This window comes from Nomascus leucogenys, chromosome 1a (genome assembly GCF_006542625.1).
Source record: "Nomascus leucogenys isolate Asia chromosome 1a, Asia_NLE_v1, whole genome shotgun sequence".
Taxonomy (NCBI): Eukaryota; Metazoa; Chordata; class Mammalia; order Primates; family Hylobatidae; genus Nomascus; species Nomascus leucogenys.
Window position 1 is genome coordinate 35464785 of NC_044381.1, and position 1150740 is coordinate 36615524.

General features: G+C 46.0%; 10 protein-coding genes, 1 non-coding gene and 2 pseudogenes across 23 annotated transcripts; 6 read left to right on the forward strand and 7 right to left on the reverse strand.

Annotated features, from left to right (window-relative positions):
* Window positions 1–1346: 1346 nt before the first annotated feature.
* Window positions 1347–133550, reverse strand: COL15A1 (collagen type XV alpha 1 chain). The gene is made up of 42 exons (XM_030794822.1): window positions 133166–133550; window positions 132988–133076; window positions 90964–91511; window positions 89708–89782; window positions 87837–87917; window positions 79977–80124; window positions 76101–76213; window positions 73494–73628; window positions 72033–72185; window positions 57568–57717; window positions 57012–57155; window positions 52685–52738; window positions 50985–51044; window positions 49684–49776; window positions 48132–48257; window positions 47165–47227; window positions 38526–38561; window positions 37958–38098; window positions 37694–37762; window positions 36907–36942; window positions 36717–36800; window positions 34383–34448; window positions 32556–32591; window positions 30037–30099; window positions 27540–27608; window positions 27406–27441; window positions 24352–24405; window positions 24191–24250; window positions 22663–22731; window positions 22526–22567; window positions 19976–20021; window positions 17757–17837; window positions 17265–17314; window positions 17044–17154; window positions 16011–16155; window positions 12474–12538; window positions 10348–10476; window positions 10145–10204; window positions 9340–9399; window positions 5357–5542; window positions 3461–3576; window positions 1347–2458 (listed from the first exon to the last, which is right to left on the reverse strand). The coding sequence occupies exons 1-42, from the start codon at window positions 133174–133176 to the stop codon at window positions 2245–2247; spliced, it is 4167 nt and encodes a 1388-aa protein (XP_030650682.1). The 5' UTR covers window positions 133177–133550; the 3' UTR covers window positions 1347–2244.
* Window positions 133551–229029: 95479 nt separating this feature from the next.
* GALNT12 (polypeptide N-acetylgalactosaminyltransferase 12) lies at window positions 229030–271779 on the reverse strand. The gene is made up of 10 exons (XM_030794866.1): window positions 271353–271779; window positions 255699–255868; window positions 252171–252360; window positions 247216–247401; window positions 243795–243912; window positions 241929–242105; window positions 238994–239125; window positions 234909–235022; window positions 233002–233148; window positions 229030–230163 (listed from the first exon to the last, which is right to left on the reverse strand). Exons 1-10 carry the CDS (start codon window positions 271727–271729, stop codon window positions 230023–230025), a joined length of 1752 nt encoding a protein of 583 aa, XP_030650726.1. The 5' UTR covers window positions 271730–271779; the 3' UTR covers window positions 229030–230022.
* An 11184-nt stretch (window positions 271780–282963) lies between these two features.
* ANKS6 (ankyrin repeat and sterile alpha motif domain containing 6) lies at window positions 282964–363376 on the forward strand. Of its 10 annotated transcripts, XR_004026221.1 has the most exons (18): window positions 282980–283377; window positions 288910–289412; window positions 293724–293894; window positions 294629–294673; window positions 295314–295518; window positions 296990–297096; window positions 299251–299399; window positions 300910–301108; window positions 301880–301929; window positions 305247–305450; window positions 308271–308424; window positions 310975–311144; window positions 322580–322766; window positions 328106–328173; window positions 333118–333152; window positions 333539–333655; window positions 342895–343022; window positions 346983–347541. XR_004026221.1 is itself a non-coding variant. In XM_030795047.1 (17 exons), the coding sequence occupies exons 1-16, from the start codon at window positions 283022–283024 to the stop codon at window positions 342997–342999; spliced, it is 2790 nt and encodes a 929-aa protein (XP_030650907.1). In that variant the 5' UTR covers window positions 282980–283021; the 3' UTR covers window positions 343000–343022; window positions 346983–347541. The 10 variants fall into 10 exon arrangements, 9 of the variants coding, with proteins under 9 accessions (XP_030651156.1, XP_030651044.1, XP_030650907.1 ...); XM_030795047.1 differs by lacking the exon at window positions 333118–333152; XM_030794940.1 differs by lacking the exon at window positions 333118–333152 and having other exon boundaries at window positions 342895–342991.
* A 7142-nt stretch (window positions 363377–370518) lies between these two features.
* GABBR2 (gamma-aminobutyric acid type B receptor subunit 2) lies at window positions 370519–785142 on the forward strand. Its single transcript, XM_003260548.2, has 19 exons — window positions 370519–371300; window positions 507668–507805; window positions 543854–544024; window positions 582576–582677; window positions 598377–598442; window positions 606004–606204; window positions 623698–623934; window positions 669623–669683; window positions 681474–681554; window positions 686359–686509; window positions 689599–689731; window positions 703827–703934; window positions 712525–712647; window positions 762055–762165; window positions 766914–767138; window positions 769851–770033; window positions 773923–774052; window positions 779348–779465; window positions 782499–785142. The coding sequence occupies exons 1-19, from the start codon at window positions 370980–370982 to the stop codon at window positions 782662–782664; spliced, it is 2826 nt and encodes a 941-aa protein (XP_003260596.1). The 5' UTR covers window positions 370519–370979; the 3' UTR covers window positions 782665–785142.
* On the reverse strand, window positions 476341–492577 carry LOC105738437 (annotated as a pseudogene).
* A 32673-nt stretch (window positions 785143–817815) lies between the features above and the next one.
* On the forward strand, window positions 817816–874526 carry TBC1D2 (TBC1 domain family member 2). Of its 2 annotated transcripts, XM_003260546.3 has the most exons (13): window positions 818498–819056; window positions 822315–822456; window positions 830104–830239; window positions 840696–840829; window positions 844682–844878; window positions 852564–852959; window positions 860203–860313; window positions 862594–862781; window positions 864373–864849; window positions 870158–870278; window positions 871902–872087; window positions 873178–873299; window positions 873949–874526. In XM_003260546.3, exons 1-13 carry the CDS (start codon window positions 818688–818690, stop codon window positions 874154–874156), a joined length of 2787 nt encoding a protein of 928 aa, XP_003260594.1. In that variant the 5' UTR covers window positions 818498–818687; the 3' UTR covers window positions 874157–874526. The 2 variants fall into 2 exon arrangements, with proteins under 2 accessions (XP_004087057.1, XP_003260594.1); XM_004087009.3 differs by lacking the exon at window positions 822315–822456 and having other exon boundaries at window positions 817816–819056.
* On the reverse strand, window positions 838675–840329 carry LOC105738438 (annotated as a pseudogene).
* Window positions 874527–880948: 6422 nt separating the features above from the next.
* CORO2A (coronin 2A) lies at window positions 880949–953515 on the forward strand. 2 transcript variants are annotated; one of them, XM_003260545.4, is made up of 12 exons: window positions 880949–881032; window positions 916847–917047; window positions 936790–936906; window positions 939544–939693; window positions 941278–941457; window positions 942195–942311; window positions 943438–943542; window positions 944607–944703; window positions 945780–945892; window positions 946239–946329; window positions 947666–947940; window positions 949570–953515. In XM_003260545.4, the coding sequence occupies exons 2-12, from the start codon at window positions 916847–916849 to the stop codon at window positions 949699–949701; spliced, it is 1578 nt and encodes a 525-aa protein (XP_003260593.1). In that variant the 5' UTR covers window positions 880949–881032; the 3' UTR covers window positions 949702–953515. The 2 variants fall into 2 exon arrangements, with proteins under 2 accessions (XP_003260593.1, XP_030651424.1); XM_030795564.1 differs by having other exon boundaries at window positions 947666–947846; window positions 949570–949917.
* Window positions 953516–955145: 1630 nt separating this feature from the next.
* Window positions 955146–991498, forward strand: TRIM14 (tripartite motif containing 14). Its single transcript, XM_030795620.1, has 6 exons — window positions 955146–955483; window positions 964507–964602; window positions 974598–974831; window positions 979723–979885; window positions 982901–982993; window positions 987851–991498. The coding sequence occupies exons 1-6, from the start codon at window positions 955277–955279 to the stop codon at window positions 988384–988386; spliced, it is 1329 nt and encodes a 442-aa protein (XP_030651480.1). The 5' UTR covers window positions 955146–955276; the 3' UTR covers window positions 988387–991498.
* Window positions 991499–992515: 1017 nt separating this feature from the next.
* NANS (N-acetylneuraminate synthase) lies at window positions 992516–1017333 on the reverse strand. The gene is made up of 6 exons (XM_030795686.1): window positions 1017104–1017333; window positions 1013062–1013277; window positions 998538–998637; window positions 997209–997363; window positions 994500–994766; window positions 992516–992744 (listed from the first exon to the last, which is right to left on the reverse strand). The coding sequence occupies exons 1-6, from the start codon at window positions 1017233–1017235 to the stop codon at window positions 992535–992537; spliced, it is 1080 nt and encodes a 359-aa protein (XP_030651546.1). The 5' UTR covers window positions 1017236–1017333; the 3' UTR covers window positions 992516–992534.
* A 24182-nt stretch (window positions 1017334–1041515) lies between these two features.
* On the reverse strand, window positions 1041516–1041621 carry LOC115836013. Its single transcript, XR_004031017.1, has one exon. It is a non-coding gene; the product is annotated as a U6 spliceosomal RNA (small nuclear RNA).
* Window positions 1041622–1058878: 17257 nt separating this feature from the next.
* On the reverse strand, window positions 1058879–1091267 carry ANP32B (acidic nuclear phosphoprotein 32 family member B). Its single transcript, XM_003260544.3, has 7 exons — window positions 1090855–1091267; window positions 1079680–1079829; window positions 1075778–1075900; window positions 1069629–1069818; window positions 1063459–1063577; window positions 1062375–1062426; window positions 1058879–1059461 (listed from the first exon to the last, which is right to left on the reverse strand). Exons 1-7 carry the CDS (start codon window positions 1090906–1090908, stop codon window positions 1059394–1059396), a joined length of 756 nt encoding a protein of 251 aa, XP_003260592.1. The 5' UTR covers window positions 1090909–1091267; the 3' UTR covers window positions 1058879–1059393.
* A 37606-nt stretch (window positions 1091268–1128873) lies between these two features.
* HEMGN (hemogen) lies at window positions 1128874–1147088 on the forward strand. 2 transcript variants are annotated; one of them, XM_003260543.3, is made up of 5 exons: window positions 1128874–1128958; window positions 1135550–1135683; window positions 1137480–1137573; window positions 1142979–1144165; window positions 1146403–1147088. In XM_003260543.3, the coding sequence occupies exons 2-5, from the start codon at window positions 1135605–1135607 to the stop codon at window positions 1146495–1146497; spliced, it is 1455 nt and encodes a 484-aa protein (XP_003260591.1). In that variant the 5' UTR covers window positions 1128874–1128958; window positions 1135550–1135604; the 3' UTR covers window positions 1146498–1147088. The 2 variants fall into 2 exon arrangements, with proteins under 2 accessions (XP_003260591.1, XP_030651786.1); XM_030795926.1 differs by lacking the exon at window positions 1128874–1128958 and having other exon boundaries at window positions 1135399–1135683.
* Window positions 1147089–1150740: the final 3652 nt, after the last annotated feature.

Sequence of the window (1150740 nt, forward strand, 5' to 3'; positions counted from 1 at the left end):
CTTTCCCGAGATGGGGTGGGGCTCCGATGACACAGCCTGCAGAGGAGCCTCTGTGGCTTGCCTGAGTGACCTTGAGGATACCGGGTTGACGGTTTTCAACGTGTGACGGGAAAGCTTGGGCAAGGGCTGGTGTTTAGTGAATGTCAGGCCCAGGATTTTGATACTCATTCTCCTAGTCTGAATGGGGCTGGGGCTCTTTCTGGGTCAGCCAGTTATACCTCCTCTGGTACATGGAGAGGCCTGAATGGCAATGTCATAAGCCTCAATACTCTTTCCAGGGTTAGCAAATGAGGTATCCCTGACTTTGGGCTCCTCCCCAAAACCCCAACCCACATTGCCTCTTCTGTAACCCTGGGCCAGGTGGGCTGTGACAGAAATGGACGGTGTCTGCGCTTCGTGGCCTCGGGAGCCTCCTGCCCACCTTCTCCTTGCAATTCCTGTCCATGCCAAGCACCCCCAGCCCTCATCACTCAACGGATGGGCTGGTCCTCAACAAGCCACCTCTGGGGTTTTCCAGCCTCAAACTGTCCTCATTCTGTGACTCATTAGGAAGATTCTCACTGCTCATGTATTTATGAAGCCCCTACATGGAGATTCTGGGCTGCCTTCTTTTCTTTGTTTTTCCTCTTTGACTTCCTTCCTACTTCAAGGACTCTGAGGGCGGATTCACTTTGCTGAGCCTCTGGGCCAGCCCAGCTGAATGGGAGGAAATATCCCAGCATACTTCTTGCCTGGTGATTATGTTTCTCCTAGAGGGTCAGACCAAGAGCCAGAGAATCACATGTTTGCAGCTGGGAGGGAGCAGAGAGGCAGGCTTGCATAGGGGTTCCTTGGGAAGATCATGGGCCCCGACGTGAGACAGACCCTGAGTCTGAAACCAGCCCTGCCATTCACCAGTGTATGACCTGGAACAAGTAACTCCCTGAGCTTTGACTTTTTTTTTTTTTTGCATTGTAAAGTAGAGATTAAAAAAACTACTTTGCAGGGTTATTATGAAAATGAAATGGGATATATCAGAAGTCTGATATTTAATGACTGGTAGCCAATACTATGCTTGTCTTATCCCAATCTCCTTGAGAGACAGAGGCCGACTTGCCCAAAGTCACACCCTGAGACGGTGGCAGAATCACAGCTCATCCTGTTTCCCACTCTGAGGCTCTACACAACCTACACTGGCCCCATTAGGTGGGAGACAACAGCCAGGGCAGATGAGCATGATGGGAAAACCTTTCAGTTCTCTGATCATCACCTGGGGGCAGCACAAGTGGCAGGATTAGCAAACCCACCCCAGGTCTGCTTCCACATCAGCGATGGAGAATAAAGGAACTAGCAGGAAAAAGTCAAACGAAGAAAGCACCCGGAAAAGATGTTTTTACGTTCACTTACATGGAAAAAAAAATCCAATTATACAGCATGTAGATATATGTTTCTCAGAAAATTCATCTCTATGAACCTGTTTGTTTCAGTCGCAGTTATAATTCAAGAATTGCCAAATGGAAGTCGTAAAATTGTGGGGTGGGGGTTGGGGAGGAGAGCCGCCAAGGGGAAGGTAGTAATTATGTGCTATTTCTTTTCTAGTTTCAGATAATTTGGAGTTTCAACTTTTCCAGCAAGTCAGAGTTACATAAACAGACACCATACTAAAATATGTTTGTGTAAAAATATAAAATTCCTAAAGCATGATGGCAATAATATTTTAGGGAAAAAAACATTAAAGTCTGATAGCATCAGAAAATACAAATAGGATCATTTGAGCAGTCCTGTTTCTCTGTACGAACAGCAGTTGCAAATGATGGATGTACGTGAAAGAAAAAAGCATTTGATCTGTATATAACTTAGAAAGGGTAACGTTTCTAAACACTGACTTTGTAAGAAAACATGAAGGACATCTTACACTCAACAACAATGGTTTAAAAGGAGGATATAACTGTCTGAAGGATGCAGTGGCAGAATGCCATGGCCTTTGTTTTCAATTTGCTCTTAACCTATATTGGGATGCGTTCACACTGCTGGGGTTTCCCACAGAATCTAGCACCAATATATGGATCAGATTTTGTCTTTGATCTGAGTCCTCTGTGTCTTCAGTTTTGAGTGTATTGAGGTATGTTTTCTTTGGTTGCTGTTGTAACGAATGTGTAGTAAAAAAAAAATGTAATATTTACAACAATTAAACATTTTAGATTTCAGTGTCAACTCTTCACATGAGAAAAAATTGAAAACTCTTTAAGAATCATCAGAAGGCCATTACTTCCTAGCGTCTGTCATGAAACTGTTTTCTATACATAGGACAATTAGCCGATTAGCACAGCTGTATGCTTTCTGGTCCAGAATCTTCCCCGTGCTCAGTGGGGAGGCAAGTCCCGTGACCGCTGTGTCCGCGGTTCGCCATGCTTCACAGTAGTTATCCACAAGGCGGACGCCGAGGGGGCTGGAGCCGTGCCAAATGACCTTCTGGGGCCTAAAAAGTAATTTTGTCATGTTATTTTTCAAAATGACACTTCTTTGTGGTATTTTTTGGTAAGCAAATTGGCATAAGTCTACTGAATCAAGTTAAACTCCTTAACCCTGATGCCAGATCACCTTTCTATCCTCATTGCCCTTGCTAGCTTTCTTAACACGCTAGATTGCAGCCATACCCAGCTTGCAGTTGTTTTCAAATCACACCCTCTTCTTTTGTGAATCTAAACCTTTGCTCACGGGGTCCCTCAGTCTGGAGGGCTTCTCTTTCATTTTCAGACCAGTGACTCCTTCTCATCTTTCAAAGGCCAATAAATAACTTCCTCTTGCAGGAAGCCATCTCTGATTCTCACCCCTAAGTAAAAATGAAAACAAACATTTCCTGTATATCCTATGGTACCTGTTGCTCCACTTACAATTACAATATTCTGTCTAGAGTCACAGTTAGTGTGTGTCTACTTCCTCTGTAGACTGTGAGCCCTGTAAAAGTAGGAGCCTTCTAGGTTTATTACTGTGCCTTCCAGGCCTGGCCTCAGGCCTGGTGTAGAGGAGGCACTGAGGAGAGGTTTGCTGAGTTGTTCTATTCTGAAAAACACACATAATTTTCAAGATTTAGAGTGCAAATCACAGTGTAGAGTTACAGGATCCCCAGGAGTTGCATTGCTTACCACTTATTATGTGCCCACTGCGTGCTATATGTTTTCACATATATTCATTTTATTCTCACAGTTCTACGACATAGATATGGTTATGTTGCCCATTTGACAGGTAAGGCAGCCGAGGCTCAGAGAATGGAAATGTCTTGCCCAGGATTCCATGTTGAGTTACTGGACCTGGGTCTTCTGACTCCAAGGACAAGGCTTTCTCTGAGGCCCTCAGTTGCCTCACTGTGGCTTTATGTTGGCAATATCCTAGAGAAGCAGCTGATAAAGGCATCCCATTGTTAGGATGCCCCCTAAAACTATCTATCACACCATATCTGAGAACTTCCACCCTCACTTACCAAGAAGGATCTGTCATTACGTCTCGACCATCAAAGGAGTATATTGGAATATGCATATTGAACTGACCTCTGTGGCCAGAAAAAATTGAGTCCCAATTATTAAAAAGTACTTGGCCCTATAGAGACAAAATACCACATTAGAATCATTATACCATCAGCCTACAAATGAATTAGATTTTTACTCTTTTTTTTTTTTTTGAGACAGTTTTGCTTTTGTCTTCCAGCCAGGCTGGAGTGCAATGGTGGGATCTTGGCTCACTGCAACCTCTGCCTCCCAGGTTCAAGTGATTCTCCTGCCTCAGCCTCCCGACTAGCTGGGATTACAGGCAAGTACCACCATACCCGGCTAATTTTGTATTTTTAGTAGAGTCAGGGTTTCTTCACGCTGATCAGGCTGGTCTTGAACTCCTGACCTCAGGTGATCCACCCACCTCGGCCTCCCAAAGTGCTGGGATTACAGGCATGCACCACCACACCTGGCCGATTTTTACTCGCTCTTCAAGGCCAGGTGCCACCCCACATTAGAGTCTCCAGCCCCAATCCTAGAGCCTGGACAGAGTAAAAACTCAAGAAATGTTTGTGGTTTGATTTTATAATCCATCCATGAATGCTTTTGTTTTACTTATTTCTTGAGGGAATTTCTCTTATTAGATGTGCGTACAAGCCTCCTTCCAATCAAAATTGTGTTTTATGTCTTTATTTTATTATTGTTATTTTGAAAATATTATGCATATGTACTAAGCTTCAAATTTGTGGCAGGCCTTGTGCCAGTCTACACTGTGGGTGAGATGGAGATGAACTTCTTAGTCCTTTTCCTGAAACAGCCTGGTCCCTTGTAGAGGGATCCAAGAATAAAAATAATTTCAGTGGGTGAAGGTGCTGGAACAGAATTCTGGGAGAGGAGGTGGAAAGTGCTGGGTATGGGGTTAGGATGGAACTTGCTAGCCTCAAGGTTTCAAATTGGAGTACTGGGGTTGCAGAGACTAAAGGGTCTTGAAGTACCTTTAAGAAACAGTCATCAGTAGGCTGGGCGCGGTGGCTCACGCCTGTAATTCCAGCACTTTGGGAGGCCGAGGCGGGTGGATCACGAGGTCAGGAGATCAAGACCACAGTGAAACCCCATCTCTACTAAAAATACAAAAAATTAGCTGGGCGTGGTGGCGGGCGCCTATAGTCCCAGTTACTCGGGAGGCTGAGGCAGGAGAATGGTGTGAACCCGGGAGGTGGAGCTTCAGTGAGCCGAGATCACGCCACTGCACTCCAGCCTGGGCGACAGAGTGAGACTCCGTCTCAAAAAAAAAAAAAAAAAAAAAAAGAAACAGTCATCAGGACCCAGAGCTTCTCCAGGGTATATGTGAGTGGCAACGAGCTTTCTCTGCACAGCCTTGAAGGAGTCTGCTATTTCTGTGGAATAATCCAGGGATCCTACAAGGCCCTGTCTTACCCACAAATGGGGCAGAGAAATATCTGCTTAAATGTGCACAGAACACCAAACCAGGGTTCAGGACAAAGCGCTCTAGTATGCAGTGATTTTAAGCAAACTGGTTTCTTCTTCTGAGCCTCAGTTTTCTCATCTGACAAACTAAAAAATGAATAACTCTCATGTTTATTAGAAGTACCTCTTAAGATAATGAGGTACTTTGTAAACAAACAAGAAAACCCTGTATCAGTGAAAGAAGTTATCATTATCTCTCCTGTATGCTCCACGGGTTCAACAAGCATAAAGAAAATTGAGGTTCAGGGAAGGCAAAGAACCCACCCAAAGTGACATAGCCAGTAAGGGAGACAGCAGGCCTAAGTCAACACTCTTCTGTTGATGTCAGGAATGAAAACTGCCTCCAGGCTCTGTAGCGACCAATGCATGCAGAAGGCAATGGGAACCATATTTATTTTTACCTTGAGGTTCACTATGGGAAGGCTGTATCTCTCTGCTTTCCTCACAATGGTGGACAGATCTTGCAAATGGGAAGATAAGAATGCTCGGTAGGTGGACAAAAGTCCTGCAGCTCTGGCCTGCTTGAAGCACTGAAAATCAGCTCGAATGTCCCCAGAAAATGGCATGTTCAGGGCAGCCAAATGCAGCTGAAAAATGTGAGACAAAAGAGAGCAGTCAGAATCAAAGGCAAACTCCAGCCCCCAGAACCATCTCACTCACATTCCTGCAAAGATTCCAGACTTCTTAGGCTGGAAGGCACGTTGGAAGTCATTTTATTCAGTCCCTCCTTGACATTGGAATTACAGTCTCTGCCTGACCATCGCTGGGGAAGGAGAGCTATGGTCTCCCCAGAAGCCTGTTTCAGCTCTCTGAACAGCTCTAAGTGGTAGAAATGTCTTCCTTAGGTGAAAAAAAAAAAACAAAAAAAAAAAACCAGAACAAAATATTGCTTGGACCAAATAAAGAACTTCAGGGATCTGAATCTCTGAATCCACCAGCAGGCCATAAGTTTGAGACCTCTGGGTCTGTGCAGGGGTTTTAAGCTGGCTTTGGCCCTGGATCCCAGAGTTTCTCCCAGCTATCTGCCTGCAGCCCTTTCTTCCATCTCCTGGATAGGCCTGGGGCTGATCACATGAGGGGTCTGGGGGAAAGCCATCGAAAGAAGGGTATGGCCCCATGACTAAGACTGCTGAGATAGACCCTTCTGAAACTAGGGGTCTTATAGTAATTCCAGCTTCACATCCCTGCTATCTTGGTCAGCAGCCAAAATAAAAACCAATCCGTACTCTATTTCTCCCACACTTTCTCTCCCAAAACCCAGCCTCCTACTGCTGCCCTCTCTCTCAGCCTTTCTGCCACACCCTCTGGAATGCATTCCATAATCAAGGAACACTCATCTCCCTGCCTCCCATCAGTCTCATCTCGGGGGTAACTTTTATCTCATCAACTTAGAGCTGAGAGGCTGGTGCAGGACCGGGGTCCAAGTTACCAAAAACGAAAATATTTTTAAATATCTTAAGTCAAAGGACATGAAATGAGGCTCAGGCGGTGGGGCAGGAGGCGGCCAGTGTTTCTCTCCTGGTTTCTACCCCACCTCTCAGACCTGAACAAAGCCTCTGTGTGTCCCAGTGACCAGGATTGCCACGGTGGTCTTCTGCTTCTCCAGCTTCCAGTCAGTTGGCCACAACTGGCCATGAGCTACAGTGAGTGTCCAGACTGCCCCAAGCAGCCCTTGCACATCTCTGGATATTTTTCTCCATTCACCACCCCTTTCCTTCCTGCAAAGGACAGACCCCAAGGCTGCCACCTGCTCCAGTCTCTCTCTTTTTATTCATCCTGGTTCTGTCTTGACCACCATACTAGATGGAGGTCCAGGTCAAGCAGCATCATGCCCCATCCCCATCTCCTTCCTGCTCCGCACTGAGCCAAGGCTTCCCCAGCAGGCCTCCCAGTGGCTAGCATTTTATGCTCTACATTCCCAGCCATTAGGATAAGAGGGACCTTTAGCATGCTGCCCACCCACCACAATCACAGGCAGGCCACCAGACTTCCACCTCCACATATACAACCTGACTCTTTGATGTCCTTGCCATCTGACTATACTGCCCCCACCCCATCTTCTTCCTCATGCATCTGGAGACTCTGGTGCCTGAGGGAAGAAGCCCGATGGTCTCATCATCTTCCAACCAGTGTGCTTTGGGGCTACATCAGAGTGCATCACAAGAGGCCTTGATGGAATGAGGCTTCCCCAATGCCAGGGGCCATCTAAGAAAGGCACAGGCAGGGGGCAACTGCAGGGCTTCCTTGCCACACCTCTAATCCCACCAAGCCCTACTCTCCTTTAGAGAGACAGAGCAATGTCTGAAATTATGGTTGTTTCTGAATGACGAGATTGGGGGTTTTTGTGTTCTCATGTTTGTATTTCTTTAATTGCTGGAACATTTTTATAAAATGACATTTTTATATTGTACTTTTAGGAAGACAGTAATGTTACAACACTCAAAATGTTAAAATTGCTATTTTGTGGATGGTTGTAGTTTTGATAAAATTGTAGGTGTGTTACTATTTTCTTCTCCATTCCTTTCATGCATTGTTGACATTTTCTGCAATGAATACGTATTAGTTCTGAATTTATAAAATATCATTTAAAAAATCCTTTAGCTACTGCCCTAACTTTGGGGCTTTTTGAAGGGTTACTGACACTCACATCTCTCTTCCTTCACTTCCCACTGACTCTTCAACCAACTAGAATATTTTTGGCTACTAAATGCTTTGCTCTAGTTTCTAAATTTGAAGGACACCTTTTGGTTCTTCTTATGAATTTCCTGGCAGCCTTTGACACTGTTGGCTACTACCTTGCTTGGCTTGCTTTCTTCCTCTCTGGCTATGGCTTCTCAGTTTCCTTCTCATATTTCTCCCATCAGTTCCTTTTCAGTTTTGCTCCTCATAGTCTAATCCCTTCTGACTGTATAGATTCTCTTTTGGGAATCCAACCAGCCCCGTAGTAATTGCATGTCTCATCTCCAGCCAAGATCCCACTGTGGGGTTTCAGACCTTCAGAACCTATTCCCTCCTGATAGTCTCCACTCAGATTTCCTCCAGGAACCTCAGACTCACCATGCTCCAAATTATTTCCTCCTTGGTCAATTGCAGCACAATAGGAAATGTTCACATCTGCTATTAGAAAGTGCCCCCACAATTCTTGCCACAAGGAGTGGCCTTAAACCTTCAACCTCATTCTCCTGGTAACTCTCGATTGGGCTAGGAGTGGGCAATTGACCCAAGACAGACCATATAAACTATCTCTCCCAAGACTCTGAACTGAGTCAGTAGTACTGGGGTCAGCTGCTGTAAGATCATACAGAGTTGGGGCAAGAATCAGTGCCAGGGTGATCCAAAGCTGTGTGCAAGCTCATGTCACCTATGTATGCATTTTGGGGTGAGGTTGGGAGGAAGAAAGATACTTTCAGAAGGTGGTCTATAGAGATAGCAAAGAAGACTAATAGAGACAAGAGTCCCAGGCCTGGCTGTTCTTCCTGTGATGGAGTTCCATGAGGTTTCTATGCTGATTTAAACGAGATCTTTACTTAAGCTAGCAAAGGAATAGAGAGAGTTTCTAATATCAGCAACGAAACAATTCCTGGAAAGGAAACTGTCACCACTCAATCATCCAAGCAGAAACCTGGGCATCATTCTTGATCTGTCTCATCCTTAATGTGCCATATTCAATCAATGACCCAATTAGTCATTTCTGCTTCCTTCATGTCTCTCCAATTGCCTACTAGTCTATGGGCTCGCTGCTGTGATTCTAGTTCAGATAACACAGGAGTCACCTAACTGGCCTTTGGACCCCTGCTCCTGTCCCTTCTGATTAATCTGCACACTGTAACCAAGGTAATTTCTGAAACACCAGTCTTGTCATACCTGTTTCCTGCTTTAAACCCTTCTGTGGCTCCCCATTGTCCACAGAAAATGGTCAAAATTTTTGGCTTGGCTTGCAGACCCTTGAAACCTAGCGCTTGTTTTGCTGACTTCTGCAGACTAAACGTCTCCCTTTTCTGCCTTGAACTCTACTCTTTTGCCTGTAATTTAATACTAGCAATTACAGGAATGCACAGCCCTACCCCTTACCTCCCTCTATTCCATCTTCCCTTTGCCTCTTTCTTCCACCTGGCTCACCCCTGAACTCAGCTGTCCTTTGGGTCTTAGTTTGGCGGTAACCTCCTCTAGGTAGACGTCTCTGCCCTTCCTTATACCCCCAGCACCCTGTACTTGGCTCACCCAAACAACTTACCACACTGTACTGTAATTCTCTGTTTTTCGTTTGCCTCTCTCACTAGTCTATAAGCATCATGATGGTAGGAACTGTGTACTAAGCATGAGACCTAGCACCTAGTAGATACACACTCAGTATCTGAAGATTAAATGTATAAATTGTACTTACAGCAGGCTTCTCATAATTGGCACTTGAAATAGGGTTTGGTGGAGGCAGAAGCTGATGTGGCTGTTATGAAAAGGAGGAAAAGAAATAGTTCTGAATATGCATTCAATCTGTTCTTCAGAGTATATTGAGGTGCAAGTGCAATGTTTCTTGAGAAGATGCTTTAAATAGTTTGCCATTGTCTGTAACTGTGACTCTTAACTGTAAAGAGTTTCATGACCTGCTGAAGAAATGATCTTCAGAAAGGGAGAAAATATTCTCAAGACTCTTAAAAAGAGCACTGAATCAAGGAAGGGCATTCTTTTTGATAAACACATGTTTAATCGCCAACTCTTTCACTTAATAGAGAAAGCTACCTCTTCAGAGCCTTGGTTTCATAATCTGCAAAATGAGGATGATAGTACCCACCTCAAAGCATTGCTCTAGGGCTAAAAGATGGACAATGCCAGTTGCCCATGTTCTTATAAGGCAGACGGTGCCAAAAATTAAAGGAATCTTCTAGATTGCTTATACCAACCAATGATTCCACAGATAAACAAACTGAGGCCAAGAGAGGGGAAGCCCTCTGCCCAAGAGAATTTGGCTATTACATGGGAACAGCAGGTCTCCAGCCTCTGGATCTAGTTATTCCTCCGCTCTACTGCGGGAATCTTCTGTTAGCACCCATTAATTTCTAGGATTTCACCAGATACTAAACCGTGCACAGCTGACTGTCCAGAGTTTGGAGAGCTTGGTGCTAGATACCAAGGAGGACTCAAGAAATGCTGATAAATGAATGCATTAGCAGTCCAACAGGGTAACTACTCACATTGCTGGAAAGCGCAGGGGGTGGAGGGCTGTCGGCAGGAATGGGGATCAGTTCTCCCAGCTTTAAGAAAAACAGTACATTGAAATGAAAGATCAATTACAAATTTTCCCATTTCAAAACAGAAAAAAATGGCATTTATGGGAGTAGATTTGATTTTTAGAGGGTATTTGAAGGCAGTGTGTTAAAGGAAGTTTAGAAATTACCTGTAATTTTTTCCAGCCATCTCTAACACGAATGAAAAACTCAGTGCTGTCCCTCAGGTAGATGAATGTTCCTTCTATAACCAAATGCGCTTTCTGCAGCATGTCATCCATGTTGCTGAATGCTGTGACCTGTCGGATCATTTAAATTCCAAACACTGCCATTATCATTAGAGCAATGGCACCATCTGATAACCTGGCCTCTCTGTAAATTCAACTAGGAGCCATCCCCAGATACTCAATAAAAAGGCTTGTTAATGTGCCAGATAGAGGTATATACCTTCATTAATAACTAAAGGGCATTCGTCTTGATAAAACAAAAACATGTATAGTTTGAAACACAAATCTAATCTATAATAAATGAATTAAAACAAAAACGACAATATTCTGTGAGTATAAAGACACTTACAAATTGTCAATGGAGTTATCTTTGTTTTGGTTTGGGTATTAGCAAAAGCATTGGTAAGTTTTACCACTTCTATTTTTTTAAGCTACTTGGTGGCACTAACATGGTTAAATGGTGTTACTTCATGCTGGTCCTTGAAGAGCTTCAAATTTTTCATTTGGAATAAGAAAGGCAAGCAAGTGAGCAACTATACTTAAGGTCTCAAATCTTGTTTGTCTAGCTACGTAGTTACATTAAATGCATGATAGAAAATGGAGGACTGTAATTTCTCTGCCTAGAAAAATGCCAAAGATTAGACAGCCATTTGGCATATCTAGAAGCACATACAGAAGCTACAAAAATCTATTGAATAGCATCAAATCTCAAAGAAATATCAGCCAAGAGAGTTTTTATTTTTCATTGTAACTGAGAAAGATTATAAAATATTAATTTTCACCTAGCCTTGAAGATAATGGCTTTGTGCATCAAAATGACTTAGATATCCCCCAAGGGAACCAAATATCAGAATTCCATCATATGTAGGACAGTTCTTTCTTTTGGCAGCCAAATTTTGCAGCTAACATCCAGCAAAGATCAAAGAGCATTTTGGGACTCCTGACATCCTTGTGAAGTATTTGTCCATTTTTCTGTGCATTACAGTAATCTTGGAGTGCCATGTCTCGTTCCAATTAACTGCATGGTAACGAATGTGCCAGAGATGTTCTTTGGCAGAATGGAGAAGACTGAATTATCCAAGTAAATCTGACCAGCACAAGGACCTGTTGTAACATTGTTTATGCTCTTGGGCTTTTGTTGTTTTGTTTTTTCTTTTTTTTCTAGAGATGGGGTATTGCTTTTTCACCCAGGCTGGAGTGCAGTGGCACAGTCATGGTTCACTGGAGCCTTGACTTCCCAGGCTCAGGTGATCCTCCCACCTTAGCTTCTCAAGTAGCTGGGACTACAGATATGCACCACCACACCCAGCTAATTTTTACATTTTTCTGTAGAGGCAGGATCTCGCTATGTTGCCCAGGCTAGTCTTGAACTCCCAGACTCAAGCGATCCTCCTGCCTCAGCCTCTCAAAGTGCTGGGATTACAGGAGTGAGCCACCGCACCCGAGCAGGTTTATGCTTTTTGAAATACTATGATTGGTGGCCAGACGTGGTGGCTCGTTTCTGTACTCTCAGCACTTTGGGAGGCCAAGGTGGGAGAATCACCTTGGTGGCCCGTGAGTTCAAGGCCAGCCTGGGCAATGTAACAAAAACCCTGTCTCTATAAAAAAAAAAAAATTAGCCAGGTGTGGTAGTGTGCATCTGTAGTCCCAGCTACTCTGGAGGCTGAGATGAGAGGATTACCTGAGCTCAGGGAGGTTGAGGCTGCAGTGAGCCGTGATGTCACCACTGTACTCCAGTTTGGGTGACAGAGGGAGACCCTGTCCACCCCTCATCCCGCAAAAAAAAAAAAAAAAAAAAAAGTAATATGATTGGTTCTTGTTATAACTTAGTCAATTAAGGATTCAAATGGTGGAACTTACATATAAATGATTTTGTTTTTCATGTCTTTTTACTTAATAAGTCACCCAAATAGATAACAAATCCCTTCTACTATTTATGGAATTGCACCAAGCCTACTGTCATGAAGGCCTGATGCCCAAGGGATGTCAGACACAGGAGATTGTAGCCAGAGTTTTAAGTAAATCCATCCCAGATGGAATGATGACTACATACTGATAATAATACTGACCAGGTTTCTGGATCCGGGAAGCCCTGGCTGTCCTGGAGGGCCAGGGGGACCTGGAAGGGCCACAGCTGAGACAAAACAGAAAAGAGAAGTTATACAAAAACCACACTCTGAAAAATGTCTGAGGTATCAGCTAACTCCTGGAAAGAAGTGTGTTCAACCCCATTCACAGTGCCACAAAGCATCCCAACTTCCACCTGTATCTTGGGTGCTCTGCCCCCCAGCATGTGACTTAGGCCACATTGACTGGTTCAGGGAAGAGCTGGGATTCTTGATTGTTACCCTGGATGAAGCCATGGCTAGTGCTTTTCCGTTTCATAAGTGAATCAATTCCTTTTGTGGTTGTTTTATAAAAGCCAGTTTAAGTCGAATATTTTGTCACTTGCATTCAAAAATGTCCTGACTCATACAACTTATTTCAGCCAAGAGACAAGCATGTGACACTGAACAGAGGAAGCAGGCTCAGAAAGAGGAAGAGAAGGCTCTAGGGAGTGGGAGGAGACCAGGGTGGTGCAGTGACAGTAGCCTTGGCCTCGGGGCCAGAGACATGGACTCAAGTCCTTAGTTTGTCCATTCCTAGCTGTGTGATCTTGAGGAAACAGCAAGCTCTCCGAAGCTGTTTCCTCATCTGCAAAATATAAAACATGCATTTCTTCTTCCCTGGGCTGTGGCGAGAACTGAGTGCTTTGAAAATTGTACATGTACAGCATTCATTCGGCCAGGGGAGAGTCACTGTGCCCTTAAAAATCAGATCAAGGTTATTGCCCTCTTTCCCAGAAAAATGCACACACACAATTCTACAAAAAAAATTACTGGGATGACAAATCCTGGAGGTATATCCTTGAACTTTCTAGGAGTCTATGATGCCTCAACTGAAAAGCCCTTACTTTAGGCAAACACAAAGTAGCATAATTACGACTATTCCTTTGGCTGTTCTTCTACCTCTCTCATCCTCTGCTCACCCTACCCCCGACAACTCCTCCAAATCTGCCAAGCTCTTGGCAGAATTAAGGGTGTTTTTACAAGTCCCAGTAAAATCATACAATTCTTCAGGTCGTTGCAAGCAAATGTTCAGTTCCAACATTGGATTTGAACATCCACACATAGGTGGCAAATGTCTAGTGGATAGAGGGCCAGTGGACTCAGATTTGGATCCCAGCCATGCCTGCTAATAGAATTTGTGACCTTGAGTAAGTCTCTTCACCTCTGTGAGCTTCAGTATCTTCATCCATGAGATGAATTTTATAATAATATCTGTTTTATCTTCCTCCCAGGGTTGCTGTGAAGACTACATGGGATAACGGCCATGAAAGTGTTTTGTAAACTGAATTGCTATACATTATGTGAGAAGCAATCCTTGCTCAATGCAGCAAGGCATCCCGGGAGCCCTAATGTAGTGTTGCTGTGGTCAACAGATTTTCTCCACCTTGCACTCACCCTGTAATATGCCTCCACCTCCTATAGTCCTACTCCTCCCTCATGGCTGTGTGGGCACCTATGGTTCCATCCACTCAGCACCTTCTTCCTTTGTAGGACCAGTGTCCTCAGCTCTTTCTCTTGGGACCTTCCCTTCACCTCTACAACCATTTGGTTCCAGAAAGAGCTACCATGTTCTCATGTGATCCAACCTCCTGGTCATAGGGGATTGGTCCAAGATTGGGTACCCCACACAAGTCAGGACCATCAGGACCCTTCTCTAGGACTTCTCCATCCCAGGACTTTTCAAACTAAAATAGTAAAAGAAGTTCAAGATTTCTAGCTGACAGTGGAAGCTGTAAGTTGTCAGTAACCATATTTCCCGCTGTGCAGAGGATGTGGTTTGTGGTGAGGAAGCATGAAACTGCATGCAGAGAGAAGCGGAGACAAGAGATGGCCAGAGAATCCTTGCAGGGGTTGAGTCCCTGGCTCTGGCTGTTCCTGAGGTCCAGCTGCTTATCTACCTCTCCCACAAGTTGACTGTTCACTCCTTCCTTCACACCCAGTATATTTCCCCTTTGCTTGAGCTATTTTGAGTTACATTTCTATCACTTGCAGCCAAAAGATCCAAGGCTAAGTCAAAGCCCCAGCCCCAAAGTCACCTCCTGTGTAAAGCTTTCCTTATGCCAAGGACTCTGTAGGTCTCTTTCCAGGCATGCTTCCACCATACCTGGCTCCTGCCAAGCCAAACAACAAAAAAGTATGCCTTCATGCTATTAGTGCTGCTATTATTCTCTCCTACAATGGACATAGTAGAAATAACACAGGCTTTGGAGCTACACTGCTCTGGGTCTGAATCCTGTTGGTGTCATTTATTAGCTGTGTGACCTTGGAAAGGTTCCTAAATGTCTCTGGGCCTCACTTTCCTTACCTGTACAATGGGGATGTTAATGCTTTTTTTAAAGGTTGTTCTGAGGTTTCAATAAAATACCGTAGTAAAGTGATTAGCAAAATGCCTGGCATCTGATATATGCTCATTATATAGAGATTTTCTTTAATTTCACCAATTTTGCATCTGAGGAGGTGAGGCTCTAAGGTATGAATAGATTTTTATATACAGAGTTCCAGCCACTGCTGGTCATTAAGGCAGGTTCTCACACCCCTAAGGCATTGACAAAGCAGCCAGGAAGTTTCCACTCACATGTGAAAAGATGCTCAACATCATTAGTCATTAGGGAAACGCAAACCAAAACCACAGTGAGATATCACTTCATACCAAGTAGGATGGCTATAATCAAAAAGATATAATGAGGATACCATAACACGGGAGGAGAAATTGGAACGCCCTCATACACTGCCACTGCTGGTGGGAATGCAAAATGTTGTGACTCCTTCGGAAAACAGTCTGGCAGTTCCTCAAAAAGTTAAACATAGAGTTACTGTATGACCCAGCAATTTCTCCTACGTATATACTGAAGAGAACAGAAAACATGTTCACATAAAAACTTGTACGTGAAAGTTCATAATAGCATTATTCATAATAGCCAAAAAGTAGAAACAACCCAAATGCCCATGAACAGATGAATGAATAAACAAAATGTATATCCTACACAATGCAATATTATTTGGCCACAGTAAGGAATAAAATCCGTGCTGCAACATGTGTGAACCTTGAAAACACTGTGTTAAGTGAAAGAAGCCAGACTCAAAGGGCTATATATTATATGATTCCATTTATATGAAATGTGCAGAATAGGCAAATCCAGAGACAGAAGTAGATTCGTGGTTGCCCAGATCTGGTGGAGAAGAGGGAAAGAGAGAAAAGAGAACAACTGCTAATTGGTATGAAATTTCTTTTTGGTGTGATGAAAATGGTCTAGAATTAGACAGTGGTGATGAGTGCATAACTTCATGAATATATTAAAAACTACTGGATTAGACACTTTAGGTGGGTGAATTTTATGATGTGCAAATTATATCTCAATTAAAAAAAAAAAAGAAAGAAGGTGGTATCCAGGAAAGCCCTCTGTTAGGCAGTGCAGCTGTGACAAGCCACCCAGATGCTGTGACCTTGAACACAATGGTAGGGACAGCGTGAACAAGGGCATTGTTTACAGCACTAACCTGCTCCCAGGATAGCCGGAGGTCCTGGTGGCCCCGGGGGTCCCGGTGGCCCAGGATCACCAGGTCTTCCAAAGCCAGGTGGCCCAGGCAGACCAGGAGCACCTGGGGGTCCTTGGGGCCCAACGACTGTCTCCCCTTTCTGGCCCTGTTAAGGCAAGCACACCATAACAGAGAGAAAGCATCATTCATCACTAGAAGTCCCATCTAGTCCTTTTATGAGAATATTTAAAAGAAATCAATAAACACCAGCTATTGTTACTACTATCCTCAATCCTGGGCACAATTCAAGGTGGGGTAAGGCCTCCAAGATGGCAGCCCAGTCATTATGTTGAATGACTCTACAGAGAACCCCAGAGAGCCCTGGAGGCAGAAGGGACCTTGGAGATCATCTAGTCTAGCCTTTGCATTTCACAGATGGAGACACTGAAGCCCAGAGAAGTGAAAGGACTTGCCCAAGATCATGAAGCAAATTACAGGCAGAGCTAGAGGCAGAACTCTGATCCCTGGCTTTGCTGGTTCTACCCTTATGGTGAGCTCTGGGACCAAAGGTCAATGATCTGGACATATTCTTGTTGGGGGCACAGCTTGACTTTCTCTCCTTTCACCTGGAAAAACCTCTCATCCTAGGAAAACCACACCTATCTAGGAGCTCCTTTGATAAAATTTCAGAAGAACCAAATAGCTCCTCTAAAAATATCTCCCTTACCTTCCATTCTGCTTCTGTTATCTGATGTATTCACCATTAATCATTCTTTGTGTGGCGTGAATTTTCCACCAATTTCAAGAATAAGGCAGTGTGACTAATGGCCTGGAAGTTACCTACCTTCATGTGGCCTTGGCCAGCTACCTTCTCTCCAGGGACCTCAGCCAACCTCCCCATCAATCAACAAGGATGGGGAAAGAGCTGGCTGATCCCAAAGCTCTGCCTTCAGCTTATAGTACAATGACTAGCCCTAACTGCCTAGTCCCATTGGGGGCTTCTGGGAAAGCTGTAAGTCTTTGGGGAAGATGACTTGGAGGGGTCTCTACTCACAGCCAGGCCTGGATTTCCGGGCAGGCCTGGGGGCCCAGACATAAGGAAGCCATCATTAATGTCTCCTTTTTCTCCTTTTTCACCTTTGAACCCCTTGTCTCCATTCTCCCCCTGGAAGCAGAGAACATAGGAATATTTCAGTAAGAGTGGGATGAACTCAGTCTCTGACATAAACCAAAACATGAAAAACACAGGCCAAATATTAATAGAGAAACACTCACCTTCAAGTTGTTCAGAAAGTGTCTCAGGTAAGCTAGATCAAGTGGAGGACCTGAAAAAGAAATGCTTTGTAAAATTCACGATTGTAATTTCAGAAATTTTAAAATAAAAGTCTCTAAGTTGGCAACCACAGTTACATCTTAGTGGATGTGACCCTGCACTGGGTTGGCTAACAGAGTCTGCTTGGAAGCAGAAACAGGTGCTACTGTGGGCCCCTCAACCCAGACACTGTGGGATCCCAGGTAGGTCCCTGGCCTTCTTTGGACCTTGTTTTGCATATAAAAGATGAATGATTGGATTTTCTGGTCTCTCCTGACAATGTTCCCCATTGGACATGCCAGGCCCATGCTTGGTTTTCACTAGAAACCAGTGGAGCCTGTGGTCAGGGTGGAATGTCATTAGTCTTACCCTCTGGCTAGGTCACATTTCTCAGTTGCATTTGTTCTCAGGAGCAAAAAAATCAAAGGCAAGATTGAGAACAAGAGCTGGAATACCTGGTGGTCCCTGGGCTCCCTGGTCGCCTTTTTCTCCCTTTGAGCCAGGAAGACCCCAGGATCCTTTCTCTCCTTTAACACCTGCCACCAAACACATACATGTTTAAAAAAATGGAAAATCACCTTCATTCTATATAAAACCTTTCTGAGACAGGTTTTCAAACCAAGCTCATTTAGCAAAGTCCACTCAAACAAAGCCCTCCTGAGAAATCAGCAAGTGTAAAATCATAAAGAGGGCAGAGGTAGATGCTTCAGACACATTCTCAACCTTGAAAAGCTCAGTCTACTGGGAGACAGACACAGCTCACAGTAACGCAAGGAAAGATGAAATATGTGCTCTCACTGAGGTTCCAGCAGCGCATCCCGGGAGCGCAGCAGAGGCTGCGGCTAACCCTGGCTTGGACAGTGCCACAAATGAAGACAGAGACTCAGCACCATGTCAATCTTCCAGACTCATCTCATCTAGGCCTGTGCAGCGTGGGGGTGTGAGGGAAGGAGAGGGCTCTCCCAAGAGTGTCTGCACAGGACAACCAAGGGCGCTAAGTTTTCTACTTATAAAGTGGTGAGAATGCCCACCATGCAGTGTTGTACATCCCCACAGGACTAGTGAGAAACACCGTTTCTGCAGAACTGGCATTCCATCCCCACCTTTCCCCTCAACTCTTTATGTGGGAGGGGGCATGGAAGAAAGCCTTTTGGGAGATCATTGCTTGGGAAGGGAAGTGGTTCCCTTTCCCCACCTCGATGGGTAGGGTGGATGCTAGGTCTTTGAATTCCTCGTTCCCAAGAGGTGTGACAGATCAACCAACCAATGCTCCTGAGCCTAGAGATGGGGCCACAAAGTGTAGATGAGGGTAGGAGCTCAGGCTTTCTCAATGAAGGGGAGGGAATATGAGCATCACAGGCATGATGGTGTCAACAGGGAGTCAGTAGGGAGCGGCAACTACATCTATCGAGGCCTCTCCAACCCTGGGAATGCTGTGTGAGACCAACGACCTGCACAGTGGGGCCCATGGGGCCTCCTTCACCCATACTGACCCCACAGATAGCAGTGATCAGAAAAGACAGCAAGTGCAACAGCACCAACCGGAGCAGTAGTAGCTGCATACAGTAAAGCAGGATGATTGCTCACTAGGAGCTGTCACATCCAGAAAGATCTGTTCCCTCCCCCTCCTTCCAGGGGAGGCTCACAGGGAAGAGGAACAATTGGGGATCTGATAAAACAAATCCAGCTCCATCCCCTGCTCCCCAAGGTCCACCTTGCACCAGGGGAAGGGGGAGCCTTGAATTGAATCTAAGCATAGAGTTTGGAAACAGGCTGGGCTTGGTAAGCAGAAGTGACAGAAAAACCACGGGGCCAGGTATCATCAGGGAGACCACCACCTGGTGGGCCAGGGTGACGCAGCCAAGCTGAAGGCGAATATTGAAGGAAAAAGACCTTCCCCTATTTAAACCCCAAGTGGTGTGACAGGGTGTGTGAGGACAGGAGGACCAGAGTGACTGCTCACCTGCAGGCCCCATCCCCTGGCCTGTCCCTCTCTGATGTGCCATAGCAAAGCTCCTGCATGTGGCTATGAACATGCTGACATTTACTAATCAAACCCTCTGAGCCAGCATTTCTCACACTTTGCTGTGCACACACCTCACCTCGGAGATGGTTAAAACATGGGTTCTGATTCAGCAGGTCTAGGGTGGGGCCTGAAGTTCTGCATTTCTAACAAGCTCCCAGGAGATGCTTACAAAGTTGCATGGACACTGAGGCAAGGGTCTCCTGAGCTCCCACGGCCCTTCCCTGATCGGCTCTTGGTATACTGCACTACAATTGTTTTTAAAGTAGTTTCACTTAACAGGTTCCAAGAGCCTGAGACGCAGGAACAGCGCTTCCCAGGCTCTTGGAATGTGCCTCAGCCCAGTGCGGATCATACCAAGTAAGGAATAGGCATCAGTGAATGTTTTACGAACAAACGAACAATTGAAAGAACAGAGTGCTTGTTGCCAACTAGGAGGCTCAGCTAAGATGAGCAGAATAGACACATGTGTGACCAAACTAAAGAGAGGTGCACAGCCCCACAGCCTTGGCTCAGCTGCCACCCCCAACCCTACAGCATCCAGTTAGACCTTCCTGACCACCTAGCCTGAGCCCAGCACTGGGCAAAGGAAAATCATCTTCCTCAAAAAGATGTCCCAGAGAAACAAATGATGAAGAAGGGAGTGTATACCGTGAAAAGTGATGAGCTCTGGACTCCCAGGATGAGCAGTATCAACCTGGAAAGAGAGGAAGGCCAGGTCAGGCACTGCAAGCTCTGCCCTGGTGTTTGCAGAAACAGGCAGCCACTGTCCAGGGGGCATGTGACAAAAGAGGCAATGCCACAGTCAGGCCTTCCTTTGGCTCTGGAGTCCCCCAAAGCCCTGAGTCCCCAGGAGTTGTCAATGCACAGATGTCCCAGGTTTTAAACTGAGAGACCCATGATGTAGTTGAGCTGGGGAGACAGAGCTGAGGCCTAATGGCCAAAAAACTCAGCCATAAGGAAGCCCAAAGCTTTAAGACAACAAATCGTGGCAGTGGTGGTTTGGCCAACTGTGAACATTCTTGTCTTCCTTTCTTATCAGTTGGGATTGATCCATGTGCAAGGTCAAGCATCCGAGCAAGTGACGTGCCCAGCCGTGAAACTGGGTCAGCCATTAGCTTAGCTATTGCATCTAATCAAAGATGAACATCATGGGCAGGTAATTAGCAAAGGGGGTTATCATTAGATTGGGGGGTGGCTATTCTGGACATCTCATTAAGTTTCAGGGGTCTGGAGTCCAGGCTGTTCTAGATAATATTCCTTCCCAGTTTTCCCCAGATTCCTGCATTTCCTTCTCTATTAAGACAAAGCCACTTGAAACCTGGCTTCTTCCAGATTGATGTGTAGAATCAAAGTCATCTGTATGGTGCCAAAATCCTTCTGTGCTTATGGGTGGAGGGTCACAAGCTGCTCAGGGGCCACCAAGGAAAGATGGGAGTGGGGACGAAATCTACCAGGAAAAACATTTCTAAGTTAAGGATGAAGGTTTCAGCTCCAAGCTGTTATCTTGCAGGCTATGCTGATAAAGTTTCTCCACTACAGACATGAGCTGTAAACGATTAGGGTGTTGGAAGGAGCTGAAACTAGAAGGGGCTCATGAAATGCTGGCTGTAGGAGGAAGCATTTCCATTTCAAAATGTCCATTTTGAGAGTTGGACAAGAAATGTCCATGACCCAGCTCCTCTAGTATCTAGCCAGGCAATATGAAGTAAAAAATCTTACTAAAAATGCTTTGAGCCTATCTTTTCCTTCTTTTAGGTATCCCCACAACCCCCAAAGGCCATGGTTACTGCTAGAGGTCCTGGTGCAGGTCATGATAATTGCAATAGCATTTTTACAGCACTCTAAAATTTGTCAAGTGCTGTTCTGTGGCTGGCTTATTTGAGGCCTGAAATCATGTTAGTTGGGAGAGGCTTCTGTACGAACTCACTGTGTGACCTGGAGCCAGCCTTTTGCTTCTCTGGGCTGTGTGGTCTCTCCTGTGTGATAAGGAGGTGGGATACAGCGACTGCCCAGGAAGGTCACTCCAGCACTGATATTTTATGTTTCTCTTCAGGCCATGGATATAAACACATACTGGGTTGCTGTTGTCTCCATGTAGAGCCTGGAGCCCCTTAGTCACCTGACATACGTGGGTCCTGCCCTCTAGGCCAGAGTTCCCAGGCCCTGGGCTGCAGACTTGGATGCCTCAACGTTTAGACTTAGCCAGATGTCTGCGCAAATACGCAGCCAAACTGCATCATCTTGAAGGCTCTGACCTAAGCCTTAGCATCACCTCCAACAGGGATCAATTATGAACTCACCTCAAAGAATATTTCTAAATCGTAATTTGCAAGCTCCTGAGAGCAGAGGCCACATCCGTCTAGTTGACCCTTGAGTCCCCAGGGCCTAGAAGAGTCCTTGGCACTACGTAAGTGTTCAATAAATATTTGTTGAATGAATGAGAGAATGATTATGCATGGTTCTATGACTAATGCCTGTACACAAGGCCCACCCTCTCCTCTGGGTTTTCTCACAGAAATCTGACTCTCATCCTATGGGTAAAAAATCAGGGACAGACCTTCTCAATGGCTAGGGGGCCAGGCAAGTGCCTGACCTCTCAGAATCCCAGTGTCTGCACCTGCTGCCTGGTGGTTAGGAGACCTGAGTTATGGTCCCAGCTCAGTCAAGTCCCATGACCTTGGACAAGCCAGTGAGCTTCTCTGAGTCACAGTTTGTTTCATTATCATAAAGTGGGAGAGATCAGCCCTGTCTGTCAGTGTTGTGTGCTGTGCAGTGATGTGATCACTGGGAAAGGGCAGCATAGTTAGTTACAGATTTTAGCCCAAAGTTCTCAATGCAAAGATCATGGGTTGGCATGGCTTGTTTTCTCATCTATGTTTTCTAAGGGGTCTATTTTTCCCAGTTTTATACTACTCCAAGCACGAAGCTAATGTGGTCGCAGTAACAAAAGACACTGCTTTTTAGATTGTATGAAAAGAAGCACCTCACCGTGTGTGCACCCTTAGAAGATCCAGTATATTTCATTGCCACGATCTGTTATCTAAAAGCTTCTAGTCACTTGAGAGTCTACACTTAGGGGATAGAAGACATCAGAGAGGACATTTGAGGATAGAAAGGGCCCAAGACAAAGACTGATCTTTTTCTCCGAGTTGCTATCTATGCCAAAGCCTGCTCTTTAAGGCAGTGATTGCTACTTACTGGCATTTTGCAGTGTGGTCGGACGGGTATTGGGAAAATGGCCTGTGGGTAATGAAAACAAGAGAGGTGAGGTCAACAGGACAACTGACTCCAGCTTAGGCCAATCGGGAAGGTCTTCCCACTGCATGCCAACTTACTCCTTTGATGTTAATCACAGCTCCAGGTGGCCCAGGGGGGCCTGGAGGGCCAGGTAAGCCAGGTGGGCCCTGAAGGAAGAAAAAAAGGCCATTCCATTAGTTCAGGTTGTTGTGAGTGCAGGGGCAGCCACAGGACACTTCCTCCAGAGGAAGGAAAGGAGGGTCTGCTGAAGCCAACCAACTTCTCTCGCAGGTTGCTCAGGGAGCCACAGAGCACTTCTATGTCCCTGGCCTCACTGTATCTTCACAACAAACCATAGGGAAGATGGCAGGGCAACAAGTATTGTCTCTGGTTAATACATGCAGCTAATGAGGCCCAGAGAGGGGAGGTGACCTGCTCAAGACCACACAGCAACTTACAGCAGAACTGAGATTGCAACTCAGATTCTGACTCCCAATTGATACTGAGCCTAAGGCCTCCCTATCAGTGCATTATCAGTATAGGGGTGGGAATGGACTGCAGGGGTCTCTCATGTGATATATTGCCAGAGGAAATGTGTCTCAGAAATGCAAGCATAAATGCAAAACTCTTGTTAGGTAGCACAGTCATTTTCAAAGTGAGGCCAGCTTGGCCTTAATACCATGCAACAATTTCTCCTCTAAGCCTAGAGGCAGGAGCTTGCAGCAGGAGAGGTGAGGCTCTGAGGGCAGGCATGAAGAGTTTAGCCCATGCGGAAGGTATACTGATCACTCTAAATGAAGGCATCAGTGTCTGGTTTACCTGCCAGTTCCAGGGGGCTTGGTGAGTGAGAGTCAACCCCTAATGCTTCAGGAAAATAGTATTTCTGGATTTCTGGGCATACAAAGCAAAAGCAGTGTGGCACAAACAGAAGCAGCAATAGACTTGGAGCTGTGTTTACATCTTGGTTTGGGGATTATTATCTGGGTCACCTTGGGTGGGTGCCTTGACTACTAGAAGCCCCAGTATCCTCTTATGTAAAACAAGATCCCTGCATAGTGTCTCATGCAATAGTTATCACCAAGACTAAATGAGAAACTCTCCTTAAAATCACTTTACACAGTGTCTGGTACATAGCAGCTGCTGAATAAACATTGGCTTTTTTCTTCTAGACCAGGGTCCCTGCTGCTGCCCAGTGTTTGCCAACCTGCGAGGCCCCACCTAAGTAGCTGATCTGCCTTTGATACTGACTTCCAGCACTCACTGAGCCCCTAGTGATGTGAGCGATCCCTGGGACTGTGTAAAGGAGGGGAGAGGTGACACTACCCTAGAGTTAGAGGTCCTGGGATTCGGAACCACATTTTCTGAGCATGACCAGATCCCTTTCTCCCCTACTCCCTCTGGGTCCTACACAAGAAAGTCTATTCTCCACTAAGGTGTTTTAGGTGGCAGGACCCTCCTGAGAGGGAGCTGAAGGACAGGGCTGGGTGGGAGGACTTTTGGCAGTGGCAGTCAAGGAAGAAGAACAATATTCCTGAACATTCAGTCCACAGGCCCTGCTCTGTGGACCCCCCACTCTCTCACCCTCTCTCGACACCAACCTCCGGCTCCATCCCCAGGGTGACTCACCTGCATAATGACCCCTGGATCTCCTTTGGCACCCTTGAGGCCATTCAATCCTGGGCGACCCTGGAACCCACAGCACACGCCTCAGTAAACCCTCTGCCCACAGACCAGCCTGGCCCATGTGTCCTCCCCCTCCAGCCTGTCCAATGAACACTGATACCTACAGGTCGCCCGGGAAGGCCAAATTCTCCTTTATGTCCTGGTGGTCCTTTGGGCCCCTAGAGGCAAAACAAATGTCAGATTAGAAAAGAACAGAAAGTCTGGGTTCAGAGAAATGAGGACTGCAAGCCTGCTTTTGCAGGCAGTGGTGACGATGATCCACTGACAGGAGGAAGGAGGGCAGGGAGCCAGGCAGAAGCCCTTGCCTGCGGCCTCCTTGTCTCCAGCCTCTCCGCTTTCAGCTAGAAGCACCTGCTCAACCCACACCATCCCCTGCTTTCCTACAGGCTCCAACCCACCCCAGACTCTGGACCCAGCCCCTCGCAGTCAGGGTTAACTAAGGAGCAAGAGGTCAGTAGCTCAGGGCTGCAGCTCCCTGGTAGCCAGGCAGTGGGCCAGCCCAGAACGTGGACCTCTGCCCTAGGTCTTATGTCCCAGGGCTTATCGCATCCCCCATTCTGAATAACGCAGCCCTGCCTCGCCCCTCAGGTCAGCCTGGCCTGATAACCCACTCTAGGATTTGGTTCCTTCCTTGCTCTAATCTGCCCCTAGGAACCAGAGTCTTGGTCTGACACCCCAGTCATCCAGCTGAGTTCCAGACCATGGGCCCTATTTCAGTGCTGTCTTTCCAGGACCACAGGCTTCTAGAGCCACTGTTCTGTTGCAACCTTCAGGAATCCTCCTGCCTTCTAGTGTCTGGGATGCAAACTACTTGGTTGACAATACCACTGATGATGTACGTCTTCCTAGAACACATTCTACCCTCGGTCTGTGCCTTTCCAACCCTGTAGCTGGGTCTGCTGTGTCTCCCAGAAGAATGACTGGTTTAAGCCTGGGGCACTCCAAGTCGCTTTTCCTCCTACCATTAACATACATAGCCATGCTCTGAAAAGTGGCAAATAAAAACTGAGTTGAAACAGAGTCAGTACGTAAAGTACCTAGTCTGTATTACTCTTACGGAAAGAAAAGCAAGACAGATGGGGTTGACAGAGCACAGGCCACTTGGTTGGTAGGTTCTAGTGCAACACTTCCTAATATGGTTTGGCTTTGTGTGCCCACCCAAATCTCTTCTTGAATTGTAATTCCATAACCCCCGCATGTCATGGGAGGGACGTGGTGGGAGGTAATTGAATCATGGAGGCAGCTTCCCCCATGCTGTTCTCATAACAGTGAATGAGTTCTCCCTAGAGATGATGGTTTTATAAGTGTCTGGCATTTCCCCTGCTGGCACTTATTCTCTCTCCTGCTGCCCTGTGATGAGATGCCTCCCACCACAATTGTAAGTTTCCTGAGGCCTCCTAGCCATGCGGAACTATGAGTCAATTAAACCCCTTTTCTTTATAAATTATCCAGTCTCGGTATTTCTTCATAGCAGCATGAGAATGGACTAATACACTTCCCAAACATCAATTTGTGTTAAGAATCACCTGGATCTTGTTAAAAATGCAGATCCAGTATGTCTTGGGTGAGGCCTGAGGTTCTATAGTTCTAAGAAGCTCCCAAGTGATGTCAGTGATGCTGGTGCATGGTCTACACTTAGTGTAACAGGACACTAGTGAATTTGAGAAGGAGTTATAAGCTACACTGGTCACTAGGGCCATGGCTAGCCCATACAGCACCTTCATGCAAATTAGAAGAAGGTGCCACTTACTGCCTGTGTTTGGCAAGCTGTGTCCAAGCTGGGCTTCAGTAGGAACCACCGCCATGGCATCTGCAGCAGCCTGCTGGCCCCCACCACTAACTATTTGTATTTTCCACAGTATTGGAGGTTAGTAGGTGGTTAACCAGTAGTTAACATAAGAATCTCTCAGTCTGTCTTAGCTGCCTGATTTTGGGTGTCCACTCTTCCTAACTTCAGGGACCAAAGGCCTCAGAAGGTCTTTTGAAGGATTCACCTCAAAAGTTACAGGCCATTCTTCAAAGATACAAGTCTGTTACAGAAATGTGAGGTCCTTTCTCCCCACACCTGAGATCCAACTTCAACCAAACAAACCTGTATACAATTCTCCAGCCCAAAATGTTTCAAATGTTCAATGTTTCAAATATTCATTAGAGGCGGTGAGGTTCATTTGAGAACAGACTGGACCTAAAGCCTGACAGGCTGGCCTCAAATCCCCACTCTGCCACTTACAAGCTGTGTCACATGGGCAGGTTACTTAACCTCCTTGGGCCTTAGTTTCCTCATCTATAAAATGGGGATTCTGAGAGTCACTTCTTGGGGTTGTGAAGATGAAATGAGATGACCTATGTGAAGCATCAGTACAGTCTGACCCACAGAGAATGTCTACACAGGGAAGTAAGTTTAGGGTTCACCCTTGAGAGAAATGGCGAGAGCTGCTCAGAAGCCCAGATGGGTTATGGATTCCCAGCGCCGTAAGGCCAGAAGGGCCCTAATATCATTTAGTACTAATTCAGTCCCTTCAATGTGCAGATGGGAAAACAGGAGTACAGAGAGAGAAGAGGGCTTGCACAAGGTCTCACAGCAAATGAGTGGCATATTCACAACCAGAATAAAAAATCCCAGAGAGGTTTTGTGGGGTTCCTTTGAGGGTTTCCTGGGAAATTGGTCATCTTTAGCTGGCAAGTTCTGTGATATAACTGCAAGTGTACCTCTCCTTCCTGGACACACAGCTAAACTATATTCTGAGGCCACAAGCATCTGGGTTTGGCTTACGGAATGTGCCAGAAGTGATGTTTATTATCTTCCACAATCTCTTCCCCCTCCCCAACTTCAGCCTGCCAGCTCCTGTGCAACCTTGAATCCACAAGATGGCAGAGTCACAGAATGGAAGCATCCTGGATCCCTGAGTCACTTCTTGGAGGAGAGATGCCAAGCTGAGAACAACCACAGTGGACTTTGCAGGAGCAAGAAATAAGCTGCTATTGTGTTAAATCACTGAAAAGTATTTATTTAATTGTAGTTAGCCTTACCCTAGTATAGGTACATTTTGCCACACCTTTGAATTTTCATAACTGGGACAACTAAATCTAACCAAATCAAAGTATGAAAAATGCTTCAAACTCCAGTCCAAATCCAGCTGAGAGATGCTCTGACTTACCATTGGTCCTGGGGCTCCATGCATTCCAGGTTCACCCTAAAACAGGAAGATATGTACTTGTCACTGTTTGGGACAGAAACAAAGATGCGAAGCTGGGGCACATATGTGCCTGCAGGGTCTGGTGACATAATTACCTTTTTCCCCATCAGCCTTTCTAGAGGAATGTCGCCTGTCAGGATGGCACCCGGCTCTCCCTTCTCACCCTGCAATTCAGAGAACATCTCGAAGTCAGGACTCCTCCTTGCCACCTTGTCTAGAGAGTTTTGTACAGAGACTCCTCCTTGCCACCTTGTACAGAGACCTGCAGCCATAATTTGTTTCTCTTGCCTTCATCCTACTTGAAACTCCACTGCTGCAAAATTACCTCTTGCTAGAGTATTGCAACAGCCTCCTAAATGAATGAATGTTCTCTCAGCCATTCCCTCTATGCACCATCAGAGTTACTGTCCTAAGGCACAGGACAGTCCTGTCTTCCATGCCCCTTCAGGGCTCCCACTGATAACAGATTTGCATCCTCACTCTCAACCCTCCAGGATCCAGCCCCAGTGTGGTCCTGTCTATCTCCTGCCATATGGTGCCCTCAAGGAACCTCTGGCTCCCAACGTGTTTGACAGCTTGCTTTCCTAGCAACTCAATCTGAGATCTGTTCCCACCACGAATACTTATTCTTGTTAAAACACCTGAAATTAGGAAAGAGATGATGGTATAAAAACTAGAGGCCTCTGTCAACATGGAGGCCTTGTGTCTCCATATGCAACGTTGCCTCCAAACTCTAAGCTCCTTTGCAAACACTTACTTAGTTAGGCAAAGCTATCCCAGACGTTGGGAATGAGTGATGGGTAGACTGGTGGCAAGAACACAGGATCCTGCCCCCAATCCTGTCCTCAGCGGAGCCATCTACTATGCTAGAGGCTGCTGAGAAGATGCTTGTCCAGAGAACAAGGCCAGGTGCAGAAACCTTCTATCTGACTCTGAGGCTTTGGCCCTAAACTTCAATGCTGGCCCCTGGGGAGCAGGATTGAGCCACACAGAAGTCTCTCTTCAATGGGGCTGGGAGTAGCTAGGACAGTGGCATCAAAGCAAGCAGAGCAGCCTCTTTCTTCCATCCCCCTATGCCCACACCTGGTATTTAGATCTTACCACTCCACTGGTGAGGAAAGGTAGTCCTGAGCACGCCAGCAGGGAGAAGAAGCAAGCACAAGCATTAGAAGCAGAGTGAGAGAAAGCGCGTTCGCTGCAATGGCCAGAGCAGAACCGCCTGGCTGCCTGGACCAGTCATTCAAGGTGGCAGGAGGTTAGGGCGGGGATGTCACGTCCGTCCCTCTAGATCCAGCTGACCTCACCACATAGGAAACAGAGTGTTTAAACAGAGTGTTTAAAGCAAGAGATGCTCTTGCTTCACTGGGCCTCCTCCCAAGCCTGAGCTGGCCAGCCCTGGTCCATCTCCACAGGCCTGTGGCAGCAAATGCATCCCAAGACACATCCCCATGTGATGCCAAACCTTCACCTGGCATACCAAGCCCTCCATGCCCTGGAGCCCTCTCCTCCTTGGAGACCATTTTATTATAGAATGGTAGGGGGAGAGAAGAATAAGAGGAGCTTAAGTTCCCCCCTCCCACAGAGCACACCCACCCTCCTTGACTCCCCATGGCAGGCTCAGGGGATTGAACAGTGCTCCCACTGGCTTTGCACAGAGCTCCATTCCAGCTGTAAGCATGTGCTCTGTTAGTTCTTCGCATATCTCTTCCTCATCTTATTTCTATATCCCTATGCCTAGCACAGGAAACTGCCTGGCACACCACAGGGGTCAGTGGACGAAAGATGGATGAGTATATACATGGATGGGTGAATACATTAATCTGTTTATGGACGTCACTCTCCCCCTTATCTATAAAACCAACTGGAAAGTTAATTCTAAGAGGCAAACACAAAAGAATACACGCACAACAATAGGTTTGGTACCCTGGGAGTTCTCAGGAAGTGTTCTGTGTGCTAAGTATTTATTCCGTAGATTTTGGACCAAGATTGTCATTCAACTGCAGAATGCTCAACTTATAATTTATAAATAATAACATTTGTTCTAATCATTAATTATACATGCTTTCGTCCAACAAGTGTATTCAGTACCATTTGTATACCAGGCCCCGTATTAGTATTGGAGCTATGGAAAAGAAGCTGGCAGGATGCCTGTCCTCAGGCAGTGCACGTTCTAATGGGGATGCCCAGCAGGTGGTTAGACAAAGCACAGTGTGTGTGAGAACAAAGGAGTGTTGAGTTGAGTTCTTTTTCCAAATTATGGTAAAAATCAATTTCACTACCCACTTCGTACCTTCTCGTCTCATAGAGAACCTGGAGATTAAAAAAGTTAACAGCTGGAAAGTGACTGCCAATAAGTATGGGGTTTCTTTCTGGTATGATGAAAATGTTCTAGAATTACAGAGTGGTTCATGAGGTTGTACAACCTTATGAGCCCACCAAAAATCACTGAATTGTGCAATTTAAAGGGGCGAATTTTATGGTATGTGAATTGTATCTCAAAGAATAAAAAAGTTAATAGCTACTTTCAGCCAGTCCGAAATGTTTAGCAAATTCCAGCGCCCAATCCCACCCAGATACCTGGGCCCCTCTTACCTGTTCTCCTTTTAGTCCTGGAAAGCCAGGTAAACCAGTGTCACCTTTTGGTCCTCTAGGGCCCTGGAAGGAATTGTTATATAGTATTTGGTTGTTTGTTAAGATTAAAATGCATAAACCAATCAGAAATATATTTTTTCTCAACAGTAGAATAGACACTGGCTGGATGGGAATAGCCTGGCACCCCAGCCCATCCCAGCCAGTGTCTATCTCTCTTTTGTTTTATAACGTCTAGTTAGCAGTATTTTTAGTGTTATCATATGATATGTGCCTTTAGAAGATGTAAAAAGTTCAGAAAATCAGCCAGGCTCAGGGGCTCAACAGTAGAATAGTTCCCCCAGGCAGGTGGAAGTCACGATTATCTATGACATTTTCTTAACCTTAAGTGGTCCAGAAATTGCGGTCTGGTAGAAAGAAGATAGCACTGAGTGTTAAGAGGCCTTGAGGCTTCACACTTTTTTGAACATTGGTTTCCTCCAACTGGGCACTACTGATCCAGCCTATTATCTGGGCCTGCTGCCTCTGCTTGCCCCACAGCTCCTCCAGGCCACCCTGCAGCCCGCCTCCTCCACTATCCCCTTCCACGACTCCCACCCCTTCTCTGGCTCCCCACTACCTATGAGATGGGACCCAGGTACCTTAGCCTGGCACCCCAGCCCATCCCAGCCAGGCGTCAACATCTCATCTCCCACACCATCATGCTGACTCCCTTCCTGCAGCCTCTCTGCACTCCTCCATTGCTTCTGCACCAGCACTCATGCCATCCCCCCATAGGAATGCCCACCCACCCCTCTGCAGAGCCAAATCCACACATGTGGCCAGAAGCAACCTATTCTCAACTCCAACAGACACTGAATGCCTGTGACAATGACTCACACAGCCACATCTGCCTCAAAAAGGCATTTCAACACTTTCTTGCTATTTTAACTTTTCACAAGTTCCTGTCTTGTCTGGATGAAAGAGTGAATTACCCATTACAGCAGTGGCTTTCAACTATTTGTTATTATTGTTTAGCAGTGAAACTCTTTTCTTTCCTTTTTTTCCCCCAAATAAAGTCTTAAATGAAAGCCTAATATATACAAATATGTCCAGTGAAGCTTCCCTTATTGAAGGTCAGTGGCCTGGAATGTGCCTATTTGGCCCCCTCCTTACTCCCTGCAGTGGAGGTCCTGGAGGCTCTCCTGCAGAGCCTGGGACTCCCTCAGTAACACAGGGCCACTCATTTAGAGGAAAATGTCCTCTGAAACGTGCCCCAGGTCTTGCAGCAGCCAAGCCAGGGCTGGAGCTTTGGGATTTGGCCTTTTCTTCTGCTAACCAAGAGTCATGGTCAGAGTCATGGTCACAATCATGGTCACAATCATGGTCATGGTTGCCATTCTCTCTTTTGTTTTATAACATCTAGTTAGCAGTATTTTTAGTGTTATCATATGATATGTGCCTTCAGAAGATGTAAAAAGTTCAGAAAATCAGCCAGGCTCAGGGGCTGATGCTTGTAATCCCAGCACTTTGAGAGGCTGAGGCAGATGGATTGCTTGAGCTCAGGAGTTCCAGACCAGCCTGGGCAACATGGTAAAACCCCATATCTATCAAAAATACAAAAATTAGCCAGGCATGGTGGCACATATGCCTGTAGTCCCAGCTACTCGGGAGGCTGAGGTGGGAGGATCACTTGAGCTCAGGGGGCAGAGGTTGCAGTGAGCCACTGCACTCTAGCCTGGATGACCAGAGTGAGGCCCCTTCTTAAAATAAATAAATAAATAAGACGTTCAGAACATTATAAAGAAATAGAAAATGAGGCCACTGATCATTCCGCCATCAAGAACAAATTTCTATTACATTTGTGATACATTTCCTTCATTTATCCAGAAGCAGTGCATGTCACCCGTTGGCATTAGGCCTTTCAGAGCTGCAGTGCTTTGGAGAAATCGACCAGGTCCCACACTGAAGCCAAGCCTTACTTTTAGACAGGCTCAAACTTTTAGACAAAACTAATCTCTTTCTACACGGAAGCATGTTTTCACCTTCCATGGTGAAAGCCCCATGGGGTGCACACAGACGATTAATTATTAGATGTCTATTCCATGGTTCCCTCCTTTGCGCCCCCTCCATCGCCATCATCCTCTCTCTTTAGGGATTTATCTACTTGAAATGCTTGACTCATCCACTTTCATTCATAGCAAGCCAACTGCTGTTTCAGGCTTTGATTGGTCCTGGATAGAGAAAGATGAGTAAGATCCAGCCCTCCACAAGTTGTTCACAGGATGGTCAAGAAAAAAAAGACAAGGGCACAAATAACTGTTATTTAAGGCAGAAAAAGAACCACAGGAGTGGTGACAATAAAGCCTTATGGGACTTAAAGAAGGGGACACTTCCAGGTGGGAGAACCAAGAAAAAGTTAATGAACAAGATGCCACAGGAGCTCAGTCATGCAGAGATGGAGGAAATGCCATTCCAGCTGGAAGGAACAGAATGATCACAGCCACAGGGCACAGATAGAAGAGGGCGAGGGTGGTACTTACTGGAAATCCTGGCAGCCCAGGCAACCCGTCCGGCCCCTGTGACATGCCAAAGACAGAGCACGCTGGATTAGGAACAGCATTTCCAGAGTCAGCAGGACCCCTTCCCTCCCAGCCCCTTCCAAAGGCCTCAGCATGTTCCCACAGCTGGGAAGACGGATTGACACAGCATTAGGGAAGAAGGGGCCCTGTGATGGTCTGGATTTGCCAAGGGGAGGACAGTGACTGGAAAAAAAGCAAGGAAGAGAAAGAAGGGGTGGAGGCATGGTAATGCAGGCAGACAAGGCCCAGGGACTGTGAGGACAGGGATGCCCAATCTCTGGTTTTAGTCCGTCTGTGTTTTGCTTCAGTATCCACCCACCTAATACCCAAAACCTCCAATAGCTTGGGGAAAACAAAGACCTCTCGGGAAGAAACTTTCACTTGTTAGCTGGTTTGCTCTAGGGTTTCATTATTGAGGTATTTTGGATTATTTGTTTTCATAGAAATCAAATGGATGCAGTACAGAGGAGACAGGAAGATGGCTCACAATGAGGTCACTCAGCAGGGGAGAAACCTGGTGCCAGAAGAGTCTGCAGATATTTGCAGGAATCTTGGGGCAGCACTAGATTTTCCCCTGGACCTGGATGAATGGGGTTCAGGGCAACCTCATGGGGATCTGCAGGAGAGGCAGGGACATCGGCATTGCACAGCTGTGAAGGTATAAACCTGTCTCCACAATGACTTGCACAGAGCATCACAGTGTGCTAAGCAGTTCACATCCCTCACTTCTTACAAGTTGCCTCAAAGCCTGGTGAGGTGTCATCAGAGAAGAGAATTAGGGGCTCAGAGTGGTGTGTGGAGAAGATGGGGCTGCAACCCCAAGGCTCCTAAGGCCAGAGCACCTTCCTTTCCCCGCTGCTGACCAGCAGACGCTGGGAGATGCAATGAGGATTTATTCTACAGGCTGTAAGAGGAAGCTTCCCTCGTCTTACGGCCATTGTGCCATGAGTCAACTCTGCCAACTTGCAGAAATAATGTATACTTTGGGTTTTCTTTGTTTGTTTTGAGACAGAGTCTCACTTTGTTACCCAGGCTGGGGTGCAGTGGTGCGATCTTGGCTCACTGCAACCTCCGCCTCCCAGGTTCAAGTGATTCTCGTGCCTCAGCCTCCCGAGTAGCTAGGATTACAGGCACACGCCACCATGCCCAGCTAATTTTTGTATTTTTAGTAGAGACAGGGCTTCAACATGTTGGCCAGGCTGGTTTCAAACTCCTGATCTTGTGATCTGCCTGCCTCAGCCTCCCAAAGTGTTGGGATTACAGGTGTGAGCCACCATATCTGGCCAAAAATAATGTATATTTCTTATATACATTATAGCCCCATTTTAGAGATCTGGAAATTAACACACAGATAATTTCCAGATCTCTAAAATGGGGCTATAAAGACTAGAATGAGTCCATTTCCTCCTCGTGCTCCAGTTTCCCTTGAGCACAAGGAAAGGTGTCTCCAGGCTCTTCCTATTCTGTGAAATAAGATAATGTAAATAAAAGCAGGCCAAAAGTGTGCAACAGATGTCATTTGTTTGTTACTTAGCTTTCTCTGATTTCCATGACACATATTTCTGGTGCACAGGGCTGGAAGCTTCCACTGCTTTGGACACAACTTTCCACATGATCAAATTAATGTGAAAGCAACTTTTCAAAAAATGCAAAGCTTTCTTTCCATTCTACTTTGATATATTCTAGCGCTACGCTTCAGGAACTAAAAGGATTCCAAAGCAACCCGACTTTGTTTCAACAGGGGCGTCTGGGTAAAAGCCACATTCTGGGGCAGCTGTAGATACCAACCGGAGGCCCCACCAGCTCAGGAATGTCCGAGAAATTCATGAATCCATGGGTGATATTGATCAAGGACTGAAAAGAGAAAAATCAGACAATGAGGACAAAGGATGGCATGTGTTCTGCCTTGTTCCTGGCAGCAAAGCTTTAATTAAAGTCACCCAGCATAGCGGAACACCGCAGACACTGAGAACGCCCTCAGCCCACTGCCAAACACAGCTCTCCCTCGCCCTTATAAAACAGCTCTGAGCCGCCTTCGCACTTTCTTCCTTTACTTAATTTTTAAATCACACAATATACGAATGTCTTCTCTTTTTAGAGTTTAAACATATACATATTATATGCACCCACAGAAAGCACAGTGTTGGGGTGTGTGTGTTTGTCCATGTGGTTATTTTACATAAATGGCATCAGGCTGTATTACTCCTCAACTTGCTTTTTTCACTCGGCCATATTGTGTGGAGATCTTTCCATGTGGAATTTTGGAATATGGATATTTTTAGCTTTAAAAGACTGCCAAAGAGCCATCCAAAGGGGCCAATTTACACTTCCACCAGAAGCACATGAGATTACCTTTTTCCCCACACCCTTACACATATTTGATTTTTAAAAATCATGTTGATTTTTTTTTCTTCTAACTTTAGTCATCCTTTTTCCAGTTATTTGGGGCTTGTCTTTCTGTGGTCTACCAGCATGATGTTATTTCTTTCTAAAGGGCCAAGATTTTTCATAATGTGATGTCTTAATATTAAATGGATGCGATCTGGTCCCAGCCCACATTCCAGCCTTCTCTCCAATTTCCATCATTCTCCCCACACGCCCATGTGCATTATCCTCTGCCAGTCAGCTCCCTAGGCCTGGAGCACACCACATTGTCCTACTCTCTGCTTCGGCTCAGGGCGTCCCTGACACTAGAACTTCGGAAGTTCTGTCCTCCATGCCTACCTGTTAAAATCCTTCTCAGCTTTCCAATCCCTGCTCAAAGATACTTCCTCTAGGAAGTCGTCCTTGATTCCTCATATCCCAAACAGTCTTTTCTCCCTTGTTCCCCTCTTTATGTTCCTTTGTCTCTCAGTTACAGCTCTGTTACAGCCCTTCTCCTGACTTCATTGGAGGCTACTTAAAGATAGGAACTCTGTCTTACTTATCTTTATTTTTAATTTTTTAAAATAGAAACTTTTTAATATCAGAGACAGGGTCTCGCTATGTTGCCCAGGCTGGTCTTGAGCTCTTGGGCTCAAGCAATCCTCTTGCATCGGCCTCTCAAAGTGCTGAGATTATAGGTGTGAGCCACTGCGCCTGGCCTTACTTATCTTTACACCCACAGAGCCTAGCATGGACCTGAAACAGAGTGCAGGTCCATGAGTGCTTATGCCAGAGCATTTATTATAGGAATAGAGAATTCAATGACACCCAACATTTCATCCAGCAAACACTGATTAAACCAGCACTATGAGACCAGTGGTGGGGATACAGAGAAGAAAAAAGCCCCAGAGGGCAGGTGGAGGAGTGAGACATGTAAATAGGCCATTGCTGTACCGTGATGGGGGTTTGAAGGATGAAGGTACTGCCTTCCTTGTTGAGGAGAGTTGGGAAGAGGATGCTTTCCTCCATTTGTGTGGACATCTTCCCATGTGGAATTTTGGAGAATGGGTATTTTTAGTTTTAGCTTTAATAGACCATCAAAGAGCCATCTAAAGGGAGCACACAAAGATGTTTCCTGTGACATGAAGGCTGTAATCCTTGGTTTCTCTTAGCTCCTGTACCCCCTCCGTGGTGAGGTGGAGGGACCTTCCTGATGGGCAGTTTGGGAAGCACCAAGGGGCATGCCCAGCTCAGCCGTACTTCCTTCCTTCAGATCTGCCTGCCTCCGGGAAGCACATCTGGCAACCCATGGGCAAGTCCGTCTGATTGGCAGGAACATGTGGCTTTCCCACTGGGTGAAGGCCTTCCACCTAACCTCCATCAGTAATCAAGGTGGTATCTGGGCCTGCCTCCTCATCTTTGGCTTTATTTCTCAATGTGCTCTGCACTTGGCTGGGGAAGGTGTGCACTGCTTATCTGGAGCTTCCTCAAGACCCCAACATCTCTATTGCTCCCAGCCTGTTTTTTCAATTGACCCCAAATGCTGCTAATCAGAAGAGACAAATCTGGAAGCACCACGTGAGAGAACAGTGGAACTGGGGGAGGAACAGATAGTTGCTGGCAGGTGGAAGTTCTAACACCAGGCACTGACTACATGCCTCCTGCATAGCCAGCAGCTTTGAAGTCATGGACAACCTTCTCTTCCCTTTGGCAAAGGTGGAAAATATGTAGACAAGCTCTGACCTGGATGATACTCACACTAGACAAGACCTCGATGCGCCCAGGTGGCCCTCTCGGCCCAGGGGGTCCCACAATACTGGCTCCATCCATCCCCCTTTCTCCCTGGTCAAAGCAGCAAGAAGTGAGAAAAAATTCACTGTACAGGTATAATGCTCCTAGAATCAGGCTGGAAAGCCCTCCCACCCCCACCTTGGCTCTGTGACCTCACCTTGGGTCCCTGGTCTCCTTTCTCTCCTTTGGGACCCTGAAAAAATAAACAAACATAAATATTCTTCTAGTCACTTTGCTCACCTCCATCTAGCCTCTTGTCTCACCATCTCCCCCTAAGTTTTCATGCTTATTTTGTCCCAGGCAATGGGAACCAAGGATAAGCGAAAAATACCCCTTCTGGAGTCAGAAGGAAGCAACACCCCACAGAGTGAGAGAATCAGCAGCCCTCTCCCAGCACTGGGTGAGGGTCCTCTTGACCCTGAATCTGTGCTAGACTGAAGGGCTCAGCTCTGGGTCCCATTTAACAAAGAGAATGAAATCCAGGGGATCGGTCTTCCTGAGAGCCCGTATCACATCGTGGCAGGAGATGGACAACACCTGCCAGGGGCTGGAGGCAGTAGGGAGGGGCACCTGCCAGGAGCACAGGGCTTTGACCTGGGGCAAAGTGTGTGCATTGAATGGGGCAACCAGAGGGAGGAAATAAAGTAGAGATGCTTAGAGGTAAGAGACAGAAGAGGCAGAGGGAGAGAGAGAAATAGATGAAGAGAGATAAAAATGATTTTCAAGTTCTCTTCCCACATCATGTTTTCTGCAAAACTTCTACACTGCTCCTCAAAGACACAAGCTGTAAAGAGCATCTCATTTCCCTATTGCACAGCTGGGGGCTGGAGGCACAGAGAAGGTGAGTTATTGAAAGTGGCAGAGCCGGGATGCAGCCCATAGCTTCCTCACTGTAGTGTGACAGTGTGACAACCCTCATAATGAAGGTTTCAGAGGTGACCTACGATTGCAGCCATTGGTCTGGAGAGTTTGGGTTCATTCAATAGCTGGGTGCTTCCAGAGCCTTCAGTATCCTGGGGAAGGAGCAAGAATGAGAATTTCAGATCCAGTTCCTGGGCATCTACTTGTGCCAGGTGTGGTGTTGGAAGCTGGCGGCTCACAGGGGAATCCACACAGCCTCTGCCCTGAGACCAGGGTTTAGCTAGCTGGTCTTTCCAGTAGCCCTTAGTACACATCATTTTTATAACCACAGAAAAGGGGAAAAGTACCTCAAATCCAAGTCCCATTGTGCATCCAGGGCCTGGGGGCCCAGGGGGTCCAGGAGGCCCTGGGGGTCCCATGACCCCAGGAGGGCCAGCTTGTCCCTTTTTCCCCGGGGGTCCAGGTAAGCCTCTGTTGCCAGGGTCACCCTGTAGGAAAGAGGGCAGGCTGATTATCCAGCCCTGGGTTCACTCATGGAAGGAACAACATGCACGCCTGAATCAGAAAATCACACTTTGAAGTTAATTAGGTTGATGAATTCTCCAATCGGTACCGCTTAATGGTACAGAAACAGCTGTCTTGCTAATTGACATTTCACTTGGAGATAAGCTGATGCACTCATTTGAATGCATTTGGAGGGAGGAGTGAGGAAGGAGAAAACATTGAAGGGTGTTTACTCCCCATCATCCCCAGCTGTTCTGCCTTCTCTGAGCAATTCCTTTGAGATGTGTTCCTCTCTGTTCCACGACATTTATATGTTCAATATTCCAGCCCAGCAGTCCCACTATAGTAAACTCAAAGAAAGGGGAGGAGGGAGAAGAAAGCTCTTTTTTTTTTTTTTTTTTTTTTTTTTACCTTTTCACCAACTGAGCCATTAGGCCCTCTTGCTCCCTGAAAAAAACAAAAACAAAAACAAAAACAAGGACCAATTAATGCATATCTCATTAGGTATGTTCTGAAGACAATGCACAATTATGGACTCTTAGGTAACGGGATATTAAAATAGGACTCATTCTGTCTCAGATTGGTGTCTCCAAACCAAACACATTACAATAGGTGCCAGTCTGTTGGGCAGGTCATGCTGAAAGCTTGTGAAATCCACTTTTCAACCATCAGCTCATCACCTACCTCAAGAGTAAACCAGAGAAGTTAAAGATTAACGAGGGAGAGATCATAGAAGACTTCGCTTGGAGAGCTGCCAGTGGACTGGAGTGGTCCCCTTCCCCACCCTTCCCATGACGGAGGTAGAGGGTACTTCACCCACTCTAAAGTGAGGGAAAGGGCTTCAAGATCTGAAATGTATCTCCTAGACTTCTGGATATATGGGGGATGATGACTGGCTCTCTTGTGGAAAGATCTAAAGACCCAAAGCTGGCTGGAGTAGTCCCCAGAAGACAGAATTGGGGAGGAGTTGCATTAGAGCAGGTTGCATGTCCACGCCCAGTGGGGACCACACTACAGTTTCCTGGGGGGTTAGATGCAGATCTCACAGAAGGGAGTCGGCTGTGAGCTCCAAGCAGAGGAGAGGACCAAAGCAGGCAGGCGGTCAGGAGTGGTCAGCAATGGGGACAGTGGCCTACATCAGAGGACTGTGGTAGGGGGCCCCCAGATGGAGAATCTCTGAGGAAACCACAAATGCACCTGCAAGAGATGAAGTCAGCAATTGCATAGCCACACAGGAGGTCCTGAGAGAGATGCTGATGTACCAGCCATCAAAGACTATGTCCTTCCCCCCGAGTCATTTTTGTTCCTGGGCTATAGTCTCCTCCTTATATCAAATCCATGGAGATGAGAGAATGGATAGTTCTAAAATAGCCATGCTCAAAAATAAGATGGAGAGTCGCATTAGATCCAAAATAGAAATGCCAAAGGGAAAACAGGGAAGTTGAAGACAGGGTCCTCAGCTATCAAGAGAAACCACAGGGAGAAAAGTCTGCTGCGAAGCCGTAATGGAAGTCAGGTGCATGATGTGGCCCCTGGGCCCCAGAAGGGAGACAGGTTGAAATTCTGCAGCAGGCTAGCCATCCAGCCCTGCCCATCTCCCCTCCCCTCCCACCCTCACTCCTGCCAAGGAGAAAATATGGGTACCTTAATTTTAGAAAAACAAGAGTTGTTTATTGGGCCAAAGACATAGGGCAGAGCCCCAGATGACTAGGAAACTCTGTGAGGTCCAAGGGCACCCTACACGCGGAAGATCAGCTGCTGAGGTGCCCTGCCTGATGGCACATCTTATTCCTTCCACCCCCTTCCTGAACCCTGCATGTCTCAGAAGGGGCTACTGCCCACCTCCCAACAGTCTGCACCAACAGAGGCAGAAAACAGACTCAGGCAGGATCCCAGTTTCACAAGTAAACACACAAGAAATAAACACAAACATCTGAGGCAAGGCAATACTTTGAGAAACAACTAAGTCAACTACAGAATTTACATCCAAGGAAATGGAGTTAAGAAAACAATCCAATCAGGACATTGAGTATAAGACACACGTTCTCACAGAGAAAAGGGAGGATAACATAGCCATGAAACAAAGACACGCTATTATGAAATAAAAACAGTGGTTATGATAAAGAACCAATTAGAGATCTTGGAAATTATAAATAGAAAACTGTCAAAATGCAGAACTCTGCAGAAGGACTGCATAACAGAATAGACACACCTGAAGAGAGAATTAATACAGTGATCAGGCTACAGAATTCTCCCAGAAAGCAACACAAGAGGGTAAAAAGACCTAGACAGAATGACAAAGTAGTAAGAGAGATAGAAGCCACAATCAGAAGTTCCAACATCGGTTTAATTGGAGTGGCAGAGAAGAGAATGAAGAGAAAGAAGGAATGCAGTGTTTAAATTTTCTGAAAAAACACAGAAGTCTCCAGATTAAAAGGCACCCTCCCCCCAAAAAAAAGTCCATAGAGTACCAAGAAGGATAAATGAAAGAATACATTTAAAAAATAATTCACACTGGCCAGGCGTGGTGGCTCAGGCCTGTAATCCCAGCACTTTGGGAGGCTGAGGTGGGCAGATCACAAGGTCAGGAGTTTGACACCAGCCTGGCCAACATGGTGAAACCCCGTCTCTACTAAAAATACAAAAGTTAGCTGGGTGTGGTGGTGTGCACCTGTAATCCCAGCTACTCAGGAGGCTGAGGCAGGAGAATTGTTTGAACCCAGGAGGAGGTTGCAGTGAGCCAAGATCGCACCACTGCGTGACTCCGTCTCAAAAAATAATAATAATAAATAAAAATAAATTAAAAAATAAAAATAAAATAAAAACAATAATCCACATTTAGTAACAAAGCAGAGGAATTTTTAAACACCAAGAATAAAGAAAAATAAATCCCCAAATTTGCCAAAGAGAAAAATCAGATGACCTCCAATAGAGTGAGAACCAGAGTGAATCTGACTTTGTGTTGGCAACACCGGATGTTGGAAGATGATGTTGATCATCTTCAAATCATCAAAGGCAAATGACTTTCAACCCAGAATTCTATACTCAACCAAATAAGAAAATAAAAACATTTTAAAAAATCCAGGGTCTCAGAAAGTTTGCCATCTACAGACAGTCTGTGAAAATATGACTGGAGGACTTACTCTAACAAAAATAATTAAAGAGGAAATAGGACACAGGAGGCAATGAAAACTATATTCATATATTACTTTTATAATTAAAATTTAATTTTAATTTTAATAAATGCTTGAAGTAGAGTTGTTCTGTCCCTCACCTACCAGCCCTATGGCACTTCCACAAAGTCCCATGGCTCTGCCAGGGCACAGAAAACCAGGGACTAAAGCAATTTGCAGGTTCCTTCCAGCTCTGAATCTTTGGGACTCTAGTTGAGTATGAGCCTAAGCAAAGTTCTCAGGATAGATGAGAAAGATGAGGCCATGACGTGTCCGCAAAACTGCCTGCATACAACAGGCAACCACCACGCAACAATCTCCCCCTTTCTCCTTCACAGACTCAAGCCCATGCCGTTTGCTTGGTAGCTGTGATAACCTTCCTCATGGAACTGGCTGCTCCCATGGGTGAGGTTCATGGGTTTGCTAGGTGAGGGTTTCCACCTGATGCTGGAGGAAGACAAATGCCTCTCGTCTGGGGGCATGCGTGGAGCATGGGAAAGGTCGCATCTCTTGCAGTGTTTTCCTATTGGGACACACTACCCAGTTCTTGGCCTAGGAATGGGGATCACAGGGGCTGAGGGTGGTCTGGGCTTCCAGGTGAGGCACCAGGCTCTGGAGGCAGGCTCTGAGGCTGGAGAGGCAAGGAATTTCTGCAAGCAAAGCCCTTCATAAGGTCTCCAGGGGCAGCTTCATGGAAAGTTGGTGCCTCTGTAGCAAAGGAGCCAGCAGGGACACTCCAGCCATTCTGGGGAGGTGGGAGGAGAAGGTGTGCTCGGTGAAGGAAGTGACAGCAACTAGGCTCTGTCACCTCCCTGCTGGCCAGCCTCGCCAGGGAGAAACTAAGCGTGATCTTCCACCTGCAGCGGAAACATGACTCCAATAACTGGATGCCCATTTTACTGCCTAACCCAGAGGCTACAGTTGCTGTCTGCTTCTCTTGGGTATGATTGGCTTGTTGCTGGCTGCCCACTGCAATCTGTCCTCAATGAAAGTGCCAATCTTGTGCATCTTTTCAGTAACAAGTCAAACTACCATCAGGATTGTTGTGAAACAGAAACTAAAGTAGCCTCCCTCTAAAAACCTTGTAGCTGCGTGGCCGGCTGATCTTGTTACAGAAAATTATGTCCATAAAGTGAAAAACTGAATTGTTTCAGTTGCCTTCCTCATTCCTTTCCAATCAAGACGGCATCTTATAGAGTTTCAAAGGAAGTTCTAGAAGATATCATGGGCCTTGGTTTACGGTCTTAGATGATTTTATCCAGCTTAGACATGGTAAAAAGAGAGTATTCGAATCCATTCCATTGACTCACAGATAAGATGGCCATCAGCTTGGAACACGAGTAGATTAACTTGTGGGTAGAAGAGTCCACCTTACTGGAACTTATGTGAACAGGCAGGGTGAAAAGGAGGAGTTCCAATGAACAGGCTAAGGGAAGGCTCCTATTCCCAAAATGGTGATGTTGGAGTTGTACATTATATCTTAGTGAGAGAATTTTTGTGCAGTGAGGGCATGCATGCAATCTTGGAATTCCAAATAGCAGAGCTGCAAGTATGGTTTTAAAAGTGATGAAATATGAAGGTATCAGTTCACTAATGGAAACATTGCAAAGGAATGAGGTACAATAGTGCTGTCTGTTACAACATCGTGGTTTAGAATTGATTCAAAGTGTTGGCTTACTGTGGTGAATTGGATTTTCTAAGGACATTACTCAATTTCAGCACACAGGAACCTCAAAGAACCTAATGGAGATGAGAATTCTTTTTGCTTGTGTGGCTTCTGAGACAGCACATCTTACTGCCTCGTGGATGTCTGTTGGTTTTCCTTCTGCTGTTTGTAACACTGATAACCAGTTTCTTTTCTGTTACAATTGACTATGGTCTATTTGATTTTTTTTTTTTTTTTTTTTTTTTGAGATGGAGTTTTGCTCTTGTTGCCCAGGCTGGAGTGCAATGGCACGATCTCAGCTCACTGCAACCCCAGCCTCCTGGGTTCAGGTGATTCTCCTGCCTCAGCCTCCCGAGTAGCTGGGATTACAGGTGCCCACCACCACGCCCAGCTAATTTTTTGTATTTTTAGTAGAGATGGGGTTTTGCCATGTTGACCAGGCTGGTCTCAAACTCCTGACCTCAGGTGATCCACCCACCTCGGCTTACTGAAGTGCTGGGATTACAGGTGTGAGCCACGGTACCCAGCCATCTATTTGATTTTATGGAGGCCTATAATCCGGATGTTGAACCAAACACTTCTGATGATGAAAGAAGATATAAAATAGGAAATTAGGCAACTATTTCAGTGTTTCATTTAAACATGTTGTTAGAAGGTCTAAACCCATTACTGCATCCTAGGCAAAAGCAGCTTACTTCTCTATTCTTTCTTATACAAGGTTTAGAGAATTGTTCAAAGACCAATTGGGATTTCTTGGAGACAGGGAAGGTGAGGATGATTTAATTGTATTTCTCTTACATCAACAGAAAAGACAGAAGCTGATTTTACAATGACAGTTTGGCAGCTCAGTGAAATTACTCAAAGGCAATTACTGGCAATTCAGCATTCCTCAGTAATTCTGGACACTGAAGAAAATTTCCAAGCACAAACTCTGCCTGGGTGTCCCAGTACCTTTTGAGACTGCAGAATAACATGAATGACTTAGATTCTGAAAGTAGAAAATCAACAACAACTGTTAATACTAGGTGTGTTCCGAAGAACTGAATGGCAGAATATGCAGTGCAAAAGCAGAAAGGAATGATTTTTCGGAGATCCATCTTCTCCAGCAAGTTCTTCTGCATTCTTTCTAGAAACATTCTGCTGCTGGGAAAGCAGGCTACTCCTCACCTATTCCTTCTTGAGCTAAAGATCTTAAGAGTTAGTTGCTCATCTTGACTTGGGAAAAATAAAGTAAGGAATATTTCTATCATTGAACTCAGCATAGAATAATCTATTTGATAAATTCTTTTTGAGGTATCATTTAAAAAATATTTTAATTTGTATAATTTCAATAGGCTTTTTGGGGAACAGATGGTGTTTGGTTACGTGAGTAAGTTCTTTAGTGGTGATTTCTGAGATTTTGGTGCACCCATCACCTAAGCAGTGTATACTGTACCCAATCTGTAGTCTTTTATCCCTCACCCCCTCCCACCCTTTCCCCCAAGTCTGTTGCATCAATCTTTTTTTAATTTTTTTTAGAGACGGAGTCTCACCCTGTCACCCAGGCTGAAGTGCAGTGGCGTAATCTCGGCTCACTGCAACCTCTGGCTCCTGGGTTCAAGCGATTCTCCAGCCTCAGCCTCCCGAGCAGCTGGGATTACAGGTGTGTGCCACCGCGCCCGGCTAATTTTTGTATTTTCAGTAGAGACGAAGTTCCACCATGTTGGTCAAGCTGGTCTTGAACTCCTGACCTCATGATCTGCCCATCTCAGCCTCCCAAAGTGCTGGGATTAGAGGTGTGAGCCACCGCACCCAGCCTGTTATATCATTCTTATGCCTTTGTGTCCTCATAGCTTAGCTCATACTTAAGATATTTGATGAATTCTTAATGAGCATCATATTTTGATCTGAATCTCATATTTTATAATAATTATTATTATATAAAAAACATTTTTTTTCCAGCTAAATAACCTGAACCTTATTCTTTGTAGGGAAAACTCCATTTTAGATAACTGCCTAGATTGGTCTATGGGCTGTGTTAAAGAGAAAGGAGGCTGATTTCACCACAGCAAATGGAAAGACTTCCCTACAAGTGGATCTATCCAACGGTGCAAGGCACTGCCTGGGCAGGAGATGAGTTCCTTGTCACTGCAGGTATGCAAGTTGAAGGACAGATATTGTTGATGGGGAGTCAAAGATCAAATGAATCATTGGATCTTATGATCTATTACAGCCCTGAAGCTGTTCATTTCCTTTAGCACATTTTTTGTTATTTTACATACTGAATATGCAACTTGGTTTATTGGGGGCTTTTTTTGGTTTTGTTTTGTTTTTAAGGTGAATATCATGTGCAAGGTTTCCTGCCAGCTCTCCAGATGCAAATTTCCAAGTTCTTCCAAGTCTGCTTTTACTTGATCAGAAAACCTCATATGTGCACAGTGCAACAAATTGAGATGCATAGCAAATTTCAGGAACAAATGTGGTTGATCTCCAACATTCACCCTAGGCAAGCCTGCTGCTCCGTGCACTGCTGATTCTTCAAGCAGCTGCAGAGTGCGTGTGCAAGGGTGTTTTGTATGCAGTTGTGGGTGTGGGTATCTTTAAGTTTGAGACAGAGTATGGGAGGGGTGTGTGTGGGTGGGTGGGGGGAAGCCTGGAAGAAGAACAGGTAAGAAGGGTGTAGGTCTGTGGTGCTTCCTGCAAAATTTAATTTCTTATGAAACTGTTGGTACATGTAAAATGAGTTCTATAAAGCTTGACAATTGTATCTTTTTCTGAGAAATAAGCTTTCCACGAAAATTGAGTTGTGGCTCCAATTAAAATAAACATACTCCAGAGCTGACGGAAACTAGAAATTCAGTTCAGTGATGATGGCGTTGTCTACAGAGTCAGCATTTTCCACGTCTTTATCCATGAGAGGTTCACAGAAGGCCCCACTTCCGATCCCAGCTGAGATCTCTCTTCCTCCTCTAGACCCCAGTAAAACCCACTGATCGCATCCCTAGCACAGGGCTCACCTTGTCTTTATTGCCTTCCTTTGACAGACATGGCTTATCTCATCAAGCTGGGAACACTGCAGAGGCAGGAACCACCCCCTACACATACATACCCCAGGTAGCACCAGCACAGACTTGCAGACAGGAGGCAGGGCCAGCTTACAGACAGAGAATGAAGAGGATGAAGGCAGGCCAGACTCTGGGAAAAGTAGACTAATGGTGTCTGAAGGAAGTTTCATTCACGCATCAAACACTAATAGAGGCCTGTGCTAGGTTCTAAGGAGAGAGAGGCAGTACTACATGCTCTATGTCAGGGTGGGGGTGAGGAGCAGACAGGTAAGCTAACACCTTTAGTGTCACTGACTAGGGAGGTTCTCAGTAGCATGAGAACTTCCTATGATGCTCATAGAAAGGGGAGGAAGGAGGGGCGCCTTCTGCTCATAATGAGTCAGGGAGAGCTCCCCAGAGGATGTATGTGAACTGGGTCTTGGAAGATGAGAAAAGGAAAAGGACATCCCAAATAGGGAGAAAACCATGTGCAAAGGCCAGGAGGCCAGAAGGGAAGAGCGCACCCAGAGCATTTGGGCAGAACCAGCCCACTGGCCAAGAGGCCGTGTGAGGAGTTGGGGGATGAGCTAGAGAGGCAGCTTGTGTGAATCAGGAAGGGCCAGATGTCTGCACAGAGCTAGAGTGTGTCCTGCAGGCAGTGGAGCCCTTGATCTTTTCTCAGGAGCCAGGGCAGGGGCTGACGAGAGCCTACTACAGGAAGGTGAACTGGGCAGGAGGCTGGAGGGTGGGTGGAGAGAATGGGACAGCGACGGGGAGCCCAAGGCCACCGTGTGAGTGAGAAGAGATGAGTTCAGCTCAGTGGGGAGAGAAAAGTGAGAGATGTGGAAGTCAGACTGGGCCATCTTGGCACTGACCAATCACAGCAGGAAAGGGAGGGAAGGAGGAGTTAGAGAAGATTCCATTTCTGGCTCCAGGTGACCAGGTAGATGGCAACACCATTCACTGAAGCTAGGGGCAGACAAGAGTGGGCAGGGAAGGTGCTGAGTTCAGGCTTAGGCATCATGAGTCCCATGACAGGGACATCCAGCAGAAGTGGCCAGCAGGGGATTTCAGGAGGCCAGGGGGTCAGTCACGTAAGAGGCAAGGTCAGGCTTAGGGGTCAGAGAGAGTAGTGTGGGCCTGGTGGCTCCCATGTGGTGGGACCCCCCGCCCCCGTGTTCCCCATACCTTCTCCCCTTTCATCCCGGGAAGGCCAGTGGCTCCATCAACTCCAGGCTGTCCCTCAGGGCCCTGGGGAACATCAGTGACAATCAACCCACAACATTTCTGCTAAGAATCACATACACACGCTTGCTAGAAAAGGAGGGCAGGGTTGGGAGGCAGGTGAGGCTGGTGGGCCCAGGGCCTCATGTCAGGTATAAGGCAGGAACCCAGTCCTTGGCCCAGGCTGGGTCACTGCTGACTGTGCACCTGTGGCTAACTGTCCTTCACTCTCTGGATTACATTTCCTCCTCTATGGGGAAGTTAGAGACAGGGTTGGACCAGATGGTCTCCAAGGGTCTCCTACCCCAGGCCCAGCCCTGATGGCCTATGATTCCAAGATTCTTTATGAATCTGTGTTTCCTGTACAGACACTTCGTGACTTACAATGGGGCTACATCTGATAAACCAATTGCAAATTGAAAATATCTTAAGTCCAAAATGCATTTAATACACCTAATCTACTGAACATCATAGCTTAGCCTAGCCTAACTTAAACATACTCAGAACACTTCCATTAGCCTATAGTTGGGCAAAGTCATCAAACACAAAGCCTATTTTATAATAAAGTGTTGAAAGTGAAAACAGAATAGCTGTATGGGTACTCAAGGTAAAGTCTCTACTGAATGCGTATCACTTTGCACCACTGTAAAGTCAAAAACGTCTTAAGCTGAACCATTCGTAAGTAGGGGACCATCTGTATTGACTATGATAAAGCAGCAAAACAATATGTAGGATGATGTTTTTCTTGGCTGCTGCTTCTTTCGAATCTCAGCAATGACTCAGATGAGGAGGATTTCTGTTTACAAACAGCTAGCTGCTCTCTCCCCATCGCGAACCTTGGACAGTGCTGGGTTTTGCAATCTGTACACCCCTCCCCAGCGAAAGGAAGCCCCACAGCCGCAGAGATGGGGAGAAGACTTCAGTCACTCACCGGGGGCCCAGGTTCACCAGCGGGTCCATCCTCTCCAGGAGATCCAGGGGGTCCCATGAAAACATCAGTTCCTGGTTTTCCTGGAATCCCAGGTAAGCCAGGTGGCCCTGGGGGTCCTGGAGGACCCTAAAAACACAGAGACTCTGTTAGAAACAGTGGGGCAATACCGAATGAGATACTGAATATGTGCTTCATACAATCTCTCAAATTCTTACAACAATCCTACGTGTAGGGTTTGGTGTTCCCACTTTGCAGATGGGGAAACTGAGGCTCAGTGAGACCATGCGACTCAAGGGCTCTCAGACACACAGCTAATTAGTAGGAGAACTGGGATTCGAATCTTGGTCTTTCTGAGCCTATCATATCGTGTTTTCTCCCAAAACGCTGAATACAAGAAAGACCCAATTAGTTGGAATTCTGAGAGGTGCTCTGGTGAACTTAGTTTTCTAATTAACTGTGAGGTCAGTCAGGGCAGATCACGAGGTCAGGCGATCGAGACCATCCTGGCTAACATGGTGAAAACCTGCCTGTCTCTACTAAAAACACAAAAAATTAGCCGGGCGTGGTGGTGGGCGTCTGTAGTCCCAGCTACTCGGGAGGCTGAGGCAGGAGAGTGGCGTAAGTAAACCCCGGAGGTGGAGCTTGCAGTGAGCCGAGACCACGCCACTGCACTCCAGCCTGGGCGACAGAGCAAGACTCCATCTCAAAAAAACAAACAAACAAACAAACAAAACTTCTTGTGGTGTAGCCTTGTTTTTAAAACTCTTTCTGAAGTGCACTAGTGTTTTTAGCCCATTGCTGGGTTGGCTGATCCCACCAGGTTGGGAGATTCATTTGGCTCCCATTCCATTTAACCACGGAGTCCAGAACCCTTCTAGCCCTGGCCATGAGGAGCGGGCAGAGGGGCAGCCAAGTGGAGCTTTCAACCAGGGATTCGGCACAGGCGCTCAGGGACAGAGGCACCAGCTGCAGCTAAAGAAGGAAGAAGCTCCCCAGGGGGCAATTTCAGAAAGGACTGGTGGAGCCCCAGTCTTGGCAGGAGGCCAGAAGAGCAAGAGACACCAAAGAGAAAGAGTAGTCTGGAGAGGGAGGCAGGGAGGGGATGCGTAAGGGAAGGAGATTTCAGGAAGGTTCTGGAAGCTGAAGTAGACTAGCCACTCAGAGACAAGGCCAGCAGGTCTCTTTAATGAATAGGGTGAGAGGAGGGGGAGGGAGGATCGAAAGCCAATTGGCAGAGGTGAAGGGCACTGGGCACACCTGCTGCAGGGCAGCCTGCTCAAGAAGCCCACCAGGGAAAGGAAGAAGGTGGGGCGAGGAGGTCCTGAAGATAAAAGTAGGCTCGTACTCACTTACAATGCAACTGATCAAAGTGGACAATTTCAAACGTATATACAAGTACAGGGAAAAGTAGAATGAACCCCCATGAGCTCACTGCTGGCAACCCCAGCAGTGGCCAATCCGGTTTCATCTGTCCCCGGCCCCTGCATCCCTCCCTCTGGGGTTATTTTGAAGGCAGTCCCAGACACCAGGTGGTGTCCTCCTTCACACTCACTCTCAGCAGCTCCTCACTGCCCACCAGGTCACCAGAACCAGAGCCGACGTCCGAGCCCCAGCCCAGGCCAGAGCCCTCTGCCTCTGCTCCTGCCTGGAGAGAGAAGAAATTTCCACAACTTGCATTTAACTGCCAGACTCCAAGGACAGCCACATCACTGAAAGTTTTCTCCAAAATGGGGAAATTTTTCCTATATCCTGTAGCCCGATAACTTCTGCTCCCCATTTTCTCTCTGACTTTTCTCTCACTCCCCTCTACAGCTACCCTTCTCCCTTGCTGCCTCCCAGCTGTGCAGCCCACTCATGTCCTCGGCCTCCTTTCCTGCCTTTCAATTCCCGACTCATCCTTCAAGGCCTGGTTCCGCAGTCTCCTCCTCCACAAAGCCCTCCCTACCCCGTTTCCAGGCAGAATTCTCTCCCTCCTCGGTGCTCCTACTAGCCTCTGTCAAGGTCTCAGTGAGATGCTAGGACCACCTGACTTGAAGCTTAGTTGTGTGTGTGTCCGTCAGCTCCGCTAAACTAGGGCTCCTCAAGAGCCAGCCCAAACCTGAGACACATTGGGTGCCCGGAGTCCAGGAGGAGGCCGAGCACCCAGAGAGCCCACAGTGCATATCTGAATGGCACCAACGTATCCGAAGAACAAGGGGAATCTTTAAAACACCTTTCCGGCACTTAATTCCTGAAGACAGGAACCAGGCAGGGCCTAATTCATTCATTGAATGTGTGTGTACTGAGCACCCCCGAGAGGCACCAAGAAGAGCTGGGTTTGGGGGTTACAGCTATGTTTAGGAAGGTCACAGTGGTGGGCACATGTGTGTGGGGGAAGGGAAGTGGTGATATGGAGGCAGAGAGACCAGTTAGGAGGCTGGTGCCATCGCCCAAGAGAGGAGGAGGAGGCACTGCACAGCTAGACTTGGGGGACTTGGGGACACACTGGACAGGGCTGGGGAAGGGAGAGGACCACTCACGGATATTTCTTTCTTGGTGACCAGGTAGATGGGGTGCCATTCCCAGAGATGGGGAACCCAGGAGGAGAAGCAGGTCTGGGGCATGGGTAATGAGTCCAGTTTGGGAATTGTTGAGTTCAAAGAACTTCTGGGACACTCAAGGTACAGGATTTAAACTGGATAGAAATCAATTCTGCTGCTGCACACTGCAGAGTCCTAGTAGAGGCAGAAAGCCCTGGGGTCTGACTGCAAGATACTCTGGGGGCCAAAAAGGAGAGTCCTCAGCCTGTGGCTGTTTTGGCTGCATCCCTGGTCTTACACCTATGTGTGTGACAAGCCTGGATGGGAATCTCACCGTGGGTCCAACAGGCCCAGAAGGTTCAGGAGGGCCAGGAAGTTCCTCCCCAGCATCACCCTAAAGAGAACAAAATGGTCAGTGAAGTGCTGGAACCCTGTTCCTACCATCTCGCCACCTTTCTGTAGAAATCATGCTCATCTTTAAAATCAGGATCACACAGGAATGAAAAATGGCATTGTCCTTTGCAGAGACAGCTCAAGGGAATGCCTTGTCCCACCCCAGGGCTCAGAAGCCCTTTGTTTCTGTGCCATACTTGGAGGGCAGGGGCTGTGGTGGAAAGAGCTGACCAGTATGAGTACACATCACATACACCCTCCCTTCTTCCAGGATTTATCCCCACCCTCTGATCTGGGCCCCACTAGAGCACCAGTGCAGTGCTCAGGCCCAGTGTGGACTCCCCTGAAGACTGCCCTGCCCACCTGCTCCTCTCACCAGGGCCTGTGACCTTTACAGGAACGTCATTGCTCACAGTCTGCCCCTCTGGGACCATGCAAGGGCAGGCACAGTACCTGAATCACCTCCAGGTCCCAGCACCTGGCACAAGGCTGATGCCCCAGAAAATGCTTTTCGAATGACAGAAGCACACATTTGGAAAGGAGGCAGATGAAAGAAAATGACAGAGTGGCATCCCAGGAGGTTTTGGTTGTCAAAAAGGGCCCAGAGAAGTGGCTTCTCTGACAAATAAGGAGACAGGATGGCCAGATCCACCAAAAGGAGAGTGGAAATGTCCACAGTAAAGTCCCCAAATCTGTGTGCCTCCTGCTGCACCCCAGAGCCCTGCTGGCATCTGAAGTCCACTGAGGTGGTGAGAGGCAGAGAGAAGTGAGGACACCGCCCTCCCCAGCCCTGGCCCTCCCTTCCCCACACCCCGGTGGGCACTCAGGAGGCCCCAGGACGGGAGCATCATCTGCTGCAAGGAATGGCCTCTGTGCAGCCCGGAGGGAGGTGAGGCAGGCAGAGGACCAGGGTCATGGTGAAGATGAGAATGCTCCCAGAGGCAGCCAAGCTGCTGCCTATGGCCAGAGCAGGCTCCCTGGGCAGGATCTCTTGACTGGGGTCACTGTGGACACATCCCCTTGGGAACAGCTTAGCACCAGTAGGTGTTTTGGTAAGAGGAATTTGCTATTCCTGCGGTGACTGATGCCAGCTAAAGCACTTCTATAAACATCCTCTCATGTCATCCCACACCACAGGGTCATCATCACCACCTCCATTTTACAGATGGAGAAACTGGAGCAAAGAAATAGTAAAGAACTTTCGGGAGATCCCACAGCTACAAAAAGGCAAACCTAGGCCTGTGGTCCTCAGAAGCTCTTGTCTGCCCAACATTTTCCCAGGAAGAAAATCAGGGGCAGAGCCCAGAGCTCGGACATAGAAGTGAAGAAAACTGGTTGCAGATGTGTGGCAGAGCCAGGTGTGGAATCATAGGACCCTTTGATACTCGACAGAGAAGCCAAGGCCCACAGAGGTCAAGGGACTTGGCCACGGTCACCAGGTGGTGAGAAGAGACTCAGTCAGAACTGCCCGGTGCCCTTTTCATGATTCTCCCAGACCTACAAGTCCATTTCTTTTGGGCTTAGCCGTCTTGCTGCTTCTGCGATCCCCTTGATCAAAGTGGACTAAATCAAACCTAAATAACATGTTCAGGACACTTGATCAGGAGCCAAAGTGTTCCCCAGGATGGTCACAGCACAAACCTTTTCTCTTTTAGGCCCAGCCTGTCCTTTCATTCCCACATGTTCTCTTTGAGCCTAAAACAAGAAGATTTGGTTAAAACATGGCCACAACATATTTGGGACATGGGGCTGCTGAGTTCCGATGACATTCCCTGGTCCTGGTCAGTGATCTGGGCATGAGCTAGGGCTTGTACTGGGCTGAAGTCAGTGAGCCCCATGAAGAAAGAAGCTGCCTGATCACTGCAGCGTTCCCTGCACTGGCAGATAATAGTCTCTCAGTACCTATTTGCCAAATGACTAGTGGGAAGAGCCTGGCATTTGGAGTCACCCACACCTGACAATCAGTCTTCTCTCTCCCTTGTGTTCCACAACACAGATTTTAAAATATATTACTTCATTTCCAGGGCAACATTCTCCATATATTTGCTAAGATCTATTAGTCAGTCCTTAGAAATGTAATGGCATCATTGTGACCAGTGTGGGCTTTGCTAATCAACTTCTGGCTCCCGTCTGAAGACAGTGGTTGTAAACAGTGCAGAAAACCAAAGCACCAAAAAGTCCAGAGACAAAGGCTCTCACTCCTACTGGACTCCTAGGAGCAAAGCTCTAATCCTTTCTGGGCCTCATCTGCAAAATAATTCTAGACAGCTAATTTATTGAGCACGTACTATGTGTTGGGTCATGTTTTCCATTTATAAACTCATTTTATCCTCACAAATCAAGAGGTAGGTTCTATGATTATGATTCCCATTTTATGCATGAGTCAACTGAGACAGAGAGAAGTGAAGAAAACTGGCCACAGATATGTGGCAGAGCCAGGCAAGCTATACTGCCATGGTGACTCTGAGATTCAAACTGACCTAGAGTCACCATGGCAGTATAGCTTGCCTGGCTCTGTCACATATCTGCCAATACTGATCCTAGAGGCTGGGCCAATACTGATCCTAGAGGACAGTTGCAGCGGCTCACGCCTGTAATCCCAGCACTTTGGGAGGCTGAGGCAGGTGAATCATCTGAGGTCAGGAGTCCAAGACCAGCATGGCCAACATGGTGAAATCTTGTCTCTACTAAAAACAAACAAACAAACAAACAAGCAAACAAAAAAATTAGCCGGGTAGTAGCGGCACATGCCTGTCTGTAATCCCAGCTACTCTGCAGGCTGAGGCAGGAGAATCGCTTGAGCCTAAGAGATGGAGGTTGCGGTGAGCTGAGATCACGCCACTGCACTCTAGTCTGGGCAAGAGAGTGAGGCCCTGTCTCAAGAAAACAAAAATAAAAACAAAAAACTGATCCTAGAGATATCCCAGGGTGGGTGCCTTCTTGACAATCTTGTGCTTTTAGACTCTGCTCAGGAATCGGGGCATTCATCCGAGTTCGTTGCAGATCCCTAACATGAGGACTTAGCAGGAATCTGTCTTCATCAGACATCAACCATGTCTCCGTTTCTATCTCTTGCATTCTATCTCTAACTCTGTGTCTGTCTGTCTCTCTCTCTCTCTTCCTTCTCAGAGCTTTAAAAAATCTGTCATAAAAATTGTAAGCCACCATAGTGGAAAATGTATTAAACCACAATGTATTAAAAACCTAACAACCTTCCACAGTTCCACCACTTTGAGGCAACAGCTGCCAACATTTACAGAGGGTATGTCCTTCTAGTGTTTTTGCATGTGTGTATTTTTAAATAGTTAACCACACAATATACTCAGGTTTATAACCAGCTTCTTTCACTTAACATTATATGCTAAGCATTTCTCCATCATTAAATATTTCTAACAAGTATAATTTTATTAGCTACATAATGTTCCATTGTTTGAATATACTTTAATTCAATTAATCTTCTATTGTTGGCTAATTAAATTATGCTCAATTTTTCTCTATTATGGACAACACCGAGATTAGCATCCTTGTAAACAAAGCCTTTTTAAAAAAAAAAAAAAACGACAACAGCAAAGGCTATCAGGCTATCTCCACTAGAATCAATTCCTAGAAGAGAAGTTTCTGGGTCAGCAATATGCACTCTTATGATTGTTAATATATGTGGACAAAGAGCTTCCCAGGAGCAGTAACCCTCACACTCCCAAGAGCACAGCTGGCCTTACCAGACCGACTTCTCAAAGCTGAAAACACAAAGGGTCTAAGGAAGAAACTGACCCAGTTTCTTCAACAGATTAATGGCAAAAGGGAAAAAGAAGGCGGGAGACAATTAGAGATTAAGAGACACTTAAGAGATGTATCAACCAAATGCAACGTGCAGACCTTGTTTGGATTCAGATTCAAACAAACTAACTGGAAAGAAGTATTTTAAAACAAAATAACCAGGGCATTAGATAATATCAAGGAACCACTGCTAATTTTGTTAGATGCATTGTGATACTGTGGCTATGACCAAAACAAAGGTACCAGATCACTCTATCAGCTGTACACATTGAATTATTTACCAGTTAAATAAATGATAGGATGTATGGGGTTGATTTTTGAATACTCCAGTATTCCCCTTCCCTCCAAAAAAGATGGTGGTAGGAGGTGGAACAGATGAAGCAAGATTGTCAGTGTTGATAATTATCCAAACTGAGCGATAGGTATGTTGGGGTTAATTATACTATTCTAAGCTCCTTTGTGACATTTTTAGGTTTTCAATAATAAAAAGTTAAAAAGAGAAAGAAAAAGGAGAACTGGCTCTATCTGTGCCCGATGTGGCATCACTAGGGAGATTTGAACTTGGTGCTTTGTGTATACCTTGGGGTGAGGTGCAGAAGAGCAGGGGGACATTGTTTGGGAAGTCACAGGGCATGAGTGGGTCAATCCAGAGCTGGCTGCCCACTAGGATGCCCTGCAAGTCCAAAGCCCCAGCCCCAGTGTCTCAGTTACTTGGTCTAGCACTGGACTCAGACACAAGCATTGTTTTAAGCTTCACAGCCATCTCTAATGTGTGGCCAGAGTTAAAAATCAGAGTTGTTGTTCACCTTTTTCCTTTTATAGATGATGACAAGGAGGCCCAGGGCCTACCACAAGTCAGCGGCATCTCTGGAAGCAGAACCTCGAACTCCTGGCCCCCAGTCCAGGATCTTCCCACCACACCACACTCTCACGGATGAGGACTTCAGCTGGATGAGGCTCGAGAGCTCCAGCTCTGCAGGCCAGCACACAGGTTCAAATCCCAGCTCCACCTCTTAGAGGCAGGCAACAGTGGCAGGTGACTTTACCTCTCCACATCTGATCTCCCATTCACCTTATACTGAAGAGGAGTGTGGTGAAGGGAATCAGATAAACTTGGAGCACAGAGTGATTAATCAATGTCAGTTCAGATGGCTTATTTCCTGCCTCTTAATTGTGAATTTGCTGGGGACAGGAGTGAGGTCACATTCATCTCTATCTATAAGTGTCCTGACTGAGGGCCCAGAGCAGCTATGTGTCCAGTCAATGAGTGAATCAATGAATGAATGCAAGACAACTCGAAAGATACAGGAAGCAGGGTGATAACCGCTAGAAGACGGCCCGGAACAAGGGGCATTCAGGACCTCAGGGGGCTCTCCTGATCTCCTGTCCCACAGCCCCTCCCCTCACAGGTCAGTCCTGCCGCACCGTGGCCAATGGGCCACATGACTGTAACTTGAGTGGTGGCTTTCAAAGTGTGCATGACCAAGTGGTGTTTGGGGAACTGACGAGCCCATGCTGGTCACCAAGGAGATCTTTTCCTTTAAAAATGTGTTCACATTGGAAGAGCAGTCCCTCTTCACACAAGCCCAAGCTGAGGGCCAGGTCTGGGTTTCCTATTTCTAAGAGACACAGTTATAGTCCTTAAGTGGTGACAACCCCAGGTGTGTGTACAGATCTTTGTAAACGTTCTCCAACCTGCATTCTCTGACTTGGCCTTGCAGCCACTCATTTTCACAGATGAGGAAACGGAGGGCCAAAGAAGTCAACGGATTTGCTTAAGGTCACACAGTTGCAGCCAAGAGTCATAAAAACTCATGTTGGCAGGGACTTGGAGGTCACCCCCCAACACACACACAGCACTGATGCTCTCATCCCCTCTACAGACCTGCCACGTCTTACTGTCAGCTTTGTCCCCAGAACAGCACTGACTGTTAGATCTCATTTCAATCCAAAGATCAGTTTGGGACACAAAGTTAGGTCCCCTTGATTTTAATCTCTTGCTTTTTCTCTACAAGCTGGAGTTTCCTCAAGTGTTCTCCAGGTTAAAGCTCCTCAAATGCCCAAATTTGCAAACCAACATGAAAACCTACCTCTGAGAAAGCTGGGGGCCAGCCCCTCCCACAACTCTGGCCTTTCTTTCTCTCCCCTGTAAGGTCTGCCAAGTCAAATCTTACAGCTCTATGCCACTTACTGGAGTGACCCCTCTTTCAGGAGCCACTGTGGGAAGGGGCAGCGGTGGCCCATCAGGGGGAGGGCTGCCGGACTCTTCACCCCCAGCTGTGATGAGGGGCTCCTCCGTTGTGGCTGCTGCCAAGTCTTCTTCATCACCAGGACCCTGAAAACAAAACCAGCATTGAGGCACCACCTCACCTTGCTCACGAGGCTGCTGGGGAGTTGTGGTAACAGTAGTTTCTGTGGTGCCAGCCCAGTTTCAAAGCACGTTCTTACCTATGATTATCGTTACCCCCAGAACACCCCTTCTGAAATATGCATCTCTTCTAAGCCTCAGTGCCAACTGTGGACCACTTGTCTCTGAGTAAATTCTTGGGCAAGGCTAGGAGGGAGCAGGGCTGTGGCCTCTGCCACACTCCGGCATTGTGTCCTGCCTCCCTCTAGCAGCTGCCCACCCAGACATGTGCGCATAACCAAGCTACAGGTGCCCCTGCCAAGGCCAAGGATGGCTGTTGTCGCATGATGCAGACCTGTCTCTCCCCTGTGAGCCAGAGAGGACACCAGATGACACTTACAGAAGTGACTGCCTGCTCAGAGGCCATGGTGGCTGTGAGGGGAGCCAGGCCATCTGTGGGGACCCCACTGGCTTCCTCATCCTCAAAAGTACTGACGGACACTTCGGTTGCAGCTGCAGCTGTTGTTAAACTGTCTTCACTGCTTGGACCCTGAAATAAAATTGGCATGAGGAGCTGTGCCCCTTTGCCCATGCCCCTGGTTCAGTGGGTGTGAGGCTTGGGGGTGGAAAGCGCTGGGGCCTCAGATAACTGGAGGCTCCATGATTCCCTTTCCTTGGCTCCTCCAGGACCACACCTTCGCCTGGAGCTCCAGCCTTAGAACATATCTCTCAGGTCATCCCCCACCCACCCCAGAGTCCCCTCTAGCACATCTCTGCCAAGAGCTTCTCTGGCCTTAGCTTTGTGAAAGGAAAATAAATCTCAGGATCCCCAAATCAATAAGCCAAAGGGAAAAAAAATCAAGCTGGGAACTACTTAGGGCAAACCTGTCTCCCATTCTAGCCCTTAAAAAGATAGCTACTAAGATAAAAAAGCTACATACTTCCCTAATAATTTGTCCATAAGGAAATTCCTTGCAGGCAAAGGACAGACAGAACTCAAAGTCACCCCTCTGCTCACTGAGATAAATGCATATCTGATTTTTTCCTTTGGAAAGGCTAATCAAAAACTCAAAAGAATGCAACCATTTGTCTCTTATCTACCTATGACATGGAAGCCCCCTCCCCACTTTGAGTTGTCCTGCCTTTCCGGACAGCACAAATGTACACCTTATATATATATATTGATTGATTGATGTCTCATGTCTCCCTAAAATGCATAAAACCAAGCTGTGCTCCAATCACCTTGGGCACATGTTGTCAGGATCTCCTGAGGCTGTGTCACGGGCATGTCCTTAACCTTTGCAAAACAAACTTCCTAACTTTCCTGAGACCTGTCTCAGATATTTGGGGTTCACATTTTGGCAACCAAGAAGGGATTCTGTGTGGAGGTGCTGCTGACCTTTGACAAATCTCATATTGGTGCTTGATACCAGCTTGAGCTTTCTTTATGGTTCAAACCAATAGGACAATTTGCTGAGGCCTAGGAGCCTCCCCTCCAGAGAATCCCTGATCTCCCCAAATCTGGTCAAGATCTAAAGTTTATTTTGCTGTACAATTCTTTTTTTGGAGTCTTACTTGCTTCCAACAAGGAATGCAAGTTTTCTTGCTTCTAGGATGATGGAAGGCACGTAACTCCTTTCTGGAGTTTGAGCTCATTTCTAAATGGGCTAAATGCTCCAATTAAAAGACACAGACTGGCAAACTGGATAAGGAGTCAGGACCCATCAGTGTGCTGTATTCAGGAAACCCATCTCATGTGCAGAGACACACATAGACTCAAAATAAAGGGATGGAGGAAGATCTATCAAGCAAATGGAAAACAAAAAAAGGCAGGGGTTGCAATCCTAGTCTCTGATAAAATAGATTTTAAACCAACAAAGATCAAAAGAGACAAAGAAGGCCATTACATAATGGTAAAGGGATCAATTCAACAAGAAGAGCTAACTATCCTAAATATATATGCACCCAACACAGGAGCACCCAGATTCATAAAGCAAGTCCTGAGTGACCTACAAAGGGACTTAAACCCCCACACAATAATAATAGGAGATTTTAACACCCCACTGTCAACATTAGACAGATCAACGAGACAGAAAGTTAACAAGGATATCCAGGAATTGAATTCAGCTCTGCACAAAGTGGACCTAATAGACATCTACAGAACTCTCCACCCCAAATCAACAGAATATATATTTTTTTCAGCACCACACCACACCTATTCCAAAATTGACCACATAGTTGGAAGTAAAGCTCTCCTCAGCAAATGTAAAAGAACAGAAATTATAACAAACTGTCTCTCAGACCACAGTGCAATCAAACTAGAACTCAGGATTAAGAAACTCACTCAAAACCGCTCAACTACATGGAAACTGAACAACCTGCTCCTGAATGACTATTGGTACATAATGAAATCAGGGCAGAAATAAAGATGTTCTTTGAAACCAATGAGAACAAAGACACAACATACCAGAATCTCTGGGACATGTTCAAAGCAGTGTGTAGAGGGAAATTTATAGCACTAAATGCCCACAAGAGAAAGCAGGAAAGATCCAAAATTGACACCCTAACATCACAATTAAAAGAACTAGAAAAGCAAGAGCAAACACATTCAAAAGCTAGCAGAAGGCTAGAAATAACTAAAATCAGAGCAGAACTGAAGGAAATAGAGACACAAAAAACCCTTCAAAAAATTAATGAATCCAGGAGCTGGTTTTTTGAAAAGATCAACAAAATCGATAGACTGCTAGCAAGACTAATAAAGAAGAAAAGAGAAGAATCAAATAGATGCAATAAAAAATGAAAAAGGGGATATCATCACTGATCCCATAGAAATACAATCTACCATCAGAGAATACTACAAACACCTCTATGCAAATAGACTAGAAAATCTAGAAGAAATGGATAAATTCCTCGACAAATACACCCTCCCAAGACTAAACCAGGAAGAAGTTGAATCTCTGAATAGACCAATAACAGGTTCTGAAATTGTGGCAATAATCGATAGCTTACCAACCAAAAAGAGTCCAGGACCTGATGGATTCACAGCCGAATTCTACCAGAGGTACAAGGAGGAACTGGTACCATTCCTTCTGAAACTATTCCTATCAATAGAAAAAGAGGGAATCCTCCCTAACACATTTTATGAAGCCAGCATCGTCCTGATACCAAAGCCTGGCAGAGACGCAACCAAAAAAGAGAATTTCAGACCAATATCCTTGATGAACATTGATGCAAAAATTCTCAATAAAATACTGGCAAACCAAATCCAGCAGCACATCAAAAAGCTTATCCACCATGATCAAGTGGGCTTCATCCCTGGGATGCAAGGCTGGTTCAACATACGCAAATCAATAAATGTAATCCAGCATATAAACAGAACCAAAGACAAAAACCACATGATTATCTCAATAGATGCAGAAAAGGCCTTTGACAAAATTCAACAACCCTTCATGCTAAAAACTCTCAATAAATTAGGTATTGATAGAACGTATCTCAAAATAATAAGAGCTATCTATGACAAACCCACAGCCAATATCATACTGAATGGGCAAAAACTGGAAGCATTCCCTTTGAAAACTGGCACAAGACAGGGATGCCCTCTCTCACCACTCCTATTCAACATAGTGCTGGAAGTTCTGGCCAGAGCAATCAGGCAGGAGAAGGAAATAAAGGGTATTCAATTAGGAAAAGAGGAAGTCAAATTGGCCCTGTTTGCAGATGACATGATTGTATATCTAGAAAACCCCATTGTCTCAGCCCAAAATCTCCTTAAGCTGATTAGCAACTTCAGCAAAGTCTCAGGATACAAAATCAATGTACAAAAATCACAAGCATTCTTGTACACCAATCACAGACAAATAGAGAGCCAAATCATGAGTGAACTCCCATTCACAATTGCTTCAAAGAGAATAAAATACCTAGGAATCCAACTTACAAGGGATGTGAAGGACCTCTTCAAGGAGAACTACAAACCACTGCTCAATGAAATAAAAGAGGATACAAACAAATGGAAGAACATTCCATGATCATGGGTTGAAAGAATCAATATCATGAAAATGGCCATACTGCCCAAGGTAATTTATAGATTCAATGCCATCCCCATCAAGCTACCAATGACTTTCTTCACAGAATTGGAAAAAACTACTTTAAAGTTCATATGGAACCAAAAAAGAGCCCGCATCGCCAAGTCAATCCTAAGCCAAAAGAACAAAGCTGGAGGCATCACCCTACCTGACTTCAAACTATACTACAAGGCTACAGTAACCAAAACAGCATGGTACTGGTACCACAACAGAGACATAGATCAATGGAACAGAACAGAGCCCTCAGAAATGATGCCGCATATCTACAACTATCTGATCTTTGACAAACCTGACAAAAACAAGAAATGGGGAAAGGATTCCCTATTTAATAAATGGTGCTGGGAAAACTGGCTAGCCATATGTAGAAAGCTGAAACTGGATCCCTTCCTTACACCTTATACGAAAATTAATTCAAGATGGATTAAAGACTTACATGTTAGACCTAAAACCATTAAAATCCTACAAGAAAACCTAGGCAATACCATTCAGGACATAGGTGTGGGCAAGGACTTCATATCTAAAACACCAAAAGCAATGGCAACAAAAGCCAAAATTGACAAATGGGATCTAATTAAACTAAAGAGCTTCTGCACAGCAAAAGAAACTACCATCAGAGTGAACAGGCAACCTACAGAATGGGAGAAAATTTTTGCAACCTACTCATCTGACAAAGGGCTAATATCCAGAATCTACAATGAACTCAAACAAATTTACAAGAAAAAAACAAACAACCCCATCAAAAAGTGGGCGAAGGACATGAACAGACACTTCTCAAAAGAAGACATTTATGCAGCCAAAAAACACATGAAGAAATGCTCATCATCACTGGCCATCAGAGAAATGCAAATCAAAACCACAGTGAGATACCATCTCACACCAGTTAGAATGGCCATCATTAAAAAATCAGGAAACAACAGGTGCTGGAGAGGATGTGGAGAAATAGGAACACTTTTACACTGTTGGTGGGACTGTAAACTAGTTCAACCATTGTGGAAGTCAGTGTGGCGATTCCTCAGGGATCTAGAACTAGAAATGCCATTTGACCCAGCCATCCCATTACTGGGTATATACCCAAAGGACTCTAAATCATGCTGCTATAAAGACACATGCACACGTATGTTTACTGCGGCACTATTCACAATAGCAAAGAGTTGGAACCAACCCAAATGTCCAACAACGATAGACTGGATTAAGAAAATGTGGCACATATACACCATGGAATACTATGCAGCCATAAAAAATAATTAGTTCATGTCCTTTGTAGGGACATGGATGAAACTGGAAATCATCATTCTCAGTAAACTATCACAAGGACAAAAAGCCAAACACCGCATGTTCTCACTCATAGGTGGGAATTGAACAATGAGAACTCATGGACACAGGAAGGGGAACATCACACTCCGGGGACTGTTGTGGGGTGGGGGGAGGGGGGAGGGACAGCATTAGGAGATATACCTAATGCTAAATGACGAGTTAATGGGTGCAGGAAATCAACATGGCACATGGATACATATGTAACAAACCTGCACATTGTGCACATGTACCCTAAAACCTAAAGTATAATAATTAAAAAAAAAAAATTCTTTCCTGCTTCTAGGATGGTAGAAAGCAATCTTCCGCCTAAGACCTATCTCTAGTAAGTAGCTGAATTGGGGTTTTGTCTTGGCTGAAGATTAACAACCAGCTGTTCTTAATTTCTCCTTACTATTAAAGTGCTCAGTAATCATGTTGTTAGGGTTTTTTTGGTTGTTGTTCTGGTCTTTCTCCCATCAGATTTGACCAACTCTACCTGACTTGGTCAAATCTGAATGAGAATTCTAAATTATGGGTAACAAGGCCTCTCTGAATTGGCTAAAATTTCTGACAGCTGCAAGAGAGGGGGAAAAAAACACAACATGCACATTTGCTATCTTTGCTTCCTGTCTTAAAAATTTTTTTTCTTTTGTTTACTTTTCTTCCGCGCTATACCTCCTTCCCCCTTCGCTATCTTTAGTACCAATAAAAACCTAGAGGAGGCTTCTAATGACTCAAACCCCTTAAAGTATTCAGAACAAAGGCACCACCCGCCCCTTTTTGGGGTGTTCCATTTTCTTTGTGGAGTTTCAAGAGTCATGAGCAGATTCTTCTTAGGTCTAAAGCTCTGCTCTCCTTTATTGTAAGACCTAACCTCTTTGGCTTTTGAGGGTACCAGAGATTACCTTGTACTGGGAGAGGATTTGACCTTGGTGTGTATAATGGCTGGACGAAAGTACAAAGTTAGAGGTGGCTGAGGACAATTTACAGGAAGTGGTCTTAGCTGTTTTTTTTTTTCTCCTAGGAACTTATTGTTTAGGACCCTAATTCTAGTTCAGAGGTACATTCTAAAGGGTGTCTTCTCCATTGCCTTTCCTCCTGAAATTAATCTCGATTGGCTAGTGTGAGCATTTTGCATGAGGAACTGAACTATTGTTTTCACAGATAAATGGGAGAATGAGTTTCCTCAGCTTCAAAGAGAAAGGGCATTTTTCTCCTCCCAGCTGAAAGGTGCCCCTGGGTGACTGGAGGCCAAGTGGGAGCGTCTGGCGGGTTGACCGCCCCCCCCCCGATGACATGCAGCAACCCTACAGGGAACCCCCAACAAAATTAGTTTAAAAAGCCTCATTCAGGAAGGGCATATAGGAGCTGGTCACTCTGCATTTTGATTTTGAGCCCTCTTGGAGGTGCTAGAACTACACAGAGAGAAACTGAGACACGTGAGAGGGTGGAAATGGCTCAGTGGTGACACACGGTAGAGTCTCACCCACAACCAGCACACTTCGACACACTCCACTAAAATGCTAGGCCACAGCTCAGTTCGTCCCTTACAATAAAAAATAAATAAATAAAAAAGGCCAGGCACGGTGGTTCATGCCTGTAATCTCAACACTTTGGGAGGGATCACGAAGTCAGGAGTTCGAGACCAGCCTGGCCAATATGGTGAAACCCTGTCTCTACTAAAAATACAAAAAAACTAGCCGGGCGTGGTGGCACGCACCTGTAGTCCCAGCTACTCAAGAGGCTGAGGCAGGAGAATCACTTGAACCCAGGAGGTGGAGGTTGCAGTGAGCCGAGATTGTACCATTGCACTCCAGCCTGGGCAATAGCGGGAGACTCTGTCTCAAAAAAAAAAAACGTGAGAAAGAAATACTCTACGAACAATGAAAAACAAGGAGAATGACCCTCTTTCAGGCACTCTGTTGGTTTTATGGTGCCTCTTCTTGCAAGTGTTTTTGTAAAATGGACATATATGGCATTTTCATGCACAATTACAGCAAGAAAAATTCAGAGCCCAAAAGTCGATCTGCAACTATAAAGTTCCAAAGTTCTCTATCTCTCTGCTTTTTTCTCTGCCTCTTCCTGCTTTAAGTCTGCTGTTACATTTCTCCTGAGATAAAATCCACTGTTTGCATCCAGACATTTATCTTTGTTACCGTTTCTGCAGGACAATGTTTGTATTAATATTTCATGGCTAGAGTTCTGAAGTAAAAGCTATAGGATTTTTGGTTGTATGAGTGTGTATGTGTGTGTTTATGTGTACATACACATATTTTGTTGTGTTTTTCGCTACAAGGTATGACATTGGCTTAAAGAGTACTCATAAATTAAATAATAAACCCAAATACTTTTCAAGTTCACATGACTTAAGTAACGTCTTTAATAAGCTAGCTTTAAAATTACTAGTAAAGCAATATTAGAAATGTCTTAAGAATTGCCAGCATACATTTTTGTTTGCATTTATTGACCAAGCAATTTCATACTTATCCCTGCCAAATACTGTAAGTTGTCAAAATTTGGCATAAGGGTTACAAAACTATAAACTCAGCCCAAAACAGGATAACCTTTGCTTGTGTACTGTCTGATAAATAAGACAAGAACGTTAGTTTAATGAAAATAGCTAAATCTTGATTTAGCAAAATAACCATATATTTAATCTTAAGGTTCTACTTAGGTAAACACCTGAAATTCACAGGCTATAAAATGGTTGGCAGGGAAATAACTTTAAATAATGACTATTGCAGTTTTCATAAATACAGTAAACTATGTACAGTATTAAAAATAATTGGGTAAATGTAATGGGATAAATACTTATAGACAAATGTGTCATAATTTAGAATCTAAAGTTAAATTAAATGATAAATATTTCATTAGTTGGGTATTTTCCAATTAAAAAATATATTGTAAGAAAACATTCTTTCTAAAAAATGTGTTTTTTTTAAAAGGTGAATAATTTTGGTCTCATTCAAAGCTTATTTAAAGGTTATGTATAAAACAAGGTGAAGGGAATCAGGAAATGAGAGAGATGTAAAGAAAGTTATAGAAATAAAGAGGTAATTTTGGTAAGAAAGCTTAAAGAAAAATAATTTTATACAAGAAAGGATCTTTTATGGTAAATTTTGTCCTAGAATAAAATGACTGTTTTTTTTTAAGAAAGAGAGATGCTCAGGAAAACTAGAAAGTCCAAGCATGTCAGAAATGGTCTGTTTACATAATAATAAGAAGACTGATGAAAAAAAAACTTTCATATGAGCAAGTTGTCTACAATTAAAGGGAAATTATTTAAAATGGTCTTTCCAGAGATTGGGTTTTGATTTAAAAAAAAACCACTTATGCACTAAAGAATTGGTTTGAACTACAAAATTTTCTTAAGGTATTGCTTTACTCTTAATAAATTACAAGGCATTATAATTTTTTTTACACAAAGTTTGACTTTCATTGCATCTTGCTCTTTTCTGTTTTCTCTTGCCTTTTAAAAGGCGTGAAATAATAACTAATCTTCAACTCATTTTCAGCTCCTGTAAGATTTTTTTTTCCCTCTGGTTCTAAATGTTGTGGCCCAACGCTGAAAAAATGTTTCATCTTAGAGATCTAAAAGGAATATTTTCTTCCAACACGATATTCCCCATAGAGAACAGCAGTCACACTGCAGAAGGTCTTTTCTTTTGCCTTTGGGTAACTGGCCTAATAAACAGATCTTACACTTTATCTAAATAATTCCTATGTCATTATTACTAAGTTTTAGTTTGCTTAGAAAAGACTCAGATTAACAAAAAGAATATTTTTTTAATTAAGGTTATTACATCCATATAACTTTCCGTGAAGGGAGCCAAAGGCCCATGGGACATGACCAACTCAGCATTCCACTGGAGGCTATATGATCGAATGGCAAACTGTTTATCATGAATGCAGGATGTGAGCAAACTCACAAGTGTTCCTGCCGACAGAAGGTTTGCTGGAGGCAATCACTCCCTGGTGCCAAGGTTATCTACTGTGACATCTAGAGCCTGTTGAATGCAGTCTTGCAAGCCTACTCTGGACTGAGCAGCTGACCCCTTCTTCCACTCCCCTTCTCACTGTCTCTTTTGCCTAATAAATATAGAGGGCTGTGTAAAGCTCAGGGCCCTTGTCCACTAGAGGCAAGTTTCCCCTGACCCCTTCTTCCAAATATACTCTTTTGTCTCTTGTCTTTTATTCCCACATTTGCCCCCATTTGTTCAGTCCACCAGGGATCATGGCAGGTTACATAGTGGCGCCCGGAACAGTGACAGAATCAGGTGCTCTACATTTCTGTATGTTCTTTTAAAGTACTTGTGCCATTAAGTTACAGGGCTTTGATTCCTGGGTCTAAGAAGGACACCAAGTCCTGCTAAATCTTAAACACTGACAGCAGTTAAAGCCTCACCTACAGATCCTGTAGAAGATGTCAACCAAAATAAACTGTGTTCGTGAGACATAGGGCCAAAAATTAAAGCTATTCAACTCCTCAAGGTCCAAAGACTATTGTGGAAGAGGTGGGCACATGAGATTATAAGGGCAGAATTTGAGAGGTGAAATTAGTTTAGTTTCTCTATAAATTAACCATTAATGTCAAAGGCATGCTGATGCAAGACCAGCATATTGGCCCCTTGGTCAGATTAACAAGGTTTTCTTGGAGCATTAACTCACTCCTTAATAAAGGTTATAAAGGTTATAAAAAGGCTTATGGAAATTATATCTTATGGTCAAGATGATTAAAATTTTATAGATTGTTTAAAAAATTTTGAAAAACAAATTTAATTGGCCTCCTGTTGTTTTTATTAGGGCTAATTGTTTGAGAAATCAATCTCCTCAATCAAAGAATAAATATTTTTGCCTTTTTTTTTTGAAATCTTTGAGGTATCACTTTGGCTAAATGAATGACTTATTTTACAACGACCTGTGATCCTATTTTGTGATATCAAGCGTTTTATACTTTTTATATTTGACAAACTTTCCAAAGTCAAATTCTAACTTAGGTCCCATTAATTTTTTGATTTTCAGAACCAAGAAAACTTTTCTTCTGAGCTATTATTCTCCTGAAGTCCAAAAGAGACATATTTGGCTTATTTGATATAATAAAATCATACAGGAAGTATTTTCAAATATGAAACAGTGTTTAACCTTCTTTGGATTATATTTACATAAATGTGTTATTAGTATGTGCTCAGAATTGTATGAAATTCCTGTGATTCTGATATGTTTTAGCATATTTTATCAGTGGTAATTATTATGTAAAATTGCTGTATGCCACATAAGTAACCAAGTTTCCTTGTCAATTGTGTCTTTAACTATGACTGTTTTAACAATTTTGTCATCTACAGTTGTTTTGCTTTTATCCCTTTCAAAAGGTGGTTTTATAATCAGCACAGGACTCTGACAGGTGCTCTTCAATGCAAGTTTTGAAGATTGTAATGCTAGAATAGAGAAAAAACTTCCAAGGCTCCCATGAAGAGCTGAAATGTTCATGAATAACATGCAGAACAGGAGTTAACTGTGGACTTTTAGAAGACTGAAAATCCTTTTATAACTTTTTGCTTAAAACATTGCTAATCCTTTTTTTGTTTGTTTATCAGAGCCAAGAAAACTTTTCTTTTGAGCTATTTACAGCTTTTAACAATTGAGTAGCCAGGTGCAGTTGCTCATGTCTGTAATCCCAGCATCCCAGAACTTTGGGAGGCTGAGGCAGGTGGATCATCTGAGGTCAGGAGTTTGAGACCAGCCTGACCAACATGGTGAAACCCCATCTCTACTAAAAATACAAAAATTAGCCAGGGGTGGTGGCACATGTCTGTAATCCCAGCTACTTGGGAGGCTGAGCCATGAGAATCGCTTGAACCCAGGAGGCGGAGGTTGCAGTGAGCCTAGATCATGCCACTGCACTCCAGCCTGGGAGACAAGAGAGAAACTCATCCTCAAAAAAAATGAGTAAAATATACTCATATAAACAAAATTTGGAGCATATTTCTACCTGATCTCTCCAAAAATTTGGTAATTAGTTGTGAGTATTCTTAACTTACAATATAGTTATTTGTGTAAGTGCGATAACAATCTGTTTTCTTTTGTAACAGAGCACAACTGGAGACACTAGTTATTTTACCAGGGTTTTGACTGGAATGGTATGCTATCAGATACAGACTCCTTTAAGGAACTAAAGTTGATTTATAGAGCCAATAAAAGCCCCTTGGGAAAGCTGGCCTCATACCGTGTCTACACAATCTCTGTACAGGTTCCTGACCTATGGTAAGTAAAGAATGTCACTTTCTGACAGGTCCAGGAGCCCCAAGTTTTCTTGAGACCTCAAGGTGAGGCCTTCACCCAAGTAATACAGGTATTTGCAGGCATGGGCTGTCCTTAAGGCATTACAGTCAAATCTGAGATTCTTTATGGAATAAAGTTCCAGCAAACTCAATTAAAAAAAAAAGAGGAGCCTATATGGCAAATAACTATTCTTGCTGCCTTTATGCAAATACTCAGGCCAAGTATAATAAGACTAAAACTTAATTTGCAAAAGAAATTGTCCTATGATTTTTCTTTAGTGAAAATGGGACTGGAAAGAGAAAATTACGTTTTAAAATAAACTACAGAACACCTGTTGTTAGATTTTGGTCTTGCCTAATGTTTTTCAATTTTTATTATTTTCTACAGTTTGGACTGAATTCTAAAATTTGTACTGGCTACAAGTCTCCAAAATAATGTTTTCAATTTTTTTTTCTTCTTTTCCACTTTTTCCCCATTTTTGAAATCACTAAAATTAAGCCATGCTTTCTTAAAGCCCTGCGAACTGAAGCTAGACAACTTAAACTTCAGAGGAAAATAACAGCAACCTATTTACATAATAAGCCACTTTCATACCTGCCTACTGATGTATGGACTTCAGAGTAATATGACCTATATCAATTTTCCAGGATTGTTCTACTTTTTTTATTTGTTGTTTTTCTCCCTTCCTTCCCCTATTTTCTCTTGTAGGGCATGAGACTTCACGGCCTGCTAAAAATGAACTTTCCTAATAACATGGGACCTACCTGTCTAGGAATAAACCCTCCTAGCCATGAGAAATCAACTAAACCTGAGACTAAAGACTCATTTGCTTTAAAATGCTTTATCTGAAAGATTTTAAAAAGGGGGAAATGTGAAAGGAAAATAAATATCGGGACCCCAAAATCACTAAGCCAAAGGGAAAAATGAAAACGGAAATTGCTTAGGGCAAAACTGCCTCCCATTCTATTCCTTTAAAAGATACCTACTAAGATAAGAAAGGTACATACCTTCCTCACAATTTGTCCTTAAGGAAATTCCTTACAGACAAAGGACAGACAGAACTCAAAGTCATCCCTCTGCTCACTGAGATAAATGTATATCTGATTGCTCCCTTTGGAAAGGCTAATCAGAATCTTGAAAGAATGCAAGCGTTTGTCTCTTATCTACCTACGACATGGAAGCCCCCTCCCCACTTTGAGTTGTCCTGCCTTTCTGGACCGAACCAATGTACACCTTACATATATTGATTGATGTCTCATGTCTCCCTAAAATGCATAAAACCAAGCTGTGCCCCATCCACCTTGGGCACATGTTGTCAGGACCTCCTGAGGCTGCATCACGGGTGCATCCTTAACCCTGGCAAAATAAACTTCCAAAATTGACTGAGACTTGTTTCAAATACTCTTTGCTTTACAGCTTATACACCTCCAGTAACTAGGATCTCACCACCTCTACAGACAGCCCCTCTATTTTCAGACAACCCTGCTGGTCAAATTCTAGTTTCTATTAAGCTAGGACTTGGTAGAACCTGATTCCTGGCTTTCCCACTCTGTCATAAGTGCCTAGACATTAAAGAAAGGGGAGGACAGGGAAAGGGAGGGGAGGCGGAGAAGAAGAGGAGGAGAAAGGAAACGGCAACTGGAAGAGGAAGAAGAAGGAGAAGGAGATGGCCACTTTGTTCACTGAAAGAATCCATATAACTGCACAGTGGCCTGAGGCACCATCAGTGCATGGCCCCCACCTCCACCACCCCCACACTGCAAGGTATCCCAGCATAGATGCTAAAAGGCTGAAGGCTGCCTGACCAGCACAGACAGACCAGGGGCACAAGTGTGTGCAATGATATCAAAGGCCAGCGTTGTTGATCTGTGATGTCCTGATGACCCCAGCCATTCACTCACTCAGCAGATACTCATTCAGTGCCTGTCACTGGTCAGAAATGAAGTATGTCAATGAATAAAATACTGTATCTGTAATCTCTGCTCTAGCAGAGCTTACATTCTGGTAGGGAGCCAGACATGAACTATTTGCCAAGTTTATTATCAACTACAATGATGATGAGGCCTTCTGAGGACAAGAATGAGGAGATTTCACAGTCTGGAATGACATCTTCTTGAGGAAGTGGTGTTTGAACTGAACTCTAAAGGATAAGCTAGAATTAAAAGGAGGAGAGAAGGGAGAAAGGTTCTCAGCAGAGAGAAGAGGGTATGAGGCAAGAGGAAGAGAGGCATGATGGAGAAACTAGAAGAAGGTCAGTGTGGCTGAAGTGCTGCTGAGAAGCAGAGAGGAGGCGCCCAAGAGGTGGTCAGCAAGGCTAGGTAGGCCAGACCCTGCAAGGGCTCTCAGGCCAGGTATGGGAGCTGGGTCTGCAGGGAAGGGCGATGGGAAGCTTCCAAGAAGTGGGGCTGAAAGACTAGAGACACGCTGTGAGAGGATGGAGGACACCAGACAGGGCCCTTAGCAATTGCCTGGGCTGTGGACACGGTGGCTCAGTATAGGGGCCAGCATTGGAGGAGGACAGAGCCGGCTGATTCATGATGTGTTTGGGCAGAAAAATCAACAAGACCTGATGCTTGATGGGATGTAGAACTTAAGGAAGAGAGAAGAAAATTCTAGATTAGGTGACTGGAGGATGATGGTCCCATTCATTTGAGGTGGGAACATAGGAGGAGTGGAAAGGAGGAGTTCAGGTTTGAATCAGCTGAGCTGGAAGAACTTGAGGGCACCCATAGTAGAGACAGCACAGGGACAGACTGGCCAAGTGACTTGGGATGATGTGCCCTGCCTTCAGGAGCTGGACAGTGTCTGTGCGCTGCAAGAGGAGAGGGCTGGGAAGGCCTGGCCGTGCCCTCTGACCCCTGCTGGGGCCTGGCGCCTGCAGCCTGACCCCCACCGCCCTCCAGGAGCCCACCACTCCTCCATTCTGGCTCCCGCCCACTGTGGGTGGAGGCAGCAGGGTCCTGCACGCAGCCTTGGGACACACCCCACCTCTCCAACTCACGCATCCCCAGGGCCCAGCTGCCCACTGACCTCCAGGGGCTTCACCACACTCACCCAGGCCTTGGCAAACTCCACCCCCGAGTGAGTATTTGGTCAGAGATCCCCGTGCCTCAGGCTCCCATGGGTTTGCTGAGCAGGAGCCCCACACTCTGAGAAGGCCAGGAGATGCTCCCAGCATGACCTCGACCTCTGGGCACTGTACGATCCTTACCACAGTGGCCTCTTCCCCAAGGCTCTGGATGGACATGGAGAGGTCCAGCTCCCCGGGGGCCACACCACTGGCCTCCACTTCCCCAGGCGTGCTGGCAAGTGCCTCGGCCTCCCCTGCTGCTGTTGCTGCTAAACCCTCTTCATTATCTGGACCCTGAATAGAAAGTCAACAGGAACCATGTCAGTGCCCCATGATGCTGATCCACCACACTGTGGTGAGGAACAGAAGGCCAGGGCCCCTCAAAGCACCTGCACACCAAGACCTCACTTCACATGGAAACCCACAGTGAGACATCAGACAGAAACACAAAAGCCTGGTTCCTCACACCACTCATGCTGCGAGACCACCCCAGCATCCCACCCGTGTGGTGTGCCATCAGCCATTCCCTGCCAACCCCAAGGGGCATGTGCTCACCAATAGCCCTTCCAAGCTGTGTCCCCTAATCAGAGAGTGCAGCTTCTACTGGTGCTAAAGTCACTGTGTTGAAACAAAAGTCTAGGTCCTCAGACTCCACAGCTTTCTTGTTGAAGCAGTAGTCTACCCTCGTGGACCACTCCCTGTTCCACTGTCTCCCTAGCCCAGTGCCATCTGGCTTCCACCGCTCCGACAGCCCTGAAGCTGCTCTCCTCAAGGCCACTCACCACGAATGGACAAATTCAGTGGATGTTTCTCACTCCTTTGCTCACTGGGACTTCTGGGAGGATCTGACATTGTTGGCCATCCCAGGGCAGGCTGGCACCACCACTCACCCAAACTCCAACACAGCCCCCAAGCCTGGCCTCTTTCTCCAAGTTTGCTTCCCCACCCTTTCTCCTCTCAGTAGTCAGGGTGATCTTTCTGGAATTCTAATCTGGCTACATCCATTCCTTGTTTCTTACCCTTCAGTGACTCCCCACTTCTGCTGAATCTTCTCTGTGTCCTTAGAGCCTCTCCAGCCACTTCTCCCCAACCCCTGGCTCAGGCTTAACCCCGCAGGTATGCTGCCTTTCTTCAGGCTCCAGGCCTTTGCTCCTGCCAGCCCACCTTGCTGAAACACCTGTCTCACCCCCTCTGCTAGGCAACTTCTACTTACCCTCTCAGGCCCACCTTCAGCATCCTTTCCCCAGGAAACCTCTGTGCCCCCGAGTCAGGGTTCTAGGCCCCTTTTTCAGTGCTCCCAGGGCATCCTGTGCTTCACCTATGACTGACCACAGCCCCTCTTACCACCCTGTCTTCAGGAATCAGGTCTATCCTATTTACTATCCATCCCTGAAACCAGGCCTAGTGCCCAGCACAGTGTAGGGCTCTGCACACCACCACTGAATGGGTCAACGCTATTTAGTGCTTACTCCGACAGACTGGCCGCATGACACTGTCACTGTGTTTCGCAGACAGATAGGGAAAGCCAGTGACCACTCCCACCCAACACAACCCCCAACCCCAGACACAGGTGAAGGGGAGCTTGCACTCTGAGCTACTTACTGGAGTCACCCTTTCCTCTGGGTTCTCGGTGGACATAGAGAGGGTCGGTCCCCCGGTGGGCACACTGCTGGCCTCTGCTTCTCCAGCAGTGCCGATGGGCACCTCGGCCAGCCCCGCTGTTGTTGCTGCTAAATTCTGAAAACAAAGGCATCACAAGAGACCATGTCTCTGGGCTCCCGTCAACATGCCTGTGGCTGGAGAGAACAGACTGCCTAGCCTTCTCCAGCCACCTGCATTTCTGTAGCTTCTTTGTCTCAAGGACTTTCACATCTATGGTTTCATAAATCCAGGGATGGGAAAGACTGCCCAGGCACCTATGTCTGGTGTTTGATTCCTAGTGTTGGTTTGCACCTCCAGTAACATGGAAATCACTGCTCCTGTGTCAGCCTGGTCTAGCTCTAGATACTTCTACTGAGACCCATTGCCTCCCTGTGACCTCCCCATGTACCCATCCAGAAGGCATTAGACAATGTCTTTGCCCATGAAGGTGCTTCAGAAATGTGTAGGCAGCACCTCTGTCCTCCTCAGCTTTCTCTAGGCTGGGAGACAGAGACATTCCTGCTTCTTCTCTCTCCCTGTGACTCAGTTTCCTTTGGGAATGCACAGGCAGATTCCCTGAAGGTTTCATAGCAATGAGAGAAATGGAAAGAGAGACCAGCTTTGGGGCTGGTGACAGCAAACTATGTTCTATCTTCATTTCCCAAAGTTTGCTTATTTATTTATTGCAAAAATGTGGTTCTTTTGGTTACAAAAAACACGAGGCTAATCAAAGTTAAAAAGATTTCCTTGCTGCAGGATTTCTCAGAATCTATAAAAAGAGGAATGTAGAGTGCAGCATTTCCCAAAGTCATTTGACCACAGAGCCCCTTTTTCATAAAACATATTAAATCCTTGCAGAATTACTGTCCCAAAAAACAGTTAGAGGAAAGCTGAGGTCCCAGGATGTTAAAATGAGACTCTTTCTGACAGCGTCAGCTAAAGCCCCAAAGGGCAAGTGCAATTTCACAGGCATCAGGTAATCTCCCCATGCTAAGACAAGGAAATGGCACCCGTTCTAGCAGCTCCTGGCCATCTCCTACCTCCAGACTATGTAAGAAACCACACAGGACTCATTTTGGGGTTGAGTGCCTGGAGAGCAAAATTCCTTCGGAAAGAATTTTCAGTGTACCGCGGCTCTTCTCCTCCCCTCTCCTCATGCTAAACCATTTGGTGAGCTGGGTATGTATTTCCTGGAATTTGGGAGGCTCAGGGACTGGTGTCTGATTTTCTCCAGGGAGACAAAAGGTGAAAAGAGGGAGCCCTTTAGATTCAGAGTTGGGAGAGAAGGACAAATGAAGAGGGGGGAAGGGGAGAGGAGAGGAGGGGGAGGTGAGGGAGAAAGAGAAGATGAGGGAAGTGGGAAGAGGAGGGGAGGGGAGAAAAGGGGAGGGGAGAGTAGAGGAAGGGAGAGAATAAAAGGGGAGAGGAGGGAAGGAGGAGGTGAGAGGGAAAGGGGAGAGGAGGGGAGGGGGATGGAGAAGGGAGGGGTATTTGTCCTGCAGACAAGATAAAATCTCTCTAAAGGGAGCTGGCTGAAATGGGCTGTACTCAAAGGGCCATGCAGAAGATCCGGGCACCCTGTATGGGATGGAAGCCCGGGCAGAAGTTACAAGGCCAACTATGCAACTTTGATCCTAGATCCCCTGCAGGAAGACCTCCCAGGAACCACAAAAGCCCCCATAAGAGAGAGTTCCAACCATCAGGCATCTTCCACACCAAAAGCCCAGATCATAATTTGACCAGCCAAGTACAACTGTGCCCATTTCTCCAGGTGGGTCAGCCCCTGCAGATGTTAAAAATAGCTCTAGAGGATAGGGAGATCATGAGGATAAGGAGGAGAAAGAAGTAAGAAAATAGAGAGGAAACCCCTAACCATGCTTCCCTTTCCTGGCAGGTTCCTAGTCTACAGCAGGCCTGAGTATGGAAGGGGGGAAACTGTGTTTGTAATTTTGTTGAATTTTTTATATTACGCTGGGCTTGACTTTTAAATATCTGTGAAAATTGACTGTTACCAGATAGTGACTAAGAAAGCTATAAGAACTATCTTAAGTTTTCATCCCAGGAGAAGGGAAGGAATGAGCTGGCATTGTGGGTTTTCAGCAGGGGCCATTGTGAGAAAACTAGTTATGCTTTAATTTTGCACCCTAGGGAGCCCAGCATTTCAAAAACTGGCTTCGCAGATGTAAAAGCCAATTACCAAACAGTAGCATGAACGCACCTGCAGTTAATCTGATTCTGTCTTGAAGGGGACTCAAAGGGCTGATAAAGCTATGTGTCTTCACAATGGAGCAGGAGGGCAGGGGTGCGTTGCTGAGGCCTGGACACTCCTCACAGGCAAGTGTGAGGACAAACTTGCACTGCATATCCCCCACCAGTCCTGTGCATCCCTGGAGAGCCTCTGTGGCCCTGGCACTCTGACCTCCTCTGTCCCATGAGGACAGAAGCAATCTTGATGCTGTTCAACCAAAACCCTTGTGGTTCTCTCTGGTGCTCAATAAAATCATCAAGTTTGAAATAAGCAAACAAGCCTACTACTGACTAATCAAATGCAATTTACCATCTACTCACCTTTTCTTCAGCGATGTCAAGGAAGGCCCCAGCCCCTGAGCCGCTGTCAGTAATGGGGTCACCATCCACAGAATGAACCCCCTCCAGTGTGTCATTCAGGATCTCACCAGACCCTACAGGAAGCAGGCATTCTGCTATCAATAACTACATTTTGTAGTCTTGGAAAAGAATGAGGTATCTCTTCACGAACTAACTTGGAAAGATGTTCAGATACCATGACACAGGGTCAAGAGGAGGGAAAAAAAACAAGTTGCAGAACAACATACATGGCAAGGCATGTGTGGTTTCCATTCCAGACTCTGGCACCACCTGCAGGCAAGTCGCTCAACCTCTGCCTCAAGTTCCTTATCTAGAAATGGGGAATTACAATAATTCCTACCTCACAGGGTTGTTTTGAGTACTATGTGTCACAAGGACTAAGTAAGTTAATGCAAATAAAGCATTGAGGACAGCCCCTGGCATACAGTAAGCAATTCATAAATGTTCATTGTTGATATGTTTTACATGTGTAAAATAGAAAAAAAAGTATGAGTATAGATGTCTTATCATTATTATATATATAACGTATTCATGTTATGTAATAATGATTACTATATGACATACATAATATATACATATATATGTATATGTATATGTATGTGCTTATATATTTATATACTTGGCTAAACCACAGTGTTTAGTACTGATATTTTCCAGAAGATAGGAGTGTAAGAAGAGGAAACTATTATTTTTCTGGTTTATACAACTGAGCATTAATTTAATTGTTCCCACATGCATATATTTCTTTTGCAATTTAAAAAGCAGCCTGGAATCCCAGCACTTTGGGAGGCCTAGGTGGGCAGATCACTTGAGGTCAGGAATTCGAGACCAGCCTGGCCAACATGGTGAAACCCCATCTCTACTAAAAATACAAAAATTAGCCAGGTGTGATAGCACATGCCTGTAACCCCAGCTACTTGGGAGGCCAAGGCAGGAAAATCACTTGAACCCAGGAGGCAGAGGCTGCAGTGGGCAGAGGTTGCAGTGAGCTGAGATTGCACCACTGCACTCCAGCCTCGGTGACAGAGTGAGATTCCATCTCCAAAAAAAAAAAAAAAAAAAGCAAATGGAGTTTTGAAACAAAGAAAAGTTATTCATTGGCTGGGCATGGTGGCTCATGCCCGTAATCCAGTATTTTGGGAGGCAGAGGCAGGAGGATCATTTGAACTCAGGAGTTCAAGACCAGCCTTGGCAACATAGTGAGACCCCGTCTCCACTAAAAATAAAAAAAAATCAGCCAGGCATTGTGGCATGTGGCTGTAGACCCAGCTGCTCAGGAGCCTAAGGAGGGAGCTCCTGTCTGGGAGGTCAAGGCTGCAGTGAGCCATGATTGCGCCACTGCACTCCAGCCTGGGTGACAGAGCAAGACCCTGTCTAAAAAAAAAAAGGAAGAAGAAGAAGAAGAAGCAGTTGCACTACCATGACTGCACGCCTGTTACTGCTGGGCCCATGCCAAGATTGTCCCATGAACTCCCTCCGGCAACCCTCCTGCTGGCCCACCTGTCCTGCCCACCGGGACCCCTCCTACCACCTTCTTGCCGGTGGGCAGATCCTGGGTGGGAATCCCACTATCACCCCATGACAGGTGTGTCCTGCCGGATCCACACATTAATACCTCAGTATTATTAACCCTGGGAATGAGACTGAGGCTGGGAAGGCCCCTGAAGCCAGGTCAGCCTGTCCCCGGGCCAGGCCCTTCCCAAACAGGCTGTGCTCACACAGGTCCCATGGTCACAATTACCAGGAAGAGCTGCCAAATCCTCCAAAGGACTCTGGCACCCCCCACCCACCCCCACCCACTCACGTCCCATCCTGTGATGGAAGAGTGGCCAGCACGGGTCAAGCACGCTCGTCCTCCCTGCTCTGTCCACCAGGGCGTGCCATGCAAGCAGCCGATTGCAGGGCCTCCAAGGCCTGACCCGTGGGACGAAGGAAGTGGGGTGGCCCCTTCCATGGGCCAAGATGATGTCAGGGAAGCTCCGAATGCAAATATTAGGGGCTTTGCTTAGCCAGGGCTTTCTCCCACCATCCGGGCTGTCTACACATCAAGAAGAAAAGGACACTTTGGCTAGCTCCGTTGCTTTCAACTGACCTTTTTTCTGCTAGATAAGGAGTGTGGCTGATCCCAGGAACAGGCGAGCTACGTTGGGATCAGAGCCCAGTCCCCACGTGGACCTCATCTCCTCAGTCTAGGAAAGCCCTCGCCCCAGCCCCTTCGCCTTAACCCCTTGCTCAGAGATCCTAATTCCACCCCTGAGAAAAGTATTCGCCATTCAGAAGCCACTTGCACAACTACGGCCAGATTCAGCCCTCTCATCCACCCAGCAGCGGGGATTGTTCATGCTCCCAGAGGACGGCTAAGGAATCTGAAGCTTGGAAACTGATCAGCAACTTGCCCCAGGCCGACAGCAAATAGGGGGCTAGGCAGGGCCTCCTTCCAAGCTGTCTGACTCTCCCCAGCGGGCAGTATTTCCACAGCAACACCCTGCCTCCTTGGCTCTGTCATGACGTTATTAAATTATCCTACAAATTTTTCTCTCCAGTTCTCTATATCTTCTCTGACCCACAGACTCCCCAAATTTAATTGTTAAAATAACACTCATTAACTGATGGCAGAAGCAAAAAGAATAGTGATACATATTATTGCGGAAGACTTGTATTAATAAAATACAGAAGTACAATAAAGAAAGTAAAAACCATCCATAATCCTACCACTCAGAGATAACTGCTTATAACATTTTGATGAATATTACGTCTAATATGTGATGTATCTAATACACATTGCTCTACATAGCTATATGTAAATAGATATAAATAACATATATTCAAAACTAGGGACATAGACACATAATTTTGGAATTTGCTTTTTTTGGTGGAATATACCACGAGCATGTCCCTGGGTCATTAAATCTTCTGTATCACCAATATCAGGGCTGTATATATGAGTGAAATAGAATTTGGCCAACCAATCCCTACTGTGGGCAGTTTGGGTTATTTTTGTTCCTAAGAACAGTGCTGCCAGGAATGATCTCGTACTTACATCTTCAGTCTGAAGTGACGGCCCCTCTGAGAAATGACAGAAACCACAAGCCATCTCAGGGCTTGGGCATATGTCAAGCTAGTGCCTGGGGGATAGTGTTTGATGCCTGGGCTTTTACCAGTGCTTCTCTGCACAGGTAGGGGGACAAGAGGCAGGGGCCAGAGCCCTGGATGGGCAGCCAGGGGACCAGCTCTTCTCCTAGGGACTGCTGCTGCCTTGCTAGGTAACCAGCCCCTCTCTGGCCATCAGTTTCTCACTTGTGCCACACAGGAGTTTAGCTGATCCTCTGAGAGTTGGGGAGTTTGTGACAAAAGTCAGAAAGGGTGGGTTCTCTGGACTTAGCTCTTCCAAGTGTTGGTTTTTCCACCTATAAAATAGTGGCCAGTGCTACTGAGTAGGCGGTATGCTGTCGGTGTTGGAGACAAAATATCCAAACACTTGGCACACCATAGGTATTCAACAAACAGCAAGGATTATTACAAACTCTTCTGTTAAACCCCAGAAGGGATAGAGTCTGGAAGTTAGAAGCTCCAGATCTGGGGGTTAGAAGCTCTGCTATCTGAGATCAAATGCCAGCTCTGCCATTCACAAGCTGTTTGCTCCTGCCTGGGTTACTTAACTTCTCTGTGGCTCAATTTCCTCATCTTGTCTGTAAAATGAGGGTGGTTCTCACCCATTCTTAAAGGGTTGAGGGGAAGGTTAAATGAGATTCTGTATGTTACATACATGGCCCCGGCTGGACACATAGTAATCACCCAATAAAAGGCCACTACGTAGGCATATGCATCCGGACTTGCCTTGTTCGGGGCTGCTGTGCTGGATGATGCTCATGTTGGTGGTTTCCGGGGTCCCCTCAGGTACAGGTTCACCAGAAAGTTCCATGTCCTCAAAGGGCGAGGATGGAGTTGGAGGTGTGTTTATGGGTTCAACTTTTGCTTCTTTGGGCTGAAGGGAGGAAAAATGAGATGCAAAATGATTTACTTGGCAGTAAAGCAGAAGAAATGACAGTGAATATCATTGGAGAAAATAATATATCCACAAGATGCTGAATAAACCAAGGGGAAAGCTTGGCCTCGCTTGGTGTCTACCTGGGCAATGGCTGCACCACCCAGGGCCTGAAAGAGGTGCCTACTAGAGGTCATTAGATTCTGTTCAGTTGACAGTGAGACTATTCATCTCAGCCAAAGCTCTCTGAGCACAGGGACCACATTTCTGTGATTCCCAAATCCCAGGTAAGCCAGAGCAGGTGCCCAGTAAAGATCTGTTAGAGGAGGGAATGATTGAATGAATTAGTGAACAAATGAATGAACCAGGCTGCACTCAATAAACTGCATATAAATTCAATGCCAGATATGAAAACACCTATGAAAATGAAAGATGGGTATGGTTCCTTCTGAGGAAACTTCAGCATCTATATAGCTTTCCCAAAGCCAGTCAGTGTCTTAACCAACATTACCAACTAGAGAAAAACAAACAAACAAACAAAAACCCAACAGAAAAACAGAGCGCTTCAGTGATCTAGGCAGAAATCCCGGCATGGGCTCCAAAAGTCACAACATCACCCCTGGACCCAAGCAGCAGCTCGCAGGACCCAGTGCTTGTCAGCATTCAGATAGCCTTATCACTTTCTAAGCTCAAGAGGCTGGGGGTGCATGGAAGAATCCTGTGGATCAGTGTTGAACTCGTGGTATGAACAAGAAACCAATCTTTGTTTTGTAAGGCACTAAGATTTTTAAGGTTAATTTGTTACTGCAGCATCACTTACCTTTCCTGACTAATAACAGAAGGTTATTTCCTTAATTCAGAATCTAGTAAATCAATAAGTTTCTGGTCCATGGAACAAGGAGGACTCTTGGAAGCCCCATAATTTAGAATTTAATAGTTCAGTTTTTACAGTCAGACCTGGATCAAATCCCAGCTCTCCACTTATAAGCTCAGTTATGTTGGGCAAGTCATGGAGCTTCACTGAACCTCAGCTTCCTCCTCTGTAAAAATGAGGACAATAAAGAACTACTTGAAGGCAGGAAATAGAAAATGCATGGAAGGGCTAAGCACACCTTTATGTTTAGTACATAAATATTCCATATTCATTATTGAAAACACTGTAAGGGCAGATGAGCAAAAAGAGAAATCACCTTGAGTCCTAACACCCAGAGACAATCACCATGGATTCTATTGTACTGTAAAATCTTCAGGGTGGAGGTGGGAGGAAAGGCTTTAAGGAGTTGGGCCTTGGAGAATGAGCAGGGTTTCAGAACATAGGGGTGGAGGGTTGATGAAAGTCAGGGCCTGGCAACTTGAGCTTGGTAAGAGCCCAGGGCTTGAGCAGGGAAGCAGTGGAACAGAGCCCAGGGAGGCAGGCAGAGGGAGGGGCTGGTTCTATGGGGAGAAGAATGGGCTTGAACCCAAGGGCCACAGGCAGCCACTGGGGAGCATCGGGTGAGGGAGTGGTGTTTCAGCTGTGTGTTTCAGAGAGTCCTCGCTGGTGGCAGTGTGATCATTGACTAGGGGAGCTGAGGGTTATGCCAGGTGACTGGGGGGTGGTACTAAAGAAGTCCACAAGGCAGGAACCAGGGCAGCAGTGGGAGCAGAGAGCAGGCACCTCCCCAGGGGAGGTTGTGAACAAGACCAGGTGGGATGTCTCCATTTCACCCACATGGATGCTCATCTAGCAGGATAGATAAAGACCCCTGCCCAGGAGGTTCCTCTCCTCTCCCTGTGAGGGATCAAGGCAGAAGCCACTCCATCACTGGTTCAGGAACCAATGCTCAAGCCCCTGAATGCTCATCTCTAGTCTGGAGTGAGGCTGCTGGTGGCTGGTAGCAAAGGTGCTCTATAAGGCATTTGGACTTTGGGATGAGGCAGGCAGGGCAGGTGAGGGTTCAGGAAACATAGGAAGACAACGAGATGGGGGCTGAGCTCTGTAACTCGGGGTGGCTGAAGTTGGGATCCATCCCATCAGCCAAAAACTTCTTTTGTCAAACTCCCAACAAGGCATCCCAACCCCCCTGCAACGACAGGGCATGGTTCTGCTGAGTTGACCCTCAGGAGTGAGGATAAGGGGACCTGCCTCAAATAGGTGGCTTTGGTTTTCAGAGATCAACATGAATGGGGATCCAGTGTAGCCTGTGACAAAATAGGAATCTCAAGTCTGAAGACTTGTTATTAAAAGTGTTGCAATTTGCTGAGCCCAGGCTCACGTCCACACAATCAGATTTACTCATTCTGCACATATTTCCAGAGGCCCTACTGTGTGCCAGGTCCTTGGCTGAGCCCTGGGGACACAGAAATGAATAAGATAGTGTGTCTGTCCTCAAGCTGTCAGGCGATGGAGGATCCCCAGACCTAGTCCAGATGCAACAAACCACGATTCAGTGTGATGCATGGGATGGCGGGAGTGAGAGCCAAGTGTGAGGAGGGGGCTTAGCTAAATAATGGCCTCCAAGGAGAGGATGTGGACTGGATCCTGAAGGCTAAGTAGGAACTTGCCAGGCAGAAATGGGAGCTGGGAGGGGCCCTCCAGGCAAACAGAACCGCAGGAAGTAAGGCGCCATGGAGTGGAGAAAGTGCTCGGTCTGTCCAGAGAACTGTGAGCATCTGGGTGTGGTTGGGAAAGAGGCCCTGGCTGAGGACCAGAATCACCTGCAGAGCTTTTTGTCAATACAGATTCTAGGATCTTTCACTCCAGATCTACTGAAGCTGAACATCCAGATCTATAGCCCAGGCAAGAATCTGCTTTTCAAGACCAATCCCTACCCCACAGTGCCTCCCCAACCCCCCATGCCACCCCCACCACCAACACACACTTACACACAAATGACCCTGATGCACAGCCAGGGCTGAGACCACAGGGATGTTAATTCCAACAGCATAGAACTTTCTGAAAATGGAAAGAATTGGATAGCAAGGACCGCGATCCTAAATGGGGAAGAGGGCAAGGAGGGAGAGGAGACTTTGTAGTCCCTGACCACTCAGAAAGTCTGCAATTCAGTTCACTGGCGATGGCTCATGTCTCAAAGGGTGGCAGGCTGGAAAGGCTGAGGATGGGGAAGTGAGATTCATTCCAAGAAAGAAGTCAGACAGACAAGGGGTGGGGGGGACTGTCTGAGCTGAAGAGGGAAATTCCCCGTCCTAGAGGGTGGCTGCCGGAAAATGCCATAAAGCCCTTCCAGGAGATGTTAAAAGGGGGAAGTCCCCAGCTCAGGGGTGGCATGACTGAGTGCACTCTGGACCCTGAGCTGGAGACCTGGCTCTGCCACCTCCAGGCTGGGTGTCTCCAGCAACCATCTCCACGGCCTCAGTGCCCTCCTATGTAGAACAGACCCCAAACACCTCCCTGCAAATGAGACTAAAGGAAATGGAAGCATGTGGAAGAGCGTGAACTGTGGCGCAGACAGACGGGTGCACAGGGAAGGCATTCTGATGATCAGGAACAGACAGGTTAAGGTCAGGACTGCCAGGCCTCGAGGCACAGCCCAGGGCAATCCCCTTAATAACTGAAGGCAGCCACAGGGGTTTGGCATGCCTGTCAGCCCAAGCCACCGGCCAACCAGGAGGCCCCAAGAGGAACGAGGCATCTGTACTATGCCCGGTGCTGAGTCCAGCACTGAGCTGCTGTCTGACACATCACATCACCTCCCTTAATCCTCACAACAAACCCATTGGTCAACAGTAGTAACAACAGGCACTGTCCAAGCATTTTGCACAGGGCAATTCATCTAATTTTCACACTAACCCTATGAGGCAGGTCTGCTCTATTGTAACCAAGGGGGAAACTGAGCCTTGGAGAGCTTAAGTCACTTGCTCAAGGTCAAGAGCTAGTAAGTGGCAGAGCTGGGATTCATGCTTGGTGGAACTCTGATTTGCGCCAGTTCCCATAAAACCACTGAGAAAAGTGGGGCTGGGGAAGCATGGAAAGAAAGTGTTTGAGGTTCCCCAGAGGCCACCAAGTTCATCAAATCACCAACAAATTTTTCTTTTTCACTTTTCCAGATAGTCTGGGGATTGATTTCATAGCCCCCTTGGCTGACACGTGCCCCACATCTGCCCCGGTGCCTGCAGTGCCATGGTCCTGGGGAGGGTCCGAGCCTGGGGAGTGAGTGGGGCCTGGCTTGAGTCCTGACTTCACTACCCTGTGACCCTGGAAGAGGCAACCCCCCTCCTGGGCATTCATTTCTGAATCTGCACAATGGGGCTGATGCCACCTACCTTGCAGGGTGGCAAGAAACAAAAGTGAAATCATGTATACGATAGCGAGAGGTGACAACGTGCTGGCAGCCCTCGCTTGCCCTCAGCGCCTCCTCAGCCTCGGCATCCACTCTGGCCACGCTTGAGGAGCCCTTCAGCCCACCACTGCACTGTTGGAGCCCCTCTCTGGGTTGGCAGAGGCTGAAGCCGGCTCCCTCTGCTTGTGGGGAGGTATGGAGAGAGAGGTGTGGGCAGGAACCAGGGCTGCATGCCGCACTCACGGGCCAGTGAGAGTTCCAGGTGGACATGGGCTCCGCGGGCCCCTGCACTCGAAGCGGCCAGCTGGCGCCGCCAACCCTGGGCAGTGAGGGACTTAGCACCCAGGCCAGCAGCTGCAGAGGGGGTGCCGGGTCCCCCAGCACTGCCAACCGGCTGGCACTACTCTTGAATTCTCACTGGGCCTCAGCCACCTCCCCGCAGGGCTGGGCTCAGGACCTGCAGCCTGCCATGTCCGAGCCCCGCCCCCCCGCAGTGAGCTTCCACATGGCCCAAGCCTCCCTGATGGGCACTGCCCCCTGCTTTGCGGCAGCTGTTCCCATCGACCATCCAAGGGCTGAGGAGGCGGTGTGGGACTGGTGGGCAGCTCCGCCTGCGGCCCTGGTGCAGGATCCACTAGGCAAAGCCAGCTGGGCTCCTGAGTTGGGTGGGGACTTGGAGAACCTTTATGTCTAGCTAAAGGATTGTAAACACACCAATCAGCACCCTGTGTTTAGCTCAAGGTTTGTAAATGCACCAATCAGCACTGTATGTCTAGCTCAAGGTTTGTAAATGCACTAATCAGTGCTCTGTGTCTAGCTAATCTCGTGGGGACTTGGAGAACTTTAATGTCTAGCTAGAGGATTGTAAATGCACCAATCAGCACTCTGTATCTAGCTCAAGGTTTGTAAACGCACCAATCAGTGCTCTGTGTCTAGCTAATCTAGTGGGGACTTGGAGAACTTTTATGTCTAGCTAGAGGACTGTAAATGCACCAATCAGCACTCTGTATCTAGCTCAAGGTTTGTAAATGCACCAATCAGTGCTCTGTGTCTAGCTAATCTAGTGGGGACTTGGAGAACTTTTTTGTCTAGCTAGAGGATTGTAAATGCACCAATCAGCACTCTGTATCTAGCTCAAGGTTTGTAAATGCACCAATCAGTGCTCTGTGTCTAGCTAATCTAGTGGGGACTTGGAGAACTTTTATGTCTAGCTAGAGGATTGTAAATGCACCAATCAGCACTCTGTGTCTAGCTCAGGGATTGTAAATGCACCAATCAGCACCCTGTCAAAACAGACCAATCAGCTCTCTGTAAAACAGACCAATCAGCTCTCTGTAAAGTGGACCAATTAGCTCTCTGTAAAATGGGCCAATCAGCAGGATGTGGGTGGGGTCAGGTAAGGGAATAAAAGCAGGCTGCCTGAGCCAACAGCGGCAACCTAGCGGGGTCCTCTTCCGACCTTAGAAGGTTTGTTTTTTCGCTTTTTGCAATAAATGTTGCTGTCAGTCACTCTTTGGGCCCACACTGCGTTTATGAGCTGTAACAGTCATGGCGAGGGTCTGCAGCTTCACTCCTGAGGGCAGCAAGACCATGAACCCACTGGGAGGAACAAACAACTCCAGATGCGCCGCCTTAAGAGTTGTTAACACTCACCGCAAAGGTCAGCAGCTTCACTCTTGAAGCCAGCGAGACCAGGAACCCACAAGAAAGAATCTCCGAACACATCCGAAAACCAGAAAGAATAAACTCCGGACACACTACCTTTAAGAACTGTAACACTCACCGCGAGAGTGTGCAGCCTCATTGTTGAAGTTGGTGAGACCAAGAACTCACCAATTCCAGACACAATAGTATCAGGTACACAGTGGTATCAAGAAATGCCAGTTCTTTTCCTTCTCCTTTCACTTCTCTATCTCTGTCCAAAGCTGCCCAGCTGCGGTGCCCCCTCCCAAGCTGCTCTGCCCTACTCTTGTCCCCTGTGATCATCTCAGGCTCAAACTCCACTCCCCTTTCCTGTCCTCCTCTCAGGGCCACCTTGGGCTGTTGACACCTCTGCCTGAGTTGGCCTCGCTGTGAATTTTGAACTGGTGCACAGGGCAGCATCAGAGGTGAAGGCCACTCTGTGCCCTGCTGCCCCAGGTTGGGACATGCCGGTGGGATGGCCAAGGGCTGATGGCCACACAGGATAGCCACACCACCCAAAGCAGTTGCCCTCCCCAATCTTCAGGTAGGCAGGCAACTTGGACCCTTGACTTCATTCATTCCAACTGGCCAAGAGTTGGCCGCCATCCTAGGGATAGACTTTTGCAATACCACTCAGGCCATGACCCCATGGATGGGCATCAGGAGACTCATGCTATTACCCCAGTCCTGCCCATACACCCTTCAGTCAGTGTCTTCCCCTCTCTGGGCCTTGGTTTGCTAAGTTTGTACACAAAGGGCAGTTTTCTGTACACCTCTGTACAGAAAGAGATGTACAGGACTTTTAGGTCCTTCCAGTACTAACAGAGTCTAGTTCTATTCTGCTGCATCCACAGCTGGGCTGCATCCACTGCTGGGCTGCATCCACAGCTGGGCTGCATCCACAGCCCTGCTGCGCGAGGTCTGTAATCTCCAGCCACTGCCTTATTTCCATCTCCCTGATTTCTTCTATTAGAGATAAATTTACAAAGTAGCCCGACCAGGCAAGGAGACGGCTGAAGCTCTGCTGTATTTAGTGACGCTGCTGCTGCTTGCTGTTTTCTTTCAAAACGGGCTCCTGGGTGTCCCCACAGTCTGACTCAGTGCTTTCTAAACCACTTCCATGTCTCAGCCACAGGGTGCATTCCCAGGAGGGAGGAGGTCCAGGCCACTGGAAGTTAGGATTGCCTTTCCCATGCGTCAGAAATGAGCTCCCTGGAGGACTCTGTGACTCACAAGACTGGGGTCCTGACTGTGCTTTCACAGCTGGAGCATTGAGAAAATGTAACAAGAGCCATCGTTCAGGGCTGTTTCCCTCGTGCCAAATGGTGGGCTGAGGCTTGTCCCTGCACTTCATCATCTAACCCTGGAAACAACCCTATGAGATAGGGCTATTAGAATCACTATTCTTGGAAGAGGAGTTGAGGTTCAGAATGGTTGAGTAAGTTACCTAAGGCCACAGGCTTTTTACCCAAGGCTCCAAAGCAGTAGAGCACAGCGTTTGCCCTTGACAGCCCTCTGATGGCCACACACACACAGGGTGGCACTGAGGGAGCTGGTGTTGTGGTTCACCATGGGATTTTGCAAAGTGCCCATTGGCCGTTACTTTCCTGACCTCCCCAGACGAGTCAACGATTAAGCTCACAGGTCTGAAAACAAAGAGGTCAGACCCAGGACTCTGGGCCCCCTCTAGTAATTCTCAGCGTGCTAAAAGCTGAGCAAGATCACGTGGCACAGCATCTCAGTACTCACCAAGGCTTGAGTGTAGGTGACGGCTTCTAAGATCTCAGCTACTCCGTCTGCCTCCTGCAGCCCACTGGTCTCTCCAGATGCCTGTGTGGAGACAAACTGTGCCACACACCGGGCAGAGTGGGCATGGCCCATAGGAGTTGGACGACTGGGAAAGTCACAGAAACTGACAAACTGACTCTCCTACAGAGGAACTGTGTGTGTGTGTGTGTGTGTGTGTGTGTGTGTCAGAGACAGAGTGGGGTTAAGGAGACAGCGTGTGTGCAATGTGCATGGTTGGTTATTTGTTTATTTATTGTTTTGAGACAGGGTTTCTCTTACTCTGTCACCCAGGCTGGAGTGCAGTGGTGTGATCTTGGCTCACTGCAAACTCTGCCTCCTGGGTTCAAACGATTCTCCTGCCTCAGCCTCACGAGTAACTGGGATTACAGGCACACGCCACCATGCCAGGCTAATTTTTGTATTTTTTGTAGAGACGGGGTTTCACCATGTTGGCCAGGCTGGTCTCCAACTCCTGACCACAAGTGATCCACCCACCTCAGCCTCCCAAAGTGCTGGGATTACAGGCATGAGCTACTGCGCCCAGCCTGGTTGTTCATTTTATTTCTTTCCACATTTTATTGCTCTAACAGAATACACAATGATTTCTCACTCTCTCTAACATATTGACTTTCATTCTATCCAGGTCCCCACCACTCTCCCAACCTATGTGAGGCTGTCATTGGAATCTTGCGCTGGGAACCATTACAGCCGAAGCATGACTTCCTGGCATTACCTCATCTTTCTAATTAGCCTCCTAAAGGCAGACAAGGAGCCCGAGTGCTGTGATTTTGTAACCAATCCCTTGTTCTTGGACCCTTGGGTTGTTTCTACTTTTTCAGTATTAATGGCAATGCAGAGACTAACGCGTGACTACACTGATCAGCGTCACATGACTGTCAGGCTGGGACCACTGGCTCCTGGAACACAGGCATTCTCACGGGCCCAAATTCCTCCTCTCAGGGGCTTTCCAACAGAATCGACAGCATTTTGTTTTTTACAAAGTTAACAAAATCAATTTACGTTCTGTTGTGGGGTTGACGCCACCCAAAGGGCAACAGGAATTGCAGGAATGTGCTACCTTCTGCTCACCTCTGACTGCATCCTGGACCCCTTCTCCCTGGGAGGCCTCACCCTTGTCATTGGTCAGGCATCACCTGCTCCCTAACTCACTTCGAGTTCCTCCTCTTTCCTCTTCCTGCTCCCACCTGACACGTTGAGTTTGGGTTTGAGGATCTCCCCATGTTCCCATCACACTCAGCTCTGCCACTGTATTTGGGTATGGAAGTGCATATGAGCAGCTTATTAAACAGTTCCCAGTTATCCCTTTATCTCCAGCACCTACCCAGGGCTGGCACCCAGCAGGTGCTCAGTCAATCCTTAGAGGAAGGGAAGGAGGGAGAGAAGAAGGGAGTCATCTTTTTTTTTCCTGCCCACCACTCCATCCCCAGCTTAGGAACGAATTCATTTGCCAAGCATAAAAGCTAAGTTGAGGATCTTTTTTTATAGGAATTTACTCCCAGAATATCTCAGTTTTAACTTTGATTTTAGAATCTTGACACCATTTCTTGGCAAGAAGGCAGGAAAGCAGGCCATTGACGGCCACAGCCACGGAGGATCCTGACACCTTATAAGAAACACAGCTCCCCGCACCAGAGATGGCTGACGCTCTTTAAAAAGTGAAATCACGCCAAAAGCCCAAAATAGGACTTGAGGCAGCACTTGCCAAAATGAGAGGTTTCAGAAACTCCACGCCACTGTCTGGGCATCCAGCCCTCCCCAGGCTGCGGCTGCTGGGGTTGCAGGGCCCACTGTGGGATAGTAGGGGAGCTCACCGAGGACTCTTCGGGGTCACACAGCTCCTCGGGAGTCCTGGGGTCAGGGTGCACGGTGAGCTGCTGGAGGGAGCCCTGGGGAAAAGAGAAGGATCAGAAGCCACAGTTTGCACGTACACAGCATGACGGCCAGTGGAAGACATGATGGTTTTTGTAATGGAGAAGAACAGGTAAAAGCGTGGGAGTGAGGATGTACAGCCTGTGGTCTCAACCACAAAGCCAGGCCACCTCTTGGCCCACTCTCAGTTATGGAGGGACTCTCCTTGAGCCAGTATCATACTGACCCCTGGGCCAGAGAGGTCCTTGGGGAGCACTGTGTTCAAGTGTGGACACCACAGCAGCCTCCTGTCTCCAGGTCCCCAGCTTGTCAGTGGCAGGCCCTGAAACACACATCTCCCTCTCCCAGAAAGCTCTTTCCCCTGCAGCTCAATGCTTCTGGGTTTGAAGGCCTTATCCCAAGAAGGGCTACCGCAGCCTCCCTGCCTCCGCTCTCCTCCCGTCTCTCCACACCTGACAGCTTCCTCTCCACAAGGCTCCCAAAGTGAGCATTTAAAAATTGCCCTTTGGATTTTAACTTCTTAACATTCTCCAATGTCTTTCACTCTACTCCAGAAAAACCCAAACTCCACCCTCTGGTGCTGTCCTGTTCACCAACGAGACATCAGTAAATACATGTGCTGACTAAATGAGTAACTACAATAACTTAGTGATCTTTAGAATGCCTTATTCATAAAAGCCCATTTTGATAGTAAAGTCAGTTTAATTTTTTTTTAAGTGCACATTGCCTAGAAGGCGAGAAAAGCTACCTCTCACTCTGGTATTCTAGTGTATCCCACCTTTTCAGAAATTACTTAAGTGCAATTGCCACCCATATCCGAAGATCAAACCATTTAGGGCTATAACAAACCTTGCTCTTTTATATAAAATCTTAAAACGTACAAAGTGCGTTCACACAGGTTATCTTATTTGACCTACAAGCCTGTGGGGTAGGTTTTCTTATCTCCACTTACAGATAAGGAAACACAGAGAGGATCAGAGAATCTGGATAACTGTCTCAAATCCACAAGGTAAGTTGAAAACTGAGGATGGAAATCTAAGTTTTGGGGTTCCAGACCTAGTGTTATTTCCCATCGTAACACACATGCTTCTTTGAGGACGTAAGAATAAAATAATAACAATAATAGTTGCTCCATTTCTTGCATGGAGAGTCTGTTCATCCACCTCCCTGATCTACCTGGAGTGGGACTGTAACTCACAGTGAATCTCTCGAGCCCTGTAGCTCCTGCATTGCCCACGAAGATTCCAGCGCTGGACTCGACAGCCAAAGCCTGGGAGGACCGCTGGAAGGGGATGCGGCTGTGCTCCTCACAGTCCATGAGGAGGGTCACTTCCTCACCCTGGACAATCACGGCGAAGCGGTTCCACCTGTGGGTCATCACGGGCACGGAGAAGGCAGCAGCCTCTTGGGACACATGGGAGCCTGGCTCCGTGTAGTAGAGGATGATCCGCTGGTGGCCGTCCTCCACACCTGAGAGCCGCAGGCCCAGGTAGATGACCTTCTGGAAGGCGTCAGTGATGGCGAAGAGCACGCCGCCGCGGGTGCTGCTGGGCTTCACCATGACGCTGATGGCAAAGTCCCTGAAGAAGGTGGATGGGATGAGAGTCCTGGCCGGGCGGCCAACATTGGCACCAGGCCCGAAACTGTAGGCCGGGAAGCCACCATAGCCTGTGACGAAGGATACGGACGAGGGCAGCGGGACACCGATGAGCTGCGTGAGGTCCAGGTGACCCTGGGAAGCAGACACTGCAGGGAGGGAGACAGAGGCCAAGCTTTACAGGTATATTCCATTTTGCTTGAAAATGAGGAAGAAACGCAGTCACAAATGAAACGGGATCACTCAGGAACCCCACTGAAACAGTAGTTCCTAAATGGTTGTTTTTCAAACGTTTTGACAACGACCCACAAAAAGAAATGCATTTGCGCTGCAACCCAATATACACACATGTAGACAGATACCTGTAACACTGAAACAGAAGTTTCATAGAACATGATTGACTAAATACTCACCAGGCACTCAAATATTTTTCTTTTCATTTAATTATTCTTTTTCTGTTTCATTTTATTAAAAACATGCTGGTAATTAATTACTAAATTGATTTTATAACCCACTAATAGTTCATGACCTGCAGTTTGGAAAACACTTAATGAGTAATCCCTAGAATATATAATGTTCCCCCATCAACTTGGAGATTTTTTTTCCCCACTATAAAACTGAATAGGGGCCAGGCATGGTGGCTCACGCCTGTAATCCCAGCATTTTGGGAGGCCCAGGAGGGTGGATCACTTGAGGTCAGGAGTTCGAGGATAGTGTGGCCAACATGGTGAAACCTTGTCTCTACTAAAAATACAAAAATTATCCAGGCATGCTGGCACATGCCTGTAATCTCAGCTACATGGGAGACTGAGGCAGGAGAATCGCTTGAACCCCGGAGGTGGTGGTTGCAGTGAGCCGAGATCGCACCACTGCACTCCAGCCTCAGTGACAGAGGGAGAGTCCATCTCAAAAAAAAAAACAAAAACAAAAAAAAAACTGGATAGGTTTGTTTTGCTTTGAATGACGTCTATTGTTTAAGTGCCTCTGAGTGTGAGGGGAAAATCAGGGACACAGTGAAGTGTTCCCAGGCCTCAGGGCAATTGAAATTTGAGTCATTGTCATCGCCTTTGACATCACTGCCATCATCATCCACATTCCCTAAGCTCTCTCTGTACCAGGCCCTGCTCTAAGCTCTCTACATACATTAGCTCATATAATCCTCACAACAAGCCTATGAGGTTAGGTACTCTTATCCCCATCTTACTTCTGAGATGAGGCTTAGAGAAATTAACACATTTGCTCAAGGTAAGTTGCATGCAGGTTTCAAACCCAGAGCATCTGACCCCAGAGGCTATGCCACCACACCTTGCAGGGAGAAATGGTGGAGCTCCATTATGGTGTCCTGAAAAGGCCCCCAGGCTCGAGAATGTTGGCCCATCCAACTGTTTTCCCCAGGAGAAGGCTGCAGACTGGCTTGCAGCAACATGCACCCACTTCTGAGTTGATGTCCAAGGTACCAGCAGTGAGACAGGAAGGCAGGTCCCAGGGAGAGGGGGACAAGACCACTGTAGCCAGGACAATGGACAAGTAACACCCTTTGGCCTTGGAAGTGAAGCCGGATCCTGAGGATTCAACCAGATGAGGAGGCCTGGAATGAGTGAGGATCAGAATCAAGCAGTGTCCTCCTCTGGAGGCCAGAAGGCAGGGCAGACTCATTGATGGCTGTCTGGGCTATGGCCAAAGGCCAGAGGCCATTGAGAACCTAAGTGGTTTCTGGGGACTTGGCCGATTGGTCTCCAGAGAAAACCCCAAACACTCGAGAGGCCCTCTAGGGAAAGCCCTACCTGAGGAATCAGCCTGATTTCCAGTTTACCCAACTTGCCACTGTCTTATTGGACACAACTATGTAGCTGTGTGAACTCCAGTGAGTCACTGAACCACTCCAAGTCTGAGTGTCTTCCTGTGTCATACAGGCACTAGAATGGGCTCCAAAAGAATGACTAAATGAGACCGTCCATGGAAACCCCTGGTTAATAATGGTAGCAGTGCAACAAACATTCGCTATTCTTTATTTTATTATACCCACTGAACAATCTCAAGAGGTCAATGTGCAGGGATAATCACTCCTGCAGCACTGACCAGGAAAGCGAGGCTGACATGGGAGCCTGCCTCTGTGCCCTTGAGCGCCCTTTTAAAGAATAATAACAATGTGGTTTTCATGCATAGTTTTACTTAGTCCTCACAGCAGCCCTGGAAATTAACTGCTCTTATCCCCTGGGAAGATGAGATGACTGGCCCGAGGTTACCCAACCTAGTAAGTGGCAGGACATTTTCGAGCCATGGATGGTGTGATTTCTGGCTGATTCACTGTTGCAGCCTCACTGAGATGGAGTCTCTACCAGGGTTGCGGGTGGGGCTCCACCTAGTCTGCCTACTGTATCAATGACCCTTCAGCAGCAAGAAGAATGGAATCAAGACTCCAGGTGGTCCAGGAACTCAAACTTCCCATGAATGGGTATGTATACTCAGTGGCTGGGAGAGGGAGATGCCCTGACTGCCGTGCCCCCATCTCGACTCCGCAACACTCACAGAGAAGGCTGCTCACTGCCAGTACTAACCTCAATTATTATGAAATATCTAGGTTACAAAAAAAAAGTACAGTATAAAGAACAATATGAGACACTTGGTTGCTAAATGGTTAAAATGCCAAATTTTATGCCATGTATGCTTAACTACAATTTTTAAAAATGCGAGTAATTAGCCCATAGGGTTGTTGTGAGGATTAGACGACATAATACAAAGTGCTGGCACATGGCAAATGCCTAAAAAGTGGTGGATATCATGGCTGCACACACTGTGGCTCACAACTGTAATCCCAACACTTTGGGAGGCCAAGGAGTGCAGATCACTTGAGCCCAGGAGTTCAAGGCCAGCCTGGGCAACATAGTGAGACCTCATCTCCACAAAACAACAAAAAAGCCAGGTGGTGTGCACCTGTAGTCCCTGCTACCCAGGAGGTTGAGGTGGCAGGATTGCTTGAGCCCAGGTGGTCAAGGCTGCAGTGAGCCATGATCATGCCACTGCACTCCAGCCTGGGTGACAGAGTGAGACCCTGTCTAAAAAAAAAGAGAAAAAAGGTAGCCATCATCATCATCATCATCATCATCATCATCACTGTCATCTAGACTTGCTGGTTTAGAAAAGAACCGCAGAGGTCACCTGACACAACTCTATCTGTTGATAAAGTTGTATCAGGTTGTAACTGGTGACCTCTAAGGTTCTATCGTACCAGACCCTGCCCTGTCTAATATGATAACCAGTAGCCACATACGGCTATTGAGCACTTGAAAAATGGGTCTTCCCAACTGAGATGTGTCATAAATGTAAACTACAAACTAAATTTCAAAGACTTAGTTTGGAAAAACATCTCAATACTATTTATATTGATTATATGTTGAAATCATTTTGAAAAACAATGGATAAATAAAATACATTATACATTAATGGGTGTGGTCATGTGTGCCTGTAGTCCCAGCTATTCAGGAGGCTGAGGTGATAGAATCACTTGTACCCAAGAGTTTGAGGCTGCAATGAACTACGATCGTGCCACTGCACTTCAGCCTGGGCGACAAAGAAAGACCCTGTCTCTCTCTATATATATCATTTAAAAAATTTTTTAAATAGAGCTAGGTATGGTGGCTCATGCCTGTAATTCCAGTGTTTTAGGAGGCCAAGGTAGGAAAATTGCTTGAGGCCAGGAGTTTGAGACCAGCCTGGGCAACACAGAGAGACATCATCTCTACAAAAAATTTAAAAATTAGCAGAATGTGGTAGTGCGTGCCTGTAATCTACTACTCTGGAAGTGCGGCCAGGAGGATCACTTGCGCCTAGGAGTTTGAGGCTAAAGTGAGCTATGATCACCCCAATGCACTCCAGCCTGGGTGGCAGAGTGAGACCTGTCTCTAAAAAAAAAATTATAATATTATGAGGAACGAGTATGTGCCCACCACTCCACTTAAGAAAGACAATATCAATTCAGCTGAAGCTCTCATGAACTCTCTTCGGTCCTTTTCCTCTGCCCATGCCCTGGCAGGAGCCATTCTTGTGAATTTGGTGTTTATCACTCCCATGCATTTGTATGTCCACTCGATATATGTTTCTAACAGAATGTAGAACCATGGTGTGTGTTCTACACCTCATATAAATGGTGGCATGATGCACACATTCTTCTGAAACTTGCTTTTATTTTTCACTCAGCATTGTATTTTTTAGATTTATCCCTGTTGATACATGTGGCTCTGATCTTATATTTTCTTTTCTTTTTTTTTGAGACAGAGTCTCACTCTTGTTGACCAGGCTGGAGTGCAGTGGCGCAATCTCGGCTCACTGCACCCTCTGACTCCTGGGTTCAAGCGATTCTCCTGCCTCAGCCTCCTGAGTAGCTGGGATTCAGGTGCCCACCACCATGCCCGGCTGATTTTTATACTTTTAGTAGAGATGGGGTTTTGCCATGTTGGCCAGGCTAGTCTCGAACTCCTGACCTCAGGTGATCTGCCCGCCTTGACCTCCCAAAGTGCTGAGATTACAGGAGTCAGTGAGCCACCGCGCCTGGCCTGGCCTTATATATTCACAATAGTACTCTATGGTATAAATAAGCCACAATGGGTTGATTCACATTTCTGTTGCTGGAAAGTGAGGTTTCCATCAATATTACAAATGATACTGCCATGGACTCCCTTATACGCATCTCCTCCTGCTTACCTGTGCAGGTAATTCCACAGCTGGAAGTGGAATTATTGGATAATATGAGTATGTGCACCTACAACTTCCCTGAATGTTGCAAAATTGTTCTCTGAAGCAACCGTGTCATGTCACAGACCCACCAGCAGCATATTCTTGCCAACATTTAGGGGAGGCAGAGAGATGCAATTTGGGAGAGGTGCACGGGGCTTTTCAACTGTAGTGATAGTGTTAATTGTTTAGGTGGTATTCAAAAGAAATATTCATTGTATTTTTCTTTATAGCACATTTCATGGAAAATATTTCTTACAACTTTTATGAAAACGATTAACCCCTCCTCGACAAAAGAGCACATCTGATCCTGTTGCTGCCCTGCTTAGAAGCTTTCTATGAAATAGGATTATTCATGGCCCTCAGGGCCAGGGCTAACCAGGCTGCTGCCACCTGGCTCAAGAAGCCCTCTGTGGTCAGGACCCAGCTGCACTCCCTACTCCCTGACATGCTTGACACAGCCCGGGTGTGCCCCATGCTGTCCCAGGGACTCCCACCCCTGCCAGGAATGCTTTCCTCTGTGCCATATGCCCCAGCCCAGCCCAGTTATTTTCACTGAATGACTCCTGCTCATCAGCCCAGTCCTCGCTTCCCCTGAAATCTCGCTTCACCTCCTGCACCCACACCCTCTCCTCTGGGGGCTGCATTAAAAGTCCTCTCTGTACACACAGGGTCCTCCATCAGAGCCCCTGCATGTCACTATTGGGTCACTTGCCTCTCTTCCCACTGGGCCATCTGTGGCCATCTGTGTTCCCGGTAACCAACCCAGGGCTTATAGTGAATGAATGAACAAATGAAGTCCCCTCTTTTTTTTTGAGACAGAGTCTTGCTCGGTTGCCCAGGTGGGAATGCAGTGGCATGATCACAGCTCACTGCAGCCTCCATCTCCCAGGCTTAAATGACCCTTCCACCTCTCAGCCTTCCAAATGTCTGGGGCTACAGGCATGCAGCATCACACTCAGCTAACTTTTTCATTTTTTTGTAGAGACAGGGTCTCGCTATATTGCCTACGTTGGTCTCGAACTCCTGGACTCAGTGATTCTCCTGCCTCGGCCTCCCAAAGTGCTGGGATTACAGGTGTGAGCCCCTGTGCCCAGCCTCCAATCACCTCCAAAACACTAAACTAAGGTTAATAGAGAGGAAGTGTTTGCTGGCCATGAACTCAGATTTGATTCTCAATTGAATGCTTATCCTCTCCAGTTTACAACTTGCTTTAAAACAGAAATTAATTTTAGGTAAAAGATTGGTAAATTTGGTTAAATTTGACCACATAGAAAAAAAAAGTTCTGCATAGCAAAAATTAATAATAAAGATAATCCCCGCAATGTCAAAGAAAACCCCAAAACCATGAAATGACATTTGCTACAAAAATCACAGCAACAAACTCATTTCTCTAATATGCAAAGTAAATGAATACCCAAAAGAAAAATGGGCAAAGAATAGAAAATTCTAGACACAGCAAAAGAAATTAAAATCTTAAACATATGAAAAATACTCAACCTCATTCATAATGAGAGAATGATGAGTTAAGATTACGAAGAGATACCATTTTCCCTATCAGATTGGCAAAGATCAGAATGCGCTGTGTTGGCAAGGGTTTAAGGCAGCAGGCCTTCTCCTGCGTTGCTGGCAGGAGCATAAATTGGTATAACGTGGTGGGAGCAATTTGATAACATTTATCAAAATGGCAAATGTGCATGTACTCGTTGACCCAGCAGTCGTACTTCTATGAATTTTTAACAGATAAAGTTACGTATGTGAAATATAAAGCACATACAAAAATATTCACAGCATCGTGGTTTAAATTTACCTAAAATTCCCATCTTTGGGAATGATTAATATAATAAATTATGACAGGTTCACACAACGAAATCCAAGGCAGCGTTTCAAAAGATGTGATTCCTTAAGTACTAATATGAAACAATCAAGATATACTATGTAAAAAACAGACAAAATAACAAGGTGCAGAAGTGAATTGCTATCAGTTGGAAATGTATGTACTAACACAAATTAAATATACAAGATATATTTAAATATATATGGTATATTACAATATCTCTAGAAGAATACACAAGAAACTGGGGGCAGCAGTTGTCTCCAGGGAAGGAAGCTGGTGGCTGGGGGCTGGGAGACTTGCTTTTCACTGGATATCTTTTTATACTTTTTTCTATTTTACAGCATATACATGGTATGAAAAGTAAAGACATTTACATATTTTTGAAGAGATTAACTCCTTGCATCCACTTATAGAACTCATAAAACCTATTATTCTTGCTTTTCCTCACTCAGATACAGCTTATCTTTGTACAGAAAGAAAGAAAAAAAGAAGGAAAAGAAACAAAGAAACCACACATCCCACTGAGATTTCTTTTCTTTCCTCCACGGTTTAAAGATAAAAACAAAACCAAACCACAAACACCCTACTGAGAGCTCTGCTTTCTTCTTCACTTATCCAACCCAGTAAAAAGCTTTTCCTCTACTTCCTCTCTCTTTCCTGCTGGGAACAGGAGGGGGAAGCCTCTTTCTGCTCAGAAAATTCCTGCTGCCACAGAGAGTAAAAGCGCCAGAGCTTCACATCCTGTGGCTTGTTTCCAAGTGGTGTCTCTGAGGGATCCAGGGCCAGGTGAGCATTCAGGGGACACAGGGAGAAGGGCCTGAGAGGCTCCCACTCAGAAAGCTCATTGCTTAAACCAGCCTAGTGCTTCCCATGGCCAGTAGATCCAGGCTTGCACGTGGCAATTCTGGGAATTCTTATGCCCGGGAGTCTGCTTAAAAACAAAAATTCATGAATCTATCCAACATCCTTGGTGTCTAGACAGGGAAATTGATGTTCAGGGAGACTTCCATGACCAGGAGGCCCAGCCAGGAAGCAACAGATGGGGCAGCCAAGCAAGGGTGGACAGAGTCTTGGTACCACAAGTCCCAGAGCTGGTGCCCTCCCACAGCCCCCGACCACTCCAGGCCCTGGCCAATGGTTGGTCAGCTGGAGAGGGGGCAAAGGAGGCAGCCTGCAGTGGAGAACATCCTCTTCCTTGGACACAGCTGGGATGAGATCCCTCCTTTGCCCTTTACCAAACACAAAGCCTTTGGGCGATGACTTCCTGGTGATCAGGGGAGGTCCCTGCCCACTTCCCATGTGGGGATTCAGTGAGACGACAGATGGGAAATGCAAGGTATAAGATTAATAAAAACCAAAGTCTGCAAAAAAGATCCCTTCCTAACCCTCTCGCCCTCCATCCGCCTAGACCTCAGCCATTCAAGACAGGACACACGGATAGGCGCTGGCCCGCAGGCCTTGTTTCTACAGAGTCCGCCAAGAGGGAGCCCAGCCATGAATGTAGAGCAAGCCCAAGTCAGCCCCAGCAGCCCAGCCCTGCTCTCGGCAACCCCCACCACATCCTTCCACACCCACTGTCCCATGGCATGGCGTGCTAGGGGACGACCCCTGGCCTGGAGTGACCCATGCTCACCCGTGGTTGTGCCTGGGCCTGCTGGCTCATTTCCCTTTGGCCTCCAGCAGGAGGGCCACCTGCTTAGGCAGCCACCAGGGAGGGGAGGAGAAGCCAGGGAGCCAAGACAAACAGGCCCAGCAACTGGGTCCATGGGCTTGACCTCGGATGGCTCTGTGCTGGGCAAGAAGGGAGGAGGGTGGAGATCACAGCTGGTGGGAAGACATCCCACCATTTTGGAGGGGACTGGGGACTGGTGAGGAGCATGCTGATGGAACTCTGCAGCCTGAGGATTCTTGGAAGCAGCCCACACTTATCCCCAGACAATAATACCTCTCTTAGAGGACAATTGTGTGACTTAAATGAAATAATATACCTAAAATGTTTGGCACACTGCTTAGCACACAGAGTGCTTAATAAATGGTAGCTGCCATTTCTTTCACTATTATTATTACCCTGCTATTTTCCATGCAATTGTCATACTGGAAAACTCAAGGTATCCTGAATGGGTCCTACCTTTTACACCTCTGAGCCTTTGTGTATGCTGTTCCCTCCACTTGAGGAACTGTTCCACACATCTCAGGGCCCAACTTCAATGTCATCACCTCCTCCATGAAGTCTTCTTGGATTCCCCCACCAGGTAGTCTGGGCATTCCTGCTCCTGAACTTGGCCCTGACTCTATGTAGCATATATGGCATTATATGACACAGGTGTTGGACCCTACCATCTTGGAACCTCCTTAAGTGTAGGCACTGGTGTCCACTTCTCCCTGTCTCCCCCACACCCAGGCTCTGTCCCTGAGCAGGTCCTCAGGAAGTGTTTGCTGGCTGAACTAAATCCTAGGCATTCCAGAATTGAAGGTGCCAGGCTCACAGTCTGAGGCCCTGGTGAGAGTCACTGAGGCCGGGCTCCAGTCTGACATCCAACAATGACCTCACTGCATGCCCATCCATCACCTGAAAGTCCAGGCTCCCTCCCACCTCCACGATGCTGGATCCACTGGCCCAGGGAGCCCATCTGGGAGGCATGAATCCATGGGGCAATGAGAGACCCAGGGAGGGGAGGAAGGACTCAGGTTCAAGACTCTGTCTGTGACCTTGGGCCAGCTGCTCCCCCTCCCTGATCTCAGTTTCCCCATCAGAGAGTTAGACCAGATAGACTCTCAGAGCCACATCCACTGTGATTTATTCTATGTATTTTCACTGCTTTCAAACACTTCCTGGGGCTACATCTGACCGGTCTTATTCTCTCACTTCATTAATGCTTAGAGATAGCTTCATTTCCAATGGAGGTTTTTCAACTTACTTTTCTAATTCATGAATTTGACCATATTTCTAAAGCTCCCACATTGTGCCTTGTGTAGCGCTGGAGACATGGAGCTAAGCCTGGAACATGTGTGCTCAAGCAGCTCACTATCTAGGAGACCATTAGCAGTCATCTGCTCCTATTACAAGCTCCAAAGCCTTCAATGGCTCCCCAGTGCCATCAGCATAAAAGCAAAATTCCACTCGAGACACCCTCTGCTTCAGCTCCTCATTCTCTCTCCGTGTCTTTGCCTTCACTCATGCTATTCCTTCTAGTGACATCACTCTTCCCCACCTTCTCACATCTAAAACTTTCCAGTCAGGCTCAGCTGCACCCCAACACACGGGGGCCCCACTCTTACTCCGCAAAAGGGCCAAAGTCATCCCCCCCTCCTCTAAACATCCACAGAGCCAAGGGGATGCTGTGAAGGAACGGACACAGGGAGAGATAACCTGAGCCTCCCTCCCTCAAATCTAGATCAGACTCCTAAGTGCAGTTTTGGGGTGGCCCCTCCTCAGGGCGCAGAGAAGAGAAATCAGACGGTTTCAGAGACAGAGGAGGCAGAGGAAAATCTGAGCAGTCAGGGCAGGGTGCGACTTTCCTCCCAAGGGTCCAAAGCCAGTTTCCATGGAAACCAGGCGGAATCCCAGCCATGAAGAAACAAACAGAGCAGGGTTCAGGTTTTCCTTCCACACAGATGACAGCGATTTGGCCAGAGATGAAAAACAGAAGCGAACTCTCACCTCTCCTCCTCCTCTCTGCCACAGGCTCAGGGACATCCTCTGGCACCTCCCCTACCCCGCTGGGCCTCGGTTTCCCCTTCCGTGCGATGGGCTGGATCAGTCCTTCCATCCGTGGGGTCTTGAAGCAGTGCCCGGGACTAGCCTGAGCTTTGCAGCCTTGCCTCCCTAGAGAACTGTAGCTGGCTTTGCAAAGCTCCCTCTCACAGATGATCATCCGGGACCTGAGCCCAGCGCTCGCGCTAGTTAGCATTTAAGGCCAGAGGAGGCTAAGCAGCGTTCCTCGCTCCGGGTGAAGGAGCGCTGCGGAGACGTCCTGACGGAGGCGCCCTGACGGAGGCGCGAGAGAGGCTGAGCACGCTCCGGGACCGTGCGCGGCAGCGGCCCCTGGCGGTCTCTACGGGAACTGCGCTTCTATCAACTGCAAGGAAGGCTTTCCACCTGCGCTGTGAACCGGGATTCCCAACAACAGACTCAAAGCGAAAGATCTGTAAGGGACCCAAGACAGCAGGTCTGAGGCCATGCAGTGAGTGTGGCCAAGCCAGGCCTAGAACCCATAACGCTTCATTTCCCTCCTCTGCTGTTTCTCTGCACCGAGTGCTGGGAAAGGCCGAAGGTGCCCCTCCTGGGTCTCTACCATTCCCACAGAGGCCTCTAAAGACCAACGGCACACTTCAGTCAGCTTAAACGGGCACGGTGACTCCTGCAAGCGGGTGGGTGTATTCTCACTGGGAGGCCGGGGCTGAGGGGGTCCAGATGACCCTATACTGCCTGTGGCCTGTGGCTGGACCAGTAGGATGAAGGGTATGTAGGGTAAGGTGGGGGGGCTGCCCTTGGGACCCCAGAAGGGCTCCTCTCACCTGAGTTTCCTGGCACTCAGCCCCTGGGGAGAAGAGAAGGTGTTCGGTCCCCCTCCTCTGTGCCTGCAGCATGGGGGGCAGACCACCGGAGAAGCCACGTGTCCCTCCTCCTTGCCCTTTGTCAGCTTGTCCTGCCAGCGAGTTGGGAGGGTGGGGTTCTCGCATCTTCTAGGACTGTTCTTTCCCTTCCCTTTGGACACCCCTACAGAAAGGTGGGCCCCAAGGACCCTGGGTATGTCTAAATCACACCTTCTGGCATGTGACTTCCCTTTCTCCCACCTCCCTGGAGGGACAGGAGTTCAGCAACCGCAGTCCATGTAGGACAGTGCAGCTCACCATCTGGGGAGGAGCTTCCTACAATGCTCACCCATCCAAAGCCACCTGGCTTCCACCTGCTCATCTCCACTCACGGCCACCTGACCATTGCTGCACAATTCGAAGTCTTTGGAAGTCCTTTCTCATGTTGAACTGAGGCAACCGTCCCTGCAACTCCCACCTACCTGGCTGGGCCTAGCTCTACCCCTCTGAGACCACACATAAGTCGGCCTCAACTTCAACATCCTGACCTCTCAGATGTTGCGTGGGGTGGTGGAAAGGGCCTCAGCCTGCAAGGTGGACTCTGCCACCAACTTGGCATATGACTTTGAGCAGTTCCTTCCCTTCTCTGAGCCTCAGGTTCAATATCTGTCAAACTAGAGCCTTGGACTAAATATTTTCCAAAGGCCCTTGCCAGGTCTGACAGCCTCATCGTCTGCCTCCTCCTTGTCTCCTGCCCGTGTTTCAGTTTTTCTAACCGCCCCTAACTGCCGGTTCTTTCAGTCCACAACCTTCAGGCCTGGAAGGAATGACTCCAACAGGGGCCCGGACAAACCCAGTCCTCCCCACAGACTTCCTTGTCTTTGGCCAGCAAGGCCTGGCCAGAGGCAAGGAGCACTGTGCTCAGGAAAATGTCACAGCTCTCTGTCTGTGTGGAAACTCAGCCCCACCCAGGCTGGAGTCTCCGGGGGCTCCTGTTTCCACCTGACTCCCTTTCTGAGGAAAATGAACACAACACAACTCACAGTGCCTGAGGGTTTATCTGCACCCAGCAAGGATGCGAGAGGTTCTTAGAAAAACCTATCGCCCAATGCATTTCTTAGAAAAAAGAACTGTTTCCCTGCCAGGGAAAAAATCCTGGATCAACTTAGAAAGGAGACCTGGCTCGGCCACAATCAAAGACCCTATTTTTCTGAATTACAGAAGAGCATTTTTCTACATGTAAACTTAGAACGCCTCCTTCTCTTTTCCGGTTTTCATATATAGCATAGGAATTTTCCTGTTCAATGAAGTTACTGTATAAGCTCTCCTCCCTCTCTCTCTCTCTCCCTCTCCCTCTCTTTCTCTCTTGCTCTCTTGTTCTCTCGTTCTTGCTTTCTCGAGCCTCTGACCTAAACTGGAGAAGACGATTTGAGGAGGCCTGGAGCTGAAGTCCTGGCTGAAGCTTGGTTTTCCTGGCCAGCAGCTGAAAAGCAGCCCAGCAGGAAGTAGTCCTCACCTGTCCCGTATCCTCTCCTGTTTCCAAAGCATCCTCTTACCTGTTCCTTCTGCCAGGAGGGAGGCAATGCAGGGATCGTTCTCTCATTTTGCAGAGTAGGGAATCAAGCCCCAGAGACAGGAAGTCACTCACTCAGAATCCTCAGTACTGCAGCCAGCACTGAAGATGTGAAGCTAGGCCCTGCCTGTTACAGCCCATTGCCTTTCAAGCTTTCCTTGTGGCTCTCCCAGGCGCAGCTGCATACATCTGTGTTCCCTCAGTCCCCCTCCATCCTTCCTCCCAGACACCCTCATCTACCTGCAGTCCAGTGGCCAGTTCCCCTTGCTCTCATATGCTTAGACATGGGCCCTGGGCCTGGACCATGCCAACTCATCTCTCGGTCCTCAGCACCAGCACAGAGCCTGGCAAAGGGGACTCTGAATGAACAGAATGTTAAGAAACAACAGCATCAGCAGCTAAAATCTTCTGCAGGCTTGCTGTATGCCAAGTGCTGTTCAAAGGGCTTTCCACAAATCAGTCATCCTTACACTTGATTCTTTATGAGATGGATGATATTAGTATCCCCATTTACAGGTTAGAAAACTGAGGCTTAAATTACTGTTCCAAGTCCATGAGGTAAATAAGCAGTGGAGTCAAGATTCAAATGGGACTAGGTAAGGTAGCATGGTATGAAGGTTGCAGCCCTAGCCATGTATCAGAGTCACCCCTGGGAGCTTTTAAAAGTCAGAGGTCTGCCCCTCCTGCTTGGGCCTATGGAATCAGAGTCTTTCAGGGTCTCGCCTGTGTCGATCTGACGCCCACTCTCAAGTGACAGCCACAGGTAAGGGCTAACTGCCTGGGCTTTGGCATCAGACAGACCTAGGCTTAGTCCTGGGTCTGCCACTCATGGGCCTTCCACAGATCACCTCAATCCTCTGCAGCCTCCTAATCTATAAAGTGGGGCAGCACTAGGACCTGGCTCACAGAGACATTGTGAGAATGGACAACACAGTGAGAACCCTACTTCGCACAGGGCCTGGTGTGTAGTGAGCATTCGGTAAACACTGGGAGTCCTCGCTCGTTGGGTTGAGTGCTGACCAGGGCCGGGCACTCTCAAGCTGTCAGTGCACAGCACCTCCGTTCAGCCTCACAACCACCTGCTAGCCATGAGAGAATTAGCAACATAATTGATGAACAGGCCCAGTAGATAAGGAACTGGGGCGAGCAGCCCGGAGAGAGAGAGCGTGGGGTGGCTCCCCCATCCTGTGACCCGGCTCTGCTGAGAGCATGGGGTGCCTCCACCATTCTGCGACCCGGCTCTGCTGAGAGCGTGGGGTGCCTCCCCTGTTCTGTGACCCAGCTCTGCTGAGAGCATGGAGTGACTCCCCTATCCTGTGACCTGGCTCTGCTCGCCACTGCTCCCTTCACACATGCCCACGTGCATGCGCACACACGCGGACCCCTCAGTCCTGGCAGCAGTTAGCCGCAGTGCAAGAGCCATATCCAACCTCAGGAAGAAGCAGTGGTTCCTGCTGTCTTGCTGCAGTGGGCGTCTTTACGTCCCTTCCTTTACCCCCTTCCCTCAACCTCTGGTTCCTGGATCCTGGGCACAGAGCCACCCCAGGGACCATGTGGACTAGGTGGCACAGTGAAGGCCAGCAGGTGCGGGCAGGCGTGAGCAGCCATGGGCATCTGGGAAGAGTTTTGTCGTCAGCTCTTCTTGGTGTATGGACTTTCCTTTTCCATTTGGGGAACAAAGACTCTTTGAGTGCATTGAGGGCCTTGAATCTTGAGGATGACATCAACTGAAATGAGTCATCACCCCCACCCAGCAGGCAGCTCTGGAGGGCTCAGCTCAGGGCTCTGGGAGGAAAACACATGGAAAATGGCACGGAGAAGGGGCCTGTCGGGGGCACGTGAGGGGCACGGGATGGGAGCATGCAGTGACCTGCTGGACATGGATGCTCTACAGCCCACGGCTCCTGGAAGCCGTCAGGCCCAGCATTCCAAGGGGACACAGGACTGCTGGCAGGACCAGTGTAGACATATAGACCAGGGGGATTCAAGCAGTATTTTCCAGGGCTGGGGATGAGAGAGGGAGGGGGATAAAGGAGGCCTTAGCAGGAGAAGTTCTGCCCCTTGGCCCCCTAACACACAGGCACACATGCACACACGGATACACCCATAAATACACAGTATAAATCTGTTATTCTTACCACTCTCATACACACGCATAGGTTCACATACTCATAACACACACTCATACACATACTTTCGAAGGTTCACGCCACACAAACTAACACATAGATATACAAATACAAATAGATACACACACGTTTATATACTCCAATATACACCGACTTATGCACCTCCACCCACACTCATCCCAAACTCATACAAACTCACACACTGACACATGCACACACTTACCTACTCACACACTCACAATCTATTCATAGACCCTCTCTCACACACTAACCCACGTCCACACACACTCACCTACACTCATATACATACTCACACCCAAGCAATTCAGACTTCATTTGTTTAATAGTTTGGGTTCCATTAAGTCTCATTTGAATGAAGAGTTCTGCGGCTAAAAACAATCAAACCAATCATTGAAAGCCCTTCCCCATCACAGCTGTGGAAGCTGGGGTGTTGTAGGGGCGGATATTTACAGAGGAGCCCACAGAAAGTCTGAAGCCCACACTGTCTTCTCCTGCTACCTCCTTAAGGGTTCAGAGAGCTCAGACTGCTCTTCCCATACACAGAGTTTGGTTTCTCTGATTTGGGTACATTTTCTGCTTTTCCCTCCTTTCCTCGTTGTCAGTAAAACCTTCTCCCCAGAATTACGGACTTGGGGTCCTGGCTTCACAAAGCACTGAACTCCACAATCCCTCTATTGGAAGCTATGCTAGAAATAGTACATAAATAAATTCAGACAGCTGCTGTGAACAGGTGATACCTGGCATGTAATCCAGAGCCTGGCATAGGTAAGTGCTCAGTAAATGTTTGTTTTGTGCATGAGTGAATGGTCAATAGTTCCTGTATACGGAGCCCTTACTATGTCCTGGCCACGAAGTGCTTTACTTGCATAGCGGTGGTTCTCAACCCTGGCTGCACAGTAGAATCACCTGGGGAGACTTTTTTTTTTTTTTTTTAACTACTAATGCCTATGCCTCACTCCCAAAGATGTTGATTGAGCTGGTTCAGGTGTGGCTTGGGCATGCGGAGGCTGTACAAACTTCCCAGGTGATGCTAATTATAGCCCCTGAATTCTTCACAACAACCCCACTCTTATTGTTCCCAATTTACAGATGAAGGAATGAGGCACTGGGAAGTTAAATAACTTGCCCAAGGGCACCCAGCTGTCAAATCCCAGACTGGAGATTTTAAGCCCTCATCTGTCTGATGCGAGGCTTTGAGTCTGTCTCTGCTGCTCTCCAGGGATGTCACTTCAACCCAAGCCTGACCCACTCCAGGAAGCACACCCTTATTGTTGTCCCAGCCCTCAGTGACCTTGGGCCCATCTGCCTCTCTATTCCGATTGCCCTGACTCCCTCCCTGTGGCTGGGGGCATCAACACTGGGCACCTCCGTACCAGCTACCAGGAACAGGGCTCTGCTGACAATGAGAGGCGGTCTCTCACGGGCTTTGTCTTCTGACCAGTTCTGGGAGGATAGGGGGCTCTACTCTTGCTGGCCACTGGGCAGCCACTGTTCTCTTCTTGTCTGCCCTGACATTTTTTCGGAGGTAGGAGACAGATCTCTGAGCAACCTGGTATTAGGGAGAAAGACTCAACCTCAACTCTGCATTTAAAAGATGGGCAACTTTGGATAAGATACTTCACTTCTCTGAGCCAGAGTTTCTAGATCTGCAACAGAGGAATGCTACCTACTTCAGGAGAGAGTTTTGAGAACGACCTGAGATAATAGACATAAAACACTGAGCAGAGGGCCAAGCAAAGGCACACGATGAATGAAGCATAGCGGTGGTGGTAGTTAGTATTATCAGTGACATTAGCCTTCTTTTCTCTCCCATGAATTACTGTTTAGAATTGCCATGAAAGGCAGCTTTGTGCAAATTTTCCCCCGGGCCTCAGTTTTCTCATCTGCAAAATAGGGTGATACAATCTCTCTCACGAGACTGCAGTGAGGATCCAGTAGGGTTTTGAATGAGAAAATGCTTTGCCAAATACAACTTGCCAGGGTATGAGGAACAATTAACATGGACAAAGGGCTCCAGACAGGAGTCTGGGGAGCTGGGATTGGCGTTTTTTCTCAGATCAATGAAATCTGAACATGCTGAAATGCTATAACATAGCCAGTATAGTTTAATAGGCAGAATTCTCTGCCCCAGCCTGAAAATGGGTTGTCTTGAATAAAGTGCAGCTGACCAGAAGCTGGAACCTGGGAGTCAGCTTACTCCTCCTCCCCCTGCCCCTGCCCCTGCCCCTGGGCAGGAAGCTATAGGCCAGGCCCAACTGCAGGAGCTGCAAGAAACAACTTAATAATGATAATAGCCTGTGTTCCCTAAAGTGGGCTCCGTGGTGACCACCAGAAAAGATATGTCCATGTCCTCATTTCTAAATATGTTCATTACATTTAGAGTCTTTGAGATATAAGTTAAGGATCTTGAGATAAAGAGATCATCCTGCATTATCTGGGTGGGCACTAGATCCAGTGACAGGTGTTCTTATAAGACACATGGAAGGGGTTTGACAGACAGAAGAGGAAGTGGCAATGTGGCCACAGAGGCAAAGATTAAAATGAAGCGGACACAAGCCAAGGACTGCTGGCAGCCACCAGAAGCTGAAAGTGGCAAGGAATGGATTCCCTGCTAGAGCCCCAGGAGGAGTGCCACCCAGCCCACACACCTCCACTTCACACTTCTGGCCTCCAGAACTGGACAAGGATAAGTTACTGCTGTTTTAAGCCACTCAGTTTGTGGTCATTTGTTACCGCAGCCCTAGGAAACTCACACATTCACTGAATGCTTACTTACTGCATGCTGTGTCCAAGCATGACTGCAAGTGAGTTACCTGGACTGTGTCATCCAATACTCACAGTAACAATGAGGAGGGTGTTCTTATTACCTTTGTTTTATAGATGAGGAGGTTGAGGTGCAGAGGGATTAGGTCACACAGCTAGTAAGTGGCTGGGCCAGGCTTTGGACTCAGACAACCTGGGTTCAAACTCCATAGCCCATCTGCTTATCCATGACGCCAATGGTTCTCAAAGTGTGGTTTCTGGACCAGCAGCAGCAGTATCTGGGGACTTATTAGAGATGCAGATTCTCGGGACCTACTCCAGACCTACAAAATCAGGAACTCTGGGCTGAGGCCCAGCACCCTGTGTTTTAACCAGCCCGCTAGTGTCTCTGATGCACACTCTAGTTTGAGAACTGCTGTGCTGTTGAGGCAAAGATGGCATCCTACTACCTGAATGGAGGCCAGTCATGGGCAGTCATGGACCTGGAGACAAGAGCAGGCAGCCAACAGCACGGACGTCTGGTGCAGGGGCCAGAGACCCAGGCAGAGGGTGCAGGGGCAGGATTGTAACTGCTTCCACCATGGACCAACACAGGCAGGACCCCAGTATTAGACGGTAGAGATGGCGCTTTTCTGTGATCATAGCACAGCATTCAAGCCACCTCCCAGCCAGGCTGATGGGATGCTAAGTCCCCTGAATCACTAGATCCCACTGATGGAAAACAGGAATGTCCTAGGGCCTGGGGTGAGGCAGCCAAGTGGCCCTGGCTGTGGGGGAAGAAGGCTGGCCAGCAGGAAGCCTGTCCAAGTCAGCCCCTGGAGGTAAGTGGATGTAGAGAGGCTTGGGCACTCCAGCCCCCAGGGGCAGGGCCTGTCAGGAGAGGGTTCTGCAGGCAGGGGGAAACTTGTGGTCTCCAGCAGAGCTGCGGCTCCCCCAGGGAAAGTCAGTACAGAACAGGGTCGGCATACACCTTCCAGGAGGGGCCTGCGGTGGCCACTTCCTGGCTTCACCCCCACTTCCTCTGGCCCCATGTGGCCATCAGGAGTCTGAAAACATCCAGGGAAGGCTGCTCTAGCTACATTGTTAAGCTGGGCCTGGTGGTCCCCCATTCTCCAGGGGACTCTCTCTAGATGTCTATGAGTGACTCATACTATCTCCCTAGGAACCCCCGCTCCCTCCAGGGCCAGTTTCACAGAAAGCTCCAATTTCTCACTACTCTGTTATCTGTTCCTCACCTGTGTCCCTCAGCAGCCTGTGAGCCCTTCAGGAGGTAGGCAGCATGTTCTGTTTCATCTCCATATCTCCCAGTGTCACCCTCACCTCCCTAACGTGAGACCTTGCCTGAAGTAGGCATAAATTGAGCATTTGATGAATGAATGAATGTACAAATAATACACATGTGTATGAATGAATGAGCTTAATGGACTCTAGACAAGCATGACTGTATGCCTGTCTTAACACATCACATTTATCATCAATCTTAAAGAATTCTAATGAATGCCAATAGTTGTCACAGTAATCCCACCAGCACCATTTAGCTTAATATGCACTTAATAGCTTAGCTCTCACCTGATCCCCACTGTTGAGGTATAATATAATATTAATAACCACACAGAGTTCATTGTAGCTTTACTGGGGGCTGCAATCCCCTCTCCCTAAGCAGGAGGCTTTGAATGAGCAGCCTTCTGCAAAATGGCTGCCCTCAGCTCTCCTTCACTGAGATGAGAGTGACTCTCTTAAACACACTGGCTTCTCAGACTTCAGACTCATTTCCAGCTGCCTCTATCTTCCTCCCCCCTGCAACATGGTCTGGGTGGAGAATGTGAACAACAGTGCTTCCCCTTCTCTATTATATACTGTTAGGGTCCTTGAGGTTTGGCTAGAGGCCTCAGGGAGGCTGCTCATGGCCTATCCGGGTGTCAGAGCATGAGCTGGGGCCATGGGGCAAGGTAGGATGGGACAGGCCAGCCCTGGAGATCCCAGAAGCAGACTGGTAAGATCCCTGGTCCTCCTGCGTGGAAAAGACCCCATCTCCTCCATGGGGGTGCTGCATTGGGTTAGGAGGAGCACTGAATGATAGGATGAGCTTGAAATACGTATTTTAATTCTGAGCTTTCTAAGTCTTTCTCTAAGTGAAGCATGGCCTGGGGTGTTTCTTGATTTCTTTGGCATGATTGATACTATGTGGTCAATGAAATCTCTTGAGTTGTTATCCACAGGCCTCAAGGCAGCCATAATTTACATCTCCCTAGGGGAGAATGGTCCTCTCTCTTCCCTCCCAGAAGGAGAGTCAGGAGGGGACCTTACTATCATTCACTCTATCCTGGGCCCAGTCTGGCCTTGTCCACAACCAGCATCCACTTTCCAACCCCGTCTGGACTTGGCCCTGGGCTGGGCTCTGGGAGATCAAGAGGACAAGGAATTGGGTCCCCTGGAAAAAAAGGACCAGATACCAACACAGGGCCTGGATACAGGTGACCTGAGCTTGGAGCCATGAGCAAAGGACAGGAAAGTCCTGCAGGGGCTTAAAGAGGGAGCGCTCCCTGCCCACTGGGGGACACTGGGAAGGGGACCTGAAGGAAAGGCCAATGGAGATAGGCCTGGGAGGCTTCACACAGGTTGAACACAGTGGAGTGAGCAGAGCATGAGCAAACCCACACAATTAGGAAAACGAGGGCCAAGTGAGTGATTCCAAGGATGGGAAAAATGGGACCCCGAGATAGCCTCCAGCATTGGAGCAAAAAGGAGAGAATTACGGATCCAGAGAGATTCAGACTTAGAAACGTTAATCTCACAACAGGCCAACCCTGAGCTCAGCACTTAGGTGCATTAGCTCACCTAACCTCAAGGCAGTCTGATGGGGTGGGGACTGTGGCTATGCCATTTTCAGATGAGAGGACTGAAGCTGAAGGAGCTTAAGACTGCAGGCCTTAACTGCAGTGGTTGGGACTTCCCAGCTCTTGCTACTCTCAATTCTTTTTCCTTAAGGAGGCTGGAGTCAGAGAGCCTCGAATGTCCAGCCAAGGAGACTAAAATTTATGCAACAGGCAACCGGGTGCCTTGGCAGATTCCTGAGGAAGGTTCTAGCTGACCATTTTAGGAGGAATCCTCATTTCACCCCAAGCTGCTGCCCTGGGCAGTTGGGTCCCCTTTCTTTTTCTTGCCAAGGAGAGGGTGGAATTGGGCGATCTGGAATGTGGTGCGAAGGCGATAGTTTGGCAACAGCAGGAGACATACTTTCCTGCAGCCTCTCAGCACTTGGCATGTTATGCCCTGGGCAAAATCAAGCTGCCCTGGGAACAGCCTGGGGCGTCCCAACAGATGAGCTTGTGTGAATTCAGCCAGGGCAGACAAGCAGCGCAGTCAGAACGAGCTCATAGCTTCAGTGGGCACCGTGAAATCTCGCCTACATTGGCCAAGGCGCTGATGAAGAATCAGGGTAACCTTCAGAGCTGGGAAGGACCTCAGAAAATACCCAGTGCAATGTCCGCAAGATGAGAAAACTGATGCCCAGACTGATGGTGTGACCAGCTCAAGCAGCTTCGGCATGTTGTATTCCCCCCACTGTAAGATCCAGGCCACTCTCTCCCATGACCCGGAAGATGGCATGGGAAAGGGCCTCATACAGAGCTTGGTACACACTAGGTACTCAATGTAGAAAGGAATGCATTTGAATCTGTGGTGGGGACCTGTGGTCCACATGCAATGACGTCGATGCCGTTGAGTAGGGGAAAAGAAACAACCAGAGAAATTTGTCCGAGGGTTGTTATCAAACACACTGTGTCTTTCTACAGACTTTCCTGCTCAGTTGTGCAAAGAGACACACTCTCTGTGGGATGCTGGAGCCCCATTTGGCTCCAAAATGGGATTTGAGTTTAAGGGAACAGCCAGAACAGATGGTGACCCTGAAGTCATATTTTGAAACAGGCTGACTCTTGTTTAATTTAGATGAAAGTACAGCTTGACAGTCTCCAAATGTTTGCTGCAGGAACAGCCTGTGGACCGCCAGAATAATGGGAGAGGGAATCAGACCTTCCAAGATGAAAACTCAGTGGACACCTCCTAACTAGAGACCAGAAATGGGGGGTGGGAAGGGAGGTGACCTCGGGGGAACCCCAGGAGGACCAGCCTCCCCCAGAATGGTGCAGGGCAAAGGACATGGAATTTGATGCCAGAGAAACTTGTATGTAAGTCCCTGCTCAGCCATGTACTAGCCAGGTGATCTTGAGCATGTTCTTTATCTTCTCTGAGCCTTAGCTTCCTTATCTGGAAATAGAGGTGGCAATACTTAGCTCTCAGGGTGGTGGCACAGGGCAAATGTCAGGTGCTAAGCATATTCTGTCCATTTTGTTCATTCATTCATTTGTTCATTCACAAATGACTATCAAGCACACGCCATCACATGCCTGGCACTGCAAGTGATGGAGATTTGGGGTGAACGGGATGGGCATGACCTTAACTTTGTGGGACGGATGGCTCAGCACTGGGTTCCCCATCCCTGGCTGTGAGCACTCCTGGGCATTACCTGCTGAGTAGCTCATATAGCCCCAGGAGGTAGGACTCCTATACCCACCACCCACAACCACCATCCAGATGAGGAAACCCACGCTCTTTCTGAGCAATGTGCCCAAGTCACATAGTAAAAAAAAGTGCTGAACTAGGATTTAAAGTTCATGTGATGTTTCCAAAGCTCAGGTCTAACCACACACTACTGTCAGGCACATCCCTGAGAATGGTATGGATATGATCAAGCAGCACTGGGGAATTTCAAAATGGATTGATGCCACCCACCTGGATATCAGAAGACCTAGTTCCAGACCCAGTTCTAGAACAAGGAACCTGTTGGGAGTCACATAGCTAAAATGTGTGTGATTCCCAGAAAGTTCCTTGTTCTCTTTGAACCTCCATCTTCCCATCTGCAATTTGGGGGAGCTGGAATAGTTGATCCCCAAAGTCCAGCATTTTCTGAGGCCTCAGGTTCCCAGTGGGTTCTGATGGGAGTAAGGTGTTTGGGGGGACTTGCAGGCCTTGTGAGAAGTGAGGCCCAGGGGGTCCTAGCTACCCAAGGTGCATAAATGGTGAACTGTGCCTTCTCACACAAGGAGCCTACGCTATGCAGCATGGACCACGCTGGGTGGAGGGCTGCCTCCAAAGAGTGATTCTTAGAAATCTTGAACCAGAGCAAGGCTGACCAGCCTCCCACATGCATATGCATGACAGCATTCTTCACATTCCACCCAAGATCTCCATGCTAAAGCAGCCCCACACACCATTCCTGGAAAGGTAAACGTGGATGGAGAAATGAAAGCTTCTCATGGCCATCAACACACACATTTCTATTCATTCCAGAAGCATTTATTGAGCACCTGCTGTATAGCAGGCACTATTCTAAGTGCCGGAGATCCAGCAGTGATAGACAAGTTCCTTCCCTCTTGGAGTTGACAGTTCTAATCCAAAGCTTTGGAGGGCAGTGACCATCTCCATCTTGTCAATATCAAAGCATTAATAGCCCCCTCCACATACAGGTGTTAGGTATCTGTAGACAGAAAATGTCCATGTATCCTTTGCAATAATTCTAAATATCCCCCACAAGTTGGGGACCTCAAATCTGTATATAACATCATCTCTGCTAAAGCACTCTGTCATCAGATATACCTGAGGGCCTGAGTCTAGCCAAAGAGCCCCCCAGGACCTTGAAAATTTAATTCTCTTGCTTTATCTTTAAAAGCACTTAAGTTTTGAATTCCACTCCAAACATGTGTGTGTGTTTGTTTTAATAATATAAAAATGTTCCAAATTATTCCCCAGTTGTTACTGGTCTCCTCACCACAAATTACCGACCACTGAGTAAAATGCTCCAGGAAATAAACAATGTGGCTCTTCGCATGCCACTGTCACACAGCCAAGGACTGTGAGCACACCCGTTTGAGAAGCAGGTCTCCAAAGGAATGGCTTGGACAGGAGAGGCGTAACGCATCCCCCACATCTCACGGGTACAACCATGTCTAAAGGAATTGCTCCCCTGAGTGAAAGCATCTAAAAAACCTCCCACCCGAGTTATTCCTCCCCAAACCGCATTTCTGTTCGCTGGCAAGAGTATTCTTCCTATGTTCACGGATGCACGTTCTCAATACAGAGATCCAGAGAGAGACAAAAAATAAAAAGAGATCATGTCAGACCTGGATGACCTTAGCACTGGTCTGACCTCTTCATTGTATAGACGGGAGGAAGCTTTGCAAAGCCAGGACTGACTGGAGTCTAACCACAGACAGCAATTGTTAGAAACCTTCCTCACTTGCCTCCACCACCTCTTTGCCAGGCAGCTGCCATGGCCTGGGAGGCTCTGAGAGGCCAAGGTGGACCAGGGGCTCTTTGTGCTGGCTCCAGGCTCTCTTCTGACTCTGGCTTCCTGATATTTTACTGCAAGTCTCTTAAATTCTCTTCTCTTATGCTACATAAAGGTAGAGACCCTTTGCCCCTGCCCTGAAGCAATTCACTGGCTGATAAGCAGAGGCAGGAGCAAGGCAGGTAGTAGAATCCAGGGCTTGACTGCACCCTACCTAGACGAAAGGCCTTTACCCCGGGTGGCCCGGGGTGGTAGTGCTGTAAGACTGAGGGACGGTGGGAAGCCAAGATGCTCCCCTAGGGCCAGGCTAGGAAAAGCGGCTCCTGGGCGAAGGTCCTGCTTTCATCCCAGAAACTTCACCCTGCCTTCCTCCCTCAACATGTTCGAGCCACACTCAGGCTGTCTCTTCCATCCTCTCCTCATTCTGTTTCTCTGTATCTGGAACATTCCACTCCTCTTCCAGCCCATCAGCCCCACCTCCTTTCCTGGCTAAATCTGTTCACCCCTCAGACCTCATCTTAAATTTCATTCCTTGGGGAGACTCTTCTGACACCCTGCTACAGATGAGAGTGTCCTGGCATGTGCTTTCATAGCTCCCATTATGCTTTCTAACATTTTCCACCATTTATAAACATAAAGAGTCTTTTTGTACCATCCTTTATTTAGCATCAATGTCCCCCATTAGACTATAGGATCCTAGAGGATCCTATAGCAAGCAGCAAGCCTATCTTGCTTTTCATTTTCTGCCCAGGATATCACACATTGCTTGTATTCAGAGGACAGTCAATACATATTACATAAAAGTGAGTGAACAAATGGATGAATGAGAAAGCCCCCAGGTTACAACAGGCAGAATGGCCATTTCTACCAAGAGCAGAAACTCTGGAATGAATTCGATCCCACCCACTTTGCAAAGTCCTTGTTTAGCTATGTTTCACTTTCCCCACATCGGATTATGATTGTTTATTTCCCTCCACTGGAAGGTCAATGATTCTAAACTCCAAACACAAATAATGACATGGTCCTGGCCCTTCCCGTCCTCAGCAAGATGGACTTGCAAATGAGTTCTCACCCCTGATGGAATAAACCCGATACAAGCAATGCTGAGAAAGGACACAGGACAGCTTAGGCACAACATCAGCTAGCACTGAGATGGAACCTTGTTATTGGCCACTCCCCTTCATTAAGGGCTTTCCATGTGCTAGGCACTGTGCTAACAGCTTGGGGCATTATTTCATTTATAGTTTCCTCGCTCTACAGATGAGGAAACTGAGGTTTCAAAAGGATTAGTACATTGTCCAAGGTCACCAACTGATACATTCAGAGCCTGGAACCAGGCCAGCTCTATCTGACTGCCCAGATTCAGCACTTGCCCACCAAGCTACACAGCACTGCAGCTTACACTTGAGTGCCACACACATCACCTGGGGGCCTGGTTAAGGTACAGATCTGATGCTGTGGGTCTAGATCTGATGCTGTGGGTCTGAGGCAGGATTTGGGATCCTGTATTTCTTTTCTTTTTTTTCTTTTTTATTTTTGAAACAGAGTCTCCCTTTGTCATCCAGGCTGGGGTTTGTTCAGGGGTGTGACCTCGGGTCACTGCAGCCTTAACCTCCTGGGCTCAAGCAATCCTCCCATCTCAGGCTCCCGAGTAGCTGGGACTACAGGCACATGTCACCACATCAGGCTAATTTTTTCATTTTTTATAGACATGGGGTCTCACTATGATGCCCAGGCTGGTCTCAAACTCCTGGCCTCAGGCAATCACCCTACCTTGGCCTCCCAAAGTGCTGGGATTATAGGTGTGAGCTACTGTGCCCGGCCTTGGGACTCTGTTTCTAATGAGCTCCTGGATGATGCCCATGCTGCTGGTCCAGGGACCACAGTTTAAGCAACAAGTCTATCAAGGTGAAAATGCAAAGGAGGATTTCCATAGGGCAGGCTGAGGAACAGCACAAGCAAAGGCTTGGAGAAGGGAACATGCATGGTCAATTCAGAGACCAGCAAGCAGTTCAGGGTGGTAGAGCCAGGGCACGGGGAGGGATGTGAGAGGAGAAGAGGCCTTGAACTGCAACTCAAGGAGTGTGGAATGTATTTTGCATCACGGAAAGCATGGAAGGGTTTTGAGAGGGGATGTGACATGATGGGACCTGTATTTTAGACAAGCTACTCTGACTCACAGTGAGAAGCTACGCTAGAGGACAGAGAGATGGGAGATCCTGCTGGCCAGGGAGCAACCCATCAGAAAGAAGTAACACAGGCCTGAAGCCAGGTAGGGCAAGAAGATAGAAGGGAGAGGTTGCATGCAACAGACATTGCAGGGGCAGAATTAATTTTTTTTTTTTTATGGCAAGGTCTCACTCTGTCGCCCAGGCTGAAGTGCACTGGCACAATCATAGCTCACTGCAGCCTTATTTCTAAGAGTGGTTCCATTTGAGACTGTGTTGGAATGGTATGCAGCTCAGTTTATGTCTATGCTCAGCTCCTGTCATCTCTGCACTGTTGCTTTAGTTCATGGAATGGCTGAGAAATTTTTCATAACTTGGAAAGAGTACTGTAGTTTTGTTTTAAAGAAATTAATTCTGGCCGGGCATGGTGTCTCCTGGGCTCAAGTGATCGATCCTCCTGCCTGAGCCTCCTGAGTAGCTGGGACTATAGGTTCATGCCACCACACCCAGATTATTTTAGGTTTTTTTTTTTTTTTTTTTTTTTTTTTGTAGAGACAGGGTCTCACTATGTTGCCTAGGCTGGTCTCGATCTCCTGGCTTCAAGAGATCCTCCCACCTCAGCTTCCCGAAGTGCTGAGATTACAGGTGTGAGCCACCATGCCTGGCCAGAATTAATTTCTTTAAAACAAAGCTGGCCGGGTGCGGTGGCTCACGCTTGTAATCCCAGCACTTTGGGAGGCCGAGGCGGGCGGATCACAAGGTCAGGAGATCGAGACCACGGTGAAACCCCATCTCTACTAAAAATACAAAAAAAAAAAAATTAGCCGGGCGTGGTGGCGGGCGCCTGTAGTCCCAGCTACTCAGAGAGGCTGAGGCAGGAGAATGGCGTGAACCTGGGAGGCGGAGCTTGCAGTGAGCCGAGATTGCGCCACTGCACTCCAGCCTGGGTGACAGAGCGAGACTCCATCTCAAAAAACAAAACAAAACAAAACAAAAAAAACACAAAGCTACAGTACTCTTTCCAGGTATGAAAAATTTCTCAGCCATTCCATGAACTAAAGCAACAGTGCAGAGATGACAGGAGCTGAGCACAGACATAAACTGAGCTGCATACCATTCCAACACAGTCTCAAATGGAACCACTCTTAGAAATGGGGCGCATCAGCCACGGCTTCCAATCCAGCCACCCTATCTCCGTTGATGAGCCAGCCTCTTCCTTACTTTGCGGATTGAGTATCTGAGTCCAGAGAATGGAAGGGACTTGGCAAAGCTCCTGTGACCAGGCCTAGAACCAAGGAATCCAAGCCACTAAACCAGTTCAGGGCATCTTAGAGAACTTCCCTCTGCCAAGAAAATGAAGACATTCAGTTGCAATTTGATATCAGCCCACACTTGCAAATATTAAACAAATAAAGCCACTTCATTCCTTAATGAAAGCTCATATCCTAAAAGGGGAGGGGAAGACCCTGAAATGGAGCCATCTACTGCAGACAGTTAGACCTGAAATAAAATTAGAAAATATGTCACATGGAAAAACTCTGCAGTGAGAAATGGTTTCTTCCACCCCTCCTTTTTTTCTTTCCGTGGGAGAGTGAGTAATTTGGCATTTTAACTAGACAGGGGGAATGAGCAGCTGTAGTCTCTGTTTTGTACCAAATACACACAGTTGCTGGGCAGTTTTGTATCCCACTTTGTGAATGGGATGACAGTGAAGGATGTGCTCAGCAGTGAGATGAACAGGGCTGAGCAGAGCTGAGCCGAATCACTGCCCCCAATTGCCACAAAGTGCGGCCAAACTGAACTCAGATATCCTAGAATGTTCATTCTAACGATGCTTTTAGAATTGCCTTTCCAACCCCTTCATTTCCCAGATGGGGAAACTGAGGCCCAGAGAGGTACAGTGATTTGCCCACAGCAGAAGAAGAGCAAAGGATTGTTAAGGCTGAGGCTCTGGGAGAGTCTCCACCACGTCCCGCGTTGTTGCCATAATTGCCTCCGGCATGTCATGGGCTCCTCCGTGGCTGGTGGCGACCTGAACGTAATAGGGTTCCACTGGGTTATTACTTCAAAAGGCATTGCCTGAGTACTGGCCAGGGGCCATGTACAGGGCTAGGTGCTGGTGGTACAGAGAGCAACCCCAGCCAGGTGTGATGGTGCCTGTACTGGGAGTTTGAGATCAGCCTGGGCAACATAGTGTAACCCCATCTCTTAAAAAAAGAAACAAAAAAAAGAAGGTAGAAAAATTATTCAGGCATGGTGGCGCACACCTGCAGTCCCAGCTACTTGAGAGGCTGAGCTGGAGGACCACTTAAGCCCAGGGAGGTCAAGGCTGCAGTGAGCTGTGATTGTACCACTGCACCCCAGCCTGGGCAACAGAGTGAGAATCATCTGTCTCACACACACACACAAAGAGAGAGAGAGAGAAATAACCCTAGTCTGTTTTTTTCAGCATCCCTTCCCATACTCTAGCTACTCTGGAGGCTCTGTTGGTTTGAGATCAGGGTGTGGGAAGGGATATTCTGGGAGATGAGGCCAGGACAGCACTTGGTGGAACTTCAGAGGGCCTCAAATGCCACACTAAGGAGTAGAAGGCTGTATTTATCTTCCAATGCTGCTATAACAAACTGCCACAAACTTAGTGGCTTACATCAACACAAGTTTTTTAATCTTACAGTTCTGGAGGTTAGAAGTCCAACACAGGTCTTACCGAGATAAAAATTAAGGTATCAGCAGACCATGCTTCTTTCTGGAAGCTCTAAGGGAAAATCAATTCCCTTGCCTTTTGCAGCTTCCAGAGGCTGCTTGCATTCCTTGGCTTGCGGCCCCTTCCTCTATTTTCTTTTTTTTTTTTTTTTGAGACGGAGTCTCGCTTTGTAGCCCAGGCTGGAGAGCAGTGGCGCAGTCTCGGCTCACTGTAAGCTCCACCTCCCGGGTTCACGCCATTCTCCTGCCTCAGCCTCTCTGAGTAGCTGGGACTACAGGCGCCTGCCACCACGCCCAGCTAATTTTTTGTATTTTTAGTAGAGACAGGGTTTCACCGTGGTCTCAATCTCCTGACCTCGTGATTCGCCTGCCTCGGCCTCCCAAAGTGCTGGGATTACAAGCGTGAGCCACTGCGCCTGGCCTCCTCTATTTTCAAAGCTAGCAAACAAGGATGCTCAAGTCCTCTCACATCACACCACTCTGATTTCCTCTGCCTCCTTTTTCCACTTTTGAGGACCCTTGTGATGATGTTGGGCCCAACCAGATAATCTGAGGCAATCTACCTCATTTCAGGTCAGCTGATTATCAACCTTAATTCTATCTGCAGCCTAACTCACTTTGCTATAGAACCTAATGGAGTCACACGTCCTGGAGGTTCGGCTGTGGGTCCTTCAGAGGGCCATGACCCTGCCTACCACAGATGGTGATCATGGGAAGATGGCAAAGGGTTCTAAGCATGGAGCAACACAATCAGAGCTGGTTTAGAGTGTTGCTCAAATGTTAAAAGTATGCGTGAATCACCGAGGATCTTGTTAAAATGTGATCCTCAGTCCCTTAGATGGTGTGATTGTGATTTATGAATTCTGGAGGTGAAGCCAGAGATTCTGCATTTCTGCCAAGTTCCCAGGTCATGCTGATGCTGCTGGTCCATGGACCACACGTAGCAAGAAGCTAGAAGCAAGAAGATTGAGTAGCAAGAAGCTAGAAGATTACTGTGGCTGCAGTGTGTAGGATGGGTTCTAGGGTGGAGAGGATGGAGGCTGGGAGACAGACCTGTGTGCTGATGTCAAGTTGTAATTGAATTTCTTCATTTCACAAGGCTGTGGTGAGAATTTCATATATTAAATACACACACAGATACACATACATATATATAAATGTATATATAAAATGTATATTATATAAAACATATACATACACACACAGAGATGTGTGTATATATACACACAGATACATGTGTGTGTATATATAACATATATGTATATCCTATATATTAAAACTTAAAACAGCACCTGGCACATAAAAAGCACTATATAATTATTAGCACAGATCATACTGTTTTTTGGTTGTTGTTGTTTTTGGTTTCTTTGTTTGTTTTTGTTTTTGAGATGGGGCCTTGCTCTGTCACCCAGGCTGGAATGTAGTGGCGTGATCTCGGCTCACTGCCACCTCTGCCTCCTGGGCTCAAGAGATTCTCCTGCCTTAGCCTCCCAAGTAGCTGGGACCACAGGCGTGCACCACCACGCCTGGCTAATTTTTGTATTTTTAGTAGAGGCGAGATTTTGTCACGTTGGCTGGGCTGGTCTCAAACTCTTGACCTCAGGTGATCCATCTGCCTTGGCCTCCCAAAGTGCTGGGATTATAGGCATGAGCCACTGTACCCCAACTGTACTCTTGGTATTTTCTTAGGTTCATGTGAAGCACCAGAGCACTGGCCTGGGAGTAAGGATACCTGGTTCTAGACCTGCCAACTTGAACTGTGACCATGAGCTAGTCACTTTCCCTCTCGGAGCTAGACAATCAAGTCAGAACTAGCCAGCCACTAAGACTGTAGTTGAAGGGGAGAAGCAGCTGGCTGGGCCTATTTCAGAAGTTCTGTGTGTACTGCTGTTGAACTTGCAAGAACTTGGGTTCAGCTTGTCATCAGCTAGAATCTCTACCCTTATGTTCTGTGGGATGAAATGGTTGTAACTTTCCTATGCCAAAAAAAGCACAGCTTGACTTTTCTTTCATGAAACATTCTATTTTTGACATATATACTATAGGCAGTGCCTACTCTCACCCTACTCCAGCCCCATCCTCCTGCACAGCGGATGGCTGCAGGGTGGTCTTTCAGTGTGGCTGGAGGCGCACATAGACTTTGCTGGTCAAGGGTTCATAATGCTGGGTTTTCACTAAGATCTCCACAGTCCCAGGCTTTGAATGATTCATTCATTAACTTATTCAAATGCTCTTTGTGTCCATTTAGTGCCATGTCAGATGCTGGGGAAACATGGATAAATAAAAACGGCTTCCTGCCCTCAAGGAACCCACAGTGATGTGGGAGCAGGGAAGTAAGGAGGCATTGAACTGATCACCAGTGACAGGCTCGATGCTTACTAATCCTTAGAGTAGGAATTGCCCTAATTTACAGATAAGGAAGACAAGAAGTCCCTCTCTGGGACTCAGCATCACCACCTTTGAAAGGAAGCAGTTGGACTGCACTGATTGTTCTCAGCCTTGGCTGCATCTTAGACTCTACCCAGGAGATTTTCAAACCTGCTGGTGTCTGGACCTTATCTCAGATGTATGAAGAATCCCTGAAGAGCTGGAGGACTGGGCACAGGCCCCCTTGGAATCCCCAAAATGATTCCAAGGTACTGGAGGCCTGATGACAACCAAGGTCCTCATGACATGAGCTCTCACATTCTAATTTCCTGAAAAACCCTCTTCTAGCCCTTCCACAGACACGTGCAAAATGGATGAATGAAGGAGAAGGGTGGAGAGGGAGGGTGGGAGGGGCCCTCAGCTCTTTTGAGTAAGGCCACAATTTGGAGAAGGATGCTGGCACTGTTCCTTTGCCTGTTGTCATTTGCTCCTTTTGGGTTAGAGACACAGCAGTAATAGACAAGGAAGGGTGGGCTTAGCGTTCTCATATGCTGTTGCAGAGAGTATAAATTATTATTGCCTTTCTGAACAATGCAACAAAAGCCTTAAAAACGGGCATGCACTAGACCCAACTGTTTGTTTTAGGAAATTGTGTTGTGCTAGGAAATAATTGCAGAAGTAGTCAAATACAAAGCTACAAGACTACGACCGTCACAATAGTGTTCATAATAGTGAGCAATGAGAAACAGCCTAAAAGTTTAATTACAGGACAACCAAACAGTGAAATACTATTACAAACACAAAAAATATTAGAGAAGAGTATTTAATGTTCCAGAGAAGGTGTCTAGATGATTGTTAAGGAGGAAAAAGCCATCAGCTAAATACTAAATGCAATGTACAGAATGTTCTGTTCATATTATGATCTATGTGCATACTTAGGGGTGGAAAATAAACTTGAAACACAGTCCATCAAATACTAGCAGAGTTTATCCTTGAGTCACAAGATAATATGTGATCTTTTTAAACTACTCTTTTTGGCCCTAGTTTTCATAATAACTATGTATTATTTTTATTACCAATTTTTTTAACGTTATTGAAAAAATGAATCTCTTACAAACACTTCTCACATCCCTCTGCCTCTCCCATCTCCTGGTGGAAATGGACATCCCTACTTTGGCAGTGCAGATGCTTGCTTACGCTGTGTTAGGAAACTCAGGACAAGCTCCTTAGCATGCAAGCCAGCTTCCACACACTGTCTCTACTACTGGACTATGAGTCCCTCCGGGATAGGCACTGAGTCTAATGCGGCTCTTCAGCCATCCTGCCACCCACTCCAGAGTGTGCCTGGGACAGCAGGAAGCCAGGAATAATAGGAGGAAGACAGACATCTTTAAGAGTAGCCATAATACAGAATAGACAGACCATTTTGAAGACTTCAACAGAAATTCCCTTTGGGAGGAAGCTAGTCACAAAAGACTGCCTAGATGGGAGGGGGGTTTTAAGCTGGGTGGCATTTGAGTCCCTCGGTGATGGGAGGAGTAACCCTAGAGAGGCCTAAGGCCAGACTGTTGCCTGCAAGCCAGACTCCAGCCAGGCTCTCCAAACCCAGAAAGGGGTTCCCTGGCATCTAAGGTCAGGGGTCCTGGTCACTTGAGAAAGATACCAGGGCCCTCAGAATAGTTTTTTGCCCTGTTCAGTCCTTTAAATCACCCATGGCATGCAACAAATATGAACTGGAGTGGATTGGATTTGGTTGAGTTGGGATGGATTGGGTTGGATTGGATTAGGTTGAGTTGGGTTGGGTTCAATTGCGTTGAGTTTGATTGGGTTGTATTGGATTAGGTGGGTTGAATTGGATTAGGATGAGTTGGGTTTGATAGGGTTGGGTTGGGTTGAGTTTGGTTATAATGGGGCTAAAGAGTGGGCTGCATTCATTAGGTGACTGGGGCCCCCTGTCTCTCTCATTAGATGTTGACTGGGATCCGCTCTAACCCTAGACTTTTCCTCTCTGTAGTTTGGATACAGCAGAAGAAGGTAATCAGCCAGCAAACCTGGCTCCTCCCAACACCTCTGATACCACCTCAGCTCCTCTGGGTGCTTTGTTGACAGCAATAGGTCATACCCCACAATCTGATGCTCTTTGAGGTCTTATTGGCTTATCCATTCTCCACACTAGACATTAATGCTTTAAACTGAATCTTATTGTAAGATTGCCTCCTTTTTACAACCCTCACCTACCCACTACCACTGGTATGCTCCCATTATCTAATCATATCACGCAGAAATTATGGAATAAGCTAACCTATACTAAAGAATTCGTGGCTTAATGAAGGAGGCAGGCAGGGGTAACTTCTCTTACCAGACTGTAAAACACAGCACAAAGTAACAATCATCAAAATTGTATGGATTTAAAATGACATACACATATTAGCACAAGAAAGTGATCAGTAGTACAGATGTACCAGAAATAAAAGTATACCATTAAAAGAAAAAATATTATATGATAAGATATCATACAACAATGATGGGCAGCACAATGATGGGGCAATAGCTCACACTTCAATTAGTACTTTGGGGAAACCTGGGGACCACTTTGGAAAAGAACTGGCTTTAGATTATACCTTAATCTCGCCAGGTGTGGTGGCTTATGCCTGTAATCCCAGCACTTTGGGAGGCCAAGTTGGGAGGATTGCTTGAGCCCAGGAGTTCAAGACCAGCCTGGGCAACATAGTGAGACCCTAGCTTAAAAAAAGAGAGATTATATCCTAATCTATGGTTCATTTTAAGTGGTCAAGCAGTAGATATTAAAAGAAAACTGGAAAATCAACTTACATATTTAGCTAGAAGAAAAAAGATAAATGCACAACTTTTGACAAACTGAGGCAATCAGGAATAAGATGAGTAGAGAGAAGCTGGAAAATAAATTTTTATCCAATTAATGTAATAAGAAAGATAAAGAGCAAATTAACATTAGTGTGAATTCCAGCCTAACTAGTTATTACACTATTGAAGAAAACGACAGCCCTATAATGTTCCCTGAGTACTCAGTCAAGGTCACCCTACAGCTGACAAAGCCATGGAAGAATTGGGATGACTTATGCACCACAGAGAATATAGTAAATTGGTGCATTAGACCACAGGCTAGACTAACCCCTTCATTCCTTCTTTGATTCATTGAAAAAGTATGCTGAGTACCCACTTCATGCCAGTCCCTGCACCTGGGATCCCTGTTCCAGGATTCAGAGTTGGACAGGCCCATCCCTGCCTCGTAGAACTTCCCATGTAGCAGTTAGGGAGGCAGGCAACTAATCAGCAGTCACAGTACAGTCTGAGAAGCCCCAAGACCAAGAGATGCTCATGATGCCTGGGAGAGGAGAGACAGCTTCCCAGAGCAGAATCTTAAAAGGATGATTTGGGGGTCGCCAGGTACTGTGCGGGAAAGGCATTTTTAAAATGGTACTGGTAGCCAGGTGGAGTGGCTCACGCCTGTAATCCCAGCACTTTGGGAGGTCAAGAAGGGCGAATTGCTTGACGCCAGGAGTTTTAGACCAGCCTGGGCAACACAGCAAAACTCTATGTCTACAAAAAATTTTTAAATTAGCTGGGTGTGAGGGTATGTAATCCAGCTATTCAAGAGGCTGAGGAAAGAGGATCCCTTGAGCCCAGGACTCTGAGGCTTCAATGAGCTAAGATTGTACCACTGCACTAGAGCCTGGGCAACAGAGAAGACCCTGTCCCAAAAAATCATAATAAAATAAAAATGGCACTAGCCTATGCAAAAGCACAGATGTGGGATGTTGCATGTCCCATTCAGAAGCCTGCCAGTGATTTGATGTGAGCTGAAGTCCATAGGTACTTAGTGTTAGTGGAGGAAGGCAGGGTCCCCTGGGGCCAGGAGCATGACTCCATCTCAGGTACAATGAGAACCCAGCGAGAGCAATTAAACTAGGAAGCATCATGACTGAATAAGAAAAATCTATCTAAATACATAGTAAGAACTGTCCAACCAGTTCTGTTCTTTGATGGGTGAGTTCATTGGGGGGAAGTATTGTCAAAGGAAATAATCCAAAAGAAAAAGGTCTTTTGTCTGAAGATGTCCCAGCAGCACTATTTATAATAATGACAAATGGCTAAAGTCCAGCTCTGGACAAAGTGGCCAGCTCTAGACAATTGTCCTTTGGGAGATGGAGACTACAGGCCAAGGAGGCAAAACTTCAGGTGTGACTTCTACCCACATCTCTCTCACTCAGAAAAGCACGTCAGACTGCCAGGGAGCAAGAGTGGGGTGGTTAGAGGGAAGTTCTGCACTGCTCTGATTCATATGCTTCCCATTAAATCAGTATTTCTCCAGAGAAGATAGTGGCCAAGTAGTACTTGAAAAGATGTGCAATGTCATTTGTCATCAGAAAATTGCAAATAGGCCAGGCACAGTGGCTCATGCCTGTAATCCCAGCACTTTGGGAGGCCGAGGTGGGCGGATCATGAGGTCAGGAGTTCAAGACCAGCCTGACCAATATGGTGAAACTCCATCTCTACTAAAAATACAAAATGAGCCAGGCACACCTGTAGTCTCAGTTACTCGGGAGGCTAAGGCAGGAGAATCGCTTGAACCTGGGAGGTGGAGGTTGCAGTGAGCCAAGATGAGCCACCAACTCCAGCCTGGGCAAGAGAGTGAGACGCTGTAGAAAGAAAGAAAGAGAGAAAGAGAGAAAGAGAGGGAGAGAGGGAGAGAGGTAAGGAGGGAGGGAGAAAGGAAGGAAGGAAGGAAGGAAGGAAGGAAGGAAGGAAGGAAGGAAGAAAGGAAGGAAGGAAGGAAAGAAGGAAGGGAGGGAGGGAAGGAAGGAGAAAGAAAGAAAGAAAGAAAGAAAGAAAGAAAGAAAGAAAGAAAGAAAGAAAGAAAGACTGCTAATAAAAACCACAATGAGATGCCATTTTATATCCACTAAAATGGCTATAATTTTAAAAACTGAAAACTCAGTCATAAAAAGGCATGAAGTACTGACACATGATACAACATGAGTGAACCATGAAAACTTTAGGTTAAATGGAAGAAGTCAGACACAATAGGTCATATACTGTATGATTCCGCTTTCATGAAATACCTAGAATAGCCAAGTCCACAGAGGCAGAAAGTAGTTTAGTGACTGCCTGAAGCTGGGAAAAGCGGGGAATGGGGAGCAATTGGTTAATGGGCGTAGAGATTTCTTTTGGGGTGATGAAAATGTTTTGGAACTTGATGGAGACGTTGATTGCACAATATTGTGAAGGTACTAAATGACACTGAATTGTACACTTCAAAATGGTTAATGTTATATAATGTAAATTTCACTTCAATAAAAAGTAAGTCTGGATATCTAAATGGTCAATGAACATATGAAAAGGTGATTAACTTAATAATTAGGAAAATGGAAATTAAGTCTACAGTAAGATCAAATATGCACCCATTAGAAATGCTAAAGTTAAGCTCAGTGACAAGACCAAGTCCTGTTGAGGATGTGAAGAAATGGAGACCCTCATTTCTTGGTAGCTGTGTAGATCTATACAACCATTTAGAAGACATGCTGGCATTGTCTACTCAGTTGGGGGATATGCACACTCTGATTCAGCACTCCGCTCCTAGGTATAGAACCAACAGAAATTCATGCACATGTGCACTGAGAGAAATGCACAAGAATGTTCAGAGTGACACTATTACATTAGCCCAAAATGGAAACAACACAAATGTTGGAGAAGAATGGATAAGCAATATATGCTATGCTAATGCAATGGAATATTGTACAGCAATGGCAATGAACTGCAGCCACATACAGCGGCGTGAATAAATCTCAAAAACTTATTCATTGAAAGAATCAGACACCAAAGAATAGATTCTGCAGGTAAAAAGTTCAAAATTGAGTAGAACTGAACTTCAGAATTTTGGGATACACACTTAGATAGTAAAGCTAATTTTAAAAAGCAAGAAAGTGATGACTATTAATGTCAAGGTAATGGTTACCTCAGAGAGAAAGAAGGGAAAATAAAACCACAGCAAAGGGGTTCAGGAGAGCTTCTGGGGATTATCCTGTATCTTCATCTGGATTACATAAATGTTTGCTCTGTGATAGATCATTGTACTGTACCTTTAGCATGAACTTTTCTGAATGGATGTTGTATTTCACAATAAAACAGTTTAAAGACAAGCAAATAATTTGCAACCATCAACACTTTATTAGCAAGAACAAATTACTTGTGACACCACCATCTCTACCTGGACAATAGCCCCCTTATCTTCTAAAATACTGGGTATTCCAATGACACTGAAACTTTACCAGGAAAAGGAAGGATTGGTGCTGTCCTTCAGCTCAACCCTGACCACTGGAGGTACAAGAGGCCATGTGGGTGACACCCACTGACAAGTGTCTCTTTAAACAGGATGGTGTAGGAGGATGGAGTTGGCTGCACACAGGACACTCTGGATAGTAGATGAGAAGAGCTCAGGAAAAATGGCATTACAGTTGTCTGTGGCCCTTTCTTTCTTCCTGTGAACTATGACCCCCTTGGGGCAGCTCTGTGCCCAAATCCTTTCTGTACCCAGCCAGCATGAGGGCCAGCACAGAATCGGCTTGTTGAACTAAACTATATGAAATGATCAAACCTCACACTAGAAAAATATTATTTTGTTTTGTTTCCCAACATTTTAAATTAGGACTACAGAGATGAGTGACTCTTGCCTCTCCACTTCATAGATGGGAAAACTGGCTCAGAGTGGGAAGAGCAACTCATCTAAGTTCATGGAGGAAGTCAGTGATTGGAACCCAGGTTTTCCAATACCTGAACTTGTGCTGTTTTAGGGAGTGCAGGATATCAGGAAGTTTACAAAGACCCACTTTTTAAGAGATCAACTATCTGCAAAAAAACCATATGCCTGTATTCTACCCCTACCTGAGGAGCCCTGTCCTGGGCCCACAGTGGCATTCGGGGATGGTAGGGAGAGTCAATCCAGAGGCCTGGAGGTGCAGGCGGAACTCTGGACCCATTTTCTGAGAGAATCAATGCCCTAAGAGGCCGGCAGCTTTTAAGTTGTGAGCTGTGTGCCAGCCCTGTACCAGGCTGGCTAGGAACCCCACCTTGAAGCCCCACCAGATCTGGGGCTTAGATGCTCTGGGAAAATGCATTCTTTTATTTAAGAAGCAGCTTTATTGAGGCATAGCTTACATTCCATAAAATTCACCCATTTTAAATGTATAGTTAGATTATTTTAGTAAATTTATAGAGTTGCACAACTACCACCACAATCCAGTTTTAGAACATTCCCCAAAAAGTTTCCTCATGCCCCTTTGCAGTCAATCTCTGCTTCTGTTTTCTGTCTCTGTAGTTCTGCCTTTACAGAAATCTCATATATAGGGACTCTTACAATGTATTTCTTTTTAATGTCTGGCTTCTTTTACTTAGCTAAATGGTATTAAGGTTTATCCATGTTGTTGTAGCATTGATCAATACTTCATTCCTTTTTATTGCTGAGTAGTATTCCATTAAATGGATACACCTCATTTGTTTATCTATTCACCAGCTAATGGTGAATTTAACTTTATTTCCAGTTTTGGCCATTATGAATAATGCTGCTATGAACATATATATGAGTTTTTGGGTGGACATATGCTTTCCTTTCCCTTAAGTAGATACTTAGGAGTAGAAATGCTAGATTGTAGGGTAAGTATATATTTAACATTTTAAGAAACTGTAAATCGTTGGGAACATGTATTTCTGCTCATAATAGCCCACCTACAAACATGCTTTCAGAAGCCACCCCACTTAAGCATACAGCGTAGTGGTTACAATTACAGATTCTGGAGTCAGACCCTCTGGGCTCAAATTGTGCTTATATTACTGAAGGCTACATGCCCTTGGGCAATGACTGTTCCTGTTTCCTCATCGGTAAAAGGGGATAAGACATGGGGTTGTTGTTATGATTGACTGAGCTCATTCATGGCAGGGCACTTAGAACACTGCTGGTTCATAGTGCTATGAAGTCTTGGCAATTGTTTTTTATAGCCAGTTGAGCAGTGGCCCTATAGAAGGAACAGCACCAGCCCTGAAGTTCACAGACATGAGAGGGCTATTATGGATCTACCCAGTTACAGTCATGTGGCCTTGAGGAAGTCACATCCCCTCTGTAAGACAGAGCCCAATTTACTTCTCGGCACTGCTGAGTGATGATTCCAGGGATGTGGTGAAGGTGACATTGTGCTTTGAAGACTGCACAATGCCAGGCAGATGCAATGGACTCACGTTACAATTGTGACATTCAGATTGTGGGGCTCATTGGAGACCATGGAACCCCTAAAGCTTTCTCCATCCGTGAAGCTCCTCTAACTACACACTAGGATGGTTAAGAGCAAGGACTCTGGAGTCAGACTCTCTGGTTCAAATCCCACCCCAGCCACTTAGAAGTCTTGTGACTTTGGACCTCTGTTTCTTCATTTGAAAAACAGAGATAGTAACTGTTCTCAGTTCCCACCTCCTGGAGTGGTTGTAAGGATTGGAGGAATGAAATATGAACATGTTCACACCTCCACCTGGATATACAAAGTGTTTTACAAGTATTAGGGATATTAAATTGCATTAAAGATTCAGTTTGCAGGAGGATAGTTTACATTTTTAGGAATCGTTTCATATCCCCAAAGGGGCACTGAAAACCCATCAGTTGCAAATGGCCCTCCTTAGACCCTTCTCAGCTCCTGAAGGTTTGCTGGCCCTCCCTTTTTACATTATAAATGGGAATAGGACTTCCTTTGTGTTAGAAACAACAGCCCTGACACTGAGGGATCCCAGCGACACACACAGGAGGAGAAAGAAACACCAAAGTTCCTATCCCCAGATCTGTCTTCCTTTTGGGAAACTGGAAGTTGCAGCAAAGTTCACAAAAGACGATGGAACCCAAATTTGGCCTCTGCCACTGAGTTGGCAGGGCCCTATATCATATGCAAAATTGCAACTTTCTGACATGAGCCATGGGGCTGAGAAGCTAAAACTATACTCCAGCTGCCCTTTGATCTGCAATAAATGCCAGGCTGGAAGCTCTGGCAGGAAAAGCTATCATCGGATTTGGGTCTTGTTGCCCAGGAGACAATGGGCTGTCTTGGGCTTCTTCAGGCAAACAAAGAGTTAACCCAAGGCCACCTTCTCAATCCCGTTTCCTTTGGGCCGACTAGAGGTTGTTTCCTAGACTTTCTGCTCCCTTATTCAATTGAAGCTGTGTACTAATCCCCCAAATTCAAAGGGGAAGAGGTCAGAAGCTATAGAAAGCATGGTTCTTCTGCAAAACTGCATGGGGAAAGAGCTGAGCAAGGGCAAGAGCCTACAGACCTGGATTCAAGTCCTGGCTTTTGGACTGGCCACTTTCTAAGCTTCTCTCAACCTCAATGTTATAAAAATACCTGCATTGTGATGGGATTAATAGAAGCCCAAACCTCAGCACCATGCAATATACCCTTGTAAAAAACCACACATGACCACTCCCTGAATCTAAAATAAAAATAAAAATACCTGCATTGCTTTTCAACACATAGTTACTGCAAGAATCAAGCAGTAATTTCTATCAGTTATTTTGTGCCTAGTATGTAGTGGAATCATGGAAAGCACATTATTTCTAATTTCTCTAATATTCACAGCTTTCTAGGAAGGTAAAATGGTCTAATTAATCGCCTTTTTCAGATGGGGAAACTGAGGCACAGAGCGATGAAATCATTGCCCAAGATCACTCAGCCAGCCACAGTTCAAACCCAGGCAGTCAGACCTTAACCGAGGCCCATTTTAACTTAGGTCTACTTTAACTTATATCTTACTATTCAGCCAACCGCCTGAGTTCTGCTGGAGAAACTGAGGCCCGGGGAACGGAAGGGATCAGACCACTGGGCTTCCAGGCAACAGCTCTTTCCACCACCGGTGGAGCCACTGCGCATGATAGACGTGACCGCTTAGGTAACTCAGAGCTGGGTTAAGCATCCGAGCAATTCAGTTCCGTTATTTCTTGAGCAGCAAAAGCCCCAGATGTCCCTCCCGGTGTTCATGCTTCTCACCTGTGTGAGGACAGGCACCAGACCTGCCCTTACCAGAAGCCAGCCAGCACGCACAACCTAAGCGCTGTCGCTGGGTGCGCTGAGGCTGTTGGCGCTGGCGCTGTTTCCAAAGTCCCTCTCTGCCTAAGATTGGAGGCTCCGCACCCAGCTCAGACATCTCGGGTGCCCAGACAGCGCTCCAACCGCCCCAGCTGCCCAGGGATCCCATTCACAGCTATAACCCCTGCACTGCCAGGAGGTAGCCGCCCGCGGGACCGCCAGTGCGCACGGAGTGGCAAGACTCCCTTTTATGTCCAGGAATGAGGCACGCATCGCAGCCGCGTCCGCCGCCAAAACCGACTTCCCCCACGGGCGCGGAGGCAGCCGGTGCCACCCTCCGACCAGGTTGCTTACCTGTCGCAGCGCGGGTCTGGGTGACGGCAGGGAGGGGCGTGGAGACCGAGAGCAGCATCAGCAGACACCAGCACTGCCCGTTGTTCCTCCTGCAAGATGTGCCCGAGGGAGAAAAGGTGAGGCGGGCAAGAGTATTGGAGGGGCCCAGGACGCGAGGAAGCAGAGAAGCGGGTCTTACCTTGGTGCCATCTCGCGGGTCTGCGGAGCCCCAGAAGGCGCGCGGCGAGTCGAGCAGAGCGTTGGAGCTTAGCGGAGGACGAAGGGTCGCTGAGCGCTGGCCGCCGCGCTCGCCCTTCCTGCAGGGAACAAAGGCGGCGCTCGGCAGCGGCGGCGGCGGCGGGCAGAATCCCGGCTCCCGGCCCGCGCCCTGAGTCACCGGCGCTCTGAAACCCGACTCCGCCGCGCCCTGCGCTCCCCCGCGCGCTGCGCCCCACCTCGGGCAGCGGCGGCGCACTCACTCCTCGGGATACCGGCCGCCCCGGCCGCCTCCCCACGCCCCTTTCCCGCTGGACCGACGTGCGCTCCCCTCTGCTGCCTCCGCCCGCGGCTGCCTTATGTAACCTGCGAGGAAAGCCCCTCGCCCGCGTTCGCTGGGGCAAGCGGGATGGGCTCCCTCCGGCCCTTAAGTCTGTCCTGTCGGGGCTGACCCGCAAGAAAGCACTCTTTCACAGCCGCCGAGGGAATCCTCTCCACAGCCCAGGGAGGCTGGAATCAGTGATTTCCTTATATGATGGACAAGGAGACTGAGGCTCGGAGAGGTGGAGCGTATGTCCCAAAGTCCCAAGCTGCACTGAGCTCCTAGATGCTGTGACCCACCCTGCACGCCTGACATATGGACCCACTTGAATGCCCAGGAGTGGACCTGCCTGGGGGCCATAAGTGATACATACAACTAAATGCAGCAGAGATAGTCCTAATGAAAGTTTTTAATATACTGGATTCCAGGGCTTTCCTCCCTGTCTATACCTTGCCTGCCCTCTTCATCAGAATGTAAGCTCCAGGAGGGCTTATCTGTGCTTTGTTCCCTGCCTAAAACAGCTCAGGTAGTAGGAGATGCCAATAAACGCTGGATGAATGAAGGAGCACAGTCTTGAGTGAGGCATCACATGAGGCCCTGTGATGAGATGTGGGGGACATGAACCAGGCTCAGCCTCCAAAAGCCCTCAGTGGGAGTGAGGCGGTGCAGGGCAGACTAACTCATTTGTGCAGAGCTTATCGCAGGGCACTGGGTAAACCCTCAATGGTCGCTTTTTATTATTAAGATTACCACCCGGCACATAGTGTGAGATCTTCAAGTGAGAAGAGGCACCGCTGAAGTTGGCTGAGACCTGGACAGCTCTGAAGCCAGGCAAACACTAGGAACCTCTCTTCCTGACGGACCAAGTAGCCACAGTGGGCCGTGGCTCTGTGGTCAGTTCCAGTGTTTGATTCAGTTCCACTTTAGAGGACGGGTCACCTCTTGCCAAGTGATTTAGCCTTGCAGAGGAGATGGCATGGGAATGGAGATAGCAACTAATGCTTACTTGGTGTGGATTATGTTCCAAGCCCTGTGCTAAATGCTTTAGCTGTGTTATCTCATTTAATACCCACAACGGCCATGGAAAGGTGATACTGTCATGATCCCCATTTCATAGATAAGAAAGCTGAGGTTCAAAACATTCCAAGGCTAATGAATGGCAGATGCAACACCCACGCTCCTCTCTACTCAGCCATGCTGCCTGCTGGTAAGCAAGAGGGTTAGACTCACTCTCCACCCTCAAGAGCAAAATCGCAGTGGAGACACAGAGCACTCAGATATGAAAGGGTTTATGCCAGCCTGGGCGGTGAGGGCTCAGAGGAGGGATGGTTGGCCTGGAGATCAGGAGTCTGGGTTCCATTCCAATGCTGGCCCTGGCTGCAGGGTGAAGTTGGGCAAATCTTGCCCTTGGTCTGGTTTTTTATTTCTCCACCTGGATAATGGACACAACTACCTTGATTTGAATGGTGGCTGTGAGTCCCTTGATGGGACCACCTACTGGTACACCACAGTGCTTTCTGTCCGTTGGATTTTGGCTTCTATTATTAGAGGTTGTGGATATTCTCATCGGGGCTGCAGCCTGTGGAGGGGGGCAACTGGCAAGACAGAGGGGGGACCCTAGATGAACCTCTTAAGGGATTAAGGCTCCAGCAGCCAAAGCAGCTCGAGAGCCAGGTTGGCCTCATGTGGAGCTAACACATAAGGCGAAGTGCATCCCAACAAAATTGTCCACTTGAGGCCTCTTTCCTAATCTGTTCACATTCCCTGTGAATGTAAATTCTCTCCCACTTGCAGCCACTCTGTGATGGGCCTAACCTTATTTTATTTTGATTCACTAACCATAGGGAATTTGCTTTTGTAATTCTATATTTCTCTATTGTTTGTAAAGTACCACATTAACTAGGAATATAATTGACTTTCTTAGAACTATATTTCTATACTGCTTAGAAAAACCACATCAGTTATGGCTACATAGTAGATCTAGGGTTCTGTTTGACAGTTTTAAAACCAGAGATTGTGAACTGGCAGCCATGGGCTCAATTTTGTTTCATTTTTGGTATTGGTTTTTGTTGTTGTTTGAGATGGAGTGTCTCTCTGTCACCCAGGATGGAGTGCAATGGTGGCTCACTGCAACTTCTGCCTCCTGGGTTCAAGTGATCCTCCTCCTCAGCCTTCTGAGTAGCTGGGACTATAGGAGCCCATCACCACGCTGGGCTAATTTTTGTATTTTTAGTAGAGACGGGGTTTCACCATGTTGGCCAGGCTGGTCTCAAACTCCTGACCTCAAGTTGATCCACCCATCTCAGCCTTCTAAAGTGCTGGGATTAAAGGCATAAGCCACCATGCCCAGCCTTCAATTTTGCCCATAGATATGTTTTATCTGGTCTGCTGGGTGTCAACCTCCAAATTAAATTGGCTAGCAATATTTGATAATTAGAAAATTGCACATTAAAATTGAGACTTCTGGATTCTTTTTGAAATTTTGGAAAACCTGGCAACATAGGGCCTTCATTCTCTGTGCCAACAATTGATTGGCATTGAATAGGGGCTGCTGCCTTCAGCTAAGGCAGTACTGTCCAGTTTGCCGCAATTCCCACCACCCCCTATTGTCCCCAAAACCAAAGCTAAGAATCAATTGCCCCTTATCACAGTTGCACTCTGCCTTTGCATATAAGAAAAAATGGAATAGGTTGAATGCTCATGTTCCTGTTAAAAATGGGTAAACAGAAGATAATGGGGAGAAGAACATGTTTAAAGAAAGATGGGGAAGAACATATTTCTACTTGTTTAATACACACATAAAGTGCGTACATTGAAAAAAATGAAAATGAAGGTGCCATTATGAAACAAACCTGGCCTGCTCAGTTACATATATAACCTGAAGGGTGAAGGCTTGATTGTGATCCAATTATCAGTCCAAGACACATATGCATAAGGCAACAGATTCCTTTACTACTCTTGCAGGGAAGTCCTGCGTGCACATTTCATATTTTGTTGGTTCTGTGTAACTGATGATACCCAATTCACTGGAATCTAAAAATGAAGGTCCCCAAAGCACACTTCTCCTCTACAAATGACTGGAAATAGACTCGTGTTAAGGTTGTTGATTTTGCACCTATTTCTCCTGGGAAGCCAGACCATGTTCATATTCAAGAGGGGCTCTCAGCTTGCAGCTTGTCCCTGAACTCAGACAGATGAAGAACAGGGAGGGTCTCAGGCCTGGGAGCTGAAGTGGGGGCCAAACGGTCCCAGCTGTGGGTGTGGGAGGGATGGGGCAGGAAGCCAAGCAAGGCATTTTACCTCCTGCCAGACAGTGTTTTTAAGGCTTAAGTGATTTCCTTCCATTCAATGTTACGTTGTAGAAATAGCCAAGAGGAAGCTTCGTGTCATACCCAAGCTGGTCTAAATTGTTTACCACCGTTCAGTGTAATCTGTGAGATTGGGATGTATGAAGACTGGGGATCTTATGTCCCAACTCTTGCAGGACTCGACTAAATTAATAGGCTGTTCCATTTTCCCATAATCTACCCAACATCCCTGATAGCTCAGTATCCAAAAGCATTCTCCATACTGTCTCAAGCAGCTGGAAGGGGCACAAGAAATCTGTGGAAATCATCTAAAACTTTGGTTTCTGAAGAAGTTACCAAGAATATAGTGCATGTCATTCTAGACCTCAGTTTATTCACTACATGGATGTAATGCCTCCCTTGTGGAGTTGTGGTGAGAACATCTACAGAAGGTAGTTAGAGCTTGCATATCATCTGATTTAATGTGCAGAAAAAGTGCAATAGATTTAACTAGCTAACTAGAATAGAATTTATTAGAATAACTAAAGAGATAGCTGCCTTTGGGATAACCAAGAGAAAATAATGACTGTTTAAGCCCACAACTACCTTCCAAGGAGGACTCATTTGTTCTGCTGAGCGTCTTGATGTGTTTGGATATGCAAAGAGGGGCCACGGGCTGAGACAAGAGTCATTGGTTCAACATAAGAGAAAATGATAGATTTGAAAATCTGACAATCCAAAAGGAAAAGAAAAAGGAGGGGGAATGTATCAGACACCTTTTATGTGCCACTACAACATCCTGTCCAGGTCCCCTCCATCTTGATCATTTATGTGCAGGGTGGCTGTCTTCCAACTGCCAGCACCTGCATCCCTTCACCTGAGCACTTTCTTTGGCCCCTGGAGCCTGCTCTGCCCACAAGCACAGAAGACCAGAAGTGCTGGGAAATTAATGGAGCAACCCCCTTCCCTAAGCAGCTCTCAATCAGTGATGGTCAGGAGCTGGTGGATGAGAATTTCAGCCCCCTTACCCAGCTGGTGGGAACACCCAGGCAGGCACACATTCTACACTTCTATCCAGAGTTTCCACAGGACTGAGCTCCGGTTTCCCACAGGAGTATTGTGCACTCACTCTTCATTGGCCGCCTCATTTCCCCACTCCCCTTCCAGTGCTTCTTAAGAAAACTGACCAAGTGAACTGCTGGCAGTGGAATCCTTGCCTCCAAGTCTTCTGCTGTGGGAATCCAAATTAAGACAGCTGCTTGAAATTCTTTTAGTCTCACCTGTCTCCAGGGTCTTTGGCCACTTGTTCTAACAGCAGTCCCCTTTGTGGAGACCAACTCTACCTGGACTCTCACCAACTTCAGTCAGATACAACTCACAGCCCCTGGCCTCATGTCCACATTGAGCACCTTTCACTTCCATAGCAGGGCTTCCCTGTTGATGCTAAGGCATGACATCCTCAGCACTATCCTTAGTGCCTGCAATGAGCAACCTGGAAGTGCAGTGCAAATAACACCCTGTGGGGCAAAATTTCAGCCAACAGAAGCCAGTAGATGTATTTTTTTCCCTTCCTTTTCCAGATGCACTGTGCCAAGAAAGTAATTTATAAGGCATCTCAGAAGATGGTCTCACAATGCTTGCAGAGCAGTCCGTCATGTCTAATGCCTCTTATTGGGCTCTTCCCCCTACCTCACCTCCCTTTCCTTTTCACTTCTGCTCTCTAAGATCACACTCCCTAATGCCATACAGGGACACAAGACTTAGCCTCAGATGCTACTATCTGAATAACCCAGGATGAGACAGGTGATGGAGCTTATCTCTCACCTTCTGACGGACTCATGCATCTTAGCAGAGTATCTAAGGCAATTGTCCCTTCCTGCTCACCATCTTCAGTTTGCATGATGTCACCAGTATAAGGGACCAGCAAGATAGTCCATGGCATGTTGGAATGACAAGGTCCTTATGGACTATATTATAACAAAGAGCTGTTATGATACTCCTGGGGCAAAACAGTGAATATATACTACTGTATTTGCCATGTAAAAGTGAACTGGTTTTTATCTTCCTTGTGATTCCACTTTGCCAGGTCACGCCGCATCCCATGCGCCAAAGGCTATGTTGGTATATTCCAGTAAAGATACTGTATTTGACATGGCAGCTGCAATGGATGCTACCATCTGGCCAAGTTTATGGAAATCCACTATCATCTGATAATAGATTTGGCTTTCTCAGGGGCCTATACAAGCTAATTAATGGAAATGTAATGGGATCTACCATACCCTGCATCATTTAAGTCATGATAGGGGTTCTAACCTCTGCAGTACTTTCTGAGAGGTGATTTTGCTTCTGAGCTACTATCTTGAAGTGGAGGAAAGGGGGTAGTTTCAAGGACTTCCACTTGACTTTTCCTACCAGACTCTACAAGTCAAGTTGCTAATGTAAGGGTTCTGCCAGAAGCTAAGACTATCTATGCCAATTATATATTTGAGATCAGGCCTAAAAAGGTCTATAAAGCACAAGTAAATTATGTGAACAGGTAGCCCAGACTCCCAGGTCACCTACTGCTTTGCACCAACACCCCTTCTTCAGTTCACACTTAGGGCTTCATGGGTGGTTTCCTACAACCAGTAATCAGTTAAGGAAAGAACCCAGGTTGCTTCACACATGAGCCTGTGTGATATGTCAGTGCTAGTTGAAATGAGCTGTTGCTGCATTGCAGCCTTCTCAAGGGTGGTCGCAAAGGACAATGGTGAAGAGAACTCCTCCCAGGGGGTAGAACTATGAGTGGGGCACTTGGTCAACCTCTTTGAAAGAGAGAGAAGTAGTATAGTATTATGATGTATGTAGATGCCTGAGCAGTGGGCAAATGTCTTTGATGTTGGCCAGAGGCCTGAAAGACAGGATTGGATGATCTGGGACCAGGAGATCTAGGGAAGCGTAATGTAGATTGACCTACAGAAATGAGCACATGTGTTGGTCTTTGTATCTCAATGCTCACGAGAAACCATCCACCACAGAGGAGATAATTCAACAGCCAGGTGACAGGGTGACTGATCCTGTGGATATCAGCCAGTCTCTCTCCTTGACTATCAAGGGGCTGACACAGAGAAGCCTTAAACAGTGACATGATGGCAGGGGTAAATGCTAAGCACAGGCCCAGCAGCATGGGCCCCATCCCTCTAAAGCAGATATAGCTGCTGACATTGATGAATGCCCAGCCTGCCAGCTGAAAAGACTGACACTGAGCCCTCAATATGGCACCATTCCTTAGAGATGCCAGCCAACCCTTTGGTGATAAGTTGATCCCCTCAGACCCTGTCCTGAGTATGTCTTCCTCTTCAGCATCAGTACCCAAATGGAAATGGGTTTGCCCTCCCTGACCAAGTGCCTTTGCCAGCACTGCCATCCAAAGACTTGCAGAATGTTGGATTTATCGCCATGGTGTCTGCACAACATTGCCTCAAATGAAGGGACGCATTTTATGGTAAAAACAGTGTGACAATGAGTGAATGATCAAGGACTCCATTGACTTGATCATGTAGCACATACCCCAGAAACATCTAGATTAATACAATGGTGGAAAGGCCTGTTAAAGGCTCAGCTAAGGCACCAGCTTAGGGACCACCTGGTGCCAAGCTGTGGGACTCTCCTCCAGAATGTGGTTGGGATAGTCACTGAATTAATTAATGGCCAATACATGTTGCTGTGTCTCCAAAAACTAGAATACTTGGGTCTGGAAACCAAGGAATAGTGGTGGAATTAAGTCCTTTTCCTCTCCCAGTGATCTGCTGAAACATTAAGCTCTGGTAGGGTAGAGGTGCTGGTGTTCAGCAGAAGAACTCCTCCAAAAGATACAATAAGGCCACTAAACTTGAAGCTGTGACCACCATCTGGTCACCTTGAGCTCCTCATGCCAGTAGGCAAGCAGGCAAAAAAAGAGCGACTGCATAAGTGGGGCTATTGAGCCCTGATGGCCACCGGGAGCCACAGTAGCAGCTACTTTATGGGACAGAGAAGGTATATCTACAATCCAGGGAATATCCTGTTGTATTTCTTAGTGCATGCATATCCTGTAATGATAGCAAATGGGCACATGAAGCAATCAAGGCGGCTAAGAGGTCTGACCCTTAAAGGATAAAGGTCTAGGTCACCTCACTAGGCTAGCAAGCCAAATCATCCAAAGTGTGGGCTGAGGATAAATGAAATCAGACTGGGTGGGGGAGGAGGGATATGGCACTAGCTACAGCTGAGGGGACTTTGGCTTGTTTCACTCTCCTGGCTAAAATCTTCTCAGAGATCTCAGTTGGCTATGATCTTGAAAGGGATTCTGTGACTGACTGGACTTGTACCCCTCTTCTTAGAAAATAAGTGATGGGAGGCCAAGATGGGATCACTTGAGCCCAGGAGTTCAAAACCAGCCTGGGCAACATGGCAAGACCCTGCTCCCCACCCCTTCCCCCACCACACACACAAGGAAAATAAGTGAGAACTTCATATTCTTTCAAAATTGAAGGTCCTATATGATAGCATAGGAACTAGATCTATTGGGAAGGCAAACCTAAGCAGTGCAGGGAGTAAACTACACCACACATCTCTAATGCACCACTTCAAATCCTCCAAACTTCCTGCCTCCAAGTGGTCATTCATTCCAGCCACAGCCATTGCTGCAGAGATCAACTCACCAGGGACTCCAATCAATTACGGGTAAACCTGGCAGTGCCTTCATTTATGCACAAAGTGTATAACTCTCACCTCCTACTTAGGGACTTCTATATTAATCCTGAGACATGAGATGCTGTAGGGTTCATTTAGTGCCCACACATAAGCAACTTGGAAATGCAAAGGAAATAATATGTGGCCAGCTTCTGAACAATGAGAGATGGAAACCAGTGAATGACTATTTCTCCCTCCCTATCACACATCAGCCACCCTGAGCAGCAGCTTCTCAAAAAAACGTCCCACAAGACTGAGGACTCATCTATATATAAGACCTTTTATTTGCTCTTCCTTCTTCCCTGTTTCTTTTCCCCCTCCCTCTTTCCTGGGACTGAACTTCATAAAGTGGCACAGAAGTCTTTGCCTCAGGCTCTGCATTTTGGGAAACCCAGCAAAAGGCAGAGCGGCAAGAGCTGATAAGCACCATCAAGATAGTGTGAGGCCAGAAGTTCTGTGTGATGAAGCAGCCAGTGAAATATTTCCAGCATGGGGGTGCCCCCAGAACCTAAGTCTAATGCTTGGTTTGCAGCTGTTTGCATTCCAGCAAATGGAAAGCCCTCCTGCAATGACCCTTCCCCCAGCAACAACAACAGCCTTCACTCAAGTTTACCCAACACACGAATGCTTTATAAAAATGGACTTTTGTGGATATCAACTGAGACATTAATACAATGTCTTGGTCAATAGAATAGAACAAAGGTTGCACACGTGGGATGCTGTGATGAGTTATAACCAGAACTCAGAAACAAGAGCCCAGCATCAGAGGTGAACATAAGAAGATTAGCTTTCTGGGAATGTGCTTGAATATTGAAAATGACTATGGGCTTCCAAAAACCACAGAATAGGGGGAGATAGAGGCCATTCCCAAGGGACAAAGGAGTCCCCATCCAACATCTGACAAATGAGCAATATAAAGTATCCAAAATCAGACAACAGGGGTTTAAATCCAGAGACTGTTCTTTACCAGCTGGAGCTGTACCCCTCTTCTTAGAAAATAAGTGATGGGGCCGAGTGCGGTGGCTCATGTCTGTAATCTCAGCACTTTGGGAGGACGAGGCAGGCAGATCACGAAGTCAGGAGATCAAGACCACCCTGGATAACACGGTGAAACCCTGTCTCTACTAAAAATACAAAAAAATTAGCTGGGCATGGTGGCGGGCGCCTGTAGTCCCAGCTACTCAGGAGGCTGAGGCAGGAGAATGGCGTGAACCCAGGAGGTGGAGCTTGCAGTGTAGATCACACCACTGCACTCCAGCCTGGGCGACAGAGCAAGGCTCCCTCTCAAAAAAAAAAAAAAAAAAGAAAGAAAGAAAAAAAAAAAAAAAAAAAAAAAAAAAAAAAGAAAGAAAGAAAAAAAGGAAAAAAAAAGAAAATAAGTGATGGGAGGCCAAGATGGGAGGATCACTTGAGCCCAGGAGTTCAGAACCAGCCTGGGCAACACGGAAAATGGCTCAGTCTCTGTGCCTCAAGTTTCATGAATTAAAAAATAGTAATAATACTAGAAAATTGTTGAATGTGTGAAATTAAATGACTCTGGCATATAACGCAGCACTAAACATTTTTTAATTTTATTATTATTTAATTTATTATTATTTAATTAAATTTATTATTATTATTTTTTTAAATAATAGAGGCCATTTATTTTTAATAAGAGGCCAATTATTTTTAAATACTAATAAAATAATAAATTTATTAAATAATAATAAATAATAATGTTTATTAGCATTAAATAATACAAATATCTGTCTAATACAAATAGAAGGCCCATATATACAGTCATAGAATATCAGATCTAGGCCAGGCACGGTGGCTCACAGCTATAATCCCAGCACTTTGGGAGGTCAAGGTGGGCAGATCACTTGAAGTCAGGAGTTTGAGACCAGCCTGGCCAACATGGTGAAACCCCATCTCTATTACAAAATACAAAAGTTAGCCAGGCATGGTGGTGTGTGCCTGTAATCCCAGCTACTCAGGAGGCTGAGGCATGAGAATCGCTTGAATTTGGGAGGCAGAGGTTGCAAAAAAAAAAAAAAAGAATATAAGAATATCAGATCTAGAAGCGTGCTCAGAGATCTTCAAGCCTAGCTTCCACTCATGCCCAGAGAGAAGAAGGGGATTGCCCAGGGCCACTGTTAATCCAGGGCAAAGCCAGAGCCAAATGTCCTGACTCCTATCCAATGCTCTTTTCTATGCCTTTTGGGCCTCCTGCTCAGTTTCCCCAGGCATTCAGGGTCAAGACCACTACAAATAAGGACAACTGGAAATGCATATTCCATGTTTATCATGCATCTTCAAGTCTCCGTATGCTCTGCTAAGCACTGCCCTAGAGGGTGTCACTCCACCAAACAGCATTGGTCAGCCACGGTTCAGACTAGTGTTTTTTTACCTGTGGCCCGCCTCCCTCAGAATCGTTCTGTGGAAAGCATGTTAAAAGTACAGATTTCTAGTCTCTACACAAAACCTATCAAATCAGAATGTCTATACGTGCGGGCTCGAGAATTGCAATTTTAAGAAGCTCCCTGGTCTTTCTTATGCACGCTGCAGCTTCACTGCCATTGACCTAAAGTTTCACACTTCTATTTCTCATGGCACCTGGTTCCTGAATTCTATCTTGGAACTTCTTGCATTAGGAAGAAATAGTATTCCAGCCTGGGGGTAGCCCCAGAATGTTTGAGACACCATAAGTCTAATGCTCTGTTTGGAGTCTTTTTTTTTTTTTTTTTTTTTTTGAGAAGTTTTGCTCTTGTTGCCCAGGCTGGAGTGCAATGGCGCGATCTTGGCTCACTGCAACCTCCACCTCCCAGGTTCAAGCAATTCTCCTGCCTCAGCCTCCCAAGTAGCTGGGATTGCAGGCATGCACCACCATGCCCGGCTAATTTTGTATTTTTAGTAGAGACGGGGTTTCTCCAGGTTTGTCAGGCTGGTCTGGAACTCCCGACCTCAGGTGATCCGCCCGCCTCAGCCTCACAAAATGCTGGTATTACAGGCGTGAGCCACCGCACCCAGCCTCTTTGGAGTTTTTAATACTATCTCCTACGATGATGCATGTACACTTTTTAGCTCAGACAAACTGCCAAGACCTCTCTTAGATAGATTTTCCCATTTGCCACACCCTTGGGAAAGCAAGAAAAAAATATATTCTGTTGAGTTAAGGCCTTTAGGATCCAAGATTTCAGAAAGAAAGCAGCCAAGAGCTAGAAGGAACCTTGTACCTGATCCCAAGCCCAATCCAACCAGAGGCTCTGCTGTACAAATTTATTTAATTTAAAGAAATAAGACAACTAAGGAACCTTCTAGGTACCATTTGACTACACAAGGAGGCCTGTCAAAGAGTTTGTGGGCAAAATGCCACACGTGTGGGCTGCTTGCCTTCCATTCTACTCCAGCTCCCTCATCAGTGCACCAGACAATGGTTGCCACTTCCACAGTATCTGTAAAGAAGGATGGGGCAAATGTAAAAAGTACTACATTTAACTGCTATTTTTGTCTCAAGGAGGATGAGAGTTGATAAATGTGTCCTTGAGATAAGCCAGAGAGGGCAGGACAGAAAATCTGTCCAAAGTGATAGTTTTTTTGGCTTTTTTTTTTTTTTTTCTGAAACAAGGTCTTACTCTGTCACCCAGGTTGGAGTGCAGTGGGGTGATCACAGCTCACTAAAGCCTCAACGGCTGGGGCTTAAGCAATCCTCCCACCTCAGCCTCCCAAGTAGCTGGGACTACAGGAATACGCCACCATGCCCAGCTAATTTTTAGATTTTCTTGTAGAGACAGGGCCTCCTTATGTCGCCCAGTTTGGTCTCAAACTCCTGGGCTCAAGCCATCCACCTACCTTGACCTCCCAAAGTGCTGGGATAACAGACATGAGCCACCACACCTGGCCCTGATAGGAGTTTTATCACAGATTAAGTCTTCATGTTCCCAAATGGCAGGGCCACACCTTACTCTTGAGAGTGGCCAGTGGTACAGCTGACAAAAAATACAGCTCTTCTCTGTTCCCCTTTATCTGCCTCATTGCCTCCTGCCCATCAACTGTTAGAAACAGCTCTGCTGGACATGACTGTGAAGTGTGGTCACTCGGAGCTGCCATAGGTTGTAGCTTCCTCTTCCCTCAAGCCTAGAGACTCAAGAATTTGCCACAGGTCAGTAGCATTCCTAGGGGGCACTTGGAAATATAAGGGTATGGGGAGTTTCTTTTGTCACAATGAATGCAGATGTTAGTGGCATTCGGCAGGCCAAGGATGCTAAATTCTGCAATGTAAGAGGCAGGCTACCTAACAAAGAACTAGCCCAGCAAAAATGCCAACTGCGCTCCACTGAGAAATGCTACCAGATTGTGGTTCTTAATCTTTCTTGACCGAGACCCTTGGTCTCACAATCTCAAAAACACATGTCTGAAACAAAGGTTTCGTGTAGCAATATTTGCCCATACTACATGTAACGCATTCAGATATTTTCTACTCTGTTGTGCTCCGTTATATTTTTTTAAAAAGGCTGATCAAAACCCGTTCAATAGATTTCATGATGCACAAACAGGCCACAACCCATGTTAGAGTGTGATGATTTCAAAACTCTCCATCAGCTCAAGAGGGTGGAAATATATGGAGTGAAACTCACCATAGGAATCGTTTGTCTGCTCTCACGCACACTACCTGACCTAAAAAAATCTCAGGGCTAAAGTGAAAGCCCCAGTGACTTCTAATGAGCTAAACCTGACTTGCTCTGTCTCCCACAACCAGATGGCCAGAGACAAACAATTGTGCATTGCTGAGGGCCGTGGTTCTTTCAGGGCTCTGCTCTCTGAAGCGGGTGGCCCATGTGTTTTGTATTTCCCCGAATGGACGGATCCAACCCATTCAAAGGCTCTTGCATCACAGTGGATGATGAAGCTAGCCACAATGGGAGTGGGGGCTGAGGACCTGGAATTAAGCCAAAAGGTCTTAAGTGAGTATTTCTCAGCAACATCGAGCCACAGCACCTTATGCCAGATGGGCAGCCCGGTTCTCCAAACCCATTGCAAAGTTCCCTACCCCACAGGCAAGCTATGTGGGTCCTAAAGAGACAGAAACAGCACAGGAATAGATGCTGCCCAGGAGGCTGAGGGCTGGGCAAGTTTCAAGGGGTGGAGCCTGTGGTAGTGGTTGGTGGAAGAAACAGCCACTCTTTGACCATGTCAAAGTCTTCATCACAAATTAAATTAATCTGATCCCTTCTTCCAACTGCTTCCTCCTAATAGTTTTACCATGCTCTTAACAACCACCATATCAACATGTTATTGTTTTTGTTTTTGTTTTTTTTTTGAGACAGAGTCTGGCTGTCGCCCAGGCTGGAGTGCAGTGGCGCGATCTCGGCTCACTGCAGGCTCTGCCCCCCGGGGTTCACGCCATTCTCCTGCCTCAGCCTCCCGAGTAGCTGGGACTACAGGCGCCCGCCACCTCACCCAGCTAATTTTTTTGTATTTTTAGTAGAAACGGGGTTTCACTGTGCTAGCCAGGATGGTCTCGATCTCCTGACCTTATTATCCGCCCGCCTCGGCCTCCCAAAGTGCTGGGATTACAGGCGTGAGCCACCGTGCCCGGCCAACATGTTATTGTTAAAGGGTTTAAAGACACCATGTTCAGAAAACGTGGTCCTCCCCATACCCTTCCATGGTTATTCCTCCCTAGCTTGGCTTATGCTTTTTCTGCTTCTCGGATTTTGTGGCTCAGTGTTCCCACATGTAGAGCCCTCATGTAAAGTGCTGCACATTCCCTCTGCCAGCAGCCTGCTGTCACCAAGGAGCCAGACCTCACCCCATTTCAAACCCTACCCCCACCACTCCAGGCCCTGAGCTAAACCTACCAGGGCTCCAGTTCTTAATGACTCATGAGATTTCGTAGGTTTCCCATCCAAAATGCTGACAAAATACAACCTTGGTGCGCACTGGCCTCTGTTCTTACAATCTAAACAAGACGCCGCTGGCCCACATCTGTCTGGACCTTTCCAATTCCCTCACTACTTACGTCACATGATTATCAAAACAGCCCCGGGAGTGTGGAAACAGACTCAGGGGTTAAGCAGCAAACGTTCACAAGGTCAGTTGGTTGATAAAGGGCAGAGCTGGAGCTGGAACTTGGGTCTTCTGGCCTCACATCCCATTTCACTTACACTTCAGGAAAGCACGCAGACTTTATTCACTTCAGCCACCTAAACTTGCTATCTGAGTGATCCAGGGAAAGCCACCTGAAGGGTTTTCACATTCTCATGAGCCCATGCGGGAGTACTGGGGGACTTCTCTGAGAGATGAAAGTTTCTAGCCACAAGGTGAGAGCAGAGAAATCTCAACACATCGTTGCTGATGTGGATGCCTGGCTGTTTGCTTGGGATCAGCTCCTCAGACCCCTAGTTCCAGTAGTTGCCTGTGGTCCATGAATAAAGAGGAAAGATCAGAGCTGGCTTTGTGGATTCTTTCTAGAAAAGCTCAGAAGTGTAGAACGTCCTAGAAAAGACTCTTCTCAAAAACAAATAAAGCGAAAATTAACTTTTTATATTTGTTTAATTTAAAAGGGCAAGCTTTAATTACTTAGAAAAGTATCAGAACAGCTACTTTTCTGTTCTGATACTGTTCTGTGACAAAATATGACAAATATTAATGTACTCTTATGACAAAATATTAATGTACATGTGTTACAAGGGAGTTTTTGAAGCCAAATTTCCTCTTTTTTGTTTGTGGACCTCATGAAATGGAACACCTACCTTCTTCAAAAGATACTTTGAAGCCGTAAAAATGTTAATATGCCTTGACTCAGTAATCCCCTTCTGGGAAGCTAGCCTAAGAAAATACCCTGAAATATGGAAAAAGCCATATGCAGAAAAATATTCATCAAAGAGCTGCTTAGTGAAAACCTGGAATCATCCCAAATATGCAAAAATGGGAAGGAGGGTAGTTAAGTAAATTACGGTATAAAGCTTGAAGAAATATTCTATAGCCCTTAAAAATGATGGGTATAAACTTTATGAAGGATTGTGGAAAATGCTTCTGATAAAATATTAGGGGAAATAGTCTGAAAAAATATTTAAACACACGTGAGTTGTAAAAACAGCAAGGGGACATAAAAATATGGTTGTCACTGTCAAAGTGGTAGGCTTATGGCTTTTTATCTTGTTTTCAAATTTCTCTCATGTTATTAGATCTCTACTTTCAAAAAATTCAAATCTTTCAGAAATATAACAATAGATGCTGTGAATACTTTAAGCAGGAAGAAACATCATTAGTAGAGGTGAGGGTAAGATGAGAATTATTTAGTGTTTTTAGAATGCTTTCATGTTTTATGAAATCAATACAAAATATATGCAAAAAGCAAACATAAAAATATAGTTGTGTTCAAGGCAGAAAATCTAAAGTGATATTACTGCAGAAATCATTCAGGGTTAAAGGATGTTCTTGTTTCTGTGTTTCCTCGTTGCTATGGATGCAGAAGGGTCTTCTTGTCATGAAGCATTGAAAGGATGCTTAGTATGTCTTTCTGTTTGTATTTCATTTGTAGTACTAAATATGCCATCATCAGTTAGATATGGGCTTTGGATTCAGAAGATAAATCTCATTTCTCTCTCCACCATCCAAGATATGCAATCATGGAAGAATTGGAAGGCACCTCCCAGGACATTCAGATACAAATCTCCTTGTTAAGAGCATAAGTTCCACCAGCGACATAGGTGGGAGTTAGATGTGCAGGGTCCCAGACATGCTTTGGAGTCAAAGTCCTACCTCAGAACAAAACAAGGCCAATTTACAAAGGCAATTAATTTAAAAAGAAAAAAAATCACAAATGCAAATCCAAATACCTGTGAAAATATACACTGGAAAGGTAAATCAAAGAAACGTAGTTCTTATTCAAAAACAAAAAAAGTTCTTCTTATTTTATTTTAAAAAGGGAGCTAGGGGAAGGATATAAAGGCACCTGTTCCAGTTACTATTACTACATAAAGTATCCTAAAATTTGACAGCTTAAAACAACCACCATTTAATTGTATTTTATGATTTTCAGGGTCAGGAATTGAGGCGGGGCTTGGCTCACTCTGTGATACTCAGCTGGCCAATGAGTTGAGAGAATCCAAGGATTCACTCTCATGGCTGCTGCCTGGGGAGGCTGGCAGGCTGGGCTTGACTGGGATATGGACCCCAGCTCCTATTCAGGGCCTTTCTAGTATGCAGTCTCCTCGCGGCGGCCGGATCTCTCACATGGTAGCCAGCATGCCCTAGAGCAAGCATTCTGAGAGACCAGGGCAGAAGCTGCAAGGCGTCTTACAAACTAGCTCAGAGGTCTCAGAGCATTACTTCCGCCACAACCCTTGGTCAGTCAAGGCACTAAGGCCAGCCCGGGTTCAAGGGAAGGGGAATTAAACTCCACCTCTCAATGGGAGAGGTAACAAAGAATCTGTGGTCATCTTGGATCTACCACGCATCATTTTACATTTGTTAAATTGGAAACAAAAATTGCAGGGAGGGAGCAGTGTGGACACGTGACCCAACACAGGCAAAGGCACGGATATAGAGTTCATACATAAATAATTATACCAGAGACATGAAAGATTTAGTGTTATCTATCATAGTGATAAAACTAGACAAAACCTTTACAAGTTCAACAATAGAAGAATGATTAAGGCTTAACATAACTCCAGTAGGTAACTGTTAAGAATGTTAATGATGAAAGTTCTATATAAAAACTAGAAAATATTTACAGAGTAGTGTTAATCAAATTAACAGGAAAAACCCTGAAAGATTATACACGTGTAAACAGTGATCAGAAGGGAGTAAGACCTATAATACTAGCACTTTGGGAGCCTGAGGTGGGAGTTCAAGACCAGCCTGGGCAACATAGCAAGACCCCATCTCTACAAAAAATTTTAAAAATTAGCCAGTTTAGGTGGTGTCTACCTGTAGTCGCAGCTACTCAGGAGGCTGAGGTGGGAGGATTGCTTGAGCCTGGGAGTTTGAGGCTGCAGTGAGCCATGATGGTACCACTGAACCCCAGCCTGGGTAACAGGGCAAGAGCCTGTCTCTAAAAAATAAAAAAGGAGGGGAATGGGAAGGAATGAAAACAGTTTTATTAAGATAATGGCATTCCCAGCACTTTGGGAGGCCGAGGCAGGCGGATCACCAGTCAGGAGATAGCGACCATCCCGGCTAACATAGTGAAACCCCGTCTCTACTAAAAATACAACAAAAAAATTAGCTGGGCTTGGTGGCGGGCGCCTGTAGTCCCAGATACTCAGGAGGCTGAGGCAGGAGAATGGCGTGAACCCGGGAGGCGGAGCTTGCAGTGAGCTGAGATCGCACCACTGGACTCCAGCCTGGGAGACTCCATCTCAAAAAAAAAAAAAAAAAAAAAGATAACGGCATTAGATCATTATGTTTTCTTTAAAACACAAGGAACAGAGAAACATATTAAACAATACCACAAGGGTTACTAACAGCAAAATCCAGATTGTGAGACACTAACTCTACCAGCCAAATGATTAGTTTCTTTTTTTTCTTTTTTTTTGTATTTTTTAATTGATTTATCATAGTTGTGCATATTTTGGGGGTACATATGATATTCTGATCCATGTATATAATGTGTAATGGTCAAATCTGAGTAATTGGGATACTCCTCACCTCAAACATAAATTACAAAGGAAAAGGCAAAGAAGAGGGCAATCTAGAGGTCAAAAGAAACTTAAGAGACATATTATCGGTTGGAATACACAGACATTATTTCAATCCTGAGCCAAAAAAGTGAATTCTAATGACAACATTTAAGAAACATTGGGAGACGTTTGAACTCGGGGCTTTTGTTGCTATTAAGGAATTATTGTTTATTTTGTTAAAGATGGTAATGGTATTGTGGTTATTTCTCCAAGTTCTCATCTTTAAGATTGATGCAGAAATGTTTGTGGTTCAAATGATAGATCTAGGACTGCTTCAAACAACAAGAAGGGCAGGAGCATGTGGGGCCAGATGGAATGAGAGGAGAGGTGGCTGCCGAAGCTGGGGGTATTGGGGGATGGTGCTGTTACACTGTTCCCTTCCATATTCCTTTGAAAGTTTCTGTAAGTAAAAGGTGGTTTTGTCTGCTTTTCAAAGTCCTTTCAGGTTGTTTAATGAAGAGACAAGCCAGGCGGTGCTGTGGAGTGATGACGCTAATGGTGGCGTTGAAGGATGGATGAGGATCCTGGAAACAAAGAAGGCCTGAGTGGTGGGGTCTTAGAGACCTAAAGAGGCTCTTGCAGACTGGAACCCTGGTCCTGGCCCTGAATGGGCTACCTCAAGCCCATGTGCCTCTCAGAGCTTCAGTGTCCACAGCCATTAACCCAGGAGAAAGACCTTCCCCTTCCACAGTGATGTGGGGCTCCTCTGAGAAGCACCCAGGAAGCTGCTTGACACCCGCTGTAGGCAGGGTGGCTATTGGGCACTGCACATACATTAGGAGCAACAATGAGGCACAAGCTCCACCCTGAACTGTGCATGGCCCACCCACTCTCGGCCAGGCCTGGCCGGGTCTGTGAGTGGACACATAGTGACTCTGGCTGCCAGTGACCAAGGGGCTGTGGAGGGGATGCTCGATGCCAGGGAGCTGGGGAGGAGCCCAGCAGAGCCCTTGTCATGCCCCACCCAACAGCACAGTGACAAGAGAGCCATCCTGCCCCTGACCTTTAGCTAAAGAAACAAGGGGCCTCAGAACTGGAGAAAATCAGGAACTGTTTACAAGGCCAGACGCATGGTCCAGGGTAGGGCAGACAGAGAGGAGCTTGCCTTGAGGACCATGGCAAAGCACAGAGAGAGGTCAGGCCTCCAGGGAACTGCAGCCTCTGTTCTCAGCACTCTGAGATGAGGGAAGGAATCTAAAGGTATGGCAGTAAGACCACAGCCTACTGCTGCCTCTGCTCCTGTTGTCATGTGCCAGAGGCCGAACACGCCACATACTGAAAAGATGACAGCAGTTAGAGTGACCAACCATCCTGGTTTACCCAGGACTAAGGAGTTTCCTGAGACACAGGACTTCAGTGCTCCAATTGGCAAACCAGGAGGGGTGGGTCACCCTAACTGCTGTTGTTACTAGAGGAGCACAATTCTCATAGAACCTAAGGGCTCAAAAAAATTCTCTAGGTCAAATGCGTTGCTTTGCACATAAGGTAACTGTGATCCAAAGAGGTCATGACCTGCAAAATCACTCAGTTTGTGGCAAGGCTGGGACAGAAAGCCAGGGGCCCATTTTCTGGTCCAGGATTATTGATTTCTGCTGGATGGTGCTGCCTCCTGGCACCCTCTCCTGATGCTCTCTACCTGTGAAGTAGAGCTTAAGAAACAATAGCAGATCCTCCCTCCCCCTCCTTTCCCAATAGTGGGTTATGGCAGAAACAGCAGGACCAGCAAGCACAGAATTGCAAAGGCACAGTGCATTGGTGTCCAGTGGTCCCCAAAGTTAAAGGGGTTCCTTAGGCTTCCTTTCCAGGCAAGCTGGCCTTGACCTCAAGGTAAGTTCGGAGGTCCCCTTTCCCCCAGAGGGCAATTCTCCATCAGGAAAAAAGACAGACACGGGAAGTGCAAGCGTAAGAACTGTTCAGGGCCACCCCACCCCGCTGGCCAGAGCGCATTTCTTCACTGTGACTGCTTGAGAGAGCCGTGCTGCAGAAGCTGGGGAGATACTGGGGCTTGAGACAGGGATGGGAGTGAAAGGGGGCTGGATGAGGGCTCCTGGATGTCCAAGAGAGGAATGAGCTGCCTTGAGAAGGAAGGGGCTCCCTGTGGCTAACAGGGACTCTTCCATCTTTCCCAAGGAGGAGGGGAGACAAGCCTGGCTTTAAATCCCAGCTGTGCCACCTGACAGCTGAGTGTCCTTGGGTAAGTCACTTCACCTCTCTGAACATCAGTCGTGTCTTCTACCAAGTGAAGACAGTAGTACCTGTCTCCTAGGGTTATTAGGTGGATGAAACTAGGCTGGCACTGGGAAGATCTTTAAGAAACAGGAATTCCCTTCCCGTTCAAATCAGAGCCCAGGCAGCTGCTGCCTCCACATTCTAAGGAAGGCTTTAACTCCAGGAGGAGATATTCAGGGTGTGAAGCATCATTATCAGCTGTAGCTCCTGGAGAAAGAGCAAGAAGAAGGCAATGAGGATTCTCCAGGAATTCACTGTCTAAAGCAAAGCTTCTCAGCCCTGGCTGCAATGGCGTCACAGTGGAGGGTAGGGTACTTCAAAAGCAGGCATGCCTGGTCCTAACCCCCAGAGATTCTGCTGTGCTTGGTCTGGGGCATAACTGGGGCAAAGAGATTATTAGGAGCTTCCCAAGTGAGTCCAAGGTATAGCCAGGGCTGGGATTTCCTGCCACGGGGCTTTATGATACTCCCAATAAAGATCAAGTGAAGGAATAAAATCTGCTTTTCTCTTATTGCACTTTAGGGCAATGTGAAGCTGGATAGGGGTTCTTAGAGATCAAAAATATGGAGGATTAAAGAAAAATTTAGCCCCTCAGACACTAGGGTCAACTCTGGAAATGTCACATGTTTAAAACTTGGGGATTTCAGCACGCCCAGTTTAAGTCTGCCTTTCCTTATCACATGTTAAATAGCTCTGTGTTGGTTTTATCCCCGCTCTCTGTTATTTTGCAATGGCCTTTCTTCAAAGGCTTTACAAATCTGGTGTACCGTGTCCCTCTGATACAGATGTCTCAGAATAAATTAGAAAACATTTGAAATATATTTAAGAAGAAAATGCCCATTTTGTACTACAAGGATTGAGGGTCTATAGAAAGAAGCCTTTCAGAATAAATGTCAGGCATTCTTTTCAGATGAATAAGTCCCCACAGAGGTTCTCACTACTGGTCAGTTCATCCCCCAACTCAACTCATAGCCACTCATTGATTCTGTGTGGGGCATTCTGGAATGAAGCTGGGGCTTCAGCATAGCAGGGGTGACATTGGAAACTCTTGGTCCAGTCAAGGGAAGTTGATGCTTTCATTTTTTTTCTCAAGCCAGAAGGATCCAACACTTCTTAGACTTCTCTCTTTTACTTTCAGAATCTTCATGCCTCTGAGCTCCAGTGAACAGGGCTCATGGAGGAGGAAGTAAGGCATACTGAAGTGCTTCTCCAAGGACAGTCCCTGGACCAGCAGCAGGAGCAGCCTCCGGAGCCTGTTAGAAATGCAGATTCTCCTAACCACATAGCAGACCTACTGAGTCAGAAATTCTGGGGCGGTGGCAGTGGGCGGGGGGTGTTGGGGGACAGCCAGCAGTGTTTCAATCAAACTTCCAGGTGATTTTGGGTCACTAGAGTTGAGAACCACTAAGAACACAGACAATACATGAACAGACTTTGCTCCAAAGGCCAGCTCTGCCACTAATTACTTGGCCAGGTCACTTTCACCTCTCTGAACCTCAGTTTCCTCACCTGTAAACTAAGAATGATAATCATGGCCAGGCGCCGTGACTCATGCCTGTTATCCCAGCACTTTGGGAGGCTGGAGTGGGTGAATAACTTGAGGTCAGGCATTCAAGACCAGCCTGACCAACATAGTGAAATCCTGTCTCTACTAAAATACCAAAAAAAAAAAAAAAAAAAAGAGCCAGGTATGGTGGCGCACACCTGTAATCCCAGCTACTTGGGAGGCTGAGGCAGGAGAATCGCTTGAACCCAGGAGGTGGAGGTTGCAGTGAGCTGAAGATTGCACCGCTGCTCTCCAGCCTAGGTGACAGAGTGAGACTCTGTCTCAGAAAAAAACAAACAAACAAAAAAACGATAATCACGCCTATCACTAAAATGTTGTTTTGTGGATTAAGGGAGTAAATGCAGGTAAAGTGTTTAGCACTGCTCTTTGCAGAGCCTGGATGAGGGTGAGGCCAGGGAGGCACATAGGGTCAAGCAAGTGCCCCCTTAAATTTTGCATCCGTGGATGGCTCCTTCACCTCACCCTAGTTCCAGCCTTGTTTCTTGTATTCCAAAAGTACTCAGCAAATGACTGCTACTATTTTATATTATCGAGGAATCTAAAGTTTTATTCATTTTAGGGGCCTTAGTCAAGCAGTGTTCTGGAGTCAAAGTCTTTAGACAGTTTGGTGTAGAGGAAAGAGCACTGGCTTTGGAGTCCACAGGCCAGGACCTGGACCCTAGGAAGGGTGGCCAAGGAGAGAGACACAGAACAGAGGCTCCCGACACACCCACGTGGCTCCCTAAGAAAGGCTCCTTTCACTAGGCAGGGCATTTTCTTCCCCTTATCTTCTTTCTGAGAGAAAACAGAGGCCACGCTCAAGTTTGAACTCTCTCTCATCTGTGATCCCTGTGTTTTCTCTAGCAGTAGACATCCAAAAAGCATTTGACAATCCAACATCAATTTCTTTTTTTTCTTCTTCTTCTTTTGAGACAGTAGTGTTCTGTCGCCCAGGCTGAAGTGCAGTGGCACGGTCTCGGCTCACTGCAACCTCCGCCTCCCAGGTTCAAGGAATTCTCTTGCCTCAGCCTCCCAAGTACCTGGGATTTCAAGTGCATGCCACCACACCTGGCTAATTTTTGTAATTTTAGTAGAGACAGGGTTTCACTTTGTTGGCCAGGCTGGTCTCAAACTCCTGATTTCAGGTGATCCACCCGCTTCAGTCTCCCGAAGTGCTGGGATTACAGGCGTGAGCCACCGCGCCCGGCCTCCAACATCAATTTCTGATTAAAAGTCTCAGCAAATTAAGACTAGAAGGGGAGAAAGGCCAGGAGTGGTGTCTGACACCTGTAATCCCAGCACTTTGGGAGGCTGAGGCGGGCAGATCACAAGGTCAGGAGCTCAAGAACAGCCTGGCCAATATGGTGAAACGCATCTCCACTAAAAATACAAAAATTAGCTGGGCGTGGTGGCAGGTGCCTGTAGTCCCAGCTACTCAGGAGGCCGAGGCAGAAGAATCGCTTGAACCTGGGAGACAAAGTTTGCAGTGAGCTGAGATTGTACCATTGCACTCCAGCCTGGGTGACAGAGCGAGACTCCATCTCAAAAAACAAACAAACAAACAAAAAGACTAGAAGCGGAATAGAAGGAGAATTCTTCTATCTGTCAAAGAGCGTCTACAAAACCCGCAGCTAACATCATAGTTAATGTGAAAGATTGGAAGATCTCCCCTTCTGCATTCGCTACTATTCTATGTTGTATCAGAGGTTCTAGTTAATTCATTAAGGCAAGTAAGGGAAAAGGCATCCAGACCAGAAACTGTCTTTATTCACAGATGGCATAATTGTCAATGGGGAAAATCTGATGAAATCTACATTAAAGCTACTAGAACTAATAAGTGAGCTTAGCAAGGTTGCAAGATACCAAATCAACATAAAGAAATCAATTTTATTACTATACACAAGCAAAAACAAATTGGAAATTGCAATTCAAAGATAATACCATTTACAGTAACACAAAAATATGAAATGTTTAGGCATAAATCTGGCCAGAGCTGTGCAAGATTTATACTGAAAACTACAAAACATTGCTGAGAGAAGTTAAACAAGACCAAACCAAATGAGGAAATATCCCATTGCCTAATTCAAAGTCATGAAGATTTATACCTATGTTTTCTTCTCAAAGCTTTATAGTTTTAGCTCTTACATTTGGGTCTTTGGTTCATTTTGTGTTAATGCTTTTATACGGTGTAAGTCAGGGGTCCAACTTCATTCTTTTGCATGTGGATATCCAGTTGCCCCAACACCATTTGTTGAAGATCCTGTTTTTTTTCCTCCATTGAATGATCTTGGCACCATTGCAGAAAATCAACTTATCATAAATGTGAGATTGTATTTCTGGACTCTCAAATTCTGTGCTATTGATATATGTCTGTCTTTACACCAGTACCACACAGTCTTGATTGCTGCAGATTTGTAGTAAATTTTGAAATTGTGAAGTGTGAGTCCTCCAACTTTGTTGTTTTTCAAGATTGTTTTGGCTATTCTAGGTCTGGACAACTGATTTTTGACAAAAATATCAATGCAATTTAGTAGAGAAAGCATAGTCTTTTCCACAAATATAGTTCTGGAACAAGTGGATATCCATATGCCCTTGATTTTTTACTCTCTTATATCTGTGACCACAGCTTTTGGCTCAACCCCTGTTTTCTGAAATGCTTCTGTTCTTCTGGAAGTTGGTTTCTTATTTCTTTTCAAAAACATAAATTAAATTAGGTTTATTGAATTTAAATATTCTTGGTCTGTGCTTTCTGTTTTTGAAGGCTGTGCCTTTTCTCTCCATTCATAGACTGTTTCCTGAAATCCTGGGAGTGTGAGGAGCTTAAAGGGAAACCCTGACTGATGGGAGCTGGGAAGACGTCATGTGAATTCTCTCCTGTGCCTTCTCCAGACAAATGGCCTTCCCTCCTGCTGGATGGCCCTGGGGAAGGGCCTGAGTTGCCACAGCCACAAAGATTCAGGCACCTGCAGGGCCTTCAAACACAGGCAAATGCATGGGGTAACTTCTCTCACTTGGTTTCTGAAGGAGAAAAGGTCTCCCCAGCATCACCGTCCACTTCCACACCTCTCCATGAGCGTAACATATATCTACCAGACATAAGTCAAGCATCTAGTGCATACAGATGTCTAGCTAACCTGTGTCACAGGCCTCAGGGAGCCTGGATTGGGCCATTGGCAGGGCAGGAGAACTCTGTACACAGTGAGACACTTTTTTTTTTCTTTGAGACAGAGCCTTGCTCTGTCGCCAGGCTGGAGTGCAGTGGCGCGATCTCAGCTCACTGCAACCTCTGCCTCCTGGGTTCAAGCAATTCCCCTGCCTCGGCCTCCCGAGTAGCTGGGACTATAGGCATGTGCCACCACACTGGGCTCATTTTTTGTATTTTAGTAGAGACAGGGTTTCACCATGTTGGCCAGGATGGTCTCTATCTCCTGACCTCGTGATCAGCCCACCTCAGCCTCCCAAAGTGCTGGGATTACAAGCAGTGAGACCCTTTTATTATTCCTCCTACATGTAGTACTGAGACCCCAACATTTTCTCTACCAAATTCCCTTCCCTGAATCACGATGAGTTTTGCAGTATCCAAAGCTATACAACTGAGCTTTTAAAAGACTATTTGCTAGTAGTTGAGGGTTGGAGCTGTGGAGTCAGACTGCTGGGTATGTGGTCTTGGGCACAGAGCTTAACATAGTGGCTCTCAAAGTGTGGTCCCTGATCCAGCAGTATCAGCATCTAATTTTCAGGCCCCACACCAAACCTATTGAATCAGAATCACGGGGTGGGACTCAGCATTTCGTATTTTAACCAGCCCTTCAGGTGATTCTGATGCACCTTGGCTGTTAAAGAGCTTACCTGTTATCTAGATTTCATATCCTGCTTCTGCCATTTGCTACCTGTTACTTAAGATCTCTGGGTCTCAGTTTCCTCATCTATAAAATGGCAATGACCATGGTACTAGCCTCCACAAGGCTCTTGTTCCAATTAATAGAATGAGCCATATAAACTACTTAGGATGTACTTATTAATCATTAATTATATATAAATATGTATATATATATGTGTGTGTGTGTGTGTGTGTGTGTGTGTGTGTGAATTTCCCTTGCCTTAGCTGTTTACAAAGATTCATGGTCATGTGTAATAGTTGTATAACACGTCTTAAAATTTTACAAAGAAACTTGTGTATGATGGCCCTAATCATTTTCAGAACAAGCAAGGTAGGTATTATTATCTTCATTGTACACATGGAAAACAGGGGCCCAGAGCATAACATTTTCTCAGGGTCACAGTGAGACAGTTATGAGTCTAGAATATAAACCACTTCTGCCTTGAATATTTGTGTCTATTCATCACATCATGAGTTCTCAGAGTGCAGGCCTGCAATCTTGGTTGACACAGATAAAATTGTTTTAATTTAGGTACCTGTTTTTGTCTACTGTGGGAAAAAAGATATGGTTAATGGCAATGCTGTTAGTTAAATATAAAGTTCTTGGCACGACCCAGCTTGGCACGTGACTTACCGCTGCTTCTTGCAATTCCTCATTCTAAACAGGGAGGCTGTTTGGTGCAACAGGCACTGGAATGGAAAAGGTCAACCCAGCTCCAGCTTCTGACTCCAATATTTCTTAACTGAGTGTGTGACCTTGAACAAGGTACTTTGCCTCTTAGAACTTCCTTTTCTTCTTTTGTAAAATGGGGTACTATCCCTCCCCTACCCAGCTCCCAGAACAGCCCTGAGTCTCAAGTTGAATGATGTGGAAGATGTGGAAGCGCTTTGCAAATCACAAAGTGCATGTACAATGATGGGATTGGAAGGAAGAGTTTGCTGAAGATGAATTCTGCTGGCCCCTGCCAGCTCTAAACGGCTCTGTGGTCTGGCAAGGCCAAGGCAATGTGCAGCTGGTGGGAGGTAGGTGGGGACGGGTGGAAAGCTAGTCAGGATGTGTGGTCTGACCCTTGTTGGGGAGTGGCCTGCCAGGACAGGGGGAAGTCAGAGACCCTTCCAGGGAGCCCCCAGGCATATGCCATCAGCTCAGGACAAGCCACTGCTGCCCTGGAGGCCCTCTGGAGTCAGACCCAAGGAGTCTACTCAAAGTGAAACAAGTTCTTGTCTCGGCTACCAGTTCCCAAGATGACACTGGGCAGGACCCGCACTTCTCTAGGCCTTTGTTTTACAAAACAAAGTGGCATGTGCCATCTCTCAAGAGCAAAGCAGAGCAAAGCAAAACAAAACAAAATCAATAAAAAATAAAAAATGGCACATCCTCAACTATTCCACCAATCCTTTTATTATTCCTCCTATGTGTAGTACTTAGATCTCAACATTTTCTCTACTAAATTCTCTCCCCTGAATAATGATGAATTTTGCAGTGTTCAAAGCTATATAACTGAGCTTTCAGAGGACTATTTGCTAGTAGTTGGGGGTTGGAGCTGTGGAGTCCGGCTGCTGAGTGTGTGAACTCAGGCACAGAGCTTAACCCCTTTGGCACTTAGTGTCTCCATTTGCAAAATAGGAGTCATAAACGTACCCATGTTACAGGAATGGAGTTCAGTGAGATGATGTGTGAAGGGCTTCACCTTGCTTCTAGCAGCTAAGTTCAGTGGGAAGCTATCACTGTCACCAGCAACACCAGGGTACAGAGGGACTAGCTGGAGCTGATTTCAGAGAAAAGTCAAGACACCGGATACTTTTACGAGCCCATGAGCCCTCACACACGGGTTATATACTGCTTCTTTTCAGCTTTTGAAAGAACTGGGAATAGTCTGAGCACCCCAAGTCCAGGGATCCCAGCCTGGGAACCTCTGGCCCAGAGAATCACAAAGCTGCTTCCATCTCTGACATTCAAGGTCTCAGAACATTTCAGCTGTGCCGAGGGTCAGCCAAGCCTCTTAAAAGAAACCCGCGTGGTCAGCAGCAGCTGGGCCTGCAGTGAGGCCAAGGTAGACCACAGGAGGAGCCGCCGCAGCCCAGAGCCCCGCCTCCCAGGGCCAGGGCCCCTGCAGAAGAGTCGCACATCAGAGGAAAGCTCACAGCCTCCTGTTCAGTGCATCCGGGAACTAAATCTCCACGCCCCCTCCCACCTCTCTGATCTGAAAAAGGCCAGGAGGGAAGGAAATGGTTATTTCAAAGGCTGGAGGATCCCCCTTTGCAGACAGAGTCAGCGAGTCTGAGTCTTGAGCTCTCCAAGGAACTACTGAAAACCAGAACTGTGCCTGCTTCCTTTTCTTCATTTCTCCTTTCCTTTCTTTGCAGTCCTGTTCTAAATGTAGATCTGTAATCCCAGCTACTCAGGAGGCTGAGATGGGTGGATTGCTTCAGGCCAGAAGTTCAAGGCCAGCCTGGGCACCATAGCAAGATCCTTGACTCTAAAAAAAATTAAAAATAAAATTATGCAGGTGTGGTGGCATGCACCTATAGTCCCAGCTACTTGGGAGGCTGAGGCAGAAGGATTGCTTGAGCCCAGGAGTTTGAGGCTACAGTGAGCTATGATCACACCCCTGCACTCCAGCCTGGGTGACAATCCAACAAGATCATCATATAAATGATGATAAATAAATATTTATTGCTAAAAATAAATAAGTAAGTAAATAAGATCTTGGAGGCCATGATTCAGGCTGTCAAGGAACAGAAACCTAGCCATCAAAGGGAGGGAAAAACCTCAGGATCTCAGTGTTGTAGGAGTGATCTCGGGGTAAACCACACACTAGTGGAGTCTCCTGCAGAAAAAGCCAATATGATGGGAATGACGCAGAATCCCTCACCACTGTGGATCCTTTGTGCCCATTCTCTCTCTGGCTCCTCACACCAACCCCCAGAGACATCCAAGGCAGGGCTTCTTATTCCCATTACACAGAGGAAGAAACTGAGAGCCAGGAAGAAGATGATAATATGAAAAACCATAGCTAACTTTCATTGAGCACTCACTAATTTGCCAAGTAAGGCACTAAGAACTTTGCGTGCATTATCTCATTTAATCCACACAAATGCCCTATGAGGTAGGCATTATTGCTGTTCCCATTTTACAGATAAGGAAATTAAGGCAGATCTGCCAGATGTCCAAGCCCACACTCATAATCACTGGCTACACCTGCCTCTGCCAAGAACCACACGGTGAGACAGTGGGAGGCTCAGGAGCCAAGCCTGGGTCTTCTAACTCCAGGTTGAGTGCTCTTTCCCTGCCGCCGTTCTGCTTCCTTGTGGTGAGCGTAAGGACGGCTATTCTAATAATCAGATCTATATAAAAAAGGAACCGGTTGTGCGAGAGGGATTGAGAACCCCATCACTGAGAGGTATCCTAGCCAAAGCTAGATGATCGCTTGGTGGAGTGCTATGGAGGTGATGGGAGTGGGGCTTAAGGCTCCTTCCAGACATGGGGAGGTAATGAAATCCATTATAGTTGCCAAGAAAACCTCCAGAAAGATGTCTAGGTCCCATCTTTTCTTTCTTCTCTCATGTCATTCATTCTTTCTCTTGATCAACAACTCATTGAGAGCCCACACTGTGCCAGATCCCATGCTATATAACAAAGGACCAGACAGACATGGGCCCTACCCTCCAGAACATATGCTTCAGTGACCTCTATCCCCAGCTAGCCTAAATAGGACTCCTCTGCCAACGAAGATGTCCCAGCTCTAGACCATGGCTCCTTCTGTTGACTTTCCACCAACTCCTCCTTGATGCTGACACCAAAGCGGTGCAAATACCACCTTGGAACTCTTAACACGCTGTTGCTGGGAATGTGAATTAGCACAGCCACTATGGAAAACAAAATGGAGGTTTCTCAGAAAATTATAAATAGAACTACCCCCTGACCCAGCAATCCCACTACTGGGTATTTATCCAAAAGAAAGGAATTCAAGTGTACCAAAGGGACACCTGCACTCCCATGTTTCTTGCAGCACTATTCACAATAGCTAAGATATGAAATTAACCTAAGTGTCCATCAATAGATGGATGAATAAAGAAAATGTGGTATGGAGCGTCTCTGCCCGGCCACCCCGTCTGGGAAGAAGTGAGGAGCGTCTCTGCCTGGCCGCCCTGTGTGGGAAGAAGTGAGGAGCGTCTCTGCCCGGCCGCCCCGTCTGGGAAGTGAGGAACGCCTCTGCCCGGCCGCCCATCGTCTGGGAAGTGAGGAGCGCCTCTGCCCGGCCGCCCCGTCTGGGAAGTGGGGAGCGCCTCTGCCCGGCCGCCCCGTCTGGGAGGTCTACCACGGAGGCCAGACGCAATGTGGGGGCTGGACGTGGTGGCTCACGCCTGTAGTCACGGCACTCTAGGAGGCCGAGGAGGGTTGATCACTTGAGGCTAGGAGTTCGAGACCAGCCTGGCCAACATGGCGAAACACATGAAAAATATAACAGACAGACCAACCAACCAACCCAGCAACAACAAAACAGTTCTACCCTGGAGTCATACTCTACCTTTTTCTATTTTCCTCCCTTTCTGATCCTTTGTCCCACTTTCTTTTTCTTCCTCTTCCTTCTCCTTCTTCTTTGTCAAATAGAGGATTGAGTTATTATCATTGATCTATACAAAGTCCCTCTCTCATTTATTTTCTTTAATTCCTACCCCCCATTTCTATTCCCCGTCTTCCCATGTGCAACCTTCCTAATATGTTTGATATGCATCTTTTTGTTTGTATGTATTTTTAGAAAATGTTTATTGTTTTGTGTGCAAAAAAATTTATAATAAAACTGGCATGTATTCAGGAAAAAAATAAATAAATAAATAAATAAATAAAAACGGGGAAAAAAAAAGAAAATGTGGTATGGATACACATAAAATACTCTTCAGCCATACAAATGAATGAGATGTCATTCGCAGCAACAGGGATGGAACTGGAGGTCATTATGTTAAGTGAAAATGCCAGGCACAGAAAGACAGATACCGCATGTTCTTACTCATACGTGGGAGCTAAGAAACTTGATCTCATGGGCATAGAGAATTGAATAATTGATACCAGAGACTGGGAAGGGTGGGTAGGTGGGTGGGAGGAGGCTGATGAAGAGAAGGTGATTAATGGGTACAAACATACAGTTAGACAGAAGAAATAAGTTCTAATGTTTGATCGCAGACTAGGATGACTATACTTAACAACGAACAATATTTTGTATCTTTCAAAGTAACTAAAAGAGAGGACTTGAAATGATACCAACACATAGAAATAAATGATAAATACTCAAGGTGACGGATACCTCAAATACCCTCACTTGATTATTACACATTCCATGCATAAAACACTCACATGTGCCTTATAAATGTGTATAACATTATATATCAATAAAAGAAATAAAAATTCATCATAGTTTTAAAATTATAATTAGAGTGATGATTTAAAGAAAAACAAACTTGGAAGATTAAAATGGATTCAATGAACCTGGCCTAACATAATTAGCACAGTTGATCTTTCGTATGTATATATGGAGTCCTTATTAAAACATTGACATATTCTACAAAGAATAACAAAAATAAAAGGCGATTTCCAGACTTTTGGAAAAAAAAATGCCACTTGGTCTAAGACGCCTTCTCTGGTATTCCCAGCAGAAGTGCTGCTCCTTCTGCCTGGCTCCATGACACCTGCAGGTGCCTTCCCTATCTCACAGGCAGTTGGGTTGATCTGCACTGTATTTCACGTAGATGTTGGGTGCAGCGGATGTTCTGCAGAAACACAAGCTCATGGACTGCAGGGACTGTGTCCAATTCTGGTATCCGAATGCCAGGCATCCCAGCACAGATAAGATGCTCATTCATTCATTGATTCATTCAACAAATATGTATTGAGCAGCTGCGAAGTGTCAGGCCCTGTTCAGCCACTGGGTTTCCAACAGCGAACAAGGCAGGCAAAAAGCCTGCCCTGGTTTATATTCCAAGAGGAACTACTAGATGAATATGCCAATGACTAAATGAATATGCATTGAATCCTGAAAACCCTTTTTGAGACCCTACACTTAGAAAAAGGTGCATTTTTGGACTGTTTGCATATCCACAGGCCAAATGTTTATCTACGCTAAGTGAGCTCTTTAAGGAAGCCTACCTTCCTCTGTGGCATGAGTGTTTAAAAATTGCCGGAAAGGAATCGTGTCAGAATTAGTCTTCCCTGCTTTGGGAATCCTGAGCTATTGAGGTGTTAGCCAAAGGCTTGAATAAAATAAAATAAACTAAGCTTTACAGTCAGAGAAATGATTCAATTTCAGGAAACACCAGGCCCAGGGACAGTAATAACAAAAATAATCACAGCAAACATTTACACAGCACATACTATGTGCCAGACCCAGGAGAATCTCTGGGTTCCCAACAGATGACGGGCCCATGTCAGAAGGAAGGAGAGGCCATGAGGGGGTTGACCCTGACTAGCGCCATCCCCTGGGATCAGGCCATTGTTCACTTGGGCTCTAACTGTCCCATGATCCACAGCAAGCTATGAGGCCCAGCGTCTTTGAATTTCCCAGGAATTCAAAGGCAGAAAAGACAAAATGCCCCAAGCAAAAGGACATTTTCCTCCGTGAAACAGAAAAACTGTGCTCAGGGAAGGAAATTCCTTGGAATAATGGAGGCATCTTTACTCCCTGAAAAGAAGGTTGGAATGCACATTTATTGAGCTTTTACTATATGCCAGGCACTGTGCTTGGATTTGGTTTACACTGTCATTTACTCACTACTGGGTACTATTTTAATGTGGAGCTATAGCCAGGGATGAAATAGACACTGCCAGTCCCCAGGGCTGACATGCAGTCAGGATGTATCTCTCCTCCTCCCTCTCCTTCTTTTCCTCTTCCTTCTCTTCCTCCTCTCCCTCCCCCTCCTCTACCTTCTTCTCCTCTTCCTCTTCCTGATGTATTCCCCACTTCTCTCATCAACATGTGCATGTATTCATGCCGTAAATACCCACAGAGCATCCACTACATGCCAGGCACTGTGCCTGACATTGAGGGTGAGGAAGGGAGCAAGATAAACACGAAGGGGCCCATGGTTCATCAGCCCAGGTGCCCAGGCTGGAAACACGAACACCACCTGCAACTTCAGACTTCCTCAGCCCCTTCATGTTTGTTCAATGAGTCCTGCAATTAGACCCTTTCCCTCCATCTCCATTGCCAAAGCCTTAGCCCAGATCTTCACCCTCCCTCACTATGGTCACCATCCAGCTCCCTCAGCATCCTTCTGGTGTTGCCTTCTCCAGCTCTTTCTCTGCAATGCAGCCAGAGGGACTTCTGTAGAACACATCTAGATCTGTTTGATCCCTTACTCAGAGCCTTACGTGGCTACCCTCAGGAGAAAGTCCAAGCTCCCTGACCAGGTATTCAAGGCCCATCCTGACCTCTCTCTTTTTTTTTTTCTGTCTCTTTTTTGGGGACTGAGTTTTGCTCTTGTTGCCCAGGCTGGAGTGCAATGGCACGATCTCAGCTCACTGCAACCTCTGCCTCCTGGGTTCAGGTGATTCTCCTGCCTCAGCCTCCTGAGTAACTGGGATTACAGGTGCCTGCCACCACACCCAGCTAATTTTTGTATTATTAGTAGAAACGGGGTTTCACCATGTTGGCCAGGCTGGTCTCAAACTCCCAATCTCAGGTGATCCACCCACCTCGGCCTCCCAAAGGGCTGGGATTACAGGCTTGAGCCACCACGCCCGGCCCATCCTGACCCCTCTTGCTCCAGTAGGATCGGACTGGCAGGAGATGAGCTGTGGGTGGTGAAGCAGTTGGTTCCCAACCAGCCACTGACTCCTTATCAGCCAGGTACACATGCACACAGACCCCTGTACCCACCCAGAGACACACGGGCACAAACACACACACTCAGGTGCACCCTGGCGTATAAACAAGCAAGTCCATTTATGCTGACACCCATGCATGTAGACATAGCAGCCAGATTTAACAAACCAAAACACAAGATGACCAGTTACATTTGAATTTCAGATGAATAACGTATTTTTAGTATAATTACGTTCCAAATGCTGCATGGGATAAACTTATACTAAAAAATAATTTGATGCTCATCTGAAGTTCAGATTAAATTGAGCATCCTGTATTTTATCTAGTGACCCTACAAACAGAGAACGGCTAATACAAGCACCAACCCTACACACACATATTACACAGCTTACACACTGATACATGTTACATACTTATACTACTTACACGTGCAATTCACATGTGAATGTACGCCTCACACTGTCGTGCATTCTAGACTAATGGGCATCTCACCACCCACGACCAAACCGGAACATTGGCCAGCTGCAGAAAGCCCTTCAGGGAAACATTTATTCCGTGAATAAATGCCTAATTAACAGGAATTCCTGGACATCCAGCTCCTAGAATGTTGTGTGCCCAGAGTAATCCCTGTGGAAACTGGGCTTTCACTAAGCACAATGCCCTGTGTGGATGGCAGCAGGGAGAAGGGTCTATGGGGCTGAGCCTCTCATTCCCTCCTGTTCTTTTCACAGATTTCCAGAGCAGAGTTCAGGGCCTATAAACTCCCTTTCCAAACAAGACCTCCTTGTCCCAGCTGGAAGCCTGCCTAGGATCATGGGAAAGTCACAGAATTTAAAGCCAGACAGAAATATGTTCACAAATTCGACTTCCACAGATCTGCACTGTGTCCTTGAGCAAGTCACTTGCCCTCTCTGTAGAATGGAAATGTTCCACTAATAAACCAACTCCTCTGGGTTACAAGAGTTACTAAATAAGATAATGTATGTGGAAGACGTTTTTTAGAGTTTTGGATAAAAACTAGCTCCTAGGGTTGTAAGTGAAGCACAGAAGAGGAGAATGTGATAAAACTTCAGGACAACTAAAATCAGGCATTAGTATCAATTAAGTACTGTAGAGTCACATCCTAAGTAAATTAGGTTCTAAATTCAGCACATACAGGGAAAATGCTTATGTCCAAAACACTCTGAAAACCTTTTAGGATTGTGTACACAGTGTTGTACAATGGCAAACGAGAATATGTATGCACACTGGAAATTCAGAATCTCTGAAATAGACCAAAGGGAGAAACAAAAGGAACTTCTTCTATGCAAATGTCTGGGCATATTCTGATTTTAAAATGGCTAGCAAATCCCTAGTGATTAATGGCAAGAGTGGAGAATACTGAAATTTCTTCTTGCCTGCAGGGTTTCCTCAATTGTTTTAAAACACTGAGCCTCTATGTAGTCAACATTAATGCTTGTTCCTCAGTGTTTCTGGTTATTTTCCACCTGAGCACACAGTAGGATTGTATGTCTCTTCTTTGGCCTGTGAAATGGGAAGTGGTGTGTTACCACCAGGCAGAAGCATTCGAGTGCTGCTAAGCGATTCTTCATCTTCTCCTTCCCCTGCTGCAGTGACCCGCAGCATTCCAGGTGGTGAATCTTGAGTATCTAAGAGAGGTCAGTGTGAACAGCGACCCCACAAACCTACAATGAATGTGGAGCATGAGTGAGAAGTGAGCCTTTGCTATTTTAAGCCATGCATATTTAAGAGTTGTTTATTACTGAAGCAAAATCCAGCCTATCCTGACTAATACAGTTTAACATCTTGGTACATATTAATAGATTTGTTTGTTATTGTGATGCTTTTTTTTTTTTAAAGACAGAGTCTAGCTCTGTCACCCAGGCTGGAGGGCAGTGGCACAATCACAACTCACTATAGCCTTGACCTCCTAGGCCCAAGCGATCCTCCCACCTCAGCCTCCTGAGTAGCTGGGACCACAGGCATGTGCCACCATGCTCAGCTAATTTTGTTTGTTTGTTTGTAGAGATGGAGGTCTCACTATGTTGCCTAAGTTGGCCTCAAACTCCTGAGCTCAACGGATCCTCCTGCCTCAGCTTCCCAAAGTGCTGGGAGTGAGCCATATCGCCCAGCCAGAGGGGAGGAAATCCTAAAATTACCCTGTGATAAATGCTTGAGGTGTTGGATATGCCGTTTACCCTGATGTGATTATTAGGCATTGCGTGCCTATATCAAAATTTCTCGTGTAACCCATAAATATATATATACCTGATATACCCATAAAAATTAAAAATTAAAAAATAAAATAACTTGTAAGTTAGATGAGCCTGATGCAACATCACTGTAATTGCATACCCTGCCTAGCCTACTTCCAAACAGAATCTGTGGTAGCTTAGTAAATCAAAATACGTACTGGCAAACAGAGTCACTAAAATAACAATAGAGGAGAGAGAGGAATCCATTCAGGGAAGATGGGAGAGGATTGTACTTGGAAATTTTGCCAAAAGCCAAGAATGACAGGTTGAACCACAGATCAGTGAAAGCATTTAGGAGTAGGCATTAGAAGAAATTTTTGGTACCAAGAGGTTCTGGGCCAGAAGGCTGGGAGGGAGGAAACCAATGTTTATTTGGGGCCTGCTATGTGCCAGATACTGTGCTACACGCATTGAAAATGTAATTTCTTTGTTTTCTCATTAAAACTCAGGGAAGTAAAAACTGAGGCTCAGAGAAGTCAAATAAGTTGTCTGAGGTCACACAGTAGAAGATTAAGGATTCAAATTCACATTGGCCTCACTCTTCCATCAGTGCTCTTATTGGAGCCATCAGGGGCTGAGTCTGGCAGGATGCACTCCCCACCACTTGTTCCAGGCATGGTTGCAATTTAATGTGGCAGCAAGCTAGCATTCTCTTCCCAATAGCTTGGACGTGAAGCCCTGTTGGAGGGGACCATGGTGCCCAGGTGGCCCTGCTTATGACTTCCTGTCCTGTACCCACAAGGGTCCCAGGCTCCTTGGGAGTGTCCTGTGAAGAGGAAACCGCATTCCAGGCCCAGATGCAGACAGCTGTGTGCTTCCTCCAGCCTGTGGTGACTCATACTGGGACAAGAAAGCCGCTTCTTTGCCTGGATTCCCTGTCCCAAAACCCTACTCTGGGTTAAGCTGCCTTAAGCTCCCTAAACACAAGGCCCTGTCCGGGCGGCTGGCGCTCTCGAGGGTGGGGTGCACCGATGCTGTCCACCGAGAACAGGGTCCAGAACAAAGAGGAAATTCAGGGCGGGAGATCATTTTTTTCTCCCTGGCGAGGCTCCTGCAGCCATCTGGCTGAGGGGGCTGTTATTCAAACCTCTGGATCGAAGTCTGTTTGTTTTTTAGGAGTTTGCAGCTGATTATTTTCATCAAATTCCCTGCAGCCAACTGCGCTGGCTCCTTTAGCAGGCAAACCTGTGCAGCCAACATGTCCTCTCAGCTGGGTTCACCGCTCCCCTAGCAGGGAACCAGCAGCATCACTCTCTTCTTATCAATAAGGGCCCCTAGGCCAGGGTAGGGCCTTCAGATCTGGATACCTGGGCCAGCCAACCAGTGGTCTAGCTGACATCAGAGACTGGCATGAAGGAGGGACACTTGGGAAATCAGAAAGCTCCTGGTGGCCAGACCAGCTCCAGTGGCCTTTGGTATAATCATTCCAGCTCTGAAAAGGTAGTACCAGCCCTTCCTGGGTATCTTCACTGTGCAGAAAAGTGGTGAAGAGGCCGGGCATGGTGGTTCACACCTGTAATCCCAGCACTTTGGGAGTCTGAGGCGGGCAGATCACGAGGTCAGGAGATCGAGACCATCCTGGCTAACACGATGAAACCACATCTCTACTAAAAATACAACAAATTAGCCAGACATGGTGGTGGACACCCGTAGTCCCAGCTACTCAGGAGGCTGAGGCAGGAGAATCACTTGAACCCAGGAGGTGGAGGTTTCAGTGAGCCGAGACAATGCCACTGCGCTCCAGCCTGGGCAACAGAGTGAGACTCCGTCTCAAAAAAAAAAAAAAAAGAAAAGCAGTGAAGATCTCAGAGATCTCTAGAGAGAATCGAGCTGGAGTTCAAATCCAAACTCCAACACTTTTGTTACATGGCAACTGAGTCTTCATTTATTCCTTTGGAGATTGGGAATAGTAACACCTTATCTCCCCGCTCTGCTGTGTGTGTGTATGTAAATATATACACGTAGAATAATACATACGAAAGGCCTAAGACCATGCCTCCACATAGCAGGTTCTCAATAAATATTATTAGTTTTCCCTTTTCATTTCTTCAAGCATATGATAACTTGGTCTTTCACTCCCCTGGTGTGGAGGACACGTGAGCAGCTGGTGCTCCTTACTATAGCAAAAAAGTGTGCAGAGACTGGGAACTTTCCTTCAAGAGGAAATGAGAATGAGCCATCTTCAAAGTAATTATATGGACCATGAACTGATAACTTTTTACCCAGAAAGTAAAATCCAAATGGTTTGGTAAGATATAAGCTGAGTTACTCAATACGACTTCTGGATATCAGCCAGTCTTTGGGGTCAGAGTGATAGACTAGGGCTATTCGGTGGGAACAGAAATGATGGTTGTTCTGCACAAAGAAAGAGAGGTCCTCTCTACCATAGCAATCACAAAAAGCTCTATACGAAACGCACCCACCTTTATCTAAGAATCTAGGTTAGGGCAATTTCTAAACCACACTTTTTTTTTCTTTGTACTTTAACTACTCAGCTCTTCTGCCTTTTGGAAATGAGAAAAATGGGGCTTCTTAAAATATCTTGCCTGGCTCCCCACTCCAAGCCTCCTGCCCCCACAGCTGAACCCGCCCCAGATCCTTGGCACTTTGCCAGGGTGTTCAGAGGGCTCAGCCCCCATGGGCCCAGCAGCTGGGCCTCCAAGGGGAAGGACTTTTGACTCATTCCTGATACCAATTCTGGCCTTGCAGCCTGTTTCTTCCAAGATTATTGTAAGTGCCTGAACGCTAACTCCGAAGACTTGAGTCCTGATCCCAAACCTCAGGCCAGTGGCTATAGCCTGGGCTCCCAGACTTCCCCAAAATCTGTCTGCTTGTCAAGACCCTCCCACAATGCCCATTCCGCAGCTCCTGGCCACCACCCTACTTGCTGCAAGCCCCTCTCTGAGTCAGCAAATGCCACTGCTCCAAGCCCAGCACCAGACTTGGTACCCATTATTGTGTCCTTGAATTAGACCAGGCCAGGCCAGTTCACTTGCAGAATCATTTCACTGCCTAAGGATACTGTGCCCCAGGGAAGGTCACTACCCTGAGGAACTCACTGCACATGGGACAAGAGAGTTCTGTGAACGAACGAATGAATGAATGAATGACAATATAATGCAAATTGCAGTTGAGACTCACAGAACATGAAAAGGTTGGCCCAGAGGAAAAATAATCCACTCCACCCCCGGGGGTGAGTAGGGAGCCAGGGAAAGCTTTGAGGATAAAAGTCTAACTTGGAGTTCAAAAGTGGAACGGGGAGACCAGAGGGGACAGTCTAGTTGTCATTGATTCAATGGTCACTTTTATCTTTACCATAATTTATCCCTTTTGTGGCTAATGTCCACTTCAGATTCACTTAATTCTAGCTCTGAACTAAAAATTCAGAGTAGGATCTTGTCCTAAGTTTAAAACTCTGGATTTCTCTCAAGTAGAATTGTTAGTAAAAGCAGCCCTAGATGTGGAGTCAGAAACACTTGATTGAAGCCTTGGGTCTGTCAGATCTTTAGGAGCAACTCCTTGACTTCTCTGAGCTTCAGTTTCCTCATCAGAAAAGTGGGGGAAACAATTCTGTCCAGCTCACCTCAGAGGGCAGTTGTATGTTTCAGATGAAATAACATACGTGAACCTGCTTCATGGATACGAGACTCCTCTGGCCCCACGAGAGTTTATTAAAGCAGCAAGACCTCCCCATGGGCTGCTCTAACAGGTTCTCAAAAAATCACGGTAGCTACAAGAAAAAAATCTAAAGCTTCATTTTCCCCCATTTTGCATGCCTATAATTCCTGGGCTTGTTGGTCAATATATGCCTTACAAATGAGCTCTTACCAGGCCTGGCATTTTGTATCTATTTTCTCCTGCAACTATTTTTCAGTAGAGAAATTCTACCTATGCAACAAAGATGCAGGCTCAAGGTCACTCAAAATGAACTTCTGTGTGTACCAGATGGGTGGTTTTGACCCAGCAAGGTGTGTGAGGAAGAAAAGAAGAAAAGAAGGAAGGGAAGAAGGGAGGGAGGGTGCAGCAAAGGAGGGAGGGAGGGCACTCCATTTGAGGAAAAGGAGACCACCTGCCCCTGAAAACCTTAGTGAAGGGTACAGATAGGTACACACTGCTAATCTGCTCCTGACCTCTCCAGGAGAGGCCCAGGGAGGGAGAGTTCTGGAGAGGTCACCAGATGTGGAAGTGCTTTTAAACTGGCTTCTATGGGAAAACAGGAAGAAAGGAATCAAATCAGGCAGCTCTCAAAGGTTGAGGTTTTCAGAGCTGGTGAGAGCCCATTGATTTCTGAGGCAGAGGACAACTGTGGGAAGAAATGCCAAATACTGAGACCTTGGCTGATGCAATGGAAGAAGGAACCTTAGGTCTAAGTCTGGAAGTGGGGCCCAGATGTGCCTTGTCCATGGCCCAGGACAAGTCACTTCTACCCTCTGGGCCTCGGTTTCCCCTTGTATGCAGCTGGAGGGCTGGATTGTGTGAGCTCTAAGCATCTTTCCAGAAGTGACCTGTGTCATCCTGGCTGTCAGGTGCAGAAACTCAAGGAATGGAGGAGGCTGGTTCCCTGGAGGCCACGCCCCTCCTCTCTGCCTCTCTGTAGATGAGGATTTCCCATCCTCATCTACACTCACTGGTTGAGTTCCTAACAGAAGAAGCCTGCTCATAGTCATTGACCCAGCCTTACAGGGTCTGTCCACCAGGCTGTCCTGTTCACTCCTCCCAACAACCCTGTGGGCAAATAATAATAACTATGGGTGGCTGAGTTCTGTGCCAAGCACTATTCTGAGCCCTTTCCATTTTTATAATAATTTTACTTAATTCTCACCATAATCACATGACATATAGGTATTGTTGTCCCCATTTTACTGATGTCCCCTTGCCCTGCCACACATGAGCAGGTGCACAGAAGGGCTCCTCTACATGCCAGTGACCCCAAGCCTCTGAGCCTGACCTCTACCCTCTGCAGCCCCTTTGGCTGGAGGAGCTGAACTCCAGTCCCTGGGCCAGCACCTGCCTGCTTGCATTAGGCCTCTAATTCTTCCTTTAATTCTTCCTGGCTGTCCTTGGCTCTGGTGTCCCTCCTGCCAGAGGGGGATCTTGAGAAATCATTCTCCTGATGCCAGCAGGGAGAGGCCACTCAGGTGGGCTGGGTCTTCAGGGAGAGGATGCATTTCTTCTTACAAGTCTGCTCCTCCCAGGAGAAGAGGTGGCCCACCCAAGGCTCCCCGGGCAGCCTGGACAAGTGTCTGTTCTAGGAAACTGGCCCAATGTTTCTTCCTTCCTCACCTCCCAGAGGACCCAGGATTATGTCTGCAGAGCCAAGCCCTCCACCTGCATCCCAGATCCCAAGGCCTCCCTCCCGGCACTTCCTGCCCTCCCTGGCAGCCCCATCTCTCTCCTGCTGTACTGATTCCTTCCCATTGTTCACAGCTAAAATGCGGCAGAGAGTGCCCCAACCTGAAGTCAGGAGACTGCAGATAAAAACCGGTTCTGACACTGACCAAATATGTGACTCTAGAGAAGGTCAGTCATCTTGCGGAGTCTGTTTCCTTACCTGGGGATTTGGGTTCTGAGGTTATGGTCCAGCACTTTCTCTCCGGTCTGATTTCCTGCTGCTTCTCCTCTTGCCACTTCTGTTCCATCCAGACCCTTCTCCTGTCCACAGATTATATAAGAAATTTATTCAATAAATAGGCTGAGCACACAAGCCCTGATATGAAGAAGTCTACAGAACGGTGGGACAGGGAGATGATAAACAGGCAATCACAAGTCAGTGTACCAAGAACTATGAGGCCCAAAGTGGACGGTGCTGGCTGGGAAACTGAGGAAAGGCATCACATGCAGGCTCAGAATGCCTGTGAAGGCTTCCCAGGGAGGAGGCAGCAAGCCAAGAGCTGAGGGCTGGTAGGAATCAGCCTCTGGGCCAGGTGCGGTGGCTCACGCCTGTAATCCCAACACTTTGGGAGGCCAAGGCAGGCAGATCACTTGAGGTCAGGAGTTCGAGGCCAGCCTGGCCAACACGGTGGAACCCTGTCTCTACTAAAAATAAAAAAAAATTAGCCAGGCGTGGTGGCATGCACCTGTAATCCCAGCTACTCTGGAGGCTAAGGCATGAGAATCTTTTGAACCTGGGAGGTGAAGGTTGCAGTAAGCCAAGATGGCACCCCAGCCTGGGTGATAGAGTGAGACAGTCTCAAAAAAAAAAAGAATCAGCCTCTAAAGAGTGGAGAAGGGGAAGAATATTTCAGGCAGAGAGAGCAGCGTATCCCAAGACCCTCAAACAGGAAACGGTCAGTAGATTAAGGGAAATGTATATGGTTTAGTTTGATTGGGCAATATCATGCCCATAGGTATGCATACCTGCATGTGTGCATGTGTGTGTCTGTGTGCTCAGCCATGCTGGGGCAGGGGAGGAGAGAGAGGTGAGCCTGGAGAGGTGAGCAGGCACCGACTCCTCACACAGAGCCTGTGGGTCACTCGAGCCTGGGTGTTTTACAGGGAGCAGTGAGGGCCCACTGGAGGGGTTTTAAGCAGGGAAGGGGCATGATCAGGTTTGCATTTTAGAAAGATTCCTTTATCTGCCATAGAAGATAGAAGAAAGAAGGAGAAATTTGATTTTTGTTTTAAGAAAAATATTGACAACACCAAGTGACTGTGAAGATGTGAAGCCACCAGAATTCTTATTTCACAGACACTGGGGGAGTGCACATGTAATCTGGCACTGCCATTTTAAAGAATCTTTAGCAATACCCAGTAGAGTCGAAGATATGTGTATTTTTGGCCCAGTGTCTTAGTCCATCCAGGCTGCTATCACAGAGTGCCATAAACTGGAGGCTGAAAAGTCCAAAGTCAGGTTGCCAGCAGATTCAGTGTCTAGTGAGGGAACCACTACCTGGTTCACAGATGTTGCCTTCTTGCTGTGTCCTCACATGGTGAAAGGAGCAAAGGAGCTTTCTTTGGCCTATTTTATAAGGACACTAATCCCATTCACAAGGGCAGAGCTCTCATCACCTAATCACCTTTCAAAGTCCCCACCTTCTAATACCATTACCTTGGGGATTAGGTTTCAACATATGAATTTTGGAGGGACAAAAACATTCAGACCATAGCACCCAGCAATTCCATTTCTTGGTTTCTACCCTAGGAAAAAACCACATACACACGTGCCCAAAGAGGCATATGGAAGGATATTCACTGCAGTGCCATTTTTAACAGTGAAAAAGTAGAAACGAGCTAACCAGGCATCTATAGGGAAACAGGTAAACTGTGATTCATTCACACAATGGGATGCTATACAGCAGTTAAATGAATTAACTAGATCTCCCCTGGTATAGTTTGGAAGTTTGTCTCCAAATCTCATGTTGAAGTGTGATTCCCAATTTTGGAGGTAAGGCCTGGTGGGAGGTGATTGGATCATGGGGGCAGATCCCTCATGAATGGTTTAGCACCACCCCCTTGGTGATGAGTGAGTTCTCACTCAGTTCATGTGACATCTGGTTGTTTAAACGTATGTGGCACCTCCTCCCTCGCTCTCTTGCTCCCACTCTGGCCATGTGACATGCTGGCTCGCTGTTACCTTCCACCAAGACTGTAAGTTTTCTGAGGACTCACCAAAACCAGGTGCCAGTGCCATGATTTCTGTACAGCCTGCAGAACCATGAGCCAATTAAACTTCTTCTCTTTAAATCGCCCACTCTCAGGTTTCCTTTGCAGCAATGCAAGAACGGCCTAACACATCCTTGTATCAAGAATAAATCTGAAAAACAGTGAGCAGTGGAAAAAGAAAGACAAGTTGCAAAAGGATATGAACCTTATGTCTGTGAGCATTACCAGTGAAAATACACAAAATGCCACATATGCTTTGTGAATATAGCATCAGTAGAAAAAGTAGAAAACCACGTAGGAATAATGGTCAATCTAACAGAACATTAGAAAGGGGAGGGAGGGTTAAGGGGTAGAGCAGGAATTCAGCTGAAATTGTTATATTTCTATAAAAGACAGAACTGAAATGAATATGCAGAAATGTTTATTGAATTTAAATGATGGTATCTTGGTGGCCCTTGCATTGTTTACTATACTTTTGATATGATTGAAGTATTTTATCAATTAAAAAAAAGATTGACAATACCAATCCATTGGTGGGGAACAAGACAAGAAGGAGGCTGATATGTTGAAGGCTTAGGCTGTGTCCAGGCAAGGGGTGCTAGTGACTCGGACCAGGATGGGGCCCAGGGGGATGTAGAGAAGCGGATGTAAATGAATGATGCTCAGGATGTAGAATGCACACAACTCTGCTTGTATGAAGTCCTTCCTTCCTTCTCCCCTCTAATCTGGGGCACCTAAATGGAGTTCTGCCTTCTCCAGGGGACTTCCTCAGGTATGCCAGTCCATGGAGTTCTCTCTACTCTTCCATCCCATAGCCTTTGCAGTATTGCTCACTCCTGGGGGCACTTTATGCAACAATGCCTGAACTTGTGGTGTCTGTATGTCTCCTCTCCCTAGAAAATCTATAAGATTTTGCAGGGCAAGAACTCTCCCTTATGCTCTTAATGGATTTCCAGACATGTCTGTGTGACCAGGGCTTTACATCATGCCAGGCCCATGGCCAGTGCTGGAGGATTTCTAGTTGAAGGGATGAATAAGCGGATATAAAAATGAGTTCCAGAAAGACTTAAGGAATGCCAAGAAGAAATGTGGCAGCCCTGAATTGAAATCATGACTTTGCCATTAAAAGCAGTAACCTTGGAAAAGTCACTTTCCCTCTCTGAATCTGTTTCCCCAGCTATAAAATGGGGATAACTCCCATCGTTCAGGATTACTGCTTACAGATATTACACATTGCTTATGTTTGCCTACATATATTATATATTATGGATCTGCTATCCATAATACTACCCATAATATATCTAAGAGGTCGATCACTTCCTCCCCAATCACACTCATATTTTATAGAACTCTCCTACTTCTTAGCCCAGAAGCTGTGGTCTTTTGTATCAGGTGACCCTGCTCCTTCTGCTGACAGCTGATTGAACAAGGGGTGGATCTCTGGCACAGGATGGGCCAATCAGATTCTCTCTTCCAAAAATTTGGAATTGAAACACAGAGACCTAGTCAGTTGACATGCATTCATCAAATTTTTGGGCCAGGCATGGTGGCTCATGCCTGCAATCCCAGCACCTTGAGAGGCCAAGGCGGGGGGACCACCTGAGGCCAGGATTTCGAGACCAGCCTGGTCAACACGGTGAAACCCTGTCACTACTAAAAATACAAAAATTAGCCAGACATGGTGGCGCATGCCTGTAATCCCAGCTACTCAGGAGGCTGAGGCATGAGAATTGCTTGAACCTGGGATGCGGAGGTTGCAGTAAACCTAGATTGCGTCACTTCACTCCAGCCTGGGCAACAGAGCATGACTCTGTCTCAAAAAAAAAAAAAAAAAAATTGATGAGCAGCCCCGTCTAACCATGCCCTGAAATTGCATAGCTGTATACTTTAGCTGATGTGCTGCATTGCAAGACTCAAGCCTGGGAATTGGGGTGGAAAGAGCACACTGTCTCTCTCTCTCCTGCCACATATAACAGCCTGCCTTGTACTGGGGGCCTTTGTAGACAAGCCTTCCCTCTCCTACAAGGCCAAGCCTGATTTGTCCCTGTCTTCTCCACAGCACTTAGCCTAGTGCCTGACCATAAGAAGGTGCTCAGATAATAGGGGTTCAGATGAATCGTGTTAGATTTGCATGGAAATGAACTAAGACTCATGTGGGAGAAAGAAAGCAAGCTGATGGGTCCAAAAAAAAAATCCAAATCGTAGGCAGCAAGCTTTAAGCAATTAGAGATCTTTAACTTATTGCAGAGAAAGCTTGTGGACAGCAAACAGGAAAAGGGATTTGACATTCTCTGTGTCTAAGAGTTACAGAGATGTGGGTTGTGGCTCCATGCCAGGAAAAGCTTTCAGTCAGAACTGCCCAGAGACACATTGGGCTGTCTTATGAGCCTCTCTGTTGTCAAAGGTGCCCAAGAAACTGAGTACCACTCAGCAGCTACACAGATACCTATGGAGTTGGATGTTCTGCAAAATTCCTTTCAATTGGGAGGGCCTAAGTTTATACATTTATTTATTAGTGCACCCTCAATGAAGTTGTTTTAGTAATCATTAGTCAAAGTTTTAGTTTTTAATGAGACCTCTCTGGAACCTTGGCCATGTGTTTCTGAAAATCAGACACAGAGTATCCATGGAATAACTGTTATGATTTATTATTTCAGTTTTTATTATGCAGTTTATTAATGTTGGATAAGGTTTTAAGAAAAGCTTTTTTTGTCCTAAAAATGTTAATGGGGTGCCAGTCATTTTCAAAAGAGGAAAAATTGCAAGAAAACGGTGTTGCTTTAGTGTTAATCTAAAAGAAGAAATAAGAAACAAAGTTCCCAGCGGAATGGATGGCATATGCTCAGCACGTGGATGTGTACTGCTCTCCTTTTTACAGCCTCTCCATAGTCACAAAAAGGACAAAAATCAGAACTAAGACCAGGTCGGCTTGCAGAATCCAGTGGAACTTTGTTGTCCATGTGATACCAGCTGACTGAAGAGGAATAGACAATTATCTAAAATTGTGTAGGGGTAAGAATTCCCCCTGCTTCATAATAATACCTCCTCTGATCCCCTTCCTATTCACTTTTTCCATCACCATAACAATCCACTCCCTGAATAAGCAGGACCATTCTCAGAAGAAGTAGAAAGAGAAGAGCTGGAGGGGCTTTTGGGGGCTCCATCCTGCTCCTGTCTTCTTCTTGGGCCTTTGGCACTTGTTGCTTGCCAATTAACCATCTTCAGGGGACCCAGCGACCAAGCAGGCATGTAAACCCGTGCATCCAGCTTCCTGGATCCACACATCAAAGCCAGAGAGAAGCATCCACATGGCAAACAGAAATGACGGGTGATCCTATCACTAGGCAAATACTTATAACAGTGATTTTTAACGTTGGTTATGGGAGCTTTTAAAAATCTCAAAGGCTACATATGGAATAATTAAAATTAGAATCTCAGGCATCCGCATTTTAACCTTCTCTTTGAAAATTGAGGTATACTTTGCATACCTTTGAACACATCTTGATATGTTTTGACAAATGCATTCACCCATGTAACCCACAGCCTATCAAGATGTAGAATATTTCCATCACTTCAGAAAGTTCCTCTTGCCCCTTCTTAATCATCCTCACCCTCAGTCTTCAGAGCTAACGATGCAACCATTGTTCTGATTTTTTTTAACCTTAGATTAGCTTTGCTTGTTCTAGAATTGCATGTAAATAGAATGATACAGTATGAACTCTTGTGTCTGGCTTCTTTTACTTAGCATAATGCTTTTCAGAGTCATTCATGGCTTTTATGATATAGATCATTCCTTTTTTATTGCTTAGTTGTATTCCATTGTAAGGATGTACACAATTTATTTATCCAGTTAAAAGTTGGTGGACATTTTCGTTTCTTCCAGTGTGTGGTGACTCTGAGTAAAACCTCTATAAACATTCACATACAAGTCTTCATAGGAAATATGCTTTTATTTCTCTTGGCTCAATGCCCAGGAGTGAGATTTCTGGGTTATGTGATAAGTGCATGTTTAACTTCACAAGAAACTTCCAAAACTATACCGTTTTACATTCCTACCAGCAAAGAATGTGAATTTCACTTGCTCCATGTCCTTGACAGCACTTGTTATTTTCATTTTATTATTTTAAATAAACTATTCTGGAATACTTTTAGATTTACAAAAAAATGACAAAGGTAGTAGCAAGAATTCTCACATATCTTGCACCTAGATTCAATTTTTATTAACATCTTACATTAGTATGGTATATTTGTTACAATTAATGAACTATTATTGCTTCATTCTTAACCAAAGCTCATTCTTTATTCAGGTTTCTTTACTTTTTACCTGATGTCCTTTTCGTGTTCAACATTTCACCTATGATGCAACATAATATCTAGTAATTGTGTCTCCTTAGACTCCTCTTGGCTGTGATAGTTTCTCAAACTTTCCTTGTTTTTGATGACCTTAACGGTTTTGAGGAGTATTTATCAGGTATTTTGTAGAATGTACCTCAGCTGGATTTTTCTAATGTTTTTCTCATGATGATACTGGGGTTGTGAGTTACAGGAAGGAAGACCATAGAGGTAACATGCTATTCTCATCACATCATACCAAGTGTACATACCATCAACATGATTTATGACTATTGATGATGACCTTGATCACCTAGCTGAGGTACTAAGAAAACAAATCTGTTAATGTGCCCACATATTTGCCTTTTCAACTACTTTGCACTTTTTCTGCAGTGTCCAATCTGCTCTTATCCAATCTAGTGAATTTGTTAAAATTTCAGATATTAAATTTTTTAGTTCTAGAATTTCTATTTGGTTCTCTCTTTTTTTTTATCAGATGGGGGAATCTCATCAGAAAAATGGAAATGATAAAAATCCACAAACATATTGTGGATTTTTCACAAACTGTGAAATCCACAAACATATTGATAATAGCAATTTCAAAGTCTTTGTCTACTAATTTCATTATCTGTATCATCCCTGGATCTGTTTTTACTGACTGTTCTTTCATCTAGTTGGTGTGACTTTCCCTACATCTTTACATTTCTAGTAATTTTAATTTCTTTGCTGCACATTGTGGCTACCACATTGAGAGTCTGGACTGTGTTCACTTCCTCTAAAGAGTGTTGTAACTTTCTTTCTGGAAGGCAGTTCACTTTTTTCTAAAGATAATAAGACACAGCCTTTCTGCAGTCTCAGTTGAATGTCTAGGGTATTCAGTAAGGTGACTCTAATATGGTTAGTCAGAATTCCAACATCTGTCAGCGCTGACACTACCAAAATCTCTGTTGAGCTCACAGTCCTCCAGTAGTTATTACTTGCCAGGTCTCTCAGAGTGTCACTCTGTGCATGTACAGTTTCAAACTCAGTGAAAGACTTCAGAGGACCCATGAAAATTTCACCCCAGCATTTTTTAAACTCCCTACGTGATCCCAATGTATTGTCAAGGTTGAGAACTATTGAATATAAATTCCTGAACTGTAAAGGAACTGGGGGGAAAATGCCCTGGTACCAAAGACAATTCAGAATTCCTCTAGATAGGCTGGTCCTGGATAAAGTCATAAGGGATGTTGAAAAAGCAGCTCTACACTAAAATAACTCTCACCTGGTGACATAAAGGAATAGAATCTAAGATAAATCTGTGAGACAAATTTACTTTACCTCCTGTTCTTTGAAATAATTGACTATAATAACTCACTCCTACTGTATTTGAATAGTCCCCTTTAAGACTTTCCTATCACCTAAACTGAAAAAACTAAAGTGATACCTGGTCAAAAAGAGTTCCTGATGCACTAAAACCAGAAGGAAATTAAATCAACCCTTAATGAATCCTTACCAGTTGTCAGGTTCCAAGTTCAAGGGAAATAAAGAGGAATAAGATGTCCTCCCTTCCCTAAGGTAGCTCCCAATCCAGTTGGAATTCCCAGTTTACATGGAGCTAAATGAAATAGATTTCACACTGTGATAGGTCCACGGTATGACAGAGATGCATTCAAAGTGCTTTTAGGAACACAAGTATGCCTAACTTTGGATCTGAAAGGCCTTACAGAGGAAAAGCTCTTTAACTAGGTCCTTTTAAGAGTAGGAAGAGTGAGGAAGGTGGTGAAGGTAAAGAAGGTAAGGGGTATTCTAGGAATGAGAATATATGCAAGGGCTTTGAGCGGGGAAAATAAGTGGAATATTTGGGGAAATTTGAAATGTTCAGTGTGGAAAAAATGAGGAGTAGAAGATAGTTTACAGAACAACGGAAATAAGATGCCTTCACCCTACTCATCAGGTGAGATGAATCAAATTTAGAGAACAAAAAAGAACTTATAAACAATTGCTTGTTCCGGATTTGTAATAAATCACACCTTATTGAGGTTGCAGTGAATTCTTGGCATAAGTTCAACAATGGTGTGTAATAAGTACAAGAGGATTTACATAGACAGTTTCTAGGGAACAGGAGATGTCTAACAATCTAAGTCTAATCTGAAGGATGCCACTTCACTAAAGCATTACATTTTAGCTCAAAACTTTGGAGAATGAACTTTCCATGTGGATTGTGATCCTCCTTATTGTTTTGTATATGCACAGACTGCAAAAAGGCCAAATAATTGTACTGGGAAGAGTAAGGATCAAAGATACTTGGCCAAGCTTGGCCAAATGTGCTTTGGAAATCTCCCCTGCAGCTAGAAAACCTAAGTGTGAGCCCTGAAGCTGCCACTTACTGCCCATTATGCCCATGAGAAAGTTCTTTAATTCCTCTGAGCCCCAGTTCCATCAAATGGGCACATCAGTGCCCACCCACCCTGCTCTGTCTCACGAGATTGTCAGGAGAGATCAATGAGCTACTTTGTGTGGAGAAACTTTGTAAAGATTAGAGCACAATAGTGATTCAAGGGTTATTATTACTAATAATAAACAAGAAGAATGTGTGACAATGACCAGAATTTCCTGTTGAGACAACAATTTCATGAAACTATTAAGAAAGGTAGGATGTTTTTTCAATTCCACAATGAGAGTTATGCGCCAGTATTGTTTCAACATTCTCCAGGGAATAAAGGGTTCCGTGGCAATAAATAAGGAATGAGCCAGTTTGTCTGAAAGATTCTTTTTCTCTTTAGAATCATTTCAATAGCTTTTTGTGCCTTCCCCTGATTTTTCCAGCCAATCTGCCATGACAGATGAGAATTGGGTATAGGCAATATGATGTCTTCTTTTAAGGAATGTATCTTTCCATATGCAAATACTCATAATTCAGGGCTGTGAGTTCCCTCCCCCAACCCCCAGGCAGCCCTCAGGCACAGTGCTGGGGCACAGAAGGACATCTGTCTCATCAATAACCTCAGGAGTTTCTTCCACTTATCTAGAAAAGAGGAAAATGCATTCTTGAAACCAAACCATTCTACAGGAATCCCTTTATTCCTCTCTATCAGCTTAGGACAAGAGGCTTTCATGTAGATACCAGCTGGCATCTGTAAATTTGTCAAATGAATGTGGGCAAGACCCTCTGGAGGAGGCCTACTGCCCTTCAGAAATGTAACACAAGGATTCTTTCTTGTTGGACTGAGGCCTGCTCGTGATTTTGATGACCTTTGGACTGTCAGTTTCATCTCATGTCATCAGATACAGCAGCCAACTGCCCTTCCTCATATCGTGCCACTAAGAGTTCTGATCCTCAATGGTGATCCAAAGCCTTCTTCTCCTAAATTTGTACTAAAATAACCAAACTACTGTAATAATGGGAAAAAGCTGCATTGTCGGTGAAAACTTGGAAAGAGTTCCCTTTTTTGCCAGAATTTTACAGCATTTCGTGTGTGTGTGTGTGTGTGTGTGTGTATGTGTGTGTGTGTATGTGACAGAGTCTCACTCTTGCCCAGGCTGGAGTGCAGTGGCGCGATCTCAGCTCACTGCAACCTCTGCCTCTTGGGTTCAACCGATTCTCCTGCCTCAGCCACCCAAGTAGCTGGGATTACAGGTGCCCACCACCACGCCTGGCTAACTTTTTGTATTTGTTCAGGCTGATCTCAAACTCCTGAGCTCAGACAATCTACCAGCCTCAGCCTCCCAAAGGGCTGAGATTACAGGCCACACCCAGCCAGGAATTTTAGAACATTTCTCAAATTTCAGTGTGCACATGAATTACCTGGGAATCTTGTTAAAATGCAGATTCAGTAGGTCTGGGGTGGGGGTCCAAGAATTTTCATTTCTAACAAACTCTCAGGTAATATTGCTGGTCCCTGGATCACACTTTGGAGAGCAAGAAATCAGAAGACAAACTTGAGCAATTTCCTCAGAACTCAGAAGAAATTATTAAGGAGACAAAAATGATGAAAGGAAGGTTGAGGAGAGAGCCAAGAGCTATAATGGAGCATCTATGTAAGGAAGTGAAGAGAAGAGATACAGAAAAAAAGATTGGGGTTGTATGTATGTTTCAACTTTAGAAAAGCCTTAGTATAATTCATTATCTCAATATAGCAAAGCAGAAATACCATGTAATTATTTTGATAGATGACAAAAAAAATCTGAGAAAATTTAACATTTCATTATCATCATTGATGATGCATTTTCTTAAAGTGACAAATGTACTCTATGTAAAACCAAATCCAGCAAGAGGCTTACTTCTTGCTGAAATACCAGCAGCAGTCCTGTTTGCATCAGTAACCAAAAGAATGTCCACTGTTATCAGTGTTATTAACACCGTCCTGTAAATTCTAACTCAGACAACCAAATATAAAAATGAAATTGGGATGATTTAGTTGGGATTATGTTCAGCTTCATGTAATCATGTCTTAAACAAAATAAAAGTGTCTTCCACTCTCACCTAAGTTAGAGGGATCTTTTGTAGCTCAAGGACACCAAAGACCCAGGCCTTTGTGGTTCTCTTTTCAGTCATCTCAGCGGTGGCTCTTGTCCTTGAGATCCAAGGTGGCAGTTAGAGCTGGTCTAAGGATGGTGTAGCTGTCATAAACATTTGGTGTCTCAGGCCTCATGAATATGTAGTGTTTCCTTGGTCCTCCCATCCCGTCTCTTCTCTGTTCAGCCCATGTAGGCTCGGCCAACTTTATCTATCACATGTCACACAGCTACTGGCTTCTAATTGTTTGCTAAGACCGAATTTAAAATTCTTAAATAATGCAGCAATACACATTACACAAAAGAAGCATATTACATTAACAAAGCTAAGCTAGAATAATAAACACATGGCAATGACTAGGGATTTTTAATGAGTGATAATATGAACTTACCCTAACAAATATTAAATTATATCATAAAGGGACAAGAAATTTAACAGTATGTTAGCAGGTGAAGAAAAGACAGACCAACGCAGGAAAGAAAGTGCATCAGTAGTCTCAACTATATGTCAAAAGTAGGATATGGTAATGCTGTTGTTTCCAAGTCAATGAGGAAAAAATGTATGGCAGTGCAACTTGCTAACCATATGAGAAAAAATAAAAGTAGATACCTACCTCACACCACTCACATATTCCAGAAGAATTAAAGCTGTAAACATAAAAAGGAAACCATGTAAGTATGTTTTAAATACACGCACAGGAAAATATGTACATGTATTTAAATAACATTGGGCAGGGAAAAGACTTTTAAACATGCCAGCAAAGATGGAACAAAAAAATGAAAATATCAAAGATTTTATTCTTAATTTTAAAGGTCTGCATCATTCTTAAAAGGCCAAAATTGAACTGGACTAATGAAGAAGAGAGGACGTGGAACAGACCTAGCTAGACTAGCCCAGCCCTCTATCCGTTCTACTAAGTAGAGGTTGGTAGATCACGCCAAGCTCACATGTATGCTGTTGGAAGGTTGATAGGCATATATAATTTTTTTCTACTTTCCACGGCTTTATGGGTAAATACGCTCTAGAAAAGAGTGATCAATTCTGTTGCTTCTGCTTCTAAGTCAGTGGAATGAAGAGCTATGTCCAAGGACACTCCAAGCAGTTCTTGAAAGAGACTGCTACTGTGTCTACCTGTCATGCATAGAACCAGTCATAAGCACAAGATCTGTAGTCAACTGGTTCTTTGGGCTTAAACCACGGGCTTATTTCTTTTTTATTGTTGTTTTTTGTTTGTTTGTTTGTTTGGTTGGTTTTTTTTTTAATATATATACTTTAATTTCTGGGATACATGTGCAGAACATGCAGGTTTGTTATATAGGTGCCATGCTACCTGCCATGGTGGTTTGCTGCACCTATCAACCCATCATCTACATTAGTTATTTCTCCTAATGCTATCCCTTCCCTAGCCCCCCAACCCCCAACAGGCCCCAGTGTGTGATGTTCCCCTCCGTGTCCATGTGTTCTCATTGTTCAACTCCCACTTATGAGTGAGAACACGCGGTGTTTGGTTTTCTGTTCTTGTGTTAGTTTGCTGAGAATGATGGTTTCCAGCTTCATCCATGTCCCTGCAAAGGACATGAATTCATCATTTTTTATGGCTGCATAGTATTCCATGGTGTATATGTGCCACATTTTCTTTATCCAGTCTATCATTGATGGGCATTTGGGTTGGTTCCAAGTCTTTGCTATTGTGAACAGTGCCACAATAAACATATGTGTGCATGTGTCTTTATAGTAAAATGATTTATAATCCTTTGGGTATATACCCAGTAATGGGATTGCTGGGTCAAATGGTATTTCTTGTTCTAGATCATTGAGGAATCACCACAATGTCTTCCACAATGGTTGAACTAATTTACACTCCCACCAACAGTGTAAAAGTGTTCCTATTTCTCCACATCCACTCCAGCATCTGTTGTTTCAACCATAAGCTGATATCTTTGTTTTTTTTTTTTTGAGCCTGAGTCTCGCTCTGTCACCCAGGCTGGAGTGCAGTGGCACAATCTCGGCTCACTGCAACCTCTGCCTCCCGGGTTCATGCCATTCTCCTGCCTCAGCCTCCCGAGTAGCTGGGACTACAGGCGCCTGCCACTATGCCCATCTAATGTTTTGTATTTTTAGTAAAGATGGGATTTCACCGTGTTAGCCAGGATGGTCTCGATCTCCTGACCTCGTGATCCACCCGCCTCAGCCTCCCAAAGTGCTGGGATTACAGGCGCGAGCCACCGCGCCCAGCCCGGCTGATTTCTTTTTCAGCACTTACTACTGAGCCATTGCCATGAATGATGCATCAGCCCACCTGAATAGAGAAGTCCCCGCAAATGGTGTGTGGCTTAGAATCCACTGGATTGGTCTCCCCAACCATCACTCAGCCTGTCTTCACCGCATTCAGCCCCTCCCAGACCATGGGTAAGACAGGCCCTGAGTTCCTGTATTTCACCAGCCTCGGGAAGAATGGGCAGTCTTTCCAGTGAATGTAGTGCTGCTTCAGATGTTCTCAGAGACCCAGAGGAACTTCATGGCCACGAGGTGGAATCTCTTCTGTTCAAAGCACTTCATGATCTTGCCAGCCAGGCCACGCTGCACACTGTCTGGCTTTTATGGCGATGAAGGTGCACTTCGGTTGGCCATGGTCCAGGAAGCTGGTTGGGCCAGGTGGCAGCTGCACTGTGCTGCAGGAGCCTGTAATTTTTAATTGTTCAGAAAAATATATAGTCAGCACAAATGAACCTTAAAAGCATTATGCAAAATGAAAGAAGCCAGACCCAGGAGGCTACATGTTGTATGATTCCATTTATATGAAAAGTCCAGAATAAGCAAATCCACAGAGACAAAAGTGGTTGCCAAGGGCACGGGGGAGGAGTAGGAAGTGACTGCTAACATACACAAGGTATATATATATATTTTTGAGATGGAGTCTTGCTCTGTCACCAAGGCTGGAGTGCAGTGGCACAATCTCGGCTCACGGCAACCTCTGCCTCCCAGGTTCTACTGATTCTCCTTCCTCAGCCTCCTGAGCAGCTGGGACTACAGGTGCGTACCACCACACCCAGCTTTTGTGTGTGTGTGTGTGTGTGTGTGTGCATGTGTGTGTATTTTCAGTAGACAGGGTTTCACCATATTGGCCAGGCTGGTCTCAAACTCCTGACCTCATGATCCACACACCTCGGCCTCCCAAAGTGCTGGGCTTACAGGCGTGAGCCACCGCCCCTGGCCTCAAGATATCTTTTGGAGTGATGAGACTATTCAGGAATTAGACAGCAGAGATGATTGCAGAACTTCGGGAATATACTAAAAACCATTGAATTAGATACTTGAAAAGGGCAAATTTTATGGTGTGTGAATTATCTCTCAATTTTTTTCAAAAAAGTATGTGCTGCAAGTCACTTCTGAGAGTGGGTTTCAATTCTTCTCAACTGACCCTGCTGTTGTCTCTATAAAATAGTGAGGCAAAAGAACATCCTTCAGGTTCTTAAAGCACAGTACCTGAGCAAGACCCAAGCAAGGAATCTTAATGTCCTGATGGCCAGGGTGGGTGGGCCTGGAACATGCTTCCCTCCAATAGGATGCAGGTCCCAGACAGCAGACAGGGCCTCTCCCATTTGCATGAACTGCCCTGTACACCCACCATCCAGGTTAGGTCTAGCCATGCATCCTCCAAACAACTCAAAAATGTCTGCTTTTAGTTTGCAATTTTGAGCAAATATGTGCTGAATCTCCAGTGGGTGGATTTGATCGTCTACGGTTTCAGAGCATTTCCGAGCTTTTGGTTCCTAAACCATGAGCTTGACCTCACGAGGACCGGGATCGTCTCCCAGAACTCCCTCCACATCACTTTCCAGCTATTTGTTTCAGTTGGCCTTTCGTTTATCTGATACCATGGAAGTGACAGACAGGGCAAATCACAGCTGGAAGGAACTTACAGATTGATCAGTCCAACCTCCCCAACTCCAGACTCCTAGGATCCCCGTTTAATGGATGAGGTTCAGAGAGAGGAAAGAGCCTTCCTACATCACCCAACAAATAAGTGAGGAAACTAAAATTAAATTTCTGTGTCCCAGTCCCCAAAGCACATGTGGTTTTTACATTCAATTATTTCTGTTGCAATATTGGCCTTAATACTGGCTTCCATTTCCAACTAAATAATCTCTACACTGTGAACACCAAATGGACTGGCACAAGACCAGCACCAAGGCAAGGGTCTTAACCCTTTCAGGATGCTCCTGACAATATTACAATTGGAAAGCCACGCTCAGGACAGACCCCTTGGGCAGGCACTTTCTCCAACTTACCTATGATTAAGTAAACTTAGCCTTGTTCACAGCAGCAGATGCAATTAATAGAAGGAACCCAACTATTTGCAGAGCAAATTCTGTGGTCTCATAGAATATTATGCTGGAAAGCAAGCATCTGTCCTCACTATCAGTGCAGCAATTTATTCTATGATGTGAGATGTGCTTTCATTCATTCATTCAATCAACAAACACTTCCTAAACATCTACAATGTGCCTGGCCCTGTGCTGGACACTGGGACATGGAAATAAGTGAAGCATAAAACTTCTGCCTTCAAAGAGCTTCCAGCCTACTGGGAGATGTTCCTCTAATGACCAGCCCTGGCTGAGGGGAAGATGAGAGGCAGGGAGTTTATACAAAGCATGATGGAGACACAGGAGAGTCCATGATTCTGGTTTGGGGGTCAGGGAAGGATTCACGGTGTTGATGACACACCATAAGCTAGATCTTGAATGTTTTCAGTGGCTGAGGAAAAGGGAAAGCTTTTTAGAGAAAAGGAACAGCAGCACAAACCATGAAAGTGCAAGGCACATTTGGAAAGGAGAGGAGACCAGGGTTTCTGGAACAAGATGCCTGGAGCTATGCTACCTTGGTCCATTCCCATTTGCATCTCCATCAATAAAATATGGGTTTTTTGGGGATGAGTCCAGGGACTGTGCGTTATCCCCTTTGGAATTTACAGCATCTGGCACAGTGCCCAGCACCTAGTCAGAGCTCAGCAAATTTTCTCTAAGTGAATGAATTTTCTCTAAGAGTTAACACATACTAAGCACTGAGTACAGCCGGCCCTCCATATTGCAGGTTCTGCATCTGTGAATTCAACCAACTGTGGATTGAAAATATTATTCAGGGGAAAAATGGATGGTGTCTTCTGTACTGAACATGTACAGACTCTTTTCCTTGTCATTATTTCCTAAACAATACAGTATAACAACTATTTACATAGCTTTTACATTGTGTTCGCTATTATAGGCAATCTAGAGATGATTTAAAGTATCTGGGGGATGTGCACAGGTTCTATGCAAATACTACACCATTTTATATCAGAGACTTAAGTATCCTTAAATTTTGGTATCCTTGGAGGGGTCCTAGAACCAATGCCCCATGGATACTGAGGGACAAAGGTATATAGCGGACATTGTACTGAGTGCTTCACACATATCAAATAATGTAAAGCTCATATACATCTTATGAATTTGGTATTATTAGTAATATTAATATTATCCCCCTTTAACAGATGAGATGGCAAAGACAGAGAGGCATAAAATAATTTGTCCAAAATCATACAACTAGGAAGAAGCCAATCTAGTCTTTAAGGCCAGATCTCTGCCAGGCTGCGAATGTACTCCCCTCCGTGTGCTGAATTTCTACCTTCCTACTATTCCGTAAGCTTCCTGGGGGCAGGGACAACATCTGTTTCTAGTCCCTGCAGTTCGCTCTCATAAACACTTCTCTGTCACTGTAGTAGAGATGAACAATGGGAGGGGGCAGCAGGGGGCCAGATGGTGAAGGGTCTTGACCACCAGCCTCAGGATTCTGAAGTCGGTCCTAGAGATGACAGAACCTTTAGCATAAGCCACGAAATCTCTCAGGAGGTATGTGCCCAGCGTCTTTTCAATCTTAGCACAGAAAGGAGCCTCTCAGTGGACTTTGAAGCTAGGACAAACTTGCTGGGAAGGGGAAAGTTGTAACCCAAAAGTCCCTGTGCTCTGCGTCAAGGTGGACACAGCCAGATATCAGGGAAGTGGTGAGTAGGGCAAAAGCCCCAATGGGTTAAGGCTTTCTCTGTGTGATAGTCTCAGACATCCGGCTCTTTTCTATGCTCTAAATTTGGAACAACTAGATAGCCACTTCCTCCTAATCAAGATAAGCCCAGGGCCGAGGATCCATGCAATTGTGCGAGGTCATTTAATTGCCTTCCTCTTGGAAACCTTGAGCCAGTCATAGGGAAATTCTCTGACCAAGGCAAAGAATAAAGGTCAATGCCTTGTCGCATCCTGATGCCTTTTACAGACCCTGGAGCCACAGGAGAAATCAATTCCAGTCAAAGGAGTTGTGAAACTTTATTTTAAGTGGAGCCAGTATTTTAAGATTTTCCAAGTCATGGAAAAATATACACTAAGAACATGAAAACAACACAAAGTGTCTCATGAAACCTAATCCTTATTGTGTCCAAACAAAGCCAGGCCAATTTAATAAGGAGGTATGTTCTTTAACCCACCATAAAATGATCTATTATGAAGTATTAGTGGGAAAAATACTATTACAAGTTATTCCCGTTTATCCCGGCTGCTCACAATTTTGTTATTAACTATGCTTTCCTTTTCAAAGCTTTTTTTTTTCTCACTACAAAAGCAACACATATTCATTGTGGGCATTTTGGCAAATAAAGAGAACAATAAATAAGTAAAAGTCACTGCAACCCACTGTTAACAAGTGTGGCTTGGTTTTTTTTTCCCCAAAAATTAACATTATACTTTATATAGAGTTTTAAATTGTTTTCACTTAGTATTTATCAATAGCATAATCCTATATGCCCAATATTCTTTGAATATGTTATTTTTATCAATTATATCAGATTTCTCAGTGTGGATGTGCCATAATTAAGCTAGTCACCATCCTGTGGACACTTAGGTTGATTCCAGTTTTATGAGTTTATAAATGAATGTGAGGAATGTCCTTATACAAATATCTTTGTCCTAATTTTTAAGAGTTTCCTTAGGAAGTGGAATTACTAAACAATGGGATATGAAAACTTAAGCTTCATGATGTATTGTCAAATTGTCTTACATTCGTTCAACAAATTTTAATTGAGTGCCCAAGTGCCAGGCATGGTTCTGGGCACTGGAGATCCAGGGGTGAACACAGAGACAAACTCTCTGCCCCAAAGGGCCATATTCAAATGGTGGTACTAACTTATTTTCCTACCAGCTGTGTATCAGAATGCCTGGGTCCTGATCTCCTCACCAGCATGATGACCTTTTAACAACAATAAATCTTGGGCTGGGAGCAATGACTCCCTCCCACAACTCAGGAGGCTGAGGCAGGAGCATCACTTGAAGCCAGGTGATATGGTTTGGCTCTGTGTCCCCCACCAAATCTCATCTCGACTTGTAATCCTCACATCTCAGAGGAGGGGCCTGGTGGGAGATGATTGGATCATGGGGACAGTTTCCCCCATGATGTTCTCATGAGAGTGACTGAGTTCCCATGAGAAATGATGGCTTCAAAGTGCGTCACCTCCCCCGCTTGCTCTCTCTGTCTCTCCTGCCACTATGTAAAATATACCTTGCTTTCCCTTCACCTTCTGCCATGATTGTAAGTTTCCTGAGGCCTCCCTAGCCATGCAGAACTGTGAGTCAATTAAAACTCTTCTCTTTGTAACTTACTCACCCTGAGGTAGTTATTTACAGCAGTGTGAAAACAGACTAATATGCCAGGAGTCCAAGACCAGCCTGGGAAACATAGCTAGACCCTGTCTCTAAAAAAAAAAAAAAAAAAATTAGCTGGGCATGGTTGTATACACCTGTAGTCCCAGCTATTGGAAAATAAAGAGAAAGAGAAATAAGTGAAAGGCACTGCAAACACCATGTCAGATATTGGTTATGAGATGCTTCTGGAGCTCCAGGGAATGTGGCCTCCCTGGTAAGGTGGCTCCCAGAGGAGACAGCTGTGAGCACCAGCAACCGACACTGCCACAGCTGGTAATAGAGAAGCCAGGCAGAGGGGACCCTGGCAGGGCATGTGTATCTTACCACATGTCAGAGGGACTGGAAGGCCAGAGGGGTAGGAGGACCATGGGGTGGGGTGGGGAGGGCAGTTTTGCAGTTAGCAGAGGTGTATGCGGCTTCAGTGTGGAAAATGGATGGGGGAGAGGGTAGAGATAAACTGCAGGGGTCCAGGAAAGATCAAGTAATTTTAGGGTATGGCAAACACACAACCCCTTACTTTGGCAAGTCACTGTGACCATTCTTAGCAGATCAGAAGGTCTGAGAAATTCTAAAATATGAAAACTCATCAAACCTTGTTCAAATCCACATTTCCCGGGAAATAACAGAGGAAGAGAAGAACAGAAAGGGCATCATGACAGTCTAAAGGATTAACTCCAGGTAAGAGAAAAAGGCCTGGACTCTGCCGGTCCAGACTTGCAGAATTTCAATACTCCAGAGAAGCAGGAGTATTGAAAACATATTCAGGAATTAAACACGACAGGGCTTAATTGAAGACTGGATATGAAACTGGAGCAAGGGAATGTCAAAGACGACTCTGAAGTTTCTAATTTGAGCATCTGCATAGTGACGCATTATTCTTGGAGAAGGACTGAGTCTGAGGTCAAATGGGAGGTAGAGGGGAGAAAACTCCAGCAAAATGTGGAACAGTGGAAAGAGGCCTGGGCTAAAGACTTGGGTTCTCAATCCAGTGCTACCAACAAGTGATTGTACAAGCCTGACCAGGTCCCTTCCACCCACTGAACCTTGGCTTCCTCACCTGAAAAATGAAGATGATAAGTCATATTCTAACGAGCACACACCGTTGTCATTTTGATCAAATAAAATAATAGAAATTAAAGTGTATCCTAAAGTGTAGAGTGCAACCAAAATACAAGAGGATTATTATGATTATTGCTAGCCGTCCTTTGAGGACACTTAATTTATGACTCCCCAAGGAATCAAGTCAGAGCATAATATGAGGTCAACACACCTAGGGACATAAATTTCAGAAGTGGCTTGTTATAAAACTAATTGCTGTTTCGTGGATTCACTTATAATGAACACAGCAACATTTTTCCAGGCAGAACAATTTTTTTTCTCTGTCATCAGGTCTCTCCCTCTTCCCACCCATAATCAATCAGGGCTTTCAACTAGGGTCACCCCTACCCTATCAAAACCTGCTCTCAAGGAATTACTCATTGATTGCATTAAAGAAAAAGTGCCAATAAAGCTTGAAATGCTTCCTTCCCAGGGCTGCTTGCCACTCTTCAACCAAGGATCAAATCCTCTGCCAAAGGAGAGGATGTCTCATGGGGTATTGGGGACACGAGGATCACACTCAAAGTGGTACTGAAAGGAGGGTGTCTCATGGGGGCTTGGGAGTACGAGGATCACACTCAAAGAGGTGCTGAAAGGAGGGTGTCTCATGGGCGGTTGGGGACACAAGGACACACTCAAAGAGGTATTGAAAGGAGGGTGTCTCATGAGGTGTTGGGGGCACAAGGACACACTCAAAGAGGTATTGAAAGGAGGGTGTCTCATGGGGTGCTGGGGGCATGGGGAGCACACTCAGAGGTACTGAGAGTGAAACAAGCCAGTCACACAAGAACAAATATCATATGATTCCACTTACAGGAGGTCTGTAGAGAAGCCAGATTCATAGAGTCAGAAATTAGAATGGTGATTTCCAGGGCCTTGGAGGAAGGAATGGGGAGCTGTTGTTTCATGGCTACAGAGTTTCAGTTTTGCAAGATAAAAAGGTTTCTGGAAAATTCTGGATGGTGGTAATGGTTGCACAACAAATAACATGTGTGTACTTAACATACTGAAGTATACACTTAAAAGAATTAAGATGGTAAATTTTGTACATATTTTAGTAGAATTAATCATGATGATGATGATGATGATGATAAATAGTATCAAAGAAGTTCAGATTCTGGGTGCTTGTCCTGGTGCTCTGGAAATCACCCCACAGAGGGAGCCTGCTATACACACACATGTGCTCACTTGTACACACATACTTGCACATGTACACACAGACACAGCCCTGCCCAGCCTTCTTCTGTCAGCTAGGCAAGGAGAGCTGAGCCCAGTTATTTGGGCCAGTTTAGGGTTCACTCTGGAGCTTTTAATAGTCAAAGAAATCTTTGTTCTCACTGTGCGACCATTTCTCATCCCAGTTAGCTCTTACATAAGACATATTTTGGATCTGATATATTGGGGAGAAAAAAAAACATTACCCATTTTACTCATTTTGAATAAACTAAAAATAACTATCCTTCCTATTTCCTGGAGTCAATAAAGACTGTTTAGAAAGGACAGAGGAAAGAAAGACATGGAATATGGGAAAAGAGCCACGGGCTGAGTATACAGGAGGCTGCTTCAAAACCTGTCTTTCTCCCTCATGTGCTGTGTGAACTTGGGCACATCCCTGACCCTCTCTGGGCCTCAGGCACCTTGTCTATGGAATGAGAGGGCTGTGTTGGAACCCTCTGGCCTTTGATGTCCCTTCAATTCTCATAGTCTAGTTTTTGGTGAGAAGTAGGACTAGGGGTTGAGGCATCTTATTTTGCTAGCCATCTAGTAGATGAATCATTTTTATTATTCCAAAAATTTTCCAAATGAATTTTGATGTGATCCTTCTTGGTAAGAAACAGCTAATGACATCTCTCCTCCCATTCCTGGTCTAGTGTCTAGAAATAGTCTCCGTGAGTAATTTCTACTCACAATCCCCACTTCCTCGACTCTTGCTCCCGCCCCTGCAGTCTGGTTTCCGACTCCCCAGTCCTTTAAAACTGTTCTTGTCAAGGTCACCATAACCTCCTGTGACTGAGTCCAATAGACATACCTCAGTCCTTTTCTTCCTTGGCCTCTCAGGAACATTTCAGCACAGGTGACCACCTTCTCTTTCTTGAGACACTCTCCTCTGTGGGGCCGAGAGGGAAAATAGCCTGCCCTCCTGGAGTCCCCAGGGTCCCCACTAGGATTTGAGTGCCCACCATATTAGTGCCAAAGTCTGTATCTAGTACAACATGGTTTGCGGCCACTTGCCTTCCTGTTGCGCTCACATTGCCACCAAATTCTAGATTCACTGGGTGATTCATTTCTTCAGTCATTCAACAATGATTTGTCCAGAGCCAACTATTTCCCAGGCATTATGTGAGGCAATGGGAATATGGTAAGGCCAGCATGACCTCTGCCCTCCTGGCAGTTATAATCCATTGCAAGAGCCAGGCATCAAATGGGAGAGGATGAGATCCATGTATAACTACAAATGTGATGAGTTCTCGGAAGAAAAAGCACCCAGGGCTCTGAAAGATGAGATGGAGGACAGCCAAGGCATCAGGATGGACAGTGACAGGACACCAAGATCTGAAAGAGGGGAGGCAGCCAGCAGGAGCAGTGGGTGGGAAGGGTGGGAGTGCAGCAGGCACAGGGGACTGCCAGCACCTTGAACAGGGGACCTGGATGGCTCAACATCATCACACACCAATAGCACCCTGAATTTCCGAGATGGAGGGTTTGGGGGATGCACATGAAGATGCCAGAGGAGCTAAACCCCCACCCCGCCCTTCCACCCTCACCCACTGGTGCTGCTTCTTGCCACCCTTGGACAATGCAAGCTCCAGAAGAGGCTGTAGTTTGGACTGCTGAAGGGTCTGAAAGGGGTCAGGGTGAGTGAGAGGACACAGTAAGGTGGGGTGCAGGAAGAGGACAACCCAATGAGTCATCCAGTTATGCTTTAGAAAAAACATTCCACTGATCTGTGGAGACTGGGTGCAAGGGGTGGGAGGAAGGGTAAATCATGGATGCCTCTTCTTTTGTTAAAAAAATTATTTTTTTTTTGAGATGGAGTCTTGCTCTGTTGCCCAGGCTGGAGTGCAGTGGCACGATCTTGGTTCACTGCAACCTTCACCTCCTGAGTTTAAGCAATTCTCCTGCCTCAGCCTCTCAAGTAGCTGGGATTACAGGTGCATGCCACCACACCCGACTAATTTTTGTATTTTTAGTAGAGATGGGGCTTCACCATGTTAGCCAGGCTGGTCTCAAACTCCCGACCTCAGGTGATCCACCCGCCTCGGCCTCCCATATGTTTTGTTTTACTTATTTATTTTGTTAACTTTTATTTTAGGGTCAGGGGTATATGTACAGGTTTGTTATATAAGAAAATTGAGTGTCACGGGGGGTTGTTGTACAGATTATTTCATCACCAAGACAATGAGCATAGTACCCAACTCACCCTCCTCCCATCCACTACCTTCAAGTAGGCTCCTGTGCCTGTTGTTCCCCTCCTTGGGGCCACGTGTCCTTGATGTTTAGCTCCCACTTACAAGTGAGAGCATGTGGTATTTGCTCTACTGTTCCTGCTTCAGTTTTCTTAGGATAGTGAAGGGCCAATTCTTTTGTGCTGACCTTGCTTGGTTCCAACAGGCATAGAATTATAAATATTTTGCCAAGAGAGAGAACACAAAATGCTTTTTCCTCAGCATCGTTGTCGAGAGTGGGCTCTCCTGGCCTCATCACTAAGCCCTCGAGGCCCTTCAAGATGGCCTGATCCCATGTCCTCCATGCACAGATGAGGACAGAACACCGCAGCGGGGGAGGTTCAGGACGTCCCCAGGGCCACGTAGCTGCCAAGTGGCCCAGGCAGAACGCAAGTCTGCATGACTCCAAAGTCCACAGCTGTTCGCACATCACCTTAGATGCCACCTGGGCCAGCCTGCTCTGTTTTACAAATGAGGAAACTGAGCCTCAAAGAGAGGGAGCCACTTTCCCCAGGAACACACCTCCATCCCTGGAGGCTCAGCTCTGCTCCTTCTGCTCCAACCTGCCTCCTTGTGGGTGGCAGAAGAGAAAGTGTCCCCTAAATAAATGCCATGAGCATGCAGCTGTGAACAAAACAATATCCCCGGGCTGGGAAGCCAACATCCCAAGGCCATGTGAGGAAAGAGGTTGTTGCCTTCCCGAGGAGGGGGCAGCTGCTGTGGAGCTGGAGCATTGCTCGGCCTCCAGCCTCTCCCAGGAACATAAAACTTAGGAACGAAGGAACGTTGGGCAAGAGCCCATGGGAACGAGGCCCACATTCCCCTCTCCAGGGGCTGCCTTGGCCGCTGATTATGCTCCCAACAAAATCCTTGCTGAACATCTGTATTGTGCAGGGAACTGGTGCCTGGCCTCTGCTGCCATGAGGGGCTCAGCACAAGCCCCCAATTCTGGGGCTGTCACATCTGACCCCACAGAGACCCTGACTCTCAGGGGCCACATTCTGACCCTGAAAATCTGGAGTGAGTTAGGGAAAATTTAGACAGATGTTGCTACTTCCAGTTTCCTGTGGAAATTAAGTGAAACCAGGAGGCATCTCATTCAAGGGAAAAGATGAGAGATGTGAGGAAAACAGAGGAAATAAATACATGAGGTGTTTGTTTGCAAAGCAGTTGTTTCTTCCATGCTTAGCACTCCTCAGAAGGGAGTTGACTTCTGGCAGGGCACTTTGCCACAAAGCAAGTCCCTGATCAGCTGTCTTCCACCCCTCGCTCCCACCACAAAGAGCCCACAGCTCTTCGCACTCAATGCTCCTGCACACTTCTAGTACTTTGCACAAGCTATTTCCTCTGCTTGGAATGCTATTCCCTCCCTTCTCTTTCTGGAGAACCTCTATGCAGCCCACATGGATCAACTCAGGATGGAATCCTCCGACTCCCTCTCTCCCACCTTCCCAAGCAAAAGAGGTGGCTGCTTCTCCGAGTCCACCCATCACCCAGAAACCCCTCCATGGTGATCTTGTCACATGGACTTGAGGGCATGTCTACATGCCCTCTGTCTCCCTTGCTAGTCTACAGCAGACAGTGTGTCTTAATCATCTCTGTATCCACAGTGCCTGGCAGAAAGCCTGGTACAGAAAATGAACTCAATAAGCGTTCAAGGATCAGATAGAAGGAGAGGGGAGAAATGGCAGGAGAGAAAGAAAGAAGCAGAAGTAAAGAAAAAAAAAATTGGCTTCTTTAGAGTATTTGCAAGTCCCTCTCTTCTTCCCTATTGATTCGAGCCTGTATCTGCCTCTTCTAAATAAAATGCCTCAAAAAAACAAAACAAAACAAAACAAAAAAAAAACACTCATTGATTAGGCTGTGACAAGGCTCAGCTGAGCAACACATATAACATGGCTTATGCAGAATAGGAGTTCATCTCTCACTCACATGAAAGTCCTTCTGGCTGGGCGCGGTGGCTCATGCCTGAAATCCCAGCACTTTGGGAGGCCGAGGTGGGCGGATCATGAGGTCAGGAGTTTGACAGCAGACTGACCAACATGGTGAAACCTTGTCTCTACCAAAAATACAGAAATTAGCTGGGTGTGGTGGTGCACGCCTGTAATCCCAGCTACTCTGAAGGCGGAGGCAGGAGAATTGCTTGAACCTGGGAGGCAGAGGTTCCAGTGAGCCGAGATTGCACCACTGCACTCCAGCCTGGGTGACACAAAGAGATTCCGTCTTAAAAAAAAAAAAAAAAAGAAAGAAAGAAAGTCTTTCTGAGGAGGCTGAGGCAGCTCTTTGAAGTCATCAGGGGCCCAGGCTGCTTCTGTCTTATTGCTCTGCCATCCCAAGGGGCTGTACTCATCCAGGTGTCCCAGATAGCGCCCCACACATCTACGCTCCATCCACGGAGCGGGTAACAAAAGAGGACACACTCCCCTCTTCAAAGGCACAACTGGAAATTGAGTACAAGAGTCCTTCTTATCTGTGGGGGATGCGTTCCAAGACCCCCAGTGAATGCCTGGAACTGCAGATAGTACCAAACCTTATATACACTATGTTTTTCCTATACATACATACCTATGATAAAGTTTAATTTATAAATAAGGCACCTTGAAAGACTAGCAATGTAACTAATAAAAGAGAACAATTATAATAACACACAGTAATAAAAAATATGTGACTGTGACTCCTCTCTCTCTCTCTCTCTCTCTCTTTCTCTCTCTCTCTCTCCCTCTCCAAATCACTTACCGTTCTGGAACTTGGGTAACAGAAACTGTGGGAAGCGTGGAGAAGCAGGAACTATTGCACACTGCTTGCCCAATCCTTCCATCTAGTGCAAGACAGGCTGGGAATTACGGTCTCGTGCTAAGCGTCTGCACACCAAGGTGAAAATTTTATTTCCATGTAAAAGGGAGGAAATGGATTTTGGAAACAACCAGAAATCTTTTCCAAAACAACAACACACAGAAAGAGAACACCCTTCCAAGCCCCAACATTGAACTTATATATTTCACCATCCCAACAAACCTGTGAGGAAACTGAGGCTGGGGTGGAAATGCCTTTGGCTGAGGGCCCTATGAGCAGTAAAGGAGTGTGATAGAAAACCAAATATCTGGTATACACTGGGATTTCCATTTAAAACCTCACAAATACTAGAAAGAGGAAAGGGAAGATGCGACTGCACAGCTGTTTACAGGGAGACAATCTGGGAGTCTGAGTTGACCCCCAGGCTCAGTGGATCTGCTGTGTTATGTTTGTCTCCAGAGCTACATTAATGGGGGCCAACATCCAGAACAAACGGGGTGAGCGATCTGCTCTCCTCGGGCTGGCCAGACTGCACCTGGAATTTTGTGTTTTGGGGGGCCAGCCCTTAATGAGAACACCGAGAAACAGGAATGGGCCTGGGGCCAAGACAGGCTGGGAAGGGTCTGGATGCCCGCCCTGTGAGGAAAGAGCCACAGCTGAACACCATGGAGAGGGGCGAACTCCAGGGGATGTAGATCCTTATCTTCTCATCTGTGTCACAGAGAGGACATGGTGACCTCATTCCAGGTGGCTCTGAGGAGCAGAACAATGACCCATGGAAAGAAGCCACTGGGGAGGCAGAGTCGGCTCCAGTAAAAAGAGGTAACTGGGGTGGTGCACCGAAGCCCCTGGCAGGCATGGCAGAAAGTGAGAACTCATCCCCCAGGGTGTGCACCAAGGGTGGAGGTGCTGTAGAGCCTTCTAAGGCAGAATCTTGCACCTGGAGGCTCCCGCAGCTGAAATTGGTCAGGTGTGTCTATGTGTGTGCACACAGGTGTGCTCTCCTAGTGACAGGGCCATGGCTCCCTTGAGGTTCTCCAAGGAGTTTGTGACCCAAACCAGGGTCAATGGACTGGGCCACTGGGTCCTTCCAGGGCCCCTGCCTGCTTTAAAATCCCATGACCAGGCCGGGCGCCATGGCTCATGCTTACAATCCTAGCACTTTGGGAGGCAGAGGTGGATGGATCATTTGAGGCCAGGAGTTCGAGACTAGCCTGGCCAACATGCCGAAACTCCATCTCTACTAAAAAAAAATAGAAAAATTAGCCAGGTGTGGTGGCATGCGCCTGTAATCCCAGCTACTTGAGAGGCTGAGGCAGGAGAATCACTTGCACCCAGGAGGCAGAGGTTGCAGTGAGCCAAGATAGCACCACTGCACTCCAGCCTGGGTGACAGAGTGAGACTCTGTCTCAAAAAAAAAAAAAAAAAGAAAAATCTCATGACTGCCAGTGTAGATGCACAAATGTCCCGATGATGAGGAATAGGTAAAGAGAGCTCACAGTGGCAGAAGGAAACTGGGGGCTTACCGGGACTGACAATGGCTCTGTGAGCTCCGCTCCCCAGAGCAGAGTGTGCTCCAAAATCCAACCACCCACTTGGCAAGCTTGGAGCACATGCTCCTCCCCTTGCTGAGGCTGGAGTATCTCCAGAACCCCAACTGCAAAGGGTCCAGGGGTTCCACATTCATCACACACCAGCCTTGGTGCCTGGTATGGGTGTAGCCTTTCTACAGGACAACCCACCAGCCAGCAGGTGTCTTTTTGTTTTTCACCACTTCTTTTTGTCTTTCACCACTTCTTTTTGTCTTCTACAATTGGAGACCCTCTAATTGCCAGGCACCGTGGCTCACACCTGTAAATCCCAGCACTTTGGGAGGTCGAGGCGGGTGGATCACCTGAGGTCAGGAGTTCAAGACTAGCCTGACCAACATGGTGAAACCCCATCTCTACTGAAAATTCAAAAATTAGCCAAGTGTGGTGGTGCATGCCTGTAATCCCAGCTGCTTGGGAGGCTGAGGCAGGAGAATCGCTTGAACCCGGGAGAGGGAATTTTCAGTGAGCCAAGATTGCGCCATTACACTCCAGCCTGGGCAATAGGGTGAGACTCCATCTCAAAAAAGAGAGACCCTCTAGTTTATTTGGTGGCAATGCAGAATGACTTGTAAACCACTGTTCCCAAGCAGCAAGACAAGGAGGTAGAGAAGGAGGAGTGAAAATGGACCACAAACACCTGAGTCTGGCCAGGCGCGATGGCTCACGCCTGTAATCCCAGCACTTTGGGAGGCCGAGGCGGGTGGATCACGAGGTCAGGAGTTCAAGACCATCCTGGCCAACATAATGAAACCCCATCTCTACTAAAAATACAAAAATTAGCCGGGCATGGTGGCGCATGCCTGTAATCCCAGCTACTCAGGAGGCAGAGGCAGGAGAATCCCTTGAACCAAGGAGGTGGAGGTTGCAGTGAGCTGAGGTCGTGCCACAGCACTCTAGCCTGGCAACAGAGCGAGACTCCATCTCAAAAAAAAAAAAAAGAAAGAAAAAAGAAAAAACACCTGAGTCCTGGCCCCATCCCTGAGTGACCTGGAGCATACTCTCTTTCCTCACTGGGTCTCAGGTTCCACACCTGTGAGTGTGATGAGGAGCAGACTCTGTGGGGATGCCGTGCCATGATGTATGTGTGTGCCTAGCCCAGTGCCTAGCACACAGAGGGACCTCAACAGTGTTTGTGGCTCACTTTGTACCTCTCAGGGCTGTTTGGGGATTAAGTGAAAAAAATAAGCAGAGCACCTGGCTCCAAGCCTGGCACATAGTGACCACTTGATGACTTCCATTTTGTGCCCCTCCTGTGCATGCCCGTGCCATGGGCTGAATCACATCCCTCCCTGAATTCATACATTGATGTCCCAGTACCTCAGAATGTGGCTGTATTTGGAGACATGGTCTTTAAAGAGGTCATTAAGTTTGAGTGAGTTCACTGGGGGACCATAACCCAATCTGACGGGTGGTGTCCTCATAAGAAGAGGAGATTAGGACACAGAGAAGCACAGAGTGAATGCCATGTGAACACAGAGGCAGAAGGCGGCCACCTACAAGCCACGGAGAGAGGCCTCAGAGAAGCCATCCCAGGGCACACCTTGATCTGGGAATTCTCGCCTCCAGAACTGCAACAAAATCAGTTTCTGTTGTTTAAGCCACCCAGCCTGGAGTACTTGTCATGGCAGCCGGAGCAAATGTGGACACCCTGCACTTCTCCAGCTCTGTGCCTTTATCCACCCCGCAATGCTGTCCTGCCCAGTCCTGAGGCCCAAGGCATGCCCTGGAGGGAGCCTTAATGAGCCTTCATCAGAACTTCTCAGACCTTAATGAGCCTGAGAATCACCCAGGAGCTTGTTAAAATGCAGATTCTGCTTCAGTAGGTCTGAGTGGGGCCTGAGAGTCTGCATTTCTAACATGCTCCAAGGGAATGCCAGGGCTGCTGGTCCATGACCCACACTTTGAGTAGCATGGTGCCAGATGGGGGGGGTTAAGCCAGATGGATGAGTGATGATGGGAAGTCCAGTGCTCCCTGAGTCCTGGGTGCTGATCGCAGCTCTAGCTCTTTCCACCCCTCAAAGGACAGGAGCTGGGGGAGGAGAAAGGAGGTGGCAACATGGGGCAGCTTTGGGTGACCTTCTCAGGGGAAATAACCACTTGTGAGCCCAGAGAAGCTTCCCTGGAAGACCACCTGCTTCTGCTGTCAGCGAGAAGTCACCTCCAAGCTCCTCTGGTCCTTTAGTCCATCACTTTCTTGACATGGATGGGGAGACTGAGACCAAGATTGGCTACATAACTTTGGGGGGTTGTGCAAAATGAAAACTGGAGGCACCTATTTAAAAAACTGTGAAGAATTTCAAGATGGTAACAGTAGAGCATTACACCAAGCATGGGGCCCATCTAGGCACGGGGCCTTGTGCTCGGGTGGCACACCTGTGAGGAAAGCCTAAGGCAGAGATGGCTCCCCAGTGAGCCAGAGCTCACCCAGCCTAACCTCAGGCCTCCTGAGTCCCGTCACTCCTCTTTCTATCAGTGCCCCCCCTCACCCTTGCCCTCTGAGCTTGTCTGCCTCCAGGGATCTAGCTGCAGCCAGGCAGGGAGGTGCTGGGGCGAGGAGGGAGTCCAAGACTTGGCAGGCTCCTTCCACCCCAAGCTTAGGAGGCCTGACCTCCTGGCTGCCTTCCCAGACCCACAGATTCCTCTGGCTCTGTGGACCCAGCTAATCTGAGTAGTTCCGTGCCACTCCCAGCTGATGGCACAGGGGTGGGTGGTGGCACCAAGAAGGAGGAAGGGGCCCCAGACACAAGATATGCTGACCTCACGATTTCACACCCACTCTGCCCGGGCCACTGGCAACTGATGACAGTTGCTATTGCCTGATTGGCATGCATCTTATCTTTCCTGCTTCACTGAGCCACTTCACCCCATGCCTGGTTCAGGTAGTGCTATGTCCACCCCTGCTCCAAAGGTAGGCATGGAACTCAGGTCCCTCTAGTGCCCCTCTCCACAGTGGTACATCCAGAGATGGGCCCTTGATCCAAGAGAATCTAGCAAAACTCAATCCCTGAACTTTCACTGAAAATATTGAGATTGCTAGCTGTAAGAATGATGGAAGCCTGGAGCTTCCTAGAGTCCCTTCATGGAGTAAGGAAGGCTTGCCTCAGAATGAAGCCAGCAGAAGGAAGCAGAGAAAACACAACAAAACTAACAAAAAAAAGCCTTATGATAGATATTGTTGGAATCCTAGATCCAGCTGTGCCTGAAGTCCTTGACTTCTTAGTTCTGTGTGCCAAAAAATTCCATTTTTGCTTATAGCTGGAGTTGAGTTTTTGTCAGTAGCCATCAAAAGAATGCAACTTGGAAGGCCAGGCATGATGGCTCACGCCTATAATCCCAGCACTTCGGGAGGCCGAGGCAGGTGGATCACCTGAGGTGAGAGTTCGAAACCAGTCTGACCAATATGGTGAAACCCTGTCTCTACTAAAATACAAAAAATTAGCCGGGCATGGTGGTGGGCACATGTAGTTTCAGCTACTAGGGACGTTGAGGCAGGAGAATCGCTTGAACCCAGGAGGCGGAGATTGCAGTGAGTTGAGATCGCGCCATTGCACTCCAGCCTGGGCAACAAAACCAAAACTCCGTCTCAAAAAAAAAAAAAAAAAAAAAAAAAAGAATGCAACTTGGAATGTGTGCTCAGAAGTATCCAAGCTTGTCCACTCACACCTGTAATCCATAAGGACCATGGATTCCCTAGATCTGGGAGACCTCACAACACAGTGGGAGTGGTGAACACGAGAAGAGTTGAGATCATGAGTCACTGATGGGCATCTTGGCCTCCCTTCAAAGAGCACTCCTGGGTCTAGAAAGCCCTTTTTTCTTTGATCCATACAACAGCTCTACAAGACAGACAGGTCAGGGACTATAACTGATAGGCCAAAAGGGAAACTGAGGCTCAGATAAGGGAAATGAGTTGCTCAAAGTCATACTGGTAGTAAGTGGCAGAGCTGGGTGGAATTAACACTCATGAGCACCTGATTCTGCCTAGATAGCTCGCCTCTGTGCCACCAGAGCAGCCTGTACTAGGCTCAAGTTGTGTCTACAGAGTAAAGAAAAGTCCTCTACAGAGTTCACTTTGTTTTTGTTTTTTGTGTGTTTGTTTTGTTTTGAGGCAGAGTCTCACTCTGTCATCCAGGCTGGAGTGCAGTGGCGCGACCTTGGCTCACTGCAGCCTCCACCTCCCAAGTTCAAGTGATTCTCCTGCCTCAGCCTCCCTAGGAGCTGGGATTATAGGCACCCACCATCACGTCTGGCTAATTTTTGTCTTTTTAGTAGAGATGGAGTTTCACCATGTTGGCCAGGCTGGTCTTGAACTCTCTGAGTTCAAGTGATCCACCTGCCTTGGCCTCCCAAAGTGCTGGGATTACAGGTGTGAGCCAGCCAGAGTTCAGTTTGACTGTGACCTCACAATATGTTTTGGTAGTTCTTTCCCCTTTCCCATTCACTACAACTTCCTTCCAAGCCACAAGGCCTTCCCTCCCAGCAGCAAAAGCAGTCAGAGGACAATGTCCCCTAGTCTAATCTGCTCTTTCCTTCCTTCATTCATTCAATCAATCATTCACTCAGCTGGCCAGGAGACACTGGATGACCACCCCTGGGCCAGGCCTTGTAGCAAATGCTATAGTAATGACCAGACACATCACACCTGCCTTCTAGAAGCCCTCCCTCACAAACCAGATCAACTGCTATGATAAAGGTAAGACACAGAACAGTGTTGAGGAAGCCAGGAATAAACAACTACAGCAGGGTGGTCACAGAAGGCTACACAGAGTTGATTGCACTGGACATCAGAGGTTGAGGAAGAATGTTCTTGGAAGAAAAGGTAGGAAGATCATGTCTTCCAGTGGAGGTGTGAGACAGCCTCATCTATTCAGGGATGTGCAGGCGGAACAGGCATCTTCTTCCAGGGGGTGACAGGTGGCAGGAGGTGAGACCACAGCCTCAGTCAGGGGCCAGGTCAAGGAGGACCTACCAGCGGAGCTTGGGAGGTGATGAGGCACTGTGCCATGGTTAGGTTTGCTCTTAGAAAGGCTATGCTGCTGGGTGGGGAGGAGGAGAGATTGAAACGGCAAGTTTGAAGAGGACGCCACTTGATGGTCACTGGCCATGGCTCAGGCAAAAGAGGACACAGGCCCGAACAGAGGCAATAGCAGTGGGGATGGCAGGGAGGGGACTGGCTAAAGGATTGAGAACTTTTTGGTATTCCTTAGATGTGGGGAGTGAGTCGACACACCTGTCCCAGGTTTCTGGCTTAACTTGCTGAATCACTGGTGTAGCCCTACAGTGAGATGGGTATAGCAGAACACTTTTGGTTGAAAATGTCTGAAAACCTAGTCAAACTGACCTTTAAAAAAGGGAAGAAGAGTGCAGTGTTCATATAACTGAACAGTATGAGGGTCACATCATCAGCATATCCTCCCCCCATCTCCCAACTCAAGTACTTTGTGCTGACTCCATTCTTGACAGCTGGTCCCATATCTTTTCAAGATGGCTGCCAGCACCTCTCTGAACTACATCCTTCCAGGTTTAAATTCAACAAAAACACACAAGAGCTTGTGTCCAAGCATTCCCATGAATAGTCTGAGATTTGCCCTGATTGGACCAGCCTTGGTCACATGCTCACCTCCAGCCAATCACTATGGCTGTGCTAATTGACTTAGACCTAATCCATGAGCTCCACCCCTTAAGCTTTGGTGGACCCATAGAAACTGTAGTGACTAAGAAGCAAAGGAGTGGACCCCAAAGAAATACTCAGGCTCTTGCTAGGACAAAGGGAAAGAAATAGATGCCAGTGAGATAGACCAGATATTTTTGGCTTTGTGGGCAGCATGAGAGAAAGAACAGTAGGTTAGGGGAGGACAAGATGATGAGTCCAGATTAGAAGGTGTTGTGTTTGTAGGCTGTATGGTGCAAGCAGAGGAGATGGTCAGCAGGCAGTCCAGTAGGGAGAGACCCATGCTGGAGAGGGATCTGGAATTGCCAGTGTGTAGGTGGTGAGTGAGAAGCTGAAGAAGACAATAATGATGCAGACTTTGGAAGCCATTCTGGACTCCCTGCTTCAGGAACTGCAAGTTTGATCTAGTGAAAGTCTCTTGCTTTCTTTGCCCTTTAGGATTAGGCAGTGGAACAGTCCTTGTGATCCTGAAGTTAGCAATGCCCCAGCCTCCTTCTTTCAACACCAGCTCTCACTTCTTGTCTTAGATTGCTTTGCACCTTCCTCTCCCTTGGTTGATGTCAGGACCTGAATATATTTGATAGTGATTTGAACCACTGATGCTACAAATGAAAGAGATTGATGCTGGGCCCTGGGACCAGGACATGTGACAGAGCCAGAGTCCTTCAGGGCTGATGGGCATGTGCTGGGACTGACACAGGCTAGCATCTCCCGGGAAGACGGAAGGATAAGCAACTCCAAATGGGGATGACATTGATGACTCTTCCACCTCTCCTAGTAACCTCCCCATGCCCATCATGTCATTGCACCTCTGACAGTACTAGGAGAGGTGCCAAAATGAGGGACGGTACTTGGGAGGACACCAAAATGGGGGAAAGTTTGTGAAATGTTGCAATGGGAGAAAGGAACTCAGTGGCCCATGTAAATCTTGGATATGTTTGAGATGTGGCATTGCCTGTCTCTATGTCTTCACAAGGATAATAAGCATCTCCATTGTTACTGTAAGCCAGTGTGATCCCTATCTTCATTAATTTTTGCCTGGAAACTCCTGGCCCATGACTATTGTAAAAAGTCCTGGCAAAGTGTGCCTAGCCAACATCCACTCTCCTCTACTTCCTTACTATCAAAACCTTGCATTTGTTTAGGATGGCAATGTGCCAACTAGAAAAGCCACACTTGACCGGGCATGGTGGCTCAAGCCTGTAATCCCAGCACTTTGGGAGGCCAAGGTGGGCAAATCACGAGGTCAGGAGTTTGAGACCCGACCCCGTCTGTGGCAGTGGGGGAAGGGCAGTCCAAGGGTGGACCCCATCTCTACTAAAAATACAAAAATTAGCCTGGTGTGGTGGTGGGCACCTGTAATCCCAGCTACTTGGGAGGCTGAGGCACGAGAATTGCTTGAACCTGGGAGGAGTAGGTTGCAATGAGCCGAGTTCCCACCACTGCACTCCAGCCTGGGCAACAAAGTGAGACTCCAACTCAAAAGAAAAAGCCACACTTAACCTCCTTTGCAGCTAAGAGGCAACATACATGGCTGGACAGTGAGATTGTGTTAATGTGGATTATTCCTCCACAAATATGCATTCTTCTCCTCTCCCATTGTGAGTAGAGTGTAAGTACTTACCCAGTGATGTTGAGCTTAGTAACATGACTTCCTTTGGAATGTTAGTGGGAGGAATAAGCAGAAACCTTTTATTTGCTTGCATAATTTGGTTTCCTTCTTTTCATGATTCGCCATGAGAAGAACCCACCCAGGTAATCACTGCTTGCTCAGATCCCAGCAAATTCTAGATCCCAGACTAGTGCTCTTAGAGCCAAGGCCAGCCAATCCAAGTCTGGACCACTGCTCAGATGGGCCGAGCCTGAATTTGGGAGTGGTCATTACAGAGCATTACCCTGGCAATAACTGACTGATGCAGAGATGTAAATAGACATCACTGGTGGAGCCCCCAGGAAAGCTCTTTAACAGAAGACAGACTCAGCTGGCAGGTTTCCCTTCTCCTTCTTGAATGAAGACAGGCTCAATGTTTGGAGGGGTGAGAGGAGGCAGCCATCTTACAACCACAGGTCACAGGAAGACACTAAACGAGGCCGTGTGGAAAGATAGAAGAAGCCTGCATCCCTCAGCACCACAGAGACATTGTATCAGCCTAGAAATGCCTAAATCTGAACTTCCTCTTACCTAAGAAAAATAAAACCTCAATTTGATTCAATCACTGTTTTACAGGTTTCTGCTACTTCTGATACAATTCCTGATAGATGGCCAGGCACAGTGGCTCACTCTATAATCCCAGCACTTTGGGAGGCTGAGGCAGTCAGATCACCTTAGGTCAATAGTTTGAGACCAGCCTGGACAACATGACGAAACCTCGTCTCTATTAAAAATACAAAAATTAGCTGGGCATGGTGGCAGGAGCCTGTAATCCCAGCTACTCGGGAGACTGAGGCACAAGAATCACTTGAACCCAGGAGGTGGAGGTTGCATTGAGCCGAGATCACATCACTGCACTCCAGCCTGGGTGACAGAGTGAGACTCTGTCTCAAAAAAAAAAAAAAAAAAAAAATTCCTGATAGACACAGGTAACTATTGGTATTAAAGCCACAACTGGCCAGGCATGGTGGCTCACACCTGTAATCCCAGCACTTTGGGAGCCCAGGGTGGGTGGATCACCTGAGGTCAGGAGTTCAAGACCAGCCTGGCCAAAATGATGAAACCTTGTCTCTACTAAAAATATAAAAAATAAAAAATAGCCAGGTGTGGTGATGGGCACCTGTAATCCCAGCTACTCAGGAGGCTGAGGCAGGAGAATCACTTGAACCTAGGAGTCGGAGGTTGCAGTGAGCCAAGATCACCCCATTGCACTCCAGCCTGGGCAACAAGTGTGAAACTCCATCTCAAAAAATAATAATAAAATAGAGCCACACCTGTGTTTGAGATCCCCCAGGAAGAGCATGAAGGGTCACAAGCTGGTCTCATGGAATCCTGGGGAATGTGGCTTAAGAATGCTGGAGAAGAAGCCCACAGAAGTGATTGAGAAGTAGGGAGAGTAGATGGAGAACCCAGATGTGTGGTGGCCACAGGCCACAAGAGGAGAGAATCTCAACAATAGATAGGGACAGACCAGGCCAAATGCAGCAGTGAGATTCAGGCACATGAGGAAGAAAACTTTTCAAAGGATTTAGTAAATGAGAGGTCCCTGACCTTGGCAGGAAAGGTTTAGTTCAGGGCTGGGGACAGAAGCCAAACTACACAGCCCTTTGCAGAGAATCCCAGCCCTCTGCAGCTCCCTCCATGGGGGATGGACGCTTGAGGAAGGATGATGCAATGGGAGGAAACCACTGCTTGGCCAGCTGCAGCCTTGTCCTCACTGCACAGACCATTTCTCCTCCTTGCCTCCAAGATGAAATCTAAACTCAACTTGGCATCCAACCCTTGAAGATGTGGACCCAGCCAGGCTGTGGCCTCCCCTGCCCAGCCTCCCTTCTCCATATTGCAGGATCCCCACTCCCCCCATTCCTGGCCTCGATGTCCACCCTTGGACTGCCCTCCCCCACTCCACAGACTATCTGGAGCCTACTCAGCCTTCTGAGGTGGCACAAATGTCATCCCCTCTAATGAAGACAAGGTCACTCCTTTCTCTGGGCTCCTTGCACCTCTCTGTATCTGCCTTGAATTATATTGGCCAGATTCAAGTGGGATTTGCTCCCCAGGGTGGGGATATTGTCTGTGTTTTCTGTTCCCCACAGGGCAGAGCACACCGGTCTGGCACGAGTAGGAGCCAGTAGCCTTGTTGGGTGGCTATGGTGTGCCCTGCAAGAGTTTCCCAGGCCAGGGATACCAAGTGGTCATCTTCAGGGCCACGTCTATCTCCTTCCACTCCTACAGACCTGGCTTTAGAGAGCTCAGGAAGGAAGCAGAACAATCAACAGAGACACGTGAGGGCTTTCTTCTTCCCCTCTCCTCTCTGGAGGCTTCCCAGAGGGCAGCTGCTTCCTTTCTCTCTTGTTTTAGAACAAGAAGACATGATTGTGACCAAATTTAGAAAACAACCAAAAATTCAAACACAACCCATATTTTAAAATCCATTTCAACAGCTCCACCCCACTAAAAGGAATGTCACTTCTGAGCAACGTGGGTGAGGAATCAGCAGCCGAAGTAGCAGCAAGGTGGGCTATGGTGTCATGGGTTTGGGGTCTGAGGGCTGGGGAGGGAAGAGGTCTTCCCACCAAGGACAGACAAACTCACCCCACCGGCAAATGGGAGGAATGATGAGGGAGAGCAGAGCCAGGCATGAGAGCAGACGGGCCCACATTCAAGGAAGTATCTTCTTGGCTTCTTGTTTCTGCCAATAGCTGGAGAGGACGGATGCTTCTGGAAGCCACCTCAGAGACCAACCACAGCGGATGGGCCCTCCTTAGCACAGAGCTACTTTTAGCCCATTGTTCTACTGTGGGGAACAGAGGGAAACCCAGGGAACCAAACAAACAGTGTCGCCTGCCTTCTGTAATAATAGTAACCAGGTATGGGATGTGTACTGTGTGCCAGGTGCTATAGCTAGGAGGCTTTTTTAAAATATTGTTTCCAGGAATTCTACATGAGTCATGTTGCCTCAGAGATTTTTATAAGGGAAAAAAAGGTCTTTATGAGCCAGAATGAAAGAGATTAATTTGTCAGGAACAAAGTAAAAGTTTGCTTTGCAAGCATGGCATTCAAGGGACAGTCTGATAAGGCATCAAGAATGCTGCTGTGTCCTCTGACCACCATGATAGAGATGAAGAGTCCAGAATAAAGGAGGCTCTCATCTCACTGAACTTGGTTCCCGTCAGCCTAAATGGGAATCATTCTCTTCGAGTCTCAGTTTCTTTTAAAACTTGGAGCTAGAAAATGCCTCCTTCATGAGGTTGTTGTGAAGATTAAACAAGGAATGTATGAGAATTAGTTAGCACTGTACCTTACAGGTAGTGCACACTTAGTAAATGGTAATAATCAGAAGTGCTGTTATAAACCTTGGCATTTAAATGGAATTGAGGTTTTCTCCCAGAGGTAGAAAGAATCTGGGGACAGATGTTGACTTCATGCATCTGAACTTTTTGTTAGGAAGGAGACTAATTCTTCCTTTTTCCAAGCAACAGAACTATGCTCACTGGGCAAAAGTTATTATCCAGCCAATTTCAGCCAAATAAAAGGAAGTGTGATCATGAAAAAAGACTGGAAGGACATAATTCCAAATGGTGCTGTCTTCGGGTAGTGAGAACTTAAGTGGTTTCTTTATATTCTTGTGTAGTTTCCAGATTTTCAGCAGTAATCTTATATTTTTAAATAATCTGGGAAAAATAAAAGGTTAAAGAAAAAGAAGAATTTCACACACATCAGGAATGCTGTTATAGGAATGGGAAACCAAGCTTGATCTGAGATTCTACCAAATGTGAATCTAGTTTCCAAGCATCAGAAAACTGAAATCCATTCCCAGCAGAGACAATGCAACTGGAGAGGATCATGCTCCCGTCTCTTGGGCCACCCACACCTGCACCCTCAGAGGACAGAGAGCAGACACCTGACAAAGGACCAACTACTCCAGTGGAAAGTGTCGCCGAGGGCCTTGGAAGCCTGTGAGGTGGGGAGGAAGTTTTTCACCCCAGCATTAGGGCAAGGATTCCCTCTGGGCAACACAAAAGGATCTTTTCAATCCAAGAAAGCTGATTAGATAGATAGATAGATAGATAGATAGATAGATAGATAGATGGATGGATGCCTGGCCTCATTCTCCAAAGTATGGCCAATCTCACCAACACAGTGAGACTGGCTTTTAATTAAGAAAACAGCCGTGAGTTGGTTTCTAAAAGGCAGACTATTAGAGTGAGAGGCAGGGGCAGGTGATGGGACAGACGTTGGAACCGGCAGCAGAAGACGTGGGTTCTGGTCCCAACCTTGGCTAACCTGGCTGTGTGATACTGAATCAGCCCCTTTGCTCTCTAGGCCTCTGGCTTCCCCATCCTAGTGTCTGGAGGTTGGACAGAATGAATTCTAAGCTGCTATCCAGCTCAGAGTCAGCCACTTGATGCCACAGGCCCATGCCACACTTTCTCCCAAGACTCCGACTCTCCATGGCCCAGTGGACCTAAGAAGCGTTTCAGCCCTATTGTTCTATCCCTGCTTTTAATGAAGCCACATCTGGAGTGTATCTCCTCTGATCCCTGTTTTGTACAATTCCTCACAGCTGGGTCCCCACAAATCAATTTGTTCTGCAGACAAGTTCCCAGAATTGTACAGAATCTTATCCAGAAAAGGCAGTTTGATTTCCCTTCAGCTTCTGGTTGCAAAGGTTGTGCACAGAGCCCAGTCCACATCAGGACAAGCTCCCTGAGTCTTCCAAATCCTACTGCCCGCAGGGTTCTGCAGAGTGGCCGAGGTTCATCCTCCCTTCTCCAGGCACAAAGCATGAACTAGCCTCTGGGGCCCCCTCCTGTGCCCTCTGAGGGAGCCGTGCCCTCAACTCCACCGTGAAAAGATTGGGATAAAATGAACACTAAACATCCCTGCAGCTCTTGGATTCAATGTTTTCCCAGGGAGATGGACTAATTACGAGAGAAGTGTTGAAAAGTCGATATTCCTGCAGATGGAGAAGGAAGGAGGATTGGGAACCTCCAAGGACCTCTTTGCTCTACCACATGCAGCAAACAGCACAGAACTCAGGGCTTCTGTGAAGAGCAACAGTTCCCAGACACTCTGCTGGCTGAGGCTGATCTGGTTCTCAGGACACTTCTGGGATTGAGCAACCCGGGATCTTTGTCTGGTCAGCATCTGCTCTCCCTCAGGAAGTGGTCCCTGAGCTCCGATTCTGGCTGGCGCCCCAGGCTCCCAGCTTGGCCCCCCTCATCTCCTTCAATCCTCACCACCCCCTCAGAGGTACTAGCACTGCCCCTATAATACAGAAGAGGATATCGTGGCTCAGAGTGGGTAAGTAACTTGCTCAAAGTCCATGTGACCAAGCAGAATTTATACTCAGGTCTCTCCTACTGCAAATCCTGGCCTGTTTTCAATCAATCATACCAAACAAAGGCAAACTGAGGTCCCTAATTGTTTCCCTGCTAATAAGAGTTTGCATTCAGACTCCATTTGGGGAAATTTTTAAATATAATTTTTGTCAAAAGAATACATGTATTTAGCTTAAGAAGCCTAATCGTTCCCAAGGTTTATAATAAAATCAGCAGTCCCCCATCCCACCTCTCTCCACCCCCAGATCTGGCTCCCAAGAGAGACTCTGTTCTCAACTCCTCCAGCTATTTCTTCCTGTGTTTGCCTTCGTATTTTTGTTTGTTTTGAGACAGAGTCTTGCAGTGGTGCGATCTTGGCTCACTGCAACCTCCACCTCCCGAGTTCAAGCAATTCTCCTGTCTCAGCCTCCCCAGTAGCTGGGATTACAGGCATCCACCACCATGCCTGGCTAATTTTTGTATTTTTAGTAGAGATGGGGTTTCGCCATGTTGACCAGGCTGGTCTCGAACTCCTGACCTCAGGTAATCCACCCGCCTCGGCCTCCCAAAGTGCTGGGATTACAGCCGTGGGCCACCTCACCTGGCCAATTTTTCAATTTTAGATGATTATTCTTGACTTCCTATTATGGAAAATAAAGGTTTGGAGTCTCACACCATTTTTGGTTTTCTCTCTCTCTCTCTTTCTGTCACACACACACACTCACACACACACAGACACACACACACACATGCACGCAGCCAGTCCCCACCCCACAGCCTGCTGATGTTTTACTACCCTCACAGCATTTGGGGCCAGCCTGAGCTGGCCTGGACCTCTGCAAGGATACAGAAGAGAGTCTTGATTTTTGGTTAAATGCGGCAGATTTTGTGCAAACCTCTGTCTTCACTCACTCCCAGAATCCCGGTGAAAACCACACCCCACAATGAAGAGACTAGGGCTGCTTAGCCTGGAGCAGAGTAGATGCAAGGTCATATCCTCTCTCCTTGACTTTCTGAGGGGTGTCCTGGAGCAGAGAGAGCAAACACGCTGGGTGGCCTCAGAGGGATCCCAGAGCAATAAGGGAAGTTGCAGGGAAAGAGATTCCCGCTTCATCAGGAAGCCACCCAAGAACAGAATGGGATGGCTGTGGAGTAAGTGGCAGTGGACAAGCTAGGGTCAACTGGCTGTGTATTGGGAACATGGAGGAGGAATTTCTGCATTAGGAGGGAGTTGAGCACATGACTTCTAAAGTCCCTTCAAGGTCTATAACCCAGTAATTTGCTTGTTAAAATAACCGTTGGTGGCCAGGCACAGTGGCTTATGCCTGTAATCCCAGCACTTTGGGAGGCCAAGGCAGGCAGATCACCTGAGGTCAGGAGTTCAAGACCAGCCTGGCCAACGGGTTGAAACCCCATCTCTACTAAAAATGTAAAAATTAGCTAGGCATGTTGGCAGGTACCTATAATCCCAGCTAGTTGGGAGGCTGTGGCAGAAGAATTGCTTGAACCCAGGAGATGGAGATTTCAGTGAGCCGAGATTGTGCCACTGCACTCCAGCCTGGGTAACAGAGCGAGATTCCATCTCAAAAATAAATAAATAAATAAATGAAAAATAACTGTTGGCAATTAGAATCCAGTGGTGCTTTGCAATCACGCCTAAGTTAATAACTCGAGCCACCCAATAGACATACCCATTCTGGCAAGTTCTTTATAGGATGCTGAAATAACTGTCTTAAGATTCTCATGAGCAATCTGTTCCACTGACCCTTACCTCGTAAAAGAAAGTTCGAGATGATTCAGAAAGGAATCATGACGTGGCGATTGAGACAGAACTCTCTATCCCCTGGGTATTAAGCACACTGAAGATGGGTAAGGGCTGGATGGAGCAATCACAGTCAACTTGGCCACTGCCTGTGGGCCTCTCTGACTGAGCAGCAAGAACGTCAAAGAGGGAAACTGAAGAAATACCTCCTACCCGCATCCTGTTTGAAAGAGAAAGAGGGCAGAGTGGGACATGGGCAAGGACGGAATTCCACCCGGACAGCTGCATGCCGAGGAGCAGGTCTGGTCCACATGCAACTCTGAACTTGGAGCCCTGTCCCTAGTTCTTCTCCCTGACTTGACACTTTGGAAAGAAATATGCTTGCCCAGAGATATGAATCAGCTATAAACTCCTGCACTCTCCAAGCGGGACAGACTCTCATTAACTGTCAGGCTGTAACTGGCAGTGTTGTGTAAATGGATTAAGAGTGATCAGGGAATATGAGCTGCATGACTTGGGCAGGCCGTCTCCTCCCCTCCCAGAGAGAGGAAAACAGAGCTGTTTGAGCTCTGCAGCAAGACTAAGTGCAAATCCCAGCCCTGCCACTTATTATCTGTGCAACCTTAGACCAGTTCCTTACCCTCTTTGAGTCTCAGTGTCCTTACCTTTTAAAGCAGGGGTGGTGGGTGGGAGGTGGAATTTTTTTAATTTTGAGAATTAAATTAGCTCATTTATATGAAGTGCTTAGAAAAGTGCCAAACACACGGTATCATTATTATTATTATTATTATTGTTATTATTATTATCAGCAGCTGCACACAGAAGGTAGCAACCTTCAGCTAACTGACTTCATAAGATCAAACAAAATGTTTGTTAAAAAAAAAAAACCTTGAAAGTTGTATATAGGTGTGAGAAATTTGGTGTGTAGTGTATTAAACCTCACAAACATTAGGAGACTGTAAGAGGCCAGTATTTCCAACTTCACTAATTAAATAAATATTGTGGCTATGATACACCAAGCTGCGTGGCAAAGTCTCTAGAACTTTTTCTCAAGATAGGAAATGAATTTGACTTTAAAATGTATACAATGTAATATAGCAAAGCCAACTTTTGAAGATACAATTTTTAAAAAGAAGGAGAGAGTACCACTTTAACACTTTAAGAAAAGTGACACACCCAGGCCACATTTAGAACACTGACTATTAAGTGGAATGATGGGAATTGGTCCCTGACTTGCTGCGTGATATCCAGCAAACCTCTTCCCTCCCTGGCTTCAGTTCCCCATCGGCTACATCTGGCACTAGATGATCTCTGGGAGCCTTCCAATTCTGCCATCCTGGGATCTCTGACTTGGAGAATTTTTAGACCAATAGACTTGGTCTCCAGGAAAGCACTGTCATGTTTCCTGAGCCGACAACACCATCTAGTGTGTGTGTGCAAGGAAGACATGACTGCCTGGCTGACCAGGCACTTTCTCCTCTCCGTCTCATTCTCACGTATATGTTGCTACTCAAAATGTGGTCCACAGACCAGCAGCAATTGCATTACGTAAGAGCTTAGGGGACATGCAGAATCTCAGACCCCATCCTAGACCTACTGAACCTGAATCTATCTGCCATTTTTTGTTTTTAATTTTGAGATGGAGTCTCGCTCTGTCTCCCAGGCTGGAGTGCAATGGCTTGATCTCGGCTCACTGCAACCTCCACCCCCTGGGTTCAAGTGATTCTCCTGCCTCAGCCTCCTGAGTAGTCTGGAATTACAGGCATGTGCCACCACATCTGGCTAATTTTGTATTTTTAGTAGAGACAGGGTTTCACCATGTTGGTCAGGCTGATCTCGAACTCCTGACCTCAAGCGATCCATCCGCCTTGGCCTCCCAAAGTGCTGGGATTACAGGCATGAGCCACCATGCCTGGCCTGAATCTGCCTTTTAACAAGATGCCAGGGGATTCCCACCATGCACATGAAAGTGTGAAAAGCACTATTTTAATAGGAGGAGAAAAGGAAAGTAGGTTAGCAAAGGAAATTTAAGTTGAACAGATATCCAACCTATAAAGAAATCCAGAATTGGCCCCTAGAAATAAAACACATCCTTTCCAACTGACATGTAAAGGGCCTGTCACATGTCAAAAATTCCATTTCTTGAGAATTTTTGGAAATTTTCAAAACAGAATCTTCTTGAATGGTAAGTAAGTATCTGATGACAATGATGGTTGTTCCTGAGCCCAAGTTTCCAATGCACCTGCATTGTCTACATTGCTATTAACGTAATAATCCCACTGATGAGTCTCAGTTTCCAGGAATTCAGCATGAACTTGGCCACTCTGAGCGCCTAGAGGCCACACTCAGGTTGAAGGCACATGGCCCTGTGACAACATGGCAGCTCACTTCTTCAAAGCCAGCAGCAGACACTCTCAGCAGGTGGCCTCTAGGAGCTGAGGTTCTCAGTCCTACAACCACAAGGAATGAATTTTGCCAAAAAACAGTGAGCTTGGAAGAAGACCCCAAGGCTCAGATGAGACAGCAGTCCCAACTGACACCATGATTTCAGCCTGTAAGATCCAAAGCTGCCACCCCCAGTTGAGCCAAGCAAGCGCTGATTTCTGACCTACGGGAACTGTGAGATAATAAATGGGTATTTTCAGCTGCTGCGTAGCAATAGAAAACTAATACAGATTTCGGTGCCTGGAAGTGAGATGTTGCTGTAACAAATACCTAAAATGGAGAAGGCTGGAGGGATTTTGAGGAGCATGATAAAGCCTGCATTTCCTTGTAGAAATGTGGATGGTTGCTTTGGGACGCCAAGGCAGGAGGATTGCTGGAAGACAGGAGTTCAAGATCAGCCTGGGCAACAAAGCGAGACTCCGTCTCCACAAAAAATAATTTTTAAAAATTAGCTGGGCGTGGTGGTGCATGCCTGTACTCCCACGTACTTGGGAAGCTGAGGCAGGATGATCACTTGAGCCCAGAAACTCGAGGCTGCAGTGAGTTATAATTGCACCACTGCACTCCAACCTGGGCGACAGACTGATATTCAGGATATGGCAACAAGAGGAAGGAAGTGAGTAACATGTCATTGGAAACTGGAGGAAGGGGATCTTTGCTGGATAGTGGCAGAAAGCTTAGCAAAATTGTCTCCTGCAATGCTTGACATCACTAATCGTCAGGGAAATGCAAATCTAAACCATGATGAGCTATCATCTCACCCCAGTTAGAATGGCTATTATCAAAATGACAAAGAAATTAGCAAATGCTGGCAAGGATGCAGAGAAAGAGGAACGCTTGTACACTGTTGGTGGGAATGTAAAGTAGTACAACCATTATGGAAAACATCATGGAGGTGCCTCAAAAGTCTAAAAATAGAACTACCACATGATCCAGCAATCCCACGGCTGGGTATATATCCAAAAAAAGGAAATCAGAATATTGAAGAAATACCTGCACTCCCATGTTTATTGTGTCATTATTTACAATAGCCAAAATAAGGAATCAACCTAAGTGTTCATCACTAGATGAATGTACAAAGAAAATGTGGTTTATATATACAATGGAATACTATTCAGCAATAAGAAAGAAGGAAATCCTGTCATTTGCAGCAACACAGAGGTCATTATGTTAAGTGAAATAAGCCAGGCAAAGAAAGGTAAATATCACATGTTCTCAAGCATACATGGGATCTAAAAAAGTGGGGCCAGTCACAGTGGCTCATGCCTGCAATCCCTGCACTTTGGGAAGCCAAGGCGGGTGGATCACCTGAAGTCAAGAATTTGAGACCAGCCTGGTCAACATGGTGAAACCCCATCTTTACTAAAAATACAAAAATCAGCCAGGCATGTTGGCAGGCACTTGTAATCCCAGCTACTTGGGAAGCTGAGGCAGGAGAATCACTTGAACTCAGGAGACAGAGGTTGTAGTGAGCCAGGATCAGGCCACTGCCCTCCAGCCTGGGTGACAGAGGGAGACTCTGTCTCAAAAAACAAACAAAAAAACAAACACCACTGGGCGCAGTAGCCCACGCCTGTAACCAGCACTGTGGGAGGCCAAAGTGGGTGAATCATCTGAGGTCAGGAGTGCAAAACTAGCCTGACCAACATGATGAAACCCCGTCTTTACTAAAAATACAAAAATTAGTTGGGCATGGTGGTGGGCACCTGTAACCTCAGCTACTCGGGAGGCTGAGGCAGGAGAATCTCTTGAACCTGGGAGGCAGAGTTTGCAGTGAACCAAGATCGAGCCATTGCACTCCAGCCTGGGAGACAGAGTGAGACTCTGTCTAAAAAAATAATAATAATCATAAATAAAATAAATAAAAAATAGAAAAATGAATCTCATGGAGGTAGAGAGCAGACAGAGGATTACCAGAAGCTGAGAAGAATTGGGGGAGGGAGAGTGAAGTGAAGTTGGTTAAGGGGTAAAAAAAATATAGTCAAATGTAAGGAACAGTTTCTAGTATTCAATAGTACAGCAAGGAACTTATAGTTAACAATAATTTATTGCGTATTTAAAACTAGCTAGAAAAGAAGACTTGTACTGTTCCCAACACAAAGAAAAGATAAATGTTGAGGTGATAGAGATATGCTAATTACCCTGATTTGACCATTACACATTGTATACAGTTATCAAAATATCACACCTACCCCCCAAATATGTACAACTACTACATATCAGTGAAAATAAATATTTTTAAAGATTTAAAAATTATTTCCTGAAGTTATGTGGAAAGCAGAACTTATAAAAGATGAACCATTTATTTATTTATTATTTATTTTAAGTACAGTGTGTGGAAGTAAGGGATGAGCCTTGTTGTGCAGCAAAAGGAGATTTTCATCCAATGTTGCCAATGCTGCTTAGTTTCTCCTTGATGCTTAGAGTAAAATGTGAGTGAAATGAGAGAGAGAGAGAGAGAGAGAGAGAGAGAGAGAGAGAGAGAGGAAAACCATGGCACGAAAATGAACTAGGACTGAATTGTTTAGAAAAAAACTCCACCTCTCCAGGTGGCAAAAGGTGCTAAAAGTCAATGGCTGTGGAAAATGTGACATAGAGAAGAGGCTGAGTGTGTGGCTGTACAGCCTTTGGCTAAAACCTCAGAAAGATCAAAAGGTCACAGTACTCAGTCCCACAAAGGGCTCTTTCGAGAGATGAAGGGTTTGTGCACCTCACAGATCTTCTCGACTCAATCAGGGACAGCTAGGGAGCTCAAGGCCGTTATTCCTCGGCCATCTTAGCAGGAGGCCAACATCGAAAAGGAATTAGTTTGGAAAGATCTGCGGATGTGGCTTCTGTCTAGTGGAATGAAAACCACTGAAATCCATGCAAGACCCACAGAGTTCTTGAGAAAATTGTCCAAGCAGAAATGCTGCCAGCTTGCGCTAAAAAAGTCAGGAAGCAGGCTGATAAAACTACTGAGCTGCAAATATGTGCTATCTCTTATAAAAAAGGAAGAATGATGAGAGGGTGGAACCATGCCCAGAGGAAGGAGCTAAGAGCCCCTGAGATTATTCCTAGGTCTTGCAAGCTAATCAAAAAGAGTCAAATATTTGCCTGGCTGGATTTCCAAACCATGACAGACTCAACAGACTCATGATGCATTTTGACTTTGCATTCCCCACTTTTTGACCCAGAATGTCTGCAACTATAATCCTGTGCCTGTCCCACCACTGTATATTGAGAGTGCTGGGGCAGATAACTCTAGTTTCCCAGAACCACAGATGGGGAGGAATTGTGCCCCAGCAGCTGTACCTATTGGCTAACACGCAGAAGCCCATCTGTACCTGGACTTGATTTAGATTTTGAACTTTAAGGCAATGATATTTAGATTAAGATGATGACATTTTAGACTTTGAGCTCATGCTGTAATGAGACTCCAGGGAATCTTAGGGGGGTGTAAATATATGTTGCATATGGAAGGGATGTCAATTGTTGGAGGCCAGAGGGTGGGCTGTGATAGGCAAGAATTCTAAGAGGACCCCTTGTTGTACATACCCCACGTAATCCCCTTCTCCTTGAGTATGAACAGGATCTGTGAGTATGATGGGATAGTACTCCAGTGATGCAATTATGTGGATGTAATTAAGATCCCTAATCAGTTGACTTCTGTGTAAACAGAAGGGAAATTATCCTGAGTGCTCATAACTTAATCAAGTGGCCCCTTGAAAGAGATAAGAATCAGTAACAAACACTCTCCTACTAGCCTTGAAAGAGCAAACTGTCATGTTGTGGAGAGGGCCTCATAGCAGGGAACGGGAAATGGTCTTTTAGAGTTGAGGTTCTCCATCCTATCACCCCAAGGAACTGATTTCTGCCAACACCCAGTAAGCCTGAAAGAGGACCCTGAGTCTAAGATAAGATCACAGCCCTAGATGACACCTCAACTGGTGAGACTCTAAGCAGAGAATCCAACTAAGCCATGGCCAGACTTTGGACCTACAGATACTATGAGATAATATACTTGTTTTAATCTGCAAAGTTACAAAGGCTTTAAATTGGCCATTACAAATATAGTCAAAGAATTAAAGAAAACTATATTAAACAATTAAAGGAAAATGTACCAACAATGAGTCAATACATAGGGAACCTCAACAGAGAAACAAACACTATAATAAAGAACCAAATGGATATTGAGTTGAAAACTACAATAACTGAAATGAAAAGGTGATGAGATAGGCTTAACAGCAGGTTTGAGATGGCAGAAGAAATAAGTGAACTTAAAGATAGATAAAGACTGGTTCCAGTGGTTCACGCCAGTAATCCCAGCACTTTGGAATGCAGAGGTGGGAGGATTACTTGAGGCCAGACGTTCAAGACCAGCCTGAGCAACATAGCAAGACCCTAAAAAAAATGCAAAAACATTAGCTGGGGGTGGTGTGTGCCTGTAATTCCATCTGCTTGGGGGGCTGAGGCAGGAGAATTGCTTGAGCCGAGGAGGCGTTCAAGGCTGCAGTGAGCTATGATTGCACCACTGCACTCTGGTCTGGGTGACAGAGTAAGACCTTGAATCTGGGCCGGGCGCGGTGGCTCACGCTTGTAATCCCAGCACTTTGGGAGGCCGAGGCGGGCGGATCACGAGGTCAGGAGATCGAGACCACAGTGAAACCCCGTCTCTACTAAAAAAAAAAAATACAAAAAAAAAAAAAATTAGCCGGGCGTAGTGGCGGGCGCCTGTAGTCCCAGCTACTCGGAGAGGCTGAGGCAGGAGAATGGCGTGAACCCGGGAGGCGGAGCTTGCAGTGAGCCGAGATCGCGCCACTGCACTCCAGCCTGGGTGAAAGAGCGAGACTCCGTCTCAAAAAAAAAAAAAAAAAAAAAAGACCTTGAATCTAAAAACAAACAAACAAACAAACAAAACCAGCAGAAGTACAATTTGAAGAACAGAGAAAGGGGTAGGAAAAAAAATTAAAGAAATAATGGCTAAAACCTTCCCAAATCAACAAAAAACCTTAAATTACATTCCAAAAAGTTCAACAAACCCTAAGTATGAAAAACACAAGCAGACCACACCTAGACACATCATAATCAAACTGCTGAAATATAAAGAAAAAGAGAAAATCTTGGAAGGCAGCAAGAGAAACATGAATTATCACACAGAAGTAACAATATCAACAAACACCTTCCCATTCAAAACAGGGAGATCCTACAGCAGTCCAATCACACGTTCCAGGGTTGAAAGGAAAAAAAAAAAAAAAGAAGCTGCCAACTAGAGTTATAGATCCAACTAAACTCTTTCAATAATGGAAGGCAGAATAAAAATATTCCCGGATAAACAAAAACTGAATTTGTTGCAAACTGACCTCTCCTAGATAAACTACTAAAGTTCTTATGCTGAAAGAAAATGGCACCAAATGGTCACTCAGATTCACAGGAAGTAATGGAGAACATGGGAAATGGTACGTATGTCTGTAAATAAACAGACTCTGTGTGTGTGTGTGTGTGTGTGCATATATATATATATAAAATCTTCTTTTACTGTTGAAAGCAGTAATTATACCCTTCTATTATTGAGTATATAATATATATAGTATATATGTCCATAATAGCACAGAGGAGGGGCTAGGAAGTAGAGCTGCATTGGTGTAAATTTGCCAAATTTTACTGGAATTAACTCCATGCTAAACTGATGAAAATTGTGATGAATTCAGGAAGCACACTGGAATCCCTAAGGCAACTGCTAAAAAAGTAACTAAGAAATATAGCTAAGAAATCAACAGAGGACATATTTATCCTCATTACGCAGATAAGAAAATGAGTCTGTAGTGAATTCTTATAATTTTATGTTGCCTCAGCATCCGTTTTGAATATAAATTGGAATTTTTCATACCAGAAGCAGGACTTAGTCACCCTTGAGACACAATTTCCAGTTCTCCACCTTCTCCCAGTTCCTCAATGTGGTTGATCCAGATATCTGCTTATACAACTGCCTTGTTGTGACCACCTCCCTAGGGGACAGCTAGATACAACCTACTTGACTTGCCCACCGATCCCTACACTTCACATGACCTGTGTAGATATGCACACCAACCACTTCCCAGTCACCTGGGACCTCCCGGAACTCCTGCTTGCTTGTTCTAAACACATCAGTTAAAACTACCATTGGGAAAACTGCTTGGTTTCCCTGGATCCCAATAAAGGGTTTGGCCCCGGCTGGGCACGGTGGCTCATTCCTGTAATCCCAGCACTTTGCGAGGCCGAGGCGGGTGGAGCGCCTGAGGTCAGGAGTTTGAGACCAGCCTGACCAGCATGGTGAAACACCCTCTCTACTAAATACAAAAAATTAGCCAGGTATGGTGGCGCCTGCCTTTAATCCAGACACTTGGGAGGCTGAGGCAGGAGAATCGCTTGAACCCGGGAGGCAGAGGTTGCAGTGAGCCAAGATTGCGCCATTGCACTCCAGCCTGGGCAATAAAAAGGCTTTGGCCCAAAGGTCCCTCTCTCTCGCTCCCCATATGCTGGTTGGATGCATATTCTGGACAGCTCTCACCCTCCTATTGGCCCCATGAGGCCTCCTTCCCCGGCCTCTCTGATCTGTGAGCAACACGCTCTTCTGTTATTTCATGTGGGGTTTTTTTTGTTTTGTTTTATTTTGTTTTGTTGTTTGTTTCTTTGAGACACAGTTTTGCTCGTCACCCAGGCTGGAGTGCAATGGTGCGATCTTGGCTCACTGCAACCTCCACTTCCCAGATTCAAGTGATTCTCCTGCCTCAGCCTCCCCAGTAGCTGGGATTACAGGAGCCCACCACCACACCCAGCTAATTTTTGTATTTTTAGTAGAGTTGGGGTTTCGCCATGTTGGTCAGGCTGGTCTTGAACTCCTGATGTCAGGTGATCCGCCGGCTCAGCCTCCCAAAGTGCTGGGATTACAGGTGTGAGCCACCATGCCTGGCCTTATTTCATGTGTTTTGCTGAGTTGCCTCTTCTGTGTCTCACCTGACCAACACACCAAAACCTACCTTCGTTCCCCATCAGGGCTCTCCTAGAGAGGGACTGTCTTGGGAGGAATAAACTGGGCATGAGTCAGACAAGAGCCACAAAGGCATCTTCCTGTATAAACCAAGTTTTCTGTGAGAGGAACACCCTGTCACGGGTTGGACACCCAGGCATTAGGCTGTCTGCCAGGATGAAGTGTCCCATGAAAGACACACTGTAAACATTCATGACCAAACCCCTGGAGCCCTGGCAGGGCAGGGCTAGAGTTTTTACCCATGCTCCTGAGAGAGACCTCAAGACCACATTAGAGGAAACTACAACAGAGTCCTAGAAGGTGAAATGATCTGCCAATCTGCCACAGCTGGGGCTGGCCCCAGGACTCCAACTCCACACATCAGCCCTGGATTCACACCTGCCAGGGAGGCAGGTGGGGGCAGGTGGGAACCCACTCGGGCACAATGAATAGATGTGTGAATTCCCTCACATCCCTATGGGCTTTTTCTCAGACTCTTCACCCATCGGTGAAGAGAACGTTTTCTCGAGATATTGTAAATTCCCTCCAGCCTGTGTAAAGATTTCCCTTGACACCACCCAAAATATTACTTCTATTTTATATTGACTTTTTTTGAGCCTAAAAATGACTGAATGTAAGCGGATGCAAGAGTTAGAGGGGCGACTTCTCAAGCAAAGCTAATTAGCTGCCATGCTCGGCAGACTCTCCAGAAATGCAACCTCTGCAGCCTCCCTGCAGCCTCGTCTTGATGGATTTTGTCAGCATTAGTTTTATGTCTGCCTGAACTGTCTCCCTGCATCTGGGAGGGCCCAACACCCCTTCATCAAGCTCACACTGACGCGACAGAAACGGTGGGGAGGGGAGACAGGGCAGGACTTACTAACTCATGGGTTGAGGGGGGCATTGCATCTGTTTTCACAGGTTCCCACAGCGGTAGGAAGGGAAGCTTGGCCCACGCTGCCTCACATCTATGAGAACTGAGCTGTGTCGAAAGCTATTCCTGACTACTAAGGAGCTGTTTAATCCCATAAAAATTTAAAAAAGCTAAACTACTTAATATTTATTTTTGAATAAATATCAAAGTACATTTCTGAAAATAGAAGCTGATATTTAATAAGCCCATACTGTGGGCCAGTGTCAGGGGTGTTCAAACCACAGTAACTCCATCTTGAACAGGGGATGGGTAAAATGAGGCTGAGACCTGCTGGGCTGCATTCCCAGGAGGTTAGGCATTCTTAGTCACAGGATGAGACAGAAGGTCAGCAGAAGATACAGGTCACAAAGAACCCACTGATAAGACAGGATGCAGTAAAGAAGCCGGCTGAAACCCACCAAAACCAAGATGGGATGAAAGCAACCTCTGGTGGTCCTCACTGCTCATTATACATTAATTATAATGCATTCACCTGCTAAAGACACTTCCCCCCCAGCACCATCACAGTTTACAAATGCCATGGCAATGCTAAGAAGTTACTCTATATGGTCTATGAGAAGGAGCCCTCAGTTCTGGGAAGTCCTCACCCCTTTCTCAGAAAACTCATGAATCATCCACTCCTTGTTTAGCATATAATCAAGAAATAACCACAGAAATAGCCAACCAGTAGTCCTCGGGGGTACTCTGTCTATGGAATAGCCATTCTTGTTTCTTTACTTCTCTAATAAACTTGCTTTCACTTTACTCTGTGGACTCACCTTGAATTCTTTCTTGTGCGTGATCCAAGATCCAGATCCCTTTCTGGTAACACCAGGGCCTAAGCCCTGACCTGCTCTGTGTTATTTAATCCTCACAGCTATCCCATATCTTGGTTTAATTATCCCTGTTTTTCCAGTGAATAAACTAAGTACAGATAAGTTAAGTTGCATCAGATGGATTCGAGCCAGCCCAAGCCAAGTTGTTTCTGGGTAATTGTTAAACTGGTCCCTGCCGGGATCTGGGTGGAGAATGTATGTCAAAAAGAGCCTGAGACACAAATTGATACCCTTTAATCAATTCCACGTGTGTCTTCATCGCTCCCATCTGATTGGTCCTGCAAACCAAAAACTGAGACAGGTCTCAATCAATTTAGAGGTTTATTTTGCCAAGGTTAAGGATCATGGCCTGTGACACGACCTCAGGAGGTCCTGAGAATATGTGCCTAAGGTGGTTGGTTACAGCTTGATTTTACACATTTTAGGGAAACAGAAGTTATAGGCAGACATAACTTGGTTTGGCCTGGAAAGGCAGGACATCTTAAAGAAGCAGGGGGCTTCCAGGTCACAGGTGAATTCGAAGATTTCCTGATTGGCAATTGGTTGAAAGAGTTAAGCTCTGCCTGAAGAGTCCAAGTTAGCTGAACTAAGGTAAGAGGTGGGGGGTGGAAGCCAAGGTTCTTATGTAGATGAAGCTCCATGTAGCAGGCTTCAGAGAGAATAGATATGAAGGTCTCCTATCAGACCTTAAAAAGTGTCAGACTCTCCTGAAAAGACCTAGTTAGGGAAGGAGATTCTCTACAGAATGTAAATTTCCCCCGCAAGAAATAGCTTTGCAGGGCCATTTCAGAATATGTTAAAGAAATATATTTTGGGGCAAAATACTTGGATTTCCTTCAGGGTCATAGGATGTTATACCAGAGTCAGGTTGGAATTTGGTATGTATTGCTACAAAGAGTCTGTTTGGTCCATCTTAAGAGCTCTGTTTTAACGTGAATGCCGGTCAGCTGTCTTTAAACTCCAAAGGGAGGAGAGGGTAATGAGGCTTGTCTGGATACTGCCCCCTTCTCATCATGGCCTGAACTAGTTTTTCAGTTCTGAACTAGGTTCAGGTTTTTCTGGGATCTCCTTGGCCAAGAGAGGAGTCCATTCAGTCAGATGGGGGACCCTAGAATTTTGTTTTATTTTTTGAGGCAAAGTCTGGCTCTGTCGCCCAGGCTGGAGTGGCACGATCTTGGCTCACTGCAACCTCTGCCTCCTGGGTTCAGGCGACTCTTCTGCCTCAGCCTCCGGAGTAGCTGGGATTACAGGCGCACGCCACCATGTCCAGCTAAGTTTGTATTTTTAGTAGAGATGGGGTTTCGCCATGTTGACCAGGCTGGTCTCAAACTCCTGACCTCAAGTGATCTGCCCTCCTTGCCCTCCCAAAGTGCTAGGAGCATAGGCATGAGCCACTGCACCCGGCCCTAGAATTTTATTTTTGGTTTACATTACAAAAACAAAGATCTGCAGTCAGTGTTCTCACATCTTTTTAATCATTCATATTGACTTAATCAGGTTGAGACAATCTCAGGATTGGTCTGGGATCATTCACAAATCAGAATTACTCAGAGAAATTTTCACAGCAGTTGCGGCAGCACAAACTCTAACGCTGATTTAAATTAATAAATGTTATTAATGAACAAACTTGAAAAAGGAATTTCATATGGAACATTACATTTCTCCCTGACACTACCGTATCATAAAAATTAAAAATGATATAAACATGTTTTAAAGTCATAGTGGTAGTTGCTAAAGGCAACCAGCCACACTACAGTGAGGCATTGTTAGAAGTTCGCTCTCAAGTTGACTCAACTTAGTAAAGCAAATTGTTCTCTGAGATTTCAGCTTTGGTTAGTCCTCTTTGGCTGACATGAACATTATGGAGTGTTAACTGTGGTAGCAACACATAACCAAAAAGCATTCTTTTTAAAATACATCTAGAAGATCTCAATGACCTGAATAAATCAATACAATGTTCCTAGTGGCAGTCTCTCTATACTGGGAAAACTTTAACCCCACAGCTGAGGTATTATCAGTTAATGAAAAGTACGTTGCTTGAACCTGATTTCCACCCATGCAGATATCTTCATACCTGGGAATTCTTGTAAATATCAAAATAAAATCTTTACCTTTTTTTCTAATGAGAGTAAAAGGCATGACTGTAAAATATACATCTTGATAGAAAAATATTATAAGGATTTAATTTTCTAAATACCAAGGGTTAACATCTTTGAAAATAGGGTATTTTGGAACATTCAAAAAGTTCTCAAAAGAAGTACAAAGCTTTTTCACATTTTTACTAAATCCAACACAACTTTCACAAATGGCAAAATGATATTGCCTCTTCAAAGCAAAGCAGGCTAGTTTTTGGTGGACTCTGGTCACTGCTTAGTGACTAAGTCTTTGTTGGGCAGAGTCCTGGCTCCACAGTCTCCTTCGATGGGCTCCTTGATACAGGAGGCTTCATAACATGCGCTCCTTGAAGAACCATTTCTGATGATCCGAGTTGGTGCAGTCTCGTAAGAGTGGAACGAAACTGTCACTCGACTCCTTCCTCGCAGCCTGGACACATTTCTTGGACTGTTCGTGAAATAAAGAACCATCCTACAAAAGATAACAGAATGACAGGCAAGTCATCAGAAAAGTCTCTTTTTCCTAAAAACGTTTTAAAGAGATCAGGGTCTGATTTTTACGATTTCAGAAATATTTATTGAGGGGTAAGTGTCTTCCGTGTAACGCAGCAACTCAGGACTCTCCCGGAGAAGGGGAGCACCAGGCTTGTAGAGGCTGCGTCCCGCTTGCCTCTCACAGGACCGATAGTGCCACCTGCTGGCTGCTCTGGGCATGTGTCAGACCCTACATCTCCCTATTGCATTTGGCTTCCTTCAGGGAAATCAGGAACAAAGATCCTTTGTTTATCTCTTTCACTCCTCTTAGGTCAACTCATTCCGTGCAGGGTGATCTCTTACTCTTAGGTATTTAAACAGAGAGTGTGGAAACTTGGCTGTAGTCCCAGCTCAGCCACAGACCAGCTGGATGAGAAAGCCAGTCACTTGGCCACATGGCCTGAGCTCCTCATCTGTCACGCATCAGAGAATCAGTGGGTTATGTGCCCTGTGCCAATCCCCAAACCCCAAAGACGATGGTCTTCTTTAATGACCTCCTGCTTCTCTCCTTTCTGCCAGCCCTTGCTCAGTTATCTCAGCAAGTCTCTCTCTCAGGCCTGGTGTTTATCTTTTCCCTCTGCCTCTGTTATAAGCTGTATGCAACGCACTTAATCATGGCTGAGCAGCAAACAGGCAGAGTGAATAACAACATCAGTGAAAAACCTTTGTGATGTGCTGTTTTATATCACTAAATGGAACTTGTGTTTTCATTAAAAAAAATCCAAACTCATGTTTTGTAGAATCCAAGAAATGACATTTCAGAGGTTTTTAGGCCTACATAAGAAAATTACAAGGCTGGGCGCGGTGGCTCACACCTGTAATTGTAGCACTTTGGGAGGCTGAGGCGGGTGGATCACTCGAGGCCAGGAGTTCAAGACCAGCCTGGCCAACATGGCGAAACTCCATCTCTGCTAAAAACACAAAAAATTAGCTGGGCGTGGTGGCACACGCTGGTAGTCCCAGCTACTCAGGAGACTGAGGCAGGAGAATCGCTTGAACCCAGGAGGCAGAGGTTGCAGTGAGCCAAGATTGTACCCCTGCACTCCAGTACAAAAAAAAAAAAAGATCCAGCCCTAAGAACTAAAAACAAGCTTTTTATTATGGTTTAGTGAATACTAAGTGGGGAAATTTCCTTCTGAATTCAAATATGTTTCTGTTCGATATATATTTGTTTTATATATATACTTAGGGCATGACTGATGAAATATAATAAATCAAGCTGTATCCTTTTCACATATTAATCAAAGTATTAAGTGTCCTGAAGAAAGATAAATAATCCAATTAAGTATCCTTCTTCCCAGCCTCCTAAACAAACTTCCTTTTCCTTAAATGGTCACTGAAATTTAAGATAAAATTTCTGATATGTCAAACTAATTTTATTGTTTCTAATGTCCACTACCATTCCTTGAGGGCTTACAATGGCTTATGGTTGGGAGAAAGATGGGAAGAGGAGGACATTCAAGAAGATCAGAGACTTCTGGGGTATGCAGAAGTATTTTTCCTTCTTATTTTCCTGTATTCAATAGGTAACACTATGGTGTGTGGCTTTTCTGGGCAGCCTGCAAATGTCATTGCTAGTGACGACATTTTTCTGTAGGAAAACATATTCCAGCTTTTAATCATCTTTAGAATAAACCCGTTTATAAGCAGTATATTGGGAGTGAAAGCTGCCCAGGGAGATAAAAAACAGTGAATTTTTTTCTTTTGAATGATTTTCTTTGGATTTATTTCCTCACATGCTTTTTAGTGAGTCAAAAGGATATGATCGATTTACAGGTCCTGATGGAAACTGACTGCAAGTGTGGCGGGGTCAGCACCCTCAGGTCTGAGGTAACCCTCGGTTTCAAATCAACTGTGACTATCCGGGGAGCCTACTCCATCAGAGGTGTTCTCTTGGTTATAATACCACAAGTAACAACTAATCTCTTTCGAGCTTTATAGTTCCCAAAGAATATTTCTGGCTATGCATGTAATCCTCACTAAAGTAAGGCTGCTATTATTGCACCCTTTTTTTTTTTTTTTTTGAGATGGAGTCTTGCTCTGTCTCCCAGGCTACAGTGCAGTGGCATGATTTCAGCTCACTGCAACCTCCGCCTTCTGGGATCAGGCAGTTCTCCTGCTTCAGCCTCCCAAGTAGATGGGACTACAGGGGCATGCCACCACACCTGGCTCATTTTTTTTTTTTTTTTTTTTTTTTTTTTTTTAGTAGAGATGGGGTTTTGCCATGTTGGCCAGGCTGGTCTTGAACTCCTGGCTTCAGATGATCCACCTGCCTTGACCTCCCAAAGTGCTGGGATTACAGGTATGAGCCACTGTACCTGGCCTGTTGTACTTATTTTAGAGCTGGGAAAGACAAGGCTTAGAGAGGTGGGGTGGCTTATATCTGGATCTAACACTTTGGCTAATATCCTTACACTTGGGCTATTTGGCTCACTCGTTTAAAGCCCTTTCATCTCTGAATGCATTTGTAAGAGCTGTTTCCATGTTGGTGCCTGCAGCTCATGGGGGTGCAAGGGAAATGGAAAAGACTGAAAGGGACTGGACAATGAGGAAGGAAGGCAGTGCTAATGACACCGTGTGCCAGGGGACTCCAATCTCCTGCCATCACCGCCCCCCAGGCTCACTGGGACTGAGGTTCCAGGTCTTCCAGAGCTCCTGTCCATGCGTGACCACATCCCTGATCCTCACCAGGACGATGCCAGAGAGAATGTCTGACTCCCACTCTCCCTTATAGCCCAGGGACTGTCAGCAGGAAGGAAGGAGAGAGTTCACCTACCTCCTGCAACATGAACTTCTGATTCTCTGGGGCAGTTTCTTCGCAGAGATGCATGATCAGGGTATCCATTCCTGCTTCCACAGCAATGCAGCCCTCAGGCTGGTGGGTGTTATAGCGTATTTCTTTCTGGGACGTGTATTCGAAAAACTAAAAATGGGGCAGCCAACATGTAACACAACATTTTCCAGTGATGTGGGAAGAGGAAAGATCGCTGGACAAGAACCTGGGATCACGAGAGCATGGGTGGGGTCATGTACCCGAGTCACCACCAACACGAGCCTGTGTGATGGGTTCCTCCGCATCCCACAGCCCTCAGTGGACCGCTACTGCAGTGCTTCAAGAGCATGGAGGAAATGGCCCTTCCCATGCCTGCCCGGCTTGCTAGACAGGGAGACAGGGCTGGTACATGTCACCTCCTGCCTGCAATGTTGAATGCTGTGTTGGTGTGGGATGGAAGGAAGTGAAATGGACCCATCCCAGCACTAGCTCTTGGGGGCTCTCTGTGACCTTGACTAGCTACTTCCTCTCCTTTTCCTCAGTCTCTCCTCCCAAACCCCCAATATGATAGTTCCTAGAAGATGTAAAGTGCTGTGCATAAGCAGGCAATGTGACCGCTAACGGGAAGACTTGGTTCTTCCCGGGCAATGGTTTTCCTACCCGAGTGTACTAGGAACTACCTACAGTGACTGTTAAAAATGCTGATTGCTGGCCCCATCCCAGAGACGGAATAAGGATTCCTTGTGTGTGAGGCGGGGCCTAGGAAGCTGCATTTTCTGCATCTTTGACAAGACACGCACCCCACCAGCCCCTTCCAAAAATTCTGACACAGGTGGGTGTTCTTAAGGCACACAGAGCAGGGCTTCTCACACCATTATCTCCTGAAAAGCTGCTTAAAACAAGAGTCTGGGATTCGGTAGGGTTGGGATCAGTCTGAAAATGTGCATTTCCAAGCGCCCAGATGATGCTGATGGTAGCACTCAGGTACCATCAGCTTTGAGGAAGGCTGTTCTAAACAGTGTTGAAAACCTAAATAATTTAAGGTTGCAGGGGTTGGAATTAAGAAAGTTTACTGTTGACCATAAGAAGGCTTCATATTCAAGTGGCATTGGGGTGAATCCAGATTGGAAAAAAAACATCTAAATCTCTATCCCTTCATTTCCTGGTGTCTGATAACTCCTTAGTACGGTAAAGCTTCAGAGGCCCAGAACCAACATTTCTCTCCATTCCTGCATCCTCCAAGGGTCCTGTCAACTGCTTTCCAGGGCTGGGGGTCCTTTCCTGGTCTTCAGACTCCCCCAGGACTGAACCTCCCCTGCCCAGCCTGAATTACAGCCCTTCACCCAGACAGATACACCTGGCCCCCAGCTGAGGCAATGTCCCTAAACAGCACCTTGCAAGGTGGCCCTATGCATTAAACCTGTCATTCCGCTTAACAATTAATTCTAAGGAAATCGTCTGAAATGCACATCTGTTACTTTCTCCTTCCTTCTGTCTGACCCAAGGTGTCAGAGGCAGGGTTATTTATAATTGCAAAGACAGGGAAGCAGGGAACCAGTTAACGAAACAGCAATACAAGTACAAAATGAAATATCAAGAGGTCACCAGGAATGATATTCTCAAGGGATATCTAATAACATAAGAAAAATAGATGAAGGGAATGGAAATAATGGAATATAAAAACATACAGACATTGTGACAACTATTTACAACACATAATCTCTATGAGTTATGTGTAAAAAATGATGGGAAGAAAACACATTTTAACAGTGGTCTCTCTGAGTCTGGCCATTCACCCCAGGCTTCTACTTTTTATATTTCCCAAATATTACTTTTACAAGAAAAAAATTCAAATATTTAATTTTTTAACAAAACACACAGCTTTCTCCTCTTTTGAGGCTCATACCTACCTGATTCTGGCCCATCCCATGACAGAGGTACAGAATGACCTGGTGTCCCATGATCTGGTTTTCATCGGGAGGGTTATAGTCAAAGCAGTAATCTGTTAGTCCTTTGTTCTGGAGCTAAATAAAACATAAATGTGGCATTTCGGTCCAGATTTATACACACTAACAGATGCCACACAAGGCTTGGGGAGGGTACCTGGCATGAGAGGAGAGCCTGCTTCAAGAGCTAGACGCAAAGCTAAGAGTCTTTTCTGTACAGCACCTTCTAGCTTGAAAAGTGCTTCCTTTTTCTGTAGGCAAGAATCCTTACCCCTATTTTAAGTTGATAAGCCTACGGACCAGAGAGATAAACTCTTCATGGCCTGAAAGCTCCTGTCTCTTTCTTTCTCATTAGTGGCAGCCTTACTGCTGCACAAGTCCAAACATACCTGGGTTGATACCTCGAACTAGATTAATTAAGCTAACTAAATCAAGCAGGTGATAGACACAAAGAAAGAATTATTTTAGGCTGGGTTCAGTGGCTCATGCCTGTGATCCCAGCACTTTGGGAGGCAGAGGCAGGTGGATCACTTGAGGCCAGGAGTTCTAGACCAGCCTGGCCAACATGGCAAAACCGCTTCTCTACTAAAAATACAAAACGTAGCCAGGTGTGGTGGGGTTCGCCTGTAGTACCAGCTACTTGGGAGGCTGAGGCGGGAGAATCACTTGAACCCAGAAGGCGGAGGTTGCAGTGAGCTGAGATCGTGCCACTGTACTCCAGCCTGGGCAACAAGGCAAGACTCTGTCCTCCCCACCACCAAAAAAAAAAAAAAAAGAATTAATTTAAATCACTTTAGAGCATGGTATGTTTGAAAATACTACCTACGAAATATATTCTATAAACAAATTGAGCTTCAAAGAAATTATAAACCTCATTCAGTATAACACTCTAAGCTGTAGTACTGTATTATCTTGAAACTATTTTCAATATATTTTAGGATAAATAAAATAAGTAATTATGTTAATATTGTTTAAAACCAAGATTTTCAGGGTAAGAAAAAAGAAATATGAGTATGCTATTAAAGAAAATTTTTAAGACTACATTGGATTTTCAGATATTAATATAAGTTCATGATCTGTTTCTCAAAAATACGAATTTCCCTTCTCTGCCCAATGAGAAAAATTTAGAGCTGTGCTATTTTATGTGGCAGCCACTGGCCACTGTGGCTACTGGACACTTGAAATGTAACTAATCCAAATTGAGATATGCTATAAGTATAAAATTCACACCAGATTTCAAGGCTTAGTATGAAAAAAGAATGTAAAATGCCTCAATGAATAAATACTTATATTAATTGTATGTTGAAATGATATTATTTGGGATATACTGAGTTAAACATTTCATTAACTTTACTTTTTTTTAATATGGTTACTAAAAAAATTTAAGCTACAACTGTGGCTCTCATTCTATTTCTGTTAAACTGCATGGTCCGGAGGCAATGACAACCCAGAGCAACGGGCACCACCAGCATCCAGACTGACTCCCAGTACCGTTACCCAACAAAGGAGCAGGCAGGGCTTCTCGGAGGAATGGCAGGAAATGTTTAAAATTCGAATGGGACAACTTGGCCAGAATCAAGGAGGCTATCAACGCCACTATAAGGTGTCAAAGACCACAGAAGCCAAAATAAAGGGTCTGCCACTGGCCAAAAACAATTTTAATATATTTTTTAAAAAGATGAATTGGGCTGGGCACAGTGGCTCATACTTGTAATCCCAGCACTTTGGGAGGCCTTGGCAGGAGAAATGCTTGAGCTCAGGAGTTCAAGACCAGCCTGGGCAACATAGCGAGACCTCAGTCTTTACTAAAAATAAAAATAAAAAATTAGCCAGGTGTGGTGGTCCTCACCTGTAGTCCCAGCTACTTGAGAAGCTGAGGTGGGAGGATCACTTGAGCCCAGTGATCCAGGCTACAGTGAGCTACAATGGTGCCACTGTGCTCCAGCCTGGGTGACAGAATAGAAGCCTGTCTCAAAAAACAATACAAAGAAAAAAAGATGAATTGACTGAAGCACACTGGCTATTTAAACACCCATTAGTTTACAATGACACTCAAGAAAAGAAAAAGCCAAAAAAACAATGAGCCAAACAACAACAACAAAAAAAAAACAACCCAGTAGATACAACTGGAGGGAACTAAAATACCAACTCTTACTCTGAAAATAAGCAAATAAAGAAAAGACTTAAGAATTTGTCATGCCTTGGCCGGGCACAGTGGCTCATGCCTGTAATCCCAACAGTTTGGGAGGCTGAGGCAGGTGGCCCACCTGAGGTCAGTAGTTCAAGACCAGCCTGGCCAACATAGTGAAACCCCGTCTCTGCTAAAAATACAAAAAAAAAAAAATTAGCCAGGCATGGTGGCAGGTGCCTATAATCCCAGCTACTCGGGAGGCTGACGCAGGAGAATCACTTGAACCCATGAGGCAGAGGTTGCAGTGAGCTGAGATCACGCCATTGCACTCCAGCCTGGGGGACAAGAGCAAGACTTTTGTCTCAAAAAAAAAAAAAAAAAAGAATTTGTCGTGCCTTTTCTGTATGAATTCTAAAACTCACATATACCAAATTGCTTTAGTTAATGAGGGAGTGTTCTTCTTTATGAAAAATTTCAGCTAATAAATGTGGAAGAAATGAAAGAGAAAAATCACCATTTGGCAACTCCATTTGAAATAATGGGTCTAGGCAATGGTTATCAGTGGCTACTAAAAACACGAGACAGAGGCTGATGGGGGTCTTATAATGACTGGTCCAGGTGAGGGATACTCCATTAACCCACTGGTCAACCTTATCACTAAAGATGACTATACTTCCTATGCTCCTGATATGACACAACATGAACACATAACATCACCCACAAAGTGTTCTTGCCAAAAAGGTGGATCCTGACTCTAATCAAACCTTTAGAACTCACTTCTATCTTAAAGAAATATGCGGGAGAGAGGTACAACTTAAAGACATCACAAAGAAAAAAATAGTAATTTCAAGAGTGAGACACTCCACAGGTAACTGATATTATTTTTTCAACAAGTTAAAGATATTAACAAGAAAAAGGAAGAGGACTGCCTTAGATTAAAAGAGATTTAGGAGACAAGACACAACCACCACATGCAATGTGTGCACCTTGTTTGGATCCCAATTCGAATTAGCCAGCCACTCAAACAGAAACTGGAAAAGTTGGGGGAATATGAATTAGAACTAGACATTAAATGATACCAAGAAATACTTGTTCATTTCTATGGTTTTGTAAGATAATGTCCAAATGTTATGAAAATGCATAAAATGCAGAGGAGAGAAATGACACAATGCTTAGGATTTGCTTAAAAAGAGGAAAATGTGGAGGTGAAGTACAGGAGAGAGAAAGCAAGAGAGGCAGGATCTTGAAAATTCTAGAATCTCAGGGATGGTATTCATTATACCATTCTCATACCATTCTCTCTGCATTTCTGTATGTTTGAATATTTTCATAATGAAAATAGAATGTAACATGAATATCCTGCTTTGTATTTATCAAAGACTTCTAGAATGGAACACCATCACTTCTGATCAACACATCACAGCAGAGGAGACCTTGCTAAGCTGGTGTCATTCCTAGCAAAAACAAAAGACACTGGACATTTTATCTGGTCTCATCCCAAAAATATTTTTTAGGATTTTGGAATACTAGAAGTGACTCCCCTATACCCACTATTGCCTCTGTAGACTTCCAAACTTGGAATTATTCACTAGTCCGGCCATTGAGACTAGAAGTAATATGATAAGGTGTTAGTAAAAACTAGGACATGGAAACACCAGATAAGCCTCAGTTTCCTCGTCTACAAAATAGTTGTCAATTTTGAGATGGCTTCCAGCTCTGACATTCTGCACCTAAGGCCCAGACACTCACAGGGAGAAAGAAGGGCAGTGGATAAAAAGGTGGTGGGGGGTGGGCAGGCGGGTGGGAGTGGAGGAAGCCAGTGATCCCCATGACGTGGCCTTTCTTGCCCAGGATTTGTAGATCAGACCTGGAGGCCAGGGAACTCCCTGCCTGCCATGGGCCCACCACCCTCACTCACCATCCCGAAGAAGCCAGGCCTGTCTTCAGGCACATGCAGTTCTGGATACACAGTCTCCAAGAACCACTTGAAGTCCTTACACTGGAGCTTGGCCCGGAGCTGCTTCCTCTCTGTCACATCCCCAAAAGGTTCCTGAGAAAACAACAAAACAGTGAGACCCCACGGGTCCTAGCGCTTCCTTTCAAAGCCCCTGTGTTCACTCATGCTCATTTACTAACCACCAGCCAGCTCTGACAGAACATTCGTTGCATACCAGGCCCTGTGTGGAGCACAGAGGACAGAAAACAGCCTTGCGCCTAATTCTAGCTTCTAGTATGTGAGGCTGTCACACAGACAATTCCATTCCTAGGCGCTCTGTTGGCAGGGGGGTGTGACCAGATGCACGAGGGTAGAGGACAACCAGCCTGCTGACGGAGTGAAGGAGCCAAGCCCTGGGGCTGCACTGGCATCTATGGATCCCGGACCTGTGACCCATGCTTGTGATCAGAGGTCATCCTGAAACCTAACCAGGGAAATGTCAGTTTCACCGAAACATATGCCATGACTTTCTGGTTTACTACTAATATCTGAATATCCACTTTCAAACACAGGTAAATATTCTAGATGTAATCATGTTCTCAGTATGAAATAAGCAATAAGAAATACTTGTGCAAGTTTAGTTTTATGGACAAAACTAATGACTGAGAGCTTTTGAATAATTAAATACAGCAAGCCTCTATTTAGTATCGCAAACGTGCAGCCACAAGAAAAATGCTGAGTGCAGAAATATTACCATACCTGCGCGGTCATGTTAAACAATTAAAAGCTGACAAGTTAAATATTGAACAAAATGGTAATAATAAGTACATGTTTGAATAAGATTTCAGATTTCTGCTATTTCCCAGAGTTCTTTCACTGATGAAAGTCACTGCGCCCCCAGCTTCAGCCAAGTATCCATTTAGCACTTGGCCTTGGACATGCAGCCTAAGGGTGCATTCAGTGCCTCCCTAAAATATTCTCTGGGAACCCTCAGGAAAAGGGAACTATGGGTTCCAGACTGTGCATGGGGAGAGTGGGTGTTTCTACTCTATGGTGCTGGGCAAGATGGAGGAGGCAGAAGCAAATGACCGTGGAGCCCAGAACCAGAGAGGGGCTGAGTGGGAGTCCGACTGAGAACCCACAGGCTCTACAGAGCAGAGCAAGAGGTGCACTGCAGAGTACAGGCCCAAAACCCAGTTCTACCTCCTATCAGCAACGGGGCCTGGACAAGTTCCTTCCAACAGCTTCTCTCTGAGCTTCAGTTTTCTCATCTATAAAATGAGAATTTTATTGCTACCCTGCAGGGTTGCTGGAAGGACTCAGCCTTAGAGCAAGACCTTCTTGTGTTGCCAAGCAGCCCTACCAGTTATGCAAATGCAGGGCAAGCAGGCACCCTGCCGTGGGGCATGCAGAGCTGGCTAGGGCAGAGGCAGTGGACTGTGTTGCATCTGAAGCCCAAGATCTGGGAAAGAAGAGGCAGATCCCTCATCCACAGTGGTCCCTGAGGTAGAGGCAGAACAAGGATCCGGACCACAGAACAAGTCCCTGAGATAAATTGCTCTGAGCAAGGACACAGTCTGGGCTGAACCTCAGCCTCCGACAGACTCAGTGCAGTCGGTGGTTGGGCCAGTGTCCCTGAAATGTATGGCTGGGACCCAGGGGAGCAAGCCAACTGAGCTGAGACTTCAGTGACTGCAGGCACACCTTCACCATTGTTCAGGCCCAGCAAGGCCTCTGAGTGGGGAGGAAGATAGACATCTGTTAGGCTGGCGGTGGGGGAGTTTCCATGATCATGACATATGGTGAGAAAGAGTAGCAGCGGGGGCCTGGGCCACTCTCCAGTAGTCCTTCCATCTGGAAATGGAAGCAGAACACACTCCCTGTTTTAGAAAAGGAAGCTTCCAGGGTGCTAACAAGAAGGCTCTAGAGGGAGGTAACAGCCCCTAACTAATAAGGCGGGTGTGTCCCTGAGCAGTAGATTTAAGGTAAAGACCTGCGCCTTAACTTGTACCCTGTGTTTGTGGACTCACCCCTACGGGCTACAAACAGGAAACCACAACACATGGACAATGCCTGGCCTGTGACACCAGGTATCCCCAACTGTCTACGTTGGTACAGTCCATCCTCATTATTTACTGGTTCTGTATCTGAATTTCCCTACATGCTACAATAAAATTGATTTGTAACCTCCAAATCAATACTAGTGGTGTTTTCTAATTTTCACACACATTCATGGACAAAAAATTTGAGTTGTCCAACACTCCCATTCCCAGGTGATACAGAACAAGGGCACACACCGCCTTCTTGTTTCAGCTCTCATCCTGTAAACCAGTGTTCTTTTCACCATCTATTGGGCACCACATTTTTTTCTGCTTTGTATTGGTGACTGCATCAGCTATTCTAGAATGTCCTCCAATTGTAGTGCCGAAGCTCTATCTAGTGTTCCTAAATGCAAGAAGGTTGTGATGAAGAGAAAATAACACGTGCTAGGTCAGCTTCATTCTGGCATGAGTTATCGTGCTGTTAGCCATGAGTGCAATGTTAATGATGCAACAATATATGTTTAATAGGTGTCTTTGAACAGAAACACACAGAAAACAAGGTTCTGTATTGGTCTGCTGACAAAACTGTGCCCCAAGTCTGGCAGGAACCTAACCCTGTATTTCCCCTAAGAGCAATGGCTGTTTTCATGAATTCAGTGTTTGTGGTGGCTTTATGGAATATAACAGCTGTAAATAACAAGATTTGACTGCATATAATTATTATAAATGGAGGAATACATTCTCCCCATACTCGTATCTGAGCACCCAATTTATTCTCTATTTCTGGAACCAGATTGACTATGTTGGGGAAGCCACGATTAGCTGCTGTTGTTCAGATGAAGCCAGATGGAGTGCAGGTGGGCCGAGGAACTCACCAAGCGGGCACGGGGGTTGCGATGGTAGTAGAGCTCTTTAAATTCATCCATCCATACTTCAGCTGCACGAACACTGTTGGCCAGAGCCTTGTTGCGGGAGTAGGGAGCTTGCTTGGGGAAAACATGGCCAACATGGGAACATGGGTGTGTTTCCAGAACTCCACCACATTGCCAGATCTGCACACAGAGAAAAGGAGAGGCCAGGTGGTGAGCAGGGGATGAGCTGCAGGTCCATAGTATCTGCAGCAAAGAGGCCAGGCACACACAAGGCATGATAGACGCTGCCAAGATGCTCAGCCTCCATCGGGCAGGAGGCCACCTACCCGGCACACTCATGACACAGAATGTGGGTAAACAGCAAGAAAGCAGCCCCCAAAACAAATAAGCTGTGGGAACCAAGACCCCAAAGTCCATGCACTAAAGCTCATGCACTTGACTCACAAGAGCATCCACAGAGACCTCGCTGGCAACCCACTTACTCATTACAGAAAACACAGGCTTGATTACCTGATCTCCTAGCCACAGAAGATAGGAAAGCAGCAAGGAAGAAGAGAGGTTTGGAAGGGGGAAAGGAAGAGCTTCTAGAAACAGGTAGAGCAGCCTGACACCTAAGGAAGAGGCAGAGAGACCATTAAAAGCACACCCAAAGACTCAACAGACGAAGGCATCTGAGCCCATCTCACACTGAGACTGATGGCCTTGAATATCTCATTTTCCCAAGATGAGACAACCAAGCACAGCATCTGGTACTTATTATGGAGGGCGTGAGTCCCCAGTAGAAGGCCAAATTCTTATTTATTCACAGTTTTTATGAGGGCAGAACACCATATAAAATATTATTAAAAATCTTAATTTTCCACTGAAAAGCACCAACATTTACACAAAGTTTTGATGCTTAAAATGTAAGACTTCATTAACTTGAAAATCTACTGAAATGCTAGTTTTCCAATATGGTTTTCATGGGCCATGTAGAGTAGCATCAGTAGGTAGGCTTGTTACAAAAAGCAGAATCTTGGTCCCACCCTAAAGCTATCAAATCTGGCTAGAATTCTAGATTGTGTTTGTCAATCTGTCTTTCTAACAAGTTTACCCAGCAATTCTTTTTTTTTTTTTTTTAAAGGCATTAAAGTTTTTATTTTTCTGACCAAATATTTGATTTCAGCACTTGTTTTTCTACCCAGCAATTCTTACATGTGTTGGCTGGGCGCAGTGGCTCACGCCTATAATCCCAGCACTTTGGGAGGCCAAGGCGGGTGGATCACCTGAGGTCAGGAGTTCGAGATCAGCCTGGCTGACATGGTGAAACATCGTCTCTACTAAAAATACAAAAATTAGCTGGGCGTGGTGGCACATGCCCGTAATCCCAGCTACTCGGGAGGCTGAGGCAGGAGAATCGCTTTGACACAGAAGGCGGAGGTTGCAGAGAGCTGAGATCATGCCACCGCGCTCCAGCCTGGGCAACAGAACGAGACTCTGTCTCAAAAAAAAAAAAAAAAAAAAAAAAAGAAATTCTTACATCTGTCAAAGTTTGAAAGCCACTGTGCTAAATAAAGAGGCCACTTCATAAGGAATTAATCAAGTAAAGGCTCCAGAAGACAGGATCAGGAGGAACCTAACCCTGAGCAAGCCACCTCTCTCCTGGTTTCATTTCCTCCTCTCCATAGACTGAGAGAGAATTATGTGACTTGCAAGGCCCTTTCTAGAAAAAGTACACTTTTTAAAAAGCTAAAACAAGAAAGCAAGCATGTTTATAGGATATGCGTGTCATCATCTTTCAGGGTCCACCAGGCTCTCACAGCAAATCCTATCGTTCCCAAAGACAGAATCAGTTAAGAACATGTCCAAAGAGAAGACTAGAATACTTACCCTAAAGGAAAATTCGAGGTTTTCTCCTCCCCAAACTTCCATTCCTGTATCATAAGACCCCAGATATTCAAAATATTTCTTACTCACAGCAAACAGTCCACCGGCCATTGTTGGAGACCTAAAAAAGTGTGATATCCATATTTCACCATAGGCAGCAGGAAACCATCACAGTTATCCAACTACCTTCCCACCACGAGCCCTTTCATCTGTTCATCCATCATCTCTAAGCATACCCTGCCTTCACCTCTGTGCCCTACACTAGGCTGGGCCTGGAGGCACAGATGGACCCTACGGTCCCTGCCTTGAGGCGGCTCCCAGCCTTCTCAACAGGCAAGTACTCTGTGTGTGCTAAATATGTTAACTAAGGTCAGCAAGGGCCCTGGGAGAACACTGAGGAGGGCAGGGGCAAAAGGGTAGGACTAGGTTCCCTGGAGGAGGCAAGGTCTGCAGGACAAAGGACAGTTAGCCAAGAAGAAGAAGGGAAATGGAATGGTTCTCCAGCATGAGCTAAGGCTTAAGGGTGGGACAAATCCAGGGACATTTAGAAGCATAGAGAGCAAGGAGAAGAGAGAAGCAAGAGACCACGTTCGGAGAGGAAGGCAGGCTCCAGGCCACGGTCATCTGAGGAGGTGTGATCTCACAAGGCAGGCACTCACAGATGCCACTGAGAGGCCAGTACACAGAAGGCCCTAAAGGCAACTCTGGCATCTGAAAGCACCCCGAGGGCCAGATCCTCTCCTGCTCAAGTGGTTTCCTCCACTAGGACCCAGCTAGCCAGCCTCAGGCTGCTTTTTCAGCCAGCCTTGTTTCCCCCTACAAGCCACCAGGTTTATCTGGAAGCCAGCACTGACTTCAGAAACGGCCCACGGCTTCCAGCCTACACGGCAGAACACTGTAAGGTCAGCATGCCACAGAGCTGCACAGGCAAAAGGATGAATTCAGAAATAGGGAAAGGGCCAGGCACGGTGGCTCACACTTGTAATCCCAGCACTTTGGGAGGCTGAGGTGGGTGGATCTCCTGAGGTCAGGAGTTCAAGACCAGCCTGGCCAATATGGTGAAACCCTGTCTCTACTAAAAAAATGTAAAAATTAGCCGGGTGTGGTGGCAGGCACCTGTAATCCCAGCTACTCAGGAGGCTGAGGCAGGAGAATCACTGGAATCCAGCAGGCAGAGGTTGCAGTGAGCCGAGATCATGCCACTGCACTCCAGCCTGGGTGACAGAGCGAGACCCCAACTCGAAAAAAAAAAAGAAATAGGGAAAGAGAACATTGAGAACACAACCATTGAAAATGTTAACATCCTGCAGCATCAGGGCCTGCCCTGGACTCCAAGCGTGGGGCCAACTGAGAAGACAACAGCAACATCCCCAGTGGAAGGGAAGGTTCTAGACTACAAAGCACCTTCATGTGTGTTTATCCTAAAAATCTAGGAAATAGGCAGGGTGGATATGCTGGTACCTATTACACAGATGAGATAACTGAGGCACAGGGATATTATGGGATGGGGAGGATAGGTGCCCTGAGCATGTGGGGTAACGGGACAATTAGAATTCATGGACTCCCATGAATTCATGACAGGCTGCCTAAGTAGCCTGGATTAGAGCCTCCTGCTCTGTGTCTCAGTTTCTAAACCTGTTCAGTGAGCGACTGAGCAAGATGTTCTCACTAAGGGCTCCTACAGAAGCCTGGGTGCCATTCTTAATTCCTTCCTTCCCCAATTCCCACTCAATTTCTTCCAATTCTTCCATCTTAACATCTCTGGAATCCACAGTGCCCACCATCTCCTGAACGATTGTTTCTGACCTGGAGGACTGCAGAGCCTCCTAATGGTATCCCTGCCCACAACGGTCCCTCCAGGGCCCTCACCACATGGCACGCAGCACATGCTCAGGTCACTTTGTGCTCAGATCCCTTCAGTGGCTTCTACCTGTTCAGGGTCAAGCCCAAACCCCTTCCCTTGGCCCCGCCCATCTCTCCAGCCTTATCTCTGGATGCTCTCCTTGCTTGCTCCACTCCAGCCAGCAGCGGGTCATCTTAAGGTCAGGACTCTGGTGAAAGGATTCAGAAGCCCAACTGCCAAATGTGGATGCAGAACTAAGAGACTACTTCCGGTTCAACACACCAGCAGTGAGGCTGAAGTCCTGACCTCCTTCTGCCCAACTCCCACATCTGTCTCCCACTTGCTTCTGAACTTGGAAGGGGAGGAAGAAGGCAGGCTATCACTTCAACACCTCCAGAATGAGAGCTGCTGAGCCTCCCTTGGGCCCACTCTACTCAGACCTTGACTCACACACTGGTCAGAGCAGAATCCTCCACCTGCCATGGATCCACCCACACCCCAGGTCAAAGGGGCCTAACGATGTTTCCTCAAGAATGAGCATATGACCAGCAATCCCACTCCTAGGTGTATACCCAAAAGAATGGAAAACGGGGACTCAAGCAGATAAAAGCACACCGATGTTCATAGCAGCATTATTTAACAATAACCAAAGGACAACCCAAGTGTCCACCAACAGAAGAATGGATGAACAAAATGTAGCATATATGTACAAAGGAATATTACTCAGCCATCACAAGGAATGATGTTCTCTAGGAAACTTGAAAACATGATGTTAAGTGAAAGAAGCCAAGTACAAAAGGACAAATACTGTATGATTCCACTTACATGGGGCGCCTGAAAGAACAGAGGTTCCCAGGGGCTGGGAAGGGGAGAATGGGAAGTTATTGCTTAGTGGGATATTTTCTGTGTGGGATGATGAAAAAAGCCCTGGAAACAGGTAAAGATCATGTTTGCACAATACTGTGAATGTGCTCGATGCCACTAAAATGGCATGCTTTATTTTATTTATTTATTTTTTATAAAGACAGGGTCTCGCTCTATTGCCCCAGCTGGAGTGTAATTGCGTGATCATAGTTCACTAAAGCCTTGAACTCCTCGACTCAAGTGATCTTCCTATCTCAGCCTTCCAGCTAGCTAGGCCTACAGATACACACTACCACACTCAGCTAATTTTTATTTTTTTGCAGAGATAGATTCTTGCTATGTTGCCCAGGCTGGTCTCAAACTCCTGGACTCAAGCAATCCTCCCACCTTGGCTTCCCAAAGTACTGGGATTATAGGCATGAGACACCATGCTCAGCCTAAAATTGCATACTTCAAAATGGTTAAAATGGTAAATTCTCTATGATGCATATTTTAAGCAATTTAAAAATTAAATAAATAAAATATACCAATATAAAATTGACATGTGTAGCAGACATGTTTAATAAAAATAAACAAATACTCTGGGCAAAAAAGTGGGAAGAGGGGAGGTAATTAAGCTGACAGCTAACCATTCCTCCCGAGGGTCTCCGCTGACAGGTCAGCCAGATGCAACGAGGCATGCTTAAAAAACAAGCCACCCAGAAGTCAGCTCCTGACCTGATGACATCAACGGGGGATCGCATCCGTATCCTCTCCCTCTCGGGAACCACGTGCCACGTGAACACCAGCCTCCAGTCGAAACCGCCGATCTGGGGCTCCCCAGAGTTCCCCAGGTACTCGAAGGTGTTCCAGTCGATCACATCAATCACCGGGCACACCACTGCCGACTCCTCTTCATGGATCCTGAAAGCACCCAAGACATCCATCCGTCTCTCCTATGCAGACGGGCAGCAGGAAGACAATTGGGAAATTCAAGGGTGAATTCTTGTCTTCCTTCCAATAAGAGGGAGGAACACCTGAGAAAGGCCTGCTTCTCTTATTCCAGGTGTCTGTAGCCGTGTCAGAGCCCTGGCAGGTGACCACCATGGGGGAGATCTGGGGGCCAGGGAGGGCTTTAAAACAAAAAGTCCCATGACTTTAATATGCTCTGATTCTATCCATGGACATTCTGACCAAATGCTCTATGATTTTAATTTCTCAGAAGTGCAAGAGGTTTAATCACAATGAAGCATCTTAACATCAAGAAATACTTATCTCCTAAGAACAAAGATGCACCCAGACCAAAGGGTCAGCTTTGGAATTAGAATATAAATTCAAATCCTGCTATTTATTTGCTGTGCGACATTAGCCAAGTCACCTAACTTCAGAGCCTATTGCCTCAGTGGTAACACTGGAATTATAATATCAATTCAGAGCGTTAATGTGAGGATTTCCTGGGAAAATGTTTTTAAGATGGCTGGCAGAGAACCTGAAACTATTGCTATTTTTTTATTTTAATGTTTGTTATTGTGAAATATTACACATAGTGAAAAATGCTATAATTTCCTTTTGCAGGTATCAGCCTGTGTGTTGGTTTCAACTGTTCTCTCCACATTATTACAAATCTGGCCATCCCTCAGCATGCTTCCAGGCCATGTTGCATTTGACACCACACCAGGAAAGATGGACTGAGACTAGACCACATGTGAACACTAGATTTCCTTGAGTACATTTTGGGGGATGTTGTCTGGAATTTGAGACCTAAAAATCCTAAGAGTCCCCCCACACAGGACAATGCAACAGAGATCAACCAGACTTGAGCTTTCAGTGTCCTTAGAATGACACCAGAAGGTCAGAGGGGATATTAGAAATACCACTCTGGGGTAAGAATTACAACTATCGGGGAAATTGCACTGTTCAGGACAGGTTGCGTGAGACAGAGTCTCAGATATGTGAGTTCCACAAATTGAGGAAGTTGCATACTAGGTATCCACCAACATCCGCTTATTTAAAGCAATTGAGGGCTTTATTTAAAAGGTTGAAAGGGCCAACATCAGACCTGCTGGGCAAGTTCTAGCTGGCACCTGGCAAAGGCCAGCTCCCCCAGGAACTGATGGCTTGTGATCAAGCTGGCTGGAACCACAGACAGCCTTATTTTTACAAGAAGGGGAAAACTGGGGGAATGCTGTATCAGTATTGGCATATAGGACTCCCAGTCCTGGCTGGAGAATGTGCAGGACCCATAGGGATGCTATTGGCGTCTGCGCCAGAACCATTCTCCACTGCACAGCGCTGATCTGCAGGATACTTGGCCTCCCTGATACACAAAATGCCAGGAGCCCTACCTGGTTGACATGACAACCAAGAATACCCTCCCACATTTCCAAAAGCCCCTGGATGGAAAGGGTTACCACTCCTGTCTGGCGCCACCTTAAGGACAGTCCACAGTCTGATGTGTCCCAATGCTGGTGCACACCAAAGTCCCCTGGGGAGCTTTTGAAACATGCAGAAGCCGAGGCCCCAGCCCCAAGAGTCAGATCCAAATGGGACCAGGCGTTGGTGTGTTTAAAAAGCTCCCCAGGTTGAACCCTCATACACCATTGGTGGGAATGTAAATTAGTACAACCTCTATGGAGAACAGTTTGAATGTTCCTCAAAAAACTAAAAATAGAGCTACCATATGATCCTGCAATTCTACTGCTAAGTACATATCCAAAAGAAAGGAAGTCAGTGTATCGAAAATATATCTGCACCCTCATGTTTGTTGCAGCACTATTCACAATAACCAAGATTGGGAAGCAACCTAAGTGTCCATCAACAGATGAATGGATAGAGAATATGTAGTACATATACTCACAATAGAGTATTTTCTCATCCGTAAAGAAGAATGAGATGCTGTCATTTGCAACAACATGGATGGAACTGGAGGTCATTATGTTGGGTGAAATAAGCAAGGCACAGAAAGACAAACTTTGCATGTTTTCACTTATTTGTGGGAGCTAAAAGTTAAAACAATTGAACTCATGGAGACAGAGAGCAGAAGGATGGTTACCAGAGGCCGGGAAGGGTAGTTGGTTGGGGGAGTGGGGATGGTTAATGGGTACAAAAAAATAGAAAGAATGAATAAGATGTACTAGTTGCTAGCACAACAGAGTGACTAAAATAAAAAAAATTTAATTGTACATTTAAAAATAACTGGCTGGGCGTGGTGGTTCATGCCTGTAATCCCAGCACTTTGGAAGGCTGAGACGGGCAAATCACTTGAGGTCGGGAGTTTTAAGACCAGCCTGGCCAACATGGTGAAACCCCATCTCTACTAAAAATGCAAAAATTAGCCTGGCATGGTAGTGCACGCCTGTAATCCCAGCTACTCGGGAGGCTAAGCCAGGAGAATCACTTGAACCTGGGAGGCAGACGCTGCAGTGAGCCGAGATCACCCTGCTGTACTCTAGCCTGGGCAACAGGGCGAGACTCTGTCTCAGATAGATAGATAGATAGATTTTAAAAAATTACTAAGAGGGCCGGGCGCGGTGGCTCACGCTTGTAATCCCAGCACTTGGGGAGGCTGAGGCAGGTGGATCACTGAGGTTAGGAGTTCGAGACCAGCCTGGCCGACATCATGAAACTCTGTCCCTACTAAAAATACAAAAATTAGCTGGGTGTAGTGGCACGCGCCTGTGGTCCCAGCTACTTAGGAAGCTGAGGCAGGAGAATCGCTTGAACTTGGGAGGAGGAGGTTGCAGTGAGCCAAGATCACACCACTGCCCTCCAGCCTGGGTGACAGTGAGACTCTGTCTTAAAAAAAAAAAAAAAAAAAAGAGTATGAGTGGATTATTAGTAACACAAAGATAAATGCTTGAGGGGATGGATATCCCATTTACTCTGATGTGATTATGTATTACATGCCTGTATCAAAATATCTCATGTACCCCATAAATATATACACCTACTATTTACCCACAAAAATTAAAAATTAAAATATAAATTTTTTAAAGTTCCCTGGTATTTCTAATAGACAACCACGGTGGAAAATCCCCTCATCTACAGGCATGCAACAAGGAGGCAGCTGGCCTGTGTCCAAAGGGTGGGATGAAGAGGAATTCTAAAAGCATTAATCCATCAGCTGAAGAGAAAGAAATGTCCTCTCCCCATGATTTCAGACCTGCGTAGAGGTGGCCATCTATGAGTGCAGTGGGGGAACGAAGGAGGGGGAGCCCACTGGTCTGGGTTCCAGAGGGCGTACTCGGCCATAACTGTACTCTAGTCTCCAGCTCCATCACAGGCCAGAGGAGCCTCGAATCTGCTGCTAGGAAAGCTCATCAGAGCTGAGGAGGAGAAAGAGACAGCTATAGAACCTGCAGCTGACAAGGAGCCAGGACAGTAGGAAGTGGCAGGGCAGGGGGCAGCTGGGTCACACCCAGGAAGGAAGGCAAGTGGGTCCCCAGCTCTTTCAGACAACCCTAACCACCACGGTGTTGGTGTCTGCGGGGAAGCAGTTCCCCAGCTGCAGAGACCTTGCCCCTCCAGCCCTTTGCCTGCTCCACAGAGGGGAGGCCAAGCAAAGATCCCTTCCTTCCTCTCCCACCTGGGGAGCTTCTGGTTGGCCAGCCCAGCTCCTGACTTCTATGATGCAGAAACAGAAAGGGCAGAGAGACGAGGCAGAGCACGGGGAGGAAAGAGACAGAAGGGAACAAAAATTGGGCCCCAGTAGATGGTGGCTTCTTGAGGGGGGAAGGTAGGAGGGTGAGAGTGAGATGCCATGGAACAGCAAGGACAATGGCCTTGAGAACAGGGTCACATTATGACTTTCAGGGGGCCTTCCTCTATAACAGCCAGACATATTAAAAAGCATATATTATGACTATACTGGTATAAAGACAAGTACAATCCATGCTAGATTCATTATTACATACCCATTATTATGATATTCATTTTTCCCTTCTGATTTTAAAAGAAATTGATAACATTTATCTGGGTTCCTTCCAGTTTCATGGGCCCTAGGCATTGTTCCTCCTGGGTGTAAAGGATAAGTCAGCCCTGCTTGAAAGAAATACATGAAAATGTGTATTCTTTAGGAGTGCCATTCTATTTGATTGAGGATTTTTTAAAATGTTCTTGGTTGATGATACTTCCTTGGTTTTCTGCAACAAGCCCTGATAAGAAGGAATAATAAGGCCAGTGTGGTGGCTCACACCTGAGGTCAGGAGTTTGAGGTCAGGAGTTTGAGACCAGCCTGACCATAGCAGTGAAACCCCATCTCTACAAAAAATATAAAATTAGCTGGGTGTGGTGGTGCATGCCTGTAAATCCAGCTACTCCGGAGGCTGAGGCAGGAGAATCGCGTTAACCCGGGAGGCAGAGGTAGCAGTGAGCTGAGATCACACCATTGCACTCCAGCCTGAGCAACAAGAGTGAAACTCTGTCTCAAAAAATAAAAAGAAAAAAGAAGGAATAATAAAAGCAAACAGTGACACAGGACCTCCTCCAGCTGACACTCCCACGCACTTGCCATGCACTAAATCATTTAATGGCCTCAACAGCCGAACGAAGCAGGGACTGCTCTTCTGCCCAGTGACAGAGGAGCAGCTGAGCCCAGGCAACCCATTAAGTCTCAAGTGACGTGATCAGTCTGTTCCTCCTGCTACCTACACCAGGTAACATGCTGTCTCTCCCATTGTGGGCGGCTCACGCACCTCTGCAGCAGCGGCTCCAGCCACCCTTCGTGGCACTCACAGTGACAGTCCAGGAAGGTCAGAACATCGCCCCTCGCCGCAGATGCCCCCAGCAGCCGGGCTCGCACCAGGCCCTCTCTCTTGTTGGCGCGGATCAGGCGCACCTTGGGCAGTCCCGAAAGCTCATTGGCCAAGCGCTCCTTTAGGTGCTCTAAGGAGGCAAACAAAGCAACAGGGGTCACCGTGACAATCTCAGAGGAGCGCCTCATCCCAAGCCGGGGCCTTCTGGGCCTCCCTGTCCCAAACAGAAGATGAAATAGACAGGAGCCTCCTTTGCTCTGCCACCTGGGACATCCTCACCTCACCCAGAATCAAGGCTGGAAGTGCTCCGAAGGCCAGGAGGAGGCTGGGGGAGGAATTCCAGAACCACCATTTGCTCCCCATCTAAACACATGCACGTTGAATTGTATACTTCAAATGGGTGAATTGAATGGTGTGTGAATATATTTCAATAAAGCTGTTACAAAAAATGCTTTATAGTTTTGACTCATGAGCATTTAAAAAACAAAAAACACATGAACCATCTAATCGCAATTTTTATAAAAACAGTAGTTAACGCTAATAGAAATTTTCTCAAGAGTACTTTACAGTTTCAGTAGTAGTAACAATAACAATAGCAGCTAAAACTAAAGAGGACTTGCTGTGCCAAGTACTATCTAGGTGATTTCTAGATAACCCATCTGATCCTCATAACAATCCTCTGAGGCAGGTGCTAGTATTATCCGCATTTCACAGATGAGGGCACTGAGGCCAGAGAGGCTAAGTAACTTGCCCAGGGTCACAGAGTAAGTAAGTTGAAGAGCCATGAGGGGAACCCAGCTCCAAATTCTACAAGCTAACACTACTGCCCAGAGCAGCCACCAGAGTGAGAGCCTGTCTATAAATAAACCAATAAATAAAAGCATTAATTGGTTGATTTTTTTTTTTTTTTTTTTGAGATAGGGTCTCACTCTGTCAGCTAGGCTAGAGTGCAGTGGTGCAATCATGGCTCACTGCAGCCTCAACCTCTTGGGCTCAAGCGATCTTCCCACCTCAGCCTCCCAAGTAGCTGGGACTACAGGCATGCACCACCACACCTAGCTACTTTTAAAATTTTTTGTAGGCATAGGGTCTTCCTATGCTTCCCAGGCTGGTCTCAAATTCCTGGGCTCAAGCAATCCTCCCGCCTTGGCCTCCCAAAGTGCTGGAATTACAGGCATGAGCCACCGCGCCCAGCCAGTTTTTTTTAAAAATCCAAATTATAACCACAAATAAGTTGATGGCAGGAATAAGGCAGGTAACTTTGCAAGCAAAGCTAATTAGCTGCTGTACCCAGTGAACCCATGAGTGCAGCATGGCTGCCCTGCACTAGTGATGGATCTTGTCAGCGTTAATTTTACGTCTGCCTGAACTGTCTCCCTGCATCTGAGAGGGCCTGACACCCTTTCATCAAGCTCACACTGACACTGCAGAAATGGTGGGGAGGGGAGGCAGGGCAGGACTTCCTAACTCATCACAGGTTAAAGCGGGCATCACGCCTGTTTTCGCAAGTTCCCACAATGACAGTAAGGGAAGCTTGGTCCACACTGCCTCATATTTTTATGAGAGAACTGAGATATGTCAGAGGAATTCCTACTGTATTCCTGCCTGCTGAGAGCTATTTAATCCCATTATGATAAAATAAATAATCTGCTCTTTGCCTTTAGATTAATATATTTGTGAAATGCTGTTTTTTTCATTTTGCAACTTTTTAAACATTTAAACATTATAAAAATAGAAGTTATCATCTAACAAGAGCTCACTAAATGCCAAGCACCTACCCAGCACATTACCCTCCTCATCTCATTCAATGCTCACGATGATCCTACAAGGTAGAAGCTATTATTATTCCCATTTTATAGAGGCTGAAGCCAAGTTTGAAACTGGTTAGGGTCATTGCTCAAAGTTGTATAGTCGCTAGGTGCTGGAGGGGGATTCAAGCCCGTGCAGTGTGGCCCAGAACCAGTGTCCACATGGAGAGATTTAAAACAACCCTGGGGGGAAACGGAAAAAGGAAATGTAGATGAGCACCTACTATGTGCCGGCTGCTACATGAGGTTCTGTCCTATACATGATCCCATTTACTCCCCACTATAATTCTCTTGAGATAGGTGTGGACAGACCCATTCACAGGTGAGAAACTGAGGCTCAGAAAAGACAAGCAACTCACCCAAGGTGCCATAACTGGATCATGGGAAAGCTCGCCTCAGACCCAGGTGCCCTGACCCCAGAACCCAATGCCTTCTAGGCTATAGTCAGCACCAAACCCCAGCCTGGCTTACCCCAGCCTGGCTTACATGCTGTCACAGACACTGCTCCTTGTGCCTTAAACCCATTCTCCCTGTGACCTGTAACTGAGCACACAGCCAGCAGGATAAAGGCCACAGCTCCCAGCCTCCCTTGCAGCTACGCGTGGCCAGGCAACCACGCTCTGCTCAACGGGATGTGTGGAGAACTTCCAAGCAGTGCCCTCGGGAGGAAGGGTGTGGCTCTCCTTCCCCTTTAAGCCTTCTCGTTGACCAGAGTGAGCAGGAGGTGAAAAACCAGCCTGGTCCATGAGGACCAAGGCAGCAGAGCACCCTAGAGAAGGTGGGAACAGGTGCAGAAGGAGCTGAGGCCCCATCCACCAAGGCGCCACCACACCTGTTCTAGACTGGCACACCAGATTTGTGATGTGAGAAGTCTAGTTCTATCTTGTGTGAGTCACTACTGAGTCTGTGAAAACAGCCCAATTCACACACCTATTAGAACACACAGAGGCTAGTTTTGAAGTCAGAGCAAGTGCAGCATCTGAGGCAGCAGATGCCCCATCAGCAGGGGTTGCTTCCCTTTGAGACGGCTGTAGTGACTAAGCTCACAGCTCTACCTGCTGTTACAGCCTTGACACTTGCCCTTGGTTAAGCTTAGCTGCTCTCACTTCAGCTAGGCCCCAAGGATTCACGGGCTGATGCTACTCTGTTGGCACTGCCAGTCCCAGCCAAGCCAAGGCTCTGCTGCATGTGGGCACCACAGAGGCCCCTCCACCCTTCCTTGCCTCCATCCTCACCCAGCCCCCTCCCCTGCCATCAGCCATTCCCCACACAGCTGGCTCAGTGAGCTCCTCAAATGGACCTGGACCTTGCTGTCCCCAAAGCTCCCCATCAAGCTCGCACTTAAGCCTCAACCCCTTATGGTGGCCTCCAAGGCCCTACCAGATCTGGCCCTGCCCATCCTGCAACCTCACCTCCTACATCACCTCCACTGGCCAAAGAAATGAACAGTCCCAGAAACTGCCAAGAGAATGCCCTGCTCCTTCCAGTTTCCCACGCCTGCTGTTTCTGGGCTACTATTCCTGAGGTCTTCTTTGGGTACAGGAGGACACAGGAAGCCCATCCTTACTAGGCCTACTCTAGACCTCCTGCATCCCACTCTCACCTCCCAGACACTGCCACAGAAGGACAGGCTCTTCCCAGAGCCCTGGCCGGGACTCACCTCTATCACTGTAGTCATCTACAAGGATCACTTCTTCTAGCAGGATATCCGGGGATGTCTCAAGGACACTGTAAACTGTCCGAAGGAGAGTTGACCAGGCTTCATTATAAAATGCTATGATAACAGATGTCCTGGGCAAATTATCATAATCATATTTCTTCTCTTTGCACCTGCAAATACAGCGCAACTTCAGGAACTGAGGGTCTAGCCCAGGCTGGCACGGGGGATGGAGTGACAAAGGGGACATAAGTCATGGTCCCCTGGGGAAGGGGACATAATCCACTGAAGGATCTTCTGGAGCTCCCCTTGTGGCACTAGGAGCCCCAGCAGACACTAAGAAAGGTCCTAACCATGGCACCTACCTCGCTTTTACTGTGGGGTATTGTTTTAAGCTGTCAAGCAACTTTTGGATTTGAGCAACATACAAACGAGGCAGAATCAGAAGGAAGGGAACTGGCACTTCTTCCTTCCCCATCGCCCTCCTTTCTGTCTATTCTGCCCCAATCTCACTCCCAGGCCTTTGCTCAGACTGTTCCCTCTGCCTGGAATGCCCCTTCCTCTCTTCTCTACTTGGCAAGCTCCCAGCTCAGGCCTGTTCTCCTTTGTGAACTGCCTGGGACCACCTATCTCGGGCAGTTGCTGTCTCCTCAATGCTCCTCCAGCACCCGGCCCACCTCCATCTCAGCATGCACCACTGACAGTATTCTGAATCCTCATGTACCACTGTACCACTCCCTACCCTCTCCCAGCATCCAATACTGTCTAGGCTTAGCAAAGGTGGTATCCCAAATGCATAAACTAGAATTGTGGCTAGGACCTATGGGCACTCCAGGAAGGACTCTGCAGAGGACATTGGTTACCTCCCCCAAATCCCCGCTGCCACTTGCCCCCCAAGATGTAGTAGTCATGTGGTGGGGTGGGGCTGGGCCCACTCAACTCCAGCAGTGGGCCTGACTGGCAGTGATTCGAACCAATAAGCTCCCTCTTTGTTTAGCAATTTGCTGTCACTTTGAACTGAAGGTTCCCTGGTTGACACAGAATTCTATCCTGAGTGACTGATGACAAATTCCCAGTGTTATGGGACTGACTAAGGGGCAGTGCCTGGAGACCATCAGTGGGAAGTAGCTGATGGCAAGGTGGGAGAGCGACACCATGGGGATACCACAAGGGACAGAGTTTGAATGCTGCGGGCTGGCCAAAGGCTAGGCCAAGAGATCAGCTAGATATTCAAGAAGGGGGTGAAATGCTGGAGAAAAGCCAGGCTCCCTGGGTTGCTAAGGCAAGGCCTTCCCAGATAAGTTAAGTGACAGATCAAAGAGGACAGGAGAAAAGATGCCAAACTAGGCAGGAGGAGGAGGGAAACTGACATCTGCTGTCTACCACATGCCAGCATTGTGCTACTGGGCCCTTTATCAGTCAGTCACCAAAAACTTCCTGACCACCTACTGCGTGCCAGATAGGCCAGGCCCCTGCTCCCATGGAGCTCATATTCAGGGGGACAGTAATCAACTAAACAAACAAATCAGGAATTACAGAAAGTGATTGTGCTATGGAAAATGGAAAGCGGAGTGATGAAAGAGAACAACTTTGAAACCATGAAAGTGAAAAATAGAGGAGTGGGGAGGGGAAAAGGAGAGCAACTACAGGACAGGTAATCTGGGAGGGGCACTTAGAGGAAGTGACATTTAGGATGAGACCTGAATGATGAGCCCCATGAAAAGTCAGGGAAGAGCCCTTAGCATACAAAAGTATTTGTTTTTTCCTCTTTTATTTTACTATTAGAAATTTCTTTTCTCTTTTTTTTTTTTTGAGATGGAGTCTCGCTCTGTCACCCAGGCTGGAGTGCAGTGGCATGATCTCGGCTCACTGCAAGCTCTGCCTCCCAGGTTCATGCCATTCTCCCGCTTCGGCCTCCCGAGTAGCTGGGACTACAAGTGCCCGCCACCACACCCGGCTAATTTTGTTTTTGTATTTTTAGTAGAGACGGGGTTTCACCATGTTAGCCGGGATGGCCTCGATCTCCTGACCTTGTGATCCGCCCACCTCAGCCTTCGAAAGTGCTGGGATTACAGGTGTGAGCCACCGCGCCCGGCCAGAAATTTCAACATTAAAAAAGCAGAACAGGGCCCGGCATGATGGCTCACGCCTGTAATCCCAGCACTTTCAAAGGCTGAGGCTGGCAGATCACTTGAGGCCAGGAGTTTGGGACCAGCCTGACCAACACGGTGAAACCCCATCTCTACTGAAAATACAAAAATTAGCCAGGCATGGTGGCACACGCCTGTAATCCCAGCTACTTGGGGAGCTGAGGCATGAACATCACTTGAACCCCAGGAGATGGAGGTTGCAGTGAGCCGAGATCATGCCACTGCACTCTTGATTCATCTGTGTCAACACCATTCCCTCTGCCCCAGATTATTTCTAAAGAAAATCCAGCATATTGTAGCATCCAAAAATAGTTCAATATGTGTCTCTAACAGGTAAGGACTCTTTTTTAATAAGCATAGTATTTTTGTCATACCTTAGAAAATTACTTTTGTACTCCAGTCTACAGTAGTTCAACAAAGTTAAGCAGCCCTGGGTTGGAAGACACGACATTCTTTAATGAACCAATAAGAAGAGATACAATTCCACACCCGTCAAAATGGCTATTATTAAAAAGTCAAAAAACAACAGATGCTGGTGAGGTTGTGGAGAAAGAGGAAAGCTTTTACACTGTTGTTGGGAGTGTAAATTAGTTCAACCATTGTGGAAGAGAGTGTGGCGATTCCTCAAAAACCTAGAGGCAGAAATGCCATTTGACCCAGCAATCCCATTACTGGATACACACCCAATGGAATAAAAGTAATTCTATTATAAAGATACATGCACGCGTATGTTCACTGCAGTACTATTCACAATAGCAAAGACATGGAATCAACCTAAATGCCCATCAGTGATAGACTGGATAAAGAAAATGTGGTATATATATAGACCACAGAATGCTATGCAGCCATAAAAAGGAATGACATTATGTCCTTTGCAGGGACATGGATGGAGCTGGAAGCCATCATCCTCAGCAAACTAATGCAGGAACAGAAAACCAAATACCACATGTTCTCACTTATAAGTGAAAGCTGAATTATGAGAACACATGGACACATGGAGTGGAACAACATACACTGGGGCCCGTCATGGGGGGTGGGAGGAGGGAGAGTATCAGGAAGAATAGCTAATGCATGCTGGGCTTAATACCTAGGTGATGAGATGATCTGTACAAAAAACCACCATGGTACACGTTTACCTGTGTAACGAAACTGCACATCCTGCGCAGGTACCTATAAACTTAAAACCTGGGGGGAAAAGACAAGTGCTGCCTAGCATAATGGTAAGATGCATTGATTTTTAAGACACATGCTAATTTTAGAAATGTTGAAATGTGGGAAAAAATGTGCCTCTGAATTGATGACATGTAGTACTTCATTTTACCTTCAAAACCACTTCCTATGTTAGCATTTATTGCTCCCATGTTAAAGGCTAAGAAAGGTAGAGTGACTTGGTCAGTTCACAGAGCACCTGCTAGTATGTACTGGGCTGAGATCTTTGTGTCCAGGGATCTTGTTGCAAGGTTCTGGCTTGTTCCTTCTACCCAACAGGAGGCTCAGGTGGGCCATCTGAATCTAAAGATCCCTGTATCACATCTCCCCACCTGGCCTTCCCTCCTACCAAGATAAGGACAATTTCTCTTCTCCTTCTCGGGGTCCAGGGTCCTCTTCCCTGGAATGAGTTCCAGGTCCCTCTTCCGAATGCCAGGACAGCCTCTACGGCAAGTTCCAAGGCTCCCTGGCAGTGGCCTTGCTCTGCTGTCACTGGGATGATTTCCCTTCACCTGTGAACAGGCTTATCTGAGAATCTCTGACAGGGGCTGGCTGTTCTCAGTCAGCTTTATATACTCACCCCGGCTGCATCTGGAGGCCCTGCTCTGGGTGCTTGAGAAAAGGTCAGCCCAGGCTGGAAGCATGAAAGCTCTGGTGTTGTGAAGCCACTGGGCATCCCACCAGCACCTAGCCAGCCAGGAGCCGAATCCCCAGACACCATAGGCTTTCAACTCATGCAAGTAGTTAGCACTGACCCCGTGGAAGGCTTTGTGCTCCAGAGAAGGGAGCCTAGTCCACATTCAAGGGGAGGAGAATGTGGCTCCATCTCTTGGACAGAGGCTATCAAAGAATTTGTGGATATATTTTAAAACCACCACACATGAAAAGCAGGAGAAACAGTATGTGACTTCCAAGACTACATCATAAAACATTGAGGATTCCTCTTGTTTCCTCAATGGAATGTATCATCCATTCTGGAGAAAGCTGGCTGCCATGTTGTGAGGATACTCAAGCAGCCCTATGGAGGAGTCTATGTGGCAAGCAACTGACGCTTCCTACCAACAGCCAGTACAATCTTTCCAGCCACGTGAATGAGCCATTTTGGAATCAGAACCTCCAGCCCCACCCAATTATGCCTTCAGGGGATCAAAGTCCCAAGTGACATCTTGGCTATAATCTCAAGAGAGATTCCAAGCCAGAACCACCCAGTTAAGCTACTCCTAAATTCCTAGTCCATAAAACTATGTGAAATAACAAGTGTTTATTGCTATTTTAAGCCACTAAATTTTGCAGTAATACATACCATAAAATAAATCACAAAGTATCTGACAGACCCAAACTGAGACATTTTATAAACCAATGGGTCTTTACTCTCCAAAAAGGTCAACGTCATAAGAGACCATGAGAGGCTGAGGAACTATTCCCTACTGAATGAGGCTAAAGAGGCACAGCAATGGCCTGATTAAAGTGTCACACCTGATTCTTGTTTAGATACTGGATTAGGAAGGAAAAATCTTGCTATAAAAGTGGGGACAGCTGGCCAGGTGTGGTGGCTCACACCTGTAATCTCAGCACTTTGGAAGGCCGAGGCAGGTAGATCACCTGAGGTCAGGAGTTTGAGACAAGCCTGACCAACATGGTGAAACCCCATCTCTACTAAAAATACAAAAAAATTAGCCAGGCATGGTGGCACCTGCCTGTAATCCCAGCTACTCAGGAGGCTGAGGCAGGAGAATCACTTGAACCCGGGGGGTGGAGGTTGCAGTGAGCCGAGATAGCACCATTGCACTCCAGAGTGGGCAATAGAGCGAGACTTCATCTGAAAAAAAAAAAAAAAAAAAAAGTTGGGACAGCTATAGACATCTAATATTGGATAAATACCCTGGACTTGGTATTATATCACGGTATCATGAGAGAATGTCCTTGTTCTTTGAAAATACATGCTGAAGTAGAGATAGGTAAAGAACTGTTATTTCTGTAACTTACTCTAAAATGTGTATAATATTATAGTAGACATACAGAAAAAGTAAGTAAATGGGCCAAAACAATAATAGGTGGATCTAGGTGGAGGATTTACAGAAGTTTGTTACGCTAGTCTCATAAATTTTCTCCAGGTTTAAATTTTTCCAAATTAAAACTTTAATATAAAAAGAGGAATAAAAGGTCTAATGTTGTGAAGGACACATCCAAACACCAAGTCCATTCTGATCTATAGCTATGTAGCTCAATTTTAGTGGCCCTTACAAATGCCTTCTTCAATCTCATTATTTCTCATATCTACCAAAACATCCCCACTCTGGGCCCGGCGCGGTGGCTCATGCCTGTAATCCCAGCACTTTGGGAGGTGGAGGTGGGTGGATCACGAGGTCAGGAGTTCAAGACCAGCCTGACCAACATAGTGAAACCCTGTCTCTACTAAAAATACAAAAATTAGCTGAACGTGGTGGTGGGCGCCTGTAATCCCAGCTACTCGGGAGGCTGAGGCAGGAGAATCACTTGAACCTGGGAGGCAGAGGTTGCAGTGAGCCAAGATCACACCATTGCACTCCAGCCTGGGCAAGAAGAGCAAAACTCCATCTCAAAAACAAAACAAAACAAAAAAAAGAAACATCCCCCCTCCAACAAATACATGTTATAGCAAATGGAAAACATATGTGTGTGTATTATAAAAATATTAATAACTGTGTCTTGATTATTAAGCCCCTTAGTACTAGACAGGATGCATAGAAAAGCTAGATTGTGTTGAGTTGTAGCTCACCAGGAGCCCCAGAAAGAATTAACTGCAAGGCTGGGTGAGGTGGCTCACACCTGTAATCCCAGCATTTTGAGAGGCCAAGGTGGGAGGATCACTTGAGCCCAGGAGTTGGAGATCAGCCTGGGCAACATGGCAAAAACCTGTCTCTACCAAAAATACAAAAATTAGCTGGGCCAGGGCGGTGGCTCACACTTGTAATCCCGCACTTTGGGAGGCTGAGGTGGGTGGATCACGAGGTCAGGAGATCGAGACCATCCTGGCTAACACGGTGAAACCCTGCCTCTACTAAAAAAATACAAAATTTAGACGGGCGTGGTGGTGGGCACCTGTAGTCCCAGCTTCCTGGGAGGCTGAGGCAGGAGAATGGCGTGAACCCGGCAGGTGGAGCTTGCAGTAAGCCGAGATCAGTGGCCACTGCACTCCAGTCTGGGCAACAGAGTGAGACTCTCTCTCAAAAAAAAAAAAAAAAAAAATTAGCTGGACATGGTGGCGCACACCTGTAGTCCCAGCTACTCAGGACTGGTGGAGGGATGGTTTGAGCCAGGGAGGTGGGTGTGGCAGTGAGCTGAGATGGCGCCATTGCACTCCAGCCTGGGCAACAGAGCCAGATCCTGGCTCAAAAAAAAAAAAAAATCCAAAAACACAAAAAAAAAAAAAAGTTAATTGCTTACATTACATGAAAAAAGTGTTTTTGTGAAACCTAAAAGAAATATTTTTTTCTTAAGATGCTGCTAAAACTTTGTTTCAAACATGCACAAGTTCAAGAGAAATAAGTGACAATAAGGACAGTGAAGTGAGGTTTTCAAAGTGAAGTGCATTCAATGTAAAGAACTATCCTTTAGTCTGAAATCATATCCCTACTATTTTGGATGAAATTTTATTTCTTCTCATGTCAGCCCTGCTTTTTTTTTTTTTTTTTTTTAAATGTGTTTCCACTAAAACCAATGGCCTAGGGCCACCATGCTATTTTTTTTTTTTTTTTTTTTGAGACAGAGTCTCTCTCTGTTACCCAGGCTGGAGTGCAATGGCGCCATCTTGGCTCACTGCAAGCTCCACCTCCCAGGTTCATGCCATTCTCCTGCCTCAGCCTCCCGAGTAGCTGGGACCACAGGCGACTGCCACCATGCCTGGCTAATTTTTTGTATTTTTAGTAGAGACGGGGTTTCACCTTGTTAGCCAGGATGGTCTCGATCTCCTGACCTCGTGATCCACCCACCTCGGCCTCCCAAAGTGCTGGGATTATAGGTGTGAGCCACCGCGCCCCACCTGGGCCACCATTCTAGAATGTCTAGGTGGACTCTTTATTTGTGTCATCTAAATCACAAGAAGGCTGGGTGCCAATTTTTCGATTAATATTCAGAGCTTTAAAATGTTCCTATTTTCTTTGATCTCATGTCAATATACGTAAACATTTCTCGCCTAAGTAAATAACCAGAATACCCTGAAGGAGGCTTGTTGTAAAAACTTTTCTTTGTAACATTATTTATAATAGCAAAAAGCTGTAAACAATTTCAATGTCGAACAAGAAGAAAATACAGTATAGTATGGCTGCATGAGGAAATCATGGCCATGTATTTTCAGCACACCTTGTACTTTACCTGGTAATAACAGTACCCTTTGTTGAGTGTTTACTACATGAGAGGCACCATGTAAAACAACAAAATAACATTTTTTAGAGAATATTTAATGATAAAGGAGAATGGTCACACTATAATGTTAAATCAAAAAGGCAGGGTAGAAATCTACAAATAGCCAATTCTAGAAACAACAATGTGTATGTGAGTGTGTTCACACATAAACAATAAACAATAGAAGGAAATATGCCAAAATGTTATCAATGGTGATCTCTAAGAAGTGAGATTATTGCCGATTCTTATTTAATTTTTTATATTTTTGTGCATTCTAAAATTGTCCTACAATGAACATCTATAATTTTTATAATCACAAAGAAATATTATTTTTAAAAGATTAGATCATATTTCTTTAGTTCCTCATAGCAAATGCCTTCATTGAGCAATAATTTCATACTTTGCCCTTTCTCTTTTTCTTGTCCTGGTATAGTTTCTCTTTCTTTTTTGAAAACATCTCCTAAAGGCATTCTGTTTTATGAGGTTCAGTACCAATGCTCCTTGACTTATGGTGGGGTTACATCCCAACAAACTCATCATAAGTTGAAAACATTCTAAGTAGAAAATGCATTCAATACACCTAACCTACTGAACATCACAGCTTAGCCTAGCCTATCTTAAATGTGCTCAGAACACTTCCATTAGTCTACAGTTGGGCAAAATCATCTAACACAAACCTACTGTATAATAAAGTATTGGATATCTCATATAATTTATCAAATATGTACCAAAAGTGAAAACCAGAGTGGTTGCATGGGTACTATGATAGAGTTGAAAAATCTTAAGTCAAACCATCTTAAATCGGAGATCGTCTGTATATCTTTTTGAAATGTCTTTAAGTTTGCTTCCAGAAAAAAACACTTTCTCCTTTTCCTGACTGATAAAAAGCCGTGCATCCTTTGATCATACAAAGACAGCCATGGTTCACTTTAAGTTTTCACTTTTGCCTTAAGGACAAAAGGAAGCTCAGAACTGGATTTAATGTTACATCAAAGCACACAATCATTTCCCTAAGTTTCTGGTATATTGCATGTGCTTTGTAAGGGCAGAGACTGAGCTGTGTTTGTCTCTGTATTTTCAGCACGCCTTATACTTTACCTGGTAATAACAGTACCATTTGTTGAGTGCTTAATACCGGAGAGGCACCATATAAGCATTTTATACACATTACTTCATGTAGCCTTCCTAACAACCCTACTGGGTAGGGACTACAGTAATCTCTGCTAGTAGAATATTTACTTATTATATGGATATGAATGAATTCATGGATACAGTAAATGCCTCTTGATCTTCCTTTTTTTTTTTCACTCAGGCTGGAGTGCAGTGGTGGGATCCTGGCTCACTGCCACCTCTGCCTCCCAGGTTCAGGCAATTCTCCTGCCTCAGCCTCCCAAGTAGCTGGGATTACAGGTGTCTGCCACCATGCCTGGCTAATTTTTGTATTTTTAGTAAAGACATGGTTTCGCCATGCTGGACAGGCTGGTCTCGAACTCCTGACCTCAAGTGATCCGCCCTCCTTGGCCTCCCAAAGTTCTGGGATTACAAGCATGACCCACTGCGCCCGGCCCCTCCTGATCTTCTTTTATCTTTATATTAAGGTTATCACATAAATGTCTTTAAAAAAAAATCAATTCATATCCTCTGTAGAAAAGGCCAAGGAGATCGTAATGTACATTTTTGTGTCTTACCTGCCTAGAATCCTTTCTCCTTTCTTCACTGTACTGCACCTTGATTTCTCTTTCAAGAGCCAACCTTTTCCAATTCTTAGTCTATGTGGTTTGTGGAGGGTTGAACATACACAAGCACATGCATATACACACACAGACACACAGACACACACCCCTACACCTGGGAAGGTTACCTGCCTCAGGCCTGACCAATCAATAATTTCCTGATGACATCAATTGAGTCCCTGAATCCAGGGCCCAGAATAACCTGAACCCAGTTCTCATCCCTGACTTTTCTGTAATAGAACCCAATATATTTTCTTTTATATTTAAGGCAGTTTACATTGGGCTTTCAGTTACTTTTAACCAAAAGAATCCTGTCTAGTATAGAAAATAATTATTTTTAAAAAGTGAATATAGGACTTCTACTTCTGGCAACATGGAGGACTAAGATGTCTAGGGAAACCCTCCTGGTATATATACCCAAAAAATCTTGATAAAAGTTTTTTGTTTTTTTTTAATCTTCTGGCCGGGCACTGTGGCTCACACCCATAATCCCAGCACTTTGAGAGGCCAAGGTGGGTGGATCACCTAAGGTCAGGAGTTCAAGACCAGCCTGGCCAACATGGTGAAACCCCATTTCTACTAAAAATACAAAAATTAGCAGGGCATGGTGGCAGGCGCCTATAATCCCAGCTACTAGGGAGGAGCTGAGGCAGGAGAATCACTTGAACGCAGGAGGTGGGGGTTGCAGTGAGCTGAGATCACGCCACTGCACTCTGGCCTGGGCAACAAGAGCAAAACTCCATCTCAAAAAAAAAAAATCTTTTAAATGCATGGCTTAGCTGACAGGAAAGTAAAAGAAGTCTTCATCATGCAGGAACAACAAGAAAATACTAATCTAGATAACATAATTACCAGACATAGAGTATAAAATAAGTATGCTTAATACGCTTAAATAAAAGAAGACCCCAAATGAATGACAAAGAAACAAGAATGACAGAGAGATCTGGGTCACTGTAGGCATCTCATAGCAATGGTGCAAACCAGATGACAAGGGAATAATACCTTCAAATGTCAAACTACCAATGTAGAATTATATACCCAGCAAAACTTTCATGAACAAGAGCAAAATAAAAACATTTTCAGATAAAGAAAACTGAGGATTAACAATAGACCTCTCTACAGCAATTAATACATGATGTGTTTCAGGAAGAAGGAGAAGAATCCCAGAAAGGTCTCTGACTCAGGAAAGAATAGTGAGCAGAGAAAATGGTAAACTTGTGGATAAATCTGAAAAAATAAATACTGCATTTTTAGCATCCTAATTTGTTTGTTTAAAAGCAAGACAGAATTAAAATATTGGAGCAAAATGGCATACAAATTAGGAGAGAAGATGACCAATACTAAAGCATTCTATGGTTCATAGTTAATGATTAATTTTAGACTTTGTTGAGTTAAATATGTACTTTAAAATTTACCACTAGGGTTAGAAATAGATAATATAACTGCTAAATTAGTAGAGAGGAAAAAAAATGGAATGAGGAGGGGAAAGCCTCTATCAACTCAAAAAGCAGTAGGAAAAAAGAGAAGGAAAACACCAAAAAAAGCATAACAAATGAAAACATGAAATAAGACGGCACTATCAAATCCAAAAGTATCAGTAAGCACAATAAATCTAAGTGGATATAACTATCCAGTTAAAAGTCACTGATTGTCAGTTTGGATTTTTCTTTTTAATTGGAGTCTTATTCTGTCGCCCAGGCTGGAGTAGAGTGGTGCAATCTTGGCTCACTGCAACCTCCAGTCTCCTGGGTTCAAGTGATTCTCCTGCCTCAGCCTCCCAAGTAGCTGGGATTACAGACACCCACCACCATGCCCAGCTAATTTTTGTATTTTTAGTAGAGACAGGGTTTCACCATGTTGGCCAGGCTAATCTCAAACTCCTGACCTCAAGTGATCCACCCACCTTGCCCTTCCAAAGTGTTGAGATTATAGGCGTGAGCCACCACTCCTGGACTGGATTTTTTTTTAATGACAACACAAAATCGAGCAACATACTATTCAAAGACACACCAAAAACATATGGACACAGAATGAGTGAAATAAAAAGGTATCAGGAAAATACTAACCAAAATTGAACATGTTCTGTGGATTTGAAGTACTGAAGTACTGACTCAAGAAAGAATGCCACTCTGATGTTCTCAAGATGGATCTAATAAGAATTCATAAAATATCCACAACTTCGTTGGGGAAACAAAATAAATATCAGTCTGATGTCCTACTCCCTTCTGCAACCCTAGCAAGACATACTTTTGCTGAATTACCTGTTTAGAACCACTGTGAGGCTGGGCATGGTGGCTCACGCCTGTAATCCCAGCACTTTGGGAGGCCAACACGGGCAGATCTCCTGAGGTCAGGAGATTGAGATCAGCTTGGCCAACATGGTGAAACCCCGTCTCTACTAAAAACACAAAAATTAGCCAGGTGTGGTAGCACTTGCCCATAATCCCAGCTACTCGGGAGGCTGAGGCAGGAGAATGGCTTGAACCCAGGAGGTGGAGGTTGCAGTGAGCCAAGATCGCACCATTGTACTCCAGCCTGGGCAACACAGCAAGACTCCATCTCAAAAAAAAAAAAAAAAGAACTACTTTGAGACTCTTTGCCATCCCAGCACCCAAATCCTGACCCCTGAACTCAGACACACATCTGCAATTATACTATTAACAAGCCTAAAACCAGAGCAAGTCAAGAAATACAAACACCATGCTTTCCTTGACCAATGGTTCACAGTTCTTCTACCCTGGTAGAGAATGGCTGGTGTTCACACATAAGGTATCCCCACAGATATACCTGAAGAAATGTCCAGCCCTGAGGGCACTGTCTGTTACTCCACTCTTTCCCTTCTGCTAAATATCAGAATGCAAATGAGAATGATGTTACAGTGATCATCTCGAGTTCCCCGTATTCTATGAAAACTAAAACTTTTTGCAAATTTTGGTACAACATTATTAATAACCATTTCCTTGTGACACACCACTCAATTGACTGTGATGTCATCACTGGCTTGAACTACATTTGACCTGTTATTAATCCTTACTTTGTCTAGTTCTGGTATTCTCCACACCCTCCAAAACACTCACCCTAAATCTTCTGACTCAGAAATCCACAGGCTCTAGGCCAGTAGCTTTCACCCGTGGTTGCATATCAGATTCAGCCTAGGTCCTAGCCACAGATATTCTGATTTCATTGTTCTGGCAAAGATTCCTGGCATCAATATATTTTTTAAAGTTCCCCAGGGCCACACACCCAGCTATCTGTCTCCCCACTTTGACCCACTATCATCTCAGAGTAAAAATTCCCCTTCTTTGCTGAGATGCTAGTCATACTATACTACTATGCTTACTTACTTACTATACTTATTTATATTAATATATATTAATACTTACTATGTTACCATGCAAGGAAGGATTCCTAGTCATCATTAGCCTCCTTCTCCTCAATTCAGTGCTGTAACTAACAAAACTATCCTCGAATCCACTGGCATGTAAATTATTAGATTCATAGAGGGGCCCAGGTCTATACTGGGTCTCACAGAATTAGGACCAGTACTCTGAAATGTCTTTTTAGTGGTCTGGCCTTCTTCAAGAAGGCAGACACAGTGCCACACCCTGCTGACACCAGGAAGAGCCAAACCAAATGGTCCCTTAGTCATTCCCAACTCCTTCCCTCTGGTAAAAGTCACTGCAGAGTAAAGACTTTCATTAAAAGTCTAGGAAGCACAGCAAAATGTTAACAATGGTTCTCCCTGAGTGGTAGGTTTATTGGGGATTTTCATTTTTTTCCTTTTCTGTTTCTCTGTGTATGCCAACATTTCTAGAGTGAATATGCATTGCTTTCATAATTAAAATAAACATAGAAATAATTATCCCCACCCAAAAAGGGAGGAACAAGTAACAGATCTGGACTGTGGCTCTGCCGGAGATGTGCTGTGTGACCTGGGGGTGTGGCTTTTCCTCTCTGGTTAGACTAGATGCTCCTCCCTCAGGGCCCTCCCTCCTGCAACATTCAAGGACCCTCATTATCCCTCTGTTTATTAGACTCGCAGAGAACCCCATATCCATACTGTGAACTCATGATCTGCCATTCAGGTTTCTCAGGCAAAATCTCAAGACCCTGATTAGCTCCTGGATAAACTAATAAAAGTGAGATGCCACAAAAGACCCTGACCCTACTGACCACTCTGAAGTTACATCTCAAAGCCTGGCCCAACAGAGACCCACACAGCTCAGGCTCACCTTTGTCTCTGGCTGGGTAAGAATAACCCAACAGGCCTTGCTGCAGGAATTAGAAGCAGGAGGCATTCACACTCCTTATCATGCTGGGTTTGGCTTAACTTCCAGGGTCAATACAACAGCAGGATCTACAAGCAAATCCTGAGAGGACACAGGGCAGCTGTGTCACCATAGAGACAGGTTACCATAAGCCCCACAGATTGTCCACAGTGTTTCAAAGAGATATTCACAACCTTCGACAATAAAGTAAGTTGGAGCCAGGAAAGAAAAACTACAACCAATCCCTGGATGACTCTCAAAAGCAACCTCCTGAGTACATTCTTGGCAACAGGGAAAGGTGAAAAAACTAAGATTTAAGCACACGGTGTGCTCCCAGGTATTGATGCTTTATTAATTCCTAAGTTGTGTTCTTTCTACTCACTTTTATGTAGAATGCATGGAGACTCATGAGTTTCCTATTTTGCAAATGAAGGGAAACCAAGGCTCTGAGAAGCTAAGTAGCTTGCCGGAGATCACAGAAGTGACGAGCAAAAGAACCAGGATTTTATCTCCCCTGGGCTGGATTTAACCTGAAGCAGGGTATAACCTGAAAGCTTCCCCTCCACCTTGCCTCAGCAGGCACCCTCGGGGTTTCGAGGAGCTAAACATGCGTTAGGCTGGTGAGTGGAGGAACTACTATCAATCCTAACAAAGTTTTACTCAAAAAGACTAACAGTGAAAAATGCCTCAGGCAGAAGCATGAGGCTAAGCATGAGGAGATCACCAAAACAGGGAAGACAGTGGAAACAGTGGGGCAGAGGTGGGGCATCCTCATTCCATCATTCCCGGTCTCTCTGGCCAAGGTACCATGGAGCAGGCCCCTAAAATCCTGAGATCAGCATGGTGCCAAGTGGGCCAGAAGGGCCATAGTCCCTCCAGACCAGTCCTACCACATTCCAGCTGAGGGGCCTTGGGTGGGTCACCTATCCTTTCCGAACCTATTTCCACACCTGTAAAGCAGGAATGGCTTGGAGGGGAGAGGAGTGGCAGGTGCCTGGTGCACACAGCAGGCTGCCACCACCAGCACCAATGGGAACCCCCTCTCTGAGTCCTCTTTTCCTCAAAGCCTGTAAGGAAGGGGCTCAAAAAAGGACTTGGAAGATCCCTGACACCTCGAAGAAAAAGTGAGAGCCCAGGAGGCCCAGCGGCAAAGGTGGCAGCAGCCGCCTGTCCTTCCTCCTGCTGCCAGCGTGTGCCCTAGATCCTCACCTAGGCAGGGGCACAACCTACCCAGCCAGTAGCTCCAACAGGAACTAGGCCTCTGACCACGCTGGCTCCAGTCCAGCACCACCCACAGGAGTGAGCTGGGGTGGATCACGGCCAGAAGGAGTCTTTCCTACCCCGTGCCCCATCCCGCCTTCCTCCACTCAAAGCTGAGAAATCCAATGCCCAGGGAGAGCGCAAGGAGGCTTTCTAGCGCTGAGGGGCCTTACAGCCACCTTTCGCTTCACCTGTGGGGTGCTCCCTCGCATCTTGTTTGTCCCTTAGGCCCTGGCACATACAGATGAATGAATGGAGCCAGTCCCCGCCCGGAGGAGTTGTCAGTTTCGCGGAGGCACTGCGAGGCGGGCAGAGCGGGGTTGTCCTTTGGGTGCTGGGGGGTCCTCGCCTTAAACCCGTCTGCTTAGCCCTGACCCCCACCTTTTCAGGGAGATGATAACTTCTCAAGGAGAAGGGAGCTAAGAGATCACTAACAGACTTGCCAATTTCTGGTAATTTTTTTTCTACTTTCGTCTTTTTTACTTTCTTGCCTCCCCGCCCCCATATGAGCTCTTACACTATCGTCTTCGGAGAAAGACTCAATAAGACGTGCCATCCTGGAGACCCCAGCTCCCCGCCCTGCCACTGCTCTGATGGAGAAACTGAGGCCCGGGGCTCTGAGGGCGGGCTTCCTCCCTCGAGCTGTGCACTCACAGCGGGTTCCAGCGCTCGGGCAGGCGGCGGTGCAGTGAGATGCGGTCGCTGAGGTAGATGTTAATCTGGTGCAGCCGCACGCTCTCCTCCTGCAGCCGCAGCTCCTCGCCCTGCAGCTGCAGCCGCACCGCCTCGCCCCGCGCGCCCAGCGCGTTCGCGGGCACCGGCGGCCGCGGCAGGACCGGCTCGCGCCGCCCGGGGCTCAGGGTGCGCGGGGGTCCCGGATCGGCAGCCCCGGCCCCGGCCCCGGCCCCGCGCTGCGCCCGCAGCACCCAGCCCAGCCCGGCCAACACCAGCAGCGCCAGGAGCACCAACAGCGCCTCCCGGCCGCGCCGCAGTCCCCGCGGGCAGCGCCGCCGCGCCGTGCGCCCCCACATGCGCCTGCCAACTGCGGCCAGCGCTCAGCGCGCCCCAAGGCGGCGGTGGAGGCCGGGACCCGGATCCCGGAACCGCCGCGCCGCCCCGCCCCCGGCCCGCCCCACCTGCGCGCCGCCCCCTTTCCGTACAGCCGCCTGCCAGCCCGAGCGCAGCCCCCGGGGTGGCTCATTTCGGCAGGGTCCTCACGTGGGCTGGCTGAGACTTGCATCCTCCTTCTTGGGCTATGGTGCATTATGAAAGAGATAGTGGTGGTAGAACCCTTAGCGCCTGGCATATTGTAGGCGCTAAGTGTTGGCTGAATGCACCCTGCAGGGTGCTATGAATTCTACTGCCATTATGTCATCTGATCTTTACACAGGCCAATAAAACAACCATCAACTAGGATTATGAGCTCCCTTTTACAGATGAGGAGTTGGAGGTGCGATGAGATCAACAGACACCACGCTGCCCCACTGACTTCTGCAGGCCCAGCCTCTGCCATACTCTTTGGAGTCCTTGAATAGCAAACCCTCGCCTGGCTCGCCTCGTGATAGCTCTGTGACCTCTGAGGCTAGGAGCAAAAGGCCATGAAGGCTGTACATGATAGTTCACACCTGTAATCCCAGGCCGAGGTAGGAGGATCACTTGAAGCCAGGAGCTTAAAACTAGACTGGTCAACATACCAAGACTCCCATCTCTACAGAAAAATTTCAGAATTAGCCAGGCATGGTGGCACGTGCCTATAGTGCCAGCTACTCAGGATGCTGAAGCAGGAGGATTGTGTGAGCCCAGGAATTGGAGGTTACCGTGAACTATGCGCCACTGCACTGCAGTCTGGGTGACAGAACGAGATCCTGTTTATATTAAACAACAACCAAAAAAGGTCATGAAGCTGCCGCCCTGTTCATGAGATCACTGCTGTGGGAGCCTTGAGCTACCAGGGACGAAGTAAGTCTAATGGAGTAGACAAATATTAAAAAGATAATTAGAATTGTGTTAAGTATTTTGAAGAAGAATTACAGGGCGCTAAAAGGGCTTAGAATAGTAGAACTTGATCTAGTGTGGGGGTTTTGGAAATCTTCTCTGATGAAGTAATGTTTACACAGATATCTGAATGTAAAAGTGATAGCAGAGATTTCAAATCATATCTTAAATTAATCTGGAACTCCCTCTGCTGGTGTCTAGCTCAGGGAAAAGAATCGTTCTGTATCCCCTGCAGAAGGATAGAGTGTAAGCTGTATTTTTTGTTGTTTGTTTTACCATGGGAAGTTGGTCCAGACCTTTTTATCAAATATTCTCAAGGAGACCAGAAGCCCAGAAAGTTTAAAAAGCACAAATCTGGTCCAATTCTCTCATTGACAAATGTGGGGTCTGAGACACAGGGTGGGGAGAGGACCTTGAACTTGGCGGCTCAGGTAGAGGTAGAATCTGACTTGCTGTTGTCTTCACATAGCCTCTGGCTACTGGTATCCCCAGAGGAAATCTCCCTCAGGTTGCGGGAGGCGGATGGGTTTTGGGATGAACCATGCAAAGCAGCTCCAACTCAAGACAACCTGCTGCTAATATTAGACTAGAGGGAAGTGGCTCTTCCCACAGTGCTCAGGGCCCCATCTTGTTTCCCGTGCTTGTTTCACCTGCTTCCCGTGCAGAATGGAGTCTGCTGGTTAATGCCAGAAGGCGGGTAGGCCTGGACCTGAGCCCTTTGGCCTCTGTTCAGACACCCAACACATTTAAGATCTGCGGTCAGATTAGAAAACAGACAAGGATTACAATTCATAATGTCTTGGATCTGCTTGCCAAATTGGAATGCTTCTCAATAGAGGTTCAGGTACAGAGAAAAGAGAAATGCAATTAGGCCTTACAAGACATGGGCTCAAGCCCCAGGTAACAGATAAAAGCTGTTGTTTACTGAGCACTCACTGTGTCCTGTAAACTGCTGGACTTTCTTTTTCATGTACTTTCTCATTTCACCCTATGACAACCTTGCAAGGTTGACAAATGAGAATATGTAGGCTCAAGAAGTGAAGCAACTTGCCCAAGGTTACACAACATGCAAACGACAGAGGGAGGATTTGTATCTAGGTCTCCTGACTCCCAGTCCAGGATTTCCCACCACACCACTCACTGTTGGGCAGGCTGCAATGAGATCCAAAGGCAGCTTAGCTTAGGAGGTCGGAACACAACCTTGGAGCCCACTTGCCTGAGCTCAACCCAGCCCATCACGAATTGCAGTGTGACCTCAGGCAAGTTACTTTACTTATCTTGGCTCAATTTGCTCATCTATTATATGGTGATATAACGATAGCACCACCTGAACAGGGTTGTTGGGAAGATTGAGTGATACAGTCTACACAGTCAGCCTCCCGGGGCACAAAACAGAGTGGAGAGAGTGTCAGTAAGGCAAATGGAAGATGTCCAGCACCTTGCTGAGTGAAGTGTGATATTTAGACCAGAAGCATTGGTACCACCTGGGAGCTTGTTGGAAATCTAGCATCTTTTCAACAGAGGTAAAGCCCTTGGGTTTATTGCTATTTTTAGGGGGCTTATCTGTTCACTAACCGTACCATGTTATGTCATCGGCTGCTCACCAACAAGTAGATATCTCTAGAAGGTGCTTTTAATTTGTCATATTAGCTCTCTTCATAGGAGTTATTACATTCCTTTTAGAGTTTAATATGATCTGTGGTAGATGTGTTATTTCAAATATTAGTGGGGAACATGTGCCTAATTCAAGCAATAATTGGGACAACTTGATAACCATTTGGAAAAAATTCAAATCAAGTCCCATTGGAAAAAATTCAAATCAAGTCCCAACATCACACTTTACATCAAAATAAATTCCAAATGATCTGAAGATTCCACAGTAAATAAGAAAAAAAGGAAGGAAAGAAGGAAAGAAGGAAGGAAGGAAGGAAGGAAGGGAGGGAGGGAGGGAGGGAGGGAGGGAGGGAAGGAGGGAAGGGAAGGAATTTAATGATAAAAGTATTGAATGAGAAAAACCAGAGACCATATGGAAAATATTTCTAAATGTGACTATATAAAAAATTTTGATTCTGTAAGTCTTCCAGTGTAATACAAAGTCCAGAAACAAAAGGCAAGTCAGAAAGAGATATTTGCAGATGACATTTACCCAGTATGTGAATCAATAGGGAAATAAAGAGAACAAACAGAAATAAAAATGGTCAAAGGATTTGAATATACAGTTCCCACCCAAAAGGTTATAAATGGTTTATACATGTATGAAAATATGCTCGATCTCTCTAACATACATACAAAATAAACCTACCCTGAAATATTTTTTCACCTATCAGACTGGCAAAAATGAAAAAGGTTATTAATTCCAGTGTTGGCAAGGATGTGAAAAAACACACTCTCATCCACTGTTGGTAGGAATGCAAACTTGTATAACCTTTCGCAAAGCAATTAGGCAACATTTATTAGAAATGTTCATATTAACATCTTTTTGATTTTGCAATTCCACATCTAGGAATCTATCCAACAAACATAGACTCATAAGTGCTCAAAAGATATGCATACAAGGAAGCTTATGGCAGTATTGTATATAAAGCAAAAAGTTGGAAACAATCCAAATTTCCATCAAGAGATTATAAAATAAAATATTGCACATCCATACAATACCATAATATACCACAGTGCTATTTACAAGCATGAGTTAGTTGTAGGCATTTAACATACGCATGTGTTCAAGATGCATTGTAAAGAAAAGAGAAGCAAGTCATGGAGCTACAGGAATAGAATGATCCTATTTTTGTAAAATAATATATATTAACATATGAAAGAGGAAAAAATCTAAAGGAATAGTTACCAAACCATTAACTATATTATATTTACTTCTGATGGGTGAGATTCTGTGGTCCTTTCACTTTTGTTCCATTTATTTGTTTTTTTCAACAAATATTTATTGATCACCTACCCTCTGGGAGTCAGTGTGCTAGATTCCGGGGATTTGAGGTAAACAATGTCCAAAGCCATTGATCTCAAGGAGTTTACATTCTATATTTCTACAACATCAGGATTCTTTAAAACAATCATTACCTTATTAGGAAAAAAAAGATATTTAAGGTAAATATTGTACTCTTTTGAGATTATTTTACTTCTAAGCCTTCCTTATCTCCTGCCTAATCCACTCTGTCAGTCTGTGGTTCTCCTGTCCCCCTACTCTCTCCTTCCAATATGTTTCCTCCTTTTTCCTACAACGACCTAGACCCTACCCATCGTTTCTGCCCAACTTGTAGCCAAGCTCTCCCATGAAGCTGTCAGTGGCATCCTCTAAACTGTGATATCTTCCTTTGAATGGACAATGAAAACTCATAGACCCCACTGTTCTGCAGTCATGTGGGATTCCCTGGGAGCCATGAGGCCATGTTTCTATCATTCAACAGAAATAATGCCTAGCACACAGAAGGCACTTAGTAAATGCTGGCTGAGCCTGGTACCATGGCACACACCTATAGTGCCAGCTACTCAGGAGGCTAAGGCAGAAAGATCACTGGAGCCCAGGAATTTGAAGCTGCAGTGCACTATGATGGTGTCTGTGAATAGCCTCTACACTCCAGCCTGGGCAATAAAGCAAGATACCATGTCTAAAAAATTCAAAATTAAGAAAAAATTTTAATTTAAAAAAGTTGGTTGAATGGAATTGTGTTGGAAATGAGGCGCATTGCTCAGATCACCCTTTGGGAGAAACTTTTAGGGGAAACACGGTTGACTGCGAGCTCCCAGTGGCTATGCCTTTGGATCCTTTGTGGTATCCTCTGGCTACTCCCAGTCAGTGACCGAGCATGGTGTGGTACCAGAACCTGGCCACATCTGCATGATACAGGACACAACCCGTGCTTGGGAATCCCCCATCTGCCTGGCTGCCACTTTCCCTCCTCACTTCCCACTCTCCTTTCTCAAGTATCAGACCTGCATCATGGTCTGAGGGCTCCCCATCCCTTTTCCCCCACTTTCCCCTTTCCCTCTTTTTTTTTTTTGAGACGGAGTCTCACTCTGTCGTCCAGGCTGGAGTGCAGAGGCATGATTTCTGCTCACTGCAACCTCCGCCTCCCAGGTTCCAACGATTCTCATGCCTCAGCCTACAGAGTAGCTGGGATTACAGGCACACACCACTACACCTGGCTAATTTTTTTTTTTTTTTTTTTATATTGTAGTAGAGATGGGTTTTCACCATGCTGGCCAGGCTGGTCTCAAACTCCTGACCTCAAGTGATCCACCCACCTCAGCCTCCCAAAATGCTGGGATTACACACTTTCCCTCTTTGTCCTTTGTAGGTATTTTTCCCAGAAAACAAACAAACAAACAAACATCTAGGCATCTGATTCTTAGAGGATCCAAACCAACACAGGGACCAATTAAAAAAAAAAAAAGGCTGGAAGAGAATTCATAAACAATAAGGCTATAGCTATACTTGCATAGAAAGATGTGCTGGATCTGTGCTTCACAAACTTTAATATATGGTATGGTGAGTCACCTGGGGATCCTGCTGCAATGCTGGATCTCGTTAAGTAGGTCTGGTGTGGGCCCAAGATGCCACATTTCTAACAAGCTCCCTGGTGATACCAGTGCTGCTGGTCCAAGAACCCCAGATTGAGCAGCAAGGTGCTAGACATCATCCATTTGTCCCTGCTGTTTCTCTTCACCCTGTTCTGGGCCCTGGGAGGCAGACTGCATGAACTATATCAGCAGGCTCCAAGCCTCTAGCTTCCAGTAGGGTTTACTAATGAGGAGCACTGGCAGGAGATCAGAGGGCAGGAGGAGAGTGAGGTCAGAGGTTTTTATTCCTCTGAGGATAGCTCCCTACTGAGTTGCTGTGGGTTGGCTCTGTCCCTCTACCAAAGGCTGTAGTTCCTATCAGGTAGGTCTCTGCAGTTTTTCTCTCTTGCAGAATTCCAGTACCTGCTCTCCCCTTTTCCCCTTCAGGCCTGGGGTGGTAACAGCTCTCTACTATTACCAGCCCTGGAGTACTGCACCATCCCTTGTGGCTCTTAGTAAATCCTGCCTATACTTCTGTAAATGGTCCTTTAGTAAGCATTCCCTAGCTCCTCAGCCAAGTGTGCCATCTGTTTCCTGGTGGGACCCTGGCTGCTACAAGCACTGTCCAATGCAGTATTTTTATAAGAGCAGAAAACTGGAAACAAGCTAACTGTGCTTGTTTCTGTTTGTTTGTTTGTTTGTTTGTTTAAGAGTCTTGCTCTGTCACCCAGGCTGGAGTGCAGTGGCGCAGTCTCAGCTCACTGTAACCTCTGCCTCTCAGGTTCAAGCAATTCTTGTGCCTCAGCCACCTACGTAGCTGGGACTACAGGCATGTGCCACCATACCTGGCTATTTTTTTTTTGTATTAGAGATGGGATTTCACCACGTTGGCCAGGCTGGTCTTGAACTCCTGGCCTCAAGCAATCCACCTGCCTTAACCTCCCAAAGTGCTGGGATTACAGGCATGAACCACCACACCCGGCCTCAACTGTGCCTTATTCTAAAATGATTAAATGGGCTGGGAACAGTGGTTCAAGCCTGTAATCCCAGCACTTTGGGAGGCCGAGGCGGGTGGATCACTTGAGGTCAGGAGTTCAAGACCAGCCTGGCCAACATGGCAAAACCCCATCTCTACTAAAAATACAAAAATTAGCTTGGTGTGGTGGTGGGCGTCTGTGATCCCAGCTACTTGGTAGGCTGAGGCAGGAGAATCGCTTGAACTCAGGAGGCAGAGGTTGCAGTGAGCCAAGATTGCACCACTGCACTCTAGCCTGGATGACAGAGTGAGACTCCATTTCAAAAAATAAAAATAAAATAGAAATAAATAAATAAAATGATTAAATAAATTATGGTACGTCTGCTGAATGGTGTTTCATGTAATCATTTCTTTATTTTTATTTTTTATTTTTTTATTTTTTTGGAGATGGAGTCTCGCTCTGTCGCTCAGGCTGGAGTGCAGTGGTGCAATCTCCGCTCACTGCAACCTCCACCTCCCAAGCAATTCTCCTGCCTCAGCCTCCCAAGTAGCTGGGACTACAGGCACATGCCACTGTGCCTGGCTAATTTTTTTCTATTTTTAGTAGAGACGGGTTTTCACCTTGTTGCCCAGGCTGGTTTCTAACTCCTGAGCTCAGGCAATCTGACTGCCTCAGCCTCCCAAAGTGCTAGGATTGATTACAGGTATGAGCCACATCGCCGGTCCGCAATCATTTTTTTAAAATGCAGCAATCTGTATTTACCTACATGGAAAGGTGCCCAGGACATTTGTTAATGGAAAAAGAAAAAAGAAAAAAAAGCAAGATTCAGAATAGCATGCGTAGTATGAACCCATTCATTTACAAAAAAAGTAAATTATCCATTTGTTAAGGCTTGGAATGCAAGTGACAACAATGCTGCTCAAAATAAACCTCACCAAAAAGAATGTGGGAGGAATTTTCTAACTTAGTCTCTTTCTATCACTTGGTTCTGCTTTCTTTTGTGGTGACTTCACTCTTAGGCAGGCTGTCTTCAAGTGGTGGCAAAGTGAGCACCAGTTTGGCTGATATCCTGATAGCTGGCGACCTCAGCAGAGAGGGCCTCATTCTCAATTGCTTTAGAAAAAATCCTGGGCTGGGCCGGGCACGCTGGCTCATGCCTATAATCCCAGCACTTTGGGAGGCTGAGGGAGGAAGATCACTTGAGGTCAGGAGTTTGAGGCCAGCCTGGACAACATGGTGAAACCCCATCTCTACTAAAAATACAAAAATTAGCCGGGCATGGTGGCAGGTGCCTGTAATCCCAGCTACTCGGGAGGCTAAGGCAGAGAATCACTTGAACCCAGGAGACACAGTTTGCAGTTTGCGAGGATTGTGCCGCTGAACCCCAGCCTGGGAGACAGAGTGGGACTCTGTCTCAAAAAAAAAAAAGTCCTGGGCTGAAGCCAATCAGGATATCTGCTAACCACTGAAGCACACAGACTGTGAGTAGAGGAGAAAGGCTTCCCAAAAGAAAAAGGGTGTCCAGATGGAATATTTCATAGCAGACACTTGTTATCCTTTTTGACTGCCCAGCATCTGAACCCCCTTCCTACATTTGGGAGTCCCCTGCCTTCTGAGGCAGAAACTACCTCCCGCTATTATATGAGCACATGACCCAAGTTGGGCCAATCAGGCACTCTCACCTCAGCCTCTGAATCTGAAGCCAGTAACACCAAAAAGGGCCGGAACCAACCCCATCTTCCTTACAGGGTGCAGCTGTGGCATGAGATTTGGGTCATTGTTCCTGGCTTTTGGACCTCCAGAACTGGTCTCAGGCTCTCATGGATCTGTGAGCTACAGAAGAACCTTGTACTAAATCCTGCAGCTTTTCCAGCACCTAGAACAACGTCTGGAAATGGCAGGCACTCAATACGTATTTGTTGAGAATGGAAAGAGAGTTGGACTCGACGTCAGAAGACCTGAGTCCTACTCACAGCTCTCCTGCAGAACAGTTGTGGAGTCTTTGGCAAGACACAACCTCTTTGTGCCTTGGTTGCCTCCTCTGCAACTTAGGGATGATCATCTGGGCCCTCCCCGGTGGATGGCAGGCCTGCAATTAAGATCAAATGTGGGTCTCCAACTTTAGCATGCATCAGAATCACCCAGAGGGCTTGTTAAAATATAGGTTGCTGAACCCACACCCAGAATTTCTGATTCAGTAGATCTGGGATAGGGCCAGAAAAATCTGCATTTGTAAAACAGTGTTGCAGCTGGTGCTGGTGCTACTGCTGTGTGGGACACACTTCAAGGACCGCTGATAGAGAGAAGGTATTTCATTTTCTTTGTGACCTTTGTAAATGAGGTTGTGTTCTTAATTTTGTTCTCAGCTAGAATGTTATTGGCATATCAAAATGCTCTTGCTTTTTATACATTGATTTTCTGTCCTGAAACTTTACTGAATTTGTTTATCATTTCCAGGAGCCTTTTGGCAAAGTCTGCAGGGTTTTCTGTGTATAGATTCATACTATCGGCAAAGAGAGCGCGTTCGACTTTTTCTTTTCCTATTTGAAGGCCTTTTATTTCTTTCTCTTACCTGGTTGTCTGGCTAGGACTTCCAGTACTATGTTGAATAGGAGTGGTGAGAATCTTCTTCCAGTTCTCAAGGGGAATGGTTCCAGCTTTTGCCTGTTTAATATGATGTTGGCTATGGGTTTGTCATAGGTGGCTGTTATTATTTTGAGGTATGTTCCTTCAATGCCTAATCTGTTTTGAGGGTTTTTTATTACAAAGGGATATTGGACTTTATTGAAGGTCTTTTTGCATCTATTGAGATGATTATATGGTTTTCGTTTTTTATTCTGTTTATATGGTGAATCACATGTATTGATTTGCACATGTTGAGCCAACCTTGCATCCCAGAAATAAAGCCTACTTGATCATGGTGAATTGACTTTTTGATGTGCTGCTGCATTCTGTTTGTAGTATTTCATTGAGGATTTTTGCAGCTATGTTTTTCAGGAATATTGGCCTGAAGTTTTCTTTTTTCGTTGTGTCTCTGCAAAGGGCATGAACAGATACTTCTCAAAAGAAGACATACAGGCAGCCAACAAACATATGAAAAAATGCTCAACATCATTAATCATCAGAGAAATGCAAATCAAAACCACAATGAGATATCATCTACACCAGTCGGAATGTCAATTATTAAAAAGTCAAAAAACAATAGGTGCTGGTAAGGCTGTGGAGAAAATACACTGTTGGTAGGAATGCAAACTAGTTCAGCCACTGTGGAAAGCGGTTTGGAGATTTCTCAAAGAACTTAAAATAGAACTATTTGACCCAGCAATCCTACTACCAGGTATATACCCAAAGGAAAATAATTTATTCTATCAAAAAGACACCTGTATGTTCATTGCAGTGCTGTTTACAATAGCAAGGGTATGGAATCAACCTAAGGGCCCATCAACAGTAGATTGAATAAAGAACATGTGGTACAGAGCCGGATGTGATGGCTCATACCTGTAATCCTGGCACTTTGGGAGGCCACAGTGGGTGAATCACTTGAGCTCAGGAGTTTGAGACCAGCCAGGCAATGCGGTGAAACCCTGTCTCAACCAAAAATACAAAAAATTAGCTGGGTGTGGTGGCACTCGCCTGTAGTCCTAGCTACTCGGGAGGCTGAGGTGGAAGGATTGCATGAGCCTGGGAGGCAGAGGTTGCAGTGAGTAGAGATTGCACCATTGCACTCTAGCCTGGGTGACAGCGCAAGAAAGACCCTGCAGAGAGAGAGAGAGAGGGAGGGAGGGAGGGGGATAGGGAGGGAGGGAGGGAAGAGAGGGAAGGAAGGAAAGAAATGTGGTGCATATACACGATGGAATACTACGGAATACTGTGCAGCCATAAGAATGAACGAAATAATGTGCTTTGCAGCAACACGGATACAGCCGGAAGCCATTATCCTAAGCCACCTAAAAAGAACAGAAAACCAAATACTGCATGTTCTCACTTATAAGTGGGAGCTAAACATTGAGTACACATGGACAAAGATGGGAACAACAAACGCTGGGGATCGCTACACCAGGGAGGGATGGAGGGGACTCTGGGCTGAAGAACCTCTTGGTGGGTATTCTGCTTACTGCCTGGGCGACGGGATCGTTGGGACCCCAAGCCTCAGCGTCGCGCAATTTAGCCATGTAACAAACCTGCACGTGTACCCTTTAATCTATAATAAAAGTTGAAATAAAAGGGGGGTGGGGAGAGAGAGAGAGAGAAACAGGAGGCGTTTGTAGCCCCAGCAGCCCGGCCCAGATGAAGGAGCGGCATTAAGGGCACCGTAGGACACTGTGAGGAAACAATCCGTTTGTTCCTTAATTCAGCCGCTTCCTTATTCTGGAAGCGCAGGTTCAGTGCCAGGGGCTGGGGTGGGGTCAGCGGAGCCCGCTAGTAAAGTCAAGGTCCACGCAGCTGGGGACTCAGACCCGGGCCCAGGGCCCTGGCCGCAGCGTGAAGAGGGGATGGGGTCGCCGCTCCCACTTCTGCCCTGACAGGAAGTCTCTGGAGCCCCGGGACAGGGCGGCGAGCGGGCGCCGAAGAGGCAAAAGGGGACACGCGGGCCTGCGGCGGGCGCTCCTCTGAGCTTCCCCGGACTCCCGAATGCGGGCACTGGAGGTGCGCGGCCCCGGCCCTAGCGCCCTCCCGGCACACAGCAGGCGCGCGGCCCCGGCTCCGGCGCGCTCCCGGCACACAGTAGGCGTGCGGCGCAGGCGGGTGGCCGGAAGGGGGCGCCGGCGGGCGGTATCCGGGGGCGGAGCCGACGCGGCCGGCAGGGCGAACTGGCGCGGGCAGCGCGTGGCGGCGGCGATGGGCGAGGGCGGGCTGCCCCCGGCCTTCCAGCTGCTGCTGCGCGCGTGTGACCAGGGCGACACGGAGACGGCGCGGCGGCTGCTGGAGCCGGGGGCGGCGGAGCCAGCCGAGCGCGGCGCGGAGCCGGAGGCGGGCGCGGAGCCGGCGGGGGCCGAGACGGCCGGGCCCGGGGCCGCGGCGGCGGCAGTCGGGGCTCCGGTGCCCGTGGACTGCTCGGACGAGGCGGGCAACACCGCACTCCAGTTCGCCGCGGCCGGGGGCCACGAACCGCTGGTGCGCTTCCTGTTGCGCCGCGGTGCCTCGGTCAACAGCCGCAACCACTACGGCTGGAGCGCGCTCATGCAGGCGGCCAGGTGAGGCGGCGGGGCCCGGGGGCCCGGGGGCCCGGGACCAGAGTGGTGCCCGGCGCTGGCCCGAGACGCGGTCCCCGGCGGCCGGATCTCCCCGGCGGCCAGATGCCCCGGGAGGTAAAGAGTTAAGGACTCCTTAGAGTTGGAATGGTAAACTTTGAGTAGTCTTTGGTAAACTTTGAGCATAGAAGTGGAAACACTTTTGAATTAACATAAAATCGGATTCTTAGAAATTTTGGCCTTTCAGAATAGAATCTGGAGACAGCGAATAGAATCGTAGAGACTTACAACCTTAGAGATTTAATTCATTTCTTATTGCAGTAAGGGTTTCCTCAGAACCTGCCTTCCCTTCCTGGCTTGGCGTTGAGGATGCTGCGAGACCCAGGCAGAGTCCCCACCCAGGGCATTGGTGGGCAGGCCAGGCAAAGGAACGAGCTTGCCGGAAAGGTTTGAGTAGCTGTGGGGCAGGTGACCCATTTTGGAGACTTGAGGGAAGGTTTCTGGTAGAAATGATGTTTATATCCACGTGGAGACCTGCGGATGCCTGAGAATTAGCCAGGACATTACAAGTGGGATGTGGGAAGAGCATGATGGGAGGCCCATGCAAAGGCTTGGGTGCACGAGCTAGTAGGACTGGTAGAATGATGTATGCATAGAATGTATGAGTAGAATGATGTACTAGTCCTCCCTGGAGAGAAGGCAGATGCCAGGGAGTTGGGGGAGTGGGGGAGCTGAGAAACCCTAGCTATCCTAGGGTGCTAAGGAGTCATGGAAGGTTCTAGGCAGAATGAGTGACAGGATCAGAGTTATGTTTTGGAAAAGTTACTTTCCTTGAAGTGTAAGAATAGATTAGAGGGGTAAGCTAGAGTGAAAAAGGCTGGTTAGGTGGAGTTCGCTGCAGTCTGAGTGAGAGATGATGGTGGCCTAGACCAGAATAGAGACAGCGGAGGGAGGGCACCCAGATGAGTTTGTGATATATTCAGGGAGTAGATCAGCAGGAGTTGACGACTGGCCATTGGGGAGGGGTAAAGGGAGACAGCAAGGATGGCATCTAGAGATCTGGCTTCTGTGAAGCCTGCCATGATATCTCCCTGTTCTCTGGTCCCTCCGCAGCAGAAAGGCCTCTGTGGTAGCATCCATCACACCATGTTAATGCTGATTGGCTTCCTCAGTACCCAAACCTGGCCACGCATCAGAATCACCGGGATGCTTGTCTAAGTGCAGACTCCTGAGTTCCTTTTCTGGAGATTGTGATTTACAAGGCCCAGGGCGGTGAGGGGAGTAAGAGACAGGGACTCTGTGTGAGAAGAGGCTCCCCAGTGATTCTCTTGTATGGTAGGTTTGGGAGCCACTGATGTGTGATGTGTGTCTCATCTCTGCAATCCACCAAGTGCTTGCAGAGGGGCCCTGGTGAGCCCCCTGAGGAATTTACTGAGTGAGGTTTGTGACTACAGCACTGACATGCCTCAGAGTGTCTCAGAGACCCCTGATCATCAGTTTTAACCAAGTTCTGCAGGATAGTTTTGAGCCTGGGTATTTTAAAATGTGCTCTTCCTCAGTTGGTGTGACACCGACCCTATATTCAGGTAGCATCTCTGCCTGTGTTGAGTTGTGCTCCAGCTTTCTGCTGTGTAATTCATACCAAAAGGTCAAGTTGAGGAGTAGTATATGTGGAAGACTTCCAGAAGGATGTACAGTGTGTCTGTCCCTCAGATCGGGGTAGGCAAATGAATGGCCCGTGTGCTGACACCTTCCAGCCCTGTGCTCTTCTTCCTTGGATCTGGATACGCCCCAGAATCCTGCTCAAAACCACACCCCTGGCAGCCACCACGCTGGGTCTAAGTGAGCATCTATTTATCATCCCAGCTCTTTGTGTGGATCAGGCCAGACTATCAGACACCCTGTGCCTTTGGTCTTTTGTGGGTGTTTTAGGATTAGAAATGGTGACGTTAGTGTTTTTTCCTGTTCTTTTTTTTTTTTTTTTTTTTGAGACGGAGTCTTGCTCTGTCACCAGGCTGGAGTGCAGTGGCGTGATCTCGACTCACTGAAACCTCCGCCTCCTGGGTTCAAGCGATTCTCCTGCCTCAACCTCTGGAGTAGCTGGGATTACAGGCAGGTGCCACCAAGGCCAGCTACTTTTTGTATTTTTAGTAGAGACAGGGTTTCACTATGTTGGCCAGGCTGGTCTCAATCTCCTGATTTCGTGAAACGCCCACCTCAGCCTCCCAAAGTGCTGCGATTACAGGCGTGAGCCACCGCGCTGGGCCATGTTTTTTCCTGTTCTTAAAATAACAGGTAACGTTTGGCTGGGTGCAGTGGCTCACGCCTGTAATCCCAGCACTTTGGGAGGCTGAGGCGGGCAGATCACAAGGTCAGGAGATCGAGACCAGCCTGGCCAACATAGGGAAACCGCATCTCTACTAAAGATACAAAAATTAGCTGGGCGTGGTGGCACGGGCATGGTGGCACGCACCTGTAGTCCCAACTACTTGGGAGGCTGAGGCAGGAGAATCGCTTGAACGCGGGAGGCGGAGGTTGCAGTGAGCTGAGATCACACCACTGCACTCCAGCCTGGTGACAGAGCGAGACTCCATCTCAAAAAAAAAAAACAAACAACAACAAAAAAACAAGTAACCTTTATTGAGCACTGACTTTCTGTCAAGCACTGTGCTAAGTGCTTTAAATGAATTAACTCATTCAAACCATACAAAACCTTAGGAAGGAGGTACTATTGTCATCCTCATTTCATAGATGAGGAATTGAGGAACAGAGAAGTTAAATAACTTGCCCAAGTCACCTAGCTACCAGGTGGCGAGTCAGATTCACACCTAGGGAGGTGGCTCCAGAGCCTGTACTCCCAGCCATGAATCTTGTAACTGATAGTTTCCCTCTTGGTGTTGGTGCCTGGAAGTGGCTTGCCAAATCTGCCAGAGACTTCTCTCCAAGGGACAAGGTTGCATAGTGTTTACCTTCCTTCCCTACCCTTCATTTCCCGCCTGCCAGTGGGGCACAGCTGGACTCTCAGCCCAGTGCTTTGAGAGGGGAAAATGTGTGCCAGCTCTTTAAACACAGGTGTTAATTGCTGAAATTCATCTGTAATCACAGCACCTTTTCAGAAAGCCCCTAGCATGCCCATCTCCAGCAGTTACCTATTAGAAACTTAGCATCCACAACATTATCTCAGCCTTGCTTGGATCCTTTTATATTTTCAGCATAGTTGAGTGCTCTCTTGGGCTACTCACTAATTCAGAAAACATTCCAAATTTCACTATTTCTGCTCTAATTCGGCGCTTTTCTTCCTCCTTAAAAATTGGTTATACTGGAGCTTCAATTTTGTGTCCAGGTTCAACTTTTGACTCTATCACATTCAAATTGAGAGGCTTTAGATTAATTGCTTTCCACTGTAATCTTCGGTTTCCTAATCTGTGAGTTTATCTCAGGGTTTATTAAGATCAAATGAGATAAAAATGTGACAGCACCTTGTAATCTGCTGTTAGGGATTATGCTAGATTTTATCTTATGCTCAATAACTAAACAGTGTAATCTTTTAGAAATCTCTACTACAGTGGAGGATACACCAGTTCTTCAGTGATTTCCACTGCTCACCTCTGGACCTTCCCCTATGGGGTTATGCCATTTATGCATTCATTTACTCAGCTTGTTTGACAAAATTTACTGAGCTCCGATGTGGATCAGCCACTATGGTAGGGGCTGGGGAAACAACATGCATGGAACCTTGTCCTGTCTTTGGAGAGCCCGCCACTGAGTAGGAGAGACAATTAGAGAAAGGGGGCTCACATGCAGCCAGAAGCGAGCCCTTGGAATTAGGTGCTTAGAAGAGGGGCACTGACCTAGCCTGGTGAGGGGTGGTCTGGAAGCTGCTCAGAGTGGGTGAGATCTGAGCTGACTCCTGAAGCAGGACATGGTGGGGGGTGTGCTGAGTAGATGAGGACAGGAGAGTCCTCTGGTGGGGTCAGGATGGTGAAGGTGTGGGGAAGGTGTGGTTTGGGAGCAGGAGGAAATGAGGTTGGCAAAGCAGTCAAGTCTTTGGCAATCAGAAGCTGGGGAGTGACAGATTTGGGTTTGGAGAATATCATTTGGGAGTCACATGGAGGATGGGCAGGAGGGAATGAGACTGGAGGCAGGGAGACACTGGGGTGCAGCTTTCTGCACTGAGTTGGTTTCAGTTTGCCTTGTCCCTTTCTGCTCTGGGAGTGGAGGTCAAGAGGCCCAGCCCCCTGCAGCTGATGGAGCGGTGTCACCGGGCTCTTGCTCCGCGGCTGAGGAGCCCCATGCTGTTCAGGTTCACGTCCCAGAAGGTATTCAGCTGGAGCCTCAGACAGAGTTCAGCCCTGGCCTGGCCGCCAGCCGCCAGGAGGAGGGAGGTCTTGGGTTTAGATGAGGTGCAAAACTGGCTCCCGGGAAGGAGGGCTGAGCATCGAGAAACCCAGAAAGCTGCCTCACAGATGGAGACATGACAGTGGCTTTGTGGTCTCGAAAACCTGGAGTAGACAGCCCCTGTCTTGTCATTGTTTTCTTGTTAGTCCAGGGCTGCTTCCAGCTTGGAGATACACAACTCCGAGCCCACCAGAGACACCACAAAACAGAACTTTTCTGCCCTCTGGTGTTAAAAGAAGGAAGAGATTTTGCTGGGAAGAGGTACCTGTTTTCCTTCTCCTGGTATTAGGAAGTTGGTGGATGCAGATCTCTCTCTTCAGGGGCCCAGCAGTGACTTCATTGAGGAAGATCTGGCCTAGGCCGGGTCCTCAGCCACCTGCAACAAACATTCCTGCCAGCAGGTGGCAGCAGGCCTCCAGGCCACAATGCCCAGCCCATCTGCTGACCACAACCTTGCCACACTTCTTGGCATGGAGTGTGTGCTTTTGGGGATGGGGACGGTAGAAATGAATCAGACATGGGCCCTGCCTGTGAGGAAATTAGAGCACAGGCAGAGAGACAGATTCCCAGGCTATAAAGCAAAATAAAATGGACTGTCTGAAATGTAGGAGGCAGCATGGTGTAAGAGAAAAAGCAAGGGCAGCGGCATTCACACAGACCTGTCGTGACCCTGATGCCACCCCTTACCAGCCGGGTAACCCTTGGCACGTTGAATAATGTAACATGAACAATTATAATACCTAATAATCGCTAACGTTGATATGATATTTCCTGTGGCCAGGCACAGAGCCAGGTGCTTTACATGTAACTCATTTAATCCCCAACAACCCTTGAAGTAGGTACAGTTATATCCCCATTTTACAGATCAGGAAATGAAGGCACAAAGAAATCAAAGTTATTCCTAAAGGTCATGCAGCTGGTGGTGGGGAGAGCTGGATTTGAACCCAGGCAGGGCAGCTGCTCACCTTCATGATGGTGCATCTGCATCCGTGTGGCTGGCACAGTGCCTGGCACCAGAATAAGACCTCTTATTATGAGCAGCTGTCAGGACTAATAATTCATGCCAATTAAGGATGACATAAGCTGTCTCCCGAGTGCTGTGTGTTTAGTGTCACTAATTCTCCATCTTCCTGGCAGATTTGGGCATGTGAGTGTGGCACACCTCCTGTTGGATCATGGGGCTGATGTCAATGCCCAGAACCGGCTGGGGGCCAGTGTGCTCACTGTGGCTTCTCGGGGCGGCCACCTGGGTGTGGTGAAGCTGCTCCTGGAAGCCGGTGCCTTTGTGGACCATCACCACCCTTCGGGTGAGCAACTGGGGTTGGGCAGCAGCAGGGATGAGCCCTTGGACATCACGGCCCTGATGGCCGCCATCCAGCACGGGCACGAGGCCGTGGTGCGTCTACTGATGGAGTGGGGTGCGGACCCCAACCGTGCAGCCCGGACCGTGGGCTGGAGCCCGCTGATGCTGGCCGCACTCACTGGGTGGCTTGGAGTGGCCCAGCAGCTGGTGGAGAAGGGCGCCAACCCTGACCACCTCAGCGTGCTGGAGAAGACCGCCTTCGAGGTTGCGCTGGACTGCAAGCACAGGGACCTTGTAGACTACCTGGATCCGCTGACCACCATCAGGCCCAAAACAGGTCAGGCTGCATGCCCCCCGTGGCTTCACAGAGGACCCCAAATTGTGTTTATGTGGCTTAAGCTGAGGATTGCTCTACTGGAAGGACACGCAGAACTCACAGTCCAGCCCTGCAGACCAGTGAGACGGAGGAAGTGGTGTGCTTAAGGGGGGATTGCCTGTGACATGCAGGTTCTGGGCCCACTCTGCAGAGTCTGATTTGGTAGCCCTGGGCAAGAGCCTGGAAGCCTCTATAACATGGCTGCTCTCCCCAACCACATCATTCTGATGCAGGTGGTTCTGGGGTCCTTCTAGAACAAGGTTTGGCAAACTTTTTCTGTAAAAGGCCAGATAGACTGTGTGGACCATACAGTCCCTGTTAAAACTACAGTAGTCACTTCTAGAGTGAAAGTAGCCTTACATATGTAATAAGTAAATGAATGGGTGTGGCTATGCATATAATATGTAAATGAGTCAGGTGTGGCTAGGTTCTAATAAATTATAATTACAAAAACAGGCAGTGGGGCATATTTGAGCCATGGGCTATAGTTTGCCAGCCCCTGCTCTACAATAGTGTGCCTGACCTCCTCTGCCCTGATCATTTCTCAAACACTAATGCATGTAAAATTGATGAAAATTAGTTTTTTTAAAAACATCTAGCAGTACGTCTTTTTTTTTTTTTTAACTTCTTGCCATCTCTCTGGCATGTAAAGAGTTGTCTAAACAATCCTTAGCAAATCTGCCATAGGACATACCACATTTCAAAACCTCTAATGCACTGTTTGCAATAAGATCGCGACACACAGCCTTGGTACCCTCTGTCTATGTAAAAGGCCTGACTTTGATGGCAGGACTGACAGCCAGGGAGTAACAGTAGGTGGGCTGCAGTGTATAAAAGCATCTAGCTCTGAGAGGTCAAGAACTGAAGAAAGTAGCTTCAGGCACATTGGCTAAAAAGACCTGAAAGTGTTAAGTTTGTTACCATTGAAAGAATATAGAATAGCCCCATCAATCAAGAGATGCTGAAAATTTGGTAAATGCTTATTAGAAATACACTCTCCAAAAAAAAAAAAAAATACACCATCCAATCAGAACAAGTCTGAAATAAACATGTTTTAAAAGCCTGTGATGACAGAGAGGTGGCAAAAATGAAGAGGACGCTCAAATGAAAAGGAAAAAGAAGTGAAGTTTAGGAAGAACTACCTGAAGCCAAGATACCTCTTACTTTGTCCAGGTGGGAAACTGAGGCCCAGAGAGGGAAGAAAGCTGGTCAAAGGTCACACACCCATTGGAAGCTGAGTGAGTGATACTCAGGAGGTGAGGATTCCATGGGAAGAGCACCTAGAGGTGATTCTCCCACCTGCAGCTCCTGCATGGGCTCTAGAAGCTGGTTTAACCCTGACTCTTCTGAGCCTTTGCCTCATCTGTGAAATGGACACAATGACAACTACTACAGGGTGGTGGTGAGCAGAAGGCAGGTTATCCTCTGGCGTGTGAGATACTCAGCCCAATAGAGTGTTAGGGACTCATAAAGGCTTTGCTATTAGAAGTTAGGGCCCCAGTCTCCTAGGACAGGGTTTTGTTTTGTTTTTGTTTTTGACACAAGGCCATTGCTCTCCTTTAAAGGTTTGGGTTGTTTGTGGCAGGGATGGGGAAAGGATCTGCCCTTCCCAGGCCCTGCCGTGCCCAGCACACCTGCCATGCTGAATCTCCCCTCACCCTCGCAGGGACCCTCTGAGGAGGGTATTCCCCCATTTTGCAGGGGAGGGAATTCAGGCTCAGAAGTGAACACTCCAGAGCTTGCACTTGCCCGTGCCTGCCGAGCTGTGCTTCTTCTGCTGTGTATGCATTCTCCTTCCCAGGTTTCCTTAGCCTCTGCATCTTGAATCTTCATGGAGTGCCTTTGGGCTTAGCTTCTGACAGGCTTCATTTTAGGGATTGTCCTGGCATCATGGGATGGTGATGCCCTCATTTCCCCAAGACGCAGTGGCTCAGACACATTGATGGATGTGGCCAAGGTCACTGTCTACTTGGTTCGACACTGGCTGCACCCCTGCTGGCCAAGGGACCTTGAACCAGCTGCCTCAATTCACCAAGCTCCCATTTCCTTCTCCACAAATGGGTGCTGGAGTGATACCCACCTCAGGACTGCTATGGGGTTCACGTGAGATCCTGCCTGGCCCAGAGGGAGCACATGAGAAGTGGCATTACTCCATAGTGTTGTCGGCGTTATTTGACAGGAGCGAACCTCGGGTCTTCCAGCAGGATCAGGTCATGTTCCCATCGAGCAGACCTAGTCTGAGGCTCACTTCTCCCACTCTGTACCTGGGTGGTCTTGGTCATCTTAATTGGCCCTGCAGGACTTCAGTGTCTTTTTTCATAAAATAGTCATATAAAGGCACTTTTCTTGGGAGATTTTTGTGAGGAATAGTAAGATCATGCCTGTAAAATTTTTATCGCAGTGCCCTGGCACATAGACGACATCCAATAAGTGGAAACTATTATGTTTTGATTGATGATACATTCATTCCGATACTTTACAAAGGCGTGCTGAGGCCTGCTATGTATGGGGCACCTTTCTAGGCACTTTGGATACATCAGTGAACAAATGAGATCCAAATCCCTGCCCTTGAGGACCTTGGCCTCGATAAGGGGAGACAGGCGGTCAGTAGGAAATAAGCATATTAAATATATAGTAGGGTAGATGGTAAGTGCCACGGGGTTAAAAAAAAAAAAAAAAAGGCAATGTAAAGAGGTTGGGTGTGGCAGAGATGGGACAATGCAGGCTGCTATGTCAAATGGAGTGGTTGAGCAACCTTGAGAAGGTGGGACTGCAGCAGACATGCAGGACCTGAGGGAGTGTGTTGGCCCTGGGGGATCCCTGGGAAGAGCCCCAGGTAGGGTGCAGGCTGTGCTATTGATAATGACAGATTACGAAATAAATAATAGGAGCCCCAGCTCTTACTGTGCAATGCCCGGAAATCCAGCCCTCACCAAGGCCTTGGAGGTCCCCTGGTCTCTGCCTTTCATTAGCAGCAGGACAGGGTACTTTTGATGCTGTAACTGTCATTGTGACACCTCTGACTCCGCACTGAGGTTGTGGTGTGGAATTGGAGCTGATTTCTTTTCCTTGGGATGGGGCAGGGTCCCTGGGTCTGCTTGGATATAGACAAAAAATACTGAAGCCCAAAGCGAGGAAGAGACCTGCCTAGAGTCACTGGGTGTCAGGACACAGCTGCCCCTGCCTCTTGGGGCCAGGCTCGGCTGTCAGTGATTAACTTGTGTCAGATGGTTGCTTAGCAGCCAACACTAAGACCAGGTGACACTCTTTTCTGTGAAAAGGTCTTGGCGTGAGAAGACTGCACCCCACAGCAAAGTTGGTTCTTGAATACTTGAAGGAACATGATGTATTTTTTAAAAGTCAGGTGCAGAATTGTTTCTTGATAGTATTTCACAGGCAAAATTGATATACTGTGTCCCATGGCAGTGTCTGTACTTCCCATGAAGAATTCTGGGATTCTGGCCCAGTGTGGTGGCTCATGCCTGTAATCCCAGCACTTTGGGAGGTGGAGGTGGGTGAATCACGAGGTCAGGAGTTCGAGACCAACCTGGCCAAGATGGTGAAACCTCATCTCTACTGAAAATACAAAAATTAGCTGGATGCGGTGGCGGGTGCCTATAATCCCAGCTACTCTGGAAGCAGAGGCAGGAGAATCGCTTGAACCCTGGAGACGGAGGTTGCAGTGAGCTGAGATCTCACCACTGCCCTCTAGCCTGGGAGACAGAGCAAGACTCCGTCTCAAAAAAAAAAAAAACAAAAAAAGAATTCTGGAGTTCTGGCCTGGAGTGGTGGCTCACACCTGCAATCCCAGCAGTTTGGGAGGCCAAGGTGGGCAGATCACTTGAGGTCAGGAGTTTGAGACCAGCCTGGCCAACATGGCGAAACCCTGTCTCTACTAAAAATACAAAAATTAGCTGGGTGTGGTGGCTTGTGCCTGTCATCCCAGCTACTTGGGAGGCCGAGGCACAGGAATCACTTGAACCCAGGAGGCAGAGGTTGCAGTGAGCCAAGATCACGCCACTGCACTCCAGCCTAGGTGACAGAGCGAGACTCCATCTCAAAAAAAGAATTCTGGGGTTTACCTTGCTGGTTGCTAAAGAAAGTAATTGCTCTTTGAATGGGACGTTGACATTATCATTTGATCCTTGCAGCAGCCAGGTGAGAGGGATGCTATCCCCACATTTGTGATGAAGAGGCAGCTTACTCTAAAAATGTACGCTGAAATTCGCATGCACTGACTCCACACTCTGTGCTCCTTGCCCTGGGCTGCAGCCTCCTCCCAGTTGCTTAAGAGGGCTCATCTGGACCAGAGTCAGCCCAGAGTCACAAGTGCCCTCTGGCGGCTGCTCCATCCCCTGGGATCAATTAAAGGCTGCAAAAGGCCTGTCTTCAGCCCCCCAGCAAGCAGATTGGCCATGAGGATGCCTGCTCTGACAGGAACGGGTACCTGCTGGCCCAAGCTTGGAGGAAGGTGTGGGATGAGCATGTGAGGGAGGGGCTAACATCTGGCGGCTGCAGCAAGGCTCAGCTGTGCAGGTAGGCATGGGGTCTGGCCCCAGCCTAGCAGCTGGGCTTCAGGGTACAGCATGAAGATACCCAGTTGGGCAGTGCTTTTGGGCAGCTGTGTCTGCAGGTTTGGAGCAGGAAGCATGTTCTGATTGCTTCTTACATGGGAGGTAAAGAAAATATTAGCATTGGCTCTTCTGTTGGCTGTGGCTGTGAACTTCCTTAGAGCTCAGCTGCTCGATATCTCAGGGGTCCTCTGATGTGGAATTATGATTGTACATTTAGTTTTTAGAAGAAAAAAATTTTTTAAACAATGTCCATAGGAATCCAGGATTTTCTAAGACCCCAAGACTTTTCAGTATATGTAAGAAAGGATATGTCAACGTTTGTTTTGCCTAAAAATGATTGCTTTATTTGCATGAGATCAGGGCGGTGATCTGCCGCTCATTCGTGTTTTGTTGGCAAGATCTGTCTCTGAAGTGTTTTCAGATGTTCTTAGGTAATAAAGCTTCCAGAAGAGCTGCTGGATTTGTCCACTACGTAGGTCTCCAATTAGATTGCTTTTGAGAATTAGGTGCTTTTTAAAGCCAGGCTGTGTTGTTACACCCTTGTGACTTTTCTGTTATATTAAACCTTTCCGTGGTTAACTTTAAAAATCTTTGTTTACCCAGATGAGGAGAAAAGGCGACCTGATATTTTCCATGCATTGAAAATGGGTAAGCGCTTTAGAAAATCTTTTTGGATATTTAAGAATACAGGGCTACATTCTCCCAACCTAATATTTGTAGTCCTTTGCAGGGCCACCCAGGGTATTTGAGAAAGAAACGGGCATTTTGGTGTTTGGCGTTTGGAAGTTCAGATCCTGGAGGCCAGTATTTGTTATAGAGCTCTATACGTAGACTCCAGACAGCCTCCAGCCCCACTCCAGCCAAACACTGGCTAGCTATGCCCTAGCTCTTCCTGCATCTGAAATGCCTCTCTGCATACCCACTCCAGTCTCTTTGTGACAAAGAGGCATTTAGCCTAAAATTTTCTCTCTTAATATAGACCCTGCCTCCAGGAAGCCCTTCCCGATCCTCACCCCGCAGCAAGACCTGAACTCCTTCTGTCTTCTTCTGTCTCCTTCATCTGTTCTCTGAAGACGCTAACAACACTTCTGTCTTTTGGTAACACTTCTACCCATTCATATGCTTGTCTGTCTCGCCTAGACTGAGGCATTTGAGAGTCGGGGCTATCTCTGACCCCCTCTTAGTATCCCCTATGATGCCCAGCAAGTGTTTGTTACGTGAACTACAGGAGAAATCAGCCTATGGTACCAGGCCCACAGATCACCCGGACTCCTGCTTGTGTTTGCAGGAAACTTCCAGCTGGTCAAGGAGATTGCCGATGAAGACCCCAGCCACGTGAACTTGGTCAATGGGGATGGGGCGACGCCACTGATGCTAGCAGCTGTTACGGGGCAGCTGGCTCTGGTGCAGCTGCTGGTGGAGAGGCATGCGGATATTGACAAGCAGGACAGCGTACATGGCTGGACGGCCCTCATGCAGGCAACCTACCATGGGTCAGTGCCAGCTCCACACCCTCAGCGACAAGGCCAGACAGATGCTCTGGCCTGAGATGGGGGTTTCCAATGGGCTCTTCTGGTCCTGAGATGCTGCATACGAACCCCAGGACTGTGACGACATTGAGGCATGCAAAAAAAAAAAAAAAAAAAAAATGAAAGCGGCACAGGCTCATTTTATTCCCACCGTTCTGTGTCCGGATTTCCTGTTCCCCCATCACAGAATTTCACAGTGGCCCTGAAAACCATGCAGCAGGAGCATTTTATGCAGAGAGCTAAGGTTCTCTAGGTTGGTTTCAGTTGAACACAGTGACTGGTTCATTGGAGTTTTCACATTGAGATATAGTGACCTCCTTAAGTAGCTCCTGTATGAAGTAAACATTGGTTATTCATACCATTGTCGTCTTGTGATGATTGATGGTGAGATGTGTCCTACCCCATCTCCTTGTGAATAGGCTTCAGTGTTTACAGGGTGCTTATGAACCCCTTCTTATGTGATCATCCCAGCAGGATGGGCTGTCATCCTCCTGGAGGCCTCGTCTTTGAGGTGGGCATCTTGTAGCTGCTAAGTGATCTGACTCCCAATTAGAGGTTCTTTCTTTGCCCTCTTCTAGGTGATCAGATCACTTTGCTGCGTCATCTGAAAACAGTGTTTTCTTATTCAATGAGTCTTGAATTCCAAGACGAAATTTTATTTCAGACACCTTGGTCTGTAGGAGACTTTCCCAATGGAGATGTCCTGATTTAGGGTGGAAGAAGTGGAGTCTCCATGGGGTCAGTGATTTTTGGGCAGAGCCCTTGGTTTTGTCTTCTCCTCTCCTCTCCTCTCCTCTCCTCTCCTCTCCTCTCCTCTCCTCTCCTCTCCTCTCCCCTTCCCCCCTCCCATCCCCTCCCCTCCCCCCCCTCCCCTCCCTCCCCTCCCCTCCCCTCCCCCCTCCCCCTCCCCCTCCCCTCTCCAACAGTATCTCACTTTGTTGCCAGACTGGAGTACAGTAGCATGATCATGGCTCACTGCAGCCTTGACCTCCCAGACTCAAGCAGTCCTCCCGCCTCAGTCCCTCAAGTAGCTGGAACTACAGACTTGCACCACCACACCTAGCTAATTTTTAAACAAAATTTTTAGTAGAGACAGGGACCCCTATGTTGCCCAGGCTGGTCTCAAACTCCTGGGCTCAAGTGATCCTCCTGCCTTGACTTCCCAAAGTGTTGGGATTACGCACGTGAGCCACCGCATCTAGCCTCGGTTTTCATGTTGTTCCTGGAAGAAGCACTTAGACTTTGATTTAAATCATGTTCCTGCTTGACCTGCCCACATGCTAGGGAATGAGAGAACGTGAGACTGTTTGCCCTTCCATGCCCTTCTTAAATGCTCAGAGACTGAGCTTTGTAGTTAATGTTGTTGGTTTTGTTGCCCAGGAGCAAAGCCATGCTTTTGCTTTCAGTGAATGTAACTCTAGCATTTTCTTCCCAGGAATAAGGAAATTGTCAAATATCTGCTAAACCAAGGGGCCGATGTCACTCTTCGTGCAAAAAATGGATACACGGCGTTTGACCTGGTGATGCTGCTGAATGATCCCGGTAGGTAATTTCAAGAAAAGGGTTGTAAATCTACCCAGCGTTTCTTGGGCTGGGAGTCAAGACAGCCACCTCCTCTGGTGACTTGTGTTTTAAGCACTTGCTTATTCGTGGGGGAAAATCATTCTCAAGTGTCAGGAGCTTGCTGCATGATCTTAGGCAAGTTCTTTCCCTCCCCAGTGAAGTGCTGGACTTGGACCAGGTGGCCCCGGGGACTTCTTCCAGCACCAACCTCCTAGGAGTCTCCAGAGAGGGAAGGAAAATAAGACGTGTCTGACTTTGCAGTCCACACACACCCTAGAATGGCATCTGTGCTTCACAGCCAGAAATCCTGAGTCACTCAGGTGGAAACATAAAGGCCCCTTTGATAAGCAGAATGGGAGATAGAGCAATGGCCGCCTCAGCTTAATTGTGTAGGTAGAGGCTGCAGGGTCAAGGGTCGTGTGCTGGGAATGTGGCCATTAGTTCCACCCCTCTTTGTCCTTGGCTGGTACCTGCTACTCCCCTTTGACCCTCCCCTGCTGTGACAGACCCTCTTTTGGGACCTGGGCTTCCAGTTAGCCAGCTCAACGGGAAAGGTCTGTGATCTGTCATCTTTCTTATTACCCTGGAGTTTCAACCCAGAGAGAGAGAAGCCCCGAGGCCCTTCTGACCCACTAGGCTTGAACCCTGTGCTGGGATTCTAGCTGTTGGCTGTGGGGAGAGAAGACTTTCACCTCTGCAGTCACAAGTCACCTGCTGCCCCTCTTAGCTAGAGGGGTAGCCAGCAGGCGTACCCTTCCTCATCACAGCACTGCCACCCTTGCCACCCCTTCCCTGCTGCAGGCCCGTGCACTTCACAGATGCACACTTGGTTCTATTTGACCCTCAAAGAGGTCTGAGAGGGGAAGCAGAGGTTCACATCCTCTTGAAGAGATGAGGTCGCCAAGACTCGGGAAGTGATCTGTCCCAGCCAGAGAGTTGGAGTCCTGTGCCCCAAGTCCAGTGATCCTACTCCACCTAATTGGAGACCTTCTTCACGTGCCAAGAGTTTGTTATTCGGAATCAGTCCCCAGCCACTCTTGCTGGATCTCATACACACTTTTTCTGAGAAACTCATCTTTTCAGTGTTCCTCTTCTCCCTAGCCTCCACTGCCATTTATTCCCTTTCCCAATAAAACAGTCTATTCCTAGGAATATTTTTCCTAGTGGGTTTTTAAATGAAGTGTTTACACAAAACTTTTGAAGAAACTCATGCCTATTATTGAATACTTGGAGAGAAAAAAGAAATAGCCTGGCATGGATGGCTCACGCCCATAATCCCAGCACTTTGGGAGGCTGAGGTGGGTGGATCACTTGAGGCCAGGGGTTCAAGACCAGCCTGGCCAGCATGACGAAACCCCATCTCTACTAAAAATACAAAAATTAGCCAGGCATGGTGGCGGGTGCTGCAGCCCCAGCTACATGGGAGGCTGAGGCAAAGAACTGCTTGAACCTAGAAGGTGGATATTGCAGTGAGCCAAGAGCGTGCCACTGCACTCCAGCCTGGGTGACAGAGCAAGACTCTGTCTCAAAAAAAAAAAAGAAAAATAGTCATCAAGAAAAAGCATTGTTAAAAAAAAAAAAGACAGAAAAAGCATTGTTAATAGTTTGAGTATCTTCTCAATCTTTTTTGCAATGCTTTTTTTATATAACTGAGTTGGGTTCATAATAACTTCATAATACTTAATATTTTTAAGGCACTTGTATTGCTCTAAAGGAATTCCCATGACTTGTCAAGATACCTTTATGTGGTGGGTATTAATGTCACTGACTTGTACAGACGCACAAAGAGGCTTTGTAATTTACCTGCAGTTACACAGCCAGGGAGGGACAGAGGCAGAATCTGAACCTCTGCAGCCTGGCTGTGAAGCCTGCACTTTGAAACACACTGTCCCCCTGCCTTCCTCATGAGAGAGGACTTCCGGTTTTTCTTTCTGGTTAAGTAGGTTAAGCCCTGCTGGCTTTGTTTGCCACCTTTTGAAGATCAGATGGAGAGGCAGTTGCCTTGGTTCTGGAATTACACAGACCCTGGAGCTGCAGGGCTGAGTTCTAAGTCTGACAGGGGTCATCTTGAGTCTTCTCCTCATGGCCCAACAGACATATTTGCAGGTAAAATGCTGCCTTTTGTGTCCATAGACACGGAACTTGTTCGACTGCTGGCATCTGTCTGCATGCAGGTGAATAAAGACAAAGGCCGGCCGAGCCACCAGCCGCCCCTGCCCCACTCGAAGGTCCGACAGCCCTGGAGCATCCCAGTGCTGCCCGATGACAAGGGTGGGCTGAAGGTTTGCCTTTTCCTGTCTTAAAGGGGCTTAGGGAGCCAGGGAGATGGGGGCTGGTGGGGTGCCTGCTGCCTCCTATGCACCCAGGCTGGTTTATGCTGGGGAGTCCCCGCAGGGGTGGCAGGTGAGCTGGCATTGAGCAATAGGAAACAAGGGAGACCAGGAAAAACTGGGGTGACTGTGACCATGTTGTGGCAACAGTGGCTGCTTTGTAAGAATGTGGGTCCACGCCTGTAATCCCAGCTACTCCAGAGGCTGAGACAGGAGAATTGCTTGAGCCTAGGAGGCGGTGGTTGCGGTGAGCTGAGATCACGTCACTGCACTCCAGCCTGGGCGACAGAACAAGAACTTGTCTCAAAAAGTAATGTGGATCCATATTACTAGATCTCTCTTTCTTTTTTTTTTTAAAGGAAAAAATAGAAATCCAGATTTTGATATGGAATCTTAATTTATAAGTATAGGGAATTTTAGAAAATTCTGCATGATGTAGTACTGAGCTGGCCAAAGCAAACACTTCTCTTCCCAAGGAATCCATTTGCAGCCTCTGCTTTACTGTGCAGGATATTTGCTGATCGTGCCACTCTGGGGTCTCCCTGCAGTCCACAGGCCCTGCCAGCTTCCTGGAAACACCGGAAACAAGCTCTGGTGGCTGCTTGTAACTGCAAGCTGAGACTTTCTCTTTGGATTTCTCATCTTCCACGTCCTGCTCTACTTGTTTGAAATCAAACTTACTTTATGCCTGAGAAAACAAAACAACACACTGGTCTTGTCTGCCAACCTCCCCACTCTGCATGGGGTGGCAGTGCCTGCTGAGGGCTGCAGACTCGGCGCTCCTTTTGTGTCCATTGCTGGCTCGAGCTCTGCATCCTTCCTGACTGTGTTGTTCTCATAGCTCCCTTCATTCCTGCTCTTACTGCCATTTCCACAGCCCAGGCCCTCACAGACGCCCTTTGTGGCTGTTCATTAACCTCTGAGTGGTCATGGGTTACAAGTGTTCCCGGGAGGTAGTGCCTGTCCTCTCTAGGTGAGGATCAGCTATAGGAGCAGCTGGCTCAGGCCCTGGTATAGAGATCCTGATGCCTCTCACATTATCACCAGAGCAGTAGGAGGGAAATTATGCAATGATAGACGCTTAGGAATCTGGAGCTGCCTCTGCGGCCATCTGTCCCTATCTCACTGTAAGACCTCAAGCAAGTCAGCACTCCTGTCTGGGTCTCCATTTCTCAATCTGTGCAATGAGGAGATTGATTAGATGAGGGATGGCAAATAGGGTTCACTGCCACCTCCAGGCTATTGGAAGTGACTGCCTAAGGGCTGGGTCAGGAAAGATTAGTGAGTAACCATGGCTTATTGGGAATGGGTGCTATCGTTGATCAGTAATGTCTGTCCGGGCCCCAGGAGAGGGGAGGGCAGGCACATGTGAATGTAGTCACTGACTCTGGGCTAGCAGGTCCTGGGCCCGCTCTCCTTGCCCTTCCTGGACCATGACTTCTGCTCTGCGTTCCTTTGGCAGTCCTGGTGGAACCGAATGTCCAATCGCTTCCGAAAGCTCAAACTGATGCAGACGCTGCCCCGTGGGCTGTCCAGCAACCAGCCTTTGCCTTTCTCTGACGATCCTGAGCCAGCTCTGGACTCCACAATGAGGGCTGCCCCCCAGGACAAGATAAGCCGCTCTGCACTCCCTGATGCAGCCCCTGTGACCAAAGACAATGGTGAGAAAAGTCTGCACGTGCAGTATAATTTTCGGAATGGTCTGAGCCTGTACCCTCTGCCCTTCATCCTACCTCCTGGGTTGCTGTCAGGGGTGAGATGATGTTGGAATGTGACACTGGAGCATAGAGGCTGGTCTGGTAGAAAAGATACTTAGGCAGGGACACAACCACCAGGAGTGTGATAGAATGAGAAGGTGCTGTCCAGTGGCAAGAGGCCCAGGTTCCTGTCCCACACTCCCTGCTGAGGGACGACAGGGAGTCATCCTTTCTCTTGCCTTTGATAGGTGGTTTTCCCCACCTATGAAATGTGACTGGTCTATGACACTGAAAGCATCTTGAAATAAAATGAGTTACTGGGAGGGTGTGAGTAGTGAGCTTCCCATCACTCGAGGTATTTAACAGCTTGGATAACTTTGTCAGTTTGCTGAAGGAGATTCCCATACTGACTGGAACATAGATAAGATTCCTTCTAACAGTCAGATTCCCCATAACCGGATTAGCTCCTCTGGCACCACTGTCTGAGACAGACTATTGAGCTAGGGGCACCACTGTCTGACCCAGCACAGCAGTGGTTTATGGAAAAGCTGAAAACATGCTCCAATATACCTTTTAAATGCCTTCCTTCTATTAAAATATCGAATACCAATTATTATTAAATATTTAAGCACCCAGGAGAGTTGGTTTTCCAGGATGAAGCCTGCCCCAGTCACTCATCCTTATGCTGTGGACACGTGGAGGGGTCATTTCAGGAAATTTCCATTTGTCTCTCAGGTCCTGGGAGCACAAGAGGAGAAAAGGAAGACACGTTATTGACAACCATGGTGAGCGTGGGGCTTTTCTAAAAGCATTTTAGGTCTCTGGCAATCATCAGTTGATTGATTTATAAGGAGGGATGTGGGCGTTTGTCTGTCTTTGTGGTGGTCACAGATAGGGTTGGTGATCAGAATGTGTAACAATGGGCTTAGCTCTGGCACTGAGGAGTCAGAACAGATGCCAGCTCTAAACTGTGGAGAGGGCTGTGCTGGTGCTCACCCGCTGGGTGTCAGCTCTGGCCCTGTTCTCAGGGAGGCGGGGGATTGAGGGTCAGAATTGATGGGCAGCATGAGAAACGAAGACTCACCATTTGGGCTGTGGAGAACCAGGGAGAGGAGTCAAAGAGGAGAGTATGTTTCCAGCTGGGGAGGCCTCAGTTTCCTCAGAGATGTATTAGGATTAGAGTCAACTGTGAGTAATGGAAAGTCCCCAAATAACAATGGTGTAAATAAGACAGCCTACTTCATTCAAGTAAACAAAGTCCAGAACTAGTATATGGCTCGTTGGAGTTAGGGACTTGAGTCCTTTCTGCCTGTTGGTCCCCCAGGTGTAGTTTCTATTTCTAAGGTCACCTCTTGGTTCAAGATGGCTGCCAGAGCTCTGGCCATCACAGCCTCATTCCAGCAAGCAGGAGAGAGGAGGGGAGAAGAGGTAGCTGTGGGCACACACCAGCTGTCTTTAAAGAAGTTTCTTGGGGCGACGTGCGGTGGCTCATGCCTGTAATCCCAGCACTTTGGGAGGCGGAGGCGGGTGGATTACTGAGGTCAGGAGTTTGAGACCAGCCTGGCCAACATGGTGAAACCTCGTCTCTACTAAAAATACAAAAATTAGCTGGGCATAGGGTGGCGGGCACCTGTGATCCCAGATACTCAGGAGGCTGAGGCAGGAGAATTGGTTGAACCCAGGAGGCGGAGGTTGCAGTGAGCTGAGCTCGTGCCATTGCACTCCAGCCTGGGTGACAGCAAGATTCTATCTAAAAAAAAAAAAAAAGTTTCTTGGAAGCTACTCTGCTTAAATCACAGTGGGAAAGCAGGGAAATGAAGTCTTTGTTCCAAGTGGTCCTGTGCCCATCTAAATAAACATGAGGGGTGTCATTTCTAAGATGTGAAAAGTAGATACTGGGGGACAGTTTGTAGTCTCTGACTTTGGGGATCCCTCATGGTTATGGTTTTTAAACAAGATCACTCCCAGGAAGTTCTTAGCATAGTCTTAGCATAGTGTCTGGCCCAGAATAAGCTCCGTGGTGTGAACTTGGATGTGTTACCTCCCCTCTCTGGGTTTCACACTCCTTTCCTCTGACATGAGAGCTTAATGGTTAAAGTTGGACTTGAGTCCCTTTAGCGCTAAGACCCTAATACTAGCCAGCAGAGGGCAGTATTGCAGAGGACAAGGGAGCAGAGGGGACTCCCAGAAAAGGCATCAGCAGCGTCAGGAACTGCAGAGCCCAGCGAGGAGTCCTGACCCGATCTGCCCGCGGCTCCCTGCCACCCCAACAGGTGTAAATTGATGGCTCTAACACTGACTCTGGGGGCTTGTGTTGCCTGACATTTGATCATATTATTAAATAGCAATAATTATTTTTGGTATGAAGACAGAAATGCTATTTTAGAAATTTTGGAAGAAGCAGTAAAACATAAAGGAGGAAAATAAATTCACCCCTGATCACACATCCAGCCATAACCATGGTTGGCATTTTTATGGTATATGTCTTTTGAGTATTTTTTGTAAGCAGTTTTTTAGCATGTATAAATATGATATGATGTTATATATAATAATAGCAAATACCATAGCTCTTACTAAGTACCAGCTACTTTTCATTACACTTTGCATATATTAGCTCATTTAATATTCCTGAGGTTGGCACTGTTAGTATCTTTCCCATATTGTGTTGAATCCAATTTATTTGTGATTTATATGTTGTGACCATCTTTTCCATGTCATCAAGCACCATGTAGTCACATCATATTTAGTGGCTACATTAGAACATTCCAATGTAGGAACGTGTCTCTTTATCCAAGACAGAACTGTCAGACTCTGGGATTTCTAGTTTTTTGTTGTTTTAACAGCTCAGATGAATGTCCCTACACCTTCGTTTCCCCTACTTGCCTGATTACTTGCTCAGGATGAATACCTAGAAATGGAATTCCTGGGTCAAAGGTTGTGAATGTCATTGGCTTCCAGAAAGATAGCAACAATTTAGACTGTTACCCCAGGGAGGTAGAAGACCCTTTTGTGGTGGTGGATTTGTCGCTGTGAGTGTCCAACTCAACCCCGTTTGCTGGATGAGCTTGTTGTGGTCTAGAGGGAAAGAGGGGACAGCATTTGTTTAGAGACTTTCAGAAAAGCAGGACAGAGCCAGCCTGGGAACCCCGGAAGTGTACTCCTTCCCCAACCGCTCATGTCCTGTAGAGGGCGCCAGTGTGTCTGCCTGCTCTCTGGGTGGGGTGGTCCCGCTGCCCCGCTGATGGGCATGTGCAGCCGTCAGTGTGGAGATGCCCGCCTGCTCGGCTCCCGAGGCGGGTTTAGCTGTGGGATGCCCGTTGCTGCAAAGCACCATCTGGCACAGACTTCACTGTTTTTTCTTAATTAAGGTGAGCTTGGTTTGTGAACACTTCCTTGATGATCTAACAGTCATTACTGTGTAGATTTTATACTGGCCCCCAAATCATATTTTCAAAATTTAAAATTAAATTACAATTAAATGTCAGCAGCAGGAGGTGTGGCTGGAGCAAGCTGGAATGTAGGGGGCTGGAGAAGAGAGTGGTGCTGGGCCCCAGCCCTTATCCCTCCCCCTGCCTCCTTCACCCACAACGGCTGCTCATGCTGGTCTCCTCACAGCACTGCACCCATGTCCTGCTCCTCTAGGCAGCAGGCCTCTCCGTATTCTGGCCCCTCACTCAGTCTGGAATGCCCCTCCTGGTCCTCACTGGCCCAGCTTAAACTGTCGTTCGGGCTCAGCTCGGTCCCCACAAAGGTGCACTCACCGCACAGCAGGGGCACCCCTCCTCTGTGTTCTCCCAGTTCCCCTGCCTCCCCTACAGCACACCAACATCATCTGCTTTTCCGTGGTGCTCTGTCTCCTCTGCCCCATTCTGATCTTGCTGCTGTGGGGAGAGATCCAGGAGAAGCCTGGCGTTGGCGCAGAGCAGACATGAGTATTGTGCAGTTACTGGGAGGAGAGCTGCAGATGCCACATAGCTCCTGGCTTGGGTGGAGGGGCGGATGGTGGTGCCATGCCCTGAGAAGCAGGAAAAACATGGAGTCTTTCCCGCAGAGTTGGGAGCCCTCCTGGGGGCTTGTCTAACCCTCAGCCTGTCTTTTTCAGCTTCGAAACGGAGCTCCCCTCACCAGACTCCCGAGTGACAAGCTGAAAGCAGTCATCCCCCCATTCCTACCCCCTTCCAGTTTTGAGCTGTGGAGCTCTGATCGGTCCCGGACGCGTCACAACGGGAAGGCAGACCCCATGAAGACTGTGCTGCCTCAGAGAGCCAGCAGGGGCCACCCTGTGGGCGGCGGGGGCACAGACACTGTAAGTTGTCTTCTGACACACTTCTACACATCACTCACTGCTCACTGAAATCATGGTTTGTTCCAGGCAGAGGGACCCTCAAACTGACGAATCCAGAGGGGTTGTAACTTTTTTTTTCTTTTGAATGGATGATATCCTTTTGTCTAATGAAGCTCTATAGAGCAACTCAATATGGAAAATAGATTAAAATGTTGAGGTAGCAGGGAACATCTGTCCCCTCACTGGAACCCTAGATCTCCAAGGAGCACAGTTTGAAGACCTGATCTATCTAATCCAACCTTCCTTTTAGTAGATAAGGAAACTGTGACCCAGGGAGTGGGAGTAATAGCTGAAGATCACCAGCCAAGTGTGAGTGAACCATGATCAAGAGCAAACACTCAGCGGCAACTGTGTGTGCTACTGGTGCTTTCTTGTGCCCAAGAGTGTAACTTCTTTTGACTGTAGTGATTTCTAACTTGGTGGCTCCTGATCTGTTTTTGAAATTGACAGTCCCGTCAATGTGGAAGACACCTGTGTGTAGCCTGTATCTAGACGGTAGATGCAGCAAATGGGCAAGACGAAGGGCTTCAGGACTGACCCTGTCGCCATGTTCTGGGTGATTGGAGAAACTTGTGGCCTCTATTTCTATAAGATGGGGCTGACCCCAGCACTCACTGCTGCCTCCTAGGGCTATGGTAGTATCAGATCACCAGCAGGAGACCAAGAGCCTGGCACCTGGAGATGCTCTCAAAACAGGCAGGACAGGTTTGCGTTTAGTCCACTATTCTCGATCAGGTAGGAACATGGGGGAGTTGTAGAACCCATCCCTGAGACCTCGTCTATGGCTGTGTTTCCTTGAGAATTTAACCCTAGAGGGACAGAACATCAACTTGACTTGCTTCATTCACTCAGTGAACATTCACTGAATCCCACTGCCATGTAGCCCAGTCAGCCCCATTCTGCCCTAGAAGAGGCGGTGGTCTGGGTAGCAAAGACACAGGCACAGAACATGAGGCAGGGAGCAGTGTTAGGAGTGTGGGAGTGTCAGAGAGGTGACCGTGTGTGGTAGGACACTCGGGAGGCCTCCAGGAGGAGGCGACAGCTGAGCTGGGGTTTGCAGGCTGTGGAAGAGTTTTCTCCCCAGTGGAGTGCAGGCAGCAGCATCCCAGGTAGAGGGAGAGAACATGAGCTATGGCCTTTGCAAGTGTATTGTGTTTCGCTTACTCAGCAGAAGGGCCTCATTCTGGGCCCTGGGGATCTTGTCACTGTCCCTCCCTTAGGAGTGCCCACAGTGGGGGGCCAGGGCCCTGGGATCTGTCACTGTCTCTCCCTTAGGAGTGCCCATAGTAGAGGACCAACAAGAGGACCTTCGTTTTGGTGTTCTGTGGCTGCTGTAACAAGTCACCACAAACTGCATGGCTTAAAACAACAGAAATGTATTCTCTCACAGTCCTGGAGGCAGAAAGTCTGAAATCAAGGTGTCAGCAGGGCCCTGCTCCCTTCGGAAGCTCCAGGGAGACCCGTTCTTTCCTCTGACAGCTTCTCTTGACTCTAGGCTTCGCTTGGCTTGTGGCTGCGTCACTCCAGTCTCGGCCTCCATGGTCGCATTGCTTCCTCATTTGTCAAAATTCCCTCTGCCTTTTCTCTTATAAAGATACATGTGATTGCATTTAGAGCCCACCTGGATAATCCAGGATAAGCTCCTCCTCTCAAAATCCTTGACTTGGGCACATCTTAGGTAAGCACATATAAGCTCATCCTCATTCTCATGCCTCATAAGGTAACAGTCAAAGGTTCTGGGAATTAGGACACTGTGTATCTTTTTGGGGGCCGCAATTCAGCCCACTGCAACCTTTAGTCATATCTACTGAGTGCCTTCTTTGTGCCAAGGCCAGAACTGGGTACCAGGCATACAGCAGAGAACCAAGTCCCCATGGAGCTGGCAGTCCACTGGGGCATCAGACGCACAGGCAACCGCAGTAAATGTACACTCACAAGCCGTGGTAAGAATTACAGTGTAAGCGAAGAGGGTGCTGGAAGGGAGCACAGCCATGTGTCGAGGAGCCTGCCTTACACAGGAGCCCACCCTAGACCAGAGCCCATATTACACCGCTTAGGCAGTGAAGGCCTTCGAGACCTGAGACCCAAGGACCCGGAGGAGCCACTGTGGGAGGAGTGGGGTAAGGATGGGGAGGAGCCTCCGGGTCCGTGTAGAACAGGCTGCCTGGGCAAAGGCCCCAAGGCACAAAAAAGATCAGCAGGAAACCCAAAGGAGGTTGGTGTGCCTGGAGCAGAGCAAGCGAAGCAGAGGGTGGAATGAGGTCAGGGTGGAGAGGACATGACCAGGAGCATTGGCACTAGAGACAGTGGGGCCAGGAAAGGCACCATGAAGGATGTGGGGAGGAGAAGACCCATTCCGGCTGAGGGACCAACAGGGGCAGCATCACGGAAGCAGTCTTGGAGTTGGGGAGCTTGTCACTGCACCAGGCGTTGCTGAGGGGGCTAGATTTTGTCCTGGATGTGCTGAGGCCTCCATGGGTTGTCAGTGAATAACATGGTCAGGTTTTTTCCTGGAAGGCCCTGGAGTTGAATGAGACTGAAAGCAAAGTGGCCCACGGGAAATGACATGGCGTGGGTTCACTGAGCTAATGGGCGAGTTGTCAGCACATAGAAGCTCCATCCTCAGGGACTCCCCAGCTGGGCCCCGGCAGGGCCATGATGGGCACAGCGAGCTTTGGTGGGGTGTGCACCAGCTGAGCACAGGAACCCCCACACTGTGATCCTGCACGGCTGGAGGGAGGAGCAGCCTCCCTAAGTGCTGCACCTGCCTTATTCTTGCAGACACCAGTCAGGCCTGTTAAATTTCCAAGCCTCTCCAGAAGCCCAGCCTCTCCTGCCAATTCTGGAAACTTCAACCATTCGCCTCATTCATCGGGTGGCTCCAGTGGGGTAGGAGGTGTGAGCCGGCACGGTGGGGAGCTGCTTAACCGTTCAGGTGAGTAGCTGGGCCACTCAGCGAGGTGGGATGATCCCTTGGGACTGAGGGTGCATGCTGCCTGGATATTCAGGCTGCAGACAGTCGCAGAAATGACCGCACAAGAGGCACTTTCTCCTTGATGTGGCTAAGAGATTTTTTAGTGAATTCCCAATACAGAGTTTTACACATTTTCTTGGGGATGCAGGCGGTTGGAGATAGAGGAAAATAAAGTCTAGAATGCTTTTTTTTTTCTTGTAAAATTTTACAAGAGATTAAGAGAAATGCATGGTGTTTTCATGGTGTTTAAAATCCCTGAAGGTTAGACCTTGGAGAGCTTCTCATTCTGCCCCTTCGTTGAACAGATGAGGAAACCGCAGCTCACAATGGGCACGAGATTTGCTTAGGGTCACACAGCAAGTTGGTGGCAATTAGGTCTCAAAGCAGAGTGCCCCAAAGTTATTATGGGCTTTCAGCATACTTTCTAGTCTTCCCTAAGGTCATCCAGGATTAACCAAAACCAGCTTTGCAGGAAGGCCATTGTATTAGTCTGTTGTCACGCTGCTAATAAAGACATACCCGAGACTGGGTAATTTATAAAGAAAAAGAGGTTTAATGGACTCACAATTCCACGTGGCTGAGGAGGCCTCACAATCATGGCAGAAGCTGAAAGGCACATCTTACATGGCGGCAGGGCAAGAGAGAGCTTGTGCTCTCATTATAAAACCATCAGATCTCATGAGATTTATTCACTATCATGGGAACAGCATGGGAGAGACCCGCCCCCATGATTCAATTACCTCCATCAGGTCCCTCCCATGACATGTGGGAATTGTGGGAAATACAATTCAAGATGAGATTTGGGTGGGGACACAGCCAAACCATATCAGCCACCCTGCTTCTAGTGGAAAAAGCTTTAAGACCAGATGAGCCAAGAGACTAAAACAAAGTATAATCTCACCCACTACAGATCATCATTATAATTTTCACATGTGTGTATATGTATATATATGCCAAGCCCTTTGAATGAATTACCTCCTTCAGTGCCCCAGCAGCCAATGAAGTTACCACCTCTGTTTTACAGATGAGGGATTGGGGCTAAGGACAAGTTAAATAACTTGTCCAAGGTCACATAGCTATTAGTTGGCAGAGCCAGGATCCAAACCCAGGCACTTTGACTTCAGAGCCTGTTCTTGGAACCACGTGCCTTTCTAAACTATAAACTGCTCTGTAACTTGCTTTTTTCTTTTTCCCCACATTGCTAGATTGTGAGCACCTTTTTATGTTGATACATATATATCTACAGCACCTTGTTTAATAATCAAACAGTATTCCATTTGTATGAGGCATCACAGTTCATTTAACCAATTCCCTGTGTTGAACACTGAGGCTGTTCCTAGATTTTTGCTTTTTGTAGCTAATACTTCCCTACGTAATACCTTCATGCCTCCATATTCACCTGTATGTTCAGTGATTTCTATTATTTAAATTTGCTGGAATCAGGGTGGCTGAGTTCATGAGTATGCCTATTTTTGAGGCTTTTGATATGTTTTGCCCTCCAGAATGGCTCTGTTTAAACATGTGAAATATTTACAGCAGGGCCTGGCACATAGTAAATCCTCAATAAATATTAGTCATTAGTGTCCCACATTGAGCACCCCCCAGCCCTGTGTATTATCTCTTTCTTTCTTTCTTTTGAGTCAGAGTCTCACTCTGTTGCCAGGCTGGAGTGCAGTGGTGCGATCTTTGCTCACTGCAGCCTCCACCTCCTGGGTTCAAGCGATTCTCCTCCCTCAGCCTCCCAAGTAGCTGGGATTACAGGTGTCACCACACCCGGCTAACTTTTTGTATTTTTAGTAGAGATGGGGTTTCACCATGTTGGCCAGGCTGGTCTCGATCTCTTGACCTTGTGATCCTCCCGCGTCGGCCTCTCAAAGTGCTGAGATTACAGGCATGAGCCACTGCACCTGGCCCCTTTCTTTTATAATAGTTCAAGGTTACCAGTAGATTTGTGGAAGCAGTGTGAGGGAGAATGGCAGTCAGAGTCCAGTCAGGAAGCAGATCACTCTGAGCATTATGGGATTGGGAATTGATTGACTCAGTTGTGGGAGTAGGTGGCCACATAAAGGGAGAGTCAAAGGGTGAGGGACCAATCACTCAGTAGCCCTCCTGAAGCCTTGGTGCAGCCAGACAAGATGGTCTGTGCAGCTGCTGGCCGGTACTGCAGAGGGGCTGCTGTGGGCGTCGGGTGCAAGGTGTTGCATCTGTGCCTGGTGGGGGCTGGCACAAGCTGGCCGTGGCACAGGGAAAGCAAGGATGGACTGGGTTTTGCCTGTGCTGCTGCTTCCCACCTCTTACCATCACGCCTTCGCAGCACAGGGCCTGCTGCCTAAACATCCACCTCCCGGTTCTCCTGCAGAGTTCTCCTGTGGTCAGTCCTGTTCTGGAGCCACGTGGGGAAGGGAGTCTGGGAGACTCGCTCCAACCCAGTCATCACACGACAGTCCCCCACCCTTGTGTTGGAGTAAGCCCTCTGTGCCCATGGTGTTCACTCATTTTGTGTTTCCTCAGGTGGCAGCATAGACAATGTCTTGTCCCAAATCGCTGCCCAGAGGAAAAAAGCAGCCGGATTATCGGAACAGAAACCCAGCCATCGGTCAAGCCCTGTGGGGCCAGCACCAGGGTCCAGCCCGTCTGAGCTTCCAGCCTCCCCTGCAGGTGGCAGCGTTCCCGTTGGCAAGGTGCTTGTTCTGTGTGGCCTCCTTCTGTTACAGATTCTGTCCTAACATGGCCCACTTGCCGGGGAGCATGGGCAGTGCCTTAGTCATGGGACAGGACTAGAGACAGGCCCCTTCCAGCCAGCCACTCCTGGTCTTCATGAGAAGGGCTGAATCGGTCCTCTGCACCAGGCGTTTACCTCCCCTCACATCTCCAGATTTGAGGGGCACTGGGCTGCTGCACGGTGGCAGGGTACACAGCCACTTCCTGCAGTCCCACAGGTCACCCAGCCTCACACTGCACACATTTGTTCATTGATGAGGATGAATGGTTTAAGAGCATGAGTTGAGGAGCAACCTGCCTGCGTTCAGCTCTCAGCCCCACACCTCAGCATTTAGAGCAGGGCCTGGTACAGGGTAAGCCCATGTCTGTGTTGGCTGTTCCTGTTGACAGTGTTGTTAGTGGTCTTTGTTGTCCTTCAGCGTTATTCATCCACTGTGTACATCCTGGGAGCATCTGCTCTGTGCCTGGCACAGCTAACAGTGAGGATCCAACTGTGAACTGGGAAATTTGACGACCGCTCTGAGGACCCAGGCAGTCACAGCTCAGTGTGATAGGGGTTGTTGTGGAGCAGGAAGGATGCTGTAGGGGCACAGGTGGGGGGCCCTACCCAAGTTTGAGGGCATCAGGGCCATCTGGATGGGGATCTGAAGGATGAGAATGGAGCCAGGTGAAAGGGGTGTGGGTGGGCCAGGGGTGTTGGTGCGACTGTTCTGTGGTGAGGGAACAACTTGTGTAGCACTCCAGAGGTGACAGCATGGCCTAAGGGAGGAGTTGAAGGAAGGACATGAGCAGGACAGAGCTGGGACTTGTCTCCCTGCTTCTGGGCACTGTGCTTCCACTAATGCAGCCAGAGAACAGTCACCACATTGTTAGCATCTACAGATAATGCAGTAGGCAAGAAAACCTAGATGCCTTCCTGGAATGAGAAGTTTTTTAGTGTCTTCAGACTCTGCCTCTGCCTCCTGAACCTCTTTGCCTTGGTTGATTTCTGGGTGAGCCTCCAGAGTGCGGGTTCCTAGTCGTGAGTGTGAACTGGCTCCTCCACCAAGTGGCTCCCCAGTAGTGCAGCATAACCCTTTCCTCCTCTGAGGGGACTCTATGTCCAGGCATAGCCCCACTCTTCATAGTTCTTAGATGTCATAAGCTTCCTTCAGTGAGAAAAGTCCGAACACAGAAAGCCTCTCTCATCCACGGACTTTTGCCCACCAAAGAAGCACCTTCAGAGATTTATGCTCCCAGGATGTACATGTACTGTATGAGAAATAGTCATTTTCTGCCCAGCCACTGTTGGTTACACAAGTCTTTTTGTTGTTCAAGATCCCTTGTGCAATGGGACCTATATAATTAGATTCCTTTTGCAGTGTAGCTCCAAAAAGATTCTTTCTCCCTACACATTCGCTTATTTTCCATTTTTTTATCTTCAAAATAATTTGTGTAATAGGTCCTATATGATTAAGTTCCTTTTATAATTCAGCTGTGGGGAAAAAAGTCTCTACTGATACTTTGATATATTTTATTTTATCAGATAGTAAGAATTTTTATAATTATTGTATTTCTTTCTTTGCCTTTGCTACTAGGAAACTCAGCTACTCATGAAGTCTACTGTTTTGAGGCTTTGATATAGTGTTTCTTGTCTAAAATTTTGTTTCTATTCTGATGGTCTTATTGGATGTGTTATATATTAGCTTCCTTTAATTTTCATTAGAAATAAGCAGGCATTTCCAAGTTATAAATTATATTAACTATTCTCTATTAAGTATTAACTATTATTTTGATGTATTGATCATACATTATATAAAAGTATATTATGATGAAAGGAGATTGTATCAAAAGATGCATTCAGGAAGCAGTAAACTGGGGAAACCATCCATTTCAATGATCACCTAACATTTGTAACATAATGTTAATAGTATGTTATGATCTTGAGGAGTTGTCTAAAAATTCAGGTTTCTGTGCTCCACCCCAGCATACCTGAATGAGACTCTCAGGGGAGGATCTGGGGAATGTTCTTCCTGCCAGAGCATCTGTTGCAGCCAGCCCAGTCCAGGGCTCATAGAGACCACAGCCTTAAAGGACACAGAAATGGGCTTTCTATCCCAGCAGCAAAATAGAGACATGAAGTGCTTTTTCAAAGATAACCTTAGTAAAAATTAGAAATTAGTATTCAAAATATGAGCCTCCTGAATCTGGTTTTTGTACTTTGCTTAAAATAACTCGCCGTAATGGTGGAATATCCACAAGGCATGGCATCTAGCAGGGCCATGAATCAGTGTGATATGAGCTCCAAGAGACACAGCATAGGTGGCGTTAGAGTGTGCGCCAATACTTCCCAGATCTCTGGAGGCCAAAAGCCCTGCTAGATATATCAGCTTTCTATTCCTACCTTAAAACTCAGTCATTTCAAACAAAAACATTACTTAGCTGCTTGTGTGTCTGTGGGTCAGCAGTTTAATCTGGACTTACGTGGGCAGTTCTCTGGCTGGTGGCTGAGGTGGCCAGGACAACTGAGCCACATGTGTCTACAGCAAGCTTGGACATGTTCTCATGGCAGTGGCTGAAGGCATGGGTTGAAAACCAATCAGGTTGTTTAAGCAAGTTAGTATGCCTATGGCAGGAGAGCACACAGAACTACATGCAGAGGGAGGGGTAGAGATGATGTCATTAACACAATCAGCCTACCACTCAAGGGGTATTGAGAACAATTCAGATATTTCACAGAATCCCAAATAATCTTATATTTACCCACCCCTTCCCCAGTGTGTTGCCCATATGGTCCAGAGTATCATGTTTCTTTGCTTTTGGCTGGGATAGATCTGTGAGGATATACTAATTATCTCCTGCTTAATCAGAAATTCTATTTGAGATTGTCTGCCTTCATGGAAAGTGCAGAGAGAAGAGAGAAGAATTTATTAGTAGTTTAGCCAGCTTTTTGGCAAAGTCTTTCAAAACCTCAGGGAGGGTCTTCTTTTTCTACTCAGGCATATAATCAGCTAGAAGGAGCATTAAAGCCTTAGTAGGAAAAAAGATATATCCATTTATGCTTAGAAATCTTAGTCTATACTCTACTATATAATATGTCCAATTTTTAGCAAAATTTACAAGACATACAAAAAGACAAGAAAAACCACACTCCTTAGAAATGAAACAATCATGATAATCAGATCTGACAAAGGTGTTAGAATATTTGACAGGGAATTTTAAATAACTATGATTAATATGTTAAAGGCCCTAATAGAAGGTATAAACAACATGCAAGATCATATGGGTAACTATGGGTAACTATTTTAGTAGAGAGATGGAAACTATAAGAAAGAACCCAATGGAAATGTTAGAAATAAAAAAAACAGTTGAGAAATACCTTTGACAGACACCTCAGTAGACTTGAGGCAGCCAGGGAAAGAGTCAGTGAACTTGAAGTTAGGTCAGTAGAGTTTACCCCAACTGAAACACAAAAGAAGAAACACATACAAAACATCAGTACTCAGGAGTCATGGCATGATATCAAATGCCACAGCATAGAGATAATTGGAATCCCTAAAGGAAGAGAGAGAGGTGGGGCAGAAGGAATATGTAAAGAAATAATGCTTAAAAAATGAAAAGAAATAATAGTTGAGAATTTTCTCAAATTAATGACAGATGCCAAACCACAGATCCAGGAAGTTCACAGAACACTAAATAGGGTAAACACCAAAAAGTATATACCCCTCCATATTATGTTTAAACTACTGAAAACAAGCCAAAGAGAAAATCTTGAAGGCAGCCTTTTCTTGAAGGAAATTACGTACAGAGAAACAAAAATAGGAATTACAGCAGACTTTTTGTCAGAAATCATGCAAATCAAAGACAGTGTTGTGACATCTTTAAAGTACTGAAAGAAAAAACTGTCACGTTGGCTCATAAAATGAATTGGGAAGTATTATCTCCTCTTCTAGTTTTCTAGAAGATACTGTGTAGAATTCTTATTACCTTTTCCTTAGATGTTTGATAAAATTTGCCAGGGAAACCATTTGGGCCTGCCATTTTCTCTTTTGGAAGGTTTTAACTTACAGAATGAATTTCATTACTAGATATAGGACTATTCAGGTATTCTATTTCTACTTGGGTGAGTTTTTGTACTTTGTATCTTTCAAGGAATTATTCCCTTTTATCTAAGTTGTTGAATTTATGGATATAGAGTCATTAATAGTATGTATCTATTACTATTTTATTACATAAGATCAGTAGGAATGTCTCCTTTTTCATTCCTCATATTGGTAATTTGTGACTTCTCTCTTTTTTTCTTAATCAGTTTGGCTAGAAGTTTATCAGTTTTATTGATGTTTTCAAAGAACCAACTTTGGTTTTATTGATTTTCTCTATTTTTCTGTTTTCAATTTCATTGATTTCTGCTCTTATCTATAATTTCTTTCCCTCTACTTCCTTTGGGTTTTATCTTCTTTCTCTAGTTCCTTATGGTGGAAGCTTAGATTACAGTTTAGAGATCTTTCTTTTTTTCTAATACAGATATTTAATGCTATAAATTTACCTCTATGTGATGCTTTTTCTACATCCCACAAATTTTGATATATTTTAATTTTAATTCCATTCAAAATATTTTCCCCTTCTCTTGAGATTTTCTCTTTGGCCCATTGATTATTTAGAAATGTATTGTTTATTTTTCAATTATTTGTTAGTTTTCCAGAAATCTTTCTGTTGTTGGGGATTTCAGTTTAATTTGATTATAGTTCTGTTTCTAGTTCTATCCCTTTAAATGTTTTGAGGTCTATTTTGTGCCCTAGAATGTGATCTATTTTGGTGAATTTCTCATAGGCAATTGGAAAGAAAGTGCATTCTGTTGTTATGGTTGGGGGAGAGGAGTTCTATAAATGTCCATAAACGTATAATTAAGTCTAGTTGGTTGTTCATGTCTTCTATATTCTTACTGATTTTCTCTCTACTTGTTCTATTAATTACTGAGAGAGGAGTTTTAAAGTGTCCAACTATAACTGCAGTTTGGTCTATTTCTCCTTTCAGTTCTGTTGGTTTTTGCCTCACAAGCTGTGTATACATTTAGGATTGCATGTCTTGGAGAATTGACCCCTATATTATTATAGAAAATCCCTAAGATTTTCTTTTCTCCCAAGATTGGGAACAAGGATGCATTTTTATGACTAACATGAAAAGAAAAATAACAGACCAATAGCCCTCATGAATATAAATATAAAAATCCTTCACAAAATATGAACAAATCTAATCCCATGATTAAATAAAAAGTATAATACCTTCTGACCAAGTGGGGTTCATCCCAGGAAGGCAAATCTGGTTCACCATTATAAAATCAATCATTAGCCTTCACCATATGAACAGACTAAAGAAGAATATGCAGAAAAAGCACTTAACAAAATTTAAAATCCATTCATCATTAAAACTCTCAACAAACTAGGAACTGAGGGAAACTTCCTGAATCTGACATAAAATACATATAGCCAGGATTATACTTGATGGTTAAGGATTGTTTTCCCCCTAAGACTGGGAACAAGGATGTTGTCTCTTACCTCCAACTGTCAACTTTGTACCAAATACTATGGCTGGTACAATAAGGCAAGAAAAATAAAAGGCATACAGATGGGAAAGGAAGAAACAAAACTATCTCTGTTCTTAGATGACATGACTGTCCACATAGAAAACTCCAAAGAATCTACACAAAAGCGTTTAGGATGAATAAGTGAGTCCAGCAAAGTCTCAGGATACAATACAGGTCAATATCCAGAAGTCAGCTGTATTTCTCTACAGTAGTAATAAACATTTAGCATTAGGACATTTAGAATTTTTTTAATTTGAAATTTTAAAAATATTTATAATACATTTAACATGTATGAAATTGAAGTTATGTGAAAATGTATTATATGGAATATAATAATATAATACTTAGGTATAAATCTAATAAAATATGTGTAGAATCAATAGGTCGAAAACTACAAAACACTGATAAAGAAGCTTAAATAAATGAAGAGATGGAAGGCTTGCGATTATGAAGATACCAATTCTCTGCAATTTGATCTACAGATTAAATGTAATCCCAGTCAAAATCCCAGCAAGCTCTTTTTTTAGAGATCTAGAAACTGATTATAAATTTTATATTGAGGTACAAAAAATTATAATAGTCATATGAGAAAGAATAAAGTTGGCAGGCTCACACTGCCTAATTTCAAGACTTACCATAAAGCTCCAGTGTGGTATTAGCAAAAGGGCAGACAAATAGATCAGTGGAACAAAAGAGAGCCCAAAAATAGACCCGCACAAGACAAGCCAACAAAATTCTTTTTTTAAAGGTACAAAGGCAATTCAGTGGAGAAAGGGTAGTCTTTTCAACGAAGAGTGCTGGAACAATTGGATGTTCATATTGCAAGAAAAGGAACTTCCACATATATCTCACAGTGCCGAAAGCATGATACATAAAAGAAAAAATTGGCAAATTTGGACTTAATCAGAACTCAAATCTTTTGCCTTGCAAAAGATACCATTAAGAAAATGAAAAGTCATGCCACAGACTAGGAGAGAATATTTTCAAATCATAGATCTGGAAAAAGTTTTTTATCCAGGAACCAGGTGCAGTGGCTCATATCTGTGGCCCAACTACTCGGGAGGCTGGGGTGGGAATATTGCTTAAGCCCAAGAGTTCAAGGCTGCAGTGAGCTATGATGTTGCCACTGCATTCCAGCCTGGGCTACAGAGTGAGGCCCTATCTCTATAAAGAAACAAGTCTTTTTTTCCAGACTAAATAAAGAACCCTCAATTCAACAATAAAACATAAATGTAAAAATGGGCAAAATATTTGAACAGATACTTCATCAAAGAAAATATAAAATGTCAAATAAGCATATGAAAAGATGTTTAACCATCATTAGTTACTAGGATAATGCAAATTAAAACCATAATTAAGATAGAGCTATATACCTATTAGACTGGCTAAGATTTAAAAAGGTACAGTTGCTGGTGACAAATGTGGAGCTACTGGAACTCCCATTCATTGCTAATAGGAATGCAGAATGGTACAGCCACCTTGAAAAAGATAGGCAGTTTCTTATAAAACTAAACATTCACTTATGATATGACCCAGCTAACTGACTGCTAGGTGGATTTTTTTAAAATTTCTCTTCACGCAAAAATCTGTGAACCTTTATATTAGTTTTAAAAAATAATCACCCCAAACTGGAAACATCCCAAATGTTCTTCAACAGGTGAATAGATAACTAATTTTAGTACATTCATGCAATAGAACACAACACAGCATCAAAAAGGGACATACTATTGATACATGCAATTGCTTGAATGAATCCTAAAGGCATTATGCTGAGTGAAAGAAGACAGACCCAAAAATCTGCAAATTGTGTGACTCCATTTATATGGCATTCTGGAAACAGCAACACTGTGGGGATATGTGATAACTGTGAAATGTGTATTTGGTCTTCATCCAGTTTCCTGTCATACAATTCCTAAATCCTTAGAATCTCCAAAGTGATGTCATTTTGTGTGCTAATGAATTGACTGATGGCTGGCAGCCCCTAAGTAGCTTCAGGATGGCAACCAGTCACAGGAAAGACCAGGACAGGATTAGAGGGTTGAGCCTTTCACTCTACCCCATAACCTCTGGGGAGAGGGAGAGGGTTTGAAGGTTTAGTTGATAATCAGTGGCCAATGATTTAATTAATTGTGCCACCATAATGAGGCTTTCATGAAAACCTGAAAAGGACTGGGTTCAGAGAGCCAAACAGCTGAACACCTGGAGACTTCTGGAGGATAGTATGCCCAGGAAGAGCGTGGGAGCTCCTTGCCCCTTCCTCCATGCCTTGACCTATGCATGGTAATATCTTTAAATTTTTATTTTTCTTCATTGACACATAATAATTGTACATATTTAGGGGGTACATAGTGATGTTTAGATACATATATAGTGATCAGATCTGGGTAATTATCCATCATCTCAGACATTTATTATTTCTTTGTGTTGGGAACATTCAATATCCTCCTAGCTTTTTGAAACTATATATTATTGTTAACTGTAGTCATCCTACAGTGGTATAGAGCACTAGAACTTATTCCTCCTGTCTAGCTATAGTTTTGTATCCTTTTAACAAATCTCTTCCTGTCCCTCCCTTCCCACCCTCTAGTATCCTCTGTTCTACTTTTTACTTACATTGATTGTCTTTTTAAGCTTCTACATATGAGTTAGAGTATGCGGTGTTTCACTTTCCATTCTTGGCTTATTTCACTTAACATAATGTCCTCCAGTTCCATCCATGTTGCTTTGAATGACAGGATTTCATCCTTTTTATGGCTGAATAATAATCCATATAAACCCGTAAATGTAAGTAAGTGTTTCCCTGAATTCTGTGAGCCACTAGCCAATTAATCAAACCCAAGGAGGAAGTTGTGGGAACTCTGATTTATAGCTGGTCAAAAGCACAGGTAAAACAATCTGGGGCTTGCAGTTGGCATCTGAAGTGGGGGCAGTCTCCTGGGACTGAGCCCTCAACCTGTGGGATTTGATGCTGTGTTTGGATAGATCATGTCAGACTTGAATTGGAGGATACTCAGCTGGTGTCCACTGCAGAACTGATTGCTTGATTGGTGTGTAGGGGAAGAAGGCTCCATACCCTTGGTCACAGACACATTCTGTGTTGATTGTTGTGGGGTAAGAATAGAGGAAAAATAGTTTATTTTTCCTCTCTAGTCACAGGATGGAATATAGGGTGGCTGTTTTTATGGCTTCAGATTAGGAGGAGGGATTAGCTAGAAAAGGACCGCTTAAGGACATTCAGAGGACGATGGAACTCTTCTGTATGGTACCCTCTTGGTGGATACGTAACACTATGTGTTTGTCAGATCCCATGGAATTGTATACAACAGAGCTATTTTTTACTGTATGCAAATTTAAAAAAACAAAATCAACCAGGAACCAAAGATAGAATGCAAACTATGACGAAAGATCTAAGTGTATTCAAATGAATGACCTAACCACATTGTAGGAGGTAGAGGAGAAAATCGTGTGTTGAGTGGATATTAGGCTAAAGACAAAAAGTACTGTATACAAGTACTGTACTTCAGTTGATTTTTTTTTATTACCAGGATATGGGCTAACAATTCTGTTATCCTTACCAGGATATGGGCTAACAATTCTGTTATCCTTACCAGGATATGGGCTAAAAAATTTGTTTGCATACATGTACACTTAACATATATACCAGGATTGAATAAATAAGTAGCAAAGTTTTTACTGTCAGAGACAGAATCAAAGGAAAAATGCTAGAACAAACGCTGTGGATGTTGGATTGAAGTCAGGGGTATCGGTATGAATCAGTATGAGTGCATGCTTTTAAATACACAGAGAGTTGCAAACACACAGAGTTAGTAGATATAAAAGTAGATATGGCTATGTGTGTATACATCGGTTAGTGTATATATGTCTTTGCTCTGTCCACCTTGAGGACCTAGAAGCAGTGACATCCCAGTACCAGTGAGCAACCTAGTGCCCAGATTTTGGTTTCTAAATATCATTCTCTAATAAAAGGGACCTTGGAAAGCTTTGGAGAAGTGTTTTATTCTAGTACTGGGTCAGCAGAAATATAAGATGAGCTTAAAGTATTTTGTGGTGTCAGAAAGTAGGTAAATACTTTTAAAAAGAAAGAGAAAAAAAAAAGGAAGATGGCACATGTCAAAAGGATACAGGAGCCAACCCGAAAGATCTCACAATGGCCAAAGCTGTAATAATGAACTACAAAATAACAGTAATATTGGATTATGGCCCAGAGCATAAAAAATATCCATGAGCCCATACTGGTAGGAATAAATGATTGAAAAATAAATAGGAGAGAAAGAACAACTTTTCCTTAGAGAAGTATTACAGATAATAAATGTGGAAGGAATGAGGGCAATAGAAAATCACCATGGGAACACCACTGTAACACTTGCCTCAGTGAGACTCACCAATGAATGCAAAATTAATGGGCAGAACCTTAATAAATATTTACCCAAAAAACTTCTCCCAAATAATTTTTTATTTTTTATTTTTATTTATTTATTTATTTATTTTGAGACAGAGTCTCGCTTTGTCACCCAGGCTGGAGTGCAGTGGTGCGATCTCGGCTCACTGCAACCTCCACCTCCCAGGTTCAAGTGATTCTCCTGCCTCAGCCTCCCAAGTAGCTAGGACTACAGGCACCCACTTGGCTAATTTTTGCATTTTTTAGTAGTGATGGGGTTTCACCATATTGGCTAAGCTGGTCTTGAACTCCTGACCTTGTGATCCACCTGCCTCAGCCTCCCAAAGTGCTGGGATTACAGGTGTGAGCCACCGTGCCTGGCCCAAATAATATTAAAAAGAAAAATAGTGACTTTATAATGGAGAAACCCGGCAGACATCCCCTCATGTAAGTGATGAAGGTTACCATCACCAGTAATCAGATACTGTGTCCTCTCTGCATAACGATGCACTGAATGAGCATATCACCTCATTGCCCCCTGCATTCACAAGCACATCTAATTATGGGAAAACATAAGATAATCCCAAAATGATGTGCATCCTTCAAAATACCTGACCAAGACTTCCAAAGTGTCAGGGTCATGAAAGACAAGGAAAGACAGCGCTGTCACAGGTCAGAGGAGCCTACGGAGATACAGCACAGCTCCATGCAGCGTGGGTTCCTGGATCAGATCTTGGACCAGCATAAGGACATAAGTGGAACAGCCAGGGAAACAGAGTGAAGTCTGTAGTTTAGTTAATAGTGTTGTGTCAATGTCAGCTTGTTAGTTTTGATCATTATTCTGTGACGATGTAGATGTTAATATCAGGAAGCTATGTGAGGGGTATATGGGAACTCTGTTCTATCTGTGCAGCTCTTCTATATGTCTAGAATTATTTTAATGTAAAAAGCCTTTGTTTTAAAGCTAACCAATGAGAAAAAGGGAAGAATACGTGTTCTTTGGTGAAAAGCTTGGAAGTGACTGGTGTAGATGAAGGAGCATCAAGAGCAGAAAGAGACTTTGTGCCTCCGTAAGCCAGACTTTCATTTTACAGCTGGTTAACTGAGGCCCAGAGAGCTCGGGGGACTTGGCCAAAGCCACAATGCAAGTAGCTGGAGGGCAGGACTGGGACAGGTGGGGCAGGGGTGGGGGGTTCCTGATTTATAATATGCAGCTGTTTGATCTTACCCTATCTCTGCTCCAGGGTTGCATTTTCCTCTAATTGTTCTGATAATGCTGTTTCTGCTTTGCATGTTTTTAAAAGTAGATTTCATAGCCTTGGTTAAACATCGTGTTGAATCAAATACCACCCATGTTCCCTGTTGTGGGTGTCTTGTTTTCATCATTTCTACCCTACAGGCAATGGCTTATGTATTTGTCTTACTCTGTTCAGCAGAAATTGGAGACCAGCAAAAGGCCTCCGTCTGGAACTTCCACTACCTCCAAGAGCACCTCTCCAACCCTCACGCCCTCCCCCTCACCCAAAGGGCACACTGCAGAGTCCTCAGTGTCTTCCTCGTCATCCCATCGGCAGTCCAAGAGCAGTGGGGGCTCCAGCAGTGGCACCATCACAGATGAGGGTGAGTCCCCTGAGGGCCTGAAACCCCCCCTATTCCTCTCACCATGGTGACCTGGCAGCAAGGAACTGCAAGGTGACCTTAATTGCTATAACCATCCTAGGTCAGGTTTTAAGAAAATTTACAACACACATGTCCCTCCTCTTCTCTGATTCTACCTTGTATTTTTGTCTTCACTGTGCTAAAGGTATGGTAAGCTCCGTTAAAGAGTTTTTGAGTATAGGTGATTTTTGTTTACATGCACAAACATACACCCATGGAAATGCTTCTCCAACACGAACTTACTTTCCCTAGATCCTGTACCCGTCAGGATTCTTTCAGTTGCAAGTGAGAGAAACTCCACTCACACTGGTTCAAGGAAAAAAAATGAAACCTGACATTTCATTGGCTCATATGATGGGAGTGTCTAGGGTGTGCTTCAACCATGCCTGAATCCAAGTGCTTTGGGAGTGTTTCCAGGTCTCAGGTAGGCTCTCTCCAAGTGGTGGCAAGCAGCTTCAGGCATACTTTCGTCTTCCTACTAATTTTTCAACTCCAGCAGAAAGAGTGCTACTTTCTCAGTAGGTCCTGGCTGTATTTATAATGACCTGGGTCAATTGCCCACCCTTGACTATCTCTGTGTCCACAGTGGTGGAATGTGGTGATTGGCCATGCCCCTTCAGTCAATTGTCTGCTTTGGAGCAGAGGTGGGGTCCAACCTACTGACATTTGTGTATTGGAAGTGGGAGAGAAATAGTTCCTCAAAGGAAAATTTGGAAATACTGTTTCCAGGAGGAGGGGGATGGGTGAGGGCAAGCAAAAGCAGTTGATGTCTTCTGCAGCCAGGAGAGCCTTGGAACCTGCCTTGTGAATTACATCCTCTGCAGCCCCTCATGCGGGAATGATGAGGGAAGATGGAGTGGGTGGTGGGGCAGGAGCAGAGGCTTTGCACTCAGGCCCCAGGAAAGATAAAGGCAGATGAAAGGAATCCCATCCTTTTAAACTGCCCTCTAGAGGCCCCTAGGAGCTGGGAGGGGGGAAAGAGGGAGGGAGCTTTGGTGAGACCTGTGGTCCAGGCAGGTGCAAATCGGGGAGTATAAATCAGCAGGGAGGAAAATCTGATTGTGTATGTGGCCCTCACAAATGCGTTTGCGGGCAGTTCGCTGCAGCTGCTGAGGAGGAGGGTGCTGAGCAGGTTCTGCTGAGCAAGATAACTTGGAATCACTTTCACAGGCTCTAGTCTGTACTAAGTTGATAAATGCATGCTGCCACTGGTATCCTCCTTCTTTGGGGGCTGCTTTTATTGTTTTGTGATATCCAGTGTGATCATTTATCAAGGCCTCAGTGATTCAACAGCAAACTCATTCCTCCCCAACCATATTTTCTATGTGGAGTCTTGAGTTCCACACTCGTGAATTCTTCCACTTCTGAGGTTTTCAGGAATTGAAGCCCCTAGAGATTCAGTTAGGTATTTGTGCCCCATCATTTTCCAAAAAAGAGTGGAGACAGTGGATGTCTATATGGACTGCTTGTACCCACTCTCTTTCCCTCTTGTTCGTTATTAAAAATGGTTTGCAAAGTCCTAATTGGGATTAAAAAAGAAGAGGGCCAATAGCACTTTCTTTGTAGAGTAATTTCTCTGGTTCAGAAAGCTTAGTTTTCCTGTTGAGAGTTCCTGGGTCCTGAGGCAGTGAGCCCTTTGTCCTGTGGGTATATGATTGTTATAGGCCAGGGGCTGCAATCCATCCCCAAAGAGCTTTTTTTTTTTTTTTTTTTTTTTTTTTTTTTGAGACGGAGTCTCGCTCTGTCACCCAGGCTGGAGTGCAGTGGCGCCATCTCGGCTCACTGCAAGCTCTGCCTCCCGGGTTCACACCATTCTCCTGCCTCAGCCTCCCGAGTAGCTGGGACCACAGGTGCCCACCACCACGCCTGGCTAATTTTTTTGTATTTTTAATAGAGACGGGGTTTCACCATGTTAGCCAGGATGGTCTGGATCTCCTGACCTCGTAATCCGCCCGCCTCAGCCTCCCAAAGTGCTCAGATTACGGGCGTGAGCCACCGCGCCCGGCCCCCAAAGAGCTATTTTTATGATATTCTTCTGGGAAATATTTGGTCCCAGTCGAGGACACATGAGCTTTGCCCTGCCTCATCTCTCCATCTGCATTCCTCCTCTCTGGACTCCACCTTTTAGAAGCAGCAAGGCTGGTGACAGCATTACCTTCTCAGCCTCACATTTGTTCCAGGAAATTTTCTTGGGCAGTCCCCTGGATGCCCTAACCTATGCACCCAGGGGAACTCACAGGGAGACAGACACATTCAACGTAATGACATTAGAGTGTAACACAAGGTGAGGTCATACCTGTTATCAGCAAAGCACCATGTGCCATGGAAGGCTCCCCTGGCAAGTGGGCACTCCAGCTGGACCACGACGCTGGGAAGAGATGGGCAGTGGGGTGCCAGAGCCAACTGTTCAACTTGTAGGACATGCCCAAGCTGGTTGTTAAACACAACCATTATTTACAAATTACATGAACTTAGAATTAACTAAATTATAGAAATATAACGGTATATTGCACTTAAAATGTATTTTTTACTCATTTTTGTATATTTTATTATCTGTGCTCTTGAGGTTGTGTATATCTCATATCTGCAGTGTGAATACCCCATAATGATGTGTTCCTACTGTGCATCTCTGCTCAGCTTCACTTTCAGGGACATTAGATTGGTAGGTTGAAATTGGCTATGATGGGGGTATTTACACCATGGAAATAGGCAAACACCGTCAATCAGGGCTTGCTTTTTTTTTTGAGACAGGGTCTTACTCTCTCACCCAGGCTGGGGTACAGTGGTGTGATCACAGCTCACTGCAGCCTCAACCTCCCTGGTCTCAAGCAATCCGGGGCTTGATTTGTTGGCTTACAGATATTGTCTACATGTAATCTAGGCAGTGATGGGAAAATGTTAACAATGAGGATTAAACTTAAAAGTATGTTGTGTCAGTAACCGTTATCTTGTGAATAGCACAAAAAATTGAGAAAATACTCTTCCAGTATTTGAAAACCATTATCTGATTCAGCCAAGTTGCTCACCTGAAGTTCCAACAAAAGTCTTTCCTGTTTCTTTTTATCTTTCTTGTTCATGTAAACAAAACTCTCAGCCAATTTTCATGTTGCAACCATACTCCTTGGCTGTGGGTACAAGAGTAGGGCAAAAACAAATGAAAGCATTTGGTGAGAATCAATTGGCTATGTGGAATTTATAAGAAAGAATATTGTATTTTTTATTATTTGTAAATTGTGTGCTATAAATCCTTTATATTAGTAAAATCTGCAATAGATTTACGTGCCTATATACATGCATACATCTTCCCCCCGAGAACCAGTTGTTAAACATTTACCAGCACACCACAGTGGACCGAGGCTGCATGTGGAGGGAACAGCAGGGGCAAAGGTTTGGTGTCATGAAATACAACAGATTGTGTGGATTGGGATTTGATTTGTCTCATACATCCTTGCTCAGTAGCCTCTCTACTGTGAAGCTTTCCCTAGTACCTTGGGCTGGGTCAGCTGTCCTCTCTGTCCCCACATCCCCCTGTTCTTGCTCTTCACCATAGCATGCACCACCCATGAGAAAAGTGGAGAGTGGGCGCCTAGCACAGGCCTGGTAGCTAGACCGTTGGGCTTGAGTCCCTGCTCTGCCACGGACTAGCAGGATGACCTCACCCAAGATGTGGTATCGAGCCTTTCTGTGCCTCAGTTTCTCATCTGTAAATGGGGACAGTAATAGGATCTACCTCATTGGTGTTATAAAGAGCAAGTGGGTCATCCATGTACAGGCTGGCTGATAGCACTGTGTATTAGCTTTCACCCTCCTCATCCTGTCAGCCACACTGAGCTTCATGACAGGGACCTCTCCATCCTTGCTACCTAGTGTCCATTGGGCACAGTGGTAGTCACTGCTGGAAGGAAGGAAGGAAGGAAGGAAAGGAAGGAAAGGAAGGAAGGGAGGGAGGGAAGCAGGAAGGGAGGGAGGGAGGGAGAGAAGGAGGGAAGGAGGGAAGGAAGGTTGGTTGAATGAAGGAGTTAAGAAAAGAAGGAACCTGAGCCTCCTAATCACTTCTTTAAGCTGCATCCACTGCCTCAGAACCTTTACACCTGCTCTTCCCTGTCTGGATGCTGCCTAATGCTCTTACTCCAGATATCTGCATAGCTCACTCCTTCATTTACTGCTCATAGGTCACCTTACAGGAGAGTCTGTGACCATCCTCTGTAAAACAGCGTTTGTAAAACTGGAAATGCTGTCATCTGCCTTGATGCTGCTCTCTTCTTCCTTGCTCTCTTGCCTATCAGCCTTTGTTCGTTTGAGACAGGGTCTTGCTTTGTAGCCCAGGCTGGAGTGCAATGGTGTAGTGGCATAATTGCAGCTCACTGTGGCCTCAAACTCCTGGGCACAAGTGATCCTCCTGCTTCAGCCTCCTGAGTCGCTGGGACTACAGGCACACACATCACACCACCCAGCTAATTACTTTTAATTTTTTTGTAGAGATGAAATCTCATTATAGTGCCAGGCCTGGTCTTGAACTTTTGGGCTCAAGTGATCCTTCATCCTTGGCCTCCCAAAGCCCTGGGATTACAGGCATGCACCACCTGCCCGGCCCCTATCAGCCTTCTTATTGGCTGTTTTGGTATCTGTTGAGTCCCCAGTGCCTAGTTTGGCAAATCCCGATTGAATGTGTGAGTGAATATTTCTCCAAGCCCCTCAGGTGCTGGTTTTGTCTCCTTTTCTTTATTCTCCCTGTTATGACACCCCAAATCACTTCTTGTGCCCTTCTAGCTCTGCTGTTCACATAGATGCCTTTTTCCTTCAGGAAGGCCACAGCCTCTGCACACTTGAGCCAAACCCTGGCTCTGGTCTGAAGCCCACCATCTTCTTTCTTAAGTTCTTCCTCAGACTAGCTGAGGACTTGCTGGCATTGGCATTTACTGCAAACGTTGGCATTTACGGTGCTTTCTCGCACAGAAGGCAGAGTTTTAATTCTGGCAGCTGGAACTCCCAGAACTTGAGGGTCGCCGTCTGGAGGGAATCAGTCAGTCCTGGCCCAGACTGTCTGTGTCTTCGCAGCCTGAAGTGGGGTTTTGTCGATTGCTGAGGGCCTGCCTTGAGGGGAAGGAGGGTGCAGATAGCTCAGGACCCACCTCCAGCCTCATCTGCAGGAGTCCAGCTGAGATCAGCTTTCTGTGTTGGTGTTTCTTATAGAATTTCATTTGAAATAAGATTACCACTACTTTATAAAAGTTTGAAGACCACTTTACCGAATTCTAAAATGTGTTTTGTTTTTTTTTTTTCACCTTTCCGTCTTGAAGATGAACTGACTGGAATCCTTAAGAAATTATCACTTGAGAAATATCAGCCCATTTTTGAGGAACAAGAGGTAAGAATGCTCTTTTTGAATGTCAATTTAAATCTTACTGTGAAAAAAAACTTTGTCTAAATGTGTAGGTTTTCATTTTGCAAGCCTAGATTGATCTCTTGCCCTGAGACAGCTGAGGAAATAGAATTCGTGCTCAGCAGGTTTAGTTCAGTTTGTTATTGTGAAATCCTGGGGACTTATGGCTTGCTTTGTTATGATAGAATTTTGTAATTTTGAGCACTGCTCTCTCTAGAAAAGTTTCTTCCTGTCCTGAAAACATTTTTTTGTTATGTGTGATTGACTGGCAGACTTATAGGCTTAAAGTGGGCTAATAGTAAACCGTAAGGAACCTGTGTTATGTGTCTGGATCTAGGGTCTGTGGTGGTCTGAGAGAGTTGCTATGTGTTTAAAAGCATTCAGATTCACATTAAAAAAAGAATACTGTTCTGCAGTTTGGCACTTCCTCAAAATATTAAACAGAGAGTTACCATATGACCCAGCAGTCCTACTCCTAGATATATTCCCAAGAGAAATGAAGACGTGTGTCCACACAGAAACTTGTACACAAATGCTTGTAGCAGCATTATTCATGAAAGCTAAACTGTGGATATGACCCAAATGTCCATTGACTAATGAATGGATAAATAAAATATGCATGTGCCATGGAATATTATTTGGCCATGAAAAGAATGAAATACTGGCACATGCTGCAACGTGGATGAACCTGAACATATCTTGCTGAGTGGAAGAAACCAGTCACAAAAGGCACATAGGGTGTGCTTTCATTTATATGAAATGTCCAAACTAGGCAAATCTGTAGACACAAAAAGTAGATTCGTGGTTGCCAGAGAGTTGGGTGGAGGAGTGGGCGGGTAGAATGGGCAGAGTAGGGAGTGACTAGAATGGATACACGGTTTCTTTTGGCGGTGATGAAAATATTCTAAAACTGAGTGTGTGGTGATTGTTACACAACTCTGTGAATATACTAAAAATCATTGAATTGTATAAATAGGTGAATTGTATGGTAGATGAATTATATCTCAGTAAGCTGTTAAAAAATTTACTGTTTTAGCCAAGTAAAACTCCTCTGCAGGCCCACCAGCCACCAGGGTATAATCAGTGGTTTAGAACATTCTAGTGAGCAGCTTAGTAGGTAAAAACTGTCACAATTGCAGAGCAATCATGAGAAGCACTCATTGTCCCCACCAGACTTGAGATGCAGTTGAGGAGCTTGTATTTTAGTTCAAGAAACAAACAGGGTGCAGTAGCTTTCCTCCTCCTGTTTGCTTTTCTGCCATATGCAGTCTGCCATTCCTGCCTCCTTGGTGTTTTAAACCTTAGCAATGACTTTCTCCAAGAAATCTTTCCGTATTGCTGATCGCTGCCTGCTTTTGCTGATATGTTTATGCCTTCTTGGAGTGTACAGAGAACACATCTCAAAGTACATTTCTGCTTCTTGAGGTATCGTGTCTCTGGCTCATAGGGTGACGTTTGTTCTGATTTATTGGCCTTACCCCTTTTTCTGACCTGGCATGTCTGCGAGTTCACCTGTCCTTCATCATTCAGAGGTTGCTGTGGTTGTCCAGTGTAGGGAATGGGGGTATGTTTCAGCTGATGTACAGAGCTTCGAGAATGTTCGTGGGGAGAGGAAGGCGGGCTGTGCAGATTTGCTCTAATTTTAGTAACTCTCCCACCTAGAAGTTTCTGCAGCCTCTGGGGTCAGGGAGGGAGCTGGGGCCTGAGGCAGTGCCATGGGGAGGGCTGGCAGCCACTGGCTGAGGACCTTTCTGTGTGTTAGGTTCGTGTGAGGTTAGCTGAGGCAGTGCCCTTGTCTCTACTTGACACAGGTGCCTATGCTTGCTAGGGGCCAAGCTCAGTGTCTCTTCCTTTTTCTTAGTTTCTCTCTGGCAACATATGAGCTGGTTACACTGTAGGGGTGCACTCTCTATATGGACCCACAACCCAGTGTTTCCTTGGAGGCTTTAGTAGGACTGAGGTTTTAACCCTGCTGATTGCCACCAGACCCAGTCACCACAGCTTCAGGGGTACTTCTCAGTCCCTTGCAGAAACTCCTGGAAGTATCTGGCATGTAGATAGCACTTTTCCCTAGTTTCCAACAGTAAACAATTCTCCCCATTAATATGCACTTATAGTTATCAGTGAGAATTTGGAAGAGGAATGAAGTTAATTCATGTTCTCATCTTGACATATTGAAGCTAAAGACAGACTAATAATTTTCATCTTTCTACCTGTATTAAGGTGGATTTGACTATGTGTATTGAAAAATACCGAAATAATGGTACCTTAAACAAAAAATAAGGTGATTTTTCCCACAGAAAGTTTGGAGATGAGTCATCTAGGCTCCTTCTAGCTCTCTGCTCCACCCCCACTAGTGTATGTGGCTTGTATCCTCAGAGTCCAATATGGCTACTGGAGCTCCAGCCATCACATCCACATTCCAGGCAGCAGGATGGAAGGAGACTGCAAAAGGACATGTTCCTTCCTTTTTAAAGAGACTTCCCCAAAGTCCCACACAGTCTTTATTATATCTCATTTACCAAAAGTTTATCACCTGACAATACTTATCTGCAAAAGAAACTAAGAAATAAGTTTTAACTGTATGGAAATGTGCCCAGCTGAAAATTGGGATTCTGTTGCTTAAAAAAAATAGGGCATGAATATTGAAAGGATACTGGGATATTTCTGCCTCATTCCTGCTACCCCTTCACAAGTAGTCGTAGGAGAGGAATTCCATCTCTGGTGCTCTCCACCTAGAATAAGCCTTGAGGGTTTGGCATTCCCCCAGGGTTGATGGAGGTCAGAATTGGGAAGGTCAGTGCAGATGGAGAGGCAGAAGATTGATTGATTGATGCTGTCATTCATTCAGTCTGCAAACACATACTAAGTACTTGAGTCCCTGCCCCTGCCAGACCCTCTGCCAGAGCCTGGTGCTGGGAAATGCAGATGCCCAGAATACTCTGGAGCCCACAGAAGGGGGTCTATGAAATGAAGGCCAGAGAAGACCTGGGCTGAGAGCTAAGCTGAACTTTGGAGAAAGAGGGGGAACGGACCTGAAAGGGCATCTGGGAAGAGGGAGCAGGACTCATTGAGAGAGCCTGTGGTACTCTGGCTTGGCTGGGACTGGGCCAAGGCCAGTCCATCAGGAGGAGGGAATGGAGCTTGACCAGGCAGGGCCTGGACAATGTGGACTTGCTTCTGTACACCACGGGCTTGAGGTAGATGCAGGCTGGAAGGTCTGTAGCCTCTGGTGTGGAGGTGGACAGGGGTTGGAAGGGCAGAAGGGGAAGAATAACTGGGAGGGAAAGACCAGTTAGGAGGTGGAGGGCCCCTCAGCAAGAGGGCAAGTGCTGAGGACGTCAGAATCGCTGAGGACTGGCCATGGTGCCAGGCTGGATGTGGGGTCCCTGCTAGGGGTTGGGATGGTGGGGAGAGACTCGTGTCCAGCAGGGCTGGGGGCAGGTGGTTTCCATTAAGACTGCATCACCTATCCATTCAGCCCCTCAGCACTCTGTGAGCTTTTATAAAACACCCAAGAGATGCCAGGAGCTTACTGTTGCCAGAGAGGTGGGGGTGCCTGCATCTCAGAGAGGGCTAAGCACTGGTTAAGGGAACAGACTCTTCCCCAGTGACTCAAACCTGGCTGAAGGTTTTTGTTTGTTTTTAATCCAGAAAAGTAAAATGACTGTTAACAGAGAAAAAGAGAGGTAGGGGTGGGGAAAATTTCGGAAAGAAAGTCTCTATCCCTACATAAATCAAATGTTTTAAAGAAAAAAAAGTTAATCCTGTTAGGTATGAGGGAATATAAAATAAAGCCTGCTTATAAAGTGAAAGACTAAGGATTTTCAAGAAGTTATGCAAGTTTTATTTTAAATGACAATAGCGTATCTCTAAAGTGTAATAGTATCTGGTAGTTTGTAAATGTAGATCATAAAGCTGTTTGTAAACTCTTTGTAGATCCCGCATCCACCCTGTAATTTATAGGGTGGGATTGTTTGTGATTTTTTGGTGGGGAAACTGAGGTAAGGCACCTACCCAGGTCCCCTGGCAGTGAGTGGGAATTGGCACCCTATCTGTCTCCAGGGCAACACAGCCTCCTCCTGCTTAGCTCCGGCTGAAGACATGGGTGTGGGCAGCCAGTTCTTTGTCCCATCTCTCATATAAGCGCTGTTGTTGGAGTCTGATTTGTGAAGCTGTAGCATTGTCTGCAATAGCAACTCCCCAGGGGGAAGGGCCCGGACTGGGGACCCAATCCCTTAATGCTTAGGGAAGGTCAAGTCATGTTAACAAGGGGGATACTGCCCTCAGGAAAAGCTCATGAGCGAGGCCAGGGAATCTGCGGCTGAAGGGCAATGTGGCATTGAAGGGCGAGGATGCTGGAGCCCTCTGCCAGGGTTCAAAGCCAGGCCCTGCCACTTACTGGCCACGTTACATTGAATACTAAAAAAAAAAAAAAAGCCCTCTGTGCCTCAGCTTCCCTGTCTCCAAAGTGGGGATAGTGATCTACCCTGCTGATGTCATGAGGGTTAAATGACTTAGTCTATCTGAAGTCCTCAGAAGATGCTTTGCACACATAGTGCTAACTGCCCTCCTCTGGTCTGGCGGTGAGACTGGCTTCTCAGTGGACCTGGATTGGGTCTTGCCAGGTGTGGACCCCCATGCCAGAGGCTGTTGGTGTCCGACATGCAGGGTGATGGATGTGCTTGCTTCATTGGAGCCACTTCTGCCCTTCCCTCCACCTTGCCATAGAGGAACAGGAGCCAGTGGAGCAGAGGGCCTGATTTCCTGTCCAGGGGCCAGGCAGGGCTGACAGAGCCATTAGGATCTCACCCATAGAAACCAAGGCTTGCAGTTTTGAGATGCCCTTATTCTGAGCTCTGCTCTCATTCTCCATGGCCCTCTCTCCTTTATTGCTTCTGCTTATTTCCTCACTCTGTCTTTCCACAGTCTGTCTCTGTCTCGTGCGTGGTGGGGGAGACGAGGTGAGTACTGCCATACGTTTGTACAGTATCCGATATTGTTAAAAGTACAGCAACATTGCAGTTACCTTTCTAATAGCAGGTCTTGGATTTCTCCTGTTCTAGCCACCCAGATGACTATCTCAGAGATTTTCCTTACTTGGCTCATTTTAAGGGTCTTCCTAAAATGCATCTGTTCAGAAAATCCAAGAGCCAGATCTGAGGAGAGTTCGTTTTTTAAAAATGTTTTCAACGAAGCTTTAAACATAAAGTCAGGACTTAGAAGTAGTAAATCATCATGAGTTTACTACTAATAAGCACTCATAGCTCATAATCATGAGATTGCTGTTGTGGCTGGGAAGAAACTGTGGCATCCAGCAGATGGTGGCGAATCCCCTCTCTCTCCCCAGGTGGACATGGAAGCGTTCCTCACGCTGACTGACGGTGATTTGAAGGAGCTGGGAATTAAGACAGATGGGTCCAGGCAGCAGATTCTGGCAGCGATTTCTGAACTGAATGCAGGCAAGGTACTGTTCCCTGTTTCTCGTATTTCCGTGTTTCAGACATCTGAGAGCTTCACCAGGGTCCTGGGATCTTGGGAAGGGCTTACTTCCTCTCCTCTATCATATCTGACAGTGAGCAAGCACTCACTACCTCCCAGCATGGCCTCTTCCCTTTTCAGACTTCCCTCATAAGGTTTCTCCCCAGATAGAGCTGAAACTTCCACTCAGCTAATATCAATGTACAGGGCTAGGTGTGGCCCTCAGGAGCACTGTGAAAGCAGAGCCTTCGAGCCTTTGGATCAGACTGGCCTGGGTTTGAATCTCAGCTCCTTCACTTATTCACTGTGTGGGGTGAGGCAAACACCTCTCTGAGCCTCGCTGTCCCCGTCTGTAGGGTGGGGATGATGGTGTTGTGTCAAGGACTAAAATGCTCAGCAGAGCTCCTGGCACACAGAGAGCCGTCAGTCACTATTGTCAGCTTCCCACATTTTTGTCTCATGTTAAATTTCTCATCAGCTTTAAAGCTAAAAATATCAATGCCCCCACCCCGCGCCCACCCAAAGGCACACACACACCAAAAACAAAAAGAACCACAAAAATAAAAAAGACAAATCACCACTCACTTTGCAAGCTTCGTTGTAGTTGCTATTGGGCTATTGGAACTCCTTTGCTGTCTGCTTTTTTTCTTAATAAAGGGTGGCCTTTTTTTTTCCCAGCAACAATGTGCAGTACCTGTTTATCTGCTGTTTTTTCACACTTTGCCTAACAGCTTTCCACTTGTTGGACGATAGTCTCATGCCTGGAATTTTGCTATTATGAATATTGCCATAATGGACATCTCTGCCTTTTTCCTCTTTCTTTCTTTTTTTTTTTTTTTTGTTGTTGCTGTTCCTTGGGCTGTGTTCCACGATATGCGGAGATATCAGAGAGCATGGCCACTTTTATGGTTCTTTCTGTATGTTGCTGGACTATGCGCAGAAATATTGAACAGATACGTAGCACCAGCAGCAAATAAATATTTACGTAGTACTTTATCATCTACAAATCACTGCATACGTTTCCTCATCAGTCCTGGAGACAGCCCAAGGAGGCCGATGTCCTTACACTTACCTCGTCTGGCTGGCGAGGGTGCACAGTCTAGGGAGGGGAGCATGGTGCCCAGGTCACATGGTGGTGGGCAGTGGAGGGAGACTCTAAACCCAGGCCTCCTGGCCTCTTTTTCGTCACCTCTCTGCAGCACTGTGTTGTGTAGAGGCGGCGCCTCTCAGCCCTGCCAGGATTGGAGGTGGTGGATTTTGTTGTCACTGTCATCGTTCTTATTACCTGCCTGAAGGCTATAAGGTGATCCTTCAAAGGGATGCCCTTAGCATTGCTTTGGGCATCCCAAGGCCAAGTAGTTTTCCTCCAGTCTTTACTAGTTCCTTCTCCTCTGTAAATGGCTGGATTCTAAACATTTCTTGGTTGTTGCTTGGGTCTGGACCACCTCACTTTACATATAGGGAAGCCCAGGCTCAGAGTTGGGCAGTGATGCCTGACTTCCGGACCAGCACCACTTCTGCTCTGCTGTTAGATGTCGGGGGGAGGGCAGGGGGATTAGGCAGGTATGGAGGTTGTCGGAGGCAGGCAGATCTCGGCTGTTAGGAAGGGCATCGTCCAGGAAACTGAAGCCTGAGGGTGGCTCACAGAAGGTGAATCAACTAAAACAGTCTCTAAAGACTGGGGCATTGATTTATTCATGAAGAAGAGCCTTTATGTCTCAGGCACCGTGTGGGTATTGACCATTCAGAATCACTCTGTGCCAAGCATTGTGCTCTGAGCATATCACACATTATAGTCATTCATTTAATCCTCACGAAAGCCGCAGAAGTCAGTTTCAGTTTATAGATGAGGAAACCAAGGCTCGGAGAAGTTGAGGAATTCACCCAAGGGCTTCAACTGCCTCGGTGTAACTAACCCACAGCACATAAAGGAGAGGCAGGTGGTGCTGTGAGAGCTCCTGGCTTAGAGTCGGGAATGAGAAGACATCCCTGAGGAAGTGGCAAGGCAGCTGAGACCTGAAGCAAGAGTGGAAACCACTGGTTAGAGGGGTAATAGAAAAGTGCAGAGCAGGCAGAGGGAAGCACACATGCAAAGACCCTGTAGTGAGGTGTGCAGTGTTTAAAGAACTAAAGGAATGGCTGGAGCGCAGAGCAAGAGACATGACATGTGGGGAGACTCAAGGGACAGAGCAAGGACCCAAGAGTGGTAAAGGGTGACTCAGTCAAGTAAGGGAAAGGGTTTTGGGGAGGGGAGGTGGGTGAGTGATGGTGGGGCGGGGGAGGGCTGTGGCCCAGGCGTTAGAGGACCCTTTCTCCTCCTGGCCTCCAGAGGCCAGATGTGTGAGCCAAGGAGAGGATGGAGTGGGTAAAATCCAAGCTTAAGCCAGTTAAGGACGAAGGATGGAAAAGGTTCTGGAGGCAGGGCCAGTGAGAGCACAGGCCAGGAGCTGATGCCACCAGATGGCAACTGCTAATGCTTCCGGAACCTCCCCTGTGCCCTCTGTGGCTATGGCCTCCTTGGCCCAGGATCACAAAAAGCAGACAGACTGGGCTAGTTTGCCAACCTTAGGAAACTTAACTGACATCATCAGAGTGAACGATGTGACATCTTGAGCCCATCCCGATGGAGGACATTGTTCTTAAAGTTTATACAGACTAGAGCCTTTTTTCAGTTTACTCTCAAATTCATCCCCCACTTTCGCCCCCACCCATTCCCTGTTCTATGACAGTCTGCATCCTATACTAAACAGGCCCCATCAGGAGAAGCAGAAGGGACAGCTGTTAGTGGTCCTGCTTAGGGGCCCAGCTCACCAGCTCACAACCAAGAGGCCCAGGTGCTTGTGACATGCCAGGCCAAAGGCACCACTCAGTCCCACCCATGTCCCTCCAACAGGCAGCATCCACCCTGCAAAGTCAGGCAGTTCCACACAGTAATAGGTGCAAGGGGAAGGAGCCGATCTGAACCACTTCCCTGGAGAAAGACCCTGTCATTCAAGAGTAAATAGTACCAGATAAAGTCCTCTGGAAGTGAGGACCATGTATCATCACGAGTCATAGAGAAAAGGCATGTTTAGGAGAAGTGTAATAGTACAAAAGCAAATTTAACTTCTGCTGCATTATTCTAAGTTAGCAGTGCAACTGCCTGCTGGTTCTTAGATGTGCGAAGAGCTCCTCAGGCCAAAGGTGGCTTCCAAGAGCCGGTTCACTGCCCTTACAGCCTTCAGATGCTCTGGGCCTTGGCTATTCTAGACTGGACTTGCCTGACCTTGACATCAAGGGTTCCTGCCTCTTTGATTTTGCTACAGGGCATGAACTTCTCTTTGTAACATTCATACTTTTTCTTTTGCAACGCAAGCTTGGCCAACCAAGAGAGAGTACCCATTGTGGCTCTAGTGCTCTGTACACATTAGAGAGCCCAGACCAGGACCCATGAGATGGGGAGGCCCAGCTTTCCTTGCCCGCAGTGTCTTTCTAGCTGTGGTCCACAGCACGCTGGTGGGTTTTAGAATCCATTTAATGGGGCATGAGCAGCACATTTTAGAAAATAGAATAGAAAATAGCAACATGCTTTTGGAGATAGAAAGGACAAAATGTTTCAGTTATATATGTTTACATGAAAACAGGGTGTGATATAAAATGCATTTTTTACACAATCAATAAGATTGAGCATTTTGGCCTAAAATTTTTTAAAAGTGAGTATTAACTAAAAACCTGGCTCATAATATAATAACATCGGTAAGTCTTATTAGGCATAGTAATATTAGCAAAACGTTGTGGACCCTCAGCCTGCAAGCCACATCACTTCCAGATGAACCCACCCCAGTATTGGAATTGTAATGTGTGCTCGAGTCTGCTCATTAGTTTGTTGGTTTCGGATGAGTTATATATTGGAGGTTTATCAGAAATGAGGAGTTAGTTGGTCCTAAGTCATTGTTTCTTTCTGTTGCCCTTTTTTTGTGATTGTCAATGCAGTGCATATTGATTTTATTAAATTTACACAGTACCAAAATAGTGAAAAGAATTTTTTTAAGAAATCACAATCCAATCGCTCAGAGGCCAACACTGTTCACCTTTGGGCAGATTGCTCTGCAGTGTTTTGTGTCCTTTTTTTTTGTTTTTTTCTTTTTTAAAGAGATGAGGTCTTCCTGTGTTGCCCAGGCTGGCCTCAAACTCCTGGCCTCAAAGGATCTTCCCACCTCAGCCTCTTGAGTAGCTTGGATTATAAGCACGCATCGCCACACCCTTAAATTTTTGTAAAATATGACTGAGATAAATTTGGGTCTGTAATTTTATATCCTGCTTTCTTTAATATGAAATATATGCAGCTACTCGTGTCATTAAGAACTCTTTTTCATATAAATTTGCATAGATGTGCTAAAATTAATTTTTAAAAAATTCCTACCTGTTGGTTATATAGATTTTCAAACTTTGTATAAATGGTGCTGCAATGGACAGCTTTGTGTCTGAGGCCTTCTAATCCTCTCCTCACAGTAGATGTCTTAAAAGTGGAATTACTGAGTCAAAGAGTCAGAATCAAGGTATATGTACATCTGAATAACTTTCCGGAAAGAGCTAGTGAACAGTTCCACTAGCTGTGAGTGTGTGAGAGTTTGTTGTTCGTTTCACTGCAGCTTTGCCAGTGTTACTATCAGTTTGTTTTTTAATCTTTATTAATTTGATAGGCAAAAAAAAGGCACCTTGTTTTAATTTGCATTTTTTGAATTGCTAGATAGGTGAACCTTTTTTCTACATTTAATGGCTGTTTTTTTTTTCCTTTTGAGAGTTATCAGGCAGGTCCTTTGAAACTCAGGGGTTTTTAAAGGGCAATTATCATTATCATCTTCAATCAGTTGTGGATGCAGGAAACAATTATGGTTTTAATCATCTACAGCTCCCTCCTAAGGTTAGCAGGCAGCGAGGGCCGGAACCCTGTCTTGCCCTGACCTCATTTCTCAGGCAATTAAGGCTAAGGTGGTGTTTAATAATAAAATTGCTGTCAACCCTTCCATTTACATTTTAGCCCTCGGCAGTTTGCACAGTGCCACCCCATTCATTATCTCAGGGTGAGCTTCAGTGCAGCGCTGGCAGGTAACATTATCCCCATTTTACAGATACTTAGTGGAAAAGGGGTGGGCCTGGGATGCTGGCGCTAATCAGTGGTAGAGTGAGGATTCCAGATCCTCTGACTTGGCATCCAATGCTCTGTCATACCCTCCAGCCTTTGGATTGTGTTGATGGAATCTGGAGGGCATTTTTCCAGCTTATTTAAAATTGTTTGGATGGGTTGGGATGAAGGGAGAATCTTACTGTCCTCTTGAGTCTAGGAGGCCTCATCAGCACAAGAGGTGTCTGTGTGGGGGTCTGGAAAGGGGCCCCTCTGGGCTATGGGGAGTCCATGAAATGAAAGAAAGCTTGAAGTCTGGGCTCATTCAGTGGATTTTTCCCCCTTTTCACTCTTAGTAGAGAACAATCTGCCAGAGATGATACATTTTTAATTTACATTTTGACCATATTTATTAATTTTTAAAAATATGTTTAATCCACTGCTGCCCTCTGAGGATAGGACCTGTCTGCCTCTAGCTACGCACACAGGGTCTGTTGGGGAAATGTGCTAAAATTAATTTTTAAAAAATTCCTACCTGTTGGTTATGTGATTTTCAAACTTTGTATAAATGGTGCTGCAATGGACAGCTTTGTGTCTGAGGCCTTCTAATCATCTCACAGCCATCACCTGAGGGACTGTTATCATCCCTGTTTTGTAGATGAGGAAACCAAGGCCCAGGGAGATTAAGTATCTTGCTCAGGGTATCCCAGCTAGCAAATGGGAGAAATGGGCTCTGAACCTAGACTGTGACAGTCTCGCTCTGTTACCCAGGCTGGACTTGACCTCCTGGGCTCAAGCGATCCTCCCATCTCGGTCTCCAAGTAGCTGGGGCTACAGGTGCATGCTGCCATGCCCAGCCCAGTCTCTGTTCTTTGTTGTTGTTGTTTTTAATTTTTTATTTCCTTAGATTATTGAGGAACAGGTGGTGTTTAGTTACATGAGTAAGTTCTTTCATGGTGGTTTGTGAGATTTTGGTGCACCCATCACCCAAGCAGTATACACTGCACCTTATATGCAGTCTTTTATCCCTCACCTGCTTCCCATCCTTTCCCCCTCTGCCCCCCAAAGTCCATTGTGTCATTCTTAATACCTTTGCATCCTCCTAGCTTAGCTCCACTTACAAGTGAGAACATACTATGTTTAGTTACTTCAGTCCTGAGTTACTTCACTTAGAATAACAGTCTCCTTCACTTAGAATAATAGTCTCCAGTCTCATCCAGGTCACTGCAAATGCCATTAATTCATCCCTCTTTGTGGCTGCGTAGTATTCCATCGTTCATATATATATATATACACACACACACACACACATATATATACACACACACTACAGTTTATTTACTCAATGATTGGTGGGCATTTGGGTTGGTTCCACGATTTTGTAATTGTGAATTGTGCTGCTATAGACGTGTGTGCAAGTATCTTTTTCATATAATGGCTTCTTTTCCTCTGGGTAGATACCCAGTGGTGGGATTGCTGGATCAAATGGTAGTTCTACTTTTAGTTCTATAAGGAATCTCCACACTGTTTTCCATAGTGGTGGTACTAGTTTATATTCCCACCAGCAGTGTAGAAGTGTTCCCTTTTCATCACCTCCATTCTAGCATCTACTGTTTTTTTTATTTTTTTTATTATGGCCATTCTTGCAGGAGTAAGGTGGTATCACATTGTGGTTTTGATTTACATTTCCCTGATCATTAATGATGTTGAGCATTTTTTCATATGTTTGCTGGCCATTTGTATATCTTTTGAAAATTGTCTGTTCATGTCCTTAGCCCACTTTTTGATGGGATTGTTTGTTTTTTTCTTGTTGATTTGGTTGAGTTCATTGTAGATTCTGGATATTGTCCTTTGTCAGATGTATAGATTGTGAAGATTTTTTTCCCACTCTGTGGGTTGTCTGTTTGCTCTGTTGACTGTTCCTTTTGCCATGCAAAAGCTCTTTAGTTTAATTAAGTCCCAGCAATTTACTTTTGTTTTTATTGCATTTGCTTTTGGGTTCTTGGTCATGAAATCCTTGCCTAAGCCAATGTGTAGAAGGGTTTTTCCAATGTTACCTTCTAGAATTTTTATAGTTTCAGGTCTTAGATTTAAATCCTTAATCCATCTTGAGTTGATTTTTGAATAAGCTGAGAGTTGAGTATCTAGTTTCATTCTCCTACATGTGGCTAGCCAGTTATCCCAGCACCACTGGTTGAAAAGGGTGTCCTTGCCACAACTCTATGTTTTTGTTTGCTTTGTCAAAGGTCAGTTGGCTGTAAGTATTTGGGTTTATTTCTGGGTTCTCTATTCTGTTCCATTGGTCTATGTGCCTATTTTTATACCAGTACCATGCTGTTTTGGTAACTATGGCCTTATAGTGTAGTTTGAAATCAGGTAATGTGATGCCTCCACATTTGTTCTCTTTGCTTAGTCTTGCTTTGGCTCTGCGGGCTCTTTTTCAGTTCCATATGAATTTTAGTATTGTTTTTTCTAATTTTGTGGAGAATGATGGTGATATTTTTATGGGAATTGCATTGAATTTGTAGATTGCTTTTGGCAATATGGGCATTTTCACAATATTGATTCTCTCCATCCATGAGCATGGGATGTGTTTCCACTTGTTTGTGTCATCTACGATTTATTTCAGCAGTGTTTTCTAGTTTTCCTTGTAGAGGTCTTTCGCCTCCTTGGTTAGGTATATTCCTAAGTATTTTATTTATTTATTTTTTTGCAGCTATTATAAAAGGGGTTGAGTTCTTGATTTGATTCTCAGCTTGGTCGCTGCTGTTGTATGGAAGAGCTACTGATTTGTGTACATTAATTTTGTATCCAGAAACTTTGCTGAATTCTTTTATCAGTTCTAGGAGCTTTCTGGAGCTGTCTTTAGGGTTTTCTAGGTAAACGATCATGTCATCAGCAAACAGCGACCATTTGACTTCCTGTCTGATTGCTCTGGCTAGGACCCAGTCTCTGTTCTTTTTTATTTTTTTTATTATACTTTAGGGTTTTAGGGTACATGTGCACAATGTGCAGGTTTGTTACATATGTATCCATGTGCCATGTTGATTTCCTGCACCCATTAACTCGTCATTTAGCATTAGGTATATCTCCTAATGCTGTCCCTCCCCCCTCCCCCAACCCCACAACAGTCCCCGGAGTGTGTGTTTCCCTTCCTGTGTCCATGAGTTCTCATTGTTCAATCCCCACCTATGAGTGAGAACATGCAGTGTTTGGTTTTTTGTCCTTGCGATAGTTTACTGAGAATGATGTTTTCCAGTTTCATCCATGTCCCTACAAAGGACATGAACTCATCATTTTTTATGGCTGCATAGTATTCCATGGTGTATATGTGCCACATTTTCTTAATCCAGTCTATCATTGTTGGACATTTGGGTTGGTTCCAACTCTTTGCTATTGTGAATAGTGCCGCAATAAACATACGTGTGCATGTGTCTTTATAGCAGCATGATTTATAGTCCTTTGGGTATATACCCAGTAATGGGATGGCTGGGTCAAATACTCTGTTCTTAACCTCTGAGTATTGCTGCCTCTGAGCCTGATATGCACTGATGATGTTTTCTGGGCTTAATGGAACATTCACATCCACTCTCTTTTCTCATCTGAAAATGTGCGTATAGGGGGCAGGGGGCGTTGCAGGAATGGATTGAGAAGTGAATCTCTGTGAAGACAAATCTGGCAGCTTTTGGGCAAAGGGAAGCAAAGGCAGTTTAAACTCTTATCCTGTAGCAGAAGGAAACTTGGCTCCCATTGAGTTTTCTGGAAATCTGAGGACTGGAAAGATGCACAGAGGCTCAAGAAAGGAGACCTCGAATCTGAGCCGTGGGACTTGGGAGGAGTCAGTCCTGCCCCGGACTCGGCCTCCCGCTCTGTCCAGGGGTTTGGGGTCCTGCATCCCGGGGCCTCTGCAGCGTTGACAGGCTGCGATGGTGGGTGCTAGGGCGATTCTGACTCAGTACGTTTTTATTGAAGTCGGTACTCTTTCAATTAGGTAATTTATTTTCCCCAAGATGCCCATGGGTTTTTGAAGTGTGAGTTGAACATTAACAACACTGTCAATTGAATTAATGGTTAAAAGGTTTAATAAGACTTTCTGTGTCTGTTTTCAATTTCCTCCACAGGGACGCGAGAGACAAATTTTACAGGAAACCATTCACAACTTTCACTCTTCCTTTGAGAGCAGTGCCAGCAACACCAGGGCCCCTGGCAACAGCCCCTGTGCGTGATCCTCCTTCCCGCAGCCACCACCGTGAGCTCTCTGAATTCTGGGACCCCTTCACATGGCCACAGCCCCAGCCCTGCCCCTGCCACACTGCTGTGCCTTAGTCACGTTGTTCCCTTTGCTCGGGATGCCCGCTTCACATCCACTGCATTCGTTGGTAGTACTTGTTGCTGCAACAAACTTCAACACACAGGGACAGATTCCCATGTAACAGCCCAGTAGGGGTGCTTCTGGTTGGCAGGTTGGTTCACACAGTGATGCAGGGACTCAGCTCCTTTTATCCTGTGCTCTGCCTTCCCCGGGAGCCTCAGAGTTTGCTTCTGGCTGGCGGCAAGGGAAAGGGACGATGGAGAAGGCACGGCTGCTTCTTACCTGCCTTGCTGTTAACTGACACACATCACTCCTGCTCATGTCCCCTTGGCCACTGGTAGTCATGTGGCCCCACCTGGATCAGAGGAGGCCGGGATGTGCAGTGTCCACATAGTGGCTTCCCAGCAACAACTTTTGACTTAGATGAGGGGTATGTATTATGTTGAGAGGTTAGCCTTCTTGCCACATCTTCCCTTAAAACTTCTAACTTGTCCTTCCTGGTCCAAGTCACCTGTCAGTTGAAGTCTCTTTTTTGACCCCCTTTCAGCCACTGGGTGCCTTAGTGCTGTGTATGTGACTGCTCTAGCATTCCACTGCACCTGCTGCATACAGCTTACAGCATGCATTCGAGATGTGTATGTCAAACGCATTTTTCTTTATTGCAAAGACAGTCTATTATAGAAGGAAAGAAGTGGAGGCCTGCTGTGTGGATCCCTTCTTCCTCCTAGCTTTCAGTTTCCTTATCTGCAAAGTGGAAGGTGAGGCCAGATGATGCGCTGGTACTCCACAGTGCTCACCTCTATCACTGCAGGGCTTTCTGCACTGAAAGTGGAAGCAGAAGACTAATGGGTCACATTGTGAAAGGCCTCTGGTGCTCAAAGTTTCTAGGCAAAGAAGTGAAAATTTGGAATTTTTTCTACATCCTGTTAATGCTGTGTTCCTCAAAAGGGAATTGGCTTGTGTAGTTTCCTACCATATCATATTATATTAAATTAGAGGGGCCCTGACTTTTAAAACCCACTGGCTTTCTGAAGTGTTTTCCAGTGAGTGACTCATTCAGCCAGTGCTTGTTGCATTTATGTTAGCTACCAGGTGCCGAGCGTGCAGACACAATCCAGAGCCTTCAGGCTCTTGACAGGCAAGAGAACACCTGTAAATAGATGGTCCTGACATTGAGAGGCAGCATAGTAGAGTGGGCAGACCTTGTGCTCTGGACTCAGGTTCGAAGTTCAGATGCAGCTCAATGGCCTCTTAGTTGGAGCTTAGAACCAGTATGCCCAAAGTGCTGGGTCTGCAGGAAGTACCCAGTTGATGGTAGGCTGCACAGAATTCTGATCTCTACCCTGAGCCATGCTGAGCCACAGGTTGGTCTCCTTGGGAGGTGCCTTCTCTCATCTGTCCCTCCACCAGCCACGAAAGCCCACTCCCCTACGCTGGCTTTCAGAGGCCGTCGTGACCTTACTGCCCAGAGCCTCGTAGTTTTTCTTCCCCTGCCCTGATAGTGGGTGTTTTTCCTCTAAATCCTCTCAGCCTTCCACCCACAGAAGCCAACTTTCCACGGGACTGAAGACAAAGTATTTCATTTAGCTGTTACTGACAGACACCTTTACGAAGGTTACTCATGTCCCAGGCTTTTTAAGGAGACACACTCATTCATCCCCTACTATGTGCTGGTAGCTTTACCTTTGTCATTTCATCCTCATGGCCACCCTGGAGGTGGCATTGTGTGACCTCATCTTGCACATCCGGGAAATGGATGCTTAGGAGAGGGAAGCTGCTTACCAGTTAAACAGCCCAGAAGGAGCAGATCTGGGGTCAGAACTGGACCTGGTGGGCTTGCAAGCCTGTGCCTTTTCCACTAACTCCTATAGACTCCTGGAGCTAGAAGCACTTGTGATTCTTGTTTTAATTTACTGATGGCTTCAGGGGTTAACAGTAGGCCTAGAATTGTTTGCCTCTGAAATTCATGGCCCCCGATGTTATGTGCTCTGAAGTTTTGTGCCTGCTTTTTGCTGTGGTCCTGTTTTTTTCATAACCATATACTGGTATAGCTTCCACTTAGGTAAGTTTGATTGAACAATGATACACAGCTGTGCTGGGGGGTCACCTTTTCACAAATGTAGACCTCCATGAACTCACTGGATGACCCTGGACGGAGTGGGGCTATTCCCATTTTGTAGACAGGACAGCAGAGGCTCCAGACAATGTCTCTCTTTTCTTTTTCACTGGACTCAAGTGTCCAAGGCTTTTTGTCCTAGGAAGTTTGTGTGTTGGTTCACAAGAGGTCCCTGGCACCCATTCTGGGGATGTTTGGATGCGGCTGGTAGGCAGGGAAGAGAAAGGGCACCCCAGCTGGGGCATGTACGGAGGCAGCACAGAACATGTAGGTTATAGATGGTCAGGGAGGAAGGGTCAGTTGGGTGCTTGTTTTTCTGATTTTTGGTCCTTGATCACCCCCTTCCCTTCCCACATGTGTCCCCAGCCTGCCTGTGGCTGTTCCCCCCACAAGAAGCACCTCCCTTGCTCGGTGACCTTCACCAGCATTTCCCAAAAGTATGCTCCTTGGAACCCTAGTTCCACAGGATGTTATTAGGTTTTTCATAAAGAAAAGCAGGGTGTGCATGTGAAAGTGGGGTGAGGTTCCCTGGTCGAGTAGGTTTGGCAGACACTAAAGCAAGCTACACGATCATCTTTGCTGCAGGCCTCTCATAACCTTCAGCATGCCAGCATGTGTCAGGCCTCTTCACAGGGCCAAGAAGCTCGTAGTATCTCCCACATTACTCTCTTCACTTCTCCAAGGTGCTTTTGCAAGACTGGAATTCCTTGAACACCACTGGGGAAGCCCCGCTTTGACTGGAACAGCGGCAGCCAAGAGGCCTCGCAGCCCTGGGAGTGGGTCAGGGCCCTTGGTGGTCACCTTTTTCTCCCCAGCAGCTCTCTGCAGAGGTGGCCTGCTTGGCAGTGGGACATCGGGGACAGGGCCTGCTTTGAGATGGCAGGGTCCCTGTTTCGAGAGCTCTCCAGCCTGAGGGCATTGAGCTCAGGCGCCACCCTGAGCTCTCCTGCAGGGTGGAGGGCATTGTTTCCCAGCACCCAGGCAGTGTCTTGCTGGTGTGTCCTGGGTGCTGGATGTCCAAGTCCCCGCTGGCCACAGAGGGCTCCTGCCTCTCTACTTCAGCCCCACAAAATTATATGGAGGCCAGCTGGTTTTGTGAGGAGAATGTTTATTTTTTAATTCTTTTGTTTGCCGAACGTTTACTGAGCATCTACCCTGTGCCAGCCCTACTCGTGTGCTCTGTCTCCAAAGATGAAAAAGGACTTCTCTGCCCTCAAGGGAACCCCACAGTATTCTAGAGTAGACAAGCACGTCGGTGAGATGGTGCGGTGTTGAAGCGTGCTGGGTATATGGCTCAGGGAAAGTCATCGATGATGGCTCAGGCTCAGTCTGGGCAGGCCCCAGAGGAGAGAGCTGGAGTGGGGCCTCAAAGGGCAGGTTTAGGCAGAAAAGAGAAAGGGCATCCCAGCTGGGGCATGTGCAAAGGCAGCACGTAATGTGTAAGTTCTAGATTGTCAGGGAGGAGGGGTCAGTTGGGTGCCTGTTTTTCTGCTTTTGGTCCTTTGAAATGAGTAGAAGCAACTTGTTACCCTGGAAAGAGCACTGGACATGGTCAGACCTAGCACTGCATGATGTTGAGCACGTTTCTTCTTCCCTTTGAGACTCAGTTTCCCTTTTGGTTACAAGGGGATAGTAGCCCCCAGGAATCAGGTGAAAGTGAGAAAGCCCTTTCCACACGGTGGAGCGGTGCGGATGTGGGAAACCTCAAAGATGCTTGCACATTTTAAATCCTTTCATCTCTCAACTCTCTTCTTTCTTCTCTCCCTTCTGCCCTGACGTAGCCATGGCTGGGTGGGTGAGGCCAGAAGAAACTGCCTCCGGCAAGAGGTAGCAGCCACTGAGGTGGCTCTGCTGGCATCGGAGCCCACAGAAGTGAGGAGTGGCTGATGGACCTGCCCTCCAAATGTGCGTGACTCTGGGTCTTGCTGTCATTGGGTTTCCCAGCATGGCAGACAGAAAGATAGTTTGGCCAAGTCGTAGAGGCTGATCCAGCAGGTAAAAAGGGGGCAGGGAACCCATCTCTTTTGCTCTTGCCTCGGAGCTGCCTGAAGACATGGGCCAGGCCGGAGGCTGGACAACTTTGGACAGATACGCTGACCTGTGCTTCCAAGTAAATGCCTGCTGAAGAGCCCAGGACCCTTCCTGGGAGAATTCTGCAGCCAGAATGAAGGTGCCATCAGCAGGAGGCTGTGAAGCACCATCCTGTCGCTGTCCTTGTCCGTTCCTAGCAAGTTAACTGTGTCTTGTTAACCAGCAGTTCCTGTTCAACGTGTAAAGAGACCTGATGTTTTCCCTAATAAAGCTGATACCAAATTTTGCAGGACTGGCCTGCAGAAGGAATCTCCCTGGGTGAGGTGGGTTCTCTGGCCTCAGGGGGGCTCTGCTCCTCCTTAACATGCAGCCTAAGAGTGGATTTAGACCCTGCCTTAATTTTAGCCCCCCAGCTGAGAATCCAGTCCCAAAAATAACAGTTGTTGTTGCCAAAGCTTGGGAATGACAGAAGGGAAATCCACACAGAATCACGGGTAGTGAGCTCGAGCACAAAGCCCAGTTCATTGTCCTCGGCTCCCCTCCCCAGCACTGTGCTTCCTTCCTAAGGCTGAGACCACATCTCCCTGCCCTCGAGAACTCCCTTTGCTCCAGGACCCCTGCCAACTTGGGGCCCTGCCCAGCAGAGTGGAGCCATCTCGCATCAGCATAGGGAACCCTACCAGGTTCCCATTTCCTGCTGGAGCCCTCTCCAGGGCTGAGACACAGGGCATGGCCATCCTTGTCTCGGAGACCCTGTCTCCACCTCCAGGTTTGGCCTTCCCCTATAGGGCCCTCACTAGGGCCACTGTATTCACTGCCAAGAGTCTAGGATGCCATTTTAGTTTCTGCCCAAGAGAGTGTCCATTTTCCTCACCATAGACACTTTTTATTATTTTATTGTTATGTTTATGCAGGGACTTAATTCTTTGAAAGATTATTGTTTGTCAGCCTGTGTATATTAAATGATGTAAAGTTATCTTCCCACTTTGACTGCATTCATGCAAGGCGTAAAACACTGCCCAAATTCCTGCCTGTCATAGCTGTTACGGGGCGAGTCCCTGGGTCCACCAGGCGCAGCTTCTAGAAGTCACCTTGCCTCATCTTCACAGGAACCCTGTGAGGCAGCCTGAAACTCCTCTTTCTGTCAGTATGGTGACTGTGGCACACAGATGCTAACCAACTTTGTTGAGGTCACACAGATGACAAGGGACAGTCTGGTTTCAGTGCAGGCCTCACACACTTTCTGGTGTCTTACTGTCTGTCGTCAGCACAGAGGAGAATGTGGAATTTGAATAAGCCCAGCCAACAAGACAAATGAAACCTGTTGTTTAGCCTCTGCAGCTTGTTCACAACTTGGAGAGGAGGGCTTCTGAAAGCTATAAATAGCCTAGTGATTCTGTTTCTTTTAGGAATTCTCACAAGTGGCCTGGCACGGCGGCTCATGCCTGTAATCCCAGCACTTTGGGAGGCCGAGGTGGAAGGATCGCTTGAGGCCAGGAGTTCAGGGTTGCAGTAAGCTATGATCACACCACTGCACTCCAGCCTGGGTGACAGAATGAGACCCTGTCTCAAAAGAATAATAATTCTTGCAAGTTGGGACTGCCTTGTTTATGCTTCCCCGGTCCCAGTAGCTCACATTGGTGGGCTTAGCCCTAGGGGGCCTTAGGAAGGTGGTGGTGGGGAAGCTGGGGGGCCCTGGAGGGTGGGGCAAGGGTCTGGGAAGACCATGGGCACGGGGCCAGCGCTCCACGAGAAAGAACGTTCCAGGGATCTGAGCTTCCCAGGGACGGGAGCATTCCTTAGGCACAGAAGCTGGGCCAGCCTGTGCCAGGGCAGCTAGAGAGGGGATGCAGACTTGGGCTGGGGGTTGGACCAGGTCAGTGGTCCCCACGCACCAGTACCAGGTGGAGGTGATATGAGAAAAACAAGAACGAGGCCATGAGTTTGTCTGACACTGGATGTTTCCATTTTACATGCTGGCCTTCATTCCAACTCAAGTCCCTCCTACTTTGGAAGAGGCTGGGTGTGGTGGTGATAGTTTTAGTTTTACTCGTGTGTGAAATCCAAAAGTTTGAGCAACACTTCTAGGTCAGTTTTGTGATCCCTTCCAGCCCGGTGGTTCTGTGAAAAGCTATAAAAAGAAGGGGGAGTGGCTCCTCAATAAGTTCGGCATAGAATGACCATGAAACCCCAGCACTTCCACTCCTACGTATATGCCCCAGAGAACTGAAAATAGGTATTTAAACAAAAGCTTGTACATGAATATTAATAGCAGCACTATTCACAATAGACAAAAGGTGGAAACAACCCAAATGTCCAATGGATGGATGCACAAAATTTACATCCATACAATGGAATATTATTCAGCCATAAAAAAAAAAAAAACGAAGTTGATACATGCTGCAACCTGGGTAAACCTTGAAAACAGTAGGCTAAGTTAAACCAGACACCAAAGGCCACATATTCCATGATTCCATTTATGTAGAATGTCCACAATAGGCAAATCCATGGAGACAGCAGGTTCATGGTTGTCGGGCTGGGTCGAGAATGGAAAGTGACTGTTTAATGAGTAGGGGGCTTCCTTTCAGGGTGATGAAAAAGTTGTAGAATTAGCTAATGGTAATGTACGACATTGTGAATGTCCTTAATGCTACTGAACTGTAGACTTAAAATGGCTGGTTTTATATTATATATGTTTCCATAATTTTTTAAAAAGGTTTGGGGGTGGAGGTTGTGGGCGTGCCCGTGACCTGGCTGGTGTTTCGCCTTCAGTGAGTCTTGTTCATCTCTACCATGCCGTTCAGTGTGACAGGTGTGTGGCCCTTCTAGGGTCTTCCCTTTCCTCTCCCTGCCACATACATGTGCCCCTTTGTCAGAGCAGTCTAGATAGACTGAGGGTCTTCAGCCAGTATCCCCAGAGCCCAGCACAGAAAATGCTTTGAGAATGAGCCAGCGAATGAGGTGGGGCTGCCTGGTCCTGGTCCTGTGGAGGGGAGAGGTCAGGATGTTCTCAGGGCACCAGCTCATTTCACCTGCTCTGCGCCCCCTTCACCGCTCCTCTGGTTCTCATTTCCTGTCTCAGCGTGGCTCAGAGCTTCTCTGCCTCGTGCTCACAGCTCTTTAGCAGGATAATTGTCTCCACTTTCATCATGACCCAGACACTCCCTTTGAGTCCGAAGATGAGTGTTCCCTGAAGCGCCCAGGCATTGGCATGGACACCCACTTGACTGACTTGTTCAGCTGTGGGTGCCCTCAAGGCAGCTGAGGCTGCCCTGTGGACTCCCATGGACTCCCACTCCCCCCGCCTCCGCCGCAGCCGTTGGCCTCTCCTTCCGCGCAGTCCTACCTTTCTTCTTCCCTTCCATAGGTGTCTGTCCCAAGACCAGTTCCTAAGCAACAGGCTGCAAGCTCTGCTTCACCTCAGAGCGCACTTCCCAGGGAACCCAGCCTGTGACAAGGGGCTTTCTAAACCGTTGGGTGTGCGTGGAGGGGAACCTTGGCGACGAAGAAAGAGCTAAAGCTGGAGGCTGCGCACCATTGTCACTGCAGCTTCTGTGGGGTGACTTCATGGGTGTCACATGACTAGGAGGCCATGTGGGGGTGCTGACAGCCTTTCTCAGGTAGGCGAGCACGTCCATGCAGCAGACACTGATGGCACACCCTCGCCGGCACGTGGGATGCACCAGGGAGCAAAGCAAATTCCCTGCCCTCTAGGAGCTTGTGATCCACTGGCGTCACAACACCCCAGCTCACAGGGCTGCTGTGAGGACTCACATCATTCAATGCCCAGCACAGTGCCTGGCACATGGAGGTGATCCTTGGGCACAGAAACTTTTAATCATTCATTTTCTCACTGTTCCTTGGAGGGCATAGGAGCTCCTCATCAGCAGTCACCATGCCCCTGGAGCTGAGAGCAGGCAGAGGAGCTGGGATATGGACCTGTGGCAAGGCCCGGGGATCCACTGGCCAGACTTATTGCAAGAATAAATGGAAAATATTTGTTAATTAGGTAGCAATAAACGCACATAATTTAGTTTACAAACCATAGTCACATAAGAAAAAATATGGAGCAAAGGAAATTGGGGGGAAGTGCAAAGTGCAGACTGTTTTTAGAGCCACGTGATAGGTCTCCATTGATCCCCTGTCTGTCATGAACTTAAACATAGGCCACTTATCATTCCTGGGTCACACTGACTTCGCTTTTAATTTAAAGTTTATTTTAAAGAGTTCACAAGTTATTATCAATAAATTTTTTGTTGTTGTTCAAGACGTAACACATTGATGTTTTTATGTCCTCTATTGAGAGCAAGATCAGGGAGAGCTTTCACCAGAACCCCGTAAGAGTTCCAGGCTGTGCAGAGCCCAGGGCTTGAGCCGAAGGAGCCCTTCCGACAGAAATCTCATACCCCGATAAAATTGCCCAAGGGGCTCCTGCTCACCTGCAGTGAGCTCTTCAAGCTTCTTGAGCTTTCTACTGCTCGGGACATGGCTCTTTGCATGATTGATCACTCATAACACCTGTGTGGGGCTTTCCTAGCTACAGCCTTGCTACTCAAAAGTGTTGTCCATGGACACTTGTAAGAAATGCAGGCCCTGCAGGGTCCCCAGGGGATACATATGTGCACTGCAGCGTGAGAGGTGGCGCATTCATCTTCTCAAGCACCACATGCGTGTGAGCACTGTGATGCTGTTCCCTCCTACACTGTGGGAAGCAGGCTCTGCAGGCAAGATGACCCACCCAGAGTCACACGGATAGGCAGGGCAGAACTGAGACTCACCCTGGCTTCTCAGGTTTCCCTTCAACCCCAGTAAGCATTTCTTCTGGTTGTACATGCATGCTTCATCCTCTCATCCACCCAGAGGTACATTATTACAACCTATGTTACAAACGAGCGAAGTAAGGCACAGAGAAGTCAAGTAACTTGCTTAAAGTTGCCATGCCTTGATTAGACCTGATTTATTTGTGGAAATGATCATTTAGGAATCCTAAGCATAGTAGGTGATCTGCAGGGCAGGGTATTCATATTCATCCTGGCGCAGTGGAGGCCCTGAATCATGAAACCTGGGTTTGACTTCTACGTACACCATCGAGGGCTGAAAGCACAGATCGCCTCATCTCTGAGGCCTCAGTTTTCCCATCCGTAGGATGGGGGTTAGCGAATGCTATCTGGCAAAGCTGTGGTGACGATTAAATGAGGTAATAACTGCTGGAGTATATTGTAAACTGTCAAATGTGCACGTGCTGGTTAGTGGCTTTATTCTCCATGGACCCAGCATGATGGTGGAAGAGGAAGAAGCTTGGAGAACAGGGAAGTTGCAGTAGGTGGAACTTCGGGGTTGCCATGGGAACCAAAGCTCTGAGGCTGATCAAGGCAGGAAATACCATCTGGTTTTAGACACCAAAAAGCTTCGACTCACACTGGACTTATTTCTGTAAACAGCAGAATTAACATCATCCTCTAGCAGCGACGTCAACCCAGGCAATCTGGAGATTATTTGTCTTTCTCCTGATTTCAATGGTCAGATCTGGACAAAGCACCTCAGGAACTCCGTATTCATCGCCTGTCACTTCCAGAGAAATGTGGACAAGTCGCTTAATAAGTGAGCTTAAATGGAAGAAAAACACCCAACCCCTTCTCTTCCCAGGCTTTGCAAGCTCAGAAGGAAAGCTGGAGGTGGTGCCCAGGGACAGCAGTGGGGAGAGCTAGGGTCCCAGTGGGTACTAAAGCTGGAAGGGCATTTAGAGAGCATCCCGTCTTTCCACCAAATGATGGGGGATACACACCCAGAACCAGATGGTGCTGGTCCAAGGTCACACAGCAGATCAGTGACAAAACAAACTCGCACCTAAGTCTCTCAACTCTAAATGCACGGTTTTTCCACTCCACCAATCACGTCTTCCTTTGATGTTTGTTCCAGCATTGTAGTGATGCTCCCCAGGAAACATTAGACTTGGGATTTCTCTGGTTCCCTACGGATTCTACAAGAGGAGAAGCAGAATATTTCTTGAGTCCTACACCTCCCAGGGATTTCACAGGAAGCCATCATTGCTTTGTTGTTTTCTTGGGAGAAACAAGATTTCTGTAAACTCCATGAAACAAAATGGTTCAGGGTGAAATTTTAAAACTAAGAGGGCTATGCCTTAAAGTTTTCAAAACCTAGAGGAATATCCCTAGTTTAGTGCAGCCCCAAATTTGGCAGAGGTCTCATGGGATGAGGGCTTTTCTCACTGGGCTGCTAGGAATGATTTAAGCAGACAGCATTGCTGAGAATGTAGGCTCAGGGTGACATCTGCTGTGCTGAGCAGCCTTGCTTGCCCTCTCTGAGCCTGTTTTCCCCATGTACACTGTAAGGCAGGTTTGATGTCACCATCTGTGAGGTTTCTTCCAGCTTTGACAGTCTGTGACTTGATAATCATTTTCTAAGAAAGGAAAGGAGATTCATTGCTCCTGGAGTCACCTGATGCTTTGTTCATCTGCTGACATGAACCTGCGTTGAGAGGGATCAGCCCTGGGCCCTTCAGTGATTGCCAGCTGGGACCTGGGAGTTTCCTATGAATGGAGCTCAGAGGGAAGGGGTCTCTATCCAGTCTCAAGGGGAGGGCAACACCTGAGCCTGCCATCTCCAGTCATGGCCCCAGGATCATTAGCCTGAGCTGGCAGGTGACGCCCGAGGGTAGCTGCCAGGGCACCTGTTCTTCCATGCTGTATTTACTCCAAGTCACCCCAATACATCCTCAGATACCCAGGCTGTGCCCTCAGCACCTCCGTCCTGTGTCTGCCAGTGGGGTTCCAGGCAGCTTCATTTCCTGGGAGTTGAGTCAGGGGACTTAGGAGCTGGGCAATCTCCCAACCCCTAGTGATGGGAAGCTACATCACTAGGGCTGTCTCTCACCTTCTGCCCCTTGGGATAGACAAGGTCCTCCTATCGCTTTTCCACTTGCTGGGAGCCATGGGAACCACTTCAGAGCTGTCTCAGGGGACCCTCTGAGCCTCTGCAGCTGGGTTTGGAGATCTCTGGGGTTGCCAGAGTGTGGAGAACTGCCTTAGCTGAGGGGAAGGAAGATCTGGAAAGCACTATCTGAAATTTGTTTCTAACCTGGTTCCCAGGGCACGAAAATGGGATGCTTCAGTCTGAAATAACTTGACAAATACAAAATAGAAAAGCTGAGATCCCCAAAGCAGACAGCTCCATGTTTCCAGTCCAGCTAAGGGAAGGGGAATAACAATCCTAGCTGTGTGAGCCTGGGGAAGTTACTTAATCTCTCTGAACCTTTGGATCTCTCAGTTTTCCTACCAGTAAAATGGGTGTAATACATGTATCCTTCTATGATGGTTGTGAGGATTAAATGAGAAAAAGTATCCCCAGTGCCTAGCACTTAGTAGGTGCTTAAAAAATTTGTAGAAGTTGTAAAGCACTTCCATTTCCACTCTCCAATTGAAGCTTCTTAAGGAAAAGTGTACATGGTAAATTGCATTTTACAGGCCAGACAAAACTGCAGCTCCAACAGATGGGATGACTTGTAGAAAGATCACAAGTCAGTTCCATGTTAGACTGGTGTCTGTCTGACATCTGAGTTCAAAGCTCTTTCTGTCTTTCTACAACCATGATATGTATCACTTTCTGAATTTTTTTAAATTAAAGGAATGAAAATGAACTTGAGGCATGTTTATTCCCTTGAGACATGACACCTGAGGAAGGTGAGAACTGAGAAATCCTCACTTTCAACATTTTACTTGCTTCCTTTTCTTGTAGTTCTGAGAGGCACCTCGTTTGGAAACCCATTTTGTTGCATGCATCTTTCCTTCATATTCTTCCTTGCTCTTTTCAGCTGTGGAGTTGTTTGTGCTGACAATGTCTAGTATGTTCTCTAGGAAGTTAACACCCGAGAAAGCAAAGTCTTCTTTAGTGACGAATACTCAGCCTGGGAAACACAGGTAGAGAACATCTCTATCTGAGAAAGTAGCTTGAAATTGGGTCATGTAGAAGATCTTGAGAAACAATCAAGCTTCTTCCTCCCTCTCTGCAGGTGTAGGAGTATAGAATTGTAATCCAGGAAAGAGGGGACATGAGAGAGCTGGTAAGTGGAGCTAAACTTCTTAAGACACAAAAAGCACACAGCCCTAAGGCAAATAATAATAAAAGATTTGACTACATAAAAATTAAAAATTGCTTTTTAAATGAAGGACACAATGTGAACAGACAAGGAGAAGATATTTGCAGTATCTAAATCTGATGAGGGATTAATAAGGGATTAGTAGCTAGAAATATTTGCAAACCAAGAAAAGGTCATTGACAGAAACAGACACTTGAATATTTGACAAGCATAGGAAAAGATGCTCAACCTTACTGGTAACTGAGAGACATGCAAATTACAGTAAGACTCCATTGTATACCCATTAATTTCAAAAACTAGGAAGTTGGATAATGCTACGTGTTGGCAAGGATGTGGGTCATGTTCGCTGGCATGGCCACCTGGAAAGCAGCCTGGCATATTAAAGGGAAGTTGGGTGTGTGCCTGCCTGAAGTGCGCCCCCACCCCAGGCCTGTGTGCCCTAAGATGGGTCTCGTCCTCCTCCTGCTGTAGGCTGTGTCATGGGGATTGGTCCCTCCAGCTTGCATTTCCCAGGCTTCTTATCATCTGACTCCCACTGAGTGGCCCTGATGGGCCCCACTCTTTCCCCTCACGGAAGAAGTCACTGTGTGCTAGGCACTGAAGATACTTTTTCTCTCAGCACTGAGCTGTGTCAACTTGGGGTAAGGACTGACTCATGAGTCTGGAGCTTCCTATCCTACCATCTTGCTCCCATCACAAGAAATATGAGAAGTTCTGCAGACTGTCAGAGGAAGGAAGAAGCCAGGGTGTTCTCCTCCTCCCTTGGCCTCAGGTGGTATCTCCAAGCAGCAGCTGCATCCCCAAAGGGCCAGCTGTGGCCGAACAGCTCAGCTGGGATTCCAACTTTACCAGCTAACCTCTCCCCTCTGTTCCTCCAGCTTGGGAAAGGGGGCAGTTTCCTGCTGTTGCTGTTGTGGATGCCTGCCTCCCCATCCCCAAGTTACTTCGCAGCTCTTCCATCCTCTAAGTAATTAATTCCCTGCATTCAAGTCCCCCTGTGTTACGTACTCAAGCAGTTTCTAGTTTCTGTTAGACTGATGAATATACCTGTGTTCCAGCAGTCCCAAGCCTGAGTATATATTCTTCAGAGAAACTCTTCTGCAGGCCCCTAAGGAAAGATGTACAAGGACATTTGCCGTGTTGTTTGTAAAAATTGAGAGTTAGCAGTAGCCTGGGCACTTATTGCTAGAGGAATGAATATTTTATAAGAATAGATAAATATGTGACATGTATCTGGCACATTGGAGGAGTGACCATGTTGGGGGTTGGGAGAATAATGGGAATTAGGGATGAAGGGAAAAACAAAAGGGCTGAAGGGCCTTGCATAGAATGGAAGGTGAATGTGTCTCTAACCAAGGAGGTGGTTTGCTCGGCCTCTGCAAATGAGGTTTAAAGCAGTGTACACTCTATCCTCAAAGGATGGATGTGATAGCACAGGCAGAGCGAATAACATAAGAAAAGGGACGGAGGCCTAGAAACAGTTTATCCAGGGAACAGCAAGAAGTGGGATGTGTCTGGGGCCTAGGGTCTGTGGCTGGAAAAGCAGGTCGTGGGAGGCTCTTGGGGCCGCAGGAGCCTTATCAAGGATGCTGGACTCAGTCCTATAAAATCACAGGATGACAGCCACACTCAAAGGAGCTGGAAGATCTGTTGAACCTCTCATGATTATAGGTGGGGAAACAGGTGCAGAGAGGGGTGGGGATTGGGACAAAGTCATGTGGGGCAAAACTGGTCCAGAGCTGGAATTTCCTGAGTCTTGGTTAGGGAATTTCCTCTTCACTAAGCCCCCAACTCTGCTGAGAACTGTGCTGGCTCTGGGGACACAACCCCAGCCTTCAAGGAGTTCCACTCATAGGAGACAAACACAGACTCAGATAGCCCTGATTGATGGTGAGATGTCTGTGACATTGGTGGCCCCCATGAACTGTGTTCATGCCATTTTCTTGGCCCCCGTGAACTGTGTTCATGCCCCAGCATTCATGCCATTTTGAAGGCCAGCAGAAGAACTTTGAGCTGAGCCCAGCCCTGATTACAGTCATAAGCAAATAAAGTGATGGTTATTCTAAGCCATAACATTTGGGGGTGGTTTGTTATGCCAGCAATAGGTTACCAAAACATGCAGTGTCAAGTGAAGACTGGGGGAAAAGCTGAAAAGGACAGAGTACATGGGGGACCAGAGAGAGTGAGAGCGAATTGGACCCAGCAGATGCTGAGAGCAGATGGGCATATAGAAGAAATTGTAGAGAGTGTGGAAGACGAGTCTTGGCCATTGCCAACGAGTCTCAGTAGATCTCTGAGGACCTACTATGTGCCAGGCCTTGGACTGGAGAGGAGACAAAGGATAGACACAGTGTGGTAGAGAGGCAGCTCTGAGTCTCAGCAGTGCTGGTGGTGCCAGGTGGAAAGTGCTCAGGACCCTGCAGGAGGTGGAGGTAAAGAGCTGGGGTCATTCAGAAGACAGAGGCTCCAACTCCTCAGAGAGACACTGGGGAAGGCTTCACAGAGAAGGTAGAGTTTTATCTGGGCCCTGAAAAGTGGGGGGAGTTGGTGGGGAAGGCTTTCCAAGGGGAGGGTTTTGTGTGTACAAAGAAGCACAAAGGTCATGACATTTGGGCGGGCAGCAGGGAGTGAGAAGTGGCCAGTACCAAAGCGATCAGAAATCACAGTGAGGGGTGATCACCTTGCTTTCCATCTTGAATACAGCTTCCAAACCACACCTATGAAAAGATCTTTTAAAATTAAAGCAAGCCAGAATGACACTCTGGTTATGTGAATTAGGGAAGAATGAACCCAAAATGAGTGAGATTTCTTTCAAAGTAGTTCACATTATCATCATGGGTTGGGAGACCCTAAGTGCCTAAGAATAGATACAGAACATTAATTTTTCATTGATCATAATATTATTTTCATAAACATTAAAAATGTAGACTTTTGGCAAGAAAGGTTTCACAAAAGGGAGAACGGAGGTATGTGGAAGGGCGTGGCATCTCTTTTCTCATCCCTTTTGATCTGCTGCCAGTCTTTTGGAGGGGGCCTGTTGGGATCTCAGAGTCAGGGTGGGAGGGTATAGCTTGTAGGGTAGAGGGCTCTGGAGACTTTCAAGCCAGTCAGAACCCCAGCTTTGCCCCTTCCTAGCTGTAAAGTGCTAAGCATGGAGTCCAGTACATGGTAAACGCTCAAGATGGTTTTTTTACTAAAATTGCTCACATGATCACTCATCCCATTTTAAAAAGAACCAAAGCCAAGGGGCCCCCAGTTGTCAGCATAATGGGAATGGGTTGTGAGTCTCCTGTCTCCTCCTTTGGCTCCCCTCTGTCTCCTCCCTTACCCCACCTGCCTTCCTTGCCCCCAGAGGTGGTGTCACCCATGCCAGGGGTGCTGCAGTGAGAGGGATGGAACTCCAGGGCCTCTGACTCTCTTCTGGATTGTGTTTTGAGGACCTCCAATGTGCCATAAATCAACTGACCTCCTCAGAGACTCACACCCAGCATCAAACAACATCCAGAGAAGAACATGTAAGCCGCAGGTCTCCTCATCCAAAGAACCAGCAAAGAAACAGTATGAGGCAACAAGCACCCTCTTTCAACAAAGGGGAGTCAATAATATGAAAAGTTACAAAATCAGTTGTTTACTTAACCTTCAAGCTGTGGTGTGGCGGAAAAGATTGGCTGGCCGCTGAAATCCAAAATTACTGTCCAAAGTTTGTCACTATTCCAGTGCTCTCTTGGGCAAATCGTTCAACCTCTCTGAGACCCCATTTTCTCTTCTGAAAAGTGGGCATACAGATGCCTCACATAATTATTAAACATAATTACATGCAATGATATATGCAAAGGGCAATATACCCTAGATTGCACTGAAAAGATATTAGCCTCAGGTTGGGGAAGGGCATGACCCCTGAAGCTGCCTGCACTTTCCTTTGCATGAGAATCAGTAGCTCCCCCAGATCTTTTTTGTTGTTGTTAAATGGAGTCTCGCTCTGTCGCCCAGGCTGGAGGGCAGTGGTGTGATCTAGGCTCACTGCAACCTCCACCTCCTGGATTCAAGTGATCCTCCTGCCTCAGCCTCCTGAGTAGTTGGGACTACAGGTGCATGCCACCACGCCCAGCTAATTTTTTTATTTTTAGTAGAGATGGGGTTTCGCCATCTTGGCCAAGCTGGTCTTGAACTCCCGACCTTAGTTGATCTGCCCACCTCAGCCTCCCAAAGTGCTGGGATTACAGGTGTGAGCCACGCCCACCCCCATACCAGATTCTTTAAAGTGTTCCTAACAGCTCCCCCTCCCAAAGTTTAGAGACACTGACATCGTTTTTCTAAAATTTATTTCTATTATAAGATTAAATCTAATATTGAGAAAGACCAGAGCAGAGATAAAAAGAAAATTGAAACAGGAAAAACAGTAGTAAATATAGAAACCAAATATGGTGGGTTGGTTGCTGTTTTGTTGTTGGAGTTTTTTAAAATGAACTGAACTTGTCATCCCCTGCTCAAACTTCACAAAAGGAAAAGAAGAAAAGGGGAAAAATAGAAACAAAAGCTATAACAAAATGGCAAAGTGATATAAGCACCTTTTTTTTTTTTTTTTTTTTTTTTTTTTTTTTTTTTTTTTTTTTTTTTTTTATTATTATACTTAGGTTTTATAATGCACAATAGGTTTTAATATTATTTGTTTTTTTAATTTTTTTTTTTTTTTTCTTAAATTTTTTAATAAAGGAACATATGTTTATGGTAAAAGATAATTCAAACAGTATAGAAGGGTATGAAGTGAAAAATAAATCTGTTTTTACCCCTCCAGTTATTCCTTATCCTTAGACTTATTAGCCAGAGTTTGCCACTCTTGACAGAAAGAAACTTCTTATTTATTGTTTTTTTCACATTGCAATCTATGGTATCCATTTTCTGAAGGAGAAGATGGAATTTAGAAAATTCCCAGAGGCATCTAATTTGCTAAAAGATAATGAACATCATATGAAAGAATTAAGTGCTTTCCTGGATCCTGACAAAATAAAGATATCAATCAAAGAAACTCCCCAAAGGAAGTCCAGATGGCCATGCAATTGAACTTTATCATGCTCATCGGTTTGGCAATCCCCATGCCCTTGAAATACCCAGGAAAACCACCCAACAGAAAGCAGTACCTGATACATATAGTGATTCTTTTTAAAGCCAACCTGAAACTGGAGGAAACCTTATAAAACTGCTACCTTGTTCAGTAATCCTAATGAACACAGGAGCAAATTTCTCCTCAACCAGTCCTCTAAACATAGCCACAGATCCATCTGAATTCGTGGGGTCTTGTGCAAGCAGGATAGTGCAATATCTTGCACAATATATGAGAGTATCATTCATCATATAAAGTGGATCATCCCAAAGCATTTGACTAGGTTGTAATTCCAAATTTCAGAAGCATGTGAAAAATCAATAGGACACTGCTACGGTCCCAGTGTTTGTGTCCCTGTAAAATTTGTATTAAAACCAGCTGGGCTCAGTGATTCACACCTGTGATCCCAGCACTTTGGGAGGCTGAGGCAGGTGGATCACTTGAGGTCAGGAGTTTGAGACCAGCCTGGCCAACATGGTGAAACCCCATTGCTACCAAAAATATAAAAAATTAGCTGGGTGTGGTGGTGCATGCCTGTAATCCCAGCTACTCAGGAAGCTGAGGCAGGAGAATCACTTGAACCTGGGAGGCGGAGGTTGCAGTAAGCTGAGATCGTGCCATTGGACTCCAGCTTGGGTGACAGAACAAGGCTCTTTCTCAAACAAAACAAAACAAAACAAATTTATGTTAAAACCAAATCCTCACTGTAGTGGTATTAAGAGGTGGGCCCTTTAGGAGGTGATTGGGTCATGGGGGCTCCACCTTCTTGATAAAGATTAGTGCCCTTATGAATGAGGCTTGATGGTGCCTTCTGTGTCCTCCTTCTACCATGTGAGGACACAGAAGGCGCCATCTAGAAGGAACAGGTCCTTGCCAGACATCAAGTCTGCTGGTGCCTTGCCCTTGGACTTCCCAGCCTCCAGAACTGTGAGCAACAAATTTCTGTTTGTAAATTACCCAGTCTAAGGTATGTTGCTATAGCAGTCCAAACGGACTAAGACAAACATACTGGCCTTTACCTAACCGCCTATACAATTTGAAAGGCTGAAATATTAAGAAATGGGCAAAAGGTAACTGAAATACCACTAAAGTCAGATGCCAGCCTATCTGTGTCCTTTGTTATTTAATATAACATAGAGTGGTTGTATGGGCAGGCGAAATAACTGATTTCATTAGGAAAAAGCAAATTAAAAGACTCACTGTTGTTACTCAAAAAGAGAGGCTTGGAATAAGATTGGCACAACAGGATGCTACTGCTTTCTATCACAGCATGCTCCTGAAAACCAGGCCATAAATCAGATCCTTGAGAAGCAAATCCTATTTACCCAATAGGAGTGATGTTATAATTGAATGAAGCTTGCTTTGCTGATCAAGGATTGGGCATTAAACTAATCCTATGTAACTTCTCCTCCCCTGCCCCGATGCGAGCTGACATGACAGCCAGCCACAAGGAAGAGAGACTTCTATGGCTCTCTCCAGCCCTCCACCACTGTCTCCTGGGCCTCAGCACCTCAGGAGGAAAGGGTAACTCTTTCAGCCTTGTGAGGAACCTCATGAAGAACCACACTAGGAGGTCTTCCCTGCCACATTACCTCCCATGACTTAGTAAATGTTCAGGTACTAGTGAATGGTGCACATCTCTTCATTGAACAGATTGCTGACTCCGTGCATGCCTATGGCCTCACACATGAAAAGGAACACAGAATTGTAGACAACTAACTATACAATGCAGTGTGACAAGCTTTTCTAGAATATGCTGAGATAAAAATGAAACACTGTATTTCACTGAATCTTAAACACCATTATTTTATGTATCAACAAGAAAGAAAAAGAATACTTCCTACTGTAAGATGCCATCAATGGCAAAGTGCATCCTGATTCCAGAGATGAACAAGAATATGTGTGTTAGAATGGTGAAATGTGGTAATTAACTTTTAAAGAAGTGATAAGTATTATCTCTCAGCATGAACCAAGCCTTACTATGGATGCTGAGAAAAGGTAGCAATTATTTCTGCTGGAGTGACTGGAGGAGGTATCACAAAGGAGGTGACATTTGACCTGAATTTTGAAGGATTTTGTCAGTGGGATAAAGAGTGGGAAAAGCATTCCAAGTTGAAGGAATAGCATGAGCAAAGGTATGGAGGCAGAAAAGGGGTCCATGTTTATGGGCCAGCTAATATATTCTACGTAGTTAGAATATAAAAGGTGTGGGAAGAGAGAGCTGGTTGCTAAAGCTGGAAACATTGGAGCCACATTGTAAATGGCTTGTAATACCAGGCGTAGGAGTTTGTACTCCAGAGGTTATAGGGAGCCATTAAATGTGTTGAGCTGGGGGATGACATGATTTGGAAAGCTCAGTTTGGCAGAGTAAATGAAGGATAGCATGGAGAAATGTAAGAGTAGAAGTAGGAATAGATACAAGTGAGACTGCAACCAGCCAGGTTGGGGGTGGGTGGAGAGAAAATCATATACTCGGATCTTTGTGATGATGTCACATTTTAAAAAGTGCAATAAGTGCCCAGGCTACCGCTAACTCTCCATTTTAACAAACAACACTGTAAATGTCCTTGTACATCTTTCCTTAGGGGCCTGCAGGAGAGTTTCTCTGAAGGATATATACCATACGGCAATGGGAATAAAAGATCTACAATCATATACAACATGGGTGACTTTCACAATGTTGAGTGAAAGAAGCCAGGCACCAAAGGACAGACGGTGATTCCATTTATATCAAGCCCAAGAAGGGGCAAAACCCAATCTACAGTGTTAGCAGAGTCAGCATGGTGGTCACCCTTGAGAAGGTTAGTGACTGGCCAGCAACATGACTTTTGGGTGCTGGTAATGTTCTGGTTCTTGATGCTGGTTACATGGGTGTGTTCACTTTGGGAAAATTCACTGAACTGTCTGTTATATTTCAATAAAATTTACGAAACATACTTTGGGCCATGGAGAGAAACTGAAAGTCTGGATCTGGAATGAAGGTAGCAGGAAGCTGTTGGACCCTGCAGGCGCTCAATCCCAGAATGACCTGAAGTGTTGGGATAATGCCATGGATCACAAAAGGGACTTTGTGTGGTGCATTAGGAGAAAGCATGGATGTTTGTTGAAAAGAATGCAGAATTTTCTCATCTCCAGGCCTGTAACAGAGACACAGAGGATGTACTGGTGGAGAATGACCAGCAAACAGGAGATAGTGGAGCAAGCATAAAATGAAAGATGAGGAGACTGTTAGAGGGCACCTAGATGCTTTCAACGAGCCCATGTCTCCAGGGCCAGACGAAATACTTGTCAAGACAGCAGGACACTGTAGCTGGGATCCAGAAAGAGCATCTGAAGGATCTTTGGGAGATGAATGAAAGGGAGGGTTAGGTGGCAGGGGATGCAGCAGGTTCAGGTTTCCTAAGAACCTAAAATGGTGACTTCAGCAGTAGGGGATTTGGGTATTTCTTGTCAGCAGTGTTTGAGAAGAGCTGATTGGATAAATGACGTGTGATCACACAGAGGAGAACAGTGCTTCCTAGGAGTGGGTGTGTTTACCAAGAGCCAGCCCAGTTACAACCACCCTTATTCATGGAATTATTCATCTGACAGGTCAGAGAAATTAAGAGATAGCATGTATCAGGGTTTCAGCCGGGCTTTAGCAAGGCTTTTCATGATTTTTGGGAGTGCAAGATAGAGAAATGAGGACTGCAGAATGTGGAAGTTGGGAGCAATTTTCAGTAGGTTTAATTGTAGAACCAGATGGGGCAGATGACCCCCAGTGTGGGCAGTCACAGGGCGTGTCTTTGGCATTCTCCTATTTAACATTTTGACTAATGCTTTAGGACAAGAAAGAAAATCCTATTGTGCAATGACAATGGCATTAACTGAGAGAGATGGTGAATATGAGTGATAACAGGCTCACCATGCAGGATGCCTTCAACAGGCTGCAACATCAGGACATGGTCAAAGGTGAAATGTTTCAATCCTATTCAGAGGCCTCCAAATTAAACGGCTGATAAGTAATGTTAGAGAGATGTGGTTTGCTGTTCTTTTGAAGCATCAGCAACAATAACCCCATAGAAAACAAACCTAGGGCTCTTAGAGAACCACAAACTTCCTACAAGCCAAAGGGGTGATGCAGCTGCTAGCAAAATGTGGGTAAATCTGGACTATAAGGACAGCGGGGACAGCAGTCAGAGGTCTGAGCACAGAGGGGCAGCTATGCTCTTCTACATCTTTCTTGGCCCAGGTGGAGGGTTTTGTGGTTGGTTCTGGGTAGTGCCTTTGAGGAGAGCCATGAGCAGACTCTAGACTTGTGGCCAGGGGAGGTTTGGGGGCATTTCTCCCAAAGAAGAAGACTTGGCTAGAGGTGGAGGGTGAGGGGGTGCCTAGGAACTATCTCTGGGAAAGAACTGCCATGGGTGAGAGGCAGCACTGTGGACTCCTGCACTGCCATGGGTGAGAGAGAGTGCTGTGGACTCCTGCCACAGGTTAAAACCCAGTAAAAGCTGTAGAAAGACCCACTGGTGGAGCCTAAGAAAAAAATGTGTGAAAACCTCATGAATCAAGTAATAAAGTGGGAACCTCAGCAGGCATTGATCTTGCCATCCTTAGCAGTAATATAATTATTTATTACATGCCTAATAAGTACCTAGTACTGTGTTAGGAATGTTATATGCATTATCTTAATAAGGGAGATAATTACATGTAAGGTGCTTTAAACAGCGTCTGGCACATGTGAATGCTCACTGTGTGTTAGCTATTGTCATTATCTAATCCTCACAGTAGCCCTATGAAAGAGGAACCATTATTGTTCCCATTTTACAGATGGAGAAAATGAAGCTCGGGAAGTTAAGTAACTTACTCAAAGTTGCACCACTAATACTTAGCAAGCCAGAATTTGAGGCCAGGGCTGCCTGACTCCAAAACCCACCACTGTCCCTAAGGGGTAAAGAGGGACTCATATGTTTGGAGGGGTAGGAACAGAGGCTTCCTAAGCCTGTTCTTCATCTAAGGTTCTGTTCTAAAACTCTGCCTCTTGTCCATCCTGGGTCCCCTTTGTTAATAATCTAATTGCTTTTGAAACCTCTAAATGAGAGAGGATTTAATCCCTGTTGCCAGTCTGTGTTGTTCTGGAGACCACCCAATTACAAGCTAAATGTCCTTTCTATGTTCATTCAGGACCTGTCCCACTGACCTGAATCAATCTTCCACAGTTCTCAAACTATATGAGGAGAATGGGTAAAGGAGGAGGCTCTGGGCTCTGCTGGCCTGCCCTAGCCTTGCCGTTGACTCTTTTTTTTTTCTTTGAGATGGAGTCTTGCTCTGTCACCCAGGCTGGAGTGCAGTGGTGCGATCTTGGGTCACTGCAACCTCCGCCTCCTGGGTTGAAGCAATTGTCCTGCCTCAGCCTCCTGAGTAGCTGGGATTACAGGCCCATGCCACCATGCTTGGCTAATTTTTTTTTTTTTTTGTATTTTTAGTAGAGACGGGGTTTCACCATGTTGCTCAGGCTGATCTTGAACTCCTGACCTCATAATCCGCCCGCCTCGGCCTCCTAAAATGCTGGGATTACAGGTGTGAGCCACCGCGCCCGGCCACTGTTGACTCTGAAGGATTTAGTCATAGACTCTCCAGGCCAGACACTCTCCTCCCTGATAACCCAAAAGAGGACCCAGATTCTCTTTAATTCAGTGGAGTTCCCTGGCTAGCTCATTTCACTTCTTTCTGGTGTAGACCCTCAGCAATGTTCTTTGTCTGTTTAAGGCTGTCCTATTCAGTTCTATAAAGGCATCTTCAAGGAGAGGTAAGTAGAGCAGAGACAAATGCAGGAATTTGGGATCAGACAGGACTGGGTTTGACAGGACTGGTCAGACAGTACTGGGTTTGGGCCCCCTCGCTGCCTCTGCCAAGTATCATTAGTCACACCATTTCATCAAGCTGAACCTTAATCTCTTAATTTGCAAAACTGGGATCCTAACGCCAATTTTTCAGGCAGATGTGAAGATTAAGATGATGCATACCAAGGTGTCTGGCACAGAGTAGGTAGGTGTTTAATAAATGGTAGCTATGTTATTACTCAAGCTGTGTCACCAGACCACATTTGATACCTGAAACCTAATTTTATGGTTTAAAAAACATGCCTTGTGAAAAGGGATATGCAACTTAGATTCATTCAGTTAGTCTTTTTTGGAGCCATCATTCATAATTTGCCATTTTTAAAAAAGCATGGAAATGAAAATAAATAATGCACTTCAAGAAAAAAAATAGGCTGCCAACTACTTGGTTGAAAGAAACATTTCCATATAAACACGAATGAGAAATAACATGGGAGAGGTTTGCAAATATGGCATGTGTGTGCCTGTGTGTGTGTATGTGAACCACACACACTCTCTGTCTCTCCACCCTTCCAGTCTCAATCCTATGTATTAGTTTGGTACAAAAGTAATTGTGGTTTTTGCCATTACTTTCAGGGGCAAAAACCGCAATTACTTTTGCACCAACCTAATATCAACCTTATACACATATATATATGTATGGGTGTTTGTGTGTGTGTACATATATATATATAGTTTGTTTTGTTTTAAAGAAGAAAGTGAGAGAAGACCTTGCTTCTGTTAGGAGTTAGAATAGAGGCAGGCATGGATAACAATCAAATGGGAAAAAGTGTGTTAAAAACTGGACCCAGTTCCTGGGAGGAGGCAGCTCTGGAGGGCAGATCTGAGCAGCCCTGGGTGGCACAGGGTGTAAGCCCAACAAGGAAGGAGAGCAGACAGCAGAGAGAGGCCTGGTTAGCTTCCCAGCATCAGCATCCTGTTCAAAGGGATGGAGTGTCCTGTTGACAGGCAACCAGCTGGACCATGGAGCCCCAAAATCCCCAGAAAGGAAGTGGGCACCATCTCTCAACCTCTGAGCTGGGGTTTAGAGACTGGCTTCTGTGTGTAGGCAGAGGGTTTGGGAGAAAAGATTGCTAAGGAAACAGGATTATGGAAACAAGATAATAATTTAAGCCATACAGACCTGGGCTAACATGGATGTTTCATTACTTCCTGGAGGTGCAGCCTGAGCACGTTGCTTTCTAAGTCTCTATTATATCTCGTAGAAGGTAGATGAGTTCATGGGAATCGAGTGTTTTCCACATCCTGGGACTTGGCCAGTGCATTTTATTCCAATTAATAAGAAGCACAATGATTAGCCAATTCTCATCCTGTCTTCTGTTTATACCCTGGCCTGGCCACCAAATGTGCTTATTGTAGTAGAGACTCCTAACAGGTATTCCTGCTCACACTCTTTTCCCCTGCTAACCATTCTCCACTCTGCAGCCAGAGCGATCCTCTTAAAATACATCAGATCATGTCACTGCTCCACCTGGTAGCCTCCCACAGTTCCTGTTTCATGTGTGCTCCCAGTGCTGAGGCCCCATGCAGTCCTACCTGCCTTTGACCTTGAATCCGATTGCTTTTCCCTTTGTCCACTCTGCTCTACCACATTGGCTTCCACATTGTTCCTTGAACATGCCAGGCACACTCCTGTCTTGGAGCCTCTGCCCTTGCTGTTCCTCTGCATGGAACACCATTCGCCTGTCTTTTTTACTTACCTTCTTTATGTCTTTGCTGAGGAGTCACCTTAGTGTGTCTTTCCCTGACCTCCCTATTTCAAATTGCAGCACCACTCTGCCAGTCCCAATCCTCTTTCCTGCTCTTTTGTCCACCATAGCACTTTTCATAAATGGGCATACTAACATAGCTTCTTCTTCCTATTTATTGTCTCTCTTTCTCCACTAGAATGTCAATTCTACAAGGGCAGGGATTTTGGTCTGGTTTTTTCCTTCCTGTATCATCAGCTCCTAGGACAGTGCCTAGCAGGTAGTATGCCCTTCAAAACCCTGGTCAAAGGAATGAATGATTGTTATAAAGCAAGAAGCTGGACCCCAGCTCTGGAGGAACATGCATTCTAGGCTGATGACTGAGGCAGGAACTCAGACTCAGGAAGCACATCAGGGACCCAGTTACTCAAACTGTAATACTAGGCCAGAGTAAGATCTTGGAACCAGAGGGATGCCCAGGCATTAGGATTGGGCTGTGAGATCAGAGATTGGCCTGGAGCCATGCTGATGGAGAGTGAGATTGGTGCCCCCTGGGTCAGGGCAGATCCCAGGTCATGCGTCTTGGGGCCAGGTCACCCCACCATAAGAGAAGACAGAGGGGCTGTAGGGCAGGATGCCAGGTAGAGCCTTCAACCCCTTAGTAAATGTCAGGCAAAGTTACCCAGCTTTCAACTTATTCCCAGATGTAGGTGTCAGTGGACACTCTATATTGGCACAGCTTGCAAGGAGAACACAAATGACTAAAGGAAAGAATTAGAAAAAAGAAAAAAAACAAGTGAAAATGCTCATTCAGAAACCTGAGCTGAGGGTTTGAGGAATGGCAGGTGCCAGAAGACTATGACTGGAGGATATTTGTGATGTCAAGTGAGACAGCAGTTGAGCGAGTATCTGGGGATTACACTGTCCCTTGGACCATTTCTTTCCCTCCCTCCCTCCCTTCCTTCCTCCCTTCCTGGAGGAGATGCTCAGGTGAGTTCTGTTCATGCACACCCTCCAGCTTAGGGAAAAGGAAATGCCAAGTGGAGCCGGGAGAGGTGGTGTATCTACAGAAGCCTGGAAAGAGAAGTTAGGGCAGAGAAAATTTGGCCTGGTTTCCCTGGAGCTGTCCAAGGTACTTTCTAGCAGTTCTGCTCAGCCTCCACTCACATCTTCGTGCTTCCTAACAACTCAGCCTGGTTTCAGAGCTGCCCTTGCCTCACTCCAGTAGAGCTGGTGTGTGGCCATCATCATCATCCGGTCCAAATCCCTCACCATATGCCGGAGGGAACCGATGTCCAGAGCAACTGAGTCAGGGCAGTGCCCCTCCTGGAGAGGAAACTTGCAGTCCCACATCCCTGGCTCCCACTGCACTGTACACGGAGTTCCTGCTGGCTCTGGGTTCCGGTCCTTCAGTAGCTCTGTGTGCTTCCACTAGCTAAAGAACCTCTCTGAGCACCAGTGTGTTCGCCTGTAAAGTAAGGTGAGTAACACAGTATGCTTACAGGGCAGTTGTGGGGATTACATCATAAGGCGCACAGTAAGTACTCAGCGAAGGTCAAACTTCCATTCTTGTTACAAGGTCGTCGATATCTCCCACAGTCCCTGGTTCAGGCCCAAGTATGTTTTGTGATTTGATGTCCTACTGTGTTCCTCGCATTAATCAGCCCCTGGGACTTTATAGATTAATGACCACGTTTCCCATTCTTGAAGTATGCAGAGGCACAAGGAACGCAAGGTCTTAGGCAGCTCACTCGGGTACATCTGGCTCGGGACTGCTTTGGTTAAGATTGGCCAATGCGACCTGGCAGAGAGAGGGCCAAGTCCAGGGGCGCGCGGCCCCGCCCTGGTCTGAGGATAGTGCTCCCACCCCGGGTGACTTCTAGGGCGGGGCCCGTCAAGAATGGGGACGCGGGGAGGTCAAATGCCTGGAGGGGGCGGTAGCGCACGTAAGGTTGGGACCCCAGCTTTGCCTGGGGTTGGAAAAGGGCGGTCGCTCCGTCTGGTGAGGAGGAAAGGGGTGTCCTCAGCCAAGGCCCTAAAGGCCGGGCAGCCTGGCACCAACGGGCGTTTGAGCACCGGCGGGCGTCTTCAGCGACCGCCGGGACTCGGTCAGGGGCTCGTGGGCGCCAGAGCAGAACGGGAGAGCGTAGGCTGCAGATGCCTCTGGGACGCCTTCGTGGAACGTTCGCCTGCCCAGACCCTCCCGGCCAGACCTCCGAGAAGCGGTTCCAAAAACCACCGTGCAGGTGCTACAGGCAGCGCTTGGCGGAGCGGCGGCGGCCACTGCGTGTGCCAGCGCGCGGTCCCGGTTCCCAGATCGCTGTCCCCGGGCGCTCTGGTGCCTGGAGGTCAGCGGTCGGCGGGCAGCGGCAGCTGGCGCGGCGGAGGGCCGGGGGCGCGTGTGTGCGTGTGCTGGGAAGGTGGCCCTCCCCGCGGCCGCCGCAGCGCCAGCGCCTCCCCCTCCCCCGGCGCGCACGGCTCGTCCCCGTCCCTGGAGGCGGCCCGAGCCGCCGCTGAGCAGCCTCGCCTTCGCCTCCCGCGTTTCCTGCCGTCCGCCCTCCCCCGGCCGAGCTCCAGGGGCTGCTGCCTAGCAGCTCCCGGCGGGAGAGAGGTTCAGAGCGCGCACTGGGGCGGGCGGAGGCGGCCCGGTGCCGGGCGGCCGCGCTGGAGAGAGGCGCGCGCGGAGACGCCGGCCCCCCTCTTCGCGTTTGCTCGCTTGCTCCCCGCCTCCCGCACTCCGCTCGCTCCCACCCCTTCCCGGCGTGATTGATCCGTCACGGGCGCCGCCGCTGCCGCCGCCGCCGCGGCCGTTCTGAGCCGAGCCAGAACCCGAGCCCGAGACGGAGCCGGGGCCCGGGCCGGCGCCATTGCGCGGGCGCCGCGGGAAGAGCTTGGCGCGGGGCGGCGGGCCGGGCCAGGCCATGCGGGCCGAGTGAGCCGGCGCCCGCAGCCCGCGGCGCGGCATGGCTTCCCCGCGGAGCTCCGGGCAGCCCGGGTCGCCGCCGCCGCCGCCACCGCCGCCCGCGCGCCTGCTACTGCTACTGCTGCTGCCGCTGCTGCTGCCTCTGGCGCCCGGGGCCTGGGGCTGGGCGCGGGGCGCCCCCCGGCCGCCGCCCAGCAGCCCGCCGCTCTCCATCATGGGCCTCATGCCGCTCACCAAGGAGGTGGCCAAGGGCAGCATCGGGCGCGGTGTGCTCCCCGCCGTGGAACTGGCCATCGAGCAGATCCGCAACGAGTCACTCCTGCGCCCCTACTTCCTCGACCTGCGGCTCTATGACACCGAGGTGAGTGTCCGGCTGCCCCTGCCGTCGGGGCTTCTGGGGGCATTGGAGTGGGTGGTTTGGACAGAGGCAACCTCCGGCCTTTGGTCAGAGCCCCGATTGACCGTCCCGCGCCTGCCGAGGGCAGAGAGGGCTGGTGCCCAGTGTTCACCCCCGCGGTCCTGCTGGGCTTGGCTGGCACAGCTGGTAACATTTGCCGAGCACCCTTCCTCTGGTCTTATGTGTGTATGTGTGTGTGGGGAGGGGTGGGGGTGGGATAGAAGACTGGGGTCTCTTTTGACCAGAGAAAAAGGAGTGGAGAAGGTGGGGGCTGGACCCCCAAAGGCCTACATTGATTGCCCCTGTCCAGGTCCCGCTCATGGGGCTGCGAGGTACCGAGTGGGAGAAACAGGCGCATTGACGGCAAACTGGGCCACCCAGGGCCGGAGGGGCTGCGGGCCTGCTCACAGGCCCCCAGGGAAGCCGAGCCGCGCTTTGAGGTCCGGAAGGCTCCGGAACCCAAGGGGCTTGAGCGTGCAGCGTGGCTGGGCGCCTGGTGCGCGCCAGCAGCTCTGAGCCCGCACGGCGCGGGCAGGTGTGGGGCCACCAGCTCTGCAGCGCTTCTGCCTGGACGTGCCCGGCGCTGCCTGTGGCCAGAGCGATTTCAGGAGACCCCCGCCTCGGGTTAGTTGCTCAGAAAGTGCCCTGGCAGTTCCCGTCCCGGAGATGCAGTGGTGTCCGGCCGCGCCGCTGCTATTGGCCGGGCGGCTGCAGGCAGTTTCTCACGGCTCAGGCTTGAAGCATCCTACCTAGTAGCCCCAGCACAGACTTGGAGAGCAGTCCTCAGCGGAACCAGAGAGCCAAGGGCTTTCCATCCCAAGACCCCTCCCCACGCCCTCGGTTTGGATTCTGCCTGAAGCCCCAGAGCGGACCTTCACCGCCAGCCCGGGGCTGGAGCGCGCGGAGCCGGTCTGGAGGAGCGATTGCTGGCCGCGCAAGGTCGGGTTTGCGAGTTTTTCCGGGCTGAGCGAGGAGCCCCTGTGCTCCGGCTGCAGCGTCTGAGACGCGGCCTGAAGGGGGCAGTGATTTCCTGTGCAGTACGCTCGGTTGGCGCCTCTTCCACCGCGCGGAGCGGGGCCGAGGCGCTGGGCTTGATCCTGGCTTCCTGGGACTCTCCGGGCGCTTCTGCTGGAGTCCAGGTGCAGACTCCCTCCTTTAGGGAGGAGGGTCGCGCCACTGCTCTGGTGGTGCAATCTGGGCTTCCCCTCCTCCTAGGTCGGACCCTCTTTATGTCCCCAGAGAAAGAGCAGAATCTAGATTGTATCTTATTCCCTGCCTCCCCCGCTTCACCGGTGAACCAGCTTGCTCTGCGCTGTAAATAAAAGGTGAAGGAACCGGTGGCAGTTGGCAGCGGTACGCGCAGGCTGCTGCAGGCGGAGAGGCGTCCTCTGCCCCAGAGGATGCAAGCTGGCTGGCTGTGCAGGGCTAACCCGGTGTGAAATCTTTTCCGAATGACATTCCTATCGCCCTCGTCTTTGCCCGAGCATCTCAAGTTCTGTGGGGGTACTTGTCTGCCACACATAAATGGAGACAGCAATGCAGTTACACGGAGGCATATCTTCTTGACAGTTTCTCTGTTGCTACTGCACATATTCTTCTGGAGGGGTCACTGCAAAGCCGGTCTTTTGGGGACAAACACATTTTTAGATAGGGCAGCCCTGCTTGCATCATCACCAAGTATTGTCAGCTGCATAATGTTTTCATCATCAGTTTCTTCCCTTTAGAAAGCTTCCCTGAAAGAGATTTCATACTGGCCTGTTTGTGGCAGCAAAGAGATGGGTGCTTCGTTTCAGGGTGTGGGTTGAAGCCTTTACATTTTATTTTTCGAGTGTGTCTTGATGACTTTCTGAGTGAAAGGACACAAAGTCAAGAGGATGAGACAGTCAGAAGACTCTTCAATTCGTGGGAATATTTAGAAAACAGTGGGAAGGAAGACAGAAGATAATTTTAGCATCGTGCAAACAGAGAAGTGTCTCTAGCCTTTTGAAGGGGCCCAGAGCCAGGGCTTTGGGGTAGGTGGGGCCTGGGTTTTAGTGAGAAACTGGTTACTTTCCGCCCTGGGTGACCTTGAGCTGGGTATTTAATCTCTCTAAGCCTAGGTGGGAATATTATGAATATTATGTGTACTCTGCAGGTGACACACAGCTTAAGGAAGATAACAGGCCAGGGTAGAAGATGCCCTGAGCTGGCAGGCTCAGCAGCCAGTGCTCTGGCATGCTGTAAGCACTAAATAAATGTGTCCTGCTGCCTCCCTTCCTCCTCCTCCTCCTTTTTTTTTTTTTTTTTTCCGAGATGGAGTTTTGCTCTTGTTGCCCAGGCTGGAGTGCATTGGCGTGATCTCGGCTCACCGCAACCTCCACCTCCCAGAGTCAAGTGATTCTCCTGCCTCAGCCTCCCGTGTAGCTGGGATTACAGGCATGTGCCACCATGCCCAGCTAATTTTGTATTTTTAGTAGAGATGGGGTTTCTCCATGTTGGTCAGGCTGGTCTCAAACTCCCGACCTCAGATGATCTGCCCACCTCTGCCTCCCAAAGTGCTGGGATTACAGGCATGAGCCACCGTGCCCAGCCCCCTTCCTTCATTTTTATTTCCTATGAATTGACAAGTGGCCTTGTCTTTAAAGCAGAGCTTTCTCCCTGAGCCAGAGTGAAGGAAGGATCAGTCTAGGTAATTTGCAGCAAAATCCAGAGCAATCTAAAGAATGTTTGTGGCTAGTGTTAGGGTCTAGTTTATTCAGATTGGCTGTCTTTGTGGACATGGCCTAATTATTTGCAGGCTGTGTCACATTGTTTGTAGACTTGAACACTGGGTGGATGTGGTGAACAGATTTTGGCTGGATTTGCTGACATTTGCTGTCAATCAGTGGCCTCAATGGCCAGTGACTATGGGCACCAGTATGGACCTTTATCCATATGGTCTGCAGAGAGATGGAGATTTAGCAAGGAATGGGTTAATCTGGTCCCTGGGGACAATCTGTCTCAATAAAGGAGCCTCCTACAACCAGATTGACTCTCTTCTGTAAGTAGAATAGTGGTAGATTTTCAAAACCCCACTCAATGCTATGTGTTGGTAAAAATGAAACAGCCTAACAGAATACCTGTCTATCAGAACCTCTGCTTCTCTGGTGTAACACCAAATGGCTTCAGCAAATACTTGTTTATATATTCCAATGAGGATTTGAACAAGCAAGACAACTGAAAATACAGATAAAAGAAAGCATCAGAAACTATGTAGAAGCATAGAAGTTACTATACCAAGAACCTGGGCTAAAATTTATTGCATTGAGTATTATATTTTAGCTCTGAGCTTCCTGGCAGTCAAGGTAAAAAGGTAAATGTACCATATTACTTAATGTTTGATCTAAAAAATCTGAGGGACAATGACTTTTTTTTTTTGAAAGAGTTGGGGGTCTCATTCTCTTGCCCAAGCCAGACTGCAGTGGTACATTACAGCTTACTGCAGCCTTGAACTCCTGGGCTCAAGTGATCTTCCTGTCTTCAGAAATGTTCTCCATGTGGTTGTTTCTTATTCTAGCCACACTAATAAAATAAAATAATAGCCAAGGAATCAGTTAAAGATATTTTTTTTTCAATTTGATTAACATTCGTTGTGGAAAAGCTGAAAATTACAGAGAAGCATAAAGAAAAATAATTGCCCATAATCCATCTACACAAAAATAATAACATCTAATAATTAGCATCATTCCTTTCCAGTTGTCATTTTTTACTATTTTATGTACTTAAGATCATACTCCATGTGCTCTTTTATGTTTTTTTTTCCTTCAGTTAACATTGTATCATGGGTTTTTCCCCATGTCCTCAAATCCTCCTTGTAAAGATGATTTTTGGTGGCTGTATACTATTCTATCCTGTGGGTATACCATACGTATTTAATCATTCCCCTGTTGTTGGACCTATATGTTTTCTCACGTGTTACTATCTTAAATCATTCAATAATAAACTTACGGAAAGTTCAGGGAGCCAAGGAGCCCAGTCTAGGGGTGCAACTGTCAGAAAGACCACCCTGATGCCAAGATCCAATGTAGAAATCCCAGTGATTGGTGAGCATATCTTTTTTCTTGAGTGGCTTTGCCAAATATATTTTCCCTTATTCACTACGTTTTAAAAAGGATTTAAAGGACTGTTGAATTGAGGCTGTGCTTCCTAAAAAGGTCTGAGTACAGCTCAGCAGGTGTTTACTGAGCACCTACTGGAGCTGTTGATGCTGCAGAAAAGTGTAAAACATAGCCCTGGGTTTGAGGGAGGCAGCTGGTGAATAGAGAACAGGGCAAGAATGTATTCATCATTTCTAACGCAAGGTAGAAAATGATAGTGGAGATGGTCGCATAATTCTGTGAATGTACTAAAAACCATGGAATTATACGCTTTATATATATATATATAAAATATCACCCTTTTAAAGTGTATAAGTTAATTAAATCTCAGTACAGATTTAACTGTATTAAATCTCAATACAGTTAACTAAATCTCAATACAATAAAATATAAATTTTTAATTTTATTAAAAGATAAATCTATTTTTATTTTATTTAAAAATAAAAAGATAGGCTGAGTGTGGTGGCTCATGCCTGTAATCCCAGCATTTTGGGGGTGCTGAGGTGAGAGGATTGCTTGAGGCCAAGGAGTTCAAGACCAGCCTGGGCAACATAGGGAGACCCTGTCTCTACACAAAATAAAAAATTAGCCTGACATGGTGGTATGCGCCTGTGGTCCCAGCCACTAGGGAGGTTGAGGCAGGAGGATTGCTAGAGCCTAGGAGGTAAAGGCTACAGTAAGCTGTGATTGTGCTGCTGCACTCTAGCCTGGGCAACAGAGCAAGACTCTGTCTCAAAAGTAAAACAAAATAAAATTTAAAAATTTTAAAAAGAACGTGAGCTCTTTCAGGTTCAGGCTTACATCTTCTTTGCAGCTGCACCCCCACTGCCCAGCATGCTGCCTGGCCCTTAGTAAGTGTGTTGTTTAGTACTCTTGATGCAAATGACAGAAACCCAACTTTAACAGGTTCATATAACTGAAAAAACCTAAGGTGTGCTGTATGCAGGCATGGCCGAATCCAGGGGCTCAAATGATATCTTTTAAAATATCTTCCTCTCTGCCTCTTGGCTTTGATTTCTTCTGTGTTGGCTTCACTCTCAGGCAGGCTCTCCCCATGTGGTGGCACAGATGGCCTCTAGAAGCTGCAGGTTTACACACTTCCAGTTTAGAAACTCCAGTAAGAAGGGTGTTTCTTTCCCAACTGTTTCAGCGAAAGTCTCAAGCTTATATCTCATTGGCTTGAATTGGGTCATGTGTTTATCCATGAACAGGTCACATGACCCTGATGGGACAGGCCTAGAACTTCTGCCCTCCTTTCATGATGAGAGAGGGAGGTGAGGTCAGCTTCACCCAACCACCTGAATACAGAGTCGGGGAGAGGTGATTCCTCCAAGGAAATCAGAGGCCATTAAGGGTTTGTATGCCAATGGGTCTGATCACAAATAGCCACAAAGGCAGGCAGTTGGGGAGTGCTAAATTGAAGAAAGACAATAGAAGCCAGGGGCATTAAGAGAAAGGGCAGATCATATAGGTCCAGAGAGACCTCCTGGAGAAGATAAGCCTGGAAGAGTGAATATAAAGTTGACAGAGAGAGGCAGAGGCTCTGGGAAACGGACATTGGATACCAGGAAGGGTCTCCAGATCAAAGACGAAGCAAAAAAATGTGCAGTGTGTTTGGAGTGCACTGATGTTATGTTTTCGCCCAAATGCAGGGTTTGTAGAGGGAAAGGTAGCTGGTGCTGGGTGTGGACGGCCTTGAATGCTGTGTCAAGAAGGTTGGACTTTAATCTGGAGCTACAAGGAGCCGTGTGATGTCTTTGAACATGGGTGTGATCCTATCAAGGCTGGTGGGCATGTAGAGGCTGGACTGCAGACAGAATAAGCCTGGAGTCGGAGAGGCTGGGAAGCTACTTTAACAGTTGAAGGTAGTGGTGATGGGGCCTGAATGGAGACAGGGAGGCAGGAGGGGGTGTTGTGAAGAACGAGCAGCACTGAGACCCCACAGGGCAGGAGGGGCAACAGAGAGGGAACCAATGTCTGGGGAGGGTGTGTGTGTCATTGGCAGAACAGTCACTGGAATTAGATGCACCCTAGGGGAACAAGGAGAGAGAGTCCCTGCAGGGGTGAGGCCACGTGCTCACCTTACACCTGTCCAATGAGCCCTGGCCCTAGGGTCAGGAGACCTGGGTTTGTATCCTCATTTGAGCACCACTCACCTGCTTGGTGACCTTGGGGAGGTCTGTTTCCCTCAGTTTCTTCATCGATGAAATGGGGGTGATATACTAACTGCCTTATCAGGTGCATAAGGGACAACTGAGATGATCCAGGTGACATAATCCAATCAATGCTCGGTACACTGCGAGTGGCTCAGGAAATATTGCTGCCCTGTTGTTCCCATTGTTATTATTTCTGTACAGTCTGGGGATCATTGTGCTGACCTCACAGGGCTGTTATAAGGAATAACTCTAATGGGTGGGGCAGCTTAAAGTCCAAAGTAAATACAAAGCAGTGTAACGGGTCCCTTGTTTTCTGGTGCTGTGTTGCAGAGAAGGCATGCTGGCAGAAGAGGGCAGACACTGAGGCCTTTATTCATGTGTGTCTCCCAGCGTGTCTTTCCTTCTGCCTGTGTCATAGCTGTGTTTGTCGCTTTCTCCCCTGCTGGCCGGCAGCTCTTCCGGGTAGGGTCAGTCTCATCCCTCAGGGCCTTATGGGGCTTAATGAGCAGCCTGCATGAGTAAATGGTGAGGAGCTGAACTGGAGGTGCATTGATTCGAGTCTGCTTTCTGAGTTAGCACCCACTGGGATGGTTGGTCTTGTCACTTCCCCAGGGTCTTCCTCCCTCACTTAAGGACTGAGGTGGCGCTACATATCAGGGCTAAGCGAACTGCTGAGCTGTAGCTGCCCTCTGCATGTGCCTACCAGCACCAACTCCCGAGCTCCCCAATATGAGGGCAATATGAGTGCCCCCAAAATTCCTCAGACTTAGCCAGGCACCCACAGACATACGTCTCTGTCCCCAAATTCTTTTTTAAAGAATGAGTTGGGGTGGTGGGTGGAACTAATACACTAAGGGCCTGTTTAGTGTTTGGTATTGGGCTCAGAATGTTAGCGTACTTGCTTAATCTTTAAAGGGACCTTCTTTGTGTATTTGACTTTCCCTCCCTGTGGGCAGAGTAACATCAACTTCTTCATACATAGATCTGAGATCTCAGCAGGGAAATTAGCAAGCTGGAAGCACAAGATAACGATGCAACAGGGGTACTAAACAGATAGTATCTAGGATATATGTCTTTTGTTAGTTAGGGTGGATGAGGCTATGCTGCATTAACAAACAAATCCTGAAATCTCAATTGCTTAATACAGTAAGATTATTCATTGCCCACACAAAGTCCAGCATGTCAGAGGTCATCCTGGGTGGCTCTCCTCCGGGTGGTAACGTGGGGAGCCAGGCCACTTTTGTATTGTGAGTCTCCCATCTTAAGGCTTCAAGAAGATGGGGATAGGGAAGAATCCAGAGGGAAGGCACACTGGACTTTTAACCACCTTCACTTGTGAGTGACACATATTATTTCTACCCATATTCCACTGGCCAGAAATAGTCAATGGCCAGCCTAACTACAGAGGAGGCTGGGAAACATAAGGAGCATATGGATGCCATGGACTCTTGTCAATTGGGGTCCTTCAGGAAGGAGATGCCAAGATAGACTTGTAAGCATAAGAGATCTTGGAAGCCATCCCTGTGAAAGATAAAAGAATAGATAGGGAAATGCTCTGTCCGTGATGCTGTTCTGACACCTGTGGAAGGAGACGGGGAAGGAAGGAGAGTTGGGTAGGAAGAGCTCCAGAGCCAAGATTGCCCATTACAGGAGTTTCCTATCAGACCCAATGAGCCAGGCTCTAGAATCCCCATCCAACTCAGTGATTGGCTGAGGTCTGCCATGGGAGCTCTTGCTCTTAGCTTGAAGGCTGTGGCAGGTCTTAAAGGTGTTGCAGCTGATGACCATTAGCTGATTGCATCTCCTCCCGTAGGTTCTCTCTTTAAAGGAGGGTGGGGCCTACAACACTGCCTGTTTCTTCTACAGTACCCTACTACTTACTACACCTGGCCCTATTCTAGGCTCTGGGATACAGAGACGGATGAAACACAGATCCTGCCTTGAGGAGCTCACTGTTCAACAGGTGATCAAGATAGACAAAAACAATTACACGTGGCATAGCCCAGCCACAGGAGGGGTTAGCAGAGGATGTGGGGGGAGGGAAGGCATTCCCCTTCTCCAGGCACCTGGTTGGTCATCCTCCATGTTGTTTGGGAGTAAAACGTAAGTGACTTCTTATCTCTAACTTTTTTGTTACTTATTTTGCTTTTAGGAAGGTGAGGAAATTAAATGGCATAGTTTGCCCACTGAGCAGCTGCATTCTATCTATTACTTTCTTTTCTTCTTCTCTGGCATTATGTAACAGTGCACAGTGAGGCTGGTGAAATGCCTTCCTGTCTGTACCTGGCTTTCCAGGGATGCACAGAGAAGCCAGGCTGAAACCGGGCATATGAGCCCCAGATACGGTCAGAATCTGGGTTTGGTGCTGGGTTAGTTGCTGAGACCACAGGGAAGTCTTTGCTGTTCTCTGTGAATTGCAGCACTAATCGAGGATCCCCGCTCCACTGTTAGCACCAAAAGGGCAGGCACTGGGTGTGTCTGGCTCCTCTGTGGTCCCCCAGGCACTATCTCAGGGCCAGGCACAGAGCAGGAGCTCAATAAATATTTATCGAACAAATAGATCTAAAAGCCTGGATTCCAGCTCTCCAGTTCTAAGAGGATTAATGGGCAGAGTTTTAACAAATGGAGGAAGTGCTTTGTATGCCAAGCCGTGTGGGGGTGAGCTTTCTGCTTGCTCTTTATTCATTCTTTCGGGTTCTTATTATTTAGTGCTTTCAGGGGCTCTGTAGTTGTGGTGTAGAAAGGGGAAAGGATACTTGGATGTTCCAATAGAAGATTTTGTGCAAAGCTGATGTCATTCTCTTTTTCTCTGACAAATATATGCAGCATCCTCCAAGGTACATCAAAACCTAGGAAATAAATACTTTCCGGCTTCTGAGAAGCATTATGGTTTTAGGAGGTCAGTTTATTGGAGCAATACGCTAACCAGAAGACGGAGGACTTAGGAAACATGTTCTGATATCTCACTCTTGCCTCCAGAGAGCATGAGAGCCAAAGGAGGCTAGACTGGGCTCTGGTCCTAGTAGAAACTGTGGGAATGAAGCCATTTCATCAGCCTTGGTGAGTCAGGTGGTCCAGTGCAGATCTGGGCATAGTGAGAAAATATGTTCCCTGGAATCCCCTAATAGTAAGGCTTCTTCCAGGCTCCCTGCTCCTGGGCCAGAAGCTTGTGCTCTTTATTTTTCTATGGCCAGGACTAACTCAGGAACTGGGTGTGCTCAGCTTGAAAGGGACTGTCTGCCTGATGGTAACAGAATAGGTCTGGACCCCAAACTAATAACCCCACAATAACCAAGATTGTGAGTAAAGGCCGGGCGCAGTGGCTCATGCCTGTAATCCCAGCACTTTGGGAGGCCGAAGCGGGTGGATCACGAGGTCAGGAGTTTGAGACCAGCCTGACAAACATGGTGAAACCCCATCTGTACTAAAAATACAAAAATTAGCTGGGTGTGATGGTGCGCACCTGTAATCCCAGCTACTCAGGAGGCTGAGGCAGGAAAATCGCTTGAACCTGGGAGGTGGAGGTTGCAGTGAGCTGAAATCACACCACTGCTCTCCAGCCTGGGTGACAGAGCGAGAGACTCCATTTCAAAAAAAAAAAAAGAATTGTGCCTAAAGTAAGAGTACATTGGTTATGAGCTGGAGTTTAAGAGTCTGAAAATTCTTGCCTGTGTGAATGAATATTGAACACTTTTTTGGGCTGATTGGGGCATTCTTTTGCCAATTTTCTACTCTTCTGATTTTTTTAGAGTAGTCTGCATTGCTGGAAGGATGAAGTGTCATTGTCATCTAGAAAATTAGTGGTAGATCCAAAGTATTGAGTGAGTGGACTCATCTGTCTTCATCAATGCCCATGTTTCACAGCTGCTGGTGGAAGCAGACCCCCCCCCCCCCACCTTCTCCTGCCATTTGGCAAGGACATCATCAGTCACTGTTCAGATAAAATCTAGCCAAAGAAGGACTTTGTGGAGTGATGCATTATTGCTGCTCTCATGGTACGGGGTCAGGAGGTGGCACAGAGAAAAATGATATTTTTCGCACTCTTATGATCCACTTGACTTTGTTCAGAGAAAACTGATTTTGAAAGCAACAGCCATACTTATAATAATCATCACTGTATTATCCAAATCGTCTTGTTTCTAGAACTGCCATTCACTGAAGCCTTTCTGAAAAATGCCCAGAATTGTTTCAGGGATGTAACTGGCAGATGGGGACCTGCATGCCCACTCTGGGGCAGATGACCAGAGCCCATGCGAATGCCCCCACCCAGTCCAGCTGAGAGTGCCTTGGCTTTGACGAAAGGGAGAGTTGGCTTGGTTATCACTCCACAAAGCATCCTCTGGAGCCCAAGTAACCCTTCAGAGGTCTTTCCTGGACTCTGGGAATTCTAGAAACTTTGGGAAGCCCTTGGAGAGCTTCTAAATGTCATGATCATAAACAAAGGAAAAGGAAATAGGAACATTTAGTTGCAGGTGGGTAGATGAAGAAAAAGAAACTAGAACAACAGTAGCTCACCTTTATCCAGTGCTTACTATATGTCGGCACCTATGTCAGTGCTTTGCAGCATTCATTCATTTTGTCTTCACTACAGTCCTATGAGGTCCTTACTCTTTTTTTTTTTTTTTTTTTTTTTTAAGATGGAGTCTCGCTCTGTTGCCCAGGCTGGATTGCAGTAGCGTGATCTCGGCTCACTGCAAGCTCCGCCTCCTGGGTTCATGCCATTCTTCTGCCTCAGCCTCCTCAGTAGCTGGGACTACAGGCGCCCGCCACCACGCCCAGCTAATTTTTTGTAGTTTTAGTAGAGACGGGGTTTCACCGTGTTAGCCAAGATGGTCTTGATCTCCTGACCTCGTGATCCGCCCGCCTCAGCTTCCCAAAGTGCTAGGATTACAGGCATGAGCCACCGTGCCCGGCAGTCCTTACTCTTATTGTCTGCATTTTACAGATGAGGCTTAGAGAGCTTATGTGACTTATTTGACATCACAACCAACCAAGTGTTGAGCTGGGATTTGAAATCTGGATGGTCTGACTTTGGTCTCTGCAGCTTACGCTCTGAGTAAACCACCATCTTCATATAGTTATTTTCCTCCCATAAAAGCAAGCGGCAAGTTTTTTTTCTCCAATAAAAACAAGCGGCAATGCTTTTTGCTTGCAAATTTCACCCCCAACTGCTTGCCTCTCCCTCGGATTCAACCCCACCCTCTCCCATTTCTCTGTCCACCCACTCAGTCATACACAACCAACCCTGTACTCTCTACTCACTTTAAGTGTCTGTCTACACACCTGACTCACACAGATCTGCTCTCTATCCCCTGGCACCAGGAGAACTTGTCGCTTGCAGAACTTGTCACCTTCGGTTGTGTTTACTCAGGATGGTAGTGTTTATGTCTGGGTGTGTCTCCTGATAGACTCGGATCATCTCAAGGGTAATAGTGGTGCTTCCTTTATGAATTTAGGCTATACTTGCTACGCACCTACTTGGTGCCAGGCTCTGGGTTTGTTACACAGCGTAGGGAGATAACTCCAGAATAGCCGTGCTTTCAAAGGCAATGCGGCAGGAGGCCCAGGGATCGTTACCATGCAGCATGAGGAGTGTGATGGTGTGGGTGGGCACCCCCAGGTACAGAAGACAGTTAAGACCACTGACCCAGCAAACCAGTCCAGCGGCCTCCCAGCTTGATACCCTGCAGGGGTGGGAACACAGCTTCTTGGGGTGGGAACACAGCTTTGCAAGCCCTCTGGAGTCTGCCCTGCCCACTCCCAGCATTGCTGCTGAGCACTCTCCCTCTCTTCCTCAGGCCCGGCCACATGGTCCTTTCTGTGTCTTGGGTGAGTGTGCTCCTCCCTGCACAGGGCCTTTGCACAAGCTGTTACTGTGGCCTGGAATGTTCTTGCCACCTTTCTTCATCTTTTAAATCCTAGATTAAGTGTGCATTCTCTGTCCTCCCCAATTAGGCAAAATCCGCTATCACGTTTTCTCTAAGAACCACGAACTTTCCTTTCTAGTGCTTATCACAGCCGCAAGTTAACTTTTGTTGGATTATTTGATCCCTATTGGTCTCCCTCCTGCTTCACAAGGGGACTGTGAACTCCATGAGTGCAAGAACTGATTTGTTTTGGCTCACCATAATGTCCAGCACACTTTCTAGCACATAGTAGGTGCTCAGTAAGTATTTGGAGACTGAAAGAAGGCTGGAGGATTCTGAGGCCAATCTTGATGTTTATAAATGGCATGCTAGTTTGTTTTTCAGTGCCCGTGGGGTGTGGGGGAGACAGCTGGACACTGTAGAAAGACACTGGGCATCAGTCAACCTGTGTGTGCATGCTGACACTGCCTGTCCCCTGAGCCCCAGTGTCCTTGTCCGTGAGATGGGGATGATACTCTCTCAGAGAGTTATTTTGAGGGTTGACCTGGAGCATTCATGTAAAGCATTGAGCACAGGGATCCACACTGAGTAGATTTTATACTGTTTTACTGTTATCATTTTATTATAATGCATATGAAAATGTGAAATGCTGTGTAGCAGAATAAAAACTGGTTCTTATTTCAGTGGGGGACTGTGTGTTTGAGGCCAATGAAGAAGTTGTAATCTGTGTCTGAGCTTCATTGAATGGGGTTTTAAAGTTAAGGGGTGTTTTTAAGCCCCAGCCATTTCTGGAAGGATCTGAGGTGCACTGAGAGCTCAGTGGTGAACCATCCACTGGCCCTTGGGGCTGGTGTCCCCAGTGAAGTCTTTATAACTCTGCTTTATAATCACTACTGGTTATTGTCCACTGCCCCGCCAGGCTATGAGCTGGGCCAGCCCATGAGGACAGGCACAGCATCTGTTTGGTGTCTGCCATGCCCCAAAGCCCAGGACAGAGCCTGCAGGTACTCCAGAATATTTGTGAGTGAATGAAGGTCTCTGTGTCTGGAGCATCCAGCACAGCCCCTGGCGCATTGCAAATGTGTTTCACGTGAGTGGTGCTAAACACAAGGTAAAACAGAACAATTTTGGATAAAAATCACAACTGGGCCCCTAAGTGGAAAAGAGAGAGAAGATGTTATCAGGCATCTGTGAGGAATGGATTGTTCCAGTTGAACACTGGATTTGAAGGCAAGAGAGAGATGCTCTGATGTTCCTGTGTGATGAGGACACATTTCCTTTCAGGCTCCAGAGACAAATCTTTTAGGTTAGTGGAAAGAGCTCTGGATTCTCCATGGGTGACCCAATGCTGATGCTCTCTAATGGATGACCTTGAGCTAGTCATTTAACTTCTCTGCACCTTAGTTTTATCACCTATAAAATGAGAATAGTAATGTCTGCTCTGCTTTTTCATAGAGTTATTGTAGAGATTGGAGAAAGAGAGAGAGAGGAAGGGAGAGAAATAAGATTAATGTGAAAGGGCTTTAGGAAGCTGTAAAGTGGTGCAGATATAAAATATGCCTGAAACTAAACACAAAGAGTAATTCTGGGCCGTTCTCTCAGGACCATTGGATATTACCAATAACATCTTTATAGAAGACACAGCGATGTCATTCATGTGAGTGATTCATTTAACCCCCTAATAAAGGAGGACACAGTATTAGATTATAACACTCTGATAGCAGTTCTTCAGGGGACTGAGGTTCTGTGACCCTAGCAGGCTGTCTTACCGAAGAATCTAGAACAAGAGGTAGTTAACGTGTTTCTTCTCAACTGTCAAACGTCTTCAGAAGCCAGTCATCTGTCTTTGGCAGGTGTCAGGCCCAAGGCCATCCACTGCCAGGCTATTCATCAAGGGTCTCAGGGCAGAAACTTGGGAGCATGAAAGTTAGTGAGGGCTGTCTTCTATAAGCATCAATTTGGGATCCTGGCTGTCAGTGGGGACCTAGATCTCAAATCATGGGGGGTTGCTAATTGGGTGGCTGGGGGAGACCCTAGCCCACCAACTTAAAATATGAAATACCCAGACTGGGCCAGTCCACTGCAGCCCAGGAGTGGGCGGCTAGAATGCCTGTGTGCTGCGCGTTTTCATTTTCTCCAGAAAGAGCTTTGACTTCTCCAAGCATATGTACAAGTATTTGGTGGAGATCTCAGGGTTCTGGGCCAGGCAGTGTGGAAATGATGAGTCTGGCTTGAGAGTTTGGGGGCAACAGTTGCTAGCTGGTTACCTCTTCCTCAAAAGGAGAGCAGCCAGGCTCCTGTGGACACTGGGTTTTTAACCATCAGATGGGCTTTGACCTGTACTCAGAATTCTCTGCATGTTGTGGCCTGGAAGGCCCTGATTTCAACCTTGTGTCCACAATGGAGAAAACAAAATGACAGGGACAGGTCCTTATTGAATCCCTACTATGTGCTGGGCACTGTGTGGCTGCTTTCATATGTGCACCTGGATAGCGGCAAGATGTAGTAGAAAGAGCTTAAAACTTGTGAGATGGAGAGGCCCAGGGTCAGCTCTGAGCTCTGGTCTGGCTCTGTATTCAGATGACATTCTAAAGCCCCTCCCCTTGGAAGCTTTCAAGTCATTGAGGATCAATGGCCACTTTGTCTAAAGAACAGTGGGTCCTCTGGGAGGGAAAGGAATGAGAGTGACTCCCAGCCTCTGGGGTTGAAATTGTTAGGATGTAGTGGGGCCTGCTGGCAGGAAAGGCAAAATGATCTGCAAGGGAGACCTTGCTTTGAGTGGGGGCCAGAGCATGGGCTGCTGAGGGCAAGGCTAGTTTAGAGATATAGCTGATACTGGAGCCCCCTGCTACCACCTGAGGACATGGAGGGGCCTGGGGAATGGCATCTGTGTGGATCAGTGCACATGGAAAGTGCTCAATGCCTGGGACTGAAACCCTCACTTTCTGTTTTGGCCCTGAGTGGGTGGCCCTGGAGAAGGAGGCCTCTGTCCCAAGATTGGCCTCCTCAGAGGGAAGGACCTCATCCTGGTTTCAGTGGAGACCTCAGGCTTCTGATGAGGCCATGGCAGCAAGACAGAGCTGAAGGGAGCCGAGGGTGGCAGCTAAGCCTGGCTTAGAGGCTGGGATTGAGGAACCTTGAGGTGTCTGGGTGAGGAAGACCCGCTAATCTATCAACATAGGCCACGCCGGGGGTTGAGGGAGAACTGGGCCAAGTGTTGCCGAGAGAAAGCCCAGACTGCCCTACCCCCATCTCTTCTTTGAGCATTCCAAGGAATATGTCATTTGTATCGACCCGGTAAAGTCTGAAGGGCAGTTGGTGTCTCATTTAGTTCTTATAAAATGGTTCCTCTGTTACCAGGGTGTTACTGAATGAGGCATTTGGAAGAAATAGTCAACTCTAGCACTGCACAGCATTTGTAATTTTCATTGTTTAATTGTTGGTATTATTTTAACAACTAAACAACAAAAGAAGAATTCTTGCCCTTAGTCCCATTCATACCTGGGGAAGCTGTGGCTCTGTATGGTGAGCTGGGGCGAGGCAGCGAGTCTAAGTCGGCCTGACTCGGAGCCCAGTGCCCTTGGCACCACCCACAGCTGCCGGGCATGCTACAGTCCAGCCAGATGGGGTCTGTGGTCCTGCTGTTTGGGGTCCCGGGATCCAGCCAGACTCCTGGGAGTCACCTATCATGGCTGTTCCTGAAGGCCCTTAGGCCAAGCCCCGGAGGGAGTGGAAGGTTATAGATGGTAAGCTGTATGTGTAGACACTGTTGGCTTCATGGACGAGAATGCACTTTCTATTTCATCCTCCTAAGCACCTCAAGAAAGACTCTAAAGGTGACCCAGGGAGGCGCTCAGAGTGGCTGGATGTTGGGTGGACTAATATCCACACTGCAAGCCACCACAGCTTGCCACACAGAGGAGGCGACCTCACGCTGGATGTTGAGTTCCATTCAGGAGCAAGCTTGGAGCACCTGCCTCCTGCCAGGCCCTGGGCCATCCGAGCTTGACTCAGGTGTGACCTCTGCCCTTAGGGAGCTCACAGGACAATGTAGGCCACTCACATGCAAGCAAGTGACCCTGGTAAGAGCACTTACTAGCTGTGTTAGTTTTGGGCAAGCCACTTTATCTCCCTGTGCCTCAGTGTTCCTCTCTGTACAATGGGGCTTTAATAATAGTACCTGCTTCATAGGATGGCTACCAAAACTGATCGTTATCAGTGACTGCTGAAGACTTCAGCCACTGCCTGATACATAGTAAGCATCATAATAGTGTCAAATACAAAAATGCTGTGAGGAAGATTTGAAGATCTCTTAGCAGAGGCTCCAGTAAGAACTCCAGCAGCACAAAGAGGAGGTGGTGAATTGAATTCTCACAGGGTGGAACCTGGAAGGGCCTTTCACTGCAAGCGACCTTTGAGCTGGCCTTGAAGGACAGGAGGTAGAAGATGTGGGAAGAACCCTGTGGGAGGAGGGAATTGTGCGAGCAAAGCTTGGAAGGTAGGACTTTGAGGGGATAATGCTGAGCCATTCAGATGTGGCCAGCACATAGGTGACTGACCGCAAGAGACACTGTGGACAGAGAGCTGAACGGCCTGGGAAACAGTCACCTTTGGGCCCGCATTGTCTGAAAGCACATTTTTTAATCAATCAGTGCTCGCCGAGGGCCTCCGCAAGGTCCTGGCTTCTAGCCTTGCTGTCGGCAAAGAGTTTCCTATTGGCCAAAGCTGGAGAACACAACCCCAGTCACCTGAGAGCTGGGCAAGGTCACCTCCAGGGACATTGCAAAGACTAGGGCACAGGGCAAGAAAGGTGGATTAGGCTGACTTGGAGTTAAACCCTGGCTTTGTCACTTCCTAGGGGTGACAAGCCCTGTAACTCATCGAGCCTGTCATTCCCCCTGTGCAACAGGGAGATGAGTTTACCTGCCTTGCAGGGTTTGTCCATGAGGCTAGGATGAGAGTATGTATTCTCAAACACCCCAGCTGGAGCTAGACACTCCACGGATGCCTGATAACACTGAATGGGAATGGGACCCATCCTTGTTTGACATCACTTAGATTTGGGAGTGAGTCTGCCCTGAGATCATTCTAATTTTAACAATCGAAAAATGACTCAGGGTCTTGAAGAGGGCCCAGGAGGAATTTTAAAGCTTACTCTAAGTTGGGTCTGTAGGTGGACATAATAGATGCAATCAGCTTTACGTTTCTCTTAATGGCTTTCTTGATGAAGGGAAGCAGTGAGTAGCAGCGATCTGTGCTAGTATAACTGTCGTGGAACTCAGCAGTGAGAGGCCAGGTTGGCAGGCCTGGCTGTGCAGTCACAGGGCAGAAGGCTGGTGCTGACTTCCCCATGCTGTCCCTCAGGCTGATGGGCAGCCAGTCTGGCTGCAGAGGAAGTTGCCCTTTTGATGCAGGTGCACACACAGTGTTGGTCCCTAGGACCTGTCTCTGTCGGAGTGTGGCAGGATATCTGGTCTGGGTTGGGTTTCTTCTTTATTCTCCGATGGGCTAGGTCCTGGGTTTGGACAGCAGCGCTCTGGGGGCCACTGTCATTCTGGATTCTAGGGATTAATCATCCCCTCTTGAGAGGATCACAGTCTTGTTTCCCAGCTGGGATGCAGAATGGCTTTCCTTCTGAGACCTGCCAGGTTCCAGCCCCTTGCTACCGCCAAACATGACTTCTTTGGGCAGACAAGAGCGGGCTATTCCTTCTCTACACATTTGGATGGAAGAGATTCTGAACAGAGCAATACAGTGGTTTTCTCACAACCACTGATAAAGAAGCTGATGTATAAAGATGAAATTGGATTTATGCCAAAAATAAATCAGTTTTAGGTGTTTAGCAAAAGAGAGCTGTAATGGCTTTGGGGGAGCCCAGGGGAAAGGAAGGATGTGTTCAGAATACAGGGTTGGATCTTGGAAGGCTTGGTCCTGGTTCCTGAAATTTGGGTTCTCTGAGACTCAGTTTCTTCACCTGTAAACTGGGGAAAGGCACCTGTTCCAACCTCTCTCAGGGTGATTTTATGCTTAAATTAGATAATGACACTGGAAAGTCCTTGACCAAAGTCAAGAAAGGCATATCTGGGATTGCTGAGTGTTTCCATGAGAGCCCTGCTGTGATAGGTGTCTGAACATGTGAAGGAGGAAATCATGGAAGCTGCAGAAGAAGCAGTGTTGCAGCGATAATGGGGACTAAAATAGGTCTCATTTCAGTTTTAGGAGGAAATAGGGCAGTAGATGGAAAGATTGAGCTATCTATTTTTGTTTTGAAGTCACTTTGCAGGGAAGAAAATGGGCAGTTGGATTCTTTCATTCTCTATAGTCAGAAGTCAGAAGTCAGAATGTCAGAGTAGATTTAAGGCCCACCTGAAAAAACAAATAAATAAATCCTGAAAAGAGTTTCTTGTGTGGTTTGGATGTGTGTAAGAAGCCAATTTAAAAGCGTTCAGATCTTTGTATGGTATATGTAATGATAACTGACATAATAGTGTTAGGAAGAACATAACCGTGCCATAAAACCTATCATTTTGACTCTTTTGAAGAAAAGCTGGGCAAAGAGACGTCGGGGATAGAGGACGATCCTGACTTTTTTACTAGCTGCAAAAGCTGCTTTCTGCATTCCAGCTCCTCTTGTTTGGAGCTGTATAAGATCCTTCAGAAACCTGGAATGTGGGAATCCTGGCTTATCGTCTACATGCACTAGGCACAGGCATGAGCTCGTCTAAGCGAAAATGCAGCATCTCCTACTATTAGCACCGCCAGCATTGTCAAAGCAAACACATTTCCCAGTCTTAGCCTCTTCTAAGGACTTTATAGGTAGTATATCATCTACTTCTCACCAAGGTCCTATGAAGTAAGCATTCTTATTGCCCCCATTTTTGAGATGAGAAAAGTGAGGCACAGAGAGGTTCAATAACCTGCCTAAAGTTACATGTCTAGTAAGCTGGGATTCAAACTGAGGCAGTCTGGTTCCAGGGCCCACATCCCTAAACGTTATACACCACTGTCTTGTGTCTGGCTTCCAAAGGGACCTCAAGAAATCAACTGGTGCAGTTGCCCGCCTTCCCACAGATAATCTGATCGTTATCTCCATTTTACACATGAGAAAACTGAGGCCTAGAGAAGGAGAGAGGCTTGACTTGCTAAAGCCACACAATGGGATGGCATAGGGCTGGGACTAGAACCGGAGTCTTCATGATAGTGGTGACCTCCTCCAGAAGTTTGCCCTTGCCTTTGGTTTATCTGTCCTGAACGTGCTTTCTCTTTCTGAGACAGTGAGGGCAACATCAATATCTGGCTGAGATCGGGCTCTTTCTTGTCATCTCCATCGTGCTTTGCACTCTCCCTTTCTAGAACCAGCGGGTGCTCCTTGGGTTGCCTGGCTCACCTGGCCAGGACCCTTCCCTGGAACGCCCCTCCCAGCTGTCCACAGAGGCCTGCACAAGTGTGATATGGAGGTTGGTGGAAACTATAACCAGCTGTGATTCCAATGTGGATGCTCAGAGGGTGGTTTGAACAATTAAGAGAGGAGGTGATGATCACTGGGGTCACCCTGGGTTCATTTAGAGCAAGGCCTTCAGGACTGACCACTCTTTCTTTGTTGAGAAAATTACTAGACTGATTAGATCAGGGAGCTAGGTCCTAGCAAATGTGAATTCCATGAAGATATTTGACAAAATCTAATGATTTTTCAATGAGATAAAGATGGTCTACTTAGGCACATCTGTTAATTGTTGAAACTCCAAACCCAAAAGATATTCATCTGCAAGTAATCTGTGGTGGTTGTCCATGGGACTCTGTTCTTTGCCTGGAGATAATATATATGTATGAAACCACATATTCTTTCTTAAATTAGTGATTTGGATAGGTCATAAAAGTCATACTGATCAAATTTTGCTGATGATGCCAAGATAGGAGGATTAATATTCGAGGTGGCAGAGCCAAAAAACAAATTTCCTCTTGTTACATTCACCCCATTGCTCCAGGATTCCAAGATTCTTTTTTCAGGATTCACTGCGTCATTGGACATTTGGTTTCAGAAAACCAGCTGCTTAAGGACAAGACAAAGTCAATGAGCCTTAGAGGGAGTAGGTGTGAAAAGAGGCAGAGGCCCTTGTTGACCGTGACTCATTATGATCTCTGGAGGGCAGGGGAGCTGAGGTCTGCTGCTCAGTGTGTGTGTTCATGTAAATTCAGACTACCCTGGCAGGCTGGAGCCCCCAGGTCTGCTGAGAAGGGGTGTCCTTTGGGGCATGTACTGGGGAAGGTGATCCCAGTGAGACCATCGAACATGCCCAGAGATGAGAGAAAACACTTCCATTGGTGGCTTTGGATTCATCTTAGATCCCTCCCCTTCACCCTCCTTCCTACAGATGTTTATTACAAGACCTCTGTGTGCCAGGCTCTGTGTTGGGCGTTGGTAGGTGGTCCCCAGCATTGCCCCTGTCCTGTGGAGCCAATAAGCTTTCTACATTGTGTGTGGGTGGTGCCAAGGACCTGTGGAATGGTGCCAGACCGGGTTGTGGGAAATCCAATTATTGCAAGGTAGGCAGCCTCGGAGTCGGGAGCTGGAGAACACACCGGGGGCTAGGGGGTGGGGTAGCAGATCCCAGAGCAGGACCCGAGATAAGCAGGGCAGGAAACAGCCCTCTGGCCTCGACAGAGTCTCTCCTTGACCAAACTTTAGTCAGGCTCCTCTGATCCTCTTCTCAACTAGGCCCTGACCTTTGGGCTTCTGTGTCCATCTTTGCATCACCCAATTTTAGCAAGAATCCTGCTAAGTCAGTGGAGTGAGAATTCCCCACCCTCAATATCTGATCACCCCTGATACCTGATCAAAATCCTCATCCTTCACCAGCCCCAGGTGATGTCTGATCTCCCTGGTCTGACTTCAGCAAGAATCCTGTCCAGTTGGTTCAGCCAGAATCCCCCCTTAACACCTGACATTTCCTCATAGTAATGTTCCATCCGTGACCTCCCACCCTGCCCCTTGGCTGTAAATCCCCACATGTCCTTATTCTGCTTGGAACTGAGCCCATGTCTAGACTGAGGTCTCTTGCCCCCAGTTGCAATAACATCCTGAATAAAATTTGTTTTCACTGCTTTAACTACTGTCTAGATCTGGCCTTCTTTGACAGCCCTCAGCAGGAGAGGGCCAAGAGGACAAGGAAGGCTGTGGGTTGAGGCAGGGCAGGAAACCAGGTTAAAGTGCGGGGGAAGATCAGAGTATGTTGAGGGAGGATCTTTGTCTTGTTTGTTTAGAAGCACTGACTCTGCTGAGGGAGGGTGGTCTGGGCTCTGCTGGAGGTACAGGGCTGGGGAGAGGCAGAGCTTGGAGGGCTGTCGTGGACACCCTTGTGTTTGGTTGACGGGTTGTGGGGGTGACGGAGGAAGCAAGGAGCCAAAGCTCTGTGGATGATGGACCCTTCACTGACTGAGCTGGGAGCCCTGGACAAAGGGCAGAGTTTGTGGCTGTTAAAGAAAACCAGAACCAGACAGAAGTTAAAAAGGTAAAAATAGATTTTAGGCCCAGTACAGTGGCTCAGGCCTGTAATCCCAGCACTTTGGGAGGCCGAGATGGGTGGACCCTGGAGGTCAGGAGTTAGAGACCAGCCTGGCCAACATGATGAAACCCCATCTCTACTAAAAATACAAAATTAAGCTGGGTGTGGTGGTGCATGCCTATAATCCCAGCTACTCGAGAGGCTGTGGCAGGAGAATCACTTGAACCCAGGAGGTGGAGGTTGCAGTCAGCCAAGATAACCCCACTGCATTCTAGCCTGGGTGACAGAGTAAGACACCATCTCAAAAACAAAACAAAACAAAATAAAAAACAGATTTTATCCAGGGACTATTGCAATAGAGGAAAAGAGACCCCAGTGCAGATAGAACTGGGCTCAGTTCCGAATACAGCGTGGACCAGTGGCGAGCCATACCCGAAGAGCAGGTTGGGAAGGATGGGAAATTATTAATGAGGAAATGGGTAAGGGACAATTCTGGCTGAACCACCTAGACAGGGTTCTTGGTGAAGGCAGGCCAGCTGGGGAGATCAGACATCACATGGAGCTGGTGGGGGATGAGGAATTTGTCTAGCTAGGACAGCTTCACACAGGTCTTGGTAAAATTGGATGATGCAAAGACATGGAAGCCCAAAGGTCAAGGCTTTGTTGGGAAGAGGATCAGAGGAGCTGACTAAAGTTTAGTCAAGGCTAGGTGCAGTGGCTCATATCTGTAATCCCGATACTTTGTGAGTCCAAGGTGGGAGGATTGCTTGAGGCCAGGAGTTTGAGAACAGCCTGAGCAACAGAGTGAGACCGCATCTCTTAAAAAAAAAAAAAAAAAAAAAAAATCAGCTGGGCATGATGGTATGTGGCTGTAGTCCCAGCTACTTGGGAGGCTGACGTAGGAGGATCTCTTGAGATCGGGACTTTGAGAGTACAGTGAGCTATGATAGTGCCATTGCACCCCAGCCTCGGCAACAGAGTGAGATCCTGTCTTTAAAAATAAAATAAATAAAATCAAAAACTATAGTTTAATCAAGGAGACACTGTTTGTCATGGGACGAAGAGATCCAAGAATGTGGAAACAGAAGACCTGCCCATTTGGAGCTCATATTCTAGTGGGGAGATAGACACCTGAAAGAAATAATTCATAATTTAAATCAGAAGGTGTGCATTGAGGGCTTGAAGCATCATTCATGCCCTTATTCATTTAACAAGTATATTAGAATTCTCTAGGGAACTCTAGAGGGTTCAGGACTAATAGGATAGATGTATATATGAAGGGGAGTTTATTAAGGACTATTGACTCACATGATCACAAGGTGAAGTCCCACAATAGGCCATCAGCAAGCTGAGGAGCAAGGAAGCTAGTCCGTGTCCCCAAACCTCAAAAGTGGGGAAGCCAACAGTGCAGCTTTCGGTCTGTGGCCGAAGGCTTAACAACCCCTGGCAAACCACTGGTGTAGTTCCTAAAGTCCAAAAGCTGAAAAACTTGGGAGTCTGATGTTCTAGGGCAGGAAGCATCCAGCACGGGAGACAGATGGAGGCCAGAAGACTCAGCCAGTATAGTCCTTCCATGTTCCTCTGCCTGCTTTTATCCTAGCCCTGCTGGCAGCTGATTAGATGGTGCCCACCCAGATTGAGGGTGAGTCTGCCACTCCTAGTTCACTGACTCAAATGTTAATCTCCTTTGGCAACACCCCCACAGACACACCCAACAATACTTTGCATCCTTTAATCCAATCAAGTTGACACTCAGTATTAACCATCACGTCAATGCTTCATTCTACCTTGATCAGGGCAGTTTTGGGAGGAGGTGGTGATGCAGCAGCTGGCCTTGAGGAAAGCCCAGAATTCCATCCTTGAGGCAGGGAATTCAAGCAGAGGCCATTGCGCTGACGAAATACAGATCTGTAATGAGAGCAGCTTTGGATGGGGCAAAGTTTATCTCTACCATAGATGTTGCTTTCGCTCTGCTTTTGAGAAACGTTACTGTAGAGTATCGCACAATATTTGGTTTTGATGTTAGATACATTATCTTGGAATCACAAGCCCCCTTTCCAGAATATACCAAGGAATTGATAGATATCATTGGGTATCATGAGCAGTTTCGGTTGGACTTTGGATTATAGCCAATATCATGCCAATGGAATCCGTCACCACTGATGGTTGGACCTTTCCCAGCTGGGAAGGGAAATGCATACTTACAAGGACATTTGCATCTTCTGAAAAATCATCCTAACAATAAACTCCTATTTTCATATTTGGAGAGTTTGCATTTTAAGAAAGATAACTAGTAGTGTTTTATCTTATTATAGAAGTAATTTGTTTATTGTAGAAAATTTGGAAAATGCAAATAAAGAGAGGAAAATTCAAATCACTCATAACCTGACTATCTAAAACAATCACTGTTGATACCATGGTGATTTCATCAGACTTAAAAAAAATAGACTTCAGATCATCTGCTGCTGTTACTTGAGTTCCACCCCCAACAACCAATTTTTTTTTTTTTTTTTTTACTGTGGTAAAATGCATTCTTCTTTTTTCCTTTTACTGTATATCTTGAAGAGCTTTCTGGCTCTGCCAGAGTCTCTACTTCATATTTTTAAATGGCTTCCCAAAATTCCACTAGGCCATAATTTATATGGATAATTTTTTTTTTTTTTTTTTTTTTTGAGACAGAGTTTCACTCTGTCGCCCAGGCTGGAGTGCAGTGGCACGATCTCAGCTCACTGCAAGCTCCGCCTCCCGGGTTCACACCATTCTCCTGCCTCAGCCTCCCGAGTAGCTGGGACTACAGGTGCCCGCCACCACGCCCGGCTAATTTTTTTGTATTTTTAGTAGAGGCGGGGTTTCACCCTGTTAGCCAGGATGGTCTCGATCTCCTGACCTTGTGATCCACCCGTCTCAGCCTCCCAAAGTGCTGGGATTACAGGCGTGAGCCACCGCGCCCCGCCTGGATAATTTTCTGTTGTTGAACATGCAGGTTGTTTCTAGTTGTTGGTTTTTTTTTCTCTTCTAAACAAGGCTGCTGCATACAGCCCCAAAACAAAACAGATGCACATCTCCATGATTAGTTTCTTAGAATCTAGCATTGGCTGGGCCAGAGGGGATGCAAAATTTAAGTATTTTAACACGTAGTCATCTCGGACATTTGTAGAGAGCTTACTGTGGGCTTTTACGTGCATGATCTCGTTTAATTTTCATAGCATAGGTAGGAGCTGTTATTCCTCCTTCAAGATAAAACATCAGAGGCTTAGAGAGGTTTAGTAACTTGGGCCGGGCGCAATGGCTCACACTTGTAATCCCAGCACTTTGGTAGGCCGAAGTGGGCAGATCATTTGAGGTCAGGAGTTCAAGACCAACCTGACCAGCCTGACCAACATGGTGAAACCCGGTCTCCACTAAAAATAGAAAAATTAGCTGGGCATGGCGGCACATGCCTGTAATCTCAGCTACTTGGGAGGTTGAGACAGGAGAATCGATTGAATCTGGGAGGTGGAGGTTTCAGTGAGCTGAGATCGTGCCATTGCACTCTAGCCTGGGCGATAGAGCAAGACTCCATCTCGGGGGTTGGTGGGGGGGAAGAGAGAGGTTTAGTAACTTCCCCAAGACCTCAGAGCTGGGTAGTGGCATAGAGGGGATGAAGCCCCCTGAGCCCACCGCAGGACCTGCACTGGAATCCGACACTGTATTTCCTGCTGAGCTGTCCTTGGATAGTAGTGGGTGTGTAGACCCTTCCCTAAAGCACAAGACTGAGAATTATTTCAACAACAACAACAACAACAAAATCAAAAGCTCTGTCAATTGGGCAGTTGATAAACTTTCATTTTGCATTTCTTTGTTTATCAGAAAGGTTGAATGTATTTAAATGTTTAATGAACCTTTCATTTTTAGTGAATTGACTTGTATCTCTTGCTTATTTTCTAAAATGTGAGTAGCTCTTTCTTGCTAATTTGTGAAACTGCTTTATGTATTAAGATTGGTAAAATCAGGCCAGGTGCAGTGGTGGCTCATGCCTGTTATCCCAGCACTTTGGGAGGCCGAGGCGGGTGGATCACCTGAGGTCAGAAGTTTGAGACCAGCCTGTTCAACATGGCGAAACCATGTCTCTACTAAAAATACAAAAATTAGCTGGGCATGGTGGCTGGTGCCTGTAGTCCCAGCTACTTGGGAGGCTGAGGCATGAGAATTGCTTGAACCCAGGAGGCAGAAATTGCGGTGAGCTGTGATCATGCCACTGCAGTTTAGCCTGGGCAACAAAGCAAAACTCTATCTCAAAACAAACAAACAAAAAAAAAAGGTGGTAAAATCTGTCTCCTATCTCGTGTGTGGTAAATATTTTTTCCAGTTTTTTCACTTGCCTTTAATTTTACATTATTTTTCAATATATGGTTTTTTTGTTTGTTTTGGGTTTTTTTTTTTTTTTTTTTTTCTGAGACAAAGTCTTATCCTGTCTTGCCCAGGCTGGAGTGCAGGTGGCGCAATCTCAGCTCATTGCAGCCTCCACCTCCCAGGTTCAAGTGATTTTCCTGCCTCAGCCTTCCGAGTAGCTCAGACTACAGGTGCGTGCCACCATGCCTGGCTAATTTTTAGTAGAGATGAGTTTTCGCCATATTGGCCAGGCTGGTCTTGAACTCCTGAAGTCAAGTGATCCTACTGTCTCCGCCTCCCAAAGTGGGATTACAAAGTGCTGGGATTACAGGCATAAGCCACCGCATCTGGCTCAATATAGGGGTTTTAAACATTTTCACATAGGTAGATTTATATCTTTGTGGTTTCTGCTTTTGGTGTCATGCTTAGAAAGTCCTGCAAATACTCTATGGCTTTATAAATAACCCACTTAGATCTCCTTTTGGTTACGGTAATGGTTTGATTTTTAAATATTTAACTCTTTACTATGTTTGGAATCTATTTTTATAAAGTAAACTTCTAATGATACATATTTTTCCAAATGGTTAATCCAGTGCCCCAATACCATTTGTTGAATGACTCATTTCTCTGCTTACTTGAAATGACACACTGTATAGAGTTGGTCTGTTTCTGAACTTCTATTTCATAGGTATGTCTGATGCTTTCTGGGTCAGTGTCCTGGTATTTAAGTCATCTTACATTTATATTATACTTTAATATCTCATAAGGGAAGTCTCCTCCATAATGAACCTTCTCTTTGCAAGGATTGTCTTAACTGTTCTCACCTGTTTATTCTTATGCTAGAACTTTAGAACCATTTTGTTGAGTTCTAAAAATAATAATAGAGGCCGGGCACAGTGGTTTATTCCTGTAATCCCAGCGCTTTGGGAGGCCGAGGTGGGCAGATCACGAGGTCAGGAGATCGAGACCATCCTGGCTAACATGGTGAAACCCCGTCTCTACTAAAAAATACAAAGAAAATTAGCCAGGCATGGTGGTGGGCGCCTGTCGTCCCAGCTACTCGGGAGGCTGAGGCAGGAGAATGGCATGAACCTGGGAGGCAGAGCTTGCAGTGAGCCAAGATCGTGCCACTGCACTCCAGCCTGGATGACAGAAAGAGACTCTGTCTCAAAAAAATAAATAAATAAAATAATAATAATAGAATTAGTATTTTGGTTGGAATTTGGTGAACTTAGAAATTGATTAAAGGAGAAAAAATTTTTTTTTGCAGTATTGAGTCTTCACATTCGGAAGCAAGGTACATCTTTTCTTTTATTCTTACCTCTTTCATATCCCTCTGGAAGAAAATCGTAGTTATTCATTTGTAGTACAAGAAAAGATGTTTTTTCCCTCACTCATTGCTAGGTTCATGGCTTAGGCCCCTATGACAAAAGATAGATTAAAGAGAAAAGAGGAAATATACAAATGTATTTAATATAAGTTTTACATGACACAGGAGCTTTCATAAGGAAACAAAGGCCCAAAGATGCAGGTAAACTTGTGTATTTTTATGCTTAGGTTTGATGAAAAAGTGGATAGTTGTGGAGATAGTTGATTGGACAAAGGGAGTGTGATCTAATGGTAATAAACTGGGAGGAATTTGCCAAGGCCTGTTTGTTCAGATTCCCCTCTGTGCTCCTGTGTCTTCAGAGATAAGGATGTTCCTTTCCCCTTGATATACAGAGGGCACCTCTGGATGAGGGTCTTCTGACTTGCTTCAAGAGAAAAGGGCGGGAGAAGCTCAGAGAGTGACTTCCCTAGGTTTTATGACCTGCTCCAGGGCAAAAGGGTGTGAGGAAGGTGAGAGTGGCCTTCCTGCTACTGCTGTTTTCTCAAATGCCAAGGTGCCAGATTTGGGGATAGTGTGTCCTGAAGCCTATCCCGTCCATTCAACAAACATTCTTGAGCAGCTCCAATCATTACAGCCCTTTTCATAGAAATTCTACTTGTTTCATTAAGTTAATTACTCAGTGTTTTAATCTTTGTCACTATTGTGAGTGATATTCTTTTGCTATTATAGTGGCTTCTCTTCTCCACAGGTATTTTCTAATTAACTATTGCTGGTGCGTAGAAAACTTGGATTTGTGAATATCACTTTCCTAGTCAGCTGCCTTATAGAGCATTCTCATTGGTCCTGTGGTTTCTCACAGGTTTCCGTGGGTTTTTCCAGGAAGACAGTCATATTGTATGCAAGTAGCAATACTTCTGCCTTGTCCTTTCCAATATTTTAATCTTGCCTCTTTGTCCATGGATTGAATTGTCGTCATCTTTAGGGACTGGACTGGGAAGAAGTCATGAGCATCCACATTCTTGTCTACATCCTGAGTTTGATGGAATGATTGCTGTTTGCCTATTGCTTGGGGTACTGGCTATTTGCAGCAGACTTTGTCATGTCCTGGAGGTATCCTCTTTCCCACTTGCTAAGAGGGTTTTGTTCAAAATCAGAAATGAGGGCTGAATTTTATTAAATGCTTTTTCAGCCTCTTCCATACAAATGATTTGCATTTCAGAATTATTTCTGCAGGCAGGTGGACCATAAACATCTTGAAGTCAAGAACTGTCCTCAAGACCATCATAGACAGTCATTCATTCCCAACTGTATAGAAGCCTTACAGAGAAACAAGCATATGAAATTATGAGTCTTCCCTGCAGTAGGTACTCAGTCAACATGTATTGGAGCCCATGGGTGCAGGCTCAGTCACTGGCATGAATTTTAGGAGGATGTGAAAGAGAAAGCACTCTGAAAATCTGGAGGTGGGATGGCCGGGGAGCTTCACCTCCCCATATGCACTAATTAGGAGGCCATAAATGTGAGGAGACATTTCATTTCATCCCGTTTTTCAGATGAGGTTAGTATCATGTTTGCCTCAACGAGGAACTGAATTACAATGCCATAGACATTTAAATTGCGGGCCATAAAGTGCTTGTCAAGTGCGAATTACAGCCTTGCTGTGCTCCTGTATTACCAACCTCATGATTCTGCCAGCTGCCAGCAGGGGCAGGCTTTCCAGCGAAGCACCTCGCAGGAAAGGTGCCGCCGCGTTGGGGCGCATGCTATTTGTTTGGGAAATTGGACTTGCTTTCTAAGTAAATAAGTGGTTAGAGTGCCAGTGGTTAGAGCTGGCAGTGGTTGGTAGTGTCCCCAGGATGGTACCAGTTGTTTTGGCTGGAAACAAGTTGTTCTAAAGCAGGTTGAAAACAATATGATCAAGGTGAAAATTAGGTCCAAAATAATGAGTTGGCAAAAAGAAAAATCAGTACTCCCTACTACTGGATTTCCATGTATTGGTAATTCTGGTGCACTCTTCATTTATTCAACAAATATCAACCATCTATTATAGGTTGTAGGCAGTGGGGGATGATGGAGGGTACATCAATGAACAAAATGAGAGTTCCATCCAGAGAGCTTGCATGCTAATAAAAGAGACAGACAATGCAAAAATAAATACATCTTAGATAGCTAGCTAGGTAGGTAACACGTTAAGTGGTGATGGCATTAGGAAAAAAAACAAAAACAAAGAACAGTCAGGCCCTAATGATTTAGGGGTGGGTGATTTCTGTTTGAAACTGGTGTCCAGAGAAGGCCTCTCTGAGATGGCGCTGGAGCAGAGATTGGATGGGAGGAGAGAGAGAGAGCCCTGTGAAGGTCGAGGCTGGAGGGAGAGCCACTGCAGGCCCTGAGGCCAGTGTACTTGAGGAGTTTGAGAACAATAAGAAGGCCCGTAGGACTGGAGCAGAGTGATGGAGTAGGGGCAGGATCAAGTTCAAGATGGGGAAGGGATGATCCCATAGGGATTTCTGGCCATGAGACATTTGAGGACTTTGAGCAGGGAAATGATATGATTTGACTTATCTAAGGGCCATTTTCCAAACTCTGCTTTTAGGTATTTTTGGTTCATTTCTTAAAATTTTTTTGGCAGAGCAGGCACAATTGGCTGAAAATGAACGAGATCTAAAGAGAGAAAACATAGCCAACAACCACCATGAGAACTAGAAAAGAAATTCTGAAAAATCGGCAAAACTGCTTGAATGCCTATAAGATGTTGTAAACCTGTCTCAGGTGTCCTCCACTTATTAATATGTGAAAAGCCAATGACCAGGACTCTTCATTTTTGACTTGACTGCTGTCTGGGTCAAGCCTTCAGCTGTCTGGGGGCTGGCCAGTGTGCAGTTTGCCAGACACGTCCCTTTGGTCAAGAGCCTGGGTCTGGAGGCATGCAAGTGGCCCAGACCTATCTTCTGCACTGAAAATAACTGCTGCAGATGTAAAACTTGGGCAATGGTAGCGCAGTTGGGCTCCAAATAGTGCAGTAGTCTTCTTGGCTGTGCGAAAAGATTATTTCATCTTTAGTGCTACCACTGTTGTTTCATCGGCCTGTAAGGCAGGGGAGGTTGAGGCTGAGGGCATAGCTTGAGTGGATGGCCATCTGAGGTCCCAGGTCCCAGTCTGGAATCCTTTCAGTTGCATCACAAGAGAATTCTGTGCCCCCAGAGCACCTTGCCCATCTCTGTATCAAAGCATTCATCCTATAATAGTGTAAAGATCTGTTTCTGTGTTTGTCCAGCTAAATTGGGACTTCCTTTAGTCAGTATGTTTGGGTTACAGGTAAGCTGCTGTGAAAAAGAGGCTGAAAAATATAGTGGCTTCAATAAGTTGAACACTTATTTCTCCCTCAGTCAACAGTATGGCTGGTCCAGACATCTCTGCTCCACAAGGTCATTCAGGGATCTAAGTTCCTTAACTCTTGTTGTCCTATCATGCTGTAGGATTTGTCCCCATTGATGTAGTTGCAATAGGGTCCCTGTCACATCTGTGTTTTAGCTCACCAGAAGGGGAAAAGAGTGGAAAAAAAATTGCAGAAATCCAGAGCAAGCAACTTGTCCTAAAGCTGAAGATGGCCTAGAAGTTGTACATGTCACTTCTTTTCAATCCCATTTCAGAAATTAGTCACATAGTCATACCTATCTGCAAAGGAAGCTGGTTACATTTAACCTCTAGCTAGGTAATGGTGTGGCATATTCATTTTCTATTGTTGCTATAAAAATTTACCACAAACTTATGGCTTAAAACAACACAAATTTATTGTCTTATAGTTCTGGAGGTCTGGAGTCCAAAATGAGTCTTGCTAAGGTCAAAAGCTTGTCAGGACTGATTCCTCCTGGAGGCTTTGAGGGGAGAATTCATTTCCTTGCCTTTTTCAACTTCTCGAGGTCACCTGCATTCCTTGGCACATGACCCCTTCCTTGCATCACTCAAGCTTCTTGATTCTGTTGTCACATCTCTTACTATTCACTCTGATTTCCAGCCTCCCGCTTATAAGAACCCTTGTGATTACATCAAACCTATCTGGGTCTAGGATAATCTCCCCATCTCAAAATTCTTAGTCACATATGCAGAGTCCCTTTTGCCATGCAAGGTAACATATCCACAGGTTTCTGGCATTAGGACATGGATATATTTGTGGGGGGTGGGTGGGGGGGTGCTTTATTCTATCACAGGTGAGAAGAGGTTTTATTACTAAAAGAAGGAAAGGGAGAAAGGATGTCAGAGGAGTGTCTTCTTAATGCCTGCCACACAGATGCTCAGTAAATGTTGAATACAGCAACATTTGTTGAGGTATTGCCTGCCTTCCTCCATACCACCCGGAACTTTATTGGTTCAACCAGTATCTCTTTATAGAAAGCAAAAGGTGGCAGATATGCAGTGCTGACCTTTAAGTGTATAGACTCTCAATCTGGTGCAAGGGAAATGAAGAGGAAGCCCCTAGGGCAGATTAGCTGTCCACACTTGTTACTGTTAATTTCACAACCTTCCTGGATTCCACTCACCCACTCCCACCTTCAGAATAGACACATAGCCCTACACAGCTAAAACTGAGCCCATTATCTGAGGCCGCAAATGTGGCTTATTCTCCTAGTTTTCCAGAACTGTCTTCATTCTGGTCACACAAGCTGAGGGCTTTGGCGTCATCTCTACCCACTCCTTTTCTTTGGCCCTCCCCTGTGTCCGCTGACTCCCTTCACATTTCCAGATCTCATGGTGTTCACTCCTAGCCTTTCTTCATAGCCTCACTGCTCATGGAACTGGCCCAGGCCTCGTCACTGTGGTTAGTGCACCTGCCACAGCCGTTCGCCTGGCCTGCCTTCCTCTGGTTCCCCCTCCTTCAAGCCTCTTCCATCCCTGGCAGCTCCTGCCTTGGTCAGTGACCGAAGCACCATTGCCATCCTGCTGTGCTTGCTGGGAAGTTGCCACCTGGTTCCCAGTTCATAGCAGGTGAAAACATATCTGCGTTCACTCTCCATGTGTTTGACCTGGTGTGGGAACTAGAAAAGGCCCTTCCCTCTGAGTCAGAGCCCCCAGGTTCCATCCTCTGCCCTAGACCCTCTAAGAGGCCTGGGGAAGACACATGCTTCCTGTGAACCTCAGTTTCCAGCTTTGCGAGAGGGGAGAGCCTGGCCAGCTGAACTTTCACTTTAAGATGTGGGGATTGCTTCCAAACTAGTCCTTGGGACTCTTGCCACTGAAGCCTAGGGAGGCAGAAAGAGAAGAGGGTGTAGAGAGAAATGAAGCTTTCACACTGTCCCCTCCACAATGCCACTGTGGATGGCTCACATGCACAGCCTCTTCCATGGCCTCGAACCTTCCAGTCTCAGGGTCTCCCTTATCCTCCATGAGCCCTGTTCACAGCAGGAGTACTGACATCTCTTCAGCTCTGAGACCCAGCTAAGGGCTGGCAGTTTGGCCCCTCCATGCTGGGTCGCCACCTTGTAGCCTCTCTTCTTGTCTCATCTGTCATGGACTCTCCCATGTGGGCATCTCACCTCTTTTATCCATCACACCCAAGTCCTGTACTGTAGGTGCGTGCAATGCCAGGTGCCGCCCTGCCGTCTGCTACACTGGACTCCTGCAGTGCCTGGAACACAAAAGGTCCTGCGATGGGGATTTTTTCTTACCTATTTCTGCCTCTTCCCCCACCCTCAACCCTCACTGCCCACCCAGGCACCCAGCACTCAGGGCCCCTAGACCAGGAGCCAGCACTTAGAAGTGAAAATGGACAAGGTGAAGGATCCTATGGCACCCCCAGATGTTCACGTGGCATTCCTGGCTTTCGTGATTGGGTGGGATCTGTTTGTTCAGAGTAATGTTGATGACACCACTGTGATTCCTGGGCTGTGTGGATGGATTTAGTGAAGTCACTTGTAAGAACAAGCAACTTAACTGAATCTGGACATGGGAATCCTGTGGAAGCTTGGATTTCCATGCCATTTAGCTACTCTATCTTAGGCTCTTTTTGTGTTCCAGGCACCATCCTGGGCAGTAGAGTAGAGGACTGCCAAGGGAAGTTTATAAAACCCCCCTGTTCCCTCTCTAGATGATGATGGAGACAGAAATGACCACACAGCCTGAACTGTGCAAGGCTGGAGGAGGGAGTCTCTAACTGTTAAGCAAAGTTTATAAACCGTTGCTCCCTCCCTAGAGGATTGATGTGGGGTGTGTGGACAGGATTTGCAGTGACTGATGGGCCTCAAACGAGGCTTTGCCCTTAAAAAAACCATTATCATTTATCTCCTCCTCAACAAGGCTCCTCGTGACCTTCAGAGGCAGCAGCTGAAGTGTTAGCAGTGAGCGTAAGTTAAACAAGGGCTTGTGTGTTGAACAGTGCTTTATAGGAAAACCAAAGTGATAGTGGCAATTATGCAAGGCTTTCCATGTTCCGTTATGCCCCGTTTATTCAGGATCTTTAGGGCATCAATTGTACTTGGGTGCTTATTTTCAGGGACCTAAAGTTTTCACATTTAAACACCAAAAGTGTTTTCTTTTAGAATATTGGCCATCCTGTATATCTTTCTAAAATTTTTTTATTCCCTGTTTTTTTTTCAACTTAGAAAACGTTTTCTTGTACATATTCATGGTAGAAGAAAAACCAAGAAAATACTTACAATAATTTTCTTCCTTCATCTATTCCTCTCAGAGATAAGTCCTGTTAACATTCCACCTTCTAAGATACTGTGATTTTAATTCAATCTTTTATTGATGACTCAAGATCTTCATCTCAGTCCTCATCAGTTGTCCTCTGCACATGTAGCATTTTCCCCTCCATGCACTATGACTCTTGGTATAAAAAGTGCTGCACGAGGCGATTATCTATTTTGCTGTTTTATTTTCTTGGTGCCAGCTGGCACTTTCTGCGGCTGTACATAAACCTTATATTCCTTTTGCCTCTCTATATGCACCAGGCCTTCTTGATTCTAAGATGCACATCTTCCCTGGACATTTTAATGTTTCTGAAACCAGGATGTATCTTGCCAGAGGACAAAGGAATAAGTTCTTGTGGACATTGTCACCGTCTCTGTGTACATGGGGTTTCATCTATTCCCCACCTCAGTTGCTATGGTCACTTATTTCATTGGAGACCTTACAGTCACTTGAATTTTAACTTACATTTGGATTCCTAAATGATCGCTTATTATGTGTTTTAAAAGATGACACTATAATGAAGTAATACAATTATTGTGAATGTAGAAGATTGCCTGTCATGTGCCAGCCGAGATGATTAAAGGCAGTTGAAATTGCCAAATCTCCCAGAATAGATCATAAAATTTTCAGAGTTAAGGGAGGTGGCTGTGACCAACTTTTGTGTCATGAAGGAATATCAAGTGCCTGAAATTATTAAAAGCTTTGGACAGACTTTCGAGATAAACTGTCTAGTTTCCATCAGCAGATAATTTAATTAAAGAAAAGTGAAACAGCAAATAACCAACTAGGAAATTCAGATGAAAGGCCCTTATCTCCTTTATCCTTGGGTTTGCCTGAGAATTATTCTGTTCATTTAAAAGATGCTGAGGGGTTCAAGGTCTTGCAGTTTGGTTCACAAACAGCAGGGTTTCAGCAGAAAGCTGTGCCCACCTGGCCAAGACAGGCACTGACTCAGACGAACCCTGAGAATCTGAATCTGAAGAAGGCTTAGATTCAAACTTTGAGTATAGTATTGAAGAAGAAAGTGGTTTGAATAAACCTATGCTTTTTGCTGGTCAGTAAAAAATATTTCTGTGTTCTCACTTAAAAGAGAAGTTCTGACACATGCTACAACATGGATGAACCTTGAGGATATCATGCTAAGTGAAACGAGCCAGTTACAAAAAGACAAATACTGTCTGACTTCACTTACATGAGATATCCTGAGTAGTCACATTCACAGAGACAGGAAGTGGAATGGTGGTCACCAGGGCTGGGGGAGAGGGGAAATAGGGAGTTGTTTTTTTAATGGGTGTAAAGTTTCAGTTTTGCAAAGATAAAAAATTCTGGAAATTGGTTGCACAACATTGCGAATATACATAACACTACTGAACTGTGCATTTTAAAAAGGTTAAGATGGTAAATTTTATATTATGTATTTTTTCATCACAATTAAAAATTATATTTCTGGGTTCTCTTGGTGAGAGCACCATCATCCACTCAGTTCTACAAACAAGAAACCTTTGATACCTCCTTCATGCCCCCACCCAGTGATCTCCAGACCTTGTAGGTTTTATCTGCTAGTTCTCCAACTCTCTGCTTTTTACCATCTCTTCCATCACAGTCCAAGCTAACATCATCTTGAGACAACAATGGTGGCCTCTTAACCACAACTTCATGGACTTCTTGCTGTCCTCAGATTCTTTCTCCAGAGTGAACTGTTCAAAAGTCTGATTGTATCAGGCCCCCATTTAAAAGCCTTCCTTGATCAGGCAAATGCAGGTCAAAACCACAATGACATATCACTTCATACCCACTAGGATGGCTAAAATCCAAAGTCAGATCATAACAAGTGCTAGTGAGGATGTAGAGACACTGGAACCATTGTTCATTGCACGTGGGAATGTAAATGGTCTTTGGAAGACAGTCTGGCAGTCGCTTAAATGATTAAACATAGAGTCACCATATGACCCAGCAGTTCCACTCCTAGGTATGTACCCCAGAGAAATGAAAGCATATGTCTACCTAAACACTTGTACATTGATGCTTATAGCAGCATTATTTAGAATAGCCAATAAGGTGGAAAGAATCTAAATGTCCATCAACTGATGAATGGACAAACAAAATGTGGTAGATCTATAAAATAGAATACTGCTTGCCCATAAAGAAGAATGGAGTACTGATGCATGCTACAACATGGATGGACCTTGAAAACATTAAGATAAGTGAAAGAAGAAGCCAGTCACAAAAGATCCTGTGGGATTCCATTCGTGTGAAATGTCCAGAATAGGCAAACACATAGACAGAAAGTAGATTAGTAGTTGCATAGAGGTTGGCAGAGATTGGGAAATAGGGGGTGGTTGCTAAAGGTATGGGATTATTTTCCTGTTTTTCTTTTTAATGAAAGCAAGATGATGTCTGTTTATTGGTGTCTTTTAAAAAATAGGTCTGGGTATATTTAGGTTGCATTTTCAATTTTTTTAATCATGGTAAAATACACATAACATCAAACTTACCTTCTTAGCCATTTTAAGTGTATGTACAGTTCAGTGGTATTGAATGCATCCATAATGTTGTACAGTCATCACCACCACCCATCTCCATAACTCTTTCCATCTTGTAAAACTGAAACTCTGTATCCATTAAACCATAACTCATTATTCTTCCCACCCTCTAGCCTTGGCAACCACCATTCTACTTTCTGTCTCTACAATATTGACTACTCCAGGTACCTCAGATGAGTAGAATCATACACTATTTGTCTTTTTGTGACTGACTTCTTTCATTTAATACAATGCCCTCAAGTTTCATCCATGTTGTAGCATATGTCAGAATTTCTTTCCTTTTTAAGCTGAATAATATTCTCTTGTATGTATACACTCTATTTTGCTATTCACTCATCTGTCGACAGACATGTGAGCTGCTTCCACATTTCAGCTATTCTGAATAATGCTGCTATGAACATGAACACACAAATTTCTGTTTGGGATCTTGCTTTCCATTCTTGCGGGTATATATGCAGAAGTAGAATTGCTGGACCATATGGTAATTTTTCTTGGGGGAACTGCCATATTGTTTTCCATAGCATCTGTATCATTTTACATTCCCATCAACAGTGCCCAGGGGTTCCAATTTCTCTATGTCCTCATCAACACTTGTTATTTTCTGGACTTTTTTTTGGCAGTAGCCATTATAATGGATGTTACATAGTATTTGGGTTTTTTTTTTTTTGAGGTGATGAAAATGTTCTAAAATTGACTATGGTGATGGTTGTGCATATGTGTGAATATACTAGAAAGCATTGAATTGTACACTTTGAAGGGGTAATTTATATATGTGAATTATATCTCAATAAACCTGTTTATTTTTTAAAAGCTTTCCATGGCCTACTGTTCCTAGCAGAAAGTCCACAGTCCTTTGGCTGGCCCTTCTGCCTGGCCCTCATCCTTCCCTAGTCCCATCTCATCTGGAGACTGCACACGTGGCTTGCTGGCATTCTGCCCTTTGCCTGGCTGCATCCTCCCACCCCCACCCTGGTCGCTTGCTTCGTTCTCCTGGTTCTACCTTGTTAAGATTCCAGCTCAAACATTACCTCCTCAAGGAGGCCTTTCCTGACTCCTTGGACTAGATTCCTCATGATATGTGCTTCTGGTTTCCTGCATGTACATGCCCCATTGACTGTGCCAGCCTCCAGCCCCTGCCCCTAGTCTGTTCTGCATCCTCAATCCCAGCAATAGTCCTCTACATGTATTTGTGGAACGATGAATCAATAGCATCCTAGGTCTTAAGACTTATGGTATTAATGTTCTGCCATTTTCCTAAAATGATTTGAAGCAACATAAAGCAAAACAAAACAACAGCTAATAGGATGACTTATAAAGCTATGTTAATTAAAACATTGTGCTCTAAAACCAAAAAGAGCCAGTCAGTGGAACAGACTAGAAACTCTAGAAGCGTGCCTGAATAAATACAATAATTTAATATATAATAAATTAGAATGTGAAATGATTGAGAAAAACTGACTTTATCAACAAAAGGCATTGAGGATGACTGGTTACATTTAAAAAGTTTGAATGTTAGAACAACCTAATTAAAATGAGCAAAGGACTTGCATAGACATTTCTCCAAAGAAGACAAATGAATGGCCATTAAGCACATGCAAAGATGGTCAAGGTCACCAACCTTTAGGGAAATGCAAATCAAAACCACGAGTCACCACTTTACACCCATTAGGATGGCTTTTATTAAAAAACAAAAAAACACCACAGAAGCAAACAAAATGACAAGTATTGGTGAGGATGTGAAGAAAATGCACCTTTCTGTATTGCTGGTGGTAAAATGGTACAGCCACCGTGGAAAACAACAGGGCAGCTCCTCAAAAGATTAAACATAGAATTACCATTTAATCCAGTAATTCCACTTCTGGAAGGACACTCAAAATAATTCAAAGCAGGGACTCAAACAGATATCTGTACACCGATGTTCATAGCAGCATTATTCACAATAGCTGAAAGGGGAATCAACCTAAGTGTTCATTGACAGATGAAAGGATAAACAAAATTTAGTGTACACACACACACACACACACACACACACACACACACACACTGGAATATAATTTACCCTGAAAGGGGAAGGAAATTCAGACATCTGCTACAACATGGATGAGCCTTGAGGACATACTGCTAAGTGTAATACAGAAGACAGAAAAAGACAAATATTCTATGATTCCAATTATGTGCAGTTCCTGGAGAAGACCGATTCTTAGAAAATAGAATGGTGGTTATTAGGGGCTGCAGAGAAGGAGGGAGAATTGGGAGTCAGTGTTTAATGGGTATAGAGCCTTAGCTGGGGGTGATGAAAAAGTTGTAGAGATGGATGGTGGTGGTGGCTGTGCAACAATGTAAATTTACTTAAAGCTGCTGAACTGTACATTTCAAAATGGCTAAAACGGTCAATTTTATGTTATGTGTATTTTACCACAATAAAAAAGGAATTTAAAAAGTTAAAATGTTAGCTTTCTACTCCCCACCCTCCAATTTTTTTTTTTTTTTTTGAGACGGAGTCTCGCTCTGTCGCCCAGGCTGGAGTGCAGTGGCGCAATCTCGGCTCACTGCAAGCTCCACCTCCTAGGTTCACGCCATTCTCCTGCCTCAGCCTCTCCGAGTAGCTGGGACTACAGGCGCCCGCCACCACGCCCGGCTAATTTTTTTTGTATTTTTAGTAGAGACGGGGTTTCACCGTGGTCTCGATCTCCTGACCTCGTGATCCACCCGCCTCGGCCTCCCAAAGTGCTGGGATTACAAGCGTGAGCCACCGCGCCCGGCCCCCACCCTCCAATTTTTACAGCAAAATCATTTCCAGCTTTAATATTTCAGTGTGAAAAAACCCATAAAACAGTAGAAGTGGCTACTGAAATAACCAGGGCACGCTGTAGGGCTTGCTAAGCATGATACCAAGGGGCAGCAACCACAAAAACAAAGACTGGTAAATTTGAATACAAAATGTAAAAATGTCTGAAAATCAAAGCCACTGTTATGTTAAGTTGGGATCCCAGGAAAAAGACTCTGACATGGAGAATTGCCTGCAAAAGGTTTATTGGGGAGTGCATGGGAAAGTCCACTGTGGCCAAAAGAGGACGGTAGGAGGAAGGGGGCAGAGGCAGAGATGGACCACCACTGTGGTTTCAACTGACGCTGTTGCTGATCCCAGGGAGATCTCTGGAGCTGTAATGGCCCTTTAGGGCGGTCCCAAATTGAGGCAGTGGGACTGGGCCTTTGTTTTCCTGCATCAGCCAGTCACTGGCCCTGGGCTGCCCCCTGGGATGAGGCAGCTCCATGACACTGAGGACAAGTTCCAGTAAAGGACTCAGTTGTTCACTGTCAGCAGCCGATATTCCTAGCAGCTCGGGGGACAGGCATATTGTCCCAGCAAAACAGATTGAGGTGGAGCCCCACAGTATCCACTATATCTATAAGCAATAACCAAGGCAGATATTTACAACACAGGTCAGATTTCTCGGGAAACTGGCTCCAAACAGATGCGCGTGCAGGAGCTTTATTTTGCAGGGCTATTCTCCGGAACAGTACCTGTAAGGGAGAGAGGGAAGCAGGATTGGGCACAGAGAGATTGAACTGCCACACCGCACACAGTTGCAGCAGAGGCCTCAGCTGATGCTGCAGGGAGCCCTGAAGCTGGGAGAGCCCTTCAGATTTGTCCTGAATCAAGGCAAGGGTGTTGGGTCTTTCTACCCCTATGTCAAATAGTTGCTGGATGTGGGCTGCCCCTGGGGAGGGGACATAAATGTGGGTAATGCAGCTCACTTGGCCGAGGGTGGCTTCTGGTCAGCAGCCAGCACTCCCTACAGCTGGGGAAGCAGTGCCCAGCTTCTGAAGGGGAAGGGAGGACCTGGGCAGTGGATGGCAGCCCCATCCCACACAGCGCGCCTGCTGCTGGCATCCACTTTCTGTGTTTAGTAAGTTCACCCCTCTGGCATGACTTCTCCAGAATTCTGTGATTTGTTTTCCTAGGAAGCTTACAAGAGGAAGTTAGAGGGACAAACCACAGCCCCCACCGCTACAGTGGGCCTTGGGAAACAGCTGAGACCCATCATCTCTCTCCTTTGCTCTGTTCTGTATTCCCCAGCATCTCTGCTGATCTAAGTGGCTTACTGGGTAGGCTGAGCCAGACCCTCATTCCTGAGGACCTTGAGCCCCTGATCCTGCATTCTTGTGTTCTTGCCAGACCATGACTGCTGCACTGTCTATTTACTTGTCAAAATTGGGCAAAGGACCATGGAGCACTATCCCAGTGGATCACCTGGGCACCAAACGCAGTCTTCCAGGCCCCCATCACCTAAGAGCAGCCCTGCCCCTCTTGATGACCAGGATCAGTTACCCCTACCAGGGCAGTGGCTCCTCTTCTGGTCTGCTGGGTTCTTGGCACAAGGGGCCTGAAGTAACCAGGTGGTCTCTGTAGCTGAAAGATTAATGGTACTTTTACCATTGTCTCACATGGAAAGCCTTCCCCCTCTGGAGCTCAGGCCCTCTAGACCTGTGCTGTCCAATATAGTAGCTACTAGCCATGAGTAACTACTTAAATTTAAATAAGCCAGACACAGTGGCTCATGCCTGTAATCCCAGCTACTTGGGAGGCTGAGGCCAGAGGATCACTTGAGGTCTGACCAGTCTGGGCAACATAGCAAGACCCCATCTATGAAAAAACAAATAAAAATTCAGTTATCCACTCATACTAACCACATTTCAAGTGCTCAGTACCCACAGGTAATTTGTGCATTGGACAGTGCAGGCATAAAATAGTTCCACGATGACAGTTCTTTTGGGACAATGTCTCTAGACCTACCATAACCTAAAGCTGCAAGGATGAGAAGCATGAATTCTCCAAGTGGGTCACTGGGAGTGATCCTGAGTGGAGCCATTCTGACCTCTAGCCCTTGGTTCTCAGACCCTGTATTCTACCTATTGAGTCACAGCACCATGTAATGATCGTTCGTTTAGATTGTTCCTTTGGGTTTGTTAGGTTCCTTCCTGGAACATGGTACCCTGTCCTGCAGGGGATCATCTCCAGGCTGGCCCCCTCACCTGAGCCTTCAGGCCATTCCATTGCTCCATCAGGCTGGTAGCTTCTGAGTGATTCGGTCTGTGAGAGGCCCCATAGTCATGTGACCACTGCTACCTTTCCTTTGCTGTCATGCAGTTTCCTTGGTTTGAGGTGATGTTACATAGGATCTGCGTCAGTGGATCAAACACTGTAAACCCCAGACAGACAGTGGTGCTGGCTAAGGCTCTTTGGGCAGGACAGGTAAACCATACCAGAATAGGTGTAGATTACAGTCAAGATAAAACACTTCCTTTCTGGGGTTGAAGATGTTCAAATGTAATCAACTTGTCTCCAAGTGGCTGGTTGCATCCCTCGAGGGTTGGTGTCATATGGAAACTCAGCTCTGGTCTTTGTTGCTGGCAGGTTGGACGTTCAGCAATGTGAGAAGTTAGATCCGCCCTGGTGAGTGGGAGTCCACACTTCGTCTCCTCCGGGGCTCAGAAGCACATTAAGTGCTGCCTTTCGAGCAGCATCTAGTTCTCTGCTGCAGATGGCATGGCCTTGCTCCAGAACCCTAGGGTCTGTGTTGTGATTGTCCTATTCAAGCTTGACACAAACTCCACATGGTGTTTTTTTCCCACCAGATTCCTCTAGTACCATAGGGTCTGCTGGGTCATATGGATGAATTGTTAGGGCTGCTTGTGCTGCAGCCTGGACCTGCTACAAAGACCTTTTCTGCCTTGGGATCTACGCAAAGCTAGCAGCTTTCTGTGTCAATCAGTAAATGGGTGAGAACAGTATTCCCAAGTATGAAATATGCTGCTTCGGGAACCTGAAGTGGTCTTCTTAGTGTTGGGAGGTGCAAGATGCAATAGTTAGTTCTCTTTTCTTTTTTTGTTGAGCAAGCAAGAGAGAGAGACAGAGAGATTGAGAGGGAGAGACTGACACTCTGTCAACCAGGGTGAAGTGCAGTGGAACAATCATGGTTCACTGCAGCCTGGACCTCCCAGCCTCAAGTGATCCTCCTATCTCAGCCTCCTGAGTAGCTAATACAACAGGTGCATGCCACCACACTGGGCTAATTTTTAAAAATTTTATGTAGAAACAGAGTCTCATTCTGTTGCCTAGTCTGGTCTTGAACTCTGAGGCTCAAGTGGTCCTCCTACCTCAGCCTCCTGAGTAGCTGGGACTACAGGTGCATGCCACCATGCCTGGCTAATTTTTTAAAATTTCATTTTTTAGAGGTGGGGGTCTCACTATGTTGCCCAGTCTGGTCTCAAACTCCTGGGCCCAAGCGATCCTCCCACCTCAGCCTCCAAAAGTGCTGGGACTACAAGCTTGAGTCACTGCACCTGGCCCAATAATTAGTTCTTTCCTTTGGCGAGAGTATCTCAGACTTCTGGATCCCTAAATACTTCCCTGATACGGTAGGCCCCTGAATCTTTGGAGGGTTTATCTAGTTCCCTCTGGGTACATGTATCTGACTCAGTGTCCAGCATACTTGCCCCTCTTGCTCAGCTGGCCCAATGAACAAGATTGGTCTTTTGAGATAAAAGACAAATGTGGTGTCCTGCACAATGTCCAGAGAGTCCAGGGACCTTCAGACTGTAACTGAGAGTAGGGGGATTAACATAGCACTGAACAAAAACCATAAATGTGTCCTGCTATTTGTTCTATGTGGATGCAAACAGCTTCTGATTTTTCTTCCTCATTGGATGGAAAATAATGGATTTGCCACCTTGGTGGCCACATATCACGTACCTGAGGCTGTGTTAATCTGATCTAGCACAGCTAGTGCTCTGGGATAGCAGTGTAATTGAGGTGCTACTTGGATGACTTTGCAGTGGTCCACTGTCATCCACCAGGATCCATCTGGTTTTTGAAGAGACTAGACTGGTGGATTAAATGGGAATACAATGGGGATCACTAGCTGTTTATTCTTAGGTCTTTCTGCTATTCTCTTCCCACCCCCAGCAGGACGCCATACTGGTTTTGACATAATATCTTGGCTAGGAAAGTGGGAGAAACGGTTTCAGAAGCTTCTGCTCGGCCTTGCTCAATTCTGATGGCTCTTACTCTATAGACAAGAGAACCAGTGTGGGGATCCTGCCAGTGCCTAGACATGGCCTTTCCAATCACACGTTTGACAAGAGGGACATTCCACTGGGTGGGTCTGTGGACCTAGTAGACTCATTGTGATCTGGACCTGGGCCGGGATGCCTTTTCTTAGCTATCCCTAGTATAATTCTATTCTAACAAGGTGGCCATGTTTGTGTCCCTGGGTAGCAGTATCGACTCAGACTGTGTATTTAACAAGCCTCAAAATGTCTGGGTATTTCTTTTTCCCCAGTTTATGGTTACTTGTATAAATTTGGGAGGACCCTCTGGAGAAAGACAGAGGGAGTCATTATTATATATATTTGTTGTGATGTTACAGGGTCTTTCCTCATGGGAACCTAGGCCTTCCTTCAGACGGAGGCTTTCAGGTCTGCAAAATGTCTCAGGTCCATAAACTGGACAAGGGATTTTTTTTTTTTAGTGGGGCAGCTGCTTTCAGCCTCCTGATCATTCATTTTTGATTTTTCAGTTTTTGGCTCCATAAATGAAGGAATACTTTTGTTGGCTGCCCATCTATCTTTCCCCAAGGAACACCATTCTGTTAACCATCTTCCTTGATCTCTTTGGACCAGGCCCCTGACTGCTATTCTGACCTTGCCGCTAATTATGACAGTTGCACCCACCTTGCTCTTGACAGTGAAGTGCTGCTGTCTGGCCTCTTAGTATTTGGGATTCTATCATGCCCATTGCTATCAGGGAGACCAGTTCTGTAACAGAGTTTTCTACCATCATCCCCAGTCTGCAGAGAAGAGCCAGCACTGAATATCTCCATGACCCTGTGCCTTTCCTCCAGTCCCCTCCACTCCACCCCACCCCTGCCTATCCCCGCATGGTCTCCTGGCCTTGGTTAAATTTCCTCTCTAGTGAGCTTACTTCCATGAGCTTTGTGATTTCTCCCTCCACTGTCTTGATGACAGTTCTGGCATTTCTACTTCACTTAGCGTAGGCCAGGCTTGTAAGAGCCATTGTGTTAACTCCTTGTCTCAGGATTCTTACCAGGGCATTATATTCTGTATCATGGGAGGGTGCTCTCATCATGATCAACCCATCCTTAATCAACCTGATGCTCCATCCCCCAATGAGCCACCACTCTCACAATTCAGTCCCACATATCACCTGTTGGCTCCTGTGGGACATGCTGTCTGGGTCGCACAGCTCTGGTGTGTGTTACCTTGTCTGGGCTTTCATGTCTGGCTGTGTTGTGATTTGACTCTAGTTTTTGGTCTGGTGGTCAGGAAGAGATGGGGGGATACATCCTGGGGTGGGCACGTGTAATAGCATCTTTGGATCATCTTTAAGCAAGGCGACACCCTAGCCTGTGTTAGGGAGGAGTGGGTCAGTACTGCAGGCCCGGGGGTTCAGGAGAATCTGGAGAGCAGGGTTTTCAGGTACATTGACCTGATGTCTCCATCCCAAGTCTCAGGTCCCGTTCCCCAATTAGAGCCCTGATTTCAGCATAGCAGATTTGTCAGGATTGGAAATTTACCCTTCTCTGGAGCCCTGCTCCCCTTTTAAATAACTCCTGGGGTCCTCAGCTTTTTCTGCCCTTCATCTACATGAGATGTGAGTTTCTTTATATGCTACTAAGAAGTGTCTCTGATTTTCACACTCCTCTGAAATTGGTGATTAATCATTCTCAGCCTCTCTTCATCTTTCCCCAGCACATTGATTGTACCCAGCAACAGCCATCTGATTCCAAGTTCCTTAAGAACATTGCTTCACTCAAACCTCTCAAATGCCTGTGATAGTGCCCTACCCATCTTCCACTCCAGCTGGCCATGGTGAAAGTTTGAACAATTTCACTGCTTCAGCATGCCACAGGCTATGAGTGTCCCACCTACCACCAACAGTGGGGTTCTCACTGCCAGCTCCAAAATCTCATATTAGATTTTGCTCTGAAAATGATTTCTGAAGCCAGTTCCTTAGGTTGGATTCCCTGGGAAACTGAGAGTCTAAGATTTGTATGTAGGAACTCTTCTTTGGCAAGTGCTGTTAGGAATAACACCTGTAAGAGTGTGGGAAGCAGGACTGGAAGGGGGAAGAGTTGAAGTGAAGCAGAAGTTGAACTGAAGCGGGAGAAGTTGAGCTGCGATGTGGTTGCAATAGGAGCCTTGACCAATTCTCCAGGGAGCTCTGGAGCTGCCTAAATCAAGGCAAGGGGTCAGGCCTTTGTATTCCCACACTGGATGCGGGCTGCTCTGAGGGACTGGGCCTAACCTAGACCAGAACAGCTACCTTCAGGCCAAGGCAATTTCTGGAGAGACTCATTTGTGAGCCACCTAGCAGCTGGGGAAATGAGTGCTGTGGTCCAAAATGGATGATTTGGGCAGTGACCCGCAGCATCCACTAAAATAGTCATCACGGGCCAGGCACGGTGGCTCACGCCTGTAATCCCAGCACTTTGGGAGGCCGAGGCAGGTGGATCACCTGAGGTCAGGAGTTTAAGACCAGCCTGGCCAACATGGTGAAACCCTGCCTGTACTAAAAATACAAAAATTAGCTAGGCATGGTGGCGTACGCCTGTAATCCCAGCTACTCAGGAGGGTGAGGCAGGAGAATCGCTTGAAACTGGGAAGCGGAGGTTGCAGTGAGCCAAGATTGTGCCATCGCACTCCAGCCTGGGCAACAGAGTGAGACTCCATATCGGGCGGGGTGGGGGCGGGGGCAGTCAACACATCTCAATACACAAAAGGAAAAATAAGAAAGAGACAAACACTCCAAGGAACAAGGTGCAAAGGGCCCACAATGTAGGCTTAATAATGCCTTGCCCCAAGATGTCCACATCCTCATTCCTGGATCCTGTGAATGTTACCTTCCATGGCAAAAGGGAGTTTGAAGATGTAATGAGTTAAGAATCTTGAGGCCAGATGCAGTGGCTCACTCTTGTAATCCTAGCACTATGGGAGGTGGAGGTGGGTGGAGCACTTGAGGTCAGGAGTTCAAGACCAGCCTGGCCAAATGGCGAAACCCCATCTCTACTAAAAACACAAAAAGAATTATCTGGGTGTAATGGTGCATGCCTGTAGTCCCAGCTACTCAGGAGGCTGAAGCAGGAGAATCGCTTGAACCCAGGAGGATGAGGTTGCAGTGAGCCGAGATCGTGCCATTGCACTCCAGCCTGGGCAACAAAGCAAGACTCCATTTCAAACAAAAAAAGAATCTTGAGATGGGGATATTATCCTGGATTAGCCAGGTAGGCCCTAGGTAATCACAAGAGTTCTTACAAGAAGGAGGCAGGAGGTCAGAGTGAGTAGTAGGAGACGTGGGCATGGAACCAGGAAGTTTGAGTGATGAAAGAAAGGGGCCATGAGCCAAAAAATACAGGTGGCCTCTAGAAGCTGAAAAAGGCAAGAGGCTTCCTCTCAGAGCCTCCAGAAGGAATCAGCCCCGCCAAAACCCTGTAAGACTCATTTTGGATTTCTGATTTCCAGAACGATAAAATAGTACATTTGTGTTGTTTTAAGCTGATAACTTTGTGGTGACTTGTTATAGTAGCAATAGGAAACTAACTCAGACTCCATAGGGAACTCACCAAAGAATAAATACAATTGGCCAATAAAGGCAGTTAAAAATGTGGAACTTAGTCACAAATATGTGTGCTAGCTATCAATCAAATTAAAATTAATGCAGTAGGATACCCTTTTACTCTCAGGTTGGTAAAAGCAAAAAATGGTAATTCCCATTATTGATGAAGATTAAGGAAATATGTATTCTCATACTGGTGGAAGTGTTGTGTAAATTGATATAACTTTTCTGGAGGGTGATCTGAGAATATTTATTAAACAACTTTACAACATGTATCTTCTTTGATCTAGAAAATTCATTTCTAGGACTTTATCCTAAGGTAATGGTGGAAGTATTATCTATTACAGTGAAAAGTGGAAACATCCTAAATGTTCAGGAGAAAGAATTGATTGAAAAAATATTGATATAGCTGTGCAACATTTATACAGTGTTTTCTGTATCCAGTTTTGACATAGAAAAATATGAGGGAATTATTGTTAGATGAAAAAGGCCCAAAATTAGTGTGTATAATATAATGCAGATTTCATTTAAAATATACATATAAAATGTCTTAAAGGATATGTACCATAATTTTAATAGTGGTTATTTCTGGCAAGTAACAATTTAATGTAGTTTCTAATCCATATCACAGGTCAGCAAACTACAGAACCATTTTTTTTTTTTTTAAGCCTGCAAGCTAAAAATGGTTCATACGTTTTTAAAATGGTTGTTTAGGCTGGGTGCAGTGGCTCATGCTTGTAATCGCAACACTTTGGGAGACTGAGGTGGGCGCATCACTTGAGGTCAGGAGTTCAAGACCAGCCTGGCCAACATGGTCAAACCCCGTCTCTACTAAAAATACAAAAGTTAGCTGGGCATGGTGGCGGGTGCCTGTAATCCCAGCTGCTTGGGAGGCTGAGGCAGGAGAATTGCTTGAACCTGGGAGGCAGAGATTGCAGTGAGCTGAGATCGTGCCACTGCACTCCAGCCTGGGCAATAGAGCAAGACTCAGTCTCAAAAAAAAAAAAAGAAATAATATGGGACAGTGACTATATGGTCTTCAAAGACTAAAATATTTACTATCTGGACCTTTACAGAAAACATTTGCTGACCCCTGATCTGTATCGTCTGATTTTCTGCAAGGAATAAAACAATGTTAAAAATGTAAAACAAACAAAAAAGATGTATAAACATTTCCAGTGCAGTGCTTTAAAATAAATAGCTCAGCTGGAAAATTGTAAAATATGCTAAAGGGAGAATTGTAAAATGAAGACAGGAATGAAGTGAGTACAGAGAAATATATGCAAAAGGTCTTGCATGATTGCCAAAAGTGAATAAGAAATTTGGCCCTGAGCTTCCTAGTGGAAAAAGCAAGAATATATACAGGATCTGTTTCATGACCCATAATATCTAAAACAACCCAGTGCCTCAAGACATATAGTAGTTTTTCTTGGCTGAGAAAATACCACCACTGCAGCTTTATAAAGTGAATATTGCATGTGGTTAGACTTGGAGTCTTTTGCCCAGAGTGAGAATAGATTGGCTTTGAGTACACAGAAGAAAAGTTCTTATGAAGGAAAGTCTTAAATTTCAGAGCATGACATCCCTTATGCTGTCCAGAGCTCTTGTCTATTTCCTTTCTGTTTCTCATTGGTTCCAGATAAGGGTCTTCTGGGTGAGTTGGGGGTCTCACGACTAGTACTACTGTGGCTTGTGATCCCTATGAGCCACAACTGTTACATGGGACATTCATGAGGTCACATGTTGCCCCCAAGCCAGGGCTTTTTTCCTTCTGCATTACTTGAACAAAGTGCTCCGCACACACTGCCCTAGGGAGGAAGCCTACTCCTGAAGGATACTGGCAGTGGTTCCTTGGAAGAACCCGTTTTTAAGGTGCCACATTGAATAAGGACTGGTCTTTGTGTGAGAGTGCTGGTTCCACCTCTGGAGGGTTGACAGAGCGGTGGATGGGAGCAGGCACTTGTCTGCATGTGGAGACTGCTGTAGGGCATGTCCAGGTGACATCATCTAGTGGGAAAAGCTAGTCGGTTACTTGAGTTAGCCAGGTGACACCAGCATTCATTCATTCATTCAATGCAGTGGCTCTCCACTGAGGCTGTACCCATGGAACACCTGGGGAGCTTTATAAGTAAATAGGGATGCCCAGACTGTACCCCAGTCAGAATCTTCTAGAGGTGGGGCCCAGGCTTGTGTATTTCTAAATACCTCCCTTGGTGATTCTGGTGTGCATCTCCGGTGGAAACCGCCCATGGTGGTAGACGTTGGGTTTTGGTGTTTGGATCCCAACTTCCTTGTTTATTAATCACTTGACTATGGGTGGATGACTTATCCTCTCTGAACCTCAAGTTTCTTGTCTGTAAAATGAGTTAAAAGGAATATATGTAAAGTATTTAGCATGCTGCTTAGCATGCAGTCAGTGCCTAATAAAGGCTCTTGGTCACTGTATTAGTCCATTCTCACACTGCTATGAAGAAATACTGGAGACTGGGTTATTTATAAAGGAAAGTTTTGTTGACTCACAGTTTCGCATTGCTGGGAAGGCCTCAGGAAACTTACAGTCATGGTGGAAGACAAAGGAGAAGCAGGCATCTTCTTCACAGGGGGCAGGACAGAGAGAGAGCAAGCAGGGGAAATGCTAGACACTTAAAAAACCATCAGATCTCGTGAGAATCACTCACCATCACGACAACAGCATAAGGGAAACTGCTCCCATGATCCAGTTACCTCCACCTGGTCCCGCTCTTGCCATATGCAGATTTGGGGGATTATAATTCAAGATGAGATTCTGGGTGGGGACACAGTCAAACCATATCATTTCACTATCATCAGAATCACTATCATTGAGTCACCCGAGTTGGCCCTCACCCTAGATCCTGGTTCTAATAACTGAATGTTGATCTTTTTTGTGGCCATGTGTTTTTCATATTCCCTTCCCCTAAAACAGGGTCCCTTCCTTACATCTGAGTCCCTGGCCAGGGTTCCACAGGGGCTGGCCAGATGAACGTAAATGAATGAAGAGAACAGGCGTAAGGGAAATGGACCACAGCACACTGTATGTTATGCCTGCTGGAAGGGTTTTTAATTCTGTAAAGAAATATACCCTCCATTTTTCTTGGAAACATACAGTCTTGGTTTATGTTTTGTTTTTCACTTTTAATAGAGACATGGATACAGAGAAATATTTCTTTACCGTAAGAAAAACAACACTTTGCAACCACAATGATAAATGTCAGCTGACACTTAAAGTTGGGTAAAGCCCTAAAGATGGGGCATCATGGAAACGTTGTAGATGGGAGAGCCCTCCCCCTCTGCAGGGGCAAAGGCTGCTCAGTTCCAATTGATTTTTACTGCAGGGAAACGTGGCCCAGTTTGACCAGATCTACTGCGTTTTCGAGAGAAGCTGAAAATTTGGATTTTTAAAATGTTGGCTCAGTTTTTAAAAAGTAGCACTGTATGAGTCAAATAAAACATATTTCAAGGTTGAATATGGCCTAAGAGCCACCCGTTTGCAACCTCTGATCCAGCATCTAGGGCCAGCTTTGCTCTTGCCAGCACCCCTACCTAGCTGCCTGTTAATAAACCTCCCTGCTGCTGACCCCTTCTTGTCTGGACTTCCCCATGTTTTTTGTTTCCATAATCATGTCGCAGTGCTCTGCCCTCCTGTGGGGACACCCTCACTCCTACATGTGTTCTGGAAATGTGGCTCTCCTCTGATAGGTTTCCTTAAGAATGGATGAAATGCGTTAAGGCATAACTGGTAATTGGCTCACTGTTCTTTGGCAATGGAAAAATATTCCTTGCCAATAATTTCTCTCAACACTTTTTCAGGCAAAGCAACATACGGGGTAATTATTTTTAGATCAGAAATAATTTGGGTGTTATAATGTCAGTGTACGTAAACCTGGTAAGATTATAAGAAGGTTTTAAAATGAGTTTTGAAACTAGTGACATATAAATTAAATGTTGAAGTACTTGCCCACTTATTACTGAAAATATCAGCTCAACTGTTGTTTTTTTTTTTTCCTTTTTATAATAAGACAGCAACACAAGGCTGGGATTAGCCCAGGGATGAGGCCTGTCAGATGTGACTGCAGCACCTTCCATTTAGTTCTGCTCCATGGTCCTGCATTTTCTTTAGGGATGGCCCCATAATCCATGCATTTCTGCAAGCCAGAGGCCTACAGGTCTTCCTCTACACCCCTTCCTCCTCTCCACCATATCCACCCTAAATATCTCCTGGATCTATTTACTTCTCCTGCCCTCTGCCATTATCTGCTGTAGGCCACGATCACCCAGCTCTTTGGTGACTACCCTGGCCTACTAATTATCTCCCTGTACCCGCTTTGACCTCCTCTCGGTTCCTTCCATACCCTGCAGCCAGATTTTCATAACTTAAATCTTATGTCACCTCTTTGCTTGGGACCCCCAGTGGCTTTGGGTTAGCCAGGATAAAGTCCAAAATCTCTATTATTATTATACTTTAAGTTCTGGGATACCTGTGCAGAACATGCAGGTTTGTTACATAGGTATACACATGCCATGGTGGTTTGCTGCACCCATCAACCCGTGATCTACATTAGGTATTTCTCCTAATGCTATCCCTCCTCTAGCCCCCCGTCCCCCAAAAGGCCCTGGTGTGTGATGCTCCCCTCCCTGTGTCCATGTGTTCTCATTGTTCAACTCCCACTTATGAGTGAGAACATGCGGTGTTTGGTTTTCTGTTCCTGTGTTAGTTTGCTGAGAATGATGGTTTCCAGTTTCATCCATGTCCCTGCAAAGGACATGAACTCATCCTTTTTTATGGCTGCATAGTATTCCATGGTGTGTATGTGCCACATCTTCTTTATCTAGTCTATCATTGATGGGCATTTGGGTTGGTTTCAAGTCTTTGCTGTTGTGAATAATGCTGCAGTAAACATGTGTGCATATGAAAGACCAAAATCTTTAACATCACTCTTAAGGTCCCGCATGGATTGACTTCCATGCACATCACCACTCTTATCTCTTCCTTTGGTCTCCTTGTTCTCTGGGCCCTAGATTCTGTACCTTTTCTTATCTTTTAAAGGCTTTTTTTTAAAAAAAAAAAAAAAAAAAGCAGTGTTAGGTTCACAGAAAAATTGAGAAGAAGATACAGAGATCTCCCATACACCCCCTGCTTACACACATGAACAGCATTCCCCATTATTGACATCCCCCACCAGAGTGGTATAATCAATGAACCTACTGCAATACTTTCTTATCGCCCAACGTCCACAGTGTGCATTAGGGTTCACTCTTGGTGTACCTTCTGTGGGTTTGGACAAATGCATAATGACAGGCATTCACCATTACCATATTACACAGAATAGCTTCATGGCCCTAAAAATCCCCTGTGCTCCCCTATTTATCCCTGCCCAACCACTGATCTTTTTATTGTCTCCATAGCTTTGCCTTTTCCAGAATGTCATGTAGTTGAAATCAAGCAGTATGTAGTTCGTTCAGATTGGCTTCTTTCACTCAATATGCATTTAAAGACCCTCCAGGTCTTTTCATGCCTTGATAGCTTATTTCTTTTTAACAATGAATAATATTCTACTGTCCGGATGTACCGTGGTTTATTTATCCATTCACCTACTGAAGGACATCTTGGTGGCTTCCAAGTTTTGGCAATTACAAATAAAGTTGCTGTAAATATCCGTATGTGGGTTTTTGTGTAGACGTAAGTTTTCAACTCTTTTGGGTGAATACCAAGGGGCTCTGCTTTTTTGTGTGTCTTCATACACACGATGTAGTTGTCTCCACTTGGACTGCTCCCTACTCCCCACTGCCCTTGTCTAGTCCTTCTGAATTCAGCTCTGATGTCGCTTCTTCAAGGATGTCTGCCTCGCCCCTTCAGATCTTCTTGTTGTTGCATGTCCTCTAACCCTCAGTGCTTTTCCACAGCACCCATCCGCTTGTTTGACTATTTAACTAATATCCATTTCACCACTAGTATGTACGCTCCATGCCAGCATGCTGTTGAGTTCCCACCATCTGGCACATAGAAAGCATTCAGCAAATATTTGTTAAGTGAATGAATGATGATGAAGATAATACTTATTCTTTCTCCCTATCATGGACTCTTAAAGGAGCTCACATGTAAGACAGATGTTTAAACAGACAACATGCTGGGGCCGAGATGGGCGATGACAAGGCTGTGTACCAGGTGCAGAGGGACCCAGAGTTGAGGCACTTAAACAGTGCTTGGCTCTGTTTCCATAGAGCCCACCACAGTGTCAGGGAAGAGTAGACACCCACAATTGCTTGTTGATATTCACAAGTACCCGACCAGTGCAACATAGGTCTGCTTTCCTCATTGTGTGTAGCTCTGTGTCTGTGACACAGACACACATTTTGTGTGAGCAGGTGAGAGTGATGTTATGGCTGTAAGACAGAAAGACTACTGAATTAGAGCCTGAAAACCAGAATGTAAGTCCCAGGATAGTCCTTGTGAGCTTTGTGACATTGAGCAAGTCACTTAATCTCTCCAAACCTCAGTTTCTTTTTGGATGCAATAGGAATGAATATACCCATTCACTGTGTGGTTGGAGAGCAGAGAAACAAAGCATGAAAATGCTCAGGCAGTACCTGGCATACTACATGCATCCACTAAATGCTAGGACTCAGTTTCTCCATGAGCTAAAGGTCAGCACTGTATGCAGATTCTCCTCACTTCTGATTACATAAAAGGAGGTGTGTGTATGTGTGTGGGCGCGCGCGTGTGTGTGTCTGTGTGTGTGTGTGCTGAAAACCTCAGGGAAGTCCTTTTAGGCACATAAAGAAGAGGCTGTGCTAACAGCCGTTAGGGACAGAGGTTGGTTATAATACCCTGCTGGATTTTGAATTGATATCCAGAAAGAGAAGTTAGAAATTTCTCTGTTTTAGAGCTCAGGAAGAAAAAGGAAGACAGTTGAGGTAACCTTATTCTACCTAGGAATCATGGAGGTTACATTTCTTTAAATCTCGCTCTAACTTAATCTGTTTTTCAACCAACATTTACTGTGCATTTATTTATGTGTTATGTTTATACCAATGCTCATTTTCTTTCAGCCGTTTATTTTAAAACAGTTTCTTTTTGTGGGTAAAGAAGACTAACTGCTTAGAGAAAGGATCCCGTCATCTCTATAGCTGTGGTCCACAACTCTGGCTGTGCATTAGAAATAGCTAAAGGCTAGGTGCAATGGCTCATGCCTGTAATCTCAGCACTTTGGAAGGCTGAGGTGTGAGGATCACTTGAGGCCAGGGGTTTGAGACCAGCCTGGGTAACATAGGGAGACTCCATCTCTAAAAAAGTAAAAATAAAAACTTAGCTGGGCTTGGGCATGTGCCTGTAATCCTAGCTACTCGGGAGGCTGAGGCAGTGGGACTGCTTAAGCCCAGGAGTTCAAGGCTGCGATGGGCTATGGTTGTGCCACTGCACTCCAGCCTAGGTAACAGAGCAAGTCCCTGACTCTAAAAATAATTAGTTGAAAAAGTAGCTGAGGAGTGTAGCCAAACACACATGGCTGAGGCCACCCACACCAATGAGGTCAGTATTTCTGGAGATGGGGCCTGGCACTGGTGTGTTTCACTGCTTCCCTGGTGATTTAAATGTGCAGCCAAGGTTGAGAACCACTGCTCCTGGGCACGGGGATTGACTGCAGAGCCTGGTTGTTCAGACCTCAGAGCCCCTCTGGTGGCCACCTGGTAAGGCCACCTGGTGTCAGCTCTTCTCACCCGTAGTGCCTTGGAAAAGACCCATTGCCTCCAAATGTGAAGCTGGAAAATGAGAGCGAGAGTGACGCTCCACTGGGGGGAAAAGCTTTAGCCTACTTGAGGAAGACTTATCGGAAATGGGCTCTAGCCTCACTTTGAAGGAGAGAGGGGAAGAGGCGTGTGTGGGAGAAGGCAGAGCTTTTTCTAGAGCATGAGGAGGCTGGGAGCTGGAGAAAGGCAGCTGCTCAGAGAGGTGAGAGAGGACAGACCTAAAACCACCGATCCGGGTGTCAGTCCCAAATCTGCTGCTTGCTGGCTTGAACAAGTCAGTAAACTCTCAGGGACTCAGGGTCCTCGTCTGTAAAATGAGGTCAACTTCTGCTGACAAGCACCCTGCAACTGGGAGGTTGTTGACTACTTTAATACCTGAAATGGATGAGCCATAGGAAGGGAGTTCATGTTGGACCTGAGAGTGTGGAGTGGGGCTGGGAGGGAAGGTCCATGGCTTCTGTATTCCTAGGTCCTGAGACTGGAATTCAATGGAATTAACCAGATTAAACTAAAAAGTAGTTATCTCAGGAATAGTGTCAGGCCCTTGAGAACAAATATAATACACATAATGTAACTATGATACATATGATAATAAACTGACCATATTTTATTGTGGAAACTTACAAACATATAGTAGACAGAATACCCCATGTACCTATCACCCAGCTTCAACAATTGTCCACTCGTGGCATCTTATTCTATGACTATCCCAATTCATTTCCTCTTCTCCCTTATTATTTTGAATCTAATCTCACATGTTATATGATTTTGTTTGTATGTCTAAAAGATAAGTACTCTTATAAACCATGATCACACCTTTTAAAAAATCAACATTAATTCTTTAATATAAAAAAATCCAGTCAGGGTTCAAATTTCCAATTGTCTAATAAATGTCATAAGTGTTTGAGTTTGTTTTTTAATCAGGCCCACACATTGTGATTGGTTGACATATCACTTAAACATCTTTAAAAAAATTGTTATAGACCAGGAGTGGTGGCTTACACCTATAATTCCAGCACTTTGGGAGGCTGAGGTGGGGGGATCACTTGAGGCCAGGAGTTTGAAACCAGCCTGGAAAACATAGCGAGACCCGTCTCTAATTTTTTTTTAAATTAGCCAAGGTTGATGGTGCATGTTTGTAATTCTAGCTACTCTGGAGGCTGGGACAGGAGGATTGCTTGAGTTCAGGAGTTTGAGGTTACAGTGAGCTATGATTATGCCACTGACTCTAGCCTGGGCAACAGAGTGAGATTCTGTCTCTATTTTCTTTAACTTATTATCTTGATAAGCTGGGCACAGTGGCTCACGCCTATAATCCCAGCACTTTGGGAGGCTGAGGCGGGTGGATCACCTGAGGTCAGGAATTCAAGCCCAGCCTGGCCAACATGGTGAAACCTTGTCTCTACTAAAAATAAAAAAATTAGCTGGGCATGGTGGTGCATGCCTGTAATCCCAACTACTCAGGAGGCTGAGACAGGAGAATCACTTGAACCTAGGAGACAGAGGTTGCAGTGAGCCGAGACTGCACCACTGCACTCCAGCCTGGGTGACAGAGTAACACTCTGTCTCAAAAAAACAAAAAATAAAAAACAAAAAAACAAAAAACAAAAACAGTGCACGTATGTGTGTGCGTGTGTGTGTGTGTATAATCTTGATAAAATATACATAACATAAAATTTACAATTTTAACCATTTTAAGTGTACAGTTCAGTGGCATTAGGTATATTCACATTGTGGCCAACCATCACCACCATCACCATCACTACTCAATAACCTTTTCCATCATCTCAAACGGAAACTCTGTACTCATTAAACAACTCCCCATTCCTCTCTCTTCCTGGCTCCTGGAAACCACCATTCTACTTCCTGTCCCTACGAGTTTGAATGCTTTAGGAACCTCATGTAAGTGGAATAATATAGTTGACTGGCTTTTTAAACACAGTATCTTCAAGACTCATCCACGTTGTAGCATGCATTGGAATTTCATTCCTTTTTAAGGCTTAATAATCTGCTATTGTATTTATACACCACAATCTGTTTCTCTGCTCATCTGTCAATGTGTACGTAGGTTGCCTCCCCCTCTTGGCTTTTGTGGATAATGTTGCTGTGAACATGGTGTACAAATCTCTCTTAAGCATCTTTTAGTATAAAGATTTTCATTTCCCTCCTCCTTTTCTTTTTTTTCCTTTGGAATTTATTTGTTGATGAAACTGGGTCATTTGTCCTGTAGTGTCCCACTATCTGGGGTTTTGCTGATGACCTCATTAACTTTTGGGCTGGCAAAGGTATTTTGAAATTTGTCAATTATATTGTACTTATTGTGTGCCAGGCACAATTCTAAGTACTTAAAAAATGTAAATGGAGTTAACCCTATGAGATGAGTACTATTCATTCAACTTCTGTTTTAAAGACAGGGAAACGGAGGTTGAGCAGAGGTTAAACAACTCATCCTCGGTCACCCAGCTAGCAAGTGGCAGGGCCAGGATTCGATCCCAGGCAGCCTGGCTCAATTATTCCACACTGCTGCTCAGGCTAGGGCATTATTCAGTGAAAAGGAGGTGATGATTTTGATTCCTGGGAAAACAGGACTGAAACACATGAAAAAATTTTAAAAAGTAATGGAGATAGAAATTCTAGTTAAGAGAGGAAATATTACAAGACCACACCTGATTAGTTTCCAAATGAGTAACATACCTTGTGAATGTCAGGGAAGAGTAATGGAAGGAGAGACCTCTTTATAGCTCTCACCGAAGTCAGTGTAAATCCAGACATATGAATTACTTCAGGATATTTTATTAACATGGTTGTACATGCTTATTGTTGGAGAAAATATCCAAAATAGGTGGTCATGTTATTGAGTGGAAATAAAGCAAGGTAAATGACCACCTCTCTCTTCCCAATAGTCCCTGGATGCCACCTTTCCAAGAGCTTCATATGTTTTTTGTAAAGTTTGTACATATTTTTGAAACAATACAACACTATTTTGGAAAATGGAGAAGAAAATCATTAATCCTACCATTCATTATGCCTATTTTTCTCAACCTGTTTTTCCTGTAGGCATAAACATAGGCATATTTTGTATTGTTGCGGCACTTTCAAACAGAGAGTCTTATTTCTAAGTGACTGAGCCTTAGTCCCTGGGCTTGTGAATTGAGGAGGAACGCATTCTTCTTATTTTGCTGCTGTTTGTATCCCACCGCTGCAGTCAATTTTGGGTAAAAGGAAAATGAAGACATTGTTGAGTGTTCTTTTGTAGCCATGGGATCCCTGGGAAGGACTAAATTAAGCTGGAGGCAGTGGGTGTGGTGGAGAAGGCATTCTCCTCCTTCCCTGTCAGATACTCTGTGTGACCTTGGAAGGTCACTCACTAACTCTTTGGGGCCATAAGGGGCGAAACTGGGTGACCACTCGGTCTTTCCAGCTTTGAAATTTGAGGATGCTTCAATTCTAATAAAATCAGTATTTTTTAACAAAGAAGAAAACTACATTTGCCTCTGAGCTGTAAAGGAGGCTCTAAGGTTATGTTTCTGAAAAAAGATACATCTTTTGCTGGAGAAAAATTGGTCAAATTGAGTCTTCCTGACTGGTGAGTTAAATCAGTTAGATTTAAATCAAATTCACCCAGCTCTGCCCTTTCATCACTGAGAGATGAATCAGGAGAAATCTACCTTTGAAACTGACCTGGATTTGGAGACATCCATCACTTTTTAACGGACCTTTAGGATGTGGACTTTCCTTTGGGCTCTGTGTTTTCTGTTGATGCCTGTGAATGAAGAAAAATGATAGCCAGCATGACCCATTTAAAAAGAATCATATTTAGGAAAATGGAAAGTAACTCAGATACCTAGAAATTGGGGAATTATCACCAGGTATTAGTTCAGGGAGGTCATCCAAAAGGTAGAATATCCATACTGGAAGAAACTTAATAGTATTCTAGTCCAGCTGGTCTGTGACTGGACAACAGACTGAGTCCTCTGGGTAAAGGGTCTTGCTAAACATCCAGATTTCCAGGCCCCATTCTCGAAAGGGTTGGGTTGGGGTTGGGGTAAGGCCTGGAATGTCGGTATTTAAAAGCTATTCAATTGATTATGATGCTAACTAAGCTGGGTTTGGTAACCCCTGATCTAGTCCAGACCCATCATGTGACAGAAGAAGAAACTGACACTTGGAGAGGGAGAAGTGGGAGGAGTGACCTGTGGCAGAGCGGGGCCTGGAGAGGCGCTGTCAAGTACTTGCCACTATAGTACCTCCCTCAAAGCGGCAAATTTGAAGGTGATGTCAAAACGTGGAGATGCATCTTTAAATGCTGTTGGGTGGTAGAAGTATATCCTGTATGGGCCGGGTGCGGTGGCTCATGCCTGTAATCCCAGCACTTTGGGAGGCTGAGGTGGGTGGACCACCTGAGGTCAGGGGTTCGAGACCAACCTGGCCAACATGGTGAAACCCCATCTCTACTAAAAAATACAAAAATTAGCTGGGCGTAGTGGCGGCCGCCTGTAATCCCAGCTACTCAGGAGGCTGAGGCGGGAGAATGGCTTGAACCCAGGAGGCAGAGGTTGCACTGAGCCGAGATCGCACCACTGTACTCCAGCCTGGGTGACAGAGTGAGACACCATCTATCTATCTATCTATCTATCTATCTATCTATCTATCTATACACATACACACACACACACACACACACACACACCATGTATGATTAATGATAGAAAGGGGAAGGGGACTTAATGAAGAGTCCACTTCTCGGGGGCCGTGACTGTTGGCAGTTTTCTTTCCTTTCGCTGTAAACTTACTGGGAGAAAAAAAAAAAAAAACAAACACTTAACAAATAATGACCATTTCAATTGACAGTATATGGATGGTATTCATTCTTATATATGAGAATCGTACTTGAATAACTGGCATCTTTTCAGTGACTAACCTTCGTATCAGAGCCAGCGCTCAAGGTAATGAGGTCAAATATTTTAACATCACTTGAGTAGCAGCTTTTACATTTATTTAACTTATGAACAAAAGATGGGATCAGAGAGCTTATTACCGTCTTGCATTTCTTCTCAATGTAATTAACCTAATTCTTCCTCCTGTTGGTGGAGCAAGGAAGGGAAACTAGGTGGCCTATTCATAAAACTGGTACATCCAGCACTCAGTATCCAGGGGGATAGGGCACAACCCGTCGGGTGCCAGGCTCAGGGCCAGGTTCGGGTTTCATGCAGTCTCCTCTGCCCCTGTTATTCACAGATAAAGAAGCTGAGAGTCAGAGCCTTATGGAACTTGCCAGAATCCCAGAGCTAGTGTGAGGTAGAGCCGAGATCAAACTTGAGGCCATCTGTTTCCAAAGCCCTCTATATCTTCTCCGGCAGCCACCTGTGCATTTCCTGGGCTGGGCTTTCTCTGGAGGAGAATGTGGAGCAGAGGAAGTGTCGGAGAAAGAATAGAGCTGTGTTAAAGGGTACTGGTCTGGCATGATCAGGTAAATGCAAAATTGCTGAATCGCAGGGTCAGATGCTAGATCTGACAATGTACGAATGGGCCTGTCATTCCCAGTGATGGGCAGCTCAGTCCTTCAAAGGAGGCCTCTTCCTAGAGGTGAGCTCTATAGCATAGGGACTGTGCCTAGTCCTCTAGCATCTCCAGAAATCCAGCACATCACATGGTTGTTCAATTTATTTAGGAGCATACCCTAATTCAGAAAGGGTATTTATTATTCCTTATATTGCAAACAGATATCCTCCCTGCCCCTTCTCATTGTGCCTGGTACTGCCCTCTGAGACAGATCATGGGAGACCCCTGGATAGGAAGTCAAGAGACCTAGGTTCTAGTCCTTGAAGATGTCACACAACCATTCTGAGCCTCGCTTTCTCTGTAAGTAAAACCACATTGCTGGCATTACTCATCACTGAAGGCCTACTTTTGATGCCCTGTGGGGACAAGATAGGTGTGGGAGGACCCTCTGAGAGATAGCTCCCAGAGAACTCTGCTAGCCTTGGACCTTGTGCCAGCCCAGTGCTGGACAACCCATTGTAAGGCATCCTGCAATACCAGAGAGATAGTCTGTTGTAACATATGAGGAAGGGCCTCGGAACAGTGTCACCCAAGACTAACTGAACCAAGACTTCCTATGATGTTCTTTCACATGATAGCTTTAGGGCTTTTGAAGATGCGTTGGAGTCCCCAAGACCACGTCTAGGCTTGATAATTTGCTAGAGGGACTCAGAGTACAATAAGCATTCAATTGTACTCACAGCTATGATTTATTACAGTAAAAGGATACGAAGCAGAATCCGCAAAGGGAAAAGGCTGGTGGGTAGAAGTCCAGAGGAAACCAGGTGCGAGCTTCCAGGAGTCCTCTCCCGGTGGAGTCACATTGGACACACTCAACTCCCCCAGCAACCAATGGTAACAGCACTGTGAAGTGTTTCTACCAGGAAAGCTCATTAGAGTCTTAGTGTGCGAGGTTTTCACTGGGCAGGGGGCATATAGGCACCCTCTGCTTAACACATACCAAAATTCCACACTCTCAGAAGGAAAGCAGGTGTTTATAGGAACCATATTGTCTGCACAAACAATTTAGGCCTAGTGAGCCATTCTTATCAGAGGATGCTGGGAACTCTCTTGAAGTCCAAGTCCCCAGATACCAGCCCACGTCCAACCTCTCCAGCAGATCTTTCTAGGCACACAGACTCAGACCTGCTGTGTTAACCCTTTTCCGCCCAGAGAAAGTATTGCAGTGCTCATCAACAGGGATCCTGGAGCCAGACTACCTGGATTTACATCCTGGCCTGCTGTTTGCTGGGTAATTGTGGGCAAGTTATTTAAACTTTATGTGCTTCCATTTCTTCATCTACAAAATGAAGATAATAATGGTACCTACCTCATAGAACTTGTGTGAGGATTAAATGAGTTAGTCTATGTAAAGCGCTTAGTGCCTAGCACATAGGAAGCACCAAGTAATACATACTAGCTTAGCTGCTGCTGTTATTATTCATGTTGTTGTTATTGAAGGTTCAATAGTGCTCAATATACATGCTTGGCTGCAGCAGGGGAAGTTCTCAAAGGAACTGTACTCCTGTTAATTAGAAGTATCCTGCCCACACTGTACCTGGTCCAAGGCAGGGCTGGAGAATGGGGCTTTCCCATATGCAGGGACATTCAGAACCTTAGGGGTGGGGTGGGGACTCAGTTGCTGATAGTTTTCTGAGCACTGGTGAATTCACCCTGGAGAAAATCCTGATGAGAGTGGTTGATGGAGAGAGGAAAGGCTGACGGTGCAGGGTAGCCCTCCAACTTCAACACTCTGATGATAGTAGCAGAGTGAACTAGACAGCCTTCTTCTAGCTTCTTTCCCATGCAATGGGAAGAGCACCAGCCCAGCTTCTAGTTCCAGAGATGCCACCAGCTTGCTAAGTAACCTCAGACCAGCCCTGCCACTCCCCAAGGCTGGACACTATGCTTTTAGTCTCCCAGCTCTGACAAATTGTGCTTCTAGGTGCAAAGTAGGTTCACTACATGCTGGTTACCACTGCAGCTCACTGCACCTTGGGCTGCACTTTGCCTGCTTGCCTGAGTGGTGAGGCAGAACACTCACATACAAGTTACATGAAGTGGTTTATTCCCTACAAGTAGGCAACAAGGGTCAACAGAAGCCTAGGATTCATGGCGAGCCAGTCTCTCAAGGCTCAGGAAAGGTGTCCAGAATGAATGGAGTCTTGTCGGCATGTGCCTTACTTGGTCCGAAGCTGAGGGACCCCAGAAAACAGCCCGCCCTGGGTTTTATACCTTGGGGTAACATGTATTGCTGGGCTAAAGTGCTGAAGGATATCCTCTTTCTAGCATGGACAGGAGCAGGACCTAGTTGTTCTGGCCAGTCCATCCTTATATCAGAATGTTACATTCCCAGTATCTTCTTTTGTTTTTTATTTTTTTGTTTTTGAGATAGTATCTTGCTCTGTCACCCAGGCTGGAGTGCAGTGGCATGATCTTGGCTTACTGCAGCCTCTGTCTCCCAGGTTCAAGCGATTCTCCTGCCTCAGCCTCCTGAGTAGCTGTGGCTGCCACTATGCCCAGCTAATTTTTGTGTTTTTAGTAGAGATGGGGTTTTGCCATGTTGGCCAAGCTGGTCTCGAACTCCCAACCTCAGGTGATCCACCCGCCTCAGCCTCCTAAAGTGCTGGGATTACAGGCATGAGCCACCACGCCCAGCCCATTCCCAGTATCTTCTACAGTTATTCTTGAGAACTACAAGTGAGAAAGCGGGGAGAGCCAGGTTGGCCCAAGGCTACCTGGAGAACTGTCCTGCACTAGAGGTCTCTCTGGGGCTGAATCTGGGTTAACATGCTGGCAAATTCCAAGGTCCCCATGTTAAACTCAGGGTTCCTTTTAGGTTGACACAGGCAACCAAGACCTGCTTCAGTTCCCTGACTCCTTTTCCACGGTCTTATCCTTTCTGCTCTTTGCTGCCCACAATGTGTGTAATTATCCACCACGTCTGCTTTGGAGGTCATGATGATGACTGGTCAGTGACCATGTGTCTATGTTTGCCAGTAGTCAGGGCTGCAAATGCGTCTGGGTGGCGTCTGCACCACAACCTGTAGAGATGGTGTTTGTAGACACCATCTTTCCCTACTGTGTGTTGGGCAATGTGGAGATCCAGATGGGTCATCGCTGCGCTTTCCAGGCGACGGTGCAGTGGGGGAGAGAAAACAGGTGACATTGGGTGGGATTCTAGATTGTAAGTGACAGAAACTCAGTTCTAGCTAATTTCAGGAGGGAAAAAGAATTGATTGGATCAGAACTGAATCATTCAGAAACTTTGGGGAAGGCTAGCCCCCAGAGGCTTAGGCAGTGTCACCAGAACTTGGCTCCCTTGTCCCCTCCCTTCCTGGGTGTTGGCTCTGTTCTCTTGAAGCTTTTCTCCTCTTGGTGGCAACATGGCAGTTAGCAGTTTTCTGCAATGCCAGCAAAGAAATGATTCTTTTTCCTAACAGAGTAAACAAATGTCCTCAGATTGAGCTTCATTGGGCCTACTGGGGCCTGTGCCCATCTCTGCCCTAGTCCCTGTGGCCACAGAGATACAGTTGGCTCACATGGACTAAGGGTGGAAGAAGGGCAGTTCCCCAAGGAAAATATGGGTTCTGTTTCCAGGAAGAAGAAGGTATGAATATTGAGCTAATTCTGTCCCTCTGCGCAAGGAGCTCGTGGTCTTATCTAGCAAAGCAGACACAGAAACAGACGTAAAAACAAAAGAAGGGGCTCCAACTAAAATGAAGGCAGAATAGACTCTCCTCTCTCTTAAAATCTTTCTATTAGCGAATTTCAGGAACAAAGACAATGGAAAGAATGTCCACTATGCAACTGGAACTGTGACACCTCTGTGTGCCTGTGTGGGCACATGCGTATTGAGCATGGCAGAGCAGAAAAGCAGATTCCATGGAGGAAATGACTTTTGTCCAGAACCGGTGTAGCCACCCCTGTCGCTGCCCCATCCATCTCTCTTGGGCACTCACCATGCCCTTGCATGCTGCCCTGGCAATTTCCCTCTGCCAGGATCTCACAGCAGTGGCTGGCAGGGTTGGTGGGTGAATATCTCGGCTCCCTCTCCCATCCAAGTGCCCAGTGGGAACTGCAGTTGCCCACGGCAGGTTCCTGCTCAACAGTGCCCCCTGGATTGGTTCCAGTCCCTTTTGCTTCACTTTTCCACTTCCTTACCCATGCCTTTTGGGATCACTTCCCAAATACACATCTTTATCTCAGAGTCTGCTTCTGGGAGAGATCAGCTAAGACAGTCTGGAAGAATGCTTACGATGTGGATAGATGGAGGTAGCAGGTGGAGAGAGGCGAGGGAGACAGTGCAGGAGGAGGGACTCATGTGAGGGAAACTATGGCAATGGAACAGTGCACAGAGAACAGAGCAGAGGAGCAGTGAATTCAGTGTGGCCTGAGCAGCGCTTTTCAAATCTTTCTGACAGATCCACAGTAAGATGTGCATTTCATAATGTTTTACAGTGCATTCACACCTACACACACACACACACACGCCTAAAACAGAATTTTCACAAAATGAAAACTTCCTATGTATGATGCACACCTATTCTATTCCATTAAAAATTCCTGCCCAAGATGTGCTAAAATAATATGATGTCTCACTCATAAGGTGGGATCTGCAGTTTGAAAACACTGGGCTAGAGGGAAGGGTGTAGGAAACAGAGTGGTGGGAGATGAGAAAGAAAGCTAGGTTAGATCAGACCTCAGAGGAGCCTGATGGTCAAGTTGAAACATTTGCACTTGACTCCATTGCAGGCTTTTGAGGAAGGACATGATAAATTCCTAGCTGAGATACAAGAAGATTCTTAGGACAGCGTGGGGGATGGGCTGGAAGAGGCATAGAGACTGCTGAGGAGTCTGTTGCCAATGTCCAGCTGAGAAGCTATGGGGTCTGCATTAGTGCTAGGGCAGGGGCTGGAGGGACGGGAGTAGATGCTGGAGGCAGTGGGCCTCGGTGGCTAATTGGACGAGGAGACTGAGGAAGGAGAGGAGGAAGCATGGGGTTCCCAGCTGGCTCTCTGGGAGGAGGGGGAGGCCGTTACCTTCCTTGGTTGTTGATGAACTATTTATCAGGGCATGAAACTTTCATTAATATTATTCCGGTCTGAGAGTCTGGAAATGTCATAAAGGACTTGTTGAGTGGTCAAACAGCTTGTACTTAATGCGCCCTGGAAGCAGAACTGTTCCCAGGGCTGCTGTAAGCGGGAGGTAGCCGTGCTGAAGGAGCCTTGCTTTTTGATGGATTTCATTCTTACCACTCCTCAAATCGCCCCTGTTCTCCCCTCGAGTGAGGCCGTTGGGGTCCCCCTAGCCCATCGACCTACTTACTGCACAATTAACATGGAGCCAGGCTCAGGGACTGTGGGGGTGGTGCTGCCTTCTCTCCTTTCATTCTAAAACACTTACGTGGCCAGGGCCCTGCTGGATGCCAGGGATGCTATTAATAATTTGGTTCCTCCTCTTAAGGAGCTCACCATCTTGTTTGGGGGAAGCAGACACAGAAACCAACATAGAAACATGAAAAGGACCTCTACCTAAAATAAAGGCAGAAGAGATTCTCTACTCAAAACCTGTGCAATCAATAAATTTCAGGAGCAAAGAAAGAGGAAGGAAGAGGAACTCACTTTATGCGTAGCACTATGTGCCACATGCATGCCCGTTGCTTTATGTACCTTGGATAACTTAGGTCCTAAAATAACTGAATCAGTGATTTATGGGTTCGTGGACCTTCCTCTTACCCCATGAGAATGCTGTGACAGGCATCTGGAGAGGGGACTTTAAAACACAGATTTTTGGCCGGACATGTGGTGGCTCACACCTGTAATCCCAGCACTTTGGGAGGCTGAGGTGGGCGGATCACCTGAGGTCAGGAGTTCGAGACCAGCTTGACCAACATGATGAAACCCCGTTTCTACTAAAAAAAAAAAAGTTAGCTGGGCATGGTGGTGTGTGCCTGTAATCCCAGCTACTAGGGAGGCTGAGGCAGGATAATTGCTTGAACCCAGGAGGCAGAGGTTGTAGTGAGGCGAGATCGTGCCACTGCACTCCAGCCTGGGCAACAGAGCAAGACTTTGTCTCAAAAAGAAAAAAAGAACCAAACCACAGATTTTTGTGTTCTATCTCAGACCTCTGGAATCAGACTCTGTAAGTGCCTCAATAGGGGTGGAGGGGAGAAGAAGGAAGCCCAGGAACGTGCATTTCAATAAGGCCTCCAGGCTATTCTTATGTGTGCTAAGGGTTGAGAATCACTGAGGAGGCAGATCTTATTATCTCCATTTTGCAAATGGGGAAACTGAGGCTCCAGAAATTTCAGAAACTCAGCCATATTCAGTCTGTTAATATCTTACTCCACATTCCACGCATCAGACCTGCTGATCAGCTGGTATGTCCCTCAGGCACACTGCCTTGTCTCAGAATCTCTGAGTCTCTGCAGTGTGATTCCTCTCACCTTGCAGAGCCTGACTACTGCCCACACTGCTCAGATGGAACCTCCTCCATGAAGTCCTCCAAGACACCTTACCCTCTTCCTCCTCTCCAGGGGGTTAGAATTCTCCCTGCTCTGGGCTCGCAAAACACAGCTTACCCAAAGCCTAGAATGATCCTTGTCTGTCTGTGGCACCTCTTTTCCCCCAGAGGGCATCTCGTACACTCCATGTGCATACATACATGGTACCTGGTAGGACTGTTCTGTCTGCTGTCCCTCAGCATCAGGGAGGGTAGGTTCTGACCAGCAGGACGTGGGGCATCAGAGTGGTTTCATGGAGGAAGGGGTATTTGCACTATGCCTTTCAGGATGAGGGTAATCTGCCCCTGTATGCCACCAGCAGGTTTACCGTGTCTTTGGCAGTTAGCAGCTGAGTGTAGAGAGCAGAGTGAGATTCATAATGTCCATGACTACTAGAGTTTGTGAGTCTATCCCCGGAATATGTAAGGTTAAGGGATTGAATTCAGTTCAACATGTGTTACTTGTGCACCTACTGTGCGCTCTAGGTACAGCAGATCCAAATGTGAATAAGACCCTGCCCCTGCCCTTATCAAGGGGACTTTCAGCTGTTCTGAGAAAATTAATATCAGATTGTTTATATATATATATATATATATATATGGTTGTATTTTCAAAGGCTCAAAACTTTGAAAACTATTCAAATAAAATGGAGGTCTTAAAAGTTGAACTTAGTGGAATTAAGCCAAGAATCCCTTTTAAATGCAAATGAGGCAGTTGCCAGGGAAAGAGGTAAGAATGGAGTTTCAGAGACAGTTCAAGGTGATGGAAGACTACCTGTCCTGGTTGCCACTATGCTGTCTCTTTCTCTGGCTAGGAAGGAGGAATCAGAAGGGTGGGAAGTGCCTTGTTTTCTCCCAGGCTGGGCAGGGCAGGTCTCAGAATCAGCAGAGTGCCTCCCGAGATAAGGCTATTTTTAATGAGACCACTGGGACCCTTGGAGCTGGCAGCTGGCAGTGACAATGCTGACACTGCAAGTTGCAAACCAGCAGCTGGATCTCTGGGAACAGGCTCCTGGGTCAGGGAAGGGGATAGTAGGAGGTGCTTTCTAAAGCAGAGTGTGGAAAACCAGAATTTTCTTGAACCATTGTAAGTGGGTCTTGTATTTGAATTTTTTTTTTTTTTTTTTTGTCTATGCATGTGTGAGAACAATGGTTGATGATTAGATATGAGGCTAAAATTTATGCCAGGTTAATTAAGTTGTAAGAAAAGTGTGTCGCTGCAAGGTGTGCTGTTTTTCCTCTCCCAGGGGTGGTGGGGGAGGCACTGGGTCCCTAAAGTCCATTTCCAGGGCAATGACAGTCTTCTGGCAGCTGCTATCTTCATTGGTGTGATGGTGCAGGTCAACCCAAATATGCAAGGTGGTGACAGATGGTAGCACACACAATGGATAATCTGGGTGACTGTGGCCTGTTTGTGTCATGATTGCTGGACCATCTAGGAGCAAGAGGCCTTGCCAGGTGAGGACACTGCTTTGAGACATCATAGGTGCAGGGCTCCCAGCATCTCCTTCAATGTGCCCTGGATGGAGTGACCCACTCACTTGAGCCACTCATGGGCCTTCACAGACTCCTCTGGAAGGAGGAAAGGAGGGCCAGGGTGAGGAGTATGGAGAAACCAGCACTGGAGGTGTTCCTGGACCAAACTGAGGGTCAGGCTGCTATTTTTTGTGGCCCAATAATGAGATGCAGATGAACTGGGGAGGAAGAGAGTTTTTATTTCTATAACTGCTTATAGGGAGAAGGTCTGGAAAATATCACCAGACCAACTTAAAATTACAAAGTTTTCCAGAGCTTATATACCTTCTAAGCTATATATCTATGTGTAAGTGTGCATTCATCTAAAGACAGAAGTGATTAACTTCTTTAAATTTTTTTTTTTATTATACTTTGGGTTTTAGGGTACATGTGCACAATGTGCAGGTTTGTTACATATGTATCCATGTGCCACGTTGTTTTGCTGCACCCATTAACTCGTCATTTAGCATTAGGTATATCTCCTAATGCTGTCCCTCCCCCCTCTCCCACCCCACAACAGTCCCCAGAGTGTGATGTTCCCCTTCCTGTGTCCATGAGTTCTCATTGTTCAGTTCCCACCTATGAGTGAGAACATGCAGTGTTTGGTTTTTTGTCCTTGCAATAGTTTACTAAGAATGATGTTTTCCAGTTTCATCCATGTCCCTACAAAGGACATGAACTCATCATTTTTTGTGGCTGCATAGTATTCCATGGTGTACATGTGCCACATTTTCTTAATCCAGTCTATCATTGTTGGACATTTGGGTTGGTTCCAACTCTTTGCTATTGTGAATAGTGCCACAATAAACATATGTGTGCATGTGTCTTTATAGCAGCATGATTTATAGTCCTTTGGGTATGTACCCAGTAATGGGATGGCTGGGTCAAATGGTATTTCTAGTTCTAGATCCCTGAGGAATCGCCACACTGACTTCTACAATGGTTGAACTAGTTTACAGTCCCACCAACAGTGTAAAAGTGTTCCTATTTCTCCACATCCTCTCCAGCACCTGTTGTTTCCTGACTTTTTAATGATGACCATTCTAACTGGCGTGAGATGGTATCTCACTGTGGTTTTGATTTGCATTTCTCTGATGGCCAGTGATGATGAGCATTTTTTCATGTGTTTTTTGGCTGCATAAATGTCTTCTTTTGAGAAGTGTCTGTTCATGTCCTTTGCCCACTTTTTGATGGGGTTGTTTTTTTCTTGTAAATTTGTTTGAGTTCATTGTAGATTCTGGATATTAGCCCTTTGTCAGATGAGTAGGTTGCAAAAATTTTCTCCCATTCTGTAGGTTGCCTGTTCACTCTGATGGTAGTTTCTTTTGCTGTGCAGAAGCTCTTTAGTTTAATTAGATCCCATTTGTCAATTTTGGCTTTTGTTGCTATTGCTTTTGGTGTTTTAGACATGAAGTCCTTGCCCACGCCTATGTCCTGAATAGTATTGCCTAGGTTTTCTTGTAGGATTTTAATGGTTTTAGGTCTAACATGTAAGTCTTTAATCCATCTTGAATTAATTTTTGTATAAGGTGTAAGGAAGGGATCCAGTTTCAGCTTTCTACATATGGCTAGCCAGTTTTCCCAGCACCATTTATTAAATAGGGAATCCTTTCCCCATTTCTTGTTTTTGTCAGGTTTGTCAAAGATCAAATAGTTGTAGATATGCGGCATCATTTCTGAGGACTCTGTTCTGTTCCATTGATCTATGTCTCTGTTGTGGTACCAGTACCATGCTGTTTTGGTTACTGTAGCCTTGTAGTATAGTTTGAAGTCAGGTAGCTTGATGCCTCCAGCTTTGTTCTTTTGGCTTAGGATTGACTTGGCGATGCGGGCTCTTTTTTGGTTCCATATGAACTTTAAAGTAGTTTTTTCCAATTCTGTGAAGAAAGTCATTGGTAGCTTGATGGGGATGGCGTTGAATCTATAAATTACCTTGGGCAGTATGGCCATTTTCACGATATTGATTCTTCCAACCTGTGAGCATGGAATGTCCTTCCATTTGTTTGTATCCTCTTTTATTTCATTGAGCAGTGGTTTGTAGTTCTCCTTGAAGAGGTCCTTCACATCCCTTGTAAGTTGGATTCCTAGGCATTTTATTCTCTTTGAAGCAATTGTGAATGGGAGTTCACTCATGATTTGGCTCTCTATTTGTCTGTGATTGGTGTACAAGAATGCTTGTGATTTTTGTACATTGATTTTGTATCCTGAGACTTTGCTGAAGTTGCTAATCAGCTTAAGGAGATTTTGGGCTGAGACAATGGGGTTTTCTAGATATACAATCATGTCATCTGCAAACAGGGCCAATTTGACTTCCTCTTTTCCTAATTGAATACCCTTTATTTCCTTCTCCTGCCTGATTGCTCTGGCCAGAACTTCCAGCACTATGTTGAATAGGAGTGGTGAGAGAGGGCATCCCTGTCTTGTGCCAGTTTTCAAAGGGAATGCTTCCAGTTTTTGCCCATTCAGTATGATATTGACTGTGGGTTTGTCATAGATAGCTCTTATTATTTTGAGATACGTCCCATCAATACCTAATTTATTGAGAGTTTTTAGCATGAAGGGTTGTTGAATTTTGTCAAAGGCCTTTTCTGCATCTATTGAGATAATCATGTGGTTTTTGTCTTTGGTTCTGTTTATATGTTGGATTACATTTATTGATTTGCGTATGTTGAACCAGCCTTGCATCCCAGGGATGAAGCCCACTTGATCATGGTGGATAAGTTTTTTGATGTGCTGCTGGATTCGGTTTGCCAGTATTTTATTGAGGATTTTTGCATCAATGTTCATCAAGGATATTGGTCTGAAATTCTCTTTTTTGGTTATGTCTCTGCCAGGCTTTGGTATCAGGACGATGCTGGCTTCATAAAATGTGTTAGGGAGGATTCCCTCTTTTTCTATTGATTGGAATAGTTTCAGAAGGAATGGTACCAGTTCCTCCTTGTACCTCTGGTAGAATTCAGCTGTGAATCCATCAGGTCCTGGACTCTTTTTGGTTGGTAAGCTATTGATTATTGCCACAATTTCAGAACCTGTTATTGGTCTATTCAGAGATTCAACTTCTTCCTGGTTTAGTCTTGGGAGGGTGTATTTGTTGAGGAATTTATCCATTTCTTCTAGATTTTCTAGTTAATTTGCATAGAGGTGTTTGTAGTATTCTCTGATGGTAGATTGTATTTCTGTGGGATCAGTGGTGATATCCCCTTTTTCATTTTTTATTGCATCTATTTGATTCTTCTCTCTTTTCTTCTTTATTAGTCTTGCTAGCAGTCTATCAATTTTGTTGATCTTTTCAAAAAACCAGCTCCTGGATTCATTAATTTTTTGAAGGGTTTTTTGTGTCTCTGTTTCCTTCAGATCTGCTCTGATTTTAGTTATTTCTAGCCTTCTGCTAGCTTTTGAATGTTTGCTCTTGCTTTTCTAGTTCTTTTAATTGTGATGTTAGGGTGTCAATTTTGGATCTTTCCTGCTTTCTCTTGTGGGCATTTAGTGCTATAAATTTCCCTCTACACACTGCTTTGAACGTGTCCCAGAGATTCTGGTATGTTGTGTCTTTGTTCTCGTTGGTTTCAAAGAACATCTTTATTTCTGCCTTCATTTCATTATGTACCCAATAGTCATTCAGGAGCAGGTTGTTCAGTTTCCAGGTAGTTGAGCGGTTTTGAGTGAGTTTCTTAATCCTGAGTTCTAGTTTGATTGCACTGTGGTCTGAGAGACAGTTTGTTACAATTTCTGTTCTTTTACATTTGCTGAGGAGAGCTTTACTTCCAACTATGTGGTCAGTTTTGGAATAGGTGTGGTGTGGTGCTGAAAAAAATGTATATTCTGTTGATTTGGGGTGGAGAGTTCTGTAGATGTCTATTAGGTCCACTTTGTGCAGAGCTGAGTTCAATTCCTGGATATCCTTGTTAACTTTCTGTCTCGTTGATCTGTCTAATGTTGACAGTGGAGTGTTAAAATCTCCCATTATTATTGTGTGGGAGTTTAAGTCCCTTTGTAGGTCACTCAGGACTTGCTTTATGAATCTGGGTGCTCCTGTGTTGGGTGCATATATATTTAGGATAGTTAGCTTTTCTTGTTGAATTGATCCCTTTACCATTATGTAATGGCCTTCTTTGTCTGTTTTGATCTTTGTTGGTTTAAAGTCTATTTTATCAGAGACTAGGATTGCAACCCCTGCCTTTTTTTTGTTTTCCATTTGCTTGATAGATCTTCCTCCATCCCTTTATTTTGAGTCTATGTGTGTCTCTGCACATGAGATGGGTTTCCTGAATACAGCACACTGATGGGTCCTGACTCCTTATCCAGTTTGTCAGTCTGTGTCTTTTAATTGGAGCATTTAGCCCATTTACATTTAAAGTTAATATTGTTAGGTGTGAATCTGATCTTGTCATTATGATGTTAGTTGGTTATTTTGCTTGTTAGTTGATGCAGTTTCTTCCTAGCTTCGATGGTCTTTACAATTTGGCATGTTTTTGCAGTGGCTGGTACCGGTTGTTCCTTTCCATGTTTAGTGCTTCCTTCAGGAGCTCTTTTAGGGCAGGCCTGTTGGTGACAAAATCACTCAGCATTTGCTTGTCTGTAAAGTATTTTATTTCTCCTTCACTTATGAAGCTTAGTTTGGCTGGATATAAAATTCTGGGTTGAAAATTCTTTTCTTTTAAGAATGTTGAATATCGGCCCCCACCCTCTTCTGGCTTGTAGAGTTTCTGCCGGGAGATCAGCTGTTAGTCTGATGGGCTTCCCTTTGTGGGTAACCCGACCTTTCTCTCTGGCTGCCCTTAACATTTTTTCCTTCATTTCAACTTTGGTGAATCTGACAATTATGTGTCTTGGAGTTGCTCTTCTCGAGGAGTATCTTTGTAGCGTTCTCTGTATTTCCTGAATCTGAATGTTGGCCTGCCTTGCTAGATTGGGGAAGTTCTCCTGGATAATATCTTGCAGAGTGTTTTCCAACTTGGTTCCATTCTCCCCGTCATTTTCAGGTACACCAGTCAGACGTAGGTTCGGTCTTTTCACATAGTCCCAAATTTCTTGGAGGCTTTGTTCATTTCTTTTTATTCTTTTTTCTCTAAACTTCCCTTGTTGCTTCATTTCATTCATTTCATCTTCCATCAGCGATACCCTTTCTTCCAGTTGATCGCATCTGCTACCAAGGCTTCTGCAATCTTGCGTAGTTCTCGATACTTGGCTTTCAGCTCCATCAGCTCCTTTAAGCCCTTCTCTCCATTGGTTATTCTAGTTATCCATTCGTCTAATTTTTTTTCAAAGTTTTTAACTTCTTTGCTATTGTTTTGAATTTCCTCTCGTAGCTCGGAGTAGTTTGATCGTCTGAAGCCTTCTTCTCTGAACTCATCAAAGTCATCCTCCATCCAGCTTTGTTCCGTTGCTGGTGAGGAACTGTGTTCCTTTGGAGGAGGAGAGGTGCTCTGCTTTTTAGAGTTTCCAGTTTTTCTGCTCTGTTTTTTCCCCATGTTTGTGGTTTTATCTACTTTTGGTCTTTGATGATGGTGATGTACAGATGGGTTTTTGGTGTGGATGTCCTTTCTGCTTGTTAGTTTTCCTTCTACCAGACAGGACCCTCAGCTGCAGGTCTGTTGGAGTTTACTAGAGGTCCACTCCAGACCTTGTTTGGCTGGGTGTCAGCAGCGGTGGCTGCAGAACAGCGGATTTTCATGAGACCACAAATTCAGCTGTTTGATAGTTTCTCTGGAAGTTTTGTCTCAGAGGAGTACCCGGCCGAGTGAGGTGTCAGTCTGTCCCTACTGGGGGGTGCCTCCCAGTTAGGCTGCTCGGGAGTGAGGGACCCACTTTAGGAGGCAGTCTGTCCGTTCTCAGATCTCCAGCTGCCTGCTGGGAGAACCACTACTCTCTTCAAAGCTGTCAGTCAGACAGGGACATTTAAGTCTGCAGAGTTTCCTGCTGAATTTTTGTTTGTCTGTGCCCTGCCCCCAGAGGTGGAGCCTACAGAGGCAGGCAGGCCTCCTTGAGCTGTGGTGGGCTCCACCCAGTTCGAGCTTCCTGGCTGCTTTGTTTACCTAAGCAAGCCTGGGCAGTGGTGGGCACCCCTCCCCCAGCCTCCCTGCCACCTTGCAGTTTGATCTCAGACTGCTGTGCTAGCAATCAGCGAGACTCCGTGGGCATAGGACCCTCCGAGCCAGGTGCGGGACACAATCTCCTAGTGTGCCGTTTTCCAGGCCCATTGGAAAAGCGCAGTATTAGGGTGGGACTGACCCGATTTTCCAGGTGTCGTCTGTTACCCCTTTATTTGACTAGGAAAGGGAACTCCCTGACCCCTTGTGCTTCCGGAGTGAGGCAATGCCTCACCCTGCTTCGGCTCGCGCACAGTGCACTTCACCAGCCATCCTGCACCCACTGTTTGGCACTCCCTAGTGAGATGAAACCAGTACCTCAAACACAAATGCAGAAATCACCCGTCTTCTGTGTCGCTCAGGCTGGGAGCTGTAGATGGGAGCTGTTCCTATTCGGCCATCTTGGCTCCACCAGCAACTTCTTTAAATTTATAACTAAGATCTGAGTTTGGAAGACCTTCCTCTGGAGCCTCAGTAAATTTACTTAATCTAAATGGGTCCAGATGCTGGGGTGATTACCTTTATCTTGTCTCTTGCTAAATCACAGGTTTGGGGCGTTCTTTTAGACCCCCAGTAAACTTGTTTGTGGAGGCCTGGGGAGTTTCTTCAGACTCCCAATAAAACTTGTTTAATCCTAAATGGGTCCTGTTAAGAATTCCTTCATTATCTTGTCATGTTATAAGTCTCAGGAAAGGCCTATGCAAAACTCTTAGTGGGTTTTTGTTACATTCCAGCATTTGTATAAAGGCACTGGCCCTTTCAACTTTTAATATTTAACTTAACCACTCAGTCAGTACTAAAACAGTTGTTATAGAGGCCTGCATTAGTGAGAGCTGGCTTGCCACAGAGAGGCCCTGGGCACTGGGTTCCAGCCCCATCCTTGCTTTGCTTCTGTGTCCTCTTGGACAAGTCAGTTATTCTCTTTGGATCTTATTCTCCCCTGCTTTAACCTGATGGGTTTGACCTAGACTGTCTTCAAGCACACTCACATCTCTGATGATTTGAGTCTGTGGTTTCAGACTTGGACCGTAGGCATTTCTTAGGAATCCTAGGACAACCTTGGAGTAACTGTATTGTGATTAGGTATTTTGTTCTGGGTCTTTCCTTCCAGATATTTTCATCTCTTTGTTCCCATTTTCTTACTGTTAATTTTAACTCCTCATTTTCCTCCCCACCCTTTCTTCATAAAGGATTTTGGAGACAGAACTGGGTTTGAATCCAGGCTCTACCACTCTGTCTGTATGACCCCAGGCAGGTAATGTAGTTTATCCATGCCTCAGTTTTCTCATATGTCAAAGGGGAATAAAAATAACACCTATCCTTAAGTTTTTGTTAAATGGATTATTAAATATACACTATCCAGTGTATGGTATATTACTATATCATCTGGCCTATAGTAAGTATATTAGATTTCTCTTGCTGCTGTAACAAATGACCATAAACTCAGTGGCTTGAACAAACACAACTTTATTATCTGACAGTTCTGGAGGTCAGAAACCCAACATGGGGCTTGGTGGGCTAACATCCGGGTGTCAGCAGAGCTGCTTTCCTTCTGGAGGCTTTAGGGGAGAATCTTTTTTCTTGCCTTTTCCAGCTTCTAGAAGCTGCCTACGTTTCTTGGCTCATGGTCCCCTTGGATCTTCAAAGGCAATAATGGCTGGTCAAGTCTTTTTTACATGACATCACTGGGTGCTCACCTTCCTGCCTCCCTGTTCCACTTTTAAGGATGCTTGTAATTACAGGTCCACATGAATCATCCACTGTGAGCTCCCTACTTTAAGGTCAGCTGATTAGCAACCTTAATTTTATCTTCAATCTAATTCCCCATTGCCATCTAACCTCACGCAAGTTCTGGGAATTAGGATGTGGGCATCCTTGGGGGGCCATTATTCTGCCTACTGCAGTAAGCATTCAATAAGTAATAATTTTTATTAATGTCATTACTCTCTCCTTTCCCTTAGGAAATAGGAATGCAGGAACACAAGAAAGGGCTTGGGGAGGGGGATGTTAAAGGTTCCCAAAGTAGCCAAATGTGTCTCCCTTTTCACATTCAGCATGTGCAGTCAGTAGGTAAGTCCTGTGTGTAGACTTTCCTACCAGGCAGCCTATCACAGAAGGATTAGATTTTACTGGGAGTCACTGCAGAGGCTGGGAACTTGGAGCATTTGGGCACAGGAGGAGGTTTTCAGTTCAATATCAGATGAAAGTTTTTAAGGGTTGCAGCTCTTCAAAGTTGGGATGGGTTGCCCTTGAAAGGAAGGCCCTCCCTGTCCTTGGAAGTTTGTAAGAAGAGGCCGGGTGAGCTAAATGTTTCCAAACGTTCCTCCCCTCAAGAATTCCTTGGCTCTACTATAGACCCACTATAGACTCACCAAACCAGAGTCTTCCAAGGAGGGCCCAGGACTCTGCATTTATGGGCAATTCGGAATGAGGTATTTGGAGACATTTTAGTGTGGGTTGGGAGATTGGCCCAAAGGAACTTCTGCTTCTGAGATGCTTTGCTTCCCAAATTCTTGCTTCTGAAATCCATTTTTGCTTTTCAAAAACAAAATGCAGCACTTTGGGAGGCTGAGGTGGGCAGATTGCCCGAGCTCAGGAGTTCAAGACAAGCCTGGGCAACACGGTGAAACCCCATCTCTACTAAAATACAAAAAATTAGCCAGCTATGGCGGCATGCATCTGTAGTCCCAGCTACTTGGGAGGCTGAGGCAGGAGAATTGCTTGAACCCAGGAGGTGGGGGTTGCAGTGAGCTGAGATCACGCCACTGCACTCCAGCCTGGGTGACAGAGCGAGACTCCATCTCAAAAAAAAAAAAAAAAAAAAAAATGCAGTGTCCGTGTCAATCCTGGTAGCCCCTTTGTGAAGAAATGACCTGTCTCCAAGGGCATGATTCACTTTCATCTGAGACACTGGGGCTACACCCCAAGTGCGCTGACCCTGAAATGACCTGAGGGCCCCTCTCTGCAAAGTATAGGCAGACCCTGAGGCTCAGGGGGAGAGTGGCAGCCCCAGAAGCTACTGCCCTGCCCACAGAGGTAATTTTTTGAAAATTCTTGGCCTTTCATTTTTGCCAGGTACCTTGATGGAGACTTGAAATTGATTTTCTTTCCCCAGTGCATTTTTTTCATATGAACTTAAATTGCCAGTATTTCTGGCATGACCTAATATGTTGTTATGCCACCCACATCATTTTTCATAATGGAGAAGGTAAGAAGCCCAGGACTACTTCTCAGGTGAGATCTGCGACTCCTGTCTTGGAATCACCATGGCCCCATGTTGATGCGGAAGCCCAGGCTCCACTTTGATGCATGGAGTCAGAACTGGGGGCATGGTGGTATGTGAGGGACACAGCATGGCAAGGCTAGAGTCTGCTTGTGAAGCAGGCTCCGTGGGTGACTTGTAATACAAACTCAAGTTTGAGAACCACCATCAATGCCCAGTCTCATGGGAAAACTCAGCTGAAGAGAGGAATCCTGTACCCAGTCTAAGACCATGTTTGACTTCAACTTCTATTCTTATCTCTTCCATTTGCAAATACTCCAGCTACAGTGAACTTGTCCTCATTCCTTGAATATGGTCTAAAGATTCAGAAGTTCCTTCTGCCTGGTCTGTCTATTTTTTTCAGATTGTCACATCTGACTTAAAGACCCAATCTACAGACACCTCTTTCTAGAAGCCTGCCCTGATTCCACCTCAAGAGGCGGTCACACCTTTTGCCTCTGTGTGTGTCTTTCTTTTTGTTGAAGTTAGAGTATGACAGGTAAATGAGTCATGCTGAGAGTTCTAGGCAGTATTTCTGGCTCTGTCTCCCTCATGATTGTTCTGGGAGTAACTTGCTGGCAATTACTGCATTCCTCTCTCTCTAGCCCTCTGACTGCCCCCCACCCTCAACTCCCATCCTCCCCATCCCACCCCTATGGCCAGCCTACACTCTGGCACCTGGAAATCACTCTCTAGAGGCCTGTGGAATGAAGGGACCACTTTTCCTGAACTTGGGTCTGGTGTGCCCACCCAACCTCAGTGGCTGTCCCCAAATGCCCTCTGGTTGCTAGAAGTTCTGGGTGTGCCAGTTTTGTGAATCCCTGATGAAAATAGAGACAGAGCAGTATGCTAATCAGGGAAAGATTGTCTTTATAGAGTACAGCTGATAAGATCATTTGCATATTCTGGTTCATTGTTGTATTTCGAGTAAGTTACATTATTCCTTAAAGGAACTGGGACTGAGTAGCCTGTAGGAAGATTTAGCAGGAGATGGGCTGTTGAGAGCAGGCCAGGTCTCAGAAAACAAAGCTAGGCTGGAAGCTAGGGATTACAGAGAGATATTTATATCAGTATAAGGGAGGGCTTTGTGGGAGTTTCTGGAAACAGAAGCGGCCTCACCTAAATGTAGTTAAGTTCTCCTGCACTGGAGGTGTGCGAGCAGGAGGTGTGACAGAGGGGGAGAGGCATGGGTCGCATGCGTTCCAGTTCCAAGGATCACTTGTTGGGTTATTGCTTTCCTTCCTCCAACCCTTGATGTCTACACTTTTGATGGGGATAGTATAGTCTGTTATTTCCCAGGGCTGCCATAAAAAACAACCAGAGACTGGGTGGCTTAAAACAATAGAAATTTATTAGCTCACAGTTCTGGAGGCTAGAAGTCCAAAATTAAGGTGTCATCAGGGCCCTGCTTCCTCTGAAGACTAGGGCAGGATCCCTCCTCGCCTCTTCCAGCTCTGGTGGCTCTGGTGTTCTCTGGCTTGTGGCACCATCACTCCAATCTCTGCCTCTGTCTTCACGTGGCCTTCTTCATTTTGTGTCTCTGTGTCTTATTCTCTTCTTACAGGGTTATCAGTCATTGGATTTAGGGCCTTTCCTCAATCCAGGATTATTTCATCTCAAGATCCTTAACTGATTATATCAGCAAAGGCCCTATTTCCAAATGAAGTCACAGTCTGGGGTTCCAGGTAGATATGAATTTCGCGGGGACACTAGGCAATCCATTACAAATAGAATTTAAAAATTACACCCAGGCAGCGGGCTCACATTTAGAAGTTCCACATTCTTTTTGGCCAGGCCTCCCCCCATGTATAGACTGAAGTAGTGCCCAAAGTCGGGTGGGGAGGCAGTTGGGAGGTGAGCTGATGCTTATTGCCCTACCCTACATCCACTAGGCACTCCTATAGTCAGTGGCAGTCTCGTGCATGCTGTTGGGGTCCCAACTCAAGGCCCCACTGCACTTCCCTGGGTGTCTGCCTCTAGGCCACTCAGCCCCATGTGACAGCTCTGAAAATTCACCTCTGTGCTCTTTCAGGAGTGGCCAGTGTAACTGACCACAGCTCAGTGGCTGTGCACTGAAGCCGGTTACCATGTTCATGCTGAGGCCATGCTTCTGGTAGACAGCTCCCAACCGGCACTGAGCTGAGTGGGGACACAAAGGCAGAACCACTCCTGAGAAACACAGGACTCCTCTGATGGATGCCTTTAACTTGGGTACTCTCTATCTACCTTCCTGAGCACCCCCTAGAAAGGCACTGCAGACTAAGGCTCTTCCACATCCCTCCCCGCCCTGGCTCCTGCAGTTGGGGTCCGACTTTCATTGTGGTCTGATGCTCTGTCTTCTGGTAATATTGAGGATGGGCCTTCTATCTGTTCTTATTCTATTTTTTTTTTTTTTTTTTTTTTGAGATGGAGTCTCGCTCTTGTCTCCCAAGCTGAAGTGCAATGGCGCGATCTCGGCTCACTGTAACCTCGACCTCCCAGGTTCAAGCAATTCTCTTACCTCAGCCTCCCAAGTAGCTGGGATTACAGGTGCATACCACCATGCCCAGCTAATTTTTTTGTATTTTTAGTAGAGACAGGGTTTCACCATGTTGGCCAGGCTGCTCTCAAACTCCTGACCTCAGATGATCTGCCCGCCTTGGCCTCCCAAAGTGTTGGGATTACAGGCGTGAGCCACTGCGCCTGGCCTATTCTTATTCTTTGTTGTTTTTTGGAGAAGACATTGAGAGTTTTGGGTTTAAATGGCTGCCATTACCTGGACTGGCCAGCACCCACTTGCACCTGACGTTTTGCCATGTTTTTCATAGCACTTCTCACACTTCTCACACGACCCTGACAGTGGTGGTCTGGAGCTGGCTGGTACTGGCTCATGAAAGCTGAGGTTAAATTCTCAGGAATTTTCCAAGCTGGGTGACTTCACTTTTGTTCCTTGAAATTGGCAGTGATGGGAATATTCACACCACGGATATCTACAAACACTACCAACTAGGGCCTCCCCAAACCCCAACTGTTTATTCAACATTTACCAGCACACCACTAGCTATTTATATTTATACTTCTCCACTAGCCTGTACTTCCTGAGGCTCTCCAGAGCTCACTGCACTTCTTTGCTCTTACAAGGCCCCAGTGAATGTTGTGTGAATGAATGAAACATACTGAGTGTTCCAGTTACTTATTGCTGTTTAACAAACCATCCCAAGCTTAGTGGTAAAAGCAACCATTTTATCATGCTCAAGGATTCTGTGGATCAGAAATTCAGACCACAGCAGGGATGGCTTATCTGCTCCATGACGACTGGGCCCTCAGTTGGAAACCTTGATGGGCTGAGTTGACTCAAAGGCTGAGCTTAGCTGAGACTGTTGACTAGATGACCTGACCACAGCCTTTCCACATGGTTTTGGCTTCTCCAGCATGATGGCCAGGTTTTGAGAGAGAATCTCAAGACAGCCAGGAAGCAGCTGCACAGCCTTTATGAAACCTTGTCTTAGAAGTTCCATAGTGTCACTCTCACCACACTCAATATTGATCAGAGCCATCACAGTCTGCTCAGGTCCAGGAGGAGGGGACACAGAACCCACCACTCAAGGGGAGGAATGTTTAAGAGTTTTGGTGCCATGTTTTAAAACTGCCACACTGAGTAAGGCAAGGAACTCCATTTATTGAGCACCTACTTTGGGCCAGACATTTTACATACATTATCTCTACTTCTTCACAACTACCTGGAAGGTATTGTTATTATTTGCATTTTGCAGATGAGGAAACTGGAGGCTTAGTGAGGTTAAGGAGCTTGCCTAACCTCACACAGCTGTGATTCACTGTGACCCTTCCACTAGGACATACTTCTTTCATTTGTGAAGGGCCCTGGGGAAGACAAGGATAAATGAGACCCAGTCTTGCTTCAGAGAACACGGAACAAATGCTGCCTGGCATACATATAGCCCTGGGGCATCTTAGTGTCTAGACAATTGGAGCTGGGTGTGAGCAGTCATCTCACTTCCTACAAACCAGTCAAGGTAATTTGTGCTGAAAATGCTGAGTATTTGCTCTTGTCCAGGCTAATTCAGCTTCATAACCTCAAGTCTGAAATCAGTAGTGTAGAGTACTTTAAATTAGCTGTAAAATTTCAATCCAATTGCTAAACTGCCTAAATTATCAAGTTTGCTCATTGCTAGTTGAATGCATGCATAATTAATTTTTTCTAAAGTCTGGACTAAAAGCCGCTGAAATCAGATCTTTTTCTTGAATTAGATTCAAATGTCATAGTGAAGTGTTTGGTTTTATGATGTAATCCAAAGCCATACATAAGTTTAAAGAACTTTTAGCTGAGATTTGTATTGGGGAGGGAGATGAGTTAGAGGACTGTATAATAAATAAATAGTCAATTATTTTAAAATTGAAATTACATTCTAACTAATTGAGAATGGACTGAGTCTCTATTAAATTCAAGTATGAATAGTATTGTCATGAATATTAACATTATTATTAGGATTAATGGCTAACATTTGCTAAAATCTTTCGGAATGTAAGCTCTGTGAGGGCAGAGATATCTGTCTGTTCCATTCATTGCCTGTTTTATCCTCAATGTGTTGAATAAATAGTTGCTGGCACATAGCAGACCCTCAATAAATGTTAGTTGAATGCATCAGTTAGCTAATGTGATCATAGCAGCAAATAAGATAGAAAGTTTTATTATCACTTTACAGATGAGGAAACTGAGGCTTAGGAAGGTTAGTTATCTTTTTCAGGGTCACACTAGCAGGAAGTGTGATAGTCAAGGCTTGAATCCAGATTTTGGGACTTTGTACCCTGTGCTGCTTTTTTCTTAAGTGTATAGACACACCACTGAAGTTCATGAGGTGTTTTCTGAGTTGAAAATCAACTCAGTCTAATTTTGGAAGTTCATGAGATATTTCTGAGTTGAGAATTAGTCTGATTTTGATGGGTATCCCTGGTAGTTTTTATATTAAGACAGCATTTCCTTATGTTTTCTTCAGTCCCCAGCAGTGCTATGCAGTAGAAATTCCTGTGATAATGGAACTGTTCTCTATCTGTGCTGTCTCAAATGGTAGCCACAGCCACGTGTGGCTAGTGAGTACTTGAAATGGGGTTAGAGTAATGAAGGAACTGAATTGATAAATTAAATTTGATTTGAATTAATTTAGGTTTAAATAATAGTGACCTGTGGCTAGTGACTGCCAATGTTGGACGGTGCAGCTCTATAGTTTAAAAGTATTAGTAGGTTGGTGTCCTCTTAAAAACCATCCTATTCAACTCTCCTTTTTCATTTTTTTAACAGAGACTTGAGGCCTCTCACACTGACTCCTTTCCTTTATTGGGTGGTCTTTGCTGGCTTGGGAATTAGTTTCCCAATTCCCAGTGGTCTCCCAATTTTCTAAACAAATTCTCTTTGCTTCTCTTTTCTCTTTTGGCTATCTGTGTTTTGATCATTTCTCTACCCTCTTGCTGCAGAGCTAAGGAAAAGCACAGGAAAGGAGGTGAAAATTAAGTCTGTCCTGCCTCGGTAGGTCTTTGGGCCACTGCTCAAGCTCCTGTAGTCCTCACGATGCCTGTGTCAGTCACCTGATGCCAGGTATCCACAGCCACGCCTCAGTCATAATGATAAAAGCAAGATCATGACATTAAGTACCATCAGGTAGAGAATAACACCACCTCCCTGCCAGCCTCATCTCTCATTGAGTGATCTTGCCTGTTAGGTGGTGTTATCCCCACTTTACAGATGTGAAAATTAAGGCCCAGAAAGACTAGTGCCAGGAGGATTTAAGTCAGGGTTTGACTGATTGCAGATTTGGGCTTGGCTGCCTTCTCTGGATGCTTCTCACCCAGTGATCCTTTATGTCTGTTGTTCCAGGGTATCTGGATACCCTAGGCTGCCAGTAATAGAAGAGTCATGCAGAGTGACATAAACCGTACAGAAATTCATGGGCTCACAATGAAAAACCCATAGGTAGGGTGGGATTTGGAGTCAACTCAACCCTGTAATAGGGCTCAGTTATCCATGAGGCACATGGATACTTTTAGAAGCCCACAAAAGTTTTTGAATTTATTTTAAAATAAGAGGAAAAGAAAAAAAACCTTGTAGATTGGAGAAAATGTTTTGATGTAATATTAACATATTCATCTTAATACTGATGCAGTATTAAAATGGAGGAAGGAAGGGACTCAGAAAGGCAAAAATATCTGGATCGTCATAAGGCAACTCTCTTTAATAACCTCAGTGACCTTTGCTTCACAGTTCATTGTCCCAAATTTTCCAAGCACATCCTTCTGGGAATTGTATGTTCTCATTGGCTTACACTTGAACCAATCACAATCGAGAAAAAAGGAGTGAGCCAATTGGTTTGGACCACGGCACCAGTATTCCATACAGCATGGCTTTCATACATACATGGGGGAGGGGTGACCCCAAATGAAAATCAAGTCTATCTAAAATGTAAGAAAGAGTTGAATGCTATGTGGCAGACCATCAATGTCTACTATATCCAGTTAATATCTGTGGGCAGAGAATGTTGAAGCTATTGGAGGTAGGAGTGAAAGGATGGCCATTCCTTTCAGGCTTGGTTTTTATAATCTAGTCTTGAGGAAAAGAAAATGGCTTGTAATTTAAGGAGCTCCCAGCAGCAAATGTGCTTGCTTAGGCTGAATGATTAGAATCAACTTAGGTATAAATAAGAAGAAGACATTTTTGGCTTATCATATGATCACTTCTGGTATTTTCTATGAAAATTATTCTTTTTTATTAAAATAATAGTGTAAACCTGGATAATCTCTATTTTTCTCTTTGTAAATAAAGGGGCACATCATTTTCGAGCGTATCCAAAAATACATCAATATTAAGTACAAATGAATTCCTTTGCTCATTAAACCTCTTCAGTCTCTTTTTAGATCAACTTTAGTGTTTTGTACCAGGTGTGTATCAGAATGATCCCTTTCCTTACCCAGAATGGTTTTTTAGAATCTGAAGCTTTGAGGATTTCACCTTTTGTTCTGACTTAGACTTCATTTCAAATTTGGTAACAAGTTTAACATTGATCAAGAAGGCAAGCCCTTCTCTGATAAAAGCAAGGCCTATAAAGGACACAGTTGTGGGGAAGGACAGAATGGCCCCAGAGCTGCGGCCCCTGTAGGGGTGGGTGCATGCGGGTGCGTGTTTGCACGTGGCCTTTTCAGCTTCACGGGAGGAAGCTGGGGGATCCGCAGGTAAGAGAGGCTGGCTGGAGGGGGACCCACACTCTATCATATAGCAAACCCTTGCCCTTCCTCTTAGGGAAAAACATCTCGAGAATGAGTTGGCAGGAGGTTGTTGGAGGCAGGGTGGTGTGTGAGGGGTGAGAAAGTTCCATTTCCAGGTGTGGTTTGGATCACATAGACAGCAGACAGCAAAGTGTTTTCTCTGAGGAAAAGTCAAGTACAGCAGCGTAGCTAATAGAAAAGCTTTGAAAACAGCCATGGATATACTTTTTATATAAAAGAGAAAGAAAAAGGTGTTGCCATCTAAAGTGGGCAATTTCACAGCAAGTTCAAGTGTTTTGCAGCCAAATGGTGCCCCGGAGCTGATAAAATCCCAGCAAAAGCCCAAGGAAGGCTCTCACTTCAGAAAGTGAAATTCAGGGGACATTTGTAGCCAGCAAGCTGCTTAGATAATTAGCTACCCTGCCTTTTAAAACTGATATATTTCTTATAACATATGACTTTAGGATACCTGGGGTCATTGCAAAAACCTTTTGTTTGGTGGAGTGGGTTTGGAGTCAGCGCAAGCTTTTAGTTGTTGCTTCCCTGGTCTTTACCCTCCTCATCTGATACATGAGCTAAAATTTAAACGTTTATTGTTGGCCTAAGTGGGATACTTTTAAACACAGATAAGTTATTCTTGTTGTATCTTATTATCGTGTAACTTTTCAATTGCTACTTGTAACAGTGCTTAAGGGAAAGCTACATTTTTCTAAAGTTTTCTGTGCTTTTTGAGATGTGTCCTTATCTAATTAAAAACCATTTAGCTACAATTGGAACATAAAGTCTTGAAACTGTTTTTTTCAGCAGAAAGTCTGGCTGCCTGTGTCCAACTTCAGGCCCAATTGAACACGCCAATTTAAGACTCCAGGCTCTGCCCTGAAGAACTGCGTGACCTTGGGCAAGTTAACTTTTCATCTGTAAAATCAGTTTTTTCCTTGGTAAAATAGAGGGGCTAGACTAGATGGCCTCTGGGGCCCCTTCCAGCTCATTCGGTTTCTGCCTTTTGTCGTTGACTGAGCTTCGGGCTTGGGGGACAGACACCGAGGAGAATGGCCGTAGGGCTTCACAGATCAGCCAGCACACGGACCCACTTCAAAACGCCCTGATGGGTGCTCATCTGTCACCTGTCCTGTGTGGACACTTCTCTGTGACAGGGCGATCACTACTTCACAACATAGCCTTTCTCTGTTCTACCGCTTACACTGTTGGTCAGGTTTTCCTAATGAGACTAACAGACCCAAGTGGGGACAGCTTGCAAAGCCCTCTGGAATGCAGTCTTTCACATGACTGTGCCGATGATTCCTGCATTACCCAGAAGAATGAACAAGAGGCTGGGGAATAGCTTGTCTCAACTGTCTCCATCTCATTCACAGTGACTCAACCCTTGAAGCCATAGCCTGTTTCCTGGATGCATGGCCCCTATTCGCCCTGACCAAGCTTCTGGTGGTCCAGGCACCCTTTCTCAGGAGGGATTTGGCCTCTGAGGAAGATGATGGAGAGGGCCACAGCTTGCCGACTGCTTGGCCTCCAGTCTCACTAGCTTATTCACAGAGAAAGTCCCGGAGTCCGGGTGGGCTGTGAGTATCATGTGGACATCTGACATCGGGGGTCACTGTCCCAAATCAGCCCACCAGTGGCTGAGGCTGACCTCCCTGAAGCTGATCCCACACCCTTATGGCTCAGGTGCCTCATCTTGTTTAGGAAGCAAATCTCAGAGACCATGAAACACAGGAAGCATCTGAAAAGCATCCAAGGTTCTCCTTGCAGTCCTCACTCAAGAAAGGCGGTTTCAAACCTAGGCGTTTCATGTTCTCACTTATTCCTGAAGCAGGATGATGTCAATGGTGTCTTAGAAATCACTTCCTTGTAACTTCCGTGCTGGTTCAGCCCTCCAGGAGCATCTGGAAGAGAAGTTCAAGGCAGAGGCAGAAATTAGTGCTCGTTGACTGACTGAATGAATCCTTCCTCCGAAGAGGAAGCATTTTAGGCCACCGCATCGCAGAGCAGAGGATGCAACTTTACATAAACAACATGCAAATGCTTGGTGTTGCTTCAGATAATAAAAATAACAGCAAGCACTCATCTAGAACTTATAATGAGCCAAGCCTTTTTAAGTACGGCTATTTACATAATCTAACTCCAACCTCATAGTCCTAAGAGATATAAGTATTGTTATCCCCATTGTACAGAAACTGAGGCATGGAGTTAAGTGACTTGCCCAGAATCACACAGAGAGCAAGCAGTAGATCAGGATTTGACCCAGGCTCTTCACTACCTCTCTACGATTTCACCTTTAGTTAAGAGGTCCAACTCATTTTCTTATCCTTTTTAAAAAAATAACAGCTTTTCTGAAATCTTAATATAATTCAGCTAACACACAATTCACCCATTTAAAATGTGTAATCTAAGTGTTTTTGATATATTGACGGAGTTGTGCGACCATCACCACAGTCTGTTTAGGAACATTTTAACCACCCCAGAAAGAAACCCTGGAGCCATTAGCGGTCACTCCCCATTTTCCTCCAGTCCACCCAACCCCTGGCAACAGGCAATCTACTTTCTGTCTCTTTGGATTAACCTATTCTGGATGTTTCCTATAAATGGAATTATACAATATATGGTCCTTTGTGACAGCCTCTTTCACTCAGCATGATGTTTTCAAGGTTCACTTCCGAATCTCTACCCAGGTGGGTCCCACGGCTGCAGTGCTTCTCACAGTCAGGGAGCTCTCCCCTCTACTGTTCTCCCAGGGCCTCCCTATGCACGTTCCGGAGCCCTGGCTTCCCTGTCTTAAGCTCTGTCCCCTGTTTAAGGTACGTCAGGCTTTGAAGGCCGGCGCACTTGGTGTGAATCCAGATCACTACATGTTGTGTGCTCCTTGGCTCCCTTCGCCTCTCTGAGTCTCAGTTTCTTCATCTGTGAAATGGGCAGGAACCAGTCCCTGCTTCTTGAGGTGCTCTGAGGATGAAAGGAGAGAGTTGCCTAAATTCATTCCCTCCAGACTGTGACTGGCCTGTGGGGACAGGAGAATATGGATTTGATTCGTCTTAGGTCTGTCTGAAAGATGGAGGGAAACTCTGACATCATAGCTGTGTGTGAGTCCTTGATGAAGAGTGATCCTAACCACACTACCTCTGTGTAGAGTCTTCCAGTTTGTAGGGGACGGTCCCCCTGTTGTCTCACTTGACACTCTCAGCAGCCTGGCGAGGGGGTATCATAGCCCCTCCCAGAGAAGAGGCTCAGGGTCTTTTCCAAGACCCCCCAGGAGGAAGTAGCAGAGGCATTTTCTTCCCAAGTCCTCATTCTCTCTGCCCAAGGTCTCCTGACACAGCTCTCAGGGCAGCAGGCTGCCTTCTCTCAGGGGCCTGGGCCACCCTGGGTCTGAGGACAGGGAACAGTTTCCACAGAAGGGCAGTGTGGACAATGGTGTCTCCTGGACGGTCCTGAGCCCTGAGCCAGGCATCAGTGACCAGGAGCTTCCTTCCCTGGGCAAGTGAGTGGAGGTAAATGTGGGAGTAGGGCAGGGGTAGAGCAGCCTGGAGGGAGCACAAGTGTGCCTTTGGGTGGGCATGCCGTGTGGCAACTGGGGCGTGGGCTAGGTTGTAGCCCCCTTTGTGGGGCCCTCTGCTGGGGCCTTGACACATCATCCAGCAGTAAGTATGGGCTCTGGTTCCAGGTTCCCAGACAGTAGCCTGGCTGGGCTTGGGCAGTGCTTCCTGAGTGCAGGTGGCCAGCCAAGCCTCTGGAGGCTGGGAGGAGGGCTTACTGGCAGTTACGCTAGGGCAGGTGATGGAGGAGAGGTTCTGCACTACAGAAAGCCCTGTGGAGCAACAGGCTGATCTCTCCTCTCCACAAATACACATGGGGAAACTGAGGTCCACAGAGAGAAAAGCCTTTGCTCAAGGTCCCACAGTAAATTGATGCAAGCTGCCTCCCTGTCTGCCCCTGGCTAGGGGCTCCTACCTGGCCCACCACTGATTCTCAGTGCATCTGCCAGCGGCCGGCCTCAGCGTTCTGCAGCTCCCAGCTTCCTCCGCATCCTGTGCAGGCCAAGTTCCCTAGGCGGGTCCACAGAGACCATCACAGACCATGAGGTCAGGGTGTCTGCTCGGCCCACAGCTTGCTTCCTTGGCTGCTACCAGCGGCTCCTTGCTGCCTCCTCTTCCTCTCTCTTTCTCCCTACTCTGCCTCCTACCCTAAGTCTCTCTGTCTTTGTTACAACCACCCGCCCACCTTTTGTTTAACATCTCATTTCTTTTCTACTAGAAGACAGTATTTGAACAATTAGGATAATTGAAGTTTTTCTCTCCCACAGTTCTGGCCAAAATATATCCACCTCTCATGGAACGGGGGTGAGACACCAGCATCCCAATGGGGGCCAAGTTCTCTAGGCAGGTCCACAGGAACCACTGAGGCTGTGAGGTCATGGTGTCTGCTTGGCCTGCAGCCTTGTGCTGAGACTTGTAGGCCCTGGCCCTGTCTGCTGCTTGCCTTCCTGCGCACGCTGCCTGTGAGTCCAAGGGGAGGCCAGATCTTCGTGGGGCTCACATTGCACACCCCTCAGGACCTGGTCCAGGCCCTCCACAGTACCCAGGACCACTGCCATTGACCTCCCCTTCCTTGCCCTCCTTATTGTCCTTGGCTCTCCAGCCAAATGGAGAGGCTCAAACATCTCTGCACCTGCCAGGTGACCTCACAGGACAGACGGAGAGCTTGGGCTCTGCAGTTTGACTGTGGCTTTGAATGCCAGCTCAGCCACTTGCCCCATGTGAGACCTGGGAAGTTACCGAGCTGCCCTGTTCCTCAGGTTCCCCGTCTGAAAAATGGATATGAAGAAGACTGTGGTAGGCAGAAAAATGGCCCCCAGAGATGTCCATGTTCTCGTAGCAGAACCTTTGGCTATCTTACTTTCTACATAGGACAGATGGGATTAAGTTAAGGATCTAGAGATGGGAGACTATCCTGGATTATCCAGGTGGGTCTGAAGTAACACAGGGATCTTAGAAGGGAGGCAGGTGGGTCAGAGGCAGAGAAGGAGCTGTGACAACAGAAGATGGGTCAAAGAGAGATTAGAAGGTGCTGCACTGCTGGCTTTGAAAATGGAGGAAGGGGCCATGAGCCAAGGGTCACAGGTGGCCTCTAGAAGGTAGGAAACGCAAGAGAATGGGTTCTTCCTTAGTGGCTCTAGAAGGGATGCAGCCCTGCTGACAACTGGATTTTAGCTCAGTGAGATCCATTTTGGATTCTGGTCTTCAAAACTGTAAGACAGTTATGTGTTTTTGTATGTTTTTTAAAAAGACTTTATTTATTTTTGAGACAGGGTCTTACTCTGTTGCACAGGCTGGAGTGCAGTGGCACAACCTCAGCTCACTGTAACCTCTGCCTCCCAGGCTCAAGTGATCCTCCGACCTCAGCCTCCCAAGTACTTGGGATTACAGGCATGGGCCACCACCCCCAGCTAATTTTTGTATTTTTTGTAGAGACAGGGTTTTACCATGTTGCCCAGGCTGGTCTTGAACTCCTGCATTCAAGCAATCAAACTGCCTTGGCCTCCCAAAGTGCTGGGATTACAGACATAAGCCACCGCGCCCTGCCTGAAGACTTTATTTTAAAAATAAATTTTTAGAGCAGTTTTATGTTCACAACAAAAATGAGAGGAAAGTAGAGAGATTTCCCACATACTCTTTGCCTCCCACACATGCACAGCCTCCCCCATTATCAACATCCCCACCAGAGTGGTCTATTTTTTCCAGTTGATGAACCGACATTGACACAGCGTCATCACCCAGAGTCCATAGTGTTGTACATTCTGTGGGTTTGGACAAGTATGTAATGATACGTAGCCACCATTACAGAATTGTACAGAGTATCTCCATTGCCCTAAGACTCTTCTGTGTTTGTCTGTGTGTTATTGAAGCCACTAAGTTTGCAGTGATTTGTCTCAGCCACCATAGGAAATTAATACAAGTACCTGCCTCACCACTGTGAAAAGTAAAAGAGGTGACATCAAAGAGTACCACCCCAGGACAGGCCACATGGGGCTGGGGGGCCACTGCAAGGACTTTGGCTTTGACTCCAAGTGAGGCATGGCACCACAGGAAGGTTTTGAGCTGAGGAGTGCCATGGTCTGACATACAGTCTGACTCTGAGCATCCTGAGGACAGGTGTGAGTCTTAATCACTCTTGCTTCTCTTGCAACTTGCCTAGACTGCAGTACATACCTAGCTGAACAAACATTTATTGCTTTCCTTCTTTTCTATCATGACTGGGGGTTTTTGTTTGCTAATTATAAAATATGGGAGTTAGCACTTTGGGAGGTCGAGACAGGAGGATCGCTTCAGTCCAGGAGTTCAAGACCAGCCTGGGCAACATGGTGAAGCCCCATCCCTACAAAAAAATACAAAAATTAGCCAGGTGTAGCAGTGTGCGCCTATAGTCCCAGCTAATCAGGAGGCTGAGGTGGAAGGATCCATTTAGCCTGGGAGGTTGAGACTGCAATGAACTGTGATGACACCACTGCACTCCATCCTGGGTGACAGAGCAAGACCCTGTCTCAAAAAACAAAGCAAAACACCAAAATAAAATAAAATAAAATAAAATATATGTGAGTTGCAGGTGGGATGAAGGAAGAGTCACCAGGTTCTTACGTAGAGGATGCTCTGATAATATTTGGGTCATTAAAGGAATGCATTTTTAGTTGGGATGCCTAAAGACCATTTTTTTGGTGGCAAGACACATTTTTTTTTTGTCTTAAAATCCTATAGTCAGTTGTTTTGTATTTTGATTAAAAAATTGTGCATTTTTCATGCAAGCCCATAAAGAATTGATTTTCAGATTCTTGATGTGACTGATGTATAGATACACTTCCATTCCTTCTGCATGAGGCTTTCAGCACCGGATATCTGTAGGCACATTATTACAGGGAAGCATTGATTTTTGCCTAGTACAATATGCCTTCTCTTTGAGGAAATGAAAATCATGACAAATAAAAAGCCATTTTTCAAAATGACTTTGATTCTTATAGTTTATAATTCAGAAATGAGGCCTGGGAGAAGGGACCTTAATCTTCTGTGCTAATTATTTGGCTCCCGTTGTAAAGGAGCATGTTTTTCCTGAAGGAGCCCTTAGTAGGCCCACAGACTCTGATAGCAGCGGTGGCTGCTTTCAGTCTGCAGGATGCTTTGCAGTTCACAGCATGCCTTTCTGTTTTGTGCTCTGTGAACACTAGCTGACTGACGAGGTGGAGGAATCATATTCCATCTGTGATAGGGGACAGGGGCTCTGAGAAGTAGAGTCACAAAGTCTGTCCAGACTGAAATAAGACAGGATGTGTGTTCTCAAGGCAAGAATGGTTGGAGAATCACACGATGTGGATGCCAAGGATACAGAAAAAGAACTTGGAACTGGAGGGTGGGATGGCAGTGGTGCCCCTGCTTCATTCCGCAAGTCCTGGTTCCTTCTGTAACCAGCTGTAACCTCGGCCAAGCTGTTCAACCTCTCTGAGCCTCGAGTCCCCTCTCTAAGGTGGGGATAATTGTCCCCACGTGGCCCACTACCCTGGACTGCCATGCATTCGACGAGAGATAATGGAGAAAGTGCTTCATAAATTGTGAAGGGCTCTTTATAAGCCAAGGGTAATTGCTGCGCAGATAAGAGCTTTGACTGTAGAGTCCATAATTCCTGCAACGTTAATAACAATAATAGCTTTTTTTCCCCACTGAGCCATTGCCGTGCCTGCCGTTGTGCCTAGTGTTTCACATGTTTAATTCTCATGTTGGCTTTATGAGGTAGGCACAAATACTAAGTGCACCCATTTTGTAGGTAAGGAAACTGAGGCTCAGAGGTGGAAGGTAGTTTGCTGAGGGCCGCACAGATAGTGAAGTGGGATTCAAACTGGGCTCTATGTGACTCCAAAAGCCTCTGAGCCTCAAATCCCTCCACCAGAGCAATAATGGGTGCTGAGATGCGCCAGTGCAAGCCGCCAATTACAGATAATGAAAACATCTGCAGAAAGGAAGCATGAAGCTCAACGTTACCCAGACCCAATGCCTCAGAGAAGATTCAAAACCTAATTCCCAGAGTTCCTTCTTACCTCTTCTGCTACCCAGTTATCAGCTATTCTTTTGTCCCCTGCTTGCTTTGGAGGAATACCATTTAAAAAATCAAGGGTGGGTTGGCAAAGAGACATTGACAACCAAATGCAATGTGTGAATTTCTTTTTAAATCTAGGATTTAAAACAACCCATAAATACATTTTTGGAACAACTGGGAAATTTAAAGTATTGATTTTATTTTAAATAAGATTATTTTAAAATATTTCTTTTTAAAGGTATAGAGTAGTAATGTATGTAGGAGATGGCCCTTAACCTTAGGTGATAATCCCTGATATTAGAGGTGAGGTGGTCTTATGTTTGCAAACTACACCCAAATAATTTGGGGCTGGGAGGGGGGAGAGAGAGAGAGAGAAAGAGAGAAAATACTAGTGATTGGTGAAAAGACAACAGGTATATGAGTATTAATTGTACTGTCCCTTCAGCTTTACTATAGATTTGAAAAAATAAAATGTAGTAGTAGAGAGAAAATAAATCAAGGGGTTCGGGAGAACTGGCATTTGCTGACTGCCTCCTGTGGGCCAGGCTCTAGGCCAGACATCCACGTGTACTATCTCACTGGTTTCTCACAGCCTCTCTATAAGATAGGTGTTAAGTCCATTTTGCGAATGACCCAACAAAGCACAGAGAGGGTACGTGACCTGCACAAGGCCACACAGCAGGTGAGTGGTGAGCGGGGGTTCATATGCAGGTGTGCGTGAAGCTTGGGAAGCTTTCAGCTAGACCACAGATGAACCCTCCTTTCTCACCCACACTGCGACCCTTCCTCACCTGGCTTTTTCATGATGGAGGTGCATATAGAAATTACTTTTTATATCCCAATGGAAACCCTAAAGGCTCAGTGAAAAACATCATACACTATTAATCAGGGCCCTCAATCAGAAGCAAGAAAAACAAGGAACTCCAAGTATCAAAAGCTTCATTCGCTGACCAGAGTCCCCACAGGAAGGAGAGTTCTGCAAAAATAAATGTTGACATTTGACACCGCAGGAGCACCAATTTAAAAAGGCACTTTAAACCAAAATTGACTTCACAAAAATCAATATTGAAAAATCAGACTTGGATTCCGATGAAATATCAGTCTCTTGATGTTTATTGACTTGGGTAAATGTTGGCATTTTACAGCCCAGAATTAAAATAATAGAATTTTAGAACTAGACAAGACCTCTGAGATCATCCTGTTACCTGCCTGCAAATCTCTCTTTCTAGGCTGTACTTAATGATCTTGTTTTTATTATGTTTAATTATCCCTTCTTAAACTATGTTTAATTTTATAAATCTCCCCCAAATCTTGGTTCCACGGGCACAAGGCCTAATAAGTTTTTTCTGGGGCAGGGGTGGGGGGTTAAAATTTTATTTTGTGCTTATATTTTCCTTGCTTCTTACAGGTTTCTTTCATTATCTTCTTTTGGGTTTATCTATTTTTATTATTTCTGTTTTCCTTTTGCTAGGGAGTTATAATGTTTCTATTCTTTGAATATTTACCCTCAAAATTGAAACATATATAATTTCTAAAATTTTAGACTTAATATATGTATGCTCATTACAGGCAGTATAAAGATCTTAGAACACTTAACTTCACTTTTCCCCACCAACTTATGTTCTTATTGAATATTTTCTCTTTTTTCTTTTTTATAAATATTTTTTAAAAGAAAAGTCAGGTCAGGCCTAAACTAAAGCTGTCAGTTTATAGAAGAGATCATTGGCAAGAAGGGGAGTGACTTGCCTGAGGTCACAGAGTTGGGACCAGAAGCCCCAGATAGTCACACTGTGCCTCACTTTCTCCTCTCGGCCTGTCTCTTCTGGAGTCTTTCTGTCATGATCACATCAAGGAATGAGGAGCACTTAGCAAAGGCTGGTTCCCCAGGGCTGCCGGGGAGGTGGGAACCATGTTAAGCAGATGTCAACTGGAGAGAGAGGAGCAACAGAGGCAGAGAGAGACACACTGAGAGAAGCACTCACAGAGACTGAGAGGGAGACAGAAACAGAGATAAAGAGAAGCACACCCAGTGACAGAGATAGAGACAGAGAGAGAGAGAAATAGACAGAAATATTCAGAGAAAGAGACAGAGTCAGAGAGACAGAGAGAGAGAGATGCAGCAGACATTTTTTTCCTTTGCATGGAGGCATCTTTCGTCATTGTTGCAGGGTAAGATGCAGAACATGTCATTAAATTAGAGATACTATTGTTTCATCCTAACGTGCTTTCATCTGCCTAATTAAATACCGTGCACAAACCCCCAACTATTGTGATCGAACAATTCCCACAAAGTCAAGATTACAAAAAGGGCACAAGACTAGTAATTATGCCAAGTGTTGTTCGCCTTCCGAGGGTGCCTATGATTAAGCCATTTAGAGGGATCTTGTGGAATAAAGGTGGATGCCCTTCATGAAGTCTGAGACCAGAGAACTGGAGCTGCAGGATCGGTTAGCCTGACAGCCGTGGGGACACAGGCCTCTGAGGTGGGTAAAATCACATTTCTTAATGATGGCAAGAATAAGAACCACAGCTACTCTTTTTTGAGGACTTTCTTAGACCGGGCACTGGGCTAAGCTTTTTCTGTACCCATTTTTTATCCTCACAGAGAAGCCAATTGTATAGATGTTATCCCATTTCAACAGATGAGGAAACGGAGGCTAGGAGTGGTAAGGGGACTTGCTCCAGGTCACACAGACTGCAGGTAGTGGGGGCATCACTGGGTGCAGATCTGTCCGGCTGTACGTCCACTCCGGCCATGATTCTTCCATCACTGCCTGTGGCCTTGTTCTGACTCCACAGTGAGCCTGTCTCTGCTGTGACTTTAGTGTTGGGTTTCCTGAAGCTTTTTTTTGTGTGCCAACAAATGGCCTGGGTCTCCTGCATTCACTAGAGGAGAGGTTAGGATTCCCAGGATCGTGACTCGAGAGGATCTAATCAGAGAATCAAGGCCAAAGAAATCCCTTTAGGGACCCAAGTTCTCTGACTGTGCAGGAGGTTCCCTCTCCCTTGTCATTCCTTCTGCTGAATCTTGGTATTTTTGTGTGATCCACAGCAATGTCTCTAATGCGTATGCTTTCATTATGATTCCAACAAGTGCAAAAATGTGACTATGAAAATAAAATCAGAAACCTTAGAGGTACTTGGGGCTCCCAGTCATTCAGTGTCCCTGCTCTCCCAGGCTGCATTTGCATCTCCTTGTCTAGACATCCTCAACTCCTTTTAGGATTCTCTCCCTTCACTTCTCATGCTGCCTTTCCTTTCTCTGGGCCCCATTTCCCCACCCCTCCTGACCCTCACCTCCTTCAGGGAGCAGCTGGGTCTGGCTTTCCTTGGTACCCCCGAGCACCCAACCCAGAGCTGGCACCCGGTGCATGTTTGGTTTGTGGCATAGTTTAGCATTCATTCACACGCACATTTGACAGAAACTTGCGATCATCCATCATCATAAAGAGAATTTATCATGGTGGATTGGGAAGTTATTTAAATGCAATGCAGCAGGCAGCTAGGAAAATTCTAGGTCTCATTTACACCTTCAGAATGTGAATGGAGGAGAGTGGTTAGAACTGATGTGCAGTACCTGGGGAAGCCTGGAATGTAGATATTTAAAGTGAAATACACTGTCCAAGGGATTGCGATTCATGGTTCTGCATTTTGAGGGCAGAGAAATTGACAAATGCCTAAATCAGAAACTTTAGTTTTAAAATGTGGAAAATATATTCATACATCAGTACCTCACTTATCCAGAGAACACAGATCCAGTCACTTCATCTATCCAAAACCCAGCTGACTCTGCAGGTCTCTAAACTGCCAAAGTAGAAGACTTTTCTTTCTTTTTTTTTTTTTCTTGAGACGGAGTCTCACTGTCGCTCAGACTGGAGTGCAGTGGCGCAATCTTGGCCTACTGCCACCTCCACCTCCTGGGTTCAAGCGATTCTCCTGCCTCAGCCTCCTGAGTAGCAGGAATTACAGGCATGCACCACCATGCCCAGCTAATTTTTGTATTTTTAGTAGAGAAGGGGTTTCACCATGTTGGCCAGGCTGGTATTGAACTCCTGACCTCAAATGATCTACCTACCTCGGCCTCCCAAAGTGTTGGGATTACAGGCGTGAGGCACTGCATCCGGCCAACTTTTCTTAAGGCTCATTCGGTTAGTCTGGGAGCTCTGCCTGGGGCTTCTCTCAGTTCCTAGCTGCACTTGTGTTTTGCACTTTTCTTACCAGTTGTATTATCTTTAGTTTCCAGACTACAGCAAGTCAACCAATTAGGAACGAGTGTAGGGTTGATGGAGACAGCTGATGTAGGGTTGATAGCCAGCAGCAAGAAATGGCAGCTTACTGCCTGACCCAGAGGGTGAGAAAGGGAAGAAATGTCAAAGACCCTGAGGATTTGAAAAGCATGTTGGGAAATTAGGATGGAGGGCAGTGTAACACCCCATACCCTGTATCTTCCCCGGGGGCCACATGTGTTCCTGGCAGGTCCGTGGCTTGAAATTTATAACCGTTGGTTGGATTTGGTAAGTCATTTAACCTCTCTGAATCTCAGTTTCCTTATCTATAAGATGGAAATAGTAATTTATCAGCTTTCTATGTGTCAGACACTGTTCTTAGTTCTTTACATGTGTGAATTTAATTCTCACAATTTACCATGAAGGAAGTACTACTTATTAGCACTAAGCAGTTGAGGCACAAACAGGTGCAAACTTGCACAAGCTCACCTGGTTCATAGATGACAGAACCAGGATTGAGAGGCAGGCAGCCAGGCTCTGGAGTCACATTTCGGACTGTGGCTTTTGTTCTGGGAGCAATGACCCTCCCTCCCACATAGAGCTGTTTAGAAGGTGAAATTAAATATGTATCAAGGAGTCCAGCACAGTTCTGGGCACACACTGAGTGGCCTGGAAGAAAGGATCGGGGCTATGTACAGCACCATGTGTTTTTCGAGAGCAGGGAGTCGACACTGATTATTCCTGGAGGGTGAGATTGGAGGCAAGGGAAGTGGGGAGCAACTTGGCGCCTCCTGCTTTATCCATGACTGTATTGTTGGACTCTTCTAGAAGCACATGTTACCTTAGCAATTTCAAAACGTCCTGGGGGTGGGGAGGAGAAAGAATTTTGAACAATAAGGGCATGTCTAAAACCTGCAGCCATGTCTAAATTGCATTTTAAAAATTAGTCTGTCAAACATGGCTTAAGTTGGAGCACTTAATGATATACGCTTTATTGTGTAGAATTTCACTTCCCTGGAAGAGCTGATGTCTTTTCACTGGTCCGCTGTGAATGCCACCTGTTACTGTGCTGAGATGGGCTTGTGGTCCTCCCTCATTTCCTCAGTAAATCTCACACCAGGAGGACTTTCTGTGCCTCTGGGGTCTACATCTGGGCCATCCAGACCATCTGCATTGACCGTGTGCTCTGGCGTGTCCCACATCCTGCTAGGGGCTGGTGATTCAGGGGTGAGTTGGGTGGCATCCCTGCCTCAGGAGCCTATAAAGTGAGAGAGGCAGAGGTGGCCAGCCAGCCCAGGGCTGACCTGAGGTTGTCCCTGAGTGGGGGCATTTCTTCTCATGGAAGGATCCATCAGAGTGGTGTGTCAGCTGAACAGAGGGAGGTGAAGAATTTTGATTGAAAAGGCTACAGGACAGAGAAGCTGTTCCAGGTTGAGAGAACAACAGGCAGAGGGAAGGTTAATATACCCTGAAAGTCTGTTTCTGGGCAACAGCATCACTGAGACCTGTGTTAAAAAGAGCCAGCACCTGGATGAATTGAGTTTACAGTCTCCGTTTGTGGTCAAGTTCTATAGGGTTGATCTTCACGTATGTCTGTCTCTCTCCCTCCCTCCCTCCCCAAAGCATCTTTTTATCCTTCTCCATTCCCATTTCCCCACTTCTTCCCTCCACAGAAACAACAGCTATCTAGAAGTTAGTTCTATTTTTCCCATCTCTATTGTTATATCTTACTGCAGATGTACATGTCCATAAACAATCTATAGTATTTTTAAGCTTTATGTAAACATCATACTATATATAACATTCTATAACCCATTTTGTTTTACTCATTTTAGTTTTCTATTTACTTACTTTAGTTTTTTGAGACACCGTTTCACTCTTGTTGCCCAGGCTGGAATGCATTGGCACGACCTTGGCTCACCTCAACCTCTGCCTCCCAGGGTCAAGCAATTCTCCTGCCTCAGCCTCCCGAGTAGCTGGGATTTACAGGTGTGCACCACCATGCCCAGCTAATTTTTGTATTATCAGTAGAGGTGGGGTTTCACCATGTTGACTAGGCTGGTCTCGAACTTCTGACCTCAGGTGATCCACCTGCCTTAGCCTCCCAAAGTGCTTGGATTACAGGCGTGAGCCACCGCACCCAGCCTAGTTTGTCTTTTAATAGGTGGTTTTAATTGGTTTATATTTATTGTGATTGGTGATATATTTCTACTCTCTTATTTTGAGTGTTCCTTCTACCACTTCCCCTTTTTCCTCTGCTGATGTGGTTATATCCTTAACACTTTAGCATATATCCTAAATTAATTTCCCTTTTCTACTCAAATCTAATGCTATTCAATATCATTCTCCTTTACTGAATCTGATGAGAATTGTAATCACGCCTCACAACCCACTAATACCTCTTCTATCATTGTTTCCTAGAATTTTGGTTCCAAAAATGTTCATTGTTATTATTTTCGTGTTGCAGTTAGTAGCACATTAACTTTGCCAACACATTTTCCTAATGCTTTTGCTCGCCACTGTTTTTTGTGCCCTATTCCTTCTTCTAAGTTCCCTTTTCTGGCTGAGTTCATTCTCAAGTTGTACTTAGCGCATATGGTGAGTGCCAAGGATGGTCAACGCTCTTAATATTTGGATGTCTTAAAATGTCTCTGTTTTCCTCTCACTTTTGAATACTGCTTTAGCAGAGTTCAGAATTCCAGGCATGCAGTTATTTCCATGCAGGATTTGTCTTTTGGGTCTCTTGTTGCTGAAGAGATATCTGCTGTCCGTCCAGTTATTGACACCTTAGAACTACTGTCTTTTTCCAGTAACTCTTGAGGCCTATGCCTGGAACAGGCTTCCTCTCACTTTTATCATATTCTTTTCTTCTGTCATATTCTTATCATATTCTTTTGAATCCAGCCCAGATTCAAAAGGTGGAAAAGTAGACTCTACCCTTTTTTTTTTTTCCCCGAGACAGGGTCTTCTTCCATCACCGAGGCTGGAGTGTAGTGGTAAAATCATGGCTCACTGTAACCTCAATCTACTGGGCTCAAGCGATTCTTGTGCCTCAGCCTCCTGATTAGCTGGGACTACAGGTGCGTACCACCATGCCTGGCTAATTTTTAAAATGTTTATAGAGATTGGGTCTCATTATGTTGCCCAGGCTGGTCTCGAACTCACAGCTTCAAGCGATCCTCCCACCTTGGCCTCCCAAGGTGTTGGAATTATAGGCATGAGCTGGTCATGGGTGCCAACTCACCTTTTGATGGTAGGAGATTCAAAGACATTCCAAAGGCTATGGATATAGGAAGGGGTGAGTAACTGGCCATGTTTGCATTCCATCTGTCACTGTTTTCCACCTTGTCCTGCCATCCAGAACGCGCAGCTTCCTGTGGGCTGAGGCAGCAGGTAGCAATTGGTAGAACTTCATCCCAGCTTTCCTCTAGAGCAGAGGAAGCCCTTCTCTACCTGCTCTGCTCCAACCGTTTGCTTAAAATAGTGAGCTTGACTGTAGTTCTCTTTTGCATTGATTGTGGCTCTGGCCCCCGCCTTTACTTGGGCGTGCTATGAGTCTCTGTTACCCCAGAGAATTCTCAATGCCAGGCACCTCTGTCTGTATTGCACTCAGAGCCCATCAAGCCTGCAGCCTCATCTCCACTTACCATGTTGTGGTTTTTTTTTCCCCCCTGAGAATTTTATTTTTGAGTAATGCTATGTCTTTAAATTTTCTATTTTTATATTTCAGCTATCATTGCTGTGTGTTTGTTACAGCAAGGAGGAGGAGACCTCAAAATGTGAATTTAATTTGCAATACCACCTTGGCTGGGATTCTTTTGTTTACTTTCTTCATAAAACAGTGCTTGTCACATTCTCCAGGAAACAGATGAGGCTGTGACAGCACATTAGAATGTACATAACTGTGATATTGAGAACAAAAGCGCAGACTCTCTGGGTTAGGAGGGGACCCCTAGTGCTTGAATCCCTCCTAAGCCTGTCACACAGGTGAGCATCTAACACCTGGACACCTCCAGGGCTGGCTGACTGGCCACCTTTCCGTTGCATCCAAGCATAGCCCTGGCTTTGAAAAAAATGTCGTTATTCTCCAGCTGGTGCCTGCCTCCCTGTAGCTTTCTGCCCCAGCCCCCATATCCTAGTTCTAGTCCTTTCCTCTGGAACCAAACACACCGCATCTGTGCTCTCTGCATCTGAGAGCCCATCAGTGCTGTGTAGGCCATGCTGGGCCTGAGGGGGCCCTTCTACTGGCTGAACAGCTACAGGCTCTGCAGCCAAAACTCATGGGATATAATTGGCTGTCCTCTCTCCAGACTGGCAGACTCTGGGGACACTCTGCAGGTGGTCCCTTCTCTTTTCCTGGGCAGGGACCAGATAGAGCCTCGAAGATGGGTTTGGATAGACCAGCCAGAAACGGAGCAGGCCTCTTCTCTACCTCCTTGATTCTGGAATGAATCATTCTCCTGGTGTAGCCTCCAGCTATGTTGTGAGATGAACTCACATGGCTCCTCGGTCAATTGCCATTCATTCATTCACTCCTTGGGTGCATCAGGGAAGCAGTGCTGAACAAGGCTGCCATGGAACATGGGGTCTAGTGAGGCAGACAGATGTAGTGTGACCACAGCCATGAGGGCAAAGTACACGGTGGTGGGAGTGTGCGTGGCTGGGGAACCTACACAGAATTGGGGAGGCTTTTCTAAGAAAGTGGTGTGGGCTCTGAAGAGCACTTTCTCGTTTTCTTAACATTTCCAAATCCAGATTCTCAAGAGAGAAAGTCTCTTCCTTGCCAGCTCATTTTTCCTGGGCCTGCAAGGTTATGGGTCAGCAGCTAGCCTAAGGCTTGGGTTTACATACCTTGTCCAGTTAGCTATGCCTGGGATATATGAATCTTCCAATTTCATTCATTCATTCATTCATTCATTCATTCATTCCTCGGGTGCACTTGGGATGTGATGAAGGAATCCATAGCAGTTTTCATTGTTGGAGAAGCTCAAATAGGAAAGAAGCTCAAGTAGGAAATAGGTAGGGCAGGGATGGGATGGGGTGACAGTAAGTGTGGTGGCTCCATGGCTGAAGGAGACATGCAACTACAAGGGACTGTGACTGAAGCCTAAGACACCAGGGTAAGCAAGGGACAAGGTAGGCAGTGGAAGTGGCAGCGGCCATGCCATGCAGGGCCTTACAGGGTGGGAGGCGGGGGGTGGCATTGATCTTTATCCCAATCTTTATCTCGGGCTGGTGTTGGGGGCTGAGGAGCCCATTGTTGGGTGGAAGTAGCCCAGTTGGGAGAGGACAGGATGGTGGTTCTGTAGGCAGCGGGGAGGAAAGACCTCCCTGGACAGAGGGAGACTTGAGAAAGCAGTGGAAGGTGGGGAGAGCGATGTCAAGGAGGCCCCTTTCTTGTTTGTTTGTTTGTTTTTGAGACAGAGCCTCATTCTTTCACCCAGGCTGGAGTGCAATGGTGCTATCTCTGCTCACTGCAACCTTTGCCTCCTGGGCTCAAGCAAGTCTCCTGCCTCAGCTTCCTGAGTAACTGGGATTAAGGAGGCACCTTGTATTTGCTTCCTGTGGCTGCCAGAACAAATTGCCACAAACAAGGTGGCTGAAAACAGCACACTTTTTTTTTTTCTCACAGTCCTAGAGGCCAGAAGTCTAAAATCAAGGTCTTGGCAGGGCCAGGCTCTCTCTGGAGCTCCTGGGGGAAAACCAATCCTTCTGTGCCTCTCCCTGCTTTTAGTGACTGTTGGCATTCCCTGACTCGGGTCTGCATGGTTCCAATCTCTGCCTCCCTGGTCACATTGTCTTCTCTCTTCTGCCTGTCTAGTCTATTTCTGCCTCACTCATGAGATTTATAGCCTACCTGGATATTACAGGATAAGCTCCTCCTCTCAAAAGCCTTCACTAAATCACATTTTTTCCATGTAAGGTAATATTACCTCTTTTACCATAGAAGGCAGCATTCACAGTTCTAGGAGTTAGAGCATGGATGCATATTTTTGCAGGCTGCCTTTCAGCCAGGACAGTGCTAAGGACCTGACTATAGAATTGAGCCCTCACGTAGTGCAGGCTGTGGGCCAGGCTCTGTGTCCTGACTGCTCCAGATGGGTTGACTCATTTTAAACCTCATGAAATAGGCACTATTGTCATCCTCTCTTTGTAGGCAGGAAACTGAGGCTCAGAGAGGTTAAATGGGCCCACTGTCACGCCACCAGGAAGCCACCAACTGGGAGCTGAGTCCAGGCAGCAGTTTCTGGAGCCCTTGGCAGGCTGCACTGCCTTCCTAGGCCGGACGGATGGAGGATGGGTGCTGTTCACTAAAATGAGGCATCTGGGAGAGGGGCTCAGGGAGGACAGGAGTTTGGTTTGGGGCATGGTGAGCCACAGCCCCTGACATCCACATGCTTCTATGTCCCCTTCATTGCCAAGTGCAGCCTCCGTGTCTGGGTTTCTGACCTTGGCCATGGCCCCTCTGCCCTTTTGGCTTGTGGAAACAGCCTCCCAGTGCTTCGATGGCAAGCCCTCTTCAGAACCACTAGCGCCACTGCCCAGTGTCCTGGCCCTGAGCCTGGGTTTGGAGCCCTCAGTGTCCGCACAAACTGAGTAGGGTAGCAGACGGGGCATCACAATCACTTTGAGGACGTAAGGGCTGTGCCACTGGCACCCAAGGAACCTGGAGCCCAGCTCTGCCCCAGGCCACTCCCAGCAGCCCCACCCTTCTGAGGGGGCCAAAAGCTGGAGGCCCTTAGCACCATCTCGCCTGAACCACGCCTTGCTCACTGCCAAAAACCCACCTTGGAGCCCTGCCCTTCAACCAGTCTTGCCACTCATTGCTTAGGGCTTAGGGCTCAGCCCACCCAGATGGGTTATAGCTGGGAGGGGTTAGCTGCTTTGTTATGTGGAAAAATCACCCAATGAAATGTCAGGAGACCATTCCCACTCCTCCCCCACGTTCACTTGAAATATGGGCATGCTTTGGATTTCATAGATGGAAGGGAAAGGGCATTGGAGGTGCAAGAAACTCCGGGGAGGTGAGGAGCAAAGGCACAGAAGTGGGAAAAGATAAATTCTGCTTGGGAAATGCCAGCTGCAAGATGACTGTGATGTAGGGCACCTGAGGTGGGTAATGGAGGGGCTGGAAGAGGGGAGTGAGGGCAGAATTCAGGCTGTCTGGGATGCCAGTCTGTAAGAGATGGAACAATGGTTTTATAAGAAATGATTCTATGTCAATTGCAGAGATTCTCCACTGATGCATGTTTTTGTACTTTTTTTTAATATCACAACATCGTTTATTATGTGAATTTTTTACAATACAAACAAAAAGTACAGAAATGCAATATATGAATACAGCTAAATGCAGAATGGTGACTTTTTTCTCTTCAAGAGGCTGTGATTCCCATTTCTAGTAAAATTAAGAGACTGCATATAGGTAGAAACAGGTTGGTCATTAGCTTCACAATTTTGCCTAGAAATGATCTATAAATGCATTTTTCCCCCTGCTACTTACCATAAAGTGTAAAAAGGAGTTAAAGAAAGTTTCTTTGTTGGTTCCTACCATATGAAAGATGCATATTCTATTTCAGCAAGACCAATATGTGGACACTATCTAAATTAAATGTTATTACAAAAATGAAGTAGTAATGAGATTCTGGCTAAAGAGGGCACTAAATGAGAATAATATATATTTAAAGAATCCAAAATGAACAAACAAAAAGAAATTGTTATAAAAAAAGCTCTAGGTGCACTGTAAGCATATAGGGTTTTTTTTCCATGTGTATTTTTAAACAATGGAAGTGTCAAAACATAGGGTCAACTGTGTTAGACTAAATTACATTATTGTATATGATGCATTGAATGGAACCTTTGTATTATAATTATCATAGAGAAGCATAGTTTGCATCATATTATGGCCTTTTATCCTCAATGAAAACCTTCCAGAGTCCTTTTATTTTGGAATATCCTGTAAACAATCAAACCGTCAGAACATGATTGTACAACAGTAAAATGTTCTCTTGCATTCAACTGAAGATAATCGGTTTAATAAAAAAGAAAAAGAAAAAGTAGGAAAAGTAGATCTGTTACTTTCTAAGTACACAACACCCTAGACAATTGAAGGCATTTTAATCTCCATCAAGAACAACAACAAAAATAATGTTTGTCATGCTGTTAAATCCATCATTATAGATAAAACTGGTGCAAATTGGTCAAACGGATCCAACAAACACTGATGTCCAAGCTGGCATATTGGCAACTAATATGTAACTGGTGGTCAATAGAGGGTTTAAAAGGATCTTCCTTTCTTCTTATTCTTTTCCAAGGTTCTCGAGTTCTGTTGTTCTAAAATACGTTGTTGAGATTCCCAGTTTGCTTTCTCATCCTCTGATGACGTTTTTCCTCTAATTGTTTATGCTATGCTTCCAAATTCTTTTTCATTTGCTCATGGTGTCGCTGGAGCTCAGCTTCAGAGTTCTTCAGTTTTGAACTTTTTCTTTGACCTTCATCTCAAACACCTGCTCCATCTTCTTCATTTTAGCTACATGCTCCCTTCTTTCTTCTTCCATTTGTGCCGGAGGGCTCTTAGTCAGCTGCCCTTTATTCTTGTTGTTATCAATTCCATTGTAAGTCACAGCTGCCAGTTTTCTGCTTCTGTAGTTCTCATAGTGGACATTATTAGTAACATCTTTCAAGTCCTGCATGTGTGTTCTTATCAACATATTTCTTAGAATTGTAAACACAGTGTTCACCATTTTCAACTTCAGCAATACCCCAAGGATACTGCCTTCCTCTGATCATTTTGCCATTAACTTCAATGGTAATATTACTACCTACCACAGCAACAGGTAAATGGTCCTTTATCTTTTTACCAAGTTTATTTTCTTCTTTATTATCTGTTTCTAGAAATTCATATATTTTAATTTTATGTTCTTGGATTTCTTTCATTATCTGTTTTTTAAACTGTTAGCATTCCTCTGGTGTGAGTGTGTCTGCTGTGGCAATAACTGAGATGATACTGTTTCATGTAAACGCTTCATAAACTCAATATTCGATGGTTTAAGTCCATGTCCTGAAGTAGCAATGAAGTATAAACACCCTGCACCCTGTTATCAGGCATCTGACATCTGTTCACACGCGATTCTGCATTTAGGTAGTCCTCAAATTTACTATCAATGTAGTCGATTGTAAGGCTGCCAGCAATTACTATTATCCACTGCATCTCCAAATCCTGGGGTATCATCTATTGTGAACAGCAAATGAACACCACCTTCTTTGATTAAAACTTTGGATTGTTCCACCCACTACCATAGCGTGAATTCAAAACCAGATCTCTTAACTGATTTTCTGTATACTTGGTTTGGGAGATTGGCAAATCCCACATAGCCTTCAAGGGTCTTCTGTTGAGCTACCGAGCGACACGGGGCGAGCAGTGGTTTGGATGCCGGCGGAGCCGCGGGCAAGCAGGAAGAAGATGAGTCTTAAGTCTGAATGCCCAGGAATTCATGTGGATCAGTCGGACCTCCCATGGTGCTGCTGTTGATGCTTCTCTCCTCAGCAGCAGCGGCTCTCGCACTGTTTGTACTTTTTTTTTAAAAAAAGGAAAGTGATAATAAAAAAATGATAATAGGCCGGGCACGGTGGCTCATGCCTGTAATCCCAGCACTTTGGGGGGGCCAAGGCGGGCGGATCACCTGAGGTCAGGAGTTTGAGACCAGCCTGACCAACATGGAGAAACCCTGTCTCTACTAAAAATACAAAATTGGCCGGGCGTGTTGGCACATGCCTGTAATCCCAGCTACTCGGGAGGCTGAGGCAGAAGAATCGCTTGAACCTGGGGGGCAGAGGTTGTGGTGAGTCAAGATTGCACCATTGCAGTCCAGCCTGGGCAACAGAGTGAGACTCCATCTCAAAAAAAAAAAATAATAATAATAGACACCACAGTGCTTCTGATGTGCCAGGCATTATTCCAAGCAGTTTGTATGTATTTACCCTTTAAATCCTCACATGAGATGGGACTATAAACCAGTTCAACCATTGTGGAAGACGGTGTGGCGATTCCTCAGGGATCTAGAACTAGAAATACTATTTGACCCAGCCATCCCATTACTGGGTATGTACCCAAAGGATTATAAATCATGCTGCTATAAAGACACATGCACACGTATGTTTATTGTGGCTCTATTCACAATAACAAAGACTTGGAACCAACCCAAATGTCCATCAGTGATAGACTGGATTAAGAAAATGTGGCACATATACACCGTGGAATACTATGCAGCCATAAAAAAGGATGAGTTCATGTCCTCAGTAGGGACATGGATGAAGCTGGAAGCTATCATTCTCAGCAAACTATCGCAAGGACAAAAAACCAAACACTACATGTTCTCACTTAGGTGGGAATTGAACAATGAGAACGCTTGGACACAGGAAGGGGAACATCGCACACCGGGGCCTGTCGTGGGGTGGAGGGAGTGGGGAGGGATAGCATTAGGAGATATACCTAATGCAAATGACAAGTTAACGGGTGCAGCACACCAACATGTCACATGTATACATATGTAACAAACCTGCACGTTTTGCACATGTACCCTAGAGCTTAAAGTATAATAAAAAAAAATCCTCACATGAACTCGAGGAGAACAGTTCCATTATCCCGAATTACAGGTGAAGAAATGGGATGCTACGAGGTTAAGTGATGTGCTGCGATCTCATAGCTAGTCTGCTTATGTCACGCGGTTTGAAGCCTCAGTTAAAGAAAGATGTGAAGGTGGCCGGTATCCTAGAGGCACTCCTTGCCATAGCCCCAAATGGCAGCAGCAGTCTCTAGACCCTTAGAAGATCCATTAAGAAAAGGAAGCAGGCCCCTGAGGAATCACGGTGATTGCCGACCTCAAGCTGGGCTTGTGGGTTTCCCCATCACGTTCATGTGGGCATCACAGAAGCTCTGTAAGGCAGGTGAGAGTCCATAGCCCGAGATGCAGATGCAAGCTTAGCCTCAGGGTGGCAAGTGGCCCACTACAGATCTGCAGTACCATCCTGAGGAATGGCAGCTTGTACCAAGGCCACCTTGCTCCACCCTTTCTGAAAATCCCTGTGTTCATGCTGAGAGCTGTGTTCCCCTTGTTGTCTCCAAGCTCTGGGGCTCACAGCACCTGAGACTGGCAGGGCAGGTGCAGTTGGAAACCTGACCTGGGGATGGCTGCTCCATTGTTGCACTGCACATCCCTGTGGAGGCCTCAACAGAAGGAGGGGGCATTGCTGCCGTGGTTTCGTCTCATGGGCACGCCCTGACTTGTTCTGTTATGCCTTTTTGCCTTGCCATGTACATATCTTGTCTCCTGGCTGATGGCAGCTTTCATGTCATTAGGGGTGATGTGGCTGGGAGACCAGGAGGGCAGGGACCACGTCAGCCTTGGCTCTTGGTCCTTAGCTCTGGTGTGGTGAATGGCATATCGTGGGGGCTCAGTCATTATTTACTGGATCAGGGAAAGAATGATTGAGTCCTGGGAGTTGAGGGGTCTAGATTGGAGTGCCAGCCCCACAAAAAACTAGTTATGAGTCCTCAGGAAAGCCACTTAATCTCTCCGAGCCTCAGTTTGCCGTTTGTAAAGTGGGTGTGATAATGTTTGTTTTGAGTGTTACAGATGACTGTCAAGGGGAAAATGTGTGATATATCTTTGTAACGTAGAAAGGGCCTTATATAAAGATCTTTCTCACCAGCATTATGATTATTATGATTACCATTGTTGTCTCTGTTAGTATGAGCATCCAGCCAGCGTTAAAAACAAATGCATATGTAAGGACCAATCTTCCAGTGAGTGTTCCAATTTATGCAGGTGTTGGTCAATCAGTAAGCAATTTCTGAGGCCCTACTCTGCCCAACCTTCTACATGTTGTGGGTGGAAGGGAAAAGCATGACAACACAATCTTCTGGAACAAAAGCAAACATTAGGAGCCCAAAGGGTGGCTGGCGGCTATTTTAGGAAGGGTGAGGGCAATGTTGGAGCAGAGACCAAGACACTGAGAACTTCGGTGAACCTGCAGTCTGTGACTCCATAGAGCTGCATGGATGTCCTGTCCTGCAGAAACTGTTGCTCAATAAAGCCGATGAAATGGATGTGTGTGGGAGGTTGGGTGGGGGAATAAGCAAAGCTCCTTGGCAGGAAAATGAGCTGGCATCTCAAACTTCAGTGTGTACCCGGATCATCAGGGATGTGTATTAAAAATGGAGCAGCCCTAGAGATTCCAATTTGGTAGGTCTGGAATAACGCTTGGGAAGCAGCATTTTAACAAGCCCCCAGGTGGTTCTGATGCAGTGGTCTGCACCTTTGAAAAGCACCACCCTGTGCCCGGGCGGGTCTCCAAGCCTCAGCTTCCAGCTGTCAAAACCCAGCCAAATAGAGCTACTTAAAAATGCACAGAACACAATGAGAGAGCACACATCTGAATTCTAGGTGATATTTTCAGATGGAACGGGACGTTATTTTTGTCCATGTTGGTAGGAAGGTTCTTGGGGTTTAGTGAACCAGAGCGGAGTCTGTTGCTCCATGCTGCTCTAATTATGGTCCCTGAAGCTCTCAGTGGGAAGTAAGAACAAGAATATTCTTTCTGAAGATCTTGTGTGCTACCCTGGAAGGTCTGTTTTGCAAAATTAATCAGCTTTGGGCCAGTTTCTTATCTTGAACCATTTGAGATTTCTGAGCTGCAGTTGCAGAAAGCATGCTTAGGGGAAATCATATCTTCGTGTCTTTGTTTCTAGTGCACTGGTGGAGCCTCACTTGTGTGCCAGGACTAGGGTGGGAGGCAAAAATCAGAGAGGTGATCCTTGCCCTTGAGGGAGGACAAAAAAAGCAAATATAGAGCTGGAGCATGAAGGAGAATAAAAGAAGTGTTGTTGGATGGCTCAGTAAGGATCTTGAGAGAATAATATCAACCAAGGGGAAACTGGATAAGAAATCAATTTCAAAATTTCCAGGATGAAACTGCTCCCTAAAAAGTAATTAGCGATATTAAATTCCTCCTCTCTCTAGCATGAATGAACCTTGGCCATCGAGGTAACACCGTGGAAAAGTTCCAGACCACATCCTTTGCCTGAGAATGTCCACCCAGATCTTAGTTGTAGCAGGGCAATGAGGAAGTTGCTGGAAGAATGATTTCCAGCCTTCGGGGATCTTGTTTATCTTTCTGAAACAGGGAATACCATGGCAAATGAAATGAGGTGCTCTGTAGGAGACAGGGCAGAGAGAGTGGGAGTATTTATCGACATGAAACCCATTTCTCTCTTAGTCCAAATTTGCTGAGCATTCAGTCTTCTTAGCAACAACAAGAATACCAGCAGTAGTCCCTTGGGGTGGCCAAGTCCTCGTGTTTCCAGAGCCTGTGTTTTCCTGTGTCTGCCGGCCCTCCATACAGCTCAAAGGAATCACTACACTTTATAGACAGGATTGGAAGGCCCAGAGAAGCAAAGTGATTTGCCTAAGCCCACACAGCTGAACCCAGGCCATGTCTGCTTCTCACTGTAGCATACTGGACTCTCCACTACACACTATGGCCCCACGTTGTGGAATCCAGTGAATGTTTGGGTGTTTCAGGGAAGACTGTGGCAGGTACGAGGTAGTTTGCTAAAAAAAAGAAACCGAGCATCTCCGTGAGAACTTCCGCTCTCCTTCCTCCAGTTTCTCCTCTCCCACCGAATCAATTAACAATTTCAAATTGTTCCCTAGTGTTTGGGCAGGTTTGTTTTAGGATTATTATGATCATCGTTATTGCAGGGTGTGCTTCCTGAGCGATATTAGAATGAGGAGTTGTAGGCCGGGTACAGTGGCTCGCGCCTGTAATCCCAGCACTTTGGGAGGTCAAGGAGGGAGGATCATTTGAGCTCAGGGGTTCAAGACCAGCCTAAGCAATATAATGAGACCTTTACTCTACCAATTTTTTTTTTTTTTTTTTTTTTTTTGAGATTGAATCTAGCTCTGTCTCCCAGGCTGGAGTGCAATGGTGCGATCTTGGCTCACTGCAACCTCTGCCTCCCGGGTTCAAGCGATTCTCCTGCCTCAACCTTCCGAGTAGCTGGGATTACGGGTACCTGCCACCACGCCCAGATAATTTTCACATTTTTAGTAGAGACAGAGTTTCACTGTGTTGGCCAGGCTGGTCTCAAACTCCTGACCTCATGATCCATCTGCCTCGGCCTCCCAAAGTGCTGGGATTACAAGCGTGAGCCACCGCACCCGGCCACCAACAATTTAAAAAAAAAATTAACCAGGCTTGGTGGTGCAAGCCTGTGGTCCCAGCTACTCAGGAGGCTGAGGAGGGAGGATTGCTTGAGCCCTGGAGGTTGAGGCTGCAGTGAGCTGTCATCACACCACTGCACTCTGGCCTGTTCGACAGAGCAAGACTCTGTCTCAAAAAAATAATAATGAAAAAAGAGCTGTTCGAGTAAAATCTTTCTAAAACCAACTCAGCAACACAGCTAAGGGCCTTCCCTGTGGTCACATTGTTTGTGCTGTACTTGACTTTGACAATCGCAGGCAGCTGGGGCTTGACATCCACTACCCCACACTTGCATCTCCGGGCTCAGCCTGGCAGTGCCCACCTGAAAGTCACTCACAGCTTCCAGTGGGAGATGGGAACAAACCAGAAAACATTCACAATGACCAGCCCTTGGCCCATACTGGCCTTAACAGAGCTTCAAGAGACCATGGTGCCCTGAGGAAAATAAGGATAAGTTTTTAACAGAGCTAACTTTGTTGTTTTAAAGAACACCCTTCACTTTGAGACGGTGCACTTCCTTCCGTCCTCCTCCTTCCTTCTTATGTCCTTTAAAAAATTAAATTGTGCTGATAGCAGACATTAGGATTTGTTTATTGATTTATTTATTTCATTTATTATTTTCTTAAGAGACAGGGTCTTGCTTCATCCTCCAGGTTGGAGTGCAGTGGCATCTTCACAGCTTACTGCAGGCTCCAACTTGTAAGCTCGAGTGATCCTCCCCTTAGCCTCCCAAGTAGCTGGGACTACAGATGTGCACCACCATGCGTGGCTAATTTCAAATTTTTCTGTAGAGATGAGGTCTCGCTGTGTTGCCCAGGCTGGTCCCAAACTCCTGGCCTCAAATGATCCTCCCTCTTTGGCCTCCCAAAGTGTTGGGATTGCAGGTGTGAACCACTGCACCCAGCCCTTGTTTTGTTTTTTAATGTCCTTACTTGAGAAAATAAAATTTGACAATCTACATTGGTATTCTGATATGTTTGTGTGTTTTATGACAGTCCGAGCAGCACTGTTATTGTTGTAGAAGTTTGTATGAGGTCAGTGGGGCACAGGGTGGAAGCGGTCAGTCCTGTTTACTGGGATCAGGGAGGATTTGGAGCAGAAAGTGACATGTGAGCTGAGCCTTGGAAAGCACAGTAATAGGGTGCTCACCGGGGGACCAGAGGGCCACGAAAGCCTTTTGATCAGTGAGGGACATGATAAGCTTTTCATTTTAGGGAGATCACTCTGGAGGGAAGTGACCAGCAGAGGGGAGGTAGCAGGCCTGGAAGCAGAGTCACCTGCCACAGTGAGGCCAGACACAAGCATGTGGCGGTGTGGTGCAGAGGCTGGCACGGTTCTGTGGATACTCAGCAAGTAGAACGTACAGGACTTGAGACTGGCTAGGTGTGAGGGGCCATGCAACAATGGAGTCTTGGACAGCTCCCAGTTTTCTGCCTTGGGGAACCTGCAGAGGTGAACGTTGATACTAACATGAATGCAAATAACAATAGTCATGGTGACAGCTGATGTTCACTGAGCCCTTCTTTGTACTGGGCACTTGCTGAGCACCATGCCTATCCAGAAGGCTTATGCAGAGAAAGCAGGTTTCTCAGAGTCAGAATCTAGAGCCCCTCTCTCACCTAGTCACATCTGTATTCTGCCTTCTGGGACAGTGACCACATTTTAGGGGAAGATGGCAAGTCCAGGTTTGGACCTGTGGGTCACCCAGATGGAGATGTGTGGTCTGGAGCTTCAGGGAGGTGGAGGTTGGGATTTGGGGTCATCAGCCTACAGATGATGGTTGATGCTATTGGAGCGGGGAGGTTAGCTAGAAATACTCCCTGGGAAGAAGTGCTTTGCCCAGCAGAGAAGGAGGAGCTGTTCCATCTTTGTAGCCCCGACGCCTGTCATCTTAGCTGTGATTTGGGCCTGTGGTTGTATATTTCCTGCAGATGTGCCTGGAATCATTGAAATGAGAAAAGGGGAGATTTGGGGGGCTGCACAGCCCTTCCTTGTTCTTCTTATTTTTTCTTGAGCTTTTTGTGATGGATGATTTCAGATGTATGCCTCAGTAGAAAGAGTAGGATAAGCTGCCTCCATGAGCCCATCCCCCAGCTTCAGCAAGTAGCCAGCGCGTGCCTGCCCCTTTATTAATTGACTCTTCGCATTCCCACCCTCTGCATCCAGGCAGTTTCTATTAATACTTTGGAGCTCCTGCTCTGCGCATTTCTCCTACTGCCTGCTTTAGCCAGACCGGGCTGGTCAGTCCTCAGACTGCCTTGTACCCACCCCCATCTCTCCCTGGCATTCCTACCTCACCTTCTAATTCAGACACTGTCCTGTCCCCCTCTTCTCAACTTGGGCAAAGCCTCCCGGTACCATGTGGGGTGGGGTCCCCAGGTCTGTTTTGTGTCCTGAGTTTACACCTAAGCCTCCTTGGGAAGGTCACTGTATACCTGTATACCCCGCTCAGAGCCCGTTAGCACCACTGCATACTGTGTCTGAGGGGCCTGAGGCCACATGCTCTGTAGGACAGAGGTGGCCCCCTCAGCCTGGGATTGAAGGTCATGTGTAATTCAACCTCCATCAGGTCAGGAGAAAACACTGGTCCCTCACCCTGTGTTGAAACTTTAAGATTACTGTTGTTTCTTGAGAGGTTTTGTTTTCTCTGTTCATTTGCTAAACAGGCCTAGTGTGTCCATTGCAGGTCCTAGGTTGAGAGGACCCAAGGTGATGGGGTGAGGCCCAGCCACTATGGCAAGGCCCTCAGGGGGCTGCTCTAGTCTCCTGCTGTTCATTTTTCTGCTTGGCTACAGACCCCTCCATTCCAACAAAATTTGCTGAAGCCCACATATAAAATCTCCAGAAGGGAAGCCTTCTGGTTAAATGGTAGTGGGGACTCAGAGCCCTGTGCAGTAGGGTCATGCCACGTCAGGCTTTCTTCAAGAGGCCTCCTGAGGAACTGAGTTTGAAACCCCTAGGTCGGAGTCCTCACCTTCAAGGCCACCAAAGATCCCACCCAGGAATGAGGCCTTCTCTGCCATTCCCCACAGATGCAGCAGCTGGGGGTGCCCGTCTTGTCTCCTGGTCAGCCTGAGCTCAGTGCCAGGCCCAAGAAAGATGGCACAGGCATGGTTCTTGCCTTCAGGTAGGTCCACTCCAGGGGGATAAGGAGGTAGGGGACAGGGGGGCCATTTTTGTCTACAAGAGGCTCGTTAATAAAAGACAGAGTGAAAACCATATAGAGGACATGTGGTATACTGTGATGGAACAGGGAGAATTCTGCCCATCCCACGTGGCCTGTGGGCGGGCTCGGAGGCTGGGTTGCTGTGTGATGCCACCTCCCAGGTAGCTGGGTTCATGCTCGCTGGATGAGCTTTTAGGTCCAAGCGTCTGCCAGCCATGTGGAAGCCCATTCCGGACGCTTGATCTGCTGTGTGTGCGCCCCTGGCTGGGTGCTGCTGTGACAGCTGAAGACGAAAGTCCCACTCCACCCGCCCCAAGTTAGATCTGTCGTACAGACACTGGTTATGCACGTTTGGGGATTTTTTTTTCTTCTTCCCTATGTGAAGTTTTAGTTTTTCAGTAAACAGTAATTAAAACAAATGTACACAGAGACAACAATGCCGCATTTTAATTTATTTATTTCAGCTGACTGCACCCGCCAGCCTCCTAGCGAAATTCCTTTGTTTTCTTCTTTATGCATGATATTAACAATAGATCTCCCTGTGTAGTTTTGTGTTCATCCTGTTTCTAGAGAGTGTGGAGGATGCAGTGGGTGCGGCGCATGCATTTCATACTTTCTACCTGTAGAGTAGGTGATGCACTTCCTGAACTATGGAAAATGAAGACGCTCCTGTCCTTCCTTTTCAAAAGCCTCCTCCTCCAAGATGTCTCTCTGGCCTCCTCAGTTCTAGTCACTGGCCTCTTCTAAGAAAGAAATTTTTCAGGTGGATGTTGTCATTGAATGAGCCTAGCTTAGGGCACAGCTCTTAGAACTTGCTTATAAGTAGGCTGGGCGCAGTGGCTCACACCTGTAATCTCAGCACTTTGGGAGGCCAAGGCAGGTGGATTGCCTGAGCTCAGGAGTTCAAGACCAGCCTGGGCAACATGGTGAAACCCCATCTCTATTAAAAATACAAAAAATTAGCCAGAAGTGGTGGTGCATGCCTGTAATCTCAGCTACTTGGAGGGCTGAGGCAGTAGAGTTGGCTTGAACCCGGGAGGCAGAGGTTACAGTGAGCCGAGATTGCACCACTGCACTCCAGCCTGGGAGACAGAGTGAGACTCTGTCTCCAAAAAAATGAAAATAAATAAAATAAAAAGAACTTACTTAAAAGTGAATACTCTCTTCCCTGCTCCTCCCAATCATCTACACTTCCCCTCCCCAGCATTTTTTCTTATTTCTTAGTGCATTGCTGGAAGTTTCCTTACCTGTGCCCTCACCCCAGGTGGCTCTGGGGATTCTGGGAAGGCAGTGATGCTTGCTGCCACTTCATCCTTGAGCCCCCCAACCACCAAGATTCATGAGGTTGTGGGTGAGTGCACAGACAGGCTGGCCCCAAGCCCAGCTTCCCTCCTGCTGTCTGTGTGTCCTGGAGTTGGTTATGTAAACTCTTTGAGCTTCTGTTTCCAACTCTGTAAAATGGGGGTTGCTGTGGACATGCAGCTTCATGAGATGATGCTTGTGAAGTGTGCAGGGTTTTCCCTGCCGCATAGCAAGCTTCAGGAGTTGAGTGCCATTATTATTATTTCTGGCTGCTGTTATTGCCACCCTAGCGGGCACTCAGCCCACGCATGTTGTCCCTGGCGTGTTGTTTGTGATCGCAAAGTTCCCAGCATAAGAATAAAATTCTGTGTGCTCTGTTGTGCAGGAGAATACACACATTCTTTGCCATCTATTTTAGAGCAACATGTATGGAATCTTAGTGGGGTGGCCTGAATCCTAGGCTGACAGGGGTGGGGGCCTGCAGATCTCAGATAAGCTGTACCACTTGGGTTCACAATGCAGCGCTTGGCCCAGACAACCCCTGGGATCCCTTGTTGACCTAATATTTCCTAAAATATGAGTATCTGGAGACTGAGCACAGCATAGGGCTGGGCCTTATCAGCTCCTGCTGGGGAAGGCCAGTCAGCCCTGGGGTTTCATGCAAAGCTTTGAGGTGGTCGCCTGGCCTCCCTCTGTGCTTGCCTAAGGCTTGCAGGCTTTGGGGAGGGGAGCTGCCAATTCCCATGCATATTGGGAATAGGGATGCCAGTGGGAGGTCTCACCTGCTGCCTGCTCTAGCTGTTAAGGGGAAGGGGTCTTGCAGAATCTGTGACTCTGCTCCTCCAACCGCGGAGGCAGCTGGTGAATGGAGGCTGTGTTTTGCAGAATGCAAGCGTAAGGATGGAAACAGCCCTGGGCGGCAGGGTCTAAAAGCCTGGTTGTCATGTCAACAGATTGGCCCAAAATAGTGAGAAATAGCAAGGGGCAGGTCCCCATATGGTCCTGTCGTGACCACATCGCCCGCTCCTTCCATGGCAGGGCTGGGCTGGGCCAGGCTGTTATAGGAATAAAACGGGGAGGGGGGCTTTGAGGATATCCCCCTACCATTTCCTCAGGAGGGACCAGACAGGGCAGGTGTGGTCCTGGTCCTTCATAGCTGTATAAATGTGAAACCCGAGAAGGGAACCTATAAGCCAGAGCCCCCACCCCAAAGGCTATGCTGTGACTGCCTTTATTTCCCTCATTGGGAAAATTCAGCAAACAGGTAGGAGTACTCAGTGTGTGCAGGTGCAGGGGTCCTGAGGCAGTACATGGAACAGCTAACATCTCCCAAGTGTTCACCAGTGCCAGCACTCTTTCCAGCCCTTTGAATGAATGAATTCATCTGACCTTCACCATAACTGCATAATGTAAACACTATTATCATCCTCGTTTATGGGGGAGGAAACTGAAGCTAAAAGTCTGCCCAAGGTCCTTCAGCTAGTAAGTGAGATACTTGAAGTCAGACACCTGGCTCCAGAGCCGGACCCTTGATCATTAAGCTACAGAGATGTAGGAGACAGACAGGGGCTCCATGGGCCTTCCCCAACAGAGGGTGCTGGCTCAGCCCGTGGAAGGCGCATCTCACCTGGCAAAGACTTCCAGAAGAAAGCAAGATGCGTGGACTTGGCCAGGCAAAGGGGATGGGACACAGGTGTCATGGCAGAAGCCATATACCCTCTTAAGGGTTTGGGGACCTGTGGTTGGGGAAAGAGGACTTAGGGTTGGGGGAGGAGACCCAGATCGGCTCAGCTCCATTGCTGTGTACTCTAGGCAACCTCCTTCTCTCGTGCAACTCGTTTCCTTATAAATACAACCTCCAGCCTCCTGTCCATCCAGGAATTGGCCCTCTAGATATAGGGCCATTTTGTGCTTTTGCATATCATTATTTAGTTCCATTGTGATTTCTCTTTAGTTTTTTTTTTTTTTTTTGTAAAGTATCATTTGGAAAATGCTTTCCTGACCTGGCAGAGAACAAAGGCGTGGATTCTGTCTCCCTACCAAGCTCAAAGAATAGGGAGGAATGGGCTGGCCATGGTGGCTCATGCCTGTAATCCCAGCACTTTGAGAGGCTGAGGTGGGCAGATGGCTTGAACCGAGGAGTTCCGAGACCAGCCTGGGCAACATGGGGAAACCCTGTCTCTACTAAAAATTACAAAAAAGTAGCTGGGTGTGGTGATGCACGCCTATAGTCCCAGCTACTCGAGAGGCTGAGGTGGGAGGGTCGCTGGAGCCCTGGGTGGTCGAGGCTGCAGTGAGCTAAGATGGTGCCACTGCACTCCAGCCTGGGTGACAGAGTGAGACTCTGTCGCAGGAAAAACAACAACAACAAAAGAATAGGGGGGAATGGATTTCTCCCCCATTTTACAGATGAGAAAACTGAGTTTCAGAGAGGCCTGGAGACTTGTCCTAAGGGAAATATTACCTTCCTGATTGTTTTTTTAATTGTGACAAAATGTGCACAAAATAAATTGACAATTTTAATCATTTTTTAAATATACAGCTCAGCAGCATTAAGTACATTTACATTGTTGTACGACCGTCACCACTATCTATTCCCAGAACTTTTTGATCATCCCAAACTGAAACTTCATACTCATTAAACACTAGCTCCCTAGTCCCTTCTCCCCCACCCCTGGCAACCACAGTTCTCCTTCCTGTCTCCATGAACTTGACTACCTTAGGTACCTCATATAGGTGGAATCATACAGTGTTTGTCCTTCTGTGTCTGCCTTATTTATTTTCCTGCTAGTTTTTTTTTAATTGTAAGAAAAACTGGGTTCAAATAGTTTTCAAGTTTCAGGAAGGGTTTGTTAAACCTAATAAGAAAACCGAGTAACAATTTCACAGCAAGGTTGCTGCTATTCAGAGAAAGAAATAATACTTTTTTTCTGCATGAAAGTGAATGAACCCCAAAAAGCCCTTCTGTCTGCAGGATTTGGGAAGGTAATGTTTTCTTTGCCTTTGAATCTGAGAAAGGGCCCAGGAGTCTGTGACAGGTGTTTGTGGAGCAAAGTTCTGGGGAGGGGACAGTGGGGGGCCACATGTAGCCTTACTTTTCCCTGTGTCTGAGCAGGGAATGCCTCGTGGTTGGAACCTGGGCACCCTGCTCATCGTGGGCCACCCTCCTTCACCCTGTCCATTTGGCTGACTTCTCCTTATGCATCAAGACTCAGCGCAAGCACCAAGCACCCCGCCCCTGCAGGAAGGCTTCCCTGATTCCTGGCACTGCATTTGGTGGCCGGCTCTAGGCCCCACACTCTCTGCTGCCCCTTTCATCGTATGCTCTCCCATCTGCTGCAGTCTAAATGTTTCCTTCCCCCCAAGAGTCATATGTTGAAATCCTAGCCCCCAAACTGATGGTATTAGGAGGTAGGGCCTTTGGGAAGTGGGGTGATTAGGTCACGAGGGTGGAGCCCTCATGAATGGATTCTGCCTTATAAAAGAGGTGCAAGGGAGCTTGTTCTCTCCTCCCGCCATGTGAGAACACAGCCAGAAGGCGCTGTCCATAAACCAGGAAACCAGCCTTCACTAGACACCAAATCTGCTGGCGCCTTGATCTCGAACTTTCCGGCCTCCAGAATGGTGGGAAATAAATTTCTGTTGTTTCTAATCTGCCCATTTTGTGATAGAAGCCCAAGCAGACTAAGACACCATCCTCTGCGGTGACTGCGCCCTCTCTCATCCCCGCTGGCAAGTGAGCTCCCTGAGAACCGGGCTCTGACCTCTTTCCTCCTGTTTGCCGAGTGCCTGGCAGATCTCAGCCTGAAAGAGATCCTCAGCAAATGCCTAGCACATCAAACTGAATAAATTCAGCATTCAGGGTTAGCAAAAGGCTCGAGCTTCTGCCCCGTGCGGCTCCCTTGAGTGCCATGGTTAGGCCCTCCCAGCATTACTTCCCTGTTATACAACGGGCCAGGCTTGTGAGCTCCCCTATCAGATGTGGACTTTGACTTTCACCTCTGGGGATGGGCTGCCCTGTGCAGGTCTGCACCTCCCTCTGGCCTTCCAAAGGCTGCTGCTCTTCAAATTTTGCCAGCCACCCAGTCGAGAGGTCCTGCCGAGGGGCTTCCCCAGAGGCGGTTATGCTCCTAAATGCACTGGTCCCAAACTGCTGCCTCAAGAGCCACAGGAACCTTCCCTGGGCCCCACCCCTCCAGCAAATTCCTCTCCCGGAGGCCCTTCCTCCCCCTCCCCTCCCAGCACTTGGTGGTATCTGTTTGCTCGTCTGTCCGTCTAGCAAGGTTCCAAGCTGAAACCCCTTTGCCCCCTTTCCTAGGCAGGGAGAGGCCTCACATTCTTCCGTGAATCCAGGGACAGCACCAGGCGTCACCCCCTGCGCAGGCAGTGTGGTGATGGGCTTGGGGACCCCTTAGCAGGCTCTCAGCCATGGGGTGGGAGGCGGGCCAGAATTGAGTCCTGGGGCTAGACACTGGGAAGGTGCATTAGGACTTCAAATGTGGAGGAGCTGGGACCTGGGAGCAGGATGTTGAGATGGCAACACAGCTATGCCCAAGGCTGCTTGTGCAGCCTGGACCCCAGAACCCCCTTACAACCTCCAAGTGTGGGCAACACTGTGCCTGTGGGATCAGACCTGAGATGTTGGGGTATTGGGGAAATCGCCTCTGGGAAGGGCCTCTGAAAACAGGTGTCTGCAGCAGCTTGTGATGCAGAGAGGCGGAAGGACTTCTGCCAGGCTTGGAGAATTGGAGCCCTTGAGTAGAGTCCCTGGTCACAGTGATGTGTGACAGCAGCCCAGCCCTCATCTGTCAGGTGGGGGAGTGACCACCATGTCCCCAGCTGGAGGACAAGCGAGGCACATAGTTAACTCCAGCTGAGTTGCTGCAGATGGAGGGCGGGCACCTGAGGAATGAGTGTGGCCACGGTGACGGGGTGAGGACCCACCCTACAGCTCCCCTTCATCTCTGAGCAGGCGCCCAGTGGGTGTTTGCACATAGGGGAGCTGTCGGGATACCTCTGGGCCGTGTGCTAGGAAGGACTGTCAGATTCCGGGACATGGCTCCCAAGGGAAAGTCGGTAGCGTGGGCAGCTGGCCAGTGCCTCACCAGCCTTGTGCCCAGTGCTGGACTCAGCGGTATCCCCTGGGCCCAGGCTTCTCTACCTCAGGGGGTCCTGGTGGCCCAGACTCACACAGCCCCTGAAGGAAGCTAGGACTCCCATCTCTCCCAGAGGCTACTCTTCCTCTTGTTCTGATCGGACCCCTTCCCCCTGCTCCTGCCGTTGCCCCTGGACCACTGCACTGGTCTCTCACCCCTCCCCACGCCCTGCCCTTCCTCACTTGAATAACGCCCTTCAAATGGCTGCCAGGGTTGTCTTCCCTGTCTTCAGCTCTGGCGATGTCATGATCAGATCGAAGCACTCTTGAGAAGCTCCAGGGTTTAATGGGTATGGAGCTTTTCTGTTTGGGATGATGAAAGCATTCTGGAAATAGACAGTGGTGATGGTTACACAACATGGTGAGTGCACTTAATGCCGCTGAATTGTACACTTAAAAATAATTAGAATGGCCAGGCATGGTGGCTCACGCCTGTAATCCCAGAGCTTTAGGAGACCTAGGTGGGAGGATCAATTGAGGCCAAGGGGGTCAAAGCTGCAGTGGGCCGTGATTGTACCACTGCACTCCAGCCTGGGCAACAGAGTGAGACCCTGTCTTCAAAAGAGAAAAAATAAATAACTAAAATAAAGTGGTAAAACAAAACAAAGGGAAACTCCCTATGGACTGAAGAATAAGGGGCAACCTCCTTAAGCTGGCACTGGCTGGCTCAGGGCCTACCAGAGGCTGCCCCAGCCTCCTTTTCCAGTCTCACCCCTCGCATCTCCCATTCACCCTTTTAGTGCTCCAACCTGGAGAGTTACTGGACTTGCTGTTCTAAGACATATCCTCACTTTCCCTGGCTCTGCCTTTCCTTGTGGATTCTCAGTATTAGAATCTATTCCTTCACTTGGTGAAATAATCATTTCTACAACACTCTCCTGATGACTTATCACTGCTTTCCAAGGCCTTTTACACTGTCTCTGGCCAGCTCTAAAGAGATGGCCTTATTCCTAAGAGCATAAGGTTTGGAGTATGATAGCCTGGGTTTGAGTGCAGGCTTCATGGCTTACCAGTCATGTAATCTTGAACTTGTCAGTTAAGCTCCCTGAACCTGTCTTTCCTCCTCTGTTAAATGAATGCTAATAACAGTATCTAACCCATGGAGTCATTGCAAATATTAAATATAAATAGTGGGCTAATGCTTATAAAGAATTTAGCTTATTTCCTAGCACATAGGTCAATATTAAATAAATGTTAGCTGGATATGTATAAATTGAACCAAAATCTGGCCTTGAGAACAGACAAAAACACAGACTTGGTAGGCTGGAAGGGATCTGAGAGATCATCTGTGGCAGTCATAGTAGGCTCCCTGGTATCTGGTTCTCTCCTCACTTAGTAAGTTGCACTTTGTGTCCCTTATACTTGGGTGGGGCCATGCCTGTCTCATGGGCCATATCCAGTCAATGAGTTCAATTTAATTGCTGGCTGAGTCTCTCCAGAGTTTTCATTTTCCTTCCCCATTAGCAACTGGCTGCATTCAAGATGGCGGTTGTTCCATTAGCCTGGGCTCCTAGGTGTCTGGGATGTGTCAAGCGCCCCCCTTGCTTGAGAGAGGAATCAACTTTTCCTGGGGTGACCCATTGACATTTAGGGGTTGTTTATTGCCGAAGTATCGCCTGCTTTGCTTTGTGAACTCTGGTGAATGACAAATCTGCTAACTCAACATTTTTGTTTTTTAAGTGAAGCACAGATGAGGTGGGGTCACACAGTGAGGCAGTGGCAGGTCTGGAGCTCATATCCTATGCCTGACATAGCTGGTTTATGCTTTCTTCGATCTCTTTCCTCACCAGTCTCTCCCATCATTGACCTCCCATGAAGGAGACTACTGAGATGGACTCATTTGAACGAGTCTTGTTGATATCATGAATTAGTCAAACCCACACCTCACAGACCTTTAGCTAATGAATTCCCCAGTGGACACACGTCTTTCCTAGGGGTGCTAGGCCAAGTTGCTTGCCAAGCCATCCACCAGCACGTCATGCCTGGACCAATGCACCCATCTCTCCCCAGCCTCCTTCCTCCCCATTGGGTCTTCCTCCTCTGGCCCAGCTGCCAGAGGCATCTGTGTAAAGCAAGCGCCTCTTCCCTCTCGGCACTCCCCTGGTGAAAGTGCTGCAGTGACTTCTTACTGCCTGAAGGAAAGAAAACCACACCTACCTGTGTTCAATGTTCCCCACGCACTGGCTCAAGCCAGTCCGACTCCACCCATCCGTTCTCCATCCTGTGCTCCTGCTAGTGAACACGATGGACCTTTTCTCCAAGGTGCCCTGCAACTTCCTATTTCCAAGCCTTCACTCTTGCTGGTAACTCAGCCTGGTGTGCCCTCCCACCACCTCAGTCTCTTGTTCCTCTCACAAGGCTCAGCTCAAATGCCGCCTCCTCCAAGAAGTCTTGGCAGAATATCTCAGTGTGATTTGAATATTCCTTCCTTTTTTGCGTGACTTTTGTCTCTGCCATTGCTCCCACTTCTATCCTGCCCTGCGTTATGGCTTTTTGTTTGAATCTTCTCTTCCCTCCTGAATGGAAAGCTCCCTGATGGCCAAGACTGTATGTCACCTTTTATGTGTCTTCAGCGTCTACCATGGGACCTGATTCTTCATCACCCACGGGGCGTTTATGGGATGAATGAATATTCTGTAACTCCAGGTCCAACCCTCCATTACACCATTTACTACATGTTGCTAAATTATTTCCATGTATCTCACCCACTCCAGATTATAAATCCCATGAGAGCAAGGACCCAGTCTTACCCATCTCATCTTCCCCTACCTAGCTCAGGCGCCCAGCCAATGTTGAACCAATGTGCCCCACAAATGTGGAATGGAAAGGAGTGGCGATGGCTTGGTGGCACACTTAGTTGGAGTTTGGTATCTCTTAAGAGGGCGATCCAGCCCCCACCCCCGGAGAAGGGCTGCCAACGTGATAGTTGCACAAACCTGCAGAAAAGAGCACCCCTCTCCTGATCGGCAGCCTGAGTATGCTTTGTGTTTGTGACCCTGACTTTTAAAAATGTCACACCTGCATATGTGGGGAGGCTTACTGACAACTAATTAGGAAACGCAGTTTGTATCTCCCAGTCTTTGAGAAACATTTTGTAAATTGGGTAATTGGCTTTAACAGTGCAGAGGAGAGATGTGTGCTATGGCTCCATCATCCTCAAATAACACAGTCTGCAGCCGGCCAAGAATTCAGAGTGACAGCTTCAGGGAGAATACAGAAATGCCAGTTTTTCTCAGTGTTCAGGATGGACAGCCTGGCTCTCTGGAGACTTTTAGAAGCAGATGGTCTGTCCATCACCCCGGGGAAGGGGTGTGAAAAACTCAAGATGGCTGGAGTTAATAAGCTGTTTGGGACAGAGCTATGGATATGACTACTTTTATTTCAGGCTCTACCCACCAGCAGTGATCGTATCTGCCAGGCAGCAGTAATTTAGTCCAGCTAGGATGTATTAAACACCTGTTTGGGGCCAAACTCTTTGATAGGCAAAGGGGGACAGAGGGGAATAAGACAACCTAGTTCAGCAGGGTATATGATGGCTCATGCCTGTAGTCCTAGCACTTTGGAAGGCCAAGGTGGGAGGATTGCCTGATACCAGGAGTTCAAGTCCAGGAGTTCAAGACCAGTTTAGGCAACATAGTGAGACATGTCTCTACAAAAAATTAAAAAATTAGTGTGGTGGTGGTGGTGTGCACATGTGGTCCCAGGTGCTCAGGAGGCTGAGGTGGGAGGATCACTTGAGCCCAGGAGGTTGAGGCTGCTGTGAGCCATGATGGCACCACTGCACTCCAGCTTCAGTGACAGAGGGAGATCCTGTCTTTTAAAAAAAAAAAAAAAAAAAAAAAAAGACAGCCAAGCTCAGCACACCTTAGTTATATCTAGCTATATCCCTGAAATTCTGGTTTGACATAAGTGTCTTGAATGATAGGAGAACACTTTTTAAAATGTAAGGCGTATATACTTTGTACCCTTTCCCATAGTCTTTTCTTGTCTCTCTCAACTGTCTTTACGTTTCTTTAATAGTTCCTCAGGTGTGCTGATTTTTTATGTTTCAAAATGCTTACAGCAGGCATTTAAGGATGTTTGTTAGATGATGCGGCCTCTCTGTAGTGACTACACCTCTATAGCCCAGAAGTTTCATGCGTCAAAGTATTTCTTGCTTATGTCATTGTCAAGTGCAGCTTGAAGGGGTGCGTTGGTTGGTGTTCTGGGAAGCAGATGCTCAGAGTTAGGGGGGCCCTGGGGAAATTCCTTTGAAAGGATATGAAGAGAGATGGGCAGGGTGAGCCTTCAGACTGTGCGGTGGGTCTGACATCAGTAAAGGGCGTGGGGAAGGAAAGAGGCTCGGGTAGGAAGAGTCCTTGGCAGCAGCGCTGCTCTAAGAAATTCCAGCTGGACCAGTGGGCTCAGAGATCACCTGTAGTCAAGTCTTACACTGGCCAGAAATGAGGAGCCCTTGTTCCTCTGCCATGCTCAGTCCATGGTTGGTGGGGTCTGGGAAGAGGGTGGCCTCCTCTGAGGCATACCCAAAGACACCACACCTGGAGGCTGTCAGCTCGTGAGGCTGCCCTCCTTGGGGTGGTTTCTCTCGTGACATGGTGGTGTCCCCTTCCAGGCTTGCCATAGGGATTTGGGATCTGGGGGGTTTCTTCCTGTTTCGGGTCCTTGCGTTTTTTTCCCCACTCACACTATGGATGGAAAAGAGCACAGAATGCCCATGGAATGGTTTTACAGGCCAACCTGGGCGTGGCACACATCGTCTTTGTTCATATTCCATTGCCCGAAACTCGGTGGTCACACCTAATTGTCGGGGGCGGGCTGGGAAATGTAGTTTTACCCTGTGCCCAAGAAGAACAGAACATGGATATGATGGAGCATGGACTCTGGAACCTGACTCCATGGGTCTGACTCCCAACTCTGCCCCTCACTCACTGTGTGCAACTTGGGGCAAATTACTCACCTATCTGATCCTCAGTTTTTTCATCTATTAAGATGTGGATAATAATGGGACGTGGTTCATAGAGTTGTTGGGAGGATTAAGTGAGTTAGTGTATATACAGCAATTAGAATAGTGCCTGGTACAGGTAAATGCTATGTAAGGGCTCACTGTGTTGTTATTGTTACTATTCTTATTTCTAAATTTAACACTTCAGTAAATGTTTATTGGGTACCTGCTCTGTTCAAAGAATTTTTATAGGTCACATGAACTTACTGTTCCCTGGACAGTTCCTAGTACTTAGTAGGTGATTGAAAATGTTTCAGTGAATTAGTTGCAATGGCAAAACAATATAGTGTATATTTAATTCAGTTGGATATGGTGCTGGGCTAATTTTGAACATGATTTAGCAGTGATAAATGTTAAAGTCTGTTCTTAGGTTCAGAAAATCACCCACAGATGAACAGAAAGAGGGAAACTTCAGTGATTGAGAAAGCATCCTGGGTGTGGAAAGCTTACCAGTTTAAAAATGACTTTCTATCTTTATAAAAGTAATCTGTATTTTTTTTATTTAAGTAAAAGAAGAAAGTAACAAAAAACCACTGAAATCTCATAATCTTTAACATTCGATGATTCTCATTCCAGACATCTCTCTATGCATATATTATAAAGAAATAATTTTATAAAATGAGATCATTATTACATCCTACTTTAGATCGTTGTTGAATTTTATTTATTTGCATATAACAGAAGAAAATGAGGAAAAGTAAAATAGAAGGAATTGCTCACCATTAAACAATTTTGCCTTTGCTACAGAAAATATTTGTTTCCAAAATGTCTCTCCAGGGGTAATAAAAGATTATGAAAAGCAGTGAGGTTGAAATCCTGGCTTTTAAACTACAGTTTTCAATTTTAGATGGTACCGATTAAAGCCCTTCTATGGAAGAAGAGGAAATTGACAATCTTACAACTTCTCTTCCCTCCTCTGCCTCCTGCATTTTGTGTTCCATTATGATCTTCACATTGCCAGTTGTTTCGTGTTAAGTGGGTCTGGCTCTCACTATCACTCCTTTTTTGCCACAAGTCCTCCTCCATTCCTGAGATCTATATTTTTGATTCATCTTTTGGTCGGCTGGATTTTATCAAGTAGGTTTTTTCTCCCCTGGGTACCAAGGAAGGATTGTCAGTGTTTTGCTACCCAAGATTATAGGTGCTGATTTAGTAGTTTTTACTGACAGCAAGCTCTGTTTGATGTAGGAGCCCAATAGAAGGTGTGCAGACTGAAGCCGCATTAACAGAAGTCAATACTCAGAATGCGGGAGGTGATCGTTTCATTCAGCTTGGCATTGTGGCTGGGAGTGCTCTGAACAAATCAATAAGGAAAAGACAACCCAGTAGAAAAATGGGCAAAGTCACCAGTCTAAAAGAGGAAACACAGGCTATAAGCATATGAAAAGATGGCTTAACCTCTTTAGTAATCAGGAACATACAAATTGAAATGTGATATCAAATACCCACAAGACTGGCAAAAACTAAAACTGGCAAGGATATGGAGCAGTGAGATCTCTAAAACACTGCTGGTGGGAGTGTAAATGGATCGAACCACTTAGAGAACATGCAGCAAACGCTATGATTCAACAATTCAATTTCCAGGTTTGTACCCTAGAGAAACTTCATATGTGTGCAAGGAGGCACGTATGCAAATATTCAACCATTTTGCTTACAGCAGCAACCAAACAAAATGCTGGAAACAGCCCAAGGGTCCATTGGCAGAGGAATGAACAAACAAATGGTGGCATATTCACACAATGGCATACTACACAGCTATGAAAATGAATGAACCACAGCTATATTCAGCGGCAAAAATCTCACAAACGTAGTGTGGAGCCATAAGGGCAAGTTTCAGATGAAATGTATAAACACAATTTCACTTATATGTATGTTCAAAAATGAGTAAAATTAAATGATACAGTGTTTAAGAAACATGTACATATAACACTGTAAAGAAAAGCAAAGAAGGGGCTGGCGTGATAGCTCACTTCTATAATCCCAGCACTTTGGGAGGCCAAGGTGGGTGGAACACTTGAGGTCAGGAGTTCAAGACCAGCTTGGTCAACATGGCAAAACCTCGTCTCTACTAAAAATACAAAAGTTAGCTGGGCACAGTGGCATGTGCCTGTGATCCCATCTACTCAGGAGGTTGAGGTAGGAGAATCACTTGAACCTGGGAGGCAGAAGTTGCAGTGAGCCAAGATCATGCCATTGCACTCCAGCCTAGGTGACAGAGTGAGAGGCTGTCTAAAAAAACAAACAAACAAACAAACAAAAACAAAAAAAAGAAGAGAAGAAAAGAAGGATAAATGCAAAATTCAGGCCTGGGGATCCCCCTGGGTAAAGGAGGGAGGTGTGGACACAGAGGTCTTCAACATAACTGTGATGCTGGATGTACTGTGTGTTCACATTACTATTTTTCATACTTTATTAAGTTATTGTATATGGAGTATTTTCTGTGAGTGAAATATAGCATATTCTTATTTAAAATAAAACAGTGCTCTGAAGTTAGACTACCTGAAATTGGGCAAGTTATTATTTCTGAGCCTCAAATTCCTTATCTGTAAAAGGGAAATAACATTACAGGTTGAGTACCCCTTATCCAAAATACTTGGGACTAGAAATGTTTCAGATTTGGGGGTTTTTCAGATTTTGAAATAGCTGCATTATATTTAAAGACTGAACATCCCAAATCCAAATATTCAAAATCCAAAATGCTCCAGTGAACATTTTTATTGAGCGTCATATTTGTGCTCAAAAAGTTTTGGATTTTGGAGCATTTTGGATTTCAGATTTTCGAATTAGGGATACTCAGCCTATACCTTTTAATAATATTGAGAGGCATGAATAAGATCCTTGACATCAAGTTCTTAGTACTGTGCCTAACACATATTGAGGGCACAGTATACCTTAGCTAGTGTTGCTTTTCTGGGCAGGGTAGATGGAGGTATTTGGGGGACCATTCTAGGTGCTACATGCCCAAAATATCTGTCCTCCAAAGGCTGTTTGTGAAATGACTCTTAGACAAGCAGGCTGTAAAACTATCCTGTATGGGAATGATTGGAAGTACTAAGGGTAGTTTAGCCTGAAGACATCTCTCAGAGTCACTCTGCGGAGCTCAGCTATCTGATTTCCAGGCCAATGATAGGAAGAATTTTCTAAGAAGCAGAGCTGGCCGAGGACAAATTAGCTCCCTAGTGAGAGAGTGAGACCCCTGGCACTGGAGGGACAGACGTGAGCAGATACTGAGTGCTCCTGCGCGGGAGGCCCAGAGGGGACTTTCTAACGGGGGCAGGTTGGACACATTAGCTTTTAAATTCTCTTTCCATTCTGAAATTCTGCATGGAGTAATTCCCGGTTTCAGATGGGTTGTTATTAACTCTGACATTTTCTTGGCATTTTTACATTTTAACTCTCAGCAACATTTTCTTTGAAATTTTTAAATCAAAAAAGTATTGTAATTCTTTAAAAATGAGATTTAAATGAAAATGGATTTCATCTGGAACCTCACTTTTTCATTTGAAAATTGATTTTCGTGGCTTTGGATCTGTTCCCATGTTTAAGTGCTGAATTTTAAGAGCCTATATGTGCCAATGATGATTTCTCTGTGACAAGTCCTTATAGGGAAGGAGAAGCCCTCGGCAGTGGAACAGCAGACAGGAGTTGTGAGGTAGTGACCATGAGCTACAGTAGAGGAGGAGTCAAAGGAAGGTAATAACAAATACCAGAGAGAAGAGGGAGGGAGGGAAGGCAGTACTTATTGAGCACCTAGTATGTGCTAGAGCCAATCTTTAGGTGGCAAAACTGAAGACGGAGGCTAGGCCAGTCATGAAGCTTTGAGTTATTGCATGAGAGTATGAACTGTGATTAATTACTTCCTGCCTGCTGGTCAAGTTGTGGCCATGCCAACCAGTCAGAATATCCTCTAGAAGTGAGTGGGGTTTCTGGTGGGGGAGGTGTGGTGGGGGGAAAGGAGAGCATGATAAAGCCCATAGCTTTCTTCCAGGACACAGACCCCCACTTAGAGTGGCTCTGAGAGCAATTCATCAAAAACCAAATCACAGAAAGACAACTTGCCGTAAATAACTTCTCAGAATGATGGTTTTGCCCAGTGAACATCTCACTAAAAGCTGTCAGACAGACACCTTACATGGGGTATTGAAAAGCTTCTGGCATTTCCCTGGCTCAGGCCGGGGCTGGTCCACAGGAAGAGGAGGGTAATCAACAGCCCTTTAGGGGGACATCTTCAAGTGCAGCATTCGAGAAGGGAAAATGTGAAATACGCATAACATTGACTTTCACCTGAGCTGGAAGGACAGATCCTGTGAAATGGCTGTGGCAATGTGTCTGCAAGGAGTCCTTCAGGAAACTAAAACTTAGAGAAGTTCCCCAGTGATTTGGTGACTTGATCATCAGGTACATTCATGTGCAGTGGATTAACTTGCAGTGAGTAGCCTATAGCGTGATACTGGAACGCCTTGCTTGTAAGACACCCACCCTTCCTGAGGCCAGAGACAAACACTGTACTCTGTAAGGACCTACAGGGTCATCTTGGTGGTTTTCAAACATTTTTGCTACTAGCAATGAAGGCTGCTTTAAAATTAAATGTTCTCTGGAGCTCTGTAGCTGAAGCAGATGGAAGAGGAGCTGCTGGTTGAAGTGAAGGTGAGGAGCTCAGTGCTTCTTTCACTGCCCGATCTGCTGAGCTTTACGCCCCTGAGGGGCTGAGTTTAAAAAACTCTAAGCTGATCCAGCCCCCAAAATTCACCCTTGGTGAGCTGGAAAGTCCATCTATTTGGGACATGAATCATGTCGGGTAAGATACAGTATTAGAAATTAGGATAAGGGAAAATAGCATCGAAAATGGGACAGATATATCCATGTGATTTATTTTGTTATTCACTGCAAAGTTGCTCCCTTTAGGGGAGCCAGGGAAGCATGCTTGGTGCCCAGTATGTTGTTTCTCTTGCTTCTAGCCAAGAGCTCTGATCTGGAGGAGAACTGGGCTTGCGGCATTATCCTGGGGGAAATGGTCTTTTCTAGAATGCTGTTAGCTTTAACCTTCTCTTCTCCTGTTGAGTTCTCTAGACTATTCGAATGCTGAGAGACTGGGACTCCAGAAATCCCTCTCCTAATCCTGGCAAGACAGTGGACAAATCCCTTCTCCTTTCTAGTCCTCAGTCTCTGCATCTGAAAATGAGAGTGTGGGGCTAGATTAGCAATGCCTAGATGTTGGGATTTCACACACCAAGAAGGGGAGGGCCATGGAACAGAAACTTACATAGGGTGAAAATTTTTTCTATTTTGTCATGTCAGGACTTTAAAAACAAAACCTCTCTCATTTATATCCTTTTATAACAGAAAAATATTTCAACACCATTCAACTACAAAGGACCTTATCTGTAAATTAAGGATCATTTTTCAAATGGAATTAACTTCAAGGAAAACCTTACTGTGTCATTCTTATTTTTTGCATTTTACCTGAGTGTATTTGCTTTCTATGCTGCTGTAACTGATCACCACAAATTTGGTGATGTAAACCACACCTATTTATTGTCTGACAGTTCTATGCCAGAAGTCTGGGCACAGTGTGGCTCCCCTGGGTCCCTTGCTCAGGGCTTCACATGACCAAAATCAAAGTGTCATCTGGGCTGGGTTTGTATCTGGAGGCTCAATTGGGGAAGATTTGCTTCCAGGCTCATTCTGGTTATTGACAGAGTTCAGTTTCTTGCAATTGTACAACAGAGGTCCCTGCTTTCTTGACACATGGACCTCTTCATCTTCAAACCAACAATGGCATATCAAATCCATCTCAGGCTTCCAATCTCTGATCTCCCCTCTGCTATTAGGTAAAGAAAGATCTCTGCTTTTAAGGACTTATATGACTACACTGGGCTTACCTTTATAATAATTTAAGGTCAACTGATTAGTAACCTTCATGACATCTACAAAGTCCCTTTTGCCATGTAAAATAAAATATTCATGAAGGTAATTCCAAAGGGTGAAGGTCAATGGGGCCAAAACTTTGCCTACCACAGCCACTCTGGTGAAAATTCAGTCAGATAAATATTTGGGAACGTCTGTAAGATTCTCCAACTCCAATACTGGTTGTCAAATAGTCTCAGGTATTTTAGTTGACATATGCCAGTGTTTTGTATTTGTGAGAAGCCAAGACATTGTTATTAATACAGAATCTTGCATGGACTAGATATTCAGAAAGTGTTTGCTGAGCAAACATGTATTAATAAATTCATCGTTGCTAATATTATTTTAATGCAACTTTGATTATAAATCCTGTGGTACTGTGTTATCATTGTCATTAGCTACAGATTAGAAAAAAAGCCAAAGTCATTACGGAAATGTATTAAAACTATAAATGATTCAGTAAATCATGGTAGATTCCAAAAAAAAAAAATCATGGTAGAAACAATTAAAACATCAACTACTCTGTTATTATCTGCTCATGCTCTGCTGGGGGTGAGAAGTGTTGCTTTCAATCAAGGAACAGGGATAATTAATAGAGGGCCCCAGAAGCAGTAAGAACTTAATCTTCCCTCCCTCCCTCTCTGTCTCCCTCCCTCCCTCCCTCCCTCCCCCTCTTCCTTCCTTTCCTCTTTCCTTTCTCTCTTTCTTTCTTGGGAAAATAAATTAACTTGGCCAGTTTTTAAATTAAATTAAAAATTTTAAATTGAATTATTTACCGAAAATCTGTAGTATTCAAACTCCCTACCCTGGTGTTGAGAGCTCTAAGCCTTCTCCCTGGCCACCTCATCCTTGTCACTCACTGTTGAAGCAAGCTGGGTTGTTTCTGTTCCCGTCTCACTTTTCCACCTCCTTGCCTGTATTCGTGCTGCTCCTCCGCCTACGATTCCCATCTCAAGTGTTCCCTCTTCCAGAGCCCTCCCTGGCTTTCCCTGCAGTGCCCACAGCCTGGATCTGCCTCTGTCCCACAGCACAGGCCACCAGCCCCCACGGGAGGTGACCACATGCCCCGGCCTCACTGCCTCCACCATCAGTGAGCTCCCCGAGGCCAGGAACCATGTTGGACTGAGTTCTCTGTCGCTGTCGGCACAGACATGGGTCACAGTTCAGAGGAGTTTCTCAAATAAATGAAGAGGGAGCAAGAAATCCTAGTTCACTCTGATCCCATATAGCAGTCACTTAAGGGGAAGGTGGAGAACAAGCAGAAAAAAATGAGGAGGACACAGAATGGAGAGAAAGACAAAAATAAGAAGAGACGTGGAAGTAGAGCAAGGAGGAGGAAAGCAGATTAAGGGAGAGTGTCCAACAGATCTTTTTTTTTTTTTTTTTGAAATGGAGTCTTGCTCTGTCAAGCTGGAGTGCAGGGCGTGATCTTGGCTCACTGCAACCTCCGCCTCCTCCTGCCTCAGCCTTCTGAGTAGCCGGGATTACAGGTGCGTGTCACCATGCCCGGCTAATTTTTGTATTTTTAATAGAGACGGGGTTTCGCCATGTTGTCCAGGCTGTTCTCAAACTCCTGACTTCAAGTGATCTGCCTGCCTCGGCCTCCCAAAATGCTAGGATTACGGGCATGAGCCTTCGCGTCTGGCCCCAACAGATCTTACTGAATCTTTACTGAGGCCCCTCTCCAAGCTCTGGGGAGACAGCAGTGAAAACGATGACAAAATCCTTGCCCACCTGGGGCTTTCATTCTTGTTGAGGAAATTAGTCAATCTGCAAGTGAACAAAAAGTAGACAAGATGATTTCAGATCATTTTAGGAACTATGTTAGGGCATTAAATAGGGTGGCATGTCAGGGAGTGAATGGGGGTGGGAAATATTTTGGGGAGGGTCACCTGATTGGTGGGAAGGAGTGAGCCATGCTGAGAACCAAGGAAATTGTGTTCCCAGCAAAGAAAACAGCAAGTGCAAAGGCCCAGAGGTTAGAAGGAAAGTGCTTTTTATTTCAGGGAACTGGAAGGAGGTTGGTAGGGCTGCACTTGGTGAGTAAAGAGAAGAAAAAAGGGAACTCAGGCCAGATTGGGAAGGCAGCAGCTGGACTGAGTGGCTTCCATTATGATAAGGAGTCTTAAGAAAATGACCCCAAACCTGTACATAATACAAAGATGTCATTCTGTGACCCTTTACCCTAATACTTAGAGCATTTTCCAATAGTCCTGCCTAAGGGTCATCTGACTGCGAGAATAGAAGTTTGCTCAATCAATTAAGACCTAAACATTTTGCAATCCTCTAAAACAGATAAGATATGCTGGTTTTCAGTGATTTTCTTTTCTGTCCCCAAAGGTTGTGGTTTTATTGCCCTGTGGGACATTAACCAGTTTTGTATCTGATTTGGCAATCTTATCTTATTCCTTTTTTCAGTCCCTGTTCCTTAAATTCTCTTTTGAATCCACTTTGCCATCCTGCAGATCTCCTTATTAATGAGTTAAATAAAACTTTGACATGTGTTCACTATCGATTTTCGTGAGAATTATGTTTTTAACCTTTCGAGAGTTATATTCTGATAGGAGTTTGGGTTTTAAGTGCAAGGAAAGCAGGAAGAGTGAGAAGAATTCATTTATGTTTGACAAAGGACCCTCAGACTAGATGGTGGAGGGGTTGAACTTGCCCATGGGGAGGTAAGACACCCAGTAGAAGCCAAAGCCGCTATCCAGGGGAGAGATGACCACAGGGTTTGACTGAGGGAGGTGGGTATGGAAAAGCACCGAATGAGCCAGAACTGAATCCTGAGATTCGTCGTGGGCCCCTGGCCTCTTTCCATTCCCATGCTGGGTCGCTGTGAACTGTTTTCTTGGCCAACTTTTCTCTCTAATACGGAAGCTCCTTGGCAGGGGCTGCATCCAATTTTTATGTTTCCTCAACGTCCAGCCCTGGACTGAACACAGAGTGGTCCTTGGCAAGTGTTTGCTCAATGAAATCTTCTCTTTAGATTTATCCTCATCATCATTTTTTTTTAAGACTGTGGTAAAAAATATACATAACCTAAAATTTGCCATTTTAACCATTTTTATGTGTGCAGTTCAGTGGCATTAAGTACATTTACATTGTTGAGCTACCATCACCACCATCCACCTCCAACACACTTCCATCATCCCCACTGAAACTCTGAGCCTGTCAAACAATGAAGACCCCTTCCCTGCTCCCCCCAGCCCCTGGCAACCACCATTCTACATTCTTTCTCTATGAATTTAACTACTGTAGATAACCTCATATGAGTGGGATCATATAATAGCTGTCTTTTTGTATGGCTTATTCTACTTAGCATAATTGTCCTCAAGGCTCATCTATGTGGTAGCATGTGTCCAAATTTCCTTCCTTTTCCAGGCTGGAAATATTCCATTGCATGGATACACCACCGTTCCATTATCCATTCACCTGTTGATGGGCATTTGTGTTGTTTCCATCTTTTGGCTATTGTGAATGATACTGCTATGAACATGGGTGTACAACTATCTCTTCAAGTCCCTGCCTTCAGTTCTTTTGGGTATACATCTAGAGGTGGAATTGCTAGATCATATGGCAATTCTATGTTTAACTTTTCCAGGAACCACTATACTCTTTCCACAGCAGCTGCACCATCTTACATTCCCACTAATAGGGCACAGCAGTTCCAGTTTCTCCACACCCTTGCCAATACTTGTTGTTTTCTGTGTGTTTTTTTAATGATAGCCATTTTAATGAGTGTGGGATCATCCTTAAAATATAAATGGCCATGAAAAAGGGAGATCCCAGGGCAAGGCATTATGGGACTTTTCCTAAGTGTGCTCTAAAGGGAGATAGCTGGGGTGCTGGAGAGAGGTCCTAGATTTGGAGGGCACTTAGCGGGAGCAGAGACAGGATAGTGGGTGCCAAGACCACACTCTTGGAGCTCACAGCGTGAACTCAGGGCTGGCTTAAGGAGACTCCCCACCATGGGAGAACTGAAACCCAGAAGGTTTCTACGAGGAAAGATTTGTTTGTTGGGCTCATGCCCCTGGGAAAAGCTGTTTCTAATTTGGACCTTTCTTTCTATGTGTTGCTTCCCAGTGCGACAATGCGAAAGGGTTGAAAGCCTTCTACGATGCAATAAAATACGGGCCAAACCACTTGATGGTGTTTGGAGGTGTCTGTCCATCGGTCACGTCCATCATTGCAGAGTCCCTCCAAGGCTGGAATCTGGTGCAGGTAAGGTCTGAGCTACTTTCTTTTGTGGGGAGGTGTCTTTGGTTGGCCCTCAGTCTTTTGCAGGAATGATTCCTTGTGCAATGTGGTTTCTGTGTTGCCTGGGTCAGGCCTCCTGGACTTTCTCCTGGGTGATAGCATAGCCTTTCACTGCTGGCCTGACCTGGCATGGCCCCCACGGTGGGTCTCTAAAGGGCAGCCCTGATGCCACCACCGTGTATTTGAAGGCTTCAGGGCTCACCACTGACTCCCTAGCCCAGCTTTCAGAGCCATTGATGCCAGCCCAACCTGCCTGCCCAGTGTTATCTCCTGCTCCTTCCACTTGCTCCACAGCACAGCCTTGCCAGACACCCTGCCTTTCCACACATGCACCCTGGACCTTTGGGCCTCAGAGCCCTGCTCTCGCCATTCCCTTAACCAGATGACTCCTCATCAATTCTCTGCCAAGCCTCCCTTTCCCGCTGAAATTCTCTTTTGTCATCTAAGATTGCCTTTGTCCTTGGTTAAGTCTTTCCTGGGCTCCTTGCCAGTTATTCACTCTTTGCACTGGCAGATTTTATACATCATTGAATGCTCCACCAACACATATATATATTGTAGGTGAGACTTGTCAGTGTTAGCCGTTATTTGGGATGAGAAAGAAGAGTGTAGAACTATATGACCACCAGGGGTGATTGGTGGCCCATACACATGTTTACTTTTTTGCTCCATCCATCCATCCTTCCATCCATCTATCCATCCATCCATCCATCCATCCACCTATCCATCCATCCATATGTTCACCCATCCATTCACCTAACCATCCATCCATCCATCCATCCATGCATCCACCCATCCACCCGTCCACCCGTTCACCTATCCATCCATCCACACATTCACCTATGCATCCCTCCATCTGTCCATCCACCCATCCACCTATCCATCTATCTGTCCATCCATCCATCCACCTATCCATCCGTCCATCTGTCCATCCATCCATTCATACATACATACATCCTCCCACCCACCCACCCATTCACCTATCCATCCATTCATCCTTCCACCTATCCATCCATCCATCCATCCATCCATCCGTCCAACAAATATTATAGGCAACTTACTCTGTGCCTGGATTTTGGTAGGCACACTGGGGATACAATGCTGAACAGGATAGGTATGGCTCGCATTATTCTGGAGTTTACATTCTAGGAGGAAGACAGGTAAGAAGCAAGTAAATAATTAAATAATAATATTATTAAGGTTGTATATGGAGGGTCTGCCATGTGCTAGACACTGTTCTTAGTATTTTTCTGCGTGAACTCATTTAATTTTTATAACCACTTTATGCTATAGATACCTTATCCCCATTTTGTAGATAATGGAACTGAGGCACAGAAAAGCTATGTAACTTGCACAAGGACTCATAGCTAATAAGTAGTAGGGCCAGGATTTTAACTCGGGCAGTCTGGCCCTTAAGATAAGACTGTAGTAAGGAAACTTGGCTATGACAGAAGGAAACATGGTGATGAGATATATAGGGACTGCCTTGGGGTAGTCAGAAAAGGTCTCTTGGAGGAGGTGACATTCAAGCTGAGACCCGAAGGGTGAGAAGGAGACCACTGGGTGAAGCGCATTCTATGTCAATGAATGGAATAGCAAACGCAGGAAGGCAGCTTGTGATAGGAAAGAACCTGGTGTATTCATGGAACAGAAAACAGGGAAGTGGGGCTGGAGTGTGATGAGTGGGGAGCCAGGGTGAAGAGAGTGAGAGTGACAGGGTGAGCAGGAGCCTGACCGTGTAGAGGATCTGTTTCATTCCACTTGCATTGGCTGAGGACCTCCTCTGAGTCTGGTGCTGCATGCCTGGGGTGCTGGGGTGGAGCTCAAGCTTGCAGCATGAGGGGTGGTGGACACAAGCTATGGCAGGTGTGATGAAAGAGAGGTGGGGCCCAGGTGAGGATCCCTCACTCAGCCGCGAGTCAAGGAAGCCCCAGGGCAGGTGCTATGGCAGGTGCATGAAGCTGGCTGCTGAAGGAGGAGAGGGCGTTGGACAGCTGGAGACATGAGGGAGAGCGCCGCTGCAGAGGAAACTGGGCGTGCAAAAGCGGGAGGTGGGAAAGTATGTGGGCTTGGGGAGTGCTGAGTCATTCCTTGTGGCCGGAGCAGGCCACACTGATTGTGGGTGGATGCAACAGAAAGAGGAGGCCAGAAAAGCAGCCGTGTGCTCTGGTGCAAACCTAACCACACACCTGAAAGCCAGCATGGCTCAGTGTGCCGTGGGAGCCTGGCCTCATGCCCTCAGGGTGCCCAGGACAGCTGTGGAGACCTTGGACCAGTCACTTAGCTTCTCTGGGCTTCAGCTTGCTTTCCTGAACATTGAGGAGCACGTTCTCTACTAGTTAGAGCCATGTGCTGCCTCCCTGAGCCTCAGTTTCCTCATCTGCATAATTAAGGCAGTAATAGGACTGCTTTCATTGGTTTGTTGAAAGGATTGAAAGGTTGAAAAGGGATTAGAGCTGTGCCTGGCACACAGTAAGTGCTAACTAAGTGTTCTTTGTGGTTAGTCCTGCCCTGTCTCCTCCCACTCCCCAAGTTGAGTCCCCTGATTACTTGTCATTCCTGGTATTTCTTGCATTCCCACCTTTTCTTACACTGTTCCTACCACCCAAAACATCCCATTCTTCCTATATCCAGTGTATCAAGTGCTACCCATTCTTTGAGACCCAGCTTAAATGCTGCCTCCTTCAGGAATCCTTTCCTGCCTGCTACTAGGGGGCTGCTAAAGTAGGGCCCTAGAAAGCCTATCACTTCCCCTTGTTTAATTCTAGCAGAGCATGTGCATAGCCCAGTGTCCCACTCCACTCTGCCTGTCCCTCTCTTAGGGTTTTGCAGATGTGGCGGGGTGTTTATAAATGTTTGTCTCTCCAGCTGGGCTGTGAACTCCTTAAGGACAGAACCTGGACTTCTCTTTTTCCCTGTGCCTATCATTTCATAGTCTTCATTAGAAGTCTGCTCAATGATCAGAGGGATGAGGGAGATGGGAAGGGATGGAAGGATCTGCAGATGGTCACTTTGTCCAGGCATGAGAGGCTGAGGTCCCAGGGAAATCCCCTGCCCAGAGAGGAATCCAGCTGATTCCACTGATTATCAGTGTCACTTGGAGCCACCTGTCCCTCAGAATTCCCTGAGGAGCTGCAGGAACAAGCACAACATTGGAAACTCCCAGCTTGCAGACCAGAGCTACCTGGCCTCGCCATGAGCAGGACAGCCCTCCGACCTAGAGGAGTTGATAAGACCGGGAACTGGGTTACAAGATGGGGACTGTGTTAGTTATTTATCACTGGGTAACAAATCGCCCCAAATTTAGTGGCTTAAAACAGCAATATTATGTATTATTTCATTATTTCTCTGGTTCAGGAATTCAGACACACTGAATGGCTTGTGTTTGCTCCATGGTGTTTGGGGCCCAGCTGGAGGATTTGAAGGCTGGGGGCTGGCATCATCCGAAGGCTTAACTGGGGCTGGAGGATCTGCTTCCAATGTGGCTCCTCTCCATGTGGAGGTCTCCATAGGGCTGCCTGAGTGTCCTCATGACAAGGCAGCTGGGGTCCCCCAAAGTGAGTCATGAAAAGACCAAGGCAGAGGTAACAAAGTCATTTAGGACTTAGCTTTGGAAATTGCATACTATAAGTTCTGCTGTAATCTGTGGATCACACAAATTAGCTCTTATTTAGAGAGGAGTAGTACCAAGGTGTAGGGGGAGGTGAAGCTCACTGGGTGCTAGCTTGGAGACTGGATACTATAGTGACTAATGTCTGGAGGAAGGCAGGAACTCCAGTTGCCCAGCAAGGGGGACTTGATGCTGAGGCCCTGCCCTGTTTTGCAGAACTCCTGCTCATCCTTCAAAACCCTGGATACCACTTCCTCTGTGATGCCTTCCCTGATCTCCTTCTTTGCCCCCTTTCCTTCAGTGCCGCCTATCCCCCACTCAAAAAGTAATTATTTCTTCCTTTGCTACACCCTGCATTCCCAACAGGGGGTGATATCTTCTCCAAGGGAGTAAACATTGGTTCTTGTGGGGAGGCAAAAAAAAATCTTACTTTTTTAATGTATAAAGCATAGATATAGATGCAGTACACAAACAGATCTATGTATGCCTGTGGTATTACAATTTCACCAGGGGGCAAAAGTAGGAAAAAATCACCAGAAAGGCTTCTTAGGAGACTAACAGTGAAACGAAGGTTGAGAAACACTATTCCACATCCTTCTATATTGTGTACAGTATTCTCTTATTAAATAAATTTCATGTCAATGAATTGTACACTTAAAATTGGTAAAGATGGTAAATTTTATATGTATATTTTACCTCAATTAACAAAAATAAAATTTAAAAAATGGGGTGGGCATGGTGGCTTATGCCTGTAATCCCAGTGCTTTGGGAGGCCAAGGCGGGAGGATGGCTTTAAGCCAGGGGTTTGAGGCCAGCCTGGGGAACATAGTGAGACCTCATCTCTACAAAAAATTATAAAATTAGCCGGGTGTGGTGGCATACTCCTGTAAAGTCCCAGGAACTTGAGAGGCTGAAGTGGGTGGATTGCTCAAGCCTAGGAATTCAAGACTGTAGTGAGCTATGATCATGCCACTGCACTCTTGCCTGGGCGAAGAAGGGATACCCTGCCTCTATTTAAAAAAAAAAAAAAAAAAATTAGGTGTTGTGAAAAATAATTTGTTCTATATGCCAGTCTTCCATATCAGATTGTGAGCTTCTTGGGGGTAGCCCTTCCCCGCCCCTTCTTCATCTCCTGGTTCCCAATGTCTGGCGCAGGGCCTGGGCTCACAGTAGGTCCTCACTGAGTACTCAACTGTGCTAAGTGCAGAGGATAGGTGGACGGAGGGGCCTGAAATGCTCCATGGCAGAGCCTCTCACAGTGTGGCCCTGACTGTAGGGTGGGGAGGGCGGTGGACTATGCAGAATCTCAGCCTCCACCTCCACAGAATCACTTTGCATTTTCCCAGGCCCCTTGTGGGGGAAGATGCTCACACCCAGACAATACTGCCCTAGCATTCACTACTAGACACTGGGGCTGGATCAACGGCTGCAACTGGACATGGATGGGGGATTCTGGGGGGCTTGGAACTAGAGGGTACTCAACAGTTTGGACTTCTCTGAGGACCTGGGAGGCAGAATGGTAGATGAGCCCAAGAGAATGGATTTCTCCCAGGCTTGTGCAGCCAGGCAAGGAAGATAAAAGAACAAAGATCAGGATCTTGATCTGGGAGTAGCCTGGGAGCCTGGATTCCCTTCTTCTTCTCACTCTCAGGAAACATAGCCCCATTTATTATGAGCCAGGCTCTGTGGACCTCCCAAGCCACCCCAGCCCCAACGCAGGGAGGCTAAGCTTATTTCCAGAGATGGTGAAGGGGTGGATGGGTGGGTCTACAGGTGCCCAAGGGATTTGATGAATCTTTTAACTTATTCAAGACTGGGCTTCAAAACAGAGCTTCACAAATGGAAAACTGCATGTAATTTGTGTAATTGAAAAGAAGCTCTGGCTGCCCTTTTTGGAGGAGCGATGCTTGCTGGACAGAGACAGCCAGGAATGCGTAATCAGTTGTTTCTGTTTCCTTGTGTCACAAAAATAGGGATTCACACACCAGAGGGGTGAAAATTCACCCTGGTGCTGAAATGGGTTAAATTTAACTTTTGCCTTTTGCTGGGCCTCTTGATTCATAGCTGCTGCATAGAGAGGCTAATATTGTTTTAGTCGTGATGTGAGTCACTTAGCCACTGGGAACCTGTTTCTCCCTCTATATGCAAGGACCTTCAGAGTCCAGGGTCTGACATGCAGGTGAGATTGTCTCTGTCCCTCTCCAAACTGTCAGAGCCTGCTCAGCGTGCAGGGCTCTGATCTGGGCCTCAGGCTGGGAGGAACCCACTAGGGCATGACCCAGGAAAGTGTCAGGGAAGGGTCAAGGTCTAGACATTGGTGGGCCAAGGGTGTTCAGCCTGGAGAGCACACGGGGCACTGGGGAGGAGGGAGGAGTTCAGACCTCCAGCGTTGCATGGCTGTCTTTGATAGATTCTGCTGGTTCTCTGGTGCAAGTGAGGAGAAGCAGGAGCCATGGCTGAAGTTAGAGGGGAGCAGGGTTTCCACCTCTTGCAAGCAAGCTCTGCCTCTGGAGGCTTCCAGCATGGAGCAAGCTGCCTGGCTGTGAAGTCATAAGTTCCCTGTGGGTCAAGGTTCCCTGAGAAGTCCGGTTTCAGCCAGACCTGCTGTTGGGGAAATTTAATACACACAGTAGGCATAGACCAGGTCAGTGGCTCTCCAACTATATGGGAAGAGTCACTTATGGGGGTTCTTGGTAACAATGCAAATTCTAGGGCTCCACTCTGAGCAGGTCTAGGTTAGGGGATTTATCAGATCCCTCTAGGACTGTATTCCCCGCTGATCAAAACCACAGCCATTTCAGTACCAGTGGCTCAGGTGACTGTGATGCTGTTGGCCCCTGGAGACTTGCCGGGCCAGGAGCTCTCTAAGGCCTGTTCATCCCCCAGACACCTGGGCTCTTTACCAAATGCTGCTGGTCCAAAAAACTCCAAATGATGCTGCCCATGTTGGAAAGAGGACATGGAGGAGGTCATGGGGGGATGCTGCCAGGGCAAGTATCTCAGTGCCACTAGGATGAAGCTCACAGTCCATGGTGGGGCACAGTCCATGGAGTGCACCATCACCTTGCCATTTTCCCAGGCTACCTCCTGCCCCTTCATGCTGCCAGCCTCAGTACAGGCTGCTGGCAGGACTATGCTCATTCTTCCTGGTGCAGCTTGGGTGTCCCTTCTTTGCAAAGCCCCCCCATGGCCTCCCCCGTGCTTCCTGACCTGACCTGCACGTCCCTCCCAGGGTGTTTGCTATGTCTGCCCATCCCTGGCCAGCAGCTGCCTGAGGTTAGAATTGTGTCTCATTCACCCTGCCCTTCGGCCTAGTACAGGCCTGGCAGTGATGCCAGAACAGTGCTCAGAGTGTATTTGCTGATGGAGAACCAGGTGCCTGCTTTCTAGGCCTTGGGTTGGTCCCCTAAGAACCAAGGGCACGTCATCAGAGTGTGCCAGACCTAAAGGCACCCGAGGACTCTCCAGCTGCAGCCTCTTGTTAAACGGACACAGAGGGAGCCCTAACACAGCCTTGGGCTCAGCCTCAGCCCGCATCTCCCATCTCAGGAACCCCCGCTCCACCCATTTCCTAACTGATAAGTTTCTTTTGCAGTTTTTTTCAGACCCACCCAGAATCCTGTCCTCAGAGACCTAAGGGTGGCTTGTGTTTGCACTTTTTGGGGCAGTCCTGCAGATCTCCCACCAGCCTGATCTGTCCTGAAAGCATGGAGCCTGGGAAAAACCAGGAGAATTTGGAGCTGGGTGGGGAAGATGGAGACAGAGCACAGGAAAGGTCCAAGAGATGCTAGCGAGAGGGAGTTAGACATCCTCAGAGACCAGGACCACACTCCTTCCTGCTTGGGAGTGCGATGATTGCAGCTTCAGCGTGCAGACAGAAATCGTTTTGCTGATGAAAATAAAGTCAGATTCCTAAAGGGATAAAGGGCTGCTCGTAGGAAAATGCAAACACTATTTCCTCAAGAACTGTATCCCGCAGAGCCTGTCCTTTAAAAGGCAGCCATGGCAGATTATTAAATTGTAGATGCATTTCTCCCAGCACTGTCCCCAGCCGCCCCTCGACAGCCCACCCTGCCTTGTGGCCCGCCTTGGCACTCCCCCTGAGGACCTTCCTGGGAAGGAACATTTCGGCTTGTGTCATGGGGCTGTCTCCTTGGAGAAGTTCATGTGAGGGAGTGGAGGCAAGGAGGACTTTCAGACGGGAGGATGTTGACTCCGTGTGTGTAGAGGTGTTGGCAATGGAGTCCCAATACGTTTAGGACTTGATTTCTGAAAACTCGAAAGCATGCCTGGTTTTGACATTTAAAAAACAAATCAGTGAGAACCCCCAAATCAGGCCTTTTGCTATTTACTGAATTCTGGCATCATTCTAAATGGTCAGTCAATGCCATTTTGCTTCACAGGAACAGAAATTTTGTGATCTGACATGATTTTCTCAAATGATTATTTTATTAAACTGTAGGCTGTCTGAGAAATCAAAAGATTGCTTGTTGCTTAGCTGTGGCTTGTGGAATTTGAGGTAGATTCATGGAATGGCAGAGGTGGTAGAGGCTTAGCAGACATAAGGTCCAGTCTCCCTGTTGTACAGACTGAAAAACAGAGACCAGATGGGGTAGGGCCTTGCCAAAGTCTCACAGTAACCGCGACACTGGGCTCCGTGGCTCACCCTCCAGCACTTTGCAGCATGTGCCATGGTCTGATTTTCTCTCCCTTAGCCTCACTTTTCTGTTATGTAAAATGGGAATAGCAAACCTGCCTTCTATGTTTTGTGCAGTTGTTTTTTCTTCAAGGGAAAGCACTTTTATAAACTGTAATCCAGTAGCTGCTGTTATGATGCCCAGGACTCCTTTGCTAGAAGCAGATCTCTGATTATGGCCATTGGAGTTTAATGCTTTGCATGGACAACAGGGTTTTTTACTTTGACACTGCAGACTCTGAAAATAAGGAGTCAGGGATGGAATGGAGGCTCTTCAGCAAGATGCTCAAAGTACACACAACGTCTGCCTCTCAGCCCCCAACAGTCAAAACCCACCCAGGCCAGAATCCCGCCACAACCTGGCCCATGTGACTGCCACACCCTTCCACAGAGCATGCAAGTGAGCCTGCAGCCTTGATTGGAAACCATTTAGAAGCAGCAGTACGATGAGGCACAGCTGGAAACTGTTGCTGCTGCTCTCTAAGAAAGAGAATAGAGGCCAGTAATCCAGCATGCGTTGGAGCCATTTCTTTGCACTGGTCTCCAGGGGGGCCATTTAGCACATTAATAATCTATGAGATGCTTCCACCTTCTGGATTCATTAAAAACAAGAAGAAAGGGAAGAGGAGAAATGATACTAAGGGCATGCACTATGGGCCAAGCAGAGAGGGCAGAAGAGACCCCAAGGACCTGGGGACTTTGGAGGGTCCTTCCTGGCTGTCATCAGATGCCCAGTGCAGTCAAGCCCAGTATTGAAAGTGGGCAGCATGTCACACATAAGGTGAGGAAAAGCTTGGTAGCTTTTTGTTTGGATACAGTTGGTAGAAGGAAGAAGGGACCCTCAGAAGGGTTTTCAGGACAGAGGAGTCTGGGAGTTGGCTTGAAGCGGGACCCATGGTGGCCATGGCAACAGCATTCCTAGGACACAGGGCTGTGGGGCAGCTGAAGGCCACTGCAAAGGCGAGAGGCATGGAGAGGGGAACATGTGGCAGGCTCCGTGGTGGACAAAGTGCTGGCTGGTGCCTGCCCCTCCCACCTCATTTGCCCCAAATGTCCCAGTTCCAGCACCCAGAGTCCCTTGAAGCTGCTTAGCTGCTCTGTGCTCTTTGAAGGCCCCAGCCTTCCCCTGAGTGGTCCCCCAAGCCTGCAGGCCCGTCCTCTCCTTTTCACCTTGAAAACCACGTCCAGCCTGTGAGAGTTGGCAAGTGAGTTGCTGGCTCTTCCGAGCCTCTGGGCATGTTGCGCCATGTGTCCGGCCTCCCTTGTTACAGGATTGGCTCGACACCACAGTGTCATCATTGTCTCCATTTCTGTCCCCCCCCATTTGACTGTGGTACCCTAAAGACAGTAGACATGTCTGATTAGTCTCTCTGTGCCTGGTCCCACTTACAGGGACCCAATAATGTGTGTGAGGGATGGAGGAGGAGGTTCACTCCACAGCTTTGAGTTGGCCTGGGGTATCACTGCCCTTCATGATCCAAACCCCCACTCCTTTGGTGGAAGGGGTGGAGACGTGGTCCCTGCATCCAGCCTGGCTTGCATGGATCCTGGCAGCACCCACTGATCTTCAGGGGAAGAGAGGTTCTGTTCTTATTCATCCATCCATCCATCCATCCATTCATTCATTCATTCATTCACTGACTCATGCTATATTTATTTATTCATTCTCTCACTCAACAAGTGCAGCGCCTGCTGTATAATCTCCCAGGCTCTCCTGGAGCAGTGCAAATCCACCACCCAACACCACCACCCCAAGAGAGGGAGACACGGCAAAGAGGCAGTTTGATGCAGGAGCCTGAACAGAGGACTAGAATTCCGAAGCTCGGAGTCATTTTCCCTCTGATGCCTCTCACTGACAGAGCGAACTTAGGCAAATTAGCAGCCCCCTCAGAGCCTCACTGAACTCACAGTATCAAGGAGATAATCCTGTCCACCCTTCTGGGGCTATCGAGAGCATTAGATGGGACAGGGAGCTGGAGCATGTGGGAGCACTTTGCAGACCGTCAGGCCCACTAAGATCTCAGGTGGTGATGTTACCGCTACTGTGATGCCAACCGGGCCCTGAAAATTTATAGGTCTCCATTTGTCTTCAGATCTAAAGTTGTGTGGATGAAATTAACTATCACTGACCATGAAGGTGATTCAGAATAGTAAAATTAAAACAGAGAACTTACAGGAGAGGTGAAAGAGGCCCTAGGCAGTTGTTAGAGGGCACACACATTCTTTCTGGTTTTCAGAGAAGCAGAGGTAGGTTAAAGAAGGGCTGGATGCTATCGACGGCAGGGCGGTTCCCAATATATTCCTGCAAGGACCCACCCCATGTCTTTCCTGTTGGCCTGGTGAAAGAGTCAATTTAAGGTTCTGACCCCTATTTTTAATTCAAGATCATAGTCTCTAAAGTAATAACAGTTCCCAACGTGTAACTCCAATGGCCTCATTGTTTATGCGTCTTTCACCGCCAGCCACTTCAACCCTTTTCTGGGAATATGTGGGCTGTGAATAATTCATTCTAAATAAATAAATCACTCGCGCTACTTACAGTACAGCTGGTGCTGCTAGTGATCGGCACAACTGCAGATTACATAGAGTTGAGTCTGGAATTACGATTGCGTCCAGAAAGAACTGGAGAGGGAATTTGAAAATGAGCTCCCTCTGGGGACAAACATGTAAAATGGGATTAACACCAACCTAATAAGGTTGGGATGAGAGATAGAAATAATAAATGTGTCACACAGTGCTGAGCACCCAGCAGGCATGTAATCTTCTTCTTTCTTATTTCTTTTTCTTCATCATCATCATCTTCTTCTTCTTTTTTCTTTTTTTTTTTTTGACAGGGTCTTGCAGCCTTGACCTCCCATGCTCAAGTGATCCTCCCACCTCAGCCTCCCTGAGTAGCTGGGACTACAGACACATACTACCACGCCCAGCTAATTTAAATTTTTTTTTTTTCTTTTTGAGACGGAGTCTCACTCTGTCATCCAGGCTGGAGTGCAGTGGTACAATCTCAGCTTACTACAAGCTCCACCTCCCGGATTCAAACGATTCTCCTGCCTCAGCCTCCCAAGTAGCTGGGACTATAGGTGCCTGCCACTCGCCCAGCTAACTTTTTGTAATTTTAGTAGAGACGGGGTTTCACCATGTTAGCCAGGATGGTCTTGATCTCCTGACCTCGTGATCTGCCCACCTCAGCCTCCCAAAGTGCTGGGATTACAGGTGTGGGCCACTGTGCCCAGCCATCAATATTATTCTTAAAGCATCATTCCTGTAATTCATGAGTGAAGGTTACTATTTTGTTGAGGAAAATTGACTAAAAATGGGCTTTTTTTATGGCAGTGGTTCTCAAACTTCATGAGTATCAAGATCCCCTGGAAACTTGGTAAAATACAAAAACCCACTAGGCATAGGGTGACCAATCATACCTGTTTTGGGATTGAGAGTGCCCCAGGAAGTAGGACTGTGAGTATTCAAACCAGGAAAGTCCCAGGCCAGCCGGGACAAGTTGGTCACCTTCGCCAGCTCTCATCCTGCTTCTAGGCGCCTCATCCTCTGTGCTGTGTGTTAGCACCCCGGGTGATTCTGAGGCACAGCCGTGGGTGGGAACCACTGCCTTAGAGTGTGAGACTGGGAAGATGCCTGCTGAGCCGCTGGGCAGGTGCTCTGCGGACAGACACACAGGTGCATGTGGTAGCATGGCACTGACTGCCCTGTCCCATGTTGTGTTTGGTAAGGTGTGTGGTGCTCACCTGTGCAGATAGGCAAATGGAGGGCCAGAGAGCCAACATACCAATAATACCGGGTACGCGTCTCAGGCTTGGGCAGATAGGCTGGGGTTCACATCCAGGCTCTGGTGCTCGTTCGCTGGTGGCCCGGGGCAGGTTGCTTAGCCTCTTCCAGCCTCGGTTCCTGGTCTGGGGCTTGGCAGTGGCATCATACTGACCCTGGGTGCTGATGTATTACCTTCCTTCTTCCTCCTGTGGCCATCCACTCAGGGACATAGTCACCCAGGTGGCATCCTGGCCTATCTCTGCAGGTAGAGGCAGAGCCCTGGGATCTGGGGTCACCTCCAAAGGATGAGCTATGTGGTCTTGGGATAGCTCTTGCTCCCTGTGGGCCCCCGTGTAAGAGGAGTGGGTTGGGCCACTTCATGGGCCTTGATAGCCTTGATAATGTCATGTCATTATGCCCTGTGGCTCAGAGCCATCAGTGCCTGCCTTAAGCCTGGCATCATCCCTCTTGGGCCTCTGCATGTGATTTCCCTGGGCTCATAAGGCCTGGTTTCCCCTCCATGTCTAGAAGCTGTGAGAAGGAACCAGGCAAGCACTCAGGGGCTGAGGCCACTCACACATGTAACTCCACATAGAGTAGAGGAGCAGCCTTGCAGCTGTGCCAGGCCTTCAGCTTTAATGTCTCTTGATCTCCACCAGAGCTTTCCAGGTGTAGGACACCCCTTCTGCGGGAAGTGAGGCCTAGAGAGCTGTTGTGGCCTGTGTAAAGTCATACCTCGGGTAGGGCAGAGAGCTGTGGTGCCAGCCTTTCTGGTGGCCTTCCCTGTCTGGTCCTTTCCCCTCATGCTAAGGCATAGAGCCTGCTCCCCACAGCTCAAGAGCTGTTGCCCATGTTGTTCTCACTGCACGATGCCCTCTCTGCTCCCCCTCCTCCCCGGCTCCGTCCTCTGTATTTCCTGATATTTAGTTCAAGTCTTGCCTCCTCCTCCAGGAAGGCTTCCTAGTCTTCCCCAACCCTGATCCCAGCTGGAGGAGGTACCCAGCGTTTTCCTCACTTCCTTTGTTTTGCCCATTCCTCAATATATTACAATCCCTGATGAGGTTTCAGTGTCACCTGCCAAACAACTCCTTCAGGCCCAGACAGTCCTTGCCCATCTGAGTCTTAGCAGTACCCCAAGGGCCTTGCCTCAAGTAGGTGCTCAGGAATTGTGACTGGACACACCTGTAGGGCCTGTTACAAAACCAATTTGTAACATGTCTATGGCCTTTGCCATGGGCCAGGCATGGTTCTAAACACTGTGCATAAATTAACTCATTTACTTCATATGCCAACCCTAAGAGGTTGCTATTCTCCTCATTTCACAGATGAGAAAACTGAGGCACAAAGAGATTGAGTGCCTTGCCAAAGGATTGCCCTTCTTAACTGGCTCCAGAGTTCCTGCTTGCAACCGCAAGTCTACACTGCCTGTCACACAGTATCATGTAACCCTCACTGCACTACTTGGGATTGAAGAGCAGGCGTCGTCCCAGTTAGGCCTGTTCTCAGATTGGGGAAAATAAGATTCAAAGAAAGTAGAGTCTGGCCCTGCTTCCTGCTGCAAGCAGGCCACAAGGTGAGGTCTCCCGAAGGCCTCTAAGAGTGGCCTCTCTGGGGGCCGTGGAGGCTCCAGACCCCGGGTCTCTGCCTCCCTCTCCAGCTGTGTTGGCAAGGAACTTCCTGCCTGTCCATGGAGGACCCAGGCAGTACGTGTCCCCTGACACAGGCTGCGTTCTCTTTGTAAATCATTCATGACCCCCACACACCCACACATGCACACACACATGCATACGTAGCACTTTTAAACTTATTACTCATTCAGTAACTTGTTGTGTATAAAAAATAAATGATTCTTTCAAACTCGGAAAATAGATGGACTGGTTGTTGATGAAAATCAATAACTATGCTAAGTATTTCAAGAATAGTACTTATAGTCCTACTCTGGATGGTTTTATAAAGAATAAGCTGATTTTTTTCTAAATAGAGCATAGTCTACATTAGTTGTGAATTATACAGAAGCCTTTTGCTTTGAATCCGTTTCCTAAGATGATTACATTATTTATTATTTCCATGATGAAGAGATTGAGCCTTATACAGTGGGAAGGGTTCAACTTGAGAAAAACAATCCTAGGTTAGATAACAATCTAGACATTCACAAATGCTGAGTTAAGCATAATTTTCTCGATTTTCCCCATGTTCCCATAAAAGCTATTACATAGGACTGTCTTAGCCTCTTCTAACATGACGTGTTGGCTTTGCAAGTATCACGGAATGACTTCCCTCACAGCCGGAGTGTCTTCTGAGACTCTGGGCCCATTCCTAGAGGATTGGGCACAGGGACCTTTGGCACAGCAAAGCTGTTTTGGCCCAATCCTCTGGCCCACGCTAACAAGAAGGCTTCAGCACCACTTCTTTGGCAAGCCTTTCCACGGCATGCCTCCAGTGGATGTGTCCGTAACCCCCACTGCCCACAGCATGCTCACTTTCTCCTTCAGTGCAGTCTTGCCTGATAGTTACCGTTCTCTCTGTGAAGTCGAGGCAGCATCTTCTTTGTTTGCAGGGGGTACCTTAGAGCACAGTTTATGGCCCAGAATCCAGGAGAACCTCTGTGCATCTTTGGTTTCCATTTTGGTTTTCAGTGCTCTCGATCTTTCTCTTTAATGTAAGTAGCATCATGAATTCATAAATTTTCAAAAATACATTGAATGTACTGTATTTCAGTAAGTTGGAGACATTATTTTTAATGCAGACAGGGTTATTGCTGCTCTTTTTTTTTTTTTTTTTTTGGACAGGGTCTCGCTCTGTCACCCAGGCTGGAGTGCAATGGCATGATCTCAGCTCACTGCAACCTCTATTTCCCGGGCTCAAGCGATCCTCTCCCCTCAGCCCCCCAAGTAGCTGGGATTACAGGCACACACCACCACACCCGGCTAATTTTTGTATTTTTTGTAGAGATGGAGTGTTTTCATGTTGCTCAGGCTGGTCTGAAACTCCTGACCTCAAGTGATCCTCTCACCTAGGCCTCCCAAAGTGCTGGGATTGCAGGTGTGAGCCACCATGCCCAGCATTTGCTGCTGTATTTATGTTTCTACCTTTCCCCAAAAATTCTCCTCCAATTTCGTTATTTTGAAAGTTACTTTGCCAGGCGTGGTGGCTCACACTTGTAATCCCAGCACTTTGGGAGGCCGAGGCAGGCGGATCACGAGGTCAGGAGATCGAGACCACAGTGAAACCCCGTCTCTACTAAAAATACAAAAACATTAGCCGGGCGTGGTGGTGGGCGCCTGTAGTCCCAGCTACTTGGAGAGGCTGAGGCAGGAGAATGGCGTGAACCCGGGAGGCAGAGCTTGCAGTGAGCCGAGATTGCGCCACTGCACTCCAGCCTGGGCGACAGAGCGAGACTCCGTCTCAAAAAAAAAAAAAAAAAAAAAGAAAGTTACTTTAACCTGCAGCAAGAAGTTAAAGTACAATGAACATCATTTACCCTTTATCTAGATTGTCAGTTGTTTACATTTTGCCATATTTGTTTTTGCTTTTCCTCTCTCTCCCCGCCCCGGCCCCACACAGACACACACTCACACCGTCACTGATTTTTTTGTTGAAGCATTTGGTATTAGTTTGCACACACAATGACACTTCACCCCTAATACATTAGCATGCATTTCCTAAGACAATTATATCCTCTTACATAACCCTAATATAACCACATCTGAAAAATTTAACAGTGATACAATAATATTACCAAATATATGGTCCATATTGAGATTTTTCCAGTTGTCCCAAAATTGTCCTTATTGGAATTTATTTGGACACAAGCAAGGAACATGCATTGTCTTTGTTGCCATATATTTTTGGCTTTCAGGACAGTGATCTTTTTTTTAAAAAAACCCAAGCCAGTTGTTTTATAAAATGTCCCACAATTGTCATTTGTTTCCTCATGATTAGATTCATGAGTTTTGGCAAGAATACTACATTTTTTATGCTGTGTTCTTCCCAGTGCATCGAGTCAGGGGGCCCAGGATGTCAATTTGAACTATTATTGATGATACTAAATTTGATCACTTGGTTAAGGTGGTATCTTCCAAATTTATTGTAAATATACATTTTTCCCCCTCTGTAATTAGGAAGTAATCTATGGGGTGAAACGCTGAGACCATATGACTATCCCATTTCCTCACAAGCTTTTACTCAATGGTTTTAGCATCAATTTATGACGCTTGCCTGCCTCAGTATCATATTGGTGTTGCAAAATGATAATTTTCTTTTCTTTTCTTTCTTTTTTTGAGAGACAGTCTCATTCCGTCACCCAGGCTAGAATGCAATGGCACGATCATAGCTCACTGTAACCTCAAACTCCTGGGCTCAAGGGATCCTCCTGCCTTAGCTTTCCCAGTAGCTGGGATTATAGGCACATGCCACCATGACAGGCTAATTTTAAAATTGTTTTGTAGAGACAGAGTCTCGCCACGTTGCTCAGGCTGGACTCAAACTCCTAGGCTCAATCAAGCCTCCTGCCTTGGCCTTCCCAAAGTGCTGGGGTTACAGGTGTGAGCCACTGCACCCGACCTAATTTTCTAATTATATTCCTTCTACATTTAAGCCAGCATTCTTCTCTCCAGAACAGCTTTCCCTTTTTTGACTTTTTATTCTCCTCCTCCTGCTTCTTTCTGTTTCTCTTCCCCTACTAATTTGAGCACTTAATATTTTACCTGCCTTAGTCTTGGAATCAGCCATTCCTCCAAGGAGCCCTGATTCTTCCTGGTAGGAAATTGTATTAAGAAACCAACATTTGGGTACTAGGTATACTTGTTGCTACTGGGGTTCATTCCCTCACGGTTTTTTTTTCAGTGGAATGAGCTTGAAAATATAATTTTTAATATCTCTAAAGTGTTTAAACTGTAATCTATGAGGAGATAATCAGATATGGGTCATTCTACAATTTACCAGGCCTGAATTCTTAAAAAGTCCATATTGTGGAAAACAACAAAAACAACCACATAAAGCCAACCTAGGCCTGTTGTAAATGAAAAAATTAAAAAAAATACCAACCAAAAGCAAGGCATGAATATTGACTGGATCCTGAATTTTTAAAACAAAAGGACATTTTTGGGAAATTGAAGAAATTTGAATATGGACTATGCATTAGATGATACTGAATTATTGTTCATTTTCATAACTGTGATAATGACATTATAATGATATAGGATAATTTCATTCTTTCCAAGATGCACTCTGAACTATTTAGTTATGAGGTGTCATGATATTTGTAAGCTAATTTCAAATGCTTCAAAAACAACATCATTAAATGTATGTGTGTGCATATATGTATATGTGTGTCTATGTGTATATATATATATACTACTATATAGTATATATATATAATACTAAATATAATATATACTATATATATTTAAAAAGAGAGAAGGAAAGCAGATGTGGAAAATGGTGAATCTAAGTGAAAGTATTCCTCATGCTATTGTTTCAACTTCTTTGCTTTAAATATTTTTATTTAAATACTTTTGGGTTTATAGAAACACTATACAGTGTTCCTCATACTATTCTTTCAACTTCTTTAGTTTAAATATTTTTCAAAATAAAAAGCTGTGAATGCTCCTGTGTGTGTATGTGCATTTTGTGTGTACGTGTGTGTGTGTATATATTTGTGTGTGTGTGTGTATGTGTGTGTGTACGTGTGTATGTGCATGCGCGCGTGTGCTGGGTGGTGGGATAGTGGAGAGGAAGAATATGTCCTCCTTGTCTGGACAGTGAAAATGTGTCCAAAAGTCTCTTTACGCATTTTTCTCCATGTGACTCTATTAGAAACGTAATATATTCCAAGATTCCTTTGTCCTGATTTGTTTTCACTGTTTAGGGGTTGATTTTTTTCTCCTTGTTGATTAATCTTATTTAAAAAACTATACACAACTTTTATATGATTCCATAGTCAAATGTATAGCAGAGAATTCTTGGCTCCAATCTAAGCTCTCTCCATTCTGTTCCATGGCATCCTTATATAATATGACCATTGTTATTAGTTTTTAATTTATCCTTCCAGTTTTTCTTATTGAAAATATGAGCAAGTATGTGTGTATGAGTGTATGAATGTGTATGTGTGTGTGTGTTTGCTCCTCATTTCTTCTTTTTATGCAGAGGGAGTATACAGTCTACACTATCCTGCACCTTGCTTTTTTTTTTACTTAATTTTCCCAGATTTCAGTGTATTATCACTGTAGAAAGGCATTCCTTATTTTTTTTTTACAGATGCACAGCCCTGCTTTGTATGGACGGATGTACCATAGTTTGTACAGCCAGTCCTCTACTGATGGACATTTGGATTATTTCCAATCTTTTGGAATAACCTTGGCCACATTGTCACATTTGTGCCAGTGTAAACTGGGTATGAATTCCTAGAAGTGGAATTTCTGGGTCAAAGGATAAATGCATCTATAATTTTTCTAGAAAATAAATCTTTGTTGAGAAAACTAATGAATGAACTTGATTAAAAAGAGCTGAAAGTAAAAGGCTAATATCTAAATGGAGACATAAAACAATTAGAATAAATAAATCCCTTTGTGAAAGAGGCTGATTTAAAACCTTTCTGGTGGCATTATCTCTAGTTCAGCAATTTTCATTTTCTTGCCCAAAGACAGAATAATTTCTCTTTGGTTTGTAAATTAAACATATGGCTCATGCCTGTAGTCCCAGCACTTTGGGAGGCCAAGGTGGATGGATCACTTGAGGCCAGGAGTTTGAGACCAGCCTGGCCAACATGTCGAAACCCCATCTCTACTAAAAATGCAAAAATTAGCCAGGAGTGGTGGTGCACACCTGTAGTCCAAGTTACTGGGAAGGCTGAGGTGGGAGGATTGCTTAAGCCCGGGAGGTGGAGGCTGCAGTGAGCAGAGATCACACCACTGCACTTCAGCCTGGGCAACAGAGTGAGACCCTGTCTCAATAAATAAAATAAAATAAAAATAAATTAGTTAATTAAACATAAATTACTAAATCATGAAATTTTAGAGCTGAAATAAAAACTACCTAGAACAGTCTCCTCCAGGAAACTGAGGCCCAGAAAGGGGAAGGAAGGAACAGAAAGACTAAGAAAAAAAACCAAATTCAGTCCAATTCCATGCAATTTAATAAACAGTAAGTGAAAGAGCTTCTTTGTAATAAAGTGTGATGCTTGTTTTCAGTTTCTACGAAGAGCCAAACATAGAACTGTGCTATTGAGAGCCCTGGAGATACCCTATAGCAGCATGTGGTTCAGATCCCTGAGTGCTTTGCTGTCACAGTGACAACTCCTTCAACAGAACTCGGTGTCAATGAACTTTGTTTAACATCTTTTGTGTTATTCTAGGGCATTTCAGTGTAGTCATGATGAGACACTGGATCAAGTGGAGGGTTTGAGTGGCTGTGGGCGTCCTGCCTGATGATGTGAGTGGCCATGTTTGCTCAGGATGGTCTGAAGTTACATAATCGTGGCATTGGAAGGATTCTGTTTAGATTCTGAACAGGCAATGTGGAGAAGCGAATGGGTTTAGCCCTGCCAGCCATGAACTTGGGGGGCAAGACTGGGCAAGTCCCTTCTTCCTGGTCCTCCGTGTATAAAATGAGGAGTTGGACAAGCCCGGAATGGCACATAAATAAATGGCGCCCATGGTATTGTTTTATCCTTCTATGCTAATTGTAGACATAACTAATAGATCACCAAACGCTCATTCTTCACTCCCTTAGCCCACTTCTCAGTAGCCCCCATCAGCCCACTGGTGATATGGCATAGGTTCAGCCCTTTACCACAGCTGGCCTGAATGGTTACTTAGGGTTAGCAGGTAGAATACAGGATGCCCAGTTAAATTTGAATTTCAGATACACAAAAAGGTTTTTTGCTTTGCTTTTTAGTGCAAGAATGTCCCAAATGTTGCTAAATCTGGCAAAGCTATCGCTTACGCCATTTCCATTATTTCTCATTTTTTTCTATGTAGCTGATTTCTCTTAAGGTAACTACCCTCTCTTCTTGACACTTCTGATCGTGCCCATTCCCGAGTGCCCAGATAAAAGTCTAACTCATTCTATAATTGTTTAAATTCACATTATGACCTAATTTAATTGAAGGTGATAGAGATTTGAGTAGGAGACTTTTATTTCTGAGGATCATATATTCTGGTAAAAAACTCTTTGATGAACCTGTAATCCCAAGTATCCCTGACTTTTATCATTTTCATATCACTTTCTTGACTCTGCCAATGCATGGACAACTTGTATTATTAACTTAATTAGTATGTTCCCTTAAATTGACTCATAATTTTATCTAAATGCCATGAATGAAAAATCAGTATCATTTACTAGGAAAGTAGTATAAAAGCAAATTAAGGGAAAGCATACCTCTTAAGGTATAAAATAGTCATCTGGGGCTCATTTGAAATCCCTGGGTATGCTCCCTGGGATATAAAGCACACCACTGACTAATTCAACTCCCTGCTGATTTGGGAATCCCCCCTGTGACTCTGGCAGATGATCCCTGAGGATCTTCTTGAATACCTCCAGTGCTGGGGAACTCAGTACTTTGCAAGGTTTTGATTCACTCTTGAATACCTTACTGTGAACTGTTTCTTCTTCATACTGAGCATATCAGCCTCCCTGAAACAGTTATACATGGACCCTGGTTTTCCCTCTGAGACCCCACACAGTAAGTTTGCCCCCTCTGCATTCGTCCATGCATTCATTTATTCAACACATACTTGAGTGCTTATTCTGTGACAGCTTGAGTGCAATGACAGTACATGTGATAAGGTCTGATGGAGGTGCAGTAGGGGAGGCACCCCCTGTGTAGACTGGAGGTAGGAAGGTGTTCAGAAAGGCTTTTTCAGAGGAGAGTGAGGGAGAGCCTGGTTTGGGAAAGAGAAGGCTGGAGTGAGGGGGTGAGAGAGGACGCTGGGGCAATAGAAGAGGTGGAGAGGGAGCAGGCCAGGTGGGCCTCATAACCCTCATCTCCTCATCTTCTGTTATAGCACTAGTACTCATTTCCTATAAAACATGTTCTTATCCAAGTTCTCAGTGTGTTTACTTATTTATTTTTGAAGTAGGGTCTCGCTGTGTTGCCCAAGCTGAAGTTCAGTGGCACTATCACGGCTCACTGCAGAATTGACCTCCCAGGCTTAAGCAATTCTTCTGCCTCAGCCTCCCAAGTAGCTGGGACCACAGGCATGGCCACCGTGCTTGGCTAATTTTATTTTATTTTTTTCCATGGAGATGGGGTTTTGCCAAGTTGCCCAGACTGGTCTCCACTTCCTAGGCTCAAGCAATCCGCCCACCTCAGCCTCCCAAAGTGCTGGGATTCAGGCGTGAGCCACCGCACCTGGCCTCAGTTTATTTTTAACAGAGCCCTGGAGAGTTAGTCAGGGCACGACTTATTCTCCCCATTTTACAGGTAAGGAAGCTGAGGCCTAGCAGGTTGGTGGCGGGCTTGCAGCTGACCAGAGGAGCTGGGTCTGTGTGTTCCACAGGCACACAGCGGCACTCACTTCCGGGTGCTCTTAACCCATGCGCAGCCCCAGCCCCGCCCCAGCCCCACTGGTCCTGGATGACCCCCTGCCCCATGGAATAAAACTTCTCATTCTGGGAAACCATCTTTGAATCTTTGATCTTGACTCTGCTAAGTTTCCTCTGGACTGACCATGAAGCACATTTCAGAGGTGTGGAGTCTCACGTTCCACTTTCTTGCTTGTGGAAGGCTTTGGCTCACAGGGTAAACTGAACCTAGGATGACCCCTTCTTCTGGAGACCCGGTGTCCCTGGGATTGGGGCTGTGAGGTGCCCAATGACTGCCACCCTGCAGGCCATCCCATGTCCTCTGAGAGTCAGTGGGCAGGTGGCTCTCAGGCCTCCTTGGCAAGCTTGGCCTGTCTGGTTGAATGATTCTTTGGTACGCGTCTGCAGCTCAGAGCTTTGCCTGGGCTCTGTCTACTCAACGGGATAGAGTGCAAACCCTGTTTTCCTCAGCCAGAGAAACCAGCACTTTCCTTCCTCCTCTGCTCTGTTTTGTGTGACAACTGGGTGAGTTCCTGTCTAGAAAAGACAAGTGTGAAGGCATTTTGTGACCCTCCTGTCTCCCTTTCCCCTCCACTTCTCCCATGGCTACAGAGCAAACTCGCAGACAGCCCTCAATGAGCTCATAAAGCAGTCAGTGAAGTGGGCCCGGCTACCCATCACTTCTCAGTGCCTCACCACAAGGGGAAGAAACAGTGCTGGGAGAACTGAGGGAGAGCAGGGAAGGCTCCCTGGAGGAGGTGTCTGTGAGTGGGCCTGGACAAATGAGTAGGAAGTATGTTCCCAGAAGTAAGAAATGCTGCATCCTCTCCCACTCAAAGACTCGAGCTGGGGCCCCAGCACCCCCACCCCCGACAGATGTGATTTCAACTTGTGGACTGATCAGAGGTGCCATATTGACATGAGGAGACATGATTTCTGCAGTGAGGTAATTAAAAGGCAGTTGGCTTCACAGCTGTGATCACACGAGAATGCTTCTTACCCCTAAAGACGTCAGCTGAAAGCCAAGTGCAAAGGAGCCGAGGAAACCAAAGAGGCTTCTAATGTAATTTGTTAATTTTCTGCATTTGTCACCTGCACAGCTGTGAGGGGAAAATGGAACATTTTACCAGAAATTTAAGAGAAAATTAAAGACATACATTCTAATTGTACACAATTAGACAAGCAATACAATCATTATTATTTGCTTAATTAACAAACCATTTTAAAATAATAGATTAGGATTTGGAAGTCCTGCTTTAAAATGATGTCCCTGCCTGGTGGCAGCCGCTTGAGTTTGAGCAAATCCTTTCCTTCACTGAGGCTTCTCATCTGTAAAATGGGTATGCTCCTCCCCTGCCCTCCCTAGGGTGGTGGAATATTGCAGGAAAGGGCTTTGTAAATTAAAAGGCCTTGTGTGGTTGTAAGAAATACCATCTAATTCTCCTAACTTCGTTCTTGTAACTTTTAAGTCTAGAAATTGTGATCTACTGTAAGCCATCATTAATTGGGTGCTTATGCTATTCCAACCCTCATGACAGCCCTGAAACGGGAATGTGCCTGTCTGACCCCAGTCCATTTGCAGAGGAAGACACTGAAGTTCCCAAAGGTGGAGGAATCTTCTGAGATTGCATAGGGAGGGGCGGAGGTGGCATTCAGACATAGCCTGTCCAAACTGAAACCCAGCATTCTTACCCTTATGAGCCACACTGCTTTCTCAGCCTTGAGTTGGTTTTGCCATTTCTCTAATTTACTTCCATTTTTGACTTAAAAGGATTTGCGGAACTAATAGTTGTTTTCCAATCTTCTTTATGTCAAATAATAATAGAAATGTTGAAGAAGGGAGTGAAGAAGGTAACAAAGAATCATAGAATGCCACATAGCAAAAACAATTGTATCTTAAAGAGCAAAGCATTAAATGACTTCACAATTTATCATCATAAATAAATGCTGTCTCTTAAACTGGGTGATAGGCAGCCAGATATTGGTTTTGCTATTATTCTTTAAACTAAAAGTATCTAACATGCTTATGTATGTAGTTTCTATTTGACAATAGAACTTTAAAAAGAAAAACGTTCAGGATGAAGAATTTTTAAAAATATATATATGATTTTTGTTTCATATGTTTTCATTGGACCATCTTTTCTTTTCTTTCTTTTCTTTTTCTTTCTTTCTGACAGGGCCTCACTCTCGCTCGAGCTGGAGTGTAGTGGCATGATCCTGGCTCACTGCACCCTTAACTCCTGGGCTCAAGCGGTCCTCTTACCTCAGCCTCCCAAGTAGCTGGGACTACAGGCACCCGCCACCATGCCTGGCTAATTCTCTCTTTTAAATTGCCCTGGTTGCTTTCTAGTCTTAGCCTCAGATGCCTCCTTGAGAAGCAGCCCGGAAAATTGGAGAGAGGACTTCGTTCTAAGAACAAAAGTCCTAAGCCCTAGCCTTGCCATTTGCTAACATGCGGCTTTCAGTAAGTCACCTCTCTGAACATCAGTTTCCTTATCTAAAAAATGAGGGTAATAAAGTCTACTCTACTGATATCATGGGTTTTTGTGAAGATCAAAATTAGACTAAAGAAGTAAATACGTTTTGGGAATTGTTAAATCACAGAGAAGAATCATAGCAGTCTGTGGAATGAGCAGGGACTTGTGACATTAGTGTCCCTGCTCTGCCAGTTGCTTGCTGTGTGATCGTGTGCAAGTCACTTATCCTCTCTGAGGCTTAGTCTCCTCATCTGAAAAATGCAGATCAGAATCACATCTACTTCATAGGGTTGTTGTGCACATTAAGTGAAGAAGTGAATGCTAAGCCCTTCATGCAATGCTTGCTCCACGGTACGTGCTCATCATTTCGTAATTTCAAGAAGTCAAAATATCTAAGCTCAGGTCCCAGCTTTGCCTCTTTTTTTTCCCTCTTTTTGAGAAGGGGTCTCCTCTGTCACCCAGGCTGGAGTGCAGTGGCACAATCACAGCTTACTGAGGCTTCAACTTCTCAGGCTCAGTTCATTCTCCTGCCTCAGCCTCCCGAGTAGCTGGGACCACAGACACGCACCACAATGCCTGACTACTTTTTTGCATTATTTTTGTAGAGATGGGGTTTCGCCATGTGGCCCGGGCCAGTCTTGAACTCCCGGCCTCAAGCAATCCTCCTGCCTCAGCCTCCCAAAGTGCTGGGATTACAGGTGTTGGCCACCACACCTGGCTGCTTGCCTCTTACTAGCTATGGGGCCCCAGGCAAGTCGCTATACCTCCCTGAGACTCCGTTTCTCCCACAGGAAACAAAGGCAATAATGTCTCCCTTACAAAAATTGTCACAAGTTCCCGATAAGAATATGCTGAGTGCAGTGGCTCACACTTATAATCCCAGCACTTTTGGAAGCCAAGACAGGAGGATCACATGAGGCCAGGAGTTTGAGACCAGCCTGGGCAAAATAGCAAGACCCCTGTCTCTACTAAATATAAAAAATAAAAAAAATAGCCAGGCATGGTGGTACATGGGTATAATCCCAGCTACTCAGGAGGTAAAGGCAGGAAGATAGCTTGAGCCCAAGAGTTCCAGGCTGCAGTGAGCCATAATCATGCTAGTGTACCCCAGTCTGGGTGACAGAGTGAGACCCTGTCTCTAAGAAAAAGAAAAAGAAAAAGAAAAAAAAGACTGGCCACAGCAGGGGGTGGTAAAAGCTGAACTGCTGTGCATTTGATGAAAAACTAAACCTCATTAACAGAAAGGAGAAATGATTGTTCCCCAAGAGGTTGTAGCCCAAGCTCTCTCTGACTAAAGAGATTTAAAATCTTACAGCCAGTCTATGCACGACACCCCAGAAGGCCTTTTGTTGGAGTGGGGCTTCCAGAACTCACTCAAATGCCAGGCATTCATTTTCCCTTGTTCACTTGGGAAATGCTTTGCAGCCGCCCCGCATCACATTAATCTCACCGGCATCTGTGTTGAGGCACTTTTTGTCCAAACAGTTTTTCACCGGGGCTTGAGCACAGCGGCGACCTGGCGCAGACCTGAAGTGGACCCGAGTTCCCAACACACACAGCCCAGGGCCTTTGTATACATCCTGGCACTGGCCACAAACAGTGTTTTGTCAGAAGCTTCCTGAGAAAGTTGCGTTCCATTCATCTCGGCTGAAAGGAACCCTAGATGACAAATACCTCCCTCATTTAATTACAGAAACAGTCAGCAAAGCAGTGGGAAAAGATTAAACCAGCAGAGAAAAGAGCAAGCCTCAATCATTTTCTCATCCCTTTGCATTTGGCCTGAGTTCCTTACCTAGGACTTAGCAACTGTGGCCCCACCCCCCGCCCGGTTATACCTGCCTCCTGAAAAAATGGTTTATTTTTGCAGAGAAGCTAAACTCGGATGCCCCAAAACAGGCAAAGAATGAATTGCATTTAGGCAAGAATTCGTCAATGGCTTGGAATTTCATAAAGATCCTGAAGCTGGGAGATGCGTTTACATTTTTTGTCTGGGTTCGTATCTGCAAATGGAAGTGAGGCACAATGGCAATTATCTGAATAAATCAGATTAAATAAAACACACACCCACACAAGACCAACAAACTCCTTAATCATTTCTTCAATGTTGGAGAAGCATAGATTTTTGTGGTTGCAGAGAACCTTTGAAATCTTTGGTCCAATCCATCACTTTCAGAGATGAGAAAAACAGACATCTACAAGGGGGGAAATGACTTGCCCTTGTTCTCTCAGTCACAGGGACAGGGTTAAGCCTAAGTGTCCCGGCTCCCTAAAGAGGCCTTGTAGCTGCATGAGCTCACCACTTCTTTCTGCATTCAGGTGCTTCTTGTTACAGTGACTCATGGTTCAATATGCAGGCCCTGAACGCTCATGAAACATGGCAGGCTAGAGGCCTCCAGCTGGAGAGAGATGCTCATGGCTCTCTTCCCATCCCATGCTGCTGGTTAAATGTGTCTCCTCTAAAACTTGCTGTGTTTGAGAGGCCCTAGAAGCCATGGCATAAATTGTTCCCTCCCTGGTCTACTGGATGACCTTTCCGAGCCACAGTTTTTTCAGGTATAAAATGGATGATAATTTCTACCTTAGGTAATCTGTCTGAAAGTTTTTGTTTTGTTTGGTTTGGTTTGGTTGAGACAAAGTCTTGCTCTGTCGCCGAGGCTGGAGTGCGGTGGCATGATCTCAGCTCACTGCAAACTCTGCTTCCCGGATTTAAGGAACTGTTCTGCCTCAGCCTTCCGGGTAGCTGGGATTACAGGTGCCCACCACCACGCCCGGCTAACTTTTGTATTTTTAGTAGAGACAGGGTTTCACCATGTCGGCCAGGCTGGTCACAAATTGCTGACCTCAAGTGATCTGCGCACCTCGGCCTCCCAAAGTGCTGGGATTACAGGCATGAGCCACTGCACCTAGCTCTGTCTGAAAGTATTAATCACCAAGTCAGACATGTATTCATAAAAACTCTCCTTTGGATGGCTTAGACTGTGACTGGCCGATTGGGTGGTTGGGTCATTTCTCCATTCGTTCATCCATCCACTGTCAAGCAAGCTTTGCTCTCAGGCATGTTAGAGAATGGATTTTTTTTTAGTGAGTGTAGGATGAGGAAATAAAAACAAACATCCTGTCCCCAGGAAGATTGCAGAGGATCCCCTGTGTGAACAGACTCACCACAAACCCAGTATCTATGAACTCTCTGGCAATCATAATCACAGGGAGTGCAGGGGACTTTATGCATCTGTAAAGCTTCAGAGTCCACAAAGTTCTTTTACATCCTGCCATCACCCCTCCAAAGCAGGCAGGGCAGAGCTTACACTCTTAGTTCTACAGATGCAAGAAGGACAGTGGCCTAAGGTTTGCACAGCTAGGAAAAGACAGTGTTGAGGTCCAAATCCAAGATCTTTGGAGTCCAGGGGTCTGAATCACACTCAGCTGCTGCCCGTCTTTGCCAGGATGTCTCTGGGATTCAGATTGAGGGACTTGTATCATTTCTGAGGGGCTGTGGTGGTGAGGATGGAGGCAGTATGACTTAACAATACTGGTTCCACTCCTCCATTTCTAAGTTGCATGATCTTGGACAAGTTCCTTTTTTCTTTTTATATTGTGGTAAAATGCACAAGATAAAATTCGCCATTTTAACCATTTTAAAGTGGATGAGTCATTGTCATTGAATACATTCACAATGTTGTTCAACCATCACCATTATTTAGAGCTGAAACATTTTCATGCTTTCTTGGGCATGAAGACTTTTGTGCTTTTGCCCCAATTTGCTTTGTTGGGCAAGTTTTCTAACCCCTAAGCCTCAGTTTTCTTATCGATAAGATTACTAACGGCACCTGCCATAGGGTTGTTGTGAGGATCAGGTGGGATAATGGGAACGCCTTGGTATAAATAAAAGGTGATGGGTGGGGGCAGTTATACTAAATTTGTATTCTGAGAACTAGGTTATAGGATTTGGACAGGACTGTCTTCACGCTCTAGGATGAAGGTCAAAGCCGCTTCACCTTGCCCATATGCTGGCTTCAAGGCAACCACTCATAGTGCTTAATTCTTTGTGAACTTGGTCCTTGACACCAAGATTCTGGAGGATTTTGTCTCTCCTCTGGCCAGGTGGCCATGGATAGTGCAGGGGAGCCATCAGGCCCTGTGGTCTGGTTGTCGGTTGGGTAGTACCTGGATGCCATCATTATCAGAAGCACTCAGGTCAGTTCCTGGGGTGGGAGTGAAAGAATGAGATGCTATTTAAGGATCTTCTATGGGCCAGGATGTGCTCAAGGACTCCCTGGGCAACTGCTCAAGACAAAGAGAATGCTGGTGATCCAGGTTTAGCCTGGCTACAGATTGGGGCAAGCAGAGGGGTGGGCAAAAACCCCACTCAGTGCCCAGAGCTGGCCAGTATGGGATGAGCTGGGCAGTCTTACCCACCAGCCCCCAGGGGCATGGCAGCACCACCACATTAGAGAGCAGTTTGATGGTACCAATCACGAACCTTAAAAACCTTCACACCACCTTTTGGTTTAAATGGCATCTGAACAATGTGAAAGAGGGTGCCAGGCCCTGCCACGTATTTGGTTAATTCAGACTAAATTTATTCATGATTTTTCTAATACTTTTACTAAACTACTGACTTGAACTTTATCTTTGCAATATTTGAGAACATATGGTTTACTAAATAAATAAATGGCATAAACCAAAAATGAAAAAAAAGGGTATTTGGCTACTCAATAAAACATTTGGTACCCAATAAAACATCTTTTCAGCTTTCCTTTGAAACTATCAAAACACGGAAAAGAAGCCAAGCACAGTGGCTCACACCTGTAATCCCAGCACTTTGGGAGGCCGAAGCAGGCAGATCACCTGAGGTCAGGAGTTCAAGACCAGCCTGTCCAACATGGTGAAACCCCAACTCTACTAAAAATCTGAAAAAAAAAAAATTTAGCTGGGCATGGTGGTGGGTGCCTGTAATCACTGCTTGGGAGGCTGAGGCAGGAGAATTGCTTGAACAATCGGGAGGCAGAGGTTGCAGTGACCCGAGATTGCACCACTGCACTCCATCCTGGGCGACAGAGCAAGACTCCATCTCAAAGAAAACCAACCAACCAACCAAACAAACAAAAAAACATGAAAACACACACATACATACACTCTCAAGGAATCAAGAGACCCCAATACTCATTGATATTCTAGATGTTTAGAAGCTTCATTAATTACAAAGTAGATGGCTCTAGATCGAGAAAATTCTAAGCTTTGCTTCCTGGCATTCCAAACCTTGCATCATAAAATAACAATTGTGTTTAAAATTAACAGGTAGACCTTTTCCTTTCTCCCCTACAGTCTGAGTTAGACTCAGGACTCATATCAATTAGCAAATTAGACAGCTATTGCCTCTACCTCACAGTTGCTGATCTCTGAGACAACCAAATTGGTTTTTTCTCTTTATTCTCATCTATCTTTCGCTAAACTCAGACAGAGCTATACATTCCTAGGGGGAAAAAAAACCTGGATAAGAAGAGGAGGGGAGCACGCTAGATGTGAATTGCATTCTGGGAAGCAGAGACTTCCCATGTGAAATTTTCTAGGCAGGAAAGAAAAACCCTAGCAGCAGTCCAGGAAGGGAATTTAATGTACTGTGTTGATCTAGAGTATTAGAAAATTGGGCACTGAGGGTAAAAGATGATGTCACTTATTTAATGTAGGCCAGCCTAAGGTGAAAGCCTACTAGACACCAAAAACTGTGCTTAAATACTTATTCTCCAGCCTTCTGAGAAGTATATGCAATTAAAACGTAAATAGAAAACAGGGCCAAGTACCATCCACATGTGTCTCTTGATAAGCCAAGCCTGGAAACACTTGCCTTGCTTTTGAGGATGAATAAATTTAAAACACCTTTGAAAAAGTACTTCAAAAATAATGAAAAAAAGCACAGTACTCAGAAGAAGTGGAGGAAGAGTCCATCTCTGAAAATGATCTATTGTAGGTTAAAGAAGAAAACTTTAGAAAGATGTATAGCCTCCTCAATCATACGCAGTAAAACAGGCTCCATGAAATAGCCTGCAATTGGGGGATGGGGCGAAAAGGGAGATGATCACAAAAAATTCACAGGAAACTAAAAATTGTCAATAACACAATACAAATATGTTAAAGACAATAAGGCTTAAAACTGAGGCTGTTGAAAGGCAAGTCAGGCAACTCACAGAACAAAGAACCCGAATAGCTAACATGTCTATGTATCACCACTCGGCCACATTCCAGGCAAAGCAGTGCAAAATCAAACAGTAATGAAGTACCACTTTATCTCTGAAAGACTAACAAAAATTAGGAAGTCAGATAATATCAAATATTGGCCAGGATGTGAAGAAATGAGAATGCTTATGTCCTACAGCTAGGGCTGCGGATACAGCTATTTTACCAGAAAATAGTGAAAGCTAATATGCACATAGCCTGTAATAAAATACAGTAAAATAAGATGCTCTTCTAGATTGAAGAGGACAAGGACTAAGAGATGCAATTATGAAAGAAAATAGGGCAGATATGGATTTAGAGAATGAAGAGACAACATACAGATAATCCTGTGGCCCAGAGGAGAAACAAGAATATATAGGAATATAATATAAATATATATAATAAACATATGTGCTATATTTATTATGTCTAATATATACAATATTATAAATGTATATATGTTAAATATATTATAAAGATGTAAATATAAAACAATATACATAATATAAATATAGCATAGTCATTTTATATATATATTCGGTTTTTTTTTACTGAGTTGGAAATACTTGAGTGTATAGATTGTATACAGGTCGTGTATAGGACTCTCTTTATCCCAAATAAAATCAAGAGTACAATTTTTTTGAATTCCAGGAATAAGGGAAAAAAAATCTTTCAGGCCTCCAGGCAGAGAAAACTGGGTACCTACAAGTGAACGACAATCAGTGACAATCAAGCCAGCCCCAAATTTCTCCTCTGCATCACTTTGTAGTTTCAAAGGGGAGAAATGGTAGCCCAAGAATTTCATGCCCAGCCAAATTCTGCTGTGTGTCAGTGCGACACAGGGCCATCCTCAGTAAGTTGTCAACCCTTTATCCTTCTCAAGGTACCTATTAAAAAGTACTCCAGCGGGCTGAGACCTGAGGCAAGATTAATTCACATAGCCAGAATAGAGAAGAGTAGATACAAAGTTGAAAACCAGCGGGAACAAAAGGAAACAAAAAAGGGAAGCATTAAAAAAAGAAATGGCCAACGAGATGATAAATGCAAGGCCAAATATTTACTACAGCAATAAACATACATATTTTAAAATCTGTCCATATGCTCTTTTCAAGATGTGTATTTAAAAACAATCTTAATAGAATACGAATAAAAGGAGGATAAAAAAGTGACAGGCAAATGCAAGCAAAAATACAGTAAGGGTTGCAGTATTAATAACAAGCGTGATACAGTATCAAACAAAAAGCAATAAAATAACAAAGAGGTTTATTTTATCTTGATAAATATTTCAATCTTCACTCGCTCAATGAATATCTATTAAGTGCCTGTTATTTGCACTAGGCAAAAGTATACATTGCTGAAAAACGAAGATATAATTGTGATGACCATTTATGCTCAAAACAAGATAAAATGAACACATATAAAGCAAAAACAGTTGAAATACATGAAGAAATGGTCAGAGACAATAGAGAAAAATTTAACAAACTTCTCAGTCTTTGATAGATCAAGTAAACAAAAATACAAAGTGTATGATAATATAATTAGTTTGGTTATATCTGTTATGCATAAGTAGTCTAATAAAGAATTCTATAGCTTATGACTATAGATTTCATCTTTTTTCCAGCCACCATGGAACTTGTACAGAAGTTGATTGTATAATAGGCCACAAAGAAAATCTCAATAAATTCCAAAAGCAGACACGGCACTTGCCAAATTCTCAAAATAATGCAATAAAACTAGAAATTATAACAAAACTAGAAATTAAATTTTAAAATACTCTCCGAAATAAATCCTTGGCTAGGAATTAACTCAAAGCCTCAGTCACAATCTGTTCAGAAACAAACTTGGTTACGTGAAACAAGGCAGGAGAGCTCAGAAAGCTTGGTCTCCAAGTTAGGGCCCTAATGCTAACAGCCCTGGTGATGCCAGATGCTGGGTGACTGTGCTAGGGGAAGAAGGCCTGGGGAGCATGTAGGAGGCAGGTAGATAGTCATCCATGGGGGAAAGCGCACTAGTGTTAGGGTCCTATAGACCCGGGTTCAAGTCCTGCTTCCACCTCTTATTAGCTATAGTGGAATTTTGATATCTCATTTTGGGGCTGCAGTCTACTTATTCCAAACCAGGGGTGTTGAGCTGTATCTGTGGTCCTCAACCCTCACTGAGCATCATAATCACCTGGAAAATTTTTAAATAATACTGATGCTTGGGCTAGATGCCCAGAGATTCTGATTCAGTTTGTTTGGAGTGGGAGTAAGTCATCAGTATTCTTCAAAATCCCCCCAAATAACTCCAGTGTGCCAAGAACCCCAGAGCTAGATGATTTCTCAGATGTCTGTTAGTTCTGAAGTCCAGCAGTACTACTGGGCACCTGCAGTTTTTGTCCATGGAAGAAAGTTTCAGGAGGCTAAAGCCAGAGAAACAGTGACGCAAAGCAATCTAATCAAAGCGTGCATTATCTCAAATGGTGCAGAAAATGTCAGTGCCAGTTAATATTTTGCACCCAACATGATTTAGACCCGGGGCACATATTGTACTCCAAGCCTATTGTAAACACAATGGGCCATTTATTCACTGAACAGTAACCACGGTAATTACCCACAGGGAAAACATATGAGGTTGTTCAAGCAACAATTAATTGTGGACCTGGAACTAATGGGACAATAACGGTAAAGTAGCAACCAGAGTGTGATTCAGAAATCACATCAGAAAGCCAATATTTTCCAAATTGTATTAGATAAGCATTTTTGGGGGATGTGATGGTATATATAATGTCCCTGTCCTGAAATAGTTGCTCCCAGGTTTTTCTAATAGCTCCTTCCCCCACTGGTGAGCATAGGAGGCTTGCAGTGTTTTTAATCTTGTGAGAAGAATCACAGACAGTAGGTTTGAGGGGACTATAGAGAGCTCTTATTTCCCACACTCACTATGGGACCTAAATGTCAACCGAAGGCAGGTGCGCAGATCTTGATTTGGTTGGAATGATCCTCTTTGTGAATATGATGGAAGCCACTGATTCTTGTTTTCAGAAAAATATGCATGTCTGTCTGCACATACATGGCCATGCAAATCCTTTCCTACAGTTTTCAGGGGGTTCACAGACACTTTGAAGCCCTTCTGTTGTCACTTGGTTGTGGTCCAGTCTTTGCTTGCACACCTCCAGACACAGGGATCTCACTACTTCTGGTGGCAGGCTTTCCATGGCCAGACAACTCTGATGTGAATGTTCCTCAATGTGTCCAGTTGAAATTTCCCTCTCATTAGTCCTCTTCTACCAAGAATCTTTGAACATTGACAAAAATCATTCTACCCTTGACCTTTACTTGTCTTGGGGTGTCTCTATCTCTGTTGGATCTTAGAAGATGGTTTCTACAGGGGCTCTGTAGCTTCAGGTAATGGCTGAATTACTGTTGTGTGGTCAGCTCCAATAGATAGGAGATCCAGCAGTTCTAGAGAGTGGCTGTCTACCCTCTGAACCAGACATGGAAGGGGACAAATCTCTACTGCCCCCCACAAACTTTTGTAAGGGGAAAGTGGTTCTAGGGTGACAGAAGAAGCAGTAAAGCAACTTCAGCTGGAGGCTGAGGGTACCAGGATGTTATTTCCCTGAATGCTGAAATTGGAACCTAGGATGTATCAAATCCAGAGCTGCTGCTGGGACAAGCAAGGGTTCAGGAGATGGCTGGTGGCAGCAAAGATTGAGCTTGCTTCATCCATGCCCTCTCTGGATCAAAGGTTTGAATGAAACAAAAGAAGAGAAGGAGGGAGGGAGGGAGGGAGGACAGACAGACTAGAAAAAACCATGGAGAAATTATAATCTCAGAGTAAGAGAAGCCTTTCTTAAATATGACATAAAACCTGATGTCATAAAGGAAAAAAACTGATAAATTCATCCTCATTTAAAAAAAAAACCATGATTACATGGAAATGGCACTATAAACAACATCAAGAAACAGAGTACAAACTGGGAGAAAAATTAGCAACTTATAAAGGGCTAATTTTCTTAATATAAAAGATCATTTCTATAAGCTGATAAAGAAGACTACTAGTCAAATTAGAAAACAAGCAAAAAATGTGAAGTTTCCAGAAAGGAACTACCAATTACTTTTACACATAGGAAGAAGCTGGGTGCGATAGCACACCTGTAGTCACAGCGACTCAGGAGGCTGAGGCCAGAGGCTTGAGCCCAGGGGTTCAAAACCAGACTAGGCAACATAGTGAGACCCCTTCTCTAGACAGATTTTTAAATTAGCTAGGCATAGAGGCATACACCTATAGTCCCAGCTACCCCAGAGACTGAGGCAGGTGGGGATCGCTGGAACCCAGGAGTTCCAGGCTGCAGTGAGCTATGATAGCAGCATCGTACTGCAGTCTGGGCAACAGAATGGACCCTGTCTCTAATAAATAAATAAATAAATAATAAAATTAATATAAAAAATAGAAGAAATACTCAACCTCACACTAAGAAAAATGCAAATTAGACTATAACAAGATACCATCTTTTCACCATCATACTGCAAAGATCAAAAACTTTGATAACTACCTTCCATGGCTGAGGCTGAGGGAAGGAACAGAGATCACAGGAAGTGTTATGGAAGAGGTGACATTTAGGTTGGGGCTTCAGGAGCACACAATTAAAATCCAATTTAACAACTTAACTGGCACTTAAAAAGAAGAAATAATAAAGAGAACGATGGACAGCTTTGACTACCGAGTGGAAATTAAAATACACACACATAAAATGTAAAGGCAACACAAACTGAGATATTTCCAACAACTATAATAGCCTGAGTTTGAATGCTATGTATATAAAATATCTTCATTAAATTCAATCAGAAAAGCATTAGAATACCACTCAAAAAATAAACAAAGGACATGAAAAAGTAACTCCTAAAATAGGATATGCTACTAGTTAATAACCATAGGGAAAAGTTCAGCATTATCTGTAACCATGAATGCGATATGATTCAGGGTTTTATTTGGTGATAAATCGTTATAAAATTAGACAGAATAACATTTTTTACTCCTTCTGTTGGCAAAGATGTGGTGAGACTGGCCCTCTAATCATTCCTGGCTAGTAAATTTGCAAACTGATAAAATATTTTTTGGAAATAAGTATAAATCTTTAAAGACTCATATTCTTTATCTGAAAAATTTTATATCACGGACTGTATCTTATGGAAACATCCCAAAATATAAAACAAAAAATGCTATGTACAAAGATGCCTGTAGAATAATATGATGATAATGACAAATTAGAAATAATCGAAATAACCCCAAATTAGAAACGATTCAGTAAATTATGGTATATTCATATGCTGGAATATTGTGCAGCTATTATGAGGTTTACAAAGAGTTTTTAAGGATACTGTTAAATGGGGAAAAACAGTTCAATTGTGCATGTAGAATGATTTCAGGATCTTTTTTAAAAAATCCAATCACTGTGCATAGAAAAAGGACCGGGAAGGAATAGATGATAACATGAATGATGGTTCTTTAGGGAGGGGTAGATCATTGGCTATTTTTTCCCTTCTTCCTCCTTATTTTGCATTTTTAAACCTTCCCTTCCATTATGATATGTTACTCTTACAATAAAAAAGTTTTAAAAATATCTGTCCCCATGTGTGTATGCTCCAAGTTGAAACTAACAGTCTCTATTCCAGTAGGAAAGATGCTGGGTCACAGCTGCGAGGCTCATCAGTAAAAAGTGTTGTCTCTTTTGTGTTTTTCAGCTTTCTTTTGCTGCAACCACGCCTGTTCTAGCTGATAAGAAAAAATACCCTTATTTCTTTCGGACCGTCCCATCAGACAATGCGGTGAATCCAGCCATTCTGAAGTTGCTCAAGCACTACCAGTGGAAGCGCGTGGGCACGCTGACGCAAGACGTTCAGAGGTTCTCTGAGGTACGCTCGGCTCGTGTGGACACGGCCTGCCTTACTGCTTGCTGCTGTCATCTAGCAAAAGGCAATGTGGTTTAGTCAGGGATGGGTACTGTCACAGGGCTTTTAAGCATGTGTTGGTTAGTGCTATCAAAGCTGTTTCACCATTGACAAAATAGAGCTGGTAGCTGAGGAATTTCACTGTGCATAGGACTGGTGGAAACCATCATCAGGAGTGAAACTTCCCTTTCATTCTTTTTATTGGCTACCTCGTGTAGCTTATTCCCTCAGTGCCCCTGTGGGCTTGTCTTTATTATTGATGCTGTCGTGACCATCTAAGATCACAAAGTTCTACCAGGCGGTGTTCATCTGTGAGGAGAGTTTGGGGGAAAGGCTGGCTTGGACTGAAGATGCCAATGTCACCTTGGATGGGGTAGAGTTTTGTTTGTTCTAAATGACTTACAAACACACCTTAATATATGGTAGGCAATTTTTTTGTTTTGTGTATGTGTTTTGTTGTGGGGAAAAAAAAGCCAAAATATGGGTAGTAAAAATGTAAAAGTGTTGCTTTGTCCCAAGCCACCTGAATTACGCTTTCTCTCTGAAAGTTAACTCCTGCTTTCACTTAGGGGTTCATCTGCCTAGAACTTTTTCAGTGTATTTGTTTTAAAGCCAAATGACTTCATATCATGTATGTTTCTTTTTTCACTTTACAACAGATCTTAGAGGCCTTGATTAACCTCATGGTTTAAAGGGACCTGGTGTTCTGTCAGATGGGTATGTCGTAACTTACCGAGCCAGCCCCTCTGAATGTTGACCACTTTTCAATGGGACAACCATACTCTCATGCCTAAGTGTGCATCTTGGCAGTAGACTTCTAGAAGTGGAATTGCTGGGCCATTTAAAATTTTAAGAGGGACTGACCTCCAAAAAGGCAGTTCTAATTTCTAGTCCCACCAACAGCATTTGAAAATTCCCATTTTCACATGTCCTTACTAACAATGGATATTAACAAATATTTGAAACATTAGCCTCACTCAGATGAGGACAAAATGGCCTCCTTTTTTCCCATTTGCTTTGTGTCTGCTACTTTCCTTTCTGTTCCCATGTGTGCTTTTGATACTTGGAGCCTCCAAAAACACAAGACAAACCAAGTGTTCTTAGCAGCCCAAGAGAAACAAACTTTAGCCGTGTGGAGGATTTCCATGCATGAGTCAGGGGTCTAGACAGACCTCAGCTGGAGTGATGGGGGCAGACACACAGCCTCCTGCCAGCCTGGGAATGGGGAAAGGCCGGGCAGGGTGGCAAGAAAGTTGGGAGCAGAGCAGGGCTGGTAATCAGCAGACCTGGTTTCCACTGCAGCTCTGCACTTACCTTCTGAGGTTCTTGCCCTCTTTCTCTTCCATGGGAAGGAGAGACCACTTCATACACTGGCTGTGTGACCTTGGAGACGTTACCTCGCTTCTCTGAGCTTCGATTCCTCCCCTGTAAAATGGGGACAATAACCTCTTGCATGCCTCCCTGCAGGGCTTCTGCCAAAATCCAATGAGTAATGGATTTGAAAGAGCTTTGTAAACTGTAAAGTTCATACACAGAGAGGGTTGTTTTTGGAGGTGCGTGAAAAGTGGAAGTGTTTGGCCGCACTGTCTGTGGGTATCCAAACAAGGCAAGCTTTTCCCAGGCAAGACTGCTCGTCATCTTCCCGCCTCTCTGTTTGTCAGCCCCTAGGAGGAGGCACAAAGGGAACTTGACCTCCAGCGGGAGTGACTCATTGCCAAAGGCTGAAGAGGCTTTTGCTGAAAGGCCGCCTTCATAGAGAAGCGAGAAATGTTCTAAAATGAGAGTGAAACAAGTGGATGGTGGAGGATAAGAAGGACCCATCCCATGGCCCCATTAACACTGGACTCTGCCAGGATTTGGAGAGACCTGCTTTTTTCTTTTCCTTTTCTTTTTTTTGGACGAAGTCTTGCTCTGTCACCAGGCTGGAGTGCACTGTTGCGATCTCGGCTCATTGCACCCTCTGCCTCCTGGGTTCAAGTGATTCTCCTGCCTCAGCCTCCCGAGTAGCTGGGACTACAGGCACGTGCCACCACACCCAGCTAATTTATGTATTTTTAGTAGAGACAGGGTTTCACCATATTGGCTAGGATGGTCTTGATCTCTTGACCTCTTGATCTGCTCACCTCAGCTTCCCAAAGTGCTCCCAAAGTGGCGTGAGTCACCGTGCCCGGCCAGACCTGCTTTTTTCTGATAGCATCTTTGGCTGTCAGAGCCTGAAGGACCCTTAGAGACATATCTCCTACCCTCCTCATTTTGTAGAAGGGGAAACTAAGGCCCAGAAAGGGAAGGGGACAAAGTTCAAGGTTTCAAGGCACCTCTGAAGTCATGAAAGATTGTTCACAGAAAAGTCAGGACTAAATTTTGGGGTCCTGAACCCCTCAGTTCAGACTTCCCATTGTTCCTTCTTTTCTTCTCTGGCTTCCTGGAATTGCATGGGAACTACCTGCCTGTAGCCTAAGAGGTTTGAAATTCCCACCAGACTGGTTCTAAAGAGGGTAAACTGTGAGCCCTGACATTGGTTGGGTGCCTTATAGATTCCCAAAAACTCTCACAGACAGCCACCCTGTAAGGAGGAGTAATGGTTCCCATTTTACAGATGGGGAAACTGAGGTTTGCAGAGGGTGGGATGTCTCTTGCCCCAGGGCGCATGCTGGTAAAGAGCCCAGGCAGGGCTGGAAGGTGTACCCTCAGGCTGTTGCTGTGTGTCCTCGCTACATGGTCCTCACTGGGTAATCTCAGGTCTTGACTGTTGGGTAGCACATCTTTCCCCTTGCACAGCCATGTCAGGGCCCTCAGCCAGGGTTTCAGAGCATCTCAGTGGGAAACCTCTTTTCCCGAGGACAGGATGCTGCTTGCTGGTATTGCTGGCAAGGACCCCTCTTGATTTAAATCTCTCAGCCCAGCTGACTCTTCTCTGTGCCCAAGAGCTTTGGCATCCCTCTCTCAATGTCTGGGCTGCATCGCTGGAGTGCAGGCCCTGGAAACTCGCCAGGGGCTAACAGCTTTTCATGAGTGCAAAGGAAACTGGATTCCTTTTATGAAACTGGTCGATCAGCAGCGTCAAGCACTTCTGTTCCGGACTGGTGCACTGGAAGGAATGTCAAGTGAAAGAAATCCTGAAGTCGGAGGGGGTGGTGGAGGGGCTTTACTCCCACGGAGCTTGTTACTGTGGCACTGGGACTGTGGAAAGGGGTAGAGGGCTGAGGGCCATCCCACCTAGGGACCAGCTGCTCCTGTGAGCACCTCCAACCTCTGAGATTCAAGGTAAGCCCATGGTAACCCAGAGGCTGCTCAGGACTTGGGTCCGAGGTACTGATCTCTAGGCCCACTTTGGCCAAGCATGGCTGTGTGACCCCAGGCAATTCACTTTCCCATGCTGACCCTAGGATGTATCAGATCTAGAGCTGCTGCTGGGACCAGGGTTCCATGGAGAGAATTGGTGGCTGGAAAGTTTCCGCTTACTTTGCCATGCCCCCTCTAGATGAAAGATGTAAATGAGATGAAAGAAGGAAGGATTTGGTACCAGATGGGCTGATCTCTGAGCCCATCCTTGCTAAGTGATGGCTGTGAGATTCTAGGCCTCATAGAGATCCACTTTTCCCTGTGTAAAACGGGGCTATTTATCCTACCTTGCAGGTACTGAAGACGAGATGGTTAAGTGAGAAAACAGAAATGAAAGATCTCCGCATAGTAGGTGCTCACTAAATAGCCATTTGCTTCTCCAGTGATTCATGGGGCAAACTGAAGATGCAGGTCCATTCACTCAAAAAATCAGTGTGGCCTCCTATGTGCCATGGTCTGTGATGGGCCCTGTGCTGTGGAGGACCAGAGATCAATGACACAGGCTGGGGGTGAGTGGTGAGGCTCCCTGCATTGAGTTCTCAACTCTGGCTGCTCGCCAGAATCACCAGGGAAATTTTGTTTTTAATACAAAATAAAATGTACATTTTTGGATTTTCTTCTGTTTCCTTTTCTTCACTTTTAATAGCCTTATTGAGATATAATTTACATACCATACAGTTCATCCATTGTTAATATACAGTTCAATTATTTTTTATAATTTTTTTATGTTGGCCAGGTGTGGTGGCTCACACCTGTAATTCCATCACTTTGGGAAGCCAAAGCGGAAGGATTGCTTGAGCCCAGGAGTTTGAGACCAGCCTGGACAACATGACAAAGCCCTGTCTCTACAAAAAAAATACAAAAATTAACTGGGCATGATGGTGCACACCTGTAGTCCCAGCTACCTGAGAGGCTTGAGCCCAGGAGTTCAAGGCTGCAGTGAGCTATGATTGCACTACTGCACATTTTAACTTGGGAGACAGTGAGACCCTGTCTCAAAAAAAAAAAAAAAAGTATGTGTTTGTGCAACAATCGCCACAGTCCAGTTTTAGAACACTCTTCATCACTCTAAAAATTCCCATGTGCCCATTTGTAGTCAGTTCCACCCCCCAGCCCCAGGAATAGTTTTACCTTTTCTGGAAATTTCATATACATGGAATTAAAGAACACACAGTCTTTTGCGTCTGGCTTCTTAGCGCAGTGTTTGAGGCACGTCATGCTATGGCATGTGTCAGTGGTTTGTTTCTTTCTACTGCTGAGTGGTAATCCCCTGTATGGATGGAGCATCTGGGGAGCTTTGAAAATCCTGATGCCCAGGCCATCCCCAGAGCAATCACACTGGACGACCCTGGTGTTGGAGCCTGTCCAAGCTCTCCAGGTGGCTTCAGTGTGCCGCCAGTGTTGAGGAGTCCTGTCCTGCGTAGTTGGCTCAGAGTCAGGAGCTCAGGGTGGAAGTGACGCCCTCTGGTGGTGGGAGACCTTGAGCTCAAAGTAGCCCCATTCTAGCTGGTGGCCCTCAGCAGGCCTGGGGACTGAGGAGCAGGATGGAGAAGGTGGAGGGAGGCCTTGGTCTAGCGCTGGGGGCCCCTCCAGATGGAAGACAACGGTGGGGGTGTGAAGAGTTGGGGTGGTACACGAAGTCTGCGTTGGAGAGGGATAGGCAGGCAGGTAACCCGTGTGCATATTGAGGGGCTGCAGTAAAGAGCTGGAGGGTTGTTCGGAGGCTGTGGACAGAGCCAGAAGAGGGGCATAAGTACTGAGAGGCCAGGCCCTGGCGATGTATGAAGACCCATTGTGGCATGGAGGTGCAGGTCACTGGAATTTAGGGCAAGGAGCTGAGAGGCCAGAGTGCTGAGTGATGTCACATGGGCACTGCGGGCCCAGGAGGGAGATAGGGCTTGGGGTGGAGATGAAGGCAGTGGACAGGGGACTCCTAGGAAGACAGAAGAGGGAGGCAGGGGCATTTGGGTCTCTCCCCCTTTTCAAGTCTTATGGTCTACCCAACTATCTTTACCACGTTATTCTTTGGGCTCTCAATTCTTTGTTGCAGCTAACCAACTAAGTGCTTAAGTGCCCTTAAGCCAATCACTTGCTGTCTCTGGGTCTGTTTCCCTTTCTGTAAGCTAAGAGAATTGGGCCAGTTGACTTCTAAGATACCTCCTAGCTCAAAGAATTTTGGATTCTAGGATGTGAGCTTCTGGAGACCTGGCCTTTGACCCTGATCCTGCCACTCCCAGGGACATGGCTGTGAGAATTACTTAGCCTCTTTGTGCCTCTGTTTTGTTTGTTTAAGGGACTAATTTTAGAGGATTTTAGATTCATAGCAAAATTGAGAGGAAGGTGCAGAGATTTCCCATACACTCCCTGTCCCCACACAGGAACAGCCTCCTCATTGTCACCATCCCTGTCAGAGTGGCCCATTTGTTACAACTGATGAATCTACATCGACATGGCATCATCACCCAGACTCCAGAGTTTACATGAGGGTTCACTCTTGGTGCGGTATATTGAATGGTTTTGGACAAATGCGTAATGACATGTATTCATCATTGTAGTATCATTAGAGTATTTTCACCACCCTAAAAGTCCTCTGTCTTTTTACTGATCCCCAAAGTTTTGCCTTTTCCATAATGTCGTTTAGTTGGAATCATACAGAATGTAGCCTTTTCAGATTGGCTTATTTCCCTTCTTTAATACGCATTTAACTTTCCACCATGTCTTTTCATTGCTTGATAGCTTGTTTAGTTTTAGTGCTGAATTAACACAGCTGTCCCTTAGTAACCATAAGGGATTTGTTCCCGGACCCCCATAGGTACCAAAATCTGAGGATCAAGTCCCTGATATAAAATGGTGTAGTGTTTGCATATAGCCTATGCACATCCTCCCATATTCTTTAAATTATCTCTAGATTATCTTTGATACCTAATACAGTGTAAATGCTAGGTAAATAGTTGTTACACTGCATTGGGTTTTTCCGTGTTATTTTTGTTGCTCTCTTGTTATTTATTTATTTATTTATTTATTTTTAAAATATCCTCCATCCGGGCTGAGTGTGGTGGCTCATGCCTGTAATCCCAGCACACTGGGAGGCTGAGGTGGGCAGATCACCTGAGGTCAGGAGTTCGAGACCAGCCTGGCCAACATGGTGAAACCCTGTCTCTACTAAAAATACAAAAAAAAATTAGCTGGGCATGGTAGCGGGCGCCTGTAATCCCAGCTACTTGGGAGGCTGAGGCAGGAGAATCACTTGAACCCGAGAGGTGGAGGTTGCAGTGAGCTGAGATGGCACTACTGTCCTCCAGCCTGGCAACAGAGTGAGACTCTGTCCCCCTGCCACCCCTCTGAAAAAAAGAAAAATCCTTGATCCATGGTTGGTTGAATCCATGGATGAGGAGCCTGTGGTTACCAAGGGTCAACTGTATCCATTGTCAGGATGTACCACAGTTTATCCATTTACCTACTGAAGGATATCTTGGTGGCTTCTCATTTTTTGCAATTATTAATAAAGCTGCTCTAAACATCCATGCACAGGATTTTGTGTGGACATCAGATTTCAGACCTTTGGGTAAATACCGAGCAGCTCCATTGCTGGATCATATGGTAAGGGTATGTTTCATGTTGTAAGAAAACATCAAACTGTTCTCCAAAGTGGCTGTACCATTTTGCATTCCCACCAGCAGTGAATGAGAGTTTCTGTGACTCCCCATCCTCTCCAGTATTTGGTATTGTCAGCGTTCTGGAGTTTGGCCATTCTAATAGATGTACAGTGGTATCTTGTTGTTTTAATTTGCATTACCCTCATGTCATATGATGTGGAGCATCTTTTCATAGGCTTCTTTGCCATCTTTTTTTCATCTTGAGCATGAGGATAATAACAGCACCTACCTCTTAGGGTTGTTGGGAGGATTCAATGTGTTAGGATACTTAAAGTACTAAGAAAAGTGCCTGGCTGTTATTTTTATTATCCAGAATCAGGTTCCTTGGCCCGTGGCTGGCCCCCATTCAGGAGCCCCACTGCAAGGCTGAGTTTCTGTGCCTGCCATGAGCATGGCTGCCTTTCCCTTTTCTCCCTCCAAGCTCCAAGACTCCCCACCTAGTCACTGGTCCTCAGTGATCTTGAGGCTTCTGAGGCTGACCTTTCGGTACTGGTGACCTCTCTCGCGTGGCATGCCCCACTGAGGTGAGGCCCTTAATCTGCCCAAGACCAAAAGGTCACCATCTGCAGAGCTTCCTCTTCAAAGCACCTGCCCTTTCAGGCCCTTCAGGGCCCTGCCTGGCCCTTTGAAACCTTTACCCCTTGCTAAGTTGCCATCTGCCCCACCAAAAGGGCCTCGGGTCAACTCCTCTAAAGTTGCTGCTTACTCTTCCAGAGTAGTAGCCTGGGAGACACTCCTGCAGGGGAGGGCAGGGAGAACCCGGGCTTGCATCTAATCTAAAAGCCACCCTTGTTAGAATCATCATCCTCTCCTGCTGCTCTGAGCAGGAACAAGCTCCTTAGCATGGCTTGAAACCCTTTATGGTCTCTCTGAGGCCTCCTCCTCTGTCTCACCTGCAGTCACTTCTTCCTTTGCCCCTTTGGTCCAGCCACACCTCCATGCTGGCTTCTCTCTTGGCAGGAACATCCTGCCCTCCATCTGGCTCAACCTCCCCAGCTGGCTCCAGGTGTGCCATCTCTGTGTTCTTCCTCCTCATTTTTCTCCCCATACCAGTTTTTTGTATGATGCAGCACAAGACACCATTTGCTTCCTCATCTCTCACCCACTGTCACTGGATGGGAGATGAGATGAGATGATGAATGAGAGCCACAGCAGATCCCTGTGTCCCCTCACCCTGCATGCTCCCTGGTGCAGGTGTGTTCAGTGGTGATTTCAGTACATGATTCTTGATCCATTAGGCCAGACTCTTAGGGACAAATGCAGTTCTTTCCCTCCTGTCGTCCTGAGTCCACCTGTTCCTGGGATGGTGAGATGAAGGTGTAAGGGGTGCAGAGAAACCCCAGCCCCAGCATCCAGGCTTGTGAAGAGTCCATCCCGTCTCTTGATTGCCTCCTGCCTGAGTCACCCGGGCCATCGGGAAGAGCAGAAGGGAATGACGGATGATTCTAACAAGGGTGACTCCTAGGTTAGATGCAAGCCAAGGGTCTGCCTGTCCTCCCCTGCAGGAGTGTCTCCCGGGATACTGCTCTGGAAGAGTAAGCAGTAACTTTAAAGGAGTTGACCCGAGGCCCCTTTGGTGGGACAGATGGCAACTTGGCAAGGGGGGATGGTTGCAAAGGGCCAGGCAGTTCTGGCAGAGTCAGCAAGTCTGACTCCTGCAGAATTCCACTCAGGTCACGCCAATCATTTCTTAACTTGAAGTCTTTTTTGGATGTGACATTGTTTGTTGGTGGAAATTCTTCTAGAGATCTCAATGGAAAGTTCTGGACCAGCCATTGGCATCCACAGTCCCCAGGAACCTGCCACGTGCTTGCTTATAGGTGATGTAGGTGTTGGGCTTTGGGAATGCACACACGGTAGTTCGTGTCCGAGTTAATTTTCCTGACTTTGTCATCCTGGGATAATTTTTTCCTGAGTTGTTAATGCTTCAGAATCCTCTCTCTTCAGGATTGGGCAATACTGACTTCTACACCAGTGGTTCTCAAAGTGTGGTCCCTGGACCAGCATCATCAGCAGGACCACTTGGGCTCTGTCCCAGCCCCAGTGAATCAGACACTGTGGGATGGGCTCAGCTTTATGATTTTGATGCAGCTAGAGTTTGAGAACCACTGCACTGAAGGAATGGACAGCCTTCAGGTGGGACCACTGTGCTCCCAAGCTCACTTTAGCTAAGAACAAGGCCAAGCACACTTGGAGGGCTGAGCCACCTCTGAGCTCTGCCCTTGGCGTCCCTCCTGGCTGCAGGATCACCTGGGCTGCCAGCGTATCAGCAGATCTTTTATCATTAGGAGACAGGGGACTCCCGACAGATCAGATTCTAATCCTAATGGTACTAGTGCCCCACCTCTGGCCCCAACTTTTATCTGAAGAACTTGCTAATGCTTTTAAGTGACTTGGCTGCCTGCCTAAGCAAGCATCCTCTCCTTCTCTGTGCTCTTCCCTTGAGCTCTGCAAGGGGCCAGGCCTGTGGGTCAGCCAGCAGGAAAAGCTTCTTATCTGTCCTGTCCAGACCTTGGTGGCTGTTTGTGGCAGCCTCTTTGGCATTTGAAGGGTTAGGGTAGGTCCATTATTTCCCAGCGCATGGTTTAAATATGTGATGTGATTTTTGTACAATTTTAATAGCTCTGTATTTGTGTTATTATACACTAGGAAAAAGTAAAATGATGACTAGCACATCAAAACTGTACTTCATGGATGTTATTGCTTAGGATGGAATCCCTGTTTAAAAAGTGAAACCGTTCAATTGAAAATACTAATTAATGCTTACATAGGTGGTGCACAGACATGGTGAAATGGCCTCTAAGAGGTGCAGGAGTGACTGAAGTTTGGGGACCACTGGGATGAATAAAAAGCACTTAGCCGCCTGTTTATTTAACTCATGAGGATAGATGGGAGAAGGGTGGGAGTGGGACTGGCAATAGACTTCTCCTTGAAGCTCTGATCTAAAGCAGATAATCAGTGGGAAAGCCATTTGATCAATGTCAGGAATCAGCCCCACAGGCCTTCAGTCTTCTGCTGAGGCTCCATAGGGACAGATCCTGGGGTTCAAGCAACACTTGTTCTTTCATGTGAATGTCCCCCATGGGAAGTGCAGCCCACTAGCAGTGCTCTGTCCTACCCACCCCTGCAGAGTGGGAAGACCCCACCTAGGTGAGAGCCACCGCCTGTCAGGGGCTCCAGTTTCTAGTTCTTCTGCCATCTTGGAGCAGTGTGTGCACATCTGGAGCTTTTCCAGGATGTTTTGCTCAGTGGTGGCTGCCATGGCTAAGCCTGCTGAAGAGAAGACAGATGTCCAAGCTTGGATGCCTTTGTCTGGCTCAGAGCTCCTGCCCTCGGGACAGATGGCCCACTAGTCTCCTCCTCCCTCCACTCCAGAGCAGAGAAGATGGCTGTCCCATTTGTGGTTCAAAAGGAAGACCTCAGGACCTAGTGGATTGTCCCCCCTAACACTCCACACCAGGTCCTCAGAGTGGAGTCCTTCTCCCCACTCCACACAGACTCCACTCAGAGAGGCTAGGGTGACTTGCCATGGGTCTGTGGTGCCAACGCCAGGCTCCTGAAGGGCTGGGTGAGTGTCGTACTCTCCGCTCAAGAGGGCATGTGATATTAGATAAATATATCCTCCACTCAAGCTGTGAGGATCCTGGAACATAGCGTTGACTGAGTGTGCCTTCTTCGAAACAGTCCACAGGAGATCCTTCAGGTCTCTGGGGGAAAAGGACCATCCACAGTGACCTCAGCACCCTCACCAGGGACACTTCCTGGTGTACCCTGTCCAGCCCCGGGCCAGGCTCCCAGGGCAGGACTCAAGCCTTGTGAAGCAACACCCCGCCCCACACACACACACACACATCAGGACCTTAGGAGTAGGAAAATGTGATTAAAATCTCATCTGCCAGTTATTGAGAACCTACTGTGTGCCAGGTAGTTATGTTCAATTATTCAGCATGGTGTGGTCTCCCTTTTTTTTTTTGTTTTTTTTTTTTTTGAAACGGGGTTACCCTCCGTCATCCAGATTGGAGTACAGTGGTGCAATCGTAGCTCACTGCAGCCTCAAACTCCTGGGCTCAAGCGATCTTCTGGCTCAGGTTCCCGAATAGCTGAGACTACAGGCACACGCCACCGCGCCTGGTTATTTTTATGTTATTTTATTTTTTGTTGAGACAGAGTCTCATTTTGTTGCCCAGGCTGGTCTGGAACTTCTGGGCTCAAATGACCCTCCCACCTTGGCCTCCCAAAGTGCTGGTATTACAGGCATGAGCCACAGCACCTGGCGCTGTCTCCCTTTTAGAGAGCGGACTCACTCAGGGAGGATTAAGTAATGCCAGGGTCTCATAGCCACGAAGTGGCAGGTGTAGACATGAACCCCAGTTTGTGCCTGCCCTTGTGAAGAAGAGGAAGCCAGGAGTCTGGGGCCAATATCCCCCCAAGTCCCTGTACCCCACCTACCACAGAAGCAGGGAGGTGAATATATAGGCCAGTCAACCATGTCTCAAGGGGGACCTCTTCGCAGTCCTTTGGAATTTTTGCCATGGGATCCTGCATTTAATTTTTATTATTTTCTCAAGTTGGGAATCGCGGAGCAGAGCACTGTCCCTTCACGCTGCTCCTACCACCCTTCCTGGGACACATTGTTTCTGCCGGTCCTCTTGGCTGACAGGGCAGTGCATCTTGTAGTGTGTAGGTTCCCTAGAGCTATTCTGGTACATTCTGGCTGCGGTTTCTCCCCCAAGACCCATCTGCCAGGCTTGGGTAGTGCCAGAGCCACATGAGCAAAGGAGTGGAGTTGGGAAGGTGTGTGGAACCTTCAGGAAACAGCAAAGAATCTGTTGGGGTTCGATAGCTCCATGAACAGAATGAGAAGTGGAAGGATGAGCTAGGAGGCAAGAAGGATGGTGAAGACCCCGGCATGCCTCTAAGTTGAGACTTTACCTGTCAGCAGTGGGGAGCCATGGATGGTTTTTAAATTAGAAGTGAGACAGTAGCAGTCCTGAGGGCCAATTGGGAGGAGGAGACCAGAGGCTGTGAAAGCAGCCAGGAGGGGACTGCAGTAATTCAAAGGAAAAATAGTAAGATTACAGTTACTTTCTTACCATAAAAATGTCAAATTCTTTGTTGTGGTTATTTTTATTTTAAAGTACTAATTATTGTTTTTTAATTGTAATATGGATATGAACTCAATGCAGAAAACTTCCAAAACACAAAAGAGCACAAAGGAAAATTTAAAATTGGCCATAACCTACCCACTGAAAGGTCATCATTAACATCTAGGCTGATGTCTTTACCATTTTTTCAATGCACATAAATGAATGTGTGTAAATAAATACATGCTCTTGCTATTGAAATGGCTCCTTAGCAATGCAGGGGCAATGTTTTCCCAGGTCAGCGAATGTTCTCCATGACTCTGTCACCGTGACTCCTAATGGCTACAGTGCTTCTTGACTTGACCCCAATCTGTGCCATAGCCCTGATGTCTTTTGCATTGTATTTGCCTCCAGTCATATTTATCCTATAGTCTGTTCCCTTTCTTCCTATATTCCAACAATTCTGCATTGTCCATGAATGGTCTTCTTCTTTTTTCCAAAACTATTGGGATTTTTTTTTCTTAACATGTTTTTGGCCGGCCATTTCAAGGATTTAGGGATGAGACAGGAGGTGGATGTGTGTTTGTTCTCACCATCTTTATCCAATTCCTGTTTTAACTATTCTACCCTGTGCGTATGCCATCAGTTACTCAAGAAGGCAGCCATTATTGAACATGGAGGTAGTTGCCAATTTTTACTGATTATAAATAATGCAGTAAACTCATACTTGTACTTTTGTGGGAACATCTGATTATTTTCTGAAGATAATTCCTAGAAATAGCATATGCACATTTTTGAACCTTTTGTACATATTGCCAAATTGTCCTCCAGAAAGATCATACCAATTTAGAGTTTCATAGCAGTATAGGGGAGCATTCCCTGCCAATATTGTGTGTTATTCTTTTCTGATTTTTGGCAATTGCTATTTTAATTTGCATTTTTTTCATTACTATTGAGATTGAATTTTTTACTAAGAATATTTCTCATTTCTGTTTCTCCTTTTGTAAATTGGCTTTTCATGTTGTTGGCACTTTTTCCTATTGGACTCTTTTTTTTTTTTACTGATTTATAAGAGCTCTTTATAAAGTAAGTGTATCAGATGAGCCTTTTGTCACATTTGTTAAGATATTTCTCCATGTTTCATGTGACATTTAATTTTGTTTTTGATGTTAGTTGATCTATTGAAAAAATTTAGTGCATTATACAGTTAAATTTATCAAGACCATTTTTTTCACCTTTCCGTTATGCCTGTCAAGCTCTTCCCATCTCCAAAATTTTTGTAAATACACACCTATGTTTTCTTCTAGTATATTTTTTACTTCATTCTTCAATTTATCTGGAATTTCAGTATATGGTCTGAAATATCAACCTTTCCTCTCCTGCCATTATAGTCACTCAATTTTTCTTTCAGCATTTAATATATCTTTTTCTGATTTACTTAAAATGCCTATGCTAAATTTTATCTTTAGAAAATAATATATTACACTTTTGCATATGCCTTAGGCCAGTTCTGTGTGATCAAAATATAATGCAAACCAACATATATAATTTTAAATTTTCTAGTAGCCACATTTTATAAATTAAAAAGAAGCAGGTAACATTAATTTTAATAATATATTTTATTTAATGCAACATATCCAAAATGCTATCATTTCAACATGTGTCACTAGGATTTCAAGTGCTTGATAATCACATGTGGCTGATGGCCACTGTCTTGGATGGTGCAGCTTTTGACTGTTGCTGAGTTTTTACATTTTGTTCCATTAATCTGTCTATGCTGGAATGGGTACCTCAGGATTCCTTTATAATATAGTTTAATGTGCAGCTCTCCTTTCTTTGTCAACAATTGCCTTCATTTTCACCAGTTTAATTCTTGGCATTTTTGTTTGAATTTTAGTTACTTTAATTAATTTGTAGAAGAGTTGACATCTTTATAATACCATGTCTTCCCACTCATGCATATGGAACGTTTCTTGTTGGATCCTCAGCAAAGTTTTGTCATTTTCTTCATACAGGTCCTTTCCATGAACAGTTAGGTTTATTATCAGGTATTTTACATTTATTATTGCTTTGGGGAATGGGATCCACTTTGCTTGATGTTTTTAAGTGGTTACTGGTGGGATATGAGAAAACTATTGATGTATATATCCACATCTTATGACTGGCTACATTGAACTCCTATTACTTGCTTTCTATTTTCCAGCATTATGGCATTTTTATTTTCATCATCATTTTTCATTGAGGCGATACTGCATAGTGGTAAATGACAGTCATAGCAGAATGACCGTCTGGGTTCTAATTCCAACCCAGCTACTTGCCAGCTGGGTGACTTTGGGCAAGTTGCTTAATTTTTCTGTGTCCCTGATAATGGGGAAATGCTAATATAACCTTAGGTGTCATGAGTATTAAAACAGCTAACACATGTAAAGCATTTAGGGCTTAGAACAGTGTCCAAATGAGTGAATACCCACTATTTTATATATATATTATTAACATATGAATAATATATGTTATTGTCATTAATATTGCTTCATTCACGGGATGTTCTAGAGTTATATTTTAAAATAGTGATAACAGTGGGTATTCTTGCTTTGTCCTTGACTTTAATGAGAATGCTCTTAGTAAGGTTTGATGTCTGTTAGAAGAGCAGATATTCCGCATCATCTCAAGGGATGTTCTATTTTTATTTACTCAGTGTTTGTACCTATTTAGCTATGCATGCTAAAATGTCAGATGCCTTTTTAGAATTTATATTGATAGCTATGGATTTTTACTTTGATCTATTAGTGTGACAAATTATAGTCATCAGTTTCCTTGTATCCATTTGGTAATACATTCATTCATTTAAGACATATGTATTGAGTGCCTAGATTGTGTTGGTCACCATTCTAGGTGCTGTAGACACATCAGTGAGTGAAACGAAGTCTCTGCCCTCAAGGAGCTTACATTCTAGTGGGGGAAACAAATGATTTAAAAAATAATGAGCAAATAAATTTAAAGTATGTCAGATGATAATAAGTGCTAGGGAGACAAAGTAGAGTTAAGGTAGTAGGAAATCCCATGCAGAGAGCAGTGAAGTCAAGGAAAGCCTCAAAGAGGTGATGTTTGGGCAGCCACCTGAAAGCAGTGAGGGGCAGGTTATAAGGAGACCTGAGAGAAGAGGGTTCCAGGCAGAGAGAACAGATGCACAAAGATCCTGAGGTGGGAGAGACTCTGGAAGTGCTGGAGCAATGTCAGGGAGGCTATGATGACTGGAACAGGGTGGGTGTGGGAGAAGTAGAGTGGTTGGTGTGGAGTGGAGGTGGGGCAGGAGATTTGTGCTTCTTTTAGGATATTTGTGAAGACTTTGGCTTATACTTTGAGTCAGTTGGGAAACTATTGGAGAATGTTTTGGGTTTTGTTTTTATTGGGAAAAAATTCACATACCACAAAGTCCACCATTTTAAAGCATACAATTAAATGGTTTTCAGTATATACACAATAATGTGCAACAATTACCACTATGTAATTCGAGAATATTTCATCACTCCAAAAAGAAATTCCACATCCATTAGCAGCCACTCATTTTCTCCGGCCCCCAGCTGTTAATCTACTTTCTGTCTCTATAGATTTGCCTATAATGACATTTTATATAAATGGAATTACAAAATATGTGGCATTTTGTGTTTAACTTATTTCACTTAGCATGATGTTTTCAAGGTTCATCCATGTTGTAGCATGTATCAGTACTTCCTTTCTTTTTTATGGACAAATAATATTCCAATTTGTGGATGTAACACATTTCGTTTATCATTCACCAGTTGATGGGCATTTCAGTTGTTTCTACTTTTGACTATTATGAATAATGGTGCCATGAACATTGTGTACAATTTTCTGTGGGGATGTATGTTTTCATTTCTCTTGGGTTTATACCTAGAAGTAGAATTTCTGGGTCATTTGGTAACTCTACGTTTAACATTTTGAGAAACTGCCAAGCCATTTTCTGGTTTGCATCAATAGATATACCATTTACATCCCCACCAGCAAGGTATGAGGGTTCCAGTTTCTCCACATCCTTGCGCAAACACTTGTTATTTTCCATTTTAAAAGAGATTATAACCATCTTAGTGGGTTTGACATGGTGTCTCATTGTGGTTTTGATGTGCATTTCTCTAATGAATAATGATATTGAACATGTGTTCATGTGCTTATTAGCTGTTTGTATATCCTCTTTGGAGATATGCCTATTCAAATCCTTTGTCCAATTTTTAATTGGGTTGTCTTTTTGTTATTGAGTTGTAAGCATTGTTTATATATTCTGGATTAGATAATAACAGACAGGTGACTTGCAAATATTTTCTCCCATTCTAAAGGTTCTTTTTACTTTCTTAATGGTGTTTTTTGCACAAAAGTTTTTAATTTTAGTGAGGTCAAATCTATCTTTTTTTCTTTTGCGCCTTTTACTTTTGATGTCGTATTTAAGAGACCATTGTCTAATTCAAGGTCATGAATACTTAAGCCCATGCTTCCTTCTAAGAATTTTATAGTCAGATACAATCCCTGATCTTTGGTCTCTTTTGAGTTAACTTTTATATTTGGTGTGAGGTAAGGTTCCAACTTCATTCTTTCATATGAAGCTATTCAGTTGTTCCAGGACCATTTGTCAAAAAGATTATTATTTCTTCATTAAATGGCCTTGGTACCCTTGTTGAAATCGACTGACCATTGTAGTATGGATTTATTTCTGGACTACTGGAGAGTTTTTTTTTTAAATAAGAGGGATTTTATCTGACTTAGGTTTTTAAACGTGGTGCTTTTGGCACCACCGAGTAGAGGGTTGGTGGTGACTTGAACTAGATAGTGAAAATCAACCAGATTCTAGATATTTTTGACAGTAGAGCTGACAGGATTTCCTGATGGAATGAATGAGTGTGTGAGTGATAAACAGTGAGGCATCAAAGATGGCACCAAAGTTTTTGATCTGAGCGACTGGACAGAATGAGTCATCACTTCTCAACTTGAGGGAGAGTGCAAAGGAGCAAGTTTCCGTGAAGGGAGTCAACAGTTTAGATATGCCTGTTGAATATCCAGATGGAGAGGTTGAATAGGCTATTGGATAAATGGGTCTGGCATTCATATTTACATTAAACCATATTGGCATTCCACTGTTTGTTATGCTGTTTGTTATTCTTTTAATAAATTCATCTATTTTTTCTGTAAGTAAGTATGATAATTTATATTTTGCTGTGATTGTGCTGTCTTTGTCAGGTTTAGTTGTCAGGAATATTCTAGTTTTACGACAAGAGTTGGAAAGCTTTCCATGTTTTTAGGTGCCCTATACAGTTTATAGATACGAATTAACTGCTCTTTGAAAATAAAAAGGTGTGTATATGAAACCATCCAGGATTTTACATTTTTCAGTCTGCCCTTTTTACAAGTTATCTTTGTAGCTTCTTCCGTGCTTATTGATTTTGGCTTTATACTCCTTAAATGGATTTAGTAACATATTTTCTGGAAGATAGTCCAGTTATTTGGGATCTTCAAATTTATTAGCATATATTTCAGGACAATTTTTAAAGTCTCTGTTTTTTTTGTTATATGCCCTTTCTTGTTTTTCCCACTTTTCCCCTTGATTAGCTAGTTTGCTTCTTTTATTGATGTGATTGTTATTAACATCTTAAATTCTGTGGGAAAGAAATGGTTACATTTTTTATTATTTTTTCAAATGAAATTAAACCTGGATCAAGCACTCCATCTGCCACATACACTAGGGTCAGTGTCTCTGTCTTAACCAACAACTCTGGTGGGTTTTCTAATAGAAAGCGGGGAGAGCCAGCGTTCTGCAGCCCTTGCTTCCTGCTGCCACTTGAGTGTGCTGTGGACACTGGTCCGCCTGGTTACTGCTGCTAATCTAGGTTCCTGGTTACACTTCTAGCATCCTCAAGCCCCTCCTACAGATCTAGAACTTCTGTTGGCTTTTTCTTTTCAGATATCCACATCCCCACAGGTCAGAGAGGGTTCCCCTTAGAGCTCTACTCCCAAATGGTCCTGTTATTCCATTTTGCTACGTAATAGAGCTACATGTTTATCCTCCTTCCTAAAGCAGCTACTTGACTGCTTGACGCGGTGGGGGAGGTCTACTTGCTTCTCCTTTAAAAATTACTCATCTTTTCAGACATTTCTCTTGCTAAAGAAGATAGCAAAAAAACACAAGTTAAGTCTTCAGTAAAGCATCCCATTATCTTGTTTTTTAACCAAAGGACTAGCTCTTGGATTCTTACTGGCTGTGCTTTGATTTATCTACTTCTTGATTTATTTGCTTCTGCTTTTCTCCTGAATAATACCTTCCCTTTATATGTAGGTTTCTTTCACCATTCTTCTTCTAACTTCTTAATTTGCATATTTATTTTTTACTCTTGTTTTGGTTGCTATTAAGCATATTTAAGCATATAAATGTCTTTGATTACAGCTTTGATCAAATCCTATAGTTTCAGCTAAATAATATCTCATCCTCATTATAATAAAATGCTACAATTGTACTTTAAGTTTAAAATATCGGTCTTCTACTTCCCTAAGTGCCAACCTAGAAATGCAACAATATCTATTGTAAGTTGCATAAATCAGTACACTTGTTTACTCTCCATCCCTCACTGCCTCTAATTCTGTATTGTTATATTCTGAGTTTTAATTTGATTTTACTCTTTACATTGTGGATATGCTTTTTGCAGTTGCTATTTGAGATGTTCACTTTATTTTGAAACTATACTATAACTATGATTTTAAGATTCAAATCCATATTTACATGACTAATTTCTTCTGACATGAGTCAGTTTCATGAGTTATGTCTTTTGATTTATCTCTCTGTGGCATGAGTACATCTTTTGTTTCTCAGGAAGGTCATATGAGTTTTATATCTATGCCCTTGCATAAATCACAATTTCTCTCTGTAGCTTTGCCTATGAATGACAAGTTATCTAAGTATAAATTTCTATGATCATAAGCTCTCTAGACATTACATCAATGTTGTAATAAAATCTGATGCAATCTGATTTGGTTCCTTTGGAGATAAAGTTTTTTAGTCGCCTGTACCGGTTGCTTGTAGGATTCTTTCTTTATTTTTGACACTCATAAAGAAAAAACGGCACATAGCTGATTTTTGTTTTGTCTAAAATATGATTACATTTTTATTTGAAGAATCTGGTCTTTCTTCTGATTGCAGAAGTTTTCTTTTATTATATCTTTAATTATTACTCTTCTGTTCTGATATCTTTTTTAGAAATATCATTAATTCATGAGTGAGACTTTGTAGTTTATTCTCCATATTTTTGTTTTCTCTCTGGTCATTTTAATCTTAGTCCTTTTCCTTCACATTGTGAGAGAACATCTCAAGATTGTCCTCCACAATATTCATCAGTTTTTTTAACAATTAAATCATGCTCCTTGTTGCTTCTAATGCTTCTTAAAATTCTCATAACATTATTCATTTCCAGTCGTTATTATCTTAACTATGCCTGGTTTCTTTTATCTCAGTTTCTTTTATTGTATATTTTATTTTTTAGATTTAGAATCCAGATTTTCTTTAACCTCCATGAAATACACAATGGGCATTACAATTTACTTTTATTTCCTACAGCAATTCTTTTTAGAGATGATATTCTTTCTTTGCTTGCATTCCTTGTTTGTTTCCTTTATGTTTCAGAAAGTTTTCATAGGTTCCATATGCATTTTATGCCTTCCATGACCTAGTATTCGCTTATAGCATGGGTGAATTCTTCTTGAGTCCCCTCATTGTTTTATCTAGATACTGTTAGATTCTTCACCTTGGATATTCATCTGGAAGACTGGATGATGACATTTTATATGACCAGCCCAGGGACAAGCAGCCAAGGGATTAGGAAACCATTTGGTGGTGTGGGCCTTTCTTGTTTAAATGGTTTCTTCATGAGTTTGTCAAACAGCTGCTCCAGATGTGCAGAGTTCCCCCTGGCCTCTGCCTTTGTTTACTTGCCTGCTGTGTCTGCAAGATGCCTAGGCCTGTCCTAGGGAAACTGGACTTCAATAGGCTTTGCTTGTTCATAGATCTAATGACCCAGCCACTCCTGAAGGCTGTTGGGTTGCAGGGTGATAGGTGGACTCCTTAGTGAGAGGTAGGTTCTGCACCCTCCTATGGCCCAGCCTCCCCTCCAGTACTCACTCACCCATCAGACACTGCGAAGTCAGTCTCGTCAGCACATCTACCCTCCCTGCAGCACTGCACTACTTTCTCAGGAAGAAGAGCCATGAGTCAGCCTTCAATCTGGTTCTGTTGGCACCGTACCTAGCAGAAATTCCTCAAAGTTGGTGGCATATTGATGGCACTCTTTCCTATTTTCCAAGGCTGAAGCAGATACCCCCCTATTTTTATATTCCCTTGGTCCTTTCTGTCACTTTCAGAAGGAGGTAGCTTAGGTGGGAGTTGGACATCTGTGCTTAGCTTTACCATCTTTCTCAAAAGTTTCATAGTTAACATTGTTTCCCATACTTTGTACTTTGGTATATAGACACATGAGATTCCCTGAGCATTTCCTGTTCCGTGCCCCCCCCTTTTAAAATTCCTCATATATATTGGCTCTCTTCATATCTGGTTTTATAGTTTTTCCTGGGCACTTTTCCTCTCCTTCTCAAGTTCCAGTTTAGCATCCTCTCGATCAGATGGAGAATTCTCCTGCCAAACATGGTGTTGCCAGTCTTGGGGCAGCGAGTTCTGTCCCTTGCCAGGGACTCATCGTCTGGCGTCCTGAGCCACATCCTGGCCTTCAGCAATATTGATGGAGTTTCCCCACATCCTCCCTTCTCTGCCAAAGTTATGCCCTTTAAGTGGAAACAGAAGAAACCATTCCCCTGCCTCCAAGTCTCCATCCCCTTCGAAAGCCTTGTGCTTCACTAGAGAGCCATTTTGTATTTCTTCTGGCATGCCCAGACCCTCCTGGCTGAGTCAGCAGACGTGGGCAGCAGGCGTTGTGGGGAGGGGGTTGCAGAGGCTCCTCCATCACTGCTTGGCTGTCTGCCCCAGGAAGACAGCACATCACACAATTTGCCATATCAAGTCTGTGAACAGCTGCCTCCCTACCCTCCGTGGGGAGTCACCAAGCTCCACACATCTGCTCCTTCCGGGGGTGGTGAAAAGATTTCTCCCATCACAGGCACCTATGAATCCCCCTTGGGGTTTCGTGAGGTATACAGTAGCATTCTCCTGCAGAAAGCCCATAGCCAGCCGTCGTGAGAAGATACACCTTTCAGGAGTTAGTATCAGTGGCACCACCATCACTTCCCCTCCTTCCCCCAATCCCATGGCATGTTTTCCCCACCTCCCCTTCTTGACTCTGTCATTTCTGATAATGAACACTGCCATTTATTGAACCTCAGCCATGGAAGACACTTAGCGTATATTAGCTTACCTTTTCAAGAACTCAAAGATAAGCTGGGTTATGCCCTTTTAACAGACAAGAAAAAAACCTCAGAGAATTTCCTTACTCACCCAAGGTAGCCCAGCAGTGGGGACATAGTCTGGAGTCACCTGACTTGAGTTCATGCTTTTGCCTCTCTCCCACAGCCTTCCTAGAGGGGAAAAATAGAACCACAGCTCTTTATCCTGAGTCTAGAACAGGGGTTTGCAAACTGTGGCCTATGGACCAAATCTAGCCCCTTGTTTTCATAAATAAAGTTTTGTTGGAACTTAGCCACACCCATTCATTTGCACATTGTGTACGGCTGCATTTGCAACGTTGTTGGGAAATAACATGTAAGTCCTGCAAAGCCTAAAGTATTTACTATCTGACCCTTTACCAAAAAAAAAAAAAAAGTTGCCGGCTCCTGGTTTCCAGCATAGGCTATTGTAGAAAGAGATAGACTTTGAAGTTAAATCCCAGGCTCCCTACATCTTAGCTGTGTGACCTTGGGCAGTTGACTCAACAGCTCTGAATCTCATTTTATTTACCCATAAACTGGTCATAATTGTACCTTTTGGGTTTACACCCATGCCCACAAGGAGTGATTTACATTTGAGGGCTCCACATATGACAGGCACTCAGTGAATGAGTCCCCACTGTTGCTCCGGCCTTTCCCATCTATCATGATGTGCAGCCTTCTCTAATTTTTCTCTTCCCTTCTGGAGCATTCTGGCAGTTCTGCCTAAGAACCCTTGCTCTTCTCTGATAACTGGAACACAGAGAAAGCACAGATGCTCCTCAAGCCTCCGCCTTGAAACGCTGGGCACCAGGGGTTAAGTGACACCCACCTCAGGCAGATGCATAGGGTGTCCTGTGGTCTCATTCATTCCCTCATTCAGCCAGTGCTGACTGAGCCAGGCCATTATACCAAAACCTGACAGGGGCTCAGACAGAGCCTTCAGGCCCTTCAATTGCTCACAGCCCAGGAGCAGATGGACAGATTAACAAGCCGTAGCAATAACAGTAATCTTAGTGCCTCCAGATTTTGGTCCCATTTGGAAAATTCCATTCAGACTCTGCAGAGTAAATACCTGTTCCCTGGAGTCTCTGAGTACTGCTCGTAAGAAGATACATTATGAAATCTGCTTAGTTTAGCACAGTTTCAATGCCTGCTCCCAGGCTGTCAGCCTGCTCAGCACTTCGGTGCAGTGTCCACCCCAGGACACAGTCGGCTCACCTAGCCCACCAGCTCCCTCCCAGGGCACACACTCAGCACCTCTACAGGATGGGGCTGGCTCCATGGGCTCCGTGGGAGGGGAAGGGCAGACTGTCTTTCCTGACCTTGAGGGAGCTGTCCAGAGTTTAGGTCCTCTCCATACATGAGCAGCCCAGCATCCTCCCCCAGACACCTGGGCTGGCTGTGGGGCTGAGGGGACCTCATGCTCTGTGCTGCTGCAGTGGATTCTCTGGGCTGTTGATCACTGACAATCTTCCCAGTTACTCCAGAGCAGGGCCAAGAAAGCAGGACCTGGGAGGAAGAAGCAGGGGATGCCAGTGTTCAGAAGGGGTGAGTGCATCTCATTGGAGAATCCAGAAGGACTTTACGAAGGAAGGGCTGTTTACCATAGGGCTTAAAGGGTAAGCAGGACTTAAACATATGAGGGCTGAGGTCCGGAACTTAAGGGGATTCATGCATGGTCAGTAGTGAAATGAATTACAAAGTATATCTAATAATCTTAGGTGAAAAAATATGGGTATACAAATTATACTTTGATGATTTCTACCTGAAAAACTTATATCTACAGTATTAATGTCCTAGCAAGAAAAGATGGCATCTTCAGAGCTGAAGTCCGATTTAGGGGAAATACTTTAGGCAGAGGCAATGGAACCAACCAGGGCTACTGCAGCTCCAGGGGCTAGCAATGGTTGGAGTCACGAGCATCAAGTGCTCTGGAGGACAAGGGGAGGGGCAGTGCTACTGGAGCTGGGAGGAACAGCTGCTTCACACGGGCTCTAACCAAGCCAGGGAGGAGCCAAGGGAAGAAATACCCTGAACTCTTTCTCGCCTTCTCTCTGACTCCTCCTGGGGCCACCCATTGGCTGTCTTTCACTGAGCTCCCGTTAGCTCTCTTTCACTGAGCTCCCACTGGGCTCCCATTGGCCCTCTGACTCCTGCTAGGCTCTCACTGGTCCTCTGACTCCCACTGGACTCTCACTGGTCTTCTGACTCCTGCTGGGCTCCCATTGGCCCTCTGACTCACACTGGGTTCTCATTGGTCTTCTGACTCCTGCTGGGCTCCCACTGGCCAAGCCTAGCTGGAAGTCAGAGGACCAGGCCACTCACATGCTGCCCTATCTGAAAGTTCTAATTCCATAAAAAAGCAGGGCAGGGTAGGCTGGTGCATGTGGATGAAAGCAAATGGGAATAACCAACATGATGAGCTATTATACTAGTTGGATTAGTGTACTGGGCATAGGGATAGTTTTATCACTTTACTCCTTTGCTCACTTTCAATGAAGTTTTGACGTTATTTTGAAAAGCTTAAAGTCTTTGAGTCACTATGAGGGTTCTACAGCAAGCAGCTGCGTTTCAGGCTCTCAGCAGGCGATATTGTCATCTGATAACTTGGTGGCAATGTAGTGGTTTGGTCCAAGCTGACACATATGTGGGTGGAGGGTGAGCCTGTTCAAGGTCAGTTTCGCCAGGAGAGGGACTCTCTTGGGGCTCAGCACACAGGAGATTTGTTAGCCAGTGCCCACAGGAAGGGATGGGAAAGGTGGGACTGGGTGGAGGAAGAAGCTGACACACAATGAAGTTGCTACAGGAACCTCAGCCAAGCTTGCCCATGGGGAGCTGCAGAGCTAGGATGGCCCTTCAGAGAAGTCCCAAATAGAGACCAGAAGGCTGGGCCAGTCACTGGGTGCAGGCGGTCCTGGGGAAGGTGTGTGACCTTGGATGAGGCTGCCTCCTTTATTCAAGGGCAAATCCAGAATGAGTGCCTCTGTCCATTGGAAGATTCTGGCAGTGCACCGTAGTATCTCCATCAGAGGGCCCTTAGGAACAAAGGAGTTTAAGCTAAAGGGCCACTCAGACTGGAACGCACTAAAAGGATGTCTCTCAAATCTGGCTGTGCAACCGAGATCTCATAGCACTTTGTACAAACACAGATTGCTGACATCCATCCTGTACCAGTGTCCAAATCGCTCTGTTGGGGCCTAGGAATCTGTACTTCTACAAAGCTCCTGGGAAGATGCAGATGTATAAGCAGGCTTGGAAGCTGCTGCCCTAAACTCTGAGCCCAAGGGTGGTTGATGTCGGGGAGATTTCCAGGTCCGTTTGGTGCTACTAGGCAACTGCTCTGTGCCAAGCCTTGTGCTGGGTCCTGGAACCCAGGAGCTAGGGGCCAGGATCACCAAAGATGGTGCCACCCTGGGGGTCAGGAATAGGGCTGGGTACTGCCTGGGAGCAGCGCCTGTCTTGGATTTTGGAAAGGGTCCTGAAAGGGCTGCAGCTGGGTGGCGCTCTTGGGGGCTTACTGTTCTGTTGCTGCTGTTAAATAAATGGCTTTGGGCAATATTGGTCTAGAGGCAAGAAACTGGGTTTGAGTCCCAGCTCCGTGCCTAGAAAGTTGTGTGATTTGGGGCAAGTCTCTACCCCTCTTGGGACCTCAGTTTCCCCAGCTGTCCAATGAGGGCTGGTGAGTTGGTGTGTGGCAGCCCGGTTCTGATGGTCTGAGCTCAGCCTCTCTCAGACATGAGGAGTGGGCCTGAGAGTGTCAGCACTCACTCTGCCTGCTGGACAGAGTGCAGACCTTGGCACCAGGAGGTGAAGGTGGAGTGCATCCTCAGTGTTCTTGTCTCCTTCTTTTGTTACCATTCTCTGATTGTGATGCCCTTGCTTCCTGGATATGTCCAGTTCTGCCATGCTTCTCTTTCCCATGTGTCCTGATCGCTTGCTTTTTGCCAGGCTTTATATCCAGCATGGATACACAGAGAGGCCCCAACACAGTCTCAACTCCCCAGGGCCTGCCAGTCTAGAGAGGGATGCTCAAGCAGGAAAGCCACTCACTGGGGGGTCCTCTCCCTGCAGGAACCACCCAAGGGCCAGGCCAGTGCCACCACCCAAGCTCTTCCTCTCTTCTTCCTCTACTCTCCCCTCCTGGATGTTTGGAAGTCAGAGAGACATGAGTTTCAGTCTTGGCCCTCTGGCTTACTACTTGTAAGGCTTTGGGCAAGTGACGTAATCTTTCAAGTCCCTCATTTGTGAAACGGAAACAGGAATGGGATCTGCTTTGTAAGATTGTTGAGGATGAAATTCACTCCAGAGTCAATCCTGGTGTGTCGCCTGTGGCCCCCTTCCTCCCTGAGGGCTTGGAGTGAGGGATAGGGGTGGGAGAGGGGGAGTGGAGGGAAGGGAAGGAGGAGAGGTGGGCTCTGGGAGCAGTTTGCACCTTTGCCTTTTGCTGTCTGTGCCAAGGGGAGTCCCAGCCCTTCAGTTCCTCACCTCATTCCACACCCAAATCTGAAGCCCTAGAAGAAGGGAGCCAGTGGAAGCCAAGAAGGGGGGTTTGCAAATGCTAGGGGCTTAGGATGTCAGAGTGGAACATGAATTGAGGACAAATCACCCACTTTGGAATCCAGAACTGGAAAGAAAGCTGCTCATAAAAAGTGCAGTGATTTCCCAGGGTCTCAGAAAGGAGTCCTTTAAACTCCACCTTGAAGTGCAAAGCTGGACAATTTGATCCCACTGCTCATCCAGCTTATGGAGCGGCCTGAAGCTGTCCTATTTCTGCAGGGGTGAGAACATGTACCACCTAGGCAGCTCCCCATGGGCAAGTTTGGCTGAGGCCTCTCTTGCAACTTCTCAGGTTTGAGAATTTGAAACCTTCCTTGGAGATGCAGCAGTCTCGTCTGCCCCTCCGTCTGATGCCTGAATCCCTTCTACAGCCTGTGCAACCCACCTCTGCTTGCACACCTGTCATGGTGGGGAGCTCACTCCCACCTGGGGAAGGGCCCATCCTTCCTTGGCTCACTCTCTTGTTAGAAAGTTCTGTCTCTGAGGGAGCTGAATTCTACTTCCCGGTGGCCTCTCCCACTGGTACTGGCCCTTTCCCTGAGGCCCAGGTGCCACGCCAGTCCCCTGGGTTTGGTGGTAGTTCTTCAGGGATGCACGAAGTGCTGTCTCACAGGCCTAGACTTCCCTATGTGGCCGCCTGCCATCCCCTCCACCATTCCTCAAGAGACAAGAGCAGGGATGGGGCTCAGAGCCAGGGAATGGTTTTGAAGTCGGCTTGCTTTGGTGCTCTCAGGTGTGATTTCTTAATATCCGTCTTCTAGTTTGGTGTCAGAGACTCACTTTGCATATTGCTGATTTCCTATAGAAGTTTCTATTCATCACCTTAACTATATAGCCTCCCTGTTTTATTAATACCCAATGTTTTTGTAAACATTGGTTTGGTCCCTCGAGTCTGGAACAATTAAAGCAATGGGCAGTTTGTCACAAGGAAAGCAATAAGGTCTGATGGCTAATTTCATTCCCCAACAGCCTTAGCGTAGCCTGACTTCACCGACTGCTCCTAGAGTGGGTGAGGTCCTTGGAAAATGAGGGCCAAAGGGAAGACTGATGGTTGGGGATGCCCAACAGGAAATTTTTGTGCATTATCCAAGAAAGGTGCTTGGACCTGGTCCTACTTCCTCAGGCAGCCCCTATGCTAGGCATCTGGAGGGTAAGAGGTGTCCCAGACGGAAGGTGTGTGAGATCTCAGGACATTCTGTTTAGCCGAGAAGAGGGATCTGGAGCCCAGGACTGTGGAGTTCAGAGGAAAAGTCACTGCTAGCCTGGGAACAAGGGAAGGCTTCAAACAGCATGTTGGCATTTCAAGATGTATGGGATCTCAAGGTGAAAGCTTATTATATCAGTTTCCTGTTCTGCTGCAACAAATCATCATCAATTTAGTGGCTTTAAACAGCACAAATTATTATCTTATAATTCTGAAGATCAGAAGTTCAAAATCATTGGGCCAAAATCAAGGTGTTCCTGATTTTGGCTGGTTCCTTCTGGAGGCTTTAGGGGAGAATGTTTCCTTGCCTTTCCCACCTTCTAGAGGCTGCCTGTGAGCCTTGATTCCTGGCCTCTTCCTCCACTTTCAAAGCCAGAAGCAGAGCATCTTTGAACAAATTTCTTCCCTGACTCTGACTTTTCTACCTCCCTCCTTCCCTTATAAAGACCCTTGGGATCGTGTTGGGCCACCAGGATAATCCCAGATGGTTGCTCCATCTTGACATCCTTAACTTCATCCCATCTGCAAAGTCCCCTTTGCCACGTAAGGTAACATATTTTAGGGATTTGGACATGGACATCGTTGGGGAAAGGGCATGACCCTATCCATCACTGACGATTCTTTGGAATTTCGAAAACTGAGAAATCAGTTTTCCATCAGCCTGGCTGATGGAAAGAGGGATTTGATTTGATTTGATTTGATTTGAAAGCCAGAGCGGCCCCAGTTGCCTTCTTGAAATTGGGCCGAGGGTGTGTTTCTCCCCTACAGTATGTGGTTCTGGGAGACAGGCCTCCAAGAAGCAGTGGTGGGCTGGGGAGAGGAGCAGCCTGCAGCCTCCCTGCCCTCCATCTGGAGGACTTTCATAATGCGGTGATAGTGCTGAGAGCTGGCACCATGGGTTGGGTGTGCGGGCCTGTAGCTCTGCCAGGTGGGATCTCTGCTCCCAATTGCCATGTAGGCCAGCTGGACTCCCAGCAGGTAGGAGCTGCCATGAGGGCTTGATGTGAGTAGCTGGACAGGTCTCAGGTCACAGGTGCCTGACACTCTCTGCCATGGTGAGGGAGGCAGGGAACTGTCCCCAGGGAACTCCAGCTGCCCTCGGGTCCCATATGTCCCCACAGGGGTGCCCCCAGAGCACCACAGCTCTCCCCAGATTTCTTCCTTCATTGGGGCCCTGACAGAGTTCCAGCTGGCGCTGCCCCTGGGACTTACCGCTGCATCTGCAGACTGGGTCTTCAGCCTCAGCATGCAGCCCAGCCCTTGCGAAGTTGCCTCATCCCTGCGAGACCAGCTCAAGATGGGTCTAGTGGGCTCAGAATATTAACCTCCTCCATCTAAGAGTGGGTGGCCATGGTGCAGCCTCAGCATGCACTCATCCATGCTCTCATTCACCACAATTCTGAGCACCTACTATATGCCAGGCACTACACAGGATCCTGAGATCAAAACAAACCAAGTGCTTCCCTCCTGGAGCTGACACGTCCATGGGGAAGAAAATGTTACAGCCCCATACTCATGGTCACCTCTTTGCGGGTCAACTCAAAGTCAGTGATGCAGACTCCTGAGCCCTGCACTGAAGCTCCATGAGGCCAGCATCCCTGTCCCGGGCACCCACATTTCCACAATGCACAGCTTATGGTCCTCCACTTGTTTCCCTGCTTTTGGTAATTCTGGAGATGTAAGAAATACCATATATCTTTGGGACAGACAAATGGTGCCATCAAGTAGAGGGAAACTGGGGTTCCATTCCAGAGGCCTTGATATGTGATGTGAGCATCTAGATTGGATAGGAAGCCCAGGCTTCTCCATGGGAACCTGCCCCAGGTGTGTTAGTTTCCTGTGGCTGCCGAAACAAATCACCACAAACTAGGTGGCTTAAAACAACAGAAGTGTATTGTCTCATAGTTCTGGAGGCCAGAGGTCCTAAATGAAGGTGTCAGCAGGCTTGCCCTGGAATCTCTAGGAGAGAATCCTTGCCTCCATCTCCCAGCTTCTGGTGGCTCCAGGTGCTCCTTGCCGGCAGCTGCATCACTCCACCCTCTGCCTCTGTTTTCACGTGGACTTCCCCCTCATGTCTCTGTGCCCCAACTCTCCCTTTGCCTTTCTCTTATAAGAATCCTTAACATTGGATTTATCCAGGATGATCTCATCCCAAGATCCTTCAGTTAATTACGTCTGCAAAGAGCCTTTTTCCAAATAAGGTCACATTCACAAGTTGTCAGGGTTAGAACTTGGACCTATCTTTTTTGGAGGTCACATTTCAACCCACTGGCTCTGCACTGTGAACATGCATGGGTCACACGCACACATACATACACCTGGATACAGCTGGATATATACCCACAGGCATTCCCCAAGTACAGCTATTCCCCGTGTGCAGCAGATCTAATACATATTCAGTTACATACTTGCCCTTTACATTTTTTTTCACTTACATTCAAATCTGGTTACAGATGATTAAGAGCGAATTTATTTGTAGAAATCTAAAAAGTAGGTGGCTCCATTTTTCAAAAGGAATGCTCTCTTAGTGAATGCACATCAGGTTTGGACAGGCAGAAATATACCACATGGAAAAGTTTTTACGCATATGCCCCAAATCTTTGAAAGACCTCACTATCTATCAAAGCCACCTTCTCCGTCATTAAAAAGCTGTGGGGTTTTTTGGCATTGGGCCAAAATCTAATTTCCTGAACCATCTTACCTGTTGGTGCTCCAGCACCACGGGGGTGCGCAGAACCAGGTGCCCCCCCTTCTACATGACAGCTCTCCTGTGTTTGGAGTCGGCTTTGGTCTACGCCTCTCCAGGCTAATTTTTTAATTAGCTTAAGTTAATGGCAGTTCCTGGGGAGCTCCAGCCCCAGTAAAAGTGGCCTGAATTATTCAAAGATTTGAGTGTTTCAAATGCCTGTTTATCCTAATTAGCATCTTAGCTACAACGGTGCCCTCTGCCTCTAAGGAGCCACATTTTAACATGTTCCATATTTTAATGGATTTTCCTTGAATGAACTATTTAATCAAGTGAAGACACATTTCATGAATGAATAGAAGTAAATCTATAATTATACACTTTAGTCAGGTAAGAGGAGTGACATTTCGGCACAATTCTTGGCTATATATAGCCACTGCATTTGAATGACAAAGTAGGTTACCTCAGCTTCCATAGGAGAGCTGAGAATTCGCTTTGCTCTCAAGTTCATTTCGTAACCTAATTAGAATTTTCAAAGAGTTGTAAAGTGCATGTGGCGCAGCCCTGGTTCTCCCCGTCTTTACCTGGATCTGTGCCTTTCTGGATGGTTCCTCTGCTGGTGCAGTAGCCTCATTAGGAAAGTTGTCTGGGGAACTACTGGCCATAGAAGCCAAGTGCCTTGAGATCTCTGGAGCTCTCTGCAGCCTCCAGCCACTGGCTGTGAATTTCACTTGCCCATGGGAGCCTTCTCTGTGTGGGACATGTGGTCTGACTGCAGTAGCAAGTTGCTATAATAATATTCTGCTTCTCTCTTCTCCCTGTCTTGCTTTCTCTCTCATGTCCTCCTGCCTCCTTTCCTTCTCTCCATTTTCTCCTGTCATAGTCAGGGTCTGCTCGGGGTGCTAAGGGCCAGGAGTAAAAGGGCCTGGGGATTAAAGATGAGATGTACCTACTAGAGGGGGCAGGAGAGAGCAGGGGAGCAATCCCGGTGCCCTGGGTCTGGAGGAGATGGGGACAGGGGGCTCGGGGGTTTTTAGGCAAGCTGGCAACCCAGCTGTAAGCTTGATGATTCTGTTGCTCTTATCCCAGTCAGTAGCCACTTTAGCTACACATTGGAAACTCCTGGAAAGCTCTAAAAATACAGATGCCTGGGTCCTATCCCAGAGGTTCTGATTGGTTTAGGAGGCAGCTAGGGCATCAGCGGTTTCTGAAACTCCCCAGGTGATTCCAAAATGTAGTCCCAAAGTCTTTAGGTGACAGCAGCCCCAGCCAGCAACCTGACCACAACCTCCTGAAAGACCCTGAGCCAGAAACCCCCAGTTAAGTTGCTCCCCATTCCTCACCATGGAAACTGTGAGGGACAGTGGATGCATATTGGTTTAAGCTGCTACGTTTTGGGATAATTTGTTGCACAGAAGTAGATGACTAATACAGATTATTAGTTGTCCTGAATGTACCCCCAAGCCGACTTCTTGCCACCTCCCGTATCATATCATGTAGCCTCCAGAATCCCTTGCCTGGACCATTGCTGGAGCCCCTCCCTGCCCTTCCTCTTCCCCTCATGTCCCTGCCCCTCAGTGTCCCACAGAAGCCTGAGCAACTGTCTCAAATCATAGTTCTAATAATGTCACTCCATCACTTAAAACCTCATCCTGGGTTACCACTGTGCTGAGGGCCGAGACCTGATCCTTCACCTGAACTGGAAGGCCTGTCCGGGCTGTCCTCACCCACCTCTTCCTCAGTTCATTCGGACAGCCTCCCCCAAGCCCTGCTTTAGGCTCTGCATTAAGCCCACTGGGACATTCTTTTAGTTCCTCCACCAGCTCCTTCCCGTCACAGGACGTACACATGCTGCTCCTCGGCCTGGAATCCTTCCCCCTGCCCCACCTCCTGGCCTGGGGCTGACTCCTCTGCTACAGCCCCTCCCAGGAGCCTGCCCCTGAACTTGAGTGCCCTTGTCTCAGTGAACATTTACACATTCCCTGGGACAGTCAGCTGATGAATGCCTCTTGCCCTCACTAGACAGAGATCCAGGACAGGGAACGGTTTTGGTCATCGTTAGAGGCCCGGTCCTACCTCAGAAGTTTCCTGAAACAGAAGAGATGTCAATATCAGAAATGAATGAGTGGGTGAATAAGTGAGTGAATGAAGGAGTGGGACTGGTAGGGACAAACAGAGCCCATTCTGAAAAATCCAAAGTGGTGAGTGGCGGCTCGGAAAGGTACTCAAGTCCAGAAGCCAGGCAGTGACTGGGCATGAGATAGAATTTCAGTCCCAGGAATGAAGCAAGAGCTCAGATTAAGAGCCTGAGGTCAGAGAAAGGTCCCTTTCCAGGCTGACTGGGGGCTGCACCCCAGGGCTCCTGACCTCAGGCCCCTCACCTTGCATCCATGGAGGGCAGGAGTGTCCAGTGCCAAGTGGGGGGATTCATAGGATCCAGGAGTTCACTGGCCCTACCTGTGGGTAGCAGGGAGTTGCAGGGGATAAGAGCCTGGCAGGGCATGCAGATACAGTCTTGGGGCCCTAAAGCAGAGACAGTGTGGGTGGAGAGAACAGACTGGCCCACACACTGAGGCGGCAGGTCATGCAGTGATTTGATAAACCCAAGGCTGGGTGATTCTAGAGAGAGGACAGTGCCCGGCATCCTCTGGCAGCTGTTCTGTTTTCAACAGAGAGGTGCAGGCTTCAGAACAGGGAGGAGGCCTTGCAATGGAGTGGCACTGTGGCCTTCTCAGAAGTGAGGACCAGCCTCCTTGATGGGACAGTGCAGACCCACATTAGGCTTAAACAGGTCACATGGACTCAATTAATTGCTGAGTGAGAAGATCCTTCTGAGTCATCCGTTTACCTACACTCCCTTCCCAATTCCATTTGCTTTCCACCTTTTCCTCTGATCTCCTTTTCCTCCTCCAGCCCCTCCCCTTCTCCCCCTGTGTCTTGCAGGCATGGATAAAGACTGCACTCCCATGCCTAGTGTGTGGACGGAGGTTGTATGCTCAGTCAGTTGCAGGAACGAAGCCATTGTGAGGGCTTTATTGGAGTGACAAGTCCCTGTCACTCTCTTCACCACAGCCCCAGGAACCAGCTGGGAGGGAGGTTGTGGGCAGACGCACTCATCTCTGCTGTTCAGACGGCTGATCTGACCTGGCGGCATTTTCTCCCTGCTCAGCATGAGTGGGGCTGTCCCCACTGCTGGCTTTCCCTCAAAGCCGTGGATTTCTCCTGGCTCTTCGCTTTATGAAAAATGTGGGGCTTCCTAGAACTTGAAGTCTGAGTTGAAATATTGACATTCTTGCATTTGGCTGTTTGGTTCCCAAAGCTGCATGGGAGACTGAGGAGTCAGTGGTCTCACCCTTTGTGACCTTTACGCTCTCCATCAGCCCGTGCCTATGGTCTCCCTAAAGGGTTCTTGGTCCCTGTCCTAGTCACACCTCTGTCCTCTGAGTGTGAACCACTTTGTCGCTACCCTGATAAAGGCAAGCAGAACTGAGCCCAGTGCTCTAGGTGTGGTCTGAGATGGACGACAGAGAGGGATTGTCCCTTCCTTCATTCTAGATGTGATACCTTTTAAAAATAGTTCCTGGCCAGGTGCAGTGGCTCACGCCTATAATGGCAGCACTTTGGGAGGCCAAAGCAGGTGGATCACTTGAGGTCAGGAGTTGGAAACCAGCCTGGCCAACATGGCAAAACCCCGTCTCTACTAAAAACACAAAAATTAGCTGGGCTTGGTGGCGTGCACCTGTAGTCTCAGCTATTCGGGAGGCTGGGGCAGGAGAATTGCTTGAACCTGAGAGGCGGAGGTTGCAGTGAGCCCAGATCATGCTGCTGCATTCCAGCCTGGGCGAAAGAGTGAGACTTTGTCTCAAAAATAAATAATTAAATAATTTTTTTAAAAAAGGAGCTGGGGGGTTGGGCAGGGAAGGGGGCCAGCGGTTCCTAGTCTTAATCACCCTTTGTCAATTGCCTTGCTCAGTTAATACATTCTGGTCTCCTAACCAAGGGGAAAATATCCAAGCATTAAAATTTTTTCTCACAATTATCGATCGTTTACTTAAAACTTATCTGGCTTCGTTTAGAATGTGGTTCTCTAAACATGTATCAGAATTACCTGGAGAGCTTTTTAAAACACAGGGTGCTGGACCCCACCCCAGAGTGTCTGATTCAGTAGTTCTGGGTAGGGCTGGAGAGTTTGCATTTTTAGCAAGTTCTCAGATGGTGCTGGTGTTACTGGTGCAGGGGCCACTGTTTGAGAACCACTGCTTCAGGGACATGCTTTCTGGCACGAACTCACGCGGATGGGCCACACCAGTTCTTGTAGTCGGGGTGTGGAGGAGGTGTCAAGTCAACAACTATTGCCTCCAAGCCTCTTATCGCAGATTGTTTATTCCAGGGGCTCTGACCCATCTGTTCTCTCCATGCCAAATGTCTTCGGCTCCTTGTGGATTTGTTCCTTGGCCAGGTCCTGGATCCGCTGCACCAGAAGCGGCGAGAGTTTTCCCCTTTGGGTAGCCCCAGAGGCCCTGGCCTTTAGGGAGCCCAGTCCTTCCTCACCTCCTTTCCAGCATCCCTCGGTGCCTGCTCACAGCACCCCTCACTCCCTGTCAGTCTGTGTCTCCTGCCCTCCTGGGGCTCCCTTCCAGGTGAGGGGAAGCCTTCTAACCTCCCCTGCCCATTATTAACCCATCTCTCCCTGTCCCTCCCAGGATGCCCACAGCTTTCAGCAAATCCGACTCCTGGTGGCTGCCTCACTTGGCCCAATATGCAGATTAGGCTCCCAGGGGCACCCCCTGCCATACTTTGTGTGTGTGTGTGTGTGTGTGTGTGTGTGTGTGTATGTGAGTGTGTTGTGTGTGTGAGTGTATTTTATTGGGAATTAAGAGTTATTCCTTTCCCAGAAGAACATACTTCTATTTTTATAAAGGAGATTAATAGAAAAAAGGAAATCATTTTGCAGAAATGTAGTTAATGGCAAGACATTGGCTCTGGTTTTTTTGTTTGTTTGTTTTTTGTTTGTTGTTGTTGTTTGAGACAGAGTCTTGCTCTGTTGCCCAGGCTGGAATGCAATGGTGTGATCTTGGCTCACTGCAACCTCTGCCTCCCGGGTTCAAGTGATTCTCCTGCCTCAGCCTCCCAAGTAGTTGGGATTACAGGCATGTGCCACTACTGACTGGCTAATTTTTATATTTTTAGTAGAGATGGGATTTCACCATGTTGGCCAGGCTGGTTTTGAACTCCTGACCTCAGGTGATCCACCCGCCTTGGCCTCCCAAAGTGCTGGGATTACGGACGTGAGCCACTGCACCTGGCCTGGCTCTGTTTTAAACAAGAGATAACTGCAGTTCCAGAATGAAACCTAGGTATTTACAAATTTTCTTAGTAAATCTTCCATCAGTGCACTAAAGGGTCTTTCTACCCACTTAAGGAGCATGTAAATTTTTTTCCCTTGTGAGGAAGATCTATTACATTATTTCTTTTCCATGCTTTTGTTACTTTAAAATGCCATTTATAATATTACTGATTGCCTCCATTTGCTTTCCCCAGAAAGTCCATTAGGATAAATACTTGAGGTGAGCACAGACTCCTTGGTGCTGAGATTATGGGCGGTGAGTGGCTGACCTCACTGACCATCTGTTCTGGCCTCTTCTGGTTCATCGGGCCTCCGAAACTGTCCACATCTGGCAGAATCCAGAAGAGCCAGCCAGGACTGGGAATCACACTTCAGTTTCCTCATCTGTGAAATGAGCGGAGGGATGAGATGACCTCTAGGGTGTGTTTTATCTTTGTTTTGAGTTCTGACCACCTATAAAACATTTTATTCTGCCATGTTTATATATAGCTTTCATGCACACATTAATATACACGTGTGGATACCCACGCCACTGCTGCCTTGATGCCTTGCCATTTGCCTGGGAGTGATCACTCCAACTTCTAAGTGGTGTGTAGAGCTTTCGAGTTTACAAAGCCATTCCACATCTTCAGTGTTTTTGCTGGGCCTTGAGTCAGCCCCATGAGCTACTTGCTGTATTGCCCCCGTCTTATAGGTGTAAAAACTGAGACTTGAGAGCTTGGGTAGTTTCTCGGAATGTGGGTGCCATGCAGGTGGAGAGCCAAGGCTTGACTGTGCATTTCCAGGAGCTCACACATTGAGCTCCTCCCAGGAGGGCCACGTGTGCACGTTTTCCCGGTTTAATAATGACTGTTGTTCCACAACACCCTCCTGCTGCTCAAAACTCATCATGGGACCCACCTGTAGCCAAAAGGATTTGCGACAGCAGAAATAAACTCCGATGGAAAAGTTAACTTTTCCCCCCCCATTAGCTAGTTACCAATCTTCCATCGAATTGAGGTAAAAACGAAGGATGGACAAGGATCACCCTGACTGTGACAGCATCTTTCTTTTTACAAAACATTGATCACGAGGCACTTCAAGCATTCAGAATAAAATAAACACCCATAGACTTGCTAGCCAGAATGATTACATGTTCACATTTGCTCCATTTGCTTCATATTTCTCTCAAAGAAACAAAAGATGGCAGTTCCCATCACAGTCTCTTTTGTCTCCCTTCCTTGGTGGTGACCATCCTGTGACATTTAGGGCCAGATTATCCAAAACGCTCTGATGTATACATTACAAGGATCCACCAAGTGTTGAAATGAGAAGTTTTTATTGTGGTACAATATACATAACAGAAAATTTATCACTTTAACCATTTATAAGGGTACAGTTCAGTAGCAGTAAGTATATTCACATGTTTGTGCAACTATCATTACTGCATCTGCAGAACTTTTTTTTTTATCATTCCACACTGAAACTCTGTGCCCATTAAACAATGACTCCCCATCCCCTCCTCCCCTCAGCTGCTGGTAACCACCATTCTACTTTCTGTCTCTATTAATGTGACTAAACTGAGTGTCTCATATGAATAGAGTCATACAATATTTGTCCTTTTGTGTCTGCATTGTTTCACATAGCATGATGTCTTCAAGGCTCATCCATGTTATAGCATGTGTCAGAATTTTATTCCTTTTGAAGGCTGAATAGTATTTCACTGTCTGTGTACACCACAATTCATTTATCCACTCATCGAGCAGTGAACTTTTGGGCTGCTTCTACCTTTTAGCTACAGTGAACAAATGCTCTTATGAACATGGGTGTAAAATGTCTGTCAAGTCCCTGCTTTCAATTCTTTTGGGTACATGCCCAGAAGTGGAACTGCTGGATCATGTGGTAATTCTATATTTATCTTTTTGAGGGGCTGCCATACTGTTTTCCACAGCAGCGGCAGCATTTTACATTTTCACCAGCAATACACAAGGGTTCCAGTTTCTCCACATCTTCACCAACACTTGTGGTTTTGCTTTTTGGTAATAGCCATGCTAATGGGTGTGAACAAGAAGTGCTTTAAGCATCTCCTAAAGAGGAAGAAACTGAGGCCCAGAGAAGGGGAGAATCACACGAGAGGTTGAGGTCACAAGCAAGTCAGTGATAGAGCAGGACCTGGAAGCCGGATCCCCTAACCCCAACCTAGTTCTTGCTACTAAAACACAAAGTCCAGTTTCCATCGTTATATGTCAGAGGGTGCACAGCCATGGCCGCAGGCCAGATACAGACTTTAAGTTTATTTGGTTTGATCCTTTCTTTTTTTTTAATTCAAAATAGTATCAACATTTAAAAATTAGGGGATTTTATATTTTAAAAGTCTAAATTTCTGATTTCTCCCTCCAAAAATCGGAAGGTCTGGTAACCCTTGACCCATGTTCTAACTCAGCAACCAACTGTTGCTGTCTTTTGTTTTGTTTTGTTCTGTTGAAACAAGGTCTTGTTCTGTCACCCAGGCTGGAGTACAGTGGCATGATCATGGCTCACTGCAGTCTTGAACTCCTGGGCTCAAGCAAGCCCCCCGTCTTGGCCTCCCAAAGTGCTGGGATTACAGGTGTGAGCCCACGCCCAGCCCTATCATCCTGTAATATCCTTCCACACAGGCTAGTTCACACACTGGCTGGTCCTGGTAACACTGGAGTTTGCAGCCCTTTGCTTTTCACATCCATAGATATTCCTCATTCTGTGTGTGAGTAGACACATTGTTACGTTTAACATCACAGGCAGGTTCCATACTTCCTTCCTCTTTCCTCTACTCTGTATTGTCTTCGAATATCTTAGCTATTTCCTCACCATAAAAGTGAAATAATATCGCAAATAAATAATGCAAAATATTAACAAAGACAGAATAGAATAGCCTGATTTGGAGACAATGTGATGTGGTGAAGAAACACCAGCAAAGGTGCTAATCTTGACTCTTGCAGGAACTCCCTGGGCAATCTTAGAAAGTCCCTTCCCTGTCTGGCCTCCTTGTATCCATGTGTCAGTTGCAGGGTGGGACTGGGGATCCTCAAGTTTTCATGGGGCGGTCTAGTTAATAATGTAAAACAAAACCACTCACTTTGCATTGTTGATAGAGAAAATCGCTTTGCGCAGTTGACTTCCCCAGGGTGACCCCTCTGAACTAGCCCTTCCTATGGTCCCCAACACACCCACCCTCTGCTTTCTCTTTGCTGACAGGTGCGGAACGACCTGACTGGAGTTCTGTATGGCGAGGACATTGAGATTTCAGACACCGAGAGCTTCTCCAACGATCCTTGTACCAGTGTCAAAAAGCTGAAGGTAGGTGTGGCTAGCCACAGGGTGAATGGCAGACTGATCTGAATGCCCTGGGTGCCCAAATTGCCTGACTATGAGAGAGCCTCAGGTTTGGTCTGGGTCTCAAGTTCATTTCTACCTTGGCATCCCAGACAGGAGAAGCTCCCAGGAACTGGCTTCCCTTGGCTTTCCCTTCCTTGCTGTCCAACACTGGTCAGAGGTGCTGGCTGCAGGTGCACAGCCACTGAGCACTTTCCTGATGGTTTGATATCTCTCAATGCAGCCTCAGGGGCAAGCAGGGCACACGTGATTATCATGTCTGTTTTGAAGAGTCACAGAGAGAGGAACTGTCTTGCAGAAAGCCCACAGCAAAGACGTCTTCTTTTTGCAACTGAAAGCCTGGGCTCCTGACCCCTATCTGGTGATACTCACTTTAGGAACAGAAAGGGTCAACTAGAGGTTTCCCCAGTTTTAAGTCAGTCTCTAACTTTCATTTGTCCATTCATTCTGCAAACTCTCTCAAACAGCTTTTATGCACCAGACCCTCTCTTGGGCTCATAGACATCATTGGCCTTGACCTTGTCCTCAGGTTGCTCCCAGCGTGGTGAAGAAGACAGAGACCTCTCAGGGGAAACAGGAACAAAGGGGCCTGGGAACAAAGGGAGGAAGTGACTCATCCCACCTGGGGAGAAGGCTCAGACAAGACTCCAAAAAGAGACAACATTTAGTGGTGGAGGAAGAGCGGGATCTCCTCCTACAGGAGCCCAGCATGGTAGGAGGGAAGATCAGAGGGTAGGGTAGCCATGCTCATCATGGCTGAGGATCAGCAGGAATTCCACAGAGGCAGAAGTACCTGGAGTGGGGTAGAAGGGAGGCTGAAACAGAAGTCAGTTCCCAGGAGCCTTGAATGCCAAGCTTAGAAGTTTGATATTTTATCCTGGGGAATTCCTGGAGGTTTGTAAGCAGATGCCAGTGTCATCAGAGCTATCAAATTCCTCTTTCCCTCTCCTCCATTCCTTCAGGCCCTCACTTAAAGTCATTAGCATGGAGACCCCAGATGCCAACTGCAGATATGTCCCTTCTGTCTTGTGTGGGTCCCAGGTTACACCAGTCAGAGCAGGTAGCAGCTTAGAGCAGTTGCCCTCTAAATCCTCCAGTTCACAGATGGGGAGCCCAAAGCCCAGAGAAGGGGAGCAAGGGAAGCAACCTATCAGTTGTCTACCACCTCCTCCAGAGCAGACACAGAGCCTACGGGTCACATTTCAGCCTTGGGAGCCTCTGCAGATGAGGACACAGTAGTCAGGGAAGGGCCTGCTGGACAGCCCAGGTGGCTGGAGCCCGGTCTCCCGGCTGGAGCCCGGTCTCCCCGCTGCAGTGTCACAGGCTGTGTGGGGCCTGGAGGATTAAGGGGTGGGGTGGCTGCTCTGCAGGAAGCATCTGGGGCAGGGTTGGGAGAGGAGGGGAGGGCCTGCAGCTGCGCTCACATTCTCCTGCCACATGCAGAGGCATCTCCCCATGGTGGGCACCTGAAATAGCTCCCTGAGCTCCAGAGGCCCAGCATCTATGGACTTTAATGTTTAAAGAACCTTTGTGTGCAGAGCAGAGGTACTAGTTGAAAGTCAGCAAGAAACTGGAGATGGAACTGGGTTCTCTGCCCATCAGCCAACCAACTCCAACAGAAGTAGCACCAACATTAACCATAATGAAAATAACAGCCGAAATAGCCACCTTTCCAGTGCATTGACCACAGGCCAGGCCCTGTGCAGAGCCCTTTACCTTTATTTGCTCAATTCGTCCTCCCCAACACCGTCAGATGGAGGGAATTTTTGTATCCCTGTTTCACAGATGTGGACTCGAGACTCAGAGAGGTTAGCAACTACCGCAAGACACCCAGCTGAAAAATGGTGAGTTGGGATTCAAACCCAGGTCTGGGCAATGTCATGGCCCAGCTTTCTCCACTGCTCTGCATGTACTTCTGAGAAAGGATTCCAGTATCACATAAACCAGGAGAGCAGCACTAATGACACAGTCCTCATCTGTTGGCAAAGGCTCCCCTCACCCAGACACATGCACAGCTCCTTCTTGTACCTGTTGCAGTCTTTGTCCAGTCATCCCCTTCTCCCAGAGGCTTTCCCTGAACACTTTATTTAAAAATTGAAATCCCTGTTCCTCCAACTCCCACTTGTCCCTTTCTGCTAATTTTCTCCTCCATTTCCCTGATTGATATCTGTTTTCATTTCCTGGGACTGCTGCGACAAAGTACCACAAACTAGGTGGTTTATAACAACAGAATGTGCTCTCTCGAAGGCTTAGGACTCTTCCTTGCCTTTCTCTTGGCTGCTGGCATCACCGGTAATCCTTGGCAGTTTGTGGCTCACCACTGCATCACACCAATCTCTGCCACACATGGCATGTCCTCTCTTCTTTTTATATTGTCTTTTTAGGACACCAGTCATGTTAGATAAGAGCTTCCCCTATTCTAGTATGATCTTTACCTAACTAGTTACATCTGCAATGACCCTGCTCTCAAATCAGGTCACATTCTGAGGTACTAGGGGTTATGACTTCAATGTATTTTTCGGGGAGACACAATTCAACCTCTAACAATATCTGGCCTTCTATTCATTTTACCTGGTGTTTTATCATCTGTCTCCTCCCATTAGAATGTAAGCTCCAGGAAGCAGAAATTTCTGTCTTGGTCACTCTTCTGTTTCCCATCACCTAAAACCCAACCTAATTTGCTCAACAATTTATTGAGTGTGTGTGAATGAAATACGAAGTCTGGACAAAGTGCAACAGAGGATACAAGGACTTAATACTCAGGAACAACGGGAAGGTAGTTACTTTTGGAAAGCTCAGAGGAAAAGCAAGTTTCTAATTTATGGTGGGATAAGATGGAGAAGGAGGTACAGAGGACAGGCAAGAAAACCAGATATCAAATAGTAGAACTGGAGTCTGCAATGGAGGTAGTAGACAGCAGAATTAAAGCCAAGAAAAATAAAAATCAATAAGGTGGAGGGCAAACTTGAGATACTTTCCCAGAATTCAGAGGAAATTGCCCAAGAGATCAATCCAGTGAGATAAAGGATAACAGTTGTGAATACTGGAGAAGGGAGTTGTCCTAAGGGAAAACCAGGACAAAAGAAACAGAACCAAAATCCGAAACAGTAGAAACAGTAGCAATGAGCACGCCTAACACCCAGATTTTGGTTCCTAACACCATTCTCCAGTAAAAGGAACCAGGGCTCCTTAGACAAATGGCTGGTTTTATGGGGCAGGAAAAATAGACAATATGATTCTGGAGTATTTTGTAATACCAGAAGGTAAGGAATAACACACATACTGGTGGGGCTGTATCAAGGAAGTACAGTTGCCAATTGAAAGAGCTCCCAATGGCCAAAGCTGGAATAATTTGAACACAGAAAATTAAAGTAGTATTAGAATATAACCCAAAGTATAAAATAAATCTCTGCAAGTTTACTATTATGTAAATGATTGACTAATAAATGGGAGGACATAGGCAAGTCTCCTACACAGAAGAATTCAAAATAACTTACATAGATACTTCACACTCCAAAGAGGTAGTTCATAACTACACACTTCTTAAGTTACTTCCTTCCAAAGGGTACAGTAGGAAAAGAGGGGGTATAAAAAAGAATAACTTGACAGTCGAGAAACCTGACAAACGTTCCCTTAGCCAGGCAATCAAGGTCAACATCAGCAGTGATAAATCACATTGAAAGCTCCCTTGACATGATGTGATGGAAGTAACTTTACCTCTGTGGTCTTCTTCCCCAAATCCCATAAGCCCAGTCTAACCATGAGAAAAACATCAGACAAATTACAGTTGAAGGCCATCCTACAAAATACCTGACCAATACTCCCCCAAACTGTCTAGTTCATCAAAGATAGAGAAAGCCTGAGCCAAAAGGAGCTGAAGGAGGCATGACAACTAAATATAATGTGGTATATTCTAGATGGGATCCAGGAATAGAAAAAGGATGTTTGAGAAAAAGACTAAGGAAATCTGATTAAAGAATGGGTGTTAGCTAATAATAACATCAATATTTATTCATTGTGACAAATGCACAAAATACTAATATAAAACATTAATAATAGGGAAAACTGGATGAGGGGTTGTATGGGAACTCTGTATATAGTCTCCATAATTTTTCTGTTTTCGAATAAGAATTTTTTTTTTTTTTCACTAGGAAACAAACTTAAGTGGGCTCAAGACAGACCTAGTACTGTAGATTGGGCCATACAAAATTTCCATTATTCTACAGTTTTTGAACTACAACAATTTTATATGGAAATGTACAGATTATATGAGCAAACTAGCCAGCTTCTGCGTTCTAGCAGAATTGGTGAAAAGAGAGTCATACTTAGACAGGTTTTGCCAAAATTTTGACATACTTAGTGGAGAAAATCTTACAAATATCTAGGCCAGGAAAAAAACAAACTTCCCATAGAGATGCAAAAACGAGGCCACTCTCCGACTCCTCTGAAGCATTAAATCCCAGAGACAGTGGAGCAACTGGGAGACATTCTGCACTGTATGGGGCTCACACGATGTTCCAGCCACATCCCCTTCTTGAAGCTAATCCTGAAGTCTGATGTCAACCAGCCAAGAGCAATGGCATACTTTACAGCTGGGGTCATGGTAGAAACGGCTGAGCAGGGATCATTGGAACCCATGGAAGGAAAGTGAAGTCTAAATAATTGTTATAAAAGTGTATGCAGATGCAAAAATTACATATAATTTTATACATAATGCAAAAATAGATACAGCAATAAGCATAATTGATATATAAAAATCCAAATTACCTTCACAGGCCTAAGAAGAGATGAATTTTTTTTAAAAAGGGTGCTTAACTCCTGGTGTTAACTAGGAGAGGGACTCAAAAGAGACCATTTTGCTCATGAGTTTCATAATTAGGGAGATGTAAACTAAAGAATGCTTTGAATGACTCAGTGGTAAATATACCATAATGCAAACAGAACCTGAAGCTGCAGAAACACAAAAATAAAACAAAGGAAATCTCATCCATGTTTCGAAACAGAAAGCAAACATGAAAACCAGAAAGCACAAAACAGATTGTTGCAGACCACATATAATGATTTTGACCAGAAGTTCAAATAGGCCAAACTCATTATCAAAAAGAAAAGACTTTCAGATTGTGTTTTGAAAAACTCTAGCTATTTACATAAGATAAACAAAGTGATACTGAAAGGTTGAAGGTAAAAGGTTGAGCAAAGGTCTACCAAGCAAATCAAACTACAGCAAGAATCCCAGTATTCATATCAGACCAAAGCGTGTTCAAGGTACAGGTGTCAAACAGGATTAAGGAGAGTCCTTTTCTATAGATAAGGCTTCAATCCACCTTGAGAATAACACGCTCATGGACTATTATTGCTTTAAATTACATCTCACTGAAATAAAGAAAAGCCTGTTAAAAATAGAGACGGAAATTGACAGAAACACAATAGCATTGGGAGGCATAACATCTCTCTCTCATTCTTGGACAGTTCACCCAGGCAAAAAAAAAGGCAAGAGCACAGAGGAACGGAATAATGAAATTAATAAGGCTGATTTAGCAGATGTGTATCGAAATTTGTATCAAGAAAGTCAGGAAATAAAACCATTTCTGTGTGATGAAGTCGCGAGGCCCTTTAAGCTCATTCCAAGCCTGTTCTGAACAGGGGGTGGCTAAAGTTTAGCTGTTTCCAGGCGGGGCTGGGAAGCCGCTCTGCACAGAGACCACGTCCTGGGCACTTGTAGGGAGAGATCCAGGTGTCAGATTTCCCTTTCTGGACATTTCATGCACCTTCCCCAAAGTGGCCTTCTGCCCTGTATTCATATTTCCATTTTTTGGAGGAATTAGTGGTACATTATTTCAACCATGGGGCATCCACAGACCCTTATGTCTGGAATTGACATGGGAGGGGCAGTTGCCTCAGTTCAATCCGGGTGCTCTGGAGACCAAATATTTTTGTGGAAAGAACAGGAACTTTTAAAGAAAATCTTTTATTGTAAAATCAAACAACAATTTGAAAGCCACAGAAATCAAATGAATGTCTAAATCAATCGTAAGGCAAACAGCACACAGGTCAGAGAACTTTATCAGATATCCCAAAAGTCCCTTCTATCCACAGCCCCCTGCCCCCTGCCCCCACCATCAGGAACCCTATGCCCTACTTTTACAGAAATCACCAGCATTCTTTTTTCCTTTTTTTGTCAAAACTCAGAAAGTATAGGGAATGCTGTTCTAGTTGTGACCCTTTTTTTTATTGTAGTAAAATATATGCGACATAAAATTTACCATTTTTACCATTTTTAAGTGTTAATTCAGTGGCATTAAGTACATTCACAGTGTTGTACAACCATCCCATTATCCACTTCCAGAACCTTTTCATCATCCCAGACAGAAACTCAGAACAGGGGCTTTGTGTGTGTACGTGTTGCTCTGTCGCCCAGGCTGGAGTGCGGTGGCGCGATCTCAGCTCACTGCAACCTCCACTTCCTGGGTTCAAGTGATTCTTCTGCCTCAGCCTCCTGAGTAGCTGGGATTACAGGCGCCCTCCACCAGGCCTACCTAATTTTTGTATTTTTAGTAGAGATGGTGTTTTACCATGTTGGCCAGGCTGGTCTCAAACTCCTGACCTTAGGTGATCCATCCGCCTTGACCTCCCAAAGTGTTGGATTACAGGCGTGAGCCACCTGTGCCAAGCATAGCAGGGGCTTTTGAATCAAGTGGACCCGGGGTTGGACTCCGTCCCCGCCTTGGTGTCTACCCCTGTAGAGAGGGCACTGGGCCATCCCAATTGTGTGATGGTCGCCCTATGCAGACTGTTGGGCTCTCTCGGGGGCTGAAAAATCAGTAGTTGATATTATGTTTGAAACTTGAGAGTTGCTGGAATAAAGACTAAATAAAAAAACACTAAATAACAAAATTAGGGAATTTCAGGGAAAGAAGCCATGGAATTCTCTATCTTTTAATGAATGTCTTAAAATAATAACAAAGGACTTTCTAAAATCCAAACTTTGAGACAGTAAGCAAAGCTGAGAGATCATGAGCAATTCACTTAGGGTCTCTGGGCCCACAGAGCTTCCCTATTGCAGGTGAATTTACCAGAGGAGACAGGAGCCTTGCTTGCCTGCGTCAGCACTGTGCCAGCAGGCACCTCTTTCCAGAGGGCTCCTCTTCTCTCTCTCCATCTTATCACAGCCTCTTCTTCTGACCTCATCCAACGCTTCTGCTTCAACATCAAAGGAGCGCACTTTGAAGCACTCCCTTTGTGCCCACAGATTCATGAATTCACTTCATCCCCACAATAACTCTACAACAGCAGTCAGCAAACTACAGCTCATGGGCCAAATCTGGCCTACTCTCTGTGTTTGTAAATAAAGTTTTATAGGAACACATTCATTTACCACAACATCTTTGGCTGCTTTTGTGCTACAGCGGCAGAACTGAGTAATTGCAACAGAGACTATATGACCTATGAGACCAAAAATATTTACTATCTGGACGTTTATAGAGAGTGTTTGCCACCACCTGCTCTGAAGATAGGTACTATAATTATCCCCATTTTATAGGTAGAGAAACTGAAGCTCAGGAAAGTTTAATAACTTGCCTGAGGCCATGAAGCTGATTAAGTGACTGAGCTGAGATCCTAGCTCAGCAGTCTAGCTACAGACTGGCTCTTAACCTCCACGGCATGCCTCCCAGCTTCGTGTCCACCCACACTCCTCAGTCAGCAGAAAGATTCCTGCATAGCCTCTCAACATTCCAAGGTTACTCATACCCAACATTTTTAAATGACCTGTCTCCCCCCATTTCTTCTTAGTAACAAAACAGGAATGAAATGGCTTTGCAACTTACTTGCCTTAAGTGGAGGAGTGGTTAAAAAAAAAAAAAAAGTGCTAGGGAATGACAGAAAGACACAGATAAGCAGAAAGCTCTCAACTTTATTTTTTATATTGATGCAATATTTGGACCCCAGTGCAACATCATGAAGACCCTCTAAATTGAGCCAGGCTTTCTACTCTTAAAAAAGGAAAAGAAAATATGTCTCTGCCATTTAGAGCCATGTTTGGCTTTCTTTTTTGAGTGACTCACAAAAATAGCCCAATTCTCCGACAATATTAGTGGGGATCCTTATGCCTCACATTAAGGGGACAGCTTTGACCAGAAAAGCTACTCGACTAGTCAGCAACAACTGAGTGTCCTAGAACCCCAGCAGAGAGAGGAGGGAGACAGGATAAGCCTAAGGTAAGGCCTTTCCAGAGAGGGGGGTGTCTTCATTTCCCATTGCTGCTGTGACAAATCTGAACAGCTTCAAGCAACACAAATTTATCTTGCTGTCTGGAAGCCAGATGTCCTACATGGATCTTGACAAGCCAACATCAAGGTGTCAGTGTGGCCAAGTTCCTTCTGGAGGCTCTAGTTCCAGTATCTAGAGGCCACCTGCATCCCTCAGCTGGCAGTCCCCTTCCTCTATCTTCAAAGTGAGCCGTAGTCAGTGGAGTCTTTCCCACACTGTGTCACTGTCTCTGCCTCGGCCATGTTTAAGGACCTTGTGAGTACATGAATACATTTAAGGACACTGTGAATACATTATCACCTGGATAATCCAAGAAAATCTCCCTATTTTAAGATCAGCTGATAAACAAACTTAATTCCATCTGCAATGTGAAATTTCCCTTTACCACGTGACATAACATACAGGTTCTGGGGATTAGGATGTGGCCTTTTTTGGGGGGCTGGGGGAGTGGGGACAGGGTCTTACTCTGTCACCCAGGCTGGAGTGTAGTGGCGTGATCATAGCTCACTGCAGCCTCAACTTCCTGGGCTCAAGCAATCCTCCCACCTCAGCCTCCCAAGTAACTGGGACTACAGGCACGCACCACCATACTCAGCCTATATATATATATGTGTGTGTGTGTGTGTGTGTGTGTGTGTGTGTGTGTGTGTATATGTGTGTGTGTATATATATATATACATATATAAATGTATATATATATATACACATACATATATATATAAATGTATGTGTGTGTGTGTATATATATATATATATATGTGTGTATATATATATATATTTGTAGAGACAGGGTTTCTCCACATTTCCCAGACTGGTCTTGAACTCCTGAGCTCAAGTGATTCTACTGCCTTGGCCTCCTAATGTGCCAGGCTTACAGGCATGAGCCACTGTGCCCAGCCAGGATGTGGCTATTATTCTGCCTGTCATAAGACGACTACAAAGATAGGCTTTGAGAGGACTGCCCTCTCCTTGCTCCGTGGGAAAGTCCTAGTGGGAACTGTGCTCTCCCTCTCGACTCAGGCCAAAAAAAAGTCCTTAGGGAATTGACTGCCTTTTTCCCAACCAGATAGGAGAGACCTGATGACAACTGCCACCCCTACAGGCCAGGAGTCCATCCTGACTGCCTGAAACTGAAGTTCATACAGGCACCCCAAGGGGATGCAAAGCTGCAGAATAAACATGGTGCATCTTTCTCACAGGCCAGGTTTGCTCAGAGACATGGAGATGAAAAGGTATTCTTTTTAACTTACGACATAGATATATTATTAGAGTGTTAAATATACATGAATTTTCAAGATACAAGAATAAACTGTAAAAAAATGCCATGCTTTCCACTGGGCTGCTGTGGGCTATTCCTTCTTCGCTCCCTTCCTTGAGAGTGAAGCATATGCTTCCTACTTCTCTGCCTTTACGGACATTTCCAGTGAGGGGTGGGGTCTAAGTAAGACAAATTTTAGCTAAATAAAAGGGACTACTCATTCTGGGTGTGGGATCAGTTTGTCAGAGCCAGGAGGGACTTTGGAGAACATTCTAGGATAAACTTCTAGGGCCCACTCCAGGTCTACAGCCACAGTTGGGGCACAGGACTGGCCTGGGCTTCCGAAGCCTTAGGCAGTGCCCGCTGGCCCAGGTCATGGCCAGCCTCTAACAGCTCAGCTGCCTTAGGGGTTTATAGCATCTCATCTCTTTATATAGCATTGTGACATTTGAATTTTCAGCAGCCCAGCACAGTAGGTAGTCTGCGAGGCTAGGCTCTGAGAAACCAGGATGCCATTGAGTGGGCCTAGACAGATGCATGGGTGGCAGGAGATTCCAGACAACCCAGAGGTCAGGGTCAGGCTCAGGGTCGAGCTTGACCTTCCTTGCAAGATTCCATGCTCCAGAGGCAAGGAAGGCTGGCTGGAGGGCATGGTCCCTAATCTTCCTCACCTCTGCTGTCCTGTACTTTTAAATGCACACCAGCGATTTTAGTGGCTCAGGATTGCATTTGCCATTTATATCCTTTCACTTCAACATCTGCATGACTTTTCTCGATTAGCTGTTGCTGCAGATTGAGTGCTGAGCTCCAGCAGCTCAGACCCAGTGGGGTTTGCCTTCTCAACTGGGAGGCAGTAGATAGGAGCGAGGGGTCAAACACTCAGGCTCTGGGACCACACCCACCTGGGGCAAGGCCAGTGCCACCACCTCCTATTTGTGTGATCTGGCATCTTAGGTTGAAGTCCCTACAAACAGAGGCTGAGATGCTTGGGAAAGTGATTTATTGTGGGAGTACTCTTAGGAGAAGGGGGGGGAAGCAGGATGAGGCAGGAGAGGCTCTGTCTTGGATGGATACCAGTTTAGTCTGGCCCGACAGGGGTCTCCGGAGCACAGACGGCACCACAGAGCTGATCTGAACTTTCAGCAAGGGGGCCAGAGTTTTCCACCAATGTGAGTCAGTTGTTGGTTGCTCTCTGTGGGGTGTGGAGCATGGCATGGCTCCCATGGCCAGGAAGCTCCCCTTAGCTGAGGGCAGTTCTCCAGAGAAGGGAGTGAGCTGTCAGCAGCCCACCCTCACTGCAGCCGGGGCAGGTGTACCAGCCCCAAGGAGGGGACTGCACCTGGGAAGGTTTCTTAATTCTTTGGACCTTGCTTTGCTCATGAATCTTTCCAAAGTGAGCATAATAATAGCGCCCACCTCCCAGGGTAGGGCTGACGGACTGTTTAGCACAACAGCTCAGAAAGGGCTTGAGAGTTGTTATTTTTATGGTGTTAGGATTGCTTGCAAACTGGGGGTACATGCTAGTTCTTTGAATCGGGTTATCCTTGCTAAGTGTCGTGTGCATGCGTAAGTGTGTGTGCATGCCTGTGTGTGTGTGTGTGTGTGTGTGTGTGTGTGTGTGTGTGCATGTTTAGCTCTCTTTAAGCATCCCAGAGACAAAGTGGTTCTAGATGAGGGATGAGACGGGGTCAAGAAAAAGGAAAGGAAACGTACCCAGGGTTTGGCAACATTAGACTCCTCTCCAGAGGGAGTTTAGTGGGCCTCTCCTTCACTCGTCCTGTCACTGTTGGGGGTTTGGGCTGAATACCCCTCCCCATTTTCCTACCCCATTCCACCGCTGTTTCCTTCCACTTTTGCCCCTTTCCTGTGATAGTAGCCTCTTGAGGGTGTGAACATAGGTCTCCATGTATGGTCTCCAACCCTAGACCTAGCCATCTCATTTGTCCCAACTCAGGTCATCTGCTTTCACTCCAGGAAGGTCCCCACAGCCAAGTCCCTGGAAGGGCACAGGATTTTCCAGACCCCGCCCTCTGCCACGTTTCCAGTCCTTTGTGATATCACAGCTTTGATCTGTCACTGTCATCCTCAGGGATGGTTATGGCTGCCCCTCCCTACCCCTACTACTGCCTGAACTGCCCCAAGCCCTTTCAGCATAAGAGAATGGGCCCATACCCTGGCAGGGAGACAGGGGGCTTGTCTGAAAGCAGGGGCTACGGCTATTCCCAAATTTCTTCTTTCTACTCTCTGGACTTTCAGGAAAAGATACAAGCTATGCATCATTGAAAAGCATGATTCTGGAACTTTCATGAGAGCATGCACATGTGTGGAAAAGCTACTAAGATTCCGCAAATCCAAAACCTTTCCCCTAACCCCTGAATCTTCCAGTAAGTTGCTACTTCAGAAGGAGAACCCAGTATATCTGCACTTCCTACCCTCGGGACACCTCCTCATGCTCTAGAATGCGTATACCCTAGTTTGAGAAGCACCTCAAACTCTTTATGCTGCTCTATGATGCCCCCCAAGATCCCCATCCAGCCTCAACCCCCGTTTGGCCTCTCCCCAACCCTGGATTCTGGGCTGCTCCTCCTTCCTTCCAGACTTGGCGGTGTCTTGCCCCCTCTTTCTCACTATCTAGAAGCAGAGTGTGTGTTCACAGCTTCCTGCAGCAGGCATGACCTGGCTCTGCATAGGATCTTTCTCCAGGGCCCTCTAATGGTCAAGGAGAACCAAAGTGAGAGCTCTGGCTTTCATTTTGGTTCTGTGGAGCCCTGGGAGAGCTTGCACCTCTCTGGGAAGAGATTAGCTAGATGGGGTATCCCATGGGCCCCATCCAAATCTAACAGCCTAGGAGCACTCAACCAAGTGGTCCTTGCAACTCGGTTGTCATAGCAACAAAGACACCAAATGGTCCACAGGTGGCAGAGCTGGTTATTTAACTGTCAGCAGGTGGTCAGGAGGTCAGCTATGAAGATGTGGGTCCCTCGGTCTACTCAAGAAGTGGACATGGTGAGCCCAGGGTCTAGACAGTGGGGCTGGCCAGATATTAGTGCAGTGATGATAATGGCTACTAGTGACCGAATAAGCAGTGTAGGCCAGGCATTGTGCACGATGCTGCACACTGGAATAATTCACTTCATCGTGCATTCAACACATATTTGTTGACATATGTGTAGCGCCCTGTTCTGGGAGCTGGGGACTTAGAGATAGGTCAAGTTACCCTTACTTCAGTGGGGAAGACAGACAAGTAAGTGGACTTGAGCCACATTGGAGGCAAGCACAGGGTGGTCCAGGCTCACAGAAGAAGAAGTGGCCACCAAGCCTGATGGGACAGAGAGATGGTTTCTCAGAGCAGAGGAGCCTGGGCTAAGGTAGGAAGGGTGAGTAGCAGCTGTGCGGGCAAAGTAAGTGGGAGGAGAGGAAAGGGCACTCTGGAGGGATAGACTTGCAGAATGGGTGGGGGGGCAAAGTGGGAATATGAATAAATAAATGAATGAGTGAATGAATGAATGAATGAATGGCAGTCCTGTTTTAGGACTCACTGCCAAGGCAGGGTATGAGAAATGTGATAGAGAATTGAGCATAAGTCAGTTGATAAAGACTGCATAGGATCTTTACCATTTCTATCTTTAGCATCTCTTGAATGTGCTAAGGAGCTCAGTGTTTGATCTGCAAACCTCAGGAAGCCATGGACAGATTTCACACAATCAGACTTGAATCTAGGAATGAACCCTTCCTCTGCTCTGTGGCGATGGGTGGATGGGGCAGGATTCATGGCAAGGATGCAGGGAGGCTGTTGCTGTTCACTGAGTAAGGAATGATGGTAACCAAACTCAGGGCAGTGGGGCTGGAGGGTTGGGGCTGATTAAGGAGCTAGTTGTGAGCAGACAGAACCAACAGGTTCCGATTATGGCTTGGATGAGCGTTGAAGAAGAGGAGTGAGTCTAAGATGACTCCCAAGTTCCTGACATCGTCAGAAATGGAAAACACAGGAGGAGGAAAGGGCATCTTGGGAAAGCTGGTGGATTCAGCTTGGGTCATGTTGGCGCTGGAGGTGCCTGAGAGACTCCAGCTGGAAAAGTCTGGTGGGAAACTGGAGAAAACCTGGGGCTGGGGGGAGATATTTGGAGTCCACAGCACACAGAGAACAGCTGTGGCTGGGGTCATGAACGAGGTGGCCCAGGGAGAGTGATAGGAGCAAAGAGCTAAGAACAGAACACCAGCATTTAGGGATGGGCAGAAAGGTCAGGAGCTGATGACGAGGAGTATGAGCAGGAGTGGCCAGGGAGGCAGGAGGGGAGCCAGCAGAGAGCAGCATGGAAGCCACTGGGTGAGTTTCATTATGATGAATTGACAGCCACTGGGCAAGGCAGATAGGATTATCCCTTTCTCAGAGATGGAGGAATTGGGGCTCCAGGAAATTAAGATCCAAAGTTTTCAGCTAATCAGAGGTGGAGCTGTGATTTGAACCCAGGTCTCTGACTTCAAAACCTAATAAGCTGTTTTTACCATACCATGTTTAGCAACACAGGGTTTGGCACAAAGTAGATGATCAATAGATATTTGCTGGATGAATCGATGGATGGATGGATGGGTACTGTCAGCAGCAAAAAATGCTAAAAATTTTCAACAAACAAGCAGAAAGATCTTGGAGCATGCCTGGAAGCAAGTCCACAGAACGGAAGCAGCTTAGAACTTTTTATAGCATTGCAGACGTGGTGATGACAAAGGCTTGCCTTCCTTCCACTGCTCTGTTAACGATCTTTTAAAGTCCTTTCAGAGCCAGTGTTTTTTTTCCCCTCTTCTTTCCATTCTTGCTTGCAAACGAAAGATGATTTTAGAATCCAGGCCTTCTTTATTTTGCTAAAGTACATGATGAGTAAAATGGCCTCTCAGTCAGCACTTTCCAATTTTGAAAGATGCTAAAAACTGATCTTTAAAAGCATATTTTTCTACTTTATGCATCAAAGGGCCATGAGGCCTGCTGGAGGGGATGGATGAACAGCGGGAAGGTGGCACCACCTGCAAGGCTGGGCCTCACTGTGGAGGGCAGGAAGCGGCTGGGATGGGGAGCAGGTGTTTGGGCCAGGGCCTGGCTGGTCTCCTGGTGGCCGCCCCACCCATTCTGTTTCAGCCTGTTCTTCTCCATGGGGCAGGACCCAGCTGGGTCCCAATGCCCCAGAAAGCAACAAAGACCCCATTTACCTGACCCAGGAGAGCCTCTGGCTGATGCTCAGTAATTGTCTGTGGAATGAATGAATGAGTCGCAGGGGTCACTGTACACATTCCCATTAACCACACTGAGATAATGAATGTAATCCCATGTATAGAGCTTTCAAAAATAGATTTTCCTTAGAAATAAGGTTGGACACTCACTATGTGCCAGGCACTGTGTTAAGCACTTTACAAGGGCTATTTCACTTAGTCTTCCCAGAAATCCGGCAAGGAAAGTACTACCATTATCCTCATTTTGCAGATGAGGAAACTGGGGCTGAGATGGAAAAGGAGTGACCAGAGGCCACCCATGGTTTGTTGGTAGAGCTGAGATGCGAACAAAGCTCAGAGCGAGTCTGAAACCTCTTAATTGGGAAGCTCTGTGGGCTCCAGGAATTTCTTGAGGGATTAACTATCAAGAAGGTAGAAAGGGCTAGAACACTGTGGCAGGGCAGCAGAGTATGGTTGGATGGGGTCTTATCTCTGCCACCAACTCCCCAGGGGCCTTTGAAGCTCCTTTCTCCTCATCTGGCCTCAGTTTTCCGATGTGTAAAGTGAGGAGGAAGGTTAGATGATGCCTCCATGGACTGCAGGGTTTGCCTGCCCTGGTGGGAGGAGAACAGGCGAGGTTGCAAGGCCCCTGAGAGCAGTCGGCTTTAGCCTGCAGCCTGTACAGACTTGCCCTAGGGCTTGTCCATGAGACCAGGGTGGACTGACTGCAGGAGCCACAGGAAAGCCAGCCCTAGAGAGGGCTAGAGAATCCAGGCTGGGCTGGGGTTGGGGGTGAGGTTCTGCCCTGCCCACCTGCCCAGGCAGAACTCTGGGCTAAGAGCCAGAGGTGCAGGAATGTTGTCTGCCACAGCCTTGAACCCTTTATGGGGTGCTGAACATCTACTCACCTTCATGTTGTGTCCTTCCATCCACAGGGGAATGATGTGCGGATCATCCTTGGCCAGTTTGACCAGAATATGGCAGCAAAAGTGTTCTGTTGTGTAAGTAAAACAGTTGTATCATTCGTGTCTTTGGGGAGGTTCATGAAGCTTTTTCCCATACTCATTCTCTCCCTGTTCAGTCTGTGAGTGGGATCTAGGACTGGAGCCTGGGTTCCTGGAAGCAGAAGAGTTATGTTCACTGTTCTTTCCTCTTTCCAGGGAGCTAAAATCCCAGGGCTCAGAACAATACCATCATCAAGGAACCAGGGACCTCAGTCTAACCCATCATCTAAGCCTTGTTGGCTAATTCTAAGTCTGCTCAACTTAGCCAGGGAGATACCAGAAATCAGGGTGAAGCTGAAGTGACTCAGACCCCCCCTCCCTGCCCTGTAGGTAGGGCTCAGAGTCTTAGGTTAGGGACAAATTATCAACTATTGATTTTCTACTCCTGAATCCTTTACAGCTGTCTAGTATGTGACAGGTGACAAAGGTGACCTTTTTATGCCTTATTTAATCTTTTCAATAACCATATGAAGCAACTGTGATTTTCCCATTTTACAGATGAGGAAATAGAGCTCCATAGAGTAAAGGGACTTGTCCAAGGGCCCTCAGCCAATTCATGGCAGAGCCAAGGCTCCATCCCCATTCACCTGATCCCCAATCTAGTCTCTAAAAAAAAGGATTTCTCCATATGACTTCTAGCTTATGTTAGATGTAGGGGATAGAACACAGGAACTAAGTCAGTTTCCATTTTGATGTCCCAGCTCCCAGTCCTCTCCATCATGTCAGGAGAAAAGTCAACAAAATGAAAGCCCAGGCAGGTGAGTCACTGTCTACCCAATAAGCTTCACCTTTTAGACTGAGGTCATTCTAGGTGTAGTGTCTGGTGATGGGCCGCAGATCTCTGTCCTCTCTGATCTTTTATCTTTTTGTCAGTAATGTGGATGAGGTTATAAATAGGAATTCTAGAAATCATGACATACATTGGATGACAGAGTTTGAGTGCAAAGAACTTTAACAGGTTGGAATGTTTGATTAAATCCAAGCAGAGTAAATGGTCCTAACATATTATATTAGAACAAATGAAGCTGCCTAAGTCCAAGTGGTAGAGGGATAGCTGAGGAGTACTGTGTGTTGAGAAGGGACTTTGGGTGTTTCGGATGACCCCCAGTTTACTACAGGGTCTGGTAACTAAGGTCATCAGCGTGAGCACAGTGCCAGAGAGCCGAGATGACCTCAGATTGCATGTCTACACCCAGGGCAGGGTAGTCCCTCTGCTCTTTGCTGGAGAGACCTCACCTAGGGAGACCTGCCCGGCTCCTGGTAGCCTGTTCTGGACAGATGTAGGAATTGAAAAGAGACAAGGAGTGAGGACAGAGCCGTGGCTGGAAGCCATGGTCACGTGTGGTTATTTGAACCTGAAGGCTCAGGAGCAAAATGAGAACTGTCCGATCATCTTCTGATTTAGCCGGGAGGAGGGAAGGGGTGTGAGGCTGACATTTCAGGGGATCTTGGATGGAGGTTGGTACTCAGGAGCCAATCAGCTTGGGCTTGAGTCCCTGTTCTGCTACTTACTGTTGAAGTTGGGTATGTTGTTTACTCTCTCTGAGCCCCAGTTTTCTCATCTGTAAAATGGGGATTATAACACCTGTCTGATAAGATTGTTGGGCAAAAACCCTCTGCATAATACCTGATGTACAGTGAACCCTCAGTAGATACCAGCCATCTTTTTTTGGTTGTTTATATAGGGTCTCAGGTGTCCAAAGATGGAATGGGCCACCATTTACTGGCAAGTTTTACTGGTAGATTCCACAAAATTGTGTTAAGCATTCTATTTATCAGTGGAGAGTAGCAAGAGGTCTTTCCACATTGAAATTGAAGGAGGGCCATGAGAAAAATAGAAAATATAGAGTGAATAGATTTAAAAATTTTACTCCAAAACTCATAAAACCTTGCTCCTTACTACCTAGAGTCCAGAAATAACCCACTTTAAAAAGGAAAATAATGGTCCAAATTTGAGAGCGTGCTTTCTTTTACAAAAGAAACTCGGTGTCCCCTCTCCAGTATCCCCAGGGCCTTGCAAGGAGCTGGCTCATGGTGAGTGATTGGTGTTGATCGAATGAGGAAAACAAGTAACTTCAGAAAAAATAAATTAATAAAAATGATCCATGAAGATGCCACACCAGGCCCTGGCCACCTCCAGTTTGCAAGAAACATAGATGGGCCTTATGTTCTGATTTAAGCCAAATCAAAGCCCAGGTGTGACTGTGATCTCACTCTGTCATGCAGTGGGATGAGTTTCCAAGTGGCTTTCCCAGCCGTGGTTTCTGCTTCTGAACAGATGGCATGGCTGTCTTCCTTTCGACCCAAAGCTCCCTGGCTTGTCTGCCTTCCACACGGCACGGGGACACTATCCCACCTTCTCATCCCATTTTCCTCTTCACTCTTGTTAGTTTTGGTATTTTGAGATGAGGTTTCTCTTAGAGTCTTCACTTGCTGCCCCATTCCAAGGAGTTTCTCAGAGGCTTTGGGCTGGGTATAGTGTCCATGTGTTGGGTCCCCAGATGGAATCTGCCTTCAAGGACTTATAGTCTTGTCTGGTTAGGAAGGAGTTCTTCTGGAAGGTCCAGAAGGTCCTAAGGAGACTGTTCAATGTTTTCACACTGGATCAAGACTGATAAGTGACAGAGGGAGGAGATGCTCAGAGCAGAGGCCCCCAAGAGAGCCTTCCTGTCTCTATTAGAGTCAGAGCAGAGACCACATGGAAACAACCATGTCTGCCATCCAAATGCTGCCCTGGAAACTTTACAGCGTGTTGCTGTGTTCTTGAGATTGGAACTGCCACCCAATGGGATCGCAGACTCCAGCAAATGCAAGGCCTATTTATAGCCCTGTGGCAAATGTTCATTTTGGCATCAGCACAGTATGAGCATGGCATGTTGCTTTTGTCTTCTCCTCTGTCCTCAGTGGTCTGTTCTAAATTCTCAAGCACTCTAATGTGGGTTCTGGTTTTAGCTCTGCCAGCTGTGTGACCTCAATCAGGTCACTTTACATCTCTGGTCCCCAGCTGCCTCATCTCTGAAATGGAAGCAACGATCCCTACCCCGTCTGTTTCATGGGGTTGTCGAGAGGCTTAATTGAGGCCACCAAAGGGAAAGCTTCATCCTAACTGTTAACTGCCTTACCGATGTGAGGGTTTATTACTATTATTGTTGTAAACCTTAATATAAAAAGGAAATGTCTTTCTTGCATGGGGAGTGGAGGAGGCAAAAGGAAACTTAATTAAATGATGAAATTAGATTTTTTTTTAAATTGTGTTGTGGCTACATGTCTACAGCTAGTAAGAACCAAAGGGGTTCATGGGGCTGAAGCGTGTGAACTCAGGATGGCCCACTCTCATACAACAGTACCCATTTGTCAGTCATAGGTCCTAAGACCACATTTCTACCAGGTGCAGAGAAAATGGAGGTGTGGTGGCTCATGCCTGTGATCCCAACACTTTGGGAGGCCAAGGCTGGAAGATAGCCTAAGCCCAAGAGTTAGACCAGCCTGGGCAGCATGGCAAGACCTCATCTCTACAAAAAATTTAAAAATTAGCTGGGCGTGGTATCATGTGCCTGTAGTCTCAGCTACTCAGGAGGCTGAGGTGGGAGGATTGCTGGAGCCCAGAAGTTCGAGGCTGCAGTGAGCCATGATCATGCCACAGCATTCCAGCCTGAGTGACAGAGCCAGACCCTGTCTCAAGAAAAAAGAAAACAAAAATCAAGGTGACCAAGTAAATTAGAAATGCATTCATTTGGTCGGTCCACAACCATTGATTGAGTAGCCCCTGTATACCAGGCACTGTGGAAAGTCCTGGGACTCCAGGAGAGAACTGGCACGGCCCCACCCTCCCAAAACTCCCCAACTGGCAGAGGAGACAGAGAAGCATACCAGTGCCTAGTTAAAACTCATGTGTCCAACAACCTCAGCCCTTCTGACCATAGGAATACTGAAATGGAGTCCTGGAGGCATTTCCGCAGTTGCATTAGACAGTGGATGATCTATCCAAGCCCAGTCTACCTCTCTTGCAGGAGAGCCTCGCTCTACAAATACGCTTAGCAATCTAGGCGCCCTACTTTCCAAGCCTATAGCAGTTTAAAAGCAGCAAATTCAGAGTGAGGGAGAGGAACTTGATGATAGTGAAAATGACAGTGGAGAACTGACAGCTAGAAAGGAGACAAAAAGCCATGAAAAGTGGATCCAAAGTCTAGGTACACCTGTCTGGGGCCATCTGGTGTTTGGGTCAGTCTTCTCTAAGCCCAAGAACATAGCCCAGAACGGTGACTTATGTTCGGAATGAAACTATGAGTTACCAAGAGGAGAAGAGAATGAGAAGGGGCAGCTAAAATGTTTCTGAACATAGTGTTTGCCATGCATGATACACAAATTATCTCATTTAATTCTTAAACCAGTACAGTGAGGCAGGCTTTGCTTTCCACTGTCTGTCCATGGGAAAAGTGGGGCTCCAGGAGTTGTGTGCACGAGTTACCTGGCAGGCATGTGGCAGAAAATCTGCCATTTGATTGTATTTTTTTTTTCCCAAAAGGTCAGAAGCTATATTAGAAAAAGTTTTGTCTTCATCAAAATTGACTAATGTTATAAATAAAATGTATTATCATTCAAATGGAATAAGCTTCTGTTTTCTGGAAAACTCACAAGAAACAGCTACAACAGGACAGTAGCTGGTTGAAGAACTGTCAGAGCTGATCTGATTTTCTGCTCTGAACTTCCTGCTCAGTGCTGCCTCTTAATTAATTACCACATGGTCTTAATTATCACAGTTGGTGTGAAGAAAATCTGCCTTTGTGTCTGATCAGAAGGCCTTTTCATATCTTCACTCTGTGTTTTTCTTCTTTTTTTTTGGGACAGAGTCTCACTCTGTCACTCAGGCTGGAGTACGGTGGTGTGATCTCAGCTCACTGCAACTTCTGCCTCCCAGGTTCAAGCAATTCTCCTGCCTCAGCCTCCTGAGTAGCTTGGATTACAGGCATGCGCCACCATGCCCAGCTAATTTTTGTATTTTTTAGTACAGACAAGGTTTCACCATGTTGGCCAGGCTGGTCTTGAACTCCTGACCTCAAGTGATCCGCCCACCTCGGCCTCCCAAAGTGCTATAGGCATGAGCCAACGCGCCCAGCCACTCTGCACCTACTGATTCTTACTTCCTAATAAGTGGAGATGTCTCCTTGCCACAACCTTATAAGATTGAGAAAACTTCCAAAAATCTTTTTGTTTTGTTTTGCTAAGAAGGGAACTTCAAGAATGGACTTTGAGTCTTGTCCCTTTGACTTACCAGCTATATGTGTTGAGAAAATTTCATCTATAAAATTTAGATAATAGTTCATACCTCATAGGGTGGTTGTGAGAATAAAATAATATATAAAAATGGCAACACACATAATGGGACCTCAATACACATGAGATCTCTGTCAGTAAAAGATGAGAGTTGTGAGGTCTCACAGGCTCTGCCACTGATTAAATGACCTGGGATTACTAGGGTGACCCTTTTATTCAAAAGTCTAGTCCCCAGCCAGGATCTGGCATTTCTTTTCTTTTCTTTTTTTTTTTTTTTTAAAGTTTCTGTGGACTAAATTTCATTCATTAGAGAGAAGCCCCGGAGACTGCCTGCTTTTCTTCAGCTGGGATTTTGTTAGGTAATTAAAATACGAGAGTTTTCTGTATTTTCCACGACAGTTTTGTTTAGGTCAACATTATAATGTAGTTGCTGGAAAAATGACTGTGATCTGAGGTTGCATTATGAGAAGTACAGTGTCTAAAATGAGGGAAGTGAAGGTCCTGTATCATCGAAGGAGTCTAGTGAAGAGACAGTGTGATCACTGCCTTGAGGTAGTTGAAGGGGTCTTTTGTTAAGCAATGTCTATTTAATCTTCAGATGCTTTGCTGAACCAATGGGTGGAGACCACAGAGAGGGGATCTGAGCTTAAGTCAGGGAACAAATCTTTTAACTCACATGTACCCCAATGAGCTGCTCCACACTGCAGCCTGGGCTTTCTCGGGTATTAAGGGAGTTTCAGAGGAGTAGCCTTTGGACTTGGGCTGAGGGGAGTGCCCCTCTGACTCTTAGACTTGATGGTAACTTTTCTCTAACATATAGGAGTTGTTGGGAGCTCCGGCCTCCCTTCTGTGGACAGACCCTCGCTTTAGCCTCCTGGAGCCTAAGTGGAAGGCAGCAAGAACCTTCCCAGAGTCCAGAGCAATCTCGGGCTTCTCTCGCTACACCCTCCTGTCCTCTCACATTAACCCTGCTGTAGCCCAAGGGGTGCGACATGAATGGTTTCCCAACATCTCCTTCTAATGTGGGTGGCTCCGCAGGAATGGATGGAAGGATTGTTTAAGGTTTCAGTTTAGAATGCGGGCAGTCCATCGATGCACAGAGGAAATTTCCACCCACCCCTGCTCTCTGTAGTCACTTCTGGGTATTTTGTTTACTGACGGGAACATGACCACCACTTAGAAACTTTATTCTGAACCCAATTTTGATGGAACCTGACAGTCCTACAAACTGGTACTTTTCTGCTTGAATCAAAGCTATCAAAAACCATGATTTTCCTGATATAAAATAATGACAATAAGCATTCGAGTCAAGTAGGGGTGCATTAGAACCTTCTGATGACTTTTTTTCTTTAAATGGAAAGCAAGCAGTGCAGCTTTGTACCCTTAAAGTCAGCAGACCTAGATCCAGCTCTGACTTTTCTCCCTGACTATTTGACCTTGGAAAAGTTACTTTCCCTCTCTGATTTTCAGTTTCCTCCTCTCTAGAATGAGGATGATAAACCACCTCCCAGAGTGAATGTGAGTGACAATCAAATAAGATTCATATAAGATGTAAAAATGTAAGGGACTTTTTTTAGGATCTGAATTTATACACTGTGTTTTGGATAAAATTTCAGAGAGACTTCTCGGTTTGCCAAGTGGCATCTTATATAAACTACACACTTAGATTAAATTGTCTTGGCCCCTTAAAAATTGTTCCCCCTAGGTTGTGTTATGAGGCCTCAGCTTTTAGTAAAGATCTATACAAAAATTAGCTTTATGAAATCTCTTTGTTGTAGAGGTTGTGTTGATACTAAACTGGCTAATTTGACAGTGTCCTCTCCATATGGGACATTTTTAGGGTTAGAGACTAGAAAATACTTTGTTTCCCCAAAGATCTGGTGTGTTTTCTCCTTATTGATAATGAGAGTTGTGTAAATAACCTTGTTGCCCTTTTCTCTTGGGCTGCTGGGAAGTTCATGGTGAAATTGGCAGCTAATGATGAATATGGTTAGAACCTTTGGTCTGTCTACATTCTGTTCCTTCTATCTTCAGGAAACATAATTTATATTTTTCTGGGCCCTTTTGTTTGAATTTTTATTCAGTACTTATTATTTTATTATACATGTTATCCGTAAACTACCTTGGATCCTTTGATAAATAACAAGGAAGAAACCAAACAAATAATTAAACATTTCCTAAATCCTCTGGGAAGAGGAAGCCTTCCTCCCCACCTATCTTCCAGGGTGCAGAGCCTTGAACTGTGTGACTCTTGGTGCCTTCATAGTCACTCCATCTTTTGCAGGCATACGAGGAGAACATGTATGGTAGTAAATACCAGTGGATAATCCCGGGCTGGTACGAGCCTTCTTGGTGGGAGCAGGTGCACACGGAAGCCAACTCATCCCGCTGCCTCCGGAAGAATCTGCTTGCTGCCATGGAGGGCTACATTGGCGTGGATTTTGAGCCCCTGAGCTCCAAGCAGATCAAGACCATCTCAGGAAAGGTCAGTGCCTTGGTCCCCATTTCAACCTTCCGCCCACCTCCTTTGGTCATCTTGTCTGATGACATTGGCCAAAAGTGCACATTTATTGTCCTGTGTCACTTTGAGCAAATCACTTGACCTCTCTGAGCCTCTTGTACCTATAAAATGTGGTATGTACAACCCTCCACTGCTTACCTCTCTAGGCAACTGTGAGAACCAAATGAGGTAAGGATATTATGAAGCACATAACATAGTACACAAGTTATGTATACATATATGGATGGAGTCCTGGCATCAACTTCAGGGCCCTTTAGACTCTGCAAAGGTTCATCCCGTGCTCCTCTTACCTAAGATGTCATGCTCAGTTGTGTTGATGCTCTCCTGGAGGAGAGGAAAGACGCCTTAAGTAGACTTTGGGAAACACATGCTGTAGAGCTGCCAGACTGCGTCAAACCCCAATTTTGCCACTACCACCTGTGTGACCTTGAACCTGAGTTCTCCAAGCCTCTGCTTCTGTATCTGTGAGGATATATCTTTTTAGGGGCCACAATTCAGCCCACTATTGTGATCTTGGGATGTCTCTTCTATAGATATATCTTCTATATCTCTGCTTCTATATCTGTGATAACCCCCTTCTGGGGGTTATCAGGAGGATTGATGGCAGGTGGTGCAAGCCACTAGCATGGTGTCTGGCACCTTGATGCTGTCACAACTGTGATCAGGACCTTGGACAGGGTGTGTCAGCCTCAGGGCCTCTGCATGCTTCCATGAGTGTTACTAATTCCTGCCCTGCTTATCTCGTAGGGCTATTGCGAGGACCGAGTAATATAGGACATGTAAAAGTATTTCCAAAGCACACCATTCTCTATCATTGTAAGTCTTATCAAAGATCAGGTGATGATAGCCCTGGTAAAGGTGGTAACATCCATTTCTCAGTTCTGAACAGCAGCCAAAATTCAACACAGCAATGCACATAATTCTTTTCTGTGTTCATATAGTTAAATTATTCACTTAACCCCCAGGGTTCTTACAGACCAAATTTTATATCAAGAAAAAGCTTTATAATAAAGAAAAATATATGTATATAATTTCATGTATTATTTAATCTCAATTGGAACCAACTCTACATGAATGATTTATCGATTTGTCAAGAAATGGCAAATCATTAGGACATATTTTGTAAACAGCTCTTTAGCTCGTACTGGCACCTGGCTAGAAAATGTTGAAAGAAATATTTTCATACCAAAATCAATGCATATATAACATTTTTTTGAGATGTTGAATAATGAGCAGAAATAACTCATTTATTCAGTAAGTGTTATTTTTAAAGGTGTCAAATTTTGCAATTTATTAAGATCCTTGGGTCCAGGGATACCCTGTATTTTAATCTAAGAAAATCATAAAATTTGAGGAAAACACAAAACCTAAGGGAAAAAAATATCCATGAAAGCAGATGGTACAATAACTAAATGGAGATGCTTCAGGAAGACCAAAGACTTAAATGGTTGCACAGGAGATCTGTGAGGCTGTCAGGATGAGAGCCATGAGACACTACAGGAAGGACCTCCCTCGGATGTAGTTCTAAGGGTGTGGCTTTCAGCCAGGGTGGGAGCCATGCAGGGCTGTGTGCAGGGCTGTGAGCAGTACACGAGAGTGTGTTGTAGGAAGATTATTTTTTGTAGTGTATTTTGGAGGAAATGTTTTGGCATTTGTAACAACATCCCCCAGATCACTGACTTCCCTTTTCTAAATTTTTTTATTTGGGATTGGTGAAGAGGCTAACCTCTTGCCCATCACTGTCTCATGCATGGGACACCTTGGGGCTGTTCACCCCACAGTTTTGGGAAACCCACTCATAAGCCCACCCCCTGGAGGGGACAGGACCATTGAGGTGGCTTCCAAAAGTCCAGAGACCCAATCCCTGTCCCTATGGTCTTTGAAGCAAGAGGAAGCATTTCTTACATTACCCCACAGTTACGAGATGGTTGAAGTTACACAAGGAAATTTGCGGCCTCTTCACTTCCTGGAATCAGAAGATCCCAGAGCTCTCTTAGACATTATAGAGTCCAGCTTCCCATCAGATTCTCAGATCTTCCAGTAGCAAAGGAATTCTCTCCCTTAATTCTCCCACCCCTAGGTCCCACTGGAGCTACTCAGATCCTATTGACCCATCTGTCCCACGTAGTCCTTCAGTGACCACAGAGTCACTGCTTCTCCAAACTAAATAGCGCTAGTCCTTCCAATTGTTAGTTCACAGGTCCAGGGCCGGGACTAAGCATGAAATTTAAAAGGATGCCAGATACATCGGTAATCAAGATTAAACAAAATATGTTAATGCAATTAAAATAATGCCAAAAAAAAACCCGTAATGAACAAATTGCCAAAATTTTAAATAAAGACCGGATTCACAGGACAGGGATTAGGGTGAGGAAAGTGAGGTGAGTCATGCCAGTGCAAGGTTGGATTCTATCTTTATTTAAAATTCCGATATTTTGTTCATCATGGATTTCTTGCATTCATTTTTATTTTTAAAATATGGTATTAAAATATTTTTTATCTTGATTACTGAAAGGGTTTAGCTCTGCGTCCCCACCCAAATCTTGTCTTGAATTGTACTCCCATAATTCCCACTTCTTGTGGGAGGGACCCAGTGGGAGATAATTGAATCATGGGGACGGTTTCCCCCACGCTGTTCTCGTGGTAGAGAATAAGTTCCACTAGATCTGATTGTTTGATAAGGGGAATTTTGTTTTGCTTGGCTCTCATCCTTTCTCTTGTCTGCCACCATGTGAGATGTGCCTTTCACCTTCTGCCATGATTGTGAGGCTTCCCCAGCCACCTGGAACTGTGAGTCCAATAAACCTCTTTCTTTTGTAAATTGCCCAGTCTCAGGTATGTCTTTATCAGCAGCATGAAAATGGGCTAACACAATTACTGAGATTTTTTGACTCTCCCTTAAATTTTGCACCTGAAATTAGTGCTTTATTCACCTCACCCTAGTACAGCCCTGCACAGATTGTATTTGTCAAACCCCTCCCCATGCTCAGCCTGTTCCTTTGTTGCACTTGCTTTACATTCTCTCTAGAGGGTGTGGGGCCCAGAGTTGAATAAAGCATTCCTGTGTATGATCTGACCACAAGCCAACTTCTCCGAACAGCCTTCAGAAGTCTATGGTCAAACATGGTTCTAGAGAGTCAAGAAATGTTTCTTGAATTTGAATTTGCATTATATATAGCTGCTCGGGGCCATGGTCAGCATGGCACTGGCTGCTGGATTGATGCCTGTATTTTGGGATCCATCGATGTCCATGAAAACAAGCAAACACTTGTAAAACCACAGCAAGTGAATGGGCTCTTGTCATCCTCACTATTGTACACATGGAAAACCTAAGAGCCAGAGAGGGGAAGGGACATCCCAAGATCACGAAAGTAGGTTGATAGTGGCCCCTAAAAAGATATATCCACATTGTAACCCTTGGAACCTGGGAGTGTGACCTTGTTTGGAAAAAGAGGGTTTTGCAGATGTAATTAACTTAAGACTCTCATGATAAGATTTCCTGGGTTACCCAGGTAGGCCCTAAACCAATGACAGGTGTCCTGTATGAGAGAAAGGCAGAGGGAGAGTTTGCACACTGAGAGGAAGGCCATGTGAAGAAGAAGGCAAAGACTGGAGAACATCAAGGATTGCTGGCAGCCACCAGCAGCTAGGAGAGAGGCATGGAGTAGAGGGATCTCTCTTAGAGCTTCCAGAAGGAGCCAACCCTCATGATGGGGTTTGGCTCTGTGTCCCCACCCAGGCTCTCATGATGAGATTTCCTGGATGACCTATGTGTCAGGGGAGGGACCTCGTGGGAGATGATTGAACCGTGGGGCCGATTTCCCCTTTGCTGTTCTTGTGATAGTGAATGAGTTCTCACGAGATCTGGTTGTTTGAATGTGTGTGACACTTCCCCCTTCACTCTTTCTCTCTCTTTCCTTCTGCCTTGTGAAGAAGGTACTTACTTTCCCTTCTGCCATGATTGTAAGTTTCCTGAGGCCTCAGCCATGCAGAACTGTGAGTTAATTGAATCTCTTTTCTTTATAAATTACCCTGTCTCAGGTGGTTCTTTATAGCAGTATGAGAATGGACCAGTACACCTGGCAATGCCTAAATTTCAGCCTTCTGGCCTCCAGAACTGTGAGAGAATAAACTGCTATTGTTTTAAGCCACCCAGTGTGTGGGAACTTGTTGGCAGCCCCACAAATCTAATACAATCACCCAGCAGGTAGAGGCAGATCCAGGACTTGAAGCCAGGACTCCTAATCCCAACTCAGCACCCCTTCCCCTCTGCCATGCTGCTCCTCTAGACCTGTGACGTGCTTAGGGACACATCCAAATCAGCTCTTTTGTGGCATCTCAGTGGACATCTGTTGGTAAGTGACACACAGGAGCACAGAGTGTGGTACTCCAGAGATCCGGTGTGGATCCTGCATTCACACCACTTAATCTGCAACCTCAGCAAGTCACATTCCCTCCCTGGGCTAGGTAACTTCTAGGGTGCTTTCACAGCTCAGTTCTCTAACTGTGTAACTATGGTGTGGAGTTATTACAGCAAGCTCTGTGACATGGTTATAATGTTAAGTCATGCAAGTGCAAGGTTGGATTCTGTATTTAAATTTTCGATGTTATGTTCATCATGGGTTTCTTGCATTAGTTTTTATTTTTTAAACATGACACTAGAATATGCTTATCTTGATTACTGAGATGTTTTGGCTCCCCTTTAAATTTTGTACCTGAAATTAGTGGTTTATTCACTTCATCCTAGCACAGCCCTGCACAGGTTGTATTTGTCAAAACCCTCCCTATGCTCAGCCTGTCCTCTTGTACTTGCTCTTGTCAAATCTCCCAGGATACAGGTGACTCCCGGTAGACAAAGTCACAGAAAAGGGCAGAACAGTGGCCCCTCCTGGATGCATTCTCCAAGGTTCCCTCCTTTGTATGCCTGTCTCTATCATCAAGCTGTCTCCAGCTCACTCATTGGCACTAGGAATTTTCTGGTAGGAGGAATAGCAAGGTCACGGGCTCCTTCCAGGAGCACGTTCTTCAGTCCTTTCCCATTGGACTGTCCTGCATTGGGAGGGATGTGGACCTTCAGGCTTTCTGAGCCCATTTGGAGCTCAATCTTCTGGGACCTCATGAAGACAGCCCCTGGACCCCTGCTTTTGGCCCAACATTTGCTCCTTCTCTCCACTGAGGCTCCCCATCACTGTTCTACTCCTGCAAAGTGACCTGACATTGGTGATTTCAAGTGTCAACTTCCATTTTTCAAGTCCTGTTCGGTTTGTTTCCTTTGTGAGCATTTATAATTCTGGCTTGATTTCTCCAGCGACGGCTCGGCCTCTCCAGTAAGAACATTCTTCTCCTGTTATTGTGCCCCTGCTGAGGCCCAGTGCTGGGCCAAGGCCCCAGATGAGCTGTTCACAGCACCCTGCGACCTCTGCAGTAGCCAGGACTCCTAATCCCAAATCAGCGCCCCTTCCCCTCTGCCATGCTGCTCCTCTAGACCTGTGACGTGCTTAGGGACACATCCAAATCCGCTCTTTTGTGGCATCTCAGTGGGCCTCCATCAAAGGCACAGGTCCATCCTTTGGAAGACTTTGTAATGTTTTCTGGCAAGAAACGTCTGTGACCACTCATGATTATTTATTCAACCCAGCAAATCTAGTGATCCTTCCACTTAGAGCCAATGACCCATGAAAATCTGCACCCATCTCATTACCACTGTGCTGTGAGCACCGTGACAAAGAACTTGGAGTTTTAGGGAAGCACTGAGCTTAGCGTGGAGGAAGGAAAGGTGCTGCAGAAAAATAGGAGAACTCCCCAGAGAGCCCAGCTTCACAGCGCTGGTCTCTCCCCTACCACCCGCAAAGCTCCCATTGCTTGCTACTCCCCTAGGCACTCATGGCCCTGGGAGAAGGCACTATGTCAGAGGGGCATGGGCTCAGAAGGAAGAGGCTGAGTGGCCCATGGAGAGGCCACTGGCTAGACTTGAATCATGACCCTAACACTTCCCAACTGGGTGACTCTGGCAGGTGGCTGGTCATCTATACCAACATCCATACCTCTCCTCCCTTCTTCTAAGTTCTGTAACACAACAAACCAGAGTTCATAACACAACTCTGATTTTTAACTCGGTATGTTGCCACCTCACTGGAAAATGTATTACACATTTCCCAGCCTTCCATGCTAGATATGGCCAGGATTGCAAGTCTGGCCAATGAGATATAAGTAGAAGAGTTATGTGGGACTTCCAGAAAGGCTCTATTAAAGGGGGATATGGCCTTTCTTTTTCTTTCTCTTTTGTGTTGACTGGAATGTGGATGTGATGGCTGGATTTCTAGTACCCATTTTGGACCATTAGGTACAAGGTGACCTTGACAAGGAAACATCATTCCAGGATTGTGGAGCATAAAAATAGGACCCTGGGTCCCTTATTACCCTGGGGAGTTGTCATAGCTGTATTGCTCAGCCTCCCCACAGACATCTTTTATATGAGAAGGAAATAAACTATCTTCTGTAAGTCACTGGTAATTTGTTTTTTCTGTTACAGTGCAGCTGAACCTAAGAGTAATACAGTGATGTTGGCAAGTCATTTAACCTCCCCCAGTTTGTCTCTCATCTGTAAAATGGGGATAATACTGTCTCTCTCACAGATTTGTAAGGATTCGATGAGGTTATACAGTAGAAAGTATCTTACCAAGTGCAAACACATAGTAGGTGCTCAACAAATTTTAATTCTCTTCCTTTTCAGGATAGGAACCTTAGGGGTAGGAGGAAGGAGTAGTGAGATCGATGAAGAATTTATAATCCAGGTCATGTGAGATGAGGAGCAATGGAAGGATTGGGATTACTTTTTATAGTTTAGTTAATTATTTTTATTGAAGGAGAGCACCCATGTAACTACCACCCAGGTCAAGAAAAAGACAATTTGTAGCAATTCAGAGACTGCCTTTATGTGTTACAGTTAATATCCACTGCCAGATGTAACCATTCTTCTGACTTCCTTTGCCATTCAGATGCCTGCTTTTGAACTTTTGAACTCCACAGCTTTTTTTAGTATCTTCAGATTTAGGGAGTGTATTAGTCCTTTCTCACACTGTTATAAAGAGACACCTGAAACTGGGTAATTTATAAAGAAAAGAGGTTTAATTGGCTCACAGTTCCACAGGCTGTACAGGAAGCATGGCTGGGGAGGCCTCAGGAAACTTAGAATCACGGCAGAAGGAAAAGGGGAAGCAGGCATGTCTTACATGGCTGGAGCAGGAGGAAGAGAGCGAAGGGGGAGGTGCTACACCCTTTTAAACAACCTGATCTTGTGAGAACTCACTCACTAGCATGAGAACAGCAAGGGGAAAACCTGCCCCCATGATCCAGTCACCTCCCAGCTCCTCCAACACTGGGGATCACAATTTGACATGGGATTTGGTCAGGAACACAAATGCAAACAATACCAGGGAAGATTCATCTTTCTGGTGGTTATTCCAGTTCACCCTTAAATAACCACCATCTTCTGTCTTTGCCACAGTTTCCTCATTCTGCCTTTGCCACAAAACCTTGCATCAGGGCATGAGTGAGGCAAAGGCAGAAGTGAAATGTGTTAATTTTTCTCTTCTTATTCAGTCATCTGTACAGTTTTGATGTTCTCTGTCTTCAGTTATAGATGTGGTATCATTTTGTATAGAATGTTTGTAGCTACAAAGCTAGCTAGTATAGTTTGGGGAGACTTGGGAAAGTTAATTTATACACAGCCTCCTTCATCTCCAGCTACCTGGAAGTCCTCTAACTGGTATGTTTTAATGAACAGAAATTCTTTAATAGAACCCACTCAAACGCTGTGAAGATATTTTCCTATCTTGTGTTTTAGAAACTATTGTTTTACCTTTCACATTTAGCTCTATAATTAACCTGGAATTTCATTTTGTATAGGATGTGAGGTAATGATCAAGATTCCTTTTCTTCTTTTCATTTTTTACATGGATATCTAATTGACCCAACACCATTTATTGAAAAGTCCATCTTTTCCCACACTGTGCTGCCATATTACTTTTGTCATAAAGCAAATGACTTTATATATTTGGTTCTGTTTCTAAACTTTATTTTTTTCTTTTCCATTGGTTTTCACCAAAACATCTTCATTTCTGTAGCTTTATAATAAGTCTTAATAACTACTCATATAGGTTCTCTATCTTAGTTCTTTAAAACTGTCTTGGCTATTCTTGTCTCTTTGCATTTCTATATACATTTTTAAAACAGATTGCCAGTTTATACGCACATACGTACATACTTTCTCTGGTTTTTATTGGGATTTTACTGAATCTGTAGATCAATTTAGGGAAAACTGACATCTTAATATTAAAGTCTTCCAATCCATGAATTGTGTATATCCCTGCATTTAGTTAGGTCTTCCTTAATTTATCTCAGGAATGTTTTATAGTTTTCTGTGTAGAATTATTGTACATATTGGCTGGGCACTTTGGCTCACATCTGTAATCCCAGCACTTGGGGAGGCTGACGCAGGTGAATCACTTGAGGTCAGGAGTTCAAGACCAGCCTGGCCAACATAGTGAAACCCCATCTCTATTAAAAATACAAAAATTAGCCAGGCATGGCAGCACATGCCTGTAGTTTCAGCTACTTGGGAGGCTGAGGCAGGAGGATCGCTTGAACCCAGGAGGCGGAGGTTATAGTGAGCCAAGATTACATCACTGCATTCCAGCCTGAGCAACAAAGTGAGACTCCATCTCAATTAAAAAGAAGAAGAAAAAAGAATTATTTTACTTATTTTGTTTATTTCTAGGCATTTGATATATTTTGGTGAACATATGTGCACATTACTATTGGGTGCATACTTGGGGTGGAAATCTGAGTCAGAGTAGCCATATGTTCAGCTTTAGTAGACTCTGTGACAAACAGCTTTCTAAAGTGGTTATACCAATTTACACATCCGCCAGCAGTGATTGAGAGTTCCAGTTGGTTCACATGCTCAACAACTTTTGGTGTGTCAGCTTTTTAATTTTAGCCAACCTAGTGGGTGTGTAGTGGTTGATGTCTTGTTTTAGATTAAATTTGCATTTCCCTGATGACTAATGAAGTTGGACATGTTTTCGTATCTTCATTGGCCATTTTGATATCCTTTTTTGTGAATTGCCCATTCAAGTCTTTTGCCCATTTTTCCTGTTGGATACTCTGCCTGTTTCTTACTGATTTGTAGAATTTCTTTTTAGATTCTGGATATGAATTATTTGACAATTATATGTATTATTTATATCTTCTCCTATTCTGTGGCTTATCTTTTCACTCTCTTGATATATTTTGATGAATAGATATTCCTAATCTTAATGTAATCCAATTTATTAGTCTTCTTTGTGATTAGTATATTTGTCCCTTGTTTAAGCATTTTAAGGATGGGGAGAAAAAAGGGTTGGAAAATAAGAAATGAACATATGAGACACATGGGATATGTTGAAAAAGTATAATATATGTATAACTGTGTCCTGGAAAGGGAGGAAAAAGAGACTAGGCAGAAGCAGTATTTGGTTTTGTTATTTTATTTTTTTCTGAAAATCACCCTGTCTTGATGATTTGGTTTGGATGTTTGTCCCCTCCAAATCTCATGTCAAAATGTAATTCCCAATGTTGGAGGTAGGGCCTGGTGAGAAGTGATTGGATCATGGGAGTGGATCCCCCTTGAATGGTTTAGCATCATCCCTTTGGTAGCAAGTGAGTTCTCACCCTGAGTTCATGTGAGATCTGGCTGTTTAAGGTGTGTGGCACCTTCCCCCTTGCTCTCTCGCTCCATTCTTGCCATGTGCCACACCTACTCCCCTTTGGCTTCTGCCATGATGGAAAGCTTCCTGAGGCCCTTACCAGAAGCAGATGCCAGCACCATGATTCTTGATTCTGCACCTGCAGAATCATGAGCCAATTAAGCTTCCTTTCTTTGTAAATTATCTAGCCTCAGGTATTTCTTTATAGCAGTGCAAGAACAGCCTAATACACCCACCCACACTCGTGAAGATATTTTCCTATCTTGTCATTTAGAAGTTTTGTTATATCTTTCACATTTAGACATAGAATTTACTTGAAATTAATTTTATGTATGGTCTGAAATAAGATATTTAATTTTATGAATAATCAATTGGTTCAGGACTATTGAAAAGGCCATAATCCCCCATCCCACCACTCATGCTACAGTGTCACCTTTGTCATAAATTAAATAACTGCATATAGTGTGGATCTATACACAAGCTTCTGAACTTCCATTTGTCTTCCTTTGGTCTACTTACCTATCTTTTAATCAATATCACCCTGTTTTAATTACTGAAGTATGATTTGATACCTTGTAGTATAAATCCTTAATCTTTGTTCTTCCTTAAGATTTTCTTGGATGTTCTTGGCACTGATGTCATTTTTCATTTAGATCTACTAACACATTTACACTTCCTATTACTTTTTTCCTTCCCACATTTCTGTTTTTCTGCTTATTATTACTATTATTTTTCTGCCAGAAGAACTTCTCCTTGGTCTTTCTTTTACTGTTGCTCTTCTGGAAGCAAATCTTTCAAGTGTCTGGCTGTCTGAAATTTATTTTACCTTTAATATTGAGAGATGTATTGACTAGATAGAGGATTTTAGATGGCCTGTTATTTTCTTTTGGCACTGAAGAGGTCATTCCATTGTCTTCTGGCTTCCATTGTTTCTATTAAGTCAGCTGTCTGACTTATTGCTCTTTTGAAGTAATGTATCTTTTTTTCTCTAGTTACTTTTAAGATTTTGTTTTTGATTTGGTCTTTGGCAGTTTTACTACACTGTGCTGAAGTGAACTTTCCTTTGTGTTCGTCTTGCCTGGAGTTCATAGAGCTCCATAGGATTTCACAGATCTGTGGATTGATGTGTGTTGGGGAAATAGAATAGCATCCATTGAAATATTGCTTCTGTCTAGTCTCTCTTTTCTCACCTTGCAGGACACAATTATACATATATTATACTTTTTCAACATATTCCATATATCTCTTATGTTCATTTCTTATTTTCCAAACTTTTTTTCTCCTTATGTTTCAATCTGAATACAAACCTGTATTCAATTCACTAATCTACTTTCTGCTGTGTCTAATATGTTGCTTCACCTATCTATTGAATTCTTTATTTCAATTGTTGCATTTTTTATTTTTAGAATTTTTATGCCTTTTCTTTTATAGTATTCAGTTCTCTGATGACATTCTGCATCTTTTAATCAATTTTCTTGAACATATAAACCTTGCTGTTTTATATTATTTAATTTTATTTTATTTTATTTTATTTTAGAGATAGAGTCTTGCTCTGTCACCCAGGCTGGAGTGCAACGGTGTGATCTTGGCTCACTGCACCTCCCAGGTTCAAGCAATTCTCTTGCCTCAGCCTTCTAAGTAGCGGGAATTACAGGTGCCCGCCACCATGCCTGGCTAATTTTTTTCCCATGTTGGCCAGGCTGGTCTTGAACTCCTGACCTCAGGTGATCTGCCCACCTCAGCCTTCCAAAGTGCTGGGATTACAGGCATGAGCCACCATTCCCACCAACCTTGCTATTTTGAAGTTCATGTCTAATAATGTCAAGATTTGGATCACCTATGAATTTGTTTCCATTCCATATACTTTTCTCTTCTTTTTCTTCCTTGCTTTTCTTTTAAAACAATTATCTGGCCCTATTTCCTGGTGTACCTAGTACATTTTGATTAAATGCATGTGTATGAAAAATTGTAGAGGCTACAGATAGTGTTTTCTTTCTCCAGGGAAAATGTATTACTCTTCAAGCAAGTAGTTAGAGTAGTGGCAAATTGCCTTAATCCAGTAAAGAACTGAGATGATTCCAGGTTCAGTTTTAGTTTTTGCAAGGCCCAGTCTATTTTGGTTTGCCCTGATTCCCAGTGTTTGACGCTTCAATGTTCTCAACTGAAATCCTGGGATATTTACTGACCCTGGACTCCAATTTTTATTTTCCCAATACTATTAAACTCCAAATAGTTCTGTTTGTTTTCTTGGCTCTTTTGCTTGGCTTCTCAGCCTCTTGCTTTATGCAGCTTAATTATCAAATATTTTAAGTAAAAATGCCAGTCTTAATACCAGGCTCACTTTTTTATGGTTCCCTTTACTCTGGCACCTTGGCCATGCAAGTCTTGCTACCTTGGTAGCCCAGAACTACAGTTTTTGGCTTCCTATCCCTGAGCGACTGCTGAAAACTCTGATCCAATGCTTTCTGTTTCTGTGACTAGCCTTCTTACTTACAAATCAGAAAATGCCTCAAAAGGAAAACAGCAAAGAATTTGGGGCCCATCTCAGAGCATTTCTCTTCTCTCCAGAATGATGGATTCTCAGTCCTAGCTGTCCTGGTTGTTTTCTGATGTCTTTGAATAGCTATTTTAATATTTTATTCTGCTTTTCTAAATGTTCTTGATGGGAGCTTTGGTCTGATATAAGCGATTTCATCATAGAGTGGAAGTCTGAACTGAGATTATTTTGCTTAAAAGAAGGAGAATGCATTAGAAAAGGGGAGGCATCTCCCTGTCTTTGGCTTTTTGAGGGGCTGTTGTGTATAAAAGGAGCAGACATGTGTATTGTGGCTCCACAGGAACATGTAGCATGCGAATACAAGTTTCAGGGAGAGAGGCGCAAACTGCATCTGGAAGAACAGTCTTCTCAACATCAGCCATTCCCTAAGTGGAAAGTTCTGCCTGAGAGACATAGTGAGCTTCCCAGTACTGGAGGAGTATAAGAAGAAACTCAGCAAACACCCGGAAGTTGTTACTGAAAATATCCAATGATTATCCAATAATCAGATTGCAGGAGGGACTTCATCAGTGGTTACCAATTTTTGTATGCTTGAAATCTGAGAAGGTTTTTAAAAATACAGATTCCTAAGTTAACTCACTCACTGATGTACTAAACCAAAATGTAGCCCTGGCATCTGTTCTTTTGTTTGTTTTTTGTTTTTGAGATGGAGTCTCACTCTGTCACCCAGGCTGGAGTGCAATGACGCAATCTCGGCTCACCGCAACCTCTGCCTCCTGGGCTCAAGCGATTCTCGTGTCTCAGCCTCCTGAGTAGCTGGGATTACAGACACCTGCCACCACACCCAGCTAACTTTTTATATTTTTAGTAGAGATGGGGTTTTGCCAGGTTGGCCAGGCTGGTTTTGAACTCCTGACTTCAGGTGATCTACCTGCCTTGGCCTCCCAAAGTGCTGAGATTATAGGCGTGGGACACTGTGCCCGGCCCTTGGCATCTGCATTTTTAGCAAGCTTCCCAAGTGATCTACAAACTGCAGCATAGGAACCAGCAAACTAAATATTCTCTCGTGTACTTCCAAATGAGACTCTGTGATTCGAACCTCCCACAGGGATGCCAGCGAGAAAGTCTGCCAGTTTCACCTCTGTGGGGATCAGTTGCAGATGTGGAAGAGGATGTATCCTTCTCCTGCCCTCTCTTCTGTCCATGAGGCTCCCCTCTCCCAGGAAGAAGGACTCAGCTCATTTCTGTTGGGATGACAGACTCATAAAGTTTAGTCACATTGTAGGTTAGCAAGCTTGTGTGGGCTAGCCTTGGAACCTAACCACTATTTATAACATAGTGTCTGTGGGAAAATATGTTCCAAGTTCCAACAAATGCCTTTAAAAAATATGCTGGAGGCCAACCTATCAGTAATTGGGACTATCTGCATAAGTTATTTTCTCAGAAACTTTTAGCATCTCACGATAAACTTGACCTCAGAGGATGGTAATTAATCAGCATTCGGTGTCAGCTTTACAGTGGAAGAAATTCTTCTGCCCTGAATAATTGGAGGCCTACTTTAAGAACAACTATTACTTTTTCTCCAACAATTGTGAATGTGTTTCTTCCTGCTGTCATTGTCTTGCCCAAGGGAGTTGGTGCTGGCATCACGTGGGAACAATGATGAATGGCCTGGGATATCATGTGGCAGCAATGACTTCTTTAACCTGGTGCTTGCAAAGACAGCAAGAACTGAGGTCACCTTTCAGGGCTTAGCTACACTTGTGTCCCATTCCAAGGACTCTACCCACAGAAATCTGGTAAAGAGCTGTGATTCCAGTGTTCTTGGCCCTCCTCCTGATCCTTGTATCTGGGAAGGACAGTTTTTTGAGATAGATGAATTTCCAAGTGGCATATGTAAAGTTTATATAGGGACTTTTGTTGACCTCAAGACCAAGTCCAATAGACAATATGATCTTGATCCCCTTAGTGTCCCACAAAACAAAACAAAACTGTATCAAGGAAGTTTAAAATTACACTCAGTTACCACCCGGTGAGACCACACTGGGAATGTTCACCTCAAGTCTGGACCTCCCACTTTTAAAGCATCATAGAAACCTTGAAGGCTGCTCCAGTGTGGTGTTCTGGTCAGGGAGGTGGTGTAGAAATGTCATCTGAATGTAATCATTAGGTTGAACAATGGAATTCAAAAATGGACACCACCAACCCTTGAATGCCATTGCGTGCATTGGAGAAAGCTCATAGGAGCAAAATCCAAAAGAGAAGTCAAAGAGGCCTCATTTCTGTGGTGCTTAACACAATTAATTAGAGAAACACACATCCAAGTACTGTTTAAATCCTTTTAAAATGGTCAGTAGTTAACAACCAGAAATAGACACAAATCACATTTTAAAAATCAAAGAAAATATAGCCAAGTAGTAAAAGATGGAAAAATAACAAGGAGACATTAAAACAAAACGTTAAATGATGTGACATCACCATAGCAAGATGGTATAGGAAATTCACCTAAAAAATTAAGATTGCTGGTTAATATTTAAAATAAGCTCATTCTAATCATTAAAGAAATGCAAATTAAGATTAAAAGAATACTTTTTTCTTAACAAATACATATGTTTTTCTTAACAAACTGACAATTGAGTTAAAAATTAAAATACCTATTGTCAAGGATGCAGGGAAATGAATACTTTCATACACAGTAGGATTACAACTTTTTGTATTTGGGAAGAACAATTGTGCTCTACAATGTGTGAATAGGTGTGCTCCTGTGTTTTACAGACAGAGAAACGGGCCTAAAAAGGGCCTAAACAGGTATTGTTTGAGATTCTGGTGGTACCTCAGTGATCAAGACAGATCACATCTCCGACCTCATGGAGCTTAATTCTAGGTGGGTGGGGAGGGAGGAGTGAAACCACAGACCATAAGCAAGTAAAAACATAAGGAGGAAAATTGCAGGGAGTGACAAGTGCAATAAAGAAGATAAAAATCCCTGGCCTCAGGCTGGGGGCTTTTACAACGGGTGGGTCAAGGAAGCCATCCCTGAGAAGTGACAGGTGCTGACCTTTGAATGCTGAGAATTATCATGCCAAGAGCTGGGCAAGGAGCTTTCTGGCAGAGAAACAGCTTGTGCAAAGCCCTGAGGTGCAAGCCAACTTGATGTGATCAAGGGACCCAAAAGGTTTAAAGAGAGAGAGCTTTGTAGTGGACTGTTTCCTCCTTCTCCAGGCGGAGTGAAAGTGGTGGGGATGACTATGAGCTTCAAGAGCCAGCGGGCGTGGAGTGTGGGTGGGTGGAGGAATGTGAGTAACAGGACAAACTCAGGGAGCTGAGCTGGGCTAGAAATGCTGGTCTCTTTGAGGAACCTGGGATTTGGGGGGAGTTTCTGCCCACTGTGTATCTTGAGTGATGAGCAGAGTGTTGGTAGCTAGAGAGGATGCATTTCCAAGGAAAGCTGCAAACAGATCAAACCTGAGCCTTCCAGGAGGACCCTGAAACAGGGGGAGGCAGACTCCAGGCCAGGACTCATTCACATTTGGTCATGCAGAATTCATTGCCTGCAAGGTCCACAGCCGGAGGCACTTGGCACTCACCCCCAGGCATCTGTGTGGGTGACCCCGCAAGAGACTTGGCTTCTTGGCCCCGGTGGGCTCCAGCCACGGAAGACACAGTCTTTGATGGCCCAGCTCCACCGCCTTCCTTAAAAACACTAGACATGACCCAAACGACTTGTGGTGGTTTTCAAAAAGCAATTATGACTAGAAATCAAAGAGGAAAGAAGTAGTCAAGATGAAATGGGAAGGTAGTCTGGTGCCGCTCACCCCCACCCCCCAACACGCGCGCGCACACACACACACACACACACACACACACACACACACAGGCTGTGTAACCTTGGACATGTCTCTGCACCTCCCTGTGCCTCAGGCTGTAGACTGACTGAGTGCCTGTGACTGTCCCTAAGGGGCCCTTCTCAGTATAAACTGACAAAGAGTCAATTGTCCAGTGTGTGATTTTTCCCCAAGGAGGGTTTTTCCAAAGACCAAGTCGAGGGCCCTGATGACATTTCTGGCAGAGGAGTTCAGAAGTGATTTGAAAAAAGACCCATGAAGGAGCTGAGGGTAATGGGTCCCCCAGGGTGGCATTCATCTGGAAGTGCAAGTTCCAAGGTCTGGAGTAAAAAGGCAGTTTCGTTACTTTGTGGCCACAATCAAAATGTTAATATCACCAATGAAATTCCTTTATGAAATTCAGCTCAATGGGAGAAAAAAAAATCTATTTTTCAATGCTGGCCTATTCAGACTGTTATATTATGGAAGGTAGATAGAATAGCAGGAGGGATGGATGCTGCCTGACACCTGAGCAACTGAGCCTTGTCCTGGGTCCCGTGCTCTAAGAGGTCCCCATTCAGGCCCCTCGGGGCCCAGAATCTGCAAGCCACGGACACAGCCCACTCAGTCCTGCACCCCTTCCAGCTTCCAGACTGTGCCCTGAATTCTCAGCCCATAAGCTGGAGCCGCTTCCAGGGTCTAGGGAGCCTCTTGCCCCAGTTCTTGAGGATAGACTGTGCCTTTGAGGGTACAGGGAGCTACTGATGCTGGAAGGGGAAGGAGGTGTGGACTGAGCCTGGCTGGGCTGCAGGATGGAGAGGGGTGGGAAGGGAAGGGGAGGGGTGGGCTGAGCAGCACATGGTCAGCTCCCTCTGTGCTGCTGAAACTCAGAGAAGTCCCAGAATTCTGAATTTCAGCTTGGCCTTCCAGATCCCTAGGAAGGTGTATTTATTATGATGAGGAGATAGAGAATATTTTTGAACAGTTTGTTCATATGCTATAACTTTAATATTCAGACATATGGGATATGGGCCTCTACCTCACCCCAGGCCCTGCAAGTTTAGCAGGAAAGGCCTGGTTAGGGTGTATTATCCCCTCTCTCTAGTCTTGCCAAAAGACAGGGTTTAAATCTCAGTCTTGTCACTCACTAGCTTTGTGGCACTAAGCAAGTTGACCTCCCTGAAAATGGGGGGTCTGTAAAATGGGGACAGTAACAGTACCCACTTTATGAGGCTGTTGTGAGGGTTAAATGAGACAATGCACATAGCGTCTAGCACTGTACCTGGCACCCTGTGGGCATTGAAGAATAGCAGCTTTTCTCGGCATCAGGCACCTGATGCCCCTGCCGAGTATAACTTGGGATTCCCCCAATCCCCTGTTTTTCCAGACTCCACAGCAGTATGAGAGAGAGTACAACAACAAGCGGTCAGGCGTGGGGCCCAGCAAGTTCCACGGGTATGCCTACGATGGCATCTGGGTCATCGCCAAGACACTGCAGAGGGCCATGGAGACGCTGCATGCCAGCAGCCGGCACCAGCGGATCCAGGACTTCAACTACACGGACCACACGCTGGGCAGGATCATCCTCAATGCCATGAATGAGACCAACTTCTTCGGGGTCACGGTCAGTCCCACGCCTCTGGGCCGTTTTCCTTAGTGTTCCTTGTAAATGTGCAAAGCAAAAGAGGGGCTGTTACAAGCTTTCTGTTATGCGATCTGTTATCTCTGATCATTGAAGTAACTAATTGCAGGCTCTAGGATTGCAGGGCTGTTCAGACAAGGGGCAGGGACAGTGCGTGCTCTCAGACACATTGGGAAAATGCTTCTCTATGACTCATGGATAAGAAAGGGCATAGAGCCAGGTACTTGCTGAAGGTAGGCTTTCACTCTGCTACAAAAATGGTTGAAAAGTGTTCTGTCCTTTTGGCTATTTACATTTTAGAGCAGTGGCTCTGTGCTCCCTGGCACAGTACCTGGCTTCAAGCTGCTAAACTACCTCCTGTTATGAAGATGTGAAAAGTTTTTTTGTCATTGAATATAAACAATTAGCATACACAGATAGCCTTTTCAATCTCCATGTGAATTTAGGATGAACTATGTATGACATGGTGCTGTAAATTCTTCCTCTCGTGGACTAATTTTAGTGACCATCTTTCTGTCTCTGCAGTCTCTTAAGCAGATTGACTATGATGCATGCCACATTCAAGTTTAATTGTGTAATAAAACAGTTTTCTTTCTGTTCTAAAAAGAAAGAAAAGAAAAAGAAAGAAAGGGCATAGAGGCTGGGCACGGTGGCTCACGCCTGTAATCCCAGCACTTTGGGAGGCCAAGGCGGGTGGATCACCTGAGGTTAGGAGTTCAAGATCAGCCTGACCAACATGGTGAAACCCTGTCTCTACTAAAAATACAAAATTAGCTGGGTGTGGTGGCGCATGCCTGTAATCCCAGCTACTCGGGAGGCTGAGGCAGGAGAATCACTTGAACCCGGGAAGCAGAGGTTGCGGTGAGCCGAGATCACGTCATTGCACTCCAGCCTGGGCCACAAGAGCGAAACTCCATCTCAAAAGAAAAAAAAGGTCATAGAGAGTTGACTGCGCACACAGTGCAGGCGCAGTTTACCAGATGGTGGGCTGGGGTGGGCCAGGAGAAGCTCTGGACCCAAAATCAGGTTCAAATCCTGGGCCTTCATTTACAAGTTACCTTCTTTGAACTACAGTTTTCATTCACACAGTGGAAATCATACTTATCTTGCAAGCTAGTTTTAAAGATTACACATTACATAATATAACTTGTTAATATTTATTGAGCAAGCTACCTGCTCTGAGCCTCAAGTTTCTCATCTGGGAAATGGGAATAATAATATAAATCTTGCATGGAAGTTGGGAAAATAAGCAATGATAATATGGCTAATACTTCTCGATTGCATATTATGTGCTAGACATTGTGCTAAGTGCATAATGTAGTTAGACTCAATAATGTATGCCTAGTGCTAGGCACATAGCAGGCACTCAATAAATGCTATTGTTACTGTTAATAATGATTACACTGTATCCTTATGCCATCCATAGGAAGTAGGTGCTCTTATTATTCCCATGAACAGTGAAGAACCTGGAACTCAGAGTATTTAAGTACTATAGTGAATCAGGGTCAAGTGGGATTTGAACTTGGGTCTAGCTCTTAATTGCTGCAGAAGGTAGTGACCTTCTGGTAATGGACCAAAGTGGTAGTTATTCGTCACTGTCTCTGCTCCAGAAAATATGGAAAATTCATCTGAAGAATAGGTTGAGTGGGCTAAAGTGCTGTCCTGTGTTCTAATTTAAAGATTCAGAGTAGAGTCAGTCTGTCTTGAGGAATTAAGGGTAGATAAGCTGAGCTGGCTGGGGCATTTCTTGAAAATGCATATTCATGCATGCATGTGCTGAGGCTTGTATTGTTGGTCTGGCGGGCCGGAACCTGTGCAGGTGCTGAAGGTGTGGATAATGGTGTGGATGCCAAGGTAAGATGGGTTCCCTGTCCTAGAGCCTGTGGCTCACATGCACGGGCAAGACCTAGACAGAAAACAATGAGATGTTAAAAGTGCTTGGCACTGTGGGAGAAACTATTTGAGCCCAAGCCCGAGCCCAGAGGGATTTCTGTGACCTTTAGTGAAAAAGTCAGGGTAGGTTTTTTGGAAGAGGTGGCATTTGACCCGTGCCTTGAACTGTGGGCAGGAATTAGACATGAAGACAGGGGCTGGCCAGAGGGAGCATGGTGAGCAAGGGAGAAATGCAAGAGGGAGGGAAGGACAGTTAGTTGGGCTAGAACACTGGGAAGCTGGATGAGGAGGCTGGGAAGGGAAGCTGGGGTCCAGTTCTGCAGGGACATGCTAAGAAGACTGGCCTTTATCTTCCAGGCCAACCATTCCCAAAGTGTGGTCTGCATCATCTGGGAGCTTGTTGGAGATGCACATTCCCAGGCCCCACACGGGCCCATTAAATCAGAACCTCTCAGGGTGGGGCCCAGCCATCTGTGTTTTAACAAACCCTGCAGGTGGTTCTAATGCACACCAGGGTTTGAGACCACTGCTGGGGGGCAGTGGGGAGGCACCGAGGTGGCACTGAGGTTTGCTCAAATGAAGTCGATTTCCAAAATCCCTGAGCAGAGCCATTCTGGACTAAAGGCTCTGAGAAATTCACTCCCACAATGTATTGGCGAAGTCCATTTTTGCAGCACAGCCTAGATTCAGGCTGGAAACTTTTAACAGCTTTCCTCAGACCAGTAGCTTAAAGAATTATTTTTATTCTCAGAACTCCTTGTTATAAAATCTCACATGGAGCCTGGTATAGAAAACAGATTAAAGAAGAGCTTCTCAGTTGAACAGAGAAGGAGCCCTGAACTCTGCCTGTTCAGCCCCCTCTTCCTGCAGCCCCCTCCCCACCCCTGCAGCAGATCCCTCCCTCAGAAATGCTGGACAGAACACCCATCAAAATACCTTCAAAGTCCTTTCTCCTCATCCTACAAGTTCATGGACTGAGACTCAGAGAGGAGTGGGATTCGCCCAGGGTCCCACGGGTAGCATTTTGGCAGGGCTGTTTCAAAATGAATTCAAAGTATCCAAAGCTGAAATGGATGAATAGAGAGCTACAGAATCTATAAAGCATTTTGCCATCCTTCATAATCCTAGAACTCTGCATTTTGCCTAGGTGCCTGATAGATCTTTGTTGGAGATCATTTATAACCACTTCTAAATGCTCCCTTTCATCTAAGCCAAATAATACATAATCCTTACTTGATGAGCAATTAGATAGACTGCCTGAAATGTTCTCCATGGCTTGAGGATGAGTTTCTTTTTAATGGGAAATTCCTTGGCACCTATTTATGTCTGCTCCAGCTTGTGACTCAGAATTCAGTGAACATCAGAACTGAAAGTCATCTTAAATAGCCTCAAATTCAATGCTTTTGTGGGGTAGATGAGTGTCTGAGGTCCAGAAAAGGAAAATGACTCCTTCAGAGCCAGGCAGCACGATGGTTTGGCAGAGCTGGAATGGTAGCTGGACAGGCCCTGCCTCCACCCCCTCCCTTTTCTTTGCATAAGTGTCCCTTTAGTGGAGACAGACCGCAACAGTGAAACAGTCCTGCACTCCATGTTACCTTCCTCCTATCCCCTTTGTCACATATTAATAGGTGCTTGTCACTGGGTTGTAGACAGGTTTCGTTAAAATTGTCTTCTGGTCACAGCAAAAAGGACATCTTCTGACAAAATAAAAAGTGTCTCTGTGGTCCAAGGAGACCACAGAAGGCCAAGTTCAGCTATAAATAAAGAGTTAGAAAGGAAAACAACATGGGAGGTGGAAATAAATGGAAGCATTTTCCATTTGCTGAAGGATTTTCATTATACAGCACACACGGTATCCATTTTTCCACTCTCAGGCAGATATCTTAGTCTGGGTGCCCCCTCATTTAGCATGTTTACTATATGGGAAATCGTTTAAACACATTAAATTAATTATATCCATGACTCAATTTCAATTGATTCAATATGCACACTCTCTGCCGGGAGCTGGGCCAGTGGTCCCGGCTTGGCATGTGGATGAAGAAATGTCTTCCATGCATCCTAGGTTGGGAATCCACCTTAACTCAAGGCGAGTTCTGTTTTATCTTCTTAGAAGCTCTGCTCCCAGTGACTCTCTTCAGGGAACACTCTGAAGTGGGATTCCACATCCCTATGGCCCACCGATGACTTGGGGGTGCCGTACATCTCTCTGATGTTCAGCCCTGGGATTGGCCCTCCGTGGTTTAGAAGTCTCAGGATGCTTCCCCTCCTCCATCCCCCTCCTCTGTCAATTATGCGACCAGGAAACTCAGGCTAGAATTGGCTATTTAAATCTCAAAAGCCCAGAGCATTCTGAGAATCCCCTTTTCTGAAAATGACAGGGCTTGGAACCCAGCTCAGCAGAGCTCATCATTAGAGCAATGATTCTTAACCTTCTAAAGGCATGAGAATCTCCCAGGGCACTTCATTTAAAATGCAGGTTCCCTGGCCCCACCCCATAACTTCTGATTCTGTGGTCTTATGGTAAAGCTCAGGAATTCACATATTAAATAGCAGTCTGAGAGATTCTTAAATAGCAACCTGAGAATTGCTTGGGGCCACACACACATTTTTGTGGTTTAAACCTGTCGGAAATGGATTTGCTCCTACATTCATTCACTCTTCTAGCAAGCCCTGCACTGGGTGTATGGAGTATAGAGAGGAATAACATATGGTCCCTGGCCCCAGGAGCCCCTCATTCAATAGCAGTGGGAATGGACAAGTAGAGGAACAATTCCTAGGCAGTATCCATGGTCTGTCCAAGGCCTCTGGAGGAAAGACCAAGGAGCCATCTTAACTTGCTGGATCAATAATTGCAAGGTAGCCATCCTGTGGGGAACCCTCCTGTGCATGTGGTGGGAGCAAGGATGCAATACCAGGGCCCCTCTTCCCAACGCTCAATGCATCAGTGCACTGTAGCTGAACAGACTCCTTTCATTTGGCTTTCCTAATCAAGATGCACTAAATTCTTCGTCAGGAGACCATAACCTTTCAGCACATGCTTGGAAACACTGGCTAAGCCTTCAGGTGAAAATCAAAGCCTTAAAGTTCTTCAGGTGATCATTTTTTTTAAACTCTTTCCAGTTTCCAGTCTCTTAAAACAAGGGTGACCTCCCAGATCTCAAGGTCGACAAATCCTTTGAGTATGTCAGGCTAAGATATGATGGCTGTTACCAGCAGTATACCGGGCTTCGTAAATGTATCTTCTGATTTGTCTTTTAAAAGGACAGCACATTGAGATTGTGGTGCCTATGACAGGCTAAATTTGCAGAATCAGCTGGGCGCAGTGGCTCCTGCCTGTAATCCTAGCACTTTGGGAGGCTGAGGTGGGTGGATCGCTTGAGCTTAGGAGTTTGTGACCAGCCTGGGCAACATGATGAGACTTTGTCTCTACAAAAAAATACAAAATTTAGCTGGGCATGGTGGCAGGTGCCTGTAGTCTCAGCTACTTGGGAGGCTGAGGTGGGAGGATCACCTGAGCCCAGGAGGTTGTGGCTGGCTACGCCTCTGTACTTCAGCCTGAGCGATAGAGTGAGACTCCATCTCAAAAATGAAATAAAATAAATTGACTCTCATTTTACCTTATGAAAATTGAACCCATGCTTTTCCAGGAGTTCCTTAGAGCATGTACACTGGGTTTGGATGGGGGCTTTTAGGTGGTGAGAGCATTTGACCATAGGGAAATTGAAAGAGGCTCCTGGGGAATGTCTTGGATTATGAGAAGAGGGCTCCATTTTTGCTAAAGTTTGCTGTGACTGTCCCTCATTCTCAGTGGGTGTACTCTATGTGGGAACGATCACAGTTGGAAAGAGGGTGACCCATTAAGTTCCTCCAAATAATAGAGCCATCCTTCATCGTCTGCCCAGTGTCTCTCAACCAGCAGCGGGTCTGGACATCCTAGTGTAACATCTGTCAGGACAGGCTGGCACCCTTAGGTTCAGGCATTTCACCTCTGATGGCTATTATCTTCTAATTGGTCTCACCAAGGTGATGAAGAACAGCAGATGGTGATTTGCAGAGTTTATTGATCCATTTGCTTTTGTTGCTGGTGAAGAGAGATCCAGGCTTAGCCAGTATACCCCTTAAAGTTTCTGCAAGATTTTAAGAAAATTATTTCTACTAAGACTCAAAAAATGCTCTCCCCACCCCCTAGACAAGTCACCACCCCACCACCCACCCTACCAACTTTTTACCTAAAAAGAGGACATCATAGAGTTAAACTCAGTTTGGTTGGAATTCCAAGTACTCCAAGTAAGGTCAAACTAGGTAGCTAGAGAAAACCAACAGGTTCCTCGTTCCAGGGGAATTTGCAATGTTGGCTCAAACCCACCTTTATTTCATACCCACTGTTGCCTCGCCCTACTGTGATCCTGGAGTTTGTGCACTTGGTTTTTTAAGTCAAAACATATAATTTTACACACACACACACACACGAGTTACATATCATCTTGTTAGAGTTGTCCCATCTCTCCTGCCTGTTTGATCTTTTGGGGTCCTGGTTTTACTTTCCAATGTAGAAACTAAACCTCAGGCCTCCCACCAGCCAGACATTTGTGTCTTATATTTGATATCATCATTTACTCATAGAAGTCTTTTTTAGGTTGAATCTGGGAAAGAAATAGACAAGAAACAGGGCACTGGGAACTCCATCCAGAAATAGGGAAAACTCTGCCCAGTCAAGATTTGACACCATTTGGGCTGGTCGTTCTTCCAGTTGTGACTCTATCCCCCAGATTATCTTGATTGTGCCTGTTTCTTGACTTTGCGCTCAAGGCTGTCACTGGAGAACTTGTTAGAAGCTCTGAAACAGTCCAAATGTGGTATAACAACTGGGAGCCCTAGAACATGGGGCTCGTTCCAGTGACCCCCTGCTAGCATCCAATGCCACCCCGTGGTTTCCTATTCTGAGGTCCCTTTTTCATGTTCCTTTCTTGTCTGCTGCCCGGGAGCAACAGAAAACCCATCCAGAACTTTCTCTGTGCCTCATGTGTCCCCAGCACATCCCAGACCCAGGTAGTTCCAGTGAAATTGCATCACACACAAACTTAATGTAGGAGCTGATTTGAGACTCTAATTTCTCTCCCTCTATTCTCTGGCTAACCAGCTCACCCTCAAACTCAGATGAAATGTACCACTGCCCAGGACATGGCAGTGATCAACTATAACAAGAATTGCAAATTTGAAAAGTCAAGTAAAAAGAGGTCACAGTGTATGTATCTCTTAGAGCTGTGTGACCTTGGAGAAGTTATTTACGTCTCTGTGCTTCAGTTTCCTCATTTGTAGAGTGGAGGTAAATATTTCTTCTTTCAAAGTGTTGTTGTGGGAAATAACAATGTTTAGTACCTAAGAACTACATCATCATTATTGCTATCATTATTACTACTGCTATTAAGATGGTTACTTTACAAAGAACAGAGTTTGTGTGGGTCTAATCAAGACCCAGCAAACAATCATTGCATACCTATGAGGTACCATTCTGTTTTATATATATAATCTCATTTCACCCTCTCAACAATAAACAAATCTATTAACTTGTATGAAGGCTGGAGTGGTTTAATATCCAAACAGAACCAAGTAAACTCTGCCTCTAAGCAAGAACACTTGAGTTCTCTCCTGTGGCCATTCACTCTAGGGATTTGAAAGTTACCTTAATGTGGAAGGCGTCTGCTCTCAGCTCTCCCTCCTCTTCCTCCCTTTTGACTAGCTCAGTGCTCCAGCAGCCCTAAGCATTACCACTCAGCATTATACACAAAAGCTAATTGCAGCAGATGCTAGTGGTGTCCCACCCAGATCTCCTGAGCTCAGTTTCAGAGGGCTGCTTAGGTTTGCCCATCCCCCAGCTGCTGCAGGTGCCCCTGCTAATGGTTCACACCTGCTGCCTTCCCTACAGTCCCTACAGGATTGGGTGATTGGTGCCTTCTGCCTGGAGGTGCCTGGGAATTACACCCACCCCATCAGCCTGCAGCAATGACCTATGCATTGGTACAACACCCAGTGCAATTTACCCTCCAGGGCTTCCAACCAGAACAAGCTGAGGCTCACCTTCATCTTAAACCACATCTGAGCATGGACTCTTCCATTTTCTTCTCTCCCTTACAGGTTTCTTCTGAGAACACGTCGTTAACAAATTACTGACATGTGATTCCCTGTCCTAGGCTTTGTTTCTGGAGGACCCCATCTAAGACACCCATGTGTATTTATGGGAAATTTAAGCATTTTCAAGAGAAAATTTTTACTGTAACCTTATAGTTACCATATGTGTAACTTTAGAACCAATGGTCCTCCTTACCTCCCCCCACACCAGGTTGGAGGGTTCTGGACTCTTCTGCCTCGTCCCTGGTGCGTTTTGCCTGCACCCCTGCCCATTGCAGTAGCTGGTAGGAGAGCCATATTCGTCTCCTCCAACGAATTAGTGTCTCTCAGATTTGCAGGGACCACAGCCCTTCCTTTCTCTGATCCCCTCATACTTCACCTGGCCCTTTATGCCTGGTAGAAGCTCAATAATCCCTGGTAACCTCTAGTCAATGTTGTTGGATTAAATTCACACATGATTGAGCAATTCACACTTTTCTACTCTGTTGCCTTCCAGGCATCTATAAACTATAAAGACTTTTTCAACCCAATAAATAATTAGAACTGACAACAGAAGTATTAACAGGACTTAGATTTCTTGAATCTGCTAATAGTGATTACCAAATTCTTGCTGTGATGCCTGGTATCAGTAATTCACACAAGGTCACGTGCATGTGTGTGTGTGTGCACGTGTGCATGTGCACGTGCACGCATGCGTTGGAGGAATCCCTTCCTGAGGCAGCATAAAAACTCGTCCCTTATTCCCCTCCCAATCTCTCGTTTCTCCCATAAGCAACTCTCTGGGGCTCAAATCCCAGGGCTTGAGCAGCAGAAGCAATTGCTGATGGGCCCTCTGTGGCTTCAGATTGTCAGAAACATTTTCGAGAGGTAATTGCTAGTAATAAACAACAACTATAATAATAATAATCCTTGCTGTGTGACTGCCCTGTTTACAGAGTACATTTATAGTCTCTCCCATCTTCCTTCCTTAATGCAATTACATTTATTCACTCATGCTAATAATAGTTATCAATTAATGAGCTCCTACTGTATCCCAGGAAGCATTCTAAGCACTTTTCCCTTATTATTGAATATGGTGGGGATGTACAATTCCCAGTCCCTGGTACACTCCTCCAGTGAGCTGCATCTGGTTTGCTTACCTATGTCAGGTCTCTCCCTTCCTCTCTCCTTCCCAGTGAGACCTAACCTGACACCCTACTTTAAATTGCAACTCCCTCCCCATCCACCCAGCCTCCCTCTACTCATTCTTCTCCACAACAGCTAGCCCCATCTGACATACTACATATTTACTTATTTATTGTCTGTTTTATTTTCTGCTTTATCTCTAAGGCTTAGAACTGGGTGCCTGGGACATAGTAGGTGCCTGATAAATATTTGTCTAATGAACAGATAATTTAAATAATTAATGACCATGTCATAGATTAAAGAAACAGGCTCAGCAAAGTTCAATGATTTACTCAAGATCTTACAGGTAGTAAGTGAGAGTTTATGCAAGGCTACCAAGTCTGACTGACTCAAAGTCCATATTCTTAAGCATTTACGTATCCAATTAATTCAATCAGCATTCCCTGCACCTCCAGTAAGCCAGACCAGGGCCAGGTAGGAGTAGTAAAATGTAAGGTTTTGCCCCCAAGGGGCTCACAGTGGGAACAACCAGGTGAGATGCATCAGAGAGAGAGCAGGTACTACCATCCCCATATTAATAGTGAAGGATGTAACGGTTCCCCTCTGCACTGGATTATTTGTGTGTCTATCTGCCTCCTCCTGTTGGACTCTGAGCCCCTTGACAGTGGGGCCTATAATTCTCTCTGTACCCCTGGTGTCTACAAGACCCAGCTCTTAGTCCATGAAATATATTTGCTGATTGAATGAATTACAAAATTATAGCTCAGAAAGGCAAAGTAGCTATGTTGGGGTCCCACAGTGCATAACTGGTGAACCTGGTTCAGAACTACATTCTAGGTCTTCTGATCTAAATGCAAGTGTCTCAAAATCTTGTGCTGTTAGGTGTTTCTTGGCTGCCCTTCCCCCTTTAATTTAAATACAATTACAAATGACTGCAGACAATGTACAGCACAGGAAAGAAACCTACTCCTTCTGCTGTCAGATAAATTTGAAAGATCAAAATAATGTGGTTTAGCAATTTGTTTGAATTGATGCCTAACCTTCCAAAGCTTGCAAGTTTGACTTCATCAAGTCAGGGAAAAAATAGCTATTTCCTTAAGAAAAGCAGTGTGGGGGAGTGTATCAGCTTATGAGAGCTTCAACAGAAGGTGCAGGCTCTGTCTTTATCCCTGGGAGAAACAAAGAGCAGGCTCCTTGGAAGGAGCCAGGGACGTGGTGGTCATAGCAAATTACCATAATGACAGATGTCATGATAATAGGAATGACGAACAGTTTTGAATGCCTACTACATGCTGAGCGCTATGCCAAGCTCCTAGATGTATTATTTCACTTAATCCTCACATTCACCTGTTATGGATTGAATCGTGCCCCCCTAAAAAATCCATCTGCTGAACTGCAACCCACAGTAGCTCAGAATGTGACCTAATTTGGAAATAGGGTTGTTGCAGATGTGATTAGTTAAGATGAGGTCGTACTGAAGTAAGGTAATCCAATATAACCAGTGTTCCTATAAAAGGGGGAGATTTGAAGACAGCCAGGCACACAGGGAGAATGCCATGCGATGATGAAGCAGAGATAGGGATGAGGTTTCTATATAATCAGGAGCGCCAGTGATTGCCAGCAAACCACCAGAAGGTGACTGATCCTCCCTCACAGCCCTCAGAAGGAAGTGGCCTTGCCAACACCTTGATCTCAGACGTCTAGCCTCCAGAACTGAGATAGCAAATTTCCATTGTTTAAGCCACCCAGTGTGTGAGGTACTTTGTGATGATGGCCCAAGCAAACTGACACATTCCCAAAAAGTGGAGACTGTTATTGTCATTGTTTTGCAGCTGAGAGGTTAAGGAGGTAGAGGATTAAGTAATATAACCCTCTCATTCAACCTGAGAGGTTAAAAAAATTACCCAAGGTCACAGAGCTAGTGGGTAGAGAAGAGTAGAGAAGCTGGGATTTGAACACAAGCCGTCTAACTTTCGACCCTCACTTTTAACCATTATCCTACACCTATAAAAGCTCTCCTCCATTAGGGGGCAAAAGAATCTAGCCCGAGAAGGACGATGCAGAAATAAACCAATGATATCAGCACTTCCCACCACCCCAGTTTCCAGGGGGAGCTCTGTGGCTCTCCCTAACCTGCTGAGTAAGAGGCAAGGCTGAAGCCAGGCCCCAGACCCTGGTTCTGGGCCAGCCTCACTGAAAGCTCTGGCCACAGCAATGGAAGAGACTCTTTATATTGTACCCACCTTTCCCCTGATCGGGAGGAGGGAGGGCATTTTATAACTTCACCTGCCCTGTTCTAACTTATTCATGTGTTTCAAAATAACATATATTAATACATATTTATTTTGGATTATAAAAATAATCCATGTCCTTTGTAGAAATGTGAAAAGTACAGGCACACACCAAAGAGAAATCAGTCTCCCAAAACCTCATCATTCAGACAGACTTATGGGACACTTCACATTCAGATGTGATCCTTTTTAATTTTAATTTCTTTATCATTTATTTTCATCCCTCACATTATAAAACTTTTTCCATGCCAATGGTTCTCAGTCTTCTTAACCCTATCATTTTTAAAATTGTGATAAAATATGTATAAAATAATGTTTACTGTTTTAGTCATTTTTAAGTGTACAAATTCAGTGGCATTAAGCACATTGACCATGTTATACAACCACTATTTATCTCCAGAACTTTCTCATCATCCTAAACTGAAACTGCATACCCATTAAATAATAACTCCCAGCTGGGTGCAGTGGTTCATGCCGTAATCCCAGCACTTTGGGAGGCCAAGGTGGGTGGATAACCTGAGGTTGGGAGTTCTAGACCAGCCTGGCCAACAGGTGAAACCCCATCTCTACTAAAAATACAAAAATTAGCTGGGTGTGGTGGCGCATGCCTGTAATCCCAGCCTGAGGTGGGAGAATTGCTTGAACCCAGGAGGTGGAGGTTGCAGTGAACTGAGATCATGCCACTGCACTCCAGCCTGGGCAACAGAGTGAGACTCTGTCTCAAAAAATAATAATAATAATAATAACTCCCTTCAGAGGAGTTTTTATTAAATGGGTTTTTATTTATTATGGGAGAGCTTATTTTATTTAGCTACTATTTATTATGATAGAGCAATTTTATTTAGCCGTACATTTATTTTTTAAGTACTTTTAAAGATATCATAGGTAGTTTGCTAATTTTAGAGGGAAATAATGGTATTTGCAAGCTACCACTAACCAAATAGTTATTAGCCCAGCAAAAGTCTGGTTGCTTTTGCATACAGAAACCTAAGAATGTACATTTTTAAATGTTGAAAATATAAATCGCAAATATTTTCAAGTAAATAGTATAATTAAACATTAGTGATAGCCCCACTATTGAAGAAAATACTCAGAGATATATCCAGATCCTATATGAAAAACGAATCTGAAGATTACGTGCATTTCTCTTGGTGCGAGACCAGAATCCCCCCTCTGTGTGTGTGTCAAGGTATGTTAGCCCAGGAGCTTGCTAAGCAGGAAGGAAGTTTTCTAAAATCAGGAGAAGACAGCTGACATAAATTACAGCCTGCAGGACGGCATTGGCTCCGGGCCCTGATGGACACTGGCTCCGCCTGTGTGTGCTCATGCAGAGGTTACTCACACACACTCGATGTGACACTCTGTGCTTGCCTGGATGAAGGCCAGACCTGCGTGATGGAGAAAAGGACACTTGGAAGAGCCACTTTCTCATGAAATTCTAACCACCACTGCCACCTCCTTCTTTCTCAATGGGATTCAGGCTTCCTAGAATTACTGCCTAAACCAGTAATTTTAAAGTAAAGACCTGGAGTCTGGTTGGGGCATTGTAAATTGTGGAAGGGGGGAAGTGGGGGACTATAAGAGACTGGAGGGGGGTGCCCACCTTTGTCTTCCTAAGAGGTATGAAATGGTTAAGTGTGGAACCTGGAGACAGACTTCCTAGGTTCACATCTTGGCTCTACCTGCTAGCTGGGTAAACTTGAGCAAGGAATCAATCTCTCTTTATCTCAGTTTCTTATCTGTAAAACATAGATAGTGCCTTAGATTAAGCTCCTTGTAAATACAGATGGGACATCTGTGCAGAAGGTTTGTCAGAGAGCATGCTCTGGATACACCTGTAGGGAAGTGAAGGGGACAGAACCAGGCAGAGCAAGAAGCTGACGGCAGTGTGGCTGCAACTGAGGCTCCACCTGATTCTGGTAGCTCTGGAGCTGGGATGATGCAGAGGCTGGGCCCAGGTGTCCTCTTATCAGCTAGTCACTGGCCCTGGGAGCAGGTGTATCCTTAGGCAAGGCAGTTCCTCATGGTGGAGGGTAATTCGCAGTAAGGAAGTAGGCTGGGACCTTTAGTAGCCAATATTCTCAGGAGCTGGGGAATGATGGTGCTTTGGCCCTAAAGAGGCCAAAATACTGGGCAAGCCCCCCAGTAACCCCTATAGATAACAATGGGGCCTACCTTAAAGGGCTGTGACGATTAAAGAGGTTTATACACGTTGAGTGCCTGGGACATAGTATGTGCTGAATTAGTGCAAGGATGACGAGGAAGCTTGTATTTGGATACCAACTTCACAGTCTTCTAGACCCTCAAACACCTATAATTAATTTTCCAGGAGATTCTGTGGTTGGTGGGTCCCCAACCAGCTGCTTCAGTTGGATTCTTGCAGCTCTTGCCATCTTTGGTAATTCACATTCTCACATTCATATGCACGCAAACACACTCACAGGCATGCATGCACACACACATCCCTAAATATGTGGTCTATGGGTATTCATATTCATCATGTATACAGCTGTGTATCAGTGTATTCCAGGAGTTTTCAAACTTGTTTTTCAAAGGAGATTTTACCTAGAAGCCCAATATTAGTGTCCTTCATTTAACATTTATGTTAGTAGTAACATTGCATTTAACATTACATTTTCTTTTTCCAATTTGCTCTTTGGAAGAGTTTGCTGACTGTCCCTTTGGATTTAAAAATTAGTAAGCAAATTTCTGCAGTAACAAAGAAGAAGCAAAGCCTTCTTGGGGAACCTGGGTCTGAGCTGTCAGGTCATCTCACAGGAGGCAGGCCCTGGAGGACAGCCTGGCAGCAATGGCAGCTTTTCCAATAGAGCAACAGGTGCTCAAGAAGGAACCATGGTAGCTGGTATCCAGACCTACATTCTTTATTTTAATGTTGCATGTTTATTTGAATGTGCACTGTAAAAATATAACTAGCATTTAAGGTAGCAAGATAAGCATTCTTTTTTCAGTTTTTTTTTTTTTTTAAGGCAGATATTTAGTAAAGGAAAGCACAGATGGCAGGTGGATGTTGTGAAAACCATGAGGGTGGCACACGTATGACAAGGTTTGGGTAACAGTGACCTCCTTATTGCTTTATCTTTATCTTAAAAGTCACTGTGGTCGTCCCCTTAAAAGCTTAAGAAATGAATCAGAAGAGAGTGGGAAAGAGAATGAGAAAGAGAGAGAGAGAAGGAGAGAGAGAGAGAAGGGAGAGGGATCCACCAGCAGCAGCAGCACATTGATTTTCTTGGCCAGCTTGTGTAGTTACCAAAGCAGCAAACAGTACTGTGCTTTTTACGCATGAGGTTTTTGTGGTAGGGTTAATAGCGTTTTTGTTTAATGCCCTTTCACCTCATTCCCATGTTTTTAGTAATAAAAAATGGTGGCAGGCCAGGGAGTGGGTGTCCACTGAACAGGGCAGAGTCAAACTACTCTTAGAAACATGGCCCTCAGACCCCAGCAGCACAATGTAGAAATCCTTGAATTCACCCACTTTTGCAATCATTTTTGACTCCAGTTAATTCATTCGCTTGCAACAGAGGCTTCTACTACCAACTCCTTGAGGGTTGGGTCTTTCTGAGATTTATCTCTGTTTTCAGTTTCTAGCACATGGCCTGGACTATCATTGAAGTTAGTGAACAGATACATCGGAGAGATTTTTATCATCATCCCTGTCCCCTACTTCTTGAATGTCTCCTCAGGTTTTACACATAATAGATACACAGGAAGGACTGGCTGGCTGGTTGAATGGATGGGCAGATGGGTAGAGTGGTGGAGACATGAGTGGGGGGATGGATGGAGGGGTGGGAATGTGAGTAGATAGTTGGATGGCTGAGTAGAAGGAGTGAATGGTGAATGAGTGATGAATATGTGGGTAGGTGTATAGATACAGATGGATGGATGGATGTGTGGATAGGTAGATGGATATAGATGGAGGGATAATGTGTGGGTAGGTAAATATGGATGGATAAATGAGTGGATGGATGGATAGATATGTGGACAGGTGGATAGATACAGATGGGTGGATGGATGAATGGATATGTGGGTAAGTGGATAGATGTGGATGGATGGATGGATAAATGAATGAGTATGTGGGTAGATGGATGGATGGGTGAATGAATGAATGGATGAGCATTTAGGTAGATGGATGGATGGATGGGTATGTGGGTGGTGGGTAGGTGGATGGATGGATAGGTGCATAGATATATGGATGGATGAATGGATAGATGTGTGGACAGGTGGATGGATACAGATGGGTGGATGGATGGACGTGTGGGTAGGTCAATAGCTATAGGTGGATGGATGGATAGATGGATGAGTATGTAGGCGGATGGATGGATGGATGGATGGATATATGGGTGGATGGATGGATGGATGGTTATGTGAATAGATGTTTGCACGGATGGATGTGTGGGTAGATGGATGGATTAATAGATGGGAAGATGGCAGGTGGGCAGATAAGAGGACAGACATAGATGAATGAGTGGATGAGTGTGGATGGATGGATGGATGAAAGGATAGATGTGTAGATAGGTGGATGGATATAGATGACTGGATGTGTGTATGGATGTGTGGATAGGTGGATGGATATAGATGAATGGATGGATAGATGGATGATTATGTGAGTAGACTGATGGACAGGTGGGTGGGTGGATGGATGGAGGGATGGATGGATAGATGGTGGATGTATTGATAGATGATAGCAGGTGGATAGCTAGGCAGGTTGGTGGACAGGCATAGATGAATGGGTGGATGAGTTTGTGGGTGGAAGGGTGGGTAACTGAGCTAGTGAGTATGTGAGCACTAGGCCTAGGAGAGGTAATTTCAGTTCACGTGTCTGCTGCATTTTAATCAAAGCACGTTTCTCTAGAAGGATCTTCAGAGGCAATGGCCCTGGTATTTTGACTCCTTTTCTGTACAGGTCCTGACCTCTACAAAGTGTTTGCCACATTTTCTGATGTGAAGTCTCATCTTCTCATCTGACTCATGGAAATACGTGTTTTATCTGATGCCTTTATTCCTCACTCACACTTCACCCTTTCAGTGTGAAAAGGCCTCATTAAAATCCATCCTCTACCCAGTTACTCTTTGAGAAAGTTCCTTGTTAGGGCATTTCTGCTGTGAAATGTATCACACCGACCCATGTGAGTGCCAACCTGAATGCTAAAGACTGTTATTAGCAGATTTAGCCTAGAGATGTTTCAGAGTTGTCAGTTCTGATGTTCATAGGATTATATTTTCAAACATCATCACACATCCTCTGTGACAGACTTGATTACTGTGATGAACTAGTTTTCTTCTTTTGAGAAATGTTCCAGTCGCAAAAATGATTCTGAAAGTATTTAAGCAAAATTCTAGGCAAGACTGAAGTGATGCTGTTTCTTTTGGGCAGCTCATTTAGCTTGCTGGGGGAGGCAGCTTGGTGTAACAGGAGGAGCATGGGACATGGAGCCTACAGATCAAGGTTGCATGCTGTCCCCAATATCTTAGCAGCTGGTGACCTCCGCAAGTCTCTAATCTTTGTGTTATCTTCTGCAAAGTGAGAATAATGACCAGGGACCCCTCGCTGGGTTGCTCTGAAGATGAAATAAGGAAGGTGCACAACGAACTGTAAAGTGTTGTGGATGATTGAAGGATATGTGGTAGTAGAAGAAAGAATGCCATACCATATATATATGTGGTGTGTGTGTATATATATGGTATATATATATGGTGTATATATATGGTATATATATGGTGTATATATGGTATATATAGTGTGTATATATGGTATATATATAGTGTATATATATGGTATATATATGGTGTATATGGTGTATATATACATATATATATATGGTTGTTGTTTAAATAACAGAAGAAATCAGATATTGACAGTGAAGAAATTAACTATATGTCCTAGGACTAATAAAACACTCTTTCTGGGCCATGGAAGATTTATTATCAGTGATGGGACCACAGGTGAAAACTTGGTACAACCACAGAGACATGACTGTTTCCCTTTGTTCGTTCATTTATTCATTTATTCTATGGGCACCCGTGTAACTTTCTTTCAAAGCACTTTTCACCATTTATATTTAAATGGTTATTCGGATGATTATCAGTTTTTATCTGTTTCCTCCTGGGTACAGGGATCACATCTGCCCAGCTCACAGTTGTACCCCCAGCAGCTACCACCCCTATCCCTCTCATACTATAGACATTTACAACCACCTATATTATGAGAGGGATAGGGGTGGTAGCTGCTGGGGGTACAACTGTGAGCAGGGCAGATGTGATCCCTGTACCCAGGAGGAAACAGATAAAAACTGATAATCATCCGAATAACAGGGGTGCCCATAACATGGAGGCCTGAAGATGAAATAAGGAAGGTGCATAACAAACTCTAAAGTGTTGTGGATGAGTGACAGACTGGGGATCAGTAAAGGCTTCCCTGAGAAGGTGACTTTGAGTTGAGATTGAAGAACAAATAGGAGCTAACTAGGCAAAGTGGGTGGAAGAGCATTCCTGCAAAAGGGAAGAGCAGGTGCAAAGGCCCTGGGGTTAGAGAAAGTGTGGCACCTTTGAGAAAGCCAGTGTGGCTGGAATAAAGTGGGATGAGCCTGGAGTGGTGGGTGGAGGCCATGTTATACTAAGACCAGTGGAAAGCTGTCTAGCAAGGGAGGAACCTGACTGCTGTTTTTAAGAAGCTCCCTCTGGCTGTGGTGGGGAGAGCAGGTCAGAGCAAAGCAACAGCACCTGCAGGGATGCTGGTATCAGCCATCTCAGTGATATTGGGTATAGAGAGTTGCTGATAGATTCAAGGCACACTTCAGGAAGAAAATTGATAGGGCTTGGTGTTTTACCAGTTATGACAGAAGAGAGGGGATGATGGAGGGTGTGCTACTAATGCAATTACTTCCCATTTTGAACTGAATGGTTCTCAAGTTATATATACTGTGAACATTACTATAGTAAATTAAAGAAATACATCAATAGATTCTACAGTATTTTGCATACTTTAAGCATCTGGATAATCTGAAAATTTACTTGGCAGCCCAGAGAAAATGGAATGTGCAGCTCTTTGGCCTAATCCCACAGGAAAACATTCCACCCATGCAGAAGCAAAGATCAGGTCCAGAAGGATGTTTGGCAAATGCACATTAAAAACTGAGAATGTGGAGTGTGCAGAAGAGCTTTGCTCTGAGCCTGGCCCTTTAGGCTTTCATGGGCTATGGAGGCAAACATGATACCAATGGGCAGAACCCACTCCAGCCTAGGTCTACACATGAGGTTGTGCCAACATTAAGAAAACCTCCTTGTGTGCTGTCCCTACCCTACAGAACAGCATGACCTCAAGACCCACTACCCACTCCCCACAATTCCCCTAGTCTTTCCTGTGTCCCTGGAGGCATCTCAGGGTCCTTACAAACTGTCCTTGTTTGGCCTGGTGGCACAACCTCCTTGGTGACTCTCCGTGCCCACAGCCACTTGTGGAGGCTGTCACCATCTTATTGCCAGATCTTTGTTCCCCAGTGCCCCAAAATGCATGGGGCTTATACAGGGCTGTGCTGACCTCAGTCTTCACTGGGAAGAAGGTTGTTCTGACACTTGCTGTATCACACTTGGTCAACTAGGCCCAGTGGTGTGTTGGAATTGGTGTATATCAGCTACTGAGAGCCGACTGTGCACATCTCTTCCCAACTTCTTGTTCTATGATGTTACGTTAGTAGCTTGAATAGGCCATGATGGGAGTATTTATACCATGGTAATGGGTAAATGCTACAAATCAGAGCTCCCTTCTTCTCCCCTTCAGAGACCTTGTCGTTGAACATTTACAGCACACCACTGACTGGCCCAGAGCTCAGCTGCTTGTCCCCTGAGCCCCACCATGTTCCTGTTGTATTAGGGTTCTCTAGAGAGACAGAACTAATAGGATAGATGTCTATATAAAGGCGAGTTTATTAAGGAGTATTGACTCACATGATCAAACAGTGAGGTCCCACAATAGGCCATCTGCAAGCTGAGGAGCAAGGAAGCCAGTCCAAGTCCCAAAGCTGAAGAGCTTGGAGTCCAATGTTCAAGGGCAGGAAGCATCCAGCATGGGAGAAAGATGTAGGCTGAGAAGCTAAGCCAGTCTAGTCTTTTCACGTTCTTCTGCTTGCTTTTATTCTGGCTGCACTGGCAGCTGATTAGATTGTGCCCACTCAGATTGAGGGTGGACCCGCCTTTCCCAGCCCTCAGTCCCAGACTCAAATGTTAATCTCCTTTGGTAACACCCTCACAGACACACCCAGGAACAATACTTCATTGGATTGAAGGATGCAAGTTGACACTCAGTATTAACCATCCCACCTGTGAACTTTGTCCCTCTGTCTTCCACCTAGCCACTCTCTCCATAAGGTTCAGCCCTGGTCCCTGAGGTCAGGACCACATTGTCTTCTGAGGCCCCACCTTCCACAGAAACATGCCCAGGTATCAACACATTAAACATCATCTTTGTCTAGGGGCTATGGCCCCGGGAATCATCAGACAGAAATGAATCAGGCAGGGAAGGAAAGAAAGGTTGAAGTAGACATCAAAGAGGCCTTGAACGTGTCCTGTCCCACATGGGCCTCAGTTTTCTGGGCCTAGAGGACACGATGTCCCAGTCTTCTTTCTCCTCAATGCCCCAAGCTTGAGGGAATAGTATGTAACTTAATCTTGAATATGTAGAAAAAAACATATAGGATATTGCCTAACATAAGGTAGAGGCTAGCTTGAAAAAGTCTTGAGGTTCAAGGCCTTAGAGTGTATACAGTTAATTACTTTCGTGATTCATCACCTGCGGACTGTGACTCTAGTATATCCTTAGTGTAAATGTATGAAGAAGGCAGTAATTTTGTACATGTGTATATATGTGTACATGTCTTTACATACATGTATATAGTTACAGACCCATGGCATATAATAAAAGAGTGACCTAGATTCTCTCTCAAGCATGCAGGATCTTTATAAGCCATACGTAGTGACAGTTTAATCCACATAACCACGGTCAATTCCTCTTCACTAATTTGGCAGAGTCCCTGCTGCATATGCAGCTCTGCAATGCTTTACTCAGTGTACACAAAATTCCCTGTTCATCCTCCAATCTAGTAATTCCATCAACTAGCTTATGAAGAGCTGCTTCAGTAATCCGTGTTTAATGACCTTAGCTGCTGGACAGATGTCTTGAGAATTAAAGTCTCCTGTGAACAGAGTATCCTGAGCTTCTAAACTCCAGTGTAATGGAAACACGTCCCATCTCTCCCACACACCCCCAAAGTGATGAGATTTGGAGCAGACATCCAGCCTGGGGTCCTCTCCTTGGGCTCACACTGCCCACTCCAGCCTTTATGAGTGGTGGTGACCAGAATGGAGGCCATGGGATTTATCTGACGTGTCCTGGGTTGGACAGTCAGTGGGCCTCACGTGGGGCTGAGTTCTGTGCCTCAACTCATCTGTAGGATGGAGGAGATGGTGCCTGGCATGGTCAAAGAGACCCTCAGATCGCTCAGGACTTGGGACTCCAAAATAATGGAAAAGAAAAAGTTTTATGATGAGAACCAACATTTACTAAGCTCCTGAAGTACTAAATTTCGTCGGAACAAGCCCTGTGAGGGAGATGTGATTAGGACCATCTTATAGAAGAGGAAACTGAAGATCAATGGGTTGTGTACCTTGTCAAATTCATGCAGGTGGGAAGTGCCAGGATCCTGGTTTCTGTGCTGGGGTCAGCCACCTCTAATGCTCTGTTTGTTTTATACCCCTCTTCCACCTTCCTACCCACCTCAGTGGGATTTTTAGAACCAAAGTTTGCACTGTCATGCCAGCCGTGTTTCTACAGAGATATATACAGCAATCATCTTCAACTCCTCCCTTCCATCTGCCAAGCCCTGCTGACTCCACCCCCGTGAAATCCCAACCACCACCCCTTTTTCTCTGTCCCCTCTGCCGCTCATTCATTCTGGCTCTCATTCTCACACTCACCAGATTAGCCTTCCTAAATAATCTGTGGCCACGGTACTCCTGATTAAAAACCTTCCTTGAGCTGGGTGCAGTGACTCATGCCTGTAATCCTAGCACTTTGGGAGGCCAAGGCAGTGGATCACTTTGATGTCAGGAGTTCAAAACTAGCCTGGCCAACATGGTGAAACCCTGTCTCTACTAAAAATACAAATATTAGCTGGGCGTGGTAGCACATGCCTGTAGTCCCAGCTACTTGGGAGGCTGAGGCACAAGAATCACTTGAACCCAGGAGGCAGAGGTTGCAGTGAGCTGAGATCACACCACTACACACCAGCCTGGGCAGCAGAGCGAGATTCCAGCTCAAAAAATAGTGATAATAAAATAAATACAAAATTAGCTGGTCATAGTGGCAGGTGCCTGTAATCCCAGCTACTTGAGAGGCTGAGGCAGGAGAATCGCTTGAACCTGGGAGGTGGAGGTTGCAGTGAGATGAGATTGCACCACTGCATTCCAGCCTGGGTGATAGAGTGAGACTCTGTATCAAAAAAAAAAAACAAAAAAAAACAGACAAAACCTTCCATGGCTCCCCACTGCCTGTAGGATACAGCCTGGCATTTTAGGAACTCCACCACCAGGCCATACTTGTGTTTCCAGCCATTTCTCTGAATTCTGCTCCTACCCAGAAGGCATACTAGCTACTATCCCACACATGCATCAGAATTTCCAAACTTCATAACTGTGCTTATGTGGGGTTTTTTTTCTATCACCTTTTCCATCATTTATTTATTCAACAAATAATTTTTGAGAACTTACTATGTGCCAAGTACTGTCCTGGGAGCTAGGAATACAGCTGTGAACAAAACCAAACTGAATCCCTTTCTTCGGAGAGTTTACAGTCTAGTGCCAGGAGCAAACAATCAGTTCTTGCCATATTAAATGAGAAAAGTATACAGTTTGTTAGAAGACAATGGTTGCTATTCCAAAAGAAAGAAAGAAATGTGTAGGAGGATGAGGAGGATTGGAAATGCTACCAGTGGATGGCGAGAAGAGAGAAGTTTTAAACAGGCTGGCCAGAGAAGGCCACATTGGGAAGGTAACGTTTGAGAAAAGCGTTGAAGGAGGTGAGGGAATGAGTTGTGCAAGCGAGTAGGTAAGAGTGAGCCAAGCAGATAAGCAGCCAGCCCAAAGTCCAGGTGAGAGTATCTGGAGTTCTGGAGTTGGGGGCTTCCACTTCCCACTTCCAGCCAAGATGGAGGAGTAATAGGGACCAGATTTACCCTCCTGCTGTAAACAAGTTAAAGAAAAAAAAAAAACAGTCCAAATACTATGTGAAATGACAGTTTTCAGACATGGGTTTCAAGCAGCAGAGGAGAGTGACCCCTGAGAGGAGGAGCACAAAGGAAGTGAATCTTACAATCGCCCAGATGACCATCTGGAGGGTTTCCAGCACAGGAAGGGGGAACCCAAACAGAGCCTGGCAGTCTTGCTGAGTTGCAGAGACAGAGTTGAGAATTCAGAGATGAAGGAGGCAGAAGTTTGCAGGCAGAGTACTGGAGAAGAGAGAGCTGCATGGAGAGGGAGAACTATGCAGGTCTTCAGAGAGGTCTGCTCACACCCTCAGCTGAGTACATACTGGCTCATGTACGGAGGAAAGCACTTGAGACCAGGGAAAGAACCAGCAGAAAGGAAAAGACAGGCAGAAGGATCCTCAGAGCTCACCCAGGGCTGGGAATAGTTCATGTTCCCACCAGGTTGGGTGGGGAAAATTTAATAAATCACAGGGAGAATACTCAGAAGGGGGTTATCTCAGGAGTGGGGCGAAATGAACCCTAGACTAAAGGCAGCTCTGGTCCCACCTAAAAAAGCTTAAAAGCAAGACTCCTTCCAAGGAGGTCAAACTCCTTCCAAGTAACTTAATTATGTCCCAGACAGAACTTAAGAATATTTCAAGGAATTTTTTTTTTTTTTGAGATGGAGTCTCACTCTGTCGCCAGGCTGCAGTACAGTGGCGTGACCTCGGCTCACTGCAATCTCCACCTCCCGGGTTCAAGCAATTGCCCTTGCCTCCTAAGTAGCTGGGACTACAGGTGTGCACCACCAAGTCTGGCTATTTTTTTTATTTTTATTTTAGTAGAGACAGGGTTTCACCATGTTGGCCAGGATGGTCTTGATCTCTTGACCTCGTGATCCACCCTCCTCGGCCTCCCAAAGTGCTGGGATTACAGGCGTGAGGCACCACGCCCAGCCTCAAGAAGTATTTTTAAAAGCTAACACCCAATGAAGGGTCTGACATCCAGTGAAAAATTACCAGGCAGGCAAAGAAGTTGGAGTGTGTGGGCATGACAAGGAAGCCAGTGTGGCTGGAATGGTATCAGCAAGGGGGAGGGAAGTTGGAGACAATGTCACAAAAATCTAGATTGCATCATCCCAGTAAGCTACTTAAAAGGACTGTGGCCAACTCAGAAGTCAAAAGAAGACATCTGTTTTCTTGCCTCCCCTTCCAGACTGAAAAGCTCCCCTGCTTTGTTCTGAAGTCCCTGGGAAGACACTGAGTGAATGGCTTGTCCTCGACAAGCTTTGGTCCTGTCTTCCTGTAATCCACTGCCTGCAAGATGTGTTGCCTTGGAAAATCTTCCTAACCACCATGCCTTGTTTGCTTGTTTGACTAAAATTAATCATAGTGTGTCGCCTACTTCTAAGGAGAGTTTGACGCAGTTCTCAATAAAAGGCATGTACACAGCAAGGTCACTGACATAGAAGTCAGAAATCTAAAACCATAAAATGTGATGACAAAAATATATACCAAAATCCGGCCGGGCATGGTGGCTCATGCCTGTAATCCCGGCACTTTGGGAGGCTGAGGTGGGCGGATCACTTGAGGTCAGGAGTCCAAGACCAGCCTGGCCAACATGGTGAAACCCCGTCCTCTACTAAAAATACAACAATTGGCCGGGCATGGTGGTGCATGCCTGTGATCCCAGCTACTCAAGAGGCTGATGCAGGAGAATCGCTTGAACTCGGGAGGTGGAGGTTGCAGTGAACCGAGATTGTGCCACTGCACTCCAGCCTGGGCAGTGGAGCAATAGTTTGTCTCAAACACACACACACACACACACACACCACACACACCACACACACACACACACACACACCAAAAACCTGGGTGATTTTTAACTTAATCATGAAATAAAATGAACTGGTTGCCATGTGATAAAGAGAAATGAACCTCAATCTCTTCCTCTGTAAAATGGAATCAATGGTCTTTGCCAACCTACCCAGAAAGCTGCCTCAAGGATCACCAAAGATGTGGATAGAATGTATCATTCAGGACTCTTTCGGTGCAAGTGATAGGAAACTGTACTTAAGCAAAGGAGCAGTAAAGTTTAGGATGAGGTGTCTCCAGCTCTCCATCTCTGGGTCTGCTTTCTCCTGGGCCAGGTCCATTCTCGGCCTATGCACAGTTGCTCCTGCTTTTCATCATGTCAGCACCAAGTCCAGCAAAAAAGGGAACCCATTTTCCTAATGGCACCAGCAAAATCCCTGCTAGTCACGTTAGTTTTGATTGGCTGGCTGACCTGGGTCATGTGCCCATTTCTGGACCAATCACATAGCTAGAATAGTCTGTATTGATTGGCTTAGTCCCAGTCATGTGATCCATCCCTGCATAGAGCCAGCTTCACATAACTTCAAGGCTGAGCATGGGGTCAAGTGGGTCTCTGTGTTGTCTCTCTACTTTTCTTCTTCCGTACACGCATTTTCTGCCCTGCTCTGGTGCTCTAGGAGGCTGGTCCCATGATGACATCCCCTGTCTTCTGGTTTCTGGTTCAATATAGGCAAGAGATTGGAGTCCAGGAGGAAGGAGATTGGTCAGGTTCAGCCTTTGCCTTCCTCCCTGCTTTGGGGCTGCGTCTCCTGAAATAGCTGTGCCCCTCCATGGCTGTGGCTTCTCCTCCTTGTCTCCCACTTTGATGAATCTCCAGTGACACTTTCCTCCTTCCGCTCTGAGCTATGGTAGCAACTCCTGCCATTGCTGGGCTATGGGCACATCACCTTCCCTTGTCTACTCCCTCAATCTGCCCCCTACCCTGCGAGTAGTTTTTAATGAAGTCTCTTCTTTTGAGCCATCCAGGATGAATTATGTTTCCTCCTGTGGCCCTGTATTAGTTATCTGTTAAGTCGTAACAAATGATCCCAAAGTGTAGTGGCTTAAAACAACAATACATATTTATCATCTCACATAGTTTCTGTGGGTTAGGAATTCAGGAGTGACTTAGCTGTAAGGTTCTGGTTTGGGGTCTCTCGGATAATGCAGGCAAGATGTCAGTGGGGACTGCAGTCATTCTAAGGCTCACTAGTGCTGGGAGGTTTGCTCTCAAGATATCTCCCACAAATGGCTGGCAAGTGGATGCTGGCTATCAGCAGGACTCAGTTCCTCAGGACTTCTCCGCAGGGCTGCTTGAGGGTCTTCATGATACGGTGGCTGGCTTTCACCAGCATGAGTAATCCAAAAGAAAACAACTGAGGCTGCGGCATCTTTTTATGACCTACTCTTGGAAAGCACGCACTGCCATTTCTCTAGAAATATCCTACAAGTTACACAGGCCAGCCCTATTCAATGTGGAAGGGGATGATAGAATTTGGTAGTGACCACCAGGAGGCAAGAGTCATTTGGGGCCACCTTAGAGTGTGGTTACCACAGACCCTGGCTGACATAGTCTCTCAATTAAAACCATCCAAAGGGGGATGGGCTGCTGAGCAAGAAAAATAAATGTGCACTCTGAAGTGCATTTGCAGCTATAAACCAGGTACAAGTCCTGTAAATATAAGAAACTGTGACTCTTGAATTCTCTAGCAGTTCCCATAAGTTGACCAGAGGGCTTAGAAGAGCCATAGTAAATGGCAATGAGGACGCCCCCAACCCAGGCCAGAGGTGGGAGAGAAAAGGAGAGAACCCAGGTGGTTCATTGATTCATCTTCCCCGGCTTCTCCTGACCTCACTCCAGCCCTACAAACAGCCTAAGACACTCGACTGTATTTGTTCATAGTCTGCCCCTGACATCTCACAGCCTTCATTCTGGTTTCTGCCGCTAGAAGAACCTCCTGACCCTCCTCAGGCAAACACTGGGGCCATCAAAGCAGCAGCCCTGCCTTCCATTTCTCTTTCCTTTTTTGCTAACACCTGTCTCTTTTGTTTGTTTGTTTTTGAGACAGATTCTTGTTCTGTCACCCAGGCTGGAGTACAGTGGCACAATCTCTGCTCACTGCAACCTCCGCCTCCCCGGCTCAAGCAATTCTCGTGTCTCAGCCTCCCAAGTAGCTGGGATTACAGACATAGGTTACCACACCCAGCTAACTTTTTGTATTTTTAGTAGAGACTGAGTTTCACCATGTTAGCCAGGCTGGTCTTGAACTCCTGGCCTCAAGTTGATCTGCCCACCTCGGCCTCCCTCCCAAAGTGCTAGAATTACAGCATGAGCCACCACGTCTGACCTGCTAACACTTGTCTCTTAACGGAAGATATTTTAGCGGATGGAAGATCTTTAGGCTTAGTCCATGAAACCAATAGTCCCCCAACTCCCTTGTGGAGCCATCTGGGTTTCTAGTTGGGGAGTTGAGCCAAAAGGGAGAATGAGTTCTCAATCAGGCATGCCAGGGACACCTGCCTGCCAGCCCAGCCCACTGTTTCCAAGGTTGGGGGCTCAACTGGTGACTCATCAAACTCAGCTGAGCACTGTGAGATCCAGGAGAGCCTGGGAGACTGCCCTAGCCATACTCCTTGCCCTCGCTGTAACACACACGTGTGCATACACACACTGGCAGATGCAGGCTCACACACCATTTTGCAAATGGAGAAACCTAGACACAGAGCCAGCATGCCATCTTGGGATTGCTATTTCAGTGCCCTTTACACCACTCTGTGCTCTAAGTCCTGGATAGGTTATGTGTCACACTGTGCAGACTCTGAATAGGTAAAGTTGAATGATGTTCTCTTTGCCTAAGCATGACCTGTAAAGGGGATGGATACCCTGGCTCAAACCTTGGCAGGAGGCCCCTGCAGCTGACAGAGTGTCCACACTTCTTAGCCTGGGATTCAAGACCTGCCTCCCCACCCCTCATGTGCCAGCCTTCTGAGCTCCTCACAGCCCTATGTATGTCCTCTCCGTTTCTTCATTCATTTGTCTATCCATTCACCTACAACTATCTATGGAGCACCTATTACATGCTAGGTGCATTTCTAGCATGGGAGTACAATTGTGAAAAAGCAGAAAACTTCATCCTCCAGTGCTGCCTCCTACATGAAGCCTTCCCGGACCTGCCCTGAATGAGTAAGTGAAGCCAGAGGAGGCCTACAGCCAACCCGGGGTAGAACTACTACTGTGCTTCTCCTCCTCTCCTGCTGGGGTTGGAAGGGAAGTAACTGGCTTCAGAGTTCCGCAGACCTGAGCTCGGATCCCAGCTCTGTCACTCAAAGTCATAGCTGTGACCTTGTGACTCAATGACTCACCTGTCTGAGCCTCATTTTTGTCAACCAGGAAATGGGAAGGTGGTAATATCCACCAGGCCTGTGGCCCACCTGGTTTGCCCAGGTTTGGAGCCTTTGAACACCAGATGAGACCAATTAGGTACTTGGCCTTGCAGTAGGTCCAGAGCCATGGAATGCCTGTTTGCTCTGCATGTTATACCTAGAGCCCAGCACAGTGCCTGGCCCAGAGGAGACTGATCCCAAAAATGTGATGAAAGAATGAGTGCACAAATGACTGATTGAATGAACAAACACATGTGTACCAAGCATAGACCTCCTCAACTCTGGTTGGTTTCCCCTGCCCTTAAGGTAAAGTCTAGGTTCGATTTTACTTTGTTTAACCTCCTTCAGGTACAGAGAATTTAGTTACTTTCAGTCATCAGTTCGTGACAGTTAACATCACTGCTTCAGGGAAGGCTCGGCTGTGTTACATTCATTCATTCATTCACCCATTCATTCCTTTTCATCCCCATTTCTCACTGCCATTCCCTATGTCTGTCTAATTGTACCTTTTTTGGTATATGGTTTTGCAAAATGTGCGTTATTATTTGTATTTATGTAAATATATATATAATATATATATACTCTTTTTTTCTTCCTTTCCATTAAGCAGTATGATTTTAATATCCATCCTTCCATTACATCTAATCTGCTGGTTATGATTCTCTCTAGGTCACCTCCATCACACACAGACACACACACAGACACACATACACACACACACACACACAGCTGCATTGAGCAGCCTTCTAAATGTCCCCTTAATGAGAATTTCTTAGGCTGTATCCCAGGAGTGGAATTCTGGGTCAAAGAGTATGTGGACACTTAATTTGACTAGGTAGTGCCAGACGCTGTCCTGAATGCCTGCTCGTGTGACATCCCACCAGAAGTGCCTGAGGCCTCTATGTCTCTGTCTTCACCAATACCTAGAATTGTCTGTATTTCTAAGTGTTGCCATCTATTAGATATAAAGCAACATCACTTTAATTTAATTTTCTCTAATTTCTAATGATATTAAGCATCTTTTCATGTGCCTACTGTCTTCTGGTTTTTCTCTTTTGTAAATTGCTTTTTCAGGCCGGGCGTGGTGGCTCACGCTTGTAATCCCAGCACTTTGGGAGGCCGAGGCGGGCGGATCACGAGGTCAGGAGATCGAGACCACGGTGAAACCCCGTCTCTACTAAAAAATACAAAAAATTAGCCGGGCGTGGTGGCGGGCGCCTGTAGTCCCAGCTACTCGGAGAGGCTGAGGCAGGAGAATGGCGTGAACCCGGGAGGCGGAGCTTGCGGTGAGCCGAGACTGCGCCACTGCACTCCAGCCTGGGCGACAAAGCGAGACTCTGTCTCAAAAAAAAAAAAAAAAAAAAAAAAAAAAAAAAACTGCTTTTTCAGATGCTTCACCCATTTTTCTGATGGGGTTGCTGTCTTTATATTGTTGATTTTCAGGCACTCCATGGATAATCTGGGTGTTAAGACCACATTGATTTTAGACCTTACAAAAATCTTCTTTCATTCTATTGTCTGTCCAGGACATCCTTTGTCTAGGAAATGCTCAATTTTGATATAATCAAATTAATCAGCTTTTGGGCTAATGGTTTGTGCTTTGGAAGTTTTGTTTGAGAAGTTCTGCCTCTGGGTTTTGAAGATATTCCCCTACATTTTCTCCTGTTAACTTTACCTTTCTCATTTAAACATTTACTTGGCCACATATCCACTCTTGTTTATGGAGTTTGGTAGGCATAAGTTTTGCTTTCCTTTATATAGTCAACCAATTTTCCAACTGTCCTCTGTTAAACAATTAAACATCCCTTTGATTTATGGTGCCACGTTTTTGGAAATTAAATTTTCTTCCAAAAATGGGCTTACCTATTAACCCTTTATTCCAGAGGTTTCCAAACTTTCTCAGTTTAAAGCACCCTTAGTGTCTCAGTAATTTTTTCACAGCATTTTTTCACACAATATTTTTTTCTCTAAGCCAAAAGAAATACTACAAGTTTCTAAGCAGTTAGGTCCAAACAACTAAATAAATATTTAAATCCTGATAACTTAGTAGCCATTCGAAAAAGTAATGCACAGAAATTGAAACAAAAGATAAAGTTTTAATTTTATTCCTGAATGACTACAATTCCTTACTAATGGAATAGGGAGCTGGACGGCTTCTGAAACCTTGGAATAAGATGTACATTGTTTCCTGTTCCTCGTCGATTTTTACACATTGTTTCCATTCCTGGTCGATTTTTATACATACTTGCTTTTCGTCACAGCAACCACTGAAAACCCAGTTTCACAAAGAGGTGATGTCATCAAAATGATGTGGCACAATCTGAGGTTGAGACTGTGAATTACTTCAAGCTAGGAGTTCACATGGTGTATGATCAATGTTAAATATCACTGTTTGCCTCAGAAATTTAAAATACGCCACACACCCCTGCGAGTTCACTCTGGTACCCTGGGGCACCTCAGGGCCCAGTTTGGGAACCATGGTTCTGTTCTCTTCTGCTGGCTTGTTTGTTTTTGAACCAAAACCATCTGTTCCTCTTAGTGTGGCCTTCTAGTATGCCTTAATATCTGGCAAAGCAAGAAATCTCCCCTTGCCATTCTTTGTTGGTGTGACTTTGCTACAGGCCTTTCTTCACCTGCTCCCTGCCTGCCTCCAGAGCTTTATCTCTCTTCTGCCACCCCCCAACCTAGAACTATTTCTGCTTCCTACTCTCTGCCTGCTTTCCTACCTCCAGGCCTTTACACAGGCGATTCCTTCTTCCCGGTACACTCTCACCATCCCCAACCTTCGCTTTTGCCTGGTGATCTCTCCCTAGCGCTTCGGGGCTGACTTTGAGAAACGCTCTCTCCAGGAAGCCCTCTGTGAGCCTGGGCTGGATAGATTCCCCACAGCTCAGGCCCTCTGCCAATCAGGGCACTCATGCCTTTGTGCTGTGGTTATCTATAGGTCTGTCTCCTCCACTAGACTGTGAGCTTCCTGAGGGCAGGGACTAAGTCTTGGGGATTGTTGTATCTCCAGTACCTGGCCTAGTCTGATGCACAGCTAGTGCTCACCAAAAAAAATGTAAATTCCCGGCCACACACTCTTTGCATGAACCCAGCACTTCACTCTTCTAAAAGCCAGGCATATGCCTTTGCTCCTCCGACCAGCCTGGGAGCAGGGATGAGCACAGCCACTGGGGCTGTGGCAGGAGAGTCAGTCAAGGCTGGCTGAGGCTGGCATTCCAGTTAGGCGAGGCTCCAGGTGGGCAGGTGCTGAGCCAGGCATGGGAGAACAGAGGGGCTACTCTGCTGGCTGGAACTCACCAAGGACTTGCATATCCAGAGGGGCAAGGAGGGCCAGGTCGGGGGAGCTAGGGCGTCCCTGCAGAGCGTGTGGCCTCCCCTCCTCCGAGACAAGAGTTCAAGAACCCTTTTTGCCCTTCCTTTCCCTTCATCACGCCACCACCCCCACTGGCCCTATACCAGACCTTCCAAGCCAGAGAGTGTCTCCAAGATTTGGAGAGCCTCCTGTCTGACCCAGCTTCTTATGTACAACCTGAGGTCAGCTGCTTGGGAGCCTGGAAGCGTTGTCAGGAGGCTCCATCCCTCAGTTCAGGGATGTCCACAACTAACCTCAAGACTTCTCCAAATTCCTGGAGGACTTGCGCTCTCATGCTCCTGCCTCTGCGGAATTGACTCGGGAATTGGACCACTGCCTGATCCCTCAGGTGTTCCTCCACTCAGAGCCACATTGATCCATGCAAGAAATGCAGCCTCCTCCTCTATTTCACACCCATACAAAACAAGACACAAAAACTGTCCTCTCTGACAAGGCCTTCTGAGGGGATGTCAGTGAAGATTTGGGGGCCAGGCAGAGTGGGGTTGTATCAGAGAAAGTAATTGGGGCGGCATCAAGCTGAACATGAGAAACCCCTGACCTGGGCCCTCCCCAGCCACCCTTAGGTGGTCTCCACCTCCCACTCCTCTTTGCCTAATGGTTTGCACTTTGAAATTTTGTTTGAGAAGTTCTTCCACTCCTCTCAGGCCTTGTCCTCAGGAGGAAAATGAACTCCAGCCTATTTTCTCAGCAGAGTGGCTGGCCGCCCCCGACGGCCATGGTCTTTCCTATCCAGAAACACATGGAGGTTCTTTCTTTCCCCACCAGGAGGCACCAAGATTGTCTGCTCTTTAAGAGGAATTCTGGGCCCAGCTTTAGATCATATCAACTTTATCTCCTTACACCCTAGGAGACACTGCAACCAGTGTGACTGGGGGATCCCAGAGTAGAACCCAGGAGGCCCACCTCCCAGCAGGACACCCTTTCTGAGTCACCAAATCTTGTCCATTTGTCCTTTCCTATTTCTCTGATCTGCATCTTTTTCTCTTCCTGCCTGGCGCCTGGACGGCTGCTGCACCAGCTGCCTAATTTGAGCCCTGCTCCACCACCCCCCCCGGGCCAATCTGCAGCCCACCCTGGCTTAAAGCGAAGATTCCAACAGATTGCAAATTGCATCTCTCAGACTTTCAGGTCAGCTGGTCAGCAATTTGGTTTTCCTGGTGGAGCCTGATCTATTTAACAAAAATAGAACCTACAGTAAAGCAAAAATTAAATACTTCTAATCGTAGGGATGCTTGCATCTGCAAATGACCAGAAAAGAAGGAACCATGGGTGGGGGTGATGAGGAGCCTGGGTAGAGGCTTGGTGATGCATGGCTCTGTAGCTACAAAGCTCCCTTGGCTCAGCCACCCACCCAGGAACCTGGGCAAAGATGCCAGTCACTGCTCTGGTCGGCTCTCCTCTGCCAACTCTGTAGGCATCACCCTCCATCTGTCTGCCCAAACCAGAAAGCTGGGAGCCATTCTTCCCTGCATTCACTCCTCACTTCCAGGGTGTCTTTAAGTCCTGTTGATTCCACCTCCACTTCCTTCCCATTTATATATATATACATATAATGTTGTTGTTGTTTCATTTTTTGTTTTTTTTGGATTTTTGGGTTTTTGTTTTTTTTTTTTGAGACAGGGTCTCACTCTGTCACCCAGGCTGGAGTACAGTGGCACAATCATAGCTCACTGCAGCCCTGACCTCCTAGGCTTAAACAACCCTCTCACCTCAGCCCCCTGAGTGGCTGAGACTAGAGGAGTGCACCACCACACTTGGTTAACTTTTTATTTTTTATAGGGACGGGGTCTCACTATGTTGCCTAGCCTGGTCTTGAACTCCAGGCTCAAGTGATCTCCCACTTGGCCTCCCAAAATGCTGGGATTACAGGTGTGAACCACCATGCCCAGCCTCCCTCCCACCTCATGCATCATCTACTTTGCTCCATCCACATCATCCTCCTCTCCCATGGATTCCACAGCTTCCCACTGGCTGCATTGCTTCCAGTCCTTCCCCCATGCCCATCCATTTTCCACAAAAGGGAAAGAGCTCATTGCACCTGCTACCTCCTGGCCAACACTCCTTTTGTGGCCCCTCATTTGGGGCATAAGGTCCAAAGCCCTGCCTGATGCGGCTCCTGCATTCTCTGCCTCCCACCAGCCCCCCTACCCCACGCGCACCACCCACAGCAACATCACCCTCCTTTCTAGTCCTCCAAAGAGCCACACTGTCTCTTGCCTCTAGGCTTTGCATGCACTATTCCCTCTGCCTAGAACATTTACTCTCCCGTCCTCTTTGCCTGGGTAACATGGTCATTCTTCTCTGCACCTCTAAGCCACCCCCTCAAAGAGAGTTGCCCTTCCTCTGTGCTCCCAGCCCTCTGTACCCACTCTCTCCTAGCAACTCACATTACCTTATAATAGTCTTACAAAAAAAAAATTCTGTCATCTCTGTTAGACTGGGAGCTTCTAGAAGACAATGATTTTGGCTTAGTCATTGTAACACTGCAGGGTCTAGCATGCTGTGTCCCGGAACAAGCACTCAACAAACATTGTATGTGGCCAGTTGCCCCCTCATTTTATCAATGAGGAAACTGGGGCCCAGAGAAGGTAAGGAACACAATTGTGAACACACATGGAGTTGGAGACAGAACTGGGACTAGAACCCTGAACTACCCACTGTAAGCCCCAAGCCCTTTCCAGTTTAATTGTAAAGAAATAGTCTTAGCCAACATCATTTGGCCCATGGGATGCAGGTCCCGAGGGCCCAGCAGCCTCCAGGGCATCTTGATCTCCCAACCTGTGATCACCTTCAGGCCTCTGTGACAAGCAGCTCCTCCACCTTGGGCCACTCTGCATGTCTCTCAGTCCTCTTACCCTGGGGAGCTAACTGAGCAAATGCTCTTGGCTGGTGTCCCTTCTCTCTCCTTCGTGGCTCTTCCTGAGAGATCCTGCACCATGGCCCACCAACACTGGGGAACCCAGTCCATTCAACTCAACTCAGCTCAATGCAACTTAACCAATAGTCCTGCATCCTGCTTCTTCCCAGTCCTTGAAGAGGAAAGAGCACTTTCCTGCCCTTGGAAGCTTCATCCAGCAGGAGGCAATTACCATATTCAGCTCAGGGTGTGGAGGAAGGAGCCGGGAGCATTGCCAGTGCCAAAGAAGACATGAGCAGGGGAGGCCACTTTAATTGGGACCTGACATAGGAGGCTTGTGCTTGGAGGACCAAGTCCCAAGACCACATGGTAGATGGAGAAGAGGAGTCCAGCCTGAAAAACAGAAGCCAAGCTAGGCATTTCAAACAGAGAGGATTTAGTATAGGGAATTGTTTAATAGGTGATGGGAGGAGGAAGGAGTACAGAAGGAGCACTGAGGCAGTCAATGGATACCAGCTGCAGAAACAGTTACTTCCCGTAGGGCTGCGAAAATGAAAGGACAGAGATGAGCTTTTCAGAAGCCAGGAGCTCAGAGGAGAAGCCCTGCACAGCTAGTATTCTGATGTCTGAAGAGGGGTGTGTCTGCCCGATGTCTGATGGCCGCTCAAAGGGGCATAGCAGGGCTGGTGCTGAAAGTGCAGAAAGAAGCTGGAGGCAGGACCCTGCCTGACAGGAACAGGAGAGCAGGCACTCCCCATCGTCCCCTTCCATTCTACCTGAGAGCCTTCTGTTGGCAGAAGCTAACAGGACGGAGTCTGGGAGATGTGGCTTGTGGAGCCCCAGCTCTAGCATCACTGAGCAGGATAGAGAGGGCAAGCTTGGGAGCTGAGAGACAGTAGGTAAATATTTGGCACAAGCCCCTTCTCTCCAGCTAGTCCCATTCTGATTTATAGCCTCCTCGCTTGTTTCTGGGAAGAGATTATCACCCAGTTATGCAGGTAAAAACAGGGCATTTTGCATTCACAATCTTAATTTGGAAGCCAGAGAGGACTGGCTTGGTTACGGGTGTGCTGGAGCCAGCTCCTGCAGGCTCCAGAGAGAGCTGAGAGCCAGTTGTTAAATTATCAGGAATTTGTGAGCCAGCTGTTAAATCATTGATAGCTTGAAATCCACCATGGTGGGTGTATTTACACCATGGAAATTGGCAAACACTACAAATCAGAGCTCTTTTTTCTTCTCCCCAAAGAGCCAGCTGTTAAACATTAACCAACACATCCCTGACTACCTATCTTTCCTCCTCCTCTGCCTACTCCTACTATACCCACACACCATCCCCCTAGCCCAAGGTCACGTGGTACTTACTCCAGTCCCCTGCAGAGAGCTCATTTTCTGATCAATGACTGCTTCTTGCAAAGAAGAGGGAGAATGGCGTGTTGTTAGAAGCATGAGCTTGAAGTTGACACAACTGAGGTGAGTCCCAGTCCTTTTGCCTACTCGTTATGTGACCCTAGGCAAAGTCCTGACCTCTCAGGCTCTCAGTTTTCAGTTTCCTCATCTGTAAAATGGAGATAATCATACATACATACCTCATTCCACTGAGGGTATTGTTGAAAATCTATTAATAAAGGAGAACCCCAGGGGAAAAAAATCTTAAAATAACGTACACAAATGTTTCAGCAAAGCTAAAAGTAGCTTGCACAATATCATCTCTGCATATTTTGCAGAGGGAAGCCTGAGCACAGAGATGAAAAGGCACTTGTCCCGGCTTCCCTTCCCAGAAAATGGCCAAGTTCAGCCTGAATCTGTCTTCTGACTCCTTGTTCATTGCTCTCTTTGTTATTCAACTTTGAGGGGGAAACAGGCTTATGTTTGCACAGATAAAACAGTAAATAAATTAATCCGTAAAATTATTAGTAAAATAGTAAAAAAATTAATCTATTTCAAGAGGGAGTATTAGTTTATTGCTGATGATGTTGCTACTTTTGCCAGTAAAATGTGCCTCCTTATAACATCTTTTTAAAAAGTTTTTAATAAAGTTTTCTTGTTATTAAAATAATAACCATTTATTATAGAATATAGGTAAAGTATTAAAAAGTAAAAAGAAAAAGCCATAATCACACTCCCGGGACCAACCAGTGTTAACATTTTTACTTTGTGGGGGTAATTTTTACATAATTGTGAGTATACTGTATATACAATTTTTATCCTTTTTTTTGTTTTTTACTTTTTAAATTCATTATTGTATTAGGATAAATAACACTAGCTGCTGTAACCAAGTTATCTGAGAATCTTGGTGGACTAACACAGTAAAATTTTATTTATCTCTTATACAAAGTCCAAAGTGGGTCCTTCTGGTTGTTAGCCTTTCCACGGGATTATTCGTGGACCCAGGCTCCTCTGTCTCATGTCCCCACTGTTCCTTAGGCCTCAAGGTTCTCTGATAGATCCTATCAATCTGGTTGACAGGGGGGAAAACGGGGAAGCATGAAGGATCAGGATCTTGTGAGAGGTTTTCATGGGCCAGGCCTGGAGTACCATGTCCCTCCCACCCACATTCCATTGGTAGGACTGTCACATGGCTGCACCCAACCATCAGAAAGCCTGGAAAACCTAGTCTGGCCATGTGCCTAGGAGGAAAAGGAAATGAATTTGGTCAACAGCTAGCCAGCAACTGGCACAATTGGGATATCACTTGTTCCAACCTTTGATAACTTTTATAATATAATACTTAAGTCTATAGGACTTAGATCAAGTCACCCCCTCATTAAAACCCTCCAGTGCCTCCTCTTGCATTCAAAATGAAGCTCAGCATCCTTGGCATGGCTGGTAAGATTCTGCGTGGCCTTGCACTCATCCACCTTGCCAATCACATTTCTTGCTCAGCTGCTCTTCAATGACCAGTTACAGCTTTATCGGCACTGTTTCAGGTCCTTGGATTTCCCAATCTCTTTCCTGCCTCAAGACCTTTGCACTTGCAATTTCCTCTTTCCGGGATGTTCTCTCCCTTGCTCTTGGCTCAGCCAGCTCCTTCAGGTTTCAGTGCAAATGCCACCTTCCTGGAAAGGCCCTCCTTGGCCCCCAGTCTAAATTAGGGTCTTCCTGTAATTTTCTCTCTTGGCACCCTGTTCTTTTCCTTCATGTCACTGATCACAGTTTGTAATCCTCTATTTATCCGTGTGTTTATTGCTTAATGTCTCTGTCTTCCACCAGACCCTACACTTCATGCAATCTAGGACCATGTTGATTTTGCTCACTGTTTGATCTGGTGCCTGTCTGGCACATCATAGGTGCCCAACAGGACTTGCTGATTGAATGCACATATCCTAATATTTCATCATGTGTCTGTATTAAAATTTACTTCGCTTTTCCTGTTCTTCTTAGACATTCATTTACACCTGATATTTTGTTGTTCTAAATAAGCCTGACTCTCTTATTATAATAAGTGGAAGGAAAGAGAGGGAGTTGCTCCACCCTTCCTGGGCCATCCACCCAGCCATCTTCTCTGGGTCCCCGCTTCCCTCCACTGCACACAGCCCCACCTTAGGCCACGACTTGCTTTGTGGAAGGTCACTACTTGTACCCTCTGAGCCATCTGGTTATGGTCCCTCAGAAAGATGCCCCTGCATCCTTATTGGCCATCCGCCGAAGGCTGGCAGTGGGACAGACCCCACCTCCCATTCTGCTCCTTCTCTCAGTTCCCTGCAAACCTACTGCTCCAGGCTCTATGAGTGCATCAAACATTCCTGAAGGCTTGTGTCTAACAAAAGAAATTTTGGTGTAAGAAAATATTTTAAATTGTGTGCCAAATGTGGCCTCTCATATAGCTCAAGGGGACATACAGAAAAAAAAAGAGTATTTTTTAATCTTTACAGAACATGTGGGTGGATATACTCAATTATTTGTCTCTCTCTCTTTTATATCCTGCCATCCCTGTGGAAACAGAGGGCACCTTCTCCTTCAAGGCTGCGTCATGCAGATCTCCACCCTTTATGCAACCCCTGACAAGCAATTTAACCCCAGTGTTTTCTCAAAGTCTACATTGTTTCTTTGAGACCAGTGCTGTCCTGGGAGGAGGGCTGGCAGCAGAACAGTCCACAATGGGCTTGGATCCCCCACACAGACATTGATGTGCTGCCCCCTCCAACAGAACTTACCAGGGTTCCCCATGGTCTTTGTAGGGGCCTAAGGAGAGCTTTCCCCTTGGCTGTCTGAAGGTTCATTGGAAAATCAACTTCCAATTGGAGAAAAGGCATTCACATTTATTTAATATATATACATGGGAGCCTTCAGAATGAAGACCCAGAGATACAGGGGAAATTGTCCATTTTTATGCTTAGGTTCAATAAAGTCTAGACAGCCATGTAGCAATGTGATTGGACTAAAAGGCTCTGGTCCAATGCTGATAGACTGAGTGGGGAACCCAGCAAGGCCTGTCTGTCTAGGTTCTTCTTGACCTCTCTGAGCACGCATTCCTTCCTTCTGGAAGCGCAGGGCTTTCTCTGGAATGGGGGTCTCATGACCTACAGTCAAATAAGGTAAGTCACATAATTTCTTCATAGCCAGTTTTTACACAGAAACTTGGAGGGAACACTGGAGTAATATTTTTACATTTTACGGCCAGTTTTGGAGAAAAGGGATCCTGATTTCTCTGACCCGCTTTGGGGAAGAGGGATTGAGTTTCTGTGATTGGCCCCAGAGGAGCAAGGGACTGAGAGACAGGAGGCCAGGAGAAGGTCAGAGAAAAACTTTGGCTTCTGAGGAGTCTTCTGAGGCCTTCGTTTTGGAGTATTGTTTTCAGAGCCCTGACACCCTTCAACTTCCATTAACTTAAGACATTTTCCTGCCAGTGTGATGTGTCAGGACAGATCTTATTTCTCACAGCACAAGTCACATCCTCAATGAGGATGCATGCTCACACCTCCCAAAGGCAAACTCGACAACCCGGAGATAAGAGTGCAGTCTAGAGTCATATTTAGGAAGAAAATCCTTCCCTAAGTACACTGTGATCTGCAGAGACTGTCCCTCAGTAGGCCCAGGGCTCCAGAATATTAGGCTGAGCCCAGCGAGTCTTCACTCAGAGTAGCTTCAGACCCCCGCCCAGGCGTTGCCTATAACACTGGCTGAAGCATGAAAGCTCCCCTTCTTGCCTCACTGACCCTACACCAGATCATGTTCTCAGGGAGAGTATCTCTGCCTTCCACTGTGAAATTAAAGAAGGAAATAAAAGAGGCCCCAACAAAGGGCTTAACCTATAAGACGCATAAACTTGTTGGAGTGAATTTTACTCATGCTTAGTAGTTAAGTATTAAAGATGAACAACGAAAACAGAGAATTAGTTTTTCTAAGAGGAGGCTGTTAAATCCTATTGGCTTCTAGAATCCTTAGTGTCCATTTTACTCCCCACTAACTTTTCTGGGGATTCTGAACTGACATCAGATGGGATTTTGCAGCCGGGTGCAGTGGTTCACAACTATAATCCCAGCACTTTTCAAGGGAGCCGAGGTGGGATGATCATTTGAGGCCAGGAGTTTGAGACCTGCTTGGGCAACATACTGAGACCCCTATCTCAACAACAAATAAATTGTTTTAAAAATTAGGTGGTTGTGGCCGGGCGCGGTGGCTCACACCTGTAATCCTAGCACTTTGGGAGGCCGAGACGGGTGGATCACGAGGTCAGGAGATCGAGACCATCCTAGCTAACACGGTGAAACCCCGTCTCTACTAAAAATACAAAAAAATTATCTGGGTGTGGTGGTGGGCACCTGTAGTCCCAGCAACTAAGGAGGCTGAGGCAGGAGAATGGTGTGAACCCGGGAGACAGAGCTTGCAGTGAGCCGAGATCGCGCCACTGCACTCCATCCTGGGCAACAGAGCGAGACTCCATCTCAAAAAAAAAAAAAAATTAGCTGGTAGTGGTGACAAGCACCTATGGTCCCAGCTACTTGGGAGGCTGAGGTGGAAGGATCACTTGAGCCCAGGAGCTTGAGGTTTCAGTGAGCTATAATTGTACCACTACTCTCTAGCCTGGGCAGCAGAGCAATACCCTGTCTCAAAACAAAACAAAAAAAAAAAATGGGATTTTGCTAACTCAATGCATTACGACAACAGTTATCCTTTACGATAAGTTACCCCTTGCTGTGCCCCATCCCTGGCTATTCTCATTTCATAATTATCTTCTTTAATTCTCAGAAACAACCCTGAGAAATTTGCATTGTTCTTACTATTTTTCAAGTAGAAGAATTGATGCTCAGAAACGCTCAATGAGCATCCAAGCTCACATGGATGGCAATATTTACTCTTGTTGGCAAACGCCAAAACTTAGGGTTTTGTCCGTAAGTTACCCTATAGATTCTGAAGATTTCGCTGAAGGAGAAAATGCAGCTTTATGGCTCCCAATTAAACCTGAACTATTAGTTTGAATTGACTTTTATGAAACAGACTGCTTTCTTTGACATTAGCAACATCTCTTTCAGGAGGAAATAAATCCTTATAAGTTATCCTCTTGGAACTTTCCCTCCGTGATTTTATTTGTATTCCAAATCTGCTCTGTGGTCATTCTTATAAACTCCTTGGAAGTTAGAATCCATTATCAATCAGCATCCAGTGGAGAAAACACAAACCACTTCAGGCATTTCAGAGGGAGATTTCATACAGGAAACTGGTTACAACTTTGTTGGAAGGTATGGTGGAGGAAAACAGGTGGAGGCTGTTATCGCGGATACTGTTCTTCGGAAAATTGCCATGCCCCTCAGGCAGAAAGAACAAAAAGGAAAGTGATGTTGCCATTGCCCCTGAAATGCCTGAAGTGGTTTTTGTTTTCTTGACTGGATGTTGATTGATACCGGATCTTACTTCCAAGGAATTTATAAAAATGACCACAGAGCAGATTTGGAATACAAATGAAATAATGGAGGGAAAGCCCAGGTAGACAGGCCTCCGAGGCTCCTGCTGCTGCTGTTTCTGCTACTTTTGGGGCGCCATCTCTGGCCACTGAGCACGCAGCCAGGGGCCCCCACATTCCGACGGTTCAGGAATCAGAAGCTGCTGGGCCCTACAGACACCTGCAGTCACTCGTAGCTCCCCTTGCTGCAACCAGAGCGGAGGAAGAAAAAAAAAAAAAGCTTTTCCCTCATGCATGCTTATGCATTCTTTCTAATCTCCCATGACCGCTTCTCATCAGCACACCCTAAATGGAAGCCAGCTGGCAGGGGATTCTGGGAAATGTGGTTTCAGGGCTTCCAGTCCCTGCCACACGGAGGAGAGTGTAGAAGAGTGAGTGTGAACTGTGAGCCACCAGACAGTTATCAGCCCCCGCCAGAGTTACCAAACTCCCTTGCCTTAGAATTTAACTCATCACCTGGATTGGTCTCGAACGAATACAATGATTCTCAGTTACAGCCCTGGAATTGCACAAGACAAAAGCTTAAGGAGAGTCATGACATTTATCTCTACAAAAAGACTACGTGTGCTGGGAGAAGTGCAATCTTTGTGGGAGGGTAACCAAAAAAAAAAAAAATGCCAGCTCTAGCTGGGGTGTTAGGAATCGAAACTGGCCTGGCTCCCCTGGTTGAACTGCAAGCCACGGTGACTCTGAAACCGTCTAGTGGCAGCATTGCCCCATCTGTTCCCACCATGCCCTGTTGCTCTTCTCCTTCAGGTGGCAAGAAAGAGCCAGCCCCAGTGACCTTTGATGACAGGGTGTCTGAGACAGGGTTACCCAGGAAACAGGCTCTGAGACAAAGATTTGCATACAGGAAGTTTGTCAGGAAATGTTTTCAGGAACAGAAGCTGGAAGGGAGGAAGCCAAGTAGCGTTGGGCAGCAGAAGTCAAAATGTGATGCAGTGGCAATCATGAGCTCAGCCAATCCCAGGGGACCTCGGGATCCCATGGTCCTTCACGGCTGTCCCGAATTGAGGCAGCAGGGCTAGATCCATGACCCTTCACACTGACTGCTAGCTGCAGGTTGCCCCCAGGGAAGGGGGCATAACCTGAACTAACATAGCTCTGATTGCGTGCAAGGCATCTCAACAGGAGCCAGATGCTAGCCGCTGGGGAGGAGGGCCTCCATCCTGAGCGGGGTGTCTGGGCGCACCCCTGGCATCCACCACACAGGATAAGAGGAGTCGAATGGAAGACAGGCGCTGCTCTGGGCTCAGTGCTCAGCTACATTCGCCACGCATTCCGAGCTGGGGAGGAACAGAGTCTGGCCACCACCCTCGCTGAAGCCACCCTCCTCTCACACCTGGATTACTGGGCCAGAGCCTCCAGAGTCTCTGCTTCCACGTTTGCCACACTACCATCCATTCTGTACCCCACAGCCAGTGCGACCTTCTCCAACCTGAAATCACATCACAGGCTGCTCCGCTTCACCTCCCCACCCTCATGGCTGTTCATTACACTTAGAGTCATGTCCAGACCCTTTGTCATGGTCTCCGGGTGGAACGTGACCTGGCCCCTGTCCACCTATGCATCTGCCACCACCCAGCCACCACCCTGCCTCCCTCACTGTGCTCCGGCCATGCTGGCCTTTTCTGTTCCTTGAACATTCCAAGCTCTTCCCCACCTGAGGGACTTTGCCCTGGCTTTCCCCTCTGGCTGGAATATTTCCTTCTTTCCAGATAGGTCTCAGCTCTCATATAACGTCTTGAGCAGAGTCTTCCCTAACTACCCAACTAAAGCAGCTCCCCTAGTAAATTACCTAGGTGTAATGATGTGTGTGCCTGTAATCCCAGGCTGAGGCAAGAGGGTCGCCTGAGCCCAGGAGGTGGAGGCTGCAGTAAGCCAAGATCGCACAACTGCACTCCAGCCTGGGTGACAGAGCGAGACCCTGTCTCAAAAAAATGACTTCCCTTTCCCATCACCCTTTTGGTCTTCTCATAGCATTCATCACTAACTGAAGTTTCTTAAGCATTGGTGGACTTGTTTCTGCTATCCCTCCTAATCAAACAAAAAGCTCTCCAAGAGCAGGCATCAGTCCCTAGAAGGGTATTGAGCACGCAGTAGGTAAATATTTTTGGAATGTTGTAAATTGACCACCTTTTAATAAGGGGGACACCTATTGGGTAGAATTTCTTGAGAACCACATGACTGGCCTGTGGCCTCCCTCATACCTGGTCTTGTCAAGGCTGTCTTGGCTGGTACAGTGGTCCCCTCTCCAGTCGGCGATACTTAGGGTGGCAGGGATGGCTTCGCCAGTCAAACCCAACAGATGCCATGGTGACCCTGATGCAGACCCTCAACCTAGCCAGTTACACATCCATGTCTCCATCAGCACTTCATCACCCCAGTCACAGAAGCCCTCTACTTTCTCTCATCAGTAGGCAGAATGCACAGTGGCTCGTGTTGTTTGGGAAGTCAGTCATTTGGGGGCTGATGATTCTGGGATGAAGATGATGATGAATTCATGATGATGAAGACATCATGGCTGGGGGCCCAGTGGTTTCCACTTTGCCAGCTGAAATCACATGAGAGTTGAAACTCGCTTCCCAAGGACTGGAAAGCTCTCTGGTGCTTAACATCTTTTGATTTCAGCTCCACACTGTTAAACATGTTTAAATAAAAATTACTACTGCCATTTGCTGAGCACGTGTCCTATACCAGGACCTGTGCTTGATCCATAATTCAGAGATGTTCTGGAACTTGCCTGAGAGAGGACTGAAACCAGTTTGTGAGACATGCTGGCCTACTTCCACTGTACCACCTGAGAAATTAAGGAGAAATCAAGGAGATGGGAGGAGTTCCTGTTAGTAAAAAAGTTATTTTTAGTAAAATAAAATATGACAGATCTTACTTCAAAGATGGACTAGTTTTGTTCACAAAGTAAAGGAAGGCTCTTCTCACCCTCCCTCCTGTATCATTCCATGGAAGCTTTGAATACCATTCCATACACTTCGTAATTTCGCTAGTAAAGAGTCTGCAGAATTTGTGCACGTTTTAAATCCAGACGCCTGTGGAATTCTTCAAAGCTTGGCAGAAGATTGGTAAATTAGATCTCCATCTTGTCAGACAAAAAAAAATTTCTCCTTGTGGACAATCTTTCCCACTCAGGCAAAGTGGTCCATTTACATAAAAATGATCCTTTTAGACGGTGTTTTGTGGTTTTCAATTGTCCCTAGAAATAAAAATCACAGCTCCTGTCTCACCTTGGTTGAAGTGTTTTCACACTCCAGGGAGTTGCTTACCATCACCTGAATATAGAATTCGGTGGGCGTTAGTTTCAAACTGATACTACTCACAGCTGTCTCCAGGGTTTCAAAAAGGTGTCCAAGTGGCCTTGGAAGGTGTTTCTCGTTCTGGGATCAGGCTGAGTGATCCGCCTTTATTCTGGAAGCTGCAGGGCTTCAGTCTTTAGGTTTCTGCCTAAGGAAAAATGCTTCCTGGGGTTTTCTCCCAAGACTTCAGTGGAACTCAGAGTATTGTCTGTGCTGTTGCCTGATGACACAAAAGCATAACAGTGAGAGAAAAGCAGGATACCTTTAAAACCATTTCTTTTCCTAATTTCACAATAATGAAAAGACAGGAAGAAACTTATTTCTCGATCAAGAGCAACATGCTACAGTGAAGTAGCATGGACATTAAAATTAAACCTGCATTTGAATCCCAGCAGCCTCACTTAAAATGACCTTGTGTGAAGTCCATAACCTCTCTCAGTTTCAGTTTCTTGATCTGCAAAATGGGGGTCATCCCCTTATCACTTACATTTGGCATAAAGATTCAGTGATATAGTGTGTGTCAATTTCCTCGTATGGTTGCAGAATTTTAGGCGGGCCATAAATCGGAAAGAAGAGATGACATTCCATCTCTAAATTCCTGGTTTATTTAGCCAAGCATTTGGAAGCCAGCAGGGCAGATGCAGAAGATGACGCTATGTTTAGCCCCCAAGGTCCCTAATGAGGGGCACTCAGCTGCCTGTGACACTAGTCAGGTCTTGCTGGCTCAAGAAGCTTAGTTTTTTGCTGCACCATAGCTCAGTTATAATTGAGACTGACGTCACCACTCAGGAAAAACTTAGAAAAACATTCTCTTCCTAATAAGAAATACGAACAGACCTCTAGCACCCTTCTGGTCCTGAAGTCAAGCAGACTCAGCAATACCCCATATCTTTATGGGTGGGGCACAGGGAGCGGAGTCAGGGCCGGGCCCAAAGGGCCTCACCTTTGCCGTCATCTTTCCAGCACCCCAGAAGACTTCGTCCCCATTATAGCACGGACACGTGGGTGTTTAATTAATAGTCATGGTGATCATGATGATGCTTATCCTGGCTTCAATTCACATGTGTTAGTTCCATTATTGATTTTGTGCTCCTCAAATTAACCAGATAAAGTCACAACCAATTTAAAAACAATTAGTTTGATTTTCATCTGTGGTCCAGCGGGAATCTGTTTTTCCTCCAGTATTAATAATCGCATTGTACAGTTAATGAATTGCTGTGAGATCAGTGGCATTTGGGCTAATGTGGCATTTCTCTTTTATTCTTGTTTGATTTGTTTTGTTTTGTTTCTAGGGTCAAGTTGTGTTCCGGAACGGGGAGAGAATGGGGACCATTAAATTTACTCAATTTCAAGGTAGGCATTTTGATGCTTATTCTTTCTAGCTGATAAAGTTTAGATTCGGGGATGTTGTTTTATGCAATATAATACATCAAAAGGAATGCAAGTGTGATGTTCCAGATAAAAGAAAGCAGAGCCAATTGAAAACACTTCTGTGAAAACAGTAGTTTCAACCTATTTGGAATATTTTTTCTCAGCCGCATCATGGTCAGCCCTCCATCTCCATGGGTTCCGCGTCTGTTGATTCAGCCAACTGAAGACTGAAACTATTCAGGAAAAAAATGGATGATTCCGTCTGTACCAAACACGTACAGACTTTTTTTTTCTTGTCGTTATTCCCTAAACAATAGAGTATAACAACTATTTACATTGTATTAGGCATTGTAAGAAATCTAGAGATGATTTAAAGTATATGGGAGGATGTGTGTAGTGTATAGGCAAATACTACCCCATTTTATATCAGGGACTTGGTCATCAGGGGATTTTGGAATCCTCAAGGGATCCTGGAACCAATCCCCCATGGATCCCTAGGGATAACTGTACTTCCCTGGCCTATTCTGTCTTCCCGCATGACTCTAAAAGGCTTATGAGATTATGAGTGGTGGGGATTAAGTTAGTATTCTGAGGATCTTTGCGTTGTTGTGGGGTTTGGGGTGTTTTTTGTAGAGAAAGGGTCTCAGTATGTTGCCCTGGCTGGAGTGCAGTGGCAATCCACAGATGCGTTCATAGCATACTGCAGCCTCGAAGTCCTGGGCCCAAGCAGTTCTCCCACCTCAGCCTCCTAAGTAGCCGGGACTACAGACGTGCAACAGTGCACCCAGCTGTTTTTGGTTTTGATTTTAGAAATGTTCAGACTCTAAAGCAGAGAGAACAGCATCATGAATCCCCATTTGCCCAATACGCAGTTTTAATCATTATCGACATTTTACCAATCTTCTTTCATTTTGACTCACCCCATCCCCCCTTTTTTTTGCTGTAGTGTTTTAAAGCAGCTCCTAGACATGATCTCATCTCATTCTATAAATACTTCAGTATGCATTTCTTATGGATAGGGACGTTTTATAATATAATCACAGTACTATTATCACACCTAAAACATTAAACAATTCTTACTATCTTTTAATTTCCCAGTCTGTGTGGATCCTCTGATCATCTCAAAGATGTCTTCACAGATGATTTATTGGAAAATCCACACAAATTCCACCCATTGCATCTGCTTGAAGTATCTCTTTAGTCTCCTTTCATCTGTTATAACCCCCCACTTTTTACAGAACATTTATTTTTTGAAGAAACCGGGTCATGTGTTGAACTTTCTGTTGCTGTCAGAAGGGCCTCAGAAACCATCCAGACCAATTTCTTTGTGTGATGAGGAAGAAACGGAGGTGCAGACAGGGGCCACGTGAGGAGCATCCTTGAGAAACAGGGCTGGGCGTTCCTTGAGGCGGACCAATGCAGCCATTAGCGGGGTGATTAGCCAAAACGACCAGATGAACCTCTCATCAATACAGTGTTCCTGAGCAGCCGAGTATTTCTGGAAAACCCAGAAACAAGAGTGGTGCTTGCTGTGCCCACTCACTTTGAGCAGATCCCAGTGCCATCCAGGGGAAAGCAAGAAATTAGAGTTATTCAGATTCATTCAGACAAATCCCACCAGGATTCAGATCAATCAGGAGAGGTGTTCTTCAGCGCTATCGCTCTGTAATGCAATCTTGTAGACTTACCCATTCGTCTTTCTGTGGCAGGTAATTGAAACGCATGTCAGCTCTCTGGTGTGCACAAAAGATGTAATTTTAGGCAAACGTAATTATTTTTCCATTTGTTAAGTTTTACTTCTTCATTGGTTGAACAAAGTAAGCATCTTGGCAAAGATACTTTTTTTTTTTTGAGTGATTGCAACTCAATTCTCTTGTCTCATTTCCAGTTCTCAAAATTATATCATTCTAAGAGAGTATTTTGTAAAATAAGGATTGGCTGATCACAGCTACCAGTGCATGCCAATTGTATTGCCTTTTTTTTTTCATACGTTAGGTTTAAACACCAGCTTCAGTCACTATTTAGGCATATCTGGATTTATAAGGAAGGCAGTACAGCAAACAGCAGTTCAGAGCTTACGCTTTGTGAGTCGACCCACCCGAGAACCAGTCACTTACTCACTGTAGAATTTCAGACAAGTGACTTCGCCTCTCTGAGCCTTGATTGTCCTCATCTGTAAAATAGGAGTATAATCCTAACTACCTTCATGGAATATGGGAAAAACTAAATGAGAAAGTATGTGTATATTTAACTACACATGCAATATATTTATATATATGTATTTTTTTTCTCAGCAAGTAAGTAGCAATTATGATTAGCACCTTGTCAACATTATGACACCTTTCTGGGGCAAATTCAGGTTTCCCTGAAGTGCTGAAACCCCCTGGCTGCTTTTTTGTCTGCATTTTACCCTAATAGCGGCTCCCTACACTTAATGATGTATAGGAAGTGATACAGGGCAGGGCCTTAGCGATGATCTCATTCCAGAATTCATGGTATAAATGGGGAAACTGAGGTCCAGGGATGAGTAGTGTCTCCCAGGGACACACAGCTGGCTAGTAGCAGAGCTGGGACTGGACCTCAGCTTGCTCTTCTGCACATTCCCACGGACACCCAGGCACAAGTGTGCTCCCCTCACCCTCTCTGCATTTGTGTCCAGCTTTTCTTGAGGGTCACAGCTGGGCCTTCAATAAAGGCCAGATGCTCCTGTTTACATGTTTTTTTTTTTTTTTTTTTTTTTTTTTTTTTTTTTGAGACGGAGTCTCACTCTGTCACCCAGGCTGGAGTGCAGTGGCACAATCTCGGTTCACTGCAACCTCTGCCTCCTGGGTTCGAGTGATTCTTCTGCCTCAGCCTCCCAAGTAGCTGGGACTACAGGCTCGTGCCACTATGCCCAGCTAATTTTTGTATTTTTAGTAGAGACGGGGTTTCACCATATTGGCCAGGCTGGTCTCGAACTCCTGACCTCACAATCTGCCCACCTCGGCCTCCCAAAGTGCTGAGATTACAGGTGTGAGCCACACTGCACCCGGCCTACATGTTTTTTTAAACAGACATTGATCCTCTTGCTCCAATAGAGGGACCTTGTGTTATTTTAGGACTGAAATGAGCCACCAGAATGCAAGGGGCATGTGCGTATCAACACAACAGTTGATTTTCCAAATGTAAAGGGTTTCAGAGGTGCCTTATCTACCAGGATGGATTATTGAATAGGCCGTCCAAGCTGTGCGATGAGCCGTCCAGGGAGTTAACGCCTCCAGGAGCAGCCCTGTGTCAGTGATGGATGAGAAGGGGAGGATAAATACCCCAGCATCCTTTCCCCTTGGGTGAGGCAACTCCCAGGTGTGTTTGGCTCTTTTCCCAGAGCTCCCACAGTGGGACTGAGCCTCGGTTGCCCACAAAGAAACCTGCTCACTCATGCACCTTGTCCTGGCTCCCTTGCCTGCCTCACTTCCCCACACCACTAACAGTGCGTCCTAGGATCACCTTCTAAATAAACTGCATGCCTTCTTCCCCTTGTCTCAGGCAGGTGCTATTCTTAGGGAGCCACCCTTGGCCATAGGTAAGGCAGGTATTAGCATCCTGTTGGGCACACACCTCAGGCCTGAACCCCTTTCATCTCCAGGTTCCATGCTCCTCCCTGATGCCATGGCTGATTTTCATGACACCACGTGTAGATGAGGATGAATACTAGAGAATTGGCTTTTTTCCCCTTAAGAGAAAAAAAGTATCCATGTTACTGCCGAAGTCTAAACATGGCTCCGAATTTGCAGCAGGGAAGGAAGTTGAGTGAAGCCGTGATTAGAGCCTTGTTTATGCCGTTCTTAGAGAAAACTCAGCATCTGCCGCTCCAACTCACCGACCCTGCCTTCATTAGGCCTATTTGTAAGAATCTCGGGGAATGATAATGTGCTTGAATTTCACACTGCTTCTATGCAGCATAAAGGGCTCAGGCTTTGGAGTTTTATATTTTGGCACCTGATTTGAAGGGAAGGGGTCTTCCTTCACTCTAACGACATAATTGTCATTCAGAACGTACCTAGTGAAAGGGAGACTTGTCCTTCCCATTTGCAGACATTAATTACCATTTGGTCTTCAGGGTAACAGATACGGTTGTATTCAGTGTGCATTTCCTGAGCATCTGCCAGGCGCTTTACCGAGTCCTCTGGAGAAAACCAAGTTGAATAAGATACAGTCCCTGATCCTCCAGGGCTTCATAATCTCTCTGGCCGAATGCCAGTGCCTATGAAAGCAGGAAGATTATTTCCCAGAACCTACTAGAATACTTTCAGGGCTAGTTTGGCCCTACTTTGAGACTCTTGAGGCTGATTTTTAATAACCTTTTCCTCTGTCAAGGCCTGCAACTGTAGCTCGCTTCAGCAAGTCATGGGTCTGGAAAGGCCATTCGTCAGACTGTCACTCAACTTGATATAATTAAAGAGTGGAGTCATAGTCCATAATCCTGCAGGATATACCAGCAGGGTTGTGGACAAGCAGGAACCAGAGGACACACGGGAATGTGGACTCTTTTCCAGCTTGACCCTAGCCTTGACATCTCCCAGCCCTCATGTTCCAGAATTTGCCTTTCAGGGAGCCTAAGAAAGGTGGCCCAAAAGACAGCATATTTTACAGATATCGGGCTTCATTGAGCCATCGACTCTCCATGTTGAAGGGAGCCCTGATTCTCCTATACAACATTCCCACTGCTTGAATGCCTCCAGTGATGGGGAACTCATTCCCTCTCATGTGGAAAGTATATAGGCTTGAAGCAGACATGCCTGATCATTGGCAGACAGGCAAAGCAGCTTAGTCTCTTTGAGCCTTCATTTCAGTTAAAAATAAGTAAATAAATAAAAGGTGATCATTTTCCTTGCCTTGACAGTGACTGAGAACCTGATGATGTGAGGCTGTGATGTTCCTGTCTCGGTGACTGGCACAGAGAAGGGTCATAACAACTGTTGGCTTCCTTCTCCTCTCTTGGGCACTCAACAGTGACCCCAGATTTACACTCTTCCCCACAGGAATTTCTTGAGAAAAGTGCAGTCGTGCTTCTTTAGGACACAATTCGCACACCTCGTTTCATGGGCAGTCATTGTCATTGGTCCATGAAAGTCCCTCTTGTGCGTCCATTTATCCCCCTTATTTCCCTCATTTATTCCCATATCCCACTCCTACCTCCCCCAAGGAAAGGCAAACACCCCATATTGTGTTTGTATGTGTGCTTGCAAGATGCGTGTTGCTATGTACATCAGTGCCACTGGCTTAGGTATCTTTTCTGTTCTGTTTTGTTTTTTCCACTCAACTCTTTGTTTCTAAAGACATCTCCATGGTCCTGGGTGTGCCTCTAAGCATGGCTCCTCCCTGCTCCCTGCAGGAGCCATGGTGGGGTGCATCCATCCCTTCACCCATCCAGGCCCCTGGGACGGACACCCAGGTCACTTTCAACCCTCCACCCTCACAAATAATAAATGTCCTTATACATGTCCCCTTATGGACCCAACTGGGAATTTCCTTAGGACAGGTTTCCAAGAGCAGAATTGCTGAGTCAGAATCTGTGTGCACATTGAACATGCCCAAAACCTTCCAGGTTGCTCTGCAGAATGGCCATGCCCATATCCACACCCACTGGCAGAGGATTCCTGTGTCCCTACCTACCACCCAGATTTGGGATTTCCTGGATCCCTCATTTTTTGACAGTCTAAAAGTATAAAGTAATATCATATTGTGACTTTAAGTATCATTTCTCTGATTCCTAATGAGTTTGGATATTTCTTTCTGTGCTTATTAGTCATTTGTTAATTGTCTGTTCTGATCCTTTTACCTTTTTTTTTTTTTTTTTTTTAAAAAGACAGGGTCTCCCTCTGTTGCCTGGGGTGGAGTACAGTGGCACAATCATAGCTCATTGCAGCCTTGAACTCCCAGGTGTAAGCCATCCTCCTTCCTCAGCCTCCCAAGTAGCTGGAACCACAGGCATGCACCACCATGCCTGGCTAGGTTTTTTGTTTTTGTTTTTGTTTTTCAATGGAGGTGGGAGTCTCGCTATGTTACCCAAGCAGGTCTCAAACTCGTGGCCTGAAGCGATCCTCCCACTGTCTCAGCCTCCCAAAGTGCTGGGATTACAGGTGTGAGCCACTGCACCCAGCCCTTTGACCATTTTTATTTTGAAGTTACTGTCTTTTTCTTGTTGGTCTGCAGAAGTTCCTTATATAAGCTAGATATCAATCCGTTATTGGCTTTAGGCTTTGCAAGTATCTTCTCCCATTCTGTCACTTGTCTATAAACTAACTTCAAGTCCTGGTTGAGCAGAAGTTCTTAATTTTGATGTAGATAAACCCTTTTGGTTTTTGTCCTAAGGTTTGTGCTTTTGAGGTTTCTCAACAGTTATTTCCTGTCACTGCTAGGAAGCGACCCCCTACCTGCCAGGTGCTGGTCGGCACTGGTTGGGTATGGGGGTTGGTGGGGCTGAGTGGCGTAAGATGTAATCCTTGCCCTCAGGGAGCCCACAGCCCACCCAATGCAATGAGGAGCAGACACAGACAACACCAAGGTGCGATGTGTGATAAGGGATGGCACGGGCAGCTGTGGGCATTCAGAGGCGGGCACTCAGGTCTACCTGGCAGGATCTAGGAAGGACATCTGAGAGCAGTGGCATCCAAGATGAATTCTTTTTTTTTTTTTTTTTTTTTTGAGATGGAGTCTTGCTCTGTCACCCAGGCTGGAGTGCAGTGGCACAATCTCAGCCCACTGCAACGTCCATCCCAGGTTCAAGCAATTCTCCTGCCTCAGCCCCCCAAGTAGCCAAGATTACAGGCACATGCCACCACGCCTGGCTAATTATAGTATTTTTAGTAGGGATGGGGTTTCACCGTGTTGGCCAGGCTGGTCTTGAACTCCTGACCTCATGATCTGCCCACCTCAGCCTCCCAAAGTCCTGGGATTACAGGCATGAGCCACTACACCCGGCCCCAAGATGAATTCTGAAGGACCTGAGGGAGGTTGCCAAAAAGAAGAGAAAAAGTGCTCCCAGGGCAGACAGCCTATTGTATATGACCTGGGTCCCCTCAGGTACTTAGCTCTTGTCCTTGGGCCAGTTTGCCTAGATGGATGGACACATCTACCCCTGGCAGTTATTATACCCCAGGGTATTTGGCCAATGTCCACCTATCCTGTTAAAAATCTCAAAACAAAGGTCAGTTAACTAAACTTATGAAAAATGTGGCAATAGCATATTGTTTGTGACAGTAGAGCACAAAATCTGTCTCTGTTCTATGCTGCTGAGAGGTAATGCTGGGAGAGGGAGAGGGAGCAGATTGGGATGGGGTGGAAGTGAAAAATCACTTCCTGAGAAATGGCCGTTCATCCTGGGGAAGAGCAGAGTTGAGGCCCATGGTTGCCAGGTTCCAAGTCTGAAGGACGGTCAGGAGCAGGAGCCAAAGTGACCTGGGGCCCCAGCACAGAGCCAGGACCCATGAGGGGAAGTCGCACAGAGCAGGTTTTAGCTTGGAATGAGGAGGACCTTTCCAAGCAATTGCAGAATCATTGAACAGGAGTTGGGGGCCACAGAGATCTCCCATGCAGCCCCCTCACTTAGCAAGACCCACGTGGGGGATGGGACTTCCCCAGGGCTACTCACCGAGTGACCGCAAAGCCAGCACCAGCTCTGAGGCTCCTGTCTCCTAGCTCAGAGCTCTTTTCTATGTCTGAGTTTGGGAGGCGGGGTCCTAGAATTGAGTACATTTATAGAATCTTTTATTTTTGTTGAGCCAAGATGATCTTTTGTTTCATACCCCAGAGTTATACGTTGTGTCTCAGTGTGCGTGTTTTCAACAACAATCAAATTCTAAAGGACACATTCTGGCTCCCCCAATTTGGAGCCAGAACCAAGTGAGAAGACAAGTCTACCCCTGGCAGTTATTACACCCACCCCAAATAAGTCTGGATACAGACTGGATATATCCAGATATAGACCGGTTGACCTTGTTTGCAAGTGGAGTTAACAACAAGCCCAAGAGTTAAAAGCTGAGAGAGCTGTGTGCCTGTCATGGTTACCACCTGGCTGGACTGTGGGTGAATGCAAGAATACAGGGGACACAGTCTTTCCATCTGCAGACCCGGGAGGCACCCTGAGCAGAGTGCAGGGGATGAGACCTTATACTGCCTGGGACAACAGAAGCAAGGCTGGCCAGCAGGAATCAGAAGCCCTGTACACACACAGGACATGGCTTCTACATGAAGAGTTGTCATGCACAGAGCCCTGAGTCCACAGCAGCTAGGACACTGGGAGGGGAGGAACAGTACTCAGGGAAGGCTTCCTGGAAGAGGTGGGTAGGGTTTGGACAGGTTAACTTGTTAAAGGGAGGGAAAGCCACCTCCCAAGTGGAGGAACCATGGTGAGGAACAGATGGCAGGAAGAAAATATGAAGAGTGCTTGGGAACCTCACATAGAGCCCACAGTTACTTTCATCATGAATAAAATAACCATAATTTATTGGACACTTACTGTGATTTAGGTTCCAAGCTAGGAACTTGGCATATATTCTCGTCTTTAACCCTCTTATCAATTCTAAAGTTCCGAGTTTACAGATACAGTCATGCAAGATCTGAAATTGTGATTAAAAAAAAAAATCTCTATATCTCTGGCCCCTAGCCCAGAGCCTGGCATGTAATGGGTGTCCAGTAATGTTTGTTGAGTGAATGAATGAAATGATAAAACTAGAGGATTTAGTATCAACATCTCTCCAGCATCCAGGATGTCCAAGGCTACCTGGCTTGAGGACATGGGAATGACTTTAACTTCCCTGCAGTGCTGCTTTTAAGAGATGCTTTATCATGAAATACTGTGAGCTGAGCCTGGCACGCAGTAGGCACTCAACAAATGCAGGCTGAATGATTGGCAGCCCTGCTCAGTATGGGGGTAAAAGTATGCTGAATTCAGAACTAGGAGACCCATGTTCAGTTGCCCACTGGGTCGCTGCTGAGCACGTGCCTCTGAATGGGTACTTAACCTATTTGAGGCTCCTCCTGCCTCTTTAGACCAGGATGAATTATGCCCAATTCATGGTTTGCCATGAGCATTAAATGCAGGAACTTGTGAAGCGCCTGTGAGTCTCCAACATTGCCCCCAGGGAGAGATTATGGTGATTACGGTCGGTGGGAAGCTGAGTATTATTTCAGTGCCATGGGACGGTGCATACAGCAGGGCATGTGAGTCAGAGGGGCGGGCTGTGTGGCCGGGGTGCGGTGGGGTGCCAGCCACACCATTCCCCACTCTTGATGATTGATTCTGATCAACCTGCATATTTCATGCACTGCCTCCCTGCCTCAAATAAATAAATCAGGGCCTCCTCTGAGCAGCAAGACCTGATTGGGGCATCTGCAGGGCTCAGGACTTCAAAAGGCCAGAGCAGGGATGCTGGAGCCCCCAGCAGATTCTGCTAATGTGACATTTAGGGGCCGGGTGACCCAGGTAAGCGACAGCCGCTTGCACAGTGTGATGCCCCCTAAATGTCGAGGACCCTTGTGGGGAGAAGGAAGTGACTTTTACAGCCCCTGTTTCCACCACCCACGGTCAGAGGAACACAGGCAGAAGTGTGGCCCAGGGGATTCCCTGTTCTGTTTTCTGAATGTTTCTGAGGGCCAGCAGTGCACCTGCATTTCTGCAAAGAAATTCCCTTAGAGCTAGAGCCCCAGGAGGCACTTCCTCAGGGTGCGCTTTGGAATTCCTATATAAACTTTAGGCATTTTGCTGGCCAGGGTCTGCAGCTCTGGAAGGGACCCGCCTGCACTTCATAGAGGCCTTCATCTGGGGATGGGTGGACGATCCTCCTCTTTGCGCTTCTCACATTCAGGAGGCACAGGTGGTCCATGAAGTGGGCACTCGGCACAAACTGTCACCTCTCAGGAATCCCATCGAGGCACCCCCATGTCAGGGAAGAGCATGGGCTATGGAAAATGTCCAGGGTTTGAGTCTGGGCTCTATTCTTATTACCACTGGGGCCCTAGGCAAAGCCACAAGCTGTCTGAGCCTCCGTCTCCTTGTCTTTAAGGTGGGACTGAGACCACCTACTCCACCCACTGTTTTAGCTAGGCGAGAAAATGTACATAAAATAGCACTGATCCAGCACACTACAGAGGCTCGGTCAGTACCCCCAGCCCTTCCTACCTGCTCCCCACCGTTCTCAAGCCTGCTCTTCCCTGGGGGCCCTATCTCTGCCCTCAAACTCACTGCCCCTTGCTCCATCCTTCTAACCACAACCTTTCCCTAAATCTGCTTCATCCATGGTCACTGGTATCCTCCCAGATGCCAGATCCTCAGACCCTGCTCAAGGGTCTTCTCCTAGCCTCTCTGTGGCACGTGACACTGCAGCCAGCTCCATGGTGAAGGTATGCCTTTCCTTGGCTTCTAAGATGCCCACTCCCTCCAAGCACCCTGCTCCTGCATCCTGGCCACCCCTTCCCAGTCTCTGCTCTGCCCACCCCAGGGGTCAGGGCTCCTCCAGAGTCTGCACTTGGTCCTCTGCTCTTTTTACTTGGCTCACTTTCCCTGGGGGTCTCATTCCTGCCTCGAACTCCAATTCCCAGCTTCCATGCCAATGACTCCAGCTTGCCCTCTAGCCACACCTCTCCCCTCAGCTCTAGACTCAAGAGCATCTCTGCCTTGATGTTCCACAGGCATCCCAGGATCAGCACATCCAAGATGGAACTCGTTATTCTTCCCCTTGTATTTGAACCCCTCCTGGGTTCCCCACTCAGGGATGGGAACTGAAACTCCTCATCCCCACCAGAACCTTGGATGACCTTGGTCCCCCTCTTCTTCATCTCCCATTTGATCACTCAGTTGTCCTGATTTTACCTGGAAAAAAGAAACCTTGCTTAAATCTGATCCCCGTCTCCATTTCTTCTGCCACCACTATGGGCCAGTCCTCATCATCTTTATCCTTGATGATGACCAAAACAGTGAACTAAACACACCAAGAACTGTAAGAAGGATGAGAGTAAATTTGAATGCACCACTTGGGTTTAAAAACACACTGAACAAGTGCAAGCAGCCAAGGGTGTGGGAGACTATGCTTAGTATGACACAGCAGAGCAATGTGGCTTCTGAAAGATGCTAATTCAACCTGAGGATGCATATAATAGCAATGTGAACTCCAGAATGAGGGAGGGGATGGTGGCCTCTACTTGCTGCTGACCAAATCATGCCAAAAGTGCACTGGTCAGTCCTTGGGTCTACACTCTACAGAAAGACTGACTTTGCGTAATGTGTCCAAAGGAGGGGCTGGGGTGGGGGAGCAGGGAGATTGAAGTGCTGTTCTGTAAAGATGAGTTGGGAGGTGGTATCAGCAGACTGACCTGTCTTTGTCTTCAAGTATCTGGGCCTATCCTAGGGAACATGGAGCAAAAGTGGTCTGTGTGGTTCTAGAGGGCAGAGCCAGTTGAGCAGGGGGAATGTTACAGGGAAACATTTCAGCTCAGTGACCAGGAAGAACTTGGTACCAGACAGAGTACAGTTGTAGGGAGCCTGGGCTCCCCATCTTTGAGGTGTGAAGCAAAGGATGGACAACCAGTTGATAGACAGAGACAATACAAGAGACTGTTCCAGCCTAGATCAGGTTAGAAGTTTTGTGATTCTAACCAGAAGAGGCATTGGAGAAAGGGAAGCCTGCAAGAATATATTCAGGGCCTGTGAGGGGAGCAAGAGCCTGGAATAGGAGCACCCAGACACAAACCCAGATCCCAGTCTAACTGGCCACTGTCTTTTGCTCCCCACAGACAGCAGGGAGGTGAAGGTGGGAGAGTACAACGCTGTGGCCGACACACTGGAGATCATCAATGACACCATCAGGTTCCAAGGTAAGGCAGGTGGGCTTCTCAGAGGAAGGGGCCTGCCCAGTTGCTCCCAAGCCTGGACATTGCCTAAGGGTTAGGGACAAGCTCAGCATCCTTGGCTTCATGGGGTCAAGGGAACATCCTCAACACATACACTCAATCATTGAGCACAGGGCTCCAATCACTTGTATGGGCTCCAGCACCTGGCATGGGTCACTAGAGTTTGTATGAAGTGCACACTGAGGTGTTTAAACCATTGGATGGCCAGGAGTAATTCTTTTTAAATGTAGCCCTGCTAAATTTAGGTGAATCTTCTCCTCTGGCAAAGGGTTTGACTGAGTTGGCAATAAGGCCTGTCTATCTGCTGCTTTTCCTAGAAGATTATTTCTTCTCCTCTGCTAGAGAACTCCTCTTCAGCTTCTATAACCAGCTCAAATGACACCTCTTCTGTGCAGTCTTCCTTAATTGCCATCCAACTGAGCTAATGACTCCCTTCTCTTTGCTTCCAGTCTTTTTTCTCTGCCTCTCTTATGGCCACTGTCACTTTACATTGATATTACTAGGTGATTTAGCTATGAGCCCCTGACTGGATCCTATTTAACTTTAAATTCCTGGCACCAGCCAAGGTCTGATGCGTGTTGGAGACTTGGTGGTATTTAATGACAAAATGAATTGATCAAGTGGATGGATGGATGGATGGATGGATGGATGGATGGATGGATGGATGGTTGGGTGGATGAGTGGGTGTGTGGATGGATGGGTGGATGGATGTATGGATGTATGGATGGATGGTTGTTTGTGTGGATGCATGGATGGGTGTGTGAATGGGCGGATGGATGGATAGATGGATAGGTGGGTGGGTTGGGTGGGTGGGTGAGTGGATAGATGGACAGGTAGATGGGTGGACAGATGGATGGCTGGGTAGATGGATGGATGAATTGATCAAGTGGATGGATGAATGGGTAGTGTATAGATAGATGTATAGGAGGGTGAGTGGATGAGTAGACAGATGGACAGTGGATGGACGGATGGACAAACAGACAGTCTAGTCACTGAATAGCAATAGAGAGAGCTGCCACATCCATATTGTTACTTTGATTCCACTGGGTCAGCAGAAATTGGGACAGCTGGCTTTCTGTGCCAGGAGCTTTTAAGTTCCTTCTTGAAAGCAAGGGCACTAGAGAAGGCTCTTCCGCAGGCCCTTTGATTAGACTCTGTCATGTTCCTATATTTCCACTGGACCTGAGGGATTCAGCCTTGAGAACATTGCAAAGCAAAACTCCAGTCAGCCTCTGAGAACCAGAGTGGTCTCCACACTCAGGTGAGCCTCCCTATCCCAACTGAGGGAGCTGTCACCGGACATATCGTCACGTATTACCTCAAGGGTGACACCCCAAATTCACACAGCCTGTTGTAACCACCAGAGCTCTGATCCCCAAGATCGGCATGTCTGCTATCGGACTGGGGAGATCAGGGTTTACTGAATGAGGACTCAGGGTTTACAAATTGAAGAAAAGATTCAAGCGCCAAACAAATAAAAGACACAAAACACAACTTACAGGAAAAACACGAATTTGGTGGGGCAGGGACCAGTAGCCAGGACAGTGGCTAAACAACAGTCAGAGGGTACCAGGTCTTCATTGGTGATGCCCAGGCCCTGCCTTTCAGCCCCGGGCTCTGCCCCCAGGCTGAGAGAACACAGGAAGCAGCTGTGCCAGGCCTACTTCCTGCTTCTCAGACCTTCCCCACTACCCAGACCATGAATAATCAGCCTCTGAACACAGAGCCCAGGAAGGTCAGGGCAGAGCCCAGGTCTTCTATCCACACCTGGCCTGGGTTCTGCTCTCAGCCCCGCTCACTCGGACCCCTACACTAGCCCCCAGTGAGGCTTCTCACTGCTATGCTAGCCTTCCCTCCTCAAGTCCATTCTGCCCTCAGCAGCCAAAGTGCCCTTGCTGTCATGCCAGGCTTAAGATGCCACCTCTGCTCAGAGCCCGCACGTCCCCACTGCTCAGAGCGAGGGGACCTCACTCTGAGCTGTGGCCCCAAGGCCTCCATGAAGGGACCCCTCCTCCCTTCTCTGTCTCCTCTCTCAGATCCCCCCAACTAAACTGCTTACAGTTCCTCAACTGTCCTGCAACACCACTGGGCCTTGGCTCATGCTGTGCCTTCTGCCCAGGATGCCCTTTCCTTCTCATCTTCTGGCCAATAGCCAACTACTCTACTCATCCTTCGAGACTCAGCTCCTTCATTGCCTCCTTTCTGTAGCATTTCCTGACCCCGTCAGGCAGGACTGTACTTTGCTTGCGCTCAGGCCTCCTGTCTGATGTTATCACATCACCTGGGCCCCAGCATCACTGGCAGCAGTTTGTGTAGTAGTTAGATGATAAGCTTCAGGGTTAGGCAGATCTGAGTTCAAATCCTGCCACTTACTAGCTGTAAGAGCCACTTAACACCTAGAAAACCATTGCCCCCCTCTGTCAAATGGGAATAATCTTAACTACCCATGAGGCTGTTGGGTGGATCAAGTGGGAAAATCTCTATATCTTGCTTAGCCTGTCATAGGCATTCAATAAATAGGATTGCTTATTAGTGCTTTTTTCTTTTTTCCTATGGCTAGTGTGTAAGTTCCCTGAAGGCAGGGACAGTGTATTTTTCATCTTTGTATCATTGGTGCTCAGTCCCAGGCCTGAGAGATGGGAGTTGATTATTAATTGTGATTAATCATCATTAATGATGAATGAATGAGTGAATGGCAATGAATGGATGAATAATGAATGAATGGACCAGATGAAAAGCAAGAAAGAAAACTCAGGACTTCTGCTGTTACTAATATTCATGATAAACCAAGCATTTCGTTTCCACAAAGTCTTAATTAAGATACCCCTTATGGAGCCATCATTTTGCAGGAAGAGAAGAAGGAGTAAGAAGGAGACAACTTTCTGTTGTCTATTGTCAATTTTCTGGAGTTGTTTCTACACAATAGGCCCCAAACCCAGTAGTGAGCATATCACCTGTGAACCAAACCTCAGTCTTCTTTCTCAGTGCCCATAGAGGGGCTTGTTTCCAGCCAGGAACTCACAGAGGCCCCAGGACTGTTCTTGCATTTGGTAGCCAGAAGGCACCTGAGCCAGGTGTTTGGGGAAGGATGATGGACAGAGGGGGAAGAAGCTTCCAGATGGTGAGCTTTCACTTCTGGAAGCAATAAATGATGTTACCTCCATCTCCTTGTGTCTGCTTTAGCCCAGACTTTTGGCCCTTGATGCCACTTTTCTTATAAATGTTACTTTACTTGGAATTGCTTAAGGCTTCACATTAACCACATTAACAGCAGGTTCCTCGCTGTTTTCAAACCTGGCAACTTCCCTAAATTTCTTAGATGGTTCAAACTCTTTTAATCCACTGAATGTTTCTCGCTTGCTCTCTCTCTATTTTTTTTTTTTTTTTTTTTTTTTTTTTGTGAGATGGAGTCTTGCTGTGTCACCCAGGCTGGAGTGCAGTGGCATAATCTTGGCTCACTGCAGCCTGCATCTCCTGGGTTCAAGCGATTTTCCTGCCTCAGCCTCCCGAGTAGCTGGGACTACAGGTGTGCACCAGACACCCAGCTATTTTTGTATTTTTGGTAGAGACGGGATTTCTCCATGTTGGCCAGGCTGGTCTCGAACTCCTGACCTCAAGTGATCCACCAGCCTTGGCCTCCCAAAGTGCTGGGATTACAGGCATGAGCCACCGCGCTCAGCCAAAGCCACTGAATATTTCTAAACACATTTGAACTTGCTAGCAGTGTTTTAAACCCAGATGTTCAGAGGAGTTCTCACTCCCTGCTGCCACATCTGCCCCTTTCCTGCTTGTCTCCTGGGAAGAGAGGCATAATTAGGACCCTGGTGGGGCTCCCAGATTCCCAGGCTTGGCTACTCTGTAACATCTGGCTGATTCCACATACCCCTACTGGAGAGAAAAGCCCTGAAGTTTCACAATTCCACAGCAGAAACCTGACCTAAAATAGCAGCTAAGAAAGAGGGATTCGCAGGAAGCTGGGGGAGTCCCTGAATCCCTCATCCCAAACCAGTCTATGCCTGCTAAAACTAAAACAGGACTGAAAGATGGATTTGCTCTGAAACCCTCAGGGTTCCCCCGAGTTCCTTGTGCTCTTGAAGAATGAGCAGTGCACCTCTGCAGTCACATAGAGAAATGGAATCCCACAGTTCCAGGCCGGTTCTGGCACAGCAGGGAGAGGAAGGTAGCTTCTGCCTCCCACAGTTACTCAGAGTCTTATGGAAACAGAAAGCCAGATAGAGCTTTTAAAACACAATGACATTGAAGCTGAAATTCTGCAGCCAAAACACATATGTGTCACCATGGAACCAACAGGCAAGGTGTCCATCCTATTGAGGAGGGATCATTTATTGTGTATGTGCAGGAGCAGAGATCTTGAGGCCAAAGCCAAGTTCTTCATCCCCGAAGGCACCCAGTGGTACCCACTCACATCACCCAGCCCTGTGCTTCCAGGCCGTTGTTGCCTTGGGGGATAAATGGTGATGGTTTTTCAATAGTGTAATTAGACCAAATCAAATTCTAGTCTTCTAATGGCTGTTAAATGCATCACAAATCCTTTATTGATTCTATTTAGAGAAAGAAATAAGTCCTGGCTCAGGCTCCCTGTTGGGCAGACTGGCCAACCGCCGGATCTGGCTCACCCAGTGGATAGATGTGCCTTGTGTAGAGTTTGTGCACAGGGCTTGGCTGGATATCAGGGACACTAAGGCAAAGGTGTTCTTGGGGAATGACTTGCACTGGGTCCCACTGATGTCTTCTCTTGATCCTCTAGGATCCGAACCACCAAAAGACAAGACCATCATCCTGGAGCAGCTGCGGAAGATCTCCCTACCTCTCTACAGCATCCTCTCTGCCCTCACCATCCTCGGGATGATCATGGCCAGTGCTTTTCTCTTCTTCAACATCAAGAACCGGAATCAGAAGTAAGCCACCCTGGTCCTCCTCTGTGATATCACTTTCTGAATTGACAAGCCTATGGACACAGTATAGGAGTGCCACATGACAGATTCCCCAGGGACACAGAAGTCTGCAGGGCAGTTTCCCAAAGTGTTACTCAGTTGCTAGGATGTTGTAGGTGTTACATGCATGTGAATACGCATGTGTGTGTGCATGCACACAAACACACACACACACACACACACACACACAGAGGCCGGGCTGCTGGCTGCACTGGAGTTTAGTCAAATAAGTTTGAGGAAGTTAAATAAAATCGAAGAGTCCAAGTCCATGGACCTTCTCAGAGCTTTGGATATACTCCTGTACTTTGTGGAGGTCCAGGAGGAGAGATATAGAAGACAGAATTCCCCAAACTTCTTTGCCCCTATCCCCTAGCATCGCTGGGAATCACCACTGAAGGGGGTCACAAAGTCCAGTGAATGGACTCCCATTGGTACAGTTCATTATGGCCAGGAAGCCCTGCCTTCCATCATCCTGAATGACCCTCCAGATAACTCTTCATTTCACAGAGAAGAGCCCTGAAGTTCAGCGACGGAGTGCTGCTGTCCACTCGTGGCAGACTGTCTTCTTGGTTTCTTGTCTTAATTTCTTTTCCCCACCACATGCCGTTAATTCTCCAGAGGAGGGAGGCTGACTGAGTTATTCTGGTCAGTCATGGGTAGAACAGGCCGCCACTCCAGGCGGTGGTTTTTACCAAGTGCATTTCGCTTCTTTGGTGTCCATAGCAAATCCCCGAACCCAGCCCCAAGCCTTTTTGTGGAATGAGCAGGGGTGCAGAGCATGGACCGTCATGGGGACAGCCACAGTGACCACATATATGGTGCCATGGCTCTGCCGTGGTGCCCAGAAGCCACATTGCATGAACTCGTGGGCTGTCAGGAACAAGTCTGATTCTGAAGAAAACAGTTTTTTTGGTTTTTGAGATTTTTTAATTTCTGCCTGCTTGCAAAGAAGGAATTTGGAGGCTCTAGACTTTTATATGTGTGCTTGGTTTTTTAATTAATCTATTTATTATTATTTATTTATTTATTTATTTATTTTTAAGAGACAGTCTCACTATGCTGCCTAGGCTTTTCTCAAACTCCTGGCCTCAAGCGATCCTCCTGCCTCAGCCTCCCAAGTTGCTGGAATTAGAGGCATGAGCCACTGTGTCCGGGGTTATTTTGTTGTTGTTTGGCTTTTTTGGATAGCAATTGGTTAGGTCAAACCTACTTCCTGAAAAACAGAAAAGAGTTTTCTTCTCCTGTTATTTTATTTTACTTACAACAAATAGCACATATACTGCCACGAAAAAAAAGTGAGGCAACTTTTATCCACTCCATACAAACCTTAAATGCTGAACATACCTCTTAGCACTTGGCACAGGCCTGGGCACATAATCAGCTCTCAAAGTTAGATTGACAGCCCAGATGCCTCGAGAAGTCCCATCAGGACAGCAAGTTGCCCCATCATAAGACTAAACTCATTGAATTCCTTAACTACCCCCTCTTGGCCTCCTGGGGGAAAGTTACCATTACTCTTTCCAAGAGGCCGGCATCCAGGTGAAGTTTTTTGTTTTGTTTTGTTTTGTTTTGTTTTGTTTTTTAACAGGCTTGGCTATTGAAAAATCTGCAGAAAGACAGAAAATAAATATTGCTATGGTTCCCAATCCCTCCCCCTACTTCTCTCTTCCTAAATCCATCCTATAAGGCCCACCTCCTCTGGGAAGCCTGCCCCAACCCCCAGGCTCTCCCCTCCCCTGACTGCTGTAGTAATAAGAATGGAGGCACCTAAGTAGTTCACTGTTTACAAAAGGACCTCCAGGAACCCAACGTCATCTCAGCTTCACATGTGTCCAAGGCAACAGGATCAGTTATCTCATGTACAGGTGAGGAAATTGAGCCAGGCTAAGTGACTTGTCAAGGTGTCACTTTTACGGAGTGGCGGAGTCTAAGCCCTGGACCCCGTGCTCCCAACTTGAAAGCCGGGGTGCAGTTCACAGAGGAAGAGCAGCAGGCTTCTTATTTCCCTCTCTCTTTGACTTTTTGCATGTTTAAAATGTGGAGGGTTAACAGAACTGCAGAATGCAAAGGAAAATGTTGGGGAACAATTGGCCGTAATTACAGTCTGCAAAAGAGCCCCTCAACCACAGGGTGCCTAAAACCTGAAGCTCTTCTGAACTGATTGTGCTGGGGGAGCCAGGCACCTACCAGCTCACTAATGACCCTGGCTTGCTGGGCAGCTGGGGGCCACCACGGGGTTCCGGGAGGAAATAACAGAGAAGGATGCAGAGTCTGGAAGTATAAAGAATGCTCCGTGCTCCCCACTGCAGCCTAGTGAAGACATGGGTAGTAGGTGGGATGGGGACTCTGGTGTCTCCCTCTGTCACCCCAGTGACTGGGAGAGGTATTCCTGCCCACGTATGTGGCTGTCTTTGTGCACAGAACAGTGCGAGCTTTCCTAAGCAGCCCTCGAGACTCACAGTTAGGCCTCCTTGACACGGTCTGCTCAAGGCTGGGGAGTGTGGTATGGGACTTCCTCCTCACTGTGGGGAACGTGGCTGAAGTTACATGTCACATTCTCTAGATTTGACATGAGTTCTCAGCTCCAGAAAAAAAAAAAAAAAAAAAAAAAAAACCTGTTGACTTAATGCTTTTGTTTAAACTGAAAATTAATGGATGAAGAAGCTGATGTGACAAGCTGTCCCTAGGGAAGTAATAGGTGAACTTGACAAAGGAGGCAGGGAAATCAACAATTAGAAATATATAGTTGTCTGAGGTCTTTTAGTGAAGGACAAACAGTAGGTGGGGAGGGGGGTAGAGGAAACCAGAGCTTTTCATTATTTCTCTGTAAGGGGAAGGTTCCAGAGTGAGCACCTGGGTGCTGGGGAAATCTGACTAGAAATGTGGGCCTTCCTGCTGATGTGTCCCCTGAGGCCCCATGGCTTATTTCTCTTTCTCTCTCTCCCCTCTAGCCTAAGCAACAATATATATCTAGCAGGCGTTAAGAAAATACCTGTTGAAGGAATAACTAAATTAACAGTTCTGTTAAATCTATTGTCTCTTTCTCTTGTCAGGCTGATAAAGATGTCAAGTCCATACATGAACAACCTTATCATCCTTGGAGGGATGCTCTCCTATGCTTCCATATTTCTCTTTGGCCTTGATGGATCCTTTGTCTCTGAAAAGACCTTTGAAACACTTTGCACCGTAAGTCATTCTGCATAAGCCAGTGGTATATGATAGAAAGTTTCCTTGGTGACCTCAGTCATCGAAAACACAGATGCAAACCCAGAAATACATGAAAATACATGAACAGGCAGGGAACAACCCACTTAGTAGTTCTTGAACTCAGCAGGGAAGAACGGTGTTACTGTCAGGCCAGCACCGGGTATAAATACCACCTATAAAGTTAAGATAATGGACTTCCAGCCCGGGCAACATGGTGAAACCCTGTCTCTACGAAAAATACAAAAAAATTAGCCGGGCATGCTGGCGTACACCTGTAGTCCCATCTTCTCAGGAGGCTGAGGAGGTAGGATTGCTTGAGCCCAAAGATCAAGGTTACAGTGAGTTGTGACTGCGTCACTGTGCCCCAGCCTGGGAAACAGAGAAAGACCCTGTCTCAAAAAAAAGATAATGGACTTACCAGGCCACTGTTAGAAGAGAGCCCACTGAGAAATGACAGAGTAACATAGAAAAGGAGGGAAAAAAGTTATCATCCTGAAAAGCATCAGCACCAAGGGTCAGAGTCAGGGTCAGGATAGTTTAAGAAGGAACAGATCCTCCCATCTACCTCAAAAACCATCAAAGAATATGATGATAGATCTTTGTATGTCTGACTTTGAGTTATATGGTAAAAGCTATCATTGTTATTTTCTATTTAAGCGGTGTTTTCTTAAATGGTTTTTTCCTTATTGTTCCCCTAAGGAGCATTTTTAGACATTTCTTCCTAATGATTCCTCTTATGAAAGTTTAATACCAGAAATATAATGTATATCTGTTTGTGTACTTTATATATATATATCCATGGTTTATACGTAAAAAAGAGTAATGTTTCTTCACATTCAAGAACCAACAGTTGCCCCCAAGGGGGCTGTAGCATCCCTATTGAGATATATATATATATATATTTAATGAAGTCCAAAGCAGTGTAACTAATTTACTGTACTTTAGAAAGATTATTTTAAAAGTTAATTAACATGTTAAAAAGTTTAATGCCTAAAGAAATGCCTTTTTTTGTTGTTGTTTTTTGGGTTTTTTTGGAGACGGAGTTTCACTCTTGTTGCCCAGGCTGGAGTGCAATGGTGCGATCTCGGCTCACTGCAACCTCCGCCTCCTGGGTTCAAGCGATTCTCCTGCCTCAGCCTCCTGAGTAGCTGGGATTACAGGTGCCTGCCACCAGGCCCAGCTAATTTTATATTTTTAGTAGAGATGGGGTTTCTCTATGTTGGTCAGGCTGGTCTTGAACTCCCGACCTCAGGTGATCTGCCCGCCTCGGCCTCCCTAGTTATTTTTTTAAAGGGGGTTATGTATTAGCAATCACTTAGTAGTTGTATGGAACTAACTCTCAGTTGAAAATACCATAAACTTACTTTTTAAGAATAAAGTAATCAGTTGGGATGTATTTCTGGACATTGACTATGATCTGTCCAAATGGGGTTAGCCAGCTGGGTCTCTTTAGAGTCCCACATGCAGTAATTCATCCAGTCCCCTGCCTGGAAGACCAGAGCTAGAGGGGATGGTCAAAAGATAGGTGCTGAGTGGATTCATCCAAAAGCCACTCCTTTGTTGGTGCTGTTTTCTTTCAAGATGCTGAGAGCACTGTGGGCCCTTTTTTGCAAAGCAGCCTTTTTTAGACTGCATTTGTTGCTCACAAGGCTCAGTGTTGCCCACTGCTGGATGATGAGGGCTGAAGGCTAGCAGTGAGGGACGCTTAAATGAAGGACCCTTTAAATGTGCTGCAAGTCCCCACTCTCACACCCGAGACTTTGAGGACTGAGTCCAGGCCAGTCCCTCTGCTCTGGGACAGCACATGGAAAGAAGGGAAGCCCCCCGAGATCTTACAGTCTAGGGGATTTTGCTCCCTGGATTTCTGCGAATGATTAAACTGGACTGACTTACACATCATCGAGAAGTTGTTCCTGTTACCAGTAACTTCACTGTGAGCTGTCTAGCCAGGGAGAGGTCTACAGATACATTTACTTTATCCTCAATTGGGCAGTGCCTTGAGAAGTGTGTGGTTGAGTCCCCAGTAACTGAGGGGGTAGTGAGGTCAGTGATGTGTTCAGGCCCCTCTCCTCTCCTGCATGGCTGTCAAACCCCAGTGCTCCAGGGTCACTTGGTTCACTCTTCCCACTCAAGAGTTTTTCATTCCAAGCCTGGCACTGGCTCATTCCCACCAAAAGACCAAAAGAGTGTGGCCTTCTGGCATGAGACTAATTCCCATTATTCTGCCCTTCTGGGAGTGAAGAAGGTGAATATAAAAGATGCAAGTCCCTGGCTTCACTGTGCCTGCAGTCAGCTTCCAAAGAAGCTGAGCTGCTCAAAAGTCCTTGTGGGTGTGGTTCAGTGGGGTTGTTCTCGAAAGAGTATGGCCTCCTGGGGCAAGGTGCAGTGGCTCACGCCTATAATCCCAGCACTTTGAGAGGCTGAGGCAGGCAGATCACCCGAAGTCAGGAGTTCAAGACCAGCCTGACCAACATGGAGAAACCCTGTCTCTACTAAAAATACAAAATTAGCCAGGCGTGGAGGCACGTGCCTGTAATCCCAGCTACTCAGGAGGCTGAGGGCAGGAGAATCGCTTGAACCTGGGAGGCAGGGGTTACAGTGAGCCGAGATCACGCCATGGCACTCCAGCCTGGGCCACAAGAGCAAAACTCCATCTCAAAAAAAAAGAAAAAAGAAAAAAAAAAGGTGGCTTTCTGGCATGAGAATGATAACCAAAGCACATGGAAGTCTTGCTAGTTTTAGTGGAAGTGTGAAGGCCACTGAGTCTCTGATATTCCTACATCAGCATGACTTTTGCGCCCTGAGATGCCTAACAATTTCATGGGCATACAATTTATTTGTGGTCAGCTTTCGTGGGCAGTGGTGAGGCCTGAATAAAAGGTTGCTGCTGAGGGACCCTGATGAAGTTAAACGAGGAAAGTCAGGATTTCTCTCTTCCATCTGTGCTTAGGCTTCCTCCCCAAGTTTTAGGACACTGTGATGATTACAGTAATGGAAATGGTACTGGGGCTGGGTACAGTGGCTCATGCTTATAATCCCAGCACTTTGGGAGGCCGAGGCGGGTAGATCACCTGGGGCCAGGAGTTCAAGACCAACCTGGCCAACATGGCAAACCCCGTCTCTACTTAAAAATACAAAAAATTAGCCGGGCGAGGTGGCGGGTGCCACCGGGCAGGAGAATGGCGTGAACCTGGGAGGCGGAGCTTGCAGTGAGCCGAGATCATGCCACTGCACTCCTGCCTGGGCGACAAAGCAAGACTCTGTCTCAAAAAAAAAAAAAAGATACTGGGGGCAAGTTTGGTAACTCCAGTTTCTCACCGGCATCCCTGAGAGGCAAGGAGCTTGCCTTGTTCCCCGGGTTGAGAACCAGTGGAGCAAAACCCTACCCTCGTTCTGCCATGGCCCCAGTCCTTCCCAGGGGCCACTCTGCCCATCTCCTCATCACTTGCTATTGGACACCTGGGAATGCCTCAGGTGTCCTGGGAATGCCTCAGGTGTCCTGGGAATGCCTCAGGTGTCCTGGGAATGCCTCAGGTGTCCTGAGGCATTCAGTCTTCACTGCAGAGATTCCTGCAGCAGACATGAAGGGCTGCCCCACCTTTAGAAACTCTCTCCTTCCCAGAAATAAGTTCCTGACATCTTGCCTTGTTCACAAGCCAAAGGCTATGAAAGCACAGGTGCTTTCTCAAGTTTGACCTGAATTTGACAACCACAGGGTGACGCAGGCTAGGGAGCAAAAACAGGGACATCCCCCACACCCAGGGCTTTTCTTTTTAATGAAGCCTGACATTCTGTTCTGGGAGTCACGCTCATTTGTGTGAGGGGAAGGTTGTCCTGGGAAGCTGGGGAAGGCTGGTATGAATAAATCATAAAGCGCTTTACAAATCAGCATCGGCTCTGAAGATGAGGGCCCGAAAAGATGTTAGGGCCCAGTTCTTGCCACCCCTGAGAATTAATTTATTTGCAGTCAAGGCTGTTTTAGAAGCTCCGCAAAGGGGAGTCCACATGCATGACTGTGGGGAAAAGGCATAGATTATCTACCCCGGACTGAATTGGGTCAGCACAGATGTGTACATGGGTTAGGGCTGGGGCCATTTATTTACTAATTCTCAATATCGCCCAGGAAGAGGAAGTGAAAGCTCTTGAATTTACGGCCTAAGTACCAGTGCCCGATGGGTACAATTTGGGTTGTATTCCACCTGCTATTCCAGGGTGGGCAGCTCCTTAATTTCACGTGGTGCCATGGATTCTGTTCTTCAGACCTAGAAGGCTGCTCCCAAAAAACTCCCACCGAGTGGGGAGCTGCAAGGAGAAGCAGGTCTGTATGTTGTAGTGATCACGGGTCTTCCAACAACAGCCTGCATTCGACTGCCACCTCCTCCACTTACTAGCTCCTGACCGCGGCAAGTGACTTAACCTCAGTTTTCTCATCTGTAAAATGAGCCTAACAGTTTTCCCTCTGCAGGATTGCAGTGTGGGTTAAACAAGACGATTCAGACAAGCTGCCTGGAACTCAGGGAGAGTGCTGCATGGAGGGATGTAGGAGGAGGGATAGGCATCACAGCTTGTCACCTTGCATCCTCGTCACAGTGTAATTTCCTGGTGTCCCACACTGGGTTCTGTAAATCTTAAAGGACAGGGGACAAGGTAGACCATGAGGCCAGGTTCAGACATGGTGCAGCCGAAGTCACAGTTTTGTCTGCTCTGCTGCCATATACATGCCGCTTTTTTCTCCCTTTTAGTTTTCAATATAGCAGCTTAACACAGTGAGAGACCATGAATACCACCTCAGACAGAAACCTACGACAGTCACAAGATTAGGCCTCTCTAGGGGCTACACCTCTGCTCAGACGAGGGTGGGTGCATGTGTGAGTGCATGCACACAGATTCACACACACACAGTGCTACTGCTAGGGACGCAGCTTCTCTTAGTTCCCATCCCCCACTCCCTCTGACCCTTTCCAGAATCTTCCCAGCCTGTCAGTGCCGGTTTCTGCAAGTCTTGAGAACAGCTCCAGCTATACCCCGTGCTGTCTCCCTGGACACTGTGTGGGTAGTGGAGTCACCATAGCAACGTGGCCCCTATGGACATGGAGCTGTCTGCAAGGACGGTGCTGGGCGTGGGCCAGGGCCCCAGTGCCAGGGGGGAGGGATGGACCCCCGCAGCTGAGCTGACCCAGCTCTGGGATCCCAGCCCCTGTCCGCCCAGACAAGGAGCCCGGCAGGTGGGGATGAGAAAAAGCACTTGCCTTCCTTGTGGATCTGAGGCAGAAACCCCAGCTCCAAGTGTGGGAGGAGTAAGAAGGGACTTTGCAGAGAGGATGAGGAGGTTCCAGGTGGACCTTAGATCCCAGCGTGGGCCTCACACAGCTTCCTGGGCTCTCAGAAGCATTCCTGGGCGTGGGGTAGTCAACAGCTTCATGTTAACTCCCTGAGCCTGTGCCCTCAGCCTCTGCGATTCACCAAGGCCAGCTTTCAGCCAGAGGCAGCCTTTCCTTCGTGACCACCTGACAAGGCCAAGTTCACTGTCCCCACCTGATGGAACAGAAAACTGAAGCCCTGTCACACACTGCTAGGCAGCAGGGAAGAAGTTTAAAACTAGCTCTGTTGGACCACAAAGATGACTGAGATGTTTCATTAGAAATCAATAATATTCTGAATTTTTATGAGCTGGCTTATACCAGAAAAGGAAAAAAAAAAAACAGTCAACTAAGTTCTTAGGGATCTGGTAACCACTTAGCCAATATTACCAAAATTTTTGTCTCAGATTTTTTTTAATTAAGATATAATCCACATACCATAAATTTTGCCCTTTTAATGTGTACAATTCAGTGGTTTTTGTTTACCCTATTTAACATCTCTTAACCTTAGTTTCCTCTTCTGTAAAATGGGGATGATAATAATAGGGTTGTGAGGATTAAATGAGATTATGTGTGTAAAGTACCTAGTGCCTGTCACACAGTAAGGCTTCATACATCTTAGCTGTTATCATTATGTATGAACGAATGATGGGACTATGTCTGGATAATTGTGTTCACTTCTGGATACCATTAAGAGAGACACTGATAAAGCAGAGCAAACTTGGGATGAAGAGGCTGGAAGGCGGTGGCTGATGCCTGTAATCCCAGCACTTTGGGAAGCTGAGGTGGGTGGATCACCTAAGGTCAGGAGTTCAAGGCCAGCCTGGCCAACATAGTAAAATCCCATCTCTACTAAAATTACAAAGATTATCCAGGCGTGGTGACAGACGTCTATAGTCCCAGCTACTCAGGAGGCTGAGGCAGGAGAATCACTTGAACCTGGGAAGCAGAGGTTGCAGTCAGCCAAGATCGTGCCACTGTACTGCAGCCCGGATGACAGAGGGAGACCCTGTCTCAAAAAAAAAATAAAAAAAGAAGAGGCTGGGAAAACCGGTTGATGCTGGCCAGTTTGATGTAGGTACCCACGGCAACTTCTAGCCTTCTGCGGCCTTGCTCTACCAAAACTGGGGCACGAACAGACTTGGGTCCTGCCTAAGTCAAAGCCAAGCTGGTGGTTGCCTCTGCCACCTTGAGTGCTGAAAGGGGCTTTGGGGCAGGCAGCAAGGGAGGTAAGAATGACACAGACGGGACCTCTGAGGATGCTGCAGCCATGTAGTGGTTGGAATCTGGCCTAAGAAGCCAGTTCGGCCCAGGGCTGCCCTGAGGGATGCTCAGAAGAGCATGGCTCAGCTTTAGCTCCCAGCTGCCTCTACTTGCTGACCACCCTAACTCTTTTATCTATTTTTCTACTAAAAAAAAGTATGTATATTATAAGCATGGCACTCAGCGAATTTTCACAAACTGAACTCAACTGTGAATCCAGGATCCAAATCAAGAAGCTGGACTTTATCAGCATCCCAGAGGCCCTCCCTGTCTCCTTCCGGTTCCTATCTGCCCCAACCCTCCTCCCCTTGCCAAAGGGTGGCTCCCATCCCAGCTCCTGCATGCACAGACAGTGCTGCTCAGTGTGCACTGAGCCACCTCGGGGTCTGGATGGAATGCAGCGGGTCTAGAAGGGGGCCTGTGCATTCCTGACACACACTCAGGGAATGCTGATGCCACATCCCCAGACCGCACTTGGAAGGGCAGGGATAAGATTAGTACCTGATGCTTTATTTTTGTGTTTGTCTCTTGGAGACTGGTTGTGTAAGATAAATGGAAGCACCAGAAGCCTGGTCTCCTGGGGCCCAGCTGTGGGAGGGAAGGAGCTCCTGGGCTGGAAGACACTGGAGTGTGGCCCCCACCCTCGAACCTCGGGAAGCAGGGCGGTTCCGTCACAGCTGGCAGGGTGGGGTTCGAGTCCCAAAGCACCCCTCAGCCTCTTCACTCTGCTCAGATGGGTGGCAGCTAGGCAGGGGTGGGGCAGGGGAGGCCCAGACACTGGACTGGGGAGTGTGATGCCCTCTTCCTGCCCTCCTAGAGGTACCGGGATTTTCTAACTCTAACTAGAAAGGTAAAGGCTGCCTAGGAACACCCACTTGGTCTCCCTGTAAATTCAAGTCTGGTAGGAATTAATGGAATATTTTTAGTTAAAAGGCCATAAATCTGTGGTTTTGTTGTTGTTGTTGCATGGGGATTTCTTTTTGAGGCAGTTGGGAAGTAAAACAATGTAATAATGTTGGTTTGGGGCTGTTTCTGCAGGTGGGCTCTCATGGCTGGCCATGGTAACATGCTTTGTGATTTCAGAAGAGAGCAGGAAGGCTGGACTAGGAGATACCCACAGGGTTTGGCGGTGGCCTTGCCTGGCAGGTCCAGACCAGCTCAAGGAGAGGGCCACAGGGACTGGCTGTCACAGGGCCTGGTTGGGCCAACTGGAGTCCTGGATGGGGTACAGATGCCCACTTGATGACAGTGGCCTCCCCACCCCCAACTCCCTTCCAGAGGAGGGGGCTGAGTGGGGAACCAGGGACTCCCCAGACTCCTGAGCCAATAAGCAGATGATGGCCTCCCTTCCAGACACCCCACATGTGGGCCACTCCAACCCCTGGCTCTGCTCAGCACTCTTGTTCCCACAATTCATTCATTCATATGATAACATTCCCAGGCACCTGCTAGACACAGATCATGGTCCTCGGGGAGCTGGCAGTGTAGATTGAAAACCTAAGTAAACAAACAGTTCCCATTTACTATGTTGTGTACAGTGGCAGAGACAGGCCTAGGGGAGTGGGAAAGGCCCAGAAGCAAGGGACAAATCAGGGAAGACTTAAAATAAGGGACCCCTCTGAGTGAGCTCCAGTTATTTCTGGAAGTCCTAAATGATACACCATCCTTGCCCATGGAATTCTCAGCAGCTGCAATCACATGGTGTGGCCACTCAGTCCTTCCTCTCTGGCCCTGACGCCCACTCGTCCACGTCTCCTGTCCACAGAGCTGTATGAAGGCACACAGCAGCCCCCTCCCCAACATGCCCCACCCACTCCTGCCACTACCCATCTGAGAATGCTGCGTTTCCAAAAAGCTCCCCAACCTCCAGTCCTGAGGCACCTTCTGGGATTGTGGGGGAACAGGAAGAAAGGCCTCTTCCTCATTCTGCATTGTTCCGTGGCCTGAGCCAAGGCTGCCAAGGGCAGTTGCGCACTTTCTGCACGACACAAGGGTGTTGGCATCAGGGACAGGAGGTGAATTTCCGGCCTGTGATCGGATCTTTGAGCCAAGTTCTTGGAGTTTGTTTGTTTCAAGGGCCTTGAGGAGTGGAGTCCTTCAGAAAGGGCCCAGACGGGGTGTCTTTCAGAAATTTCTCCTCCCAGAGGAGAAACCTCTCTCTGATTTGCCCCAAGGCTTCTAAGATGCCCCCTAGGCCCTGACTTGGGTTCCAGAGTACTCCTGTGGGTCCTGAGTCACCTTTGCCCCCTGCACCGTCCCCCCAGAAAGGCTCTGCTGTACTCCAAACTCCAGAGAAGATTTTCTGTACAGGTCTTACCCAAAAGACCCTGAGCAAGATGGGGTCTTCTGGGGCTGTTTCTAGAGGCTGTTCTTCAGAGTCTTATAACTTCAGGATTTATCTGTTGCCCCTGCCCTAGAAGACAAGACAGGCCCTGGAGACCTCAGGCCTCTCAGCTTCCCCACCTCATACCTCACAGTGGTCTGGGGCTTGCTTTGGGGCGCTCTGGGAGTTTCTTCCCTCCTTCTCACTGTTGATCACCTCAGATGAGCAGTCAGAATGAAATAAAAGGCCCTTGAGAGAACCATTTGGACAGCAGGAAAGTGACTTGCCCCTGTGTCCAGCCAGCCACCAGGGCTTGCTCCTCCATCTGACTTGTTGGCCTGAAGCCCACAAGAATCTGTGGCAACAAGGAGACCCAGAGCACAGCAGTCCTGTCCGTCATCTGTCACAACAGGCCTGCCAGCAGAGGTTGTGTGTCCATTTTCATGTTGATCCCCAGAAGGGCAATGAAAGCCCTTCACCCTGCCAGGCATGCTTCATGAAATCAGTGGAGCAAGCAGCTGAGCAGAATTGTTCTGGGCATAGATTTTTCCTTCCATTTGGGGAATTGCTCTCATTTCCTTCTCCTTTTTCATAGCTGGGACTGAGATGGGCACTGCCTGCCTAAAGTTTGTCTTCCCCCATGGATGTATTATGTTCAAGGCAGTTTGCAGAGGGGGCTGAGTACTTGATGGCTAAGGGGAGAAAAAGAAAGATGTTAAATCAGAAAAATAAACACACGTAAGACTTTAGGAGAAAAAGTGAAGTGCCTATTTCGTGTTGATGAATCAGTAGAGACTTGTATTGGTGGTAACATATTGGAAAACAGAATCATTAGAACCCTTCAGATGAAACCTTCTAGTTTATTTGGCATCATAGAGCCACATAGAAGGGATGTCATTAAACGAAAACTCCCTCAGTGCAGGAAATGCCCCTGCAGCATTCTGATGGAGGGAGAGAAGGGGGGTGGGTCTTCCAAGCTTTGCTTGAATATGTGGAGTGACGGGGAGCTCACTACCTGTCAGACAGCATGTGGAAGGGGCAGCTGAGGCCATGAACTCAGCCTCTTTTGCTATCAAATGCTCCAGTTCTGTCTGTGGTCTTCCTTTAATTTGCTTGCTCGGGCTCAACTTGCACATCTGTGGTGACAAAGAGTTCATGACCTCCTAAACTGGCCCATCCAGCCTGATTGTCTCCTCTTGGCTCCAGAGATTTAAAGGTGAGCAAAGCAGGCCCTGCCTCCCGGTAGCTTCATCTAGTGGGAGAGGCAGACAGGTAATCAGATAGATGTCATCTGTGTGTGACCAGCAGAGCAGAAACGTGCTCGAAGGCAGAAGTCACGAGGAGGAAGTGGTCATGACCTCCCTGCAAGGTCTCAGTGGGCTTCTCAGAGGAAGTGGCTCACAAGTTTGGATTTCGGAGGATGCATGAGAAGTTGTGAAGAACATGGAACAAGGAATGGCATTTTGGGTGGAGGAAACAGCGCGTGTCAGACCCGGCAGCATGAGCCAGTGTAATGTGAGGGGAAAGACTGGGCAGGGCAGGATGGCTTGAGAAATATCAGAAGAGGTAAGGTGGAGGGGGCTGCGCCCTGCCTGCTAAGAATTTGGAGTTTAACCTGAGGGCTCTGTGGGGCAGCGATGGGTTTAAATCCCAGAAACTTAAGCTGGAGTAACACTTCATATGGGGACTCACTGTGGAGCCCTGGCAGTAGGTGTCTGGTGATTGTAGGCAGGAACGCTCCCAAAGGCAAAGTGGTTGGTCAGTTCTCTACACCAGACAGCAATGGGATACAGCATTGAGAGTCTCCAAGACAACCCCCAGCTTCAATGATTCACTAGGACTCTCAGGGCCCAGCGCACAGTCATACTCGCAGCTATGACTTATTACACCGAAAGAATACACAGCAACATCAGCAAAGGAAAAGGCACGTGGGGAGGCGAAGTCCAGGGGAAACCAGGTGTCAGCTTCTGATAGCCCTATCACCGTGGAGGAGCACAGGACACGCTTAATTCCCCCAGCAATGAGTAGCGACCACATGTGTGAAATGCTGCCTAGGGAAGCACATTAGAGATGCCACGCCCAGGGTTTTTAGTTGGGGGATGGATATGTCGACACCGTCTACCTACTACATAACAAAATTCCAGACTCCCAGAAGGCAGGCAGTGTTCAGCATAAACCACGTTGTTTGCACAACCAGTTCAGGCACAGTGAGCTGTTCTTATCCTTGAGGGAATGGTGGGAACTGTCCAGAATCCAAGCTCTCAGATACCAGCCAAGGACCAACCTTCAAATCAGACCTTTCTAAAGATAACAGTCTCAGGCCTGCTATGTTAACTCTTTTCTGCCCAGGCATCCTCAGCTATTCTTCGCTTTTAGTTTATGGCCACATATTGTAGTTTCCAGATGCCAGATTAAATTTATATTATTGAATTGTAACTAATTTGACTAATTATATGATTGATTGAATTCAGCCCTCACAAAATAGACAAGTGGCCTGGAAATGATTATTTCAAAGAAAACCTAAGTCAAAGCAAATATTAAGAATGCTTGCACACTGAGGCCAGATGCAACGCCTCTTGCCTGTACTCCCAACACTTTGAGAGGCCGAGGCAGGAGGATCACTTGAGTTCAGGAGTTCAAGACCAGCCTGGGCAATATAGCAAGATTTCATCTCTACTAAAAATCAAAAAAATTAGCCGGGCATGGTGGTGCATGCCTGCAGTCCCAGCTACTCAGGAGACTGAGGTGGGAGGATTGTTTGAGCTCCAGAGATGGAGGCTGAAATGAGCTGTGATTGTACCACTGTACTCCAGCCTGAGTGACAGAGCAAGATCTCATCTCAAAAAAAAAAAAAAAAAAAAAGGAATGCTTTGCACACTGGAGTGACACATCTCCTCAAAATAGATCTTTGTCAGCCACAGAATGAGGTAAAAATGATGATATTACTTCATCTTTGTCCTTTTTAAAATGCCCATGATCTGTATATGGTCATTTGTAAAATTAAACATGTTCAAGAGAACGTTATCAAAAAATGCTGTAGACCATTGGTCTTAACAGTCGTGTCAATAAATTAGATTTACAAGTGTGCTGAGGTCCCCGGAGGATGTTACAGATTGGTCAGCTACCCCCTCTGGGTGTGTCCTGGTCCTTTGACATCCGGCTCCTAGGTGTAGATGAACCTGATTTGGGTTGAGGAGACTCCATCAGAGGAGGAGGCAGCAGCAGGATGTCGGGGAGAGAGGCCTGGACCGGGACAAAGCATCGAGTTCCAGGCTCAGCTCTGGAGCTGCGTGGCATGGATAAGGCAAATATCTTAAATGCGCTGGGCCTCAGTTTCTTCACCTGTTAAGGGATTTCCTAGCTTAACTGACACCTCCAAAAAATCACCTTGGTGTCTGTTATTGTTGTTGTTGTTTGTTTTTATTGTTATCTACTTTGCCTCTGGCCTAATAATACTTGTTGAAGATGAACAAATGAACAAACAAACAAATGAATGAGTGAATGAATGAGATGAACTGTCAAATCCCATGCATCTCTGACAGATGACAAGATGTATTATCTGGTCATTGAATATGCTCAAGTCTAAATTCTCTATCATTGGCTCTTTCCCCCTCCCTGTTTTGTATACTTTTCTCACATCCTTTTATGATCATCTGGGTAATAATGTGGCCATTCTACATTCTTTCTAAAGCACCGTGGTTCATTTTTACCCATCTGATTTCTCCTTGTTTGTGAAATTAAAAAAAAAAGAAAAAGAAAATAGAAGGCTAAGCGCCCACCTGTACCCTCGCAGCATTCATGCTTCACAGGCCTGTGTTTCTGAACAAGCGCTGTGATACTGTTGTCCTTCCCTTGATTTAGTGGATCGGCCTTGCAATCTAAAAATAGTTCCTATTTTTACAAATAAAATGGAAATGCAAAATGTTCTGTCTCTGAAAACCTGGAGAGTCAAGTTGCCGGAAAGGCAGGAGCAGAATGAATCCGTAAGGGGAATGGGCTGGGAACATTTCTTGGAAACTTCCTACATGTGCTGGTGGCAGCCAGCCCTGAACTAGAAGGGGCCTGGGGAAGCCAAGCAAAGCTGCTGTGCTCAGCTCCTCTGGATGCAGAGGGCCTGAGCTGTCTGCTGCAGCCTGGCTGCCTCTCTTTTTCCCCTGCCACATCCACCTTTCTGCCTTGTGTTCAGTCAAGGGAGGTTGGAACCTTTCAAAGGAAACTAAGCTCAACAGAGCTGAGGGAGAGCAAAGACCCAAGCTCAGAGCTGCAACTCATGGCGCACATGGCTTTTCTGTCCCAGTGAGTGGGAGGCCCCAGAACTCAGTGGTGCACAGCCCAGGGCTGGACCACGATGTGGGGCCCACCTGGAGATGTGCAAGTCTCCTGGGTATTAGAGGGTGTCCAGTCTAAATGGTGAGGGTTGCGGGCTCTGGGAGTGATGCAGTACAGGTGAAGGCGGGCATCCTGGAGGCCCCTAAGACCTAACAGGTGGTGGCCAGCCTGTTCCAGCCTTCAGGGATCCAAGTTGTAGGCTCCTGTCAGGGCCGGCTGTTCCCATTAGCCACCAATCTAGGGCTAGGGGTCAGGGCACACCTTGGTCCTGGGGAATAGGTGAGAGCCAGACAGGGCCTCAGTCCTAAGCAGGGACCAAGGTCTAAGTGTGGGCTCAGCAGCCAGTCTGGCCCATGCTGACTAACTGACCTTCCAAGGTGACACTGGACGGTAGTAGCCACATGGCCTGACCATGTGGGGAGACGGCTGGGCAGCAGGAAGAAGGGAGGGAGGAGGGAAGTGAAGGCCAGAGGGCTGGACCATCACCTTTTGGTGGAACCTCAGCAGTCCTGGGGGCCCTCTGTGGCTCTGCCTCTGTCTGGCTCTCTCTAGGCCCATCTAAGGCACAATTTGAATCTTGCACTCCTGTGTGCCCAGTGCCCTGGGTCTGGTAAGTGGCTGATAGAACTAAATGCCTATTGAATGGAAATTTGATTGAAAGATGCCAGTGAAACTCAGTGATGTGCAGAGGGGAGTATTTGTCCCCATCATAAAGAGTCCCCTTGCAGGGTGGTCTCGTACCTGATGAAGTCTGTCTACCTAAGGAAGGTCAATGCCTGTGTTTTCTCATGGCCTCTAGGTCAGGACCTGGATTCTCACCGTGGGCTACACGACTGCTTTTGGGGCCATGTTTGCAAAGACCTGGAGAGTCCACGCCATCTTCAAAAATGTGAAAATGAAGAAGAAGGTAATCACTCTCCTTCTGTTTCAGGGTGTTAGTAGTGTTCACCCAGCATTTATCTAGCAAGTATATACTATATTCCAGGAACTGAGCTATTTGCTGGGGATCCAAGCTAAACACAATCCCTACCTCCTGCCACCTTCAGCCTACTGGGGAAATCGGACAGTTAACAAAGCATTTATAATACAGTTATCAGGGCTGGCTGGGGACATGTGGGGGGGGCTGGGGTACAAAACACTCAAGGGAGGCTTCATGGAGGAAGTGCCACCTCTGCTGGGGCCTGGAGGGTGAATGGCAGTTAGCCAAGCCAAGGGCATAGGGATGCTGGGGACCTTGTCAAAGGAACCATCCATGGCAGCCTGGGGATGGGAGGCAGGTGGTCAGGGGCTGAGAGAGGCTTGGTGTGGCTGGGGCATAGGGTTCGTGGGGACAGGATGCAGGAAGAGGCTGGAAGGGAAGGCAGGAGCCACATTAAGGAATCTGCACTTTAACTTATGGGCAGTAGGGAGCCCTTAAAAGGGAGGAGTGAAACAAGGCTGGTACCTGACTTAATGATTCCATTTTCCAAGAGGCCCTTGTAGGACAGGAGCTCAGCCTTCACACCCGTGCGGTTTGGTATAGACATGATGTTGCCAGACCTTGACTCTTAGTCATAGAGAAACTTTGTCCACCACTGTCCTCTTTAACTCTTGCAGTGGTACTGGATCTCCCCTTTCTTCTGGATAAAATTTGTGGCAAGTCTTGTGATTTTGAAGGTCCTCTGATCAGTAACTATTATGATATGTAGAGTCTATTGTTATATTCAAAACTTCAAACGGCATTGATTGGCACAGCTTCTCCCTCTCCCAGCTCAGGCCTGCAGCAGGCCAGCCACCTGTCTTGGGAAAAGGAGTATAGGCTGGCTGCTCTGTCTTTGGCCAGCCTGCATTCTTTCCCCATCATCCCATCCATCCAGGTGTCCAACCCCTCCGGAGCTGGAATTAGGAATGGTGGAAGGGGCAGGAAATACCTTACTTGCTCAGAGCTGGCATTGGGCTTCCTGGGCCTGGCAAGGATTGCAGTGGCCCCTTTAGACTCCTAGGGCGCTTTTCTGAGTCCCTCATTAACTGGGACTTTCTCTCCTGCTATGATCTTGATGCAGGTGAAATGCTCCCCCAACTGGCTACTTGTGGCTTCTTCCTCTGCTCCTGAGCATCCTTCAGTTCTCCACCCTGGGGTCACCTCACCCCTCCAGCTAGTCCTGGACAGGGCCACACAAACTCTCCCTCACCCATGGCCCACATCTGGGGCGCAGAAAGCATTCTTGCATCTCCTTTGCACCTACAAACTCAAGGACTGAAGGTTGATGTCACTGTAGTAGCTGCTTCTCTTTTGTTCCATCCTCAGAGCAGCTGGCCAGTCCATCATCCACCTTTACGTTTCTCAAGCAGGAGTCAGACACCAGCCCACAGGGTCCCCCAGGCTGCAGAGACTCCTATCAAGCCACCCAGTGGTCTCCTTTTCACTGGAAACCAAGGCCTCTCCCTTGATTTGAGGTCATGGAGGAAGCGTTCCCTCCCAGTTCACCCATTTCTCTCATCAGGGTACCATGACACCTCTTACCAAAAATCCTCTTCTCAATTCAGTTCCCCACCCATCACACCCTAGCCCCCTGCACACACTCTTCAAATCCTGATGTGGGCATCACTTGTTTACCAACATCTCCTCTGCAGATCCTCACTGTGGGCTCATCCCAGTGGAACATGGAGCCTGTTGTTCCAGTTTTTCATGTGACCCTGCATTTTGCTCCCTGGTTACCTGGAGCCGGTGGCAGACAGCAACCCAGCCAGAGCAGTGAGGCCAAAGGCAAAACAGAAGCCTGGAGTTCTAGTCTCTGTCCACCGCTGATCTGCCGTGTGTCCTTAGACAAAGCTCTTAGTCTTTCAGGACCTCTGTGTCCTCATCTGTAGAGTGCAGACGCATTAACATAGTATTGTGCCCTTAGCTCTGATTCTGTGGGCTCCTGCCAGGTGCCCTGGTGATACCTCTCACTCCTCAGGCCCCCCACCCACCTCTTCACTGCCAAGGTTCTTCTTCAGGACTGCAGCCCCCTGTCCTCTCCAGATGAGGCGGAGGTATATTCTGTTGTCTGCCCCCTGCCCCACACCCGAACCACCTTAGGAAATCCACAGGCTGCATTTAGAGGGGGGAAAGGGCCCTGCTCTGCCACCCTGTCCCTGTGCTCGCATGGAGGGGCTGTCTCTGGGCCCCGGCAGCATTTATGACAACTCTCCGTAAGATGAGAGGCCTGGCCACCCCAGTGTTCCTCAGCTGTGGCTGCCCACTGCAATCCCGGGGGACCTTTTGAAAACTACAAGAAGTCGCCCAGGCCAGTTGAAATGAGGGCTCTGGGGCCGGAGCTGAGCATCGGTAGTTTTTCAGCTTTCCCTGGTGATGTTAATATACTGCCAAATTTGGGGACCTGTGGTCTAGATCAGGGCTTCTGAGTGTAGCTGCCCTGCAAGCTGTTAGAAATGCAAGTTCCTGGGCCCCGCCCTGATGCTAATGAACTGGAAACCTTGGGAGGAGCCCAGGAGCCTGTGTTTTCCCCATCCCCGGCCAAAGCAAGCCAAGGCTGGAGAGCCACTGGCCTAGGTGGCTTCTGGGGCCCCTCAAGCTCTGCGGCTCTGTTTTAAGAGCTGCTCTGCTCTTAAACCAGGATGACAACTCCACCCTGGTTTGGAAGAAGCACAGTGTTGGTTCCTTTGTGCTAATATGTGATTCATCCCTATGGTCATCTGTGATAAGGAACCCACCTTTATGCTCTCTAACATGACTGCGAAGCAGGAACACACCAACTGTCTGGCCACAATCGACAAAACATATCGGGAAAATAGCAGGAGTTCAGCTGTCTGGAAGCTCCCTGTGGGGCAGTGATGTGGTGTGGTCACCAGAGGCCATGGGCTGTTGCTCACTTCCTCCTGCACTGCCTGAGCCGGGGGAAACTCGGTCCCTGCCAAGGGTCTGGGGCAACTCTGAGAGCTCAGGCTTGCAGTGGGTCCAGGCATCCAGGGAGGGGGCTTATCTGAGAAACAAGCCCCCCCACACACACTTTTTTAACTTTTTAAACTTTCTTTACTTTTTTTTTTTTTTTTTTTTTACTTTTTAAAACTTTTTTTCTACTTTTGTTTTTAAGGGTAATGATGTCAGAGACAGTGAGGATTAAAACAGTCCCTTAACGGGTATGAGGTTAGAGGACTAGAAGGTGACAGAGGTGGACATCAGAGGATGGTAATTGTGTCACCAGGCATCTAGAGGAAGATGATTGTGACGGTGAGGAGGGCCTCAGGACCAGCGGGGGAAATGACATCAAGGATGGTGAGGGTGATGTCAGGGACAGAAAGGGAAATGAGAGCAATAAGCTTCATGCACAGAGGGGATCAGGGCCACCTCTATTGAGTTAATGACACTGAGCTCTCCACTTAAAAATGGTTAGTTAAAATGGCAAAATTTATGTGCATTTTACCACAATAAAAACAAAACTGTAGCAATAAAAACCTACTTGGTTATGTAAAAAACTGGAACTGTGAAGAAGAGCCCAATTTTGAACTACACCTGTCCCAACCCTTTCAAAACAATCTGGTTCCCTGATTGAGTGTGTGGTTTGGGTAAGATATAAATTTCTCTTCTCTACCTTACCCGCCTGTAATTTGGTTGGTAAATAATACTTAACCACAGCACCGCAAACCGGCTCCTGGAATCACTAGAAAGCCCAGAGTGACCCCAAAGAGTTTCTCACACTGGAATAATGTGCTCATCCAGCCTTCATCATTTTCACAACAAAATTAGTACCAAATCTTGTACTGAAAGCCTTTGGCAGTTCATATTGTTCGTTTGTATTGCGCAACCATCATCACCATCCATCGCCAAACCTTTTCATCTTCCCAAACTGAAACTCTATACCCATTCAACACTAACTCTCTCTTCTCCCTTCCTCTCCCCACAGCCATGGCCACCACGATTGTCCTTTCTATGAATTTGACTCCTCTAGGAACCTCATATAAGTTAAATCATACAATATTTGTCCTTTGGTGACTGACTTGTTTTGTGTCTTTTAAAGAAGTTTGGACTTTTTTTAGTGGCCCCCTTATTTATTATTTATTTTTTACTGACATATATACCAGATTTATATAAATTTGCAAATGCAATCATATGCTTTTTTTCAATGCATTTTTTTTATCCTTTTCTTCTTTGCATAGCTCCCACCCCTCCTCCCTCCATCTGTGATGGCTTGCCCTCCCCAAACCTACATACACAAACTTCACCCCATATGCCCTATATGTCTACATTTTTGAAAGCATTGAAGGAAAAGAAGGCTATTAAAGGCTATTAAACACGTGTGACTTAATGCTTCCAAATTTCATATTTTTACAGCATGTTACTTTTTTTCTAAAGACCAATTGTAAAATCTTTTTAAATTGAGAAGGTTTATTACAGTCTTTATTTTGCCTCATACTAGGACCAAATGGAAGTGTTGAGACAGGAGTAGAAATTCAGAGATGACACCTTCTGTTCTGGGGGCAGATGCTTTTTGAGGACAATGGAAGTTCACTACAAATATGACTGGGTTCTGTTGCAGACAATAACATGAGTGGGAAAAGCATCTGAGGATAAACCCTCAGAGTTTCATCTGGGCTCAACTTAAGAAAAATGCCGAGGGCTTTTAGCAGCTATCCTGAAGCATCCGCCATCTAAAGATGACAGGAGAGCTGAGCCCCAGGGGTACCATCCATGCTGTATTCCCCCTGAATGGTGTTCCCTGAAGAAATGAGTTGGCTCTAGCGGAAAGCCGGGCTGAATAGGTCAGAAAATCTTGAGTTTTTTGAAAAAATAAATAAATGCCCTTTTCTCTTAACCAAGCATCAGCCAAGTTTTTCTACAAAGAGCCAGTAGTCAATAGGTAAGACTTTGCAGGCTCTTCTGTCATGGTTGCAGCTACTCAACTTTGCTTTTATAGAATGAAAGCAACCATAGACAAATATGCAAATGACATTCATTTAAATGAGTATGGTAAAGGTGTAAATTTCTCTACCTTACCCTCCTTGTAATTGAGGGTATGCCATTTAAATGAGCAAGGCTACGTTCCCATAAAACTTTATTTACAAAAATAGATGGTGGGCCAAATCAGTAGTTTGCTAATCCCTGCTCTAAACAACTCAGAAGTCACATTTAGTAAAAATCGCTGGATCTGTTAAGCAGTTATTGTAAGCCAGGCTCTGGTAATCTAGTGTGGCATGTGCAAATATTATCCCCATGTTCTAGATGAGGAAACTGGTTCAGAGTGGGAAGGGAATTACCCAAGATCACACAACTAGGTAGTTCATTTCAAACTTAGATCTGATTCCAGAACCAGATGCTTAATCATTACTGGGTGCCTTTGCTCTCACCTGCCACTAAGTACCTCCTACCCCCAGAGAGAGGACTGCATGTGATAGCATCAGTGAGCACTGACATAACCCAGAGAGAAGTTCAGGCAGCATTTAAGAGAAGGAAGGAAATCAAAGAATCTAAGAATAGGGAGATGGCCTTGCCTAATGTAAGGGGTCTCTGGTGCTCAGATCAGTGCTTTTTTTTCTTTCCTTCCTTCTGTTTTCATTATCTAAGATTATTTTAAATCACCTCTACTTGCCATTGTATTTTCTATTCCCACGGGTGTACTTGTATAATTTTCACTACTAGTCTTCCCCACAAACATGCATGCTTCATAGGGCAGAATGTTTGTTTTGTCCACTGTTGCATCCTCAGTGCCTAGAACAGAACCTGACTCAGGGTAGGCACTCAATAAATATTTCTACAATTAATAAATAAAAAGTGATTCATAACTACTTAGCCTAAACCCATTCAGTCACAAACACTGGTTACATGCCAGGGTTTGTGAATGGTGCCAAAAGGAAAATAACCATTTCCTCTCTTCTGATTATCAGCATCTTGCCACCATGCACCCATCCACACATGATGATTAATCTTGTGTCTAGTAGAGCTTAGGTGCAGTATCACATTTTGCCCCTAGATGTCACTGTGTCTTACACATAAACATAGAATCACTAATTGTCAAAACCCAAGTAATGGTAGCCAGCTACCATTTGTTGATCATCTTCTCTGTGCCAGACACTGTACTAAATGCTTTCCATACCTCATCTCATTTTATTTTTATACTAACTGTACAATTTAAGGATCACTGACCACACTTTAAAAGGAAGGAAACTGAGTCCTAGCAAAGTTAAGCAACTTGCTCAAGATCACGCTTGACAAGAATTGGGATTAGAATGAGGTCTTCTACTTCCAAAACCTGTGTTCTTTCCTTTATAGCATACTTGGAGAATAACACAGAAGCCCTCCTGCTCTCTCCCTCCCCCTGCCCCTGCCCATTTTACAAATGAGAAATGCAGAATGAGAGCAAGGAAGTGATTGGCTTATGGTCACACAGGTAGCAAGGAACAGAGCCAGAATTCTAACTCAGGTCCACTTAATTTTAAATCCTTTAGAATTCCACTGCCCCAGCCGGGTGTGGTGGCTCACACTTGTAACCACAGCACTTTGGGAGGCCGAGGCAGGTGGCTCACTTGAAGTCAGGAGTTCGAGACCAGCCTGGTCAACATGGTGAAACCCCGTCTCTGCTAAAAATACAAAAATTAGCTGGGTCTAGTGGCACATGCCTGTAATCCCAGCTACTCAGGAGGCTGAGGCAGGAGAATTGCTTGAACCCAGGAAGAAAGCGGAGGCTGCAGTGAGCCTAAATTGCACTATTGCACTCCAGCCTAAGTGACAAAGCAAAATTCCATCTAAAAAAAAAAAAATCCACTTCCTCAGATTTCATACTTGAGCCGTTAAATTGGAAGGATTTACTTTATGACATTTACAAGAGGAAAATTCTGGTGCTCAGCTTTTAAAGCCATCTATGCCCCTTGCGGGGTATGCCTAGATTCATGGAGGAAGAGAAGCTGCTTGGGCTCAACCTTGAAATCAGGGTAGGAGTATACCAGCAGAAAGGTGCAGGTCAGGCCTTCCAGGGGTCAGGAATAGCTGGACAAATGCCTGGGGGCTCAAACAGCCCCGTGTTCAGCATCACGTAGATATGAGGCTCCTTCCAGCTCATCCCCTAACTGCTAAGCTCCTTAGGCATTTTGCCCCAGTTTCTCAAGACTGGCAGGGAGTTGCCTAGTTCCCCAGAGGGTGAGAGTTAAGCTGGGTTTCTGCAAAGCACCAGCAGTTCACCATATCCTTGAAAATCTCAGAGCGGGCTTTGCTGGTGCCCTGCCCCCAGGGAAAGCGGTTTTGCTGGATTTAATCTCCTTGGCAGTCACTAAACCAACACTTTCCTCGTGTTCTTTTTACATTCGGTAACATAAAGGGCCCTCGGGTTTTTATTTCTCCTTTAAAAATGGCTTTAATAGTTAAAAACCAAACCTGGTGACATTTCTTAAGCTTCTGCCTGAGTTTTGTTTGTTTTTCCATGAGTCTTTTCCAGAACTATTTCATTACATTAGCTTTTCTGGAGAGTGAGGGATATATAAACATGAAGTGAATGAAATACAGGTCAGCTTTGGCACCGAAAATATTTATCCCCCGGCCGATCCCTATCAAACAGACGTAAAGTGGGGTAGAAGTCTCACAGAGTAATAAAAATATCCCAGGCTGCAAAGAGGAATGGGAGTTATATTTCTTCTTTTTATATTCTTTCATGTTGATTCAATTCATCAGACTTTTAAGTAGCTACTGCATGCCAGGTGCTGGTAGGTGCTGAGGGAACACAAATAAAACGGGCTTTCTTTCTGTCTAGGGCTCCCCAGTTTACTGAGGAGGGAAGATGTGTATACAACTTAATTTAGCTTCTGATTGTTGCTGTAAATGTTTGAGGATGTGAATTCTGGAGAAAAGAGAGCTTGGTCCAAATCCAGGCTTCATCTCTTATTAAGTTTATTATATTGACCAAGTTACTTAGCCCTTCTAAGCCTCAGTTTGCTCATCCATAAAATAAGAATAATAATAATATTTGCCTTTATATGAGACACTGCTTCTGAAACCATCAACCTAGAGGCAGGCACAGAGTAAGTGTTTGTTAAATGTTAGCTATTCTTCTCGTTGTTACTACTCTGGTTCCTCCTGATAATTAAGTACGTGGACAAAGCGCTATGGAGTAATTAGTTGTGCTGCAGGAGTTAGAGAGGACTTCATGGAGGAGGTGACAGTTGATCGAGGTGTTTAAGGATTATTAGAAGTTTGCCAAATGGAAAGAATAGGGTGTTCCAGACAAAAGAACTAGCACCTACAAAGACCTGGAGGGTGAAAATCACAGCTCGGCCAGGGACTAGGAGTGGCCAAACTTCAACAAAATGCACATGTGTGTTTGGGGAGTGATGAGGTCAAGCTTGTGAAAGGCCTTGAATGTCACGCAGAGGAGCTTGGCTGGATTTATCCTGTGGGTGATGGGGAATTGCAGGAGGCTCTCCAGCTGGGGAGTTTATGATGCAGGTTCCCCCTATGACCTGGGCCCCCAGTTGCTGCGTGGAAAACTGTCTCTCACATCGGCTCACCTCCGCTCCTTCCCGCTCTGTAGATCATCAAGGACCAGAAACTGCTTGTGATCGTGGGGGGCATGCTGCTGATCGACCTGTGTATCCTGATCTGCTGGCAGGCTGTGGACCCCCTGCGAAGGACGGTGGAGAAGTACAGCATGGAGGTAAGCCCTCCACGCCGGCAGGAGGGAAGCCTGCAGATGTAGCCCCTGGTACATGAGGACAGTGAGGGTGCACAGCTCCCAGACTGCCTGGTACCCCACTGGGAACACTTCATCAGTTCCATTTCCTTCCATTTGAGACGTGTAATTCCAGGGAGGCCAAATACAAGGTGTTGTGAAAGAAGTTGATTTTAATATGAATACATGCAGAATGAGGGGGAAATGTTGGGCTTTTTAAAAGAGTATATTCTCATACATTGTAGAAGCCTTCATTTATAAGATCCATCACTTGAGAAATGACATTGCATATTTATCCCAATTTTAAAGTACATCTCCTAAAAAGTGCCACTAGGGAGTAAACGTTCTGAAAGCTCCTTCTAGATACTATATTATTTGCAAAGTGATGGGCAATATATTTCTTTTCACACATTTGATATCAGATATTTGCTGTTAAAATAACCTCACATAAAAGTACTGTTAAATATATTTTTTAGTTGTCTTGCAGTCAGCCTTGCCCTGAACTCACACTGGTCTTTCTAGGATTCTCCAGATTAGGGAAGTTTGAGTGCCTTAGGAGGTTGTAGTTTTGTTGACTTTCATTTAGAATAGTGACCTGTCTTTGCGGGGTACAGCTGAGATGCAGTGTCGTGTGCTATTTGGTAGGATTTCTGTACAGTGTAACAAACACTAAGAAAATAAGAATCTCTGTTTCTCTCACTGCTTTATTAGAGAAATATTTTGTGGAATTTAGTGTGAATTCTTACACTAAACCAGAAATGGTCATTCTATGCATTGAGGGCAGAGCCTTTTATCCTTCTAGACAAGAAGGTTTTATAGAAAATAAGATGCTCAGCCTCATTTATCTCGAGACAGAGTGTTTACTCAGCTTGGTAAGCAGTTATGCATTCAGAGCAGCAGCAGAGAATGCCATTTAGGAAAGAGGTTGAGAGCTATGTCCCTCCACCTGACCACCTTCCACATATAAGCGGGACTCCAGACAGTCACAACCAGAACTGGCAAGGAGGGCGGACCCGACACTGGCTGTGCCCATGGGCCAAGGGGGCAGGAACTGAGTCCACTCGAGCAGACAGGCTACTTTTGGACGGGGGGACATCTGGTCACCATTCACCCTGCAAGGTAGGCAACAGAACAGCTGGGTGGGTCCCACTTCATCCCAAGGGAATTCCCCGCCCACCACCAGAATTTAGAAATCCAGACAGGATGTCAACACTAGGAAGAGCTATCATTGGCTAACTGGGCCCCTGAGCTAGGGAGAGCCTGTGGTGGTGATAATAACAAGCAATGATGATAATAAGAGAGATGATGATGATGACAGCTGGCATCATGTGTTAACTCATTTAATCCTCACAGCAATTCTAGCAAGTAGATGCTGTCCTTAACCTCATTTTACTGATGAGGAAACAGAAACCCAGAGAGGCTGTATAACTTACCCAAGGTTACCTAGCAGGTTAGTGACAATACCACTAATTACCCTCTCACCTACTGCCTAACCCTGCCTTTCAACACCTGGGCAGCTCTTAGCAGTTTTACAGGCTTTCTTAAACCTTTGTTCATTGGCCACAGATCTGGGAAGTGAGTAGGGCAGGGAAATGTTCTCCCCTTCTACAGATGAGGAGAAAAAAGTAGAATAATGGGCAGACTGAGGGCCCAGGAGATCAAGGAATAAGAGCAGGCTGAGTCAGGCAGAGTTTGTGGAAGGCCTAGAGCTGGGCCAGGTGGACAGAACGAGGCACAGTGGCTCAGTGTGGAGCCCAGCAGTGGGCTAGGGAGGCTGAATGGCTGCCGCCTCTATTCTTGATGAAGGTGGGAGCTGAGTATTCACAAGGGGTTCCCAAGGCTCCAGCTGTGGTGGGGAGACACCGGCAGTGCCAGAGTCAACAGACTCTGGAAATGGGGATGCCTGTCCTACTAGACCATTTAGACAATGTAAACCTGTGCAGTCTGATGTGTCTAGCTGATGGTTTGCTATCATGGCTCTTACCTGCTTTCCTTCTATTCTGTAATAAGCACTGCTGCTATCAATGGCTCTGTGCATAGAACCCTAGCACATTCCGGACTTTCCAAGGCTGTGGTTCTCAAACTGAAGAGTCCCGGGGTGCTGCAGAAGTGCCTTTCTGTGTAGATAAGGAAACTGAGCCTGGAAAGGTGCTGTCCAGGGCCCAGGGTCACCCAGATTGTCCAAGGCAAGGCCCAGATAGGCTGTTCCTGTGTCTCCCTCCGGGGTGTGCTGAGATTTCTTTCAGAACCTTTTCTGGCAGGTGCCTACTTTTCTTCTTTTATTTTAGAGTTGGCCTGTCCCTCTGTTGCTATGGTAACAGAACCCTTTGATCTGTCCACCCACAGCCCTGTTTATTGTTGTTTTTCTACCAAACAGCACCAAGCTGTTGGTTTCTCTCAGACCCTCCCTCTGTCAGATACAACAGGGTAGTTGAACAGTGTGCCCAGGGCCTGAGGTATCCTAAAGTCTCCTTCAAGGGGCTGTTTTGTCCAGGACCTCCAAACAGAAAGCCTAGGCGTGGGGGAGAGATGATGAAAGACCGTTGTGGCCCATCCCTCCCTCCCCCTTACCTACTTCAGACACCCTATGTGCTCCAGACTCTGAGCACCTGAGGATTCCAGGCATGGGCCTTGCAATATGGTACACATCCTAGCCTTTGCTCATGCTGTGTCCCCTTCCAGAATCTTCTCTGCCAAGTATATGACTTCAGCTTCAGCACCAGTGTTACCTCCTATGGAGAGGTGTCCCTGTGTTCACTGGCTCCCCTGCAGTCAAGAACCTGCTCTGCCTCACTTCCTCCCCCAACATCCCAAACATTCCCTGGTCAGGACTCCCAGCAAGTCAGAAGTCTCTGCTTCTCCAGGACAGGGCCACGTCTCAGCCAGCCCCCACACAGCCCACCCAGCACCCCATGGCCGGCATCTTCCATGGGAAGACACAGATAGCAGCCTCATGGCAGCCTGCAGAAAAGTGGGGGAGCAGACTAAACCTGTAGACGAATAACCCTATCACTTCGGATCACTGTTGACTCTGAAAGCAGTGAGAGGGAAATAAACAGAACCCAGGGCTTGAGAATAACAGGAAGGACCCATGGAAGCGATTCACCCTGAGAGAGTGTACTCAAGGGTCCTTGGAATGCAAGTCCCCTAGAGGCCTACTCGGGGCAGCCCAGCCCCCCATCCTTATTCATTTCTGTGCCATAAATATTGATTGATTGATTTTATTTTTATTTGGAGACAGAGTCTCACTCTGTCACCCAGGCTGGAGGGCAGTGGCACGATCTTGGCTCACTGCTCAACCTCCATCTCCTGGGTTCAAGTGATTCTCATGCCTCAGCCTCACAAGTAGCTGGGACTACAGATGTGCGCGACCACACCTGACTAAATTTTGTATTCTTAGTAGAGATATGCTTTCACCATGTTGTCCAGGCTGGTCTCAAACTCCTGGCCTCAAGTGATCCACCCACCTCGGCCTCCCAAAGTGCTGGGATGACAGGTGTGAGCCACCTCGCCCAGCCATGTATATGTCATAAGTATTTCTGTAGCACTTGTCATGTGCCAAGCACTGTTCTAAATGCTTTACAAATATGAACTCATTTAATTTAATCTTTATAATAATCCTGTGAGGTAGGAGATACTTTTGCCCTCATTTCATAGATGAGGAAACTGAGACACAGAGACCTTCAGTGACTGGCCCAGGTCACGCAGCCAGTGAGTGGCAGAGCCTGGATTCCACCCCAGGTGGTCTGCTTTCAACCATGTTGCCACCCAACTCCACATAAGGGTGGAAAGCGTCCCTGAGGTGGGGGACGGAGGTCCTGACTTCTGGTTTCACTGCATCTTTCCTCTTTCAGGGGCTACACACAGCCCCTCTCAGGTCAGGCTGACTGTGTGGCTGTGGTCCTGGAGCCTGACTCCATGACGCCCCTGCCACTGCCAAGCCTCCAGCTATGGCTCAGCATCCCACAGCCTCCTCATGCCCCAAAGTGATTCCAGCCTCACTCTCACCTTTTTCACCAGCTATGCATCAGGCCCTGTGCTGGACTCCAGAGAGAAGCAGTGAATGAGATGTGGCCCTTCCTTCAAGGACCCCTTAGAGCAGTTAGGAAGACGGACAAGTCAGTGGCTAATTCGCAGCCCTCATGCTACAGGGTGCTGTGGAGCCCGAGGAGGGACACCAATCTGGCCTCATAGGGTCAAAGAAGGCTTTTCAGCTGAAAGCCAAGGAGGCCTGAGCCGGTGTGGGAGCTGGGAGGGTCACTCAGGCAGAGGCCACTGCATTTGGACAGCAGGCAGTGTGTCCAGTGAACCAAGTGCTAAGAGGACACGGGTGGGGAACACAACACACAGTGCTACTCTGGTGTACATTGGCACAACCACTTGGGAAACTATTTGACATGAGTCATGTCAAAGATGCACATGCCCCACAGCCCTGCCATTCCACTAGGACACATCCCTAGGGAAAGTCTCACACATATGCCCAAGGAGACCCAAGCCTGGGTGTTCACAGCAGCACTGTTTGTAACAGCCAAAAACTGGGAGCATCCTAAATGGCCTGCAGGAACAGAATGGATACGTGCATTATGGTATTTCATACGGCTGTGGGAATGAATGAGCCACAGCCACACACATCAGTTCAGAGGCATCTCAACAACACAGCAATGAGCAAAAACAGCAAGTCACACATGAATACCCAAAACAGGCTTTCACATGCTTCAAGTTCAAACACTGGAGAAACTGAACAGAATATTGTTTAAGGATACATACATAGGTAACAAAACCATTTTTTAAAAAAAGAAGAAGGCAATTGTTAACACAGAATTCAAGATTATGGTTACCTCTTGGTGGGCAGGATAGGAGGATATTATTGACACAGGCACACAGGTCCCGTAAGGTTCTGGCAATTCTGTTCTTCAAATCGTACATATACATTATATCTACTCTTCAGAAAGTATGATGTGTGGTTTTTTTGTTGTTGTTTTTTGTTTGTTTGTCTGTTTTGTTTTGTTTTGTTTTGTGACAGGATCTCACTCTGTTGCCCAGACTGGAGTGCAATGGCAAGATCATGGCTCACTGCACCTCCCCTGGCTCAGGTGATCCCCCAGCCTCAGTCCCCCGAGTAGCTGGGACTACAGGCATGTGCCACCACACCCCGTTGATTTTTGTATTTTTTGTAAAGACGGAGTTTCCTCATGTTGCCTAGACTGGTCTCCAATTCCCGGGCTCAAATGTTCCACCTGCCCTGGCCTCCCAAAGTGCCGTAATGACAGGAATGAGCCACCATGCCCAGCAGATGTATTTAATTTTTAAAATTTTATTTATCTTACTTAGTAGACTTTATTTCTTAGGGTAGTTTTAGGTTTGCAGAAAAAGTTAACAAAAGTACAAAGAGTTCTCATGTACCCTCCACCCACCCCTACAATTTCCTGTTATTAATATCTTGCATTGTCTGGTACATCTTTTCAAATGATGAACCAATATTGACACATTATTCTTCACCACAGTCCATAGTTTACCTTAGGGTTCACTGTTCTACGGGCTTTGCCAAATGCATGTCATGTAGTCACCATTACAATATAATACAGAGTAGATTCACTGTTCTAAATATCGTCTGTGCTTTACTAATCCTTGACAACCACGGATCCATAGTTTTTCCTTTTCCAGAATGTCATATAGTTAGAATCATAGAGTATGTAGCCTTTTTAGACTGGCTTCTTTCATTTAGTAATATGCATTTAAGGTTCCTACATATGTTTTTGTGGCTTGATAGCTCATTTCTTTTTATCACTGAATAATATCCTATTTCCTGGTAGCTCATTTCTTTTTATCACTGAATAATGTCCTATTTCCTGGATGTACCACAGATTGCTTATTCATTCACCCACTGAAGGGCATCTTAGTTGCTTCCAAGTTTTGGCAATCATACGTAAGGCTGCTACAAACTTTCATGTGTGAGTTTTTGTGTGGACATAAATTTTCCATTCATTTGGATAAATACCTAGGAGTGCAAGTTATGATTATATGGTAAGAGGATGTTTAGTTTTGTGAGAAACTACCAAACTGTCTTCCAAAGTTGCTATACCATTTTGCAAACCCACGAGCAATGAATGGGAGTTCCTGTTGCTCCACATCCTTGCCCGCATTTGGTGTTGTCAGTGTTTTGGATTTTAGCCATTCTAATAGGTGTGTGCTGGTATCTCATTGTTATAATTTGCAATTCCCCAGTGACATATGATGTTGAGCATCTTTTCATGTGCTTATTTGCCATCTAGTGAAAAGACTGTTCAGATCTTTTGCACACTTTTTAAATAGGTTGTTTTCTTATTGTTGAATTTTAAGAGGTCCTTATATATTTTGATGCAAGTCCTTTATTAGATACGTGTTTCATAAATATTTTCTCTCAGTTTGTCTCTTTATTCTCTTACAGGAGTTTTAAATTTTAATGAAATCGAGCTTATTACTTTTTTCTTTCATGGATCATACTTTTGATGTATCAAAACATTCATTGCCAAACACAAAGTTACCTTGATTTTTTTCTGTTATGTTTTATGGTTTTACATTTAAATTTAGGCCTGTGACCCACTTTGAGTAAAATTTTATGAAAGGTGTAAGGTCTATGTCTAGACTCCTTTTGCGTGTTGTCCAGTTGTTCCAGCACTGTTTGCGGAAAAGACGATCTTTTCTCTATAGTATTACCTTTGCATCTTTGTCATAGATCAGTTGGCTGTATTTGTGTGGGTGTATTTCTGAGCTCCCTGTTCCGTTACATTGATCTATTATTTCATCAATCCCACACTATCTTGATTAGCATAGCTTTATAGTAAGTCTTGAAGTCAGGGAATGTCACTTCTCCAACTTTGTTCTTCAATGTCATGTGAGCTCTTCTGGGTCTTTTGCCACTCATGTAAACTTTGGAATTAGTTTGTTGATATCCACAAAATAATCTGCTGGGATTTTTATTGGGATTACATTGAATGTATAGATCAAGTTGGGAAGTATTGACATCATACCAATATTGAGTCTTCTGATCTATGAACATGAAATATTTCTCCATTTATTTAGATCTTTTTTTAATTTTCTTTCATTAGGGTATTGTGGATTTCCTCATATAGATGTTTACCTAACTCGTTAGATTTACACCTATTTCATTTCATTTGGGTGCTAATGTAAATGGGATTGTGTTTTTAATTTCAAATTTCAAGTGCTCATTTCTGGTCCAGGCGTACCTCACTTTATTGCACTTTGCAGATTTTACATTTTTTACAAATTGAAATTTATGGCAATCTTACATTGAGCAAATCTATAAGCACCATTTTTTCTGATAGCATTTACTCACTTTGTGTCTCGGTGTCACATGTTGATAATTTTCATAACATTTCAATCCTTTTATTATCATTATATCTATTATGGTGATCTGTGATCAGTGATCATTCCTGTTACTATTGTAATTGTTTTGGGGTACCATAAACCATGCCCAGATAAGAGGGCAAACTTAATTGGTTAAGTGTTCTGTGCATTCTGACTGCTCTACCCACTGTTCCTCCATCTCTCTTCCTCTCCTTGACCTCTCTATTCTCTAAGACACAACAATATTGAAGTTAGGTCAGTTAATAACCCTGCAGTTGTCTCTTAAGTGTTCAAGTAAGAGAAAGAATCACACATCTCTCACTTCAAACCAAAATCTTGAAATGATTAAACTTAGTGAGGAAGGCAGGTTGAACGCAGAGACAGGCCAAAAGCTAGGCCGAGTGCACTCAACAGTCAGGTTTGGAATGCAAAGGACAAATTCTTGAAGGGAATTAAAAGTGCTATTTCAGTGAACACATGAATCATAAGAAAGCAAAACAGCCTTATGGCTGATATGGAGAATGTATGAGTGATCTGGATAAAAGATCAAACCAGCCACAACATTCCCTTAAGTCAAAGCCTGATCAAATCTCAGTGAACTAGATCTCTTCAATTCCATGAAGGCTGACAGAGGTGAGGAAGTTGCAGAAGAAAAATTAAAAGCTAACAGACGCTGGTTCATGAGATCTAAAAGGAAAGAAGTCATCTCTATAACATAAAAGTGCAAGATGAAGCAGCAAGTGCTGATACAGAAGCTACAGAAAGTTATCTAGAAGATACAGCTGAGATCCTTGATGAAAGTGGCTACACTAAACAACACATTTTCAATGGAGATGAAACAGGCTTATGTTGGAAGAAGATGCCGTCTAGGTCTTTCATAGCCACAGAAGAGAAGTCAATGCCTGGCTTCAAAGTTTCAGAGGAAAGGCTGACTCTCTTGTTAAGAGCTAATGCAGGTAGTAACTTTAAGTTGAAGCCAGTGCCCATTTCCCATTTCAAAAATCCTAGGGCCCTGAAGAATTGTGCTAAATCTACTCGGCCTGTGCTCTATAAATGGAACAACAAAGACTGGATGACAGCACATCTGTTACAGCATGGTTTCCTGAATAATTGTAAGTCTACTTTTGAGACTTACTGTTCAGAAATTAATTAATTAAAATATTCTTTTCAAAATATTATTGCTCATTGACAATGTACCTGGTGTATTAGTCTGTTCCCACACTGCTATGAAGAAATACCCGAGACTGGGTAATTTATAAAATAAAAATGTTTAATTGACTCACAGTTCTGCATTGCTGGGAAGGCCTCAGAAAACTTTCAATCATAGCAGAAGGCAAAAGAGAAGCAGGCACCTTCTTCACAGGGTGGCAAGATGGAGTGAGTGCAAGACGGGGAAATGCCAGATGCTTACAAAATTATTAGATCTCATGAGAACTTACTATCATGAGAACAGCATGGGGGAATTCTGCCGCCCCCCACCATGATCCAATTACCTCCACCTGGTCCCACCCTTGACATGTGGGGATTATGGGGATTACAATTCAAGGTGATATTTGGGTGGAGACACAGCCAAACCATATCACCTGATTACCCAAGAGCTCTGATGGAGATGTAAAAGAAGATGAATGTTGTTTTCATGCCTGTTAACACAATATCCATTCTGCAGTCCGTGGATCAAGGAATAATTTTGACTTTCAAGTCTTATTATTTAAGAAATACATCTCATAAGACTATAGGTGCCATAGATAGTGATTTCTCTGATGGATCTGGGCAAAGTACATTGAAAACCTTCTGGAAAGGATTTACCATTCTAGATGCCATTAAGAACATTTGAGATTCATGGGAAAAGGTCAAAATGTCAACATTAACAGGAGTTTGGAAGAAGTTTATTCCAACTTTCATGGATGACTTTCAGGGTTTCAAGACCTCAGTGGAGTAAGTAACTGCAGATGTGGTGGAAATAGCAAGATAATTCGAAATAGTAGTGGAGCCTGAAGATGCGACTGAATTGCTGCAATCTCATGATAAAACTTTAACAAGATATACAAAATAGAGCATCTAAGAGAGATCAGGATCAGCTCAGAGCCAGGAGGGACTCTCCACTGTGGGGAAAATAGATCTTCAGTGGTCCACATTCCCATCACAGATGCCTGAAATACTAGCCACAGGAGAGCTCCTTAGTACTCACAGGCCATTAATTTAGTATAGGGAGCTGTCTGAAGTCCATACAACTGCATTTTCCAGAGGATTTCACTCTGGGTCCCATTCACTCACCCCCCTGAAACCAAAGCTGCTGCATCAGGACACCATTTTGAGAGCCCAGCACCCACCAGAATATATCCTACTCTAGGGCCCAGAAGCCCCTGCATCTATACATACTGAAGCCCAACTGACATTCCCCCACATCCACCCAGAGGGCTGCAGCATTATGACACCAGCCATAACTTGTGGCACAGCCGCGTCCCCAGGACTGTAGCTCACACAGTGTCCTGTACCCCAGAGAACATCAGTGTACCACACCAGGAAGGCTACCCCCAGGACAAAAGGACCCAAAGCATGCTCTCCCCAGAGCCTGAGAATTGCCTGCCTGGGGATGCCGACAACCCCTCCCCCTCCAGCAGCAGGACCCTCATGCACCTGCAGACACCTTCAGGGATCTTGAGGACCAGTCTGTCCCACTCACCATAACCAGCATCCATGCACACCATCCATGGACCTGAGGACAGGTCCACCCTGCCTGCTGCCATCACCACCCACATGTGCTATCTGGGAATCTGAGGATTAGTCCACCCTGCCCATGACTGGCATCCATGAGCACTTCATAGGGGCCCTAGGGCTGGCCTTCCCAGCCTTCCAGCACCACCCACCCAACCATTATCACTACCTGGTGGCCTTAGGACTGGCCAGCCACCTCTTCTGCCACCAGAGGTGCCTATGCATGCTGCCTAAGGGCCCAAGGACCATTCCACGTAGGCCCACCATTGACACCACTGATGTCCACACACAATACCTGGGGACCTGAGGACTGGCACACCCAGTACACAACTGCCACCACCAGTGCCCCTACATGCTACCCAGGGGCCGGCCCCAGGACCAGCTTGCCTGGTGTCCTTATCTCCAGTAAAGCCTCAACATAGCCTCCACTAATAATTACAGCCTAAGCTACTGAAAAATTCACAGCCATCACTGATGTTGATTACAGCCAAAGAAATCATACAGAGACTACACTACTAAGCCCATTCAGAATCAAAGCCAAAGTACCCTACCCAGCCAACACTATAGACACATGTACAGGAAAAATTATTTCCCCATGAAAGCCAATCCATAAAATTGGAAGAAGCAGCTGTTATACCAGATGCACAGATACCAATGTAAGGATACAAGAAATGTGAAAAAACAAAGAAACATACCTCCAAAGGAACACAATAATTCTCCAATAACATATTCCAAAGAAAGGAAATCTATGAAATGCCAGAAAAGAAATTCAAAATGATGATCTTAAGGAAACTCAGTGAGATACAAGACAACACAGATGGACAAACACAAAGAAGTTGGGAAAACAATTTGAGATCTGAATGTGAAATTCAGCACAGAGATAGATATCATTAAGAAAGGAACCAAACAGAAATCCTGGAACTGAAGAATTCAATGAATGAAATTAAAAAACACAATTGAGAGCTTCAAAAATAGACTAGATCAAGCAAAAGGAAGAATTTCTAAAATTGAATAAAGCCATTTCCCAGATAAGCAAAAACAGGAAATTCATCATCACTAGACCATGCCTACAAGAAATGGTTAAGGGATTCCTACATCTGGAAGTGAAAGGATGGTATCTGCCTTCATGAAAACACACAAAAGTATAAAACTCACTGGTAGAGAAGAGACACAAATAAGAAAGAGAAAGAAATGAAATGTTAGCACTATTGAAAACCACCAAAAAACAAAGGTAAATAATAAAAGAGGAATAAAGGAACAAAGGATATACAACACAATCAGAAAACAATTAACAAAATGACAGGAGTAAATCTGCGCTTATCAATAACAACATTGAATGTAAATGGTTTAAATGCCTCGATTAAAATACAGAGACTGGATGAATGGATTTAAAAAAAAAAAAGCCAACTCTATGCTGCCTGCAAGAATCTCACTTTTCCTGAAAAAGATATAAATAGACAGAAAGTGAAGGAATGGATAAAAATATTCCACACAAATGGAAACCAAAAGCATGCAGAATTAGCTATACAAATATCAAACAAAATATACTTTAAGTCAGAATCACAAAAAGAGACAAAGGAGAACATGACATAATGATAAAGGGATCAATTCATCAAGCAGATATAACAATTGTGAATATATATGCACCCAATGCCAGAGCACCCAGATATATTAAAAAAATTATTAAAGCTAAAGAAAGAGGTAGACCCCAATATAATAATAGTTGGGGATATTAACACCCCACTTTTTAGCATTGGACAGATAATCTAGACAGAAACTTAACAAAGAAGTGTCAGAATTAATGTACACTGTAGACCAAATGGACCTAACAGACAGTTATAGAATGTTTCATCCAACGGCTACAGAATACACGTTTTTCTCATCAACACATGGAACATTCTCCAGGACAGACCATATGTTAGGCCACAAAACAAGTCTCAACAAGTTTTTTTAAATTGAAATCATATCAAGCACATCTCAAATCACAGTGGAATAAAATTAGAAATCAATAACAAAAGGAACCTTGGAAACTGTACAAAAACATTGAAATTAAACAACATACTCCTAAACAACCATTAGGTCAATGAAGAAATTCAGAAAGGAATTTGAATATTTCTTAAAACAAATAAAAATGAAAACACAACATAGCAAAACCTATGAAATACAGTAAAAGCAGTGCAAAGAGGGAAATGTATAGCAATAAACACCTACATCAAAAAAGTAGCAAAATTTCAAATAACCTAATGATGCACCTCAAGGAACCAGAAAATCAAGAACAAAATAAATTCAAAATTAATAGAAGGAAAGAAATAAATATCAGAGCAGGATTAAATGAAATAGAGACTAAAAAAATACAAAGGATGAAGGAAATGAGAACTTGTGGGGGTTTTTTTGAGAAGATAAAATCAATAAACCACTAGCTAGACTAAACAAGAAAAAAAAAGGTGAAAATAAGATGAGAAACAAAAAGGAGACATAACAACTGATGCCACAGAAATACAGAGGATCACTAGAGACTATTATGAACAACTATATCCAACAATTTGGAAAACCTACAGGAAATGGGTAAATTCCTGGACATGTGTCCTACCAAGATTGAACCAGAAAGGAATAGAAAACCTACACAGACCAATAATGAGTAACAGAACTGAATCCATAATAAGAAGTCTCCCAACAAAGAAAAGCCCAGGACAAGATGGCTTTATTGCTGAATTCTACCAAACTTTTAAAGAACTAACATAATTCTTCTCAAACTATTCCAAAAATTTGAAGAGGAGGAAATTCTTCCTTATTCATTTTACCAGGCCAGAATTGCCCTGATACCAAAACCAGACAAGGACACAATAAAAAAAGAAAACTACAGACCAATATTCCTGATGAACATAGATTTAAAAATCTAGATAAAAAAAATCTTCGCCAGGCACAGTGGCTCATGCCTGTAATCCCAGCACTTTGGGAGGCCAAGGCGGGCGGATCACGAAGTCAGGAGTTCGAGACCAGCCTGAACAATATGGTGAAAGCCCGTCTCTACTAAAAATACAAAAAAATTATCTGGGCCTGGTGGCGCATGCCTGTAATCCCAGCTACTCGGGAGGCTGAGGCAGGAGAATCGCTTGAACCCAGGAGGCGGAGGTTGCAATGAGCCGAGATCATGCCATTGCACTCCAGCCTGGGCAACAGAGTCAGACTCCGTCTCAAAAAAAAAAAAAAGAAAAAAAAAAAACTTCAACAAAATATTAGCAAACCAAATCCAACAACACATCAAAAAGATAATATACCATGATCAAGTGGGATTTATCCTAGGGATGCAAGAATGATTCAACATAAACAAATCAATAAATGTAATATATTGCATGAACAGAATGAAGGACAAAAACCATATGATTATCTAAAGAAATGCAGAAAAGCATTTTATAAAATTCAACGTCCCTTCATGATAAAAAAAAAAAAACTCAACAAATTAGGCATAGAAGAAACATATTTCAACATACTAAAGGCCATCTATGACAAACCCACAGCTAATATCATACTGAATGGAGAAAGGCTGAAAGCCTTTCTTCTAAGAACTGGAACAAGACAAGGATGCTTTCACTAGTCTTCTTTAACACAGTACTGAAGTCCTAGCCAGAGCAATTAGGCAAGAGAAAGAACTAAAGAGTATCCAAAAGGGAAAGAGGGAAGTCAAATTGTTCCTCTTTGCAGATGATATGATCTTATATATTTTATAAAAACCTAAAGACTCCACCAAAAATACTCTTAGAACAGATCAATAAATTCAGTAAAGTTGTAGGATACAAAATCAAGATATAAAAGTCAGTAGTATCTCTATACACCAATAACAAACTAGCTGAAAAGGAAATAAGAAAGCAATTTCATTTATAATAGCTACAAAAAATAAAATGTCTAGGAATAAATTTGACCAAGGAAGTGAAAGACCTCTACAATGAAAACTCCAAAACACCAATGAAAGAAATTGAAGAGAACCCAAAGAAATGCAAAAACATCTCATGTTCGGGGGTTAGAAGAATTAATATTATTAAAATGATCATACTGCCCCAGGCAGTCCATAGATTCAAAGTAATCCCTATCAAAAGGTCAATGACATTCTTCACAGAAATAGAAAAAAAAATCTGAAAATTCATATGGAGCCACAAAAGACCCTGAATAGCCAAGGCAATACTGAGCAAAAGAAATAAAGCAGGAGACATTCAACTGCTTGACTGCAAAATATACTACAAAGCTATAGTAAACAAAACAGATGATATTTGTATGAAAACAGACCATAAGACCAATGGAACAGAATAGAAAGCCCCTAAATAAATCCATATATTTATAGCCAACTGATTTTTGACAAAGGTGGCAAGAACATATACTGGGGAAAGGACACCTTCTTTATAAATGATGCTGTGAAAATTGGATATTCATATACAGAAGAATGAAACTACACCCCTGTATTAGTCTGCTCTCACACTGCCAGTAAAGACATACCCGAGACTGGGTAAATTATAAAGGAAAGAGGTTTAATAGAATCACAGTTCCACATGGTTGCGGAGGCTTCACAATCATGGTGGAAGGAAAAGGAGAATCAAAGGCACATCTTAAATGATGGCAGGCAAGAGAGCTTGTGCAGGGGGACTCCTATTTATGAAACCATCAGGTCTCATGACACTTATTTACTATCCCAATAACAGTATGGGGGAAACTGCCCACATGGTTCAATTATTTCCACCTGGCCCCACCCTTGACACGTGGGGATTATTACAATTCAAGGTGAGATTTGGGTGGGGACACAGAACCAAACCATATCAACCCCTATTTCTCACCATACACAAAAATCAACTCAAAATGGATTAAAGACTTAAATGTAAGCCCTGAATATATAGAACTACTAGAATAAAATATAGGGGAAATGCTTCAAAACATTGGTCTAAGCAAAGATTTTATGGCTACAACTTTAAAAGCACAGACAACAAAAACAAAAATAGACAAATTGGACTATATGAAACAAAAGGCCTCTTCATAGCAAAGGAAACAATCAACAGAGTGAAGAGACAACCTGTAAAATGAAAGAAAATAGTTGTAAACTATTTATCCAACAAGGGACTAATGTCCAGGAACTCAACAGGAAAAAAATGAAATAATTTGATTAAAACGAAGAAACGAAGACAAAGGATCAGAATAGATATTTCTCAAAAGAAGACATACAAATAGCCAATAAATACATGAAAAAGTGTTCACCATCACTATTATCAAGGAAATGCAAATCAAAACCACAATGAGGTATCATCTCACCCTGGTTAGAATGGCTATTATCAAAAAGACAAAAAGTAACAAATGTTGGCAAGGATGCAGAAAAAAGAGAATTCTTATACACTGTTGGTGGGAATGAAAATTAGTACAACAATTATGGAAAATAATGTGGGGGTTTCTCAGGAAACTAAAAATAGAACCACTATATGATTCAGCAATCCCACTACTGGGTATTTATCCAAAGGAAAGGAAATCAATATATCAAAAGGATACTTGCACCCCTATATTTATTGCATTATTCACAGTTCCTAAGATATGGAATCAACCTCAATGTCCATCAACAGACAAATGGATAAAGAAAATGTGCTGTATATATACACAATGGAATACTATTTAACCATAAAAAAGAATGAAATCCTGTCATTCACAACATGAATGAACCTGGAGGACATTATGTTAAGTGAAATAAGTCAGGCACAGACAGATAAATACCATGTGTTCTCATTCATATCTGGAAGCAAAAAAAAAAAAAAAAAACTGAGCTCATGGAAGAAGAGGGTAGAATTGTGGGTACTGGAGGCTGGGAAGAGTAGAGGATAGGGGAGTATGGGGAGAGGTTGGTTAACAAATACAAAGTGACAGCTAGACTGAAGGCGTGAATTCCTATGTTCTGCAGCTCTGTAGGATGAATATGGTTAACTGTAATTTACCGTATATTTTCACAAAGCTAGAAGACAGAATTTTGAATGTTCACAATATAAAGAAATGATAAATGTTCAAGGTGATAGGAATGCTAATTATGCTGATTTAATTATTACACCTTTTATACATACACCAAAATATGTCTGTATCCCGTAAATATGTACAATTATTACATGTCAACTAAAAATAAAAGAAAAAAATAACTTTCATGAATGAGGAGTTGCTTCTTATGGAAAGGCAAAGAAAGTGGTTTCTTGAGTGGAATCTACTCCTGATGAAGATGCTGTGAGCATTGTTGAAATGACAACAAAGAACTTAGAATATTCCATAAACTTAGTTGATAAAGCAGCAGCAGAGTTTGAGAGGATTGATTCCAATTTTGAAAAAAGTTCTACTGTGGGTAAAATGCTATCAAACAGCATTGCATGATACAAAGAAATCATTTATGAAAAGAAGAATCAATCAATGCAGCAGAATCCATTATTATCTTAAGAAATTGCCACAGCCACCCCAGCCTTCAGCAGAAAACACACCGGTCAGTCAGCTGCCATCAATAAGGAGGTAAAACCCTCCACCAATGAAAAGATTACCATTCACTGAAGGCTCAGATGATCATTAGCATTTTTAACAATAAAGTATTTTTAATTAAAGTATGTATATTATTTATTAGACATAATGCTACTGCACATTTAATAGACTTCTGTATAGTGTCAACATAACTTTCATGTACACTGGGAAACCAAAAATTTGTGTGGCTCACTGTATTGAGATATCCACTTTATTGCAGTGGTCTGGAATCTAACCTGCAATATCTTTGAGGTGTGCCTATATAGGAAAGCAACTGACTTTTGTATATTAGCCTAATATCCTGAAACTTTGCTATAATTACCTATTAGTTCCAAGAGTTTTTGTGTTGATTCTTTGGGACTTTCTACATAGACAATCATGTCACTTGCAAACAGAGCCAATTTTATTTCTTCCTTCTCAATCTGTATATTTTTTATTTCCTTTCTTGACTTACTGCATTAACTAGGACTTCTAGTACAATGTTGAATAGGAGTAGTGGGAGGGGACATACTTGCTTTGTTCTCAGTCTTGAGGAAAAGCATCTAGTTTTTCACCATTAAGCATGTTAATGTTACCTTTTTAAGAAAAGAAAAGATGTGTTCTCACTCATATCTGGAAGCAATATGTTAGAGTGAGAACACATCTTTTCTTTTCTTAAAAAGGTAAAAAAAAAAAAAAAAAAAGCCACTATGAAATAGTTTTGATGGCCAAAACTGAGGATGCCTTTGAGGAAATTAGAGGAAGGTCAAATGATGACTCAGGCAGAGCTAAGATTGTTAGGGATCTTGGGTGCTAAGAAGAGGAGTTTAAACTTCAAAATTAAAGATATCTCATCAGGGGAGTAACATGATCAGCTTTGCCCTGGCTGCACGGTGAGAACAGATGGAGGGGCGAGGCTGGAGGCCCAGTGATAGCTGGATGTTTTTGCAGTAATTCAGGCAAGAGCTGATGGCGACCTAAGCCAGGGCAGTCACAGTGTGAACAGAGAAGGGTGTGGATTTGAGAGCTATGTCGGGAGCAGACATGATGAGACTTGGTGATTGACTGACTCTAAGGGGTAGTGATACGGGGACAGGGAGGGCAATGTGCAGATTTCTGCCTGGGGTACCTGGGGAACCTCTTCATTAGGGCAGATGTGGAATGAGAATGGTCTTGGGAGGGAACATGGGGAATTTGTTTCTGGCCATAAGTCTGAGTCACCCGAGGGCCTTCTAGGCAAAAGGGCTAAGAAGATGGGATGCAGGGTCCCAGTGGACAAGAGAATACTTTGTCCAGTCGGTAGAGATTTGTGGGGAAGGAGCTAGTTAGCACATTGAGGATAGAGTCGTGAGAGTGAGTGTAGTAACCCAGAGAAAGTGGGTGCAGTGAGAAGTGAAGAAGTCCCCACAGGAGCCCCAGGAATCACTGAGTGATTAAACAGCCACACGCACAGGAGGACAAGCCAGGGAAGGAGAATTTTAAGCAGTGGGATGCCAGGAGAGAGAACCATCACTGGTGAGGCGACAGGAGAGAGAGAGCTTTCCCCAGGCAGATGGTCAAGAGAGAGCCATTCACACATGGGAGAATTTGAAAAGGGAGAGTGAGGGCTCCAGAGACAAATACCCCAGACTGAGGCAAGGACACTGACAGGTGTCCCGTGAACTGGCCCTGTGCTCAGCGCTCCTGTGTCCCATCTCAGCCTTTCCTCTTCTTTAGAGTCTGATGGGAAGATTGGCTGTTTCTGCATTTCAGATATAGCAGGTGTAGATAAACCTGCCAAGTATGTTAAAAAGGTTTTTAAAATATGATTTGTATTCTTGGAAAAAAGGAAAATAGCTCTCTTTTTTGAGCACCTACTCTACTTGTGGTGACGGTGAGTAGGTGTTGGACATACGGATCCGAAGTTCAGGGAGAGGTGTGGGCTAGAGATGGGAACTCAGATGAGGTCAGCTTATGGATGGCAATGACAATCTTGGATGGGGGCACCAAGAGCAGTCGGAGCGATGGAGAATAGAAGGGGACCAAGGACTCACCCTGGATCCTGCCCATGTTTGGAGGCTGGAAAGTTGGGGGAAAGTGACAAAGAAGACCTAGCAGAAGCTCAGCAATAGGAAGAAAATCAGATGAGTTTGGTGTCTTGGAAACCAAATGAAGAAAGTGTTTCAAGGAGGAAGTTTTGATGAACTGCGTCAAATGCTGCTTTTAGATCAAGTAAGATTAGGACCACGAATTGACAGTATGTATGTGTGAGTATATGCACACACCTCCATATGGGATTTTTTCTTTTTTTTTTTTTTTTTTTTGAGATAGAGTCTCGCTCTGTCACCCAAGCTGGAGTGCAGCGGCGCTATCTTGGCTCGCTGCAACCTCCGCCTCCCGAGTTCAAGCAATTCTTCTGCCTCAGCCTCCCAAGTAGCTGAGATTACAGGTGCACACCACCATGCCTGGCTAATTTTTGTATTTTTAGTGGAGACAGGGTTTTGCCATGTTGATCAGGCTGGTCTCGAACTCCTGACATTGTGATCTGCCCTCCTCGGCCCCCCAAAGTGCTGGGATTACAGGTGTGAGCCACCGCGCCTGGCCAGGAATTTTTTCTTTTAAGGAAAATAATTTAAGATAATTTTCCCCAAAAGTAAACTCAGTACATACAGATGGTGTGATCCTAGGTGGAGGGTTGTTCATTTTTTCCCAAGCCTTCCCTCCATAGCAGGCCACCATTTATGCCTCCACTTGACCATTCTGAAATGGTCTTGAAATGGAGTGACATGGCAGACAGCACTCAAGGTCACTGAATATTGAACACCCAGGTGAGCCACGGAACCACAGGGCAGCCACTGTGGCAGGATCCTGAGGCTGCCTGCACACCTTGAAGTCTTCTCTCATCCTGGTCCCCACAGGATGCCAAGCAATCTATGTCAGGAATTCCCTACACTCTAGCTTCTGTGGCTTTCTGGCCATTTGGGCAGTAATCAAGTTAAGGGCCATTTGGGACAAAGGGATTTTTCAGAACTTTCCTCCAGCTTCTGTGGTCTTACCATTCTTCTGTGGAAGCACACAGGGAATTTGGAATCATGGAACTACACTTGGCTTTGAGCCTGGTGGTTATACCAGTTATGTTTCTATGGAAACAGGTATTGGAAGAGGCAAACATGTAGAGTTGTAAATAATTTCAGCTCTTACCTTCTATCTCCCTCTACAGCTGCTCTGGGGGGACAAAAGTCAATCCTAAAGCAGGCACTTTCAGGAAACAGCTGGTATCTTTATAAAGCCTGTCCAAGCCCGACTTCATGCTACTCATTTGAAAATAAAGAGACATCGTAATGGCCTGGGTGGGGGGAGTACTGGAGACCAGGGTCTACCCTACCCAGTAGGCTGCTCACAGGTGACCTGGTGGCCAAAGGCTTTGGATGCTTTTGATCATTGTCTGTCTGTGTGCCGGTCCCCTCTTGTCTGTGACCTCCTCAAAGGCCATGGCCATCTGTGTGTCCCCAGCACCCACCACCAGGGCCTGGCTCAAAGTAAGTATTCAGTAAATATTTATTGACTAAATTATTCCCTCCACCTGGAGCTCTCCCCATGCCTCCATATGTCCAATTTCAACCCATCTGTTTGGGCCCATTAAGCCGGCTTCTCAAAGAAATGTCTTTGCCGAGTTGCAATTTAATTTAATATCACACCCTCACCTTTTGTCAAGAGCCCACTTCTGGGGCTGAGGCTGCCAAGTGAAGCATGATTCAGCATCTACTATGAAGGATGTTGTTCAGTTTGTGTCCCCGAGATAAAGATCCACAGGATAGGTCCTCATGGAACTGAGTGCCAGGAAATGGGCTGCGCTGTCTCCGTAAACTTGTATCTACTTCCTTCCTTCCATCAGGCAATTGTAACTGGATAAGCCACTCTGTGTTCTTTTTAACCTTGGCTGCCAGAAAGTTGGAGCCAAATTCAACGCTCAGCCGCAATAACCATCTTATCTCAGGTTCCTGGAGGATTATCTCACCTTCTGATCATTCGTCTTTATTTTTAACTGTCCTGTTGTATTTAGGCTTTTAATGTGTGCTGTCTTGAGCCCTCTGGGAGAGGAGGCAAGGTGTAAATTCTTCATTAAGTTATTAAAACAAGAACTTCAGGCGAGATTTAATTGGAATGATATGCCAGAGAGACATTTTAAGGGTGTCCACAGCCACGTGCCTTCTGGCATGGATCCTGGCCCAGCCTTGGCTCGACTCTGCAGTCAGCATTGTGGGCACAGATGTGTTTGGGCCCAGTGTGTGGACAGAGTGGCTCTGCCAGCCACAGCCGCGATTCTGGAACATCTTGTGTGGAAAGGCATGTTGGATTCACGAGAGATTGCAGTTGATTTCATCTTCCTTGTTGGTTTCCCTTATGTCTGTGGGCAGCACGTGGGGCCAGCCAGAGGCCCATTAGGACACAAATCACAAAAGACAGAGCCACAGTACCAGGGCCAGCCCTGAAGCTGGAACTTCTCCATCTCTACCTGTCCAGGAACTCTTCAGGACATGAGCTGTTTGCTAGAAATTCCCAAGTGTCATGAACAGAATGATTGGAAACTTGTGTGACATCCTGGCTTCTTCTGACCACTGCATTTGTCTTGTTAAAGCCATTTTTGTTCCTGAGCAAAAAGAGCCTTTAAATTTTTATTATTTTTAACCCAATGCCACACATCCATGTTGGCAGAAATACAGGCTGCAGTCCCCATGAAGACCTTCCCTCTTGTCTGTGGGTAAACCCCAACCAACCTACCTCTTGGTAGATGGTTCGTCATCAGGGTGCTCCTTCAGCATTTATGGGGTACCCATTGTCTGCCATGCTCCCTTATGTGCTGCATGTCTGATGAGCAAGATTAGATATGTCCATAAAGGGTGGTGTTACCAGCTTGTTGCTGGTAGGTCTATGGTTAGTGCTATCAGAGAAACACACAGGCGTGAGCCAGACATGGTGGCTTATGCCTGTAATTTCAACACTTTGGGAAGCCAAGGCAGGAGGATCACTTTAGCCCAGGAGTTCAAGACTAGCCTGGGCAACATGACAAGACCCCATCTCCAAAAAAAAAAAAAAAGAGAGAGAGAAACACACACACCACAGAATAGGTTGTAAACAACAGCAACAATACCCTCTTGATGACATTTGCCTCCAAACACTTGGTTTTAAGTTTGAGTTACTGTGCTGAGACACTAGGCTTAATTTTCTAAAGTATGAACTAAGATTGAATCTGGGTTAATGTCTCTCAGAGGGCAAAGAAGCGAGAGAGAACATGCATTAGTCAGGGTCTGCTAGGTTTTGCTGTAGTAACAACAACAAAAAAACCCTCACTGGATTAAAGCAATAAATGTTCTTTTTTCATCGTAGCACTTGTCCACTGAGGACGAGCTGTAGCTTCCCCCTCTATGGTGTCCTCCCCGTGGGACACAGCTGGTGGCAAAGGGAAAGAGTGTGTGGCAAGGCGTGCACTGGCTTTGAGCTTCTACCCCAGAGTCTCACATGTCACTTCTATGCATATCTCATTGCCCAGAATGCATCATATGTCCATGCCCGAGTTCAGTGAGCCAGGGAAGAGCAATCCTACTGTGTGCCCAGAAGGAAAGGGAGAACCAGGTATTGCTGTTCAGCCATGATGACTACGATAGCATATTCCCCTGGCTTTTGGTTGCTGTACAAATACCACCCCCTTCACTAGAACGTGAGCCCATGAGAATACAGGGGGAAGGAGGGTTGTGTTTTATTCACTGCTATATCCTCAGCACCTGAAAAAGTACCTGGCACATAATACATAATAAATAATATTAGTTGAATAATTGAGGAAACACACCTTAAAACAATCTTGTTAGATCTATGGACTATTCTCTGAAAAATTTTGTACCTGTTCTGTAGACCCTCCTGCCAAATCACACCCTAATCCATCAGTTCTGTCTGTCTCCACTGCTGTGACTGGGGTCCACACCACCATCATCTCTTATCATCTGCCATTCCAGAGTTGGGGCGCAATGAGGCAAGGCTACAGGTGGTACAAAATGAACAAGTGGTTTGGTGAATAAAGAGCCTTTATTGTTGAAGCCACTGAGTTGTTTGTGATGGTGGATGTAACCATAGCTTTCCAAGGCAGACTCCAGCTCATTGCTCCTTCCAAGTCATTCTCTGCATGGCCCACTGGCAGACAGAGGGATCTTTTTCTTTTTCTTTTCTTTCTTTTTTTTGGGATATAATTCACATATCATAAAATTCAGTCTTTAAATGTATACCCTAGTGGTTTTTAGCATATTCATAAAATTGTGCAACTATCACCACTCTCTTATTTGAAAAAAAGCTTTGTCACCCCAAAAAGAAACCTTCTTTCTTTTATCCATCACCCCTTCTTTTCCCTTCCCTCCAGCCCCTAGCAACCACTCATCTATTTTCAGCCTTTATGGGTTTGTCTATTCTGGACATTTCATGTCAATGGAATCAAACAATCTGTGGCCTTTTGTGCCTGGCTTCTTGCACTTAGCATAATGTTTTCAAGGTTCCTTCATGTATCTGCACTTTATTTCTTTTTATGGCTAAGTAATATCCCCTTGTTTTAATCCATTCAACATTTCATAGATATTTTGGTTGTTTCAACTCTTGACTATTATGAATAATGCTAATATGAGCATTCATGCACAAATTTTTTTGTGAACATATGCTTTTAGTTCTCTTGGATATATACCTGAGAGTGGAATTGCTGGGCTACATGGTAACCATGTTAATTCATGTTAACTTTTTTAGGAACAGCCAATTTTTCTCAGTAGCTGCACCATTTTACATTCCCACCAGCAATATATGAGGGTTCCAATTTCTCCACATTGCTGCCAATCCTTGTTATTTATCTGCTTTTTTGATTATAGCCATCTTAGTGAGTATAAAGTGGTTTCTGGTGGTTTTGATGAGAATGACTATCAAATGACTAATGACTAATGGTGCTGAGTGTCTTTTTACATGCTTATTGGCCATTTGTGTATCTTTGTTGGAGAAATGTCTATTCAGAGACTTTGCCTATTTTTAATTGAATTATTCATCTGTTTGTTGTGGAGTTGTAAGGGTTCTTTATATAGTCTAGTTACTAGGCCCTTGTCAGACATATAATTTACAAATATTTTCTCTCATTCTGTGAGTTGTCTTTGCATTTTCTCAATAGTGTCCTCTGACACATGAAAAATTTTAATTTTGATAAAGTGCAATTTATATACTCTTTTCTTTTATTATTTCTGCTTTAGGTGTCATGGCTAAGAAACTATTGTCTGATCCAAGGTCATGAAGATTTACACTTAACGTTTTCTTCTAAGAGTTTTACACTATTTGTTCTTAATTTAGGTGTTTGATCCATTCTGAGTTAGTTTTTGTACATGGCATAAGGTAGTGATCCAAATTAATTATTTTGCATGTGGATATATATTTGTGCAAGCACCACTTGTTTGTTTTTCTGTTTGTTTGTTTTGGTTTTTTTGAGACAGAGTCTCGCTGTGTCGCCCAGGCTGGAGTACAGTGGCACAATCTCGGCCCACTACAAACTCCTCCTCCCAGGTTCAAGCAATTCTCCTGCCTTAGCCTCCTGAGTAACTGGGATTACAGGCACCCACCAATATGCCTGGCTAATTTTTGTTTTTTTTAGTAGAGACTAAAAAAACAGGCTGTTGGTCAGCCTGGTCTCAAACTCCTGACCTGAAGTGATTTGCCTGCCTCAGCCTCCCAAAGTTCTGGGATTACAGGCATGAGCCACTGCCCCTGGACACCACTTGTTGAAAAGAATATCCTTTCCCCATTGAATAGTCTTGTAACCCATGTAGAAAATCCACTGACCATAAATGTGTAGTTGTATTTCTGGATTCTCAGTTCCATTCCACCAATCTATATGTCTATCCTTATGCCAACACCATGCTGACTTGATTATTGTAGCTTTGTGGCAATTAAAATTGGAAGTGTGAGTCTTCCAACTTTTTTCTTCTCTTGCAAGATTGTTTTAGCTATTCAGGGTCCCTTGAGATTCCATATGATTTATAGGATCCGTTTTTTCATGTCTGTAAAAAAGGCTGTTGGGATTTTCGTAAGGGTTGATTTGAGTTTCTAGATAATATGGGGAGTATTGCCATCTTAAGAATATTGTCTTCCAATTCATGAACATGGGCTATCTTTTCATTTATTTAGGTCTTCTTTAATTTCTTTCAGCAATTTTTTTTTTTTTTTTTTTTTGAGACCGAGTCTCACTCTGTAACCCAGGCGGGAGTGCAATGGCGCAATCTTGGCTCACTGCAACCTCCACCTCCGAGTTCAAGCGATTCTCGTGCCTCAGCCTCCCGAGTAGCTGAGGTTACAGGCACCCACCAGCATGCCTGGCTAATTTTTGTATTTTTAGTAGAGACAGGGTTTCACTATGTTGTCCAGGCTGGTCTTCAACTCCTAACCTCAGGTAATCCACCTGCCTTGGCCTCTCAAAGTGCTGGGATTACAGGTGTGAGCCACCAAACCCAGCCTTCTTGGTGGATTCTTTAGAATTTTCTACCCATAAGATTATGTAATTTGCAAATATAGAGTTTTGCTTCTTTCATTCCTATTTGTATGTTTCATATTCCATTTTCCTGAATAGCCAAAAAATTCTCGAATAGACTATCAACCTACTTATATCTTTGAATCAAAAGTGAGTTCACATATACAACAAATATAGTCAGATCATGTTTTTTTTTTAATTCATTCTGCCAATCTCTGCATTTCAGTTGGAGTGTTTAATCCATTTTATGTAATTACTGGAATGGCAGGATTTACATCTGCCATTCTGGAAGATACTTTTTTGTTTTTGAGACAGAGTCTCGCTCTGTCACTCAGGCTGGAGTCAGTGGCGTGATCTCGGCTCACTGCAACCTCTGCTTCCTGGTTTCAAGCGATTCTCCTGCCTCAGCCTCCCGAGTAGCTGGGACTACAGGCATGTGCCACCATGCTTGGCTAATTTTTGTTATTTTTTAGTAGAGACGGGGTTTCACCATATTGGCCAGGCTGGTCTCAAACTCCTGACTTTGTGATCCACCTGCCTTGGCCTCCCAAAGTGCTGGGATTACAGGCATGAGCCACTGCGCCCAGCCAGATATCTTTTTTAAATGCACAACATATCTTACTATTTTGCACTTAAAATTCTCTAATTTAAAATAAAATCCACATTTCTTACCTTGCTACAGGTCTTACACAATCCAGTCCCCACTCTATATCTGACTTCATCTAGTTCCTCTCCCTGTGCTCACCCCACTTTAGCCATGTGGGCCTTCTGTCTGGAGCTCTAACACTCCAACTTTATTCCCAACTTTGTGCCTTTGCATTCATGATTCTTCTGCCTGGAATGCTCTTCCCGCAAACCTTTTCATGTCTGACTCTTTCCTGTCATTCAGATCTAGCTTAAATGCCACCTCCCTGATCACCAAATCCTTAAATGTCCCCCAACATTCTTTCTCACCTCCCCTATTTCTCCATCACATCGCTTATTCCTCATTCTCTCATCTATATTCTATCATCCACTAGAATGTGAGCTCCATGAAACAGGGCCCTTAACTATCTTCCTCAGAGCTCTTTCTCCATGGCCTCCCACAGGGCCAGACAGACACACAGCTCAATATATGTTGGTTGAATGGATGAGTGAATGAATGCACAAAGGAATGCATGCACAAATGAATGGATGGATGGACAAGCTTCCCTGGCATGATTCTTGTCAGCATTGACAACAGCTGACTAGGTAATGCGGTTGCCCAGTAGCTGGATTGAACTATTGGATGAATATGTTGATACTAAAAAGAAAAATAAGTAACGTTTTAAAGGTGAAGAGGAAGTTTTGTTGTTGTTGTTGTTGTTGTTGTTGTTGTTGTTGTTGAATAATTTCAAAGAGAAGCTAGACTCGTGGTTCTCAATCCTGCTACATCACCCAGAAAAGATCTTTTTGAAAATATTGGCCCGGGTCACACCCCCCAAAATATCTGATTTAACTGGCTTAGAAAGGGCCCTGTGCATCAGGAATTTTTTAAAGTTGCCATGGGTTCTGGTATGCAGCCAGAGTTGAGATTCTCTAGTCTAGCCTCTCACGAATCTCTAGGAAGGGCCCAAGACCGTACCTTGGATACCAGGGTGATGAATAGACTCAGGACAATAAATTTTTAAGACTAGAAAGTAAGAGAAGAAAAGGCTGAATCCAGAAAATCTGAAGTCCAGTTGGTCCCTGCCAGCCAGAGAAGATAATGATGACAAAAGAATTACAGACTCAGAGAGAGGCCCACCTGGGGAGTTCATGTGCGCAGACCCCAAAGAGCTATGCAGGCCCTCTGGTCTCATATTTTTCTGAAAATCCTTGTGTTAGCATTTGAACAATTGTTTCCCCAGTGGAAGAGAGAGAGCAAGGAAGAAGAAAGAAGGAAAAGCTATGAGGTTTCTATTTCTGCAGCATTGTTCATTGCAATGGGAAGACAGAGGGTGAGCAAGTTCCACACCAGAACTTTAGGCAGTTTCGTTTCTAAGTGCTCTACAATCGCAAGGAAACCACCGACCACAGAAACCAACAGGGAAGAAAAAAGGACAAGGGAACCACAGTGTCCGGGCACCTCAGCACTCACGGTGGCTTGGAAAGGAACCGCCAGCCCTGTGGTGGGATGTTCATTCTTTTCTGCCCTTGTTTAGCTTGAAGTTTTTCCCTAAAGCGATAGTGGATTAAGCTTCAAATACTGAGTTGTTTTGTCCTTGACAAAGGATGAAACATTTAACATGCCCCAAAGATGCTCTGTTCATGTCAGAGGAGGCTGAGACAACCTGTGAACCACCCCTCAGGGGACAGCAGCCAGAAGAAACACGATCATTGCTGGTCCTGCCCAAATCTCATTTCCCAGCCCACCCACCCACACTCTTGCCCTTCTCTGGACTGGTACCCCAACTCCAGGCTTACCCCACTCACAAGCACCCAATAGTAAGCAAACACATACTATTAATAATAACAGTGTCTCACATTTCAACAGCATGGCAAAGTTCACAAAGCACCTTGACATCCCCATTTTAGAGATTCATCAGAGGAAACTAAAGCTGAGTAGGTGACCTGACTGGCCTGAGATAACCTTGCTTGCTACGCATGAGAACTGGAACCCAGCCCAAGCCTTGTGGTATTGGATGAGTCAGTATCCCTTCCACTGGGATTGATCCATTCACACTTCCTGCTTCTTTTTGCATCAGTCCCTTTGTTTTCTTTTTCTTCATTGATGCTTTCAAAATTATTAGCTTCCAATTGTGCATAATGTTCTCTTATAAATGCTTAAATCTCTTTCACATCTGTGATTATCTGGTTGATGGTTCATGAGAGTGAACAGATAATCAAATCCAGCAAGTTTAGATCTGAGAGCTTCACCTTCCAGTCCAGTTTCATCCTTAGTACTAGATCTACTCAGCCTTCTTCTAGGATTTCAACAAAGCTGCGTTGTCTTAGGAGTAACAATAGCAAAAATAATCATAGCAACAGCTTTTCTTGAGTGCGTGCTACGTGGTGAGCACTGTTCCAAGTTGTTTGCTTTATCAACTCATTCAATCTTCACAACAACCCCATGTGGGAATTACCATTATTATCCCCAGTCTACAGATGAGGAAACTGAGGCACAGAGGGGTTAAATAACATGTCCATGGTCACACAGCTGGTAAATATACAGCATGTAGCCCTTAGTGGTTAAGCAAGTGGACTCTGGAGCTAGGCTTAACTCCAAATCCCAGTTCAGCTACTTACTGTGTGAAGTTATGTTAGTGTAATGGGCTGAATTGTCATTCCCCCTAAAAGATATCTGCATCCTTACCCCTGGACCTGTGAAATGTGGCCTTATTTGCTAAAGGAGTCTTTGCAGATGTCATTATATTAAGGGTCTTCAGAAGAAATCATTTTGGATTACCCGGATGGGCCCTAAACTCAATGACAGGTGTCCTTATAAAAAATACACATAGAGGGACACAGACACAGGGGAGAAGGCCATGTGGAGATGGAGGCAGAGTGATGCAGCCACAGCGTGGAATGCCTGGAGCCACCGGGAGCTGGAGAAGACAGGGCAGGATTCTTCTCTTGAGCCTTCAGAGGGAGCACAGCCCAACGGACATCTTGACTTTGGATTTCTGGCCTCCAGAACTGTGCAAGGATTGTCTATTGTTTTAAGCCACCCAATTTATGGTAGTTTGTTACAACAGCTCTAGAAAATGAATATCATTTCTGAGGGCTTCATCCTTAAAATGGGCCTAGATAGGAGAAGCACCCACCTTATGGAGCTTTGGGGAGGACTAGAAGGGATGCCTGTAAGACTTGCCCACACCTGGCACCTGGAGAGCACTTGATGAAGGTTAGTCCTCATACAGAGCATCATTTATTACCCGGCCTTTGGCTGCTCTGCCCTGAACCCTTGCAGAGCCCACGGAAGCCAGCCCTTCACATTGCCATCTTCTTGTGTCTGACTCGTTGCCACTGGGCCCCCTGAGCCCAGCCCAGTGTGTTCCTGGCTCAGGAATCTCAGAGGAATCAAATCTGACTCCCAGACCCAGGCTGCAGAGGCCTCTCTGAGCCATTATTACCAGGGCTGCCAGAGCGAGACTATGAACATCCACGCGTGGCGTTTTAATATTTCACCCAAGAAGTCATTTTCTTCCACGATTCAGACACAGAAGGCTCAAAGAATTAGAGTGAGAAAGGTACTCAGGACCTGCATGATTTCTGCCGATGGGCGTGGAGGATTTTCCTGTGTCTGTTCAGGCTCTTTCTTTCTTATCTGCGTCTTACAGCAGACGGGAAGCCGGCTGACGAGAGATTGCATGTTCATACCAATTATTAAAAATATATGGCAGGTTCTGGAAATGCATTCACATGCCAAGGAAATAGAATGCACTCACCAGCCCAGGCCCCTGCACTGTGTGCTTTGGAGGAACAATGTGGCAGCTGTAAACACAATGATACAAGGTTTTGGACCAGATTCTGCCACCTCCCAGCTGTGTGACCTTGGGTGAGTGACTTACCCTCTCTGAGCCCTACTGCCCATAGCGGAAGTTCATTCCTCCCTCACAGGTTTACTGTGAGCATTATTAACGGAGATAACCTGTTCAAGTACCTAGTTCTGAGCCTGGCACATAGAAGGAGGTCAATCGGTGTGATTTCTGTTTCCACTCCCTGCCCTAGGATTTCCTGACTCCATAAGAAAATTGACATAACTACCCTGCCAGCTTCCCAGGTCCTGAGGTGCACTGCTGCCAAGAGCAAACGTGCGGGATAGATTTACACCTTCCAGTGCACTTCCATGGCCATCCTCTCATTTAGTCCTGCAGACTCTGCTGCAGAGAGTGTTCCATTTCCATTTTGCAAGGGAGCACCTGGAGGGCTCTGAATCACAGAGGTAGCAAGTGGGACTCAGAGACGAGAAGCCAGGCCTGCTAATCCCCAAAGCTAGGCTCCTTCATACCCCATGCTGACTGTCAAATGAGCTGTTGGAGGCAAATTGCTCCATAAGCAACAGAGCTCTATCCCAGCCTGAGGGCTGGACTGTTGTTACCTCCAGCACCTGTCTGTGATCAAGGCTCTTTGCTACCTTTTTGTCCACGTGTATTGTCCTCACTTCCCCCTTCTAGGCATGAGCTGGTTGGATCAGTCTCATTCGGCTCATTCCAAGGCAGTCTGTGAACTTGCCGCATGTGTGGTTAAAATGCATGCATGCCCCCACTCCCACTTCCCATGTGCCTTCTCATGCTCCACGCTCTCTGCCCCACCCACACGCACTGGCTCGCACATCCAGGAAGCGCTCAGCACAGCCTGTCCTCTGTTATGAAGAAGACTTCATGGAGCTCAGGTGCACCATAGAGCCACTAGAGAGACCTGTCATTCATTCATCTGCCAAACCCACATTTACTGGGCACCCACTATGTGCCAGATGCTGGAGCCACAGTGATGGGTTACGTGCAGCCCCTGCTCTCAGGACTCCCCCAGTCCAGGGGGACAAGTTAATTGACAATGGCAGTGTAGGTGGCAAGTGCTAGAATAGCTCCGCCCGGGGCCCTGTGGGAACGCAGAGGAGGTGGCTGCTCATCCTGCCTTGAGAAATGTTTCACAAAAAAAAAAGAAGAGGGACTTTTCCCCCAAGTCTTCAAAGAACAAATAGGATTTGGATAAAGAAAACAGAAGCTGCGCAAAATAGTTCGTCCTTTCCTGAAAACGTTAAACAGAGTTACTATTAAGACCCAGCAAGTTCACTCCTAGGTATACACACAAGAAAAATGAAAACATCTGCTCAAAAACATAGACATGAATGTTTATAGGAGAGCTATTTATAATGCCAAAAAGTGGAAACAACCCAAATGTTCATCTGCTGATGAATGAATAAACAAAATGTGGTCTATCCATACAAGGAAATATTACTCAGCTGCAAAAAGAATGAAGTACTGACGCATGCTACGACGTGGATGAACCTTGAAAACATTATGTTCAGTGAAAGAAGCCAGACGCAAAAGGCCACATATCGTATGATTCTATCGGTGTGAAATATCCCAAACAGGCAAATCCATAGAGACAGAAACTAGATTAGTGGTTGCTTCGGGCTAGGGAAGGAGAGGTGGAGAGTGATTGCTGATGGATATGGGTTTCTTTTGGGGATGATGAAAACTATGAGATAGTAGTGCTAGTTGCACAGTATTGTGACTATATTAAAAACTACTGAATTATACACCTAAAATTGTTTAAATTGTGAATTTTGTGCTATGTGAATCTTACCTCACTTTCAAAAAGAAAAAGACAGGAAAAGATAAATAAGGACATTCCAGGTAAAGAAACAGTGAAAGCAAAGGTAGAGAGAGGGAGACATGCTCTTGGAGAAGAGCAAGCGTCCAATACTGGAGCATGATGCACTATATTTTTCTTCTGTGGCTTCACAGCTTTAGAAGGCTAAATGATTGTCGGGTCCAATACCTGTAGTATCTGTTAGATGTTGTTGGTTGCAAGTAGCTCAAACTGGCATAAACAATAGAGAAAATATATTGGCATCTTGAAAAGGTCCAGCAGTAAAGTGGACTTCAGGCACAGTTTGATCAGGGATCAGTTCCATTTCTGTGATTTTTTTTGTCCCTGCTCTCCTCCGTGTATGAAATATGTCATTACATTTGCTTCTCAGATGTCATGGAGATATGAAAAGAAAGATGCATTTCAACTAGAGTGACTTTAGAGGGTTTCTTGGACAACATAGAATTTTTGCCAAGTCTTCAAAAGATGGGTAAAACCTCAAGGAGTCGATATTCCAGGTAGATGAAACCCCTTGAGCAGGAAAATGTAGGGTGTATCTGGAGAAGAGTTCAAGAATTGGTTGGATCTGGCAGCTTGCGGATAGAAAGTAGATGCAGGGCTGGAGGGAGCTTGGACTTTAACCTGGAGGCACTGGAGAGCCATACAGGAAATTCAGCAGTGGAGAACGTGATGAGCTCTTGGTAACGCCTACTCTGATTGTCAGATAATTTTATGAAATTATTTTTACTTTTAATAGATATGATAATATTGTGGTTACGTACATTCATGCTGAAGTGTCATGGAGTCCGCAATTGACTTTCAAACGGTTTAGGAGGGAAAGTGTGCGTGTGTGTGTGTGTGTGTGTGTGTGTGTGTGTGTGTGTGTGTGTGTGAGAGAGAGAGAGAGAGAAGAAGAAGAAGAAAATGAGAGGAGAGATGGGGAGGGAAGGGAGAGAGGAGCAGATATGGCAAAATGTTAGCCATCATTGACTCCCGGAGGAGAATACACAAGGGTTCGTTGTACTGTTCAGCTTTTCTGTATGAGAAAAAGAAAAAAATGAGAGTGGGAAAGACAGACCACTCTGAGAGAGGGACAGGCTCAGGAGGTGGTACAGTGAGGGGGCAAGAGAGAGTGAGCCCCGAAGGGCAGGGCCGAGATGCCCCATTGGTGAGATGCCTCAGAGGCCCAAGCCACAGGGCTCAGGGTGGGTGAACGTGGCTAGGGACGTGTATAGGCACAGTAGCCCGATGACTCTGCAGCTTCCAGCCCAAGGGTCCAAGAGGACCCTTGTGCCTGGAATAGAGCTTGAAGGCAGCAGAGGAGGAGAAGGAACCCCCAGGCAGAGCTGCTTTTGCTCCCTCCATAATTAACGATTGTCTGTGTGACTAGGTGTTGAGTCATAGAATTTCAGAGCCGGAAATGACCCAAGAAATCTAAGCAAATCTCTCATTTTCCTGATGGGGAAACCAAGGCATAGATTTACCTGGACTTTCAGAGTCAGATAGGTGACTACGGACAAGCTACCAGTTTAAACCATTCCTACAAACACCTGGTGACTGTCCACAGCAGAAATGACCTAAGGAGACACCAGTTTGCTCTGCCCTTCCTTGGTGAATCTTTGAAACCTTTTCTGAGTGCATATGTCATCAGGGAGCTGCTTCTTGAGTGGGTTGCCACGTGGGGTTTCACTCGGGCCAGGCACTCAGTGGTCTAGGGGCTTAATACATATTGGGCCATTTAATCCTCAATCCTATGAGACAGGTGCTATGTCTAGCCCCATTTTACAGATGGTAACGATAAGGTTACATGGTAGCCACAAGGTCACATCATTTGTAAGTGGCAGAATTGAGATTAGAGCTCAGGCAGCCTGGCTCCAAAGCTGGCAACTTTAACCACCTTGCTACCCACCATACCCCCTGTCTCCTAGTCGACTGGACTTCCCCACATTCTCAGTGACTGGCTGACTGATGAATTGATGTGTTTATTGTCCAGGGAGAGGGTCACCAGGCAATTCTGGCCCCAGCCTCATTGGTATGTCTGCAGTAAGTCAAGGCCTATTTATTACTCATAGAGTATTTTGGGGGTCCGTGATAAAGAAAAATGCAAAACTTAATTTCACTTCCCTGCTACACTGCTCATTCTTTTTTAATAACCCTCTCTTATCAGCCTCCTGGCAGCTTTTGCACTTCCTATGCATGTTAATTACTTTATTAATTACATTGATATCTTTGGTTCTGCCCAGCATTTCTTGGTACTTTTTTGTTTGCAACGTGCACCCATTTTGCCTTGTTCATTGGCATACGCGGGCCCAGTTCCCATTTCTAAAAGGGATTCTTTGAGCCTCGGTAAACACATGGCTTTCAATTAGTCGCACAATCATCATTTCCCATTTTTCAAATCAGCCACGTCACTAATAGAGTGTTTTTAACATTCTCCCAAATAGAGGCTGTATTGTTAAGTTTCTGACATTGTTCCTCAATCCTTGTTTTCTCTCCATGTCACAGCTCAAAGAACCCCATATACCCTAGCACGGAGTGAGATGCTAGACACTAAGAAGTCTAGGGGGAGGAAGCAGGGGAATTGAACCCTGGGGCAGATGGAGACAGGGGTTTGTGAGATGAGGCTGGAGGGTGGCCTTGGACCAGGTCCTGGGAGGCCTTAAATGTGACCTTGAGAAGTACAGACTTTATCCTAAAAGCCAATATCCACCCAAAGTATATGGTTTAGAATATTGATCCCATTAGCTGTCCCAAAATAAAAGAGAATGGAAGATCATATGGTCTGAAGTTTAAGAAATCCTCAAAACTACATATCTACCTCTTGGAAATGTATAAATGTATAATATACTTTTAGCCGGTTAAAGGCTCTGGAAAGTTCTGCAGTTTTAATTTCTTTTTTTTTTTTTTTTTTTTTTGAGATAGTCTCACTCTGTCACCCAGGCTGGAGTGCAGTGGCACAATCTTGACTCACTGCAACTTCTACCTCCCAGGTTCAAGCGATTCTCGTGCCTTAGCCTTATGAGTAGCTGGGATTACAGTGCACACCATCACGCCTGGCTAGTGTTTGTATTTTTATTAGAGACGGAGTTTCACCATGTTGACCAGGCTGGTCTCAAACTCCTGACCTCAAGTGATCCGCCCGCCCCAGCCTCCCAAAGTGCTGGGATTACAGGTGTCAGCCACTGCACCCGGCCTTATATTTTTTAGTTAATAAATTTAATTTTAATTGTTAAAAATGTTTAAATTCATATTTCCAAAACTTCTTTGGCCATGGGACCATTAGCCACAGAATTTGTAGAAATGGCCAATTTAAAATTTTAGCATAAAATTAAAATATGTAGCATATTTATACTTAACTATTCTAAGGAGTTGGAGGGGCTGGAGGGGGCAAGGAGCCGCTGTGGGTTTTAAGCAGGTGGGGGCAGGCTTAGGTTCTGTTTTAGAAAGTGACACCAGCAGTCAGGAGGATAAAGGGAGACTGGAGGCAGAGGTTTGAGGAGGCCCCCGAACAGTTCCCGCAAGACATAATGAGGATCTAAACCACAGGTTTCAAATGTTTCCATGTTTTCTTTCCATTTTACTTCAAGCTGCATTGTTGTCTTAAAATTGGAAAATCAGTGTTGCTATAATAAATCATAGCACAAGGATTTTACTCAGGCATAAAATCTGAATGAGAAAGCAATCTGCACAGTCTTCCATCTTCAAAAGAAGCGTTTAGCCCAACAGGGTGTTGAAACACAATAGCCATCTGTTTCTGCAAATCCCCAGAGTTCATCGAGGCTTTCCAATCACACAGACCCAGATTCAAGGCCCAGGCCCACACCTTTGTAGCTCTATGACCCTAAGCAAGTAGGCTTTACTGCTCTGTGCCTCAGCTTCCCCATATAGTACAAAGAGGAAATAATACTTTTCTCACAAAATAGTTTCAAAGATTGAATGAGGTGACATATACAAAGTGCTTAGCAAAGTACCTAACTCGTGATGACATAAAAACAAATGTAATTGCCCTTCTGTATTGGCCAGGTCCAATAAGGAACCTCTAAATCTCAGCAGCTCAATGCAACAAGGGTTTATTTCTCACTCACACAAAGTCCAGCTGTGAAGCCAGGTGGTTCTCCAGGGCAGCCATCTTCCACAAAGCAACTCTGTGGTCTGGACCACAACACAAGGCAGCAGGCCAGTCTTGCAACAGGTCTTCAGTGCTTCAGCCCACAAGAGTCAAATGTCACTTCCACCCACAGCCCATTGGTCAGACTTAGTCACATGATCTCCCACCCCTACCGCCTAATTATAAAAAAGCTGAGAATATGCATGAGCAGATGGGATGTCGGTGGCATCAGTCTCTACCACTCTCCCTTTTCTTTGGTCAGTTCCTTGAGCCTCCCTGAGCCTCACGTTCCTCCTCTGTAAATTAGGGCTAATACTTCCTGTCCTACCTTGCATGGGATTGTTACAGGAGCACATGAGATTATATATGGGACAAATGCTAAGTTGTAGTTAGAGGCAGTTACATGCTGTTTTGCTCTGCCAAAGCTACGTCACATTCTTTGGTTCATAGAGAAAAATGTACAACTTCAACTTTCCTTAAATCTACATTCCTGTTCTTATTCCCCTGGCCCTATCTATCTTTCCTCTGGATTGCCCACTCCCTTCTCTCATTTGGCTCTTCCCAATTACTTGTCGTGAGATCATTAAGGTCACTTATGAGTAGCCTTTGGTAGCCTATTTTTGGAATTTTGCACAAGGCTGCATATCCTAAAAGGTCATGAGGGATGAGATGACAAGGAGGTCACTAGAGCATTTCTCCTGGGCAGCAGAGGAAAATATTGGGGGTTCTGAATCACAGGATGCATGGGCCCTTAGGTCTTTGAAGAACACCAAAGAGGTGTGTGTTTGTGCTTGTGCATGTATGTGTATGTGTGAGAACATCATGTGCATGTGTGTGTGTGACCACTTCAAGCCCCAAAATTCCATAAATGTGGACATTAACCATGCAGTCTGCCGAGCTCCATGCTGTGGTTTGACTGCCAGATAACTAAGGCAAGTTCAGGAACAGCCCCAGGTGAACCGGGTGCTAGGCATGGGAAGGGGACAACTGTCTTGCCCTACTCAGATCCCCTTGGAAACCTATAGTTGGCTCAGAGGGCACAACTGCTGTCTCTAACCTCAGAATTGCTGTCCTAGGCCAGGCGTGGTGGCTCACGCCTGTAATCCCAGCACTTTGGGAGACCGAGATGGGTGGATCACCTGAGGTCAGGAGTTCGAGACCAGCCTGACCAACATGGGGAAACCCCATCTCTACTAAAAATATAAAAATCAGCCGGGTGTTGTGGCATGCACCTGTAATCCCAGTTACTCAGGAGGCTGAGGCAGAAGAATTACTTGAACCCAGGAGGCGGAGGTTGCAGTGAGCTGAGATCACACCACTGCACTCCAGCCTAGGTGACAGAGCAAGACTCTGTCTAAAAAAAAAAAAAAACAAAAAAAAACAAAAAAAACATTGCTGTCCTAGAGCCAAGGGAAGAGCCCCAGAGGACAGAGCCTGGGCCAGTGGAAAAAGTCCCTGAAGTATAGATTTCAGCTCAAAATAAGGAAGAATGTTCACATTTAAGTCCAATCTAACCATAAATGAACTGGGCTTCCTTAGGAGGTAGTGAGTATCTCATCACCGGAGGTATGCAAAGAAAGGCTGGACAGTGGGCCGTTAGCAGAGACTGTACCCTAAGGAAGAGACATGAGAGAAGACACTTGAGTCTCTTCAAGCCCAAAAGTTGTGTAACCCTGTAAACTAGAATAATGTGACCTCAGAAGACTTATATGTGTGTGTGTGTATATGTGTGTGTATAAAGTTTATAGGTTCATTTCTATATATTTGTTGCCAGAGGGTATATGAGAGATGACTTGAGAACAGGTTTATAGTTATAATGAAATCGGAGCATCCTGAGCATCACTGGTAACTCCGTCATCAGAGGAGGATTGCAGGCAGGCAAGAACCTGGCCCAGAAAAATGAGCCCCACTGCAGAGCACAGAAGGGAGGATGCACATTCTCCCGTGGCCTGCTGCTACCCAGGGATCCCCACACACCGCCAGCAGTGGCCACAGCAGCCATTACAGCATCCTATTTTGGAAGAGTCTTTGCAACATTGCACTTTTGTGGCTCCCAGTGCGCTCGCCTCTCTGAATGACAACAGGAAAATGAAATGAGTGTATTGTTCTGGAATGCACTACTGTGTGTGTGTGTGTGTGTGTCGGCTCTGTAGTCTTTTGTCTTACTGTGCTCTTGCTTCATACTAAGAACAGCCCTCAAAGCAGGTGACCCCAGCATTTCTCAGAGAACCCGGGGCTCAGGGTGAGCATGTCACAGTCCTGGGGCCAGACCCTAGTTCAAGTGCAAGGCCCATGGCTGTCTGTTACACCAGGGCGCTGCAGTGTGCCCAGGCTGCCTTTAGCCAAGGACACACTGTAAAATCTAAGATGTAGCAGGGAACAGGAGAAGGAACACTTGAAGTTCATCCAGGCAGCAGCCTGCCTTCCTGCATGTGAGCTGGGAGTCCCAGAATCAGCCAGTGTCCCAGGCAGGAGCATGAACAACAGACAGGGCCTTGAGCCTGGACTCAAGGTAAGTTCCAGCCCACTCCTGGGCTTAGTATTCTGCTGTGCAAAATGGGAGGGAGGCTGATGGCCCCACTAACCTCCTAGGGTGGTTGGGCAGATCTAATGAAACTGAAAACCTTGACACTGAGTGCACACACTCAGCTCTGGTAGAGTAGAATAGCTCTGTCCAGGATCCCGCACGCTACAGAGTCCTGATTTAGAGAATCTTCACACTCTAGTTCTGTCACCTCTCCATTCACGCCAAGCTGGGCTTGGACTTGACAGCAGGGAGCCAACCAGGTCGTGCACTGAGTTCTCAGCAGAGCTCTGTGAGGTGATGAGAGACACAGCCTCTGCATGGCCATGCCAGGGCTGAGTGGGAACAGCTCAGCTGCCTCAAGGTCTGGGCTGGGAGGTCCAAGGGCTGGGTGGGAGGGATGCCAGCCTGGCCAAGGACTGGAGCTGGACAGCTTGGGCAGGGCCCTCTGGGAGCTCTACTCGCTTTGGGGGCCACGGATCTGACCCCAAGCCCAAGGCCAACCACCACCCTCTCCCCCACAGAGAGACTCCTTGGCCAGACGAGTCTGGCCCAGGGCAAGGTGCAGCTGGGTGGGGCACTTGAACAGGCACTCCTAGGCCAGGCAGGAGCTATGGGGAAGAGGGCTGCCCTAGCCAGCTCAGGACCACAATCAAGTCTAATTTATGGCATGGCTTTCCATCCTCTTTCACATCACAGTACACAATATTAGCACAGCACCCTGGTGACCACAGAGCCTGCTCGTGGCTGGCAGTGCCTGGCCTACCCATGTGCCCTAAGGCAGAGGAGAGCACTGTCGTGGGGCCCTTCTACCCAGTCCCGCCACACCATGACCAGGGCACACTGCTGGAAGATCTAGATTAGTGGTTTAGAGTAAAGCTTTGAAGAGGAGTTAAGCAGACCTGGGTTCAAGTCGCAGCTCCACTCTCCTTCACTCCTGTGTAACCTGGAGTGGGTCACTCAGCCTTACGGAGCCTCGTTTAATGTCCCCTAAAATGGGGTGGTGCTAGCGCTCATGCCTGCGGTGGTTGATTGACTGGGTGAAATGAGACAGTGTGTATAACACACTTAGCACAGAATCTGGCCCACAGTGAGCAGTTAGTTAGTTAGTAAATGTGAGGGGGTCAGAGGACGTACAGATGACAGGGGTGGGGGCGATAGCGGAACAGGAAAGAGTCCAACACAGATACCTCTAACACAGGGTAAGTCCTCCCGAAAAAGACAGGAAGGCAGATGTTTGGGGCAGTGGATGTGGAGGAGCCCCAGAGGCCTGGAGGAATGGATGCGAACTTCACCGTGCTGTGAAGAAGGGTATCCCAGGACAAGGAAACCCCACAATAAGGGCACCAGGAGGAGAGATGATGGACTGAGTCATGGCTGAGACTGGGGGATGGGGACAAGGCTGGACAGGTATAGGGGCGTCAGATCACGGAGGGGGATGGGGGCCAGTATCATGGGACCTGGACATCTTTACTGCAGTCTGGGGAGTCACTGAAGGTCTTGGAGCATGGGATTAGCACGGTGCGGATGATCACTTGGAGGCAACATAGAGGAGGAATAGGTTGGGAAGAGACAAGAGAGGAGACCAGGTCCTGACCAAGAGCAAGAGCCTGGGGCAGGAGGGAGGGCAGAGGGGAGAGGACTTCACACAAGTGCACTCACCTGCATGTGACAAGCAGCTGGATGTTGGAGCTGGGGTAGGCATCGAAGAATGAGAAAGTCTGGAGAGACGCCAGGTTCTGGTCTCACCTGGGCAGACAGTGGGCTGCTTTCTGAGCTAGCCAACCCAGAGGAACAGCAGGTTTAAGGGAGAAGGCGATGAGTTCAGACTGGGAGAGGCTAGGCAGGAGTAGAGGGTGCCCCATGGTACCCCCTCTGGGCCAGCCCAGAGGGCCTGGAAGCAAGGACCAAATAGGGTCCCCTGCATCTGGCCACCATCCCTGGAAAAGATGGGGGAGGAATTCAGCAGAACTAGGCTGGAGCGCGGTGGGAGGGGAAGATGATGGATGGGAGTGAGGACTCCTTTTTTCAAGAAGCTCGCTGAAGGGGAGGAAAGACAGGACCAAGAGGCTGAGAAACAGAAAGCAGGGAAGGAGGAGTTTCAGGCCAGGACTTGGCTGTGGCCCTGGGCAGAGAAAGGGGGCAAAAGCACACGAGAGAGAAGGTGATCAAGGAAGCAAGTAAGGGCGAGGTGCTTTTCTCTCCCAGTCATTTAGTGCTAGGTATAAGCCACACAACTGTGCCGTCGTCATGTTCTTACTTTATTTCTTCTCCAGGTTTAATTGACAGCTCTCAGGATCTTACTATACCATGCCACGTCTGAGGGACCAGGTTCCTCTTCAGCTCCTTTTGTCTTTCTCTGTCTCCTGTCATCGTTCTCCCCATCATCTGCCTGCTGGGTCAGGGTCCTACAGTGGCCCCCACCCCCCACCTTGGATCATGCCTGCTACTGGTGGGTCAGGCTTGTCCCTGGACCACAGGAGGAAAGCAGGGCTCCACTCTCAGGACAGAGGTGGTTCAGCCACTTGTTGCACCCACGTGCACCCCTGGGCAATGCCACCCTACTGACTTCTGCCAGGTTGGGGCACGAGAGGTCCGGGCTGCCCCATCCTGCTGAGGGTGGGGTACAGGCAAGAGCCTAGCAGCCAGGCCTGGGAGTGTCTGCTCCTGTCTGGTGTTGCTACCATGGAATCACCGAATGTTGGCACAGAGGGGGCCTCCGAGGGGAAGGGATTTGCTTGCCTGAGGTCAGCAAGCAGAAACGTCCACTCAATAATGTGGCTTCAACAAAAATCGGGTGACCATGTGAATAGTTTCTTGTCCCACGTCAGCTGGGACCTCCTGGGTATTGAGATCCAGGAAGGATTGCCTCAGACCCCCAGGGCCGAAGTCCTGGGGAGGTCCTGAGCCTGCTGGAGACTCCTGCCCTTTCCCAGGCCTTTCCTGTAGGCTCCAGGTCCTGTTCCTGGGTCACAAATGCACAGTGGTCCCCTTACCCCTCAAGCAGTTCCTGAATTTTAGGAGAACTTCCTGAAGGTGAGGAGGAGCAGGCAGTTTCCACAAGAGGCGTGGCTCTCCCAGGGGGGCATCTCATCCGGCTGCCAAAGCAGCTGCTAGTTCCAGGTTCTTTTCTGGACCTGCGTTTCTCCATCTATAAGAAGAGAAACTGGATCAGTGCAGAAGCCCGTTCGTGTTTGGAAATGGGGAGACAGGAGGGAGATCAGGGCTGTCACAGTGACTAGAGGACATTCAAGGCCTTTAGTGCCCGGGGTCCAGGGGTTCTGTGCACCCTGCCCAGCACAGAATAGTCCCTCACAACAAATAATTGCTCTCTGCCTCCCCAAAGAAAAGTGGCTGGAAGTGCCCATGTTGAGAAACCCTCATGGATGATCTTACATGTCCTTTCCAGATCTCTGATTCTGGGGAAAAAAAAAAAAAAAATCACCCAAACTTGTAATCATAACATTCTACAAAAAAAATTCTTACCTTGAAATGACAGCTTCTAGCTTTATTGCCTCAGAGGTGCGGGGCTGCTGCTGTGGAGATAAGCAGTCCAGCACCTGAGGGATCTGGAAGGTTCCTCCCAGCTCCAGTGCTCCGTGGCTCTCTGCAGCGGGAGATGATAACAATGCTTTCCACATAGGGAGCAGGCTTTCCCGTCTCTCCAGCCTGCGAGTCACACCGCACCTCCTTTGATCATCTTGCCAGCCCTGGGAGGTTGTAGATGAGGAAGTTATGGCTCAGAGAGGCTGGGAGACATGTGCAAAGTTGCACAGCTGGCAAGAGGTGGACTTGGGATCTGAGCCCAGGGCCCTTTCCCCTCCCTGCCTAGGCATCCTTATTGGCACTCCTCATGTCCCCCAAAAGAGACCGTGTTGACTCACCTGCCTTCCCAGGAAAGGAGAACCATCTCAAGACTCTGAAATGCAGTCTGGAAAGGCCAAACACACCCCCTAACACATACACACCACACACACCCACACCCCCAACACACACACTCACACAAACTCATATTTACATGCACACCTACACTCACCCCCAGCAGAAAAACCTACCAATTTTACCATATACTTAAAAAATCAACTTTGGAATTTAAAAAAAGAAAAGAGGCAGGGATGGCCCAGGGAGAAAGTTCTGCATACCAACTTCTGGGAGCTGGTCAGAAGGTAGAAAGCACCCCCTCCCTCAAAGGAGCACTGGCCTGGCCGGGCCGGGCCTAGGAACCCTTTCCACCCACAGCGGTGGCAGGAATAAAAGGTCCAAGCGACTCAAGCCAAGAGCCCCGTGATCAGAGGTGAATTGCGTGGCCCTCCTCATGTGCACCCTCTGGACTCCCCACCCTCCCTGCCCAGGCCTGTCTCCTCACCCAGCCCTAACCGCCCTGGCCAGCTCTGCACAGGACACACAGAAGCACATGATTGTCAAGGTGTGGTCCAGGGTCAGAAACACACAGAGGAGCCCTGTCAAGTCTGGCTTTGTGCTAAATCATCACTCTGTCTGTGTCAGAGGTGTGCAGGTGACAAAGAGAATCTGCGTTCTTAACCAGACTGCTTCTAAGCTGAGAACCAAATGTTACCCTATTGTTTAAAATCCTTTAAGGCCTTGCTGCCCAAAACGTGACCCCTGGATCAGCTCCTCACCTGGAACTGCTTAGAAATGCAGCATCCCAGGCCCCACCTGGGACTGCGCACCTGAATCTGCATTTTAACAAGCTCCCCAGGCAGTTTGTGCTCACATTATCGAGTGAGAAGCCACGCTGTCCTCTCACTTATCATACTTCAGCCTCTCTGGCCACATGAGGGTTCCTAAAATATGCTGATGTCTTTGCATTTCAGGTTCTTTCTTTTCCCATGCCATGCCCTCTACCATGCGTGCTCTTCCCCTAGCTTTTCACATGGCTGGCATTTCTCATCCACCAGGTCTCAGACTAAATGTCACCACTGCAGAGTAGCCATCCCAGGCTACCTGATCTGAAACAACTTCCCCCATTAGCACCCCTCCAAGTGCCCGTAGTTTCCTTTAGGAATACTTATCACCGCTTGTATTCATAACTGTACTGTGTGGTTTGTTGAATGCCCGTGTTTGTTGAGCAGCCCCCGTTCCACTGGAATGAACCCTCAAGAAGGCAAGCACCATGTTGGTCTCATTCATCCTGTACCCCTACACCAACATGGTGCATGACACACAGCAGGCATGTGACAACTCCTCATGGAGTCAATTTCGAATGAATGAATGTAGGACAAATACAGTCATGAAATGTAGGACAGATAGAGTCATCTCCCAATGACTCAGACTCCCATTAACTACACTGTAAATTAACCCATGGGCTCCCTTCACAAATGGGAAACTGAGGTCTAGAAAAGGGCAGGGATTTGCCCAAGATCACCCAGCAAGTCTGTAGCAGGACCAAGGCTTTTGACCTTTCAGGCCTCAACACCTCCACTTATGCTCCAGCTCCCTGCCTATCAGTTTGTGCAGCCGGACAGAGCGGGATATTTGCAGGGGGCACTGACCTACATTGTGAGTAATTGCATTATGCGGAGGGACTCTCGGGCCAGCTGCTCTCCTTTTGCCGCACAGATGGGAGAGGCTTTCCCGGGCAGCTTCTGCGTGCCTCCTGCTGAGCAGCAGCCTGACCAGAAGTCAGGTGTGAGCACTTCCATCTTCTGGCCGTCCCAAACCGGTGTGGCCTCACTGCTGGACACGGTGCCCTGCCAGGCAGGAAAGAGCATTTTATCAGCCTGAGTTCAGCTCGCAGCACCAAAGCGCAGCCTTCACCCTAAAGCCCTGGGGGCTTCAGGGGAAGCCACTATTGAATGTTTAACGATTAAGTTCTTCCTCCCTCAAATAAGCACTTTGCAGTTTACAGAGCCGGTTACACCCACTGTCTCCTCCGATTTGACACAATGATGCATGTGAGAGGAGGGCACATCAGGGAAGGCTCATGGTGAAGGAGGAAGGAGTGCTGGTTTGAGAGTCACACACACCTTGCTTTAATCTCAGCCCCGAGACTTACTAGCTGGAGATCTTGGGCAAGTTACTTCACCTCTCTGTGACTCTGTTTCCTCATCCGTGAAATAAGTAAAGTATAACACCTTGTTGGATTTTTATGACTTCAACAAGATGACGGGTGTAGAGTTCCCAACCCAGCAATGAGCACATCATTGTCACTCATGATAAGGCAGCTCTTGGTGTCCTTATGGCTGATGTTATCAGGTGAAGTCAGCCCTCTCTCTGAGGCTGCCTTCTCATGGGAACTGTCCTGGTCTTACTGGAATGGGAGAGCCATGCGGACAGGGCTCTTGTCTATCCAGGTTATTGCTGCATGCCCAGAACAGTATCTGGCAAATGGTAGTGCTTAACAGTTATTCACTGAATGAATGAATGAATGGATGAATGAATGAATGATTTCTTAGGCAATTGCCAAAGAGAGCAACAAGAAAGAAAGAAAAATAAAGAAAAAAAGCGGCCGGGCGCAGCGGCTCACGTCTGTAATCCTGGCACTTTGGGAGGCTAAGGCAGGCAGATCATCTGAGGTCGGGAGTTCAAGACCAGTCTGACCAACATGGAGAAACCCGTCTCTACTAAAAATACAAAAATTAGCTGGGCATGGTGGCGCGCACCTGTAATCCCAGCTATTCGGGAGCCTGAGGCAGGAGAATTGCTTGAACCCAGGAGGCAGAGGTTGCAGTGAGCTGAGATTGTGCCATTGCACTCCAGCCTGGGCAACAAGAGTGAAACTCTGTCTCGAAAAAAAAAAGCCAGTTGAAAATTTTGCAGGTCAGCTATCCAGAGCAAGAAAAACGTTCTTAGGGCAGTGCAAATGCTGTCCTGTACAGAAGAGAAGAGGCCGAAGCCTGGGCTTAGGCCCTGACCCTGATGTCTGCAGGGGTCAGTGCCCTGTGCTTGCTGGCCCTGGCCTGCATGGACAGTCCACACTGGGAACAGGCCAAGTGCAGTGCCCAAGTATAGCCTGAGTACTTCCCCAACAGCTGCTCCAGAAGTGGGGGAGTCCCCCATGGTGCTTGGAAATCTGGCCTCATGTAAGGCCAGTGGGTGCCTTGCAGAGTAGCACAAGATGCTGCTGACAGCTTCACCGTTTCCAGCCCCACCGATTTATGGTAGTTGGTAGTTCTGTGGCCCCAGCAGAGGGTAATCCACCACCACCAGGCTGGACCCTTCATGTGGCTCTTTGGTGCCCTCTAGTGGTGCTTTGGTGCACGACAATGACAAGGAAGCACTGGGGGTTGGGGGGTGGGTAGCCCACCTGCCCCTGCAGGTTGCATGCTCAGGTGCGTCTCTCCCCATGTGTGGCTGCACAGACCACTGCGAACTCCAGGCCCAAGCAGAATCTGGATGGATTAGACAACGTGTACAGCTTGTACAGTCTGCTTTGTGGTTCAGTGCAGGAGTCACTTGATTTTCTTCCAGATGCCCATCCCCAGCCTCACAGGAACAGGACTGTGCTTAAGGCTGCTGAGATGGGTGCAGAACTGAAAGGCCAAAGATAGATAGGAATTCAGATTTCAGGATTCAGAGAGGTCAGAGCAGTGAAGGTGGGGTTGGGGGGAAGGGGAGCAGCTAAGAGAAAGGTAAAGGTAGCCAGGCTGGAATGTCAGCAGCACAGGGGGAAAGACTGGGCTAGCAGCAGTTCCGTGAAAACTACCTGATGGGTCTTGGTCCAACCTGAAGGAACACATGAATCACTGGTGGAAGATTATATAGAAAGCCAAGGAGATCCAAAGAAAGAGGTCAAGCTGACTTGCTCAGCACTGCCTGGAGTGCTGAGCTCCATTCTAAGCCTGTAGGAGTGGTAAATCTGTAGAGCAGTGGTAAACTCCAGCAGGTTGACTGACGAGGTGGCCTAGTGGAGAAAGGCACAGTGGTGTGTCCCCTCTCTGTAGATCTTCCCTCCTGCGGAAGGTGTGCAGACTCAAAGAGAGAGCTTGGAATTATTCTGGGGAACCCCAGGGGAGAGATGAGGTCCAGGAGGAGGCTGTGGCTCAGTGAAAGCGCTGTGTACTACCTCACCAGGAGCAGGAGGGAGGGGCTCCCTGCACTGCAGTGTGTAAGCCAGACAAGCCTTGTCAGTTTCCTGTGAAGAGCAGTTCATCCCGTTGAGCAATGCTGTATGACATAACTAATTTTCTCCACACCAAGAATCTAAGATTCCATCATAAATTACTGTTCATTGTAGAGGAAAAGACAGGATCACCGTTAATGGATTTGCCATTCATGCATAACTGGAATGGGTCCGTGCTACTGCATTCTGATGTCAGCGTGATTGTCACACACTGGAGAAACCCAGATTCTACCACTAAGACAGTTGACCTTGGGACCAAGTCAGTTCTGTCACCTTAATTAAACAACGAAAGGATGTCAGGAAACCCCCATTGCCCTTAATAAAATGCAGCCCAGCTCCTGGGTGGGTAGCAGTGGAGGGGAAATCTCTACCCCTAGCCACTCTGACTATAGTTTCTGGAGATCACCTCCCTCCAGGGTGTTTCTCACTGCAGAGCCTTCAGGAAACCACATTATCCCCTCTAGCACTCCAGCCCAAGTGTGGACTCAATGCACATGGACCCAAAGAGGTTGAGCTAAGGCTTTCTGTGGCTTGGGACAGCAAAAGACAAATCAAGCCTGAGAGAACACACAGCAGGATGATCTGGTCAAAAAAATGGCCTGAACCCCCAGGTCCCACCCCTCCTAGCTCCTCCTGCTTCCACGTGGGAGCACCATCTTTCCCCCCACAGCTCACAGAAGCCCAGGTCATTGCCTGCTTCACAGGTCACACCTGGAGAGCAAGACCAAAAAAACAGTTTCCAAACCCCACCTGTCTAAGACCTGCCTTCTAGCCCTAGGTCCCATCAAAGTACCCCTTCTTCCTAGTGATTGACCCTGAGGATGCCCATGCCTTACCCTCAGGAGTGTGGCTTTACCCTGGGCCTCAACAGCACAACTCCATCAGAATATAATATCCTGAACACAGTTATTTTGTGATATACTCTCAGTGGCAAACAGATTGCAAAGGAATCTTCAAGTTTACTTAGTAAGTTTGTGCTTGACATTTGTATGGATGTATCAATTTTGCAACTATTTAGTGTCTAACGTAGGACTGAACAAATCAGTAGATATTTTGATGTTGTTCGAAGGCAAGGATTCCACTGTTGCAGAAGAGTGATGAAAATATGGAATGGGGAAGGCAAGCAAGAGCTCAGCAGTGTTGGGTCTTGACAGACAGATAGATAGAGATTTATTTTAAAAAGAGCTTAGAAGTAGTGACAACTTAGGAACAGTGAGACCATCAAGTGCCTACATCTTGGTTTCTAAACACCATTCTCCACTAAAAAGAACAAGGACTCCTTGGAGAAATGGTTGATTGCAAGGCTGGGAGCAAGAAAAGTTCAAGGAGTGCTGGAATCATTGTGCCAAGAAGTAAGAAAGTGCTCAAAAAAATTATGGTGATGTGTGGAAAAAACATAGAAGGCAGCATGAAGTTGTTTTCCACTGGCCAAATCTGGAAAAATTTAAGCATCAACATGAATAAGACACCAAAGGATTATAAGACATTCAATTAAAAAGGAACATACTAGGCCAGGCATTGTGGCTCACGCCTGTAATCCCAGCACTTTGGGAGGCCGAGACAGGCGGATCACCTGAGGTCAGCAGCTCAAGACCAGCCTGGCCAACATGGTGAAACCCCATCTCTAATAAAAATACAAAAATTAGCCAGGCATGGTGGCGGGCGCCTATAATGCCACCTACTCAGGAGGCTGAAACATGAGAATTGCTTGAACCCAGGAGGCAGAAGTTGCAGTGAGCGGATATCACGACATTGCACTCCAGCCTGGGTGACAGAGACTGTCTCAAAAAAAAGGAACATACTGATATACATAAATAAATGGGAGGAAAGGAAAGCTCTTCTTTGCAGTAGAATGCCAAGTGTTTAAATAGAATGGCAGAGTTAGAAAATCACCATTTTGCAGCTACCAAAGTAATAAATGACTCAGGTAAGAATTCTCAATGGTTGCTGAAACCACTGCGTGAATGTTTGTCGGGGAACAGGATACTTACACAGTCTCAAAGTAGCTCCCACAGATTATTAATTACAAAGGGGGAAATGATACCTTTGAAATGGGTGTCTGACAGACATCATGTCAACCAAGTGATCACAGGTAACATCATAGAGTGCCAACACGTCCCCCTGATGTGACTCTTATGTAGGATTCCTGCCAAGAATGCATAAAACCTGAATATAAAACATTCAGGCTAACCCAAATTGAGGGACTTCTACAAAATAACTGAACTAGATTTTTCAGAAACAATGACATGAAAGACCAAAGTAGGCTGAAGAATTGTGTGAGATTAAAGGAAACCAAAGACACCTAAGTGCAATAATGATCCTGGATTGGATCCTGCATTGGAGAAACCACAGTTGCTTTAAAGGACATTATTAAGTCAATTGGCAAAATTTGAAAATGGATAGTATATTAGATAATATACTGTATCAGGGTTAAATTTTCTGAATTTAGTAAGTGTATGTGATTGTGCAAGAGAATCCCTTGTTCTTAGGCAATATATGCCAGGATATTCAGGGGTGAAGGGTCAGGATATCTGCAATTTACTCTCGAATGGTTCAGAAAAAAATAAATGTACAGTAGATATTGTTTCATTCCCCAGGTTTATTTTTGTCTTGTTGCCACCATCTGGCCAATTATCTCCCAGAGTTTCCCAATTCAAGTTCCTACCAGAGAGAATGTGCTCAGGAAGGATCCTCTCCATCAACCCTCATTAGGCAGAGCACTTTGTAGGAGGAAATCTCATAGATATCTGACAAGCCTCTGGATTGGCTGCCTGGGGTCAGGTGCCCATTCTTTGTCCAATCGGCTCTGGCCAAGGATGAGTCATGTGGTACACAACCTGGCTGCCATCATTGCTCCAGCAATGGGGCTGTGGGCAAGAGGGTTTGGCAGGCTCCAGGCTTGGGCAAGCCAGTATATCCTATATCTCCAGTTGCACAGAGGTAACCCCAGAGATACCTGAAGACCTCCTGTCCTAACTTTATACCTCATTCTCACAACAAATATTAGAGGTACCTGCATTAGGCCAGGTTTTGTGTTAGATCCTAGGGGTACAGAAGTGACCCAGTTCCTACCCTCAGGAGCTCTGACTCAAATTGGAGAGGCATGAATTATGCAGAGAACTGGAGTGCAGGGTTGAATTGCTACCAACAAACAGAAGGCAGTCAACGCTAGTTGAGGCCTGGGCTCCACCCCTTAGGAACACAGAGATGGGGTCCAAATGGCCCGCTGAACAGTGGCATTGGCTATGACTCACAGGAGGGAAAAGGGCTCTCAGATAAGGACCCAGTTGCTGGAAGAGTGTCCTGTGCCATCACTGAGTCTCTGTTTTCTCTTTGCACAGCCGGACCCAGCAGGACGGGATATCTCCATCCGCCCTCTCCTGGAGCACTGTGAGAACACCCATATGACCATCTGGCTTGGCATCGTCTATGCCTACAAGGGACTTCTTATGGTAGGTGCAGAGCAGGAGACAGAGTCTGGGAGGGGGGGGGGACACTTCTTTGTTGGGCCTCTGTCTCCCAGGGGCCTCCATCAATGTAAAAATAAACAGAGCCTCCATGACTAAGCAGTTACTCTCTGTGGACTCAGTGCCTGCCACATGCTATCTCAGTTCCTGCAGCAACCCTATGAGATAGGTACAAATAACATCCTCATTTCACTGATGACACTGAGGCTTGGTGTCTTGCCCAAGGTCATCTGGCTGGTAAGTGGCAGAGTCAAGATCTTAACCAGAGAGTAACCCAAAAACTCGTGGCTGTGCCTCACAGCTGTCACTGCACTGCTCCCAGGAAGAGCAGTCTGCCGACATCCAGTGCATGCTCATGTCCAGCATTTCAGCGGACCCTCTCTTAAGTCCATGGGAGGTGGGCGGGATCATCCCCATTTAATAGATGAGGAGGGTAAGCCTCAGAAAGGTTAGATGATTTGCCAAAAGCTACCTAGTAACCTCCAAACTGCAAACCCAGCGCTCTTTCCACTTTACTCATCTTTCAGAATCAAAGATCATGCTAGGTGCTGTGGCTCATGCTTGCAATGCCAGCACTTTGAGAGGCTGAGGTGGGTGGGTCACCTGAGGTCAGGAGTTGGAGACCAGCCTGACCAACATGGCGAAACCCCGTCTCTACTAAAAATACAAAATTAGCTGGGCATGGTTGCGGGCGCCTGTAATCCCAATTACTTCGGAGGCTATGGCAGGAGAATCACTTGAACCCGGGAGGCAGAGGTTGCAGTGAGCTGAGATCAGGCCATTGCACTCCAGCCTGGGCAACAAGAGCGAAACTCCGGCTCAAAAGAAAACAAATCAAAGATCACATACCAAGCCCACGTTGTGAAATTCCAACATTAGGAAGAACTTGAAAGGTCAGCTGCACCATATTTCAGCCCAGGTTGATCCTTGAATCTTCTCTCCTATATCCTATATAAACAATGCTTCCACTTAAAGCCGTCTAGTGACACGAAGCTGGTCACTGCACCCTCCTCAGATCTTCCCACAGGGAGGTTAAGTCACCATTCACCCCTGTGTGACCCCACTTAAGAGGCCAAAAATGAAGCCCTCTCCAAAAGTCAAACTGGAATCTCTCGTGCTGCTCAAATGCATTCTTACCTGTTGCCACATCAGAGAAGTGTTAGTGATTGATCCTGTGTCCTTTGAGAGGCCATGCCAGAAGGGCATGTGAGAGAACCCTAGACAAAGATTGGTCCCCACTTCATACCAGTTGACACCCTTTTATGGTTTTCCATACAAGTCTTTTGAGCTCCCATGCAAGCAACAGGACCACTGGGCTGCAATCTGAGCACAAGGTAATGACCCTGGGGGTGTCCACAGGAGGTACCCAATATAGAAATAGGAACTTGAGGACTGGCCAAAGGTCCTGGGTTTGGACAAGGACACACTCATAGTCACCAGAAACTTGGAAGAGCTCTCAGCAATGGGTGGCACAGACCTGAGGGCAGAACCGTCAGCCCCAAGCAAAGTTGCTGGAAGGCAGACTCTATCTCCATGTAAAGATGGATTCTTATAACAGGGAGCCCTGTCCATAGATGCCATGGACCCCCTAAGAAGGACAAGCTCCCTGTCGTGGGAAAGCATGTCGTGTCAATGACCTGCACTTCCCCCGACCCTGGTTGAATAAATAGAGAGAATCTAGACTGTCGCCGTGATCCTTCCATCCTTAATGTTCCTTGATTCTGAGACTCATTCCGTGAAATTAGATTATGATGAATCATATTGACATCTTTAAACTGGATTTATTTGTAATGTTTTGATTATTCATTATCTTCTCCCACCTACTTCCAAAGTGGTTGGAGATGAGAAATGACTGTATGTCTTCCCGTGAAGCTAACAGCTTCAGCCAGCTCATGTCAACAAAAGCTATATTTGATAGCACAAATGCTTTACCATTTAGAATATGCAAGGAACTGTCCCCAGCCTCCTGGCCCTTAAGGTTTATGACTAAAATCCCACTGCCACCCCCCACTCCTTCTATTTTAGAGCCACAGAATCTCAAGGCTGGGAGAAGCACACACAGCCCTTTGGGTCCACCCCACCGTCAGATGTTTTGGCCCCAACCCCCAGCCCACCCTGAGCATCCCCCAAAGCATTCATTGACTAACTGCCTCTATACCTCCAGTGATGGGGCGCTCGCCCTCTTCAAAGGAGCCTGTGCCATTCATGGATGATGTGTTAGTTTCCTTTGGCTGTCGTAACAAATTACCACAAAACAGTGGCTTACAAAACAAACAGAAATGTATTCTTTCCTAGTTGTGGAGGCCAGAGGTCCAAAATCCAGACGCTTGTGTTCCCTCTGAAGGCTCCAGGGGAGAATCCGTCCTTGCCTCTTCCAGCACCTGATAGTTCCAGGCATGCCTTGGCTTGTGACTGCATGACTCTAGTTTCTGCCTCCGTCTCCACGTGGCCTTCTCTTCTTCTCCCCAAGGGTCTCCTTTGTGTGTCCCTTATAAGGACACTTATCATTGGATTTGGGGTCCTTCCAGATAATCCAGGATTATCTCATCTCAAGATCATTATATCTGCAAATACTCTTTTTCCAAATAAGGTCATGTTCACGGTTTCCAGGAATTAAGATACGGACATATCTTTTAGAGTCACTATTCAACCCACAGATGGAGTGCTTTTCTAGGAAGTTCTTTCTAATCCTCAGCGGAAATCTTCCTCAGTGTAACTTGTGCCCACGAACCCTCGTTCTACTTTTTGAGGGCCTAAGAACAAGTTACTTTGTGTTTCTTCCTGATACTCTTTAGAGATTTACAGCCAACCACCAGGTCCGCAGAGTAGCCTACGTTTATTGTGGAGACCTTCACAGTGGCTTGGTGGCCCATTGATAGCATGGCTGATAGGATCTCTTCTCACTGCAACCTCCGCCTCCTGGGTTCAAGTGATTCTCCTGCCTCAGCCTCCCAAGTAGCTGAAATTACAGGCATGCACCACCATGCCCAGCTAATTTTTATATTTTTATTAGAGTTGGGGTTTCACCACATTGCTCAGGCTGGTCTCAAACTCGTGACCTCAGGTAATCCACCAGTCTTGGCCTCCCAAAGTGCTGGGATTATAGGTGTGAGCCACCGCACCTGGCCAGGTTCCCCATTTTAAAAGGAATTTTTTAAAAGGAATAAATCAGGCTGTGAGATAACACATTTAGAGAAAGGATAAAGGACAAGGGAGAGGAAAACAATCATGGTTGTATAAAATAAGATCAATTACAAATAGCTTTGAATTTACCTTGGTACAGAACATTTCAGTCTACAGAGTGCTTTGACATCCATCCTCCCATTTCATCCACACATAAACCCTGTGACATAGATATTATTATTATTATCCCCAGTCCACAGATGTTGAAAGTAAGGTCCTGAGAGGTGAAGTGACTTGCCCAGGTCACCCAGGCAACAGATGGCAGAGCAGAGTCCATATCCCCCGGCCTTGTGTCCAGCCCTGCTTCTACCACACAGCATTATGCTGCCATCAAATCTCTAAACACAGGTCCCTCAGTGTGATGTTAAATGGTTCATGCAGCTGTCAGACACCTGAAGCTGCCCTGCCGAAGCCAAAGAGAAGAGGGGCCTTTGTGAGAAAGGCCTCTTGGAGGGGCTGCACTAAAGCAGAGGTCCGTGTACCAGTCAGCCATCTTGGCTCTTCCTCCTGCCCACCACACCACCACTCTGGCCTACACCCACCTGCACTGTCCCTGCAGCCCGCCCTCCCGTTAGATCACCCATAAGGGTTAAACCCTCGACACCCTGCTTCAGATCATAGTTGGCCTCTACCCTGTCCATTTCTGTTGAGACATCTATTGGTTAGGAGTAGAGCGGCAAGTCACAGAAAAACCCACAATAATAATGGTTGAAGAGACAGGAAATGTTCCTCTCAGATAAACCTAGTCCAGAGGTAAGCAGTCTAGGGTTGGGGTAAGGCTCCCAGAATCTCAGCTCCTTGCATCTTGCAGCCCCCACATCATCATTACACAGGTTGCACATCATAGCCTTGTGATCTAAGACTGATGCTGAAGCTCCACCCATCACATTCCACTCCAGCTGTTAGGAAGGAGGAAAAGCAACACCTCTTCCTTTTAAAGACACTTCCCAGAACATGTGCACACCACTTCTATTTACAGGCATTGTCAAGAAGCTAGTAATACGCCACGCCTAGCCTCTAGGGCAGCTAGAAAATGTAGTCTCTATTCTGGGTGTCTATTGTGCACTTGGGGACAATAGAAGTTTCAGACACAAGTGATCTGCTTAGTTTAATAGAAAAAAGACTGGAGTGAATTTCTAAAAACACAGCCCATTTTTGCTACCATATTGCTGTGTGGCCTTGGGCAGACCTATTCACCCCTTCTGGGCCTTAGTATTCCCTGGAGAGTGAGGGAGAAGGCTGAGATCTTATCTGAAGTTCCCTTCCACTGTAGCCTCGGGCAGGTCTGTGCATGAACCAGTCATGGGGTGCAGGAGAACTGGACAGCTGTCACATCCCCAGTCTGCATTTGCTCGGCAGAACTCAACTCAGCAGGGCCACAAGTGGAGACAGATGGTGACATCCAGAAGACCTGGCTGACAGCAAGGCCCCTGACCCTCCCTCCCTGCAGCCCACCTCCTGAGTAACCCTCCACTCCACAGCTTCTCAGAGCAGCGGGTGTGTGCCGCCCTTTGGTAACGATCATCTCCCCTTTCTGTTCACCATTTCAGTTGTTCGGTTGTTTCTTAGCTTGGGAGACCCGCAACGTCAGCATCCCTGCACTCAACGACAGCAAGTACATCGGGATGAGTGTCTACAATGTGGGGATCATGTGCATCATCGGGGCTGCCGTCTCCTTCCTGACCCGGGACCAGCCCAATGTGCAGTTCTGCATCGTGGCTCTGGTCATCATCTTCTGCAGCACCATCACCCTCTGCCTGGTATTCGTGCCAAAGGTACAGGCGCTGGCCTCTGCCCTCCAACTCCAGCACAGGGGCATTGCTGGCTTTTCTCCATTCTCTAAAAGGTTTACCCATTCCTTTTTTTTTTTATGATGAAGACAATTCACATTATAGAAAATTCAGAAAATGCAGAGTAGTAAAGGCCAGGTTTTTCAGAAATCTCCCATAGTCCCACCACCCAAAAATAATCACTGGTCATGTTTTATTGGGGTGTTCTTTACTGTTAATGTTTTTTATGTGTTTCCTTCCAGCCTTTTTCTTAATGGCTAGGAGATGATGCTTTTTTTTTTTTTTTTCCTCACTCTGCCACCCAGGCTGCAGTGCAGTGATGCGATCTCAGCTCACTGCAACCTCAACCTCCTGGGATCAAGCGATTCTCCTGCCTCAGCCTTCCAAGTAGCTGGGACTACAGGCTTGCACCACCACGCTTGGCTAATTTTTAAATTTTTTATAGAGACGGGGTGTCCCTATGTTGCCCAAGCTGGTCTTGGACTCCTGGGCTCAAGCGATCCTCCAGCCTTGGCCTCCCAAAGTGCTGAGATTACAGGCATGAGCCACCTGGCCCAGCCTATGGTGATACTTTTTAAGATATGGCCATAACTATAGCACACATTTTGTTCTTTGCTTAATGTTTTGTCCTTTGTATTTTCCCACATTCATAACTGTCATTGAGGGAATTTCCTTAATTTACTTGTCCATTTGATCTTCTATTGGTGAGCACTGGATTTTAGAAATGAACATTTTTTCTGCATAACACAGTTTCCTTTTTTCCAATTATTCCTTTAATGTGGAGCCACAGAAGTAGTATTGTTGGGTCCAAAAAAATAACTTTTTAGTAGCCACTTATGTGTTCCATTTATTTGAAGGGCTGACCTTCAGACCACCTTGAAGAGAAATTTTTCAAACATCATCCTACCTTGCAATGGGTGGGTGAGCCAGAGGCCTTTCTTCTTAGGAGCCCCTGCAGTAGGGTGATCTGTGTTGAGGGAAGCCTGACCTAAGTGAGTCTCAAAAGTAAAGGAAGGTGGCCAGGCATGGTGGCTCCTGCCTGTAATCCCAGCACTTTGGGAGACCAAGGCAGGAGGATCACTTGAGGCCAGGAGTTCAAGACCAGCCTGAGCAACATGGTGACACCCCGTCTCTACTAAAAATACAAAAAAAAAAAAAAAAAAAAAAAAGCCAGGTGTGGTGGCACGCACCTGTAGTCCTGGCTACTCAGGAGGCTGAAGTAGGAAGATCGCTCGAGCCTGGAGGAGCAGAGGTTGTGGTGAGCTGAGATTGTGCCACTGCACTCTAGCCTTGGTGACAGAGTGAGACCCTTTACCTGCACCTCCAAAAAAGGAAAGAACAGGACACAGAGTTGCAAGGCTGGGAGGGGGTTACTGACCCAAGTGGAAGGCATCTGCCTCAGAGCAGGGGAGAGGAAAGATCACCTGGGTCCCTTTCAGCAAGCAGGCTACCCATGGTGCCTCCATCCTCCTGGGCATGCAGTCAGCCCCCAGACACTGTGAGCTCTGCACTAGAATACCTCTGGTGTACACACCTTAGTCATTCACACCTGCCCAGACTAAAGGGCAATGCCATGACTTCTCTGCCTGCACTCTGACATTCTTTCCATCCTGTAAAAGAGGCTAGATGATTCTCTAAGCCAAGCTTCGATTGTGGCACTCTGCTTTGTCATGCCCAATAGCTCCTCATTGTCCTCTGGCTCTAGGATCAAGTTTCTCATGTTGGGCTGGCTCTCAGAACCCTCGGGTCTCCTCTAGTCTCCCCAGAGAACCCTGTCCACTACCCAACCTGCCCTTCCCCTTCCATTTCCCCCAGGCCTCTCTGCACTGGCAGACGCCAGTTCTTCCCTTGGAGTTCCCTTCCCCCCACCATCCCCACCATCCCTCCAGACCGTCCTCAGAGCCCAGCAGGCCACGGCACTGTGGTAGGCTGTCCCTGCTACCCGCTGGCCTGGTGAAGATTGAGTCCTTCCTTCATCCCCAGCCCACGCCTCTGGACCATGAAGTCCCAATGGGCAGGGGCCATGGGTCACTCAGCTCCTGCTTTCCAGAGCTGAGCCCAGAGCCTGCTTCGACCAGAGATGTTTCTAGAATAAGCGGGTAAGATCAGGGTCAAGTGGCAACTTTTTGTTTTCTATACAAAATGTCTTTGGATGCAGCTAAGCGATGCCCAGACCCCTGACTCACGGAAACTGTGAGATAATAACCATGTGTTGTTTTAAGCTGCTAAAAAACAAGCTTTTGTCAGTGACAGAGCTTGTTACCAGCCTGCTTCCAGAACTCATCAACGGTTTAACAGAGGCCTTCGCTCTCCTCTATCTCTTTGTTGTCACAACTGTTGCCCTCGGGGCTTATTTTATCCACAAGGAGCAAGGCCTAAGGCAGCGTGCTAGGCAGCTGGAGTGAGGCCTCAGGGGCCCTGGTTGGGATGCAGGTGGCATCAGGGTCAGGAGACTAGCCTCTTAGTGACCAGGAAGGACATGGAGGCTTGGTGAGGGGAAGGGGCCTGCCCCAGGTCACACACAAGCGAGTAGCAGAGTCTGGCCTGAGCCTAGGTCTCCTGACTCCCAGCCTGTGGCTTTCCTGGGGCCTCTTGTCGCCTCCAGAGCAGGATCTGCTTGGGAGAGTCTGCCAAGTGGGATGGGAGGAAGGACCCAGGGCTCTCTCTTCAACCCCGCCCCCACCTTTATCCTTTCAGCTCATCACCCTGAGAACAAACCCAGATGCAGCAACGCAGAACAGGCGATTCCAGTTCACTCAGAATCAGAAGAAAGAAGATTCTAAAACGTCCACCTCAGTCACCAGTGTGAACCAAGCCAGCACATCCCGCCTGGAGGGCCTACAGTCAGAAAACCATCGCCTGCGAATGAAGATCACAGAGGTACCTCCCTCTGCATCTGGTAGCTGGGCCCCGTCTCCCACTGAAGCCCCTCTGACCCTGTGCAGGGACTCTCAGGCTCCTCTAGACCATCCCTGCAGCATGACCGTGCAGTCGCATCAGCTGCAGTTACAGCTGCGAGAGCCAGGGGTGACATAAACCACATAGAGGCATTTGTCAGAATCCAACACGAGCCTCTTGCCCACCTCGCCCAGGCTCTTGGAGGCCAGCAACACCTGATTCAAGCCATCCCCAGACAGAAAGGAACTCAGAGAGATTTGTGAGCTTCCGGATTATCATAGCTTCCTACGTCAGTGTCTCTTTGTCTGTGTCTCTCTCCCTCTCAGTTTTTCACTCTCCCAGCACAACCCAGCAACCACCACATCTATATGATGTACAAGAGAAGAGAACGTGAAAAGAAACTTTTCAAGAGAGAGTGCTGCAGCAGACCTCGCCTTTGTCCTGAGGGTTCTCAACTGGTTCTTGAATATTCCAGAGAGACCAGAGCCAGATTGCCTTGTGCCCAAGCCAGGCTTGGCTTGTAGACCAGAGAAGGGAAAACAAATTACCTCCCCTCCTCTACCCCTCCCTTTGGGTTGGAGGTATGCCTGGACCCATGCTCTGCAGGCTGTGTGTTGCTTTAATAGAGGAATTCTGATTAGGCAGGGGGACAGGAAAGGGACCAAGGAAAGTACATTGGTTACAATGCTGGCTAAACAAGGCCCCAAAATAAAGTGGCCCAGAGAAAATATGTTTATTTCCCTTTTACCTAATGGCCATGAAAAGAGAGGCCCCGGGTGGGGCAGCTCTGCTTCCCAAGGTCATTGCTGGGTTCGGTTCCTGCCCTCTGGTTTCCCCCACTCTCCAGGGCGTTCTCTTCATTCATAGCGGGAGAGCTGGGTGGACGACATGTCCTGTTCACAGTGTCAGGAGGGGAAGAGATAGAAAGTCCATGGAGGGATTGCCTTTTAAGCAGTAACACCAAAAATTGTGCACATTTTGGTTCTGCCCTAGTCACATCTGCAAAAACTGACATGAGCACACCTAGTGAGAGAGGAGGCTGGGAAACGTCGTCTCTAGCTGGACAGCTGCAAGGAAGAAGTGAGACATAGGGTTGCCAGATTAGATACAGGATGCCCAGTTAAATTCAAACTTCAGATCAACAACCAATCATATTTTCAGTAAAAGTATAGCCCGAATAATACTTGGACATACTTATACTAAAAAAGAACTCATCTGAAACTCAAATTTGACTGGACATTCTGGATTTTTATTTGCTAGATCTGGCAGCCCTTTGAGGGGTTCACAGAATTCTGCCACAGAGAGCCACCACACAGTTGTCTGTGCACCTAAAGATGACTGCTTTAGGATAAGGCAACCCACCATCAGCTGCCAGAGCAAACTGAGAAGGGTTTCTGTCCCCCAAAGCCCATTACAGGCTCTGTTTCAATATCAGACCTCTCGTAATATCAGTACTACCATGTCACTGTGCATTTAGCTTCTACTTGCACACTTCAGCAATGAAGAGTTCACTCACGTTAGGAAACCCAAGCCGCTATTTAAAACTCTAAAATGTTGTGTTATTTTTCCTGGAAATGAATCACAATCTGGCCTCCTGTTGTCCCCACCCTTTGATCCTACTCCTGCCATTTAAGTCACATGGAAAAGAGTATCACTCTCCCTCCTCCTCCACGTGAAAACGTATTAAACAGTTTCATGGCTGTGTTCCTGACATCAGAACAGCATCTGATAGTTTATCAGGTCTCCTCCCTTATACTACAGCAGGATGCTGTTTGGAAAAATCCTCTAACCGTGTTTTTCCTGTGCTCTTGCACCAACACAACAGTCAACACAGAAGACTTCTGTGACCAAATGTGTGTGGGGTTTTCCCCACCAGCAAGCAGCAGGCACCCGCTGGGTGCCTCCAGTTCAATTCCAATACTACGTGTCTAGAGATAGCTTCAGATCCCACAGGTTGAGGGCTCAGTCCCCAAGGCTCCCCCTGACCCCCACCCCACCCTCAGATACCAGTCACAAGTCAGGCCTCTGGAACTTCTGACCAACCAGCTTCAAGTTGGGACTCCCAGGATCCTGCTTTGGGTTGAATTAATTTGCTAGAAGGGCTTACGGAACCCAGGGAAACACATTTACCAGCTTATTACCAAGGACATGAAGGAAGAGATGCACAGAGCAAGGGTGGGTGAAGGGGTGTGGAGCCTCCCTGCCTCCCTGGGCCCCATGATCCAGGAACCTTCACGTGTTCAGCTACCCGGAAAATCTTCATACCCTGTTCTTTTTAGTTTTTCTGGAGGCTTCATTACACGAGGCATGATTGACAACTGTGTAGAAATGTGATTGGACAAAAACGCATGATCTAAACCCAGCAAGGCCTTTCTGTTCGGACTTTTCTTGGCCTCTCCGTAGCATTCCTTCCTCCAGGGTATGGGACAAGACTCTGTCTGTGATAAAGGTCTTTTGACCTACAATCAGATTAGAGTCCTGCCTTGAGCAGGTGAGAAAGGACAGGAGAAGGTCAGAGAGAGTGATTCGGTTTCATGAGACCTGCTCCTGAGGCCTAAAATGCTCTGACATTATAACAAAAGACTCTTTACAAGAGATATAGCAGCCAGGAATCACGGATGAAAGCCATTCTATTACACAGATATGGTAATATCACAGATGTTCACCACCCATCCCGACTACCACCCCCAACAACTACCAACACTCATATTGCCCAGGCTTCTCTGGGGCTGAATTGCCCCAGGACTTGCACCTGATTTTTGTATAACCTGGGAATGGGCCAGGTGCCATGGCTCACACCTGTAATCCCAACGCTTTGGGAGGCTAAAGTGTGAGGATCGCTCAAGCCCAGGAGTTCGAGACTGGCCTGGGCAACATAGAGAAACCTTGTCTCCAAAAATAAAAACGTGGGGATGACTGGGACCCATCCTGATTAACTCCTCTGAGTGAGCCCCTGCAGGTCAGAGTCTCCATGATAGTGTGAGGCTCAGAGCTCGCAAGCCGTGCGTGTCTATCCTCCCCACTATGGGTCCTATTAAGTATCAATAATAGTAATTATAAGGCCAGGCACAGTAGTTCATGCCTGTAAACCCAGCACTTTGGGAGGCCAAAGTGAGAGGACTGCTTGAGCTCAGGAGTTCAAGACCAGCCTGAGGAACATAGAGAGACCCCATCTGTACCAAAAAACAAAAAAATTAGCCAGGCATGGTGGCATGCACATGTAGTCCCAGCTACTCAGGAGGGTGAGGTGGGAGGATCGCTTGAGCCTACGAGGTCAAGGTTGCAGTAAACGATAATTGCACCACTGCACTCTAATCTGGGTGACAGAGTGAGACCCTGTCATAATAGTAATATTATTATAGTAGCAAGTTACCCTTATTATGTGTCAGACACCGGGCTAAACTTTCCATGTATTATCTTGTTTGATCTTCACAACCTCCCCCTGAGGTAGGTGCTATTATTACCCTATTCTACAGAAAAAGGAATTGAGACTGGGTTCTCACAAGCCAGAAGAACGTCACTGCAAGTAAGGGGCAGCCTTGGGTTTGCATGAGGCCTGTCCAGAGCCTGAGCTCTTATGCTCTCCCTGCCCTACCTCCCTGGGCTTGCTTGTCTGCTTCATCAAGGCCCAAGCCTACACTGAACACATAATTGCAAAGCCCAGGTCCCTCTTATCATAGCTTCTCCTTGAACAAAGAGCTGCCAGGGTCCTTCTGCATCTCCTCACCAAAATGCAGTAACCCCTCTGATTCTCAGGGCACTCCTGAATACAGGTAAAGGCCCAGCCATGTGAGCTACCTTTTGGCCCTAGTGGCCTAGCTGCCAGGGCTGGGCCAGGGACCCTGACTCAACTGGAACCTTTGTCTTCTAGCTGGATAAAGACTTGGAAGAGGTCACCATGCAGCTGCAGGACACACCAGAAAAGACCACCTACATTAAACAGAACCACTACCAAGAGCTCAATGACATCCTCAACCTGGGAAACTTCACTGAGAGCACAGGTAAGAGAGCCAGGGCCCCAGAATGTGGTAGCGACCTTGGTTTCAAACACCAGCTGTTCATCTTCCATTTTTTAGATGAAGAAACTGAGGCTCAGACAGGGCGCGGGACTGGGCTGAAGTCACACACGCAGAGCTGGAGCACCTGGAACCTCTGTCCGCTGACCACAGTTCAGTGTCTGCTTTGAGCCCCACCTTGCCTGGGCCTGGGGCTTCGATTTCTCATCCCTCGGCTTCCAGTTCCACACCTACACACTGGGGCCAGCATTCCCAGTGCCCTGACTGGGGGCAGGCACGTTTTATTTTCCCTTTTCTTCTTAATGAATAGTTTATCCTTTCTTCTCTGAACAGTATTTCACTGTTTCAAACACACCTCATCAATGTGCAAGAAAAGAATGGTCAGTTAGTTATGATAGAATGCTTAATCTCACCACCCACTTGGGAATTGCAAGCTACAATAACACAAACCTGCCAGGCACAATGGCTCATACCTGTAATCCCAGCATTTTGGGAGGCCAAGGCTAGAGAATCACTTAGAGTCCAGGAATTTGAGATCAGCCTGGACAACATAGCAAGACCCCATCTCTACAAAAATAAATTTTAAAAAAAACCACACAAACCATTTTTGCCTACCTTTTGGAAAAAAAAATTTAAAGGTTACCAGAGTTGGTAAGAGTATTTGGAAATGAGCATTCTCCTGCAATGCATTAGAAGTCAGTCTGACACTGTCTAAATGCTCCATGTTAAACCTCTTGCCCTGGCAGTTCTACTAGCAGGAACCTGCCCCTTGCAAATACTCCCAGGTGTGCAGAGATGAACACAGAGATGTTCATCACAGTGCTGTCTGTAGATGAGAAAAACTGCAGTTAACTTAAATGTTCATTATTTGGGGGTGGTTTCATTAATTAAGATATAGCCAAACATGGCACATTTTATAGCTATTAAAAAGTGAGGTGAGTCTATTTGTGCAGAAATGGAAAGATCTCCAGGTGAAAAAAGCAAGATGAAAGCCAACATTATGATTATGGGACACACAAATGCATACACGTGTGTGTGAATGCATTTTTTAAAAGGTTTAGAAAAACAAACAGCAAATTGCTAACAGTATTCACTCGTGTGAAAAGAAATAGTATTGTGGAAAGTGAGTGAGAAGGGACTATTTTACGTTACTTTTTTTTTTTTTTTTTTTAATAAGATGGAGTCTCACTCTGTCACCCAGGCTGGAGTGCAGTGGCGTGATCCCACCTCACTGCAACCTCTGCCTCCCAGGTTCAAGCAATTCTCCTGCCTCAGCCTCCTTAGTAGCTGGGGTTACAGGTGCCCACCACCATGCCCAGCTAATTTTTGTATTTTTTTTTTTTAGTAGAGACAGGGTTTCACCATGTTGGCCAGGCTGGTCTAGAACTCCTGACCTCAAGTGATTCGCCTGCCTCAGCCTCCCAAAGTGCTGGGATTACAGGCACGAGCCACCACGCCCGGCCACATTACCTTTTTTGTATTTCTCTATGGCTTGAATTTTTCCATTAGCATGTGTTCATCAATTTGTTATAACATTATTTTAAATCAATGAAAAAAATCTTTGTTTCTTTTATTTATTTTATTTATTTATTTTTTATTTTTTTGAGACGGAGTTTCACTCTTGTTGCCCAGGCTGGAGTGCAATGGCACGATCTCGGCTCACTGCAACCTCCACCTCCCAAGTTCAAGCAATTCTTCTGCCTCAGCCTCCTGAGTAGCTGGGATTACAGGTGCCTGCCACTGCACCCAGCTAATTTTTTTGTACTTTTAGTAGAGACGGGGTTTCACCATGTTGGCCAGGCTGGTCTCGAACTCCTGACCTCAGGTGATCCACCCACCTCAGCCTCCCAAAGTACTGGGATTACAGGCGTAAGCCACCATGCCTGGCCTTTTATTCTGATTATATAAGTAATAAGTGGTCTTATTACAGTAGCAATATTCTATAATTAATATTATATAACATGGTTATTGCAAAAACGTTTAAATTGAGATAACAAGGAAATTACAAGAATAAAAATTTTGTGAGAAAAAAGGAATTGTTCAATAAATTTCATTGGGATAAATGTGTAGGCATCTGGAGGAGAATAAGGTAGATCCTAAACTCACACCTACACAAAAATTAATTCCGATGAATAAAATATTTAAATATAAAAAATGAAAACATGAAAGTACTAGAAGAAACCAAAGTAAAATTTTTAAAAAATAATCTCAGAGAGAGGAGGACCTGTCTCAGTTTGATGCAAAACAGAAATCACAAAAGGAAAGGTTGAGAAATTTAGGTACAAAAAGAATTTCTTTCATAATGCAAAAGCCATGATACGTACAGTCAAAAAATCAAACAAAGGCAAAAATTAACTCAGATAACAAGCTTATGCCCTTATATATAAGGAGAAATGATATGTAACAATACAAAATGTATAATTATATACCAATTAGTAAGAAAAAGACCAACATCTCAAAAGAAAAATGAGCAAAAGAGAGTTCTCATAAAAGGAACTGGAAATCGTTCTTACACTTATGAAAAGATGATCAATCTCATTCCTTATTAAAGGAATGCAAATTAAATCTGCAATGAGATATCATTTTTGCCTCAAAGACTGGCAAAGATCAGAGATCAAAAAGCTGCTCAGAGTGCCAGGAAGCAGGTTATAAGAGAGGCATTCTCAAATGCTGCTGGTTGAAACAGAAATCATTCAGACCCAGCAATCCCACTTTTGGGATTTGTTCTCCATGCCTTAGTCTGTTTGTGCTACTATAACACAATACGGTAGACTTGGTAATCTATAAACAACAGAAATGTATTTCTTACAGTTCTGGAGGCTGGGGAGTCCTAAATCAAGGTGCCAGTAGGTTCAGTGTCTGGGGAGGGTCAGCCTCCACTTCTGAGATGGCACCTGGATTGCTGCATCCTCTGGAGGGGAGGAACTCTGCATCTTCACATGGCAGAAGGAGCGGAAGGGGCAAACCCACTTTCTCAAGCCAAGGGCCCTAACCTCATCCATGCGGGCTCCGCCTTCACGACTTAATTACCTCCTAAAGGCCCCACTCTCTTACACTATCACATTGGTCATTCCGTTTTAGCACATGAATTTGGGGGGACACATTCAGACCATAGCAGTATGGATATACAGTCGATTCTGCTGATTCACAGTAGCGGTAGTTACGTTCTTTCTGTAAAGCCTCCATCAGCAGTGGATTGTGAATACTGAACCATTGCTCCTATACACGATCAGGTTCCTGGGAGTCTCTCACAGGCTGACATCACAAGCTGACATTTTTGTCCACCAGTCAATATATAATTTTGTTGTATGCATGTTTCTGTTTAAAGACATCTCATTTAGGCTGAGTGCAGTGGCTCAAGCCTGTAATTCCAGCACTTTGGGAGGCCGAAGTGGACGGATCTCAAGGTCAAGAGATCAAGACCATCCTGGCCAACATGGTGAAACCCTGTCTCTACTAAAAATACAAAAATTAGCCAGGCATGGTAGCACGTGCCTGTAGTCCCAGCTACTCGGGAGGCTGAGGCAGGAGAATCACATGAACCCGGGAGGCGGAGGTTGCAGTGAGCCCAGATTGCACCACGGCACTCCTCCTGGAGACAGAGTGAGACTCTGTCTCAAAAAAAAAAAAAAAAAAAAAAGACATCTTATTTAATATATATGGTTTAATTAGCATTGCACTCACGGCCAACAGCACTATAGTTCATGCCTGATGGAAGCTTATCTAACTCATGTATTTTCTCTCCATAAGGCACATCACAGCCCTCTTGTGCTTAGGGACACTAGCCAGCACTTCAGTGCTGTGCTTGGGGGCCATTTTAAACAGCAAACTCACCAACACACAGCACAAAATGTGAAAAACATGTCACTAAATAACCTCCAGGAAGATACTTATTTACAATATAAAAGCTAAGCGCTAAGGCAGTACATCACCTTGCTTGCTCAGCCTCAGCTGGGAACACGTGCATCAGGCAACTCACATTTTCCCACACTGTCCATGTCAGCAAATGACCACAAAAGTATTGAAATATTGATTTGGGGATTACAAATAAATTTTAGTCAGAAGAAGAGTTTACAAATACAACATTCATGAATAATGAGGATCAACTGTACTCACGTAGGTGCAAAATGACATACATATAAGGTTGCCCACTGAAGCAAAAACGAAGACCCCTCCAGACTACATGAATCCAAATCTCGGGTGGGAACCTGATTTTTATATTTCTTTAAATCTCTTTGTATGGTCCTGAAGCGCAAAGAGAGTTGAGAGAATTTAAATCACCATATTTTGTGGCTACACAATATTATTTTGAATGGAGGTCCTATAACTTATGTAACTAATCCATTATTACCAAATTCAGATGAGTTCCAACATTTTAATATTATAAATGATGCTGAGGTTGAGGCTGGGCGCAGTGGCTCACACCTATAATCCTAGCACTTTGGGAGACTAAGGCAGGTGGATCACCTGAGGTCAGGAGTTCGAGACCACCCTGACTAATATGGTGAAACCCCATCTCTACTACAAATACAAAAAATTAGCTGGGCATGGTGGCATGCACCTGTAGTCCTAGCTGCTCGGGGCTGACACAGGAGAATTGCTTGAACCTGGGAGATGAAAGTTGCAGTGAGCCAAGATAATGCCACTGGTGGCATGATCTGAGTGACAGAAAAAAAAAAAAAAAGATGCCGAGGTTGAACATCTTGTATGTATCTTTGCACAGATCTTTAATTATTTCCTTAGGATAATTTCGAGAAGTGGAAATTCTGGGTAAAAAATAGGTCCTTTTATGGTGTTTGACACAGATCAGCAGTGCTCCCCAGTAAGATTATGTCCATTTATTCTCCCACCAGCGGTTTACTGACTATTCTTTTTCTTTGCAATCTTTGCTGCTCTATGAAAAATATACCTTGGAGGTTTTTTCTTTGTCTTACATCCCTATGTGCCTATGAAAATGAGTGTTAGAACCTCTTGTTTCTAAGTTATGTTTCCTACATTAGTTGACTTGATTTTCCCCTTTTTGTTCTTGGAAAGGAGAGCGCGGGGCATGCCACACACATCCCCAGCACACTGCTTCCATCCCTGACTGCTGGAGGCTTCTCAGCTCACTGCCTTGGTCCCAGGCGAGCCGCTACACGGACCTCAGCTTAGAGAACACAGAGGGATAATGGGCTCTTTTGCGTTCTGTCTCCTGGGGCATCATCCTACAAAAACTTGCATTGTTGATTTTTAAAAACTAAGTTAACCGAACATGTTGTGGTATTGTTGTTTTGCATTCAGATGGAGGAAAGGCCATTTTAAAAAATCACCTCGATCAAAATCCCCAGCTACAGTGGAACACAACAGAGCCCTCTCGAACATGCAAAGATCCTATAGAAGATATAAACTCTCCAGAACAGTAAGTACCTTCTCCTTGAGAATTATAACGGAAGAATAAATACGTCACTCCTGCACAAGAGTTTGCAATTTGCACCATGTTTTCACATCCATTATTTTATTTGCTTTCCACAGCCATCCCATGATGCAGTCCAATTACAATGCTCTTTTTGCAGATGAAAAAACTAATATTCAAAAACGGGAGGTGACTTGCTAAAGCTCACTCAATTGCTACATGCAGGAAGTAGGACTTGAACTCACATCTGTCCAACATCAAATCCCATGTTCTCTACCACAGCACGCTGCCTTTGTTATGTGTAAAATTTAACCTTGCTAAATGCATTTACTTAACAGTTTACTGAGACCTCCTGTATGTCAGGCATAGGTGCTAGGGTTACAGCAGTGAAGAAAACGGACTAAAATTCCTATCTTCATAGAGCTTCCATTCTATCTAGGAGGATGATAGCTTAATAAAAAAGCAAGACGTGGCATGTCAAACAATAGGAGCTTTGGAGAAAAAGCAGAGAAGGGGGTCAGGGAGTGTCATTTTAAATAGGGTGGTCAGAGAAGACTCAATGAGATGGTGACATCAAAGCAAAGACCTGAATATCTCTGTTAGCTTTGTTCCCACAGGCAATTTTAGGCCTTCCATCTTATAGCACATTGGAAGCAGAAGTTAGAAATACAAACTTTGAAACTTGGCCTCTGGAAGTGACAAGCAATGAGGAACCAGCAAAAGCAGCCAAATCACCAATTGCAGCATCATTTGGGGCTCTTTAGTATTAGAGCTAATAGCCTGTCAACCCAACTAGCTCCAAGGCCTGGCCAGCTTACAGTCCAGGACAGGGAGTGAGAGTTACATGGAATTTGTCAGCAGTTTGCCTAGCAGTTGCCTCCAGTAGAGTGTAAGCACCTTGAGAGTAAGGTATGAGTCCTTCATGCATCCCCTGCACTGAACACAGGTTCTGCCAGTGAGTAGGTTCTTGACAAGCATTTGTTGAATGAATGAAAGGCGAACAGGATCCTAACAGACAGAAGAATGCTCTGACAACCACAGGACCCACCTTGCCTAGGCAGATAGCCCTGCCCTGGGTGCTTGGACAGGGCACCCTTTTCCCAGGTCACAGTTGATTCTTCCCTTTTTGTCCTGGACTTCTTGCCAGCATGATCTTGCCTTAAGACACAGACTTCAGCTGACATTATACAGGTTCAACTTTTAACTTCAGAATGAGATCTCCGACACTGTAGTTCCATGCACACCTGTGAGGTGTCTCTTGGGAGGAGTCTTTCTGGAAAGTGTGGGCAGCACTTCATCTGTACCCATCTATCTCAGAACCCACCAGTGACCTAAATGAACCCCAAGGGCACACCCAGTTGGGATAAGGCTGCCCCCATGAATTAAATTTGCCTCTACCACAAAACAATGTGGTTGAACAGAAGCAGCAAGAATTCCACCTTCCCCAGTTCTGGTTTTGTTTCCATGGGGAAGTTACCTGAACTCTGTACTCTTCCTTCTTCTTTATAATGGGAATAGCAGTATTTCTTTGGCCTATTGGGTGTTTGTTAAGCTCTGGGGTTTTTGTTTCTCACTTTTTTGCACGTGAGTGGCCAGGCACTGGGAACACAAGAAGGCATAAGAACTCAGTCCCTTCTCTCAAGGAATGTGATGTGAAAGTTGCACCCATGGAGAACTGTGCAAGAATGCAGCTGAGCCGAGCAGAGGAGCAGTCACCTGGGCACATTTGCCGCAAGCAGACTTTTCAACAAAGTGACATGACAGTCATTAAGACCAGAAGGATGTGGCAATGAGAAGGGAGTCAGAGGGCAGCTCCCTTTTCCCTTGCTGCTCCTCCATCACGTGCTAACCCACACCCAGCTCCATCTTGCCTCCAGCTTTTTCTGGCTTCATTTCTGAGTATTTACCAAGGGTTCTGCTTAGCAGAGGAAGGGTTCTCTTAGCAGAGAGTGAGGACAAACAAGGTGATATTTAAACTGGATCTTGAAGGAAACACAGTTCATCATGTCAGGAAGCAGAGAAAGAGTCTTCCAGACAGGGAAACAGCAGAAGAGCACCCAGGAGCAGGGTTTCCAGGGAAACTGGCTGCCAGGGGGCAGGGCTTACAGGTGGAAAGGATGGAAGATTCACCTGGAAAATTCCGATCCAGAGACGGAACTTAGGGAGCCCCAATTATCACATCAGTGTCCTTTTTATCCCTTCCTTGGCTTCCTAGTGTTGGAAAGATAACACTAGTTACCAAGGAAGCTGGAAGAGCCTGTGGGAATTGGCCCAGCAAGAAGAGATGCGGTCCTGGACAAAGCAGAGGCAGATGGGAGAGAGGAAGGATAGAGCAGGCAAGAAGTCTTTCAGGGACGGAACTGAAAGCCCTGTGGAGGTTTGTGAGAGAAGAGAATGAGAACTATCTGGTTTGCAGCAAAGCCCTGTTAGAAAGGCAAAGCTTTGTCCTTAGTAATACAGACAGTCCCCAACTTACCATTTTTCAACTTTACAATGGTGTGAAAGTGATACATATTCAGTACTGTATTCAGTAAATTGCATGAGATATTTAACACTTTTTTATAAAATAGGCCTTGTGTTAGATGATATGGCCCAACTGTAAGTGTTCTGAGCACATTTAAGGTAGGCGAGGCTCAGCTAGGATGTTTGGTAGGTTAGGTGGATTAAATGTACTTTTCAACTTATGATATTTTCAACTTACAATGGGTTTATGGGAATGTAACCCCATCGTAAGTCAAGCAGCATCTTTTCTGCTAAGGCATTTATAATAATCACCATATCCTGGACCAAAGCTCAAGAAGACTCATCTCCCTTGTTTATTCCAGTCTCCCTGGTTATTCCCAGGGCAGTAGCTGGTACATATGGGCCCTCATTAAATACCTGCTGGATTGCTGAATGGTTAGATAATTGGATGGACAGATCTTGGATTCAGAGAAAAATATGCTCTGTCATCAGCTTTTTTAGCCAAAGCGAGTCCAAGGAACTTTCTGGTGAGCCCCCAGCTAGCCTTCACTAACATTCCTCCCTCTTTCTCTCCAGCATCCAGCGTCGGCTGTCCCTCCAGCTCCCCATCCTCCACCATGCCTATCTCCCATCCATCGGAGGCGTGGACGCCAGCTGTGTCAGCCCCTGCGTCAGCCCCACCGCCAGCCCCCGCCACAGACATGTGCCACCCTCCTTCCGAGTCATGGTCTCGGGCCTGTAAGGGTGGGAGGCCTGGGCCCGGGGCCTCCCCCGTGACAGAACCACACTGGGCAGAGGCGTCTGCTGCAGAAACACTGTCGGCTCTGGCTGCGGAGAAGCTGGGCACCATGGCTGGCCTCTCAGGACCACTCGGATGGCACTCAGGTGGACAGGACGGGGCAGGGGGAGACTTGGCACCTGACCTCGAGCCTTATTTGTGAAGTTCTTATGTCTTCACAAAGAAGAGGAATGGAAATGGGACTTCTTCCATAACATCTGCAAACGAGGAAGAGCTGGGCTATCAAACTTGCAAAAAAAAAAAAAAAATCTAGACAAGGAGAGAGGCACTAGAACTCCAGCTGGAAGTCACGGAGTGGCTCAAGCAGCCTTGGGAAGAGGCATGGGGCTTCTGAAGAAACTGCACTCTGCACACACATCACTGGCTGTGACCCCTCAGGCTAGCCCTTCTCCACTCTGGGGGAGGAGGTGAGAAGGGCCACCAGGCCCCCAGCTGCCAGGCCAGCCAACCCCAGCCTTCCTGGAACAGGGAGTCTGCAGGAGCGCAGACAGGCACAGCCCTGGGGCAGGCAGGCCGAGGGCTGCGGCACTGGAGCAGGCTGACTTACATGCTCCAGATGGGACCTGTGTCACCCAATGAGATGTTTGTTACTCTGGTAAATGCCACATGTTAACACAATAACACCCATTCCTGGGACCGTGGGGATTTAGGGCACGTCACTGCAGACACGCTCTGCAGCATTCACCGACAGTCTGTCATGCACCCACCACGTTGGCCATGTCCTTGTGTTCCTATCGGATGCTCCCAGTAACCAGGGGGACCACCCGAGCTAATCATGGAATGTCTGTTCCCAGCAAACACGATAAAGAAAGATTGTGCACTTTAACCTCTCTCATCAGGGCCCAAGGGCTGGCTGGGATTTTTTTTCCCCACTAACTTTGTTTCTGACCAAAGTAAATTGGAGGCATTCTGCTAAAAGACATCCCTGTAGACATAGGGGACAGAGTTGCTGGCTGAGGGCTTCCCTTGGCTTCCAGAAGGCAGCCTTCCATCCAGACAAGCCAGTGAGCTCTCCCCTTGGGATCACTGGGGTGATCAGTCAGCAGATTGATTCTCATTCATAAGATCATTCTTCCCTTTGAATTGAGCCCCTAAGAGCACTGGCCTGGGAGTCAGACAGACCTGGGTTCAAGTCCTCAGTCCCCTGCCCACTCCCTACGTGACTTTGTTCAGGTCACTAGTGTCTCTCTGAGCCTCAGTTTCCCCTCTGTAACTTGGGGTTGAAATAACACCTGTCCTGCCTACCTCACAAGGTCACTCTGAGGATTGAAACTTGATCTTGTCCAGGAAAGCTTTGTACCAAACAGTGAAGCCGCCCTGATCCGTGAGGTATGAGTATGACTCTGACCTTCAGCCCTCCCTACAGCCGGGGATGTGGCCCAGAGAAGCTTCCAGCACAGCCCTCTACCCAGAATATCCAGGCTGGAGGGAGGCTCCCAATGACTTTTCTGACATTCCTAGACAGGTTCATTCTTTGCTCAAGAAAGGCCTGAATGACAACGTCCAGGATGTCTGCACAACTGAGCAGCTCGCTCACTCCCTAAAGAAACCTATTGGCAGCTTCAACAGGCAGGCAATAATCTCTTCCCAGAACCACTGCAGTCAGGAATAAACTGTTTTCTCCACCAGGCTTTGACAAAAGGGCCCACAGGAATCTTACCATCGCCAACATTTCAAAGCACCCTATTTCACGTAGCATAGCTTTCTGCTCCCCTTCCCCAAAGAGAGGTTATGGAGGTACTGTAGCTTTTAGGGAAAAAAAAATGTTAACACATCACAGGTCAAGTTGAAGTCATTCTCTGTTTAGGCACTAAAAATTGGTGTTGTCACTCACTGTGTATTACCAGTATTTACTTGCTTTCTTGATTTCACCAAAACCAAATTTAATTTAAAGGACCACATTAATTTTTCAAAGGGAAAGAGACAATTAATTGTATATAATGTATACACACACACAAAAAAAAAACCTGTAGAAATATTATTCCAGCATAGCAGGAAAACAAACAAAAGTATTGGACTGTCAGAGGTGAGCCTGTGCGTCTGTAACCCTTTGTGACTCCTGAGCGTGCGCCGTCTTCTAGGTTAACTCACGAAGTACATTCTCTGTCTTACTGATACTGTAGGTTCACCCATTTTTTTTTTAATTTCCTCGCAAATAACAAGACCCACAGAAGTGACTCTAGCTACTTAATGGTTCTGTTCTTTTATATGCAGCAAACACACCGTCCATTTCTGAAGTGGCTTCGGCCTGAAGGCATTTTCCAATGATGTTAGTGCACAAAACGCTTTAAATTAGACTGGAACTGCCAGAATCAAATGTAAATGAGGAATTTCTCGTACCCCTACTGCATGGTATCGATTTTTAATAAATTGTTGCAAATTTGTTTTTATGAATAAAAGGAAAAAACCTGTCGTCTTTAATGCCTACTCATCCCAAAATGCAGGTCAGATCGGGCCATATTCCTCCGCTTAGAAACTCAGGGGACAATTCTGGGGTTGCCTGCTCAGCATTGTCCCTTCCTTCATAGACTGCCCATCCCAGCCGCCTGCTGACAGCGGCAAAGCAGCCCTGTTACCAGGTGACCCCGACTTCTGGCCACAGCTGATTAATTCGAGGGTGGGAATTTGACCCAGGCTGGGCCGGTGAATCACTTCCTTGGGATTCCTCCATGTAGAGAAATTTAGTCTGCCATGAAACAGAAAAAAAAAATGGAGCCGACAGAGAGATAATCAGGACCAACAGCTGAGTTCTGATGATGTCTGACTACCTGGTTAGTGGTGCCTTCCTGCGCTCCTCTGAAAGCACAGCCCTGATTTTGGGGTAAGGAAGGGGATCTATTGAATGGGAATCTTGCTCCCACCCCCGGACACAGTGATTGGTTCAGGAATATGCTCATTATCCAGGACCAGCCAATCAGAGCACTTCCCAGGGTTTCTGCCAGCTGTTTTCAGGAGGTTTGAAGGCACTCTGGGCCCTCCTCACCTGCTCAGTTGTTCAGGCCTTCCTTGGATTCTGTGTTCTTCTGATACATTGCCCTTTTTGCCTAGGTTAGTTCAAGCTGGGTTCCCATCACTTGCAATCCCAAGATTCTTAACTAATATGGAAAACCCACGACCTCCCCCCCCCAGCCCCGACTCCCCTTCGGGGCCTTGCCAGCCTGTCGAGATTTGGCCCCATGCTCCTTTCTAGCCTCATCATCCCATCCCCCTGGAGCCTATGGAGCCACCCCGAAGTCTGTTTTACTTCTCCAGGGTGCTGAGCCTCAGCCAGCAGCTCTGACTCATCTCCCTAGATCCCCTTCAATGGGATCTTCTCTTCCTAGCTCTGGACTGAGGACATTGCCCCTCTCTACGGCACTGGGTACATGCCGTACACTCTGTCCCCTCCCCATTCCGGACCCTGAGCTCCCTGAGGATGGGACTCATGTCTGCTTCCATGACGTTCCACTGGGCAGCAGTTCCTCCCTGTGGCTCAGAACAGGCTTCAACGAGGCTTTGCACAATTGAACATTTTGGCCTAGGCTTGTCCACATTGGTTGCTGGGTCTAGAAGGCAAAGTAAAAGCAGAGGTGGCCACAGCAGGCTGGGGAGGCCCGAGGTTCATGTGACTGGGTGCAGTCCTAGAAATGGGGGCACTGGACTCGCAGACTCCACTGGAGGGCTGCTCCCAGGCTGGAGTTTTCCAGGACATGGGATCCTCAACGTGGAGCCTCCCAAGGAACAGGCTTTCTGAATCCTGGCCCAAGAGACCCCTGCTCCATGCCTGCTGCTCCACACCACTGCTCATACAGCCTTCCTACGGGATGTGGGTTGTTCAAGGATGGGAAACAGGCCCAACATGAAGAATACGTACCCAAGGTCACCTAATAAGGCTGTGGCAAAGGCAGGAACAACCAGAATCTTAGCTGGTCTTCCTTCTCTACCTGATCCTGACTCAGAAATTAGAGCAGAGAAGGGTGGCAGCGGTCATCTCACCCAGCCCCTCCTAGTACAGATGGGGAAACGGAGGCCCAGCAACTGGAGCCAAGGTCAACCAGAAGGTCACGAGAGGGCCAGCATGGAGCCCAGATGTCCTGGTTTTGAGACTCGGCTCTTCTCAGTCCACTTCCCACACCTGTTCTACCACAGGTAGTGCAACCACAGCAGTGAGACGCTGCCCCGCAGAGCCATTTCTCAGCTACCACAGACTGAGAAATCTTTATATAGCCTCACTAAATATGGAGTCAGCCAAGACAACATTTGGTCTTTCCTCTTAGCACGTCTGAAAGAGAGAAATGCCCCAAGTGTTGAAGATGCTCCTTGTCACATCACTGAAGTGATGCCTTGCTTGGCGGTGAGCAGGGAAAGCCCAGACGGCAGTGGTGCACTTCATTCCCCTTCATTCTTCTTCAAAAGCATTGTCTTCCTTTTGTTATGACTGGCTCATTTCTGAGTTAAAAATAAAAGAGTGTTTCCCAACCTCAAAGACAAGCTTTCTGGAGTTGAAGCCCTCTTAGAAAGCTCTGCCTGGGGGTCTCCTCACCCTGGGGTGTGGAGACAACACCGGGATCCGCTCTGAGGGAAGAAGGGGAGAGATTTCTGGAAACAGCAAGCCTGGGGCACCAGCCAAGGCCCGCCCTTCCAGGCAGTTCCCTGTGCTCAGCAATTTCTTCTCTACAAGGATCAGGATCCACAGGCCTAGAAGCCAATGCCAGGGAGAGGAGGTGGTGCTGGGTAGATTGCAAAAAGCAGACTGGCGGCCATCAGCACCTCTGCCTGTCCAGCAACCACCTCTGCCTTCCTGCAGCTCCTCTGGAAGCACTGCCCTACTTTTGGGGGAAAGCAGAAGGGAGAAAATCTGGAGGGCTGCCCTTGCTTCCACTGCTGGACACAGGATTGGTTCAGGGATATGCTCATTAACCAAGCCCAGCCAATCAAAGCTTTCCCCTGCCATTTTTAAGAAGTTTGAAATCTTGCCCTCCACGTGGAGAGCAATGAAAAGAGGGAAACTGAGCTCTCATTGCATCATTTAGGCTCAAGGACCAGTGATACCTAAAAATACATCCATCCTTGAGCTTCTAGGTTTTAAACTAATACATACCCTTTTCTGCTTACATAGAGTTGGGTTTCTGTCACTTAGAACCAAAAGAAATCTGTGGGATGCAGAGGGGCTCCACGAGGGGTTCACTGTTGTCTGAAACCCTCCTGGTATTGAGACATGCAGGAGATATTTCCCTGGCCTCACACATGCCGCTGAACAGGGAGGTGGGTAAGGATACCCAAAGGGAAGATGGGGCTAAGAAGCCTCAGGAGGCTAAAGAAGGGTCAAGGAGCCAGGCTGAGGGCCGGAGGGCTGGCACCAAGCTGCATGCCCAGCACTTGTCACCTGCCTGTCCCCTACCCCCTTAGCTAGTCACCCCTTACTTAGCCTTGAGGAGTAGGGTTTGTAGGTACTGGACAGTAAATGATTAACACACTCTCTGGAAGAGAAAATTGGTCCCTCCCCTGCCTCCACCCCACATCTAAAACCCCTGGCAAATCCCAGGGGCTCACTCTATCATACTTGGTCTGCCCTGTCCGTGGTCCTGAGTGGGTCCTGCCCAGAGATGACAATTCACTGTCTGGTTCCCCTCCAGGTCCCACCTTCAGGAGCCCCAAACCCTCAATGGGGCATCCACTGAGCCCCCGATCTTTGCCAAGGCTTGTGCTAGGTGCCAGGTGAACAGTGAGTAGGATATAGGTCTCAAGAAGCTCACAAATAGGAAGACAGATGCTCAATGAAGAAATGACAATAGCCTGTGATAAGCACCTACTCTAGTCTGGACATGCCTCCTGGGGGACATAACCTCCAAACAGGGCTAGTTTTGGGGGTTTGCAACCTATACAGTTTTTAAAGGGCCTCATGTTCGGCTTAATGCTCTGCTGTAACTATTTTGAAATTCTAAATAACTTTTGAAAAGGGGGCTTAGAATTTTATTTTTATTTTTTATTGACTTGTTTATTTTTGAGACAATGTCTCACTCTGTTGTCCAGGCTGGAGTGCAGTGGCATGATCACAGCTGACTGCAGCCTTGACCTCCTGGACTCAAGCAATCCTCCCAACTCAGCCTACGAGTAGCTGGTACTACAGGCATGCAACACCACGCCTGGCTAATTTTTTATTTTTTAGAGAGATGAGATCTCTCTAAAATATAAAATTTTAAAAAAATGTATGTTGCCCAGGCTGGTCCCAATCACCTGGGCTCAAGCAGTCCTCCCACCTCAGCATCCCAAAGTGCTGGCATTACAGGCATGAACCATTGTACCCGGCCCAGGGCTTAACACTTTAATTTCATACCGGAGCCCACAAATTATGTAGCCAGTCCTATACCTAGACCTGAAAGTGAGTAAAAGCTAGCCAGCAAAAGAGAGAAAGAAGAGGAAGGGAGAGGGAGAGAACTAGCAGCCCAATTCTGTAGAATGCATGCACCTGCAGGGGCTGCTGTGGCTGCACCAAGGACAACCAGGTTGTTGTGTGTTAATCACTTATCATGGAATCCATGTGACTTCAGATTGCTGCGTGATCAGACAGCACGCATCCTGTCTGTGTGTGATGACATGAATTACATCTAAAAATCATCAGGCCTGGGTGCAGATTCCTACACCTTCACTTACCTGGCTGCATGGCTTTCAATGATTCCACCTCTCTGAGCTTCTGATCCCTCGTCTGTAAAATGGACATGATACCTCACTCAGAGCTTCTCTGACAGCCAAAGAGCCTCATGTAGGGGAAAGTGCCTTGTAAACACTAAGCTTATATTTGTGCTACTCCCAGACAGGAGGAATGTAAAGTGAGCAGCTTTAGTAGGTACAATGGGGCAGCCAACAGCCTAATCTCCTCACAACAGACTGCATCTAGGAAGAACGTCATTAGGGAAAACATCCTGACATGCTATGTTAGGGGCAAGGTGAGATTCTAAAGACAAGGCTAAAAGAGAGACAGCAGAACAATTCTGTTGGAAAAAGAACGAGAAATTTTGGGTTAGAAGGAGAGAAGAAGGCCAGGCGCGGTGGCTCACACTTGTAATCCCAGCACTTTGGGAGGCCGAGGCGGGCGGATCACGAGGTCAGGAGATCGAGACCATGGTGAAACCCCGTCTCTACTAAAAATACAAAAAAAAATTAGCCGGGCGTGGTGGCAGGCGCCTGTAGTCCCAGCTACTCGGAGAGGCTGAGGCAGGAGAATGGCGTGAACCCGGGAGGCGGAGCTTGCAATGAGCCGAGATTGCGCCACTGCACTCCAGCCTGGATGACAGAGCGAGACTCCGTCTCAAAAAAAAAAAAAAAAAAAAGAAGGAGAGAAGAATGAGAGGAGTGGGTAATAAGTAACAGGGCAGTGTGGCTAAAAAGCTTTTAAGAATAGGGATGTCAGCCGGGTGTGGTGGCTCACACCTCTAACCCCAGCACTTTGGGAGGCCGAGGCAGGTGAATCACCTGAGGTCAGGAATTCGCGACTAGCGTGGCCAACATGATGAAACCCTGTCTCTACTAAAAATACAAAAAATTAGCCGGGCATGGTGGCACATGCCTGTAACTCCAGCTACTCAGGAGGCTGAGTTAGGAGAATCACTTGAACCTGGGAGGTGGAGGTTGCAGTGAGCTGAGATTGTGCCATTGCACTCCAGCCTGGGCAACAAAAGCAAAATTCCTTCTCAAAAAAAAAGAATAGGGATGTTGAATATTTGCTTTTAAATCATTTGTGTTGCATGAAGTAAAAGCCTCTCTCTTCCCTTTATTTCGCTCCCTCCTGCAAAATGTCCCTAAACCTTTGGTTACATTTACTATACAAGTAAAAGCTTTGTGAGTTTTAGTGGAAATAGAGGAAAAGAGCGAATTCTATGTTTAGGTAGAGACCAGAGTAAGGATAAAAGCAGCAGCAGCCACAAGATGCAGAGGGAAAAATAAGTTCTCTGGCCGAGCGTGGTGGCTCACACCTGTAATCCCAGCACTTTGGGAGGCCAAGGCCAGTGGATCACTTGAGGTCAGAAGTACAAGACCAGCCTGGCCAACATGGTGAAACCCCATCTCTACAAAAATACAAAAATTAGCTGGGTGGCCAGGCGCAGTGGCTCACGCTTGTAATCCCAGCACTTTGGGAGGCCGAGGCGGGCAGATCACGAGGTCAGGAGATCGAGACCATGGTGAAACCCCGTCTCTACTAAAAATACAAAAAAATTAGCCGGGCGTAGTGGCGGGCGCCTGTAGTCCCAGCTACTCGGAGAGGCTGAGGCTGGAGAATGGCGTGAACCCAGGAGGCGGAGCCTGCAGTGAGCCGAGATTGCGCCGCTGCACTCCAGCCTGGGTGACAGAGAGAGACTCCGTCTCAAAAAAAAAAAAAAAAAAAAAATTAGCTGGGCATGGTGGCACGCACCTGTAGTCCCAGCTACTCTGGAGGCTGATGCAGGAGGATCACTTGAACCCGGGAGACGGAGGTTGCAGTGAGCCAGGATCACACCACTGCACTCCAGCCTGGGTAACAGAATATACATATATATACAACATATATGACATATATATGTTATATATATGTATATGTTGTATATAATGTATATGATATGTTATATAATGTACATATGTTATATATTATATGATAAATATGGTATGTTTCATATATTTTATATATACACTCTTTGCATAAGTGGGAATTTGGAGCAAGAGGTGACCATGAGCCCATAAGCTCTCCCAAAATTCACAGAAGCATTGGAGAGGCACTGGTCTTTTCTAGAGCCAAGTAAGGGAGGAATAGAAAGTTAGGATTAATCACATCTAGATCTCACAGGGCATAGTCACCTTTACTTCCATCTAAGTTACATAGGCAACAGGAAACATGTCATCCCATAGAGCCATAAATCTCAAAGATCCTGAATACAACGATAGAAATACTAGAAAATAAGACCAGCAATAAAATGGTCAACTGGATGGCAAAACAATCTCCACACTCAAAGCTTTAGGAATGACATGACATCGAGAAGCTGCCAGCCTGGAGGCTCTGGCAGTGTTGAAGAGCTATTAGCTCAGCCATCTTTGTTCTCCAAGGTTGTGGCTGTTCTTGGCTACCCTAGTCCACCATGTCTGTAACTGGAGAAGTCTGGCACTATTGTGAAGTTAGGGTTTTTGTGCGAGAGAAGATACATCTGATTTCCCTCCATCTGCATTCCAATGGAAAAATCCAAAACAGTGTTTCTCAAACATGAAAAAAAAAAAATAGAGAGGGCCAGGCATGGTGGCTCACACCTGCAATCCCAGCACTTTGGGAGGCCCAGGAGGGAGGATTTCTTGAGGCCAGGAGTTCAAGACCAGCATGGGAACACAGTGAGACTCTGTCTCTACAAAAAAAAAAAAAATGTTTAATTATCTGGGCTTGGTGGCATGCCTGTAGTCCTAGCTACTTGGGAGGCAGAGGTAGGAAGATTGCTTGAGCCCAGGAGTTCAAGGTTGCAGTAAGTTATGATTGTGCCCCTGCACTGCAGCCTGGGCCACAAAGCGAGACCAGGTCAAAAGAAAGAAGGAAGTAAGGAAAAAAAGAAAGAGAAGGAAGAGAGATAGGAAGGAAGGAAGGGAGGGAGGGAGGGAGGGAGGGAGGAGAAAGAAAAGGAAAGAAAGAAGGAAGGAAAAGAAAGAGAAAGAAAAGAGACGAGACATATGGACACCTTTTTAGTGTTGAGTTAAATTATTTTTATAAAGAAAGTTACTGCAGTGAGCTCTGATTGCACCACTACACTCCAGCTTGAGCAACAAAGTGAGACCCTGTTGAAAGAAAGCAGAAAGAGAGAGAGACATATGGACACCTTTTCAAACTGTGTTGACTTAAATTATGAAATGTGCTCAAACTAGATATAAACTTAGGCTTAGAGCATTCATATAAAATCCAAACAAAATAGCAAAGCCAATAAAAATCATGTTAACAACATGGATGGAATGGGATAGATGAGGTTTTGCCGAAAAATAAGTGGCAGCTCACCACATGAGCACAGCCCTGACTGCTGCCGGGCATGTTCCTGTGACTTCAGCCAGCCTGGTGTGATGACTCAATTATCACACTGCTTTTCTTTATTTAAACTTCTGTGAAAACTTCATTTATTCAGCATGCTGCAGTATCACTGGGCTGTCCCTGGACTCTAACATATCACTTCCCTATTAAGGCCACCTTTGTTTGTTTTCTCTCATGAGCCATTGACAATAGTGGGGCCATCTGATAATACACACAATTGGAGTCGTGATTGAGTGCAGATGCCCATTAAGCCCCAGGCTAAGTGCTTTGCAAGCATAATCTCATTTAGCTCTCACAGGGACCCCAGCGCAGAACCGCAGAACCCGATTATTATCACCCTTCTGCAGCTAAAGGCACTCAGGCACAGCGGGTGAGTGCTGTCCTGGGTCACACAGCTGGGATGTAGAGTGAGTCACAATTTGAACACAGCAGCCTGATCCAGAGTAGACCACCTTTACCACTTCTTTAAACCCTAGTCACAATTAGCTGGATTCAGATGACCCAGGATATGCTTTTTTTTAAGATTATCTTGAAATAAAAATCGCTCGTTTTTATTTTATAGAAGATTTGCAGACCCCCAAGATTCACCCAGGGCATCATCTGAGGCTCTAGGTTCCAGTCTGAGAGCCTCTGGCCCAGGCAATGTGACCATGAGGAGCTACTGAGCAAGCCAGTGGCTCAGAGCAACGCTGGGAGATACACTCCAGGCCCCTGGGCTCCTCGGGCTGACTCATAAACCAGCCCCTGGGAGATCCTGGGCCTCGGGGACACCTGGTTTTGAGGGCAAGGGAGCCTGGGGGAGCAGGGGCAGCTCCGTGTTGAGCAACGGTGACAGTGGCAGTGATGATGGCAGTACCAGAGCTCCTGGGCGGCTATGACAACAGACACCTGCCATGGCTGTGGTGGCCACAGCTCTGAAGGCGCCAGCCCCTCGATGGGAGTGGAGGTGGAGGTGGGGAGTTGGTCAAAACTAACTGAAGAGGTAGGGCGACCTCCACATCAGGAAAGATGCCGATTCACTCAGGGCTGGAGGCTGGTAGCTCTGCCACAGCAGAGAAGAACCTATGCAGACACAAAACCCTATGCCCAAGTTGCCCATTGACTAGATGCCCCCATCCCAGATCTTCACCCTGGGCCACTCAACCAGGCCTCCAGGATCTAGCAGAAGGACTCTGCCAGCATCCCAGGGCAGGGGAGGCAAGATGGAAGGTGTTCACCCCATCTGCAAAGAAAAGCCAGTTCTAAGTTGTTTCTGTGAAATAAGAGATTATAGACAAACTGATGAGAAAATGGACTGAGAAGAAAAAAGGGAAGAAAGTGGGGAGGGAAGAAAGAAGGAGGGAGGAAGGGAAAGTTTTGAGATTGGAGTAGTGTCAGAAACCTGCACATTCAACTCCTTCTCTCTCTTTAATTCTTGCTACAATGGCCCAACCAATCAGAGCAAATCCATATCCTCTTCCATAAAGATTACTCTGTCTAGATGGGTGGTTTCTGAAAATTAGAGCAAGTGTCCCACGAACATCCCTAAAAGCTCAAGTCATTTCCACTGCTCAGGTAAAGGGTGGAGGGAGGAGAAGCGGCTGCAGGCCACCAGCTTCTCACTAAGTGTGGAGAAGGCCACCTGGGGTTAATTCTAACTCAGTAGTGCAAAAGCCAAGTAGTCTTGGATTTGATTTTAGAGCTTCCATTCTGAGTTCAAAGGACCTTCAGATGTGGGCCGGTATCTCCGTGCAGGAGCTGCTGGAAGTCATAATTTCACAGGATTTCTGCAGAACCAGTGCTACAGCATCCACTTTCTCTCACTAGTCACCCCCACCACAGGGAAGAATAGGAGGCAAGTGAGAGCAGAATTCATGAGCAGCAGCCATCTCTTCTCATCTCATGGGGAGCCGGGAAGGCTTAGATAAGTTCCCCTCCCTCCATAAGATCGGGAGTAGCTTAAGCATTCCTCCAGACCCTTTCCCCTTCACCAAGTAAGGGACTGGCAATGCCTTTCATCTGCAAACTTCAGAGCCATTGAACTGCCCAATGCCCAGGCCAGTGTTGCTGGCAGGTTGAGAAGGAGGGCTGAGCGGAGGAGAGAAAGACAAGGGTAGCCAGTGGCATTCCCACAGCGTGGCTTGGCAAGGAGATGTGGGTTTTCCATGGGTTGCGTGGGCACTGAGGAAGGTTGGGAGAATTTCATCATCCTAAGAGGCTGAGAAAAAAAGTAGATGGATGAAGTTCAGTCAGAACTTGCTCACCAGAGGAATGTGTCAGAAGGACCCACTGGAAAGCCAGCACTCAGACCCCTGCTTTGCAGAGGGAACAGACAGTCAGATAGGAACAAAAGAAGTGATGCCAGCAGAAAGAAGACTGTAACCTCACGCAGGGAGTCACAGAACGCAATGTTCTGATACCTCTCCCCTCTCCTGCCTCCTTTCCCTAATATCTCAGAGAAAATAGAGAACGAGAGAGCAAACCTCATCACCTCCCTCCCTGCCCCAAGCCACAGAAACCTCAAGTGCCTGCTTGGGAAGAGTGCACCTTTTTTTTTTTTAAACATCCAGAGACTCTTTCCTTTTTATGGCTTTACTGAGATAGAATCCACATACCACACAATTCACCCTTGTAAAGGGTGCAATTCAGCCAGGCATGGTGGCTCACGCCTGTAATCCTAATGCTTTGGGAGGCCAAGACAGGAGGATCCCTTGAGCCCAGGAGTTTGAGACCAGCCTGGACAACATAAGGGGACTCCATCTCTACACAAAATTTAAAAATTAGACTGGCGTGGGGGATGCACGCCTGTAGTCCCAGCTACTCAGGAAGCTGAGGCAGGAGGATCACTTGAGCCCAGGAGTTTGAGGTTATAGTGAGCTATGATTTTGCCACTACAACAGACTGTGATCCTAAAAAAAAAAATGAACTAAAGTATACAATTCAAATTTTTTAGTATATTCACAGATTCATACAATCATCTCCACAATCTAACTTTGGAACATTTTCATCACTCCAAAAAGAGTTAGCTGGCAGTCCCTATTTCTCCCCAGTTTCCCCCAGCCTAAGCAACCATGAAATCTACTTTCTGTCTCTATAAGTTTGGACATTTCACATAAATGGAACCTTGGAATACGTGGTTCTTTGTGATGGGCTTCTTTTACTTAAGATAATGTGTTCAAAATTCATGTGTTCATTATCAATATGAATGCAAGATAATGCATTCATATTGCAGCATGGATCGGGACTGCCTCACCTTTTATTGCCGAATATAGTCTATAGTATGTGTATACATTTTACTTTATGCAATTTTTTTTTTTTTTGAGACGGAGTCTCTCTCTGTCGCCCAGGCTGCTGGAGTTCAGTGGCACGAACTTGGCTCACTGCAAGCTCCACCTCCCAGGTTCACGCCATTCTCCTGCCTCAGCCTCCTGAGTAGCTGGGACTACAGGCGCCCGCCACCATGCCCAGCTAATTTTTTGTATTTTTAGTAGAGATGGGGTTTCACCATGTTAGCCAGGATGGTCTTGATCTCGTGACCCCGTGATCCACCCGCCTCAGCCTCCCAAAGTGCTGGTATTACAGGTGTGAGCCACTGCACCCGGCCTACTTTATGCAATTATTATCCATGTTATCAGTTAGCAAACATTTGAGTTGTTTCTACTTTTGGACTATTATGAATAATGATATTATGAACATTCAAGTTTTAATGTGGACATAATGTTTTTGTTTCTCTTGGGGATATAACTAGGAGTGGAATTGCTGGGTTGTATGGTAACTCTAGTTTCAACTTTTTGAGGAACTGCCAAATTTTTCCACTGCAGCTACACCATTTTACATTCTCACCAGCATGTATGAGGGTTCCAATTTCTCCTTATGCTCACCAACGTTTGTTATTATTTTTTTTAAAAAAATTCATAGGCATCCTGGTGGTTGTGAAGTATCTCATTGTGGTTTTGGTTTGCATTTCCCTGATGGCTAATGACATTGAGCATCTTTTCATGTACTTATTGGCCATTGACATATCTTCTTTGCAAAAATGTCTGTTCAGAGCCTTTGCCTTTTATTTATTTTTGGAACAGGGCCTCACTTTGTCGCCCAGGCTGGAATGCAGTGGTGTGATAATGGCTCACTGCACCCTAGAATTCCTGGGGCTTAAAGCAATCCTCCCACTTCAAATTCCCGAGTAGCTAGGACTACAAGCGCAAGCCACCACTCTCTACTAATTTTTTTATTTTTGTAGAGACAGAGCCTCCCTATGTTGCCCAGCTAGTCTCCAGTTCCTGGGCTCCAAGCGATCCTCCCACCTCAGCCTCCCAGCGTGCTGGGATTATAGGCATGAGCCACTGCACCCGGAGCCATTTTTAAGTAGAATAATTTGAATTCTTCCTATTGAGATGTAAGAGTTTGTTATGTATTCTAGATACAAGTTTCTTATTTGATCCACGATTTGCAAATATTTTCTTCCATTCAGTGGGTTATCTTTTCATGTTCTTGAGGGTGTTCTTTAAAGCATAAAAGTTTTTAATTTTGATGAAGTCTTATTTACTTTTCTTTTATTGCTTATGCTTTTGCTGTCGTATCTAAGAAGGTTTTGCCTAACCCCAAATCACAAATACTTCTATTTTTCTTCTGAGAGTTTTTTAGTTTTAGCTCTTACATTTACAGTCGAGTTAATTTCTGTGTAAAGTATGCGTAAGGAGTGCAACTTCATTCTTCTGCATGTGGGTAGCCAATTATCCTAGCACCATTAATTGAAAAGATAATTCTCTCCTCCACTGAATTGTCTTAGCATCCTTGTGGAAAATCAATTGACTATAAATGCAAGGGTTTATTTGTGGATTCTTAGTTCTGTTCCATTGATCTAGATGTCTATCATTTTGTCCAGTGATTCTTAGTAACTGAACATGAAGGGAGAAGCCTGAGATATTATTAAGGGAAGCTACAAGTGGGAAAGAGTGTTCCACAGAGTCCAACTGGTCACTGGGAAAAAGTCCATCATTTCGCATTTGTGCCTCAAAGAGTTAAGACTCCTCCAACCACTTCTAGTGAAGGAACATTCCCAACCCGTATCATGTCTGCTTTTCCAAATGGGGTACATTGAATGATCCATTTCCCTCAGCTGCTATCATAAATGAGTGTTGCATTTTCATAAACTATTTTTCAGCACTGATTGTGATTATTCTCTTTTAATCTTTTAATCTGGTGAATTACATTATTAGATTTGCTAATAGATATATTTGATGCTTACATTTCTAGGATAAACCCAACTAGATCATTTTTTATTTAATACATTACCAGATAAAGTATGCCATTATTTTGTTTAGGATTTTTGCATCTAAAATCATGAATAAATTTGACCCTTTATTTTTTCTTTTTCATTCTGGCTTTGGAATCAAGGTCACCACTAGCCTCGTAAAATGATTTGAGGGGATGTTGCCTCTTTTTCTAGTCTCTAAAAGGGTTTGTATAAAATTAGAATTGTCAGTTTGTTTGTTTTTAATTGAGATGGGGTCTCACTGTGTTGCCCAAACTGGTCTTGAACTCCTGGCCTCAAACGATCCTCCTGTCCCAGCTTCCCAAACTGCTGAGATTGCAGGTGTGAGCCACCATGGCTGGCCTAGAGTTGTCAGTTCTTTGAACGTTTAGTAGAACTGTTTTGTAGGTTGATTTTAATCTACTAATTCAGTTTCTTCAACTGTTACAGATTTGTTTTTTTCTGTGCAAGTGAGTTTTACAAGTTTTATTTTCCTAGAGACGTGTCTATTTCATCGAAGCTTTCAAACTATTAGCATAAAGTTGTTTGTAATACTTATTTTTTAATCTGTTGCATTTGTAATTATGTCTTTTTCATATGTTATATTGTTATGCATCCTTTTTCTGACTTAATTAAGGCTACAAGGTTGTATTTTATTCATCTATTGAAAAAACACAAGTTTAGGCTTGGTTGAGCATCTCTACTGTGTTTTTCTATATGATTTCATTAATGTGTGCTCTTATCTTTATTATCTTCTTGTACTTTGTTTTCTTTGCTACTTAAATTATGGTCATTTGTTTGTGGGCATGACATCATTATCTATTAAAATATAAGTGGGTATCTTAGTCCATTCTGTCAGGCCTCTGAGCCCAAGCTAAGGCATCATATCCCCTGTGACCGGCACGTATACATCCAGATGGCCTGAAGTAACTGAAGAATCACCAAAGAAGTGAAAATGGCCTGTTCCTGCCTTAACTGATGACATTACCTTGTGAAATTCCTTCTCCTGGCTCATCCTGGCTCAAAAGCTCCCCAACTGAGCACTTTGTGTCCCCCGCCCCTGCCCACCAGAGAACAACCCCCTTTGACTGTAATTTCCACTACCTACCCAAATCCTATAAAACGGCCCCACCCCTATCTCCCTTCGCTGACTCTCTTTTCGGACTCAGTCCACCTGCATCCAGGTGATTAAAAAGTTTTATTGCTCACACAAAGCCTGCTTGGTGGTCTCTTCACACGGATATGCGTGAAACATTCCTGCTGCTATAACAAAATATCTTAGACTGGGTAATTATAATTAACAAAAATTTATTCCCCACAGTTCTGGAGGCTGGGAAGTCAGTCCACTGATGAAGGCCCTTTCAGTGTCAAGGGAGGATTTGCCCTCTGCTTCCAAAATGGTGCCTTATTGGTGAGTCCTTACGTAGCAGATGGCAAAAGAACAAAAGGGACTGGGTGCCCTCTTCAACCTCTTCTGTAAGAGCACTAATCCCATTCATGAAGGCAGTGTGCTCATGATTAATCACTTCCCCAAAGGTTCCATCTCTTAATACTATCACATTGGGTACTGTTTCCAATGTAATGAATTGCGGAGAGACACCTACATTCAAATCATAGCAGTGGGCATTCTCTTAAGCCCAACGATTCCACTTTAGTTCTGTATTCTATATTAATATTAGAAAATGTCTAAAAAGATACATGTATAAGGTTGGAGGTCAGTTGCAGTGACTTATGCCTGTAATCCCAGAACTTTAGGAGGCTGAGGCAGGAGGATTGCTTGAGTCCAGAAGTTCAAGACCAGACCAGCCTGGGCAACATAGTAAGACCTCGTCTATTTTTTTTTTTTAAAGATGGGCTTTGCGACATTATTTATAGCTAGAAACAATTAGAAATAACCTGAATGTGAAGATACAGTCATACTATATGTCAGGCCTCTGAGCCCAAGCTAAGCCATCATATCCCCTGTGACCTGCACATACACATCCAGATGGCTGGTTCCTGCCTTAACTGATGACATTCCACCACAAAAGAAGTGAAAATGGCCTGTTCCTGCCTTAACTGATGACATTGTCTTGTGAAATTCCTTCTCCTGGCTCATCCTGGCTCAAAAGCTCCCCCACCGAGTACCTTGTGACCCCCACTCCTGCCCGTCAGAGAACCCCCCTTTGACTGTAATTTTACTTTACCTACCCAAATCTTATAAAACAGCCCCACCCCATCTTCCTTCGCTGACTCTCTTTTCGGACTCAGCCCGCCTGCACCCAGGTGAAATAAACAGCTTTATTGCTCACACAAAGCCTGTTTGGTGGTCTCTTCACACGGACGCGAGTTAAACTATGGAATACCATTCAGCTATTAAAAGGAATAAGGCAAATCTAATATCTATTGACTTGAAAAGAGCTCCATGATATAATATTAAGGGGGAGGGGATGTAATGAAGAAAAATAGGTAAAGAATGACATTTTTGTTTTAAAAATTGCATATGTTCACATATTTATATCCCTATATGTAGTCCCACTGGATGCAGTCATAGCCATTTAGCCCTAAGGAGCCACTGCTAATTCCATCCAGAGGTGAGATCCTTCAAAGCTGGGGAAGCCTTGGCCGGGCGCGGTGGCTCAAGCCTGTAATCCCAGCACTTTGGGAGGCCGAGGCGGGCGGATCACGAGGTCAGGAGATCGAGACCATCCTGGCTAACAGGGTGAAACCCCGTCTCTACTAAAAATACAAAAAATTAGCCGGGCGTGTTGGCGGGCGCCTGTAGTCCCAGCTACTCGGGAGGCTGAGGCAGGAGAATGGCGTGAACCCCGGGAGGCGGAGCTTGCAGTGAGCCGAGATCGCGCCACTGCACTCCAGCCTGGGGGACAGAGCAAGACTCCGTCTCAAAAAAAAAAAAAAAAAAAAAAAAAAAAAGCTGGGGAAGCCTCATCTCCAAGCACATAGGTGCTCCCTACCTCCATAGACAGCCTCCAACCATAACCTCAGGGCATCACTTCCACCCCTTGCAAGTCCTAAGACTGGTTTAGGTGAGAAGTTCTGAGAGGACAGGGTGGGAAGAGGGGTAGGGGCTCTGCAGGCCTTGGGAACCATAATGACATTCCCAACCCACATCCTCTCCCACCCTTTCAAGGCCATTGGTTGTGAGATATTCATACTTCTCCCTTCCTCAGAGAGGCTTAATTCTGCCCAACCTTCCTTGTGCTCCCGAAAAGTGCCTGGCACCCATTGCTGGCTTCCCAGACAGCCAATCTGATTGACTTCTTCCTCCTCCTGGGGGGGCTTCTGTATCTCTTTGCAGTCCTCAGAATATCCGAGGTCCCAGGTTAAACACAAATGCAGCGTCTGTAAAAAACCCCGTGCATCAACTTGAAGCAAATGCCTTTCCCAGTAAAATCGTTCTACTTTTCCACGTAGCTTTGTAAAAGTGATATTTTTCCTTTCCCCATTCCCTAATTACCCCAAAATACGTGCCAAAGGGGGAAGACGTGACTTGGCAGGGCAGATGTCCCCATTGCTTAGCACCTCAGAGAAGAAATTTAAAAGATGTCTGCCTTTGTTTGCCCTGCCATCACACCTCCAGTTCTGACCATGAGGTTTCTGAAGGAGCACTTCTAGAGGTGAGGAACTGGATAGTGACAAGTTGAAGCCTAGAAACTATGTCATGGGCAACACAGTTTAAGGAAAACTTGGGGGTAATGGGGAAGTATGGCATGACAACTGTTAGTTACTTCCTAGGGAAGCCATCATATATAAAACAGGTTGTCTGGCCGGGCACGGTGGCTCACGCCTGTAATCCCAGCACTTTGGGAGGCGTAGACGGGCTGATCACGAGGTCAGAAGTTTGAGACCAGCCTGACCAACATGGTGAAAGCCTGTCTCTAACAAAAATACAAAAATCAGCCAGGTGTGGTGGTGCATGCCTGTAATCCCAGTTACTCAGGAGGCTGAGGCAGGAGAATTGCTTGAACCTGGGAGGCGGAGGTTGCAGTGAGCCAAGGTCGTGCCACTGCACTCCAGGCTGGGTGACAGAGACTTTGTCTCAAAAAAATAAAACAGGCTGTTTTACTCTTCAGTTCTGCAAAGGATCAAAGGAGGACAAACTGCAGCAAATTCCAAACAGACAACATCAACTCAGTAAACATAACCGTTTACATAATAGAATGCAGAGCCTGGTGAAGAAGGGACCAGCCCATCACAGAAAGGGTTCCAACAGGGAGACTGGAGAGGGAATGCCTGCAGCGGGTGAGAGGTTGAAATGGATAGGCCCAAAGACCCATGTTGCAGAGGCTGCAAATTGACGACACTCATGTCATTTGAAGGAAACAGATGTTTTTACTAGTTCAATGTTTGCCTACAAAGTGTTTTTGTGCTTCTTCTTAGTATTATCATTATATAAATAAAACCTGCATTTCAAGGTTCTCTTGTAAAACATAACAGAGCTGAGAGCCTCCTTTATATGGGATATATGTTCTTCAGTTCACACAGCCTCCGCCACTGCCTATTAATACCCAGCGTCCAAGTATCAATTGACATTTGTTATTCTGCCTGCACTGTAGAGCTTTTTTTCCCTTACACTCAGCCCACTTAACTCATATATATTATTACCTGTATTCTCTCTGTAGGCATTTGAATGAGTGGCTTTTGTTGCATTCGGTGGTGTCAACCTTCATTTGAAATAGTGATATAGAGCGGTGTTCACACTTCTCCCTCTTGCCCTGTGCCTTCTGTCATTGTGAGCTGCCCTGAGATTTGTAGCACGTGTGAACAGCACAGGAGGTCAACAAAAGGCACAGCTCTGCAGCAAGAGCCCCAGGAACTCAACAGAAATGAGCAAGGCAGATCCTTGAGCTTGCCATTGGCAGATCATGAAGCCACACCACCTCGTCAGGCCAATGGCCATTATACATTTTGAAAGGGACATTATTTCTTATTGAAGGAACATTACTATCTAGTTGACTCCTATCTAAGACAGCACAGTCTCCTGTTACTTAATGAAACCAGCAACAGGCAGAATACGCACCAGACAGAAAAACTAGCTTGTCTGCTGTCCTGGAATAAAAATAAGAGTTTGAACTAGATTGGAATAAAAATAAGAGTTTGAACCACAACCTGAATCAAAGAAATGTTGGGAGTTTCCTATTAGCTCAAAGCAAAGGTTCCTAGAATTCATAATAATATTGTTAAAATGGCCTGTTACTGCCTGAACTGATGACATTATCTTGTGAAATTCCTTCTCCTGGCTCAAAAACTCCCCTACTGAGCACCTTATGACCCCCACTCCTGCCCGCCAGAGAACAACCCCCCTTTTTTCCTTTACCTACCCAAATCCTTTAAAACGGCCCCACCCCTATCTCCCTTCGCTGACTCTCTTTTCGGACTCAGCCCGCCTGCACCCAGGTGAAATAAACAGCCTTGTTGCTCACACAAAGCCTGTTTGGTGGTCTCTTCACACGGACGCGCATGTATTTGGTGCTGTGACTCGGATCGGGGTATCTCCCTTGGGAGATCAATCCCCTGTCCCCCTGCTCTTTGCTCCATGAGAAAGATCCACCTACGACCCCACCTCAGACCAACCAGCCCAAAGAACATCTCACCAATTTCAAATACAGTAAGCGGCCTGTTTTTACTCTCTTCTCAAACCTCTCACTATCCCTCAACCTCTTTCTCCTTTCAATCTTGGCGCCACACTTCAATCTCTCCCTTCTCTTAATTTCAATTCCTTTCATTTTCTGGTAGAGACAAAGGAGACACATTTTATCTGTGGACCCAAAACTCCGGCGCCGGTCACGGACTGGAAAGGCAGCCTTCTCTTGGTGTTTAATCATTGCAGGGACGCCTCTCTGATTATTCACCCACGTTCCATTGGTGTCTGATCTCCGCGAGGACGCCTGCCTTGATCATTCACCCACGTTCCCTTGGTGGCAAGTCAACTGTGGGGATGCCTGCTTTGGCTGCTCACCCACATTGCAGCCCAGGGCTGTTTCCCACCCCCTTCTCCGTGTCTCTACCCTTCTCTTTAAACTTGCCGCCTTCACTATAGGCAACCTTCCACCCTCCATTCCTCCTTCTTCTCCCTTAGCCTGTGTTCTTAAGAACTTAAAACCTCTTCAACTCTCGCCTGACCTAAAATCTAAGCGTCTTATTTTCTTCTGCAACACCGCTTGGCCCCAATAGAAACTTGACAATGGCTCCAAATAGCCAGAAAACAGCGCTTTCGATTTTTCCATCCTACAAGATCTAGATAATTCTTGTCATAAAATGGGCAAATGGTCTGAGGTGCCTGACGTCCAGGCATTCTTTCACACATTGTTCCCTCCCTACTCTCTGTTCCCAGTTTGACTCATCCCAAATCCTCCTCCTTTCCCTCCCTCCTGTCCTCTCAGTCCCAACCCCAAGAGTCGCTGAGTCTTTCTAATCTTCCTTTTCTACAGACCCATCTGACCTCTCCCCTCCTCCCCAGGCTGCTCCTCGCCAGGCCCCAATTCTTCCTCAGCCTCTTCTCCCCGACCCTATAATCCTTTTATCACCTCCCGTCCTCACACCAGGTCCGGCTTACAGTTTCGTTCCTCGACTAGCCCTCCCCGACCTGCCCAGCAATTTCCTCTTAAAAAGGTGGCTCGGGGTGGGCGAGGGGGGGCGAGGGACAGCATTAGGAGATATACCTAATGCTAAATGACGAGTTAATGGGTGCAGCAAAACAACATGGCACATGGATACATATGTAACAAACCTGCACATTGTGCACATGTACCCTAAAACCTAAAGTATATAAAAAAAAAAAAGGTGGCTGGAGCTAAAGGCATAGTCAAGGTTAATGCTCTTTTTTCTTTATCCCACCTCTCCCAAATCAGCGTTTAGGCTCTTTCATCGAATATGAAAAACTCAGCCCAGTTCATGGCTCGTTCGGCAGCAACCCTGAGACGCTTTTCAGCCCTAGACCCTAAAAGGTCAAAAGGCTGTCTTATTCTCAATATACATTTTATTACCCAATCCGCTCCTGACATTAAACTCCAAAAATTAAATTCCAGCCCTCAAACCCCACAACAGGACTTAATTAACCTCGCCTTTAAGGTGTACAATAATAAAGTAGAGGCAGTCAAGTAGCAACATATTTCTGAGTTGCAATTCCTTGCCTCCACTGTGAGACAAACCCCAGCCACATCTCCAGCACACAAGAACTTCCAAACGCCTAAACCGCAGTGGCCAGAGTTTCCTTCAGAACCTCCTCCCCCAGGAGCTTGCTACAAGTGCCGGAAATCTGGCCACTGGGCCAAGGAATGCCCACAGCCCGGGATTCCTCCTAAGCCATGTCCCATCTATGCAGGACCCCACTGAAAATTAGACTGTTCAACTCACCTGGCAGCCACTCCCAGAGCCCCTAGAACTCTGGCCCAAGGATCTCTGACTCCTTCCCAGATCTTCTCGGCTTAGCAGCTGAAGACTGACATTGCCAGATTGCCTCAGAAGCCTACAGGACCATCACAGATGCTCTGAGTAACTCTCACAGTGGAGGGGAAGTCCATCCCCGTCTTAATCAATACGGAGGCTACCCACTGCACATTACCTTCTTTTCAAAGGCTTGTTTCCCTTGTCTCCATAACTGTTGTGGGTATTGACGGCCAGGCTTCTAAACCTCTTAAAACTCCTCAACTCTGGTGCCAATTTAGACAATACTCTTTTAAGCACTCCTTTTTAATTATCCCCACCTGCCCAGTTCACCTATTAGGCCGAGACACTTTAACTAAATTATCTGCTTCCCTGACTATTCCTGGGTTACAGCCACACCTCATTGCTGCCTTTTCCCCCAGTTCAAAGCCTCCTTCACATCCTCCCCTTGTATCTCCCCACCTTAGCCCACAAGTATAGGACACCTCTACTCCCTCCTTGGTGACCGATCATGCACCCCTTACCACCTCATTAAAACCTTATCACCCTTATCCCGCTCAATGCCAATATCCCATCCCTCAGCATGCTTTAAAAGTATTAAAGTTTGTTATTACTCGCCTGCTAGAGCATGGCCTTTTAAAGCCTATAAACTCCCCTTACAATTCCCCCATTTTACCTGTCCTGAAACCAGACAAGTCTTACAGGTTAGTTCAGGATCTGCGCCTTGTCGACCAAATTGTTTTGCCTATCCACCCCATGGTGCCAAACCCATATACTCTCCTATGCTCAATACCTCCCTCCACAACCCATTATTCTGTTCTGGATCTCAAACATGCTTTCTTTACTATTCCTTTGCACCCTTCATCCCAGCCTCTCTTCACTTTCACTTGGACTGACCCTGACGCCCATCAGGCTCAGCAAATCACCTGTGCTGTACTGCCGCAAAGTTTCACAGATAGCCCCCATTACTTCAGTCAAGCCCAAATTTCTTCCTCATCTGTTACCTATCTCGGCATAATTCTCATAAAAACACACGTGCTCTCCCTGCTGATCGTGTCCGACTGATCTCTCAAACCCCAGCACCTTCTACAAAACAACTCCTTTCCTTCCTAGGCATGGTTGGATACTTTTGACTTTAGATACCTGGTTTTGCCATCCTAACAAAACCATTATATAAACTCACAAAAGGAAACCTAGCTGACCTCATAGATCCTAAATCCTTTCCCCACTCCTTTCTGTTCCCTGAAGACAACTTTAGAGACTGCCCCCACCCTAGCTCTCCCTGACTCATCCCAACTGTTTTCATTACCCACAGCTGAAGTGCAGGGCCATGCAGTCAGAATTCTTACACGAGAACAGGGACCGCGCCCTGTAGCCTTTTTATCCAAACAATTTGACCTTACTGTTTTGCCTAGCCCTCAAGTCTGCGTGCTGCGGCCGCCACCGCCCTGATACTTTTAGAGGCCCTTAAAATCACAAACTGTGCTCAACTCACTCTCTACAGTTCTCATAACTTCCAAAATCTATTTTCTTCCTCCCACCTGACACATATACTTTCTGCTCCCCGGCTCCTTCAGCTGTACTCACTCTTTGCTGAGTCTCCCACAATTACCATTGTTTCTGGCCTGGAGTTCAATCTGGCCTCCCACATTATTCCTGATACCACACCTGACCCCCATGACTGTATCTCTGTGATCCACCTGACATTCACCCCATTTCCCCATATTTCCCTCTTTCCTGTTCCTCACCCTGATCACACTTGGTTTATTGATGGCAGTTCCACCAGGCCTAATCGCCACATGCCAGCAAAGGCAGGTTATGCTATAGTACAAGCCACTAGCCCGCTTCTTAAAACCTCTCATTTCCTTTCCATCGTGGAAATCTATCCTCAAGGAAATTACTTCTCAGTGTTCCATCTGCTATTCTACTACTTCTCAGGGATTATTCAGGCTCCCTCCCTTCCCTACACATCAAGCTCAGGGATTTGCCCCCACCCAGGACTGGCAAATTGACTTTACTCAACATGCCCTGAGTCAGGAAACTAAAATACCTCTTGGTCTAGGTAGACACTTTCACTGGATAGGTAGAGGCCTTTCCCACAGGGTCTAAGAAGGCCATCACGGTCATTTCTTCCCTTCTATCAGACATAATTCCTCGGTTTGGCCTTCCCACCTCTATACAGTCCAGTAGCAGACTGGCCTTTATTAGTCAAATCAGCCAAGCATTTTTTCAGGCTCTTGGTATTCAGTGAAACCTTTATATTCCTTGTGGTCCTCCGTCTTCAGGAAAGGTAGAACGGACTAATGGTCTTTTAAAAACACACCTCACCAAGCTCAGCCACCAACTTAAAAAGGACTAGACAATACTTTTACCACTTTCCCTTCTCAGAATTCAGGCCTGTCCTCAGAATGCTACAAGGTACAGCCCATTTAAGCTCCTGTATAGACGCTCCTTTTTATTAGGCCCCAGTCTCATTCCAGACACCAGACCAACTTGGACTGTGCCCCAAAAAACTTGTCATCCCTACTATCTTCTGTCTAGTCATACTCCTGTTCACCGTTCTCAACTACTCATACATGCCCTGCTCTTGTTTACACTGCCGGTTTACACTGTTTCTCCAAGCCATCACAGCTGATATCTCCCAGTGCTATCCCCAAACTGCCACTCTTAACTCTTGAAGTAAATAAATAATCTTCACTGGCAGGACTATGCTGAACCTCCTTAGGCACTCTCTAATTAGATGTCCTAGGTCCTCCCAATTCTTAGACCTTTAATACTTATCTTTCTCCTTCTCTTATTCTGTTTAGTTTTTCAATTCATACAAAACTGTATCCAGGCCATCACCAATAATTCTAAATGACAAATGTTTCTTCTAACAACCCCACAGTATCACCCCTTACCACAAAATCTTCCTTCAGCTTAATCTCTCCCACTTTAGGTTCCCATGCTGTGCCTAATCCCGCTCGAAGCAGCCCTGAGAAACATCGCCCATTATCTCTCCATAACACCCCCAAAAATTTTCGCCATCCCAACATTCTACCACTATTTCGTTTTATTTTTCTTATTTATATATGAAGACAGGAATGTCAGGCCTCTGAGCCCAAGCTAAGCCATCATATCCCCTGTGACCTGCACGTACACATCCACACATCCAGATGGCGGGTTCCTGCCTTGACTGATGACATTCCACCACAAAAGAAGTGAGAATGGCCTGTTCCTGCCTTAACTGATGACATTATCTTGTGAAATTCCTTCTCCTGGCTCATCCTGGCTCAAAAGCTCCCCTACTGAGCACCTTGTGACCCCCCACTCCTGCCCGCCAGAGAACAACCCCCCTTCTTTCCTTTACCTACCCAAATCCTTTAAAACGGCCCCACCCCTATCTCCCTTCGCTGGCTGACTCTCTTTTCAGACTCAGCCCGCCTGCACCCAGGTGAAATAAACAGCCTTGTTGCTCACACAAAGCCTCTTTGGTATGCTGGTCTCTTCACACGGACGCGCATGAAAGTTAGTAGCTGACATTAGTTAAATGCTTCTGGTGCTAAACACTTGACACGTTTTATCTCACATAGTCACATAACAACACTATGGGATAGGTGCCATAATTATACAAAGAAACTCAGGCACAGAGAGGTTAACTCTAAGTTAACCTTGAGTGATGGAGTGAGTGATGGAGCTAGAATTCAAATCCAGGTGACCTGACCCAGAAACATTAGAAAATATATGAAAATACTGACAAGATTTGATATCTAATTTCCCATGGAAATTTCTTTTCTCTACCCATTAAATGACTTTGCTACATTTCTTGCCAAGCATACCAAGAACATAAAACACAGAAGTCTAGTTTTTCATTTCTCTGGGTTATAAATTTATAAAAATTAAATTAAAAATAGCCCCCATGTTGTTTCATTCTTAAAATATACAATAACTTTAAAAGAAAGTTTCTCTGGAACTGAAGTTCCTTCTGCAGAATCTGTTTCACATTCAGAATTTGAGATGGAATATAAAATAGGAGAATGTTCAATGTCTGCAGTGTCGGGTATTTTGCTCAAGTTTCTGTACCTAAAATGCTGTGCTTGGCATGCGGAACTGAATTTCCATTATGTTCAGTGAAGCAAGATTTGACTGATGGAGAGGTCATTTATTACAATTATCCTGCCAGGTAGCTTGGGGAGACCATTTTGACCTCTGAGATCATGTTATATTATGAGGTATTCATGCAAAACTAAACTTTCTTTCTCTTTCCTCTAGTTTCCAATAATCACTGTCTGAATCAATATTTATAGAAAAACTATCAGTGAGAAATCCCATTTGCAAAAGACTTATAGTTTTAAGTGAACCTAATTTCTTTAAAACATATGTATTTGAAAATCCTGTGTCAAATAAACATAAATAATGCTACTAATTAATGATATTATTCAAAAAATAGATATGTGAGGAAGTGTATATTTTCCTAACAAGAAAGCTTAAAATTTTTAACATATTTTTAATAAAACTGTATAACCACATTCCTGTAAGTTACTCTTTCATTACTAAAAGAACTAAAATTATCCCATTGTAAGAGAAGAAAACATTTTGACATGGAAGACAACTTGAAATTGTTTGAAGTATAATGCTTTATTAGTGCATGTAATAAACTTATACTGAACACAAATACGTGATTTTGCTGATAGAAAATCAATTTCTCGTGCTTTCACTAAATGAATGGGTTAGATGAACATTTAAAATATACTGAATTTAAGGGTGTCAAATTAGTAACCTGACTGTTTGGGGTAGACAGGGAGTAGTGCTTTGTGCCTCTTTTAAGCCCTTGACAAGAGTTTGAGAACACCAAGTACTGTGTCCCGGAAGGCAAGTCCCACAAATGCCACAAGATGTCGCTTTCTGACAGCCTGTTGCTTGCAGCTAATCCTACCACAGCAGAAGGAAAAGAGGATGAGGAGGGGTGTTGACCATATTTTGATGTAATAACCAGAAGTGCATCTGTTAGGATATACAACAATTGATGCACCTAGATCAACAGAGATTCCCTTATAATATCCCTAAACTTAAAACGTAAATCTTTTTTTCTTCTTCATTTTCTTTTTTCCCTGGAGCAACCCTGAGTATGTTGGTACTGGTGCAGATGTGGGATACCGAACTAAAATTTTTCCATCATTACTTTCAGTCTTCACAAACAACTGGCAGGATGCCCTGAGGATTATTATAATCCCTATTTTACAGATGAGAAAGCCAAGGCCCCTAAAAATTGCAATTGGCAAATGAAAATTCCAGTGGCCACGTTTCTTGACACCCAAGACCCCAGCTGAGGCTTATGCACTCTGCCCCTCTCCCCAGTCCTCACAGGGAGGTGGTTGGGGGCAGGCTTTGACTATTTTGCTTTTTGGAAATTGATTTAAAATACTTTATACTAAATTGTCTGATATGAACCCATATTTATTTATGTGTATAGAGCAAGGCTTCAGATGAATTTCGTGGGTGCTCTAAGCCACTTTGGGCTATGTCTGGAATGGGTTTCCTAAGGAAGCTCACTCCATTGTTTAGGGTGTGTATTAGTTTGCTAGGGTTGCCATAACAAGGAACTGATTGGATGGCTCAAACAACAGAGATGTATTCTCTCACACTTTGGGAGGCTAGAAGTCCAAGATCAAGATGTCAGCAGAGTTGATTTCTTCTGAAGCCCCCCTCCTTGCCTTGTAGATGTGTCTTCACATGGGCTTTCTTCTGTATGTGTCCTAATCTCTTCTTATAAGGACCCTAATCAGATTGCCTTTACCTTAATTACCTCTCTGAAGGCCCCATCTCCAAATATAGTCACATTCTAAGGTACTGGGGGTTAGGACTTTATTTATTTATTTATGGACAGAATCTTGCTCTGTCGCCCAGGCTGGAGTGCAGTGGCATGATCTCTGCTCACTGTAGCCTCCGCCTCCCAGGTTCAAGCAATTCTCCTGCTTCAGCCACCCAAGTAGCTGGGATTACAGGAGCGTGCCACCCAGCTAATTTTTGTGTTTTTAGTTGAGATGCAGTTTTACCATATTGGCCAGGCTGGTCTCAAACTCCTCAACTCAAGTGATCCGCCCACCTCCACCTCTTAAAGTACTGGGATTACAGGCGTGAGCCACCATGCCCGGCCTCAGGCTTTAACAAATCAATTTAGAGGGACACAGTTCCCCCGCCCCCCGTTACAGAGTGGAAATATTGAGAAGTCTGCATTATCCCTTCCAACTTTTTCCCATGAGAATGATAGAGTTCTAGTCTGTGTCCTTATATCTACAGCATCAGAGAGTTTAACTGTGTCTTTCTTTCTCTAAGAAAGCTTCCCAGTTAATCTGCTATTTGTGTGTGACTCCTTGGTTGCATTTTACGGAAGTGGAGCTGGGAGAAATGATTTCTGATCCCCATTCTTGAGGTAAGGAATTATATTCAACTTTAAAACAACTTAAATACAGGAACAGATGTATACTTAAGAGTACATTTTTTTCCTTAAAAAAGAAGGAAATCCTGCCTATTTGGGACAACATGGATGAACCTAGAGGACATTACACTAGGTGAAATGAGCCAGACACAGAAGGGCAAATGTTGCATGATACCAGTTATGTGAGGAATCTAAAATAGTTGGACTCAGAGGAGCAGAGAGTAGAATGGTGGTTGCTGGGGGCTGGGGGGCGGGAGAACATGGGGAGGTGTTGGTCAAAGGATATAGTTTCAGTTACGTGGGATGAACAAGTCCTAGAGATCCACTGCACAGCATGGTGTCTAGAGTTCACAATACCATGGCGTACACTTAAAAATGTGCTGAGAGTAGATCTCATGTTAAGTGTCATCACAAAATAGCGATAATAATAGTAACAGGAAACTTTTGGAGGTGACGTATATGTTAATGGCATTAATTGTGGTGATGGTTTCACAGTTATATACTTACCTCCAAATTCATTAAAGTGCATACTTAAATATGTACAAATTTCTGTATATCAATCCCACTCAGTAATTTAAAAAAAAAGAAAAAAGAAAAAGAAACTCTGGACCAGGGATGATGGCTCACACCTGTAATCCCAGCACTTTGGGAGGCCAAGGTGGGTGGATCACTTGAGGTCTGGAGTTTGAGACCAGCCTTGCTAACATAGTGAAACCTTGTCTCTACTAAAAATACAACAATTAGCCAGGTGTGGTGGCAGGTGCCTGTAATCCAAGCTACTTGGGAGGGTGAGGCAAGAGAATTGCTTGAACCCGGGAGGCAAAGGTTGCAGCGAGCCGAGATCATGCCACTGCACTCCAGCCTGGGCAACAGAGTGAGACTCTGTATCAAAAAAAAAAGAAAGAAAAGAAACTGGCTGGGCACAGTGGCTCATATCTGTAATCCCAGCACTTTGGGAGGGTGAGGCTGGAGGATCACTTGAGCCCAGGAGTTCCAGACCAGCATGGGCAACATGGCAAAACCCTATCTCTACTAAAAATACAAAATTTAGCCAGGCGTGGTGGCAGGTGCCTGTAGTCCTAGCTACTCAGGAGGCTGAAGTGGGAGGATCACCTGAGCCTGGGAGGTCAAGGCTGTGGTGAGCCATGATCATGCCACTGCACTCCAGACTGGTGACAGAGTGAGACCCTGTCTCAAAAAAATTAAATAAAATAAAATAAACTTTGTACCCATTAAACAGTAATTCCCCATTCCTCCCTCTCCCAGCCTCTGGTAACCTCCATTATACTTTCTGTCTCTATGAGTTTGCCTTCTAGGTACTGCATCCATGTTGTAGCATGTGTCAGAATCTCATTATTTATAAGACTGAGTAATATCCCATTGCATATATCCTACAGTTTCACTTTATATATGTAATTATCTAATTTACCTAAACTCTATTTTGATAAATGGTGCTATGGTGTAAATGTTAGCATCCCACTCAAAATTCATATATTGGAACCTAAAACCCAATGTGATAGTATTAAGAGGTCGAGTCTGTAGCAGGTGATTAGGCCTTGAGGGTGGAGTGCTGATGAATGAGATTAGTGCCTTAGTAAACGAGGCTTGAGGGAGTCTGTTTGCCCCTTCCACTGTGTGAGGAGGCAGCAAGTAGGCACCATCTTTGAAGCAGAGAGCAGCCCTCACCAGACACTGAATCTGCTGGCACCTGGACCTTAGACTTCCCAGCCTCCAGAACTGTGAGCAGAGGTTTCTGTTGCTTATAGAATACCCAGCCTAAGGTGTTTTGTTACAGCAAGCTGAATAGACTAAGACAGATGCTATAAGATTAATATATAAACTTAACTGAATATGTACATTTTTGTTTTTCAGAGCTTTGTACTTGGCTCTATTGATGTGCCTGTCCATGTGCCAAAAACACTGAATTCTGTTGCTCCTGTAATTCTATTCACTTTCTTTCTAGCACTTAGGAGACTCTGGGGGTTACTGTGTTCATTTACTTCTTTAACTACCTATTACCTACCTCCTTTGACTAGAATGAAAGCTCAATGTGAGCTGTGACCTTGTCCCACTCATGACTCTATCCCTAACATTTTAAATGGTGACTGATGGAAGGTGCTTACTCAATACTTGTTGGCCGAATTACTAAATGTAAATGTCTGGTAGGTTAAATCCTTTCTAGTTGTCCTTTTTCTCCAAAATGTTGGCTACTCTCACTTGTTTACTTTTGAAAAAGTAAAACTTAAAGCTGGGCACAGTGGCTCAGGCCTGTAATCCCAACACTTTGGGAGGTTGAGGCAGGAGGATCACATAAGCCCAGGAGTTTGAGACCAGCCTGGGCAACATAGTGAGACTGCCATCTCTACAAAAAAAAAAAAATTTTTTTTTTTTTTTAATTAGCCGGATGAGGTGGCATGTGCCTGTAGTCCTGGCTACTCAGGAGGCTGAGGTGGGAGGACTGCTTGGGTTCAGGAGGTCAAGGTTGCAGTGAGCTGTGATGATTGCATCACTACACTTCAGCCTGCCTGGGCAACAGAGCCAGACCCTGTCTCAAAAAAAAAAAAAAAAAAAGGAAAAGAAAGGGAAGGGGGAAAGACAGGAAGGAAAAAAAGAGTATGTAAGAATCATTTTAATAGGCTGCAAAAATTCCTATCAACCCCTCCAGGAGGTGGAGCTACCGATAAGGGGGGACTGAATTTAGCAACCCAATTCCAAAGAACAGTGTGTTGAAATGAAAAGGAGCAGCTTTATAGCAGAGAAATCTGGCAGACCCTACCTTATCCAAGTGATTAACTTTTCTTGTTATTAAAACCACCACACCCGGCCTTAACATCCTTTTAAAATGAGAAAATTTAGGCCTGGCACGGTGGCTGATGCCTGTAATCCCAACACTTTGGGAGGCCGAGGTGGGTGGATCAACTGAGGTCAGGAGTTCGAGACCAACCTGGCCAACATGGTGAAACCCTGTCTCTACTAAAAATACAAAAAATTAGCCGGGTGTGGTGGTGAACACCTGTAATCCCAGCTACTTGGGAAGCTGAGGCAGGAGAACCGCTTGAACCCGGGAGGCGGAGGCTACAGTGAGCCGAGATTGTGTCACTGCACTCTAGCCTGGGCGAGAAAGCAAGACTCTGTCTCAAAAAAATAAATAAAATAAAATGAGAAAATTTAAACTACACAATTTAACAGTATAGGAACCATGCAGATATCATGTACTCTGATGTTGTGATGAGACGGGCACCTCACCTCTGTGGTAGTCTCCCCCAAAACATAACCTCAGTGAAATCATGAGACAAACCCAAAGTGATAGTATTCTACAAAACACCTGACTAGTATTCTTCAAACTGTCAGGACCATGAAAAACAAGGAAAAACAGAAATATGTCACAATGCAGAGGAGACTAAGGGAACATGATGACTAATTATGGAATCTTGAATGGGATCTTGGAACAGAAAAAGGCTATTAGTAGAAAACAGACAAAATCCAAATAAAGACTGTAGTTTTGTCAGTAGTTTTTTTTTTTTTTTTTTTGAGAGGGAGTCTCGCTCTGTTGCCCAGGCTGGAGTGCAGTGGCGTGATCTCGGCTCACTGCAAGCTCCGCCCCGGGGTTCACACCATTCTCCTGCCTCAGCCTCCCAAGTAGCTGGGAATATAGATGCCCCGCCACTACGCCCGGCTAATTTTTTTGTATATTTAGTAGAGACGGGGTTTCACCGTGTTAGCCAGGATGGTCTCAATTTCCTAACCTCGTGATCCACCTGCCTCGGCCTCCCAAAGTGCTGGGATTACAGGCGTGAGCCACTGCACCTGGCCTTGTCAATAGTTTTGTACCAGTGTTAGATGTTTATTTCTGCCAAACATACCAGGATTAAGCAAAATGTTAACATTAGGGGAAACTGGGTGCAGGGTCTACAGAAATTCTCCCATTGTCTTTGTAACTTTTTCTAAAACTATTCAAAAATAAAAAGTTTTTTTAAAGCCTATCGAGGCCAGGCATGGTGGCTCACACCTGTGATCCTAGCACTTTGGGAGGCCGAAGTGAGTGGATCACTTGAGGTCAGGAGTTCAAGACCAGCCTGGTCAACATGGTGAAACCATCTCTACTGAAAATACAAAAATTAGCCGAGCATGGTGGCCCGCCTGTAGTCCCAGCTACTAGGGAGGCTGAGGCAGGAGAATAGCTTAAACCCAGGAGGCAGAGGTTGCAGTGAGCCAATATCGCTCCAGTGCACTCCAGCCTGGGTGACAGAGCAAGACTCTGTCTCAAAAAAAAAAAAAAAAAAAAAGCTATTGAGAGTTTGATTGAAAACGTATTAACTGTATGGATTAATTTGAGGAATGTGGCATCTTTACAATATTAACTCTTCCCACTCAGGGGCATATTTGTTTTGTCTTCTATCCTACTATAAAGCAATATGGTATTCATTATGTAAGTCATTTATGTAAGGGATGTTGTCCATTATATTTTCCATTTGTTTGCTGCTGGAGACATCGATACACATATGCACAGTTTTTTAAAACAGGCCACCACTTGAGTTTTTCTGATATACGTAATATATTTGTAATTATAATTATTCTTTCAAATATTTATCATTGCCTAGCTAGAAAACCTAGAACAAATAATGTATGCTGTTTGTTTTATTAAGAGGTTTTAAAAATCAGGAATGGGGCCAGGCACTGTGGCTCATGCCTGTAACCCCAGCACTTTGGGAGGCCAAGGCGGGTGGATCACAAGGTCAGGAGATCCAGACCATCCTAGCCAACATGGTGAAACCCCGTCTCTACTAAAAATACAAAAATTAGCTGGGTATGGTGACGCCTGTATGTAATCCCAGCTACTCGGGAGGCTGAGGCAGAATGGGGATTGGAAAGCATGCCACTGCACTCCAGCTCGGGCGACAGAGCGAGACTCTGTATCAAAAAAATAAAATTTAAAAAATAGAAAAGAAACTGGCTGGGTGCGGTGGCAGGAGAATCGCTTGAATCCGGGAGGCGGAGGTTACGGTGAGCCGAGATCGCGCCATTGTACTCCAGCCTGCCCAACAAGAGCGAATCTCTGTCTCGAAAAGAAAAGAAATATTTTGTCCCACATTCTGTACTAAGAGCTTCACACATATTATTTTATTTAATTATCAAAACAACTCTAAGGGTAGACAGGTGTAGATCCAGGTTTTGTGGGGATTGGAATTAAACAGCATTAAGGGCCTTCTGATTTTAAAAAAATTACAAAATTATGAACACAAAATTAGGTATGATGATGGTTATTTAGAATGAGAAAATAAATTGTAAATTATAACAAATGAAGAGCTCTCTGGCATTTAGGAGAAATGCTCCCTGGTTGCAACTTCCCACCTGTTAGACTGCAAATCCCAGCAATCCATGCAAGTAAACATAAATTTCATTAGCTTCACCGTAAAGTTGTCTGGTGGCGGGTCGTGGGTGGGTGGGAAGAAGTGTTATCTCCATTTTTAGGTTGAGTAAATCACTCAGTATTGCAGAGTGGGAATCTGAAAATTATGCAAATAGACTCCGGAGCCCTCGCCTTTACCCCCACCCTGCTTCTTGTCAATGTCACTGAGTGTGCATGAGGGTCTCGTTAACGATGGCTGAGGGGGAGACGATGAAGTAAGAGGAAGGGCTGAAAAAAAGAGCAAGAGAAATGCGGAAAGAAGCTCCTAAAGAAAGCTGAACGGAATTGGGCTCCGCCGCCCTAATGGAGAAACGCGCCTTAGGAGGGAAGGGGAGAAGTTTAAGGGGAAACAGGTAAAATGAGGCAGAAGTTGAGCAAATTAGTCAAACCCCAAATTCTTTTATTTACAAAACAGCCTGGCGCGGTGGCTCTCGCCTGTAATTCCAGCACTTTAGGAGGCCAAGGCAGGAGAATCGCTTGAGGCCAGGAGTTCAAGACCCCCCTCTCTGCAAAAAACAATTTAAAAATTAGCCGGGTGTGGTGGCGCGCAGTTGCGGTCTCAGCTACTCGGGAGACTGAGGCGGGAGGATGGCTTGAGCCCGGGAGGCGGAGACTGCAGTGAGCTCTGATCGCGCCACTGCACTCCAGCCTGGGTGACAGAGCCAGACCGTCTCTAAAAATAATAATAGCAATAACAAAATAAAAATAAACAAATGTTCTGCACCCAACTACGCCCCAGGAGTGGCACTGTGTTTCCGCAGCGGCCGCGCCTGGGCGCCCCAAGCAACACAACCAGCGCTGTCAGGAGGCGAACAGGAGCCAGGACAGAGAGCTGGGGAGGCCACCGCGGTCAGGCGAGGGATAAGAAGGCCGTCCGCGGCGTCATTGACGGGGCTGAAGGGACACCAGGGAGAAGAGTGGCAGGCAGCTCCGGAGCCGCGCTGTCCGGGCGACGCCGGAAGAAGGGCCTCCCAGCGGTGTTCCTTTCAGCCAATGGCCGTGAGATGCGCCGTCCGACGGTGCCCCGCGCGGCACAGGGAGGGAACAAGCAGCCCATCGGGTGCAATAAAGCACCATCTTTCTAGGTGACTATGCGAACTACCAGGGAAGTGTAGCCAGGGACAGGCTTCTCTGCCCGCGGTTAACCTAACTCAGTGCCACCACGCCTTTAACCTGAAGCCAGGGAGCACGGCTGCCCTCAGTAAAGATGGCTGACTGGCGCGGAGAAAAAGCCGGAAACAGCCGGGTCTTGCGGGGAGCCGACTGAGCGCTGCGGGGGCGTGGCCCGGCGGTGGAGGGGCGTGGCCAGCCGCTGTAACCCGGGTTTGCGGTCTTTGAGGCGCGCGCACCGCGCCCAGTCCCGACCCTGTGGCTTCCTGGGGGCGGGTCCGCCGTCGGCCCCGCCCTCGCCCAGGTGTCTCCCTTTGGGAAGCTGCCCGCCGAGTCTCCGAGATTTGTCCGTGGTGGTCCCGGGGACCCCTCGTCCCTCCGCGATCTCCGGCTGGCAGCGATGGAGGGCGCCGGGGAGAACGCCCCGGAGTCCAGCTCCTCTGCCCCTGGGTCCGAAGAGTCTGCCAGGGATCCACAGGTGCCGCCTCCGGAGGAAGAATCGGGGGACTGCGCCCGGTCCCTGGAGGCGGTCCCCAAGAAACTCTGTGGGTATTTAAGTAAGTTCGGCGGCAAAGGGCCCATCCGGGGCTGGAAATCCCGCTGGTTCTTCTACGACGAAAGGAAATGTCAGCTGTATTACTCGCGGACCGCGCAGGATGCTAATCCCTTGGACAGCATCGACCTCTCCAGTGCAGTGTTTGACTGCAAGGCGGACGCTGAGGAGGGGATCTTCGAAATCAAGACTCCCAGCCGGGTTATTACCCTGAAGGTAAATTCCTGGAACGACTTTCTCCTTTCCAGCGGCGTGAGGTCCCCTTTTCGCAGGGCAAGGCTGGGCGCGAGTGTGAGGTGGACACAGTAAATTGACTGGAACTGTCGTCACCGACGTGTTCCAAGAACTTTGTGCTTTGCAAAGTGCATTCCCACCCATTTCCTCATTGGGTTCCCAAAAGGCAGGGAAGACAGACCCATTTTACGGATCAAGAAACTTAGAGGGAGATGAAAGGACTGGCCCGAGATCCATGCGTCTAGAGAGTAGGGTAGCTCGGAATCCCATAGTCTTTCTACCTCTCAGTGCTGAATAAAAACTTTTACTTTTGGGTGTGCCTGACAGTGCAGTTACCTTAACTTTCTCACCTGGGACCTAAGTAAGTCAAAATATGGTCTTTGAAATCCTCTCTCAAGGCCAGGATTCTGATTCCCGTTTCTTGATGTTTTGGCCGAGGTCAGTGAATGCTGAGAAGAGACTGGCAGGGATTAGGAAAATAAACACTTAGGTTTCACTGATCAGCCTAGATTGTTCATCTAGGCTTGCCTAAACCTGTTTTCCTATCAGCAGCAAGGGGTAGGTTTTGTTTTGTCATCGTGTTTAACTGAGAAAGCCTAAAGCAGTAGAAAGGCTACATTCTTTGAAATCAGACGGGCTTGGATGCAAATTGTACATTTGCTACTTATTAGCTGTATGACCCTGGACAAGTTACTTAACCTTTCAGAACCTAGGTGGTTTGTAAGCATTTGACACATCACAGGCATGTACAAATTGTTGAATTAATTTCATCACCTAGAATACAGCCTGGTACCTAGTGGGGTACTTAATAATTTTTTGTTGCATAAGCACACATGCACACACAAGGTGATGGAACCAAGGTCAGGGTGCTAATGTCAAGAGGAGGTGTCCTATAACTTAATTGGAAAGACAGATCTGGGCTAAGTGTTCTATGGGCCTCAGAGAAGAATGTGCCAGGAGATAGCCTTCCCCACCCCATCCCCATCTTTCCACCCCTCCAACCCAACCTTCAGCTAAGTGGGTATCTGTGGATGCCCACGTGTTCAGTTCTCCTTTACTGACTGGAGTTGGCGGGTGACCAAGCTGGGGGACTTGGTTAAAATAATGAAACTCAGGAATCCCTGGCCAGCGAAGGCATTTTCGAGGTCATGTGGTTCCTCGGTCTATGTGTCTCTTCCACAGGTTGACTGCTGTATGCAGGGTCTTCAACACATGGTCTTTACAATAGTATTCCATTGTTCCTGGCTGTGCGCTTGGCTCTGGGGTGTGGAGCTAATGCACCCCCGCCCCTGGTTCTCAGACAGCTTAAAGTCTGGTGGGAGATACTGACGGAGAACCTGCATGCACCCTAAAATGTTCTGTAGAGACACTGTGATAAGTCTGTGCAAGAAGGTGTGGTGACAGGAGGAGTCAGTTCCACCAAGTGGAAGGGGCTAGCCAGAAAGGCATATGGAGGAGGGACACACCCAAGGCTTGAAAGAAGAAATAGGTGGCAAGCAGACAAGAGGGAGAAAGGTATTCCAGATTAAGAGGGCACCGTGAGCAAAAGTAGGAAACCATGATACAGCCCTGAGTGTCCAGGCAAATCACATGAGCCAGAAAAACAGAGAGGCCCAAAGGATGGAGTTGAAGAGCAGAGGCCCGAGGGTGGGGAATTGGCAAATTAGGCCAAGTAGCAAAAGCCCAGTCTGACTATTGGATAGAGAAGAAACTAGGGGAAGGGCAAGGCTGGTACTCAGGGAGCACATCAGAAGGTGATCAGGAGAGAGTGACAGCTGAACTAGAGCTGTGGCTGTGGGGAAGGGGACAATGGAGGTGTCTCGGGATAGTAGGGAAGTAGAATGAGGGAGATGTCAGGAGTGGCTGGAGTAACTGGCTGACTGCCTGGTTGGGTCAGTCACTGACAGGAGGGAACTCAGGATGAGGAGCCCATGGAACATCCAGGTACATGTCCCCTGCAGGAGACTCTCAAGTTCCAAGGGGACAGGGACCATGTGTGTTGGCTCACCCCTGTATTCAGTGCCTAGCACTATCTCTGACACATATGTCAATGCTCAGTATACCCTTGTCAAATGAATTAATAAAATGGGGTATTTGGGTTTGGCTAGAGCTCATCAGCATTAAGGTCACGAGGAAGACCTGGGAGGTGCTGCGGTCTCTCTGGGAGAGTGTATGGAAAGAGAACACTGGTGGGCATCATTTATCTTATTGATACCTGTGTGACAGCCTGAGGGTCTCTTTCACAGACTCCCCCTGGCATAGTGCACACCAGTGAACCCCTGAGACAGGGAGTCTGCCTCTGTTGCCATGTAGCCTGCTGCTGTTCTCATGCGGCCTTGATTGCAGGCAGCTCTGTGAGAATCCCCATCCATGCCCAGTGAGCTGTTCATCTTCTGCAGTCCACCTCAGCTGATCTCAGGCCTTCTTTATGAAGCCACTAATCTCCTGGCCATAAAATCCAACTTATAGACCAGGGTTCTGGGACCAGCTCTACCACCACATGCCTGGGTGACTTCAGAGGTTTAGTTTCTCCATCTGTAGAAAGGGCTGCCCACTCCTGCCTTGCCTCCCTCCTGAAGAATCCAGGAGTTATTGGATGTCAAAGTGGATGTTTGGACCAACTGCCAGCCAGTGCTGGGAGACTAATGACCAGCATTTACCATGAACTTGTTTGGAGGGCCAGAGCACCTGGAAGGTGCCACCATGTTGTCACAATGTGCATGTGGCTTTCCGGTCCCCATTCATATCCATGATTCCAGTGCATCCCCAAGGCAAGAAGGATTACTTCTATTCCACAAAAGGCAGCAAAGACTTGGAGATGTCACACAGAGATAGTGATGGTACCAGGACCCCACGCATATCAGAATTCAGTGCACCTCTCCCTCTCACAGCACCTCCAAATTCCTCTATCCAATGAGCACATTTTGAGCACCTACTGTGTGTCAGATACTGTGTGATACCCTTGTCTCATTTCATCCTCATCATTGTCCTATGCAATGAGTCTTATTGTCACCAGAGTACAGATGAGGAAACTGAGGCCCAGAGCAGCTAAGGAACCTCTGAGTGGGAGACCAGAGCCTGATGATCTTCTATGGCCAGGAAGCATACATACCTACAGTGATCCTTTTTTTTTCCTGGGAAAGAGAGCATTGCTAAGCCTCCCACGACCTTCCCCTCTTCCTGCACCCAGTGCCACCCTGCAGGCACAGGGCCTTGCCAACTAATCCTTGTGCTTCTCAGGCCGCCACCAAGCAAGCGATGCTGTACTGGCTGCAGCAGCTGCAGATGAAGCGCTGGGAGTTCCACAACAGCCCGCCGGCACCTCCTGCCACCCCTGATGCCGCCCTGGCTGGGAATGGGCCTGTTCTCCACCTCGAGCTAGGTACCCAATGGGCTACCCTCCTGCCTGCACACCCAGGGCTCTGGTGATTAAGCCTTTACCCTCCTGCTGGGAATGAGCGGGAGGAGCGAGGGCTCTCTGCTAAGGAAGCAGAGAGCCAGGGATATGACTCAGGATTAGTTAGGGCAAGAATTTGGGCTGAGGCCAGGCTGTCTGGGTTCAAATCCTAGTCCTATATAATTTTAGGCAAGTTGTTTAACCTTTCTGAGCTTGTTTCCTTCCCCGTAAGATAAGGTTTATAAATTATCCCTACTTCTTAGGGATGTTATGAGGATTAAATGAATTCATATACCTAAAATGTTTAGAACAATCCCTGCACATGGTCAGAACCCAATACTTGTGAGCTACTATTGTGATGACTATTATGGAAGGCCTCAAGAAATCAAAGTTTCACAGAATTGCTGTGAGGAGGGTTAATAAGAAAATGCAGTGTTGTAGATTTGTGTCGTGAGTTGGGTAGATCAGTGATTTTTTTTTTTTGAGATGGAGTCTCACTCTGTTGCCCAGGCTGGAGTGCAATGGTGCATTCTCAGCTCACTGCAACTTCCGCCTCCCAGGTTTAAGCAATTCTCTGCCTCAGCCTCCCAAGTAGCTGGGATTATAGGCACGTGCCTCCGCGCCCGGCTAATTTTTGTATTTTTAGTAGAGACAGGGTTTCACCATCTTGGCCAGGCTGATCTTGAACTCCTGACCTCGTGATCCACCTGCCTCAGCCTCCCAAAGTGCTGGGATTACAGGCATGAGCCACCATGCCTGGCCAGATCAATGATTTTTATCTCTGGTGTTCGCATAACATAGGATCCTTTTCCCCCAGATGACTCACAAATGAAGTTTCTTGATCCCAAATTCTGGATCATCCCAATGTGGAAGAGTCCAGGAGACCACACCCTCCCACCCCCATGCTGCAGCCAGGAACATGATTGGCAGGTTTTAGGATCAGTATGGACCACCTCACAGCTGCCCCTGCAAGAACATGGAAAATCAGGTCCCAGTACAAAGCCACACTGTGTATAAAGTGCTTCATGTTCAGTTGACAGGGAAGCCAAATAGGCAAGGGCAGGACTGGTTACCAAGTACTCCCTGGACCTCTGTACCTGGGTGCTTTGCATGTCCAAAGCTGAGTACATCTGCCCCAACCCTTCTCCCCGTTTCCCTTCCCTCCTCTCAATAGATTTCCGCCCATGTACCCACTAGTAGTTGCCCTCCACCCTTCCTCAATTCCAGCCAGTGAGTCCAGTCAATCACTGCTGGCCATTTTTGCCCTCTGACCCATACATCACACCCAGGCCTTTCTCGCTGCCACAGCCCAGGTCAAACCTCATCTCTCAAAGTCACAGCAGCCTCCTCTCCAGTGTCCTCATGTGGAGGCCTGTGCCAGAACCCATCCCCTTCTCTGCAGCCTGAGTGAGCTTTCTTAAATCTGACCCTGAACCCGTCACTGCCATCCAAGGCCACCCACCACCCCACTCCTGCGCTCAGGGCTCATCCCTCCTGATCTCACCTCTGCCTGCTCCCCCAGTCCCCACCTTGGGCTTGATGCTTTGGCAGAGTCTCTGCTCTCTCTCTACTTTGCCTGGCAAATTCTTGCTTATTCTCTATGGCCAAGCTCCAGCATTGCCTCCTCTTCTTGCCAGCCTCCTCCTGGAAGCCTTCTCAGACTTTGTCAGCTGGATTCTCTCTGGGCCCTCAACACTTTTTTCAAACACTTCAAGGGAGACCTGTTCCATTGTGTTCTATTAATAATTACCCCTGTCCTTGTCCATCTCCCCCCGCTAGCCCTTAAGGGTGGGGACCTTTTTTTTTGTTGCCTGTGTCACCTCCCTGGTGTCCTGCCTGGCACATTGGATATTTGTGGAGTGAATGTGTAAGTCAAGACACTAAACTTTATAATTAAATGAGAAAAGGAATGTAAACCCCTTAGCATAACCTCAGGCACATAGTAAGTGCTCAATACATGGGAGATGTCCTAATAATATTGTTATTCTATGTCTATATGTCTGTGCACAGAACACACCCATGCTATTACTATCATAATAGTATATACACAAACGTATATAGGTGCTGTTACTATTATAATAACTCTTCCTTTTATTCTTAATAATCATTAGTAATTTCTTTGGAGTTTCTTTTGAAGGATTTCTTTGCTTCTGCTCCAGCCCCCACTCCCCATCTGCCAGGGAGCCAGACAACCCTGGTTTTGCAGAAAACTGCAGCCTGGGTTGATGCTGCTGCAAAGATCAGCATCAGAGTAGAGGCCAGGAGAAACCTCTGCAATAATAGAATTCCTGCGTGTCTTAACTGAAATTTGAAGAAGCAGATTGTGGAAGAATGGCTCTGGGATCCTCAGACCTCTTCTGCTGTGGGGAACCTGTTGCAGGTTCTTTAATTCTGTGGCTTTGCTTCAGCACACACGGCGGGCCTCTTCCAGGCCAGCCCCTGCTGTGGGCATTGGAGAAAGGGATGGATTTGCTGTGATGACCTGGGTTCCAGTCTCCTGGGAGAATGCTGCCTGAGACTCAGGAAGCAGGGACGTGAGCTTCTCCTCTTGAAGCCTTTCCTCGCCTTGCAGCAATCCTGCACTCTCCTCCCAGACCCAGGGCCTGGCAAAACCTTCCCAGCCCACCTAGAAAGATGTTTCTGGTATCTTGGGCAAGTCAGCAAGGCCTGGGTTAGCCATGTGGAGCAGGCTGCCCCACCTCGCCTGCCTCCACCCTTCCTGAGGAAGCAGCGGCCCACTCCCAGGTCATTGAAAACCTCCTGACCCGTGTCTGACTTTGAGTCAGAGACTTCTGGTAAAAAGTGTCTCGTCACTGCTCTTGAGCAATCTGCAAGGCATGTTCTCTCCTACTTTTAAGGATTTACAACTTTATTTTATACTTTACCTAAACAACGGTCTCCGCAGAGCCAAGAAAGATCAAAGAGAACCCACGAGATTTATAATAATAAGAATAGCAAGTTGCCACAGTAAGCTACAGTTTACAAAGGACCTGTATAAATGTGTACCATCATGAAATATGCCTGCTGCCCCAACACTTTACATGCATCATCTTATTTAATCCTCACAATAATTTTATAGGGTAGTTAGTGCTATTTCCATTTCATAGACCAGGAAACTAAGGCTCAAAGAGGTCAAGAGACCTGTCCTAGGTCATGTAGTAAGAAAACGTCAGTGCTGAAATTCAAACCCTAGGCTGCAGACTCATAACCTGCCCTCCCAAAGCTACGGGGCAGCCAAGCACTCGTCCAGGGCCCTCTAGGGAGGCAGTGACCTCCTGGGCCAGGCCCTTCTTTTGTCTAGGCAGTGACTTCTTCCCACTGGTGGTGAGGCAACCCTCAGAGCTCACGCAAAAGGAGAATTACAAATAAATGCTGCTGAAAATCCTCTGTGTGGTCACTCATGAAGGGCATTTCTCCAGGGTGCCCCAGACTACAGCCTCAGGTCATTGATTCTGCCTCCTGTGGGAAGTGCTGGTCTCTGTTGGGGCATCACCATCCTGTGCCGCCCGTGCCTTGCACACTCCTTTGCATTGGGAGCTTGTGCCTTCATGGGCAGCCCCTCCTGTCTTAGACGATCTGCTTGTTAGAAAGGCTGCTCTGATAAGCCACATTGTTTAATGGGAAAAGCAAAAGTGGGGACCGTGTTTGAGTCTGTAACGGTGTGACCTGCTAGCTTTGTCTTTGGCTACAAAACTCACCCTCTCTGAGTGGCTATTTCCTCACTGGTAAAACCCACCAGTGACGACAACCCCCAGGACTTGGCTGTGTGTAGTCTCAGAGCTGATCTAGAGCCACAGGTGGCACTTACAAGAAAACAGATATTAGCAGTTAGGGAAGTACTGCTAAGATATCAAAATCTTAGAGAAACTGTTAAGTTTTTTTGGTTTGCTTTGAATGAAGGAGAATAAGATGGTTAAAGTATTGATAAATAAAAAAATTTTATTTATTTTGAATCAGTTCAGAGTCTGGCTTAAAGGTTACTTTGAAAGATGTGAGTCCACAATATGGGGCTTTATGGCTTTTTTTTTTTTTTTGAGATGGAGTCTTGCTCTGTCACCCAGGCTGGAGTACAGTGGCGCGATCTCGGCTCACTGTAACCTCCGCCTCCTGGGTTCAAATGATTTTCCTGCCTCAGCCTCCCAAGTAGCTGGGACTACAGGCGCGTGCCACCACGCCTGGCTAATTTTTTTGTATTTTTATTAGAGATGGGGTTTCACTGTGTTAGCCGGGATGGTCTCGATCTCCTGACCTCGTGATCCACCCACCTCAGCCTCCCAAAGTGTTGGGATTACAGGCGTGAGCCACCATGCCCAGCCCGGCTTTATGGCTTTTTAAACATTTTTGTATACATTAACTCTGAAGGAGACAAGGTAGAGAGTATCCTTCTTGTTTTTTTTTGTTTGTTTGTGTTTGTTTTTGGTTTTTTTTTTTGAGACAGAGTCTCGCCCTGTCGCCCAGGCTGCTGGAGTACAGTGGTGCGATCTCGGCTCACTGCAACCTCCGCCTCCCAGGTTTTAGCAATTCTCCTGCCTCAGCCTCCCAAGTAGCTGGGACTACAGGCACACGTCACCACGCCCAGTTTGTTTTTGTATTTTTAGTAGAGATGGGTTTCCCCATGTTGGCCAGGCTGATCTTGAACTCCTGACCTCAGGTGGTCTGTCACCTTGGCCTCCCAAAGTGCTGGGTTTACAGGCATGAGCCACTGCGCCCGGCCCTTGATTTTTTTTTTTTTTTTTTTAATGATTTGCAACCAGGTCACAACACCCTCCCCGTGGAAACAGGGCCCAGCTACAGATCTTCTACCAAAAGCCAGGTTTGGTTCTTCAGCCTCCTGCTCAAACCCCTAGGAGCTCTGGTTTCCATTGTGATGAGATCCAGCCACTTAACCACACCCCTTTCTATTTGGCCTTCCCCATCCCATCTTCCCGGCTTCCTCCCCGCAAACTCAGCTCTGGGTCTGAAACCCCTTACTGTTGCCTGTATGCTTAGCATAGAAAGATCCTTCCTGGTTCCTCCTGCAGGTTCAAATCAACCCCAGTCCTTAAGGCCCAGCTGCAGTGCCCCTCCTCCAGGAAGTTTTCCCTGACCTGGATTGGAAAGACTCTGTCTCCACCTCCCAGAACTGCCCCTACCCCAGCACCTAACCCCAGGTGTGCACTTCTTCCCTTTTCCTTCTCCTTAGGCTGTGAGTTTCTGCTTTGATTCTTCTCACTTTCTCCAGCCCCACTCGCAAGCCTCAGGGTAAACACCCAGTCTGTGTTTGGTGAGAGGATTCATGGAAGGGAGGGCCTCAAAGATGTCTCATTTGAGGAGTGTGAGTGCTGGCCTGCCTGCCAGATCTGATGGAGCCTGTTAGGAATTTACAAATACACTGTCTGTTGTTGTTTGAACTACTGCAAAGTTTCTTAGGTAGGTTGAACAGCTCTCCCTGACCCCCGTCATTATATTTAATATTTTTATACCCACACCCATTTTGCAGATACAGTGCAAAAACAAATCTCCACTCCTAAATATTTCAGTCTCCCAGTAAGAGGGCTCCAAGTGGAAAGTGTCTGCTGCCCTGGTAGGTCTCAGGGGCTGTCTAATCAAGCTCATACCAACCCGTAAGTGGTCCTGGCTCTTTTCTCCTTTTTCTAACACTCAAAGTTAATTTCTAAATATTTCACCTCTTCTCTCTTATACTTCAAATAATTTCCTTGGCCTTGAAAGCTTGCTTAACATTAAACATTTTCAAGTCACTCACTGTAGAAGAATCATTGTTTAAACAGAACATTTGGAAGACTAAAAAGAAAAAGAACCTATAATCCTATCACCCAGAGGCAGCCAGTATTAACCTTATGTTATGACCTCCTGCCTGCCTTTTATTTAAACATGTTTCAGATCATATAATAATATAAAATGTCCTACTTTGTTTTTTGATACTCAGTAGTGTGACCCTAATATTTGCCTGTTTTTAAAATCTCTATATAAACATCTATTTTTGATAAATACATATTATTTTTCTGTTTATAAAGTAACCCATGTTTATTGTAGAAAATTTGGAAAAAAACAGTAAAATACAATGAGAATAGCCTGCTCACTTCAAATCCCATTACGCAGCTCAAACCACTGTTAAGATTGCAGAGTAGATTTCTTTGAGACTTTTTCTGTACAACTGAGATAATACTATAACCCCAATTTTTTTTTTTTTTTGAGACAGGGTCTTGCTCTGTTGCCCAAGCTGGAGTGCAGTGGCACCATCTCAGCTCACTGCAACCTCCACCTCCTGGGCTCAAGCGATCCATCCACCTCAGCCTCGCAGGTAGCTGGGACTACAGGCACACACCACCACACTCAGCTAATTTTTCTGTTTTTTGTAGAGGTGGGGTTTTGCCATGTTGCCCAGGTGGTCTCAAACTTTCAGCTCAAGTGACCCACCTGGCTTAGCCTCCCAAAGTGGTGGGATTACAGGTGTGAGCCGCAACATCCAGCCTTCCAATTTTGTTTGTTTGTTTTTGGTTTGTTTTTTTGTTTTGTTTTTTGAGACAGAGTCTCACTCTGTCACCCAGGCTGGAGTGCAGTCGCGCAATCTAGGCTCACTGCAAGCTCTGCCTCCTTGGTTCAGGCCATTCTCCTGCCTCAGCCTCCGGAGTAGATGGGACTACAGGCGCCCGCAACCACGACTGGCTAATTTTTTGTATTTTTAGTGGAGATGGGATTTCACCGTGTTAGCCAGGACGGTCTTGATCTCCTGACCTCGTGATCTGCCCGCCTCGGCCTCCCAAAGTACTGGGATTACAGGTGTGAGCCACTGCGCCTGGCCCAATTTTTTTTTAATCTGGCTTTTTCCACTTAATATTATATTCTATACAGGTTTCCCTGTTTATAAGTATTTATTCACATCGTTTTGAATGATTAATATTCTGTTATATGAAGACATTCTGATATACTTAACCTATTCCCAGGTTTTTAGATCTTTTCCAACTTGAGGCTATTGTGACAATGCTAGAATGAACGAACCTCTTGGCACATAAAGTTTTGTCTGGGCTTCCATCTTTAGGATGGACTCTCAGATGCAGAATTAACTGTAGGTCTGCATTTTTTTTTTTTTTTTTTTTTTTTTGAGATGGAGTTTCGCTCTTGTTGCCCAGGCTGGAGTGCAATGGCATGATCTCAGCCCACCGCAACTTCCGCCACCTAGGTTCAAGTGATTCTCCTGCCTCAGCCTCCCGAGTAGCTGGGATTACAAGCATGCGCCATCATGCCTGGCTAATTTTGTGTTTTTAGTAGAGACGGGGTTTCTCCGTGTTGGCCAGGCTGGTCTCTTAACTCCCCACCTCAGGTGATCCGCCCGCCTCGGCCTCCCAAAGTGCTGAGATTACAGGCGTAAGCCACCGCTCCCAGCCAGGTCTGCATATTTTTAAGGGGTTTGCAGGAGGGCTGTACCAGCAAAATGCATCATTTTACTGGCTGCACAACATTTTGTGAAAAGCCTATTTTGCTGCTGTTAACCTACAGGGAAGGCCTGCTTGTCCCTGCAACTCTCCAACTCCAGCCTGTTCCCAGTCAGGGCTGCACCCATAGTATCCCACCTGACCTGTCTTTCCAAGTGCAGTGACCTGGCTGATGGATTTCCCTTTTCTTTGTTCCCAGGGCAAGAAGAGGCAGAGCTGGAGGAGTTCCTGTGCCCTGTGAAAACACCCCCTGGGCTAGTGGGCGTGGCAGCTGCCTTGCAGCCGTTCCCTGCCCTTCAGAATATTTCCCTCAAGCACCTGGGAACTGAAATACAGTAAGTGCCAGTGGAGCTGAGGGGCTAGCCAAGCTGCAGGCAGCCCCTTCAGTGGAGCTCTACCCGCTGTGATTCTCCTGCAGGGAGGTGGGCCCTGGGAGAGGGTTATGGGCTTTATTTTCAATTAATCACATCATCACTTTAAAATATTACATTTGGCTGGGTGCGATGGCTCATGCCTATAACCCCAGCACTTTGGGAGGCCAAGGCGGGTGGATCACCAGAGGTCAGGAGTCCGAGACCAGCCTGGCCAACATGGCAAAACTCCATCTCTACTGAAAATACAGAAATTAGCCGGGCGTGGTGGCAGGTGCCTATAATTCCAGCTACTCAGGAGCCTGAGGCAGGAGAATCGCTAGAACCCAGGAGGCGGAGGTTGCAGTGAACTGAGATCGTGCCATTGCACTCCAGCCTGGGTGACAAGAGTGAGACTCTGTCTCAAAAAAAAAAAAAAAAAAAAATTCATTGGAAAAGTAGTACATGTTCATTATAGGAAATCAGAAACATCTGAAAGGGTATAAAAAATTACCCACTGGATGAGGTGGCTCACAGCCTATAGTCCCAGCTACTAGGGAGGCTGAAGCAGGAGGATCACTTGATTATAAGTAAAGTATTTTTTTTAATTATCCGTAATCCTACCACCCAGACAAATATTCTTAGCATTTGGTATATTTCTTTCCTCTACATTTTCTATATACATATTGCATAAATGAGATCATATCGAATGTGATGTAGTGGTTTCACAAATGTCTATACATGTCAAAAGCATCAAATTACTCATTTTTAACTTGTGCAATTTATTGTGTCAATCATATCTCAACTACTTTTTTATTTAGTAATATATTATATATATATACCTTACTATTGTCAGGCTTTGTTTTAGATAATTTCTAAGAAGGTAGCAGTATGGACCAGGCATGGTGGTTCATGCCTGTAATTGCAACACTTTGGGAGGCCAAGACAGGAGGATCACTTGAGGCCAGGAGTTCAAAACCAGCCTGGACAACTTCTGAGACCCTGCCTCTACAATAAGTAAAATGAAAAGTTAGCCAGGCATAGTGGCATGTGCCTGTAATCCCAAGCCCAGGAAGTCAAGGCTGCAGTAAGCCATGATCATACCACTGCATCCTAGCCTGAGCAATAGAGTGAGACCCTGTCTCAAAAAAAAAAAAAAAAAAAAAAAAAGCAGCAATGTGGCCTGGGCTTTGGAAGCAAACTGCCTGGATTTGTATCCTGGTTCCATCAGTCATGGCTGTGCTGCTGTTGGCAAGTTGTTTCTCAGTGCTTTGCTTACCTTGTTAGTAAATGTAAATACAACAGCGCTTGCCTTATAAGCTTAGCATGGTAATTAAATCATTTAATGCATGCAGACTGCTTTAGAACTGTGCTTGGCAGTCTTAAGCATGCAATACATATTAGCTGCTGCTGCTATTGTTACTCTAGTTGAAGGGATGGAAATTTTCAGGAATTCAAACTATATCCAATAGTGATTCTGTTTGGGCGTTTCTTTTCTTTTTTCTTTTATTTATTTATTTTATTTTTTTTTTTTTGGAGATGGAGTCTCACACTGTCGCCCCGGATGGAGTGCAGTGGCGTGATCTCAGCTCGCTGCAATCTCTGCAACCTCTGCCTCCCGTGTTCAATCGATTCTCCTGCCTCAGCCTCCATAGTAGCTAGGATTACAGGCACCCACCACCACGCCCGGCTGAATTTTTGTATTTTTAGTAGAGACGGGATTTCACTGTGTTGGCCAGGCTGGTCTCAAACTCCTGACCTCGTGATCTGCCCACCTCGGCCTCCCAAAGTGCTGGGATTACAGCCGTGAGCCACCACGCCCAGCCTGGGCATTTATGTTCCCTGTGGACTTCAGATGAACTTAGAGCTCTTAGAAGGCAAAATAGATTGCTCACGGGACTTTGATTAGGGACCCCTGGTTCTGTGTGACTCAGGCAGAGTATTTCCCTCTGCTGGCTTCAGTGTCTGAATTTGCTTGAGTTACTAGGAAGGTAATGACGTCCTTTCCAGGAGAGAATCAGGTTTTAGGGAAAAGACAATGAGTGTTCTTTGGGGTCTGCTGGCTGGAGGTAGAGCTCCCCAACAGGCATTGGGATAGAATGACCTGGAGCCCAGGAGAGAGATCTAAGCTCGAGAGAGAGGCTTGACGGGTATAGGGCATGGTTGAGCCCCCCAGAGTGAGTGGATGTGGAGGGCACCCTGCAGGAGATCACCTGTTGGAAGGAGCTACAGGGAACTGGGTGCATTGGGAGCATGCTGGGGTAAAGAGGGGGCCTGAGAAGTCCAGCTATCCAGCCAGCATGCACCCAGGGCAGTCTCACCAATATTAAGCCGAGTTCATGCCTGATATAGGCCACAGCAGCAGAAATGGAACATAGAAAATGCAGAGACCAAGAAAGGAAGGAAGCTTCAGAGGGTCATAGAGCAACTTCCCTCCTGTAACTTGTCATAGCCCACAGAAAATGCCAGGCTACTTTGCAAGAGAAGTGCCCTGGGCTGCTGAGAGCCCAGATAACTTGCTGAGATGAGACCTGCCTTTGTGTCCTACACCCCTTTGCTCTGGCTGGTCTTGGAACTCACTGTTGGTGCTGCCATGAACCCAGGTCGTACTCAGGGAAGGGGGTAGGGAGCTTCGTGAGCACTGTGTTGGGTGCTTTATGCTCTCGAGTTGTCTGGACCAACCTGTGAAGTGGTATCATCACATGGTTAAGTCCTTAAACCATGAAGTTAGACATCCAGGGCTGCTCAGCCCCACCGCCTACTTGCTCTGTAGTTTTGGTTACTTACCCTCTTCGAATCTCAGTTCTCTCCATCCAATGAGGTTGAGAATAGTATTTACTTCATTGGTCTTGGGAGGATTAAGTGAGTGGAAGGCATCATAGTGTTTCGCTTAGAACTTCAGCCATGGAAGAGTCCATCCAGTGTTCATTATGGATATGTTCGACATCCCCATTGCAGATGAGGAAACTGAGGCTCAGGGAGGATAACTGGCTTTCCCAAGGTTATCCTTTCAGAACAAGTCTTTAGGATCACCACTCCCATGCTGGCCAGGCCTTGCAGGCCTGGAATTAAACCTAAACAGAAAATGGTCCATGAACTGCTCCAAGCAAAGTTGATAAATTTATGAAATGGAGACAGCTCTTCCAAGCATAGTGGTTTAGCTGGGTGGTGGACTATTTCAGAAGGTAGCGAGCTTCCCATTCCCAGAGATGTGTGCTAGGGCTTAGAAGGCCTTTTGCTGCCCTAAAGTTGTGGTTTCTGTGCTTTCCCACACCCAAGGGATGACTGCTTATCAGACCCAGGACATGTCAGGGAGGGAGCAGATCCTGGTTAAAGTGTGGGCAGCAGTGATGATTACCCCACCTAGCCAGTGCCTCTAGCTACAGGGATGTGGCCCTGTGGCCCTCTCCAACTCATGTGACTTGTGGTTTGTGAAATCCATGTAACAGGGCTCAGCACAGGACCCAGCATAAAGTGATGCTCAGTAAATAGTAGTGCCTATCATAATCATCATGATTCTCTTCAATGGAACTACGTTCTTGTATTTTCAGATGGGGACAGCAAGACTGGGAAAGGGAAGTCACTAGGCCAAGGAGCCAGGGGCTCTCCTTATAACAGGACACCTTAGTAATTACAGCAAAAGATCAGGTATTGGGAGTGCTGAGTTCTAATTTCTTCTCTGCTCTTAATTCAACTGATGAATTTGTCCTTCCGTCACTCAGCTGTACTATCCATGAAAGTATAATCTCATTATTTTCTTATTCTGGGCCCAACTATACAAAACACACACACAAACACACACACACATACACCTGGATCTTGTTTTAAACTAAGTTTGAGATCAATAGAGGTTCTTTGAAAAGAGCAACAAAGTTGACAAACTTTTAGCTAGGCAGACTGAGAAAAGAGAGAAAACTCAAATTACTAAAGTCAGGAACAAAAGAGAGCATTGCTACCAACCTTACAGAAACAAAAAGGATTACATGAGAATACTATGAACAACTATGTGGCAACAAATTTGATAACATAGATGAAAATGGACAAATTCCTAGAAAGACACATTTACTAAAATATACACAAGAAGAAAATCTGAAAAGACCTAATTACATCGTAGAGATTGAATTGGTAAAATAAATAAATAAATAACTACACATGAAGAAAAACTCAGGACCAAATGACTTCACTGGTGAAGTCCACCAAATATTTAAAGAAAAATTAATACCAATTCTTCACATATTCTTCCAAAATATAAAAGAGGAGGGGACACATCCCAACTCATTTTATAAGACTGATATTATTCTGATACCAAAACCAAACAAAGACATCATAAGAAAGATACAGACCAATATCCCTTATGAAGGCAGATGTAAAAATTCTCAGCAAAATACTAGCGAACTGAATTCAGCAGCATGTAAAAAGGATTAATCCACGATAAAGTAGGATTTATCTTAGGAATGCATGGTTGGTTTCACATCTGAAATTCAATTTATATAATACACTACATTAATAAGATAAAGGTGAAAAACCACATCATTTCAGTAGACTGAGAAAAAGCATTTGACAATATTCAACACCTCTTTGTGATAAAACCACTCACAAAGACTGGAAAGGGCCAGGCGCAGTGGCTCTTGCCTGTAAACCTGGAACTTTGGGAGGACAAGGTGGGAGGATCGGTTGAGGCCAGGAGTTTGCGACCAGCCTACAAAAAATTGTAGTGAACCCCCATCTCTACAAAAAATTAGCTGGGTGTGGTGGCACACACCTATAGTCCCACCTACTGTGTAGGCTGAGGTGGAAGGATCACTTGAGCCCAGGAGGTCAAGACTGCAGTAAGCTATGAGCATGCCACCACGCTTCAGCCTGGGTGACAGAGTGAGACACCATCTCTAAATAGTAGTAATAAATAAATAAATAAATAAAATTTTTAAAAAGTCTAGAAGGAGGCCAGGCACAGTGGCTCATGCCTGCAATCCCAGCACTTTGGGAGGCTGAGGTGGGTGGATCACTTGAGGTCAGGAGTTTGAGACCAGCCTGGCCAATATGGTGAAACTCCATCTCTACTAAAAATACAAAAATTAGCCGGCCATGTTGGTGCAGGCCTGTAGTCCCAGCTACTCAGGAGGCTGAGGCAGGAGAATTGCTTGAACCCAGGAGGCGGAGGTTGTACCACTACACTCCAGCCTGGGCGACAGAGCAACTCCGTCTCAGAAAAAAAAACAAAAAACAAGTAGAAGGAAACTTCCCCAGCTTGATAAAGGGAATCAATGAAAAATGCAAAGCTAACATACTTAATGGTAAAAGACTGAATATTTTCCCCTTAAAATCAGGAATAAGACAAGGATGTTCACTCTGGCTGTTTTTATTCAACATCATTCTGGAGGCTTTAGCCAGGCCAATTAGGCAAGAACATGAAATTAGGCATCCAGATTGGGAAGGAAAAAAGTAAAACTATCTTTATTTGCAGTTGACGTGATATTTGTTTACAGAAAATCCTAAGGAAAAACTATTAGAGCTAAGAAATTAGTTCAGCAAGGTTGCAGGATTCAAGATCAATATAGAAATATCAGTTGTATTTCTATACACCTGTAATAAACAACCCAAAAATAAAATTAAGAAAACATTCCATAACAATATTAGAAAAAGAATTAAATATTTAGGAATGAATTTGACATAATAATGCAAAATGTGTGCTCTGAAAACACCAAATATTGTTGAAAAAAAAGGCTTAAATAGCTGGAAAGATATCTCATGTTCATGGATCAAAAGATTTAATATTGTTAGGCTGAGCGCGGGGGCTCACGCCTGTGATCCCAACATTATAGGAGGCCAAGGTGGGCAGATCACTTGACGTCAGGAGTTCAAGACCAGCCTAGCTAACATGGTAAAACCCCGTCTCTACTAAAAATACAAAAATTAGCTGGGCATGGTAGCACGTGCCTGTAATCCCAGCTCCTTGGGAGGCTGAGGCAGGAGAATTGCTTGAACCCAGGAGGCAGAGGCTGCAGTGAGCCAAGATTGCACCACTGCACTCCAGCCTGGGCAACAGAGTGAGACTCTGTCTCAAAAAAAAAAAAAAAAAAGAAAAGAAAAGAAAAAAAAGATTTAATATTGTTAATCTATTAATCTGACAATACTTCCCAAATTGATCTACAGATTCAATATAATCACCATCAAAATTCTGGTGGCTTCCTTACAGAAATTAACAAGTTAAACCTAAAATTCAAGATCCTGGAAATTCAAGAGCCCCAGAGTACCCCAAATAATCTTGAAGAATAAAAAAAGTTTGCCCCGTCTCTACTAAAAATACAAAAAAAATTAGCCGGGCATGGTGGTGCACACCTGTAATCCCAGGTACTCAGGAGGCTGAGGCAGGAGAATCGCTTGAATCTGGGATGTGGAGGTTGCAGTGAGCCGAGATCGCGCCACTGCACTCCAGCCTGGGCGACAGAGCAAGACTCCATCTCAAAAAAAAAGGGGAAAAAAAAGTTTGAAGACGCAGTCTTCCCAATATCAACACTACTACAAAGCTATAGTAATCCAGACACTGTGGTGCTGTTGTAAGGGGCACTAAGTGGGGTGCACTCTGATATTTTCTTTCTTTTTTTTCAACAAAGCCTGACTTTCTTTTTTCTTTTTTTTTTTTGAGACAGTCTTGCTCTGTCGCCCAGGCTAGAGTGCAGTGGCGCAATCTCCGCTCACTGCAACCTCTGCCTCCCCAGTTCAAGTGACATTCAGCACCTCTCCTGCCTCAGTCTCCCAAGAAGCTGGGATTACAGGCATGAGCCACCACGCTCGGTTAACTTTGGTATTTTTAGTAGAGACAGAGTTTCACTATGTTGGCCAGGCTGGTCTCGAGCTCCTGGCCTCGAGCAATCCACTTGCCTTGACCTCCCAAGGTGCTGAGATTACAGGCGTGAGCCACTGCACCTGGCCAAAGTCTGACATTCTTAACAGATTTTATTATCTTGACTGGCATGTTTTAAATTCATAAAAGCTTTGGAGAAATCATCAATTCCCAACCCCATAAAAAGTATTTTGAATGAGGAAAAAAAAGTGGAGGTAATTATCTACACAGATACAAAGCATGCCTTAGTTCTGCCCATATCCCCAACTGCTATTTTGTGATAAAGAATTCTCAGAAAGCAGAGTGTTTTTAATACTCATCAAGTAGAATCTCACCAGTGTAAAGAGCCAACAACATTGATCTGGTGCCTCCGCTCCCTCATTGCAGACCATTTTTGGATTCCTAAGGTGTAATTATACATTTCACATACATTTGTGAGATAAGATAAACACTATGTTTATATCCCATGAGCCAGGCTTAAAGGTTTTCTAAAAACTGTGTGTGGCACTAGAAACTTCATGCTGTATCAAGTCAGTATCAGTATCAAGCTACTGGACTCTATAATGAAATATTATAGATAAACATTTACTGAAAACCAATATAAAAATCTGGCCCAGGCCAGGCGCGGTGGCTCATGCCTGTAATCCCAGAACTTTGGGAAGCCAAGGCGCGTGGATCACCTGAAGCCGGGAGTTTGAGACCAGCCTGACAAACACGGCAAAACCCTGTCTCTACTAAAAATATAAAATTAGCTGTGTGTGGTGGCGGGCACCTGTAATCCCAGCTACTCGGGAGGCTGAGGCAGGAGAATCGCTTGAACCTGGAGGTGGAGGTTGCAGTGAGCCGAGATCATGCCGTTGCACTCCAGTCAGGGTGATAGAGTGAGACTCCATCTCAAACAACAACAAAAAAATGTGGCCCAGAAAGACCAGGATGGAAATATGCAATCTTCTTGAGTTAAGATGGTCAAGTGTTGTTTTTTTTTTTAATACATAAAATTTTAAAAAGCTCTATACAGTTTAAGACATGTATGTGTAAGATATATGTATGTTTTGTATGTGCTGACTTGATCATGACAACTCAGTGATTCTTTTTTTTTTTTTTCTTTTGAGACGGAGTCTCGCTCTGTCACCCAGGCTGGAGTGCAGTGGCGCCATCTCAGCTCACTGCAAGCTCCGCCTCCCAGGTTCACGCCATTCTCTTACCTCAGCCTCCCAAGTAGCTGGGATTACAGGTGCCCACCACCACACACAGCTAATTTTTTTGTATTTTAGGTACAGACAGGGTTTCACCGTGTTAGCCAGGATGGTCTCGAATTCCTGACCTCGTGATCTGCCCACCTCGGCCTCCCAAAGTGCTGGGATTACAAGCATGAGCCACCATGCCCAGCCGACAACTTGCTGATTCTTATGAAGGATTAGGGATACACATCTTCAGCAAGGCACATGAGAAATAAACTCTGAAAAAGACAATTTATTGGGGTTAGGAAGGATCGTATTTTGGGAAGTACTTTAGAGAAACAGACAATAATTCTAGGATTATAGCTGAGAAGGATTGGAAGACTTCAGGAGATGCTTCAGCTTCTAGATTTTGAATGTCGAATAAATCATTGAAGTGTGATACCTACATTATCCTTTTCTTTGCAAAAAATTGAATAGTAGCACATTTCTTTATCCTGAATAGCAGACATTCATTTTTTTCAATTAGCTGTTTCTCATCCAAGGCATTAGGAAGATCTCTCTCTTGCTTTCAAGTACTAGCACTGGAATTCCTTGTAACTGTGGTTTATCTAGATTATGTAGCTCATTTCTCAAGGCCTCTATCTTTTCACGATCTGCACCATCTGTTATATAAACAATAGCGTTGACTCCTATGCAATATAGTTCCTACATGCTCTCAAATTGGGGTTGTCCTCCTATGTTCCAGATCTTTTTTTCTTTTTTTGAGATGGAGTCTCACTCTGTCATCCAGGCTGGAGGTGCAGTGGCGTGATCTCAGTTCACTGCAACCTCCGCCTCCCGGGTTCAAGCGATTCTCTGCCTTAGCCTCCCGAGTAGCTGGGACTACAGGCATGTGCCACCATGCCCGGCTAATTTTTATATTTTTAGTAGAGACGGGGTTTCACCATCCTGGCCAGGCTGGTCTTGAACTCCTGACCTCGTGAGCCACCCACCTCGGCCTCCCAAAGTGCTGGGATCACAGGTGTGAACCACCGTGCCCAGCCATATCCCAGATCTTTACTGTGATGTTACCTTTAGTTACTATCATGTCAAAGCTCACTGCGGGTATCATGTTTTTACTAAATTGACCTGACGCAGTGATATTCACGAAGCTGGTCTTGGCCTAAGTCCTGTAGCCCCACAAGCGTCAGTTCTATCTCCTGCTTCCAAAAGAGCAAATGGAACTAGTATAGCAGGCAGGAGATGCGCGCCAGCATGACAACCACTGGGAGAGAGGATGGATGGGAGGGTCGGCAAACAGAGGCAAGGATGACTTCCACACGAGCCAGCCTTGGCCTGGACCACCCAACAGCTCCTCAGGATCCCGATGCAACACAGGCGGATGCAGGCAGGTGGCGGCAGCCCTGATAGTTTCTATTTCATTTTTTAAATGCTGGTCATGACACTAAACTGATTTTACAATCTACCAATGAGTCGGAACCTTCGGTTCGAAATACAATGACCTAGTGAACTCCTTTCATCATTTTCCCTTCTCTGTTATTAATCTTATCTCTTTGCAAGGGAAAATAAACTCCTTGAACTGTTTTTACATCCAGATCATTATGAACTTCTCTGTGGTCTATGATCTTAGGTCAGCCTTTGGTACTATCTAGTTTCTTTCTATAAACCAAACATGTATTGAGCCCGATCTCTGGCATGTACAACCCAGTGTTGGGCACCAGCAAACATGCAGGTAGGTTAGTACCCGGTTCTTAAAGAAATGACATCATGAGGCTTCAGCCTAGACAAGTACTTGGCCAAAGGGTGACCCAGCTGTGAAGTGCACTAAGCCCCTTGGAGGCCATGAGATGGTCAGTGAAGGCTGCACAGAGGACAGATCTGAGCAGGGAAAGAGAGCAAGCAGGGAAAGATGCCAGGAGATGTTTGCAACTTATCTCAGCAGAAGTCGGGAGCCACTGATGGTTTTTGAGCCAGATAGTTATGAAACCAGATGAAGGTTTTGGGAAAGTTAGTTCAGCAAATCCATTCAGCATTCACTTAACACACCCATATTAAGCACCTTCTATGTTTTGGGCACTGTTTAGGCATTGTAGGTGCATCAGTTAACAAAACGGAAAATACCTCCGCCTCATGGCATTTATATTCCAGCTGCAGGGTTGGGGGTTGAGGAAGTCAAGCTCATATTACTTATAAGCCACATAGTGTGTGGAAGATGAGAATGCGAAAGAAATAGGTAAAGGAGATTGGGAGTGCCATGCGTGGGGAGGCATCATGTAGGGTGCCTGGAGTCTGGGAGGCCAGTCAGGATGACAGGGTGTGGGAATGAGACCTGAGCTCCAGCAGTGGCGGCGGGAAGGATAGAAGGGCAGAAAGGCAGGGTTCAGCCTCATGCTCCTCTGTTCTCGTCTCCTTTCAGAAACACAATGCACAACATCCGTGGCAACAAGCAGGCCCAGGGAACAGGCCATGAACCTCCAGAGGAAGATTCTCCACAGAGTGGGGAGCCTCAGAGGGAGGAGCAGCCCTCGGCCTCTGACGCCAGCACCCCAGGTGAGCCTCTGTCCAGGGCTGAGCTGCCTTCAGGGACCAGCTCCTCACGGCTGGCACAAGTGCCTTCTTTCCTTCCAGCGAACCAGCATTTGTGCTTTTGTGTGTGTCTTAATTGGCTTGGGCTACTTACTAAAACACCATAGACTGTGTAGCTTAAATAACAGATACTTATTTCTTACAATTGTGTGGAAGCTGGGAGGTCCAAGATCAAGGTGCTGGCAGATTCAGTGTCTGGCGAGGGCTCCCTTCCTGGCTTGCAGATGGCCACCTTCTCAGTGTGTGTTCACGTGGCTGAAAGAGCTCTGGTCTCTGCTGCTTCTTCTAAGGGTACTGATCTTATCAGCGGCTCCACCCTCATGACATTAAATCTGATCACCTCCCAAGGGCCCCACCTCTTAATACCACCACTCTACTAAAAATACAAAAGTTAGCTGGGCATGGTGGCCAGTGCCTACAATTCCAGCTACTCAGGAGGCTGAGGCCGGAGAACCACTTGAATCTGGGAGGCAAAGGTTGTAGTGAGTTGAGATTGCACCACGGCACTCCAGCCTGGGTGACAGAGTCAGACTCTGTCTCAAACAAAACCAAAAACAAATGTACACGTGATAAAATGACATAGACCTACACACACATATTGTACCAACACCGGTTTCCTAGAGTTGATAGTGTACTATAGCTATGTAAGATGTCACCATCGGGGGAAGCTTGGTGAAGAGTACTTGGGACATGTCTGCACTGTCTTTGCAACTTCCTGTGAGTCTATAATTTTTTCAGAGTAAAAAATTAAGAAGAGGCTGGGCATAGTGGCTCACGCTTGTAATCCCAGCACTTTGGGAGGCCAAGGCTGGAGGATTGCTTGAGCCCAGGAGTTCAAGACAAGCCTGGGCAACACAGGGAGACCCTGTCTTTACAAAAAAATAAAAAAATTAGCTGATCGTGGTGCGAGCCTGTAGTCTCAGCTACTTGGGGCGCTTAGCTGGGAGGATCACTTGAGCCAGGGAGGTCGAAGCTGCAGTGAGCCGTGATCATGCATGGGTGACAGAGTGAGAAGCTGTCAAAAAAAAGAAGAAGAAGAAAAGAAAAAGCACCCTTTGGAGCAGTCAGTGCCTGGCAAAGCCCTAGAGAGCACAACAAGCAGTCCAAGAGAAGGCCAGTGCTATATCGGATCAGTCATCATAATCATAACGCTAGCAGTTACTTCATGCCAGTGCTGCAGTAAGCATTTTTTTTGGCAACAACTTTATTAAGATATATTCATGTACTATACAATTCACCCATTTAAAATGTGTAATTCAGTGGCTTCCTATATATCCTCAGAATTATGCAGCCATCACTATAATCAATTTTAGAACATTTAACCTGAACCCTTAGTCATCAACCTTAATCCCCACTGCCCCGTAACCCTAGGTGGCCACTAATCTTTCTTTCTCTATGGCTGTGCCTGTTCTGGACATCTGCTGTGAGTGGAATATACCATGGAATATACCATGCTGTGACTGGCTTCTTTGACTTAATAGAGTCTTTTCAAGTTTCATCTGTGTGTACCAAGCACTTTACCTACCTTGACCTATTTAATTCTTACAGCAACTGGAACTGTATATATTGTATATATTGTTGTTATCCTCATTAGATTAATAAGGAAACTGAGGCATGGAAGGGTGGAGTGACTTGCTCACGGCCACAGAGTGAGTGACAGAACAAAATCTAATATATAAAGCAGATAAAAGCAGAGTTGAGGCCGGGGTGGGAGTCTGGACTCCTCCTCTGCTCCTCTTACTCCACCTTCCTCTCCCGATTAGCCCTTGAGGCACTCCTATGAAATCCAGGGCACTGATTGAACACCACTGTCTTAGGCCTCATTTTCTCTAATTATAAACTGGGCACTGTGAGGCCTGCCCTGCCTGTCCTCAGAGTTGGTGCACAGTCATGTATCAGAGGGCAGCAGTGCTACGAGGAGCTTCCTTGCTCCCCTAGACCCCATCACAGGAAGGAGAAAGAGGTACTACATATTTCTGAGCTCTGCAGGCTGCCTTGTACCCAGTGTAACCTGATTTCTCTTCGATCTGGAACAAGACTGTTCTGGTTTTGCACTCAGCAAGGCACTGTTGTTTTGTTTGTTTGTTTTGAGTCAGAGTCTCGCTCTGTTGCCCAGGCTGAAGCGCACTGGCATGATCTCGGCTCACTACAACCTCTGCCTCCCGGGTTCAAGCGATTTCTGGCTAATTTTTGTATTTTTAGTAGAAATCGGGTTTCACCATGTTGGCCAGGGTGGTCTCGAACTCCTGACTTCAAGTGATCTACCCGCCTCAGCCTCCCAAAGTGCTAGGATTACAGGTGTGAGCTACCACGCCTGGCCGAGCAAGGTACTGTTTTTGCACTCAGTGTCTGGTTCCTGTCACCTACTGGAGTAACTCTTTATCTGTTCAAGATTGGCCAGCCCTTGGCCTGGTCTCATGCTAAGTCATTTGGCCTATCCCCAAAGCCCTGCGTGTCCCCTATCCTGGGATCCCATACCACATTCTTATTTTCAACACCTTTAACACTTTAGTCCCAAGAAATAGGTAATAATTTACTAAAATGCATACTCATACAAATGAGTAATTTGGGTTAGGAGATTTAGATAAGATCAATTTACGATCCTACAAAATATCTGAGAGTAGGCAGTAAATGTGGCTGTAAGCTCAGCAGCCAAGGCAAAGAGGGAAATGCAAGCAGCTAGATTATTTCCAGTGTCCATAAGACTAAAAACATATTTTCTTATAAAAAGCAAAGCTTTTCTTGGAAGTTCCTAGGGCTGAAGGGAATTTCTTCTGCTGGGGACTCATAACAGGCATGATGTATATATCCTATGTGAACAAGCTTCTCAAGGGCCCTTGGCCACATAATCAGGCCATTAAATGTCCCTTGATGCAGGCTGATGGCAGAGACCAGAAGCACAGCTGGGTCAGGGCAGGACAAGGCAACCCAAGGGAATGATTCTCTGATGTTGGGTTTGATTTAAGAATAAAAGTTTAATGACTTGAAAACAGTGGATGGCAAACATTTTTTGTAAAGAGCCAGATAGTAACGATTTGAGGCTTTGTGGGCCATAGGGTTTCTGTTTTAAGCACTCAGTTCTGCCTTTGAGGAGTAAAAGCAGCAATAGACAGCACATAAACAAATGGGCATGGCCGTGTTCTAATAAAGCTTTATTTGTAAAAGCAGGCTGTGGGCTGGATTTGGCCTGTGAACCATAGGTTGTAACCCAGGAGATAAAAGTACTATGCATCCTTGAGACAACCAACTGTGGGGGAAATATATCTCTTAACTTAGTTTGGAATAAGAAGCAAGTTAAGTGCTTGAGCTGCTCTCTGGAGCAAGAATGCAGAGTACAGACATTCATTCTGTGTTCCTATCATCAGACAGATCTGTGTGCTTTGAAAATCTCCTGGCACATAGAGGTGGGATCCTGAAATAAGGAACAGAATATCCTGCCAGGGCTTGTGCCCGAGGAGAAAGCCACTTGGCAAACACCAGCAGGGTGGCATGAGATAGACCCATGCAGGCTGGGTGGTATCTGAAGGAAGGAGACAGGCACAGTTTAGCAGATGGGCCAGCACAGTGCAATAACATTTATGTAGGCCAGTTGTTCTCACAGTCTCACCCCTGGACAAGCTGTGTCAGCATCACCTAGGAACTTTTTAGAAGTGCAAATTCTCAAGCCCTGCCCCAGACGTATTAAATCCAGAGCTACGAAATTAGGGCCCAACTATCTGCATTTTAACAAGCCCTCCAGGTGCTTCTAAAGCAAGCTCAGGTTTGAGAACTGCTGACGTCATCAGTCATAACTTTTGCATTTCTCCTCTTGAGCAGGGAGAGAGCCAGAGGATTCTCCAAAGCCTGCACCCAAGTCTTCTCTGACCATCAATTTCGCTCAGAAAGCCAAGCGCCAGAACAACACCTTCCCATTCTTTTCTGAAGGAATCACACGGAACCGAACTGCCCAGGAGAAAGTGGCAGCCTTGGAGCACCAGGTTCTGACACTCACCAAGGAATTAAAGTCTCAGAAGGTGAGGTCTGGTCCCAGGGAGGCCCCAGGTTCCAGTGGACCCCTCCAGTTCCTGGAGCCTTTCGGACAAGCTAGATGAGATGCATTAGCCCTGCTGGGCACCAGCTACTCTCTGGTCTTTAAAGGCCAAACTGCAGAAGGTTGAAATATGCTGTTGATCACTCAAGATCCTGATGTCACTCAAAGTAAGTCACAAAAGGGCACCAAGGGCAGGTATCTCTGGAGATCTACTCTAATAACTGTCTCTTGGACCCCTCCTGGAGGGCCATGCATGGTCTCACCCCCTACCCAGAAAATGACAGTATTTAGAGGCAGGTGATCTGGATGCAGGGTCATGGGAGGGGCTGTCGATAGAACTGGGGGAGACTTTGACCTGGCAGCTGATATCTGGGCACAGATATCTGAATGACCGTCACGAGACTGTCACAGGAGAAAGCAAACAAGCAGCATGTGTGTGGCCCAGGGCTAAGCCAGGACCAACACAGAAACAGTGACAGGAATATTTGGGCTTAATATGGTAAGAAGTTAATTACGAGAGTTATAAGAGCTATACAGTAATTGTAGAAAACAGATCTCACACACACAGACATTAAAACTACTCCAAAATCCTACATCCCAGAAAGTAAATGGTATTAAAAGCCAGGGGCTACCTTATGAAGTAGTGAGGGTCCCAGGGCAGGGATGCGAGGGGGCTGCAGCTCCGGGCGGGAGCCCTCCTTTAGAGTGATAAAAGCAACTAAGTTAGGCAGTTGTTACACAAATCCCAAGGGTGGGACCTGGTAGGGCCTGTGGTGGCAGTGGCAGGCTCCACTGAGGGCCCAGACTCCTTTTCCTCTAGAGGAAGACCTAAGCTTTTGTGTTTGAACTTTGGCTGCCCAGAGGCCCTTTCTGCTTTGTTTCCCAGCCCTGACTCCAGGGGACTTAGGCTGGGGAGGTGGGGCTTATGCCCTATTACCTTCTGAATATTTCTTAGAACTTGTACATTTCTTTTCTTTTCTGCCCTGTTTTGGGGGGAAGAAATCTAGAAAAAATGCTCTCCCTATACCTAGTTTGGCCCCTCATCTGCCTTTTCTGCCCCTAAGCAGTGACCACTATCAGCAGATCTCAGGGGAACCAGCAGAGGCTTCATTCCTGGCATGTCAGAAGTTACTTTTGTTTTGTTTTGTTTTTTGAGGCAGAGTCTCACTCTGTCACCCAGGCTGGAGTGCAGTGGTGCAGTCTTGGCTCACTGCAACCTCTGCCTCCCGGGTTCAGCGATTCTCCTGCCTCAGCCTCCCAATTAGCTGGGATTACAGACACCTGCCACCACACCCAGCTAATTTTTTTTTTGTTTGTTTTTTAGTATTTTTATTAGAGACTAGGTTTCACCATGTTGGCAAGGCTAGTTTTGAACTCCTGACCTCAAGTGATCTGCCCGCCTCAGCCTCCCAAAGTGCTGGGATTACAGGCGTGAGCCACCGTGCCTGGCCAGGAGTTACATTTAGTGAAGCAACTGGTCTCTAATTGATTAGAGTTCTCAAAGGAGGGGGCTCATTTATTCATACATTCTTAACTCATGTGTTTATTCACCAAATCTTTATTAAAGGCCTGTTATGTGCATGTAGTGTTCCAGGTGCTGGGAAAGAACAGTGGGCAAAAGACACAGGCTCTGCCCTTACAGGGCTTGCATTTCATGGCAGAGACAGACATTAAACAAAGCAACACCCAAATGTGTAGTTACAACACATGAAGTCCCCTCTGCTGCTGCTTAGCAGCCCAGCTGTCTCTTCCTCCTGTCATCATGGTACTCCTGTTGTGAGGCTGCTGGACACTCCTGAGAGCTGAGAGGGCATGAAACAGAGCCATAGCAGCCACTTGATCCCTGGGCTAGTAGAGCTTAAATCCCAAACCCAAACCTGGAAAGAAAAAGAAATCCTGAATATACGGGCAGCCTCCCTTGACACAGCCTTTCTTTCTAAGACATTACGAATTGTCAGATGAAGTAGAAAGGCCCCAGGAGACCTAGATTTCATGAAAGTTTGCCCCTGATTGCTCTGCATCTCTGGAGGACTCGTCATTCTTCAATAAATAAAGGCAAGATTCTTGGAGATTAATAAGGGTTGCCCAGGCTATTGATGACTCCCATATATTCAGAGGGAAATTGTCAGGAGGAAGTTGTTGATGCATTGAAGAACCTGGATTTTTTTTTTAACCAGGTAACCTTCCGCCAAACCTCAACTTTGTGTCCTGGGACAGAGGGTCAAAAGGAGAATGAGTTGTGATTTATTTAGTTTATCTATTTATTGTTCAATATGAGTGGATTTGTGTACTCTCCAACCCATTCCACAAATGCACTTCAGTCTTCAGGGTGATTCAAAGAACCAGCCTTTAAATAAGACAGCACAGGCTCAAATTCTGGCCCTAAGCAAGTTTCTTAACCTCTCTAAGCCTGTTTCCTCTTCTGTAAATGGAGTTACAGCCATGTTTACCGGAGAGACCTGTGCCCAGATTCATAAAGCCCAGTACCTGGCACCCAGCAGCTGCCCAACAGATGCAGGCTCTGGTTGTTCTGGCAATTACTGCAGCCCTCCTGGTACCCTCCATGTCAACCTCTTCCTGCCCTACAAGCAGTGAGGTGCCCTGCTGAGGGACTCTGAGACGAGGCGGGAAGTGATAGCCCATCAGTGCCTCCAGGAAATGTGCCCTGGGGCCCTAGCAGTGATCAGGGAGCTTAGGTCTTTATTCCACATTAGGAAGGGAGGAACGGCAGCCCCATAACTCTAGGGTTTCACCTGTAGCCCAGATACTGAAACCAAAGAGGTGAGACAGAAAAAGCCAGCACAACTTCTGGGTACCCAGTGGTGCCCCCAGGCACTCAGAATGCTGCTGGGAGAGCCGCTGTCCGTCTGAGACCCTCATTAGAGTCCCATTCATCAGCTGGGAAGATGGACACCTGGACTCCCAGGAGCTACCCCTGCGAGGTACCTTCCTGCGTTTCTTTAGTGGGAAGGCACCTCCTGTCTACCTCAAGCTTCAGGAGGACATGGGAATTTGGGGTCTTATCCTGGCTGATCTGGCCATTGCCAATGGCTTTCGTGACTCTTTAGGAATTTCTATCTCAAACACTGTGAGATGCTCTTGAGAGCACATCGTGGCAAATCCCTGCCCTTGGGCACCTCACTGTCTAGTGGGGAAGAGAAGATGTGAGCATGGGAACTGCTGATATGAAGCATGGCCCCAGGACTGTCCTGAGCCTTCCCATGCATTATCTCTGTCCTTACAATAGTTTTCATCCCCTTACTCTGAAAGGGAAACTGAGGTTCTCAGAGTGTCTGCATGCTCAGGGTCTCCCAGGGACTGAGCCGGCATTTGAGGAGCTCAGAGGAGTTGGGTGACTTGCCCATGCTAGGCATCGGGAAAAGCCAGGATTGGGGCCCTAACCTCCTTCTCCAGGTCTAGCGGCTGGGCTGCCTCCTCTCCTCCATAATCTCATGGTGAGGCCCACTAAGAGACACGAACACCGAAAACTGCTCTTGAGAAAAAAATGAATGCACTCCCTGTGTACCCCCTGGTGTCATATTAAACCACGGGGTGCCTCCAATACCCATTAAGCCATTATCAGCCATTATTCCCGCACCTGCAGCACTGGTCCCACAAGAGGTTTGGGCTCTAGGAGATAGCACCAGATGGCTGATTGGCCGGGGACTGACCCTTGGAGTTGACAGAACTCCACCCAGCCTGAAGACCGTCTGCTCTGGCAGATGGAAGGCTGTTGTCTGTGGTGATGTTGGCCATCTGTTGGCGGCTGGGAATGATGAACCCCTCTGGGACCCTGCCTGTGGCCCTCTGGGGCCACCTTAGTTCAATCAGGATTACTGGGTAAAGGAACGTAATTCTTTAGGAAACTCGGTGGGGCAACGTGTAGCCTCTTACTTTCCTAGAACTCCAGCCAAAAACTTCAGAGGACATGAAAGAGGGCTGGGAGGTACCTTGGCCATGTCAGCTTGGGGAGGGACACTTGGCACTTTCTCTTTCATGCTAGAGGCAGTTCTGGTCAGAGGAGGAACCTTTAGCCCCATTCATGAGAAAGCTGAGGTTCAATGAAGAGGCCACCTGAGCCACCCTCGTTAGAGTCACCTCGTTAGATACACCCCCACGGATCCAGAATGGGAACCGAGGCCTGTACAACTCCAAAGCCCATGCCCCTTCATCTGACCCCTGCAGGGCCCCCCACTGATGAAAGTAGCAATGCCCTAAAAAGATAAAGGATTATTTTTTAAAGATGATTTATTGGCTTTTAAAAATGTAAATAAAGTGACAACTTATGACCAGGTATCAAAATCTGAGATGAACCAAACAACTCGATTGAGAAATATTAAAAGTACTACTTGGGCTGGGCATGGTGGCTCACGCCTATAACCCCAGCACTTTGGGAGGCCGAGGTGAGAGGATCTCTTGAGCCCAAGAGTTCAAGACCACCCTGAACAACATAGGGAGACCTGTCTCTACAGAAAATAAAATAATTAGCTGGGCAATGTGGTGCATGCCTGTAGTCCCAGCTACAAGGGAGACTGAGGCAAGAGAATCACTTGAGCCCAGGAGGTTGAGGCTGCAGTGAGCTGTGACTGCGCCACTGCACTCCAGCCTGGGCAACAGAGTGAGACCCTGTCTCAAAAAAAGAAAAGAAAAGAAAAACGCTTCAAAAAGCTTCATTTCATCAATCCCTCTATTTTTTTTTTTTTTTTTTTTTGAGACAGAGTCTCGCTCTGTCGCCCAGGCTAGAATGCAGTGGCACAATCTCCGCTTACTGCCAGCTCCGCCCCCAGGTTCACGCCATTCTCCTGCCTCAGCCTCCCAAGTAGCTGGGACTACAGGCGCCCGCCACCATGCCTGGCTAATTTTTTGTATTTTTAGTAGAGATGGGGTTTCACTGTGTTAGCCAGGATGGTCTTGATCTCCTGACCTTGTGATCAGACCTCCTTGGCCTCCTAAAGTGCTGGGATTACAGGCGTGAGCCACCACGCCCAGCCCAACCTCTCTATTTTTAAGAATTGGTCCTAAGACATTGCTTATAATCCAGACTTTAGGTTTCTTGAATTCATGACATTCTCACTCCTCATCTTACAAGTCCTACTGAGGCTCCCTCCCTCTGCCCTGGTTCCTTTCTTTCAAGCCTATTTTATTCTGGTACAAGAATTCTAGGGGTGGGAGGAGAGCCTCCTGGGCTAGTGTCTCAGTCTTAGATTCTGGGAGCCAAATGCGGGAAGGAGACAGCTAGATGTAATGAAATAAGCTTCAGAGTCAACTCCCCAAATTGAGGGAAAGACACCCACTGGTCCTGCTCCTAGGGCAAGTCTGAACAATGATGTCTGTTGGTTATTTCCCTGGGCAGTCATCCAAGGTAATCTCCAAATCTCAGCTGAAGCAGAAAATGGCCTAGGCCCCCAGTTATCCTGGAACCACAGGAATGTTAATCTCTCTCCACTGAGCCCTGAGAAGCTGACTTCTTCATTCTGGACATTCCAAACATTCCCTTTTGGTTTGCAATCACTGTGCTGTCCTCACCCCACCTTCCTGCCACACCCCAGGGCTCCCACAGCTCCATGGTAGCTCTTTCCTTCCTCCAGGTCTTTACTGGGACTGTGGCTTGGCCACATCTGGAGGGCCATCCCCACCCTCATCTCCCACCTGCTGCTTGACCATCTCTGGCCCTTCTCATTCTTCATGGTTTCTTTTAAATGCTCTGGACTGGTATTCCCCGCAACCTCCACCCCAGACAGAAGTCATTGCCTTTGCCACAAACACCCTTGTTCCCCTGACTTGCAGTAGATCATTCCACTGCGGTGGGTCATGTTCATTCCCACCAGCCTTTGCAGTCCTTGGAGGTGGGAACTCTCACCAGTCCCTCTCTGGGCCATGGCACCTGGCTCAGGGCCTGGCCTGGCACCGAGTGGTGCTTGGTAAAGGTTGGACGGATAGATGGGCGTGTGGAAGGAAAAGAGAGAACCAGAGAAAGGATGGTCACGAGTCCTAAGGTTCCAGAAGATGCAGGATAATGTGGTCATGTCATTAGCTTCTCCAAAAAAGTCATGGTTTTTGGCAGTTCTCCTCCAATATAGAATTGTTCTTAGCAAATAAGCCTATCCAGCCAATCCATTCATTTTAATACTTTGGTGTGGTATAATTGACATGTCTTTAGGAAACCATGTTTTTACAAATGAGAAGCACAAAGCAGGGCAGTGTTGCCTGAAAGTCATACCTACCTGGTATGAGTTCCACATGGGCCTGGCTGCTGATATCCTGATCCTGGCCCAGAATGAATTCACATCCCTGCTTTGGGACAGATAGGCCTGAGTCCAGGCGTGGCCCTCCCTGGGGAAATTACAGGCTTAAAAGGCACAGGGAGCTGAGCAGACCTTGAGTTCCTGTGTGAATCAGTTGCCCCTGCTGAGGAATAAATCAAGCTCTGTTGTTTCTGAACTTTCTAGAGTTCCTTCCACCAGCTTTGCAGGCATCGCCTGGTGGGCTGAAGGGAACTAGGCACAAATGGGTTGAATGAGGCCCTCTGTGTGTGGCTTTACATGGGGGTTGCCAGTGTATTTCCTCTTTAACCCTGCCTCAACTTGATTGGTAGTGACTGGCTGCTATATTGAGAATGATTCTGAGGCCTCAACTAGGCTGTGCAGGAAGAAGTATGGGAGATTAATTAGTAATGTCTGCCACAGGGATGAGAGGGAAGAATAATGCCACATAGCTGCCACCCCTGGTTTTCTTAGTGACTGAGCACAGGCTTTGGAATCTGGCCGATTGAGATTGAATTCCACTCTACTCTCTGCTGGGCCTCAGTTTGTTCATCCCTGAAATGGATGTGTATATGTCAGGGTATGGGTTCAGCTGTTGTAACAAAAACGTCTCCACTGGGCATGGTGACTCACACCTGTAATCCCAGCACTTTGGGAGGCCAAGGTGGGCAGATCATTTGAGTCCAGGAGTTTGAGACCAGCCTGGCAACATGGCAAAACCCTGTCTCTACAAAAAAATACAAATATTAGCCTGGTGTGTTGGCATGTTCCTGTGGTCCTAGCTACTTGAGAGGCTAAGGTGGGAGGATCAGCTGAGGCCAGGAGATTGAGGCTACGTCCGTGCCACTGCACTCCAGGCTGGGTAACAGAGGGAGATGCTATATAAAAAAAAAAAAAAAGTTTCAAAGCACTGTGGCCCAAAACGAGTGAGAAATTTCTCACTCACATTAAGAACCCAGAGGTAGGTGAGCAACTCTGAGCTGGGGGGGCAGCCCTTTCTCAACATGTACCTTCTGCTATGGGTCTGAGGCAGCCACTCTAGTTCCTGCCACTTCCCAGCCAGAGGCAAAGAAAACTGGACCAGGGAGCATGTGTCTAGTGGTTTTAAAGGTAGGACCCAGAAGCTGCCCATCTCACTTTTCATTTCCCATTTAGGCAGAATAGTCACTTGGCTACACCTCACCATGGCTTGGCTGGGAGATGCAGTTTTAAGCTGGGGAACCATGTGCCCAGCTAACAGTCACTTGAACAGAGAAGGAGAAACTGAGTGTCAGGATAAGATGCCCCAGGGATGCTGCTGGGCACCTCTCAGGGTGGTTAGGAGAACTACTGATAATGTATGCCCCGCTCTGGCGCCCAGCAGGCCCTCCCTGAGCTCACAAGATGCTTCCCTGTCCCTGCCCAGGAGCTGGTGAAGATCCTGCACAAGGCACTGGAGGCCGCCCAGCAGGAGAAGCGGGCGTCCAGCGCATACCTGGCGGCGGCTGAGGACAAGGACCGGCTGGAGCTGGTGCGGCACAAAGTGCGGCAGATCGCCGAGCTGGGCCGGCGGGTGGAGGCCCTGGAGCAGGAGCGGGAGAGCCTGGCGCACACAGCGAGCCTACGGGAGCAGCAGGTGCAGGAGCTACAGCAGCACGTGCAGCTGCTTATGGACAAGAACCACGCCAAGCAGCAGGTCATCTGCAAGCTCTCTGAGAAGGTCACCCAGGACTTCACGCACCCCCCTGACCAGTCTTCTTTGCCCCCCGACGCTGCTAACAGGGACTTCCTGAGCCAGCAGGAGAAGATAGAGCACCTGAAGGTAGGGGCCTTCCCTCCAGGGCCTGCCAGTCCTGCCGGTCCTCTTTCCCAGCCCTCAGGGAAGGTGCGCTCTCCACCCTTAAGGGTTTGCTAGGTGGAGTGGGGATACCCCTTCATTCTAGAATATTCACATTAGAAACACATGTTGGTGGGAATATTGCTCTACACTTCTTCACTTTCTTTACCACAAGGCCCAGTGCAGTTTGCCTGGGCCTTGATTGACCCATTAACCAGTAGCCCTGGGATCCTGGACTACTGAAAAGTGAAGATGCCTCTAGATTATCAAATGAGAGATGAAAGCCCGACTAGCTGAGTGTGGGGCCTGGCCTGGTCAACCTCCCTTAGTGCCATCCCAGTGCACCCGAGAGCCCTAAGGGGCCAGCACGACCCTCCCCCTACAGTCCTGCGCCTGCACACTGTACAGATGACCTGCAGCTACCAATAGTCACCGCTCCCATCTGTAGAATTTATAGGGTGTTTCCTGTGTACCAGGCACTGCCCTCGGTGGGTGCATCACCACATTTAGTCCTCGCGCCAGCCCTGTGAGGTGAGGCAGCCGCTGGTATGCTCCCCCTTTACAGATGTGAATGCTGAGGCTGAGAAAGGTTAAGGAGGCTGCCCAGGGTCATGTGCTGAAGAAGTGGGGCAGCTGGAGATGGGTTGGAGCTCATGTCTGCGGTCTGGTCTGTCTGCTCAGCTGCCGCTTCTAGCTACTGCTCCCCCTTTCCTCCCCTTCTTTCCCCTTCTCAGTCCCTATCTTTCCCTAGGCTTCCCCATCCAACAGGGACCAGTGGTGTCACAGGGGGTAGGAACTATGTGAAGTGTGTTGCCTGCTGTGACCCGCAGCCTCCTCTCTAGAGGGTTGTGACAGGAACTGTCCCACTGGGAGGCCTGTGGCTGTGGAGTGCACTCATAGCCTCCACTGTCCCTAAAGGGAGCCATACAACCAGGGTTCGTCCTGCCCCAAACCCTGCCACTCACAACCACATATGTAAAGTCAGATGCCATATAATAACGGGCTGCATATGTGATAATCCCATAAGATTACAGTGAAGCAGAAAAATCCCTATCACATAGTGACATCATAGCCGTCATAACATCATAGCACAACATGCTACCTTTTCTATGTTTACATGTGTTTAGATACACAAATGCCATTATGTGACAGCCACCTATGATATTCAGTACAGTAACAGGTGCACAGGTCTGCAGCCTCGGAGCAATAGGCTACGCCATCTAGCTAGGTGCATAGTAGGCTAAATCACCTAGGTTTGTCTGCATCCAGTCTATAATGTTTGCACAACAGTGAAATCACCTAATGACGCATTTCTCAGAGTGTATCCTCATCATTAAGCCACACGAGACTGTACATATAGACATATAACCTTGAGAACTCTCGTGCTACTGTATCAAAGAACTACTTGGTGAGGGCAGATGGAGAAAGAAAAAAAAAAGAAATCAGGAAGCTTTTGAGAGAAAAGCTCTCGGTGGGCAGTGTTGAACAGTGGCCACCACCCAAGCTTTGAAGTCAGACTGACCTCTTTGACTCTTGGCTCTGCCTCTTTCTGGCTGTGTGACTTTAGGCATGCTATCTCACCTCTGTGTCAAATAGCCCAACTAGTCCTCTTGACTAGGGCTGTTAGAAGGATAAAGGAAAAGGACGTGAAACCTGATTCCCTTCCCTTTCTTTCAGCAAAGACTGAAAACCCACATAACCAGTTCCCAAATCTTTTCCCTTATTTAGTCTGAAATCAGAGATTCTTTTGGGTTAAAAGAAAACATAACCTTTCCAATGCAAATACAGCTAGATGATTTGAAAGCTCTCAGCCCTCCACACAGCAGGGAAAACTGCTTCCATCGGATTGCTTTTCTACCCTGCCTGCCCCCAGCCAGGCGGCTTCCTCTTCCCTCCACCCATACTACCGGAATCCACTGTGCAAGCCCCGGTAGAGCAGCATGGAGGTCAGAAAGATTTGTGGTGGCACACACCTGTGTTCCCATCTACTCTGGAGGCTGTGGTGGGAGGATCGCTTGAGCCCAAGAGGTGGAGGCTGCAGTGAGCTGAGATCGTGCCACTGCACTCCAACCTGGGTGAAGGAGTGAAACACCATCTCAAAGGAAAAAAAAAGAATGCTAGATCAGCCAGGTGGCTCCAGACAGCCTGAGAGTTGATTGTAATCATGGACTCACTAGGAGACTCAGTGTGCCCCTGAATTTACATATTCAGGAATTTTGTTTTTTATTTTATGTGTTTTTTTTTTTTTTTTGAGATGGAGTCTCGCTCTGTCGCCAGGCTGGAGTGCAGTGGTGCGGTCTTGGCTCATTGCAAGCTCTGCCTCCCGGGTTCATGCCATTCTCCCGCCTCAGCCTCCTGAGTAGCTGGGACTACAGGTGCCCGCCACCACACCTGGCTAATTTTTTTTGTATTTTTAGTAGAGACAGGGTTTCACTGTGTTAGCCAGGATGGTCTCGATCTCCTGACCTTGTGATCTGCCCACCTCAGCCTCCCAAAGTGCTGGGATTACAGGCATGAGCTACCACGCCTGGCCATGAATTTTCTTTATCAGTGAGCTCAGCTACATGGAGACTCTGGATATGTGATTCACATTAACCAAGAATACACTTGCTCAGATGATCCTCAGAGGCCCAGTGTTTTGTGCTTTGTGCTTTGTGCCTTAAAGGGTTGCTTAAGGCCAGGCATGGGTGGCTCACACCTGTAATGCCAGCATTTGGGGAGGCTGTGGCAGGAGGATTACTTGAGGCCAGGAGTTAGAGACCAGCCTGGGAAACATAGCGAGATCCCATCTCTACAAAAAATAAAAAAATTAGCCAGGCACAGTAGCACGTGCCTGTAGTCCCAGCTACTTGGGAAGCTGAAGCTAGAGGATTGCTCAAGCCCAGGAGTTCAAGACCAGCCTAGGCAACATAGCAAGACCCTGTCTCTAAAAAAAAATAAAATAAATTTGCTAGATATGATGGCACCCGCCATAGTCCTAGCTACTCAGGAGGCTGAGGTGGGAGATTACTTGAGTTGCCCAGGAGTTCAAGGCTGTGGTGAACTGTGATCACGCCACTGCACTCCAGCCTGGACAACAGAGTAAGACGCTGTCTCTATTAAAAAAAAAAAAGAGAGAGAGAGAGAAAGAGTTGCATGTAGTTGGTGTTCCTTATTTTTTAGCTTTTAGAAGACCCATCAAATATCCATTGTCTTGAGTTTGAGGACAGAGAGTGTTCAGGTTTCCTGCCTGCCCTGTGATTGAGGAACCCAACTTTAGGGAATGCCCCTTGTTATTCAGACTTTGGTTTTGAGAACAGGATCATTGATCTCTTGAATATCCGATCTGGAAAGACTCAGAAATCTAGTCTGCCCCACTCATTTTCTGGCAGGGACAGCTGAGCTGGGGCGAGGGAGAAGCACTGGCCCAGGGTCAGGCAGCAAGAGGCAAGGCTGCAGCTGGAACCTGGCCTCCCACGCCCAGGCCACTGCCTTCCAGACAGCACAGGGCCTAGTCCATAGGCATGGCCCAAAGAGAATTCCCGGGCTCCTGCTTCCTGCAAAGGTAGGCAGGCTGGCTCTCTTCTTCCCTGGTCCCCCTTCTCCAGGGTTTTCCTTCTTTCATTCCACTGGTGACTGTCCTGTGGCTTTTCTCTTTTCTGAGGTTTTTCTTTTTCCTCCCTACAGTTCTGAGCCAAGACGAGCACTCAAGGTAGGGCATCGAGCTGGAGGGGGAGGTACTACCCGACGCCACCCACTGCCACTGCTGTTCCAGGCTGTGCTCACTCTGCCTCCCTGTCCGGCATGTCTGTGCCTTCCCTGGGGCTGGAAGCAGGGTATCTTATGTGACAAAAGCCTTCTTTCCAAAGCCTTAGAAATACCAGTGTGTGGCTGAGCATGGTGGCTCGCAATCCAGTGCTTTGAGAGGCCACGGTGGGAGGACTGCATGAGGCCAGGAGTTTGAGACCAGCCTGGGCAACATAATGAGACCTCGTCTCTACAAAAAATTAAAAATTAATTAGCTGGGTGTAGTGGCACACACATGTAGTCCCAGCTACTCAGGGGCCTGAGACAGGAGGATCACTTGAGCCCAGGAGGTCAAGGGTGTAGTGAGCTATGATCATGCCATTGCATTCTAGCCTGGTTGACAAAGTGAGACCCTGTCTCTAAAAATAAAAAAAGAAAGAAAAATAAATAAATATCCATGAGCACATCTAGGCCTGGGAGGAGGAAGGGGTGGTACCAAGGAGGGAGACCCAGCGGTGTGGAGCAGTGGCCGGTGCCAGAGCTGGGTCTGCTTTCTCTACGCAGTGTCTGCTGAGCACCTGCCACGGGCTGAACACACCTGGGTTTGGATCCTGGCTCTCTTTCGTGACAAGGAGAACTTACTTTCTCTGTGTGTGTTTCCTCATCTGTTAAATGGGAATTAGGGCACTTTAATATTTATCCCACAGCCTTGTGGATGTGAGGGAGATGGGCCAGGTCATGGTAGGTCCTTTCCTCCCTTGCGGGGGGCTTGTTGTATTTTCCCGGGCATTGGATTCGGAACTCTGTCAGCCAACTGAGGGGGTGGGTGCAGGGTGGGGAATAGTAGCTCTCGAGCTGTCACGCAAACTCAGTGAGGAAGACGATGCTCATGCTCACGTTGCACTTGCCACATGCCAGGCACCATTCTGAGCCTTTTGCACATATTAACTCACTGAATCCTCTCCCAGCCACATGAGGTAGTACTGTTATTATTCTCATTTTCCAGATGAGAGGATGAGGTTAAGTAACTTGTCCAGGGGCTCAGTGGTCAAGACAGAATTTCCACCCAGACAGCGTGCCCGCAGCATTCATGCCACTGACCACCAGGCGGTGCCGGTACATGGCCAACGCCAGCGTCTTTGATGTGTTGTTATACTGTCTGATGGGTAGGAGAGGTCACATAAGCCTGCATGCGTGTAGCCAGGAGACACCAAAGGACAATGCATGGAAGGCAGGGACTAGAGTGGGCATCCAGGTGGATTCCAGCTGGTGGGGAGCTCAGATGGTGCCCAGCAGGAAGTTTGGTGATTAAGGCTTTAGAATGAGACAGTCCTGGCCGGGCACAGTAGCTCACGCCTGTAATCCTAACACTTTAGGAGGCCGAGGTGGAAGGATTGCTTGAGGCCAGGAGTTTGAAAACAGCCTGGGAAACATAGTGAGACCTCATCTCTACAAAATCAAAAAATTAGCTAGGCGTGGTGGTGCCTGCCTGTAGTCCCAGCTACTTGACAGGCTGAGGTGGGAGGGTTGCTTGAGCCCAGGAGGTTGAGGCTGCCATGAGCTATGATCACACCACTGTACTCCAGCTTGGGCGACAGAGCAAGACAAACAAACAAAAAGAATCAGACAGACCTGGGTTTGGTCACATCTGCCTTATACTGGCTGTGCCTTAGGCAAGTTGCCTACCCTTTCAGAGCCTCTGAGGCCTCATCTGTGTCACAGGAATAAGAAAAGAACATCCCTTCTAGGGTTGCTGGGAGGATGAAGTGAGAGAATATCTGCCGTGTGGTGTTGGTGATGGGGGTGATGCCGGAAGCCTGCACAGCCTCTGTATTCATAAGTTTCTATGTCTCCAGACACTAAAGTGTTAGACTCCAGAGAGAGTGGGGAGTGGTCCAGGAAAGGCCTGATGCTCATGGGAGACTGGTCCCTGCACCACAAACAAGATTTTCACTTCTTGCCATGTAAGGATAGGATATGGGGACCGTGGAGAAGAAGCAGGCAGAAACTTGCCAGCAGAGTGGCTGGCACACATAGCAGCATTTTTGAGAGGCAGTGAAGCTGGTTTTTTATCTAGGTCAGGGACAGGATTGGATAGGGGGAGGAGGGTGGCGCCAGGGGTTGGAACTGCCTGGGTCCAGCCAGGAGAAGGCAGAGAGTAAGCTGAGTGGATGCACAGCCTTTCAGCCTTGGCACAGTGAGGGAGATGAAAGCAGGGGTGGCTGGGGTTGGGGCACCACAGAGAGCCCCAGTGGAGTGGTGAGGGGTGATGTGATGAAGTCAACGGGGGGCATTCATTCCCTGCCCTGGGAGCAGAGGCCCTTCTAGTGTGTCAGGCTCTGGGCAGAGGGCAGCAGCCCCTGGGCATGCATCGGAGCTTCCAGCCTGGGAAGACCTTGGAGATCATCTTGGCCAGAGTGAAGACCCACCCAGGGAGGGCCAGGACCACCTGTGGGCTGTGCACATGTGACCCTGATGAGGAAGTGCCCCAAACTACATGTCATGTTCTTCATTTCCAAATCAATCAGGCCATGTGGGAGTCATCCTTGCTGCAGCATCACTTGCACTCGCCTCCAGCCCATACATCAATGGGAGAGAAAGGGCCTGAGTTTCAGCGTAAATACCCTGGAATTGTGAGATATAGCTCTAAGAATGTGTTATGTGACTGAACGGCTTCTGTAATGTCCATCCCAGCAGAATTGAGAGCCACTGCTATAGCTGATCCTTCTCTGAGGCTCAGGTCCTTGCTTGAACCTTCCTAGTGCTTGTCTGGCTTCTCCTTGTATGCCCCAGCAGCAGGGAGCTCATTCCTTCCACTGGATGGGCAACTTGCAAAAGGAAAACTCAGAGATGTTCATCACAGCATTATTCATAATCAAAAACCAATGGCAAACACCCCGGGGTCAAATTTAAAAATGACAGGAAAAGGATTATGAGTAAGTTCTGGTAAATTCACCCAATAGAATCATCACCAGAGGTTAAAAATGATCATTGGGAAGCTTATGTAGCAACATTGAAAGGTTTTACAAAGTGACACTGAGTTAATTTTACAGTATGATTGTAAATATATGATAAAATACGTTGATTTTAAAAACAAACACTACTTGAGCACTTGCTATGTTTTGGTCCCTGTACTTAGTGTTATCACACATTATCTCACTTAGTCTCCCAACTGCCCAGTAGGTTAGTTGGTATTTGCCCCTTTTACAGATGAGGAAACAGAGGGTCAGAGTGGTTCAGTGGCCTGCCTGAGGCCTTCCAGCCAGGACATCAGCCAGGGCTTAAATTCAGACCTATTGGTCTGTTTACCACATCATGCTGACATCAAGAATAGAGAAGCATGCTATGAGTGTTTTATCTTTCTTTCAGACTTCCTCTTCTGTTGCCATTATTGGAAATTTCTAAAGAAAAGAAGCTTTGGGGGCTCATTTGAGGGTGTGACTCCCCAGGACCAGGGAGATGTTTGTGTCCAACTCGTAACATATTTTGCTTTCTTCTCCAGGATGACATGGAAGCTTACCGGACCCAGAACCGCTTCCTCAACTCCGAGATCCACCAGGTCACAAAGATCTGGAGAAAGGTGGCTGAGAAGGAGAAGGCTCTCCTGACGAAGGTGCGGGGTGGGGCCCTGTTCAGGCCGTCTCCATCCCCGGCCCCTCTGCTGGTCCCCATGCTGCTCACTCCTTCTCACTCTCCTCATTTCCTTTCTGCCCCTCTCCCTCTGAACTGACCCCTTGTGAGTAGGGCCCATATCAGGTTCTTCTCCAGACCCCTGTGGTCTGGGGATTGAGTCATTTGTTCAGCAGCATTCACTAAGTAGCTATGGGGAAGGGACATCAAGACCAATAAGGCTGGTTCCTGCCTGCAAAGAGGGTGTAGACTAGTGAGGGAGTGTAACACAATCAAGATGCACTTGGGGCCGGGCGCAGTGGCTCACGCCTGTAATGCCAGCACTTTGGGAGGCCAAAGTGGGCGGATCACAAGGTCAGGAGATCAAGACCATCCTGGCTAACACGGTGAAACTCCGTCTCTACTAAGTATACAAAAAAAAATTAGCCAGACAAGGTGGTGGGCGCCTGTAGTCCCAGCTACTCAGGAGGCTGAGACAGGACAATGGCGTGAACCCGGGAGGCGGAGCTTGCAGTGAGCCAAGATCACACCACTGCACTCCAACCTGGGCTACAGAGCGAGACTCTGTCTCAAAAAAAAAAAAAAAAAAAAAAAAAAAGATGCACTTGGGCTTGTGGGATTCTTGGGGGCCCAAAGGGAGGAAGGAAAGTCAGGGAGGGCTTCCTGGAGGAGGTACCTTCTGAATTGAGTCCTAAGGATGAGTTAATGTTATCCAGGCAAGCAGTGGAGAAGGATCTTCCAGGAAAAGAGACAGCATAGTAAAGATGTGTAGTCTGAGAGGTGAGGGGCAGGGCTGGGGAGAGTGAGACATGAGGCTGGAGATGAGGAGTTTGGAGTTTATTCCAAGGAAACTGAGGAGCTGAAAGATTCTGAGTGGAGAAGTCCTCAATCAGACTTCTGTTCCTGTTCCGAGAAGACTGCTGTGACTGCTCAGGAGGGTGGGCTTGAGGAGGTGAGCCTGGAAGTGGGGAGATTGTTTGGAATCAGCAGCAGAAATCCCTGAGAAGGGGCCAGGTGCGGTGGCGCAGGCCTGTAATCCCAGCACTTTGGGAGGCCGAGGCAGGTGGATCCCTTGGGGCCAGAGTTCAAGATCAGCCTGGGCAACATGGTGAAGCCCCGCCTCTACCGAAAATACAAAAATTAGCTGGGCGTGGTGGTGCACACCTATAATCCCAGCTACTCAGGAGGCTGAGGCACAAGAATCATTTGAACCCCAGAGGTAGAGGTTGCAGTGAGCCAAGATCATGCCACTGCACTCCAGCTTGGGTGACAGAGCGAGACTCTCTCGGGAAAAAAAAAAAAAAAAAAAGGAATCCCTGAAACAGGTGTTAATGATGGGACTCAGGAAGCAGCCCAGGCAACAGAGGTGGGCACCAGGTGGGATAGGTAGAAGAACAGGCACAGAGGATGGCTTGGAGCTGGTGCCCGGCAAGTGTTTGCAGATGGCGACCGGGCAAGGGTGCAACAGAATTGTTCCCCTGCTGTCACCCAGGATGAGATAGGATTCGGGGTGGCCCAGAGGTCATGGCAGTGCTATGAGCAGATTTTCACTGTCCCCATCTCACAAAAATGGAAAACAAGGAACTTTCCTGACTTGCCTAGCACCACCCAAGTTGTATAAATGGAAACACAAAAGTTCAAGGCGAGGTAGGGTTGCGGGGAGTGTCCCAAGCAAGGGAAGAGGGTGCAGGAGGGCTGTGAAGCGGGAGGGGTGTGTGTTGGAGGAACAGAAAGAGCCTAGGTGGCAACAGCAGAGGGCACGAGGGCAGTGTCCATCCCCTGGGCGCTGCTTAGTCATACCACCTGCAGAGCTTGCTCTGTGCCAGGCACCATGGGAAGGGCTTTATACACATCCGCTCATCTGATCCTCACCCAAATCCTGAGGCAGACTCTGTATGATCCTCATTTTACAGATGAAGAAGTTAAGGCACAGAAAGGTTAAGTAACTTGCCACAGGCCACACAGCTAGCAGTGGCTGAACCAGGATGGCACCGTAAGCTGTGTAAGAGCCTGTGCTGTCTCTGCACACCCCTCTCCTCTCTTCTGAACCAGCTCCAACCTGGGCCTGGGCCTCTCTTGCCTGCCTTGCTGTAAACCACTGGCCTCAGGGCCTATCTCCTTTCCCTTATACGAAGGTCTGGGAGTCGGGTGTGGGGCAGATGAGAGCTGGAAGGGCTGTGCTGCCTAAAGCTGTTCAGGCCTCAGGCCTCTGGGGCAGCCCAGCTCCCACCAGGTAGCCTGACCAGCCTTTCCGTGTTTGCAGTGCGCCTACCTCCAAGCCAGAAACTGCCAGGTGGAAAGCAAGTGCCTGGCTGGTCTGAGAAGGCTGCAGGAGGCCCTGGGGGACGAAGCCAGCGAGTGCTCAGAACTGCTGAGGCAGCTCGTCCAGGAGGCACTGCAGTGGGAAGCTGGGGAGGCCTCATCTGACAGCATTGAGCTGAGCCCCATCAGGTGAGCCTGGCGGCCCAGGGAGGGCTGGTCTATGTGAGCTGGTGGCTCCTCCCCAGCTGCCTTGCTGCCAGGTCCTGCCAACCATGTGCAAGTCCTGCACAGTATTACCTCCTCTGATCTTCACATGCATTAGTGTGCAGCTGCAGCTGAGATGGTTTACGCTCAGAGGAGGCAGCCGCCTACCACGGCCCTATAGTACATTTGCGGCACAGGCTGCCTCCAGAGCCCCATGCTTTCCATTTCTCCAGGCTGCCTCCCAAATGTGGCTGCCTCCCAGATGTGCCTGTCAGAGAGGGGACGAGGGGAAACAAGCAGGCCATCTCCTCTGCACCAAGCCCTTGCTGAGCACAGTGGACATGGGCGGTTAAATATAACAGAAAGGAGGGTGGCTATGCTCGAAGGCCCCTGGAGGCTGAGTAGTCCAGTGGCAGGAGCTCGAGCTTTGGAGCCAGTCCTGGCCCTCTCGCCGTGTGACAATTCCCTTTACCTTTCTGAGCCTTGTACTCAGCCTCCGTAAGATGTGTGCAAAGAGCTGGGCACAGCGGCTCACACCTGTAATGCCAGCACTTTGGGAGGCTGAGGTGGGCGGATTTCTTGAGGCCAGGAGTTTGAGACCAGCTTGGGCAATATATTGGAATCCTGTCTCTACAAAAAAAAAAAAAACCACAAAAATTAGCCAGGAGTGGTGGTGCACGCCTGTAGCCCCAGCTACTCGGGAGGCTGAGGTGTGAGGATCACTTGAGCCTAGAAGCTTGAAGCTGCAATGAGCTGAGATTGCACCACTGCACTCCAGCGTGGGCAACAGAGTGAGGCCCTGAAAAGAAAGAAAAAGAAAGAAAGAAAAAGAAAGAACAAAAGAAAGAAAGAGAAAGGTGGGAGGGAGGGAAAGAAAGAAAAGGAAAGAAAGGAAGGAAAGGAAAGAAGGAAGGAAAGGAAAGAAGGGAGGGAGGGAGGGAGGGAGGGAGGAAGGAAGGAAGGAAGGAAGGAAGGAAGGAAGGAAGGAAGGAAGGAAGGAAAAAGAAAAGATTTGGGCAAACACACCTGCTTTGTAGGATCATTAGGATTAAATGAGATTGTGCAGGCAGGGCACAGAGTGGAGGTGAGTCAACATTGAATAAATCAAAGGCCGTCTGGAATGGGTCCCCAGCTGTTCCACCTGTCTGTCATTGGTGCTGTCTGTTCCCCGTCCATCCCTGCGCTTACTGGCTGTGGTAAGTGGGGTTCTGTATTCACAGTGCAGGACTCCTTGGGCCTAAGGCTGCATGGAGTAATAAGAGGGTCCTTTATATTTGCATAGAATTAGTAAATATCTCTTGAGCATTTACTGTGTACCAGGCACTATCTAGGCCCCCAGCGTCTTACAACAGAGGATCTCATTGGGTCTTTAGGAGGCAGAGCAGGGATTCCTTATACCCATTATACAAATTCGCAACCTGAGGTTGGGAGAACTGAAGTGACCTGCCCAGAGCTATGTGGTTAACCCTCAGTGAAAGCAGGGCAGGAACCTGGCCTGGGGTCCTCCCTGTCCCCACCACCCCTTATCTAGGGAAGGGCTCTGCAAGGTGTTGCTAACATGGACTTTTGCTGGCAGTGAGTATGATGAGTATGGCTTCCTGACGGTGCCCGACTATGAGGTAGAAGACCTGAAGCTGCTGGCCAAGATCCAGGCCCTGGAGGTACGCTCCCACCACCTGCTGGGCCTCGAGGCTGTGGATCGGCCGCTGCGGGAGCGCTGGGCTGCCCTGGGCAATCTTGTGCCCTCAGCTGAGCTCAAGCAGCTACTGCGGGCAGGAGTGCCCCGTGAACACCGGCCTCGTGTCTGGAGGTGGCTGGTCCACCTCCGTGTCCAGCACCTGCACACTCCAGGCTGCTACCAGGAACTGCTGAGCCGGGGCCAGGCCCACGAGCACCCTGCTGCCCGCCAGATTGAGCTGGACCTGAACCGGACCTTTCCCAACAACAAACACTTCACCTGCCCCACCTCCAGCTTCCCCGACAAGCTCCGCCGGGTGCTGCTGGCCTTCTCCTGGCAGAACCCCACCATCGGCTACTGCCAGGGCCTGAACAGGTGAGCCGCCAAAGCCCAGTGAAGGTGTGACCTTTACCTTTTGGAGCACAGGTCCCCAACCCTCAGACCGTGGACAGGCAGCCATCTGTGGCCTGTTAACAGGGCCACACAGCAGGAGGTGAGCAGTGGGCGAGAGAGCATTACCACCTGAGCTCTGCCTCCTGTCAGATCAGCGGCAGCATTAGATTTTCACAGGAGCGTGAACCCTATTGTGAACTCTGCATGTGAGGGATCTAGGTTACGTGTTCCTTATGAGAATCTAACGCCTGATGATCTGAGGTGGAGCAGTTTCAAAACCACCCCTCCCCCACCCCAGTCCGTGGAAAAATTGTCTTTCACGAAACCGGTCCCTAGTGCCAAAAAGGTTGGGGATCGCTGTTTTAGAGCACTGCTGTTTCTCTTTGGAGCCTCCCAAGAACCTGGAGACATGAGCCCAGGTTCCCCACCCACAGGCCGGTGAGAGGACATGTTCAAGACAGAGATGTGCCAGAGCTCAGAGCTCCAGGCCCCTTGTTCCGGCTCTCTCCTTTGATTGGTGCTTGGGGACGTACGACTTACATGGCCTCTCAAACTTTGGCCTGCTGGAATCTACAGGGTAAGGCCCCACTCACATATGGCAGGACTCTCTGGATCAGGAATCATTTGCTTTCAGTGAAACCCATGCAGAAGACCCAGGGAAAAGAGACTTTCTAAATGTTACAAGGGGAGTTCACAGAAGCCAGGAAAAGAAAACAGAGCTGAGGACCAGATGGTCATTGGAAGCCAAGGCAGCTGCTGTCTGCAGCAGGGCCGCAGCCCTGCACAACCCCAGGGGGCAGCCTTTGTGCCACAGTCCTGGGATGCCATCCCCTGAGCTCGTATAGCACCAAGGTACTGCTCTGCTGCCCTCTGCAGCTGCATGGCATCTGGCCTCTCTTCATTCTCTGCGTCTGCTTCCTTCTCTCTCAGCAGACCAGCCTCTGTCCATTCATTCATTGGACATTTAGGGACCATCGAAGCTGTTAGAATGGAGACCTCAGCCCCTGAGTCTTGGGCCTTTCAGCGAGTCTTCCCACCCCACCCCTCATGTTCCAGTTCTAAATTCCCCAAAGGAAGAATCTGATTGGCCCAGCCAGGAATAATTTCCACTTCTGGTCCAATTGGTAGGGGACGCAGGGAGGGACTGGGGTTAGGGGATGAGGTCACCTGGTTCACAGGGCTGTCTCCCCTCCAAGACTGTGAGGCACTGTCATCCCCCTGCTCCAGCCCCAGCTATTTCAGTAGACGCTGCATAGTTGCAAATATTTTCCCAAAGCAAGTTTTCACTCAATTTAATTTAAACACACATATACCTAAGCAAAATTTACATAAGCCATGCTGCTTTTTTTTAGAATAGGTGGTGTGTGACATTTATTTAGCACAGAATCAACATTCAGTGTCCTTACTCAAATTTGAGTGGTTCCCAAAGGTAGATATTTTTCATACTCTATTTCCAGCCTAAAATTGGGTGAAATTGAGCATGTATATGTACAATTCCTGGGAATTAAGAGCTAAACTCCAACAGTAATGCCTCTCAGTCAAAGCCTCCTTGGAAAATATGTTCAGATTTCATGCCACACTAAATGTCTGCCACAGGTCAGGTCTGTAGAAATTTCATTCATTCAACAGTCTGACAAAAGCCCCTGTACTTCTCATTTGTTTGAACATGTTAAAATCCAGAAGAAACAAAACCTGCAAAGCCTCTTCTAAGAATAGCTATGAAGGGAGCTGGAAGCTATGAGATCAGAATGAATAATAATTTTTGCATTTCACACAAAGGCCAGGTAGGAAGTAATGCATAATGGGGGCCTCTTGGATTCCAGGTGTTTAACACCTGATGGCATTTAATCCTCACAAAAACCTTCACTGGCGCCACCATGCCCAGATGAGACATGAGAGAGTCTGAGAGGCTGAGGAACCTGCCTATTGCCTCACCACAAATGCTGGCCTAGCCAACTGCTCACCCTGGCCCCCGGCCCCCAGCCCCCAAACCCAGTCCTTTCTACAACCTGCTCTCCAAATAGCAGTAGTCACAGGCTGTGCTGAAGCCTCCCAGAAACCTTTCTCCTATGTAGATGTAACCTTCTCGAGACCTGCTTTTGGAGTTCAACCTGTGCTGAAGGGGCAGAAAAAAATCCTATAACAGGAGGGGTACTTGAGATAAGCCTCATAGAAGGAGAGAAGCTTCTCCCTGTGTGGAAGGAGGCAGCACACAGGCCACAGAGAGGTGCAGAAGGGACAACTAAGACCAAGAGAGGCGGAAGGCCCCCAGACGGGTTTTCTAAAATATCTTTCTCTGAATAGTATTTTTACTTAAATTTGATATGCAAGTGCAGATAATTGGTATTCATGTAAATATTTACTGCTTAAAATAGAAAGTTACTTGTAATAGGCCGGGCACGGTGGCTCACGCCTGTAATCCCAGCACTTTGGGAGGCCGAGGCGGGCGGATCACAAGGTCAAAAGATCGAGACCATCCTAGCCAACATGGTGAAACCTTGTGTCTACTAAAAATGCAACAATTAGCTGGGCGTGGTGGCATGCGCCTGTTATCCCAGCTACTCAGGAGGCTGAGGCAGAGGCGGGAGAATCACTTGAACCAGGGAGGCAGAGGTTGCAGTGAGCCGAGATCGCACCACTGCACTCCAGCCTGGTGACAGAGCAAGACACCATCTCAAAAAAAGACAACGTTACTTATAATAGAAAGCCTGTTCAAATGTAGCAAGTGCAATGTATTCTTTTGGAGGCTCTAAACCCAAGCCTGCGGGTCCCTGACACATGTCTTCTTTGCCATCTAGTGGTAGCCATTAGAACTGCATGTGTGGGCCCAGCGCCGTGGCTCACGCCTGTAATTCCAGCACTTTGAGAGGCCGAGGTGGGTGGATCCCTTGAGCCCAGGAGTTTGAGATAGCCTGGGCAACACGGCAAAGCCCTGTCAAAAAATACCAAAAAACAAAAAACAACCTAACAACCTAGCCAAGTGTGGTGGCACATGCCTGTAGTTCTAGCTACTCGGGAGGCTGAGGTGATAAGGAGGCAGAGGTTGCAGTGAGCCATGATCATGCCACTGCACTCCAGCCTGGGCAACAGAGTGAGTCTCTGTCTCAAAAAAAGAAAAGAAAAGAAAAAGAACTGCATGTTTGATGTCTCAAGTTGACAGACCCTGCCTCTAAGGCAACAAATCCAGCTTGTTTAGTGATGGTCTAATGCTAATTTAGAGCAAATGTTTTAAACCTATGAAAATAAGTACAGTGCTTTAAAAGTGGTTTGTTTTTCCCCCATCAACACACTCCTTTCTTTGCAAGCCTACCTGGGCCCTAAACGCCTTAGGTTCGAATTCAGCCATACCCCTGAGCAGTTAGTAAGCCCTAGCAACCAGCCTCAGATAACTGACTTTTTAACATGTGCCGAAGTCTAAACCGATGCTGGCAGCTAACTCCCTAGACCGAGGCCATCCTAAGGCCAAGGGGAAACAGGGTGGGGTAGAGTGGAGAGAGCACTGGGCTAGACTTTGGGAGCCCTGGGTTCTATTTCCACTCTGCCATCAACTGACTATGTAATGTCATCAACTGACTATGTAATGTTGAGCAGGTAACTTTTTCTTTCTAAGCCTTGGTTTTTCCACCACTGCAATAAGGAGTGTGTCTAGACCAGAGATGACCAGTAGGAAGCAGCTGCCTGGAGCCCTGTGCTGAGAGAGTTTCTGAGGCAGCCTTCAGACTCAGTGGGAAAGAGTACTGTGATCAATTACTTATGTCTACCATGGGCTTAGACAAAGGGAATGCTGCCATGATCAGTTAGTTATGTCTGCCCTGGGCACAGACAAAGAGAATAGAATAGAGGCCAGTGTATCTCATGTTTGCTATCCTTGAACTCAGTGACCTATGGAGGTCCCTCCCCACCAGCTCTGAGAGAACAGAGCTTCCTATACCCCAGGAGACCTGTGACTGTTCTCTTCATCCACTCAGCTTCGACTTAGGAAGGTTTTGTACAACTATTTGAACCAAATTTGGGAGAAATTCCTTCCCAGTCTACTGGGGAAAGAGAAGGGATATTTCTTTTTTCTTTTGAGATTCAACCATGTTTCTAAGAGTTGTGAGCCTCAAAAGAAGGTGGAGGTCATGAATCCAATCTAGAGAGAACCCAAAGAAGCATAAATATCTGGATGAGGGAATGTGTTCCTTAAATGCTCGTTATGACCAGAGAGAGGCTTTCTAAAGCGACATCTCCCCAGGGTCCTCTGAGGACCGTTCATTCTACTAGGCCCCCATGGGTGCAATGGACAGCAGGGGCTCTGTGGACCCCCTGGGCGACCCTGGGTTAGAGTCAGCCACACAGGGTTTTGTCACCACAGGACTTCTCAGAGGCTTTACTAAGACAGTGTGCGTCATAAGCCTCTCAGGAGCTAGAATGTGCAGCATTCCCCAGATATCTTTGAATATAGAACCTTGTGTTCACCTAGCATCTTGGGAGACCAGTAGTCCCTGGAAGACATTTTTGGAAAATGCCTTCTTGGATTGGCCCGGGATGAGAGCTGCCAGGGAAGATGGGAGAAGTAGAGAAAACAGTACTTATCCCAAGAAGACTTCCCTGCTCAGCCCTGTGGGTTTTTGTTTGTTTCTTACCCATGATTTCATTAGAGCCTTATGCTAACTTGGTGGGGAGGGGAAGTAAAGGAGAAAAAAAAGCTATGTGCATTGAGCACCTCCTAAATGCCAGGCAGTGAGCTAGGCACAGTAGGTCTGTCTCAAGACGCCTCATGGCCCCGGGGGGATAGATATTGTTAATCTCACTTTACAGATCATGAAACCAAGGCCCAGAGAGGTTAGCGTACTTGCCAAGGTCTCAAAGCCTGTGAATACTAAGGCGAGGATAGCTAACATTTATAAAGAGCTGACTGTGTGGCAGGCACTGTGTAGGGCACTGAATGAGCTCTGTTCATCCTCAAAACAGTCCTGTGATTATTATGACACTGAGGCTTAGAGGGGTTCAGTAACTTGCCCAAGGCTACCCAGGAAGCCACAAGATCAGGATTTACCCAAGCAGCCTGACTCCAGAGCTCCTGCTCTGAAGTGATCCCCATTGCTCTGGAAATCACCAGTCATCCTCTCCAAAAGAGCGTTTGTCTCACCCCAGGTGCCAGGAGCACCAATCTGGTTAGGGAGTGGGATTGCACTGATGCTCACATGGAAGGACTTTCCCCCTGGAACCTAGGAAGCCACCTCTGCCATGTGCTGCCTGGCAGGGCCACGGCTTCTGTAATCACTCCAGGCCTTCCCTACTACTCCAGGCTGGCGGCCATTGCTCTGCTGGTCCTAGAGGAGGAGGAGAGCGCCTTCTGGTGCCTGGTGGCCATTGTGGAGACCATCATGCCCGCTGATTACTACTGCAACACGCTGACGGCATCCCAGGTGAGTGGGGAAAGGGGGGAACTTGGCAGCCATGTAGGGCAGTGCCTCAGAGCTGTTCCTAGAAGCCTGTGACTCTCAGGAAAGTTGGGAATCTCTCAGGCTTCCATTTCTCCCTCTGCACTATGGGAGTGCATTTGGCTGCATGGAAGAGAAGCCCAACCTAACAACAGCTTCAGTCGGGGATTGTTTTTCTCAGATAGTGAAAGACAAGGCAGTACCGCAGGGTTCAGGCTCCTAGCTCCCTGCTCTGCCATCTCTGGCATGTGGCCTTCGTCCTCACACCCATCACCTCCTGGTCACAAAATGGCTGCATCGCCTCCAGCACTGTGGCCATGGCCTAGGCCAGGAGAAGCAGAAGGTGAACACCAGGAGCTGGCTCCCTGACCCAGCAATTTCTACTTGCAGTTTACTGGTCAGAACTATTTCATGGCTGCCCTAGTTGCAAGGCAAGTTAGGAAATGTACATATTTAATTTTTACATCTTAACATCTCCGAAATTGATGTGTGTTATATGACCCTTTTTTTCATATTTTATTATGGAAAATTTCCCACATTCAAAACAATAGAGGGAATAGTATAATGAACCTCCATGTGTCCGTCACCTGGCTTCAGCTATCAACCCAGGGAGCCAGTGTTATTTCTTCTGAACTCCCATCCGCTCCTCCTGCTTTATCTTGAAGTAAATTTCTGGCATTGTATCAGTTCATCCATAAATCCTTAAGTAGGTCAATGGCATCTTAGACTTGGGGAGTTACCTTAGGTTTTGAACTGGACACTTGGCCTCCATAGATGACCCAAGGTTCTGGGTGAGGGATAAGGGGAGCTACTGGCTGTTTGCCACAGCTGACGCTAATGCCTGGAAGAGGACGTAAGTGAGGGGAGAGGACTGAGCAACCAGCAGTTCCAGGAAGGAAAAGCAAGGGGAAACTAAAATGGAGTCATCACAGAGGGAGGAGGAGAACCACAAAAGAACCATGTCTTGGAGCCAGTGCTGAGAGTGGTTAACCCATCCAGTGAAACAAGGACGGTGGCATGACAGTGGTCACAAGAAGAGGTCACTGGCCAGTGTCGCCAGGAGCACCCTGCTTTGAGAAGATTCCTTGATGTCCGGCGAGGCAGGACATTATGTCTTCCCACACACACACACCTGTCCCTGGACCAGACATCAGCCTAGCATCTTAGCTGTCAGGCACAAGTTGGGTATAGAGAAGGGGCTGTGGGTGTCAGCTGATGTAAGCCTAGAGACAAAGCTTCCATTTCGCCAAGGCCCCTGGGCATGAGACCAGTGTCTCTGAACTGCCAGGAGGATCAGCTAGCCCCTGAGCTCCTGCTTGGCTCAAGGGATTCAGATGGGTGAGGGGGTGGAGAACGTGCCAGCCCACACAGCTCCACTGCAGAGTCCAGAGGACTCTGGCCTATGTTAGGAGCAGCGGAGTGATATGATGCTGTACCTGACTCCCAGCTAGACTGGGCCCTGGCTCCCCGAGGTGTCTCCTGGGCAGGAAAGGACCTGCCCAGAGCAGCTTCAGGACTGTGTGAACTGACTGGGTAGGAAGGCCGGGCAGGGAGGGAGGCAGCCCTACCCTGGGGCTGCAGATGACAGGCCCTCTTGCTGGCTTCCAGGTGGACCAGCGGGTGCTCCAGGACCTGCTCTCGGAGAAGCTGCCCAGGCTGATGGCCCACCTGGGGCAGCACCACGTGGATCTCTCCCTCATCACCTTCAACTGGTTTCTCGTGGTCTTTGCGGACAGTCTCATTAGCAACATCCTCCTTCGGGTCTGGGATGCCTTCCTGTACGAGGGGACGAAGGTAGGGTGCAGCCAGGGGATGAGCAGGGGGCCCCTGATCAAGTCCCTTCACCCATCTGGGTCTTGACTCCGCCCCTGGAGAACGGGAAGACAATGCTTACTTGTCAGGGCTGTTGAACATCTCCTGAGAGCATGGCTTTGTCAACTGTAAAGTGCTTTGCGTGTATGAGAAGTAGTGGTTCTGCTTCTTAAGATATATCCTAAAGTTGGGGGATTTCCCTTCCGTGGAGAGGAGGCGTGACCATGATCAGAGAGGCACATCCCTATGCTGTCCTTGCCCCCTAGTCACCTGGGCCCTCCTTTTCTTCCTCCTGTTTGGACTAAGCCTTGGATTAAGAGACCGGAGCTCAGGTCTGGACCCAGCTCTGTACTGACCTTGCCCAGAGACCTTGGGCAGGTCCCCCAACTCAGCCCTAGTTTACACCTCAGTTTACAAAGCACCCACAGATTTCTCATTTCTTTCTTTTTTTTTTGAGATGGAGCCTTGCTCTGTCGCCCAGGCTGTAGTGCAGTGGCTCAATCTCCACTCACTGAAACCTCTGCCTCCCAGGTTCAAGCAGTTCTCCTGCCTCAACCTCCGAAGTAGCTGGGATTACAGGCATGTGACACCATACCTGGCTAATTTTTGTATTTTTAGTAGAGATGGGGTTTCATCATGTTGGCCAGGCTGGTCTTGAACTCCTGACCTCAGGTGATCCACCCGTCTCAGCCTTCCAAAGTGCTAGGATTACTGGCATGAGCCACCGCGTCTGGCCTGTCATTTCATCTGATTCTTGCCAAAGCCCCACGTAAAGATACAAATTAACTCCATGAGATTCAACAGGGGCCATGCCTCACCCACAGTCATGGGACAAGACAGGCTAGAGCCAGGACTCTGTCCAAATCCCCAGATTTCAAGCTGTGCACCCCCCTGGGGTATTCAGTCTCCCCCAGCCCCCTGGAGGCCCTCCCCCGCACATTGTGCCTCCAGACCTCAACTTCTGCAGCCAGTCCAGGGTCTTCCATACTGCCCGGGTCTGTCACATTCCTTCCCTCCGGGGATGACCTGCCTGGCCCCCTATGCCCCACCTGAGCCCCCACTCTACCCCCAGGTGGTGTTTCGCTATGCCTTGGCCATTTTCAAGTACAACGAGAAGGAGATCTTGAGGCTACAGAATGGCCTGGAAATCTACCAGTACCTGCGCTTCTTCACCAAGACCATCTCCAACAGCCGGTGAGGACCCCCCACCCCCTGCCACTCCCACCACTCACGCACCCCCAGGACACATAGCAGAGGGGAGGCTGATGTTTGCCAAGTAGAGATTGGTAAGTGACGCTGATGCTCATATTATAGCTTAGAAATCTTTGGGGAAGTCTGACTGTCTGAGTGATATGTCTGCCCCCTTAACATGGCATTTGAGGCCTCCACGGAGTTTCATTTTTTGCCCACCTTCCCCTACCCTGAACACCCATGGCCAGTGATCCTGGAAAACAGAATTATATGAGTTCCTAGGACAACCCCACCTCCGGGCTTTTGCCCTTGCAGTTTCTTCTACTTAGAATGCTTCCTTGCCACTTCCACCACCACTATCTTCTTTGCCTGGTCACCTTTTATTCATTCTTTAAAACTCAGCTCACATGTCACCTCCTCCAAGAAGCCTTCCCTGACCAGCCCTTCCCTGCTGGGTTAGGTGTCTTTCTTCTGATCTTCCTCCTGCCTCAGTACCTATCTCTGTGGGTGGAAATCATCTTATTCATTGTTTCCTCCTGAGGGCGGGGGTCAGGGCTCAGCCACAAGCGCAGAAGGAATGCGGGGATGTCTGTCCGGCCAGGTAGGGCGACTCTGGCCGACGTGCTCTGGGCTGATTGTGCCCTCCTCCCAGGAAGCTGATGAACATCGCCTTCAATGACATGAACCCCTTCCGCATGAAACAGCTGCGGCAGCTGCGCATGCTCCACCGGGAGCGGCTGGAGGCTGAGCTGCGGGAGCTGGAGCAGCTTAAGGCTGAGTACCTGGAGAGGCGTGCATCCCAGCGCAGAGCCATGTCCGAGGGCTGCGCCAGCGAGGACGAGGTGGAGGGGGAAGCCTGACTTGGCCACCTCCCCTCCCCAAAGCCTTCCTCACCCTTGGCTGGCAGACCCACTGGAGGTCAGGCACGGACCAGTGGCCCAGCCCTGGGTGTCCCATCACCATGTGACCCTGGACACGTCCCTTCCCCTCTCTGGCCCTCAGTTTCCCCACTGGGACATTGTGTGCTGCGAAGCCATTGATTGGGCTACTTCTTCATAGGCACTTACTTACCCAGGGATGCCACCCTTTTGTCACCTCTTCCACAGAGCACTTTGGCATGTAAACAAGCAAGAGCACTGCCTCTATAGGGTAACCTGGAACATTCTCTAGGTTATATCAATATAAAACAATGTAAATGGTGGAAATCATTTATAAGCTTTGGAACTTAAACAGTTCTCAGTTACCAGTTGTTCCTGTATGGGCCCACGGTGCCAGGGTGTGCCACCACCAGGCTTCCAGCCTAGGGCATCTCTGGCTGCTATTTCTGTGAGCGTCTGCAGAGCCAGCCCCTGCCTGGTTCCCTGAGATGTTAGGGTTTTGTCTTTCTGGGTAGCAACTCCTTTTCAGTGCTGCCTGGGTGTGCATTCCAGGACACTCTCCGTGTGCTGAAGCCTGTTTCCAGAGCCCGGCCCCTGTGCCCTCCTTTCTGCTCACAGCCCATTTTGGGGGGATCCCAGGGAAACCCCCTGTGCACCACCACCAGGAACTTGGTGTGGGGATTGGGCAGAGAGCCCTGGGTCTGGTGCCCCACTTGTGACCTCCCACTGCCCACTTCGTAGGCTGGGGCACGGAGGGTCACCTCTCCTCTGAAAAATGGGTGGTTGGGAGGATAGGAGAAGGTGGCAAGTGGAGACTGTTGCAGCGCAAGCCAGGGCTGGCTCGTCACAGCACCCACTGTGGCCCCAGCCCAGCATCAGGCTCCTCCAGGACCCTCTTCAGCAAATAGAGGCTTCAGTCTCTCCCCACCTGAGGCAGGGGGTCAAGGCCATACCAGTGACTTTGGCAACTCATTTCTCAGCAAAACCTGTGTCTGTGCTGGCCTAGCCTTGAGTTGGCTGTCTTTGGTATGAAGGACTGGGCGTGGGGGATTCTCACACGGAAGCCTCCTCTCTGGAAAACCACCCAGGATTAGGGGATGCTGCCCTGGAACCTCCTGGCTCTGATCTGAGGCTCCCATCCAGGCTGGGGAGGAAGCTTTCCCCATCACTGGGGACCATGGCCAGGCCGCGTGGTGGCCCTGGCTGGTCCCTAGCCCCACTGTCACCCACAGGTGTGAATTTGAGGGGTTGGCCCACCAGGCTGCCAGTTCCCTACATCGCACCACCTGTGCAGCCTCGGGGAGGAGACGCTCAGGGTTCCTCTCCTCCCTGTCCACGTATGCTCCTGGCTGGCCCGAGGGCCCCGCTTTTCTGTGAACGCCCTGCATTGGGGCTTGACTGCCTTTCTCATTGCTAAACTTTTTTCATCTGCTGAGGCCCTTTCACCACCAAACTGTTTATGAAGTGTGATGGTGGCATGAGGGTGGCCTGGGGGTCCCAGCTGCACCCTGGACAAGCTGGATACTGCGCCCCTAAGTTGGTCATCAGGATGACGAGAGGTCCAGCCCCATGGGGCTCCCAGGAGGGCTAAAGCAGGTACACTGGTGCAGAGCCTGGAGCCTGGCACAGAGGAAAGTGCCACCGACAGGAACGAGCAGCCCAATTTTTTTTTTTTTTTTTTTTTTTTTTTTTGAGACGGAGCCTCCCTCTGCCGCCAGGCTGGAGTGCAGTGGTGCAATCTCGGCTCACTGCAACCTCCAACTCCCTGGTTCAAGCAATTCTCCTGCCTCAGCCTCCCAAGTAGCTGGGATTACAGGCATGCGCCACCAAGCCCAGCTAATTTTTGTATTTTTAGTAGAGACGGGGTTTCACCATGTTAGCCAGGATGGTCTCAATCTCCTGACCTCGTGATCTGCCTGCCTCAGCCTCTCAAAGTGCTGGGATTACAAGCATGAGCCACCGCGCCCGGCCTGAGCAGCCCTCTTATGAAGGAAACACCACCTGTGGGGCCCTGAGGCCTGCAAAAGCCCCAAGGCTGCCTGGGAGCTCTGGCCCAGGGGGTCCCTCTGCCTTTAGTCTTGGAATCCACATTCCCTCTTCAGCAACAACAATCAAAAAAGAATCAGGCAATGGGCACAGGGGCTACTGGGTAAATGGCAGCCCACCTCTACCTTTTTCCCTCCCCTTCCCTCCCCCTCCCCACCTCCCCTTCCCTCCTTCCTTCCCCCTCCTTCCTCCCTGTCCTCCCTCATCCCCCTTTTCCTCCTTCCCCATTCTCCTCTCCTTCCCTTCTTCCTCCTTTCTCCCCTCTTCCCCCCTTTTCTTCTTCCCTCTCTTCCTCCTCTCCGCTTCTCTTCCTCTCTCCTCCATCTCCCCACATCCCCCCAACCCCAGGCAAAGGAGAAGCTCTGCTCAGAGCTGAGTGCCTGTGCTCTTTCCCTCCCCTCCTGTGGAGAGAGGTGGGTGGTACTTTGTATTTGACCCAGCACAATGTAACCTCTGGTTCCTACCTGGCTGCACCTTAGAATCACCTGAGTAGGCCAGGTGCCGTGGCTCACTCTTGTAATCCCAGCACTTTGGGAGGCCAAGGCGGGTGGATCACTTGAGGCCAGGAGTTCCAGACCAGCCTGGCCAACATGGTGAAACCCTGTCTCTACTAAACATACAAAAAATTAGCCAGGCATGGTGGTGGGCACCTGTAATCCCAGCTACTCGGGAGGCTGCGGCAGGAGAATCGCTTGAACCTGGGAGGCGGCAGTTGTGTTGAGTCGAGGTCATGCCATTGCACTCCAGCTTGGGCAACAAGAGCAAAACTCTGTCACAAAAAAAAAAAAAAAGAAAAAAGAATCACCTGAGTAGCTTTTAAAAAATGTCGGTGCTAGGGTCCTATGCCTGGAGCCTGTGGTGGAGCCCAGGCATTCTGATACATGGAAGCGTTGAGGACACAGGACACGGGACACAGGGCTAACTGCCTCCTCAGGCCCTGACAGGGAGCTGGGATTGAGAACTGCCTGTCCTGCAGCATCAACTCACCCAGGCCAAGCTCAGGTTACCAATGAGTAGACAGGGCTCAGAGACATTAGCTAACCTATCCAAAGTGACACAGCCACTGGTTGAGCCCTGCTCAAGCCTAGAGCCCTTAATGCAAAGCCAGGGAGGACTCCCCCGGCTTACCCCTCCTCTGGAACCTAGAACACCTTCCCCAAGGACCTGGGGAAGGGGCATGCCTGGCCTGTGGCCTCCTGGGGATACCCTCAGAAGATAGTTCTAAGCCAAGGAAAACTAGAGGAAGAATTTCCTCATGGTTGCCTCAAGCTGGGATTGTAGCACTATTTCTCCCCTTCATCAGAGACAACAAGGGAAGCATGATACCCACATGGCAAGGAGGCTGAGCAGGGACCAGTGGGCCCACCCTAGAGCATCTGTGCCTGCTGCTGCTGCCCCTGGGGTGCCTGCCCGCCCTTCCCTGCTCTTTCTGGAGGGTGTTTGGGGCCCACTCCTGGTGTCAGGTTCCTGGCCCGCACCACAGCTGTCGCCCCCTTCCCCCGGGGCTGCTGCCTTCCAGGGCTGGAGGATCTGATCCCTCTCAGCCCCACCTTCCCACCCTAGGGGATAGGACCTCATGCTCAAAGCATGCCTTCCCCAGGCCTTAGGCCCCCAGCAAGCTGTGGTCTAACCTGCTCTATAGGAGAGGAAAAGGGAGTTACCCAGGGAACCTCCCTGGGGCAACATCCCTAAGAATAAAGGGACTGGGTCAAAGGAGGTGGAAGGCCCCCCTCCCAACAACCCCTAACGTAAGAAGTGCTCACTCACTTCCAGAGATTGCCCGTGTTCAAGGCTACTATCCTCCAAACACAGACCCCCCCCAGCCCCCAGGCGCTGTCTCCTCATTCTTTCTCAAGCCCCTCCCCCATGGACATGGGGCCATATCGTACAGAAAGTTTCATGTGGGGCAGATAGATGGAGAACTTGCCCCCCACCCCCACCACACACACACATATGTTCTGGTCCTGCACAAGATGTTTACCCACATATGGAAGATTAACAAAGCCAGCCATGTGGGTGCACTGGGAAGGAAGAGGGAGGTTTCCTGGCCCATCCCAATCCACACTAAGGCCTAATAGAAGATGCTGGGAGATGGGCCCAACTTTGGAACCAGATCTGCTATGTGGTTTTCTAGCTAGGGGATCCTGGGTAGGTCATGCCCACTGTGGCCTCAGTTTCCCCTTGTGTGCAATCCTGCATCTGGACCAGGATTAGAGGGAGGGAAGGGGCAAGAGAGGAGGACACTCCCCAGCCACAGCAACCCCAGGAAGGGTCCCAGGTTCATTGCAGAGGTCTCCCTCTGGCTTATGGGTCCATATGCCCACAGCCCCCAGAGATGTCTCTGTCAAACCAGCTGTTCCCCAAACAGTTCCAGCCACCAACTGCTGTGGCACAGGGTAGGAAGATGCAGGTGCAAGGCTGGGAGGGCACATCCATAGGACATCTAGGAAGGCTAGGCCTGGAAGGATAAGTGGGTTTAGACAAGGGAGATGATGATTTGGGAAGAGAACTGCAGACAGAGCAAAGGCTCAGAGATGTCAGAGTGCAAGGCGAGTGGCATTGGCAGAGGCAGAAAGCCACACCAGAGATGCTGGCCCAAGCCCTAAGTGTATTAAGACATTCAAGGCCAGACGTGGTGGCACGCACCTGTAATCCCAGCACTTTGGGAGGCCAAGGCAGGCAGATTGCTTGAGCCCAGGAGTTGGAGACCAGCCTGAGCAACGTGGCAAAACCCTATCTCTACAAAAAATAGAAAAATTGGCTGGGCATGGTGGCACGCACCTGTAGTTCTAGCCATTCAGGAGGCTGAGGTGGGAGGATTGCTTGAGCTTGTGTGGTGGAGGCTGCAGCGAGCTAGGATTGTGCCACTGCACTCCAGCCTGGGCGACACAGCAAAACCGTGCAAAAACAACAACAACAAAGATATTCAGATGCCTTAGCCTGGCAAAGACCAGGGTGCCTACCGTCCAGCTGTAATTCAAGTAAAAACCAAACCATGATTATAAAGAATTCTCACAATGTTCTGATTTCATCCACATGATTTTTGTTTCGTTTTTTTGTTTTGTTTTGTTTTGTTTTGTTTTGTTTTGTTTGAGACAGAGTCCCACTGTGTAGTCCAGGCTGGAGTGCAGTGGTGTGATCTTGGTTCACTGCCACCTCCACCTCCTAGGTTCAAGTGATTCTCCTGCCTCAGCTTCCGGAGTAGCTGCAACTACAGGCGCATGCCACCATGCCCGGCTAACTTTCAGATTTTCACCATGTTGGCCAGGCTGGTCTTGAACTCTTGAGCTCAAGCAATCCACCTGCCTTGGCCTCCCAAAGTGCTGCGATTACAAGCGTGAGCCACTTCGCCTGGCCATCCATATGCTTGATACCCAACTCCTGCACGCTAACACCGGAAGCATGCGTTCAGTCTACCTGCTGGGCAGTCTAGCTCCAGAAGGTCTGAATAGAGCTGTAGGGTGGGGGTTTTCAGGACCATACTGCACACTGGGCTTTGGGTGGTAGGCAGGGAGCCCGTCCAGCTCTGGGCAGGGGAGTGGTGCAGTGGACTAGGAAAGCTGAGTCACATTCTAAGGAGAGAATCAAGAGCTCCCCAAGTACCTTGCCACTCCAAGCCTCAGTTTTCCTATCTGTAAAATGGAGGTAATAATAGTGGCTAAATAAAGCCACTATTATTAGAAGTTTAGAAGAAAGGATACAGATATGTAAAGTAGTAACAGTGTACTCTGTTATCCACTCCACAACTATATATTGAGTGCTTACTATGTGCCACGGAGCAGTTCAAGGCCCTCAAGATAACCCGTCTCTACTGAACAAAACCAAGAGCACTTCAGAGACGTGGTGTGGAGTGGAGTGGCTGTTAGCTTAGTAGCCGTGGGAGCCATACTGCCTGGGGTTGCATGACTAGCCGTGTGATCTTAACCTAGGTAATTAATCTCTCTGTGCTTCAGCTTTCTTTTGTGTTAAATAGGTGAGTAATGGTATCAACCTCATAGGCCTGTGTGACAGTGAAGGGAGGTAATGAACAGAAGGCGCTTAGAGGAGTGCGTGGCTCAGTAGTGTTAGGTGGGGGTGGTACCCAAAGGTAGGGCCTCCCCATTGTCTAGTGTCCTCAGGGCTCCCCAGCCGGCGAGGCTGGCAGCAGCGGCCCCAATGGTCCCGAAAGAAGGAAGGGCGTCCTCCTCGGCTCCCAGCAGCTCTCCCGGCTCCTCCCCTCCCTGCGGACGGGGAAGCCTCGGTAACCGCTGTAACTGCTCGGGGAAAGGAGCGCTTCCCCGGCCGGGCTCGGCGCGCGCACTGTACCTGGCCGGGATCGTCACATCCAGTGCTCAAACAGCCTTAAGAGGCCGACGCGGTTACTGTCTCCATTTCACCACGGGGGAAACTGAGGCTCTGGGAGGTCAGGTTCCTCATCCCGCACCACGCAGCGAGGGCACGGCGGGACGTGGGGCCGGCGGCTCTGCCTGTCCCCAGCCTCCGCCTGGTGGCCGGCAGCCCTCCCCAGTCACTGCGGCGTGTGCGCGCCTGTTTCCAGCACGTGTGCGCGCCCCGAGACCCGCCCCAGGGAGCCAGGAGCGCGGTCGGGGTCGTGGGGGCGGAAAAGGGTAGCCAGGGCGGACCCGTAGGGCGGGCGAGAGGGTGGACCTTGGGCCGGGCCCCCGCCCCGCCCTCCGGCCCCGCCCGCCGGGCTGCAGCGGGGAGGCGGCGGCGGCTCTGGGCGCGGGGAGTCGGCGGGCGGCGAGGAGCGCGGAGCCGGAGCTGGACGCCGCCGCCGCCACCGCCACCACCACCTGCGCGGCCGTCACCAAGGTAGGGCGGCCCCGCGCCGCCGGCTGTGCCTTCCCGGTCTGCGCGATGGGGGCGTCGGGCGGGACGTGCGCGCTGCGCCCCCCCGGCTGCAGCTCCCGGAGAGGGAGGGATGCGGGGCTTGGCGCGCGGGGGACCTGGCTTTCAGCCCCTTTGCGTGACCTTGCACAAAGCACTGCTCCTCTCCAGGCCTCAGTTTCCGCGTCAGGATAGCGGGCTCATTGGTGGCCCCCTTCTGGCGGGGTTGTTGGGAGGGGCCGCCCGGAGGTCTGGGCTCCTGACGGCTCGCTGCCCGCCTGAGCACTGTCTGCACCGCCCACCCCTCCTGCCCGGGGTGAGGGAAGCTCACTCTGGGCGCGGCCAGCTGGTCCCAACAGGCCCCTGCTGTGGCCCGGGTGCTCCATGGGACTCTTGTCGGGACCCTTCCCCTCTTGGCTGCGTTACCTGCTGGGCCTCAGCTTCCTGGTACAGGAAACGGTGGGGTGGGGGCATCTCCGGGTCCCCGCCAAGCCGGCCTGGGCGTGCAGGTGGGGCATCAGCCGGCCCGCCAAGAGGGTTTACTCGTCTGGGGCTGGAGGAGCCCTAGGTTGGAGGTGGCTGGACTCCTGGCGGCACGACTGCCTGGACCAGCCCCACGTAGGACCTCGATTTAGAATGGTATAGGACAGCTCCTTCCCCTTCCCCACCCGGGTCAGGTGCTGGTGCCTAGCTCTGTGTCCCAGAGCTAGTGTGTGATAAGGTGTGACACACACTAGCTGGTGTGACAAGGGCTGACTGGCGGCCACGCCTGGACCTCAGAGGGGTGACAGTGCCAAAGGGCCAAGTGCTGTGTCTGCGTGGCATTAAGGGATGGGGCAGAGCACAGGTCTGAGGGACTGTGGTCCCAGGCTCCCTAGGTAAAGAAGACCTATGGCATCTGGCCCAGCCCCTCTGTAAGATCCCCTCTGGAAGGTCTTGCTGCCCCCTTGCACACTCCTTGTGATAGGGATCTCACTAGTTGTAAACCAAGCTGGAATCTGCTACCCAGTCACTGCCTCTCCTGCTGGTCCTGCTCTGGACACACAAACAACCTCTGACCCTTCCTCCCTCACCCTGGGGCAGTGATCAGGTCCCTTAAATATGCTCACCTCCAGACCCAGCAGCCCCAGGCCCAGCAGTTTCTCCCATCAGATCCCAGGGAGCCAAGGCAAGAAGACGGAGCCGAGGTGTCTGCCCCGGAGCAGGCTATGGGGCCTCCGCTTTCCTGGGGCTTGTTCAGAACCCACCTGTGCATTAGGACTGCAATGTGTCTCCCCAGCTTCCTGCCCCTCCTGGGGACCGTCTGAGAGGTCTGGAGTGAGGAAAGCCGGAGCCCCTCTGCAGGACTTTCCTGCCCCATGGAGCCTCATCTCCACCTCCCTGATGCCTGCCCTGTTTGAGGGAGCTGTTTCTAGGAATCACTTCTCAGCCTCCTGGTCTTTCTTGTCCCCTTCATGACCTGCCCCGCACCCAGGGATTTTCTTACAGCCAAAAGAGGGCAGGAGGCCCCTGGACAGATAGTGAGCTCTTTGTCATCACAGGTATTCAAGCAGAACCTGGGGGAAGTCTGTGGAATTCTAGGGCTGAAGTAGTGCCTATGACCTTGCCCTGTGGCCATGGCGGAGCTGCACAGGACTGGTAACTGGACCACAAATGAGTATTATTATCCCCTCGTAAAAGCAGACAAAGTATACGTGCTGGCCCATGAGCCCAGCTCCGTCGCACAGGCTTAAGTGCTACCTGGGTCTCCTGTCATCTCGACACATGTATAATCTGGGTCCTGTTTTCCTGCTTGCCTAATTCAAGCCTTTTTGGCCTGATTTAAGAGCATGGCAGATTCTGGTTATTAAAAAGTCATGCTATGACTTTAATTGCTAATAATTTTTAAACGCACCATGGAATTATGGAATGTCTGAGCTGAAAGGAGCCTTAAGACTTCATCTCATTCACCCCCCTCATTTTATAGATAGGCATCCCCTGTCCCCAGAGGGGATGTGACTGGGCAAAGGTCACACAGCAAACCAGCAACCTAGCCCAGGGATCCTGATTCCAAGATTGGAGTGCCCTTTTTTCTCCAAAAAAACACATAACATATAATAAATGAAAGCAGTCTGTATTTATTCCTGTAAAATTAGCAAAAATAAAAATAAAAGGATGAAACTGTGCTGGCAAGGCTGTAGGGATTCGCCTGTGGCATTTAATTTTGCAGGGCAATCTGGCAGCCTGTTATCATGCAAATGACCATACTTGCCCTTTGCCCTTAGCCGGCTACTCTGGGGACTTTATCCTAAGGAAGTAACTAGAGAGAGAGACATTATGTAGTGCTGTTATTTATAAGAAGTTGTCTTCTGGCCGGGTGCAGTGGCTCATGCCTGTAATCCCAGCACTTTAGGAGGCCAAGGTGGGCGGATCACCTGAGATCTGGAGTTCAAGACCAGCCTGGGCAACATGATGAAACCCTGTCTCTACTAAAAATATAAAAATTAGCCGGGTGTGGTGGCACATGCCTGTAATCCCAGCTACTCGAGAGGCTCAGGCAGGAGAATCACTTGAACCCGGGAAGCAGAGGTTGCAGTGAGCCGAGATTGTGCCACTGCACTCCAGCCTGGGCGACAGAGCAAGACTCCATCTCAAAAAAAAAAAACAAAGAAAGAAGTTGCCGTCTAGTGAAGAAGTGTTCAGTGTTTTATCTGAGGCTTAATAAACATTTCATTTGGCAAATACAGCTTAAAAAATAGTGGCACTGAAGTTTACATTAAGGGAGTCTGGCCAGCATAGAAACAGTTTAATCCAGAAGAAAGACCATGAGACTAAAGTCAGCAGACATAGATTCCAGGATGAAGTCTTCCTCTACCCTACTGTGTGACCTTGGGCTAATCCGTTCCCCTTTCTGGACCTCACTTTCCCCATCTGTGAAATGAGGGTAGATTCAGCAGTTGCTGAATTTGTTTGAGCTCTGACAGCCAACCTCTTAGAATGAACAAATCTCAGTAGCAAAGCCGAGATTGGAAGGAGATTCATTAAATGAATCCCCTTAGAGGCAGGCAGTTAGCTCCGCACCGAGGGGTTTCAGCCCTAAACCTTTGCTATTTCAAAATGGCCAGAAGCTGGATTGTTTTAGAATTTGGTGTGTTTTTATCTTCTCTATCAAATCTCAGGAGGTCCAGAAAATAATTCAGCAGAATCTTCTTGTATTTTAAGTCTATAATCCGTGCCTTGCCTCCTTCAGAACAGATTGGACGTGCTTTGCAATCACACCTGGTCTGAAGGACCAGGAGTAGGTGACTTTGCTTCTGTGGGCAAACTGTGCCTCCTGGGGGTCTGCAGGCTGCTATGGGAAACTTACTAGGTTAAACCACATGAAGCGGCCAGTATGTGACTTTTTTTGACTTAAAAAAAATGGCAATTTCATGTCGTTCAGCCTAAATGGAAAAAGATATACAGGTATTTAAAGAGTGGTGTGCTCCTTACTATAATTGAGAGATCGGCAGGGTGTGGTGGGGACAAGGAAGGTGTGATTATGAGCTTGCAGAAGTCAAGGAGGAGGGACATGGGAGCCTCACTTTGAAGAATCACTAATAGTAATAATAATAGCTAACATTCATTGAGTGTTTACCACCTGCCTAATTCTGTCCTAAGTGCTTTGTGTTCATTCATTCATTTAGTCATTCAGCCAGTATTTATTAAGTACCTACATTGTACTAGTTTTTTTGTTTGTTTTGTTTTGTTTTTGTTGTTGTTGTTTGTTTGTTTGTTTGTTTGTTTTGAGACAGAGTCTTGCCCTGTCTCCCAGGCTGAAGTGCAGTGGCATGATCCTGGCTCACAGCAACCTCCGCCTCTGCCTCCTGGGTTCAAGTGATTCTCATGCCTCAGCCTCCTGAGTAGCTGGGATTACAGGTGCGTGCCACCACACCAGCTAGTTTTTGTATTTTCAGTAGAGACGGTGTTTCGCCATGTTGGCCAGGCTGGACTCGAACCCCTGACCTCAAGTGATCCGCCTGTCTCGGCCTCCCAAAGTGCTGGGATTACAGATGTGAGCCACCACACCTGACCTGTACTAGGTATTTTCTAAGTGCTGGGGAAAGGGGGAAGGCACTGACATTAAACAAAATAGACCAGAAAGATCTTCCCCCAAAGAGCTTACAATCAGATGGGGGGAAAGACAGATGAAAAACAATAAATAAAATAGATGAATAGGTGATAAATAAAATCAGTGATCAATGAGATGAAACAAATAGAACATAGGAGGGGTTAGGGTGTGTGAGGGGGCAGTTTTAACTAGAGTGGGCTAGGGGCCTCATTGAGAAGGTGATTTTTAGGCAAAGGCTTGAAGGAGGAGAGGGGTGAGTCAGGCTCATTTCTGGGGAAACAGCCATTCAGGTGGAGGGAACAGCTGGGGCAAAAGCCCTGAGGCAGGACCATGCCTGGCATGTTCAGAGAAGCGCGAGCTGGAACAGAGTGATGGCGGGAGAGGAGGACGAGAGGAGCAGGCAGGCCCTGGGCTAGACTGTGTACCCCACCATGCTCACAATGGAATCCTGCGAGTGTATGAGGGAGCTACTCTTTTTATCCCTCTTTTCCAGTTAAGAAAACAATGATACAGAAAAGTTACGTGGCTTATTGAAACTGTGTCTCATGGAGAATCTAGGACTTTCAGCCAGGGTCAGGGGGAGCCATGGAAGGCTTTTGAATTGGGTAGCAACATGGCCAGACTGGAATATTGGTGTGATTCCTGCGAGACTGCTATGGTCTGAATATTTATGTTCCTCCAAAGCTCATGTGTTGAAATCTTACCCCATAAGGTGATGGTATTAGGAGGTGGGGCTTTTGGGAGGGAATTAGGTCAGGAAGGCAGAGCCCTCATAATGGGATTAGTGTTCTTATAAAACAGGCCCCAGAGAGACCCTCACCTCCTCCACCACATGAGGACACAGTAAGAAGGCGCTGTTCTATGACCCCGGAAGTGGGCCCTCACCGGACTCCAAATCTACTGTCTCAGTCTTGGACTTCCATCCTCCAGAACTGTGAGAAATACATTTCTGTTGTCGATAAAGCACCCACATTTTTTTTTTTTGAGATGGAGTCTCGCTCCGCCGCCTAGGCTGGAGTGCAGTGGTGCGATCTCGGCTCACTGCAACCACTGTCTCCCGGGTTCAAGTGATTCTCCCGTCTCAGCCTCCTGAGTAGGTGGGATTGCAGGTATCCGCCATCATGCCTGGCTAATTTTTTTTTTTTTTTTTTTTTTTTGAGACAGAGTCTCACTCTGTCGCCCAGGCTGGAGTGCAGTGGCATGATCTCAGGTCACTGCAAGCTCCACCTCCCAGGTTCATGCCATTCTCCCGCCTCAGCCTCCCCAGTAGCTGGGACTACAGGTGCCCACCACCACACCTGGCTAATTTTGTTTTTGTGTTTTTAGTAGAGACGGGGTTTCACAGTGTTAGCCAGGATGGTCTCGATCTCCTGACCTCGTGATCTGCCCCCCTCGGCCTCCCAAAGTGCTGGGATTACAGGTGTGAGCCACCACACCTGGCCAAAGCACCCAATTTATGGTATTTTGTTGTAGCAGCAGCAGTGGACGAAGACAGGTGCAGAGAGATGGCTGCAGAAATAGTCCAGGCCTGGAGTGCTGTGGTGGGACCTGGGCAGTGAACTCGGTGCTAGGGGAGAGGTCGGGGTCCAGGCCAGGTGAGCAAGAGGAGGATGAGGAGGAAGTCAGGCTGGCCCTGGGCTTATTTATTTAACAAACACTAATTAGCACTTCTTACCACCATCTAATAGTTTATATACATTAACCCAATCCCCATAACAACCTATAGGGTAGATACTGTTACTTATTATTTCTCCCATTTTAAAATGGATATATTGTATGTAAATGACATCTCATAAAGTTAATTTACAAAGAAAATACATTTTTAAAATTATAAACATTTGATAATGGAGAATTTTAGAAAAAGGCAGGAAGACCGACAAAATAAATTACCCATATCTTCTCCTCTTCTCATCCCACATAATCAATATGAACATTTACTTTCAGTCTTTTTTCTACTATCATTCCCATTTTATAGATGAGAACACTGAGCCCCAGGGAAGTTGGGTAGCTAGCCCAGGATCATACATTCAATCTATGTCATCTGCCTCCAGTGTCCAGGGCTTAATCACCTTCCCCTGCTGCCTGTAATCCATCCCTGGAATGTCAGAGTTGGTGGGTTCCATTAAGATACCATCCCCCAAACCTAGTCCCTCCCCCCACCAGCCACCCCACTCCTGGCATCATTTCACAGATAGGTAAAGTAAGGCCCAACAAGAGATGGGGCCTTGCTCAGCATCTGTCAGCCAGTCAGGAGCAGATATGTGAAGTCTCATTCAAATAAGAAATCGGGAGCTGAGCATTTGTGCAGGGTTGATATGACAGCTGCATCTAGCCTGGCCTTGAGCCTGGAGTTTGTAGGGGCCTGGCAAATGGCATGACCCTGCCCACAGGCAGTGCAGGGGCAGGCATGTGTTCCCTCGGCCCAAGAGTCTTGTCCCTCCAGCCAGCCCTGGGTGGGAGGTGAGTTTGGGGCTTTGCCCACACTGCAGGTCCCCTGAGAGTTGTCTCCTGTACTCTGACTGTGCATTTATTTCTGGCTCTGGTGCCAGCAAACTCCTGGGGCTGCCTGCTGCCAGGGATGCAGCCCTGGCTTCTAGCCCCATCTCAGACACTGAGTGGCCTTGGGCCAGTGTCTTTCCTGGCCCACCTGCAAAATGGCATCATAACGGCCCCAGCCACAGGATGAAGTAAGAAGTGCAAGGAAGTTCTTGCACAGGGCGTGGTCCATGGAGTGCTCAATAACTGGGCAACTCCTGTGGCTGTTCCTAAGCCTGCACCAGGGTGTTGGCCCAGGCTGGGGAATTGAGCCCACTGCAGTCAGAGCCCCGTCCTGCCAACCTCCCTTTCACACCTGGCTGACCAGGTAGACCTGCCTGAGAAATCAGAAACAAGCCTCCAGCAATGGTTTGGAGTTTAAGATTGCAGACAACAAGGGATGCAGTGGAGAAAAAGAACCCAGACCTCTAAAGAAGGAGAGCTGACCCCGCTACTGATAGGCTCCTTAGGCAAGTCTTCTTTATGACTCAGTGTCCTCATCTGTAAAAGAGGGAGAATAATTCCTGCCTTAGTCATTGTAATGATCTTCACCCCAGCAACCATCTATTGATGTTTTTCTAATGCTTGGGGAGTGTGAATGTAGACAAGCTAGACCCATCACAGCCCCAAGGGCTTATCGCCTGGCAGGGGCACTACAGTTATCATAGGGAAGGCCAGGAGCTGTGGGGCCTCCAGGAGGGCACCTAACCCAGCCTGGGGTGGAAGTTGGGGGTCAGGGAAGGCTCCCTAGAGGAGCTGATGCCTGAGCTGGGTTGTTAGTGGGATTTGGAGACGGCCAGACTATGAAGGGTAGAAAAATAAGGGAAGATACTGGGTCAGTCACTCCACCTCTCCAAGTGTCAGTTTCTTCATTTATAAAATGGGGATAATAAATACCTGCTCTGCCTAATTTATAGGCTTGTTGTAAGGCTCTAAATTGGATAAAAGTAAGGAGGCACTTTATGACCTACAAAATGCCAGGCACCTACCTATTCATTTTTTATTGTGATTTCTGGAGCCCCTAGGGGTTAGGGAAATACCAGGCCAGCATCTGGGGCTGGGAGAACTTTCAGTTGGTTTTGAAAGGGCTACAATCAAATCGGACAGAGACAGACAGCTGCCATTAACCACACACCCCTTGATTTAAGAGCTCTGGAGTATTTCTGTGCCTGGGTGCGGCTTTGTTTGGTAGGGTCCCTGAAGGCAGCCATGGCCCCATCACAGATCACAGCCCCACTCTGAGGATGAGGAGGAACAACCTCAGACCCAAAGCACTACATCCCTGTAGAGGCCTGGGACCTGCCAGGGATAGGGATAGAGGACGGGAGCACTGTGGAGCCGCCATGAAGAAACCAGTCTGTTTAGAGAGAAGGCCACCATGTCACGATAAGAGAAAGAGTAGTATGTGTGGAATGAGCCTGTTTGGGTTTGAATATGAGAAAAGAATCTTTCCCCGGCATGCAGACATAGCAAAATATTCAGACAGACATCAAGCTAATTATCACTAAGTGGTAGAATTTTGTTTTCTTTGGTCTTTTCTACATTTAAAATGTTTTGGCTGGGCATGGTGGCTCCTCCCGGTAATCCTAGCACTTTGGGAAGCCAGGAGTTTGAGACCAGCCTGAGCAACAAAGTAAGACATTGCCTCTATTAAAAAAATAAAATAAAATAATTTTATACATGATAGATAATTTATTTCTGTAAAGATTTTGGTGATATGTGTACAATCATTCCTAAATATTCAGCTTCCAGGACACCTAAGGATATCAAAATCTGTGGATATTCAAATCCCTGATATAAAATGGTATAGTATTTGCATGTAACCTACACACACCCTCCTGTATACTTTAAGTCATCTATAGATCACTTACAATGCCTAGCACAATATAAATGCTATGTAACTAGTTGTTATACTGTATATGCATATTTTTAAGACAGAGTCTTGCTCTGTCACCCAGGCTGGAGTGTAGTGGCACAATCTCGGCTCACTGCAAACTCTGCCTCCCAGGTTCAAGCGATTCTTGTGCCTCAGCCTCCCAAGCAGCTGGGATCACAGGCATGCACCACCACGCCCAGCTAATTTTTTACATTTTTTGTAGAGATGGGGTTTCGCTATGTTGGCCAGGCTGGTCTCGAACTCTTGATCTCAAGTAATCTGCCCTCCTCAGCCTCCCAAAATACTGAGATTACAGGTTAAGCCACCGTGCCTGGCCCGTTATACTGTATTTTTAAATTTGTATTTTTTAGTTGTTGTATTGTTATTTTTCTTTAATTTTTTTCGAATATTTTCCATCTGAGGTTGGTTGCATCTACAGATGCAGGACCCACAGATACAGAGGGCCAACTATGTATGCAATATAAGTTATAATGATATTTAGATAATAAAATAATCAGGCCAGTCTGACATCACCAGGCTGCAGGGATGAAGGCAGCACTCACAGTGTAAGGACTTTGGTGAGGCCTGGATGACATCCCCAGTGCTGGCCTTCGGAACAGTTGGGAGCAGAGTCCAGGGATGGCTTGATGGAGTCACACTGGAGGCGATGTCTGTGGGGGTTTCTGAAGGTGGGAACTAGGACTCTTTTCTTGGGAGAAAGACTTGGGGTTTTGGGTGGCTGCAAGCACAGTAGCATTGTGACCAAACTGTCCAACTGTGGAACCTACCACATCAGTAGCAACAGAGGGTCAGAGGCAGAGGTGAGGGTCCTGCTGAAGTTTGGGCCACTTTCTGAGCAAGACTAGGACAGCTGAGACAGATCCAGAGGGGTGCCAGGCCAGGGAAGGGCCTGAGCCTTCAAATTCTGTGAAGCTTTGGAGATCCAGGGTGAATGCTAGGCCTCAATAGACCCTTGTCCCTTAACAATTTGTGTTCTTGGTCTTTGGTCCCATCTCACAGGCGTTTCAGCCTCTTTGCAAGGGAAGTAAAGAATCTAAGCTACTGCGGTATTTCATTCAAGGCCAGGCTTATCTGTTGTGAGATGTATCCTTATTTTAGAATCCATTAAGAAAGAAAAAGCAGCCGGGTGCAGTGGCTCACACCTGTAATCCCAGCACTTTGAGAGGCCGAGATGGGCAGATCACGAGGTCAGGAGATCGAGACCATCCTGGCTAACACGGTGAAACCCCGTCTCTACTAAAAATACAAAAAAATTAGCCGGGCATAGTGGCGGGCACCTGTAGTCCCAGCTACTCGGGAGGCTGAGGCAGGAGAATGGTGTGAACCCTGGAGGTGGAGCTTGCAGTGAGCCGAGATCGCACCACTGCACTCCAGCCTGGGCGACAGAGCGAGACTCCGTCTCAAAAAAAAAAAAAAAAAAAGGAAGAAAAAGCAACAGAAACTATGATTATAAGTTGCATCCCAGTTTCAGAGATGTTAAAATGTAAAAAACTGTCTTGGAATCATGTGACATGTGGCTGGCCCCCAGTTAGACTCTTAGTGTGCATTCACTCATGGAATCTTCATCATCGCATTGTAGCTAGATAGTCTTATCCTCTTTTTACAGATGAGGAGGCAGGAGCCCAGAGAGGTTGAGTAAATTTGCAAGGTCACACAGCCAGCAAGAGGCAAAGCTGGGCTTTGAACCTGGTCTAATTAGATTCCACTTCTTTTTGCTCATCCAACCCCACAAAGAAAAGGCTCCTGAGTCCTGGCCCTTGGGAAGAACAGAATCTCCACACTGCCAGCTCAGAAATGCTCCAGTGGCCTGGTCATTAAAAGCCTGGTATTCTGAGTAATGGGGGTGGGGAGTGTGGAGGAGGGCTGGGGAGATAATGAACAGGAAGGAGCTTTGAGAGCTTGCTGGCAGGGTCACTAGCCTCATCCTTGTTGAAACCATTGCAGGAGTGGCTTGGCCTGTGTGGCCTGCCCTGGAGAAATGCTGTAGAGATATCTGACCCACACAGATAATCCTGAAGCCTCACCCAGACTGACCCATTCATTCGTTCCCTAAAAAGTTATCTTTCAATGTAATTTTTTGACTAGGACCTCTGTTTACTTTCTGTATGTAAAGCATTAGAGATACCAAGCACAGCAAAACAGACACAGGCCCGCCTTTGAGGGCTCACAGACCAAACAGGAGATGGACAGTAATTGTAGAGTCCACAGAACCTGGAGGAGGAGAGAGGAGTGAAGGGCGTACAGAGTAGAGAATGTGCTGAGTCCAGGGTCACTGCAGAAGGCTGCAGTCCAGGGCACAGATGGTGCCAGTCAAGGAAAGGAAGGTATTGGAGATGAGATGGCTCTTTTAAGGAGGTGAAACTGAGGCTCAGAGAGGCCACAGGACTTGTCTGAGGTCACACAGCTCGGAAGTGACTCTCCTTGTATGGTTTTCTGTGTTGTGGGTTCCTTTCTTGAGTTTTCCTTTGGAGATGAAAACATGATGTGAGGGGAGTCATGGCCTGCGAGGGGATGGATGGGATGTTCTAAGGAAAGGATGTTGAGCTGAGATCTGAAAGATGAGTAGGGGGTGACCAGGCGAGGGTGGGGAGGGAGGCACGCTGCACAGGCGAAACAGCCCTGCGAAAGCCCTCCAGCTGGAGGAAACAGGACTTTGAGGAACTGAAAGCACCGTGATGTGTGCAGCTCAGATCCCTGGGCAAGGTGAGGCTGGGGAAGTAGAACAATGGCCACCAAGGGGTCTGCTCACATTTACATATTTCGGAAAGATCAAGGGCAAGATGGTTGGTGGCTGAAACTAAATGACCAAGTTTAACAGATGTTTGGAGCCAGGCACCGTGGCTCACGCCTATAATCCTAGCACTTTGGGAGACCAAGGCATAAGGATTGCTTGAAGCCAGGAGTTCCAGACCAGCCTGGGCAACATAGTGAGATGTCATCTCTAAAAAAAAAAACAAAAACGAGAGAGAGATGATTTGAAGGTGGGACAGGAGGCTAGGATTAGTGATGGATTGGCATTGGGTACAAGAAGAAGGAGGCCATGTGGGTGCCCGTGGGTTCTGGCTTTTCCGGCAGTGCCCTTCTCATGGCCTGACTTGCAGAGGGAGTCGTGCTGGAGGACACAAGCGACATGGGAGCAACCTTCACCCCACTGGGGCCTCCTGCCCAGGGCTGGTTATTGTCCACTGTTTTCCCCCAAGCTGAGCTTAGATATCCTGGTTCACCCAGTGCTGGGGTTTGCCAGATGATGTGAAAAAATGTCAGTGGGGTGAGGGATTTTAGGGTGTTGATAAGAGTGAGCTGATGTCCCAGGTTACTGGGGACAAGAAATGGGCTTCCACAACATGCCCATGGGAATCACATGGCCCCCACACCATCCCTGGAGCTGGCCTTTCAGCAAAGCTGTTGCCGAGCGTGGTGGCGGAGTCGGGGCATTGCTTGATGCATTGTGTCATCCTGGAGAGGGGTCTCTGGTTGTGGCTTCTAGGGCCCTCTGCTCGAGCCTGAACCTGTTTGTACTGATCCATCATTGGGGACACTGGCAAAGGGCTGGTCACATCTGGCAGGTGACAGGAGGCTGGAGGTAGGGAGGGTGCAGTCAGGAGGGGTGCTTGAATTAGTGACTTTGGAAGCAGGTGGAGCATTTTCACCTAATGACAGAGTTCACTGTGCGGTCAAAAGAAGGGATGGTGCAGGTCAAGGAAAGGAGGGTATTTGGAGATGAGATGGTTCTTTTAAGGAGGTGAAACTGAGGCTCAGAGAGGCCACGGGACTTGTCTGAGGTCACACAGCTCAGAAGTGACTCTCCTTGTATGGTTTTCTGTGTTGTGGGTTCCTTTCTTGAGTTTTCCTTTGGAGATGAAAACATGAGGTGAGGGGAGCCATGGCCTGCGAGGGGATGGATGGGAATGCTTGCAGGAAGACTTCCTGGAAGAGGGAGCATTTCTCTAAGCTGAGCCTTATAGCAGCTGGTCATACAGAGTGGTGGATAGGGCATTACTGGCAAAGGAAATGATGTAACCCAAGGACTGGAGAGGGAAAAACTTACTAGGCCTATGTGGGATGCGATGAATGTAGGGTCTGGTTTGGCTCAGTATAAGAGGCAGAGTGTAAGGTATTTGCCAGACGCCAAGGGCAGGAAGGTAGGTGCAGCCTGCCCTGTCAGGGAGGAGTGTTTTAGCACTGACGCACTGACATTGTTTAGAATTGCAGGCACATTATGATCGTAAAATGTCAGACTTTGAGGCAGTTTTTTGTTTGTTTGTTTGTTTTGTTTTGTTTTATTCTGTTTTGTTTTGTTTGAGATGGAGTCTCACTGTGTCACCCAGGCTGGAGTGCATGGCGTAATCTCGGCTCACTGCAACCTCCGCCTCTTGGGTTCAAGCAGTTCTCCTGCCTCAGCCTCTTAAGTAGCTGGGATCACAGGCGCCCGCCACCACACCTGGCTAATTTTTGTATTTTTAGTAGAGACGGGGTTTCACCATGTTGATCAGGCTGGTCTCGAACTCCTGATGTTGTGATCCACCCTCCTCGACCTCCCAAAGCACTGGGATTACAGGCAAGAGCCACTGCTCCTGGCCTATTTTTAAATTCTCTGTTGAAAATGCACCTCCTGAATGTCTGCACCTGGCCGACTGCTCACCTCCCTCCTGCCCTCGTCCCTGCCACTTCCCCTTCCCCACTTGCCTCACATCCCTTCTTGATATACTCCTGGGCCACACCTTGGCTTTGAATCCCCAGCTGAGAAGCTATTGAAGGTTTTGGAATAGAGGATGCTGCCATCTACCAGTAGCCCAAGTGGGGTCTCAGCTTTAGAGAGGGTGGGATCTGAGATGAGGACAGCCTGGAGGAGGCAGGAAGGACCTGGAAAATGGGGAGGATGAGAGATAGGAGCAGGATTGCAGGTCATTGCTTCATGAGACCCAGGACCCATGTCCACAGCTGCCCACCAACACGCCAGGCCCAGGCCAGCACAATGCTGGGCAGCAGGGGCTCCGCGTCCTGCAGGGTCACTGCTGTGGCTAGTAGGCAGAGGCAGAATCCTCACGCTCTAGCAGTCCCAGATCTCAGCCACTCAAGTAGGACCTTCCAGAGCCTAGGGAAGGGTTTCTTCCCAGCCCACAGATGTCAGCGAGACTTTACAGGCACTCAAACAGCAGCGCAAGAGCTGGTTTCATTGGTTCCATTTTACAGATGAGGAAACTGAGGCTTCAGAGTGAAGCCGACCGAGAGGCACAGTAAAGTAAAAGGACCAGTAAAGAGCTAGACTGTAGCCACTTTTAGCAGCCATTTGTAGCATCAAGGCCTAGAGATTTGCATTCTCTCCAGGATCTGCCACTGACCAGCCAGGTGACCTTGGACAAGTCACATCCCTTCTCAGGTTCTTGTTTCCTCACCTGCAAAGTAAAGGGTAGACTAGATCATTTCTGCCATTCTTTGAGCTTAAAAATTTTCTCTGACTCTCTTCATCTTCTATCCCAATTGCCTCCAAAGTGATCTATGCAAGATGCACATTGGATTGCAGGAAAAAATATCTAAACAAATAAAACAAAGAATTCAGCTTTACTCACATTTGCCAGGCGGAGACACTCTTGCCAGCTGGAGTGTCAGGCAGCCTCATGTGGTCCAGGAGTCTCCTGTCTCATGTGGTCCAGGAGTCTCCAGAGAGAAGGGGAAACACTCTGAGAAAGGGTAATGAGGACTCCCTTACTCTTTGGTCTGTTTTTGGCAAGTTATCCCAATTAATTAACCTGGTTTATTAAACCAGGTTAATCCAGACTAATTAATCCAGATTGGATTTACAAATTATATTCACCACTTTAAGCTAACTAGCCCTTACAAAATGGACACGTGGTTTTTAAAGATTCCCACTGAAAAATTGTGACTTGTTAGCAGTGCTTACTTACTATGCTAATAATGCTAGTACATGAAGACAAGCAAATGGAAGAGTTGAGTGCCGGCCTGTAATCCCAGTACTTTGGGAGACCAAGGTGAGAGGATCACTTGAGGCTAGGAGCTTGATACAAGCCTGGGCAACATAGCAAACCCCCATCTCAAGAAAAAGTTTAATAATTAGCTGGGCATGGTGGCTCATGCCTGTGGTCCCAGCTACTCAGGAGGCTGAGGCAGGAGGATTGCTTGAGTCCAGGAGTTGGAGGCTACAGTGAGCTATGATGGCACCACTGCACTCCAGCCTAGGCGACAGAGCGAGACTCTGTCTCTAAAAAAAATGTTTTTAATAAAAATAAATTTAAAAAAGAAAAAAAGTGAGAGAATTAACACTGGGGTTCCCAGTGCAGTCACTTCATCAACCACAAGACCCAGGACAAAAACAGTGACAAGCTAATAAGTCTGACAAGTTTGTCAGCTCAAGTTTGTTTGTTTGTTTATGTTAGGGGACACTTTGAAATAGATACTTACAGTCACTCTGGTTAGTGATGAATCTAACTCTGTGTATATGTTTTGTCTTGCAAGGTTTGATGATGATTATTTGTATATAATATAAGATAATGAGGTATGAGCTCAGTTTTTTTTTTTTTTTCTCGTGGAAGGAGTGAATGATCAAAAAAGTTTGGAGATCACCTGAGGTCAGGAGTTCGAGACCAGCCAGGCCAACATGGTGAAACCCCATCACTATTAAAAATACAAAAAAATTTGCCGGGTGTGGTGGCACATGCCTGTAATCCCAGTCTCTCTGGAGACTGAAGCAGGAGAATCGCTTGAATCTGGGACACAGAGGTTGCAGTGAGCCGAGTTTGTGCCACTGCACTCCAGCCTGGGTGACAGAGCCAGACTCCATCTCAAAAAAAAAAAAAAAAAAAAAAATTTGGAGCCTATTGCTCTAACCTCCTGGTCTTTTCCTTGCTCCTGCCACCTCTAACACGCCACCACGTTTGTGATCAAGTGTTGCTCCAGTAGAGTAGGATTTGTCTATTTTTCTACCCATTCCCAGGGGAGAGACCCCATGGGAATACCTCCGTCCACAGAGCCCAGCACAGGGGCTGTCTCCTGCTGGGGACTTGGAAAATGTGGGTGGAGTGAATGTGCTCCAGTTTTCCCCTCGCATCGTGGGGGCTGCTGATGCTCTGCCTGCCTTTCTAGCAGAAAAGACCTAAGGTCTGCCATCATTCCCAGCCTAAAGCACTCTCTGGAGAAGCACAGTTCACCTTTCAAAGGTGTGAGTCCAGGAGAGCCTACATAAGGCCAATGACCCCTGAGCTCACAATTATAAGGCCTTTCTTTCCTAACCATCTTTGGAATTTGTCCCTCCACAAACGAGTCTCCACTATTACTTACAGCAACACAGATAAGGAACAAAAATGTTGTGGTACTGTATCCAGGTACAGGAGGACAGGACTCTGTTCTGTGTTTTAGCGCACTCTTTTGGACTGGGAGGCTGGAGACCTGGATCTTGTTCCTGGTTCTGCCCTGTGTGGGTGGCCTTTGGCGTGCTGACTCCATTTCCTCTTGCTGTACCCCATGAGCTCTTGGGGTCTGGCTAGTGCTGTTGTTCCAAGATGTGACATCTGGGATCCTTTTGGGGACCTGCTCTACTGAGGAGTTCTCAGCCCCCATCTGCAGAGTTCGAGTATAACCCGGAAGATGGGGACAGCTTGGAGCATATGGGCAACCAAAATGGGGAGGACATGGGAAACCGAGTCACACAAGAAACTCCCCACCTCCCAGTGGAGCCATCCCAGGGACCTGAGTTAAAAGGTCTTCAATCTCTGGAAGGTTGTCATGGGGCAGAAGCAATGGATGTGGCTGGCGGGGCTCCAGGAACAGATAGGGCAGTGGGGAAAATTGTAGATTTCTGTTCAGTAGATGCAAGGAAGTCCACTGGTTGAGCACATCTTCCCCCAGCAGGGGTGAGCTCCCCATCACTAGACTGGTGCAAGCCAAAACCATCAGACTCTTCACGTGGGGTGCTGGGGAAAGAAGGGCAGAATTCTGGGGTATTGTATTTGGTGCTTGCCCCTAGATGTAATATCGTTTGGGAGAGAGTTAGTGGGTCTGGCTAAAAATTGAAGAATTAGAGCTTTAGATTCTAAATCAACACTCATGGGTTGATAAGGGGCACAAGGCTTTCTCTACTTTCATTCGGTTCAGAGGGTTTTGGTGCCTCCCAGCACAGGTGACACCCCTCACCCCTCCCCTGAATGTTTAGATCTTTAGATATTGCAGCTTTGAGGAAAAATAAAGGACCATGAACACTTTGTGCTTCTAGTTTAATCTGTAAGCCCTGTTCAAAGCCCATATTCATTTTTATTAAATGTTCATTTCAATCCATGAATACAGGTCAATAGCTTACGACAGTGCCTGGCTCACAGTGAGTACTCAATAAAGGTTACTATTATTTACCTTATTTACTTATTTTGAGTTTAGTTATTTAACAAATACTTACTTTGAGTTTACCATGTGCCAGGCTGGGTTCTAAGTGCTTGACAGATATTAACGCATTTATTGTTATCATCCCCATTTTACGGATGAGAAAACCCAAGGCCAAGAGAGGTAGATAACCGGCCCAATGTCTCCCAGCTGACGTGTGGCAGGGCTGATGTCTGAGCCTGGCAGGCGGGTTCCCGACCATGTCAGTAGCCACTGTGCTGCTGCCTCTCGATGCGATTGTGTCGTGTAATAAATAAACCAGCCCCTCTGCATCCATTCTCCCTCAGAGCCTCCCTACAGCCTCCAGAGGGTGACAGGCAGGGATACCCACGCCCATTTAATGGGTTGAGACACTGGAGCCCAGAGAGGGGCTTTCACAGCATCACACAGCAAAAGAGGGCAGAGCCTACTGGAGCCGGGTCACTGGCCTTGGAATATCTATGTGCCCTGCCGGCACAGAGCAGGGCTCCCTGCTGAAGCCCAGTGGGAGTTGGTGCTAATTAGGGGGTCTCTGGTCCTTCAAGGGGCCCTTCCTTCACCAGGAGGAGGGAGGTTGGTGGGAGGAGCCACGACTCTGCCGGGGGCCTGGGGAAATATCGTCCAGGCATGTCCTGAAGCAGGGAGGCTCCCGGTGTCTGGGGAAATAGCAAGGCCTCCCCACCCTACCCAGCCCCTCTGCTGGGGCCCTGGCAGAGATGGCCCTGAATAGCCAGGAGTGAAAGGGGAAGCAGACAGGGAGGGCCATCCCGCACCCCACCCCCTGCTTTGGAAGTCACATCAGGGACCAACTCTAAGGTCAAGGGTCGGGAAGGGCTAAAAGAAGTAGGAGCTCTGTGGAAATCAACATGGAAGCAGAGATGTAGCTGCCAGGGAGTTCAGGAAAGCTGTGGGCTGATACCTAGGTGCTGTTATTTCTCTTTTCTTTATTATTTTTTTAATGATGGTGATATATACATAGCAAAGTTTACCATTTTTAAGTATACAATTCCATGGCATGACGTACATTCCCATTGTGCAGCCATCTGTATTAGTCCACTTTCACACTGCTATAATAACATACCTGAGACTGGATAATTTATAAAGGAAAGAGGTTTAATTGACTCACAGTTCCACATGGCTGGGGAGCCTCAGGAAACTTACAATCATGACGGAAGGTGAAGGGGAAGCTGGCACCTTCTTCAGAGGGCTGCAGGAGAGAGATAACTCGCAGGGGAAACTGCCCTTCTCAACCATCAGATCTCATGAGAACTCCCTTAGTAATACCAGGACAGCCTGGGGAAACCGCCCCCATGATCCAATCACCTCTCACCAGGCCCCTCCCTCCACACGTGGGGATTACAATTCAAGATGAGATTTGGGTGGGGACACAGAGCCAAACCATATCACCATCACTGCCAAGATTTTTACATTTTGATTTCACAGTAGCCTACTCTATTCTTTAATGTTTTTGTTTACATGTGTCAATGAAGAGCGTATGCTCAGACTGAAATATATTTGACAAAACAGGAACATACATGTAGGAGACTAACACCTGGCTGGGCCCTTGCCAAGCACTGCTCTGAGGCATTTTATATGAATGAACATCTCCTTTATAAGGTAGGTGCTATCATGGACCCCAGCTTACAGCTTAGGAAACTGAGGCACAGAGAGGTTTAGGAAAGCTACTCAAATGCTTACCTTGGCCCACTGGTTGCTGCCATTTATTGAGAACTTTACCATGGGCCAGGGCTACACGCTCTTTGTGTATTTTTGGGGGGGGTGCGGGGGGTGGGAGGGGGAACAGAGTTTCGCTCTCGTTGCCCAGGCTGGAGTGCAATGGCGAAATCTTGGCTCACCGCAACCTCCACCTCCCAGGTTCAAGTGATTCTCCTGCCTCAGCCTCCCGAGTAGCTGGGATTACAGGCATGCACCACCACGCCCAGCTAATTTTGTATTTTTAGTAAAGATGGGGTTTCTCTATGTTGGTCAGGCTAGTCCCGAACTCCCGATCTCAGGTGATCTGCCCACCTCAGCCTACCAAAGCGCTGGGATTACAGGCGTGAGCCACCACACCTGGACCAAGGGCTACATGCTCTTAAGCTCCTTGTTCATCTCACAGCAACCTGGCGATGTGGTACCGAGACTTAGAGAAGGGAAGTGAGTCTGGATTTGGATCCAGGTTTCTCTGACTCTGAAGCCCGTATCTTAAGCATGTGTACTGGGCTGCAAAGCTGTTACGGGACAGCAGACGCAATAGGTGGATTTTGTTCCAGCTGTGGAGCATCATGAGAAGGAGGATGAGGAGGATTGGGACGCCAGGTTCTGGAGTGCTGGCCTTAGAGCATGCAATTTATATATTGAGAACAAGACTTAAGAAAGCAAGCCAAGGAGCAGAGCCACAGTGGCCACCGAGTTGGGGGGTGGTTGAGTGCTCATGGAGCCCTTGGAGTTTGGACAGAAGTTCCTGCTGCTTTTTAATCGCATAACCTCAGAAAACTGACGCCGCTGCTCTGCAGAGTGCCCTGGCCACACTCACGAAGTGGAGATAATCCTCCGCACCCCCAGGTGGTTGTGAGGGGTAAACTGAGCGATAGTTGTGAATCATAGAGCTGGGCCGTAGAGCAGCGATTCTCAAAGAGTGGCCCCTGGGCCAGCGGCTTCATAGTCACTGGGAACTTGGTGGAAGTGCAGACTCTCAGCTCTCACCCACGCTGCTGAATCAGAAACTCTAGGATGGGGCGCAATAATCGGGGTTTGTTTGTTTGTTTTTTGTAGAGACAGAATCACTGTGTTGCCCAGGCTAGTCTGGAACTCCTGGCCCTAAGCGATCCTCCCACCTCGGCCTCCTAAAGTGCTGGGTTACAAGCGTGAGCCACCACCTGGGTTTGTTTTTTTCTAGCCCTCCAGGTGACTCTGAGCACCCTCAGATGCTCTGCTGTGACACAGCAGGCAAACACATGTAAATGCGATGCTGTCACCTGTCCTCACAGCCAGTCTTGCGGGCAGAAGTGCCTTTCCCACAGGGGCACTGACATCTTTGCTGCACTCTTTTCATCTTCATAAACCCAGGCTGCTGGCACTTGAAATTTGAGACGGGCAATCAGGCTGGCCTCCTGCCTTCCTGGCCTGCAGGCCCAGCCTGAACAAACAATTTAGGTGGAGCTCCTGGAGGCTGGAGGCAGAGAGGAGGTACCTCGCCATCCTCTCCTGCCAGCTATTGCAGACTCTGCTTGGGGAACTGATTAAGGGTGAGCAGAGGCATTTATCTCCATGTTAACAAGCAGGTGAGAGAGTAGCGGAAAAGAACTTCCCATCCACTTCCCGCTGTGGGGCAGAGCTTGGAAGTGGGGCATGGGGTCGAGCTCAGAAGTGGGGTGTGGGGCCGAGCTCAGAAGTGGGGTGTGGGGTCGAGCTCAGAAGTGGGGTGTGGGGCTGAGCTCAGAAGTGGGGTGTGGGGTCGAGCTCAGAAGTGGGGTGTGGGGTCGAGCTCAGAAGTGGGGTGTGGGGCTGAGCTCAGACGTGGGGCGTGGGGTCGAGCTCAGAAGTGGGGTGTGGGACTGAGCTTGGAAGTGGGGCATGGGGTCGAGCTCAGAAGTGGGGTGTGGGACTGAGCTCGGAGTGGGGCATGGGGCTGAGCTCGGAAGGGGGTGGGGGGCGAGCTCAGAAGTGGGGTGTGGGCTGAGCTCGAGTGGGGCATGGGGTCGAGCTCAGAAGTGGGGTGTGGGCTGAGCTGGAAGTGGGGTGGGGTCGAGCTCAGAAGTGGGGTGTGGGGTGAGCTCGGAGTGGGGCGTGGGGCTGAGCTCGGAAGTGGGGTGGGGGGGCCGAGCTCAGAAGTGGGGTGTGGGACTGAGCTTGGAAGTGGGGCATGGGGTCGAGCTCAGAAGTGGGGTGTGGGGCTGAGCTCAGAAGTGGGGTGTGGGGTCGAGCTCAGAAGTGGGGTGTGGGGTCGAGCTCGGAAGTGGGGGTGGGGCTGAGCTCGGAAGTGGGGTGGGGGGGCCGAGCTCAGAAGTGGGATGTGGGGCCAAGCTCAGAAGTGGGGTGTGGGTCTTCCAGCATCTGCAGGAGCAGGCAGGCCCTCAGTCGTATCTGGGGACTCTTGTCCCAGGGCAGTCACATCCTTTTCCTCCTGAGTCCAAGCACGGAAGGCCTCAGAATTCTCCCCCTCCTCCTCATGGTGTTCCACAACCCCTCTAGCCCACTGGAGCTGGACATGAAATGAAACCCACTTATTTCTTCCTTAGATATCAGCCCAAAGTTGAGGAAAAAAATTGTTTCCCAGGCTCAATGTCCTAACTTCCTAATTGCAGGGGTTAAGTCTACTTCAGCTCTGACCATGTCACACCCCCAGTTACAAACTTTGATGCCTCCCCACTGTCTCAGGTGCCACCTCCTCAGCACTGTGCCCCCAGCACCTCTCCCGGCGGCAGCCCCATTGCTGGCCTGCAGTTGCTCAGACCCAGCCTCCCCACCCCCGCGCTGCAAGCTCCCGGCCCCATCTCCGCACACCACAGCCAGGCATGACCTAGCACAGCGCCTTCCACCCCATGCCTCCCCTTCTCTCCTCTGCTGGGCTTGCTCTACTTGGCCTTGAAGGCTCAGCTCAGTCGTATCCTCCCTGACTCCCCAGATTTCCATCTCCCTGCCGCAATTTGCAGCGCTGGCTTTAGCCCTGGTGACCCTGAATTGAGCTTGCTGGTTACGTGGGGGCCTCCCCCATCCTCTGAGCTCCCCCATAAGTGACGCTGTCTGGGTCTGCCCATGCATCTCCCCTACAGTGCCCAGCATGGCATCAGGCTCAGAGTGGGCACCGATGATGTCCGCTGAACTGACTGGCCCCAGGTCCCTGAGGCAGGCAGAGTGAGGCCTGATTTGTGGGTCCATGCTGAGAACAGAATGCAGGACCCCTAGTTGGATGCCCACCCCGGGACCAGAGTTACAGAACTTTAGCCCTGCCTCGGGCTGACTGTGGGACCCTAAGGAAGGCGCGCTTCCTCTCTGAGCCTCAGTGTCCCTCTCCGTCCAAAGACAGATCCAAAAGCTCTGTGCCAGAAAGTGGATAGTGAGCAGGAAGTGGAGCTGCCAGATTTTCACCCTCCTGGAGGTGTCTTGAAAAATCCCCAGTGACCCTTGTTGCTCGAAACTCCCAGATAAGGAGATTGTGGGGCAATAAACCCTGTGTGGAGTTTTGGTCAGGGCTTGATTTGGGGGATTAAACAGAAGGAAGCTCTGCTCTGTCTCCAGAAGGTCCAGGCAGGACAAGGCCTTCTCAGGACAGCTGACGGCTGGACAGCTCTGTCGCCCTTGCGGTCCTGTGTGTGTCTGGCGTGTGTGGGCTGCAGCGCCCTCCACAGACCGTCCTAACAAGTGGGCAGGGCAGGGCTGTTACTATTATATGGATAGAAACACAGAAAGCGGGAGAGGGGACGAGATTTGCCCAAGGTCATGGAGCGAATTGGTGTCAGAATTAGGATTCTCGGCCAGGCTCGGTGGCTCACGCCTGTAATCTCAGCACTTTGGGAGGCCACAGTGGGTGGATACCTGAGGTCAGGAGTTCCAGATCAGCTTGGCCAACATGGTGAAGCCCCTTTGCTCTACTAAAAATACAAAAATCAGCCAGGTGTGGTGGTGCACACCTGTAATCCCAGCTACTCGGGAGGCTGAGGCAGGAGAATCACTTGAACCCCAGAGGCAGAGGTTGCAGTGAGCCAAGATCACGCCATTGCACTCCAGCCTGGGCGACAGAGCGAGACTCCGTTTCAAAACAACAACAACAACAATAAAAGAATTAGGATTCTCCAGCCTGACCAGCACACCTGCTATGACAGTGATGGGCCCAGCCCCTTGGCTCCTAGCGCCCCAAGGAGGGGTTCAAAAGAAGCTGCTGGTGTGAGTGAAAGCTCAAGCCAGGAGTCAGGTTGGCCTCCCCCTGGGTACCCACAGGGCTGTAGGTGGGCACAGCAGAAGAGGAGAACCATCTAGGGTTGACAGTCCTATGGGTGTGTTGGTGGGGGAGGAAGGAAGAGAAGGAAAAAACGCAGTGGGCAGGAAAGGAGGAGAGGAGGGGCGCTTCCATGAGCTGAGCTCCTACTTTGTGCAGACACATGCAAGGTCTTTTACGTACATTATCTCATTTAATCTTCTAGCTTCTATGAGAAAAATATAAGGATACTCTAATGCTATGGCACAGAGACAAATAGGGGTCCAGGGCTTGAACTTGGTGCCTTCTTTTTCCCTGCCTTTGGCTACCTCCCCAAATGTCAGGATGGGACCGCATGGGATGGAGAGACTGCTCAGTCTGAGAGCTGGGGAGGCTCCCTGGAGGTGGTTCTGTTGGAGCTGGGCCAGGAAGGTGGGGTGACAGGAAGGGGCATTCTAAGAGCCCTGCTAAGAGCCACCCAGCGACTTACCTGAGCCGGCTTAGTTCTAGGCAGAGGGAAGGGGCGTGAGCAAAGACGGATTATCTGGGAAAATGATGCTTCTTTATTTTCTCTTTGCTTCTCCCCTTCTCTTTTGAAAACCATGACGCTTTGAGGGGAGAGCAGACAGACCAGTTTGTCTCAGAGAACAGGTCTGTGGAGATGAGAAGGAGGTCAAAGACTCAGGGGGAATGTAGGGACCTCAAAACCCAAGTCCAGCAGAGGACTTTATCCTGAAGACAGAGGGGACTCAGGGTGTGTTTTAAGGGAAAGTGCAGGGCCAGAGTTGGGGGTGGAATATGCGAGTCGTGAGTCCCCAAGAGAGAAGGCTGCTCAGGCCTTGGCATGGCCTGGGAGAGGGGTAGAGAGCAGGTGGGGGCCGTGGGGGCAGGGCTGGGGAGGAGGCAGGGCAGGAGGAGGTGGCCCACCCAGGGACGGTGGCTCTGGGCAGTGTCAGATGTGGGGAGGAGGCACTCCCTCAGGCCTAATCTCATCAGGAAGAAAGAGGCCTTGTCTTGGTTTGCTCTCTGACTCAATCTGTACTTCCTGTGGGCCTGCAGAGATGCATCTGTGCTGGACCAGAAGGATGGGCGGCACGGGGGCGGGGAAGGCGGAGACCTGAGAACGGGATTTGCATTTGCCGGCTGCAGACTGCTTCTGCCTCACTGGTGATGGTCAAGCCCCAAAGGAGGGTCCCCGGATGGCTGCGCTCCTGCTTCCCTGCCTGGGCTGTGCTGATGGAGAAAAAGCAAAGGGCTTCTTCCCCCACCCCTCCACCGCGTCCCAGGCCCCTCAGCACTAGGGCAGGGTGAGGCCTTCTGGCCTCCACCCAGGAGAGCCCAGCCCGGAGAGATGCACAAATGCACTCTCGATTCTGTTTGATCAGTAGGATTGTCAGCTAGCCTTCTGCATGTGTGTGTCTGTTCCCCCATCACCATGGTTTGCACCAGGGGTTGGAACTCTCACGAGCCACTTGGCCCCTGGCAGGCTGCTTTATGCTTTCTGGTTTGGGATTTTTACTTAGATACCCAAAATGCTGGGCTCCCTGCATGTACCTGTTGTGTGTTAAATCACATCTCCGTGTCCTGTACACATTGGGACCACAACAATCTTACTAGCCAATGTCTTTTGAATACTAAGTATGCACCAAGCATCACTCTGCATGCTGTGTGTATCACCTTATGTAAGTGTCCAGGAACCCCTGAGAGAGAGTGTGGACCTGTGACTGAACAGCCTGGCTTCAGATTCCAGCCCAGCCACTAACTAGCTATGTGATCTTAGGCAAGTTATACAACCTCTTTGTGCCCTGTTTCCTTATCTTAAAAATGGGGCTATGACAGTACTTGCATGAGGGTTGAGTTAGTATGTGGAACATACTTAACACCTAGTCAGCAATATAGGTGTTAGCTATTATGTGTATTTGTAGTGCCTGGTTTTCCTGGTGAGGAAATAGACACATTAAGTAACTTGCCCAGAGTGGCAGATAGGAAATGATAGGGTGGTGCTGTCCATCAGAACTTTGTTCAGAGATGGGTGTGTTCTTTTTTTTTTTTTTTTTTTTTGAGACAGAGTCTGGCTCTGTCCCCCAGGCTGGAGTGCAGTGGCACCATCTCGGCTCACTGCAAGCTCCGCCTCCCGGGTTCACGCCATTCTCCTGCCTCAGCCTCCCGAGTAGCTGGGACTACAGGCACCTGCCACCACGCCCTGCTAATTTTTTTGTATTTTTAGTAGAGACAGGGTTTCACTATGTTGGCCAGGATGGTCTCGAACTCCTGACCTCATGATCCGCCCACCTCGGCCTCGCAAAGTGCTAGGATTACAGGCTTGAGCCACCGCGCCCGGCCCGGGTGTGTTCTTTAATTACACTGTTCACTGGGTGTTGCTTATATGGTTTCATCTGTGATTATGAAGCACATGTGGCTTTTGAGCTCTTGAAATGTTGCTAGTGTGACTAAGGAGCTGGATTTTACACTTTATTTAATTTTAACTTTAATTTAGAAGCCTTGTGGGACTAGAGGTTCTGTGTTGGACAGGGCCGTTTAGAGCCAAGATTAGACCCCTGACAGTCAAGCTCCGGGGCCTGGGCCACCTCTGTGCTCTCCTGCTTCTTTCTTGCTTAAATCTTTTTCAATGGAAATTTAAAGACACATACAAAATTAAAGGGAAGATTCAAATGAATCCTCTTGTACCCTCACCCACTTTCAGTAGCCATCAGCAGCCTGTTTCATCTCTACTCGCTCATTCCCTCCTCCTCTGTCCAACAACTCCAAGTTATTTTAAGATAAATTCCAGATGTTATATCATTTCATCTGTGAATATTAGGCATATGTCTCTAAAAGATAAAGACTCTTGTCTAATATAAGCACAGTATTATTACCACACCTAATGACAACAATTCTTTAATACTGTCAGGTGCCCACTCAGCTTTCCCTGATTTCTTGCTGATGCCTTTTTGCAGTTGGTTTGTGTGAATCTGGATCCACACAGGATCCACACATTGTACTTCTTGCTATGCCTCTGATCTCTTAAGTCTCTTCTGAACTGTAATGACCCTTGTCCCTTTTACCTTGTCATCTTAAAGAAACCAGATCTTTTAAAAAATATATGTATATTGCATTGTACTAAAATACACATAACATAGTATTTGCCATCTAAATCATTCTTAAGTGTACAATTCAGTGGTATTATGTACGCTCATACTGCTGTGCAGCCATCACCACCATCCATCTCTAGAACTCTTTTTATCTTGCAAAACTGAAACTCTATATCCATTAAACAATAACTTTTCATTCTTCCCTACCCTCAGCCCCTGGCAGCCACCATTCTACTTTCTGTCCCTGTGATTTTGCCTACTCTAAGTAACTCATATAAGTGGAATCACACGCTGTCTTTTTGTAACTGGCTTATTTCACTTAGCATAATGCCCTCAAAGTTCATCCATGTTATAGCATGTCTCAGGATTTTCTTCCTTTTTCTTTTCTTTTCTTTCTTTCTTTTTTTTTTTTTTTGAGATAGGATCTTGCTCTACCACCCAGACTGGAGTGCAGTGGTATAATCATAGCTTACTGCAGCCTCTAACTCCTGAGCTCAAGTGATCCTCCTACCTCGGCCTTCCGAGTAGCTGGGACTACAGGTGTGTGCCACCATGCCCAGCTAATTTTTTTTTTTTATTTCTAGTAGAGATGAGGTCTTGCTGTGTCACCCAGGCTGGTCTTGAACTCCTGAACCCAAGCGACCCACCTCATCCTCCCAAAGTAGAATTTTCTTCCTTTTGAAGGTTGAATGTTATTCCATGGTTTGAATATCCCACATTTTACTGATCCGTTCATCTGTGAACGGACACTTGGGTTGATTCCACATTTAAGCTATTGTGAATAATGCTGCTATGAACATGAGTGTGCAAATATCTCTTCTAGACCCTGCTTTCATTTCTTTAAGGGTGTATATTCCAGAAGTGGAGTTGCTGAATCATATGATTGTTCTATTTTTAAATTTTTGATGAACTGCCTTACTATTTTTCATAGCAACTGAACCATTTTACATTCCTACCAACAGTGCACTAAGTCAGATTGTTTCAAATCAGATTGTTTGCTTGCTTGTTGTTGAGTTGTTGGAGTTCTTTATATATTCTCAACATTAACACCTTATCAGATGGATTTGCAAATATTTTCTCTCATTCCATATGTTGCCTTTTCACTGTTGCTAGTATCCTTAAATACACACAAGTTTTTAATTTCCATGAATACAATTTGTCTTTTTTTTTTTCTTTTGTTGCCTGTTCCTGGTGTCATAACCAAGGAATCATTGCCAAGCCCAATGTTGTGAAGATTTTGCCCTTCGTTTTCTTCTAAGGTTTTTTATAGTTTTAGCTCTTCTGTTTAGGTCTTTGTTGCATTTTGAGTTAATGTTAGAAACCAAGAAAACTTAGCATGTAGGATGTCCTGTATTTTTTTCCTGATTGCATCTGTGTGGCTGTTAACATGTTTCTCCATACTCTGTGTGCACAGTTACATACAAAGACTCGGTCAACGTTGGGTTTCATTTTTTGGCAAGGCCACTTTATAAGCAGTGTTTCCTGTTGCTTCATATTAGCAGCACGTAATGTCTAGTTATCTCTTTTAGTGATGCTAAGATTGGGCAGTGGGTTCAGGTGTTGCCAACCCATCCATTACACCACTGAGTCTCAAACTTGAACCTGAGGGGTAGGTTAAAGCAGAGTGGTGAGCCCCACCCCCAGAATGCCTGATTCAGTAGGTCTGGGGAAGAAGGCTTGAGAATTTGCAGTTAAAAAGTTCCCTAGTGATATGGTTAATGGGGGACTACACTTTGAGAACTACTGCATCACATCTATTATGTGTTTCTGTTATCCTTGCTCCTAACATGTACTGGAGTCACAAGGGAAGCTTAAGCAGTGCTGGCATCTGGGTACACCACCCAGTACTCTAAGTGATTCTAATGTGCAAAGTTGCAAGCCACTGCCCTGCATGTTAGCAGTCCCTCAAGGTCACACCATCTCATCTGTTTCTGCTCTTGGTCATTTCCCTGAGAGGTATGAACATGTGGAGAGCAGTGACTGAATTATTCATCTCTGACCCCTCCGAGCCCTGCTCCTGACACGGCTTGGCGCAGAATAAGCACCGAGTCAATATCGGATGAAGATTGGAGATTGAATGAAATCCTCTTCACCTCTCTTTATAAAGCTTCCTGGATTATTCTGCTTTGAAATTTCTATTCTCTGGTTTGGTATGTTGGGCTCTTTAAGAAATGGATTCTAGAGCCTCCTCTCTTGCAGGCAACTTGACAAAGTCAGGGCTACCAGGGATTTACAATAGAATTGTTACGTGTAAGCCAGGCACAGTGGCTCATGCCTGTAATCCCAGCACTTTGAGAGGCTGAGGTGTGGGGATCGCCTGAGGCCAGGTGTTCAAGACCAGCCTGGCAACAGAGCAAAACCCTGTCTTTACAAAAAAATTAGCCAAGCATGGTGGTACATGCTTGTTCTTAGCTATTCAGGAGGCTGAAGCCAGAGGATTGCGCAAGCCCAGGAGGTTCAGGCTGCAGAGAGCTCTGATCACGCCTCTGCACTCCAGCCTGGGCAGCAAAGTGAGGCCCTGCCTCAAAAAAAAAAAAGAATTTTTAGACATACACCTTGATGATGGTGGTAGTGGTGGGAGAGTGATCAACTTATCCCTGTTTGCCTAAGTAAGACTTCCCCCAGTTTAGCACTATAAGTCCTGCCTCCCTGGAACCCCTCCACAATCTGAGGCAAACCAAGACAGTTAGTTGCCCTACTTCTGTGGAGAGCGGCAAGGACCTTTTTTGCTTTGAAGGAGGGAGGAAAAATTACCCTGTGGGGTGAGACTCTTAGGTCCTAGCACCCTGGGTCCCACTGTATCACTTCAGACCTTGTTGCTAGCCAGTGCAAGGCAAAAGTTAAGATATCTCGTGCCAAGAGGTGGTGGTTTAAACCAGGGCCTGGCCTCAGATTCACAGAGGCCAGTTGTGAATAAAACCCTTACAGAGGAGAAGTAGCTGAGCCTTGTATTTTTTTCTTCCTGCCTGGTGAGAAAGGAAGGTGCTGTGGGAAATGGTTACCCAGAGGCCTAGGTTGGCAGCAGGGTAGCCTTACCCTCCATGGGCTTTGACTTCAGAGCCAGATATCCCACCCGCAATGGGTGGATCAGGGACCCCATAAGGATTCTGGATGACAGAAAAGAGCTTTCCCGGCAAGTTTAGGGCCAAGGCCAGGATCAAGATAAACTGTGATGGATAATAGTGGGTCAGGGACTGGAATACAGGTAAGGGACCCACCCATAATGAGATGTATATTGTGTGAATTCTCAGCCTTTGTAGGGCACCTTCACATAGAGCATTCTTTATCCTGATTAGCAGTAACCTCTTTTCAGTTTTTGAAACAACTGGTAACTTGTGGTTCTGATCTTCCCTAACTGTGTCTATGGCATAAGTGTGATGGTTCAGACCCTTTCACCAGGCACTTACAGGTGGCAGCTCACTGTACCCAGAAGTCAAATTTTAAGAGAGAGAAAAGATAAAACTTCAAATATTATATGTGAAACCACAAACTTACAAAGGGGCACTGGTAGCCAGCAATGACTACCCATCCTATTCAAAGACCAAATCAAGTCATTTCATTCTTTCCTTAAAGCCACAAACAGTACAATTAATGAATAATCTATTATAATGGTTTGCACCACACCCAGTTTGGGTTCAGTTTCAGCCACCCTGCAGCTAACCCTTGTCCTGCAATGAGTTTAGGGCTGGGCAAGGAAGAGGGGCCTTTGGAACAGGCAGGAAACTCTCTCTGTCTCTTTCTCTCTCTCTCTCTCCCTCTCTCTCTCTCTCTCTCACACACACACACACACACACACACCCCACATGTATGTCAAGAGAGGAGCACATTGCATAGCAGGAAGAAGGGTCTCTCAACTAGTCTCGGACTACTTCCCACCTGCACTGCTCATCATAACATGACTTCAGTCTAGTCACTTCCCTTGCACCCCAGTTTTCCCATCATCAAATGGGGAAAATAATCCCCACCTACCTTGCAGGAGAGTTGTGAGCCACTGTCAGGTGTTAAGAAATAAACTCAAGACCGGGCACAATGGCTCACGCCTGTAATCTCAGCACTTTGGGAGGCCAAGGTAGGCGGATCACCTGAGGTCAAGAGTTTGTGACCAGCCTGGGCAACTTGGCAAAACCCTGTCTCTACTAAAAATACAAACATTAGTGGGGCACAGTGGCATGCGCCTGTAATCCCAGCTACTCTGGAGGCTGAGGCAGGAGAATCGCTTGAACCCAGGAGGCAGAGGTTGCAGTGAGCCGAGATAGCACCACTGCACACTCCAGCCTAGGCAACAGAGCGAGACTCCGTCTCAAAGAAAAAAAAAAAGAAATAACTCAGTGCGATGCAAAACCCAGAGATGACTAAATCCTTTTTGGGAGTGGGGAATTCACAGGCCCCGGAGCCTAATCCCATGGCATCAGGCCCACCAAGCCTGCATGGGATCGCAGCAGCAGAATGGATGCCACCTCCCGCCTTGTGCCCCAGCAGGCTGTCCCAGAGTGCCACACCTGAGAAGGCCTGCTGTGGCTTTGATGTGGGCCCAGCCAGATGGAATGGGGCAGGATAAGACGAGTGGCCTGGGATAGACCTGGCTCGAATCGGCTGTTCTGGCCCAGCCTGTGGGCGAAGGGCCCGCTACAGTACTCACTTGTGGGCAAGTGCCTGCTTGTAGGGAAAATGAAACTCCTGTTCTCTGAATTGCTGAGTCATTAAAGTCATGCATGCACTGATACACGCATGCGCTCATGCACGTGTATATACACAGCCTCAGTTAAACATCCAAATGGATGCACACGTGCATGCACACCCACAAGACGACACAGGCACTCATGACTTCCTGATGAATGCGGTTCTTGTGCACACACAGTACGCACACAGGCCAGCACGCGTGCACAAGCTTCACCCATGCATATACACATACACTTCCATTACCACACACAAAGGGAGAGGTAGCTGGCCTTGCTAGCGGCTGCCCCACCCCCTACTTGTGTAATTTCCCTTCGTGACAGCAGGTCTGGAAGAATCTTAGCAGTGCAAATGAGTCAGGGTGGGGAGAGGATTGGGGGGCGGACAGAAGGGCACTGATGTTCACGCTCCTTTGCTGTCAGCTGGCTTCATCCATGGGGAAGTGGGGAGCCTTTCCAGAGGGGTCTAGCTAGCTTCCTAGGCCTCATTTTCCTTCTCTGTAAAGTGGGAGTGATCATGATCATGACAGTTCCTCTTAGGGACAGTGGTGAGATCCAGGGCTGTGATGGGTCTGAAAGAGCTGTCGTCATCATGGGTGTTGTCTGTGAGGACCTGGAGCTGCAGGCTCAAAAGCTGCAGGCTTGAGACAGCTGAGTGCAGCCCCCAGGCCTGCTGTTCACTAGCTGTGTGACCTGGTTATTGGCCTCAACACCTACATCTGAACCAGGGAGCAAGGTAGCACCCACTTGCTCTATTCATGCATGGAAAGCATTTGGAATGGCGCCTGGCAGCTTGTAAGCACTCAAAAACCATGACTTCTTATTGCCACAGGGGTGACTGTGAGCTCCAGGGGAGATGTTGCCCAGGCCTCTCACGGCCTCCTCACTCCTCCTGGATGGGGAGTGGCTCTCAGGAGTTGAGCCAGACCCCAGGTACCCCCTACAGGTGCACAGACAGGCTGTGGAGGGAGACAGCTCAGAGGATCTGGAAGGGGCCAGGGCTGTTGTTAATGTAAGGTCATGTCGATATCAGTGACTACCCCAGGCCCGCCACATGCACTCAGGCACCACGTTTGGTTGATCCCACCTCCTTGGTATTTCAGTAACATCCTCTCCCCACCATCCCGCCCACTTCACTGCCCTACTTCAGCCTAGGTGACCATTGCCTCTTACCTGCTCTAACCTTTCCTCTGCTCAGTAATCAGAGGAAAATCTGAAAATTAAATCTGGTCCTCTATCTCCCCTGCTTTATTTATTAGAATTATTATTAATTATTTTTGAGGCAGAGTATCACTCTGTTCCCTAGGATGGAGTGCAGTGGTGCGATCTTGGCTCACTGCAACCTCCGCCTCCCAGGTTCAAGTGATTCTCCTGCCTCAGCCTCCAGAGTGGCTGGGACTACAGGCACGCGCCATCACACCCGACTAATTTTTGTGTTTTCAGTAGAGACGGGGTTTCGCCATGTTGGCCAGGCTGGTCTCGAATTCCTGACCTCAAGTGATCCACCCGCCTCAGCCTCCCAAAGTGCTGGGATTACAGGTGTGAGCCACCGTGCCCAGCCTCTCCCCTGCTTTAATTTCTCCAGTAGCTCCCCACTGCCCTCAGAGTCCGGGTACCTGAGACGATCCGGGTCCTGCCTCCTCTGTGGCCACACCAAGCACAGGCACCACTTGCCATCTCCATGGGCTGGACTTGCACAGGCTATATGAGTCAGGATGGGTCGCTGTCCTCCATGACAAATAACCCCTTATCTCATGGTTCACTCTACAAGTGTATTTCTCTGTTGCACTGTATGTCAGTAGAAGAAAGTGCTCTGCTATACATGGTTCCTGAGGGACCAACTACCTTATAGATGCACCATCTGAAACATGCACGCTTTTCATCCCTTCGGCCAAGGATGAGAGTCCTAGAGGGTCACAGGCAGGTCTCATGTGCTTTGGCCTGGAAGTGACACACATCACTGCCTCCCATGATCCACTGGCTAATGGGTCATAGGAGGCAGTGATGTGTGCTATGGCTTCCTGACTGCAAGGGGCCTGGACATGAGGGGAGCAATGGGACGTCTGGTGAGCATCACCAGCTGCCACAGACAGGTGTACTCCCGCCACTCCCAGCAGTTGGTCAAGGTGAGGCAGGGGTGGGGGGCCTGGAGTGGAGCCTGCTGATTTGCTCCTCGTTTTCCCACCCCCAGCCCAGGCCCAAGGTGGCTCCTCTGCTGCCACCAAGTTGCCAAGACCCTAGGGAGGTCATTTGTCCTTGTTGTTCCTTTCCAAGGGGACCCCCAGTACCCATTTCTCTCAAAACTCACTATAGAGAAAAGATGTGCTGCTCCTTAGCAACTTGTGGCTTTTATCTTATAGACACCAAATAAATCCCTTTCTGATTCTGTTTTCCTTGTTGAATTGGCCACTAGGAAGCTCAGACCCAAATCTGAGGTCTACCTCCTCTGTGTGGTGGACCTGGCAGCACACCTAGCTCAACTCCTCCTGCATTTCGGGTGATCTCTTTTTACCTGCATTTTCTGTGTGTCCCTATTTTTTCTCTTGTAGCTTTTTCATTTCCTTCTACCTTGTGTTCTATTTCTGTGAGTCTTCTTAAATCCTTTCTGGAATCACATGGGCATTAATTAGTCAGTCCATCCCTACATTCTGTGCAGCTTCCTGTAGCTCTGGCAAATGCAGCCAGGGTTTAGGGAAAAGCTCCTGAAAGGAGATTTGGAATTTCTGAGCTTTACAGGATATACAAGCCCCTGCAAGATTGACATGCTACCTGGTGCTTCTAAAGGGCTTGCCTCAGGGGTCAGGAAGGTTGACGTGGTACCTGGTGCTGTCTAAAGGACTTGCCTCAGGGGTCAGGCCCTGATCGCTGTGACTTGCCTGAGGTCACACAGTGTAATCTCGTTCTGAGGAACTGAGCACAGAGAAGAGCCTCATGGGTCAGCCGTGTGGGCTGGGTGAGCATCTTCTTTGTCTTGACCAGTGTAGGCCCAGCCAAACCTGCCTTCCCACAAGCGGGGAAGGTGGGGGCCCAAGGGGGATAGACACTGTGCTGGACACTCTTGGGGCAGAGCCTTCTCCGAGGAAGCTCCAAGCCAGCAGAGAAAATGAGAACTGACCCTGAACCCCAAATCGGGGTAGACAGTGTCAAGGGCTAAAGGCAAGGGGAGAGGTGGCTGTCAGGGAACAGAGGAGAGCGAGATCTCTGCTACTTGGGATATCAAGGAGGACTCTCTGGAGGAAGTGGCTTGGGAGCTAGGGAAGGGGCGGATTTGGATTTGTGGAGATGGGAACGGGAGATGGGGGCATGGGAATGGCAAGCCAAGCAGCAGGAGAGGGAAGGGTGAAGAGCCAGAGGGCTGGAGATGCAAGAGCAGGTGCTGGGGAAGCTGGAAGGTGCCGTTTAGATGAGCTAGAAGAAACGAATCTTGGAATATGGAATGAGACCCAGCCAGAGGCCTTGAATGCTAAGCCAAAGGATTTGGCCTTGATCCTGTAGGGCATCAATGAATGGGCAGCATCAGAGGGTGATGTGAGGCCAGGGGCAGTGGCTCACGCCTTTAATCCCAACCTTTGAGAGGCAGCTACAGGAGAATTGTTTGAGATCAGGAGGTTGAGACCAGCCTGGACAACATGGCAAGGAAAAAAATTTTTTTAATTAGCCAGGTATGGTGGCATGTACCTGTAGTCCTAGCTACTTGGGAGGCTGAGGCAGGAGGATCCTTAAGGTCAGGAGTTTGAGGCTGCAGCAAGCTATGATCACACCACTGCACTCCAGCCTGGGTGACAGAGCAAGGTCCTTCCTCAAAAATAATAATAAATAAAGGGTGATACAAGGTGGGGGTGGGGTGGTGAGGGCTTGGTATTCAGAAGGGTCACTCTGGCCAAGAGGAGGCCCCCTGGTATTATGGGTATAGGTTTGGCCATGAAAGAGGCCTAGACCCTCTCACAGGCCACTCGTGATCTGGCTCTCCTCACCCCTCTGGCTTGTATTCTCTTCATTCACATTACCCAATATACATGGGGTGTGTGTGTGTGTGTGTGTGTGTGTGTGTGTGTGTTTTCTTCTTTTTAATTTATCTTTGATAATCTTACTAAACCACATGTGGTTCCCCCAAACTGTTCTATCTGCCTAAGACACCTTCCCCCAGCTCTCCCTCATCCTGCCTACATGACCAACTCCTACTCATCCTCCAAGTTGCTGCTTAGTTGTCACTTCCTCTGAGAAGCTCTCCCTGACTGTCATGTGCGAATCTCTGTTATTACCCATAGTACAGTGGGTCCTAGTGGCCCAGACTCTCTCGTAGCCTCACCCAGAGGACTCTTCACTCCTGTAAAGGCTGGGCTCAGGCCTGTTGTTTCCAAACTCCCTGGTACCTGGCACGGGGCCTAGACACACAGCGATGCTCGGTAAATATTGAGTGAACAAATATAAGGCTGGACGAGGAGCAAAGCAAGCTGAAGATGCCCAGATGATACTAGTGGCCGTGATTGCCACTGTTGATCAAGTATCTGCCATGCACCAAGGGGTCTAAATACATCATCTAACTTAATCCGTATGACAAGGCTATGAGACAGATACTTTTTTCAATCTCTCTTTTATTTTTTTTAGAGACAGGGTCTTGCTGTGTTACCCAGGCTAGTTTTGAACTCCTGGGCTCAAACAATCCTCCTGCCTTGGCCTCCCAAAATGCTGGGATTACAGGCATCAGCTGCCATGCCTAGCTGAGACAGATACTTTGGTTACCTCATTTTACATATGGAGAAACTGAGACTCCAGAGGTTAAGTCACTTGCCATCCAGCTGATAAGAGACAGAGCTGGGATTGAAACCCAGGTGGGCTGGCTCCAGAGAGTATATTGGTACCTACTTAGTTGGGCTGAGGGTGCTGGGCTGTCTGGTGAGACGGCACCTGGGGGTCAATGTGGTGGATTCTCTCTATGGTTCTTCTGCATTTTTATATTCACACTCAAAGGGATTGAAAGCCTTAACACATCAGCAAGAAGGTCAGTGATAGCTATGCATCATCCCATCTTATCTCACCAAGTCTATAGAAATAACTGTAATTAGAGACTTTTCACTTGGTCGCCCTTCACAGTGCGTCACTGTCCACGTTGAACTGACCACTGTCCTGCTCATACCCTCTATGTACTCTTAAGATGAGAGCTCCGTGTGTCCCATGATCAGGGCAGTGAGTCTCATACCCTTTGTCCCATTTGTCTCCTGCAGATGTCATGGCACCCCCAGTACCGGAGCTCCAAGTTCCGTCATGTCTTTGGCAAACCAGCCAGCAAAGAGAACTGCTACGACTCCGTGCCTATCACCCGCAGCGTTCAGGACAACCACTTCTGTGCCGTGAACCCCCACTTCATTGCAGTTGTGACTGAGTGTGCTGGTGGAGGGGCCTTCCTCGTCATCCCCCTGTACCAGGTAAGGACACCCCCAGGCCCCAACAGCTCTCTGGAGGCAGGGCAGGACAGAGGGAAAGTAGAAAGAGCCTGGGTTTCTAGAAAGTCCTAGCCCTGCCCATTGCTAGCTGTGTGACCTTGAGTAAGTCATTTCATCTCTTTGAGCCTTGGTTTCCTCACTGGGAAAAATACACCTGTCCTGAATTTTAGCCTCTAGCAGTTGGCCTAGCTATTCCTAGCATCTCTCCTCTTCTCTGCAAAATAATTCTGCGAATTAATTTCCTCCTGAATAAAATATAATTTTTTAATGCTTTACTGGGATTACAGGAAATTGGGAAAGTCTCCAAAGCCACCTTCCCCACCAAAAAAAAGGGAAACAAACATTGAGTCAAAACTAGCTAGGAGAGGCAAACAGTAAGCAAGCAGGAAGAACAGGCTTGTCCTGAGAGCAAGTGTTGCTAGTATAGGTTGGACCATATAAAATTGTGGATATTCAACTGGTTTTGACCCCAAAAAAGCAACAGTTTCACATAGATCAACCTAATAGCAGGTCCATTCAGCATGCCAACCCTGAGTCTCTACCTTAAGGCAGAACACCTGAAGGGCTAGCGGGATCCCAGGTTAGTAGTGCCACTGGCTCACAGCAGAAACCGACATGAAGCCTCTCCAGAGGAAAGCATCCACAATGTGGACAGGATCCCACAGATTAAACATGGAGAAATATGAATTCACAAAGATTACAAAGCATGTACACCACCATGAGTGAGAGACAGTTGAAACAACAAATAGCAGACTTAGACCCCCAGAGGACTTCAGAAGTTAAAAGATCATACAGATTAGAATCTCATAGACCAGGTTTCCTGAACACAATGCAATTGAGTTAGAAATCAATAACAAAAGATGAATCTTAAATTCCCATTCATTTGGAAACTTAAAAACATATTTCTAAATAATTCATAGGCCATAAACAAAATCAAAATGGAAATTAAAAAATCCTTGGAACTGATAAAATGAAATACATCACAAAACTTATGAGATGTAGGGAAAGTGGGGCTTCAAGGGAAATCTATAGCACTAATGCTTACATGAGAAAAGAAGGAAGCCTAAAAATTAATGACTAAACATTCCATCTAAGAAGTTAGAGCCGGGTACGGTGGCTCACACCTATAATCCCAGCACTTTGGAAGGCCAAGGCCAGAGGATTACTTGAGCCCAAGAGTTTGAGACCAGCCTGGGCAACATGGTGAAACCCCATCTGTACAAAAAATGCAAAAATTAGCTGGGCATGAGGGCATTTGCCTGTGGTCCGTCCTAGCTACTCAGGAGGCTGAGGTCAGATCACCTGAGCCCAGAGAAGTTGTGAGCCATGCTTTCAACACTGTACTCCAGCCTGGGCAATAGAGTGAGACCCTGTCACAAAAAAAAAAAAAAAAAAAAAAAAAAAATTCAAACAAAGAGCAGCAGAATAAACCCAAAGAAAATTTGAGGAAGGAGATAATAAAAAGCAAAAATCAATGAAAGAGAATATAAAGATACATTAGAGAAGATAAAAGGGCCAAAAACTTGTTTTTAGAAAAGGGTGATAGACAAGCCCCTGCAGAGACTGGCCAACAATAAAAGAGAAAGGGTACAAAAAGCATCAGGAATGAGAAGAACAATATCACAGCAGAGCTTTGAAATCTAATAAGAACTAATACAAGCAACTGTATGCCAATAAATTTGAGAACATTAACAATGTGGGCAAACTCCTTAAAAAATATAACTTGTCAATACTGATTCATGTAGAAATAGAAAGCCTGAATAGTCCTTTAAAGGAATAGTCCTCTAAGTACTTTAAAAATTGAACAGTAGGCCAGGCGTGGTGGCTCATGCCTTTAATCCCAGCACACTGGGAGGCTGAGGTGGGCGGATCATGAGGTCAGGAGTTCAAGACCAGCCTAACCAACATGGTAAAACCCTGTCTCTACTAAAAATACAAAAATTAGCCAGGCACAGTGGTGGGCACCTGTAATCCCAGCTACTCGGGAGGCTGAGGCAGGAGAATCGCTTGAACACAAGAGGCAGAGGTTGCAGTGAGCTGAGATCATGCCACTGCACTCTAGCCTGGGTGACAGAGCCAGACTCCATCTCAAAAAAAAAAAAAAAAAAAAAAAAAAAAAAATTGAGCAATAAAAATTTCCCTTAAAGAAAATAGCAAAAGGAAAGGCAAGCTACAGAGTGAAAAAGGATATAATAAACATGACAAAAGACTCGTTTCTTGAATGTATAAAATGTACCGAAAAATCCACAAAACACTGAACCAGCACTTCATAGCAAAGAAAACACAAATGGCTAATAAGCATTTGAAAAACTACTCAACCTCATTAGTAAACCAGTGCAATACCGCCACACATCGGATTGTCAAAAATGTCTAACACTAGTAAATGACAGCAAGTATACAGAGTTGTGTAAACTATCAGATGCTTCTGATGGGAGTGTCAACTGGCACACCTGTTTTGGAAAGAAGAAAAAAATGCATATACCTGTGACCCAGAAATACCACCCATAGGTTTATACCGCACAGTGTTCACCACTGGTGCTCTGTGCACCAGAACAGAAGCATGAGAATGTGCATAGTAGCATTGTTCGTATTTTTGCAAAACTGGGAAAACCTGTATGTCCAAGAATTTCATAAATAAATTATGGCATATCCATACTACTGAATATACAAAACCACGAAAAGGAATAAAGTGTAGTTATATACAACAACATGGTTGAGTCAGAAAGATAAAGTTGAGTAAAATAAGCCAAACAAATTTTAAACTATATCATTTAATTAATCTTAAATTAAAAACAGCCTACACTAAACCATACTTTAACAGTTGCATAATTACATAGTAAAATTTTAAAGAAAAACAAAGAAGAGACTACCATGAAAAACAGAATAGCAGTTACCCCTGGGGGATGGAGAGGGTTACGACTGTAAAGCATCTCATGGGAGACCTCCTATGTGCTAGTAATGGTTCATGTCTTGGCCTGGGAGGGTAGCAATTATAGGTAACTTATTTTCCAGTAATTTGTTAAGCTGATAATTTTCGTTCTTTACACTTTTTGCATATTTCTTATATTTTACATATATATTATGTAATATATATGTCAAATATATAAATATTATATATATTTATATATTATGTAATATATATGTCGAATATATATTATATGTAAGATATATAATATCTTATATATTATATATTATATATAATATCTTATATATTATATATAATATCTTATATATTATACAATATCATATATAATATCTTTTATATATTATATATAATATAATATATAATATATTATATATGATATATAAGATATTATATATATATTATGTATATTATACATATAATATATATATACACACACACACAAACACATAAGAAAGACTCCAGGCCTAGGTGGTTTTACAGGCAAATCCTACAAAACTTTCAAGGAACAGATTCTAATCTTTTACAAACATTTCCATGAATGAAAAAGATGAACAACTTCTTTCCTCATTCTGTGAGGCCACTGCAACCTTGATACCAAAACTAGACAAAGAGGACAGAATAAGAAAGAAAAAAATATTGATCAATCTCACTCACGAAGATGGATGCCAAATTACTAGCAAATTACAGTAAATAACAAAAGATACATTCTGACCAAGTTGGATTTATTCCAGAAACTAAAGGTGATTTAATATTAGTAAATCTATAAAGGTAAATCATCATATTAGCAAGTGAAAGAGGAAAAACCATATGATCATGTCCATAGATGGAGAAAAATGTTTGATAAAGCCCAATACCCAGCCATGAGAAAAACTCAGCAGCAACAAAAAAGAAAATTAGCAAATGAAGGATAAGAGAGAATTTCACTGACCTATAGCAAACAGCATTTTAAAACCTTTTTATCTTGAAGCAATTTCAAGCCTACAGAAGATTTGCAAATAAAATTGAACTAATTCCTGATTAATCTTCACCTGATTTACCGGTTTTAACATTTTGCCTCTTGGTGTGTGTGTGTGTGTGTGTGTGGTGTGGTGTGTGTGTGTGTGTGTTTGGAAACAGAGAAGTTACAGACATACAGCCTGGGCAGTATAGCAAGACCCCATCTCTTAAAAAATTGCTTTTTAGTTAGCTGGTCACAGTGGTATGCACCTGTAGGCCCAGCTACACGAGAGGCTGAAGCAGGAGAATTGCTTGAGCCCAGGAATTTGAGGTTGCAGTAGCTATGAAAGCACCACTGCACTCCAGCCTGGGTGACAGAGTAAGACCCCATCTCTTAAAAAAAAAAAAAAAAGTTATCAGCCGAATGTGCTGGCTCACGCCTGTAATCCCAGCACTTTGGCAGGCCCAGACGGGCAGATCACTTGAAGTCAAGAGTTCGGCATCAGCCTTGCCAACATGGTGAAACCCTGTCTCTACCAAAAATACAAAAAATTAGCCAGGTGTGGTAGCGGGTGCCTGTAATCCCAGCTACTCAGTAGTCTGAGCAGGAGAATCGCTTGAACCCGAGAGGCAGAGGTTGCAGTGAGCCGAGATCGTGCCACTGCCCTCCAGCCTGGGTGACAGAGCTAAACTCTGTCTCAAAAAAACAAAAAAAGAGAAGAAGTTATAGAGATGACCCTTTACCCCCAAATACTGTACTTCGGTCTGTGTCTTCTAAGAACAAGAATATTCTCTTATATAACCACATCCTAGAAATTTAACATTGATACAATGCTAATTATAATATACAACCCGAATTCAAATTACATCAGTTGTCCCAATAATGACCTTTATAATAGCTTTTTTTTTCTGATCTAGAATCCAATTCAGGATCACGCATTAGTTGTCATCTCTTAGTCTTCCTTATTTCATGATATTAACATTTTTTAGGAGTAAAGGTCAGTTGTTCAGTAGAATGTTTCTAAATTTGGACTTACCAAATTGTTTCCTCATGATTAGAATGATTTATGTATTTTTCGCAAGAATGTTGCATGAGGTGGTATATCATTTTTCGGTCATTACATCATGGGACACATGATGTCAGTTTGTCACATTATTCATGCTATTAACTTGACTTATTTGTTAAATAGTGCAAATATCATTCATAAAGGGAAAATGTTAGAAGCATCTACAGGCCAGGCAGGGTGGCTCACACCTATGGGCCCAGCACTTTGAGAGGCCAAGATGGGTGGATCTCTTGAACCCAGGAGTTCAAGACCAGCAACATAGCGAAACCCCATCTCTACAAAAAATGCAAAAATTAACCAGGAGTAGTGGAGCATGCCTGTAGTCCCAGCTACTCAGAAGGCTGAGGCAGGAGGCTGCCTTGAGCCCAGGAGTTCGAGGCTGCCATGAGCCATGAACGTGCCACCGCACTCCAGCCTAGGTGACAAAGCGACACCCTGTCTCAAAATAAATAAACAAAATAAAATAAAATCGGGAATAAGATAAAAGGTCATGGCCTGCACAGTAAGACTAGAAAAATGTAACTTGTCAATACGGATTCAAGTAGAAACAGAAAGCCTAAATAGTCCTCTAACTACTAAACATTGAGCAATAAAAATTTCCCTTAAAGAAAAGACATGAGAAAAACAGCAAAAGAGGCCGGGTGCGGTGGCTCATGCCTGTAATCTCAGCACTTTGGGAGGCCGAGGCGGGTGGATCATCTGAGTCAGGAGTTTGAGACCAGCCTGGCCAACATGGTGAAACCCCGTCTCTACTAAAAATAAAAAAATTAGCCAGGCATGGTGGTGCATGCCTGTAATCCCAGAGGCAGGAGAATTGCTTGAACCCAGGAGGCGGAGGTTGCAGTGAGCCGAGATCGCGCCATTGCACTCCAGCCTGGGCGACAGAGCAAATTCCATATCAAAAAAAGAAAAATAGCAAAAGAAAAGTTGAAAGTATTAGGATGGAAAAGGAAGAAATAAAACTGCTATTATTTACATATATAATTGTCTACATAGAACCCAAAAGAACATGTAGTCAAATTATTAGAAAAGTAAGAGTATTTAGAAGGTAGTGGACACAAGAATCAGAACACAAAAATGAATTGCATGTGTACATATTGGGAATATTTAGATGATATAATTAAACATTTGCAATAGAATAAAAGAAGACTGGATACCTAGGAATAAACAAGCAACACTTAGAAGGAAAATGATAGAACATTGTTAAAAGACTAATAAAGATGACCTCAATAAATGGAAATATTTACTATGTTCATGGATAGACACTTTTACTTCCTCCCTCAAATTCCCACAGCATTCTCTTTTTTTTAGGACACATTCCAAGCCTATTTTTTCCTTAGAACCATGCCCTGACTACTTTGAATTAGAGTCATTTGTGCTTTTCTGCTAGTACCTCCTAATGTAGTTGGGTGCATAATTGTTGCTCATAAATTATCATTGACTCCACAAATTATCTCATGGTTCTTCATCCAAATAAATAGGGAGGACATAAATGGCAAAGGGAAGGGCACAAGCAAAGGCATGGAAGTGCAACTGTATATAGAATGTTCAGGAAGCAATGCAGAGAGCAGCTGTCTGGCCAGAACAAATAATGTGTGAAGGAGAAGGGGAGTACCCTAAAGAAGTGGACTGGGGCCAGCTGAGCAGAGCCTTGAATGCTGGGGTGAGGCATGTGACCTGTATCCTAAAGAGAGAGAGAATGTTTCAAGCTAGGGAGGGACAAGTGCAAAATGGAATTTGTAGAAAGACATAAAAAGGTCAAAATGGGAAGGACTCCTATGGATGGCCCATTTTGCTACTTGCTTCTTCCAAGCTTTGCATGCTTGTAAAAGATTATGTCCACCAAACAAACTGCATTCTTAATTAATTCAATAATTAGTTGGTTTTCCTTTTATTACTCAAACTCTCAGAACTGTCACTGTTTCTAACTTGCATGCACTGCTCAGTGTAAATGGGTACTAACAACTGATATAAAGAAAATAAATTGGTGTGATGTGATAGAGTGTGACGTGGGTTGGGAGAGGGGACCTAGTTTAGGCAGGATGGTCTGGGAAGGCATTCCTGGGAAGGTGACCTTTGAGCCGAGAGCCACTTGAGGCTCTAGAGGGAGAGTATGCTGGCAGAACAAATAGAACATGCAAAGGCCTTGAGTGGGAATGGGTTTGGTGTGTCTGTGCATTGTCAGCACATGGACACATGTGCTGTGACCACAGAGTGGTGGGAGGAGGTGAGGTCAGATTGGGGAGTAGGGCCTGGATTGCGAAGGCGTCGTAAGCCCAGGCAGGAGTCTGGGCTCTATCCTGAGTCCAGTGGGAAGCCACTGGAGGGTTGAAACTCACTTGTCAGCCGGGCGCTGTGGCTCACACCTGCAATCTCAGCACTTTGGGAGGCCGAGGCAGGCAGATCACGAGGTCAGGAGTTTGAGACAAGCCTGGCCAACATAGTGAAACCCTGTCTCTACTAAAAATACAAAAAATTAGTTGGGCGTGGTGGCAGCCACCTGTAATCCCAATTATTCAGGAGGCTGAGGCAGGAGAATTGCTTGAACCCAGGAGGTGGAGGTTGCAGTGAGTCAAGATCACGCCACTGCACTCCATCCAGCCCAGGCAACAGTGCGAGACTCTGTCTCAAAAAACAAAAAAAAAAGAAAAAAGAAGAAAAGAAACTCGCTTGTCCTGCACAACCTGATCCTAAGTAAAATGTGTGATTCTCTTTGGGCTTTTTGAAATATCGTAAATAGCTCAAAGATACGTGTTAATCACTATCATCACAGACTCCTAGGAATCCAGACCCAACAGGAGCTGTGATACAGTTTGGATGGTTGTCACCTCCAATTTTCATGTGGAAATGTGATCCCCAGTGTTGGAGGTGGGGCCTGATAGGAGGTGTTTGGGTCATGGGGGCAGCTCATGAATGGCTTGATGCCCTCCCTGTGATAATGAGTTCACCTGAGATCTGATTGTTGAAAAGAGTCTGGGACACCTCCCCGCGGCCTGCAGCACACCTGACCCCCCCTTCACTGTCTGCATGATTGGAAGCTCCCTGCAGTCCTTACCAGAAGCAGGTGCTGGTGCCAGGCTTCTTTTGCCGCCTGCAGAACTGTGAGCCAAACAAACCTCTTTTCTTTATAAATACCCAGCCTCACATAATCCTATATAGCAATGCAAAATGGACGAACACACCCAGGAACCACTAATCAGAGCTTCTCACACTTTAGTGTTACAACACAGATTCTGATGTAGTGGGTCTGAAGTGGGGCCAGGGAATCTGCATCTCCAACAAGCTCCCAGAGATGCCCGATAAAATACAGGATGCCCAGTTTAATTTGACTTTCAGATAAACAACAAATCGTTATTTTTGCTTTTTTCTTTTTAATTAAAAGTTTTATTTTGACATCATAGTAGATTCACAAGCAGTTATAAGAAATGGTACAGTGCAATTCTGTGTATCCTTTACCCTGTTTCTTCCAGTGGTAACATCTTATAAGACTACAGTACACAGTACAGCATACTGTTGTGATACTGGCATCACTACAGTCAAGATACAGAACATTCCATCATCACAAAGATCTGTTCCCTCCACCCCCATTCCCTCCTTAACCCCAGATGACAATTAACCTGCTCTCCATTTCTATACTTTTCCCGTTTTAGGAATGTTACATAAACGGAATCATATAATATGTAAACTTTTCAGCTTGGCTTTTTTCACTCAGTGTAATTCTCTTCGCAATTCAGTTGGGTTGTTGCTTATATTGACTATTGATCATGTTTTTTTGTGTTTTGTGTGTGCGTGTGTGTGTGTTTTTTTTTTGTTTTTTGGTTTTTTTGAGATAAGCTCTTTCACCCAGGCTGGAATGCAGTGGCATGATCATATCTCACTGCAGCCCTGAAGCCTCCACTTCCTGGGCTCAAGCAATCCTCTTACGTCAGCCTCCTGAATAGCTGGGACTACAGGTGCATGCCATCACACACAGCTAATTTTTATATATTTTTTATGTAGAAGTGAGGTTTTGCTATGTTGCCCAGGTTGGTCTTGAACCCCTGGGCTTAAGTGATCCACCCACCCCAACCTCCCAAACTTCTGGAATTACAGGTATGAGCCACTGCACCTGGCCCCAATTGTGTGTTCCTTCTTTCTTTTTTTAATTTTTATTTATTTATTTATTTTATTTATTTATTTTGAGACAGAGTCTCGCTCTGTCGCCCAGGCTGGAGTGCAATGGCATGATATCGGCTCACTGAAACCTCTGCCTCCTGGGTTCAAGCAATTCTCCTGCCTCAGCCTCCCAAGTAACTGGGACTACAGGCACACGCCACCACACCTGGCTAATTTTTATATTTTTAGTAGAGATGGGGTTTTGCTATGTTGGCCAGGCTGGTCTCAAACTCCTGACCTCAGTTAATCTGCCTGCCTCAGCCTCCCAAAGAGCTGGGATTACACGCATGAACCACCTTGCCTGGCCTCTTTTTTTTTTTTTTTAATAGAGGCGAGGTCTCATGATGTTGCCCAGGCTGGTCTCAAACTCCTGAGCTCAAGTGATCCTCTTGCCTCGGCCTCCCAAAGTGCCAGGATTACAGGCGTGAGCCACCACTCCTGCCTCTGTGTCCTTTCTTACTGCTGAATAGTATTCTATGGTATGGATGCACTACAGTTTATATAACCATTCACTCACTGAAAGCCAGTGGGTTGTTTCGAGTTTGGGGCTATTACAAATTAAGCTGTTACAAACATTTGTGTACATATTTTTGGGTGAATATAGGTAAGTGTCATTGCAGTTGCTGAGTCATAAGGTAGTTGCATGTTTAGCCTTATAAGAAACTGTCAATTTATTTTTACACATTTTTACTGTAAGTAAAATATTGCATGGGACCTCCTTATGCTAAAATATTAGTTGTTTATCTGCAATTTGAATTTTACTGGGCGTCCTGTATTTTACTTGCAAAATCTGACTTCCCTCCTCCCAGCTGATGCTGATCTACTTGTTTGCCAATTGCATTTTCAATAGCAAGGCTCTAATCTAGCTTATGTTCATAATTATGGAAAAATCCCAAGCACAAAAGTAGATAGAAATAATATGATGAACTTTCCTCAGCCCAGATTCTAGAATTATCAAGTTTTCCCTCTTGCTTCACTCATCCCTTTTCCCTGAAGTATCTTAAAGCAAATCCTAGACATTCTGTCATTTCAACCTCTGCCCCCCGCCGCGCCCCCCAACCACATGTCAGTATGCAATTCTAAAACCAGGGACATTTTCTGACATAACCGTAATGCCAGGATCACATTAATAATAACTCTTGTGTCACCTGATTCCTAATTCATGTTAATGGTCCCTGGTTGCCTCATACATGCCACTTCGCTTGTGGTTTGTTTGCCTCAAAGTCCAGATGGGGTCCACATCTTGCGTTTGATTGATGTTTCTTTTTAATTTTTTCTTATTGTAAGTAGAGATGGGGTCTCACTATGTTGCCCAGGCTGGTCTCAAACTCTTGGGCTCAAGGGATCCTCCTGCCTCAGCCTCCCAAACTGCTGAGATAACAGGCATGAGCCACCACACCTGGCCAATATGTTTCTTATTAAGTAACCACATCCATTACTACTGTGCGGGTACCATTCCATAGCACTTACCTGCAGACAGGCCTTAGAGACTCTTTATTCTGTTGTAACCAGGGTTGGAGTGATTATGCTGATGCCTTATGAACATTAGCCCCATTTATAGGGGATCTTGCCCCATTGCACAGATGAGGTCGCTGAGGCTCGGGAAGATGACTTCCCAGAGGACCCTGTGCAGTGTGTCCAGGACCTGAATGGGAGCCCAGACCTGGGTGTGGCCTCGGGGCCTTGCTCTCACTTCACCAACACGCAGCTCCTGAGGTTTGGCACTGATTTGCATCAGCTCCTACTCGTTACCAGGACTACATTCTGTGCCAGGCACGGAGAGGTATCAGTAGGTGAGTGATGTGAGAACAAGGAAGGGACAAGGTAGCTAATATTTAATTAAGTACATAAATTGCATTGAGATTGGGAGATGTCTGGCCTTGCCACAGCGTCCACGAAGTCCTTCTCAGAGGGGCTGGGCTGCCCCAGGCAGTTTCAGATGTCCCAAAGGGAGTGACACTGCAGGCAGAGTCCCTCCCTCTTGCCTGTTGTGACCCAGGGTGAGCAGGTTAGAGGGAGGCTGGAGGTGAGTTTCACAACCTGCAGCCTTGGCAACCAGGGACTGTACTCAGGGAACAAAGGCAGCAAGGGAAGGCTGGGGAGAGGCCAGGACTGTGCTCCCAAGCCTGGGGCCCAGCCTGCCACAGAGTCACTCCAGGGAGGGGGTGAAGAAGGTGGACTTTGCTGTGAGGTGTGGCAGGTGGGGAGGAATGAAAGCAAGGGCAGGCAGAGCCCCAGGGGGTCAGCCCTGGAACCCTGCTGGGAGTAGACACGCCAGAAGGGACGTGGGCCTGAGGGCCTAATGGACACCGTGGCCTTCAGGTCCCTGGGAGAGTGGAGAGGGGCACTTCACTGCCATGCTCTTAAAAGCCAGCCTTAGCCAGCACGGTTGGCTCACACCTGTAATCCTGGCACTTTGGGAGGCCAAGGCAGGAGATCATTTGAGGTCAGGCATTCAAGACTAGCCTGGCCAACATAGCGAAACCCTGTCTCTACCAAAAATAAAAAATCAGCTGGGCATGGTGGCACTTGCTTGTAGTCCCAGCTACTTGGGAGACTGAGGCAGGAGAATCATTTGAACCTGGGAGACAGAGGTTGCAGTAAACCAAGATCACACCATTGCACTCCAGCCTGGGCGACAGAGCAAGACTCTGTCTCAAAAAACAAACAAACAAAAAACAAAGGCCAACCTGACCCTTCTCGAGCCGATGTGTGTCCACATCACTCCGCTGCTCAGATGCCTCCCAGGACTCCGTGCTTGCCTGCAGATAAGGTTCTGCCTCTCATCAAAGCCCTCTGTGCTCTGTCCTAGCCAACTGTTTGGAACCTCAGAGCCTTCCATAGCACATATCTGTTCTCGCCACACAAATTCCCCTTCTAGAAAGGCAGGGTATGGGCTAGTCTGGCGTTTTGGAAGTCTCTTCCAGTTCTAGGGGTTTGTTCAGCCTGGACAAGAACATACTCAAGGAATGGGTCCTCTGTCTTCAAATATCCAAGGAGGTGGCCTGCGACAGAGGGCCCAGATGTGTCTGTAGGTCCCCAAAGGACAACGCCAGGACCAGAAGTGGGAAGTGAGGGGAAGCAGGGGCCACCTGGAGGCCACACTGGGCTCGAAGTAGGAAACATTTCCTCCGAATGCACAAGGTGTGAAAGTAGGATGAACTAACTCGGGAGGAAGTGAGCTCCCTGTTTACTGTTTATTGTACAGTAAACCCTCCACAGGCTCATCTGGGTGCTCATAAGGAGAGGAGTGATGAAGGATGCTCTGCCCTAAATCATGGGAATGTGCTGTGCATTTTAGAAGTGCTGCCATTCCTAGGGTCAAGAAATGCTCCTCTCATCTCTCCCTCTGCTCAATCCCAGCCTCCTTCGGGCGGTCCCCGGTCCCACATCTCACCCTCTCCAGTCAGGACATGGTTCACCTATCCATTTGTCCATCTCTCTATTGGGTCCAGCCCTGCACCCTGGGCAGGGTGAGTAGACTCCATGCCCTCAGCCTCACCCCTCTTGCTCAGTCTCCTCTCTTGCCCTGTACTGCAGCCTACTGTCCCCGCTGGCTGCTTCAGCCTCCTGCCACTTAAAACCTACCTGTGGCCCTGCCTTTCTGACTTGAGATTCCTCCCCTCTACCTGGCCTGGTCAAAGTCTCCCTCTCTTTAAGGCCCAATTTAAAGTCGTCCTCCTCCAGGGAGCCTTCTCTGGTTCATCCCCCAGGTCTCTTGTGTGCCTCTCCTCTGAGCCCAAAGTATATTCCATCCTGCCTCCTCCATAAGGCAAGTGGCTTCTATAGCCCAGGATTGTGAGTACCACATCTCTGCCATCACCTGCATGCTGCATGCAGTCTGGCACATAGTAGGTCCTCAGTGAAAGGCCTGTATAATGATGATGATAACCATGGTGTGAGGACAGCAAGAGCAGACCAGGCCGTAAGAGGAAACATTCCCAGTCCTGGCTCTGCTGTCCTTAGTACATGATTGTCAACCTCTCTGAGCCCCAGCCTCTGCACCTGTAAATGGGGAATTCCTGTACTACGTCCTGGAGTGGTTGGGAGGTAAATCAAATATTATGAGCAGCGCAGCTGGCACTGGGCCTGGCACATATATGACTCCCTAGTTTATGGTTTCTAAAGAAAAGCTTTTTTTTTTTTTCTTCAAGACAGGATCTTACTCTGTTGCCCAGGCTGGAGTGCAGTGGCACGATCATGGCTCACTGTAGGCTGGACCTCCCAGGCTCAAGTGATACTCCTGCCTCAGCCTCCCCAGTAGCTGGGACCACAGGTGTGCATCCCTACACCGGACTAATTTTTGTAATTTTTGTAGAAATGGGGCCTGTTGCCCAGGGTGCTCTTGAACTCCTGGCCTCAGGTAATCTGCCTTGGACTCCCAAAGTGCTGGAATTACAGACATGAGCCACTGGGCCCAGCCAAAAAGCATTTAAAAACCTATTTCTTATAGACATGGGAACATGTCTGATCCAGCTGCCTGCATTCACCAGTAGGAAAACAATCAAGCCACTAGTTCATTCATGGAAGGCATGCCTGGAGCCACTGCTGTGTAGGAAAGGATGGGAGTCCCCCTGCAGAACAGTTTGTACCCCGCCCATTGAGTATATCCCCTGGCCCCTGAAACATACCGAGCAACAGTGAAACTGGGTAATGGTAATGAGCTGTGATGAGCTTCTCCTGGCTAACGTACTGAGCACTTAGCAAGTACCGGGCGCTGTCTTCAGTGCTTTACTGTGAATGAGGTGCTACTATCGTTATCATTTCGTAGACAAGGAAACTGAGGCATAGAGAACTGAGGTCACTTGCCCAAGGTTGCACCGTGGTAAGGGATGTGGCGGGGATTCCACCCCTGGAAGCCAGAGTCTGCCTGTCCGCTTCACCTCTGCTCCGCTGTGTGTCCTCCCTCTGCCCGTCCCACCACCCCTGCCTCCCAGTCTCCACCCTGAGCTGTTGGGATGCTCATTTGAGGTCGTGACTATGATGCTATTGTAGGAACAGCTGCTCCTTTGAGTGCTGAGGGTCGTGACAGTGGCCTCACAACCTCTCCCTTTCTGGCAATGGAGGTCAGCCCTAGAGCGTCCCCAATCTGGTCCCCCACCCGCCTGACTCCTCCTGGGTCCTTCTGTCCTGTCTTCCCCCTCTGCCCCAGGGCAGCCCCTTGGAGACTTGGAGGTGGTGCCTCCCCAGGCAGAGCGGCCCAAGCCAGGGTTCTGTGGGGTCTGCGAGGGGAGCAGGTGTGTCTCCCCTGATTTAGAGCTTGTACACCCCATCCATCAGAAGCCTGTTTCTGGCTGAGTGCTGGCCTAATGGGCAGAAGGTGGAAATGGCCTCCTGATGATAAATGTCCCTGACAGGCTTTTAGCAGCTCAGTCAATAGCCCACCAGGCTGGCTAATGTCTGCTCCTGCCTGTGGTCCTCAGCGTAAAACCCTTTTAGAAGCAGAGCAATCTGTCAGCCCAGGGCAGGGCAGGGGAGGTGGGGCGAAGGGGAGGGGTGGGCTGGGCTGGGGTGGGCTGGGGTGTGAGCGGGCGGCCTTCCCTCATCAGCTGAGAAGGAAGAGAAGCTGTCTAGGGCTAGGCCCTCTGAGCCACGCCCAACCCTAAGGCGCCTTCCCTGAGTCTGTGGGAGGCGGGAGGTGTGTGTCTGAATGGGGCCCCTCGGCACTTTGCCTCCCGTCAGCCCGAGGGCAGCCTGACTATCGGCTCTTCTGGCTTTTCTTGAAAAACTGCACCGCAGAAATTGGGGCATGGCCCTGGGCCAGAGTCTAGAGATAAAGGCCCTGAGAGCAATCAGTGCCCCACAGCCAAAGACACAGTACTGCTCATGGCCTTCGACCCAGGAAATGATCCAAGAGAAAGGAAAGGCTGTGTGCAGGAAGGAGGCCAGGGCACGGACTCACAGAGCACTGGTGCTCCCTCAGAGCACAGGAAGTACAGCACCAGGCTCACACTTGGGGAACCAGAGGCCTGGGCTCAAGCCCAGCTCTTCCCCTCACCTTTGCAGTGACCCTGGGCAAGTCCCTACTCCAAGCTGGGTTTCCCCAAGTCTGAGGTCCGAGAGAGGGTGCTGGGATCCATTCGCGATGCCTGCCGCAGGTGCAGGATAAGACAGTGCAGCTGTGGGCTCCATTCCTGGTCTCTAGAGCCCTTCAAGAGCTACAGTTTTATAACAAGTTTTTGGCTAATCCTGGATGGACCCATTTTTTCAGAAAATCTGTACTTTTGTTTTTAGACACCTTTTTCTTTTTTTTTTTTTTTTTTTTTTTGAGACGGAGTCTCGCTCTGTCGCCCAGGCTGGAGTGCAGTGGCGCGATCTCGGCTCACTGCAAGCTCCGCCTCCCGGGTTCACGCCATTCTCCTGCCTCAGACTCTCCGAGTAGCTGGGACTACAGGCGCCCGCCACCACGCCCGGCTAATTTTTTTTTTTTGTATTTTTAGTAGAGACGGGGTTTCACCGTGGTCTCTATCTCCTGACCTCGTGATCTGCCCGCCTCGGCCTCCCAAAGTGCTGGGATTACAAGCGTGAGCCACTGCGCCCGGCTTTTAAACACCTTTTTCAATTGCAAAACTTACATAGCTAAAAAATAAGACAAAGATATTAAAGCCAGCCATTTATTCCACCATCTAGATATAACCATGATTAACATTTTGGCTCATTCATGTTAGTTTTTTTTTCTCAGTTTTGACATACAAATATACATACATATACATATAATAATAGCTTCTGTTACTGAGCACTTACGGTAACACCTGACTGTTGGGCTCTTCATGCATAGTATCTTATTTAACTCTCAACAATCCTGCAAGGAAGAAATGATTATTCATTCACATTTTACAGATGAGGAAAAAGGGGCTTGCAAAATGTGAGCAGGTACACAACATGCTCAGGTTTTAATTTTCGAAAACTCACCTTGAGGACAGTGTACAGGATGTCCTGGAGGCTAAGCAAGAGGTCATTGGGAGCTGGGCACAGTGGCTCAAGCCTATTATTCCAGCACTTTGGGAGGCCAAGGTGGGCAGATCACCTGAGGTCAGGAGTTCAGGACCAGCCTGGCCAACATGGCAAAACCCTGTCTCTACTAAAAAATACAAAAATTAGCTGGGTGTGGTGGCACGCACCTGTAATCCCAGCTACTCAGGAGGCTGAGGCAGGGAGAATTGCTTGAACCTGGGAGGTGGAGGTTGCAGTGAGCTGAGATCGCACCACTGCACCCCAGCCTGAGAAACAAGACCAGAGTCCATGTCAAAAAAAAAAGGTCAGCTGCTTAAGCGTTGGTCCCATGGAGACCTGGGCCAGGGCCTGTGAGTGCAGTGTCCCTCTAAGACCCTAGCTCCAGGTACCGCCCTGCCAGGACAGGGCAGGAAGCATGCACCTCTCTCCCCTGTCCTGCTGTGGAAGAGGCAGAGACCACTTGAAAGAAAGAAAACTTTCACCTACCTCCATGCACATCACTAACAAAGGACACAAGTCCACATTCTTTCCTTTTTTTTGGTTCTCTTTCTGCCTCTGAATGTGTAGGTGTGTGTATAATTTTTTGTTTTCAGAACTGTTTGAGGGTAAGTTACATCCATCTTAGCCCTTCATCCCTAAATACTGTTTCCTAAAAATACAAATATTCTCTTACATTACTGCAGTACATTATCAACTTCTATAAGTTTAATGTGATAATACTTTAATCTCCCGTTCTTGTTCAGATTTGTTAAATAATGTCCTTTATAGCGTTGTCCCCTCCAGTAGGGGATCCAGTCTAGGGGGAGGTGTCTGATCACTTTTTCCTGAGGGGAGAGAGCTGGATTAGCCAGGGTATTTCCAGAGGGAGGCACAGGACCACCTCCTCTGTTTGCAGAGCTACTAAAATGCATGCATAGGCCAGGCATGGTGGCCCATGCCTGTAATCCCTCACTTTAGGAGGGCAAGGTAGGAAGATTGTTTGAGCCCAGGAGTTCGAGACCAGCCTGGGCAACATAGCAAGACCCCCTCTCTACAAATAATTTTAAAAATTAGCTGAGCTTGGTGGCACATGCCTGTAGTTCTAGCTTGGAACCTGGGAGGGTGAGGTGGGAAGATTGTCTTACCCCGAGTTCGAGGCTACAGTGAATCATGGTTGCACCACTGCACTCCAGCCTGGGCAACAGAGTGAGACCCTGTCTCTTAAAAAAAAAAAAATGTACAGTGATCTCTACACAGATGGGGAGGTGATGGAAGAAGAGAAGGTTGGGTGTTCCCTGAGTCCACCCTGTTCTTGAAAGTCCCTCTAGAAAAAATCCCAAGACTATTGATGCTGCAAAGTCAAGGACTATGTTGAGTGTTCACCTTGCAATCAGCCCCTCCAACAGTACCTGTCCCCTGGGCACCTTGGGTATATTTGTGGGATGGATGGGTGTTGGCCAGTTTTCTTCTCAGCTGTCTCTTTCACTTAGATATAAAAATGGCTAGGGGAGCATTCTGGTGGGTGGCTTAAGAACCTGGGACTAGGTGGTGGATGTGGGAGGCTGAGGGCCTGGGTCCTGGTCCCTGTTCTGCCAGGGCCATGCAATGTGATGTGCAAAATGAGCAGATTGGTCACTGCCAATCCAAGGTTCTGTGACTGAACTGGTGTGGTTTCTCTATGACCCCAAGAAATCCAAGTCTGTTGGTGGAGTTGGAAATAGCTTCAGGGCTGCGTGGCATGGACTGGGGGACCTGTATGTCCCTCCCAGCACCTATACAGGAATTCTCATTAGGAAAGGGGAAAACGAGGGAAATGCCCTTTCTATGTAATTGAGATAGAATTCACATACCAGAAAATTCACGGTGTTCTGTTTTTTGTTTGAGACAGGGTCCCATTCTGTTGCCCAGGCTGGAGTGCAGTGGCACAATCATAGCTCACTGCAGCCTCGACCTCCCAGGCTCAAGCAATCCTCCCGCCTCAGCCTCCCAAGTAGCTGGGACTACAGGTGTGCGACACCATGCCTGGCTATTTATTTATTTATTTATTTATTTATTTATTGTTTATTTATTTATTTATTTTTGAGACGTAGTCTCACTCTATTGCCCAGGCTGGAATGCAGTGGCACGATCTCAGCTCACCGCAGCCTGAGCTCACTCTCAGGTTCGAGTGATTCTCCTGCCTCAGCCTCCCAAGTAGCTTGGATTACAGGATGTGCCACCACGCCCAGCTAATTTTGTATTTTTAGTAGAGACGGGGTTTCACCATATTGACCAGGCTGGTCTCAAACTCCTGACATCAGGTGATCCACCCATCTTGGCCTCCCAAAGTGCTGGGATTACAGCCGTGAGCCACCACGCCAGGCCTAATTTTTTTATTTTTTGTAGAGATGGGGTTTTGTCATATTGCCATGTTGGAAAATTCACCATTTTAAGGTGTATAGTTCAGTGGATCTTAGTATATTCACAAGGTTGTGAATATACTGTGAATAAACTGTCACCACTACCTAATTTCAAAATCATTTTATCACTCCAAAAAGACACCCCTCACCCATTAGCAGTCACCCCCTATTGCCCCTTCTCCCAAGCCTGAGGCAACCGGAATCTGCCTTCTGTCTCCATGAATGTATTGTTCTGCATTTTTCATATGCATTACTTAGGGTTCTAGATACCAGGTACCAGGGGGATGCGTTAATGTGCTCAGGCAATGAAACCACATCTGGAATATCATCTAAGTGGAATCACACAATGTGTGGCCTTTTGTGCCTGGCCTCTTCTAATGTTTTCGAGGTTCATCCATGCAGTAGCAGGGACCAGTACTTCATTCCTCTTTTTGGGGACAGTAGTATTCTGATGCATGAACATACTGCATTTTGTATGTCCATTCTTCACTTGATGGGCATTTGGGTTGTTTCCACTTTTTGATATTATGAAGAATATTGTTGTGAACATTGGTGAACCAGTTTCTTTTCTTTTTTTTTGAGACATAGTTTCACTCTTATCACCCAGGCTGGAGTGCAATGGTGCAATCACAGCTCACTGCAACCTCCGCCTCCCAGATTCAAGTGACTCTTCTACCTCAGCCTCCCGAGTAGCTGGGATTACAGGTGCACGCTACCACGCCCGGCTAATTTTTGTATTTTTAGTGGAGACAGGGTTTCACCATGTTGGTCAGGCTGGTCTCGAACTCCTGACCTCAGGTGATCCACTCACCTTGGCCTCCCAAAGTGCTGGGATTGGGTGAACCAGTTTCTTGTAGACTTATCTTTTCATTCTCTGTGGGGATAGGCCTAGGAGTGGAATTGCTGGGTCATGTGGGAACCGTTTAACCTTTTGAGGAACTGCCAGACTATTTTCCAAAAGAGCTGCACCATTTTACATGCCTGCCAGCAGTGTGTGAGGGGAAATGCCCTTTTATTGAACATCTGCCATGTGCTAGGCACTGTGCCATACCGCCTCTCCCATGATCCTCACACCAACCTGTGAAATACCTGTGATTGCTCCCTTTTACTGAGGAGGACACCAGAGCTCAGAGAAGTGAAGTAACTCCCCCAGGATCACACAGGGAAAAAGAAGTAAGGCCTAGATTTACACCCAGCTCTGTCCCTTATATGTTTTCCTGTTGACTGGTTGCTGACTGACTACACGACTGTCCAGACGCTAATGTGGAATCCACCTCCTCCCTAACCCTCCTGGGCACTGTCTTGCAGACAGGGAAGTTGGACCCCCGCTACCCAAAGGTCTGCGGGCACAGAGGCAACGTTTTGGATGTCAAGTGGAACCCTTTTGATGATTTTGAGATCGCCTCCTGTTCTGAAGATGCCACAGTGAGTGTCAGCCCCTGAGGGGCTTCCCCTTCCTGAAGAGTGGGATTGGGGTGGTTGGGGTGGAACGGTACCTGTTCTTGGCTCTGGTGCCCCTGACTCCATCGCGGAGGTGAGGTCACTGTGTGGGGAGGTGTTAAGTTAGGTAGAGGAGGAGACATTCTTGGTGCTATAGGACTAGTGGCACCACCCCTTCTCCCTATGGGCCTTAGTTCCCCACCTATAAAATGGGCATAGTAGTTCCACCCAGCTAATAAAGCCCAGTGAAAATGTATATTCCGATGGGAAATCCCATCCTTTGGGGGGCTACAAAAGGCTATGAGGGGCATTTTTATGGTGATCAGAAAAGATGTTCCACTTAATCCCACAGTGAGGAAGCGAGCTGTAAAAGGCTGTGAGGGCCTTGGATGAATGTGGACACTAAAACCATTCCAGCAGCTTCAGTCTCACCCACTTTTTTGAGCCTGTGTTCTGTACCAGGGTTATCATCCCTGCCCCAATAATGTTCAGTGTTACTTATTTATAATTCATTTTGTACCCACTTCTGAAATATGGTGGATATGGCTTAAGACAAGAGCCACAGATATGCCAGGTTCAGTGGCTCACACCTGTAATCCCAGCACTTTGGGAGGCTGAGGTGGGAGAATCACTTGAGGCCAGGAGTTGGAGACCAACCTAGGCAACATAGTGAAACCCTGTCTCTACTAAAAAATTAAAAAACACAGGTATGAGCAGATGATTAAAATAAAGATAAAAGTTATTGTCACCATTTATTGTAAGCCCACTGTATTCCTAACTGTCATCACACTTATCATTTCACAGTCTCCCCAGCAACCCCACAAGGTAGGATATTTTTCTGATGGAGAAGCTGAGGATCAGAGAGGTACAGCAATTTGCCTAATGTTACACAGCCTGTGGGAGGCAGAGCCAGACTTCAGACTGAGGCCTGTCTGATTCCACAGCCCATTCTCTTTCCAATGTGCTGTGACACATCTTTAAAGAGAAGCAGCCACAGATGGAGAAAGTGAGGAAATACTAGAAATGACGGCTAAGGAGGGTTGCAGCAGCTAAGCTCCTAGTTTAGCTAAGAGCTACCTGGCAGCCAAGGCAAAATGGGCAATAGAATGTATTGCAAAACCTACAGTTAAATCAAAAGAAGCAGACCAGTTCATCTGGAAAGGAAGGCAGAAAATTCAAAGAGGATTTGTGTCAGTTTCCATATAGCAGATGCTGAGGAATGTAAAGGACAGTGTTTGCCTAGGTGATTTCACCAAAGGAACAGTCAGGTCCTGTGAGAATTGGCCCTGTCTCCAGGGAGTATAGGGCCTCTGGCAGGATATCAAATATCTGAAACTGTCCCCACTTTTGTAATACCTGCCTTTTTAGGACTGCTTTGAAGGCTCCCATCAAGATCTTTATTAAATCTCTTGCTAGCCTCATTGCCTGCCACTGCCCCTTCCCCGATGCCCCAGGCCAGGACATGACTGTTGGGAGACTGAAGAAGGAAGGGGCTTATCTCCCCGAAGCTATGCCCATAGTGAATTTATGGAGTGAATTCATTCCTGTTCCTCCCTTCCTTCAGGGCCTGGAGGGCACGGTTGCTCCTCTAGCAGTGGGGAGTCTTCTCTGCTTCAGTGTTGCGGGTGGTACCTGCATCTTCCAAACACACCTGTTCAGAGTGTGTCTTCCTCCTGGGGTTCTATGCAGTGAGAGCCCTCATCAGACCGAAGTATCTGGAGCCTGTCACTACTCTCTTGGGGTTGGCTTCCTGGTTTTAAATCCAAGGTGACCAGGAAATAAATACTTGCTGAATTGAAAGCAAAGTCATCTACCCGAAAAACCTGTATACCTCTAAGGGAAACAGTGCATACAATCAACTAGGGGCCAGAGAACCTTGCAGGACCAATAAGGAAGATCAAGTCAGCAGCATCCCAGGCTCACCTTGTACTCCATTTGTATACCTCCGTGACAGGGAGCTTACTCTCTACCATGGCAGCCCCCTCCATCTTCAGACAACACTACTCTGGAAGGAAGTCCCAGCGCCTCTTCTCAGGCCCTCACCATGAAATACAGGCCTATGACCCCATCCAGCCCAGCCTCCTGACCTTCAGAGTTTCCTCTTGCAGGCCATCCAGGTTGCACCTCCAAAGCAAGAAGTTTGTCCCTGCCCTGCTGCAGAGACCTCGCCGGCTCCCTAGTGCCCTGATGATGCAGCCTAAACCCTTCATCCTGGCATTTGAGGCTCTACCCTGGGCCTTTGGGACAAGAAGGTTGTAGAACACTGTACTTTGGGGGATATCCTAGCTTAGGAGACAGGCCTGAAACCCAGCCACCTGCCCACCACCTCAGGCCAGCAGGATGACAAAGATCTCTCAAGGGCAGATTTGGAGGCCTAGACTCATCCCTGCTCAGCGCTGGCCCCTGCCCGGGCTGGAGGAGCTTGGGGAAGCCGCTGTCCATCTGAGGACCGTCAGCTGCGCCTCCACTGCCCCTCAGTGCCCATAGCCACTGAGTGGGAGGTGGCTATGGAGAGAGCTCTCTTGGTCCTTCCGCTGGTCACTGCCAGATCTGTGGCTTAGGCTGGTGATGGTGCCAAGGTGCCCTGGCTAATGCTGCCTTGGGCCATGTCTCCCCTGCCAGATTAAGATCTGGAGCATCCCCAAGCAGCTGCTGACCAGGAACCTCACGGCCTGCAGGAAGGAACTCGTGGGCCACGCGCGCAGAGTGGGCCTGGTGGAGTGGCACCCCACGGCCGCCAACATCCTCTTCAGTGCTGGCTATGACTACAAGGTGAGTCTGGGTATTCTTTCTCTGGGGCAGCCCCAACAATTTCCCACAAACTGGAATACAACGGAAATGTATTCTGTCACAATTCTGGAGACCAGAAATTGAAAATCAAGGTGTTGGGAGAGCCAGCTCCCTCCAGATGCCCTAGGGAAGAATCCTTCCGTGCCTCTCCCAGCTTCTGGTGGCTCCAGGCATCCTTGGCTATAGCTGTGTCACTCCAGGCTGTTTCTGTCTTCACACGGCCTTCTCTCTGTGTACCTGTCTTCCTTATAGGAAGAGGAGAGCAACTATCATTGGATTTAGGGCCCACCTAATCCATTATGATCTCATCTTAACTAATTTCAGCAGCGAAGACCCCATTTCCAAATAAGGTCACATTCTGAGGTTCCAGGTCACATTCTGAGTTTTGGGGGGACCCTGTTCAACTCATTACAGCCTGCCCGGAGAGGATGGGATGGCACTGCCCAGGAAATCGTTCCCCCCACCCTGCTCCACTGACAACCAAGCATGCAGGCGGTAGGCCCTGTAGATTGGGACCCACAGTACAGGAGACCTCAGTTCTATTCCGACTCAGTCTCTGACCTGCACTATAGCCTGGGAAAGTGCCTTGACTTCTCTAGGCCTCAGTTTCCCAATCTGTACACAAATGGAATTGGTGGCACCATAGCTATGGCCTTTCATTTCTTTCCTTTTGACACTATAGGGGTTTACAGAGACACCTCGGGACCCTCTGTGATGGATAAAAGGGAGGTGGGGGCCGACATGGTGGCTTACACCTGTAATCCCAACAGTTTGAGAGGCTGAAGTGGGAGGATCATTTGAGCCCAAGGGTTTGAGACCAGCCAACATAGTGAGACCCTGTCTCTACAGAAAAAAGAAAAAATTAGCCAGGTGTGGTAGCATGTGTCGAGTAGTCCCAGCTACTCAGGAGGCTGAGGTGGGAGGATCACTTGAGCCCAGGAGGTTGATGCTACAGTGAGCCATGATCATGCCACTGTACTGCAGCCTGGGCAATCCTGTCTCAAAAATAAATAACTAAAATGGTTGCGGGGAGCACTGAGGGAACCTGGGCCCTCGCTCTTCCGATCCGCAGCGCTTTCTCATCTGTTTGTATGGGGTGTCTGCAGAGCTGCTGCGTGTGTTTGTGCTGGTTGTTCTATACCCAACTTCAGGGGGCACTAGTCACATCCTAGTCTATAGGAATGGATTGCCCTGGAGCTCTGCATGCACAGCCTGTGCAGCTAAACATACAGCCCCGTTGATCTGTGGGAGGTGCAAACTGCTGCTAATAACTGAAACTGCCTGGATTAGCTGGTTCCCTGGGGTCCTCCCAGCATGGATGTTTTGTTGCTCAGAGGCAGGTGGCGTTTTCCTTTCACCACTAAACATCCTGGCCCTGGGATTCCCCCTCCTGCCACAAGCAGCTTCAGCCTGCACATCATCCTCCCACCGAGGCTTCTTGGCCAGGCTGCCAGCTGCGCCACCCTTCCAGGGATACTGTGTTTCAATGCATCCTGGCCAGCATGTGACTATGGGGCCCAGGGGCGGGGTGGCCCCTGTGCTCAGAGCTGGCTCTCTGCCATGCAGGTGATGATCTGGAACCTGGATACAAAGGAGTCTCTCATCACAAGCCCCATGAGTACGATTAGCTGTCACCAAGATGTGATCCTCTCCATGTCCTTCAACACCAACGGCAGCCTGCTGGCCACCACCTGCAAAGACCGAAAGATTCGGGTTATTGACCCCCGAGCAGGGACTGTCCTCCAGGTCAGTGCTGGGCCAGGGGCTGGCTCAGGCTCAGAGGAGCAAGGGGCAGAGTGGGGATAGGGAGAGACTTCAGAGAACAGGACAGTGATGCTGTCAGCGTCTGGGCCGCGCCTTCACAGGCAGCGTCCCCGTCTGTCCTCTCGGGATTGCTGGAAGGTGGGATATGTCCTTTCCATTTTGCAGATGAGAAAACTGAGGCCCATAAGAGATGAAATGACTCTCCCCCATGGAGAGCTGGGATCTGAACCTGGTCTGACTCCAAAGCTTGTTGGCGTGCCTCAGCTCTGGCCAGGGGATCAGGGGAGCTGACGATACCACTGTTTAGCCACTGTGCAGCCTTGGGCAAGCACTTCCTGCTCTGAGCCTCTGTTTTCTCATTTGCAACAATGGGCTGTTAGTCCTTCCTCTCCGAGGATTAGATAAGACAGGCCAGGTGACAGTGCCCGCCCCTGTAGGGATGCCCGATACTCTTTCAGCAAGAACAGGGAGCTGGGCAGAAGTTTGCTTCTGTTCCTGCTCAGAAAAATAACTCTTAACAAAGATAGTGAGGAAAGACTCCATGTGGATGAGAGGGATCCAGGTGGTGCCCCTGGGAAGAATCTCCAGGCAAAGCTGGGATGAGAAAGGGAGGCCTCCCAGGTGGAGTGGCGGCATAAGCAAAGCAGGGAGGCCAGAAACCCCACCTGCCGCCTGATCCTCCAGCATCTCTCCAATACCGACTGCACATGTCCCTCCAGGAGGCCAGCTACAAAGGGCACCGGGCCAGCAAGGTGCTGTTTCTGGGGAACCTGAAGAAGCTGATGTCCACGGGCACATCCCGATGGAACAACCGGCAGGTGGCCCTGTGGGACCAGGTGAGGGCTGCACCCCGCCCCTCACCATTACCACTCAGCTGAGAGCCAGTGTCATTCATTAATGCATGCATTCATTCAGACACCCATTTATGACTCACACATTTAGCGTAGACTGCCAGGTGCTCGGCATCCGGGGATGAATAGCAGGGAGATGCCGACAGCCCCGGGCGAGCCCAGACCCTGTGTATCTTGCCACCCAAGGAGGAAGATGGATCAGGACCCAGGGGAGGCCGTTGGCTAGAGGAGGGGAGGTAGCTGAGTCTGGGACCAGGACTAGGAGGAAGGGAGAAGGAGAGGGCCATCTGGGCAGAGGGTGCACCTGGAGCAAATGAGGTACTAATGGGTATGGGGAGAAGGAGCATTCATCGGGACAGCTGTGGGTGGAGCTGGGTAGGGTGAGGGCCAAGCTGGCAGTAGTGTTTTGAGGGAGCATTTGACAGAGTTTCAAAGACTGGACAAACCACACTTTCTCTCTGAGCCTCCTTCTTCATCTATTAAAATAAATTTTAAAAAACAGGTAGGGGAAGATTGGAATGAGATCGGGTGTGTCAAAAGTGATTTGTTATGGCCAGGCATGGTGGTACATGTGTGTAATCCCAGCACTTCGGAAGGCCATGGCGGGAGGATCGCTTGAGGCCATGAATTCAAGACCAGCCTGAGCTACACAGCAAGACTCCCAACTCTGCAAAAAATCAGCTGGGTACAGTGGTGCATGTCTATAATCCCAGCTACTTGGGAGACTGAGGCGAGAGGATTGCTTGAGCCCAAGAGTTTGAGGCTGCAGTGAGCTATGATCGCACCACTACACTCCAGCCTGGTTGACAGTTAGACCTTGTCTCAAAAAAAAAAAAAAAAAGTGATTTGTTAAGGGCAGAAAGCTGACAAAATAGGTGGCGGCAGCATTTTATGCCTTTAAGATGTCATCTCCACTAGAGAGTAGCCCACACATTGGAACCCAAGAACCAGGGACATCTTCCCCCAGCACACACATAGAAGAAAATCACACTTTTTCTCTGACACACACACTGTCACCCAGAGCACCATGGCAGGAATTCTTATCTCCGGGAGCACCACTGAGGGCCCCTAGGAGTGACCCAGGCCTTCCCTGCCTCCCCTTCCCCTGCAGGATAACCTCTCTGTGCCTCTGATGGAGGAGGACCTGGACGGCTCCTCGGGTGTGCTGTTTCCCTTCTATGACGCAGACACCAGCATGCTCTACGTGGTGGGGAAGGTCGGCTTGGCACGGGAGGGAGGTGACCGCCTGGACCCCTGAGACGGGGCAGACAGCAACCTGGGGCCGTTGGGAGCACAGGGCAGGGACGGGCAGGCCTTGCTGGCCACTGTTCCCCTGTGAGAAGGAACCCCTCCCACCTTCCTGGCTCCCTAGGAATACCTGGAGCCAGGGCTCTGGCTGGACACCTTGACCTTGTCTCTTCCCAACTCCAGGCCCAGATATGGGGGGACCATTGGTGTTTCTCAGCAGGGGCACCTGCTTAACTGGGGGCAGAACAGGTCTCCACTGGGTAGGACTATCCCATATCTGGCAGCCCTGGCCCCTGCCCACCAATGCCAAGAACAGCATCTCTCCCCCTCCATCCAAGTCATTATGACAACCAGAAATGTCCCCCATGGTAAGACCTTCTGGATGACCTCTGAGGTCACCCCAGTTCTGACTTTTGCTACTGCTCTCAGATAGGAGCGGGATTTGGACTTGTCTTCCCAGAGCTTCTGTCTTAGAGGAACAAGGGTGGGCTATGGGTCATGGTGGGGGAGGATTGAATATTAAAATAAGGGCCCAGGCCCAGCGCAGTGGCTCATGCCTATAATTCCAGCACTTTGGGAGGCCAAGGTGGAAGAATCACTTGAGCCCAGGAGTTCAAGGCCAGCCTGGGCAGCATAGTGAGACCCCATGTCTACGAAAATAAAAAAATAAAAAATTAGCCAGGTGTGGTGGCACACACCTGTGGTCCCATCTACTTGGGAGGCTGAGGTGGGAAGATGGCTTGAGCCCAGGAAGTTGCAATGAGCTGTGATTGCACTACTGCTCTCCAGCCTGGGCAATAAAGTGAGACCCTGTCTCAAAAAAAATAAGATAAAATATAAAATAAAATGAAGATCCCCTCATCACCCTCCTGCCTTTGTGACAGGGCCCCCAGTTTCCTGGTGTTCCCTTGAGTGAGATGGGTTTGCCGATCATCAAAAAAAGCCAGGTTTTTGCTGCATGGCTGGGTTGCTGATGAGCTGATCAGCTCCAGCTCTGAATCTCACCCTCCACTTCCTCCTCCTCCTCCTTAGGGAGATGGCAACATCCGCTACTACGAGGTGAGTGCCGACAAGCCTCACCTGAGCTACCTGACTGAGTACCGCTCCTATAACCCACAGAAGGGGATCGGTGAGTGAGGGACACTGAAGCTCACGCCTGTAATCCCAGCACTTTGGGAGGCCGAGGTGGGAGAATCAGGGTCAGGGCTTCAGTGCGAGGTCTGGGGAGACAGGGGTGAGTCAGATGGGAGGAGAGACAGCATAGCAACACTCTGACTTGGTGGGGGCTGTACTTGACGTGTGCAACAGCACAAAGGAGGAAGTCAGGGAAGGCTTCTCAGAGGAGGCAACATTGGAGGAACTGAAAGAGGAAGCAGAGCCCAGCAGGGGAGAGAGGGATATGTTCTAGGTCAAGGTTAAGCAGTTACCACAAGAGCAGAGATGGAAAGGGCTGACCTAAAAGAGCCTCTAGGAAGCAGTCCTCAGTTCCTTTCTAAGTGTGTCTGAGGATTAAAAACACAGCTATATTTCTGTAATCTACAAGAAACCCACTTTAAACATAAAGACATGGCTAGATTAAAAGTAAAGGACTGGAGAAAGATGCACTGTGCTAACCTTACTCAAAAGGAATCTGGAGTAGTTTGATTAAGATCATTTGGGTCACAGGAGCTGTGGGGATGGAGATGGGGAACCTTAAGCAGAGCAAACTGCCTATAAAAGTTCAGCTAATCCAGCACTTTGGGAGGCTGAGGCTGGAGGATCACTTGAGCCTAGGAATTCGAGCCTAGCCTGGGCAACAAAGTGAGACTCCTGTCTCTACAAATAAATAAAAAAATTGAGGTGCATACCTGTGGTCCCAGCTACTTGGGAGGCTAACGCAGGAGGATCGCTTGAACCCAGGAGTGTGAGACTGTGGTGAGCTATGATTGTGCCACTGCACTCCAGCCTGGGCAACAGAGTGAGACCTTTTCTCAAAAAGAAAAAAAAGTTTAGCTAAAATAATTTAAATCTTTGAAGGTGAAGAGTCTGATTAATTCAACTCCATTTCCCAACATAGGGCCCAGCCCAGTGTAGGTATTTGTCCTTGAGCTGTTTTCTGGGAGGAGACTGGCCTCTGTTCAGGTCCAGGTGTGCAGCCTTGCTTTGGCCCTCACACTGTGGCCCCAGCCTAGCCAGAACCTCTTGGCCCTCCCTGTCTGCCTGCAGGTGTCATGCCAAAGAGAGGACTCGACGTATCCTCCTGCGAGATCTTCCGCTTCTACAAGCTGATCACAACCAAAAGCCTCATCGAGCCCATCTCCATGATTGTGCCCCGGCGGGTAAGGGTGGTGGGGACCGCGTGGGAGGGAGGTGGGGAACCTGTCCTGGAGAAGACAGACCCAGGGCTGTCGGGCACCAGAGCCTGGAGCCCACATTCATGGGGCAGCCACAGAGCGGCCTTTCTCACAGCCAGTGTGACATCAGTGGGCGTCAGGAGTCCTGGGTCTCGGTCCACCTCTGTTCTTGAGCTGCTGCATGACCTCGGGCAAGTCCCTTTGTTCTCTGGGCCTCAGTTTCCTCAATTCAGCAGGGGTTGGGGAGAGCCTGGACTCCCAGCTCTAAGGGCCCTTCCCATCTGAGCAGCCTACACTACCACTCTCCTCACTGTCTGGATTTCTCCTGCAGTCAGAATCCTACCAAGAGGACATATACCCTCCAACAGCAGGGGCCCAGCCCTCCCTGACGGCCCAGGAGTGGCTCAGCGGGATGAATCGAGGTGAGGAAGGCAGAGAAGAGGCCCAGGCAAATGTGGCGGGAACGTGGTGTGCCCAGTGGCCCCAAGCAATTGAGAAGAGTTGGGCCTGGATTTTTCTTCTCTCATAACCTCAGAAGCCATGCCCTTGACCTTCAGTCCCCAGTGGGTAGCATGGTCACATACAGGTCCGGAAAGTCAGGGGGCTTGACCCAAGAGCTCAGGAAACTCCAACTCAAGGGACTTTGCCTCATGGAAAGCTTCTTTACACTCTGGGGCTATGCGGGGTGCCTGGACCACCTCAGCCAGACTCCCTGTCCCTGTTCCCCACCCCTACCTCTGCAATTTTTTTTTTTTTTTTTTTTTGAGACAGAGTCTCTCTTTGTTGCCCAGCCTGGAATGCAGTGGTACAATCTCAGCTCACTGCAACCTCCACCCCACTCCCGGGTTCAAGTGATTCTCATTCCTCAGCCTCCTGAGTAGCTGGGACTACAGGCACGTGCCACCATGCCCAGCTAATTTTTTGTATTTTTAGTAGAGATGGGGGTTTTGCCATGTTGGCCAGGCTGGTCTCAAACTCTTGACCTCAAGTGATCCACCTGCCTCGGCCTCCCGAAGTGCTGGGATTACAGGCTCGAGCCACTGGGCCTGGCCTTTTGCAATTCTTCTTGACCCAAGAAGCCCTCCAGGCAGCAACCCCCACCCAGGTCCCTCTGCCCATTCTGCCTGTCCTGAGCCACTCTCCCGCTCCTGCCAACACGAGGGCCAGCCCAGCAGAAGCAGCCACCCCAGCTGCTCCCTCTCCCTTCCACCCCAACAAACTTCCTTCACCCCCACCCCAGTGGCTGAGCGGGCCTCCTGGTGTACTGGAAGAGCCTCTGCCTTGGGGGGCAGCGGACCAGTGCCAAGTCCTAGTTTTGGATAACCTTAAGTAGGTTTTGCTCCCTGGGCCTCAGTTTCCTCATCTGTAGCCGTGATGCCAGCCTCCCCTGCTTGTTGGAGGTGGTGAGAGAACTAATGAACTTGGTAGATGGTGGGGTGCAGTGTGAGTGGGACTGTCCTTACAAAGCAAGGGCAAGGTCTCACATGAGCTTGAAGTGTTTGGGGGCTGCTTCAGTGCATGCACCGTGCTATTCCTACAAACCAAGCTTCACTTTGAGGGTGGCACACGTGGGTATTTGTATCTGTTAGCCCTGCTCTGTGGGTTTGGGCCTGTCCACAGGTAGCTGTATTTCCCACACATGTTGCATGGGTCTGCATGGCTCTGAGTGTCTCTGCATGCCTGCTTGTGTCATTGGTGCCCCATATGCCCATCTGCCCATGGGCACCCAGTCCTCACACAGCTCTGCTTCCCTTCCAGACCCAATCCTGGTATCCCTTAGGCCTGGCTCTGAGCTGCTGAGACCCCACCCACTGCCTGCAGAGCGACCTGTCTTCAATTCCATGGCCCTAGCCTCACCCCGGCTATTGAACCAGACAGAAAACCTGGCTGCAGAAGATGGCTGGAGGTCTTCCTCCCTGTTGGAGGAGAAGACGCCAAGGTGGGCAGCAGAACACAGGCTGGAGGAGAAGAAATCCTGGCTGACAAATGGCTTTGACGTTTTCGAATGCCCCCCACCAAAGACAGAGAACGAGGTGTGAAGGAGGACGGGGTGGGCCTTTCACATGGGGCAGCTGGGATGGAGGGGGACAGATCCAGGCTGAGAAGAAGGGAGAAAATGAGGCATGAGAAGAATAACCAGCTGTATGGTCTGGCCTAGTCGCTTGACTCATTTTGTTAATTCATTCAACAAACAGGCAGTGAGCTCCATCTTATGAGAAAATGATGGGCATACATAAAGATGGTGGGAGGCCGGGTACAGTGGCTCACGCCTGTAATCCCAGCACTTTGGGAGGCCAAGGCGGGCAGATCACGAGGTCAGGAGTTCAAGACCAGCCTGGCCAACATAGTGAAACCCCATCTCTACTAAAAATACAAAAATTAGCTGGGTGTGGTGGCGTGCACCTGTAGTCCCAGCTACTTAAGAGGTTGAGGCAGGAGAATGGCTTGAAACCGGGAGGTGGAGGTTGCAGTGAGCCAAGATCACACCACTGCACTCCAGCCTGGGCAACAGAGCAAGACTCCATCTTAAAAAAAAAAAAAAAAAAAAAAAAGATGGTGGGGACCAGGTGCACTGGCTCACACCTGTAATCCCAGCACTTTAGTAGGCCGAGGCGGGTAGATCCCTTGAGGCCAGAAGTTTGAGACCAGCCTGGCCAACATGGCGAAACCCTGTCTCTACTAAAAATACAAAAATTAGCTGGGTATGGGGGCACGTGCCTGTAGTCCCAGCTACTCTGGAGGATGAGGCAGGAGAATCGCTTGAACCCAGGAGGCAGAGGCTGCAGTGAGCCAGGATCACACCACTGCACTCCAGCCTGGGCAACAGAGTAAGACTCCATCTCAAAAAAAAAAAAGATGGTGAGAAACCATCTGTAAAATGAAGAGGGTTTGACCTGGTGGGTATCAAAATCTTTCCAGTTCTGACATTATAGGACTTTCTGTGCTTTCAAAGTCCACATGTGTTTAGTGCCTACTGTGTGGCAGATCCTGGGGTAGGCACTTTGATACAGCATGTGATTCAATTCTCTCAACAGCCCTGGAAGTCAGTCTGTAGTGGCTAAGAACACAGACGCTGGCATCTCACAGATGGATTCTGATCCTGGCTCTGCTGAGTACTAATTTAGGGTCTCAGACCCAGAGACTGAAATGTCTCTAGGCTTCCATTTCCACAATGGTACAGTGGGGACACTAGCACTGCCACCCTTATAGGGGTGTCACAACGTTCCAGTAAGATAACGAGGCCCTTAGGGCATCACTCAATATCTAACACCCATTCTGCACAGAGGGCAGTTTTCTGACCCCATTTCCCAGAGGCAGGAATGGAAGCTCAGAGTGGGTAAGTAACTTGCCCAAGGTCACACAGTTCAGTGGTGGCGAAAACACCAATCCCCAGACTTCAGAACCAGGCATCCTTTCCTCTGTTTCATGGAGGATCTATGGAGGCAAAATACATCTGAAATATTCCAGTCTTCTTGAATTTCATTTGTTGGGTGAAGTAAACAAGGTGTTTGTAAAAGATCTATACAGTGACAGCCCCATCAGGCCTCAGCCATGTTAATGTGACCGCCTCCACCTTTCTGAGTCAAAGAGGGGTAGTGGTTTAGCTTTCAGCTGATGTCCTGACACCCTGGTGATCCTGCCTTCCCATCTTTCTTCCCCAGTTGCTGCAGATGTTCTACCGACAACAGGAGGAGATCCGAAGGCTCCGGGAGCTGTTGACCCAGCGAGAGGTCCAGGCCAAACAGTTGGAACTGGAGATCAAAAACTTGCGGATGGGCTCAGAGCAGCTCTGAGCAGAGACCTCTGCCCTCCTCACCCTCAGGGACACCACTCGGCTCTGTGGGGAGGTTTAGAACCAAACCACAAGTCCCCCCAAGAACAACCACTATTTCTATATTTTTTACCAGAAAACAAAACTCTCCATCGCTGAAAGAGATTCCAGTGGGACATGGTGCCGTTTTTCTATTTGCCTTCTTGCAGCAACAGTTTCTGAATTGACTTTGTTTTCAGATAATGCCTTCTGTTGAATTCTGTTATTAAGGGCCTATGATGAGCTGTAACTTCTCAAGAGGAAAGAACACAGTAGAAAACTAGGGCTGGAAGGACCTAGGTTGACCTGTCTGTGATTTTCAAACTGTGGTCCAGAGAATAGGGGAAGACTGGGCCAGACGCAGTGGCTCATGCCTGTAATCCCAGCACTTTGGGAGGCCGAGGTGGGCGGATTGCTTGAGGTCAGGAGTTTGAAACCAGCCTCGTCAGCCGCGGTGGCTCACGCCTGTAATTCCAGCACGTTGGGAGGCTGAGGCGGGTGGATCACGACGTCAGCAGTTCGAGACCAGCCTGATCAACATGGTGAAACCCCATCTACACTAAAAATACAAAAAAAATTAGCCGGGCGTGGTGGCAGGTGCCTGTAATTCCAGTGACTTGGGAGGCTGAGGCAGGAGAATTGCTTGAAACCAGAAGGCAGGGGTTGCGGTGAGCCGAGATTGTGCCACTGCACTCTAGCCTGGGCAATAAGAGCAAAAGTCCGTCTCAAAAAAAAAAAAAAAAGAAAGAAAGAAACCAGCCTGGCCAACATGGTGAAACCCCGTCTCTACTAAAAATACAAAAATCCGGCCGGGGTGGTAGCTCACGCCTATAATCCCAGCACTTTGGGAGGCCGAGCTGGGTGGATCTTCTGAGGTCAGGAGTTCAAGACCAGCCTGGCCAACATGGTGAAACCCCGTCTCTACTAAAAATACAAAAATTAACCAGGCGTGGTGGTGCGTGCCTGTAATCTCAGCTACTTGGGAGGCTGAGGCAGGAGAATCACTTGAGCCTGGGAGGCGGAGGTTGCAGTGAACCAAGATCACGCCACTTCACTCCAGCCTCGGTGACAGAGTGAGACTCCATCTCAAAAAAAAAAAAAAAAAAATTAGCCAGCCATGGTGGTGAGCGTCTGTAATCCCAGCTATTCAGGAGGCTGAAATAGGAGAAATTGCTTGAACCTGGGAGGTGGAGGGTGCAGTGAGCTGAGATTGCGGACTGTACTACAGCCTGGGTGACAGAGCGAGACTCCGTCTCCAAAAAAAAAAAAAAAAAAAAAAAAAAGAGAGAGAATAGAGGGGAAGACTAAGCAAGAAGGCTGTGTCTCCCTTCCCCACACTGTGTTCCAATCAGACAGCTCCCTTCTATTTTATATGTTGGGCTACTATGAAAAACAATTCTGCTAGTAAAAAAAATTTTTTTAGACATTTGAAAACTAGTGATTTGACCCAAGTTCCTCGTTTTACAGGTGGGGAAACTAAGGCCTAGAGAGAGGCAAGTGATATTTGTTTCATGGCAGGGCTGGGCTGAGATCCTGCTTTTCTGGGTCTGTCTTTTTGCTGTTTTGGGTCTGATGCAGTTCTCAGCCCTGGAGTAGAAATCTGTTGCTTTTGGCCTCAGCTGTGCCCCAGCTTACTCAGTGACCTCTTGCAAGTCCTGCCCTCTCTGGTCTGTTTCTTCATCTGAATAAGGGGTACCCTGGAACAAGCTGCTCTCTGCAGGATCTGCCACCTGAAACCTTCACCTAAGGGAAAACTACCTGTGGGGTGATCTGGGTTTGCTGCAGAAACTAACAGACACTGGCAAGGGGCCAGGTGCATTCAACCCAATTCTACAACACAAGCAGGAGGTCAAAACCCAACCTTTCCAACCAGAATCGGACTGATGTGGGTAGATGCTGTCCCTTATGGAGGGACGCACACTTCAGAGCTGTGCCCATGACTGCTGACTGCCACCACCAAGGCCCTCAGGTACACAGCCCGCCTCCTGCAGGATGACATGGGCAGATTTCAGCCCTAGTTAACAGAAGAGTCCCCCAGGAGGTAGGGGGCCCCCATCACTGGAGACATGCCAGCAGAGCCTCTGGCCACCTAACCAGGAGGTCTTCTGAAATGACTATATGAGGTAAAGAAGTAGGACCAGATGGTCCCAAAGTTCCCTTCTAGCCTGAAAGCTTTTCTTTGTCCCTCCTTAGTGAATCTGTGTTCCGAGCCCTACTCTAAAGTTCAGTGGTCAATACAATAGTCCATCAAGAGACTGGGAATGATTAGAAGTGAAATTGGTCCCTCCTTACCAAGGAGGGGCAGATGATCATTGCACAGGGCGATTCGATTCTGGAGCTGAGGTGGAGACTGCAGGAGGCCACCTATCCTGGTAGGTTTCAACCCAAGCTGTGTACATTAGAATCCCTTTGGGAGCGTGCAGGAAATACAGATGCCCAGGCCACATTCCAGACCAACTGAAGCTGAATCTCCAGAGTAGGGCCTGTATGTTCATATAAGCTCCACAGGTGATCTGCAGTACAGTGAGGATGGAAGACTGCATGTGTACCTATTTGCAATAAAGATGAAGAGGACAGCAAGCTCCAGACAGGAGCTGGGACTCAACCCAGATCTCTTAAGTCCTGGCTGGTGGCTTATTAAAAGTCCAGAAGTGTTGTCCCAAGCCCTCCCTCAACATCTCTGGGAACCGCAGCTGCAGCACAATGGGGGTTCAGTGCCCCTGTTTGCCCCTTCCCCAGCTGTGGTTTATTCTGCTTGTCTGTCTGCACAGGCCAGATGCTCATGTTCCTTGTCTTATTCTCCATTTACTCAGTCACTGGGGCTCACTCCCGTATGATGCACTAGCCAAGATTGCCTTAGTGTGCTCCAGAACAGAAGGCCAAATCCCAGGCATTGTCAGGGCAGGAGAGCTCTACAGGATAGGCTTACCTTTCCCACCTGTGTGGCTAGCACTTCACAGTTTACAAACTCCTCCCACCTCCACTCAGTGACACATGCTATTCTAACACAGGTCAGGCAGGCATTACAGTCCCCAAGTTCAGAATCAAAGACCTAGCCTCAGAGAAATGAAGAAACATCATGCCAAGGTCACTGACTGCCAAGCGGTAGAGGTGGAGTCGCATTCAGAGAGCTTCCCGGTATGCCTCTGCACAGCGCCATTCCTTGGCCAGCCCCCTCCACCCCAAGGGACCCAGACTGCACACTTACAAACAGGACACAGGTGTCTTTGAACAAACTTTTTTTTATTATTATTTTTACATCTAGAATAAATTATTTAAATTATTTCACAGCAAGGGAGAGGGATAGGTAATTTTTATCAGATATTTTTTTAAACCATCTGTTTTTTAAATTACGTTTTTGTTTATGTTCTTGAGCTGATGTAATGGAACTTGCCTAGCACATTCAGGTCCCAGCCAGTTGGCAGAGCATGCCCTCATCTCCTTATTCCATACCCTGGGCGTCCCCTTTCTGTTGACTCAGGAACTTTCTGAGAATGAGGACAGCACTAGGAGATGAGCTTTGGCGGGTATCCACCTTAACGCTACAATAATTGTGCTTCCTGGAACAAAACTTGAGATTGTATCATAGAGGGAAACAGGAAGTCAGAAATCAAATCTATGCTTTTAATTGAAACCGTGCCTGAAACAGTTTGAATGATTGTTTTAATGTTGTTTCTGAAATTCCTTGTACCTTTGTGAAAAATAATAATAATAAATAAAAGTGAAAATAAATAGATGTGGAATGTGCAATGGAAATAATATAACAAAATAATAAACATCTGGCCACTTTACTACAAGGAGCTTTCCTTTTCTTGATTCGTTCCACAAATACCAATTAACTGTCTACTGTTGGAGTCAGACACCAAGCTGGAAAACAGGCAGAACAGACAGTCTTTGCCCTCTCCAGTTTTCAGTCATGGCTGGGGGAATGGGGAGGGCCAGGATAGGGAAAGTGTAGGCTGTTCTGGAAGGAGAAGCAGGGAAGGCTTCCTGGAGGAAAAGATAGTAAGGTAGAAACCTGCAGGATAAGTTGGAATACTCAGGGCAAAGGGCATTTGGGAAGAAGAATGTTCCAAGCAGGGTAAAGTGCACGTCCCCCAGTCTTGAAAAAGCACAGTGTGGAGCATAGGCAGGGCGGGGACCAAGGATCTTAAGAAAGAGCTAAGGGCTTTACAAGTGGGAGTCGAGACTTGAGCCTGGGGGGCAATTGGAATTTGGGGTGGCGGTGTGTGTGTGAAAGTTGTCAGTACCAAAAGAGTCACTTACGTCAAAACCAAACTGAATGGTGCTCCTGTAGTCCCAGCGACTCCAGAGAATGAGGTGGGAAGATCACTTGAGCCCAAGAGTTAGAGGCTGCAGTGAGCTATGATCGCACTATTGCACTCCAGCCTGGGCAACAGAGCCAGACCCTGTCTCAAACAAACTAAATGGTGCTGGGAGACCATGAAGTGGGGGACCCTCATCGACGATTTGGCTGGTAACAGGAACTATTATTGCAAGAGATTCCACCAAACTGCAACCTTGCACAAAGAACCACAACCTTGCACAAAAGCCATGATATGAGGACATCTACCCAGCAACTGCCTGTTCAACTTTTGGACTGAAGCCACCTGTATTCTTGTAACCAAGTATTATTATTTTAAAACGATCTGGCCGGGCACGCTGGATCACGCCTGTAATCCCAGCACTTTGGGAGGCCGAGGCGGGCAGATCACGAGGTCAGAAGATCGAGACCATCCTGGCTAACACGGTGAAACCCCTTTTCTACTAAAAATACAAAAAATTAGCCGGGCATGGTGGCGGGCGCCTGTAGTTCCAGCTACTCAGGAGGCTGAGGCAGGAGTGTGGCGTGAACCCAGGAGGCGGCGCTTGCAGTGAGCAAAGATCGCGCCACTGCACTGCAGCCTGGGCTACAGAGCGAGACTCCGTCTCCAAAAAAAAAAAAAAAAAAGAAAACAAACAACACCAAAAGGTATGCAATCCTTCTCGTTTTGCCTTTAAAAGCCTCTGCTTTCCTTTGCCTCCCTGAGTACTCCGCGCCCCCACCCCTTGGGTGCCATGGCACATTTATTCCCGAATTGCAATCCTTCTGCTCAGTCAGAGATAAACTCAATTGGAGAATCTCTGTGTCCTTATTTGAGGTTGACAAAGTATCTTACAGTTGTGGGAATGGTTATCTTCCCCGGGAAAAGAGCAAGAGAGGAACAAGGTAAAGTGAGAGGAGCACCCCCGAAAGTCACAGCCAACTTTGGTCCCATCATCAGGGCTGCAGTTTTCTGGGCGTTATTGGACCAGCGTCATTAAGCAGGAAGCCCACCCTCTCCCAGCTGGCTCATTAGGAGCCTCCTATTTCTGCTGGGTCCACCTCCCGGCCTGGGCGGGCAGAGGGAGCACCCTGCTGGTCAGAGGATGCTCCGAGGCCCGACGCTGCTCCCGAGGGCCGTCATCCACCTAGCGGCCGGCCGGCCGGCCTGGAGCTGCCCCGCCCACGGCCTAGGTTTCGTTTTCCCTCGGGGGCCCCGCCCGGCGCCCCGGGGAGCCGGAGGTGGCGGAGATGAATGGCGGGCGCGGCGGCCAGGAGCCGGACCCCTGGGGAGTCGGAGCTTGTCGAGGGAGGCGGCTGGCGCTGCCCGGAGCATGGCGACCGCGTGGCTGAGCTCTTCTGTAGCCGCTGCCGCCGCTGCGTGTGCGCGCTTTGCCCGGTGCTGGGCGCGCACCGCGGCCACCCGGTGGGCCTGGCGCTGGACGCAGCGGTGCACGTGCAGGTAGGGACGATGGCGACGGGGTTCGCCGCGCGGCAGTTGGGGGAGCCAGCCCAGGCATAACGGCCGAGGAGGGGGCCGTTGGCGGGTTACAACCTGGAAACCAAAGGTGCCCCAGAGGGCGTCTAAGCGGTCGATCGAAAGTTCAGAGCGGGAGTCTGAGACCCAAGGAAGGGCAAAGGCGAGCCAAAGCCATCAGTTGAGCTGCAGAAAAGGTGGGTTTAGGAGTGAGAGGTTGGGAGCCCAGGCTGGTACCCAGATGTCCTTGACCGTGTCCACCATGGCCGATCCACTACACTGCCATTGGGCTGGAAGACAGTCTGCCTTTTAGTTAACAGAGGTACAAACTCTCCCTCTTAATAAACAGCCCTGTGTAGCTCAGAAAGCCACACAGACATCTCAGGTTTACTCAATCTGCAGTCCACAGAAAGGGCCTGTGAACCTTGAGCTGAAGACGGCCTGACTGCCCTGGGAGCAGCCTCAGCTGTCACTACCTACCTCCTCTCCCCTCCCCGGCCACACAGACACTCCCATTCCTGCTCATGGCATCCCCGGGTGAGCCATTATTATTACAGCCATTTTATAGGCCACAAGAGGAAGGCTCTGGAGGCAGGGGCAGGCCTTGAACCCAGGACTCCATTAGCCAGATGCCCCCAGCAGGGCCATTGTCACCATGGAATCCTCACCTATGCACAATCCTAACAGTGCCCAGGGGCTCTGGGGTCCTGCTCCAGCTTCCCAGCTGACTTGTTCTGCAGCTCCTCTCAAATCCTTCTCTCTCTCTGGGTTTCATGAAGCCTGGGTGAGGTAGGCCCTCCTGTCTGACAGATGTTGATCCTACCACTTGTCTCCAAGAAGTCTTCTGTAATGAACTCAGCCCCATCGTGAGCTTTTCTCTGGTACTGCATGACTCCAGACCACCACATTGTGACAACCTTGGAACTCAAAGGTGAAAAGGGGATCATGGGGGACAATCCAGTGGAGTCATGGACTCAAGACCTGTCCCTGCCATCAGACCCTTCCTTTTTTTAACATATGAAATGGATGTAATTATAATAATGGCTTCTTGAAAAACTGTTATTCAGAATTAACAAGGCTGCTTTCCACAGATCCGGCTCAAGAACCTCACCCATCCATTTGTCCATCCCCCTACCCGCTACCTACTGTCAACTTAAAGTAATAAGATTCACAAAATATGATTAAGTACAGAGTCTATCCAAGCCTAAAGCTTGAGGATGGCCAACTGGGACCATAGATTCAAATTTCTGTGACTATCCACTCTGATGAGCAGCAGTTACATATAAGTTTTTAAGGAAAAAAGAAGAAACAGTTCCTAAATTGTTTACCAAGAATGTAAATTTACATTCTTGGTAAACGTAAGCATGACATAAGCAGTTGGGCACAGTGGCTCATGCCTGTAATCCCAGCACTTTGGGAGGCTGAGGCAGGAGGATCACATGAGGCCAGGAGTTCGAGACCAGCCTGGCCAACATGGTAAAACCTCGTCTCTACTAAAAAATATGAAAATCAGCCAGGTGTGGTGATACACATCTGTAATCCCAGCTACTCGGGAGGCTGAGGCATGAGAATCACTTGAACCCAGGAGATGGAGGTTGCAATGAGCCGAGATCACGCCACTGCACTCCAGCCTGGATGACAGAGTGAGACTCTGTCTTAAATAAATAAATAAATAAATAAATAAATAAATAAATAAATAAATAAATGAAAAAGAGAATCTCTACGGCAGAACACCACCAAACCTATTCCACTGGGGAGTCAACTAAAAACATCATGAAGAAAATCCCAAGCCTTCTTTAAAAGCCAGGAATTGGCTTCTAAAACTTTTTCTACAACATTCCTTGTTGTAGCCAGGAAATAATTCAGGATTTAGTCCAAATTGTAGGAAAATAAAAACTCAAAAACAATGGCCAGGGCTGGAATCTAATAACAGGAATAACAGGTGTGCATAACAGGTGTGCTAAGATTTTCTTCTGAAACATAATTTTTCTCTCTCTAGTTCCCTGTTTTTACCAAAAATGAGTCTTGATAGGACAAATTTACTTGCAAAGTAAGTTTTAGCATTATACTTGGCCTGATAATTTGCATTATTGGGACTTTCATAAGGAATTTTGGATTCGACTTATTTTTTCTTGAGACACAGGGTCTCACTCTGTCACCCAGACTAGAGTGCAATGGCATGATCTTGGCTCACTGCAACCTCCATCTCCCAGGCTCAAGCGATCCTCCTACCTCAGCCTCCCAAGTAACTGGGACTATAGGCATGCACCACCACACCTGGCTAATTTTTTTTTTTTTGTATTATTTTTGTAGAGACGGGGTTTCACCATATTGTCCAGGCTGGTCTAGAATTCTTGGGCTCAAGTGATCCTCTTGCCTCAGCCTCCCAAACTGCTGGGATTACAGGTGTGAGACACCACGCCTGGCCTGGACTTGACTTTTAAAAGCCTCACAGCCAAAAAGCCAAACCAAGGATTCACCATCAGACTATGCCTGTGATACCCATACACATTGGGTGAATTCTTCTCCTCTCAAGGTCCCAAAATATATTGAGGTTCCTAGACCTGTCAGAAAGTGACATTCTTTACTTACCACAAGGTTGGGAACCTTGTAAGGGAACTGTGTAGACAAGGACCAAGCCAGTCCAGTCTTTCCAAGGGTCTTTTTTTTTTTTTTTTTTTTGACAGGGTCTCACTCTTGCCCAGGCTGGAGTGCAGTAGTGCAATTTTGGCTCATTGCAGCCTTCGCCTCCCAGGTTCAAGTGATTCTCCCATTCCAGCTTCCTGAGTAGCTGGAACTACAGGTGTGCACCACCACTCCTGGCTAATTTTTGTATTTGTTGGTAGAGATGTGGCTTCACCATGTTGGCCAGGGTGGTCTTGAACACCCCGACCTCAAGTGAACTGCCCACCTCAGTGTCCCAAAGTGCTGGGCCCCCTTTTATTGTATTTTATTTTATTCTTGTTAACATTTTTAATAGAGGCGGGGTCTCACTATGTTGCCCAGGCTGGTTTCAAACTCCTGGACTCAAGTGATCCACCTACCTCAGCCTCCCAAAGTGCTGGGATTACAAGCCTGAGCCACCAAGCCTGGCCCCTAAGGGTCTTTTTATGGGCTCTGTAAACTTGATTTCAGTTCCTGAAAGCAGTCTGGTCATATATGAAGATATATCATTTCAGTCAAAGCCTTGGTAAAATTACCAGTGTCTCCAATGTGGTCTGTTACGAAAGAAAACATATTCTTATTGAACTTATGCAAATAACTGTGTTGTCATAAAATGAGAATACTCACAAATAGCCAGGTGTGGTGGCTCATGCCTGTAATCCCAGCACTTTGGGAGGCTGTGGTGGGCGGATCAGTTGAGGTCAGGAGTTGGAGATCAGCCTGGCCAACATGGGGAAACCCTGTCTTTACTAAAAATACAAAAATTATGCTGGGCGCAGTGGCTCATGCCTGTAACCCCAGCACTTTGGGAAGCCAAAGTGGGTGGATCACGACGTCAGGAGTTCGAGACCAATATGACCAACATAGTGAAACCTATCTCTACTAAGAATACAAAAATTAGCTGGGCATGGTGGTGGGCACCTGTAATCCCAGCTACTCAGGAGGCTGAGGCAGGAGAATTGCTTGAACCCCAGGAGGCAGAGGTTGCAGTGAGCCAAGATTGCTCCACTGCACTCCAGCCTGGGCAACAGAGCAAGACTCCGCCTCAAAAAGAAAAAAAGAAAAATTAGCCAAGCGTGGTGGTATGTACCTGTAGTCCCAGCTACTTGGGAGGCTGAGGCAGGAGAATCGCTTGAACCTGGGAGGCGGAGGTTGCAGTGAGCCGAGATCGTGCCACTGCACTCCAGCCTGAGTGACAGAGCAAGACTCTGTCTAAAAAAAAAAAAATTAATTAATTTTAAAAATGAAAATAAAAAATAAAATAAATACAAATAGTTTGCAAACTTTGGAGAAATCAGGTAGAGAGAAAGACAAATGTTTCAATTTTGCTCACAAAAGTATACTTTATCCAGTTGCTGTGACAAAAGAAAAAATTTTCTTGACTGAAAAACAATATAAAAAGAATCAGCAATGTTTCAAATTTTTAAAATCATAAAAATCACTTTTATCCTCTATCAGTTTAGTCCCATGTAAATAATTCTTGCTCTGCTTGATGTTGGGTTAGCAGTCTGCATGAATGCCTCAGGTTTTTATTAGAGTTCTGGAAGCTCTTAATCCAATGGTATGATATCTGAAGTTACCAGAAACCTGTATTCAGGAGTATTTGTCAGGGTTTTATCCAAAAATTTCTTTAAAGAAGAAGCAAATTTTGTAGCTGATTATAAACGACTTTTTTTTTAAAGAATCAAAGTAAAATAAAAGTTGTCGGCCGGGCGCGGTGGCTCACGCCAGTAATCCCAGCACTTTGGGAGGCTTAAGCAGGCGGATCACGAGGTCAGGAGATCGAGACCACAGTGAAACCCTGTCTCTACTAAAAATACAAAAAAAATTAGCCGGGCATGGTGGCGGGCACCTGTAGTCCCAGCTACTCGGGAGGCTGAGGAAGAAGAATGGCCTGAACCTGGGAGGTGGAGCTTGCAGTGAGCCGAGATCACGCCACTGCACTCCAGCCTGGGCGACAGAATGAGACTCTGTCTCAAAAAAAAAAAAAAAATTGTCTGTGGATGATAAAAGGCTTAGAATAGCCACGGTCAAAGATGAAATTGACCAGGCTATTTGGTTATTTGTATGGCATACAACAGTTTATCATAATAATTATGATAATGATATACTGATAACATATACCAAGACATATCAGACTTTCAGGAATGTCATACAATTTTGGAACACATTAATAATACACTTTTATAAACATAACTCAAAGAAGGTTAAACATCATTTCTTATTTGACAATATTTCCCATATGACTTTGACATCCCAAATAAGCCTAATGTGTCTCTTTTGGACTTCCAGGGGTCCTGGTTATGCCCAAGTTAGCTTGGGTCAAAAAGACTTAATTTTTGAATTTGAAATTTAATTTTGAGAAGTATCTCAAATATTAAAGGTTTAAAACACTTGACATAAAAATAAGAAAGGTTTAAAACACATGATCAAAATAGAATCACAGGTCACTACAAAATAATGGTAATTAATTTAGCCAAAATGATAATTCAAAGATTTCAAAAAGCAAAAACCACTCTGATAGAGGAGATTCAGTTCTCAATCAAGAGACCTAATAAAGACAGCATGGGACAAACTCTCCCTGGTTACCTTTTCTTTGCCATTTATGCAAAAGTAAATACATCTTTTACCATCTCTTATTAATACATTACATTTTTATTCAAAGGAGAAAAACAAGTTTTATTTTTAGGCCAGGCACAGTGACTCATACCTGTAATCCTAGCGCTTTGGGAGGCCAAGGCAGGCAGATCACTTGAGCTCAGGAGTTCAAAACCAGCCTGAGCAACATGGTGAAATCCTGTCTCTACAAAAGATACAAAAATTAGCTGCATGTGGTGGTGTGTGCCTATAGTCCCAGCTACTTGGGGGGCTGAGGCAGGAGGATTGCTTGAGCCTGGGAGGTCAAGGCTGCAGTGAGCCAAGATTGCACCACTGAACTTCATCTTGGGTGACAAAGTGAGACCCTGTCTCAAAAAAAGAAAAAAATTACTTATGTGTTAGTATATTATCAATCATCCAATCTCAGTCATCTTTGACTACACAAGATAAGATTTCCATAAACCTTCGATAATCTCTCATTATTTTCTATTAAAGAGCAGATCAATGCTCTGATAAAACCCGGTTGTTCCAACACAGGAGCCCAGACTCTGGCCTTACATGAGTGTGCTTTTGATATTAATACTTAAGTTTTAGAAAAACTTATAAAAAATTTCCTTCTTTTTTTTTTGAAATGGAGTTTCGCTCTTGTTGCCCAGGCTGGAGTGCAGTGGCATGAACTGTCTCATTGCAACCTTCGCCTCCCAGGTACAAGCAATTCTCCTGCCTCAGACTCCTGAGTAGCTGTGATTACAGGCGTGTGCCACCACACCTGGCTAATTTTTGTATTTTTAGTAGAGACAGGGTTTCTCCGTGTTGGTCAGGCTGGTCTCAAACTCCTGACTTCGTGATCTGCCTGCCTCAGCCTCCCAAAGTTCTGGGATTACAGGCATGAGCCACCACACCCGGCCATTTCCTTCTCATTTTAACCAATTTGATCACATACAAAATGTCTTTTGTGACATTAATCTTCCACAGACCTTCTAGACTTTGCTTAAATCTTCAGTTTTGTCCTATACTTCCTTTTTATTTTGGCATTCTACCTTAGGACAAAAATTTACTTCCCTTTTCCCATTATCATTTTGACTACACAAAGTTCTTTCTCATGCAAAAGAAAAATTACTGTCTTTCAACAGTCTTTATTTGCCAAAAACACATCTGACTTTCTTTATACACTCTGTAAATAGAATTGTTTATATCAAGTAGTTTTAATCACATATATTAACTACAATTTTCACTCTTAGTAACCCAGATTTCCAGTGAAAAACCTAGGAAGTAAGTAATTTTTAGCTGTTTGCTGCCAGCATTTGTAGATGAAAATAATTTCATAATTTCTAGAAAGATGGCTCCTCAATTTTTTTTTGTTAACAGATTGAAATATATTTAGCTTTTCTATACCATATAAATGATTCAGACATTTTATGATGACCTATTACTTCATTTAACATAACATGATATTAAGTTACTGAAAACAATTTTCGTTTGTTTGTTTATTTTTGAGACGGAGTTTCACTCTTGTTGCCCTGGTTGGAGTGCAATGGTGCGATCTTGGCTCACTGCAACCTCCGCCTCCCGGGTTCAAGTGATTCTCCTGCCTCAGCCTCCCGAGTAGCTGGGATTACAGGCATGCGCCACCATGCCTGGCTAATTTTGTATTTGTAGTAGAGATGGGGTTTCTCCATGTTGGTCAGGCTGGTCTCAAACCCCCGACCTCAGGTGATCTGCCCGCCTCGGCCTCCCAAAGTGCTGGGATTACAGGCGTTAGCCACCGTGCCCAGCCTGAAAACAATTTTTTTTTTTTTTTTTTTTTGAGACGGAGTCTCGCTCTTTCACCCAGGCTGGAGTGCAGTGGCGCGATCTCGGCTCACTGCAGGCTCTGTCCCCCGGGGTTCACGCCATTCTCCTGCCTCAGCCTCCCTTGTAGCTGGGACTACAGGCGCCTGCCACCTCGCCCGGCTAATTTTTTGTATTTTTAGTAGAGACGGGGTTTCACCGTGTTAGCCAGGATGGTCTCGATCTCCTGACCTCGTGATCCGCCCGCCTCGGCCTCCCAAAGTGCTGGGATTACAGGCGTGAGCCACCGCGCCCAGCCTGAAAACAATTTTTAACACTATGAAATGTTCATTTATAAACTTTTATCCCATTTACATTTATTTAATTTTTTCATTCTTAACAATTTTGCCTGAATAGTTCATTAAACAAAGCTAGCCACCATCAATTTATTTCTTTGCTAATCATTTATATAGCCTGTGAATGTCATCCTCCCAAGCAGCTGGAACTTCAGGCATTCTCCACCATGCCCAGCCAGGTTTTTTGTTTTGTTTTGTTTTGTTTGTTGTTTTTTGGTAGAGATGGGGTCTTGCTATGTTGCCCAGGCTGGTCTCAAACTCCTGGCCTTAAGTGATTCTCCCACCTCAGCCTCCTGAGTAGCTGGGATTACAGGTGCAAGCCACTATGCTCAGCTCTTGAATCTCATTATGTAAGGTTGACACTATGAATACTCATTTTGCATCCACATACCCACTTTCCTATCCATTCACCCATTATTCATTCATCCATCCATCATTCACCAAACATCTATTCAGCATATATTTTGGGCCATGAGTCAAGGAATAGATCAGATTCTTCCCTGACCTGGAAGAGTTCCCTGGCTGGTTGGGGGAGAAGCTGGCAGCTCCTGATAATTCTTTTTTTTTTTTTTTTTTTTTTGGAGACAGTGTCCCACTCTGTTGCCCAGGCTGGAGTGCAGTGCTGTAGCGGCATGATCATGGCTCACTGCAACCTCCTGGGCTCAGGTGACCCACCCCTGACCTCAGCCTCCCAAGTAGCTAGGACTACAGGTGCTTGCCACCACGCCCAGCTAATTTTATTTTATTTTATTTTATTTGCGGTAGAAGCAGAGTCTCATCATGTTGCCCAGACTGGTCTCGAACTCCTTGGGCTCAAGTGATCCTCCTACCTCCGCCTCCCAAAGTGTTGGCATTACAGACATGAGCCACCATGCCTGACCAGCCCCTGATAATTCTGTTCAATTCAGCAAACACTTTTGGGTCACCCCCTGGTCCCTGTGGGGAGTGGGAATGAAGCGAGCCTGCCCTCAAGAAGCTCCCAGTCAATGGGGCAGCCAGATCTGGGCCCAGCAGCTGAGTGTAAGGCCAGCTGTAAGAAAGGCTAAGATGGAGATGAGATCACACCCTTGGGGAAGGGGAGTGCAGAGCAGACTTGGGGAAAACAGCAATTTCAAAAAGCAAAGATATGGAAGGTGGAAAGAGCAGGAAGCATGAACTCCACTGACCTCTCACACAGTCCAGGGCCAGAGGGTCACAGACTCCCTGGAATGTATGTTTCATGAGGACAGCACCTGGAACAAGGCCCAGCACATAATAGGTGCTCAGTTAATACTCAATAAGTAGATGCTCTTTCCCAGACCCCAAGCTGTTTGCCTTAAAGTCCTACTTGAAAGGCTGGAAAAGCAAGTCACAAGCAAGACTTGTCCTAGATAAGTAAAGTGTGAGGAGGGGGTGCAAATCAAGATTTGAGGCATAACTGATGTGGACCTCCGAGGATCAGAGAGGTCCTAGTCCCAGCTCATCCATCAACTTGCCACATGACTTTGGGCAAGTCACCTCACCTTCAGATGCCTCCACTGGAAAAAGAATACAAGGGTAAAAGGAAGTGACCCCTGCGGGGGGCCTGTTATTTGGAAAGTGACAGTATTATGACTTTTTTCCTAACTCCTTCCTGTACAGAAACTCAGCCAAGAATGTTTAAAGCATCTGGCAATCAAGAAGCAGCAGCACGCTGACAACATAACCCAGATAGAAGATGCCACCGAGAAGCTCAAGGCGAGTGGACATTTCTTCCTCATTCCGATGGAAAGGCCCACATTTCCCCCTAGATACAAGGGACCCCCAATACGGAGCCAATGAAAAATAAAAATCAACTGTGAAGGGGCAGATCAGGTTTGGTGGGGCCTGGAGCTTCTATAATTCAGGGTTCTTTAGAAAAAGAACACAAAATTGGGCTGGGCGCTATGGGTCACGCCTGTAATCCCAGCACTTTGGGAGGCCGAGGCGGGCGGATCATGAGGTCAGGAGATTGAGACCATCCCGGCTAACACGGTGAAACTCCGTCTCTACTAAAAATACAAAAAATTAGCTGGGTGTGGTGGCGGGCGCCTGTAGTCCCAGCTACTCGGGAGGCTGAGGCATGAGAATGGCGTGAACCCGGGAGGCGGAGCTTGCAGCAAGCCAGATCGCACCACTGCACTCCAGCCTGGGTGGCAGAGTGAGACTCTGTCTCGAAAGGAAAAAAAAGAAAAAGAATACAAAATTACAGACAGAATTAGGTGCAAGACCATGAAGGGGCCCTGCAAGTGAGGGGCCCTGAGCTCCGGTTTCCTTTGCTTTGTGGCAAATCTCTGGTTCCTTAGTGTCATCTGCCACTCTATTGGAGGAACTAGCCCATTATCCCAAATTGCCTTAAACAAAGCAAAACACAGCTTAAGGAATATGCAGATATCTCTTTAATTCCACTGCCTTGCTGAAAGAAAGCAAGTAGGGTATAGATCTGTTCCACAAATAGGTACTTTCTTCACTCTCCTTTCATAATGATATTTGAATGGATTCTCTGTGGATTTTGAATGGGAACTTGAGGCTGACATTATTCTAAGTAACCATTTTGACCTGACAAAGTTGTTGTGTTTTTAGGGCCTCAGGGGCTGGTCACTTCCCCTTGCATTCTCTGTTGCTCCCTCCCCCTTTCATCCTCTGTTGCTCCCTCCCCCTTTCATCCTCTGTTGCTCCCTCCTCGCAGTGAGGGCTGGGGTGGGAGGCCCTCCTGGGGCCTGCCCCACTGACAGCTAGAAGAACCCCTGCTCTGCACTTTGGGAGGCCAAGGCTGGAGGATCACTTGAGCCCAGGAGTTCGAGACCAGCCTAGGCAAGATAGTGAGACCCCTCCCATCTCTGCTAAAAATAAATAAAATAAAATAGCCAGGTATGGTGGTGCATGCCTGCAGTCCCAGCTGTTTGAGAGGCTGAGGTGGGAAGATCGCTTGAGCCCTGAAGCTTGAGGCTGCAGTGACCTAGGATCACGTCACTGTGCTCCAGCCTGGGCAACAGAGCAAAACCCTATCAAAAAAAAAAAAAAAAAAAAAGGAACCCCTGACTGATTCACACAAGAGGAGGAATGGCTCTGACCATGGGAGAAGCTGGCACCCAGTTTCTCCTGTGACCGGGCCAGGCCACAGAATTGGCTCCCACATTTACCTAAAGTCCATTCTCTGTCAGGTGTCTTCATGACAGTTTGCCGGTACCCTGAGGACATTTATAGTTCACACCTGTGGCCCCAGCTTAATAGTGTCTCTCATGTCTTCACGAGCAGAACTCTGGGCTAGGAGATAAACAGTACCAAAGGATTTAGAAAGTGAGAGCTGTCATGTTGGAAGGGCTGTGGGGAGGCCTGAAGATCAGGCTCCCTGTCTGCAAATGCCTGAGCAGATATGGTTTGAGGGCCCCCAAGAATTAGGACCCATGTGGAGGGTCTAGGCTTCCCCGGGCCACACTGGAAGAATTGTCTTGGGCCACACGTAAAATACACTAACACTAACAATAGCTGATGAGCTAAAAAAAGAAAAAAAATCCCCAAAAAACTCATGATGTTTTAAGAAAGTTTACAAATTTGTGTTGTGCCACGTTCAAAGCTGTGCTGGGCCACATGCGGCCCACGGGCTGCAGGTTGGATAAGCTTGGCCTGAGGGATGGCCTGGGGTAGGTTTCAGCTTAATCTAAGGCATGGTTCTCTTTCTCTTGACCTTTTCCCCAACTAACTTTTTAACTTTTTATAGATTTAGAGGAAGTTGCAAAAATAGTAGAGTTTTGTGTACCTTGACCTAGTTTGCCCCAAGGGTTGTTACATAACTATAGCACACTATCCAAAAAAAAAAAAAGGAATGGTTTCTGTGTATAGTTTTATGTCAGCTTATCACATGTATAGATTTGCATAACCACCGCTGCAATCAAAATGCAGGCTATTCCATCACTGCCAAGTTCTACCTTCTTCTAGGCCAAGTGAGCTGGCTCACACCTGTAATCCCAGCACTTTGGTAGGCTGAGGCAGGCAGATCATTTGAGGTCAGGAGTTCGAGACCAGCCTGGCCATCATGTTGAAACCCCATCTCTACTAAAAAAAACACACACAAAAAAAGCCAGAATGGTGGCGCCTATAATCCAAGCTACTCGGAAGGCTGAGGTGGGAGGATCGCTTGAACCCAGGAGGTGGAGGTTGCAGTGAGCCAAGATCATGCCTCTGTACTCCAGCCTGGATGACAGAGCGAGACTCCATCTCAAACAAAAAAAGAAAAAAAAATCTACCTTCTTCTACACCTTTATGGTCACCTTCCTACCCACTGTCTCCCCCCCACCAATCCCTAACCCCTGGCAATTATTAATTTGTTTGATAATTGTGGCATTTGAAAATGTCATAAAAATGGAAAATGACCTTTTGAGGTATTTTTCACTCAGCAGAATGTCCTTGGGATCCACCCAAGTTGTTGTGATAACCACTAGTTCATTCCCATGTATTGCTGAGTAGTAATAGTCCACTAATCCGGTAGTATGGATGTACCATAGAGGGTTTTTTTTTTAACCATTTACCTATTATAGGCTGTTTGGTACAGTCTAGGGCTATTAGAAATAAAGCTTCTTGGAACAGTTGTGTCCAGGTTTCTGTTTGGACATAAGTTTTCATTTCTCTGTGTTAGATGCCCAGGAATGCTATTGCTGGGTCATATGGCACTTGCCTGCTTTGTTTTTTAAGAAACCGCCAAATGCTTTTCCAGAGTGGTTGTGCCATTTTACATTCCCACCAGCAATGCATGAGAGAGTGTTTTTCTGCATCTTTGACAACATTTGGTATTGTCACAAGTTTTTATCGTAACTTGCATAACCTGTGTGTAGTGATACCTTCTCATGGTTTTAATTTGCATTCCCCCAGTAGCTAGTGATTTTGAGTATCTATTCATGTGCTTGTTTACCATCTCTACAAAAAACTAAAAAATCATCCAGGTATGGTGGCATATGCCTGTAGTCCCAGCTACTCAGGAGGCTGAGGTGGGAGGATCACTTGAGCCCAGAAGGTTGAAGTTGCAGTGAGCAATGACCATGCCACTACACTCCAGCCTGGGTGACAGAGCGAGACCGTGTCTCAAAAAAAAAAAGATAAGAAAAGAAAAAGAGTTTGTTGGGATTTTGATAGGAATTGTGTTAAACCTGTTTATCAATCTGGGGAGAATTGACATTTTTACTATGTTTACTTCCAGTCCATGAACATGGTATATCTTTCCATTCATTTAGATCTCTGTTTTCTTTCATCAGCATTTTGTACTTTTCAGCATACAAATTCTGTATGTTTTGTTAGACTTATACCTAAGTGGCCTTCATAAGGTAATAAGAAAAATGGAATTAATAGTCAGCATTTTAAACCTGAGAAATATTTGTATAAAAATTTATATTTAGGAAATTAGAAAGATATTGCCACCCTATGCCTGCACTCTCATGTGGGGGCAGATGGAGCTGAGCAATGGCTACTCCCATGACATGGGATCTCCCAGCTCCACCCTGCCCACTTCCTTCAGTGTTGACAACCTGGCTCCTGTGAACATTTATATTTCAATTCCTGATCGAGAAACAGATTTTTAAAAATTCATCCATAATCCTGCATCCTGCCACTTCAGGCCAACCATTATTCAAATTTTGAGATTTTTTTTTCTTGTATGTGCATATGCTTTTCATGTAGCTTGAGTCATATTGTACATACAATTCTAATATATCCCCAATCTGGAGGTGAGGCATGGTGGTTCATTTTCTTGTGTGGTTTGTCACGTGTATTATCATCTTGTCTCCAGTAGGTATTTACCATAGATGTCCAATACACCGTGGATTGTGAGTGTGCCCTTTCAGAGCACTGTGACATGAGCATCTTCAGGAGATGCTATGAGTTTCAGTAGCTCCAGACTCATTTTCATATTATTTTTCAGTTTTGAGTTCCCATGAATTTGGCCCCAACCCTACTTAATGCAAAACTGTTGTTTTATTTGTTTTGCTGGTGATTTTCTTTTCACCTATAACCCTGGATGGATGACTAGATTCCTTTTCTTTTCCCTGGGCCAGTGGGTGGAGCTTTTCTGGTGCTAGTTGATGGATGGAGCAGCTCTTTGTGGATCTGACTTGATGCAGGTCACTCCTTTCCACTCTCAGCTGGAATGTGGCCAGGTACCCTGTGCTCCCCCTAGATGGCCAGTCCCCATTGTGGTGTGGCTTTCATCTGCATGCATGCACCTTTGGCTCCACTCCTTCCAGGTCACTTAGCTTCAGCTCCTGCCAGGTCACTCACACTGTGTTTCCTCTTTGGTTTTGGCATCAGTGAATTTCCTTTGTTTGTTTTATTTTTTTGTTTGTTTGTTTTTTGAGACGGAGTCTCGATCTGTCGCCAAGGCTAGAGCACAGTGGCGTGATCTTAGCTCACTGCAACCTCCACCTCCCGGGTTCAAGCAATTATCCTGCCTCAGCCTCCCAAATTGCTGGGACTGCAGGTGCCCACTACCACGCCTGGCTAATTTTTGTATTTTTAGTAGGGATGGGGTTTCACTATGTTGGCCAGGCTGGTCTCGAACTCCTGACATCAAGTGATCCTGAAAATGCAGTCTGCAGGATTCAGCCCCTCTGTCCTACAGAGCAGAGCCGGGGATGGGCAGGAAATGGACTTGAGACACAAGGGCCCAGCCTGGCACTGGACCCAGAACACCTGCGGGTGAAATAAAGAGCCTCGGTTGCTGGCTCTGTGCCTTTCTCTGTGACCCACAGGAGATGTAGGGACTGAGCCATGGCTTGGGATCAAGGCACCAATGGGGGGACATGAACCAGCCTTTGCCAGACTGGGAACGAAAAGATGGGGACCCTGCCAGGTCATGCTGCTGACAATGCCACTGGTGTCCATTGCCCCTGCTGGGCATGGCCACTCCCTGCCTCTTCCTGCCTGCCATTGCCACCATAGCAGAGTCTAAAGAGTCCCCATGCTAACGTGGTCTGGGCAAGGTTGGACAGCAAGCCTCCTTTCCCTGGTGGTGCACCCCATGAGAGGCGTCCATAGGAGGGTTGTTGGAAGTCATATTGAGTTTTCAGCAAAACAGCACCCTCCTTTCATCTCCTCACTCTCCACGGGACCCAGAGGTGGATTCACATAGCAGCCCACAATCTATACGCAAAATCCCCCAGCCTTCCCTGACTAGGGCTTCATGGCTGGTCAGCTTCTTTCTCTTCCACAGTCCTTAGACCCTGCTCAGCTAGACTCTGTTAGGCCCTCACCCAGCCACCAGCTCTCTTCAAAGTCCAGCCCAGTTCAGCTGGGATCCAGTTTCACTTTGAACCAATGGGACCCAAACCAGATGGCATACTTCCTTGTTTCATGACCAGGATATTCTCTCGCTGTCTTTCTCTCTCTCTCTCTCCCCTTCCCTCTCTCTGTCTACCCCTTTCTGACCATATTGCATAATCAGCCTCATCTGCTTATACAGGTTTTCTGGTGGCTGTTTTCCATACTGGTTACCACTGTGCTGAGCGTTAGAACAAGGTATAGTGTCATGAAGCTTTTTTTGTATTTTCTACTTTACAAAGTGGATCTATAAAAACTGCTTGGAGCATAACTTGGTTGAGAGGAGATATTTGCTCTCTTGGTTTCTCTGCAAAGGTCCTTTGTGTACTTACATTGCTTCAACATGTGTTCATAAATCAAGAGTTTGAAATAATTTTATTTTCTTCATTTGGTCATTCAGTAAATATATATTTGTGTCCAGGCTCATTGACCCATTGCAACCATATAAATGTGGACTAATTCCCAGGCTAGCTTAAAGCCAGCGTAATCCATAGGCCTGTGGTATGAGCTAGCCTCTGAACCTATCCACTGCCTGGAGCATTGGATAGGAAACACAGATTTAGAGAACTCATCTCCTCTTTGCTGCCAAACCACATGCTGTCCCCCTGAGAACATGGTATCATGGGAGCCTGCCCACCCCTTGTGACTGGCTGGGTGCTGGGGTCATTCTGCTATGTGGACTGTGCAGATGTTTGGGCTGAGGAAGGGAGCTGGCCTATGTTTAATTTTTTTTTTTTTTTTTTTTTTTTTGAGACAGAGTCTCGCTCTATCACCAGGCTGGAGTGCAGTGGCGCAATCTCGGCTCACTGCAACCTCTGCCTCCCAGGTTCAAGTGATTCTCCTGCCTTAGCCTCCCGAGCAGCTGGGACTACAGGTGCCCGCCACCACACCTGGCTAATTTTTCGTATCTTTCGTAGAGACAGGGTTTCACCATGTTGGCCAGGATGGTCTCCATCTCCTGACCTCGTGATCTACCCCCCTTGGCCTCTCAAAGTGCTGGGATTACAGGCGTGAGCCACCGTGCCCAGCTTTAGTGTTTTTTTAATTGCATAAATAATACATGAACAAATGGTCATTTTTGAAAATTTAAACAATGGTATAGTATGGAACTATATAAAGTACAAAGTGAGAGCCTCTCTTTTCCCGTACGCCCAATCCCGTGCCTCTTGCCAAATATGACCACTACTAACAAACATTTTAATTGCATTTGCAAATATATAGATTTATACATACATCCATATACAGGTTTTGTTTTATTAGTTTTACATAAATTTGGATCATCTTGCATGTATTATTCTGCAGCTTGTTCTTTTTCACCTGTTTTTTTTGGAGAACTTTCCCTGCCAGGACATATAGGTCTACTGCATTGTTTTTTGTTGTTGTTGTTTGTTTTTGGAGACGGAGTCTCTCGCTCTGTTGCCCAGCCTGGAGTGCAATGGCATCATCTCGGCTCACTGCAACCTCTGCCTCCTGGGTTCAAGTAATTCTTTGCCCCAGCCTCCTGAGTAGCTGGGTTTACAGGCGCCAGCCACACGCCTGGCTAATTTTTTTGTATTTTTAGTAGAGACAGGGTTTCACCATCTTGGCCAGGCTGGTCTTGAACTCCTGACCTCGTGATCTGCCCCCCTCAGCCTCCCAAAGTGCTGAGATTACAGGCATGAGCCACCGCACTGGGCCTACTGCATTGTTTTTGTTGTTATATTTTCTTCTTTGCTTTTTTATGGTGATAAAATATACATAACATAAAATTTGCCATTTTAACCATTTTAAAGTATTCAATTCAGTGGTATGAATTCTATTCACAATGTTGTACAGCCATCACCTGTGTCTACTTCCAAAACTTTTCCATTATCCCAAACACAAACTCTGAAATCATCAAGCAATTACTCCCCATTTCTCCCCTCCCAGCCCTTGGTAACATTGACTCTACTTTCTGTCTCTATGAATTTGCCTGGTCTAGCTATTTCACATAAATGGAATGATAAATTATTTGTCCTTTTGTGTCTGGCTTAATTCACTGAGGATGATGTCTTCAAGGTTCATCCATGTTGTAGCATGCATCAGCATACTGCATTCTTTGTAATCGCTATAAATTATTTCATTGTAAGAATGTAGCACAATTTATATAATGAACCTATATACATGTCCCATATTGAAAATTGTGCCAAATATGTCACGGTTAACAACTGTCTGAGGCTGGTGCACAGGGGGATAAAATAATTTACCAAAACAGTATTGAGTTTAGAAAGGCAGATTTATTTAGAGAAAAGGGGGAGCTACATTGAAAGGGAGCAACGGGTGAGACAGCAGAAAGAAGACTGTCTGCAAAGAGGCAGGAGCTGGAGGCGGAGTTTTCTAAGGTTGTGCTGCTTGAGCTGAATGCTTGCAGACAGGATGCCTGGGTGCAGGTGGACTGTGAGCTGAGTGTTTGTAACAGGATGCTTGCGTGCTAGTGAGCTGTTTGTGGTTGACCCTATTTCTCAGAACATTCGCTCCCCACTACTGTTGTTTCTGTTTCTGCTAGTGACGCCCATTTTTCAATGTTTTTTTCTTTCTTTTTTTTTTTTTTTTGGAGTCAGAGTCTTGCATTGTCGCCCAGGCTGGAGTGCAGTGGCCTGATCTCAGCTCACTGCAGCCTCCACCTCCCGGGCTCAAGTGATTCTCAAGCCTCATTCTCCCAAGTAGCTGGGATTACAGACACCTACCGCCACACCCGCCTAATTCTATTTTCTATGTGTAGAAGCTACATACTGAGAATCTTGGTACACAAATCTTCATGCACATGTGAAAGCATTTTCTAGGATATAAGTAAAGTAAGACGAATTGCTGCATGAAAGAATAAATGTTTTTAAAACTTTGAGGCCAGGCGCAGTGTGGCTCATGCCTGTAATTCCAGCACTTTGGGGGACCGAGGCAGGCAGATCACCTGAGGTCAGGAGTTCAAGACCCAGCCTGGCCAACACCAACTCCCTGTCTCTGCTAAAAATACAAAAATTAGCCGGGCATGGTGATGGCCACCTGCAGTCCCAGCTACACGGCTGAGGCAGGAGAATCGCTTGTACCCGGGAAGTGGAGGTTGCAGTGAGCCGAGATCTTGCCATTGCACTCCAGCTTAGTTGACAAGAGCAAAACTTCGTCTCAAAAAAAAAAAAAAACATTGATAGCTATTGTCGTATTGTCCTCTAAAAGCGAAGTACCAATAGACCCTACCACTCACAGTTTATATAAATGCCCTACTTCACATACCCTTACAGACTGTATTTCAATCTCTTAAAAGTCTTCCAATCTAATGATCAAAAACTATTTTCTGGGCTGGACATGGTGGCTCATGCCTGTAATCCCAGCACTTTGGGAGGCTGAGGCAGGTGGATCACCTGAGGTCAGAAGTTCAAGACCAGCCTGACCAACATGGTGAAACTCCGTCTCGACTAAAAATACAAAATTACCTATGTGTGGTGGTGCGTGCTTGTAATCCCAGCTACTCAGGAGGCTGAGGCAGGAGAATCGCTTGAACCTGGGAGGCAGAGGTTGCTGTGAGCCAAGATCGTACCACTGCACTCAGCCTGGACAAGAGTGAAACTCCTTCTCAAAAAATAAAAATAAATAAATAAATAAAAATTGTTTTGTATTTAATCTAATTGATTTATTCTTTCGACTTTATGTACAGTGTTTTAGTTTAACTGGACCTTCTCTTGTTTTCCTTAACCTTTTATTGTGGAGAATCTCATATTATTTTAATTATTTTTATTTTTATATTTTTAGTACAAAAAATACAAAAATTTATTCTAAAATGCCACTGTTACACCACACATACACATACATACATTTCTATATATAATTTGAGTTCTTTTAAAAACTCTTTATTTTGTACTTTTGACCTCTTATCTATGCTTGAGCCACATGGTTTTAGATCCTGTAGATTTATTGTTGTGTTATCAGATAAGGCAGATAAGGCAGATAACCTCTTATCAGGTTTCTCTTTATTGATTTTTTTAAAGCAATTTTGGTTTTTCTTATGCTTATTCTCTCTCCTAATGATTTAATAATTTTTAATCAGCATGTTAAGATTTTGATTAGAATTTCATCAAATTTATAGACTAATTTAGAGATAAATAGTGACTTTATAGTAATCGACCCTTCCAGTCACGAATATGGTTTTGTATTAGGTTCATTTCCACATATTTTGCTATTTTTTCTCCCGTTTTCGAAAGGATCTTTGTTTCTCCGTGCATTTTACGATTGGTAATGGCTGGTGCTTAGGAAAGCTTTGGTTTTTATAAGTTGATCTTGTGTCTGACTGGCCACTTTACTGAACTCACATTTCAGACGTTATAATTTTTTTCGTGTTGATTATTCTGGATTTCCTGGTTGGCAGACATGCCATCTGCAACTGGTTTTTCTGTTTTTAGGCTAATGCAGAGTCAAGTAAAACCTGGCTGAAGGGGAAATTCACTGAACTCAGATTACTACTTGATGAAGAGGAAGCGCTGGCCAAGAAATTCATTGATAAAAACACGCAGCTTACCCTCCAGGTGTACAGGGAACAAGCTGACTCTTGCAGAGAGCAACTTGACGTCATGAACGATCTCTCCAGCAGGGTCTGGAGTATCGGCCAGGAGCCCGATCCTGTCCAGAGGCTTCAGGTAATGCTGGGGTCACTGCTCTTACAGCTGCCACCTGCCACCCACACTTCATCTCAAGTACTGTGGCATTGAGCACAGTATTGACACACTAAGCAAGTACACGGACTATTGTCTTGTCACCATGTAGACTGTCTTGACCCCACACAAGTGGTCAAGAGAATATACATTGTTAGGAAGATAAAACACATCTTGGGCTAATTAAATAATATTAACGGCCACCAATTTCAAAGGCCCCTGTGTTCTGAGCATGGTGTAGCTTAGCACTAATATTCACTAGAACTCTGCAAAGTGGGCTCACCCCATTTTATAAACAAGAAATTGAGGCTCAGTGAAGTGACTCACCTGGTCTCACACAGCTGGTAGGTGGCAGAGCTGGTATCAGGTCTGGCTGTCTGTCTAGGTCTGTCTGACTCTAACCCCACAAGGGACCTTGCCTGGCCCTCTGCCTGTATAGTCTTTTTTTTTTTTTTTTTTTTTTTTTTGAGATGGAGTTTCTCTCTTATTGCCCAGGCCAGAGTGCAGTGGCGCGATCTCAGCTCACCACAACCTCCGCCTCCTGGGTTCAAGCAATTCTCCTGGCTCAGCCTCCTGAGTAGCTGGGATTACAGGCATGTGCCACCATGCCTGGCTAATTTTGTATTTTTAGTAGAGACAGGGTTTCTCCACATTGGTCAGGCTGGTCTTGAACTCCTGACCTCAGGTGATCCACCCGCCTCAGCCTCCCAAAATGCTGGGATTACAGGCGTGAGCCACCACAACCGGCCTGCCTTTATAGTCTTAAATTGAGACATCCCTCCTGAAAAGGCAGGTGTCCTTGCAGCTACTGAGCACATTTCAAAGGCTGAGTCACAGTTGGCTCAATGGTACTCCTGGGCCACTGGGCTTTGTTGAGGAAGAGTCTAAGAAATAGCCCCTGTGGCAGATCACTTGAGGCTGGAAGTTTGAGACCAGCCTGACCAACATGGCAAAACCACATCTCTACTAAAAATACAAATATCAGCCAGGCGTGATGGCATGCACCTGTGAGGCTGAGGCAGGAGAATCACTTGAATCGGGGAGGCAAAGGTTGCAGTGAGCCGAGATCGTGCCGCTGCACTCCAGGCCGGGTGACAGAGTGAGACTCTGTCTCAAAAAAAAAGGAACTAGCCCCTGGGATACTCATTGCTACATTTAGGGAAAGCATGTTGTTGAGGATGGGGTTCCTGTCTATTTTTTTTTTTTGAGATGGAGCCTTGCTCTGTCACCCAGGCTGGAGTGCGGTGGCGTGGCGTGATCTCGGCTCACTGCAAGCTCCGCCTCCCGGGTTCATGCCATTCTCCTGCCTCAGCCTCCCGAGTAGCTGGGACTACAGGCGCCCCCCCACCACGCCCAGCTAATTTTTTGTATTTTTTAGTAGAGACGGGGTTTCACCATGTTAGCCAGGATGGTCTCGATCTCCTGACCTCATGATCTGCCCGCCTTGGCCCCCCCAAAGTGCTGGGATTACAGGCGTGAGCCACTGTGCCCGGCCGATGGTGTTCCTGTCTTTAGGGAACCGTGGAAGAAACTCTTGTCTGGTGTCAATATCCCTGTGCAGTCACTTCTGCACTAGAATTGCTTTTCCACTAATAGAGCTCCTCCTGTTTCCTTCTTTGCCTTGGGAAGTTCAGAGCCAAATCTGCTTTGACTAACCAGACTAAGGTTTCATGGCAAACACTTTGTGTCTGATTTTTTCTTTGCTTCATTTTTCTCGCTATAAAGAAAAATCTTTTCTTATTAGAGGACCTTCACAAGACACTTTAAAGGCTGTGGGACAAGGCAGGGTACAACTAAAAGTGGCACCAACCCTAACCACAGATTAGTATGGGCTCTGGCTGGAAAATAAGACAGACAAATAAGCCACTCAACACACAACCAGCCCAGCCAGTCCCCAGCTGGGGATTTCCACTCTTGTGTCTTTATGTGGCCTCAGTCGGTTCAGCCTGCGTCTCATTATCAGCTGTTTGAGCCAAATTCTGGATGAGGTGTTTTCCTAGGCATAATGGGTATTGTGCTTTAAGAGGGGCAAGATGCACAAAGTGTTACATTTAATTGTCTCTTTTTAAATCATGGTCATTTTTAGGGCTATGGAATACAAAGGAATCCTTCCATGGAGAAGCATGCTAGTCTCACATCAGAAAACGGTTTCAGGGCTTTGTCATCTTTTTTTTTTTTCAAATTCTCTTGGGCCAAAGCTAATGATTTTAATCATTCACCATTCCCACCTTCTATGTGTTCATTCATTTATTCCTCAATACGTACTGAGCCAGGCCACTTGCTGGACATTAGGAGCTCACAGTTGGGTGGGGAGACTTACTCAGAAACAGTTATTTACAATACAGCTTAAACAATTTTGTAAACATGAAGCTAGCGAAATTATGTCCAAGAAATGTCCAGCCACACTCTCTGGCTGGGAGAAGGATGCAGTCTGGGAAGACTTCTAGGAAGAGGTGATGGTAGGGCTGGGTGCTGGACAATGAGTAGGAGAACACTGTATATAGAGAGGACGCAGAGAGGACAGACAGGAACTGTGTACATGTGAGAGTTTGGCAGGCTAGGGAACCAGTTGGGGTGCAGCCTGACTTGAGGAGGGGTGGAGGTATAAGGGTGGGGGGATTGAGAGACACAGCTGGATCCACAGGCCATAGTTAGTTCATGAAGGCCTTATGTGCCATGGAGTTCAGACTTTGTCCTGTAATGAGATAGGAGACAGGAATGTTTGTTTGTTTGTTTTCGAGACAGGGTCTCACTCTATTGCCCAGGCTAGAATGCAGTGGCTCAATCTCAGCTTACTGCAACCTTTGCCTCCCAGGTTCAAGGGATTCTCCTGCCTCAACCCCTTGAAGAGCTGGGACTACAGGCACGTGCCACCATGCCCAGCTAATTTTTGTATTTTTAGTAGAGACAGGATTTCATCATGTTGGCCAGGCTGGTCTCAAACTCTTGACCTCAAGTGATCTGCCCACCTTGGCCTCCCAAAGTGTTGGGAGGCGTGAGCCACTGCGCCCAGCCCAGGGGAGTGTTTTGAACTGAGGGATGAAAGCATTCACATGGTCAGATTAGTGCTTTAAAAAAGTCACTTCAGAGATACAGTGGAAGATGGACTGAGGAGGCCAGGATGGGAGGCTGGAAGGGAACTTGGGAGGAGGCCACAATGTCCAGGAGAGAGATGATGGTGGCCTGGACCAAGACAGGGGCGGTGGGGATGGGGAGAAACAGGCAGGTCAAGAGATGCCACAGGAATGGAGATTGGAATTGGAGAATGAGTAGGAGGAATCCCCAGATGATGCCTGGGTTTCTGGCCTGAGAGATGAAGGGCTGGGATTTCTGTTCTCTGAGTCTGCAAAGGCAAAAAGTGGCTGTGCTCGGTTTCATGCATTGATTTATTCCATTATACATATGTTTTGAGAACCTGTGTGTCAGGTCTGGTGCTAGCTGCTGGAGTTTGGGGTTACCAGGTAGTGCCATGTGTCCTCTATCGACCCCTCAATCTACCCTACTCATCTGCCCTCTGAGCCCCCTCTCACCTCCCTGGAGCTGCTCCCTGCCCACCCTGGACTTCCTGCTAGTGCTCGGTCTCCCCTGGCCAGCTCCATTCCTGCGCTCTGGGTGTGACCTTAGGCCTGGTTCCCCACCAAAATGAGGTTGGACTCAGACTCCTGGCCTCCTAGGCTGAATGGGGCTTGCAGGCCATCTCACAGCCCCCTCCCAATGTACAGCATGCTGCCAGGTGGGACCTGCCGCTGCCCAACAGCCAAGTGCTAGGCCACCCTCCCTCCCTCCTGAGGCCCCCATCTGTCCACCCCTTCTCCGGTGGGCAGCACTGCCACTGCCAGCCAAGCCTGATCACCTGAGGCAGTCAGCTTCCTTCCAACTCCTGGCCAGGACAGTGCTTCAGAAAATGCAGCCATGGTTCTTACCTGCAAACATGAGAATCCACTGGAACTGTTTTAAGCAAGAAAGGAGTTTATGGAAGAGTATGAGATAGCTCACAGGATCTCCAGGAGGGCCAGAGAGTCGGGATGGAAGATGAACAGCAGGAATGAAGTCCAGACTCCAGCAGGGGTTGGTGCCAGTATAGGCCCCACGGCACCTCTGCTGGGCAAGACATCACCATTCACACCACTGACCAGAGCCCCCACCACTGCTGTCCTTGAGCGCCACATGCCACCATCACTACCTTCACCCTCATTTCCAAATCCATGCTTTGGCTTGGAGGCGTCTGGTCACACCTAGAAGTTTTCTAGCTTCTCCTTAGTGAAGCCACATACCACAGGAAGGTATTGAAGAGGGGCTGTCCAGGCGCAGAACAGGACACATGTCCCCTGAGGTGGCCACATCCCCTCAGTCAGCACTGCAGCTGAACCTTGCTGGCCTTTGGTGTCCTTCTTAGAACATGGTTTCTTGCTCCACCTTTGAATAAGCTCCAGGGGCTCTTTCCCCAGGGAGACTGACCTCACCCTTTTTGTACCTGAGGCAGACCTGTGGCGCAGTGTATGTGAGGCTGAATCCTCTCTGGGAAGGGCCCTGTGTCAGCTTGAGCCCACCTTCTGAGTGCATAGCTGGCACAGAGTAGGCTCAATGAACACGGAAGGAAGGAAGGAAGGAAGGAAGGAAAGGAGGGATGGAGAGGGAGGAATCCCCAGTGCCAGCACTGAAAAACCACACCTCCACATGGCTCCCACCTGCGGGTGGATGCTGTATGGTCTCTCCAGGGCTCTGCTCCTGCGGGCATGGCCTGGGCTGACCATAGGTGCCAGGCCAAGGTGGAGCCTGGGCATGCTGGTGTGGGTTTGTTCCTGGGTGCAGCACAGGAGGCTGGGATGCTGCCTGCATCTCCCAGAGCCACCCTCACCCCCGTGTGCCCACACAGGCATACACGGCCACCGAGCAGGAGATGCAGCGGCAGATGAGCCTCGGGGAGCTGTGCCATCCCGTGCCCCTCTCCTTTGAGCCCGTCAAGAGCTTCTTTAAGGGCCTCGTGGAAGCCGTGCAGAGTACATTACAGACGCCATTGGACATTCGCCTTAAGGAAAGTAAGTCGCCGAGTGACCAACTGTGTGTCCTTAACTCCTCTAGTGCCCTTTAGCCCAGAGGCGAATGCAAAGATCATCTCCCTACATCCTGTCTCTCCCACACTGAGGCCCTTGGCTGGGCGGTCAGGGGCACCTGGGCCTGGTGCCCAACCCACCCTCACCACTTCACCTCCAACCCTTCCTGAGACTGAGACCTGCCCTTCTCCAGTCACACTGCCCTGCTTCTGCCCCTCAGATTGCTCCTGGGAGCCTGCCACATCTCAGCCTTGCTCTGGGCTCCCAGCTGGAATGACCAACTCTTCCTCCTCCTCTTCCTCTGGCTGGGGCCAAGCCTGGCACCCCTTCGAGGCAGACTGGCATAGCTGCGCCCACCTGGGAAGCCCTTTCCTGCCAGCCCAGCACTGACTCACTCTCTCTTTTGGTCATCTCCCCCTCCCTTCCCGCTCCAGGGCCTGCCCATGTCCTGCTAGAGGGTGCTCATGAAGTGGATACATGGACCCCCTCCTTGCCCCTCGTAAGCACGTGAAGGGCAGGAACCAGCTTTAGGTCCAACTCTGAGGTCCCCCCAGGGCCTGGCACAAAACATGTACTCAAAAATATCTGTTCTTTGATTCATTTATGCGTTCATTCATTCATTCACCTCTGCTATCATGATTCATTCAGAACGTTTACCAAGCCCCTTTTATGTGCCAAGCATAGCAGGGCACAAAACAAAGCTCCCTCTCCTCTTTTGGTGCTCACAGTCTTCGTAGGGGAAGACAGACAGTACACAAATATGTCAGGTGACAGGAACTGCTATAAAGAATAATAAAGGCCGGGCGTGGTGGCTCACACCCATAATCCCAGCGCTTTGGGAGGCCAAGGTGGGTGGATGATGAGGTCAGGAGTTCGAGACCAGCCTGGCCAACATGGTGAAACCCCATCTCTACTACAAATACAAAAATTAGCCAGGCATGGTGGCATGCACCTGTAATCCCAGCTACTCGGGAAGCTGAGGCAGGAGAATTGCTTGAACCCGGGAGGTGGAGGTTGCAGTGAGTTGAGATCATGCCACTGTACTTCAACCTGGGTGACAGAGCAAGACTCTGTCTCAAAAATAATAGTAATAATAATAATAATAATAATAAAAAACCAGCACAGGATGGAAGACAGGAAAGTGACAAGGAGAAGGAGCTGTTTTATATAAGCAGTTGGGAAGGCCTCTGAGAAGGGGACACTCAAGGTGGCCCAAAGGAAGCTTTCGTTCTGCAGGTTCTGTGGGTCTGAAGGGCCAGAGAGCACAGTGGTCATAGGCATGGCCTCTGGAGCTAGGCCTCCTGGGTTCCTATCCGAGGTCTACAACTTGGAACCCTGCTGAACCCTGCCATCTTGGACACGGCTCCTCCCTTTTCCATGCCTCTGTTTCTGCATCTGTAAAGTGGAGACCATAATGCAGTCGCCTCTCCTGGGCTGCTGTGAGGATTAAATGAGCTCTTACACATATAGCGCTCAGGCATAATAAGCACCATGTATGTCTTGGTGATTATGATTGCTGCTGCTGTTATATCTGGGGGAGGTATTCTAGACAGAGGGAAAAGCAAGGGTGGAGGTCCTGATGCGCAATGGGAGTGAGCTAGCCATATCGAAGGAGCAGCAATGGGGACAACAGGAGTGGACATAGGGTCACAGGGGAGAGAGGAAAGAGATCAGAATCCAAGGATTTTGACGTGGGCAACTCGCAGAAGGAAACTGTCATTTTCTGAAATGAGAAAGAGCATTTAGGACTGGAGCTCACTCAGCACCTCCCCAGAAGTGCCTTCTGCCCCCATCACTCCCAGCACTCATCACAGGGGCCTGTAGAGATCTGTGGGAAGCCCACCTGCAGGCTGTTTAAATCAAGTTTTGCCTAAAGCTCCTCCATACATCTTTGAAGTTCGGCCTGTTATTTTTGAAGTGAACCTGTTAGATTTGAGAAGTTGGACTTCCCATGTGGTGGTATCGCCTCGGCAGTAGGACCTATGATTCTAGAGTTCTGGGGAGAGGGGAGAGGCTTTTGCCTTGATGAAAGAACAACTTCAGCCAAATTAAATTTAAAGGAGTTTAAATGAGCAATGAACGATTCATGAATCCGGCAGCCTTCTGAGTCACAGTGAGCTCAGAGACTCCAGCACAGCCACATGGTGGAAGATTTAGGGACAGAAAAAGGAAAGCGACGTACAGAAAACAGAAGTGAGGTACAGAAGCAGCTGGATTGGTTACAGCTCGGCGTTCGCTTAATTTGAACACAGTTCGAACAATTGGCTACATCTGATTGGCCAAAACTTGGTGATTGGCACAAGTGCAGGCTACGGTCTGTTTACACCTCGACTTGTTATTGTTCACGATGTACAGAAAAATATTTAGGCCTAACTTCAAAGATGTAAGGAGGAGCTTTAGGCAAAACTTGATTTAAACAGCCTGCAGGTGGGCTTCCCACAGATCTCTACAGGCCCCTGTGATGAGTGCTGGGAGTGATGGGGGCAGAAGGCACTTCTGGGGAGGTGCTGAGTGAGCTGCAGCCCCAACAGCTGGGAAGGAGGCAACCTGGGCAAGGGGGGAAGGGTGTGGGGGGGCTGTCCAGGCAGAAGGCACAGCAAGTGCTAAGGGCCCCGGGTGCCCCTGCTGTGCCCGCTTGTTGGGGTAGCCTCCCCTCCTTCTTTCTTTCTGAGCACTCAGGCCTTCCTGAGGACTCAGCTCTACTTTCTTGTTTTCCATCTTTACCCTGGAATCTGCACATCTTCCCTGAGTCGCCGCCCATCCTTGAGTGTTGGATCCAGTAGTTGTTTGCGCCTCAGCTCCTCCTCCTATTTAGGACTCTCCCACACCAGCCTCGTCATCCTGGGGTTTTCCTGTCCCTGTAAATTTACATGAATCCCTTAAATCTGCCTGGCTCTTGGGCGAGATTATGCGAATCTCCAGTTGTGTGGTATTTTTAGCATGTCTTATTTGTCTGCTTGCATGAGCTCCAGGCGCTCATTTCTCAACAATTCCTTACAGGCATGAACTGCCAGCTCTCGGATCCTTCCAGCACCAAGCCAGGTACCTTGTTGAAAACCAGCCCCTCACCAGAGCGATCGCTATTCCTGAAATGTAAGACCCCCGGGAGTGGGGATAGGGTGGAGACAGTGGAGATGGTGGGATGTTGGGTGGAGGAGGATCACGGAAATGGAGGTCCCTCTTTTTTTCTCATTAGAATTTATTTATTTTAAGAATTTGTTTGTTTAAAAATGTTTATAATTAAAGGCAAGTGGCCGGGCGCGGTGGCTCACGCCTGTAATCCCAGCACTTTGGGAGGCCGAGGCGGGCGGATCACGAGGTCAGGAGATCGAGACCATCCTGGCTAACACGGTGAAACCTTGTCTCTACTAAAAATACAAAAAAAGTTAGCCGGGAGAGGTGGCGGGTGCCTGTAGTCCCAGCTACGTGCGTGGGAGGCTGAGGCAAGAGAATGGCGTGAACCCCGGGGGGCGGAGCCTGCAGTGAGCCAAGATCGCGCCACTGCATTCTGGCCTGAGTGAAAGAGCGAGACTCCGTCTCAAAAAAAAATAAAAATAAAAATAAAAAAAAAAGGCAAGTAAAACAATACATGTTCATTGTAAAAAATTAGAAAACAAAAGAAAAAAGTTACTCATAATCCCTCTTCTGTGAATAACTGCTATTATTTGTCCTTTTAGCTTTTTTAGCACAGCTAATATGCATATAATGATATATTTAATATATCTTTTTATTTTACAAATGTGATGTCATACTATACATACTGTTTTGTCATCTGTTTTCATTTACTGATATATTATGAACATATATATATTTGGGATTTATACAGTGAGCCACTGTGCCCAGCTAATATTATCACTGTGTGTGTGTGTGTGTGTGTGTGTGTGTGTGTGTGACAGTCTTGCTCTGGAGTGCAGTGGTGCAGTCATGGCTCACCGCAGCCTCGACCTCTTGGGCTCAAATTATTTTCCCACCTCAGCCTCCCTCATAGCTGGGACTATCAGTGTGTGCCACCATGCCCAGCTAATTTTTTATTTTTATCATTATTTTTAGAGGTTGCATGGCATTGAATTGAATGGATGTGTCATATTTAGCCAATCTCATAATGTTGGATGTTACATTTTCATTTCTAAAACAATGCTGTAATAAACGTCCATTCTCGTACACATTTGTTGAATTGAATTAATGAATGAGAGAATGAACACACCATACCTCATTTTCAGATTATTTTTTAGGAGTAATTTCTCAAAGTGGAATTACTGGGTATCAACCTAAAGAAGACTCAATCTAAAGAAGGCTCAGTATCCAGTTAGCAGAGTTTATTCAAGTGCAAAGTAACCATCAGGAGACAGAGGGAAACCAAAGAATGGTGATCAGTGCTCCTGGTGTTGGGAGGCAGACAGTGAATATCAAAACAGAGGCACTGAATAGATTTACATTTTCCATACAAAGGCTAACATACTGATTTAAAGGCTGGGCACGGTGGCTCACACCTGTAATCCCAGCACTTTGGGAGCCCAAGGCAGGTGGATCACTTAACGTCAGCAGTTCGAGACCAGCCTGCACAACATGGTGAAACCCTGTCTCTACTAAAAATACAAAAATTAGCTGCGTGTGGTGGCAGGCGCCTATAATCCCACCTACTCAGGAGGCTGAGGCAGGAGAATCTCTTGAACCTGGAGGCGGAAGTTGCAGTGAGCTGAGATCACACCACTGCACTCCAGCGTGGGTGACAGAGTGAGACTCCGTCTCAAAAATAAATAAATAAATAAATAACATACTGATTTAAGATTTGATTGGCTACTATTGATTACACCCTAAGGGGTTAACATCCAATTGAAAACAGGTAACAATCAAAAGGGTCTCTATCGCCAACGTCATTTAGTGTAGGTTTGAATGAAGAATAGGGAGTCTGGTTAATGTATAACATCTCAACACAAAAGTCAGAAAGTAATGGTCACGCACCAGAGAAGAAAAACAGCCACATTATGTGACTTAGTTTCCAGGGCTTAACTTTTCCCCTTGGCATAATAAATTAGGAAAGTCCTGAAATTTTATTTTCTTTTTACACTGGACATGAATTTTTAAGGTAAACTTTAGTTGAAATATAATGTGCGTAAAGAAAAGTGCACAAATCGCCGGGTGCGGTGGCTCACGCCTGTAATCCCAGCACTTTGGGAGGCCGAGGTGGGTGGATCTTGAGGTCAAGAGATCAAGACCATCCTGGCCAACATGGTGAAACCCCATCTCTCCTAAAAATACAAAAATTAGCTGGGCATGGTGGCATGCACTGGTAGTCCTAGCTGCTCAGGAGACTGAGGCAGGAGAATCGCTTGAACCCGGAAGCCGGAGGTTGCAGTGAGCCAAGGTTGCACTACTGCACTCCAGCCTGGCAACAGAGCAAGACTCCGTCTTAAAAACAAAAGTGCACAAATCAAAAATGTGCAGCTCAATCAGCTCAATGATTTTTTAAAAAGGAAACATACTTTGTAACCACCTTCAGATCAAGAAATGGAAATTTCCACTCCCCAGAAGTCTTCCTCATGTGCCTTCTTCTTTACTGTCCCCAAAGGGGATCCACTCTCCAGACTTCTAGGACTATAGGTTAGTTTTACCTGTTTTTGAACTTTCACTAGGTCATTCAGACTATACCCTTCTGTGTTTTGCTTCTTTCACTCATTATGAGATTTATCCATTTTTGTATATTGACATACTGAGTGGCTGTTATAAATTCACTTAGTACCTCTAAGCTATCTACAGATTATTTGGGTTTTTGTGTAAATAAGCATGTCACCTATGAATAATAATCTTTCATTTCCCCAGTCTTTATTATTGCCTTTCACTTCTTTTTCGTGCCTTAAGTTACTGTCTACTACATTTAGAACATAGTTGAATAGAAGTGGTTATAATGAGCAGCATTTTCTCCCCACCTTAGATATATATCCAACAGAAATGCATACATATGTGAATCAAAAGACCTGCACAAGAATGTTATGTGACCGAAACACAGGTTCAGTTGCTCAACACTTTGCAGAGTTCAATTAACAAGAGCGAGGTCTGGTATAAAGAAAGTGGTTTTATTCCAAAGCTTAGCTTAGGGGAAGAGGTACAGGCTCCTCCTGTCCTTAAAGGTACCGCCTCGCTTTTGAGGCAGAAAGCAAAGGCTTTTAAATGGGGTCTTTGTATGAATGGCATCCAGGGGAGGAGCGAACAGATGGGGGTCTATGTGACTCATTTTGATGCCTTTTCTACCAGGTGGTTGAGCTGGTGCCATTGAGGGCAGAACTAGGTTGTAATGTGGCCGTTGTCTTGAGATGCTGTCCAGGTGGAAAGGTTCTGTTGCAGGCATACTTTATGTTGTAAATTGACTGTTGTCTCTTAAGGCAATCTCCTGGTGGGAGAAAGTTCTGGTTCTGGACCCTCTAAGTAGGTAGATAAGTTTGCCCTGTAGGGAGTCTCTGGTGAAGGGAAGGTAATGGTTATAATTACATTTCTAAAGAGCTAAGTAGAGGCAGGGCACAGTGGCTCACACCTGTAATCCCAGCACTTTGGGAGGCTGAGGCAGGCGGATCACCGGAGGTCAGGAAATCAAGACCAGCCTGGCCAACATGATGAAACCCTGTCTCTACTAAAAATACAAAAATTAGCTAGGCATAGTGGCAGGTGCCTGTAATCCTAGCTACTAGGGAGCCTTAGGTAGGAGAATCGCTTGAACCTGGGAGGCCGAGGTTGCAGTGAGCCGAGATCGCACCACTGCACTCCAGCCTGGGCAACAAGAGTGAAACTCCGTCTTAAAAAAAATAAAAATAAAGAGCTAAGTAGGAAGTGGGAGACAGGAGAAAAAGGGGGAAAATCTTAAAAATAACTCATTCTCTTTTTCTTAGAAAACTCAGTCTCTGTTACACGTTTACAGTTATAGCAACATTAGTCACAATAGACAACACCGAAACAATCCAAATGTCCATGGAAAACTGTTTGGCCTTGTTTATGAAAGCTGAACATCCACATACCCTGTGATCCAGACTTAAAAAAAAATAAAAACTTCATGTGTACATACATTGTATAATGCAAAGAGAAATGTTAATGGGAGTTTAAATCACTACAAACTTTGGGGAGGATAGTTTTGCAATATGTATCAAAGGCCTTAAAAACAATCATACCCATTGACCCAGCAATTCCTGTTTTAGGAGTATATTCTACAGAAGCAATCAGATACGTAAAAATGTAATTGTATTAGTGGTTTCAAAAGCTTTTTAAACAGAGGACTAAATTATCTGTCCAAACATCAAAATTTTAGAATCTCCACTAAAATGCTCTTGTGAAAGGATATTATTTGATGTGTCAAAATGCCTCACAAATCAATCAATTTTAAAAAGCAGATTACCTAACGTCATGTATGATGTGACACCAATATTAAGAAAAGCTATAAAAATTAGCTGGGCGTGATGGTGGGCGCCTGTAGTCCCAGCTACTCGGGAGGCTGAGGCAGGAGAATGGCCTGAACCTGGGAGGCGGAGCTTGCAGTGAGCCGAGATCGCGCCACTGCACTCCAGCCTGGGCAACAGGGCAAGACTCCATTTCAAAAAAAGAAAAAAAAAAAAGAAAAAAGAAAAGCTACAAAGCAGCAAGGGGAGGGGAAAGATAGGAAGTACACACACCCTAATGTTAACAGTGATAGGATTATTTTTAATTAAATTTGTATCAATTGGCAACAAATTTCACGGCACAAAATACAGACGGTATAAGGGATGTGCAGCGGAGTGATCTCTGCTTCCCCCTTCCCCAAGCCCCCGCCCCAGGGGCAGTCGCGGTTTAAAGGGGTCTCTCACTCCCTCCTTGGGCCATTTCAGCGCTTCGCATTTTGTGCTTTGCACGTGCGTTGGTGGGTTCCCGGGGGCGGGGCGCCGCGCTGGCCCCGCCCACCAGTTGCGTCCCTTGTCTCGCCCCCTGCAGACGCGCGCACGCCCACGCTGGATCCTGACACGATGCACGCGCGCCTGCGCCTGTCCGCCGACCGCCTGACGGTGCGCTGCGGCCTGCTGGGCAGCCTGGGGCCCGTGCCCGCGCTGCGGTTCGACGCGCTCTGGCAAGTGCTGGCTCGCGACTGCTTCGCCGCCGGCCGCCACTACTGGGAGGTTGACGTGCAGGAGGCGGGCGCCGGCTGGTGGGTGGGCGCGGCCTACGCCTCCCTTCGGCGCCGCGGGGCCTCGGCCGCCGCCCGCCTGGGCTGCAACCGCCAGTCCTGGTGCCTCAAGCGCTACGACCTCGAGTACTGGGCCTTCCACGACGGCCAGCGCAGCCGCCTGCGGCCCCGCGACGACCTCGACCGGCTCGGCGTCTTCCTGGACTACGAGGCCGGCGTCCTCGCCTTCTACGACGTGACGGGCGGCATGAGCCACCTGCATACCTTCCGCTCCACCTTCCAGGAGCCGCTGTACCTGGCCCTGCGGCTCTGGGAGGGGGCCATCAGCATCCCCCGGCTGCCCTAGGGGCCAGGATCGGCGTGACAGCCTCCAGGTAGGCCGCAGCTGCCCAGTCTCGCCTAATCTACCTAGCTCAGCGTGGCCGGTCCCCTTACTGCCTGCTTCTTAGGGCCCTCTCCCTGCCCCAGCTTTCCCCGACCAATCACGCCTACCGTGCTTTGAAGGTTTCTTCTCCTAGGCTAGTTTCAAACAGGCCCTAAACAAGTCTGCTGCTGCCCTCTCATCAGACCTCCGCACCCCCACCCCACCATCATTTACACTACTTTAATCCAGTTCCTTCAAAGTCATACCCCCACAGGTAAGCCCTCAGCATCCTGAATACATCGTAATCCGCAGCCTGGGAACCTTCTCCCTCGTACAGCACAGGAACCTGACACATAGTAAGCACACAGTAAACGTTTGTGAATGAATGAGAGTTATCCAGCCCGGACTCTCGAGTGTCTTGAGGTTCCGTGAATCTACCGCTTCCTCCCCACCGATTTCAGCTTGTCCACATCACAGCTCCCTCCAGAAGCTGCAAGAGCGAGCGTCTTAGCAGTTCCTGGTCTGAACCCTTTCCCAGTCCTCATCTTCCACCCTAAAACTAGAGTGATCTTTCTAAAACTTCACTTAACCTCAGCTATGAAAAGGCTTCCAGGAGTTTCCATGAAATAACAAAAAAAATACAAGCGCCTCACCTTAGCATTCAAGGCTTGTCTACTATGCCCAAAATTACTTATCCTCACCTAGCTCCTACCACTCTTTTTAGAGACTCTCCAGTCAGAAATGTGTCGCATAGTTCCACCTCCACACCTCTCTGCTGCCAGCACATTCATGCAGAAAAATCTTTTCACCTGTCTCAGTCTTCCCAGGCTTACCTGCACCAGGAAGTCTAACCAAGGAACAGGAATCTCACTATAAGAGCCACAAATCTGGGACCTGTCTTTCCAACTAAATTGGAGGCTTTGGAAGGGCAGCTTTGTCTTATACTCTCTCCACCCTGAAAAGTTCAGAAAGCCCCTTCCCTCCCAAGCAGTGAATTAATAACCAGCAGGTGCCTATCACTGAGTCACAGAAGAGCTGAACTGGGCGGGCCTCACAGGTCACTCAGCCAGATCTCATCTGGGGAGTCTGAGGTCCTGAAAGAAAGAGCTGTGTAAAGTTACCCCGCGGTGATATAGGGGGGCCAGACGTGTGCCCCATCCACCCGCCCCCAGACAAGCATCTGACCTGTCCCCTGGCCCAGCCCTTAGGCCCAGCTTTCAACCTGCTTACTCATTTCTCAGGGGATGTTGGGAAGGAATCAGCAGGTGACAGTTGCTAAGCAACCAAAGGGGGTGGTGTTTCCCAACTGTCTTAGGACAAAAAGGGGAAGAGCACCCTTAGATCCAGATGTTGCCAAGGAAACCCAGAGCGCCCAGCTGTCTGGAATGAAGTGACAGAAGTAGAGAACAGTAGGCCCTCACAGGGAGGCCAGCTCCTCTAGCAGGGAGGGGGAGGCCTCTTCCCAGGGCCTGTGTCTCCATTCTGAAGGTCTGCGTCCTGTTTTGTCAATTCCCTAGACGGTTTTGAAGTTATATTCTGTTAAAGCATCTTCATAGGTGCTTGGTGGGAGGCCAAGGTCGCCGAATCCTCGTGATTTAAACAGACTTTCAGTGCATTAGTTTGAACCATATAAAACTGACAATTTTCAATAGTTTTTGAATTAAAAATGGCACTTTTGACATGAGACAATGTAGCAGAATACCAGGCAGACAGAACCTTGCAAACGCCTTAACTTCTAACCAAAGACTTTAAAACTCTGGCTGGACAGAGTTTTAAAGCACTATGCTGCAGGATCGTGAGAAAAAGGGGAAATTAATTCTACCAGGAATGGCCCAAACTGAATTGTGACAGGCAGAGGGCATTCCTGACAGAGGGAAGATGAATACACTTGACCCCAACATTTTGTCCATCCCTGATGACCAAGACCTCTTCCCAGACCCACAGCTGCAGAGGCCAAGTAATAACAGCTCTTACTAGTTTATAATGCACTGTTTTAATGCTTTATGACTAAACTCATCTGATCCTTTCATCACCCCTAGGGGGTAGAAAGTTATCCCAATTCTACACATGGCAAAATGGAGACCCAGACTCACTTGCCCAAGGTCACACAGCTAGTGGTGGAGCTGGAGTCTGGGCCCAGGCTGTGAGTTCCAGGTCTGTGCTCATGGCCACCAGGCCCTACTGCTCAGGGTGAATGCAGCTGGTCTCTGGCCAGTGCCTGGAGCTCTGGCCCCTCTCGTGAAGCTACTGCCTATGATGCTTTCCTAGTGCCTGGTTATTCTGCGAGACTTGAGTCTACCTTTGGACTGCCTTCCTTGGGGTCTGAGATGAGGCCTTATGGCCCAGAGGGAAACTTGATTCAAAAGTTTGGGATTCATGTAGCAGAGACAGAGCTAGACTATAAAAGTCACGAACTAGCTGTGTCAAGGCCCGTGATAGCCAGAAAGCGGCAGTTTCAGTCCATAATCAATTGTGTGACCAGGGCTAGTCACTTTTTACTTCTCAGTGCCATCTATAAAATGGGGATAATAGCACTAACTACCAGTGCTGTGAGGCTCAAATGAGCCAAAGGTTATAAACTTGCCTTAAAACTATAGTCCTATACAAAAATTAGCCGGGCGTGGTGGTGCGTGCCTGTAATCCCAGCTACTCAGGAGGCTGAGGCGAGAATTGCTTGAACCCAGGAGGCGGAGGTTGCAGTGAGCCGAGATCACACCACTGCACTCCAGCCTGGGGGACAGAGCAAGACTCTGTCTCAAAAAAACAAAAACAAACACATATATAGTGCTGTATCATGCCAGGATTTATCAGCATTCCCAAGGGAGCTTGCATGGTACTGACCGAGTGCTGAGACTACTGGTATTCCCAGCTGCCACGTGGCAGCAGCAGGAGCTACTAGAATATTCTCAGCACAGGAATGAGGCTTCTTTGGTTTCCATGCCTGTAAGGGTTACTGATCACTTACCTTATTCTCCTTCATACTTGAATCTGTAGACATTTCTTTATTGATATGGCAAATTGCTTGCAGATATTTTTAAATGACAGCAATTTTCTAATATTTGGTTTAATAAAATGTGAATAATGTCCCTTTTAACCATGGTCTTCACTGGGAGTTCATGTTGTTTCAAGTCCCTAGCACCCAGACCTGGAAGGGCCTTTACTCATATCCTATTCCTTACGCAGCCTTCTGGTAGTAGTCAGCTGCTCCCTGATTAACTATCTGCAGGGATGGGGCATTCACTGCTTCTGAAGATAACTCATTAAAGTTCTCACTTATGTGTAAACAAACCCTGACTCCCACCTGTTCCCATCCAAGATAGTATTATAGCTTGAACTCCCGGTCTCAAGCAACCCTCCCGCCTCAGCCTCCTAAGTAGTTGGGACTACAGGCTGACACCAGCATGCCTGGCTCACATACCACCTTCTAACATATTGTGTGACTGAATCACTGTGCTATGGATTTTTATGCATCTGCCCCCATCTGAATGGAAGTTCCCTGAGGAAGGGATTGGGGCTGTTCATGGCCATATCCTCTGTGCCTAAAGCAGTGCCTGGCACAAAGATGGCCCTCAATATTTGTTCAGAGAAGGAACACATGCCATTTCCCTCTTTGCTCTGAGAGGAGTGCTTTCAGCATTTTCTGCCTACAAGATCCTTTGACCAATCCTTTCTCTGATGTGGAGTGACTGCTATACAATGCCAACTAAACATAGAGGCCAAGGGCAGGAAAGGGATAAAGACAATGGAGAAGTAAAGGGCTGTAAGGAAGTGAAAATGAAGGCTTAAAGGAAAGGACCTGTGCAGCCAGCTCTCACCCCTCTCTGCGGCTACCCAGCAACTGGAGGATATGGACTTGGTTTGGAACCACCCCTTCTTCTGGTGCTCTGTTTATAATGCACTGTTGGCCAGTGCACTAAGCTGGCCAACTTAAAGCAGAGACTGCATCACTGGATCTTTTTCTGTCTCCAGTGGGCTGACACAGGGCCTAGCCCAGAAACATCTGCTAAGGAGCAGGTGGAGGTGGATGACGGCCAGGTCCCTGGAGACCGCCATTCCTGCCCCCACCTCACTCAAACACACCCGACAGCACCAGCAAGGGAACTGAGAATTTAGAGAATGGCACTTTATTTTTAAGACTTGATTTTTTTGCCATGATTATCTACCAATTCTTCCATGATGGTGTCATCCTCTTCAACAGTGACCAGGACCTTCTTGCCCACCAGATTAAAGATGTCTTCAGGAGGATAGCCTTTGGGCTCACCCACCTTCACGGTGAGCATGTCCATTGTTAGAATGGTGCCTTCCGGAATTTTCACTTTGGCCACCACAGACTTGCCCAGCTGTGGACAAAATGAACATTCAGTGCCAGCTTCACAGAAGTAACTAGTGCACACTACTTTACACTCCAGGTCCCCGATCAGTCTTCCCCAGGCAGTACCTTGGGAGCAGGCACTCTGTTGCCCCCTACGCTGCTCAGAATATCTCATACATGGCAGGAATTCAACCAGTATAGATTGAATTCAGAGACTCAGAGGAGGGGCCTTTACAATAAAGTGCAAAGGAAAGGGCTCAGGCTATGTAGGCGGAGCCAGGTTCAAATCCCAGTCTGTGGGGTATAGGCCATATTTTAGTTTCTCTGTCAAATGGAAACTATCCTGTCAGATGACTGTAAGGATTGGTGATATTACAGAATGTACCTGGAACATAGAATGTTCTCAATACATGCAAACTCTGATTTCTTTGGTCACCATCCAACTCAGTATCTCATTGTAAACATGGGGAAACCGAGGTCCATACAGGGTGGGTGACCTGGCCAGGGTTGCAGACAGCCAAGATGAAACATAGGGATGAGATTCTTAACTCCTGACGCACCGCTCTCCAGGGCACACCGCCACTTTGTTTGGTAAAATAGAAATATGAAGGACTCATAAGATGGTGAATGTGGCTGTTATGCAGATGGCAAGAAAAGGAGCCCCCGAAGAAGGGGCAGATAGGACAGGCAGATGAGGGAATGAAGGGTACCTGAAGCTCATGACCAGTGTTTGTCTTCTCCATAAATGCTTTCAAATAAATTACGTGTTTTATTACTCTATATCCTCCACGTAAGAGTGCAAGGAATCAATTCTGCTTGGAATGTGGTGCCAGGAAAAAATGTCTGTCAAGTGATAATCATGCATCTTGTTATGTTTTACTGTCTGCTCAGAGAGCCAAATTAAGCGCTCAGCTGTTATAAATCTTACTCTGGTTTCTGGTCTAATTCTCTCCTGTTTCCTCTATAAAGAAACTATTTCTTTTTATTTTATTTTAATTTCCTGGTATAGATGCATCTTTGATTTGGGGAAGCAGGTAGGCCCCACTAGAATAAAAGATGACAACAGTCCCAGGCATGCCTGGTGTTTGGTCTTTGCCTTGACCCCGACAGCCTGCAGGTTAGGTGTGTGTGTGTGCCTGGCAGCCCCAGAATGCCTGCCTGGCTCTATGACTCAGAAGGCAAGAAGGTCCAGGCCACGGCTTCCAGGAAACCCTGATAGTCAGCATGCCAGGCAGTGCTTCTAGGCCCACCAGTTCCTTTGTCTGAATGTCAGTTGCACAAGGAATAGCTGCATCATCACCCACCCACCTCTGCAATGACTCACTGCCCTTCCCACCAGTGCCACCCTGGCTTAGGAAATGCCACAGGCTCAGAAGAGGTACCTCAGGGAACACCTTGCCTAAATGTTTCTCAGGGCTTAGCTGCTCCAAGGGAGACCAGACTTGACTTATTCCAGGGCCTCACTCCTGTTACATATTCTGGAGTCTAGGAGTACTGGGGCCATGGGCTTCAGAGAATTAGTGGAAGACTGATGTGACCCTAGGTGGCCAGAGAAACTGCTAAAGTTCCCTTTAGATAACATGTTTCTCCTGCTGCTGCTACAGGCCAGAGTGACATGCATTACAGAAGAGAAGCCTGAAGAAGCTGACAGGAGTGGGAGCACATTCCTTCATCATTTCATCAGCCTGGCTCAGGGAGGGCTGGTCCTGACCATCCCTCTCGGGCCAGCCCATCCTGTTTCCACACATGGCAGCAGAGCTGAGTGGAGTCCAGCAGGACGCACCTTCTCATTGCAGGCCATCTCACAGGGCAGCAGCTGCTTGGTTGGGGAGCCCAGGGCACGCTCCACAAGACGCACTGACCGCACCAGCTCGGCCAGTTCTCCAGGCTCCAGTGAGGCCGAATGGTCACTCCCCTTCCAGGTCTTGTCCAAAGTTATGTGACGTTCCAACACCTTGGCCCCCAGAGCCACTGCGGCCACAGATATCGCTATGCCTGTTTCATGCCCAGAATACCCTATGGGAATGTCAGGAAAGAGCTTCTGATATTCCTTTAAAATGGAAAAAGAAAAATAACATTAAATATCATGCTGCTTTATGCATATTCTCCAGGTCAAGCATATCTGGTTGAGCCCCGGTTTAGCCACTCTCTAGCTGTGCAGCCAGGGACAAGATACTGAGGCTCTCTGAGCCTCTCTTTCCTAGGGATGATGATAATACCTGCTGAGTGTTGCTGTAAATGCATGAGAAGCACTCAGCACATTGTAAATGCTCTAAAAATGGTTACTGTTATTCTAAAGAATGCATTTTAAGAATGTTTCACATTGCACAATACACCAAGAGTAACAACAGAACTATAAATGAATGTCAAAAACCATCTGTCACATTTAATTAGCCTGAGCTGCTGAAAGCAAGTGTGCTGTATGCACAAATATCATCATCAATAATATACACAGCCCAATCTCAAAACAACCCTTTGGTGGAAATGATAATTAATCCGTTATCTGTAATTCACTGAATGCAACAAAAGACACTCTAAGATGGGTGAGTCTTGTTGATGAGGGTGACCAGAAAGCTGAGTACAGTAGAAAGACTCAGGTAGGGTGTATTATTATTTTACCGTTATTATTTCTTTTTGAAACAGGGTCTTGCTGTGTCGCTAAGGCTGGAGTGCAGTGGCGTGATCTCAGCTCACTGCAACCTCTGCCTCCTGGGTTCAAGCGATTCTCCTGCCTCAGCCTCCTGAGCAGCTGGGACTACAGGTGCCCGCCACCACGCCCAGCTAGTTTTTGTATTTTCAGTAGAGATGGGGTTTCGCCACGTTGGCCAGGCTGGTCTCGAACTCCTGGCCTCAAGCAGTCCACCAGCCTCAGCCTCCCAAAGTGCTGGGACTACTGGCATGAGCCATGGTGTCTGGCCTCAGGTGGGGTTTAACAAAAGATTAGGAGGGTTAGGTGGCAAAGGCCTTGAAAACCAGGCTTAAGGGTGTGTGATGGAGTGCGGATTGCTAAAAGTTTGAAAATTCAAACCGCTGTACTATGTGCAGGCCCAAGATGGGATAGGCTGGCAGAATAACTTCTGCAATGTGTAGTGTCCAGAGAGAGGACATGACAGCACCTTGAGTGGGGACGGAGATACACTGAAAAGGAAAATAGCTGGGGTCACGTCTACTAAACTGTTAATTATCGGAATCTCTGTGGGATGGGAGTGCAGGGGATGTTTACTTTCGACATTACATATTTCACAGAAATCATTTTTAAGTTTTAAAAATAATATGATTTAGATAATCTATAAGCGAAGCAAAAACAGGATTGGGAGGGACAGAAAGTTTAGGTAAAAAGAGAGCAATGTCAGTTTTCAAAAAGGCTAACTTTTTAAAAGTTAATGGCTGTATAACAACACATAAGAAAGCTTATATTGTGGGAAAAACAGAATCAAATACTATACTGAAAGGAAAATATAAAAGGAAAACAACTGCAATATCAGGATTCTAAGTATGTGTGGATAGATAGAATTCCATTAATGTTACTATAATAGTTTTAATGATAATTACATACATATTTTCAAATGAAGTTAAATTTCCAGTGCTACAGGAGGAACTGAGAGAGATGGCGTGAGACAGTAAGAGACAAAGGCCTAGGGGGACATGCCCAGGTTCTAGTTCCAGCTTTGCCACCAAGCTGCTGTGGGATCTCAGGCTTCCCGACTTGGGACTGGACTTCACCATCTGTGAAATGACTGAGTAGGCAAAATCCTGGGAGAGAGTAATTTCCCTCAAGGCTGTCACTATAACTAGTTTGAGCCTCAGGGATGCTCAGCATTAGAAAATAAGAGAGCCAGCAAATAACAAAGCAGAAAAAGCCAGAAGTTTCAAGAAGGCCTCCTATAACTCAGTATGAAAAAGATGAATATTTATCTGTACACTCGTGTTCATAGCAGCATCACTCACAATAGCCAAAAGGTAAAATCATCCCAAATGTCTGCTGACAGATTTTTTTTTTTTTTCCCCTGAGAGTCTCACTCTGTCACCCAGGCTGGAGTGCAGTAGTGCAATCTCGGCTCACTGCAATCTCTGCCTCCTGAATTCAAGTGATTCTCCTGCCTCAGCCTCCTGAGTAGCTGGGACCACAGGCACGTGCCACCATGCCTGGCTAATTTTTATATTTTTAGTAAGAAGGGGTTTCACCATGTTGGCCAGGCTAGTCTTGAACTCCTGACCTCAGGTGATCTGCCCACCTCGACTTCCCAAAGTGCTGGGATTACAGGCATGACCCACCGCGCCTGGCCAAGAAAATTTCATTTACAGTCACCCTCTTTAGAATGTGTGTGCTTTCTCAACTGCTTAGCTCGAATTTGATTTGGTAACAGCAAGACTGTCAAAGGATGTTCAAATTATAAAGTATGCCATGGTTTGTTAGAATTTTGGTTATTAAAAGACTACATCTTCCCCATAGTAAATGGCCCAAGAAGGGAACCCCCTCCCTCCTGCTCACCAAGATGACCCGCAGGTTGACGTCCTCAGGCTGGAGCGGGTACGCACTGGTACACTGCAAGAAGCAGAAGTTGAGGTTGAGGGGCTTCACGATCTGATAGACTTGCTTCATGGTGTCCATCGACTGCATCCCGCTGGAGATCACCATTGGGCGACCTGAGTAATCCAGCACCAACACCATCAGCACTTTCTCTTTAGAGGTTCTGACTCTCCCCAACACATCCCAACTGCTGGTCTCATCATTCAACTAAAACTCCACAGACATCTCTTAAAAAACTGTGCCAGCCCCCTGTGGGGGAACAGAGAGGAGCTTGTTGGGTTCCTGCCCTCGGCCACAGGAAAGGTGGGCTCCCCTCTGCCCCCCGACAGTGTTCTTGAGCAAAAGGAACTGAATTAAAGAGGCAGAGGAATTTCACACTGCCAAGAGGAAAATGAGTATCTCATCTGATTAATAGGTTGTATACCATGGCAGTACAGTAGAATGAGTGCTGATTCAAGAGTGTGAGTGAATGTGAGGTGCGGAGCTGCCACTTCTAGCTGTGCCTGGGCAGAGTACTGTCCGTCTGTGAGTCTCAGAGGCCTCCCCTGTGAAATAAGTATCAAGCATCATAATCATGACCTGTTTCAGTCCTAGGGGTGTTATGAGGATCAAATGAAATTGTTCATGTTGTAAAACCACTTTACACGATCATGGTCCACTGCAGTCTCAAACTCAAGCAATCCTCCTACCTTGGCCTCCTGAGTAGTTGGGGCTACAGGTATGCACCACCATACCCAGCTAGGTTTTATATATACTGTCATATCCTTAATTTCTTATAAATTTTAGTTAAAAATTTTTCTAGGACAGGTGCAGTGGCTCACACCTGTAATCTCAACACTTTGGGAGGCCGAAGTAGGAGGATCACTTGAATCCAGGAGTTCAAGACCAACCTGGGCAACATAGACAGAACTTGTCTCTATTAAAAAAAAAAATTCTTAAAAAGAATTTCTAAATGTCTTATAAAAACTGTCATATCCTTAATTCATTTTCTTTCAGCTTAGCTTACAAAAAATGGAAGTACAGGCTGATTGAAAAGAGGTTTCTGGCAGGGCACAGTGGCTCATGCCTGTAATCCTAGCACTTTGGGAGGTCGAGATGGGAGGATTGCTTCAGGCCAGGAGTTCAAGACCAACCTGGCCAACACAGCGAGACCCTGTCTCTATTTAAAAAAATGAAAAGAGGCTAAAATTTGTCTTCATGAAATCTGCCTGAAAGTGGTCCACCATGAGGGGAGTAAAAATATGAAGGTTTGGACTCTCTTAGATTTTAAGTCAAAAATTAGACACTTACCTTTTTTGGCTGTCTTTTCCAGATAAGGAAAATTATTAGTGTCTCCAGATCCAACTTTGAAAAATGGAACATTCAGTTCATGCAGGAATTCAACTGCCATCTACAAAAATCAAAGAGGGAGCTCCTTTTCACCATTGTTCAAGAACACTGTTGTCATGACAGGCGAGGAATAACATACAAATAGAAAAACCCCTCCTCTTATGCAGTAGAGGGACGCTCAACAACTTGAAAGCAGGCAAAGATTTGTTCTCAGTCATTTCATTCAAATGCAAACATTCATTTGCATCCACCCATCCATTAGCCCAACAAATGTTTGGTGCTGGTCTTTGCTGGCTACAAGAATCTGGAAAAGGGCTGGGCGCGGTGGCTCGCGCCTGCACTTTGGGAGGCCAAGGCAGGTGGATCACCTGAGGTCAGGAGTTTGAGACTAGCCTGACCAACATGGTGAAGCCCCGTCTCTACTAAAAATACAAAAATTAGCCGGGTGTGGTGGCGGGCACCTGTGATCCCAGCTACTCTGGAGGCTGAGGCAGGAGAATCGCTTGAACCTGGGAGACGGAGGTTGCAGTGAGCTGAGATCGTGCCACTGCACTCCAGCCTGGGCCACAGAGCAAGACTCCATCTCAAAAAAAAAAAAATCTGGAAAAGAATCTTTCCCCTGGCCAGACCCTACCTGCCCCAGGGGCCCAAGGCCAAATGAACAAACATGAAACAGTCATGACCTAATCCTGACCCAGAAAACCAGACAGTGAAAACATGAATAGCCTCAAAGGCTTTCCCTTCTACTCTGCCAAATGAGCAGGAAAAGGGGCTACTTCAATCCTTGGCGAAAGGGGGAAAATGGAGCATTTTTTTGCCCAGCCTCTACACAAGGATCCATGGCTGGCAGGGCCCATTCAACCCGAGCCCTTTCAGGCCTCAAAGCACGCTGCCTACAGAAAAGTGAACCTCAGTCACTTTTTTCAGATATAACATCACTGCGTGAGGTTACCTGTTTAGTGCTCTTCAACATCCTTCTCTAGTATTCATCAACAAGACTCAGGAAATTGGTAAATGTCAGCAAATGCTTGCTGAAGGAATCAGTGGATCACAAGTTGTAAGAGTAAAATCTCAGTTTGTTGTCAAATTATAAGAACTCAAAAATTTTTTATTATCATTTCCTTCCAGCTTCAGTAAGGTGTAATTGATATACTAAAAACTGCATATAATGTAATTTGGTGAGTTGGGACTTAAGTATACACTACTGCTACCATCACCACAAGAGTAATAAACATACACATCACCTTCAGAAGTTTTCTTGAGTCCTTTTGTTTTGAATTGAAGTTGGAAATCAAAAGTCGAAAAAATCAATGTCTCTGAATGGTGACTCAGAAATAAGTTAGGGCTTAGTGAGTTTCTCACACTTGATCACATGGGCACAAATCTTTCCCTCTCCCAGGGATGTTGCTAAAACGAAATGCAAACTCTGATTGGTCTAGGACGGACCAACCAACCAACCAACCTACCTCCCTTTCCTTCCTTCCTCCCTCCCTCCCTTTCCTTCCCTTTCCTTCCTCCCTCCTTCCCTCCCTTTCCTTCCTTTCCTCCCTTCCTTCACCATTCTTAACTGCTCTTCCTCTCTGCTTAATTTTTAACTCTTCTCTTTTCCCCTTCCATCTTTTTCTTTTCTTTTCTGGTAGAGACGGGGTCCTGCTATGTTGCCCAAACTGGTCTCAAACTCCCGGGGTCAAGCAATCCTCCTGCCTCAGTTTCCCAAGTAGCTGGGACCACAGGCACATGCCACCACATGTGGCTAATTTTTTTTTTTTTTAATTTGCTGTAGAGATGGGGTCTTGCTATGTTGCCCGGGCTGTTCTCAAACTCCTGACCTCAAGCAGTTGTCCCACCCTGGCCTCCCACAGCCCTGGGGTTACAAGCTTCAGCCGCCATGCCTAGTACCTTCCATACCTTTCTACCTCACTCTTTCTTGTTTGTGTCTCATAACACTGCTAACTAGCCCTAAGACAGAACTGAAAAAACATCAGTTTTAAATATATTTTTTGAATAAAATCTAATTTTCCTACCCCTCTCACTTCATTTGGCAGATGAAGAGAGTGCTTTCTGTTTAAGAAGGAACCTTCCACTGAGTTTTCTTTTGTATAATGTTCATCTTGTGGGAGTGTGGTGTGGCCCTCTAGGGCATAAACAGATGCAGGAACCCCCCCAAGAGAGGGGCAGAGCGATCGGGGCAAGGAGGGGGGACAAGTGCAGAAAAACACTTTGCGAAAGCTTACCTACAGAGGCTGTAAAATCTGCATGGAATTCTATAATTTTCAAGTAAGGAAAAAGGCCAAGTCCTGCTAGAAAGGGAAGGGGCGCCTCATTTTGCCGCCTCCTGGGGAGCCAGCGCCACCCAGTGGCTATTTAGAAAACTGCCACTCAGAGCCATCGGGTAAAGGGAATCTGAGTAATCTGGAAGATCCTAACTTTCAGCCCTAAGACAGTATCGCTGTGCCGAGGGGCTACTACAGGCTGGGTCAGCAACTGGTGACCCCTTTCTCTTCAGGGACTCCTTGACTTCCTCTAGCCTGCCCACCCTGCTCTCGGGTTCCCTCTGTATCTGGGGTTCCATGCAGCCCGGCAGCCTAAGCACTCTTCTCTCCCTCCTGCCCCGTAGCACAAAGTCTGTGGGAGTCTGAAGAGAGCTCAGGCATGTACAACTCTCCTCAGGCTCCCAGCTGAGTTCAACATGCAGAAATTGGTCCCATGGATAGCCTCGTTTGGGAGAAACACTACCCTGCCTTAATGCCTTCTTAGAGGGTCCCAGTAAATCAACTTAGCTGAGTTCCAAACCCAGTGTTTCCCACACTTAACTCGACTCAGAACTTTATTAATTCTGGCCAGGCATGGTAGCTTATGCCTGTAATCCCAGCACTTTGGGAGGCCAAGGCAGGAGGATCATTTTAGCCCAGGAGTTTGACACCAGCCTAGGCAACATGGCGAAATCCCGTTTCTACAAAACATATAAAAATTAGCCGGGTGTGTGGTGTGTGCCTGCAGTCCCAGCTACTCAGGAGGCTGAATGGGAGGATTGCTTGAACCCAGGAGTTCGAGGCTGCACTGAACTGAGGTCGTGTCACTGCACTCCAGCCTGGGTGACAAAACAAAAAATAAACCAAAAAAACCTTTATTGATTCTAAATCAATTAATGAATGAGGGTGGACAACACATGCCCACAGAACCCCCTTTCTGTACTGTGTCCTGTGGGACACTCTGGGAACTGCTGATCTGAGTCAGGGGTAAAGAAAGAGAGGAGTGGAGCTGAGATTTTTCTAAAGTCCCTTCCTCTCTCCTCAGTTTTTAGATCGTGCAGGATTAAAAAAAAAAAAAAGCCCAGGCCAGGCACAGTGGCTCACGCCTGTAATCCCAGCACTTTGGGAGGCCGTGGCGGGCAGATCATGAGGTCAGAAGTTCGACACCAGCCTGGCCCCCGTCTCTACTAAAAATACAAAAATTAGCCCGGCGTGGTGGTGTGTGTCTGTAATCCCAGCTACTCAGGAGGCTAAGGCAGGACAATTACTTGAACCTGGGAGGTGGAGGTTGCAGTGAGCCAAGATCATGCCATTGCACTCCAGCCTGGGTGACAGAGCAAGAATCTGTCTAAAAAAAAAAAAAAAAAAAAAAAAGCCCACGGTGATGAGCTGGGGAGAACAGGGAGTCAGGGGAAGGGTGTAGCCACAAATAGGCTGGGCCGGCCTCAGGGCAGTGGCCTGTCAGAGGGCACCGTGCCTAGGACAGAGGCAGGTGCTGGAGGGAAGGGCAGCTTTGCTGGGATGGCCACTGTGTGTGAGGGGAGCATGTCCCTCAGGAGTCACCTCTTTGGTCGTGGCTTCCATTTGCCTTCTCAATAGAACTTTCCTTTTAGACTAAAGACATTCTGCTGTTTCACCTGAGTTCCACACCCTTGGTGCAACTTTCAACCAGAAGCCCTGACAGTTTTCTTGGCCTTAATAAAATTCTGCCACACCTTAACCTTTCCTCAGTACACAGAGAACGCCCTAGAACAGCATACAGTGTGGAGAAAATACGCACTCAATAAATGCCTGTTTCTATAAGGAAGTTAGGGTAGGTAAACACTGGGAGCCACCTGCTAGGTAAATACAGAACAAGGAACCAATCTACCTCCAACAGTTTGACAGATGGCAAGGTAAATTAACTCTTGTAAAGGCTCTTAAAGAATGCACTTTCCTGCCGGGGCACGGTGGCTCCCGCCTATAATCCCAGCACTTTGGGAGGCCGAGGTGGGTGGATCATGAGGTCAGGAGTTCAAGACACCCTGGCCAACATGGTGAAACTCCGTCTCTACTAAAAATACAAAAATTAGCTGGGCATGGTGGGGGGAACCTGTAGTCCCAGCTACTCGGGAGGTTGAGGCGGAGAACTGCTTGAACCCGGGAGGTGGAGGTTGCAGTGAGCAGAGATTGCGCAACTGCACTCCAGCTTGGGCGACACAGCAAGACTCCGTCTCAAAAAAAAAAAAAAAATGCAGTTTCCCTCACTGCCTGTGCCCTAGGTCAGGCAGGGGACTAGCTGGTGACAAATGGCATTCCTCGTCCAGAGGAACCTACCTGCCCAAATAGGCTGAAGCAGAAAAACTCCAAAAGGTTCTGAGTAACAGAACAGCCATCGCTAGGTGAGTGCAGACCTGGCCCTGTGCTGGCACCCCACGGGCTTAGCTCCTCCAGATAGCCCCAGGGGCATCTTAACAATCCTGTTTTTACAGACAGGGGCCACTGCGGCTCCAAGGTTACATGAGGAGCCCAAGCCACACAGAGCGTGAGCACCAGGAGCTGAGCTCAGAGAGCCTGGCTCTAAAACATCCCAGACACCAAGCAAATGGGCTGCCTGGGGAGCAGAGGGAAGGAAAACCAAGAGAGGGAAGCCCCGCTACAAACACCAGACTCCTCCCTATCACCCAACCGCTCCAGGTTCTCAACCAATGCCACCTGCAGGGCACGGCCTAAAGAAGTGACTCCGCTTCGGCAGCCTCACAGGGGCAAGGAGGCACCTTTCTCCTAGGTCGGATCCAGGAGCTCCGGGAGCTTGCATTTCCAGGAAATGTGGATGAAAACAGAAAAGTCCCCATTCCAGGTGCAAGTCACCTTGATGACATCTTCCCTGTTTCTGCACTGACTCAGGACATCAGAATAGAGAGAACCACTGGATGGTAGCTTGGTCACACACAGAAAAGGAAATGGTGGCCCAGGCAGGGAAGGGGCTCACCAAGGTCACACTGAGAGTTAAGGGCAAAGTCAGGACAAGTACCCAGATGTCCCAGCCCTTAGCCCAGGTTGCTTTCCTTAATTGTAACTAACATTCACTGAATACTGATTGTGTACTATGCTTTATATTAACAATCACATTTAATCTTCACTTTCCCTCCCAAATAGGTTCTGCTAGGAAGCCTGCTTCACAACTGAAGAAAACAGGCACAAAAAGGTTAAATAACCTCCACATGGATATACCAGAAATGACAGGCAGAGCCATATTCAAACTTAAAATCTGACCCTAGAGTCCATTCACTTGGCCACTGGGCCATATAGCCCGGGTATGGGCCACACAGCAGGGTGTGTACCACACAGCTGAGGTGTGTACCATATAGCCGTGCCATCATATAGCCAGGGTACACACCACACAGCTGGGGTATGTGTATACAGCATTCAGCATGGGGTCCCAAATGTTTTCATCTTCAAATTCTTAAAAATTACTGAGGAGGCCAAGTGCAGTGGCTCACACCTGTAATCCTAGCACTTTGGGAGGCCGAGGTGGGAGACTGTTTGAGGCCCAGAGTTTAAGACCAGCCTGGGCAACACAGGGAGACCCCATCTCTACAAAAAAAATTAGAAATTAGCTGGTCGTGGTGGCATGGACCTGTAGTCCCAGCTACTAAGGAGGCTGAGGTGGGAGGATCGCTTGAGCCTGGGCAGTCAAGGCTGTGGTGAGCTATGAGCTATGATTGTGCCACTACTCTCCAGCCTGGGATAACAGAGTGAGACCGTGTCTCAAAAAAAAAAAAAAAATTACTAAAGAGTCTACAGATCTTTTTTATTTTTTTTATGCGAGTTTATTTATTCGTATTTGCTGAATTAAAAATTAAAATTGTGTCCAGGCGCGATGGCTCATGCCTGTAATCCCAGCACTTTGGGAGGACAAGGTGGGTGGATCACCTGAGGTCGGGAGTTTGAGAGCAGCCTGGCCAAATGGTAAAACCCCATCCCTACTAAAAATACAAAAATTAGTTGGGTGTGATGGCGGGTACCTATAATCCCAGCTACTCAGGAGGCTGAGGCACAGGAATCTCTTGAACCCAGGAGGCAGAAGTTGCAGTGAGCCAAGATCACGCCATTGCGCTCCGGCCTGGCCAACAGAGTGAAATAAATAAATAAAACAAAAATTTAAAATGAAAGCCGGGCACGGTGGCTTACACCTGCAATCCCAGCACTTTGGGAGGCTAAGGCAGGCAGATCACCTGGGGTCAGGAGTTCAAGACCAGCCTGGTCAACATGGTGAAACCCCGTCTCTACTAAAAATACAAAAATTAGCTGGGCATGGTGGCACACACCTGTAGTCCCAGCTACTTGGGAGGCTGAAGCAGGATAATTGCTTGAACCTGGGAGGCGATGGTTACAGTGAGCCACAATCGTGCCACTGCACTCCAGCCTGGCTGACAGCGAGACTCCGTCTCAAAAAATAAAATATAAAATAAAAAAGGAATCTTTTCTTAATTTTAAACTTCGAATTTTGAGATAATGCTAGATTCACGTGCAACTGTAAGAACACAGAGAGATACTATATACTCTTCCCCCAGTTTCCCCCAATGGTAATGTCTTGTAAAACTGTAGTACAATATCACAACTGGGTGAATGACATTGACAAAGTCAACCAATCTTACGCAGATTTCACCATTTCTACATGTATTCATTTTTGTGTGCCTATATTTAATTCTACGCAATTTTACCCCATGCACAGATTCATGTGACCACTTCCACGGTCACCATACAGAAGGTACCATGATGTCACTGCTACAAGGATCCTTCATGTCACCCCTTAATAACCACGTCCCCTTCCCCTTACTAACCTTTGGCAACTACTCATCTGTTCTCCATTCTCATAATTCTGTTATTTCCAGAATGTCATGGAAGCAGAATTGTACAGTATGTACCCTTCTGCATATGCTGCTTTCTCACTCAGCATCATTTCCTTGAGATGCATCCAGGCTGCTGCACGCACCAATAGTTCATTCCTGGCTGGGCGCGGTGGCTCACGCCTGTAATCCCAGCACTTTGGGAGGCCGATGTGGGTGCATCACAAGGTCAGGAGTTTGAGACCAGCCTGGCCAAGATGGTGAAACCCCATCTCTGCAAAAAATACAAAAATTAGCCGGGCACCGTGGCATGTGCCTGTAATCCCTGCTACTCAGGAGGCTGAGGAAGGAGAATCGCTTGAACCCGGGCAGTGGAGGTTGCAGTGAGCCGAGATCGCACCACTGCACTCCAGCCTGGGCGACACAGTGAGACTCCATCTCAAAAAAAAAAAGAAAAAAACAGTTCATTCCTTTTGATTGCTGAGTAGTACTCTACGGTGCGCATGTACTACAGTTTGTTTCACCATTCACCCACTAAAGAACATTTTGCTTGTTCTAGTTTTGAGCTACTAAGAATAAAAGTTGTAATGACACTCACATACAGGTTTTTGTATGAATGTTAAGTTTTCATTTCTTTGGGAATAAATTACCAAATGACAACTGGTGGGTCATATGATAAACACATTATCTAGCTTTATAAGAAACACCCAGTCCACGTTAAGTGGTTGAATTGTACAGTATATGAATTATGTCCCAATAAAGCTGTTAAAAAAAGAAGGAATGAAACTGCCATACTGTTTTCTAGAGTGATTGGATCATTCTACATTCCTACCAGCAATATATGAATGACCTATTTTCTTTGTATCCTTGACACCATGTGGTGTTACCACTTTTTTTTGTTTGTTTTAGAGACAGGACCTCACTCTTTTGCCAAGGCTGGAGTCTGGAGTTCACTGGTGCAATCATGGCTTACCACAGCCTCAAGCTCCTGGGTTCAAGGAAGCCTCCTGCCTTCCTGCCTCAGCCTCCCAAGCAGCTGAGGCTACAGGCACACACCACAATGCCTGGCTTTTTTTTTTTTTTTTTTTTTTTTTAATAGATGGGGTCTTGCTATTGTTGCCCAGGCTGGTCTTGAACTCCTGGCCTCAAGCGATCCTCCTACCTCAGCTTCCCAAAGTACTGGGATTTCAGGAGTGAGCCACTGCATCCAGCCAACCACTTTTTACTTTAACGATACTGACGGCTGTGCAGTGATATCACATTGTGGTTTAAAACTGAGAAATAAAGAAAAAAAAAAGCTAAAAATGGCTGGGTGAGGTGGCTGACACCTGTAATCCTAGCATTTGGGAGGCCGAGGAAGGCAGATCACTTGAGGTCAGGAGTTCGAGACCAGCCTGGCCAACAAGGTGAAACTCCCTCTCTACCAAGAGATACAAAAAAAAAAAATTAGCTGGGCATGGTGGTGTGCACCTGTAATCCCAGCTACTTGGGAGGCTGAGGCATGAGAATTGCTTGAACCCAGGAGTTGGAGGTTATAGTGAGCTGAGATTACACCACTGCACTCCAGTCTGGGTGACAGAGTGTAACCCTGTCTCAAAAATAAAAATAAATGAGAAATGTTTAAACATATAAATAGACAAACACAGAAGAAAAAAAGATAATTTGGACATCATCAAAATTAAAGATGTTTGTAATTCAGAGGACACTATCAAGAAAGTGAAAAAGGGCGAGGCATGGTGGCTCATGCCTGTAATCCCAGCACTTTGGGAGGCCAAGGTGGGCTGTTCGCTTGAGCTCAGGAGTTTGAGACCAGCCTGGGCTACATAGTGAGACCTTGTCTCTACAAAAAATACAAAAATTAGCTGAGTCTGGTGGCGCAAGCCTATAGTCCTAGCTACTTAGGAGGCTGAAGTGGGAGGATTGCTTGAGCTCAGGAGGCCAGGGTTGCAGTGAGCCAATATTGCACCACTCTGTGCTCCAGCCTGGGTGACAGAGCAAGACCCTATCTCAAAAAAAAAAAAAAAAAAGAAAGTGAAAAAGACAACCCAAAGACTAGGAAAGTTTTTTACAATCATTTATCTGCTAAAGGACTTGTACTTAAAATATATAAAGACAATTCATTGGAAGGCTATACATGAAAAAATAATTCATTAAATTTCAAAAGAATATATAAAGAAAAATAATGCAATTTTTAAAACTGACAAAGGATCTGAATAGACATTCTTCCAAAGAAGATATGCAGATGACCAACAGGCACATGAAAAGATGCATCAGAGAAATGCAAATCACAACCACAGTGAGATACCATGTCACATCCACTAGGATGGCTAGAATAAGGAGGTAATAACAAATGATGAGGATGTGAAGCAACTGGCACCATCAAACCCTGCTGGTGGGAATGGTGCAGCCACTTTGGCAAACAGTCTGGCAGTTCCTCAAAAAAGTTAAACATAGAGTTACCAGGTGACCCAGCAATTCCACTCATATATATAATACCAAAGAGAAATGAAAACATGTCCATATAAAACCTGTACATAAAAGCTCATGGCAGCATTATTGATAATAGCCAAAGAGTAGAAACAACCCAAATGTCCACCAACTGACAAATGGGTAAATAAAATGTGGTATAGCCATAAAATTGAATTATGAGTTAGCCAAAAAAAGAAACGAAGTACTGATATATGCTACAACATAAATGAAAACACAATGTTATATGAAAGAAGTCAGGCTCGAAGGACCACATATTGTATGATTCTATTTATATGCAATATCCAGAATAGGCAAATTTATAGAGACAGAAATTTGAGGCTGGACGCAGTGGCTCACACCTATAATCCCAGCATTTTGGGAGGCCGAGGCAAGTGGATCACCTGAGGTCAGGAGTTCAAGGTCAACATGGTGAAACCTTGGCTCTACTAAAAATACAAAAATTAGCTGGGCAGTGTGGTGCATGCCTGCAATCCCAGCTACTCGGGAGGCTGAGGCAGGAGAACTGCTTGAACCCAGGAGGCGGAAGTTGCAGTGAGCCGGGATCACACCATTGTACTCCAGCCTGGGCAACAATAACGAAACTCCGTTTCAAAAAAAAAAAAAAAAAAAAAAAAGCACCAGGAGTGACTAACACTTTAAAAGAATAATATTATTTCACCAGAAGCTAAACATTGTAATTCATCTGTTGAAAAACAATCCTATTTATTTAGAGGACACCACATAACAATCTCAGAAACTCTCCTGGGCTGTGAGTACACCCAGAAGGATTAACACAATAATGTCCCTTTGGTTCTGTTGTTGATACTTACAAGACCTATTCCTTTTTGAATGGAGACTGCTATGTCACCAGTTCAAACTGAATTTGAGCAAACCCAGGTCTCAGATTTGAAACTGGATGCAGAGTAAGGCCCCTGCCCCAGGTTGCAGGGCAGTAATTAACTGAAGATCAGCAATATATCTAAGTAAGCTTTTTATGTAGGTTTAAAAAAAAAACATCTGTCCCCACTCCCAAGGCAGCTCTTGGGCCCAGAGACTCTCCAGCCAACTTCAGTCTTGAACTGGTACCAAGCGTGGTGCATGCAGAGACTCTGCTGAGCTTTCAGGCATTCACAGTGGGAGTCTATGCTCTGGGAAGCCTGGGCTGCCAGCCAGGCAGCAGCAGCTGAGGGACTGTGGAAAGCATACTGCTCTAGGTATCAGATCTGCTACCTTTAAGACCCATTTCCTAACTGTGTGATACTGAACAAACTTCTGGCCCCTCTGGTCCTCCATTTCTTCATCTGTAAAATGGGGCACTGTAGGGATAAAACATATTACTGTATGTGAAGATGCTTCATAAACTATAATGTGTACTTCATAAGTAGGGAATTAGGGCGAGTGCGGTGGCTTACGCCTGTAATCCCAGAACTTTGGGAGGCCGAGGCAGGCGGATCACTGAAGGTCAGGAGTTCAAGACCAGCCTGGCCAACATGGTGAAACCCCATCTCTACTAAAAATATACAAAAACTAGCCGGGTGTGGTGGCAGGCGACTGTAATCCCAGCTACTCAGGAGGCTGAGGCAGGAGAATCACTTGAACTCAGGAGGTGGAGGTTGCAGTGAGCCAAGATCGTGCTATTGCACTCCAGCTTGAGCAACAGACCCAGACTCCGTCTTAAAAAAAAAAATAGAGAATTAGGATTGTTAAGTGCACAACTGCATTTAAAGAATGTCATGTGTACGAATGCTGTGAATTAAGGAATGAATTTGGTCTACAGAAGTGAAGCCTGAAACTGCCAAGTTCTCCAGATGCCTAGGTTTTCCACCTTCCTCCTTTTTTAAACCACCCATTACCCCTGGCCTGAGCTGCATGTGTGCTTCTTTCAACTCAATCAACACACGTTTTAGAACTGGAAAAGTGGCACAGAATCAGAAGTCTGCTTCAGATAACCTGGTTGACCAAAAGAAAAAGTGTTTCAAGACCCATAAAAATGTTCTAAGGTTTTACCCAAAAATCTGTTTCTAAGAAGTCATCTTAAGGAAACAACCCCAAACAGAGAAAAGATGTCTATCTCAGCACTACTTATTAGCACAAAAAAAACTGGCTGGGTGCAGTGGCTCAAACCTGTAATCCCAGCACTTTGGGAGGCCTAGATGGCAGGATCACTTGAGGCCAGGAGCTCGAGATCAATCTGGGCAACACAGTGAGACCCCGTCTCTACAAATTTTTTTTTAAATTAGCCAAGCGTAGTGGCACATGCCTGTAGTCCCAGCTACTCAGCAGGCTGAGACAGGAGGATCACTTGAGGACAGGAGTTTGAGACTGCAGTAAGCTATGATTGCATCATTGCACTCCAGCATGGGTGACAGAACAGGATCCCATCTCAAAAAACAAAAAAAACTAGGCCAGGCACGGTGGCTCACACCTGTAATCGCAGCAGTTTGGGAGGCTGAGGCAGGTGGATAACCTGAGGTCAAAAGTTTGAGACCAGCCTGGCCAACATGGTGAAACCCCATCTCTATTAAAAATACAAAATTTAGCTGGGCCTGGTGGCAGGTGCCTGTAATCCCAGCTACTCAGGAGGCTGAGCCATGAGAATCACATGAACCTGGGAGGCAGAGGTTGCAGTCAGCTGAGATCACGCCACTCCACTCCAGCCTGGGAGACAGTGAGACCGTGTCTCAAAACAAGCAAACAACAACAAAAAATAACACTGGGCTGGGCATGGTGGCTCACACCTGTAATCCCACACCTTTGGGAGGCTGGGGTGGGTGGATTGCCTGAGGTCAGGAGTTTGAGATCAGCCTGGCTAACATGGTGAAACCCCGTCTCCCTGAAAATACAAAAAAAATCAGCCAGGCCTGGTGGTGCACGCATACTCGGGAGACTGAGACAGGAGAATCGCTTCAACCTGGGAGGCAGAGGTTGCAGCGAGCCGAGATCACGCCACTGCACTCCAGCCTGGGTGACAGAGTCAGACTCCGTCTCAAAAAATAAAATAAAATAAATAAAATAAAATAAAATTGAGGAATCTTTTCTTTTTTTAATTTTAAACTTTGAATTTTGAGATAATGGTACATTCACGTGCAGCTGTAAGAAAGGACACAGAGAAATCCTATATACTCTTCCTCCAGTTTTTTTGAGACTCTGTCTCAAAAAAAAAAAAAAAAATGAAATAACTTCCGTGTCCAAAAGTAGAGGAATGGTTAGGTACAGTACAGACATGCGCCAAAAGAAGTATTACGTTGCTATTAAAATCTTTAAGCATAAGGTGGGATAAAAGTTTGTGCTATAATGTTAACTAAAACAAGCAGGCACAGAACTCAATGTTCACTAAATAGTACCAGCAGGCAATACAACAAGAATATAAAAAGACTTCAGGAGGAAATATATAAAAAGAACTGCTATAGAGGGATTATGGGTCAGTTTTTTCCCCTTTTTCTTGTTTTCTAAACTTTCTGTAATGTTATTTTTACAACTAAAACTTTTTTAAATTCAAAAGAACACATGAAGGAATTTTAAGGAGGCAGGTCACAGAGCAGATGGGACCTGAGACCTGGCACCAGCTGCACTCTTCTAGGATGTGACATGGCCAAGCCAAAAACCACCGGTGACCATCCTGTGAGCCATTCCCTTCTGGACAGTGCCCGTGTCCCCCCACTCAAGTGAGTCAAGGCTAGTCAGCAAGGGGTGGACTCCAGAATTGTGGTTTCCTTGCTCTATTTTTTTTTTTTTTTAGAGACAGGGTCTTGCTCTATCACCTAGGCTGGAGTCCAATCATGGCTCACTGCAATCTCAAATACATGGGATCAAGCAATCCTCAGCCTCCCAGACTACAGGAGTAGGCCACCGCGGCTGGCTAATTTTTGTATTTTTTGTAGAGATAGGGTCTCCCTATGTTGCCCACCCTGGTCTTGAGCTCCTGGCCTCAAGCAGTCCTTCCAGCTCAGCCTCCCAAAGCTCTGGGATTACAGGTGTGAGTCACCACACCCAGCCCCTGGTTTCCAGACCATTTTCTACTGGGGGAAACCTGGCCCAGCTGGGGTGTCCCTACAGCTTGGAGGGTCTCTGGGATTCCAGTGTGGCTGACCCCTACTTCCAGAGACAACTTGTTATTATTATTACTATTATTATTATTATTTTTTTTTTTTGAGACGGAGTCTTGCTCTATCACCAGGCTGGAGTGCAGTGGCGTGATCTCGGCTTACTGCAACCTCCACCTCCCAGGTTCAAGCGATTCTCCTGCCTCAGCCTCCCAAGTAGCTGGGACTACAGACGCATGCCACCACGCCCAGCTTATTTTTTGTATTTTAGTAGAGACAGGGTTTCACCATGTTGGCCAGGATGGTCTCGATCTCTTGACCTTGTGACTTGCCCGCCTCGGCCTCCCAAAGTGCTGGGATTACAGGTGTGAGACACCGAGACACCGCGCTTGGCCTTTTTTTTAAAATTTGAGATGGAGTCTTGCTCTGTTGCCCAGGCTGGAGCACAGTGGCGTGATCTCGGCTCACTGCAACCTCCACCTCCCAGGTTCAAGTGATTCTCCTGCCTCAGCCTCCCAAGTAACTGGGATTACAGGCACGCACCACCATGCCCAGCTAATTTTTGTATTTTTAGTAGAGACGGGGTTTCACCATGTTGGCCAGGCTGGTCTCGAACTCCTGACCTCAGGTGATCCATCCCCTTCGGTCTCCCAAAGTGCCGGGATTACAGGTGTGAGCCACCAAGCCCGGCCAGAGACAACGTGTTTTTAAAACAATAGCATCCTTCCTACAGATTCTCATTGGGCTTTGGTGCCTGCTAGCCTCTCCGGTAGTTGGGAACAGAAAGGATGAGCAAGGGCTGGAGGTGGCCCTAAGCCGGAAGTCACCAGGCTGCCTGCTGACCCTTGGTCTGCTAAAGTGACAAATGACAGAGCAGCAGAGGACTCACCTCATCCATGCCAGAGGCAGTGAAGAAGATCCCAACCTCCTCAGCGTACCTCTGCAGTTCCCTGTACTGGTCATGGCTGAACTCCAGATGTCGTTTGTGCTCCCCATACGTCTTCCCCCAGGAATGCTTCGAGGTGTATGGCCTCTCCAAGGCTTTCCGATTAAACTTGAATTCTAGCTCACTCTTCTGGAACTTGGCACAATCAGCCCCACACTCCTACAACACACATTAGGACACCTTTCAGTGACTGTCGTAGAAAAGGAAAGAATTCTGGAGCAACCATTATGACATCATCATCTTTATTTATTTATTTAGAGACAGAGTTTCGCTCTTTCACCCAGGCTAAAGTGCAGATGGCGTGATCTCGGCTCACTACAACCAATGCCTCCTGGGTTCAAGCCATTCTCCTGCCTCAGCCTCCCAAGTAGCTGGGATTATAGGCGCCCACCACGACACTCGGCTAATTTTTGTTATTTTTAGTAGAGACAGGGTTTCGCCACATTGGCCAGGCTGGTCTTGAACTCCTGACCTCAGGTGATCCACCCACCTTGGCCTCCCAAAGTGCTGGGATTACAGGCATGAGCCACCGTGCCCAGCCAACATCACCATCTTTAAAAACAACATAGACTGACAGAGACCTTAAGGACCTCCAAGGAAGAGGAACAGAAAAGGCAAGAAAGTCTGAAAGGAAGAAAAGGTTGTTTGGAGATGGGAGACCTCCCCCTGTTTTTTTCTCTTAGCATGCCAAAAGAAAAAAAAAATGGGACTTTTTTCCTTTGTTTTGCATTGTAAATATTAAAAATACTGGATCAAGGATTTAAGGAAGATTTTAAGTTATATAACTGAGCAAAGAATAGGAAAATCAGCACTGGACCAGAATTTGGTGAAGAAAAATTCTGGTTTAACTTTGACCCTAACTCTTAGATAAGTCACTTCCCAGCTCTGGACTCAGTTTCTCCATCAATATAAAAGCAGTTTGGGCTACCTCCAGGATGTGTAAACTGTCCTAATGAGGCCCTCTCAGGGACAGGAAAATCCAGGGACAGTGCCCTGTGCCTCTTTCTCTGATTTCAACAATAGCAACTCTGCTTTTAGCTGCTTTGCACTGGCACTTTTCTCCGTGACATTTTCTTTGAACAGGTTACGTGTTAAAAAGCAGACAAACAAAAGAAAAATGCCCCAGCCCCTAGATGACTTCTACTGAGCAGAGGAAATAATATAAAAGCTGGATTGTTTGACTATAAAAGCTATATATAAAAAAAAAAAACACTCAAGAGGTCAGGCACAGTGGCCCATGCCTGTAATCCAAACACTTTCTGAGAGGCCAAGGTGGGAGGATTGCTTGAACCCAGGAGTTCAAGACCAGCCTCGGCAACATAGTAAGACCCTGTCTCTACAAAAAATATAAAAATTAGCCAGGCATGGTGGCATACACCTGTAGTCCCAGCTATTCAGGAGGCTGAGGCGGGAGGATCGCTTGATCCCAAGGTTGAGGTGGCAATGAGCTATGATGGTGCCACTGCACTCCAGCCTGAGCAACAGAGTGAGACCCTGACTCAAACAAAAACAACGTACTTAAGAAAAAGAGTAATTAAAACCCACTAAAGTCCCATCTCACGGCCATTTCTGTAGACACAGAGGTATTCATGCTATTAAAAACTTCTTGGCTGCCGGGCGCGGAGGCTCACGCCTGTAATCCCAGCACTTTGGGAGGCCGGGGTGGGCGGATCACGAGGTCAGGAGATCGAGACATCCTGGCTAACATGGTGAAACCCCATCTCTACAAAAAATACAAAAAATTAGCTGGGCGTGGTGGCGGGCACCTGTGGTCCCAGCTACTCGGGAGGCTGAGACAGGAGAATGGCGTGAACCCAGGAGGCGGAGCGTGCAGTGAGCCGAGATCACGCCACTGCACTCCAGCCTGGGCGACAGAGCGAGACTCCGTCTCAAAAAAAAAAAAAAATTCTTGGGTCCAGAAACGTCAGTGCTGAGATCACTACTCCTGCTCTTGGACAGATCATAAGATGGTAGGGTCAGGACTTGATGCTGGAAAGTTCAAAGAACATTAGAACTGAAAGTGACCTTGGGCAACAGAGCTCTCATTGTGTAGATGAAGATCCCAAGGCTCAGACTGACCTGACTAAAGTTGCACAGTGTCTCTAGGAGAGCTGGCCAGATCCCTTTCCTAAAGGCTGCAGCCACCTAGATTCCAGCTCAATGGAATTAGAGACAGGGTCTCGCTATGTGGCCCAGGCTGGACTCGAATTCCTGAGCTCAAGCAATCTGCCTTCCTCAGCCTCCCAAAGTGATGAGATTACAGGAATCAGCCACTGCACCTGGTCAGTACAGCTTTGTTTCTGTGGCTTCAATATCTCTAGATATTTTTACAACTTCAGCATTCTAAGAGGAAAAACAGGCTGCTCCTTCAAATTAAGAATGGGAATTTCCCTCTAGAAAACAATGTTGCAGAAGAAAGGCTGGAGTCCTGTGGCTTAGGAGCAAAAACTGAAAAAACTCCTTACTGTATTTATTATACTAGCTATGTGACCTTGCCTAAGTCACTTATTTTCTCTTAGCCTTTAAAATGAAATCGGCAGCATCATGGCATTGGGTTGTTGTAAAAATTAAATGAGATGTGCATATACAGCATTTAGCTTAGTATCTGGTAGAGTAAGCACTCAAAAAATGTTAGCAATGTTACTTTTGTAAAGTATTTTTATGATTCAGTGGTTAGGTTTCCATAAAATCAGTCCCAAAGGAACAGTAAGGGCTGAGGGTGGTGGCTCACACCTGTAATCCCAGCACTTTCAGAGGCCAAGGTGGGCAGATCCCTTGAGCTCAGGAGTTTGAGACCAGCCTGGGTAACATGGCCAAACCCCATCTCTACAAAAAAATAGCCCAGCATGGTGGTTCACGCCTGTGGGTCCCAGCTACTCGGGAGGCTGAGGTGGGAGAATCACTTAAGCCTGGGAGGCAGAGGTTGCAGTGAGCCAGGATCATGTCACTGCACTCCAGCCTGGGTGATACAGAGAGACCCTGTCTCAAAAAAAAAAAAAAAAAAAAAAAAAAAAAAAAAAAACAGTAAGAGAAAACCTCCAGCCTGGGTGACAGAGCAAGACCCTGTCTCTAAGATAGACAAATAAATAAATAAACATTTAAAAAACCGATCACAAATGATACAAAATCAGTTGAGCAGCATTGATGAAGGGAAAGGAAAGATGGGGTGAGCTATCTCTAAACCAAAGAATCATAGTGCAGGCCAGGCCTTATGCTGGAGGCTGGGGTCGTAATGAAGAATATGGCAGTCCCAACAGAAGAGGGAGCACGCATTTACTGACTCCTGTGTGCCAAGTGCTGGGCTCAGAGCTCTATCTGAGAATCTCATTTGATCCCCATAACAACTCCATGTGGAAAGAACTGTTATTATCAAGCCCCGTTTTCAAATGGGGAAACGGGTTCACCGAGGCTAAGTAAGCAGCCCACGTTCACACAGCTAGTAGTGGTGGAAGTGAGATTTGAACTCAAAGGCCGGGCTTTTAACCACTTCATATTTCAAATACAGGGAATGGCGGGTGAGAGAGACCACAGCAACTTCCAGGAACTGTCATTCCTGAAAGTAACTCTGTGCCGCTGAAGAATGTCAGAGAATTATGACGGGCTGGAAGGGGCCCAGTCATTAAAATCTTGAAGGCTATGTTAAAGGGTTTCGACTCTACCCGCGGGCAGGAGGGAGCCACAGAAGGTGCCAGGCAGGGGGATGGTCTGATCAAGTCTGACTTTTAGAAAGATTATTCTGGCACCAGAACGGGAAGGAAAGAGGTCGGGTTAGGAGGCAGCTGCTGTAATGCAGAAAGGTCAGGAGGGTGGCAGACGGGGTGAGGAAGAGGGATCCGAAGGATTCCGAAAACGGAACTGGCGGGCGGGAGGGGGCCGGACCAGGGTACCGAGCTGCGGAGGCCGCGTGGCCCTGGCTCCCCGCGGCCCCGCCCCGCCCCGCCCCGCCCGGCGCCCGAATCCCGGGTCCCGGGAGCTCCCGCCTCACCTTGGCCATGCGGATCATGCGCTTGGCCACGTCCAGGTCGCCCTGGTGGTTCTGGCCGATCTCGGCAATGATGAAGCACGGGTGTTGCCCGCCTACCCACCGCCCGGGACACAGCTCCAGCTCCAGCGGCATTGCAGCGGCTCGGGGTCCGGCAGCCGCCGCCGCCTCTACTCTGTTCTGTGAGCAGCTCTGCAAGACCCACACGCCGGCCCCGCCACGTCAGCCCGCGGCCGCCGCGCAGCCAATCCCCTAGGCCCCGCCTCGCTCCCGACAGCCAATCGGGGTGGGGGGCGGGACCTCCCCTGGGAAGGGCGGTGGGGCGGGTAGAGGAAGCTCCGCGCCCTTCTCCTGTGCCAGGCTTGAGGCTCGCTGCCCCACAGCGCGATCTCGGACCATCGCGGTATCGGTGCGTGCACCCAGGAGCAAGCATTCCCTGCAGGAGGCGGACGGCTGCCTGCGCAGGGCATAGTCTATGTCCAGATCTCAGGAGCATGGGGAGAGCGCGCCCTATGGTGTAATGGAAAAAACAGGGTTGCTGGGGTTAGAATCACAGAGCTGGATCGAGTCCAGCCTATGCCATTTACCAGCTCCTGCTCATATATGTTACTCAGTCTTCCTGAGCGTTCTTTTTCTTTATCTCTGAAGCAAAAAAATAAAAGAGAACTGTGAGATGACGTATAGAAACCCCTGATCACAATACTTGGCTTGTAGTAAGTTTTCAAGAAGTGGCGGAGGTTCCTATTATATGAGAGGCAACAGGTTCGAGAAGTTGCACTGGCTTGTCCAAAGCCATCCAGAAAGCCAGAGCAGAGTTGGGACTAGGACCCGGGCCTCCCAGCCCCGGGCTCTTAAAATACAATCACCTGGCCGGGCACAGTGGCTCACGCCTGTAATCCCAGCATTGTGGGAGGCCAAGGCAGGCAGATCACCTGAGGTCGGGAGTTCGAGACCAGCCTGACCAATATGGAGAAACCCCGTCTCTACTAAAAACACAAAAAAATTAGCCGGGCGTGGTGGTGCGTGCCTGTAATCCCAGCTACTGGAGAAGCTGAGGCAGGAGAATCGCTTGAATCCAGGAGGTGGAGGTTGCAGTGAGCCCAGATCACACCACTGCACTCCAGCCTGGTGACACTGCAAGACTCTGTCTCAAAAATTAATTAATTAATTAAAAAAATAAAAGAAGATAACAATTATTTCCCAAAATAAACTTCCTTCTTGCCTGGGAACTAGACTGCCTTTGTAGGACTAACAAATTAGCCACAAGATTAGACACGTAGGAGTCATGCACATGGAGGCTACAAGATTCTGACCCTCCTCAAATTGCTCCTGGGGATAACATCACTATTGTAAAACCTAGGATCAGTGCTTGAGATATTTTGCAGACCTTGCACTTGATGGATCAGCTGGCACCACCAGATTGATAAACTGGTTCATCTGATCTTGTGGCCCCCACCCAGGAACTGACTTGGCACAAGAAGACAGCTTTGACTTTCTATGATTTTATCTCCAACACAACCAATCAGCACTCCCGACATACTGGCCTCTCTTAACCCACCAAATTATCCTTAAAAACTCTGATCTCCAAGGTGGGGCATAGTGGCTCACACCTGTAATCCTAGCACTTTGGGAGGCTGAGGCGGGTGGATCACCTAAGGTCAGGAGTTCGAGACCAGCCTGGCCAACGTGGTGAAACCCTGTCTCTACTAAAAATACAAAATTAGCCAGGTATGGTGGTGCATGCCTGTAATCCCAACTACCTGGGAGGCTGAGGTAGGAGAATTGCTTAAACCTGGGAGGCAGAGGTTGCAGTGAGCTGAGATTGTGCCATTGCACTCCAGCCTGGGCAACAAGAGCGAAACTCCATTTCAAAAACAAACAAGAACCCCAAAAACCTCTGATCTCTGAATGCTAGGGGAAATTGATTTAATAATAAAATTCAGCCAGCCTGCACGGCTGGCTCTGCATGAATTACTCTATTGCAATTCCCCTATTTTGATAAATCAGTTCTGTGTAGGTAGTGGGCATGGTGAACCAGTTGAGCAGTTAAAAATTTGGGGGCTTATTCAGGATTGCCCTTGTGCTACCTGTCCCCGTTCTGTAGACCCCCTCTGGCGATGGATCCAGAGGCCAGCCCAAACGGCCACCTAGTTTTGGACAGGGGGCTGACTCTGGCATCATCTCTATCGGCAGTGCGCTACTAGCCCAATATATATGGAGTACACTTTGCAATAGAAAAATTGTCCTGGGGAGATGTCCCATAACTAGAGCTCCATGGCGAGGTGTCCGTCTGTAGCTCCACCATGGGGTGCCTGTAACTGTAACCTTATCACAGTGTCTGTTTGTAGCCCCATCATGGATTGTCTGCAGCTGTAGCCCCATTATGGGGTGTCTGATTTGGTGAGTATTCTAGGTGCTGCCAACACCTCTTTCCTTCTCCCAATTGGTTCAGCTTCTTCAGGGGTCTCGGTTTACTCTCCCTAATTAGTAGGAAGAGTCTTGGTTCTGGAGACTTCTCCTCAATCAGTGAGATTTCGGGGAGATTTCTCAGATGGAGAATAGGAGAATAGTTTGGAAGGAATACTCATGGAATTCTTGGTTAGGGATCTTGGTTTGGAAGGCCTTCTGTCCGTCTTGTCTTTGTGTGTGTGTTTGTATATGTGGAGGGGGTCTCTGAAGGAATTTCTGATGCAAGTCCAGCAGGCCTAACTCAGAGAACCCTCTGTAAGTATGGTCACATTCAGTGAGCTCTGAAAAAAAAGCTTAACAGGCCTGTTAAGGGGTAACTGTCTGCTCTTCGTCTTGCCCAGAGACTACTCATTGATGCCATCCCTCCCCACCTTGAATGGATCAAAGATGATAGGGACCAAAGGAAGACAGTTTGAGCCTTGCTAGGTTGATACTGGGTGCCCAATGAGGTGGCTACTATCTGTTTTGTTATGTGTATTTTTCTTCAGCTGAGATGGAAAATGTTAATTCGGTTCTCCATGCAGCCCATCGGGCAGCATCTTACAAAGTTGAGAGGCTTTGCCTATGGTTCCATAAAACAGAAAAGGATGATATTTATTTATTTATTTATTTATTTTGTAGTGGGCTTGGCACTCAGCTATAGCATAGTGAGCAGAGTTATCAAAGGCCGCTCCGTTCTTCTGGAAGCTGCAGAGAAAGGGATCCTGGAAACCTGGTATGCCGGCAAAAAGGGTAACAACTTACTAGCCAAGTTTCTGGCCTCTGTGTGTGTATGTGTGTGTGTGTGTATATTAAACATCACTGTCTCCTCTACAAAGGTCTGATTAATAGAAAAAAAGACTTATGAGACTAGTTTTAGGCTATAGAAAATGTGGTGTACTTAGTGCTATGAATTTGTTTTTCTGTGTTGTTCTATAATGGAGGGGGCATCACAGGATAGAACGTGGACTTAGGAGCCATATAAGCCAACTGTCCAAAGCCAGTTCAGCAGGCTGGTCACTTACAAACTTTTCTGTGAGTCCCTGAAACCAATACCAGATGAAGTTTCTCTCTCATGTTGTTTTATGTCCTTGAACTTAACCTTGTGACCATGTGAGGATACTTTATCTTGGATTCTGCCATCCAGAGGACAGGAATTTTGGGGTTCATTTCATAGTTAGCCCTAAAAATTATCTTGAGCAGTTAAAAGCCTTTGCAAGCTCAAAATCTTCCTTCTGGGAAGAGCAATAGAAAGCGCTTAATGCGGTAGCTCAGTACTAAGGCTTTGGCATTTGACAGGGGTGGCCCAGGTTCAATTCTTGGCTTAGGGGGCTTAGGGAGTAAGCCCTTTCTGGTTTGTTATTTGTGTAACTTTTTGCCATTTATTGATTCTTTTTCCCCATGGACCGATTCTGGTTTCCTGTCTTTATTTTTACTTTTGCTGAACTACCTTTGGGGAGACTCTAATTATTATAAAACAAAAACAAAAACTGCTTACCATCTCTTTAAGACACTTTATGCGTCCATGGTTATGACCTTAGTTAAAATGTATTAATTTCACATGGGAGGTTACCTGTGGTAGAATTCAAAAGCCAGAAATATTGGCTGTCCTGGCTACAGTCTGGTAATAAAAGAATTTAGGCTGAGCACGGTGGCTCACGCCTGTAATCCTAGCACACTGGGAGACCAAGGCGAGTGGATCACCTGAGGTCGGGAGTTTGAGACCAGCCTGATCAACATGGAGAAACCCCATCTCTAATAAAATATAAAATTAGGCAGGCGTGGTGGCACACGCCTGTAATCCCAGCTACTTGGGAAGCTGAGGCAGGAGAATCACTTGAACCCAGGAGGTGGAGGTTGTAGTGAGCCGAGATCATGCCATTGCACTCCAGCCTGGGTGACAAGAGCAAAACTTTGTCTCAAACAAACAAAAATTTAATAGTTTTTTTTTTTAGAAAAAAGAGCTATATGGTTAAAATCAGCTTAATAAAAAGTGGATATGCAAACTGTACATATATTTAAAAAGCCTTTATGTTTGTTTTCTTTTCTCTTCTTGGATCTTATTTTTCCGAAGGAAAATTAAAGTTTTTTTTTTTTTTCTTCTCAGTCAACTGAATTGTTTCTCTCCGTTTTGTCTTCTTGCCATTCTTGATGTCTGCATGAGAGAACCTCATAATTACTAACAGCCTGGGACTCCTGGGGAAAAACAGAGGAGGTGTCACAGACCCCATTCTAGGAAAAACCTCTGTTTCCCTCATGTAACCCCAGGAATTGAAGGAGGATAGGGTCCTCTCCAAATCTAAGGCTCTGTTCTGTTTTACATTACATTACCTGACACTTTTGACTTTGGGGGCGGGTTGTCCAAAATTACTTTGCATTAGTGAGAGAGCTTTTAGCCTTGGTGTGTAATAACCAGGTAGGAAATATATTTTAAGGGATGGCTAATGGCAGTTAGGAGGGATACTTGGCTGTTTGCACGCTTGGATTAAAGAAGCATGCTCTTGACCACCTAGAGGCATGGAAACATCTCCACCCCACCCCTCACCCCTGCTAAATATGAGACTCCCATAGGGGATGGGCTGATTACAAAATGAGCTGATTGGCTTCAGGTTGCCTTGCAATGAAATCCACAGTAGAAGCATTGCACTATCTTCTCCAGTAGCATTTCCCTTCTTTTTGGGGATCTAGGATCCAGTATAAAAATGGGACCCTTAATTTTGGGGATCTGTTTTTGCCTTCTAGCTGTTGCTGCTTGTTAGAACATTGGCTCACTCCTCTTAACCCACATCATGCGTTAAAGAAATGATTGCCAGGAGGCCTTCACTCCTCTAGAAGGACATCATTTGTTAAGTCCTTTTTCTATGGTTTGAAGTAAAAGGGGCAATGATTAGAAATGTATCCCCCATGATAGGTTCTATAGCAGGTTCTACTGTAAAGTCTGTGGTTCCACAACAGACTTTATCTTATGAAAGTTATGCTAAATAATGGAATTGCTCTAGATTACTGGCACAGAAGTATCTGTGCAGCTGCTGGCACTTGTGGCCTATGGATAAATACATCACATCGGGCATTATAGAGATTCAGTTGTAGGGGATTAGCAGAAAGACTGCTTAGTTAAGCGAGTAGACTCTTCATCTAGCTCATTCTTTGATCTATTTAATTTCAGGTGGTTTGGTTTATGGGGACCCTGGATAAGGAGAATACTCCAAACACTTGGTGTTATCCTCGCAATAGTCATAATAGTAGTCTCCCTGGTGTGCTGTATTCTCTCAAAGGCTTTAAGTGTTTGCACACAGCCATCTTTAGAATGTCAAATGGTCTCTCTTCAGTTGGAATGACAAGAGCTGAAAGAAATGTGCAACCATGCCTGATGTGGTGGCTCACTCCTATAATCCCAGCACTTTGGGAGGCCAAGGCAGGTGGATCACTTGAGTCCAGGAATTCGAGATCGGCCTGGCCAACATGGTGAAACCCTGTCTCTACTAAAAAATACAAAAAGTAGCTGGATGTGGCGGTGCCTGCCTGTAAACCCAGCTACTCAGGAGGCTGAGGCATGAGAATTGCTTAAACCCAGGAGGTGGAGGTTGCACTGAGCCAAGATCACACCACTGCACTCCAGCCTGGGTGACAGAGACTCTGTTTCAAAAAAAGAAATGTGCAACCATGAGGACACTATAACCTATGAATGACACGCTGAGACCAGAAACCCAAAATTATGGTAACTGAGAGTGGCGTTAAGGCCTTAAGTTTTGGTCACGATCTCACCTAAGCAAGAACTCTCACCTAAGGGAGAATGTGACCAAAAAGGGAGAATTTTTAAAAACAAAATTAGGAGAGGCCATTGTTTTGGAATGAGCACTAGGCCCCAAACCAAACCAAAATGGAGTCACTCATGCTAAATGTGACATAGTGATATTAAGACTTTAAGGAACACATAGGTCCTAGAACAAACCAGGTTTTGTTTTTCTTCTGTAAACAGGACGTTCCAGCATAAGGAGGTACCCTCTACTCAGTCCTTGTTCCCACCTTGCAAAACTCACTGTTTACTGTTTCCCAGTGGGTTTCAAGACCAAATAAGTATATTTATGCTGGGATAGTGACATGAATGACTAAAGTTTTGGTCGATCTCTCGAAAGTGAGAAAATGACCAAAAGGGGGGAATTGTTACATCAAGTCTAGCCTAAAGCTGCCTCCTTATATATTTTAAGTTCAGCCTAAAGGTTTTCTGTACATCATGAACTATAACAAGTGGAGATGTAAACAGACTGTAGGCCATACCTGTGCCAATCACTGAGTTTTGGCCAATCAAATGTAGCCAATTGTTCCAACTGTGTTAAAATAAGGCAAACGCTGAGATGTAAGCAATCCAGTTGCTTCTAAACCTCATTTGTGTTTTCTGTACTTCACTTTCCTTTTCCTGTCCATAAATCTTCTTCCACCACAAAGCCGCACTGGAGTCTCTACGCCTACCCTGGCTCAAAAGGCTGCCCAATTCGTGACTTGCTCTTGCAAATTAAATTAAATTTAAATTTAATTCAGCTGAAGTTTTTCTTTTATCACCATGGCAGAGGCATTTGAACCAGAGTGACTCCATCTTGAATGGGGGCTAGATAAAATAAGGCTGAAACCTTCTGAGCTGCATTCCCATGAGGTTAAAGCATTCCTAGTTACAGGAAGAGACAGGAGGTCGACACAGGGTACATGTCACAAAGACCTTGCTGATAAAAAGTAGTGGTAAAGAAGTCGGCAAAAACCCACCAAAACGAAGATGGCAATGAGAGTGACCTCTGGTTGTCCTCACTGTTCATTATACACTAATTATAATGTAATAGCATGCTAAAAGACACTCCCATCAGTGCCATGACACTTTATAAATGTCATAGCAACGTAGAAAGTTACCCCATATGGTCTAAAAGGGGGAAGAACTCTCAGTTCCAGGAATTGCCCACCCCTTTCCTGGAAAACTCACGAATAACCCACCTCTTCTTTAGCATATAATTAGGAAATGATCATAAAAGTGGACAGCCAGCAGCCCCTGGGGGTGCTCTGCATATGGAATAGTCATTCTTTTTTTTTTTTTTTTTTTTTTTTTTGAGGCAGAGTCTCACTCTGTTGCCCAGGCTGGAGTGTAGTGGTGCTATCTTGGCTCACTGCAACCTCCACCTCGCAGGTTCAAGTGATTCTCCTGCCTCAGCCTCCTGAGTAGCTGGGATTACAGGCATGCGCTACCACGCCTGGTTAATTTTTGTATTTTTATTAGAGATGGGGTTTCTCCATGTTGGTCAGGCTGGTCTCAAACTCCTGACCTCAGGTAACCTGCCCGCCTTGGCCTCCCAAAGTGCTAGGATTACAGGCATGAGCCACTGCTCCTGGCCAGAATAGCCACTCTTTATTCCTTTACTCTTTTTTTTTCCTGAGACAGAGTCTTGCTCTGTCACCCAGGCTGGGATGCAGTGGCATGATCTCGGCTCACTGCAACCTCCGCCTCCCAGGTTCAAGCAATTCTCCTGTCTCGCCTACCAAGTAGCTGGAATCACAGGTGCCCGCCACCACACCTGGCTAATTTTTGTATTTTTAGTAGAGACAGGGTTTCAGCATGTGGCCAGACTGGTCTGGATCTCCTGACCTTGTGATCCACCTGCTTCGGCCTCCCAAAATGCTGAGATTATAGGCATGAGCCACCACGCCCAGCCTATTCCTTTACTCAAGTTGAACAGTTTTCAAAAGCCAAAGAAGCAGTTTATAACCTTAAAGCATTTAGCAAACCTAATATCTGACCTGCCTAAATTAGACTAAGTGTCTTTATTTTACCAATAATCTTTAAAATTGTTTTTATTTCCTAAAGGTTACTAAAGTCATGTGAACTAAAAGGCATTCGTTTTTATTTTTCTTTCAAAATATTTAAGTACTTATTTTTCTTCAAGCCGATTAATCAGAGCTCTTTTATATAAACATCACACACACAACACATATATAACTATACAGACAGACAGATGGAAGAAGATCCAGTAGCTGTAGGATTTTTCATTTGCCAGTTTTTACATTTCTTAATTGGATTACTGGCTTTAGAGTAGAGCCCTTTGAAGAATAGGGTGAAGAAAGCATGCAGTTTCTAGGGCCTAATAAGCAGGCACACCTGGAAGGTAAAATGGATTTCCCCCAATATTAAGGGTTTCATTTTTAGATCAGATCTCAGATCCCAAAAGGAGAAACGCTATGAACAAGACAGTGCAATGATTTTACCATGTATTTAATTGCAAAGCAATCCAAAGCTAACCAGCCCATTCTGTGACTAGCCCATCACCCATGGGAGTCTTGTCACTCAGTCAGGGGGTGGGGGGTGACATTTCCATACTTCTTTTTTTTTTTGAGGAGTCTCACACCGTCACCCAGGCTGGAGTGCAGTGGCATGATCTCAGCTCACTGCAACCTCCACCTTCTGGGTTCAAGTGATTCTTCTGCCTCAGCCTCCTGAGTAGCTGGGACTATAGGCACGTGCCACCATGCCCAGCTAATTTTTGTATTTCTAGGAGAGATGAGGTTTCACCATATTGGCCAGGCTGGTCTCAAACTCCTGACCTCGTGATCCACTTGCCTTGGCCCCCCAAAGTGCTGGGATTACAGGTATGAGGAACCACGCCCGGCTGATTTCCATGCTTTCTAGGTGGCCAAGAGCATGCTTCTCTGATCCAAACATGCAAAGAGCTGAGAATTCCCCCATAATTGCCATTAGCTATCCCCAAAACTGTATTTCCTACCTAGCTATTACACACTAAATTTCTCTCATAATGTGAAGTAACTTCTGGTACCCCCAAAACTCAAAAATATCAGATAATGCAATGCAGAAAAGAACAGAGCCTTAGATTTTGAGAGGGATCTAACTGCTTCCAATTCCTGGGGCTTCATGAGAAAAACAGAGGTATTTCCCAAAACGGGCTCTGTGGTCCCTCCTGTTTTACCCAAGGAGTCCCAGGCTGTTAGAGCTTGAATATCTTTTTGGGTATCTTTACAGCAGTGTTCCACTCTACTGGTACTAACTTACTGTATTTGTCCATTTTCACACTGCTGATAAAGACATACCCAAGACTGGGTAATTTATAAAGAAAAAGAGGTTTAATGGTCTCACAGTTCCACGTGGTGGGGGAGGCCTCACAGTTATGGTGGAAGGCGAAAGGCACGTCTTACATGGCAGCAGACGAGAGAATGAAAACCAAGCAAAAGGGATTTCCTCTTATAAAACCATCAAATCTCGTGAGACTTACTCACTACCATGAGAACAGTATGGGGGAAACCACCCCCATGATTCAATTCTCTCCCACCAGGTCCCTCCCACAACACATGGGAATTATGGGAGCTACAATTCAAGATGAGATTTAGTTGGGGACACAACAAAACCATATCACCTACCCATTGCAGTGATACTGAATCAAAAGTTCAAGTGGTCACTTTTTGGTCACAAAGGGACCTTTTCCAGCTGTCCCATCAGCTCTCAAATTTCACCTTTGGGGAGAAAAGTTTCCCCAGGTTCTAAGGTCCTGTACGTGCCTAATCCTGTCACTCATAGCTGTCAGCAAAGAGTACAAGACAGATTTTTAATCAATTAGTTGCCTAAGCTTTTTATTTGCCTTTTGTAAAGTCTTAAAAATATGGAAATCTTTTTAAACTCTTCTGCATATCAGCTGGGCACGGTGGCTCACGCCTGTAATCCCAGCACTTTGGGAGGCCGAGGCGGGTAGATCACAAGGTCAGGAGTTCAAGATCAGCCTGGCCAATATGGTGAAACCCCCTCTCTACTAAGAATACAAAATTAGCCGAGTGTGGTGGCGCATGCCTGTAATCTCAGCTACTCAGGAGGCTGAGGCAGGAGAATCACTTGAACCCGGGGGGTGGAGGTTGCAGTGAGCCGAGATCACGCCATTGCACTACAGCCTGGGCAACAAGAGTGAAACTCCATCTCAGAAACAAACAAACAAAAAACTCTTCTGCATATCAACAGACATCCCTAGATGAGACTAATTAGGGAGCCCCCATTTTCAAATGCATTTCAGTGCAGTTTTATTCATTTGGAATGTTCCACTTTAAGTTACCTTTAGTATGATTTCACCATTTCTGTAAGACTTCACTGCTTCCAGGGCCCTAACACTTATGCATGTATAAGTCAGAAGGAACTCAGTTCTTCAGAAATTAAGTATCTAATTTTTACCTAGGATATTGGGTTTGCTCTCAGGTTCCCTTGATTAACTTAGCCAATGATTTTTGTCCTGTGTAAGCACTCAAGAAAAATGAAACAAAGGGGTGAAAAAAATCCCTGTGAATTTCCAAAATCCAAATTTTACACCCCCTGCAATATTACCATTTACTACCAGTTTCTTTCTGACCCAGTCAGATGTAAGAGGCCTTAACTGGATCCCAGCCAGTTAATTACCAGATCTAATTCAATCCTGAACCCAGTCCAATTTCTGTTGTGATTTCCAAACCCAGTTTGGAACAGAAATTTCCTCAAAGAAACTCGGAGAGCTCAAAGCACAAATCCATGGAGTTCTGAAATCTGAGCAAGAACTTACCATGATCCCCAGCTGCTCCAAGAGAGCAATGGACACAAATGGGTCCTGCAGGTACCTTGCTGGATCACTCAGCACCCCTGGGGGTCATTAGAAGCTCTACTTCAGATCCTGCTTCTGACACCATCTGATGAAAGCAAAACTTCAGCTGAATTAAATTTAAAGGAGTTTAATTGAGAAATGAACAATTCATGAACTGGGGAGCCTTTTGAGCCAGGCTAGGCTCTGAAACTCTAGCACAGCCATGTGTTGGAAGAAGGTTTACAGACAGAAAAAGGAAAGTGATGTACAGAAAACAGAAGTGAGGTTCAGAAACAACTGGATTGGTTATAGCTCAGCCTTTGTCTTATTTGAACACAGTTCAAACAGTTGGCTACATTTGATTGGCCAAAAACTCACTAATTGGCACAGGTGTGGGCCATGGTTTGTTTATACCTCCACTTGTTATAGTTCACGATGTACAGAAAAACCTTTAGGCTGAACTTAAAATATGTAAGGAGGCAGCTTTAGGCTAAACTTGATTTAACAAGGGATACCAGAGATGACCTTGTACTGAGAGAGGATTTGACCTTGGCATGTGAAATGGTGGACAAGAGCTACAAAGTTAGGGGTGGCTGAGCACGATTTACAGGAAGTAGTCTTGGCTGTTGTTTTTTTCTCTCTTAGGAAGCTGTTGTTTAAGGATCCTACTTCTAGTTTGGAGGTGCATTCTTTATTTTTATTTTTATTTTTTGGAGACAGAGTCTGCTCTGTCACCCAGGCTGGAGTGCAGTGGTGTAATCTTGGCTCACTGCAACCTCCTCCTTCTGGGTTCAGGCAATTCTCCTGCCTCAGCCTCTCACGTAGCTGGGACTACAGGCATGCACCACCATACCTGGCTAATTTTTTGTATTTTAATAGAGACAGGGTTTCATCATGTTGCCCAGGGTGGTCTCAAACTCCTGAGCTCAGGCAATCCACCCACCTTGGCCTCCCAAAGTGCTGTGATCATAGGTGTGAGCCACCACAGTGAGCTCAGAGGTGCATTCTGAAGGGTCTTCTCCATTGCTTTTTCTCCCAGAATTAATCTCAATTTGGCTTGTCTGTGTACATTTAGGTGAGGAACTGAACTGTTGTTTTCATAGGTAAATGACAGACTGAATTTACTCAGCACCCAAGAGAAAGAGCATTTTGCGGCCAGGAGCGGTGGCTCATGCCTGTAATCCCATCACTTTGGGAAGCCGAGGAGGGCAGATCACGAGGTCAGGAGATCCAGACCATCCTGGCCAACATGGTGAAACCCCGTCGCTACTAAAAATACAAAAATTAGCTGGGCGTGGTGGTGCGTGCCTGTAATCCCACCTACTCGGGAGGCTGAAGCAGGAGAATATCTTGAACCAGGGAGTTGGAGGTTGCTGTGAGCCGAGATAGCACCACTGCACTCCAGCCTGGCGACAGAGTGAGACTCCATCTCAAAAAAAAAAGAAAGGGCATTTTGCCCTTCCTAGCTGAAAGGCACCCCTGGGTGACCAGGGGCCACGTGGGAGTGTCTGGAGGGTTGACCCTCATGACGTGCAACGGCCCTACAGGGAACCCTCACCAAAATTAGTTTTAAAAAGGCTCGTCCAGGAAGGGCATATGGAAGCTGATGACTCTGCACTTTCAGCCCTCCTGGAGGGGCTTAGACCTCCAGAGTCAGAAACTGAGACGCTAAGAGGGCAGCAACGCCTCAGTGGTGACACACTATGGAGTCCTGCCCCCAAGCAGCACACACTTTGACCCACTCCACAAAAGCCCTAGGACATAGCTCAGTTCTTCCTTTTAAGAAAAAAAAAAAAAAAAAAAAAAACATAATCTAAGGCGGCGGAGAAAAAAGAAGAGTAACCCCCTTTGGGGCACTCTTAGTGTTATGGCACCTCTACTTGTTAGAATTTGTGTAAAATGGAAATATTATGGTCTTTGTGCACAAGATGACCACCGCATTAAGGAAAAAGAGCCCAAAGGTCCACAGAATTTCTAAGTTCTCTTTCTATTTTCTTTTCTGCTTGCTTTAACTCTGCTGTTACTTTTCTACTGAGATAAAAACCACTGTTTAGATCCAAACTTTTTTTTTTTTTTGCAAGCCAGTGAATTTGTGTTTATCTCATGGCTAGAGTTCTGAAGTAAAAGCTATAGGATCTCTGTGTGTATGTGTGTCTGTGTGTGTGTATTTAAAAGGCCTTTATGATAGATTTCTATAATTTTATGTTTAACTGGCAATTAAATCAGTTTTAACTTCCCTCTAGCACACCAGACTTTTTCCTCTCTGTATTTAGAGATGTAAATTTTGCTATCTGATTTTTCACCTAAGAGTTGTTTGCTTTAACATGCAAATTAGCCAGGCGTGGTGGCCCATGCCTGTAATCCCAGCACTTTGGAAGGCTGAAGTGGGCAGATCAGCTGAGGTCAGGAGTTCCAGACCAGCCTGGCCAACATGGCAAAACTAAAAATACAAAAATTAGCTGGGCATGGTGGCGCATGCCTGTAACCCCAGCTACTCTGGAGGCTGAGGCGGAAGAATTGCTTGAACCCAGGAGGCAGAGGTTGCAGTGAGCCAGTATCGCGCCATTGCACTCCAGCCTGGGCAACAGAGCGAGATTCCATCTAAAAAAAAAAAAATGCAAATTTAGGGCTAGTCAGCTGACAATTCCCTAGAGTAATGAAACAGGTTATCAAGAATTTGCAACTCTAAATAGGGAAAAAAAAAAGAGGTCTTATGAGTCTATAAGATGTACTGCTATCAGCATGCCTAATACGTCTATGTATTTATGTGTTGTGTACACAATGTTTCCCTACTAAAAATATGAGTTCTAATTAACTGGCTTAAAGAAAAATAAAAGTGCTTAAATCAAATACTTTATCAAAAAAGAAAGACTAATCAAATGCTTTTTCAAGATTGCATGACTTAACTCTTCTTTTTTTTTTTTTTTTGAGATAGAGTCTCGCTCTGTCTCCAGGCTAGAGTGCAGTGGCGTGATCTCAGCTCACTGCAACCTCCGTCTCCCAGGTTCAAGTGATTCTTTTGCCTCAGCCTCCTGAGTAGCTGGTACTACAGGCACGCACCACCATGCCCAGCTAATTTTTGTATTTTTAGTAGAGACGGGGCTTCACCATGTTGGCCAGGATGGTCTCAATCTCTTGACCTCATGATCTGCCCGCCTCGGCCTCCCAAAGTGCTGGGATTACAGGCTCGAGCCATTGCACCCGGCCTAAGCTCTTTAATAAATAAGCTGACTTTAACATTATAGGTAAAATAACATTAGAAATGTTTTAAGAATTGTTAGCATTTTTGTTTGCATTTATTGATCAAGTGGTTTAGTGCTTATTTGATATCACAGTTAATCTAGGAAAACTATTAAATAATCAGGTAAATGTAATGGAATAAATGCTTTGAAAACAAACTTGTCATATAATTTGAGATCTAAGATTATTAATAGATATTAAGTGTCCAGGCAATTTTCCAATTTAAAAATTATAGGAAAACTTTTTTTTTTTTTTTTTTTTGAGACGGAGTCTGGCACTCTTGTCTGGGCTGGAGTGCAGTGGCGCCATCTCGGCTCACTGCAAGCTCCGCCTCCCAGGTTCATGCCATTCTCCTGCCTCAGCCTCCCGAGTAGCTGGGACTACAGGCGCCTGCCACCACACCCGGCTAATTTTTTGTATTTTTAGTAGAGACGGGGTTTCACCAGATTAGCCAGGATGGTCTCCATCTCCTGACCTTGTGATCCGCTGCCTCAGCCTCCCAAAGTGCTGGGATTACAGGCATGAGCCACCGTGCCTGGCCAGGAAAACTTTTTTTTAAAAGATGTCCTTAGGCCAGGCGCGGTGGCTCTTGCCTGTAATCCTAACACTTTGGGAGGCCGAGGCGGGCAGATCGCCTGAGGTCAGGAGTTCAAGACCAGCCTGACCACCATGGAGAAACCCCGTCTCTACTAAAAATACAAAAAATTAGCTGGGTGTGGTGGCAGATGCCTGTAGTCCCAGCTACTCGGGAGGCTGAGGCAGGAGAATGGTGTGAACCTGGGAGGCAGAGCTTGCAGTGAGCCGAGATGGCGCCACTGCACTCCAGCCTGGGCAACAGAGCAAGACTCCGTCTCCAAAAAAAAAAAAAAAAAAAAACAAAATTAGCCGGGCGTGGTGGCACATGCCTGCAATCCCAGCTACTCCGGAGGCTGAGGCAGGAGAATCACTTGAACCCAGGAGGTGGAGGTTACAGTGAGCCAAGATTGTGTCATTGCACTCCAGCCTGGGCAACAAGAGCAAAACTCAGTCTCAAAACAAAACAAAACAAAAAAGATGTCCTTATTGCCGGGTGAGGTGGCTCATGCCTGTAATCCCAGCACTTTGGGAGGCTGAGGCGGGCTGATTACCTGAGGTCAGGAGTTTGAGACCAGCCTAGCCCATATGGTGAAACCCCATCTCTACTAAAAATACAAATCTTTAATAAAAATGAAGATTGGAGAGAGAAAAAATTGGCTTCAAAAACAACTATAGTACACCTGTTGTTAGTTGTTCTTAAGGTTTTTTTTCCTGCAATTTGTACTAAATCCTAAATTGTCTGTGGGTTACAAGTCCCCAACTAATGCTTTCAAATCTTTACTTTTAATACTGGGAATTTTATTCCTCATCCTAGAACTCATTATTTACCTTATAGTACACTGTTCCCCTAAATACTATACTAAAACTGTAGATGAGAATACTGGCCAGGCGCAGTGGCTCACACCTGTAATCCCAGCACTTTGGGAGACCAAGGTGGGTGGATCATTTGAGGCCAGGAATTTGAGACCAGCCTTGCCAACATAATTAAACCCTGTCTGTACTAAAAATAAAAAAATTACTGGGTGCAGTGGCTCACGCCTGTAATCCCAGCAGTTTGGGAGGCTGAGGTGGGTGGATCAAGAGGTCAGGAGTTCAAGACCAGCCTGGCCAAGATGGTGAAACCCCATCTCTACTAAAAATACAAAAATTAGCCGGGTGTGGTTCAGGCACCTGTAATCCTAGCTACCCAGGAGGCTGAGGCAGAGAATTGCTTGAACCCGGGAGGCAGAGGTTGCAGTGAGCCGAGATCGTGCCACTGCACTCCAGCCTGGGCGACAGAGCGAGACTCCGTCTCAAAACAAAAAAAAAAAAAAGGAAAGAAAAGAAAATACACAGGTGAAGCTGCCCTCCAGGCAGGAGGAAAGGCAACGTGGAAGTTCAGAGCAGAGGTCTCGAGTGGAGAGAGATCCGGGAACCACTCTGAGTTGGAAAAAGACCGAGGGTAGGCCCGACTGCTACAGGAGAGCACGTGCCGGGGGCTAAGCAGTGCAGAGGAGACAGCAGGTGCAGCTGCCCTGGGAGAAACAAGCAGGAGACAGAGCAGGTGCGTGTCCTGAGGAAGCGAGACCCACAACATCAAAGGCCCCGAGCGGTCCAGGAGAATGAGGAACGAGAAGACACCATGGGGATCAGGGGGCCACTTGGAGACAGCAGATTTGGTGGCAGAGGGGAGTTGAAGAAATAGAAAAAGTGAAAAAGGAAAAAAGCTTTCTTGGAAAAGCTCAGTTGTCAAAGCAGGTGGAAAATGGACCCTGGGCTGGAGGAATCCAAAGAGTTGAGGGGTTCTGAGGAAGTGCGTGTTTGGAGACCAATAGGAGGCAACCAAAGGAAAGAGAGAGACGCCGGGTGCGGTGGCTCATGCCTGTAATCTCAGAACTTTGCGAGGCTGAGACAGGAGGACAACTTGAGCCCAGGAGTTCAAGAGCAGCCTGGGCAACATAGTGGGACGTGGTCTCTACAAAAACTAAAAAAGTTAGCCAGACATGGTGGCGTATGCCTGTGGTCCTGTAAACACCCAGGGGTTCACCTTACCTGCTGCCTACAGAGTCGATTCATGAAGACAGGGGAAGTGCAATAGAGAGAGTAATTCATGCAGAGCTGGCTGCGCGGGAGGCTGGAGTTTCATTATTAGTCAAATCAGTCTCCCTGAGCATTCAGGGAGCAGAGATTTTAAGGATAACTTGCTGGGTGGGGGAAGCCGGTGAGCCGGGAGTGCTGATTGGTCAGGGATGAAATCATAGGGAGTTGGAGCTCTCTTCTTGCACTGAGTCAGTTCCTGGGTCAGGGCTGCAAGATCAGATGAGCCAGTTTATTGATCTGGGTAGGGCCAGCTGATCCATCAAGTGCAGGGTCTGCAAAATATCTCAAGCACTGAACTTAGGAGCAGTTTAGGGAGGGTCAGAATCTTGTCCCCCTCCAGCTGCATGACTCCTAAACCACAATTTCTAATCTTATGGCTAATACTGGTCCTACAAAGGCAGTCTAGAGCCCAGGCAAGAAGGAGGTCTGCTTTTGGAAAGGGCTGTTACTGTCTTTGTTTAAACTATAAACTAATTTTCTCCCAAAGTTAGTTCAGCCTACGCCCAGGAATGAACAAGGACAGCTTGGAGGTTAGAAGCAAGTTGGAGTCAGTTAAGTTAGAGCTCTTTCACTGTCCCAGTCATAATTTTGCAAAGGCGGTTTCAGTCCCAGCTACACAGCTACCCAAGAGGCTGAGGCAGGAGGATTGCTTGAGCCTCCAGAGGTGGAGGCTGCAGTGAGCTGTGATCATGCTACTGCACTCCAGCCTGGGCGATAGAGTGAGAGTCTGTCTCTAAAAGTAAAAATAAGAGGGAGGGAGGTTGAAGCAGGCTCACTTATCATGCATGAGATATGGGTGAGCTACCTTAGATGGCATGTGTTTAGTGTCTCAGGTTTTTTTGGGTTTGTTTTTAGACGTAGTCTCTTTGTGTCGCCAGGCTGGAGTGCAGTGGCACGACCTCGGCTCACTGCAACCTCTGCCTCCTGGGTTCAAGCGATTCTTCTGCCTCAGCCTCCCCAGTAGCTGGGACTGCAGGCACCTGCTACCACACCTGGCTAATTTTTGTATTTTTTAGTAGAGGCGGGGTTTCACTATGCTGGCCAGGCTGGTCTCTATCTCCTGACCTCGTGATCCGCCCACCTCGGGCTCCCAAAGTGCTGGGATTACAGGCATGAGCCACTGCACCTGGCCGTGTCTCAATTTTAAATGGCCTTCACATTCTGGGGTGAGGCTGAGCGGTGGGCTCTGATCACAGAGAAAATGAAATCCAGCACTAAAGTAACTCAGTCGCTTTTGACTGAAGAAAGCTATTGCAGTTTTGTATAATTTGTGAATAAGTGAAAATTAAAGGGAAAAAAAGAGAAATCACATTTAAAAATAGTCATCTCACGAAAGCAAGTTAGGCTTATTTGTGACTAAATAAAAATTTTCAGTAAATTAACGTAGTACTTTGTCTTACTATAGTAAAGAGGGAAGAACTCAATTTTCATTCCACTCTTATTCTTGGATTTAAAGTCAGTTTCTGGTGCTTTTTCTGCTTGGATAATGAATCAATGTTCAATCTGTCCAAATGGATGAGAACGTGTAGGAAGGTCTTTAAAAATAAATTAGGCTGGGCTCGGTAGCTCATGCCTGTAGTCCCAGCACTTTGGGAGGCTGAGATGGGCAGATCACTTGAGGTTAGGAGTTCGAGACCAGCCTGACCAACATGGTGAAAACCCATCTCTACTAAAAATACAAAACATTAGCTGGACATGGTGGCTTGCGCCTGTAATCCCAGCTACTCAGGAGGCTGAGGCAGGAGAATAGCTTGAACTCGAGAGGTGGAGGTTGCAGTGAGCCGAGATCATGCCACTGCACTACAATAAAAATAAAAATAAGAGCTGGGTGCAGTGGCATGTACCTGTAGCCTTCCAGCTACTTGGGAGGCTGAGGCCATGAGGATTGCTTGAGCCCAGGAGTTAGAGGCCAGCCTGGGCAACATTATGAGATACCATCTCAAAGAAAAACATGTAAAAACAACAAATTAAACCAATGAGGGACTCTTTCCTGTTGTTAACAGGAGAGGGCAAGGAAGAACTTAGTTTGGAGAAGCTAGAGTACCCAGAGTGCTAGGTCATGGGGTCAAGGTAGAGGATGGGGGGTCCAGTTCCCAGATTAGACCCTCTGGAGTTTGAGGCCCCAGTGGCTTCCCCAACTGTGCCAAGCTCCTTCTGAAGTTGGCTCCTAGAAAACTTCTTCCAACCTTTAGGACTCCTGCCTAATTTTTTGCCACTCTGTGCTCCAGCTACACAGAACTATTTTGAGTTCCCTAAAGGATCACGTTCTGTCACCTCCAGGTCTTGGCACAGCCTGTTACCTGTTCCTGCACACTCCCCATTCCTCCGCCCTCGCCACACTGAGTCTTGCCTGGCTACCGTCTGCAGGTCCTTCAGTGCACGAGCTGCTTCCTCTCAGAACTTTCTCTGATCTCCCCAGTAACCACCTCTGAGCTCCCACAAGACCCTCTTCACCTACTTTTTTTTTTTTTTTTTTTTTTTGAGATAGAGTCTTGCTCTGTCACCCAGACTGGAGTGCAGTGGCGCGATCTCAGCTCACTGCAACCTCCACCTCCTGGGTTTGAGCAATTCTCCTGCCTCAGCCTCCCGAGTAGCTGGGATTACAGGTGCACGCCACCATGCCCGGCTTATTTTTGTATTTTTAGTAGAGACAGGGTTTCACCATGTTGGCCAGGCTGGTCTCAAACCCCTGACCTCAGGTGATCCTCCTGCCTCAGCCTCCCAAAGTGCTGGGATTACAGGTGTGAGCCACTGTGCCCGGCCCCTTCTTCGCCCACTTCTCACCCTTTATGACATCTGCCTGTTTTGTCTGTCATTCCCTCTAGAGTGTAGGCGCTTTCAGTTAAGGAACCATTTGGAGCACCTTCCCAGCACTGAACCCAGGGCAAAGCCCTAGAGAGACAAGGTGACAAGTCAGATCAGGCCTCTGCGTGAGGTTGCCTGGAGCCTTGTATTGTCACTGTGTCCTACGGGGCCAGGAGACCAGGGCATGGACTCTCTCCTACTCTATTCCCAGCACCAAGCACAGGACTCCTGTTTTTTGAGACCGAGTTTCGCTCTTGTTGCCCAGGCTGGAATGCAATGGCGTGATCTCGGCTCACCATAAGCTCCGCCTCCCGGGTTCAAGCAATTCTCCTGCCTCAGCCTCCCGAGTAGCCGGGATTACAGGCATGCGCCCCCCATCCCCCTGGCTAATACTGTATTTTCAGTAGAGACGGGGTTTCTCCATGTTGGTTAGGCTGGTTTCGAACTCCTGACCTCAGGTGATCCACCCATCTGAACCTCCCAAAGTGCTGGGATTACAGGTGTGAGCCACCTTGCCTGGCATTTTTTTTTTTTTTTTTTTTTTCAGATGGAGTCTCACTCTGTCACCCAGGCTGGAGTGTAGTGGCACGATCTTGGCTCACTGCAACCTCTGCCTCCCAGATTCCTGCGATTCTCCTGCTTCAGCTTCCCAAGTAGCTGGGATTACAGGCACATGCCACCAGGCCTGGCTAATTTTTGTATTTTTAGTAGAGATGGGTTTTCACCATGTTGGCCAGGCTGGTCTCAAAATCTTGACCTCAGGTGACCTGCCTGCCTCGGCCTCCCAAAGTGCTGGGATTACAAGGACTTCTTTTTTTCTTTTTTTTTTTTGAGACAGAGTCTCACTCTGTTGCCCAGGCTGGAATGCAATGGCGCGATCTCTGCTCACTGCAACCTCTGCCTCCCGGGTCCAAGCGATTCTCCTGCCTCAGCCTCCTGAGTAGCTGGGATTACAGGCATGTGCCACTACGCCCGGCTAATTTTTGTATTTTTAGTAGAGATGGGGTTTCACCATGTTGGTCAGGCTGGTCTTGAACTCCTGACCTCGTAATCCACCCGCCTTGGCCTCCCATAGTGCTCGGATTACAGCCGTGAGCCACCACGCCTGGCCTACAAGGACTTCTTAATACCTAGTAGATGCCAATAAATATTTTCTGAAGGAGCAAATGCAGAAGAGAAAATATGACAGCGATGACTGAGGCGTAACTGACTTCATCTGTTCTCAGGCCACATTCTGCCCCTTGGGTGAACCTGACTGTTCCCTGAGTTGTTGCTAAAGTCAGCTTTCTGGCCAGTTCCTCAGAGGAAGAAGTGAAGCATGGAGCCACCCAAGCTGCCCAACCCCAGCTGCTGAGGGCCTGCCTCAGGTCCCATGGCCAAAGAACCTGCTTCTTCCAAGGCTGTCAGTTGTCCCATTTTGGGGCACCCTTGCTGATCACACCCTCGCTGGTCACACCACCTACTTTCTGCTTCCCCAACCTTGGTTCTCATCCCTGTAACATAAGCATCATTTTTATGCTGTCCCTGAGAGAGCAAACCCCCCATCACACTCTGGAGGGTGTGGGGGGTGAAAGTCAACACCTTCAGTCTCTGGTGGAGGCTTGTGACCTGTGACATCCCTCACTTGCCTCTGTTTTCCAGTGTACCCCACTGCTGCATCCATCAAAGCAGTTTCGAGTGCCTGCTTGCATGCCTGGTACCACAGCAGGTGCTGGGGATAGAATGCAGAACAAAAGAGGCCTCCACGGTCCTTTTCCTGCAAACTGTAGTTTATAATAAAAGTAAACTATATTCACGTATAAATATATGATCTTGAATTATGATGAGGGCAGTGAAGAAACTAATTGAGTGCCGCGTGAGAAATGAGGAAAGGGACCTTCTTTAGATGGGTGGCCAAGAGGAGTCTTTCTGATGAGTTGATGTTTTATCTGAGAGCCCCACCCCAAATGTCTTCCAAATGATAATAATCTCTTCCCTTGCTGGGTCCCTATGGGGTCCTGGAACACTAAAGTGTCCTGAGAAGTGCACAGGGTTTTGGATAATTCAGGCCGGGGTTCACCTCCCAGCTCTGTCCTTTCACGCAGAGGAACTTCTCAACGTCCTCCCCTGTGAAATGGAGACAGCCACCACCAGAGGGCAGTAGTGAGGAATGCATGAGAAGAGGTGTTTACACACCTCTGGGCCCTGTTGGCTCAGACCTGCCCAAACACTCAGGGAGGGGTCTCATTCCTGATCCCCCACCCCCAGGCCTGTTTCCACCGCCGGCAGCCTGCGGGGACCTTCCCACCCTCAGACCTCATCTTGACAGTTTATCCCTGTCACTGGCCTCATCCCTAGTTTGGCTGGTCCTGCCCCTCCCTGTACCCAGTTAGGACAGTGGGTCTGACGTGTCTCCACCTTCTCATCTCACCCTTAACTTCAAAGGGTCCCCAAAGCTTTCACAACTCTCACGCTTCTCCCTCACTGTCATTGGGAATCTTCTCCATTCTAGGGCTTCAAAATCTCCCCAGGCGCAGTGGCAGGAGGATCACCTGAGGTCAGGAGTTCGAGACCAGCCTGGCCAACATGGTGAAACCCCGTCTCTACTAAAAATACAAAAATTATCTGGGTGTGGTGGTGGGCGCCTGTAGTCCCAGCTACTTGGGAGGCTGAGGCAGGAGAATCGCTTGAATCTGGGTGGTGGAGGTTGCAGTGAGCTGAGATCGCGCCATTGCACCCCAGCCTGGGCAACAGAGCAAGACCCTGTCTCAAAAAAAAAACAAAACTGTATCTTCATGGGAGACCTTTCTCAACACACTGGTTCCTCACGGTCATCTCTGAAACAACCCTAGGAACCAGAGCGCCCCATAGTAACCTGGGCTCCGCCGTGTGATACTGTCCCCCGAAGCTGACCAACCTGATGCAGACATGTGATAGAAGATCATCTCTGGGTCAATAGGCACATGAAAAGATGCCCAACATAGTTAACTATCAGGAAATGCAAACCAAACCCATGGTGAGATACCACTTCGCACTTGCTAGGATGTTTAAAATTGGAAAGATAAATAATAACAAGGATGTGGAATTTTTTCTTTTTTTTTTTTGAGACAGGGTCTCACTCTGTCACCCAAGCTGGAGTGCAGTGGCACCTGCAGCCTTGAACTCCCAGGCTCAGTGATCCTCCCACCTCAGCCTCCTGAGTAGCTAGGACCACAGGTGTGTGCCACCCTGCCCAGATAATGTTTTTTGGTAGAGATGGGGTTTCGCCATGTTACCCAGGCTAGTCTCAAACTCCTGGGCTCAAGTCATCCTCCCCCCTCAGCTTCCCAAAGTGCTGGGATTATAGGCGTGAGACATCGTGCCCAGCCTTAATGTTTGGCTATCCTTCCAAAGCTCTATCAACCAGGTTCTCTTCTCTCACGATTCTCTCTGCTAATGACTCTATAGCCCGGAAATCATGAGGAATGGCAAGTCCATAAACTTCTGCTGACTCAGAGCTGCCCAGTTTCAACTCTTTTGAGACCCTTCCTTGGATTTTCTGACTCACCCCGTAACACCCCAATAAACCCATCATTTTGATTTGTATATCCACACCCACTTCCCTCCAGCCCCACCCCTCCCTAACCTCTGCCAACCACTAATATTTTCCATTTCTATAATTGTGTCATTTTAAGAGGGTTTTTAATAAACAGAACCATGCAATTCTGTAACCTTTGGGGGCTGGCTTTTTTCCCTCAGCATGATTCCCTGGAGATTCATCCTGGTTGTTTTGTGTATGGGTAGTGTGTTCCTTTTTATTTATTTTTTATTTTATTTTAATTTTTTTGAGATGGAGTCTCACTCTGTTGCCTAGGTTGGCATGCAGTGGTGCGATCTCAGTCACCACAACTTCTGCCTCCTGGGTTCAAGCGATTCTACTGCCTCAGCCTCCCGAGTAGCTGAGATTACAGGCATGCACCACCATGCCTGGCTAATTTTTGTATTTTTAGTAGAGATGGGTTTCACCGTGTTGGTCAGGCTGATCTCGAACTCCTGACCTTAAGTGATCCACCCACCTCAGCCTCCCAAAGTGCTGGGATTACAGGAGTGAGCCACTGTTCCTGGCACATGTTTCATTTTTATAAGAAACTGACAAACTGTTTTCCAGAGTGGCTGTATGATTTTACATTCTCACCAGACATATATAATTGATCAGTTTCTCTGCATTCTCACTAGCATTTGGTGTTGTCTCTATTTTTCATTTTCTCCATTCTGAGAGGAGTGCAGTGACATCTCATTGTGGTTTAAATTTGCATTTCCCAAATGGCTAATAATAATGTTGAACATCTTTTCGTGTGCTTATTTGCCTTCTGTATATACTCTTCAGTGAAATCTCTTCATGTCTTTTGCCCATTTTCTAATTCTATTCTTGTTTATTAGCTGTTGAGTTTTGAGAGTGCTTCATATTTCTAGTTACTAGTCCTTTTGTCAGGTATGTGGTTTGCAAATATTTTCTCCCAGTCTGTAGCCATAGCTTGTGTTTTTATCCTCTTTACAAGGTCTTTTGCAGAGCAAAAGCTTTTAATTTTGACGAAGTCCAATATATAAATGTTTCCTTTTATGAATCATGTTTTGGGGGCTAAGTTTAAGAGCTCTTTGCCTCACTCTAGATCCCAAATGTTTTCTCCTGTGCTTCTTTTTTTCTAAAATTTTTATAGAATTGTTTTTAAAATATGAAATGCTTCACAAATTTTTATATCATCCTTACATGGGGCCATGCTAATCTACTCTGTATCATTCCAGTTTTGGTTTATGTGTTGCCAAAGTGAGCACAAAGTCTTACGGTCTTATGTTTACATTTTAGTCTGAGGTTTTTTTTTTTTTTTTTTTTTTTGAGACAGGATTTTGCTCTGTCACCCAGGCTGGAATGCAGTGATGCAGTGATGCAGTCATAGCTTGCTGCAGTCTCCATCACCCAAGCTCAAGCGATCCTTCCACCACAACCTCTGTAGTAGCTGGGACTACAAGTGTGCCCCACAATGTTCAACAAATTTTTGTATTTTTTGCAGAGACAAGGTCTTGCCATGTTGGTCTCAAACTTCTGGCCTCAAGTGATCCTCCTGCCTTGGCCTCCTAAAGTGCTAGGATGACAGGCATGAGCCACCATGTCTGGCGCTGAGGTGCATTTTAAGTTAATTTTTGTACAATATATGAGACTTATGTCAAAGTTTTGTTGTTTGGTTGATTTGGGGGCCTATAGATGTCCAGTTGCTTCAGCACCATTTGTTGAAAAGACTTGTCTCCATTGATTGCTTTTGCACCTTTGTCAAAAATCAGCTGTCAAAAATAGTTGTGTGGAACTGTTTCTGAGTTCTGTGTTCTGTTCCATTGATCTATGTGCTATTCCTGGGCCAGAACTACACTGTGACCATATAACAGGTTTTGAAATTAGGTAGACTGATTTTTCTCTAAAATTAGCTAAATTTTAATAAACCATCTAAAATTATTCTAGCTATTCTATTTCCTTTGCCTTTCCACATAAATTTTAGAAGTTTTGTCAATATTTGCAAGAAATATATTTTGTTGGAATTTTGATAGAAAGTGTGCCAATATGGGAATAATTGACAACTTTATTATGTTTAGTCTTCCAACCCATGAACACAGTTTTACCTCTCAGTTTATTTAGATATCCTTTGATTTCCTTCATCAGCATTTTATAGTTTTCAGCATAGAAATCCTATACGTTTTGTTAGATTTCCACCCAAATATTCCATGTTTTGAGTGATTATAAATGGTATTTTACTTTTAATTTTGGTTTCCATGTGTTCATTAGTATATAGATTCTAGGAATTGTGTGTGTGTGTGTGTGTGTGTGTGTGTGTGTTTGTGTGTAGATTCTTTGGGACTTTCTACCACATCATTGTATCATCTGCAAATACAGACCATTTTATTTTTGCCTTTCTGAAATGTCTGCCTTTTCTTTTCTTTTCTTTTCTTTTTTCTTTTCTTTTCTTTTCTTTCCTTTCTTGCCTATTACACTGCCTAGAATGTTCAGCTCTATGTTGAATAAGAGTGGTGAGAGTGGGCCGGGCGCGGTGGCTCACGCTTGTAATCCCAGCACTTTGGGAGGCCGAGGTGGGCAGATCACGAGGTCAGGAGATCGAGACCACGGTGAAACCCTGTCTCTACTAAAAATACAAAAAATTAGCCGGGCGCGGTGGCGGGCACCTGTAGTCCCAGCTACTCGGAGAGGCTGAGGCAGGAGAATGGCGTGAACCCGGGAGGCGGAGCTTGCAGTGAGCCGAGATCGCGCCACTGCACTCCAGCCTGGGTGACCGAGCAAGACTCTGTCTCAAAAAAAAAAAAAAAAAAAGAGTGGTGAGAGTGGACATCCTTGCCTTGTTCCCAATCTTAGAAAGAAAGCATTCCATTTTTCACCATTAAGTATAGTATTAAATGCAGGGTTTTGTAGATGTTCTTAATCAAATTCAGGAAGTTCCCTCTATTCCTAGTTTTCTGAGAGTTTTTGAGACTTTGAGTTTTGTTTCTAATGGAGCTACAAGCTGTAGAGAACTTTATGAAATTGAATACATCCTAGTACAGCCACTTTATATCCAAACTGTTAGGAGTTTTGTATTAGAGAAACCATCAACCTTATATGAGAAGATTATTCGTGTGTGTTAGAATTGGCATCTTAGAGAAAACCCTCATTTTAGAATTGGGTTGAGAAGAAAAAGACCTTGGGTTTATTAATTGCAACTTTTGGCACAACCGTTAGAGCATTTATTTGCATCAAGGTCACATTACTGGGAAATTCATCTTACAGTAAAAAAGGTGAATAAAATGTTTTTTTCTTAAGAATTAATGTAGAAGGGCTGGATATATTTCCAGACACCCACAGTCCAAACTTTTTATCTATTGACACAATTTACAAACCAATGGAATGACACAGAATGAATTAAGTGAGAAATAAAAGGTCATATGATCATTTTACAGTGTTCTCCCTGGGCTTCACGGAAGAATTAGGAAGCCACACTAGATGCAGGTGCTACCAAAGTTAGCAGTTGTTATAGTGTATCCCTGAGAGTCTGAGTCCAGTGAGGTTTGGGGTGGAATGGAAGAACCACCTGCCTCTGCCCCATCTCTACATCCCCTGCTGAGACTTAGAACCAAATACTGCACTCTGACAATGCTCCCAAAACCTCCACCTTTCTTCTTTTTCCTTTTTTTTTTTTGTTTGGAGATGGAGTCTCACTCTGTCGATCAGGCTAGAGTGCAGTGGCACAATCTTGGCTCACTGCAGTCTCCAACTCCTGGTTCAAGAGATTCTCATGCATCAGCCTCCCGCACAGCTGGGACTACAGGTGCGCACCACCATGCCTAGATAATTTTTGTATTTTTAGTAGAGACAGGGTTTCACCCTGTTGGCCAGGCTGGTCCTGAACTCCTGGCCTCAAGTGATCTGCCTGCCTCAGCCTCCCAAAATGCTGGGATTACAGGCGTGGGCCACCGTGCCCAGCCAAACCTCCAGCTTTCTCAGGTGCTCTTGAGATGGTAAAGAAGGAATGAAGTGGAGATCCTCTCCACTGTGAACTGCAGCATTCGGCAATCCTGAGATAACATGCCTCAACTCTCCTCCAGCCGCAGCCGCTCCCAGTTTACCAACAAGGTGAGTGCAAACAATGACTTATACAGAAATTGATCTCATTTTTTAATTTTATTTTTTTAAAAGACAGGGTCTCACTCTGTTGTTCAGTGTACTCCAGGCTGGAGTACAGAGGTGTGATCACAGTTCACTGTAACCTTGATCTCCTGGGTTCAAGGGATCCTTCTGCCTCAGCCACCCGAGAAACTGGACTACAGGTGCATGCTACCATGCCCAGCTAATTTTTAAATTTTTTTTTGTAGAGATGGGGGTCTTACTTTGTTGCCCAGGCTGTTCTCAAACTCCTGGCCTCAAAAAATCCTCCGGCCTTGGCCTCTCAAAGTGGTGGAATTACAGATGTGAGCCACTGTGCCCAGCCCTTTTAAAATTGTTTATTTTTATTTTTATTTTTAGAGATGGGATCTTGCCACTGTGCTGGGATTCCCAGCCTGCTGGAGTGCAGTGGCTATTCACAGGTGTGATTATAGCACACTGCAGCCTCCAATTCCTGGCCTCAAGCCATCCTCCCACCTCAGCCTCTCGAGTAGCTAAGATTACAGGTGCGCACTATTGCACTTGACCTGATCCATTTAAACAACTGACATTAAGTGGAAAAGGATTAGTGTACAGAACTCAGATCTGCTGTGTCCCAAGCCAGTGCTTGGAACACAGTGGGTATTTAGGGACCTTGAATGAAATAATGAGGAGAATTTTAGTAAGCATTCTCAATCAGAAATGCATAGTTCATTTGTAAATTTTGCACCCCCTCGCCATAAAATAAAATGTGGGATGGGACCAAGAATTTAAATCTTTGAAAGGCACTTCAGCTCTCATTTTGTCCAACCTGTATATGGAGCTAGGATCTCTTTCTGCAGTATTCACAAGTACCAATGGTCCCACCTTGGTCTGCAAAGACCTTTCCACTGATTCACAGTTCTGTTCTTTTGTTCCTTATTTTTTCTTTTTTTTTTTTTTTTGAGACGGAGTCTCGCTCTGTCACCCAGGCTGGAGTGCAGTGGCACAATCTCAGCTCACTGCAAGCTCCGCCTCCCGGGTTCACGCCATTCTCCTGCCTCAGCCTCTCCGAGTAGCTGGGACTACAGGCGCCCGCCACCACGCCCGGCTAATTTTTTTTGTATTTTTAGTAGAGACAGGGTTTCACCGTGGTCTCGATCTCCTGACCTCGTGATCCGCCCGCCTCGGCCTCCCAAAGTGCTGGGATTACAAGCGTGAGCCACCGCGCCCGGCCTATTTTTTCTTTATATCAAACTTAAATAATCTATCCTCCAATTCTCAAACCCCAATCTTAGTTATGCATCATGAGGCTTTTGGAGAAAACCTGCCTAATGGTCTGTCTCCCTTCCTGTGTATTCAACCTCCCCTTTTCAGCTGGCATTTTGCATGAGCACTGAATCATGGTCAGGTCTTTCAGCTTGCTGGGGAAGCTCCTTACACCCCTTGTCCTTTCTTCACCTCTCACCTTCTCTCTCCTCTTCACAACCAATCCTCTTGAAGGACACTTATTATCTCCACTTATCCCTCCCACTACCCAACTTTCCTTAGTCTGGCTTCAACCCCAACCCAAACCCTTGAATTGCTCTATGACAGATTAGCAGTGATGCACCTCAGACCTTATCTTACTGGTGGACTTGGAAGCATGGACGCATGTGACACCCTAGGCTTCTGAGGACCCTGTCTTCAGGGTCATCTGAACTGGCTTTAAGGGCTGGGCACAGTGGCTTACGCCTGTAATCCCAGCACTTCAGGAGGCCAAGGTGGGTAGATCACCTGAGGTCGGGAGTTGGACATCAGCCTGGCCAACATGGTGAAACCCCATCTGTACTTAAAATACAAAATTAGGCTGGGTGCGGTGGCTCAGGCCTGTAATCCCAGCACAGTGGGATGCCAAAGTGGGTGAATCACCTGAGGTTAGGAGGTCAAGACCAGCCTGACCAACATTGTGAAACCCCATCTCTACTAAAAATACAAAAATTAGCCAGGCATGGTGGCAGGCACCTGTAATCCCTGCTACTCGGGAGGCTGAGGCAGGAGAATCTCTTGAACCCGGGAGGCAGAGATTGCAGTGAGCTGAGATAGCACCATTGCACTCCAGCCTGGGCAACAAGAGCAAAACTCCACCTCAAAAAACAAACAAACAGGCCAGGCGCAGTGGCTTACGCATGTAATCCCAGCACTTTGGGAGGCCGAGGTGGGCAGATCACGAGATCAGGAGATTGAGACCATCCTGGCTAACACGGTGAAACCCCATCTCTACTAAAAATACAAAAATTAGCTGGGCATGGTGGCAGGCACCTGTAGTCCCAGCTACTTGGGAGGCTGAGGCAGGAGAATGGCATGAACCCAGGAGGCAGAGCTTACAGTGAGCCAAGATTGCACCTCTGCACTCCAGCCTGGATGACAGAGTGAGACTCTGTCTCAAAAACAAACAAACAGATAAACAAAATTAGCTGGGCGTGATGGCAGGTGCCTATAATCCCAGCTACTTGGGAGGCTGAGGCAGGAGAATCGCTTGAACCCAGGAGGCGGAGGTTGCAGTGAGCCGAGATCGCGCCATTGCACTCCAGCCTGGGCAACAAAAGCAAAACTCCATCTCAAAAACAAACAAAAAACTGGCTTTAGGGACATCACTCTCCTGGTTTCTTCCAACTGCTCTGGCTCCATCGTGTCTTGTTGCCCGGCTGGTTCCTCTTCTTCTGTCCTCCCTTAAAAAACAAACAACAGGCTGGGTGCAGTGGCTCACACCTGTAATCGCAGCACTTTGGGAGGCCAAAGTGGGCAGATCACCTGAGGTCAGGGGTTTGAGACCAGCCTGACCAACATGGTGAAATACCGTTTCTACTGAAAATACAAAGATTAACCAGGTGTGGTGGCACATGCCTGTAGTCCCAGCTACTTGGGAGGCAGAGGCAGGACAATTGCTTGAACCCGGGAGGCAGAGGTTGCAGTGAGCCGAGATTGTGCCACTGCACTCCAGCCTGGCTGACAAAGCAAGACTGTCTCAGCTGGGCGTGGTGGCTCACGCCTGTAATCCCAGCACTTTGGGAGGCCGAGGTGGGCGGATCACGAGGTCAGGAAATCGAGACCATCCTGGCTAACATGGTGAAACCCCGTCTCTACCAAAAATACAAAAAATTAGCCGGGTGAGGTGGCAGGCGCCTTTAGCCCTAGCTACTCTGGAGGCTGAGGCAAGAGAATGGCGTGAACCCCAGGGGGCAGAGCCTGCAGTGAGCCGAGATTGCACCACTGCACTCCAGCCTGGGCGACAGCCAGACTCCGTCTCAAAAAAAAAGACTGTCTCAAACAACAACAACAACAACAGCAACAACAACAACAAACCGTACCCTAGCGATCTGTTCTGGGCCCTCTTTTCTTCTCATTTTACACACTTTTCCTAGGTGACCTGTCTATACCCATAATTTCAGTTGCCAACTGTTGTGCCAGTGAATCCTGAAACCATAATTCCAGGACTTGCACAGAGGAGGATTCACTATCTGTTGAATAACAAAGTGGATGAGTCTGGGTACGGTGGCTCATGCATTTAATCGCAATACTTTGGGAGGCAGAGGTGAGAGGTTCGCTTGATCCCAGGAGTTCCAGACGAGCCTGTGTGACACAGTGAGACCCCGGTCTCTACAAAAAATACAAAAATGAGCTGGGCATGGTGGCTCATGCTTGTGGTCTCAGCTACTTGGGAGGCTGAGATGGGAGACTCACCTAACCCTGGAGGTCAAGGCTGCTTGTGAGCCGGATGCCACTGCACTCCAGCCTGGGTGACATGGTGAGACCCTGTCAAAAAAAAAAAAAAAAAAAAAAGGATGAAACTTGTAACTTCAGCCAAAGCCTAGATGCTGAGACTCATTCCTTTCTCTTGTCCTGTTCCAGCCTGCTTCTCTCTCTAGAATAGATTGCTGCCTATTCTAAATGGTCTTCCTGCCTCCAATCCTGCTCCTTCCCCAACCATCTCCACACAGCTCCATGTGCAATTTTTTTTTCTTCCTTCCTTCCTTCCTTTTTTTTTTTTTTTTTGAGATGGAGTCTACCTCTGTCACCCAGGCTGGAGTGCAATGGCATGATCTTGGCTCACTGCAACCTCTGTTTCCCGGGTTCAAATGATTCTCCTGCCTCAGCCTCACAAGTAGCTGGGATTAAAGGCGCCCGCCACCATGCCTAGCTATTTTGTGTGTGTGCGAGTGTGTGTATTTTTAGTAGAGATAGGGTTTCACCATGTTGGCCAGGCTGGTCTTGAACTCCTGACCTCAAGTGATCTGCCTGCCTCGGCCTCCCAAAGTGCTGGGATTGCAGGTGTGAGCCACTGCACCCAGCCTCCACATGCAATTTCAAAAAGAAATTTTGGTCCCACCACTTGCTTGTTTAAGGTTGTTCAAAGACCCCAAGAGCTCTTTTTTTTTTTTTTTTTTTTTTTTTTTTGAGACAGAGTCTAGCTCTGTCGCCCAGGCTGGAATACAGTGGAGCAATCTCGGCTCACTGCAACCTCCACCTCCCAGCTTCAAGCAATTCTCCTGCGTCAGCCTCCCAAGTAGCTGGGATTACAGCCACCCACCACCACGCCCAGCTAATTTTTATATTTTTAGTAGAGATGGGGTTTCACCATATTGGCCAGGCTGGTCTTGAACTCCTGACCTCGTGATCCTCCCGTCTCAGTTTCCCAAAGTGCTGGGATTACAAGCATGAGCCACAACGCCTGGCCCCGAGAGCTCTTTCTGGCCTGCCCTACTCCTACCTCCCCAACCTCATCTCTCATGAGCTCCCTCTTCACTCTTCATTCCTCCCATGCTGAGTTTCTCTCAGCTGTCTGGCCCCCGGCCCTTTGCACAGGATGGTCCTGCTCTCTGAATGCTCTTCTTTTCCCATGTTGCCTGGCTCCCTCCTACTCATTCCTCAGGTCATTTCCTCGGGAGCTCTGTCCCTGCCCTGCCCTTCCTCAGTTCCTGTACCACCCGATGCTACGGAACTTACACACTGCGTTGCAATTACATATTTATATAAGTGTTTTGCTCACTAGCCTGTAGGTTCTGTGTGGGTAGGACTAGAGACTATTTCTATCCTGTTCATCTTTTTGTATTCTCATATATAAATATAACTCATCACCTCCTGACATTTGAGCCCTTCTGCTGATCCAAGTAAACAGTACTTAACACAGAGCTGTGTACACAGTAGATGCTCAATGTGTTGAGTGGAAGAATCAATGACTCTTCCCCAGGGAGAATGGCAACAGTTCTTTTTTTTTCTTTTTTTGAGACGGAGTCTCGCTCTGTCGCCCAGGCTGGAGTGCAGTGGCGCAATCTCGGCTCACTGCAAGCTCATGGGTTCATGCCATTCTCCTGCCTCAGCATCTCCGAGTAGCTGGGACTACAGGCGCCCGCCACCACGCCCGGCTAATTTTTTGTATTTTTAGTAGAGACGGGTTTCACCGTGGTCTCGATCTCCTGAACTCATGATCCGCCCGGCTCAGCCTCCCAAAGTGCTGGGATTACAAGCGTGAGCCACTGCACCCGGCCGAATGGCATCAGTTCTAACATGGGTGGCTGGGCTGTCCCATGTGATTTGAGCAGTTTTAGATTTACACCAGGAGGGAGTGCTGTCCACCATAACCCTGGGTACTTACTGTCCTCCCTTTCCCGGAAGAAGTGTCCCCACATTAAGCATAGACATGAGGAATGGAGCCTGCATTATTAAAATAGGGCTTCCTTCTTTATTGTCTGAGTGGCCTCCAGGGAAGTCATGATAGGGGACAACCATTGTCAAACTAAAAAAAATTCACTGGGGCCTAAAACATCACCAGCCCAGGTCCAGGACAGAGAGGTGGGGGAGACAAGGCTCATTCATGTGCATAGCAGAGCACACAGGAAGTTTCAGAGGACTGAGCCCAGTGGCTGTGGCAGTATGATGGTGACATCACAGGGCTGGCAGTTAAGGCTTTATCAATAGGGATGTAATGGAGCAAGCAACAGGGTACCCCTGATAGACACTGATTGATAGAGCCAGATTTTGTCTCCAAAAAAAAAAAAAAAAAAAAAAAAAAAAAAGGCTGAATTTGGCTGGGTGTGGTGGCTCACATTTGGAATCCTAGGACTTTAGGAAACCAAGGTGGGCAGATTGCTTGAGACCAGCCTGGGAAACATTGCGAGACTCTGTCTTAAAAAAGAAAGAAGCTGAATTAAATCCATTCTTCTTTAGTTCCATTGGGCAAAATTACAGCCAAAAGTGTTACAGGAAATTGCATAAATAAGAGCCTTTTAAAAAGGATTTGTTTATCATATTAATAACAAGGCTCATGATAAAAAAAATAAAGCTGCCTTACCATTTTACTCTTATTATTTCTTGAGACAGGGTCTCACTTCTGTCACCCAGGCTGGAGTGCAATGGCGTGATTTTGGCTCACTGCAACCTCCACCTTCTGGGCTCAAGTGATTTTCCTGCCTTAGCCTCCTGAGTAGCTGGGACTAGAGGTGCACACCACTGTGCCTGGCCAATGTTTCTGTTTTTTATAGATATGGGGTTATGCCATGTTGCCCAGGCTGGTCTTGAACTCGTGAGCTCAAGCAATCCACCTGCCTTGGCCTCCCAAAGTGTTGGGATTTATAGGAGTGAGCCACTGTGCCTGGTCTGCCTTACTATTTTAGAGATAAAAAAATTGTTCTTTTTTGTTTTTTGTTTTGTTTTTTTTTTTTGAAACAGAGTCTAGCTCTGTCCCAGGCTTGAGTGCAGTGGCAGCATCTTGGCTCACTGCAATCTCCGCCTCCTGGCTTCAAGCTATTCTCCTGCCTCAGCCTCCCGAGTAGCTGGGATTACAGGCGCGTGCCACCATGCCCAACTAATTTTTGTATTTTTAGTAGAGACGGGGTTTCACCATGTTGGCCAGGCTGGTCTCGATCTCCTGACCTCGTGATCCGCCTGCCTCAGCCTCCCATAGTGCTGGGATTACAGGTATGAGCCACCACACCCAGCCAAATTTCTGTTTTTCAAAGATGGAATACATTGCCTTATAAGGAGTGGGGTCCCCATCACCAAGGTATCCAACAAGTAAGGTAGGCATGTTGCAGAAGGCGTTTCAGCATCAGCCAAGGGACTAGATGTGATCTGGTTTCTTCCAGCCCAGAGTGCCTGCCTTTCACTGCATATTAGAAGTTTCCATAAATGTCTGGAGATACCAACTTTGTTAACTCCAGATTGGTAAGTTCTGATTTTTGAGAGTCCAGACCTCTTGTATTGATTTGTATAATCTGCTGCCATTTTAGCCCTCTGCGCCTTAAAATGAAACAATTCTGGTGAGATTGGAAGGGAGATGGGAATTAATATAATTAATATAATGTGAAAGAGAAATACAGTTTGGAATAACTGACTTACACAGATCACAAAACAGATAGGAAGCAAACCAGGACTTGATTCTGTTCTCCAGACTTGAGCTCCCAAGTCCTCCTTTTAATCTCATCAATCTCATGTCCAAACACCAGACCGTGAGGGGAGTGAAGCACCTGACTGCCATTCTCAGTCCAGGTTTTCACAACTCATCTGTTTAGTGTTAGGGGTTGAATTGTGCCCCCCTAAAATCCGTATGTTGAAGTCCTAACCCCCAGTACCTCAGAATGTGACTGTATTCAGAAACAGGGTCATTACAGACGTAAATAGTTAAGATGAGGTCATTAGGGTGGGCCTTAATCCCAGACGACTGGTATCCTTAGAAAAAGGGCAGTTGGGCAGGATGCAGTGGCTCATGCCAGCAATCCCAGTGACTCAGGAGGCTGAAGCAGGAAGATCACCCAAGCCCAGGAGTTCGCAGCTACAGTGAGCTATGACCACGCCACTGCACTACAGACTGGGTGACTGAGAGAGACCCTGTCAAAAAAAAAAAAAAAAAGAAAAAGGAAAAGGGGCTGGGCACAGTGGCTCACACCTGTAATCCTAGCACTTAGGGAGGCTGAGGCAGGCGGATCACCTGAGGTCAGGAGTTCGAGACCAGCCTGGCCAACATGGTGAAACCCCCTCTCTACTAAAAATACAAAAATTGGCTGGGTGTGGTGGTACAAACCTGTAATCCCAGCTGCTCGGGAGGCTGAGACAGGAAAATCACTTGAACCCAGGAGGCAGAGGTTACAGTGAGCCGAAATCACGCCATTGCACTCCAGCCTGGGCCACAAAAGCGTGACTCTGTCTCAAAAAAAAAAGGGCAGTTTGGACATAGACACACACATACACAGGGAAAACTCCATGTGAGGTGACACATGGAGAAGAGGGCCATCCCCAGCTAAGGAGAAAGGCCTGGAGCAGCCTCAGAAGGAACCCATCCTGCTAACACCTAGATCTTGGACTTGTAGCCACCAGAACTGTGAGACAATCAATTTGTTGTTTAAGCCACTCAGTGTGTGGTACTTTGTCATAGTGGCCCCAGGAAACGAATACATTTGGTGATTGAGGAAACATTCATTGTGTGCCAGTGTACTGGGCCCAGCAAGAGGAATCAGACACATGGCCCAGAGTGCTATCTGGCAGGGGAGACAGGACAGGGAGCAGAGCAGCCACTGCCAGGGCCAGAACGAGTCATCAAGGTCATCCAATGAGAAATCCAGGGAAGGAAGCCTCCTGCCTGCCAGGCTGTCTGGGGCTAATGCCTTTGCTCTGGTTCTTGAACACTGGGATGGATTTTGCTGGTGCAGGTAGGGAGAGACAGAGGAGGTGGCATGAACAAAGTCAAAGTGTGACAATATGCAGATGGTCAGCTAGGGCATGTAGGGACCATGTGAAAAGAAGGCTGAAAGGTGGATTCAGAGCAGGTTAGTGGGGGAAACGATGCCAGGAGTGCTCTGCAGGCCCTGGGAAGTCACAGAAAGTTCCTGAGCTAGGAGCTGCTGAGAGCACCAGCTGTGTGGTCACTTGAGCAGTGATGGAGGACAAGCTGGGGGTGGCGGGCCGGCACTGAGGGCTCTCAGGTGGTCAGTAATGCAGACCCAGGAGAAGCTGTCAGTGGGAACTTGGATTTCCTCAGCCTCATTTCTTTTGTCTTCCACTTGCTGAAAACACCTGCACTGTGAAGAGCTCTAGGTTTCAGAAATTCCCATCCACTGAGACAAGCTTTGCCTAAATGGAGTGGTCCTAGCAGTCCCGTTAGCTACCTCACCCCCAGCCTTTCCCAAGAGTAGCATAAGGCAGGCAGGGAAAGAAGTCACCCTTGATCTGCACTCTGGGACCTTGCAAGTGACCCTGAGCCTCAGTTCCCTTGTCTGAAAGATGGGGTCAGATTCTCACACTGCCTCCTTTGGACAAGACAATGAATGTGCAAGAGCCTGTAAACTGCAGTGAGCCACGGACACACCAGGGGCCATCATTCCCTTTGTCAGAAGCAGGGCTCAGGCAGGTCAGTGGCTGGTCAGGACTGAGCTTGGCAGGATGGTTGTAGGTAGGATCTGGACAGGTAGCTGTAGGGGGAACTAGGTGGCTACAGAAGCAGGAAACAATGGCCCCATGTTCCGGCAGGAAGGGAGCCTAAGGGCAGATTGGGCCCTGACCCAGTCACTGGAATGGACAAAGCCAGGGTTGGATGGGAATTCCCATTCTTGGGGCTGGCAGGTCCCTTCACCCACTGTCAGACTCCCCAGCACCAGGTCACTCACTCTGCGCAGATGCTGGCTTCTGACCCACACATTGCTACTGTGACTCCCAGGTGCAGCTGGTCTAGCACCAGCTATGCAGAACCACTTCCAGGGATTTCTCATGTGCTCAGGCCCTGGCTGGATGCACAGTAGTGCAGTCTATCACCGACAGAGGCCCATGGCATAGGCTGTCCCCAGCTCTCCTCGAGTTACTCCTCATGGGTATCCTGCCCTGTCATGCTTATCGACTCAGAGAGTGGGCAGGGCTCTCACAATTTATAAATGAGAAAACTGAGTTCCAAGAAGCAAAGGGTCTTTTGCAAGTTCTCTAAGATGGTATATGATAGGGCTGCCTCCCACAGTGTGAAATTATCGTAAGAGTTGTAGTTGTAAGTATTATTTTGAGATGGAATTTAACTCTTGCTGCCCAGGCTGGAGTGCAGTGATGCAATCTTGGCTCACTGCAACCTCTGTCTCCTGGGTTCAAGCGATTCTCCTGCCTCAGCCCCCCAAGTAGCTGGGATTACAGGCGCCCACCACCATGCCTGGCTAATTTTTTCTATTTTTAGTAGAGATGGGGTTTCACCCTGTTGGCCAGGCTGGTCTCGAACTCCTGATCTCAGGTGATCCACCACCTCAGCCTCCCAAAGTGCTGGGATCACAGGCGTGAGGCACTGTGCCCGGCCGGTTGTCAGTATTTACAGTGCTCACTGTTTACCTGTGTCCCTAAGCATTTTATGGTTCCAACTCTGAAAACTTTAGTTCTGTTCTCGCCCTGTCCTGAACCTTTGGAAACAATGAGTCTTGTTAGCTAGTGTCTACTTTGCTCCCTACTTTGGCTAAGGGAGAAATAGGTCCACTGACTTTCTCATCAGAACTGAGCCAAGAGCAAGGGCCCTAGGGAGGGACATATGGCGACATACAGCAGCTTTGGGTTTGGGCAGAGCTGGGTTTGGATCCCAGCCTGGTCACCATTACTAGCTACATGGCATTGGGTAGGGCACTTCACCTCTAAATCCTTCAGTTTCCACATCCATAAAAGGGGATTATAGGTTATTCTTCAGGGAAGTTGAAGACTAAATTCCTCTCAATAAATGGCCATCGACGGCAGATATATGTACTAACCTGCATCTGTAACGCTACTAGATGACTGACTAGTCTGACCAACTTATGTATATACCTGTGGCAATTTCTGGAAGACACCTCCTTCACTGAAGTCAGCGCAGCTCTTATCTGGCCCCCTGCTACTGGTCTATCCTTTTCAATTCCATCAGCCTAAACATAGCTCTGACATTTTCTACTAGCCCAAACCCTTACCTACTCCTTGAGAGGGTAACTGGGAGTAAGAGCATGAAATACTATTAGTATCCCTGTTGCTGGTTAGGCTCACAGTGAACCACATGCAGATTTGTATAGCTGAAACAACCTGCAGGCTCACTTAGCTTGGGCCTCGGAGTTTCAGTTGAGGAACTGGAGGCTCACAGAGGGTAAGTGACAGAGGGGGAGCAAATACCATTCAGTGGCCAGGTTGAGGCTAGAATATACATCTCTAGATTCTCAGTTTGAGGCCTCCCTCACCATACCTCCACTCCTCCTCTGCCAGGGCTGGTGCTGGGGAGTGCTGTCTTAAACACAGAGACCCCAGGCCCCTCCTGGCCAGGGATCAAGTCCCCTTAATCGGAAATAGAGTTAACTCTGGCCAGGTGCAGTGGCTCATGCCTGTAATCCCAGCACTTTGGGAGTTCAAGTCAGGAGGATCACTTGAGCCCAGGGGTTTGAAACCAGCCTGTGCAACATAGTGAGACCTCCTCTCTACCAAAAATATTTAGCCAGGCATGGTGGCATGCACCTACAGTCCCAGTTACTCGGCTGAGGTGGGAGGATTGTTTGTGCCCAGTTCGAGCATGCAGTGAACCATGATTGTGCCAGTGTATTCCAGCTTGGGCGACAGAGTCAGACCGTCTCCAACAACAAAAAGCAATAGAGTAAGAGTATTTTCTCCATATGCCCTCCCAACACCCCTGGGACAAGTTATAAAATACCCACTTGATCAGAGATTATCAAGCTGACCTAATTGGCTCTGAGAACTTCCACACTCACTGCAATCTTGGTGGTTTTCCTGCAGAGCAACTTTGGCTGGCTGCAGCTTAAGTCTACTAGTAACTTCCAAACTGTTGACCCTTTCCAAACTGTCAACACAGCGGTATCATCAGGCTCATTAAAATTGATGTCAGCACAATGCAACAGAGCTGGAGAAAACTGGAAGGTCATAGCATAGTGTACAACCACTTTGTACTTCTGTCTCACCTTTCTCTGGCGATGGGGTAGGTAGTGTAGCCCAAATAGGAATGCCAGGAACAGGATGACTCAGCTCTCCTGTATCTGTCCTGGAGTATGTAGCAGGAGTCCTGGTGGTGGTGATACAGGAGCGGGTAGGGTGCAGTATCTTACACAAGGTGGTTTGTGCATTTCCACGCTGGCCACTATCATTCTTCAGGTGCTGGACTCCTGAAATAGGAGTGAACTAAAGGTAAGAGCAGAGGTTGAAAACAAGGCACCATGGGCCGGGCACAGTGGCTCACACCTGTAATTCCAGCACTTTGGGAGGCCGAGGTGGGATCACCTGAGGTCAGGAGTTCAAGACCAGCCTGACCAGTATGGTGAAACCTCGTCTCTACTAAAAATACAAAAATTAGCCAGGCATGGTGGCGGCTACTCGGGAGGCTGAGACAGGAGAATTGCTTGAACCCGGGAGGCAGAGGTTGCAGTGAGCCGATATTGTGCCACTGCACTTCAGCCTGGGTGACAGCGAAGACTCCATCTCCAAAAAAAAAAAAAAGAAAATGGCTTCAAAAAGATGGCATACCAATGTATCACACATGTAGGTGTGTATGTAGAACACACCTCCACCAACCTCGGAGCAGCTAGTCAGGACCAGTCACCTAGCCCATCATAGCTGCCACCCAGCTCAGACATTTTATAACTCAATTTACCGCAGAAGCTGGAAGCAAACCCTCTCAATGTTCTCCTTCAGATGGGAGACAACTCCAAAAATAGTCTGCTGTGTGACCTCATCACCAAACAGCTTGCTTCTCTGAGGACCATGTCAAAGGCATCTTCACTGGCCACATATAGGTGACATCAACATTTTACTATAATGCACAAAAAGGCTTTGACCTTCAAGGCCCCCTACAAGGGCCCAAATGACTTGTCCAGTATTATCATCTATTCATGTGTTGTCAAATCTACTTGTATCTAACTGTACTCAGCAGTTTCCTACCTTTAACCTCTGCTTACCAAGATACTCCCTTCTTTCTCTATTCCTATTTATAGACGCTATTCACACTTGCATGTGCAGCTAAGTACTTTCTTTTCTAAGAAGCTTCCCTCCCTCCGGGTTGGGTGCCACCTCTCTAGCCTGAGCTACACTAAAACTTACCTAAACCTCTTGCTCCTAGGCCCTAGTAAATATTACTTGTGTTGATGTCTTTTCTTCCTGACTAGTTTACTATGAGCACCAAGGGCTGGCTTGTCTCTTTAACCCAATTCCCTTCCCTTTTGACCAGCCAATAAGCCTGGCATATCCTACAGGCTTGGTAAGATACTGGAAAGTTCTGTAAACTTAAAAAAAAAAAAAACAAAAAAAACTAAAAAAAAAAACAAAACAGGAAAAATAATCAAAGTTACTGTGTTTGATATTTCACAAATAAGCAAAACCTTAAGGACACACCTAGGCTACAGAAGAAACCATTTTACAACGTATTGAAGGTTTGCCAAAATGGCCTTATGGTTGGGGAAAATGACGTAACACCTGTAAAATCAGAAATCAAATTTTCTTGGATTTTCTTTGCAAAAAAGAAACTCCATTTTAAAGTCTATGGGAGATTTTGATTTTAAAGTACAGTATTTGGGGGCTCCATAGAGACTGTGACTTGTTATAAATTCAAATTAGATTCCAATTTTACATATTACATTTACATGCATCAAAAATCTCACTCATTCCAGTAGCTATAAGCTGAAATTTACTAAAACAATCCTTAAATCTTCCACTATAAAAAACTGTATTGATAATGCAGTCATACATCTATTTTTGCTAAATGGTTAATCACTGAATACAGACAGAATATCCTCCTTTCTCAAATCCCTTTAAGATCTGTAAGAATAGAGAAAATTTCCATCTTCTGGAAAACCTGAGTTGACCTCAGGCAGTGTCTACCCACTGCTTGGTGAGGCTTTTCACATGACATTCCCCCTTTTCACGCCTGTCTTGACAACAAACCATACTGTGTTCACCCATCAGTCAAATCCTACATGTTTCAGCCTAGTGGAAAGCCCGTTTTTCCCTTCAGACCTTCCTGTCAGGGTCACAGAACATCAGTGCTACAAGTGACTTCAGAAGCCATTTGGTCACACCCCTTCAATTTTACAGACTGGATGGTGACCCAGAGTCAACACAAGGTCACACAGAAAATCAGTGGCACAGCCAGAACTAGAATTCAAATCTCTTGGGATTCTGGTGAAGGCCTTTTGCTTTACACTATCTTCTTTCCCTTAATTCACATAATACTTGAACCTAACATTTTACTGGTTTTCAGGGCCTCAGAGCATTCCGTTTTGAACATTATTTTAAAAAGTATGCTTCATTTACTCCCAGTTATCAATGAGGATTTGATCTAAATGCTCAAAGATCCTACATGCTTCTGCAATTCCCCTCAACAACTACTAATATAAAAATGCCAAATAAACCAATTCTTTGGTGTTTTAGCATGAGCTTACAATGAGAGTATAATTTAAAAATGTAAGCATACAACTAGGCTTTACCAAAGAGTAACGTGTTTATTTCACTTAAATTCTTAAAAATACTTTTTTGGCAGTTGTCACATAAAATGTCCTAATGTAAAAAAATAATAATAATAATAATTAAAAAGAAAAGCATGAAAAAACAGACCCAAAATGTTAAGATTTTATTTACAAAGCTTTTTTGTTGTACAGAAAGTAAAAATGCTGTTACAATCTCGGTGTAACTGGTAGCCATAGACGGCTGACTCACCAATCACAGCTATCCACGCTACAGCAAGAGTCTTACACAAAAACCTAACAACGCTTACAATTTTGTTGGGGTGAAGTCCACAAGCTTGGTGGTAGATTACCAAGAGGGACTACATGGAAGGAAGGCGGAATGTCACAGGAACTATTCTTTGGCTCTTTGGGTGGGTGGGTGTCCTGGGGTTTGTATCACAGCTACCTTTTTTTTTTTTTTTAAACAGCTACAAAATCCATGAGCAGTCCAACCAATACTGAACAGTTCTGTTTTGCAGGTCATCTGGGGTCTTAATCATCTTCTCCTTCATCATCTGTTTCTCTCTTCCTCTTTTCACCTTTCCCGCCTTCTTCCTCCTCTGTACAGTAACAAAAACTGACTTTAGGACAGTGGAAAGGCATTTTGCTTGGATTATTGCCAATGGAGGCAACAACAACAAAGTTTTTGACAGGAGATAAAACAATGTAAACTTGATCAGATTAATATAGGTGATTAATAGCAAGTATAATTGGTGACCACAGAACCAAGAAAAGCAAAATGCACAACAGCACCTCAACTCACCCAGGAAAAGTTAATCCAGTTTCCTCAATTTTAAGGTGTTTTCTTCCAAATGTTTCTTTTTACAAATCTAGCAATTATTAAAATGCTTATTATTAACCTGAGCTGGTCAGGCACAGTGGCTCATGCCTATAATCCCAGCACTTTGGGAGGCCAAGGCGGGTGGATCACCTGAGGTCAGGAGTTCCAGACCACCCTGGCCAACATGGTGAAACTCCATCTCTACTAAAAATACAAAAATTAGCCAAGCATGGTGGCACGCACCTGTAATCCCAACTACTCCGGATGATGAGGCATGAGAATTGCTTGAATCTGGAAGGCGGAGGTTGCAGTGAGCTGAGATTGCGCCACTGGACTCCAGCCCGGGTGATAAGAGCGAAACTGTCTCCAAAAAAACAAAACAAAACCCCTCGTGCTATCTAGCATGTCTTCAAGCCATGCTTATTTTCAAGTGACCTCGGACAAGCTTAACCTCATTAAAAGCCTTTTTCATCTGTAAAATGGGGACAATGGTACTGACTTTAAAAGGTTATTCTGAGAATTAAATAACACACAAAACACTTAGTATGGAACATCATTAAGACTCAAATTGTAGCAAACTAATATTAACTAAAAAGTAACTTCTTAAGAGTATTATGTAGTCGAGACACAGAGACTTACATATAGACCAGTTTTTTCAACTAATAAAATCCATGGTTATCTTAATGACATTAACTACATGTTAAATCATATTTCATAGTTTTTTTTTTTTTTTTTTTTTTTTGAGACAGTCTTGCTCTGTCGCCCAGGCTGAAGTGTGGTGGCTAGATCTCGGCTCACTGCAAGCTCCGCCTCCTGGGTTCATGCCATTCTCCTGCTTCAGCCTCCCGAGTAGCTGGCACTACAGGTGCCCGCCACCACGCCCGGCTAATTTTTTTGTATTTTTAGTAGAGATGGGGTTTCACCGTGTTAGCCAGGATGGTCTCAACCTCCTGACCTCATGATCCGCCCGCCTCAGCCTCCCAATCATACAGGTTCTTAAAGGCAGTGACCAGGTCCTAACCAGGGTAATATCTAGTGTAAATGTAATTGAGAGCTTGACACAAAGTGGATGCTGAGAAAACATGAGTCAACAGCACAGTGAACACCTGATTCTCTGGGACACAACCATGAGACTTTTATTTATTTGAGACAAGGTCTCCCTCTGTCACTCAGGCTGGAGTGCGGTGGCACTATCATAGCCTCACTGCAACTTTAAGCAGTCCTCCCACCTCAGCTTCCCAAGTAGCTGGGACTATAGGTGTGCACGACCATGTGCAGCTAACATTTTTTTTGTTGTTGTTGAGACACAGTCTTGCTGTGTTGTCCAGGCTGCAGTGCAGTGGCATGATCTCAGCTCACTGCAATCTCTGCCTCCTGGGTTTGAGTGCGTGCCACCACGCCTGACTGATTTTTAAATTTTTAGTAGAGACAGGATTTTACCATGTTGGCCAGGTTGCTCTCGAACTCCTGACCTCAGGTGATCCACCTGCCTCGGCCTCCTAAAGTGCTGAGCTAACAGGCATGAGTCACCACACCCGGTCCCAGCTAACTTTCTAATTTTCTGTAGAGACAGGGTCTATGTTGTCCAGGCTGGCATACTTTCAACAGTATTAAATAAGTAACAGCTATTTCACTTGTCTTGGTTGTAGTGGGGAAAGGACTAACACTGATAAAACTGGGAAACTGCTACATCTATTTATATATCCTGAAAATGATGGTTCAATTATTGAAGTCTTTTTTTTAAAAAATGAAATAACTCCAAACATAGAAACTCACACTTGGCAGTAAACCAAATGACTGGTCCTAAAAACACATTTAAAACATGGGGACCAGGCTAGGCACGGTGGCTCACACCTGTAATCCGAGTAATTTGGGAGGCTGAGGTGGGTGGATCACTTGAAGCCAGGAATTCGAGACCAGGCTGGCCAACATGGCGAAACCCCGTCTCTACTAAAAATACAAAAATTAGCCAAGTGTGGTGGTGCATGCCTGTAATCCCAGCTACTCAGGAGGCTGAGGCAGAGAATCCCTTGAACCTGGGAGGTGGAGGCTGCAGTGAGCTTAGATTGCACCAGTGAACTCCAGACTGGGCAACAGAGCAAGACTCCATCTCAAGAAAACAACAGGCCAGGCGCGGTGGCTCACACCTATAATCCCAGCACTTTGGGAGGCTGAGGCAGGCGGATCATGAGGTCAGGAGAGAGAGACCATCCTGGCTAACATGGTGAAACCCCGTTCTCTACTAAAAATGCAAACAATTAGCTGGGCATGGTGGCGGGCGCCTGTAGTCCCAACTACTCTGGAGGCTGAGGTAGGAGAATGGTGTGAACCCAGGAGGCGGAGCTTGCAGTGAGCCAAGATCGTGACACTGCACTCCAGCCTGGGTGACAGAGCAAGACTCCGTCTCAAACCACCACCACCACCACCACCACCACCACCACCCCCAAAAAAACCCCATGAGGACTGAAGACCAACAGGACCCTTGCCATCAGACAGGAATAACTGCTGTAGCAGCAGGGAGCCTGCACCAGCACAGACACACTGATGGGATAATAGAAACGAGAACATGAATGTGTAAACCACCAGAGCCAAGGGTATTTTATTTTCTTCTCAGTGGTATCAAATTCTAAATAATGGATGTTTTTCTCTAATTTTTAACTGAGAATGATCAAAATGCATGCATTAGCCCCACCTTCATCCTCATCCTCATCTTCATCTTCTTCATCAAGTCCAAATTCTTCTTCCTAAAGAATAGCAAACAGCATAACATTAGATTAATTCCGCCAAATTGAAAAGTGCAAATAGTACAAATTCTGCCAAACTAAGAAGTACAAATAAATGCAACACTATCAAGCAGGAAACTGTAATGTTATTTTTATCTACTTTGATGTACCAAGACCCACTGATTTTCCTTAATGAGCTTTATAATTTTTCTAAAAAAAATTGTTTTTAGAAGCAAGCAGTTCATTTGCTAGATGTTTAATTAGTATATAACTTTGGATAATTCAAGAAATCATCTTAAAATCTCAAATTTCAAAACAGGTTTAGACAAAAATTTCTTTCTATATCCCATTCATATGCAAAGCTTCTTTCAGAACTTTAATGTCAATCATACACCTAATGACATCACACAAACCCCAAGCCTTATTTTTATACTACAAAAGAGGATGCGTTTTGTTAACAACTAATGTTGTCTGCCTGTTTCCCAAACCTCTTTGAGGGTCAAAGTCAAGACACTGTTTGCTCCTGCCCTCATATAGCATTCATTTCCTCAGGGATCCTCTATTATTGGGTATTCCATAAACCAGACTATGTGCTCTTTCAGGGCAGGACCACAATCTCATTTCATTTTGTACTCCCAACTCTTTAACATAGCAGGTATATATTTACTGAATTACACTGAGTATACAAGAAAAAGTTTAGACTTGGTAAACATAAACTTCCCTACAATTCAATGAAGGAACAGACATACCATCAATTCTCAACATGTCCAGTTTTCTCACCATACCGAATACTCAATTCATTCCTTCCCCCAGAGGGCCAGAACTTACCTTGCACAGCCAGGAACCATACTAGTTTGAGTTCAGTAGGCATTCTATTTAGTAGTTATTTAAAGCCAGACAAAAACTAAATTAACCAGATTCATACTGTAAATGTATTCACAGGTATACTAATTTCTTCAGAAGGTGTTTTTCTTTTCTTTTGTCATCTTTTTGAAACCCCCACTTTTGTTGTAATTACAAATAAGAAGCAGCGTAGAAAACAGCTGCACTGACCTCCTCACTGACTTCATCGTCGTCCTCATCCCCTTCTACATCTTCATCTTCATCATCTTCTTCATCAAACTCCTCTTCTTCACCATCCTCATCCTCCTCGTCTTCCTCATCTTCTCCTTCTAAAAATAGTCCAAAAGGGATTCATTAAATATTCTCGATGCTCCACAGGGCACAAAGTGTTGGGGATCTGTGGGCTGGCTCACAGAACAAATGCTCTAAGGCCACGAACTGCAGTCACTTTCTTTCTACTATGTGCTACAGCTCAGTCCCTTTGTCCAATAGAGTCCCATAAAATCAGAGAGCTAGAAGTCCTGGTAGATAAGACAAATGCTATAATTCTCGCTGATGAAATGATACAATGGCTAAGATTTGCTTCAAAATTATATGGAGTGGGGAAGAAGGTAAGGGTATGCAGGAATAAAGTAAGGTCAGCTATGACCAATAATTGCTGAAGCTGAATGATAAGAACATGGGGGTTCGTTTTGCTATTATTTTTACCTTTGTCACTGTCTGAAATTTTTGACAGTAAAAAGTTAAAAAAAAAAATCATGTACCTTCTCTTGGGTAATGATACCACCAGAGTCACAGTCAGCTGCTCAAATCAGGAACCTGAGAAACACCCATAATAACCCTGTGACTCAGGGGACAGGAGGCTGAGAGGCACCTGCATCTCTACCTGATTGTTCAGACCTCTAGTGCGGCAGTTCTTGCTTCTCCTGGGTCCTAGAGCACACCATGCTCTCACCTGCCTCCTGGTCTCTGCATGCTCTTTCCATCCTCTTTGCTTGGCTAACTCTGACTCCACCTTGGAGTCTCAGTCAACATCACTTCCTTAGGCAGTCTTACTCACCAGACGTCCCAATGCCAGGTCACAGGCTCTCACCATGAGTATGTGGTGCTTCTCCATTACAACACACTTTGCTTACTTGCAATTATTATTTATGATTTGTAATTTAAAACAATTTTTTCTGTACAGAGAGGGTTTGTCTATGTTGCCCAGGCTGGTCTTGAACTCCTGGATTCCAGCAATCATCATGCCTCACCCTCCCCAAGTGTTGGGATTACAAGTGTGAGCCACCATACCTAGCCTATTTATGATTAAAAAAAATAATAATCATTTCTCTGTAAGGTCCAAGAGAGTAGGAACCTTGTTTTTTTTTTTTTTTTTTTTAAACCACTATTTTCCACAGTGCCTGGCACATAGGAAATGCTCAAGTATTTGCTGGCTGACCCATCTTTGCTCTCAGGAACTGCCCCCCACCTTCCAAGGAACGTCCTTTACCGGCTCTTGCACATGTGGCTGTTCTTCCTGTTTGAGGTGAACTTAAATAGACAACAAGCACAAATGGTTTTTAGGAAAAATGGAAAAACTGTAGAAGGGACAAAGGGACATAACATTTGGAAATAGGTGAGATGTCCTATTCTCTGTCCATTTTACCACCTTATAACTCATTAATTTTTGCCTGTCTCAATATGCTTCAAAATAAAACTGTAAAAATGTTCCAGAGTATCATACCATTAACTGCACCCAAAGTCCTTGATGCTTTTCCTGCTCTATTTTCTTGATAATTTCTGTCGTATATGCTAATTTTTAAAGAAAAGAGGTATTCATGCTGACTGATGTGAAAACTAATCATTCTGCTTCCTCTAAGCCAGGGGTTCCCAACTCCCAGGACTGGTACTGGGCCAAACAGCAGGAGGTGAAAAGCAGGCCAGTGACCATTACCACCTGAGCTCCACCTCCTGTCACATCACCTGTTAGATTCTCATAGGAGTGCAAATTCTATTGTGAACTGCGCATGTGAGGGATCTAGACTGTGCACTCCTTATGAGAATCTAATGCCTGATCTAAGGTGGAACAGTTTCATCTCAAAACCATTCAGCTGCCGCCCCCAACCCCTTCCCCGCATCTGTGGAAAAACTGTCTTCCATGAAACCAGTCCCTGGTGCCAAAAAGGTTGGAGACTGCTGCTCTAAGCCACCTGTATGTGAGAAGCGTTTTATTCTAAGAGCGACTGAGAGTAAACAAACTCAGCATGCAAAGAAAACACAAACTAATCAGGAGGAATATCTTGGGTAGAAAGTATTAGTTATTTCTTAAAATCTGTAAATCTGTAAAATATGTATAAATCCTGGGTCAAATGCCAAAACTACTGAAAATCATCTTTTAATTCTATGTTATGATCAGAGATTATTTCCCTTATGAATGAAAAATGGAATCTAACATATAGTTATTCGAAATCATTACCTTTTAAAACTCTGGTCATAGGTCAATGGAAGGGAAAGCTATTTTATTTACAGCTGGCAAACCTACTCAGTGTCAGGCCCTATGAATCAGGAGATCAAGTATCTACCCAAAATGATGACTGTAGTGTAGTAGGACAGTGGTCCTCAACCTTTCTGGCATCAGGGACCAGTTTTGTGGAAGACAATGTTTCCACAGCCTGGGGGGTGGGGGGATGGTTTCAGGATGATTCAAACTCATTATGTTTATTCTGCACTTTATTTCTATTATTACATTGTAATATATAATGATATAATTATACAAGTCATCATAATGTGGAATCAATGGGAACCCTGAGCTTGTTTTCCCTGCAACTAGACAGTCCCATCTGGGGGCAATGAGAGACAGTGACACTCGAAGTGTGCTGCTTATGTCCAGTATACTCCATAATTTTGTTCTGGTTGCTGTCACTGCAGAAAACTTTGCTTCACAAAGATAGGATATCGGAAATGGAAGCAGGTTTTTCAGTGCTTTTTTGGCAATCTCGGGATATTCCACCTCAACATTAATCCAGAATATATGGAGATTTTGAAGTTGTCTTAAACCATACTTTTAAGGCCACTGCCATTTGTGATCTCAACCAGTTGATCCTCTTCAAGCATGAACAAAGTTGATTGACCTGGCTTATTCATAAATGGGTGGTGGATCCATTCCTTCCCAGTTCGGGGGTCTTTTGTGGTTGGGAAGTAATGCTCAAACTCTTTTGAGAGCTGATAGGTCATCATGCACCAGCTGCGAGAAAGAAGGCCCTGGCTCACTCTCTTTCAAAATCACTGCTACTGTTTGAAACATGTCAAAAATCCCAATGCTCAGAACAGAAAACTAAATATCATTATGTTCTCACTTGTAAGTGAGGCTGAATGATGAGTATACACGGACACATGGAGGGGAACAACACACACTGGGGCCTGTGGAGGCTGGGGAGGGAGAGCATCAGGAAAACTAGCTAATGGACAGTTGGCTTAATACTTAGGTGATGGGATAGCACACGTTTATCTATGCGACAAACCTGCACATGTACCCCTGAACTTAAAAAAAAAGAAAAGTTTTACCACTCATTCTGTGTTACTAAAATGTTCTGCTAGTGGTGACTGTTATTCTTAAGAGAAATCTCTGGAGCAGGCCTCGTAACTCAAAAACTCTGGCCAGTGATCCACCTTTAGAATGCCATCTCGCTTCTCTATGTAAGAGTAGTGTTCTCTGCATCCATCTCACAGAACTGCGTGAACAGACATGGGTTAAGGGCATGTACTTTAATGTGGTTAATTTTAATCATATCCTGCAAAACATTAAGTTCAGGTGACATTTGTCAGCTAGCCAGCATTTCTCTATGGATGACACAGTGCATAGACTCACATCCAGAAGCGACCTCTCTGACTCAAGTAGTGAAACCAGAAAGCCGTCCAGCCATGGCATCCGCTCCATCTGTGCATATATGACACAAAATGACCAATTCAGTTTTCCTGATATGTAATCGTTCAAAAGACTTGAATAGTTCTGCAGCTGTGGTGCTGGTTGGCAACGAAGTACACATAACATAGTCTCATGCACATCCTCCTGAAAATATATTGCACAAAAACAAGTATTGTTGCCATGTTGTCAACATCGGCAGACTCGTCAACCTGCATTGTGTACCATGGTGACTCATCAATCCTCTCTAACAACTGTGCCTCAATATCCTCTGCTATTTCATCAATTCATCTAGTTACGGTGCTAGCTGAAAGAGGAACATGTGCCACCTTTTGAACTGCAGCTTAACTGCAGCCTCTCCTAAAAGTTCACGACAAATGTCCTTAGCAGCAGGCAGGATCAACTCTTCAATAGTAAAGGGCTTCTTACTTTAGCAATGCAGTTAGTTAAGGGCTTCTTAGCTTTAGCAATGCAGTTAGCCACTAAGAATGAGATGTTCTCAATGCAGTCACATTTGATGAAGTGGGAGCTTTCAATAACTGCCTCTGTTTTTCATGTTCATGTTTATTTCTTTTGAAAAACTCCAAAGGCTTGTCTTTTAAATGCAGGGTGCTTGGTCTCCAAGTGGTGAAGCGGTTTTTTTTTTTTTTTTTTTTTTTTTTTTTGAGATGGAGTCTTGCTCTATCACTCAGGCTAAAGTGCAGCAGCGCAATCTTGGCTCACTGCAACCTCCGCCTCCCAGGTTCAAGCAATTCTTATGCCTCAGCCTCCCGAGAAGCTGGGACTAAAGGTGTGCACCCATGCCTGGTTAATTTTTGTATTTTTGCAGAGCCGGGGTTTCCCCATGTTGGCCAGACTGGTCTTGAACTCCTGACCTCAGGTGATCCACCTCGGCCTCCGTAAGTGCTGGGATTACAGGCATGAGCCACTGTGCCCAGCCAGTGAAGCGGTTTCGAAGCTTTCATGGCTTTGTTGGATAGCTGGTTGCCACATATTATACAAAGTGGGCTTGGAGAATGTGAATCATCTGTTGCAATGAACCTGTAATTTAAGTAGCACTCTTTGTATTTTCTTTTCAATGAAGCTTTCTTTTCATTGGCAGTCTTGTCTTCTGCTGTCTCATTATTGGATCTTTCCCACTTTTCAAAGCTTTCCAGCGACGTTTTTTACTCATGGTTGGATAGAGTTAGCTTGTGGGCCTACCAAAACTGTGACTGAGACAAATACGCAGTGCGGGAAAGAGGTGTGGATGGAAGTGGTAAATAAAAAAATGGGCAGGCCACATACTGACTAAAAAAAGCATCAGATGCTGACTTAAAGCCTGTCACCAGATACAGCTGTACAACTGAAGTACACCAACTCACTTGCCACTATAAAGCCTGCCACCAGATGCAGCTTGTCACTTGCCACTCACAGATAGGGTTTGATGAGTCTGCAAGCAATTGATTTATTATGATCTCTGTAAAGTCAAACCTCTTTGCTAATGTTAATCTGTATTTGCAGCCACTCCCCAGCGCTAGCATCACCACCTCAGCTCCACCTTGGATCATCAGACATTAGATTCTCCTAAGGAGCACGCAACCTAGACTCCTCGCATGTGCAGTTCACAATAGGATTCTCGCTCCTATGAGAATTTAATACCACCATTGAACTGACAGGAGGTGGAGCCCAGACAGTAATGTGAGCAATGGGGAGTGGCTGTAATACAGATGAGGCTTCCTCACCGCTCATGCAGCCTGGTTTCTAACAGGTCACGGAGCGGTACCAGTCTGTGGCCTGTGGGTTGAAGACCCCTGAAGTAGGAAGACTTAAGAACAGCAGAGTGGCAAGCCTGTAAGGGTAAGGGGTTTACAGTTTAACATGCACAGCATCCTAACCTAGCTTGTAGACTTCAGGAAATGCTTCCTGGGCCAGGTTCAGTGTCTCATCCCTATAATCCCACCACTTGGGCAGGCTGAGGTGGGAGGATCCCTTGAGGCCAGGGGCTTATGAAATAGGCCTTAGCTATAAATTTAATGGAATGCCTACATTAAAAAAATACACACACACGTGCGCACACGCACACACACACTATTTTCCTCAATAGTAAGAACATCTAGTAGCTTTTTTTTTGAGACACCCTCTCTGTCTTCTGAGATGGAGTGCAGTGGGGAACAATCATGGCTCACTGTAGCCTCAAACTCCTAGGTTCAAGTGATCCTCCCACCTCAGCCTCCAGTCTTCTGAGTAGCTAAGACTCCAGGTGTGCACCACCACACCTGGCTAATTTTTTTTTTCTATTTTCTGTAGAAACAAGATATTGCCATGTTGCCTAGGCTAGTCTCAAACTCTTGGGCTCAAGCAATGCCCCCCGCCTCGGCCACCCAAAGTGCTGGGATTACAGGTGTGTGCCACTGGACCCGGCCAACATCCAATAGTTTTTATCAGAGGCTCTGAAAGGCAGACATCAGGTTCACTGGATGCTGAGCCTACTCACCTTCGTCCTCCTCCTCTTCATCCACACCATCCACCTCGGCATCTGAGTCAGGTGCTTCCTGGTCCTCTCGGTCATAGCCATCCAAGTAGGTAAGCTGGGGCAGGAGCTTGAAGACACTCTCTCGGTAGTCATTCAGGTTGGTAACCTCACAGTTAAAGAGGTCCAGGCTTTTCAGACATTCTAACTTTTTCTGAAGAAAAGGATCAAAAACCACAACTCCTAAACCAAAGGAATATAAATAACAAACCCATCTCTTGAAGAGGTAAAATTCTAGGCTCTATATTCAATTTCTGCTACCCACTCAGCCTCATATATAGAAAAATATATCAAGTCTTTTGCAACCTTTATATTAGGTTACTAGACTTTAGTCCCTCTCTTCCTTTATCTACTCTTCCAGAGAACTATGTGTTTTTCTGGCAGTGTAGTAGTCTAAAGAAATATAAATTGAAAATAATTTTTATTAAATCCAGATATTTTCACAGTATGAGACAATCAAACAGTTTAATAAATTTAGCTGAAACAAATGTTAACATTTGAGTAATCAAATGGCCATTAAAAACTTCCTGGGTATCAAGCAGTCTTTAATGTTCTAGGCTGGCAGTATAGGGAAAAATTCAGAGATTTATAACACAATCTCAGGGTGCTTACAATTTTACATAGGGCATAGACATGAAACACTAGAGGATGAAATATAATAAAATATAAAGTGTGGCAATGCAGCTACTTTCAGGGAAGACAGGAGTCAATATAGGCTGGGGAAAAAGCAGAGGGGCGCAGAGTTGAAACTTCAGAAATACGGAGAAACACTGCACTCTTCTTTTTTAGTATTTGGGGAAAAGACTGACATGTTACCAGACTTTTACGATGTAAGTTCTTCTGATTTTATTTACCATACCTTGAAATTTTGTTGCAATACCTCATTTCTTTGGAACCATCAGTTTCATCTATCTAAAAACAGTTAAGCTATAAAAAGTTGGCCCAAGTCAAGTTTTCTGAGTAGTCAAAGTGCACTGGAAAATGTCTATGTATTTACTCAGATCTTCATTTGTTATTATATAAGTATACTAGTACTTCAATCCCAGGTCTATTAAGTTTTGATTAAGGGTAAATTAAGAGATTGAGAGGGCAGAGGTACTACACTATAGGCAAGTCAGGAGACAGCAAAAGGAAGTGACAGCAGACCCTTGCAGATAGAAGAGGGAGAAGCCTATGAAAGGCAAATCCAATGTGAAGTAGCACATAGCCTGGCGCCTTTCAGAATGGGGCAGTAACTACATATATCTGCATAGCTTCATAAACACAACCTTTAATGGTTCTGAATCAAGAGCAAAACTTTGGTATTCTCTAAGAAAATAGTACTAAAAACACCCAAACAAACATTAAGAGGATCTCCACATGAAATAATTTCTAAAAAAATAAATGTTGAGGCTTAACAGGTTTTGCTGCTTTATTAGGAAAGCTGTTACAACACTCACAAGGACCTGAGAAGAAATGCAGACAAAACAAAACCTTATTTTCAGAACTCAAGGTATCTATGTAGTTCTGAGGAGATATAAAATGGTGTGAAAATCTGCCTCAAGGCTCTAGAGCAGAGGTTGGGAACCGGTGGTCCAGTGGCCAATTCCGGCCCACCACTTGTTTTTGTAAAATAAGCTCTACTGGAACACAGTCACACTCATTTATTTATGTATGGCTCCTTATGTGCTAAAATGGCCAAGCAGACTAGTTGTGACAGAGACTATATAAACAGGCTACAAAGCCAAATGAACCTACTATTTGGCCCTTAGAGAAAAGGGCTACTGACCCCTGCATATGAAGAAACTTCATCTTCTTGATCAAGAAAGGGGCTCCCACACTTGTTTTATTCATGCAGGGAACACACAGCAGGGTTACAGCAACAGGAAAACATTGTACCTCTCAAAACACAAACTGTACAATGATCCAAGAGTCTGTGAATCAAACAATGTGCTTATATAGTCAGTTCCTTGACGTCTTAAGAAAGCTGTCCCCAGCCCTTCTGGTCACAGAGCTGCTTTTGTATCATGTAATTTTCAGATTAGGTTCCCTTCCAGTCAGGCCCTGACTTCCAGAAGCCCAGGTATGACTTCTTGCCGAAGAGGAAAAAAATGCTGCAATGCCACCCCAGACGGCTAGCTAGCATACTGGCTTTCTCTTCACAAAGGCTGACTCAATGCCAGCTAGAGTCAGCTTTAGGCAGCTTTTCCAAAAAGGTTCACTCTAAAAATTCTCCACTTAAAGGAATGAGCCATTTATATTTCAGAATTATTTCCAAGAAATAGGTGCACAAAAACACATACAGCCTCTGATATTTATCTAATGCTTTTTTAATACCAAAAGCCCTTTCTCTATCTAGTTTCATTGACTCTTCCAGTATACAGGGCCTCCAAGGCTCTCCTGTTTCTGAAACTACAATTATGTGAGATTTTTGGCTACTTCCTGGCAAAGCACCCCTTCTCAAACAATTTGGACATGCCAATCAGTAGGTTGAAAAATGAAATGAAAGCAAGAAAACAACAAAAATCCCAAATAACTGTAGTACTCTGGAACTGCTGAAAGTAGTAAAATTGTGCTTTAAGGCCCAATAGGCACAAAATACACTGCACACAGATTATTCAAGATCCCAATGTAATGTGTAAATATTGATAAAAAAAATTACAACTCTACCATACCAGAAATTTGATGTAAGCTAATAGGCTAGCCATAATAAACATTAAACATTTTATTAACAATAATTTTGCTTGCCTTCTTAGAATTTAGAAGGGCTTTGGGGGATGGTTTGGATGGCCCAGGTCTCTTAAAAAAGGTGTCCAAGGAAGTTTGAATTGATGCCTTCTTTGTCTCTCGATTAATGTCCCTGTAGCAAGCAGAGGCATTCACAATCATTGCATTGACTGTAAGAACTGGGCTCAAAGTAGACGGTGTTCAAAATGTATGTGGTTAATGAGGATGAGGATGGTGTTTTTCCCCACTGAAGAATACTGCCAGAAGTCAAAATGGACCCAACTCTTCCCCCCTTCACCTTCTCCTACAGATTTACTTAATTCCAAGTTAGAACTTCAGGAGACCAACCTAGCACCGCCAGGAATCTGAGTGCCAAGTATAGCAGAATGGTGGGACCCCAGGCTTTTCGAAATAGCTCTGGTGTGTAGCCCTGTGGCTCTGCCACAGGGTGTGTGACTCTGGACAAGGGATTCAGCCTCCCCCAAGCCTTAGCTTCCTCAATATAAAACAAGGGCCATGCTTTTTCTATCGACTTTGTATCGAAGTTTTTTTTTTGACAATTACTAATAAAACATGCATAAAGCACCCAGTAAGTGTATGGGTATAGCAGATCCTCTAAAAATGGTGAACACAACGAAGATTACTTTTCATCCTTCACTATCCTGGGGGACTGAGACTTTCACAGCCACCAGAGGTCCTCTCATACATTACTGACCAGATCGGGAAAAAACTCAAGCAAACAACTCCCACACAGTATTTGCTTCTGCTCCATTGCTGTGTGCTACAACACTGAAAAACACTTCTGATAATCAGAGGATTCAGGCTGCCACAAGAATTAGGTAATGACCAGTCATCAACTAGCCAACAGTGAAAAGGTACTGCCTGCTACTCTGTTCTTTAAAAATTAAATGAGAAGCCCGGGCACGGTGGCTCACGCCTGTAATCCCAGCACTTTGAGAGGCTGAGGCAGGCGGATCACGAGCTCAGGAGATCGAGACCATCCTGGCAAACACAGTGAAACCCCATCTCTACTAAAAATACAAAAAAATTAGCCAGGCATGGTGGCGGGCGCCTGTAGTCCCAGCTACTTGGGAGGCTGAGGCAGGAGAATGGCGTGAACCCAGGAGGCAGTGCTTGCATTGAGCCGAGATGGCTCTACTACACTCCAGCCTGGGCGACAGAGCGAGACTCCGTCTAAAAAAAAGAAAAAAAAATTAAACCAGAAAAAAAGGGGGGGCTGGGGGTGGAGAAGGGTTTCTTATGCTCACAACCTAGGATTAGTATGTCTGTCACTAACCAATAAACAAAGGCTTAGTGTAGCCCATCCGAACGGGAAAGCATCAGCAGTTAAAATTTGGTGCTCCTGTTGGAATTTCCAGCTTAAGGAAATTTGGGTATGAAATAAATTTACAGGTGGAAAGAGAAGAAGAGGTCCCAAGGGCTATGGAAAACAGCAGACTTCGAATTTTTTTTTTTTTTTTTTTTTTTGAGATGGAGTCTCGTTCTGTCGCCCAGGCTGGAGTGCACAGGCATGATCTCAGCTCACTGCAACTTTTGCCTCCTGGGTTCAAGTGATTCTCCTGCCTCAGCCTCCCAAGTAGCTGGAATTATAGGCGCCTGCCACCACGCCTGGGTAATTTTTTGTATTTTTAGTAGAGATGGGGTTTTACCACGTTGGCCAGGCTGGTCTCAAACTCCTGACCTCAAGTGATCTGCCCGCCTCGGCCTCCCAAAGTGCTGGGATTACAGGCGTGAACCACCGTGCCCAGCCTAGACTTAAATTTGAATCCCTACTCTGCCATTTGTCCTGAGCAATTATCTACATTCTCTAAACTCAGCTTCCTCATCTCTAAAAAGAGGACAGTCATTCTCTCTTCTCTGGGTTACATAAGGATACAATGGGCAAATGTTCATGTCTTTGGATACAGCAAAAGTCAGTAAATGTCGGCTTAAATACTGGAAATGGGGGTTGGTTTGAAGGAAACGAATAAAACTAGTAAGAGCCTGAGTATCTGGGTATACCTGTAATAGGAAAAAGGGCAAAATGCATGGAGCACTGGTGAGGCATTACATTTATGAGAAATATAAGCTCTTAAATATGGACAACTTAATGAAATGTAAAAATAAAGAGACTCAGCCGGACATGGTGGCTCAGGCCTGTAGTTCCAAGCACTTTGGGAGGTCGAGATGGAAGGATCACTTGAGGGCAGGAGTTCAAGACCAGCCTGGCCTAACATAGTGAGACCTCTCTAAAAGAATACATATATTACACACACATAAAGAGATTCAGTAAAAGGTAATTAAATCTGTATTGGAGCATTCTCAATAATTGTTTAGGAAGGAAAAGATCTTTTAACTCTTGACAGGAAGTCCTCATTAAAAGAAGCTACAATTTAACTCTGTCTTCCCCTGAAATATCAACACAGCATTCTATACAAGTGATGTGAAATCCACTTATTTTAATATACTCTGACATCAGAATAGAGACAACAGAGAAGAAATGTCTTACCCTCTAGTGTCTGTTCTGGATTCTCAAAGACACCTCCTATATGCTAAATAACCCTCTTCCAAATAGCACAGCCTGTGGGGCTGCCCTACAAACTGCATTAAGCCCCCTGCCTCCAGTCTTGCCTCTGGAAGCCCTTTTCTGGCCACTACAACTTCCACACAAACTGAGAAAGCAAAGTAAGTACATTAACTTACAAAGCAAAGTAAGTACATTATCTTATTCTCAGAATTCCTAAGTGAGGTAAGTAAGGCAGGGATTATTATCCTCCCTGCTATAAATGAGGAAACTGAGGCCCAGAGAGAAGAAGCAGTTTGCCCAAGGTCACACAGCAAGTCTACAACCCAAGTGGCACTGAAACTTAGCTTTTCATATCTTATCCCAATATATAAGACTGAGGAGGATCTTGGGGTTTCCATGCAAAACTCTAGGCAACAGTAATCCAGCTAGAACACAAGATCATGAATTAGACGACATAAAGCTTAAAATGGAGCTGTCTTTGATTGTTCCATCTACAACTCAGGTATGCCACGCAACATAAATAGCCTTTTCTGTTAAAGTGTAAAAGTGCATAATGGCTTGGCCAGTCTGAAGAAAAAAATTGTAAAGAACAAGTTTAAGGCTATATAGTCAATACACGAATTTCAAAAGTGGATCCAAAACAAAATACCCCCAAAAATTCTCTTCTGAAGGATGCCACCACAATATCAGGCAGGGAGAGAGCAAAGCCACAGAAATACATCTAATTAGGCCCTGACCTTTAAAATTGGGACTTATATAAAAAGTAAAAAGCCACCACTTTCTCAACCAATTATTATTGCCAGTAATTTCCCCCACTATAAAGAAATATGAAAATGAAAATGACCAGTAAGTCCCAGTTTCCAAATTCTCGGTTACTTACCAAAGGTTCCAAGGTGCTGATATCTTTCAGTTTATTTCCACTTAAGTTTAGATGTGTGAGATTTGGAAGTTTTTCAGCTAACATGTCCAGACCTCCAAAGATTCTATTTTCACTGAGTTCAAGCTGCAAGAGAAAATGGACACAGCACAAACACAAATACACACAGAGAAACAGAAATCTTTTAAGGTATTATAAGTAACAAATACAGTTCTCAAATATTTGTCGAGATCAAATGATCCCTATTTCTATTAGGGCATGCATGTTCATTTTGTTTAAATCCAAATAATTAACAAGAGAAGGTAAGGTCAGAAGTATTATGTTTTCCTAATCAGCTGCTAATAACAGCTTACTCAAAACTGGTCTCTAACATCAGCGAATAAATTTTCTAACTTAAAAAGTGGGTCAAAACCAATTAGAATCCCCTATACCTGCCAGAAAGGGTAAATGGTTTAATAGTCTGTGCATTCTGAGCAGCTTATTTTGTGTGCCTTCAAAGCTTGCAATGCCCACTTGAAACCCAATTTCTGGACCATACTGACACACACTGTAGAGTTCTACACCTGGAAGCCACCAGGGAATGTTGCTCTGAAAGCTACAAGAGAGGGATGGGCCCTACAAGTAAGCCCATAAAGAAGCTTCATAACCTCAAGAAAGGGAGTGGGTCAACAGCCTCAGGTTTATGAAACCAGCTCCCTGGAGGCCACATCTTGCATAAACCTGGCACCAGCCTTTATTAGAACCTACTCTAATTTCTAAGCTGCAGGTCAAGTAGCACAGGCAAGTAATGTGCCAATGAGGGAATGAGCCTTCACCAAGGAATATTAGAATCTTAGAGTAGAAGGAATTGGAGCCTGGAAAGCATTGTGAAGAACATCTAATTCAAGCTCTTCCTTTTGCAGACAAGAAAACTCAGCTACACAGCTGGTTCTAATTCTCTATTTTAAAGTGCCAACAACAATAGTAACTTTAACCCTTACATAGTATTTAAATGCCAGGCACTGCTCAAAGCACTAGAAATACCTTAACTCATCTGATCTCACAAGAACTCTATGGGGTAGGCAGAATTACCACTCCTGTTTACAGATGAGGAAAATAAACTTGCCCAAGATCACCCAGCTGTTACCGTAGTGGGCCTATGATTTGAAGCCAGGCAGGCTGGCTTCATAAATATCCATGTCCTCCTTATTATGCTACGTACCTAGAATAGCATGAAAGCTTCATGTAATGAAGTTTTTGCCATGCAATGAAATGTACTATATGATGCAGAGTAGAGTAACTTTTAAAAATATAAATATTTGCTGAAAAACTGAGTTAAAAAACAGGTCAGCTGCTTAAGGTGTTATTAAATATTTCAGAAGAGGAAAATGTAACATTTCAAAACATTTTTTTCCTTTCAATGGGATATTTCAGTGAAATAGTCATGGTCTAGGTTTAAAAACATAAGCCCATAATCAATAGAGTCAAGTGTTAGCTTTATTGGTGATTTTAGTAAATCAAAATAAAAACAGAGATCACTTTTCCTGATCCATGTTTTAGACCCTGTGATTAGAATATCACATACACATGTAACATCCACATCCTTTCAACATGTGTATCTTAGGCAGAAGGAATAACAAGGCAATCTACCAAAACAAGGCAGTCTACCAAAACATTTACTAGCATATTTATTTTGAAATGAAATAGATGCGTAAATTTAGAAAATTTGTGACATGTACACATCAATTTTTTTTCAGTACTTATTTCTTGTTAAAAACAATTTGTGGGCCGGGCACAGTGGCTCACACCTGTAATCCCAGCACTTTGAGAGGCCGAGGTGGGCTGATCACCTGAGGTCAGGAGTTCGAAACCAGCCTGACCAATATGGTGAAACCCCCATCTCTACAAAAAAAAAAAATACAAAAAGTAGCCAGGCGTGGTGGCGCGCATCTGTAATCCCAGCTACTCAGGAGGCTGAGGCAGGAGAATCGCTTGAATCTGGGAGGCAGAGGTTGCAGTGAGCCGAGATGGTGCTACTGCACTCCAACCTGGGCAACAAGAGTTAAAATCCACCTCAAAAACAAAACAAAACAAAACAAAACAAAACAAAACAAAACAAAACCAGTTTGTGTTCTGGAATAGAAAGAAAATAAAGTTCCTATCGATCATGAGTACACTCAACCTGCTTTTAAGTATGATTACCTCTCATCAGCCCTATAAGGGAAGTGATTAATGTTTAAATGTTAAGTTTTTAATTCATGTACTTAACGCCCCCCCCCCCACCCAAAACCAACAAAAACAAAAACCCTGTCCTTCTCAGAACTCAAGCAAGCTCTATTCAGAATTCTGAAAGGTTTATTAAAGTCCCTATAAAAACGGTCACTGATAGGCTGAATTTCTGAATAAGTCTAAGAGTACAGAGACCAATAGTAATTCAGGAAAATAAATCAGAATGCTAGGAAAACAACGCAAAACACACACTAAGGATCTGCTAGCATCAAGTTTATGTAAACAGATGCTAAAAAGCTATACTATGTTTAACTGGGCTAATCAGAGCTTCCAATGTTACTGATAACCCATGCAAATATAAAAGGATTATACTTGAACCTCTAGTGTATACTTAGAAGGGGAAATTTCTTTCTCATCAGAAACGGTCACCTGAAACTCATGAAGACTGCTTGAGCATTTATTAATATTACCTAAACAAGGCAAATAAAGAAAGCAAAACAAAAAATACTTCCACTTTTTAATTCATGTATTATACTTTTTTTTTTTAAATTGAGACAGAGTCTTGCTCTGTCGCCCAGGCTGGAAAGCAGCGGCGTGATTTTGGCTCATTGCAACCTCGGCTGCCGCCTGGGTTCAAGCAATTCTTGTGCCTCAGCCTCCGGAGTAGCTGGGACTACAGGCGCATGCCACCGTGCCCAGCTGATTTTTTTGTATTTTTAGTAGAGACGGGGTTTTGCCATGTTGGCCAGGCTGGTCTCGAACCCCTGACCTCACGTGATCCTCCCACCTTGGCCTCCCAAAGTGTTGGGATTACAGATGTGAGTCACCATGACTGGCCTCGTGTATTATACTTAACCCACTCCACCCCCTGCAAAACCACAAACAAACCCCAATACCAAAAAACTAACTGTCCCACTCAGAACTCAAGCAAGCTCTAGGAACAACCTACCTTTGCCCAAGTTTGATTATGTTTCCTTCTACATGTGCCTTAGTTTAAATAAAGGAACAACTTAACTTTCCTAGTAAAGTGAATATTGAAATGGCAGAAAATTCTGCAAGACTTATATAACCACATATCTTTTCCTATATAATGGAAAGGATATGTATGGGGTTAGGAGATACGGGTTCTAGTTTTGGCTCTAATACTAACCACTTCTGTGGGTGGCTTTAGGCAAATTACTACACTTTTCTGGGACGACTGCTGTGCCTATAAAATAAGGGGTTGGGTTAGAGGAGCAAAGTTGCTTCCAGTTCTGACGTTCTGGGACTCTGTGACAGTTAAATGTGCAATGACAAGAGAAAACATTTTTACGTAGCATTTGGTCCTTTTTTCCGAAAGGATAGAGAATTGGTTTAATAACAATTAACAAATAAATTACTCACAAAACACAGTAATTATTCTTCCTAACTACTACTTATTGAGCACCCAACATGCATTATTTCCAAACTTCACAGCAATTCTGCAAGGTCAAGTAATACCACCAGTTTACAGGTGAGGAAATTGGGCCTTAGAGAGATTAAGTAACCTGCAGAAGTTCACCCATCAAGGAAATGCTAGGGCTGGAATTCAATCCCATATCTGCCCAGTTCCAAAGGCCACGTGCTTTCTGCTACACTAAGTGCTCCCTTACAGGTAAAATCATACATTTTCCCTTCCCAGGATCGTTCTCTTTTACTGTTAAAGAAAAAGCACTTACCTTTTTCAATTTAGGCAGCTTGGGGAGATTTGAAACTGAGATCAACCCTACATTTATTAAACTGAGGAACTCTAAGTTCACAAATTCAGCTGTTAAGCCCTCAATTTTTCCATCATTTGATTTGCAATTGTCCAAGACAAGTTCTCGAACCTGTGGATGACAAAGAAAAAAGGATAAGCTCTCAAAAACACATTGAAAACAAACAACAATGCAGAAACTTCTACCATAAATATCCTGCAAAAACACCCAAATATACAGGCAGCCTCTTACTTAGACCTAGATCATAGTTATAAAAAGATAAAAACTGATTAAGCCTTCAGTAACAATATACTGACAGGTTCAAAGATGGAATATTACTCCATGGGTATAAACACTTACACTCTTTGTTTTTCCAGAAACAGAAACTATACTTCTTAAGATATAAGTGAAGTAAGTGTATTCCCCTTATTTCTTTTCTCCAGCCTGTTCCCCAAAGGGCAGCTTTTATCTAAATGCAAATGCAGAATGAAGACATTCTTTAGGCTGGGTCTATCTTAAGGCCCAGAAGATGACCACTGGAAAAGAGGAAAGCTTTATGTTTCCCATCAAGACCACTAAGAGATTCTGGCTAGAGGTTTCTGCACCAACACACTTTCCAACTCTGGTTTTACTAATCTTTGCCAAGATTATCTTGACACTGGGAAAAAAATCAGGATGCAAGAGTCCTTAATTCAAAACAAAGATCAATCTGGGTTGCACTTGAGAAAGAGGTTTCTAGGAGAGAACTGCTAGATAATAAATTAAATTGCATTTTCAGGCTACACAGTCTCTTTTTCAGAACTTAAGTCCATCCAAGAGTATCACATCTGGCCGGGCACAGTGGCTGACGCCTGTAATCCCAGCACTTTGGGAGGCCGAGGTGGTCAGATCACCTGAGGTCTGGGGTTCAAGATCAGTCTGGCCAACAAGGTGAAACCCCCTCTTTACAAAAATGCAAAAATTAGCCAGGCATGATGGCGAGTGCCTGTAATCCCAGCTACTCGGGAGGCTAAGGATGGAGAATCGCTTGAACCTGGGAGGTGGAGGTGGCAGTTAGCCAAGATTTCGCCAATGCACTCCAGCCTGGGCAACAGAGTGAGACTCCATCTCAAAGACAGTATCACATCTGATGATTTGAACTTTTGAATATTGATTACTTAATAGTCTACATGCAGATCCACCACAATAATCCATATTGCCATTCTTGCTCTATGATCATCCTGAAACTTGCAACTTTTTAGCTCACTTTGATCTACTCACAGTGATGCAAATTACTGTTCTAACTGCACCAACAAAGGCATTCTTTTAGTGAACCTACCATATTTAATAGCATCAATCAAGCATGTATATGGTAGGGAGATGCTGACAGTCTGAAAAGAGAATAGGAGCTATTACCAGTGTCCTCATCCTCTCATACAAAATCCAATGATGCTACTCTAGTAATTGCTATCAATTATACTTAATCATTTATTCTTTTTACCACCACTCTCCTTCCCCCATTTACAGAGAAGTCAGCAATACCCACAACATAGTAAGTGCTTAACCACTTCTCACTACCCTATCTACTTCCTCGTCAGAAGCCAGGCATCCTTTTTACTCTTTACATCCACTTACTTCTTCCTTCCTTCCACTTTTCTTTAGATATCTCTGCTATTCTTCCCTTTTCTGATAAGAAATGAGCACAACTGAAAACTTAATAGGTCAACTCTGACAAAAGCTGGGCTCTGGAGACATATGCCTGGGGTTGAATCCTGGTTCACCTCTGCCACTCAGAACTTCTGCGACCTTGTGCAAGTCACTTAACTTCTCTGTGCCTCAGTTTCCCATAAAGTGGAGCTAACAGTACCTACCTCATGAAGTTGTAGAGACTAGGGCTTGGAACATTATAAATGACCAGAAAGTAACCTCTGGGTAAAGGGAATGGGAAATGTCAGTGACCTTTGCTGTTTACTTTACTTGTATCTGTACTAAGTTTTTTACAACCATGTATTTATTCTGTATTAAAAAGAAACTAAACATAAAACCAACGAACCATTAAAATTTTAAAAAGGTCAACTGTCATCACCCACCCATGTAAACAGTATACTGCAATACAATTAAAATGTTCCCATTTAGCTTGAGAGATTTTCTATAATTCCATCCAAAATTATCCAAAAATGTTATACAAAATACACCAATATGCCAAAAGTGAAGTGAAGAAGAATTAGAGTTAGCCATATTGCCTCTCAGCTCACAGAGTGAAATCATTTCTTAAGGACATTTCTTTCAACTTGCAAAATTCCACCTGAACCACTGCAAGGCGTCATCAAAAAGTACCACAACTCAAATGCGGGTTAAAAAATGTTTTTGCTGGCTGGGCGTGGTGGCTCATGCCTGTAATCGCAACACTCCTGGGAGGTCAAGGCGGGCGGATCACCTAAGGTCAGGAGTTCAAGACCAGCCTGGTCAACACGGTGAAACCCCATCTCTACTAAAAATACAAATATAAGCCGGGCACGGTGGCGTGTGCCTGTAGTCCCAGCAACTTGGGAGGCTGAGGCAGGATAATTGCTTGAACCTGGGAGGCAGAAGTTGCAGTGAGCTGAGATTGTGCCACTGCACCCCAGCCTCGGTGACAAAGGAGACTCCATCTCAAAAAGAAAAAGAAAAAAAAAGTCACTGCTAGACTAAGCTTCATGATGACAGGATCATGTATATTCCGGTTACCACGATATCACTGTGTAAGAGCCTACGTAACTGCTGAATGAGGAAAAAAACGGTCACTTTGTCAGCAATATTGTACAGAGGTTTGTGTCACAATTGTGGGGGACTAAGATGAAAACTCGGACATAAAGGGGACCAACTTTCTGATCACAGAGTATTTTTTAAGAAATTACAGTGTGTGGATATATTATAAATCACTTTACAATCCTCCCTATTGAACATTTGTGCTCAATTTTCCCTACTATAAATAATGCCATATCTTTACTTAAAATGTCTTCTGTATTTAGGACTGTGTTTTCAGAATCCATTGCTAAGTGAAATAATACAAACATCTGAGTGTGTTATTAGTTAAGAGTTCTTTATTTAAAACGTCAACTTCTCTTTTAAATGAGTAGTTCATCTTAACTGCTGCAAAATTATTTTCTGATTTATTTGACTGTTACTTTTTGTAACCTCTCGATTATGCAAATTCTGGCTATTTGCATTTATCTTGTTCTTGAGCATATCTTCTACTGTTTTTACCCTAAGTGAGGAAAAAATAAATACCCCAGCAGAAACACTAACAAAGGACAGACAAGCTCTAAAAGACACAAATAGCCAACACTAAAAAAACTGTTCAAGGCCAGGTGCAGTGGCTAATGCCTACAATCCCAGTACTTTGGGAGGCAAAAGTGGGAGGACCATCTGAGCCCAGGAGTCCAAGAGTCACCTGGGCAACATAGGGAGACCCTGTGTCTACAAAAAAATAAATAATTAGCTGGGCATGGTGGTGCATGTCTGTGGTCCCAGCTACTTGAGAGGCTGATGCAGGAGGATCACTTGAGCCCAGGAGGTCCAGGTTGCGGTGAGCCATTATCATGCCACTATGCTCCAACTTGGGCGACAGACACCCAGTTTAAAAAAAAAAAAAAAGTTTGGCTGGGCACAGTGGCTCACGCCTATAATCCCAACACTTTGGGAGGCCGACGTGGGCAGATCACCTGAGGTCAGCAGTTTGAGACCAGCCTGGCCAACCTGGCGAAACCCAATCTCTACTAAAAATAAAAAAAAATGTGCCGAGCATGGTGGTGTGCACCTGTAGTCCCAGCTACTCGGGAGGATGAGGCAGGAGAATGCTTGAACCCGGGAGGCCGAGGGTTGCAGTGAGCCAAGATTGCGCCACTGCACTCCAGCCTGGGCAACAGCGCGAGACTCCATCTTAAAAAAAAAAAAAAAAAAAGGTTCAACTGTAAGTAGTAAAAGTGCATATTAAAAATGAGGTATCATTCTACTCTTGTTGGAGGGACAGCTCCTTCAAGAGAGATGGCTAGGATGGACACAGATGTAAGTGAGTTTGTTAAGTGAGAGTGAGAAGTTCAGGAAATGAATACCTGAGACCTTTAACTGCCTCTACCAGTAAGAGGCAATAGGATATACTGGGATAAATAGGGCAGAGAGTTGTTGGGCTAGGCAGAAAAGGCAAGTCCCTTGACTTTTCCAGGAAGGCTGAGAATGTAAAGAAACATGCTACCCCAAGAACAGAACGCCAGAAGCATATTAAGAAGATGAGTCACTGGGGAATAAGCACAGAGGAGAATGGGAATTACTGCATAAAGCAGAGACCACTGGAGGGCCCCACTTAGGGCTGTACCCAAGGATAGCAGGTCTAAATGTTCCATCAGCCAACTTCAAGGTTGTTGAAAGTTCTCAACAAGACCTTAATGAAAGGTATTCTGAGCTTGGATATTGTTTCAATGGCAGAAAAGTGGCATCTGAGGTGCAGAAAAAGTGTATTTACATGTGCAACACACATACACAGGTGCACTCACACTCAGTGATAACTGAGTACTTAGAATTTAGGGCTTATATACCTAATGTAGAAGAGGAAAGGATAGGAGGAGAAAAACCTTTTGGGAAGAACAGATTTCTTTAGGGAACACAAATGGTATTTTCAGAACAAAGGAGAGATCAAGTTTACAATGTCTGTCTACATAGGTATGAGTGGTCTTTGTTTTCTTAGGGCCAAATGACTACCCCGCCCAACCCCCACCAGAGGTTTACTCTTGGCATCTCTCCTGGGAACAGACTCACTCCAAAGGGAGAATTTATGTCAGCCCTCGTTTGTGACATGTATTTGCTTTTAGCCAGATAAACTCCAAGTAGGCTTCTCTCTGCATCTGTTGAATCTCAAATCTCTTCAGTTTAAAACAATCTTTATATCAACTCTGGGGTTCTCAGTGGATCTCCACAGAGGTAACTAAGCCTCATCTCTTTTCATTCCTTCCTGGGTATAGAGATCTGGACTGCCTTGCAAAGGAGATAACAGCTTTGGAAGAGTGCGGTTGAGACAGTGAGTGGAGGTGGGGTCAAGATGATCCCACAGCTTCCCAATCTAGATTCAGAATGAACCAGAGGTCCTAACCAAAGGAGAAAAGGCCCTAGTTTCTTCTTATATCTCAAATCCTCCCAGAGCTGCTATCTAACGAAGAAAGGTTAGGCAGGCACTTGTTCATCTGTGCTTAAATCTTAGGGATCTATTTGATCCAAGAGTTAACTGGCCGCCTGCTTGAAGATGGACAGTGTAACTTTTGGGGCCAAATTCACTCCTCTTCTTCCCTCATGCTCCAATTAAACCTGCCTTTTCTCAAACACAAATTTAAGGTAAACATTTAAAAATGAAAAATCCATGCTACCTCCTACTTAACTCATATTTGTTTTCTACAGTTACCAGCAAACAGTAGTTTCCTACTACTTTTTCATTGAAAAATTTGAACTATATTGCAGCCAAATACCTTTTCAGATCTGATTGGAGGATGTAACAATGACCTATAACACTATCTCTATGAAAAACAAAACACATTTTAAGTTCTAAATGGCAAAATGCCTATGAGGTCCTTCTTTATGATGAGTCTAGGTCATGGGAATATCCCTGGGGACTGGAGCTGGGGGCCACAGGAGATGGAAACATTTTTTTTCCTTTCATTCTCTTCAATTTGCTCATTTGCCACTCCCCTAGCTCCTATGAAAAAAGAACTTTACCTAACTGGTGGGGCGATGCTCTCCAATTATACCAGCTGTCTCTGCCATAAAAGAAGGAAAGGGTATGGAGGAATTAAAGATCTTTCTGAGTTGTCAATTCTTTTAATTAGAACAATACTGGTTATTATGGTAAGTGAAATAATCCCAAAATATAGAAAGTAATTCCTGCCATCCTTGCAATTTCCATCCTTCTGAGTTAACCAGTATTCAAATCTTCTACCCATTATTTTAAAATAATGTTTCTAAATTAATAGAACTTTTTATTATTTTATTTTTATTTTTGAGATGGAGTCTCACTCTTTTGCCTATGCTGGAGTGAAGTGGTGTTATCTTGGCTCACTGCAACCTCTGCCCCCGGGGTTCAAGCAATTCTCCTGCCTCAGCCTCCAGAGTAACTGGGATGATAGGCGCCTGCCACCACACCTGGCTAATTTTTGTATTTTTAGTAGAGATGGGGTTTCGCCATGTTGCCCAGTCTGGTCTTGAATCCCTGACCTCAAGTGACCCACCCTTCTCCGCCTCCCGAAGTGCTAGGATTATAGGCATGAGCCACTGTGCCCGGCCTAGAACGGATCTATATTAGTGGTTCTCCAATGTGTTTAGGTAGCACGACTGTTAGCATTAAGGAAGGAAACACCAATATCCTACTGGTGGGTATTTAAAGATGGGAACCATTCTGAAAAGCAATTTGGCAGAGGTGAAAAAAAAATCACATTATAAGATGCTCATCTCAGCAGTATTTAAAACAGCCAAAATCCCTGTGAACAACCTGAGAGGGATGTTTAAATTATGATCTATGCAGACATTAATAATGAGTCTATAAAATAAGGACACACACAAAGATGTTGACTGTATTTTTTTCTAAAAAAAAAGCAACAAGCTAGCTAGCATTTGGATTATTTGCATGAACCAAGTTTAGAAAAAATTTAAACATTCTGGTAGACTATACACTAAAGTGTCTAGATGGTAGGTTAGGCGTGTATGACGTCTATCTTCTTTTTGCTTATCTATACCTACAATTTTTTTGGCCTATCTAAATCTAATTTTCTTAAACGAAGATGCATTACTTATACAAGGAAAAAACCCCCAATTAGTTGCTACGCAACCAATTAGAATATCCAATTGAGCTCAAAATTACATCACAGTAGACACAACAAAAGAGGTCAAAAGCTGGGTAGGGGGTGCAGATCAAAAAAAGATGGAAGTTAAAGACAATCTACATTTTTTCTCAGTAAATTGGGACTACGTAAAGACTGCTTTTATTTTGGTATATGAAATGTCACAGTCCAGCATGTAGCACACCAGCATCTCGCAGGGGCATAGACTGCAAGCCACAGTAAGGAACTGCTTGGCTTTCTAACTTTGAATGAAAAACTCAGAGCTGATAGGAAGGCTGACTGTCTCCAAATGCATGGTTAATGAGGTGCTTCTAACAGAGCGACATGTTCAGTTTACTGGAAGGATAAGAATCTCACATAAAGAACAGGTATTCTTTTCCAATTTTGGAATACAACTAAATGTGGTTTATATCTAGCTACTGCATGTCAGTGTCTTCTCATCTTACTGACAAGACCTCCAATTTCCATGGTGTATATATGGTGTATTCTAGCACTGTTCAATTTACTCTCAGTGAACTGCCAATATTTTATATAAAATATTTCCTTGTCATACAAACTATCTCCTATCCTTGTCTATAAAATGTTTTTAAATGGTAACCACCATTCTTCATGAAGATTACTTTAAAATGCCAACTTAGGCCATTTTGTTCCACTATGAGAATACACCCTGCCATAAGAGCTGTTTTGGACTTAGAAAAAAATAAATAAAATCTCGTATTTCTTTACAATCCCTCGCCCCCATCCCTTAGGGAAATGGGCATACTTGTGTTTATAAGGAATAGGGATACAGTAACAGGTGAACTGAAGAAGACCCTAGTAACACTTTTGTGTTTACCTTCTTGTCTTCCTTGGTCAGAACACACAAGAGCCCAACTGAACAGAAGTGTTACTAGGGTCTTCTTCAAACCCCAGTAATAAAAAAAAAACAGTCATATACACAATAAAAGCCCACCTGGTCTTAAACGTAAGAACACATTTACAATTAAACCCCTATTCGCCCTCTTCAAACACCCTTAAATCTCACTTGACTTTAAAATCATTAAGGTCAACCATGGGACACTGCTGTATCTCAGGGCATCCTGTTCATACTACAACAGTATACCTTCAACAGGGGAAACGATTCTTCATGTTACCCCACATGACAAGTCTGCAGGATCCCAGAGGCCAAGCCTACTGTGTAACAGCTGACAATGCCATCAATTTCTGTGGTGTTTATGGCATGTTCCAGCACATCACACATAAGGTATATCATGTGACTAGCTGAATATGATTTTATGGGAGTAATCTCCAAGTTTTTCATTTGCCTTAAAGATGACGCCTCTGTGCGAAAACACTTCAAACTCTCTTTTAGAATTTCCTTCAAAATCTACAGCATTTTTTCCTGAAAAATCCTTCAGTTTTAGGTCAAAGTTTTATTCGCCCAACTGGGTACCTAACTCCCACTGGTCTCAATCTCCCTAAGGGAACCTTCCTCTACCTCCACAATCTCAACTGGCTCCCGCAACACTCTCTCAAGGTCTCATAAACTCTCCCAAGTGCAAAAAGCACCACACCACCTCAATGGTTTCTCAGGCTTCAAATGTTTACTTAATAAACCAGTGGATTCTGCAGGCCAGTGCTGCCCAACGCAGCACCCACGAGCCACTTGTCACGTTTGAGCACTTGAAATGTGGATAGTATTACAGAGAAAATGTTTTAATTTAACTGAATAAAATGGCTCTGGCCTGACTGGCAAGAAGGTTAAGCTGATTACTTGAAAACTGAACTCGCGGCCGGGCGCGGTGGCTCACGCCTGTAATCTCAGCACTTTGGGAGGCCGAGGCGGGTGGATCACCTGAGGTCAGGAGTTGGAGACCAGCCTGAACAACAGGGAGAAACCCCGTCTCTACTAAAAATACAAAATTAGCCGAGCATGGTGGCGCATGCCTCTAATCCCAGCTACGCTGGGGGTTGAGGCAGGAGAATCGCTTGAACCCGGGAAGCGGAGGCTGAGGTGAGCCGAGATAGCGCCATTGCACTCCAGCCTGAGCAAGAGAGAGACTCAGACTCAAAAAAAAAGAAAAAAAGAAAAATGAACACCTGTAGATATACATGTGTTTTTAAAGCAATATTACTTCATATATGAAAACATCACCTAAGGGGAACAGCAGGCCAACTGTGTTTCCCAGAGGGAACACTACTCTCGAGAATTTTAAAAGACCCTTAGTTTGAGCATATCCTAAAGAATTCAAATTCTAGATTTTAACGCATTTCTGAAGACCCACATGTGTACTTCTCTTGTGGGCACTTTGGCTAATTTTAGCTACTCCATATTCTACGGATTTGCAATTACGCCGCAATGGAAAAGTCTGGAATAAACACCTTCTCAAGGCAAGAAAGCCTCTCAAGTTCTGTGGCGCGAGCTGGGCACCCAGGCGATAGGCTAGCACGTGGCGGGCACAAAATGTCTGACGCATGGTCGGAAGAACGTACGCCCGCGACCCTCCATCTCGGAACCCTCGGAGCGGCCCTCCCTCGCGGGCCCTCCGGAAGGGACAGCGCCCTGCGGTGGAGCCCGGCCCATCCCGCGTTAGTGGTGACCTCAAAGACTAGAGAGTAAGGATTTAAAACGTCCAGCAAACCAGGTAAACCCTGGTCGACGAATTCCCACAAGTTCGCGACTTGTTAACCACAGCCACCTGAGGGCACGAAACCCGGCCGCTCGCTTAGCCCAGAGCGGGTCGGGAAACCCCGCGCAGCTGCCCTCGGCGGGAAAGCCACTGGCCCGCTGGGGCACCGGCCGTGGCGCTAACTGGCCCCGCGCTGGTCCGCGGCGTGGGGGCTCGCGACGGCGGGCAGCCGCGCTAAACCCAGGAGATGAATGGGGCAATTCCCACAGGTCGGACCCACGCCCACGCAGCCGCGCCGCAAGAGGACCGCCCTCAGGCCCCTGCAGCCCGCAAGGCGCGCAGCCGACCACACCAGGCCGCTCTCAAGCACGTGGGAGGCCAGAGGCCGCCCGGCCCACGAGCCGAGCCGAGGCCCGCCCAAAATCCCGCGCGCCGAGCTGAGGCCCGCCCGAAACCCCGCGCGCCCGGCGCGGGGCGGGGGCGGCCGCCTGCCGTTGCCCTTTTAAGAAGGGGGAGGGGGGGGTCGGCAGCGCGCCCGCGACGGGATGAGGCGGCGGCGGCGGCCACGGCGCGCGGCTCCCGCCAGTGCGAGCCAAGCCCCGGCGGGGCGGGGGGAAACAGATCGAGGGTTCGGCGCGGGAACAGGCGGCCGACAGCCAGCACCGAGGGCGGGCTGCGGGCAAGGCCAAGCTCGTGGGCCGGCTCACCAGGCGGAGGGAGACGGGCACCCGCCAACATGGCGCTGCGGCGGCCTGTGGCGCGCTCCGGCTGGTGTGAGGAGCCGCCGCCCGCCCACACGGAGGGGCCAGCCTCCCGGGGCAAGGGCAGGGGCCCCGGGCTCCGCCGCCGCGGCGCAGGGGGAAGGGCGAAGAGGTCGCCACAACGGTTGGCCCTGGTCGACCCAGGCTGCCCCTGGGAGACCGGAGTGGGCAAGGCCGAGGACGAAGAGGGAGCGAGGGAACGGGGGAGAAAGTTTTATTTTTAGGCTTGAAAAATGGCGGGAACCGCGTCCGTTTTTCAAACTTGGCCTCGGGAGGAGCGGCGGTTGCGCCACCTCCGCCGCCCTGGCCCGCCCCTCCCCCGCTCCGCTCGCCAGGCCGCGCCCGCCCAGGTCCCCAGGCCCCTGAGGGGGCTTCTCGCTCCCTTCAAAGAAAAAAAGCCCCCTCCTCGCCCCACGGCCGCTGCCCTCGGCCGGGCCGGTGCCCACTGCGAGCTCCGGCCACAGAAGCCCCCGTCCCGCCCCACCCGCGCCCCTTCCCCGGCCGGCCCGGGGCGCGCGGAGCCCGGCCTGGCCCAGGCAGGGATGCCCGCGCAGCTCCTCGGCAGGCCCGGCCTCCGCCCGGCCGTGCATCCCGGGAGGCTGCAAACATGGCTCCCAGCGTTACACAACCCCCGCCTCCCTCCCTCGCCGCCAGCCACTTGCACACGCGCTCCCTCCGGGGAAAGACCCCGGCGGGCGAAGCGCTCAAAGTTTGCTTTCCCCCACACCGCTGCCTTCCCCCGGCCGCCCCAGGGGCCCGCGGGCGGCAAAGAGTTAATCCTCGTGCGCTCGCTCCCCCCTCCGCGCCCGCCCGCCTTCCCCGTCCGAGCCCACGAGCTGCGCTCTTCCCCACGCCGGGGCCGGCGAACCCTCGGCCTGGGCCCCGCAGGTGGCCACCATTACATGCAAGTCATCGGGGGAGAGGACGCCCCGAGGGGGCTCTGCTTACAGCTGCCGGGGTCCGGTTCCTCAGCTCCAGGTGGATCCTCCTCTTCATGTCCATGTTCCCCTCTTCCCCCCTCTTCAAACTTAACTTTCCGCGGCGGGGGCGGAGGGGGGAGAGGCCTCCCGGCCTGCGCAGCGACGGCCGTCGGAAGGGTTTGCTCGCGGCAGAGGCCGGCGGCGCGGTCCTGGGTGGCGGGCGGCGTGCGGGCAGGCGAGCGGAGCCCCCGGAGCCAAGTTACTCACGGGAGCGGAGAGAAACCATGGAGGGAAAAGGGGGCTGGAGCGCAGCGCTGGGCTCACTACCGCCGCCCCCGGCCGCGGCCTGCACTGCGCTTAAACCGGCGACGCGGCGCGGCAGCTGCTCGGCTCCACTCGGCCCCGCGCGGCGCTGATCGGCTCGGCGGCCGCGGCTGCACCAAGTACGGGGCGGGGAGACGCGCGGCGGGCGGGGCGGAGGCTGGGGAAAGGCGCAGCCCGAATAGAGGAGCGACTTCCTCCCTCTCCGATTGCACGTGGGGCGGCTGATGTAAGACCTTTCTCGTGGTGGGGGGGGCTTCCCCGCCCTCCGACCCCCGCCGCGCTGAGACTCCTTCACTCCCCGCTCCCGGCCCCACCTCGTCGCGCCCGGAGCTGGGCTTGCAGCCCGGGCTGGGAGGTTCGCGGGAAGGGCTGGTGGGAAGCTTTGCAGTCCGGCTTCGGGGGTCCCTAAAGCCCAGTCCATCCGGGGAGGCTCACGGGGGCGGCCCGACGCCCGCGGAGGCGCAAGATGTGAAGAAGCCGGGGACAGAGAGGCTTTGACGTTCAACTTTTGCCTGCCACACAGTCTGGGGCCAACAGGCCGATCCCCGCTGCCTCCTTTGGCAGAGTGGCGTCCGTAGTGCTGCCGAGGATTCCCCCCCGCCGTCGGGACGGAATAGCGGCCGGCCGGCCCTGGCAGGGCAGCTGGGGTCGCTTGCTAAGCCACAGAGCAGCCGAGCATCCCCACCCTGTTCAGGAGAGTCTCCCTCGGTTTTCTAACATTTTAATAGGAGCTAGAGAAGGAAACGATTAGCATTTCTAATAGGGCCTCAGGGTTTCCCCGCAGACTTTTTTTTTTTTTTTTATCTCATTTATTCCTTAGGGCACCCCTGTGAGGTGTGTAAATTCTTGGTGGTCTAAGTTTCGCTGAAACCTGGCAGGCAGCCTTTGTCATGGTCTGGCTCAAAGGGTCCCAGGGGTTAGAGCACCAGATCAGGATGAGTGTTGTGCTTTGCAGAACACCAGGGAATGACGTTATATTCAGCGTAAAATAAGTAAATACATAATGTGTCAAATACAATCTAAGAAGATCGTACTGACAAGAAGCACCAAAAACTAAGGACAATTTGTTAAAGAAAAACTTGAAATTCTATACATTAACAAAGTTTTATGGAAGTTAAAAAAGTGCCCCCTTTCCTATTTTACCTAAGTTTTAGTGGCAAACAACCCAAACTTAGTTGTAAGTCAATTATATATCAGCTTTTAAAATGAGTGAGTTAACATTTGAAGATGAAAGTTTTAGAAGGAATATGGGAAAAGAAAAACTTTCTAGTACGTAGTTCCCTGACTCCTTTTGTAGCCTCAGCAGACGTCTTTATGACAAGGGAAAATGGAGGACAGATGTTCTCAGGAGGTTACAAAATGTCTGTAACTAAGGTTATGAGAACCACAGGGCTATGCAATGAGGGCTTTTACAAAAAAAAAAAAATAGGTTTCATGAGCCAACAAGCGATTATTGAGGATCTGCTTTAAGGGGCTTGATATTATTACTCTAATTCTCAGACAACTTTCTGAAGTAGGTGATAATTTAATCATTTTACAGATGAGGAGCTCAGGAATCTTAAGCTGCACGTCCAGCAAGAAGCAGAGCTAGGATTTAGACCCAGATAGGTCTGACTCCACAGCCCACCATCTTCTGCTACATCATCAGTCTGGCTAGAGTAGAGTCATAGCATGGTGGGGGCTACTTTGGTGCTGTAGGTTGGGAACAGTTGCAGAGGGCTTATCATACCAAACAGCATGCAAGTGTCCTCTTGCAGGAAAAGGGGGGATGGTGCTGAAGGAGTCTTAAACGTGGTAGCTCTGTGCTAGAGAGTGGTAGTCTGATGGCTCCCGGAGGAGATGGTATTAATCCTTAGCATCAGGACAAATCTTGAGACTCTGTCCTCTCTTTATGGCCAACTGGAGGGTATAAAGGACTCTTTCCCTAGGGTACATAGCTCACAGGATAGATGTGTGTTTTATAGTATTAAGCTACAAAATAATAAACACAGCAACAATGTGCTGCAAATAGAAGGCAAAAGAGCCAAAGGAGGAGAGACTACAGACACCGCACTGTCCGTTCTTACGCAGCCGGTGCTGGCACGCACCTCTGTGAACAAAGAGCATGTGTTCCAGTGACATGCTTCTTTGTCAGGGGCTTCACTGCCAGAGACATAAATAACACAGGCAGAGCAGGGTGTGTCTCATTGCCCTGCCAACATCTTCTACGGGACTGTCAGTCTACAGGCCTGAAGGGGCTGTTGTCACAGCGCCTGGGTTTTGAATATTGCTGCACTTAACATCATTCTCTGTATGCATCTGTGTGTGAGAAAGATGTAGAATATTCAATTGTATCTAATCTGCAAGTATTATCATGTCCATGGATTTATGAATTTCAACAAGGGCTGAAAGGGAATAAGGAAATGTAAAAACAGTTTGTTAGACCAAACTAAGAATGAATTTATTTTTACTTCCATTGATGTTAACGTTTGACCAATAAGTAATACAAATATCAAATAATGCCAGGTTTTGGCACCCCTTGAGCCTTAAAACTGCCTGTTAATCAGAATGGCTGTGTATTCCAAAAAGCTCTAAAATGTCTGAGCAGAACACTCTGAGCCAGTTTGTAACTCCTTGGACCTGTGCCCCACCCCCCTGCCTCAGCAACAGCATGTTACTTGTCATGTCATCAGATGACTTGAGCCTTCCCCACAAACTTTGTGGCTGTGGACAGACTTTAATAAATCTGAAGATGAGAGGAAACAGCCCTACTAGGTCATTGATTTAACTAGCTCTGAACCCAGCTTAACAGAATGGGCACATTTTAGTAACGACAGTATATGAAGCTGATATATAATATAAGGTGAGGAAATGATTACTCTTTAAGTACTTCCATTCTTCCCGTCCTCTTCCATACACATGTGCATACACTGGTAAGAACATATCTCTTCCCCACCCCGGACTTTCCACAACTTAGTGTGTGTACTTCTGTTATCGCAGTTCGGCAACAAATGGTAGTTATTGAAGGATCTAACTTCTCAATTAGAACTCAGACAACTATTTCTGGATGATAGGAATGGAGAGGAGGACCTTGGGTCCATCTTTAGAACATAGCAGATGCTTTGCAAATGTATGTTATGTTGAAAATAATGTCACATGTACTAAAAAATACCATCTAGGCAGCTGAGGTTATTGAGACAAGGGGAGAGGGAGAGGCAAATAGGTGAAAATGGGTTAAGGGAGGAGATCCTCTTAGTCTCCACATGGTAAAAACAGAGGAGGGGAATGTGTCAGGTGTACAGGAAGCTCTAGGCCCAGTAATGGGCCCCTGCCCAGGTTCCTTTCTGCTATCCAAACCAGCTAGAGGTGCTAGGCCTTCCTGGTGCAGCAAGGAAGAGCTATGACTACAAGAGTCAGGTCCAATATTTGTTAAGCACCATCCTTATGCCAAGTGCTGTGCATGGGACTTTTGTGTACCCTGCTTCTCAGTTAATCCTAGCAACAGCTCCCCGGGACAGGATGATAATCCACCCTTTTTAGTGTTTAGGAAACAGACTCAGCAAAGCCAAGTAGGTTTGCTGAAATTCACATAACTACTAAGAAGCTAGATTTCTCTGTCATTAAGGGCTCACTGTAATTCATTCTCATTACTTTGATCGACTAGTCCTCACAACTGCTTCTGAAAAAAAAATTTTTTTTCCTGTTTTAAAAAGGTTTACTTGCTCATTGTGCAGAGAAAATTAAAAAATAGAAAATAAATTTAAAAGTTCCTGCCATTGAGATATAACCACCATTAAGTTGTATATCCTTGCAATTTTTTTCTATACATACTGTTTTTAAGTGTTGGGATCAGATTGAAGATTTTTTTTTTTATAAACTTGCTTTTTCCACCTATCATTATGATAAATCTGTATTAATATAACTTTCTTCAGTGGTTTTCCCTTTTAGGAGAAGGACTTCAGTGAAACGAGAATCCCACTCCGCCACTTACTGGCTGTGTGCTTTAGGGCAAAACATATAGCCTCTCTGGGCCTCAGGCTGCTCATCTCAGAACTATTGAGGGTTGGAAATAATTACATTAGAGAAGCTGAGTGCCTGTCACTTTTCTCTGCGCCCCAGCTGCAGTCACTGCAAGCCTGAGTCCCTTCCTTACCCAAGCAGCATCCCAGAGCCTGCTGGCTTCTTCCAAGGCTGGGAACATTCTGCTGTTTCCATCTCTGCTGCATGTGCTACCCCTTTGGCTGTGGGGGAAATATGTTTTTCAATCTCAAATAGTCAGGCTCATTTTCTGCTTCACACAGTCCTTGGTCTCTCTTGAGGAACTTGGAACATGCTTCTGAGCTACACTGGAAAATATCGAAGTGCCCTTCTCCATAATTAGCCAGCATCCCTGCCATCTGGACCCTCTCATACCTCACAGGGATTTCCTTGTCCACATGGAACTGAGACTGATCCAAGAGTCCAGCTCCTGCTGACTGAACTCTGCCATCTGTTCCCCAGCTTGCCTTACCTGCTCCTGTCCAACCAGGCACCCCACCGTGGGCCTGTGCTTTAGTCGTCTTTCACTCTAGACCCTGGCACTACTGAGGTGGCTTGTGTGGTCCCAAATTTGCTAGTCTCTTATTTTGATAAAGGCTGCAAGTACCAAATATCCTTATCCTTGAAAATAAGGGCATCTAGGCCCCTGGCTTCTTTTTATGTTTATTTATGCATGTACTATAGAAAACTTGGAAACTATACTTACAAAGAAGAAAATAAGAATTTCCATCCAAGGCTTTTTTAAAGGGCCAAGCACTGTTCATATTTTGTTGTCTATTCCTCCAGTCTTTTCTCTACACACATGGCATTTTCTCAAGTCTCAGATAGTGAGAAACATCATCTCATTAGTAAGAGCTTTTCAGGAGGGAGGGAGGGGAAACCCACGACATCAAATATTCATGTCAATTTTAAGGGATATTTCACATATAGAAGTGAAAAAAGTATAATACCTAGGAAATATTAGTTAAAAATATTTTTCAAAAGTGGGATAGTATAACCTGCTTTTTAGTTAACAATATAGACATATTTCCATGTCATTGAGTAACCTTCTACAATACATATTCCTTGAAGATATTCTTCTACAAAAATGAAAATTTGTTTTTCTGGGCATAAAGACAATATACATTCATGTAGCAAATTCATGCAATGCAAAAAAGTATAAATAAGAAAATAAAAGCCAGCCAAAATCCCATTACTTAGAGGGACTACTGTTAACATTTTTGTGAATATTTTCCAAGCTATTACTCTATGAATGAAGATGCATACATATAATATATAATTTTATATAAATGGAATTCTATAAATGATACTTTATGTTTTTCATTTTCACTAAGCAATGGGTCACAGAGATTGCTCAAAGTCAGTAAGTTGGATCTACTTCATTTTTAAAGGCTGCATCATATTTTATTGTACGGATTGGAGAATAATTTACTCACCTGGTCTCCTACTGATAGACATTTAGATTACTTCCAGTTGTTTACTATTATACATAACATCGTTGAATATATTTAGCTCCTTGGAATAAATTCCTGGAAGTGCAGTTCCTGAATCAGAGTGTACACGTTTCAAACTGGTATATACATAGCCAAATTGCCCTTCAAAGGCTGCCATTTTATACTCCCGTTAGCAGTGCACAAGACTTCCCCTCATTCTTGCCTAAACTAGGTATTATCTTTGAAAAAATGTTGTCAATTAGTTTTCAACAAGGGTGCCAAGACAGTTCAATGAGGGAACGAATAGTCTTTTCAACAAATGATGTGGGACAATTGGTTGTCCACAAGCAAGAGAATGAAGTTGGACATCGTTTACAAAAATTAATTCAAGGCCAGGCACAGTGGCTCACGCCTGTAATCCCAGCATTTTGGGAGGCTGAGGCTGGCGGAGCACGAGGTCAGGAGATCGAGACCATCCTGGCTAACACGGTGAAACCCCGTCTCTACTAAAAATACAAACAATTAGCCGGGTGTGGTGATGGGCGCCTGTAGTCTCAGCTACTCGGTAGGCTGAGGCAGGAGAATGGCGTGAACCTGAGAGGTGGAGCTTGCAGTGAGCTGAGATCGCACCACTGCACTCCAGCCTGGGCGACAGAGCAAGACTCCGTCTCAAAAAAAAAAAAAATTTAATTCAAAATGGATCATACACCTAGATATAAGAACTAACTAAAAACTATAAGACTCAGAAGAAAAAGTAGGATGACCTTGGATTAGGCAAAGTTTTTTTAGATAGGACACCAAAAAGAAAAATAGATTAATTGGACTTCATCAAAATTTAAAATTTTGTGTTTCAAATGACTCCATCAGGAAACTGAAAAGACAATGCATGGGATGGGAGAAAATATTGCAAATCATATGTCTTATAAGACACTTGTCTTCAGATGTATAAAGAACTATTGCAGGCTGGGCACGGTGACTCATGCCTGTAATCCCAGCACTTTGGGAGGCCGAGGCAGGCAGATCAGTTGAGGTCAGGAGTTCAAGACCAGCCTGGCCAACATGGTGAAACCCTGTCTCTACTAAAAATACAAAAATTAGATGGGTGTGGTGGCGCGGCCCTGTGAAGCTGAGGTGGGAAAATCGCTTGAACCCAGGAGTCGGAGGTTGCAGTGAGCCGAGATTGTGCCACTGCACTCCAACCTGGGCAACAGAGGGAGACTCCGTCTCAAAAAACAATGGGCAAAGGATTTGAATATACAGTTCTCCGAAGAAGATATACACATGGCCAATAAGCATATGAAAAAATGCTCAGCATCATCATTAGGGAAATATAAAAACCACAATGACATACAACTTCACACCCTTGTGCATTGCTGGTGAGAATGTAAAATGGTGCAACCTCTTTAGATCTTGGCTCACTGCAACCACCGCCTCCCAGGTTCAAGTGATTCTCCTGCCTCAGCCTCCCAAGTAGCTGGGATTACAGGCGCCCGCCGTCATGCGTGGCTATTTTTTTTTTTTGTATTTTTGTAGAGGGGGTTTCACCCTGTTGGCCAGGCTGGTCTCAAACTCCTGTCCTCAGGTGATCCACCCGGATTAGCCTCCCAAAGTGCTGGGATTACAGGCGTGAGCCACCGCACCTGGCCAACAACCTCTTTGGAAAACAATTTTGAAATTGTTTTGTTTACAATGTTAGGTTCATAGAAAAAGAAAAAGTTAAACATGCAATTACATATGAGCCAGCAATTTCACTCCTAGGTATATACCCAAGAAAATGAAAATGTATGTCCACACAAAATTTGCACATGAATGTTTATTGCAGCATTAGTCTTAATAGGCATAAAATGGAAACGACCCAAATATCCATTAGCGATAAATGAATAAACAAAATGTGGTTATCCATACAATAGAATATTATTTGGCCATGAAAAGGAATGAACATGGGTAAACCTTAATAACATTATGCTAAATGAAAGAAGCCAGACATAAAGGCCACATACTGTGTGGTTCTGTTTATGTAACATGTCCAGAATAGGTAGACAGAGACAAAGCAGATTTGTGGTTACCAGAGGTTTGGGGGAAGGGATGATGCAGAGTGACTGCTAATGGGTCTGGGGTTTCTTTCTGGAGTGATGAAAACATTCCAGAATTAGATTGTGGTGATGGTTTGGTTGTTCAACTTTGTAAGTATACTAAAAACCACTGAATTGTACACTAAAAAAAGTTAAACATATTGCTACCCATATGACCCAGCAATTCTACTCCTAGGCAAATATCAAAAAGAATTGAAAACATAAATCTACACAAAAACTTGTAAAGGAATATTCACAGCAGCATTATTCATAATACCTCCAAAGTAGAAATAACCCAAATCCATCAACTAGTGAATGCATAAACAAAAGATGGTGTATCTGTGTGGTAGGCAAAATCATGGCTCCCGAGGGACTTTGCAGATGTGATTAAGGATCTTGAGATGGGGAGATTATCCTGGATTATCCACATAGGCCAGTGTAATCACAAGGTGCTTAAAAGTTGAAGAGGAAGATGAAAGAAGAAAAAAGGAAATTTTGACTATAAAAAAGGAGGCCATAGTGATGCGGTGTGAGGACTTGAATGCTGGCCTTGAAGGTGGAGAAGGAAGCCATAAACCCAGGAATGTGGATGGCATCTACGAAGTGGAAAAGGGAAGGAAAAAGAATCTCCCTTGGAGCCTCCAAAAAGGAACACAGCTCTGACGACACCTTGGTTTTAGCCCAATAATACCTGCTTCAGGTTCCTAACCTACAGAACTGTAAGGTAATAAATTTGTGTTGTTTTAAGCTACTAAATTTGTGGTAATCTGTGGCCGGGCGCGGTGGCTCACGGTTGTAATCCCAGCACTTTGGGAGGCTGAGGCGGGTGGAGCACAAGGTCAGGAGATCGAGACCATGGTGAAACCCTGTCTCTACTAAAAATACAAAAAATTAGCCAGGCGTGGTGGCGTGCGCCTGTAGTCCCAGCTACTCCAGAGAGGCTGAGGCAGGAGAATGGCATGAACCTGGGAGGCAGAGCTTGCAGTGAGCCTGAGATCACGCCACTGCACTCCAGCCTGGCAACAGAGCAAGACTCTGTCTCAAAAAAAAAAAAAAAAAAAAAAATTTGTGGTAATTTGTTATAGCAGCAAATGGGAAACAAATATATCCATACAATGGAATACTATTTGGCCATAAAAAGGAATTAAATGCTGATATATGCTACAACATTGATGAACTTTGAAAATATGCTAACTGAAACGAACCAGACATAAAAGGCCACATAGTGTATGATTCCACCTAGATGAAATGTCCAAAATAGGCAAACCTGGCTGGGCATGGTGGCTCATGCCTGTAATCCCAGCACTTTGGGAGGCCAAGGTGGGCGGATTGCCTGAGGTCAGGAGTTCGAAACCAGTCTGGTTAACATGGTGAAACCCCATCTCTTACTAAAAATATTTTCAAAAAAAGTAGCCGGACGTGGTGGCATGCGCCTGTAATCCCAGCTACTCGGGAGGCTGAGGCATGGGAATTGCTTGAACCAGGAAGGTGGAAGTTGCAGTGAGCTGAGATCGCGCCACTGCACTCCAGCCTGGGCGCCAGAGTGAGGCTCCCTCTCAAGAAAAAAAAGGCAAACCCACAGAGACAGATTAGTGGTTGCCAAGGACTGGAAGTTATGGGGAGTGACTGCTAATGAGTATGGGACTTTTTTTGGGGGAAGGGAAATGCTCTGGAATTTGGTAGTGGTGATGGTTGCACAACTGTGTGAATATACTAAAACTCACTGAATTGTATACTTTAGAAGGATGAACTTCATATAACTGTATCCCAGTAAAACTGATAAACTTTGTCAATTAGTTAAGTTGAAAATATCCCATTTGGTTATTTCAATTTGTACTTCTTTATATAACAAATAAAGCTAAATACTTTTTCAGATATTTTTAAACCATTTGTACTTCTTTGTAAGTTGCATGTTTGTGTCTTATTGGTGTTTTAAAATTATTTATTAACAAGTGCTCTTATATATTAAGAATGTTAGCCCTTAGTCTAACATATACATATCCAAAGTATTTTTCCCAATTTTTGGTGTGTGCTTTTAAAATGTTGTTTATAGGATAGAGATATATCTCCATGTATAGGTGTAAACACACACACACACACACACACACACACACACACCACACACATACAGGGGAGATGAAGAAAAATTTTTAATTTTTATTTAGGATCAAACCAATCTTTATGGTTAATGCTTTTATGTCACGATTAGAAAGACCTTCCTCACTCCAAGATTATATCAGTATTCACCTATATTTTCTTCTGGTACTTCTGGTTTCATTTTTTATGTGAAATCTTTCATCTACATGGACTTTATTTTTTTTTTGAGACAGGAGTCTCACTCTGTCATCTAGGCTGGAGTGTAATGGTGGGATCTCAGCTCACTGCAACCTCTGCCTCTGAGGTTCAAGTGATTCTCCTGCCTTAGCCTCCCGAGTAGCTGGGATTACAGGCACCCATCATCATGCCTGGCTAATTTTTTTCTGTTTTTTGTAGAGATGGGGTTTCACCATGTTGGCTAGGCTGGTCTTGAACTCCTGACCTCAGGTGATCCACCCGCCTCAGCCTCCCAAAGTGCTGGGATTACAGGCGTGAGCCACCACACCCAGCTGTAAGCCTGTTTCTGAACCTCCTTCTCTGTTCCTTTATTTTTCTGTCTGTGACCTTACCAGTACCTTTGGGAGAGTTTAAAAAATGCTAAGCCAGTGGACAAATGGCAGAAGAGCAGAAGTTTACTTTCTGGAGAAACAGGCTAATAGAGGCGTTGGGCTCAGAGACACCAGGCCCAGATGAGGGTGGTTATGGATTCCCCAGGCCCATTTCTTATCTCTCTTTCTGCAAAAGAACATACTATCGGCCAAGACGTAGAATGGTATCAGAAGGATTTCTAGTTAGTCATGGTAAATTGATATGCTTATCTTCATACCCTCCCAAATCACTAAAAGGATTTAAGGATAGAATTGAGGAAATTTGCCCTGAAAATAGCATAAAAATATAAAGAAATATACTGAAGGAAAAATACATATAAAAGTAGAGAATCAGTCCAGGAGGTCCAACATCTGACTAATCACAGTGCAAGAAAGACGGAAAAGACAGAATGGAGGGGATGAACTGGAAGTCTACATCCTAAATGGTGAGCTACTCCTCCAACTCCCCTTTTCCCAGCTGGCTCCAGAATGCTAATGGCTAATCTCCAGAGGCAGGAGACTGGAAGAGTCTTTTCTGGGGGAAAGTGACTGGTTTAAGAAAAAATAAGATAACCACATTTGGCTTTTGTTTTAGTTGTCATATTTTTAATTTCCAAGGGCTCTTTATTTTTAATATTCGTTTTTCATAACATGCTGTTTTTATTCCATTAATGTAACATATTTTAACATCTTTTTTTTCTTTCAAGCATATGGAGCTCAGGTGAACATACTTTAACATCTTTAAATACATACACATGTATTTATGTATGTAAACATATATACATAAATATATGTATACATAAATATATTTATGGACATATATTTATATCTAACATATGTACATTAAATATATATATTTAAGTTTTATTCATTTTTCGAGGGACACAGTCTTGCTTTGACCCAGACTACAGTGCAGTGGCATGATCATACCTAACTGCAGCCTCAAACTTCAAGGCTCAAGCGATCCTTGTGCTTCAGCCTCCCGAGTAGCCACCACGCCTGGCTAATTTTTTTATTTTTAATTTTTTTGTAGAGACAGAGTCTCACTATGTTGCCCAGGCTGGTTTCTCCCAGGCTGGTCTCTAAATCCTGGCCTCAAGTGATCCTCCCACCTCAGCCTCCCAAAGCTCTGGTGTTAGAGGCAGGAGCCACCAAGCTTGGCCCCTTAAGTTTTATTCTTATCTCTGAATTGTCTCCATTTTCTCCAGGTTTCTATTTATTTGTTTATTTTTGGGACAGAATTTTTGCTCTTGTCACCCAGGCTGGAGTGCAGTGGTACCGTCTCGGCTCACTGCAACCTCCGCCTCACAGGTTCAAGCAATTCTCCTGCTTCAGCCCCCCAAGTAGCTGGGATTTTAGGCACCTGCCACCACGCTCGGCTAATTTTTTTGTATTTTTAGTAGAGACCGGGTTTCACCATGTTGGCCAGGCTGGTCTCAAACTCGAAATTGACCTCAGATGATCCACCTGCCTCAGCCTCCCAAAGTGCTGGGATTACAGGAGTGAGCCACTGCGCCCGGCCTCCAGGTTTCTTTTTAGTAACACAGAGTTCTGGCTTTCATTGTAGAGTCTTTCCTGAGTATATGATCATCCTTAAATATCCATTTATATTTATGAGAGAGGCACTAAAAAGTGCTTCTGTGGGAACTCTGTGTCCCCTGGTAGGTCTTAAAGACTAGTGGGCACTCCCCTAGGGTGATCAGGAAGCAGGTTCCTTGAGGAACCCCCAAATGTCAGTATTTTTAGTACCAATAGCTGTAAATAATGAAATTATCAAACAATAATACAATGCAATTCCTCTGGGATTCCAGATCAAAATGGCCCGCCAAGGCATATCATAATGAAGTTGAAGAAAACTAGAAATCCTAAAAGTGTCCTAAGAGGGGAAAAAAATTCATAATCTAAGGACTAGAATTCAAAATGGCATGAGCCTTCTCAATAGAACACTGGAAACAAGAAGACAGTGGAGCAACTGACATTTTCTTCAAAATTGTGAAGAAAGTTATCATCTTAGAACTTCCACAGCCAATTTATCATTCAAGAGTAAGCATAGAATAAAGACATTTTCATACATTGAGAGTGTCAGAATATTGACCCTCCATGCACCCTGACTTTTCAGGAAGCTCCTGAAGAATACACTCCCATAATGTTAGTTGTACAGCTGGCCCGGAGGGCAATCCTGTGTAGGCGGGAACCAGAGGACAGAAGGTTCTTGGGGTGGCCGGGGGTGGGGTGGTGGGGGGATGTCAGGAAATAACAATCAAGGATACCACCTGCGTAACCACACTGAGAAGAGAGAGGAGTTTTACAGCTCTGATGGATGTAGCAAATTAAGCCAAAGGAAGACAAAAAGAGGTTATTCTTAACGCCAGGAAAAATTAAAAGTTGTACAAAAAATGTAATTATAGTATGTTATATGTAGGTCTTAAAATCACCCGTAAACACTACATATAGAGTCACATTAACATAAGTAACCATTACTGAAAGGAGGGGGGATCGAAAGTGTGTGAGAATAAGGATGAAGAGAGATAAAGTCTTATTTTTCATAATAGGAAGTCAATAGTTAATGTCAAAAATTTTAAAAAAGAATAGTATAGTCATAGTATTTATATAAAAGGAGGTAAACAACAGAAGCAACCGCTAAAAGAACAGTCTCTGGAGCACTGTCTGTGGAGAATGACAAGTGAGGTGGGAAGGGCTAAGGCAGGGGCCTGCCGTTTTTGGTAACAGACTTTGTTTTGTTGCTGTTGTTGTTGTTGTTCGTTTGTTTTGAGATGGAGTCTCGCTCTGTCACCCAGGCTGGAGTGCAGTGGCACAATCTCAGCTCACTGCAACCTCCGCCTCCTGGGCTCAAGCAATCCTCCCACCTCAGCCTCCCCGGTAGCTGGGATTACAGGCACGCGCCACCATGCCTGGCTGATTTTTATATTTTTAGTAGAGGCAGGGTTTCACCATGTTAGCGAGGCTGGTCTTGAACTCCTGACCTCAAGTGATCCACCCGCCTCGGCCTCCCAAAGTGCTAGGATTACAAGTATGAGCCACCGCGCTTCCAGACTTTGGAGTAGTTCTATTTGATGTTTAAAACCCTGCCCATGTATTACTCTGAAACAAATAAGATTTAAGTTGAAAAAGCAAGCAAACTGGCAGAGGAGGGTCCTGACCTTGGGTGTAGGTGCTGGGAAAAGGTGCTCTGCCTCCTCAGCGATCTGTTCCCATCAGGCTAATGTCCCAGAGGGGCAGAGGACAGATGGTGTGGGAGCAGCCAAGGGCATTCTTTCCTTTTCTCAGGCATCCGCTCATAAAATTCAGGTGAGTATAATGTGTGCTCTAAATTGGGTCAGTTTTTCTTAATACAGCTGCAACATGCACATTAGAAGAACAGAAAACAGAAATGTTGCCAAGGCTCTGGCATCAGATTTCTTTCAGACTTTTTATGGTGTCGGGGATTCCTAATTTTCCGTTTTCTTCAGGTGTTTTTCAGTAAGGAATTGAGAAAAAGTAGGAGACTACTAGGAAGCCTCTGTTTTTTTACTAACATCTGGGCTTTTAAAATTTTTTTTCTGAGACAGGGTCTCGCTCTGTCGTCCAGCCTGGAGTAAAGTGGCGTGATCACTGCAACCTCAAACTCCTGGGCTCAAGCAGTCCTCCCACCTCAGCCTCCCAAGTAGCTGGGACTACAGGTGCATCCCACCACGCCTGGCCAATTTTATTATTATTATTATTATTTTGTAGAGATGGGGGGGTCTCCCTATGTTGCTCAGGCTGGTCTTGAACTTCTGGGCTCAATCAACCCTCCTGCCTCAGCCACCAAAAGTGTTGGGATTAGAGGCGTGAGCTACTGTGCCTGGACTCTCTTTCTCTCTCCCCCCTCATTGGGGAATAGTTACAGTGAAATACACAGATCTCAAGCATACAGTTGATGAGTTTTGACAAAAGGATACACCTGTATAACCAGTCCCTCAGTCAAGATAGAAAGTACTGCTATCGCATCCCCGTGTTCCTTCCAATGCCTATCAGAGACAACCCTTATTCTAAATTATATCCCTATAGATGATGATGATGATTGTTTGACACAGAGTCTTGCTCTGTCACCAGGCTGGAGTGCAGTGGTGCCATCTGGGCTCACTGCAGCCTCCGCCTCCTGGGTTCAGGCAATTCTCCTGCCTCAGCCTCCGAAGTAGCTGGGATTACAGACGCCTGCCGCCATGCCCGGCTTTTTTGTATTTTTAGTAGAAACAGGGTTTCACCATATTGGCCAGGCTGCTCTCTAACTCCTAACCTCATGTGATCCTCCCATCTCGGCCTCCAAAAGGGCTGGGATTACAGGCGTGAACCACTGCATCTGGCTCCCATACATTATTTTACCTGTTCTTGAACTTCATATGAATGGAATCATACTGCATGTATTCTCTTATATCTGACTTCTTTTACTCAACATGATGTTTTGAGATTTATCTGGGTTGTTGGGTGCATCAGTAGCTCATTTCTTCTTTCTTTCTCTTTTATTTTTTGTAGTGACAGAGTCCCACCATGTTGTCCAGGTTGGTCTCAAACTACTGGCCTCAAGTGATCCTTCCACTTCAGTCCTAAAGCACTAGGATTACAGGGGTGAGCCACTGTGCCTGGCCTTCTTTTTACTGATTAGTATTTCAGTGTTCGAATATACCACAATTTTTTTGTTTGTTTGTTTTTGTTTTTTTGACACTGAGTTTTGCTCTTGTCGCCCAGGCTGGAGTGCAGAAGGTGCGATCTCGGCTCACTGCAACCTCCATCTCATGGGTTCAAGTAATCCTCCTGCCTCAGCCTCCCGAGTAGCTGGGATTACAGGCGTGTGCCACCACACTCGGCTAATTTTTTTGTATTTTTAGTAGAGACAGGGTTTCGCTATGTTGGCCAGGCTGGCCTCAAACTCCTGACCTCAGGTCATCCATCCACCTTGGCCTCCAAAAGTGCTGGGATTACAGGCGTGAGCCACTGCGCCCAGCAACAGTGGAAAAATAATGGATAAACAATTGATTAACAATGGATAAACAATTTGTTTATTCATTTGCTGGGCAAGTCTCATCTTTCTGGTGATCAGCCTTGTTTCTGTGCTGGAGCAAGTCTTCTTTGACCCTTTTAACTAACACGCTAATGGAGTTGTTGCCACTATATGGAGTTGGAAGTTGAAAGAATTAGGCTTTTTAAAGGACCAGCACAATTTACACACAAGCTATAAATGGAAACTGGATGCAATACATGCTTATTTAGGTTAAAGCTATTTCTGTAGCAGGAGACCAATTAAAAGCCTGTGGCGGCCGGGCACAGTGGCTCACACCTGTAATCCCAGCATTTTGGGAGGCTGAGGCGGGCAGATCACTTGAGGTCAGGAGTTTGAGACCAGTCTGGCCAACATGGTGAAACCCTGTCGTCTCTATTAAAAATACAAAAATTAGCTGGCCGTGGTGGCACATGCCTGTAATCCCAGCTACTCAGGAGGCTGAGGCAGGAGAGTTGCTTGAACCTCGGAGGTGGATGTTGCAGTGAGCCAAGATCGTGCCACTTCACTCCAGCCTGGGCGACAGAGTGGGATTCCCTCTCAAAAAAAAAAAAAAAAAAAGCCTGTGTGAATAACACATGTGTGAGTTGACTGAAGTCTGGAGTATGTTTTTTTGTTGTGAGAAGAGAAAGTGAGGGACAGATAGGGTAAATATTTCACAAGAAGACTTGACAAGGCTTTGTGACAAACTAGGTGTATTACATGAAGATGCAGGATGAATCAAGTCCTATTTCAATGCAGACACCTGCCTGTTGAGTTCCTCTTCTCTTCACAGCTTGGTCCAATCAGCCCCTCTGCAAGCTCTGTCCAGTCAGGGAATTTAAAGGGCCCTGGTTCAATAGCTCAGCCTGTCTTCCAGGCTAACTTATACCTTTCATCCTACTTCTGGTATCTAAGCTCTCACCACACACCTCAGGTCTTTTTAAAAGCATGGTGATATTATGGAAAGAACACTGAATTTGGACTTGGTCAATATTTCATTCTTTCATTCACTGAGGCTCTCTATATTGCAGTATCGCCACTCCTCCAGACTGTTTTGGTAATCAGAACAATTGATTTCAAAGTTCTTGTTATGGTTCATAAAAAACTGAATAAGAGAAATTACCTGTGGGAGGGGAGTAGGCGGGATGAGGAAAAAGTAGGAGTGAAACTTTTTAGTGCATACCTTTTTATACTTAAAAATATTTTTTGAACCATATGAACACATTACTCTTTCAAAAATATTTTTAAATCCTGAATGGAATAAAATAAAAATATGTCTATAAATTAAGCATTCTAGGCTGCTGAAAAGGAATGGGGTGCAAAGATTGTCTACCACCTATTTGTGAGAATGTTGAGGTCCATTAGACAGGCAGTCCTGTCACTTTGAGATAGATGGACTGCCATTTCTGCTTAATGACCAAAAATGGGAAATGGGTTACAGTGGAAAGAACTCTGCTCTGGAATAAAGACATCTGGGTCCGGGTCCTGGTTTAACTGTGTAACTTAGGTGGGTTCCATCTCCTCTCTGTGTCTTCTATTAGCTAAAGGAGAAGGACTGCATGATCTTTGAAACTCTTCCAGCTCTGACATGCTAGACTATAATGCTAATTTCTAAGCAACAGAGGTTGATTCCAATTCTAGGATAGGGCATGCAATTAATCCTAATTTATCAGCATAGTCCCACATCTTGTCACACTTATTGATTCAGAAGTGAGCACTGTCTTAGATTGAGTTCTCCAGAAACAGAATTTAAGATGGAAAGTTGCATGCAGAAGCATTTTTTTCATTTTTATTTTTTCTTATTTCTTTTTTTTAAATATTGAAACAGGGTCTTGCTGTGTTGCCCAGGCTGGACTTGAATGCTTGGGCTCAAGCAATCCTTCTGCCTCAGCCTCCTGAGTAGCTGGTACAGAATTGCATCTGTACCTAGTATAGGCATGCACTACTGTGCATGGCATGCAGATGGTTTATTGAAAAGTGTTCTCAGGACATGCAACTGTGAGTAAGTAAAGAAGACAGGGTTGGGTGTAGAGAGAAGCTGACCAGCAAAATAGTTGCTGGGTAGTTACAATGAAGGCTTTCTCTGGTCCCACTGGGAGCCCAGGAGCTGGGCTAGCCCTTCAGAGTTGTCCTAAGTTGAAGTGTATTCCCACATCAGCCTATCACTGGCCTCAGGCTGTACCCTAGGAGAACATGAAATGGTTTCCTGAGGCTGAGAGCAAGAATATCCCCTGCAGCTGAAGGATGGGTGTATCTGCAGGGAAGAGGGGCACTGGGCAAGGCCCCACATAGCCACTGTAGGCATATGACTCAGTTTAGATTAACAGAGGTTCTCTAGGGGCTCCTGAGAGAGAGGCTTGTAGAAATGACCTTTGTCTATCTGGATATGGACAAGGACTTATGTAGCTCTGGGAATTGTTGGCAGCCATCTCACATCAAAGTCAGCTTTAATGACATTGGTGATCTGCTAAATCAAACCAAGCCTGGAGCCTGAATTACCCTGGGCTTTTAGTGTGAACTTTTGTTGTTAGGTCAGTCTGTTGGTTGTGTTTTAGTTACTTACAAATGAAGGTATTTTATTTCTTTGAGCAAGGATGGGTTAAAAAAAAAAACAAAAACAAAATCAACAAACGAATGTGTGTGTGTTTTTTTTTTGAGATGGAGTCTTGCTCTGTCACCCAGGCTGGAGTGCAGTGGCGTGATCTTGGCTCACTGCAAGCTCCACCTAATTTTTTGTATTTTTAGTAGAGACGAGGTTTCACCGTGTTAGCCAGGATGGTCTTGATCTCCTGACTTCGTGATCTGCCCACCTCTGCCTCCCAAAGTGTTGGGATTACAGGTGTGAGCCACCACGCCTGGCCCTCTTCTGGGCAGGGTTTCTAAGGTGCTAGCTGAATAATTGTCTTAACTATCCTTTCTCTCCTTGATGAACGCCTTCTCTCTCTTGGCTTCTTTTCCTCCTCCCGATCTCTCCTCTTAAGCTTTAGGTTCCTGTTTCTTCTACAGGATTATTCTGGTACAGGCAAGCCCTATTTTCCCTGCCTTACCTTTAACTTGCACCAGGAGATCCCCAAGGTCCCTCTCAGCTCTAACACTATGAAGTCTGAAAAGTATGGAAACATCTTCCTAAATGTCACTTAAGTCATAAAGTCTCTTTCATTTACTTAATATTATTAGCCATTTTTTTTCTATTGTTAGAGAAAACAGGCAGCAACCATGTGCAGCAACCATGTGCCAAGTTTGGTTTTGCTATCACATGGATTTGCTGTTTTAACATCACTTTACAACCTGAAAGTTTTTGTTTCCTGAGTTGAATCATCAATAAAATGTATATAAGGTTATATGGATTAAGTGAGTTAATGTCTCTAAGGCCTCTAAAAAAGTACCTAACATATAGTTATTAATTAGCACATTTGGAGTATGCGTGTGTTTGTCTATGTGTGTGCACTGTGCTTTAGGGATAAGAAAATACTGCTCTTACAAGTCACCTTTGGGGAGACAGACATTAACAAAAAGTGATATGTTCTAACCGTGATTCAATGTGATAAGGCCTTGTATCAGGACTATGTTAAAAGGAATAGAACCAAAGTACTGTAGAAATCCAGAGAGGCAGAAGGAACCAATTCTTGGGGTGCGTTGGTGGCCCAGGAAGATTTTGCAGGGGGAGTGTCATTTTAGATGGGTTTCAAAGGCCAGGTAGTAGTAGCTTTCCAGGTTGACAGAAAAGATATTTCAGACACAGAAACTAGCAGAGACAGGGTTAAAAGAAGTAGATTTAAAATACCTAGCATGTTGGGGGACTAGGGAAAATGTTTCATTACTTTAAGAATTGTAGCTACTGAAAGAATTGTGGTGAAGAGAACTTCCATGTGCTGGTTTCAAACAGCACATAACAAAGAGAACTTCCAAGATTAGAAGACCCTCCAGAAGCTTCTGTTCTGGATGGGAAGAATCTCCCATGCATTACAATATGCAACCTTTATATTTTGTGTGTGTGTGCGTGGTAAAATTCATGTAAGAGTCAGCATTTTAAAGTATATAATTCAACGGCATTTAGTACATTCACAGTGTCATACAAATGCCACTGCTACCTAGTTCCAGAACATTTTCATCACAAAAGGAAACCCTGTACCCATTAAGCCGTCACTCCCCATTCTGGCCTCCCCCAGTGCCTGGCAGCTACTATCTGCTTTCTATCTCTATTACCTATTATGGACTTTTCTTTTCTTTTGGGATAGGATCTGGCTCTGTCACCCAGGCTTGAGTGCAGTGGAGGGCAGAGGTTGCAGTGAGCAACCTCTGCCTTCTGGGCTCAAGTGATCCTCCCACCTCAACCCCCAAGTAGCTGGGACCACAGGCATGTGCCACCATGCCTGGCTAATTTTTGTAGACATTTCATATAAATGTAATTATATAATATGTAGTCTTTCAATGCTGTGAACAAGTCACACAACATCTTAATATTATTATGAAAATAATTTTGACCTAATGAACCTGCTGAAAGAGTATTAAGATCCCCAAGAGATGTGCAGACAAGACTGAAAACCGCTGGTCTAGGTCATCAAGATGTGTGGTTCCAGCTCCCCTTTCCAGTTTCTGTTCGGGCAAGTTGATTATCAGGCCCCTGTGTCCAGCCTGAGGGCTCCCCATCTCAGCTGCTCATCTGGGTGAAGACTCCATCAGTTATTTCTACAAAGCTGAGATTAACACTACAACAATGGCTTCACATTTCAAACTGCTCAAAGGAACCAAACAACCAAATGGGGACACATTTTATTAGTAGTAAATCTGAAAGTGTTTTTTAAAAAAGACTCTGCCACAAACATTTCCTATAAAATGCTGTTCACTACCTGCCACGATCATTACATTTTTATGGTTTCAATAATTCCCTTTTACCTGAGATGAGAGCCATCATGTACTTTTGAATATCAAGAAGCAGCCCAAGCCATAAATTGCTAACCCCTTTCTCCTCTAATGATCACAGCTTATTTTATTCTTTAAGTATTCTTCTCAGAGTAATTAGCACGCTTATTATACAGCATATTCAAATGTTAATGTGCACACTGTACTGACGCTATTGTGAGACACGTTTTGCTCAGGAGCTAAAATTATGTTGCCATTCTGCTTAGTGCTAGGGGTTCTGTGCTTGAAACCTGTTTCCCACATGCAAGGAGCCAAGGTTATTTAATTGGAATGCTGAGCTAGAATGAGAAGAGTCTGACACTTAATATAGAACCTGTAAGCTAAACGGGGTCAGCAAGTACAGGGCCTACACACTTTGAATTAGCTATCCATCACTGGGGAGGCAATCAATATTTGAGCAGACTGGCTTAGGGGCATGTTTGACATCATTACTCCAGGGTCTCCACTAAACTCTGCCTCAGCAGGTTGGACCACCAGAAGTCACAGTTCTGACAATTGGAAACATTTTCCTGAAACTGAGCTGAAATCTGCTCAAATTTTCACTCATTTATTTTTGCCCTGCCCTCTGGAGTGCTCTGTAACTGCCCTTCAGAGACTGAAGACAGTGACCATCCCCATGGTCTGCTCTCCTAAAGCTCACTTGTCCCAGGTCCTTGTATGGCAGGTCACCAGTCCCTTCACCATCGTGGTCAGTCCCCTTAGTTGTTTGAGGTGATTTTTTTTTTAACTCTTGGGTTTTGTTTTTGTTTTTGTTTTAAAGAGAGGTGCTCAGAACCTGAAACAATGATCCAAGTGTGGTCTAATCAGTGGGAAAGTGAGTAGGCCTATCACTCTTCTTGGATGCTATTCTATTGGTTCTTTTTAAGAGTTATCTTATTAACCACCACTGATTCATAATCAGCTAAAGCCACCAAGTCTTCTAAACCATATATGCTACCTTGACAGTTAGCCATTTAGACCCAAATACAGGATCGGAAATTGGTAATTGTTACATATAATCATGTTAAATCTGGCCTAGTGTTTTGGCTCATCAAGAAATTTTTTGTTTCTTGGATTCTGAATCCATCATTTCCACCCACAAATGTAATCAATCTATTAATATGGGTATTTTTATATGAATCAAAGTTAAAAATGCCAGACAGCAAAGATCTCAGGAGATGGAGCCCTTCACCTACTACCAGAGACCTCCTATCAAAGTATTTATGCAATCAGTTATACACACACACACACACACACACACACACACACTGCCCCAGTACATACACACCACCATCCCAACTGTTCCATTCTCTAACTCAAGTTGACAGGGAGGGAAAACATCAAAGAATATTCCAGGTTACTAACTGGCTGGTTTAAGTAGCCAGGAAAAGAAGGGAGGAGTGAATAAGGCCTAATGAAGGACCAAAAGTGTAAGAACAGGATCCGGTGAGGCTACGTTATCTAGGCCCACACACTAGCAAAGGTTGGGAGGTAGCAAGGCTGAGTCACGTGGAAGATAGTTCAGGGTTCTGCCATGATGACAGAGAGGAGATCAATAACCAGGAAACAGGCTGGGCGTGGTGGCTCACGCCTGTAATCCCGCACTTTGGGAGGCCAAGGTGGGCAGATCACTTGAGGTCAGGAGTTTGACACCAGCCTGGCCAACATGGTGAAACCCTGTCTCTGTTAAAAATACAAAAATTAGCCAGGCATGGTGGCGCATGCCTGTGGTCCCAGCTACTCGGGAGGCTGACGCAGGAGGATCACTTTAACCTGGGAGGCAGAGGCTGCAGTGAGCTGAGATTGCTCCATGGGACTCCAGCCTCCCGAGGCTCCTCTGTCACTCTGGGTGACAGAGCGAGACACTGTCTCAAGAAATAAAAATAAAAAATAAAAAAAACACAGGAAACAGAACTGGTGTTGGAAGCTGGAAGGTAGCCAATGAGCATGTCAAACTGGAGGGACTAGGCAGAAGGGAACAGGGACAGGCAAAGCTCCCAAGGGGAATGAAGCAAGGAAGGACCACGTGAAACAGAATCTAGAGATGCTAAGTGGACTCCAGAGCTATGCTGTCCAATATGGTAGCCACTAGCTGCAATATGGCTATTTACATTTAAATTAAAGCAAAATAAAAATTTAAAAAAATTTAAAAATTTAAAAATCCAGTCCCTTAGTTGCATTAGCCACATTTCAAGTGCTTTAATAGTCATGTGTGACTATTATCCCATATGGGATAATACAGAAGACAATTTCTATCACTGCAGAACATTCTGTTGCATTCTAGGTGTACTTCTAGAAAAGGGCTACACCAGGGAGGATACTATTTTAGTGTGCTTATTTTTCCTTTGCTTTCCTTCAAGACCCAGCTCAAATACCAATTCTTCTGGGAATCTGTCCCTATGCTTGGTGTGTAATTGTATGCTACAGGCAGCAGGGCATTCTGACTGATACAGTTCTTAGTGGTAATGCATGGATGTAGACAGGACTTAATACAGAGATGTCAGCACAGCTGTTTCTTAGTTCTTAACCTTCATCTATCTTGGGAAGGCTACTTGACAAAGTAATTTGTTTTGAGGCTAAGACATGAGGCGGAGGCAGGAGGGGAGGAGGAAGGGCACACTGGCCTAGCCAGCCAGATCTGCTGAATCCAACTCTGTAGCTGTAAAAAAAATTGTAAAACTGTAACAAAAAGCTTTTAATCTATTGTCCACAAACATTACATATGCCATCTTGGCCAGGCAGTCCTGAAGGTGAAATCAAGGTCTGATTTGCTTGATGCAAGATATCTTGTGATCTTACCCATGGGCCTTCACTAAGTTTTCAGTCTGCCTTCTTTCTCTTTTAATTTCCTGTCCCAGAAGCTCTTAGAATTTCTAATAAGATCAATCAATTCTACCTTCTAAATCTCTCTAGAATCTGTCCCTCACTTCAATATCCCAGTTCATTTCTCACCTCTTCCCACCCAGCCCTCATACTGCCATAGCTCTAAGAGTCTTACTTGCCCATCACATTCTTCTCCCTAAAACCCTTCCATGGCTCCCATGACATATAAAGGCCAGGCCCCCTGGACTCCAGCTACCTCTCCTGTTTCAGTTCTTCCACTCCCTGATGTGTAACAGACACTCCAAACTTACTGTTACCGTGCCCAGAGCCAAGATGCCCTTTCACATCTCTGTGCCTTTGTACTTGCAGCTCCCTCTGTCTGAAATGCCCGTTAAAGTCCAGTTTAAATCTCATCTCTTCTGAGATGCCTCCCCTGAGCCTGAGTCCTCAGAAAGATTTTAGTGACCCATCAGCTATGCCCAGACACTGCAGGCTCTGATCATAACACAGCCTGTGTATAACACTCATGAGTCTGTTTCTCCCACTAAACTGTGAGGTCTCAGGGGCAGGCAGCACGTCTGACTCAGCTCGTATCCCCAGTGGCTAGCACAGGACCTGAGTCATAATAAACACTTACTAAATGCCTACTAGGATAAACAACAAGTGTGCCTTTATGAGGTTCTCCTGTGCCTGAGAACGAAAGCTATGAGAATCCTCTGTGTGGCTGCCTGTTGCCATGCTCCTTAGGGCTCACCCATGCCAATGCAGGCCTAGCGAGCAAGTGGCCTCGGTAGTTGAAGATGTGGGGAAAAGCAAGAGGCCTGCAGCTGTTCCTGCTGAAAGCCTCACTGTCTGCTGGCTGTTACCCCAGCAGACGGTGTGGCCGCACAAGCCCATTCCTTGTTTGTCGTGAAAAAACACAGGACCCCTTGAAGAATGCTCTTATAGTGACCCATCTGTGGCTAACTCTGGGGAAGAATTATTGGCAAAGGGGAGGAACCTCTTAGTAGAATGGAGAGACATGAGGCAGGGCATAGTGGCTCATGCCTATAATCCCAGCACTTTGGGAGGCCGAGGTGAGAGGATCACTTGAGCCCAGGAGTTTGAGACCAGCCTGGGCAACATCATGAGACCCCGTCTCTACAAAAAAATAAAAACATTAGCTGGGCATGGTGGTGCATGCCTATAGTCCCAGCTACTCTGGAGGCTGAGGTGGGAGGATCACTTGAGCCCAGGAGTTTGGGGCTATAATGAGCTATGATCGTCACTGCTCCGGCCTGGGCAATAGAATGATACCCTGTCTCAAAAAAAACAAAGGCATGAACCATTGCTACTCTTACATAGCACATGGGATGTCCCTGGTTATGGAATGTAGGAGCTAAGAGCAACACTTTTATATAGTATTTAATTTTGTTTTGTTTTGTTTTGAGATGGAGTCTCGCTCTTTTGCCCAGCCCGGACTGCGGTGGCGCTATCTCGGCTCACTGCAAGCTCCATCTCCTGGGTTCACGCTATTCTCCTGCCTCAGCCTCCCACACAGCTGGGACTACAGGCGCCCACCACCGCGCTAGGCTAATTTTTTGTATTTTTAGTAGAGACGGGGTTTCACCGTGTTACCCAGGATGGTCTCGCTCTCCTGACCTTGTGATCCGCCCGCCTTGGCCTCCCAAAGTGCTGGGATTACAGGCGTGAGCCACCGTGCCCGGCCTTAATTTTAATTTCATTTATTTATTTATTTTTTGAGACAGGGTTTCACTTCCGTCTTCCTAACTGGAGTGCAGTGGCATGATCTCCGCTACTGCAACGTCCGCCTCCAGGGCTCAAGTGATCCTCCCGCCTCAGCCTCCTGAGTAGCTGGTATCACAGGTACGTGCTACCGTGCTCGGCTTATTTTTGTATTTGTTTTTTTTTTTTGGAGAGATGGAGTTTTGCCATGTTGCCCAGGCTGGTCTTGAACTCCTGAGCTCAAGTGATCCACCCACCTCAGCCTCCCAAAGTGCTGAGATTACAGGCATGTGCCACCACACCCGGCCTTATACAGTATTTTAAAATGTCCACCACACCTTAATGGTTACCAAGAGACTCCACTAATATTATCTTTTTTCTTTTTTGAGACAGGGTCTCACTTTGTCATCCAGGCTGGAGTGCAATGGTGTGATCACGGCTCACTGCAGCCTCAACCTCAGGCTCAAGGGATCCTCCCACCTCACCCTCCTGAGTAGCTGAGACTAGAGGCAGGCACCACCAGCCCTGGCTTTTTTTTTTTTTCTTTTTTTTTTTGTAGAGACAGGATCTCATGATGTTGCTCAGGTTGAATATTATCTTCTGTAGCCCATTATTTACCCTGAGTGGCAGGCAGGCAAGGCAGGGCTGGAGTTGTTATTTATACATAAGAAAACTAATGTCCAGAGAGGTGAAATGACTTGCCCAAGGTCACATACATTGTAAGCAAAGGATCATAAAAGTGAAGTCCCGTTCTTAGGGCTATGAAGTAATAATCAGAACTGTAACACATGGGAGTTATTTTTAAAATCTTTGCTGGGGTTTTGTGTTAATAGAATGCTTAAAATCAGAAACATTTTCTAGCAAATTGAGTCTGTAGAAGGCTTTCAGGCACCTCTTGGGAAGTTTGGCTAAATGAAATTACAGATTTCTTCCAGGCAGCACATTCTGTGAAATTTAGTGTTTACTGTGTCCCAGGTTCATGTAACTCCTGAAATGATCATCTAAGTAATTTCCAAAACAAATAGCTCTCCTGCCCAGCCCAGCATTCCTGTCTGGCTTATCAAAGAGTCCCAAGCTCATTATTTACTTATTCTATCACCTACTTCTCACTCTAGTTTTTCTACTCCTTCACTTTCTACAACATGGCACTCCTATTACTTGATCAATTGTTCATTTCCTCTATCAGAGATAACCATGATTTAAAGCTAGAGGAATAATTTCTATATAAGACTAGAAAGCAGAAATGTCATCATGCATTATTGAGTTCTTAATTTAATTCCCATTAAGGGGAAATTAAATTGACTGGATTAGTGAAGGTTCACTTGATTCATTTCTTCTGAGAGATGACTAAATTCATTTGGGTGCCATATTTGGTAGTGGGTGTGCTAAGGGAGTTTTTGATAGGTCAGTGTAGGTGCATGATTTTCTAGGAAGGACAATCTGCCTTGGTTGGATGGAGAAGTTGTTTAAGCTCTGCCTGACAGGATTCTCCCCAGCCTCCCTGCATAAGAACAAAGTATTGTACATCTACTTGAACTGGGCAAAATCAGAGTTAATAGCAGCTTGATGGAAATAGTTACCCCACTTTCTTCTGTTTGCAGTCCAGGCTCTATCCACTGCACCACATACTTTTCAGGGTGACAATTGCTCCTATTAGTTAGTGTTTCTGACACACATGTGAAATGCAGTCTCCAATTTTAATGATATTCTATTTTCGTTGTCTAATAGGCTGCTATAAAAGTGATATCCTATTTTTGTTTTCATCAGGAAGTCCCAGGCCCTTCAGATAGAACTATGGGTAATTCTTTTTTTTTTTTTTTTGAGACAGAGTCTTGCTCTGTCACCAAGGCTGGTGTGCAGTGGCACGATCTTGGCTCACTGCAACCTCTGCCTCCCAGATTCAAGCAATTCTCCTGCCTCAGCCTCCTGAGTAGCTAGGACAACAGGGACCCACCACCACACCTGGCTAATTTTTTTTTGTATTTTTAGTAGAGACGGGGTTTCACCATATTGGTCAGGCTGGTCTTGAACTCCTGACCTTGTGATCCGCCTGCCTTGGCCTCCTAAAGTGCTGGGATTATAGGCGTGAACCACCACACCCGGCCAAACTATGGGTAATTCTTAAGCCAGGCGCGGTGGCTCACACCTGTAATCCCAGCACTTTGGGAGGCCAAGGCAGGCGGATCACCTGAGGTCAGGAGTTTGAGACCAGCCTGGCCAACATGGCAAAACCCTGTCTCTACTAAAAATACAAAAATTAGCTAGGTGTGATGTCTTGCGCCTGTAATCCCAGCTACTCAGGAGGCTGAAGTGAGAGAATTGCTTGTGCCCAGGAGGTGGAGGTTGCAGTGAGCCGAGAGATCTCGCTACTGTACTTCATCCTGGGCAGCAGAACGAGACTTTTTAAAACAAAACAAAACAAAACAAAACAAAACAAAACACAAGAACTGTGGGTAATTCTTGGTGTTCCTAGCAGTCTTTGAGGATGGCGATTCTGTCTGGGTTTGTTTTAATTTTTCTCTTGATCATAAGAACGTTCTGATATTTAAACATATGAATAAGATGTACTTCTTGCTGATGGTGGGGGGACCCTCATTACAAAGTTCTAGGCCAGACCTGCCACCTTCTTTACTTCCAGTGGTGCATCAGACTTTGCTATGTGACTCCCACACAGGTGTCTACCATGGCTGAGCAAGGCTGGCCTCTTTAGAAAGAGATGAGAGCACAAACAATAAAGGGTAATGATACAGAACATGAAGAAGCACAAAAGGTTCTTCATGCTCTTGTTGGCTTTGCCCAGGATACAAGCTGATAAAATCAGATCAGATCAGATCCTGAACGCTATGTGTTAAAGGTATTCACAGATGCTTAGGAGAATGCCAGGCAAGAAAGACCTGGCAATACATTTCCTGCATGCTAAAGTAACTCCTCCTTTTCCCTCTCCAACCTGGCCAAAAATATAACCTAAGTGTCACTAAATTCTAACAAAATACAAAAAAGCCTAACATTTGTTGAGCAGATTGTGACAGAATATCAGTTAGCTAAGTGCTAGGTATGCAAACATCCCCAGTGCTAACTTACCCAGAGGAGGACTTGGAGGGAGGGGGAAGAGAGGCTGTCAGAGAATTAGAGAGAAGGGCCAACTGCCTCTAAGGGAAAGTGCTGGAGCCAGGGCTCATGACCTAGTTGACAGGTCAGAATGGTGCAATTGCCATTTATGTCCACCTAGTGGCAGCAGTTCTAGCCAGAAGCACCTGTACCCCAGTTGGTTCACAGATCCACTGGCAGCTACCTGGAATGGAACCATTTGGAAGGTTGCACTTGCCAGCAGTGGTCCCTTTTGGGCAGGGACTGATCTAGGTTATTCCAACTCTAAACCCCAAGTCCATGTGATAGAATCTGCTAGAAACAGGATGCTGAAGTTTCCAAACAAATGCACTTTATCATGTTAGGTTCTAGTACATGTTGTATGCCAGGGATCTAAAACTCCAAGGAGTAGAGAAGTTAGCTAAAAGAGGTGAGACTAGTATTCAACTAAGGACCAGCGATAGCTGATACGAATAACAGTGGGTCGGTGGCAGGCGAGGGAGTGAGTTGGGTCTTATGTTCTGTGCCTTCTGAATATAAACCAGCCACTGAAAAGGGCAGTTTTGTTTCAGGATAGATTTGTACATGATCTAGAATTTCTGTGAAAGGAAAATAATTCACTCTATAGGCCAGCATTTCCTAAGATGTAGTATGCATGCCACTCAGGGCAGCGCAGATAATTTTTGATGAAATGCCTTTTATTTTAATAGTTCAGTATTTATTTTAAGATGTCTTTGAAGAACTATATTATACCACAAACCTATGATTTCACAGGTGATATTTTTGGTTTTCCATTTACGATAATGATATGAAATTTTCACTGTATTTGTTTATTTATTTATTTATTTTTGAGAGAGGGTCTTATTCTGCTGCCTAGGCTGGAGTACAGTAGTGTGATCATGGCTCACTGCAGCCTTAACCTCCTGGGCTCAAGCAATCTTCCCACCTTAGCCTCCCAAGTAGCTGGGAACACAGGTACACACCATCATGCTTGGCTAATTTAAAAAAAAATTTTTTTTGGTAGAGATGAGGTTTCTCTATGTTGCCCAGGCTAAAGTTTAATTTAAAGTACTCTTAGTAAAAATGAGTTTATTTGAAAAAAAAAAAAAAAAACTAAGTAAATAATAGCATAAAAGCATGTGAATACAAGAACATGGTAAAAATCACAAAGGTAGAGTATAAACAATTGGAAAGTTTGAGAACTTCTTCGTTATGCTGCGGGCTGAGGTGGATTGACTTGTAAACAAAGGAGTTTGGAATGTCAGATAGGGGAAGAAAAAAGTAGAACTGCCAGAGGATCTGGATTCCAGTTCCAACTGCCACTCAGCCTGTGTGACACTGGCTTCTCTCTGGGTCTCCATTTCCTTATCTACATAATAACTCTTAATGCTCTGCTTAGCTTTATTAGTTGGTGGTTCTATTTCACTTTTTATTAATGAGATTATAAACAATCATCATAACAGCCAGCACATATGGTCTGCTTTGTGGCAGGCACTGTGCAGGATGCTTTCCATAAGTCATCATTCTTATTCTCACAACAGCCTTAAAAGGTAGGTATTATTATTATTATTTTGAGACAAGGTCTCGCTCTGTCACCCAGGCTGGAGTGCAGTGGCACGATCTTGGCTCACTGCAACCTCCGCCTCCTGAGTTCAACTGATTCTCCTGCCTCAACCTCCCAAGTAGCTGGTACTACAGGCTTGCGCCACCATGCTCAGCTAATTTTTGTATTTTTGGTAGAGACGGGGTTTCACTATGTTGGTCAGGCTGGTCTTGAACTCCTGACCTCAGGTGATCGGCCCACCTCGGCCTCCCAAAGTGCTGGGATTACAGGCATAAGCCACTGCACCTGGCCAAAAGGTAGGTATTATGATACCTATTCTACAAATGCAGAGAGTTGAGTCTGGAAGATTTTAAGTAACTTGCCCAAGGTCACACAGAACTTGATTTGAATGCACTTGGATCTGATTCCAGAGCCTGTGTTTTTTCCCCTAAGCCTTGCTGTATCCTAGTATTTGATTCCTATTCACCCTTCAAAACTATGCTCAAGATCATCTCTTCCAGGAGGGCTTCTTTGACCTCCTCTCTCCATCCTGTTTAGACGTCTCTCTCCTCAGTGTTCCCTTAATTTTCTAAGTATGTCTTTTGCTGTTATTGTTGTTATATTTGCCTTTGTGTCCTCAACACCCTGCACAGAATAGGTGGTCAGCAAATCATTATGGAAACAGAGGGAGTGTGAAGGAGGGGGAGAAAGGGGAGAAAGCAGAGGGAAAGAATTACAAAAGAAAACATATTGCTACCTTATTTTATTAAATACTAAGGAAGTAGAATTGAGAGATAGGAGAGGAAGGTGGTTAAGCATATGGCCTCTAGATTCAAGCCACCTACCTTTGCTACTTACTAGGAGAGTGTCTTAGAGCACAGATTTAAAGCCTGTGCTTCAGTTGCTTCCTCTATAAAATAGGGGTATCAATAGCACCTACCTTAAAGACTGTTGTAAAGACTAATGAGTTACTATACGTAAAGTGCTTAGAGCAGTGCTTGAGATGTGGTAAGCAAGTACTTTAAATATTGGCTATTATTATTTCTGTGAAATAAATAAAAGTGAATGTAACACTATTATATACATATAATGCCTCTTCATTTCCCAACTGATTGACTGATGGCAGGGTAAGACAGTATGAATAAAGACAATTATACCCATAGGATGAACAATGTAATAGCCTTGTCTTTCCAATCCCATGGTACCAGCATTAAGCACCCCATCTCTATGCTCAGAACATTTAGAAATATTGATATTAAAATTATCACACTGGGCTGAGTGCGGTGGCTCACACCTGTAATCCCAACATTTTGGAAAACTGAGGCAAGAGGATGGCTTGAGGCCAGGGGTTTGAGACCAGCCTGGGCAACATAGTGAGATGCTATCTCTACAAAAAAATGTTTTAAAAATTAGCTGGGCATGGTGGCATGTGCCTGTAGTCCTACCTGTTCAGGATGCTGGGGCAGGAGGATCGTTTGAGCCCAGAAGTTAGAGGCTGCAGTGAGCTATGATTGCACTACTGCACTTCAGCCTGTGTGACAGAGCAAGACCTTGTCTCTTAAATAAGTAAATACATAAATAAAATTATCACACTGTATCATATTCTAAATCCAGGTTTACTTGCTGTCTACCACCCTCAATTAGGCTGTGAGTTCCTTAAAGGAAAAGACTCTCATTTGATTTCTCTCTCTGTCTCCAATTCTTAGCAAAGGGGTTAGTAAGAAATAAATGCTTAATAAATGTTTGCTGAGTGACTATAATAGAAAAGATGTGTACACATAAACATAAAATAAAAAATATTAGAGGTCTGTTCCAAGACGGCCTAATAAGAACAGCTCTGGTCTGCAGCTCCCAGTGTGATTGATGCAGAAGATGGGTGATTTCTGCATTTCCAACTGAGGTACCTAGTTCATCTCATTGGGACTGGTTGGACAGTGGGCACAGCCCATGGAGGGCAAGCCAAAGCAGGGCGGGGTGTCGCCTCACCCGGGAAGCGCAAGGGATTGGGGGATTTCCCTTTCCTAGCCAAGGGAAGCCGTGACAGACTGTACCTGAAAAATGGTACACTCCTGCTCAAATACTGCACTTTTCCAACAGTCTTAGCAAACAGCACACCAGGAGATTATATCCTGTGCCTGGCTCGGCAGGTCCCACATCCATGGGGCCTTGCTCACTGCTAGTGCAGCAGTCGAGATCAACCTGCGAGGCAGCAGCCCGGCAGGGGGAGGGGTGTCTGCCATTGCTGAGGTATGAGTAGGTAAATAAAGCAGCCAGGAAGCTCGAACTGGGCGGAGCCCACCACAGCGCTGCTGCAAGGCTTGCTGCCTCTATAGACTCCACCTCTGGGGGCAGGGCATAGCTGAACAAAAGGCAGCAGTAACCTCTGTAGACTTAAATGTCCCTGTCTGACAGCTCTGAAGAGAGCAGTGGTTCTCCCAGCATGGTGTTTGAGCTCTGAGAATGGACAGACTGCCTCCTCAAGTGGGTCCCTGACCCCTGTGTAGCCTGACTGGGAAACGCCTCCCAGTAGGGGCCGACTGACACCTCATACAGGTGGGTGCCCCCCTGGGACAAAGCTTCCAGAGGAAGGATCAGGCAGCAATATTTGCTGTTCTGCAATATTTGCTGTTCTATAGCCTCCCTGGTGGTGATACCCAGGCAAATGGTCTGGAGTGGATCTCCAGCAAACTCCCACAGACCTGCAGCTGAGGGACCTGACTGTTAGAAGGAAAACTAACAAACAGAAAGGAATAGCATCAACATCAACAAAAAGGACATCCACACCAAAATCCCATCTGTAGGTCACCAACATCAAAGACCAAAGGTAGATAAAACCACAAAGATGGGAAGAAACCAGAGCAGAAAAGCTGAAAATTCTAAAAACCAGAGCATCTCTTCTCCTCCAAAGGATCGCAGCTCCTCGCCAGCAACAGAACAAAGCTGGACAGAGAATGACTTTTATGAGTTAACAGAAGTAGGCTTCAGAAGGTCGGTAATAACAAACATCTCCGAGCTAAAGGAGGATGTTTGAACCCATTGCAAGGAAGCTAAAAACCTTGAAAAAAGATTAGATGAATGGCTAACTAGAATAAACAGCGTAGAGAAGACCTTAAATGACCTGATGGAACTGAAAACCATGGCATGAGAACTACATGATGCATGCACAAGCTTCAATAGCCAATTTGATCAAGTGGAAGAAAGGGTATCAGTGATTGAAGATCAAATTAATGAAATAAAGTGAGAAGTTTAGAGAAAAAAGAGTAAAAATAAATGAACAAATCCTCCAAGAAATATGGGACTATGTGAAAAGACCAAATCTATGTTTGATTGGCATACCTGAAAGTGACGGGAAGAATGAAACCAAATTGGAAAACACTCTTCAGGATATTATCCAGGAGGACTTCCCCAACCTAGCAAGGCAGGCCAACATTCAAATTCAGGAAATACAGAGAACACCGCAAAGATACTCCTCGAGAAGAGCAACCCCAAGACACATAATTGTCAGATTCACCAAGGTTGAAATGAAGGAAAAAATGTTAAGGGCAGCCAGAGAGAAAGGTTGGGTTATCCATAAAGGAAAGCCCATCAGACTAACAGCGGATCTCTCGGCAGAAACTCTACAAGCCAGAAGAGAGTGGGGGCCAATATTCAACATTCTTAAAGAAAAGAATTTTCAACCCAGAATTTCATATCCAGCCAAACTAAGCTTCATAAGTGAAGGAGAAATAAAATCTTTTACAGACAAGCAAATGCTGAGAGATTTTGTCACCATCAGTCCTGCCTTACAAGAGCTCCTGAAGGAAGCACTAAACATGGAAAGGAACAACCAGTACCAGCCACTGCAAAAACATGCCAAATTATAAAGACCATCAATGCTAGGAAGAAACTGCATCAATTAATGGGCAAAATAACCAGCTAACATCATAATGACAGGATCAAATTCACACATAACAATATTAACCTTAAATGTAAATGGGCTAAATGCCCCAATTAAAAAACATAGACTGGAAAATTGGATAAAGAGTCAAGACCCATCAGTGTGCTGTATTCAGGATACCCATCTCACGTGCAAAGACACACATAGTCTCAAAATAAAGGGATGGAGGAAGATCTACCAAGCAAATGCAAAAAAAAAAAAAAAAAAAAAAGCAGGGGTTGCAATCCTAGTCTCTGATAAAACAGACTTTAAACCAACAAAGATCAAAAGAGACAAAGCCATTACATAATGGTAAAGAGATCAATTCAACAAGAAGAGCTAACTATCCTAAATATATATGCATCCAATACAGGAGCACCCAGATTCATAAATCAAGTCCTTAGAGACCTACAAAGGGACTTAGACTCCCACACAATAATAATGGGAGACTTTAATACCACACTGTCAATATTAAACAGATCAAAAAGACAGAAGGTTAACAAGGATATCCAGGACTTGAACTCAGCTCTGCACCAAGCAGACCTAATAGACATCTACAGAACTCTCCACCCCAAATCAACAGAATATACATTCTTCTCAGCACCACATCGCACTTATTCCAAAATTGACCACATATTTGGAAGTAAAGCACTCCCCAGCAAATGTAAAAGAACAGAAATCACAGCAAACTGTCTCTCAGACCACAGTGCAATCAAATTAGAACTCAGGATTAAGAAGCTCACTCAAAACCGCACAACTACATGGAAACTGAACAACTTGCTCCTGAATGACTACTGGGTAAATAATGAAATGAATGCAGAAATAACGATGTTCTTTGAAACCAATAAGAACAAAGATACAACATACCAGAATCTCTGGGACACATTTAAAGCAGTGTGTAGAGGGAAATTTATAGCACTAAATCCCCACAAGAGAAAGCAGGAAAGATCTAAAATGGACACCCTAACATCACAATTAAAAGAACTAGAGAAGCAAAAGCAAACAAATTCAAAAGCTAGCAGAAGGCAAGAAATAACTAAGATCAGAGCAGAACTGAAGGAGATAGACACACACACACAAAAAAAACCCTTCAAAAAATCAGTGAATCCAGGAGCTGTTTTTTTTTTAAAAGATGAACAAAATTGATAGACCGCTAGCAAGACTAATAAAAGAAAAGAAAGAAGAGTCAAATAGATGCAATAAAAAGTGATAAACGGGATATCACCACTGATCCCACAGAAATACAAACTACCATCAGAGAATACTATAAACACCTCTACACAAATAAACTAGAAAATCTAGAAGAAATGGATGAATTCCTGGACACATACAGCCTCCCAAGACTAAACCAGGAAGAAGTGGAATCTCTTAATAGACCATAATAGGCTCTGAAATTGAGGCAATAATTAATAGCCTACCCACCAAAAAAAGTCCAGGACCAGACGGATTCACAGCCCAGTTATACCAGAGGTACAAAGAGGAGCTGGTACCATTCCTTCTGAAACTATTCCAATCAATAGAAAAAGAGGGAATCCACTCTAACTCATTTTATGAGGTCAGCATCATCCTGATACCAAAGCCTTGCAGAGACACAACAAAAAAAGAGAATTTTAGAACAATATCCCTGATGAATATTGATGCGAAAATCCTCAGTAAAATACTAGCAAACCAAATCCAGCAGCACATCAAAAAACTTATCTGCCACGATCAAATTGGCTTCATCCCTGGGATGCAAGGCTGGTTCAACATATGCAAATCAATAAATGTAATCCATCACATAAACAGAACCAATGACAAAAATCACATGACTATCTCAATAGATGCAGAAAAGGCCTTTGACAAAATTCAATAGCCTTCACGCTAAAAACTCTCAATAAAAAATAGGTATTGATGGGACATATCTCAAAATAATAAGAACTATTTATGACAAACCCACAGCCAATATCATACTGAATGGGCAAAAACTGGAAGCATTCCCTTTGAAAACTGGCACAAGACAGGGATGCCCTCTCTCACCACTCCTATTCAACATAGTGTCAGAAGTTCTGGCTAGGGCAACCAGACAAGAGAAAGAAACAAAGGGTATTCAATTAGGAAAAGAGGAAGTCAAATTGTCCCTGTTTGCAGATGACATAATTGTATATTTAGAAAACCCCATCATCTCAGCCTCAAATCTCCTTAAGCTGATAAGCAACTTCAGCAAAGTCTCAGGATACAAAATCAATGTGCAAAAATCACAAGCATTCCTATACACCAATAACAGACAAACAGAGAGCCAAATCATGAGTGAACTCCCATTCACAATTGCTACAAAGAGAATAAAATATTTAGGAATCCAACTTACAAGGGATATGAAGGACCTCTTCAAGGAGAACTACAAACCACTGCTCAGCAAAATAAAAGAGGACACAAACAAATGAAAGAACATTTCATGCTCATGGATAGGAAGAATCAATATTGTGAAAATGGCCATACTGCCCAAGGTAATTTATAGATTCAATGCCATCCCCATCAAGCTACCAATGACTTTCTTCACAGAATTGGAAAAAAACTACTTTAAAGTTCATATGGAACCAAAAAAGAGCCCGCATTGCCAAGACAATCCTAAGCAAAAAGAACAAAGCTGGAGGTATCACGCTACCTGACTTCAAACTATACTACAAGGCTACAGTAGCCAAAACAGCATGGTACTGGTACCAAAACAGAGATATAGACCAATGGAACAGAACAGAGGCCTCAGAAATAACACCACACATCTACAACCATCTGACCTTTGACAAACCTGACAAAAACAAGAAATGGGGAAAGGATTCCCTATTTAATAAATGGTATTGGAAGAACTGGATAGCCATATGTAGAGAGCTGAAACTGGATCCCTTCCTTACATCGTATACAAAAATTAATTCAAGATGGATTAAAGACTTAAATGTTAGACCTGAAACCATAGAAAACCTAGAAGAAAACCTAGGCAATACCATTCAGGAGATAGGCACGGGCAAGGACTTCATGACTTAAACACCAAAAGCAATGGCAACAAAAGCCAAAATAGACAAATGCGATCTAATCAAACTAAAGAGCTTCTGCACAGCACAACTACCATCAGAGTGAACAAGCAACCTACAGAATGGGAGAAAATTTTTGCAATCTACCCATCTGACAAAGGGCTAATATCCAGAATCTACAAAGAACTTAAACAAATTTTCAAGAAAAAACCAAACAACCCCATCAAAAAGTTGGCAAAGGATATGAACAGACACTTCTCAAAAGAAGACATTTATGCAGCCAACAGACACATGAAAAAATGCCCATCATCACTGGTCATCAGAGAAATGCAAATCAAAACCACAATGAGATACCATCTCACACCAGTTAGAATGGCGATCATTAAAAAGTCAGGAAACAACAGATGCTAGAGAGGATGTGGAGAAATAGGAATGCTTTTACACTGTTGGTGGGAGTGTAAATTAGTTCAACAATTGTGGAAGACAGTGTGGCGATTCCTCAAGGATCTAGAACTAAAAATACCATTTGACCCAGTGATCCCTTTACTGGGTATATACCCAAAGGATTATAAATCATGTAACTATAGAGAAACATGCACACATACGTTGATTGCAGTACTATTCACCATAGCAGAGACTTTGAACCAACTGAAATGTCCATCAATGATAGATTGGATTAAGAAAATGTGGCACATATACACCATGGAATACTATGCAGCCATAAAAAATGATGAGTTCACGTCCTTTGCAGGGAAGTGGATGAAGCTGGAAACCATCATTCTGAGCAAACTATCACAAGGACAGAAAACCAAACACTGCATGTGCTCACTCATAGGTGGGAATTGAACAACGAGAACACTTGGACACAAGGAGGGGAACATCACACACTGGGGCCTGTCTGGGGGTGGGGGGCAGGGGGAGGGATAGCATTAGGAGAAATACCCAATGTAAATGACGAGTTAATGGGTGCAGCAAACCAACATGTCACATGTATACCTATGTAACAAACCTGCACGTTGTGCACATGTACCCTAGAACTTAAGGTATTTATATATATATGTATTATATATATGTATGGTAAGATGTGTGTGTATATATATATATATATATGGTAAGATGTGCAAAAATATTATGTAATATTCACTACAAAAGAGGCTAAAATCAAGCACGGTTATACCTCAGAAAGGAGAGACCACATTAACCAGAATGGTTAAATCCCTAAACTTTACAGTCAGACAGCCTTAGTTTTGAGCCCTAATTCTGCCACTCATGAGTTTATGTGATCTAGGGATATAACCTCTTTAAACCATGGTTTTGTTATCAGTGAAATGGGGATACTATTAGTTGGAAAAATGAAATGAGATACTGCATATAAAGTGTCAGCTACCCATTAAGAGTTTGTAGAGTGACTAAAGTCTCATCATATCATTGTCATCGTTGTCATCATCATCATCATCGTCAAAGGCTTTGTGATGAAGGCACTCACTATCTGGATGGGCAGACACACGACAGAAGACTGAACAACCAGAAGTTATGAAGATAGGTACTGTGGGTGTTAGAAAGATTCAGGGCAAAACAGGGAAGGCAAGTGGTACTATTTAATGGAAACATTGGGTAGTTCCAGGAAAGTAAGGGGAAAGAACATTGGGAAGTTAGACTTAAATGCCAGACTGGGAAATTTAGTCTTTATTCTGCAGGCAATACTGAGGCTTTACAGGATTCTAAACATGGAAGTGACTGGTTCAGAGCCAGCTGTAGCAGGAATATTCTGGATGTTTGTGCAGGATGGACTTGGGAGGGTGAGGGCAGATGAAAGCAGATAGCCACTTAGGGAGCTTTTCCAATGCTTCCAATGAGAAGTTGAGGCCCCTCTCTGGGATGGTGGTATAGGACAGGAAAAGATGGAATCAGCATGTGGGACACTGGGAAGAAGGAACTGGCAGAACTGTATCTAGCTGAATGTGAGAGCTAAAGTGAAGAGGCAGAGTCAAAGAGAGTTCCGAAGGCTAAGAACTAGATGGCCAGGCATGGTACTACTATTCTAACAGAAATAAAGCACAGGGAGCCTACTTTTAGGGGGGATGATAAATTTGCTTTTAGTTATGCTAAGTTTGAGGTGCAGTGGGACATCCAGCTAATAAGTGATAACCAAGAAACACTTGGAAATGTGATCTTAGAACCCTGACATATTTATTTAGAAGACATCTGCAAAGAGGTAGTAGCTAAAAAGTATACAGTTGGATCAACTGTCTTTGGGTAAGAGTATTAACTCAAAAGGATCAGGGACTCTTGGAAAACACCTCCCACACCTAGGGGAGTGAAAGAGAAGCCTGTGAGCAAGGAGGAGGAGAAGGGAGAGAGAGGTGAGGACACCACACCATCAGAGAGGCTCCACACCATCAGAGAGGCCAAAAGTGGAGCAAATTTCATGGAGCATAGGAGTACTCAGAGGAATTATGAGCTGCAGAGAGGTCAAAAAGGAAGAACTGAGAATGGACCACTGGATTTGGCCATTAGGAAATCATTGATGATTTATGAGAGAATGAGTGAAAGAAAAAGCTAGATTACAGATGCAAAGCAATGAAATGGTGTAGGGGGAAAAGGAGATACTGAGAATACATTACTAGTTCAAGAAGTTCAGAAATGAAAGGACAGAGATAAGGGGGAGGCTCAAGGTGGGACCAGAATTGCTCTTCCCCAGATAAATGACCACTCATCAGTGTTTATTCAGAGATGTTTGTCTATACTCTAATAGAAGGAGTATTTGTGGGAGGATTCCAGAGGAGGGACTTTGGGACAAACTAGATTGAAAGGCAGACTACAGCCATTGTAAGTTATAGAACATGTTATCTATATGTGTACAGCAGCATCTGTTTTAGCAGAGAGAAGTCATTTATCATGCATCAACAGACTGAGAGAGAGAGGAACAAGAAACTCTCCTTCTCCACTTAGGAAAACAAAGCTTGATCCAGTCTTTGAAAAGTATTTAAAAGCTTTGAAAAAGTATGTCAGCAAGGAAGGAATGCTAAGAAAAACAAGTGTCCTTTGTGTTCCCTTCCATGACTTTTCCACCCAAATGTATTTTAGGAAATTGCCCAGGTGCATCATCAGAACATTCTAATATCACTATTAACACTGTCCAGGTTGATGGGACTTATATCTGCAGTATTTTTCATTTTATAAAAAGCTCTCATGATCTCTTTTATCCTCGCAGAATCCCCATGAGGTATTACCTTTCTCTACTTTACAAGGGAAGAAACTGAGGATCAGAAAGAATTAAGTGATTTTCCCCAAGTTACCCAGCCAGGAAAATGATAGAGCCCTGTACCCCTCATTCTTTTCAGTGTATGCTTTCATATAATATGGTCTTCACAGTATGGCTGTCTGGCTATGGCATGACAAACCAAAGTGTACCAGGACTCTCATCTCTCTGGTTTTGGAGGCGCTATAATTTTTATCAATATAGCCTTAAATGGTGTTAACTTTGGGGCACTTTTACCCAGTCTTGTTTTTGACTAAACAGTATCCAGTACATGGCCTGAGCTATTTTTTTCTGTGCTCCCTTTTCACCCCCATCTTAAAGGGCCCTAGGGCAGAAGTTTCAGCAATGTGTTTCCTTCCCTCCTTCATTTGCCCAGCTCAGTCAGGCCTCTGAAATGCATGACCAAATTCTCAATACTTACACCTGCTCCAGAAGGTCAGGAGGCAGGAAAGCAACTCTCTCCCTCAATACCTAGTTTGTTCTAGTAGGAAGAGGGCCAGGCCGGGCTTGGTAGCTCATGCCTGTAATCCTAACACTTTGGCACGCAAAGGCAGGGGTATTGCTTGAGCCCAGGAATTCAAGACCAGCCTGGGCAATGTGTCAAAACCCTATCTCTACAAAAAAAAAAAAATACAAAAAATTAGCCAGGCATGGTGGTGTATGCCTGTAGTCCCAGCTACTTGGGAGGGTGAGGTGGGAGGATCACCTGAGCCCAGGGAGGTAGAGGCTGCAGTGAACTGTGATTGTGCCACTGCACGCCAGCCTGGGCAACAGAGTGAGACCCCATCTCAAAAACAAACAAACAAAAAAAAACAAAAAAAGAAAAAAAGAAAAAAGAAGGAATTAGAGGGAATTGGAGGCTGAAGGCCCAGCTTCTGGTGCGAACTACCAGTCTCACTCTGTGATCTTAGTTATGTCACTCAATGCACTGAGCACCAGTTTCTTGATCAGAAAAATGAGGACAATAATAGCTATGTTATAACTCTGCTTCAAGGATCCAGTGAAACACTTGCTGGGTTTAATTTTCTCCTATAGCCATCTTGAAATTCTTAGCAATTTTTGTAGGAGAAGCCCTGTGTTTTCATTTTGCACTGGGCCCCCCAAAAATTATATAGCTGGTTTCATCTGCATGCCCTTGGCCAAGTTACTTCACTTCCATAATCTATAATTAATTTAAATGAATTGAATTGTTAGGAAATCAATTGTTAGGACAATTCTCAATCCTTCCTCTACTTCAGCAAAGTTTGACACAGTGGATTAGTCTCTCCTCCTTGAAACAGTCTTTCCTCTTGGCTTCTGAGACACTATATTTTTCCAGTTTTCCTCTGCCTCACCGGCTGCCCCTTTGCTGTTTTCTCCCTAACCTGTTAGCACATCCAAAATGAAACTCTTGATCATCTCCTCCAGGCCTGCTTCTCCCAGTCTTCCTGATCTGTGAATGCTAACTCCATCCTTCCAGTTGTTCACAACAAATCTTTATCTTGATTCTTTATGTCTCACCCCATATACAAGTTATAAGTTAATCCAGAATCTGACCATGGCTTCACCACTGCCATCATCCAAACCTTAATAATCTCTCATCTGGATCATTGCAATACCATTCTGATTGTTCTTCTTGCTTCCTCTGCCCCTGTCACACATAGTAGCCAGAATAATTCTTTAAACATATAAGTCAGATCGTATCACTCCTCTGTCCAAAACCATGCCATGACCATCCATCTCACTCAGAGTAGAAATCCTACAAGGGGCAATAATAGGCTTCTTCTCTGATCCCACCTCCTTAACACTCCCCTCCTTGGGACATTTACTGGTGCCCCTATACCTGGAATGCCCTCCCAGATATCAGCATGGCATATCTGGCCCCTCACCTCCATCAGTTCTGTACACCTGTCACCCTACCAGTCAAGCCTTCTCTGACCACACTATTTAAAATAACAGCCACCATCAACCTCCTTTTTCTTATCCTATTATGCCCAGCTCAGTTTTCTCCAAAGCACTTATCACCATCTGACACATTATATATTTTATTTATTTCCTTATTGTTTATCTCTCCCCATTAAAATGTAGGTTTCATAAAGGCAGGGACTTTGCTGTTCAATTACTCTATCTCTAACACATAGGACAGTGCTGGGCATGGAATGAATGACAGTAGAAAGAGCTCTGGCACAGATGATGATATTGCTATTATTAAGTCACAGCAGCATCAAGCCCTGAGTGTATAAATTACTGTCCCAGGCTGCATGTTCATGAAGCAGGGAGTGAGGGCGATTATGGGGACTACAGTGAGCCAAGCCTCCCACCAGATCATACTTTGGAGACAGAAAAGTGAATCAGGAGCTGTATCTGCTCTCTAAGGGTTTGTGGCCTAGAGAGAGGTTTATATATATATGCGAATAACTCTAGAACAAGGCAGCATTTGTCAAAAAAAATGTGGACTTTAATGCCTAACACACATTCTGGAAATTCTAGTTAGAGAATTCTAACTAAATTTCTAACTAGAATTTTCTACAGAGAGAAGGGACCATGAACTGTGGCTTGTAAACTTACTGTAGGCTATTTCTGTCTCAAATTCCCGCTCTGGCCTGTTTATCATGCCAGAGACACCTTGCCTGACTTCCAATCTAGTTTGCTCCAAAGTGTCTCTCCACTGGCCTCCTCCACCCAATATTACCTTCAATTTACTGTTAACTTGAAACCCCACCCTCTTACAGTCCCTCCACACTCTGCTTCTAGATACAGGGAACATGGGGCAGGGGTGGAATCGACTTAGGTAGGTTGTAGCAGGATATAAAGAATCTATTATTTCCTTACAATACAGATGTACACACTTTCTCCTCTATGAGCCTACAGGGCACAGAGCTCAGGAACTGCACCATCCGCCTCTACAGCACAAGAAGGGGCATTAAGTAAAATTTGCTGAATTGTTGAACTGGGTGTTACAAGCTCTTAGTAAGGATAATTTTATTCAAGAAGTACCTCTGCATCCACTGAAGGTGTCCCAGAGGGATTCTATAATGTTATTTTATTAAACTATCCTAATGTAAGAAACAACCTAACTAATAAGAATTAAAACATATCAAATAAAGGGGCCAATATTTAAAAAACACTATTTTGTAATTTTTAAAGTTACTTTGAGTTATTTAAACCCCATATCTGAAAATCCAAAATTTTCAAGCAAATAATGCCTGCTGTTCCGTGCAGGATTCCTTCGAGTAGGGGCTCCCTGAAGTTACCTGAATTTTTAGATACAGAGATTTACTTACGAGAAGGACTGGGGAACTGAGAGAGGTAAAGCTAAATATTAGGATTTAGTAATTAAAAACCAAGTTAAATTTTAGTGGCAGATACTTGGGTTTTTGTTATATCATTCTCGATCCCTTCAGTGTGTTTGACAGCTTGTTTCTCTAATATATTTACACGATACACACATTTTTATACCCAGGAAAGATCAAGCACACAAAATGATGACCCATCTCCTAATCTCTAAGAGATGTTGCTGGCAATAAGTAATAAAATACTGAGTATAGGTAACTCTCCTCCTCGGTTTTCAGTTTCTTTGTATATAAAATAGGCAGGGACTAGATGATTTTGGGCTGTTCGAGTTCTAATGCCTTAAGACTCCATGGAAGTAGTGGGTATCTATTCATATTACAAAGGTCTTTCTTTATAAAGAATCCTCTTCAGACTTTCTCTTTCTTTAGCGCATTTAAACTATGACTTGCTTTACCAAAATCTGGTTACTGTATTTTTATTGGTAGCTAGCATTTATTGACCAAGTTCAATATGCTAGGCACACATAAAATGCCTCATATGGATTACTGGACTTAATCATCCCAGTAACTTTCTGAGGTGGATACCAATATTGTCCCCATGTTATAGATAGGTAAATTGACTCCAAGGCTATCTAACCTGCCTCAAGTCACTGAATTAGGGAATGCCAACCCTAGAATTCAAACTCACTTCAATTCAATCTGAATCCAGAACACATATATTAATCCTGCATCTCCCAGACTGGCTTCCTGTATCAGGAGGTGCTCAGGGTTTCTTCTTTAGTTGAACCATAGTAGTCTGTGGCTCCTTGTATTCACAAATGGGGTGACTGCTTGGAGATAGGATGGTTCCTTTGATGATTTCAACTTAATTTCTGGGATATAATGTGGTGATATTTTCATTAAGAAGTAATTTTTCACCTTCCCCTATATGAGTAACAATGGATTTCACTAGTTATCTTGAGTCACTTGTGAATGATTTGGTGAGCAAAAAAGGGTAAAAAATTGCTGTGAAATTCTAATTTGGTTCTTTATGTCTATTTGTTATCTAAGTCTAACAGCATACACAGCAAAACTGTATATTATTTTGCAACAGATTAAGGTGAAAAAAGCCACATACAGGAAGCCATGTAAGATTAATATATATCACACTTTCTAGAAACTTTTATATCCATTATTTTCACTTTCACAAGAACCGTATGAAGTAGGCAAGACAGGAATTATTTACCCATTTTGCAAATGCAGAGAGTCATAGAAAAGGGAGGTGACTTGCCCTGGGCCACTGAGCTGGTTGGAGCCTAGATTGTGTTCTTTCTACACTAGGCTAACTCCATCTGTAAAAAAGAACATCAGATCCAGACACTTCCTGGAAGATAGAACCAAAAGAGTGCTGACTAGAGGCTGTGCCATGCCAGGCGGTGGCCAGAGAGTTTCCCTGTATAAATAGCAACCTATGCTAGAGGTTGCTAGCACCAGCCATTTCCCCTACTCACACCTGTGCAGTGTGATAAAGATAGTAGAATTAGCCTGCAGTTGTGGTCCAACCAGATAAAACTTTTAGGCGGGAAGTCAAGTGACAGGCAAACTTGTGTGTGTGGTTTTTTTTTTTTTTAAGTGTTAGTTGTTTTTGATATTTTAAAAAAGTGTCTAGGCTGCTTGTGGAAGTCAGACCAAAATAGCAGGAAGGTATTGCAGCAAGATGGATTTGGGAAAGGACCAATCTCATTTGAAGCACCATCAGACACCTGACCCTCATCAAGAAGAGACCCATTCTCCAGGTAATGAAAAATACCTTAAGAGCTGGTGGCTGTTGAGGAGAATTCAGGGTATGAAAATTTTCTCTTTTCAATGGATCTGGCCAAAAAAAAAAAAGGAAATATACTTAAATGAAAGCTAATGAGACTAGTTCATCCAATAATTTCATTCGATGGCTGTGGTAAAACAAGTGGATTCATACATTTCTATGGCAGCACAAATTTGGTCTAACGTTTGGAAAGAGATCTGGCAATAAGTGGTGAGAGCTATAATACTGCTTATTCTTTTGACTCACTAATCTCAGTCCTTGGATCTATCCTAAAGCAACATTTCTCAAAATGTTTTGTGGAACCTTAGGCCTTGAGATAACTTAAGACATTGTTTTAAATTTTTTTTGCTACATGGATCTCTTTGGCATTCTGATGAACCCAGAGACTCCTTCTTTGAATAAAATTTTTAAAGGCATGAAATTAAATATATAAGACTAGAAAGGGAATAATTATATTAAGATACAAATATCAAAATAAAAATTGTGATATAGTAATATATATGAGTATTTATAGATTACAATGTACAGTGGTGGGTCTCATAATAGTATCAAGTCAAATAAATCATAGCCAGTAGGTGATATTTTAAGGTATCTGCAACAACTATAATGTGATATAAAAAATATGTGATTTCTTTATAGGGACAAAGTCATATGCTGAGGGGGAGGGAGAGCATCAGGAAGAATAGATAATAGATGCTGGGCTTAATACCTAGGTGATGGGATGATCTGTGCAGCAAACCACCATGGCACATGTATACCTATGTAACAAACCTGCATATCCTGCAAATGAATCCCTGAACTTAAAATAAAAGTTGAAAAAAAAGTCATATACTGCCAAACTACTGTGGTTTGTTATCTACATTCATAATTGAAGGAACTGTCAATTTTAATTAGAGGTTGGTAAAAATAAAGGTATAATTTTTTCCTATAAAGAACCCTTATCCCAAGAACAAGAGGCACCATGGTTCAAGGGGCATGCTCTATTCTTTAGAGGTCCCAGTGTGGATTTGTGTTACTTCACAGGCTCTAGGAAGCTCTACATCAAAGACTCATTAATTTTTCTCAACCTTAGACGGCAGCAGAAACTTTTTTGATCAAACCCTTAATTTTCCAAAGAATGCGAAGAAACACCATTCTAAGGAAAAAAATACCAAAGAAAAGCTATATGCAATGAATATGCTTATTATAATTTGATATACAAGGCAAAGATAACTAGCAACAACCTAAATGCTCAATCCAAGAGGAATGATTGGGTAAATGACAGTACATCAACTAGACTATGTATCATATTGTCATTAAAATTATCATTATGAAGACTACATCATGGAAAATAGTTCTAATATAACGCTAGGTTAATAAAAAGATAAAATTGTGGTATGCTATTCTTACAACTTTGTGTAATATAAAGACTGGACAGAAGTGAGGAATAAAATGAAAACAAGTTATCACATTAAAGACAGCAAAATATGGCTGCTTTTTTCATTATTTGTACAATATATAAAATTACTTTGAAGAAATTAATAGGTTGGTAGCACACTTATGTACAAATACTATGTAGGAGTAGGTCTCTGACCTTTTCATTCAAAAACATTTGCTGAATGTCTGCTTCCAGGCTTTCTCTGGAGATACAAGGATAAATGAGATGCAGTCCTTGTCCTCAAAAAGCTAGGAGAAAAACCTAGCACAGAGACTCTGCCACTTGGCTACAGGACTTTTGCTGATAGACACCACAGTTCATCACTTTCTCTAATCACTTTTATTTTATTACAGAAGTCATTGGAACCTGGAGTTTGAGAAACAGAGAACGACTTAGAAAAAGAAAAGCTGAAGTGCAAGAAAAGGAAACGTCACAATGGCTATTTGGGTATGGTAGCATCAGAAGGGAAAGGGGACTAATATATTTATTGAGGATGTTATGCATCAAGTAGTGCTGTGCACTTTACACACTGTATTTTTTCTTTCCAACAATCCTGTAAATCAGGCATGGTTATCCCTATTTTAAAGAAAAACAGAGACTAAGCCTCCAGTGAGTTACATCTCTTGCCTAAAGTCACACACACAGCTGGTAAAATGGTGGGAACAGAATTTTTTCCCTGGTCTCTTTTAATTAAAGCACTGAGCAACCAAATTATATTATAGAGAAGCCTGGTGTTTAGCTCCTATGGTAATATAAACATAGAAGCATCCTGTTGGGAGTGGGAAACATCATTGAAGAAGCCTCCAAGATTGTTCTCCAAGCTTTCTATTAGCTAAATCTTTACTGAATGAGTGTGATTAACTCCCCATGGAATAAGCCAAAACATTCGCTGTAAATGAGTGACAAAGAGTTTACATAACCTGTATGTTCACCTGTATGTAAATGCAGGAAGGGGGTACAATAACATGACTGTACGTTAGGCGGCATCTAATTGCATCTATTTCAAATATGATTGTGACAACTGGGGACTTGCTTGCTTGGAAGGGGAGCCCAAAGAGCCAAAAGTGCAGCATCCATCTAAGCCAAAGTGTCTCCACCTTGACACTGCTGACACTGGGGGCAGGAGAACTTCCTGTTGTGTGGGGGGCTGGCTTGTGCACTGCAGATGTTTTGTAGCATTTTCTGGCCTCTAGATGCCAACAGCACCCTCCACCCCAGCTGTGACAACAAAATGTCTCCAAACATTGTCAAATGTCTTCTGGGGTGGGGCTGGGGGAAGACAGGCAAAATCATCCCCAGTTGAGAACCACTAATTTAAGCAAAGCACTCTTCCTAAGAAAGGGCATTTTCCAATCCCCCAAACCCCACTGTGGACTAAGCACTGTCTGTTCTGCTACAACAGATGTTTCTATAACACGAAGTTCACATACGATTGATAAATAGGAGAATGATGTCAGTATAATGTGGGGATTGTGTTGGTTCATGATTTTTTCCTAGTCAGAAGAAAGCAGAATAGTGGGAAGAGAATTAAAACCTTCAGCTGGAAAGAAAAAGCCTTCAGCTTGGCTGTTGCATAAGCAGGATTCTTTTCGGCCGGCATCCAGGGTTCCCTCCCCAGAGAGGCACAACACCAGCCTTGAGCAGCTCTCCATCAAGTGGCAGCTTGCACTTCCCTCCTGTGCCCAACTTAACAGCAACCCCGCTGGCTCAGAGCTCAGGTCTCAGCAGCTTCAAGCCTGCAATTACACTATATTTGCATTTACTATCCCCTGAGGCAGCCTCCAGCCACAGTAAACTGCTTGTCTGGACCATCCAAGTTCTCTCTCCTGGTACCAATTATTGTTTTAGTTAGTGTTAAAATGTTGCAAGGGTTTTGAATCATTTGTCCCAAGCCTATTTGCCCCACCTCCATAACCACTGTAACTTTATAGAGGATGATTTTGCAGAAAGTGAGGTTTTTTAGGAACACGTGTATCATTTTATAGTAGAAATATTTGCATTAGGGTCCTGTGGCAGGTCTACTGAAGATTATCCAATTAGCTCCCAAATTCCATACTAAGCAATCTTCCAATCATTACTTGGCTTCCCAAGTACTTATCTACAGAGACAGTGCATTTGTTTGGGAGCCCAGAGCCCAGGTATTCTCATCTCCTCCCCACCACTTCTCTCCCCCATCCCCTCCTCTCTCCTCTCCTCTCGTTTTCTTTTTTCTCTCTCTTTCTCTCATTCATTCATTCATTCATTCGTTTTGAGACAGAGTCTCACTCTGCTGCCCAGGCTGGAGTGTAGTGGCACGATCTCAGCTCACTGCAACCTCTGCCTCCCAGGTTCAAGTGATTCTCGTGCCTCAGCTCCCAAGTAGCTGGGAATACAGGCACTGGCCACCACGCCCAGCTAGTTTTTGTATTTTTTAGTAGAGAGGGTGTTTCACCATGATGGCCAGGCTGGTCTGGAACTCCTGGCTTCAAGTGATTCGCCCACCTTGGCCTCCCAAAGTGCTGAGATTACAGGCGTGAGCCACTGTGCCCAGCCAGTCCAGGTATTTTCTACTATGTGACTTTGTATGTCTGTTCATTTAAAAATTGGTCTTCTTTTGAGAAGTGTCTGTTCATGTCCTTTGCCCACTTTTTGATGGGGTTGTTTGTTTTTTTCTTGTAAATTTGTTTGAGTTCATTGTAGATTCTGGATATTAGCCCTTTGTCAGATGAGTAGGTTGCAAAAATTTTCTCCCATGCTGTAGGTTGACTGTTCACTCTGATGGTAGTTTCTTTTGCTGTGCAGAAGCTCTTTAGTTTAATTAGATCCCATTTGTCAATTTTGGCTTTTGTTGCCATTGCTTTTTTGAACAATGAGAACTCATGGACACAGGAAGGGGAACATCACACTCTGGGGACTGTTGTGGGTTGGGGGGAGCGGGGAGGGACAGCATTAGGAGATATACCTAATGCTAAATGACGAGTTAATGGGTGCAGCAAACCAACACGGCACATGGATACATATGTAACAAACTTGCACATTGTGCACATGTACCCTAAAACCTAAAGTATAAAAAAAAATTGGTCTTTAGGTTTATATGTCAGTCTCCTTAAATCTGCTTGATGAGCTCTGCCCCTGCCCTGATAAATGGAGGTAGTCTCAGTGTGCTAACAGAATCAGGTTTCTGGGCTTGCTGGGCTGAGGGTATTCACTCAAATGGATAACACCTTAGTGAGCCTCTTGGCAGCTGGCTGGACTTGCTCTGGTGATACATCTCTATAATGCTGAGGCCCGTGCCCTCTTTCCTCACTACAACATACCATACAGTGAAACTTTATCAGTTTCAGAGAAAGGCAGCAGAGTGCATGTTTATGAGCCTGGCTGTTAAAGCCAGAATGACTAGATTCGTAGCCTGGCTCCCCTACTTTGTAGCCAGAGCCCTTGGAAATATGAAAAATAAATAATTCTCATTATAAATGAATAGACTGGCACTCTGGTTTATATACTAGTCTCTTTGCATTTAGTCTGTGTGTATTACTTCACTACCCCTGAGTAAACTCATACTCAGGGTTTCTAGACCTGCAATCCAGGCACGGCTCCTTGTCTGTGCAGCCTGCAGGTGGATAATGTATATGGCTTGATTATCAAATACAAGTGTTGGGCAAGTTACTCAACATCTCTGTGTTTCAGTTTTGTCATTTGCAAAATGAAAATAATAACTATCTACTTCATAGACTGATGTGAAGATTATATGAGATAACAAAATAACTAAATTATTTAAGCAGTGCCTGACATATACAAGCACTATAAATGTTTCCTGTATTCATATGAGTCCTAATTTATATTTGAATAATTCATTCATGTGTTATTATATATAATTCTTATAACTACCACATGAAATTGGGCCGATATTATTTACCTCATTTCACTTACAAGGAAACCAAGGCATGTAGAGGTTAAGTGACTTGCCCACAATCATGAGAGAGTACAGTTTAGGCCACATAGGTATTTTTTGTATTTTTTGAAAAACTACCAGGGAAGACATGGACTATTACATTACTCAGATCTCCTCATATAGAGATTTAAATAACAAATTCTTTAGGGTTTAATATCTAGGAAAAAATACGTGTTTCCTAATGAACTTGGATATACTATTAATATCTTTTTCAAAAAATTTATCAGAATTTTATGATTTATCTTGTCACCTTGGTTACTTGTAGTAATAGTTCAAAATGCTGAGGTGCCATAACCATCATCTTTAGATTTCCTTTTTTTTTTTTTTTTTGAGACACAGTCTCATTCTGTCACCCAGGCTGGAGTGCAGTGGCACAAACTCAGCTCACTGCAACCTCCACCTCCTGGGTTCAAGCGATTCTCTTGCCTCAGCCTCCCAAGTAGCTGGGATTACAGACACGCACCGCCATGCCTGGCTAATTTTTGTATTTTTAGTAGAGACAGGGTTTCACTATGTTGGCCAGGCTGGTCTTGAACTCCTGACCTCGTGATCCACCCGCCTCGGCCTCCGAGAGTGCTGGGATTACAGGCGTGAGCCACCGCACCCGGCCTAGATTTTCTTTTTTAAATATAATTTTCAATATTATTTTAGACTGCTCTGTTACATCTATATCTTTTTTTTCTCTTTTTTCTATAGCCTCATAATAGAAGTGAACATATATACTTTTTTGATATTGACTTCAAACTGTGTTTGGTGAGGTAATCTTTTAAAAACACTTTTTTACAACAGAAATTTCAAACATACACAAAAAAATGGAACAGGGTATACTTTTTTTAAATATGCAAGGAATGATGGGCACTATAAAGATGTGAAAAAACACTGGTTTTTATCTCCAAAGACTGTCTAAAATGTTTACTAAAAGAAATACAGTTTCTTCAGAAATAACTACAGTATGAGGCAGCCTACATTCCTTGCCTTTAGCATGGTACACCCAGTAAGTCCTATAGGAGTGCTAAGCTGGGAGAGCATTTTAGTCCTGTAGTCTCTTAGAGAAGGCTCCATGGAGCGGGTAGCATGAAACAGAATTTCAGTAGATTTAGAAAGATGATGAAATGCTTATTTATAGTACTTCCCCCAGCCCCCAGCCCATCTGTATTAGCCATCTGTATTTCGTTGTATTTGCAGTGCCTAACAATTTGTCACTGGCTGCAATTTCCATGCATATCCTTTCATCTTCTAGATCTTTAATTTATTAATTAGGAATAGGTATAATATGGCCACTCATGCCTATCTACCAGGCTTCTTAACTTCAAGAAGTGTTTTTGCAGCCTTTGACCCCTTACAGTATACCTCATTTGACATATACTGTAGCAACTTAGAATTCTTTACACAAAATAATGTATTTGATAATCAAGCCATATACAGCATCCACCTGCAGGCTGCACAGACGAGGAGCTGTGCCAGGATTGCAGGTCTAGAAACTCGATTTGTATGAGTTTACTCAGGGGTAGGGAAGTAACACACACAGACTAAATGCAAAGAGACTAGTGTATAAACCAGAATGCCACTCTATTAATTTGTAATGAGAATTATTTATTTTCCATAACCAAACTTTAAGAATATGCTAAAACACACACACACGTGCGGGCGTGCGCACATGCATTACCCTCACCAAGAAGGCTCCTGGTAAGCAAGGTATCAATGCCACGAAGTCCTGGAGAAACATTCCCTCTCCTAAGAATTGAGAACATCTAGCGCTGCTCCTTCATTTTACAAACAAGGAGATTGAGGTCCAGAGAGATTAAGTGACTAGTTCATGATCCTTGTGCAGTGAGGCAGTGGGGGACCTGGCACTGTTATTACAAGCATTTATTTGAATTCTGTAGCACCACTGCTGACACTAATTCTGTTCTTTCTGCAGAGAACAGAAAAAACGCAAGCAGCAGAGAACAGGAAAAGGAAATCAAAGAGGCAGAAAGAGACAACAAAATACAGAATGGAAGGTGGAGCCTCAGTCACAGATAGAAAAGGAAATAGTGGAGAAAGCACTGGAACCTACAGAGAAAAAGACTGAGCCACCTGGGAGCATAACCAAAGTATTTCCTTCAGTAGCCTCCCCGCAAAAAGTTGTGCCTGAGGAACACTTTTCTGAAACATGTCAAGAAAGTAACATACATCAGGAGAATTTTTCTGAGTACCAAGAAATAGCAGTACAAAACCATTCTTCTGAAACATGCCAACATGTGGCTGAACCTGAAGACCTCTCTCCTAAAATGTACCAAAAAATATCTGTACTTCATGACAATTCTTCCAAAATATGCCAAGGCATGGAGGAACCTGAAGACAACTCTCCTAACACATGCCAAGTAATATCTGTAATTCAAGACCATCCTTTCAAAATGTACCAAGATATGGTTAAACGAGAAGATCTGGCTCCTAAAATGTGCCAAGAAGCTGCTGTACCCAAAATCCTTCCTTGTCCAACATCTGAAGACACAGCTGATCTGGCGGGATGCTCTCTTCAAGCATATCCAAAACCAGATGTGCCTAAAGGCTATATTCTTGACACAGACCAAAATTCAGCAGAATCAGAGGAATACAATGAAACAGATCAAGGAATAGCTGAAACAGAAGGCTTTTTTTCTAAAACACAAGAAATGGCTGAGCCTAAAGATCTTTCTACAAAAACACACCAAGAATCAGCTGAACCAAAATACCTTCCTCATAAAACATGTAAAGAAATTATTGTGCCTAAAGCCCCCTCTCATAAAACAATCCAAGAAACACCTCATTCTGAAGACTATTCAATTGAAATAAACCAAGAAACACCTGGGTCTGAAAAATATTCACCTGAAACGTATCAAGAAATACCTGGGCTTGAAGAATATTCACCTGAAATATACCAAGAAACATCCCAGCTTGAAGAATATTCACCTGAAATATACCAAGAAACACCGGGGCCTGAAAACCTCTCTACCGAGACATATAAAAATAAGGATGTGCATAAAGAATGCTTTCCAGAACCACACCAAGAAACAGGTGGGCCCCAAGGCCAGGATCCTAAAGCACACCAGGAAGATGCTAAAGATGTTTATACTTTTCCTCAAGGTAAGGGATGTTTATAGCACCAAGGTAGGTACATCTCCCCCAGAGTAGTGATTTACAACTTTCTCTGACAATCCTGGGTTATCCCCGGTTATTTCCATGGATACTATGAATTTCACTGACTAGTTTTAAGTGAACAATATTTTCATGCAACCAATGTCTGTCTTGCCATATTTCAAAGAGTTAAAAAAATTGAAAATACAAGCATGTACATTAAGTACTTATTCATATTATCCATCCATTATGAGATGCTATAGTCAATGAAATGAACCCAGTATAGGATGAATTATTGCAAAATATTTTAAAAAATTAAGTCTACATTAACAACAAAGCTTGATGAATGAAGTTTTTCTAGGAAATTTAATTTGCCTGATAAATGGAAAGCAGGTAAATTCATAGTATGAAGTACTGAGGGAGATACAAAGCTGTAAAATATAATCCTGTTACTAGGGAATTCATTGTTGTAGGATTTATCAGGTTTACCAAAAACCCTATTTCAAGATTTGTTCCTGAAAAACTTTTTCCTAAGTATAGCAATTTGAAAATAATGCAACCTTTCTTTAATTTCACTTGCCTCAGAGACATAACTGAGAACTCTGGTTCTCTTCGTACAGTACTGTAGACAGTATAAGAAATGGACTGAGTCTATCAGATCATAGTTATCCCCAGGAAACTGATTTCTAAAGAAATCCCTTTAGTAGTTTATTTGCTCTTTATCCTAAAAGATGAGTGCAACAAAAACACGGTGCTAGTTGGTTTCCAAGTAATACCAGTTTTGAGGAACTACTTTAAAGAAATACATTGCAGCAAAAAGCAGGCATGTGAAGCAGTACGTGCACTGACAGAGTACCCTGCTGGAGAAGCAGCTCTAACCAACACAGCGTCCTGATTCCTAACTGCTTCATTCTAAACCCAGCAAGGTTGACGTGGTCAATTAATTAATGCTTATTTTATTTTTGGCTTTGTTTGACCAAATAAATGGGAATACCTATTTTTCCTGATTATAAAAGTAGTAAGTGTTCATTATAATAAAGCAATATGTAAGTGAATATCGAGTAAAAGTCCCCTATGATACCATCTTCTATCTCCAGTTCCCAATGTTAAGGTTGTTTTGTTTCAACAAATGAGACAGTACCCATCCTATTCTGTAACTTGTTTTTGTTTTCATTTACAATATGTATTGGAGCCATCTTTATGATGTCTTTTGTAACAACTGCATAGTACTGTGCTATATGTATATTCAACCAGTCTCTATAAGGATGAACACTCAGGTTACTGCCAAGTTTTACTATTACAACAATGTTCAATGAACATCATTGGGAATAACATTTATTTAGTTAACATTTATCTGGTACTTTTCTATGTGCCAGACACCATATTAAATATTTTATGTGGTTTATTTTATTCAACGTTAAAAGCTCTACTGGATAAATAATACTCCCATTCTAAATATAAGGAAATGGAGGCACTGGAGGCTTAAGTTTGTCTGATTATTTCCTTTGAGTCAATCCCTAGAAATCGAATTGTTGGGCCAAAGGGTACCCAAATTTAAAGTTTGAATATACAGTCAGTCAGACTAGCCTCCAGAAATGTGGTAGCAATTCACACAAGACAGGTGCCTTTTCCCCACACCCTTGTCAGCACTGTACATTATGACATTTAAAAAATATTTGTCTGTCTGCTAGGTTAAAAAATACACTTGATCTTAGCCAAAAGGCTGAGAAATGATAGGTTAAAAAATAAAACCCACCTAATGGTCTTAATCACCCCCTTTTATAATTAATGGTACTAGACATCTTTTCAGGATTATTATAAATATAATTTTTAAAGAATTGCCTGTTTGAATCCTTGTCCCATTCAACATTTTTTATTTCTTTTTTCCGATTAAAAAACTCTTTAAATAATACTTTTTACTATGTATATGTTGCAAATATTTTTCCAGTTGTCTTTGATTTGGTTTAACTTTGTTTATAGTGGTTTTCGCCATATATAATTTTAATTTTTAGGTATCAAACCTGCTAGTCTTTTCCTTTATGGTTTCTGGTCTCTGTGTTCTGCGTAGAATCCTAAGATTACTAAAAACACTATTATTTCTATAATTTTATGGTATTTAAAAATTTATCCCATCTGCAGTTTGTTGTTGTGTATGTTGTGAAGCAGTTTTTCTTCCTCCAAATGGAAAGTCAATTGTCCCAATACAATTTATTGAATCTATTTTTTTATTTTATTTGATTTTACAGAAATGAAAGAAAAACCCAAAGAAGAGCCAGAAATACCAGCAATTCTGAATGAGACTCATCCAGAAAATGATGTCTATAGTTATGTTTTGTTTTAACAATGCTCAACCATAAAGTTGTGGTCCAATGGAACATACAGCTTAATAGTTTATGCATGATTTTCTCAAAATATTGTAAAACTTTTGACAATGTTCATGAATATTATTTTTTCTATTTGTAGACCATATCTGAAAGAAACAACATTTTTTAAGGCTCTACCACATAGACAATATCATGCTAGAGTGTGTGTGTGTGCGTGCATGTGTGTGTATATGTGGGTATATGTCGGGGAGAGGATAGTGGTGGGAAGAGACAAATAGGGAAGGGGGGAGGACTGGATAATTGGTTTTCCCCCCTAAGAACATTTATTTAAGTCTTAAGAGCAGATAAGTGACTAAGACTGAACACGTACATTTTGGGGAGTATATAGTTTTCTTGTAAATGCTGTTCAATTATTAGTGTAACAGTAGCATCAAAATTTTATTCAGGCTTTAGTTGACTCTTTTGGTCAGTTTTAACAATTCTCCTTAAAAGATATTTTGGAGTGATGAATGTTGTTTACTTTTGTATTTGAATTTTGATTTTCTATTTTTACTTTTTAAATATTGTATTTGTGCAAAATGTACATTAAATCATTATTACATGCTTAACTGTGTGGATACCATCATGTTAATTGTGGAGGTTAGAAGACCTAACACCCCATGGTGGGGTTAATTTGGTTTCATGGGGAAATAAAACAGAAAACAAATAATTACAAAAGAAAATAGTAAGGGCTGGTGCCATTTGAATGGTAGATACAAACAGAGAATGCTCACTTTTTGTTGGAGTGACCTGAAGAAATTACACAGGCATGAAGCCTTGAGAGACGGAAAGTATTTGCATAGATGAGGATAGCAGCATTACTGTATGTGACAAAGAGAAGGGTAAGTTCAAAACATGTTCAAGAGAACTGCAGGCAAACCATGGTTAATGTAGAGTCCATATGAAATAGTAGTAGGCTTGCATGCTAAAAAACTCATTATTACTAGAGCATAGAATATTTTGCTTACCTAACCAAGAAATGTGTCACTTGTTAAAAATGGGGAATGAAGTCAGATTTTTGAACAATGGAATGGCAATTTTAGTATTTTAGGAATATGATAAATATGGTGATAATGGTAAAGATTAACTGAAAACAAGAGACCAGGGGCAGGAATAGAAGCTATTCTGGATGGGAAGATGTCTGAAAATCTACCCTGGTATTTTTTGTTTTCAGTTTTCCTTCTGTTATTACAGAGGACTAAGGATATTTTTGCAAATAAAGGTTCATTCAGCAAGAACACACTTGCACAAGCTTTCCATATAGGCACTGTGCTTGGTACTAGCTACATCAAAGAACAAGACAGGGTCACAGTCCCTCAGGCATTCATGGTATAATGAACATGACAGAGCAGTGGTTCTCTCAACCCTTCTGGTACATTAGACTCGCCTGGGAAGGTTTCAAAAATACATATATGTCCAGACTTCTCCCCCAGGGATTCAGATTTCCCCGTCTAGGTGATGTACAGGCATAGGTATATTTATTTTTTAATTGTTTTATGCTTCAAATAATAGTTTTTGTAGGAATAATTTTAGAATTACAGAGAAGTTATGATAGTACAAAAGTTACTATATACCTTTCACCCAGTTTACACCAATGTTAACGTCTTACATAACCATGGGCCATTTGTCAAAACTAAGAAATCAGGATAGTTACACTACCATTAACTACAGACATTATTCCGTTTTCATGAATTTTTCCACTAATGTCCTTTGTCTGCGTCAGGGTCCAATCCAGGATATAGAGTTGCATTTAGGATGTTTTTATTTTAAAAGCTCTCCCAACAATTCTGAAGTGGAGCTAGGGTTGAGAACCACTGGTACAGTGGGATGTTACAGTATTGTTTCCCTCCTATCAGCCTACCCCCTTTTGTGTGTACATTAAATTTTTTACCATCAGGATGTATTCATTGTACAATTATTCATACCCCCATTATATTTATTACACAACATACTGAGGGCAGGGCAGCACAACCACATAATAGTTTCTTCTCTTTTTTTCTTTTTTTTTTGAGACGGAGTCTCGCTCTGTCGCCCAGGCTGGAGTGCAGTGGCACCATCTCGGCTCACTGCAAGCTCCGCCTCCCGGGTTCATGCCATTCTCCTGCCTCAGCCTCCCGACTAGCTGGGACTACAGGCGCCCGCCACCACGCTTGGCTGTTTTTTTTTTTTTTGTATTTTTAGTAGACGGGGTTTCACCGTGTTAGCTAGGATGGTCTTGATCTCCTGACCTCGTGATCCTCCTCGGCCTCCCAAAGTGCTGGGATTACAGGCGTGAGCCACCGCGCCTGGCCACAACCATGTAATAGTTTCTTACCTCTCAATGACACTTCAACATTTATACTTTCACATAAACTATTTTATTTGATCTGCACAAAAGTATGTGAAATAGGCCAGGCGGTGATTATCACTCTCACTTAAAGATGAGGGAATAACATCATAGAGGGAAGGTACTCACCCAAAGTCACATCTGACTTCCTTAGTGCTTTTTGTTTCTTCTTTGGAATGCGCTTCTCTCTCAATTTCACCTGCCAGAGTGGGCCAAAATTAGAGGAAAAAAAAAGAGTAAACTGAAGTCTCAAGTTCTAACAGTGTTGCATTAAGATGGACCTTAAGAGATTTGCATACGTACGTTGCACAGGAGCACAAAGATGAGATGGGGAAGGAGAGGGAAAGAGGAATGCAGTACATTAGAGGAAGCAGAATTTCTCTCTTTACCTCTCGGGACCCTTTCTGCTTGCCCTCTTACATCACTCCCTGCATTCACACACAACTTCTGCTTTCTCACCATTCTTGTTCAAACATCACTGTGCATCTAAAATTCTTCTGGCGTTCTTCTTGGCTTAGAACCTTTAGGTGATAGAATTAAAGTTTTGCAAGAATCCTTCTAGCTTGACTTTGTGCTGCCCTCCTCTCATGTTAGGTTCTTGGAAACCCATGAACCATATGACATTATAGCTAAAATGATGTGTGACGGTTCAAAGCTTTAATTGATTCTCAAAGGGGTCCTTTACCCGAATGAGAGGTTAAGAATCACTCTACTGAGAAGTGTTTCTCAAAGTAGTACAAGCTGAAGACTACATAATTATTTAGGTCATTTCTTTAAGGCAGATTTCTAGGTCTTACATCTGGAGGAGAGGTTAAGTCTTACAAACTGCAAATAATCACATATAATTCCAGACAAGATAATAAGAACTTCAAACCCTAGACTCAAAAATGTGCTGCATATTTAAGTTCCTGTTTTCAGTCAAGAGAAATTTTACCTATAAAAGAGGTAGCAATCTATTTCCCTAGTATATTCAAATCAGCTTTGCATTTCAGTACTTGTCACACTTGGTAATTACATATTTTTTGTGTGATTATCAACGTCTACCATGCCCTCCAGGAGGGCAAATATCTCTTTAAGTCTAGTCTTTCCACAGATTAAGCGGGACTATCATTTTCAGCAACACCACCATCTAGTGGCAAGTGCAGTAATTCTGGCCCCGTTTTACACACACACACACACACACACACACACACAGGCGGGCGCGCTATATATATATATATATAATATATATTACTATATATTATATATAACTATATATTATATATTACTATATATTATATATATAACTATATATTATTACTATATATTCTATATATTATATATTTACTATATATTATATATATTACTATATATAATATACATATATTACAATATATATTTATATATATTACTATATATATTACAATTGTTTTCAAACCTGTTTCTCCAGCTGCACAGAGCTCTTCCTCCTAAAAAATGTCAGCCTTTTCCAAGTTGTCCTGTAAAAATGACCTGCCGAAAGACACTATATGAATTTGATCAGTTTTATCTTATTTTTTAAACCACAATCTTTAATTATTTGGCTCCTCCTGCTGGTTATTTTCTACCAGAAATCAATGACAAATGGACAGACATGGAAACATCTTTTCATGGTTAACGTTAGACTTTTCAATCTGTGGATGCATATGCTTTTGAATATTTTATACTGCAGATAATGTTAACAGATAAAAAGATAAAAGATTTTAAAATTTCTCCCAGAAAGAGAATTATATACAGAGAAACTTACTATAGGTGAGAGACAGCATTACAGGTGGGTAAAAGGCTATCATTGCAAGGACAACTGGTCATTGCATGGGGTTAAAAAATGATTCTTGTTAGCTCTTAGCTTCTCAGAGCTGTCCAGAAACGACAATAAT

Excerpts from the sequence above, each read along its gene's own strand:
- HEMGN (XM_003260543.3), top strand. The coding sequence starts at position 1,135,605 with ATGGATTTGGGAAAGGACCAATCTCATTTGAAGCACCATCAGACACCT. Across the intron at positions 1,135,684-1,137,479 it reads AGAAGAGACCCATTCTCCAG|AAGTCATTGGAACCTGGAGT; the intron begins GTAATGAAAAAT and ends ATTTTATTACAG. Across the intron at positions 1,137,574-1,142,978 it reads ACGTCACAATGGCTATTTGG|AGAACAGAAAAAACGCAAGC; the intron begins GTATGGTAGCAT and ends TTCTTTCTGCAG.
- GABBR2 (XM_003260548.2), top strand. The coding sequence starts at position 370,980 with ATGGCTTCCCCGCGGAGCTCCGGGCAGCCCGGGTCGCCGCCGCCGCCG. Across the intron at positions 544,025-582,575 it reads ACGTTCAGAGGTTCTCTGAG|GTGCGGAACGACCTGACTGG; the intron begins GTACGCTCGGCT and ends CTTTGCTGACAG. Across the intron at positions 779,466-782,498 it reads GATATAAACTCTCCAGAACA|CATCCAGCGTCGGCTGTCCC; the intron begins GTAAGTACCTTC and ends CTTTCTCTCCAG.
- CORO2A (XM_003260545.4), top strand. The coding sequence starts at position 916,847 with ATGTCATGGCACCCCCAGTACCGGAGCTCCAAGTTCCGTCATGTCTTT. Across the intron at positions 943,543-944,606 it reads TGCTCTACGTGGTGGGGAAG|GGAGATGGCAACATCCGCTA; the intron begins GTCGGCTTGGCA and ends CCTCCTCCTTAG. Across the intron at positions 944,704-945,779 it reads TAACCCACAGAAGGGGATCG|GTGTCATGCCAAAGAGAGGA; the intron begins GTGAGTGAGGGA and ends GTCTGCCTGCAG.
- ANKS6 (XM_030794940.1), top strand. The coding sequence starts at position 283,022 with ATGGGCGAGGGCGGGCTGCCCCCGGCCTTCCAGCTGCTGCTGCGCGCG. Across the intron at positions 299,400-300,909 it reads ATGACAAGGGTGGGCTGAAG|TCCTGGTGGAACCGAATGTC; the intron begins GTTTGCCTTTTC and ends TTCCTTTGGCAG. Across the intron at positions 311,145-322,579 it reads GCAGCGTTCCCGTTGGCAAG|CAGAAATTGGAGACCAGCAA; the intron begins GTGCTTGTTCTG and ends TACTCTGTTCAG.
- GALNT12 (XM_030794866.1), bottom strand. The coding sequence starts at position 271,729 with ATGTGGGGGCGCACGGCGCGGCGGCGCTGCCCGCGGGGACTGCGGCGC. Across the intron at positions 242,106-243,794 it reads ACCTCGAATTTTCCTTTAGG|ATCTGGCAATGTGGTGGAGT; the intron begins GTAAGTATTCTA and ends CTCTGTGTGCAG. Across the intron at positions 239,126-241,928 it reads GCAACCCCCGTGCCCGCTTG|GAACCTTTTGGGGATGTGAC; the intron begins GTGAGTTCCTCG and ends TTGTTTTCTCAG.
- TRIM14 (XM_030795620.1), top strand. The coding sequence starts at position 955,277 with ATGGCGGGCGCGGCGGCCAGGAGCCGGACCCCTGGGGAGTCGGAGCTT. Across the intron at positions 955,484-964,506 it reads ACGCAGCGGTGCACGTGCAG|AAACTCAGCCAAGAATGTTT; the intron begins GTAGGGACGATG and ends CTTCCTGTACAG. Across the intron at positions 979,886-982,900 it reads GGACATTCGCCTTAAGGAAA|GCATGAACTGCCAGCTCTCG; the intron begins GTAAGTCGCCGA and ends AATTCCTTACAG.
- ANP32B (XM_003260544.3), bottom strand. The coding sequence starts at position 1,090,908 with ATGGACATGAAGAGGAGGATCCACCTGGAGCTGAGGAACCGGACCCCG. Across the intron at positions 1,069,819-1,075,777 it reads TCAGCACCTTGGAACCTTTG|AAAAAGTTAGAATGTCTGAA; the intron begins GTAAGTAACCGA and ends CCTTTTCTTCAG. Across the intron at positions 1,059,462-1,062,374 it reads AGATGAGGATGAGGATGAAG|AGGAGGAAGAAGGCGGGAAA; the intron begins GTGGGGCTAATG and ends GTTACTGTACAG.
- NANS (XM_030795686.1), bottom strand. The coding sequence starts at position 1,017,235 with ATGCCGCTGGAGCTGGAGCTGTGTCCCGGGCGGTGGGTAGGCGGGCAA. Across the intron at positions 998,638-1,013,061 it reads CTGCCTCTGGCATGGATGAG|ATGGCAGTTGAATTCCTGCA; the intron begins GTGAGTCCTCTG and ends TGATTTTTGTAG. Across the intron at positions 994,767-997,208 it reads TCAACCTGCGGGTCATCTTG|GAATATCAGAAGCTCTTTCC; the intron begins GTGAGCAGGAGG and ends TCCATTTTAAAG.
- COL15A1 (XM_030794822.1), bottom strand. Across the intron at positions 57,718-72,032 it reads TTGGGGAAGAGGCCACTGTG|GGTCCAAGCAGTGAAGACAG; the intron begins GTAAGGATCGTA and ends ATTTTATTTCAG. Across the intron at positions 37,763-37,957 it reads CAATGGGACTTGGATTTGAG|GATACTGAAGGCTCTGGAAG; the intron begins GTACTTTTCCCC and ends CTCCTTCCCCAG.
- TBC1D2 (XM_003260546.3), top strand. The coding sequence starts at position 818,688 with ATGGAGGGCGCCGGGGAGAACGCCCCGGAGTCCAGCTCCTCTGCCCCT. Across the intron at positions 840,830-844,681 it reads CTCTGACGCCAGCACCCCAG|GGAGAGAGCCAGAGGATTCT; the intron begins GTGAGCCTCTGT and ends CCTCTTGAGCAG. Across the intron at positions 844,879-852,563 it reads AGGAATTAAAGTCTCAGAAG|GAGCTGGTGAAGATCCTGCA; the intron begins GTGAGGTCTGGT and ends GTCCCTGCCCAG.